A 1,153,433-nucleotide genomic window follows, 5' to 3' on the forward strand; every position below is an offset into this window, starting at 1 on the left:
TCTAAGGGATACAGTAAACCTGAGGTAATCATCGGAATCTAAAACTGGCCTCACAGGAAAGGCTCATACCATAGACAGTAAGGAGAGTCAGTCTTCTTGTACTTATGTCGGCATTGTGCCATTTGTAATTATTTCCGATTCAATTTTTGTGTTTCATCGTCAATATAAAGGTCCAAGGGATACAGTAAAGCTGAAGTGAAGCATCGGAATCTAAAACAGGTCTCACAGGAAAGGCTCAAATCACAGACAGTAAGAGGAGTCAGTCTTCCTTCACTTAAGTCGGCAATGTGCCTTTTGTATTTAATTCCGATGCAATTTCTGTGCTTCATCGTCAATATAAAGGTCTAAGGGATACAGTAAACCTGAAGTGAAGCGTCGGAATCTAAAACTGGTCTCACAGGAAAAGCTCAAAACATAGACTGTAAGAAGTCCGTCTTCTTGTACTTAAGTCGGCATTGTGAATTTTGTATTAAATTCCGATGCAATTTCTGTGTTGAAGCACGAATATGAAGCACCATGGGATACAGTAAGCCTGAAGTGAAGCATCGGAATGTAAAACTGGACTGACAGGAAAGGCTCAAATCATAGAATGTAAGAAGAGTCAGTCCTCTTGTACATAATTCGGTATTTTGACTTTTGTATTTAATTCCGATGCAATTTCTGTGTTTCATCGTCAATATGAAGGCCCAAGGGATACAGTAAAGCTGAAGTGAAGCATCGGAATCTAAAACTGGTCTCACAGGAAAGGCTCAAATCACAGACAGTAAGAAGAATCAGTCTTCTTTAACTTCAGTCGGCATTGAGCCTTTTGTATTTATTTCCGATGCAATTTCTCTGATTCATCGTCAAAATGAAGGCCCTAGGGATACAGTAAACCTGAAGTTAAACATTGGAATCTAAAACTGCTCTCACAGGAAAGGCTCAAATCACAGACAGTAAGAAGTGTCAGCCTTTTTTAACTTAAGTCGGCATTGTGTCTTTTGTATTTAATTCCGATGCAATTTCTGTGCTTTATCGTCAATATGAAGATCCAAGGGATACAGTAAACCTGAGGTAAAGCATCGGAATCTAAAACTGGTCTCACAGGAAAGGCTCAAATCACCGACAGTAAGAAGAGTCAGTCTTCTTCAACTTAAGTCGGCATTGTGCCTTTTGTATTTAATGCCGATGCAAATTCTGTGTTTCATCGTTAATATGAAGATCCAAGGGATACAGTAAACCTGGAGTAAAGCATCGGAATCTTATACTGCTCTCACAGGAAAAACTCAAATCACAGACAGTTAGAAGAGTCAGTCTTTTTTAACGTAAGTCGGCATTGTGCCTTTTGTATTTAATTCCGATGGAATTTTTGTGCCTTATCGTCAAAATGAAGATCCAAGGGATACAGTAAACCTGAGGTGAAGCATCGGAATCTAAAACTAGTCTCACAGGAATCGCTCAATTCATAGACAGTAAGAAGGGTCAGTCTTCTTGTATTTAAGTAGGCATTGTGCCATTTGTATATAATTCCGATGCAATGTCTGTGTTTGATCGTCAATATGAAGGTCCAAGGGATACAGTAAACCTGAGGTGAAGTATCAGAATCTAAAACTGGTCTCATAGAAAGGGCTCAAGTCATAGACAGTAAGAAGAGTCAGTCCTCTTGTACTTAAGTCGGCATTGGCCTTTTGTATTTATTTACGATGCAATTCTTGTGTTTCATCAACAATGTGAGGGACCAAGGGGTACAGTAAACCTGAAGTGATGCATCGGAATCGAAAACTGCTCTCACAGGAAAGGCTCAAAACATAGACTGTAAGAAGAGTCCGTCTTCTTGTACTAAAGTCGGCATTGTGAATTTTGTATTTAATTCCGATGCAATTTCTGTGTTTAAGCGCGAATATGAAGGACCAAGGGATACAGTAAACCTGAAGTGTAGCAAGGGAATCTAAAACTGTTCTCACAGGAAAGGCTCAAACCATAGACAGTCAGAGGAGTCAAATTTCTTGTACTTAAGTCGGCATTGAGCCTTTTGAATTTTTCCCGATGCAATATCTGTGTTTCATCGTCAATATGAAGGTCCAAGGGATACAGTAAACCTGAAGTGAAGCATCGGAATCTAAGCCTGGTCTCACAGGAAAGGCTCAAATCATAGACAGTAAGAAGAGTCAATCTTCTTATACTTAAGTCGCAATTGTGCCTTTTGTATTTATTTCCGATGCAATTTCTCTGTTTCATCGTCAATATGAAGGTCCAAGGGATACAGTAAACTTGAAGTGAAGCATCGGAATCTAAAACTGGTCTCACAGGAAAGGCTCAAATCAAAGACAGTAAGAAGAGTCAGTCTTCTTGTACTTAAGACGGAATTGTGCGTTTTGTATTTATTTCCGTTGCAATTTCTGTGGTCATCGTTAATATGATGGTCCAAGGGATACAGTAAACAGGAAGTGAAGCATCGGAATCTAAAACTGGTCTCACAGGAAAGGCTCCAATTACAGACATTAAGAAGAGTCAGTCTTCTTTAACTTAAGTTGGAATTGTGCCTTTTGTATTTAATTCCGATACAATATCTGTGTTTCATCGCCAATATGAAGGTCCAAGGATACAGTAAACCTGAGGTGAAGCACCGGAATCTAAAACTGGCCCCACAGGAAAGGCTCAAATCATAGACAGTAAGAAGAGTCAGTCTTCTTGTTCTTAAGTCATCATTGTGCCTTTTGAATTTATTTCCGATGCAATTTCTGTGTTTCATCGTCAATATGAAGGTCCAAGTGCTACAGTAAACCTGAGGTGAAGAATCGGAAACTAAAACTGGGCTCACAGGAAAGGCTCAAATCATAGACGGTAAGAAGAGTCAGTCTTCTTGTACTTAAGTCGGCATTGTGCATTTTGTATTTTTTTCCTATGCAATTTCTGTGTTTCATCGTCAATAAGAAATGTCCGAGGGTACAGTAAACCTGAAGTGAAGCATCGGGTTGTAAAACTGGTCTGACAGGAAAGGCTCAAATCATAGAATGTAAGGAGAGTCAGTCCTCTTGTACTTAATTCGGTATTTTGCCTTTTGTATTTAATTCCGATGCAATTTCTGTGTTTCATCGTCAATAAGGAGGTCCAAGGGACACAGTAAACCTGAAGTGAAGCATCGGAAACTAAAACTGGTCTCACAGGAAAGGCTGAAATCATAGAATGTAAGATGAGTCAGTCCTCTTGTACTTAGGTCGGCATTGTGCCTTTTGTATTTAATTCTGATGCAATTTCTGTGTGTCATCGTCAATAAGAAGGGCCACGGGATACAGTAAACCTGAAGTGAGGCATCGGAATCTAAAACTGGTCTCACAGGAATGGTTCAAATCATAGACAGTAACAAGAGTCAGACTTCTTGTACTTAAGTCGGCATTGTGCCTTTTGTATTTAATTCCGATGCAATTTCTGTGTTTCTCCGTCAATTAGAAGGTCCGAGGGATACAGTAAACCTGAAGTGAAGCATCGGAATCTAAAACTGGTCTCACAGGAAAGGTTCAAAACATAGAATGTAAGGAGAGTCAGACCTCTAGTACTTAAGTCGGCATTGTGGCTTTAGTATTTAAGGGGCTCCGGAAATGCTCAAAATCAGTTCAATTTTTACTTTTTTGCGGTTTCTGAATCTGCCGACTACTACCTTATTATAGCTATATAGTTTATTCAATTCGGAAGACTACAACTATTTTTAAATTTTTTTTGAAATGTGTTCTACATGGGCGTGACCCACTGTGGCGCTGTTAAACTGCTGTCAAATGGTGTTATTATCAACGTCCGTGTTCATCAGGTACATTTTAGTGATGTGAGATAAAGTATGTGTTGTGGCTAACCTGTGATGGTTCAATATATATCGCTGGTGAGATTGTCGATTGTTTCATGTTTATTTACTCTGTCGTTATCGCGAAAATATTCGTAATTAATTCTGTTTCTTGAGTCTCTGTTTTGTTGAAGTACAATAATGAGTAAAAGTAAAGTTATTAGAAATCCTCTGAAGGCTTTTAAGAAAAGGAGAAATGTTGGAAAGCCAAAGGTATGTGTTATTACTGTAAACAAAAAAGACGATAACCAAGTGAGTGAACCTAACCTCTCAAGTACACCTGCCCATAGCAGTCAAAGTGTGATAGAAAATACTTCACAGAAGAAGCTAAGTTCAATGAGAGAAAACTATGAATGTTTTATGGGCGAATCGGATGTGAATTAAATATTTGATATGTCGGTTCTCAAAGGAATTTTTTCAAACTGTGTAAGATGTATTCATTGTAGTGAAGTTGGTCTGGAACTGTCCATAATAAAGCATGTAGGACTTGCTAGTGAAATACAACTGAAATGTGATAAGTGTTCATACATGACCACCTTTAGGAACAGTGTTGCAGTAACTGCAACTGAAGAAAATGGTAGCAAAATCTACGAACACAACAACGAGCGATGCTTGCTTTCGACAAGGAACGCCTTCGGGCTGCAGACAGGGCTGTAAAGAGTCTAGAAATACAAGAAAGAGTAAACAGGAGGAAGAACAAGAGGAAGTTGGAGGAGGAGTTTGCAGAGGATGAAGATAATCCACCCTATGGACCTGGAATGCACTAAAAACTTAATCCAATCTTTGTCGCTCGATTCCCAAAACTTTTATTTTCTCATACTAATTACATGTTTTCTAAGGATCTTCCAAACATATTTGTTTCAAACTTTCAGTAAATGTTACACAGTACCTTCTGCATAATTTAACACAGCCTTTTTCCAAAAAACTGTATATTTTTGAATATATAAATAAAAAATTGCAAAAAAATGTTGTGAGTTTTCATTACAATTGAAAAAAAATCATCTTTAATAACTGAACTAAAATTTTGAAAAATCCCTGTGTTAAGTTCTAGCCCATATTCCAATAAATAATCTGTAAAAAGTTCAACATCCTACCTCAAATACTTTGTGAGGAAAGATGTAATTTATAACCATTATTTTAACATTGCAAGTATAGGGCGTTCCAGAGCCCCTTAATTCCGATGCAATTTGTGTGTTTCATCGTCAATATGAAGGTCCAAGGGATACAGCAAACCTGTAGTGATGCATCGGAATCAAAAACTGGACTCACAGGAAAGGCTCCAAACATATACAGGAAGAAATCTCAGTCTTCTGGTACTTACACCGCCAATGTGCATTTGTATTTAATTTCGATGCAATTTCTGTGTTTCACAGTCAATATGAACGTCCAAGGAATACAGTAAACCTGAAGTGAAGCATCGAAATCTAAGACTGGTGTCATAGGAAAGGCTGAAAACATAGACAGTAAGAAGAGCCAGTCTTCTTGTACTTAAGTCGACATTGTGCGTTTTGAATTTAATTCCGATGCAATTTCTGTGTTTATTCGTCAATATGACGGTCTAACTGATACAGTAAACCTGAAGTGAAGCATCGGAAGCTAAAACTGGTCTCACAGAAACGGTTCAAAACATAGACAGTAAGGAAAGCCAGTGTTCCTGTACTTTAGTCGACATTGTGCCTTTTGTATTTAATTCTGAAGCAATATCTGTGTTTCATCGTCAATATGAAGGTCCATTGGATACAGTAAACCTGAAGTAAACCATCGGAATCTGAAACTGATCTCACAGGAAATGTTCATAACGTAGACAGTAAGATCAGTCAGTCTTCTTATACCTAAGTCGGCATTGTGCCTCATGTATTTAATTCCGATGCAATTTATGTGTTTCATCGTCAATGAGAAGGTCCAACAGATACAGTTAACCTGAAGTGAAGCATCGGAATCTAAAACTGGTCTAATTGGAAAGCCTGTAAACATAGACGGTATGAAGAGCCAGTCTTCCTGTACTTAAGTCGACATTGTGCGTTTAGTATTTAATTCCGATGCAATTTCTGTGTTTCATCGTCAATAAGAAGGTCCAAGGGATACAGTAAAACTGAAGTAAAACATCGGAATCCAAAACTGGTCTCACAGGAAAGGCTTAAATCATAGAATGTAAGAAGAGTCAGTATTCTTATATATAAGTCACTATTGTGCTTTTTGTATTTAATACCGATGCATTTTCTGTGTTTCATCGTCAATAAGAAGGTCCAAGGGATACAGTAAACCTGAAGTAAAACATCGGAATCCAAAACTGGTCTCACAGGAAAGGTTCAAATCATAGACAGTAAGAAGAACCAGTGTTCATGTACTTTAGTCGACGATGTGCCATTTGTATTTAATTCCGATGCAATTTCTGTGTTTCATCGTCAATATGAAGGTCCAAGGGATACAGTAAACATGAGGTGAAGCATCGGAATCTAAAACTGGTCTCACAGGAAAGGTACAAAACATAGACTGTAAGAAGAGACAGTCTTCTTTAACTTAAGTCGACAATGTGCCTTTTGTATTTAATTCCGTTGCAATTGTCTGTGTTTCATCGTCAATATGAAGGTCCAAGGGATGCAGCTAACCTGAGGTGAAGCATTGGAATCTAATACTGGCCTCACAGGAAAGGCTCAAATCACAGACAGTAAGAGGAGTCAGTCTTCCTTCACTTAAGTCGGCATTGTGCCTTTTGTATTTAATTCCGATGCAATTTCTGTGCTTCATCGTCAATATAAAGGTCTAAGGGATACAGTAAACCTGAAGTGAAGCGTCGGAATCTAAAACTGGTCTCACAGGAAAAGCTCAAAACATAAACTGTAAGAAGTCCGTCTTCTTGTACTTAAGTCGGCATTGTGAATTTTGTATTAAATTCCGATGCAATTTCTGTGTTGAAGCACGAATATGAAACACCATGGGATACAGTAAGCCTGAAGTGAAGCATCGGAATGTAAAACTGGTCTTACAGGAAAGGCTCAAATCATAGAATGTAAGAAGAGTCAGTCCTCTTGTACATAATTCGGTATTTTGACTTTTGTATTTAATTCCGATGCAATTTCTGTGTTTCATCGTCAATATGAAGGCCCAAGGGATACAGTAAAGCTGAAGTGAAGCATCGGAATCTAAAACTGGTCTCACAGGAAAGGCGCAAATCACAGACAGTAAGAAGAGTCAGTCTTCTTTAACTTCAGTCGGCATTGAGCCTTTTGTATTTATTTCCGATGCAATTTCTCTGATTCATCGTCAAAATGAAGGCCCTAGGGATACAGTAAACCTGAAGTTAAACATTGGAATCTAAAACTGCTCTCACAGGAAAGGCTCAAATCACAGACAGTAAGAAGTGTCAGCCTTTTTTAACTTAAGTCGGCATTGTGTCTTTTGTATTTAATTCCGATGCAATTTCTGTGCCTTATCGTCAAAATGAAGATCCAAGGGATACAGTAAACCTGAGGTGAAGCATCGGAATCTAAAACTAGTCTCACAGGAATCGCTCAATTCATAAACAGTAAGAAGGGTCAGTCTTCTTGTATTTAAGTAGGCATTGTGCCTTTTGTATATATTTCCGATGCAATGTCTGTGTTTGATCGTCAATATGAAGGTCCAAGGGATACAGTAAACCTGAGGTAAAGTATCAGAATCTAAAACTGGTCTCATAGAAGGGGCTCAAGTCATAGACAGTAAGAAGAGTCAGTCCTCTTGTACTTAAGTCGGCATTGGCCTTTTGTATTTATTTACGATGCAATTCTTGTGTTTCATCAACAATGTGAGGGACCAAGGGGTACAGTAAACCTGAAGTGATGCATCAGAATCGAAAACTGCTCTCACAGGAAAGGCTCAAAACATAGACTGTAAGAAGAGTCCGTCCTCTTGTACTAAAGTCGGCATTGTGAATTTTGTATTTAATTCCGATGCAATTTCTGTGTTTAAGCGCGAATATGAAGGACCAAGGGATACAGTAAACCTGAAGTGTAGCAAGGGAATCTAAAACTGTTCTCACAGGAAAGGCTCAAACCATAGACAGTCAGAGGAGTCAAATTTCTTGTACTTAAGTCGGCATTGAGCCTTTTGAATTTTTCCCGATGCAATATCTGTGTTTCATCGTCAATATGAAGGTCCAAGGGATACGGTAAACCTGAAGTGAAGCATCGGAATCTAAGCCTGGTCTCACAGGAAAGGCTCAAATCATAGACAGTAAGAAGAGTCAATCTTCTTATACTTAAGTCGCAATTGTGCCTTTTGTATTTATTTCCGATGCAATTTCTCTGTTTCATCGTCAATATGAAGGTCCAAGGGATGCAGTAAACTTGAAGTGAAGCATCGGAATCTAAAACTGGTCTCACAGGAAAGGCTCAAATCAAAGACAGTAAGAAGAGTCAGTCTTCTTGTACTTAAGACGGAATTGTGCCTTTTGTATTTATTTCCGTTGCAATTTCTGTGGTCATCGTTAATATGATGGTCCAAGGGATACAGTAAACCGGAAGTGATGCATCGGAATCTAAAACTGGTCTCACAGGAAAGGCTCCAATTACAGACATTAAGAAGAGTCAGTCTTCTTTAACTTAAGTTGGAATTGTGCCTTTTGTATTTAATTCCGATACAATATCCGTGTTTCATCGCCAATATGAAGGTCCAAGGATACAGTAAACCTGAGGTGAAGCACCGGAATCTAAAACCGGCCCCACAGGAATGGCTCAAATCTTAGACAGTAAGAAGAGTCAGTCTTCTTGTACTTCAGTCATCATTGTGCCTTTTGAATTTATTTCCGATGCAATTTCTGTGTTTCATCGTCAATATGAAGGTCCAAGTGATACAGTAAACCTGAGGTGAAGAATCGGAAACTAAAACTGGGCTCACAGGAAAGGCTCAAATCATAGACGGTAAGAAGAGTCAGTCTTCTTGTACTTAAGTCGGCATTGTGCATTTTGTATTTTTTTCCTATGCAATTTCTGTGTTTCATCGTCAATAAGAAATGTCCGAGGGATACAGTAAACCTGAAGTGAAGCATCGGAATGTAAAACTGGTCTGACAGGAAAGGCTCAAATCATAGAATGTAAGGAGAGTCAGTCCTCTTGTACTTAATTCGGTATTTTGCCTTTTGTATTTAATTCCGATGCAATTTCTGTGTTTCATCGTCAATAAGGAGGTCCAAGGGACACAGTAAACCTGAAGTGAAGCATCGGAAACTAAAACTGGTCTCACAGGAAAGGCTGAAAACATAGAATGTAAGATGAGTCAGTCCTCTTGTACTTAAGTCGGCATTGTGCCTTTTGTATTTAATTCTGATGCAATTTCTGTGTGTCATCGTCAATAAGAAGGGCCACGGGATACATTAAACCTGAAGTGAGGCATCGGAATCTAAAACTGGTCTCACAGGAATGGTTCAAATCATAGACAGTAACAAGAGTCAGACTTCTTGTACTTAAGTCGGCATTGTGCCTTTTGTATTTAATTCCGATGCAATTTCTGTGTGTCATCGTCAATAAGAAGGGCCACGGGATACAGTAAACCTGAAGTGAGGCATCGGAATCTAAAACTGGTCTCACAGGAATGGTTCAAATCATAGACAGTAACAAGAGTCAGACTTCTTGTACTTAAGTCGGCATTGTGCCTTTTGTATTTAATTCCGATGCAATTTCTGTGTTTCACCGTCAATTAGAAGGTCCGAGGGATACAGTAAACCTGAAGTGAAGCATCGGAATCTAAAACTGGTCTCACAGGAAAGGTTCAAAACATAGAATGTAAGGAGAGTCAGACCTCTAGTACTTAAGTCGGCATTGTGGCTTTAGTATTTAAGGGGCTCCGGAAATGCTCAAAATCATGATAAGTTCAATTTTTACTTTTTTGCGGTTTCTGAATCTGCCGACTACTACCTTATTATAGCTATATAATTTATTCAATTCGGAAGACTACAACTATTTTTAAATTTTTTTTGAAATGTGTTCTACATGGGCGTGACCCACTGTGGCGCTGTTAAACTGCTGTCAAATGGTGTTATTATCAACGTCCGTGTTCATCAGGTACATTTTAGTGATGTGAGATAAAGTATGTGTTGTGGCTAACCTGTGATGGTTCAATATATATCGCTGGTGAGATTGTCGATTGTTTCATGTTTATTTACTCTGTCGTTATCGCGAAAATATTCGTAATTAATTCTGTTTCTTGAGTCTCTGTTTTGTTGAAGTACAATAATGAGTAAAAGTAAAGTTATTAGAAATCCTCTGAAGGCTTTTAAGAAAAGGAGAAATGTTGGAAAGCCAAAGGTATGTGTTATTACTGTAAACAAAAAAGACGATAACCAAGTGAGTGAACCTAACCTCTCAAGTACACCTGCCCATAGCAGTCAAAGTGTGATAGAAAATACTTCACAGAAGAAGCTAAGTTCAATGAGAGAAAACTATGAATGTTTTATGGGCGAATCGGATGTGAATTAAATATTTGATATGTCGGTTCTCAAAGGAATTTTTTCAAACTGTGTAAGATGTATTCATTGTAGTGAAGTTGGTCTGGAACTGTCCATAATAAAGCATGTAGGACTTGCTAGTGAAATACAACTGAAATGTGATAAGTGTTCATACATGACCACCTTTAGGAACAGTGTTGCAGTAACTGCAACTGAAGAAAATGGTAGCAAAATCTACGAACACAACAACGAGCGATGCTTGCTTTCGACAAGGAACGCCTTCGGGCTGCAGACAGGGCTGTAAAGAGTCTAGAAATACAAGAAAGAGTAAACAGGAGGAAGAACAAGAGGAAGTTGGAGGAGGAGTTTGCAGAGGATGAAGATAATCCACCCTATGGACCTGGAATGCACTAAAAACTTAATCCAATCTTTGTCGCTCGATTTCCAAAACTTTTATTTTCTCATACTAATTACATGTTTTCTAAGGATCTTCCAAACATATTTGTTTCAAACTTTCAGTAAATGTTACACAGTACCTTCTGCATAATTTAACACAGCCTTTTTCCAAAAAACTGTATATTTTTGAATATATAAATAAAAAATTGCAAAAAAATGTTGTGAATTTTCATTACAATTGAAAAAAAATCATCTTTAATAACTGAACTAAAATTTTGAAAAATCCCTGTGTTAAGTTCTAGCCCATATTCCAATAAATAATCTGTAAAAAGTTCAACATCCTACCTCAAATACTTTGTGAGGAAAGATGTAATTTATAACCATTATTTTAACATTGCAAGTATAGGGCGTTCCAGAGCCCCTTAATTCCGATGCAATTTGTGTGTTTCATCGTCAATATGAAGGTCCAAGGGATACAGCAAACCTGTAGTGATGCATCGGAATCAAAAACTGGACTCACAGGAAAGGCTCCAAACATATACAGGAAGAAGTCTCAGTCTTCTGGTACTTACACCGCCAATGTGCAGTTGTATTTAATTTCGATGCAATTTCTGTGTTTCACAGTCAATATGAACGTCCAAGGAATACAGTAAACCTGAAGTGAAACATCGAAATCTAAAACTGGTGTCATAGGAAAGGCTGAAAACATAGACAGTAAGAAGAGCCAGTCTTCTTGTACTTAAGTCGACATTGTGAGTTTTGAATTTAATTCCGATGCAATTTCTGTGTTTATTCGTCAATATGACGGTCTAACTGATACAGTAAACCTGAAGTGAAGCATCGGAAGCAAAAACTGGTCTCACAGAAACGGTTCAAAACATAGACAGTAAGGAATGCCAGTGTTCCTGTACTTTAGTCGACATTGTGCCTTTTGTATTTAATTCCGAAGCAATATCTGTGTTTCATCGTCAATATGAAGGTCCAAGGGATACAGTAAACCTGATGTGAAGCATCGGAATCTGAAACTGGTCTCACAGGAATGGTTCAAAACATAGGCAGTAAGAAGAATCAGTCTGCTTGTACGTAAGTCGGCATTGTGCATTTTCTATTTAATTCCGATGCAATTTCTGTGTTTCATCGTGAATATGAAGGTCCAAGGGATACAGTAAACCTGAAGTAAACCATCGGAATCTGAAACTGATCTCACAGGAAATGTTCATAACGTAGAAAGTAAGATCAGTCAGTCTTCTTATACCTAAGTCGGCATTGTGCCTCATGTATTTAATTCCGATGCAATTTATGTGTTTCATCGTCAATGAGAAGGTCCAACAGATACAGTTAACCTGAAGTGAAGCATCGGAATCTAAAACTGGTCTAATAGGAAAGCCTGAAAACATAGACAGTATGAAGAGCCAGTCTTCCTGTACTTAAGTCGACATTGTGCGTTTAGTATTTAATTCCGATGCAATTTCTGTGTTTCATCGTCAATAAGAAGGTCCAAGGGATACAGTAAACCTGAAGTAAAACATCGGAATCCAAAACTGGTCTCACAGGAAAGGCTTAAATCATAGAATGTAAGAAGAGTCAGTATTCTTATATTTAAGTCAGTATTGTGCTTTTTGTATTTAATACCGATGCATTTTCTGTGTTTCATCGTCAATAAGAAGATCCAAGGGATACAGTAAACCTGAGGTGAATCATCGGAATCTAAAACTGGTCTCACAGGAAAGTTTCAAATCATAGACAGTAAGAAGAGCCAGTGTTCATGTACTTTAGTCGACGATGTGCCATTTGTATTTAATTCCGATGCAATTTCTGTGTTTCATCGTCAATAAGAAGGTCAAGTGATACAGTAAACCTGAAGTGAAGCATCGGAATCTAAAACTGGTCTCGCAGGAAAGGTTCAAAACATAGACTGTAGAAAGAGACAGTCTTCTTGTACTTAAGTCGGCATTGTGCATTTTGTATTTATTTCCGATGCAATTTCTGTGCTTCATCGTCAATAAGAAGGTCCCAGGGATACAGTAAACCTGAAGTGAAGCATCGAATTCTAAAACTAGTCTCACAGGAAAGGTTCAAGTCATAGACAGTAAGGAGAGTCAGACTTCTTGTGCTTAAGTCAGCATTGTGCCTTTTGTATTTAATTCCAATGCAATTTCTGTGTTTCATCGTCAATATGAATGGCCCAGGGGATACAGTAAATCTGAAGTGAAGCATCAGAATCAAAACCTGGTCTCACAGGAAAGGCTCCAATCATATACAGGAAGAAGACTCAGTCTTCTTGTACTTACATCGCCATTGTGCATTTTGTATTTAATTCCGAAGCAATTTCTGTGTTTCATAGTCAATATGAACGTCCAAGGAATACAGTAAACCTGAAGTGAAGCAACGGAATCTAAAACTGGTCTCATAAGAAAGGCTTAAAACATATACAGTAAGAAGAGCCTGTCTTCTTGTACTTAAGTCGACATTGTGCTTTCTGTATTTAATTCCGATGCAATTTCTGTATTTCATCGTCAATATGACGGTCTAAAGGATACAGTAAACCTGAAGTAAAGCATCGGTATCTAAAACTGGTCTCACAGGAAAGGTTCAAAGCATAGACAGTAAGGAAAGAAAGTGTTCTTGTACTTTAGTCGAAATTGTGCCTTTTGTATTTAATTCCGATGAAATTTCTGTGTTTCATCGTCAATAAGAAGGTCCAAGAGATACAGTAAACCTGACGTGAAGCATCGGAATCTAAAAGTGGTCTCACAAGAAAGGCTCAAATTATAGAATGTAAGAAGTGTCAGGCCTCTTGTAATTAAGTCGGCATTGTGAATTTTGTATTAAATTCCATTGCAATCTCTGTGTTTCATCGTCAATATGAAGGTCATAGGGATACAGTGAACCTGAAGTGAAGCATCGGAAACTATAACTGGTCTCACAGGAAAGGTTAAAACATAGACGGTAAGAAGAGTCAGACTTCTTCTACCTAAGTCGGCATTGTGCTTTTTGTATTTCATTCCGATGCAATGTCTATGTTTTATCGTCAATAAGAAAGTCCAAGGGATACTGTAAACCTGAAGTGAAGCGTCGGAATCTAAAACTGGTCTGAGAAGAAAGGTTCAAACATAGACAGTAAGAAGAGTCAATCTTCTTGTACTTAAGTCGGAATTGTGCCTTTTGCATTTAATTCCGATGCAATTTCTGTGTTTCATCGTCAATAAGAATGTCCAAGGGATACAGTAAACCTGAAGTGAAGCATCGCAATCTAAAACTGGTCTCACACTAGAGGCTCAAATCATAGAATGTAAGAAGGGTCAGGCCACTTGTAATTAAATCGGCACTGTGCCTTTTGTATTTAATTCCGATGCAATTTCTGTGTTTCATCGTCAATAAGAAGGTCCAAGGGATGCAGTAATCCTAAAGTGAAGCATCGGAATCAAAAACTGGTTTAACAGGAAAGGTTCAAACATACACAGTGAGAAGAGTCAGTCTTATTGTACTTAAGTCAGCATTGTGCCTTTTGTATTTAAATCCAATGCAATTTCTGTGTTTCATCGTCTCTACGAAGGTCTAAGGGGTACAGTAATCCTGATGGAAAGCACGGGAATCTTAAACTAGTCTCACAGGAAAGGCTCAAATCATAGAATATAGGAAGAGTTAGTCCTCTTGTACATAAGTCGGGATTGTGCCATTTGTATTTAAATCCGATGCATTTTCTGTGTTTCATCGTCAACAAGAAGGTCCAAGGCATTCAGTAAACCTGAAGTGAGGCATCGGAATGAAAAACTGGTCTCACAGGAAAGGCTACAAGCATATACTGGAAGAAGACTCAGTCTTCTTGTACTTACATCGGCATTGTGCATTTTGTATTTAATTCCGATGCAGTTTCTGTGGTTTATAGTCAATATGACGGTCTAAGGGATACAGTAAACCTGAAGTGAAGCATCGGAATCTGAAACTGTTCTCACAGGAAAGGTTCAAAACATATACTGGAAGAACACTCAGCCTTCTTGTACTTACATCGGCATTGTGCATTTTGTATTTAATTCTGATGCAATTTCTGTGTTTCATAGTCAATATGAACGTCCAATTGATACAGTAAAACCTGAAGTGAAGCATCGGAATCTTAAACTGGTCTCACAAGAAAGGCTCAAATCATATAATGTAAGAAGAGCCAGTGTTCGTGTACTTTAGTCGACATTGTGCCTTTTGTATTAATTTCCGTTGCATTTTCTGTGTTTCATCGTCAATAAGAAGGTCCAAGGGATAAAGTAAACCAGAAGTGAAGCATCGGGATCTAAATCTGGTCTATCACGAAATGTTCAAAACATAGACAGAAACAAGTGTATGTCTCTCGAACTTAAGTCGGAATTGTGCCTTTTGTATTTGATTCCGATGCAATTTCTGTGTTTCATAATCAATATGAACGTCCAAGGGATACAGTAAACCTGAGGTGAAGCATCGGAATCGAAAACTGGCCTCACAGGAAAGGCTCAAATCCCAGACAGGAAGAAGTGTCACTCTTCTTTAACTTAAGTTGGCATTGTGCCATTTGCGTCTATTTCCGATGCAATTTCTGTGTTTCATCGTCAATATGAAGGTCCTAGTGATACATTAAACCTGAGGTGAAACATCGGAATCTACAACTGGTCTCGCAGGAATGGTTCAAAACATAGACTGTATAAAGAGACAGTCTTCTTGTACTTAAGTCGGCATTGTGCATTTTGTATTTATTTCCGATGCAATTTCTGTGCTTCATCGTCAATAAGAAGGTCCCAGGGATACAGTAAACCTGAAGTGAAGCATCGAATTCTAAAACTAGTCTCACAGGAAAGGTTCAAATCATAGACAGTAAGAAGAGTCAGACTTCTTGTGCTTAAGTCATCATTGTGCCGTTTGTATTTAATTCCAATGCAATTTCTGTGTTTCATCGTCAATATGAATGGCCCAGGGGATACAGTAAATCTGAAGTGAAGCATCAGAATCAAAACCTGGTCTCACAGGAAAGGCTCCAATCATATACAGGAAGAAGACTCAGTCTTCTTGTACTTACATCGCCATTGTGCATTTTGTATTTAATTCCGAAGCAATTTCTGTGTTTCATAGTCAATATGAACGTCCAAGGAATACAGTAAACCTGAAGAGAAGCAACGGAATCTAAAACTGGTCTCATAAGAAAGGCTTAAAACATATACAGTAAGAAGAGCCAGTCTTCTTGTACTTAAGTCGACATTGTGCTTTCAGTATTTAATTCCGATGCAATTTCTGTGTTTCATCGTCAATATGACGGTCTAAAGGATACAGTAAACCTGAAGTGAAGCATCGGAATCTAAAACTGGTCTCACAGGAAAGGTTCAAAGCATAGACAGTAAGGAAAGCCAGTGTTCTTGTACTTTAGTCGAAATTGTGCCTTTTGTATTTAATTCAGATGAAATTTCTGTGTTTCATCGTCAATAAGAAGGTCCAAGAGATACAGTAAACCTGACGTGAAGCATCGGAATCTAAAAGTGGTCTCACAAGAAAGGCTCAAATCATAGAATGTAAGAAGTATCAGGTCTCTTGTAATTAAGTCGGCATTGTGCCTTTTGTATTAAATTCCGATGCAATTTCTGTGTTTCATCGTCAATATGAAGGTCATAGGGATACAGTGAACCTGAAGTGAAGCATCGGAATCTATAACTGGTCTCACAGGAAAGGTTCAAAACATAGACGGTAAGAAGTGTCAGACTTCTTGTACCTAAGTCGGCATTGTGCTTTTTGTATTTCATTCCGATGCAATTTCTATGTTTTATCGTCAATAAGAAAGTCCAAGGGATGCAGTAAACCTGAAGGGAAGCGTCGGAATCTTAAACTGGTCTAACAAGAAAGGTTCAAACATAGACAGTAAGAAGAGTCAATCTTCTTGCACTTAAGTCGCAATTGTGCCTTTTGCATTTAATTCCGATGCAATTTCTGTGTTTCATCGTCAATAAGAATGTTCAAGGGATACAGTAAATCTGAAGTGAAGCATCGCAATCTAAAACTGGTCTCACAGGAGAGGCTCAAATCATAGAATGTAAGAAGGGTCAGGCCACTTGTAATTAAATCGGCACTGTGCCTTTTGTATTTAATTCCCATGCAATTTCTGTGTTTCATCGTCAATAAGAAGGTCCAAGGGATGCAGTAAACCTAAAGTGAAGCATCGGAATCAAAAACTGGTTTAACAGGAAAGGTTCAAACATACACAGTGAGAAGAGTCAGTCTTATTGTACTTAAGTCAGCATTGTGCCTTTTGTATTTAATTCCAATGCAATTTCTGTGTTTCATCGTCCCTACGAAGGTCTAAGGGGTACAGTAATCCTGAAGGAAAGCACCGGAATCTTAAACTAGTCTCACAGGAAAGGCTCAAATCATAGAATGTAGGAAGAGTTAGTCCTCTAGTACATAAGTCGGGATTGTGCCATTTGTATTTAAAGCCGATGCATTTTCTGTGTTTCATCGTCAACAAGAAGGTCCAAGGCATTCAGTAAACCTGAAGGGAAGCATCGGAATGAAAAACTGGTCTCACAGGAAAGGCTACAAGCATATACAGGAAGAAGACTCAGTCTTCTTGTACTTACATCGGCATTGTGCATTTTGTATTTAATTCCGATGCAGTTTCTGTGGTTTATAGTCAATATGACGGTCTAAGGGATACAGTAAACCTGAAGTGAAGCATCGGAATCTGAAACTGTTCTCACAGGAAAGGTTCAAAACATAGACAGTAAGAAGAGCCAGTGTTCGTGTACTTTAGTCGACATTGTGCCATTTGTATTTAATTCCGATGCAATTTCTGTGTTTCATCGTCAATAAGAAGATCCTAGGGATACAGTAAACCTGAAGTAAAGCATCGGAATCTGTAACTGGTCTCACAGGAAATGTTCAAAGCATACACAGTTAGAAGAGACAGTCCTTTTGTTCTTAAATCGGCTTGGTGCACTTTGTATTTAAATACGATGCAATTTCTGTGTTTCATCGTCAATAAGAAGGTCCAAGGGATACAGTAAACCTGAAGTGAAGCATCGGAATCTGAAACTGTTCTCACAGGAAAGGTTCAAAACATAGACAGTAAGAAGAGCCAGTGTTCTTGTACTTTAGTCGACTTTGTGCAATTTGTATTTAATTCCGATGCAATTTCTGTGTTGCATCGTCAATATGAAGGACCAAGGGATACAGTAAATCTGAAGTGAAGTATCGGAATCTAAAACTGGTCTCACAGGAAAGGCTCAAAGCATATACTGGAAGAACACTCAGCCTTCTTGTACTTACATCGGCATTGTGCATTTTGTATTTAATTCCGATGCAATTTCTGTGTTTCATAGTCAATATGAACGTCCAATTGATACAGTAAACCTGAAGTGAAGCATCGGGATCTAAAACTGGTCTCACTGGAAAGTCTCAAAACATAGAATGTAAGAAGACTCATCCCTTTTGTACTTAAGTCGGCATTGTGCCTTTTGTATTTTATTCCGATGCAATTTCTTTGTTTCATCGTCAATATGAAGGTCCAAGGGATACAGTAAACCTGAGGTGAAGCATCGGAATCGAAAACTGGCCTCACAGGAAAGGCTCCAATCCCAGACAGGAAGAAGAGTCACTCTTCTTTAACTTAAGTTGGCATTGTGCCATTTGCGTTTATTTCCGATGCAATTTCTGTGTTTCATCGTCAATATGAAGGCCCTAGTGATACAGTAAATCTGAGGTGAAACATCGGAATCTAAAACTGGCCCCACAGGAAGGGCTCAAATCACAGACAGTAAGAAGAGTTAAACTTCTTGTACTTAAGTCGGCATTGTGGCTTTTGTATTTAATTCCGATGCAGTTTCTGTGTTTCATAGTCAATATGAAGGTCCTAGGGATATAGTAAACCTGAAGTGAAGAATCGAAATCTTAAATTGGTCTCACAGGAAAGGCTCAAAACATTGGCAGTTAGATGAGTCAGTCTTCTTGTACTGTAGTCGGCATTGTGAATTTTGTATTTAATTCCGATGCAGTTTCTGTGTTTCATCGTCAATGAGAAGATCCTAGGGATACAGTAAACCTGAAGTAAAGCATCGGAATCTAAAACTGGTCTCACAGGAAAGGTTCAAAACATAGACAGTAAGAAGAACCTGTGTTCGTGTACTTTAGTCGACATTGTGCCATTTGTATTTCATTCCGATGCAATTTCTGTGTTTCATCGTCAATGAGAAGATCCTAGGGATACAGTTAACCTGAAGTAAAGCATCGGAATCTGAAACTGGTCTCACAGGAAATGTTCAAAGCATAGACAGTAAGAAGAGACAGTCCTTTTGTTCTTAAATCGGCTTGGTGCACTTTGTATTTAAATACGATGCAATTTCTGTGTTTCATTGTCAATAAGAAGGTCCAAGGGATACAGTAAACCTGAAGTGTAGCATCGGAATCTAAAACTGGTCTCACAGGAAATGCTCAAATCATATACGGCAAGAAGAGGCAGTCTTCTTGTACTTAAGTCGGCATTGTGCCTTTTGTATTAATTTCCGATGCATTTTCTGTGTCTCATCGTCATTAAGATGGTCCAAGGGATACAGTAAACCAGAAGTGAAGCAACGGAATCAAAAACTGGTCTAACAGGAATGGCTCAAATCATAGAACGTAAGAAGAGTCAGTCCGCTTGTACTTAAGTCGGCATTGTGCCTTTTGTATTTAATTCCGATGCAATTTCTGTGTTTTAGCGTCAACAAGAAGGTCCTAGGGACATATTAAACCAGAAGTGAAGCATCGGAATCTAAGACTGGTCTCACAGGAAAGGCTCAAAACATAGAATATAAGATGAGTCAGTCCTCTTGTACTTAAGTCGGCAGTGTGCCTTTTGTATTCAATTCCGTTACAATATCTGTGTTTGATCGTTAATAAGAAGGCCAAGTGATACAGTAATCCTGAAGTGAAGTATCGGAATCTAAACTTGTCTCGCAGGAGAGGCTCAAATCGTAGACAGTAAGAAGAGTCAGACTTCTTGTACTTAAGTCGGCATTGTGCTTTTCGTATTTAATTCCGATGCAATTTCTGTGTTTCATCGTCAACAAGAAGGTCCAAGGGATTCAGTAAACCTGAAGTGAAGCATCGGGATCTAAGTCTGGTCTAACACGAAATGTTCAAAACATAGACAGAAACAAGAGTCTGTCTCTCGAACTTAAGTCGGCATTGTGCCTTTTGTATTTGATTCCGATGCAATTTCTGTGTTTCATCGTCAATAAGAAAGTCCAAGGGATACAGTAAACCTGAAGTGAAGCATCGGAATCTAAAACTGGTCTCACAGGAATGGCTCAAAGCATAAACTGGAAGAAGACTCAGTCTTCTTGTACTTACATCGGCATTGAGTATTTTGTATTTAACTCCGATGCCATTTCTGAGTTTCATAATCAATATGAACGTCCAAGGGGTACAGTAAACCTGAAGTGAAGCATCGGAATCTAAATCTGGTCTCACAGGAAATGCTGAAAACATAGACAGTGAGAAGAGCCAGTCTTCTTGTACTTAAGTCGACATCGTGAGTTTGTATTCAATTCCGATGCAATTTCTGTGTTTCATCGTCAATATGAAGGTCCAAGGGATACAGTAAACCTGAGGTGAAGCATCGGAATCGAAAACTGGCCTCACAGGAAAGGCTCAAATCCCAGACAGGAAGAAGAGTCACTCTTCTTTAACTTAAGTTGGCATTGTGCCATTTGCGTTTATTTCCGATGCAATTTCTGTGTTTCATCGTCAATATGAAGGTCCTAGTGATACAGTAAAGCTGAGGTGAAACATCGGAATCTAAAACTGGCCCCACAGGAAGGGCTCAAATCACAGACAGTAAGAAGAGTTAATCTTCTTGTACTTAAGTCGGCATTGTGGCTTTTGTATTTATTTCAGATGCAATTTCTGTGTTTCGTCGTCAATATGAAGGCCCAAGGGATACAGTAAACCTGAAGTGAAGCATCGGAATCTAAAACTGGTCTCACAGGGAATACTAAAATCACAGACAGTAAGAAGAGTCAGTCTTCTTTAACTTAAGTCGGCATTGTGCCTTTTGTATTTATTTCCGATGCAATTTCTGTGTTTCACCGTCAATATGACGGTCCAAGGGATACAGTAAACGTGAGGTGAAGCATATGAATGTAAAACTGGCGTCACAGGAAATGATCAAATCATAAACAGTAAGAAGCGTCAGTCTTCTTGTACTGATGTCGGCATTGAGCTATTGTGATAGATTCCGATGCAATTTCTGTGATTCATCGTCAATATGAAGGCCCAAGGGATACAGTAAACCTGAAGTGATGCATCGGATTCTAAAACTGGTCTCACAGGAAAGGCTCAAATAATACACTATAAGAAGAGTCAGTCTTCTTGTATGTAAGTAGGCATTGTGCCTCTTGTACTTATTTCCAGTGCAATTTCAGTTTTTCATCATCAATATAAAGGTCCAAGGGATAAAGTAAACATGAGGTGAAGCATCGGAATCTTAAACTGGCTTCACAGGAAAGGCTCAAACCATAGACATTAAGAAGAGTCAGTCTCCTTGTACTTAAGTCGTCATTGTGAATTTTGTATTTCTTTCCGATGCCATATCTGTGTCTCATCGTCAATATGAAGGTCCAATGGACACAGTAAACCTAATGTGAAGCATCGGAATCTGAAACTGGTCTCACAGGAAAGGCTCAAATCATAAACAGTAATAACAGTCAGTCTTCTTTAACGTAAGTCGGCTTTGTGCCTTTTGTATTAAATTCGGATGCAATTTCTGTGTTTCATCGTCAATATGAAGGTCAAAAGGATATAATAAACCTAAAGTGAAACATAGGAATATAAACTGGTCTCACCGAAGAGGCTCAAATCACAGACCGGAAGAAGAGTCAGTCTCCTTTAACTTAAGTCGGCAATGTGCCTTTTTTATTTATTTCCGATGCAATTTCTATAATTCATCGTCAATGTGTAGGTCCAAGGGATACAGTAAACCTGAGGTGAAGCATCAGAATCTAAATCTGGTCTCACATAAAAGGCTCAATTTAAAGGCAGTAAGAAGAGTCAGTCTTCTTGTACTTAAGTCGGCATTGTGAATTTTGTATATAATTCCGATTTAACTTCTGTGTTTCAATGTGAATATGAAGGACCAAGGGATACAATAAACCTGAAGTGAAGCATCGGAATCTAAAACTGGTCCCACAGGTGAGGCTCAAATCACAGACAGTAAGAACAATCAGTCTTCTTTAACTTAAGTCGGTATTGAGCATTTTGTATTTAATTCCGATGCAATTTATGTGTTTCATCGTCAATATGATGGTCCAAGGGATACAGTACACATTAGGTGAAGCATCGGAATCTAAAACTGGTCTCACAGGGAATCCTCAGATCACAGACAGTAAGAACAGTCAGTCTCCTTTAAGTTAATTCGGCATTGTGCCTATTGTAATTATTTCTGATGCAATTTCTGTGTTTCATCGTCAATATGAGGGCCCAAGGGATACAGTAAACCTGAAGTGAAGCATCGGAATCTAAAACTGGTCTCACAGGGAAGGCGCAAATCACAGACAGTAAGAGGAGTTAGTCTTCTATAACTTAAGTCGGCAATGTGCCTTTCGTATTTAATTCCGTTGCAATTGTCTGTGTTTCATCGTGAATATGAAGGTCCAAGGGATACAGTAAACCTGAGGTGAAGCACTGGAATCTAATAATGGCCTCACAGGAAAGGCTCATATCATAGACAGTAAGAAGAGTCAGTCTTTTTGTACTTAAGTCGGCATTGTGCCTTTTGTATTTATTTCCGATGCAATTACTGTCTTTCATCGTCAATAAGAAGGTCCAAGGGATACACTAAACCTGATGTGACGCATCGGAATCTAAAACTGGCCTCACGGGAAAGGCTCAAATCATAGACAGTAAGAAGAGTCAGTCTTCTTGTATGTAAGTAGGCATTGCGCCTCTTGTATTAATTTCCAGTGCAATTTCAGTGTTTCATCGTCAATATAAAGGTCCAAGGGATACAGTAAACCTGAGGTGAAGCGTCGGAATCTAAAACTGGCCTCACAGGAAAGGCTCAAATCATAGACAGCAAGAAGAGTCAGACTCCTTGTACTTAAGTCGTCATTGTGCCGTTTGTATTTATTTCCGATGCCATTTCTGTGTTTCATCGTCAATATGAAGGTCCAAGGGATACAGTAAACTTGATGTGAAGCATCGGAATCTAAAACTGGTCTCACAGGAAAGGCTCAAATCATAAACAGTAAGAAGACTCAGTCTTTTTGTAACTAAGTCGGCATTGTGCCTATTGTATTTATTTCCGATGCAATTTCTGTGTTTCATCGTCAATATGAAGACCCAAGGGATACAGTAAACCTGAAGTGAAGCATCGGAATCCAAAACTGACCTCACAGGAAATGGTCAAATCATAGACAGTAAGAAGAGTCAGTCTCCTTGTACTTAAGTCGGCATTGTGGCCTTTGTATTTATTTCCGATGCAATTTCTCTGTTTCATCGTCAAAACGAAGGCCCAAGGGATACAGTAAACCTGAAGTGAAGCATCGGAATCTAAAACTGCTCTCACAGGAAAAGCTCAAATCATAGACAGTAAGAAGGGTCAGTCTTCTTTAGCTTAAGACGGCATTGTGCCTTTTGTATTTAATTCCGATGCAATTTCTGTGCCTTATCGTCAATAATAAGATCCAAGGGATACAGTAAACCTGAGGTGAAGCATCGGAATCCAAAACTGACCTCACAGGAAGTGGTCAAATCATAGACAGTAAGAAGAGTCAGTCTCCTTGTACTTAAGTCGGCATTGTGGCCTTTGTATTTATTTCCGATGCAATTTCTCTGTTTCATCGTCAAAACGAAGGCCCAAGGGATACAGTAAACCTGAAGTGAAGCATCGGAATGTAAAACTGCTCTCACAGGAAAAGCTCAGATCATAGACAGTAAGAAGAGTCAGTCTTCTTGTAATTAAGACGGAATTGTGCCTTTTGTATTTATTTCCGTTGCAATTTCTGTGTTTCATGGCCAATATGAAGATTCAAGGGATGCAGTAAACCTGAAGTGAAGCATCGGAGTCTAAAAATGGTTTCACGGGAAAGGCACTAAAGATTGACAGTAAGAAGAGTCAGTCTTCTTGTACTTAAGTCGGCATTGTACTTTTGTATTTAATTCGGATGCAATTTCTGTGTTTCATCGTCAATATGAAGGTTCAAGGGTTACAGTAAACCTGAGGTGAAGCATCAGAATCTAAAACTGGTCTCACATAAAGGGCTCAAATTATAGACAGTAGGAAAAGTCAGTCTTCTTCTACTTAAGTCGGCATTATGCCTTTTGTATTTCATTCCGATGCAATTTCTGTGTTTCATAGTCAATATGAAGGTCCAAGGGATACAGTAAACCTGAAGTGAAGTATCGGAATCTATAAATGGTCTCACAGGAAAGGCTCTAAACATAGACAGTAAGAAGAGTCAGTCTTCTTGTACTTAAGTCGGCATTGTGCCTTTTGTAATTATTCCCGATTCAATTTCTGTGTTTCATCGTCAATATGAAGGTCCAAGGAATACAGTAAACCTGAGGTGAAGCATCGGAATCTGAACCTGACCTCACAGAAATGGCTCAAATCATAGACAGTAAGAAGAGTTAGTCTTCTTTAACTTAAGTCGGCATTGTGCCTTTTGTATTTAATGCCGAAGCAATTTCTGTGTTTCATCGTCAATATGAAGGCCCAAAGGATACAGTAAAGTTGAACTGAAGCATCGGAATCTAAAACTGGTCTCACAGTAAAGGCTCAAATCACAGACAGTAAGACGAGTCAGTCTTCTTTAACTTAAGTCGGCATTGTGCCTATTGTATTTAATTCCGATGCTATTTCTGTGCTTCATCGTCATTATAAAGTTGTAAGGGATACAGTAAACCTGAAGTGAAGCATCGGAATCTAAAACTGGTCTCACATAAAAAACTCAAATCACAGACAGTAAGAAGAGTCAGTCTTTTCTAACTTAAGTCGGCATTGTGCCTTTTGAATTTAATTCCGTTGCAATTTCTGTGCCTTATCGTCAATATGGAGATCCAAGGGATACAGTAAACCTGAGGTGAAGCATCGGAATCTTAAACTGGTTTCACAGGAAAGGCTCAAATCATAGAGAGTAAGAGGAGTTAGTCTTCTTGTACTGAAGTCGTCATTGTGCTTTTGAATTTATTTTCTATGCCATGTCTGTGTTTCATCGTCAATATGAAGGCCCAAGGGATACAGTAAACCTGAGGTGAAGCATCGGAATCCAAAACTGGTCTCACAGGAAATGCTCAAATCACAGACAGTAAGAAGAGTGAGTCTTCATTAACTTAAGTCGACATTGTGCCTTTTGTCTTTAATTGCGGTGCAATTTCTGTGTTTCATTGCCAATATGAAGGTCCAAAGGATACAGTAAACCTGAGGTGAAGCATCGGAATCTAAAACTGGCCTCACAGGAAAGGCTAAAATCATAGACAGTAAGAATAGTCGGGCTTCTTATCCTCATGTCGGCATTGTGCCTTTTGTATTTATTTCCGATGCAATTCTTGTGTTTCATCGTCAATATGAAGGAAAAAGGGAAACAGTAAACCTGATGTGAAGCATCGGAATCTAAAACTAGTCTCACAGGAATCGCTCAATTCATATATAGTAAGAAGAGTCAGTGTTCTTGTATTTAAGTAGGCATTGTGCCTTTTGTATATATTTCCGATGTAATTTCTGTGTTTGCACGTCAATAAGAAGGTCCAGGGCATACAGTAAACCTGAGGTGAAGCATCGGAATCTAAAACTGGTCTCATAGAAAAGGCTCAAGTCATTGACAGTAAGAAGAGTCAGTCTTCTTGTACTTAAGTCGGCATTGGCCTTTTGTATTTATTTCCGATGCAATTCTTGTGTTTCATCAACAATATGAGGGACCAAGGGATACAGTAAACCTGAAGTGAAGCATCGTAATCTAAAACTGGTCTCACAGGATAGGCTCAAACCTAGACTGTAAGAAGAGTCCGTCTTCTTGTACTTAAGTCGGCATTGTGAATTTTGTATTTTATTCTGATGCAATTTCTGTGTTTAAGCGCGAATATGAAAGACCAAGGGATACAGTAAACCTGAAGTGAAGCATCGGAATCTAAAACTGTTCTCACAGGAAAGGCTCAAATCATAGACAGTAAGAAGAGTCAGTCTTCTTGTACTTAAGACGGAATTGTGCCTTTTGTATTTATTTCCGTTGCAATTTCTGTGTTTCATCGTTAATATGATGGTCCAAGGGATACAGTAAACCGGAAGTGAATCATCAGAATCTAAAACTGGTCTCACAGGAAAGGCTCCAAGTACAGACATTAAGAAGAGTCAGTCTTCTTTAACTTAAGACGGAATTGTGCCTTTTGTATTTAATTCCGATACAATTTCTGTGTTTCATCGCGATATGAAGGTCCAAGTGTTACAGTAAACCTGAGGTGAAGCACGGGAATCTAAAACTGACCTCACAGGAATGGCTCAACATAGACAGTAAGAAGAGTCAGTCTTCTTGTACTTAAGTCGGCATTGTGCACTTTGTATTTATTTCCGATGCAATTTCTCTGATTCATCGTCAAAATGAAGGCCCAAGGGATTCAGTAAATTTGAAGTTATACATCGGAATCTAAAACTGCTCTCACAGGAAAGGCTCAAATCATAGACTGTCAGAGGAGTCAGTCTTCTTGTACTTAAGTCGGCATTGAACCTTTTGAATTTTTCCCGAAGCAATATCTGTGTTTCATCGTCAATATGAAGGTCCATGGGATACTGTAAACCTGAAGTGAAGCATCGGAATCTAAAACTGGTCTCACAGGAAAGGCTCAAATCACAGACAGTTAGAAGAGTCAGTCTTCATTAACTTAAGTCGGCATTGTGCCTTTTGTATTTAATGCCGATGCAATTTCTGTGTTTCATCGTCAATATGAAGATCCAAGGGATACAGTAAACCTGAGGTAACGCATCGGAATCTAAAACTGCTCTCACAGGAAAAACTCATATCACAGACAGTAAGAAGAGTCAGTCTTTTTTAACTTAAGTCGTCATTGTGCCTTTTGTATTTAATTCCGATGCAATTTCTGTGTGTCATCGTCAATATGAAGATCCAAGGGATGCAGAAATCCTGACGTAACGCATCGGAATCTAAAACTCCTCTCACAGGAAAAACTCAAATCACAGACAGTAAGAAGAGTCAGTCTTCTTTAACTGAAGTCGGCATTGTGCCTTTTGTATTTAATGCCGATGCAATTTCAGTGTTTCATCGTCAATATGAAGATCCAAGGGATGCAGTAATCCTGAGGTAACGCATCGGAATCTAAAACTGCTCTCACAGGAAAAACTCAAATCACAGACAGTAAGAAGAGTCAGTCTTTTTTAACTTAAGTCGGCATTGTGCTTTTTGTATTTAATTCCGATGCAATTTCTGTGCCTTATCGTCAATATGGAGATCCAGGGGATACAGTAAACCTGAGGTGAAGCATCGGAATCTTAAACTGGTTTCACAGGAAAGGCTAAAATCATAGACAGTAAGAAGAGTCGGGCTTCTTGTACTCAAGTCGGCATTGTGCCTTTTGTATTTATTTCCGATTCAATTCTTGTGTTTCATCGTCAATATGAAAGACCAAGGGAAAATGTAAACCTGATGTGAACCATCGGAATCTAAAACTAGTCTCACAGGAATCGCTCAATTCATAGACAGTAAGAAGAGTTAGTCTTCTTGTATTTAAGTAGGCATTGTGCCTTTTGTATATATTTCCGATGCAATTTCTGTATTTGATTGTCAATATGAAGGTCCAGGGCATACAGTAAACCTGAGGTGAAGTATCAGAATCTAAAACTGGCCTCATAGAAAAGGCTCAAGTCATTGACAGTAAGAAGAGTCAGTCTTCTTGTACTTAAGTCGGAATTGTGCCTTTTGTATTTAATTCCGATGCAATTTCTGTGTTTAAGCGCGAATATAAAGGACCAAGGGATACAGTAAACCTGAAGTGAATCAAGGGAATCTAAAACTGTTTTCACAGGAAAGGCTCAAATCATAGACAGTCAGAGGAGTCAGTCTTCTTGTACTTAAGTCGGCATTGAGCCTTTTGAATTTTTCCCGAAGCAATATCTGTGATTCATCGTCAATATGAAGGTCCAAGGGATACTGAAAACCTGAAGTGAAGCATCGGAATCTAAGCCTTGTCTCACAGGAAAGGCTCATTTCATAGACAGTAAGAAGAGTCAGTCTTCTTGTACTTAAGTCGGAATTGTGCCTTTTGTATTTATTTCCGATGCCATTTCTGTGTTTCATCGTCAATATGAAGGTCCAAGGGATACAGTAAACCTGAAGTGAAGCATGGGAATCTAAAACTGGTCTCACAGGAAAGGCTCATATCATAGACAGTAAGAAGAGTCAGTCTTCTTGTACTTAAGACGGAATTGTGCCTTTTGTATTTATTTCCGTAGCAATTTCTGTGTTTCAGCGTCAATATCAAGGTCCAAGGGATACAGTAAACCTGACGTGAAGCATCGGAATCTAAAACTGGCCTCACCTCCAAGGGATATAATAAATCGGAAGTGAAGCATCGGAATGTAAAACTGGTTTCACAGGAAAGGCTCATATCATAGACGGTAAGAGGAGTCAGTCTTCTTGTACTTAAGTCGGCATTGTGCATTTTGTATTTTTTTCCTATGCAATTTCTGTGTTTTATTGTCAATAAGATGGTCCAAGGGATACAGTAAACCTGAAGTGAAGCATCGGAATGTAAAACTGGTCTGACAGGAAAGGCTCAAATCATCGAATGTAAGAAGTGTCGGTCCTCTTGTACTTAATTCGGTATTTTGCCTTTTGTATTTAATTCCGTTGCAATTTCTGTGTTTAATCGTCAATAAGAAGGTCCAAGGGACACAGTAAACCTGAAGTTAAGCATCGGAAACTAAAACTGGTCTCACAGGAAAGGCTCAAAACATAGAATGTAAGATGAGTCAGTCCTCGTGTACTTAAGTCGGCATTGTGTCTTTTGTATTTAATTCCGATGCAATTTCTGTGTTTCATCGTCAATAAGAAGGGCCACAGGATACAGTAAACCTGAAGTGAGGAATCGGAATCTAAAACTGGTCTCACAGGGATGGTTCAAAACATAGAATGTAAGAAGAGTCAGACCTCTAGTACTTAAGTCGGCATTGTGGCTTTAGTATTTAAGGGGCTCCGGAATGGCTCAAAATCATGATAAGTTCAATTTTTACTTTTTTGCGGTTTCTGAACCTGCCGACTACTACCTTATTATAGCTATATAATTTATTCAATTCCGAAGACTACAACTATTTTTAAATTCTTTTTGAAATGTGTTCTACATGGGCGTGACCCACTGTGGCGCTGTTAAACTGCTGTCAAATGGTGTTATTATCAACGTCCGTGTTCATCAGGTACATTTTAGTGATGTGAGATAAAGTATGTGTTGTGGCTAACCTGTGATGGTTGAATATATATCGCTGGTGTGATTGTCGATTGTTTCATGTTTATTTACTCTGTCGTTATCGCGAAAATATTCGTAATTAATTCTGTTTCTTGAGTCTCTGTTTTGTTGAAGTACAATAATGAGTAAAAGTAAAGTTATTAGAAATCCTCTGAAGGCTTTTAAGAAAAGGAGAAATGTTGGAAAGCCAAAGGTATGTGTTATTACTGTAAACAATAAAGACGATAACAAAGTGAGTGAACCTAACCTCTCAAGTACACCTGCCCATAGCAGTCAAAGTGGGAAAGAAAATACTTCACAGAAGAAGCTTGGTTCAATGAGTGAAAACTATGAATGTTTTATGGGCGAATCGGATGTGAATGAAATGTTTGATATGTCAGTTCTCAAAGGAATCTTTTCAAACTGTGTAAGATGTATTCATTGTAATGAGGTTGGTCTGGAACTGTCCATAATAATGCACGTAGGACTTGCTAGTGAAATACAACTGAAATGTGATAAGTGTTCATACATGACCACGTTTGGGAACAGTGTTGCAGTAACTGCAACTGAAGAAATTGGTAGCAAAATCTACGAACACAACAACGAGCGATGCTTGCTTTCGACAAGGAACGCCTTCGGGCTGCAGGCAGGGCTGTAAAGAGTCTAGAAATACAAGCAAAAGTAAACAGGAGGAAGAACAAGAGGAAGTTGGAGGAGGAATTTGCAGAGGATGAAGATAATCCACCCTATGGACCTGGAATGCACGAAAAACTTAATCCAATCTTTGTCGCTCGATTCCCAAAACTTTTATTTTCTCATACTAATTACATGTTTTCTAAGGATCTTCCAAACATATTTGTTTCAAACTTTCAGTAAATGTTACACAGTACCTTCTGCATAATTTAACACAGCCTTTTTCCAAAAAACTGTATATTTTTGAATATATAAATAAAAAATTGCAAAAAAATGTTGTGAATTTTCATTACAATTGAAAAAAAATCATCTTTAATAACTGAACTAAAATTTTGAAAAATCCCTGTGTTAAGTTGTAGCCCATATTCCAATAAATAATCTGTAAAAAGTTCAACTTCCTACCTCAAATACTTTGTGAGGAAAGATGTAATTTATAACCGTTATTTTAACATTGCAAGTATAGGGCGTTCCAGGGCCCCTTAATTCCGATGCAATTTGTGTGTTTCATCGTCAATATGAAGGTCCAAGGGATACAGTAAACCTGTAGTGATGCATCGCAATCAAAAAATGGATTACAGGAAAGGCTATAAACATATACAGGAAGAAGACTCAGTCTTCTGGTACTTACATCGCCATTGTGCATTTTGTATTTAATTTCGATGCAATTTCTGTGTTTCACAGTCAATATGAACATCCAAGGAATACAGTAAACCTGAAGTGAAGCATCGGAATCTAAAACTGGTGTCATAGGAAAGGCTAAAAACATAGACAGTAAGAAGAGCCAGTCTTCTTGTACTTAAGTCGACATTGTGCGTTTTGAATTTAATTCCGATGCAATTTCTGTGTTTCTCCGTCAATATGACGGTCTAAGGGATACGGTAAACCTGAAGGGAAGCATCGAAAGCTAAAACTGGTCTCACAGAAACGGTTAAAAACATAGACAGTAAGGAAAGCCAGTGTTCCTGTACTTTAGTCGACATTGCGCATTTTGTATTTAATTCCGAAGCAATATCTGTGTTTCATCGTCAATATGAAGGTCCAAGGGATACAGTAAACCTGATGTGAAGCATCGATATCTGAAACTGGTCTCACAGGAATGGTTCAAAACATAGACAGTAAGAAGAATCAGTCTGCTTGTACGTAAGTCGGCATTGTGCATTTTCTATTTAATTCCGATGCAATTTCTGTGTTTCATCGTCAATATGAAGGTCCAAGGGATACAGTAACCCTGAAGAAAAGCATCGGAATCTGAAACTGATCTCACAGGAAATGTTCAAAACGTAGACAGTAAGATGAGTCAGTCCTCTTATACTTAAGTCGGCATTGTGCCTCATGTATTTAATTCCGATGCAATTTATGTGTTTTATCGTCAATAAGAAGGTCCAAGGGATACAGTAAACCTGAAGTGAAGCATCGGAATCTAAAACTGGTCTCACAGGAAAGGCTGAAAACATATACAGTAAGAAGAGCCAGTCTTCTTGTACTTAAGTCGACATTGTGCGTTTTGTATTTAATTCCGATGCAATTTCTGTGTTTCATCGTCAATAAGAAGGTCCAAGGGATACAGTAAACCTGAAGTAAAACATCGGAATCCAAAACTGGTCTCACACGAAAGGCTTGAATCATAGAATGTAAGAAGAGTCAGTATTCTTGTATTTAAGTCGGTAGTGTGCTTTTTGTATTTAATTCCGGTGCAATTTATGTGTTTCGCGTCAATAAGAAGGTCCAAGGGATACAGTAAACCTGAAGTGAAGCATCGGAATCTAAAACTGGTCTCATAGGAAAGGCTGAAAACATATACACTAAGAAGAGCCAGTCTTCTTGTACTTAAGTCGACATTTTGCGTTTTGTATTTAATTCCGAAGCAATTTCTGTGTTTCATCGTCAATAAGAAGGTCCAAGGGATACAGTAAACCTGAAGTAAAACATCGGAATCCAAAACTGGTCTCACAGGAAAGGCTTAAATCATAGAATGTAAGAAGAGTCAGTATTCTTGTATTTAAGTCGGTATTGTGCTTTTTGTATTTAATTCCGATGCAATTTCTGTGTTTCATCGTCAGTAAGAAGATCCACGGGGTACAGTAAACCTGAAGTGAAGCATCGGAATCAAAAACTGGTCTCAAAGGAAAGGCTCAAATAATAGAAAGTAAGAAGAGTCAGTCCTCTTGTACTAAAGTCGGCATTATGCCTATTGTATTTAATTCCGATGCAATTTCTGTGTTTCATCGTCAATATGAAGGTCCAAGGGATACAGTAAACATGAGGTGAAGCATCGGAATCTAAAACTGGTCTCACAGGAAAGGTACAAAACATAGACTGTAAGAAGAGACAGTCTTCTTGTACTTAAGTCGGCATTGTGTATTTTGTATTTATTTCCGATGTAAATATCTGTGCTTCATCGTCAATAAGAAGATCCAAGGGAAACAGTAAACCTGAAGTGAAGGATCGGATTCTAAAACTGGTCTAACAGGAAAGGTTCAAATCATAGACAGTAAGAAGAGACAGACTTCTTGTACTTAAGTCGGCATTTTGCCTTTTGTATTTAATTCCGATGCAATTTCTGTGTTTCATCGTCAATAAGATGGTCCAAGGGATGCAGTAAACCAGAAGTGAAGCAACGGAATAAAAACTGGTCTAACAGGAAAGGCTCAAATCATAGCACGTAAGAAGAGTCAGTCCTCTTGTACAAAAGTCGGCATTGTGCCTTTTGTATTTAATTCCGATGCAATTTCTGTGTTTCATCGTCAATATGAAGGTCCAGGGGATACAGTAAACCTCAAGCAAAGCATCGGATTCTAAAACTGATCTCACAGGAAAGGTTCAAAATATAGACAGTAAGAAGAGCCTGTTTTCTTATACTTCAGTCGGCATTGTGCCTTATGTATTTAATTCCCATGCAATTTATGTGTTTCATCGTCAATAAGAAGGTCCAAGGGATATAGTAAACCTGAAGTGAAGCATCGGAATCTGAAACTGGTCTTACAGGGAAGGTTCAAATCATAGGCAGTAAGGAGATTCAGTGTTCTTGTACTTTAGTCGACATTGTGCCAGTTGTATTAAATTCCGATGCAATTTCTGTGTTTCATCGTCAATAAGAAGGTCCAAGGAAGACAGTAAACCTGTTGTGAAGCATCGGAATCTAAAACTGGCCTAACAGGAAAGGTTCAAACATAGACAGTAAGAAGAGTAAGTCTTCTTGTACTTAAGTCTGCATTGTGCCTTTTAGATTTAGTTCCGATGCAATTTCCGTGTTTCATCGTCAATAAGAGGGTCCAAGAGATACAGTAAACCGGAAGTCATGCATTGGAAACTAAAACTGGTCTCACAGGAAAGGCTCAAATCATTTAACGTAAGAATGGTCATGTCTCTTGTAATTAAGTCGCCATTGTGCCTTTTGTATTTAATTCCGATGCAATTTCTGTGTTTCATCGTCAATATCAAGTTCCAAGGGATACAGTAAACCTGAAGTAAAGCATCGGAATCTAAAACTGGTCTAACAGGAAAGGTTCAAATCATAGACAGTAGGAAGTGTCAGTCTTCTTGTACTTAAATCGGCATTCTGCCTTTTGGATTTAATTCCGATGCAACTTCTGTGTTTCATCGTCAATAAGAAGGTCCAAGAGATACAGTAAACCTGACGTGAAGCATCGGAATCTAAAACTGGTCTCACAAGAAAGGCTCAAATCATAGAATGGAAGAAGTGTCAGGCCTCTTGTACTTAGTTGGCATTGTGCCTTTTGTATTTAATTCCGATGCAATTTCTGTGCTTCATCGTCAATATGAAGGTCCAAGGGTTACAGTAAACCTGAAGTGATGCATCGGAATCAAAAACTGGTCTCACAGGAAAGGTTCAAAACATAGACAATAAGAAGAGTCAGTTTTCTTGTACTTAAGTTGGCATTGTGCCTTTTGTATGTAATTCCGATGCAATTTCTGTGTTTCATCGTCATTTATAAGGCCAAGGGATACAGTAAACCTGAAGTGAAGCATCGCAATCTAAAACTGGTCCCACAGGAGAGGCTCAAATCATAGAATGTAAGAAGGGTCAGGCCACTTGTAATTACTTCGGCACTGTGCCTTTTGTATTTAATTCCGATGCAATTTCTGTGTTTCATCGTCAATAAGACGGTCGAAGGGATACAGTAAAACTGAAGTAAAGCATCAAAAACTCAAACTGGTCTCACAGGAAAGGCTCAAATCGTAGAATGTAAGAAGAGTTAGTCCTCTTGTACATAAGTCGGCATTGTGCTATTTGTATTTAATGCCGATGCATTTTCTGTGTTTCATCGTCAATAAGAAGGTCCAAGGCATTCACTAAACCAGAAGTGAAGCATCGGAATCCTAAACTGGTCTCACAGGAAAGGCTCAAAATACCGAAAGTAAGAAGAGTCAGAACTCTAATACTTAAGTCCGCATTGTGCTCTTTGTATTTAATTCCGATGCAGTTTCTGTGTTTCATCGTCAATATGAAGGTCCAAGGGATACAGTAAACTTGAAGTGAAGCATCGGAATGAAAAACTGGTCTCACAGGAAAGGCTCCAAGCATATACAAGAAGAAGACTCAGTCTTCTTGTACTTACATCGGCATTGAGCATTTTGTATTTAATTCCGATGCAGTTTCTATGGTTTATAGTCAATATGACGGTCTAAGGGATACAGTAAACCTGAAGTGAAGCATCGGAATCTGAAACGGTTCTCACAGGAATGGTTCAGAACATAGACAGTAAGAAGAGCCAGTGTTCTTGTACTCTAGTCGACTTTGTGCAATTTGTATTTAATTCCGATGCAATTTCTGTGTTTCATCGACAATATGAAGGACCAAGGGATACAGTAAATCTGAAGTGATGTATCGGAATCTAAAACTGGTCTCACAGGAAAGGCTCAAAGCATATACCGGAAGAAGACTCAGCCTTCTTGTACTTACATCGGCATTGTGCATTTTGTATTTAATTCCGATGCAATTTCTGTGTTTCATAGTCAATATGAACGTCCAAGGGATACAGTAAACCTGAAGTGAAGCATCGGAATCTTAAACTGGTCTCACATGAAAGGCTCTAATCATATAATGTAAGAAGACCCAGTGTTCGTGTACTTTAGTCGACATTGTGCCATTTGTATTTAATTCCGATGTAATTTCTGTGTTTCATCGTCAATAAGAAGGTCCAAGGGATACAGTGAACCTGAAGTGAAGCATCGGAATCTAAAACTGGTCTCACAGGAAAGGCTCAAAACATAGACAGTAAGAAGAGTCAGACTTCTTGTACTTAAGTCTGCATTGTGATATTCGTATTTAATTCCCATTCAATTTCAGTGTTTCATCGTCAGTAAGAAGGTCCAAGGGATACAGTAAATCTGAAGTGAAGCATCGGAATCTTAAACTGGTCTCACAAGAAAGGCTCAAATCATATAATGTAAGAAGAGCCAGTCTTCGTGTACTTTAGTCGACATTGTGCCATTTGTATTTAATTCAGATGCAATTTCTGTGCTTCATCGGCAAAGAGAAGATCCAAGGGATACAGTAAACCAAAAGTGATACATCGGATTCTAAAACTGGTCTCACTGGAATAACTCAAAACATAGAATGTAAGATGAGTCAGTTCTCTTGTACTTAAGTCGGCACTGTGCCTTTTCTATTTAATTCCGATGCAATTTCTGTGGTTCGTCGTCAATATGAAGGTCCAAGTGATAAAATTAATCTGAGGTGAAGCATCGGAATCTAAAACTGGTCTCACAGGAAAGGCTCAAATCATAGAATGTAAGAAGGTGAGTCCTCTTGTACTTAAGTCGGCATTGTGCTTTTTGTATTTAATTCAAATGCAATTTCTGTGTATCATCGTCAATAAGACGGTCCAAGGGACAAATTAACCTGGAGTGAAGCATCGGAAACTAAAACTCGTCTCACTGGAAATTCTCAAAGCGTAGAATGTAAGATGAGTCAGTCCTCTTGTACTTAGGTCGGCATTGTGCCTTTTCTATTTAATTCCGAGCAATTTCTGTGTTTCATCGTCAATAAGAAGGTCCAAGGGATACAGTAAAGCTGAAGTGAAGAATCAGAATCTAAAACTGGTCCCACAGGAAAGGCTAAAACATAGACAGTAAGAAGATTCAGACCTCTTGTACAGAAATCGGCATTGTGCTTTTTGTATTTAATTCAGACGCAATTTCTTTGTTTCATCGTCAATAAGAAGGTCCAAGGGATACGGTAAACCTGAAGTGAAGCATCGGAAGCTAAAACTGGTATAACAGGAAAGGTTCAAAACATAGACAGTAAGAAGTGTCAGTCTTCTTGAACTTAAGTCGGCATTGTACCATTTGTATTTAATTCCGATGCAATTTTTGTGTTTCATCGTCAATAAGAAGGTCCAAGTGGTACAGTAAACTTGAAGGGAAGCATTGGAATGTAAGGAAAGGCTAAAACATAGACAGTAAGAAGAGTAAGACTTCTTGTCCAGAAGTCGGCATTGTGCTTTTTGTACTTAATTCCGATGCAATTTCTGTGTTTCATCGTCAATAAGAAGGTCCAAGGCATACGGTAAACCTGAAGTGAAGCATCGGAAGCTAAAACTGGTCTAACAGGAAAGGTTCAAAACATAGACAGTAAGAAGAGTCAGTCTTCTTGTACTTAAGTCGGCATTGTGCCTTTTGTATTTATTTCCGATGCAATTTCTGTGTTTCATCGTCAATAAGAAGGTCCAAGTGGTACAGTAAACTTGAAGGGAAGCATGGGGTTCAAAACTGGTCTCACAGGAAAAGCTCCGAACATATACAGGAAGAAGATTCAGTCTTCTTGCACTTACATCGGCATTGTGCCTTTTGTATTTCATTCCGATGCAATTTCCGTGTTTCATCGTCTATGTGAATGTCCACGGGATACAGTAAAACTGAAGTAAAGCATCCGAATTTAGAACTGGTCTCACAGGAAAGGTTCAAATCATAGACAGTAAGAAGAGTCAGTCTTCTTGTACTTAAGTCGGCATTGTGCCTTTTGTATTTATTTCCGGCGCAATTTCTGTATTTCATCGTCAATAAGAAGGTCCAAGTGATACAGTAAACCTGAAGTGAAGCATCGGAATCTAAAACTGGTCTCACAGGAAAGGCTCAAAGCATATACTGGAAGAAGACTCAGTCTTCTTGTACTTACATCGGCATTGTGCATGTTGTATTTAACTCCGATGCAATTTCTGTGCTTGATAGTCAATATGAACGTCCAAGGGATACAACAAACTTCAATGTGGTGCATCGGAATCTAAAACTGGTCTCACAGGAAAGGTTCAAATCATAGATAGTAAGAAGAGTCAGTCTTCTTGTACGTAAGTCGGCATTGTGCCTTTTGTTCTTAATTCCGATGCAATGTCTGTGTTTCATCGTCAATATGAAGGTCAACGGCATACAGTAAACCTGATGTGAAGCATCGAAATCTAAAACTGGTCTCACAGGATATGTTCAAAACATAGACATTAAGATGAGTCAGACATCTTGTACTTAAGTCGACATTGTGCCTTTTGTATTTAATTCAGATGCCATTTCCGTGTTTCATCGTCAATAAGAATGTCCAAGGGATGCAGTAAACCTGAAGTGAAACATCGGAAACTATAACTGGTCTCACTGGAAAGGCTCAAATAATATAATGTAAGAAGAGTCAGTCCTCTTGTACTTAAGACGGCATTGTGCCTTTTTTATGTTATTCTTATGCGATTTCTGTGTTTCATCGTCAATATGAAGGTCCAAGGGATAAAATTAATCTGAGGTCGGAATCTAAAACTGGTCTCACAGGAAAGGTTCAAAACATAGACAGTAAGAAGAGTTTGTCTTCTTGTACATAAGTCGGCATTGTGCCTTTTGTATATACTTCCGGCGCAATTTCTGTATTTCATCGTCAATAAGAAGGTCCAAGTGATACAGTAAACCTAAAGTGAAGCATCGGAATCTTAAACTGGTCTCATAGGAAAGGTTCAAATCATAGACAGTAAGAAGAGTTAGTCTTCTTGTACTTAAGTCGGCATTGTGCCTTTTGTATTTATTTCCGGCGCAATTTCTGTATTTCATCGTCAATAAGAAGGTCCATGGAATACAGTAAACCTGAAGTGAAGCATCGGAATCTAAAACTATTCTCACAGGATATGTTCAAAACATAGACATTAAGAAGAGTCAGACATCTTGTACTTAAGTCGACTTTGTGCCTTTTGTATTTAATTCCGATGCAATTTCTATATTTCATCGTCAACAATAAGGTCCAAGGGATACAGTAAACCTGAAGTGAAGCATCGGAATCTTAAACTGGTCTCACAAGAAATCTCAAAACAAATAATGTAACAAGAGCAACTGTTCGTGTACTTTAGTCGACTTTGTGCAATTTGTATATAATTCCGATGCAATTTCAGTGATTCATCGTCGATAAGAAGGTCCAAGGTATACAGTAAACCTGAAGTGAAGCATCGGAATCTAAAATTTGTCTCACAGGAAAGGCTCAAAGCATAGAATGTGAGTCAGTCCTCTTGTACATAAGTCGGCATTGTGCCTTTTGTATTAAATTCCGTTGCAATATCTGTTTTTCATCGTCAATAAGAAGGTCCAAGGGATACAGTAAACCTGAAGTGAAGCATCGTAATCTACAACTGGTCTCACAGGAAAGGCTCAAAACATAGACAGTAGGATGAGTCAGACTTCTTGTACTTAAGTCGGCAATGTGCTTTTCGCATTTAATTCCGATGCAATTTCTGTGTTTCATAGTGAATATGAACGTGCAAGGGATACAGTAAACCTGAAGTGAAGCATCGGAATCTAAAACTGGTCTCACAGGAAAGGCTCAAAACATAGAATTTAAGATGAGTAAGTCCCCTTGTACTTAAGTCGGCATTGAGCCTTTTGTATTTAATTCCGATGCAATTTCTGTGTTTCATCGTCAATAAGAAGGTCCAAGGGATACAGTAAACCTGAAGTAGAGCATCAGAATCCAAAACTGGTCTCACAGGAAAGGCTCAAAGCATAAACTGGAAGAAGACTCAGTCTTCTTGTTCTTACATCGGCATTGTGCATTTTGTATTTAACTCCGATGCAATATCTGTGTTTCATCGTCAATATGAACGTCCAAGGGATACAGTAAACCTGAAGTGAAGCATCGGAATATAAAACTGGTCTCACAGGAAGGGCTCAAATCATAGAATGTAAGATGGGTCAGTCCTCTTGTGCTAAAGTCGGCACTTTGCCTTTTGTATTTAATTCCGATGCCATTTCCGTGTTTCATCGTCTATAAGAATGTCCAAGGGATGCAGTAAACCTGAAGTGAAGCATCGGAATCTAAAACTGGTCTCACTGGAAAGGCTCAAATCATATAATGTAAGAAGAGTTAGTCCTCTTGTACTTAAGACGGCATTGTGCCTTTTGTATTTCATTCCGATGCAATTTCTATCTTTCATCGTCAATATGAAGGTGCAAGGGATAAAATGAATCTGAGGTGAAGCATCGGAATCTAAAACTGGTCTCACAGGAAAGGTTCAAAGCATAGACAGTAAAAAGAGCCAGAGTTCGTGTACTTTAGTCGATATTGTGCCATTTGTATTTAATTCCGATTCAATTTCTGTGTTTCATCGTCAATAAGAATGTCCAAGGGATACAGTAAACCTGAAGTGAAGCATCGGAATCTAGAACTGGCCTCACAGGAAAGGCTCAAATCATAGAATGTAAGAAGGGTCAGTCCTCTCGTACTTAAGTCGGCATTGTGATTTTTGTATTTAATTCCGGTGCAATTTCTGTGTTTCATCGTCAATAAGATGGTCCAAGGGACAAAGTAAACCTGGAGTGAAGCATCAGAATCTAAAACTGGTCTCACAGGAAAGGCTCAAAACATAGAATGTAGGATGAGTCAGTCCTCTTGTACTTAAGTCGGCATTGTGCCTTTTGTTTTCAATTCCGTTGCAATATCTATGTTTCATCGTCAATAAGAAGGTCCAAGGGATACAGTGAACCTGAAGTGAAGCATCGGAATCTAAAACTGGTCTCACAGGAAAGGCTCAAAACATAGACAGTAAGAAGAGTCAGACTTCTTGTACTTAAGTCTGCATTGTGATATTCGCATTTAATTCCGATTCAATTTCAGTGTTTCATCGTCAGTAAGAAGGTCCAAGGGATACAGTAAATCTGAAGTGAAGCATCGGAATCTTAAACTGGTCTCACAAGAAAGGCTCAAATCATATAATGTAAGAAGAGCCAGTCTTCGTGTACTTTAGTCGACATTGTGCCATTTGTATTTAATTCAGATGCAATTTCTGTGCTTCATCGGCAAAGAGAAGATCCAAGGGATACAGTAAACCAAAAGTGAGACATCGGATTCTAAAACTGGTCTCACAGGAATAACTCAAAACATAGAATGTAAGATGAGTCAGTCCTCTTGTACTTAAGTCGGCACTGTGCCTTTTCTATTTAATTCCGATGCAATTTCTGTGGTTCGTCGTCAATATGAAGGTCCAAGGGATAAAATTAATCTGAGGTGAAGCATCGGAATCTAAAACTGGTCTCACAGGAAAGGCTCAAATCATAGAATGTAAGAAGGTGAGTCCTCTTGTACTTAAGTCGGCATTGTGCTTTTTGAATTTAATTCCAATGCAATTTCTGTGTATCATCGTCAATAAGACGGTCCAAGGGACAAAGTAAACCTGGAGTGAAGCATCGGAAACTAAAACTCGTCTCACTGGAAATTCTAAAAGCGTAGAATGTAAGATGAGTCAGTCCTCTTGTAATTAGGTCGGCATTGTGCCTTTTCTATTTAATTCCGAGCAATTTCTGTGTTTCATCGTCAATAAGAAGGTCCAAGGGATACAGTAAAGCTGAAGTGAAGAATCAGAATCTAAAACTGGTCCCACAGGAAAGGCTAAAACATAGACAGTAAGAAGATTCAGACTTCTTGTACAGAAGTCGGCATTGTGCTTTTTGTATTTAATTCCGACGCAATTTCTTTGTTTCATCGTCAATAAGAAGGTCCAAGGGATACGGTAAACCTGAAGTGAAGCATCGGAAGCTAAAACTGGTCTAACAGGAATGGTTCAAAACATAGACAGTAAGAAGAGTCAGTCTTCTTGTACTTAAGTCGGCATTGTGCCATTTGTATTTAATTCCGATGCAATTTCTGTGTTTCATCGTCAATAAGAAGGTCCAAGTGGTACAGTAAACTTGAAGGGAAGCATTGGAATCTAAAACTGGTCTCACAGGAAAGGCTCAAATCATAGAATGTAAGAAGGGACAGTCCTCTTATACTTAAGTCGTCATTGTGCTTTTCGTATTTAATTCCGATGCAATTTCTGTGTTTCACCGTCAATAAGAACGTCCAAGGGATACAGTAAACCTGAAGCGAATCATCGGAATCTAAAACTGGTCTAACCGGTAAGGTTCAAAACATAGACAGTAAGAAGAGTTTTTCTTTTTGTACTTAAGTCGGCATTGTGCCAATTGTATTTCATTCCGATGCAATTTCTGTGTTTTATCGTCAGCAAGAAGGTCCAAGGGATACAGTAAACATGAAGTGAAACATCGGGATCAAAACTGGTCTCACAGGAGAGGGTCCGAACATATACAGGAAGAAGACTCAGTCTTCTTGCACTTACATCGGCATTGTGCCTTTTGTATTTCATTCCGATGCAATTTCCGTGTTTCATCGTCAATATGAATGTACACGGGATACAGTAAAACTGAAGTAATGTATCAGAATCTAGAACTGGTCTCACAGGAAAGGTTCAAACCATAGACAGTAAGAAGAGTCAGTCTTCTTGTACTTAAGTCGGTATTGTGCCTTTTGTATTTACTTCCGATGCAATTTCTGTGTTTCATCATCAATCAGAAGGTCCAAGGACACAGTAAACCTGAAGTGAAGCATCGGAATCTTAAACAGGTTTCACAGGAAAGGCTCAAAACATAGAATGTAAGATGAGTCAGTCCCCTTGTACTTAAGTCGGCATTGTGCGTTTGTATTTAATTCCGATGCAATTTCTGTGTTTCATCGTCAATAAGAAGGCCAAGGCATACAGTAAACCTTAAGTGAAGCATCAGAATCCAAAACTAGTCACACAGGAAAGGCTCAAAGCATAAACTGGAAGAAGACTCTGACTTCTTGTTCTTACATCGGCATTGTGCATTTTGTATTTAACTCCGATGCAATTTCTGTGTTTCATCGTCAATATGAACGTCCAAGAGATACAGTAAAGCTGATGTGAAGCATCGGAATCTAAAACTGGTCCCACAGGAAAGGCTAAAACATAGACAGTAAGAAGAGTAAGACTTCTTGTCAGGAAGACGGCAATGTGCTTTTTGTACTTAATTCCGATGCAATTTCTGTGTTTCATCGTCAATAAGAAGGTCCAAGGCATACGGTAAACCTGAAGTGAAGCATCGGAAGCTAAAACTGGTCTAACAGGAAAGGTTCAAAACATAGACAGTAAGAAGAGTCAGTCTTCTTGTACTTAAGTCGGCATTGTGCCTTTTGTATTTAATTCCGATGCAATTTCTGTGTTTCATCGTCAATAAGAAGGTCCAAGTAGTACAGTAAACTTGAAGGGAAGCATGGGGTTCAAAACTGGTCTCACAGGAAAAGCTCCGAACATATACAGGAAGAAGATTCAGTCTTCTTGCACTTACATCGGCATTGTGCCTTTTGTATTTCATTCCGATGCAATTTCCGTGCTTCATCGTCTATGTGAATGTCCACGGGATACAGTAAAACTGAAGTAAAGCATCCGAATTTAGAACTGGTCTCACAGGAAAGGTTCAAATCATAGACAGTAAGAAGAGTCAGTCTTCTTGTACTTAAGTCGGCATTGTGCCTTTTGTATTTATTTCCGGCGCAATTTCTGTATTTCATCGTCAATAAGAAGGTCCAAGTGATACAGTAAACCTGAAGTGAAGCATCGGAATCTAAAACTGGTCTCACAGGAAAGGCTCAAAGCATATACTGGAAGAAGACTCAGTCTTCTTGTACTTACATCGGCATTGTGCATGTTGTATTTAACTCCGATGCAATTTCTGTGCTTGATAGTCAATATGAACGTCCAAGGGATACAGCAAACTTCAATGTGGTGCATCGGAATCTAAAACTGGTCTCACAGGAAAGGTTCAAATCATAGATAGTAAGAAGAGTCAGTCTTCTTGTACGTAAGTTGGCATTGTGCCTTTTGTTCTTAATTCCGATGCAATGTCTGTGTTTCATCGTCAATATGAAGGTCAACGGGATACAGTAAACCTGATGTGAAGCATCGAAATCTAAAACTGGTCTCACAGGATATGTTCAAAACATAGACATTAAGATGAGTCAGACATCTTGTACTTAAGTCGACATTGTGCCTTTTGTATTTAATTCCGATGCCATTTCCGTGTTTCATCGTCAATAAGAATGTCCAAGGGATGCAGTAAACCTGAAGTGAAACATTGGAAACTAAAACTGGTCTCACTGGAAAGGCTCAAATCTTATAATGTAAGAAGAGTCAGTCCTCTTGTACTTAAGACGGCATTGTGCCTTTTTTATATAATTCTTATGCGATTTCTGTGTTTCATCGTCAATATGAAGGTCCAAGGGATAAAATTAATCTGAGGTCGGAATCTAAAACTGGTGTCACAGGAAAGGTTCAAAACATAGACAGTAAGAAGAGCCAGTGTTCGTGTACTTTAGTCGACATTGTGCCATTTGTATTTAATTCCGATGCAATTTCTGTGTTTCATCGTCAACAAGAATGTCCAAGGGATACAGTATACCTGATGTGAAGCATCGGAATCTAGAACTGACCTCACAGGAAAGACTCAAATCATAGAATGTAAGAAGGGTCAGTCCTCTTGTACTTAAGTCGGCATTGTGCTTTTTTTATTTAATTCCGATGCAATTTCTGTGTTTCATCGTCAATAAGACGGTCCAAGGGACAAAGTAAACCTGGAGTGAAGCATCGGAAATTAAAACTGGTCTCACTGGAAATTCTCAAAGCGTAGATGTAAGATGAGTCAGTCCTCTTGTACTTAAGTCAGCATTGTGCCTTTTCTATTTAATTCCGAGCAATTTCTGTGTTTCATCGTCAATAAGAAGGTCCAAGGGATACAGTAAACCTGAAGTGAAGCATCGGAATCTAAAACTGGTCCCACAGGAAAGGGTAAAACATAGACAGTAAGAAGAGTCAGACTTCTTGTACATAAGTCGGCATTGTGCTTTTTGTATTTAATTCCGATGCAAATTCTTTGTTTCATCGTCAATAAGAAGGTCCAAGGGATACGGTAAACCTGAAGTGAAGCATCGGATGCTAAAACTGGTCTAACACGAAAGGTTCAAAACATAGACAGTAAGAAGAGTTTGTCTTCTTGTACATAAGTCGGCATTGTGCCTTTTGTATATACTTCCGGCGCAATTTTTGTATTTCATCGTCAATAAGAATGTCCAAGTGATACAGTAAACCTAAAGTGAAGCATCGGAATCTTAAACTGGTCTCATAGGAAAGGTTCATATCATAGACAGTAAGAAGAGTTAGTCTTCTTGTACTTAAGTCGGCATTGTGCCTTTTGTATTTATTTCCGGCGCAATTTCTGTATTTCATCGTCAATAAGAAGGTCCATGGAATACAGTAAACCTGAAGTGAAGCATCGGAATCTAAAACTATTCTCACAGGATATGTTCAAATCATAGACATTAAGAAGAGTCAAACATCTTGTACTTAAGTCGACTTTGTGCCTTTTGTATTTAATTCCGATGCAATTTCTATATTTCATCGTCAACACGAAGGTCCAAGGGATACAGTAAACCTGAAGTGAAGCATCGGAATCTTAAACTGGTCTCACAAGAAAATCTCAAATCAAATAATGTAACAAGAGCAACTGTTCGTGTACTTTAGTCGATTTTGTGCAATTTGTATATAATTCCGATGCAATTTCAGTGTTTCATCGTCGATAAGAAGGTCCAAGGGATACAGTAAACTTGAAGTGAAGCATCGGAATCTAAAATTTGTCTCACAGGAAAGGCTCAAAGCATAGAATGTGAGTCAGTCCTCTTGTACTTAAGTCGGCATTGTGCCTTTTGTATTAAATTCCGTTGCAATATCTGTTTTTCATCGTCAATAAGAAGGTCCAATGGATACAGTAAACCTGAAGTGAAGCATCGTAATCTACAACTGGTCTCACAGGAAAGGCTCAAAACATAGACAGTAGGATGAGTCAGACTTCTTGTACTTAAGTGGGCAATGTGCTTTTCGCATTTAATTCCGATGCAATTTCTGTGTTTAATAGTGAATATGAACGTGCAAGGGATACAGTAAACCTGAAGTGAAGCATCGGAATCTAAAACTGGTCTCACAGGAAAGGCTCAAAACATAGAATGTAAGATGAGTCAGTCCCCTTGTACTTAAGTCGGCATTGAGCCTTTTGTATTTAATTCCGATGCAATTTCTGTGTTTCATCGTCAATAAGAAGGTCCAAGGGATACAGTAAACCTGAGGTAGAGCATCAGAATCCAAAACTGGTCTCACAGGAAAGGCTCAAAGCATAAACTGGAAGAAGACTCAGTCTTCTTGTTCTTACATCGGCATTGTGCATTTTGTATTTAACTCCGATGCAATATCTGTGTTTCATCGTCAATATGAACGTCCAAGGGATACAGTAAACCTGAAGTGAACTATCGGAATATAAAACTGGTCTCACAGGAAAGGCTCAAATCATAGAATGTAAGATGGGTCAGTCCTCTTGTGCTAAAGTCGGCACTTTGCCTTTTGTATTTAATTCCGATGCCATTTCCGTGTTTCATCGTCTATAAGAATGGCCAAGGGATGCAGTAAACCTGAAGTGAAGCATCGGAATCTAAAACTGGTCTCTCTGGAATGGCTCAAATCATGTAATGTAAGAAGAGTTAGTCCTCTTGTACTTAAGACGGCATTGTGCCTTTTGTATTTCATTCCGATGCAATTTCTATCTTTCATCGTCAATATGAAGGTGCAAGGGATAAAATGAATCTGAGGTGAAGCATCGGAATCTAAAACTGGTCTCACAGGAAAGGTTCAAAACATAGACAGTAAAAAGAGCCAGTGTTCGTGTACTTTAGTCGATATTGTGCCATTTGTATTTAATTCCGATTCAATTTCTGTGATTCATCGTCAATAAGATGGTCCAAGGGACAAAGTAAACCTGGAGTGAAGCAACGGAAACTAAAACTGGTCTCACGGGAAATTCTCAAAGCGTAGAATGTAAGATGAGTCAGTCCTCTTGTACTTAAGTCGGCATTGTGCCTTTTCTATTGAATTCCGAGCGATTTCTGTGTTTCATCGTCAATAAGAAGGTCCAAGGGATACAGTAAACCTGAAGTGAAGCATCGGAAGGTAAAACTGGTCTAACAGGAAAGTTTCAAAACATAGATAGTAAGAAGAGTCAGTCTTCTTGTACTTAGGTCGGCATTTTGCATTTTGTATTTTATTCCGATGCAATTTCTGTGTTTCATCGTCAATAAGAAGGTCCAAGGGATACAGTAAACCTGAAGTGGAGCATCGGAATCTAATACTGGTCCCACAGGAAAGGCTAAAAAAGAGACAGTAAGAAGAGTCAGACTTCTTGTACATAAGTTGGTATTGCGCTTTTTGTATTTAATTCCGATGCAATTTGTTTGTTTCATCGTCAATAAGAAGGTCCAAGGGATACGGTAAACCTGAAGTGAAGCATCGGAAGGTAAAACTGGTCTAACAGGAAAGTTTCAAAACATAGATAGTAAGAAGAGTCAGTCTTCTTGTACTTAGGTCGGCATTTTGCATTTTGTATTTTATTCCGATGCAATTTCTGTGTTTCATCGTCAATAAGAAGGTCAAAGTGCTACATTAAACCTGAAGGGAAGCATCGGAATCAAAAACTGGTTTCACAGGAAAGGCTCAAATCATAGAATGTAAGAAGGGTCGGTCCTCTTGTACTTAAGTCGTCATTGTGCTTTTCGTATTTAATTCCGATGCAATTTCTGTGTTTCATCGTCAATAAGAAGGTCCAAGGGATATCGTAAACCTGAAGCGAAGCATCGGAGTCTAAATCTGGTCTAACCGGAAAGATTCAAAACATAGACGCTAAGAAGAGTTTGTCTTCTTGTACTTAAGTCGGCATTGTGCCTTTTGTATTTGATTCCGATGCAATGTCTGTGTTTTATCGTCAGCAAGAAGGTCCAAGGGATACAGTAAACCTGAAGTGAAGCATCGGGATCAAAACTGGTCTCACAGGAAAGGCTCCGAACATATAAAGGAAGAAGACTCAGTCTTCTTGCACTTACATCGGCATTGTGCATTTTGTATTTCATTCCGATGCAATTTCCGTGTTTCATCGTCAATATGAATGTCCACGGGATACTGTAAAACTGAAGTAAAGCATCAGAACCTAGAACTGGTCTCACAGGAAAGGTTCAAATCATAGACAGTAAGAAGAGTCAGTCTTCTTGTACTTAAGTCGGCTTTGTGCCTTTTGTATTTATTTCCGGCGCAATTTCTGTATTTCATCGTCAATAAGAAGGTCCAAGTGATACAGTAAACCTGAAGTGAAGCATCGGAATCTAAAACTGGTCTCACAGGAAAGGCTGAAAGCATATACTGGAAGAAGACTCAGTCTTCTTGTACTTACATCGGCATTGTGCATTTTGTATTTAACTCCGATGCAATATCTGTGTTTGATAGTCAATATGAACGTCCAAGGGATACAGTAAACTTCATGTGATGCATCAGAATCTAAAACTGGTCTCACAGGAAAGGTTCAAATCATAGATAGTAAGAAGAGTAAGTCTCCTTGTACGTAAGTCGGCATTGTGCATTTTGTTCTTAATTCCGATGCAATGTCTGTGTTTCATCGTAAATACGATGGTCCACGGGATACAGTAAACCTGAAGTAAAGCATCGGAATCTAAAACAGGTCTCATAGGAAACGTTCAAATCATAGACAGTAAGAAGAGTCAGGCTTCATGTACTTAAGTCGGCATTGTGCCTTTTGTATTTATTTCCGGCGCAATTTCTGTATTTCATCGTCAATAAGAAGGTCCATGGAATACAGTAAACCTGAAGTGAAGCATCGGAATCTAAAACTGGTCTCACAGGATATGTTCAAAACATAGACATTAAGAAGAGTCAGACATCTTGTACTTAAGTCGACATTGTGCCTTTTGTATTTAATTCGGATGCACTTTCTGTGTTTCATCGTTAATAAGAAGCTCCAAGGGATACAGTAAACCTGAAGTGAAGCATCGGAATCTAAAACTGTACTCACAGGAGAGGTTCAAATCATAGAAATTTGGAGTGTCAGTCCTCTTGTACTTAAGTCGGCATTGTGCATTTTGAATTCAATTCCGATGCAATATCTGTGCTTCATCGTCAATAAGAGGGTCCAAGGGATACATAAACCTGAAGTGAAGCATCGGAACCTGAAACAGGACTCACAGGAGAGGTTCAAATCACAGAAAGTTAGAGAGTCAGTCCACATGTACTTTAGTCGGTATTGTGCCTTTTGTAATAAATTCGAATGCAATTTCTGTGTTACATCGTCAATAAGAAGGTCCAAGGGATACAGTAAACCTGATGTGAAGCATCGGAATCCAAAACTGGACTCACAGGAGAGGTTCAAATCATAGAAAGTTGGAGTGTCAGTCCTCTTGTACTTAAGTCGGAATTGTGCCTTTTGTATTAAATTCGGATGCAATTTCTGTGTTTCATCATCAATAAGAAGGTCCAAGGGATACAGTAAACCTGAAGGGAAGCATCGGAATCTAAAACTGGACTCACAGGAAAGGCTCAAATCATAGAATGTGAGTCAATCCTCTTGTACTTAAGTCGGCATTGTGCCTTTTGTATTTAAATCCGTTGCAATATCTGTTTTTCATCGTCAATAAGAAGGTCCAAGGGATACAGTAAACCTGAAGTGAAGCATCGGAATCTAAAACTGGTCTAACAGGAAAGGTTCAAAACATAGACAGTAAGAAGAGTCTGTCTTCTTGTACTTAGGACGGCATTGTGCCTTTTGTATTTGATTCCGATGCAATTTCTGTATTTCATCGTCAATAATAATGTCCAAGGAATACAGTAAACCTGAAGTGAAGCATCGGGATGTAAAACTGGTCTCACAGGAAATGCTGTAAACATAGACAGTAAGAAGAGCCAGTCTTCTTGTACTTTAGTCGACATTGTGCCTTTTGTATTTAATTCCGATGCAATTTCTGTATTTCATCGTCAATAAGAAGGTCCAAGGGAAACAGTGAACCTGAAGTGAAGCATCGGATTCTAAAACTGGTCTCACAGGAAATTCTCAAATGAAATAATGTAAGAAGAGCAAGTGTTCGTGTACTTTAGTGGACTTAGTGCCATTTGAGTTTAATTCTGATGCAATTTCTGTGTTTCATCGTCAACAAGATGGTCCAAGGGATACAGTAAACCTGAAGGGAAGCATCAGAATCTAAAACTGGTCTCACAGGAAATGCTGTAAACATAGACAGTACGAAGAGCCAGTCTTCTTGTACTTAAGTCGACATTGTGCCTTTTGTATTTAATTCCGATGCAATTTCTGTATTTCATCGTCAATAAGAAGGTCCAAGGGAAACAGTGAACCTGAAGTGAAGCATCGGATTCTAAAACTGGTCTCACAGGAAATTCTCAAATGAAATAATGTAAGAAGAGCAAGTGTTCGTGTACTTTAGTGGACTTAGTGCCATTTGAGTTTAATTCTGATGCAATTTCTGTGTTTCATCGTCAATAAGATGGTCCAAGGGATACAGTAAACCTAAAGGGAAGCATCAGAATCTAAAACTGGTCTCACAGGAAAGGCTCGCAACATAGAAAGCAAGAAGAGTCAGACTTCTTGTACTTAAGTCGGCATTGTGCTTTATGTATTTAATTCCTATGCAATTTCTGTGTTCCATCGTCAATAAGAAGGTCCAAGGGTTACACTGAACCTGAAGTGAGGCATCGGAATATAAAACTGGTCTCACAGGAAAGGTTCAAAACATAGACATTATGAAGAATCAGTCTTCTTGTACTTAAGTCAGCATTATGCCTTTTATTTGAATTCCGATGCAATTTCTGTATTTCATCGTCAATAAGAAGGTCCAAGGGGTACAGTAAACCTGAAGTGAAGCATTGGAATCCAAAACTGGTCTCAGTGGAATTGCTCAAATCATATAATGTAACAAGAGCCAGTCCTCTTGTACTTAAGACGGCATTGTGCATTTTGTATTTAATTCCGATGTAATTTCTGCGTTTCATCGTCAATATGAAGGTCCAAGGGATACAGTTAACCTGAGGTGAAGCATCGGAATCTAAAACTGGTCTCACAGGAAAGGTTCAAAACATAGACAGTAAGAAGAGCCAGTGTACATGTACTTTAGTCGACATTATGCCATTTGTATTTAATTCCGTTGCAATTTCTGTGTTTCATCGTGAATAAGAATGTCCAAGGTATACAGTAAACCGGCAGTGAAGCATCGGACTCTATAACTGGTCTCACAGGAAAGGTTCAAAACATATACAGTAAGACGAGACAGTCCTCTTGTACTTAAATCGGCGTGGTGCCTTTTGTATTTAAATCCGATGCAATTTCTGTGTTTCATCGTCAATAAGAAGGTTTAAGGGACACAGTAAACCTGAAGTGAAGCATCGGAATCTAAATCTGGTCTAACAGGAAAGGTTCAAAACTTAGAAAGTAAGAAGAGTCAGTCTTCTGGTACTTAATTCGGCATTGTGCCTTTTGTAATTAATTCCGATTCAATTTCTGTGTTTCATCGTCAATAAGAAGGTCCAAGGGATACAGTAAACCTGAAGTGAAGCATCGGAATCTAAAACTAATCTCACAGGAGAGGCTCAAATCATAGAATGTAAGAAGGGTCAGTCCTCTTGTACATAAGTCGGCATTGTGCCTATTGTGTTTAATTCCGATGCAGTTTCTGTGCTTCATCGTGAATAAGAAGGTGCAAGGGATACGATAAACCTGAAGTGAAGCATCGGAATGTAAAACTGGCCTAACAGGAAAGGTTCAAAACACAGACAGTAAGAAGAGTCAGTCTTCTGGAACTTAAGTCGGCATTGGGCCTTTTGTATTTAATTCCGATGCAATTTCTGTGTTTCATCGTCAATAAGAAGATTTAAGGGACACAGTAAACCCGAAGTGAAGCATCGGAATCTAAAACTGGTTTCACAGGAAATTCTCAAAACATGGAAATTAAGATGAGTCAGTACTCTTGTACTTAAGTCAGCATAGTGCCTTTTGTAATTAGTTTCGATGCAATTTCTGTTATTCATCGGCAATAAGAAGGTCCAAGGGATACAGTAAACCTGAAGTGAAGCATCGGAATCTAAAACTGGTCAGACAGGAATGGTTCAAAACATAGACAGTAAGAAGAGTCAGCCTTCTCGTACTTAAGTCGGCATTGTGAGTTTTGTATTTAATTCCGATACAATTTCTGTGTTTCATCGTCAATATGAAGGTCCAAGGGATACCATACACCTGATGTGAAGCATCGGAATCTAAAACTGGTCTCTCAGGAAAGGTTCAATACATAGACAGTAAGAAGAGTCAGTCTTCCTGTACTTAAGTCAGCATTGTGCCTTTTGTATTTAATTCCGATGCAATTTCTGTGTTTCATCGTCAATAAGAAGGTCTAAAGGATACAGTAAATCTAAAGTAAAGCATCGGAATCTTAAACTGGTCTCACAGGAAAGGTTCAAAGCATAGACATTAAGAAGAGACAGCCCTCTTGTACTAAAATAGGCGTGGTGCCTTTTGTATTTAAATCCGATGCAATTTCTGTGTTTCATCGTCAATAAGAAGGTCCAAGTGATACAGTAAACCTGAAGTGAAGCATCGGAATCTAAAACTTTTCCCACCGGTAAGGTTCAAAACATAGACAGTAAGAAGAGTAAGTCTTCTTGTACTTAAGTCGGCATAGTGCCTTTTGTATTTCATTCCGATGCAATTTCTGTATTTCATCGTCAATAAGAAGGTCCAAGGGATACAGTAAACATGAAGTGAAGCATCGGAATCTAAAACTGGTCCCAGCGGTAAGGTTCAAAACATAGACATTAAGAAGAGTCAGACTTCTTGTACTTAAGTCGGCATTGTGCCTTTTGTATTTAATTCCGATACAATTTCTATGCTTCATAGTCAATAAGAAGATCCAAGGGATACAGTAAACCTGAGGTGTTGCATCAGAATCTAAAACTGGTCTAACAGGAGAGGTTCAAATCGTAGACAGTAAGAATAGTCTGACTTCTTGTACATAAGTCGGCAATGTGCCTTTTGTATTTATTTCCGATGCAGTTTCTGTGTTTCTTCATCAATACGAAGGTCCCACGGATACAGTAAACCTGAAGTGAAGCATCGGTATCTAAAACTGGTCTCACAGGAAAGGTTCAAAACATAGACAGTATTAAGAGTCAGTCTTCTTGTACTTAAGTCGGCATTGTGCCTTTTGTATTTAATTACGATGCAACTTCTTTGTTTCATCGTCAATAAGCAGGTCCAGGGGATGCAGTAAACCTGAAGTGAAGCATTGGAATCTAAAACTGATGTAACAGGAAAGGTTCAAAACATAGACAGTAAGAAGAGTCAGTGTTCTTGTACTTAAGTCGGCATTGTGCCTTTTGTATTATTGCGATGCAATTTCTGTGTTTCATCGGCAATAAGAAGGTCCAAGGGATACAGTAAACCTAAAGTGAAGCATCGGACTCTAAAACTGGTCTCACAGGAAAGGGTCAAACATAGACAGTAGGAAGAGGCAGTCTTCTTGTACTTAAGTCGGCACTGTATCTTTTGTATTCAATTCCGATTAAATTTCTGTGCTTCATCGTCAATAAGAAAGTCCAAGGGATACAGTAAACCTCAAGTGAAGCATCGGAATCTAAAACTGGTCTTACAGGATAGGCTCAACTTGTAGAATGGAAATCGAGTCAATCCACTTGTACTTAAGTCGGCATTGTTTCTTCTGTGTTTAATTCCGATGTAATTTCTGTGTCATAGTCAGTAAGAAGGTCCAAGGGATACAGTAAACCTGAGGTGATGCATCACAATCTAAAACTGGTCTCACAGGAATGGTTCAAAACATAGACAGTAAGGAGAGCCAGTGTTCTTGTACTTTAGTCGACATCGTGCCATTTGTGTTTAATTCCGATGCAATTTCTGTGGTTAATCGTCAGTAAGAAGGTCCAAGGGATACAGTAAACCTGAAGTGAAGCCTTGGAATATAAATCTGGTCTCGTAGGAAAGGCTGAAAACATAGACATTAAGAAGAGCCGGTCTTATTGTACTTAATTCGACGTTGTGCGTTTTGTACTAATTTCGGATGCAATTTCTGTGTTTCATCGTCAATATGAAGGTCTAAGGGATACAGTAAACCTGAGGTGAAGCATCGGAACCTAAAACTGGTCTCACAGGAAAGGTTCAAAGCATTGACAGTACGAAGAGCCAGTGTTCTTGTACTTTAGTCGACATTGCGCCTTTTGTATTTAATTCCGATGCAATTTCTCTGTATCAGCGTCAATAAGAATGTCTAAGGGATACACTAAACCTGAAGTGAAACATCGGAATCTAAAACTGGTCTCACAGGATAGGTTCAAAACATGGACATTAAGAAGGGTCAGACATCTTGTACGTAGGTAGGCATTGTGCCTTTTGTATTTAATTCCGATGCAATTTCTGTGTTTCATCGTAAGTAAGAAGGTCCAAGGGATCCAGTAAACCTTAAGTGAAGCGTCGGAATCCAAAACTGGTCTCACAAGATACGTTCAAAACATAGACAGTAAGAAGAGTCAGTCTTCCTGTACTTAAGTCAGCATTGTGCCTTTTGTATTTAATTACGATGCAATTTCTGTGTTTCATCGTCAATAAGCAGGTCCAGGGGATACAGTAAACCTAAAGTGAGGCATCGGATTTTAAAACTGATCTAACAGGAAAGATTAAAATCATAGAGAGTAAGAAGAGTCAGTCTTCTTGTACTTAAGTCTGCATTGTGACTTTTGTATTTAATTCCGATGCAATTTCTGTGTTTCATAGTCAATATGAACGTCCAAGGCATACAGTAAACCTGAAGTGAAACATCGGAATCTAAAACTGGTCTCATAGGAAAGGCTCAAAGCATAGACAGTAAGATGAGTCAGTCTTCTTGTAGATAAGTCGGCATAGTGCCTTTTGTATTTAATTCCGATGCAATTTCTGTGTTTCATCGTCAATATGAAGTTCCAAGAGATACAGTAAACCTGAAGTAAAGCATCGGAATCTAAAACTGGTCTCACAGAAAAGGTTCAAATTATAGACAGTAAGAAGAGTCAGTGTTATTGTACTTTAGTCGACATTGTGCCATTTGTATGTATTTCCGACGCAATTTCTGTGTTTCATCGTCAATAAGAAGGTCCAAGGGATACAGTAAACCTGAAGTAAAGCATCGGAATCTGAAACTGGTCTCACAGGAAAGGTTCAAAACATAGACAGTAAGAAGAGTCTGTCTTTTTGTACAAAAGTCGGCAATGTGCCTTTTGTATTTATTTCCGATGCTATTTCTGTGTTTCATCATCAATACGAAGGTCCAAGGGATACAGTAAACCTGAAGTGAAGCATCGGAATCTAAATCTGGTCTCACAGGAACGGCTTAAATCATATTATGTATGAAGAGTCAGTCCTCTTGTACTTAAGTCGGCACTGAATTAAATGACTCCGATGCAATTTTTGTGTTTCATTGACAGTAAGAAGGTCCAAGGGACTCCGTAAACCTGATGTGCAGCATCGGAATCTAAAACTGGTCTCACAGGAAAGGCTCAAGCATAGGATGTAAGAAGAGTCAGACCTCTTGTACTTAAGTCGGCATTGTGCCTTTTAGTATTTAAATCCGATGCAATTACTGTGTTTCATCGTCAATATAAAGGTCCAAGGGATACAGTAATCCTGAAGTGAAGCATCTGAATCTAAAACCGGTCTCATAGGAAAGGCTGAAAGAATAGACAGTTAGAAGAGTAATTCTTCTTGTACTTAAGTCGGCATTGTGCCTTTTGTATTTAGTTCTGATGCAATTTTTGTGTTTCATCGTCAATACGAAGGTCCAAGAGATACAGTAAACCTAAGGTGAAGCATCGGAATCTAAAACTGGTCTCACAGGAATGGTTCAAAACATAGACAATAAGAAGAGTCAGTTTTGTTGTACTTAAGACGGCATTGTGCCTTTTGTATTTAATTCCGTTGCAATTTCAGTTTTTCATCATCAATAAGAAGGTCCAAGGGATACAGGAAACCTGAAGTAAAGCATCGGAATCTAAAACTGGTCTCACCGGAAAGGTTCAAATCATAGACAGTAAGAAGAGTCAGTCTTCTTGTACTAAAGTCGGCATTGTGCATTTTGTATTTAATTCCGTAGCAATTTCTGTATTTCATCGTCAATAAGAAGGTCCAAGGGATACAATAAACCTGAAGTGAAGCATCGGAATCTAAAACTGGTCTCACCGGATAGGTTCAACAGATAAACATTAAGAAAAGTCAGTCTTCTTGTACTTAAGTCGGTAATGTGCATGTTGTATTTATTTCCTATGCAATTTCTGTGTTTCATCATCAATACGAAGGTCCAAGGGTTACAGTAAACCTGAAGTGAAGCATCGGTATTTAAAACTGGTCTCACAGGAAAGGTTCAAAACATAGACAGTATTAAGAGTCAACCTTCTTGTACTTAAGTCGGCATTGTGTATTTTGTATTTTATTCCGATGCAATTTCTGTGTTTCATCGTCAATAAGCAGGTGCAGGGGAAACAGTAAATATGAAGTGAAGCATCGGAATCTAAAACTGATCTAACAGGAAAGGTTCAAAACATAGACAGTATTAAGAGTCAACCTTCTTGTACTTAAGTCGGCATTGTGTATTTTGTATTTTATTCCGATGCAATTTCTGTGTTTCATCGTCAATAAGCAGGTGCAGGGGAAACAGTAAATATGAAGTGAAGCATCGGAATCTAAAACTGATCTAACAGGAAAGATTCAAATCATAGAGAGTAAGAAGAGTCAGTCTTCTTGTACTTAAGTCTGCATTGTGACTTTTGTATTTAATTCCGATGCAATTTCTGTGTTTCATAGTCAATATGAACGTCCAAGGAATACAGTAAACCTGAAGTGAAACATCGGAATCTAAAACTGGTCTCATAGGAAAGGCTCAAAGCATAGACAGTAAGATGAGTCAGTCTTCTTGTAGATAAGTCGGCATAGTGCCTTTTGTATTTAATTCCAATGCAATTTCTGTGTTTCATAGTCAATATGAACGTACAAGGAATACAGTAAACTTGAAGTGAAGAAACTGAATATAAAACTGGTCTCATAGGTAAGGCTGAAATCATAGACAGTTAGAAGAGTCATTCTTCTTGTACTGAAGTCGGAATTGAGCCTTTTGTATTTAATTCTGATGCAATTTCTGTGTTTCATCGGCAATAAGAAAGTCTAAGGAATACAGTAAACCTGAAGGGAAGCATCGGAATCTAAAACTGGTCTTACAGGATAGGCTCAAATTATAGAATGTAAATCGAGTCAGTCCGCTTGTACTTAAGTCGGCATTGTGCCTTTTGTGTTTAATTCCGATGCAATTTCTGTGTTTCATCGTCAATAAGAAGGTCAAAGGGATACAGTAAACCTGAAGTAAGGCATCGGAATCTAAAACTGGTCTCACAGGAAAGGTTCAAAACATAGACAACAAGAAGAGACAGTTTTCTTGTACTTAAGTCGGCATTGTACCTTTTGTATTTAATTCCGATGCAATTTCTGTGTTTCATCAACAATAAGAAGGGCCAAGTGATACAGGAAACCTGAAGTGAAGCATCGGAATCTAAACCTGGTCTCACCGGAAAGGTTCAGAACATAGACAGTAAGAATAGTCAGTCTTCTTGTACTTAAGTAGGCATTGTTCCTTTTGTATTTAATTCCGGTGCAATTTCAGTGTTTCATCTTCAATAAGAAGGTCCAAGGGATACAATAAACCTGAAGTGAAGCATCGCAATCTAAAACGGGTCTCACAGGAAAGGCTTAAATCATAGAATGTAAGAAGAGTCAGTCCTCTTGTGTTTACGTCGGCATTGGGCCATTTGTATTTAATTCCGATGCGATTTCTGTGTTTCATCGTCAGTAAGAATGTCCAAGGGATACAGAAAACCTGAAGTGAAGCATCGGAATCTAAAACTGATCTAACAGGAAAGGTTAAAAAATTGACGGTTAGAAGAGTCAGTCTTCTTGCACTTAAGTCGGCATTGTGCCTTTAGTATTTCATTCCGATGCAATTTCTGTGTTTCATCGTCAATAGGAAGGTCCAAGGGATACAGAAAACCTGAAGTGAAGCATCTGAATCGAAAACTGGTCTCACAGGAAAGGCTCAAATCATAGAATGTTTGAAGGGTCAGTCCTCTTGTACTTATGTCGGCACTGTGCCTTTTGTATTTAATTCCGAAGTAATTTCTGTCCTCCATCGTCAATAAGAATGTCCATGGTATACAGTAAACCTGAAGTAAAGCATCGGAATCTAAAACTGGTCTTACAGGAAAGGGTCAAATCATAGATTGAAAATTGAGTCAGTCGTCTTGTACTTAAGTCGGCATTGTGCCCTTTGTATTTAATACCGATGCAATTTCTGTGTTTCATCGTCAATAAGAAGGTCCAAGGGTTACAGTAATCCTGAAGTAACGCATTGTAATCTGAAACTGGTCTCACTGGAAAGGTTTAAAACATAGACAATAAGAACAGTCAGTTTTCGTGTACTTAAGTCGGCATTGTGCATTTTGTAATTAATTCCGATGCAATTTCTGTGTTTCATCGTCAATAAGAAGGTCCAAGGGATACAGGAAACCTGACGTGAAGCGTCGGAATCTAAAACTGGTCTCACAGGAAGGGTTCAAAACATAGACAGTAAGAAGAGTCTGACTTCTTGTACATAAGTCGGCAATGTGCCTTTCGTATTTAATTCCGATGCAATTTCTGTGTTTCATCATCAATTCGAAGGTCCAAGGGATACAGTAAACCTGAAGAGAAGCATCGGAATCTTAAACTGGTCTCACAGGAAACGTTCTAAGCATAGACAGTAAAAAGAGTCAGTCTCCCAGTACTTAAGTCGGCATTGTGCTTTTTTTATATTTATTTCCGATGCAATTTCTGTGTTTCATCGTCAGTAAGAAGCTCCATGGGATACAGTAAACCTGAAGTGAAGCATCGGATACCAAAACTTGTCTCACAGGATAGGTTCAAAACATAGACAGTAGGAAGACTCAGACTTCTTGTACTTAAGTCGGCATTGTGCCTTTTGTATTTAATTACGATGCAATTTCTGTGTTTCATCGTCAATAAGCAGGTCCAGGGGATACAGTAAACCTCAAGTGTTGCATCGGAATCTAAAACTGATCTAACAGGAAAGGTTCATAACATAGACTGTAAGAAGAGTCAGTCTTCTTGTACTTAAGTCGGCATTGTGAGTTTTGTATTTAATTCCGATGCAATTTCTGTGTTTCATCGGCAATAAGAAGGTCCAAGGGATACAGTAAACCTGAAGTGAAGCATCGGAATCTAAATCTGGTCTCACAGGAACGGCTTAAATCATATTATGTATGAAGAGTCAGTCCTCTTGTACTTAAGTCGGCACTGAATTAAATGACTCCGATGCAATTTTTGTGTTTCATTGACAGTAAGAAGGTCCAAGGGACTCCGTAAACCTGATGTGCAGCATCGGAATCTAAAACTGGTCTCACAGGAAAGGCTCAAGCATAGGATGTAAGAAGAGTCAGACCTCTTGTACTTAAGTCGGCATTGTGCCTTTTAGTATTTAAATCCGATGCAATTACTGTGTTTCATCGTCAATATAAAGGTCCAAGGGATACAGTAATCCTGAAGTGAAGCATCTGAATCTAAAACCGGTCTCATAGGAAAGGCTGAAAGAATAGACAGTTAGAAGAGTAATTCTTCTTGTACTTAAGTCGGCATTGTGCCTTTTGTATTTAGTTCTGATGCAATTTTTGTGTTTCATCGTCAATACGAAGGTCCAAGAGATACAGTAAACCTAAGGTGAAGCATCGGAATCTAAAACTGGTCTCACAGGAATGGTTCAAAACATAGACAATAAGAAGAGTCAGTTTTGTTGTACTTAAGACGGCATTGTGCCTTTTGTATTTAATTCCGTTGCAATTTCAGTTTTTCATCATCAATAAGAAGGTCCAAGGGATACAGGAAACCTGAAGTAAAGCATCGGAATCTAAAACTGGTCTCACCGGAAAGGTTCAAATCATAGACAGTAAGAAGAGTCAGTCTTCTTGTACTAAAGTCGGCATTGTGCATTTTGTATTTAATTCCGTAGCAATTTCTGTATTTCATCGTCAATAAGAAGGTCCAAGGGATACAATAAACCTGAAGTGAAGCATCGGAATCTAAAACTGGTCTCACCGGATAGGTTCAACAGATAAACATTAAGAAAAGTCAGTCTTCTTGTACTTAAGTCGGTAATGTGCATGTTGTATTTATTTCCTATGCAATTTCTGTGTTTCATCATCAATACGAAGGTCCAAGGGTTACAGTAAACCTGAAGTGAAGCATCGGTATTTAAAACTGGTCTCACAGGAAAGGTTCAAAACATAGACAGTATTAAGAGTCAACCTTCTTGTACTTAAGTCGGCATTGTGTATTTTGTATTTTATTCCGATGCAATTTCTGTGTTTCATCGTCAATAAGCAGGTGCAGGGGAAACAGTAAATATGAAGTGAAGCATCGGAATCTAAAACTGATCTAACAGGAAAGGTTCAAAACATAGACAGTATTAAGAGTCAACCTTCTTGTACTTAAGTCGGCATTGTGTATTTTGTATTTTATTCCGATGCAATTTCTGTGTTTCATCGTCAATAAGCAGGTGCAGGGGAAACAGTAAATATGAAGTGAAGCATCGGAATCTAAAACTGATCTAACAGGAAAGATTCAAATCATAGAGAGTAAGAAGAGTCAGTCTTCTTGTACTTAAGTCTGCATTGTGACTTTTGTATTTAATTCCGATGCAATTTCTGTGTTTCATAGTCAATATGAACGTCCAAGGAATACAGTAAACCTGAAGTGAAACATCGGAATCTAAAACTGGTCTCATAGGAAAGGCTCAAAGCATAGACAGTAAGATGAGTCAGTCTTCTTGTAGATAAGTCGGCATAGTGCCTTTTGTATTTAATTCCAATGCAATTTCTGTGTTTCATAGTCAATATGAACGTACAAGGAATACAGTAAACTTGAAGTGAAGAAACTGAATATAAAACTGGTCTCATAGGTAAGGCTGAAATCATAGACAGTTAGAAGAGTCATTCTTCTTGTACTGAAGTCGGAATTGAGCCTTTTGTATTTAATTCTGATGCAATTTCTGTGTTTCATCGGCAATAAGAAAGTCTAAGGAATACAGTAAACCTGAAGGGAAGCATCGGAATCTAAAACTGGTCTTACAGGATAGGCTCAAATTATAGAATGTAAATCGAGTCAGTCCGCTTGTACTTAAGTCGGCATTGTGCCTTTTGTGTTTAATTCCGATGCAATTTCTGTGTTTCATCGTCAATAAGAAGGTCAAAGGGATACAGTAAACCTGAAGTAAGGCATCGGAATCTAAAACTGGTCTCACAGGAAAGGTTCAAAACATAGACAACAAGAAGAGACAGTTTTCTTGTACTTAAGTCGGCATTGTACCTTTTGTATTTAATTCCGATGCAATTTCTGTGTTTCATCAACAATAAGAAGGGCCAAGTGATACAGGAAACCTGAAGTGAAGCATCGGAATCTAAACCTGGTCTCACCGGAAAGGTTCAGAACATAGACAGTAAGAATAGTCAGTCTTCTTGTACTTAAGTAGGCATTGTTCCTTTTGTATTTAATTCCGGTGCAATTTCAGTGTTTCATCTTCAATAAGAAGGTCCAAGGGATACAATAAACCTGAAGTGAAGCATCGCAATCTAAAACGGGTCTCACAGGAAAGGCTTAAATCATAGAATGTAAGAAGAGTCAGTCCTCTTGTGTTTACGTCGGCATTGGGCCATTTGTATTTAATTCCGATGCGATTTCTGTGTTTCATCGTCAGTAAGAATGTCCAAGGGATACAGAAAACCTGAAGTGAAGCATCGGAATCTAAAACTGATCTAACAGGAAAGGTTAAAAAATTGACGGTTAGAAGAGTCAGTCTTCTTGCACTTAAGTCGGCATTGTGCCTTTAGTATTTCATTCCGATGCAATTTCTGTGTTTCATCGTCAATAGGAAGGTCCAAGGGATACAGAAAACCTGAAGTGAAGCATCTGAATCGAAAACTGGTCTCACAGGAAAGGCTCAAATCATAGAATGTTTGAAGGGTCAGTCCTCTTGTACTTATGTCGGCACTGTGCCTTTTGTATTTAATTCCGAAGTAATTTCTGTCCTCCATCGTCAATAAGAATGTCCATGGTATACAGTAAACCTGAAGTAAAGCATCGGAATCTAAAACTGGTCTTACAGGAAAGGGTCAAATCATAGATTGAAAATTGAGTCAGTCGTCTTGTACTTAAGTCGGCATTGTGCCCTTTGTATTTAATACCGATGCAATTTCTGTGTTTCATCGTCAATAAGAAGGTCCAAGGGTTACAGTAAACCTGAAGTAACGCATTGTAATCTGAAACTGGTCTCACTGGAAAGGTTTAAAACATAGACAATAAGAACAGTCAGTTTTCGTGTACTTAAGTCGGCATTGTGCATTTTGTAATTAATTCCGATGCAATTTCTGTGTTTCATCGTCAATAAGAAGGTCCAAGGGATACAGGAAACCTGACGTGAAGCGTCGGAATCTAAAACTGGTCTCACAGGAAGGGTTCAAAACATAGACAGTAAGAAGAGTCTGACTTCTTGTACATAAGTCGGCAATGTGCCTTTCGTATTTAATTCCGATGCAATTTCTGTGTTTCATCATCAATTCGAAGGTCCAAGGGATACAGTAAACCTGAAGAGAAGCATCGGAATCTTAAACTGGTCTCACAGGAAACGTTCTAAGCATAGACAGTAAAAAGAGTCAGTCTCCCAGTACTTAAGTCGGCATTGTGCTTTTTTTATATTTATTTCCGATGCAATTTCTGTGTTTCATCGTCAGTAAGAAGCTCCATGGGATACAGTAAACCTGAAGTGAAGCATCGGATACCAAAACTTGTCTCACAGGATAGGTTCAAAACATAGACAGTAGGAAGACTCAGACTTCTTGTACTTAAGTCGGCATTGTGCCTTTTGTATTTAATTACGATGCAATTTCTGTGTTTCATCGTCAATAAGCAGGTCCAGGGGATACAGTAAACCTCAAGTGTTGCATCGGAATCTAAAACTGATCTAACAGGAAAGGTTCATAACATAGACTGTAAGAAGAGTCAGTCTTCTTGTACTTAAGTCGGCATTGTGAGTTTTGTATTTAATTCCGATGCAATTTCTGTGTTTCATCGGCAATAAGAAGGTCCAAGGGATACAGTAAACCTGAAGTGAAGCATTGGAATCTAAAACTGGTCTCACAGGAAAGGCTCAGATCATAGAATGTATGAAGGGTCAGTCCTCTTGCACTTATGTCGGCACTGTGCCTTTTGTATTTAATTCCGATGCAATTTCTGTGTTTCATCGTCAGTAAGATGGTCCAAGAGACTCAGTAAACATGAAGTGCAGCAACGGAATCTAAAACTGGTCTCACAGGAAAGGCCCAAGCATAGACTGTAAGAAGAGTCAGACCTCTTGTACTTAGTTGGCATTGTGCCTTTTGTATTTAATTCCGATGCAATTTCTGTGTTTCATCGTCAATATGAAGGTCCAAGGGATACAGTAAGCCTGAAGTGATGCATCGGAATCAAAAACTGGTCTCACAGGAAAGATTCAAAACATAGACAGTAAGAAGAGTCAGTTTTCTTGCACTTAAGTCGGCATTGTGCCTTTTGTATTTAATTCCGATGCAATTTCTGTGTTTCATCGTCAATTATAAGGCCAAGGGATACAGTAAACCTGAAGTGAAGCATTGGAATCTAAAACTGGTTACACAGGAAAGGCTTAAATCATAGAAAGTAAGAAGAGTCAGTCCTCTTGTATTTATGTCGGCATTGTGCCTTTGCATTTAAATCCGATGCAGTTTCTGTGTTTCATCGTCAATAAGAAGTTCGAAGGGATACAGTAAACCTGAAATGAAGCTTAGGAATATAAATCTGGTCTCATAGGAAAGGCTGAAAACATAGACATTACGAAGAGCCGTTCCTATAGTACTTAATTCGACATTGTGTGTTTTGTATTAAATTCCGATGCAATTTCTGTGTATGATCGTCAATAAGAAGGTCCAAGGGATACAGTAAACCGGAAGTGAAGCATCGGAATCCAAAACTGGTCTCACAGGAAAGGTTCAAAACATAGACAGTAAGAAGTGTCAGTATTCTTGTATGGAAGTCGCCATTGTGTTTTTTGTATTTCATTCCGATGCAATTTATGTGTTTCATCGTCAATAGGAAGGTCCAAGGGATACAGTAAACCTGAAGTGAAGCATCTGAATCTAAAACTGGTCTCACAGGAATGGCTCAAATCTTAGAATGTATGAAGGGTCAGTTCTCTTGTACTAAGGTCGGCACTGTGCCTTTTGTATTTAGTTCCAATGCAATTTCTGTCTTTCATCGTCAATAAGAAGGTCCAAGGGATACAGGAAACCTGAAGTGAAGCATCGGAATCTAAAACTGGTCTCACAGGAAGGGTTCAAAACATAGACAGTAAGAAGAGACAGTCTTCTTGTACGTAAGTCGGCATTGTGCCTGTTGTATTTAATTCCGATGCAATTTCTGTATTTCATCGTCAATAAGAAGGTCCAAGGCATACACTAAACCTGAGGTGAAGCATCTGAATCCACACTGGATTCACAGGATAGGTTCAAAACATAGAATGTATGAAGGGTCAGTCCTCTTGTACTTAAGTCGGCACTGTGCCTTTTGTATTTAATTCCGATGAAATTTCTGAGCTTTATCGTCAATAAGAATGTCCAAGGGATATACTAAACCGGGACTGAAGCTTCGGAATCTAAAACTGGTCTTACAGGAAAGGCTCAACTCATAGAATGTAAATAGACTCAGTTTTCCTGTACTAAGGTCGGCATTGTACTTCTTGTACATAAGACGGCATTGTGCCTTTTGTACTTAATTCCGATGCACTTTCTGTGTTTCATCGTCAATAAGCAGGCCCAAGGGATACGGTAAACCTGAAGTGAAGCATTGGAATCTAAAACTGATCTAACAGGAAAGGTTCAAATCATAGACTGTAAGAAGAGTCAGTCTTCTTGTACTTAAGTCGTCATTGTGAGTTTTGTATTTAATTCCGATGCAATTTCTGTGTTTCATCGGCAATAAGAAGGTCCAAGGGATACAGTAAGCCTGAAGTGAAGCATTGGAATCTAAAACTGGTCTTACAGGAAAGGCTCAAATCATAGAATGTAAATAGAGTCGGTTTTCTTGTACTTAAGTCGGCATTGGAGGTTTTGAATTTAATTCCTATGCAATTTCTGTGTTTCATCGTCAATAAGAAGGTCCAAGGGATACAGGAAACCTGAAGTGAAGCATCGGAATCTAAAACTAGTCGCACAGGAAAGTTTCAAATCATAGACATCAAAAAGAGTCTGACTTCTTGTACTTAACTCGGCATTGTGCCACTTGTATTTAATTCCGATGCAATCTCTGTGTTTCATCGCTAATATGAAGGTCCAAGGGATACAGTAAACCTGAAGTGAAGCATTGGAATCAAAAACTTGTCTCGCAGGAAAGACTCCAAACACATACAGGAAGAAGACTCAGTCTTCTTGGACTTACATCGGCATTGTGCATTTTGTATTAATTCCGATGCAATTTCTGTGTTTCATAGTCAATATGAACGTACAAGGAATACAGTAAGCCTGAAGTGAAGCATCTGAATCTAAAATTAGTCTCATAGGAAAGGCTGAAAGCATAGACAGTTAGAAGAGTCTATCTTCTAGTACTTAAGCCGGCATTGTGCCTTTTGTATTTAATTCCAATGCAATTTCTGGCTTTCATCGTCAATATGAAATTCCAAGGGATACAGTAAACCAAAAGTGGAGCATCGGAATCTAAAAGTGGTCTGACTGGAAAGGCTAAATCATAGAATGTATGAAGAGTCAGTCCTATTATACTTAAGTCGCCACTGTGCCTTTTGTATTTAATTCCGATGCAATTTCTGTGTTTCATCGTCAGTAAGAATGTCCAAGAGACTCGGTAAACCTGAAGTGCAGCATCGGAATCTAAAACTGGTCTCACAGGAAAGGCCCAAGCATAGACTGTAAGAAGAGTCAGTCTTCATGTACTTAACTCGGCATTGTGAGTTTTGTATTTAATTCCGATGCGATTTCTGTGTTTCATCGTCAATAAGAAGGGCCAAGGGATACAAGAGACCTGAAGTGAAGTATCAGAATCTAAACCTGGTCTCACCGGAAAGGTTCAGAACATAGACAGTAAGAAGAGTCAGTCTTTTTGTACTTAAGTCGGCATAGTTCCTTTTGTATTTAATTCCGGTGCAATTTCTGTATTTCATCTTCAATAAGAAGGTCCAAGGGATACAATAAACCTGAAGTGAAGCATCGCAATCTAAAACGGGTCTCACAGGAAAGGCTTAAATCATAGAATGTAAGAAGAGTCAGTCCTCTTGTGTTTACGTCGGCATTGTGCCATTTGTATTTAATTCCGATGCGATTTCTGTGTTTCATCGTCAGTAAGAATGTCCAAGGGATACAGAAAACCTGAAGTGAAGCATCGGAATCTAAAACAGATCTAACAGGAAAGGTTAAAAAATTGACAGTTAGAAGAGTCAGTCTTCTTGTACTTAAGTCGGCATTGTGCCTTTAGTATTTCATTCCGATGCAATTTCTGTGTTTCATCGTCAATAAGAAGGTCCAAGGGATACAGTAAACCTGAAGTGAAGCATCTGAATCGAAAACTGGTCTCACAGGAAAGGCTCAAATCATAGAATGTATGAAGGGTCAGTCCTCTTGTACTTAGGTCGGCACTGTGCCTTTTGTATTTAATTCCGAAGTAATTTCTGTGCTTCATCGTCAATAAGAATGTCCATGGTATACAGCAAACCTGAAGTAAAGCATCGGAATCTAAAACTGGTCTTACAGGAAAGGGTCAAATCATAGATTGAAAATAGAGTCAGTCGTCTTGTACTTAAGTCGGCATTGTGAACTTTGTATTTAATACCGATGCAATTTCTGTGTTCCATCGTCAATAAGAAGGTCCAAGGGTTACAGTAAACCTGAAGTAACGCATCGTAATCTGAAACTGGTCTCACAGGAAAGGTTTAAAACATAGACAATAAGAACAGTCAGTTTTCGTGTACTTAAGTCGGCATTGTACTTTTTGTAATTAATTCCGATGCAATTTCTGTCTTTAATCGTCAATAAGAAGGTGCAAGGGATACTGTAAACCTGAAGAGAAGCATCGGAATCTTAAACTGGTCTCACAGGATACGTTCTAAACATAGACAGTAAGAAGAGTCAGTCTCCCAGTACTTAAGTCGGCATAGTGCTTTTTTTTATATTTAATTCCGATGCAATTTCTGTGTTTCATCGTCAGTAAGAAGCTCCAAGGGATACAGTAAACCTGAAGTGAAGCATCGGATACCAAAACTTGTCTCACAGGATAGGTTCAAAACATAGACAGTAAGAAGACTCAGACTTCTTGTACTTAAGTCGGCATTGTGCCTTTTGTATTTAATTACGATGCAATTTCTGTGTTTCATCGTCAATAAGCAGGTCCAGGGTATAGAGTAAACCTGAAGTGAAGCATCGGAATCTAAAACTGATCTAACAGGAAAGGTTCATAACATAGACTGTAAGAAGAGCCAGTCTTCTTGTACTTAAGTCGGCATTGTGAGTTTTGTATTTAATTCCGATGCAATTTCTGTGTTTCATCGGCAATAAGAAGGTCCAAGGGATACAGTAAACCTGAAGTGAAGCATTGGAATCTAAAACTGGTCTCACAGGAAAGGCTCAGATCATAGTATGTATGAAGGGTCAGTCCTCTTGCACTTATGTCGGCACTGTGCCTTTTGTATTTAATTAAGATGCAATTTCTGTGTTTCATCGTCAGTAAGAAGGTCCAAGAGACTCAGTAAACATGAAGTGCAGCATCGGAATCTAAAACTGGTCTCAGAGGAAAGGCCCAAGCATAGACTGTAAGAAGAGTCAGACCTCTTGTACTTAGTTGGCATTGTGCCTTTTGTATTTAATTCCGATGCAATTTCTATGTTTCATCGTCAATATGAAGGCCCAAGGGATACAGTAAACCTGAAGTGATGCATCGGAATCAAAAACTGGTCTCACAGGAAAGGTTCAAAACATAGACAGTAAGAAGAGTCAGTTTTCTTGCACTTAAGTCGGCATTGTGCCTTTTGTATTTAATTCCGATGCAATTTCTGGGTTTCATCGTCAATTATAAGGCCAAGGGATACAGGATACCTGAAGTGAAGCATCGGAATCTAAGCCTGGTCTCACCGGAAAGGTTCAGAACATAGACAGTAAGAAGAGACAGACTTCTTGTACTTAAGTCGGCATTGTGCCTTTTGTATTTAATCCCGATGCAATTTCTATGTTTCATCATCAATAAAAAGATCCAAGGGATGCAGTAATCCTGAAGTGAAGCATCGGAATCTTAAAGTGGTCTAACAGGACAGGTTCAAAACATAAATAGTAAGAAAAGTCAGTGTTGTTGTACTTAAGTCGTCATTGTGCCTTTTGTATTTAAATCCGATGCAATTTCTGTGTTTCATCTTCAATAAAAAGGTCCACGGGTGCAATAAATCTGAAGTGAAGCATCGCAATCTAAAACTGGTCTCACAGACAAGGCTTAAATCATAGAATGTAAGAAGAGTCAGTCCTCTTGTATTTGTGTCGGCATTGTGCCTTTGTATTTAATTCCGATGCAATTTCTGTGTTTCATCGTCAATAAGAAGTTCGAAGGGATACAGTAAACCTGAAATGAAGCATCGGAATCTAAATCTGGTCTCATAGGAAAGGCTGAAAACATAGACATTACGAAGAGCCGTTCTTATAGTACTTAATTCGACATTGTGCGTTTTGTATTAAATTCCGATGCAATTTGTGTGTATGATCGTCAATAAGAAGGTCCAAGAGATACAGTAAACCGGAAGTGAAGCATCGGAATCCAAAACTAATCTCACAGGAAAGGTTCAAAAAATAGACAGTAAGAAGTGTCAGTATTTTTGTACGGAAGTCGCCATTGCGCTTTTTGTATTTCATTCCGATGCAATTTATGTGTTTCATCGTCAATAAGAAGGGCCAAGGGATACAGTAAACCTGAAGTGAAACATCTGAATCTAAAACTGGTCTCACAGGAAAGGCTCAAATCATAGAATGTATGAAGGGTCAGTCCTCTTGTACTTAGGTCGGCACTGTGCCTTTTGTATTTAGTTCCAATGCAAATTCTGTGTTTCATCGTCAATAAGAAGGTCCAAGGGATACAGGAAACCTGAAGTGAAGCATCGGAATCTAAAACTGGTCTCACAGGAAGGGTTCAAAACATAGACAGTAAGAAGAGACAGTCTTCTCGAACGTAAGTCGGCATTGTGCCTTTGGTATTTAATTCCGATGCAATTTCTGTATTTCATCGTCAATAAGAAGGTCCAAGGGATACAGTAAACCTGAGGTGAAGCATCTGAATCCTAAACTGGATTCACAGGATTGGTTCAAAACATAGAATATATGAAGGGTCAGTCCTCTTGTACTTAAGTCGGCACTGTGCCTTTTGCATTTAATTCCGATGAAATTTCTTAGCTTTATCGTCAATAAGAATGTCCAAGGGATATAGTAGACCGGGAGTGAAGCTTCGGAAAGTAAAACTGGTCTTACAGGAAAGGCTCAACTCATAGAATGTAAATAGACTCAGTTTTCCTGTACTTAGGTCGGCATTGTACTTCTTGTACATAAGACGGCATTGTGCCTTTTGTATTTAATTCCGATGCATTTTCTGTGTTTCATCGTCAGTAAGCATTCCCAAGGGATACGGTAAAGCTGAAGTGAAGCATCGGAATCTAAAACTGATCTAACAGGAAAGGTTCAAAACATAGGTTGTAAGAAGAGTCAGTCTTCTTGTACTTAAGTCGTCATTGAGAGTTTTGTATTTAATTCCGATGCAATTTCTGTGTTTCATCGGCAATAAGAAGGTCCAAGGGATACAGTAAACCTTAAGTGAAGCATTGGAATCTAAAACTGGTCTTACAGGAAAGGCTCAAATCATAGAATGTAAATAGAGTCGGTTTTCTTGTACTTAAGTCGGCATTGTACGTTTTGAATTTAATTCCGATGCAATTTCTATGTTTCATCGTCAATAAGAAGGTCCTAGGGATACAGGAAACCTGAAGTGAAGCATCGGAATCTAAAACTAGTCGCACAGGAAAGTTTCAAATCATAGACATTAAGAAGAGTCTGACTTCTTGTACTTAAGTCGGCATTGTGCCACTTGTATTTAATTCCGATACAATCTCTGTGTTTCATCGCCAATATGATGGTCCAAGGGATACAGTAAACCTGAAGTGAAGCATTGGAATCGAAAACTGGTCTCGCAGGAAAGGCTACAAACACATACAGGAAGAAGACTCAGTCTTCTTGGACTTACATCGGCATTGTGCATTTTGTATTAATTCCGATGCAATTTCTGTGTTTCATAGTCAATATGAACGTACAAGGAATACAGTAAGCCTGAAGTGAAGCATCTGAATCTAAAATTAGTCTCATAGGAAAGGCTGAAAGCATAGACAGTTAGAAGAGTCATTCTTCTAGTACTTAAGCCGGCATTGTGCCTTTTGTATTTAATTCCGATGCAATTTCTCGCTTTCATCGTCAATAAGAAAGGCCAAGGGATACAGTAAACCAAAAGTGAAGCATCGGAATCTAAAAGTGGTCTGACTGGAAAGGCTAAATCATAGAATGTATGAAGAGTCAGACCTCTTATACTTAAGTCGCCACTGTGCCTTTTGTATTTAATTCCGATGCAATTTCTGTGTTTCATCGTCAGTAAGAATGTCCAAGAGACTCGGTAAACCTGAAGTGCAGCATCGGAATCTAAAACTGGTCTCACAGGAAAGGCCCAAGCATAGACTGTAAGAAGAGTCAGTCTTCTTGTACTTAAGTCGGCATTGTGATTTTGTATTTAATTCCGATGCAATTTCTATGTTTCATCGTCAATAAGAAGGGCCAAGGGATACAGGAGACCTGAAGTGAAGTATCAGAATCTAAACCTGGTCTCACCGGAAAGGTTCAGAACATTGACAGTAAGAAGAGTCAGTCTTCTTGTACTTAAGTCGGCATTGTGGCTTTTGTATTTAATTCCGATGCAATTTCTGTATTTCATCGTCAATAAGAAGGTCCAAGGGATAGAATAAACCTGAAGTGAAGCATCGGAATCTAAAGCTGGTCTCACTGGATAAGATCAAAACATAGACATTAAGAAGAGTCAGACTTCTTGTACTTAAGTCGGCATTGTGCCTTATGTATTTAATTCCGATGCAATTTCTGTGTTTCATCGTCAATAAGAAGGGCCAAGGGATACAGGAGACCTGAAGTGAAGTATCAGAATCTAAACCTGGTCTCACCGGAAAGGTTCAGAACATAGACAGTAAGAAGAGTCAGTCTTCTTGTACTTAAGTCGGCATTGTGGCGTTTGTATTTAATTCCGACGCAATTTCTGTATTTCATATTCAATAAGAAGGTCCAAGGGATACAATAAATCTCAAGTGAAGGATCGCAATCTAAAACTGGTCTCACAGGAAAGGCTTAAATCATAGAATGTAAGAAGAATCAGTCCTCTTGTATTTATGTCGGCATTGTGCCTTTGCCCGAATCTCGTGGTCGTGCGGTAGCGTTCTCGCTTCCCACGCCCGGGTTCCCGGGTTCGATTCCCGGCGGGGTCAGGGATTTTCTCTGCCTCGTGATGGCTGGGTGTTGTGTGCTGTCCTTAGGTTAGTTAGGTTTAAGTAGTTCTAAGTTCTAGGGGACTTATGACCACAGCAGTTGAGTCCCATAGTGCTCAGAGCCCTTTGAACCATTTTGAACCGTTGTGCCTTTTGTATTTAATTCCGATGCAATTTCTGTGTTTCATCGCTAATATGAAGGTCCGAGGAAATCAGTAACCTGAAGTGAAGCATCGGAATCAATAACTGGTCTCGCAGGAAAGGCTCCAAACACATACAGGAAGAAGACTGAGTCTTCTTGGAGTTACATCGGCATTGTGCATTTTGTATTTAATTCCGATGCAATTTCTGTGTTTCATCGTCAATATGAAGGCCAATGGATACAGTAAACCTGAGGCAAAGCATCGGAATCCAAAACTGGTCTCACAGGATAGGTTCAAAGCATAGACATTAAGAAAAGTCAGACGTCTTGTACTTAAGTCGGCATTGTTCCTTTTGTATTTAATTTCGATGCAATTTCGTGCTTCATCGCCAATAAGATCCAAGGGATACAGTAAACCAGAAGTAAAGCATCGGAATCTAAAACTGGTCTCACAGGAAAGGTTCAAAACATAGACAGTAACAAGAGTCAGTCTTCTTATAATTAAGTCGCCATTGTGCCCTTTGTTATTTAATTCCGATGCAATTTCTGTGTTTCAGCGTCAATAAGAAGGTCCAAGGGATATAGTAAACCTTAAGTGAAGCATCGGAATCTAAAACTGGTCTCACAGGAGAAGCTCAAATCATAGAATGTAAGAAGAGTCAGTCCTCTTGTACTTAAGTCGGCATTATGCCTTTTGTATACAATTCCGATGCAATTTTTGTGTTTCATCGTCAATAAGAATGTCGAAGGGATACAGTAAACCTGAAATGAAGCATCGGAATCTAAATCTGGACTCATAAGAAAGGTTGAAAACATTGACAGTAAGAAGAGTCAGTCTTCTTGTACTTAAGTCGGCATTGTGCATTTTGTATTTAATTCCGATGCAATTTCTGTATTTCATCGTCAATAAGAAGATCCAAGGGATACAGTAAACCTGAAGGTAAGAATCGGAATCTAAAACTGGTCTCACCGGATCGGTTCAAAAGATAGACATTAAGAAAAGTCAGGCTTCTTGTACTTAAGTCGGCATTGTGCTTTTGTGTTTAATTCCGATGCAATTTCTATGTTTCATAGTCAATAAGAAGATCCAAGGGATACAGTAAACCTGAGGTGTTGCATCAGAATCTTAAACTGGTCTAACAGGAAAGGTTCAAAACGTAGACAGTAAGAATAGTCTGACTTCTTGTACATTAGTCGGCAATGACATTTTGTATTTATTTCCTATGCAATTTCTGTGTTTCATCATCAATACGAAGGTCCAAGGGATACAGTAAACCTGAAGTAAAGCATCGGTACCTAAAACTGGTCTCACAGGAAAGGTTCAAAGCATAGACAGTTCTTATAGTCAATCTTCTTGTACTTATGTCGGCATTGTGCCTTTTGTATTTTATTCCGATGCAATTTCTGTGTTTCATCGTCAGTAAGAAGGTTCAAGGGATACAATAAACCTGAGGTGAAGCATCGGAATCCAAAACTGGTCTCACTGGATAGGTTCAAAACATAGACAGTAAGAAGAGTCAGACTTCTTGTACTTAAGTCGTCATTGTGCCCTTTGTATTTAATTACGATGCAATTTCTGTGTTTCATCGTCAATAAGCAGGTGCAGGGGAAACAGTAAACATGAAGTGAAGCGTCGGAATCTAAAACTGATCTAACAGGAAAGGTTCAAAACATAGACAGTAAGAAGAGTCAGTCTTCTTGTACTTAAGTCGGCATTGTGCCTTATGTATTTAATTCCGATGCAATTTCTGTGTTTCATCGGCAATAAGAAGGTCCAAGGGATACAGTAAATCTGAAGTTAAGCATCGGAATCTAGAACTGGTCTCACAGGAAAGGCTCAAATTATAGAATGTATGAAGGGTCAGTCCTCTTGTACTTAAGTCGGCACTGTGCCTTTTGTATCTAATTCCGATGCAATTTCTGTGTTTCAACGTCAGTAAGAAGGTCATAGAGATTCAGTAAACCTAAAGTGCAGCATCGAAATCTAAAACTGGTCGCACAGGAAAGGCCCAAGCATAGAATGTAAGAAGAGTCAGACCTCTTGTACTTTGTCTGCATTGTGCCTTTTGTATTTAATTCCGATGCAATTTCAGTGTTTCATCGTCAATATGAAGGTCCATGGGATACAGTAAACCTGAAGTGAAGCATCGGAATCAGAAACTGGTCTCGCAGGAAAGGCTCCAAACACATACAGGATGAAGACTCAGTATTCATGTACTTACATCGGCATTGTGCTTTTGTATTTAATTCCAATGCAATTTCTGTGTTTCATAGTCAATATGAACGTACAAGGAGTACAGTAAACTTGAAGGGAAGTATCTGAATCTAAAATTGATCTCATAGGAGAGGCTGAAAGCATAGACAGTTAGAAGAGTCATTCTTCTTGTACTTAAGAGGGCATTGAGCCTTTTGCATGTAATTCTGATGCAATTTCTGTGTTTCATCGGCAATAAGAAGGTCAAAGGGATACAGTAAACCTGAATTGAAGCATCGGAATCTAAAACTGGTCTTACAGGATAGGCACAAATTATAGAATGTAAATCGAGTCGGTAAGCTATTACTTAAGTCGGCATTGTGCCTTTTGTGTTCAATTCCGATGCAATTTCTGTGTTTCATCGTCAATAAGAAGGTCCAAGAGATACAGTAAACCTGAAGTAAAGCATCGGAATCTAAAACTGGTCTCACAGAAAAGGTTCAAATTATAGAGAGTACGAAGAGTCAGTGATCTTGTACTTTAGTCGACATTGTGCCATTTGTATGTATTTCCGAAGCAATTTCTGTGTTTCATCGTCAATAAGATGGTCCAAGGTATACAGTAAACCTGATGTGAAGCATCGGTATCTAAAACTGGTCTCCCAGGAAAGGTTCAAAACACAGACAGTAAGAAGAATCAGTCTTCTTGTACTTTAGGCGGCATTGAGCCTTTTTGTATTTAATTCCGATGGAATTTCTGTGTTTCGTCGTCAATATGAAGGTCCAAGAGATACAGTAAACCTGAAGTAAAGCATCGGAATCTAAAACTGGTCCCACAGGAAAGGATCAAACAATAGACAGTAAGAAAAATCAGTCTTCTTCTACATATGTGGGCATTGTGCCTTTTGTATTTTATTCCGGTGCAACTTCTACGTTTAATCGTCAATAAGAAGGTCCAAGGGATGCAGTAAACCTAAAGTGAAGTATCGGAATATAAAACTGGTCTCACAGGAAAGGTACAAATCATAAGCAGTAAGGAGAGCTAGTCTAGTTGTACTTAAGTCGGCATAGTGCTTTCGTATTTAATTCTGATGCAATTTCTGTGTTTCATCGTCATTAAGAAGGCCAAATGACACAGTACACCTGAAGAGAAGCATCGGAATCTAAAACTGGTCTCACAGGAGAGGCTCAAATCATAGAATGTAAGAAGGGTCAGTCCTCTTGTATTTAAGTCGGCATTTGGTTTTTTGTTTTTTATTCCGATGCAATTTCTGTGTGTCATCGTCAATAAGACGGTCCAAGGGATACAGTAAACCTTAAGTAAAGCATCGGAATCTAAGACTGGTCTCACAGGAAAAGTTCAAAACATAGACAGTAAGAAGAGTCTGTCTTTTTGTACATAAGTCGGAAATGTGCCTTTTGTTTTTAATTCCGATGCAATTTCTGTGTTTCATCATTAATACGAAGGTCCAAGGAATACAGTAAACTTGAAGTGAAGCATAAGAATATGAAACTGGTCTCACAGGAATGGTTCAAACATAGACAGTAACAAGAGGCAGTCTTCTTGTACATAAGTCGGCATTGTGCCTCTTGTATTTAATTCTGATGGGATTTCTGTGTTTCATCGTCAATAAGAAGGTGCAAGGGATACAGTAAACCTGAAGTGAAGCATCGGAATCTAAAACTGATCTAACAGGAAAGGTTCAAAACATAGACAGTAAGAAGAGTCAGTCTTCTTGTACTTAAATCGGCATTGTGCCTTTTGTATTTCATTCGGATGCAATTTCTGTGTTTCATCGTCAATATGAAGGTCCAAGTGATACAGTAAACCTGAAGTGAAGCATCTGAATCTAAAACCGGTCTCATACGAAAGACTGAAGGCATAGACAGTTAGAAGAGTATTTCTTCTTGTACTTAAGTCGGCATTGTGCCTTTTGTATTTAATTCCGATGCAATTTCTGTGTTTCATCGTCAATACGAAGGTCCAAGGGATACAGTAAGCCTAAAGTGAAGCATCGGAATCTAAAACTGGTCTCACAGGAAAGGCTCAAATCATTGAATGTATGAAGGGTCAATCCTCTTGTACTTAAGTCGGCACTGTGCTTTTTGTATTTAATTCCCATGCAATTTCTGTGTTTCATCGTCAATAAGAAGGTGCAAGGGATACAGTAAACCTGATGTGAAGCATCGGAATCTAAAACTAATCTAACAGGAAAGGTTCAAAACATAGACAGTAAGAAGAGTCAGTCTTGTTGTACTTACGTCGGCATTGTGCATTTTGTATTTCATTCCGATGCAATTTCTGTGTTTCATCGTCAATAAGAAGATCCAAGGGATACAGTAAACCCGAAGAGAAGCATCGGAATCTAAAACTGGTCTCACAGGAATGGCTTAAATCATATTATGTATGAAGGGTCAGTCCTCTTGTACTTAAGTCGGCACTGAATTAAATAACTCCGATGCAATTTTTGTGTTTCATCGTCAGTAAGAAGGTCCAAGTTACTCTGTAAACCTGAAGTGCTGCATCGGAATCTAAAACTGGTCTAACAGGAAAGGCTCAAGCATAGGATGTAACAAGAGTCAGATCTCTTGTAATTAAGTCTGCATTGTGCCTTTTAGTATTTAAATACGATGCAATTTCTGTGTTTCATCGTCAATATGAAGGTCCAAGGGATACAGTAAACGTGAAGTGAAGCATCGGAATCTAAAATTGGTCTCACGGTAATGGCTTAAATCATATTATGTATTAAGGGTCAGTCCTCTTGTACTTAAGTCGGCACTAAATTATTCAATTGCGATACAATTTTTGTGTTTTATGCCTCAGTAAGAAGGTCCAAGGGACTCCGTAAACCTGAAGTGCAGCCACGGAATCTAGAACTGGTCTCACAAGAAAGTCTCAAGCACAGGATGTATGAAGAGTCAGACCTCTTGTACTTATGTCGGCATTTTGCCTTTTAGTATTTAAATCCGATGCAATTTCTGTGTTTCATCGTCAATATGAACGTCCAAGGGATACAGTAACCCTGAAGTGAAGCATCGGAATCAAAATGTGGTCTCGCAGTAAAGGCTCCAAACACATACAGGAATAAGACTCAGTCTTCTTGTACTTACATCAGCATTGTGCATTTTGTATTTCATTCCGATGCAATTTCTGTGTTTCATCGTCAATAAGAAGGTCCAAGGGATACAGTAAACCTGAAGTGAAGCATCGGAATCTAAAACTGGTCTCACAGGAATGATTTAAATGATATTATGTATGAAGGGTCAGTCCACTTGTATTTAAGTCGGCACTGAATTAAATATTTCCGATGCAATTTTTGTGTTTCATCGTCAGTAAGAAGGTCCACGGGACTCCGTAAACCTGAAGTGCTGCATCGGAATCTAAAACTGGTCTCACAGGAAAGGCTCAAGCATAGGATGTAACAAGAGTCAGATCTCTTGTAATTAAGTCTGCATTGTGCCTTTGAGTATTTAAATACGATGCAATTTTTGTGTTTCATCGTCAATATGAAGGTCCAATTGATACAGTAAACCTGAAGTGAAGCATCTGAATCTAAAACCGGTCTCATAGGAAAGGCTGGAAGCATAGACAGTTAGAAGAGTAATTCTCCTTGTACTTAAGTCGGCATTGTGCCTTTTGTGTTTAATTCCGATGCAATGTCTGTGTTTCATCGTCAATACGAAGGTCCAAGGGATACAGCATACCTAAAGTGAAGCATCGGAATCTAAAACTGGTCTCACAGGAAAGGCTCAAATCATAGAATGTATGAAGGGCCAGTCCTCTTGTACTTAAGTCGCCACTGTGCCTTTTGTATTTAATTCCGATGCAATTTCTGTGTTTCATCGTCAATAAGAAGATCCAAGGGATACAGGAAACCTGAAGTGAAGCATCGGAATCTAAAAATGGTCTCACCGGAACGGTTCAAAACATAGACAGTAAGAAGAGTCAGTCTTCTTGTACTTAAGTCGGAATTGTGCATTTTGTATTTATTTCCGATGCAATTTCTGTATTTCATCGTCAATAAGAAGGTCCAAGGGATACAGTAAACCTGAAGTGAAGCATCTGAATCTAAAACCAGTCTCATAGGAAAGGCTGAAAGCATAGACGGTTAGAAGAGTAATTCTCCTTGTACTTAATTCGGCATTGTGCCTTTTGTGTTTAATTCCGATGCAATGTCTGTGTTTCATCGTCAATACGAAGGTCCAAGGGATACAGTATACCTAAAGTGAAGCTTCGGAATTTAAAACTGATCTTACCGGAAAGGCTCAAATCATAGAATGTAAATAGAGTCAGTTTTCCTGTACTTAGGTCGGCATTGTACTTCTTGTACTTAAGACGGCATTGTGCCTTTTGTATTTAATTCCGATGCAAATTCTGTGTTTCATCGTCAATAAGCAGGTCCAAGGGATACGGTAAACCTGAAGTGATGCATCGGAATCGAAAACTGATCTAACAGGAATGGTTCAAAACATAGACAGTATGAAGAGTCAGTTTTATTGTACTTAAGCCGGCATTGTGCCTTTTGTAAATAATACCGATTCAATTTCTGTGTTTCATCGTCAATATGAAGGTCCAAGGGATACAGTAAACCTTAAGTGAAGCATTGGAATCTAAAACTGGTCTCACAGGAAAGGCTCAAATCATAGAATGTATGAAGGGTCAGTCCTCTTGAACTTATGTCGGCACTGTGCCTTTTGTACTTAATTCCGATGCAATTTCTGAGCTTCATCGTCAATAAGAATGTCCAAAGGATATAGTAAACCGGAAGTGAAGCATCGGAATCTAATACTGGTCTTACAGGAAAGGCTCAAAACATAGAATGTAAACAGAGTCAGTTTTCTTGTATTTAAGTGGGCATTGTACTTTTTGAATTTAATTCCGGTGTAATTTCTGTGTTTCATCGTCAATAAGAAGGTCCAAGGGATACAGGGAACCTGAAGTGAAGCATCGGAATCTAAAACTAGTCGCACAGGAAAGTTTCAAATCATAGACATTAAGAAGAGTCAGACTTCTTGTACTTAAGTCGGCATTGTGCCTTTTGTATTTAATTCCGATGCAATCTCTGTGTTTCATCGTCAATATGAAGGTCCAAGGGATACAGTAAACCTGAAGAGAAGCATCTGAATCTAAAACTGGTCTCATAGGAAAGGCTGAAAGCATAGACAGTTAGATGAGTCTTTCTTCTTGTACTTAAGTCGACATAGTGCCATTTGTACTTAATTCCGATGCAATTTCTGTGTTTCATGGTCAATAAGAAGGTCCAAGGGATACAGTTAACTTGAAGTGAAGCATCGGATTAAAAAACTGGTCTCGCAGGAAAGGCTCGAAACACATACAGGAAGAAGACTCAGTATTCTTGTACTACATCGGCATTGTGCATTTTGTATTTAATTCCAATGCAATTTCTGTGTTTCATAGTCAACATGAACGTACAAGGAATACAGTAAACCTGAAATGAAGCATCTGAATCTAAACTAGTCTCATAGGAAAGGTTGAATGCATAGACAGTTAGAAGAGTCATTCTTCTTGTACTTAAGCCGGCATTGTGCCTTTTGTATTTAATTCCGATGCAATTTCTGGCTTTCTTCGTCAATAAGAAGGTCCAAGGGATACAGTAAACCTAAAGTGAAGCATCGGAATCTAAAACTGGTCTCACAGGATGGGATCAAATCATAAAATATATGAAGGGTCAGTCCGCTTGTACTTAAGTCGGCACTGTGCCTTTTGTATTTAATTGCGATCCAATTTCTGTGTTTCATCGGCAATAAGAAGGTCCATTGGATACAGTAAACTTGAAGTGAAGCATCGGAATCAGAAACTGGTCTCGCAGGAAAGGCTCCAAACACATACAGGAACAAGACTCAGTATTCATGTACTTACATCGAGATTGTGCATTTTGTATTTAATTCCAATGCAATTTCTGTGTTTCATAGTCAATATGAGCGTACAAGGAATACAGTAAACTAGAAGTGAAGCATCTGAATCTAAAACTGGTCTCATAGGAAAGGCTGAAAGCATAGACAGTTACAAGAGTCATTCTTCTTGTACTTAAGTCGGCATTGAGTCTTTTGTATTTAATTCTGATGCAATTTCTGTGTTTCACCGGCAATAAGAAGGTCGATGGGATACAGTAAACCTGAAGTGAGGCATCGGAATCTAAAACTCGTCTTACAGGATAGGCTTAAATTATAGAATGTAAATCGTGTCAGTCCTCTTGTACTTAAGTCGGCATTGTGCCTTTTGTGTTTAATTCCGATGCAATTTCTGTGTTTCATCGTCAATTAGAAGGTCAAAGGGATACAGTAAACCTGAAGTAAGGCATCGGAATCTAAAACTGGTCTCACAGGAAAGGTTCCGAACATAGACAGTAAGAAGAGTCAGTCTTTTTGTACTTAAGTCGGCATTGTGCCTCTTGTATTTAATTCCGATGCAATTTCTATGTTTCATCATCAATAAGAAGATCCAAGGGATACAGTAAACCTGAAGTGAAGCATCGGAATCTAAAAGTGGTCTAACAGGAAAGGTTCGAAACATAGGTGGTATGAAGAGTCAGTCTTGTTGTACTTAGGTCGGCATTGTGACTTTTGTATTTATTTCCGGTGCAATTTCTGTGTTTCAAATTCAATAAGAAGGTCCATGGGATACAATAAACCTGAAGTGAAGCATCGCAATATAAAACTGGTCTCACGGGTAAGGCTTAAATCATAGAATGTAAGAAGAGTCAGTCCTCTTGTGTATTCGTCGGCATTTTGCCTTTTGTATTTAATTCCGATGCAATTTCTGTGTTTCATCGTCAATATGAAGGTCCAAGGGATACAGTAAACCTGAAGTGAAACATCTAAATCTAAAACTGGTCTCACAGAAGAGGCTCAAATCATAGAATGTAAGAAGAGTCAGTCCTCTTGTACTTAAATCGGCATTATGCCTTTTGTATTTAATTCCGATGCAATTTCCGAGTTTCATCGTTAATGTGAACGTCCAAGGGATACAGTAAACCTGAGGTGAAGCATCAGAATCCAAAACTGGTCTCACAGGAATGGTTCAAAACATAGACAGTAAGAAGAGCTAGTGTTCTTGTACTTTAGTCGCCATTCTGCCATATGTATTTAATTCCGATGCAATTTCTGTTTTTCTTCGTCAATAAGAAGGTCCAAGGGTTACAGTAAACCTGAAGTAAAGCATCGTAATCTGAAACTGGTCTCACAGGAAAGGTTTGAAACATAGACAATAAGAACAGTCAGTTTTCTTGTACTTATGTCGGCATTGTACTTTTTGTAATTAATTCCGATGCAATTTCTGTGTTTCATCGGCCATAAGAAGGTCCAAGGGATACAGTAAACCTGTAGTGAAACATTGGAATCTAAAACTGGTCTCACAGGAAAGGCTCAACTCATAGAATGTATGAAGGGTCAGTCCTCTTGCACTTAAGTTGGCACTGTGCCATTTGTATTTATTAGCGATGCAATTTCTGTGTTTCATCGTCAGTAAGAAGGTCCAACAGACTCAGTAAACATGAAGTGCAGCATCAGAATCTAAAACTGGACTCACAGGAAAGGCCCAAGCATAGAATGTAAGAAGAGTCATACCTCTTGTACTTAGTTGGCATTGTGCCTTTTGTATTTAATTCCGATGCAATTTCTGTGCTTCATCGTCAATATGAAGGTCCAAGGGTTACAGTAAACCTGAAGTGATGCATCGGAATCAAAAACTGGTCTCACAGGAAAGGTTCAAAACATAGACAATAAGAAGAGTCAGTTTTCTTGTACTTAAGTTGGCATTGTGCCTTTTGTATGTAATTCCGATGCAATTTCTGTGTTTCATCGTCATTTATAAGGCCAAGGGATACAGGAAACCTGATGTGAAGCATCGGAATCTAAACCTGGTCTCACCGGAAAGGTTCAGAACATAGACAGTAAAAAGAGTCAGTCTTCTTGTACTTAAGTCGGCATTGTGCCTTTTGTATTTATTTCCGATGCAATTTCTGTATTTCATAGTCAATAAGAAGGTCCAAGGGATACAATAAACCTGAAGTGAAGCATCGGAATCTAAAGCTGGTCTCACCTTATAAGTTCAAAACATAGACATTAAGAAGAGTCAGACTTCTTGTACTTAAGTCGGCATTGAGACTTTTGTATACAAATCGGATGAAATTTCTGTGTTTCATCGTCAATAAGAAGATGCTATGTATACAGTAATCCTGAAGTGAAGCATCGGAATCTAAAACTCGACTCACAGGAGATATTCAAACCATAGAAAGTTAGAGTGTCAGTCCTCTTGTACTTAAGTCTGCATTGTTCCTTTTGTATTAAATTCGCATGCAATTTGTGTGTTTCGTCGTTAATAAGAAGGTCCAAGGGATACAGCAAATCTGAAGTGAGGCATCGGAATCTAAAACTGGACTCACAGGACAAGTTCAAATCATAGAAAGTTAGAGTTTCAGTCCTCTTGTTCGTAATTCGGCATTGTGACTTTTGTATTAAATTCGGATACAATTTCTGTGTTTCATCGTCAACAAGAAGGTCCAAGGGATACAGTAAACCTGAAGTGAAGCATCGGAATCTAAAACTGGACTCACAGGAGAGGTTCAAATCATGGATAGTTAGTGTGTCAGTCCTCTTGTACTTAAGTCGGCATTGTGACTTTTGTATTAATTTCGGATGCAATATCTGTGTTTCATCGTTAATAAGAAGGTACAAGGGATGCAGTAAACCTGAAGTGAAGCATCGGAATCCAAAACTGGACTCACAGGAGAGGTTAAAATCATAGAGAGTTAGTGTGTCAGTCTTCTTGTACTTCAGTCGGCATTGTGCCTTTTGTATTAAATTCGGATGCAATTTCTGTGATTTATCGTCAATAAGAAGGTCTAAGGGATACAGTAGACCTGAAGAGAAGCATCGGAATCGAAAACTGGACTCACAGGAGAGTTTCAAACCACAGAAAGTTAGAGTGTGAGTCCTCTTGTACTTAAGTCGGCATTGTGACTTTTGTATTAAATTCGGATGCAATTTCTGTGCTTCATCGTCAATAAGAAGGTCCAAGGGATTTAGTAAACCTGAAGTGAAGTATCCGAATCTACAACTGGACTCACAGGAGGGGTTCAAATCATAGGAAGATAGAGTGTCAGTCCTCTTGTACTTAATTCGGCATTGTGACTTTTGTATTAAATTCGGATACAATTTCTGTGTTTCATCGTTAATAAGAAGGTCCAAGGGATACAGTAAACCTGAAGTGAAGCATCGGAATCTAAAACTGGACTCACAGGAGAGGTTAAAATCATAGAGAGTTAGTGTGTCAGTCTTCTTCTACTTCAGTCGGCATTGTGCCTTTTGTATTAAATTCGGATGCAATTTCTGTGTTTCATCGTCAATAAGAAGTTCCAAGGGATACAGTAAACCTGAAGAGAAGCATCGGAATCGAAAACAGGACTCACAGGAGAGGTTCAAATCACAGAAAGTTAGAGTGTGAGTCCTCTTGTACTTAAGTCGGCATTGTGATTTTGTATTAAATTCGGATGCAATTTCTGTGTTTCATCGTCAATAAGAAGGTCCAAGGGATACAGTAAACCTGAAGTGAACCATCGGAATCTAAAACTGGACTCACAGGAGAGGTTCAAATCATGGAAAGTTAGAGTATCAGTCCTCTTGTACTTAAGTCGGCATTGTGATTTTTGTATTAATTTCGGATGCAATTTCTGTGTTTCATCGTCAATAAGACGGTCCAAGGAATGCAGTAAATCTGAAGTGCAGCATCGGAATCCAAAACTGGACTCACAGGAGATATTCAAACCATACTAAGTTAGAGTGTCTGTCCTCTTGAACTTAAGTCGGCATTGTGCCTTTTGTATTAAATTCGGATGCAATTTGTGTGTTTCATCGTTAATAAGAAGGTCCAAGGGATACAGTAAATCTGAAGTGAAGCATCGGAATCTAAAACTGGAGCCGCAGGACAGGTTCAAATCATAGAAAGTTAGAGTGTCAGTCCTCTTGTACTTAAGTCGGCATTGTACATTTTGAATTTGATTTCGATGCAATTTCTGTGTTTCATCGTCAATAAGAAGGTGCAAGGTATTCAGTAAACCTGAAGTAAAGCATCGGAATCTAAAACAGGAGTCACAGAAGAGGATCAAATCATTGAAATTTTGAGTGTCAGTCCTCTTGTACTTAATTCGGCAATGTGACTTTTGTATTAAATTCGGATGCAATTTCTGTGTTTCATCGTCAATAAGAAGGTCCAAGGAATACAGTAAACCTGAAGTGAAGTATCGGAATCTAAAACTGGGCTCACAGGAGGGGTTCAAATCATAGAAAGGTAGAGTGTCAATTCTCTTGTACTTAAGTCGGCATTTTGACTTTTGTATTAAATTCGGATGCAATTTCTGTGTTTCATCGTCAATAAGAAGATCCAAGGGATACAGTAAACCTGAAGTGAAGCATCGGATTTGAAAACTCTACTCACAGGAGAGGTTCAAATCATAGAAAATGAGAGTGTCAGTCCGCTTGTCCTTAAGTCGGCATTGTGAATTTTGTATTAAATTCGGATGCAATTTCTGTGTTTCATCGTCAATAAGAAGATCCAAGGGATACAGTAAACCTGAAGTGAAGCTTCGGATTCGAAAACTCTACTCACAGGAGTGGTTCAAATCATAGAAAATGAGAGTGTCAGTCCGCTTGTACTAAAGTCGCCATTGTGACTATTGAATTAAATTCGGATGCAATTTCTGTGTTTCATCGCCAATAAGAAGGTCCAAGGGATACAGTAAACCTGAAGTGTAGCATCGGAATCTAAAACTGGACTCACAGGAGGGGTTCAAATCAGAGAAAGTTAGAGTGTAAGTCCTCTTGTACTTAAGTCGGCATTGTGACCTAAGTATTAAATTTTGATGCAATTTCTGTGTTTCATCGTCAATAAGAAGGTCCAAGGGATACAGTAAACCTTAAGTGAAGTATCCGAATCTACAACTGGATTCACAGGAGGGGTTCAAATCATAGAAAGTTAGAGTGTCAGTTATCTTGTACTTATGTCGGCATTGTGACTTTTGTATTAAGTTCGGATGCAATTTCTGTGTTTCATCGTCTATAAGAAGGTCCAAGGGATACAGTAAACCTGAAGTGAAGCTTCGGAATCTAAATCTGGACTCACAGGAGAGGTTCAAATCATAGAAATTTAGAGTGTCAGTCCCCTTGTACTTAAGTCGGTATTGAGACTTTTGTATAAAAATCGGATGCAATTTCTGTGTTTCATCGTCAATAAGAAGATGCTATGTATACGGTAATCCTGAAGTGAAGCATAGGAATCTAAACCTCGACTCACAGGAGATATTCAAACCATAGAAAGTTAGAGTGTCAGTCCTCTTGTACTTAAGTCGGCATTGTTCCTTTTGTTTTAAATTCGCATGCAATTTGTGTGTTTCATCGTTAATAAGAAGGACCAAGGGATACAGCAAATCTGAAGTGAGGCATCGGAATCTAAAACTGGACTCACAGGACAAGTTCAAATCATAGAAAGTTAGAGTTTCAGTCCTCTTGTACGTAATTCGGCATTGTGACTTTTGTATTAAATTCGGATACAATTTCTGGGTTTCATCGTCAACAAGAAGGTCCAAGGGATACAGTAAACCTGAAGTGAAGCATCGGAATCTAAAACTGGACTCACAGGAGAGGTTCAAATCATGGATAGTTAGTGTGTCAGTCATCTTGTACTTAAGTCGGCATTGTGACTTTTGTATTAATTTCGGATGCAATATCTGTGTTTCATCGTTAATAAGAAGGTCCAAGGGATGCAGTAAACCTGAAGTGAAGCATCGGAATCTAAAACTGGACTCACAGGAGAGGTTAAAATCATAGAGAGTTAGTGTGTCAGTCTTCTTGTACTTCAGTCGGCATTGTGCCTTTTGTGTTAAATTCGGATGCAATTTCTGTGTTTCATCGTCAATAAGAAGGTCTAAGGGATACAGTAAACCTGAAGAGAAGCATCGGAATCGAAAACTGGACTCACAGGAGAGTTTCAAACCACAGAATGTTAGAGTGTGAGTCCTCTTGTACTTAAGTCGGCATTGTGACTTTTGTATTAAATTCGGATGCAATTTCTGTGCTTCATCGTCAATAAGAAGGTCCAAGGGATTTAGTAAACCTGAAGTGAAGTATCCGAATCTACAACTGGACTCACAGGAGGGGTTCAAATCATAGAAAGATAGAGTGTCAGTCCTCTTGTACTTAATTCGGCATTGTGACTTTTGTATTAAATTCGGATACAATTTCTGTGTTTCATCGTCAACAAGAAGGTCCAAGGGATACAGCAAACCGGAAGTGAAGAATCGGAATCTAAAACTGGACTCACAGGAGAGGTTCAAATCATGGAAAGTTAGTGTGTCAGTCCTCTTGTACTTAAGTCGGCATTGTGACTTTTGTATTAATTTCGGATGCAATTTCTGTGTTTCATCGTTAATAAGAAGGTCCAAGGGATACAGTAAACCTGAAGTGAAGCATCGGAATCTAAAACTGGACTCACAGGAGAGGTTAAAATCATAGAGAGTTAGTGTGTCAGTCTTCTTGTACTTCAGTCGGCATTGTGCCTTTTGTATTAAATTCGGATGCAATTTCTGTGTTTCATCGTCAATAAGAAGTTCCAAGGGATACAGTAAACCTGAAGAGAAGCATCGGAATCGAAAACAGGACTCACAGGAGAGGTTCAAATCATGGAAAGTTAGTGTGTCAGTCCTCTTGTACTTAAGTCGGCATTGTGACTTTTGTATTAATTTCGGATGCAATTTCTGTGTTTCATCGTCAATAAGAAGGTCCAAGGGATGCAGTAAACCTGAAGTGCAGCATCGGAATCCAAAACTGGACTCACAGGAGATATTCAAACCATACTAAGTTAGAGTGTCTGTCCTCTTGAACTTAAGTCGGCATTGTGCCTTTTGTATTAAATTCGGATGCAATTTGTGTGTTTCATCGTTAATAAGAAGGTCCAAGGGATACAGTAAACCTGAAGTGAAGCATCGGAATCTAAAACTGGAGTCGCAGGACAGGTTCAAATCATAGAAAGTTAGAGTGTCATTCCTCTTGTACTTAAGTCGGCATTGTACATTTTGAATTTGATTTCGATGCAATTTCTGTGTTTCATCGTCAATAAGAAGGTGCAAGGTATTCAGTAAACCTGAAGTAAAGCATCGGAATCTAAAACAGGAGTCACAGAAGAGGATCAAATCATTGAAATTTTGAGTGTCAGTCCCCATGTACTTAAGTCGGCATTGTGACTTTTGTATTAAATTCGGATGCAATTTGTGTGTTTCATCGTTAATAAGAAGGTACAAGGGATACAGTAAATCTGAAGTGAAGCATCGGAATCTAAAACTGGACTCACAGGAGAGGTTCAAATCGAAGAAAGTGAGAGTGTCAGTCCTCATGTACTTAAGTCGGCATTATGCCTTTTGTATTAAATTCGGATGCAATTTCTGTGTTTCATCGTCAATGAGAAGGTCCAAGAGATACAGTAAACCTGAAATGAAGCATCGGAATCTAAAACTGGACTCACAGGAGATGTTCAAATCATAGAAAGTTTGAGTGTCAGTCCTCTTGTACCTAAGTCGGCATTGTGCCTTTTGAATTTGATTTCGATGCAATTTCTGTGTTTCATCGTCAATAAGAAGGTGCAAGGTATTCAGTAAACCTGAAGTGAAGCATCGGAATCTAAAACTGGACTCACAGGAGAGGTTCAAATCGAAGAAAGTGAGTGTGTCAGTCCTCATGTACTTAAGTCGGCATTATGCCTTTTGTATTAAATTCGGATGCAATTTCTGTGTTTCATCGTCAATGAGAAGGTCCAAGGGATACAGTAAACCTGAAGTGAAGCATCGGAATCTAAAACAGGACTCACAGAAGAGGATCAAATCATAGAAATTTAGAGTGTCAGTCCTCTTGTACTTTAGTCGGCATTGTGTATTTTGAATTTAATTCCGATGCAATTTCTATGTTTCATCGTGAAAAAGAAGGTACAAGGTATACAGTAAACCTGAAGTGAAGAATCGGAATCTAAAACTGGACTCACAGGAGAGGTTCAAATCATTGAAAGAGAGAGTGACTGTCCTCTTTAATTAAGTCGGCATTGTGCCTTTTGTATTAAATTCGGATGCAATCTCTGTATTTCACCGTCAATAACATGGTCCAAGAGATACAGTAAACCTGAAGTGAAGCATCGGAATCAAAAACTCGAGTTAAAGGAGAGGTTCAAATCATAGAAAGTTAGAGTGTCAGTCCTCTTGTACTTATGTCGGCATTGTGCCTTTTGTATTAAATTCCGATGCAATTTCTGTTTTTCATCTTCAATAAGAAGGTGCAAGGTATACGGTAAAATTGAAGTGAGGCATCGGAATTGAAAACTGGACTCACAGGAGAAGTTCAAATCATAGGGAGTCAGTGTGTCAGTCCTCTTGTACTTAAGTCGGCATTGTGCCTTTTGAATTTAATTCCAGTGCAATTTTTATGTTTCATCGTCAATAAGAAGGTGCAAGGTATACAGTAATCCTGAAGTGAATCATCGGAATCTAAAACTGGACTCACAGGAGAGGTTCAAATCGAAGAAAGTGAGAGTGTCAGTCCTCATGTACTTAAGTCGGCTTTATGCCTTTTGTATTAAATTCGGATGGAATTTCTGTGTTCCATCGTCAATGAGAAGGTCCAAGGGATACAGTAAACCTGAAGTGAAGCATCGGAATCTAAAACAGGACTCACAGAAGAGGATCAAATCATAGAAATTTAGAGTGTCAGTCCTCTTGTACTTCAGTCGGCATTGTGCCTTTTGAATTAAATTCCGATGCAATTTCTATGTTTCATCGTGAATAAGAAGGTACAAGGTATACAGTAAACCTGAAGTGAAGAATCGGAATCTAAAACTGGACCCACAGGAGAGGTTCAAATCATTGAAGGAGAGAGTGACAGTCCTCTTTAATTAAGTCGGCATTGTGCCTTTTGTATTAAATTCGGATGCAATTTCTGTATTTCACCGTCAATAACATGGTCTAAGAGATACAGTAAACCTGAAGTGAAGCATCGGAATCTAAAACTCGAGTCAAAGGAGAGGTTCAAATCATAGAAAGTTAGAGTGTCAGTCCTCTTTTACTTAAGTCGGCATTGTGCCTTATATATTAAACTCGGATGCAATTTCTGAGTTTCATCGTCAATAAGAATGTCCAAGGGATACAGAAAACCTGAAGTGAAGCATCGGAATCTAAAACTGGACTCACAGGAGAGGTTCAAATCATAGAAAGTGAGATTGTCAGTCCTCTTTTACTTAAGTCGGCATTGTGCCTTATGTATTAAATTCGGATGCAATTTCAGTGTTTCATCGTCAATAAGAAGGTCCAAGGGATACAGTGAACCTGAAATGAAGCATCGGAATCAAAAACTGGAGTCACAGGAGAGTATCAAATCATAGAAAGTGAGAGTGTTAGTCCTCTTGTACTTTAGTCTGCATTGTGCCTTTTGTATTAATTTCGGGTGCAATTTCTGTGTTTCATCGTCAATAAGAAGGTCCAAGGGATACAGTAAACCTGAAGTGAAGCATCGGAATCTAAATCTGGACTCACAGGAGAGGTTCAAATCATAGAAAGTTGGAGTGTCTGTCCTCTTGTACTTAAGTCGGCATTGTGCCTCTTGAATTTAATTCCGATGCAATTTCTGTGTTTCATCGTCAATAAGAAGGTGCAAGGTATACAGTATTCCTGAAGTGAATCATCGGAATCTAAAACTGAACTCACAGGCGAGGTTCAAATCATAGAAAGAGAGAGTGTCAGTCCTCTTTTACTTAAGTCGACATTGTGCCTTTTGTATTAAATTCGGATGCAATTTCTGTATTTCATCGTCAATAAGAAGGTCCAAGGGATACAGTAAACCTGAAGTGAAGCATCGGAATCTAAAATTGGACTCACAGGAGAGGTTCAAATCATAGAAAGTTAGAGTGTCAATCCTCTTGTACTTATGTTGGCATTGTGCCTTTTGTATTAAAATCCGATGCAATTTCTGTGTTTCATCATCAATAAGAAGGTGCAAGGTATACGGTAAACCTGAAGTGACGCATCGGAATCTAAAACCGGACTCACAGGAGAAGTTCAAATCATAGAAAGTGAGAGTGTCAGTCCTCTTTTACTTAAGTCGGTATTGTGCCTTTTGAATTTAATTCTGATGCAATTTCTGTGTTTCATCGTCAATAAGAAGGTGCAAGGTATAAGGTAACCCTGAAGTGAAGCATCGGAATCTGAAACTGGACTCACAGGAGAGGTTCAAATCATAGATAGGTAGGGATTCTGCCCTCTTGTACTTCAGTCGGCATTGTGCCTTTTGTATTAAATTCGGATGCAAACTCTGTGTTTCATCGTCAATAAGAAGGTCCAAGGAATACAGTAAACCTGAAGAGTAGCATTGGAATCTAAAACTGGACTCACAGGAGAGGTTCAAATCATGGAAAGTTAGTGTGTCAGTCCTCTTGTACTTAAGTCGGCATTGTGACTTTTGTATTAATTTCGGATGCAATTTCTGTGTTTCATCGTTAATAAGAAGGTCCAAGGGATACAGTAAACCTGAAGTGATGCATCGGAATCTAAAACTGGACTCACAGGAGAGGTTAAAATCATAGAGAGTTAGTGTGTCAGTCTTCTTGTACTTCAGTCGGCATTGTGCCTTTTGTATTAAATTCGGATGCAATTTCTGTGTTTCATCGTCAATAAGAAGTTCCAAGGGATACAGTAAACCTGAAGAGAAGCATCGGAATCGAAAACAGGACTCACAGGAGAGGTTCAAATCACAGAAAGTTAGAGTGTGAGTCCTCTTGTACTTAAGTCGGCATTGTGATTTTGTATTAAATTCGGATGCAATTTCTGTGTTTCATCGTCAATAAGAAGGTCCAAGGGATACAGTAAACCTGAAGTGAAGCATCGGAATCTAAAACTGGACTCACAGGAGAGGTTCAAATCAAGGAAAGTTAGAGTATCAGTCCTCTTGTACTTAAGTCGGCATTGTGACTTTTGTATTAATTTCGGATGCAATTTCTGTGTTTCATCGTCAATAAGAAGGTCCAAGGGATGCAGTAAACCTGAAGTGCAGCATCGGAATCCAAAACTGGACTCACAGGAGATATTCAAACCATACTAAGTTAGAGTGTCTGTCCTCTTGAACTTAAGTCGGCATTGTGCCTTTTGTATTAAATTCGGATGCAATTTGTGTGTTTCATCGTTAATAAGAAGGTCCAAGGGATACAGTAAATCTGAAGTGAAGCATCGGAATCTAAAACTGGAGTCGCAGGACAGGTTCAAATCATAGAAAGTTAGAGTGTCAGTCCTCTTGTACTTAAGTCGGCATTGTACATTTTGAATTTGATTTCGATGCAATTTCTGTGTTTCATCGTCAATAAGAAGGTGCAAGGTATTCAGTAAACCTGAAGTAAAGCATCGGAATCTAAAACAGGAGTCACAGAAGAGGTTCAAATCATAGAAAGTTGGAGTGTCTGTCCTCTTGTACTTAAGTCGGCATTGTGCCTTTTGAATTTAATTCCGATGCAATTTCTGTGTTTCATCGTCAATAAGAAGGTGCAAGGTATACAGTAATCCTGAAGTGAATCATCGGAATCTAAATCTGGACTCACAGGTGAGGTTCAAATCACAGAAAGTGAGAGTGTCAGTCCTCTTTTACTTAAATCGGCATTGTGCCTTTTGTATTAAATTCGGGTGCAAATTCTGTGTTCCTTCGTCAATAAGAAGGTCCCAGGGATACAGTAAACCTGAAGTGAAGCTTCGGAATCTAAAACTGGTCTCGCAGGGGAGGTTCAAATCATAGGGAGTTAGAGTGTCAGTCCTGTTGTACGTAAGTCGGCATTGTGCCTTTTGAATTTAATTCCGATGCAATTTCTATGATTCTTCGTCAATAACAAGGTGCAAGGTATACAGTAATCCTGAAGTGAATCATCGGAATCTAAAACTGGACTCATGGGAGAGGTTCAAATCATAGAAAGAGAGAGCGTCAGTCCTCTTTTACTTAAGTCGGCATTGTGCTTTTTGTATTAAATTCGGATTCAATTTCTGTATTCCATCGTCAATGATAAGGTTCAAGGGATACAGTAAACCTGAAGGGAAGCATCGAAATCTATAACTGGACCCACAGGAGAGGTTCAAATCATAGAAAGTTCGAGTGTCAGTCCTCATGTACTTAAGTCGGCATTGTGCATTTTGTATTAAATTTGGATGCAATTTCTGTGTTTCATCGTCAATAAGAAGGTCCAAGGGATACAATAATTCTGAAATAAAGCATCGGAATCAAAAACTGGACTCACAGGAGAGGTTCAAATCATAGAATGTTAGAGTGTCAGTCCTCTTGTACTTAAGTCGGCATTGTGCCTTTTGAATTTAATTCCGATGCAATTTCTGTGTTCCATCGTCAATAAGAAGGTGCAACGTATAAGGTAACCCTGAAGTGAAGCATCGGAATCTAAAACTGGACTCACAGGTGAGGTTCAATTCACAGAAAGTGAGAGTGTGAATCCACTTTTACTTAAGTTGGCATTGTGCCTTTTGTATTAAATTCGGATGCAATTTCTGTGTTTCATCGTCAATAAGGAGGTCCAAGGGATACAGTAAACCTGAAGTGAAGCATCGGAATCTAAAACTGGACTCACAGAAGAAGTTCAAATCATAGAAAGTGAGAGTGTCAGTCCTGTTTTACTTAAGTCGGCATTGTGCCTTATGTATTAAATTCAGATGCAATTTCTGTGTTTCATCGTCAACAAGCAGGTCCAAGGGATACAGTAAACCTGATGTGAAGCTTCGGAATCTAAAACTGGACTCACAGGAGAGGTTCAAATCATAGTGAGATAAAGTGTCAGTCCTCTTGTACTTAAGTCGGCATTGTGCCTTTTGAATTTAATTCCCATGCAATTTCTATGTTTCATCGTCAATAAGAAGGTCAAGGTAAACAGTACTCCTGAAGTGAAACATCGGAATCTAAAACTGGACTCATGGGAGAGGTTCAAATCATAGAAAGAGAGAGTGTCAGTCCTCTTTTACTTAAGTCGGCATTGTGCTTTTTGTACTAAATTCGGATGCAATATCTGTATTACATCGTCAATAAGAAGGTGCAAGGTATACAGTAAAACTGAAGTGAAGCATCGGAATCTAAAACTGGACTCACAGGAGGGGTTCGAATCATTGAAAGTGAGAGTGTCAGTCCTCTTTTACTTAAGTCGGCATTGTGCCTTTTGTATTAAATTCGGATGCAATTTCTGTATTCCATCGTCAATAAGAAGGTCCAAGGGATACAGTAAACCTGAAGTGAAGCATCGGAATCTAAAACTGGACTCACAGGAGAGGTTCAAATCATAGAAAGTGAGAGTGTTAGTCCTCTTGTACTTAAGTCGGCATTGTGCCTTTTGTAATAAATTAGGATGCAATTTCTGTGTTTCATCGTCAATAAGAAGGTGCAAGGTATACAGTAAACCTGAAGTGAAGCATCGGAATCTAAAACTTGACTCACAGGAGAGGTTCAAATCATAGAAAATGAGAGTGTCATTCCTCTTTTACTTAAGTCGGCATTGTGGCTTTTGTATTAAATTCGGATGCAATTTCTGTGTTTCATCGTCAATAAGAAAATCCAACGGATACAGTAAACCTGAAGTGAAGCATCGGAATCTAAAACTGGACTCACAGGAAAGGTTAAAATCATAGAAAGTTAGAGTGTCAGTCCTCTTGTACTTAAGTCGGCATTGTGCCTTTTGAATTTAATTCCGATGCAATTTCTGCGTTTCATCGTCAATAAGAAGGTCGAAGGGATACAGTAAACCTGAAGTGAAGCATCGGAATCTAAAACTGGACTCACAGGAGAGGTTCAAATCATAGAAAGTGAGAGTGTCTGTCCTCTTTTACTTAAGTCGGCATTGTGCCTTTTGTATTAAATTCCGATGCAATTTCTGTGTTTCATCGTCAATAAGAAGGTGCTATGTATACACTAAACCTGAAGTGAAGCATCGGAATCTAAAACTTGACTCACAAGAGAGGTTCAAATCATAGAAAGTAAGAGTGTCAGTCCTCTTGTACTTAAGTCGGCATTGTGCCTTTTGTATTGAATTCGGTTCAATCTCTGTGTTTCATCGTCAATTAGAAGGTCCAAGGGATACAGTAAACCTGAAGTGAAGCATCGGAATCTAAAACTGGACTCACAGGAGAGGTTCAAACCATAGATAGTTAGAGTGTCAGTCCTCTTGTACTTAAGTCGGCATTGTGCCTTTTGAATTTAATTCCGATGCAATTTCTGTGTTTCATCGCCAATAAGAAGCTGCAAGGAATACAGTAATCCTGAAGTGAAGCATCGGAATCTAAAACTGGACTCACAGGAGACGTTCAAATCATAGAAAGTGAGAGTGTCTGTCCTCTTTTACTTAAGTCGGCATTGTGTCTTTTGTATTAAATTCCGATGCAATTTCTGTGTTTCATCGTCAATAAGAAGGTGCTAGGTATACAGTAAACCTGAAGTGAAGCATCGGAATCTAAAACTGGACTCACAGGAGAGGTTCAAATCATAGAAAGTGAGAGTGTCAGTCCTCTTGTAGTTAAGTCGGCATTGTGCCTTTTGTATTGAATTCGGCTCAATGTCTGTGTTTCATCGTCAATTAGAAGGTCCAAGGGATACAGTAAACCTGAAGTGAAGCTCCGGAATCTAAAACTGGACTCACAGGAGAGGTTCAAATCATAGACAGTTAGAGTGTCAGTCCTGTTGTACTTAAATCGGCATTGCGCCTTTTGAATTTAATTCCGATGCAATTTCTTTGTTTCATAGTCAATAAGAGGGTGCAAGGTATACAGTAAACCAGAAGTGATGCATCGGAGTCTAAAACTGGACTCACAGGAGAGGTTCAAATTGTAGAGAGCTAGAGTGTCAGTCCTCTTGTACTTAAGTCGGCATTGTGCCTTTTGAATTTAATTCCGATGCAATATCTGTGTTTCATCGTCAATAAGAAGGTCCAAGGGATACAGTAAACCTGAAATGAGGCATCGGAATCTAAAACTGGACTCACAGGATAGGTTCAAATCATAGAAAGAGAGAGTGTCAGTCCTCTTTTACTTAAGTCGGCATTGTGCCTTTTGTATTACATTCGGAAGCAATTTCTGTATTCCATCGTCAATAAGAAGGTCCAAGGGATACAGTAAACCTGAAGTGAGGCATCGGAATCTAAATCTGGACTCACAGGAGAGGTTCAAATCATAGCAAGGGAGAGTGTTAGTCCTCTTGTACTTAAGTCGATCTTGTGCCTTTTGTAGTAAATTCGGATGCAATTTCTGTGTTTCATCGTCAAGAAAAAATTGCACGGTATACTGTAAACCTGAAGTGAAGCATCGGAATCTAAAACTGGACTCACAGGAGACGTTCAAATCATAGAAAGTGAGAGTGTCAGTCCTCTTTTACTTAAGTCGGCGTTGTGCCTTTTGTATTAAATTCGGATGCAATTAGTGTGTTTCTTCGTCAATAAGGAGATCCAAGGGATATAGTAAACGTGAAGTGAAGCATCGGAATCTAAAACTGGACTCACACGAGAGGTTCAAATCATAGAGGGTTAGAGTGTCAGTCCTCTTGTACTTAAAACGGCATTGTGCCTTTTGAATTTAATTCCGATCCAATTTCTATGTTTTATCGTCAATAAGGAGGTGCAAGGTATACAATAAACCTGAAGTGAAGCATCGGAATCTAAAACTGGACTCACAGGAGAGGTTCAAATTGTAGAGAGCTAGAGTGTCAGTCCTCTTGTGCTTAAGTCGGCATTGTGCCTTTTGAATTTAATTCCGATACTATATCTGTGTTTCATCGTCAATAAGAAGATCCAAGGGATATAGTAAACCTGAAATGAAGCATCGGAATCTAAAACTGGACTCACAGGAGAGGTTCAAATCATAGAAAGAGAGAGTGTCAGTCCTCATTCACTTAAGTCGGCATTGTGCCTTTTGTATTACATTCGGAAGCAATTTCTGTATTCCATCGTCAATAAGAAGGTCCAAGGGATACAGTAAACCTGAAGTGAAGCATCAGAATCGAATACTGGACTCACAGGAGAGGTTGAAATCATAGAAAGGGAGAGTGTTAGTCCTTTTGTACTTAAGTCGACATTGTGCCTTTTGTAGTAAATTGGGATGCAATTTCTGTGTTTCATCGTCAATAAAAAGGTGCAAGGTATACAGTAAACCTGAAGTGAAGCATCGGATCTAAAACTGGACTCACAGGAGAGGTTCAAATCATAGAAAGTGAGAGTGTCAGTCCTCATGTACTTGAGACGGATTTGAGCCTTTTGTATTAAATTCGGATGCAATTTCTGTGTTTCATCGTCAATATGAAGGTCCAAGGGATACAGTAAACCTGAAGTGAAGCATCGGAATCTAAAACTGGACTCACAGGAGAGGTTCAAATCATAGAGAGTGAGAGTGTCAGTCCTCATGTACTTAAGTCGGCATTGTGCCTTTTGTATTAAATTCCGATGCAATTTCTGTGTTTCATCGTCAATAAGAAAGTCCAAGGGATACGGTAAACCTGAAATGAAGCATCGGAATCTGAAACTGGACTCACAGGAGAGGTTCAAATCATAGAAAGTTAGAGTGTCAGTCCTCTTGTACTTAAGTCGGCATTGTGCCTTTTGAATTTTATGCCGATGCAATTTCTGTGTTTCATCGTCAATAAGAAGGTGCAAGGTATACAGTAAACCTGAAGTGCAGCTTCGGAATCTAAAACTGGACTCACAGGAGAGGTTCAAATCACAGAAAGTGAGAGTGTCAGTCCTCTTTTACTTAAATCGGCATTGTGCCTTTTGTATTAAATTCGGATGCAATTTCTGTATTTCATCGTCAATAAGAAGGTGCAAGGTATACGGTAAACCTGAAGTGTCGCATCGGAATCTAATACTGGACTCACAGGAGAGGTTCAAATCATAGAGGATTAGAGTGTCAGTCCTCTTGTACTTAAAACGGCATTGTGCCTTTTGGATTTAATTCCGATGCAATTTCTATGTTTCATCGTCAATAAGAAGGTGCAAGGTAAACAGTAAACCTGAAGTAAACCATCGGAATCTAAAACTTGACTCACAGGAGAGGTTCAAATCATAGAAAGAGAGAGTGTCTGTCCTCTTTTACTTAAGTCGGCATTGTGCCTTTTGTAATTCATTCGGATGCAATTTCTGTATTTTGTCGTCAATAAGAAGGTCCAAGGGATACAGTAAACGTGAAATGAAGCATCGGAATCTAAAACCGGACCCACAGGAGAGGTTCAAATCATAGAAAGTTAGAGTGTCAGTCCTTTTGTACTTATGTTGGCATTGTGCTTTTTGTATTGAATTCCGATGCAATTACTGTGTTTCATCGTCAATAAGAAGGTGCAAGGTATACGGTAAACCTGAAGTGACGCATCGGAATCTAAAACTGGACTCACAGGAGAATTTCAAATCATAGAAAGTGAGAGTGTCAGTTTTCTTTTACTTAAGTCGGCATTGTGCCTTATGTATTAAATTCGGATGCAATTTCTGTGTTTCATCGTCAATGAGAAGGTCCAAGGGATACAGTAAACCTAAAGTGAAGCATCGGAATCTAAAACTGGACTCACAGGAGAGGTTCAAATCATAGAAAGAGAGAGTGACAGTCCTCTTTTACTTAAGTCGGCATTGTGCTTTTTGAATTAAATTCCGATGAAATTTCTGTCTTTCATCGTCAATAACAAGGACCAAGGGATACAGTGAACCATAAGTGAAGCATCGGAATCTAAAACTGGACTCACAGGAGAGGTTCAAATCATTGGAAAGGGAGAGTGTCAGTCCTTTTGTACTTAAGTCGGCATTGTGCCTTTTGTATTAAATTCGGATGCAATTTCTGTGTTTCATCGTCAATAAGAAGGTCCAAGGTATACAGTAAACCTGAAGTGAAGCATCGGAATCTAAGACTGGACTCACAGGGGAGGTTCATATCATAGAAAGTTAGAGTGTCAGTCCTCTTTTAATTAAGTCGGATTTGTGCCTTTTGTATTAAATTCGGATGCAATTTCTGTGTTTCATCGTCAATAAGAAGGTCCAAAGGATACAGTAAACCTGAAGTGAAGCATCGGAATCTAAAACTGGACTCACAGGAGAGGTTCAAATGATAGAAAGTGAGAGTGTCAGTCCTCATGTACTTATGTCGGCATTGTGCCTTTTGTATTAAATTCGGATGCAATTTCTGTGTTTCATCGTCAATAAGAAGGTCCAAGGGATACAGTAAACATGAAATCCAGCATCGGAATCTTAAACTGTTCTCATAGGAGAGGTTCAAATCATAGAAAGTTAGAGTGTCAGTCCTCTTGTACCTAAGTCGGCATTGTGCCTTTTGAATTTAATTCCGATGCAATTTCTATGTTTCATCGTCTTTAAGAAGGTGCAAGGTATACAGTAAACCTGAAGTGAAAATCGGAATCTAAAACTGGCCTCACAGCAGAGGTTCAAATCACAGAAAGTGAGAGTGTCAGTCCTGTTTTACTTAAGTCGGCATTGTGCCTTTTGTATTAAATTCGGATGCAATTTCTGTATTTCATCGTCAATAAGAAGGTGCAAGGTATACGGTAAAACTGAAGTGACGCATCGGAATCTAAAACTGGACTCACAGGAGAAGTTCATATCATAGGAAGTGAGAGTGCCAGTCCTCTTTTACTTAAGTCTGTGTTGTGCCTTTTGTATTAAATTCGGATGCAATTTCTGTATTTCATCGTCAATAAGAAGGTCCAAGGGATACAGTAAATCTGAGGTGAAGCATCGGAATCTAAAACTGGACTCACAGGAGAGGTTCAAATCATAGAAAGTTACAGCGTCAGTCCACTTTTACTGAATTCGGCATTGTTCCTTATGTATTAAATTCGGATGCAATTTCTGTGTTTCATCGTCAGTGAGAAGGTCCAAGGGATACAGTAAACCTGAAGTGAAGCATCGGAATCTTAAACTCGACTCACAGGAGAGGTTCAAATTATAGGGTGTTAGAGTGTCGGTCCTCTTGTAGTTATGTGGGCATTGTGCCTTTTGAATCTAATTCCGATGCAATGTCTCTGTTTCATCGTCAATAAGTAGGTCCAAGGGATTCAGTACACGGGAAATGAAGCATCAGAAACTAAAAATAGACTCACAGGAGAGGTTCAAATCATAGAAAGAGAGAGTGTCAATCCTCTTTTACTTAAGTCGGCATTGTGCCTTTTGTATTAAATTCGAATGCAATTTCTGTATTCCATCGTCAATAATAAGGTCAAAGGGATACAGTAAACCTGAAGTGAAGCATCGGAATCTACAACTGGACTCACAGGAAAGGTTTAAATCCTAGAAAGTGAGAGTGTTAGTCCTCTTGTACTTAAGTCGTCATTGTGCCTTTTGTATTGAATTCGGATGAAATTTATGTGTTTCATCGTCAATAAGAAGGTGCAAGGTATACAGTAAACCTGAAGTGAAGCATCGGAATCTAAAACTGGACTCACTGAAGAGGTTCAAAACATAGAAAGTGAGAGTGTCAGTCCTATTTTGTTTAAGTCGGCATTGTGCCTTTTGTATTAAATTCGGATGCAATTTCTGTGTTTCATCGTCAATAAGAAGGTCCAAGGGATACAGTAAACCTGAAGTGAAGCATCGGAATCTAAAACTGGACTCACAGGAGTGGTTCAAATCATAGAGAGTGAGATTGTCAGTCCTCATGTACTTAAGTCGGCATTGTGCCTTTTGTATTAAATTCGGATGCAATTTCTGGGTTTCATCGTCAATAAGTAGGTCCAAGGGATACAGTAAACTTGAAATGAAGCATTGGAATCTAAAACTGGGCTCACAGGAGAGGATCAAATCATAGAAAATTAGAGTGTCTGCCCTCTTGTACTTCAGTCGGCATTGTGCCTTTTGTATTAAATTTGGATGCAATTTCCGTGTTTCATCGTCAATAAGAAGGTGCAAGGTATACAGTAAACCTGAAGTGAAAATCGGAATCTAAAACTGGACTCACAGCAGAGGTTCAAATCACAGAAAGTGAGAGTGTCAGTCCTCTTTTACTTAGGCCGGCATTGTGCCTTTTGTATTAAATTCGGATGCAATTTCTGTATTTCATCGTCAATAAGAAGGTGCAAGGTGTATGGTAAAACTGAAGTGACGCATCGGAATCTAAAACTGGACTCACAGGAGAAGTTCATATCATAGAAAGTGAGAGCGCCAGTCCTCTTTTACTTAAGTCTGCGTTGTGCCTTTTGTAATAAATTCGGATGCAATTAGTGTGTTTCATCGTCAATAAGAAGATCCAAGGGATACAGTAAACCTGAAGTGAAGCATCGGAATCTAAAACTGGACTCACAGGAGAGGTTCAAATCATAGAGGGTTAGAGTGTCAGTCCTCTTGTACTTAAAACGGCATTGTGCTTTTTGAATTTAATTCCGATGCAATTTCTATGTTTCATCGTCAATAAGAAGGTGCAAGGCATACAGTAAACCTGAAGTGAATCATCGGAATCTAAAACTGGACTCACAGGAGAGGTTCAAATCATAGAAAGAGAGAGTGTCAGTCCTCTTTTACTTATGTCGGCATTGTGCCTTTTGTATTAAATTCGGATGCAATTTCTGTATTTCATCGTCAATAAGAAGGTCCAAGGGATACAGTAAATCTGAGGTGAAGCATCGGAATCTAAAACTGGACCCACAGGAGAGGTTCAAATCATAGAAAGTTAGAGTGTCAGTCCTCTTTTACTTAATTCGGCATTGTTCCTTATGTATTAAATTCGGATGCAATTTCTGTGTTTCATCGTCAGTGAGAAGGTCCAAGGGATACAGTAAACCGGAAGTGAAGCATCGGAATCTAAAACTCGACTCACAGGAGAGGTTCAAATCATAGAGAGTTAGAGTGTCAGTCCTCTTGTAGTTATGTCGGCATTGTGCCTTTTGAATCTAATTCCGATGCAATGTCTGTGTTTCATCGTCAATAAGAAGGTCCAAGGGATTCAGTAAACCTGAAATGAAGCATCGGAGACTAAAACTGGACTCACAGGAGAGGTTCAAATCATAGAAAGAGAGAGTGTCAGTCCTCTTTTACTTAAGTCGGCATTGTGCCTTTTGTATTAAATTCGGATGCAATTTCTGTATTCCATCGTCAATAAGAAGGTCAAAGGGATACAGTAAACCTGAAGTGAAGCATCGGAATCTACAACTGGACTCACTGGAAAGGTTCAAATCATAGAAAGTGAGAGTGTCAGTCCTATTTTGCTTAAGTCGGCATTGTGCCTTTTGTATTAAATTCGGATGCAATTTCTGTGTTTCATCGTCAATAAGAAGGTCCAAGGGATACAGTAAACCTGAAGTGAAGCATCGGAATCTAAAACTGATCTCACAGGAGTGGTTCAAATCATAGAGAGTGAGATTGTCAGTCCTCATTTACTTAAGTCGGCATTGTGCCTTTTGTATTAAATTCGGATGCAAACTCTGTGTTTCATCGTCAATAAGAAGGTCCAAGGGAAACAGTAAACCTGAAGTGAAACATCGGAATCTAAAACTGATCTCACAGGAGTGGTTCAAATCATAGAAAGTGAGAGTGTCTGTCCTCTTTTACTTAAGTCGGCATTGTGCCTTTTGTATTAAATTCCGATGCAATTTCTGTGTTTCATCGTCAATAAGAAGGTGCTAGGTATACAGTAAACCTGAAGTGAAGCTTCGGAATCTAAAACTGGACTCACATGAGAGGTTCAAATCAAAGAAAGTGAGAGTGTCAGTCCTCATGTAGCTAAGTCGGCATTGTGCCTTTTGTATTAAATTCGGTGCAATTGCCGTGTTTCATCGTTAATTAAAAGGTCTGAGGGATACAGTAAACCTAAAGTGAAGCATCGGAATCTAAAACTGGACTCACAGGAGAGGTTCAAATCATAGAAAGTGAGAGTGTCAGTCCTCTTGTACTTAAGTCGGCATTGTGCCTTTTGAATATAATTCCGATGCAATTTCTGTGTTTCATCATCAATAAGAAGGTGCAAGGTATACAGTAATCCTGAAGTGAAGCATCGGAATCTAAAACTGGACTCACTGCAGAGGTTCAAATCACAGAAAGTGACAGTGTCAGTCCTCTTTTACTTAAGTGGGCGTTGTGCCTTTTGTATTAAATTCGGATGCAGTTAGTGTGTTTCATCGTCAATAAGGAGATCCAAGGGATTCAGTAAACCTGAAGTGAAGCATCGGAATCTGAAGCTGGACTCACACGAGAGGTTCAAATCATAGAGGGTTAGAGTGTCAGTCCTCTTGTACTTAAAACGGCATTGTGCCTATTGAATTTAATTGCGATCCAATTTCTATGTTTCATCGTCAATAAGAAGGTGCAAGGTATACAGTAAACCTGAAGTGAAGCATCGGAATCTAAAACTGGACTCACAGGAGAGGTTCAAATTGTAGAGAGCTAGAGTGTCAATCCTCTTGTATTTAAGTCGGCATTGTGCCTTTTGAATTTAATTCCGATGCTATATCTGTGTTTCATCGTCAATAAGAAGGTCCAAGGGATACACTAAACCTGAAATGAAGCATCGGAATCTAAAACTGGACTCACAGGAGAGGTTCAAATCATAGAAAGAGAGAGTGTCAGTCCTCTTTCACTTAAGTCGGCATTGTGCCTTTTGTATTACATTCGGAAGCAATTTCTGTGTTCCATCGTCAATAAGAAGGTGCAAGGGATACAGTAAACCTGAAGTGAAGCATCGGAATCTAAAACTGGACTCACAGGAGAGGTTCAAATCATAGAAAGGTTGAGTGTTAGTCCTCTTGTACTTAAGTCGACATTGTGCCTTTTGTAGTAAATTCGGATCCAATTTCTGTGTTTCATCGTCAATAAAAACGTGCAAGGTACACAGTAAACCTGAAGTGAAGCATCTTAATCTAAAACTGGACTCACAGGAGAGGTTCAAATCATAGAATGTGAGAGTGTCAGTCCTCTTTTACTTAAGACGACTTTGTGCCTTTTGTATTAAATTCGGATGCAATTTCTGTGTTTCATCGTCAATAAGAGGGTCCAAGGGATACAGTAAACCTGAAGTGAAGCATCGGAATCTAAAACTGGACTCACAGGAGGGGTTCAAATCATAGAAAGTGAGAGTGTCAGTCCTCGTGTACTTAAGTGGGCATTGTTTATTTGTATTAAATTCGGATGCAATTTCTGTGTTTCATCGTCAATAAGAAGGTCCAAGGGATATAGTAAACCTGAAACGAAGCATCGGAATCTGAAACTGGACTCACAGGAGAGGTTCAAATCATAGAAAGTTAGACTGTCAGTCCTCTTGTACTTAAGTCGGCATTGTGCCTTTTGAATTTAATTCCGATGCAATTTCTGTATTTCAACGTCAATAAGAAGGTCCAAGGGATACAGTAAACCTGAAGTGAAGCATTGGATTCTAAAACTTGACTCGCAGGAGAGGTTCAAATCATAGAAAGTTAGAGTGTCAGTCCTCTTGTACTTAAGTCGGCATTGTGCCTTTTGTATTAAATTCCGATGTAATTTCTGTGTTTCATCGTCAATAAGAAGGTGCAAGGTACATGGTAAACCTGAAGTGACGCATCGGAATCTAAAACTGGACTTACAGGAGAATTTCAAATCATAGAAAGTGAGAGTGTCAGTCCTCTTTTACTTAAGTCGGCATTGTGCCTTATGTATTAAATTCGGATGCAATTTCTGTGTTTCATCGTCAATGAGAAGTACCAAGGGATACAGTAAACCTGAAGTGAATCATCGGAATCTAAAACTGGACTCACAGGAGTGGTTGATATCATAGAAAGAGAGAGTGACAGTCCTCTTTTACTTAAGTCGGCATTGTGCCTTTTGAATTAAAATCCGATGAATTTTCTGTCTTTCATCGTCAATAAGAAGGACCAAGGGATACTGTAAACCATAAGTGAAGCATCGGAATCTAAAACTGGACTCACAGGAGAGGTTCAAATCATAGAAAGAGAGAGTGTCAGTCCTCTAGTACTTAAGTCGGCATTGTGCCTTTTGTATTAAATTCGGATGCAATTTCTGTGTTTCATCGTCAATAAGAAGGTCTAAAGGATACAGTAAACCTGAAGTGAAGCATCGGAATCTAAAACTGTACTCACAGGATAGGTTCAAATGATAGAAAGTGAGAGTGTCAGTCCTCATGTACTTAAGTCGGCATTGTGCCTTTTGTATTTAATTCGGATGCAATTTCTGTGTTTCATCGTCAATAAGAAGATCCTAGGGATACAGTTAACTTGAAATGAAGCATCGGAATCTTAAACTGGACTCACAGGAGAGGTTCAAATTATAGAAAGTGAGAGTGTCAGTCCTCTTTTACTTAAGTCGGCATTGTGCCTTTTGAATTTAATTCCGATGCGATTTCTGTGTATCATCGTCAATAAGAAGCTGCAAGGTATACAGTAAACCTGAAGTGAAGCATCGGAATCTAAAACTGGACTCCCATGTGAGGATCAAATCATAGAAAGTGAGAGTTTCAATCCTCATTTACTTACGTCGGCAATGTGCCTTTTGTATTAAATTCGGATGCAATTTCTTTGTTAAATCGTCAATAAGAAGGTCCAAGGAATACAGTAATCCTGAAGTGAAGCATCGGAATCTTAAACTGGACTCACAGGAGATGTTCAAATCATAGTTAAATTGTCAGTTCTTTTGTACTTAAGTCGGAATTGTGCCTTTTTTATTAAATTCCGATGCAATTTCTGTGTTTCATCGTCAACAGGAAGGTGCAAGGTATACAGTAAACCAGAAGTGAAGCATCGGAATCTAAAACTGGACTCACAGGAGAGGTTCAAATCATAGAAAGTGAGAGTGTCAGTCCTCATGTACTTAAGTCGGCATTGTGCCTTTTGTATTTAATTCGGATGCAATTTCTGTGTTTCATCGTCAATAAGAAGGTCTAAAGGATACAGTAAACCTGAAGTGAAGCATCGGAATTTAAAACTGTACTCACAGGATAGGTTCAAATGATAGAAAGTGAGAGTGTCAGTCCTCATGTACTTAAGTCGGCATTGTGCCTTTTGTATTTAATTGGGATGCAATTTCTGTGTTTCATCGTCAATAAGAAGGTCCTAGGGATACAGTTAACTTGAAATGAAGCATCGGAATCTTAAACTGGACTCACAGGAGAGGTTCAAATTATAGAAAGTGAGAGTGTCAGTCCTCTTTTACTTAAGTCGGCATTGTGCCTTTTGAATTTAATTCCGATGCGATTTCTGTGTATCATCGTCAATAAGAAGCTGCAAGGTATACAGTAAACCTGAAGTGAAGCATCGGAATCTAAAACTGGACTCACAGGAGAGGTTCAAATCGCAGAAAGGGAGAGTATCAGTCCTCTTTTACTTAAGTCGGCATTGTGCCTTTTGTATTAAATTCGGATGCAATTTCTGTATTTCATCGTCAAAAAAAAGGTGCAAGGTATACGGTAAACCTGAAGTGACACATCGGAATCTAAAACTGGACTCACAGGAGAAGTTCATATCATAGAAAGTGAGAGCGTCAGTCCACTTTTACTTAAGTCGGCGTTGTGCCTTTTGTATTAAATTCGGATGCAATTAGTGTGTTTCATCGTCAATAAGAAGATCCAAGGGATACAGTTAACCTGAAGTGAAGCATCGGAATCTAAAACTGGACTCAAAGGAGAGGTTAAAATCATAGAGGGTTAGAGTGTCAGTCCACTTGTACTTAAAACGGCATTGTGCCTTATGTATTAAATTCGGATGCAATTTCTGTGTTTCATAGTCAATGAGAAGGTCCAAGGGATACAGTAAACCTGAAGTGAAGCATCGGAATCTAAAACTGGACTCACAGGAGAGGTTCAAATCATCGAAAGAGAGAGTGACAGTCCTGATTTACTTAAGTCGGCATTGTGCCTTTTGGATTAAATTCGGATGCAATTTCTGTGTTTCATCGTCAATAAGAAGGTGCAAGTTATACAGTAAACCTGAAGTGAAGCATCGGAATTTAAACTGGAATCACATGTGAGGTTCAAATCATAGAAAGTGAGAGTGTCAATCCTCTTATACTTAAGTCGGCATTGTGCCTCTTGTAATAAATTCGGATGCAATTTCTTAGTTTCATCGTCAATAAGAAGGTCCAAGGTATACAGTACACCTGAAGTGAAGCATCGGAATCTATAACTGGACTCACAGGAGATGTTCAAATCATAGTTAAATTGTCAGTCCTCTAGTACTTAAGTCGGCATTGTGCCTTTTGTATTAAATTCTGATGCAATATCTGTGTTTCATCGTCAATAGGAAGGTGCTAGGTATACAGTAAACCAAAAGTGAAGCATCGGAATCTAAAACTGGACTCACAGGAGAGGTTCAAATTGTAGAGAGTTAGAGTGACAGTCCTCTTGTACTTAAATCGGCATTGTGCCTTTTGAATCTAATTCCGATGCAATTTCTGTGATTCATCGTCAATAAGAAGGTCCAAGGGATACAGTAAACCTGAAGTGAAGCATCGGAATCTAAAACTGGACTCACAGGAGAGGTTTAAATCCTAGAAAGTTAGAGTGTCAGTCCTCTTGTACTTAAGTCGGCATTGTGGCTTTTGTACTAAATTCGGATGCAATATCTGTGTTTCATCGTCAATAAGAAGGTGGAAGGTGTAGAGTAAACCTGAAGTGAAGCATCGGAATCTAAAACTGGGCTCACAGTAGAGGTTTAAATCCTAGAAAGTGAGAGTGTCAGTCCTCTTGTGCTTAAGTCGGCATTGTGGCTTTTGTATTAAATTCGGATGCAATTTCTGTGTTTCTTCGTCAATAAGACGGTGCAAGGTGTACAGTAAACCTGAAGTGAAGCATCGGAATCTAAAACTGGACTCACAGGAGAGGTTCAAATCATAGAAAGTGAGAGTGTCTGTCCTCTTTTACTTAAGTCGGCATTGTGGCTTTTGTATTAAATTCCGATGCAATTTCTGTGTTTCATCTTCAATAAGAAGGTGCTAGGTATACAGTAAACCTGAAGTAAAGCATCGGAATCTCAAACTCGACTCACATGAGAGGTTCAAATCATAGAAAGTGAGAGTGTCAGTCCTCTTTTACTTAAGTCTGCATTGTTCCTTTTGTATTAAATTCGGATACAATTTCTGTATTTCATCGTCAATAAGAAGGTCCAAGGGATACAGTAAACCTGAAGTGAGGCATCGGAATCTAAATCTGGACTCACGGGAGAGGTTGAAATCATAGAAAGTTAGAGTGTCAGTCCTCTTGCACTTATGTCGGCAATATGCCTTTTGTATTAAATTGCGATGCAATTTCTGTGTGTCATCGTCAATAAGAAGGTGCAAGCTATACGGGAAACCTGAAGTGACGCATCGGAATCTAAAACTGAACTCACAGGAGAAGTTCAAATCATAGAAAGTGAGAGTGTCAGTCCTCTTTTACTTAAGTCGGCACTGTGCCTTATGTATTAAATTCGGATGCTATTTCTTAGTTTTATCGTCAATAAGAATGTCCAAGGGATACAGTAAACCAGAAGTGAAGCATCGTAATCTAAAACTGGATTCACAGGAGAGGTTCAAATCATAGAAAGTGAGAGCGTCAGTCCTCTTGTACTTAAGTCGGCATTGCGCCTTTTGTACTACATTCGGATGCAAATTCTGAATTTCATCGTCAATAAGAAGGTCCAAGGGATACAGTAAACCTGAAGTGCAGCATCGGAATCTTTAACTGGACCCACAGGAGAGGTTCAAATCATAGAAAGTGAGAGTGTCAGTCCTCATTTACTTAAGTCGGCATTGTGCCTTTTGTATTAAATTCGGATGCAAATTCTGAATTTCATCGTCAATAAGAAGGTCCAAGGGTTACAGTAAACCTGAAGTGGAGCTTCGGAATCGAAAACTGGAGTCACAGGGGAGGTTCAAATCATATAAATAGAGAGTGACAGTCATCTTTCAGTTAAGTCGGCATTGTTTCTTTTGTTTTAAATTTCGGATGCCATTTCTGTGTTTGATCGTCAATATGATGGTCCAAGGGATACAGTAAACCTGAAGTGAAGCATCGGAATCTAAAACTGGACTCACTGGAGAGGTTCAAATCATAGAAAGTGAAAGTGTCAGTCCTCTTGTACTTAAGTCGGCATTGTGCATTTTGTATTAAATTCGGATGCAATTTCTGTGTTTTATCGTCAATAAGAAGGTCCAAGGTATACAGTAAACCTGAAGTGAAGCATCGGAATCTTAAACTGGACTCACAGGAGAGGTTCAAATCATAGAAAGTTAGAGTGTCAGTCCTCTTGTACTTAAGTCGGCATTGTGCATTTTGAATTTAATGCCGATGCTATTTCTGTGTTTCATCGTCAATAAGAAGGTGCAAGGTATACAGTAAACCTGAAGTGAAGCATCGGAATCTAAAACTGGACTCACAGGAGAGGTTCGTATCTCAGAAAGTGAGAGTGTCAGTCCTCTTTTACTTAAGTCAGCATTGTGCCTTTTGTATTAAATTCGGATGCAATTTCTGAATTTCATCGTCAATAAGAAGGTTCAAGGGTTACAGTAAACCTGAAGTGGAGCTTCGGAATTGAAAACTGGAGTCACAGGATAGGTTCAAATCATATAAATAGAGAGTGACAGTCATCTTTCAGTTAAGTCGGCATTGTTTCTTTTGTTTTAAATTTCGGATGCAATTTCTGTGCTTCATCGTCAATAAGAAGGTCCAAGGGATACAGTAAACCTGAAGTGAAGCATCGGAATCGAAAACTGGACTCACAGGAGAGGTTCAAATCATTGAAAGAGAGAGTGTCAGTCCACTTTAATTAAGTCGGCATTGTGCCTTTTGTATTAAATTCGGATGCAATTTCTGTATTTCATCGTCAATAAGAAGGTCCAAGGGTTACAGTAAACTTGAATTGAAGCATCGGAATCTAAAACTGGACTCACAGGAGAAGTTCAAATCATAGAAAGTGAGAGTGTCAGTCCTATTTTACTTAAGTCGGCATTGTGCCTTATGAATTAAATTCGGATGCTATTTCTGTGTTTCGTCGTCAATAAGAAGGTGCAAGGTATACAGTAAACCTGAAGAGAAGCATCGGAATCTAAAACTGGACTGACAGCAGAGGTTCAAATCATAGAAAGTGAGAGTGTCTGTCCTCTTGTACTTAAGTCGGCATTGTGCCTTTTGTACCAAATTCGTATGCAATTTCTGTGTTTCATCGTCAATAAGATGGTCCATGGTATACAGTAAACCTGAAGTGAAGCATCGGAATCTAGAACTGGACTCACAGGAGAGGTTCAAATCATAGAAAGAGAGAGTGTCAGTCCTCATTTACTTAAGTCGGCATTGTGCCTTATGTATTAAATTCGGATGCAAATTCTAAATTTCATCGTCAATAAGAAGGTCCAAGGGTTACAGTAAACCTGAAGTGGAGCTTCGGAATCGAAAACTGGAGTCACAGGAGAGGTTCAAATCATATAAATAGAGAGTGACAGTCATCTTTCAGTTAAGTCGGCATTGTTTCTTTTGTTTTAAATTTCGGATGCAATTTCTGTGTTTGATCGTCAATATGATGGTCCTAGGGATACAGTAAACCTGAAGTGAAGCATCGGAATCTAAAACTGGACTCACTGGAGAGGTTCAAATCATAGAAAGTGAAAGTGTCAGTCCTCTTGTACTTAAGTCGGCATTGTGCATTTTGTATTAAATTCGGATGCAATTTCTATGTTTTATCGTCAATAAGAAGGTCCAAGGTATACAGTAAACCTGAAGTGAAGCATCGGAATCTTAAACTGGACTCACAGGAGAGGTTCAAATCATAGAAAGTTAGAGTGTCAGACCTCTTGTACTTAAGTCGGCATTGTGCCTTTTGAATTTAATGCCGATGCTATTTCTGTGTTTCATCGTCAATAAGAAGGTGCAAGGTATACAGTAAACCTGAAGTGAAGCATTGGAATCTAAAACTGGACTCACAGGAGAGGTTCGTATCTCAGAAAGTGAGAGTGTCAGTCCTCTTTTACTTAAGTCAGCATTGTGCCTTTTGTATTAAATTCGGATGCAATTACTGTGTTTCATCGTCAATAAGAAGGTTCAAGGGATACAGTAAACCTGAAATGAACCATCGGAAACTTAAACTGGACTCACAGGAGAGGTTCAAATCATTGAAAGAGAGAATGTCAGTCCACTTTAATTAAGTCGGCATTGTGCCTTTTGTATTAAATTCGGATGCAATTTCTGTATTTCATCGTCAATAAGAAGGTCCAAGGGTTACAGTAAACTTGAATTGAAGCATCGGAATCTAAAACTGGACTCACAGGAGAAGTTCAAATCATAGAAAGTGAGAGTGTCAGTCCTCTTTTACTTAAGTCGGCATTGTGCCTTATGTATTAAATTCGGATGCAATGTCTGTGTTTCGTCGTCAATAAGAAGGTGCAAGGTATACAGTAAACCTGAAGTGAAGCATCGGAATCTAAAACTGGACTGACAGGAGAGGTTCAAATCATAGAAAGTGAGAGTGTCTGTCCTCTTGTACTTTAGTCGGCATTGTGCCTTTTGTACCAAATTCGTATGCAATTTCTGTGTTTCATCGTCAATAAGATGGTCCATGGTATACAGTAAACCTGAAGTGAAGCATCGGAATCTAGAACTGGACTCACAGGAGAGGTTCAAATCTTAGAAAGTTAGAGTGTCAGTCCTCTTGAACTTATTTCGGCATTTTGCCTTTTGTATAAATTTCCGATGCAATTTCTGTGTTTCATCGTCAATAAGAAGGTGCAAGGTATACGGTAAACCTCAAGTGACGCATCGGAATCTAAAAGTAGACTCACAGGAGAATTTCAAATCATAGAAAGTGAGAGTGTCAGTCCTCTTTTACTTAAGTCGGCATTGTGCCTTATGTATTAAATTCGGATGCAATTTCTGTGTTTCATCGTCAATGAGAAGGTCCAAGAGATACAGTAAACCTGAAGTGAAGCATCTAAATCCAAAACTGGACTCACAGGAGAGGTTCAAATCATAGAAAGAGAGAGTGACAGTCCTCTTTTACTTAAGTCGGCATTGTGCCTTTTGAATTAAATTCCGATGAAATTTCTGTCTTTCATCGTCAATAAGAAGGACCAAGGGATACAGTGAACCATATGTGAAGCATCGGAATCTAAAACTGGACTCACAGGAGAGGTTCAAATCATAGAAAGGGAGAGTGTCAGTCCTCTTGTACTTAAGTCGGCATAGTGCCTTTTGTATTAAATTCGGATGCAATTTCTGTGTTTCATCGTCAATAAGAAGGTGCAAGGTATGCAGTAAACCTGAGGTGAAGCATCGGAATCTAAAACTGGACACACATGTGAGGTTCAAATCATAGAAAGTGAGAGTGTCAATCCTCTTTTACTTAAGTCGGCATTGTGCCTTTTGTATTAAATTCGGATGCAATTTCTTAGTTTCATCGTCAATAAGAAGGTCCAAGGATTACAGTACACCTTTGGTGAAGCATCGGAATTTAAAACTGGACTTACAGAAGATGTTCAAATCATAGTTAAATTTTCAGTCCTCTTGTACTTAAGTCGGTGTGTTGCCTTTTGTATTAAATTCCGATGCAATTTCTGTGTTTCATCGTCAATAGGAAGGTGCAAGGTATACAGAAAACCAGAAGTGAAGCATAGGAATCTAAAACTGGACTCACATTAGAGGTTCAAATTGTAGAGAGTTAGAGTGTCAGTTCTCATTTACTTAAGTCGGCATTGTGCCTTTTGTATTAATTTCGGAAGCAATTTCTGTATTCCATCGTCAATAAGATGGTCAAAGGGATACAGTAAACCTGAAGTGAAGCATCGGAATCTAAAACTGGACTCACAGGAGAGGTTTAAATCCTAGAAAGTGAGAGTGTCAGTCCTCTTTTATGTTAGTCGCCATTGTGGCTTTTGTATTAAATTCGTATGCAATTCCTGTGTTTCATCGTCATTAAGAAGATGCAAGGTATACAGTAAACCTGAAGTGAAGCATCGGAATCTACAACTGGACTCACAGGAGAAGTTCCAATCATAGAAAATGAGAGTGTCTGTCCTCTTTTACTTAAGTCGGCATTGTGCCTTTTGTATTAAATTCCGATGCAATTTCTGTGTTTCATCGTCTATACGTAGGTGTTAGGTATACAGTAAACCTGAAGTGAAGCATCGGAATCTAAAACTGGACTCACATGAGAGGTTCAAATCATAGTTAGTGAGAGTGTCAGTCCTCTTTTACTTAAGTCGGCATTGTGCCTTTTGTATTTAATTCGGATGCAATTTCTGTATTTCATCGTCAATAAGAAGGTCCAAGGGATACAGTAAACCTGAAGTGAAGCATCGGAATCTAAAACTGGACTCACAGGAGAGGTTGAAATCATAGAAAGTTAGAGTGTCAGTCCTCTTGTACTTATGTCGGCATTTTGCCTTTTGTATTAAATTCCGATGCAATTTCTGTGTGACATCGTCAATAAGAAGGTGCAAGGTATACGGTGAACCTGAAGTGACGCATCGGAATCTAAAACTGAACTCATAGGAGAAGTTCAAATCATAGAAAGTGAGAGTGTCAGTCCTCTTTTACTTAAGTCGGCATTGTGCCTTATGTATTAAATTCGGATGCAATTTCTGTGTTTTATCGTCAATAAGAAGGTTCAAGGTATACAGTAAACCTGAAGTGAACCATCGGAAACTTAAACTGGACTCATAGGAGAGGTACAAATCATATTAAGGGAGATTGTCAGTCCTCTTGTACTTAAGTCGGCATTGTGCCTTTTGTATTAAATTCGGATGCAACATCTGTGTTTCATCGTCAATAAGAAGGTGCAAGGTACAGTAAACCTGAAGTGAAGCATCGGAATCTAAAACTGGACCCACAGGAGAGGTTCAAATCATAGAAAGAGAGAGTGTCAGTCCTCTTTTACTTAAGTCGGCATTGTGCCTTTTGTATTAAATTCGGACGCAATTTCTGTATTTCATCGTCAATAAGAAGGTCCAAGGTATACAGTAAACCTGAAGTGGAGCTTCGGAATCTAAAACTGGACTCACAGGAGAGGTTCAAATCATATAAAGAGAGAGTGACAGTCCTCTTTTACTTAAGTCGGCATTGTGCCATTTGTATTAAATTCGGATGCAATTTCTGTGTTTCATCGTCAATGAGAAGGTCCAAGGGATACAGTAAACCTGAAGTGAAGCATCGGAATCCAAAACTGGACTCACAGGAGAGGTTCAAATCATAGAAAGAGAGAGTGACAGTCCTCTTTTACTCAAGTCAGCATTGTGCCTTTTGAATTAATATCCGATGAAATTTCTGTCTTTCATCGTCAATAAGAAGGACCAAGGGATACAGTGAACCATATGTGAAGCATCGGAATCTAAAACTGGACTCACAGGAGAAGTTCAAATCATAGAAACTGAGAGTGTCAGTCCTCTTTTACTTAAGTCGGCATTGTGCCTTATGTATTAAATTCGGATGCAATTTCTGTGTTTCATCGTCAATGAGAAGGTCCAAGGGATACAGTAAACCAGAAGTGAAGCATCGGAATCTAAAACTGGACTCACAGGAGAGATTCAAATCATAGAAAGTGAGAGTGTCAGTCCTCTTGTACTTAAGTCGGCATTGTGCCTTTTGTAATAAATTCGTATGCAATTTCTGTGTTTCATCGTCAATAAGAAGGTCCATGGTATACAGTAAACCTGAAGTGAAGCATCGGAATCTAGAACTGGTCTCACAGGAGAGGTTCAAATCTTAGAAAGTTAGAGTGTCAGTAATCTTGTACTTAAGTCGGCATTGTGCCTTTTGTATTAAATTCGGATGCAATTTCTGTGTTTCATCGTCAATAAGAAGGTGCAAGGTATACAGTAGACTTGAAGTCAAGCAACGGAATCTAAAACTGGACCCACAGGTAAGGTTCAAATCATAGAAAGTTAGAGTGTCAGTAATCTTGTACTTAAGTCGGCATTGTGCCTTTTGAATTTCATTCCGATGCAATTTCTGTGTTTCATCGTCAATAAGAAGGTGCAAGGTATACAGTAAACCTGACGTGAAGCATCGGAATATTTAACTGGACTCACAGGAGAGGTTCAAACCAAAGAAAGTTAGAGTGTCAGTCCTCTTGTACGTAAGTCGGCATTGTGCCTTTTGAATTTAACTCCGATGCAATTTCTATGTTTCATCGTCAATACGAAGGTGCAAGGTATACAGTAAACCTGAAGTGAATCATCGGAATCTAAAACTGGACTCACAGTTGGGTTCAAATCATAGAACGAGAGAGTGTCAGTCCTCTTTTACTTAAGTCGGCGTTGTGCCTTTTGTATTAAATTCGGATGCAATTTCTGTATTTCATCGTCAATAAGAAGGTCCAAGGGATACAGTAAACCTGAGGTGAAGCATCGGAATCTAAAACTGGACTCACAGGAGAGGTTCAAATCACAGAAAGTGAGAGTGTCAGTCCTCTTTTACTTAAGTCAGCATTGTGCCTTTTGTATTAAACTCGGATGCAATTACTGTGTTATATCGTCAATAAGAAGGTTCAAGGGATACAGTAAACCTGAAGTCAACCATCGGAAACTTAAACTGGACTCACAGGAGAGGTTCAAATAATAGAAAGGGAGATTGTCAGTCCTCTTGTACTTAAGTCGGCATTGTGCCTTTTGTATTAAATTCGGATGCAATTTCTGTGTTTCATCGTCAATAAGAAGGTGCATGGTATACAGTAAACCTGAAGTCAAGCAACGGAATCTAAAACTGGACCCACAGGTGAGGTTCAAATCATAGAAAGTTAGAGTGTCAGTAATCTTGTACTTAAGTCGGCATTGTGCCTTTTGAAATTAGTTCCGATGCAATTTCTATGTTTCATCGTCAATAAGAAGGTGCAAGGTATACAGTAAAACTGAAGTCAATCATCGGAATCTTGAACTGGACTCACAGGAGAGGTTCAAATCTTAGAAAGTTAGAGTGTCAGTCCTCTTGCACTTAAGTCGGCATTGTGCCTTTTGAATTTAATTCCAATGCAATTTCTGTGTTTCATCGTCAATAAGAAGGTGCAAGGTATACAGTAAACCTGAAGTGAAGCATCGGAATCTAAAACTGGACTCACAGGAGAGGCTCAAATCACAGTAAGTGAGAGTGTCAGTCCTCTTTTACTTAAGTCGGCAGTGTGCCTTTTGTATTAGATTCGGATGCAATTTCTGTATTGCATCGTCAATAAGAAGGTGCAAGGTATACGGTAAACCTGAAGTGACGCATCGGAATCTAAATCTGGACTCACAGGAGAAGTTCATATAATAGAAAGTGAGAGCGTCAGTCCTCTTTTACTTAAGTCGGCGTTGTGCCTTTTGTATTAAATTCGGATGCATTTAGTGTGTTTCATCGTCAATAAGAAGATCCAAGGGATACAGTAAACCTGAAGTGAAGCAGCGGAATCTAAAACTGGACTCACAGGAGAGGTTCAAATCATAGAGGGTTAGAGTGTCAATCCTCTTTTACTTAAGTCGGCATTGTGCCTTTTGTATTAAATTCGGATGCAATTTCTTAGTTTCATCGTCAATAAGAAGGTCCAAGGAATACAGTACACCTGAAGTGAAGCATCGGAATCTAAAACTGGACTCACTGGAGAGGTTCAAATTGTAGAGATTTAGAGTGTCAGTCCTCTTGTACTTAAGTCGGCATTGTGTCTTTTAAATCTAATACCGATGCAATTTCTGTGTTTCATCGTCAATAAGAAGGTCCAAGGGATTCAGTAAACCTGAAATGAAGCATCGGAATCTAAAACTGGACTCACAGGAGAGGTTCAAATCATAGAAAGAGAGAGTGGCAGTCCTCTTTTACTTAAGTCGGCATTGTGACTTTTGTATTAAATTCGGATGCAATTTCTGTATTCCATCGTCAATAAGAAGGTCAAACGGAAACAGTAAACCTGAAGTGAAGCATCGGAATCTAAAACTGGACTCACAGGAGAGGTTTAAATCCTAGAAAGTGAGAGTATCTGTCCTCTTTTACTTAAGTCGGCATTGTGCCTTTTGTATTTATTTCGGATGCAATTTCTGTATTTCATCGTCTATAAGAGGGTCCAAGGGATACAGTGAACCTGAAGTGAAGCATCGGAATCTAAAACTGGACTCACAGGAGAGGTTGAAATCATAGAAAGTTAGAGTGTCAGACCTCTTGTACTTATGTCGGCATTGTGTCTTTTGTATTAAATTCCGATGCAATTTCTGTGTTTCATCATCAATAAGAAGGTGCAAGAAATACGGTAAACCTGAAGTGACGCATCGGAATCTAAAACTGGACTCACAGGAGAAGCTCAAATCATAGAAAGTGAGAGTGTCAGTCCTCTTGTACTTATGTCGGCATTGTGCCTTATGTATTAAATTCGGATGCAATTTCTCTATTTCTCGTCAATAAGAAGGTCCAAGGGATACAGTAAACCAGAAGTGAAGCATCGGAATCTAAAACTGGACTCACAGGAGAGATTCATATCATAGAAAGTGAGAGTGTCAGTCCTCTTGTACTTAAGTCGGCATTGTGCCTTTTGTAATAAATTCGTATGCAATTTCTGTGTTTCATCGTCAATAAGAAGGTCCATGGTATACAGTAAACCTGAAGTGAAGCATCGGAATCTAGAACTGGACTCACAGGAGAGGTTCAAATCTTAGAAAGTTAGAGTGTCAGTCCTCTTGTACTTAAGTCGGCATTGTGCCTTTTGAATTTAATTCCGATGCAATTTCTGTGTTTCATCGTCAATAAGAAGGTGCAAGGCATTCAGTAAACCTGAAGTGAAGCATCGGAATCTAAAACTGGACTCACAGGAGAGGTTCAAATCACAGAAATTGAGAGTGTCAGTCCTCTTTTACTTAAGTCAGCATTGTGCATTTTGTATTAAATTCGGATGCAATTACTGTGTTTTATCGTCAATAAGAAGGTTCAAGGGATACAGTAAACCTGAAGTGAACCATCGGAAACTTAAACTGGACTCACAGGAGAGGTTCAAATAATAGAAAGGGAGATTGTCAGTCCTCTTGTACTTAAGTCGGCATTGTGCCTTTTGTATTAAATTCGGATGCAATATCTTTGTTTCATCGTCAATAAGAAGGTGCAAGGTATACAGTAAACCTGTGTGAAGCATCGGAATCTAAAACTGGACTCTCAGGAGAGGTTCAAATCATTGAAAGAGAGAGTGTCAGTCCTCTTTAATTAAGTCAGCATTGTGCCTTTTGAATTTAATTCGGATGCAATTTCTGTATTTCAATAAGAAGGTGCAAGGGATATAGTAAACCTGAATTGATGCATCGGAATCTCAAACTGGACTCAAAGGAGAGGTTCAAATCATAGAAAGTGAGAGTGTCTGTCCTCTTGTACTTAAGTCGGCATTGTGCCTTTTGTGCCAAATTCGTATGCAATTTCTGTGTTTCATCGTCAATAAGAAGGTCCATGGTATAAAGTAAACCTGAAGTGAAGCATCGGAATCTAGAACTGGACTCGCAGGAGAGATTCAAATCTTAGAAAGTTAGAGTGTCAGTCCTCTTGTACTTAAGTCGGCATTGTGCCTTTTGAATTTAATTCCAATGCAATTTCTGTGTTTCATCGTCAAGAAGAAGGTGCAAGGTATACAGTAAACCTGAATTGAAGCATCGGAATCTAAAACTGGACTCACAGGAGAGGTTCAAATCACAGAAAGTGAGAGTGTCAGTCCTCTTTTACTTAAGTCGGCATTGTGCCTTTTGTATTATATTCGGATGCAATTTCTGTATTTATCGTCAATAAGAAGGTGCAAGGTATACGGTAAACCTGAAGTAACGCATCGGAATCTAAAACTGGACTCACAGGAGAAGTTCATATCATAGAAAGTGAGAGCGTCAGTCCTCTATTACTTAAGTCGGCGTTGTGCCTTTCGTATTAAATTCGGATGCAGTTAGTGTGTTTCATCTTCAATAAGAAGTTCCAAGGTATAGAGTAAACCTGAAGTGAACCATCGGAAACTTAAACTGGACTCACAGGAGAGGTTCAAATAATAGAAAGGGAGATTGTCAGTCCTCTTGTACTTAAGTCGGCATTGTGCCTTTTGTATTAAATTCGGATGCAATATCTTTGTTTCATCGTCAATAAGAAGGTGCAAGGTATACAGTAAACCTGTGTGAAGCATCGGAATCTAAAACTGGACTCTCAGGAGAGGTTCAAATCATTGAAAGAGAGAGTGTCAGTCCTCTTTAATTAAGTCAGCATTGTGCCTTTTGTATTTAATTCGGATGCAATTTCTGTATTTCAATAAGAAGGTGCAAGGGATACAGTAAACCTGAATTGATGCATCGGAATCTCAAACTGGACTCAAAGGAGAGGTTCAAATCATAGAAAGTGAGAGTGTCTGTCCTCTTGTACTTAAGTCGGCATTGTGCCTTTTGTACCAAATTCGTATGCAATTTCTGTGTTTCATCGTCAGTAAGAAGGTCCATGGTATACAGTAAACCTGAAGTGAAGCATCGGAATCTAGAACTGGACTCACAGGAGAGGTTCAAATCTTAGAAAGTTAGAGTGTCAGTCCTCTTGTACTTAAGTCGGCATTGTGCATTTTGAATTTAATTCCAATGCAATTTCTGTGTTTCATCGTCAAGAAGAAGGTGCAAGGTATACAGTAAACCTGAATTGAAGCATCGGAATCTAAAACTGGACTCACAGGAGAGGTTAAAATCACAGAAAGTGAAAGTGTCAGTCCTGTTTTACTTAAGTCGGCATTGTGCCTTTTGCATTAAATTCGGATGCAATTTCTGTATTTATCGTCAATAAGAAGGTGCAAGGTATACGTTAAACCTGAAGTGACGCATCGGAATCTAAAACTGGACTCACAGGAGAAGTTCATATCATAGAAAGTGAGAGCGGCAGTCCTCTTTTACTTAAGTCGGCGTTGTGCCTTTGTATTAAATTCGGATGCAGTTAGTGTGTTTCATCTTCAATAAGAAGTTCCAAGGTATACAGTAAACCTGAAGTGAAGCAGCGGAATCTAAAACTGGACTCACAGGAGAGGTTCAAATCATAGAGGGTTAGAGTGTCAATCCTCTTTTACTTAAGTCGGCATTGTGCCTTTAGTATTAAATTCGGATGCAATTTCTTAGTTTCATCGTCAATAAGAAGGTCCAAGGAATACAGTACACCTGAAGTGAAGCATCGGAATCTAAAACTGGACTCACAGGAGAGGTTCAAATTGTAGAGAGTTAGAGTGCCAGTTCTCTTGTACTTAAGTCGGCATTGTGTCTGTTGAATCTAATACCGATGCAATTTCTGATTTTCATCGTCAATAAGAAGGTCCAAGGGATTCAGTAAACCTGAAATGAAGCATCGGAATCTAAAACTGGACTCACAGGAGAGGTTCAAATCATAGAAAGAGAGAGTGTCAGTCCTCTTTTACTTAAGTCGGCATTGTGCCTTTTGTATTAAATTCGGATGCAATTTCTGTATTCCATCGTCAATAAGAAGGTCAAAGGGATACAGTAAACCTGAAGTGAAGCATCGGAATCTAAAACTGGACTCACAGGAGAGGTTTAAATCCTAGAAAGTGAGAGTATCTGTCCTCTTTTACTTAAGTCGGCATTGTGCCTTTTGTATTTATTTCGGATGCAATTTCTGTATTTCATCGTCTATAAGAAGGTCCAAGGGATACAGTGAACCTGAAGTGAAGCATCGGAATCTAAAACTGGACTCGCAGGAGAGGTTGAAATCATAGAAAGTTAGAGTGTCAGACCTCTTGTTCTTATGTCGGCATTGTGTCTTTTGTATCAAATTCCGATGCAATTTCTGTGTTTCATCATCAATAAGAAGGTGCAAGAAATACGGTAAACCTGAAGTGACGCATCGGAATCTAAAACTGGACTCACAGGAGAAGCTCAAATCATAGAAAGTGAGAGTGTCAGTCCTCTTGTACTTAAGTCGGCATTGTGCCTTATGTATTAAATTCGGATGCAATTTCTGTATTTCATCGTCAATAAGAAGGTCCAAGGGATACAGTAAACCAGAAGTGAAGCATCGGAATCTAAAACTGGACTCACAGGAGAGATTCAAATCATAGAAAGTGAGAGTGTCAGTCCTCTTGTACTTAAGTCGGCATTGTGCCTTTTGTAATAAATTCGTATGCAATTTCTGTGTTTCATCGTCAATAAGAAGGTCCATGGTATACAGTAAACCTGAAGTGAAGCATCGGAATCTAGAACTGGACTCACTGGAGAGGTTCAAATCTTAGAATGTTAGAGTGTCAGTCCTCTTGTACTTAAGTCGGCATTGTGCCTTTTGAATTTAATTCCGATGCAATTTCTGTGTTTCATCGTCAATAAGAAGGTGCAAGGCATTCAGTAAACCTGATGTGAAGCATCGGAATCTAAAACTAGACTCACAGGAGAGGTTCAAATCACAGAAAGTGAGATTGTCAGTCCTCTTTTACTTAAGTCAGCATTGTGCCTTTTGTATTAAATTCGGATGCAATTACTGTGTTTTATCGTCAATAAGAAGGTTCAAGGGATACAGTAAACCTGAAGTGAACCATCGGAAACTTAAACTGGACTCACAGGAGAGGTTCAAATAATAGAAAGGGAGATTGTCAGTCCTCTTGTACTTAAGTCGGCATTGTGCCTTTTGTATTAAATTCGGATGCAACTTCTGTGTTTCATCGTCAATAAGAAGGTGCAAGGTATACAGTAAACCTGTGTGAAGCATCGGAATCTAAAACTGGACTCACAGGAGAGGTTCAAATCATTGAAAGAGAGAGTGTCAGTCCTCTTTAATTAAGTCAGCATTGTGCCTTTTGTATTTAATTCGGATGCAATTTCTGTATTTCAATAAGAAGGTGCAAGGGATACAGTAAACCTGAATTGATGCATTAGAATCTCAAACTGGACTCAAAGGAGAGGTTCAAATCATAGAAAGTGAGAGTGTCTGTCCTCTTGTACTTAAGTCGGCATTGTGCCTTTTGTACCAAATTCGTATGCAATTTCTGTGTTTCATCGTCAATAAGAAGGTCCATGGTATACAGTAAACCTGAAGTGAAGCATCGGAATCTGGAACTGGACTCACAGGAGAGGTTCAAATCTTAAAAAGTTAGAGTGTCAGTCCTCTTGTACTTAAGTCGGCATTGTGCCTTTTGAATTTAATTCCAATGCAATTTCTGTGTTTCATCGTCAAAAAGAAGGTGCAAGGAATACAGTAAACCTGAATAGAAGCATCGGAATCTAAAACTGGACTCACAGGAGAGGTTCAAATCACAGAAAGTGAGAGTGTCAGTCCTCTTTTACTTAAGTCGGCATTGTGCCTTTTGTATTAAATTCGGATGCAGTTAGTGTGTTTCATCTTCAATAAGAAGTTCCAAGGTATACAGTAAACCTGAAGTGAAGCATCGGTATCTAAAACTGGACTCACAGGAGAGGTTCAAATCATAAAGGGTTAGAGTGTCAGTCCTCTTGTACTTAAAACGGCATTGTGCCTTTTGAATTTAATTCCGATGCAATTTCTATGTTTCATCGTCAATAAGAAGGTGCAAGGTATACAGTAAACCTGAAGTGAATCATCGGAATCTAAAACTGGACTCACAGGAGAGGTTCAAATCATAGAAAGAGAGAGTGTCAGTACTCTTTCACTTAAGTCGGCGTTGTGCCTTTTGTATTAAATTCGGATGCAATTTCTGTATTTCATCGTCAATAAGAAGGTCCAAGGGATACAGTAAACCTGAGGTGAAGCATCGGAATCTAAAACTGGACTCACAGGAGAATTTCAAATCATAGAAAGGGAGAGTGGTAATCCTCTTTTACTTAAGTCGCCATTGTGCCTTTTGTATTAAATTCGGATGCAATTTCTTAGTTTCATCGTCAATAAGAAGGTCCAAGGAATACAGTAAACCTGAAGTGAAGCATCGGAATCTAAAACTGCACTCACAAGAGATGTTCAAATCATAGTTAAATTGTCAGTCCTCTTGTACTTAAGTCGGCATTGTGCCTTTTGTATTAAATTCGGATGCAATTTCTGTGTTTCATCGTCAATAGGAAGGTGCAAGGTATACAGTAAACCAGAAGTGAAGCATCGGAATCTAAAACTGGACTCACAGGAGAGGTTCAAATTGTAGAGAGTTAGAGTGTCAGTCCTCTTGTACTTAAGTCGGCTTTGTGTCTTTTGAATCTAATTCCGATGCAATTTCTGTGTTTCATCGTCAATAAGAAGGTCCAAGGGATTCAGTAAACCTGAAATGAAGCATCGGAATCTAAAACTGGACTCACAGGAGAGGTTCAAATCATAGAAAGAGAGAGTGTCAGTCCTCTTTAACTTAAGTCGGCATTGTGCCTTTTGTATTAAATTCGGATGCAATTTCTGTATTCCATCGTCAATAAGAAGGTCATAGGGATACAGTAAAACTGAAGTGAAGCATCGGAATCTAAAACTGGACTCACAGGAGAGGTTTAAATCCTAGAAAGTGAGAGTATCAGTCCTCTTGTTCTTAAGTCGGCATTGTGGCTTTAGTATTAAATTCGGATGCAATGTCTGGGTTTCATCGTCAATAAGAAAGTCCAAGGGATACAGTAAACCTGAAATGAAGCATTGGAATCTAAAACTGGACTCACAGGAGAGGTTCCAATCATACAAAATTAGAGTGCCTGCCCTCTTGTACTTCAGTCGGCATTGTGCCGTTTGTATTAAATTCGGATGCAAACTCTGTGTTTCATCGTCAATAAGAAGGTCCAAGGGATACAGTAAACCAGAAGTGAAGCATCGGAATCTAAAACTGGACTCACAGGAGAGATTCAAATTGTAGAGAGTTAGAGTGTCAGTCCTCTTGTACTTAAGTCGGCTTTGTGTCTTTTGAATCTAATTCCGATGCAATTTCTGTGTTTCATCGTCAATAAGAAGGTCCAAGGGATACAGTAAACCTGAAGTGAAGCATCGGAATCTAAAACTGGACTCACAGGAGAGGTTGAAGTCATAGAAAGTTAGAGTGTCAGTCCTCTTGTACTTATGTCGGCAATTTGCCTTTTGTATTAAATTCCGATGCAATTTCTGTGTGTCATCGTCAATAAGAAGGTGCAAGGTATACGGTAAACCTGAAGTGACGCATCGGATTCAAAACTGAACTCACAGGAGAAGTTCAAATCATAGAAAGTGAGAGTGTCAGTCCTCTCTTACTTAAGTCGGCATTGTGCCTTATGTATTAAATTCGGATGCAATTTCTGTGTTTTATCGTCAATAAGAAGGTCCAAGGGATACGGTAAACCAGAAGTGTAGCATCGGAATCTAAAACTGGACTCACAGTAGAGGTTCAAATCATAGAAAGTGAGAGTGTCAGTTCTCTTTTACTTATGTCGGCAGTGTGCCTTTTGTAATAAATTCGGATGCAATTTCTGTATTTCATCGTCAATAAGAAGGTGCAAGGTATACGGTAAACCTGAAGTGACGCATCGGAATCTAAAACTGGAGTCACAGGAGAAGTTCATATCATAGAAAGTGAGAGCGTCAGTCCACTATTACTTAAGTCGGCGTTGTGCCTTTGGTATTAAATTCGGATGCAATTAGTGTGTTTCATCGTCAATACGAAGGTCCAAGGGATACAGTAAACCCGAAGTGAAGAATCGGAATCCAAAACTGGACTCACAGGAGAGGTTCAAATCAAAGAAAGAGAGAGTGACAGTCCTCTTTTACTTAAGTCGGCATTGTGCCTTTTGAATTAAATTCCGATGAAATTTCTGTCTTTCATCGTCAATAAGAAGGACCTAGGGATACAGTAAACCATAAGTGAAGCATCGGAATCGAAAACTGGACTCACAGGAGAGGTTCAAATCATAGAAAGGGAGAGTGTCAGTCCTCTTATACTTAAGTCGGCATAGTGCCTTTTGTATTAAATTCGGATGCAATTTCTGTGTTTCATCGTCAATAAGAAGGTGCAAGGTATACAGTAAACCTGAAGTGAAGCATCGGAATCTAAAACTGGACTCACATGTGAGGTTCAAATCATAGAAAGTGAGAGTGTCAATCCTCTTTTACTTAAGTGGGCATTGTGCATTTTGTATTAAATTCGGATGCAATTTCTTAGTTTCATCGTCAATAAGAAGGTCCAAGGAATACAGTACACCTGAAGTGAAGCATCGGAATCTAAAACTGGGCTCACAGGAGAGGTTCAAATTGTAGAGAGTTAGAGTGTCAGTCCTCTTGTACTTAAGTCGGCATTGTGTCTTTTGCATCTAATTCCGATGCAATTTCTGTGTTTCATCGTCAATAAGAAGGTCCAAGGGATTCAGTAAACCTGAAATGAAGCATCGGAATCTAAAATTGGACTCACAGGAGGGGTTCAAATCATAGAAAGAGAGAGTGTCAGTCCTCTTTTACTTAAGTCGGCATTGTGGCTTTTGTATTAAATTTGGATGCAATTTCTGTATTCCATCGTCAATAAGAAGGTCAAAGGGATACAGTAAACCTGAAGTGAAGCATCGGAATCTAAAACTGGACTCACAGGAGAGGTTTAAATCCTAGAAAGTGAGAGTATCTGTCCTCTTTTACTTAAGTCGGCATTGTGCCTTTTGTATTTAATTCGGATGCAATTTCTGTATTTCATCGTCTATAAGAAGGTCCAAGGGATACAGTGAACCTGAAGTGAAGCATCGGAATCTAAAACTGGACTCACAGGAGAGGTTGAAATCATAGAAAGTTAGAGTGTCAGTCCTCTTGTACTTATGTCGGCATTGTGTCTTTTGTATTAAATTCCGATGCAATTTCTGTGTTTCATCGTCAATAAGAAGGTGCTAGAAATACGGAAAACCTGAAGTGACGCATCGGAATCTAAAACTGGACTCACAGGAGAAGCTCAAATCATTGAAAGTGAGAGTGTCAGTCCTCTTGTACTTAAGTCGGCATTGTGCCTTATGTATTTAATTCAGATGCAATTTCTGTGTTTCATCGTCAATAAGAAGGTCCAAGGGATACAGTAAACCAGAAGTGAAGCATCGGAATCTAAAACTGGACTCACGGGAGAGATTCAAATCATAGAAAGTGAGAGTGTCAGTCCTCTTGTACTTAAGTCGGCATTGTGCCTTTTGTAATAAATTCGTATGCAATTTCTGTGTTTCATCGTCAATAAGAAGGTCAATGGTATACAGTAAACCTGAAGTGAAGCATCGGAATCTAGAACTGGACTCACAGGAGAGGTTCAAATCTTAGAAAGTTAGAGTGTCAGTCCTCTTGTACTTAAGTCGGCATTGTGCCTTTTGAATTTAATTCCGATGCAATTTCTGTGTTTCATCGTCAATAAGAAGGTGCAAGGCATTCAGTAAACCTGAAGTGAAGCAACGAAATCTAAAACTGGACTCACAGGAGAGGTTCAAATCACAGAAAGTGAGAGTGTCAGTCCTCTTTTACTTAAGTCAGCATTGTGCCTTTTGTATTTAATTCGGATGCAATTACTGTGTTTTATCGTCAATAAGAAGGTTCAAGGGATACAGTAAACCTGAAGTGAACCATCGGAAACTTAAACTGGACACACAGGAGAGGTTCAAATAATAGAAAGGGAGATTGTCAGTCCCCTTGTACTTAAGTCGGCATTGTGCCTTTTGTATTAAATTCGGATGCAATTTCTGTGTTTCATCGTCAATAAGAAGGTGCAAGGTATACAGTAAACCTGAAGTCAAGCAACGGAATCTAAAACTGGACCCACAGGTGAGGTTCAAATCATAGAAAGTTAGAGTGTCAGTAATCTTGTACTTAAGTCGGCATTGTGCCTTTTGAATTTAATTCCGATGCAATTTCTGTGTTTCATCGTCAATAAGAAGGTGCAAGGTATACAGTAAACCTGACGGGAAGCATCGGAATTTTTAACAGGACTCACAGGAGAGGTTCAAACCATAGAAGGTTAGCGTATCTGTCCTCTTGTACTTAAGTCGGCATTGTGCCTTTTGAATTTAACTCTGATGCAATTTCTATGTTTCATCGTCAATAAGAAGGTGCAAGGTATACAGTAAACCTGAAGTGAAGCATCGGAATCTAAAACTGGACTCACAGGAGGGGTTCAAATCATTGAAAGAGAGAGTGTCAGTTCTCTTTAATTAAGTCAGCATTGTGCCTTTTGTATTAAATTCGGATGCAATTTCTGTATTTCATCGTCAATAAGAAGGTCCAAGGGATACAGTAAACTTGAATTGAAGCATCGGAATCCAAAACTGGACTCAAAGCAGAGGTTCAAATCATAGAAAATTAGAGTGTCAGTCCTCTTGTACTCATGTCGGCATTGTGCTTTTTGTATTAAATTCCAATGCAATTTCTGTGTTTCATCGTCAATAAGAAGGTCCAAGGTATACGGTAAACCTGAAGTGACGCATCGGAATTTATAACTGGACTCACAGGACAACTTCAAGTCATAGGAAGTGAGAGTGTCAGTCCTCTTGTACTTAAGTCGACATTGTGCTATTTGAATTTAATTCCGATGCAATTTCTGTGTTTCATCGTCAATAAGAAGGTGCAAGGTATACAGTAAACCTGTGTGAAGCATCGGAATCTAAAACTGGACTCACAGGAGAGGTTCAAATCATTGAAAGAGAGAGTGACAGTCCTCTTTAATTAAGTCAGCATTGTGCCTTTAGTATTTAATTCGGATGCAATTTCTTTATTTCAATAAGAAGGTGCAAGGAATGCAGTAAACCTGAATTGATGCATCGGAATCTAAAACTGGACTCAAAGGAGAGGTTCAAATCATAGAAAGTGAGAGTGTCTGTCCTCTTGTACTTAAGTCGGCATTGTGCCTTTTGTACCAAATTCGTATGCAATTTCTGTGTTTCATCGTCAATCAGAAGGTCCATGGTATACAGTAAACCTGAAGTGAAGCATCGGAATCTAGAACTGGACCCACAGGAGAGTTTCAAATCTTAGAAAGTTAGAGTGTCAGTCCTCTTGTACTTAAGTCGGCATTGTGCCTTTTGAATTTAATTCCAATGCAATTTCTGTCTTTCATCGTCAATAAGAAGGTGGAAGGTATACAGTAAACCGTAATTGAAGCATCGGAATCTAAAACTGGACTCACAGGAGAGGTTCAAATCACAGAAAGTGAGAGTGTCAGTCCTCTTTTACTTAAGTCGGCATTGTGCCTTTTGTAATAAATTCGGATGCAATTTCTGTATTTCATCGTCAATAAGAAGGTGCAAGGTATACGGTAAACTTGAAGTGACGCATCGGAATCTAAAACTGGACTCACAGGAGAAGTTCATATCATAGAAAGTGAGAGCGTCAGTCCTCTTTTACTTAAGTCGGCGTTGTGCCTTTTGTATTAAATTCGGATGCAGTAAGTGTGTTTCATCTTCAATAAGAAGATCCACGGTATACACTAAACCTGAAGTGAAGCATCGGAATCTAAAACTGGGCTCACAGGAGAGGTTCAAATCATAAAGGGTTAGAGTGTCAGTCCTCTTGTACTTAAAACGGCATTGTGCCTTTTGAATTTAATTCCGATGCAATTTCTATGTTTCATCGTCAATAAGAAGGTGCAAGGTATACAGTAAACCTGAAGTGAATCATCGGAATCTAAAACTGGACTCACAGGAGAGGTTCAAATCATAGAAAGAGAGATGTCAGTACTCTTTTACTTAAGTCGGCATTGTGCCTTTTGTATTAAATTCGGATGCAATTTCTGTATTTCATCGTCAATAAGAAGGTCCGAGGGATACAGTAAACCTGAGGTGAAGCATCGGAATCTAAAACTGGACTCACAGGAGAGGTTCAAATCATAGAAAGTTAGAGTGTCATTCATCTTGTAGTTATGTCGGCATTGTGCCTTTTGTATTAAATTCCGATGCAATTTCAGTGTTGGATCGTCAATAAGAAGGTGCAAGGTACACGGTAAACCTGAAGTGACGCATCGGAATCTAAAACTGGACTCACAGGAGAATTTCAAATCATAGAAAGGGAGAGTGGTAATCCTCTTTTACTTAAGTCGCCATTGTGCCTTTTGTATTAAATTCGGATGCAATTTCTTAGTTTCATCGTCAATAAGAAGGTCCAAGGAATACAGTACACCTGAAGTGAAGCATCGGAATCTAAAACTGGACTCACAGGAGATGTTCAAATCATAGTTAAATTGTCAGTCCTCTTGTACTTAAGTCGGCATTGTGCCTTTTGTATTAAATTCGGATGTAATTTATGTGTTTCATCGTCAATAGGAAGGTGCAAGGTATACAGTAAACCAGAAGTGAAGCATCGGAATCTAAAACTGGACTCACAGGAGAGGTTCAAATTGTAGAGAGTTAGAGTGTCAGTCCTCTTGTACTTAAGTCGGCTTTGTGTCTTTTGAATCTAATTCCGATGCAATTTCTGTGTTTCATCGTCAATAAGAAGGTCCAAAGGATTCAGTAAACCTGAAATGAAGCATCGGAATCCAAAACTGGACTCACAGGAGAGGTTCAAATCATAGAAAGAGAGAGTGTCAGTCCTCTTTTACTTAAGTCGGCATTGTGCCTTTTGTATTAAATTCGGATGCAATTTCTGTATTCCATCGTCAATAAGAAGGTCATAGGGATACAGTAAACCTGAAGTGAAGCATCGGAATCTAAAACTGGACTCACATGAGAGGTTCAAATCATAGAAAGTGAGAGTGTCAGTCCTCTTTCACTTAAGTCGGCATTGTGCCTTTTGTATTAAATTCGGATGCAATTTCTGTATTTCATCGTCAATAAGAAGGTCCAAGGGATACAGTAAATCTGAAGTGAAGCATCGGAATCTAAAACTGGACTCACAGGAGAGGTTGAAATCATAGAAAGTTAGACAGTCAGTCCTCTTGTACTTATGTCGGCAATTTGCCTTTGTATTAAATTCCGATGCAATTTCTGTGTGTCATCGTCAATAAGAAGGTGCAAGGTATACGGTAAACCTGGAGTGACGCATCGGATTCAAAACTGAACTTACAGGAGAAGTTCAAATCGTAGAAAGTGAGAGTGTCAGTCCTCTTTTACTTAAGTCGGAATTGTGCCTTATGTATTAAATTCGGATGCAATTTATGTGTTATATCGTCAATAAGAAGGTCCAAGGGATACAGTAAACCAGAAGTGTAGCATCGGAATCTAAAACTGGACTCACAGGAGAGGTTCAAATCATAGAAACTGAGAGCGTCAGTCCTCTTGTACTTAAGTCGGCACTGTGCCTTTTGTACTACATTCGGATGGAATTTCTGTGTTTCATCGTCAATAAGAAGGTCCAAGGTATACAGTAAACCTGAAGTGATCCATCGGAAAGTTAAACTGGACTCACAGGAGAGGTTCAAATCATAGAAAGGGAGATTGTCGGTCCTCTTGTACTTAAGTCGGCATTGTGCCTTTTGTATTAAATTCGGATGAAATTACTGTGTTTCATCGTCAGTAAGAAGGTTCAAGGGATACAGTAAAGCTGAAGTGAACAATCGGAAACTTAAACTGGCCTCACAGGAGAGGTTCAAATAATAGAAACGGATATTGTCAGTCCTCTTGTACTTAAGTCGGCATTGTGCCTTTTGTATTAAATTCTGATGCAATTTCTGTGTTTCATCGACAATAAGAAGGTCCAAGGGATACAGTAAACCTGAAGTCATGCAACGGAATCTAAAACTGAACCCACAGGGGAGGTTCAAATCATAGAAAGTTAGAGTATCAGTAATCTTGTACTTAAGTCGACATTGTGCCTTTTGAATTTAATTCCGATGCATTTTCTGTGTTTCATCGTCAATAAGAAGGTGCAAGGTATACAGTAAACCTGACGTGAAGCATCGGAATATTTAACTGGACTCACAGGAGAGGTTCAAACCATAGAAAGTTAGAGTGTAAGTCCTCTTGTACTTTAGTCGGCATTGTGCCTTTTGAATTTAACTCCGATGCAATTTCTATGTTTCATCGTCAATAAGAAGGTGCAAGGTATACAGTAAAACTGAAGTCCATCATCGGAATCTAGAACTGGGCTCACAGGAGAGGTTCAAATCTTAGAAAGTTAGAGTGTCAGTCCTCTTGTACTTAAGTCGGCATTCTGCCTTTTGAATTTAATTCCGATGCAATTTCTGTGTTTCATCGTCAATAAGAAGGTGCAAGGTATACAGTAAACCTGTGTGAAGCATCGGAATCTAAAACTGGACTAACAGGAGAGGTTCAAATCATTGAAAGAGAGAGTGTCAGTTCTCTATAATTAAGTCGGCATTGTGCCTTTTCTATTAAATTCGGATGCAATTTCTGTATTTCATCGTCAATAAGAAGGTCGAAGGGATACAGTTAACTTCAATTGAAGCATCGGAATATAAAACTGGACTCAAAGGAGAGTTTCAAATCATAGAAAATTAGAGTGTCAGTCCTCTTGTACTCATGTCGGCATTGTGCATTTTGTATTAAATTCCGATGCAATTTCTGTGTTTCATCGTCAATAAGAAGGTGCAAGGTATACGGTAAAACTGAAGTGACGCATCGGAATTTGTAACTGGACCCACAGGACAAGTTCAAATCATAGGAAGTGAGAGTGTCAGTCCTCTTGTACTTAAGTCGGCATTGTGCCTTTTGAATTTAGTTCTGATGCAATTTCTATGTTTCATCGTCAATAAGAAGGTGCAAGGTATACAGTAAAACTGAAGTCCATCATCGGAATCTAGACCTGGGCTCACAGGAGAGGTTCAAATCTTAGAAAGTTAGAGTGTCAGTCCTCTTTTGCTTAAGTCGGCATTGTGCCTTTTGAATTTAATTCCGATGCAATTTCTGTGTTTCATCGTCAATAAGAAGGAGCAAGGTATACAGTAAACCTGTGTGCAGCATCGGAATCTAAAACTGGACTCACAGGAGAGGTTCAAATCATTGAAAGAGAGAGTGTCAGTCCTCTTTAATTAATTCAGCATTGTGCCTTTTGTATTAAATTCGGATGCAATTTCTGTATTTCAATAAGAAGGTCCAAGGTATACAGTAAACCGGAATTGATGCATCGGAATCTAAAACTGGACTCAAAGGAGAGGCTCAAATCATAGAAAGTTAGAGTGTCAGTCCTCTTGTACTTATGTCAGCATTGTGGCTTTTGTATTATATTACGATGCAATTCCTGTGTTTCATGGTCAATAGGAAGGTGCAAGGTATACGGTAAACCTGAAGTGACGCATTGAAATTTATAACTGGACTCACAGGACAAGTTCAAACCATAGGAAGTGAGAGTGTCAGTCCTCTTGTACTTAAGTCGGCATTGTGCCTTTTGAATTTAGTTCCGATGCAATTTCTATGTTGCATCGTCAATAAGAAGGTGCAAGGTATAGAGTAAACCTCAAGTGAAGCATCGGATTCTAAAACTGGACTCACAGGAGAGGATCAAATCTATGAAAGAGAGAGTGTCAGTCCTCTTTAATTAAGTCGGCATTGTGCCTTTTGTATTAAACTCGGATGCAATTTCTGTATTTCATCGTCAATCAGAACGTCCAAGGGATACAGTAAACCTGAATTGAAGCATCGGAATCTAAAACTGGACTCAAAGGAGAGGTTCAAATCATAGAAAGTTAGAGTGTCAGTCCTCTTGTACTTATGTCGGCATTGTGCCTTTTGTATTAAATTCCGATGCAATTTCTGTGTTTCATCGTCAATAAGAAGGTGCAAGGTATACGGTAAACCTGAAGTGACGCATCAGAATTTATAACTGGACTCACAGGACAAGTTAAAATCATAGGAAGTGAGAGTGTCAGTCCTCTTGTACTTAAGTCGGCATTGTGCCTTTTGAATTTAATTCCGATGCAATTTCTGTGTTTCATCGTCAATAAGAAGGTGCAAGGTATACAGTAAACCTGAAGTGAAGCATCGGAAGCTAAAACTGGACCCACAGGAGAGGTTGAAATCATAGAAAATTAGAGTGTCAGTCCTCTTGTACTTATGTCGGCATTGTGCCTTTTGTATTAAATTCGGATGCAAGTACTGTGTTTCATCGTCAATAAGAAGGTTCAAGGGATACAGTAAACCTGAAGTGAAGCATCGGAATCTAAAACTAAACTCACAGGAGAGGTAGAAATCTTAGAAAGTTAGAGTGTCAGTCCTCTTGTACTTATGTCTGCATTGTGCCTTTTGTATTAAATTCCGATGCAATTTCTGTGTGTCATCGTCAATAAGAAGGTCCATGGTATACAGTAAACCTGAAGTGAAGCATCAAAATCTAGAACTGGACTCACAGGAGAGGTTCAAATCATAGAGAGAGAGAGTGACAGTCCTCTTTTACTGAAGTCGGCAATGTGCATTTTGTATTACATTCGGATGCAATTTCTGTGTTTCATCGTCAATAAGAAGGTCCAAGGGATACAGTTAACCTGAAGTGAAGCATTGGAATCTTAAACTGGACTCACAGGAGAGGTTCAAATCATAGAAAGTGAAAGTGTCAGTCCTCTTGTACGTAAGTCGGCATTGTGCACTTTGTATTAAATTTGGATGCAATTTCTGTGTTTCATTGTCAATAAGAAGGTCCAAGGTATACAGTAAACCTGAAGTGAAGCATCGGAATCTTAAACTGGACTCACAGGAGAGGTTCAAATCATAGAAAGTTAGAGTGTCAGTCCTCTTGTACTTAAGTCGGCATTGTGCATTTTGTATTAAATTCGGAAGCAATTTCTGTGTTTCATCGTCAATAAGTAGGTTCAAGGGATACAGTAAACCTGAAGTGAAGCAGCGGAATCTTAAACTGAACTCACAGGAGAGGTTCCAATCATAGAGAGTTAGAGTGTCAGTCCTCTTGTACTTAAGTCGGCATTGTGCCTTTTGATTTTAGTTCCGATGCAATTTCTATGTTTCATCGTCAATAAGAAGGTGCAAGGTATACAGTAGAGCTGAAGTGAATCATCGGAATCCAAAACTGGACTCACAGGAGAGCTTCAAATCATAGAAAGGGAGAGTGTCAGTCCTCTTTTACTTAAGTAGGCATTGTGCCTTTTGTATTGAATTCGGATGCAATATCTGTATTTCATCGTCAATAAGATGGTCCAAGGGATACAGTAAACCTGAAGTGAAGCATCGGAATCTAAAACTGGACTCACAGGAGAGGTTGTAATCATAGAAAGTTAGAGTGTAAGTCCTCTTGTACTTATGTCGGCATTGTGCCTTCTGTATTAAATTCGGATGCAATATCTGTGTTTCATCATCAATAAGAAGGTGCAAGGTATACGGTAAACCTGAGGTGACGCATCGGAATCTAAAACTGGACTCACAGGAGAAGTTCAAATCATAGAAAGTGAGAGTGTCAGTCCACTTATACTTAAGTCGGCATTGTGCATTTTGTATTAAATTCGGATGCAATTTCTGTGTTTCATCGACAATAAGAAGATCCAAGGGATACAGTTGACCTGAAGTGAAGCATCGGAATCTAAAACTGGATTCACAGGAGAGGTTCCAATCATAGAGAGTTAGAGTGTCAGTCCTCTTGTACTTAAGTCGGCATTGTGCCTTTTGAATTTAGTTCAGATGCAATTTCTATGATTCATCGTCAATAAGAAGGTGCAAGGTATACAGTAAAACTGAAGTGAATCATCGGAATCTAGAACTGGACTCACAGGAGAAGTTCAAATAATAGAAAGTGAAAGTGTCGGTCCTCTTTTACTTAAGTCAGCATTGTGCCTTTTGTATTAAATTCGGATGCAATTACTGTGTTTCATCGTCAATAAGAAGGTCCAAGGGATACAGTAAACCTGAAGTGAACCATCGGAAACTAAAACTGGACTCACAGGAGAGGTTCAAATCATAGAAAAGGAGATTGTCAGTCCTCTTGTACTTAAGTCGGCATTGTGCCTTTTGTAAAAAATTCGGATGCAACACCTGTGTTTCATCTTCAATAAGAAGGTGGAAAGTATACAGTAAACTTGAAGTGAAGCATCGGAATCTAAAACTGGACCCACAGGAGAGGTTCAAATCATAGAATGACAGAGTGTCTGTCCTCTTTTACTTAAGTCGGCATTGTGCCTTTTGTATTAAATTCGGATGCAATTTCTGTATTTCATCGTCAATAAGAAGGTCCAAGGGATACAGTAAACCTGAAGTGAAGCTTCGGAATCTAAAACTCAACTCACAGGAGAGGTTCAAATCATAGAAAGAGAGAGTGACAGTCCTCTTTTACTTAAGTCGGCATTGTGCCTTTTGTACTACATACGGATGCAATTTCTGTGTTTCATCGTCAATAAGAAGGTCCAAGGGATACAGTAAACATGAAGTGAAGCATCGGAATCTAAAACTGGACTCACAGGAGAGGTTCAAATCATAGAAAGTGAAAGTGTCAGTCCTCTTGTACTTATGTCGGCATTGTGCATTATGTATTAAATTCCGATGCAATTTCTGTGTTTCATCGTCAATAAGAAGGTGCAAGGTATACGGTAAACCTGAAGGGACGCATCGGAATCTAAAACTGGACTCACAAAGAGAAGTTCTATTCATAGAAAGTGAGAGTGTCAGTCCTCTTTTACTTAAGTCGGCATTGTGCCTTATGTATTAAATTCGGATGCAATTTCTGTGTTTCATTGTAAATAACAAGGTCCAAGGGATACAGTAAACCAGAAGTGAAGCATCGGAATCTAAAACTGGACACACAGGAGAGGTTTAAATCATAGAAAGTGAGAGTGTCTGTCCTCTTGTACTTAAGTCGGCATTGTGCCTTTTGTACTAAATTCGTATGCAATTTCTGTGTTTCATCGTCAATAAGAAGGTCCATGGTATACAGTAAACCTAAAGTGAAGCATCGGAATCTAGAACTGGACTCACAGGATAGGTTCAAATCTTAGAAAGTTAGAGTGTCAGTCCTCTTGTACTTAAGTCGGCATTGTGCATTTTGAATTTAATTCCGTTGCAATTTCTGTGTTTCATCGTCAATAAGAAGGTGCAAGGTATACAGTAAACCTGAAGTGAAGCATCGGAATCTTAAACTGGACTCACAGGCGAGGTTCAAATCACAGAAAGTGAGAGTGTCAGTCCTCTTTTACTAAAGTCAGCATTGTGCCTTTTGTATTAAATTCGGATGCAATTACTGTGTTTCATCGTCAATAAGAAGGTCCAAGGGATACAGTAAACCTGAAGTGAACCTTCGGAAACTTAACCTGGACTCACAGGAGAGGTTCAAATCATAGAAAGGGAGATTGTCAGTCCTCGTGTACTTAAGTCGGCATTGTGCCTTTTGTATTAAATTCGGATGCAATTTCTGTGTTTCATCGTCAATAAGAAGGTGCAAGGTATACAGTAAACCTGAAGTGAAGCATTGGAATCTAAAACTGAACCACAGGAGAGGTTCAAATCATAGAAAGAGAGAGTGTCAGTCCTTTTTTACTTAAGTCGGCATTGTGCCTTTTGTATTAAATTCGGATGCAATTTCTGTATTTCATCGTCAATAAGAAGGTCCAAGGGATACAGTAAACCTGGAGTGAAGCATCGGAATCTAAAACTGGACTCACAGGAGAGGTTCAAATCATAGAAAGTTAGAGTGTCAGTCCTCTTATACTTATGTCGGCATTGTGCCTTTTGTATTAAATTCCGATGCAATTTCTGTGTTTCATCGTCAATAAGAAGGTGTAAGGTATCCGGTAAACCTGAAGTGACGCATCGGAATCTAAAACTGGACTCACAGGAGAAGTTCAAATCATAGGAAGTGAGAGTGTCAGTCCTCTTTTACTTAAGTCGGCATTGAGCCTTATGTATTAATTTCGGATGCAATTTCTGTGTTTCATCGTCAATAAGAAGGTCCAAGGGATACAGTAGACCTGAAGTGAAGCATCGGAATCTAAAACTGGACTCACAGGAGAGGTTCCAATCATAGAGAGTTAGAGTGTCAGTGCTCTTGTACTTAAGTCGGCATTGTGCCTTTTGAATTTAGTTCCGATGCAATTTCTATGTTTCATCGTCAATAAGAAGGTGCAAGGTATACAGTAAAACTGAAGTGAATCATCGGAATTTAGAACTGGACTCACAGGAGAAGTTCAAATCATAGAAAGTGAGAAAGTCTGTCCTCATATACATAAGTCGGCATTGTGCATTTTGTATTAAATTCGGATGCAATTTCTGTGTTTCATCGTCAATAAGAAGGTCCAAGGGATACAGTAAACCTGAAGTGAAGCATCGGAATCCAAAACTGGACTCACAGGAGAGGTTCAAATCTCAGAAAGTGAGAGTGTCTGTCCTCTTTTACTTAAGTCAGCATTGTGCCTTTTGTATTAAATTCGGATGCAATTACTGTGTTTCATCTTCAATAAGAAGGTCCAAGGGATACAGTAAACCAGAAGTGAAGCATCGGAATCTAAAATCGGACACACAGGAGAGGTTCAAATCATAGAAAGTGAGAGTGTCTGTCCTCTTGTACTTAAGTCGGCATTTTGCCTTTTGTACCAAATTCGTATGCAATTTCTGTGTTTCATCGTCAATAAGAAGGAACATGGTATACAGTAAACCTAAAGTGAAGCATCGGAATCTAGAACTGGACTCACAGGATAGATACAAATCTTAGAAAGTTAGAGTGTCAGTCCTCTTGTACTTAAGTCGGCATTGTGCCTTTTGAATTTAATTACGATGCAAATTCTGTGTTTCATCGTCAATAAGAAGGTCCAAGGTATACAGTAAACCTGAAGTGAAGCATCGGAATCTAAAACTGGACTCACAGGAGAGGTTCAAATCACAGAAAGTGAGAGAGTCAGTCCTCTTTTACTTAAGTCAGCATTGTGCCTTTTGTATTAAATTCAGATGCAATTACCGTGTTTCATCGTCAATAAGAAGGTCCAAGGGATACAGTAAACCTGAAGTGAACCATCGGAAACTTAAACTGGACTCACAGGAGAGGTTCAAATCATAGAAAGGGAGATTGTCAGTCCTCTTGTACTTAAGTCGGCATTGTGCCTTTTGTATTAAATTCGGATGCAATTTCTGTGTTTCATCGTCAATAAGAAGGTGCAAGGTATACTGTAAACCTGAAGTGAAGCATTGGAATCTAAAACTGGACCCACAGGCGAGGTTCAAATCATAGAAAGAGAGAGTGTCAGTCCTCTTATACTTATGTCGGCATTGTGCCTTTTGTATTAAATTCCGATGCAATTTCTGTGATTCATCGTCAATAAGAAGTTGCAAGGTATACGGTAAACCTGAGGTGACGCATCGGAATCTAAAACTGGACTCACAGGAGAAGTTCAAATCATAGGAAGTGAGAGTGTCAGTCCTCTTTTACTTAAGTCGGCATTGAGCCTTATGTATTAAATTCGGATGCAATTTCTGTGTTTCCTCGTCAATAAGAAGGTGCAAGGGATACAGTAGACCTGAAGTGAAGCATCCGAATCTAAAACTGGACTCCCAGGAGAGGTTCAAATCATAGAAAGAGTGAGTGTCAGTCCTCTTGTACTTAAGTCGGCATTGTGCATTTGGTATTAAATTCGGAAGCAATTTCTTTGTTTCATCGTCAATAAGTAGGTTCAAGGGATACAGTAAACCTGAAGTGAAGCAGCGGAATCTTAAACTGAACTCACAGGAGAGGTTCCAATCATAGAGAGTTAGAGTGTCAGTCCTCTTGTACTTAAGTCGGCATTGTGCCTTTTGATTTTAGTTCCGATGCAATTTCTATGTTTCATCGTCAATAAGAAGGTGCAAGGTATACAGTAGAACTGAAGTGAATCATCGGAATCCAAAACTGGACTCACAGGAGAGCTTCAAATCATAGAAAGGGAGAGTGTCAGTCCTCTTTTACTTAAGTAGGCATTGTGCCTTTTGTATTGAATTCGGATGCAATATCTGTATTTCATCGTCAATAAGATGGTCCAAGGGATACAGTAAACCTGAAGTGAAGCATCGGAATCTAAAACTGGACTCACAGGAGAGGTTGTAATCATAGAAAGTTAGAGTGTAAGTCCTCTTGTACTTATGTCGGCATTGTGCCTTTTGTATTAAATTCGGATGCAATTTCTGTGTTTCATCATCAATAAGAAGGTGTAAGGTATACGGCAAACCTGAGGTGACGCATCGCAATCTAAAACTGGACTCACGGGAGAAGTTCAAATCATAGAAAGTGAGAGTGTCAGTCCACTTATACTTAAGTCGGCATTGTGCATTTTGTATTAAATTCGGATGCAATTTCTGTGTTTCATCGACAATAAGAAGATCCAAGGGATACAGTTGACCTGAAGTGAAGCATCGGAATCTAAAACTGGATTCACAGGAGAGGTTCCAATCATAGAGAGTTAGAGTGTCAGTCCTCTTGTACTTAAGTCGGCATTGTGCCTTTTGAATTTAGTTCCGATGCAATTTCTATGTTTCATCGTCAATAAGAAGGTGCAAGGTATACAGTAAAACTGAAGTGAATCATCGGAATCTAGAACTGGACTCACAGGAGAAGTTCAAATAATAGAAAGTGAAAGTGTCGGTCCTCTTTTACTTAAGTCAGCATTGTGCCTTTTGTATTAAATTCGGATGCAATTACTGTGTTTCATCGTCAATAAGAAGGTCCAAGGGATACAGTAAACCTGAAGTGAACCATCGGAAACTTAAACTGGACTCACAGGAGAGGTTCAAATCATAGAAAGTGAAAGTGTCAGTCCTCTTGTACGTAAGTCGGCATTGTGCACTTTGTATTAAATTCGGATGCAATTTCTGTGTTTCATTGTCAATAAGAAGGTCCAAGGTATACAGTAAACCTGAAGTGAAGCATCGGAATCTTAAACTGGACTCACAGGAGAGGTTCAAATCATAGAAAGTTAGAGTGTCAGTCCACTTGTACTTAAGTCGGCATTGTGCATTTTGTATTAAATTCGGAAGCAATTTCTGTGTTTCATCGTCAATAAGTAGGTTCAAGGGATACAGTAAACCTGAAGTGAAGCAGCGGAATCTTAAACTGAACTCACAGGAGAGGTTCCAATCATAGAGAGTTAGAGTGTCAGTCCTCTTGTACTTAAGTCGGCATTGTGCCTTTTGATTTTAGTTCCGATGCAATTTCTATGTTTCATCGTCAATAAGAAGGTGCAAGGTATACAGTAGAACTGAAGTGAATCATCGGAATCCAAAACTGGACTCACAGGAGAGCTTCAAATCATAGAAAGGGAGAGTGTCAGTCCTCTTTTACTTAAGTAGGCATTGTGCCTTTTGTATTGAATTCGGATGCAATATCTGTATTTCATCGTCAATAAGATGGTCCAAGGGATACAGTAAACCTGAAGTGAAGCATCGGAATCTAAAACTGGACTCACAGGAGAGGTTGTAATCATAGAAAGTTAGAGTGTAAGTCCTCTTGTACTTATGTCGGCATTGTGCCTTTTGTATTAAATTCGGATGCAATTTCTGTGTTTCATCATCAATAAGAAGGTGCAAGGTATACGGTAAACCTGAGGTGACGCATCGGAATCTAAAACTGGACTCACAGGAGAAGTTCAAATCATAGAAAGTGAGAGTGTCAGTCCACTTATACTTAAGTCGGCATTGTGCATTTTGTATTAAATTCGGAAGCAATTTCTGTGTTTCATCGTCAATAAGTAGGTTCAAGGGATACAGTAAACCTGAAGTGAAGCAGCGGAAACTTAAACTGGACTCACAGGAGAGGTTCAAATCATAGAAAAGGAGATTGTCAGTCCTCTTGTACTTAAGTCGGCATTGTGCCTTTTGTAAAAAATTCGGATGCAACACCTGTGTTTCATCTTCAATAAGAAGGTGGAAAGTATACTGTAAACTTGAAGTGAAGCATCGGAATCTAAAACTGGACCCACAGGAGAGGTTCAAATCATAGAATGACAGAGTGTCTGTCCTCTTTTACTTAAGTCGGCATTGTGCCTTTTGTATTAAATTCGGATGCAATTTCTGTATTTCATCGTCAATAAGAAGGTCCAAGGGATACAGTAAACCTGAAGTGAAGCATCGGAATCTAAAACTCAACTCACAGGAGAGGTTCAAATCATAGAAAGAGAGAGTGACAGTCCTCTTTTACTTAAGTCGGCATTGTGCCTTTTGTACTACATACGGATGCAATTTCTGTGTTTCATCGTCAATAAGAAGGTCCAAGGGATACAGTAAACATGAAGTGAAGCATCGGAATCTAAAACTGGACTCACAGGAGAGGTTCAAACCATAGAAAGTGAAAGTGTCAGTCCTCTTGTACTTATGTCGGCATTGTGCATTATGTATTAAATTCCGATGCAATTTCTGTGTTTCATCGTCAATCAGAAGGTGCAAGGTATACGGTAAACCTGAAGTGACGCATCGGAATCTAAAACTGGACTCACAAAGAGAAGTTCTATTCATAGAAAGTGAGAGTGTCAGTCCTCTTTTACTAAAGTCAGCATTGTGCCTTTTGTATTAAATTCGGATGCAATTACTGTGTTTCATCGTCAATAAGAAGGTCCAAGGGATACAGTAAACCTGAAGTGAACCATCGGAAACTTAACCTGGACTCACAGGAGAGGTTCAAATCATAGAAAGGGAGATTGTCAGTCCTCGTGTACTTAAGTCGGCATTGTGCCTTTTGTATTAAATTCGGATGCAATTTCTGTGTTTCATCGTCAATAAGAAGGTGCAAGGTATACAGTAAACCTGAAGTGAAGCATTGGAATCTAAAACTGAACCACAGGAGAGGTTCAAATCATAGAAAGAGAGAGTGTCAGTCCTCTTTTACTTAAGTCGGCATTGTGCCTTTTGTATTAAATTCGGATGCAATTTCTGTATTTCATCGTCAATAAGAAGGTCCAAGGGATACAGTAAACCTGGAGTGAAGCATCGGAATCTAAAACTGGACTCACAGGAGAGGTTCAAATCATAGAAAGTTAGAGTGTCAGTCCTCTTATACTTATGTCGGCATTGTGCCTTTTGTATTAAATTCCGATGCAATTTCTGTGTTTCATCGTCAATAAGAAGGTGCAAGGTATACGGTAAACCTGAAGTGACGCATCGGAATCTAAAACTGGACTCACAGGAGAAGTTCAAATCAAAGGAAGTGAGAGTGTCAGTCCTCTTTTACTTAAGTCGGCATTGAGCCTTATGTATTAAATTCGGATGCAATTTCTGTGTTTCATCGTCAATAAGAAGGTCCAAGGGATACAGTAGACCTGAAGTGAAGCATCGGAATCTAAAACTGGACTCACAGGAGAGGTTCCAATCATAGAGAGTTAGAGTGTCAGTGCTCTTGTACTTAAGTCGGCATTGTGCCTTTTGAATTAAGTTCCGATGCAATTTCTATGTTTCATCGTCAATAAGAAGGTGCAAGGTATACAGAATAACTGAAGTGAATCATCGGAATTTAGAACTGGACTCACAGGAGAAGTTCAAATCATAGAAAGTGAGAAAGTCTGTCCTCTTATACATAAGTCGGCATTGTGCATTTTGTATTAAATTCGGATGCAATTTCTGTGTTTCATCGTCAATAAGAAGGTCCAAGGGATACAGTAAACCTGAAGTGAAGCATCGGAATCCAAAACTGGACTCACAGGAGAGGTTCAAATCTCAGAAAGTGAGAGTGTCTTTCCTCTTTTACTTAAGTCAGCATTGTGCCTTTTGTATTAAATTCGGATGCAATTACTGTGTTTCATCGTCAATAAGAAGGTCCAAGGGATACAGTAAACCAGAAGTGAAGCATCGGAATCTAAAATCGGACACACAGGAGAGGTTCAAATCATAGAAAGTGAGAGTGTCTGTCCTCTTGTACTTAAGTCGGCATTGTGCCTTTTGTACCAAATTCGTATGCAATTTCTGTGTTTCATCGTCAACAAGAAGGAACATGGTATACAGTAAACCTAAAGTGAAGCATTGGAATCTAGAACTGGACTCACAGGATAGATACAAATCTTAGAAAGTTAGAGTGTCAGTCCTCTTGAACTTAAGTCGGCATTGTGCCTTTTGAATTTAATTCCGATGCAAATTCTGTATTTCATCGTCAATAAGAAGGTCCAAGGTATACAGTAAACCTGAAGTGAAGCATCGGAATCTAAAACTGGACTCACAGGAGAGGTTCAAATCACAGAAAGTGAGAGAGTCAGTCCTCTTTTACTTAAGTCAGCATTGTGCCTTTTGTATTAAATTCAGATGCAATTACTGTGTTTCATCATCAATAAGAAGGTCCAAGGGATACAGTAAACCTGAAGTGAACCATCGGAAACTTAAACTGGACTCACAGGAGAGGTTCAAATCATAGAAAGGGAGATTGTCAGTCCTCTTGTACTTAAGTCGGCATTGTGCCTTTTGTATTAAATTCGGATGCAATTTCTGTGTTTCATCGTCAATAAGAAGGTGCAAGGTATACAGTAAACCTGAAGTGAAGCATTGGAATCTAAAACTGGACCCACAGGCGAGGTTCAAATCATAGAAAGAGAGAGTGTCAGTCCTCTTTTACTTAAGTCGGCATTGTGCCTTTTGTATTGAATTCGAATGCAATTTCTGTATTTCATCGTCAATTAGAAGGTCCAAGGGATACAGTAAACCTGGAGTGAAGCATCGGAATCAAAAACTGGACTCACAGGAGAGGTTCAAATCATAGAAAGTTAGAGTGTCAGTCCTCTTATACTTATGTCGGCATTGTGCCTTTTGTATTAAATTCCGATGCAATTTCTGTGATTCATCGTCAATAAGAAGTTGCAAGGTATACGGTAAACCTGAGGTGACGCATCGGAATCTAAAACTGGACTCCCAGGAGAGGTTCAAATCATAGAAAGAGTGAGTGTCAGTCCTCTTGTACTTAAGTCGGCATTGTGCCTTTTGAATTTAGTTCCGATGCAGTTTCTATGTTTCATCGTCAATAAGAAGGTGCAAGGTATACAGTAAAACTGAAGTGAACCATCGGAATTTAGAACTGGACTCACAGGAGAAGTTCAAATCATAGAAAGTGAGAGTGTCAGTCCTCTTATACTTAAGTCGGCATTGTGCATTTTGTATTAAATTCGGATGCTATTTCTGTGTTTCATCGTCAATAAGAAGGTCCAAGGGATACATTAAACCTGAAGTGAAGCATTGGAATCTAAAACTGGATTCACAGGAGAGGTTCAAATCATAGAAAGTGAATGTGTCAGTCCTCTTGTACTTAAGTCGGCATTGTGCCTTTAGTTCTACAATCGGATGCAATTTCTGTGTTTCATCGTCAATAAGAAGGTCCAAGGGATACAGTAAACCTGAAGTGAAGCATTGGAATCTAAAACTGGATTCACAGGAGAGGTTCAAATCATAGAAAGTGAAAGTGTCAGTCCTCTTGTACTTAAGTCGGCATTGTGCACTTTGTATTAAATTCGGATGCAATTTCTTTGTTTCATCGTCAATAAGAAGGTCCAAGGTATACAGTAAACCTCAAGTGAAGCATCGGAATCTTAAACTGGATTCACAGGAGAGGTTCCAATCATAGAGAGTTAGAGTGTCAGTCCTCTTGTACTTTAGTCGGCATTGTGCCTTTTGATTTTAGTTCTGATGCAATTTCTATGTTTCATCGTCAATAAGAAGGTGCAAGGTATACAGTAGAACTGAAGTGAATCATCGGAATCTAAAACTGGACTCACAGGAGAGGTTCAAATAATAGAGAGAGAGAGTGTCAGTCCTCTTTTACATAAGTCGGCATTGTGCCTTTTGTATTAAATTCGGATGCAATTTCTGTATTTCATCGTCAATAAGAAGGTACACGCGATACAGTAAACCTGAAGCGATGCATCGGAATCCAAAACCGGACTCACAGGAGAGGTAGAAATCATAGAAAGTTAGAGTGTCAGTCCTCTTGTACTTATGTCGGCATTGTGCCTTATGTATTAAATTCCGATGCAATTTCTGTGTTTCATCGTCAATAAGAAGGTGCAAGGTATACAGTAAACCTGAAGTGAAGCATCGGAATCTAAAACTGGACTCACAGGAGAGGTTCAAATCACAGAAAGTGAGAGTGTCAGTCCTCTTTTACTTAAGTCAGCATTGTGCCTTTTGTATTAAATTCGGAATTAATTACTGTGTTTCATCATCAATAAGAAGGTCCAAGGGATACAGTAAACCTGAAGTGAACCATCGGAAACTTAAACTGGACTCACAGGAGAGGTTCAAATCATAGAAAGGGAGATTGTCAGTCCTCTTGTACTTAAGTCGGCGTTGTGCCTTTTGTATTAAATTCGAATGCAACACCTGTGTTTCATCGTCAATAAGAAGGTGCAAGGTATACATTAAACCTGAAGTGAAGCATCGGAACCTAAACTGGACCCACAGGAGAGGTTCAAAACATAGAAAGAGAGAGTGTCAGTCCTCTTTTACTTAAGTCAGCATTGTGCCTTTTGTTTTAAATTCGGATGCAATTACTGTGTTTCATCGTCAATAAGAAGGTCCAAGGGATACAGTAAACCTGAAGTGAACCATCGGAAACTTAAACTGGACTCACAGGAGAGGTTCAAATCATAGAAAGGGAGATTGTCAGTCCTCTTGTACTTAAGTCGGCATTGTGCCTTTTGTATTAAATTCGGATGCAATTTCTGTGTTTCATCGTCAATAAGAAGGTGCAAGGTATACAGTAAACCTGAAGTGAAGCAATGGAATCTAAAACTGGACCTACAGGAGAGGTTCAAATCATAGAAAGAGAGAGTGTCAGTCCTCTTTTACTTAAGTCGGCATTGTGCCTTTTGCATTAAATTCGGATGCAATTTCTGTATTTCATCGTCAATAAGAATGTCCAAGGGATACAGTAAACCTGAAGTGAAGCGTCGGAATCTAAAACTGGACTCACAGGAGAGGTTCAAATCATAGAAAGTTAGAGTGTCAGTCCTCTTATACTTATGTCGGCATTGTACCTTTTGTATTAAATTCCGATGCAATTTCTGTGTTTCATCGTCAATAAGAAGGTGCAAGGTATACAGTAAACCAGAAATGAAGCATCGGAATCTAAAACTGACCTCACAGCAGAGGTTCAAATCATGGATTGTTAGAGTGGCAGTCCTCTTGTACTAAAGTCGGCATTGTGCCTTTTGTATTAAATTCGGTTGCAATTTCTGTGTTACATCGTCAAAAAGAAGGTGCAAGGTATACAGTAAACCAGAAGTGAAGCATCGGAATCTAAAACTGGACTCACAGGAGATGTTCAAATCATAGAAAGTGACAGTGTCTGTCCTCTTTTACTTAAGTCGGGTTTGTGCCTTTTGTATTAAATTCCGATGCAATTTCTGTGTTTCATCGTCAATAAGAAGGTGCTAGGTATACAGTAAACCTGAAGTGAAGCATCGGAATCTAAAACTGGACTCACATGAGAGGTTCAAATCATAGAAAGTGAGAGTGTCAGTCCTCTTGTACTTAAGTCGGCATTGTGCCTTTTGTATTAAATTCCGATGCAATTTCTGTGTTTCATCGTCAATAAGAAGGTGCAAGGTATACAGTAAACCAGAAGTGAAGCATCGGAATCTAAAACTGGCCTCACAGGAGAGGTTCAAATCATGAGTAGTTAGAGTGTCAGTCCTCTTGTATTGAAGTCGGCATTGTGCCTTTTGTATTAAATTCGGATGCAAACTCTGTGATTCGTCGTCAATAAGAAGGTCCAAGGGATACAGTAAACCTGAAGTGAAGCATCGGAAGCTAAAACTGAACTCACAGGAGAGGTTGAAATCATATAAAGTTAGAGTGTCAGTCCTCTTGTACTTATGTCGGCATTGTGCCTTTTGTATGAAATTCCGATGCAATTACTGTGTTTTATCGTCAATAAGAAAGTGCAAGGTATACGGTAAACCTGAAGTGACGCATCGGTATCTAAAACTGGACTCACAGGAGAAGTTCAAATCATAGAAAGTGAGAGTGTCAGTCCTCATTTACTTAAGTCGGCATTGCGCCTTGTGTATTAAATTCGGATGCAATTTTTGTGTTTCATCGTCAATGAGAAGGTCCAAGGGATACAGTAAACCAGAATTGAAGCATCGCAGTCTAAATCTGGACTCACAGGAGAGGTTCAAATCATAGAAAGAGTGAGTGTCAGTCCTCTTGTACTTAAGTCGGCATTGTGCCTTTTGTACCAAATTCGTATGCAATTTCCGTGTTTCATCGTCAATAAGAAGGTGCAAGGTATACAGTAAACCAGAAGTGAAGCATAGGAATCTAAAACTGGCCACACAGGAGAGGTTCAAATTGTAGAGAGTTAGAGTGTCAGTCCTCTTGTACTTCAGTCGGCATTGTGCCTTTTGTATTAAATTCGGATGCAAACGCTGTGTTTCATCGTCAATAAGAAGGTCCAAGTGATACAGTAAACCTGAAGTGAAGCATCGGAATCTAAAACTGGACTCACAGGAGAGGATCAAATCATAGAAAGTGAGAGTGTCTGTCCTCCTTTACTTAAGTCGGCTTTGTGCCTTTTGTATTAAATACCGATGCAATTTTTGTGTTTCATCGTCAATAAGAAGGTGCTAGGTGTACAGTAAACCTGAAGTGAAGCATCGGAATCTAAAACTCTACCCAAAGTAGAGGTTCAAATCATAGAAAGTTAGAGTGTCAGTACACTTGTACTTATGTCGGCATTGTGCCTTTTGTATCAAATTCCGATGGAATTTCTGTGTTTCATCGTCAATAAGAAGGTGCAGGGTGTACGGTAAACCTGATGTGGCGCATCGGGATTTATAACTGGACTCACAGGAGAAGTTCAAATCATAGGAAGTGAGAGTGTCAGTCCTCTTGTACTTATGTCGGCATTGTGACTTTTGTATTAAATTCGGATGCAATTTCTGTGATTCATCGTCAATAAGAAGGTGAAAAGTATACGGTAAACCTGAAGTGACGCATCGAAATCTAAAACTGGACTCACAGGAGAAGTTCAAATCATAGAAAGTGAGAGTGTCAGTCCTCTTTTACTTAAGTTGGCATTGTGCATTTTGTATTAAATTCGGATGCAATTTCTGTGTTTCATCGTCAGTAAGAAGGTCCAAGGGATACATTAAACCTGAAGTGAAGCATCGGAATCTAAAACTGGACTCACAGGAGAGGTTCCAATCATAGAGAGTTAGAGTGTCAGTCATCTTGTACTTAAGTCGGCATTGTGCCTTTTGAATTTAGTTCCGATGCAATTTCTATGTTTCATCGACAATAAGAAGGTGCAAGGTATATAGTAAAACTGAAGTGAATCATCGGAATCGAAAACTGGACTCACAGGAGAGGTTCAAATCATAGAAAGAGAGAGTGTTAGTCCTCTTTTACTTAAGTCGGCATTGTGCCTTTTGTATTAAATTCGGATGCAATTTTTGTATTTCATCGTCAATAAAAAGGTCCAAGGGATAGAGTAAACCAGAAGTGAAGCATCGGAATCTAAAACTGGACTCACAGGAGAGGTTGAAATCATAGAAAATTAGAGTGTCAGTCCTCTTGTACTTATGTCGGCACTGTGCCTTTTGTATTAAATTCCGATGCAGTTTCTGTGTTTCATCGTCAATAAGAAGGTGCAAGGTATACGGTAAACCTGAAGTGACACATCGGAATCTAAAACTGGACTCACAGGAGAAGTTCAAATCATAGAAAGTGAGAGTGTCAGTCCTCTTTTACTTAAGTCATCATTGTGCCTAATGTATTAAATTCGGATGCAAATTCTGTGTTTCATCGTCAATAAGAAGGTCCAAGGGATACAGTAAACCAGAAATGAAGCATCGGAATCTACAACTGGACTCACAGGAGAGGTTCCTATCATAGAGAGTTAGAGTGTCAGTCCTCTTGTACTTAAGTCGGCATTCTGCCTTTTGAAATTAATTCCGATGAAATTTCTATGTTTCTTCGTCAATAAGACGGAGCAAGGTATACAGTAATTCTGAAGTGAAGCATCGGAATCTAAAACTGGACTCACAGAAGAGATTCAAATCACAGAAAGTGAGAGTGTCAGTCCTCTTTTGCTTAAGTCGGGATTGTGCGTTTTGTTTTAAATTCGGATGCAATTTCTGTGTTTCGTCGTCAATAAGAAGGTCCAAGGAATACAGTAAACCTGAAGGGAAGCATCGGAATCTAAAACTGGACTCACAGGAGAGGTTCAAATCATTGAAAGTGAGAGTGCCAGTCCTCTTGTACTTATGTCGGCATTGTGCATTTTGTATTGAATTCGGATGCAAACTCTGTGTTTCATCGTCAATAAGAAGGTCCAAGGGATACAGTAAACCTGAAGTGAAGCATCGGAATCTAAAACTGGACTCACAGGTGAGGTTCAAATCATAAAAAAGTGAGAGTGCCAGTCCTCTTGTACTTATGTCGGCATAGTGCCTTTTGTATTAAATTCCGATGCAATTTCTGTGTATCATCGTCAATACGAAGGTGCAAGGTATACATTAAACCTGAAGTGAAGCATCGGAATCTAAAACTGGACTCACTGGAGAGGTTCAAATCATAGAAAGAGAGAGTGTCAGTCCGCTTTTACTTAAGTCGGTATTGTGCCTTTTGTATTAAATTTGGATGCAATTTCTGTGCTTCATCGTCAATAAGAAGGTCCAAGGGATACAGTAAAGCTGAACTGAAGCATCAGAATCTAAAACTGGACTCACAGGAGAGGTTGAAATCAAAGAAAGTGAGAGAGTCAGTCCTCATGTACTTAACTCGGCAGTGTGCCTTTTGTATTAAATTCGGATGCAAATTCTGTGTTTCATCGTCAATAAGAAGGTCCAAGGGATACAGTAAACCTGAAGTGAAGCATCAGAATCTAAAACTGGACTCACAGGAGAGGTTCAAATCATAGAAAATTAGAGTGTCAGTTGACCTGTACTTAAGTCGGCATTGTGCATTTTGTATTAAATTCGGATGCAATTTCTGTGTTTCATCGTCAATAAGAAGGTCCAAGGTATACAGTAAACCTGAAGTGAAGCATCGGAATCTTAAACTGGACTCACAGGAGCGGTTCAAATCTTAGAAATTTAAAGTGTCAGTCCTCTTGTACTTAAGTCGGCATTGTGCCTTTTGAATTTAATTCCGATGAAATTTCTGAGTTTCATCGTCAATAAGAAGGTGCAAGGTATACGGTAAACCTGAAGTGACACATCGGAACCTAAAACTGGACTCACAGGAGAAGTTCAAATCATAGAAAGTGAGGGTGTCAGTCCTCTTTTACTTAAGTCGGCATTGTGCCTTATGTAATAAATTCGGATGCAAATTCTGTGTTTCATCGTCAATAAGAAGGTCCAAGGGATACAGTAAACCTGAAGTGAAACATCGGAATCTAAAACTGGACTCACAGGAGAGGTTCAAATCGTAGAAAGTGCGAGTGTTAGTCCTCTTGTACTTAAGTCAGCATTGTGCGTTTTGTATTAAATTCGGATGCAATTGCTGTGTTTCATCGTCAATAAGAAGATCCAAGGGATACAGTAAACCTGAAGTGAACCATCGGAAACTTAAACTGGACTCACAGGAGAGGTTCAAAACATAGAAAGGGAGATTGTCAGTCCTCTTGTACTTAAGTCGGCGTTGTGCCTTTTGTATTAAATTCGGATGCAACACCTGTGTTTCATCGTCAATAAGAAGGTGCAAGGTATACATTAAACCTGAAGTGAAGCATCGGAACCTAAACTGGACCCACAGGAGAGGTTCAAATCATAGAAAGACAGAGTGTCAGTCCTCTTTTACTTAAGTCAGCATTGTGCCTTTTGTTTTAAATTCGGATGCAATTACTGTGTTTCATCGTCAATAAGAAGGTCCAAGGGATACAGTAAACCTGAAGTGAACCATCGGAAACTTAAACTGGACTCACAGGAGAGGTTCAAATCATCGAAAGGGAGATTGTCAGTCCTCTTGTACTTAAGTCGGCATTGTGCCTTTTGTATTAAATTCGGATGCAATTTCTGTGTTTCATCGTCAATAAGAAGGTGCAAGGTATACAGTAAACCTGAAGTGAAGCATTGGAATCTAAAACTGGACCTACAGGAGAGGTTCAAATCATAGAAAGAGAGAGTGTCAGTCCTCTTTTACTTAAGTCGGCATTGTGCCTTTTGTATTAAATTCGGATGCAATTTCTGTATTTCATCGTCAATAAGAATGTCCAAGGGATACAGTAAACCTGAAGTGAAGCGTCGGAATCTAAAACTGGACTCACAGGAGAGGTTCAAATCATAGAAAGTTAGAGTGTCAGTCCTCTTATACTTATGTCGGCATTGTAACTTTTGTATTAAATTCCGATGCAATTTCTGTGTTTCATCGTCAATAAGAAGGTGCAAGGTATACAGTAAACCAGAAATGAAGCATCGGAATCTAAAACTGGCCTCACAGGAGAGGTTCAAATCATGGATTGTTAGAGTGTCAGTCCTCTTGTACTAAAGTCGGCATTGTGCCTTTTGTATTAAATTCGGATGCAATTTCTGTGTTACATCGTCAAAAAGAAGGTGCAAGGTATACAGTAAACCAGAAGTGAAGCATCGGAATCTAAAACTGGCCTCACAGGAGAGGTTCAAATTGTTGAGAGTTAGAGTGTCAGTCCTCTTGTACTTCAGTCGGCATTGTGCCTTTTGTATTAAATTCGGATGCAAACTCTGTGATTCATCGTCAATAAGAAGGTCCAAGGGATACAGTAAACCTGAAGTGAAGCATCGGAATCCAAAACTGGACTCACAGGAGATGTTCAAATCATAGAAAGTGACAGTGTCTGTCCTCTTTTACTTAAGTCGGGTTTGTGCCTTTTGTATTAAATTCCGATGCAATTTCTGTGTTTCATCGTCAATAAGAAGGTGCTAGGTATACAGTAAACCTGAAGTGAAGCATCGGAATCTAAAACTGGACTCACATGAGAGGTTCAAATCATAGAAAGTGAGAGTGTCAGTCCTCTTGTACTTAAGTCGGCATTGTGCCTTTTGTATTAAATTCCGATGCAATTTCTGTGTTTCATCGTCAATAAGAAGGTGCAAGGTATACAGTAAACCAGAAATGAAGCATCGGAATGTAAAACTGGCCTCACAGGAGAGGTTCAAATCATGGATTGTTAGAGTGTCAGTCCTCTTGTACTAAAGTCGGCATTGTGCCTTTTGTATTAAATTCGGATGCAATTTCTGTGTTACATCGTCAAAAAGAAGGTGCAAGGTATACAGTAAACCAGAAGTGAAGCATCGGAATCTAAAACTGGCCTCACAGGAGAGGTTCAAATTGTTGAGAGTTAGAGTGTCAGTCCTCTTGTACTTCAGTCGGCATTGTGCCTTTTGTATTAAATTCGGATGCAAACTCTGTGATTCATCGTCAATAAGAAGGTCCAAGGGATACAGTAAACCTGAAGTGAAGCATCGGAATCCAAAACTGGACTCACAGGAGATGTTCAAATCATAGAAAGTGACAGTGTCTGTCCTCTTTTACTTAAGTCGGGTTTGTGCCTTTTGTATTAAATTCCGATGCAATTTCTGTGTTTCATCGTCAATAAGAAGGTGCTAGGTATACAGTAAACCTGAAGTGAAGCATCGGAATCTAAAACTGGACTCACATGAGAGGTTCAAATCATAGAAAGTGAGAGTGTCAGTCCTCTTGTACTTAAGTCGGCATTGTGCCTTTTGTATTAAATTCCGATGCAATTTCTGTGTTTCATCGTCAATAAGAAGGTGCAAGGTATACAGTAAACCAGAAGTGAAGCATCGGAATCTAAAACTGGCCTCACAGGAGAGGTTCAAATCATGAGTAGTTAGAGTGTCAGTCCTCTTGTACTGAAGTCGGCATTGTGCCTTTTGTATTAAATTCGGATGCAAACTCTGTGATTCGTCGTCAATAAGAAGGTCCAAGGGATACAGTAAACCTGAAGTGAAGCATCGGAAGCTAAAACTGAACTCACAGGAGAGGTTGAAATCATAGAAAGTTAGAGTGTCAGTCCTCTTGTACTTATGTCGGCATTGTGCCTTTTGTATGAAATTCCGATGCAATTACTGTGTTTTATCGTCAATAAGAAGGTGCAAGGTATACGGTAAACCTGAAGTGACGCATCGGTATCTAAAACTGGTCTCACAGGAGAAGTTCAAATCATAGAAAGTGAGAGTGTCAGTCCTCATTTACTTAAGTCGGCATTGCGCCTTGTGTATTAAATTCGGATGCAATTTCTGTGTTTCATCGTCAATGAGAAGGTCCAAGGGATACAGTAAACCAGAAGTGAAGCATCGCAGTCTAAATCTGGACTCACAGGAGAGGTTCAAATCATAGAAAGAGTGAGTGTCAGTCCTCTTGTACTTAAGTCGGCATTGTGCCTTTTGTACCAAATTCGTATGCAATTTCCGTGTTTCATCGTCAATAAGGAGGTGCAAGGTATACAGTAAACCAGAAGTGAAGCATAGGAATCTAAAACTGGCCACACAGGAGAGGTTCAAATTGTAGAGAGTTAGAGTGTCAGTCCTCTTGTACTTCAGTCGGCATTGTGCCTTTTGTATTAAATTCGGATGCAAACGCTGTGTTTCATCGTCAATAAGAAGGTCCAAGTGATACAGTAAACCTGAAGTGAAGCATCGGAATCTAAAACTGGACTCACAGGAGAGGATCAAATCATAGAAAGTGAGAGTGTCTGTCCTCCTTTACTTAAGTCGGCTTTGTGCCTTTTGTATTAAATACCGATGCAATTTCTGTGTTTCATCGTCAATAAGAAGGTGCTAGGTGTACAGTAAACCTGAAGTGAAGCATCGGAATCTAAAACTCTACCCAAAGTAGAGGTTCAAATCATAGAAAGTTAGAGTGTCAGTACACTTGTACTTATGTCGGCATTGTGCCTTTTGTATCAAATTCCGATGGAATTTCTGTGTTTCATCGTCAATAAGAAGGTGCAGGGTGTACGGTAAACCTGAAGTGGCGCATCGGGATTTATAACTGGACTCACAGGAGAAGTTCAAATCATAGGAAGTGAGAGTGTCAGTCCTCTTGTACTTATGTCGGCATTGTGACTTTTGTATTAAATTCGGATGCAATTTCTGTGTTTCATCGTCAATAAGAAGGTGAAAAGTCTACGGTAAACCTGAAGTGACGCATCGAAATCTAAAACTGGACTCACAGGAGAAGTTCAAATCATAGAAAGTGAGAGTGTCAGTCCTCTTTTACTTAAGTTGGCATTGTGCATTTTGTATTAAATTCGGATGCAATTTCTGTGTTTCATCGTCAATAAGAAGGTCCAAGGGATACATTAAACCTGAAGTGAAGCATCGGAATCTAAAACTGGACTCACAGGAGAGGTTCCAATCATAGAGAGTTAGAGTGTCAGTCATCTTGTACTTAAGTCGGCATTGTGCCTTTTGAATTTAGTTCCGATGCAATTTCTATGTTTCATCGACAATAAGAAGGTGCAATGTATATAGTAAAACTGAAGTGAATCATCGGAATCGAAAACTGGACTCACAGGAGAGGTTCAAATCATAGAAAGAGAGAGTGTTAGTCCTCTTTTACTTAAGTCGGCATTGTGCCTTTTGTATTAAATTCGGATGCAATTTTTGTATTTCATCGTCAATGAGAAGGTCCAAGGGATAGAGTAAACCAGAAGTGAAGCATCGGAATCTAAAACTGGACTCACAGGAGAGGTTGAAATCATAGAAAATTAGAGTGTCAGTCCTCTTGTACTTATGTCGGCACTGTGCCTTTTGTATTAAATTCCGATGCAGTTTCTGTGTTTCATCGTCAATAAGAAGGTGCAAGGTATACGGTAAACCTGAAGTGACACATCGGAATCTAAAACTGGACTCACAGGAGAAGTTCAAATCATAGAAAGTGAGAGTGTCAGTCCTCTTTTACTTAAGTCATCATTGTGCCTAATGTATTAAATTCGGATGCAAATTCTGTGTTTCATCGTCAATAAGAAGGTCCAAGGGATACAGTAATCCAGAAGTAAAGCATCAAAATCTACAACTGGACTCACAGGAGAGGTTCCAATCATAGAGAGTTAGAGTGTCAGTCCTCTTGTACTTAAGTCGGCATTCTGCCTTTTGAAATTAATTCCGATGAAATTTCTGTGTTTCTTCGTCAATAAGACGGAGCAAGGTGTACAGTAATTCTGAAGTGAAGCATCGGAATCTAAAACTGGACTCACAGAAGAGATTCAAATCACAGAAAGTGAGAGTGTCAGTCCTCTTTTGCTTAAGTCGGGATTGTGCGTTTTGTATTGAATTCGGATGCAATTTCTGTGTTTCGTCGTCAATAAGAAGGTCCAAGGAATACAGTAAACCTGAAGGGAAGCATCGGAATCAAAAACTGGACTCACAGGAGAGGTTCAAATCATAGAAATTTAGAGTGTCAGTCCTCTTGTACTTATGTCGGCATTGTGCATTTTGTATTGAATTCGGATGCAAACTCTGTGTTTCATCGTCAATAAGAAGGTCCAACGGATACAGTAAACCTGAAGTGAAACATCGGAATCTAAAACTGGACTCACAGGTGAGGTTCAAATCATAAAAAAGTGAGAGTGCCAGTCCTCTTGTACTTATGTCGGCATAGTGCCTTTTGTATTAAATTCCGATGCAATTTCTGTGTATCATCGTCAATACGAAGGTGCAAGGTATACATTAAACCTGAAGTGAAGCATCGGAATCTAAAACTGGACTCACTGGAGAGGTTCAAATCATAGAAAGAGAGAGTGTCAGTCCGCTTTTACTTAAGTCGGTATTGTGCCTTTTGTATTAAATTTGGATGCAATTTCTGTGCTTCATCGTCAATAAGAAGGTCCAAGGGATACAGTAAAGCTGAACTGAAGCATCAGAATCTAAAACTGGACTCACAGGAGAGGTTGAAATCAAAGAAAGTGAGAGAGTCAGTCCTCATGTACTTAACTCGGCAGTGTGCCTTTTGTATTAAATTCGGATGCAATTTCTGTGTTTCATCGTCAATAAGAAGGTCCAAGGGATACAGTAAACCTGAAGAGAAGCATCAGAATCTAAAACTGGACTCACAGGAGAGGTTCAAATCATAGAAAATTAGAGTGTCAGTTGTCCTGTACTTAAGTCGGCATTGTGCATTTTGTATTAAATTCGGATGCAATTTCTGTGTTTCATCGTCAATAAGAAGGTCCAAGGTATACAGTAAACCTGAAGTGAAGCATCGGAATCTTAAACTGGACTCACAGGAGCGGTTAAAATCTTAGAAATTTAAAGTGTCAGTCCTCTTGTACTTAAGTCGGCATTGTGCCTTTTGATTTTAATTCCGATGAAATTTCTGAGTTTCATCGTCAATAAGAAGGTGCAAGGTATACGGTAAACCTGAAGTGACACATCGGAACCTAAAACTGGACTCACAGGAGAAGTTCAAATCATAGAAAGTGAGGGTGTCAGTCCTCTTTTACTTAAGTCGGCATTGTGCCTTATGTGTTAAATTCGGATGCAAATTCTGTGTTTCATCGTCAATAAGAAGGTCCAAGGGATACAGTAAAGCTGAAGTGAAACATCTGAATCTAAAACTGGACTCACTGGAGAGGTTCAAATCGTGGAAAGTGCGAGTGTTAGTCCTCTTGTACTTAAGTCGGCATTGTGCCTTTTGTATTAAATCCGATGCAATTTCTGTGTTTCATCGTCTATAAGAAGGTGCAAGGTATACAGTAAAAGTGAAGGGAAACATCGGAATCTAAAACTGGACTCACAGAAGAGGTTCTAATCATAGAAAGTGAGAGTGTCAGTCCTCTTTTACTTAAGTCGGCATTGTGCCTTTTGTATTAAATTCGGATGCAATTTCTGTGTTTCATCGTCAATAAGAAGGTCCAAGGGATACAGTAAACCTGAAGTGAAGCATCGGAATCTAAAACTGGACTCACAGGAGAGGTTCAAATCATAGAAATTTAGAGTGTCAGTCCTCTTGTACTTAAGTCGGCCTTGTGCATTTTGTATTGAATTCGGATGCAAACTCTGTGTTTCATCGTCAATAAGAAGGTCCAAGGGATACAGTAAAACTAAAGTGAAACATCGGAATCTAAAACTGGACTCAAAGGTGAGGTTCAAATCATTGAAAGTGAGAGTGCCAGTCCTCTTGTACTTATGTCGGCATTGTGCCTTTTGTATTGAATTCGGATGCAAACTCTGTGTTCCATCGTCAATAAGAAGGTCCAAGGGATACAGTAAAGCTGAAGTGAAGCATCGGAATCTAAAACTGGACTCACAGGTGAGGTTCAAATCATAAAAAAGTGAGAGTGCCAGTCCTCTTGTACTTATGTCGGCATAGTGCTATTTGTATTAAATTCCGATGCAATTTCTGTGTATCATCGTCAATACGAAGGTGCAAGGTATACATTAAACCTGAAGTGAAGCATTGGAATCTAAAATTGGACTCACTGGAGAGGTTCAAATCATAGAAAGAGAGAGTGTCAGTCCGCTTTTACTTAAGTCGGCATTGTGCCTTTTGTATTAAATTTGGATGCAATTTCTGTGCTTCATCGTCTATAAGAAGGTCCAAGGGATACAGTAAAGCTGAACTGAAGCATCAGAATCTAAAACTGGACTCACAGGTGAGGTTCAAATCATAAAAAAGTGAGAGTGCCAGTCCTCTTGTACTTATGTCGGCATTGTGCCTTTTGAATGTAATTCCGATGAAATTTCTGTGTTTCTTCGTCAAAAAGACGGTGCAAGGTATACAGTAAACCTGAAGTGAAGCATCGGAATCTAAAACTGGACTCACAGGAGAGGTTCAAATCGTAGAAAGTGCGAGTGTTAGTCCTCTTGTACTTAAGTCGGCATTGTGCCTTTTGTATTAAATCCGATGCAATTTCTGTGTTTCATCGTCTATAAGAAGGTGCAAGGTATACAGTAAACGTGAAGGGAAGCATCGGAATCTAAAACTGGACTCACAGAAGAGGTTCAAATCATAGAAAGTGAGAGTGTCAGTCCTCTTTTACTTAAGTCGGCATTGTGCCTTTTGTATTAAATTCGGATGCAATTTCTGTGTTTCATCGTCAATAAGAAGGTCCAAGGGATACAGTAAACCTGAAGTGAAGCATCGGAATCTAAAACTGGACTCACAGGAGAGGTTCAAATCATAGAAAGTGAGAGTGTCAGTCCTCATGTACTTAAGTCGGCCTTGTGCTTTTTGTATTAAATTCGGATGCAATTTCTTTGTTTGATCGTCAATAAGAAGGTCCAAGGGATACAGTAAACCTGAAGTGAAGCATCGGAATCTAAAACGGGACTGGCAGGAGAGGTTCAAAACATAGAAAGTTAGAGTGTCAGTCCTCTTGTACTTAAGTCGGCATTGTGCATTTTGTATTAAATTCGGATGCAATTTCTGTGTTTCGTCGTCAATAAGAAGGTCCAAGATATTTACAAGCATCGGAAGCATCGGAAACTAAAATTGGACTCACAGGAGAGGTTCAAATCATAGAAAGTTAGGGTGTCAGTCCTCTTGTACTTAAGTCGGCATTGTACATTTTGTATTAAATTCGGATGCAAACTCTGTGTTTCGTCGTCAATAAGAAGGTCCAAGGGAGACAGTAAACCTGAAGTGAAGCATCGGAATCTTATACTGGACTCACAGGAGAGGTTCAAATCATAGAAAGTGACAGTGCCAGTCCTCTTGTACTTATGTCGGCATTGTGCCTTTTGTATTAAATTCCGATGCAATTTCTGTGTTTCATTGTCAATACGAAGGTGCAAGGTATACATTAAACCTGAAGTGAAGCATCGGAATCTAAAACTGGACTCACTGGAGAGGTTCAAATCATAGAAAGTGAGAGGGTCAGTCCGCTTTTACTTAAGTAGGCATTGTGCATTTTGTATTAAATTCGGATGCAATTTCTGTGTTTCATCGTCAATAAGATGGTCCAAATTATACAGTAAACCTGAAGTGAGGCATCGGAATCTTAAACTGGACTCACAGGAGCGGTTCAAATCTTAGAAAGTTTGAGTGTCAGTCCTCTTGTACTTAAGTCGGCATTGTGCCTTTTGAATTTAATTCCGATGAAATTTCTGAGTTTCATCGTCAATAAGAAGGTGCAAGGTATACGGTAAACCTGAAGTGACACATTGGAATCTAAAACTGGACTCACAGGAGAAGTTCAAATCATAGAAAGTGAGGGTGTCAGTCCTCTTTTACTTAAGTCGGCATTGTGCCTTTTGTATTAAATTCGGATGCAATTTCTGTGTTTCATCGTCAATAAGAAGGTCCAAGGGATACAGTAAACCTGAAGTGAAGCATCGGAATCTAAAACTGGACTCACAGGAGAGGTTCAAATCATAGAAAGTGAGAGTGTCAGTCCTCATGTACTTAAGTCGGCCTTGTGCTTTTTGTATTAAATTCGGATGCAATTTCTTTGTTTGATCGTCAATAAGAAGGTCCAAGGGATACAGTAAACCTGAAGTGAAGCATCGGAATCTAAAACGGGACTGGCAGGAGAGGTTCAAAACATAGAAAGTTAGAGTGGCAGTCCTCTTGTACTTAAGTCGGCATTGTGCATTTTCTATTAAATTCGGATGCAATTTCTGTGTTTCATCGTCAATAAGATGATCCAAGGTATACAGTAAACCTGAAGTGAAGCATCGGAATCTTAAACTGGACTCACAGGAGAGGTTCAAATCATAGAAAGTGACAGTGCCAGTCCTCTTGTACTTATGTCGGCATTGTGCCTTTTGTATTAAATTCCGATGCAATTTCTGTGTTTCATTGTCAATACGAAGGTGCAAGGTATACATTAAACCTGAAGTGAAGCATCGGAATCTAAAACTGGACTCACTGGAGAAGTTCAAATCATAGAAAGAGAGAGTGACAGTCCTCTTTTACTGAAGTCGGCATTGTGCCTTTTGTATTAAATACGGATGCAATTTCTGTGTTTCATCGTCAATAAGAAGTTCCAAGGGACACAGTTAACCTGAAGTGAAGCATCGGTATCTAAAACTGGACGCACAGGAGAGGTTCAAATGATAGAAAGGGAGAGTGTCAGTCCTCTTGTACTTATGTCAGCATTGTGCCTTTTGTATTAAATTCAGATGCAATTTCTGTGTTTAATCGTCAATAAGAAATTGCAAGGTATACAGTAAACCTGAATTGAAGCATCGGAATGTAAAACTGGACTCACAGGAGAGGTTCAAATCATAGAAAGTGAGAGTGTCAGTCCTCTTATACTTAAGTCGGCATAGTGCCTTTTGTATTAAATAGGAATGCAATTTCTGTGTTTCATCGGTAATAAGATGGTCCAAGGGATACAGTAAACCTGAACTAAAGCATCGGAATCTAAAACTGGACTCACAGGAGAGGTTCAAATCATAGAAAGAGAGAGTGCCAGTCCTCTTTTACTTAAATCGGCATGGTGCCTTTTGTATTAAATTCGGATGCAATATCTGTGTTTCATCGTCAATAAGAAGGTCCAAGGGATACAGTAAACCAGAAGAGAAGCATCGGAATCTAAAACTGGACTCACAGGAGAGGTTCAAATCATAGAAAGGGAGAGTGACAGTCTTCTTGTACTTAAGTCGGCATTTTGCCTTTTGTATTAAATTCGGAAGCAATTTCTGTGTTTCATCGTCAATAAGAAGGTCCAAGCAATACAGTAACCCTGAAGTGAAGCATCGGAATCTGAAACTGGACTCACAGGGGAGGTTCAAATCATAGAAAGTGAGAGTGTCAGTCCTCATGTACTTAAGTGGGCATTGTGCCTTTTGTATTAAATTGGGATGCAAACTCTGTGTTTCATCGTCAAGGCAAGGTCCATGGGATACAGTAAACCGGAAGTGAAGCATCGGAATCTAAAACTGGACTCATAGGAGAGGTTCAAATCATAGAAAGTGAGAGGGTCAGTCCGCTTTTACTTAAGTCGGCATTGTGCATTTTGTATTAAATTCGGATGCAATTTCTGTGTTTCATCGTCAATAAGAAGGTCCAAATTATACAGTAAACCTGAAGTGAGGCATCGGAATCTTAAACTAGACTCAAAGGAGCGGTTCAAATCTTAGAAAGTTAGAGTGTCAGTCCTCTTGTACTTAAGTCGGCATTGTGCCCTTTGAATTTAATTCCGATGAAATTTCTGAGTTTCATCGTCAATAAGAAGGTGCAAGGTATACGGTAAACCTGAAGTGACACATTGGAATCTAAAACTGGACTCACAGGAGAAGTTCAAATAATAGAAAGTGAGGGTGTCAGTCCTCTTTTACTTAAGTCGGCATTGTGCCTTTTGTATTAAATTCGGATGCAATTTCTGTGTTTCATCGTCAATAAGAACGTCCAAGGGATACAGTAAACCTGAAGTGAAGCATCGGAATCTAAAACTGGACTCACAGGAGAGGTTCAAATCATAGAAAGTGAGAGTGTCAGTCCTCATGTACTTATGTCGGCCTTGTGCTTTTTGTATTAAATTCGGATGCAATTTCTTTGTTTGATCGTCAATAAGAAGGTCCAAGGGATACAGTAAACCTGAAGTGAAGCATCGGAATCTAAAACGGGACTGGCAGGAGAGGTTCAAAACATAGAAAGTTAGAGTGTCAGTCCTCTTGTACTTAAGTCGGCATTGTGCATTTTGTATTAAATTCGGATGCAATTTCTGCGTTTCATCGTCAATAAGATGATCCAAGGTATACAGTAAACCTGAAGTGAAGCAACGGAATCTTAAACTGGACTCACAGGAGAGGATCAAATCTTAGAAAGTTAGAGTGTCGGTCCTCTTGTACTTAAGTCGGCATTGTGCCTTTTGAATGTAATTCCGATGAAATTTCTGTGTTTCTTCGTCAATAAGACGGTGCAAGGTATACAGTAAACCTGAAGTGATGCATCGGAATCTAAAAACTGGACTCACAGGAGAGGTTCAAATCGTAGAAAGTGCGAGTGTTAGTCCTCTTGTACTTAAGTCGGCAATGTGCCTTTTGTATTAAATCCGATGCAATTTCTGTGTTTCATCGTCTATAAGAAGGTGCAAGGGATACAGTAAACCTGAAGTGAAGCATCGGAATCTAAAACGGGACTGGCAGGAGAGGTTCAAAACATAGAAAGTTAGAGTGTCAGTCCTCTTGTACTTAAGTCGGCATTGTGCATTTTGTATTAAATTCGGATGCAATTTCTGTGTTTCATCGTCAATAAGATGATCCAAGGTATACAGTAAACCAGAAGTGAAGCATCGGAATCTTAAACTGGACTCACAGGAGAGGATCAAATCTTAGAAAGTTAGAGTGTCTGTCCTCTTGTACTTAAGTCGGCATTGTGCCTTTTGAATGTAATTCCGATGAAATTTCTGTGTTTCTTCGTCAATAAGACGGTGCAAGGTATACAGTAAACCTGAAGTGAAGCATCGGAATCTAAAACTGGACTCACAGAAGAGGTTCAAATCATAGAAAGTGAGAGTGTCAGTCCTCATTTACTTAAGTCGGCATTGTGCCTTTTGTATTAAATTCGGATGCCATTTCTGTGTTTCATCGTCAATAAGAAGGTCCAAGGGATACAGTAAACCTGAAGTGAAGCATCGGAATCTAAAACTGGACTCACAGGAGAGGTTCAAATCATAGAAAGTGAGAGTGTCAGTCCTCATGTACTTAAGTCGGCCTTGTGCTTTTTGTATTAAATTCGGATGCAATTTCTTTGTTTGATCGTCAATAAGAAGGTCCAAGGGATACAGTAAACCTGAAGTGAAGCATCGGAATCTAAAACGGGACTGGCAGGAGAGGTTCAAAACATAGAAAGTTAGAGTGTCAGTCCTCTTGTACTTAAGTCGGCATTGTGCATTTTGTATTAAATTCGGATGCAATTTCTGTGTTTCATCGTCAATAAGATGATCCAAGGTATACAGTAAACCTGAAGTGAAGCATCGGAATCTTAAACTGGACTCACAGGAGAGGATCAAATCTTAGAAAGTTAGAGTGTCTGTCCTCTTGTACTTAAGTCGGCATTGTGCCTTTTGAATGTAATTCCGATGAAATTTCTGTGTTTCTTCGTCAATAAGACGGTGCAAGGTATACAGTAAACCTGAAGTGAAGCATCGGAATCTAAAACTGGACTCACAGGAGAGATTCAAATCACAGGAAGTGAGAGTGTCAGTCCTCTTTTGCTTTAGTCGTGATTGTGCGTTTTGTATTAAATTCGGATGCAATTTCTTTGTTTCGTCGTCAATAAGAAGGTCCAAGATATTTACAAGCATCGGAAGCATCGGAAACTAAAATTGGACTCAAAGGAGAGGTTCAAATCATAGAAAGTTAGGGTGTCAGTCCTCTTGTACTTAAGTCGGCATTGTGCATTTTGTATTACATTTGGATGCAAACTCTGTGTTTCGTCGTCAATAAGAAGGTCCAAGGGATACAGTAAACCTTAAGTGAAGCATCGGAATCTTATACTGGACTCACAGGAGAGGTTCAAATCATAGAAAGTGACAGTGCCAGTCCTCTTGTACTTATGTCGGCATTGTGCCTTTTGTATTAAATTCCGATGCAATTTCTGTGTTTCATTGTCAATACGAAGGTGCAAGGTATACTTTAAACCTGAAGTGAAGCATCGGAATCTAAAACTGGACTCACTGGAGAGGTTCAAATCATAGAAAGTGAGAGGGTCAGTCCGCTTTTACTTAAGTCGGCATTGTGCATTTTGTATTAAATTCGGATGCAATTTCTGTGTTTCATCGTCAATAAGAAGGTCCAAATTATACAGTAAACCTGAAGTGAGGCATCGGAATCTTAAACTGGACTCACAGGAGCGGTTCAAATCTTAGAAAGTTTGAGTGTCAGTCCTCTTGTACTTAAGTCGGCATTGTGCCTTTTGAATTTAATTCCGATGAAATTTCTGAGTTTCATCGTCAATAAGAAGGTGCAAGGAATACGGTAAACCTGAAGTGACACATTGGAATCTAAAACTTGACTCACAGGAGAAGTTCAAATCATAGAAAGTGAGGGTGTCAGTCCTCTTTTACTTAAGTCGGCATTGTGCCTTTTGTATTAAATTAGGATGCAATTTCTGTGTTTCATCGTCTATAAGAAGGTCCAAGGGATACAGTAAACCTGAAGTGAAGCATCGGAATCTAAAACGGGACTGGCAGGAGAGGTTCAAAACATAGAAAGTTAGAGTGTCAGTCCTCTTGTACTTAAGTCGGCATTGTGCATTTTGTATTAAATTCGGATGCAATTTCTGCGTTTCATCGTCAATAAGATGATCCAAGGTATACAGTAAACCTGAAGTGAAGCATCGGAATCTTAAATTGGACTCACAGGAGAGGATCAAATCTTAGAAAGTTAGAGTGTCTGTCCTCTTGTACTTAAGTCGGCATTGTGCCTTTTGAATGTAATTCCGATGAAATTTCTGTGTTTCTTCGTCAATAAGACGGTGCAAGGTATACAGTAAACCTGAAGTGAAGCATCGTAATCTAAAACTGGACTCACAGGAGAGGTTCAAATCGTAGAAAGTGCGAGTGTTAGTCCTCTTGTACTTAAGTCGGCATGGTGCCTTTTGTATTAAATCCGATGCAATTTCTGTGTTTCATCGTCTATAAGAAGGTGCAAGGTATACAGTAAACGTGAAGGGAAGCATCGGAATCTAAAACTGGACTCACAGAAGAGGTTCAAATCATAGAAAGTGAGAGTGTCAGTCCTCTTTTACTTAAGTCGGCATTGTGCCTTTTGTATTAAATTCGGATGCAATTTCTGTGTTTCATCGTCAATAAGAAGGTCCAAGGGATACAGTAAACCTGAAGTGAAGCATCGGAATCTAAAACTGGACTCACAGGAGAGGTTCAAATCATAGAAAGTGAGAGTGTCAGTCCTCATGTACTTAAGTCGGCCTTGTGCTTTTTGTATTAAATTGGGATGCAATACCTTTGTTTGATCGTCAATAAGAAGGTCCAAGGGATACAGTAATCCTGAAGTGAAGCATCGGAATCTAAAACGGGACTGGCAGGAGAGGTTCAAAACATAGAAAGTTAGAGTGTCAGTCCTCTTGTACTTAAGTCGGCATTGTGCATTTTGTATTATATTCGGATGCAATTTCTGTGTTTCATCGTCAATAAGATGATCCAAGGTATACAGTAAACCTGAAGTGAAGCATCGGAATCTTAAACTGGACTCACAGGAGAGGATCAAATCTTAGAATGTTAGAGTGTCTGTCCTCTTGTACTTAAGTCGGCATTGGGCCTTTTGAATGTAATTCCGATGAAATTTCTGTGTTTCTTCGTGAATAAGACGGTGCAAGGTATACAGTAAACCTGAAGTGAAGCATCGGAATCTAAAACTGGACTCACAGGAGAGATTCAAATCACAGGAAGTGAGAGTGTCAGTCCTCTTTTGCTTTAGTCGGGATTGTGCGTTTTGTATTAAATTCGGATGCAATTTCTGTGTTTCGTCGTCAATAAGAAGGTCCAAGAGATTTACAAGCATCGGAAGCATCGGAAACTAAAATTGGACTCACAGGAGAGGTTCAAATCATAGAAAGTTAGGGTGTCAGTCCTCTTGTACTTAAGTCGGCATTGTGCATTTTGTATTAAATTCGGATGCAAACTCTGTGTTTCGTCGTCAATAAGAAGGTCCAAGGGATACAGTAAACCTGAAGTGAAGCATCGGAATCTTATACTGGACTCACAGGAGAGGTTCAAATCATAGAAAGTGGCAGTGCCAGTCCTCTTGTACTTATGTCGGCATTGTGCCTTTTGTATTAAATTCCGATGCAATTTCTGTGTTTCATTGTCAATACGAAGGTGCAAGGTATACATTAAACCTGAAGTGAAGCATCGGAATCTAAAACTGGACTCACTGGAGAGGTTCAAATCATAGAAAGTGAGTGGGTCAGTCCGCTTTTACTTAAGTCGGCATTGTGCATTTTGTATTAAATTCGGATGCAATTTCTGTGTTTCATCGTCAATAAGAAGGTCCAAGGGAGACAGTAAACCTGAATTGAAGCATCGGAATCTAAAACTGGACTCACAGGAGAGGTTCAAATCATTGAAAGTGAGAGTGTCAGTCCTCATGTACTTAAGTCGGCCTTGTGCTTTTTGTATTAAATTCGGATGCAATTTCTTTGTTTGATCGTCAATAAGAAGGTCCAAGGGATACAGTAAACCTGAAGTGAAGCATCGGAATCTAAAACGGGACTGGCAGGAGAGGTTCAAAACATAGAAAGTTAGAGTGTCAGTCCTCTTGTACTTAAGTCAGCATTGTGCATTTTGTATTAAATTCGGATGCAATTTCTGCGTTTCATCGTCAATAAGATGATCCAAGGTATACAGTAAACCTGAAGTGAAGCATCGGAATCTTAAATTGGACTCACAGGAGAGGATCAAATCTTAGAAAGTTAGAGTGTCTGTCCTCTTGTACTGAAGTCGGCATTGTGCCTTTTGAATGTAATTCCGATGAAATTTCTGTGTTTCTTCGTCAATAAGACGGTGCAAGGTATACAGTAAACCTGAAGTGAAGCATCGGAATCTAAAACTGGACTCACAGGAGAGGTTCAAATCGTAGAAAGTGCGAGTGTTAGTCCTCTTGTACTTAAGTCGGCATGGTGCCTTTTGTATTAAATCCGATGCAATTTCTGTGTTTCATCGTCTATAAGAAGGTGCAAGGTATACAGTAAACGTGAAGGGAAGCATCGGAATCTAAAACTGGACTCACAGAAGAGGTTCAAATCATAGAAAGTGAGAGTGTCAGTCCTCTTTTACTTAAGTCGGCATTGTGCCTTTTGTATTAAATTCGGATGCAATTTCTGTGTTTCATCGTCAATAAGAAGGTCCAAGGGATACAGTAAACCTGAAGTGAAGCATCGGAATCTAAAACTGGAGTCACAGGAGAGGTTCAAATCATAGAAAGTGAGAGTGTCAGTCCTCATGTACTTAAGTCGGCCTTGTGCTTTTTGTATTAAATTGGGATGCAATACCTTTGTTTGATCGTCAATAAGAAGGTCCAAGGGATACAGTAATCCTGAAGTGAAGCATCGGAATCTAAAACGGGACTGGCAGGAGAGGTTCAAAACATAGAAAGTTAGAGTGTCAGTCCTCTTGTACTTAAGTCGGCATTGTGCATTTTGTATTATATTCGGATGCAATTTCTGTGTTTCATCGTCAATAAGATGATCCAAGGTATACAGTAAACCTGAAGTGAAGCATCGGAATCTTAAACTGGACTCACAGGAGAGGATCAAATCTTAGAATATTAGAGTGTCTGTCCTCTTGTACTTAAGTCGGCATTGGGCCTTTTGAATGTAATTCCGATGAAATTTCTGTGTTTCTTCGTGAATAAGACGGTGCAAGGTATACAGTAAACCTGAAGTGAAGCATCGGAATCTAAAACTGGACTCACAGGAGAGATTCAAATCACAGGAAGTGAGAGTGTCAGTCCTCTTTTGCTTTAGTCGGGATTGTGCGTTTTGTATTAAATTCGGATGCAATTTCTGTGTTTCGTCATCAATAAGAAGGTCCAAGAGATTTACAAGCATCGGAAGCATCGGAAACTAAAATTGGACTCACAGGAGAGGTTCAAATCATAGAAAGTTAGGGTGTCAGTCCTCTTGTACTTAAGTCGGCATTGTGCATTTTGTATTAAATTCGGATGCAAACTCTGTGTTTCGTCGTCAATAAGAAGGTCCAAGGGATACAGTAAACCTGAAGTGAAGCATCGGAATCTTATACTGGACTCACAGGAGAGGTTCAAATCATAGAAAGTGACAGTGCCAGTCCTCTTGTACTTATGTCGGCATTGTGCCTTTTGTATTAAATTCCGATGCAATTTCTGTGTTTCATTGTCAATACGAAGGTGCAAGGTATACATTAAACCTGAAGTGAAGCATCGGAATCTAAAACTGGACTCACTGGAGAGGTTCAAATCATAGAAAGTGAGAGGGTCAGTCCGCTTTTACTTAAGTCGGCATTGTGCATTTTGTATTAAATTCGGATGCAATTTCTGTGTTTCATCGTCAATAAGAAGGTCCAAATTATACAGTAAACCTGAAGTGAGGCATCGGAATCTTAAACTGGACTCACAGGAGCGGTTCAAATCTTAGAAAGTTTGAGTGTCAGTCCTCTTGTACTTAAGTCGGCATTGTGCCTTTTGAATTTAATTCCGATGAAATTTCTGAGTTTCATCGTCAATAAGAAGGTGCAAGGAATACGGTAAACCTGAAGTGACACATTGGAATCTAAAACTTGACTCACAGGAGAAGTTCAAATCATAGAAAGTGAGGGTGTCAGTCCTCTTTTACTTAAGTCGGCATTGTGCCTTTTGTATTAAATTAGGATGCAATTTCTGCGTTTCATCGTCAATAAGATGATCCAAGGTATACAGTAAACCTGAAGTGAAGCATCGGAATCTTAAATTGGACTCACAGGAGAGGATCAAATCTTAGAAAGTTAGAGTGTCTGTCCTCTTGTACTTAAGTCGGCATTGTGCCTTTTGAATGTAATTCCGATGAAATTTCTGTGTTTCTTCGTCAATAAGACGGTGCAAGGTATACAGTAAACCTGAAGTGAAGCATCGGAATCTAAAACTGGACTCACAGGAGAGGTTCAAATCGTAGAAAGTGCGAGTGTTAGTCCTCTTGTACTTAAGTCGGCATGGTGCCTTTTGTATTAAATCCGATGCAATTTCTGTGTTTCATCGTCTATAAGAAGGTGCAAGGTATACAGTAAACGTGAAGGGAAGCATCGGAATCTAAAACTGGACTCACAGAAGAGGTTCAAAACATAGAAAGTGAGAGTGTCAGTCCTCTTTTACTTAAGTCGGCATTGTGCCTTTTGCATTAAATTCGGATGCAATTTCTGTGTTTCATCGTCAATAAGAAGGTCCAAGGGATACAGTAAACCTGAATTGAAGCATCGGAATCTAAAACTAGACTCACAGGAGAGGTTCAAATCATTGAAAGTGAGAGTGTCAGTCCTCATGTACTTAAGTCGGCCTTGTGCTTTTTGTATTAAATTCGGATGCAATTTCTTTGTTTGATCGTCAATAAGAAGGTCCAAGGGATACAGTAAACCTGAAGTGAAGCATCGGAATCTAAAACGGGACTGGCAGGAGAGGTTCAAAACATAGAAAGTTAGAGTGTCAGTCCTCTTGTACTTAAGTCGGCATTGTGCATTTTGTATTAAATTCGGATGCAATTTCTGCGTTTCATCGTCAATAAGATGATCCAAGGTATACAGTAAACCTGAAGTGAAGCATCGGAATCTTAAATTGGACTCACAGGAGAGGATCAAATCTTAGAAAGTTAGAGTGTCTGTCCTCTTGTACTTAAGTCGGCATTGTGCCTTTTGAATGTAATTCCGATGAAATTTCTGTGTTTCTTCGTCAATAAGACGGTGCAAGGTATACAGTAAACCTGAAGTGAAGCATCGGAATCTAAAACTGGACTCACAGGAGAGGTTCAAATCGTAGAAAGTGCGAGTGTTAGTCCTCTTGTACTTAAGTCGGCATGGTGCCTTTTGTATTAAATCCGATGCAATTTCTGTGTTTCATCGTCTATAAGAAGGTGCAAGGTATACAGTAAACGTGAAGGGAAGCATCGGAATCTAAAACTGGACTCACAGAAGAGGTTCAAATCATAGAAAGTGAGAGTGTCAGTCCTCTTTTACTTAAGTCGGCATTGTGCCTTTTGTATTAAATTCGGATGCAATTTCTGTGTTTCATCGTCAATAAGAAGGTCCAAGGGATACAGTAAACCTGAAGTGAAGCATCGGAATCTAAAACTGGACTCACAGGAGAGGTTCAAATCATAGAAAGTGAGAGTGTCAGTCCTCATGTACTTAAGTCGGCCTTGTGCTTTTTGTATTAAATTGGGATGCAATACCTTTGTTTGATCGTCAATAAGAAGGTCCAAGGGATACAGTAATCCTGAAGTGAAGCATCGGAATCTAAAACGGGACTGGCAGGAGAGGTTCAAAACATAGAAAGTTAGAGTGTCAGTCCTCTTGTACTTAAGTCGGCATTGTGCATTTTGTATTATATTCGGATGCAATTTCTGTGTTTCATCGTCAATAAGATGATCCAAGGTATACAGTAAACCTGAAGTGAAGCATCGGAATCTTAAACTGGACTCACAGGAGAGGATCAAATCTTAGAATGTTAGAGTGTCTGTCCTCTTGTACTTAAGTCGGCATTGGGCCTTTTGAATGTAATTCCGATGAAATTTCTGTGTTTCTTCGTGAATAAGACGGTGCAAGGTATACAGTAAACCTGAAGTGAAGCATCGGAATCTAAAACTGGACTCACAGGAGAGATTCAAATCACAGGAAGTGAGAGTGTCAGTCCTCTTTTGCTTTAGTCGCGATTGTGCGTTTTGTATTAAATTCGGATGCAATTTCTGTGTTTCGTCGTCAATAAGAAGGTCCAAGAGATTTACAAGCATCGGAAGCATCGGAAACTAAAATTGGACTCACAGGAGAGGTTCAAATCATAGAAAGTTAGGGTGTCAGTCCTCTTGTACTTAAGTCGGCATTGTGCATTTTGTATTAAATTCGGATGCAAACTCTGTGTTTCGTCGTCAATAAGAAGGTCAAAGGGATACAGTAAACCTGAAGTGAAGCATCGGAATCTTATACTGGCCTCACAGGAGAGGTTCAAATCATAGAAAGTGACAGTGCCAGTCCTCTTGTACTTATGTCGGCATTGTGCCTTTTGTATTAAATTCCGATGCAATTTCTGTGTTTCATTGTCAATACGAAGGTGCAAGGTATACATTAAACCTGAAGTGAAGCATCGGAATCTAAAACTGTACTCACTGGAGAGGTTCAAATCATAGAAAGAGAGAGTGACAGTCCTCTTTTACTGAAGTCGGCATTGTGCCTTTTGTATTAAATACGGATGCAATTTCTGTGATTCATCGTCAATAAGAAGGTCCAAGGGATACAGTTAACCTGAAGTGAAGCATCGGAATCTAAAACTTGACGCACAGGAGAGGTTCAAATGATGGAAAGGGAGAGTGTCAGTCCTCTTGTACTTATGTCAGCATTGTGCCTTTTGTATTAAATTCAGATGCAATTTCTGTGTTTAATCGTCAATAAGAAATTGCAAGGTATACAGTAAACCTGAATTGAAGCATCGGAATGTAAAACTGGACTCACAGGAGAGGTTCAAATCATAGAATGTGAGAGTGTCAGTCCTCTTGTACTTAAGTCGGCATAGTGTGTTTTGTATTAAATTGGGATGCAATTTCTGTGTTTCATCAGTAATAAGATGGTCCAAGGGATACAGTAAACCTGAAGTAAAGCATCGGAATCTAAAACTGGACTCACAGGAGAGGTTGCAATCATAGAAAGAGATAGTGCCAGTCCTCTTTTACTTAAATCGGCATGGTGCCTTTTAGATTAAATTCGGATGCAATATCTGTGTTTCATCGTCAATAAGAAGGTCCAAGGGATACAGAAAACCTGAAGAGAAGCATCGGAATCTAAAACTGGACTCACAGGAGAGGTTCAAATCATAGAAAGGGAGAGTGACAGTCTTCTTGTACTTAAGTCACCATTGTGCCTTTTGTATTAAATTCGGATGCAATTTCTGTGTTTCATCGTCAATAAGAAGGTCCAAGCGATACAGTAACCCTGAAGTGAAGCATCGGAATCTAAAACTGGACTCACAGGGGAGGTTCAAATCAAAGAATGTGAGAGTGTCAGTCCTCCTGTACTTAAGTGGGCATTGTGCCTTTTGTATTAAATTGGGATGCAAACTCTGTGTTTCATCGTCAATAGCAAGGTCCATGGGATACAGTAAACCGGAAGTGAAGCATCGGAATCTAAAACTGGACTCATAGGAGAGGTTCAAATCATAGAAAGTGAGAGTGTCAGTCCGCTTTTACTTAAGTCGGCATTGTGCCTTTTGTATTAAATTCGTATGCAAACTCTGTGTTTCATCGTCAATAAGAAGGTCCAAGGGATACAGTAAACCTGAAGTGAAGCATCGCAGTCTAAAACTGGACTCACAGGAGAGGTTCAAAGCATAGAGAGTTGGAGTGTCAGTCCTCTTGTACTTAAGTCGGCATTGTGCCTTTGGAATTTAATTCCGATCCAATTTCTATGTTTCATCGCCAGTAAGAAGTTGTAAGGTATACAGTAAACCTGAAGTGAAGTATCGGAATCTAAAACTGGACTCACAGGAGAGGTTCAAATCATAGAAAGAGAGAGTGTCAGTCCTCTTTGACTTAATTCTGCATAGTGCCTTTTGTATTAAATTCGGATGCAGTTGCTGTATTTCATCGTCAATAAGAAGGTCCAAGGGATGCAGTAAACCTGAAGTGAGGCATCTGAATCTAAAACTGGAGTCACAGGAGAGGTTCAAATCACAGAAAGTGAGAGTGTCAGTCCTTTTATATTTAAGTCGGCATTGTGCCTTTTGTATTAAATTCGGATGCAATTTCGGTGATTCATCGTCAATTAGAAGGTGCAAGGGATACAGTAAACCTGAAGTGAAACATCGGAATCTAAAACTAGACTCACAGGAGAAGTTCAAATCGTAGAAAGTCGGCATTGTGCCTTTTGCATTAAATTCCGATGCAATTTCTGTGTTTCATCGTCTATAAGAAGGTGCAAGGTATACAGTAAACGTGTAGGGAAGCATCGGAATCTAAAACTGGACTCACAGGAGAGGTTCAAATCATAGAAAGTGAGAGTGTCAGTCCTCTTTTACTTTAGTCGGCAATGTGCCTTTTGTATTAAATTCGGATGCAATTTCTGTGTTTCATCGTCAATAAGATGGTCCAAGGGATACAGTAAACCTGAAGTGAGGCATCGGAATCTAAAACTGGACTCACAGGAGAGGTTCAAATCATAGAAAGTGAGAGTGTCAGTCCTCATGTACTTAAGTCGGCCTTGTGACTTTTGTATTAAATTCGGATGCAATTTCTTTGTTTCATCGTCAATAAGAAGGTCCAAGGGATACAGTAAACCTGAAGTGAAGCATCGGAATCAAAAACTGGACTCACAGGAGAGGTTCAAATCATAGAAAGGGAGATTGTCAGTCCTCTTGTACTTAAGTCGGCATTGTGCCTTTTGTATTAAATTCGGATGCAATTTCTGTGATTCGTCGTCAATAAGAAGGTGCAAGGTATACAGTAAACCTGAAGTGAAGCATTGGAATCTAAAACTGGACCCACAGGAGAGGTTCAAATCATAGAAAGAGAGAGTGTCAGTCCTCTTTTACTTAAGTCGGCATTGAGCCTTATGTATTAAATTCGGATGCAATTTCTGTGTTTCATCGACAATAAGACGGTCCAAGGGATACAGTAGACCTGAAGTGAAGCATCGGAATCTAAAATTGCACTCGCAGGAGAGGTTCCAATCATAGAGAGTTAGAGTGTCAGTCCTCTTGTACTTAAGTCGGCATTGTGCCTTTTGAATTTAGTTCCGATGCAATTTCTATGTTTCATCGCCAATAAGAAGATGCAAGGTATACAGTAAAACTGAAGTGAATCATCGGAATTTAGAACTGGACTCACAGGAGAAGTTCAAATCATAGAAAGTGAGAGTGTCAGTCCTCCTATACTTAAGTCGGCATTGTGCATTTTGTATTAAATTCGGATGCAATTTCTGTTTTTCATCGTCAATAAGAGGGTCCAAGGGATACAGTAAACCTGAAGTGAAGCATTGGAATCCAAAACTGGACTCACAGGAGAGGTTCAAATCTCTGAAAGTGAGAGTGTCGGTCCTCTTTTACTTAAGTCAGCATTGTGCCTTTTGTATTAAATTCGGATGCAATTACTGTGTTTCATCGTCAATAAGAAGGTCCAAGGGATACAGTAAATCTGAAGTGAACCATCAGAAACTTAAACTGGACTCACAGGGGAGGTTCAAATCATAGAAAGGGAGATTGTCAGTCCTCTTGTACTTAAGTCGGCATTGTGCCTTTTGTATTAAATTCGGATGCCATTTCTGTGTTTCATCGTCAATAAGAAGGTGCAAGGTATACAGTAAACCTGAAGTGAAGCATTGGAATCTAAAACTGGACCCACAGGAGAGGTTCAAATCATAGAAAGAGAGAGTGTCAGTCCTCTTTTACTTAAGTCGGCATTGTGCCTTTTGTATTAAATTCGGATGCAATTTCTGTATTTCATCGTCAATAAAAATGTCCAAGGAAAACAGTAAACCTGAAGTCAAGCATCGGAATCTAAAACTGGACTCACAGGAGAGGTTCAAATCATAGTAAGTTAGAGTGTCAGTCCTCTTATACTTATGTCGGCATAGTGCCTTTTGTATTAAATTCCGATGCAATTTCTGTGTTTCAACGTCAATAAGAAGGTGCAAGGTATACGGTTAACCTGAAGTGACGCATCGGAATGTAAACCTGGACTCACAGGAGAAGTTCAAATCATAGGAAGTGAGAGTGTCAGTCCTCTTGTACTTATGTCGGCATTGTGCCTTTTGTATTAATTTCGGATGCAATTTCTGTGTTTCATCGTCAATAAGAAGGTCCAAGGGATACAGTAAACCTGAAGTGAAGCATCGGAATCTAAAACTGGACTCACAGGAGAGGTTCCAATCATAGAGAGTTAGAGTGTCAGTCCTCTTGTACTTAAGTCTGCATTGTGCCTTTTGAATTTAGTTCCGATGCAATTTCTATGTTTCATCGACAATAAGAAGGTGCAAGGTATATAGTAAAACTGAAGTGAATCATCGGAATCTAAAACTGGACTCACAGGAGAGGTTCAAATCATAGAAAGAGAGAGTGTTAGTCCTCTTTTACTTAAGTCGGCTTTGTGCCTTTTGTATTAAATACCGATGCAATTTCTGTGTTTCATCGTCACTAAGAAGGTCCAAGGAATACAGTAAACCTGAAGTGAAGCATCGGAATCTAAAACTCTACCCAAAGTAGAGGTTCAAATCATAGAGAGTTAGAGTGTCAGTCCTCTTGTACTTAAGTCGGCATTGTGCCTTTTGAAATTAATTCCGATGAAATTTCTGTGTTTCTTCGTCAATAAGACGGAGCAAGGTATACAGTAACTCTGAAGTGAAGCATCGGAATCTAAAACTGGACTCACAGAAGAGATTCAAATCACAGAAAGTGAGAGTGTCAGTCCTCTTTTGCTTAAGTCGGGATTGTGCGTTTTGTATTAAATTCGGATGCAATTTCTGTGTTTCGTCGTCAATAAGAAGGTCCAAGGAATACAGTAAACCTGAAGGGAAGCATAGGAATCTAAAACTGGACTCACAGGAGTGGTTCAAATCATAGAAAGTTAGAGTGTCAGTCCTCTTGTACTTAAGTAGGCTTGTGCATATTGTATTGAATTCGGATGCAAACTCTGTGTTTCATCGTCAATAAGAAGGTCCAAGGGATACAGTAAAACTGAAGTGAAGCATCGGAATCTAAAACTGGACTCACAGGTGAGGTTCAAATCATAGAAAGTGAGAGTGCCAGTCCTCTTGTACTTATGTCTTCATAGTGCCTTTTGTATTAAATTCCGATGCAATTTCTGTGTTTCATCGTCAATACGAAGGTGCAAGGTATACATTAAACCTGAAGTGAAGCATCGGAATCTAAAACTGGACTCACTGGAGAGGTTCAAATCATAGAAAGAGAGAGTGTCAGTCCGCTTTTACTTAAGTCGGCAATTTGCCTTTTGTATTAAATTCGGATGCAATTTCTGTGCTTCATCGTCAATAAGAAGGTCCAAGGGATACAGTAAACCAGAACTGAAGCATCGGAATCTAAAACTGGACTCACAGGAGAGGTTGAAATCAAAGAAAGTGAGAGTGTCAGTCTCATGTACTTATCTCGGCAGTGTGCCTTTTGTATTAAATTCGGATGCAATTTCTGTGTTTCATCGTCAATAAGAAGGTCCAAGGGATACAGTAAACCTGAAGTGAAGCATCAGAATCTAAAACCGGACTCACAGGAGAGGTTCAAATCATAGAAAATTAGAGTGTCAGTTCTACTGTACTTAAGTCGGCATTGTGCCTTTTGTATGAAATTCGGATGCAATTTCGGTGTTTCATCGTCAATAAGAAGGTGCAAGGGATACAGTAAACCTGAAGTGAAACATCGGAATCTAAAACTGGACTCACAGGAGAAGTTCAAATCGTAGAAAGTGCGAGTGTTTGTCCTCTTGTACTTAAGTCGGCATTGTGCCTTTTGTATTAAATTCCGATGCAATTTCTGTGTTTCATCGTCTATAAGAAGGTGCAAGGTATACAGTAAACGTGTAGGGAAGCATCGGAATCTAAAACTGGACACACAGGAGAGGTTCAAATCATAGAAAGTGAGAGTGTCAGTCCTCTTTTACTTTAGTCGGCATTGTGCCTTTTGTATAAAATTCGGATGCAATTTCTGTGTTTCATCGTCAATAAGAAGGTCCAAGGGATACAGTAAACCTGAAGTGAAGCATCGGAATCTAAAACTGGACTCACAGGAGAGGTTCAAATCATAGAAAGTGAGAGTGTCAGTCCTCATGTACTTAAGTCGGCCTTGTGACTTTTGTATTAATTTCGGATGCAATTTCTTTGTTTCATCGTCAATAAGAAGGTCCAAGGGATACAGTAAACCTGAAGTGAAGCATCGGAATCAAAAACTGGACTCACAGGAGAGGTTCAAATCATAGAAAGGGAAATTGTCAGTCCTCTTGTACTTAAGTCGGCATTGTGCCTTTTGTATTAAATTCGGATGCAATTTCTGTGTTTCGTCGTCAATAAGAAGGTGCAAGGTATACAGTAAACCTGAAGTGAAGCATTGGAATCTAAAACTGGACCCACAGGAGAGGTTCAAATCATAGAAAGAGAGAGTGTCAGTCCTCTTTTACTTAAGTCTGCATTGTGCCTTTTGTATTAAATTCGGATGCAATTTCTGTATTTCATCGTCAATAAGAATGTCCAAGGAAAACAGTAAACCTGAAGTCAAGCATCGGAATCTAAAACTGGACTCACAGGAGAGGTTCAAATCATAGTAAGTTAGAGTGTCAGTCCTCTTATACTTATGTCGGCATTGTGCCTTTTGTATTAAATTCCGATGCAATTTCTGTGTTTCAACGTCAATAATCAGGTGCAAGGTATACGTTAAACCTGAAGTGACGCATCGGAATCTAAAACTGGACTCACAGGAGAAGTTCAAATCATAGGAAGTGAGAGTATCAGTCCTCTTTTACTTAAGTCGGCATTGAGCCTTATGTATTAAATTCGGATGCAATTTCTGTGTTTCATCGTCAATAAGAAGGTCCAAGGGATACAGTAGACCTGAAGTGAAGCATCGGAATCTAAAACTGGACTCACAGGAGAGGTTCCAATTATAAAGAGTTAGAGTGTCAGTCCTCTTGTACTTAAGTCGGCATTGTGCCTTTTGAATTTAGTTCCGATGCAATTTCTGTGTTTCATCGTCAATAAGAGGGTGCAAGGTATACAGTAAAACTGAAGTGAATCATCGGAATTTAGAACTGGACTCACAGGAGAAGATCAAATCATAGAAAGTGAGAGTGTCAGTCTTCTTATACTTAAGTCGGCATTGTGCCTTTTGTATTAAATTCGGATGCAATTTCTGTATTTCATCGTCAATAAGAAGGTCCAAGGGATACAGTAAACCTGAAGTGAAGCGTCGGAATCTAAAACTGGACTAACAGGAGAGGTTCAAATCATAGAAAGAGAGAGTGACTGTCCTCTATTACTTAAGTCGGCATTGTGCCTTTTGTACTACATTCGGATGCAATTTCTGTGTTTCATCGACAATAAGAAGGTCCAAGGGATACAGTAAACCTGAAGTGAAGCATCGGAATCTAAAACTGGACTCACAGGAGAAGTTCAAATCAAAGAAAGTGAGAGTGTCAGTCCTCTTTTACTGAAGTCGGCATTGAGCCTTATGTATTAAATTTGGATGCAATTTCTGAGTTTCATCGTCAATGAAAAGGTCCAAGGGATACAGTAAACCTGAAGTGAAGCATCGGAATCTAAAACTGGACTCACAAGAGAGGTTCAAATCATAGAAAGGGAGAGTGACAGTCCTGTTTTACTTAAGTCGGCATTGTGCCTTTTAAATTGAATTCCGATGCAATTCTAGTGTTTCATCGTCAATAAGAAGGTGCAAGGTATACAGTAAACCAGAAGTGAAGCATCGGAATCTAAAACTGGCCTCACAGGAGAGGTTCAAATTGTTGAGAGTTAGAGTGTCAGTCCTCTTGTACTTCAGTCTGCATTGTGCCTTTTGTATTAAATTCCGATGCAATTTCTGTGTTTCATCGTCAATAAGAAGGTGCAAGGTATACAGTTAACCAGGAGTGAAGCATCGGAATCTAAAACTGGCCTCACAGGAGAGGTTCAAATCATGAGTAGTCAGAGTGTCAGTCCTCTTGTACTGAAGTCGGCATTGTGCCTTTTGTATTAAATTCGGATGCAATATCTGTGTTTCATCGTCAATAAGAAGGTCCAAGGGATACAGTAAACCAGAAGTGAAGCATCGGAATCTAAAACTGGACACACAGGAGAGGTTCAAATCATAGAAAGAGTGAGTGTCAGTCCTCTTGTACTAAAGTCGGCATTGTGCCTTTTGTACCAAATTCGTATGCAATTTCTGTGTTTCATCGTCAATAAGAAGGTGCAAGGTATACAGTAAACCAGAAGTGAAGCATCGGAATCTAAAACTGGCCACACAGGAGAGGTTCAAATTGTAGAGAGTTAGAGTGTCAGTCCTCTTGTACTTCAGTCGGCATTGTGCCTTTTGTATTAAATTCGGATGCAATTACTGTGTTTCATCGTCAATAAGAAGGTCCAAGGGATACAGTAAATCTGAAGTGAACCATCAGAAACTTAAACTGGACTCACAGGGGAGGTTCAAATCATAGAAAGGGAGATTGTCAGTCCTCTTGTACTTATGTCGACATTGTGCCTTTTGTATTAAATTCCGATGCAATTACTGTGTTTTATCGTCAATAAGAAGGTGCAAGGTATACGGTAAACCTGAAGTGACGCATCGGTATCTAAAACTGGACTCACAGGAGAAGTTCAAATCATAGAAAATGAGAGTGTTAGTCCTCTTTTACTTAAGTCGGCATTGCGCATTATGTATTAAATTCGGATGCAATATCTGTGTTTCATCGTCAATAAGAAGGTCCAAGGGATACAGTAAACCAGAAGTGAAGCATCGGAATCTAAAACTGGACACACAGGAGAGGTTCAAATCATAGAAAGAGTGAGTGTCAGTCCTCTTGTACTAAAGTCGGCATTGTGCCTTTTGTACCAAATTCGTATGCAATTTCTGTGTTTCATCGTCAATAAGAAGGTGCAAGGTATACAGTAAACCAGAAGTGAAGCATCGGAATCTAAAACTGGCCACACAGGAGAGGTTCAAATTGTAGAGAGTTAGAGTGTCAGTCCTCTTGTACTTCAGTCGGCATTGTGCCTTTTGTATTAAATTCGGATGCAAACTCTGTGTTTCATCGTCAATAAGAAGGTCCAAGTGATACAGTAAACCTGAAGTGAAGCATCGGAATCTAAAACTGGACTCACAGGAGAGGATCAAATCATAGAAAGTGAGAGTGTCTGTCCTCTTTTACTTAAGTCGGCCTTGTGCCTTTTGTATTAAATACCGATGCAATTTCTGTGTTTCATCGTCAATAAGAAGGTGCTAGGTGTACAGTAAACCTGAAGTGAAGCATCGGAATCTAAAACTCTACCCAAAGTAGAGGTTCAAATCACAGAAAGTTAGAGTGTCAGTCCACTTGTACTTATGTCGGCATTGTGCCTTTTGTGTAAAATTCCGATGGAATTTCTGAGTCTCATCGTCAATAAGAAGGTGCAGGGTGTACGGTAAACCTGAAGTGACGCATCGGAATTTATAACTGGACTCACAGGAGAAGTTCAAATCATAGGAAGTGGGAGTGTCAGTCCTCTTGTACTTATGTCGGCATTGTGCCTTTTGTATTAATTTCGGATGCAATTTCTGTGTTTCATCGTCAATAAGAAGGTCCAAGGGATACAGTAAACCAGAAGTGAAGCATCGGAATCTAAAACTGGACTCACAGGAGAGGTTCCAATCATAGAGAGTTAGAGTGTCAGTCCTCTTGTACTTAAGTCTGCATTGTGCCTTTTGAATTTAGTTCCGATGCAATTTCTATGTTTCATCGACAATAAGAAGGTGCAAGGTATATAGTAAAACTGAAGTGAATCATCGGAATCTAAAACTGGACTCACAGGAGAGGTTCAAATCATAGAAAGAGAGAGTGTTAGTCCTCTTTTACTTAAGTCGGCATTGTGCCTTTTGTATTAAATTCGGATGCAATTTCTGTATTTCATCGTCAATAAGAAGGTCCAAGGGATACAGTAAACCAGAAGAGAAGCATCGGAATCTAAAACTGGACTCACAGGAAAGGATCAAATCATAGAAAGTGAGAGTGTCTGTCCTCTTTTACTTAAGTCGGCTTTGTGCCTTTTGTATTAAATACCGATGCAATTTCTGTGTTTCATCGTCAATAAAAAGGTCCAAGGGATACAGTAAACCAGAAGTGAAGCATCGGAATCTAAAACTGGACTCACAGGAGAGGATCAAATCATAGAAAGTGAGACTGTCTGTCCTCTTTTACTTAAGTCGGCTTTGTGCCTTTTGTATTAAATACCGATGCAATTTCTGTGTTTCATCGTCACTAAGAAGGTCCAAGGAATACAGTAAACCTGAAGTGAAGCATCGGAATCTAAAACTCTACCCAAAGTAGAGGTTCAAATCATAGAGAGTTAGAGTGTCAGTCCTCTTGTACTTAAGTCGGCATTGTGCCTTTTGAAATTAATTCCGATGTAATTTCCGTGTTTCTTCGTCAATAAGACGGAGCAAGGTATACAGTAACTCTGAAGTGAAGCATCGGAATCTAAAACTGGACTCACAGAAGAGATTCAAATCAGAGAAAGTGAGAGTGTCAGTCCTCTTTTGCTTAAGTCGGGATTGTGCGTTTTGTATTAAATTCGGATGCAATTTCTGTGTTTCATCGTCAATACGAAGGTCCAAGGTATACATTAAACCTGAAGTGAAGCATCGGAATCTAAAACTGGACTCACTGGAGAGGTTCAAATCATAGAAAGAGAGAGTGTCAGTCCGCTTTTACTTAAGTCGGCAATTTGCCTTTTGTATTAAATTCGGATGCAATTTCTGTGCTTCATCGTCAATAAGAAGGTCCAAGGGATACAGTAAACCAGAACTGAAGCATCGGAATCTAAAACTGGACTCACAGGAGAGGTTGAAATCACAGAAAGTGAGAGTGTCAGTCTCATGTACTTATCTCGGCAGTGTGCCTTTTGTATTAAATTCGGATGCAATTTCTGTGTTTCATCGTCAATAAGAAGGTCCAAGGGATACAGTAAACCTGAAGTGAAGCATCAGAATCTAAAACTGGACTCACAGGAGAGGTTCAAATCATAGAAAGTGAGAGTGTCAGTCCTCTTGTACTTAAGTCAGCATAGTGCCTTTTGTGTTAAATTGGGATGCAATTTCTGTGTTTCATCGGTAGTAAGATGGTCCAAGGGATACAGTAAACCTGAAGTGAAGCATCGGAATCTAAAACTGGACTCACAGGAGAGGTTCAAATCATTGATAGTTAGAGTGTCAGTCCTCTTATACTTAAGTCGGCATTGTGTCTTTTGAATTTAATTCCGATGCAATATCTGTGTTTTATCGTCAATAAGAAGGTGCAAGGTATACAGTAAACCTGAAGTGAAGCATCGGAATCTAAAACTGGACTCACAGGAGAGGTTCAAATCATAGAGAGTCAGAGCGTCAGTCCTCTTGTACTTAAGTCGGCATTGTCCCTTTTGAATTTAATTCCGATTCTATATCTGTGTTTCATCGTCAATAAGAAGGTGCAAGGTATACAGTAAACCTGAAGTGAAGGATCGGAAACTAAAAGTGGACTCACAGGAGAGGTTCAAATCATAGAAAGAGAGAGTGTCAGTCCTCTTTTACTTAAGTCGGCAATGTGCCTTTTGTATTAAATTCGGATGCAATTTCTGTGTTTCATCGTCAATAAGAAGGTCCAAGGGATACAGTAATCCTGAAGTGAAGCATCGGAATCTAAAACTGGACTCACAGGAGAGGTTCAAATCATAGAAAGTGAGAGTGTCAGTCCTCTTGTACTTAAGTCGGAATTGTGCCCTTTGTATTAAATTCCGACGCAATTTCTGTGTTTCATCGTGAATAAGAAGGTGCAAGGTATACAGTAAACATGAAGTGAAGCATCGGAATCTACAACTGGACTCACAGGAGAGGTTCAAATCATAGAAAGAGAGAGTGTCAGTCCTCTTTTACTTAAGTCGGCATTGTGAATTTTGTATTAAATTCCAATGCTATTTCTGTGTTTCATCGTCAATAAGAAGGTCCAAGGGATACAGTAAACCTGAAATGAAGCATCGGATTCTAAAACTGGACTCACAGATGAGGTTCAAATCATAGAAAGAGAGAGTGCCAGTCCTCTTTTACTTAAATCGGCATGGTGCCTTTTGTATTAAATTCGGATGCAATATCTGTGTTTCATCGTCAATAAGAAGGTCCAAGGGATACAGTAAACCTGAAGAGAAGCATCGGAATCTAAAACTGGACTCACAGGAGAGGTTCAATCATAGAAAGGGAGAGTGACAGTCTTCTTGTACTTAAGTCGGCATTGTGCCATTTGTATTAAATTCGGATGCAATTTCTGTGTTTCATCGTCAATAAGAAGGTCCAAGCGATACAGTAAACCTGAAGTGAAGCATCGGAATCTAAAACTGGACTCACAGGGGAGGTTCAAATCATAGAAAGTGAGAGTGTCAGTCCTCATGTACTTAAGTGGGCATTGTGCCTTTTGTATTAAATTGGGATGCAAACTCTGTGTTTCATCGTCAATAGGAAGGTCCATGGGATACAGTAAACCGGAAGTGAAGCATCGGAATCTAAAACTGGACTCAAAGGAGAGGTTCAAATCATAGAAAGTGAGAGTATCAGTCCGCTTTTACTTAAGTCGGCATTGTGCATTTTGTATTAAATTCGGATGCAATTTCTGTGTTTCATCGTCAATAAGAAGGTCCAAGGGATACAGTTAACCTGAAGTGAAGCATCGGAATCTAAAACTAGACGCACAGGAGAGGTTCAAATCATAGAAAGGGAGAGTGACAGTCCTCTTGTACTTATGTCAGCATTGTGCCTTTTGAATTTAATTCCGATGAAATTTCTGTGTTTCTTCGTCAATAAGACGGAGCAAGGTAAACAGTAAGAAGTTGCAAGGTATACAGTAAACCTGAAGTGAAGTATCGGAATTAAAAACTGGACTCACAGGAGAGGTTCAAATCATAGAAAGAGAGAGTGTCAGTCGTCTTTGACTTAAGTCTGCATTGTGCCTTTTGTATTAAATTCGGATGCAATTTCTGTATTTCATCGTCAATAAGAAGGTCCGAGGGATGCAGTAAACCTGAAGTGAGGCATCTGAATCTAAAACTGGGGTCACAGGAGAGGTTCAAATCACAGAAAGTGAGAGTGTCAGTCCTCATGTACTTAAGTCGGCCTTGTGACTTTTGTATTAAATTCGGATGCAATTTCTTTGTTTCATCGTCAATAAGAAGGTCCAAGGGATACAGTAAACCTGAAGTGAAGCATCGGAATCTAAAACGGGACTGGCAGGAGAGGTTCAAATCATAGATAGTTAGAGTGTCAGTCCTCTTGTACTTAAGTCGGCATTGTGCATTTTGTATTAAATGCGGATGCAATTTCTGTGTTTCATCGTCAATAAGATGATCCAAGGTATACAGTAAACCTGAAGTGAAGCATCGGAATCTTAAACTGGACTCACAGGAGAGGATCAAATCTTAGAAAGTTAGAGTGTCTGTCCTCTTGTGCTTAAGTCGGCATTGTGCCTTTTGAACGTAATTCCGATGAAATTTCTGTGTTTCTTCGTCAATAAGATGATGCAAGGTATACAGTAAACCTGAAGTGAAGCATCGGAATCTAAAACTGGACTCACAGGAGAGGTTCAAATCACAGAAAGTGAGAGTGTCAGTCCTCTTTTACTTAAGTCGGCATTGTGCCCTTTGTATTAAATTCGGATGCAATTTCTGTGTTTCATCGTCAATAAGAAGGTCCAAGGGATACAGTAAACGTGAAATGAAGCATCGGAATCTAAAACTGGACTCACAGGACAGGTTCAAATGATAGAGAGTTAGAGTGTGAGTTCTCTTGTACTTAAGTCGGCATTGTGCCTTTTCAATTTAATTCCGATGCAATTTCTATGTTTCATCGTCAGTAAGAAGTTGCAAGGTATACAGTAAACCTGAAGTGAAGTATCGGATCCTAAAACTGGACTCACAGGAGAGGTTCAAATCATAGAAAGAGACAGTGTCAGTCATCTTTTACTAAAGTTTGCATTGTGCCTTTTGTATTAAATTCGGATGCAATTTCTGTATTTCATCGTCAATAAGATGGTCCAAGGGATACAGTAAACCTGAAGTGAAGCATCGGAATCTAAAACTGGACTCACAGGAGAGGTTCAAATCATAGAAAGTGAGAGTGTCAGTCCTGTTGTACTTAAGTGGCCATTGTGCATTTTTTGTACAAAATTCGGATGCAATTTTTGTGTTTCATAGTCAATAAGAAGGTCCAAGGTATACAGTAAACCTGAAGTGAAGCATCGGAATCTAGAACTGGACACACAGGAGAGGTTCAAATCATACAAAGTGAAAGTGTCAGTCCTCTTGTACTTAAGTCGGCATTGTGTCTTTTGAATTTAATTCCGATGCAATTTCGGTGTTTCATCGTCAATAAGAAGGTGGAAGGTATACAGTAAACCTGAAGTGAAGCATCGGAATCCAAAACTGGACTCACAGGAGAGGTTCAAGTCATAGAGAGTTAGAGTGTCAGTCCTCTAGTACTGAAGTCGGCATTGTGCCTTTTGAATTTAATTCCGATGCAATTTCTGTGTTTCATCGACAAGAAGAAGGTGCAGGGTATACAGAAAACCCTGAATGGAAGCATCGGAATCTAAAACTGGACTCACAGGAGAGGTTCATATCATAGAAAGTTAGAGTGTCAGTACTCCTGTACTTAAGTCGGCATTGTCCCTTTTGAATTTAATTCCGATTCTATATCTGTGTTTCATCGTCAATAAGAAGGTGGAAGGTATACAGTAAACCGGAAGTTAAGCATCGGAATCTAAAACTGAACTCACAGGAGAGGTTCAAATCATAGAAAGTGAGAGTGTCAGTCCTCTTGTACTTAAGTCGGCATTGTGCCTTTTATACAAAATTCGGATGCAATTTTTGTGTTTCATCGTCAGTAAGAAGGTCCAAGGTATACAGTAAACCTGAAGTGAAGCATCGAAATCTTATACTGGAGTCACAGGAGAGGTTCAAGTCATAGAAAGTGAGAGTGCCAGTCCTCTTGTACTTATGTCGGCATTGTGCCTTTTGTATTAAATTCCGATGCAATTTCTGTGTTTCATTGTCAATACGAAGGTGCAAGGTATACATTAAACCAGAAGTGAAGCATCGGAATCTAAAACTGGACTCACTGGAGAGGTTCAAATTATAGAAAGAGAGAGTGACAGTCCTCTTTTACTGAAGTCGGCATTGTGCCTTTTGTATTAAATACGGATGCAATTTCTGTGTTTCATCGTCAATAAGAAGGTCCAAGGGATACAGTTAACCTGAAGTGAAGCATCGGAATCTAAAACTAGACGCACAGGAGAGGTTCAAATCATAGAAAGGGAGAGTGACAGTCCTCTTGTACTTATGTCAGCATTGTGCCTTTTGTATTAAATTCAGATGCAATTTCTGTGTTTAATCGTCAATAAGAAATTGCAAGGTATACAGTAAACCTGAATTGAAGCATCGGAATGTAAAACTGGACTCACAGGAGAGGTTCAAATCATAGAAAGTGAGAGTGTCAGTCCTCTTGTACTTAAGTCGGCATAGTGCCTTTTGTATTAAATTGGGATGCAATTTCTGTGTTTCATCGGTAATAAGATGGTCCAAGGGATACAGTAAACATGAAGTGAAGCATCGGAATCCATAACTGGACTCACAGGAGAGGTTCAAATCATAGATAGTTAGAGTGTCAGTCATCTTGTACTTAAGTCGGCATTGTGTTTTTGAATTTAATTCCGATGGAATATCTGTGTTTCATCGTCAATAAGAAGGTGCAAAGTATACAGTAAACCTGAAGTGAAGCATCGGAAACTAAAAGTGGACTCACAGGAGAGGTTCAAATCATAGAAAGAGAGAGTGTCAGTCCGCTTTTACTTAAGTCGGCATTGTGCCTTTTGTATTAAATTCCAATGCAATTTCTGTGTTTCATCGTCAATAAGAAGGTCCAAGGGATACAGTAAACCTGAAATGAAGCATCGGAATCTAAAACTGGACTCACAGAAGAGGTTCAAATCATAGAAAGAGAGAGTGCCAGTCCTCTTTTACTTAAATCGGCATTGTGCCTTTGGAATTTAATTCCGATCCAATTTCTATGTTTCATCGTCAGTAAGAAGTTGCAAGGTATACTGTAAACCTGAAGTGAAGTATCGGAATCTAAGACTGGACTCACAGGAGAGGTTCAAATCATAGAAAGAGAGAGTGACAGTCTTCTTGTCCTTAAGTCGGCATTGTGCCTTTTGTATTAAATTCGGATGCAATTTCTGTGTTTCATCGTCAATAAGAAGGTCCAAGGGATATAGTAAACCTGAAGTGAAGCATCGGAATCTAAAACTGGACTCACAGGGGAGGTTCAAATCATAGAAAGTGAGAGTGTCAGTCCTCATGTACTTAAATGGGCATTGTGCCTTTTGTATTAAAATGGGATGCAAACTCTGTGTTTCATCGTCAATAGGAAGGTGCATGGGATACAGTTAACCGGAAGTGAAGCATCGGAATCTAAAACTGGACTCATAGGAGAGGTTCAAATCATAGAAAGTGAGAGTGTCAGTCCGCTTTTACTTAATTCGGCATTGTGCATTTTGTATTAAATTCGGATGCAATTTCTGTGTTTCATCGTCAATAAGAAGGTCCAAGTTATACAGTAAACCTGAAGTGAGGCATCGGAATCTTAAACTGGACTCACAGGAGCGGTTCAAATCTTAGAAAGTTAGAGTGTCAGTCCTCTTGCACTTAAGTCGGCATTGTGCCTTTTGAATTTAATTCCGATGAAATTTCTGTGTTTCTTGGTCAATAAGACGGTGCAAGGTATACAGTAAACCTGAAGTGAAGCATCGGAATCTAATATTGGACTCACAGGAGAGGTTCAAATCACAGAAAGTGAGAGTGTCAGTCCTTTTTTACTTCAGTCGGCATTGTGCCTTTTGTATTAAATTCGGATGCAAACTCTGTGTTTCATCGTCAATAAGAAAGTCCAAGGGATACAGTAAACCTGAAGTGAAGCATCGCAATCTAAAACTGGACTCACAGGAGAGGTTCAAAGCATAGAGAGTTGGAGTGTCAGTCCTCTTGTACTTAAGTCGGCATTGTGCCTTTGGAATTTAATTCCGATCCAATTTCTATGTTTCATCGTCAGTAAGAAGTTGCAAGGTATACAGTAAACCTGAAGTGAAGTATCGGAATCTAAAACTGGACTCACAGGAGAGGTTCAAATCATAGAAAGTGAGAGTGTCAGTCCTCTTTTACTTAAGTCGGCATTGCGCCTTTGGTATTAAATTCGGATGCAATTTCTGTGTTTCATCGTCAATAAGAAGGTCCAAGGGATACAGTAAACCTGAAGTGAAGCATCGGAATCTAAAACTGGACTCACAGGAGAGGTTCAAATCATAGAAAGTGAGAGTGTCAGTCCTCATGTACTTAAGTCGGCCTTGTGCCTTTTGTATTAAATTCGGATGCAATTTCTTTGTTTCATCGTCAATAAGAAGGTCCAAGGGATACAGTAAACCTGAAGTGAAGCATCGGAATCTAAAACGGGACTGGCAGGAGAGGTTCAAATCATAGAAAGTTAGAGTGTCAGTCCTCTTGTACTTAAGTCGGCATTGTGCATTTTGTATTAAATTCGGTTGCAATTTCGTTGTTTCATCGTCAATAAGATGATCCAAGGTATACAGTAAACCTGAAGTGAAGCATCGGAATCTTCAACTGGACTCACAGGACAGGATCAAATCTTAGAAAGTTAGAGTGTCTGTCCTCTTGTACTTAAGTCGGCATTGTGCCTTTTGAATGTAATTCCGATGAAATTTCTGTGTTTCTTCGTCAATAAGACGGTGCAAGGTATACAGTAAACCTGAAGTGAAGCATCGGAATCTAAAACTGGACTCACAGGAGAGGTTCAAATCACAGAAAGTGAGAGTGTCAGTCCTCTTTTACTAAAGTCGGCATTGTGCCTTTTGTATGAAATTCGGATTCAATTTCTGTGTTTCATCGTCAATAAGAAGGTCCAAGGGATACAGTAAACCTGAAGTGAGGCATCTGAATCTGAAACTGGACTCACAGGAGAGGTTTATATCATAGAAAGTTAGAGTGTCAGTGCTCTTGTACTTACGTCGGCATTGTGCCTTTTGTATTAAATTCCGATGCAATATCTGTGTTTCATCGTCAATAAGAGGGTGCAAGGTATACGGGAAATCTGAAGTGAAGCATCGGAATCTGAAACTGGACTCACAGGAGAGGTTCAAATCTTAGAAAGTTAGAGTGTCAGTCCTCTTGTACTTAAGTCGGCATTGTGCCTTTTGTATTAAATTCGGATGCAATTTCTGTGTTTCATCGTCAATAAGAAGGTCCAACGTATACAGTAAACCTGAAGTGAAGCATCAGAATCTTAAACTGGACTCACAGGAGAGGTTCAAATCTTAGAAAGCTAGAGTGTCAGTCCTCTTGTACTTAAGTCGGCATTGTGCCTTTTCAATTTGAATCCGATGAAATTTCTGTGATTCTTCGTCAATACGACGGTGCAAGGTATACAGTAAACCCGAAGTGAAGCATCGGAATCTAAAACTGGACTCACAAGGGAGTTTCAAATCACAGAAAGTTAGAGTGTCAGTCCTCATTTACTTCAGTCGGAATTGTGCCTTTTGTATTAAATTCCGACGCAATTTCTGTGTTTCATCGTGAATAAGAAAGTCCAAGGTATACAGTAAACATGAAGTGAAGCATCGGAATCTACAACTGGACTCACAGGAGAGGTTCAAGTCATAGAAAGAGAGTCAGTCCTCTTTTACTTAAGTCGGCATTGTGCCTTTTGTATTAAATTCCAATGCTATTTCTGTGTTTCATCGTCAATAAGAAGGTCCAAGGGATACAGTAAACCTGAAGTGAAGCATCGGAATCTAAAACTGGACTCACAGAAGAGGTTCAAATCATAGAAAGAGAGAGTGCCAGTCCTCTTTTACTTAAATCGGCATGGTGCCTTTTGTATTAAATTCGGATGCAATATCTGTGTTTCATCGTCAATAAGAAGGTCCAAGGGATACAGTAAACCTGAAGAGAAGCATCGGAATCTAAAACTGGACTAACAGGAGAGGTTCAAATCATAGAAAGGGAGAGTGCCAGTCCTCTTTTACTTAAATCGGCATTGTGCCATTTGTATTAAATTCCAATGCAATTTCTGTGTTTCATCGTCAATAAGAAGGTCCAAGGGATACAGTAAACCTGAAATGAAGCATCGGAATCTAAAACTGGACTCACAGAAGAGGTTCAAATCATAGAAAGGTAGAGTGCCAGTCCTCTTTTACTTAAATCGGCATGGTACCTTTTGTATTAAATTCGGATGCAATAACTGTGTTTCATCGTCAATAAGAAGGTCCAAGGGATACAGTAAACCGGAAGAGAAGCATCGGAATCTAAATCTGGACTCACAGGAGAGGTTCAAATCATAGAAAGGGAGAGTGACAGTCTTCTTGTCCTTAAGTCGGCATTGTGCCTTTTGTATTAAATTCGGATGCAATTTCTGTGTTTCATCGTCAATAAGAAGGTCCAAGAGATATAGTAAACCTGAAGTGAAGCATCGGAATCTAAAACTGGACTCACAGGGGAGGTTTAAATCATAGAAAGTGAGGGTTTCAGTCCTCATTTACTTAAATGGGCATTGTGCATTTTGTATAAAAATGGGATGCAAACTCTGTGTTTCATCGTCAATAGGAAGGTCCATGGGATACAGTTAACCGGAAGTGAAGCATCGGAATCTAAAACTGGACTCATAGGAGAGGTTCAAATCATAGAAAGTGAGAGTGTCAGTCCGCTTTTACTTAAGTCGGCATTGTGTATTTTGTATTAAATTCGGATGCAATTTCTGTGTTTCATCGTCAATAAGAGGGTCCAAGTTATACAGTAAACCTGAAGTGAGGCATCGGAATCTTAAACTGGACTCACAGGAGCGGTTCAAATCTTAGAAAGTTAGAGTGTCAGTCCTCTTGTACTTAAGTCGGCATTGTGCCTTTTGAATTTGATTCCGATGAAATTTCTGTGTTTCTTCGTCAATAAGACGGTGCTAGGTATACAGTAAACCTGAGGTGAAGCATCGGAATCTTAAACTGGACTCACAGGAGAGGTTCAAATCACAGAAAGTGAGAGTGTCAGTCCTTTTTTACTTAAGTCGTCATTGTGCCTTTTGTATTTAATTCGGATGCAAACTCTGTGTTTCATCGTCAATAAGAAAGTCCAAGGGATACAGTAAACCTGAAGTGAAGCATCGCAATCTAAAACTGGACTCACAGGAGAGGTTCAAAGCATAGAGAGTTGGAGTGTCAGTCCTCTTGTACTTAAGTCGGGATTGTGCCTTTGGAATTTAATTCCGCTCCAATTTCTAAGTTTCATCGTCATTAAGAACTTGCAAGGTATACAGTAAACCTGAAGTGAAGTATCGGAATCTAAAACTGGACTCACAGGAGAGGTTCAAATCACAGAAAGTGAGAGTGTCAGTCCTCTTTTACTAAAGTCGGCATTGTGCCTTTTGTATTAAATTCGGATGCAATTTCTGTGTTTCATCGTCAATAAGAAGGTGCAAGGGATACACTAAACCTGAAGTGAAGCATCGGAATGTAAAACTGGACTCACAGGAGAGGTTCTAATGATAGAGAGTTAGAGTGTCAGTCCTCTTGTACTTATGTCGGCATTGTGCCTTTTGTATTAAATTCCGATGCAATATCTGTGTTTCGTCGCAATAAGAGGGTGCAAGCTATACGGAAAATCTGAAGTGAAGCATCGGAATCTGAAACTGGACTCACAGGAGAAGTTCAAATCAAAGAAAGTTAGAGTGTCAGTCCACTTGTACTTAAGTCGGCATTGTGCATTATGTATTAAATTCGGATGCAATTTCTGTGTTTCATCGTCAATAAGAAGGTCCAACGTATACAGTAAACCTGAAGTGAAGCATCGGAATCTTAAACTGGACTCACAGGAGAGGTTCAAATCTTAGAAAGTTAGAGTGTCAGTCCTCTTGTACTTAAGTCAGCATTGTGCCTTTTCAATTTGAATCCGATGAAATTTCTGTGTTTCTTCGTCAATAAGACGGTGCAAGGTATACAGTAAACCCGAAGTGAAGCATCGGAATCTAAAACTGGACTCACAAGGGAGTTTCAAATCACAGAAAGTTAGAGTGTCAGTCCTCATTTACTTCAGTCGCCATTGTGCCTTTTGTATTAAATTCAGATGCAATTTCTGTGTTTTATCGTCAATAAGAAGGTCCAAGGGATACAGTAAACCTGAAATGAAGCATCCGAATCTAAAACTGGACTCACAGGAGAGGTTCAAATCATAGAAAGAGAGAGTGTCAGTCCTCTTTTAGTTAAGTCGCCATTGTGCCTTTTGTATTAAATTCGGATGCAATTTCTGTGTTTCATCGTCAATAAGACGGTCCAAGGGATACAGTAATCCTGAAGTGAAGCATCGGAATCTATAACTGGACTCACAGGAGAGGTTCAAATCATAGAAAGTGAGAGTGTCAGTCCTCTTGTACTTAAGTCGGAATTGTGCATTTTGTATTAAATTCCGACGCAATTTCTGTGTTTCATCGTGAATAAGAAGGTGCAAGGTATACAGTAAACATGAAGTGAAGCATCGGAATCTACAACTGGACTCACAGGAGAGGTTCAAATCATAGAAAGAGAGTCAGTCCTCTTTTACTTAAGTCGGCATTGTGCCTTTTGTATTAAATTCCAATGCTATTTCTGTGTTTCATCGTCAATAAGAAGGTCCAAGTTATATAGTAAACCTGAAGTTAAGCATCGCAATCTAAAACTGGACTCACAGGAGAGGTTCAAAGCATAGAGAGTTGGAGTGTCAGTCCTCTTGTACTTAAGTCGGCATTGTGCCTTTTGAATTTAAATCCGATCCAATTTCTATGTTTCATCGTCAGTAAGAAGTTGCAAGGTATACAGTAAACCTGAAGTGAAGTATCGGAATCTAAAACTGGACTCTCAGGAGAGGTTCAAATCATAGAAAGAGTGAGTGTTAGTCCTCTTTGAATTAAGTCTGCATTGTGCCTTTTGTATTAAATTCGGATGCAATGTCTGTATTTCATCATCAATAAGAAAGGTCCAAGGGATGCAGTAAACCTGAAGTGAGGCATCTGAATCTAAAACTGGACTCACAGGAGAGGTTCAAATCACAGAAAGTGAGAGTGTCAGTCCTTTTATATTTAAGTCGGCACTGTGCCTTTTGTATTAAATTCTGATGCAATTTCGGTGTTTCATCGTCAATAAGAAGGTCCAAGGGATACAGTAAACCTGAAGTGAAACATCGGAATCTAAAACTGGACTCACAGGAGAGGTTCAAATCGTTGAAAGTGCGAGTGTTAGTCCTCTTGTACTTAAGTCGGCATTGTGCCTTTTGTATTAAATTCCGATGCAATTTCTGTGTTACATCGTCTATAAGAAGGTGCAAGGTATACAGTAAACGTGAAGGGAAGCATCGGAATCTAAAACTGGACTCACAGAAGAGGTGCAAATCATAGAAAGTAAGAGTGTCAGTCCTCTTTTACTTAAGTCGGCATTGTGCCTTTTGTATTAAATTCGGATGCAATTTCTGTGTTTCATCGTCAATAAGAAGGTCCAAGGGATACAGTAAACCTGAAGTGTAGCATCGGAATCTAAAACGGGACTGGCAGGAAAGGTTCAAATCATAGAAAGTTAGAGTGTCAGTCCTCTTGTACTTAAGTCGGCATTGTGCATTTTGTATTAAATTTGGATGCAATTTCTGTGATTCATCGTCAATAAGATGATCCAAGGTATACAGTAAACCTGAAGTGAAGCTTCGGAATCTTAAACTGGACTCACAGGAGAGGATCAAATCTTAGAAAGTTAGAGTGTCTGTCCTCTTGTACTTAAGTCGGCATTGTGCCTTTTGAATTTAATTCTGATCCAATTTCTATGTTTCATCGTCAGTAAGAAGTTGCAAGGTATACAGTAAACCTGAAGTGAAGTATCGGAATCTAAAACTGGACTCACAGGAGAGGTTCAAATCATAGAAAGAGAGAGTGTCAGTCCTCTTTTACTTAAGTTTGCATTGTGCCTTTTGTATTAAATTCGGATGCAATTTCTGTATTTCATCGTCAATAAGAAGGTCCAAGGGATACAGTAAACCTGAAGTGAGGCATCTGAATCTGAAACTGGACTCACAGGAGAGGTTCATATCATAGAAAGTTAGAGTGTCAGTGCTCTTGTACTTATGTCGGCATTGTGCCTTTTGTATTAAATTCCGATGAATATCTGTGTTTCATCGTCAATAAGAGGGTGCAAGGTATACGGTAAATCTGAAGTGACGCATCGGAATCTGAAACTGGACTCACAGGAGAAGTTCAAATCAAAGAAAGTCAGAGTGTCAGTCCTCTTTTACTTAAGTCGGCATTGTGCCTTGTGTATTAAATTCGGATGCAATTTCTGTGTTTCATCGTCAATAAGAAGGTCCAAGGGATACAGTAAACCTGAAGTGAAGCATCGGAATCTAAAACTGGACTCACAGGAGAGGTTCAAATCATAGAAAGTGAGAGTGTCAGTCCTCTTGTACTTAAGTCGGCACTGTGCCTTTTGTACAAAATTCGGATGCAATTTTTTTGTTTCATCGTCAATAAGAAGGTCCAAGGTATACTGTAAACATGAAGTGAAGCATCGGAATCTAGAACTGGACACACAGGAGAGGTTCAAATCATACAAAGTGAAAGTGTCAGTCCTCTTGTACTTAAGTCGGCATTGTGTCTTTTGAATTTAATTCCGATGCAATTTCGGTGTTTCATCGTCAACAATAAGGTCCAAGGGATACAGTAAACCTGAAGTGAAGCATCGGAATCTAAAACGGGACTGGCAGGAGAGGTTCAAATCATAGAAAGTTAGAGTGTCAGTCCTCTTGTACTTAAGTCGGCATTGTGCATTTTGTATTAAATTCGGTTGCAATTTCTGTGTTTCATCGTCAATAAGATGATCCAAGGTATACAGTAAACCTGAAGTGAAGCATCGGAATCTTCAACTGGACTCACAGGACAGGATCAAATCTTAGAAAGTTAGAGTGTCTGTCCTCTTGTACTTAAGTCGGCATTGTGCCTTTTGAATGTAATTCCGATGAAATTTCTGTGTTTCTTCGTCAATAAGACGGTGCAAGGTATACAGTAAACCTGAAGTGAAGCATCGGAATCTAAAACTGGACTCACAGGAGAGGTTCAAATCACAGAAAGTGAGAGTGTCAGTCCTCTTTTACTAAAGTCGGCATTGTGCCTTTTGTATGAAATTCGGATTCAATTTCTGTGTTTCATCGTCAATAAGAAGGTCCAAGGGATACAGTAAACCTGAAGTGAGGCATCTGAATCTGAAACTGGACTCACAGGAGAGGTTTATATCATAGAAAGTTAGAGTGTCAGTGCTCTTGTACTTACGTCGGCATTGTGCCTTTTGTATTAAATTCCGATGCAATATCTGTGTTTCATCGTCAATAAGAGGGTGCAAGGTATACGGGAAATCTGAAGTGAAGCATCGGAATCTGAAACTGGACTCACAGGAGAGGTTCAAATCTTAGAAAGTTAGAGTGTCAGTCCTCTTGTACTTAAGTCGGCATTGTGCCTTTTGTATTAAATTCGGATGCAATTTCTGTGTTTCATCGTCAATAAGAAGGTCCAACGTATACAGTAAACCTGAAGTGAAGCATCAGAATCTTAAACTGGACTCACAGGAGAGGTTCAAATCTTAGAAAGTTAGAGTGTCAGTCCTCTTGTACTTAAGTCGGCATTGTGCCTTTTCAATTTGAATCCGATGAAATTTCTGTGATTCTTCGTCAATAAGACGGTGCAAGGTATACAGTAAACCCGAAGTGAAGCATCGGAATCTAAAACTGGACTCACAAGGGAGTTTCAAATCACAGAAAGTTAGAGTGTCAGTCCTCATTTACTTCAGTCGGAATTGTGCCTTTTGTATTAAATTCCGACGCAATTTCTGTGTTTCCTCGTGAATAAGAAAGTCCAAGGTATACAGTAAACATGAAGTGAAGCATCGGAATCTACAACTGGACTCACAGGAGAGGTTCAAGTCATAGAAAGAGAGTCAGTCCTCTTTTACTTAAGTCGGCATTGTGCCTTTTGTATTAAATTCCAATGCTATTTCTGTGTTTCATCGTCAATAAGAAGGTCCAAGGGATACAGTAAACCTGAAGTGAAGCATCGGAATCTAAAACTGGACTCACAGAAGAGGTTCAAATCATAGAAAGAGAGAGTGCCAGTCCTCTTTTACTTAAATCGGCATGGTGCCTTTTGTATTAAATTCGGATGCAATATCTGTGTTTCATCGTCAATAAGAAGGTCCAAGGGATACAGTAAACCTGAAGAGAAGCATCGGAATCTAAAACTGGACTAACAGGAGAGGTTCAAATCATAGAAAGGGAGAGTGCCAGTCCTCTTTTACTTAAATCGGCATTGTGCCATTTGTATTAAATTCCAATGCAATTTCTGTGTTTCATCGTCAATAAGAAGGTCCAAGGGATACAGTAAACCTGAAATGAAGCATCGGAATCTAAAACTGGACTCACAGAAGAGGTTCAAATCATAGAAAGGTAGAGTGCCAGTCCTCTTTTACTTAAATCGGCATGGTACCTTTTGTATTAAATTCGGATGCAATAACTGTGTTTCATCGTCAATAAGAAGGTCCAAGGGATACAGTAAACCGGAAGAGAAGCATCGGAATCTAAATCTGGACTCACAGGAGAGGTTCAAATCATAGAAAGGGAGAGTGACAGTCTTCTTGTCCTTAAGTCGGCATTGTGCCTTTTGTATTAAATTCGGAAGCAATTTCTGTGTTTCATCGTCAATAAGAAGGTCCAAGAGATATAGTAAACCTGAAGTGAAGCATCGGAATCTAAAACTGGACTCACAGGGGAGGTTTAAATCATAGAAAGTGAGGGTTTCAGTCCTCATTTACTTAAATGGGCATTGTGCATTTTGTATAAAAATGGGATGCAAACTCTGTGTTTCATCGTCAATAGGAAGGTCCATGGGATACAGTTAACCGGAAGTGAAGCATCGGAATCTAAAACTGGACTCATAGGAGAGGTTCAAATCATAGAAAGTGAGAGTGTCAGTCCGCTTTTACTTAAGTCGGCATTGTGTATTTTGTATTAAATTCGGATGCAATTTCTGTGTTTCATCGTCAATAAGAGGGTCCAAGTTATACAGTAAACCTGAAGTGAGGCATCGGAATCTTAAACTGGACTCACAGGAGCGGTTCAAATCTTAGAAAGTTAGAGTGTCAGTCCTCTTGTACTTAAGTCGGCATTGTGCCTTTTGAATTTGATTCCGATGAAATTTCTGTGTTTCTTCGTCAATAAGACGGTGCTAGGTATACAGTAAACCTGAAGTGAAGCATCGGAATCTAAAACTGGACTCACAGGGGAGGTTTAAATCATAGAAAGTGAGGGTTTCAGTCCTCATTTACTTAAATGGGCATTGTGCATTTTGTATAAAAATGGGATGCAAACTCTGTGTTTCATCGTCAATAGGAAGGTCCATGGGATACAGTTAACCGGAAGTGAAGCATCGGAATCTAAGACTGGACTCATAGGAGAGGTTCAAATCATAGAAAGTGAGAGTGTCAGTCCGCTTTTACTTAAGTCGGCATTGTGTATTTTGTATTAAATTCGGATGCAATTTCTGTGTTTCATCGTCAATAAGAGGGTCCAAGTTATACAGTAAACCTGAAGTGAGGCATCGGAATCTTAAACTGGACTCACAGGAGCGGTTCAAATCTTAGAAAGTTAGAGTGTCAGTCCTCTTGTACTTAAGTCGGCATTGTGCCTTTTGAATTTGATTCCGATGAAATTTCTGTGTTTCTTCGTCAATAAGACGGTGCTAGGTATACAGTAAACCTGAGGTGAAGCATCGGAATCTTAAACTGGACTCACAGGAGAGGTTCAAATCACAGAAAGTGAGAGTGTCAGTCCTTTTTTACTTAAGTCGTCATTGTGCCTTTTGTATTTAATTCGGATGCAAACTCTGTGTTTCATCGTCAATAAGAAAGTCCAAGGGATACAGTAAACCTGAAGTGAAGCATCGCAATCTAAAACTGGACTCACAGGAGAGGTTCAAAGCATAGAGAGTTGGAGTGTCAGTCCTCTTGTACTTAAGTCGGGATTGTGCCTTTGGAATTTAATTCCGATCCAATTTCTAAGTTTCATCGTCATTAAGAAGTTGCAAGGTATACAGTAAACCTGAAGTGAAGTATCGGAATCTAAAACTGGACTCACAGGAGAGGTTCAAATCACAGAAAGTGAGAGTGTCAGTCCTCTTTTACTAAAGTCGGCATTGTGCCTTTTGTATTAAATTCGGATGCAATTTCTGTGTTTCATCGTCAATAAGAAGGTGCAAGGGATACACTAAACCTGAAGTGAAGCATCGGAATGTAAAACTGGACTCACAGGAGAGGTTCTAATGATAGAGAGTTAGAGTGTCAGTCCTCTTGTACTTATGTCGGCATTGTGCCTTTTGTATTAAATTCCGATGCAATATCTGTGTTTCGTCGCAATAAGAGGGTGCAAGCTATACGGAAAATCTGAAGTGAAGCATCGGAATCTGAAACTGGACTCACAGGAGAAGTTCAAATCAAAGAAAGTTAGAGTGTCAGTCCACTTGTACTTAAGTCGGCATTGTGCATTTTGTATTAAATTCGGATGCAATTTCTGTGTTTCATCGTCAATAAGAAGGTCCAACGTATACAGTAAACCTGAAGTGAAGCATCGGAATCTTAAACTGGACTCACAGGAGAGGTTCAAATCTTAGAAAGTTAGAGTGTCAGTCCTCTTGTACTTAAGTCAGCATTGTGCCTTTTCAATTTGAATCCGATGAAATTTCTGTGTTTCTTCGTCAATAAGACGGTGCAAGGTATACAGTAAACCCGAAGTGAAGCATCGGAATCTAAAACTGGACTCACAAGGGAGTTTCAAATCACAGAAAGTTAGAGTGTCAGTCCTCATTTACTTCAGTCGCCATTGTGCCTTTTGTATTAAATTCAGATGCAATTTCTGTGTTTTATCGTCAATAAGACGGTCCAAGGGATACAGTAATCCTGAAGTGAAGCATCGGAATCTATAACTGGACTCACAGGAGAGGTTCAAATCATAGAAAGTGAGAGTGTCAGTCCTCTTGTACTTAAGTCGGAATTGTGCATTTTGTATTAAATTCCGACGCAATTTCTGTGTTTCATCGTGAATAAGAAGGTGCAAGGTATACAGTAAACATGAAGTGAAGCATCGGAATCTACAACTGGACTCACAGGAGAGGTTCAAATCATAGAAAGAGAGTCAGTCCTCTTTTACTTAAGTCGGCATTGTGCCTTTTGTATTAAATTCCAATGCTATTTCTGTGCTTCATCGTCAATAAGAAGGTCCAAGTTATATAGTAAACCTGAAGTTAAGCATCGCAATCTAAAACTGGACTCACAGGAGAGGTTCAAAGCATAGAGAGTTGGAGTGTCAGTCCTCTTGTACTTAAGTCGGCATTGTGCCTTTTGAATTTAAATCCGATCCAATTTCTATGTTTCATCGTCAGTAAGAAGTTGCAAGGTATACAGTAAACCTGAAGTGAAGTATCGGAATCTAAAACTGGACTCTCAGGAGAGGTTCAAATCATAGAAAGAGTGAGTGTTAGTCCTCTTTGAATTAAGTCTGCATTGTGCCTTTTGTATTAAATTCGGATGCAATGTCTGTATTTCATCATCAATAAGAAAGGTCCAAGGGATGCAGTAAACCTGAAGTGAGGCATCTGAATCTAAAACTGGACTCACAGGAGAGGTTCAAATCACAGAAAGTGAGAGTGTCAGTCCTTTTATATTTAAGTCGGCACTGTGCCTTTTGTATTAAATTCTGATGCAATTTCGGTGTTTCATCGTCAATAAGAAGGTCCAAGGGATACAGTAAACCTGAAGTGAAACATCGGAATCTAAAACTGGACTCACAGGAGAGGTTCAAATCGTTGAAAGTGTGAGTGTTAGTCCTCTTGTACTTAAGTCGGCATTGTGCCTTTTGTATTAAATTCCGATGCAATTTCTGTGTTACATCGTCTATAAGAAGGTGCAAGGTATACAGTAAAGGTGAAGGGAAGCATCGGAATCTAAAACTGGACTCACAGAAGAGGTGCAAATCATAGAAAGTAAGAGTGTCAGTCCTCTTTTACTTAAGTCGGCATTGTGCCTTTTGTATTAAATTCGGATGCAATTTCTGTGTTTCATCGTCAATAAGAAGGTCCAAGGGATACAGTAAACCTGAAGTGTAGCATCGGAATCTAAAACGGGACTGGCAGGAAAGGTTCAAATCATAGAAAGTTAGAGTGTCAGTCCTCTTGTACTTAAGTCGGCATTGTGCATTTTGTATTAAATTTGGATGCAATTTCTGTGATTCATCGTCAATAAGATGATCCAAGGTATACAGTAAACCTGAAGTGAAGCTTCGGAATCTTAAACTGGACTCACAGGAGAGGATCAAATCTTAGAAAGTTAGAGTGTCTGTCCTCTTGTACTTAAGTCGGCATTGTGCCTTTTGAATTTAATTCTGATCCAATTTCTATGTTTCATCGTCAGTAAGAAGTTGCAAGGTATACAGTAAACCTGAAGTGAAGTATCGGAATCTAAAACTGGACTCACAGGAGAGGTACAAATCATAGAAAGAGAGAGTGTCAGTCCTCTTTTACTTAAGTTTGCATTGTGCCTTTTGTATTAAATTCGGATGCAATTTCTGTATTTCATCGTCAATAAGAAGGTCCAAGGGATACAGTAAACCTGAAGTGAGGCATCTGAATCTGAAACTGGACTCACAGGAGAGGTTCATATCATAGAAAGTTAGAGTGTCAGTGCTCTTGTACTTATGTCGGCATTGTGCCTTTTGTATTAAATTCCGATGAATATCTGTGTTTCATCGTCAATAAGAGGGTGCAAGGTATACGGTAAATCTGAAGTGACGCATCGGAATCTGAAACTGGACTCACAGCAGAAGTTCAAATCAAAGAAAGTCAGAGTGTCAGTCCTCTTTTACTTAAGTCGGCATTGTGCCTTGTGTATTAAATTCGGATGCAATTTCTGTATTTCATCGTCAATAAGAAGGTCCAAGGGATACAGTAAACCTGAAGTGAAGCATCGGAATCTAAAACTGGACTCACAGGAGAGGTTCAAATCATAGAAAGTGAGAGTGTCAGTCCTCTTGTACTTAAGTCGGCACTGTGCCTTTTGTACAAAATTCGGATGCAATTTTTTTGTTTCATCGTCAATAAGAAGGTCCAAGGTATACTGTAAACATGAAGTGAAGCATCGGAATCTAGAACTGGACACACAGGAGAGGTTCAAATCATACAAAGTGAAAGTGTCAGTCCTCTTGTACTTAAGTCGGCATTGTGTCTTTTGAATTTAATTCCGATGCAATTTCGGTGTTTCATCGTCAATAATAAGGTGCAAGGCATACAGTAAACCTCAAGTGAAACATCGGAATCCAATACTGGACTCACAGGAGAGGTTCAAGTCATAGAGAGTTAGAGTGTCAGTCCTCTTGTACTTATGTCAGCATTGTGCCTTTTGAATTTAATTCCAATGCAATTTCTGTGTTTCATCGACAAGAAGAAGGTGCAGGGTATACAGAAAACCCTGAATGGAAGCATCGGAATCTAAAACTGGACTCACAGGAGAGGTTCATATCATAGAAAGTTAGAGTGTCAGTACTCTTGTACTTATGTCGGCATTGTGCCTTTTGTATTAAATTCGGATGCAATTTATGTGTTTCATCGTCAATAAGAAGGTGCAAGGGATACAGTTAACCTGAAGTGAAGCATCGGAATCTAAAACTGGACTCACAGGAGAGGTTCAAATCATAGAAAGTGAGAGTGTCAGTTCTCATGTACTTAAGTCGGCCTTGTGCCTTTTGTATTAAATTCGGATGCAATTTCTTTGTTTCATCGTCAATAAGAAGGTCCAAGGGATACAGTAAACCTGAAGTGAAGCATCGGAATCTAAAACTGGACTCACAGGAGTGGTTCAAATCATAGAAAGTGAGAGTGTCAGTCCTCATGTACTTAAGTCGGCATTGAGTCTTTTGTATTAAATTCGGATGCAATTTCTGTGTTCCATCGTCAATAAGAAGGTGCAAGGTATACAGTAAACCTGAAGTGACGCATCGGAATCTAAAACTGGACTCAAAGGAGAAGTTCAAATCATAGATACTGAGAGTGTCAGCCCTCTGTTACTTAAGTCGGCATTGTGCCTTTTGAATTTAATTCCGATGCAATTTCTATGTTTCATCGTCAATAAGAAGTTGCAAGGTATTCAGTAAACCTGAAGTGAAGTATCGGAATCTAAAACTGGACACACAGGAGAGGTTCAAATAATTGAAAGAGAGAGTGTCAGTCCTCTTTTACTTAAGTCTGCATTGTGCCTTTTGTATTAAATTCGGATGTAATTTCTGTATTTAATCGTCAATAAGAAAGTCCAAGGGAAACAGTAAACCGGAAGTGAGGCATCTGAATCTAAAACTGGACTCACAGGAGAGGTTCATATCGTAGAAAGTTAGAGTGTCAGTGCTCTTGTACTTATGTCGGCATTGTGCCTTTTGTATTAACTTCCGATGCAATTTCTGTGTTTCATCGTCAATAAGAGGGTGCAAGGTATACTGCAAACCTGAAGTGACGCATCGGAATCTAAGACTGGACTCACAGGAGAAGTTCAAATCATAGAAAGTGAGAGTGTCAGTCCTCTTTTACATAAGTCGGCATTGTGCCTTATGTATTAAATTCGGATGTAATTTCTGTGTTTCATCGTCAATAAGAAGGTCCAAGGGATACAGTAAAGTTGAAGTGAAGCATCGGAATCTAAAACTGGACTCACAGGAGAGGTTCAAATCATAGAAAGTGAGAGTGTCAGTCCTCTTGTACTTATGTCTGCATTGTGCATTTTGTACAAAATTCGGATGCAATTTCTGTGTTTCATCGTCAATAAGAAGGTCCAAGATATACAGTAAATCTGAAGTTAAGCATCGGAATCTACAACTGGACTCACAGGAGAGGTTCTAATCATAGAAAGTGAAAGTGTCAGTCCTCTTGTACTTAAGTCGGCATTGTGTCTTTTGAATTTAATTCCGATGCAATTTCGGTTTTTCATCGTCAATAAGAAGGTGCAAGGTATACAGTAAACCTGAAGTGAAGCATCGGAATCCAAAACTGGACTCACAGGAGAGGTTCAAGGCATAGAGAGTGAGAGTGTCAGTCCTCTTGTTCTTAAGTCGGCATTGTGCCTTTTGAATTAAATTCCGATGCAATTTCTGTGTTTCATCGGCAATAAGAAGGTGCAAGGTATACAATAAACCTGAAGTGAAGCATCGGCATCTAAAACTGGACTCAAAGGAGAAGTTCAAATCATAGATACTGAGAGGGTCAGTCCTCTTTTACTTAAGTCGGCATTGTGCCTTTTGTATCAAATTCGGATGCAATTTCTGTGTTTCATCGTCAATAAGAATGTCCAAGGGATGGAGTAAACCTGAAGTGAAGCATCGGAATCTAAAACTTGACTCACAGGACAGGTTTAAATCATAGAAAATTAGAGTGTCAGTCCTCTTGTACTTAAGTCGGCATTGTGCTTTTGTATTAAATTTGGATGCAATTTCTGTGTTTCATCGTCAATAAGAAGGTCCAAGGTATACAGTAAACCTGCAGTGCAGCATCGGAATCTAAATCTGGACTCACAGGAGAGGTTCAAATCGTAGAAAGAGAGAGTGTCAGTCCGCTTTTACTTAAGTCGCATTGTGCCTTTTGTATTAAATTCGGATGCAATTTCTGTGTTTCATCGTCAATAAGAAGTTCCAAGGGATACAGTAAACCTGAAGTGAAGCATCGGAATCTAAAACTGGACTCACAGGAGAAGTTCAAATCATAGAAAGTGAGAGTGTCAGTCCTCATGTCCTTAAGTCGGTATTGTGCCATTTGTATTACATTCGGATGCACTTTCTTTGTTTCATCGTCAATAAGAAGGTCCAAGGGATACAGTAAACCTGAAGTGAAGCATCGGAATCTAAAACTGGACTCACAGGAGAGATTCAAATCATAGAAAGTGAGAGTGTCAGTCCTCTTTTATTTGAGTCGGTATTGTGTCTTTTGTATTAAATTCCGATGCAATTTCTGTGTTTCATCGACAATAAGAAGATCCAAGGGATACAGTAAACCTGAAGTGAAGCATCGGAATCTAAAACTGGACTCACAGGAGAGATTCAAATCATAGAAAGTGAGAGTGTCAGTCCTCTTTTATTTGAGTCGGCATTGTGTCTTTTGTATTAAATTCCGATGCAATTTCTGTGTTTCATCGACAATAAGATGATCCAAGGGATACAGTAAACCTGAAGTGAAGCATCGGAATCTAAAACTGGACTCACAGGAGAGGTTCAAATCATAGAAAGTGAGAGTGTCAGTCCTCTTGTACTTAAGTCGGCATTGTGCGTTTTGTATTAAATTCATATGCAATTTCTGTGTTTCATCGTCAATAAGAAGGTCCAAGGTATACAGTAAACCTGAAGTGAAGCATCGGAACCTTAAACTGGGCCCACAGGAGAGGTTCAAATCTTAGAAAGTTAGAGTGTCGGTCCTCTTGTACTTAAGTAGGCATTGTGCCTTTTGAATTTAATTCCGATGAAATTTCTGTGTTTCTTCGTCAATAAGAAGGTCCAAGGGATACAGTAAACCTGAAGTTAAGCATCGGAATCAAAAACTGGACTAACAGGAGACGTTCAAATCATAGAAAGTTAGAGTGTCAGTCCTTTTTACTTCAGTCGGCATTGAGCCTTTTGTATTAAATTCGGATGCAAAATCTGTGTTTCATCGTCAATAAGAAGGTACAAGGGATACAGTAAACCTGAAGTGAAGCGTCGGAATCTAAAACTGGACTCACAGGAGAGATTCAAATCATAGAAAGTGAGAGTGTCAGTCCTCTTTTATTTGAGTCGGCATTGTGTCTTTTGTATTACATTCAGAAGCAATTTCTGTGTTTCATCGACAATAAGAAGATCCAAGGGATACAGTAAACCTGAAGTGAAGCATCGGAATCTAAAACTGGACTCACAGGAGAGGTTCAAATCATAGAAAGTGAGAGTGTCAGTCCTCTTTTACTTAAGTCGGCATTGTGCCTTTTGTATGAAATTCCGATGCAATTTCTGTGTTTCATCGTCAATAAGAAGGTGCAAGGTAAACAGTAAACATGAAGTGAAGCATCGGAATCGAAAACTGCACTCACAGGAGAGGTTCAAGGCATAGAGAGTGAGAGTGTCAGTCCTCTTGTACTTAAGTCGGCATTGTTCCTTTTGAATTTAATTCCGATGCAATTTCTGTGTTTCATCGTCTATAAGAAGGTCCAAGGTATACAGTAAACCTGAAGTGAAGCATCGGAATCTTAAACTGGACTCACAGGAGAGGTTCAAATCTTAGATTGTTAGAGTGTCAGTCCTCGTGTACTTAAGTCGGCATTGTGTCTTTTGAATTTAATTCCAATGCAATTTCTGTGTTTCATCGTCTATAAGAAGGTGCAAGGTATACGGTAAACGTGAAGTGAAGCATCGGAATCTAAAACTGGACTCACAGGAGAGGTTCAAATCATACAAAGTGAGAGTGTCAGTCCTCTTTTCCTTAAGTCAGCATTGTGCCTTTTGTACTAAATTCGGATGCAATTTCTGTGTTTCATTGTCAATAAGAAGGTACAAGGGATACAGTAAACCTGAAGTGAAGAATCGGAATCTAAAACTGGACTCACAGGAGAGGTTCAAATCATAGAAAGTTATAGTTTCAGTCCTCTTGTACTTATGTCGGCATTGTGCATTTTGTATTAAATTCGGATACAATTTCTGAGTTTCATCGTCAATAAGAAGGTCCAAGGTATACAGTAAACCTGAAGTGAAGCATCTGAATCTTAAACTGGACTCACAGGAGAGGTTCAAATCTTAGAAAGTTAGAGTGTCAGTCCTCTTGTACTTAAGTCGGCATTGTGCCTTTTGAATTTAATTCCGACGAAATTTCTGTGTTTCTTCGTTAATAACACGGTGCAAGGTATACAGTAAACCTGAAGTGAAGCATCGGAATCTAAAACTTTACTCCCAGGAGAGGTTCAAATAACAGAAAGTGAGAGTGTCAGTCCTCTTTTACTTAAATCGGCATTGTGCCTTTTGTATTAAATTCGGATGCAATTTCTGTGTTCCATCGTCAATAAGAAGGTCCAAGGGATACAGTAAACCTGAAGTGAAGCATCGGAATCTAAAACTGGACTCACAGGATACGTTCAAATCATAGAAATCTAGAGTGTCAGTCCTCTTGTACCTAAGTCGGCATTGTGCCTTTTGTATTAAATTCGGATGCAAACCCTGTGTTTCGTCGTCAATAAGAAGGTCCTAGGGATACAGTAAACCTGAAGTGAAGCATCGGAATCTAAATCTGGACTCACATGAGAGGTTCAAATCATAGAAAGAGAGATTGTCAATCCTCTTGTACTTAAGTCGGCATTGTGCTTTTTGTATTAGATGCAGATGCAATTTCTGTCTTTCATCGTCAATAAGAAGGTCCAAGGGATACAGTAAACATGAAGTGAAGCATCGGAATCTAAAACTGGACTCATAGGAGAGATTTCCAATCATAGATAGGGAGAGTGTCAGTCCACTTGTACTTAAGTCGGCATTGTGCCTTTTGTATTAAATTCGAATGCAATTTCTGTGTTTCATCGTCAATAAGAAGGTCCAATGGATACAGTAAACCTGAGGTGAATCATCGGAATTTAAAACTGGACTCACAGGAGAGGATCAAATCATAGAAAGTGAGAGTGTCAGTCCTCATGTACTTAAGTCGGCATTGTGCGTTTTGTATTAAATTCGGATGCAAACTCTGTGTTTCATCGTCAATAAGAAGGTCCAAGAGATACAGTAAACCTGAAGTGAAGCTTTGGAATCTAAAACTGGACTCACAGGAGAGGTTCAAATCATAGAAAGTGAAAGTTTGAGTCCTCTATCACTTAAGTAGGCATTGTGTCTTTTGTATTAAATTCCGATGCAATTTCTGTGTTTCATCGTCAAATAAAAAGGTCCAAGGGATACAGTAAACTTGAATGAAGCATCGGAATCAATAACAGGACTCACAGGAGAGTTTCAAATCATAGAAAAGAGAGTGTCAGTCCTCTTTTACTTAAATCGGCATAGTGCCTTTTGTATTAAATTCGGATGCAATTTCTGTGTGTCATCGTCAATAAGAAGGTCCAAGGGATACAGTAAACCTGAAGTGAAGCATCGGAATCTAAAACTGGACTCTCAGGAGAGGATCAAATCATAGAAAGAGAGATTGTCAATCCTCTTGTACTTAAGTCGGCATTGTGCCTTTTGAATTTAATTCCGATGCAATTTCTGAGTTTCATCGTCAAGTAGAAGGTGCAAGGTACACAGTAAACCTGAAGTGAAGTATCGAAATCTAAAACTGGACTCACAGGAGAGGTTCAAATCGTAGAAAGTTAGAGTGTCTGTCCTCTTTTACTTAAGTCGGCATTATGCCTTTTGTATTAAATTCGGATGCAATTTTGGTGTTTCATCGTCAATAAGAAGGTCCAAGGGATACAGTAAACCTGAAGTGAAGCATCGGAATCTAAAACTGGACTCACAGGAGAGGTTCAAATCATAGAAAGTGAGAGTGTCAGTCCTCATGTACTTAAGTCGGCCTTATGCCTTTTGTATTAAATTCGGATGCAATTTCTTTGTTTCATCGTCAATCAGAAGGTCCAAGGGATACAGTAAACCTGAAGTGAAGCATCGGAATCTAAAACGGGACTGGCAGGAGAGGTTCAAATCATAGAAAGTTAGAGTGTCAGTCCTCTTGTACTTAAGTCGGCATTGTGCATTTTGTATTAAATTCGGATGGAATTTCTGTGTTTCATCGTCAATAAGATGATCCAAGGTATACAGTAAACCTGAAGTGAAGCATCGGAATCTTAAACTGGACTCACAGGAAAGGATCAAATCTTAGAAAGTTAGAGTGTCTGTCCTCTTGTACTTAAGTCGGCATTGTGCCTTTTGAATGTAATTCCGATGAAATTTCTGTGTTTCTTCGTCAATAAGACGGTGCAAGGTATAGAGTAAACCTGAAGTGAAGCATCGGAATCTAAAAGTGGACTCACAGGAGAGGTTCAAATCACAGAAAGTGAGAGTGTCAGTCCTCATTTACTAAAGTCGGCATTGTGCCTTTTGTATTAAATTCGGATGCAATTTCTGTGTTTCATCGTCAATAAGAAGTTGCAAGGGATACACTAAACCTGAAGTGAAGCATCGGAATCTAAAACTGGACTCACAGGAGAGGTTCTAATGATAGAGAGTTAGAGTGTCAGTCCTCTTGTACTTATGTCGGCATTGTGCCTTTTGTATTAAATTCCGATGCAATATCTGTGTTTCATCGCAATAAGAGGGTGCAAGGTATACGGAAAGTCTGAAGTGAAGCATCGGAATCTGAAACTGGACTCACAGGAGAAGTTCAAATCAAAGAAAGTTAGAGTGTCAGTCCTCTTGTACTTAAGTCGGCATTGTGCATTTTGTATTAAATTCGGATGCAATTTCTGTGTTTCATCGTCAATAAGAAGGTCCAACGTATACAGTAAACCTGAAGTGAAGCATCGGAATCTTAAACTGGACTCAAAGGATAGGTTCAAATCTTAGAAAGTTAGAGTGTCAGTCCTCTTGTACTTAAGTCGGCATTGTGCCTTTTCAATTTGAATCCGATGAAATTTCTGTGTTTCTTCGTCAATAAGACGGTGTAAGGTATACAGTATACCCGAAGTGAAGCATCGGAATCTAAAACTGGACTCACAAGGGAGTTTCAAATCACAGAAAGTTAGAGTGTCAGTCCTCATTTACTTCAGTCGGCATTGTGCCTTTTGTATTAAATTCAGATGCAATTTCTGTGTTTCATCGTCAATAAGAAGGTCCAAGGGATACAGTAAACCTGAAATGAAGCATCCGAATCTAAAACTGGACTCACAGGAGAGGTTCAAATCATAGAAAGAGAGAGTGTCAGTCCTCTTTTACTTAAGTCGCCATTGTGGCTTTTGTATTAAATTCGGATGCAATTTCTGTGTTTCATCGTCAATAAGAAGGTCCAAGGGATACAGTAATCCTGAAGTGAAGCATCGGAATCTATAACTGGACTCACAGGAGAGGTTCAAATCATAGAAAGTGAGAGTGTCAGTCCTCTTGTACTTAAGTCTTAATTGTGCATTTTGTATTAAATTCCAATGCTATTTCTGTGTTTCATCGTCAATAAGAAGGTCCAAGTTATATAGTAAACCTGAAGTGAAGCATCGCAATCTAAAACTGGACTCACAGGAGAGGTTCAAAGCATAGAGAGTTGGAGTGTCAGTCCTCTTGTACTTAAGTCGGCATTGTGCCTTTTGAATTTAAATCCGATCCCATTTCTATGTTTCATCGTCAGTAAGAAGTTGCAAGGTATACAGTAAACCTGAAGTGAAGTATCGGAATCTAAAACTGGACTCACAGGAGAGGTTCAAATCATAGAAAGAGAGAGTGTTAGTCCTCTTAGAATTAAGTCTGCATTGTGCCTTTTGTATTAAATTCGGATGCAATTTCTGTATTTCATCATCAATAAGAAAGGTCCAAGTGATGCAGTAAACCTGAAGTGAGGCATCTGAATCTAAAACTGGACTCACAGGAGAGGTTCAAATCACAGAAAGTGAGAGTGTCAGTCCTCTTTTACTTAAGTTTGCATAGTGCCTTTTGTATTAAATTCGGATGCAATTTCTGTATTTCATCGTCAATAAGAAGGTCCAAGGGATACAGTAAACCTGAAGTGAGGCATCTGAATCTGAAACTGGACTCAGAGGAGAGGTTCATATCATAGAAAGTTAGAGTGTCAGTGCTCTTGTACTTATGTCGGCATTGTGCCTTTTCTATTAAATTCCGATGCAATATCTGTGTTTCATCGTCAATAAGAGGGTGCAAGGTATAAGGTAAATCTGAAGTGACGCATCGGAATCTGAAACTGGACTCACAGGAGAAGTTCAAATCAAAGAAAGTCAGAGTGTCAGTCCTCTTTTACTTAAGTCGGCATTGTGCCTTGTGTATTAAATTCGGATGCAATTTCTGTGTTTCATCGTCAATAAGAAGGTCCAAGGGATACAGTAAACCTGAAGTGAAGCATCGGAATCTAAAACTGGACTCACAGGAGAGGTTCAAATCATAGAAAGTGAGAGTGTCAGTCCTCTTGTACTTAAGTCGGCATTGTGCCTTTTGTACAAAATTCGGATGCAATTTTTTTGTTTCATCGTCAATAAGAAGGTCCAAGGTATACAGTAAACCTGAAGTGAAGCATCGGAATCTAGAACTGGACACACAGGAGAGGTTCAAATCATACAAAGTGAATGTGTCAGTCCTCTTGTACTTAAGTCGGCATTGTGTCTTTTGAATTTAATTCCGATGCAATTTCGGTGTTTCATCGTCAATAAGAAGGTGCAAGGTATACAGTAAACCTGAAGTGAAACATCGGAATCCAAAACTGGACTCACAGGAGAGGTTCAAGTCATAGAGAGTTAGAGTGTCAGTCCTCTTGTACTTAAGTCAGCATTGTGCCTTTTGAATTTAATTCCAATGCAATTTCTGTGTTTCATCGACAAGAAGAAGGTGCAGGGTATACAGAAAACCCTGAATGGAAGCATCGGAATCTAAAACTGGACTCACAGGAGAGGTTCATATCATAGAAAGTTAGAGTGTCAGTACTCTTGTACTTATGTCGGCATTGTGCCTTTTGTATTAAATAGCGATGCAATTTCTGTGTTTCATCGTCAATAAGAAGGTGCAAGGTATACAGTAAACCTGAAGTGACGCATCGGAATCTAAAACTGGACTCACAGGAGAAGTTCAAATCATAGATACTGAGAGTGTCAGTCCTCTGTTACTTAAGTCGGCATTGTGCCTTTTGTATCAAATTCGGATGCAATTTCTGTGTTTCATCGTCAATAAGAAGGTCCAAGGGATGCAGTAAACCTGAAGTGAAGCATCGGAATCTAAAACTGGACTCACAGGAGAGGTTCAAATCATAGAGAGTTAGAGTGTCAGTCCTTTTGTTCTTAAGTCTGCATTGTGCCTTTTGAATTTAATTCCGATGCAATTTCTATGTTTCATCGTCAATAAGAAGTTGCAAGGTATACAGTAAACCTGAAGTGAAGTATCGGAATCTAAAACTGGACACACAGGAGAGGTTCAAATAATAGAAAGAGAGAGTGTCAGTCCTCTTTTACTTACGTCTGCATAGTGCCTTTTGTATTAAATTCGGATGTAATTTCTGTATTTAATCGTCAATAAGAAAGTCCAAGGGAAACAGTAAACCTGAAGTGAGGCATCTGAATCTAAAACTGGACTCACAGGAGAGGTTCATATCGTAGAAAGTTAGAGTGTCAGTGCTCTTGTACTTATGTCGGCATTGTGCCTTTTGTATTAACTTCCGATGCAATTTCTGTGTTTCATCGTCAATAAGAGGGTGCAAGGTATACGGCAAACCTGAAGTGTCGCATCGGAATCTAAAACTGGACTCACAGGAGAAGTTCAAATCATAGAAAGTGAGAGTGTCAGTCCTCTTGTACTTAAGTCTGCATTGTGCGTTTTGTACAAAATTCGGATGCAATTTCTGTGTTTCATCGTCAATAAGAATTTCCAAGATATACAGTAAATCTGAAGTGAAGCATCGGAATCTACAACTGGACTCACAGGAGAGGTTCTAATCATAGAAAGTGAAAGTGTCAGTCCTCTTGTACTTAAGTCGGCATTGTGTCTTTTGAATTTAATTCCGATGCAATTTCGGTTTTTCATCGTCAATAAGAAGGTGCAAGGTATACAGTAAACCTGAAGTGAAGCATCGGAATCCAAAACTGGACTCACAGGAGAGGTTCAAGGCATAGAGAGTGAGAGTGTCAGTCCTCTTGTTCTTAAGTCGGCATTGTGCCTTTTGAATTAAATTCCGATGCAATTTCTGTGTTTCATCGGCAATAAGAAGGTGCAAGGTATACAATAAACCTGAAGTGAAGCATCGGCATCTAAAACTGGACTCAAAGGAGAAGTTCAAATCATAGATACTGAGAGTGTCAGTCCTCTTTTACTTAAGTCGGCATTGTGCCTTTTGTATCAAATTCAAATGCAGTTTCTGTGTTTCATCGTCAATAAGAAGATCCAAGGGATACAGTAAACCTGAAGTGAATCATCGGAATCTAAAACTGGACTCACAAGAGTGGATCAAATCATAGAAAGTGAGAGTGTCAGTACCACATGTACGTAAGTCGGCATTGTGACTTTTGTATTAAATTCCGATGCAATTTCTGTGTATCCACGTCAATAAGACGGTCCAAGGGATACAGTAAACTTGAATGAAGCATCGGAATCTATAACAGGACTCACAGGAGAGGTTCAAATCGTAGAAAGAGAGAGTGTCAGTCCTCTTTTACTTAAGTCGGCATTATGCCTTTTGTATTAAATTCGGATGCAATTTTGGTGTTTCATCGTCAATAAGAAGGTCCAAGGGATACAGTAAACCTGAAGTGAAGCATCGGAATCTAAAACTGGACTCACAGGAGAGGTTCAAATCATAGAAAGTGAGAGTGTCAGTCCTCATGTACTTAAGTCGGCCTTGTGCCTTTTGTATTAAATTCGGATGCAATTTCTTTGTTTCATCGTCAATAAGAAGGTCCAAGGGATACAGTAAACCTGAAGTGAAGCATCGGAATCTAAAACGGGACTGGCAGGAGAGGTTCAAATCATAGAAAGTTAGAGTGTCAGTCCTATTGTACTTAAGTCGGCATTGTGCATTTTGTATTAAATTCGGATGAAAAATCTGTGTTTCATCGTCAATAAGATGATCCAAGTTATACAGTAAACCTGAAGTGAAGCATCGGAATCTTAAACTGGACTCACAGGAGAGGATCAAATCTTAGAAAGTTAGAGTGTCTGTCCTCTTGTACTTAAGTCGGCATTGTGCCTTTTGAATGTAATTCCGATGAAATTTCTGTGTTTCTTCGTCAATAAGAAGGTGCAAGGTATACAATAAACCTGAAGTGAAGCATCGGCATCTAAAACTGGACTCAAAGGAGAAGTTCAAATCATAGATACTGAGAGTGTCAGTCCTCTTTTACTTAAGTCGGCATTGTGCCTTGTGTATTAAATTCGGATGCAATTTCTGTGTTTCATCGTCAATAAGAAGGTCCAAGGGATACAGTAAACCTGAAGTGACGCATCGGAATCTAAAACTGGACTCACAGGAGAAGTTCAAATCATAGATACTGAGAGTGTCAGTCCTCTGTTACTTAAGTTGGCATTGTGCCTTTTGTATCAAATTCGGATGCAATTTCTGTGTTTCATCGTCAATAAGAAGGTCCAAGGGATGCAGTAAACCTGAAGTGAAGCATCGGAATCTAAAACTGGACTCACAGGAGAGGTTCAAGGCATAGAGAGTGAGAGTGTCAGTCCTCTTGTTCTTAAGTCGGCATTGTGCCTTTTGAATTAAATTCCGATGCAATTTCTGTGTTTCATCGGCAATAAGAAGGTGCAAGGTATACAATAAACCTGAAGTGAAGCATCGGCATCTAGAACTGGACTCAAAGGAGAAGTTCAAATCATACATACTGAGAGTGTCAGTCCTCTTTTACTTAAGTCGGCATTGTGACTTTTGTATCAAATTGGGATGCAATTTCTGTGTTTCATCGTCAATAAGAAGGTCCAAGGGATGCAGTAAACCTGAAGTGAAGCATCGGAATCTAAAACTTGACTCACAGGACAGGATTAAATCATAGAAAATTAGAGTGTCAGTCCTCTTGTACTTAAGTCGGCATTGTGCTTTTGTATTAAATTTGGATGCAATTTCTGTGTTTCATCGTCAATAAGAAGGTCCAAGGTATACAGTAAACCTGAAGTGCAGCATCGGAATCTAAATCTGGACTCACAGGAGAGGTTCAAATCGTAGAAAGAGAGAGAGTCAGTCCGCTTTTACTTAAGTCGCATTGTGCCTTTTGTATTAAATTCGGATGCAATTTCTGTGTTTCATCGTCAATAAGAAGTTCTAAGGGATACAGTAAACCTGAAGTGATGCATCGGAATCTAAAACTGGACTCACAGGAGAAGTTCAAATCATAAAAATTGAGAGTGTCAGTCCTCATGTCCTTAAGTCGGCATTGTGCCATTTGTATTACATTCGGATGCACTTTCTTTGTTTCATCGTCAATAAGAAGGTCCAAGGGATACAGTAAACCTGAAGTGAAGCATCGGAATCTAAAACTGGACTCACAGGAGAGATTCAAATCATAGTAAGTGAGAGTGTCAGTCCTCTTTTATTTGAGTCGGCATTGTGTCTTTTGTATTAAATTCCGATGCAATTTCTGTGTTTCATCGACAATAAGAAGATCCAAGGGATACAGTAAACCTGAAGTGAAGCATCGGAATCTAAAACTGGACTCACAGGAGAGATTCAAATCATAGAAAGTGAGAGTGTCAGTCCTCTTTTATTTGAGTCGGCATTGTGTCTTTTGTATTAAATTCCGATGCAATTTCTGTGTTTCATCGACAATAAGAAGATCCAAGGGATACAGTAAACCTGAAGTGAAGCATCGGAATCTAAAACTGGACTCACAGGAGAGGTTCAAATCATAGAAAGTGAGAGTGTCAGTCCTCTTGTACTTAAGTCGGCATTGTGCGTTTTGTATTAAATTCGGATGCAATTTCTGTGTTTCATCGTCAATAAGAAGGTCCAAGGTATACAGTAAACCTGAAGTGAAGCATCGGAATCTTAAACTGGACTCAAAGGATAGGTTCAAATCTTAGAAAGTTAGAGTGTCAGTCCTCTTGTACTTAAGTCGGCATTGTGCCTTTTCAATTTGAATCCGATGAAATTTCTGTGTTTCTTCGTCAATAAGACGGTGTAAGGTATACAGTATACCCGAAGTGAAGCATCGGAATCTAAAACTGGACTCACAAGGGAGTTTCAAATCACAGAAAGTTAGAGTGTCAGTCCTCATTTACTTCAGTCGGCATTGTGCCTTTTGTATTAAATTCAGATGCAATTTCTGTGTTTCATCGTCAATAAGAAGGTCCAAGGGATACAGTAAACCTGAAATGAAGCATCCGAATCTAAAACTGGACTCACAGGAGAGGTTCAAATCATAGAAAGAGAGAGTGTCAGTCCTCTTTTACTTAAGTCGCCATTGTGGCTTTTGTATTAAATTCGGATGCAATTTCTGTGTTTCATCGTCAATAAGAAGGTCCAAGGGATACAGTAATCCTGAAGTGAAGCATCGGAATCTATAACTGGACTCACAGGAGAGGTTCAAATCATAGAAAGTGAGAGTGTCAGTCCTCTTGTACTTAAGTCTTAATTGTGCATTTTGTATTAAATTCCAATGCTATTTCTGTGTTTCATCGTCAATAAGAAGGTCCAAGTTATATAGTAAACCTGAAGTGAAGCATCGCAATCTAAAACTGGACTCACAGGAGAGGTTCAAAGCATAGAGAGTTGGAGTGTCAGTCCTCTTGTACTTAAGTCGGCATTGTGCCTTTTGAATTTAAATCCGATCCCATTTCTATGTTTCATCGTCAGTAAGAAGTTGCAAGGTATACAGTAAACCTGAAGTGAAGTATCGGAATCTAAAACTGGACTCACAGGAGAGGTTCAAATCATAGAAAGAGAGAGTGTTAGTCCTCTTAGAATTAAGTCTGCATTGTGCCTTTTGTATTAAATTCGGATGCAATTTCTGTATTTCATCATCAATAAGAAAGGTCCAAGTGATGCAGTAAACCTGAAGTGAGGCATCTGAATCTAAAACTGGACTCACAGGAGAGGTTCAAATCACAGAAAGTGAGAGTGTCAGTCCTCTTTTACTTAAGTTTGCATAGTGCCTTTTGTATTAAATTCGGATGCAATTTCTGTATTTCATCGTCAATAAGAAGGTCCAAGGGATACAGTAAACCTGAAGTGAGGCATCTGAATCTGAAACTGGACTCAGAGGAGAGGTTCATATCATAGAAAGTTAGAGTGTCAGTGCTCTTGTACTTATGTCGGCATTGTGCCTTTTCTATTAAATTCCGATGCAATATCTGTGTTTCATCGTCAATAAGAGGGTGCAAGGTATACGGTAAATCTGAAGTGACGCATCGGAATCTGAAACTGGACTCACAGGAGAAGTTCAAATCAAAGAAAGTCAGAGTGTCAGTCCTCTTTTACTTAAGTCGGCATTGTGCCTTGTGTATTAAATTCGGATGCAATTTCTGTGTTTCATCGTCAATAAGAAGGTCCAAGGGATACAGTAAACCTGAAGTGAAGCATCGGAATCTAAAACTGGACTCACAGGAGAGGTTCAAATCATAGAAAGTGAGAGTGTCAGTCCTCTTGTACTTAAGTCGGCATTGTGCCTTTTGTACAAAATTCGGATGCAATTTTTTTGTTTCATCGTCAATAAGAAGGTCCAAGGTATACAGTAAACCTGAAGTGAAGCATCGGAATCTAGAACTGGACACACAGGAGAGGTTCAAATCATACAAAGTGAATGTGTCAGTCCTCTTGTACTTAAGTCGGCATTGTGTCTTTTGAATTTAATTCCGATGCAATTTCGGTGTTTCATCGTCAATAAGAAGGTGCAAGGTATACAGTAAACCTGAAGTGAAACATCGGAATCCAAAACTGGACTCACAGGAGAGGTTCAAGTCATAGAGAGTTAGAGTGTCAGTCCTCTTGTACTTAAGTCAGCATTGTGCCTTTTGAATTTAATTCCAATGCAATTTCTGTGTTTCATCGACAAGAAGAAGGTGCAGGGTATACAGAAAACCCTGAATGGAAGCATCGGAATCTAAAACTGGACTCACAGGAAAGGTTCATATCATAGAAAGTTAGAGTGTCAGTACTCTTGTACTTATGTCGGCATTGTGCCTTTTGTATTAAATACCGATGCAATTTCTGTGTTTCATCGTCAATAAGAAGGTGCAAGGTATACAGTAAACCTGAAGTGACGAATCGGAATCTAAAACTGGACTCACAGGAGAAGTTCAAATCATAGATACTGAGAGTGTCAGTCCTCTGTTACTTAAGTCGGCATTGTGCCTTTTGTATCAAATTCGGATGCAATTTCTGTGTTTCATCGTCAATAAGAAGGTCCAAGGGATGCAGTAAACCTGAAGTGAAGCATCGGAATCTAAAACTGGACTCACAGGAGAGGTTCAAATCATAGAGAGTTAGAGTGTCAGTCCTTTTGTTCTTAAGTCTGCATTGTGCCTTTTGAATTTAATTCCGATGCAATTTCTATGTTTCATCGTCAATAAGAAGTTGCAAGGTATACAGTAAACCTGAAGTGAAGTATCGGAATCTAAAACTGGACACACAGGAGAGGTTCAAATAATAGAAAGAGAGAGTGTCAGTCCTCTTTTACTTACGTCTGCATAGTGCCTTTTGTATTAAATTCGGATGTAATTTCTGTATTTAATCGTCAATAAGAAAGTCCAAGGGAAACAGTAAACCTGAAGTGAGGCATCTGAATCTAAAACTGGACTCACAGGAGAGGTTCATATCGTAGAAAGTTAGAGTGTCAGTGCTCTTGTACTTATGTCGGCATTGTGCCTTTTGTATTAACTTCCGATGCAATTTCTGTGTTTCATCGTCAATAAGAGGGTGCAAGGTATACGGCAAACCTGAAGTGTCGCATCGGAATCTAAAACTGGACTCACAGGAGAAGTTCAAATCATAGAAAGTGAGAGTGTCAGTCCTCTTGTACTTAAGTCTGCATTGTGCGTTTTGTACAAAATTCGGATGCAATTTCTGTGTTTCATCGTCAATAAGAATTTCCAAGATATACAGTAAATCTGAAGTGAAGCATCGGAATCTACAACTGGACTCACAGGAGAGGTTCTAATCATAGAAAGTGAAAGTGTCAGTCCTCTTGTACTTAAGTCGGCATTGTGTCTTTTGAATTTAATTCCGATGCAATTTCGGTTTTTCATCGTCAATAAGAAGGTGCAAGGTATACAGTAAACCTGAAGTGAAGCATCGGAATCCAAAACTGGACTCACAGGAGAGGTTCAAGGCATAGAGAGTGAGAGTGTCAGTCCTCTTGTTCTTAAGTCGGCATTGTGCCTTTTGAATTAAATTCCGATGCAATTTCTGTGTTTCATCGGCAATAAGAAGGTGCAAGGTATACAATAAACCTGAAGTGAAGCATCGGCATCTAAAACTGGACTCAAAGGAGAAGTTCAAATCATAGATACTGAGAGTGTCAGTCCTCTTTTACTTAAGTCGGCATTGTGCCTTTTGTATCAAATTCAAATGCAGTTTCTGTGTTTCATCGTCAATAAGAAGATCCAAGGGATACAGTAAACCTGAAGTGAATCATCGGAATCTAAAACTGGACTCACAAGAGTGGATCAAATCATAGAAAGTGAGAGTGTCAGTACCACATGTACGTAAGTCGGCATTGTGACTTTTGTATTAAATTCCGATGCAATTTCTGTGTATCCACGTCAATAAGACGGTCCAAGGGATACAGTAAACTTGAATGAAGCATCGGAATCTATAACAGGACTCACAGGAGAGGTTCAAATCGTAGAAAGAGAGAGTGTCAGTCCTCTTTTACTTAAGTCGGCATTATGCCTTTTGTATTAAATTCGGATGCAATTTTGGTGTTTCATCGTCAATAAGAAGGTCCAAGGGATACAGTAAACCTGAAGTGAAGCATCGGAATCTAAAACTGGACTCACAGGAGAGGTTCAAATCATAGAAAGTGAGAGTGTCAGTCCTCATGTACTTAAGTCGGCCTTGTGCCTTTTGTATTAAATTCGGATGCAATTTCTTTGTTTCATCGTCAATAAGAAGGTCCAAGGGATACAGTAAACCTGAAGTGAAGCATCGGAATCTAAAACGGGACTGGCAGGAGAGGTTCAAATCATAGAAAGTTAGAGTGTCAGTCCTATTGTACTTAAGTCGGCATTGTGCATTTTGTATTAAATTCGGATGAAAAATCTGTGTTTCATCGTCAATAAGATGATCCAAGTTATACAGTAAACCTGAAGTGAAGCATCGGAATCTTAAACTGGACTCACAGGAGAGGATCAAATCTTAGAAAGTTAGAGTGTCTGTCCTCTTGTACTTAAGTCGGCATTGTGCCTTTTGAATGTAATTCCGATGAAATTTCTGTGTTTCTTCGTCAATAAGAAGGTGCAAGGTATACAATAAACCTGAAGTGAAGCATCGGCATCTAAAACTGGACTCAAAGGAGAAGTTCAAATCATAGATACTGAGAGTGTCAGTCCTCTTTTACTTAAGTCGGCATTGTGCCTTGTGTATTAAATTCGGATGCAATTTCTGTGTTTCATCGTCAATAAGAAGGTCCAAGGGATACAGTAAACCTGAAGTGACGCATCGGAATCTAAAACTGGACTCACAGGAGAAGTTCAAATCATAGATACTGAGAGTGTCAGTCCTCTGTTACTTAAGTCGGCATTGTGCCTTTTGTATCAAATTCGGATGCAATTTCTGTGTTTCATCGTCAATAAGAAGGTCCAAGGGATGCAGTAAACCTGAAGTGAAGCATCGGAATCTAAAACTGGACTCACAGGAGAGGTTCAAGGCATAGAGAGTGAGAGTGTCAGTCCTCTTGTTCTTAAGTCGGCATTGTGCCTTTTGAATTAAATTCCGATGCAATTTCTGTGTTTCATCGGCAATAAGAAGGTGCAAGGTATACAATAAACCTGAAGTGAAGCATCGGCATCTAGAACTGGACTCAAAGGAGAAGTTCAAATCATACATACTGAGAGTGTCAGTCCTCTTTTACTTAAGTCGGCATTGTGACTTTTGTATCAAATTGGGATGCAATTTCTGTGTTTCATCGTCAATAAGAAGGTCCAAGGGATGCAGTAAACCTGAAGTGAAGCATCGGAATCTAAAACTTGACTCACAGGACAGGATTAAATCATAGAAAATTAGAGTGTCAGTCCTCTTGTACTTAAGTCGGCATTGTGCTTTTGTATTAAATTTGGATGCAATTTCTGTGTTTCATCGTCAATAAGAAGGTCCAAGGTATACAGTAAACCTGAAGTGCAGCATCGGAATCTAAATCTGGACTCACAGGAGAGGTTCAAATCGTAGAAAGAGAGAGAGTCAGTCCGCTTTTACTTAAGTCGCATTGTGCCTTTTGTATTAAATTCGGATGCAATTTCTGTGTTTCATCGTCAATAAGAAGTTCTAAGGGATACAGTAAACCTGAAGTGATGCATCGGAATCTAAAACTGGACTCACAGGAGAAGTTCAAATCATAAAAATTGAGAGTGTCAGTCCTCATGTCCTTAAGTCGGCATTGTGCCATTTGTATTACATTCGGATGCACTTTCTTTGTTTCATCGTCAATAAGAAGGTCCAAGGGATACAGTAAACCTGAAGTGAAGCATCGGAATCTAAAACTGGACTCACAGGAGAGATTCAAATCATAGTAAGTGAGAGTGTCAGTCCTCTTTTATTTGAGTCGGCATTGTGTCTTTTGTATTAAATTCCGATGCAATTTCTGTGTTTCATCGACAATAAGAAGATCCAAGGGATACAGTAAACCTGAAGTGAAGCATCGGAATCTAAAACTGGACTCACAGGAGAGATTCAAATCATAGAAAGTGAGAGTGTCAGTCCTCTTTTATTTGAGTCGGCATTGTGTCTTTTGTATTAAATTCCGATGCAATTTCTGTGTTTCATCGACAATAAGAAGATCCAAGGGATACAGTAAACCTGAAGTGAAGCATCGGAATCTAAAACTGGACTCACAGGAGAGGTTCAAATCATAGAAAGTGAGAGTGTCAGTCCTCTTGTACTTAAGTCGGCATTGTGCGTTTTGTATTAAATTCGGATGCAATTTCTGTGTTTCATCGTCAATAAGAAGGTCCAAGGTATACAGTAAACCTGAAGTGAAGCATCGGAATCTTAAACTGGACCCACAGGAGAGGTTCAAATCTTAGAAAGTTAGAGTGTCGGTCCTCTTGTACTTAAGTAGGAATTGTTCCTTTTGAATTTAATTCCGATGAAATTTCTGTGTTTCTTCGTCAATAAGAAGGTCCAAGGGATACAGTAAACCTGAAGTTAAGCATCGGAATCTTAAACTGGACTCACAGGAGAGGTTCAAATCTTAGATTGTTAGAGTGACAGTCCTCGTGTACTTAAGTCGGCATTGTGTCTTTTGAATTTAATTCCAATGCAATTTCTGTGTTTCATCGTCTATAAGAAGGTGCAAGGTATACGGTAAACGTGAAGTGAAGCATCGGAATCTAAAACTGGACTCACAGGAGAGGTTCAAATCATACAAAGTGAGAGTGTCAGTCCTCTTTTCCTTAAGTCAGCATTGTGCCTTTTGTGCTAAATTCGGATGCAATTTCTGTGTTTCATCGTCAATAAGAAGGTACAAGGGATACAGTAAACCTGAAGTGAAGCATCGGAATCTTAAACTGGACTCACAGGAGAGGTTCAAATCTTAGATTGTTAGAGTGTCAGTCCTCTTGTACTTAAGTCGGCATTGTGTCTTTTGAATTTAATTCCAATGCAATTTCTGTGTTTCATCGTCTATAAGAAGGTGCAAGGTATACGGTAAACATGAAGTGAAGCATCGGAATCTAAAACTGGACTCACAGGAGAGGTTCAAATCATACAAAGTGAGAGTGTCAGTCCTCTTTTCCTTAAGTCAGCATTGTGCCTTTTGTATTAAATTCGGATGCAATTTCTGTGTTTCATCGTCAATAAGAAGGTACAAGGGATACAGTAAACCTGAAGTGAAGAATCGGAATCTACAACTGGACTCACAGAAGAGGTTCAAATCATAGAAAGTTATAGTGTCAGTCCTCTTGTACTTATGTCGGCATTGTGCATTTTGTATTAAATTCGGATACAATTTCTGTGTTTCATCGTCAATAAGAAGGTCCAAGGTATACAGTAAACCTGAAGTGAAGCATCGGAATCTTAAACTGGACTCACAGGAGAGGTTCAAATCTTAGAAAGTTAGAGTGTCAGTCCTCTTGTACTTAAGTCGGCATTGTGCCTTTTGAATTTAATTCCGACGAAATTTCTGTGTTTCTTCGTTAATAACACGGTGCAAGGTATACAGTAAACCTGAAGTGAAGCATCGGAATCTAAAACTTGACTCCCAGGAGAGGTGCAAATAACAGAAAGTGAGAGTGTCAGTCCTCTTTTACTTAAATCGGCATTGTGCCTATTGTATTAAATTCGGATGCAATTTCTGTGTTCCATCGTCAATAAGAAGGTCCAAGAGATACAGTAAACCTGAAGTGAAGCATCGGAATCTAAAACTGGACTCACAGGATACGTTCAAATCATAGAAAGTTAGAGTGTCAGTCCTCTTGTACCTAAGTCGGCATTGTGCTTTTGTATTAAATTCGGATGCAAACTCTGTGTTTCATCGTCAATAAGAAGGTCCTAGGGATGCAGTAAACCTGAAGTGAAGCATCGGAATCTAAATCTGGACTCACATGAGATGTTCAAATCATAGAAAGTTAGAAAGTCAGTCCTCTTTTATTTAAGTCGGCATTGTGTCTTTTGTATTAAATTCCGAAGCAATTTCTGTGATTCATCGTCAATAAGAAGGTGCATGGTAAATAGTAAACCTGAAGTGAAGCATCGGAATCTAAAAGTGGAGTCAAAGGAGAGGTTCAAATCATAGAAAGAGAGAGGGTCAGTCCTCTTTTACTTAAGTCGGCATTGTGCTTTTTGTATTAGATGCAGATGCAATTTCTGTCTTTCATCGTCAATAAGAAGGTCCAAGGGATACAGTAAACATGAAGTGAAGCATCGGAATCTAAAACTGGACTCATAGGAGAGATTTCCAATCATAGATAGGGAGAGAGTCAGTCCACTTGTACTTAAGTCGGCATTGTGCCTTTTGTATTAAATTCGAATGCAATTTCTGTGTTTCATTGTCAATAAGAAGGTCCAATGGATACAGTAAACCTGAGGTGAATCATCGGAATCTAAAACTGGACTCACAGGAGAGGATCAAATCATAGAAAGTGAGAGTGTCAGTCCTCATGTACTTAAGTCGGCATTGTGCGTTTTGTATTAAATTCGGATGCAAACTCTGTGTTTCATCGTCAATAAGAAGGTCCAAGAGATACAGTAAACCTGAAGTGAAGCTTTGGAATCTAAAACTGGACTCAAAGGAGAAGTTCAAATCATAGAAAGTGAAAGTTTGAGTCCTCTTTCACTTAAGTCGGCATTGTGTCTTTTGTATTAAATTCCGATGCAATTTCTGTGTGTCATCGTCAATAAGAAGGTGCTAGGTATACAGTAAACCTGAAGTGAAGCATCGGAGTCTAAAACTATACTCACAGGAGAAGTTCAAATCATAGAAAGTGAGAGTGTCAGTCCTCTTTTACTTAAGTCGGCATTGTGCCTTTTGAATTTAATTCCGATGCAATTTCTGAGTTTCATCGTCAAGTAAAAGGTGCAAGGTACACAGTAAACCTGAAGTGAAGTATCGAAATCTAAAACTGGACTCACAGGAGAGGTTCAAATCGTAGAAAGTTAGAGTGTCAGTCCTCTTGTACTTAAGTCGGCATTGTGCCTTTTGAATTTAATTCCGACGAAATTTCTGTCTTTCTTCGTCAATAAGACGGTGCAAGGTATACAGTAAACCAGAAGTGAAGCATCGGAATTTAAACTGGACACACAGGAGAGGTTCAAATCACAGAAAGTGAGAGTGTCAGTAATCTTTTACTTAAATCGGCATTGTGCTTTTTGTATTAAATTCGGATGCAATTTCTGTGTTCCATCGTCAATAAGAAGGTCCAAGGGATATTGTAAACCTGAAGTGAAGCATCGGAATCTCAAACTGGACTCACAGGAGCGGCTCAAATCATAGAAGGAGAGGGTGTCAGTCCTCTTTTAGTTAAGTCGGCATTGTGCCTTTTGTATTAAATTCAAATGCAGTTTCTGTGTTTCATCGTCAATAAGAAGATCCAAGGGATACAGTAAACCTGAAGTGAATCATCGGAATCTAAAACTGGACTCACAAGAGTGGATCAAATCATAGAAAGTGAGAGTGTCAGTCCACATGTACGTAGGTCGGCATTGTGCCTTTTGTATTAAATTCCGATGCAATTTCTGTGTTTCATCGTCAATAAGATGGTCCAAGGGATACAGTAAACTTGAATGAAGCATCGGAATCTATAACAGGACTCACAGGAGAGGTTCAAATCGTAGAAAGAGAGAGTGTCAGTCCTCTTGTACTTAAATCGGCTTTTGTGCCTTTTGTATTAAAATCGGATGCAATTTCTGTGTTTCATCGTCAATAAGAAGGTGCAAGGTATACAGATAACCTGAAGTGAAGCATCGGAATCAAAAACTGGACTCACAGGAGAGTTTCAAATCGTAGAAAGTGAGAGTGACAGTCCTCTTGTACTTAAGTCGGCATTGTGCATTTTGTATTAAATCCGGATGCAATTTCTGTGTTTCATCGTCAATAAGAAGGTACAAGGTATACTGTAAACCTGAAGTGAAGCATCGGAAACTAAAACTTGACTCACAGGAGAGGTTCAAATCGTATAAAGTGAGAGTGTCAGTCGTCTTGTACTTAAGTAGGCATTGTGCCTTTTCTACTAAATTCGGATGCAATTTTTGTGTTTCATCATCAATAGGAAGGTGCAAGGTATACCGTAATTCCTGAAGTGAAGCATCGGAATCTAAAACTGGACTCACAGGTGAGGTTCAAATCATTGAAAGTGAGAGTGTCAGTCCTGTTGTACTTAAGTCGGCATTGTGCCTTTTGTATTAAATTCGGATGCAATTTCTGTATTTCATCGTCAATAAGAAGGACCAAAGGATACAGTAAACCTGAAGTGAAGCATCGGAATCTAACACTGGACTCACAGGAGAGGTTCAAATCATAGAAAGTTAGAGTGTCTGTCCTCTTGTACTTATGTCGGCATTGTGCCTTTTGTATTACATTCCGATGAAATATCTGTGTTTCATCGTCAATAAGAAGGTGCAAGGCATACGCAAGACCTGAAGTGACGCATCGGAATGTAAAACTATACTCACAGGAGAAGTTCATATCATAGAAAGTGAGAGTGTCAGTCCTCTTTTACTTAAGTCGTCATTGTGCATTTTGTATTAAATTCGGATGCAATTTCTGTGTTTCATCGTCAATAAGAAGGTCCTAGGAATACAGTAAACCTGAAGTGAAAGTCGGCATTGTGCCTTTTGTAATAAATTCGGATGCAAACTCTGTGATTCATCGTCAATAAGAAGGTCCAAGTGATACAGTAGACCTGAAGTGATGCATCGGAATCTAAAACTGGACTCACAGGAGAGGTTCAGATAATAGAAAGTGGGAGTGTCGGTCCTCTTGTACTAAAGTCGGCATTGTAATTTTATATTTAATTCGGATGCAATTTCTGTGTTTCATCGTCAATAAGAAGGTTCAAGGTATACAGTAAACCTGAAGTGAAGCATCGGAATCTAAAACTGGACTCACAGGAGAGGTTCAAATCGTATAAAGTTAGAGTGTCAGTCCTCTTGTACTTAAATCGGCATTGTGCCTTTTGTACTAAATTCGGATGCAATTTCTGTGTTTCATCGTCAATAGGAGGGTGCAAGGTATACATTAAACCTGAAGAGAACCATAGGAATCTAAAACTGGACTCACAGGAGAATTTCAAATCATAGAAAGTGAGAGTGTCAGTCCTCTTGTACTTAAGTCCGCATTGTGCCTATTGTATTGAATTCGGATGCAATTTCTGTGCCTCATCGTCAATAAGAAGGTGCAAGGTATACAGTAAACCTGAAGTGAAGCATCGGAATCTTAAACTGGACTCACAGGAAAGTTTCAAATCATAGATAGAGTGCCAGTCCTCTTATACTTAAGTCGGCATTGTGTCGTTTGAATTTAATTCCGATGCAATTTCTGTGTTTCATCGTCAATAAGAAGGTGCAAGGTATACAGTAAACCTGAAGTGAAGCATCGTAATCTAAATCTGGACTCACAGGAGAGGTTCAAATCATAGAAAGAGAGAGTGTCAGTCCGCTTTTACTTAAGTCGGCATTGTGGCTTTTGTATTAAATTCGGATGCAATTTCTGTATTTCATCGTCAATAAAAAGGTCCACGGGATACAGTACACCTGAAGTGAAGCATCGGAATCAAAATGTGGACTCACAGGACAGATTCAAATCATAGAAAGTGAGAGTGTCAGTCCTCTTGTACTTAAGTCGGCATTGTGTATTTTGTATTAAATTCGGATGCAATTTCTGTGTTTCATCGTCAATAAGAAGGTCCAAGGTATACAGTAAACCTGAAGTGAAGCATCGGAATCTTAAACTGGACCCACAGGAGAGGTTCAAATCTTAGAAAGATATAGTGTCAGTCCTCTTGTACTTAAGTAGGCATTGCGCCTTTTGAATTTAATTCCGATGAAATTTCTGTGTTTCTTCGTCAATAAGAAGGTGCAAGGTATACAATAAACCTGAAGTGAAGCATCGGAATCTAAAACTGGACTCACAGGAGAGGTTGAAATCATAGAGAGTTAGAGTGTCAGTCCTATTGTACTAGAGTCGGCATTGTGCCTTTTGAATTTAATTCCGATGCAATTTCTGTATTTCATCGTCAATATGAAGGTGCAAGGTATACATTAAAAAAAGAAGTGAAGTATCGGAATCTAAAACTCGACTCACAGGAGTGGTTCAAATCATAGATAGTTAGGGAGTCAGTCCTCTTGTACTTAAGTCGGCATTGTGCCATTTGAATTTAATTCCGATGCAATTTCTGTGTTTCATCGTCAATAAGAAGGTGCAAGGTATACAGTAAACCTGAAGTGATGCATCGGAATCTAAAACTGGACTCACAGGAGAGGTTCAAATCATAGAAAGAGAGAGTGTCAGTCCTCTTTTACTTAAGTCGGCATTGTGCCTATTGTATTAAATTCGGATGCAATTTCTGTATTTCCACGACAATAAGAAGGTCGAAGTGATAGAGTAAACCTGAAGTGAAGCATCGGAATCTAAAACTGGACTCACAGGAGAGGTCCAAATCAAAGATAGTTAGTGTGTCAGTCCGCTTGTACCTAAGTCGGCATTGTATCTTTTGAATTTAATTCTGATGCAATTTCTGTGTTTCATCGTCAATAAGAATGTGCAAGGTATACAGTAAACCTGAAGTGAAGCATCGGAATATAAAACTGGACTCACAGGAGAGGTTCAAATCATAGAGAGTTAGAGTGTCAGTCCTCTTGTACTTATGTCGGCATTGTGCCATTTGTATTACATTCCGATGAAATATCTGTGTTTCATCGTCAATAAGAAGGTGCAAGGTACACAGTAAACCTGATGTGAAGCATCGGAATCGAAAACTGGACTCACAGGAGAGGTTGAAATCGTAGAAAGTGAGAGTGTCAGTCCTCTTGTACTTAAATCGGGTCTTGTGCCTTTTGTATTAAAATAGGATGCAATTTCTGTGTTTCATCGTCAATAAGAAGGTGCAAGGTATACAGATAACCTGAAGTGAAGCATCGGAATCTAGAACTGGACTCACAGGAGAGTTTCAAATCGTAGAAAGTGAGAGTGTCAGTCCTCTTGTACTTAAGTCGGCATTGTGCATTTTGTATTAAATTCGGATGCAATTTCTGTGTTTCATCGTCAACAAGAAGGTACAAGGTATACAGTAAACCTGAAGTGAAGCATCGGAAACTAAAACTTGACTCACAGGAGAGGTTCAAATCGTATAAAGTGAGAGTGTCAGTCCTCTTGTACTTAAATCGGCATTGTGCCTTTTCTACTAAATTCGGATGCAATTTTTGTGTTTCATCATCAATAGGAAGGTGCAAGGTATACCGTAATCCTGAAGTGAAGCATTGGAATCTAAAACTGGACTCACAGGTAAGGTTCAAATCATTGAAAGTGAGAGTGTCAGTCCTGTTGTACTTAAGTCGGCATTGTGCCTTTTGTATTAAATTCGGATGCAATTTCTGTATTTCATCGTCAATAAGAAGGACCAAGGGATACAGTAAACCTGAAGTGAGACATCGGAATCTAAAACTGGACTCACAGGAGAGGTTCAAATCATAGAAAGTTAGAGTGTCAGTCCTCTTGTACTTATGTCGGCATTGTGAATTTTGTATTACATTCCGATGAAATATCTGTGCTTCATCGTCAATAAGAAGGTGCAAGGTATACGCAATACCTGAAGTGACGCATCGGAATGTAAAACTATACTCACAGGAGAAGTTCAAATCATAGAAAGTGAGAGTGTCAGTCCTCTTTTACTTAAGTCGTCATTGTGCCTTTTGTATTATATTCGGATGCAATTTCTGTGTTTCATCGTCAATAAGAAGGTCCAAGGGATACAGTAAACCTGAAGTGAAGCATCGGAATCTAAAACTGGACTCACAGGAGAGGTTCAAATCATACAAAGTTAGAGTGTCAGTCCTCTTGTACTTAAGTCGGCATTGTGCCTTTTGTATTAAATTCGGATGCAATTTCTGTGTTTCATCGTCAATAAGAAGGTCCTAGGAATACAGTTAACCTGAAGTGAAAGTCGGCATTGTGCCTTTTGTATTTAATTCGGATGCAAACTCTGTGTTTCATCGTCAATAATAAGGTCCAAGGGATACAGTAGGTCTGAAGTGATGCACCGGAATCTAAAACTGGACTCACAGGAGAGGTTCAAATAATAGAAAGTGGGAGTGTCGGTCCTCTTGTACTAAAGTCGGCATTGTGATTTTTCTATTTAATTCGGATGCAATTTCTGTGTTTCATCGTCAATAAGAAGGTTCAAGGTATACAGTAAACCTGAAGTGAAGCATCGGAATCTAAAACTGGACTCACAGGAGAGGTTCAAATCGTATAAAGTTAGAGTGTCAGTCCTCTTGTACTTAAATCGGCATTGTGCCTTTTGTACTAAATTCGGATGCAATTTCTGTGTTTCATCGTCAATAGGAAGGTGCAAGGTATACATTAAACCTGAAGTGAACCATAGGAATCTAAAACTGGACTCACAGGAGAATTTCAAATCATAGAAAGTGAGAGTGTCTGTCCTCTTGTACTTATGTCGGCATTGTGCCTTTTGTATTAAATTCGGATGCAATTTCTGTGCCTCATCGTCAATAAGAAGGTGCAAGGTATACAGTAAACCTGATGTGAAGCATCGGAATCTTAAACTGGACTCACAGGAAAGTTTCAAATCATAGATAGAGTGCCAGTCCTCTTATACTTAAGTCGGCATAGTGTCGTTTGAATTAAATTCCGATGCAATTTCTGTGTTTCATCGTCAATAAGAAGGTGCAAGGTATACAGTAAACCTGAAGTGAAGCATCGTAATCTAAATCTGGACTCACAGGAGAGGTTCAAATCATAGAAAGAGAGAGTGTCAGTCCGCTTTTACTTAAGTCGGCATTGTGCCTTTTGTATTAAATTCGGATGCAATTTCTGTATTTCATCGTCAATAAGAAGGTCCACGGGATGCAGAACACCTGAAGTGAAGCATCGGAATCAAAATCTGGACTCACAGGACAGGTTCAAATCATAGAAAGTGAGAGTGTCAGTCCTCTTGTACTTAAGTAGGCACTGTGCCTTTTGAATTTAATTCCGATGAAATTACTGTGTTTCTTCGTCAATAAGAAGGTGCAAGGTATACAGTAAACCTGAAGTGAAGCATCGGAATCTAAAACTGGACTCACAGGAGAGGTTCAAATCATAGAGAGTTAGAGTGTCAGTCCTCTTGTACTAGAGTCGGCATTGTGCCTTTTGAATTTAATTCCGATGCAATTTCTGTATTTCATCGTCCATATGAAGGTGCAAGGTATACATTAAAAAAAGAAGTGAAGCATCGGAATCTAAAACTGGACTCACAGGAGTGGTTCAAATCATAGAGAGTTAGAGTGTCCGTCCTCATGTACTTAAGTCGGCATTGTGCCTTTTGAATTTAATTCCGATGTAATTTCTGTGTTTCATCGTTAATAAGAAGGTGCAAGGTATACAGTAAACCTGAAGTGAAGCATCGGAATCTAAAACTGGACTCACAGGGTAGGTTCAAATCATAGAAAGAGAGAGTGTCAGTCCTCTATTACTTAAGTCGGCATTATGCCTATTCTATTAAATTCGGATGCAATTTCTGTATTTCATCGTCAATAAGAAGGTCCAAGGGATACAGTAAACCTGAAGTGAAGCATCGGAATCTAAAACTGGACTCACAGGAGAGGTCCAAATCATAGATAGTTAGTGTGTCAGTCCGCTTGTACTTAAGTCGGCATTGTGTCTTTTGAATTTCATTCTGATGCAATTTCTGTGTTTCATCGTCAATAAGAAGGTGCAAGGTATACAGTAAACCTGAAGTGAAGCATCGGAATCCAAAACTGGACTCACAGGAGAGGTTCAAATCATAGAGTGTCAGTCCTCTTGTACTTAAGTCGGCATTGTGCCTTTTGTATTAAATTCGGATGCAATTTCTGTGTTTCATCATCAATAAGATGGTGCAAGGTATACAGTAAACCTGAAGTGAAGCATTGGAATCTAAAACTGGACTCACAGGAGAGGTTCAAATCATAGAAAACGAGAGTGTCAGTCCTCTTTCACTTAAGTCGGCATTGTGCCTTTTGTATTAAATTCGGATGCAATTTCTGTATTTCATCGTAAATAAGAAGGTCCAAGAAATACAGTAAACCTGAAGTGAAGCATCGGAATCCAAAACTGGACTCACAGGAGAGGTTCAAATCATAGAGAGTTAGAGTGTCAGTCCTCTTGTGCTTAAGTGGCATTGTGCCTTTTGTATTACATTCGGATGCAATTTCTGTGTTTCATCGTCAATAAGAAGGTGCAAGGTATACAGTAAACCTGAAGTGAAGCATCGGAATCTAAAACTGGACTCACAGGAGAAGTTCAAATCTTAGAGAGTTAGAGTGTCAGTCCTCATGTACTTAAGTGGGCATTGTGCCTTTTGAATTTAATTCCGATGTAATATCTGTGTTTCCTCGTTAATAAGAAGGTGCAAGGTATACAGTAAACCTGAAGTGAAGCATCGGAATCTAAAACTGGACTCACAGGGTAGGTTCAAATCATAGAAAGAGAGAGTGTCAGTCCTCTATTACTTATGTCGGCATTGTGCCTTTTGTATTAAATTCGGATGCAATTTCTGTATTTCATCGTCAATAAGTAGGTCCAAGGGATACAGTAAACCTGAAGTGAAGCATCGGAATCTAAAACTGGACTCACAAGAGAGGTCCAAATCATAGAAAGTTAGAGTGTCAGTACGCTTGTACTTAAGTCCGCATTGTGTCTTTTGAATTTAGTTCCGATGCAATATCTATGTTACATCGTCAATAAGAAGTTGCAAGGTATACACTAAAACTGAAGTGAATCATCGGAATCTAGAACTGGACTCACAGGAGAAGTTCAAATCTTAGAAAGTTAGAGTGTCAGTCCTCTTGTACTTAAGTCGGCATTGTGCCTTTTGTATTAAATTCGGATGCAATTTCTGTGTTTCATCATCAATAAGAAGGTGCAAGGTATACAGTAAACCTGAAGTGAAGCATTGGAATCTAAAACTGGACTCACAGGAGAGGTTCAAATCATAGAAAACGAGAGTGTCAGTCCTCTTTTACTTAAGTCGGCATTGTGCCTTTTGTATTAAATTCGGATGCAATTTCTGTATTTCATCGTCAATAAGAAGGTCCAAGGGATACAGTAAACCTGAAGTGAAGCATCGGAATCTAAATCTGGACTCACAGGAGAGGTTCAAATCATAGAAAGAGAGAGTGTCAGTCCGCTTTTACTTAAGTCGGCATTGTGCCTTTTGTATTAAATTCGGATGCAATTTCTGTATTTCATCGTCAATAAGAAGGTCCACGGGATACAGAACACCTGAAGTGAAGCATCAGAATCAAAATCTGGACTCACAGGACAGGTTCAAATCATAGAAAGTGAGAGTGTCAGTCCTCTTGTACTTAAGTCGGCATTGTGCATTTTGTATTAAATTCGGATGCAATTTCCGTGTTTCATCGTCAATAAGAAGGTCCAAGGTATACAGTAAACCTGAAGTGAAGCATCGGAATCTTAAACTGGACCCACAGGAGAGGTTCAAATCTTCGATTGTTAGAGTGTCAGTCCTCTTGTACTTAAGTAGGCATTGTGCCTTTTGAATTTAATTCCGATGAAATTTCTGTGTTTCTTCGTCAATAAGAAGGTGCAAGGTATACAGTAAACCTGAAGTGAAGCATCGGAATCTAAAACTGGACTCACAGGAGAGGTTCAAATCATAGAGAGTTAGAGTGTCAGTCCTCTTGTACTAGAGTCGGCATTGTGCCTTTTGAATTTAATTCCGATGCAATTTCTGTATTTCATCGTCAATATGAAGGTGCAAGGTATACATTAAAAAGAGAAGTGAAGCATCGGAATCTAAAACTGGACTCACAGGAGTGGTTCAAATCATAGAGAGTTAGAGTGTCCGTCCTCATGTAGTTAAGTCGGCATTGTGCCTTTTGAATTTAATTCCGATGTAATTTCTGTGTTTCATCGTTAATAAGAAGGTGCAAGGTATACAGAAAACCTGAAGTGAAGCATCGGAATCTAAAACTGGACTCACAGGGTAGGTTCAAATCATAGAAAGAGAGAGTGTCAGTCCTCTATTACTTATGTCGGCATTGTGCCTTTTGTATTAAATTTGGATGCAATTTCTGTATTTCATCGTCAATAAGAAGGTCCAAGGGATACAATAAACCTTAAGTGAAGCATCAGAGTCTAAAACTTGACTAACAGTAAAGGATCAAATCATAGGTAGTTAGGGTGTCAGTCCTCTTGTACTTAAGTCGGCATTGTGCCATTTGAATTTAATTCCGATGTAATTTCTGTGTTTCATCGTTAATAAGAAGGTGCAAGGTATACAGTAAACCTGAAGTGAGCATCGGAATCTAAAACTGGACTCTCAGGGTAGGTTCAAATCATAGAAAGAGAGAGTGTCAGTCCTCTATTACTAATGTCGGCATTGTGCCTTTTGTATTAAATTCGGATGCAATTTCTGTATTTCATCGTCAATAAGAAGGTCCAAGGAATACAGTAAACCTGAGGTGAAGCATCGGAATCCAAAACTGGACTCACAGGAGAGGTTCAAATCATAGAGAGTTAGAGTGTCAGTCCTCTTGTGCTTAAGTCGGCATTGTGCCTTTTGTATTAAATTCGGATGCAATTTCTGTGTTTCATCGTCAATAAGAAGGTGCAAGGTATACAGTAAACCTGAAGTGAAACATCGGAATCTAAAACAGGACTCACAGGAGAGGTTCAAATCATAGAAAACGAGAGTGTCAGTCCTCTTGTACTTAAGTCGGCAATGTGCCTTTTGTATTAAATTCGGATGCAATTTCTGTGTTTCATCGTCAATAAGAATGTCCAAGGGATACAGTACACCTGAAGTGAAGCATCGGAATCCAAAACTGGACTCACAGCACTGGTTCAAATCATAGATAGTTAGAGTGTCAGTCCTCTTATACTTAAGTCGGCATTGTGTCGTTTGAATTTAATTCCGATGCAATTTCTGTGTTTCATCGTCAATAAGAAGGTGAAAGGTATACAGTAAACCTGAAGTGTAGCATCGGAATCTAAAACTGGACTCACAGGAGAAGTTCAAATCTTAGAGAGTTAGAGTGTCAGTCCTCTTGTACTTAAGTCCGTATAGTGCCTTTTGAATTTAATGCCGATGCAATTTCTGTCTTTCATCGTCAATATGAAGGTGCAAGGTATACGGTAAACCTGAAGTGAAGCATCGGAATCTAAAACTGGACTCACAGGAGAGGTTCAAATCATAGAAAACGAGAGTGTCAGTCCTCTTGTACTTAAGTCGGCATTGTGCCTTTTGTATTAAATTTGGATACAATTTCTGTGTTTCATCGTCAATAAGAATGTCCAAGGGATACAGTAAACCTTGAAGTGAAGCATCGGAATCTAAAACTGGACTCACAGGAGGGGTTCAAATCAAAGATAGTTAGAGCGTCAGTCCTCTTATACTGAAGTCGGCATTGTGTCGTTTGAATTTAATTCCGATGCAATTTCTGTGTTTCATCGTCAATAAGAAAGTGCAAGGTATACAGTAAACCTGAAGTGAAGCATCGGAATCTAAAACTGGACTCACAGGAGAAGTTCATATCTTTGACAGTTAGGGTGTCAGTCCTCTTGTACTTAAGTCGGCATTGTGCCATTTGAATTTAATTCCGATGCAATTTTTGTATTTCATCGTCAATAAATAGGTGCAAGGTATACAGTAAAAAAAGAAGTGAAGCATCGGAATCTAAAACTGGACTCACAGGAGTGGTTCAAATCATAGAGAGTTTGAGTGTCCTTCCTCATGTACTTAAGTCGGCATTGTGCCTTTTGAATTTAATTCCGATGTAATTTCTGTGTTTCCTCGTTAATAAGAAGGTGCAAGGTATACAGTAAACCTGAAGTGAAGCATCGGAATCTAAAACTGGACTCACAGGGTAGGTTCAAATCATAGAAAGAGAGAGTGTCAGTCCTCTATTACTTATGTCGGCATTGTGCCTTTTGTATTAAATTCGGATGCAATTTCTGTATTTCATCGTCAATAAGTAGGTCCAAGGGATACAGTAAACCTGAAGTGAAGCATCGGAATCTAAAACTGGACTCACAGGAGAGGTCCAAATCAAAGAAAGTTAGAGTGTCAGTACGCTTGTACTTAAGTCGGCATTGTGTCTTTTGAATTTAGTTCCGATGCAATTTCTATGTTACATCGTCAATAAGAAGTTGCAAGGTATACACTAAAACTGAAGTGAATCATCGGAATCTAGAACTGGACTCACAGGAGAAGTTCAAATCTTAGAAAGTTAGTGTGTCAGTCCTCTTGTACATAAGTCGGCATTGTGCCTTTTGTATTAAATTCGGATGCAATTTCTGTGTTTCATCTTCAATAAGAAGGTGCAAGGTATACAGTAAACCTGAAGTGAAGCATTGGAATCTAAAACTGGACTCACAGGAGAGGTTCAAATCATAGAAAACGAGAGTGTCAGTCCTCTTTTACTTAAGTCGGCATTGTGCCTTTTGTATTAAATTCGGATGCAATTTCTGTGTTTCATCGTCAATAAGAATGTCCAAGGGATACAGTACACCTGAAGTGAAGCATCGGAATCCAAAACTGGACTCACAGCACTGGTTCAAATCATAGATAGTTAGAGTGTCAGTCCTCTTATACTTAAGTCGGCATTGTGTCGTTTGAATTTAATTCCGATGCAATTTCTGTGTTTCATCGTCAATAAGAAGGTGAAAGGTATACAGTAAACCTGAAGTGTAGGATCGGAATCTAAAACTGGACTCACAGGAGAAGTTCAAATCTTAGAGAGTTAGAGTGTCAGTCCTCTTGTACTTAAGTCCGTATAGTGCCTTTTGAATTTAATGCCGATGCAATTTCTGTCTTTCATCGTCAATATGAAGGTGCAAGGTATACGGTAAACCTGAAGTGAAGCATCGGAATCTAAAACTGGACTCACAGGAGAGGTTCAAATCATAGAAAACGAGAGTGTCAGTCCTCTTGTACTTAAGTCGGCATTGTGCCTTTTGTATTAAATTTGGATACAATTTCTGTGTTTCATCGTCAATAAGAATGTCCAAGGGATACAGTAAACCTTGAAGTGAAGCATCGGAATCTAAAACTGGACTCACAGGAGGGGTTCAAATCAAAGATAGTTAGAGCGTCAGTCCTCTTATACTGAAGTCGGCATTGTGTCGTTTGAATTTAATTCCGATGCAATTTCTGTGTTTCATCGTCAATAAGAAAGTGCAAGGTATACAGTAAACCTGAAGTGAAGCATCGGAATCTAAAACTGGACTCACAGGAGAAGTTCATATCTTTGACAGTTAGGGTGTCAGTCCTCTTGTACTTAAGTCGGCATTGTGCCATTTGAATTTAATTCCGATGCAATTTTTGTATTTCATCGTCAATAAATAGGTGCAAGGTATACAGTAAAAAAAGAAGTGAAGCATCGGAATCTAAAACTGGACTCACAGGAGTGGTTCAAATCATAGAGAGTTTGAGTGTCCTTCCTCATGTACTTAAGTCGGCATTGTGCCTTTTGAATTTAATTCCGATGTAATTTCTGTGTTTCCTCGTTAATAAGAAGGTGCAAGGTATACAGTAAACCTGAAGTGAAGCATCGGAATCTAAAACTGGACTCACAGGGTAGGTTCAAATCATAGAAAGAGAGAGTGTCAGTCCTCTATTACTTATGTCGGCATTGTGCCTTTTGTATTAAATTCGGATGCAATTTCTGTATTTCATCGTCAATAAGTAGGTCCAAGGGATACAGTAAACCTGAAGTGAAGCATCGGAATCTAAAACTGGACTCACAGGAGAGGTCCAAATCATAGAAAGTTAGAGTGTCAGTACGCTTGTACTTAAGTCGGCATTGTGTCTTTTGAATTTAGTTCCGATGCAATTTCTATGTTACACCGTCAATAAGAAGTTGCAAGGTATACACTAAAACTGAAGTGAATCATCGGAATCTAGAACTGGACTCACAGGAGAAGTTCAAATCTTAGAAAGTTAGTGTGTCAGTCCTCTTGTACATAAGTCGGCATTGTGCCTTTTGTATTAAATTCGGATGCAATTTCTGTGTTTCATCTTCAATAAGAAGGTGCAAGGTATACAGTAAACCTGAAGTGAAGCATTGGAATCTAAAACTGGACTCACAGGAGAGGTTCAAATCATAGAAAACGAGAGTGTCAGTCCTCTTTTACTTAAGTCGGCATTGTGCCTTTTGTATTAAATTCGGATGCAATTTCTGTATTTCATCGTCAATAAGAAGGTCCAAGGGATACAGTAAACCTGAAGTGAAGCATCGGAATCTAAACCTGGACTCACAGGAGAGGTTCAAATCATAGAAAGAGAGAGTGTCAGTCCGCTTTTACTTAAGTCGGCATTGTGCCTTTTGTATTAAATTCGGATTAAATTTCTGTATTTCATCGTCAATAAGAAGGTCCACGGGATACAGTACACCTGAAGTGAAGCATCGGAATCAAAATCTGGACTCACAGGACAGGTTCAAATCATAGAAAGTGAGAGTGTCAGTCCTCTTGTACTTAAGTCGGCATTGTGCATTTTGTATTAAATTCGGATGCAATTTCTGTGTTTCATCGTCAATAAGAAGGTTCAAGGTATACAGTAAACGTGAAGTGAGGCATCGGAATCTTAAACTGGACCCACAGGAGAGGTTCAAATCTTAGAAAGTTAGAGTGTCAGTCCTCTTGTACTTAAGTAGGCATTGTGCCTTTTGAATTTAATTCCGATGAAATTTCTGTGTTTCTTCGTCAATAAGAAGGTGCAAGGTATACAGTAAACCTGAAGTGAAGCATCGGAATCTAAAGCTGGACTCACAGGAGAGGTTCAAATCATAGAGAGTTAGAGTGTCAGTCCTCTTGTACTAGAGTCGGCATTGTGCCTTTTGAATTTAATTCCGATGCAATTTCTGTATTTCATCGTCAATATGAAGGTGCAAGGTATACATTAAAAAAAGAAGTGAAGCATCGGAATCTAAAACTGGACTCACAGGAGTGGTTCAAATCATAGAGAGTTAGAGTGTCCGTCCTCATGTAGTTAAGTCGGCATTGTGCCTTTTGAATTTAATTCCGATGTAATTTCTGTGTTTCATCGTTAATAAGAAGGTGCAAGGTATACAGTAAACCTGAAGTGCAGCATCGGAATCTAAAACTGGACTCACAGGGTAGGTTCAAATCATAGAAAGAGAGAGTGTCAGTCCTCTATTACTAATGTCGGCATTGTACCTTTTGTATTAAATTCGGATGCAATTTCTGTATTTCATCGTCAATAAGAAGGTCCAAGGGATACAGTAAACCTTAAGTGAAGCATCAGAGTCTAAAACTGGACTCACAGTAGAGGATCAAATCATAGATAGTTAGGGTGTCAGTCCTCTTGTATTTAAGTCGGCATTGTGCCTTTTGTATTAAATTCGGATGCAATTTCTGTGTTTCATCATGAATAAGAAGGTGCAAGGTATACAGTAAACCTGAAGTGAAGCATTGGAATCTAAAACTGGACTCACAGGAGAGGTTCAAATCATAGAAAACGAGAGTGTCAGTCCTCTTTTACTTAAGTCAGCATTGTGCCTTTTGTATTAAATTCGGATGCAATTTCTGTATTTCATCGTCAATAAGAAGGCCCAAGGGATACAGTAAACCTGAAGTGAAGCATCGGAATCCAAAACTGGACTCACAGGAGATGTTCAAATCATAGAGAGTTAGAGTGTCAGTCCTCTTGTGCTTAAGTCGGCATTGTGCCTTTTGTATTAAATTCGGATGCAATTTCTGTGTTTCATCATGAATAAGAAGGTGCAAGGTATACAGTAAACCTGAAGTGAAGCATCGGAATCTAAAACTGGTCTCACAGGAGAGGTTCAAATCATAGAAAACGAGAGTGTCAGTCCTCTTGTACTTAAGTCGGCAATGTGCCTTTTGTATTAAATTCGGATGCAATTTCTGTGTTTCATCGTCAATAAGAATGTCCAAGGGATACAGTACACCTGAAGTGAAGCATCGGAATCCAAAACTGGACTCACAGGACTGGTTCAAATCATAGATAGTTAGAGTGTCAGTCCTCTTATACTTAAGTCGGCATTGTGTCGTTTGAATTTAATTCCGATGCAATTTCTGTGTTTCATCGTCAATAAGAAGGTGCAAGGTATACAGTAAACCTGAAGTGTAGCATCGGAATCTAAAACTGGACTCACAGGAGAGGTTCAAATCTTAGAGAGTTAGAGTGTCAGTCCTCTTGTACTTAAGTCCGTATTGTGCCTTTTGAATTTAATGCCGATGCAATTTCTGTCTTTCATCGTCAATATGAAGGTGCAAGGTATACGGTAAACCTGAAGTGAAGCATCGGAATCTAAAACTGGACTCACAGGAGAGGTTCAAATCATAGAAAACGAGAGTGTCAGTCCTCTTGTACTTAAGTCGGCATTGTGCCTTTTGTATTAAATTTGGATGCAATTTCTGTGTTTCATCGTCAATAAGAATGTCCAAGGGATACAGTAAACCTTGAAGTGCAGCATCGGAATCTAAAACTGGACTCACAGGAGGGGTTCAAATCAAAGATAGTTAGAGCGTCAGTCCTCTTATACTGAAGTCGGCATTGTGTCGTTAGAATTTAATTCCGATGCAATTTCTGTGTTTCATCGTCAATAAGAAAGTGCAAGGTATACAGTAAACCTGAAGTGAAGCATCGGAATCTAAAACTGGACTCACAGGAGAGGTTCAAATCATTGACAGTTAGGGTGTCAGTCCTCTTGTACTTAAGTCGGCATTGTGCCATTTGAATTTAATTCCGATGCAATATTTGGATTTCATCGTCAATAAATAGGTGCAAGGTATACAGTAAAAAAAGAATTGAAGCATCGGAATCTAAAACTGGACTCACAGGAGTGGTTCAAATCATAGAGAGTTAGAGTGTCCGTCCTCATGTACTTAAGTCGGCATTGTGCCTTTTGAATTTAATTCCGATGTAATTTCTGTGTTTCCTCGTTAATAAGAAGGTGCAAGGTATACAGTAAACCTGAAGTGAAGCATCGGAATCTAAAACTAGACTCACAGGGTAGGTTCAAATCATAGAAAGAGAAAGTGTCAGTCCTCTATTACTTATGTCGGCATTGTGCCTTTTGTATTAAATTCGGATGCAATTTCTGTATTTCATCGTCAATAAGTAGGTCCAAGGGATACAGTAAACCTGAAGTGAAGCATCGGAATCTAAAACTGGACTCACAGGAGAGATCCAAATCATAGAAAGTGAGAGTGTCAGTACGCTTGTACTTAAGTCGGCATTGTGTCTTTTGAATTTAGTTCCGATGCAATTTCTATGTTACATCGTCAATAAGAAGTTGCAAGGTATACACTAAAACTGAAGTGAATCATCGGAATCTAGAACTGGACTCACAGGAGAAGTTCAAATCTTAGAAAGTTAGTGTGTCAGTCCTCTTGTACATAAGTCGGCATTGTGCCTTTTGTATTAAATTCGGATGCAATTTCTGTGTTTCATCGTCAATAAGATGATCCAAGTTATACAGTAAACCTGAAGTGAAGCATCGGAATCTTAAACTGGACTCACAGGAGAGGATCAAATCTTAGAAAGTTAGAGTGTCTGTCCTCTTGTACTTAAGTCGGCATTGTGCCTTTTGAATGTAATTCCGATGAAATTTCTGTGTTTCTTCGTCAATAAGAAGGTGCAAGGTATACAATAAACCTGAAGTGAAGCATCGGCATCTAAAACTGGACTCAAAGGAGAAGTTCAAATCATAGATACTGAGAGTGTCAGTCCTCTTTTACTTAAGTCGGCATTGTGCCTTGTGTATTAAATTCGGATGCAATTTCTGTGTTTCATCGTCAATAAGAAGGTCCACGGGATACAGTAAACCTGAAGTGACGCATCGGAATCTAAAACTGGACTCACAGGAGAAGTTCAAATCATAGATACTGAGAGTGTCAGTCCTCTGTTACTTAAGTCGGCATTGTGCATTTTGTATCAAATTCGGATGCAATTTCTGTGTTTCATCGTCAATAAGAAGGTCCAAGGGATGCAGTAAACCTGAAGTGAAGCATCGGAATCTAAAACTGGACTCACAGGAGAGGTTCAAGGCATAGAGAGTGAGAGTGTCAGTCCTCTTGTTCTTAAGTCGGCATTGTGCCTTTTGAATTAAATTCCGATGCAATTTCTGTGTTTCATCGGCAATAAGAAGGTGCAAGGTATACAATAAACCTGAAGTGAAGCATCGGCATCTAGAACTGGACTCAAAGGAGAAGTTCAAATCATACATACTGAGAGTGTCAGTCCTCTTTTACTTAAGTCGGCATTGTGACTTTTGTATCAAATTGGGATGCAATTTCTGTGTTTCATCGTCAATAAGAAGGTCCAAGGGATGCAGTAAACCTGAAGTGAAGCATCGGAATCTAAAACTTGACTCACAGGACAGGATTAAATCATAGAAAATTAGAGTGTCAGTCCTCTTGTACTTAAGTCGGCATTGTGCCTTTTGAATTTAATTCCGATGTAATTTCTGTGTTTCATCGTTAATAAGAAGGTGCAAGGTATACAGTAAACCTGAAGTGAAGCATCGGAAACTAAAACTGGACTCACAGGGTAGGTTCAAATCATAGAAAGAGAGAGTGTCAGTCCTCTATTACTAATGTCGGCATTGTGCCTTTTGTATTAAATTCGGATGCAATTTCTGTATTTCATCGTCAATAAGAAGGTCCAAGGGATACAGTAAACCTTAAGTGAAGCATCAGAGTCTAAAACTGGACTCACAGTAGAGGATCAAATCATAGATAGTTAGGGTGTCAGTCCTCTTGTACTTAAGTCGGCATTGTGCCTTTTGTATTAAATTCGGATGCAATTTCTGTGTTTCATCATGAATAAGAAGGTGCAAGGTATACAGTAAACCTGAAGTGAAGCATTGGAATCTAAAACTGGACTCACAGGAGATGTTCAAATCATAGAGAGTTAGACTGTCAGTCCTCTTGTGCTTAAGTCGGCATTGTGCCTTTTGTATTAAATTCGGATGCAATTTCTGTGTTTCATCATGAATAAGAAGGTGCAAGGTATACAGTAAACCTGAAGTGAAGCATCGGAATCTAAACTGGACTCACAGGAGAGGTTCAAATCATAGAAAACGAGAGTGTCAGTCCTCTTGTACTTAAGTCGGCAATGTGCCTTTTGTATTAAATTCGGATGCAATTTCTGTGTTTCATCGTCAATAAGAATGTCCAAGGGATACAGTAAACCTGAAGTGAAGCATCGGAATCTAAATCTGGACTCACAGGAGAGGTTCAAATCATAGAAAGAGAGAGTGTCAGTCCGCTTTTACTTAAGTCGGCATTGTGCGTTTTGTATTAAATTCGGATGCAATTTCTGTGTTTCATCGTCAATAAGAAGGTCCAAGGTATACAGTAAACCTGAAGTGAAGCATCGGAATCTTAAACTGGACCCACAGGAGAGGTTCAAATCTTAGAAAGTTAGAGTGTCGGTCCTCTTGTACTTAAGTAGGAATTGTGCCTTTTGAATTTAATTCCGATGAAATTTCTGTGTTTCTTCGTCAATAAGAAGGTCCAAGGGATACAGTAAACCTGAAGTTAAGCATCGGAATCTTAAACTGGACTCACAGGAGAGGTTCAAATCTTAGATTGTTAGAGTGACAGTCCTCGTGTACTTAAGTCGGCATTGTGTCTTTTGAATTTAATTCCAATGCAATTTCTGTGTTTCATCGTCTATAAGAAGGTGCAAGGTATACGGTAAACGTGAAGTGAAGCATCGGAATCTAAAACTGGACTCACAGGAGAGGTTCAAATCATACAAAGTGAGAGTGTCAGTCCTCTTTTCCTTAAGTCAGCATTGTGCCTTTTGTGCTAAATTCGGATGCAATTTCTGTGTTTCATCGTCAATAAGAAGGTACAAGGGATACAGTAAACCTGAAGTGAAGCATCGGAATCTTAAACTGGACTCACAGGAGAGGTTCAAATCTTAGATTGTTAGAGTGTCAGTCCTCTTGTACTTAAGTCGGCATTGTGTCTTTTGAATTTAATTCCAATGCAATTTCTGTGTTTCATCGTCTATAAGAAGGTGCAAGGTATACGGTAAACATGAAGTGAAGCATCGGAATCTAAAACTGGACTCACAGGAGAGGTTCAAATCATACAAAGTGAGAGTGTCAGTCCTCTTTTCCTTAAGTCAGCATTGTGCCTTTTGTATTAAATTCGGATGCAATTTCTGTGTTTCATCGTCAATAAGAAGGTACAAGGGATACAGTAAACCTGAAGTGAAGAATCGGAATCTACAACTGGACTCACAGAAGAGGTTCAAATCATAGAAAGTTATAGTGTCAGTCCTCTTGTACTTATGTCGGCATTGTGCATTTTGTATTAAATTCGGATACAATTTCTGTGTTTCATCGTCAATAAGAAGGTCCAAGGTATACAGTAAACCTGAAGTGAAGCATCGGAATCTTAAACTGGACTCACAGGAGAGGTTCAAATCTTAGAAAGTTAGAGTGTCAGTCCTCTTGTACTTAAGTCGGCATTGTGCCTTTTGAATTTAATTCCGACGAAATTTCTGTGTTTCTTCGTTAATAACACGGTGCAAGGTATACAGTAAACCTGAAGTGAAGCATCGGAATCTAAAACTTGACTCCCAGGAGAGGTGCAAATAACAGAAAGTGAGAGTGTCAGTCCTCTTTTACTTAAATCGGCATTGTGCCTATTGTATTAAATTCGGATGCAATTTCTGTGTTCCATCGTCAATAAGAAGGTCCAAGAGATACAGTAAACCTGAAGTGAAGCATCGGAATCTAAAACTGGACTCACAGGATACGTTCAAATCATAGAAAGTTAGAGTGTCAGTCCTCTTGTACCTAAGTCGGCATTGTGCTTTTGTATTAAATTCGGATGCAAACTCTGTGTTTCATCGTCAATAAGAAGGTCCTAGGGATGCAGTAAACCTGAAGTGAAGCATCGGAATCTAAATCTGGACTCACATGAGATGTTCAAATCATAGAAAGTTAGAAAGTCAGTCCTCTTTTATTTAAGTCGGCATTGTGTCTTTTGTATTAAATTCCGAAGCAATTTCTGTGATTCATCGTCAATAAGAAGGTGCATGGTAAATAGTAAAATAAGAAGGCCCAAGGGATACAGTAAACCTGAAGTGAAGCATCGGAATCCAAAACTGGACTCACAGGAGATGTTCAAATCATAGAGAGTTAGAGTGTCAGTCCTCTTGTGCTTAAGTCGGCATTGTGCCTTTTGTATTAAATTCGGATGCAATTTCTGTATTTCATCGTCAATAAGAAGGTCCACGGGATACAGAACACCTGAAGTGAAGCATCAGAATCAAAATCTGGACTCACAGGACAGGTTCAAATCATAGAAAGTGAGAGTGTCAGTCCTCTTGTACTTAAGTCGGCATTGTGCATTTTGTATTAAATTCGGATGCAATTTCCGTGTTTCATCGTCAATAAGAAGGTCCAAGGTATACAGTAAACCTGAAGTGAAGCATCGGAATCTTAAACTGGACCCACAGGAGAGGTTCAAATCTTCGATTGTTAGAGTGTCAGTCCTCTTGTACTTAAGTAGGCGTTGTGCCTTTTGAATTTAATTCCGATGAAATTTCTGTGTTTCTTCGTCAATAAGAAGGTGCAAGGTATACAGTAAACCTGAAGTGAAGCATCGGAATCTAAAACTGGACTCACAGGAGAGGTTCAAATCATAGAGAGTTAGAGTGTCAGTCCTCTTGTACTAGAGTCGGCATTGTGCCTTTTGAATTTAATTCCGATGCAATTTCTGTATTTCATCGTCAATATGAAGGTGCAAGGTATACATTAAAAAGAGAAGTGAAGCATCGGAATCTAAAACTGGACTCACAGGAGTGGTTCAAATCATAGAGAGTTAGAGTGTCCGTCCTCATGTAGTTAAGTCGGCATTGTGCCTTTTGAATTTAATTCCGATGTAATTTCTGTGTTTCATCGTTAATAAGAAGGTGCAAGGTATACAGAAAACCTGAAGTGAAGCATCGGAATCTAAAACTGGACTCACAGGGTAGGTTCAAATCATAGAAAGAGAGAGTGTCAGTCCTCTATTACTTATGTCGGCATTGTGCCTTTTGTATTAAATTTGGATGCAATTTCTGTATTTCATCGTCAATAAGAAGGTCCAAGGGATACAATAAACCTTAAGTGAAGCATCGGAGTCTAAAACTTGACTAACAGTAAAGGATCAAATCATAGGTAGTTAGGGTGTCAGTCCTCTTGTACTTAAGTCGGCATTGTGCCATTTGAATTTAATTCCGATGTAATTTCTGTGTTTCATCGTTAATAAGAAGGTGCAAGGTATACAGTAAACCTGAAGTGAGCATCGGAATCTAAAACTGGACTCTCAGGGTAGGTTCAAATCATAGAAAGAGAGAGTGTCAGTCCTCTATTACTAATGTCGGCATTGTGCCTTTTGTATTAAATTCGGATGCAATTTCTGTATTTCATCGTCAATAAGAAGGTCCAAGGAATACAGTAAACCTGAGGTGAAGCATCGGAATCCAAAACTGGACTCACAGGAGAGGTTCAAATCATAGAGAGTTAGAGTGTCAGTCCTCTTGTGCTTAAGTCGGCATTGTGCCTTTTGTATTAAATTCGGATGCAATTTCTGTGTTTCATCGTCAATAAGAAGGTGCAAGGTATACAGTAAACCTGAAGTGAAACATCGGAATCTAAAACAGGACTCACAGGAGAGGTTCAAATCATAGAAAACGAGAGTGTCAGTCCTCTTGTACTTAAGTCGGCAATGTGCCTTTTGTATTAAATTCGGATGCAATTTCTGTGTTTCATCGTCAATAAGAATGTCCAAGGGATACAGTACACCTGAAGTGAAGCATCGGAATCCAAAACTGGACTCACAGCACTGGTTCAAATCATAGATAGTTAGAGTGTCAGTCCTCTTATACTTAAGTCGGCATTGTGTCGTTTGAATTTAATTCCGATGCAATTTCTGTGTTTCATCGTCAATAAGAAGGTGAAAGGTATACAGTAAACCTGAAGTGTAGCATCGGAATCTAAAACTGGACTCACAGGAGAAGTTCAAATCTTAGAGAGTTAGAGTGTCAGTCCTCTTGTACTTAAGTCCGTATAGTGCCTTTTGAATTTAATGCCGATGCAATTTCTGTCTTTCATCGTCAATATGAAGGTGCAAGGTATACGGTAAACCTGAAGTGAAGCATCGGAATCTAAAACTGGACTCACAGGAGAGGTTCAAATCATAGAAAACGAGAGTGTCAGTCCTCTTGTACTTAAGTCGGCATTGTGCCTTTTGTATTAAATTTGGATACAATTTCTGTGTTTCATCGTCAATAAGAATGTCCAAGGGATACAGTAAACCTTGAAGTGAAGCATCGGAATCTAAAACTGGACTCACAGGAGGGGTTCAAATCAAAGATAGTTAGAGCATCAGTCCTCTTATACTGAAGTCGGCATTGTGTCGTTTGAATTTAATTCCGATGCAATTTCTGTGTTTCATCGTCAATAAGAAAGTGCAAGGTATACAGTAAACCTGAAGTGAAGCATCGGAATCTAAAACTGGACTCACAGGAGAAGTTCATATCTTTGACAGTTAGGGTGTCAGTCCTCTTGTACTTAAGTCGGCATTGTGCCATTTGAATTTAATTCCGATGCAATTTTTGTATTTCATCGTCAATAAATAGGTGCAAGGTATACAGTAAAAAAAGAAGTGAAGCATCGGAATCTAAAACTGGACTCACAGGAGTGGTTCAAATCATAGAGAGTTTGAGTGTCCTTCCTCATGTACTTAAGTCGGCATTGTGCCTTTTGAATTTAATTCCGATGTAATTTCTGTGTTTCCTCGTTAATAAGAAGGTGCAAGGTATACAGTAAACCTGAAGTGAAGCATCGGAATCTAAAACTGGACTCACAGGGTAGGTTCAAATCATAGAAAGAGAGAGTGTCAGTCCTCTATTACTTATGTCGGCATTGTGCCTTTTGTATTAAATTCGGATGCAATTTCTGTATTTCATCGTCAATAAGTAGGTCCAAGGGATACAGTAAACCTGAAGTGAAGCATCGGAATCTAAAACTGGACTCACAGGAGAGGTCCAAATCAAAGAAAGTTAGAGTGTCAGTACGCTTGTACTTAAGTCGGCATTGTGTCTTTTGAATTTAGTTCCGATGCAATTTCTATGTTACATCGTCAATAAGAAGTTGCAAGGTATACACTAAAACTGAAGTGAATCATCGGAATCTAGAACTGGACTCACAGGAGAAGTTCAAATCTTAGAAAGTTAGTGTGTCAGTCCTCTTGTACATAAGTCGGCATTGTGCCTTTTGTATTAAATTCGGATGCAATTTCTGTGTTTCATCTTCAATAAGAAGGTGCAAGGTATACAGTAAACCTGAAGTGAAGCATTGGAATCTAAAACTGGACTCACAGGAGAGGTTCAAATCATAGAAAACGAGAGTGTCAGTCCTCTTTTACTTAAGTCGGCATTGTGCCTTTTGTATTAAATTCGGATGCAATTTCTGTGTTTCATCGTCAATAAGAATGTCCAAGGGATACAGTACACCTGAAGTGAAGCATCGGAATCCAAAACTGGACTCACAGCACTGGTTCAAATCATAGATAGTTAGAGTGTCAGTCCTCTTATACTTAAGTCGGCATTGTGTCGTTTGAATTTAATTCCGATGCAATTTCTGTGTTTCATCGTCAATAAGAAGGTGAAAGGTATACAGTAAACCTGAAGTGTAGGATCGGAATCTAAAACTGGACTCACAGGAGAAGTTCTAATCTTAGAGAGTTAGAGTGTCAGTCCTCTTGTACTTAAGTCCGTATAGTGCCTTTTGAATTTAATGCCGATGCAATTTCTGTCTTTCATCGTCAATATGAAGGTGCAAGGTATACGGGAAACCTGAAGTGAAGCATCGGAATCTAAAACTGGACTCACAGGAGAGGTTCAAATCATAGAAAACGAGAGTGTCAGTCCTCTTGTACTTAAGTCGGCATTGTGCCTTTTGTATTAAATTTGGATACAATTTCTGTGTTTCATCGTCAATAAGAATGTCCAAGGGATACAGTAAACCTTGAAGTGAAGCATCGGAATCTAAAACTGGACTCACAGGAGGGGTTCAAATCAAAGATAGTTAGAGCGTCAGTCCTCTTATACTGAAGTCGGCATTGTGTCGTTTGAATTTAATTCCGATGCAATTTCTGTGTTTCATCGTCAATAAGAAAGTGCAAGGTATACAGTAAACCTGAAGTGAAGCATCGGAATCTAAAACTGGACTCACAGGAGAAGTTCATATCTTTGACAGTTAGGGTGTCAGTCCTCTTGTACTTAAGTCGGCATTGTGCCATTTGAATTTAATTCCGATGCAATTTTTGTATTTCATCGTCAATAAATAGGTGCAAGGTATACAGTAAAAAAAGAAGTGAAGCATCGGAATCTAAAACTGGACTCACAGGAGTGGTTCAAATCATAGAGAGTTTGAGTGTCCTTCCTCATGTACTTAAGTCGGCATTGTGCCTTTTGAATTTAATTCCGATGTAATTTCTGTGTTTCCTCGTTAATAAGAAGGTGCAAGGTATACAGTAAACCTGAAGTGAAGCATCGGAATCTAAAACTGGACTCACAGGGTAGGTTCAAATCATAGAAAGAGAGAGTGTCAGTCCTCTATTACTTATGTCGGCATTGTGCCTTTTGTATTAAATTCGGATGCAATTTCTGTATTTCATCGTCAATAAGTAGGTCCAAGGGATACAGTAAACCTGAAGTGAAGCATCGGAATCTAAAACTGGACTCACAGGAGAGGTCCAAATCATAGAAAGTTAGAGTGTCAGTACGCTTGTACTTAAGTCGGCATTGTGTCTTTTGAATTTAGTTCCGATGCAATTTCTATGTTACACCGTCAATAAGATGTTGCAAGGTATACACTAAAACTGAAGTGAATCATCGGAATCTAGAACTGGACTCACAGGAGAAGTTCAAATCTTAGAAAGTTAGTGTGTCAGTCCTCTTGTACATAAGTCGGCATTGTGCCTTTTGTATTAAATTCGGATGCAATTTCTGTGTTTCATCTTCAATAAGAAGGTGCAAGGTATACAGTAAACCTGAAGTGAAGCATTGGAATCTAAAACTGGACTCACAGGAGAGGTTCAAATCATAGAAAACGAGAGTGTCAGTCCTCTTTTACTTAAGTCGGCATTGTGCCTTTTGTATTAAATTCGGATGCAATTTCTGTATTTCATCGTCAATAAGAAGGTCCAAGGGATACAGTAAACCTGAAGTGAAGCATCGGAATCTAAACCTGGACTCACAGGAGAGGTTCAAATCATAGAAAGAGAGAGTGTCAGTCCGCTTTTACTTAAGTCGGCATTGTGCCTTTTGTATTAAATTCGGATTAAATTTCTGTATTTCATCGTCAATAAGAAGGTCCACGGGATACAGTACACCTGAAGTGAAGCATCGGAATCAAAATCTGGACTCACAGGACAGGTTCAAATCATAGAAAGTGAGAGTGTCAGTCCTCTTGTACTTAAGTCGGCATTGTGCATTTTGTATTAAATTCGGATGCAATTTCTGTGTTTCATCGTCAATAAGAAGGTTCAAGGTATACAGTAAACGTGAAGTGAGGCATCGGAATCTTAAACTGGACCCACAGGAGAGGTTCAAATCTTAGAAAGTTAGAGTGTCAGTCCTCTTGTACTTAAGTAGGCATTGTGCCTTTTGAATTTAATTCCGATGAAATTTCTGTGTTTCTTCGTCAATAAGAAGGTGCAAGGTATACAGTAAACCTGAAGTGAAGCATCGGAATCTAAAGCTGGACTCACAGGAGAGGTTCAAATCATAGAGAGTTAGAGTGTCAGTCCTCTTGTACTAGAGTCGGCATTGTGCCTTTTGAATTTAATTCCGATGCAATTTCTGTATTTCATCGTCAATATGAAGGTGCAAGGTATACATTAAAAAAAGAAGTGAAGCATCGGAATCTAAAACTGGACTCACAGGAGTGGTTCAAATCATAGAGAGTTAGAGTGTCCGTCCTCATGTAGTTAAGTCGGCATTGTGCCTTTTGAATTTAATTCCGATGTAATTTCTGTGTTTCATCGTTAATAAGAAGGTGCAAGGTATACAGTAAACCTGAAGTGCAGCATCGGAATCTAAAACTGGACTCACAGGGTAGGTTCAAATCATAGAAAGAGAGAGTGTCAGTCCTCTATTACTAATGTCGGCATTGTACCTTTTGTATTAAATTCGGATGCAATTTCTGTATTTCATCGTCAATAAGAAGGTCCAAGGGATACAGTAAACCTTAAGTGAAGCATCAGAGTCTAAAACTGGACTCACAGTAGAGGATCAAATCATAGATAGTTAGGGTGTCAGTCCTCTTGTACTTAAGTCGGCATTGTGCCTTTTGTATTAAATTCGGATGCAATTTCTGTGTTTCATCATGAATAAGAAGGTGCAAGGTATACAGTAAACCTGAAGTGAAGCATTGGAATCTAAAACTGGACTCACAGGAGAGGTTCAAATCATAGAAAACGAGAGTGTCAGTCCTCTTTTACTTAAGTCAGCATTGTGCCTTTTGTATTAAATTCGGATGCAATTTCTGTATTTCATCGTCAATAAGAAGGCCCAAGGGATACAGTAAACCTGAAGTGAAGCATCGGAATCCAAAACTGGACTCACAGGAGATGTTCAAATCATAGAGAGTTAGAGTGTCAGTCCTCTTGTGCTTAAGTCGGCATTGTGCCTTTTGTATTAAATTCGGATGCAATTTCTGTGTTTCATCATGAATAAGAAGGTGCAAGGTATACAGTAAACCTGAAGTGAAGCATCGGAATCTAAAACTGGTCTCACAGGAGAGGTTCAAATCATAGAAAACGAGAGTGTCAGTCCTCTTGTACTTAAGTCGGCAATGTGCCTTTTGTATTAAATTCGGATGCAATTTCTGTGTTTCATCGTCAATAAGAATGTCCAAGGGATACAGTACACCTGAAGTGAAGCATCGGAATCCAAAACTGGACTCACAGGACTGGTTCAAATCATAGATAGTTAGAGTGTCAGTCCTCTTATACTTAAGTCGGCATTGTGTCGTTTGAATTTAATTCCGATGCAATTTCTGTGTTTCATCGTCAATAAGAAGGTGCAAGGTATACAGTAAACCTGAAGTGTAGCATCGGAATCTAAAACTGGACTCACAGGAGAGGTTCAAATCTTAGAGAGTTAGAGTGTCAGTCCTCTTGTACTTAAGTCCGTATTGTGCCTTTTGAATTTAATGCCGATGCAATTTCTGTCTTTCATCGTCAATATGAAGGTGCAAGGTATACGGTAAACCTGAAGTGAAGCATCGGAATCTAAAACTGGACTCACAGGAGAGGTTCAAATCATAGAAAACGAGAGTGTCAGTCCTCTTGTACTTAAGTCGGCATTGTGCCTTTTGTATTAAATTTGGATGCAATTTCTGTGTTTCATCGTCAATAAGAATGTCCAAGGGATACAGTAAACCTTGAAGTGCAGCATCGGAATCTAAAACTGGACTCACAGGAGGGGTTCAAATCAAAGATAGTTAGAGCGTCAGTCCTCTTATACTGAAGTCGGCATTGTGTCGTTAGAATTTAATTCCGATGCAATTTCTGTGTTTCATCGTCAATAAGAAAGTGCAAGGTATACAGTAAACCTGAAGTGAAGCATCGGAATCTAAAACTGGACTCACAGGAGAGGTTCAAATCATTGACAGTTAGGGTGTCAGTCCTCTTGTACTTAAGTCGGCATTGTGCCATTTGAATTTAATTCCGATGCAATATTTGGATTTCATCGTCAATAAATAGGTGCAAGGTATACAGTAAAAAAAGAATTGAAGCATCGGAATCTAAAACTGGACTCACAGGAGTGGTTCAAATCATAGAGAGTTAGAGTGTCCGTCCTCATGTACTTAAGTCGGCATTGTGCCTTTTGAATTTAATTCCGATGTAATTTCTGTGTTTCCTCGTTAATAAGAAGGTGCAAGGTATACAGTAAACCTGAAGTGAAGCATCGGAATCTAAAACTAGACTCACAGGGTAGGTTCAAATCATAGAAAGAGAAAGTGTCAGTCCTCTATTACTTATGTCGGCATTGTGCCTTTTGTATTAAATTCGGATGCAATTTCTGTATTTCATCGTCAATAAGTAGGTCCAAGGGATACAGTAAACCTGAAGTGAAGCATCGGAATCTAAAACTGGACTCACAGGAGAGATCCAAATCATAGAAAGTGAGGGTGTCAGTACGCTTGTACTTAAGTCGGCATTGTGTCTTTTGAATTTAGTTCCGATGCAATTTCTATGTTACATCGTCAATAAGAAGTTGCAAGGTATACACTAAAACTGAAGTGAATCATCGGAATCTAGAACTGGACTCACAGGAGAAGTTCAAATCTTAGAAAGTTAGTGTGTCAGTCCTCTTGTACATAAGTCGGCATTGTGCCTTTTGTATTAAATTCGGATGCAATTTCTGTGTTTCATCATCAATAAGAAGGTGCAAGGTATACAGTAAACCTGAAGTGAAGCATTGGAATCTAAAACTGGACTCACAGGAGAGGTTCAAATCATAGAAAACGAGAGTGTCAGTCCTCTTTTACTTAAGTCGGCATTGTGCCTTTTGTATTAAATTCGGATGCAATTTCTGTATTTCATCGTCAATAAGAAGGTCCAAGGGATACAGTAAACCTGAAGTGAAGCATCGGAATCTAAACCTGGACTCACAGGAGAGGTTCAAATCATAGAAAGAGAGAGTGTCAGTCCGCTTTTACTTAAGTCGGCATTGTGCCTTTTGTATTAAATTCGGATTAAATTTCTGTATTTCATCGTCAATAAGAAGGTCCACGGGATACAGTACACTTGAAGTGAAGCATCGGAATCAAAATCTGGACTCACAGGACAGGTTCAAATAATAGAAAGTGAGAGTGTCAGTCCTCTTGTACTAGAGTCGGCATTGTGCATTTTGTATTAAATTCGGATGCAATTTCTGTGTTTCATCGTCAATAAGAAGGTCCAAGGTATACAGTAAACCTGAAGTGAAGCATCGGAATCTTAAACTGGACCCACAGGAGAGGTTCAAATCTTAGAAAGTTAGAGTGTCAGTCCTCTTGTACTTAAGCAGGCATTGTGCCTTTTGAATTTAATTCCGATGAAATTTCTGTGTTTCTTCGTCAATAAGAAGGTGCAAGGTATACAGTAAACCTGAAGTGAAGCATCGGAATCTAAAGCTGGACTCACAGGAGAGGTTCAAATCATAGAGAGTTAGAGTGTCAGTCCTCTTGTACTAGAGTCGGCATTGTGCCTTTTGAATTTAATTCCGATGCAATTTCTGTATTTCATCGTCAATATGAAGGTGCAAGGTATACATTAAAAAAAGAAGTGAAGCATCGGAATCTAAAACTGGACTCACAGGAGTGGTTCAAATCATAGCGAGTTAGAGTGTCCGTCCTCATGTAGTTAAGTCGGCATTGTGCCTTTTGAATTTAATTCCGATGTAATTTCTGTGTTTCATCGTTAATAAGAAGGTGCAAGGTATACAGTAAACCTGAAGTGAAGCATCGGAAACTAAAACTGGACTCACAGGGTAGGTTCAAATCATAGAAAGAGAGAGTGTCAGTCCTCTATTACTAATGTCGGCATTGTGCCTTTTGTATTAAATTCGGATGCAATTTCTGTATTTCATCGTCAATAAGAAGGTCCAAGGGATACAGTAAACCTTAAGTGAAGCATCAGAGTCTAAAACTGGACTCACAGTAGAGGATCAAATCATAGATAGTTAGGGTGTCAGTCCTCTTGTACTTAAGTCGGCATTGTGCCTTTTGTATTAAATTCGGATGCAATTTCTGTGTTTCATCATGAATAAGAAGGTGCAAGGTATACAGTAAACCTGAAGTGAAGCATTGGAATCTAAAACTGGACTCACAGGAGATGTTCAAATCATAGAGAGTTAGAGTGTCAGTCCTCTTGTGCTTAAGTCGGCATTGTGCCTTTTGTATTAAATTCGGATGCAATTTCTGTGTTTCATCATGAATAAGAAGGTGCAAGGTATACAGTAAACCTGAAGTGAAGCATCGGAATCTAAACTGGACTCACAGGAGAGGTTCAAATCATAGAAAACGAGAGTGTCAGTCCTCTTGTACTTAAGTCGGCAATGTGCCTTTTGTATTAAATTCGGATGCAATTTCTGTGTTTCATCGTCAATAAGAATGTCCAAGGGATACAGTACACCTGAAGTGAAGCATCGGAATCCAAAACTGGACTCACAGGACTGGTTCAAATCATAGATAGTTAGAATGTCAGTCCTCTTATACTTAAGTCGGCATTGTGTCGTTTGAATTTAATTCCGATGCAATTTCTGTGTTTCATCGTCAATAAGAACGTGCAAGGTATACAGTAAACCTGAAGTGTAGCATCGGAATCTAAAACTGGACTCACAGGAGAGGTTCAAATCATAGAAAACGAGAGTGTCAGTCCTCTTGTACTTAAGTCGGCATTGTGCCTTTTGTATTAAATTTGGATGCAATTCCTGTGTTTCATCGTCAATAAGAATGTCCAAGGGATACAGTAAACCTTGAAGTGAAGCATCGGAATCTAAAACTTGACTCACAGGACGGGTTCAAATCATAGATAGTTAGAGTGTCAGTCCTCTTATACTTAAGTCGGCATTGTGCCTTTTTAATTTAATTCCGATGCAATTTCTGTGTTTCATCGTCAATAAGAAAGTGCAAGGTATACAGTAACCTGAAGTGAAGCATCGGAATATAAATCTGGACTCACAGGAGAGGTTCAAATCATTGACAGTTAGGGTGTCAGTCCTCTTGTACTTAAGTCGGCATTGTGCCATTTGAATTTAATTCCGATGCAGTTTCTGTGTTTCATCGTCAATAAGAAGGTGCAAGGTATACAGTAAACCTGAAGTGAAGCATCGGAATCTAAAACTGGACTCACAGGACTGGTTCAAATCATAGATAGTTAGAGTGTCAGTCCTCTTATACTTAAGTCGGCATTGTGCCTTTTTAATTTAATTCCGATGCAATTTCTGTCTTTCATCGTCAATAAGAAGGTGCAAGGTATACGGTAAACCAGAAGTGAAGCATCGGAATCTAAAACTGGACTCACAGGAGAGGTTCAAATCATAGAAAACGAGAGTGTCAGTCCTCTTGTACTTAAAACGCCATTGTGCCTTTTGTATTAAGTTTGGACGCAATTTATGTGTTTCATCGTCAATAAGAATGTCCAAGGGATACAGTAAACCTTGAAGTGAAGCATCGGAATCTAAAACTGGACCCACAGGAGGGGTTCAAATCAAAGATAGTTAGAGCGTCAGTCCTCTTATACTTAAGTCGGCATTGTGTCGTTTGAATTTAATTCCGATGCAATTTCTGTGTTTCATCGTCAATAAGAAAGTGCAAGGTATACAGTAAATCTGAAGTGAAGCATCGGAATCTAAAACTGGACTCACAGGAGAGGTTCAAATCATTGACAGTTAGGGTGTCAGTCCTCTTGTACTTAAGTCGGCATTGTGCCATTTCAATTTAATTCCGATGCAATTTTTGTAGTTCATCGTCAATAAATAGGTGCAAGGTATACAGTAAAAAAAGAAGTGAAGCATCGGAATCTAAAACTGGACTCACAGGAGTGGTTCAAATCATAGAGTGTTAGAGTGTCCGTCCTCATGTACTTAAGTCGGCATTGTGCCTTTTGAATTTAATTCCGATGTAATTTCTGTGTTTCATCGTTAATAAGAAGGTGCAAGGTATACAGTAAACCTGAAGTGAAGCATCGGAATCTAAAACTGGACTCACAGGGTAGGTTCAAATCATAGAAAGAGAGAGTGTCAGTCCTCTATTACTTATGTCGGCATTGTGCCTTTTGTATTAAATTCGGATGCAATTTCTGTATTTCATCGCCAATAAGAAGGTCCAAGTGATACAGTAAACCTGAAGTGAAGCATCGGAATCTAAAACTGGACTCACAGGAGAGGTCCTAATCATAGAAATTTAGAGTGTCAGTACGCTTGTACTTAAGTCGGCTTTGTGTCTTTTGAATTTAATTCTGATGCTATTTCTGTGTTTCATCGTCAATAAGAAGGTGCAAGGTATACAGTAAACCTGAAGTGAAGCATCGGAATCCAAAACTGGACTCACAGGAGAGGTTCAAATCATAGAGAGTTAGAGTGTCAGTCCTCTTGTACTTAAGTCGGCATTGTGCCTTTTGTATTAAATTCGGATGCAATTTCTGTGTTTCATCATCAATAAGAAGGTGCAAGGTATACAGTAAACCTGAAGTGAAGCATTGGAATCTAAAACTGGACTCACAGGAGAGGTTCAAATCATAGAAAACGAGAGTGTCAGTCCTATTTTACTTAAGTCGGCATTGTGCCTTTTGTATTAAATTCGGATGCAATTTCTGTATTTCATCGTCAATAAGAAGGTCCAAGGGATACAGTAAACCTGAAGTGAAGCATCGGAATCTAATTCTGGACTCACAGGAGAGGTTCAAATCATAGAAAGAGAGAGTGTCAGTCCGCTTTTACTTAAGTCGGCATTGTGCCTTTTGTATTAAATTCGGATGCAATTTCTGTATTTCATCGTCAATAAGAAGGTCCACGGGATACAGAACACCTGAAGTGAAGCATCAGAATCAAAATCTGGACTCACAGGACAGGTTCAAATCATAGAAAGTGAGAGTGTCAGTCCTCTTGTACTTAAGTCGGCTTGTGCATTTTGTATTAAATTCGGATGCAATTTCCGTGTTTCATCGTCAATAAGAAGGTCCAAGGTATACAGTAAACCTGAAGTGAAGCATCGGAATCTAAAACTGGACTCACAGGAGTGGTTCAAATCATAGACAGTTAGAGTGTCCGTCCTCATGTACTTAAGTCGGCATTGTGCCTTTTGAATTTAATTCCGATGTAATTTCTGTGTTTCATCGTTAATAAGAAGGTGCAAGGTATACAGTAAACCTGAAGTGAAGCATCGGAATCTAAAACTGGACTCACAGGAGAGGTCCAAATCATAGATAGTTAGAGTGTCAGTCCGCTTGTACCTAAGTCGGCATTGTGTCTTTTGAATTTAATTCTGATGCAATTTCTGTTTTTCATCGTCAATAAGAAGGTGCAAGGTATACAGTAAACCTGAAGAGAAGCATCGGAATCCAAAACTGGACTCACAGGTGAGGTTCAAATCATAGAAAACGAGAGTGTCAGTCCTCTTTTACTTATGTCGGCATTGTGCCTTTTGTATTAAATTTGGATGCAATTTCTGTATTTCATCGTCAATAAGAAGGTCCAAGGGATACAATAAACCTTAAGTGAAGCATCAGAGCCTAAAACTTGACTCACAGTAGAGGATCAAATCATAGGTAGTTAGGGTGTCAGTCCTCTTGTACTTAAGTCGGCATTGTGCCATTTGAATTTAATTCCGATGCAATTTCTGTGTTTCATCGTCAATAAGAAGGTGCAAGGTATACAGTAAACCTGAAGTGAAGCATCGGAATCTAAAACTGGACTCATAGGAGAGGTTCAAATCATAGAAAGAGAGAGTGTCAGTCCTCTTTTACTTAAGTCGGCATTGTGCCTATTGTATTAAATTCGCATGCAATTTCTGTATTTCATCGTCAATAAGAAGGTCCAAGGGATACAGTAAACCTGAAGTGAAGCATCGGAATCTAAAACTGGACTCACAGGAGAGGTCCAAATCATAGATAGTTAGAGTGTCAGTCCGCTTGTACTTAAGTCGGCATTGTGTCTTTTGAATTTAATTCTGATGCAATTTCTGTTTTTCATCGTCAATAAGAAGGTGCAAGGTATACAGTAAACCTGAAATGAAGCATCGGAATCCAAAACTGGACTCACAGGAGAGGTTCAAATCATAGGAAACGAGAGTGTCAGTCCTCTTTTACTTAAGTCGGCATTGTGCCTTTTGTATTAAATTCGGATGCAATTTCAGTATTTCATCGTCAATAAGAAGGTCCAAGGGATACAGTAAACCTGAAGTCAAGCATCGGAATCCAAAACTGGACTCACAGGAGAGGTTCAAATCATAGAGAGTTAGAGTGTCAGTCCTCTTGTGCTTAAGTCGGCATTGTGCCTTTTGTATTAAATTCGGATGCAATTTCTGTGTTTCATCGTCAATAAGAAGGTGAAAGGTATACAGTAAACCTGAAGTGTAGCATCGGAATCTAAAACTGGACTCACAGGAGAGGTTCAAATCTTAGAGAGTTAGAGTGTCAGTCCTCTTGTACTTAAGTCCGTATTGTGCCTTTTGAATTTAATTCCGATGCAATTTCTGTCTTTCATCGTCAATATGAAGGTGCAAGGTATACGGTAAACCTGAAGTGAAGCATCGGAATCTAAAACTGAACTCACACGAGAGGTTCAAATCATAGAAAACGAGAGTGTCAGTCCTCTTGTACTTAAGTCGGCAACGTGCCTTTTGTATTAAATTCGGATGCAATTTCTGTGTTTCATCGTCAATAAGAATGTCCAAGAAATACAGTACTCCTGAAATGAACCATCGGAATCCAAAACTGGACTCACAGGACTGGTTCAAATCATAGATAGTTAGAATGTCAGTCCTCTTACACTTAAGTCGGCATTGTGTCGTTTGAGTTTTATTCCGATGCAATCTCTGTGTTTCATCGTCAATAAGAAAGTGCAAGGTATACAGTAAACCTTAAGTGAAGCATCGGAATATAAAACTGGACTCACAGGAGAGGTTCAAATCATTGACAGTTAGGGTGTCAGTCCTCTTGTACTTAAGTCGGCATTGTGCCATTTGAATTTAATTCCGATGCAATTTCTGTGATTCATCGTCAATAAGAAGGTGCAAGGTATACAGTAAACCTGAAGTGAAGCATCGCAATCTAAAACTGGACTCACAGGGTAGGTTCAAATCATAGAAAGAGAGAGTGTCAGTCCTCTATTACTTATGTCGGCATTGTGCCTTTTGTATTAAATTCGGATGCAATTTCTGTATTTCATCGTCAATAAGAAGGTCCAAGGGATACAGTAAACCTTAAGTGAAGCATCAGAGTGTAAAACTGGACTCACAGTAGAGGATCAAATCATAGATAGTTAGGGTGTCAGTCCTCTTGTACTTAAGTCGGCATTGTGCCATTTGAATTTAATTCCGATGCAATTTCTGTGTTTCATCGTCAATAAGAAGGTGCAAGGTATACAGTAAACCTGAAGGGAAGCATCGGAATCTAAAACTGGACTCACAGGAGAGGTTCAAATCATAGAAAGAGAGAGTGTCAGTCCTCTTTTACTTATTTCGGCATTGTGCCTATTGTATTAAATTCGGATGCTATTTCTGTATTTCATCGTCAATAAGAAGGTCCAAGGGATACAGTAAACCTGAAGTGAAGCATCGGAATCTAAAACTGGACTCACAGGAGAGGTCCAAATCATAGATAGTTAGAGTGTCAGTCCGCTTGTACTTAAGTCGGCATTGTGTCTTTTGAATTTAATTCTGATGCAATTTCTGTGTTTCATTGTCAATAAGAAGGTGCAAGGTATACAGTAAACCTGAAGTGAAGCATCGGAATCTAAAACTGGACTCACAGGAGAGGTTCAAATCATAGAGAGTTAGAGTGTCAGTCCTCTTGTACTTAAGTCGGCATTGTGCCTTTTGTATTAAATTCGGATGCAATTTCTGTGTTTCATCATCAATAAGAAGGTGCAAGGTATACAGTAAACCTGAAGTGAAGCATTGGAATCTAAAACTGGACTCACAGGAGAGGTTCAAATCATAGAAAACAAGAGTGTCAGTCCTCTTTTACTTAAGTCGGCATTGTGCCTTTTGTATTAAATTCGGATGCAATTTCTGTATTTCATCGTCAATAAGAAGGTCCAAGGGATACAGTAAACCTGAAGTGAAGCATCGGAATCCAAAACTGGACTCACAGGAGAGGTTCAAATCATAGAGAGTTAGAGTGTCAGTCCTCTTGTGCTTAAGTCGGCATTGTGCATTTTGTGTTAAATTCGGATGCAATTTCTGTGTTTCACCGTCAATAAGAAGGTGCAAGGTATACAGTAAACCTGAAGTGAAGCATCGGAATCAAAAACTGGACTCACAGGAGAGGTTCAAATCATAGAAAACGATAGTGTCAGTCCTCTTGTACTTAAGTCGGCAATGTGCCTTTTGTATTAAATTCGGATGCAATTTCTGTGTTTCATCATCAATAAGAATGTCCAAGGGATACAGTACACCTGAAGTGAAGCATCGGAATCTAAAACTGGACTCACAGGACTGGTTCAAATCATAGATAGTTAGAGTGTCAGTCCTCTTATACTTAAGTCGGCATTGTGTCGTTTGAATTAAATTCCGATGCAATTTCTGTGTTTCATCGTCAATAAGAAGGTGCAAGGTATACAGTAAACCTGAAGTGAAGCATCGGAATCTAAAAATGGACTCACAGGAGAGGTTCAAATCTTAGAGAGTTAGAGTGTCAGTCGTCTTGTACTTAAGTCCGTATTGTGCCTTTTGAATTTAATTCCGATGCAATTTCTGTCTTTCATCGTCAATAAGAAGGTGCAAGGTATACGGTAAACCTGAAGTGAAGCATTGGAATCTAAAACTGGACTCACAGGAGAGGTTCAAATCATAGAAAACGAGAGTGTCAGTCCTCTTGTACTTAAGTCGGCATGGTGCCTTTTGTATTAAATTTGGATGCAATTCCTGTGTTTCATCGTCAATAAGAATGTCCAAGGGATACAGTAAACCTTGAAGTGAAGCATCGGAATCTAAAACTGGACTCACATGAGGGGTTCAAATCAAAGATAGTTAGAGCGTCAGTCCTCTTATACTTAAGTCGGCATTGTGTCTTTTAAATTTAATTCCGATGCAATTTCTGTGTTTCATCGTCAATAAGAAAGTGCAAGGTATACAGTAAACCTGAAGTGAAGCATCGGAATATAAAACTGGACTCACAGGAGAGGTTCAAATCATTGACAGTTAGGGTGTCAGTCCTCTTGTACTTAAGTCGGCATTGTGCCATTTGAATTTAATTCCGATGCAATTTCTGTGTTTCATCGTCAATAAGAAGGTGCAAGGTATACAGTAAACCTGAAGTGAAGCATCGGAATCTAAAACTGGACTCACAGGAGGGGTTCAGATCATAGAAAGAGAGAGTGTCAGTCCTCTTTTACTTAAGTCGGCATTGTGCCTATTGTATTAAATTCGGATGCAATTTCTGTATTTCATCGTCAATAAGAAGGTCCAAGGGATACAGTAAACCTGAAGTGTAGCATCGGAATCTAAAACTGGACTCACAGGAGAGGTTCAAATCATAGATAGTTAGAGTGTCAGTCCTCTCGTCCTTAAGTCGGCATTGTGTCTTTCGAATTTAGTTCTGATGCAATTTCTGTGCTTCATCGTCAATAAGAAGGTGCAAGGTATACAGTAAACCTGAAGTGAAGCATCGGAATCCAAAACTGGACTCACAGAAGAGGTTCAAATCATAGAGAGTTAGAGTGTCAGTCCTCTTGTACTTAAGTCAGCATTGTGCCTTTTGTATAAATTCGGATGCAATTTCTGTATTTCATCGTCAATAAGAAGGTGCAAGGTATACAGTGAACCTGAAGTGAAGCATCGGAATCTAAAACTGGACTCAAAGGAGAGGTTCAAATCATAGAGATTTAGAGTGTCAGTCCTCTTGTACAATAGTCGGCATTGTGCCTTTTGAATTTAATTCCGATGCAATTTTTGATTTCATCGTCAATAAATAGGTGCAAGGTATACAGTAAAAAAAGAAGTGAAGCATCGGAATCTAAAACTGGACTCACAGGAGTGGTTCAAATCATAGAGAGTTAGAGTGTCCGTCCTCATGTACTTAAGTCGGCATTGTGCCTTTGGAATTTAATTCCGATGTAATTTCTGTGTTTCATCGATAATAAGAATGGTGCAAGGTATACAGTAAACATGAAGTGAAGCATCGGAATCTAAAACTGGACTCACAGGGTAGGTTCAAATCATAGAAAGAGAGAGTGTCAGTAATCTATTACTTATGTCGGCATTGTGCCTTTTGTATTAAATTCGGATGCAATTTCTGTATTTCATCGTCAATAAAAAGGTCCAAGGGATACAGTAAACCTTAAGTGAAGCATCAGAGTCTAAAACTGGACTCACAGTAGAGGTTCAAATCATAGATAGTTAGGGTGTCAGTCCTCTTGTACTTAAGTCGGCATTGTGCCATTTGATTTTAATTCCGATGCAATTTCTGTGTTTCATCGTCAATAAGAAGGTGCAAGGTATACAGTAAACCTGAAGTGAAGCATCGGAATCTAAAACTGGACTCACAGGAGAAGTTCAAATCATAGATAGTTAGAGTGTCAGTCCTCTTGTACTTAAGTCGGCATTGTGCCTATTGTATAAAATTCGGATGCAATTTCTGTATTTCATCGTCAATAAGAAGGTCCAAGGGATACAGTAAAACTGAAGTTAAGTATCGGAATCTAAAACTGGACTCACAGGAGAGGTCCAAATCATAGATAGTTAGAGTGTCAGTCCGCTTGTACTTAAGTCGGCATTGTGTCTTTTGAATTTAATTCTGATGCAATTTCTGTGTTTCATCGTTAATAAGAAGGTGCAAGGTATACAGTAAACCTGAAGTGAAGCATCGGAATCAAAAACTGGACTCACAGGAGAGGTTCAAATCATAGTGAGTTAGAGTGTCAGTCCTCTTGTACTTAAGTCGGCATTGTGCCTTTTGTATTAAATTCGGATGCAATTTCTGTGTTTCATCGTCAACAAGAAGGTGCAAGGTATACAGTAAACCTGAAGTGAAGCATTGGAATCTAAACTGGACTCACAAGACAGGTTCAAATCATAGAAAACGAGAGTGTCAGTCCTCTTGTCCGTAAGTCGGCATTGTGTCTTTCGAATTTAATTCTGATGCAATTTCTGTGCTTCATCGTCAGTAAGAAGGTGCAAGGTATACAGTAAACCTGAAGTGAAGTATCGGAATCTAAAACTGGACTCACAGGAGAGGTTCAAATCATAGACAGTTAGAGTGTCAGTCCTCTTGAACTTCAGTCCGCATTGTGCCTTTTGAATTTAATTCCGATGCAATTTCTGTCTTTCATTATCAATAAGAAGGTGCAAGGTATACGGTAAACCTGAAGTGAAGCATTGGAATCTAAAACTGGACTCACAGGAGAGGTTCAAATCATAGAAAACGAGAGTGTCAGTCCTCTTGTACCTAAATCGGCATTGTGCCTTTTGTATTAAAGTTGGATGCAACTTCTGTGTTTGATCGTCAATAAGAATGTCCAAGGGATACAGTAAACCTTGAAGTGAAGCATCGGAATCTAAAACTGGACTATCAGGAGGGGTTCAAATCAAAGATAGTTATAGCATCAGTCCTCTTATACTTAAGTCGGCATTGTGTCGTTTGAATTTAATTCCGATGCAATTTCTGTGTTTCATCGTCAATAAGGAAGTGCAAGGTATACAGTAAACCTGAAGTGAAGCATCGGAATCTAAAACTGGACTCACAGGAGAGGTTCAAATCATTGAGAGTTAGGGTGTCAGTCCTCTTGTACTTAAGTCGGCATTGTGCCATTTGAATTTAATTCCGATGCAATTTCTGTCTTTCATCGTCAATAAGAAGGTGCAAGGTATACAGTAAACCTGAAGTGAAGCATCGGAATCTAAAACTGGACTCACAGGAGAGGTTCAAATCATAGAAAGAGAGAGTGTCAGTCCTCTTTTACTTAAGTCGGCATTGTGCCTATTGTATTAAATTCGGATGCAATTTCTGTATTTCATCGTCAATAAGAAGTTCCAAGGGATACAGTAAACCTGAAGTGTAGCATCGGAATCGAAAACTGGACACACAGGAGAGGTTCAAATCATAGATAGTTAGAGTGTCTGTCCTCTTGTCCTTAAGTCGGCAGTGTGTGTTTCGAATTTAATTCTGATGCAATTTCTGTGCTTCATCGTCAGTAAGAAGGTGCAAGGTATACAGTAAACCTGAAGTGAAGCATCGGAATATAAAACTGGACTCACAGGAGAGGTTCAAATCATTGACAGTTAGGGTGTCAGTCCTCTTGTACTTAAGTCGGCATTGTGCCATTTGAATTTAATTCCGATGCAATTTCTGTGTTTCATCGTCAATAAGAAGGTGCAAGGTATACAGTAAACCAGAAGTGAAGCATCGGAATCTAAAACTGGACTCACAGGAGGGGTTCAAATCATAGAGAGTTAGAGTGTCAGTCCTCTTGTACTTAAGTCAGCATTGTGCCTTTTGTATAAATTCGGATTCAATTTCTGTATTTCATCGTCAATAAGACGGTGCAAGGTATACAGTAAACCTGAAGTGAGGCATCGGAATCTAAAACTGGACTCAAAGGAGAGGTTCAAATCATAGAGAGTTAGAGTGTCAGTCCTCTTGTACTATAGTCGGCATTGTGCCTTTTGAATTTAATTCCGATGCAATTTTTGATTTCAAAGTCAATAAATAGGTGCAAGGTATACAGTAAAAAAAGAAGTGAAGCATCGGAATCTAAAACTGGACTCACAGGAGTGGTTCAAATCATAGAGAGTTAGAGTGTCAGTCCTCTTGTACTATAGTCGGCATTGTGCCTTTTGAATTTAATTCCGATGCAATTTTTGATTTCATCGTCAATAAATAGGTGCAAGGTATACAGTAAAAAAAGAAGTGAAGCATCGGAATCTAAAACTGGACTCACAGAAGAGGTTCAAATCATAGAGAGTTAGAGTGTCAGTCCTCTTGTCCTTAAGTCAGCATTGTGCCTTTTGTATAAATTCGGATTCAATTTCTGTATTTCATCGTCAATAAGACGGTGCAAGGTATACAGTAAACCTGAAGTGAAGCATCCGAATCTAAAACTGGACTCATAGGAGAGGTTCAAATCTAGAAAGAGAGGGTGTCAGTCCTCTTTTACTTAAGTCGGCATTGTGCCTTTTGTATTAAATTCGGATGCAATTTCTGTATTTCATCGTCAATAAGAAGGTGCAAGGTATACAGTAAACCTGAAGTGAAGCATTGGAATCTAAAACTGGACTCACAGGAGAGGTTCAAATCATAGAAAACGAGAGTGTCAGTCCTCTTTTACTTCAGTCGGCATTGTGCCTTTTGTATTAAATTCGGATGCAATTTCTGTATTTCATCGTCAATAAGAATGTCCAAGGGATACAGTACACCAGAAGTGAAGAATCGGAATCTAAAACTGGACTCACAGGACTGGTTCAAATCATAGATAGTTAGAGTGTCAGTCCTCTTATACTTAAGTCGGCATTGTGTCGTTTGAATTTAATTCCGATGCAATTTCTGTGTTTCATCGTCAATAAGAAGGTGCAAGGTATACAGTAAACCTTAAGTGAAGCATCGGAATCTAAAACTGGACTCACAGGAGAGGTTCAAATCATAGAGAGTTAGAGTGTCAGCCCTCTTGAACTTAAGTCCGCATTGTGCCTTTTGAATGTAATTCCGATGCAATTTCTGTCTTTCATCTTCAATAAGAAGGTGCAAGGTATACGGTAAACCCGAAGTGAAGCATCGGAATCTAAAACTGGACTCACAGGAGAGGTTCAAACCATAGAAAACGAGAGTGTCAGTCCTGTTGTACTTAAGTCGGCATTGTGCCTTTTGTATTAAATTTGGATGCAATTTCTGTGTTTCATCGTCAATAAGAATGTCCAAGGGATACAGTAAACCTTGAAGTGAAGCATCGGAATCTAAAACTGGACTCACAGGAGGGGTTCAAATCAAAGATAGTTAGAGCCACAGTCCTCTTATTCTTAAATCGGCATTGTGTCGTTTGAATTTAATTCCGATGCAATTTCTGTCTTTCATCGTCAATAAGAAGGTGCAAGGTATACAGTAAACCTGAAGTGAAGCATCGGAATCTAAAACTGGACTCACAGGAGAGGTTCAAATCATAGAAAGAGAGAGTGTCAGTCCTCTTTTACTTAAGTCGGCATTGTGCCTATTGTATTAAATTCGGATGCAATTTATGTATTTCATCGTCAATAAGAAGGTCCAAGGGATACAGTAAACCTGAAGTGTAGCATCGGAATCTAAAACTGGACTCACAGGAGAGGTTCAAATCATAGATAGTTAGAGTGTCAGTCCTCTTGTCCTTAAGTCGGCATTGTGTCTTTCGAATTTAGTTCTGATGCAATTTCTGTGCTTCATCGTCAATAAGAAGGTGCAAGGTATACAGTAAACCTGAAGTGAAGCATCGGAATCCAAAACTGGACTCACAGAAGAGGTTCAAATCATAGAGAGTTAGAGTGTCAGTCCTCTTGTACTTAAGTCAGCATTGTGCCTTTTGTATAAATTCGGATTCAATTTCTGTATTTCATCGTCAATAAGACGGTGCAAGGTATACAGTAAACCTGAAGTGAAGCATCGGAATCTAAAACTGGACTCAAAGGAGAGGTTCAAATCATAGAGAGTTAGAGTGTCAGTCCTCTTGTACTATAGTCGGCATTGTGCCTTTTGAATTTAATTCCGATGCAATTTTTGATTTCATCGTCAATAAATAGGTGCAAGGTATACAGTAAAAAAAGAAGTGAAGCATCGGAATCTAAAACTGGACTCACAGGAGTGGTTCAAATCATAGAGAGTTAGAGTGTCAGTCCTCTTGTACTATAGTCGGCATTGTGCCTTTTGAATTTAATTCCGATGCAATTTTTGATTTCATCGTCAATAAATAGGTGCAAGGTATACAGTAAAAAAAGAAGTGAAGCATCGGAATCTAAAACTGGACTCACAGAAGAGGTTCAAATCATAGAGAGTTAGAGTGTCAGTCCTCTTGTCCTTAAGTCAGCATTGTGCCTTTTGTATAAATTCGGATTCAATTTCTGTATTTCATCGTCAATAAGACGGTGCAAGGTATACAGTAAACCTGAAGTGAAGCATCCGAATCTAAAACTGGACTCATAGGAGAGGTTCAAATCTAGAAAGAGAGGGTGTCAGTCCTCTTTTACTTAAGTCGGCATTGTGCCTTTTGTATTAAATTCGGATGCAATTTCTGTATTTCATCGTCAATAAGAAGGTGCAAGGTATACAGTAAACCTGAAGTGAAGCATTGGAATCTAAAACTGGACTCACAGGAGAGGTTCAAATCATAGAAAACGAGAGTGTCAGTCCTCTTTTACTTCAGTCGGCATTGTGCCTTTTGTATTAAATTCGGATGCAATTTCTGTATTTCATCGTCAATAAGAATGTCCAAGGGATACAGTACACCAGAAGTGAAGAATCGGAATCTAAAACTGGACTCACAGGACTGGTTCAAATCATAGATAGTTAGAGTGTCAGTCCTCTTATACTTAAGTCGGCATTGTGTCGTTTGAATTTAATTCCGATGCAATTTCTGTGTTTCATCGTCAATAAGAAGGTGCAAGGTATACAGTAAACCTTAAGTGAAGCATCGGAATCTAAAACTGGACTCACAGGAGAGGTTCAAATCATAGAGAGTTAGAGTGTCAGCCCTCTTGAACTTAAGTCCGCATTGTGCCTTTTGAATTTAATTCCGATGCAATTTCTGTCTTTCATCTTCAATAAGAAGGTGCAAGGTATACGGTAAACCTGAAGTGAAGCATCGGAATCTAAAACTGGACTCACAGGAGAGGTTCAAACCATAGAAAACGAGAGTGTCAGTCCTGTTGTACTTAAGTCGGCATTGTGCCTTTTGTATTAAATTTGGATGCAATTTCTGTGTTTCATCGTCAATAAGAATGTCCAAGGGATACAGTAAACCTTGAAGTGAAGCATCGGAATCTAAAACTGGACTCACAGGAGGGGTTCAAATCAAAGATAGTTAGAGCCACAGTCCTCTTATTCTTAAATCGGCATTGTGTCGTTTGAATTTAATTCCGATGCAATATCTGTGTTTCATCGTCAATAAGAAAGTGCAAGGTATACAGTAAACCTGAAGTGAAGCATCGGAATCTAAAACTGGACTCACAGGAGAGGTTCAAATCATTGAGAGTTAGGGTGTCAGTCCTCTTGTACTTAAGTCGGCATTGTGCCATTTGAATTTAATTCCGATGCAATTTCTGTGTTTCATCGTCAATAAGAAGGTGCAAGGTATACAGTAAACCTGAAGTGAAGCATCGGAATCTAAAACTGGACTCTCAGGAGAGGTTCAAATCATAGAAAGAGAGAGTGTCAGTCCTCTTTTACTCAAGTCGGCATTGTGCCTATTGTATTAAATTCGGATGCAATTTCTGTATTTCATCGTCAATAAGAAGGTCCAAGGGATACAGTAAACCTGAAGTGTAGCATCGGAATCTAAAACTGGACTCACAGGAGAGGTTCAAATCATAGATAGTTAGAGTGTCAGTCCTCGTGTCCTTAAGTCGGCATTGTGTCTTTCGAATTTAATTCTGATGCAATTTCTGTGCTTCATCGTCAATAAGAAGGTGCAAGGTATACAGTAAACCTGAAGTGAAGCATCGGAATCTAAACCTGGACTCACAGGAGAGGTTCAAATCATAGAGAGTTAGAGTGTCAGTCCTCTTGTACTTAAGTCAGCATTGTCCCTTTTGAATTAAATTCCGATGCAATTTCTGTCTTTCATCGTCAATAAGAAGGTGCAAGGTATACACTAAACCTGAAGTGAAGCATCCGAATCTAAAACTGGACTCATAGGAGAGGTTCAAATCTAGAAAGAGAGGGTTTCAGTCCTCTTTTACTTAAGTCCGCATTGTGCCTTTTGTATTAAATTCGGATGCAATTTCTGTATTTCATCGTCAATAAGAAGTCCAAGGGATACAGTAAACCTGAAGTGAAGCATCGGAATCCAAAACTGGACTCACAGGAGAGGTTCAAATCATAGAGAGTTAGAGTGTCGGTCCTCTTGTACTTAAGTCGGCATTGTGCCTTTTGTATTACATTCGGATGGATTTTCTGTGGTTCATCGTCAATAAGAAGGTGCAAGGTATACAGTAAAACTGAAGTGAAGCATCGGAATCTAAAACTGGACTCACAGGAGAGGTTCAAATCATAGATAACGAGAGTGTCAGTCCTCTTGTACTTAAGTCGGCAATGTGCCTTATGCATTAAATTTGGATGCAATTTCTGTGTTTCATCGTCAAAAAGAATGTCCAACGGATACAGTAAACCTAGAAGTGAAGCATCGGAATCTAAAACTGGACTCACAGGAGAGGTTCATATCATAGATAGTTAGAGTGTCAGTCCTCTTGTACTTAAGTCGGCATTGTGTCTTCTGATTTTAATTCCGATGCAATTTCTGTGTTTCATCGTCAATAAGAAGGTGCAACGTATACAGTAAACCTGAAGTGAAGCATCGGAATCCAAAACTGGACTCACAGGAGAGGTTCAAGTCATTGAGAGAGAGAGTGTCAGTCCTCTTTTACTTAAGTCGGCATTGTGCCTATTGTATTAAATTCGGATGCAATTTCTGTATTTCATCGTCAATAAGAAGGTCCAAGGGATACAGTAAACCTGAAGTGTAGCATCGGAATCTAAAACTGGACTCACAGGAGAGGTTCAAATCATAGATAGTTAGAGTGTTAGTCCTCTTGTCCTTAAGTCGGCATTGTGTCGTTTGAATTTAATTCCGATGCAATTTCTGTGTTTCATCGTCAATAAGGAAGTGCAAGGTATACAGTAAACCTGAAGTGAAGCATCGGAATCTAAAACTGGACTCACAGGAGAGGTTCAAATCATTGAGAGTTAGGGTGTCAGTCCTCTTATACTTAAGTCGGCATTGTGCCATTTGAATTTAATTCCGATGCAATTTCTGTCTTTCATCGTCAATAAGAAGGTGCAAGGTATACAGTAAACCTGAAGTGAAGCATCGGAATCTAAAACTGGACTCACAGGAGAGGTTCAAATCATAGAAAACGAGAGTGTCAGTCGTCTTTTACTTCAGTCGGCATTGTGCCTTTTGTATTAAATTCGGATGCAATTTCTGTATTTCATCGTCAATAAGAATGTCCAAGGGATACAGTACACCAGAAGTGAAGAATCGGAATCTAAAACTGGACTCACAGGACTGGTTCAAATCATAGATAGTTAGAGTGTCAGTCCTCTTATACTTAAGTCGGCATTGTGTCGTTTGAATTTAATTCCGATGCAATTTCTGTGTTTCATCGTCAATAAGAAGGTGCAAGGTATACAGTAAACCTTAAGTGAAGCATCGGAATCTAAAACTGGACTCACAGGAGAGGTTCAAATCATAGAGAGTTAGAGTGTGAGTCCTCTTGAACTTAAGTCCGCATTGTGCTTTTTGATATTAATTCCGATGCAATTTCTGTCTTTCATCGTCAATAAGAAGGTGCAAGGTATACGGTAAACCTGAAGTGAAGCATCGGAATCTAAAACTGGACTCACAGGAGAGGTTCAAATCATAGAAAACGAGAGTGTCAGTCCTCTTGTACTTGAGTCGGCATTGTGCCTTTTGTATTAAATTTGGATGCAATTTCTGTGTTTCATCGTCAATAAGAATGTCCAAGGGATACAGTAAACCTTGAAGTGAAGCATCGGAATCTAAAACTGGACTCACAGGAGGGGTTCAAATCAAAGATAGTTAGAGCCACAGTCCTCTTATACTTATATCGGCATTGTGTCGTTTGAATTTAATTCCGATGCAATTTCTGTGTTTCATCGTCAATAAGAAAGTGCAAGGCATACAGTAAACCTGAAGTGAAGCATCGGAATCTAAAACTGGACTCACAGGAGAGGTTCAAATCATTGAGAGTTAGGGTGTCAGTCCTCTTGTACTTAAGTCGGCATTGTGCCATTTGAATTTAATTCCGATGCAATTTCTGTGTTTCATCGTCAATAAGAAGGTGCAAGGTATACAGTAAACCTGAAGTGAAGCATCGGAATCTAAAACTGGACTCACAGGAGAGGTTCAAATCATAGAAAGAGAGAGTGTCAGTCCTCTTTTACTCAAGTCGGCATTGTGCCTATTGTATTAAATTCGGATGCAATTTCTGTATTTCATCGTCAATAAGAAGGTCCAAGGGATACAGTACACCTGAAGTGTAGCATCGGAATCTAAAACTGGACTCACAGGAGAGGTTCAAATCATAGATAGTTAGAGTGTCAGTCCTCGTGTCCTTAAGTCGGCATTGTGTCTTTCGAATTTAATTCTGATGCAATTTCTGTGCTTCATCGTCAATAAGAAGGTGCAAGGTATACAGTAAACCTGAAGTGAAGCATCGGAATCCAAAACTGGACTCCCAGGAGAGGTTCAAATCATAGAGAGTTAGACTGTCAGTCCTCTTGTACTTAAGTCGGCATTGTGCCTTTTGTATTAAATTCCGATGCAATTTCTGTATTTCATCGTCAATAAGAAGGTGCAAGGTATACAGTAAACCTGAAGTGAAGCATCGGAATCTAAACCTGGACTCACAGGAGAGGTTCAAATCATAGAGAGTTAGAGTGTCAGTCCTCTTGTACTTAAGTCAGCATTGTGCCTTTTGAATTAAATTCCGATGCAATTTCTGTCTTTCATCGTCAATAAGAAGGTGCAAGGTATACAGTAAACCTGAAGTGAAGCATCCGAATCTAAAACTGGACTCATAGGAGAGGTTCAAATCTAGAAAGAGAGGGTTTCAGTCCTCTTTTACTTAAGTCCGCATTGTGCCTTTTGTATTAAATTCGGATGCAATTTCTGTATTTCATCGTCAATAAGAAGTCCAAGGGATACAGTAAACCTGAAGTGAAGCATCGGGATCCAAAACTGGACTCACAGGAGAGGTTCAAATCATAGAGAGTTAGAGTGTCAGTCCTCTTGTACTTAAGTCGGCATTGTGCCTTTTGTATTAAATTCGGATGGAATTTCTGTGGTTCATCGTCAATAAGAAGGTGCAAGGTATACAGTAAACCTGAAGTGAAGCATCGGAATCTAAAACTGGACTCACAGGAGAGGTTCAAATCATAGATAACGAGAGTGTCAGTCCTCTTGTACTTAAGTCGGCAATGTGCCTTTTGTATTAAATTTGGATGCAATTTCTGTGATTCATCGTCAATAAGAATGTCCAACGGATACAGTAAACCTTGAAGTGAAGCATCGGAATCTAAAACTGGACTCACAGGAGAGGTTCATATCATAGATAGTTAGAGTGTCAGTCCTCTTGTACTTAAGTCGGCATTGTGTCTTCTGAATTTAATTCCGATGCAATTTCTGTGTTTCATCGTCAATAAGAAGGTGCAACGTATACAGTAAACCTGAAGTGAAGCATCGGAATCCAAAACTGGACTCACAAGAGAGGTTCAAATCAGTGAGAGAGACAGTGTCAGTCCTCTTTTACTTAAGTCGGCATTGTGCCTATTGTATTAAATTCAGATGCAATTTCTGTATTTCATCGTCAATAAGAAGGTCCAAGGGATACAGTAAACCTGAAGTGTAGCATCGGAATCTAAAACTGGACTCACAGGAGAGGTTCAAATCATAGATACTTAGAGTGTCAGTCCTCTTGTCCTTAAGTCGGCATTGTGTCTTTCGAATTTAATTCTGATGCAATTTCTGTGCTTCAACGTCAATAAGAAGGTGCAAGGTATACAGTAAACCTGAAGTGAAGCATCGGAATCTAAAACTCGACTCACAGGAGAGGTTCAAATCATAGAGAGTGAGAGTGTCAGTCCTCTTGTACATAAGTCGGCATTGTGCCTTTTGAATTTAATTCCGATGCAATTTCTGTCCTTCATCGTCAATAAGAAGGTGCAAGGTATACAGTAAACCTGAAGTGAAGCATCCGAATCTAAAACTGGACTCATAGGAGAGGTTCAAATCTAGAAAGAGAGGGTGTCAGTCCTCTTTTACTTCAGTCGGCATTGTGCCTTTTGTATTAAATTCGGATGCAATTTCTGTATTTCATCGTCAATAATAATGTCCAAGGGATACAGTACACCAGAAGTGAAGAATCGGAATCTAAAACGGGACTCACAGGACTGGTTCAAATCATAGATAGTTAGAGTGTCAGTCCTCTCATACTTAAATCGGCATTGTGTCGTTTGAATTTAATTCCGATGCAGTTTTCTGTGTTTCATCGTCAATAAGAAGGTGCAAGGTATACAGTAAACCTTAAGTGAAGCATCGGAATCTAAAACTGGACTCACAGGAGAGGTTCAAATCATAGAGAGTTAGAGTGTCAGTCCTCTTGTACTTAAGTCAGCATTGTGCCTTTTGAATTAAATTCCGATGCAATTTCTGTCTTTCATCGTCAATAAGAAGGTGCAAGGTATACAGTAAACCTGAAGTGAAGCATCCGAATCTAAAACTGGACTCATAGGAGAGGTTCAAATCTAGAAAGAGAGGGTTTCAGTCCTCTTTTACTTAAGTCCGCATTGTGCCTTTTGTATTAAATTCGGATGCAATTTCTGTATTTCATCGTCAATAAGAAGTCCAAGGGATACAGTAAACCTGAAGTGAAGCATCGGAATCCAAAACTGGACTCACAGGAGAGGTTCAAATCATAGACAGTTAGAGTGTCAGTCCTCTTGTACTTAAGTCGGCATTGTGCCTTTTGTATTAAAATCGGATGGAATTTCTGTGGTTCATCGTCAATAAGAAGGTGCAAGGTATACAGTAAACCTGAAGTGAAGCATCGGAATCTTAAACTGGACTCACAGGAGAGGTTCAAATCATAGATAACGAGAGTGTCAGTCCTCTTGTACTTAAGTCGGCAATGTGCCTTATGCATTAAATTTGGATGCAATTTCTGTGTTTCATCGTCAATAAGAATGTCCAACGGATACAGTAAACCTTGAAGTGAAGCATCGGAATCTAAAACTGGACTCACAGGAGAGGTTCATATCATAGATAGTTAGAGTGTCAGTCCTCTTGTACTTAAGTCGGCATTGTGTCTGCTGAATTTAATTCCGATGCAATTTCTGTGTTTCATCGTCAATAAGAAGGTGCAACGTATACAGTAAACCTGAAGTGAAGCATCGGAATCCAAAACTGGACTCACAGGAGAGGTTCAAATCATTGAGAGAGAGAATGTCAGTCCTCTTTTACTTAAGTCGGCATTGTGCCTATTGTATTAAATTCGGATGCAATTTCTGTATTTCATCGTCAATAAGAAGGTCCAAGGGATACAGTAAACCTGAAGTGTAGCATCGGAATCTAAAACTGGACTCACAGGAGAGGTTCAAATCATAGATAGTTAGAGTGTCAGTCCTCTTGTCCTTAAGTCGGCATTGTGTCGTTTGAATTTAATTCCGATGCAATTTCTGTGTTTCATCGTCAATAAGGAAGTGCAAGGTATACAGTAAACCTGAAGTGAAGCATCGGAATCTAAAACTGGACTCACAGGAGAGGTTCAAATCATTGAGAGTTAGGGTGTCAGTCCTCTTGTACTTAAGTCGGCATTGTGCCATTTGAATTTAATTCCGATGCAATTTCTGTCTTTCATCGTCAATAAGAAGGTGCAAGGTATACAGTAAACCTGAAGTGAAGCATCGGAATCTAAAACTGGACTCACAGGAGAGGTTCAAATCATAGAAAGAGAGAGTGTCAGTCCTCTTTTACTTAAGTCGGCATTGTGCCTATTGTATTAAATTCGGATGCAATTTCTGTATTTCATCGTCAATAAGAAGTTCCAAGGGATACAGTAAACCTGAAGTGTAGCATCGGAATCGAAAACTGGACACACAGGAGAGGTTCAAATCATAGATAGTTAGAGTGTCAGTCCTCTTGTCCTTAAGTCGGCATTGTGTCTTTCGAATTTAATTCTGATGCAATTTCTGTGCTTCATCGTCAGTAAGAAGGTGCAAGGTATACAGTAAACCTGAAGTGAAGCATCGGAATCCAAAACTGGACTCACAGGAGAAGTTCAAATCATAGAGAGTTAGAGTGTCAGTCCTCTTGTACTTAAGTCGGCATTGTGCCTTTTGTATTAAATTCGGATGCAAATTCTGTATTTCATCGTCAATAAGAAGGTGCAAGGTATACAGTAAACCTGAAGTGAAGCATCGGAATGTAAAACTGGACTCACAGGAGAGGTTCAAATCGTAGAGAGTTAGAGTGTCAGTCATCTTGTACATAAGTCGGCATTGTGCCTTTTGAATTTAATTCCGATGCAATTTCTGTCTTTCATCGTCAATAAGAAGGTGCAAGGTATACAGTAAACCTGAAGTGAAGCATCCGAATCTAAAACTGGACTCATAGGAGAGGTTCAAATCTAGAAAGAGAGGGTGTCAGTCCACTTTTACTTAAGTCGGCATTGTGCCTTTTGTATTAAATTCGGATGCAATTTCTGTATTTCATCGTCAATAAGAAGGTGCAAGGTATACAGTAAACCTGAAGTGAAGCATTGGAATCTAAAACTGGACTCACAGGAGAGGTTCAAATAATAGAGAGTTAGAGTGTCAGTCCTCTTGAACTTAAGTCCGCATTGTGCCTTTTGAATTTAATTCCGATGCAATTTCTGTCTTTCATCGTCAATAAGAAGGTGCAAGGTATACGGTAAACCTGAAGTGAAGCATCGGAATCTAAAACTGGACTCACAGGAGAGGTTCAAATCATAGAAAACGAGAGTGTCAGTCCTCTTGTACTTAAGTCGGCATTGTGCCTTTTGTATTAAATTTGGATGCAATTTCTGTGTTTCATCGTCAATAAGAATGTCCAAGGGATACAGTAAACCTTGAAGTGAAGCATCGGAATCTAAAACTGGACTCACAGGAGGGGTTCAAATCAAAGATAGTTAGAGCCACAGTCCTCTTATACTTATATCGGCATTGTGTCGTTTGAATTTAATTCCGATGCAATTTCTGTGTTTCATCGTCAATAAGAAAGTGCAAGGTATACAGTAAACCTGAAGTGAAGCATCGGAATCTAAAACTGGACTCACAGGAGAGGTTCAAATCATTGAGAGTTAGGGTGTCAGTCCTCTTGCACTTAAGTCGGCATTGTGCCATTTGAATTTAATTCCGATGCAATTTCTGTGTTTCATCGTCAATAAGAAGGTGCAAGGTATACAGTAAACCTGAAGTGAAGCATCGGAATCGTAAACTGGACTCACAGGAGAGGTTCAAATCATAGAAAGAGAGAGTGTCAGTCCTCTTTTACACAAGTCGGCATTGTGCCTATTGTATTAAATTCGGATGCAATTTCTGTATTTCATCGTCAATAAGAAGGTCCAAGGGATACAGTAAACCTGAAGTGTAGCATCGGAATCTAAAACTGGACTCACAGGAGAGGTTCAAATCATAGATAGTTAGAGTGTCAGTCCTCGTGTCCTTAAGTCGGCATTGTGTCTTTCGAATTTAATTCTGATGCAATTTCTGTGCTTCATCGTCAATAAGAAGGTGCAAGGTATACAGTAAACCTGAAGTGAAGCATCGGAATCCAAAACTGGACTCCCAGGAGAGGTTCAAATCATAGAGAGTTAGACTGTCAGTCCTCTTGTACTTAAGTCGGCATTGTGCCTTTTGTATTAATTTCGGATGCAATTTCTGTATTTCATCGTCAATAAGAAGGTGCAAGGTATACTGTAAACCTGAAGTGAAGCATCGGAATCTAAACCTGGACTCACAGGAGAGGTTCAAATCATAGAGAGTTAGAGTGTCAGTCCTCTTGTACTTAAGTCAGCATTGTGCCTTTTGAATTAAATTCCGATGCAATTTCTGTCTTTCATCGTCAATAAGAAGGTGCAAGGTATACAGTAAACCTGAAGTGAAGCATCCGAATCTAAAACTGGACTCATAGGAGAGGTTCAAATCTAGAAAGAGAGGGTTTCAGTCCTCTTTTACTTAAGTCCGCATTGTGCCATTTGTATTAAATTCGGATGCAATTTCTGTATTTCATCGTCAATAAGAAGTCCAAGGGATACAGTAAACCCGAAGTGAAGCATCGGAATCCACAACTGGACTCACAGGAGAGGTCCAAATCATAGATAGTTAGAGTGTCAGTCCTCTTGTACTTAAGTCGGCATTGTGCCTTTTGTATTAAATTCGGATGGAATTTCTGTGGTTCATCGTCAATAAGAAGGTGCAAGGTATACAGTAAACCTGAAGTGAAGCATCGGAATCTAAAACTGGACTCACAGGAGAGGTTCAAATCATAGATAACGAGAGTGTCAGTCCTCTTGTACTTAAGTCGGCAATGTGCCTTTTGTATTAAATTTGGAAGCAATTTCTGTGTTTCATCGTCAATAAGAATGTCCAACGGATACAGTAAACCTTGAAGTGAAGCATCGGAATCTAAAACTGGACTCACAGGAGAGGTTCATATCATAGATAGTTAGAGTGTCAGTCCTCTTGTACTTAAGTCGGCATTGTGTCTTCTGAATTTAATTCCGATGCAATTTCTGTGTTTCATCGTCAATAAGAAGGTGCAACGTATACAGTAAACCTGAAGTGAAGCATCGGAATCCAAAACTGGACTCACAGGAGAGGTTCAAATCATTGAGAGAGAGAGTGTCAGTCCTCTTTTACTTAAGTCGGCATTGTGCCTATTGTTTTAAATTCGGATGCAATTTCTGTATTTCATCGTCAATAAGAAGGTCCAAGGGATACAGTAAACCTGAAGTGTAGCATTGGAATCTAAAACTGGACTCACAGGAGAGGTTCAAATCATAGATAGTTAGAGTGTCAGTCCTCTTGTCCTTAAGTCGGCATTGTGTCTTTCGAATTTAATTCTGATGCAATTTCTGTGCTTCATCGTCAATAAGAAGGTGCAAGGTATACAGTAAACCTGAAGTGAAGCATCGGAATCTAAAACTCGACTCACAGGAGAGGTTCAAATCATAGAGAGTGAGAGTGTCAGTCCTCTTGTACATAAGTCCGCATTGTGCCTTTTGAATTTAATTCCGATGCAATTTCTGTCTTTCATCGTCAATAAGAAGGTGCAAGGTATACGGTAAACCTGAAGTGAAGCATCGGAATCTAAAACTGGACTCACAGGAGAGGTTCAAATCATAGAAAACGAGAGTGTCAGTCCTCTTGTACTTAAGTCGGCATTGTGCCTTTTGTATTAAATTTGGATGCAATTTCTGTGTTTCATCGTCAATAAGAGTGTCCAAGGGATACAGTAAACCTTGAAATGAAGCATCGGAATCTAAAACTGGACTCACAGGAGGGGATCAAATCAAAGATAGTTAGAGCGTCAGTCCTCTTATACTTAAATCGGCATTGTGTCGTTTGAATTTAATTCCGATGCAATTTCTGTGTTTCATCGTCAATAAGAAAGTGCAAGGTATACAGTAAACCTGAAGTGAAGCATCGGAATCTAAAACTGGACTCACAGGAGAGGTTCAAATCATTGAGAGTTAGGGTGTCAGTCCTCTTGTATTTAGGTCGGCATTGTGCCATTTGAATTTAATTCCGATGCAATTTCTGTGTTTCATCGTCAATAAGAAGGTGCAAGGTATACAGTAAACCTGAAGTGAAGCATCGGAATCTAAAACTGGACTCACAGGAGAGGTTCAAATCATAGAAAGAGAGAGTGTCAGTTCTCTTTTACTCAAGTCGGCATTGTGCCTATTGTATTAAATTCGGATGCAATTTCTGTATTTCATCGTCAATAAGAAGGTCCAAGGGATACAGTAAACCTGAAGTGTAGCATCGGAATCTAAAACTGGACTCACAGGAGAGGTTCAAATCATAGATAGTTAGAGTGTCAGTCCTCGTGTCCCTAAGTCGGCATTGTGTCTTTCGAATTTATTCTGATGCAATTTCTGTGCTTCATCGTCAATAAGAAGGTGCAAGGTATACAGTAAACCTGAAGTGAAGCATCGGAATCCAAAACTGGACTCACAGGAGAGGTTCAAATCATAGAGAGTTAGACTGTCAGTCCTCTTGTACTTAAGTCGGCATTGTGCCATTTGTATTAAATTCGGATGCAATTTCTGTATTTCATCGTCAATAAGAAGGTGCAAGGTATACAGTAAACGTGAAGTGAAGCATCGGAATCTAAACCTGGACTCACAGGAGAGGTTCAAATCATAGAGAGTTAGAGTGTCAGTCCTCTTGTACTTAAGTCAGCATTGTGCCTTTTGAATTTAATTCCGATGCAATTTCTGTCTTTCATCGTCAATAAGAAGGTGCAAGGTATACAGTAAACCTGAAGTGAAGCATCCGAATCTAAAACTGGACTCATAGGAGAGGTTCAAATCTAGAATGAGAGGGTTTCAGTCCTCTTTTACTTAAGTCCGCATTGTGCCTTTTGTATTAAATTCGGATGCAATTTCTGTATTTCATCGTCAATAAGAAGGTCCAAGGGATACAGTAAACCTGAAGTGAAGCATCGGAATCCAAAACTGGACTCACAGGAGAGGTTCAAATCATAGAGAGTTAGAGTGTCAGTCCTCTTGTACTTAAGTCGGCATTGTGCCTTTTGTATTAATTTCGGATGGAATTTCTGTGGTTCATCGTCAATAAGAAGGTGCAAGGTATACAGTAAACCTGAAGTGAAGCATCGGAATCTAAAACTGGACTCACAGGAGAGGTTCAAATCATAGAAAACGAGAGTGTCAGTCCTCTTGTACTTAAGTCGGCAATGTGCCTTTTGTTTTAAATTTGGATGCAATTTCTGTGTTTCATCGTCAATAAGAATGTCCAACCTGATACAGTAAACCTTGAAGTGAAGCATCGGAATCTAAAACTGGACTCACAGGAGAGGCTCATATCATAGATAGTTGGAGTGTCAGTCCTCTTGTACTTAAGTTGGCATTGTGTCTTCTGAATTTAATTCCGATGCTATTTCTGTGTTTCATCGTCAATAAGAAGGTGCAACGTATACAGTAAACCTGAAGTGAAGCATCGGAATCCAAAACTGGACTCACAGGAGAGGTTCAAATCATTGAGAGAGAGAGTGTCAGTCCTCTTTTACTTAAGTCGGCATTGTGCCTATTGTATTAAATTCGGATGCAATTTCTGTATTTCATCGTCAATAAGAAGGTCCAAGGGATACAGTAAACCTGAAGTGTAGCATCGGAATCTAAAACTGGACTCACAGGTGAGGTTCAAATCATAGATAGTTAGAGTGTCAGTCCTCTTGTCCTTAAGTCGGCATTGTGTCTTTCGAATTTAATTCTGATGCAATTTCTGTGCTTCATCGTCAATAAGAAGGTGCAAGGTATACAGTAAACCTGAAGTGAAGCATCGGAATCCAAAACTGGACTCACAGGAGGGGTTCAAATTATAGATAGTTAGAGTGTCAGTCCTCTTATACTAAAGTCGGCATTGTGTCGTTTGATTTTAATTCCGATGTAATTTCTGTGTTTCATCGTCAATAAGACGGTGCAAGGTATACAGTAAACCTGAAGTGAAGCATCGGAATCTAAAACTGGACTCACAGGAGAGGTTCAAATCATAGAGAGTTAGAGTGTCAGACCTCTTGTACTTAAGTCGGCATTGTGCCTTTTTAATTTAATTCCGATGCAATTTCTGTGTTTCATCGTTTATAAGAAGGTGCAAGGTATACAGTAAACCTGAAGAGAAGCATCGGAATCCAAAACTGGACTCACAGGAGAGGTTCAAATCATTGAGAGTTAGAGTGTCAGTCCTCTTGTACTTAAGTCGGCATTGTGACATTTGAATTTAATTCCGATGCAATTTCTGTATTTCATCGTCAATAAGAAAGTGCAAGGTATACAGTAAAACTGAAGTGAAGCATCGGAATCTAAAACTGGACTCACAGGAGAGGTTCAAATCATAGAAAGAGAGAGTGTCAGTCCTCTTTTACTTAAGTCGGCATTGTGTCTATTGATTTAAGTCGGATGCAAATCTGTATTTCATCGTCAATAAGAAGGTACAAGGGATACAGTAAACCTGAAGGGAAGCATCGAGATCTAAAACTGGACTCACAGGAGGGGTTCATATCATAGATAGTTAGAGTGTCAGTCCTCTTGTACTTAATTCGGCATTGTGTCTTTTGAATTTAATTCGGATGCAATTTCTGTGTTTCATCGTCAATAAGAAGGTGCAAGGTATACAGTAAACCTGAAGTGAAGCATCGGAATCCCAAACTGGACTCACAGGAAAGGTTCAAATCATAGAGAGTTAGAGTGTCAGTCCACTTGCAATTAGGTCGGTATTTTGCCTTTTGAATTTATTTCCGATGCAAGTTCTGTCTTTCATCGTCAATAAGAAGGTGCAAGGTATACAGTAAACCTGAAGTGAAGCATCGGAATCTAAAACTGGACGCACAGGAAAGGTTCAAATCATAGATAGTTGGAGTGTCAGTCCTCTTGTTCTTAAGTCGGCATTGTGTGTTTTGAATTTAATTCCGATGCAATTTCTCTGTTTCATCGTCAATAAGAAGGTGCAAGGTATACAGTAAACCTAAAGTGAAGCATCGGAATCCAAAACTGGACTCACAGGAGAGCTTCAAATCATTGAGAGTTAGAGTGTCAGTCCTCTTGTACTTAAGTCGGCATTGTGCCTTATGAATTTAATTCCGATGCAATTTCTGTGTTTCATCGTCAATAAGAAGGTGCAAGGTATACAGTAAACCTGAAGTGAAGCATCGGAATCTAAAACTGGACTCACAGGAGAGGTTCAAATCATAGAAAGAGAGAGTGTTAGTCCTCTTTTACTTAAGTCGGCATTGTGCCCATTGTATTAAATTCGGATGCAATTTCTGTATTTCATCGTCAATAAGAAGGTCCAAGGTATACAGTAGACCTGAAGTGAAGCATCGGAATCTAAAACTGGACTCACAGTAGAGGTTCAAATCATAGAAAACGAGAGAGCCAGTCCTCTTGTACTTAAGTCGGAATTGTGCCTTTTGTATTAAATTTGGATGCAATTTCTGTGTTTCATCGTCAATAAGCATGTCCAAGGGATACAGTAAACCTGAAGTGAAGAATCGGAATCTAAAATTGGACTCACAGGAGGGGTTCAAATCATTGAGAGTTAGAGTGTCCGTCCTCTTGTACTTAAGTCGGCATTGTGCCTTTTTAATTTAATTCCGATGCAATTTCTGTCTTTCATCGTCAATGAGAAGGTGCAAGGTATACAGTAAACCTGAAGTGAAGCATCGGAATCTAAAACTGGACTCACAGGGTAGGTTCAAATGATAGATAGAGAGAGTGTCAGTCCTCTTTTACTTAAGTCGGCATTGTGCCTTTTGTATTACATTCGGATGCAATTTCTGTATTTCATCGTCAAAAAGAAGGTCCAAGGGATACAGTAAACCTGAAGTGAAGCATCAGAATCTGAAACTGGACTCACAGGAGCGGTTCAAATCATAGATAGTTAGAGTGTCACTCCTCTTGTACTTAATTCGGCATTGTGTCTTTTGAATTTAATTCGGATGCAATTTCTGTGTTTCATCGTCAATAAGAAGGTGCAAGATATACAGTAAACCTGAAGTGAAGAATCGGAATCCCAAACTGGACTCACAGGAGAGGTTCAAATCATAGAGAGTTAGAGTGTCAGTCCACTTGTACTTAGGTCGGCATTTTGCCTTTTGATTTTATTTCCGATGCAAGTACTGTCTTTCATCGTCAATAAGAAGGTGCAAGGTATACAGTAAACCTGAAGTGAAGCATCGGAATCTAAAACTGGACTCACAGGAGAGGTTCAAATCATAGATAGTTGGAGTGTCAGTCCTCTTGTTCTTAAGTCGGCATTGTGTCTTTTGAATTTAATTTCGATGCAATTTCTGTGTTTCATCGTCAATAAGAAGGTGCAAGGTATACAGTAACCCTAAAGTGAAGCATCGGATTCCAAAACTGGACTCACAGGAGAGGTTCAAATCATTGAGAGTTAGAGTGTCAGTCCTCTTGTACTTAAGTCGGCATTGTGCCTATTGAATTTAATTCCGATGCAATTTCTGTGTTTCATCGTCAATAAGAAGGTGCAAGGTATACAGTAAACCTGAAGTGAAGCATCGGAATCTACAACTGGACTCACAGGAGAGGTTCAAATCATAGAAAGAGAGAGTGTCAGTTCTCTTTTACTTAAGTCGGCATTGTGCCCATTGTATTAAATTCGGATGCAATTTCTGTATTTCATCGTCAATAAGAAGGTCCAAGGTATACAGTATTCCTGAAGTGAAGCATCGGAATCTAAAACTGGACTCACAGGAGAGGTTCAAATCATAGAAAACGAGAGTGCCAGTCCTCTTGTACTTAAGTCGGAATTGTGCCTTTTGTATTAAATTTGGATGCAATTTCTGTGTTTCATCGTCAATAAGCATGTCCAAGGGATACAGTAAACCTGAAGTGAAGAATCGGAATCTAAAATTGGACTCACAGGAGGGGTTCAAATCATTGAGAGTTAGAGTGTCTGTCCTCTTGTACTTAAGTCGGCATTGTGCCTTTTTAATTTAATTCCGATGCACTTTCTGTCTTTCATCGTCATTAAGAAGGTGCAAGGTATACAGTAAACCTGAAGTGAAGCATCAGAATCTAAAACTGGGCTCACAGGAGAGGTTTAAATCATTGAGAGTTAGAGTGTCAGTCCTCTTGTACATAAGTCGGCATTGTGCCTTTTGAATTTAATTCTGATGCAATTTCTGTATTTCATCGTCAATAAGAAGGTGCAAGGTATACAGTAAACCTGAAGTGAAGCATCGGAATCCCAAACTGGACTCACAGGAGAGGTTCAAATCATAGAGAGTTAGAGTGTCAGTCCTCTTGTACTTAAGTCGGCATTGTGCCTTTTGAATTTAATTCCGATGCAATTTCTGTGTTTCATCGTTAATAAGAAGGTGCAGGGTATACAGTAAACCTGAAGTGAAGCATCGGAATCTAAAACTGAACTCACAGGAGAGGTTCAAATCATAGATAGTTAGAGTGTCAGTACTCTTGTACTTAAGTCGGCATTGTGGCTTTTGAATTTAAATCCGATGCAATTTCTGTGTTTCATCGTCAATAAGAAGGTGCAAGGTATACAGTAAACCTGAAGTGAAGCATCGGAATCTAAAACTGGACTCACAGGAGAGGTTCAAATCATAGAGAGTTAGAGTGTCCGTCCTCTTGTACTTAAGTCGGCATTGTGCCTTTTGAATTTAATTCCGATGCAATTTCTGTGTTTCATCGTTAATAGGAAGGTGCAAGGTATACAGTAAACCTGAAGTGAAGCATCGGAATCTAAAACTGAACTCACAGGAGAGGTTCAAATCATAGATAGTTAGAGTGTCAGTCCTCTTGTTCTTAAGTCGGCATTGTGCGTTTTGAATTTAATTCCGATGTCAGTAGTTGCACGGGCAACAGTCTGGATGATTGACTGATCTGGCCTTGTAACAATAACCAAAACGGCCTTGCTGTGCTGGTACTGCGAACGGCTGAAAGCAAGGGGAAACTACAGCCGTAATTTTTCCCGAGGGCATGCAGCTTTACTGTATGATTACATGATGATCGCGTCCTCTTGGGTAAAATATTCCGGAGGTAAAATAGTCCCCCATTCGGATCTCCGGGCTGGGACTACTCAAGAGGATATCGTTATCAGGAGAAAGAAAACTGGCGTTCTACGGATCGGAGCGTGGAATGTCAGATCCCTTAATCGGGCAGGTAGGTTAGAAAATTTAAAAAGGGAAATGGATAGGTTGAAGTTAGATATAGTGGGAATTAGTGAAGTTCGGTGGCAGGAGGAACAAGACTTCTGGTCAGGTGACTACAGGGTTATAAACACAAAATCAAATAGGGGTAATGCAGGAGTAGGTTTAATAATGAATAGGAAAATAGGAATGCGGGTAAGCTACTACAAACAGCATAGTGAACGCATTATTGTGGCCAAGATAGATACGAAGCCCACACCTACTACAGTAGTACAAGTTTATATGCCTACTAGCTCTGCAGATGACGAAGAAATTGAAGAAATGTATGATGAAATAAAAGAAATTATTCAGATTTTGAAGGGAGACGAAAATTTAATAGTCATGGGTGACTGGAATTCGAGTGTAGGAAAAGGGAGAGAAGGAAACATAGTAGGTGAATATGGATTGGGGGACAGAAATGAAAGAGGAAGCCGCCTGGTAGAATTTTGCACAGAGCACAACATGATCATAGCTAACACTTGGTTTAAGAATCATGAAAGAAGGTTGTATACATGGAAGAACCCTGGAGATACTAAAAGGTATCAGATAGATTATATAATGGTAAGACAGAGATTTAGGAACCAGGTTTTAAATTGTAAGACATTTCCAGGGGCAGATGTGGACTCTGACCACAATCTATTGGTTATGACCTGTAGATTAAAACTGAAGAAACTGCAAAAAGGTGGGAATTTAAGGAGATGGGATCTGGATTAACTAAAAGAACCAGAGGTTATACAGAGATTCAGGGAGAGCATAAGGGAGCAATTGACAGGAATGGGGGAAATAAATACAATAGAAGAAGAATGGGTAGCTTTGAGGGATGAAGTAGTGACAGCAGCAGAGGATGAAGTAGGTAAAAAGACGAGGGCTAGTAGAAATCCTTGGGTAACAGAAGAAATATTGAATTTAATTGATGAAAGGAGAAAATATAAAAATGCAGTAAGTGAAACAGGCAAAAAGGAATACAAACGTCTCAAAAATGAGATCGACAGGAAGTGCAAAATGGCTAAGCAGGGATGGCTAGAGGACAAATGTAAGGATGTAGAGGCCTATCTCACTAGGGGTAAGATAGATACCGCCTACAGGAAAATTAAAGAGACCTTTGGAGATAAGAGAACGACTTGTATGAATATCAAGAGCTCAGATGGAAACCCAGTTCTAAGCAAAGAAGGGAAAGCAGAAAGGTGGAAGGAGTATATAGAGGGTCTATACAAGAGCGATGTACTTGAGGACAATATTATGGAAATGGAAGAGGATGTAGATGAAGATGAAATGGGAGATATGATACTGCGTGAAGAGTTTGACGGAGCACTGAAAGACCTGAGTCGAAACAAGGCCACAGGAGTAGACAATATTCCATTGGAACTACTGACGGCCGTGGGAGAGCCAGTCCTGACAAAACTCTATCATCTGGTGAGCAAGATGTATGAAACAGGCGAAATACCCTCAGACTTCAAGAAGAATATAATAAATCCAATCCCAAAGAAAGCAGGTGTTGACAGATGTGAAAATTACCGAACTATCAGCTTAATAAGTCACAGCTGCAAAATACTAACACGAATTCTTAACAGACGAATGGAAAAACTAGTAGAAGCCAACCTCGGGGAAGATCAGTTTGGATTCCGTAGAAACACTGGAACACGTGAGGCAATACTGACCTTACGACTTATCTTAGAAGAGAGATTAAGGAAAGGCAAACCTACGTTTCTAGCATTTGTAGACTTAGAGAAAGCTTTTGACAATGTTGACTGGAATACTCTCTTTCAAATTCTAAAGGTGGCAGGGGTAAAATACAGGGAGCGAAAGGCTATTTACAATTTGTACAGAAACCAGATGGCAGTTATAAGAGTCGAGGGGCAAGAAAGGGAAGCAGTGGTTGGGAAGGGAGTAAGACAGGGTTGTAGCCTCTCCCCGATGTTGTTCAATCTGTATATTGAGCAAGGAGTAAAGGAAACAAATGAAAAATTCGGAGTAGGTATTAAAATTCATGGAGAAGAAATAAAAACTTTGAGGTTCGCTGATGACATTGTAATTCTGTCAGAGACAGCAAAGGACTTGGAAGAGCAGTTGAATGGAATGGACAGTGTCTTGAAAGGAGGATATAAGATGAACATCAACAAAAGCAAAACAAAGATAATGGAATGTAGTCTAATTAAGTCAGGTGATGCTGAGGGAATTAGATTAGGAAATGAGGCACTTAAAGTAGTAAAGGAGTTTTGCTATTTGGGGAGCAAAATAACTGATGATGGTCGAAGTAGAGAGGATATAAAATGTAGGCTGGCAATGGCAAGGAAAGCGTTTCTGAGGAAGAGAAATTTGTTAACATCCAGTAATGATTTAAGTGTCAGGAAGTCATTTCTGAAAGTATTCGTATGGAGTGTAGCCATGTATGGAAGTGAAACATGGACGATAAATAGTTTGGACAAGAAGAGAATAGAAGCTTTCGAAATGTGGTGCTACATAAGAATGCTAAAGATTAGATGGGTAGATCACATAACAAATGAGGAAGTATTGAATAGGATTGGGGAGAAGAGAAGTTTGTGGCACAACTTGACCAGAAGAAGGGATCGGTTGGTAGGACATGTTCTGAGACATCAAGGGATCACCAATTTAGTATTGGAGGGCAGCGTGGAGGGTAAAAATCGTAGAGGGAGACCAAGAGATGAATACACTAAGCAGATTCAGAAGGATGTAGGTTGCAGTAGGTACTGGGAGATGAAAAAGCTTGCACAGGATAGAGTAGCATGGAGAGCTGCATCAAACCAGTCTCAGGACTGAAGACCACAACAACAACAACAAGAAGGTCCAAGGGATACAGTAAACCTGAAGTGAAGCATGGGAATCTAAAACTGGACTCACAGGTGAGGTTCAAATCATAGATAGTTAGTGTGTCAGTCCTCTTGTACTTAAGACGGCATTGTGTCTTTTGAATTTAATTCCGATGCAATTTCTGTGTTTCATCGTCAATAAGCAGGTGCAAGGTATACAGTAAACCTGAAGTGAAGCATTGGAATCTGAATCAGGACTCAAAGGAGAGGTTCAAATCATAGAGGGTTAGAGTGTCAGTCCGCTTGTACTTAAGTCGGCATTGTGCTTTTTGAATTTAATTCCGATGCAATTTCTGTGTTTCATCGTCAACAAGAAGGTGCAAGGTATACAGTAAACCTGAAGTGAAGCATCGGAATCTAAAACTGGACTCACAGGAGAGGTTCAAATCATAGAAAGAGAGAGTGTCAGTACTCTTTTACTTAAGTCGGCATTGTGCCTTTGTATTAAATTCGGATGCAATTTCTGTATTTCATCGTCAATAAGAGGGTCCTAGGGATAGAGTAAACCTGAAGTGAAGCATCGGAATCGAAAACTGCACTCACAGGAGAGGTTCAAATCATAGATAGTTAGAGTGTCAGTCCTCTTGTACTTAAGTCGGCATTGTGCCTTTTGAATTTATTTCCGATTCAATTTCTGTGTTTCATCGTAAATAAGAAGGTGCAAGGTATACAGTAAACCTGAAGTGAAGCATCGGAATCTAAAACTGGACTCACAGGAGAGGTTCAAATCATAGAAAGAGAGAGTGTCAGTCCTCTTTTACATAAGTCGACATTGTGCCTTTTGTATTAGATTCGGATGCAATATCTATATTTCATCGTCAATAAGAGGGTCCAAGGGATACAGTAAACCTGTAGTGAATCATCGGAATCTAAAACTGGACTCACAGGAGAGGTTCAAATCATAGATAGTTAGAGTGTCAGTCCTCTTGTACTTAAGTCGGCATTGTGTCTTTTGAATTTAATTCCGATGCAATTTCTGTGTTTCTTCGTCAATAAGAAGGTGCAAGGTATACAGTAAACCTGAAGTGAAGCATCGGAATCCAAAACTGGACTCACAGGAGAGGTTCAAATCATAGAGAGTTAGAGTGTCAGTCCTCTTGTACTTAAGTCGGCATTGTGCCTTTTGTATTAAATTCGGATGCAATTTATGTCATTCATTGTCAATAAGAAGATGCAAGGTATACAGTAAAGCTGAAGTGAAGCATTGGAATCTAAAACAGGTCTCACAGGAGAGGTTCAAACCATAGTAAACGAGAGTGTCAGTCCTCTTGTACTTAAGTCGGCATTGTGCCTTTTGTATTAAATTTGTATGCAATTTCTGTGTTTCATCGTCAACAAGAATGTCCGAGGGATACAGTAAACCTGAAGTGAGGCATCGGAATCTAAAATTGGACTCAAAGGAGGCGTTCAAATCATAGATAGTTAGAGCGTCAGTCCTCTTATACTTAAGTCCGCATTGTGTCGTTTGAATTTAATTCCGATGCAATTTCTGTGTTTCATCCTCAATAAGACGGTGCAAGGTATACAGTAAACCTGAAGTGAAGCATCGGAATCTAAAACTGGACTCACAAGAGAGGTTCAAATCATATCGATGTAGAGTGTCAGTCCTCTTGCACTTAAGTCGGCATTGTGCCTTTTGAATTTAATTCCGATGCAATTTCTGTCTTTCATCGTCAATAAGAAGGTGCAAGGTATACAGTAAACCTGAAGTGAAGCTTCGTAATCTAAAACTGGACTCACAAGAGAGGTTCAAATCATAGAAAGAGAGAGTGTCACTCCTCTTTTACTTAAGTCGGCATTGTGCCTTTTGTATTAAATTCGGATGCAATTTCTGTATTTCATCGTCAATAAGAAGGTCCACCCCCCCCCCCCCCCCCATGAACCATGGACCATGCCGTTGGTGGGGCGGCTTGCGTGCCTCAGCGATACAGATAGCCGTACCGTAGGTGCAACGACAACGGAGGGGTATCTGTTGAGAGGCCAGACAAACGTGTGGTTCCTGAAGAGGGGCAGCAGCCTTTTCAGTAGTTGCACGGGCAACAGTCTGGATGATTGACTGATCTGGCCTTGTTACAATAACCAAAACGGCCTTGCTGTGCTGGTACTGCGAACGGCTGAAAGCAAGGGGAAACTACAGCCGTAATTTTTCCCGAGGGCATGCAGCTTTACTGTATGATTACATGATGATCGCGTCCTCTTGGGTAAAATATTCCGGAGGTAAAATAGTCCCCCATTCGGATCTCCGGGCTGGGACTACTCAAGAGGATATCGTTATCAGGAGAAAGAAAACTGGCGTTCTACGGATCGGAGCGTGGAATGTCAGATCCCTTAATCGGGCAGGTAGGTTAGAAAATTTAAAAAGGGAAATGGATAGGTTGAAGTTAGATATAGTGGGAATTAGTGAAGTTCGGTGGCAGGAGGAACATGACTTCTGGTCAGGTGACTACAGGGTTATAAACACAAAATCAAATAGGGGTAATGCAGTAGTAGGTTTAATAATGAATAGGAAAATAGGAATGCGGGTAAGCTACTACAAACAGCATAGTGAACGCATTATTGTGGCCAAGATAGATACGAAGCCCACACCTACTACAGTAGTACAAGTTTATATGCCTACTAGCTCTGCAGATGACGAAGAAATTGAAGAAATGTATGATGAAATAAAAGAAATTATTCAGATTGTGAAGGGAGACGAAAATTTAATAGTCAGGATGACTGGAATTCAAGTGTAGGAAAAGGGAGAGAAGGAAACATAGTAGGTGAATATGGATTGGGGACAGAAATGAAAGAGGAAGCCGCCTGGTAGAATTTTGCACAGAGCACAACATAATCATAGCTAACACTTGGTTTAAGAATCATGAAAGAAGGTTGTATACATGGAAGAACCCTGGAGATACTAAAAGGTATCAGATAGATTATATAATGGTAAGACAGAGATTTAGGAACCAGGTTTTAAATTGTAAGACATTTCCAGGGGCAGATGGGGACTCTGACCACAATCTATTGGTTATGACCTGTAGATTAAAACTGAAGAAACTGCAAAAAGGTGGGAATTTAAAGAGATGGGATCTGGATAAACTAAAAGAACCAGAAGTTGTACAGAGATTCAGGGAGAGCATAAGGGAGCAATTGACAGGAATGGGGGAAATAAATACAGTAGAAGAAGAATGGGTAGCTTTGAGGGATGAAGTAGTGACAGCAGCAGAGGATGAAGTAGGTAAAAAGACGAGGGCTAGTAGAAATCCTTGGGTAACAGAAGAAATATTGAATTTAATTGATGAAAGGAGAAAATATAAAAATGCAGTAAGTGAAACAGGCAAAAAGGAATACAAACGTCTCAAAAATGAGATCGACAGGAAGTGCAAAATGGCTAAGCAGGGATGGCTAGAGGACAAATGTAAGGATGTAGAGGCCTATCTCACTAGGGGTAAGATAGATACCGCCTACAGGAAAATTAAAGAGACCTTTGGAGATAAGAGAACGACTTGTATGAATATCAAGAGCTCAGATGGAAACCCAGTTCTAAGCAAAGAAGGGAAAGCAGAAAGGTGGAAGGAGTATATAGAGGGTCTATACAAGGGCGATGTACTTGAGGACAATATTATGGAAATGGAAGAGGATGTAGATGAAGATGAAATGGGAGATATGATACTGCGTGAAGAGTTTGACAGAGCACTGAAAGACCTGAGTCGAAACAAGGCCCCAGGAGTGGACAATATTCCATTGGAACTACTGACGGCCGTGGGAGAGCCAGTCCTGACAAAACTCTATCATCTGGTGAGCAAGATGTATGAAACAGGCGAAATACCCTCAGACTTCAAGAAGAGTATAATAATTCCAATCCCAAAGAAAGCGGGTGTTGACAGATGTGAAAATTACCGAACTATCAGCTTAATAAGTCACAGCTGCAAAATACTAACACGAATTCTTTACAGACGAATGGAAAAACTAGTAGAAGCCAACCTCGGGGAAAATCAGTTTGGATTCCGTAGAAACACTGGAACACGTGAGGCAATACTGACCTTACGACTTATCTTAGAAGAAAGATTAAGGAAAGGCAAACCTACGTTTCTAGCATTTGTAGACTTAGAGAAAGCTTTTGACAATGTTGACTGGAATACTCTCTTTCAAATTCTAAAGGTGGCAGGGGTAAAAAACAGGGAGCGAAAGGCTATTTACAATTTGTACAGAAACCAGATGGCAGTTATAAGAGTCGAGGGGCAAGAAAGGGAAGCAGTGGTTGGGAAGGGAGTAAGACAGGGTTGTAGCCTCTCCCCGATGTTGTTCAATCTGTATATTGAGCAAGGAGTAAAGGAAACAAATGAAAAATTCGGAGTAGGTATTAAAATTCATGGAGAAGAAATAAAAACTTTGAGGTTCGCTGATGACATTGTAATTCTGTCAGAGACAGCAAAGGACTTGGAAGAGCAGTTGAATGGAATGGACAGTGTCTTGAAAGGAGGATATAAGATGAACATCAACAAAAGCAAAACAAAGATAATGGAATGTAGTCTAATTAAGTCGGGTGATGCTGAGGGAATTAGATTAGGAAATGAGGCACTTAAAGTAGTAAAGGAGTTTTGCTATTTGGGGAGCAAAATAACTGATGATGGTCGAAGTAGAGAGGATATAAAATGTAGGCTGGCAATGGCAAGGAAAGCGTTTCTGAGGAAGAGAAATTTGTTAACATCCAGTATTGATTTAAGTGTCAGGAAGTCATTTCTGAAAATATTCGTATGGAGTGTAGCCATGTATGGAAGTGAAACATGGACGATAAATAGTTTGGACAAGAAGAGAATAGAAGCTTTCGAAATGTGGTGCTACAGAAGAATGCTAAAGATTAGATGGGTAGATCACATAACAAATGAGGAAGTATTGAATAGGATTGGGGAAAGAGAAGTTTGTGGCACAACTTGACCAGAAGAAGGGATCGGTTGGTAGGACATGTTCTGAGGCATCAAGGGATCACCAATTTAGTATTGGAGGGCAGTGTGGAGGGTAAAAATCGTAGAGGGAGACCAAGAGATGAATACACTAAGCAGATTCAGAAGGATGTAGGTCGCAGTAGGTACTGGGAGATGAAAAAGCTTGCACAGGATAGAGTAGCATGGAGAGCTGCATCAAACCAGTCTCAGGACTGAAGACCACAACATCAACAACAAGAAGGTCCAAGGGATACAGTAAACCTGAAGTGAAGCATGGGAATCTAAAACTGGACTCACAGGAGAGGTTAAAATCATAGATAGTTAGTGTGTCAGTCCTCTTGTACTTAAGTCGGCATTGTGTCTTTTGAATTTAATTCCGATGCAATTTCTGTGTTTCATCGTCAATAAGCAGGTGCAAAGTATACAGTAAACCTGAAGTGAAGCATCGGAATCCAAAACTGGAGTCACAGGAGAGATTCAAATCATAGAGAGTTAGTGTGTCAGTCCTCTTGTACTTAAGTCGGCATTGTGTCTTTTGAATTTAATTCCGATGCAATTTCTGTGTTTCATCGTCAATAAGCAGGTGCAAGGTATACAGTAAACCTGAAGTGAAGCATCGGAATCCAAAACTGGACTCACACTATAGGTTCAAATCATAGAGCGTTAGAGTGTCAGTCCTCTTGTACTTAAGTCGGCATTGTGCCTTTCGAATTTAATTCCGATGCAATTTCTGTGTTTCATCGTCAATAAGAAGCTGCAAAGTATACAGTAAACCTGAAGTGAAGCATCGGAATCCAAAACTGGAGTCACAGGAGAGATTCAAATCATAGAGAGTTAGAGTGTCAGTCCTCTTGTACTTAAATCGGCATTGTGCCAATTGAATTTAATTCCGATGCAATTTTTGTGTTTCATCGTCAATAAGACGGTGCAAGGTATACAGTAAACCTGAAGTGAAGCATCGGAATCTAAAACTGGAATCACAGGAGTGGTTCAAATCATAGAAAGTGAGAGTGTCAGTCCTCTTGTACTTAAGTCGGCATTGTGCCTTTTGTATTAAATTCCGATGCAATTCCTGTGCTTCTTCGTCATTAAGAAGGTCCAAGTTATACAGTAAACCTGAAGTGAAGCATCGGAATCTAAAACTGGACTCACAGGAGAGGTTCAGATCATAGAAAGAGAGAGTGACAGTCCTCTTTTACTTAAGTCGGCATTGTGCCTTTTGTATGAAATTCCGATGAAATTTCTGTGTTTCATCGTCAATAAGAAGGTCCAAGGGATACTGCAAACCCGATGTGAAGCATCGGAATATAAAACTGAACTCACAGGAGAGGTTCAAATAATAGAGATGGAGAGTGTCAGTCTGCTTATACTTAAGTCGGCATTTTGCCTTTTGTATTAAATTCGGATGCAATTTCTGTGTTTCATCGTCAATAAGAAGTTGCAAGGTATGCAGTAAACCTGAAGTGAAGCATCGGAATCTAAAAATGGACTCACAGGAGAGATTCAAATCATAGAAAGTGAGAGTGTCAATTCTCTTGTTCTGAAGTCGGCATTGTGCCTTTTGTATTAAATTCGGATGCAGTTTCTGTGATTCATCGTCAATAAGATGGTCCAAGGGATGCAGTATACCTGAAGTGAAGCATCATAATCTAAAACTTGACTTACAGGAGAGGTTCAAATCAAAGATAGTTAGAGAGTCAGTCCTCTTGTACTTAAGTCGGCATTGTGTCTTTTGTATTAAATTCCGATGCAATTGCTGTGTTTCATCGTCAATAAGAAGGTGCAACGTATACAGTAAACCAGAAGTGAAGCATCGGAATCTAAAACTGGACTCACAGGAGAGGTTCAATTTGTAGAGAGTTAGAGTGTCTGTCCTCTTGTACCTAAGTCGGCATTGTGCCTTTTGAATTTAATTCCGATGCAATATCTGTGATTCATCGTCATTAAGAAGGTGCAAGGTATACAGTAAACCTGAAGTGAAGCATCGGAATCTAAAACTGGACTGCCATGGGAGGTTCAAATTGTAGAGAGTTAGAGTGTCAGTCCTCTTGTACTTAAGTCGGCATTGTGCATCTTTAATTTAATTGCGATGAAATTTTTGTGTTTCATCGTCAATAAGAAGGTGCAAGGGATACAGTATACCTGAAGTGAAGCATCGGAATCTAAAACTGGGCTCACAGGAGAAGTTCAAATCATCGATAGTTAGAGGGTCAGTCCTCTAACACTTACGTCGGCATTGTGTCGTTTGAATTTAATTCCGATGCAATTTCTGTGTTTCATCGTCAATATGAAGGTGCAAGGTATACAGTAAACCTGAAGTGAAGCATTGGAATCTGAATCAGGACCCAAAGGAGAGGTTCAAATCATAGAGGGTTAGAGTGTCAGTCCGCTTGTACTTAAGTCGGCATTGTGCCTTTTGAATTTAATTCCGATGCAATTTCTGTGTTTCATCGTCAATAAGAAGGTGCAATGTATAAAGTAAACCTGAAGTGATGCATCGGAATCTAAAACTGGACTCACAGGAGAGTTTCAAATCATAGAAAAAGAGAGTGTCAGTCCTCTTTTACTTAAGTCGGCATTGTGCCTTTTGTATTAAATTCGGATGCAATTTCTGTATTTCATCGTCAATATGAAGGTCCTAGGGATACAGTAAACCTGAAGTGAAGCATCGGAATCTAAAACTGGACTCACAGGAGAGGTTCAAATCATACATAGTTAGAGAGTCAGTCCTCTTCTACTTAAGTCGTCATTGTGTCTTTCGAATTTAATTCCGATGCAATTTCTGTGTTTTATCGTCAATAAGAAGGTGCAAGGTATGCAGTAAACCTGAAGTGAAGCATCGGAATCTAAAAATGGACTCACAGGAGAGATTCAAATCATAGAAAGTGAGAGTGTCAATCCTCTTGTTCTGAAGTCGGCATTGTGCCTTTTGTATTAAATTCGGATGCAGTTTCTGTGTTTCATCGTCAATAAGAAGGTCCAAGGGATGCAGTAAACCTGAAGTGAAGCATCGGAATCTAAAACTTGACTTACGGGAGAGAATCAAATCATAGATAGTTAGAGAGTCAGTCCTCTTGTACTTAAGTCGGCATTGTGCCTTTTGTATTAAATTCCGATGCAATTTGTGTGTTTCATCGTCAATAAGAAGGTGCAACGTATACAGTAAACCAGAAGTGAAGCATCGGAATCTAAAACTGGACTCACAGGAGAGGTTCAATTTGTAGAGAGTTAGAGTGTCAGTCCTCTTGTACTTAAGTCAGCATTGTGCCTTTTGAATTTAATTCCGATGCAATATCTGTGATTCATCGTCAATAAGAAGGTGCAAGGTATACAGTAAACCTGAAGTGAAGCATCGGAATCTAAAACTGGGCTCACAGGAGAAGTTCAAATCATAGATAGTTAGAGTGTCAGCCCTCTTGTACTTAAGTCAGCATTGTGTCTTTTGAATTTAATTCCGATGCAATTTCTGTGTTTCATCGTCAATAAGAAGGTGCAAGGTATACAGCAAACCTGTAGTGAAGCATCGGAATCCAAAACTGGACTCACAGGAGAGGTTCAAATCATAGAGAGTTAGAGTGTCAGTCCTCTTGTACTTAAGTCCGCATTGTGACTTTTGAATTTATTTCCGATTAAATTTCTGTGTTTCATCGTAAATAAGAATGTGCAAGGTATACAGTAATCCTGAACTGAAGCATCGGAATCTAAAACTGGACTCACAGGAGAGGTTCAAATCATAGAAAGAGAGAGTGTCAGCCCTCTTTTACATAAGTCGGCATTGTGCCTTTTGTATTAGATTCGGATGCAATATCTGTATTTCATCGTCAATAAGAAGGTCCAAGGGATACAGTAAACCTGAAGTGAAGCATCGGAATCTAAAACTGGACTCACAGGAGAGGTTCAAATCATAGATAGTTAGAGTGTCAGTCCTCTTGTACTTAAGTCGGCATTGTGTCTTTTGAATTTAATTCCGATGCAATTTCTGTGTTTCATCGTCAATAAGAAGGTGCAAGGTATACAGCAAACCTGTAGTGAAGCATCGGAATCCAAAACTGGACTCACAGGAGAGGTTCAAATCATAGAGAGTTAGAGTGTCAGTCCTCTTGTACTTAAGTCCGCATTGTGACTTTTGAATTTATTTCCGATTCAATTTCTGTGTTTCATCGTAAATAAGAATGTGCAAGGTATACAGTAATCCTGAACTGAAGCATCGGAATCTAAAACTGGACTCACAGGAGAGCTTCAAATCATAGAAAGAGAGAGTGTCAGCCCTCCTTTACATAAGTCGGCATTGTGCCTTTTGTATTAGATTCGGATGCAATATCTGTATTTCATCGTCAATAAGAAGGTCCAAGGGATACAGTAAACCTGAAGTGAAGCATCGGAATCTAAAACTGGACTCACAGGAGAGGTTCGAATCATAGATAGTTAGAGTGTCAGTCCTCTTGTACTTAAGTCGGCGTTGTGCCTTTTGAATTCATTTCCGATGCAATTTCTGTGTTTCATCGTAAATAAGAAGGTGCAAGGTATACAGTAATCCTGAAGTGAAGCATCGGAATCTAAAAATGGACTCACACGAGAGATTCAAATCATAGAAAGTGAGAGTGTCAATCCTCTTGTTCTGAAGTCGGCATTGTGCCTTTTGTATTAAATTCGGATGCAGTTTCTGTGTTTCATCGTCAATAAGAAGGTGCTAGGTATACAGCAAACCTGAAGTGAAGCATCGGAATCCAAAACTGGACTCACAGGAGAGGTTCAAATCATAGAGAGTTAGAGTGTCAGTCCTCTTGTACTTAAGTCCGCATTGTGCCTTTTGAATTTATTTCCGATGCAATTTCTGTGTTTCATCTTAAATAAGAAGGTGCAAGGTATACAGTAAACCTGAAGTGAAGCATCGGAATCTAAAAATGGACTCACAGGAGAGATTCAAATCATAGAAAGTGAGAGTGTCAATCCTCTTGTTCTGAAGTCGGCATTGTGCCTTTTGTATTAAATTCGGATGCAGTTTCTGTGTTTCATCGTCAATAAGAAGGTCCAAGGGATGCAGTAAACCTGAAGTGAAGCATCGGAATCTAAAACTTGACTTACAGGAGAAGTTCAAATCATAGATAGTTAGAGAGTCAGTCCTCTTGTACTTAAGTCGGCATTGTGCTTTTTGTATTAAATTCCGATGCAATTTGTGTGTTTCTTCGTCAATAAGAAGGTGCAACGTATACAGTAAACCAGAAGTGAAGCATCGGAATCTAAAACTGGACTCACAGGAGAGGTTCAATTTGTAGAGAGTTAGAGTGTCAGTCCTCTTGTACTTAAGTCGGCATTGTGCCTTTTGAATTTAATTCCGATGCAATATCAGTGATTCATGGTCAATAAGAAGGTGCAAAGTATACAGTAAACCTGAAGTGAAGCGTCGGAATCTAAAACTGGACTCCCAGGGGAGGTTCAAATTGTAGAGAGTTAGAGTGTCAGTCCTCTTGTACTTAAGTCGGCATTGTGCATCTTTAAATTAATTCCGATGCAATTTTGGTGTTTCATCGTCAATAAGAAGGTGCAATGTATACACTAAACCTGAAGTGAAGCATCGGAATCTAAAACTGGGCTCACAGGAGAAGTTCAAATCATAGATAGTTAGAGTGTCAGTCCTCTTGTACTTAAGTCGGCATTGTGTCTTTTGAATTTAATTCCGATGCAATTTCTGTGTTTCATCGTCAATAAGAAGGTGCAAGGTATACAGCAAACCTGAAGTGAAGCATCGGAATCCAAAACTGGACTCACAGGAGAGGTTCAAATCATAGAGAGTTAGAGTGTCAGTCCTCTTGTACTTAAGTCCGCATTGTGCCTTTTGAATTTATTTCCGATGCAATTTCTGTGTTTCGTCGTAAATAAGAATGTGCAAGGTATACAGTAATCCTGAAGTGAAGCATCGGAATTTAAAACTGGACTCACAGGAGAGGTTCAAATCATAGAAAGAGAGAGTGTCAGTCCTCTTTTACAAAAGTCGGCATTGTGCCTTTTGTATTAGATTCGGATGCAATATCTGGATTTCATCGTCAATAAGAAGGTCCAAGGGATACAGTTAACCTGAAGTGAAGCATCGGAATCTAAAACTGGACTCACAGGAGAGGTTCAAATCATAGATAGTTAGAGTGTCAGTCCTCTTGTACTTAAGTCGGCGTTGTGCCTTTTGAATTTATTTCCGATGCAATTTCTGTGTTTCATCGTAAATAAGAAGGTGCAAAGTATACAGTAAACCTGAAGTGAAGCATCGGAATCCAAAACTGTAGTCACAGGAGAGATTCAAATCATAGAGAGTTAGAGTGTCAGTCCTCTTGTACTTAAGTCGGCATTGTGCCAATTGAATTTAATTCCGATGCAATTTTTGTGTTTCATCGTCAATAAGACGGTGCAAGGTATACAGTAAACCTGAAGTGAAGCATCGGAATCTAAAACTGGAATCACAGGAGAGGATCAAATCATAGAAAGTGAGAGTGTCAGTCCTCTTGTACTTAAGTCGGCATTGTGCCTTTTGTATTAAATTCCGATGCAATTCCTGTGTTTCATCGTCATTAAGAAGGCCCAAGTTATACAGTAAACCTGAAGTGAAGCATCGGAATCTAAAACTGGACTCACAGGAGAGGTTCAGATCATAGAAAGAGAGAGTGACAGTCCTCTTTTACTTAAGTCGGCATTGTGCCTTTTGTATGAAATTCCGATGAAATTTCTGTGTTTCATCGTCAATAAGAAGGTCCAAGGGATACTGCAAACCTGATGTGAAGCATCGGAATATAAAACTGAACTCACAGGAGAGGTTCAAATAATAGAGATGGAGAGTGTCAGTCTGCTTGTACTTAAGTCGGCATTTTGCCTTTTGTATTAAATTCGGATGCAATTTCTGTGTTTCATCGTCAATAAGAAGGTGCAAGGTATGCAGTAAACCAGAAGTGAAGCATCGGAATCTAAAAATGGACTCACAGGAGAGATTCAAATCATAGAAAGTGAGAGTGTCAATTTTCTTGTTCTGAAGTCGGCATTGTGCCTTTTGTATTAAATTCGGATGCAGTTTCTGTGATTCATCGTCAATAAGATGGTCCAAGGGATGCAGTAAACCTGAAGTGAAGCATCGGAATCTAAAACTTGACTTACAGGAGAGGTTCAAATCATAGATAGTTAGAGATTCAGTTCTCTTGTACTTAAGTCGGCATTGTGCCTTTTGTATTAAATTCCGATGCAATTGCTGAGTTTCATCGTCAATAAGAAGGTGCAACGTATACAGTAAACCAGAAGTGAAGCATTGGAATCTAAAACTGGACTCACAGGAGAGGTTCAATTTGTAGAGAGTTAGAGTGTCTGTCCTCTTGTACTTAAGTCGGCATTGTGCCTTTTGAATTGAATTCCGATGCAATATCTGTGATTCATCGTCATTAAGAAGGTGCAAGGTATACAGTAAACCTGAAGTGAAGCATCGGAATCTAAAACTGGACTCCCATGGGAGGTTCAAATTGTAGAGAGTTAGAGTGTCAGTCCTCTTGTACTTAAGTCGGCATTGTGCATCTTTAATTTAATTGCGATGAAATTTTTGTGTTTCATCGTCAATAAGAAGGTGCAAGGTATACAGTAAACCTGAAGTGAAGCATCGGAATCTAAAACTGGGCTCACAGGAGAAGTTCAAATCATAGATAGTTAGAGGGTCAGTCCTCTTACACTTACGTCGGCATTGTGTCGTTTGAATTTAATTCCGATGCAATTTCTGTGTTTCATCGTCAATATGAAGGTGCAAGGTATACAGTAAACCTGAAGTGAAGCATTGGAATCTGAATCAGGACCCAAAGGAGAGGTTCAAATCATAGAGGGTTAGAGTGTCAGTCCGCTTGTACTTAAGTCGGCATTGTGCCTTTTGAATTTAATTCCGATGCAATTTCTGTGTTACATCGTCAATAAGAAGGTGCAAGGTATACAGTAAACCTGAAGTGAAGCATCGGAACATAAAACTGGACTCACAGGAGAGGTTCAAATCATAGAAAGAGAGAGTGTCAGTCCTCTTTTACTTAAGTCGGCATTGTGCCTTTTGTATTAAATTCGGATGCAATTTCTGTATTTCGTCGTCAATATGAAGGTCCTAGGGATACAGTAAACCTGAAGTGAAGCATCGGAATCTAAAACTGGACTCACAGGAGAGGTTCAAATCATACATATTTAGAGAGTCAGTCCTCTTCTACTTAAGTCGTCATTGTGTCTTTTGAATTTAATTCCGATGCAATTTCTGTGTTTTATCGTCAATAAGAAGGTGCAAGGTATGCAGTAAACCTGAAGTGAAGCATCGGAATCTAAAAATGGACTCACAGGAGAGATTCAAATCATAGAAAGTGAGAGTGACAATCCTCTTGTTCTGAAGTCGGCATTGTGCCTTTTGTATTAAATTCGGATGCAGTTTCAGTGTTTCATCGTCAATAAGAAGATCCAAGGGATGCAGTAAACCTGAAGTGAAGCATCGGAATCTAAAACTTGACTTACAGGAGAGGTTCAAATCATAGATAGTTAGAGAGTCAGTCCCCTTGTACTTAAGTCGGCATTGTGTCTTTTGTATTAAATTCCGATGCAATTGCTGTGTTTCATCGTCAATACGAAGGTGCAACGTATACAGTAAACCAGAAGTGAAGCATCGGAATCTAAAACTGGACTCACAGGAGAGGTTCAATTTGTAGAGAGTTAGAGTGTCAGTCCTCTTGTACTTAAGTCAGCATTGTGCCTTTTGAATTTAATTCCGATGCAATATCTGTGATTCATCGTCAATAAGAAGGTGCAAGGTATACAGTAAACCTGAAGTGAAGCATCGGAATCTAAAACTGGGCTCACAGGAGAAGTTCAAATCATAGATAGTTAGAGTGTCAGTCCTCTTACACTTACGTCGGCATTGTGTCGTTTGAATTTAATTCCGATGCAATTTCTGTGTTTCATCGTCAATATGAAGGTGCAAGGTACACAGTAAACCTGAAGTGAAGCATTGGATTCTGAATCAGGACTCAAAGGAGAGGTTCAAATCATAGAGGGTTAGAGTGTCAGTCCGCTTTTACTTAAGTCGGCATTGTGCCTCTTGAATTTAATTCCGATGCAATTTCTGTGTTTCATCGTCAATAAGAAGGTGCAAGGTATACAGTAAACCTGAAGTGAACCATCGGAATCTAAAAGTGGACTCACAGGAGAGGTTCAAATCATAGAAAGAGAGAGTGTCAGTCCTCTTTTACTTAAGTCGGCATTGTCCCTTTTGTATTAAATTCGGATGCAATTTCTGTATTTCATCGTCAATAACAAGGTCCTAGGGATACAATAAACCTGAAGTGTAGCATCGGAATCTAAAACTGGACTCACAGGAGAGGTTCAAATCATAGATAGTTAGAGTGTCAGTTCTCTTGTACTTAAGTCGGCATTGTGTCTTTTGAATTTAATTCCGATGCAATTTCTGTGTTTCATCGTCAAGAAGAAGGTGCAAGGTATACAGCAAACCTGAAGTGAAGCATCAGAATCCAAAACTGGACTCACAGGAGAGGTTCAAATCATAGAGAGTTAGAGTGTCAGTCCTCTTGTACTTAAGTCCGCATTGTGCCTTTTGAATTTATTTCCGATGCAATTTCTGTGTTTCATCTTAAATAAGAAGGTGCAAGGTATACAGTAAACCTGAAGTGAAGCATCGGAACCTAAAAATGGACTCACAGGAGAGATTCAAATCATAGAAAGTGAGAGTGTCAATCCTCTTGTTCTGAAGTCGGCATTGTGCCTTTTGTATTAAATTCGGATGCAGTTTCTGTGTTTCATCGTCAATAAGAAGGTCCAAGGGATGCAGTAAACCTGAAGTGAAGCATCGGAATCTAAAACTTGACTTACAGGAGAGGTTCAAATCATAGATAGTTAGAGAGTCAGTCCTCTTGTACTTAAGTCGGCATTGTGCCTTTTGTATTAAATTCCGATGCAATTTGTGTGTTTCATCGTCAATAAGAAGGTGCAAGGTATACAGTAAACCTGAAGTGAAGCATCAGAATATAAAACTGGGCTCACAGGAGAAGTTCAAATCATAGATAGTTAGAGTGTCAGTCCTCTTACACTTACGTCGATATTGTGTCGTTTGAATTTAATTCAGATGCAATTTCTGTGTTTCATCGTCAATATGAAGGTGCAAGGAATACAGTAAACCTGAAGTGAAGCGTTGGAATCTGAATCAGGACTCAAAGGAGAGGTTCAAATCATAGAGCGTTAGAGTGTCAGTCCTCATTACTTAAGTCCGCATTGTGACTTTTGAATTTATTTCCGATGCAATTTCTGTGTTTCATCGTAAATAATAATGTGCAAGGTATACAGTAATACTAAAGTGAAGCATCGGAATCTAAAACTGGACTCACAGGAGAGGTCCAAATCATAGAAAGAGAGAGTGTCAGTCCTCTTTTACATAAGTCGGCATTGTGCCTTTTGTATTAGATTCGGATGCAATATCTGTATTTCATCGTCAATAAGAAGGTCCAAGGGATACAGTAAACCTGAAGTGAAGCATCGGAATCTAAAACTGGACTCACAGGAGAGGTTCAAATCATAGATTGTTAGAGTGTCAGTCCTCTTGTACTTAAGTCGGCGTTGTGCCTTTAGAATTTATTTCCGATGCAATTTCTGTGTTTCATCGTAAATAAGAAGGTGCAAGGTATACAGTAATCCTGAAGTGAAGCATCGGAATCTAAAAATGGACTCACAGGAGAGATTCAAATCATAGAAAGTGAGAGTGTCAATCCTCTTGTTCTGAAGTCTGCATTGTGCTTTTTGTTTTAAATTCGGATGCAGTTTCTGTGTTTCATCGTCAATAAGAAGGTGCAGGGTATACAGCAAACCTGAAGTGAAGCATCGGAATCCAAAACTGGACTCACAGGAGAGGTTCAAATCATAGAGAGTTATAGTGTCAGTCCTCTTGTACTTACGTCCGCATTGTGCGTTTTGAATTTATTTCCGATCTAATTTCTGTGTTTCATCTTAAATAAGAAGGTGCAAGGTATACAGTAAACCTGAAGTGAAGCATCGGAATCTAAAAATGGACTCACAGGAGAGATTCAAATCATAGAAAGTGAGAGTGTCAATCCTCTTGTTCTGAAGTCGGCATTGTCCCTTTTGTATTAAATTCGGATGCAGTTTCTGTGTTTCATCGTCAATAAGAAGGTCCAAGGGATGCAGTAAACCTGAAGTGAATCATCGGAATCTAAAACTTGACTTACAGGAGAAGTTCAAATCATAGATAGTAAGAGAGTCAGTCCTCTTGTACTTAAGTCGGCATTGTGCCTTTTGTATTAAATTCCGATGCAATTTGTGTGTTTCATCGTCAATAAGAAGGTGCAACGTATACAGTAAACCAGATGTGAAGCATCGGAATCTAAAACTGGACTCACAGGAGAGGTTCAATTTGTAGAGAGTTAGAGTGTCAGTCCTCTTGTACTTAAGTCGGCATTGTGCCTTTTGAATTTAATTTCGATGCAATATCTGTGATTCATCGTCAATAAGAAGGTGCAAAGTATACAGTAAACCTGAAGTGAAGCATCGGAATCTAAAACTGGACTCCCAGGGGAGGTTCAAATTGTAGAGAGTTAGAGTGTCAGTCCTCTTGTACTTAAGTCGGCATTGTGCATCTTTAATTTAATTCCGATGCAATTTTGGTGTTTCATCGTCAATAAGAAGGTACAAGGTATACAGTAAACCTGAAGTGAAGCATCGGAATCTAAAACTGGGCTCACAGGAGAAGTTCAAATCATATATAGTTAGAGTGTCAGTCCTCTTACACTTACGTCGGCATTGTGTCGTTTGAATTTAATTCAGATGCAATTTCTGTGTTTCATCGTCAATATGAAGGTGCAAGGAATACAGTAAACCTGAAATGAAGCGTTGGAATCTGAATCAGGACTCAAAGGAGAGGTTCAAATCATAGAGCGTTAGAGTGTCAGCCCGCTTGTACTTAAGTCGGCATTGTGCGTTTTGAATTTAATTCCGATGCAACTTCTGCGTTTCATCGTCAATACGAAGGTGCAAGGTATACAGTAAACCTGAAGTGAAGCATCGGAATCTAAAACTGGACTCACAGGACAAGTTCAAACAATAGAAAGAGAGAGTGTCAGTCCTCTTTTACTTAAGTCGGCATTGTGCCTTTTGTATTAAATTCGGATGCAATTTCTGTATTTCATCGTCAATAAGAATGTCCTAGGGATACAGTAAACCTGAAGTGAAGCATCGGAATCTAAAACTGGACTCACAGGAGAGGTTCAATCATAGATAGTTAGAGTGTCAGTCCTCTTGTACTTAAGTCGGCATTGTGTCTTTTGAATTTAATTCCGATGCAATTTCTGTGTTTCATCGTCAATAAGAAGGTGCAAGGTATACAGCAAACCTGAAGTGAAGCATCGGAATCCAAAACTGGACTCACAGGAGAGGTTCAAATCATAGAAAGAGAGAGTGTCAGTCCTCTTTTACAAAAGCTGGCATTGTGCCTTTTGTATTAGATTCGGATGCAATATCTGGATTTCATCGTCAATAAGAAGGTCCAAGGGATACAGTAAACCGGAAGTGAAGCATCGGAATCTAAAACTAGACTCACAGGAGATGTTCAAATCATAGATAGTTAGAGTGTCAGTCCTCTTGTACTTAAGTCGGCGTTGTGCCTTTTGAAATTATTTCCGATGCAATTTCTGTGTTTCATAGTAAATAAGAAGGTGCAAGATATACAGTAATCCTGAAGTCAAGCATCGGAATCTAAAAATGGACTCACAGGAGAGATTCAAATCATAGAAAGTGAGAGTGTCAATCCTCTTTTTCTGAAGTCGGCATTGTGCCTTTTGTATTAAATTCGGATGCAGTTTCTGTGTTTCGTCGTCAATAAGAAGGTCCAAGGGATGCAGTAAATCTGAAGTGAAGCGTCGGAATCTAAAACTTGACTTACACGAGAGGTTCAAATCATAGATAGTTAGAGAGTCAGTCCTCTTGTACTTAAGTCGTCATTGTGCCTTTTGTATTAAATTCCGATGCAATTTCTGTGTTTCATCGTCAATAAGAAGGTGCAACGTATACAGTAAACCAGAAGTGAAGCATCGGAATCTAAAACTGGACTCACAGGAGAGGTTCAATTTGTAGAGAGTTAGAGTGTCAGTCCTCTTGTACTTAAGTCGGCATTGTGCCTTTTGAATTTAATTTCGATGCAATATCTGTGATTCATCGTCAATATGAAGGTGCTAGGTATACAGTAAACCTGAAGTGAAGCATCGGAATCTAAAACTGGACTCCCAGGGGAGGTTCAAATTGTAGAGAGTTAGAGTGTCAGTCCTCCTGTACTTAAGTCGGCATTGTGCATTTTTAACTTAATTCCGATGCAATTTTTGTGTTTCATCGTCAATAAGAAGGTGCAAGGTATACAGTAAAACTGAAGTGAAGCATCGGAACCTAAAACTGGGCTCACAGGGGAAGTTCAAATCATAGATAGATACAGTGTCAGTCCTCTTACACTTACGTCGGCATTGTGTCGTTTGAATTTAATTCAGATGCAATTTCTGTGTTCCATCGTCAATATGAAGGTGCAAGGAATACAGTAAACCTGAAGTGAAGCGTTGGAATCTGAATCAGAACTCAAAGGAGAGGTTCAAAACATAGAGCGTTAGAGTGTCAGTCCGCTTGTACTTAAGTCGTCATTGTGCGTTTTGAATTTAATTCCGATGCAATTTCTGCGTTTCATCGTCAATAAGAAGGTGCAAGGTATACAGTAAACCTGAAGTGAAGCATCGGAATCTAAAACTGGACTCACAGGAGAGGTTCAAATCATAGAAAGAGAGAGTGTCAGTCCTCTTTTACTTAAGTCGGCATTGTGCCTTTTGTATTAAATTCGGATGCAATTTCTGTATTTCATCGTGAATAAGAATGTCCTAGGGATACAGTAAACCTGAAGTGAAGCATCGGAATCTAAAACCTGACTCACAGGAGAGGTTGAATCATAGATAGTTCGAGTGTCAGTCCTCTTTTACTTAAGTCGGCATTGTTTCTTTTGAATTTAATTACGATGCAATTTCTGTGTTTCATCGTCAATAAGAAGGTGCAAGGTATACAGTAAACCTGAAGTGAAGCATCGGAATCTAAAAATGGACTCACAGGAGAGATTCAAATCATAGAAAGTGAGAGTGTCAATCCTCTTGCTCTGAAGTCGGCATTGTGCCTTTTGTATTAAATTCGGATGCAGTTTCTGTGTTTCATCGTCAATAAGAAGGTGCAAGATATACAGCAAACCTGAAGTGAAGCATCGGAATCTAAAACTGGACTCACAGGAGAGGTTCAAATCATAGAGAGTTAGAGTGTCAGTCCTCTTGTACTTAAGTCCGCATTGTGCCTTTTGAATTTTTTTCCGATGCAATTTCTGTGTTTCATCTTAAATAAGAAGGTGCATGGTATACAGTAAACCTAAAGTGAAGCATCGGAATCTAAAACTGGACTCAAAGGAGAGGTTCAATTTGTAGAGAGGTAGAGTGTCAGTCCTCTTGTACTTAAGTCGGCATTGTGCCTTTTGAATTTAATTCCGATGCAATATCTGTGATTCATCTTCAATAAGAAGGTGCAAGGTATACAGTAAACCTGAAGTGAAGCATCGGAATCTAAAACTGGACTCCCAGGGGAGGTTCAAATTGTAGAGAGTTAGAGTGTCAGTCCTCTTGTACTTTAGTCGGCATTGTGCATCTTTAATTTAATTCCGATGCAATTTTTGTGTTTCATCGTAAATAAGAATGTGCAAGGTATACGGTAATCCTGAAGTGAAGCATCGGAATCTAAAACTGGACTCACAGGAGAGGTTCAAATCATAGAAAGAGAGAGTGTCAGTCCTCTTTTACATAAGTCGGCATTGTGCCTTTTGTATTAGATTCGGATGCAATATCTGTGATTCATCGTCAATAAGAAGGTGCAAGGTATACAGTAAACCTGAAGTGAAGCATCGGAATCTAAAACTGGACTCCCAGGGGAAGTTCAAATTGTAGAGAGTTAGAGTGTCAGTCCTCTTGTACTTAAGTCGGCATTGTGCATCTTTAATTTAATTCCGATGCAATTTTTGTGTTTCATCATCAATAAGAAGGTGCAAGGTATACAGTAAACCTGAAGTGAAGCATCGGAATCTAAAACTGGGCTCACAGGAGAAGTTCAAATCATAGATGGTTAGAGTGTCAGTCCTCTTACACTTACGTCGGCATTGTGTCGTTTGAATTTAATTCAGATGCAATTTCTGTGTTTCATCGTCAATATGAAGGTGCAAGGAATACAGTAAACCTGAAGTGAAGCGTTGGAATCTGAATCAGGACTCAAAGGAGAGGTTCAAATCATAGAGCTTTAGAATGTCAGTCCGCTTGTACTTAAGTCGGCATTGTTCGTTTTGAATTTAATTCCGATGCAATTTCTGCGTTTCATCGTCAATAAGAAGGTGCAAGGTATACAGTAAACCTGAAGTGAAGCACCGGAATCCATAACTGGACTCACAGGAGAGGTTCAAATCATAGAAAGAGAGAGTGTCAGTCCTCTTTTACTTAAGTCGGCATTGTGCCTTTTGTATTAAATTCGGATGCAATTTCTGTATTTCATCGTGAATAAGAATGTCCTAGGGATACAGTAAACCTGAAGTGAAGCATCGGAATCTAAAACTGGACTCACAGGAGAGGTTCAATCATATATAGTTAGAGTGTCAGTCCTCTTGTACTTAAGTCCGCTTTGTGCCTTTTGAATTTATTTCCGATGCAATTTCTGTGTTTCATCGTAAATAAGAATGTGCAAGGTATACAGTAATCCTGAAGTGAAGCATCGGAATCTAAAACTGGACTCACAGGAGAGGTTCAAATCATAGAAAGAGAGAGTGTCAGTCCTCTTTTACATAAGTCGGCATTGTGCCTTTTGTATTAAATTCGGAAGCAATTTCTGTATTTCATCGTGAATAAGAATGTCCTAGGGATACAGTAAACCTGAAGTGAAGCATCGGAATCTAAAACTGGACTCACAGGACAGGTTCATACATATATAGTTAGAGTGTCAGTCCTCTTGTACTTAAGTCCGCATTGTGCCTTTTGAATTTATTTCCGATGCAATTTCTGTGTTTCATCTTAAATAAGAAGGTGCAAGGTATACAGTAAACCTGAAGTGAAGCATCGGAATCTAAAAATGGACTCACAGGAGAGATTCAAATCATAGAAAGTGAGAGTGTCAATCCTGTTGTTCTGAAGTCGGCATTGTGCCTTTTGTATTATATTCGGATGCAGTTTCTGTGTTTCATCGTCAATAAGAAGGTCCAAGGGATGCAGTAAACCTGAAGTGAAGCATCGGAATCTAAAACTTGACTTACAGGAGAGGTTCAAATCATAGATAGTTAGAGAGTCAGTCCTCTTGTACTTAAGTCGGCATTGTGCCCTTTGTATTAAATTCCGATGCAATTTGTGTGTTTCATCGTCAATAAGAAGGTGCAACGTATACAGTAAACCAGAAGTGAAGCATCGGAATCTAAAACTGGACTCACAGGAGAGGTTCAAATCATAGAAAGAGAGAGTGTCAGTCCTCTTTTACAAAAGTCGGCATTGTGCCTTTTGTATTAGATTCGGATGCAATATCTGTATTTCATCGTCAATAAGAAGGTCCAAGGGATACAGTAAACCTGAAGTGAAGCATCGGAATCTAAAACTGGACGCCCAGGGGAGGTTCAAATTGTAGAGAGTTAAGGTGTCAGTCCTCTTGTACGTTAGTCAGCATTGTGCATCTTTAATTTAATTCCGATGCAATTTTTGTGTTTCATCGTCAATAAGAACGTGCAAGGTATACAGTAAACCAGAAGTGAAGCATCGGAATCTAAAACTGGACTCACAGGAGAGGTTCAAATCATAGAAAGAGAGAGTGTCAGTCCTCTTTTACTTAAGTCGGCATTGTCCCTTTTGTATTAAATTCAGATGCAATTTCTATATTTCATCGTCAATAAGAAGGTCCTAGGGATACAATAAACCTGAAGTGAAGCATCGGAATCTAAAACTGGACTCACGGGAGAGGTTCAAATCATAGATAGTTAGAGTGTCAGTTCCCTTGTACCTAAGTCGGCATTGTGTCTTTTGAATTTAATTCCGATGCAATTTCTGTGTTTCATCGTCAATATGACGGTGCAAGGTATACAGTAAACCTGAAGTGAAGCATTGGATTCTGAATCAGGACTCAAAGGAGAGGTTCAAATCATAGAGGGTTAGAGTGTCAGTCCGCTTGTACTTAAGTCGGCATTGTGCCTGTTGAATTTAATTCCGATGTAATTTCTGTGTTTCATCGTCAATAAGAAGGTGCAAGGTATACAGTAAACCTGAAGTGAACCATCGGAATCTAAAACTGGACTCACAGGAGAGGTTCTAATCATAGAAAGAGAGAGTGTCAGTCCTCTTTTACTTAAGTCGGCATTGTCCCTTTTGTATTAAATTCTAATGCAATTTCTATATATCATCGTCAATAAGAAGGTCCTAGGGATACAATAAACCTGAAGTGAAGCATCGGAATCTAAAACTGGACTCACAGGAGAGGTTCAAATCATAGATAGTTAGAGTGTTAGTTCTCTTGTACTTAAGTCGGCATTGTGTCTTTTGAATTTAATTCCGATGCAATTTCTGTGTTTCATCGTCACTAAGAAGGTGCAAGGTATACAGCAAACCTGAAGTGATGCATCGGAATCCAAAACTGGACTCACAGGAGAGGTTCAAATCATAGGGAGTTAGAGTGTCAGTCGTCTTGTACTTAAGTCCGCATTGTGCCTTTTGAATTTATTTCCGATGCAATTTCTGTGTTTCATCTTAAATAAGAAGGTGCAAGGTATACAGTAAACCTGAAGTGAAGCATCGGAATCTAAAAGTGGACTCACAGGAGAGGTTCAAATCATAGAAGGAGAGAGTGTTAGTCCTCACTTACATAAGTCGGCATTGTGCCTTTTGTATTAGATTCGGATGCAATGTCTGTATTTCATCGTCAATAAGAAGGTCCAAGGGATACAGTAAACCTGTAGTGAAACATCGGAATCTGACACTGGACTCACAGGAGAGGTTCAAATCATAGATAGTTAGAGTGTCATTCCTCTTGTACTTAAGTCGGCATTGTGTCTTTTGAATTTAATTCCGATGCATTTTCTGTGTTTCATCATCAATAAGAAGGTGCAAGGTATACAGTAAACCTGAAGTGAAGCATCGGAATCCAAAACTGGGCCCACAGGAGATGTTCAAATCATAGAGAGTTAGAGTGTCAGTCCTCCTGTACTTAAGTCGGCATTGTGCCTTTTGAATTTAATTCTGATGCAATTTCTGTGTTTCATCGTCAATAAGAAGGTGCAAGGTATACAGTAAACCTGAAGTGAAGCATTGGGATGTAAAACTGGAATCACAGGAGAGGTTCTAATCATAGAAAGAGAGAGTGTCAGTCCTCTTTTGCTTAAGTCGGCATTGTGCCTTTTGTATTAAATTCGGATGCAATATCTTCATTTCATCGGCAATAAGAAGGTCCAAGGGATACAGTAAACCTGAAGAGAAGCATCGGAATCTAAAACTGGACTCACTGGAGACGTTCTAATCATAGAGAGTTAGAGTGTCAGTCCTCTTGTACTTAAGGTGGCATAGTGCCTTTTGAATTTAATTCCGATGCAATTTCTGTGTTTCATCGTCAATAAGAAGGTGCAAGGTATTCCGTAAACTTGAAGTGAATCATCGGAATCTAAAACTGGACTCACAGGAGAGGTTCAAATCATAGAAAGAGAGAGTGTCAGACCACTTTTACTTAAGTCGGCATTGTGTGTTTTTAATTGAATTCCCATGCAATTTCTGTGTTTCATCGTCAATAAGAATGTGCATGGTATACAGTGAACCTGAAGTGAAGCATCGGAATCCAAAACTGGACTCACAGGAGAGGTTCAAATCATAGAGAGTTAGAGTGACAGTCCTCTTGTACTTCAGTCGGCATTGTGCCTTTTGAATTTAATTCCGAAGCAATTTCTGTGTTTCATCGTCTATAAGACGGTGCAAGGTATACAGTAAACCTGAAGTGAAGCACAGAATCTAAAACTGGAATCACAGGAGAAGTTCAAATCATAGAGATTGAGAGTGTCAGTCCCCTTGTACTTAAGTCGCCATTGTGCCTTTTGTATTAAATTCCGATGCAATTTCTGTGTTTCATCGTCAATAAGAAGGTCCAAGGGATACTGCAAACCTGATGTGAAGCATCGGAATATAAAACTGAACGCACAGGAGAGGTTCAAATAATAGAGATTTAGAGTGTCAGTCAGCTTGTACTTAAGTCGGCATTGTGCCTTTTGTATTAAATTCGGATGCAATTTCTGTGTTTCATCGTCAATAAGAAGGTGTAAGGTATGCAGTAAACCTGAAGTGAAGCATCGGAATCTAAAAATGGACTCACAGGAGAGATTCAAATCATAGAAAGTGAGAGTGTCAATCCTCTTGATCTGATGTCGGTATTGTGCCTTTTGTATTAAATTCGAATGCAGTTTCTGTGTTTCATCGTCAATAAGAAGGTCCAAGGAATACAGTACACCTGAAATGAAACATCGGAATCTAAAACTGGACCGACAGGAGAGGTTCAAATCATAGATAGTTGGAATGTCAGTCCTCTTGTACTTAAGTTGGCATTGTGCCATTTGTATTAAATTCCGATGCAATTTCTGTGTTCCATCGTCAATAAGAAGGTGCAAGGTATACAGTAAACCTGAAGTGAAGCATCGGAATCTAAAACTGGACTCACAGGAGAGGTTCAAATCTTAGAAAGAGAGAGTGACAGTCCTCTTTTACTTAAGCCGGCATTGTGCCTTTTGTGTTAAAATCGGATGCAATTTCTGTGTTTCATCGTCAATAAGAAGGTCCAAGGAATACAGTACACCGGAAATGAAGCATCGGAATCTAAAACTGTACTAACAGGAGAGGTTCATATCATAGAAAGGGAGAGTGTCAGTCCTCTTTTAGTTAAGTCGGCATTGTGTCTTTTGTATTAAATTCGGATGCAATTTGTGTTTTCCATCGTCAATAAGAAGGTGCATGGTATACAGTAAACCTGAAGTGAAGCATCGGATTCCAAAACTGGACTCACAGGAGAGGTTCAAATCATAGAGAGTTAGAGTGTCAGTACTCTTGTACTTAAGTCAGCATTGTTTTTTTTTTTTTAATTTAATTCCGATGCAATTTCTTTGTTTCATCGTCAATAAGAAGGTGCAAGGTATACAGGAAACCTGAAGTGAAGCATCGGAATCTAAAATTGGACTCACAGGAGAGGTTTAAAACATAGAAAGTTAGAGTGTCAGTCCTCTTGTACTTAGGTTGGCATTGTGCCTTTTGAATTTAATTCCGATGCAATTTCTGTGTTTCACCGTCAATAGGACATTGCAAGGTATACAGTAAACCTGAAGTGAAGCATCGAAATCTAAAACTGGAATCACAGGAGAGGTTCAAATCATAGAAAGTGAGAGTGTCAGTCCTCTTGTACTTAAGTTGGCATTGTGCCTTCTGTATTAAATTCCGATGCAATTCCTGTGTTTCATCGTCAATAAGAAGGTGCAAGTTATATAGTAAACCTGAAGTGAAGCATCGGAATCTAAAACTGAACTCACAGGAGAGGTTCAAATCTTAGAAAGAGAGAGTGACAGTCCTCTTTTACTTGAGCCGGCATTGTGCCTTTTAAATTAAAATCGGATGCAATTTCTGTGTTTCATCGTCAATAAGAAGGTCCAAGGAATACAGTACACCTGAAATGAAGCAACGGAATCTAAAACTGTACTAACAGGAGAGGTTCATATCATAGAAAGGGAGAGTGTCAGTCCTCTTGTAATTAAGTCGGCATTGTCCCTTTCGTATTATATTCGGATGCAATTTCTGTGTCTCATCGTCAACAAGAAGGTGCAAGGTATACAGTAAACCTGAAGTAAAGCATCGGAATCTAAAACTGGAATCACAGGAGAGGTTCAAATCATAGAAGGTGAGAGTGTCAGTCCACTTGTACTTAAGTCGACATTGTGACTTTTGTATTAAATTCCGTTGCAATTCCTGTGTTTCATCGTCAATAAGAAGGTGCAAGTTATACAGTAAACCTGAAGTGAAGCATCTGAATCCAAACCTGGACTCTCAGGAGAGGTTCAAATAATAGAAAGAGAGAGTTACAGTCCTCTTTTACTTAAAACGGCATTGTGCCTTTTGTATTAAATTCGGATGCAATTTCTGTGTTTCATCGTCAATAAGAAGATCCTAGCAATACAGTAAACCTGAAGTGAAGCATCGGAATCTAAAACTGGACTCACAGGAGAGGTTCAAATCATAGATAGTTAAAGTGTCAGTTCTCTTGTACTTAAGTCAGAATTGTGCCTTTTGTTTTAAATTCCGATGCAATTTCTGTGTTTCATCGTCAATAAGAAGGTGCTAGGTATACAGTGAACCAGAAGTGAAGCATGGGAATCTAAAATTGGACTCACAGCAGAAGTTCAAATTGTAGAGAGTTAGAGTGTCAGTCCTCTTGTACTTAAGTTGGCATTGTGACTTTTGAATTTAATTCCGATGCAATTTCTGTGTTTCATCGTCAATAAGAAGGTCCAAGGATACAGTAAACCTGAAGTGAAGCATCGGAATCTAAAACTGGACTTACAGGAGAGGTTCAAATCATAGAAAGTTAGAGTTTCTGCCCTCTTGTACTTCAGTCGGCATTGTGCCTTTTGTATTAAAATTCGAATGCAAACTCTGTGTTTCATCGTCAATAAGAAGGTCCAAGGGATACAGTAGACGTGAAGTGAAGCATCGGAATCAAAAACTGGACTCACAGGAGAGGTTCAAATCATAGAAAATGAGAGTGTCTGCCTCTTTTACTTATGTCGACATTGTGCCTTTTGTATTAAATTCCGATGTAATTTCTGTGTTTCATCGTCAATAAGTAGGTGCTAGGTATACAGTAAACCTGAAGTGAAGCATCGGAATCTAAAACTGGACTCACAGGAGGGGTACAAATCATAGAAAGTGAGAGTGTCAGTCCTCTTTTATTTTTAGTCGGCATTGTGCCTTTTGTATTAAATTCCGATGCAATTTCTGTGTTTCATCGTCAATAAGAAGGTGCAAGCTATACAGTAAACCTGAAGTGAAGCATCGGAATCTGTAACTGGACTCGCAGGAGAGGTTCAAATCATAGTAAGAGAGAGTGTTAGTCCTCTTTTACTTAAGTCGGCATTGTGCCTTTTGTATTAAATTCGGTTGCAATTTCTGTGTTTCATCGTCAATAAGAAGGTCCAAGGGGTACAGCGAGCCTGAAGTGAAGCATCGGAATCTAAAACTGGACTCACAGGAGAGGTTCAACTCTTAGAAAGTGGGAGTGTTAGTCCTCTTGTACTTAAGTCACCATTGTGCTTTTTGTATTAACTTCGGATGCAATTTCTGTGTTTCATCGTCAATAAGAAGGTGCAAGGTATACAGTAAACCTGAAGTGAAGCATCGGAATCTAAAGCTGGTCTCACAGGAGAGGTTCAAATCTTTGAAAGAGAGACTGGCAGTCCTCTTTAATTAAGTCGGCATTGTGCCTTTTGTATTAAATTCCGATGCAATTTCTGTGTTTCTCCTCAATAAGAAGGTGCAAGGCACACAGTAAACCAGAAGTGAACCATCGGAATATAAAACTGGACTCACAGGAGAGGTTCAAATTGTAGAGAGTTAGAGTGTCAGTCCTCTTGTACTTAAGTCGGCATTGTGCCTTTTGAATTTAATTCCGATGCAATTTCTGTGTTTCTTCGTCAATAAGAAGGTACAAGGGATACAGTTAACCTGACATGAAGCATCGGAATCTAAAACTGGCTCACAGGAGAGGTTCAAATCATAGAAAGTGAGAGTGTCAGTCCTCTTTTACTTAAGTCGGCATTGTGGCTTTTGTATTAAATTCGGATGCAATTTCTGTGTTTCATCGTCAATAAGAAGGTCCAAGGCATACAGTTAACCTGCAGTGAAGCATCGGAATCTAAAACTGGAATCACAGGAGAGGTTCAAATCAAAGAAAGTGAGAGTGTCAGTCCTCTTTTACTTAAGTCGGCATTGTGCCTTTTGTTTAAATTCGGATGAAATTTCTGTATTCCATCGTCAATAAGAAGGTCCAAGGGATACAGTAAACCTGAAGTGAAGCATCGGAATCTAAAACTGGACTCACAGGAGAGATTCAAATCATAGAAAGTTAGAGTGTCAGTCCTCTTGTACTTAAGTCGGCATTGTGCCTTTTGAATTTGATTTCGATGCAATTTCTGTGTTTCATCGTCAATACGAAGGTGCAAGGTATTCAGTAAACCTGAAGTGAAGCATCTGAATCTAAAACTGGACTCACATGAGAGGTTCAAATCACAGAAAGTGAGAGTGTCAATCCTCTTGTACTTCAGTCGGCATTGTGCCTTTTGTATTAAATTCGGATGCAAACTCTGTATTTTCTCGTCAATAAGAAGGTCCAAGGGATACAGTAGATGTGAAGTGAAGCATCGGAATCAAAAACTGGACTCACAGGAGAGGTTCAAATCATAGAAAATGAGAGTGTCTGTCCTCTTTTACTTATGTCGTCATTGTGCCTTTTGTATTAAATTCCGATGCAATTTCTGTGTTTCATCGTCAATAAGAGGGTGCTAGGTATACAATAAACCTGGAGTGAAGCATCGGAATCTAAAACTGGACTCACAGGAGGGGTACAAATCATAGAAAGTGAGAGTGTCAGTCCTCTTCTATTTAAGTCGGCATTGTGGATTTGTATCAAATTCCGATTCACTTTCTGTGTTTCATCGTCAATAAGAAGGTGCAAGCTATACAGTAAACCTGAAGTGAAGCATCGGAATCTAAAACTGGACTCGCAGGAGAGGTTTAAATCATAGTATGAGAGAGTGTCAGTCCTCTTTTACTTAAGTCGGCATTGTGCCTTTTGTATTAAATTCGGTTGCAATTTCTGTGTTTCATCGTCAATAAGAAGGTCCAAGGGGTACAGCGAACCTGAAGAGAAGCATCGGAATCTAAAACTGGACTCAAAGGAGAGGTTCAACTCTTAGAAAGTGAGAGTGTTAGTCCTCTTGTACTTAAGTCACCATTGTGCTTTTTGTATTAACTTCGGATGCAATTTCTGTGTTTCATCGTCAATAAGAAGGTGCAAGGTATACAGTAAACCTGAAGTGAAGCATCGGAATCTAAAACTGGTCTCACAGGAGAGGTTCAAATCTTTGAAAGAGAGACTGTCAGTCCTCATTAATTAAGTCGGCATTGTGCCTTTTGTATTAAATTCCGATGCAATTTCTGTGTTTCTTCGTCAATAAGAAGGTGCAAGGTACACAGTAAACCAGAAGTGAACCATCGGAATATAAAACTAGACTCACAGGAGAGGTTCAAATTGTAGAGAGTTAGAGTGTCAGTCCTCTTGTACTTAAGTCGGCATTGTGCATTTTGAATTTAATTCCGATGCAATTTCTGTGTTTCTTCGTCAATAAGAAGGTACAAGGGATACAGTTAACCTGACATGAAGCATCGGAATCTAAAACTGGACTCACAGGAGAGGCTCAAATCATAGAAAGAGTGAGTGAGAGTCCTCTTTTACATAAGTCGGCATTGTGCCTTTTGTATTAAGTTCGGATGCAATTTCTGTATTCCATCGTCCATACGAAGGTCCAAGGGGTACAGCGAACCTGAAGTGAAGCATCGGAATCTAAAACTGGACTCACAGGAGAGGTTCAACTCTTAGAAAGTGGGAGTGTTAGTCCTCTTGTACTTAAGTCACCATTGTGCTTTTTGTATTAACTTCGGAAGCAATTTCTGTGTTTCAACGTCAATAAGAAGGTGCAAGGTATACAGTAAACCTGAAGAGAAGCATCGGAATCTAAAACTGGCTCACAGGAGAGGTTCAAATCAAAGAAAGTGAGACTGTCAGTCCTCTTGTACTTAAGTCGGCGTTGTGCCTTTTGTATTAAATTCCGATGCAATTCCTGTGTTTCATCGTCAATAAGAATGTGCAAGTTATACAGTAAACCTGAAGTGAAGCATCGGAATCCAAAACTGGACTCACATTAGAGGTTCAAATCGTAGAAAGAGAGAGTGACAGTCATCTTTTACTTAAGTCGGCATTGTGCCTTTTGTATTAAATTCCGATGAAATTTCTGTGTTTCATCGTCAATGAAAAGGACCGAGGGATACAGTAAACCATAAGTGAAGCATCGGAATCTAAAACTGGACTCACAGGAGAGGTCCAAATCTTAGAAAGCGAGAGTGTCAGTCCTCTTGTACTTAAGTCGGCATTGTGCCTTTTGTACCAAATTCGGATGCAATTTCTGTGTTTCATCGTCAATATTAATCTGCAAGGTATACAGTAAACCTGAAGTGAAGCATCGGAATCTACAACTGGACTCACAGGTGAGGTTCAAATCTTAGAAAGTGAGAGTGTCAATCCTCTTTTACTTAAGTCGGCATTGTGCCTTTTGTATTAAATTCGGATGCAATTTCTGTGTTTAATCGTCAATAAGAAGGTCCTAGGAAAACAGCAAACCTGAAGTGAAGCATCGGAATCTAAAACTGGACTCACAGGAGAGGTTCAAATCATAGATAGTTAGAGTGTCAGTTCTCTTGTACTTAAGTCGGCATTGTGCCTTTTGTATTAAATTCCGATGCAATTTCTGTGTTTCATCGTCAATAAGAAGGTGCAAGGTATACAGTAAACCACAAGTGAAGCATGGGAATCTAAAACTGGACTCACAGGAGAAGTTCAAATTGTAGAGAGTTAGAGTGTCAATCCTCTTGTACTTAAGTCGGCATTGTGCCTTTTGAATTTAATTCCGATGCAATTTCTGTGTTTCATCGTTAATAAGAAGGTCCAAGGGATACAGTAACCTGAAATCAAGCATCGGAATCTAAAACTGGACTCACAGGAGAGGTTCAAATCATAGCAAGAGAGAGTGTCAGTCCTCTTTTACTTAAGTCGGCATTGTGCCTTTTGAATTTAATTCTGATGCAATTTCTGTGTTTCATCGTCAATAAGAAGGTGCAAGGTATAAGGTAACCCTGAAGTGAAGCATCGGAATCTCAAACTGGACTTACGGGAGAGGTTCAAATCGTAGAAAGTGAGAGTGTCAGTCCTCATGTACTTAAGTCGGCATTGTGCCTTTTGTATTAAATTCGGATGCAATTTCTGTGTTTCATCGTCAATAAGAAGGTCCAAGGGATACAGTAAACCTGAAATGAGTATCGGAGTGTACAACCGGACTCACAGGAGAGATTCAAATCATAGAAAGTTAGAGTGTCAATCCTCTTGTACTTAAGTCGGCATTGTGCCTTTTGAACTTGATTACGATGCAATTTCTGTGTTTCATCGTGAATACGAAGGTGCAAGGTATTCAGTAAACCTGAAGTGAAGCATCTGAATCTAAAACTGGACTCACATGAGAGGTTCAAATCACAGAAGGTGAGAGTGTCAGTCCTCTTTTACTTAAGTCGGCATTGTGCTTTTTGTATTAAATTCAGATGAAATTTCTGTGTTTCATCGTCAATAAGAAGGTCCAAGGGATACAGTAAACCTGAAGTGAAGCATCGGAATCTAAAACAGGACTCTCAGAAGAGGTTCAAATCATAGAAATTTAGAGTGTCTGCCCCCTTGTACTTCAGTCGGCATTGTGCCTTTTGTATTAAATTCGGATACAAACTCTGTGTTTCATCGTCAATAAGAAGGTCCAAGGGATACAGTAAACATGAAGAGAAGCATCGGAATCTAAAACTGGACTCACAGGAGAGGTTCAAATCATAGGAAGTGAGAGTGTCTGTCCTCTTTTACTTAAGTCGGCATTGTGCCTTTTGAATTTAATTCCGATGCAATTTCTGTGTTACATCGTCAATAAGAAGGTGCAAGGTATACAGTAAACCTGAAGTGAAGCATCAGAATCTAAAACTGGACTCACAGGAGAGGTTCAAATCATAGAAAGTTAGAGTGTCAGTCCTCTTGTACTTTAGTCGGCATTGTGTCTTATGAATTTAATTGCGATGCAATTTTTTATGTTTCATCGTCAATAAGAAGGTGCAAGGTATACAGTAAACCTGAAGTGAAGAATCGGAATCTAAAACTGGTCTCACAGGAGAGGTTCAAATCTTTGAAAGAGAGACTGTCAGTCCTCTTTAATTAAGTCGGCATTGTGCCTTTTGTATTAAATTCCGATGCAATTTCTGTGTTTCTTCGTCAATACGAAGGTGCAAGGTACACAGTAAACCAGAAGTGAACCATCGGAATATAAAACTAGACTCACAGGAGAGGTTCAAATTGTAGAGAGTTAGAGTGTCAGTCCTCTTGTACTTAAGTCGGCATTGTGCATTTTGAATTTAATTCCGATGCAATTTCTGTGTTTCTTCGTCAATAAGAAGGTACAAGGGATACAGTTAACCTGACATGAAGCATCAGAATCTAAAACTGGACTCACAGGAGAGGTTCAAATCATAGAAAGAGTGAGTGAGAGTCCTCTTTTACATAAGTCGGCATTGTGCCTTTTGTATTAAATTCGGATGCAATTTCTGTATTCCATCGTCCATACGAAGGTCCAAGGGGTACAGCGAACCTGAAGTGAAGCATCGGAATCTTAAACTGGACTCACAGGAGAGGTTCAACTCTTAGAAAGTGGGAGTGTTAGTCCTCTTGTACTTAAGTCACCATTGTGCTTTTTGTATTAACTTCGGATGCAATTTCTGTGTTTCAACGTCAATAAGAAGGTGCAAGGTATACAGTGAACCTGAAGTGAAGCATCGGAATCTAAAACTGGCTCACAGGAGAGGTTCAAATCAAAGAAAGTGAGACTGTCAGTCCTCTTGTACTTAAGTCGGCGTTGTGCCTTTTGTATAAAATTCCGATGCAATTCCTGTGTTTCATCGTCAATAAGAATGTGCAAGTTATACAGTAAACCTGAAGTGAAGCTTCGGAATCCAAAACTGGACTCACATTAGAGGTTCAAGTCGTAGAAAGAGAGAGTGACAGTCATCTTTTACTTAAGTCGGCATTGTGCCTTTTGTATTAAATTCCGATGAAATTTCTGTGTTTCATCGTCAATGAAAAGGACCGAGGGATACAGTAAACCATAAGTGAAGCATCGGAATCTAAAACTGGACTCACAGGAGAGGTCCAAATCATAGAAAGCGAGAGTGTCAGTCCTCTTGTACTTAAGTCGGCATTGTGCCTTTTGTACCAAATTCGGATGCAATTTCTGTGTTTCATCGTCAATATTAATCTGCAAGGTATACAGTAAACCTGAAGTGAAGCATCGGAATCTACAACTGGACTCACAGGTGAGGTTCAAATCTTAGAAAGTGAGAGTGTCAATCATCTTTTACTTAAGTCGGCATTGTGCCTTTTGTATTAAATTCGGATGCAATTTCTGAGTTTAATCGTCAATAAGAAGGTCCTAGGAAAATAGCAGACCTGAAGTGAAGCATCGGAATCTAAAACTGGACTCACAGGAGAGGTTCAAATCATAGATAGTTAGAGTGTCAGTTCTCTTGTACTTAAGTCGGCATTGTGCCTTTTGTATTAAATTCCGATGCAATTTCTGTGTTTCATCGTTAATAAGAAGAGGCAAGGTATACAGTAAACCAGAAGTGAAGCATGGGAATCTAAAACTGGACTCACAGGAGAAGTTCAAATTGTAGAGAGTTAGAGTGTCAATCCTCTTGTACTTAAGTCGGCATTGTGCCTTTTGAATTTAATTCCGATGCAATTTCTGTGTTTCATCGTCAATAAGAAGGTCCAAGGGATACAGTAACCTGAAATCAAGCATCGGAATCTAAAACTGGACTCACAGGAGAGGTTCAAATCATAGAAAGAGAGAGTGTCAGTTCTCTTTTACTTAAGTCGGCATTGTGCCTTTTGAATTTAATTCTGATGCAATTTCTGTGTTTCATCGTCAATAAGAAGGTGCAAGGTATAAGGTAACCCTGAAGTGAAGCATCGGAATCTCAAACTGGACTTACGGGAGAGGTTCAAATCGTAGAAAGTGAGAGTGTCAGTCCTCATGTACTTAAGTCGGCATTGTGCCTTTTGTATTAAATTCGGATGCAATTTCTGTGTTTCATCGTCAATAAGAAGGTCCAAGGGATACAGTAAACCTGAAATGAGTATCGGAGTGTACAACTGGACTCACAGGAGAGATTCAAATCATAGAAAGTTAGAGTGTCAGTCCTCTTGTACTTAAGTCGGCATTGTGCCTTTTGAACTTGATTTCGATGCAATTTCTGTGTTTCATCGTGAATACGAAGGTGCAAGGTATTCAGTAAACCTGAAGTGAAGCATCTGAATCTAAAACTGGACTCACATGAGAGGTTCAAATCACAGAAGGTGAGAGTGTCAGTCCTCTTTTACTTAAGTCGGCATTGTGCTTTTTGTATTAAATTCAGATGAAATTTCTGTGTTTCATCGTCAATAAGAAGGTCCAAGGGATACAGTAAACCTGAAGTGAAGCATCGGAATCTAAAACAGGACTCACAGAAGAGGTTCAAATCATAGAAATTTAGAGTGTCTGCCCCCTTGTACTTCAGTCGGCATTGTGCCTTTTGTATTAAATTCGGATACAAACTCTGTGTTTCATCGACAATAAGAAGGTCCAAGGGATACAGTAAACATGAAGAGAAGCATCGGAATCTAAAACTGGACTCACAGGAGGGGTTCAAATCATAGGAAGTGAGAGTGTCTGTCCTCTTTAACTTAAGTCGGCATTGTGCCTTTTGAATTTAATTCCGATGCAATTTCTGTGTTTCTTCGTCAATAAGAAGGTGCAAGGTATACAGTAAACCTGAAGTGAAGCATCAGAATCTAAAACTGGTCTCACATGAGAGGTTCAAATCACAGAAAGTGAGAGTGTCAGTCCTCTTTTACTTAAGTTGCCATTGTGCCTTTTGTATTAAATTTGGATGCAATTTCTGTGTTTCATCGTCAATAAGTAGGTCCAAGGGATACAGTAAACCTGAAGTGAAGCATCGGAATCTAAAAAGGACTCACAGAAGAGGTTCAAATCATAGAAATTTAGAGTGTCTGCTCTCTTGTACTTCAGTCGGCATTGTGCCTTTTGTATTAAATTCGGATGCAAACTCTGTGTTTCATCGTCAATAAGAAGGTCCAAGGGATACAGTAAACAGGAAGTGAAGCATCGGAATCTAAAACTGGACTCACAGGTGAGGTTCAAATCATAGGAAGTGAGAGTGTCTGTCCTCTTTTACTTAAGTCGGCATTGTGCCTTTTGAATATAATTCCGATGCAATATCTATGTTACATCGTCAATAAGAAGGTGCAAGGTATACAGTAAACCTGAAGTGAAGCATCAGAATCTAAAACTGGACTCACAGGAGAGGTTCAAATCATAGAAAGTTAGAGTGTCAGTCCTCTTGTACTTTAGTCGGCATTGTGTCTTATGAATTTAATTCCGATGCAATTTCTGTGTTTCATCGTCAATAAGAAGGTGCAAGGTATACAGTAAACCTGAAATGAAGCATTAGAATCTAAAACTGGACTCTCAGGAGAGGTTCAAATCATAGAAAGTTAGAGTGTCAGTCCTCTTGTACTTTAGTCGGCATTGTGTCTTTTGAATTTAATTCCGATGCAATTTCTATGTTTCATCCTCAATAAGAAGGTGCAAGGTATACAGTAAACCTGAAGTGAAGAATTGGAATCTAAAACTGGACTCACAGGAGTGGTTCAAATCATTGAAAGAGAGAGTGTCAGTCCTCTTCAATTAAGTCGGCATTGTGCCTTTTGTATTAAATTCGGATGCAATTTCTGTATTTCACCGTCAATAACATGGTCCAAGGGAAACAGTAACCCTGAAGTGAAGCATCGGAATCTACAACTGGACTCAACGGAGAGAATCAAATCATAGAAAGTTAGAGTGTCAGTCCTCTTGTACTTATGTCGGCATTGTGCGTTTTGTATTAATTTCCGATGCAATTTCTGTGTTTCATCGTCAATAATACGGTGCAAGGTATACGGTAAACCTGAAGTGACTCATCGGAATCTAAAACTGGACTCACAGGAGAAGTTCAAATCATAGGTAGTTAGAGTGTCAGTCCTCTTGTACTTAAGCCGGCATTGTGCCTTTTGAATATAATTCCGATGCAATATCTATGTTACATCGTCAATAAGAAGGTGCAAGGTATACAGTAATCCTGAAGTGAATCATCGGAATCTAAAACTGGACTCTCAGGAGAGGTTCAAATCATAGATAGTTAGAGTGTCAATACTCTTGTACTTATGTTGGCATTGTGCCTTTTGTATTAAATTCCGATGTAATTTCTGTATTTCACCTTCAATAACATGTTCGAAGGGATACAGTAAACCTGAAGTGGAGCATCGGAATCAAAAACTGGACTCAAAGGAGAGGTTCAAATCATAGAAAGTTAGAGTGTCAGTCCTCTTGTACTTATGTTGGCATTGTGCCTTTTGTATTAAATTCTGATGCAATTTCTGTGTTTCATAGTCGATAAGAAGGTGCAAGGTATACGGTAAACCTGAAGTGACGCATCGGAATCTAAGACTGGACTCACAGGAGAAGTTCAAATCATAGAAAGTGAGAGTGTCAGTCCTCTTTTACTTAAGTCGGCATTGTGCCTTATGTAGTAAATTCGGATGCAATGTCAGTGATTCATCGTCAATATGAAGGTCCAAGGGATACAGTAAACCTGAAGTGAAGCATCGGAATCTAAAACTGGACTCACAGGAGAGGCTCAAATCATAGAAAGTGAGAGTGTTAGTCCTCTTGTACTTAAGTCGGCATTGTGCCTATTGTATTAAATTCGGATGCAATTTCTGTGTTTCATCGTCAGTAAGAAGGTGCAAGGTATACAGTAAACCGGATGTGAAGCATCGGAATCTAAAACTGGACGCACAGGAGAGGTTCAAATCATAGAATGTGAGAGTGTCAGTCCTCTCTTACTTAAGTCGGCATTGTGCCTTTTGAATTTGATTTTGATGCAATTTCTGTGTTTCATCGTCAATAAGAAGGCGCAAGGTAATCAGTAAACCTGAAGTGAAGCATCGGAATCTAAAACTGGACTCACATGAGAGGTTCAAGTCACAGAAAGTGAGAGTGTCAGTCCTCTTTTACTTAAGTCGGCATTGTGCCTTTTGTATTAAAATCGGATGCAATTTCTGTGTTTCATCGTCAATAAGAAGGTCCAAGTGATACAGTAAACCTGAAGTGAAGCATCGGAATCTAAAACAGGACTCACAGAAGAGGATCAAATCATAGAAATTTAGTGTGTCTGCCCTCTTGTACTTCAGTCGGCATTGTCCCTTTTGAATTACATTCGGATGGAAACTCTGTGTTTCATCGTCAATAAGAAGGTCCAAGGGATACAGTAAACCTGAAGTGAAGCATTGGAATCTAAAACTGGACTCTCAGGAGAGGTTCAAATCATAGGAAGTGAGAGTGTCTGTCCTCTTTTACTTAAGTCGGCATTGTGCCTTTTGAATTTAATTCCGATGCAATTTCTGTGTTTCATCGTCAATAAGAAGGTGCAAGGTATACAGTAAACCTGAAGTGAAGAATCGGAATCTAAAACTGGACTCACAGGAGAGGTTCAAATCATTGAAAGAGAGAGTGACAGTCCTCTTTACTTAAGTCGGCATTGTGCCTTTTGTATTAAATTCGGATGCAATTGCAGTGTTTCATCGTCAATAAGAAGGTGCAAGGTATACAGTAATTCTGAAGTGAATCATCGGTATCTAAAACAGGACTCACAGAAGAGGATCAAATCATAGAAATTTAGAGTGTCTGCCCTCTTGTACTTCAGTCGGCATTGTGCCTTTTCTATTAAATTCGATTGCAAACTCTGTGTTTCATCGTCAATAAGAAGGTGCAAGGTATACGGTAAATCTGAAGTGACGCATCGGAATCTAAAACTGGACTCACAGGAGAAGTTCAAATCATAGAAAGTGAGAGTGTCAGTCCTCTTTTACTTAAGTCGGTATTGTGCCTTTTGAATTTAATTCTGATGCAATTTCTGTGTTTCATCGTGAATAAGAAGGTGCAAGGTATAAGGTAACCCTGAAGTGAAACATCGGAATCTGAAACTGGACTCACAGGAGAGGTTCAAATCATAGATAGTTAGAGATGCTGCACTCTTGAACTTCAGTCGGCATTGTGCCTTTTGTATTAAATTCGGATGCAAACTCTGTGTTTCAACGTCAATAAGAAGGTCCAAGGAATACAGTAAACCTGAAGTGAAGCATCGGAATCTGAAACTGGACTCACAGAAGAGGTTCAAATCATAGAAAGTTTGAGTATCAATCCTCATGTACTTATGTTGGCATTGTGCCTTTTTTATTGAATTCCGATGCAATTTCTGTGTTTCATCGTCAATAAGAAGGTGCAAGGTATAAGGTAACCCTGAAGTGAAGCATCGGAATCTGAAACTGGACTCACAGGAGAGGTTCAAATCATAGATAGTTAGAGATTCTGTCCTCTTGTACTTCAGTCGGCATTGAGCCTTTTGTATTAAATTCGGATGCAAACTCTGTGTTTCATCGTCAATAAGAAGGTCCAAGGAATACAGTGAACCTGAAGTGAAGCATCGGAATCTAAAACTGGACTCACAGGAGAGGTTCAAATCATAGAAAGTGAGAGTGTTAGTCCTCTTGTACTTAAGTCGGCATTGTGCCTTTTGTATTAATTTCGGGTGCAATTTCTGTGTTCCATCGTCAATAAGAAGGTCCAAGAGATATAGTAAACCTGAAGTTAAGCATCGGAATCTAAAACTCGACTCACAGTAGAGGTTCAAGTCATAGAAAGTGAGAGTGTCAGTCCTCATGTACTTAAGTCGGCATTGTGCCTTTTGTATTAAATTCGGATGCAATTTCTGTATTTCATCGTCAATAAGAAGGTCCAAGGGATACAGTAAACCTTAAGTGAAGCATCGGAATCTAAAACTGGACTCACAGGAGAGGTTCAAATCATAGAAAGTTAGAGTGTCAATTCTCTTGTACTTATGTTGGCGTTGTGCCTTTTGTATTAAATTCCGGTGCAATTTCTGTGTTTCATCGTCAATAAGAAGGTGCAAGGTATACGGTAAATCTGAACTGACGCATCGGAATCTAAAACTGGACTCACAGGAGAAGTTCCAATCATAGAAAGTGAGAGTGTCAGTCCTCTTTTACTTAAGTCGGTATTGTGCCTTTTGAATTTAATTCTGATGCAATTTCTGTGTTTCATCGTCAATACGAAGGTGCAAGGTATAAGGTAACCTTGAAGTGAAGCATCGGAATCTGAAACTGGACTCACAGGAGAGGTTCAAATCATAGATAGTTAGTGATTCTGCCCTCTTGTACTTCAGTCGGCATTGTGCCTTTTGTATTAAATTCGGATGCAAACTCTGTGTTTCATCGTCAATAAGAAGGTCCAAGGAATACAGTAAACCTGAAGTGAAGCATCGGAATCTAAAACTGTACTCACAGAAGAGGTTCAAATCATAGAAAGTATGAGTATCAATCCTCTTGTACTTATGTTGGCATTGTGCCTTTTTTATTGAATTCCGATGCAATTTGTGTGCTTCATCGTCAATAAGAAGGTGCAAGTTATACGGAAAACCTGCAGTGACGCATCGGAATCTAAAACTGGATTCACAGGAGAAGTTCAAATCATAGAAAGTGAGAGTGTCTGTCCTCTTTTACTTAAGTCGGCATTGTGTCTTACGTATTAAATTCGGATGAAATTTCTGTGTTTCATCGTCAATAAGCAGGTCCAAGGGATACAGTAAACCAGAAGTGAAGCATCGGAATCTAAAACTGGACTCACAGGAGAGGTTCAAATCATAGAAATTGAGAGTGTCAGTCCTCATGTACTTAAGTCGGCATTGTGCCTTTTGTATTAAATTCGGATGCAATTTCTGTGTTTCCTCGTCAATAAGAAGGTCCAAGGGAAACAGTAAACCTGAAATGAAGCATCGGAATCTAAAACTGTACTCACAGGACAGGTTGAAATCATAGAAAGTTAGAGTGTCAGTCCTCTTTTACTTAAGTCGGTATTGTGCCTTTTGAATTTAATTCTGAGGCAATTTCTGTGTTTCATCGTCAATAAGAAGGTGCTAGGTATAAGGTGACCCTGAAGTGAAGTATCGGAATCTGAAACTGGACTCACAGGAGAGGTTCAAATCATAGATAGTTAGAGATTCTGCCTTCTTGTACTTCAGTCGGAATTGTGCCTTTTGTATTAAATTCGGATGCAAACTCTGTGTTTCATCGTCAATAAGAAGGTCCAAGGAATACAGTAAACCTGAAGTGAAGCATCGGAATCTAAAACTGGACTCTCAGGAGAGTTTCAAATCATAGAAAGAGAGAGTGTCAGTCCTCTTTTACTTAAGTCGGCATTGTGCCTTTTGTATTAAAATCGGATGCAATTTCTGTATTTCATCGTCAATAAGAAGGTGCAAGGTATACAGTAAACCTGAAGTGAAGCATCAGAATCTAAAACTGTTCTCACAGGAGAGGTTCAAGTCATAGAAAGTTAGAGTGTCAATCCTCTTGTACCTATGTTGGCATTGTGCCTTTTGTATTAAATTCCGATGCAATTTCTGTGTTTCATCGTCAATAAGAAGGTGCAAGGTATACGGTAAATCTGAAGTGACGCTCCGGAATCTAAAACTGGACTCACAGGAGAAGTTCAAATCATAGAAAGTGAGAGTGTCAGTCCTCTTTTACTTAAGTCGGTATTGTGCCTTTTGAATTTAATTCTGATGCATTTTCTGTGTTTCATCGTCAATAAGAAGGTGCAAGGTATAAGGTAACGCTGAAGTGAAGCATCGGAATCTGAAACTGGACCCACATGAGAGGTTCAAATCATAGATAGTTAGAAATTCTGCCCTCTTGTACTTCAGTCGGCATTGTGCCTTTTTTATTGAATTCCGATGCAATTTCTGTGCTTCATCGTCAATAAGAAGGTGCAAGGTATACGGTAAACCTGAAGTGACGCATCGGAATCTAAAACTGGACTCACAGGAGAAGTTCAAATCATAGAAAGTGAGAGTGTCTGTCCTCTTTTACTTAAGTCGGCATTGTGCCTTACGTATTAAATTCGGATGCAATTTCTGTGTTTCATCGTCAATAAGCAGGTCCAAGGGATACAGTAAACCAGAAGTGAAACATCGGAATCTAAAACTGGACTCACAGGAGAGGTTAAATCATAGAAAGTGAGAGTGTTAGTCCTCCTGTACTTAAGTCGGCATTGTGCCTTTTGTATTAATTTCGGGTGCAATTTTTGTGTTCCATCGTCAATAAGAAGGTCCAAGGGATACAGTAAACCTGAAGTGAAGCATCGGAATCTAAAACTGGACTCACAGGAGAGGTTCAAATCATAGAAAGTGAGAGTGTAAGTCCTCATGTACTTAAGTCGGCATTGAGCCTTTTGTATTAAATTCGGATGCAATTTCTGTATTTCATCGTCAATAAGAAGGTCGAAGGGATACAGTAAACCTGAAGTGAAGCATCGGAATCTAAATCTGGACTTACAGGAGAGGTTCAAATCATAGAAAGTTAGAGTGTCAATCCTCTTGTACTTATGTTGGCGTTGTGCCTTTTGTATTAAATTCCGATGCAATTTCTGTGTTTCATCGTCAATAAGAAGGTGCAAGGTATACGGTAAATCTGAAGTGACGCATCGGAATCTAAAACTGGACTCACAGGAGAAGTTCAAATCATAGAAAGTGAGAGTGTCAGTCCTCTTTTCCTTAAGTCGGTATTGTGCCTTTTGAATTTAATTCTGATGCAATTTCTGTGTTTCATCGTCAATAAGAAGGTGCAAGGTATAAGGTAACCCTGAAGTGAAGCATCGGAATCTGAAACTGGACTCACAGGAGAGGTTCAAATCATAGATAGTTAGAGATTCTGCCCTCTTGAACTTCAGTCGGCATTGTGCCTTTTGTATTAAATTCGGATGCAAACTCTGTGTTTCATCGTCAATAAGAAGGTCGAAGGGATACAGTAAACCTGAAGTGAAGCATCGGAATCTGAAACTGGACTCACAGAACAGGTTCAAATCATAGAAAGTTAAGTATCAATCCTCTTGTACTTATGTTGGCATTGTGCCTTTTTTATTGAATTCCGATGCAATTTCTGTGCTTCATCGTCAATAAGAAGGTGCAAGGTATACGGTAAACCTGAAGTGACGCATCGGAATCTAAAAATGGACTCACAGGAAAAGTTCAAATCATAGAAAGTGAGAGTGTCTGTCCTCTTTTACTTAAGTCGGCATTGTGCCTTACGTATTAAATTCGGATGCAATTTCTGTGTTTCATCGTCAATAAGCAGGTCAAAGGGATACAGTAAACCAGAAGTGAAGCATCGGAATCTAAAACTGGATTCACAGGAGAGGTTCAAATAATAGAAAGTGAGAGTGTTAGTCCTCTTGTACTTAAGTCGGCATTGTGCCTTTTGTATTAATTTCGGGTGCAATTTCTGTGTTCCATCGTCAATAAGATGGTCCAAGGGATACAGTAAACCTGAAGTGAAGCATCAGAATCTAAAACTGGACTCACAGGAGAGGTTCAAATCATAGAAAGTGAGAGTGTCAGTCCTCATGTACTTAAGTCGGCATTCTGCCTTTTGTATTAAATTCGGATGCAATTTCTGTGTTTCATCGTCAATAAGAATGTCCAAGGGAAACAGTAAACCTGAAATGAAGCATCGGAATCTATAACTGGACTCACAGGAGAGGTTGAAATCATAGAAAGTTAGAGTGTCAGTCCTCTTGTACTTAAGTCGGCATTGTGCCTTTTGAATTTAATTACGATGCAATTTCTGTGTTTCATAGTCAATAAGAAGGTGCAAGGTATAAGGTAACCCTGAAGTGAAGCATCGGAATCTGAAACTGGACTCACAGGTGAGGTCCAAATCACGGAAAGTGAGAGGGTCAGTCCTCTTTTACTTAAGTCGGCATTGTGCCTTTTGTATTAAATTCGGATGCAAATTCTGTGTTTCTTCGTCAATAAGAAGGTCCAAGGGATACAGTAAACCCGAAGTGAAGCTTCAGAATCTAAAACTGGACTCACAGGAGAGGTTCAAATCATAGGGAGTTAGAGTGTCAGTCCTCTTGTACTTAAGTCGGCATTGTGCCTTTTGTATTAAATTCGGATGCAATTTCTGTGTTTCATCGTCAATAAGAAGGTGCAAGGTATACAGTAAACCTGAAGTGAAGCATCGGAATCGAAAACTGGACTCACAGGAGAGGTTCAAATCGTAGAGATAGAGAGTGTCAGTCCTCTTTTACTTAAGTCGGCATTGTGCCTTTTGTATTAAATTCGGATGCAATTTCTGTATTTCATCGTCAATAAGAAGGTCCAAGGGATACAGTAAACCTGAAGTGAAGCATCGGAATCAAAAACTGGACTCACAGGAGAGGTTCAAATCATAGAAAGTTAGAGTGTCAATCCTCTTGTACTTATGTTGGCATTGTGCCTTTTGTATTAAATTCCGATGCAATTTCTGTGTTTCATCGTCAATAAGAAGGTGCAAGGTATACGGTAAATCTGAAGTGACGCATCGGAATCTAAAACTGGACTCACAGGAGAAGTTCAAATCATAGAAAGTGAGAGTGTCAGTCCTCTTTTCCTTAAGTCGGTATTGTGCCTTTTGAATTTAATTCTGATGCAATTTCTGTGTTTCATCGTCAATAAGAAGGTGCAAGGTATAAGGTAACCCTGAAGTGAAGCATCGGAATCTGAAACTGGACTCACAAGAGAGGTTCAAATCATAGATAGTTAGAGATTCTGTCCTCTTGTACTTCAGTCGGCATTGTGCCTTTTGTATTAAATTCGGATGCAAACTCTGAGTTTCATCGTCAATAAGAAGGTCCAAGGATTAAAGTAAACCTGAAGTGAAGCATCGGAATCTAAAACTGGACTCACAGAAGAGGTTCAAATCATAGAAAGTTTGAGTATCAATCCTCTTGTACTTATGTTGGCATTGTGCCCTTTTTATTGAATTCCGATGCAATTTCTGTGCTTCATCGTCAATAAGAAGGTGCAAGGTATACGGTAAACCTGAAGTGACGCATTGGAATCTAAAACTGGACTCACAGGAGTAGTTCAAATCATAGTAAGTGAGAGTGTCTGTCCTCTTTTACTTAAGTCGTCATTGTGGCTAACGTATTAAATTCGGATGCAATTTCTGTGTTTCATCGTCAATAAGCAGGTCCAAGGGATACAGTAAACCTGAAGTGAAGCATCGGAAGCTAAAACTGGACTCACAGGAGAGGTTCAAATCACAGAAAGTTAGAGTACCAATCCTCTTGTACTTATGTTGGCATTGTGCCTTTTGTATTAAATTCCGATGCAATTTCTGTGTTTCATCGTCAATAAGAAGGTGCAAGGTATACGGTAAATCTGAAGTGAGGCATCGGAATCTAAAACTGGACTCACAGGAGAGGTTCAAATCATAGAAAGTTAGAATGTCAATCCTCTTGTACTTATGTTGGCATTGTGCCTTTTGTATTAAATTCCGATGCAATTTCTGTGTTTCATCGTCAATAAGAAGGTGCAAGGTATACGGTAATTCTGAAGTGAGGCATCGGAATCTAAAACTGGACTCACAGGAGAGGTTCAAATCATAGAAAGTGAGTGTGTCAGTCCTCATGTACTTATGTCGGCATTGTGCCTTTTGTATTAAATTCGGATGCAATTTCTGTATTTCATCGTCAATAAGAAGGTCCAAGGGATACTGTAAACCTGAAGTGAAGCATCGGAATCTAAAACTGGACTCACAGGAGAGGTTCAAATCATAGAAAGTTAGAATGTCAATCCTCTTGTACTTATGTTGGCATTGTGCCCTTTGTATTAAATTCCGATGCAATTTCTGTGTTTCATCGTCAATAAGAAGGTGCAAGGTATACGGTAAATCTGAAGTGACGCATCGGAATCTAAAACTGGACTCACAGGATAAGTTCAAATCATAGAAAGTGAGAGTGTCAGTCCTCTTTTACTTAAGTCGGTATTGTGCCTTTTGAATTTAATTCTGATGCAATTTCTGTGTTCCTTCGTCAATAAGAAGGTCCAAGGGATACAGTAAACCAGAAGTGAAACATCGGAATCTAAAACTGGACTCACAGGAGAGGTTAAATCATAGAAAGTGAGAGTGTTAGTCCTCTTGTACCTAAGTCGGCATTGTGCCTTTTGTATTAATTTCGGGTGCAATTTCTGTGTTCCATCGTCAATAAGAAGGTCCAAGGGATACAGTAAACCTGAAGTGAAGCATCGGAATCTAAAACTGGACTCACAGGAGACGTTCAAATCATAGAAAGTGAGAGTGTCAGTCATCATGTACTTAAGTCGGCATTGAGCCTTTTGTATTAAATTCGGATGCAATTTCTGTATTTCATCGTCTATAAGAAGGTCCAAGGGATACAGTAAACCTGAAGTGAAGCATCGGAATCAAAAACTGGACACACAGGAGAGGTTCAAATCATAGAAAGTTAGAGTGTCAATCCTCTTGTACTTATGTTGGCATTGTGCCTTTTGTATTAAATTCCGATGCAATTTCTGTGTTTCATCGTCAATAAGAAGGTGCAAGGTATACGGTAAATCTGAAGTGACGCATCGGAATCTAAAACTGGACTCACAGGAGAAGTTCAAATCATAGAAAGTGAGAGTGTCAGTCCTCTTTTCCTTAAGTCGGTATTGTGCCTTTTGAATTTAATTCTGATGCAATTTCTGTGTTTCATCGTCAATAAGAAGGTGCAAGGTATAAGGTAACACTGAAGTGAAGCATCGGAATCTGAAACTGGACTCACAAGAGAGGTTCAAATCATAGATAGTTAGAGATTCTGTCCTCTTGTACTTCAGTCGGCATTGGGCCTTTTGTATTAAATTCGGTTGCAAACTCTGAGTTTCATCGTCAATAAGAAGGTCCAAGGAATACAGTAAACCTGATGTGAAGCATCGGAATCTAAAACTGCACTCACAGAAGAGGTTCAAATCATAGAAAGTTTGAGTATCAATCCTCTTGTACTTATGTTGGCATTGTGCCTTTTTTATTGAATTCCGATGCAATTTCTGTGCTTCATCGTCAACAAGAAAGTGCAAGGTATACGGTAAACCTGCAGTGACGCATTGGAATCTAAAACTGGACTCACAGGAGAAGTTCAAATCATAGTAAGTGAGAGTGTCTGTCCTCTTTTACTTAAGTCGTCATTGTGCCTAACGTATTAAATTCGGATGCAATTTCTGTGTTTCATCGTCAAATAAGCAGGTCCAAGGGATACAGTAAACCTGAAGTGAAGCATCGGAAGCTAAAACTGGACTCACAGGAGAGTTTCAAATCACAGAAAGTTAGAGTACCAATCCTCTTGTACTTATGTTGGCATTGTGCCTTTTGTATTAAATTCCGATGCAATTTCTGTGTTTCATCGTCAATAAGAAGGTGCAAGGTATACGGTAAATCTGAAGTGAGGCATCGGAATCTAAAACTGGACTCACAGGAGAGGTTCAAATCATAGAAAGTGAGAGTGTTAGTCCTCTTGTACTTAAGGCGGCATTGTGCCTTTTGTATTAATTTCGGAAGCAATTTCTGTGTTCCATCGTCAATAAGAAGGTCCAAGAGATACAGTTAACCTGAAGTGAAGCAGCAGAATCTAAAACTGGACTCACAGGAGAGGTTCAAATCATAGAAAGTGAGTGTGTCGGTCCTCATGTACTTATGTCGGCATTGTGCCTTTTGTATTAAATTCGGATGCAATTTCTGTATTTCATCGTCAATAAGAAGGTCCAAGGGATACATTAAACCTGAAGTGAAGCATCGGAATCTAAAACTGGACTCACAGGAGAGGTTCAAATCATAGAAAGTTAGAATGTCAATCCTCTTGTACTTATGTTGGCTTTGTGCCTTTTGTATTAAATTCCGATGCAATTTCTGTGTTTCATCGTCAATAAGAAGGTGCAAGGTATACGGTAAATCTGAAGTGACGCATCGGAATCTAAAACTGGAATCACAGGAGAAGTTCAAATCATAGAAAGTGAGAGTGTCAGTCCTCTTTTACTTAAGTCGGTATTGTGCCTTTTGAATTTAATTCTGATGCAATTTCTGTGTTCCATCGTCAATAAGAAGGTCCAAGGGATACAGTAAACCTGAGGTGAAGCATCGCAATCTAAAACTGGACTCACAGGAGAGGTTCAAATCATAGAAAGTGAGGGTGTCAGTCCTCATGTACTTAAGTCGGCATCGTGCCTTTTGTATAAAATTCGGATGCAATTTCTGTGTTTCATCGTCAAAAAGAATGTCCAAGGGAAACAGTAAACCTGAAATGAAGCATCGGAATCTACAACTGGACTCACAGGAGAGGTCGAAATCATAGAAAGTTAGTGTGTCAGTCCTCTTGTACTTAAGTCGGCATTGTGCCTTTTGAGTTTAATTCCGATGCAATTTCTGTGTTTCAGCGTCAATAAGAAGGTGCAAGGTATACGGTAAATCTGAAGTTACGCATCAGAATCTAAAACTGGACTCACAGGATTAGTTCAATTCATAGAAAGTGAGAGTGTCAGTCCTCTTTTCCTTAAGTCGGTATTGTGCCTTTTGAATTTAATTCTGATGCAATTTCTGTGTTTCATCGTCAATAAGAAGGTGCAAGGTATAAGGTAACCCTGAAGTGAAGCATCGGAATCTGAAACTGGACTCACAAGAGAGGTTCAAATCATAGATAGTTAGAGATTCTGTCCTCTTGTACTTCAGTCGGCATTGTGCCTTTTGTATTAAATTCGGATGCAAACTCTGAGTTTCATCGTCAATAAGAAGGTCCAAGGAATACAGTAAACCTGAAGTGAAGCATCGGAATCTAAAACTGGACTCACAGAAGATTTTCAAATCATAGAAAGTTTGAGTATCAATCCTCTTGTACTTATGTTGGCATTGTGCCTTTTTTATTGAATTCCGATGCAATTTCTGTGCTTCATCGTCAATAAGAAGGTGCAAGGTATACGGTAAACCTGAACTGACGCATTGGAATCTAAAACTGGACTCACAGGAGAAGTTCAAATCATAGAAAGTGAGAGTGTCTGTCCTCTTTTACTTAAGTCGTCATTGTGCCTAACGTATTAAATTCGGATGCAATTTCTGTGTTTCATCGTCAATAAGCAGGTCCAAGGGATACAGTAAACCTGAAGTGAAGCATCGGAAGCTAAAACTGGACTCACAGGAGAGGTTCAAATCATAGAAAGTTAGAGTGTCATTCCTCTTGTACTTATGTTGGCATTGTGCCTTTTGTATTAAATCCCGATGCAATTTCTGTGTTTCATCGTCAATAAGAGGTGCAAGGTATACGGTAAATCTGAAGTGAGGCATCGGATTCTAAAACTGGACTCACAGGAGAGGTTCAAATCATAGAAAGTGAAAGTGTTAGTCCTCTTGTACTTATGGCGGCATTGTGCCTTTTGTATTAATTTCGGGTGCAATTTCTGTGTTCCATCGTCAATAAGAAGGTCCAAGAGATACAGTAAACCTGAAGTGAAGCATCAGAATCTAAAACTGGAATCACAGGAGAGGTTCAAATCATAGAAAGTGAGTGTGTCAGTCCTCATGTACTTATGTCGGCATTGTGCATTTTGTATTAAATTCGGATGCAATTTCTGTATTTCATCGTCAATAAGAAGGTCCAAGGGATACAGTAAACATGAAGTGAAGCATCGGAATCTAAAACTGGACTCACAGGAGAGGTTCAAATCATAGAAAGTTAGAATGTCAATCCTCTTGTACTTATGTTGGCATTGTGCCTTTTGTATTAAATTCCGATGCAATTTCTGTGTTCCATCGTCAATAAGAAGGTGCAAGGTATACGGTAAATCTGAAGTGACGCATCGGAATCTAAAACTGGACTCACAGGAGACGTCCAAATCATAGAAAGTGAGAGTGTCAGTCCTCTTTTACTTAAGTCGGTATTGTGCCTTTTGAATTTAATTCTGGTTCAATTTCTGTGTTCCATCATCAATACGAAGGTCCAAGGGATACAGTAAACCTGAAGTGAAGCATCGCAATCTAAAACTGGACTCACAGGAGAGGTTCAAATCATAGAAAGTGAGAGTGTCAGTCCTCATGTACTTAAGTCGGCATTGTGCCTTTTGTATTAAATTCGGATGCAATTTCTGTGTTTCATCGTCAATAAGAATGTCCAAGGGAAACAGTAAACCTGAAATGAAGCATCGGAATCTAAAACTGGACTCACAGGAGAGGTCGAAATCATAGAAAGTTAGAGTGTCAGTCCTCTTGTACTTAAGTCGGCATTGTGCCTTTTGAATTTAATTCCGATGCAATTTCTGTGTTTCAGCGTCAATAAGAAGGGGCAAGGTATACGGTAAATCTGAAGTGACGTATCGGAATCTAAAACTGGACTCACAGGAGAAGTTCAAATCATAGAAAGTGAGAGTGTCAGTCCTCTTTTACTTAACTTGGTATTGTGACTTTTGAATTTAATTCTGATGCAATTTCTGTGTTTCATCGTCAATAAGAAGGTGCAAGGTATTAGGTAACCCTGAAGTGAAGCATCGGAATCTGAAACTGGACTCACAGGAGAGGTTCAATTCATAGATAGTTAGAGATTCTGCCCTCTTGTACTTCAGTCGGCATTGTGCCTTTTGTATTAAATTCGGATGCAAACTCTTGTTTCATCGTCAATAAGAAGGTCCAAGGAATACAGTAAACCTGAAGTGAAGCATCGGAATCTAAAACTGGACTCACAGGAGAGGTTCAAATCATAGAAAGAGAGAGTGTCAGTCTTCTTTTACTTAAGTCGGCATTGTGCCTTTTATATTAAAATCGGATGCAATTTCTGTATTTCATCGTCAATAAGAAGGTGCAAGGTATACAGTAAACCTGAAGTGAAGCATCGGAATCTAAAACTGGACTCACTGGAGAGGTTCAAATCATAGAAAGTTAGAGTGTCAATCCTCTTGTACTTATGTTGGCATTGTGCCTTTTGTATTAAATTCCGATGCAATTTCTGTGTTTCATCGTCAATAAGAAGGTGCAAGGTATACGGTAAATCTGAAGTGACGCATCGGAATCTAAAACTGGACTCACAGGAGAAGTTCAAATCATAGAAAGTGAGAGTGTCAGTCCTCTTTTACTTAAGTCGGTATTGTGCCTTTTGAATTTAATTCTGATGCAATTTCTGTGTTTCATCGTTAATAAGAAAGTGCAAGTTATAAGGTAACCCTGAAGTGAAGAATCGGAATCTGAAACTGGACCCACACGAGAGGTTCAAATCATAGATAGTTAGAGAATCTGCCCTCTTGTACCTCAGTCGGCATTGTGCCTTTTGTATTAAATTCGGATGCAAACTCTGTGTTTCATCGTCAATAACAAGGTCCAAGGAATACAGTAAACCTGAAGTGAAGCATCGGAATCTAAAACTGGACTCACAGAAGAGGTTCAAATCATAGAAAGTTTGAGTATCAATCCTCTTGTACTTATGTTGGCATTGTGTCTTTTTTATTGAATTCGGATGCAATTTCTGTGCTTCATCGTCAATAAGAAGGTGCAAGGTATACGGTAAACCTGAAGTGACGCATCGGAATCTAAAACTGGACTCTCAGGAGAGGTTCAAATCATAGAAAGTGAGAGTGTTAGTCCTCTTGTACTTAAGACGGCATTGTGCCTTTCGTATTAATTTCGGGTGCAATTTCTGTGTTCCATCGTCAATAAGAAGGTCGAAAGGGATACAATAAACCTGAAGTGAAGCATCGGAATCTAAAACTGGACTCACAGGAGAGGTTCAAATCATAGAAAGTTAGAGTGTTAGCCCTCTTTAACTTAAGTCGTCATTGTGCCTTTTGTATTAATTTCGGGTGCAATTTTTGTGTTCCATCATCAATAAGAAGGTCCAAGGGATACAGTAAACCTGAAGTGAAGCATCGGAATCTGAAACTGGACTCACAGGAGAGGTTCAAATCATAGAAAGTGAGAGTGTCAGTCCTCATGTACTTAAGTCGGCATTGTGCGTTTTGTATTAAATTCGGATGCAATTTCTGTGTTTAATCGTCAATAAGTAGGTCCAAGGGAAACAGTAAACCTGAAATGAAGCATCGGAATCTAAAACTGGACTCACAGGAGAGCTTGAAATCATAGAAAGTTAGAGTGTCAGTCCTCTTGTACTTAAGTCGGCATTGTGCCTTTTGAATTTAATTGCGATGCAATTCTGTGTTTCATCGTCAATAAGAAGGTGCAAGGTATACGGTAAATCTGAAGTGACGCATCGGAATCTAAAACTGGACTCACAGGAGAAGTTCAAATCATAGAAAGTGAGAGTGTCAGTCTTCTTTTACTTAAGTCGGTATTGTGCCTTTTGAATTTAATTCTGATGCAATTTCTGTGTTTCATCGTCAATAAGAAGGTGCAAGGTATAAGGTAACCCTGAAGTGAAGCATCGGAATCTGAAATTGGACTCACAGGAGAGGTTCAAATCATAGATAGTTAGAGCTTCTGCCCTCTTGTACTTCAGTCGGCATTGTGCCTTTTGTATTAAATTCGGATGCAAACTCTGTTTTTCATCGTCAATAAGAAGGTCCAAGGAATACAGTAAACCTGAAGTGAAGCATCGGAATCTAAAACTGGAATCACAGGAGAGGTTCAAATCATAGAAAGAGAGAGTGTCATTCCTCTTTTACTTAAGTCGGCATTGTGCCTTTTATATTAAAATCGGATGCAATTTCTGTATTTCAGCGTCAATAAGAAGGTGCAAGGTATACAGTAAACCTGAAGTGAAGCATCGGAATCTAAAACTGGACTCACAGGAGAGGTTCAAATCATAGAAAGTTAGAGTGTCAATCCTCTTGTACTTATGTTGGCATTGTGCCTTTTGAATTTAATTGCGATGCAATTCTGTGTTTCATCGTCAATAAGAAGGTGCAAGGTATACGGTAAATCTGAAGTGACGCATCGGAATCTAAAACTGGACTCACAGGAGAAGTTCAAATCATAGAAAGTGAGAGTGTCAGTCTTCTTTTACTTATGTCGGTATTGTGCCTTTTGAATTTAATTCTGATGCAATTTCTGTGTTTCATCGTCAATAAGAAGGTGCAAGGTATAAGGTAACCCTGAAGTGAAGCATCGGAATCTGAAACTGGACTCACAGGAGAGGTTCAAATCATAGATAGTTAGAGCTTCTGCCCTCTTGTACTTCAGTCGGCATTGTGCCTTTTGTATTAAATTCGGATGCAAACTCTGTGTTTCATCGTCAATAACAAGGTCCAAGGAAAACAGTAAACCTGAAGTGAAGAATCGGAATCTAAAACTGGACTCACAGAAGAGGTTCAAATCATAGAAAGTTTGAGTATCAATCCTCTTGTACTTATGTTGGCATTGTGTCTTTTTTATTCAATTCGGATGCAATTTCTGTGCTTCATCGTCAATAAGAAGGTGCAAGGTATACGGTAAACCTGAAGTGACGCATCGGAATCTAAAACGGGACTCACAGGAGAGGTTCAAATCATAGAAAGTTTGAGTATCAATCCTCTTGTACTTATGTTGGCATTGTGCCTTTTTTATTGAATTCCGATGCAATTTCTGTGCTTCATCGTCAACAAGAAGGTGCAAGGTATACGGTAAACCTGCAGTGACGCATTGGAATCTAAAACTGGACTCACAGGAGAAGTTCAAATCATAGTAAGTGAGAGTGTCTGTCCTCTTTTACTTAAGTCGTCATTGTGCCTAACGTATTAAATTCGGATGCAATTTCTGTGTTTCATCGTCAAATAAGCAGGTCCAAGGGATACAGTAAACCTGAAGTGAAGCATCGGAAGCTAAAACTGGACTCACAGGAGAGTTTCAAATCACAGAAAGTTAGAGTACCAATCCTCTTGTACTTATGTTGGCATTGTGCCTTTTGTATTAAATTCCGATGCAATTTCTGTGTTTCATCGTCAATAAGAAGGTGCAAGGTATACGGTAAATCTGAAGTGAGGCATCGGAATCTAAAACTGGACTCACAGGAGAGGTTCAAATCATAGAAAGTGAGAGTGTTAGTCCTCTTGTACTTAAGGCGGCATTGTGCCTTTTGTATTAATTTCGGAAGCAATTTCTGTGTTCCATCGTCAATAAGAAGGTCCAAGAGATACAGTTAACCTGAAGTGAAGCAGCAGAATCTAAAACTGGACTCACAGGAGAGGTTCAAATCATAGAAAGTGAGTGTGTCGGTCCTCATGTACTTATGTCGGCATTGTGCCTTTTGTATTAAATTCGGATGCAATTTCTGTATTTCATCGTCAATAAGAAGGTCCAAGGGATACATTAAACCTGAAGTGAAGCATCGGAATCTAAAACTGGACTCACAGGAGAGGTTCAAATCATAGAAAGTTAGAATGTCAATCCTCTTGTACTTATGTTGGCATTGTGCCTTTTGTATTAAATTCCGATGCAATTTCTGTGTTTCATCGTCAATAAGAAGGTGCAAGGTATACGGTAAATCTGAAGTGACGCATCGGAATCTAAAACTGGACTCACAGGAGAAGTTCAAATCATAGAAAGTGAGAGTGTCAGTCCTCTTTTACTTAAGTCGGTATTGTGCCTTTTGAATTTAATTCTGATGCAATTTCTGTGTTCCATCGTCAATAAGAAGGTCCAAGGGATACAGTAAACCTGAGGTGAAGCATCGCAATCTAAAACTGGACTCACAGGAGAGGTTCAAATCATAGAAAGTGAGGGTGTCAGTCCTCATGTACTTAAGTCGGCATCGTGCCTTTTGTATAAAATTCGGATGCAATTTCTGTGTTTCATCGTCAAAAAGAATGTCCAAGGGAAACAGTAAACCTGAAATGAAGCATCGGAATCTACAACTGGACTCACAGGAGAGGTCGAAATCATAGAAAGTTAGTGTGTCAGTCCTCTTGTACTTAAGTCGGCATTGTGCCTTTTGAGTTTAATTCCGATGCAATTTCTGTGTTTCAGCGTCAATAAGAAGGTGCAAGGTATACGGTAAATCTGAAGTTACGCATCGGAATCTAAAACTGGACTCACAGGAGAAGTTCAATTCATAGAAAGTGAGAGTGTCAGTCCTCTTTTCCTTAAGTCGGTATTGTGCCTTTTGAATTTAATTCTGATGCAATTTCTGTGTTTCATCGTCAATAAGAAGGTGCAAGGTATAAGGTAACCCTGAAGTGAAGCATCGGAATCTGAAACTGGACTCACAAGAGAGGTTCAAATCATAGATAGTTAGAGATTCTGTCCTCTTGTACTTCAGTCGGCATTGTGCCTTTTGTATTAAATTCGGATGCAAACTCTGAGTTTCATCGTCAATAAGAAGGTCCAAGGAATACAGTAAACCTGAAGTGAAGCATCGGAATCTAAAACTGGACTCACAGAAGATTTTCAAATCATAGAAAGTTTGAGTATCAATCCTCTTGTACTTATGTTGGCATTGTGCCTTTTTTATTGAATTCCGATGCAATTTCTGTGCTTCATCGTCAATAAGAAGGTGCAAGGTATACGGTAAACCTGAACTGACGCATTGGAATCTAAAACTGGACTCACAGGAGAAGTTCAAATCATAGAAAGTGAGAGTGTCTGTCCTCTTTTACTTAAGTCGTCATTGTGCCTAACGTATTAAATTCGGATGCAATTTCTGTGTTTCATCGTCAATAAGCAGGTCCAAGGGATACAGTAAACCTGAAGTGAAGCATCGGAAGCTAAAACTGGACTCACAGGAGAGGTTCAAATCATAGAAAGTTAGAGTGTCATTCCTCTTGTACTTATGTTGGCATTGTGCCTTTTGTATTAAATTCCGATGCAATTTCTGTGTTTCATCGTCAATAAGAGGTGCAAGGTATACGGTAAATCTGAAGTGAGGCATCGGATTCTAAAACTGGACTCACAGGAGAGGTTCAAATCATAGAAAGTGAAAGTGTTAGTCCTCTTGTACTTATGGCGGCATTGTGCCTTTTGTATTAATTTCGGGTGCAATTTCTGTGTTCCATCGTCAATAAGAAGGTCCAAGAGATACAGTAAACCTGAAGTGAAGCATCAGAATCTAAAACTGGAATCACAGGAGAGGTTCAAATCATAGAAAGTGAGTGTGTCAGTCCTCATGTACTTATGTCGGCATTGTGCATTTTGTATTAAATTCGGATGCAATTTCTGTATTTCATCGTCAATAAGAAGGTCCAAGGGATACAGTAAACATGAAGTGAAGCATCGGAATCTAAAACTGGACTCACAGGAGAGGTTCAAATCATAGAAAGTTAGAATGTCAATCCTCTTGTACTTATGTTGGCATTGTGCCTTTTGTATTAAATTCCGATGCAATTTCTGTGTTCCATCGTCAATAAGAAGGTGCAAGGTATACGGTAAATCTGAAGTGACGCATCGGAATCTAAAACTGGACTCACAGGAGACGTCCAAATCATAGAAAGTGAGAGTGTCAGTCCTCTTTTACTTAAGTCGGTATTGTGCTTTTTGAATTTAATTCTGGTTCAATTTCTGTGTTCCATCATCAATACGAAGGTCCAAGGGATACAGTAAACCTGAAGTGAAGCATCGCAATCTAAAACTGGACTCACAGGAGAGGTTCAAATCATAGAAAGTGAGAGTGTCAGTCCTCATGTACTTATGTCGGCATTGTGCCTTTTGTATTAAATTCGGATGCAATTTCTGTGTTTCATCGTCAATAAGAATGTCCAAGGGAAACAGTAAACCTGAAATGAAGCATCGGAATCTAAAACTGGACTCACAGGAGAGGTCGAAATCATAGAAAGTTAGAGTGTCAGTCCTCTTGTACTTAAGTCGGCATTGTGCCTTTTGAATTTAATTCCGATGCAATTTCTGTGTTTCAGCGTCAATAAGAAGGGGCAAGGTATACGGTAAATCTGAAGTGACGTATCGGAATCTAAAACTGGACTCACAGGAGAAGTTCAAATCATAGAAAGTGAGAGTGTCAGTCCTCATTTACTTAACTTGGTATTGTGACTTTTGAATTTAATTCTGATGCAATTTCTGTGTTTCATCGTCAATAAGAAGGTGCAAGGTATTAGGTAACCCTGAAGTGAAGCATCGGAATCTGAAACTGGACTCACAGGAGAGGTTCAATTCATAGATAGTTAGAGATTCTGCCCTCTTGTACTTCAGTCGGCATTGTGCCTTTTGTATTAAATTCGGATGCAAACTCTTGTTTCATCGTCAATAAGAGGGTCCAAGGAATACAGTAAACCTGAAGTGAAGCATCGGAATCTAAAACTGGACTCACAGGAGAGGTTCAAATCATAGAAAGAGAGAGTGTCAGTCTTCTTTTACTTAAGTCGGCATTGTGCCTTTTATATTAAAATCGGATGCAATTTCTGTATTTCATCGTCAATAAGAAGGTGCAAGGTATACAGTAAACCTGAAGTGAAGCATCGGAATCTAAAACTGGACTCACTGGAGAGGTTCAAATCATAGAAAGTTAGAGTGTCAATCCTCTTGTACTTATAGTGGCATTGTGCCTTTTGTATTAAATTCCGATGCAATTTCTGTGTTTCATCGTCAATAAGAAGGTGCAAGGTATACGGTAAATCTGAAGTGACGCATCGGAATCTAAAACTGGACTCACAGGAGAAGTTCAAATCATAGAAAGTGAGAGTGTCAGTCCTCTTTTACTTAAGTCGGTATTGTGCCTTTTGAATTTAATTCTGATGCAATTTCTGTGTTTCATCGTCAATAAGAAAGTGCAAGTTATAAGGTAACCCTGAAGTGAAGCATCGGAATCTGAAACTGGACCCACACGAGAGGTTCAAATCATAGATAGTTAGAGAATCTGCCCTCTTGTACCTCAGTCGGCATTGTGCCTTTTGTATTAAATTCGGATGCAAACTCTGTGTTTCATCGTCAATAACAAGGTCCAAGGAATACAGTAAACCTGAAGTGAAGCATCGGAATCTAAAACTGGACTCACAGAAGAGGTTCAAATCATAGAAAGTTTGAGTATCAATCCTCTTGTACTTATGTTGGCATTGTGTCTTTTTTATTGAATTCGGATGCAATTTCTGTGCTTCATCGTCAATAAGAAGGTGCAAGGTATACGGTAAACCTGAAGTGACGCATCGGAATCTAAAACTGGACTCTCAGGAGAGGTTCAAATCATAGAAAGTGAGAGTGTTAGTCCTCTTGTACTTAAGACGGCATTGTGCCTTTCGTATTAATTTCGGGTGCAATTTCTGTGTTCCATCGTCAATAAGAAGGTCCAAAGGGATACAATAAACCTGAAGTGAAGCATCGGAATCTAAAACTGGACTCACAGGAGAGGTTCAAATCATAGAAAGTGAGAGTGTTAGCCCTCTTTAACTTAAGTCGTCATTGTGCCTTTTGTATTAATTTCGGGTGCAATTTTTGTGTTCCATCATCAATAAGAAGGTCCAAGGGATACAGTAAACCTGAAGTGAAGCATCGGAATCTGAAACTGGACTCACAGGAGAGGTTCAAATCATAGAAAGTGAGAGTGTCAGTCCTCATGTACTTAAGTCGGCATTGTGCGTTTTGTATTAAATTCGGATGCAATTTCTGTGTTTAATCGTCATTAAGTAGGTCCAAGGGAAACAGTAAACCTGAAATGAAGCATCGGAATCTAAAACTGGACTCACAGGAGAGCTTGAAATCATAGAAAGTTAGAGTGTCAGTCCTCTTGTACTTAAGTCGGCATTGTGCCTTTTGAATTTAATTGCGATGCAATTCTGTGTTTCATCGTCAATAAGAAGGTGCAAGGTATACGGTAAATCTGAAGTGACGCATCGGAATCTAAAACTGGACTCACAGGAGAAGTTCAAATCATAGAAAGTGAGAGTGTCAGTCTTCTTTTACTTAAGTCGGTATTGTGCCTTTTGAATTTAATTCTGATGCAATTTCTGTGTTTCATCGTCAATAAGAAGGTGCAAGGTATAAGGTAACCCTGAAGTGAAGCATCGGAATCTGAAATTGGACTCACAGGAGAGGTTCAAATCATAGATAGTTAGAGCTTCTGCCCTCTTGTACTTCAGTCGGCATTGTGCCTTTTGTATTAAATTCGGATGCAAACTCTGTGTTTCATCGTCAATAAGAAGGTCCAAGGAATACAGTAAACCTGAAGTGAAGCATCGGAATCTAAAACTGGAATCACAGGAGAGGTTCAAATCATAGAAAGAGAGAGTGTCATTCCTCTTTTACTTAAGTCGGCATTGTGCCTTTTATATTAAAATCGGATGCAATTTCTGTATTTCAGCGTCAATAAGAAGGTGCAAGGTATACAGTAAACCTGAAGTGAAGCATCGGAATCTAAAACTGGACTCACAGGAGAGGTTCAAATCATAGAAAGTTAGAGTGTCAATCCTCTTGTACTTATGTTGGCATTGTGCCTTTTGAATTTAATTGCGATGCAATTCTGTGTTTCATCGTCAATAAGAAGGTGCAAGGTATACGGTAAATCTGAAGTGACGCATCGGAATCTAAAACTGGACTCACAGGAGAAGTTCAAATCATAGAAAGTGAGAGTGTCAGTCTTCTTTTACTTAAGTCGGTATTGTGCCTTTTGAATTTAATTCTGATGCAATTTCTGTGTTTCATCGTCAATAAGAAGGTGCAAGGTATAAGGTAACCCTGAAGTGAAGCATCGGAATCTGAAACTGGACTCACAGGAGAGGTTCAAATCATAGATAGTTAGAGCTTCTGCCCTCTTGTACTTCAGTCGGCATTGTGCCTTTTGTATTAAATTCGGATGCAAACTCTGTGTTTCATCGTCAATAACAAGGTCCAAGGAAAACAGTAAACCTGAAGTGAAGAATCGGAATCTAAAACTGGACTCACAGAAGAGGTTCAAATCATAGAAAGTTTGAGTATCAATCCTCTTGTACTTATGTTGGCATTGTGTCTTTTTTATTCAATTCGGATGCAATTTCTGTGCTTCATCGTCAATAAGAAGGTGCAAGGTATACGGTAAACCTGAAGTGACGCATCGGAATCTAAAACGGGACTCACAGGAGAGGTTCAAATCATAGAAAGTGAGAGTGTTAGTCCTTTTGTACTTAAGTCGGCATTGTGCCTTTTGTATTAATTTCGGGTGGAATTTCTGTGTTCCATCGTCAATAAGAAGGTCCAAGGGATACAGTAAACCTGAAGTGAAGCATCGGAATCTAAAACTGGACTCACAGGACAGGTTCAAATCATAGTAAGTGAGAGTGTCAGTCCTCATGTACTTAAGTCGGCATTGTGCCTTTTGTATTAAATTCGGATGCAATTTCTGTGTTTCATCGTCAATAAGAAGGTCCAAGGGAAACAGTAAACCTGAAATGAAGCATCGGAATCTAAAACTGGACTCACAGGAGAGGTTGAAATCATAGAAAGTTAGAGTGTCAGTCCTCTCGTACTTAAGTCGGCATTGTGCCTTTTGAATTTAATTCCGATGCAATTTCTGTGTTTCTTCGTCAATAAGAAGATGCAAGGTATAAGGTAACCCTGAAGTGAAGCATCGGAATCTGAAACTGGACTCACAGGTGAGGTTCAAATCACAGAAAGGGAGAGGGTCAGTCCTCTTTTACTTAAGTCGGCATTGTGCCTTTTGTATTAAATTCGGTTGCAAATTATGTCTTTCTTCGTCAATAAGAAGGTCCAAGGGATACAGTAAACCCGAAGTGAAGCTTCGGAATCTAAATCTGGAATCACAGGAGAGGTTCAAATCATAGGGAGTTAGAGTGTCAGTCCTCTTGTACTTAAGTCGGCATTGTGCCTTTTGAATTTAATTCCGATGCAATTTCTATGTTTCATCGTCAATAAGAAGGTGCAAGGTATACAGTAATCCTGGAGTGAATCATCGGAATCTAAAACTGGACTCTTGGGAGAGGTTCAAATCATAGACAGAGAGAATGTCAGTCCTCATTTACTTAAGTCGGCATTGTGCTTTTTGTATTAAATTCGGATGCAATTTCTGTATTCCATCGTCAATAAGAAGGTCCAAGGGATACAGTAAACCTGAAGTGAAGCATTGATATCTAAAACTGGACTCACAGGAGAGGTTCAAATCATAGAAAGTTAGAGTGTCAATCCTCTAGTACTTATGTTGGCATTGTGCCTTTTGTATTAAATTCCGATGCAATTTCTGTGTTTCATCGTCAATAAGAAGGTGCAAGGTATACGGTAAATCTGAAGTGACGCATCAGAATCTAAAACTGAACTCACAGGAGAAGTTCAAATCATAGAAAGTGAGAGTGTCAGTCCTCATTTACTTAAGTCGGCATTGTGCCTTATGTATTAAATTCGGATGCAATTTCTGTGTTTCATCGTCAATAAGCAGGTCCAAGGGATACAGTAAACCTCAAGTGAAGCACCGGAATCTAAAACTAGACTCACAGAAGAGGTTCAAATCATAGAAAGTGAGAGTGTTAGTCCTCTTGTACTTAAGTCGGCATTGTGCCTTTTGTATTAATTTAGGATGCAATTTTTATGTTTCATCGTCAATAAGAAGGTGCAAGGTATACTGTACACCTGAAGTGAAGGATCGGAATCCTAAACTGGACTCACAGGAGAGGTTCAAATCATAGAAAGAGAGAGTGTCAGTCCTCTTTTACTTAAGTCGGCATTGTGCCTTTTGTATTAAATTCGGATGCAATTTCTGTGTTTCATCGTCTGTAAGAAGGTCCAAGGGATACAGTAAACCTGAAGTGAAGCATCGGAATCTAAAACTGGACTCACAGGAGACGTTGAAATCATAGAAAGTGAGAGTGTCAGTCCTCATGTATTTAAGTCGGCATTGTGCCTTTTGTATTAAATTGGGATGCAATTTCTGTGTTTCATCGTCAATAAGAAGGTCCAAGGGTTACAGTAATTCTGAAATGAAGCATCGGAAGCTAAAACTGGACTCACAGGAGAGGTTCAAATCATAGAAAGTTAGAGTGTCAGTCCTCTTGTACTTAAGTCGGCATTGTGCCTTTTGAATTTAATTCCGATGCAATTTCTGTGTTTCATCGTCAATAAGAAGGTGCAAGGTATAAGGTAACCCTGAAGTGAAGCATCAGAATCTAAAACTGGACTCACAGGTGAGGTTCAATTCACAGAAAGTGAGAGTGTCAGTCCACTTTTACTTAAGTCTGCATTGTGCTTTTTGTATTAAATTCGGATGCAATTTCTGTGTTTCATCGTCAATAAGAAGTACCAAGGGATACAGTAAACCTAAAGTGATGCATCGGAATCTAAAACTGGACTCACAGGAGAAGTTCAAATCATAGAAAGTGAGAGTGTCAGTCCTCTTTTACTTAAGTCGGCATTGTGCCTTATGTATTAAATTCGGGTGCAATTTCTGTGTTCATCGTCAATAAGAAGGTCCAAGGGATACAGTAAACCTGAAGTGAAGCATCGGAATGTAATACTGGCCTCACAGGGGAGGTTCAATTTATAGAAAGTGAGAGTGTCTGTCCTCATGAACTTAAGTCGGCATTGTCCCTTTTGTATTAAATTGGGATGCAATGTCTGTGTTTCATCGTCAATAAGAAGGTCCAAGGGATACATTAATTCTGAAATGAAGCATCGGAATCTAAAATTGGACTCACAGGAAAGGTTAAAATCATAGATAGTTAGAGTGTCAGTCCTCTTGTACTTAAGTCGTTATTGTGCCTCTTGAATTTAATTCGGATGCAATATCTGTGTTTCATCGTCAATAAGAAGGTCCAAGGGATACAGTAAACCTGAAGTGAAGCATCGGAATCTAAAACTGGACTCACAGGAGAGGTTCAAATCATAGAAAGTGAGAGTGTCTGTCCTCTTTTACTTAAGTCGGCATTGTGCATTTTGTATTAAATTCCGATGCAATTTCTGTGTTTCATCGTCAATAAGAAGGTGCTATGTATACAGTAAACCTGAAGGGAAGCATCGGAATCTTAACCTTGACTCACAGGAGAGGTTCAAATCATAGAAAGTGAGAGTGTCAGTCCTCTTGTAGTTAAGTCGGCATTGTGCCTTTTGTATTGAATTCGGTGCAATTTCTGTGTTTCATCGTCAATTAGAAGGTCCAAGGGATACAGTAAACCTGAAGTGAAGCATCGGAATCTAAAACTGGACTCACAGGAGAGGTTCAAACCATAGATAGTTAGAGTGTCAGTCCTCTTGTACTTAAGTCGGCATTGTGCCTTTTGAATTAAATTCCGATGCAATTTCTGTGTTTCATCGCCAATAAGAAGCTGCAAGGTATACAGTAATCCTGAAGTGAAGCATCGGAATCTAAAACTGGACTCACAGGTGAGGTTCAAATCATAGAAAGTTAGAGTGTCAGTCCTCTTGTACTTTAGTCGGCATTGTGCCTTTTGAATGCAATTCCGATACAATTTCTATGTTTCATCGTCAATAAGAAGGTGCAAGGTATACAGTAAACCTGAAGTGAAGCATCGGAATCTAAAACTGGACTCACAGGAGACGTTCAAATCATAGAAAGTGAGAGTGTCTGTCCACTTTTACTTAAGTCTTCATTGTGCCTTTTGTATTAAATTCCGATGAAATTTCTGTGTTTCATCGTCAATACGAAGGTGCTAGGAATACAGTAAACCTGAAGTGTAGCATCGGAATCTAAAACTGGACTCACAGGAGAGGTTGAAATCATAGAAAGTTAGAGTGGCAGTCCTCTTGTACTTAAGTCGGCATTGTGCCTTTTGAATTTAATTCCGATGCAATTTCTGTGTTTCATCGTCAATAAGAAGGTGCAAGGTATAAGGTAACCCTGAAGTGAAGCATCGGAATCTGAAACTGGACTCACAGGTGAGGTTCAAATCACAGAAAGTGAGAGGGGCAGTCCTCTTTTACTTATGTCGGCATTGTGCCCTTTGTATTAAATTCGGATGCAAATTCTGTGTTTCTTCGTCAATAAGAAGGTCCAAGGGATACAGTAAACCCGAAGTGAAGCTTCGGAATCTAAAACTGGACTCACAGGAGAGGTTCAAATCATAGGGAGTTAGAGTGTCAGTCCTCTTGTACTTAAGTCGGCATTGTGCCTTTTGAATTTAATTCCGATGCAATTTCTATGTTTCATCGTCAATAAGAAAATGCAAGGTATACAGTAATCCTGAAGTGAATCATCGGAATCTAAAACTGGACTCATGGGAGAGGTTCAAATCATAGAAAGAGAGAGTGTCAGTCCTGTTTTACTTAAGTCGGCATTGTGCTTTTGGTATTAAATTCGGATGCAATTTCTGTATTCCATCGTCAATAAGAAGCTCCAAGGGATACAGTACACCTGAAGTGAAGCATCGATATCTAATACTGGACTCACAGGAGAGGTTCAAATCATAGAAAGTTATAGTGTCAATCCTCTTGTACTTATGTAGGCATTGTGCCCTTTGTATTAAATTCGGATGCAAATTCTGTGTTTCTTCGTCAATAAGAAGGTCCAAGGGATACAGTAAACCCGAAGTGAAGCTTCGGAATCTAAAACTGGACTCAAAGGAGAGGTTCAAATCATAGGGAGTTAGAGTGTCAGTCCTCTTGTACTTAAGTCGGCATTGTTCCTTTTGAATTTAATTCCGATGCAATTTCTATGTTTCATCGTCAATAAGAAAGTGCAAGGTATACAGTAATCCTGAAGTGAATCATCGGAATCTAAAACTGGACTCATGGGAGAGGTTCAAATCATAGAAAGAGAGAGTGTCAGTACTCTTTTACTTAAGTCGGCATTGTGCCTTTTGTATTAAATTCGGATGCAATTTCTGTGTTTCATCGTCTGTAAGAAGGTCCAAGGGATACAGTAAACCTGAAGTGAAGCATCGGAATCTAAAACTGGACTCACAGGAGAAGTTCAAATCATAGAAAGCGAGAGTGTCAGTCCTCATGTATTTAAGTCGGCATTGTGCCTTTTGTATTAAATTGGGATGCAATTTCTTTGTTTCATCGTCAATAAGAAGGTCCAAGGGATACAGTAATTCTGAAATGAAGCATCGGAAGCTAAAACTGGACTCACAGGAGAGGTTCAAATCACAGAAAGTTAGAGTGTCAGTCCTCTTGTACTTAAGTCGGCATTGTGCCTTTTGAATTTAATTCCGATGCAATTTCTGTGTTTCATCGTCAATAAGAAGGTGCAAGGTATAAGGTAACCCTGAAGTGAAGCATCGGAATCTAAAACTGGGCTCACAGGTGAGGTTCAATTCACAGAAAGTGAGAGTGTCAGTCCACTTTTACTTAAGTCGGCATTGTGCATTTTGTATTAAATTCGGATGCAATTTCTGTGTTTCATCGTCAATAAGAAGGTCCAAGGGATACAGTAAACCTGAAGTGTAGCATCGGAATCTAAAACTGGACTCACAGGAGAGGTTGAAATCATAGAAAGTTAGAGTGGCAGTCCTCTTGTACTTAAGTCGGCATTGTGCCTTTTGAATTTAATTCCGATGCAATTTCTGTGTTTCATCGTCAATAAGAAGGTGCCAGGTATACGGTAAACCTGATGTGACGCATCAGAATCTAAAACTGGACTCACAGGAGAAGTTCAAATCATAGAAAGTGAGAGTGTCAGTCCTCATTTACTTAAGTCGGCATTGTGCCTAATGTATTAAATTCGGATGCAATTTCTGTGTTTCATCGTCAATAAGCAGGTCCAAGGGATACAGTAATCCTGAAGTGAAGTATCGGAATCTAAAACTAGACTCACAGGAGAGGTACAAATCATAGAAAGTTTGAGTGTCAATCCTCTTGTACTTATGTTGGCATTGTGCCCTTTGTATTAAATTCGGATGCAAATTCTGTGTTTCATCGTCTGTAAGAAGGTCCAAGGGATACAGTAAACCCGAAGTGAAGCTTCGGAATCTAAAACTAGACTCACAGGAGGGGTTCAAATCAGAGAAAGTGAGAGTGTTAGTACTCTTGTACTTAAGTCGGCATTGTGCCCTTTGAATTTATTTCGGATGCAATATCTGTGTTTCATCGTGAATAAGAAGGTCCAAGGGATACAGTAAACCTGAAGTGAAGCATCGGAATCTAAAACTGGACTCACAGGAGAGGTTCAAATCATAGAAAGTGAGAGTGTCTGTCCTCTTTTACTTAAGTCGGCATTGTGCCTTTTGTATTAAATTCCGATGCAAATTCTGTGTTTCATCGTCAATAAGAAGGTGCTATGTATACAGTAAACCTGAAGTGAAGCATCGGAATCTAAACCTGGACTCACAGGAGAGGTTCAAATCATAGAAAGAGAGAGTGTCAGTCCTCATTTACTTAAGTCGGCATTGTGCCTTATGTATTAAATTCGGATGCAATTCCTGTGTTTCATCGTCAATAAGCAGGTCCAAGGGATACAGTAAACCTGAAGTGAAGCATCGGAATCTAAAACTAGACTCACAGGAGGGGTTCAAATCAGAGAAAGTGAGAGTGTTAGTACTCTTGTACTTAAGTCGGCATTGTGCATTTTGTATTAAATTGGGATGCAATTTCTGTGTTTCATCGTCAATAAGAAGGTCCATGGGATACAGTAACTCTGAAATGAAGCATCGGAAGCTAAAACTGGACTCACAGGAGAGGTTCAAATCATAGAAAGAGAGAGTGTCAGTCCTCATTTACTTAAGTCGGCATTGTGCCTTATGTATTAAATTCGGATGCAATTCCTGTGTTTCATCGTCAATAAGCAGGTCCAAGGTATACGGTAAATCTGAAGTGACGCATCAGAATCTAAAACTGGACTCACAGGAGAAGTTCAAGTCATAGAAAATGAGAGTGTCAGTCCTCATTTACTTAAGTCGGCATTGTGCCTTATGTATTAAATTCGGATGCAATTTCTGTGTTTCATCGTCAATAAGCAGGTCCAAGGGATACAGTAAACCTCAAGTGAAGCATCGGAATCTAAAACTAGACTCACAGTAGAGGTTCAAATCATAGAAAGTGAGAGTGTTAGTCCTCTTGTACTTAAGTCGGCATTGTGCCTTTTGTATTAATTTAGGATGCAATTTTTATGTTTCATCGTCAATAAGAAGGTGCAAGGTATACAGTACACCTGAAGTGAAGGATCGGATTCTAAAACTGGACTCACAGGAGAGGTTCAAATCATAGAAAGAGTGAGTGTCAGTCCTCTTTTACTTAAGTCGGCATTGTGCCTTTTGTATTAAATTCGGATGCAATTTCTGTGTTTCATCGTCTGTAAGAAGGTCCAAGGGATACAGTAAACCTGAAGTGAAGCATCGGAATCTAAAACTGGACTCACAGGAGACGTTGAAATCATAGAAAGTGAGAGTGTCAGTCCTCTTGTAGTTAAGTCGGTATTGTGCCTTTTGTATTGAATTCGGTGCAATTTCTGTGTTTCATCGTCAATTAGAAGGTCCAAGGGATACAGTAAACCTGAAGTGAAGCATCGGAATCTAAAACTGGACTCACAGGAGAGGTTCAAACCATAGATAGTTAGAGTGTCAGTCCTCTTGTACTTAAGTCGGCATTGTGCCTTTTGAATTTAATTCCGATGCAATTTCTGTGTTTCATCGCCAATAAGAAGCTGCAAGGTATACAGTAATCCTGAAGTGAAGCATCGGAATCTAAAACTGGACTCACAGGTGAGGTTCAAATCATAGAAAGTTAGAGTGTCAGTCCTCTTGTACTTTAGTCGGCATTGTGCCTTTTGAATGCAATTCCGATGCAATTTCTATGTTTCATCGTCAATAAGAAGGTGCAAGGTATACAGTAAACCTGAAGTGAAGCATCGGAATCTAAAACTGGACTCACAGGAGACGTTCAAATCATAGAAAGTGAGAGTGTCTGTCCACTTTTACTTAAGTCGGCATTGTGCCTTTTGTATTACATTCCGATGAAATTTCTGTGTTTCATCGTCAATACGAAGGTGCTAGGAATACAGTAAACCTGAAGTGTAGCATCGGAATCTAAAACTGGACTCACAGGAGAGGTTGAAATCATAGAAAGTTAGAGTGGCAGTCCTCTTGTACTTCAGTCGGCATTGTGCCTTTTGAATTTAATTCCGATGCAATTTCTGTGTTTCATCGTCAATAAGAAGGTGCAAGGTATAAGGTAACCCTGAAGTGAAGCATCGGAATCTGAAACTGGACTCACAGGTGAGGTTCAAATCACAGAAAGTGAGAGGGGCAGTCCTCTTTTACTTATGTCGGCATTGTGCCCTTTGTATTAAATTCGGATGCAAATTCTGTGTTTCTTCGTCAATAAGAAGGTCCAAGGGATACAGTAAACCCGAAGTGAAGCTTCGGAATCTAAAACTGGACTCACAGGAGAGGTTCAAATCATAGGGAGTTAGAGTGTCAGTCCTCTTGTACTTAAGTCGGCATTGTGCCTTTTGAATTTAATTCCGATGCAATTTCTATGTTTCATCGTCATTAAGAAAATGCAAGGTATACAGTAATCCTGAAGTGAATCATCGGAATCTAAAACTGGACTCATGGGAGAGGTTCAAATCATAGAAAGAGAGAGTGTCAGTCCTGTTTTACTTAAGTCGGCACTGTGCTTTTGGTATTAAATTCGGATGCAATTTCTGTATTCCATCGTCAATAAGAAGCTCCAAGGGATACAGTACACCTGAAGTGAAGCATCGATATCTAATACTGGACTCACAGGAGAGGTTCAAATCATAGAAAGTTATAGTGTCAATCCTCTTGTACTTATGTTGGCATTGTGCCCTTTGTATTAAATTCGGATGCAAATTCTGTGTTTCTTCGTCAATAAGAAGGTTCAAGGGATACAGTAAACCCGAAGTGAAGCTTCGGAAACTAAAACTGGACTCAAAGGAGAGGTTCAAATCATAGGGAGTTAGAGTGTCAGTCCTCTTGTACTTAAGTCGGCATTGTTCCTTTTGAATTTAATTCCGATGCAATTTCTATGTTTCATCGTCAATAAGAAAGTGCAAGGTATACAGTAATCCTGAAGTGAATCATCGGAATCTAAAACTGGACTCATGGGAGAGGTTCAAACCATAGAAAGAGAGAGTGTCAGTCCTCTTTTACTTAAGTCGGCATTGTGCCTTTTGTATTAAATTCGGATGCAATTTCTGTGTTTCATCGTCTGTAAGAAGGTCCAAGGGATACAGTAAACCTGAAGTGAAGCATCGGAATCTAAAACTGGACTCACAGGAGAAGTTCAAATCATAGAAAGCGAGAGTGTCAGTCCTCATGTATTTAAGTCGGCATTGTGCCTTTTGTATTAAATTGGGATGCAATTTCTTTGTTTCATCGTCAATAAGAAGGTCCAAGGGATACAGTAATTCTGAAATGAAGCATCGGAAGCTAAAACTGGACTCACAGGAGAGGTTCAGATCATAGAAAGTTAGAGTGTCAGTCCTCTTGTACTTAAGTCGGCATTGTGCCTTTTGAATTTAATTCCGATGCAATTTCTGTGTTTCATCGTCAATAAGAAGGTGCAAGGTATAAGGTAACCCTGAAGTGAAGCATCGGAATCTAAAACTGGGCTCACAGGTGAGGTTCAATTCACAGAAAGTGAGAGTGTCAGTCCACTTTTACTTAAGTCGGCATTGTGCATTTTGTATTAAATTCGGATGCAATTTCTGTGTTTCATCGTCAATAAGAAGGTCCAAGGGATACAGTAAACCTGAAGTGTAGCATCGGAATCTAAAACTGGACTCACAGGAGAGGTTGAAATCATAGAAAGTTAGAGTGGCAGTCCTCTTGTACTTAAGTCGGCATTGTGCCTTTTGAATTTAATTCCGATGCAATTTCTGTGTTTCATCGTCAATAAGAAGGTGCCAGGTATACGGTAAACCTGATGTGACGCATCAGAATCTAAAACTGGACTCACAGGAGAAGTTCAAATCATAGAAAGTGAGAGTGTCAGTCCTCATCTACTTAACTCGGCATTGTGCCTTATATATTAAATTCGGATGCAATGTATGTGTTTCATCGTCAATAAGCAGGTCCAAGGGATACAGTAATCCTGAAGTGAAGTATGGGAATCTAAAACTAGACTCACAGGAGAGGTACATATCATAGAAAGTTAGAGTGTCAATCCTCTTGTACTTATGTTGGCATTGTGCCCTTTGTATTAAATTCGGATGCAAATTCTGTGTTTCATCGTCTGTAAGAAGGTCCAAGGGATACAGTAAACCCGAAGTGAAGCTTCGGAATCTAAAACTGGACTCAAAGTAGAGGTTCAAATCATAGGGAGTTAGAGTGTCAGTCCTCTTGTACTTAAGTCGGCATTGTTCCTTTTGAATTTAATTCCGATGCAACTTCTGTGTTTCATCGTCAATAAGAAGGTGCAAGGTATAAGGTAACCCTGAAGTGAAGCATCGGAATCTAAAACTGGGCTCACAGGTGAGGTTCAATTCACAGAAAGTGAGAGTGTCAGTCCACTTTTACTTAAGTCGCCATTGTGCTTTTTGTATTAAATTCGGATGCAATTTCTGTGTTTCATCGTCAATAAGAAGGTCCAAGGGATACAGTAAACCTGAAGTGAAGCATTGGAATCTAAAACTGGACTCACAGGAGAGGTTCAAATCATAGAAAGTGAGAGTGTCAGTCCTCATGTACTTAAGTCGGCATTGTGCCTTTTGTATTAAATTCGGATGCAATTTCTGTGTTTCATCGTCAATAAAAAGGTCCAAGGGATACATTAATTCTGAAATGAAGCATCGGAATCTAAAACTGGACTCACAGGAAAGGTTAAAATCATAGAAAGTTAGAGTGTCAGTCCTCTTGTACTTAAGTCGGCATTGTGCCCTTTGAATTTATTTCGGATGCAATATCTGTGTTTCATCGTGAATAAGAAGGTCCAAGGGATACAGTAAACCTGAAGTGAAGCATCGGAATCTAAAACTGGACTCACAGGAGAGGTTCAAATCATAGAAAGTGAGAGTGTCTGTCCTCTTTTACTTAAGTCGGCATTGTGCCTTTTGTATTAAATTCCGATGCTATTTCTGTGTTTCATCGTCAATAAGAAGGTGCTATGTATACAGTAAACCTGAAGTGAAGCATCGGAATCTAAACCTGGACTCACAGGAGAGGTTCAAATCATAGAAAGAGAGAGTGTCAGTCCTCATTTACTTAAGTCGGCATTGTGCCTTATGTATTAAATTCGGATGCAATTCCTGTGTTTCATCGTCAATAAGCAGGTCCAAGGGATACAGTAAACCTGAAGTGAAGCATCGGAATCTAAGACTAGACTCACAGGAGGGGTTCAAATCATAGAAAGTGAGAGTGTTAGTACTCTTGTACTTAAGTCGGCATTGTGCATTTTGTATTAAATTGGGATGCAATTTCTGTGTTTCATCGTCAATAAGAAGGTCCATGGGATACAGTAACTCTGAAATGAAGCATCGGAAGCTAAAACTGGACTCACAGGAGAGGTTCAAATCATAGAAAGAGAGAGTGTCAGTCCTCATTTACTTAAGTCGGCACTGTGCCTTATGTATTAAATTCGGATGCAATTCCTGTGTTTCATCGTCAATAAGCAGGTCCAAGGTATACGGTAAATCTGAAGTGACGCATCAGAATCTAAAACTGGACTCACAGGAGAAGTTCAAATCATAGAAAGTGAGAGTGTCAGTCCTCATTTACTTAAGTCGGCATTGTGCCTTATGTATTAAATTCGGATGCAATTTCTGTCTTTCATCGTCAATAAGCAGGTCCAAGGGATACAGTAAACCTCAAGTGAAGCATCGGAATCTAAAACTAGACTCCCAGTAGAGGTTCAAATCATAGAAAGTGAGAGTGTTAGTCCTCTTGTACTTAAGTCGGCATTGTGCCTTTTGTATTAATTTAGGATGCAATTTTTATGTTTCATCGTCAATAAGAAGGTGCAAGGTATACAGTACACCTGAAGTGAAGGATCGGAATCTAAAACTGGACTCACAGGAGAGGTTCAAATCATAGAAAGAGTGAGTGTCAGTCCTCTTTTACTTAAGTCGGCATTGTGCCTTTTGTATTAAATTCGGATGCAATTTCTGTGTTTCATCGTCTGTAAGAAGGTCCAAGGGATACAGTAAACCTGAAGTGAAGCATCGGAATCTAAAACTGGACTCACAGGAGACGTTGAAATCATAGAAAGTGAGAGTGTCAGTCCTCATGTATTTAAGTCGGCACTGTGCCTTTTGTATTAAATTGGGATGCAATTTCTGTGTTTCATCGTCAATAAGAAGGTCCAAGGGATACAGTAATTCTGAAATGAAGCATCGGAAGCTAAAACTGGACTCACAGGAGAGGTTCAAATCATAGAAAGTTAGAGTGTCAGTCCTCTTGTACTTAAGTCGGCATTGTGCCTTTTGAATTTAATTCCGATGCAATTTCTGTGTTTCATCGTCAATAAGAAGGTGCAAGGTATAAGGTAACCCTGAAGTGAAGCATCGGAATCTAAAACTGGACTCACAGGAGAAGTTCAAATCATAGAATGTGAGAGTGTCAGTCCTCTTTTACTTATGTCGGCATTGTGCCTTATGTATTAAATTTGGGTGCAATTTCTGTGTTTCATCGTCAATAAGAAGGTCCAAGGGATACAGTAAACCTGAAGTGAAGCATCGGAATGTAAAACTGGACTCACAGGGGAGGTTCAATTTATAGAAATTGAGAGTGTCTGTCCTCATGAACTTAAGTCGGCATTGTGCCTTTTGTATTGAATTGGGATGCAATTTCTGTGTTTCATCGTCAATAAGAAGGTCCAAGGGATACATTAATTCTGAAATGAAGCATCGGAATCTAAAATTGGACTCACAGGAAATTTTAAAATCATAGAAAGTTAGAGTGTCAGTCCTCTTGTACTTAAGTCGTTATTGTGCCTCTTGAATTTAATTCGGATGCAATATCTGTGTTTCATCGTCAATAAGAAGGTCCAAGGGATACAGTAAACCTGAAGTGAAGCATCGGAATCTAAAACTGGACTCACAGGAGAGGTTCAAATCATAGAAAGTGAGAGTGTCTGTCCTCTTTTACTTAAGTCGGCATTGTGCCTTTTGTATTAAATTCCGATGCAATTTCTGTGTTTCATCGTCAATAAGAAGGTGCTATGTATGCAGTAAACCTGAAGTTAAGCATCGGAATCTAAACCTGGACTCACAGGAGAGGTTCAAATCATAGAAAGTGAGAGTGTCAGTCCTCTTGTAGTTAAGTCGGCAATGTGCCTTTTGTATTGAATTCGGTGCAATTTCTGTGTTTCATCGTCAATTAGAAGGTCCAAGGGATACAGTAAACCTGAAGTGAAGCATCGGAATCTAAAACTGTACTCACAGGAGAGGTTCAAACCATAGATAGTTAGAGTGTCAGTCCTCTTGTACTTAAGTCGGCATTGTGCCTTTTGAATTTAATTCCGATGCAATTTCTGTGTTTCATCGCCAATAAGAAGCTGCAAGGTATACAGTAATCCTGAAGTGAAGCATCGGAATCTAAAACTGGACTCACAGGTGAGGTTCAGATCATAGAAAGTTAGAGTGTCAGTCCTCTTGTACTTTAGTCGGCAATGTGCCTTTTGAATGCAATTCCGAAGCAATTTCTATGTTTCATCGTCAATAAGAAGGTGCAAGGTATACAGTAAACCTGAAGTGAAGCATCGGAATCAAAAACTGGACTCACAGGAGACGTTCAAATCATAGTAAGTGAGAGTGTCTGTCCACTTTTACTTAAGTCGGCATTGTGCCTTTTGTATTAAATTCCGATGAAATTTCTGTGTTTCATCGTCAATACGAAGGTGCTAGGAATACAGTAAACCTGAAGTGTAGCATCGGAAACTAAAACTGGACTCACAGGAGAGGTTGAAATCATAGAATGTTAGAGTGGCAGTCCTCTTGTACTTAAGTCGGCATTGTGCCTTTTGAATTTAATTCCGATGCAATTTCTGTGTTTCATCGTCAATAAGAAGGTGCAAGGTATAAGGTAACCCTGAAGTGAAGCATCGGAATCTGAAACTGGACTCACAGGTGAGGTTCAAATCATAGAAAGAGAGAGTGTCAGTCCTCATTTACTTAAGTCGGCATTGTGCCTTATGTATTAAATTCGGATGCAATTCCTGTGTTCCATCGTCAATAAGCAATTCCAAGGGATACAGTAAACCTGAAGTGAAGCATCGGAATCTAAAACTAGACTCACAGGAGGGGTTCAAATCATAGAAAGTGAGAGTGTTAGTACTCTTGTACTTAAGTCGGCATTGTGCATTTTGTATTAAATTGGGATGCAATTTCTGTGTTTCATCGTCAATAAGAAGGTCCATGGGATACAGTAACTCTGAAATGAAGCATCGGAAGCTAAAACTGGACTCACAGGAGAGGTTCAAATCATAGAAAGAGAGAGTGTCAGTCCTCATTTACTTAAGTCGGCACTGTGCCTTATGTATTAAATTCGGATGCAATTCCTGTGTTTCATCGTCAATAAGCAGGTCCAAGGTATACGGTAAATCTGAAGTGACGCATCAGAATCTAAAACTGGACTCACAGGAGAAGTTCAAATCATAGAAAGTGAGAGTGTCAGTCCTCATTTACTTAAGTCGGCATTGTGCCTTATGTAATAAATTCGGATGCAATTTCTGTGTTTCATCGTCAATAAGCAGGTCCAAGGGATACAGTAAACCTCAAGTGAAGCATCGGAATCTAAAACTAGACTCACAGTAGAGGTTCAAATCATAGAAAGTGAGAGTGTTAGTCCTCTTGTACTTAAGTCGGCATTGTGCCTTTTGTATTAATTTAGGATGCAATTTTTATGTTTCATCGTCAATAAGAAGGTGCAAGGTATACAGTACACCTGAAGTGAAGGATCGGAATCTAAAACTGGACTCACAGGAGAGGTTCAAATCATAGAAAGAGTGAGTGTCAGTCCTCTTTTACTTAAGTCGGCATTGTGCCTTTTGTATTAAATTCGGATGCAATTTCTGTGTTTCATCGTCTGTAAGAAGGTCCAAGGGATACAGTAAACCTGAAGTGAAGCATCGGAATCTAAAACTGGACTCACAGGAGACGTTGAAATCATAGAAAGTGAGAGTGTCAGTCCTCATGTATTTAAGTCGGCACTGTGCCTTTTGTATTAAATTGGGATGCAATTTCTGTGTTTCATCGTCAATAAGAAGGTCCAAGGGATACAGTAATTCTGAAATGAAGCATCGGAAGCTAAAACTGGACTCACAGGAGAGGTTCAAATCATAGAAAGTTAGAGTGTCAGTCCTCTTGTACTTAAGTCGGCATTGTGCCTTTTGAATTTAATTCCGATGCAATTTCTGTGTTTCATCGTCAATAAGAAGGTGCAAGGTATAAGGTAACCCTGAAGTGAAGCATCAGAATCTAAAACTGGACTCACAGGTGAGGTTCAATTCACAGAAAGTGAGAGTGTCAGTCCACTTTTACTTAAGTCGGCATTGTGCTTTTTGTATTAAATTCGGATACAATTTCTGTGTTTCATCGTCAATAAGATGTACCAAGGGATACAGTAAACCTAAAGTGAAGCATCGGAATCTAAAACTGGATTCACAGGAGAAGTTCAAATCATAGAAAGTGGGAGTGTCAGTCCTCTTTTACTTAAGTCGGCATTGTGCTTTATGTATTAAATTTGGGTGCAATTTCTGTGTTTCATCGTCAATAAGAAGGTGCAAGGTATAAGGTAACCCTGAAGTGAAGCATCGGAATCTGAAACTGGACTCACAGGTGAGGTTCAAATCACAGAAAGTGAGAGGGGCAGTCCTCTTTTACTTAAGTCGGCATTGTGCCCTTTGTATTAAATTCGGATGCAAATTCTGTGTTTCTTCGTCAATAAGAAGGTCCAAGGGATACAGTAAACCCAAAGTGAAGCTTCGGAATCTAAAACTGTACTCACAGGAGAGGTTCAAACCATAGATAGTTAGAGTGTCAGTCCTCTTGTACTTAAGTCGGCATTGTGCCTTTTGAATTTAATTCCGATGCAATTTCTGTGTTTCATCGCCAATAAGAAGCTGCAAGGTATACAGTAATCCTGAAGTGAAGCACCGGAATCTAAAACTGGACTCACAGGTGAGGTTCAGATCATAGAAAGTTAGAGTGTCAGTCCTCTTGTACTTTAGTCGGCAATGTGCCTTTTGAATGCAATTCCGAAGCAATTTCTATGTTTCATCGTCAATAAGAAGGTGCAAGGTATACAGTAAACCTGAAGTGAAGCATCGGAATCAAAAACTGGACTCACAGGAGACGTTCAAATCATAGTAAGTGAGAGTGTCTGTCCACTTTTACTTAAGTCGGCATTGTGCCTTTTGTATTAAATTCCGATGAAATTTCTGTGTTTCATCGTCAATACGAAGGTGCTAGGAATACAGTAAACCTGAAGTGTAGCATCGGAAACTAAAACTGGACTCACAGGAGAGGTTGAAATCATAGAATGTTAGAGTGGCAGTCCTCTTGTACTTAAGTCGGCATTGTGCCTTTTGAATTTAATTCCGATGCAATTTCTGTGTTTCATCGTCAATAAGAAGGTGCAAGGTATAAGGTAACCCTGAAGTGAAGCATCGGAATCTGAAACTGGACTCACAGGTGAGGTTCAAATCATAGAAAGAGAGAGTGTCAGTCCTCATTTACTTAAGTCGGCATTGTGCCTTATGTATTAAATTCGGATGCAATTCCTGTGTTCCATCGTCAATAAGCAATTCCAAGGGATACAGTAAACCTGAAGTGAAGCATCGGAATCTAAAACTAGACTCACAGGAGGGGTTCAAATCATAGAAAGTGAGAGTGTTAGTACTCTTGTACTTAAGTCGGCATTGTGCATTTTGTATTAAATTGGGATGCAATTTCTGTGTTTCATCGTCAATAAGAAGGTCCATGGGATACAGTAACTCTGAAATGAAGCATCGGAAGCTAAAACTGGACTCACAGGAGAGGTTCAAATCATAGAAAGAGAGAGTGTCAGTCCTCATTTACTTAAGTCGGCACTGTGCCTTATGTATTAAATTCGGATGCAATTCCTGTGTTTCATCGTCAATAAGCAGGTCCAAGGTATACGGTAAATCTGAAGTGACGCATCAGAATCTAAAACTGGACTCACAGGAGAAGTTCAAATCATAGAAAGTGAGAGTGTCAGTCCTCATTTACTTAAGTCGGCATTGTGCCTTATGTAATAAATTCGGATGCAATTTCTGTGTTTCATCGTCAATAAGCAGGTCCAAGGGATACAGTAAACCTCAAGTGAAGCATCGGAATCTAAAACTAGATTCACAGTAGAGGTTCAAATCATAGAAAGTGAGAGTGTTAGTCCTCTTGTACTTAAGTCGGCATTGTGCCTTTTGTATTAATTTAGGATGCAATTTTTATGTTTCATCGTCAATAAGAAGGTGCAAGGTATACAGTACACCTGAAGTGAAGGATCGGAATCTAAAACTGGACTCACAGGAGAGGTTCAAATCATAGAAAGAGTGAGTGTCAGTCCTCTTTTACTTAAGTCGGCATTGTGCCTTTTGTATTAAATTCGGATGCAATTTCTGTGTTTCATCGTCTGTAAGAAGGTCCAAGGGATACAGTAAACCTGAAGTGAAGCATCGGAATCTAAAACTGGACTCACAGGAGACGTTGAAATCATAGAAAGTGAGAGTGTCAGTCCTCATGTATTTAAGTCGGCACTGTGCCTTTTGTATTAAATTGGGATGCAATTTCTGTGTTTCATCGTCAATAAGAAGGTCCAAGGGATACAGTAATTCTGAAAGGAAGCATCGGAAGCTAAAACTGGACTCACAGGAGAGGTTCAAATCATAGAAAGTTAGAGTGTCAGTCCTCTTGTACTTAAGTCGGCATTGTGCCTTTTGAATTTAATTCCGATGCAATTTCTGTGTTTCATCGTCAATAAGAAGGTGCAAGGTATAAGGTAACCCTGAAGTGAAGCATCAGAATCTAAAACTGGTCTCACAGGTGAGGTTCAATTCACAGAAAGTGAGAGTGTCAGTCCACTTTTACTTAAGTCGGCATTGTGCTTTTTGTATTAAATTCGGATACAATTTCTGTGTTTCATCGTCAATAAGATGTACCAAGGGATACAGTAAACCTAAAGTGAAGCATCGGAATCTAAAACTGGACTCACAGGAGAAGTTCAAATCATAGAAAGTGGGAGTGTCAGTCCTCTTTTACTTAAGTCGGCATTGTGCTTTATGTATTAAATTTGGGTGCAATTTCTGTGTTTCATCGTCAATAAGAAGGTGCAAGGTATAAGGTAACCCTGAAGTGAAGCATCGGAATCTGAAACTGGACTCACAGGTGAGGTTCAAATCACAGAAAGTGAGAGGGGCAGTCCTCTTTTACTTAAGTCGGCATTGTGCCCTTTGTATTAAATTCGGATGCAAATTCTGTGTTTCTTCGTCAATAAGAAGGTCCAAGGGATACAGTAAACCCAAAGTGAAGCTTCGGAATCTAAAACTGGACTCACAGGAGAGGTTCAAATCATAGGGAGTTAGAGTGTCAGTCCTCTTGTACTTATGTCGGCATTGTGCCTTTTGAATTTAATTCCGATGCAATTTCTATGTTTCATCGTCAATAAGAAAATGCAAGGTATACAGTAATCCTGAAGTGAATCATCGGAATCTAAAACTGGACTCATGGGAGAGGTTCAAATCATAGATAGAGAGAGTGTCAGTCCTCTTTTACTTAAGTCGGCATTGTGCTTTTGGTATTAAATTCGGATGCAATTTCTGTATTCCATCGTCAATAAGAAGCTCCAAGGGATACAGTACACCTGAAGTGAAGCATCGATATCTAATACTGGACTCACAGGAGAGGTTCAAATCATAGAAAGTTAGAGTGTCAATCCTCTTGTACTTATGTTGGCATTGTGCCCATTCGGATGCAAATTCTGTGTTTCTTCGTCAATAAGAAGGTCCAAGGGATACAGTAAACCTGAAGTGAAGCTTCGGAATCTAAAACTGGACTCAAAGGAGAGGTTCAAATCATAGGGAGTTAGAGTGTCAGTCCTCTTGTACTTAAGTCGGCATTGTTCCTTTTGAATTTAATTCCGATGCAATTTCTATGTTTCATCGTCAATAAGAAAGTGCAAGGTATACAGTAATCCTGAAGTGAATCATCGGAATCTAAAACTGGACTCATGGGAGAGGTTCAAATCATAGAAAGAGAGAGTGTCAGTCCTCTTTTACTTAAGTCGGCATTGTGCCTTTTGTATTAAATTCGGATGCAATTTCTGTGTTTCATCGTCTGTAAGAAGGTCCAAGGGATACAGTAAACCTGAAGTGAAGCATCGGAATCTAAAACTGGACTCACAGGAGAAGTTCAAATCATAGAAAGTGAGAGTGTCAGTCCTCATGTATTTAAGTCGGCATTGTGCCTTTTGTATTAAATTGGGATGCAATTTCTTTGTTTCATCGTCAATAAGAAGGTCCAAGGGATACAGTAATTCTGAAATGAAGCATCGGAAGCTAAAACTGGGCTCACAGGAGAGGTTCAAATCATAGAAAGTTAGAGAGTCAGTCCTCTTGTACTTAAGTCGGCATTGTGCCTTTTGAATTTAATTCCGATGCAATTGCTGTGTTTCATCGTCAATAAGAAGGTGCAAGGTATAAGGTAACCCTGAAGTGAAGCATCGGAATCTAAAACTGGGCTCACAGGTGAGGTTCAATTCACAGAAAGTGAGAGTGTCAGTCCACTTTTACTTAAGTCGGCATTGTGCTTTTTGTATTAAATTCGGATGCAATTTCTGTGTTTCATCGTCAATAAGAAGGTCCAAGGGATACAGTAAACCTGAAGTGAAGCATTGGAAACTAAAACTGGACTCACAGGAGAGGTTCAAATCATAGAAAGTGAGAGTGTCAGTCCTCATGTACTTAAGTCGGCATTGTGCCTTTTGCATTAAATTCGGATGCAATTTCTGTGTTTCATCGTCAATAAAAAGGTCCAAGTGATACATTAATTCTGAAATGAAGCATCGGAATCTAAAACTGGACTCACAGGAAAGGTTAAAATCATAGAAAGTTAGAGTGTCAGTCCTCTTGTACTTAAGTCGGCATTGTGCCTTTTGAATTTTTTTCGGTTGCAATATCTGTGTTTCATCGTGAATAAGAAGGTCCAAGGGATACAGTAAACCTGAAGTGAAGCATCGGAATCTAAAACTGGACTCACAGGAGAGGTTCAAATCATAGAAAGTGAGAGTGTCTGTCCTCTTTTACTTAAGTCGGCATTGTGCCTTTTGTATTAAATTCCGATGCAATTTCTCCGTTTCATCGTCAATAAGAAGGTGCTATGTATACAGTAAACCTGAAGTGAAGCATCGGAATCTAAACCTGGACTCACAGGAGAGGTTCAAATCATAGAAAGAGAGAGTGTCAGTCCTCATTTACTTAAGTCGGCATTGTGCCTTTTGTATTAAATTCGGATGCAATTCCTGTGTTTCATCGACAATAAGCAGGTCCAAGGGATACAGTAAACCTGAAGTGAAGCATCGGAATCTAAAACTAGACTCACAGGAGGGGTTCAAATCATAGAAAGTGAGAGTGTTAGTACTCTTGTACTTAAGTCGGCATTGTGCATTTTGTATTAAATTGGGATGCAATTTCTGTGTTTCATCGTCAATAAGAAGGTCCAAGGGATACATTAATTCTGAAATGAAGCATCGGAATCTAAAACTGGACTCACAGGAAAGGTTAAAATCATAGAATGTGAGAGTGTTAGTCCTCTTGTACTTAAGTCGGCATTGTGCCTTTTGTATTAAATTCGGATGCAATTTCTGTGTTTCATTGTCTGTAAGAAGGTCCAAGGGATACAGTAAACCTGAAGTGAAGCATCGGAATCTAAAACTGGACTCACAGGAGAGGTTCAAATCATAGAAAGTGAGAGTGTCAGTCCTCATGTATTTAAGTCGGCATTGTGCATTTTGTATTAAATTGGGATGCAATTTCTGTGTTTCATCGTCAATAAGAAGGTCCAAGGGATACAGCAACTCTGAAATGAAGCATCAGAAGCTAAAACTGGACTCACAGGAGAGGTTCAAATCATAGAAAGTTAGAGTGTCAGTCCTCTTGTACTTAAGTCGGAATGGTGCCTTTTGAATTTAATTCCGATGCAATTTCTGTGTTTCATCGTCAATAAGAAGGTGCAAGGTATAAGGTAACCCTGAAGTGTAGCATCGGAATCTAAAACTGGACTCACAGGTGAGGTTCAATTCACAGAAAGTGAGAGTGTCAGTCCACTTTTACTTAAGTCGGCATTGTGTCTTTTGTATTAAATTCGGATGCAATTTCTGTGTTTCATCGTCAATAAGAAGGTCCAAGGGATACATTAAATCTGAAATGAAGCATCGGAATCGAAAACTGGACTCACAGGAAAGGTTAAAATCATAGAAAGTTAGAGTGTCAGTCCTCTTGTACTTAAGTCGGCATTGTGCCTTTTGAATTTAATTCGGATGCAATATCTGTGTTTCATCGTCAATAAGAAGGTCCAAGGAATACAGTAAACCTGAAGTGAAGCATTGGAATCTAAAACTGGACTCACAGGAGAGGTTCAAATCATAGAAAGTGAGAATGTCTGTCCTCTTTTACATAAGTCGGCATTGTGCCTTTTGTATTAAATTCCGATGCAATTTATGTGTTTCATCGTCAATAAGAATTTGCTATGTATACAGTGAACCTGAAGTGAAGCATCGGAATCCAAACCTGGACTCACAGGAGAGGTTCAAATCATAGAAAGTGAGAGTGTCAGTCCTCTTGTAGTTAAGTCGGCATTGTGCCTTTTGTATTGAATTCGGTGCAATTTCTGTGTTTCATCGTCAATTAGAAGGTCCAAGCGATACAGTAATCCTGAAGTGAAGCATCGGAATCTAAAACTGGACTCACAGGAGAGGTTCAAACCATAGATAGTTAGAGTGTGAGTCCTCTTGTACTTAAGTCGGAATTGTGAGTTTTGAATTTAATTCCGATGCAATTTCTGTGTTTCATCGCCAATAAGAAGCTGCAAGGTATACAGTAATCCTGAAGTGATGCATCGGAATCTAAAACTGGACTCACAGGAGAGGTTCAAATCATGGAAAGTTAGAGTGTCAGTCCTCTTGTACTTTAGTCGGCATTGTGCCTTTTGAATTTAATTCCGATTCAATTTCTATGTTTCATCGTCAATAAGAAGGTGCAAGGTATACAGTAAACCTGAAGTGAAGCATCGGAATCTAAAACTGGACTCACAGGAGACGTTCAAATCATAGAAAGTGAGAGTGTCTGTCCTCTTTTACTTAAGTCGGCATTGTGCCTTTTGTATTAAATTCCGATGAAATTTCTGTGTTTCATAGTCAATACGAAGGTGCTAGGAATACAGTAAACCTGAAGTGTAGCATCGGAATCTAAAACTGGACTCACAGGAGAGGTTAAAATCATAGAAAGTGAGAGTGTCAGTCCTCTTGTAGTTAAGTCGGCATTGTGCCTTTTGTATTGAATTCGGTGCAATTTCTGTGTTTCATCCTCAATTAGAAGGTCCAAGGGATACAGTAAACCTGAAGTGAAGCATCGGAATCTAAAACTGGACTCACAGGAGAGGTTCCAATCATAGATAGTTAGAGTGTCAGTCCGGTTGTACTTAAATCGGCATTGTGGCTTTTGAATTGAATTCCGATGCAATTTCTGTGTTTCATAGTCAATAAGAGGGTGCAAGGTATACAGTAAACCAGAAGTGAAGCACCGGAGTCTAAAACTGGACTCACAGGAGAGGTTCAAATTGTAGAGAGCTAGAGTGTCAGTCCTCTTGTACTTAAGTCGGCATTGTGCCTTTTGAATTTAATTCCGATGCAATTTCTGTGTTTCATCGTCAATAAGAAGGTGCAAGGTATAAGGTAACCCTGAAGTGAAGAATCGGAATCTGAAATGGATTCACAGGTGAGGTTCAAATCACAGAAAGTGAGAGGGGCAATCCTCTTTTACTTAAGTCTTCATTGTGCCCTTTGTATTAAATTCGGATGCAAATTCTGTGTTTCTTCGTCAATAAGAAGGTCCAAGGGATACAGTAAACCCGAAGTGAAGCTTCGGAATCTAAAACTGGACTCACAGGAGAGGTTCAAATCATAGGGAGTTAGAGTGTCAGTCCTCTTGTACTTAAGTCGGCATTGTGCCTTTTGAATTTAATTCCGTTGCAATTTCTATGTTTCATCGTCAATAAGAAAGTGCAAGGTATACAGTAATCCTGAAGTGAATCATCGGAATCTAAAACTGGACTCATGGGAGAGGTTCAAATCATAGAAAGAGAGAGTGTCAGTCCTCTTTTACTTAAGTCGGCATTGTGCTTTTTGTATTAAATACGGATGCAATTTCTGTATTCCATCGTTAATAAGAAGGTCCAAGGGATACAGTACACCTGAAGTGAAGCATCGATATCTAAAACTGGACTCACAGGAGAGGTTCAAATCATAGAAAGTTAGAGTGTCAATCCACTTGTACTTATGTTGGCATTGTGCCTTTTGTATTAAATTCCGATGCAATTTCTGTGTTTCATCGTCAATAAGAAGTTGCAAGGTATAAGGTGACCCTGTAGTGAAGCATCGGAATCTGAAATGGATTCACAGGTGAGGTTCAAATCACAGAAAGTGAGAAGGGCAGTCCTCTTTTACTTAAGTCGGCATTGTGCCCTTTGTATTAAATTCGGATGCAAATTCTGTGTTTCTTCGTCAATAAGAAGGTCCAAGGGATACAGTAAACCCGAAGTGAAGCTTCGGAATCTAAAACTGGACTCACAGGAGAGGTTCAAATCATAGGGAGTTAGAGTGTCAGTCCTCTTGTAGTTAAGTCAGCATTGTGCCTTTTGTATTGAATTCGGTGCAATTTCTGTGTTTCATCCTCAATTAGAAGGTCCAAGGGATACAGTAAACCTGAAGTGAAGCATCGGAATCTAAAACTGGACTCACAGGAGAGGTTCAAATCATAGATAGTTAGAGTTTCAGTCCGGTTGTACTTAAATCGGCATTGTGGCTTTTGAATTGAATTCCGATGCAATTTCTGTGTTTCATAGTCAATAAGAGGGTGCAAGGTATACAGTAAACCAGAAGTGAAGCATCGGAGTCTAAAACTGGACTCACAGGAGAGGTTCAAATTGTAGAGAGCTAGAGTGTCAGTCCTCTTGTACTTAAGTCGGCATTGTGCCTTTTGAATTTAAATCCGATGCAATTTCTGTGTTTCATCGTCAATAAGAAGGTGCAAGGTATAAGGTAACCCTGAAGTGAAGCATCGGAATTTAAAACTGGGCTCACAGGTGAGGTTCAATTCACAGAAAGTGAGAGTGTCAGTCCACTTTTACTTAAGTCGGCATTGTGCTTTTTGTATTAAATTCGGATGCTATTTCTGTGTTTCATCATCAATAAGAAGGTCCAAGGGATACATTAATTCTGAAATGAAGCATCGGAATATAAAACTGGACTCACAGGAAAGGTTAAATAACATAGAAAGTTAGAGTGTCATTCCTCTTGTACTTAAGTCGGCATTGTGCCTTTTGAATTTATTTCGGATGCAATATCTGTGTTTCATCGTCAATAAGAAGGTCCAAGGGATACAGTAAACCTGAAGTGAAGCATCGGAATCTAAAATTGGACTCACAGGAGAGGTTCAAATCATAGAAAGTGAGAGTGTCAGTCCTCATGTATTTAAGTCGGCATTGTGCATTTTGTATTAAATTGGGATGCAATTTCTGTGTTTCATCGTCAATAAGTAGGTCCAAGAGATACAGTAACGCTGAAATGAAGCATCGGAAGCTAAAACTGGACTCACAGGAGAGGTTCAAATCATAGAAAGTTAGAGTGTCAGTCCTCTTTTACTTAAGCCGCCATTGTGACTTTTGAATTTAATTCCGATGCAATTTCTATGTTTCATTGTCAATAAGAAGGTGCAAGGTATAAGGTAACTCTGAAGTGAAGCATCGATATCTAAAACTGGACTCACAGGAGAGGTTCAAATCATAGAAAGTTAGAGTGTCAATCCACTTATACTTATGTTGGCATTGTGCCTTTTGTATTAAATTCCGATGCAATATCGGTGTTTCATCGTCAATAAGAAGGTGCCAGGGATACGGTAAACCTGAAGTGACGCATCACAATCTAAAACTGGACTCACAGGAGAAGTTCAAATCATAGAAAGTGAGTGTGTCAGTCCTCATTTACTTAAGTCGGCATTGTGCCTTATGTATTATATTCGGATGCAATTTCTGTGTTTTATCGTCAATAAGCAGGTCCAAGGGATACATTAAACCTGAAGTGAAGCATCGGAATCTAAAACTAGACTCACAGGAGAGGTTCAAATCATAGAAAGTTAGAGTGTCAATCCTCTTGTACTTATGGTGGCATTGTGCCCTTTGTATTAAATTCGGATGCAAATTCTGTGTTTCTTCGTCAATAAGAAGGTCCAAGGGATACAGTAATTCTGAAATGAAGCATCGGAAGCTAAAACTGGACTCACAGGAGAGGTTCAAATCATAGAAAGTTAGAGTGTCAGTCCTCTTGTACTTAAGTCGGCATTGTGCCTTCTGAATTTAATTCCGATGCAATTTCTGTGTTTCATCGTCAATAAGAAAGTGCAAGGTATAAGGTAACCCTGAAGTGAAGCATCGGAATCTAAAACTGGGCTCACAGGTGAGGTTCAATTCACAGAAAGTGAGAGTGTCAGTCCACTTTTACTTAAGTCGGCATTGTGCTTTTTGTATTAAATTCGGATGCAATTTCTGTGTTTCATCATCAATAAGAAGGTCCAAGGGATACATTAATTCTGAAATGAAGCATCGGAATCTAAAACTGGACTCACAGGAAGGGTTAAAATCATAGAAAGTTAGAGTGTCAGTCCTCTTGTACTTAATTCTGCATTGTGCCTTTTGAATTTAATTCGGATGCAATATCTGTGTTTCATCGTCAATAAGAAGGTCCAAGGGATACAGTAAACCTGAAGTGAAGCATCGGAATCTAAAACTGGACTCACAGGAGAGGTTCAAATCATAGAAAGTGAGAGTGTCTCTCCTCTTTTACTTAAGTCGGCATTGTGCATTTTGTATTAAATTCCGATGCAATTTCTGTGTTTCATCGTCAATAAGAAGGTGCTATGTGTACAGTAAACCTGAAGTGAAGCATCGGAATCTAAACCTGGATTCACAGGAGAGGTTCAAATCATAGAAAGTGAGAGTGTCAGTCCTCTTGTACTTTAGTCGGCATTGTGCCTTTTGAATTTAATTCCGATGCAATTTTTGTGTTTCATCGCCAATAAGAAGCTGCAAGGTATACAGTAATCCTGAGGTGAAGCATCGGAATCTAAAACTGGACTCACAGGAGAGGTTCAAATCATGGAAAGTTAGAGTGTCAGTCCTCTTGTACTTTAGTCGGCATTGTGCCTTTTGAATTTAATTCCGATTCAATTTCTATGTTTCATCGTCCATAAGAAGGTGCAAGGTATACAGTAAACCTGAAGTGAAGCATCGGAATCTAAAACTGGACTCACAGGAGACGTTCAAATCATAGAAAGTGAGAGTGTCTGTCCTCTTTTACTTAAGTCGGCATTGTGCCTTTTGTATTAAATTCCGATGAAATTTCTGTGTTTCTTAGTCAATACGAAGGTGCTAGGAATACAGTAAACCTGAAGTGTAGCATCGGAATCTAAAACAGGACTCACAGGAGAGGTTCAAATCATAGAAAGTGAGAGTGGCAGTCCTCTTGTAGTTAAGTCGGCATTGTGCCTTTTGTATTGAATTCGGTGCAATTTCTGTGTTTCATCGTCAATTCGAAGGTCCAAGGGATACAGTGCACCTGAAGTTAAGCATCGGAATCTAAAACTGGACCCACAGTAGAGGTTCAAATCATAGATAGTTAGAGTGTCAGTCCTGCTGTACTTAAATCGGCATTGGGCCTTTTGAATTGAATTCCGATGCAATTTCTGTGTTTCATTGTCAATAAGGGGGTGCAAGGTATACAGTAAACCAGAAGTGAAGCATCGGAGTCTAAAACTGGACTCACAGGAGAGGTTCAAATTGTAGAGAGCTAGAGTGTCAGTCCTCTTGTACTTAAGTCGGCATTGTGCCTTTTGAATTTAATTCCGATGCAATATCTGTGTTTCATCGACATTAAGAAGGTCCAAGGGATACAGTAAACCTGAAATGAAGCATCGGAATCTAAAACTGAACTCACAGGAGAGGTTCAAATCATAGAGAGTGTCAGTCCTCTTTTACTTAAGTCGGCATTGTGCCTTTTGTATTACATTCGGAAGCAATTTCTGTATTCCATCGTCAATACAAAGGTCCAAGGGATACAGTAAACCTGAAGTGATGCATCGGAATCTAAATCTGGACTCACAGGAGAGGTTCAAATCATAGCAGGGGAGAGTGGTAGTCCTCTTGTACTTAAGTCGACATTGTGCCTTTTGTAGTAAATTCGGATACAATTTCTGTGTTTCATCGTCAATAAAAAGGTGCAGAGTATACAGTAAACCTGAAGTGAAGCATCGGAATCTAAAACTGGACTCACAGGAGACGTTCAAATCATAGAAAGTGAGAGTGTCAGTCCTCTTTTACTTAAGTCGGATTTGTGCCTTTTGTATTAAATTCAGATGCAATTTCCTTGTTTCATCGTCAGTAAGAAGGTCCAAGGGATACAGTAAACATGAAGTGAAGCATCGGAATCTAAAACTGGACTCACAGGAGAGGTTCAAATCATGGAAAGTTAGAGTGTCAGTCCTCTTGTACTTTAGTCGGCATTGTGCCTTTTGAATTTAATTCCGATTCAATTTCTATGTTTCATCGTCAATAAGAAGGTGCAAGGTATACAGTAAACCTGAAGTGAAGCATCGGAATCTAAAACTGGACTCACAGGAGACGTTCAAATCATAGAAAGTGAGAGTGTCTGTCCTCTTTTACTTAAGTCGGCATTGTGCCTTTTGTATTAAATTCCGATGAAATTTCTGTGTTTCATAGTCAATACGAAGGTGCTAGGAATACAGTAAACCTGAAGTGTAGCATCGGAATCTAAAACTGGACTCACAGGAGAGGTTCAAATCATAGAAAGTGAGAGTGGCAGTCCTCTTGTAGTTAAGTCGGCATTGTGCCTTTTGTATTGAATTCGGTGCAATTTCTGTGTATCATCGTCAATTCGAAGGTCCAAGGGATACAGTAAACCTGAAGTTAAGCATCGGAATCTAAAACTGGACCCACAGGAGAGGTTCAAATCATAGATAGTTTGAGTGTCAGTCCTGCTGTACCTAAATCGGCATTGTGCCTTTTGAATTGAATTCCGATGCAATTTCTGTGTTTCATTGTCAATAAGAGGATGCAAGGTATACAGTAAACCAGAAGTGAAGCATCGGAGTGTAAAACTGGACTCACAGGAGAGGTTCAAATCACAGAAAGTGAGAGTGTCAGTTCTCTTTTACTTAAGTCGGCATTGTGCCTTTTGTATTAAATTCGGATGCAATTTCTGTATTTCATCGTCAATAAGAAGGTGCAAGGTATACGGTAAACCTGAAGTGATGCATCGGAATCTAAAACTGGTCTCACAGGAGAAGTTCATATCATAGAAAGTTAGAGCGTCAGTCCTCTTTTTTTTTTTTAAGGCGGCGTTGTGCCTTTTGTATTAAATTCGGATGCAATTAGTGTGTTTCATCGTCAATAAGAAGATCCAAGGGATAGAGTAAACCTGAAGTGAAGCGTCGGAATCTAAAACTGGACTCACAGGAGAGGTTCAAATCATTGAGGGTTAGAGTGTCAGTCCTCTTGTACTTAAAACGGCATTGTGCCTTTTGAATTTAATTCCGATGCAATTTCTATGTTTCATCGTCAATAAGAAGGTCCAAGGGATACAGTAAACCTGAAGTGAAGCATCGGAATCTAAAACTGGACTCACAGGAGAGGTTCAAATCATAGAAAGAGAGAGTGTCAGTCCTCTTTCACTTAAGTCGGCATTGTGCCTTTTGTATTACATTCGGAAGCAATTTCTGTATTCCATCATCAATAAGAAGGTCCAAAGGATACAGTAAACCTGAAGTGAACATCGGAATCTAAAACTGGACTCACAGGAGAGGTTCAAATCATAGAAAGGGAGAGTGTTAGTCCTCTTGTACTTAAGTCGACATTGTGCCTTCTGTAGTAAATTCGGATGCAATTTCTGTGTTTCATCGTCAATAAAAAGGTGCAAGGTATACAGTAAACCTGAAGTGAAGCATCGGAATGTAAAACTGGACTCACAGGAGACGTTCAAATCATAGAAAGTGAGAGTGTCAGTCCTCTTTTACTTAAGACGGATTTGTGCCTTTTGTATTAAATTCGGATGCAATTTCTGTATTTCATCGTCAATAAGAACGTGTAAGGTATACGGTAAACCTGAAGTGACGCATCGGAATCTAAAACTGGACTCACAGGAGAAGTTCATATCATAGAAAGTGAGAGCGTCAGTACTCTTTTACTTAAGTCGGCGTTGTGCCTTTTGTATTACATTCGAATGCAATTAGTGTGTTTCATCGTCAATAAGAAGATCCAAGGGATACAGTAAACCTGAAGTGAAGCATCGGAATCTAAAACCGGACTCACAGGAGAGGTTCAAATCATAGAAAGTTAGAGTGTCAGTCCTCTTGTACTTATGTCGGCATTGTGCGTTTTGTATTAAATTCCGATGCAATTTCTGTGTTTCATCGTCAATAAGAAGGTGCAAGGTATACGGTAAACCTGAAGTGACGCATCGGAATCTAAAACTGGACTCACAGGAGAATTTCAAATCATAGTAAGTGAGAGTGTCAGTCCTCTTTTACTTAAGTCGGCATTGTGCCTTATGTATTAAATTCGGATGCAATTTCTGTGTTTCATCGTCAATGAGAAGGTCCAAGGGATACAGTAAACCTGAAGTGAAGCATCGGAATCTAAAACTGGACTCACAGGAGAGGTTCAAATCATAGAAAGAGAGAGTGACAGTTCTCTTTTACTAAAGTCGGCATTGTGCTTTTTGAATTAAATTCCGATGAAATTTCTGTCTTTCATCGTCAATAAGAAGGACCAAGGGATACAGTAAACCATAAGTGAAGCATCGGAATTTAAAACTGGACTCACAGGAGAAGTTCAAATCATAGAAAGGGAGAGTGTTAGTCCTCTTGTACTTAAGTCGGCATTGTGCCTTTTCTATTAAATTCGGATGCAATTTCTGTGTTTCATCATCAATAAGAAGGTCCAAGGTATGCAGTAAACCTGAAGTGAAGCATCGGAATCTAAAACTGGACTCACATGTGAGGTTCAAATCATAGAAAGTGAGAGTGTCAATCCTCTTTTACTTAAGTCGGCATTGTGCTTTTGTATTAAATTCGGATGCAATTTCTATGTTTCATCGTCAATAAGAAGCTCCAAGGAATACAGCAAACCTGAAGTGAAGCATCGGAATCTAAAACTGGACTAACATGTGAGGTTCAAATCATAGAAAGTGAGAGTGTCAATCCTCTTTTACTTAAGTCGGCATTGTGCCTTTTGTATTAAATTCGGATGCAATTTCTTTGTTTCATCGTCAATAAGAAGGTCCAATTAATAGAGTAAACCTGAAGTGAAGCATCGGAATCTAAAACTGGACTCACAGGGGATGTTCAAATCATAGTTCAATTGTCAGTCCTCTTGTACATAAGTCGGCATTGTGCCTTTTGTATTAAATTCCGATGCAATTTCTGTGTAGCGTCGTCAATAGGAAGGTGCAAGGTATACAGTAAACCAGAAGTGAAGCATCGGAATCTAAAACTGGACTCACAGGAGAGGTTCAAATTGTAGAGAGTTGGAGTGTCAGTCCTCTTGTACTTAAGTCGGCATTGTGCCTTATGAATCTAATTTCGATGCAATTTCTGTGTTTCATCGTCAATAAGAAAGTCCAAGGGATTCAGTAAACCTAAAATGAAGCATCGGAATCTAAAACTGGACTCACAGGAGAGGTTAAAATCATAGAAAGAGAGAGTGTCAGTCCTCTTTTACTTAAGTCGGCATTGTGCCTTTTGTATTAAATTCGGATGCAATTTCTGTATTCCATCGTCAATAAGAAGGTCAAAGGGATACAGTATACCTGATGTGAAGCATCGGAATCAAAAACTGGACTCACAGGAGAGTTTTAAATCCTAGAAAGTGAGAGTGTTAGTCCTCTTGTACTTATGTCGGCATTGTACCTTTTGTATTAAATTCGGATGCAATTTCTGTGTTTCATCGTCAATAAGAAGATCCAAGGGATACAGTAAAACTGAAGTGAAGCATAGGAATCTAAAACTGGACTCACAGGAGGAGTTCAAATCATAGAGAGTGAGATTGTCAGTCCTCATGTACTTAAGTTGGCATTGTGCCTTTTGTATTAAATTCGGATGCAATTTCTGGGTTTCATCGTCAATAAGAAGGTCCAAGGGATACAGTAAACTTGAAATGAAGCATTCGAATCTAAAACTGGGCTCACAGGAGAGGTTCAAATCATAGAAAGTTCGAGTGTCTGCCCTCTTGTACTTCAGTCGGCATTGTGCCTTTTGTATTAAACCTGGATGCAAACTCTGTGTTTCATCGTCAATAAGAAGGTCCAAGGGAAACAGTAAACGTGAAGTGAAGCATCGGAATCTAAAACTGGACTCACAGGAGAGGTTCAAATCATAGAAAGTGAGAGTGTCTGTCCTCTTTTACTTAAGTCGGCATTGTGCTTTTTGTATTAAATTCCGATGCAATTTCTGTGTTTCATCGTCAATAAGAAGGTGCTAGGTATACAGTAAACCTGAAGTGAAGCATCGGACGCTAAAACTGGACTCACATGAGAGGTTCAAATCATAGAAAGTGAGAGTGTCAGTCCTCTTTTACTTAAGTCGGCATTGTGCCTTTTGTATTAAATTCGGATGCAATGTCTGTGTTTCATCGTAAATAAGAAGGTCCGAGGGATACAGTAAACCTGATGTGAAACATCGGAATCTAAAAGTGGACTCACAGGAGAGTTTTAAATCCTAGAAAGTGAGAGTGTTAGTCCTCTAGTACTTAAGTCGGCATTGTGCGTTTTGTATGAAATTCGGATGCTATTTCTGTGTTTCATCGTCAATAAGAAGGTGCAAGGTATACAGTAAACCTGATGTGAAGCATCGGAATCTAAAACTGGACTCACAGGAGAGGTTCAAATCATAGAAAGTGAGAGTGTCAGTCCTATTTTGCTTAAGACGGCATTGTGCCTTTTGTATTAAATTCGGATGCAATTTCTGTGTTTCATGGTCAATAAGAAGATCCAAGGGATACAGTAAACCTGAAGAGAAGCATAGGAATCTAAAACTGGACTCACAGGAGAGGTTCAAATCATAGAGAGTGAGATTGTCAGTCCTCATGTACTTAAGTCGGCATTGTGCCTTTGTATTAAATTCGGATGCAATTTCTGGGTTTCATCGTCAATAAGAAGGTCCAAGGGATACAGTAAACTTGAAATGAAGCATTGGAATCTAAAAATGGGCTCACAGGAGAGGTTCAAATCATAGAAAGTTTGAGTGTCTGCCCTCTTGTACTTCAGTCGGCATTGTGCCTTTTGTATTAAACTCGGATGTAAACTCTGAGTTTCATCGTCAATAAGAAGGTCCAAGGCAAACAGTAAACCTGGAGTGAAGCATCGGAATCTAAAACTGGACTCACAGGAGAGGTTCAAATCATAGAAAGTGAGAGTGTCTGTCCTCTTTTACTTAAGTCGGCATTGTGCTTTTTGTATTAAATTCCGATGCAATTTCTGTGTTTCATCGTCAACAAGAAGGTGCTAGGTATACAGTAAACCTGAAGTGAAGCATCGAACGCTAAAACTGAACTCACATGAGAGGTTCAAATCATAGAATGTGAGAGTGTCAGTCCTCTTTTACTTAAGTCGGCATTGTGCCTTTTGTATTAAATTCGGATGCAATGTCTGTGTTTCATCGTCAATAAGAAGGTCCCAGGGATACAGTAAACCTGAAGAGAAGCTTCGGAATCTATAACTGGACTCACAGGAGAGGTTCAAATCATAGAAAGTGAGAGTGTCAGTCCTCTTGTACTTATGTCGGCATTGTGCCTTTTGTATTAAATACCGATGCAATTTCTGTGTTTAATCGTCAATAAGAAGGTGCAAGGTATACGGTAAACCTGAAGTGACGCATCGGAATTTATAACTGGACTCACAGGACAAGTTCAAATCATAGGATGTGAGGGTGTCAGTCCTCTTGTACTTAAGTCGGCATTGTGCCTTTTGTATTAAATTCGGATGCAATTTCTGTGTTTCATCGGCTATAAGAAGGTGCAAGGTATACGGTAAACCTGAAGTGACGCATCGGAATCTAAAACTGGACTCACAGGAGAAATTCAAATCATAGAAAGTGAGAGTGTCAGTCCTCCTTTACTTAAGTCGGCATTGTGCCTTTTGTATTAAATTCGGATGCAATTTCTGGGTTTCATCGTCAATAAGAAGGTCCAAGGGATACAGTAAACTTGAAATGAAGCTTTCGAATCTAAAACTGGGCTCACAGGAGAGGTTCAAATCATAGAAAGTTCGAGTGTCTGCCCTCTTGTACTTCAGTCGGCATTGTGCCTTTTGTATTAAACCTGGATGCAAACTCTGTGTTTCATCGTCAATAAGAAGGTCCAAGGGAAAGAGTAAACGTGAAGTGAAGCATCGGAATCTAAAACTGGACTCACAGGAGATTTTCAAATCATAGAAAGTGAGAGTGTCTGTCCTCTTTTACTTAAGTCGGCATTGTGATTTTTGTATTAAATTCCGATGCAATTTCTGTGTTTCATCGTCAATAAGAAGGTGCTAGGCATACAGTAAACCTGAAGTGAAGCATCGGACGCTAAAACTGGACTCACATGAGAGGTTCAAATCATAGAAAGTGAGAGTGTCAGTCCTCTTTTACTTAAGTCGGCATTGTGCCTTTTGTATTAAATTCGGATGCAATGTCTGTGTTTCATCGTCAATAAGAAGGTCCGAGGGATACAGTAAACCTGAAGTGAAGCATCGGAATCTAATACTGGACTCACAGGAGAGGTAAAATCATAGAAAGTTAGAGTGTCAGTCCTCTTGTACTTATGTCGGCATTGTGCCTTTTGTAGTAAATTCCGATGCAATTTCTGTGTTTCATCGTCAATAAGAAGGTGCAAGGTATACGGTAAACCTAAAGTGACGCATCGGAATTTATAACTGGACTCACAGGACAAGTTCAAATCATAGGAAGTGAGAGTGTCGGTCCTCTCTTACTTAAGTCGGCATTGTGCCTTATGTATTAAATTCGGATGCAATTTCTGTATTTCATCGTCAATAAGAAGGTCCAAGGGATACAGTACACCTGAAGTGAAGCATCGGAATCTAAAACGGGACTCACAGGAGAGGTTCAAATCTCAGTAAGTGAGAGTGTCAGTCCTCTTTTACTTAAATCAGCATTAAGCCTTTTGTATTAAATTCGGATGCAATTACTGTGTATCATCGTCAATAAGAAGGTCCAAGGGATACAGTAAACCTGAAGTGAACCATCGGAAACTTAAACTAGACTCACAGGAGAGGTTCAAATCATAGTAAGGGAGATTGTCAGTCCTCTTGTACTTAAGTCGGCATTGTGCCTTTTGTATTAAATTCGGATGCTACATCTGTGTTTCATCGTCAATAAGAAGGTGCAAGGTATACAGTAAACCTGAAGAGAAGCATCGGAATCTAAAACTGGACTCACAGGAGAGGTTCATATCATAGAAAGTTAGAGTGTCAGTCCGCTTGTACTTAAGTCGGCATTGTGCCTTTTGTATTAAATTCGGATGCAATTTCTGTGTTTCATCGTCAATAAGAAGGTCAACGGGATACAGTAAACCTGAGGTGAAGCATCGGAATCTAAAACTGGACTCACAGGAGAGGTTCAAATCATAGAAAGTGAAAGTGTCAGTCCTCTTGTACTTAAGTCGGCATTGTGCATTTTGTATTAAATTCGGATGCAATTTCTGTGTTTTATCGTCAATAAGAAGGTCCAAGGTATACAGTAAACCTGAAGTGAAGCATCGGAATCTTAAACTGGACACACAGGAGAGGTTCAAATAATAGAAAGTTAGAGTGTCAGTCCTCTTGTACTTAAGTCGGCATTGTGCATTTTGTATTAAATTCGGATGCAATTTCTGTGTTTAATCGTCAAGAAGAAGGTCCAAGGTATACAGTAAACCTGAAGTGAAGCATCGGAATCTTAAACTGGACTTACAGGAGAGTTTCCAATCATAGAGAGTTAGAGTGTCAGTCCTCTTGTACTTAAGTCGGCATTGTGCCTTTTGATTTTAGTGCCGATGCAATTTCTATGTTTCATCGTCAATAAGAAGGTGCAAGGTATACAGTAGAACTGAAGTGAATCATCGGAATCTAAAACTGGACTCACAGGAGAAGTTCAGTTCATAGAAAGGGAGAGTGTCAGTCCTCTTTTACTTAAGTCGGCATTGTGCCATTAGTTTTAAATTCGGATGCAATTTCTGTATTTCATCGTCCATAAGAAGGTAGAAGAGATACAGTAAACCTGAAGTGAAGCATCGGAATCTAAAACTGGACTCACAGGGGATTTTCAAATCATAGTTCAATTGCCAGTCCTCTTGTACATAAGTCGGCATTGTGCCTTTTCTGTTAAATTCCGATGCAATATCAGTGTTTTATCGTCAATAGGAAGGTGCAAGGTATACAGTAAACCAGAAGTGAAGCATCGGAATCTAAAACTGGACTCACAGGAGAGGTTCAAATCATAGAAAGTGAGAGTGTCAGTCCTATTTTGCTTAAGTCGGCATTGTGCCTTTTGTATTAAATTCGGATGCAATTTCTGTGTTTCATGGTCAATAAGAAGATCCAAGGGATACAGTAAACCTGAAGAGAAGCATAGGAATCTAAAACTGGACTCACAGGAGAGGTTCAAATCATAGAGAGTGAGATTGTCAGTCCTCATGTACTTAAGTCGGCATTGTGCCTTTGTATTAAATTCGGATGCAATTTCTGGGTTTCATCGTCAATAAGAAGGTCCAAGGGATACAGTAAACTTGAAATGAAGCATTGGAATCTAAAAATGGGCTCACAGGAGAGGTTCAAATCATAGAAAGTTTGAGTGTCTGCCCTCTTGTACTTCAGTCGGCATTGTGCCTTTTGTATTAAACTCGGATGTAAACTCTGAGTTTCATCGTCAATAAGAAGGTCCAAGGCAAACAGTAAACCTGGAGTGAAGCATCGGAATCTAAAACTGGACTCACAGGAGAGGTTCAAATCATAGAAAGTGATAGTGTCTGTCCTCTTTTACTTAAGTCGGCATTGTGCTTTTTGTATTAAATTCCGATGCAATTTCTGTGTTTCATCGTCAACAAGAAGGTGCTAGGTATACAGTAAACCTGAAGTGAAGCATCGAACGCTAAAACTGAACTCACATGAGAGGTTCAAATCATAGAAAGTGAGAGTGTCAGTCCTCTTTTACTTAAGTCGGCATTGTGCCTTTTGTATTAAATTCGGATGCAATGTCTGTGTTTCATCGTCAATAAAAAGGTCCCAGGGATACAGTAAACCTGAAGTGAAGCTTCGGAATCTATAATTGGACTCACAGGAGAGGTTCAAATCATAGAAAGTGAGAGTGTCAGTCCTCTTGTACTTATGTCGGCATTGTGCCTTTTGTATTAAATACCGATGCAATTTCTGTGTTTCATCGTCAATAAGAAGGTGCAAGGTATACGGTAAACCTGAAGTGACGCATCGGAATTTATAACTGGACTCACAGGACAAGTTCAAATCATAGGATGTGAGGGTGTCAGTCCTCTTGAACTTAAGTCGGCATTGTGCCTTTTGTATTAAATTCGGATGCAATTTCTGTGTTTCATCGGCTATAAGAAGGTGCAAGGTATACGGTAAACCTGAAGTGACGCATCGGAATCTAAAACTGGACTCACAGGAGAAATTCAAATCATAGAAAGTGAGAGTGTCAGTCCTCCTTTACTTAAGTCGGCATTGTGCCTTTTGTATTAAATTCGGATGCAATTTCTGGGTTTCATCGTCAATAAGAAGGTCCAAGGGATACAGTAAACTTGAAATGAAGCATTCGAATCTAAAACTGGGCACACAGGAGAGGTTCAAATCATAGAAAGTTCGAGTGTCTGCCCTCTTGTACTTCAGTCGGCATTGTGCCTTTTGTATTAAACCTGGATGCAAACTCTGTGTTTCATCGTCAATAAGAAGGTCCAAGGGAAACAGTAAACGTGAAGTGAAGCATCGGAATCTAAAACTGGACTCACAGGAGAGGTTCAAATCATAGAAAGTGAGAGTGTCTGTCCTCTTTTACTTAAGTCGGCATTGTGCTTTTTGTATTAAATTCCGATGCAATTTCTGTGTTTCATCGTCAATAAGAAGGTGCTAGGTATACAGTAAACCTGAAGTGAAGCATCGGACGCTAAAACTGGACTCACATGAGAGGTTCAAATCATAGAAAGTGAGAGTGTCAGTCCTCTTTTACTTAAGTCGGCATTGTGCCTTTTGTATTAGATTCGGATGCAATGTCTGTGTTTCATCGTCAATAAGAAGGTCCGAGGGATACAGTAAACCTGAAGTGAAGCATCGGAATCTAATACTGGACTCACAGGAGAGGTAAAATCATAGAAAGTTAGAGTGTCAGTCCTCTTGTACTTATGTCGGCATTGTGCCTTTTGTAGTAAATTCCGATGCAATTTCTGTGTTTCATCGTCAATAAGAAGGTGCAAGGTATACGGTAAACCTAAAGTGACGCATCGGAATTTATAACTGGACTCACAGGACAAGTTCAAATCATAGGAAGTGAGAGTGTCGGTCCTCTCTTACTTAAGTCGGCATTGTGCCTTATGTATTAGATTCGGATGCAATTTCTGTATTTCATCGTCAATAAGAAGGTCCAAGGGATACAGTAAACCTGAAGTGAAGCATCGGAATCTAAAACTGGACTCACAGGAGAGGTTCAAATCTCAGTAAGTGAGAGTGTCAGTCCTCTTTTACTTAAATCAGCATTGTGCCTTTTGTATTAAATTCGGATGCAATTACTGTGTATCATCGTCAATAAGAAGGTCCAAGGGATACAGTAAACCTGAAGTGAACCATCGGAAACTTAAACTAGACTCACAGGAGAGGTTCAAATCATAGAAAGGGAGATTGTCAGTCCTCTTGTACTTAAGTCGGCATTGTACCTTTTGTATTAAATTCGGATGCAACATCTGTGTTTCATCGTCAATAAGAAGGTGCAAGGTATACAGTAAACCTGAAGAGAAGCATCGGAATCTAAAACTGGACTCACAGGAGAGGTTCATATCATAGAAAGTTAGAGTGTCAATCCGCTTGTACTTCAGTCGGCATTGTGCCTTTTGTATTAAATTCGGATGCAATTTCTGTGTTTCATCGTCAATAAGAAGGTCAACGGGATACAGTAAACCTGAGGTGAAGCATCGGAATCTAAAACTGGACTCACAGGAGAGGTTCAAATCATAGAAAGTGAAAGTGTCATTCCTCTTGTACTTAAGTCGGCATTGTGCATTTTGTATTAAATTCGGATGCAATTTCTGTGTTTTATCGTCAATAAGAAGGTCCAAGGTATACAGTAAACCTGAAGTGAAGCATCGGAATCTTAAACTGGACTCACAGGAGAGGTTCAAATAATAGAAAGTTAGAGTGTCAGTCCTCTTGTACTTAAGTCGGCATTGTGCATTTTGTATTAAATTCGGATGCAATTTCTGTGTTTAATCGTCAAGAAGAAGGTCCAAGGTATACAGTAAACCTGAAGTGAAGCATCGGAATCTTAAACTGGACTTACAGGAGAGTTTCCAATCATAGAGAGTTAGAGTGTCAGTCCTCTTGTACTTAAGTCGGCAATGTGCCTTTTGATTTTAGTTCCGATGCAATTTCTATGTTTCATCGTCAATAAGAAGGTGCAATGAATACAGTAGAACTAAAGTGAATCATCGGAATCTAAAACTGGACTCACAGGAGAAGTTCAATTCATAGAAAGGGAGAGTGTCAGTCCTCTTTTACTTAAGTCGGAATTGTGCCATTAGTATTAAATTCGGATGCAATTTCTGTATTTCATCGTCCATAAGAAGGTCGAAGAGATACAGTTAACCTGAAGTGAAGCATCGGAATCTAAAACTGGACTCACAGGGGATTTTGAAATCATAGTTCAATTGTCAGTCCTCTTGTACATAAGTCGGCATTGTGCCTTTTCTGTTAAATTCCGATGCAATTTCAGTGTTTCATCGTCAATAGGAAGGTGCACGGTATACAGTAAACCAGAAGTGAAGCATCGGAATCTAAAACTGGACTCACAGGAGAGGTTCAAATTGTAGAGTGTTAGAGTGTCAATCCTCTTGTACTTAAGTCGGCATTGAGCCTTTTGAATCTAATTCCGATGCAATTTCTGTGTTTCATCGTCAATAAGAAGGTCCAAGGGATTCAGTAAACCAAAAATGAAGCATCGGAATCTAAAACTGGACTCACAGAAGAGGTTCAAATCATAGAAAGAGAGAGTGTCAGTCCTCTTTTACTTAAGTCGGCATTGTGCCTTTTGTATTAAATTCGGATGCAATTTCTGTATTCTATCGTCAATAAGAAGGTCCAAGGGATACAGTAAACCTGATGTGAAACATCGGAATCTAAAACTGGACTCACAGGAGAGTTTTAAATCCTAGAAAGTGAGAGTGTTAGTCCTCTAGTACTTAAGTCGGCATTGTGCGTTTTGTATGAAATTCGGATGCTATTTCTGTGTTTCATCGTCAATAAGAAGGTGCAAGGTATACAGTAAACCTGAAGTGAAGCATCGGAATCTAAAACTGGACTCACAGGAGAGGTTCAATTCATAGAAAGTGAGAGTGTCAGTCCTATTTTGCTTAAGTCGGCATTGTGCCTTTTGTATTAAATTCGGATGCAATTTCTGTGTTTCATGGTCAATAAGAAGATCCAAGGGATACAGTAAACCTGAAGAGAAGCATAGGAATCTAAAACTGGACTCACAGGAGAGGTTCAAATCATAGAGAGTGAGATTGTCAGTCCTCATGTACTTAAGTCGGCATTGTGCCTTTGTATTAAATTCGGATGCAATTTCTGGGTTTCATCGTCAATAAGAAGGTCCAAGGGATACAGTAAACTTGAAATGAAGCATTGGAATCTAAAACTGGGCTCACAGGAGAGGTTCAAATCATAGAAAGTTTGAGTGTCTGCCCTCTTGTACTTCAGTCGGCATTGTGCCTTTTGTATTAAACTCGGATGTAAACTCTGAGTTTCATCGTCAATAAGAAGGTCCAAGGCAAACAGTAAACCTGGAGTGAAGCATCGGAATCTAAAACTGGACTCACAGGATAGGTTCAAATCATAGAAAGTGAGAGTGTCTGTCCTCTTTTACTTAAGTCGGCATTGTGCTTTTTGTATTAAATTCCGGTGCAATTTCTGTGTTTCATCGTCAACAAGAAGGTGCTAGGTATACAGTAAACCTGAAGTGAAGCATCGAACGCTAAAACTGAACTCACATGAGAGGTTCAAATCATAGAAAGTGAGAGTGTCAGTCGTCTTTTACTTAAGTCGGCATTGTGCCTTTTGTATTAAATTCGGATGCAATGTCTGTGTTTCATCGTCAATAAGAAGGTCCCAGGGATACAGTAAACCTGAAGTGAAGCTTCGGAATCTATATCTGGACTCACAGGAGAGGTTCAAATCATAGAAAGTGAGAGTGTCAGTCCTCTTGTACTTATGTCGGCATTGTGCCTTTTGTATCAAATACCGATGCAATTTCTGTGTTTCATCGTCAATAAGAAGGTGCAAGGTATATGGTAAACCTGAAGTGACGCATCGGAATTTATAACTGGACTCACAGGACAGGTTCAAATCATAGGATGTGAGGGTGTCAGTCCTCTTGTACTTAAGTCGGCATTGTGCCTTTTGTATTAAATTCGGATGCAATTTATGTGTTTCATCGGCTATAAGAAGGTTTAAGGTATACGGTAAACCTGAAGTGACGTATCGGAATCTAAAACTGGACTCACAGGAGAAATTCAAATCATAGAAAGTGAGAGTGTCAGTCCTCCTTTACTTAAGTCGGCATTGTGCCTTTTGTATTAAATTCGGATGCAATTTCTGTGTTTCATCGTCAACAAGAAGGTCGAAGGGATACAGTAAACCTGAAGTGAAGCATCGGAATCTAAAACTGGACTCACAGTAGAGGTTCCAATCATAGAGAGTTAGAGTGTCAGTCCGCTTGTACTTAAGTCGGCATTGTGCCTTTTGTAATAAATTCGGATGCAATTTCTGTGTTTCATCGTCAATAAGAAGGTCAACGGGATACAGTAAACCTGAGGTGAAGCATCGGAATCTAAAACTGGACTCACAGGAGAGGTTCAAATCATAGAAAATGAAAGTGTCAGTCCTCTTGTACTTAAGTCGGCATTGTGCATTTTGTATTAAATTCGGATGCAATTTCTGTGTTTTATCGTCAATAAGAAGGTCCAAGGTATACAGTAAACCTGAAGTGAAGCATCGGAATCTTAAACTGGACTCACAGGAGAGGTTCAAATAATAGAAAGTTAGAGTGTCAGTCCTCTTGTACTTAAGTCGGCATTGTGCATTTTGTATTAAATTCGGATGCAATTTCTGTGTTTAATCGTCAAGAAGAAGGTCCAAGGTATACAGTTAACCTGAAGTGAAGCATCGGAATCTTAAACTGGACTTACAGGAGAGTTTCCAATCATAGAGAGTTAGAGTGTCAGTCCTCTTGTACTTAAGTCGGCATTGTGCCTTTTGATTTTAGTTCCGATGCAATTTCTATGTTTCATCGTCAATAAGAAGGTGCAAGGTATACAGTAGAACTGAAGTGAATCATCGGAATCTAAAACTGGACTCACAGGAGAAGTTCAGTTCATAGAAAGGGAGAGTGTCAGTCCTCTTTTACTTAAGTCGGCATTGTGCCATTAGTTTTAAATTCGGATGCAATTTCTGTATTTCATCGTCCATAAGAAGGTAGAAGAGATACAGTAAACCTGAAGTGAAGCATCGGAATCTAAAACTGGACTCACAGGGGATTTTCAAATCATAGTTCAATTGTCAGTCCTCTTGTACATAAGTCGGCATTGTGCCTTTTCTGTTAAATTCCGATGCAATTACAGTGTTTTATCGTCAATAGGAAGGTGCAAGGTATACAGTAAACCAGAAGTGAAGCATCGGAATCTAAAACTGGACTCACAGGAGAGGTTCAAATCATAGAAAGTGAGAGTGTCAGTCCTATTTTGCTTAAGTCGGCATTGTGCCTTTTGTATTAAATTCGGATGCAATTTCTGTGTTTCATGGTCAATAAGAAGATCCAAGGGATACAGTAAACCTGAAGAGAAGCATAGGAATCTAAAACTGGACTCACAGGAGAGGTTCAAATCATAGAGAGTGAGATTGTCAGTCCTCATGTACTTAAGTCGGCATTGTGCCTTTGTATTAAATTCGGATGCAATTTCTGGGTTTCATCGTCAATAAGAAGGTCCAAGGGATACAGTAAACTTGAAATGAAGCATTGGAATCTAAAAATGGGCTCACAGGAGAGGTTCAAATCATAGAAAGTTTGAGTGTCTGCCCTCTTGTACTTCAGTCGGCATTGTGCCTTTTGTATTAAACTCGGATGTAAACTCTGAGTTTCATCGTCAATAAGAAGGTCCAAGGCAAACAGTAAACCTGGAGTGAAGCATCGGAATCTAAAACTGGACTCACAGGAGAGGTTCAAATCATAGAAAGTGATAGTGTCTGTCCTCTTTTACTTAAGTCGGCATTGTGCTTTTTGTATTAAATTCCGATGCAATTTCTGTGTTTCATCGTCAACAAGAAGGTGCTAGGTATACAGTAAACCTGAAGTGAAGCATCGAACGCTAAAACTGAACTCACATGAGAGGTTCAAATCATAGAAAGTGAGAGTGTCAGTCCTCTTTTACTTAAGTCGGCATTGCGCCTTTTGTATTAAATTCGGATGCAATGTCTGTGTTTCATCGTCAATAAAAAGGTCCCAGGGATACAGTAAACCTGAAGTGAAGCTTCGGAATCTATAATTGGACTCACAGGAGAGGTTCAAATCATAGAAAGTGAGAGTGTCAGTCCTCTTGTACTTATGTCGGCATTGTGCCTTTTGTATTAAATACCGATGCAATTTCTGTGTTTCATCGTCAATAAGAAGGTGCAAGGTATACGGTAAACCTGAAGTGACGCATCGGAATTTATAACTGGACTCACAGGACAAGTTCAAATCATAGGATGTGAGGGTGTCAGTCCTCTTGAACTTAAGTCGGCATTGTGCCTTTTGTATTAAATTCGGATGCAATTTCTGTGTTTCATCGGCTATAAGAAGGTGCAAGGTATACGGTAAACCTGAAGTGACGCATCGGAATCTAAAACTGGACTCACAGGAGAAATTCAAATCATAGAAAGTGAGAGTGTCAGTCCTCCTTTACTTAAGTCGGCATTGGGCCTTTTGTATTAAATTCGGATGCAATTTCTGGGTTTCATCGTCAATAAGAAGGTCCAAGGGATACAGTAAACTTGAAATGAAGCATTCGAATCTAAAACTGGGCACACAGGAGAGGTTCAAATCATAGAAAGTGAGAGTGTCTGCCCTCTTGTACTTCAGTCGGCATTGTGCCTTTTGTATTAAACCTGGATGCAAACTCTGTGTTTCATCGTCAATAAGAAGGTCCAAGGGAAACAGTAAACGTGAAGTGAAGCATCGGAATCTAAAACTGGACTCACAGGAGAGGTTCAAATCATAGAAAGTGAGAGTGTCTGTCCTCTTTTACTTAAGTCGGCATTGTGCTTTTTGTATTAAATTCCGATGCAATTTCTGTGTTTCATCGTCAATAAGAAGGTGCTAGGTATACAGTAAACCTGAAGTGAAGCATCGGACGCTAAAACTGGACTCACATGAGAGGTTCAAATCATAGAAAGTGAGAGTGTCAGTCCTCTTTTACTTAAGTCGGCATTGTGCCTTTTGTATTAGATTCGGATGCAATGTCTGTGTTTCATCGTCACTAAGAAGGTCCGAGGGATACAGTAAACCTGAAGTGAAGCATCGGAATCTAATACTGGACTCACAGGAGAGGTAAAATCATTGAAAGTTAGAGTGTCAGTCCTCTTGTACTTATGTCGGCATTGTGCCTTTTGTAGTAAATTCCGATGCAATTTCTGTGTTTCATCGTCAATAAGAAGGTGCAAGGTATACGGTAAACCTAAAGTGACGCATCGGAATTTATAACTGGACTCACAGGACAAGTTCAAATCATAGGAAGTGAGAGTGTCGGTCCTCTCTTACTTAAGTCGGCATTGTGCCTTATGTATTAGATTCGGATGCAATTTCTGTATTTCATCGTCAATAAGAAGGTCCAAGGGATACAGTAAACCTGAAGTGAAGCATCGGAATCTAAAACTGGACTCACAGGAGAGGTTCAAATCTCAGTAAGTGAGAGTGTCAGTCCTCTTTTACTTAAATCAGCATTGTGCCTTTTGTATTAAATTCGGATGCAATTACTGTGTATCATCGTCAATAAGAAGGTCCAAGGGATACAGTAAACCTGAAGTGAACCATCGGAAACTTAAACTAGACTCACAGGGGAGGTTCAAATCATAGAAAGGGAGATTGTCAGTCCTCTTGTACTTAAGTCGGCATTGTACCTTTTGTATTAAATTCGGATGCAACATCTGTGTTTCATCGTCAATAAGAAGGTGCAAGGTATACAGTAAACCTGAAGAGAAGCATCGGAATCTAAAACTGGACTCACAGGAGAGGTTCATATCATAGAAAGTTAGAGTGTCAATCCGCTTGTACTTCAGTCGGCATTGTGCCTTTTGTATTAAATTCGGATGCAATTTCTGTGTTTCATCGTCAATAAGAAGGTCAACGGGATACAGTAAACCTGAGGTGAAGCATCGGAATCTAAAACTGGACTCACAGGAGAGGTTCAAATCATAGAAAGTGAAAGTGTCATTCCTCTTGTACTTATGTCGGCATTGTGCATTTTGTATTAAATTCGGATGCAATTTCTGTGTTTTATCGTCAATAAGAAGGTCCAAGGTATACAGTAAACCTGAAGTGAAGCATCGGAATCTTAAACTGGACTCACAGGAGAGGTTCAAATAATAGAAAGTTAGAGTGTCAGTCCTCTTGTACTTAAGTCGGCATTGTGCATTTTGTATTAAATTCGGATGCAATTTCTGTGTTTAATCGTCAAGAAGAAGGTCCAAGGTATACAGTAAACCTGAAGTGAAGCATCGGAATCTTAAACTGGACTTACAGGAGAGTTTCCAATCATAGAGAGTTAGAGTGTCAGTCCTCTTGTACTTAAGTCGGCAATGTGCCTTTTGATTTTAGTTCCGATGCAATTTCTATGTTTCATCGTCAATAAGAAGGTGCAAGGAATACAGTAGAACTGAAGTGAATCATCGGAATCTAAAACTGGACTCACAGGAGAAGTTCAATTCATAGAAAGGGAGAGTGTCAGTCCTCTTTTACTTAAGTCGGAATTGTGCCATTAGTATTAAATTCGGATGCAATTTCTGTATTTCATCGTCCATAAGAAGGTCGAAGAGATACAGTTAACCTGAAGTGAAGCATCGGAATCTAAAACTGGACTCACAGGGGATTTTCAAATCATAGTTCAATTGTCAGTCCTCTTGTACATAAGTCGGCATTGTGCCTTTTCTGTTAAATTCCGATGCAATTTCAGTGTTTCATCGTCAATAGGAAGGTGCACGGTATACAGTAAACCAGAAGTGAAGCATCGGAATCTAAAACTGGACTCACAGGAGAGGTTCAAATTGTAGAGTGTTAGAGTGTCAATCCTCTTGTACTTAAGTCGGCATTGAGCCTTTTGAATCTAATTCCGATGCAATTTCTGTGTTTCATCGTCAATAAGAAGGTCCAAGGGATTCAGTAAACAAAAAATGAAGCATCGGAATCTAAAACTGGACTCACAGAAGAGGTTCAAATCATAGAAAGAGAGAGTGTCAGTCCTCTTTTACTTAAGTCGGCATTGTGCGTTTTGTATGAAATTCGGATGCTATTTCTGTGTTTCATCGTCAATAAGAAGGTGCAAGGTATACAGTAAACCTGAAGTGAAGCATCGGAATCTAAAACTGGACTCACAGGAGAGGTTCAATTCATAGAAAGTGAGAGTGTCAGTCCTATTTTGCTAAAGTCGGCATTGTGCCTTTTGTATTAAATTCGGATGCAATTTCTGTGTTTCATGGTCAATAAGAAGATCCAAGGGATACAGTAAACCTGAAGAGAAGCATAGGAATCTAAAACTGGGCTCACAGGAGAGGTTCAAATCATAGAAAGTTTGAGTGTCTGCCCTCTTGTACTTCAGTCGGCATTGTGCCTTTTGTATTAAACTCGGATGTAAACTCTGAGTTTCATCGTCAATAAGAAGGTCCAAGGCAAACAGTAAACCTGGAGTGAAGCATCGGAATCTAAAACTGGACTCACAGGATAGGTTCAAATCATAGAAAGTGAGAGTGTCTGTCCTCTTTTACTTAAGTCGGCATTGTGCTTTTTGTATTAAATTCCGGTGCAATTTCTGTGTTTCATCGTCAACAAGAAGGTGCTAGGTATACAGTAAACCTGAAGTGAAGCATCGAACGCTAAAACTGAACTCACATGAGAGGTTCAAATCATAGAAAGTGAGAGTGTCAGTCGTCTTTTACTTAAGTCGGCATTGTGCCTTTTGTATTAAATTCGGATGCAATGTCTGTGTTTCATCGTCAATAAGAAGGTCCCAGGGATACAGTAAACCTGAAGTGAAGCTTCGGAATCTATAACTGGACTCACAGGACAGGTTCAAATCATAGGATGTGAGGGTGTCAGTCCTCTTGTACTTAAGTCGGCATTGTGCCTTTTGTATTAAATTCGGATGCAATTTCTGTGTTTCATCGGCTATAAGAAGGTTTAAGGTATACGGTAAACCTGAAGTGACGTATCGGAATCTAAAACTGGACTCACAGGAGAAATTCAAATCATAGAAAGTGAGAGTGTCAGTCCTCCTTTACTTAAGTCGGCATTGTGCCTTTTGTATTAAATTCGGATGCAATTTCTGTGTTTCATCGTAGACAAGAAGGTCGAAGGGATACAGTAAACCTGAAGTGAAGCATCGGAATCTAAAACTGGACTCACAGTAGAGGTTCCAATCATAGAGAGTTAGAGTGTCAGACCTCTTGTACTTAAGTCGGCATTGTGCCGTTTGAATTTAGTTCCGATGCAATTTCTATGTTTCATCGTCAATAAGAAGGTGCAAGGTATACAGTAAAACTGAAGTGAACCATCGGAATCTAAAACTGGACTCACAGGAGAGGTTCAAATCATAAAAAAAGAGAGTGTCAGTCCTACTTTACTTAAGTCGGCATTGTGCCTTTTGTATTAAATTCGGATGCAATTTCTGTGTTTCATGGTCAATAAGAAGATCCAAGGGATACAGTAAACCTGAAGAGAAGCATCAGTATCTAGAACTGGACGCACAGGAGAGGTACAAATCTTAGAAAGTTAGAGTGTCAGTCCTCTTGTACTTATGTCGGCATTGTGCCATTTGTATTAAATTCCGATGCAATTTCCATGTGTCATCGTCAATAAGAAGGTGCAAAGTATACGGTAAAACTGAAGTGACGCATCGGAATCTAAAACCGGACTCTCAGGAGAATTTCAAATCATAGAAAGTGAGAGTGTCAGTCCTCTCTTACTTAAGTCGGCATTGTGCCTTATGTATTAAATTCGGATGCAATTTCTGTGTTTTATCGTCACTAAGAAGGTCCAAGGGATACAGTAAACCAGAAGTGAAGCATCGGTATCCAAAACTGGACTCACAGGAGGGGTTCAAATCATAGAAAGTGAGAGTGTCAGTCCTCTTGTACTTAAGTCGACATCGTGCCTTTTGTACTACATTCGGATGCAATTTCTGTGTTTCATCGTCAATAAGAAGGTCCAAGGTATACAGTAAACCTGAAGTGAAGCATTGGAATCTAGAACTGGACTCACAGGAGAGGTACAAATCTTAGAAAGTTAGAGTGTCAGTCCTCTTGTACTTAAGTCGGCATTGTGCCTTTTGAATTTAATTGCGATGCAAGTTCTGTGTTTGATCGTCAATAAGAAGTTGCAAGGTATATAGTAAACCTGAAGTGAAGCATCGGAATCTAAAACTGGACTCACAGGAGAGGTTCAAATCATAGAAAGTGAGAGTGTCAGTCCTATTTTGCTTAAGTCTGCATTGTGCCTTTTGTATTAAATTCGGATGCAATTTCTGTGTTTCATCGTCAATAAGAAGATCCAAGGGATACAGTAAACCTGAAGAGAAGCATAGGAATCTAAAACTGGACTCACAGGAGAGGTTCAAATCATAGAGAGTGAGATTGTCAGTCCTCATGTACTTAAGTCGGCATTGTGCCTTTTGTAATAAATTCGGATGCAATTTCTGGGCTTTATCGTCAATAAGAAGGTCCAAGGGATACAGTAAACTTGAAATGAAGCATTGGAATCTAAAACTGGGCTCACAGGAGAGGTTCAAATCATAGAAAGTTTGAGTGTCTGCCCTCTTGTACTTAAGTCGTCATTGTGCCTTTTGTACTTCATTCGGATGCAATTTCTGTGTTTCATCGTCAATAAGAAGGTCCAAGGGAAACAGTAAACCTGAAGTGAAGCATCGGAATCTAAAACTGGACTCACAGGAGAGGTTCAAATCATAGATAGTGAGAGTGTCTGTCCTCTTTTACTTAAGTCGGCATTGTGCTTTTTGTATTTAATTCCGATGCAATTTCTGTGTTTCATCGTCAATAAGAAGGTGCTAGGTATACAGTAAACCTGAACTGAAGCATCGGACGCTAAAACTGGACTCACATGAGATGTTCAAATCATAGAAAGTGAGAGTGTCAGTCCTCTTTTACTTAAGTCGGCATTGTGCCTTTTGTATTAAATTCGGATGCAATGTCTGTGTTTCATCGTCAATAAGAAGGTCCGAGGGATACAGTAAACCTGAAGTGAAGCTTCGGAATCTAAAACTGGACTCACAGGAGAGGTTCAAATCATAGAAAGTTAGAGTGTCAGTCCTCTTGTACTTAGGTCGGCATTGTGCATTTTGTATTAAATTCGGATGCAATTTCTGTGTTTCATCGGCTATAAGAAGGTGCAAGGTATACGGTAAATCTGAAGTGACGCATCGGAATCAAAAACTGGACTCACAGGAGAAGTTCAAATCATAGAAAGTGAGAGTGTCAGTCCTCCTTTACTTAAGTCGGCATTGTGCCTTTTGTATTAAATTCGGAAGCAATTTCTGTGTTTCATCGTCAATAAGAAGGTCGAAATGATACAGTGAACCTGAAGTGAAGCATTGGAATCTAAAACTGGACTCACAGTAGAGGTTCCAATCATAGAGAGTTAGAGTGTCAGACCTCTTGTACTTAAGTCGGCATTGTGCCGTTTGAATTTAGTTCCGATGCAATTTCTATGTTTCATCGTCAATAAGAAGGTGCAAGGTATACAGTAAAACTGAAGTGAACCATCGGAATCTAAAACTGGACTCACAGGAGAGGTTAAAATCATAAAAAAAGAGAGTGTCAGTCCTATTTTACTTAAGTCGGCATTGTGCCTTTTGTATTAAATTCGGATGCAATTTCTGTATTTCATCGTCAATAAGAAGGTCCAAGGGATACAGTAAACCTGAAGTGAAGCATCGGAAACTAAAACTGGACTCACAGGAGAGGTTGAAATCATAGAAAGTTAGAGTGTCAGTCCTCTTGTACTTAAGTCGACATTGTGCCTTTTGTACTACATTAGGATGCAATTTCTGTGTTTCATCGTCAATAAGAAGGTCCAAGGTATACAGTAAACCAGAAGTGAAGCATCGGAATCTAAAACTGGACTCACAGGAGAGGTTCAAATCATAGAAAGGGAGAGTGTTAGTCCTCTTGTACTTAAGTCGACATTGTGCCTTTTGTAGTAAATTCGGATGCAATTTCTGTGTTTCATCGTCAATAAAAAGCTGCAAGGTATACAGTAAACCTGAACTGAAGCATCGGAAACTAAAACTGGACTCACAGGAGAGGTTGAAATCATAGAGTGTCAGTCCTCTTGTACTTATGTTGGCATTGTGCCATTTGCATTAAATTCCGATGCAATTTCCATGTGTCATCGTCAATAAGAAGGTGCAAAGTATATGGTAAACCTGAAGTGACGCATCGGAATCTAAAACTGGACTCTCAAGAGAATTTCAAATCATAGAATGTGAGAGTGTCAGTCCTCTCTTACTTAAGTCGGCATTGTGCCTTATGTATTAAATTCGGATGCAATTTCTGTGTTTTATCGTCAATAAGAAGGTCGAAATGATACAGTGAACCTGAAGTGAAGCATCGGAATCTAAAACTGGACTCACAGGAGAGGTTCAAATCATAGAAAGCGAGAGTGTCAGTCCTCTTGTACTTAAGTCGACATTGTGCCTTTTGTACTACATTCGGATGCAATTTCTGTGTTTCATCGCAATAAGAAGGTCCAAGGTATACAGTAAACCAGAAGTGAAGCATCGGAATCTAAAACTGGACTCACAGGAGAGGTTCAAATCATAGCAGGGGAGAGTGTTAGTCCTCTTGTACTTAAGTCGACATTGTGCCTTTTGTAGTAAATTCGGATGCAATTTCTGCGTTTCATCGTCAATAAAAAGCTGCAAGGTATACAGTAAACCTGAAGTGAAGCATCGGAACCTAAAACTGGACTCACAGGAGAGGTTCAAATCATAGAAAGTGAGAGTGTCAGTCCTCTTTTACTTAAGTCGGATTTGTGTCTTTTGTATTAAATTCTGATGCAATTTCTGTGTTTCATCGTCAATAAGAAGGTCCAAGGGATACAGTAAACCTGTAGTGAAGCATCGGAATCTAAAACTGGACTCACATGAGAGGTTTAAATCATAGAGTGAGAGTGTCAGTCCTCATCTACTTAAGGCGGCATTGTGCATTTTGTATTAAATTCGGATGCAATTTCTGTGTTTCATCGTCAATAAGAAGGTGCAAGGTATACAGTAAACCTGAAGTGAAGCATCGGAATCTAAAACTGGACTCACAGGAGAGGTTCAAATCATAGAAAGTGAGAGTGTCAGTCCTATTTTGCTTAAGTCGGCATTGTGCCTTTTGTATTAAATTCGGATGCAATTTCTGTGTTTCATCGTCAGTAAGAAGGTACAAGGTATACAGTAAACCTGAAGTGAAGCATCGGAATTTAAAACTGGACTCACAGGAGAGTTTTAAATCCCAGAAAGTGAGAGTGTTAGTCCTCTTGTACTTAAGTCGGCATTTTGCGTTTTGTATTAAATTCGGATGCAATTTCTGTGTTTCATCGTCAATAAGAAGGTGCAAGGTATACAGTAAACCTGAAGTGAAGCATCGGAATCTAAAACTGGACTCACAGGAGAGGTTCAAATCATAGAAAGTGAGAGTGTCAGTCCTATTTTGCTTAAGTCGGCATTGTGCCTTTTGTATTAAATTCGGATGCAATTTCTGTGTTTCATCGTCAGTAAGAAGGTACAAGGTATACAGTAAACCTGAAGTGAACCATCGGAATCTAAAACTGGACTCACAGGAGAGGTTCAAATCATAGAAAGTTAGAGTGTCTGCCCTCTTGTACTTCAGTCGGCATTGTGCCTTTTGTATTAAATTCGGATGCACACTCTGTGTTTCATCGTCAACAAGAAGGTCCAAGGGATACAGTAAACCTGTAGTGAAGCATCGGAATCTAAAACTGGACTCACAGGAGAGGTTCAAATCATAGAAAGTGAGAGTGTTAGTCCTCTCGTACTTAAGTCGGCATTGTGCCTTTTGTATTAAATTCGGATGCAATTTCTGTGTTTCATCGTCAATAAGAAGGTGCAAGGTAAACAGTAATCCTGAAGTGAAGCATCAGAATCTAAAACTGGACTCACAGGAGAAGTTCAAATCATAGAAAGTTAGAGTGTCAGTCCTCTTGTACTTATGTCGGCATTGTGACTTTTGTATTTAATTCCGATGCAATTTCTGTGTTTCATCGTCAATAAGAAGGTGCAAGGTATACGGTAAACCTGAAGTGACGCATCGGAATTTATAACTGGACTCACAGGACCAATTCAAATCATAGGATGTGAGAGTATCAGTCCTCTTTTACTTAAGACAGATTTGTGCATTTTGTATTAAATTCGGATGCAATTTCTGTGTTTCATCGTTAATAAGAAGGTCCAAGGGATACAGTAAACCTGAAGTGAAGCATCGGAATCTAAAACTGGACTCACAGGAGAGGTTCAAATCATAGAAAGTGAGAGTGTCAGTCCTCATGTACTTAAGTCGGCATTGTGCCTTTTGTATTAAATTCGGATGCAATTTCTGTGTTTCATTGTCAATAAGAAGGTCCGAGGGATACAGTAAACCTGAAATGAAGCATCGGAATCTGAAACTGGACTCACAGGAGAGGTTCAAATCATAGAAAGTTAGAGTGTCAGTCCTCTTGTACTTAAGTCGCCATTGTGCCTTTTGAATTTAATTCCGATGCAATTTCTGTGTTTCATCGTCAATAAGAAGGTGCAAGGTATACAGTAAATCTGAAGTGAAGCATCGGAATCTAAAACTGGACTCACAGGAGAGGTTCAAATCACAGAAAGTGAGAGTGTCAGTCCTCTTTTACTTAAGTCGGCATTGTGCCTTTTGTATTAAATTCGGATGCAATTTCTGTATTGCATCGTCAATAAGAAGGTGCACGGTATACGGTAAACCTGAAGTGACGCATCGGAACCTAAAACTGGACTCACAGGAGAAGTTCATATCATAGAAAGTGAGAGCGTCAGTCCTCTTTTACTTAAGTCGGCATTGTGCCTTTTGTATTAAATTCGGATGCAATTTCTGTATTTAATCGTGAATAAGAAGGTGCAGGTATACGGTAAACCTGAAGTGATGCTTCGGAATCTAAAACTGGACTCACAGGAGAAGTTCAAATCATAGAAAGTGAGAGCGTCAGTCCTCTTTTACTTAAGTCGGCGTTGTGCCTTTTGTATTAAATTCGGATGCAATTAGTGTGTTTCATCGTCAATAAGGAGATCCTAGGGATACAGTAAACCTGAAGTGAAGCATCAGAATCTAAACCTGGACTCACAGGAGAGGTTCAAATCATAGAAAGTTAGAGTGTCAGTCCTCTTGTACTTATGTCGGCATTGTGCCTTTTGTATTAAATTCCGATGCAATTTCTGTGTTTCATCGTCAATAAGAAGGTGCAAGGTATACGGTAAACCTGAAGTGACGCATCGGAATTTACAACTGGACTCACAGGACAAGTTCAAATCATAGGATGTGAGAGTGTCAGTCCTCTTGTACTTAAGTCGGCATTGTGCCTTTTGTATTAAATTCGGATGCAATTTCTGTGATTCATCGGCTATAAGAAGGTCCAAGGGATACAGTAAACGTGAAGTGAAGCATCGGAATCTAAAACTGGACTCACAGGAGACGTTCAAATCATAGATAGTGATTGTGTCAGTCCTCTTTTACTTAAGTCGGCATTGTGCATTTTGTATTAAATTCGGATGCAATTTCTGTGTTTCATCGGCAATAAGAAGATCCAAGGGATACAGTAAACCTGAAGTGAAGCATCGGAATCTAAAACTGGACTCACAGTAGAGGTTCCAATCATAGAGGGTTAGAGTGTCAGACCTCTTGTACATAAGTCGGCATTGTGCCGTTTGAATTTAGTTCCGATGCAATTTCTATGTTTCATCGTCAATAAGAAGGTGCAAGGTATACAGTAAAACTGAAGTGAACCATCGGAATCTAAAACTGGACTCACAGGAGAGGTTCAAATCATAAAAAAAGAGAGTGTCAGTCCTATTTTACTTAAGTCGGCATTGTGCCTTTTGTATTAAATTCGGATGTAATTTCTGTATTTCATCGTCAATAAGAAGGTCCAAGGGATACAGTAAACCTGAAGTGAAGCATCGGAATCTAAAACTGGTCTCACAGGAGAGGTTGAAATCATAGAAAATTAGAGTGTCAGTCCTCTTGCACTTATGTCGGCATTGTGCCTTTTGTATTAAATTCCGAAGCAATTTCCATGTGTCATCGTCAATAAGAAGGTGCAAGGTATACGGTAAACCTGAAGTGACGCTTCGGAATCTAAAACTGGACTCACAGGAGAAGTTCAAATCATAGAAAGTGAGAGTGTCAGTCCTCTTTTACTTAAGTCAGCATTGTGCTTTATGTATTAAATTCGGATGCAATTTCTGTGTTTTATCGTCAATAAAAAGGTCCAAGGGATACAGTAAACCAGACGTGAAGCATCGGAATCTAAAACTGGACTCACAGGAGGGGTTCAAATCATAGAAAGTGAGAGTGTCAGTCCTGTTTTACTTAAGTCGGCATTGTGCCTTTTCTACTACATTCGGATGCAATTTCTGTGTTTCATCATCAATAAGAAGGTCCAAGGTATACAGTAAACCTGAAGTGAAGCATCGGAATCTAGAACTGGACTCACAGGAGAGGTTCAAATCTTAGAAAGTTAGAGTGTCAGTCCCCTTGTACTTAAGTCGGCATTGTGCCTTTTGAATTTAATTGCGATGCAATTTCTGTGTTTCATCGTCAATAAGAAGGTGCGAGGTATACAGTAAACCTGAAGTGAAGCATCGGAATCTAAAACTGGACTCACAGGAGAGGTTCAAATCTCAGTAAGTGAAAGTGTCAGTCCTCTTTTACTTAAGTCCGCATTGTGCCTTTTGTATTAAATTCGGAAGCAATTACTGTATTTCACCGTCAATAAGAAGGTCTAAGGGATACAGTAAACCTGAAGTGAACCATCGGAAACTTAAACTGGACTCACAGGAGAGGTTCAAATCATAGAAAGGGAGATTGTCAGTCCTCTTTTACTTAAGTCGGCATTGTGCCTTTTGTATTAAATTCGGATGCAATTTCCGTATTTCATCGTCAATAAGAGGGTCCAAGGGATACAGTAAACCTGAAGTGGAGCTTCGGAATCTAAAACTGGACTCACTGGAGAGGTTCAAATCATATAAAGAGAGAGTGACAGTCCTCTTTTACTTACGTCGGCATTGTGCCTTTTGTATTAAATTCGGATGCAATTTCTGTGTTTGATCGTCAATAAGAAGGTCCAAGGGATACAGTAAACCTGAAGTGAAGCATCGGAATCTAGAACTGGACTCACAGGAGAGGTTCAAATCATAGAAAGTGAAAGTGTCAGTCCTCTTGTACTTAAGTCGGCATTGTGCAGTTTGTATTAAATTCGGATGCAATTTCTGTGTTTTATCGTCAATAAGAGGTCCCAGGTATACAGTAAACCTGAAGTGAAGCATCGGAACCTTAAACTGGACTCACAGGAGAGGTTCAAATCATAGAAAGTTAGAGTGTCAGTCCTCTTCTACTTAAGTCGTCATTGTGCATTTTGTATTAAATTCGAATGCAATTTCTGTGTTAGATCGTCAATAATAAGGTCCAAGGTATACAGTAAACCTGAAGTGAAGCATCGGAATCTTAAACTGGACTTACAGGAGAGGTTCCAATCATAGAGAGTTAGAGTGTCAGTCTCTTGTACTTAAGTCGGCATTGTGCCTTTTGATTTTAGTTCCGATGCAATTTCTATGTTTCATCGTCAATAAGAAGGTGCAAGGTATACAGTAGAACTGAAGTGAATCATCTGAATCTAAAACTGGACTCACACGAGAGGTTCAAATCATAGAAAGGGAGAGTGTCAGTCCTCTTTTACTTAAGTCGGCATTGTGCCTTTAGTATTCAATTCGGATGCAATTTCTGTATTTCATTGTCAATAAGAAGGTCCAAGGGATACAGTAAACCTGAAGTGAAGCATCGGAATCTAAAACTGGACTCACAGGAGAGGTTGAAATCATAGAAAGTTAGAGTCTCAGTCCTCTTTTACTTATGTCGGCATTGTGCCTTTTGTATTAAATTCCGATGCAATTTCTGTGTTTCATCGTCAATAAGAAGGTCCAAGGGATACGGTAAACCTGAAGTGACGCATCGGAATCTAAAACTGGACTCACAGGAGAAGTTCAAATCATAGGAAGTGAGAGTTTCAGTCCTCTTTTACTTAAGACGGCATTGTGCCTTATGTATTAAATTTGGATGCAATTTCTGTGTTTCATCGTCAATAAGAAGTTCCAAGGGATACAGTAAACCAGAAGTGAAGCATCGGAATCTAAAACTGGACTCACAGGAGAGGTTCAAATCATAGAGTGAGAGTGTCAGTCCTCATGTTCTTAAGTCGGCATTGTGCACTTTGTATTAATTGCGGATGCAATTTCTGTGTGTCATCGTCAATAAGAAGGTCCAAGGGACACAGTAAACCTGAAATGAAGCATCGGAATATAAAACTGGACTCACAGGAGAGGTTCAAATCATAGAAAATTAGAGTGTCAGTCCTCTTTTACTTAAGTCGGCATTGTGCCTTTTGTATTAAATTCGGACGCAATTTCTGTGTTTCATCGTCAATACGAAGGTCCAAGGGATACAGTAAACCTGAAGTGAAGCATCGGAATCTAGAACTGGACTCACAGGAGAGGTTCAAATCATAGAAAGTGAAAGTGTCAGTCCTCTTGTACTTAAGTCGGCATTGTGCATTTTGTATTAAATTCGGATGCAATTTCTATGTTTTATCGCCAATAAGAAGGTCCAAGGTATACAGTAAACCTGAAGTGAAGCATCGGAATCTTAAACTGGACTCACAGGAGAGGTTCAAATCATAGAAAGGGAGATTGTCACTCCTCTTGTACTTAAGTCGGCATTGTGCCTTTTGTATTAAATTCGGATGCAACATCTGTGTTTCATCGTCAATAAGAAGGTGCAAGGTATACAGTAAACCTGAAGCGACGCATCGGAATCTAAAACTGGACTCACAGGAGAGGTTCAAATCATATAAAGAGAGAGTGACAGTCCTCTTTTACTTACGTCGGCATTGTGCCTTTTGTATTAAATTCGGATGCAATTTCTGTGTTTTATCGTCAATAACAAGCTCCCAGGTATACAGTAAACCTGAAGTGAAGCATCGGAATCTTAAACTGGACTCACAGGAGAGGTTCAAATCATAGAAAGTTAGAGTGTCAGTCCTCTTCTACTTAAGTCGGCATTGTGCCTTTTGATTTTAGTTCCGATGCAATTTCTATGTTTCATCGTCAATAAGAAGGTACAAGGTATACAGTAGAACTGAAGTGAATCATCGGAATCTAAAACTGGACTCACACGAGAGGTTCAAATCATAGAAAGGGAGAGTGTCAGTCCTCTTTTACTTAAGTCGGCATTGTGCCTTTAGTATTCAATTCGGATGCAATTTCTGTATTTCATTGTCAATAAGAAGGTCCAAGGGATACAGTAAACCTGAAGTGAAGCATCGGAATCTAAAACTGGACTCACAGGAGAGGTTGAAATCATAGAAAGTTAGAGTGTCAGTCCTCTTTTACTTATGTCGGCATTGTGCCTTTTGTATTAAATACCGATGGAATTTCTGTGTTTCATCGTCAATAAGAAGGTCCAAGGGATACGGTAAACCTGAAGTGACGCATCGGAATCTAAAACTGGACTCACAGGAGAAGTTCAAATCATAGGAAGTGAGAGTTTCAGTCCTCTTTTACTTAAGTCGGCATTGTGCCTTATGTATTAAATTTGGATGCAATTTCTGTGTTTCATCGTCAATAAGAAGGTCCAAGGGATACAGTAAACCAGAAGTGAAGCATCGGAATCTAAAACTGGACTCACAGGAGAGGATCAAATCATAGAGTGAGAGTGTCAGTCCTCATGCACTTAAGTCGGCATTGTGCACTTTGTATTAATTGCGGATGCAATTTCTGTGTTTCATCGTCAATAAGAAGGTCCAAGGGACACAGTAAACCTGAAATGAAGCATCGGAATATAAAACTGGACTCACAGGAGAGGTTCAAATCATAGAAAATTAGAGTGTCAGTCCTCTTTTACTTAAGTCGGCATTGTGCCTTTTGAATTTAATTCCGATGCAATATCTGTGTTTCATCGTCAATAAGAAGGTGCAAGGTATACAGTATCCTGAAGTGAAACATCGGAATCTAAAACTGGACGCACTGGAGATGTTCAAATCGCAGAAAGTGAGAGTGTCCTTCCTCTTTTACTTAAGTCGGCATTGTGCCTTTTGTATTTAATTCGGATGCAATTTCTGTATTTCATCGTGAATAAGAAGGTGCAGGTATACGGTAAACCTGAAGTGATGCATCGGAATCTAAAACTGGACTCACAGGAGAAGTTCATATCATAGAAAGCGAGAGCGTCAGTCCTCTTTTACTTAAGTCGGCGTTGTGCCTTTTGTATTTAATTCGGATGCAATTAGTGTGTTTCATCGTCAATACGGAGATCCAAGGGATACAGTAAACCTGAAGTGAAGCATCGGAATCTAAAACTGGACTCACACGAGAGGTTCATATCATAGAGGGTTAGAGTGTCAGTCCTCTTGTACTTGAAACGGCATTGTTATTTTTGAATTTAATTCCGATCCAATTTCTATGTTTCATCATCAATAAGAAGGTGCAAGGTGTACAGTAAACCTGAAGTGAAGCATCGGAATCTAAAACTGGACTCACAGGAGACGTTCAAATTGTAGAGAGCTAGAGTGTCAGTCCTCTTGTACTTATGTCGGCATTGTGCCTTTTGAATTTAATTCCGATGCAATATCTGTGTTTCATCGTCAATACGAAGGTCCAAGGGATACAGTAAACCTGAAATGAAGCATAGGAATCTAAAACTGGACTCACAGGAGAGGTTCAAATCATAGAAAGAGAGAGTGTCAGACCTCTTTCACTTATGTCGGCATTGTGCCTTTTGTATTACATTCGGAAGCAATTTCTGCATTCCATGTTCAATAAGAAGGTCCAAGGGATACAGTAAACCTGAAGTGAAGCATCAGAATCTAAAACTGGACTCACAGGAGAGGTTCAAATCATAGAAAGTGAGAGTGTCAGTCCTCTTTTACTTAAGTCGGCATTGTGCCTTTTTTATTAAATTCGGATGCAACATCTGTGTTTCATCGTCAATAAGAAGGTGCAAGGTATACAGTAAACCTGAAGTGAAGCATCGGAATCTAAAACTGGACCCACAGGAGAGGTTCAAATCATAGAAAGAGAGAGTGTCAGTCCTCCTTTACTTAAGTCGGCATTGTGCCTTTTGTATTAAATTCGGATGCAATTTCTGTATTTCATCGTCAATAAGAAGGTCCAAGGGATACAGTAAACCTGAAGTGGAGCTTCGGAATCTAAAACTCGACTCACAGGAGAGGTTCAAATCATATAAAGAGAGAGTGACAGTCCTCTTTTACTTAAGTCGGCATTGTGCCTTTTGTATTAAATTCGGACGCAATTTCTGTGTTTCATCGTCAATACGAAGGTCCAAGGGATACAGTAAACCTGAAGTGAAGCATCGGAATCTAGAACTGGACTTACAGGAGAGGTTCCAATCATAGAGAGTTGGAGTGTCAGTCTCTTGTACTTAAGTCGGCATTGTGCCTTTTGATTTTAGTTCCGATGCAATTTCTATGTTTCATCGTCAATAAGAAGGTGCAAGGTATACAGTAGAACTGAAGAGAATCATCGGAATCTAAAACTGGACTCACAGGAGAGGTTCAAATCATAGAAAGGGAGAGTGTCAGTCCTCTTTTACTTTAGTCGGCATTGTGCCTTTAGTATTAAAACCGGATGCAATTTCTGTATTTCATCGTCAATAAGAAGGTCCAAGTGATACAGTAAACCTGAAGTGAAGCATCGGAATCTAAAACTGGACTCACAGGAGAGGTTGAAATCATAGAAAGTTAGAGTGTCAGTCCTCTTTTACTTATGTCGGCATTGTGCCTTTTGTATTAAATTCCGATGCAATTTCTGTGTTTCATCGTCAATAAGAAGGTCCAAGGGATACAGTAAACCAGAAGTGAAGCATCGGAATCTAAAACTGGACTCACAGGAGAGGTTCAAATCATAGAGTGAGAGTGTCAGTCCTCATGTACTTTAGTCGGCATTGTGCCTTTTGTATTAAATGCGGATGCAATTTCTGTGATTCATCGTCTATAAGAAGGTCCAAGGGATACAGTAAACCTGAAATGAAGCATCGGAATATAAAACTGGACTCACAGGAGAGGTTCAAATCATAGAAAGTTAGAGTGTCAGTCCTCTTGTACTTAAGTCGGCATTGTGCCTTTTGAATTTAATTCGGATGCAATTTCAGTGTTTCATCGTCAATAAGAAGGTGCAAGGTATACAGTAATCCTGAAGTGAAGCATCGGAATCTAAAACTGGATTCACTGGAGATGTTCAAATCACAGAAAGTGAGAGTGTCAGTCCTCTTTTACTTAAGTCGGCATTGTGCCTTTTGTATTAAATTCGGATGCAATTTCTGTATTTCATCGTGAATAAGAAGGTGCAGGTATACGGTAAACCTGAAGTCATGCATCTGAATCTGAAACTGGACTCACAGAAGAAGTTCATATCATAGAAAGTGAGAGCGTCAGTCCTCTTTTACTTAAGTCGGCGTTGTGCCTTTTGTATTAAATTCGGATGCAATTAGTGTGTTTCATCGTCTATAAGGAGATCCAAGGGATACAGTAAACCTGAAGTGAAGCATCGGAATCTAAAACTGGACTCACACGAGAGGTTCAAGTCATAGAAAGTTAGAGTGTCAGTCCTCTTGTACTTAAGTCGGCATAGTGCCTTTTGAATTTAATTCCGATGCAATTTCTACGTTTCATCGTCAATAAGAAGGTGCAAGGTATACAGTAAACCTGAAGTGAAGCATCGGAATGTAAAACTGGACTCACAGGAGAGGTTCAAATCACAGAAAGTGAGAGTGTCAGTCCTCTTTTACTTAACTCGGCATTGTGCCTTTTGTATTAAATTCGGATGCAATTTCTGAATTTCATCGTCAATAAGAAGGTGCACGGTATACGGTAAACCTGAAGTGACGCATCGGAATCTATAACTGGACTCACAGGAGAAATTCATATCATAGAAAGTGAGAGCGTCAGTCCTCTTCTACTTAAGTCGGCGTTGTGCCTTTTGTATTAAATTCGGATGCAATCAGTGTGTTTCTTCGTCAATAAGGAGATTCAAGGGATACAGTAAACCTGAAGTGAAGCATCGGAATCTAAAACTGGACTCGCACGAGACGTTCAAATCATAGAGGGTTAGAGTGTCAGTCCTCTTGTACTTAAGTCGGCATTGTGCCTTTTGAATTTAATTCCGATGCAATATCTGTGTTTCATCGTCAATAAGAAGGTCCAAGGGATACAGTAAACCTGAAGTGAAGCATCGGAAACTAAAACTGGACTCACAGGAGAGGTTCAAATCATAGAAAGAGAGAGTGACTGTTCTCTTTTACTTAAGTCGCCATTGTGCATTTTGAATGAAATTCCGATGAAATTTCTGTCTTTCATCGTCAATAAGAAGGACCAAGTTATACAGTAAACCATAAGTGCAGCATCGGAATCTAAAACTGGACTCACAGGAGAGGTTCAAATCATAGAAAGGGAGAGTGTCAGTCCTCTTGTACTTAAGTCCTCATTGTGCCTTTTGTATTAAATTCGGATGCAATTTCTGCGTTTCATCGTCAATAAGAAGGTCCAAGGTATACAGTAAACCTGAAGTGAAGCATCGGAATCTAAAACTGGACTCACATGTGAGGTTCAAGTCATAGAAAGTGAGAGTGTCAATCCTCTTTTACTTAAGCCGGCATTGTGCCTTTTGTATTAAATTCCGATGCAATTTCTGTGTTTCATCGTCAATAGGAAGGTGCAAGCTATACAGTAAACCAGAAGTGAAGCATCGGAATCTAAAACTGGACTCACATGTGAGGTTCAAATCATGGAAAGTGAGAGTGTCTATCCTCTTTTACTTAACTCGGCATTGTGCCTTTTGTATTAAATTCGGATGCAATTTCTTTACTTCATCGTCAATAAGAAGGTCCAAGGAATACACTAAACCTGAAGAGAAGCATCGGAATCTAAAACTGGCCTCACAGGAGATGTTCAAATCATAGTTAAATTGTCAGTCCTCTTGTACTTAAGTCGGCATTGTGCCTTTTGTAATAAATTCCGATGCAATTTCTGTGTTTCATCGTCAATAGGAAGGTGCAAGGTATACAGTAAACCAGAAGTGAAGCATCGGAATCTAAAACTGGACTCACAGGAGAGGTTCAAATCATAGAAAGAGAGAGTGTCAGTCCTCTTTTACTTAAGTCGGCATTGTGCCTTTTGTATTAAATTCGGATGCAATTTCTGTATTTCATCGTCAATAAGAAGGTCCAAGGGATACAGTAAATCTGAGGTGAAGAATCGGAATCTAAAACTGGACTCACAGGAGATGTTCAAATCATAGTTAAATTGTCATTCCTCTTGTACTTAAGTCGGCATTGTGCCTTTTGTATTAAATTCCGATGCAATTTCAGTATTTCATTGTCAATCGGAAGGTGCAAGGTATACAGTAAACCAGAAGTGAAGAATCGGAATCTAAAACTGGACTCACAGGAGAGGTTCAAATCATAGAAAGTGAGAGTGTCAGTCCTCTTTTAGCTAAGTCGGATTTGTGCTTTTTGTATTACATTCGGATGCAATTTCTGTGTTTCGTCGTCAATAAGAAGGTCCAAAGGATACAGTAAACCTGAAGTTAAGCTTCGGAATCTAAAACTGGAATCACAGGAGAGGTTCAAATGATAGAAAGTGAGAGTGTCAGTCCTCATGTACTTAAGTCGGCATTGTGCCTTTTGTGTTAAATTCGGATGCAATTTCTGTGTTTCATCGTCAATAAGAAGGTCCAAGGGATACAGTAAACCTGAAGTGCAGCATCGGAATCTAAAACTGGACTCACAGGAGAGGTTCAAATCACAGAAAGTGAGAGTGTCAGATCTCTTTCACTTAAGTCGGCATTTTGCCTTTTGTATTAAATTCGGATGCAATTTCTGTGTTTCATCGTCAATAAGAAGGTGCAAGGTATACGGTAAACCTGAAGTGACGCATCGGAATCTAAAACTGGACTCACAGGAGAATTTCAAATCATAGAAAGTGATTGTGTCAGTCCTCTTTTACTTAAGTCGGCATTGTGCCTTATGTATTAAATTCGGATGCAATTTCTGTGTTTCATCGTCGATGAGAAGGTCCAAGGGATACAGTAAACCTGAAGTGAAGCATCGGAATCTAAAACTGGACTCACAGGAGAGGTCCAATTGTAGAGAGTTAGAGTGTCAGTCCTCTTGTACTTAAGTCGGCATTGTGCCTTTTGAATCTAATTCCGATGCAATTTCTGTGTTTCATCGTCAATAAGAAGGTCCAAGGGATTCAGTAAACCTGAAATTAAGCATCGGAATCTAAAACTGGACTCACAGGAGAGGTTCAAATCATAGAAAGAGAGAGTGTCAGTCCTCTTTTACTTAAGTGTGCATTGTGCTTTTTGTATTAAATTCGGATGCAATTTCTGTATTTCATCGTCAATAAGAAGGTCCAAGGGATACAGTAAATCTGAGGTGAAGCATCGGAATCTAAAACTGGACTCACAGGAGAGGTTCTTATCATAGAAAGTTAGAGTGTCAGTCCTCTTGTAATTATGTCGGCATTGTGCCTTTTGTATTAAATTCCGACGTAATTTCAGTGTTTCATCGTCAATAAGAAGGTGCAAGGTATACGGTAAACCTGAAGTGACGCATCGGTATCTAAAACTGGACTCACAGGAGAATTTCAAATCATAGAAAGTGAGAGTGTCAGTCCTCTTTTACTTAAGTCGGCATTGTGCCTTATGTATTAAATTCGGATGCAATTTCAGCGTTTCATCGTTAATGAGAAGGTCCAAGGGATACAGTAAACCTGAAGTAAAGCATCGGAATCTAAAACTGGAGTCACAGGAGAGGTTCAAATCATAGAAAGAGAGAGTGACAGTTCTCTTTTACTTAAGTCGGCATTGTGCCTTTTGAATTAAATTCCGATGAAATTTCTGTCTTTCATCGTCAATAAGAAAGACCAAGGGATACAGTAAACCATAAGTGAAGCATCGGAATCTAAAACTGGACTCACAGGAGAGGTTCAAATCATAGAAAGGGAGAGTGTCAGTCCTCTTGTACTTACGTCGGCATTGTGCATTTTGTATTAAATTCGGATGCAATTTCTGTGTTTCATCGTCAATAAGAAGGTCCAAGGTATACAGTAAACCTGAAGTGAAGCATCGGAATCTAAAACTGGACTCACATGTCAGGTTCAAATCATAGAAAGTGAGAGTGTCAGTCCTCTTTTACTTAAGTCGGCATTGTGCCTTTTGTATTAAATTCGGATGCAATTTAGTTGTTTCATCGTCAATAAGAAAGACCAAGGGATACAGTAAACCATAAGTGAAGCATCGGAATCTAAAACTGGACTCACAGGAGAGGTTCAAATCATAGAAAGTGAGAGTGTCAATCCTCTTTTACTTAAGTCGGCATTGTGCCTTTTGTATTAAATTCGGATGCAATTTAGTTGTTTCATCGTCAATAAGAAGGTCCAAGGAATACAGTAAACCTGAAGTGCAGCATCGGGATCTAAAACTGGACTCACAGGAGATGTTAAAATCATAGTTAAATTGTCATTCCTCTTGTACTTAAGTCGGCATTGTGCCTTTTGTATTAAATTCCGATGCAATTTCAGTATTTCATTGTCAATAGGAAGGTACAAGGTATACAGTAAACCAGAAGTGAAGCATCGGAATCTAAAACTGTACTCACAGGAGAGGTTCATATCATAGAAACTGAGAGTGTCAGTCCACTTTTAGTTAAGTCGGATTTGTGCCTTTTGCATTAAATTCGGATGCAATTTCTGTGTTTCTTCGTCAATAAGAAGGTCCAAAGGATACAGTAAACCTGAAGTTAAGCTTCGGAATCTAAAACTGGAATCACAGGAGAGGTTCAAATGATAGAAAGTGAGAGTGTCAGTCCTCATGTACTTAAGTCGGCATTGTGCCTTTTGTATTAAATTCGGATGCAATTTCTGTGTTTCATCGTCAATAAGAAGGTCCAAGGGATACAGTAAACCTGAAGTGCAGCATCGGAATCTAAAACTGGACTCACAGGAGAGGTTCAAATCACAGAAAGTGAGAGTGTCAGATCTCTTTCACTTAAGTCGGCATTGTGCCTTTTGTATTAAATTCGGATGCAATTTCTGTGTTTCATCGTCAATAAGAAGGTGCAAGGTATACGGTAAACCTGAAGTGACGCATCGGAATCTAAAACTGGACTCACAGGAGAATTTCAAATCATAGAAAGTGAGAGTGTCAGTCCTCTTTTACTTAAGTCGGCATTGTGCCTTATGTATTAAATTCGGATGCAATTTCTGTGTTTCATCGTCGATGAGAAGGTCCAAGGGATACAGTAAACCTGAAGTGAAGGATCGGAATCTAAAACTGGACTCACAGGAGAGGTTCAAATCATAGAAAGAGAGAGTGACAGTCCTCTTTTACTTAAGTCGGCATTGTGCCTTTTGAATTAAATTCCGATGAAATGTCTGTCTTTCTTCGTCAATAAGAAGGACCAAGGGATACAGTAAACCATAAGTGATGCATCGGAATCAAAAACTGGACTCACAGGACAGGTTCAAATCATAGAAAGGGAGAGAGTCAGTCCTCTTGTACTTAAGTCGGCATTGTGCCTTTTGTAATAAATTCGGATGCAATTTCTGTGTTTCATCGTCAATAAGAAGGTCCACGGTATACAGTAAACCTGATGTGAAGCATCGGAATCTAAAACTGGACTCACATGTGAGGTTCAAATCATAGAAAGTGAGAGTGTCTATCCACTTTTACTTAAGTCGGCATTGTGCCTTTTGTATTAAATTCGGATGCAATTTCTTTGTTTCATCGTCAATAAGATGGTCCAAGGAATACAGTAAACCTGAAGTGAAGCATCGGAATCTAAAACTGGCCTCACAGGAGATGTTCAAATCATAGTTAAATTGTCAGTCCTCTTGTACTTAAGTCGGCATTGTGCCTTTTGTATTAAATTCCGATGCAATATCTGTGTTTCATCGTCAATAGGAAGGTGCAAGGTATACAGTAAACCAGAAGTGAAGCATCGGAATCTAAAACTGGACTCACAGGCGTGGTTCAAATTGTAGAGAGTTAGAGTGTCAGTCCTCGTGTACTTAAGTCGGCATTGTGCCTTTTGAATCTAATTCCGATGCAATTTCTGTGTTTCATCGTCAATAAGAAGGTCCAAGGGATTCAGTAAACCTGAAATGAAGCATCGGAATCTAAAACTGGACTCACAGGAGAGGTTCAAATCATAGAAAGAGAGAGTGTCAGTCCTCTTTTACTTAAGTGTGCATTGTGCCTTTTGTATTAAATTCGGATGCAATTTCTGTATTTCATCGTCAATAAGAAGGTATAAGGGATACAGTAAATCTGAGGTGAAGCATCGGAATCTAAAACTGGACTCACAGGAGAGGTTCTAATCATAGAAAGTTAGAGTGTCAGTCCTCTTGTAGTTATGTCGGAATTGTGCCTTTTGTATTAAATTCCGACGCAATTTCTGTGTTTCATCGTCAATAAGAAGGTGCAAGGTATACGGCATACCTGAAGTGTCACATCGGAATCTAAAACTGGACTCACAGGAGAATTTCAAATCATAGAAAGTGAGAGTGTCAGTCCTCTTTTACTTAAGTCGGCATTGTTCCTTATGTATTAAATTCGGATGCAATTTCTGTGTTTCATCGTTAAGGAGAAGGTCCAAGGGATACAGTAAACCTGAAGTGAAGCATCGGAATCTAAAACTGGAGTCACAGGAGAGGTTCAAATCATAGAAAGAGAGAGTGACAGTTCTCATTTACTTAAGTCGGCATTGTGCCTTTTGAATTAAATTCCGATGAAATTTCTGTCTTTCATCGTCAATAAGAAGGACCAAGGGATACAGTAAACCATAAGTGAAGCATCGGAATCTAAAACTGGACTCACAGGAGAGGTTCAAATCATAGAAAGGGAGAGTGTCAGTCCTCTTGTACTTAAGTCGGCATTGTGCATTTTGTATTAAATTCGGATGCAATTTCTGTGTTTCATCGTCAATAAGAAGGTCCAAGGTATACAGTAAACCTGAAGTGAAGCATCGGAATCTAAAACTGGACTCACATGTGAGGTTCAAATCATAGAAAGTGAGAGTGTCAATCCTCTTTTACTTAAGTCGGCATTGTGCCTTTTGTATTAAATTCGGATGCAATTTAGTTGTTTCATCGTCAATAAGAAGGTCCAAGGAATACAGTATACCTGAAGTGAAGCATCGGGATCTAAAACTGGACTCACAGGAGATGTTCAAATCATAGTTAAATTGTCATTCCTCTTGTACTTAAGTCGGCATTGTGCCTTTTGTATTAAATTCGGATGCAATTTCAGTGTTTCATCGTCAATAGGAAGGTGCAAGGTATACAGTAAACCAGAAGTGAAGCATCGGAATCTAAAATTGGACTCACAGGAGAGGTTCAAATCATAGAAAGTGAGAGTGTCAGTCCTCTTTTACTTAAGTCGGATTTGTTCCTTTTGTATTAAATTCGGATGAAATTTCTGTATTTCATCGTCAATAAGAAGGTCCTAAGGATACAGTAAAAATGAAGTGAAGCTTCGGAATCTAAAACTGGACTCACAGGAGAGGTTCAAATGATAGAAAGTGAGAGTGTCAGTCCTCATGTACTTAAGTCGGCATTGTGCCTTTTGTATTAAATTCGGATGCAATATCTGTGTTTCATCGTCAATAATAAGGTCCAAGGGATACAGTAAACCTGAAATGAAGCATCGGAATCTAAAACAGGACTCACAGGAGAGGTTCAAATCATAGAAAGTTAGAGTGTCTGTCCTCTTGTACTTAAGTCGGCATTGTGACTTTTGAATTTAATTCCGATGCAATTTCTGTGTTTCATCGTCAATAAGAAGGTGCAAGGTATACAGTAAACCTGAAGTGAAGCATCGGAATCTAAAACTGGACTCACAGGATAGGTTCAAAACACAGAAAGTTAGAGTGTCAGTCCTTTTTTACTTAAGTCGGCATTGTGCCTTTTGTATTAAATTCGGATGAAATTTCTGTATTTCATCGTCAATAAGAAGGTCCAAGGGATACAGTAAATCTGAGGAGAAGCATCGGAATCTAAAACTGGACTCACAGGAGAGGTTCTAATCATAGAAAGTTAGAGTGTCAGTCCTCTTGTAGTTATGTCGGAATTGTGCCTTTTGTATTAAATTCCGACGCAATTTCTGTGTTTCATCGTCAATAAGAAGGTGCAAGGTATACGGCAAACCTGAAGTGTCACATCGGAATCTAAAACTGGACTCACAGGAGAATTTCAAATCATAGAAAGTGAGAGTGTCAGTCCTCTTTTACTTAAGTCGGCATTGTTCCTTATGTATTAAATTCGGATGCAATTTCTGTGTTTCATCGTTAAGGAGAAGGTCCAAGGGATACAGTAAAACTGAAGTGAAGCATCGGAATCTAAAACTGGAGTCACAGGAGAGGTTCAAATCATAGAAAGAGAGAGTGACAGTTCTCTTTTACTTAAGTCGGCATTGTGCCTTTTGAATTAAATTCCGATGAAATTTCTGTCTTTCATCGTCAATAAGAAGGACCAAAGGATACAGTAAACCATAAGTGAAGCATCGGAATCTAAAACTGGACTCACAGGAGAGGTTCAAATCATAGAATGGGAGAGTGTCAGTCCTCTTGTACTTAAGTCGGCATTGTGCCTTTTGTATTAAATTCGGATGCAATTTCTGTGTTTCATCGTCAATAAGAAGGTCCAAGGTATACAGTAAACCTGAAGTGAATCATCGGAGTCTAAAACTGGACTCACATGTGAGGTTCAAATCATAGAAAGTGAGAGTGTCAATCCTCTTTTACTTAAGTCGACATTGAGCCTTTTGTATTAAATTCGGATGCAATTTCTGTATTTCATCGTCAATAAGAAGGTCCAAGGTATACAGTAAATCTGAGGTGAAGCATCGGAATCTAAAACTGGACTCACAGGAGAGGTTCTAATCATAGAAAGTTAGAGTGTCAGTCCTCTTGTAGTTATGTCGGCATTGTGCCTTTTGTATTAAATTCCGACACAATTTCTGTGTTTCATCGTCAATAAGAAGGTGGAAGGTATACGGTAAACCTGAAGTGACGCATCAGAATCTAAAACTGGACTCACAGGAGAGGTTCAAATCATAGAAAGTGAGAGTGTCAGTCCTCTTTTACTTAAGTCGGCATTGTGCCTTATGTATTAAATTCGGATGCAATTTCTGTGTTTCATCGTTAATGAGAAGGTCCAAGGAATACAGTAAACCTGAAGTGAAGCATCGGAATCTAAAACTGGAGTAACAGGAGAGGTTCAAATGATAGAAAGAGAGAGTGACAGTTCTCTTTTACTTAAGTCGGCATTGTGCATTTTGAATTAAATCCCGATGAAATTTCTGTCTTTCATCGTCAATAAGAAGGACCAAGGAATACAGTAAACCATAAGTGAAGCATCGGAATCTGAAACTGGACTCACAGGAGAGGTTCAAATGATAGAAAGTGAGAGTGTCAGTCCTCTTGTACTTTAGTCGGCATTGTGCCTTTTGTATTAAATTCGGATGCAATTTCTGTGTTTCATCGTCAATAAGAAGGTCCAAGGTATACAGTAAACCAGAAGTGAAGCATCGGAATCTAAAACTGGACTCACAGGAGATGTTCAAATCATAGTTAAATTGTCATTCCTCTTGTACTTAAGTCGGCATTGTGCCTTTTGTATTAAATTGCGATGCAATTTCTGTGTTTCATCGTCAATCGGAAGGTGCACGGTATACAGTATACCAGAAGTGAAGCATTGGAATCTAAAACTGGACTCACAGGAGAGGTTCAAATCATAGAAAGTGAGAGTGTCAGTCCTCTTTTACTTAAGTCGGATTTGTGCCTTTTGTATTAAATTCGGGTGCAGCTTCTATGTTTCAACGTCAATAAAAAGGTCCAAAGGATACAGTGAACCTGAAGTGAAGCTTCGGAATCTAAAACTGGACTCACAGGAGAGGTTCAAATGATAGAAAGTGAGAGTGTCAGTCCTCATGTACTTAAGTCGGCATTGTGCCTTTTGTATTAAATTCGGATGCAATTTCTGTGTTTCATCGTCAATAAGAAGGACCAAGGGATACAGTAAACCTGAAATGAAGCATCGGAATCTAATACTGGACTCACAGGAGAGGTTCAAATCATAGAAAGTTAGAGTGTCAGTCCTCTTGTACTTAAGTCGGCATTGTGCCTTTTGAATTTAATTCCGATGCAATTTCTGTGTTTCATCGTCAATAAGAAGGTGCAAGGTATACAGTAAACCTGAAGTGAAGCATCGGAATCTAAAACTGGACTCACATGTGAGGTTCAAATCATAGAAAGTGAGAGTGTCATTCCTCTTTTACTTAAGTCGGCATTGTGCCTTTTGTATTAAATTCGGATGCAATTTCTGTATTTCATCGTCAATAAGAAGGTCCAAGGGATACAGTAAATCTGAGGTGAAGCATCGGAATCTAAAACTGGACTCACAGGAGACGTTCTAATCATAGAAAGTTAGAGTGTCAGTCCTCTTGTAGTTATGTCGGCATTGTGCCTTTTGTATTAAATTCCGACGCAATTTCTGTGTTTCATCGTCAATAAGAAGGTGCAAGGTATACGGTAAACCTGAAGTGACGCATCGGAATCTAAAACTGGACTCACAGGAGTATTTCAAATCATAGAAAGTGAGAGTGTCAGTCCTCTTTTACTTAAGTCGGCATTGTGCCTTATGTATTAAATTCGGATGCAATTTCTGTGTTCCATGGTTAATGAGACGGTCAAAGGGATACAGTAAAGCTGCAGTGAAGCATCGGAATCTAAAACTGGAGTCACAGGAGAGGTTCAAATCATAGAAAGAGAGAGTGACAGTTCTCTTTTACTTAAGTCGGCATTGTGCCTTTTGAATTAAATTCCGATGAAATTTCTATCTTTCATCGTCAATAAGAAGGACCAAGGGATACAGTAAACCATAAGTGAAGCATCGGAATCTAAAACTGGACTCACAGGAGAGGTTTAAATCATAGAAAGGGAGAGTGTCAGTCCTCTTGTACTTAAGTCGGCATTGTGCCTTTTGTATTAAATTCGGATGCAATTTCTGTGTTTCATCGTCAATAAGAAGGTGCAAGGTATACAGTAAACCTGAAGTGAGGCATCGGAATCTAAAACTGGACTCACATGTGAGGTTCAAATCATAGAAAGTGAGAGTGTCTATCCTCTTTTACTTAAGTCAGCATTGTGCCTTTTGTATTAAATTCGGATGCAATTTCTTTCTTTCATCGTCAATAAGAAGGTCCAAGGAATACAGTAAACCTGAAGTGAAGCATCGGAATCTAAAACTGGCCTCACAGGAGATGTTCAAATCATAGTTAAATTGTCAGTCCTCTTGTACTTAAGTCGGCATTGTGCCTTTTGTATTAAATTCGGATGCAATTTCTGTGTTTCATCGTCAATAAGAAGGTCCCAAGGATACAGTAAAAATGAAGTGAAGCTTCGGAATCTAAAACTGGACTCACAGGAGAGGTTCAAATAATAGAAAGTGAGAGTGTCAGTCCTATGTACTTAAGTCGGCATTGTGCCTTTTGTATTAAATTCGGATGCAATTTCTGTGTTTCATCGTCAATAAGAAGGTCCAAGGGATACAGTAAACCTGAAATGAAGCATCGTAATCTAAAACAGGACTCACAGGAGAGGTTCAAATCATAGAAAGTTAGACTGTCTGTCCTCTTGTACTTAAGTCGGCATTGTGCCTTTTGAATTTAATTCCGATGCAATTTCTGTGTTTCATCGTCAATAAGAAGGTGCAAGGTATACAGTAAACCTGAAGTGAAGCATCGGAATCTAAAACTGGACTCACAGGATAGGTTCAAAACACAGAAAGTTAGAGTGTCAGTCCTTTTTTACTTAAGTCTGCATGGTGCCTTTTGTATTAATTCGGATGCAATTTCTGTATTTCATCGTCAATAAGAAGGTCCAAGGGATACAGTAAATCTGAGGTGAAGCATCGGAATCTAAAACTGGACTCACAGGAGAGGTTCTAATCATAGAAAGTTAGAGTGTCAGTCCTCTTGTAGTTATGTCGATATTGTGCCTTTTGTATTAAATTCCGACCGAATTTCTGTGTTTCATCGTCAATAAGAAGGTGCAAGGTATACGGTAAACCTGAAGTGACGCATCGGAATCTAAATCTGGACTCACAGGAGAATTTCAAATCATAGAAAGTGAGAGTGTCAGTCCTCTTTTACTTAAGTCGGCATGGTGCATTATGTATTAAATTCGTTTGCAATTTCTGTGTTTCATCGTTAATGAGAAGGTCCAAGGGATACAGTAAACCTGAAGTGAAGCATCGGAATCTAAAACTGGAGTCACAGGAGAGGTTCACATCATAGAAAGAGAGAGTGACAGTTCTCTTTTACTTAAGTCGGTATTGAGCCTTTTGAATTAAATTCCGATGAAATTTCTGTCTTTCATCGTCAATAAGAAGGACCAAGGGATACAGTAAACCATAAGTGCAGCATCGGAATCTAAAACTGGACTCACAGGAGAGGTTCAAATCATAGAAAGGGAGAGTGTCAGTCCTCTTGTACTTAAGTCGGCATTGTGCCTTTTGTATTAAATTCGGATGCAATTTCTGTGTTTCATCATCAATAAGAAGGTCCAAGGTATACAGTAAACCTGAAGTGAAGCATCGGAATCTAAAACTGGACTCACAGGAGAGGTTCTAATCATAGAAAGTTAGAGTGTCAGTCCTCTTGTAGTTATGTCGGCAATGTGCCTTTTGTATTAAATTCCGACGCAATTTCTGTGTTTCATCGTCAATAAGAAGGTGCAAGGTATACGGTAAACCTGAAGTGACGCATCGGAATCTAAAACTGGACTCACAGGAGAATTTCAAATCATAGAAAGTGAGAGTGTCAGTCCTCTTTTACCTAAGTCGGCACTGTGCCTTATGTATTAAATTCGGCTGCAATTTATGTGTTTCATCGTTAATGAGAAGGTACAAGGGATACAGTAAACCTGAAGTGAAGCATCGGAATCTAAAACTGGAGTAACAGGAGAGGTTCAAATCATAGAAAGAGAGAGTGACAGTTCTCTTTTACTTAAGTCGGCATTGTGCATTTTGAATTAAATCCCGATGAAATTTCTGTCTTTCATCGTCAATAAGAAGGACCAAGGGATACAGTAAACCATAAGTGAAGCATCGGAATCTGAAACTGGACTCACAGGAGAGGTTCAAATCATAGAAAGGGAGAGTGTCAGTCCTCTTGTACTTTAGTCGGCATTCTGCCTTTTGTATTAAATTCGGATGCAATTTCTGTGTTTCATCGTCAATAAGAAGGTCCAAGGTATACAGTAAACCTGAAGTGAAGCATCGGAATCTAAAACTGGACTCACATGTGGGGTTCAAATCATAGACAGTGAGAGTGTCAATCCTCTTTTACTTAAGTCGGCATTGTGCCTTTTGTATTAAATTCGGATGCAATTTCTTAGTTTCATCGTCAATAAGAAGGTCCAAGGAATACAGTAAACCTGAAGTGAAGCATCGGAATCTAAACCTGGACTCACAGGAGATGTTCAAATCATAGTTAAATTGTCATTCCTCTTGTACTTAAGTCGGCATTGTACCTTTTGTATTAAATTCCGATGCAATTTCTGTGTTTCATCGTCAATAGGAAGGTGCAAGGTATACAGTAAACCAGAAGTGAAGCATCGGAATCTAAAACTGGACTCACAGGAGAGGTTCAAATCATAGAAAGTGAGAGTGTCAGTCCTCTTTTACTTAAGTCGGATTTGTGCCTTTTGTATTAAATTCGGATGCAGCTTCTGTGTTTCAACGTCAATAAAAAGGTCCAAAGGATACAGTAAACCTGAAGTGAAGCTTCGGAATCTAAAACTGGACTCACAGGAGAGGTTCAAATGATAGAAAGTGAGAGTGTCAGTCCTCATGTACTTAAGTCGGCATTGTGCCTTTTGTATTAAATTCGGATGCAATTTCTGTGTTTCATCGTCAATAAGAAGGACCAAGGGATACAGTAAACCTGAAATGAAGCATCGGAATCTAAAACTGGACTCACAGGAGAGGTTCAAATCATAGAAAGTTAGAGTGTCAGTCCTCTTGTACTTAAGTCGGTATTGTGCCTTTTGAATTTAATTCCGATGCAATTTCTGTGTTTCATCGTCAATAAGAAGGTGCAAGGTATACAGTAAACCTGAAGTGAAGCATCGGAATCTAAAACTGGACTCACATGTGAGGTTCAAATCATAGAAAGTGAGAGTGTCTATCCTCTTTTACTTAAGTCGGCATTGTGCCTTTTGTATTAAATTCGGATGCAATTTCTTTCTTTCATCGTCAATAAGAAGGTCCAAGGAATACAGTAAACCTGAAGTGAAGCATCGGAATCTAAAACTGGCCTCACAGGAGATGTTCAAATCATAGTTAAATTGTCAGTCCTCTTGTACATAAGTCGGCATTGTGCCTTTTGTATTAAATTCCGATGCAATTTCTGTGTTTCATCGTCAATAGGATGGTGCAAGGTATACAGTAAACCAGAAGTGAAGCATCGGAATCTAAAACTGGACTCACAGGAGAGGTTCAAATTGTAGAGAGTTAGAGTGTCAGTCCTCTTGTACTTAAGTCGGCATTGTGCCTTTAGAATCTAATTCCGATGCAATTTCTGTGTTTCATCGTCAATAAGAAGGTCCCAGGGATTCAGTAAACCTGAAATGAAGCATCGGAATCTAAAACTGGACTCACAGGAGAGGTTCAAATCATAGAAAGGGAGAGTGTCAGTCCTCTTTTACTTAAGTCGGCATTGTGATTTTTGTATTAAATTCGGATGCAATTTCTGTATTTCATCGTCAATAAGAAGGTCCAAGGGATACAGTAAATCTGAGGTGAAGCATCGGAATCTAAAACTGGACTCACAGGAGAGGTTCTAATCATAGAAAGTTAGAGTGTCAGTCCTCTTGTAGTTATGTCGGCATTGTGCCTTTTGTATTAAATTCCGACGCAATTTCTGTGTTTCATCGTCAATAAGAAGGTGCAAGGTATACGGTAAACCTGAAGTGACGCATCGGAATCTAAAACTGGACTCACAGGAGAATTTCAAATCATAGAAAGTGAGAGTGTCAGTCCTCTTTTATTTAAGTCGGCATTGTGCCTTATGTATTAATTTCGGATGCAATTTCTGCGTTTCATCGTTAATGAGAAAGTCCAAGGGATACAGTAAACCTGAAGTGAAGCATCGGAATCTAAAACTGGACTCACAGGAGAGGTTCAAATCATAGAAAAAGAGAGTGAGAGTTCTCTTTTACTTAAGTCGGTATTGTGCCTTTTGAATTAAATTCCGATGAAATTTCTGTCTTTCATCGTCAATAAGAAGGACCAAGGGATACAGTAAACCATAAGTGAAGCATCGGAATCTAAAACTGGACTCACAGGAGAGTTTCAAATCATAGAAAGGGAGAGTGTCAGTCCTCTTGTACTTAAGTCGGCATTGTGCCTTTTGTATTAAATTCGGATGCAATTTCTGTGTTTCATCGTCAATAAGAAGGTCCAAGGTATACAGTAAACCTGAAGTGAAGCATCGGAATCTAAAACTGGATTCACATGTGAGGTTCAAATCATAGAAGGTGAGAGTGTCAATCCTCTTCTACTTAAGTCGGCATTGTGCCTCTTGTATTAAATTCGGATGCAATTTAGTTGTATCATCGTCAATAAGAAGGTCCAAGGAATACAGTAAACCTGAAGTGAAGCATCGGGATCTAAAACTGGACTCACAGGAGATGTTCAAATCATAGTTAAATTGTCATTCCTCTTGTACTTAAGTGGGCATTGTGCCTTTTGTATTAAATTCCGATGTAATTTCAGTGTTTCATCGTCAATAGGAAGGTGCAAGGTATACAGTAAACCAGAAGTGAAGCATCGGAATCTAAAACTGGACTCACAGGAGAGGATCAAATCATTGAAAGTGAGAGTGTCAGTCCTCTTTTACTTAAGTCGGATTTGTGCCTTTTGTATTAAATTCGGATGCAATTTCTGTGTTTCATCGTCAATAAGAAGGTCCAAAGGATACAGTAAAAATGAAGTGAAGCTTCGGAATCTAAAACTGGACTCACAGGAGAGGTTCAAATGATAGAAATTGAGAGTGTCACTCCTCATGTACTTAAGTCGGCATTGTGCCTTTTGTATTAAATTCGGGTGCAATTTCTGTGTTTCATCGTCAATAAGAAGGTCCAAGGGATACAGTAAACCTGAAATGAAGCATCGGAATCTAAAACAGGACTCACAGGAGAGGTTCAAATCATAGAAAGTTAGAGAGTCAGTCCTCTTGTACTTAAGTCGGCATTGTGCCTTTTGAATTTAATTCCGATGCAATTTCTGTGTTTCATCGTCAATAAGAAGGTGCAAGGTATACAGTAAACCTGAAGTGAAGCATAGGAATCTAATACTGGACTCACAGGATAGGTTCAAAACACAGATAGTTAGAGTGTCAGTCCTTTTTTACTTAAGTCGGCATTGTGCCTTATGTATTAAATTCGGATGCAATTTCTGTGTTTCATCGTTAATGAGAAGGTCCAAGGGATACAGTAAACCTGAAGTGAAGCATCGGAATCTAAAACTGGAGTCACAGGAGAGGTTCAAATCATAGAAAGAGAGAGTGACAGTTCTCTTTTACTTAAGTCGGCATTGTGCCTTTTGAATTAAATTCCGATGAAATATCTGTCTTTCATCGTCAATAAGAAGGACCAAGGGATACAGTAAAACATAAGTGAAGCATCGGAATCTAAAACTGGACTCACATGTGAGGTTCAAATCATAGAAAGTGAGAGTGTCAATCCTCTTTTACTTAAGTCGGCATTGAGCCTTTTGTATTAAATTCGGATGCAATTTCTGTATTTCATCGTCAATAAGAAGGTCCAAGGTATACAGTAAATCTGAGGTGAAGCATCGGAATCTAAAACTGGACTCACAGGAGAGGTTCTAATCATAGAAAGTTAGAGTGTCAGTCCTCTTGTAGTTATGTCGGCTTTGTGCCTTTTGTATTAAATTCCGACGCAATTTCTGTGTTTCATCGTCAATAAGAAGGTGCAAGGTATACGGTAAACCTGAAGTGACGCATCGGAATCTAAAACTGGACTCACAGGAGAATTTCAAATCAAAGAAAGTGAGAGTGTCAGTCCTCTTTTACTTAAGTCGGCATTGTGCCTTATCTATTAAATTCGGATGCAATTTCTGTGTTTCATCGTAAATGAGAAGGTCCAAGGGATACAGTAAAACTGAAGTGAAGCATCGGAATCTAAAACTGGAGTCACAGGAGAGGTTCAAATCATAGAAAGAGAGAGTGACAGTTCTCTTTTACTTAAGTCGGCATTGTGCATTTTGAATTAAATCCCGATGAAATTTCTGTCTTTCATCGTCAATAAGAAGGACCAAGGGATACAGTAAACCATAAGTGAAGCATCGGAATCTGAAACTGGACTCACAGGAGAGGTTCAAATCATAGAAAGGGAGAGTGTCAGTCCTCTTGTACTTTAGTCGGCATTGTGCCTTTTGTATTAAATTCGGATGCAATTTCTGTGTTTCATCGTCAATAAGAAGGTCCAAGGTATACAGTAAACCTGAAGTGAAGCATCGGAATCTAAAACTGGACTCACATGTGAGGTTCAAATCATAGACAGTGAGAGTGTCAATCCACTTTTACTTAAGTCGGCATTGTGCCTTTTGTATTAAATTCGGATGCAATTTCTTTGTTTCATCGTCAATAAGAAAGTCCAAGGAATACAGTAAACCTGAAGTGAAGCATCGGAATCTAAAACTGGACTCACAGGAGATGTTCAAATCATAGTTAAATTGTCATTCCTCTTGTACTTAAGTCGGCATTGTGCCTTTTGTATTAAATTCCGATGCAATTTCTGTGTTTCATCGTCAATAGGAAGGTGCTAGGTATACAGTAAACCAGAAGTGAAGCATCGGAATTAAAAACTGGACTCACAGGAGAGGTTCAAATCATAGAAATTAAGAGTGTCAGTCCTCTTTTACTTAAGTCGGATTTGTGCTTTTTGTATTAAATTCCGATGCAGCTTCTGTGTTTCAACGTCAATAAATAGGTCCAAAGGATACAGTAAACCTGAAGTGAAGCTTCGGAATCTAAAACTGGACTCACTGGAGAGGTTCAAAAGATAGAAAGTGAGAGTGTCTGTCCTCATGTACTTAAGTCGGCATTGTGCCTTTTGTATTAAATTCGGATGCAATTTCTGTGTTTCATCGTCAATAAGAAGGACCAAGGGATACAGTAAACCTGAAATGAAGCATCGGAATCTAAAACTGGACTCACAGAAGAGGTTCAAATCATAGAAAGTTAGAGTGTCAGTCCTCTTGTACTTAAGTCGGCATTGTGCCTTTTGAATTTAATTCTCATTGAATTTCTGTGTTTCATCGTCAATTGTATTAAATTTGGATGCAATTTCTTTGTTTCATCGTCACTAAGAAGGTCCAAGGAATACAGTAAACCTGAAGTGAAGCATCGGAATCTAAAACTGGACTCACAGGAGATGTTCAAATCATAGTTAAATTGTCATTCCTCTTGTACTTAAGTCGGCATTGTGCCTTTTGTATTAAATTCCGATGCAATTTCAGTGTTTCATCGTCAATAGGAAAGTGCAAGGTATACAGTAAACCAGATGTGAAGCATCGGAATCTAAAACTGGACTCACAGGAGAGATTCAAATCATAGAATGTGAGAGTGTCAGTCCTCTATTGCTTAAGTCGGATTTGTGCCTTTTGTATTAAATTCGGATGCAATTTCTGTGTTTCATCGTCAATAAGAAGGTCCAAAGGATACAGTAAACCTGAAGTGAAGCTTCGGAATCTAAAACTGGACTCACAGGAGAGGTTCAAATGATAGAAAGTGAGAGTGTCAGTCCTCATGTACTTAAGTCGGCATTGTGCCTCTTGTATTAAATTCGGATGCAATTTCTGTGTTTCATCGTCAATAAGAAGGTCCAAGGGATACAGTAAACCTGAAATGAAGCATCGGAATCTAAAACAGGACTCACAGGAGAGGTTCAAATCATAGAAAGTTAGAGTGTCAGTCCTCTTGTACTTAAGTCGGCATTGTGCCTTTTGAATTTAATTCCGATGCAATTTCTGTGTTTCATCGTCAATAAGAAGGTGCAAGGTGTACAGTAAACCTGAAGTGAAGCATCGGAATCTAAAACTGGACTCACAGGATAGGTTCAAATCACAGAAAGTTAGAGTGTCAGTCCTTTTTTACTTAAGTCGGCATTGTGCCTTTTGTATTAAATTCGGATGCAATTTCTGTATTTCATCGTCAATAAGAAGGTCCAAGGGATACAGTAAATCTGAGGTGAAGCATCGGAATCTAAAACTGGACTCACAGGAGAGGTTCTAATCATAGAAAGTTAGAGTGTCAGTCCTCTTGTAGTTATGTCGGCATTGTGCCTTTTGTATTAAATTCCGACGCAATATCTGTGTTTCATCGTCAATAAGAAGGTGCAAGGTATACGGTAAACCTGATGTAACGCATTGGAATCTAAAACTGGACTCACAGGAGAATTTCAAATCATAGAAAATGAGAGTGTCAGTCCTCTTTTACTTAAGTCGGCATTGTGCCTTATGTATTAAATTCGGATGCAATTTCTGTGTTTCATCGTTAATGAGAAGGTCCAAGGGATACAGTAAACCTGAAGTGAAGCATCGGAATCTAAAACTGGAGTCACAGGAGAGGTTCAAATCATAGAAAGAGAGAGTGACATTTCTCTTTTACTTAAGTCGGCATTGTGCCTTTTGAATTAAATTCCGATGAAATTTCTGTCTTTCATCGTCAATAAGAAGGACCAAGGGATACAGTAAACCATAAGTGAAGCATCGGAATCTAAAACTGGACTCACAGGAGAGGTTCAAATCATAGAAAGGGAGAGTGTCAGTCCTCTTGTACTTAAGTCGGCATTGTGCCTTTTGTATTAAATTCGGATGCAATTTCTGTGTTTCATCGTCAATAAGAAGGTCCAAGGTATACAGTAAACCGGAAGTGAAGCATCGGAATCTAAAACTGGACTCACATGTGAGGTTCAAATCATAGAAAGTGAGAGTGTCAATCCTCTTTTACTTAAGTCGGCATTGTGCCTTTTGTATTAAATTCGGATGCAATTTCTGTATTTCATCGTCAATAAGAAGGTCCAAGGGATACAGTAAATCTGAGGTGAGGCATCGGAATCTAAAACTGGACTCACAGGAGAGGTTCTAATCATAGAAAGTTAGAGTGTCAGTCCTCTTGTAGTTATGTCGGCATTGTGCCTTTTGTATTAAATTCCGACGCACTTTCTGTGTTTCATCGTCAATAAGAAGGTGCAAGGTATACGGTAAACCTGAAGTGACGCATCGGAATTTAAAACTGGACTCAGAGGAGAATTTCAAATCATAGAAAGTGAGAGTGTCAGTCCTCTTTTACTTAAGTCGGCATTGTGCCTTATGTATTAAATTCGGATGCAATTTCTGTGTTTCATCGTTAATGAGAAGGTCCAAGGGATACAGTAAACCGGAAGTGAAGCATCGGAATCTAAAACTGGAGTCACAGGAGAGGTTCAAATCATAGAAAGAGAGAGTGACAGATCTCTTTTACTTAAGTCGGCATTGTGCCTTTTGAATTAAATTCCGATGAAATTTCTGTCTTTCATCGTCAACAAGAAGGACCAAGGGATACAGTAAACCATAAGTGAAGCATCGGAGTCTAAAACTGGACTCACAGGAGAGGTTCAAATCATAGAAAAGGAGAGTGTCAGTCCTCTTGTACTTATGTCGTCATTGTGCCTTTTGTATTAAATTCGGATGCAATTTCTGTGTTTCATCGTCAATAAGAAGGTCCAAGGTATACAGTAAACCTGAAGTGAAGCATCGGAAACTAAAACTGGACTCACATGTGAGGTTCAAATCATAGACAGTGAGAGTGTCAATCCTCTTTTACTTAAGTCGGCATTGTGCCTTTTGTATTAAATTCGATTGTAATTTCTTTGTATCATCGTCAATAAGAAGGTCCAAGGAATACAGTAAAGCTGAAGTGAAGCATCGGAATCTAAAACTGGACTCACAGGAGGTGTTCAAATCATAGTTAAATTGTCATTCCTCTTGTACTTAAGTCGGCATTGTGCCTTTTGTATTAAATTCCGATGCAATTTCTGTGTTTCATCGTCAATAGGAAGGTGCAAGGTACACAGTAAACCAGAAGTGAAGCATCGGAATCTAAAACTGGACTCACAGGAGAGGTTCAAATCATAGAAAGTGAGAGTGTCAGTCCTCTTTTACTTAAGTCGGATTTGTGCCTTTTGTATTAAATTCGGATGCAATTTCTGTGTTTCATCGTCAATAAGAAGGTCCAAAGGATACAGTAAACCTAAAGTGAAGCTTCGGAATCTAAAACTGGACACACAGGAGAGGTTCAAATGATAGAAAGTGAGAGTGTCAGTCCTCATGTACTTAAGTCGGCATTGTGCCTTTTGTATTAAATTCGGATGCAATTTCTGTATTTCATCGTCAATAAGAAGGTCCAAGGGATACAGTAAACCTGCATCGGAATCTAAAACTGGACTCACAGGAGAGGTTCAAATCATAGAAAGTTAGAGTGTCAGTCCTCTTGTACTTAAGTCGGCATTGTGCCTTTTGAATTTACTTCCGATGCAATTTCTGTGTTTCATCGTCAATAAGAAGGTGCAAGGTATACAGTAAACCTGAAGTGAAGCATCGGAATCTTAAACTGGACTCACCGGAGAGGTACAAATCACAGAAAGTTAGAGTGTCAGTCCTTTTTTACTTAAGTCGGCATTGTGCCTTTTGTATTAAATTCGGATGCAATTTCTGTATTTCATCGTCAGTAAGAAGGTCCAAGGGATACAGTAAATCTGAGGTGAAGCATCGGAATCTAAAACTGGACTCACAGGAGAGGTTCTAATCATAGAAAGTTAGAGTGTCAGTCCTCTTGTAGTTATGTCGGCATTGTGCCTTTTGTATTAAATTCCGACGCAATTTCTGTGTTTCATCGTCAATAAGAAGGTGCAATTTATACGGTAAACCTGAAGTGACGCATTGGAATCTAAAACTGGACTCACAGGAGAATTTCAAATTATAGAAAGTGAGAGTGTCAGTCCTCTTTTACTTAAGTCGGCATTGTGCATTATGTATTAAATTCGGATGCAATTTCTGTTTTTCATCGTTAATGAGAAGGTCCAAGGGATACAGTAAACCTGAAGTGAAACATCGGAATCTAAAACTGGAGTCACAGGACAGGTTCAAATCATAGAAAGAGAGAGTGACAGTTCTCTTTTACTTAAGTCGGCATTGTGCCTTGTGAATTAAATTCCGATGAAATTTCTGTCTTTCATCGTCAATAAGAAGGACCAAGGGATACAGTAAACCATAAGTGAGGCATCGGAATCTAAAACTGGACTCACAGGAGAGGTTCAAATCATAGAAAGGGAGAGTGTCAGTCCTCTTGTACTTAAGTCGGCATTGTGCCTTTTGTATTACATTCGGATGCAATTTCTGTGTTTCATCGTCAATAAGAAGGTCCAAGGTATACAGTAAACCTGAAGTGAAGCATCGGAATCTAAAACTGGACTCACATGTGAGGTTCAAATCATTGAAAGTGAGAGTGTCAATCCTCTTTTACTTAAGTCGGCATTGTGCCTTTTGTATGAAATTCGGATGCAATTTCTGTATTTCATCGTCAATAAGAAGGTCCAAGGGATACAGTAAATCTGAGGTGAAGCATCGGAATCTAAAACTGGACTCACAGGAGAGGTTCTAATCATAGAAAGTTAGAGTTTCAGTCCTCTTGTAGTTATGTCGGCATTGTGCCTTTTGTATTAAATTCCGACGCAATTTCTGTGTTTCATCGTCAATAAGAAGGTGCAAGGTATACGGTAAACCTGAAGTGACGCATCGGAATCTAAAACTGGACTCACAGGAGAATTTCAAATCATAGAAAGTGAGAGTGTCAGTCCTCTTTTACTTAAGTCGGCATTGTGCCTTATGTATTAAATTCGGATGCAATTTCTGTGTTTCATCGTTAATGAGAAGGTCCAAGGGATACAGTAAACCTGAAGTGAAGCATCGGAATCTAAAACTGGAGTCACAGGAGAGGTTCAAATCATAGAAAGAGAGAGTGACAGTTTGCTTTTACTTAAGTCGGCATTGTGCCTTTTGAATTAAATTCCGATGAAATTTCTGTTTTTCATCGTCAATAAGAATGACCAAGGGATACAGTAAACCATTAGTGAAGCATCGGAATCTAAAACTGGACTCACAGGAGAGGTTCAAATCATAGAAAGGGAGAGTGTCATTCCTCTTGTACTTAAGTCGGCATTGTGCCTTTTGTATTAAATTCGGATGCAATTTCTGTGTTTCATCGTCAATAAGAAGGTCCAAGGTATACAGTAAACCTGAAGTGAAGCATCGGAATGTAAAACTGGACTCACATGTGAGGTTCAAATCATAGACAGTGAGAGTGTCAATCCTCTTTTACTTAAGTCGGCATTGTGCCTTTTGTATTAAATTCGGATGCAATTTCTTTGTTTATTCGTCAATAAGAAGGTCCAAGGGATACAGTAAACCTGAAGTGAAGCATCGGAATCTAAAACTGGACTCACAGGAGGTGTTCAAATCATAGTTAAATTGTCATTCCTCTTGTACTTAAGTCGGCATTGTGCCTTTTGTATTAAATTCCGATGCAATTTCAGTGTTTCATCGTCAATAGGAAAGTGCAAGGTATACAGTAAACCAGAAGTGAAGCATCGGAATCTCAAACTGGACTCACGGGAGAGGTTCAAATCATAGAAAGTGAGAGTGTCAGTCCTCTATTGCTTAAGTCGGATTTGTGCCTTTTGTATTAAATTCGGATGCAATTTCTGTGTTTCATCGTCAATAAGAAGGTCCAAAGGATACAGTAAACCTGAAGTGAAGCTTCGGAATCTAAAACTGGACTCACAGGAGAGGTTCAAATCATAGAAAGTGAGAGTGTCAGTCCTCATGTACTTAAGTCGGCATTCTGCATCTTGTATTAAATTCGGATGCAATTTCTGTGTTTCATCGTCAATAAGAAGGTCCAAGGGATACAGTAAACCTGAAATGAAGCATCGGAATCTAAAACAGGACTCACAGGAGAGGTTCAAATCATAGAAAGTTAGAGTGTCAGTTCTCTTGTACTTAAGTCGGCATTGTGCCTTTTGAATTTAATTCCGATGCAATATCTGTGTTTCATCGTCAATAAGAAGGTGCAAGGTATACAGTAAACCTCAAGTGAAGCATCGGAATCTAAAACTGGACTCACAGGATAGGTTCAAATCACAGAAAGTTAGAGTGTCTGTCCTTTTTTACTTAAGTCGGCATTGTGCCTTTTGTGTTAAATTCGGATGCAATTTCTGTATTTCATCGTCAATAAGAAGGTCCAAGGGATGCAGTAAATCTGAGGTGAAGCATCGGAATCTAAAACTGGACTCACAGGAGAGGTTCTAATCATAGAAAGTTAGAGTGTCAGTCCTCTTGTAGTTATGTCGGCATTTTGCCATTTGTATTAAATTCCGACGCAATTTCTGTATTTCATCGTCAATAAGAACGTGTAAGGTATACGGTAAACCTGAAGTGACGCATCGGAATCTAAAACTGGACTCACAGGAGAATTTCAAATTATAGAAAGTGAGAGTGTCAGTCCTCTTTTACTTAAGTCGGCATTGTGCCTTATGTATTAAATTCGGATGCAATTTCTGTGTTTCATCGTTAATGAGAAGGTCCAAGGGATACAGTAAACCTGAAGTGAAACATCGGAATCTAAAACTGGAGTCACAGGACAGGTTCAAATCATAGAAAGAGAGAGTGACAGTTCTCTTTTACTTAAGTCGGCATTGTGCCTTTTGAATTAAATTCCGATGAATTTTCTGTCTTTCATCATCAATAAGAAGGACCAAGGGATACAGTAAACCATAAGTGAAGCATCGGAATCTAAAACTGGACTCACAGGAGAGGTTCAAATCATAGAAAGGGAGAGTGTCAGTCCTCTTGTACTTAAGTCGGCATTGTGCCTTTTGTATTACATTCGGATGCAATTTCTTTGTTTCATCGTCAATAAGAAGGTCCAAGGTATACAGTAAACCTGAAGTGAAGCATCGGAATCTAAAACTGGACTCACATGTGAGGTGCAAATCATAGAAAGTGAGAGTGTCAATCCTCTTTTACTTAAGTCGGCATTGTGCCTTTTGTATGAAATTCGGATGCAATTTCTGTATTTCATCGTCAATAAGAGGGTCCAAGGGATACAGTAAATCTGAGGTGAAGCATCAGAATCTAAATCTGGACTCACAGGAGAGGTTCTAATCATAGAAAATTAGAGTTTCAGTCCTCTTGTAGTTATGTCGGCATTGTGCCTTTTGTATTAAATTCCGACGCAATTTCTGTGTTTCATCGTCAATAAGAAGGTGCAAGGTATACGGTAAACCTGAAGTGACGCATCGGAATCTAAAACTGGACTCACAGGAGAATTTCAAATCATAGAAAGTGAGAGTGTCAGTCCTCTTTTACTTAAGTCGGCATTGTGCCTTATGTATTAAATTCGGATGCAATTTCTGTGTTTCATCGTTAATGAGAAGGTCCAAGGGATACAGTAAACCTGAAGTGAAGCATCGGAATCAAAAACTGGAGTCACAGGAGAGGTTCAAATCATAGAAAGAGAGAGTGACAGTTCTCTTTTACTTAAGTCGGCATTGTGCCTTTTGAATTAAATTCCGATGAAATTTCTGTCTTTCATCGTCAATAAGAAGGACCAAGGGATACAGTAAACCGTAAGTGAAGCATCGGAATCTAAAACTGGACTCACAGGAGAGGTTCAAATCATAGAAAGGGAGAGTGTCAGTCCTCTTGTACTTAAGTCGGCATTGTGCCTTTTGTATCAAATTCGGATGCAATTTCTGTGTTTCATCGTCAATAAGATGGTCCAAGGTATACAGTAAACCTGAAGTGAAGCATCGGAATCTAAAACTGGACTCACATGTGAGGTTCAAATCATAGACAGTGAGAGTGTCAATCCTCTTTTACTTAAGTCGGCATTGTGCCTTTTGTATTAAATTCGGATGCAATTTCTTTGTTTCATCGTCAATAAGAAGGTCCAAGGGATACAGTAAACCTGAAGTGAAGCATCGGAATCTAAAACTGGACTCACAGGAGGTGTTCAAATCATAGTTAAATTGTCATTCCTCTTGTACTTAAGCCGGCATTGTGCCTTTTGTATTAAATTCCGATGCAATTCCTGTGTTTCATCGTCAATAGGAAGGTGCAAGGTATACAGTAAACCAGATGTGAAGCATCGGATTCTAAAACTGGACTCACAGGAGAGGTTCAAATCATAGAAAGTGAGAGTGTCAGTCCTCTTTTACTTAAGTCGGATTTGTGCCTTTTGTATTAAATTCGGATGGAATTTCTGTGTTTCATCGTCTATAAGAAGGTCCAAAGGATAGAGTAAACCTGAAGTGAAGCTTCGGAATCTAAAACTGGACTCACAGGAGAGGTTCAAATGATAGAAAGTCAGAGTGTCAGTCCTCATGTACTTAAGTCGGCATTGTGCCTTTTGTATTTAATTCAGATGCAATTTCTGTATTTCATCGTCAATAAGAGGGTCCAAGGGATACAGTAAACCTGCATCGGAATCTAAAACTGGACTCACAGGAGAGGTTCAAATCATAGAAAGTTATAGTGTCAGTCCTTTTGTACTTAAGTCGGCATTGTGTCTTTTGAATTTAATTCCGATGCAATTTCTGTGTTTCATCGTCAATAAGAAGGTGAAAAGTATACGGTAAACCTGAAGTGTCGCATCGGAATCTAAAACTGGACTCACAGGAGAGGTTCAAATCACAGAAAGTTAGAGTGTCAGTCCTCTTTTACTTAAGTCGGCATTGTGCCTTTTGTATTAAATTCGGATGCAATTTCTGTATTTCATCGTCAATAAGAAGGTCCAAGGAATACAGTAAACCTGAAGTGAAGCATTGGAATCTAAAACTGGACTCACAGGAGATGTTCAAATCATAGTTAAATTGTCATTCCTCTTGTACTTAAGTCGGCATTGTGCCTTTTGTATTAAATTCCGATGCAATTTCTGTGTTTCATCGTCAATAGGAAGGTGCAAGGTATACAGTAAACCAGAAGTGAAGCATCGGAATCTAAAACTGGACTCACAGGAGAGGTTCAAATCATAGAAAGTGAGAGTGTCAGTCCTCTTTTACTTAAGTGGGATTTGTGCCTTTTGTATTAAATTCGGATGCAATTTCTGTGTTTCATCGTCAATAAGAAGGTCCAAAGGATACAGTAAACCTGAAGTGAAGCTTCCCAATCTAAAACTGGACTCACAGGAGAGGTTCACATGATAGAAAGTGAGAGTGTCAGTCCTCATGTACTTAAGTCGGCATTGTGCCTTTTGTATTAAATTCGGATGCAATTTCTGTGTTTCATCGTCAATAAGAAGGTCCAAGGGATACAGTAAACCATAAGTGAAGCATCGGAATCTAAAACTGGGCTCACAGGTGAGGTTCAAATCATATAAAGTTAGAGTGTCAGTCCTCTTGTACTTAAGTCGGCATTGTGCCTTTTGAATTTAATTCCGATGCAATTTCTGTGTTTCATCGTGAATATGAAGGTGCCAGGTATACAGTAAACATGAAGTGAAGCATCGGAATCTAAAACTGGACTCACAGGAGAGGTTCAAATCACAGAAAGTTGGAATGTCAGTCCTCTTTTACTTAAGTCGGCATTGTGCCTTTTGTATTAAATTCGGATGCAATTTCTTTGTTTCATCGTCAATAAGAAGGTCCAAGGGATACAGTAAACCTGAAGTGAAGCATCGGAATCTAAAACTGGACTCACAGGAGGTGTTCAAATCATAGTTAAATTGTCATTCCTCTTTTACTTCAGTCGGCATTGTGCCTTTTGTATTAAATTCCGATGCAATTCCTGTGTTTCATCGTCAATAGGAAGGTGCAAGGTATACAGTTAACCAGATGTGAAGCATCGGAATCTAAAACTGGACTCACAGGAGAGGTTCAAATCATAGAAAGTTAGAGTGTCAGTCCTCTTTTACTTAAGTCGGATTTGTGCTTTTTGTATTAAATTCCGATGAAATTTCTGTCTTTCATCGTCAATAAGAAGGACCAAGGGATACAGTAAACCATAAGTGAAGCATCGGAATCTAAAACTGGACTCACAGGAGAGGTTCAAATCATAGAAAGAGAGAGTGACAGTTCTCTTTTACTTAAGTCGGCATTGTGCCTTTTGAATTAAATTCCGATGAAATTTCTGTCTTTCATCGTCAATAAGAAGGACCAAGGGATACAGTAAACCGTAAGTGAAGCATCGGAATCTAAAACTGGACTCACAGGAGAGGTTCAAATCATAGAAAGGGAGAGTGTCAGTCCTCTTGTACTTAAGTCGGCATTGTGCCTTTTGTATCAAATTCGGATGCAAATTCTGTGTTTCATCGTCAATAAGATGGTCCAAGGTATACAGTAAACCTGAAGTGAAGCATCGGAATCTAAAACTGGACTCACATGTGAGGTTCAAATCATAGACAGTGAGAGTGTCAATCCTCTTTTACTTAAGTCGGCATTGTGCCTTTTGTATTAAATTCGGATGCAATTTCTTTGTTTCATCGTCAATAAGAAGGTCCAAGGGATACAGTAAACCTGAAGTGAAGCATCGGAATCTAAAACTGGACTCACAGGAGGTGTTCAAATCATAGTTAAATTGTCATTCCTCTTGTACTTAAGCCGGCATTGTGCCTTTTGTATTAAATTCCGATGCAATTCCTGTGTTTCATCGTCAATAGGAAGGTGCAAGGTATACAGTAAACCAGATGTGAAGCATCGGATTCTAAAACTGGACTCACAGGAGAGGTTCAAATCATAGAAAGTGAGAGTGTCAGTCCTCTTTTACTTAAGTCGGATTTGTGCCTTTTGTATTAAATTCGGATGGAATTTCTGTGTTTCATCGTCTATAAGAAGGTCCAAAGGATAGAGTAAACCTGAAGTGAAGCTTCGGAATCTAAAACTGGACTCACAGGAGAGGTTCAAATGATAGAAAGTGAGAGTGTCAGTCCTCATGTACTTAAGTCGGCATTGTGCCTTTTGTATTTAATTCAGATGCAATTTCTGTATTTCATCGTCAATAAGAAGGTCCAAGGGATACAGTAAACCTGCATCGGAATCTAAAACTGGACTCACAGGAGAGGTTCAAATCATAGAAAGTTATAGTGTCAGTCCTTTTGTACTTAAGTCGGCATTGTGTCTTTTGAATTTAATTCCGATGCAATTTCTGTGTTTCATCGTCAATAAGAAGGTGAAAAGTATACAGTAAACCTGAAGTGTCGCATCGGAATCTAAAACTGGACTCACACGAGAGGTTCAAATCACAGAAAGTTAGAGTGTCAGTCCTCTTTTACTTAAGTCGGCATTGTGCCTTTTGTATTAAATTCGGATGCAATTTCTGTATTTCATCGTCAATAAGAAGGTCCAAGGAATACAGTAAACCTGAAGTGAAGCATTGGAATCTAAAACTGGACTCACAGGAGATGTTCAAATCATAGTTAAATTGTCATTCCTCTTGTACTTAAGTCGGCATTGTGCCTTTTGTTTTAAATTCCGATGCAATTTCTGTGTTTCATCGTCAATAGGATGGTGCAAGGTATACAGTAAACCAGAAGTGAAGCATCGGAATCTAAAACTGGACTCACAGGAGAGGTTCAAATCATAGAAAGTGAGAGTGTCAGTCCTCTTTTACTTAAGTGGGATTTGTGCCTTTTGTATTAAATTCGGATGCAATTTCTGTGTTTCATCGTCAATAAGAAGGTCCAAAGGATACAGTAAACCTGAAGTGAAGCTTCCCAATCTAAAACTGGACTCACAGGAGAGGTTCACATGATAGAAAGTGAGAGTGTCAGTCCTCATGTACTTAAGTCGGCATTGTGCCTTTTGTATTAAATTCGGATGCAATTTCTGTGTTTCATCGTCAATAAGAAGGTCCAAGGGATACAGTAAACCATAAGTGAAGCATCGGAATCTAAAACTGGGCTCACAGGTGAGGTTCAAATCATATAAAGTTAGAGTGTCAGTCCTCTTGTACTTAAGTCGGCATTGTGCCTTTTGAATTTAATTCCGATGCAATTTCTGTGTTTCATCGTGAATATGAAGGTGCCAGGTATACAGTAAACATGAAGTGAAGCATCGGAATCTAAAACTGGACTCACAGGAGAGGTTCAAATCACAGAAAGTTGGAATGTCAGTCCTCTTTTACTTAAGTCGGCATTGTGCCTTTTGTATTAAATTCGGATGCAATTTCTTTGTTTCATCGTCAATAAGAAGGTCCAAGGGATACAGTAAACCTGAAGTGAAGCATCGGAATCTAAAACTGGACTCACAGGAGGTGTTCAAATCATAGTTAAATTGTCATTCCTCTTTTACTTCAGTCGGCATTGTGCCTTTTGTATTAAATTCCGATGCAATTCCTGTGTTTCATCGTCAATAGGAAGGTGCAAGGTATACAGTTAACCAGATGTGAAGCATCGGAATCTAAAACTGGACTCACAGGAGAGGTTCAAATCATAGAAAGTTAGAGTGTCAGTCCTCTTTTACTTAAGTCGGATTTGTGCTTTTTGTATTAAATTCCGATGAAATTTCTGTCTTTCATCGTCAATAAGAAGGACCAAGGGATACAGTAAACCATAAGTGAAGCATCGGAATCTAAAACTGGACTCACAGGAGAGGTTCAAATCATAGAAAGGGAGAGTGTCAGTCCTCTTGTACTTAAGTCGGCATTGTGCCTTTTGTATTAAATTCGGATGCAATTTCTGTGTTTCATCGTAAATAAGATGGTCCAAGGTATACAGTAAACCTGAAGTGAAGCATCGGAATCTAAAACTGGACTCACATGTGAGGTTCAAAACATAGACAGTGAGAGTGTCAATCCTCTTTTACTTAAGTCGGCATTGTGCCTTTTGTATTAAATTCGGATGCAATTTCTTTGTTTCATCGTCAATAAGAAGGTCCAAGGGATACAGTAAACCTGAAGTGAAGCATCGGAATCTAAAACTGGACTCACAGGATGTGTTCAAATCATAGTTAAACTGTCATTCCTCTTGTACTTAAGTCGGCATTGTGCCTTTTGTATTAAATTCCGATGCAATTCCTGTGTTTCATCGTCAATAGGAAGGTGCAAGGTATACAGTAAACCAGATGTGAAGCATCGGAATCTAAAACTGGACTCACAGGAGAGGTTCAAATCATAGAAAGTGAGAGTGTCAGTCCTCTTTTACTTAAGTCGGATTTGTGCCTTTTGTATTAAATTCGGATGCAATTTCTGTGTTTCATCGTCAATAAGAAGGTCCAAAGGATAGAGTAAACCTGAAGTGAAGCTTCGGAATCTAAAACTGGACTCACAGGAGAGGTTCAAATGATAGAAAGTGAGAGTGTCAGACCTCATGTACTTAAGTCGGCATTGTGCCTTTTGTATTTAATTCAGATGCAATTTCTGTATTTCATCGTCAATAAGAAGGTCCAAGGGATACAGTAAACCTGCATCGGAATCTAAACTGGACTCACAGGAGAGGTTCAAATCATAGAAAGTTATAGTGTCAGTCCTTTTGTACTTAAGTCGGCATTGTGTCTTTTGAATTTAATTCCGATGCAATTTCTGTGTTTCATCGTCAATAAGAAGGTGAAAAGTATACGGTAAACCTGAAGTGTCGCATCGGAATCTAAAACTGGACTCACAGGAGAGGTTCAAATCACAGAAAGTTAGAGTGTCAGTCCTCTTTTACTTAAGTCGGCATTGTGCCTTTTGTATTAAATTCGGATGCAATTTCTGTATTTCATCGTCAATAAGAAGGTCCAAGGAATACAGTAAACCTGAAGTGAAGCATTGGAATCTAAAACTGGACTCACAGGAGATGTTCAAATCATAGTTAAATTGTCATTCCTCTTGTACTTAAGTCGGCATTGTGCCTTTTGTATTAAATTCCGATGCAATTTCTGTGTTTCATCGTCAATAGGAAGGTACAAGGTATACAGTAAACCAGAAGTGAAGCATCGGAATCTAAAACTGGACTCACAGGAGAGGTTCAAATCATAGAAAGTGAGAGTGTCAGTCCTCTTTTACTTAAGTGGGATTTGTGCCTTTTGTATTAAATTCGGATGCAATTTCTGTGTTTCATCGTCAATAAGAAGGTCCAAAGGATACAGTAAACCTGAAGTGAAGCTTCGGAATCTAAAACTGGACTCACAGGAGAGGTTCACATGATAGAAAGTGTGAGTGTCAGTCCTCATGTACTTAAGTCGCTATTGTGCTTTTTGTATTAAATTCGGATGCAATTTCTGTGTTTCATCGTCAATAAGAAGGTCCAAGGGATACAGTAAACCTGAAATGAAGCATCGGAATCTAAAACTGGGCTCACAGGTGAGGTTCAAATCATAGAAAGTTAGAGTGTCAGTCCTCTTGTACTTAAGTCGGCATTGTGCCTTTTGAATTTAATTCCGATGCAATTTCTGTGTTTCATCGTGAATAAGAAGGTGCCAGGTATACAGTAAACATGAAGTGAAGCATCGGAATCTAAAACTGGACTCACAGGAGAGGTTCAAATCACAGAAAGTTAGAGTGTCGGTCCTCTTTTACTTAAGTCGACATTGTGCCTTTTGTATTAAATTCGGATGCAATTTCTGTATTTCATCGTCAATAAGAAGGTCCAAGAGATACAGTAAATCTTAGGTGAAGCATCGGAATGTAAAACTGGACTCACATGAGAGGTTCAAATCATAGAAAGATAGAGTGTCAGTCCTCTTGTAGTTATGTCGGCATTGTGCCTTTTGTATTAAATTCCGATGCAATTTCTGTGTTTCATCGTCAATTAGAAGGTGCAAGGTATACGGTAAACCTGAAGTGAAGCATCGGAATCTAAAACTGGACTCACAGGAGAATTTCAAATCATAGAAAGTGAGAGTGTCAGTCCTCTTTTACTTAAGTCGGCATTGTGCCTTATGTATTAAATTCGGATGCAATTTCTGTGTTTCATTGTCAATGAGAAGGTCCAAGGGATACAGTAAACCTGAAGTGAAGCATCGGAATCTTAAACAGGACTCACAGGAAAGGTTCAAATCATAGAAAGAGAGAGTGACAGTCCTCTTTTACTTAAGTCGGCATTGTGCCTTTTGTATTAAATTCCGATGAAATTTCTGTCTTTCATCGTCAATAAGAAGGATCAAGGGATACAGTAACCCTGAAGTGAAGCATCGGAATCTAAAACTGGACTCACATGTGAGGTTCAAATCATAGAAAGTGAGAGTGTCAATCCTCTTTTACTTAAGTCGGCATTGTGCCTTTTGTATTAAATTCGGATGGAATTTCTTAGTTTCATAGTCAATAAGAAGGTCCAAGGAATACAGTGCACCTGAAGTGAAGCATCGGAATCTAAAACTGGACTCACAGGAGATGTTCAAATCATAGTTAAATTGTCAGTCCTCTTGTACTTAAGTCGGCATTGTGCCTTTTGAATCTAATTCCGATGCAATTTCTGTGTTTCATCGTCAATAAGAAGGTCCAAGGGATTCAGTAAACCTGAAATGAGGCATCGGAATCTAAAACTGGACTTACAGGAGAGGTTCAAATCTTAGAAAGTTAGAGTGTCAGTCCTCTTGTAGTTATGTCGGCATTGTGCCTTTTGTATTAAATTCCGACGCAATATCTGTGTTTCATCGTCAATAAGAAGGTGCAAGCTATACGGTAAACCTGAAGTGACGCATCGGAATCTAAAACTGGACTCAGAGGAGAATTTCAAATCATAGAAAGTGAGAGTGTCAGTCCTCTTTTACTTAAGTCGGCATTGTGCCTTATGTATTAAATTCGGATGCAATTTCTGTGTTTCATCGTTAATGAGAAGGTCCAAGGGATAGAGTAAACCTGAAGTGAAGCATCGGAATCTAAAACTGGAGTCACAGGAGAGGTTCAAATCATAGAAAGAGAGAGTGACAGTTCTCTTTTACTTAAGTCGGCATTGTGCCTTTTGAATTAAATTCCGATGAAATTTCTGTCTTTCATCGTCAATAAGAAGGACCAAGGGATACAGTAAACCATAAGTGAAGCATCGGAGTCTATAACTGGACTCACAGGAGAGGTTCAAATCATAGAAAAGGAGAGTGTCAGTCCTCTTGTACTTAAGTCGGCATTGTGCCTTTTGTATTAAATTCGGATGCAATTTCTGTGTTTCATCGTCAATAAGAAGGTCCAAGGTATACAGTAAACCTGAATTGAAGCATCGGAATCTAAAACTGGACTCACATGTGAGGTTCAAATCATAGACAGTGAGAGTGTCAATCCTCTTTTACTTAAGTCGGCATTGTGCCTTTTGTATTAAATTCGGATGCAATTTCTTTGTTTCATCGTCAATAAGAAGGTCCAAGGAATACAGTAAACCTGATGTGAAGCATCGGAATCTAAAACTGGACTCACAGGAGATGTTCAAATCATAGTTAAATTGTCATTCCTCTTGTACTTAAGTCGGCATTGTGCCTTTTGTATTAAATTCCGATGCAATTTCTGTGTTTCATCCTCAATAGGTAGGTGCAAGGTATACAGTAAACCAGAAGTGAAGCATCGGAATCTAAAACTGGACTCACAGGAGAGGTTCAAATCATAGAAAGTGAGAGTGTCAGTCCTCTTTTACTTAAGTCGGATTTGTGCCTTTTGTATTAAATTCGGATGCAATTTCTGTCTTTCATCGTCAATAAGAAGGACCAATGGATACAGTAAACCAGAAGTGAAGCATCGGAATCTCAAACTGGACTCACAGGAGAGGTTCAAATCATAGAAAGTGAGAGTGTCAGTCCTCTATTGCTTAAGTCGTATTTGTGCCTTTTGTATTAAATTCGGATGCAATATCTGTGTTTCATCGTCAATAAGAAGGTCCAAAGGATACAGTAAACCTGAAGTGAAGCTTCGGAATCTAAAACTGGACTCACAGGAGAGGTTCAAATCATAGAAAGTGAGAGTGTCAGTCGTCATGTACTTAAGTCGGCATTGTGCATCTTGTATTAAATTCGGATGCAATTTCTGTGTTTCATCGTCAATAAGAAGGTGCAAGGTATACAGTAAACCTGAGGTGAAGCATCGGAATCTAAAACTGGACTCACAGGATAGGTTCAAATCACAGAAAGTTAGAGTGTCTGTCCTTTTTTACTTAAGTCGGCATTGTGCCTTTTGTATTAAATTCGGATGCAATTTCTGTATTTCATCGTCAATAAGAAGGTCCAAGGGATACAGTAAATCTGAGGTGAAGCATCGGAATCTAAAACTGGACTCACAGGAGAGGTTCTAATCATAGAAAGTTAGAGTGTCACTCCTCTTGTAGTTATGTCGGCATTGTGCCTTTTGTATTGAATTCCGACGCAATTTCTGTGTTTCATCGTCAATAAGAAGGTGCAAGTTATACGGTAAACCAGAAGTGACGCATTGGAATCTAAAACTGGACTCACAGGAGAGGTTCAAATCATAGAAAGTGAGAGTGTCAGTCCTCATTTACTTAAGTCGGCATTGTGCCTTATGTATTAAATTCGGATGCAATTTCTGTGTTTCATCGTTAATGAGAAGGTCCAAGGGATACAGTAAACCTGAAGTGAAACATCGGAATCTAAAGCTGGAGTCACAGGAGAGGTTCAAATCATAGAAAGAGAGAGTGACAGTTCTCTTTTACTTAAGTCGGCATTGTGCCTTTTGAATTAAATTCCGATGAAATTTCTGTCTTTCATCGTCAATAAGAAGGACCAAGGGATACAGTAAACCGTAAGTGAAGCATCGGAATCTAAAACTAGACTCACAGGAGAGATTCAAATCATAGAAAGGGAGAGTGTTAGTCCTCTTGTACTTAAGTCGGCATTGTACCTTTTGTATTACATTCGGATGCAATTTCTGTGTTTCATCGTCAATAAGAAGGTCCAAGGTATACAGTAAACCTGAAGTGAAGCATCGGAATCAAAAACTGGACTCACATGTGAGGTTCAAATCATAGAAAGTGAGAGTGTCAATCCTCTTTTACTTAAGTCGGCATTGTGCCTTTTGTATGACATTCGAATGCAATTTCTGTATTTCATCGTCAATAAGTAGGTCCAAGGGATACAGTAAATCTGAGGTGAAGCATCGGAATCTAAAACTGGACTCACAGGAGAGGTTCTAATCATAGAAAGTTAGAGTGTCAGTCCTCTTGTAGTTATGTCGGCATTGTGCCTTTTGTATTAAATTCCGACGCAATTTCTGTGTTTCATCGTCAATAAGAAGGTGCAAGGTATACGGAAAAACCTGAAGTGACGCATCGGAATCTAAAACTGGACTCACAGGAGAATTTCAAATCATAGAAAGTGAGAGTGTCAGTCCTCTTTTAATTAAGTCGGCATAGTGCCTTATGTATTAAATTCGGATGCAATTTCTGTGTTTCATCGTTAATGAGAAGGACCAAGGGATACAGTAAACCATAAGTGAAGCATCGGAATCTAAAACTGGACTCACAGGAGAGGTTCAAATCATAGAAAGGGAGAGTGTCAGTCCTCTTGTACTTAAGTCGGCATTGTGCCTTTTGTATTAAATTCGGATGCAATTTCTGTGTTTCATCGTCAATAAGAAGGTCCAAGGTATACAGTAAACCTGAAGTGAAGCATCGGAATCTAAAACTGGACTCACATGTGAGGTTCAAATAATAGACAGTGAGAGTGTCAATCCTCTTTTACTTAAGTCGGCATTGTGCCTTTTGTATTAAATTCGGATGCAATTTCTTTGTTTCATCGTCAATAAGAAGGTCCAAGGAATACAGTAAACCTGAAGTGAAGCATCGGAATCTAAAACTGGACTCACAGGAGGTGTTCAAATCATAGTTAAATTGTCATTCCTCTTGTACTTAAGTCGGCATTGTGCCTTTTGTATTAAATTCCGATGCAATTTCTGTGTTTCATCGTCAATAGGAAGGTGCAAGGTATACAGTAAACCAGAAGTGAAGCATCGGAATCTAAAACTGGACTCACAGGAGAGGTTCAAATCATAGAAAGTGAGAGTGTCAGTCCTCTTTTAATTAAGTCGGATTTGTGCCTTTTGTATTAAATTCGGATGCAATTTCTGTGTTTCATCGTCAATAAGAAGGTCCAAAGGATACAGTAAACCTGAAGTGAAGCTTCGGAATCTAAAACTGGACTCACAGGAGAGGTTCAAATGATAGAAAGTGAGAGTGTCAGTCCTCATGTACTTAAGTCGGCATTGTGCCTTTTGTATTAAATTCAGATGCAATTTCTGTATGTCATCGTCAATAAGAAGGTCCAAGGGATACAGTAAACCTGCATCGGAATCTAAAACTGGACTCACAGGAGAGGTTCAAATCATAGAAAGTTAGAGTGTCAGTCCTCTTGTACTTAAGTCGGCATTGTGTCTTTTGAATTTAATTCCGATGCAATTTCTGTGTTTCATCGTCAATAAGAAGGTGCAAGGTATACAGTAAACATGAAGTGAAGCATCGGAATCTAAAACTGGACTCACAGGAGAGGTTCAAATCACAGAAAGTTAGAGTGTCAGTCCTCTTTTACTTAAGTCGGCATTGTGCCTTTTGTATTAAATTCGGATGCAATTTCTGTATTTCATCGTCAATAAGAAGGTCCAAGGAATACAGTAAACCTAAAGTGAAGCATCGGAATCTAAAACTGGACTCACAGGAGATGTTAAAATCATAGTTAAATTGCCATTCCTCTTGTACTTAAGTCGGCATTGTGCCTTTTGTATTAAATTCCGATGCAATATCTGTGTTTCATCGTCAATAGGAAGGTGCAAGGTATACAGTAAACCAGAAGTGAAGCATCGGAATCTAAAACTGGACTCACAGGAGAGGTTCAAATCATAGAAAGTGAGAGTGTCAGTCCTCTTTTACTTAAGTCGGATTTGTGCCTTTTGTATTAAATTCGGATGCAATTTCTGTGTTTCATCGTCAATAAGAAGGTCCAAAGGATACAGTAAACCTGAAGTGAAGCTTCGGAATCTAAAACTGGGCTCACAGGAGAGGTTCAAATGATAGAAACTGAGAGTGTCAGTCCTCATGTACTTAAGTCGGCAATGTGGCTTTTGTATTAAATTCGGATGCAATTTCTGTGTTTCATCGTCAATAAGAAGGTCCAAGGGATACAGTAAACCTGAAATGAAGCATCGGAATCTAAAACTGGGCTCACAGGAGAGGTTCCAATCATAGAAAGTTAGAGTGTCAGTCCTCTTGTACTTAAGTCGGCATTGTGCCTTTTGAATTTAATTCCGATGGAATTTCTGTGTTTCATCGTCAATAAGAAGGTGCAAGGTATACAGTAAACATGAAGTGAAGCATCGGAATCTAAAACTGGACTCACAGGAGAGGTTCAAATCACAGAAAGTTAGAGTGTCAGTCCTCTTTTACTTAAGTTGGCATTGTGCCTTTTGTATTAAATTCGTATGAAATTTCTGTATTTCATCGTCAATAAGAAGGTCCAAGAGATCCAGTAAATCTTAGGTGAAGCATCGGAATCTAAAACTGGACTCACAGGAGACGTTCAAATCATAGAAAGATAGAGTGTCAGTCCTCTTGTAGTTATGCCGGCATTTTGCCTTTTGTATTAAATTCCGATGCAATTTCTGTGTTTCATCGTCAATAAGAAGGTGCAAGGTATACGGTAAACCTGAAGTGAAGCATCGGAATCTAAAACTGGACTCACAGGAGAGGTTCAAATCATAGAAAGAGAGAGTGACAGTCCTCTTTTACTTAAGTCGGCATTGTGCCTTTTGTATTAAATTCCGATGAAATTTCTGTCTTTCATCGTCAATAAGAAGGATCAAGGGATGCAGTAAACCTGAAGTGAAGCATCGGAATCCAAAACTGGACTCACATGTGAGGTTCAAATCATAGAAAGTGAGAGTGTCAATCCTCTTTTACTTAAGTCGGCATTGTGCCTTTTGCATTAAATTCGGATGCAATTTCTTAGTTTCATAGTCAATAAGAAGGTCCAAGGAATACAGTGCACCTGAAGTGAAGCATCGGAATCTAAAACTGGACTCACAGGAGATGTTCAAATCATAGTTAAATTGTCAGTCCTCTTGTACTTAAGTCGGCATTGTGCCTTTTGTATTAAATTCCGATGCAATTTCTGTGTTTCATCGTCAATGGGAATGTGCAAGGTATACAGTAAACCAGAAGTGAAGCATCGGAATCTAAAACTGGACTCACAGGAGTGGTTAAAATTGTAAAGAGTTAGAGTGTCAGTCCTCTTGTACTTAAGTCGGCATTGTGCCTTTTGAATCTAATTCCGATGCAATTTCTGTGTTTCATCGTCAATAAGAAGGTCCAAGGGATTCAGTAAACATGAAATGAAGCATCGGAATCTAAAACTGGACTCACAGGAGAGGTTCAAATCATAGAAAGAGAGAGTGTCAGTCCTCCTTTACTTAAGTCGGCATTGTGCCTTTTGTATTAAATTCGGATGCAATTTCTGTATTTCATCGTCAATAAGAAGGTCCAAGGGATACAGTAAATCTGAGGTGAAGCATCGGAATCTAAAACTGGACTCACAGGAGAGGTTCATCATAGAAAGTTAGAGTGTCAGTCCTCTTGTAGCTATGTCGGCATTGTGCCTTTTGTATTAAATTCTGATGCAATTTCTGTGTTTCGTCGTCAATAAGAAGGTGCAAGGTATACTGTAAACCTGAAGTGACGCATCGGAATCTAAAACTGGACTCACAGGAGAATTTCAAATCATAGAAAGTGAGAGTGTCAGTCCTCTTTTACTTAAGTCGGCATTGTGCCTTATGTATTAAATTCGGATGCAATTTCTGTGTTTCATCGTCAATGAGAAGGTCCAAGGGATACAGTAAACCTGAAGTGAAGCATCTGAATCTAAAACTGGACTCACAGGAGAGGATCAAATCATAGAAAGAGAGAGTGACAGTCCTCTTTTACTTAAGTCGGCATTGTGCCTTTTGGATTAAATTCGGATGCAATTTCTGTGTTTCATCGTCAATAAGAAGGTGCAAGGTATACAGTAAACCTGAAGTGAAGCATCGGAATCTAAAACTGGACTCACATGTGAGGTTCAAATCATAGAAAGTGAGAGTGTCAATCCACTTTTACTTAAGTCGGGATGGTGCCTTTTGTATTAAATTCGGATGCAATTTCTTAGTTTCATCGTCAATAAGAAGGTCCAAGGAATACAGTACACCGGAAGTGAAGAATCGGAATCTAAAACTGGACTCACAGGATAGGTTCAAATCATAGAAAGTGAGAGTGTCAGTCCTCTTTTACATAGGACGGATTTGTGCCATTTGTATTAAATTTGGATGCAATTTCTGTGTCTCATCGTCAATAAGAAGGTCCAAGGGATACAGTAAATCTGAAGTGAAGCATCGGAATCTAAAACTGGACTCACAGGAGAGGTTCAAATCATAGAAAGTGAGAGTGTCAGTCCTCATGTACTTAAGTCGGCATTGTGCCTTTTGTATTAAATTCGGATGCAATATCTGTGTTTCATCGTCAATAAGAAGGTCCAAGGGATACAGTAAACCTGAAGTGAAGCATAGGAATCTAAAACTGGACTCACAGGAGAGGTTCAAATGACAGTAAGTGAGAGTGTCAGCTCTCTTTTACTTAAGTCGGCATTGTGCCTTTTGTATTAAATTCGGATGCAATTTCTGTATTTCATCGTCAATAAGAAGGTGCAAGGTATACGGTAAACCTGAAGTGACGCATCGGAATCTAAAACTGGACTCCCAGGAGAAGTTCATATCATAGAAAGTAAGAGCGTCAGTCCTCTTTTACTTAAGTCAGCGATGTGCCTTTTGTATTACATTCGGATGCAATTAGTGTATTTCATCGTCAATAAGAAGATCCAAGGGATACAGTAAACCTGAAGTGAAGCATCGGAATCTAAAACTGGACTCACAGGAGAGGTTAAAATCATAGAAAGAGAGAGTGACAGTCCTCTTTTTCTTAAGTCGGCATTGTGCTTCTTGAATTAAATTCCGATGAAATTTCTGTCTTTCTTCGTCAATAAGAAGGACCGAGGGATACAGTAAACCATAAGTGAAGCATCGGAATCTAAACCTGGACTCACAGGAGAGGTCCAAATCATAGAAAGGGAGAGTGTCAGTCCTCTTGTACTTAAGTCGGCATTGTGCCTTCTGAATTTAATACCGATGCAATTTCTGTGTTTCATCGTCAATAAGAAGGTGCAAGGTATACAATAAACCTGAAGTGAAGCATCGGAATCTAAAACTGGACTCACAGGAGAAGTTCAAATCATAGAAAGAGAGAGTGACAGTCCTCTTTTACTTAAGTCAGCATTGTGCCTTTTGAATTAAATTCCGATGAAATTTCTGTCTTTCATCGTCAATAAGAAGGACCAAGGGATACAGTAAACCATAAGTGAAGCATCGGAATCTAAAACTGGACTCACAGGAGATTTCCAAATCATAGAAAGGGAGAGTGTCAGTCCTCTTGTACTTAAGTCGGCATTGTGCCTTTTGGATTAAATTCGGATGCAATTTCTGTGTTTCATCGTCGATAAGAAGGTGCAAGGTATACAGTAAACCTGAAGTGAAGCATCGGAATCTATAACTGGACTCACATGTGAAGTTCAAATCATAGCAAGTGAGAGTGTCAATCCTCTTTTACTTAAGTCGGCATTGTGCCTTTTGTATTGAATTCGGATGCAATTTCTTAGTTTCACCGTCAATAAGAAGGTCCAAGGAATACAGTACACCTGAAGTGAAGCATCGGAATCTAAAACTGGACTCACAGGAGATGTTCAAATAATAGTTAAATTGTCAGTCCTCTTGTACTTAAGTCGGCATTGTGCCTTTTGGATTAAATTCGGATGCAATTTCTGTGTTTCATCGTCGATAAGAAGGTGCAAGGTATACAGTAAACCTGAAGTGAAGCATCGGAATCTATAACTGGACTCACATGTGAAGTTCAAATCATAGCAAGTGAGAGTGTCAATCCTCTTTTACTTAAGTCGGCATTGTGCCTTTTGTATTAAATTCGGATGCAATTTCTTAGTTTCATCGTCAATAAGAAGGTCCAAGGAATACAGTACACCTGAACTGAAGCATCGGAATCTAAAACAGGACTCACAGGAGATGTTCAAATAATAGTTAAATTGTCAGTCCTCTTGTACTTAAGTCGGCATTGTGCCTTTTGTATTAAATTCTGATGCAATTTCTGTGTTTCATCGTCAATAGGAAGGTGCAAGGTATACAGTAAACCAGAAGTGAAGCATCGAAATCTAAAACTGGACTCACAGGAGAGGTTCAAATTGTAGAGAGTTAGAGTGTCAGTCCTCTTGTACTTAAGTCGGCATTGTGCCTTTTGAATCTAATTCCGATGCAATTTCTGTGTTTCATCGTCAATAAGAAGGTCCAAGGGATTCATTAAACCTGAAATGAAGCATCGGAATCTAAAACTGGACTCACAGGAGAGGTTCAAATCATAGAAAGAGAGAGTGTCAGTCCTCTTGTAGTTATGTCGGCAATGTGCCTTTTGAATCTAATTCCGATGCAATTTCTGTGTTTCATCGTCAATAAGAAGGTCCAAGGGATTCAGTAAACCTGAAATGAAGCATCGGAATCTAAAACTGGACTCACAGGAGAGGTTCAAATCATAGAAAGAGAGAGTGTCAGTCCTCTTTTACTTAAGTCGGCATTGTGCCTTTTGGATTAAATTCGGATGCAATTTCTGTATTCCATCGTCAATAAGAAGGTCAAAGGGATACAGTATACCTGAAGTGAAGCATCGGAATCTAAAACTGGACTCACAGGAGAGGTTCAATTCATAGAAATTTAGAGAGTCAGTCCTCTTGTAGTTATGTCGGCATTGTGCCTTTTGAATCTAATTCCGATGCAATTTCTGTGTTTCATCGTCAATAAGAAGGTCCAAGGGATTCAGTAAACCTGAAATGAAGAATCGGAATCTAAAACTGGACTCACAGGATAGGTTCAAATCATAGAAAGTGAGAGTGTCAGTCCTCTTTTACATAGGACGGATTTGTGCCATTTGTATTAAATTTGGATGCAATTTCTGTGTCTTATCGTCAATAAGAAGGTCCAAGGGATACAGTAAATCTGAAGTGAAGCATCGGAATCTAAAACTGGACTCACAGGAGAGGTTCAAATCATAGAAAGTGAGAGTGTCAGTCCTCATGTACTTAAGTCGGCATTGTGCCTTTTGTATTAAATTCGGATGCAATATCTGTGTTTCATCGTCAATAAGAAGGTCCAAGGGATACAGTAAACCTGAAGTGAAGCATAGGAATCTAAAACTGGACTCACAGGAGAGGTTCAAATGACAGTAAGTGAGAGTGTCAGCTCTCTTTTACTTAAGTCGGCATTGTGCCTTTTGTATTAAATTCGGATGCAATTTCTGTATTTCATCGTCAATAAGAAGGTGCAAGGTATACGGTAAACCTGAAGTGACGCATCGGAATCTAAAACTGGACTCCCAGGAGAAGTTCATATCATAGAAAGTAAGAGCGTCAGTCCTCTTTTACTTAAGTCAGCGATGTGCCTTTTGTATTACATTCGGATGCAATTAGTGTATTTCATCGTCAATAAGAAGATCCAAGGGATACAGTAAACCTGAAGTGAAGCATCGGAATCTAAAACTGGACTCACAGGAGAGGTTAAAATCATAGAAAGAGAGAGTGACAGTCCTCTTTTTCTTAAGTCGGCATTGTGCTTCTTGAATTAAATTCCGATGAAATTTCTGTCTTTCTTCGTCAATAAGAAGGACCGAGGGATACAGTAAACCATAAGTGAAGCATCGGAATCTAAACCTGGACTCACAGGAGAGGTCCAAATCATAGAAAGGGAGAGTGTCAGTCCTCTTGTACTTAAGTCGGCATTGTGCCTTCTGAATTTAATACCGATGCAATTTCTGTGTTTCATCGTCAATAAGAAGGTGCAAGGTATACAATAAACCTGAAGTGAAGCATCGGAATCTAAACCTGGACTCACAGGAGAAGTTCAAATCATAGAAAGAGAGAGTGACAGTCCTCTTTTACTTAAGTCAGCATTGTGCCTTTTGAATTAAATTCCGATGAAATTTCTGTCTTTCATCGTCAATAAGAAGGACCAAGGGATACAGTAAACCATAAGTGAAGCATCGGAATCTAAAACTGGACTCACAGGAGATTTCCAAATCATAGAAAGGGAGAGTGTCAGTCCTCTTGTACTTAAGTCGGCATTGTGCCTTTTGGATTAAATTCGGATGCAATTTCTGTGTTTCATCGTCGATAAGAAGGTGCAAGGTATACAGTAAACCTGAAGTGAAGCATCGGAATCTATAACTGGACTCACATGTGAAGTTCAAATCATAGCAAGTGAGAGTGTCAATCCTCTTTTACTTAAGTCGGCATTGTGCCTTTTGTATTGAATTCGGATGCAATTTCTTAGTTTCATCGTCAATAAGAAGGTCCAAGGAATACAGTACACCCGAAGTGAAGCATCGGAATCTAAAACTGGACTCACAGGAGATGTTCAAATAATAGTTAAATTGTCAGTCCTCTTGTACTTAAGTCGGCATTGTGCCTTTTGGATTAAATTCGGATGCAATTTCTGTGTTTCATCGTCGATAAGAAGGTGCAAGGTATACAGTAAACCTGAAGTGAAGCATCGGAATCTATAACTGGACTCACATGTGAAGTTCAAATCATAGCAAGTGAGAGTGTCAATCCTCTTTTACTTAAGTCGGCATTGTGCCTTTTGTATTAAATTCGGATGCAATTTCTTAGTTTCATCGTCAATAAGAAGGTCCAAGGAATACAGTACACCTGAACTGAAGCATCGGAATCTAAAACAGGACTCACAGGAGATGTTCAAATAATAGTTAAATTGTCAGTCCTCTTGTACTTAAGTCGGCATTGTGCCTTTTGTATTAAATTCTGATGCAATTTCTGTGTTTCATCGTCAATAGGAAGGTGCAAGGTATACAGTAAACCAGAAGTGAAGCATCGAAATCTAAAACTGGACTCACAGGAGAGGTTCAAATTGTAGAGAGTTAGAGTGTCAGTCCTCTTGTACTTAAGTCGGCATTGTGCCTTTTGAATCTAATTCCGATGCAATTTCTGTGTTTCATCGTCAATAAGAAGGTCCAAGGGATTCATTAAACCTGAAATGAAGCATCGGAATCTAAAACTGGACTCACAGGAGAGGTTCAAATCATAGAAAGAGAGAGTGTCAGTCCTCTTGTAGTTATGTCGGCAATGTGCCTCTTGAATCTAATTCCGATGCAATTTCTGTGTTTCATCGTCAATAAGAAGGTCCAAGGGATTCAGTAAACCTGAAATGAAGCATCGGAATCTAAAACTGGACTCACAGGAGAGGTTCAAATCATAGAAAGAGAGAGTGTCAGTCCTCTTTTACTTAAGTCGGCATTGTGCCTTTTGTATTAAATTCGGATGCAATTTCTGTATTCCATCGTCAATAAGAAGGTCAAAGGGATACAGTATACCTGAAGTGAAGCATCGGAATCTAAAACTGGACTCACAGGAGAGGTTCAATTCATAGAAATTTAGAGAGTCAGTCCTCTTGTAGTTATATCGGCATTGTGCCTTTTGAATCTAATTCCGATGCAATTTCTGTGTTTCATCGTCAATAAGAAGGTCCAAGGGATTCAGTAAACCTGAAATGAAGCATCGGAATCTAAAACTGGACTCGCAGGAGAGGTTCAAATCATAGAAAGAGAGAGTGTCAGTCCTCTTTTACTTAAGTCGGCATTGTGCCTTTTGTATTAAATTCGGATGCAATTTCTGTATTCCATCGTCAATAAGAAGGTCAAAGGGATACAGTAAACCTGAAGTGAAGCATAGGAATCTAAAACTGGACTCACAGGAGAGGTTTAAATCCTAGAAAGTAAGAGTGTTATTCCGCTTGTACTTAAGTCGGCATTGTGCCTTTTGTATTAAATTCGGATGCAATTTCTGTGTTTCATCGTCAATAAGAAGGTCCAAGGGATACAGTAAACCTGAAGTGAAGCATCGGAATCTAAAACTGGACTCACAGGAGAGGCTCAAATCATAGAGAGTGAGATTGTCAGTCCTCATGTAGTTAAGTCGGCATTGTGCCTTTTTTATTAAATTCGGATGCAATTTCTGGGTTTCATCGTCAATAAGAAGGTCCAAGGGATACAGTAAACTTGAAATGAAGTATTGGAATCTAAAACTGGGCTCACAGGAGAGGTTCAAATCATAGAAAGTTAGAGTGTCTGCCCTCTTTTACTTCAGTCGGCATCGTGCCTTTTGTATTAAATTCGGATGCACACTCTGTGTTTCATCGTCAATAAGAAGGTCCAAGGGAAACAGTAAACCTGAAGTGAAGCATCGGAATCTAAAACTGGAATCACAGGAGAGGTTCAAATCATAGAAAGTGAGAGTGTCTGTCCTCTTTTACTTAAGTTGGCATTGTGCCTTTTGTATTAAATTCGGATGCAATTTCTGTATTCCATCGTCAATAAGAAGGTCAAAGGGATACAGTAAACCTGAAGTTTGGCATCGGAATCTAAAACTGGACTCACAGGAGAGGTTCAATTCATAGAAATTTAGAGAGTCAGTCCTCTTGTAGCTATGTCGGCATTGTGCCTTTGGAATCTAATTCCGATGCAATTTCTGTGTTTCATCGTCAATAAGAAGGTCCAAGGGATTCAGTAAACCTGAAATGAAGCATCGGAATCTAAAACTGGACTCACAGGAGAGGTTCAAATCATAGAAAGAGAGAGTGTCAGTCCCCTTTTACTTAAGTCGGCATTGTGCCTTTTGTATTAAATTCGGATGCAATTTCTGTATTCCATCGTCAATAAGAAGGTCCAAGGGAAACAGTAAACCTGAAGTGAAGCATCGGAATCTGAAACTGGTCTCACAGCAGAGGTTCAAATCATAGAAAGTGAGAGTGCCTGTCCTCTTTTACTTAACTCGGCATTGTGCCTTTTGTATTAAATTCCGATGCAATCTGTAATTTCTGTGTTTCATCGTCAATAAGAAGGTGCTAGGTATACAGTAAACCAGAAGTGAAGCATCGGAATCTAAAACTGGACTCACATGAGAGGTTCAAATCATAGAAAGTGAGAGTGTCAGTCCTCTTGTAGCTAAGTCGGCATTGTGCCTTTTGTATTAAATTCGGTGCAATTTCCGTGTTTCATCGCCAATTAAAAGGTCCGAGGGATACAGTAAACCTGAAGTGAAGCATAGGAATCTAAAACTGGACTCACAGGAGAGGTCCAAATCATAGAAAGAGAGAGTGACAGTCCTCTTTAATTAAGTCGGCATTGTGCCTTTTGAATTAAATTCCGATGAAATATCTGTCTTTCATCGTCAATAAGAAGGACCAAGGGATACAGTAAACCATAAGTGAAGCATCGGAATCTAAAACTGGACTCACAGGAGATTTCCAAATCATAGAAAGGGAGAGTGTCAGTCCTCTTGTATTTAAGTCGGCATTGTGCCTTTTGGATTAAATTCGGATGCAATTTCTGTGTTTCATCGTCAATAAGAAGGTGCAAGGTATACAGTAAACCTGAAGTGAAGCATCGGAATCTAAAACAGGTCTCACATGTGAAGTTCAAATCATAGAAAGTGAGAGTGTCAATCCTCTTTTACTTAAGTCGGCATTGTGGCTTTTGTATTAAATTCGGATGCAATTTCTTAGTTTCATCGTCAATAAGAAGGTCCAAGGAATACAGTACACCTGAAGTGAAGCATCGGAATATAAAACTGGACTCACAGGAGATGTTCAAATCATTGTTAAATTGTCAGTCCTCTTGTACTTAAGTCGGCATTGTGCCTTTGGATTAAATTCTGATGCAATTTCTGTGTTTCATGGTCAATAGGAAGGTACAAGGTATACAGTAAACCAGAAGTGAAGCATCGGAATCTAATACTGGACTCACAGGAGAGGATCTTATTGTAGAGAGTTAGAGTGTCAGTCCTCTTGTACTTAAGTCGGCATTGTGCCTTTTGAATCTAATTCCGATGCAATTTCTGTGTTTCATCGTCAATAAGAAGGTCCAAGAGATTCATTAAACCTGAAATGAAGCATCGGAATCTAAAACTGGACTCGCAGGATAGGTTCAAATCATAGAAAGAGAGGGTGTCAGTCCGCTTGTAGTTATGTCGGCATTGTGCTTTTTGAATCTAATTCCGATGCAATTTCTGTGTTTCATCGTCAATAAGAAGGTCCAAGGGATTCAGTAAACCTGAAATGAAGCCTCGGAATCTAAAACTGGACTCACAGGAGAGGTTCAAATCATAGAAAGAGAGAGTGTCAGTCCTCTTTTACTTAAGTCGGCATTGTGCCTTTTGTATTAAATTCGGATGCAATTTCTGTATTCCATCGTCAATAAGAAGGTCAAAGGGATACAGTATACCTGAAGTGAAGCATCGGAATCTAAAACTGGACTCACAGGAGAGGTTCAATTCATAGAAATTTAGAGAGTCAGTCCTCTTGTAGTTATGTCGGCATTGTGCCTTTTGAATCTAATTCCGATGCAATTTCTGTGTTTCATCGTCAATAAGAAGGTCCAAGGGATTCAGTAATTCTGAAATGAAGCATCGGAATCTAAAACTGGACTCACAGGAGAGGTTCAAATCATAGAAAGAGAGAGTGTCAGTCCTCTTTTACTTAAGTCGGCATTGTGCCTTTTGTATTAAATTCGGATGCAATTTCTGTATTCCATCGTCAATAAGAAGGTCAAAGGGATACAGTAAACCTGAAGTGAAGCATCGGAATCTAAAACTGGACTCATAGGAGAGGTTTAAATCCTAGAAAGTGAGAGTGTCAGCTCTCTATTACTTAAGTCGGCATTGTGCCTTTTGTATTAAATTCGGATGCATTTTCTGTGTTTCATCGTCAATAAGAAGGTCCAAGGGGTACAGTAAACCTGAAGTGAAGCATCGGAATCTAAAACTGGACTCACAGGAGAGGTTCAAATCATAGAGAGTGAGATTGTCAGTCGTCATGTACTTAAGTCGGCATTGTGCCTTTTGTATTAAATTGGGATGCAATATCTGGGTTTCATCGTCAATAAGAAGGTCCAAGGGATTCAGTAAACTTGAAATGAAGTATTGCAATCTAAAACTGGGCTCACAGGAGAGGTTCAAATCATAGAAAGTTAGAGTGTCTGCCCTCTTGTACTTCAGTCGGCATCGTTCCTTTTGTATTAAATTAGGATGCAAACTCTGTGTTTCATCGTCAATAAGAAGGTCCAAGGGAAACAGAAAACCTGAAGTGAAGCATCGGAATCTAAAACTGGACTCACAGGAGAGGTTCAAATCATAGAAAGTGAGAGTGTCTGTCCTCTTTTACTTAATTCGGGATTGTGCCCTTTGTATTAAATTCCGATGCAATTTCTGTGTTTCATCGTCAATAAGAAGGTGCTAGGTATACAGTAAACCAGAAGTGAAGCATCGGAATCTAAAACTGGACTCACATGAGAGGTTCAAATCATAGAAAGTGAGAGTGTCAGTCCTCTTGTAGCTAAGTCGGCATTGTGCCTTTTGTATTAAATTCGGTGCAATTTCCGTGTTTCATCGCCAATTAAAAGGTCCGAGGGATACAGTAAACCTGAAGTGAAGCATAGGAATCTAAAACTGGACTCACAGGAGAGGTCCAAATCATAGAAAGAGAGAGTGACAGTCCTCTTTAATTAAGTCGGCATTGTGCCTTTTGAATTAAATTCCGATGAAATATCTGTCTTTCATCGTCAATAAGAAGGACCAAGGGATACAGTAAACCATAAGTGAAGCATCGGAATCTAAAACTGGACTCACAGGAGATTTCCAAATCATAGAAAGGGAGAGTGTCAGTCCTCTTGTATTTAAGTCGGCATTGTGCCTTTTGGATTAAATTCGGATGCAATTTCTGTGTTTCATCGTCAATAAGAAGGTGCAAGGTATACAGTAAACCTGAAGTGAAGCATCGGAATCTAAAACTGGACTCACATGTGAAGTTCAAATCATAGAAAGTGAGAGTGTCAATCCTCTTTTACTTAAGTCGGCATTGTGCCTTTTGTATTAAATTCGGATGCAATTTCTTAGTTTCATCGTCAATAAGAAGGTCCAAGGAATACAGTACACCTGAAGTGAAGCATCGGAATATAAAACTGGACTCACAGGAGATGTTCAAATCATAGTTAAATTGTCAGTCCTCTTGTACTTAAGTCGGCATTGTGCCTTTGGATTAAATTCTGATGCAATTTCTGTGTTTCATCGTCAATAGGAAGGTGCAAGGTATACAGTAAACCAGAAGTGAAGCATCGGAATCTAATACTGGACTCACAGGAGAGGTTCTTATTGTAGAGAGTTAGAGTGTCAGTCCTCTTGTACTTAAGTCGGCATTGTGCCTTTTGAATCTAATTCCGATGCAATTTCTGTGTTTCATCGTCAATAAGAAGGTACAAGAGATTCATTAAACCTGAAATGAAGCATCGGAATCTAAAACTGGACTCGCAGGATAGGTTCAAATCATAGAAAGAGAGAGTGTCAGTCCGCTTGTAGTTATGTCGGCATTGTGCTTTTTGAATCTAATTCCGATGCAATTTCTGTGTTTCATCGTCAATAAGAAGGTCCAAGGGATTCAGTAAACCTGAAATGATGCATCGGAATCTAAAACTGGACTCACAGGAGAGGTTCAAATCATAGAAAGAGAGAGTGTCAGTCCTCTTTTATTTAAGTCGGCATTGTGCCTTTTGTATTAAATTCGGATGCAATTTCTGTATTCCATCGTCAATAAGAAGGTCAAAGGGATACAGTATACCTGAAGTGAAGCATCGGAATCTAAAACTGGACTCACAGGAGAGGTTCAATTCATAGAAATTTAGAGAGTCAGTCCTCTTGTAGTTATGTCGGCATTGTGCCTTTTGAATCTAATTCCGATGCAATTTCTGTGTTTCATCGTCAATAAGAAGGTCCAAGGGATTCAGTAATTCTGAAATGAAGCATCGGAATCTAAAACTGGACTCACAGGAGAGGTTCAAATCATAGAAAGAGAGAGTGTCAGTCCTCTTTTACTTAAGTCGGCATTGTGCCTTTTGTATTAAATTCGGATGCAATTTCTGTATTCCATCGTCAATAAGAAGGTCAAAGGGATACAGTAAACCTGAAGTGAAGCATCGGAATCTAAAACTGGACTCATAGGAGAGGTTTAAATCCTAGAAAGTGAGAGTGTCAGCTCTCTTTTACTTAAGTCGGCATTGTGCCTTTTGTATTAAATTCGGATGCATTTTCTGTGTTTCATCGTCAATAAGAAGGTCCAAGGGGTACAGTAAACCTGAAGTGAAGCATCGGAATCTAAAACTGGACTCACAGGAGAGGTTCAAATCATAGAGAGTGAGATTGTCAGTCGTCATGTACTTAAGTCGGCATTGTGCCTTTTGTATTAAATTGGGATGCAATATCTGGGTTTCATCGTCAATAAGAAGGTCCAAGGGATTCAGTAAACTTGAAATGAAGTATTGCAATCTAAAACTGGGCTCACAGGAGAGGTTCAAATCATAGAAAGTTAGAGTGTCTGCCCTCTTGTACTTCAGTCGGCATCGTTCCTTTTGTATTAAATTAGGATGCAAACTCTGTGTTTCATCGTCAATAAGAAGGTCCAAGGGAAACAGAAAACCTGAAGTGAAGCATCGGAATCTAAAACTGGACTCACAGGAGAGGTTCAAATCATAGAAAGTGAGAGTGTCTGTCCTCTTTTACTTAATTCGGGATTGTGCCCTTTGTATTAAATTCCGATGCAATTTCTGTGTTTCATCGTCAATAAGAAGGTGCTAGGTATACAGTAAACCAGAAGTGAAGCATCGGAATCTAAAACTGGACTCACATGAGAGGTTCAAATCATAGAAAGTGAGAGTGTCAGTCCTCTTGTAGCTAAGTCGGCATTGTGCCTTTTGTATTAAATTCGGTGCAATTTCCGTGTTTCATCGCCAATTAAAAGGTCCGAGGGATACAGTAAACCTGAAGTGAAGCATAGGAATCTAAAACTGGACTCACAGGAGAGGTCCAAATCATAGAAAGAGAGAGTGACAGTCCTCTTTAATTAAGTCGGCATTGTGCCTTTTGAATTAAATTCCGATGAAATATCTGTCTTTCATCGTCAATAAGAAGGACCAAGGGATACAGTAAACCATAAGTGAAGCATCGGACTCTAAAACTGGACTCACAGGAGATTTCCAAATCATAGAAAGGGAGAGTGTCAGTCCTCTTGTATTTAAGTCGGCATTGTGCCTTTTGGATTAAATTCGGATGCAATTTCTGTGTTTCATCGTCAATAAGAAGGTGCAAGGTATACAGTAAACCTGAAGTGAAGCATCGGAATCTAAAACTGGACTCACATGTGAAGTTCAAATCATAGAAAGTGAGAGTGTCAATCCTCTTTTACTTAAGTCGGCATTGTGCCTTTTGTATTAAATTCGGATGCAATTTCTTAGTTTCATCGTCAATAAGAAGGTCCAAGGAATACAGTACACCTGAAGTGAAGCATCGGAATATAAAACTGGACTCACAGGAGATGTTCAAATCATAGTTAAATTGTCAGTCCTCTTGTACTTAAGTCGGCATTGTGCCTTTGGATTAAATTCTGATGCAATTTCTGTGTTTCATCGTCAATAGGAAGGTGCAAGGTATACAGTAAACCAGAAGTGAAGCATCGGAATCTAATACTGGACTCACAGGAGAGGTTCTTATTGTAGAGAGTTAGAGTGTCAGTCCTCTTGTACTTAAGTCGGCATTGTGCCTTTTGAATCTAATTCCGATGCAATTTCTGTGTTTCATCGTCAATAAGAAGGTACAAGAGATTCATTAAACCTGAAATGAAGCATCGGAATCTAAAACTGGACTCGCAGGATAGGTTCAAATCATAGAAAGAGAGAGTGTCAGTCCGCTTGTAGTTATGTCGGCATTGTGCTTTTTGAATCTAATTCCGATGCAATTTCTGTGTTTCATCGTCAATAAGATAGTCCAAGGGATTCAGTAAACCTGAAATGAAGCATCGGAATCTAAAACTGGACTCACAGGAGAGGTTCAAATCATAGAAAGAGAGAGTGTCAGTCCTCTTTTATTTAAGTCGGCATTGTGCCTTTTGTATTAAATTCGGATGCAATTTCTGTATTCCATCGTCAATAAGAAGGTCAAAGGGATACAGTATACCTGAAGTGAAGCATCGGAATCTAAAACTGGACTCACAGGAGAGGTTCAATTCATAGAAATTTAGAGAGTCAGTCCTCTTGTAGTTATGTCGGCATTGTGCCTTTTGAATCTAATTCCGATGCAATTTCTGTGTTTCATCGTCAATAAGAAGGTCCAAGGGATTCAGTAATTCTGAAATGAAGCATCGGAATCTAAAACTGGACTCACAGGAGAGGTTCAAATCATGGAAAGAGAGAGTGTCAGTCCTCTTTTACTTAAGTCGGCATTGTGCCTTTTGTATTAAATTCGGATGCAATTTCTGTATTCCATCGTCAATAAGAAGGTCAAAGGGATACAGTAAACCTGAAGTGAAGCATCGGAATCTAAAACTGGACTCATAGGAGAGGTTTAAATCCTAGAAAGTGAGAGTGTCAGCTCTCTTTTACTTAAGTCGGCATTGTGCCTTTTGTATTAAATTCGGATGCATTTTCTGTGTTTCATCGTCAATAAGAAGGTCCAAGGGGTACAGTAAACCTGAAGTGAAGCATCGGAATCTAAAACTGGACTCACAGGAGAGGTTCAAATCATAGAGAGTGAGATTGTCCGTCGTCATGTACTTAAGTCGGCATTGTGCCTTTTGTATTAAATTGGGATGCAATATCTGGGTTTCATCGTCAATAAGAAGGTCCAAGGGATTCAGTAAACTTGAAATGAAGTATTGCAATCTAAAACTGGGCTCACAGGAGAGGTTCAAATCATAGAAAGTTAGAGTGTCTGCCCTCTTGTACTTCAGTCGGCATCGTTCCTTTTGTATTAAATTAGGATGCAAACTCTGTGTTTCATCGTCAATAAGAAGGTCCAAGGGAAACAGTAAACCTGAAGTGAAGCATCGGAATCTAAAACTGGACTCACAGGAGAGGTTCAAATCATAGAAAGTGAGAGTGTCTGTCCTCTTTTACTTAATTCGGGATTGTGCCCTTTGTATTAAATTCCGATGCAATCTCTGTGTTTCATCGTCAATAAGAAGGTGCTAGGTATACAGTAAACCAGATGTGAAGCATCGGAATCTAAAACTGGACTCACATGAGAGGTTCAAATCATAGAAAGTGAGAGTGTCAGTCCTCTTGTAGCTAAGTCGGCATTGTGCCTTTTGTATTAAATTCGGTGCAATTTCCGTGTTTCATCGTCAATTAAAAGGTCCGAGGGATACAGTAAACCTGAAGTGAAGCATTGGAATCTAAAACTGGACTCACAGGAGAGGTTCAAATCATAGAAAGTTGGAGTGTCAGTCCTCTTGTACTTATGTCGGCATTGTGCCTTTTGTATTAAATTCCGATGCAATTTCTGTGTTTCATCGTCAATAAGAAGGTGCAAGGTATACGGTAAACCTGAAGTGACGCATCGGAATCTAAAACTGGACTCTCAGGAGAATTTCAAATCATAGAAAGTGAGAGTGTCAGTCCTCTTTTACTTAAGTCGGCATTGTGCCTTATGTATTAAATTCGGATGCAATTTCTGTGTTTCATCGTCAATGAGAAGGTCCAAGGGATATAGTAAACCTGAAGTGAAGCATCGGAATCTAAAACTGGACTCACAGGAGAGGTTCAAATCATAGAAAGAGAGAGTGACTATCCTCTTTTACTTAAGTCGGCATTGTGCCTTTTGAATTAAATTCCGATGAAATTTCTGTCTTTCATCGTCAATAAGAAGGACCAAAAGATACAGTAAACCATAAGTGAAGCATCGGAATCTAAAACTGGACTCACAGGAGATTTCCAAATCATAGAAAGGGAGAGTGTCAGTCCTCTTGTATTTAAGTCGGCATCGTGCCTTTTGTATTAAATTCGGATGCAATTTCTGTATTCCATAGTCAATAAGAAGGTCAAAGGGATACAGTAAACCTGAAATGAAGCATCGGAATCTAAAACTGGACTCACAGGAGAGGTTCAAATCATAGAAAGAGAGAGTGTCAGTCCTCTTTTACTTAAGTCGGCATTGTGCCTTTTGTATTAAATTCGGATGCAATTTCTGTATTCCATCGTCAATAAGAAGGTCAAAGGGATACAGTAAAGCTGAAGTGAAGCATCGGAATCTAAAACTAGACTCACAGGAGAGGTTTAAATCCTAGAAAGTGAGAGTGTTATTTCTCTTGTACTTAAGTCGGCACTGTGCCTTTTGTATTAAATTCGAATGCAATTTCTGTGTTTCATCGTCAATAAGAAGTTCCAAGGGATACAGTAAACCTGAAGTGAAGCATCGGAATCTAAAACTGGACTCACAGGAGAGGCTCAAATCATAGAGAGTGAGATTGTCAGTCCTCATGTACTTAAGTCGGCATTGTGCCTTTTGTATTAAATTCGGATGCAATTTCTTGGTTTCATCGTCAATAAGAAGGTCCAAGGGATACAGTAAACTTGAAATGAAGTATTGGAATCTAAAACTGGGTTCACAGGAGAGGTTCAAATCATAGAAAGTTAGAGTGTCTGCCCTCTTTTACTTCAGTCGGCATCGTGCCTTTTGTATTAAATTCGGATGCAAACTCTGTGTTTCATCGTCAATAAGAAGGTCCAAGGGAAACAGTAAACCTGAAGTGAAGCATCGGAATCTAAAACTGGACTCACAGGAGAGGTTCAAATCATTGAAAGTGAGAGTGTCTGTCCTCTTTTACTTAAGTCGGCATTGTGCCTATTGTATTAAATTCGGATGCAATTTCTGTATTCCATAGTCAATAAGAAGGTCAAAGGGATACAGTAAACCTGAAGTGAAGCATCGGAATCTAAAACTGGACTCACAGGAGAGGTTCAATTCGTAGAAATTTAGAGAGTCAGTCCTCTTGTAGTTATGTCGGCATTGTGCCTTTTGAATCTAATTCCGATGCAATTTCTGTGTTTCATCGTCAATAAGAAGGTCCAAGGGATTCAGTAAACCTGAAATGAAGCATCGGAATCTAAAACTGGACTCACAGGAGAGGTTCAAATCATAGAAAGAGAGAGTGTCAGTCCTCTTTTACTTAAGTCGGCATTGTGCCTTTTGTATTAAATTCGGATGCAATTTCTGTATTCCATCGTCAATAAGAAGGTCACAGGGATACAGTAAACCTGAAGTGAAGCATCGGAATCTAAAACTGGACTCACAGGAGAGGTTTAAATCCTAGAAAGTGAGAGTGTCAGCTCTCTTTTACTTAAGTCGGCATTGTGCCTTTTGTATTAAATTCGGATGCAATTTCTGTGTTTCATCGTCAATAAGAAGGTCCAAGGGATACAGTAAACCTGAAGTGAAGCATCGGAATCTAAAACTGGACTCACAGGAGAGGTTCAAATCATAGAGAGTGAGATTGTCAGTCGTCATGTACTTAAGTCGGCATTGTGCCTTTTGTATTAAATTCGGATGCAATATCTGGGTTTCATCGTCAATAAGAAGGTCCAAGGGATACAGTAAACTTGAAATGAAGTATTGCAATCTAAAACTGGGCTCACAGGAGAGGTTCAAATCATAGAAAATTAGAGTGTCTGCCTTCTTGTACTACAGTCGGCATCGTGCCTTTTGTATTAAATTCGGATGCAATTTCTGTGTTTCATCGTCAATAAGAAGGTCCAAGAGATTTATTAAACCTGAAATGAAGCATCGGAATCTAAAACTGGACTCGCTGGATAGGTTCAAATCATAGAAAGAGAGAGTGTCAGTCCGCTTGTAGTTATGTCGGCATTGTGCTTTTTGAATCTAATTCCGATGCAATTTCTGTGTTTCATCGTCAATAAGAAGGTCCAAGGGATTCAGTAAACTTGAAATGAAGTATTGCAATCTAAAACTGGGCTCACAGGAGAGGTTCAAATCATAGAAAGTTAGAGTGTCTGCCCTCTTGTACTTCAGTCGGCATCGTTCCTGTTGTATTAAATTAGGATGCAAACTCTGTGTTTCATCGTCAATAAGAAGGTCCAAGGGAAACAGTAAACCTGAAGTGAAGCATCGGAATCTAAAACTGGACTCACAGGAGAGGTTCAAATCATAGAAAGTGAGAGTGTCTGTCCTCTTTTACTTAATTCGGGATTGTGCCCTTTGTATTAAATTCCGATGCAATTTCTGTGTTTCATCGTCATTAAGAAGGTGCTAGGTATACAGTAAACCAGAAGTGAAGCATCGGAATCTAAAACTGGACTCACATGAGAGGTTCAAATCATAGAAAGTGAGAGTGTCAGTCCTCTTGTAGCTAAGTCGGCATTGTGCCTTTTGTATTAAATTCGGTGCAATTTCCGTGTTTGATCGTCAATTAAAAGGTCCGAGGGATACAGTAAACCTGAAGTGAAGCATTGGAATCTAAAACTGGGCTCACAGGAGAGGTTCAAATCATAGAAAGTTAGAGTGTCAGTCCTCTTTTACTTATGTCGGCATTGTGCCTTTTGTATTAAATTCCGATGCAATTTCTGTGTTTCATCGTCAATAAGAAGGTCCAAGGGATACAGTAAATCTGAGGTGAAGCATCGGAATCTAAAACTGGACTCACAGGAGAGGTTCAAATCATAGAAGTTAGAAAGTCAGTCCTCTTGTAGTTATGTCGGCATTGTGCCTTTTGTATTAAATTCCGATGCAATTTCTGTGTTTCATCGTCAATAAGAAGGTGCAAGGTATACGGTAAACCTGAAGTGACGCATCGGAATCTAAAACTGGACTCTCAGGAGAATTTCAAATCATAGAAAGTGAGAGTGTCAGTCCTCTTTTACTTAAGTCGGCATTGTGCCTTATGTATTAAATTCGGATGCAATTTCTGTGTTTCATCGTCAATGAGAAGGTCCAAGGGATATAGTAAACCTGAAGTGAAGCATCGGAATCTAAAACTGGACTCACAGGAGAGGTTCAAATCATAGAAAGAGAGAGTGACAGTCCTCTTTTACTTAAGTCGGCATTGTGCCTTTTGAATTAAATTCCGATGAAATTTCTGTCTTTCATCGTCAATAAGAAGGACCAAGGGATACAGTAAACCATAAGTGAAGCATCGGAATCTAAAACTGGACTCACAGGAGAGGTTCAAATTGTAGAGAGTTAGAGTGTCAGTATTCTTGTACTTAAGTCGGCATTGTGCCTTTTGAATCTAATTCCCATGCAATTTCTGTGTTTCATCGTCAATACGAAGGTCCAAGGGATTCATTAAACCTGAAATGAAGCATCGGAATCTAAAACTGGACTCGCAGGAGAGGTTCAAATCATAGAAAGAGAGAGTGTCAGTCCTCTTGCAGTTATGTCGGCATTGTGCCTTTTGAATCTAATTCCGATGCAATTTCTGTGTTTCATCGTCAATAAGAAGGTCCAAGGGATTCAGTAAACCTGAAATGAAGCATCGGAATCTAAAACTGGACTCACAGGAGAGGTTCAAATCATAGAAAGAGAGAGTGTCAGTCCTCTTTTACTTAAGTCGGCATTGTGCCTTTTGTATTAAATTCGGATGCAATTTCTGTATTCCATCGTCAATAAGAAGGTCAAAGGGATACAGTAAACCAGAATTGAAGCATCGGAATCTAAAACTGGACTCAAAGGAGAGGTTCAAATCATAGAAATTTAGAGCGTCAGTCCTCTTGTAGTTATGTCGGCATTGTGCCTTTTGAATCTAATTCCGATGCAATTTCTGTGTTTATCGTCAATAAGAAGGTCCAAGGGATATAGTAAACCTGAAATGAAGCATCGGAATCTAAAACTGGACTCACAGGAGAGGTTCAAATCATAGAAAGTGAGAGTGTCAGTCCTCTTTTACTTAAGTCGGCATTGTGCCTTTTGTATTAAATTCGGATGCAATTTCTGTATTCCATCGTCAATAAGAAGGTCAATGGGATACAGTAAAGCTGAAGTGAAGCATCGGAATCTAAAACTGGACTCACAGGAGAGGTTTAAATCCTAGAAAGTGAGAGTGTTATTTCTCTTGTACTTAAGTCGGCACTGTGCCTTTTGTATTAAATTCGAATGCAATTTCTGTGTTTCATCGTCAATAAGAAGTTCCAAGGGATACAGTAAACCTGAAGTGAAGCATCGGAATCTAAAACTGGACTCACAGGAGAGGCTCAAATCATAGAGAGTGAGATTGTCAGTCCTCATGTACTTAAGTCGGCATTGTGCCTTTTGTATTAAATTCGGATGCAATTTCTTGGTTTCATCGTCAATAAGAAGGTCCAAGGGATACAGTAAACTTGAAATGAAGTATTGGAATCTAAAACTGGGCTCACAGGAGAGGTTCAAATCATAGAAAGTTAGAGTGTCTGCCCTCTTTTACTTCAGTCGGCATCGTGCCTTTTGTATTAAATTCGGATGCAAACTCTGTGTTTCATCGTCAATAAGAAGATCCAAGGGAAACAGTAAACCTGAAGTGAAGCATCGGAATCTAAAACTGGACTCACAGGAGAGGTTCAATTCATAGAAATTTAGAGAGTCAGTCCTCTTGTAGTTATGTCGGCATTGTGCCTTTTGAATCTAATTCCGATGCAATTTCTGTGTTTCATCGTCAATAAGAAGGTCCAAGGGATTCAGTAAACCTGAAATGAAGCATCGGAATCTAAAACTGGACTCACAGGAGAGGTTCAAATCATAGAAAGAGAGAGTGTCAGTCCTCTTTTACTTAAGTCGGCATTGTGCCTTTTGTATTAAATTCGGATGCAATTTCTGTATTCCATCGTCAATAAGAAGGTCAAAGGGATACAGTAAACCTGAAGTGAAGCATCGGAATCTAAAACTGGACTCACAGGAGAGGTTTAAATCCTAGAAAGTGAGAGTGTCAGCTCTCTTTTACTTAAGTCGGCATTGTGCCTTTTGTATTAAATTCGGATGCAATTTCTGTGTTTCATCGTCAATAAGAAGGTCCAAGGGATACAGTAAACCTGAAGTGAAGCATCGGAATCTAAAACTGGACTCACAGGAGAGGTTCAAATCATAGAGAGTGAGTTTGTCAGTCGTCATGTATTTAAGTCGGCATTGTGCCTTTTGTATTAAATTCGGATGCAATATCTGGGTTTAATCGTCAATAAGAAGGTCCAAGGGATACAGTAAACTTGAAATGAAGTATTGCAATCTAAAACTGGGCTCACAGGAGAGGTACAAATCATAGAAAGTGAGAGTGTCTGTCCTCTTTTACTTAACTCGGCATTGTGCCTTTTGTATTAAATTCCGATGCAATTTCTGTGTTTCGTCGTCAATAAGAAGGTCCAAGGAATACAGTACACCTGAAGTGAAGCATCGGAATCTAAAACTGGACTCACAGGAGATGTTCAAATCATAGTTAAATTGTCAGTCCTCTTGTACTTGAGTCGGCATTGTGCCTTTTGGATTAAATTCAGATGCAATTTCTGTGTTTCATCGTCAATAGGAAGGTGCAAGGTATATGGTAAACCAGAAGTGAAGCATCGGAATCTAAAACTGGACTCACAGGAGAGGTTCAAATTGTAGAGAGTTAGAGTGTCAGTCCTCTTGTACTTAAGTCGGCATTGTGCCTTTTGAATCTAATTCCGATGCAATTTCTGTGTTTCATCGTCAATAAGAAGGTCCTAATGATTCAGTAAACCTGAAATGAAGCATCGGAATCTAAAACTGGACTCACAGGAGAGGTTCAAATCATAGAAAGAGAGAGTGTCAGTCCTCTTTTACTTAAGTCGGCATTGTGCCTTTTGTATTAAATTCGGATGCAATTTCTGTATTCCATCGTCAATAAGAAGGTCAAAGGGATACAGTAAACCTGAATTGAAGCATCGGAATCTAAAACTGGACTCAAAGGAGAGGTTCAAATCATAGAAATTTAGAGTGTCAGTCCTCTTGTAGTTATGTCGGCATTGTGCCTTTTGAATCTAATTCCGATGCAATTTCTGTGTTTCATCGTCAATAAGAAGGTACAAGGGATTCAGTAAACCTGAAATGAAGCATCGGAATCTAAAACTGGACTCACAGGAGAGGTTCAAATCATAGAAAGAAAGAGTGTCAGTCCTCTTTTACTTAAGTCGGCATTGTTCCTTTTGTATTATATTTGGATGCAATTTCTGTATTCCATCGTCAATAAGAAGGTCAAAGGGATACAGTAAACCTGAAGTGAAGTATCGGAATCTAAAACTGGACTCACAGGAGAGGTTTAAATCCTAGAAAGTGAGAGTGTTATTCCTCTTGTACTTAAGTCGGCATTGTGCCTTTTGTATTAAATTCGGATGCAATTTCTGTGTTTCATCGTCAATAAGAAGGTCCAAGGGATACAGTGAACCTGAAGTGAAGCATCGGAATCTAAAACTGGACTAATAGGAGAGGTTTAAATCCTAGAAAGTGAGAGTGTCAGCTCTCTTTTACTTAAGTCGGCATTGTGCCTTTTGTATTAATTTCGGATGCATTTTCTGTGTTTCATCCTCAATAAGAAGGTGCAAGGGATACAGTAAACCTGAAGTGAAGCATCGGAATCTAAAACTGGACTCACAGGAGAGGTTCAAATCATAGAGAGTGAGATAGTCAGTCGTCATGTACTTAAGTCGGCATTGTGCCTTTTGTATTAAATTGGGATGCAATATCTGGGTTTCATCGTCAATAAGAAGGTCCAAGGGATTCAGTAAACTTGAAATGAAGTATTGCAATCTAAAACTGGGCTCACAGGAGAGGTTCAAATCATAGAAAGTTAGAGTGTCTGCTCTCTTGTACTTCAGTCGGCATCGTGCCTTTTGTATTAAATTAGGATGCAAACTCTGTGTTTCATCGTCAATAAGAAGGTCCAAGGGAAACAGTAAACCTGAAGTGAAGCATCGGAATCTAAAACTGGACTCACAGGAGAGGTTCAAATCATAGAAAGTGAGAGTGTATGTCCTCTTTTACTTAAGTCGGGATTGTGCACTTTGTATTAAATTCCGATGCAATTTCTGTGTTTCATCGTAAATAAGAAGGTGCTAGGTATACAGTAAACCAGAAGTGAAGCATCGGAATCTAAAACTGGACTCACATGAGAGGTTCAAATCATAGACAGTGAGAGTGTCAGTCCTCTTGTAGCTAAGTCGGCATTGTGCCTTTTGTATTAAATTCGGTGCAATTTCCGTGTTTCATCGTCAATTAAAAGGTCCGAGGGATACAGTAAACCTGAAGTGAAGCATCGGAATCCAAAACTGGACTCACAGGAGAGGTTCAAATCATAGAAAATTAGAGTGTCAGTCCTCTTGTACTTATGTCGGCATTGTGCCTTTTGTATTAAATTCCGATGCAATTTCTGTGTTTCATCGTCAATAAGAAGGTCCAAGGGATACAGTAAATCTGAGGTGAAGCATCGGAATCTAAAACTGGACTCACAGGAGAGGTTCAAATCATAGAAAGATAGAGTGTCAGTCCTCTTGTAGTTATGTCGGCATTGTGCCTTTTGTATTAAATTCCGATGCAATTTCTGTGTTTCATCGTCAATAAGAAGGTGCAAGGTATACGGTAAACCTGAAGTGACGCATCGGAATCTAAAACTGGACTCTCAGGAGAATTTCAAATCATAGAAAGTGAGAGTGTCAGTCCTCTTTTACTTAAGTCGGCATTGTGCTCTATGTATTAAATTCGGATGCAATTTCTGTGTTTCATCGTCAATGAGAAGGTCCAAGGGATATAGTAAACCTGAAGTGAAGCATCGGAATCTAAAACTGGACTCACAGGAGAGGTTCAAATCATAGAAAGATAGAGTGACAGTCCTCTTTTACTTAAGTCGGCATTGTGCCTTTTGAATTAAATTCCGATGAAATTTCTGTCTTTCATCGTCAATAAGAAGGACCAAGGGATACAGTAAACCATAAGTGAAGCATCGGAATCTAAAACTGGACTCACAGGAGATTTCCAAATCATAGAAAGGGAGAGTGTCAGTCCTCTTGTATTTAAGTCGGCATTGTGCCTTTTGGATTAAATTCGGATGCAATTTCTGTGTTTCATCGTCAATAAGAAGGTGCAAGGTATACAGTAAACCTGAAGTGAAGCATCGGAATCTAAAACTGGACTCACATGTGAAGTTCAAATCATAGAAAGTGAGAGTGTCAGTCCTCTTTTACTTAAGTCGGCATTGTGCCTTTCGTATTAAATTCGGATGCAATTTCTGTATTCCATCGTCAATAAGAAGGTCAAAGGGATACAGCAAACCTGAATTGAAGCATCGGAATCTAAAACTGGACTCAAAGGAGAGGTTCAAATCATAGAAATTTAGAGTGTCAGTCCTCTTGTAGTTATGTCGGCATTGTGCCTTTTGAATCTAATTGCGATGCAATTTCTGTGTTTCATCGTCGATAAGAAGGTACAAGGGATTCAGTAAACCTGAAATGAAGCATCGGAATCTAAAACTGGACTCACAGGAGAGGTTCAAATCATAGAGAGTGAGATTGTCAGTCGTCATGTACTTAAGTCGGCATTGTGCCTTTTGTATTAAATTGGGATGCAATATCTGGGTTTCATCGTCAATAAGAAGGTCCAAGGGATTCAGTAAACTTGAAATGAAGTATTGCAAACTAAAACTGGGCTCACAGGAGAGGTTCAAATCATAGAAAGTTAGAGTGTCTGCCCTCTTGTACTTCAGTCGGCATTGTGCCTTTTGTATTAAATTAGGATGCAAACTCTGTGTTTCATCGTCAATAAGAAGGTCCAAGGGAAACAGTAAACCTGAAGTGAAGCATCGGAATCTAAAACTGGACTCACAGGAGAGGTTCAAATCATAGAAAGTGAGAGTGTCTGTCCTCTTTTACTTAAGTCGGGATTGTGCCCTTTGTATTAAATTCCGATGCAATTTCTGTGTTTCATCGTAAATAAGAAGGTGCTAGGTATACAGTAAACCAGAAGTGAAGCATCGGAATCTAAAACCGGACTCACATGAGAGGTTCAAATCATAGAAAGTGAGAGTGTCAGTCCTCTTGTAGCTAAGTCGGCATTGTGCCTTTTGTATTAAATTCGGTGCAATTTCCGTGTTTCATCGTCAATTAAAAGGTCCGAGGGATACAGTAAACCTGAAGTGAAGCATCGGAATCTAAAACTGGACTCACAGGAGAGGTTCAAATCATAGAAAATTAGAGTGTCAGTCCTCTTGTACTTATGTCGGCATTGTGCCTTTTGTATTAAATTCCGATGCAATTTCTGTGTTTCATCGTCAATAAGAAGGTCCAGGGGATACAGTAAATCTGAGGTGAAGCATCGGAATCTAAAACTGGACTCACAGGAGAGGTTCAAATCATAGAAAGTTAGAGTGTCAGTCCTCTTGTAGTTATGTCGGCATTGTGCCTTTTGTATTAAATTCCGATGCAATTTCTGTGTTTCATCGTCAATAAGAAGGTGCAAGGTATACGGTAAACCTGAAGTGACGCATCGGAATCTAAAACTGGACTCGCAGGAGAATTTCAAATCATAGAAAGTGAGAGTGTCAGTCCTCTTTTACTTAAGTCGGCATTGTGCCTTATGTATTAAATTCGGATGCAATTTCTGTGTTTCATCGTCAATGAGAGGGTCCAAGGGATATAGCAAACCTGAAGTGAAGCATCGGAATCTAAAACTGGACTCACAGGAGAGGTTCAAATCATAGAAAGATAGAGTGACAGTCCTCTTTTACTTAAGTCGGCATTGTGCCTTTTGAATTAAATTCCGATGAAATTTCTGTCTTTCATCGTCAATAAGAAGGACCAAGGGATACAGTAAACCATAAGTGAAGCATCGGAATCTAAAACTGGACTCACAGGAGATTTCCAAATCATAGAAAGGGAGAGTGTCAGTCCTCTTGTATTTAAGTCGGCATTGTGCCTTTTGGATTAAATTCGGATGCAATTTCTCTGTTTCATCGTCAATAAGAAGGTGCAAGGGATACAGTAAACCTGAAGTGAAGCCTCGGAATCTAAAACTGGACTCACATGTGAAGTTCAAATCATAGAAAGTGAGAGTGTCAATCCTGTTTTACTTAAGTCGGCATTGTGCCTTTTGAATTAAATTCCGATGAAATTTCTGTCTTTCATCGTCAATAAGAAGGACCAAGGAATACAGTACACCTGAAGTGAAGCATCGGAATCTAAAACTGGACTCACAGGAGATGTTCAAATCATAGTTAAATTGTCAGTCCTCTTGTACTTAAGTCGGCATTGTGCCTTTTGGATTAAATTCTGATGCAATTTCTGTGTTTCATCGTCAATAGGAAGGTGCAAGGTATACAGTAAACCAGAAGTGAAGCATCGGAATCTAAAACTGGACTCACAGGAGAGGTTCAAATTGTAGAGAGTTAGAGTGTCAGTCCTCTTGTACTTATGTCGGCATTGTGCCTTTTGAATCTAATTCCGATGCAATTTCTGTGTTTCATCGTCAATAAGAAGGTCCAAGGGATTCAGTAAACCTGAAATGAAGCATCGGAATCTAAAACTGGACTCACAGGAGAGGATCAAATCATAGAAAGAGAGAGTGTCAGTCCTCTTTTACTTAAATCGGCATTGTGCCTTTTGTATTATATTCGGATGCAATTTCTGTATTCCATCGTCAATAAGAAGGTCAAAGGGATACAGTAAACCTGAAGTGAAACGTCGGAATCTAAAACTGGACTCACAGGAGAGGTTTAAATCCTAGAAAGTGAGAGTGTTATTCCTCTTGTACTTAAGTCGGCATTGTGCCTTTTGTATTAAATTCGGATGCAATTTCTGTGTTTCATCGTCAATAAGAAGATCCAAGGGATACAGTAAACCTGAAGTGAAGCATCGGAATCTAAAACTGGACTCACAGGAGAGGCTCAAATCATAGAGAGTGAGATTGTCAGTCCTCATGTACTTAAGTCGGCATTGTGCCTTTTGTATTAAATTCGGATGCAATTTCTGGGTTTCATCGTCAATAAGAAGGTCCAAAGGATACAGTAAACTTGAAATGAAGTATTGGAATCTAAAACTGGGCTCACAGGAGAGGTTCAAATCATAGAAAGTTAGAGTGGCTGCCCTCTTGTACTTCAGTCGGCATCGTGCCTTTTGTATTAAATTCGGATGCAATTTCTGTATTCCATCGTCAATAAGAAGGTCAAAGGGATACAGTAAACCTGAAGTGAAGCATCGGAATCTAAAACTGGACTCATAGGAGAGGTTTAAATCCTAGAAAGTGAGAGTGTCAGCTCTCTTTTACTGAAGTCGGCATTGTGCCTTTTGTAATAAATTCGGATGCATTTTCTGTGTTTCATCGTCAATAAGAAGGTCCAAGGGATACAGTAAACCTGAAGTGAAGCATCGGAATCTAAAACTGGACTCACAGGAGAAGTTCAAATCATAGAGAGTGAGATTGTCAGTCGTCATGTACTTAAGTCGGCATTGTGCCTTTTGTATTAAATTGGGATGCAATATCTGGGTTTCATCGTCAATAAGAAGGTCCAAGGGATTCAGAAAACTTGAAATGAAGTATTGCAATCTAAAACTGGGCTCACAGGAGAGGTTCAAACCATAGAAAGTTAGAGTGTCTGCCCTCTTGTACTTCAGTCGGCATCGTGCCTTTTGTATTAAATTAGGATACAATCTCTGTGTTTCATCGTCAATAAGAAGGTCCAAGGGAAACAGTAAACCTGAAGTGAAGCATCGGAATCTAAAACTGGACTCACAGGAGAGGTTCAAATCATAGAAAGTGAGAGTGTCTGTCCTCTTTTACTTAAGTCGGGATTGTGCCCTTTGTATTTAATTCCGATGCAATTTCTGTGTTTCATCGTAAATAAGAAGGTGCTAGGTATACAGTAAACCAGAAGTGAAGCATCGGAATCTAAAACTGGACTCACATGAGAGGTTCAAATCATAGAAAGTGAGAGTGTCAGTCCTCTTGTAGCTAAGTCGGCATTGTGCCTTTTGTATTAAATTCGGTGCAATTTCCGTGTTTCATCGTCAATTAAAAGGTCCGAGGGATACTGTAAACCTGAAGTGAAGCATCGGAATCTAAAACTGGACTCACAGGAGAGGTTCAAATGATAGAAAGTTAGAGTGTCAGTCCTCTTGTACTTATGTCGGCATTGTGCCTTTTGTATTAAATTCCGATGCAATTTCTGTGTTTCATCGTCAATAAGAAGGTCCAAGGGATACAGTAAATCTGAGGTGAAGCATCGGAATCTAAAACTGGACTCACAGGAGAGGTTCAAATCATAGAAAGTTAGAGTGTCAGTCCTCTTGTATTTAAGTCGGCATTGTGCCTTTTGGATTAAATTCGGATGCAATTTCTGTGTTTCATCGTCAATAAGAAGGTGCAAGGTATACAGTAAACCTGAAGGGAAGCATCGGAATCTAAAACTGGACTCACATGTGAAGTTCAAATCATAGAAAGTGAGAGTGTCAATCCTGTTTTACTAAAGTCGGCATTGTGCCTTTTGAATTAAATTCGGATGCAATTTCTTAGTTTCATTGTCAATAAGAAAGTCCAAGGAATACAGTACACCTGAAGTGAAGCATCGGAATCTAAAACTGGACTCACAGGAGATGTTCAAATCATAGTTAAATTGTCAGTCCTCTTGTACTTAAGTCGGCATTGTGCCTTTTGGATTAAATTCGGATGCAATTTCTGTGTTTCATCGTCAATAGGAAGGTGCAAGGTATACAGTAAACCAGAAGTGAAGCATCGGAATCTAAAACTGGACTCACAGGAGAGGTTCAAATTGTAGAGAGTTAGTGTCAGTCCTCTTGTACTTAAGTCGGCATTGTGCCTTGTGAATCTAATTCCGATGCAATTTCTGTGTTTCATCGTCAATAAGAAGGTCCAAGGGATTCATTAAACCTGAAATGAAGCATCGGAATCTAAAACTGGACTCGCAGGAGAGGTTCAAATCATAGAAAGAGAGAGTGTCAGTCCTCTTGTAGTTATGTCGGCATTGTGCCTTTTGAATCTAATTCCGATGCAATTTCTGTGTTTCATCGTCAATAAGAAGGTCCAAGGGATTCAGTAAACCTGAAATGAAGCATCGGAATCTAAAACTGGACTCACAGGAGAGGTTCAAATCATAGAAAGAGAGAGTGTCAGTCCTCTTTTACTTAAGTCGGCATTGTGCCTTTTGTATTAAATTCGGATGCAATTTCTGTATACCATCGTCAATAAGAAGGTCAAAGGGATACAGTAAACCTGAATTGAAGCATCGGAATATAAAACTGGACTCAAAGGAGAGGTTCAAATCATGGAAATTTAGAGCGTCAGTCCTCTTGTAGTTATGTCGGCATTGTGCCTTTTGAATCTAATTCCGATGCAATTTCTGTGTTTCATCGTCAATAAGAAGGTCCAAGGGATTCAGTAAACCTGAAATGAAGCATCGGAATCTAAAACTGGACTCACAGGAGAGGTTCAAATCATAGAAAGAGAGAGTGTCAGTCCTCTTTTACTTAAGTCGGCATTGTGCCTTTTGTATTAAATTCGGATGCAATTTCTGTATTCCATCGTCAATAAGAAGGTCAAAGGGATACAGTAAACCTTAAGTGAAGCATCGGAATCTAAAACTGGACTCACATGTGAAGTTCAAATCATAGAAAGTGAGAGTGTCAATCCTGTTTTACTTAAGTCGGCATTGTGCCTTTTGAATTAAATTCGGATGCAATTTCTTAGTTTCATCGTCAATAAGAAGGTCCAAGGAATACAGTACACCTGAAGTGAAGCATCGGAATCTAAAACTGGACTCACAGGAGATGTTCAAATCATAGTTAAATTGTCAGTCCTCTTGTACTTAAGTCGGCATTGTGCCTTTTGGATTAAATTCTGATGCAATTTCTGTGTTTCATCGTCAATAGGAAGGTGCAAGGTATACAGTAAACCAGAAGTGAAGCATCGGAATCTAAAACTGGACTCACAGGAGAGGTTCAAATTGTAGAGAGTTAGAGTGTCAGTCCTCTTGTACTTAAGTCGGCATTGTGCCTTTTGAATCTAATTCCGATGCAATTTCTGTGTTTCATCGTCAATAAGAAGGTCCAAGGGATTCATTAAACCTGAAATGAAGCATCGGAATCTAAAACTGGACTCGCAGGAGAGGTTCAAATCATAGAAAGAGAGAGTGTCAGTCCTCTTGTAGTTATGTCGGCATTGTGCCTTTTGAATCTAATTCCGATGCAATTTCTGTGTTTCATCGTCAATAAGAAGGTCCAAGGGATTCAGTAAACCTGAAATGAAGCATCGGAATCTAAAACTGGACTCACAGGAGAGGATCAAATCATAGAAAGAGAGAGTGTCAGTCCTCTTTTACTTAAGTCGGCATTGTGCCTTTTGTATTATATTCGGATGCAATTTCTGTATTCCATCGTCAATAAGTAGGTCAAAGGGATACAGTAAACCTGAAGTGAAGCATCGGAATCTAAAACTGGACTCACAGGAGAGGTTTAAATCCTAGAAAGTGAGAGTGTTATTCCTCTTGTACTTAAGTCGGCATTGTGCCTTTTGTATTAAATTCGGATGCAATTTCTGTGTTTCATCGTCAATAAGAAGATCCAAGGGATACAGTAAACCTGAAGTGAAGCATCGGAATCTAAAACTGGACTCACAGGAGAGGCTCAAATCATAGAGAGTGAGATTGTCAGTCCTCATGTACTTAAGTCGGCATTGTGCCTTTTGTATTAAATTCGGATGCAATTTCTGGGTTTCATCGTCAATAAGAAGGTCCAAAGGATACAGTAAACTTGAAATGAAGTATTGGAATCTAAAACTGGGCTCACAGGAGAGGTTCAAATCATAGAAAGTTAGAGTGGCTGCCCTCTTGTACTTCAGTCGGCATCGTGCCTTTTGTATTAAATTCGGATGCAATTTCTGTATTCCATCGTCAATAAGAAGGTCAAAGGGATACAGTAAACCTGAAGTGAAGCATCGGAATCTAAAACTGGACTCATAGGAGAGGTTTAAATCCTAGAAAGTGAGAGTGTCAGCTCTCTTTTACTGAAGTCGGCATTGTGCCTTTTGTATTAAATTCGGATGTATTTTCTGTGTTTCATCGTCAATAAGAAGGTCCAAGGGATACAGTAAACCTGAAGTGAAGCATCGGAATCTAAAACTGGACTCACAGGAGAAGTTCAAATCATTGAGAGTGAGATTGTCAGTCGTCATGTACTTAAGTCGGCATTGTGCCTTTTGTATTAAATTGGGATGCAATATGTGGGTTTCATCGTCAATAAGAAGGTCCAAGGGATTCAGTAAACTTGAAATGAAGTATTGCAATCTAAAACTGGGCTCACAGGAGAGGTTCAAACCATAGAAATTTAGAGTGTCTGCCCTCTTGTACTTCAGTCGGCATCGTGCCTTTTGTATTAAATTAGGATACAATCTCTGTGTTTCATCGTCAATAAGAAGGTCCAAGGGAAACAGTAAACCTGAAGTGAAGCATCGGAATCTAAAACTGGACTCACAGGAGAGGTTCAAATCATAGAAAGTGAGAGTGTCTGTCCTCTTTTACTTAAGTCGGGATTGTGCCCTTTGTATTAAATTCCGATGCAATTTCGGTGTTTCATCGTAAATAAGAAGGTGCTAGGTATACAGTAAACCAGAAGTGAAGCATCGGAATCTAAAACTGGACTCACATGAGAGGTTCAAATCATAGAAAGTGAGAGTGTCAGTCCTCTTGTAGCTAAGTCGGCATTGTGCCTTTTGTATTAAATTCGGTGCAATTTCCGTGTTTCATCGTCAATTAAAAGGTCCGAGGGATACTGTAAACCTGAAGTGAAGCATCGGAATCTAAAACTGGACTCACAGGAGAGGTTCAAATGATAGAAAGTTAGAGTGTCAGTCCTCTTGTACTTATGTCGGCATTGTGCCTTTTGTATTAAATTCCGATGCAATTTCTGTGTTTCATCGTCAATAAGAAGGTCCAAGGGATACAGTAAATCTGAGGTGAAGCATCGGAATCTAAAACTGGACTCACAGGAGAGGTTCAAATCATAGAAAGTTAGAGTGTCAGTCCTCTTGTATTTAAGTCGGCATTGTGCCTTTTGGATTAAATTCGGATGCAATTTCTGTGTTTCATCGTCAATAAGAAGGTGCAAGGTATACAGTAAACCTGAAGTGAAGCATCGGAATCTAAAACTGGACTCACATGTGAAGTTCAAATCATAGAAAGTGAGAGTGTCAATCCTGTTTTACTAAAGTCGGCATTGTGCCTTTTGAATTAAATTCGGATGCAATTTCTTAGTTTCATCGTCAATAAGAAAGTCCAAGGAATACAGTACACCTGAAGTGAAGCATCGGAATCTAAAACTGGACTCACAGGAGATGTTCAAATCATAGTTAAATTGTCAGTCCTCTTGTACTTAAGTCGGCATTGTGCCTTTTGGATTAAATTCTGATGCAATTTCTGTGTTTCATCGTCAATAGGAAGGTGCAAGGTATACAATAAACCAGAAGTGAAGCATCGGAATCTAAAACTGGACTCACAGGAGAGGTTCAAATTGTAGAGAGTTAGTGTCAGTCCTCTTGTACTTAAGTCGGCATTGTGATTTGTGAATCTAATTCCGATGCAATTTCTGTGTTTCATCGTCAATAAGAAGGTCCAAGGGATTCATTAAACCTGAAATGAAGCATCGGAATCTAAAACTGGACTCGCAGGAGAGGTTCAAATCATAGAAAGAGAGAGTGTCAGTCCTCTTGTAGTTATGTCGGCATTGTGCCTTTTGAATCTAATTCCGATGCAATTTCTGTGTTTCATCGTCAATAAGAAGGTCCAAGGGATTCAGTAAACCTGAAATGAAGCATCGGAATCTAAAACTGGACTCACAGGAGAGGTTCAAATCATAGAAAGAGAGAGTGTCAGTCCTCTTTAACTTAAGTCGGCATTGTGCCTTTTGTATTAAATTCGGATGCAATTTCTGTATACCATCGTCAATAAGAAGGTCAAAGGGATACAGTAAACCTGAATTGAAGCATCGGAATCTAAAACTGGACTCAAAGGAGAGGTTCAAATCATGGAAATTTAGAGCGTCAGTCCTCTTGTAGTTATGTCGGCATTGTGCCTTTTGAATCTAATTCCGATGCAATTTCTGTGTTTCATCGTCAATAAGAAGGTCCAAGGGATTCAGTAAACCTGAAATGAAGCATCGGAATCTAAAACTGGACTCACAGGAGAGGTTCAAATCATAGAAAGAGAGAGTGTCAGTCCTCTTTTACTTAAGTCGGCATTGTGCCTTTTGTATTAAATTCGGATGCAATTTCTGTATTCCATCGTCAATAAGAAGGTCAAAGGGATACAGTAAACCTTAAGTGAAGCATCGGAATCTAAAACTGGACTCACAGGAGAGGTTTAAATCCTAGAAAGTGAGAGTGTTATTCCTCTTGTACTTAGGTCGGCATTGTGCCTTTTGTATTAAATTCGGATGCAATTACTGTGTTTCATCGTCAATAAGAAGGTCCAAGGGATACAGTAAACCTGAAGTGAAGCATCGGAATCTAAAACTGGACTCACAGGAGACGCTCAAATCATAGAGAGTGAGATTGTCAGTCCTCATGTACTTAAGTCGGCATTATGCCTTTTGTATTAAATTCGGATGCAATTTCTGGGTTTCATCGTCAATAAGAAGGTCCAAGGGATACAGTAAACTTGAAATGAAGTATTGGAATCTAAAACTGGGCTCACAGGAGAGGTTCAAATCATAGAAAGTTAGAGTGTCTGCCCTCTTTTACTTCAGTCGGCATCGTGCCTTTTGTATTAAATTCGGATGCAAACTCTGTGTTTCATCGTCAATAAGAAGGTCCAAGGGAAACAGTAAACCTGAAGTGAAGCATCGGAATCTAAAACTGGACTCACAGGAGAGGTTCAAATCATAGAAAGTGAGAGTGTCTGTCCTCTTTTACTTAAGTCGGCATTGTGCCTTTTGTATTAAATTCGGATGCAATTTCTGTATTCCATCGTCAATAAGAAGGTCAAAGGGATACAGTAAACCTTAAGTGAAGCATCGGAATCTAAAACTGGACTCACAGGAGAGGTTCAATTCATAGAAATTTAGAGAGTCAGTCCTCTTGTAGTTATGTCGGCATTGTGCCTTTTGAATCTAATTCCGATGCAATTTCTGTGTTTCATCGTCAATAAGAAGGTCCAAGGGATTCAGTAAACCTGAAATGAAGCATCGGAATCTAAAACTAGACTCACAGGAGAGGTTCAAATCATAGAAAGGGAGAGTGTCAGTCCTCTTATACTTAAGTCGGCATTGTGCCTTTTGTATTAAATTCGTATGCAATTTCTGTATTCCATCGTCAATAAGAAGGTCAAAGGGATACAGTAAACCTGAAGTGAAGCATCGGAATCTAAAACTGGACTCACAGGAGAGGTTTAAATCCTAGAAAGTGAGAGTGTCAGCTCTCTTTTACTTAAGTCGGCATTGTGCCTTTTGTATTAAATTCGGATGCAATTTCTGTGTTTCATCGTCAATAAGAAGGTCCAAGGGATACAGTAAACCTGAAGTGAAGCATCGGAATCTAAAACTGGACTCACAGGAGAGGTTCAAATCATAGAGAGTGAGATTGTCAGTCGTCATGTACTTAAGTCGGCATTGTGCCTTTTGTATTAAATTCGGATGCAATATCTGGGTTTAATCGTCAATAAGAAGGTCCAAGGGATACAGTAAACTTGAAATGAAGTATTGCAATCTAAAACTGGGCTCACAGGAGAGGTTCAAATCATAGAAAATTAGAGTGTCTGCCCTCTTGTACTGCAGTCGGCATCGTGCCTTTTGTATTAAATTCGGATGCAAACTCTGTGTTTCATCGTCAATAAGAAGGTCCAAGGGAAACAGTAAACCTGAAGTGAAGCATCGGAATCTAAAACTGGTCTCACAGGAGAGGTTCAAATCATAGAAAGTGAGAGTGTCTGTCCTCTTTTACTTAACTCGGCATTGTGCCTTTTGTATTAAATTCCGATGCAATTTCTGTGTTTCATCGTCAATAAGAAGGTGCTAGGTATACAGTAAACCAGAAGTGAAGCATCGGAATCTAAAACTGGACTCACATGAGAGGTTCAAATCATAGAAAGTGAGAGTGTCAGTCCTCTCTTAGCTAAGTCGGCATTGTGCCTTTTGTATTAAATTCGGTGCAATTTCCGTGTTTCACCGTCAATTAAAAGGTCCGAGGGATACAGTAAACCTGATGTGAAGCATCGGAATCTAAAACTGGACTCACAGGAGAGGTTCAAATCATTGAAAGTTAGAGTGTCAGTCCTCTTGTACTTATGTCGGCATTGTGCCTTTTGTATTAAATTCCGATGCAATTTCTGTGTTTCATCGTCAATAAGAAGGTCCAAGGGATACAGTAAATCTGAGGTGAAGCATCGGAATCTAAAACTGGACTCACAGGAGAGGTTCAAATCATAGAAAGTTAGAGTGTCAGTCCTCTTGTAGTTATGTCGGCATTGTGCCTTTTGTATTAAATTCCGATGCAATTTCTGTGTTTCATCGTCAATAAGATGGTGCAAGGTATACGGTAAACCTGAAGTGACGCATCGGAATCTAAAACTGGACTCTCAGGAGAATTTCAAATCATAGAAAGTGAGAGTGTCAGTCCTCTTTTACTTAAGTCGGCATTGTGCCTTATGTATTAAATTCGGATGCAACTTCTGTGTTTCATCGTCAATGAGAAGGTCCAAGGGATATAGTAAACCTGAAGTCAAGCATCGGAATCTAAAACTGGACTCACAGGAGAGGTTCAACTCATAGAAAGAGAGAGTGACAGTCCTCTTGTACTTAAGTCGGCATTGTGCCTTTTGGATTAAATTCTGATGCAATTTCTGTGTTTCATCGTCAATAGGAAGGTGCAAGGTATACAGTAAACCAGAAGTGAAGCATCGGAATCTAAAACTGGACTCACAGGAGAGGTTCAAATTGTAGAGAGTTAGTGTCAGTCCTCTTGTACTTAAGTCGGCATTGTGATTTGTGAATCTAATTCCGATGCAATTTCTGTGTTTCATCGTCAATAAGAAGGTCCAAGGGATTCATTAAACCTGAAATGAAGCATCGGAATCTAAAACTGGACTCGCAGGAGAGGTTCAAATCATAGAAAGAGAGAGTGTCAGTCCTCTTGTAGTTATGTCGGCATTGTGCCTTTTGAATCTAATTCCGATGCAATTTCTGTGTTTCATCGTCAATAAGAAGGTCCAAGGGATTCAGTAAACCTGAAATGAAGCATCGGAATCTAAAACTGGACTCACAGGAGAGGTTCAAATCATAGAAAGAGAGAGTGTCAGTCCTCTTTTACTTAAGTCGGCATTGTGCCTTTTGTATTAAATTCGGATGCAATTTCTGTATACCATCGTCAATAAGAAGGTCAAAGGGATACAGTAAACCTGAATTGAAGCATCGGAATCTAAAACTGGACTCAAAGGAGAGGTTCAAATCATGGAAATTTAGAGCGTCAGTCCTCTTGTAGTTATGTCGGCATTGTGCCTTTTGAATCTAATTCCGATGCAATTTCTGTGTTTCATCGTCAATAAGAAGGTCCAAGGGATTCAGTAAACCTGAAATGAAGCATCGGAATCTAAAACTGGACTCACAGGAGAGGTTCAAATCATAGAAAGAGAGAGTGTCAGTCCTCTTTTACTTAAGTCGGCATTGTGCCTTTTGTATTAAATTCGGATGCAATTTCTGTATTCCATCGTCAATAAGAAGGTCAAAGGGATACAGTAAACCTTAAGTGAAGCATCGGAATCTAAAACTGGACTCACAGGAGAGGTTTAAATCCTAGAAAGTGAGAGTGTTATTCCTCTTGTACTTAGGTCGGCATTGTGCCTTTTGTATTAAATTCGGATGCAATTACTGTGTTTCATCGTCAATAAGAAGGTCCAAGGGATACAGTAAACCTGAAGTGAAGCATCGTAATCTAAAACTGGACTCACAGGAGACGCTCAAATCATAGAGAGTGAGATTGTCAGTCCTCATGTACTTAAGTCGGCATTGTGCCTTTTGTATTAAATTCGGATGCAATTTCTGGGTTTCATCGTCAATAAGAAGGTCCAAGGGATACAGTAAACTTGAAATGAAGTATTGGAATCTAAAACTGGGCTCACACGAGAGGTTCAAATCATAGAAAGTTAGAGTGTCTGCCCTCTTTTACTTCAGTCGGCATCGTGCCTTTTGTATTAAATTCGGATGCAAACTCTGTGTTTCATCGTCAATAAGAAGGTCCAAGGGAAACAGTAAACCTGAAGTGAAGCATCGGAATCTAAAACTGGACTCACAGGAGAGGTTCAAATCATAGAAAGTGAGAGTGTCTGTCCTCTTTTACTTAAGTCGGCATTGTGCCTTTTGTATTAAATTCGGATGCAATTTCTGTATTCCATCGTCAATAAGAAGGTCAAAGGGATACAGTAAACCTTAAGTGAAGCATCGGAATCTAAAACTGGACTCACAGGAGAGGTTCAATTCATAGAAATTTAGAGAGTCAGTCGTCTTGTAGTTATGTCGGCATTGTGCCTTTTGAATCTAATTCCGATGCAATTTCTGTGTTTCATCGTCAATAAGAAGGTCCAAGGGATTCAGTAAACCTGAAATGAAGCATCGGAATCTAAAACTAGACTCACAGGAGAGGTTCAAATCATAGAAAGGGAGAGTGTCAGTCCTCTTTTACTTAAGTCGGCATTGTGCCTTTTGTATTAAATTCGTATGCAATTTCTGTATTCCATCGTCAATAAGAAGGTCAAAGGGATACAGTAAACCTGAAGTGAAGCATCGGAATCTAAAACTGGACTCACAGGAGAGGTTTAAATCCTAGAAAGTGAGAGTGTCAGCTCTCTTTTACTTAAGTCGGCATTGTGCCTTTTGTATTAAATTCGGATGCAATTTCTGTGTTTCATCGTCAATAAGAAGGTCCAAGGGATACAGTAAACCTGAAGTGAAGCATCGGAATCTAAAACTGGACTCACAGGAGAGGTTCAAATCATAGAGAGTGAGATTGTCAGTCGTCATGTACTTAAGTCGGCATTGTGCCTTTTGTATTAAATTCGGATGCAATATCTGGGTTTAATCGTCAATAAGAAGGTCCAAGGGATACAGTAAACTTGAAATGAAGTATTGCAATCTAAAACTGGGCTCACAGGAGAGGTTCAAATCATAGAAAATTAGAGTGTCTGCCCTCTTGTACTGCAGTCGGCATCGTGCCTTTTGTATTAAATTCGGATGCAAACTCTGTGTTTCATCGTCAATAAGAAGGTCCAAGGGAAACAGTAAACCTGAAGTGAAGCATCGGAATCTAAAACTGGTCTCACAGGAGAGGTTCAAATCATAGAAAGTGAGAGTGTCTGTCCTCTTTTACTTAACTCGGCATTGTGCCTTTTGTATTATATTCCGATGCAATTTCTGTGTTTCATCGTCAATAAGAAGGTGCTAGGTATACAGTAAACCAGAAGTGAAGCATCGGAATCTAAAACTGGACTCACATGAGAGGTTCAAATCATAGAAAGTGAGAGTGTCAGTCCTCTCTTAGCTAGGTCGGCATTGTGCCTTTTGTATTAAATTCGGTGCAATTTCCGTGTTTCACCGTCAATTAAAAGGTCCGAGGGATACAGTAAACCTGAAGTGAAGCATCGGAATCTAAAACTGGACTCACAGGAGAGGTTCAAATCATTGAAAGTTAGAGTGTCAGTCCTCTTGTACTTATGTCGGCATTGTGCCTTTTGTATTAAATTCCGATGCAATTTCTGTGTTTCATCGTCAATAAGAAGGTCCAAGGGATACAGTAAATCTGAGGTGAAGCATCGGAATCTAAAACTGGACTCACAGGAGAGGTTCAAATCATAGAAAGTTAGAGTGTCAGTCCTCTTGTAGTTATGTCGGCATTGTGCCTTTTGTATTAAATTCCGATGCAATTTCTGTGTTTCATCGTCAATAAGAAGGTGCAAGGTATACGGTAAACCTGAAGTGACGCATCGGAATCTAAAACTGGACTCTCAGGAGAATTTCAAATCATAGAAAGTGAGAGTGTCAGTCCTCTTTTACTTAAGTCGGCATTGTGCCTTATGTATTAAATTCAGATGCAACTTCTGTGTTTCATCGTCAATGAGAAGGTCCAAGGGATATAGTAAACCTGAAGTGAAGCATCGGAATCTAAAACTGGACTCACAGGAGAGGTTCAACTCATAGAAAGAGAGAGTGACAGTCCTCTTTAATTAAGTCGGCATTGTGCCTTTTGAATTAAATTCCGATGAAATTTCTGTCTTTCATCGTCAATAGGAAGGACCAAGGGATACAGTAAACCATAAGTGAAGCATCGGAATCTAAAACTGGACTCACAGGAGATTTCCAAATCATAGAAAGGGAGAGTGTCAGTCCTCTTGTATTTAAGTCGGCATTGTGCCTTTTGGATTAAATTCGGATGCAATTTCTGTGTTTCATCGTCAATAAGAAGGTGCAAGGTATACAGTAAACCTGAAGTGAAGCATCGGAATCTAAAACTGGACTCACATGTGAAGTTCAAATCATAGAAAGTGAGAGTGTCAATCCTCTTTTACTTAAGTCGGCATTGTGCCTTTTGAATCTAATTCCGATGCAATTTCTGTGTTTCATCGTCAATAAGAAGGTCCAAGGGATTCAGTAAACCTGAAATGAAGCATCGGAATCTAAAACTGGACTCACAGGAGAGGTTCAAATCATAGAAAGAGAGAGTGTCAGTCCTCTTTTACTTAAGTCGGCATTGTGCCTTTTGTATTAAATTCGGATGCAATTTCTGTATTCCATCGTCAATAAGAAGGTCAAAGGGATACAGTAAACCTTAAGTGAAGCATCGGAATCTAAAACTGGACTCACAGGAGAGGTTTAAATCCTAGAAAGTGAGAGTGTTATTCCTCTTGTACTTAGGTCGGCATTGTGCCTTTTGTATTAAATTCGGATGCAATTACTGTGTTTCATCGTCAATAAGAAGGTCCAAGGGATACAGTAAACCTGAAGTGAAGCATCGTAATCTAAAACTGGACTCACAGGAGACGCTCAAATCATAGAGAGTGAGATTGTCAGTCCTCATGTACTTAAGTCGGCATTGTGCCTTTTGTATTAAATTCGGATGCAATTTCTGGGTTTCATCGTCAATAAGAAGGTCCAAGGGATACAGTAAACTTGAAATGAAGTATTGGAATCTAAAACTGGGCTCACACGAGAGGTTCAAATCATAGAAAGTTAGAGTGTCTGCCCTCTTTTACTTCAGTCGGCATCGTGCCTTTTGTATTAAATTCGGATGCAAACTCTGTGTTTCATCGTCAATAAGAAGGTCCAAGGGAAACAGTAAACCTGAAGTGAAGCATCGGAATCTAAAACTGGACTCACAGGAGAGGTTCAAATCATAGAAAGTGAGAGTGTCTGTCCTCTTTTACTTAAGTCGGCATTGTGCCTTTTGTATTAAATTCGGATGCAATTTCTGTATTCCATCGTCAATAAGAAGGTCAAAGGGATACAGTAAACCTTAAGTGAAGCATCGGAATCTAAAACTGGACTCACAGGAGAGGTTCAATTCATAGAAATTTAGAGAGTCAGTCGTCTTGTAGTTATGTCGGCATTGTGCCTTTTGAATCTAATTCCGATGCAATTTCTGTGTTTCATCGTCAATAAGAAGGTCCAAGGGATTCAGTAAACCTGAAATGAAGCATCGGAATCTAAAACTAGACTCACAGGAGAGGTTCAAATCATAGAAAGGGAGAGTGTCAGTCCTCTTTTACTTAAGTCGGCATTGTGCCTTTTGTATTAAATTCGTATGCAATTTCTGTATTCCATCGTCAATAAGAAGGTCAAAGGGATACAGTAAACCTGAAGTGAAGCATCGGAATCTAAAACTGGACTCACAGGAGAGGTTTAAATCCTAGAAAGTGAGAGTGTCAGCTCTCTTTTACTTAAGTCGGCATTGTGCCTTTTGTATTAAATTCGGATGCAATTTCTGTGTTTCATCGTCAATAAGAAGGTCCAAGGGATACAGTAAACCTGAAGTGAAGCATCGGAATCTAAAACTGGACTCACAGGAGAGGTTCAAATCATAGAGAGTGAGATTGTCAGTCGTCATGTACTTAAGTCGGCATTGTGCCTTTTGTATTAAATTCGGATGCAATATCTGGGTTTAATCGTCAATAAGAAGGTCCAAGGGATACAGTAAACTTGAAATGAAGTATTGCAATCTAAAACTGGGCTCACAGGAGAGGTTCAAATCATAGAAAATTAGAGTGTCTGCCCTCTTGTACTGCAGTCGGCATCGTGCCTTTTGTATTAAATTCGGATGCAAACTCTGTGTTTCATCGTCAATAAGAAGGTCCAAGGGAAACAGTAAACCTGAAGTGAAGCATCGGAATCTAAAACTGGTCTCACAGGAGAGGTTCAAATCATAGAAAGTGAGAGTGTCTGTCCTCTTTTACTTAACTCGGCATTGTGCCTTTTGTATTATATTCCGATGCAATTTCTGTGTTTCATCGTCAATAAGAAGGTGCTAGGTATACAGTAAACCAGAAGTGAAGCATCGGAATCTAAAACTGGACTCACATGAGAGGTTCAAATCATAGAAAGTGAGAGTGTCAGTCCTCTCTTAGCTAGGTCGGCATTGTGCCTTTTGTATTAAATTCGGTGCAATTTCCGTGTTTCACCGTCAATTAAAAGGTCCGAGGGATACAGTAAACCTGAAGTGAAGCATCGGAATCTAAAACTGGACTCACAGGAGAGGTTCAAATCATTGAAAGTTAGAGTGTCAGTCCTCTTGTACTTATGTCGGCATTGTGCCTTTTGTATTAAATTCCGATGCAATTTCTGTGTTTCATCGTCAATAAGAAGGTCCAAGGGATACAGTAAATCTGAGGTGAAGCATCGGAATCTAAAACTGGACTCACAGGAGAGGTTCAAATCATAGAAAGTTAGAGTGTCAGTCCTCTTGTAGTTATGTCGGCATTGTGCCTTTTGTATTAAATTCCGATGCAATTTCTGTGTTTCATCGTCAATAAGAAGGTGCAAGGTATACGGTAAACCTGAAGTGACGCATCGGAATCTAAAACTGGACTCTCAGGAGAATTTCAAATCATAGAAAGTGAGAGTGTCAGTCCTCTTTTACTTAAGTCGGCATTGTGCCTTATGTATTAAATTCAGATGCAACTTCTGTGTTTCATCGTCAATGAGAAGGTCCAAGGGATATAGTAAACCTGAAGTGAAGCATCGGAATCTAAAACTGGACTCACAGGAGAGGTTCAACTCATAGAAAGAGAGAGTGACAGTCCTCTTTAATTAAGTCGGCATTGTGCCTTTTGAATTAAATTCCGATGAAATTTCTGTCTTTCATCGTCAATAGGAAGGACCAAGGGATACAGTAAACCATAAGTGAAGCATCGGAATCTAAAACTGGACTCACAGGAGATTTCCAAATCATAGAAAGGGAGAGTGTCAGTCCTCTTGTATTTAAGTCGGCATTGTGCCTTTTGGATTAAATTCGGATGCAATTTCTGTGTTTCATCGTCAATAAGAAGGTGCAAGGTATACAGTAAACCTGAAGTGAAGCATCGGAATCTAAAACTGGACTCACATGTGAAGTTCAAATCATAGAAAGTGAGAGTGTCAATCCTCTTTTACTTAAGTCGGCATTGTGCCTTTTGTATCAAATTCGGATGCAATTTCTGTATTCCATCGTCAATAAGAAGGTCAAAGGGATACAGTAAACCTTAAGTGAAGCATCGGAATCTAAAACTGGACTCACAGGAGAGGTTCAATTCATAGAAATTTAGAGAGTCAGTCCTCTTGTAGTTATGTCGGCATTGTGCCTTTTGAATCTAATTCCGATGCAATTTCTGTGTTTCATCGTCAATAAGAAGGTCCAAGGGATTCATTAAACCTGAAATGAAGCATCGGAATCTAAAACTAGACTCACAGGAGAGGTTCAAATCATAGAAAGGGAGAGTGTCAGTCCTCTTTTACTTAAGTCGGCATTGTGCCTTTTGTATTAAATTGGTATGCAATTTCTGTATTCCATCGTCAATAAGAAGGTCAAAGGGATACAGTAAACCTGAAGTGAAGCATCGGAATCTAAAACTGGACTCACAGGAGAGGTTTAAATCCTAGATAGTGAGAGTGTCAGCTCTCTTTTACTTAAGTCGGCATTGTGCCTTTTGTATTAAATTCGGATGCAATTTCTGTGTTTCATCGTCAATAAGAAGGTCCAAGGGATACAGTAAACCTGAAGTGAAGCATCGGAATCTAAAACTGGACTCACAGGAGAGGTTCAAATCATAGAGAGTGAAATTGTCAGTCGTCATGTACTTAAGTCGGTATTGTGCCTTTTGTATTAAATTCGGATGCAATATCTGGGTTTAATCGTCAATAAGAAGGTCCAAGGGATACAGTAAACTTGAAATGAAGTATTGCAATCTAAAACTGGGCTCACAGGAGAGGTTCAAATCTAGAAAATTAGAGTGTCTGCCCTCTTGTACTGCAGTCGGCATCGTGCCTTTTGTATTACATTCGGATGCAAACTCTGTGTTTCATCGTCAATAAGAAGGTCCAAGGGAAACAGTAAACCTGAAGTGAAGCATCGGATTCTAAAACTGGTCTCACAGGAGAGGTTCAAATCATAGAAAGTGAGAGTGTCTGTCCTCTTTTACTTAACTCGGCATTGTGCCTTTTGTATTAAATTCCGATGCAATTTCTGTTTTTCATCGTCAATAAGAAGGTGCTAGGTATACAGTAAACCAGAAGTGAAGCATCGGAATCTAAAACTGGACTCACATGAGAGGTTCAAATCATAGAAAGTGAGAGTGTCAGTCCTCTCTTAGCTAAGTCGGCATTGTGCCTTTTGTATTAAATTCGGTGCAATTTCCGTGTTTCACCGTCAATTAAAAGGTCCGAGGGATACAGTAAACCTGAAGTGAAGCATCGGAATCTAAAACTGGACTCACAGGAGAGGTTCAAATCATTGAAAGTTAGAGTGTCAGTCCTCTTGTACTTATGTCGGCATTGTGCCTTTTGTATTAAATTCCGATGCAATTTCTGTGTTTCATCGTCAATAAGAAGGTCCAAGGGATACAGTAAATCTGAGGTGAAGCATCGGAATCTAAAACTGGACTCACAGGAGAGGTTCAAATCATAGAAAGTTAGAGTGTCAGTCCTCTTGTAGTTATGTCGGCATTGTGCCTTTTGTATTAAATTCCGATGCAATTTCTGTGTTTCATCGTCAATAAGAAGGTGCAAGGTATACGGTAAACCTGAAGTGACGCATCGGAATCTAAAACTGGACTCTCAGGAGAATTTCAAATCATAGAAAGTGAGAGTGTCAGTCCTCTTTTACTTAAGTCGGCATTGTGCCTTATGTATTAAATTCAGATGCAACTTCTGTGTTTCATCGTCAATGAGAAGGTCCAAGGGATATAGTAAACCTGAAGTGAAGCATCGGAATCTAAAACTGGACTCACAGGAGAGGTTCAACTCATAGAAAGAGAGAGTGACAGTCCTCTTTAATTAAGTCGGCATTGTGCCTTTTGAATTAAATTCCGATGAAATTTCTGTCTTTCATCGTCAATAGGAAGGACCAAGGGATACAGTAAACCATAAGTGAAGCATCGGAATCTAAAACTGGACTCACAGGAGATTTCCAAATCATAGAAAGGGAGAGTGTCAGTCCTCTTGTATTTAAGTCGGCATTGTGCCTTTTGGATTAAATTCGGATGCAATTTCTGTGTTTCATCGTCAATAAGAAGGTGCAAGGTATACAGTAAACCTGAAGTGAAGCATCGGAATCTAAAACTGGACTCACATGTGAAGTTCAAATCATAGAAAGTGAGAGTGTCAATCCTCTTTTACTTAAGTCGGCATTGTGGCTTTTGTATTAAATTCGGATGCAATTTCTGTATTCCATCGTCAATAAGAAGGTCAAAGGGATACAGTAAACCTTAAGTGAAGCATCGGAATCTAAAACTGGACTCACAGGAGAGGTTCAATTCATAGAAATTTAGAGAGTCAGTCCTCTTGTAGTTATGTCGGCATTGTGCCTTTTGAATCAAATTCCGATGCAATTTCTGTGTTTCATCGTCAATAAGAAGGTCCAAGGGATTCAGTAAACCTGAAATGAAGCATCGGAATCTAAAACTAGACTCACAGGAGAGGTTCAAATCATAGAAAGGGAGAGTGTCAGTCCTCTTTTACTTAAGTCGGCATTGTGCCTTTTGTATTAAATTGGTATGCAATTTCTGTATTCCATCGTCAATAAGAAGGTCAAAGGGATACAGTAAATCTGAAGTGAAGCATCGGAATCTAAAACTGGACTCACAGGAGAGGTTTAAATCCTAGAAAGTGAGAGTGTCAGCTCTCTTTTACTTAAGTCGGCATTGTGCCTTTTGTATTAAATTCGGATGCAATTTCTGTGTTTCATCGTCAATAAGAAGGTCCAAGGGATACAGTAAACCTGAAGTGAAGCATCGGAATCTAAAACTGGACTCACAGGAGAGGTTCATATCATAGAGAGTGAGATTGTCAGTCGTCATGTACTTAAGTCGGCATTGTGCCTTTTGTATTAAATTCGGATGCAATATCTGGGTTTAATCGTCAATAAGAAGGTCCAAGGGATACAGTAAACTTGAAATGATGTATTGCAATCTAAAACTGGGCTCACAGGAGAGTTTCAAATCATAGAAAATTAGAGTGTCTGCCCTCTTGTACTGCAGTCGGCATCGTGCCTTTTGTATTAAATTCGGATGCAAACTCTGTGTTTCATCGTCAATAAGAAGGTCCAAGGGAAACAGTAAACCTGAAGTGAAGCATCGGAATCTAAAACTGGTCTCACAGGAGAGGTTCAAATCATAGAAAGTGAGAGTGTCTGTCCTCTTTTACTTAACTCGGCATTGTGCCTTTTGTATTAAATTCCGATGCAATTTCTGTGTTTCATCGTCAATAAGAAGGTGCTAGGTATACAGTAAACCAGAAGTGAAGCATCGGAATCTAAAACTGGACTCACATGAGAGGTTCAAATCATAGAAAGTGAGAGTGTCAGTCCTCTCTTAGCTAAGTCGGCATTGTGCCTTTTGTATTAAATTCGGTGCAATTTCCGTGTTTCACCGTCAATTAAAAGGTCCGAGGGATACAGTAAACCTGAAGTGAAGCATCGGAATCTAAAACTGGACTCACAGGAGAGGTTCAAATCATTGAAAGTTAGAGTGTCAGTCCTCTTGTACTTATGTCGGCATTGTGCCTTTTGTATTAAATTCCGATGCAATTTCTGTGTTTCATCGTCAATAAGAAGGTCCAAGGGATACAGTAAATCTGAGGTGAAGCATCGGAATCTAAAACTGGACTCACAGGAGAGGTTCAAATCATAGAAAGTTAGAGTGTCAGTCCTCTTGTAGTTATGTCGGCATTGTGCCTTTTGTATTAAATTCCGATGCAATTTCTGTGTTTCATCGTCAATAAGAAGGTGCAAGGTATACGGTAAACCTGAAGTGACGCATCGGAATCTAAAACTGGACTCTCAGGAGAATTTCAAATCATAGAAAGTGAGAGTGTCAGTCCTCTTTTACTTAAGTCGGCATTGTGCCTTTTGGATTAAATTCTGATGCAATTTCTATGTTTCATCGTCAATAGGATGGTGCAAGGTATACAGTAAACCAGAAGTGAAGCATCGGAATCTAAAACTGGACTCAGAGGAGAGGTTCAAATTGTAGAGAGTTAGAGTGTCAGTCCTCTTGTACTTAAGCGGCATTGTTCCTTTTGAATCTAATTCCGATGCATTTTCTGTGTTTCATCGTCAATAAGAAGGTCCAAGGGATTCATTAAACCTGAAATGAAGCATCGGAATCTAAAACTGGACTCGCAGGAGAGGTTCAAATCATAGAAAGAGAGAGTGTCAGTCCTCTTGTAGTTATGTCGGCATTGTGCCTTTTGAATCTAATTCCGATGCAATTTCTGTGTTTCATCGTCAATAAGAAGGTCCAAGGGATTCAGTAAACCTGAAATGAAGCATCGGAATCTAAAACTTGACTCACAGGAGAGGTTCAAATCATAGAAAGAGAGAGTGTCATTCCTCTTTTACTTAAGTCGGCATTGTGCCTTTTGTATTAAATTCGGATGCAATTTCTGTATTCCATCGTCAATAAGAAGGTCAAAGGGATACAGTACACCTGAATTGAAGCATCGGAATCTAAAACTGCACTCAAAGGAGAGGTTCAAATCATAGAAATTTAGAGTGTCAGTCCTCTTTTAGTTATGTCGGCATTGTGCCTTTTGAATCTAATTCCGATGCAATTTCTGTGTTTCATCGTCAATAAGAAGGTCCAAGGGATTCAGTAAACCTGAAATGAAGCATCGGAATCTAAAACTGGACTCACAGGAGAGGTTCAAATCATAGAAAGAGAGAGTGTCAGTCCTCTTTTACTTAAGTCGGCATTGTGCCTTTTGTATTATATTCGGATGCAATTTCTGTATTCCATCGTCAATAAGAAGGTCAAAGGGATACAGTAAACCTGAAGTGAAGCATCGGAATCTAAAACTGGACTCACAGGAGAGGTTCAAATCATAGAAAGTGAGAGTGTCAGTCCTCTTGTACTTATGTCGGCATTGTGCCTTTTGTATTAAATTCCGATGCAATTTCTGTGTTTCATCGTCAATAAGAAGGTTCAAGATATATGGTAAACCTGAAGTGACGCATCGGAATTTATAACTGGACTCACAGGACAAGTTCAAATCATAGGAAGTGAGAGTGTCAGTCCTCTTGTATTTAAGTCGGCATTGTGCCTTTTGGATTAAATTCGGATGCAATTTCTGTGTTTCATCGTCAATAAGAAGGTGCAAGGTATACAGTAAACCTGAAGTGAAGCATCGGAATCTAAAACTGGACTCACATGTGAAATTCAAATCATAGAAAGTGAGAGTGTCAATCCTCTTTTACTTAAGTCGGCATTGTGCCTTTTGTATTAAATTCGGAGCAATTTCTTAGTTTCATCGTCAATAAGAAGGTCCAAGGAATACAGTACACCTGAAGTGAAGCACCGGAATCTAAAACTGGACTCACAGGAGATGTTCAAATCATAGTTAAATTGTCAGTCCTCTTGTACTTAAGTCGGCATTGTGCCTTTTGGATTAAATTCTGATGCAATTTCTATGTTTCATCGTCAATAGGAAGGTGCAAGGTATACAGTAAACCAGAAGTGAAGCATCGGAATCTAAAACTGGACTCAGAGGAGAGGTTCAAATTGTAGAGAGTTAGAGTGTCAGTCCTCTTGTACTTAAGCGGCATTGTGCCTTTTGAATCTAATTCCGATGCATTTTCAGTGTTTCATCGTCAATAAGAAGGTCCAAGGGATTCATTAAACCTGAAATGAAGCATCGGAATCTAAAACTGGACTCGCAGGAGAGGTTCAAATCATAGAAAGAGAGAGTGTCAGTCCTCTTGTAGTTATGTCGGCATTGTGCCTTTTGAATCTAATTCCGATGCAATTTCTGTGTTTCATCGTCAATAAGAAGGTCCAAGGCATTCAGTAAACCTGAAATGAAGCATCGGAATCTAAAACTTGACTCACAGGAGAGGTTCAAATCATAGAAAGAGAGAGTGTCATTCCTCTTTTACTTAAGTCGGCATTGTGCCTTTTGTATTAAATTCGGATGCAATTTCTGTATTCCATCGTCAATAAGAAGGTCAAAGGGATACAGTACACCTGAATTGAAGCATCGGAATCTAAAACTGCACTCAATGGAGAGGTTCAAATCATAGAAATTTAGAGTGTCAGTCCTCTTGTAGTTATGTCGGCATTGTGCCTTTTGAATCTAATTCCGATGCAATTTCTGTGTTTCATCGTCAATAAGAAGGTCCAAGGGATTCAGTAAACCTGAAATGAAGCATCGGAATCTAAAACTGGACTCACAGGAGAGGTTCAAATCATAGAAAGAGAGAGTGTCAGTCCTCTTTTACTTAAGTCGGCATTGTGCCTTTTGTATTATATTCGGATGCAATTTCTGTATTCCATCGTCAATAAGAAGGTCAAAGGGATACAGTAAACCTGAAGTGAAGCATCGGAATCTAAAACTGGACTCACAGGAGAGGTTCAAATCATAGAAAGTGAGAGTGTCAGTCCTCTTGTACTTATGTCGGCATTGTGCCTTTTGTATTAAATTCCGATGGAATTTCTGTGTTTCATCGTCAATAAGAAGGTGCAAGATATATGGTAAACCTGAAGTGACGCATCGGAATTTATAACTGGACTCACAGGACAAGTTCAAATCATAGGAAGTGAGAGTGTCAGTCCTCTTGTATTTAAGTCGGCATTGTGCCTTTTGGATTAAATTCGGATGCAATATCTGTGTTTCATCGTCAATAAGAAGGTGCAAGGTATACAGTAAACCTGAAGTGAAGCATCGGAATCTAAAACTGGACTCACATGTGAAGTTCAAATCATAGAAAGTGAGAGTGTCAATCCTCTTTTACTTAAGTCGGCATTGTGCCTTTTGTATTAAATTCGGAGCAATTTCTTAGTTTCATCGTCAATAAGAACGTTCAAGGAATACATAACACCTGAAGTGAAGCACCGGAATCTAAAACTGGACTCACAGGAGATGTTCAAATCATAGTTAAATTGTCAGTCCTCTTGTACTTAAGTCGGCATTGTGCCTTTTGGATTAAATTCTGATGCAATTTCTATGTTTCATCGTCAATAGGAAGGTGCAAGGTATACAGTAAACCAGAAGTGAAGCATCGGAATCTAAAACTGGACTCAGAGGAGAGGTTCAAATTGTAGAGAGTTAGAGTGTCAGTCCTCTTGTACTTAAGCGGCATTGTGCCTTTTGAATCTAATTCCGATGCATTTTCTGTGTTTCATCGTCAATAAGAAGGTCCAAGGGATTCATTAAACCTGAAATGAAGCATCGGAATCTAAAACTGGACTCGCAGGAGAGGTTCAAATCATAGAAAGAGAGAGTGTCAGTCCTCTTGTAGTTATGTCGGCATTGTGCCTTTTGAATCTAATTCCGATGCAATTTCTGTGTTTCATCGTCAATAAGAAGGTCCAAGGGATTCAGTAAACCTGAAATGAAGCATCGGAATCTAAAACTTGACTCACAGGAGAGGTTCAAATCATAGAAAGAGAGAGTGTCATTCCTCTTTTACTTAAGTCGGCATTGTGCCTTTTGTATTAAATTCGGATGCAATTTCTGTATTCCATCGTCAATAAGAAGGTCAAAGGGATACAGTACACCTGAATTGAAGCATCGGAATCTAAAACTGCACCCAAAGGAGAGGTTCAAATCATAGAAATTTAGAGTGTCAGTCCTCTTGTAGTTATGTCGGCATTGTGCCTTTTGAATCTAATTCCGATGCAATTTCTGTGTTTCATCGTCAATAAGCAGGTCCAAGGGATTCAGTAAACCTGAAATGAAGCATCGGAATCTAAAACTGGACTCACAGGAGAGGTTCAAATCATAGAAAGAGAGAGTGTCAGTCCTCTTTCACTTAAGTCGGCATTGTGCCTTTTGTATTATATTCGGATGCAATTTCTGTATTCCATCGTCAATAAGAAGGTCAAAGGGATACAGTAAACCTGAAGTGAAGCATCGGAATCTAAAACTGGACTCACAGGAGAGGTTCAAATCATAGAAAGTGAGAGTGTCAGTCCTCTTGTACTTATGTCGGCATTGTGCCTTTTGTATTAAATTCCGATGCAATTTCTGTGTTTCATCGTCAATAAGAAGGTGCAAGATATATGGTAAACCTGAAGTGACGCATCGGAATTTATAACTGGACTCACAGGACAAGTTCAAATCATAGGAAGTGAGAGTGTCAGTCATCTTGTATTTAAGTCGGCATTGTGCCTTTTGTATTAAATTCGGATGCAATTTCTGTGCTTCATCGTCAATAAGAAGGTCCAACGGATACAGTAAACCTGAAGTGAAGCATCGGAATCTAAAACTGGACTCACAGTAGAGGTTCCAATCATAGAGAGTTAGAGTGTCAGTCCTCTTGTACTTAAGTCGGCATTGTGCCTTTTGAATTTAGTTCCGATGCAATTTCTATGTTTCATCGTCAATACGAAGGTGCAAGGTATACAGTAAAACTGAAGTGAAACATCGGAATCTAAATCTGGACTCACAGGAGAGGTTCAAATCATAGAAAGAGAGAGTTTCAGTCCTCTTTTACTTAAGTCGGCATTGTGCCTTTTGTATTAAATTCGGATGCAATTTCTGCATTTCATCGTCAATAAGAAGTCCAAGGAATACAGTAAACCTGAAGTGAAGCATCGGAATCTAAAACTGCACTCACATGAGAGGTTGAAATCATAGAAAGTTAGAGTGTCAGTCCTCATGTACTTAAGTCGGCATTGTGCCTTTTGAATTTAATTCCGATGCAATTTCCGTGTTTCATCGTCAATAAGAAGGTGCAAGGTATACAGTAAACCTGAAGTGAAGCATCGGAATCTAAAACTGGACTCACAGGAGAGGTTCAAATCTCAGAAAGTGAGAGTGTCAGTCCTCTTTTACTTAAGTCAGCATTGTGCCTTTTGTATTAAATTCGGATGCAATTACTGTGTTTCATCGTCAATAAGAAGGTCCAAGGGATACAGTAAACCTGAAGTGAACCATCGGAAACTTAAACTGGGCAAACGGGAGAGGTTCAAATCATAGAAAGGGAGATTGTCAGTCCTCTTGTACTTAGGTCGGTATTGTGCCTTTTGTATTAAATTCAGATGCAACATCTGTGTTTCATCGTCAACAAGAAGGTGCAAGGAATACAGTAGAACTGAAGTGAATCATCGGAATCTAAAACTGGACTCACAGGAGAGGTTCAAATCATAGAAAGGGAGAGTGTCAGTCCTCTTTTACTTAAGTCGGAATTGTGCCTTTAGTATTAAATTCGGATGCAATTTCTGTATTTCATCGTCAATAAGAAGGTCCAAGGGATACAGTAAACCTGAAGTGAAGCATCGGAATCTAAAACAGGACTCACATGAGAGGTTGAAAACATAGAAAGTTAGAGTGTCAGTCCTCTTGTACTTATGTCGGCATTGTGCCTTTTGTATTAAATTCCGATGCAATTTCTGTGTTTCATCGTCAATAAGAAGGTCCAAGGGATACAGTAAACCAGAAGTGAAGCATCGGAATCTAAAACTGGACTCACGGGACAGGTGCAAATCATAGAAAGCGAGAGTGTCAGTCCTCTTGTACTTAAGTCGGCATTGTGCCTTTTGTACCAAATTCGTATGCAATTTCTGTGTTTCATCGTCAATAAGAAGGTCCAAGGGATACAGTAAACCAGAAGTGAAGCATCGGAATCTAAAACTGGACTCACAGGAGAGGTTCAAATCATAGAAAGAGAGAGTGTCAATCCTCTTTTACTTAAGTCGGCATTGTGCCTTTTGTATTACATTCGGAAGCAATTTCTGTATTCCATCGTCAATAAGAAGGTCCAAGGGATACAGTAAACCTGAAGTGAATCATCGGAATATAAATTGGACTCCCAGGAGAGGTTCAAATCATTGAAAGGGAGACTGTTAGTCCTCTTGTACTTAATTCGACATTGTGCCTTTGCATTCAATTCGGATGCAATTTCTGTGTTTCATCGTCAATGAAAAGCTGCAAGGTATACAGTAAACCTGAAGTGAACCATCGGAATCTAAAACTGGACTCACAGGAGAGGTTCAAATCATTGAAAGTGAGAGTGTCAGTCCTCTTTTACTCAAGTCGGCATTGTGCCTTTTGTATTATATTCGGATGCAATTTCTGTATTCCATCGTCAATAAGAAGGTCAAAGGGATACAGTAAACCTGAAGTGAAGCATCGGAATCTTAAACTGGACTCACAGGAGAGGTTTAAATCCTAGAAAGTGAGAGTGTTATTCCTCTTGTACTTAAGTCGGCATTGTGTCTTTTGTATTAAATTCGGATGCAATTTCTGTGTTTCATCGTCAATAAGAAGGTCCAAGGGATACAGTAAACCTGAATTGAAGCATCGGAATCTAAAACTGGACTCACAGGAGAGGCTCAAATCATAGAGAGTGAGATTGTCAGTCCTCATGTACTTAAGTCGGCATTGTGCATTTTGTATTAAATTCGGATGCAATTTCTGGGTTTCATCTTCAATAAGAAGGTCCAAAGGATACAGTAAACTTGAAATGAAGTATTGGAATTTAAAACTGGGCTCACAGGAGAGGTTCAAATCATAGAAAGTTAGAGTGTCTGCCCTCTTGTACTTCAGTCGGCATCGTGCCTTTTGTATTAAATTCGGATGCAAACTCTGTGTTTCATCGTCAATAAGAAGGTCCAAGGGAAACAGTAAACCTGAAGTGAAGCATCGGAATCTAAAACTGGACTCACAGGAGAGGTTCAAATCATAGAAAGTGAGAGTGTCTGTCCTCTTTTACTTAAGTCGGCATTGTGCCTTTTGTATTAAATTCCGATGCAATTTCTGTGTTTCATCGTCAATAAGAAGGTGCTAGGTATACAGTAAACCTAAAGTAAAGCATCTGAATCTAAAACTGGACTCACATGAGAGGTTCAAATCATAGAAAGTGAGAGTGTCAGTCCTCTTGTAGCTAAGTCGGCATTGTGCCTTTTGTATTAAATTCGGTGCAATTTCCGTGTTTCATCGTCAATTAAAAGGTCCGAGGGATACAGTAAACCTGAAATGAAGCATCGGAATCTAAAACTGGACTCACAGTAGAGGTTCCAATCATAGAGAGTTAGAGTGTCAGTCCTCTTGTACTTAAGTCGGCATTGTGCCTTTTGAATTTAGTTCCGATGCAATGTCAATTTTTCATCGTCAATACGAAGGTGCAAGGTATACAGTAAAACTGAAGTGAAACATCGGAATCTAAAACTGGACTCACAGGAGAGGTTCAAATCATAGAAAGAGAGAGTTTCAGTCCTCTTTTACTTAAGTCGGCATTGTGCCTTTTGTATTAAATTCGGATGCAATTTCTGTATTTCATCGTCAATAAGAAGGTCCAAGGAATACAGTAAACCTGAAGTGAAGCATCGGAATCTAAAACTGGACTCACATGAGAGGTTGAAATCATAGAAAGTTAGAGTGTCAGTCCTCTTGTACTTAAGTCGGCATTGTGCCTTTTGAATTTAATTCCGATGCAATTTCCGTGTTTCATCGTCAATAAGAAGGTGCAAGGTATACAGTAAACCTGAAGTGAAGCATCGGAATCTAAAATAGGACTCACAGGAGAGGTTCAAATCTCAGAAAGTGAGAGTGTCAGTCCTCTTTTACTAAAGTCAGCATTGTGCCGTTTGTATTAAATTCGGATGCAATTACTGTGTTTCATCGTCAATAAGAAGGTCCAAGGGATACAGTAAACCTGAAGTGAACCATCGGAAACTTAAACTGGGCTCACGGGAGAGGTTCAAATCGTAGAAAGGGAGATTGTCAGTCCTCTTGTACTTAGGTCGGTATTGTGCCTTTTGTATTAAATTCAGATGCTACATTTGTGTTTCATCGTCAATAAGAAGGTGCAAGGAATACAGTAGAACTGAGGGGATCATCGGAATCTAAAACTGGACTCACAGGAGAGGTTCAAATCATAGAAAGGGAGAGTGTCAGTCCTCTTTTACTTAAGTCGGAATTGTGCCTTTAGTATTAAATTCGGATGCATTTTCTGTATTTCATCGTCAATAAGAAGGTCCAAGGGATACAGTAAACCTGAAGTGAAGAATCGGAATCTAAAACTGGACTCACATGAGAGGTTGAAATCATAGAAAGTTAGAGTGTCAGTCCTCTTGTACTTATGTCGGCATTGTGCCTTTTGTATTAAATTCCGATGCAATTTCTGTGTTTCATCGTCAATAAGAAGGTCCAAGGGATACAGTAAACCAGAAGTGAAGCATCGGAATCTAAAACTGGACTCACGGGACAGGTGCAAATCATAGAAAGCGAGAGTGTCAGTACTCTTGTACTTAAGTCGGCATTGTGCCTTTTGTACCAAATTCGTATGCAATTTCTGGGTTTCATCGTCAATAAGAAGGTCCAAGGGATACAGTAAACCAGAAGTGAAGCATCGGAATCTAAAACTGGACTCACAGGAGAGGTTCAAATCATAGAAAGAGAGAGTGTCAATTCTCTTTTACTTAAGTCGGCATTGTGCCTTTTGTATTACATTCGGAAGCAATTTCTGTATTCCATCGTCAATAAGAAGGTCCAAGGGATACAGTAAACCTGAAGTGAATCATCGGAATATGAACTGGACTCCCAGGAGAGGTTCAAATCAGTGAAAGGGAGAGTGTTAGTCCTCTTGTACTTAAGTCGACATTGTGCCTTTGCATTAAATTCGGAAGCAATTTCTGTGTTTCATCGTCAATAAAAAGCTGCAAGGTATACAGTAAACCTGAAGTCAACCATCGGAATCTAAAACTGGACTCACAGGAGAGGTTCAAATCATTGAAAGTGAGAGTGTCAGTCCTCTTTTACTTAAGTCGGATTTGTGTCTTTTGTATTAAATTCGGATGCAATTTCTGTGTTTCATCGTCAATAAGAAGGTCCAAGGGATACAGTAAACCTGAAGTGATGCATCGGAATCTAAAACTGGACTCACAGGAGAGGTTCAAATCATAGAAAGTGAGAGTGTCAGTCCTCACTTACTTAAGTCGGCATTGTGCCTTTTGTATTAAATTCGGATGCAATTTCTGTGTTTCATCGTCAATAAGAAGGTCCAAGGGATACAGTAAACCGGAAGTGAAGCATCGGAATCTAAAACTGGACTCACGGGAGGGGTTCAAATCATAGAAAGAGAGAGTGTCAGTCCTCTTTTACTTAAGTCGGCATTGTGCCTTTTGTATTACATTCGGAAGCAATTTCTGTATTCCATCGTCAATAAGAAGGTCCAAGGGATACAGTAAACCATAAGTGAAGTATCGGAATCTAAAACTGGACTCACAGGAGAGGTCCAAATCATAGAAAGGGAGAGTGTCAGTTGTCTTGTACTTAAGTCGGCATTGTGCCTTTTGGATTAAATTCGGATGCAATTTCTGTGTTTCATCGTCAATAAGAGGGTGCAGGGTATACAGTAAACCTGAAGTGAAGCATCGGAATCTAAAACTGGACTCACAGGAGAGGTTCAAATCCTAGAAAGTGAGAGTGTTAGTCCTCTTGTACTTAAGTCGGCATTGTGCCTTTTGTATTAAATTCGGATGCAACTTCTGTGATTCATCGTCAATAAGAAGGTGCAAGGTATACAGTAAACCTGAAGTGAAGCATCGGAATCTAAAACTGGACTCACAGGAGAGGTTCAAATCATAGAAAGTGAGAGTGTCAGTCCTATTTTGCTTAAGTCGGCATTGTGCCTTTCGTATTAAATTCGGATGCAATTTCTGTGTTTCATCGTCAATAAAAAAGTCCAAGGGATACAGTAAACCTGAAGTGAAGCATCGAAATCTAAAACTGGACTCACAGGAGAGGTTCAAATCATAGAAAGTTAGAGTGTCAGTCCTCTTGTAGTTATGTCGGCATTGTGCCTTTTGAATCTAATTCCGATGCAATTTCTGTGTTTCATCGTCAATAAGAAGGTCCACGGGATTCAGTAAACCTGAAATGAAGCATCGGAATCTAAAACTGGACTCAGAGGAGAGGTTCAAATCATAGAAAGAGAGAGTGTCAGTCCTCTTTTACTTAAGTCGGCATTGTGCCTTTTGTATTAAATTCGGATGCAATTTCTGTATTTCATCGTCAATAAGAAGGTCCAAGGGATACAGTAAACCTGAAGTGGAGCATCGGAATTTATAACTGGACTCACAGGACAAGTTCAAATTATAGGAAGTGAGAGTGTCAGTCCTCTTGTACTTAAGTCGGCATTGTGCCTTTTGTAATAAATTCGGATCCAATTTCAGTGTTTCATCGGCTATAAGAAGGTCCAAGGTATACAGTAAACCTGAAGTGAAGCATCGGAATCTAGAACTGGACTCAGAGGAGAGGTTCTAATCTTAGAAAGTTAGAGTGTCAGTCCTCTTGTACTTAAGTCGGCATTGTGCATTTTGTATTAAATTCGGATGCAATTTCTGTGTTTCATCGTCAATAAGAAGGTCCAAGGGATACAGTAAACCTAAAGTGATGCATCGGAATATAAAACTGGACTCACAGTAGAGGTTCCAATCATTGAGAGTTAGAGTGTCAGTCCTCTTGTACTTAAGTCGGCATTGTGCCTTTTGAATTGCGTTCCGATGCAATTTCTATGTTTCATCGTCAATAAGAAGGTCCAAGGTATACAGTAAAACTGAAGTGAACCATCGGAATCTAAAACTGGACTCACAGGAGAGGTTCAAATCATAGAAAGAGAGAGTGTCAGTCCTCTTTTACTTAAGTCGGCATTGTGCATTTTGTACTATATTCGGATGCAATATCTGTATTTGATCGTCAATAAGAAGGTCCAAGGGATACAGTAAACCTGAAGTGAAGCATCGGAATCTAAAACTGGACTCACAGGAGAGGTTGAAATCATAGAAAGATAGAGTGTCAGTCCTCTTGTACTTATGTCGGCATTGTGCCTTTTGAATTGCGTTCCGATGCAATTTCTATGTTTCATCGTCAATAAGAAGGTCCAAGGTATACAGTAAAACTGAAGTGAACCATCGGAATCTAAAACTGGACTCACAGGAGAAGTTCAAATCATAGAAAGTGAGAGTGTCATTCCTCTTTTACTTAAGTCAGCATTGTGCGTTTTGTATTAAATTCGGATGCAATTACTGTGTTTCTTCGTCAATAAGAAAGTCCAAGGGATATAGTAAACCTGAAGTGAACCAACGGAAACTTAAACTGGACTCACAGGAGAGGTTCAAATCATAGAAAGGGAGATTGTCAGTCCTCTTGTAATTAAGTCGGCATTGTGCCTTTTGTATTAAATTCGGATGCAACATCTGTGTTTCATCGTCAATAAGAAGGTGCAAGGTATACAGTAAACCTGAAGTGAAGCATCGGAATCTAAAACTGGACCCACAGGGGAGGTTCAAATCATAGAAAGAGAGAGTGTCAGTCCTCTTTTACTTAAGTCGGCATTGTGCCTTTTGTATTAAATTCGGATACAATTTCTGCATTTCATCGTCAATAAGAAGGTCCAAGGGATACAGTAAACCTGAAGTGGAGCTTCGGAATCTAAAACTGGACTCACAGGAGAGGTTCAAATCATATAAAGAGAGAGAGTCAGTCCTCTTTTACTTAAGTCGGCATTGTGCCTTTTGTATTAAATTCGGATGCAATTTCTGTATTTCATCGTCAATAAGAAGGTCCAAGGGATACAGTAAACCTGAAGTGGAGCATCGGAATCTAAAACTGGACTCACAGGAGAGGTTCAAATCATAGAAAGTGAAAGTGTCAGTCCTCTTGTACTTAAGGCCTCATTGTGCATTTTGTATTAAATTCGGATGCAATTTCTGTGTTTTATCGTCAATAAGAAGGTCCAAGGTATACAGTAAACCTGAAGTGAAGCATCGGAATCCTCAACTGGACTCACAGGAGAGGTTCAAATCATAGAAAGTTTGAGTGTCAGTCCTCTTGTACTTAAGTCGGCATTGTGCATTTTGTATTAAATTCAGATGCAATTTCGGTGTTTCATCGTCAATAAGAAGGTCCAAGGTATACAGTAATCCTGAAGTGAAGCATCGGAATCTTAAACTGGACTTACAGGAGAGGTTCCAATCATAGAGAGTTAGAGTGTCAGTCCTCTTGTACTTATGTCGGCATTGTGCCTTTTGATTTTAGTTCCGATGCAATTTCTATGTTTCATCGTGAATAAGAAGGTGCAAGGTAAACAGTAGAACTGAAGTGAATCATCGGAATCTAAAACTGGACTCACAGGAGAGGTTCAAATCATAGAAAGGGAGAGTGTCAGTCCTCTTTTACTTAAGTCGGCATGGTGCCTTTAGTATTAAATTCGGATGCAATTTCTGTATTTCATCGTCAATAAGAAGATCCAAGGGATACAGTAAACCTGAAGTGAAGCATGGGAATCTAAAACTGGACTCACAGGAGAGGTTGAAATCATAGAAAGTTAGAGTATCAGTCCTCTTGTACTTATGTCGGCATTGTGCCTTTTGTATTAAATTCCGATGCAATTTCTGTGTTTCATCGCCAATAAGAAGGTGCAAGGTATACGGTAAACCTGAAGCGACGCATCGGAATCTAAAACTGGACTCACAGGAGAAGTTCAAATCATAGGAAGTGAGAGTGTCAGTCCTCTTTTACTTAAGTCGGCATTGTGCCTTATGTATTAAATTCGGATGCAATTTCTGTGTTTCATCGTCAATAAGAAGGTCCAAGGGATACAATAACCCAGAAGTGAAGCATCGGAATCTAAAACTGGACTCACAGGAGAGGTTCAAATCATAGAAAGTGAGAGTGTGAGTCCTCTTGTACTTAAGTCGGCATTGTGCATTTTGTACCAAATTCGTATGCAATTTTTTTGTTTCATCGCCAATAAGAAGGTCCAAGGGATACAGTAAACCAGAAGTGAAGCATCGGAACCTAAAACGGGACTCACAGGAGAGGTTCAAATCATAGAAAGAGAGAGTGTCAGTCCTCTTTTACTAATGTCGGCATTGTGCCTTTTGTATTACATTCGGAAGCAATTTCTGTATTCCATCGTCAATAAGAAGGTCCAAGGGATACAATAACCCAGAAGTGAAGCATCAGAATCTAAAACTGGACTCACAGGAGAGATTCCCATCATAGAAAGGGAGAGTGTTAGTCCTCTTGTACTTAAGTCGACATTGTGCCTTTGTAGTAAATTCGGATGCAATTTCTGTGTTTCATCGTCAATAAGAAGCTGCAAGGTATACAGTAAACCTGAAGTGAAGCATCGGAATCTAAAACTGGACTCACAGGAGAGGTTCAAATCATAGAAAGTGAGAGTGTCAGTCCTCTTTTACTTAACTCGGATTTGTGCCTTTTGTATTAAATTCGGATGCAATTTCTGTGTTTCATCTTCAGTAAGAAGGTCCAAGGGATACAGTAAACCGGAAATGAAGCATCGGAATCTAAAACTGGACTCACAGGAGAGGTTCAAATCATAGAAAGTTAGAGTGTCAGTCCTCTTGTACTTAAGTCGGCATTGTGCCTTTTGAGTTTACTTCCGATGCAATATCTGTGTTTCATCATCAATAAGAAGGTGCAAGGTATACGGTAAACCTGAAATGAAGCATCGGAATCTAAAACTGGACTCAGAGGAGAGGTTCAAATCAAAGAAAGAGAGAGTGTCAGTCCTCTTTCACTTAAGTCGGCATTGTGCCATTTATATTAAATTCGGAAGCAATTTCTGTATTCCATCGTCAATAAGAAGGTCCAAGGGATACAGTAAACCTGAAGTGAAGCATCGGAATCTAAAACTGGACTCACAGGAGAGGTTCAAACCATAGAAAGGGAGAGTGTTAGTCCTCTTGTACTTAAGTCGACATTGCGCCTTTTGTAGTAAATTCGGATGCAATTTCTGTGTTTCATCGTCAATAAAACGGTGCAAGGTATACAGTAAACCTGAAGTGAAGCATCGGAATCTAAAACTGGACTCACAGGAGAGGTTCAAATCATAGAAAGTGAGTGTCAGTCCTCTTTTACTTAAGACGGATTTGTGCATTTTGTATTAAATTCGGATGCAATTTCTGTGTTTCATCGTCAATAAGAAGGTCCAAGGGATACAGTAAACCTGAAGTGAAGCATCGGAATCTAAAACTGGACTCACAGGAGAGGTTCAAATCATAGAAAGTGAGAGTGTCAGTCCTCATGTACTTAAGTCGCCATCGTGCCTTTTGTATTAAATTCGGATGCGATTTCTGTGTTTCATCGTCAGTAAGAAGGACCAAGGGATACAATAAACCTGAAATGAAGCATCGGAATCTGAAACTGGACTCACAGGAGAGGTTCAAATCACAGAAAGTTAGAGTGTCAGGGCTCTTGTACTTAAGTCGGCATTGTGCCTTTTGAATTTAATTCCGATGCAATTTCAGTGTTTCATCGTCAATAAGAAGGTGCCAGGTTAAAAGTAAACCTGAAGTGAATCATCGGATCTAAAACTGGACTCACAGGATCGGTTCAAATCATAGAAAGGGAGAGTGTCAGTCCTCTTGTACTTAAGTCGGCATTGTGCCTTTTGTATTAAATTCGGATGAAATTTCTGTGTTTCATCGTCAATAAGAAGGTCCAAGGTATACAGTAAACCTGAAGTGAAGCATCGGAATCTAAAACTGGACTCACATGTGAGGTTCAAATCATAGAAAGTGAGAGTGTCAATCCTCTTTTACTTAAGTCGGCATTGTGCCTTTTGTATTAAATTCGGATGCAATTTCTTTGTTTCATCGTCAATAAGAAGGTCCATGAAATAAAGTAAACCAGAAGTGAAGCATCGGAATCGAAAACTGGACTCAAAGGAGATGTTCAAATCATAGTTAAATTATCAGTCCTCTTGTACTTAAGTCGGCATTGTGCCTTTTGTATTAAATTCCGATGCAATTTCTATGTTTCATCGTCAATAGGAAGGTGCAAGGTATACAGTAATCTAGAAGTGAAGCCTCGGAATCTAAAACTGGACTCACAGGAGAGGTTCAAATCAAAGAAAGTGAGAGTGTCAGTCCTTTTTTACTTAAGTCGGATTTGTGCCTTTTGTATTAAATTCGAATGCAATTTCTGTGTTTCATCGTCAATAAGAAGGTCCAAAGGATACAGTAAACCTGAAGAGAAGCATTGGAATCCAAAACTGGACTCACAGGAGAGGTTCAAATGATAGAAAGTGAGAGTGTCAGTACTCATGTACTTAAGTCGGCATTGTGCCTTTTGTATTAAATTCGGATGCAATTTCTGTGATTCATCGTCAATAAGAAGGTCCAAGGGAAACAGTAAGCCTGTAATGAAGCATCGGAATCTAAAACTGGACTCACAGGAGTGGTTCAAATCATAGAAAGTTAGAGTGTCTGTCCTCTTGTACTTAAGTCGCATTGTGCCTTTTGAATTTAATTCCGATGCAATTTCTGTGTTTGATCGTCAATAAGAAGGTGCAAGGTATACAGTAAACCTGACGTGAAGCATCGGAATCTAAAACTGGACTCACAGGAGAGGTTCAAATCACAGAAAGTGAGAGTGTCAGTCCTCATTTACTTAAGTCGGCATTGTGCCTTTTGTATTAAATTCGGATGCAATTTCTGTGTTTCATCGTCAATGAGAAGGTCCAAGGGATACAGTAAACCTGAAGTGAAGCATCGGAATCTAAAACTGGACTCTCAGGTGAGGTTCAAATCATAGAAAGAGAGAGCGACAGTCCTCTTTTACTTAAGTCGGCAATGTGCCTTTTGAATTAAATTCCGATGAAATTTCTCTCTTTCATCGTCAATAAGAAGAACCAAGGAAAACAGTAAACCATAAGTGAAGCATCGGAATCTAAAACTGGACTCACAGGAGAGGTTCAAATCATAGAAAGGGAGAGTGTCAGTCCTCTTTTACTTAAGTCGGCATTGTGCCTTTTGGATTAAATTCGGAGGCAATTTCTGTGTTTCATCGTCAATAAGAATGTCCAAGGGATACAGTAAACCAGAAATGAAGTATCGTATTCTAAAACTGGACTCACAGGAGAGGTTCAAATCATAGAAAGTTAGAGTGTCAGTCCTCTTGTACTTAAGTCGGCATTGTGCCTTTTGAATTTAATTCCGATGCAATTTCTGTGTTTCATCGTCAATAAGAAGGTGCAAGGTATACAGTAATCCTGAACTGAAGCATCGGAATCTAAAACTGGACTCACTGGGGAGGTTCAAATCACAGAAAGTGAGAGTGTCAGTCCTCTTTTACTTAAGTCGGCATTGTGCCTTTTGTATTAAATTCGGATGCAATTTCTGTGTTTCATCGTCAATAAGAAGGTCCAAGGGATACAGTAAACCTGAAGTGAAGCATCGGAATCTAAAACTGGACTCACAGGAGAGGTTCAAATCATAGAAAGTGAGAGTGTCAGTCCTCATGTACTTAAGTCGCCATCGTACCTTTTGTATTAAATTTGGATGCGATTTCTGTGTTTCATCGTCAGTAAGAAGGACCAAGGGATACAATAAACCTGAAATGAAGCATCGGAATCTGAAACTGGACTCACAGGAGAGGTTCAAATCACAGAAAGTTAGAGTGTCAGGGCTCTTGTACTTAAGTCGGCATTGTGCCTTTTGAATTTAATTCCGATGCAATTTCAGTGTTTCGTCGTCAATAAGAAGGTGCCAGGTTAAAAGTAAACCTGAAGTGAATCATCGGATCTAAAACTGGACTCACAGGATCGGTTCAAATCATAGAAAGGGAGAGTGTCAGTCCTCTTGTACTTAAGTCGGCATTGTGCCTTTTGTATTAAATTCGGATGAAATTTCTGTGTTTCATCGTCAATAAGAAGGTCCAAGGTATACAGTAAACCTGAAGTGAAGCATCGGAATCTAAAACTGGACTCACATGTGAGGTTCAAATCATAGAAAGTGAGAGTGTCAATCCTCTTTTACTTAAGTCGGCATTGTGCCTTTTGTATTAAATTCGGATGCAATTTCTTTGTTTCATCGTCAATAAGAAGGTCCATGAAATAAAGTAAACCAGAAGTGAAGCATCGGAATCGAAAACTGGACTCACAGGAGATGTTCAAATCATAGTTAAATTATCAGTCCTCTTGTACTTAAGTCGGCATTGTGCCTTTTGTATTAAATTCCGATGCAATTTCTATGTTTCATCGTCAATAGGAAGGTGCAAGGTATACAGTAATCTAGAAGTGAAGCCTCGGAACCTAAAACTGGACTCACCGGAGAGGTTCAAATCAAAGAAAGTGAGAGTGTCAGTCCTTTTTTACTTAAGTCGGATTTGTGCCTTTTGTATTAAATTCGAATGCAATTTCTGTGTTTCATCGTCAATAAGAAGGTCCAAAGGATACAGTAAACCTGAAGAGAAGCATTGGAATCCAAAACTGGACTCACAGGAGAGGTTCAAATGATAGAAAGTGAGAGTGTCAGTACTCATGTACTTAAGTCGGCATTGTGCCTTTTGTATTAAATTCGGATGCAATTTCTGTGATTCATCGTCAATAAGAAGGTCCAAGGGAAACAGTAAGCCTGTAATGAAGCATCGGAATCTAAAACTGGACTCACAGGAGTGGTTCAAATCATAGAAAGTTAGAGTGTCAGTCCTCTTGTACTTAAGTCGCATTGTGCCTTTTGAATTTAATTCCGATGCAATTTCTGTGTTTGATCGTCAATAAGAAGGTGCAAGGTATACAGTAAACCTGACGTGAAGCATCGGAATCTAAAACTGGACTCACAGGAGAGGTTCAAATCACAGAAAGTGAGAGTGTCAGTCCTCATTTACTTAAGTCGGCATTGTGCCTTTTGTATTAAATTCGGATGCAATTTCTGTGTTTCATCGTCAATGAGAAGGTCCAAGGGATACAGTAAACCTGAAGTGAAGCATCGGAATCTAAAACTGGACTCACAGGTGAGGTTCAAATCATAGAAAGAGAGAGCGACAGTCCTCTTTTACTTAAGTCGGCAATGTGCCTTTTGAATTAAATTCCGATGAAATTTCTCTCTTTCATCGTCAATAAGAAGAACCAAGGAAAACAGTAAACCATAAGTGAAGCATCGGAATCTAAAACTGGACTCACAGGAGAGGTTCAAATCATAGAAAGGGAGAGTGTCAGTCCTCTTTTACTTAAGTCGGCATTGTGCCTTTTGGATTAAATTCGGAGGCAATTTCTGTGTTTCATCGTCAATAAGAATGTCCAAGGGATACAGTAAACCAGAAATGAAGTATCGTATTCTAAAACTGGACTCACAGGAGAGGTTCAAATCATAGAAAGTTAGAGTGTCAGTCCTCTTGTACTTAAGTCGGCATTGTGCCTTTTGAATTTAATTCCGATGCAATTTCTGTGTTTCATCGTCAATAAGAAGGTGCAAGGTATACAGTAATCCTGAACTGAAGCATCGGAATCTAAAACTGGACTCACTGGGGAGGTTCAAATCACAGAAAGTGAGAGTGTCAGTCCTCTTTTACTTAAGTCGGCATTGTGCCTTTTGTATTAAATTCGGATGCAATTTCTACGTTTCATCGTCAATAAGAAGGTGCTAGGTATACAGTAAACCTGAAGTGAAGCATCGGAATCTAAAACTGGACTCCCAGGAGAGGTTCAAATTGTAGAGAGCTAGGGTGTCACACCTCTTGTACTTAAGTCGGCATTGTGCCTTTTGGATTAAATTCGGAGGCAATTTCTGTGTTTCATCGTCAATAAGAATGTCCAATGTATACAGTAAACCAGAAATGAAGCATCGGAATCTAAAACTGGACTCACAGGAGAGGTTCAAATCATAGAAAGTTAGAGTGTCAGTCCTCTTGTACTTAAGTCGGCATTGTGCCTTTTGAATTTACTTCCGATGCAATATCTGTGTTTCATCGTCAATAAGAAGGTGCAAGGTATACGGTAAACCTGAAATGAAGCATCGGAATCTAAAACTGGACTCACAGGAGAGGTTCAAATCATAGAAAGTGAGAGTGTCAGTCCTCTTTCACTTAAGTCGGCATTGTGCCATTTATATTAAATTCGGAAGCAATTTCTGTATTCCATCGTCAATAAGAAGGTCCAAGGGATACAGTAAACCTGAAGTGAAGCATCGGAATCTAAACCTGGACTCACAGGAGAGGTTCAAACCATAGAAAGGGAGAGTGATAGTCCTCTTGTACTTAAGTCGACATTGCGCCTTTTGTAGTAAATTCGGATGCAATTTCTGTGTTTCATCGCCAATAAGTAGGTGCAAGGTATACGGTAAACCTGAAGTGACGCATCGGAATCTAAAACTGGACTCACAGGAGAAGTTCAAATCATAGGAAGTGAGAGTGTCAGTCCTCTTTTACTTAAGTCGGCATTGTGCCTTATGTATTAAATTCGGATGCAATTTCTGTGTTTCATCGTCAATAAGAAGGTCCAAGGGATACAATAACCCAGAAGTGAAGCATCGGAATCTAAAACTGGACTCACAGGAGAGGTTCAAATCATAGAAAGTGAGAGTGTGAGTCCTCTTGTACTTAAGTCGGCATTGTGCCTTTTGTACCAAATTCGTATGCAATTTTTGTGTTTCATCGCCAATAAGAAGGTCCAAGGGATACAGTAAACCAGAAGTGAAGCATCGGAACCTAAAACTGGACTCACAGGAGAGGTTCAAATCATAGAAAGAGAGAGTGTCAGTCCTCTTTTACTTATGTCGGCATTGTACCTTTTGTATTACATTCGGAAGCAATTTCTGTATTCCATCGTCAATAAGAAGGTCCAAGGGATACAATAACCCAGAAGTGAAGCATCGGAATCTAAAACTGGACTCACAGGAGAGATTCCCATCATAGAAAGGGAGAGTGTTAGTCCTCTTGTACTTAAGTCGACATTGTGCCTTTGTAGTAAATTCGGATGCAATTTCTGTGTTTCATCGTCAATAAGAAGCTGCAAGGTATACAGTAAACCTGAAGTGAAGCATCGGAATCTAAAACTGGACTCACAGGAGAGGTTCAAATCATAGAAAGTGAGAGTGTCAGTCCTCTTTTACTTAACTCGGATTTGTGCCTTTTGTATTAAATTCGGATGCAATTTCTGTGTTTCATCTTCAATAAGAAGGTCCAAGGGATACAGTAAACCGGAAATGAAGCATCGGAATCTAAAACTGGACTCACAGGAGAGGTTCAAATCATAGAAAGTTAGAGTGTCAGTCCTCTTGTACTTAAGTCGGCATTGTGCCTTTTGAATTTACTTCCGATGCAATATCTGTGTTTCATCGTCAATAAGAAGATGCAAGGTATACGGTAAACCTGAAATGAAGCATCGGAATCTAAAACTGGACTCAGAGGAGAGGTTCAAATCATAGAATGAGAGAGTGTCAGTCCTCTTTCACTTAAGTCGGCATTGTGCCATTTATATTAAATTCGGAAGCAATTTCTGTATTCCATCGTCAATAAGAAGGTCCAAGGGATACAGTAAACCTGAAGTGAAGCATCGGAATCTAAAACTGGACTCACAGGAGAGGTTCAAACCATAGAAAGGGAGAGTGTTAGTCCTCTTGTACTTAAGTCGACATTGCGCCTTTTGTAGTAAATTCGGATGCAATTTCTGTGTTTCATCGTCAATAAAAAGGTGCAAGGTATACAGTAAACCTGAAGTGAAGCATCGGAATCTAAAACTGGACTCACAGGAGAGGTTCAAATCATAGAAAGTGAGAGTGTCAGTCCTCATGTACTTAAGTCGGCATTGTGCCTTTTGTATTAAATTCGGATGCGATTTCTGTGTTTCATCGTCAGTAAGAAGGACCAAGGGATACAATAAACCTGAAATGAAGCATCGGAATCTGAAACTGGACTCACAGGAGAGGTTCAAATCATAGAAAGTTAGAGTGTCAGGGCTCTTGTACTTAAGTCGGCATTGTGCCTTTTGAATTTAATTCCGATGCAAATTCAGTGTTTCATCGTCAATAAGAAGGTGCCAGGTTAAAAGTAAACCTGAAGTGAATCATCGGATCTAAAACTGGACTCACAGGATCGGTTCAAATCATAGAAAGGGAGAGTGTCAGTCCTCTTGTACTTAAGTCGGCATTGTGCCTTTTGTATTAAATTCGGATGAAATTTCTGTGTTTCATCGTCAATAAGAAGGTCCAAGGTATACAGTAAACCTGAAGTGAAGCATCGGAATCTAAAACTGGACTCACATGTGAGGTTCAAATCATAGAAAGTGAGAGTGTCAATCCTCTTTTACTTAAGTCGGGATTGTGCCTTTTGTATTAAATTCGGATGCAATTTCTTTGTTTCATCGTCAATAAGAAGGTCCATGAAATAAAGTAAACCTGAAGTGAAGCATCGGAATCGAAAACTGGACTCACAGGAGATGTTCAAATCATAGTTAAATTATCAGTCCTCTTGTACTTAAGTCGGCATTGTGCCTATTGTATTAAATTCCGATGCAATTTCTATGTTTCATCGTCAATAGGAAGGTGCAAGGTATACAGTAATCCAGAAGTGAAGCCTCGGAATCTAAAACTGGACTCACAGGAGAGGTTCAAATCAAAGAAAGTGAGAGTGTCAGTCCTTTTTTACTTAAGTCGGATTTGTGCCTTTTGTATTAAATTCGGATGCAATTTCTGTGTTTCATCGTCAATAAGAAGGTCCAAAGGATACAGTAAACCTGAAGAGAAGCATTGGAATCCAAAACTGGACTCACAGGAGAGGTTCAAATGATAGAAAGTGAGAGTGTCAGTACTCATGTACTTAAGTCGGCATTGTGCCTTTTGAATTAAATTCGGATGCAATTTCTGTGATTCATCGTCAATAAGAAGGTCCAAGGGATACAATAACCCAGAAGTGAAGCATCGGAATCTAAAACTGGACTCACAGGAGAGGTTCAAATCATAGAAAGTGAGAGTGTGAGTCCTCTTGTACTTAAGTCGGCATTGTGCCTTTTGTACCAAATTCGTATGCAATTTTTGTGTTTCATCGCCAATAAGAAGGTCCAAGGGATACAGTAAACCAGAAGTGAAGCATCGGAACCTAAAACTGGACTCACAGGAGAGGTTCAAATCATAGAAAGAGAGAGTGTCAGTCCTCTTTTACTTATGTCGGCATTGTACCTTTTGTATTACATTCGGAAGCAATTTCTGTATTCCATCGTCAATAAGAAGGTCCAAGGGATACAATAACCCAGAAGTGAAGCATCGGAATCTAAAACTGGACTCACAGGAGAGATTCCCATCATAGAAAGGGAGAGTGTTAGTCCTCTTGTACTTAAGTCGACATTGTGCCTTTGTAGTAAATTCGGATGCAATTTCTGTGTTTCATCGTCAATAAGAAGCTGCAAGGTATACAGTAAACCTGAAGTGAAGCATCGGAATCTAAAACTGGACTCACAGGAGAGGTTCAAATCATAGAAAGTGAGAGTGTCAGTCCTCTTTTACTTAACTCGGATTTGTGCCTTTTGTATTAAATTCGGATGCAATTTCTGTGTTTCATCTTCAATAAGAAGGTCCAAGGGATACAGTAAACCGGAAATGAAGCATCGGAATCTAAAACTGGACTCACAGGAGAGGTTCAAATCATAGAAAGTTAGAGTGTCAGTCCTCTTGTACTTAAGTCGGCATTGTGCCTTTTGAATTTACTTCCGATGCAATATCTGTGTTTCATCGTCAATAAGAAGATGCAAGGTATACGGTAAACCTGAAATGAAGCATCGGAATCTAAAACTGGACTCAGAGGAGAGGTTCAAATCATAGAATGAGAGAGTGTCAGTCCTCTTTCACTTAAGTCGGCATTGTGCCATTTATATTAAATTCGGAAGCAATTTCTGTATTCCATCGTCAATAAGAAGGTCCAAGGGATACAGTAAACCTGAAGTGAAGCATCGGAATCTAAAACTGGACTCACAGGAGAGGTTCAAACCATAGAAAGGGAGAGTGTTAGTCCTCTTGTACTTAAGTCGACATTGCGCCTTTTGTAGTAAATTCGGATGCAATTTCTGTGTTTCATCGTCAATAAAAAGGTGCAAGGTATACAGTAAACCTGAAGTGAAGCATCGGAATCTAAAACTGGACTCACAGGAGAGGTTCAAATCATAGAAAGTGAGAGTGTCAGTCCTCATGTACTTAAGTCGGCATTGTGCCTTTTGTATTAAATTCGGATGCGATTTCTGTGTTTCATCGTCAGTAAGAAGGACCAAGGGATACAATAAACCTGAAATGAAGCATCGGAATCTGAAACTGGACTCACAGGAGAGGTTCAAATCATAGAAAGTTAGAGTGTCAGGGCTCTTGTACTTAAGTCGGCATTGTGCCTTTTGAATTTAATTCCGATGCAAATTCAGTGTTTCATCGTCAATAAGAAGGTGCCAGGTTAAAAGTAAACCTGAAGTGAATCATCGGATCTAAAACTGGACTCACAGGATCGGTTCAAATCATAGAAAGGGAGAGTGTCAGTCCTCTTGTACTTAAGTCGGCATTGTGCCTTTTGTATTAAATTCGGATGAAATTTCTGTGTTTCATCGTCAATAAGAAGGTCCAAGGTATACAGTAAACCTGAAGTGAAGCATCGGAATCTAAAACTGGACTCACATGTGAGGTTCAAATCATAGAAAGTGAGAGTGTCAATCCTCTTTTACTTAAGTCGGGATTGTGCCTTTTGTATTAAATTCGGATGCAATTTCTTTGTTTCATCGTCAATAAGAAGGTCCATGAAATAAAGTAAACCTGAAGTGAAGCATCGGAATCGAAAACTGGACTCACAGGAGATGTTCAAATCATAGTTAAATTATCAGTCCTCTTGTACTTAAGTCGGCATTGTGCCTATTGTATTAAATTCCGATGCAATTTCTATGTTTCATCGTCAATAGGAAGGTGCAAGGTATACAGTAATCCAGAAGTGAAGCCTCGGAATCTAAAACTGGACTCACAGGAGAGGTTCAAATCAAAGAAAGTGAGAGTGTCAGTCCTTTTTTACTTAAGTCGGATTTGTGCCTTTTGTATTAAATTCGGATGCAATTTCTGTGTTTCATCGTCAATAAGAAGGTCCAAAGGATACAGTAAACCTGAAGAGAAGCATTGGAATCCAAAACTGGACTCACAGGAGAGGTTCAAATGATAGAAAGTGAGAGTGTCAGTACTCATGTACTTAAGTCGGCATTGTGCCTTTTGAATTAAATTCGGATGCAATTTCTGTGATTCATCGTCAATAAGAAGGTCCAAGGGAAACAGTAAGCCTGTAATGAAGCATCGGAATCTAAAACTGGACTCACAGGAGTGGTTCAAATCATAGAAAGTTAGAGTGTCAGTCCTCTTGTACTTAAGACGGCATTGTGCCTTTTGAATATAATTCCGAAGCAATTTCTGTGTTTGATCGTCAATAAGAAGGTGCAAGGTATACAGAAAACCTGACGTGAAGCATCGGAATCTAAAACTGGACTCACAGGAGAGGTTCAAATCACAGAAAGTGAGAGTGGCAGTCCTCTTTTACTTAAGTCGGCATTGTGCCTTTTGTATTAAATTCGGATGCAATTTCTGTGTTTCATCGTCAATGAGAAGGTCCAAGGGATACAGTAAACCTGAAGTGAAGCATCGTAATCTAAAACTGGACTCACAGGAGTGGTTCAAATCATACAAAGAGAGAGCGACAGTCCTCTTTTACTTAAGTCGGCAATGTGCCTTTTGAATTAAATTCCGATGAAATTTCTCTCTTTCATCGTCAATAAGAAGAACCAAGGAAAACAGTAAACCATAAGTGAAGCATCGGAATCTAAAACTGGACTCACAGGAGAGGTTCAAATCATAGAAAGGGAGAGTGTCAGTCCTCTTGTACTTAAGTCGGCATTGTGCCTTTTGGATTAAATTCGGAGGCAATTTCTGTGTTTCATCGTCAATAAGAATGTCCAAGGGATACAGTAAACCAGAAATGAAGCATCGTATTCTAAAACTGGACTCACAGGAGAGGTTCAAATCATAGAAAGTTAGAGTGTCAGTCCTCTTGTACTGAAGTCGGCATTGTGCCTTTTGAATTTAATTCCGATGCAATTTCTGTGTTTCATCGTCAATAAGAAGGTGCAAGGTATACAGTAATCCTGAACTGAAGCATCGGAATCTAAAATTGGACTCACTGGGGAGGTTCAAATCACAGAAAGTGAGAGTGTCAGTCCTCTTTTACTTAAGTCGGCATTGTGCCTTTTGTATTAAATTCGGATGCAATTTCTACGTTTCATCGTCAATAAGAAGGTGCTAGGTATACAGTAAACCTGAAGTGAAGCATCGGAATTTAAACTGGACTCACAGGAGAGGTTCAAATTGTAGAGAGCTAGAGTGTCAGACCTCTTGTACTTAAGTCGGCATTGTGCCTTTTGGATTAAATTCGGAGGCAATTTCTGTGTTTCATCGTCAATAAGAATGTCCAATGTATACAGTAAACCAGAAATGAAGCATCGGAATCTAAAACTGGACTCACAGGAGAGGTTCAAATCATAGAAAGTTAGAGTGTCAGTCCTCTTGTACTTAAGTCGGCATTGTGCCTTTTGAATTTACTTCCGATGCAATATCTGTGTTTCATCGTCAATAAGAAGGTGCAAGGTATACGGTAAACCTGAAATGAAGCATCGGAATCTAAAACTGGACTCACAGGAGAGGTTCAAATCATAGAAAGTGAGAGTGTCAGTCCTCTTTCACTTAAGTCGGCATTGTGCCATTTATATTAAATTCGGAAGCAATTTCTGTATTCCATCGTCAATAAGAAGGTCGAAGGGATACAGTAAACCTGAAGTGAAGCATCGGAATCTAAAACTGGACTCACAGGAGAGGTTCAAACCATAGAAAGGGAGAGTGTTAGTCCTCTTGTACTTAAGTCGACATTGCGCCTTTTGTAGTAAATTCGGATGCAAATTCTGTGTTTCATCGTCAATAAAAAGGTGCAAGGTATACAGTAAACCTGAAGTGAAGCATCGGAATCTAAAACTGGACCCACAGGAGAGGTTCAAATCATAGAAAGTGAGAGTGTCAGTCCTCTTTTACTTAAGACGGATTTGTGCATTTTGTATTAAATTCGGATGCAATTTCTGTGTTTCATCGTCAATAAGAAGGTCCAAGGGATACAGTAAACCTGAAGTGAAGCATCGGAATCTAAAACTGGACTCACAGGAGAGGTTCAAATCATAGAAAGTGAGAGTGTCAGTCCTCATGTACTTAAGTCGGCATTGTGCCTTTAGTATTAAATTCGGATGCAATTTCTGTGTTTCATCGTCAGTAAGAAGGTCCAAGGGATACAATAATCCTGAAATGAAGCATCGGAATCTGAAACTGGACTCACAGGAGAGGTTCAAATCATAGAAAGTTAGAGTGTCAGGGCTCTTGTACTTAAGTCGGCATTGTGCCTTTTGAATTTCATTCCGATGCAATTTCAGTGTTTCATCGTCAATAAGAAGGTGCTAGGTAAATAGTAAACCTGAAGTGAATCATCGGATCTAAAACTGGACTCACAGGATCGGTTCAAATCATAGAAAGGGAGAGTGTCAGTCCTCTTGTACTTAAATCGGCATTGTGCCTTTTGTATTAAATTCGGATGAAATTTCTGTGTTTCATCGTCAATAAGAAGGTCCAAGGTATACAGTAAACCTGAAGTGAAGCATCGGAATCTAAAACTGGACTCACATGTGAGGTTCAAATCATAGAAAGTGAGAGTGTCAATCCTTTTTTACTTAAGTCGGCATTGAGCCTTTTGTATTAAATTCGGATGCAATTTCTTTGTTTCATCGTCAATAAGAAGGTCCATGAAATAAAGTAAACCTGAAGTGAAGCATCGGAATCGAAAACCGGACTCACAGGAGATGTTCAAATCATAGTTAAATTGTCAGTCCTCTTGTACTTAAGTCGGCATTGTGCCTCTTGTATTAAATTCCGATGCAATTTCTATGGTTCATCGTCAATAGGAAGGTGCAAGGTATACAGTAATCCAGAAGTGAAGCCTCGGAATCTAAAACTGGACTCACAGGAGAGGTTCAAATCAAAGAAAGTGAGAGTGTCAGTCCTTTTTTACTTAAGTCGGATTTGTGCCTTTTGTATTAAATTCGGATGCAATTTCTGTGTTTCATCGTCAATAAGAAGGTCCAAAGGATACAGTAAACCTGAAGAGAAGCATTGGAATCTAAAACTGGACTCACAGGAGAGGTTCAAATGATAGAAAGTGAGAGTGTCAGTTCTCATGTACTTAAGTCGGCATTGTGCCATTTGTATTAAATTCGGATGCAATTTCTGTGTTTCATCGTCAATAAGATGGTCCAAGGGATACAGTAAGCCTGTAATGAAGCATCGGAATCTAAAACTGGACTCACAGGAGTGGTTCAAATCATAGAAAGTTAGAGTGTCAGTCCTCTTGTACTTAAGTCGGCATTGTGCCTTTTGAATTTAATTCCGATGCAATTTCTGTGTTTGATCGTCAATAAGAAGGTGCAAGGTATACAGTAAACCTGACGTGAAGCATCGGAATCTAAAACTGGACTCACAGGAGAGGTTCAAATCACAGAAAGTGAGAGTGTCAGTCCTCTTTTACTTAAGTCGGCATTGTGCCTTTAGTATTAAATTCGGGTGCAATTTCTGTGTTTCATCGTCAATGAGAAGGTCCAAGGGATGCAGTAAACCTGAAGTGAAGCATCGGAATCTAAAACTGGACAAACAGGAGAGGTTCAAATCATAGAAAGAGAGAGCGACAGTCCTCTTTTACTTAAGTCGGCAATGTGCCTTTTGAATTAAATTCCGATGAAATTTCTGTCTTTCATCGTCAATAAGAAGAACCAAGGAAAACAGTAAACCATAAGTGAAGCATCGGAATCTAAAACTGGACTCACAGGAGAGGTTCAAATCATAGAAAGGGAGAGTGTCAGTCCTCTTGTACTTAAGTCGGCATTGTGCCTTTTGGATTAAATTCGGAGACAATTTCTGTGTTTCATCGTCAATAAGAATGTCCAAGGGATACAGTAAACCAGAAATGAAGCATCGGGATCTAAAACTGGACTCACATGTGAGGTTCAAATCATAGAAAGTGAGAGTGTCAATCCTCTTTTACTTAAGTCGGCATTGTGCCTTTTGTATTACATACGGATGCAATTTCTGTGTTTCATCGTCAGTAAGAAGGTCCAAGGGATACAATAAACCTGAAATGAAGCATCGGAATCTGAAACTGGACGCACAGGAGAGGTTCAAATCATAGAAAGTTAGAGTGTCAGTTCTCTTGTACTTAAGTCGGCATTGTGCCTTTTGAATTTAATTCCGATGCAATTTCAGTGTTTCATCGTCAATAAGAAGGTGCTAGGTAAATAGTAAACCTGAAGTGAATCATCGGATCTAAAACTGGACTCACTGGATCGGTTCAAATCATAGAAAGGGAGAGTGTCAGTCCTCTTGTACTGAAGTCGGCATTGTGCCTTTTGAATTTAATTCCGATGCAATTTCTGTGTTTCATCGTCAATAAGAAGGTGCAAGGTATACAGTAATCCTGAACTGAAGCATCGGAATCTAAAATTGGACTCACTGGGGAGGTTCAAATCACAGAAAGTGAGAGTGTCAGTCCTCTTTTACTTAAGTCGGCATTGTGCCTTTTGTATTAAATTCGGATGCAATTTCTACGTTTCATCGTCAATAAGAAGGTGCTAGGTATACAGTAAACCTGAAGTGAAGCATCGGAATTTAAACTGGACTCACAGGAGAGGTTCAAATTGTAGAGAGCTAGAGTGTCAGACCTCTTGTACTTAAGTCGGCATTGTGCCTTTTGGATTAAATTCGGAGGCAATTTCTGTGTTTCATCGTCAATAAGAATGTCCAATGTATACAGTAAACCAGAAATGAAGCATCGGAATCTAAAACTGGACTCACAGGAGAGGTTCAAATCATAGAAAGTTAGAGTGTCAGTCCTCTTGTACTTAAGTCGGCATTGTGCCTTTTGAATTTACTTCCGATGCAATATCTGTGTTTCATCGTCAATAAGAAGGTGCAAGGTATACGGTAAACCTGAAATGAAGCATCGGAATCTAAAACTGGACTCACAGGAGAGGTTCAAATCATAGAAAGTGAGAGTGTCAGTCCTCTTTCACTTAAGTCGGCATTGTGCCATTTATATTAAATTCGGAAGCAATTTCTGTATTCCATCGTCAATAAGAAGGTCGAAGGGATACAGTAAACCTGAAGTGAAGCATCGGAATCTAAAACTGGACTCACAGGAGAGGTTCAAATCATAGAAAGTGAGAGTGTCAGTCCTCATGTACTTAAGTCGGCATTGTGCCTTTTGAATTTAATTCCGATGCAATTTCTGTGTTTGATCGTCAATAAGAAGGTGCAAGGTATACAGTAAACCTGTCGTGAAGCATCGGAATCTAAAACTGGACTCACAGGAGAGGTTCAAATCACAGAAAGTGAGAGTGTCAGTCCTCTTTTACTTAAGTCGGCATTGTGCCTTTTGTATTAAATTCGGATGCAATTTCTGTGTTTCATCGTCAATGAGAAGGTCCAAGGGATACAGTAAACCTGAAGTGAAGCATCGGAATCTAAAACTGGACTCACAGGAGAGGTTCATATCATAGAAAGAGAGAGCGACAGTCCTCTTTTACTGAAGTCGGCAATGTGCCTTTTGAATTAAATTCCGATGAAATATCTGTCTTTCATCGTCAATAAGAAGAACCAAGGAAAACAGTAAACCATAAGTGAACCATCGGAATCTAAAACTGGACTCACAGGAGAGGTTCAAATCATAGAAAGGGAGAGTGTCAGTCCTCTTGTACTTAAGTCGGCATTGTGCCTTTTGGATTGAATTCGGAGGCAATTTCTGTGTTTCATCGTCAATAAGAATGTCCAAGGGATACAGTAAACCAGAAATGAAGCATCGGGATCTAAAACTGGACTCACAGGAGAGGTTCAAATCATAGAAAGTTAGAGTGTCAATCCTCTTATACTTAAGTCGGCATTGTGCCTTTTGAATTTAATTCCGATGCAATTTCTGTGTTTCATCGTCAATAAGAAGGTGCAAGGTATACAGTAATCCTGAACTGAAGCATCGGAATCTCAAACTGGACTCACTGGGGAGGTTCAAATAACAGAAAGTGAGAGTGTCAGTCCTCTTTTACTTAAGTCGGCATTGTGCCTTTTGTATTAAATTCGGATGCAATTTCTATGTTTCATCGTCAAGAAGAAGGTGCTAGGTATACAGTAAACCAGAAGTGAAGCATCGGAATCTAAAACTGGACTCACAGGAGAGGTTCAAATTGTAGAGAGTTAGAGTGTCAGTCCTCTTGTACTTAAGTCGGCATTGTGCCTTTTGAATCTAATTCCAATGCAATATCTGTGTTTCATCGTGAATAAGGCGGTCCAAGGGATTCAGTAATACTGACATGAATCATCGGAATCTAAAACTGGACTCACAGGAGAGGTTCTAATCATAGAAAGAGAGAGTGTCAGTCCTGTTTCACTTAAGTCGGCATTGTGCCTTTGGTATTAAATCCGCATGCAATTTCTGTGTTTCATCGTCAATAAGAAGGTGTAAAGTATACAGTAAACCTGACGTGAAGCATCGGAATCTAAAACTGGACTCATAGGAGAGGTACAAATCACAGAAAGTGAGAGTGTCAGTCCTCTTTTACTTTAGTCGGCAATGTGCCTTTTGAATTAAATTCCGATGAAATTTCTGTCTTTCATCGTCAATAAGAAGAACCAAGGAAAACAGTAAACCATAAGTGAAGCATCGGAATCTAAAACTGGACTCACAGGAGAGGTTCAAATCATAGAAAGGGAGAGTGTCAGTCCTCTTGTACTTAAGTCGGCATTGTGCCTTTTGGATTAAATTCGGAGGCAATTTCTGTATTTCATCGTCAATGAGAAGGTCCAAGGGATACAGTAAACCTGAAGTGAAGCATCGGAATCTAAAACTGGACTCACAGGAGAGGTTCAAATCATAGAAAGAGAGAGCGACAGTCCTCTTTTACTTTAGTCGGCAATGTGCCTTTTGAATTAAATTCCGATGAAATTTCTGTCTTTCATCGTCAATAAGAAGAACCAAGGAAAACAGTAAACCATAAGTGAAGCATCGGAATCTAAAACTGGACTCACAGGAGAGGTTCAAATCATAGAAAGGGAGAGTGTCAGTCCTCTTGTACTTAAGTCGGCATTGTGCCTTTTGAATTAAATTCGGAGGCAATTTCTGTGTTTCATCGTCAATAAGAAGGTCCAAGGGATACAGTAAACCGGAAATGAAGCATCGGAATCTAAAACTGGACTCACAGGAGAGGTTCAAATCATAGAAAGGTAGAGTGTCAGTCCTCTTGTACTTAAGTCGGCATTGTGCCTTTTGAATTTAATTCCGTTGCAATTTCTGTGTTTCATCGTCAACAAGAGGGTGCAAGGTATTCAGTAATCCTGAACTGAAGCATCGGAATCTAAAACTGGACTCAATGGGGAGGTTCAAATCACAGAAAGTGAGAGTGGCAGTCCTCTTTTACTTAAGTCGGCATTGTGCCTTTGTATTAAATTCGGATGCAATTTCTATGTTTCATCGTCAATAAGAACGTGCTAGGTATACAGTAAACCTGAAGTGAAGCATCGGAATCTAAAACTGGACTCACAGGAGAGGTTCAAATCATAGAAAGTGAGAGTGTCAGTCCTCTTTTACTTAAGTCGGATTTGTGCCTTTTGTATTAAATTCGGATGCAATTTCTGTGTTTCATCGTCAATAAGAAGGTCCAAAGGATACAGTAAACCTGAAGAGAAGCATCGGAATCTAAAACTGGACTCACAGGAGAGGTTCAAATGATAGAAAGTGAGAGTGTCAGTCCTCATGTACTTAAGTCGGCATTGTGCCTTTTGTATTAAATTCGGATGCAATATCTGTGTTTCATCGTCAATAAGAAGGTCCAAGGTATACAGTAAGCCTGAAATGAAGCATCGGAATCTAAAACTGGACTCACAGGAATTCCGATGCAATTTCTGTGTTTCATCGTCAATAAGAAGGTGCAAGGTATACAGTAAACCTGTAGTGTAGCATCGTAATCTAAAACTGGACTCACAGGAGAGGTTCAAATCACAGAAAGTGAGAGTGTCAGTCCTCTTTTACTTAAGTCTGCATTGTGCCTTTTGTATTAAATTCGGATGCAATTTCTGTGTTTCATCGTCAATAAGAAGGTCCAAGGGATACAGTAAACCAGAAGTGAAGCATCGGGATCTAAAACTGGCCTCACAGGAGAGGTTCAAATCATAGAAGGTGAGAGTGTCAGTCCTCTTGTACTTAAGTCGGCATTGTGCCCTTTGTACCAAATTCGTATGCAATTTCTGTGTTTCATCGTCAATAAGAAGGTCCAAGGATTACAGTAAACCAGAAGTGAAGCATCGGAATCTAAAACTGGACTCACAGGAGAGGTTCAAATCATAGAAAGAGAGAGTGTCAGTCCTCTTTTACTTAAGTCGGCATTGTGCCATTTGTATTACATTCGGAAGCAATTTCTGTATTCCATCTACAATAAGAAGGTGCAAGGTATACAGTAAACCTGAAGTGAATCATCGGAATCTATAACTGGACTCACAGGAGAGGTTCAAATCATAGAAAGGGAGAGTGTCAGTCCTCTTGTACTTAAGTCGGCATTGTGCCTTTTGTATTAAATTCGGATGCAATTTCTGTGTTTCATCGTCAGTAAGAAGGTCCAAGGGATACAATAAACCTGAAATGAAGCATCGGAATCTGAAACTGGACTCACAGGAGAGGTTCAGATCATAGAAAATAAGAGTACCAGTGCTCTTGTACTTAAGTCAGCATTGTGCCTTTTGAATTTCAGTGTTTCATCGTCAATAAGAAGGTGCAAGGTATACAGTAAACCTGGAGTGAAGCATCGGAATCTAAAACTGGACTCACCGGACAGGTTCAAATCACAGAAAGTGAGAGTGTCAGTCCTCTTTTACTTAAGTCGGCATTGTGCCTTTTGAATTTAATTCGGATGGAATATCTATGTTTCATCGTCAATAAGAAGGTGCAAGGTAAACAGTAAACCTAAAGTGAATCATCGGATCTGAAACTGGACTCATAGGATAGGTTCAAATCATAGAAAGGGAGAGTGTCAGTCCTCTTGTACTTAAGTCGGCATTGTGCCTTTTGTATTAAATTCGGATGCAATTTCTGTGTTTCATCGTCAATAAGAAGGTCCAAGGTATACAGTAAACCTGAAGTGAAGCATCGGAATCGAAAACTGGACTCACATGTGAGGTTCAAATCATAGAAAGTGAGAGTGTCAATCCTCTTTTACTTAAGTCGGCATTGTGACTTTTGTATTAAATTCGGATGCAATTTCTTTGTTTCATCGTCAATAAGAAGGTCCAAGGAATACAGTAAACCTGAAGTGAAGCATCGGAATCTAAAACTGGACTCACAGGAGATGTTCAAATCATAGTTAAATTGTCAGTCCTCTTGTACTTAAGTCGGCATTGTGCCTTTTGTATTAAATTCCGATGCAATTTCTGTGTTTCATCGTCAATAGGAAGCTGCAAGGTATACAGTAAACCAGAAGTGAAGCATCGGAATCTAAAACTGGACTCACAGGAGAGGTTCAAATCATAGAAAGTGAGAGTGTCAGTCCTCTTTTACTTAAGTCGGATTTGTGCCTTTTGTATTAAATTCGGATGCAATTTCTGTGTTTCATCGTCAATAAGAAGGTCCAAAGGATACAGTAAACCTGAAGAGAAGCATCGGAATCTAAAACTGGACTCACAGGAGAGGTTCAAATGATAGAAAGTGAGAGTGTCAGTCCTCATGTACTTAAGTCGGCATTGTGCCTTTTGTATTAAATTCGGATGCAATATCTGTGTTTCATCGTCAATAAGAAGGTCCAAGGTATACAGTAAGCCTGAAATGAAGCATCGGAATCTAAAACTGGACTCACAGGAATTCCGATGCAATTTCTGTGTTTCATCGTCAATAAGAAGGTGCAGGGTATACAGTAAACCTGTAGTGTAGCATCGTAATCTAAAACTGGACTCACAGGAGAGGTTCAAATCACAGAAAGTGAGAGTGTCAGTCCTCTTTTACTTAAGTCTGCATTGTGCCTTTTGTATTAAATTCGGATGCAATTTCTGTGTTTCATCGTCAATAAGAAGGTCCAAGGGATACAGTAAACCAGAAGTGAAGCATCGGAATCTAAAACTGGACTCACAGGAGAGGTTCCAATCATAGAAGGTGAGAGTGTCAGTCCTCTTGTACTTATGTCGGCATTGTGCCCTTTGTACCAGATTCGTATGCAATTTCTGTGTTTCATCGTCAATAAGAAGGTCCAAGGATTACAGTAAACCAGAAGTGAAGCATCGGAATCTAAAACTGGACTCACAGGAGAGGTTCAAATCATAGAAAGAGGGAGTGTCAGTCCTCTATTACTTAAGTCGGCATTGTGCCATTTGTATTACATTCGGAAGCAATTTCTGTATTCCATCGTCAATAAGAAGGTGCAAGGTATACAGTAAACCTGAAGTGAATCATCGGAATCTATAACTGGAATCACAGGAGAGGTTCAAATCATAGAAAGAGAGGGTGTCAGTTCTCTTTTACTTAAGTCGGCATTGTGCCTTATGTATTAAATTCGGATGCAATTTCTGTGTTTCATCGTCAATGAGAAGGCCCAAGGGATACAGTAAACCTGAAGTGAAGCATCGGAATCTAAAACTGGACTCACAGGAGAGGTTCAAATCATAGAAAGAGAGAGTGACAGTCCTCTTTTACTTAAGACGGCAATGTGCCTTTTGAATTAAATTCCGATGAAACATCTGTCTTTCATCGTCAATAAGAAGAACCAAGGAAAACAGTAAACCATAAGTGAATCATCGGAATCCAAAACTGGACTCACAGGAGAGGTTCTAATCATAGAAAGAGAGAGTGTCAGTCCTGTTTTACTTATGTCGGCATTGTGCCTTTTGTATTAAATTCGGATGCAATTTCTGTGTTTCATCGTCAATAGGAAGGTGCAAGGTATACAGTAAACCAGAAGTGACGCATCGGAATCTAAAACTGGACTCACAGGAGAGGTTCAAATTGTAGAGAGTTAGAGTGTCAGTCCTCTTGTACTTAAGTCGGCATGGTGCCTTTTGAATCTAATTCCAATGCAATTTCTGTGTTTCATCGTCAATAAGAAGGTCCAAGGGATTCAGTAAACCTGAAATGAATCATCGGAATCTAAAACTGGACTCACAGGAGAGGTTCTAATCATAGAAAGAGAGAGTGTCAGTCCTGTTTTATTTAAGTCGGCATTGTGCCTTTTGTATTAAATTCGGATGCAATTTCTGTGTTTCATCGTCAATAAGAAGGTGTAAGGTATACAGTAAACCTGAAGTGAAGCATCGGAATCTAAAACTGGACTCACAGGAGAGGTTCAATTCATAGAAAGTGAGAGTGTCTGTCCTATTTTTCTTAAGTCGGCATTGTGCCTTTTGTATTAAATTTGGATGCAATTACTGTGTTTCATCGTCAATAAGAAGGTCCAAGGGATACAGCAAACCTGAAATGAAGCATCGGAATCTAAAACTGGACTCACAGGAGAGGTTCAAATCATAGAGAGTGAGATTGTCAGTCCTCATATACTTAAGTCGGCATTGTGCCATTTGTATTAAATTCGGATGCAATTTCTGGGTTTCATCGTCAATAAGAAAGTCCAAGGGATACAGTAAACCAGAAATGAAGCATTGGAATCTAAAACTGGACTCACAGGAGAGGTTCAAATCATAGAAAGTTAGAGTGTCTGCTCTCTTGTACTTCAGTCGGCATTGTGCCTTTTTTTATTAAATTCGGATGCAAACTCTGTGTTTCATCGTCAATAAGAAGGTCCAAGGGATACAGTAAACCTGAAGTGAGGCATCGGAATCTAAAACTGGACTCACAGGAGAGGTTCAAATAATAGAAAGTGAGAGTGTCAGTCCTGTTTTACTTAAGTCGGCATTGTGCCTTTTGTATTAAATTCGGATGCAATTTCTGTGTTTCATCGTCAATAAGAAGGTGCAAGGTATACAGTAAACCTAAAGTGAAGCATCGGAATCTAAAACTGGACTCACAGGAGAGGTTCAAATCATAGAAAGTGAGAGCGTCAGTCCTCTTGTACTTAAGTCGGCATTGTGCCTTTTGTATTAAATTTGAATGCAATTTCTGTGTTTCATCGTCAATAAGAAGGTCCAAGGTATACAGTAAACCTGAAGTAGAGCTTCGGAATCGAAAACTGGACTCACAGGAGAAGTTCAAATCATAGAAAGAGAGAGTGTCAGTCCTCTTTTACTTAAGTCGGCATTGTGCCTTATGTATTAAATTAGGATGCAATTTCTGTGTTTTATCGTCAATGAGAAGGTCCAAGGGATACAGTAAACCTGAAGTGAAGCATCGGAATCCAAAACTGGACTCACAGGAGAGGTTCAAATCATAGAAAGAGAGAGTGACAGTCCTCTTTTACTTAAGTCGGCATTGTGCCTTTTGAATTAAATTCCGATGAAATTTCTGTCTTTCATCGTCAATAAGAAGGACCAAGTGATACAGTAAACCATTAGTGAAGCATCGGAAACTAAAACTGGACTCACAGGAGAGGTTCAAATCATAGAAAGGGAGTGTGTCAGTCCTCTTGCACTTAAGTCGGCATTGTGCCTTTTGGATTAAATTCGGATGCAATTTCTGTGTTTCATCGTCAATAAGAAGGTGCAAGGTATACAGTAAACCTGAAGTGAAGCATCGGAATCTAAAACTGGACTCACATGTGAGGTTCAAATCATAGAAAGTGAGAGTGTCAATCCTCTTTTACTTAAGTCGGCATTGTGCCTTTTGTATTAAATTCGGATGCAATTTCTTTGTTTCATCGTCAATAAGAAGGTCCAAGGAATACAGTACACCTGAAGTGAAGCATCGGAATCCAAACCTGGACTCACAGGAGATGTTCAAATCATAGTTAAATTGTTAGTCATCTTGTAGTTAAGTCGGCATTGTGCCTTTTGTATTAAAATCCGATGCAATTTCTGTGTTTCATCGTCAATAGGAAGGTGCAATGTATACAGTAAACCAGAAGTGAAGCATCGGAATCTAAAACTGGACTCACAGGAGAGGTTCAAATTGTAGAGAGTTAGAGTGTCAGTCCTCTTGTACTTAAGTCGGCATTGTGTCTTTTGAATCTAATTCCGATGCAATTTCTGTGTTTCATCGTCAATAAGAAGGTCCAAGGGATTCAGTAAACCTGAAATGAAGCATCGGAATCTAAAACTGGACTCACAGGAGAGGTTCAAATCATAGAAAGTGAAAGTGTCAGTCCTCTTGTACTTAAGTCGGCATTGAGCATTTTGTATTAAATTCGGATGCAATTTCTGTGTTTTATCGTCAATAAGAAGGTCCAACGTATACAGTAAACCTGAAGTGAAGCATCGGAATCTTAAACTGGACTCACAGGAGAGGTTCAAATCATAGAAAGTTAGAGTGTCAGTCCTCTTGTACTTAAGTCGGCATTGTGCCTTTTGAATTTAATTCCGATGCAATTTCTGTGTTTCATCGTTAATAAGAAGGTGCAAGGTCTACAGTAAACCTGAAGTGAAGCATCGGAATCTAAAACTGGACTCACAGGAGAGGTTCAAATCTCAGAAAGTGAGAGTGTCAGTCCTCTTTTACCTAAGTCAGCATTGTGCCTTTTGTATTAAATTCGGATGCAATCACTGTGTTTCATCGGCAATAAGAAGGTCCAAGAGATACAGTAAACCTGAAGTGAACCATCGGAAACTTAAACTGGACTCACAGGAGAGGTTCAAATCATAGAAAGGGAGATTGTCAGTCCTCTCGTACTTAAGTCGGCATTGTGCCTTTTGTATTAAATCCGGATGCAATTTCTGTATTTCATCGTCAATAAGAAGGTCCAAGGGATACAGTAAACTATAAGTGAAGCATCGGAATCTGAAACTGGACTCACAGGAGAGGTTCAAATCATAGAAAGGGAGAGTGTCAGTCCTCTTGTACTTATGTCGGCATTGTGCCTGTTGTATTAAATTCCGATGCAATTTCTGTGTTTCATCGTCAATAAGAAGGTTCAAGGTAAACGGTAAACCTGAAGTGACGCATCGGAATCTGAAACTGGACTCACAGGAGCATTTCAAATCATAGTAAGTGAGAGTGTCAGTCCTCTTTTACTTAAGTCGGCATTGTGCCTTATGTATTAAATTCGGATGCAATTTCTGTGTTTCATCGTCAATGAGAAGGTCCAAGGGATACAGTAAACCTGAAGTGAAGCATCGGAATCCAAAACTGGACTCACAGGAGAGGTTCAAATCATAGAAAGAGAGAGTGACAGTCCTCTTTTACTTAAGTCGGCATTGTGCCTTTTGAATTAAATTCCGATGAAATTTCTGTCATTCATCGACAATAAGAAGGACCAAGGGATGCAGTAAACCATAAGTGAAGCATCGGAATCTAAAACTAGACTCACAGGAGAGGTTCAAATCATAGAAAGGGAGAGTGTCAGTCCTCTTGTACTTAAGTCGGCATTGTGCATTTTGAATTAAATTCCGATGAAATTTCTGTCATTCATCGACAATAAGAAGGACCAAGGGATGCAGTAAACCACAAGTGAAGCATCGGAATCTAAAACTGGACTCACAGGAGAGGTTGAAATCATAGAATGTTAGAGTGACAGTCCTCTTGTACTTACGTCGGCAATTCGCCTTTTGTATTAAATTCCGATGCAATTTCTGTGTGTCTTCGTCAATAAGAAGGTGCAAGGTATACGGTAAATCTGAAGTGGCGCATCGGAATCTAAAACTGAACTCACAGGAGAAGTTCAAATCATAGAAAGTGAGAGTGTCAGTCCTCTTTTACTTAAATCGGCATTGTGCCTTATGTATTAAATTCGGATGCAATTTCTGTGTTTTATCATCAATAAGAGGGTCCAAGGGATACAGTAAACCAGAAGTGAATCATCGGGATCTAAAACTGGACTCACAGGAGAGGTTCAAATCATAGAAAGTGAAAGTGACAGTCCTCTTGTACTTAAGTCGGCATTGTGCATTTTGTATTTAATTCGGATGCAATTTCTGTGTTTTATCGTCAATAAGAAGGTCCAAGGTATACGGTAAACCTGAAGTGACGCATCGGAATCTAAAACTGGACTCACAGGAGAGGTTCAAATCATAGAAAGTTAGAGTGTCAGTCCTCTTGTACTTAAGTCGGCACTGTGCCTTTTGTATTAAAATCGGATGCAATTTCTTTGTTTCATCGTCAATAAGAAGGTGCAAGGTATACGGTAGACCTGAAGTGACGCATCGGAATCTAAAACTATACTCACAGGAGAAGTTGAAATCATAGAAAGTGAGAGTGTCAGTCCTCTTTTACTTAAGTCGGCATTTTGCCTTTTGTATTAAATTCGGAAGCAATTTCTGTGTTATATCGTCAATAAGAAGGTCCAAGGGATACAGTAAATCTGAAGTGAAGCATCGGAATCTAAAACTGGACTCACAGGAGAGGTTCAAATCATAGAAAGTGAGAGTGTCAGTCCTCTTGTACTTAAGTCGGCATTGTGTCTTTTGAATTTAATTCCGATGCAATTTCTGAGTTTCATCGTCAAGAAGAAGGTGCAAGGTACACAGTAAACCTGAAGTGAAGTATCGGAATCTAAAACTGGACTCACAGGAGAGGTTCAAATCGTAGAAAGTGAGAGTGTGAGTCCTCTTTCACTTAAGTCGGTATTGTGCCTTTTGTATTAAATTCCGATGCAATTTCAGTGTTTCATCGTCAATAAGAAGGACCGAGGGATATAGTAAACTTGAATGAAGCATCGGAATCTATAACAGGACTCACAGGAGAGGTTCAAATCATAGAAAGAGAGAGTGTCAGTCCTGTTTTACTTAAGTCGGCATTATGCCTTTTGTATTAAATTCGGATGCAATTTCTGTGTGTCATCGTCAATAAGAAGGTCCAAGGGATACAGTAAACCTGAAGTGAAGCATCGGAATCTAAAACTGGACTCACAGGAGAGGATCAAACCATAGAAAGAGAGATTGTCAGTCCTCTTGTACTTAAGTCGCCATTGTGCCTTTGTATTAAATTCGGATGCAATTACTGTATTCATCGTCAATAAGTAGATCCAAGGGATACAGTAAACCTGAAGTGAAGCATCGGAATCTAAAACTGGTCTCACAGGAGAGGTTCAAATCATAGAAAGTGTGAGTGTTAGTCCTCTAGTACTTAAGTCGGCATTGTGCCTTTTGTATTAAATTCCGTTGCAATTTCTGTTTTTCATCGTCAATAAGAAGGTGCAAGGTATACGCTAGACCTGAAGTGACGCATCGGAATGTAAAACGATACTCACAGGAGAAGTTCAAATCATAGAAAGTGAGAGTGTCAGTCCTCTTTTACTTAAGTCGGCATTGTGCCTTTTGTATTAAATTCGGATGCAATTTCTGTGTTTCATTGTCAATAAGAAGGTCCAAGGGATACAGTAAACCTGAAGTGAAGCATCGGAATCAAAAACTTTACTCACACGAGAGGTTCAAATCATAGAAAGTTAGAGTGTCAGTCCTCTTGTACTTAAGTCGGCATTGTGCCTTTTGTATTAAATTCGGATGCAATTTCTGTGTTTCATCGTCAATAAGAAGGACCAAGGGATACAGTAAACCTGAAGTGAAGCATCGGAATCCAAAACTGGACTCACAGGAGAGATTCAAAACGTAGACAGTAAGAGTGTCGGTCCTCTTGTACTTAAGTCGGCATTGTGCCATTTGTATTAAATTCGGATGCAATTTCTGTGTCTCATCGTCAATAACAAGGTGCAAGGTATACAGTAAACCTGAAGTGAAGCATCGGAATCTAAAACTGGACTCACAGGAGAGGGTCAAATCACAGAAAGTAGGAGTGTCAGTCCACTTTTACTTAAGTCGGCCTTGTGCCTTTTGTATTAAATTCGGATGCAATTTCTGTGTTTCATCGTCAATAAGAAGGTCCTAGGGATACAGTAAACCTGAAGTGAAAGTCGGCATTGTGCCTTTTGTATTAAATTCGGATGCAAACTCTGTGTTTCATCTTCAATAAAAAGGTCCAAGTGATACAGTAGACCTGAAGAGATGCATCGGAATCTAAAACTGCACTCACAGGAGAAGTTCAAATAATAGAAAGTGAGAGTGTCAGTCCTGTTGTACTTAAGCCGGCATTGTGATTTTTGTATTGAATTCGGATGCAATTTCTGTGTTTCATCGTCAATAAGAAGGTCCAAGGTATACAGTAAACCTGAAGTGAAGCATCGGAATCTAAAAGTGGACTCACAGGAGAGTTTCAAATCATAGAAAGTGAGAGTGTTAGTCCTCTTTTACTTAACTCAGCATTGTGCCTTTTGTATTATATTCGGATGCAATTTCTGTGTTTCATCGTCAATAAGAAGGTCCAAGGTATTCATTAAACCTGAAGTGAAGCATCGGAATCTGAATCTGGACTCACAGGAGAGGTTCAAATCATAGATAGTTAGAGTGTCAGTCCTCTTTTACTTAAGTCGGCATTGTGCCTTTTGAATTCAATTCGGATGCAATATATGTGTTTCATCGTCAATAAGAAAGTCCAAGGGATACAGTAAATCTGAAGTGAAGCATCGGAATCTAAAACTGGACTCACAGGAGAGGTTCAAATCGTAGAAAGTGAGAGTGTCAGTCCTCTTGCACCTAAGTCGGCATTGTGCCTTTTGTATTAAATTCGGATGCAATTTCTGTGTTTCATCGTCAATAAGAAGGTGCAAGGCATACAGTAAACCTGAAGTGAAGCATCGGAATCTAAGACTGGACTCACAGGAGAGGTTCAAATCGTAGAAAGTGAGAGTGTCAGTCCTCTTCTACTTAAGTCGGCATTGTGCATTTTGTATTAAATTCGGATGCAAATTCTGTGTTTCATCGTCAATAAGAAGGTCCAATTGATACAGTAAACTTGAATGAAGCATCGGAATCTATAACAGGACTCACAGGAGAGGTTCCAATCATAGAAAGATAGAGTGTCAGTCATCTTTTACTTAAGTCGGCATTGTGCCTTTTGTATTAAATTCGAATGCAATTTCTGTGTTTCATCGTCAATAAGAAGGTCCAAGGGATACAGTAAACCTGAAGTGAAGCATCGAAATCTAAAACTGGACTCACAGGAGAGGTTCAAATCATAGAAAGAGAGAGTGTCAGTCCTCTTGTACTTAAGTCGGCATTGTGCTTTTGTATTAAATTCGGATGCAATTTCTGTATTCATCGTCAATAAGAAGGTCCAAGGGATACAGTAAACCTGAAGTGAAGCATCGGAATCTAAAACTGGACTCACAGGCGAGATTCAAATCATAGAAAGTGAGAGTGTCAGTCCTCTTGTACTTAAGTCGGCATTGTGCCTTTTGTATTAAATTCGGATGCAAACTCTGTGTTTCATCGTCAATAAGAAGGTCCAAGAGATACAGTAAACCGGAAGTGAAGTTTCGGAATCTAAAACTGGACTCACAGGAGAGGTTCAAATCATAGAAAGTGAGAGTGTGAGTCCTCTTTCACTTAAGTCGGCATTGTGTCTTTTGTATTAAATTCTGATGCAATTTCTGTGTTTCATCGTCAATAAGAAGGTCCAAGGGATACAGTAAACTTGAATGAAGCATCGGAATCTATAACAGGACTCACAGGAGAGGTTCAAATCATAGAAAGAGAGAGTGTCAGTCCTCTTTTACTTAAGTCGCCATTGTGCCTTTTGTATTAAATTTGGATGCAATTTCTGTGTGTCATCGTCAAAAAGAAGGTCCAAGGGATACAGTAAACCTGAAGTGAAGCATCGGAATTTAAAACTGGACTCACAGGAGAGGTTCAAATCATAGAAAGTTAGAGTGTCAGTCCTCTTGTACTTATGTCGGCATTGTGCCTTTTGTATTAAGTTCCGATGCAATTTCTGTGTTTAATCGTCAATAAGAAGGTGCAAGGTATACGGTAGACCTGAAGTGACGCATCGGAATCTAAAACTATACACACAGGAGAAGTTCTAATCATAGAAGTTGAGAGTGTCAGTCCTCTTTTACTTAAGTCGGAATTGTGCCTTTTGTATTAAATTCGGAAGCAATTTCTGTGTTATATCGTCAATAAGAAGGTCCAAGGGATACAGTAAACCTGAAGTGAAGCATCGGAATCTAAAACTGGACTCACAGGCGAGATTCAAATCATAGAAAGTGAGAGTGTCTGTCCTCTTGTACTTCAGTCGGCATTGTGCCTTTTGAATTTAATTCCGATGCAATTTCTGAGTTTCATCGTCAAGAAGAAGGTGCAAGGTATACAGTAGACCTGAAGTGATGCATCGGAATCTAAAACTGGACTCACAGGAGAGGTTCAAATAATAGAAAGTGAGAGTGTCAGTCCTCTTGTACTTAAGTCGGCATTGTGATTTTTGTATTGAATTCGGATGTAATTTCTGTGTTTCATCGTCAATAAGAAGGTCCAAGGTATACAGTAAACCTGAAGTGAAGCATCGGAATCTAAAACTGGACTCACAGGAGAGGTTCAAATCATAGAAAGTGAGAGTGTTAGTCCTCTTTGACTTAACTCGGCATTGTGCCTTTTGTATTAAATTCGGATGCAATTTCTGTGTTTCATCGTCAATAAGAAGGTGCAAGGTATACAGTAAACCTGAAGTGAAGCGTCGGAATCTAAAACTGGACTCAATGGAGAGGCCAAATCATAGTAAGAGAGAGTGGCAGTCCTCTTTTACTTAAGTCGGCATTTTGTCTTTTGTATTAAATTCGGATGCAATTTCTGTATTTCATCGTCAATAAGAAGGTCTAAGGGATACAGTAAACCTGAAGTGAAGCATCGGTACCTAAAACTTGACTCACAGGAGAGGTTCAAATCATAGAAAGTTAGAGTGTCAGTCCTCTTGTACTTATGTCGGCATTGTGCCTTTTGTATTAAATTCCGATGCAATTTCTGCGCTTAATCGTCAATAAGGAGGTGCAAGGTATACGGTAGACCTGAAGTGACGCATCGGAATCTAAAACTATACTCACAGGAGAAGTTTAAATCATAGAAAGTGAGACTGTCAATCCTCCTTTACTTAAGTCGGCATTGTGCCTTTTGTATTAAATTTTGAAGCAATTTCTGTGTTATATCGTCAATAAGAAGGTCCAAGGGATACAGTAAACCTGAAGTGAAGCATCGGAATCAAAAACTGGACTCACAGAAGAGGTTCAAATCATAGAAAGAGAGAGTGTCAGTCCTCTTGTACTTTTGTCGGCATTGTGCATTTTGAATTTAATTCCGACGCAATTTCTGAGTTTCATCGTCAAGAAGAAGGTGCAAGGTACACAGTAAACCTGAAGTGAAGCATCGGAATCTAAAACTGGACTCACAGGAGAGGCTCAAATCGTAGAAAGTGAGAGTGTCAGTCCTCTTGTACTTAAATCGGCACTGTGCCTTTTGTATTAAAATCGGATGCAATTTCTTTGTTTCATCGTCAATAAGAAGGTGCAAGGTATACAGTAAACCTGAAGTGAAGCATCGGAATCTATAACTGGACTCACAGGAGAGGTTCAAATCGTATAAAGTGAGAGTGTCAGTCCTCTTGTACTTAAATCGGCATTGTGCCTTTTGTACTAAATTCGGATAAAATTTTGTGTTTCATCGTCAATAGGAAGGTGCAAAGGTTTACATTAAACCTGAAGTGAACCATCGGAATCTAAAACTGGACTCACAGGAGAGGTTCAAATCATAGAAAGTGAGAGTGTCAGTCCTCTTGTACTTAAGTCGGCATTGTGCCTTTTGTATTAAATTCCGATGCAATTTCTGTGTTTCATCGTCAATAAGAAGGTGCAAGGTATACGCTAGACCTGAAGTGACGCAGCGGAATGTAAAACTATACTCACAGGAGAAGTTAAAATCATAGTAAGTGAGAGTGTCAGACCTCTTTTACTTAAGTCGGCATTGTGCCTTTTGTATTAAATTCGGATGCAATTTCTGTATTTCATCGTCAATAAGAAGGTCCAAGGGATACAGTAGACCTGAAGTGATGCAACGGAATCTAAAACTGGACTCACAGGAGAGGTTCAAATAATAGAAAGTGAGAGTAACAGTCCTCTTTTATTTAAGTCGGCATTGTGTCTTTTGTATTAAATTCCGACGCAATTTCTGTGTTTCATCGTCAATAAGAAGGTGCAAGGTATACAGTAAACCTGAAGTGAAGCATCGGAATTTACAACTGGACTCACAGGAGAGGTTCAAATCATAGAAAGAGTGTCAGTCCTCTTTTACTTAAGTCGACATTGTGACTATTGTATTAAATTCAGATGCAATTTCTGTGTTTCATCGTCAATAAGAAGGTCTAAGGGATACAGTAAACCTGAAGTGAAGCATCGGAATCTAAAACTGGACTCAAAGGAGAGGTTCAAATCATAGAAAGGGAGAGCGTCAGTCCTCTTGTACTTAAGTCGGCATTGTGCATTTGATTTAAATTCGAATGCAATTTCTGTGTTTCATCGTGAATAAGAAGGTCCAAGGGATACAGTAAACCTGAAGTGAAGCATCGGAATCTAAAACTGGACTCACAGGAGAGGATCAAATCATAGAATGTGAGAGTGTCCGTCCTCATGTACTTAAGTCGGCATTGTGCGTTTTGTATTAAATTCGGATGCAAACTCAGTGTTTCATCGTCAATAAGAAGGTCCAAGAGATACAGTAAACCCGAAGTGAAGCATCGGAATCTAGAACTGGACTCACAGGAGTGGTTCAAATCATAAAAAGTGAGAGTGTGAGTCCTCTTTCACTTAAGTCGGCATTGTGCATTTTGTATTAAATTCCGATGTAATTTCTGTGTTTAATCGTCAATAAGGAGGTGCAAGGTATACGGTAAACCTGAAGTGACGCATCGGAATATAAAACTATACTCACAGGAGAAGTTTAAATCATTGAAAGTGAGAGTGTCAGTCCTCCTTTACTTAAGTCGGCATTGTGCCTTTTGTATTAAATTTGGAAGCAATTTCTGTGTTATATCGTCAATAAGAAGGTCCAAGGAATACAGTAAACCTGAAGTGAAGCATCGGAATCTAAAACTGGACGCACAGGAGAGGTTCAAATCATAGAAAGTGAGAGTGTCAGTCCTCTTGTACTTAAGTCGTCGTTGTGCCTTTTGAATTTAATTCCGATGCAATTTCTGAGTTTCATCGTCAAGAAGAAGGTGCAAGGTACACAGTAAACCTGAAGTGAAGCATCGGAATCTAAAACAGGACTCACAGGAGAGGCTCAAATCGTAGAAAGTGAGAGTGTCAGTACTCTTGTACTTAAGTCGGCACTGTGCCTTTTGTATTAAAATCGGATGCAATTTCTTTGTTTCATCGTCAATAAGAAGGTGCAAGGTATACAGTAAACCTGAAGTGAAGCATCGGAATCTATAACTGGACTCACAGGAGAGGTTCAAATCGTAGAAAGTGAGAGTGTCAGTCCTCTTGTACTTAAGTCGGCATTGTGCATTTTGTTTTACATTCGAATGCAATTTCTGTGTTTCGTCGTCAATAAGAAGGTACAAGGTATACAGTAAACCTGAAGTGAAGCATCGGAAACTAAAAGTGGACTCACAGGAGAGGTTCAACTCGTATAAAGTGAGAGTGTCAGTCCTCTTGTACTTAAATCGGCATTGTGCCTTTTGTACTAAATTCAGATGCAATTTTTGTGTTTCATCGTCAATAGGAAGGTGCAAAATTTACATTAAACCTGAAGTGAACCATCGGAATCTAAAACTGGACTCACAGGAGAGGTTCAATTCATAGAAAGTGAGAGTGTCAGTCCTCTTGTACTTAAGTCGGCATTGTGCCTTTTGTATTAAATTCCGATGCAATTTCTGTGTTTCATCGTCAATAAGAAGGTGCAAGGTATACGCTAGACCTGAAGTGACGCATCGGAATGTAAAACTATACACACAGGAGAAGTTAAAATCATAGAAAGTGAGAGTGTCAGACCTCTTTTACTTAAGTCGGCATTGTGTCTTTTGTATTAAATTCGGATGCAATTTCTGTATTTCATCGTCAATAAGAAGGTCCAAGGGATACAGTAAAACCTGAAGTGAAGCATCGGAATCTAAAACTGGACTCACAGGAGAAGTTCAAATCATAGAAAGTTAGAGTGTCAGTCCTCTTATACTTATGTCGGCATTGTGCCTTTTGTATTAAATTCCAATGCAATTTCTGTGATTCATCGTCAATAAGAAGGTGCAAGGTATACGCTAGACCTGAAGTGACGCATCGGAATGTAAAACTATACTCACAGGAGAAGTTAAAATCATAGAGAGTGAGAGTGTCAGTCCTCTTTTACTTAAGTCGTCATTGTGCCTTTTGTATTAAATTCGGATGCAATTTCTGTGTTTCATCGTCAATAAGAAGGTCCAAGAGATACAGTAGACCTGAAGTGATGCGTCGGAATCTAAAACTGGACTCACGGGAGAGGTTCAAATAATAGAAAGTGAGAGTGTCAGTCCTCTTGTACTTAAGTCGGCATTGTGATTTTTGTATTGAATTCCGATGTAATTTCTGTGTTTCATCGTCAATAAGAAGGTCCAAGGTATACAGTAAACCTGAAGTGAAGCATCGGAATCTAAAACTGGACTCACAGGAGAGGTTCAAATCATAGAAAGTGAGAGTGTTAGTACTCTTTGACTTAACTCGGCATTGTGCCTTTTGTATTAAATTCGGATGCTATTTCTGTGTTTCATCGTCAATAAGAAGCTGCAAGGTATACGCTAGACCTGAAGTGACGCATCGGAATGTAAAACTGTACTCACAGGAGAAGTTAAAATCATAGAAAGTGAGAGTGTCAGTCCTCTTTTACTTAAGTCGTCATTGTGCCTTTTGTATTAAATTCGGATGCAATTTCTGTGTTTCATCGTCAATAAGAAGGTCCAAGGGATACAGTAAAACCTGAAGTGAAGCATCGGAATCTAAAACTGAACTCACAGGAGAAGTTCAAATCATAGAAAGTTAGAGTGTCAGTCCTCTTATACTTATGTCGGCATTGTGCCTTTTGTATTAAATCCCGATGCAATTTCTGTGTTTCATCGTCAATAAGAAGGTGCAAGGTATACGCTAGACCTGAAGTGACGCATCGGAATGTAAAACTATACTCACAGGAGAAGTTAAAATCATAGAAAGTGAGAGTGTCAGTCCTCTTTTACTTAAGTCGTCATTGTGCCTTTTGTATTAAATTCGGATGCAATTTCTGTGTTTCATCGTCAATAAGAAGATCCAAGTGATACAGTAGACCTGAAGTGATGCATCGGAATCTAAAACTGGACTCACAGGAGAGGTTCAAATAATAGAAAGTGAGAGTGTCAGTCCTCTTGTACTTAAGTCGGCATTGTGATTTTTGTATTGAATTCGGATGTAATTTCTGTGTTTCATCGTCAATAAGAAGGTCCAAGGTATACAGTAAACCTGAAGTGAAGCATCGGAATCTAAAACTGGACTCACAGGAGAGGTTCAAATCATAGAAAGTGAGAGTGTTTGTCCTCTTTGACTTAACTCGGCATTGTGCCTTTTGTATTAAATTCGGATGCAATTTCTGTGTTTCATCGTCAATAAGAAGGTGCAAGGTATACAGTAAACCTGAAGTGAAGCGTCGGAATCTTAAACTGGACTCAATGGAGAGGCCAAATCATAGTAAGAGAGAGTGGCAGTCCTCTTTTACTTAAGTCGGCATTTTGTCTTTTGTATTAAATTCGGATGCAATTTCTGTATTTCATCGTCAATAAGAAGGTCTAAGGGATACAGTAAACCTGAAGTGAAGCATCGGTACCTAAAACTTGACTCACAGGAGAGGTTCAAGTCATAGAAAGTTAGAGTGTCAGTCCTCTTGTACTTATGTCGGCATTGTGCCTTTTGTATTAAATTCCGATGCAATTTCTGCGCTTAATCGTCAATAAGGAGGTGCAAGGTATACGGTAGACCTGAAGTGACGCATCGGAATCTAAAACTATACTCACAGGAGAAGTTTAAATCATAGAAAGTGAGAGTGTCAATCCTCCTTTACTTAAGTTGGCATTGTGCCTTTAGTATTAAATTTTGAAGCAATTTTTGTGTTATATCGTCAATAAGAAGGTCCAAGGGATACAGTAAACCTGAAGTGAGGCATCAGAATCTAAAACTGGACTCACAGGAGAGGTTCAAATCATAGAAAGTGAGAGTGTCAGTCCTCTTGTACTTTTGTCGGCATTGTGCCTTTTGAATTTAATTCCGACGCAATTTCTGAGCTTCATCGTCAAGAAGAAGGTGCAAGGTACACAGTAAACCTGAAGTGAAGCATCGGAATCTAAAACTGGACTCACAGGAGAGGCTCAAATCGTAGAAAGTGAGAGTGTCAGTCCTCTTGTACTTAAATCGGCACTGTGCCTTTTGTATTAAAATCGGATGCAATTTCTTTGTTTCATCGTCAGTAAGAAGGTGCAAGGTATACAGTAAACCTGAAGTGAAGCTTCGGAATCTATAACTGGACTCACAGGAGAGGTTCAAATCGTATAAAGTGAGAGTGTCAGTCCTCTTGTACTTAAATCGGCATTGTGCCTTTTGTACTAAATTCGGATAAAATTTTGTGTTTCATCGTCAATAGGAAGGTGCAAAGGTTTACATTAAACCTGAAGTGAACCATCGGAATCTAAAACTGGACTCACAGGAGAGGTTCAAATCATAGAAAGTGAGAGTGTCAGTCCTCTTGTACTTAAGTCGGCATTGTGCCTTTTGTATTAAATTCCGATGCAATTTCTGTGTTTCATCGACAATAAGAAGGTGCAAGGTATACGCTAGACCTGAAGTGACGCATCGGAATGTAAAACTATACTCACAGGAGAAGTTAAAATCATAGAAAGTGAGAGTGTCAGACCTCTTTTACTTAAGTCGGCAATGTGCCTTTTGTATTAAATTCGGATGCAATTTCTGTATTTCATCGTCAATAAGAAGGTCCAAGAGATACAGTAAACCCGAAGTGAAGCATCGGAATCTAGAACTGGACTCACAGGAGTGGTTCAAATCATAAAAAGTGAGAGTGTGAGTCCTCTTTCACTTAAGTCGGCATTGTGCATTTTGTATTAAATTCCGATGTAATTTCTGTGTTTAATCGTCAATAAGGAGGTGCAAGGTATACGGTAAACCTGAAGTGACGCATCGGAATATAAAACTATACTCACAGGAGAAGTTTAAATCATTGAAAGTGAGAGTGTCAGTCCTCCTTTACTTAAGTCGGCATTGTGCCTTTTGTATTAAATTTGGAAGCAATTTCTGTGTTATATCGTCAATAAGAAGGTCCAAGGAATACAGTAAACCTGAAGTGAAGCATCGGAATCTAAAACTGGACGCACAGGAGAGGTTCAAATCATAGAAAGTGAGAGTGTCAGTCCTCTTGTACTTAAGTCGTCGTTGTGCCTTTTGAATTTAATTCCGATGCAATTTCTGAGTTTCATCGTCAAGAAGAAGGTGCAAGGTACACAGTAAACCTGAAGTGAAGCATCGGAATCTAAAACAGGACTCACAGGAGAGGCTCAAATCGTAGAAAGTGAGAGTGTCAGTACTCTTGTACTTAAGTCGGCACTGTGCCTTTTGTATTAAAATCGGATGCAATTTCTTTGTTTCATCGTCAATAAGAAGGTGCAAGGTATACAGTAAACCTGAAGTGAAGCATCGGAATCTATAACTGGACTCACAGGAGAGGTTCAAATCGTAGAAAGTGAGAGTGTCAGTCCTCTTGTACTTAAGTCGGCATTGTGCATTTTGTTTTACATTCGAATGCAATTTCTGTGTTTCGTCGTCAATAAGAAGGTACAAGGTATACAGTAAACCTGAAGTGAAGCATCGGAAACTAAAAGTGGACTCACAGGAGAGGTTCAACTCGTATAAAGTGAGAGTGTCAGTCCTCTTGTACTTAAATCGGCATTGTGCCTTTTGTACTAAATTCAGATGCAATTTTTGTGTTTCATCGTCAATAGGAAGGTGCAAAATTTACATTAAACCTGAAGTGAACCATCGGAATCTAAAACTGGACTCACAGGAGAGGTTCAATTCATAGAAAGTGAGAGTGTCAGTCCTCTTGTACTTAAGTCGGCATTGTGCCTTTTGTATTAAATTCCGATGCAATTTCTGTGTTTCATCGTCAATAAGAAGGTGCAAGGTATACGCTAGACCTGAAGTGACGCATCGGAATGTAAAACTATACTCACAGGAGAAGTTAAAATCATAGAAAGTGAGAGTGTCAGACCTCTTTTACTTAAGTCGGCATTGTGTCTTTTGTATTAAATTCGGATGCAATTTCTGTATTTCATCGTCAATAAGAAGGTCCAAGGGATACAGTAAAACCTGAAGTGAAGCATCGGAATCTAAAACTGGACTCACAGGAGAAGTTCAAATCATAGAAAGTTAGAGTGTCAGTCCTCTTATACTTATGTCGGCATTGTGCCTTTTGTATTAAATTCCGATGCAATTTCTGTGATTCATCGTCAATAAGAAGGTGCAAGGTATACGCTAGACCTGAAGTGACGCATCGGAATGTAAAACTATACTCACAGGAGAAGTTAAAATCATAGAGAGTGAGAGTGTCAGTCCTCTTTTACTTAAGTCGTCATTGTGCCTTTTGTATTAAATTCGGATGCAATTTCTGTGTTTCATCGTCAATAAGAAGGTCCAAGAGATACAGTAGACCTGAAGTGATGCGTCGGAATCTAAAACTGGACTCACGGGAGAGGTTCAAATAATAGAAAGTGAGAGTGTCAGTCCTCTTGTACTTAAGTCGGCATTGTGATTTTTGTATTGAATTCCGATGTAATTTCTGTGTTTCATCGTTAATAAGAAGGTCCAAGGTATACAGTAAACCTGAAGTGAAGCATCGGAATCTAAAACTGGACTCACAGAAGAGGTTCAAATCATAGAAAGTGAGAGTGTTAGTACTCTTTGACTTAACTCGGCATTGTGCCTTTTGTATTAAATTCGGATGCTATTTCTGTGTTTCATCGTCAATAAGAAGCTGCAAGGTATACGCTAGACCTGAAGTGACGCATCGGAATGTAAAACTGTACTCACAGGAGAAGTTAAAATCATAGAAAGTGAGAGTGTCAGTCCTCTTTTACTTAAGTCGTCATTGTGCCTTTTGTATTAAATTCGGATGCAATTTCTGTGTTTCATCGTCAATAAGAAGGTCCAAGGGATACAGTAAAACCTGAAGTGAAGCATCGGAATCTAAAACTGAACTCACAGGAGAAGTTCAAATCATAGAAAGTTAGAGTGTCAGTCCTCTTATACTTATGTCGGCATTGTGCCTTTTGTATTAAATCCCGATGCAATTTCTGTGTTTCATCGTCAATAAGAAGGTGCAAGGTATACGCTAGACCTGAAGTGACGCATCGGAATGTAAAACTATACTCACAGGAGAAGTTAAAATCATAGAGAGTGAGAGTGTCAGTCCTCTTTTACTTAAGTCGTCATTGTGCCTTTTGTATTAAATTCGGATGCAATTTCTGTGTTTCATCGTCAATAAGAAGATCCAAGTGATACAGTAGACCTGAAGTGATGCATCGGAATCTAAAACTGGACTCACAGGAGAGGTTCAAATAATAGAAAGTGAGAGTGTCAGTCCTCTTGTACTTAAGTCGGCATTGTGATTTTTGTATTGAATTCGGATGTAATTTCTGTGTTTCATCGTCAATAAGAAGGTCCAAGGTATACAGTAAACCTGAAGTGAAGCATCGGAATCTAAAACTGGACTCACAGGAGAGGTTCAAATCATAGAAAGTGAGAGTGTTTGTCCTCTTTGACTTAACTCGGCATTGTGCCTTTTGTATTAAATTCGGATGCAATTTCTGTGTTTCATCGTCAATAAGAAGGTGCAAGGTATACAGTAAACCTGAAGTGAAGCGTCGGAATCTTAAACTGGACTCAATGGAGAGGCCAAATCATAGTAAGAGAGAGTGGCAGTCCTCTTTTACTTAAGTCGGCATTTTGTCTTTTGTATTAAATTCGGATGCAATTTCTGTATTTCATCGTCAATAAGAAGGTCTAAGGGATACAGTAAACCTGAAGTGAAGCATCGGTACCTAAAACTTGACTCACAGGAGAGGTTCAAGTCATAGAAAGTTAGAGTGTCAGTCCTCTTGTACTTATGTCGGCATTGTGCCTTTTGTATTAAATTCCGATGCAATTTCTGCGCTTAATCGTCAATAAGGAGGTGCAAGGTATACGGTAGACCTGAAGTGACGCATCGGAATCTAAAACTATACTCACAGGAGAAGTTTAAATCATAGAAAGTGAGAGTGTCAATCCTCCTTTACTTAAGTTGGCATTGTGCCTTTAGTATTAAATTTTGAAGCAATTTTTGTGTTATATCGTCAATAAGAAGGTCCAAGGGATACAGTAAACCTGAAGTGAGGCATCAGAATCTAAAACTGGACTCACAGGAGAGGTTCAAATCATAGAAAGTGAGAGTGTCAGTCCTCTTGTACTTTTGTCGGCATTGTGCCTTTTGAATTTAATTCCGACGCAATTTCTGAGCTTCATCGTCAAGAAGAAGGTGCAAGGTACACAGTAAACCTGAAGTGAAGCATCGGAATCTAAAACTGGACTCACAGGAGAGGCTCAAATCGTAGAAAGTGAGAGTGTCAGTCCTCTTGTACTTAAATCGGCACTGTGCCTTTTGTATTAAAATCGGATGCAATTTCTTTGTTTCATCGTCAGTAAGAAGGTGCAAGGTATACAGTAAACCTGAAGTGAAGCTTCGGAATCTATAACTGGACTCACAGGAGAGGTTCAAATCGTATAAAGTGAGAGTGTCAGTCCTCTTGTACTTAAATCGGCATTGTGCCTTTTGTACTAAATTCGGATAAAATTTTGTGTTTCATCGTCAATAGGAAGGTGCAAAGGTTTACATTAAACCTGAAGTGAACCATCGGAATCTAAAACTGGACTCACAGGAGAGGTTCAAATCATAGAAAGTGAGAGTGTCAGTCCTCTTGTACTTAAGTCGGCATTGTGCCTTTTGTATTAAATTCCGATGCAATTTCTGTGTTTCATCGACAATAAGAAGGTGCAAGGTATACGCTAGACCTGAAGTGACGCATCGGAATGTAAAACTATACTCACAGGAGAAGTTAAAATCATAGAAAGTGAGAGTGTCAGACCTCTTTTACTTAAGTCGGCAATGTGCCTTTTGTATTAAATTCGGATGCAATTTCTGTATTTCATCGTCAATAAGAAGGTCCATGGGATACAGTAAAACCTGAAGTGAAGCATTGGAATCTAAATCTGGACTCACAGGAGAGGTTCAAATCATAGAAAGTTAGAGTGTCAGTCCTCTTATACTTATGTCGGCATTATGCCTTTTGTATTAAATTCCGATGGAATTTCTGTGTTTCATCGTCAAAAGGAAGGTCCAAGGTATACAGTAAACCTGAAGTGAAGCATCGGAATCTAAGACTGGACTCACAGGAGAGGTTCAAATCGTATAAAGTGAGAGTGTCAGTCCTCTTGTACTTAAATCGGCATTGTGCCTTTTGTACTAAATTCGGATGGAATTTCTGTGTCTCATCGTCAATAGGAAGGTGCAAGGTATACATTAAACCTGAAGTGAACCGTCGGAATCTAAAACTGGACTCACAGGAGAGGTTCAATTCATAGAAAGTGAGAGTGTCAGTCCTCTTGTACTTAAGTCGGCATTGTGCCTTTTGTATTAAATTCGGATGCAATTTCTGTGTCTCATCGTCAATAAGAAGGTGCAAGGTATACAGTAAACCTGAAGTGAAGCATCGGAATCTAAAACTGGACTCACAGGAGAGGGTCAAATCACAGAAAGTGAGAGTGTCAGTCCTCTTTTACTTAAGTCGGCATTGTGCCTTTTGTATTAAATTCGGATGCAAATTCTGTGTTTCATCGTCAATAAGAAGGTCCTAGGGATGCAATAAACCTGAAGTGAAAGTCGGCATTGTGCCTTTTGTATTAAATTCGCATGCAAACTCTGTGTTTCATCGTCAATAAGAAGGTCTAAGGGATACAGTAAACCTGAACTGAAGCATCGGAACCTAAAACTGGACTCACACGAGAGGTTCAAATCATAGAAAGTGAGAGTGTCAGTCCTCTTGTGCTTAAGTCAGCATTGTTCCTTTTGAATTTAATTCCGATGCAACTTCTGAGTTTCAACGTCAAGAAGAAGGTGCAAGGTACACAGTAAACCTGAAGTGAAGCATCGGAATCTAAGACTGGACTCACAGGAGAGGCTCAAACCGTAGAAAGTGAGAATGACAGTCCTCTTGTACTTAAGTCGGCAGTGTGCCTTTTGTATTAAATTCGGATGCAATTTCTGTGTCTCATCGTCAATAAGGAGGTGCAAGGTATACAGTAAACCTGAAGTGAAGCATCGGAATCTAAAACTGGACTCACAGGAGAGGGTCAAATCACAGAAAGGGAGAGTGTTAGTCCCCTTTTACTTAACTCGGCATTGTGCCTTTTGTATTAAATTCGGATGCAATTTCTGTGTTTCATCGTTAATAAGAAGGTGCAAGGTATACAGTAAACCTGAAGTGAAGCGTCGGAATCTAAAACTGGACTCAATGGAGAGGTCAAATCATAGTAAGAGAGAGTGGCAGTCCTCTTTTACTTAAGTCGGCATTTTGTCTTTAGTATTAAATTCGGATGCAATTTCTGTATTTCATCGTCAATAAGAAGGTGCAAGGTATACAGTAAACCTGAAGTGAAGCATCGGAATCTATAACTGGACTCACAGGAGAGGTTCAAATCGTAGAAAGTGAGAGGGTCAGTCCTCTTGTACTTAAGTCGGCATTGTGAATTTTGTTTTAAATTCGGATGCAATTTCTGTGTTTCGTCGTCAATAAGAAGGTACAAGGTATACAGTAAACTTGAAGTGAAGCATCGGAAACTAAAACTGGACTCACAGGAGAGGTTCATATCGTATAAAGTGAGAGTGTCAGTCCTCTTGTACTTAAATCGGCATTGTGCATTTTGTACTAAATTCGGATAAAATTTTTGTGTTTCATCGTCAATAGGAAGGTGCAAAGGTTTACATTAAACCTGAAGTGAACCATCAGAATCTAAAACTGGACTCACAGGAGAGGTTCAAATAATAGAAAGTGAGAGTGTCAGGCCTCTTGTACTTAAGTCGGCATTGTGCCTTTTGTATTAAATTCCGATGCAATTTCTGTGTTTCATCGTCAATAAGAAGGTGCAAGGTATACGCTAGACCTGAAGTGACGCATAAGAATGTAAAACTATACTCACAGGAGAAGTTAAAATCATAGAAAATGAGAGTGTCAGTCCTCTTTTACATAAGTCGGCATTGTGTCTTTTGTATTAAATTCGGATGCAATTTCTGTATTTCATCGTCAATAAGAAGGTCCAAGGGATACAGTAAAACCTGAAGTGAAGCATCGGAATCAAAAACTGGACTCACAGGAGAGGTTCAAATCATAGAAAGTTAGAGTGTGAGTCCTCTTATACGTATGTCGGCATTGTGCTTTTTGTATTAAATTCCGATGCAATTTCTGTGTTTTATCGTCAATAAGAAGGTGCAAGGTATATGCTAGACCTGAAGTGACGCATCGGAATGTAAAACTATTCTCACAGGAGAAGTTAAAATCATAGAAAGTGAGAGTGTCAGTCCTCTTTTACTTAAGTCGTCATTGTGCCTTTTGTATTTAATTCGGATGCAATTTCTGTGTTTCATCGTCAATAAGAAGGTCCAAGTGATACAGTAGACCTGAAGTGATGCATCGGAATCTAAAACTGGATTCACAGGAGAGGTTCAAATAATAGAAAGTGAGAGTGTCAGTCCTCTTGTACTTAAGTCGGCATAGTGATTCTTGTATTGAATTCGGATGTAATTTCTGTGTTTCATCGTCAATAAGAAGGTCCAAGGTATACAGTAAACCTGAAGTGAAGCATCGGAATCTAAAACTGGCCTCACAGGAGAGGTTCAAATCATAGAAAGTGAGAGTGTTAGTCCTCTTTGACTTAACTCGGCATTGTGCCTTTTGAATTAAATTCGGATGCTATTTCTGTGTTTCATCGTCAATAGGAAGGTGCAAGGTATACAGTAAACCTGAAGTGAAGCGTCGGAATCTAAAACTGGACTCAATGGAGAGGCCAAATCATAGGAAGAGAGAGTGGCAGTCCTCTTTTACTTAAGTCGGCATTTTTCCTTTTGTATTAAATTCGGATGCAATTTCTGTATTTCATCGTCAATAAGAAGGTCTAAGGGATACAGTAAACCTGAAGTGAAGCATCGGACCCTTAAACTTGACTCACAAAGGAGGTTCAAATCTTAGAAAGTTAGAGTGTCAGTCCTCTTGTACTTATGTCGGCATTGTGCCTTTTGTATTAAATTCCGATGCAATTTCTGTGTTTAATCGTCAATAAGGAGGGGCAAGGTATATGGTAGACCTGAAGTGACGCATCGGAATCTAAAACTATACTCACAGGAGAAGTTTAAATCATAGAAAGTGAGAGTGTCAATCCTCCTTTACTTAAGTCGGCATTGTGCCTTTTGTATTAAATTTTGAAGCAATTTCTGTGTTATATCGTCAATAAGAAGGTCCAAGGGATACAGTAAACCTGAAGTGAAGCATCGGAATCTAAAACTGGACTCACAGGAGAGGTTCAAATCATAGAAAGTGAGAGTGTCAGTCCTCTTGTACTTAAGTCGGCATTGTGCCTTTTGAATTTATTTCCGATGCAATTTCTGAGTTTCATCGTCAAGAAGAAGGTGCAAGGTACACAGTAAACCTGAAGTGAAGCATCGGAATCTCAAACCGGACTCACAGGAGAGGCTCAAATCGTATAAAGTGAGAGTGTCAGTCCTCTTGTACTTAAATCGGCATTGTGCCTTTTGTATTAAATTCCGATGCAATTTCTGTGTTTCATCGTCAATAAGAAGGTGCAAGGTATACGCTAGACCTGAAGTGACGCATCGGAATGTAAAACTATACTCACAGGAGAAGTTAAAATCATAGAAAGTGAGAGTGTCAGACCTCTTTTACTTAAGTCGGCATTGTGTCTTTTGTATTAAATTCGGATGCAATTTCTGTATTTCATCGTCAATAAGAAGGTCCATGGGATACAGTAAAACCTGAAGTGTAGCATCGGAATCTAAAACTGGACTCAAAGGGAGGTTCAAATCATAGGAAGTTAGAGTGTCAGTCCTCTTATACTTATGTCGGCATTGTGCCTTTTGTATTAAATTCCGATGCAATTTCTGTGTTTCATCGTCAATAAGAAGGTCCAAGGTATACAGTAAACCTGAAGTGAAGCATCGGAATCTAAGACTGGACTCACAGGAGAGATTCAAATCGTATAAAGTGAGAGTGTCAGTCCTCTTGTACTTAAATCGGCATTGTGCCTTTTGTACATAAATTCGGATGCAATTTATGTGTCTCATCGTCAATAGGAAGGTGCAAGGTATACATTAAACCTGAAGTGAACCGTCGGAATCTAAAACTGAACTCACAGGAGAGGTTCAAATCATAGAAAGTGATAGTGTCAGTCCTCTTGTACTTAAGTCGACATTGTGCCTTTTGTATTAATTTCGGATGTAATTTCTGTGTTTCATCGTCAATAAGAAGGTCCTAGGGATGCAATAAACCTGAAGTGAAAGTCGGCATTGTGCCTTTTGTATTAAATTCGCATGCAAACTCTGTGTTTCATCGTCAATAAGAAGGTCCAAGTGATACAGTTGACCTGAAGTGACGCATCGGAATCTAAAACTGGACTCACAGGAGAGGTTCAAATAATAGAAAGTGAGAGTGTCAGTCCTCTTGTACTTAAGTCGGCATTGTGATTTTTGTATTGAATTCGGATGCAATTTCTGTGTTTCATCGTCAATAAGAAGGTCCAAGGTATACAGTAAACCTGAAGTGAAGCATCGGAATCTAAAACTGGACTCACAGGAGAGGTTCAAATCATAGAAAGTGAGAGTGTTAGTACTCTTTTACTCAACTCGGCATTGTGCCTTTTGTATTAAATTCGGATGCAATTTCTGTGTTAAATCGTTAATAAGAAGGTGCAAGGTATACAGTAAACCTGAAGTGAAGCGTCGGAATCTAAAACTGGACTCAATGGAGAGGTCAAATCATAGTAAGAGAGAGTGGCAGTCCTCTTTTACTTAAGTCGGCATTTTGTCTATTGTATTAAATTCGGATGCAATTTCTGTATTTCATCGTCAATAAGAAGGTCTAAGGGATAGAGTAAACCTGAACTGAAGCATCGGAACCTAAAACTGGACTCACAGGAGAGGTTCAAATCATAGAAAGTTAGAGTGTCAGTTCTCTTGTACTTATGTCGGCATTGTGCCTTTTGTATTAAATTTCGATGCAATTTCTGTGTTTAATCGTCAATAAGGAGGTTCAAGGTATACGGTAGACCTGAAGTGACGCATCGGAATCTAAAACTATACTCACAGGAGAAGTTTAAATCATAGAAAGTGAGAGTGTCAGTCCTCCTTTACTTAAGTCGGCATTGTGCCTTTTGTATTAAATTTGGAAGCAATTTCTGTGTTATATCGTCAATAAGAAGGTCCAAGGGATACAGTAAACCTGAAGTGAAGCATCGGAATCTAAAACTGGACTCACACGAGAGGTTCAAATCATAGAAAGTGAGAGAGTCAGTCCTCTTGTACTTAAGTCGGTATTGTGCCTTTTGAATTTAATTCCGATGCAACTTCTGAGTTTCAACGTCAAGAAGATGGTGCAAGGTACACAGTAAACCTGAAGTGAAGCATCGGAATCTGAAACTGGACTCACAGAAGAGGCTCAAATCGTAGAAAGTGAGAGTGACAGTCCTCTTGTACTTAAGTCGGCAGTGTGCCTTTTGTATTAAAATCGGATGCAATTTCTTTGTTTCATCGTCAATAAGAAGATGCAAGGTATACAGTAAACCTGAAGTGAAGCATCGGAATCTAAAACTGGACTCACAGGAGAGGTTCAAATCATAGAAAGTGAGAGTGTCAGTCCTCTTTTATTTAAGTCGGCATTGTGACTTTTGTATTAAATTCGGATGCAATTTCTGTGTTTCATCGTCAATAAGAAGGTCCAAGGGATACAGTAAACCTGAAGTGAAGCATCGGAATCTAAAACTGGACTCACTGGAGAGGTTCAAATCATAGAAAGTTAGAGTGTCAGTCCTCTTGTACTTAAGTCGGCATTGTGCCTTTTGTAATAAATTCGGATGCAATTTCTGTGTTTCATCGTCAATAAGAAGGACCAAGGGATACAGTAAACCTGAAGTGAAGCATCGGAATCAAAAACTGGACTCACAGGAGAGGGTCAAATCACAGAAAGTGAGAGTGTCAGTCCTCTTTTACTTAAGTCGGCATTGTGCCTTTAGTATTAAATTCGGATGCAATATCTGTGTTTCATCGTCAATAAGAAGGTCCTAGGGATACAGTAAACCTGAAGTGAAAGTCGGCATTGTGCCTTTTGTATTAAATTCGGATGCAAACTCTGTGTTTCATCGTCAATAAGAAGGTCCAAGGGATACAGTAGACCTGAAGTGATGCAACGGAATCTAAAACTGGACTCACAGGATTGGTTCAAATAATAGAAAGTGAGAGTGTCGGTCCACTTGTACTTAAGTCGGCATTGTGATTTTTCTATTGAATGCGGATGCAATTTCTGTGTTTCATCGTCAATAAGAAGGTCCAAGGTATACAGTAAAACTGAAGTGAAGCATCGGAATCTAAGACTGGACTCACAGGAGAGGTTCAAATCGTATTAAGTGAGAGTGTCAGTCCTCTTGTACTTAAATCGGCATTGTGCCTTTTGTACTAAATTCGGATGCAATTTCTGTGTCTCATCGTCAATAGGAAGGTGCAAGGTATACATTAAACCTGAAGTGAACCGTCGCAATCTAAAACTGGACTCACAGGAGAGGTTCAAATCATTGAAAGTGACAGTGTCAGTCCTCTTGTACTTAAGTTGGCATTGTGCCTTTTGTATTAAATTCGGATGCAATTTCTGTGTCTCATCGTCAATAAGAAGGTGCAAGGTATACAGTAAACCTAAAGTGAAGCATCGGAATCTAAAACTGGACTCACAGGAGAGGGTCAAATCACAGAAAGTGAGAGTGTCAGTCCTCTTTTACTTAAGTCGGCATTGTGACTTTTGTATTAAATTCGGATGCAATTTCTGTGTTTCATCGTCAATAAGAAGGTCCTAGGAATGCATTAAACCTGAAGTGAAAGTCGGCATTGTGCCTTTTGTATTAAATTCGCATGCAAACTCTGTGTTTCATCGGTCAATAAGAAGGTCCAAGTGATACAGTAGACCTGAAGTGATGCATCGGAATCTAAAACTGGACTCACAGGAGAGGTTCAAATAATAGAAAGTGAGAGTGTCAGTCCTCTTGTACTTAAGTCGGCATTGTGATTTTTGTATTGAATTCGGATGCAATTTCTGTGTTTCATCGTCAATAAGAAGGTCCAAGGTATACAGTAAACCTGAAGTGAAGCATCGGAATCTAAGACTGGACTCACAGGAGAGGTTCAAATCGTATAAAGTGAGAGTGTCAGTCCTCTTGTACTTAAATCGGCATTGTGCCTTTTGTACATAAATTCGGATGCAATTTCTGTGTCTCATCGTCAATACGAAGGTGCAAGGTATACATTAAACCTGAAGTGAACCGTCGGAATCTAAAACTGAACTCACAGGAGAGGTTCAAATCATAGAAAGTGATAGTGTCAGTCCTCTTGTACTTAAGTCGGCATTGTGCCCTTTGTATTAAATTCGGATGCAATTTCTGTGTTTCATCGTCAATAAGAAGGTCCTAGGGATGCAATAATCCTGAAGTGAAAGTCGGCATTGTGCCTTTTGTATTAAATTCGCATGCAAACTCTGTGTTTCATCGTCAATAAGAAGGTCCAAGTGATACAGTAGACCTGAAGTGATGCATCGGAATCCATAACTGGACTCACAGGAGAGGTTCAAATAATAGAAAGTGAGGATGTCAGTCCTCTTGTATATAAGTCGGCATTGTGATTTTTGTATTGAATTCGGATGCAATTTCTGTGTTTCATCGTCAATAAGAAGGTCCAAGGTATACAGTAAACCTGAAGTGAAGCATCGGAATCTAAAACTGGACTCACAGGAGAGGTTCAAATCATAGAAAGTGAGAGTGTTAGTACTCTTTTACTTAACTCGGCATTGTGCCTTTTGTATTAAATTCGGATGCAATTTCTGTGTTTCATCGTTAATAAGAAGGGGCAAGGTATACAGTAAACCTGAAGTGAAGCGTCGGAATCTAAAACTGGACTCAATGGAGAGGTCAAATCATAGTAAGAGAGAGTGGCAGTCCTCTTTTACTTAAGTCGGCATTTTGTCTATTGTATTAAATTCGGATGCAATTTCTGTATTTCATCGTCAATAAGAAGGTCTAAGGGATACAGTAAACCTGAACTGAAGCATCGGAACCTAAAACTCGACTCACAGGAGAGGTTCAAATCATAGAAAGTTAGAGTGTCAGTCCTCCTGTACTTATGTCGGCATTGTGCCTTTTGTATTAAACTTCGATGCAATTTCTTTGTTTAATCGTCAATAAGAAGGTTCAAGGTATACGGTAGACCTGAAGTGACGCATCGGAATCTAAAACTACACTCACAGGAGAAGTTTAAATCATAGAAAGTGAGAGTGTAAGTCCTCCTTTACTTAAGTCGGCATTGTGCCCTTTGTATTAAATTTGGAAGCAATTTCTGTGTTATATCGTCAATAAGAAGGTCCAAGGGATACAGTAAACCTGAAGTGAAGCATCGGAATCTAAAACTGGACTCACACGAGAGGTTCAAATCATAGAAAGTGAGAGTGTCAGTCCTCTTGTACTTAAGTCGGTATTGTGCCTTTTGAATTTAATTCCGATGCAACTTCTGAGTTTCAACGTCAAGAAGATGGTGCAAGGTACACAGTAAACCTGAAGTGAAGCATCGGAATCTGAAACTGGACTCACAGGAGAGGCTCAAATCGTAGAAAGTGAGAGTGACAGTCCTCTTGTACTTAAGTCGGCAGTGTGCCTTTTGTATTAAAATCGGATGCAATTTCTTTGTTTCATCGTCAATAAGAAGGTGCAAGGTATACAGTAAACCTGAAGTGAAGCATTGGAATCTAAAACTCGTCTCATAGGAGAGGTTCAAATCATAGAAAGTGAGAGTGTCAGTCCTCTTTTACTTAAGTCGGCATTGTGCCTTTAGTATTAAATTCGGATGCAATTCCTGTGTTTCATCGTCAATAAGAAGGTCCTAGGGATACAGTAAACCTGAAGTGAAAGTCGGCATTGTGCCTTTTGTATTAAATTCGGATGCAAACTCTGTGTTTCATCGTCAATAAGAAGGTCCAAGGGATACAGTAGACCTGAAGTGATGCAACGGAATCTAAAACTGGACTCACAGGATTGGTTCAAATAATAGAAAGTGAGAGTGTCGGTCCACTTGTACTTAAGTCGGCATTGTGATTTTTCTATTGAATTCGGATGCAATTTCTGTGTTTCATCGTCAATAAGAAGGTCCAAGGTATACAGTAAACCTGAAGTGAAGCATCGGAATCTAAGACTGGACTCACAGGAGAGGTTCAAATCGTATTAAGTGAGAGTGTCAGTCCTCTTGTACTTAAATCGGCATTGTGCCTTTTGTACTAAATTCGGATGCAATTTCTGTGTCTCATCGTCAATAGGAAGGTGCAAGGTATACATTAAACCTCAAGTGAACCGTCGCAATCTAAAACTGGACTCACAGGAGAGGTTCAAATCATTGAAAGTGACAGTGTCAGTCCTCTTGTACTTAAGTCGGCATTGTGCCTTTTGTATTAAATTCGGATGCAATTTCTGTGTCTCATCGTCAATAAGAAGGTGCAAGGTATACAGTAAACCTAAAGTGAAGCATCGGAATCTAAAACTGGACTCACAGGAGAGGGTCAAATCACAGAAAGTGAGAGTGTCAGTCCTCTTTTACTTAAGTCGGCATTGTGACTTTTGTATTAAATTCGGATGCAATTTCTGTGTTTCATCGTCAATAAGAAGGTCCTAGGGATGCATTAAACTTGAAGTGAAAGTCGGCATTGTGCCTTTTGTATTAAATTCGCATGCAAACTCTGTGTTTCATCGGTCAATAAGAAGGTCCAAGTGATACAGTAGACCTGAAGTGATGCATCGGAATCTAAAACTGGACTCACAGGAGAGGTTCAAATAATAGAAAGTGAGAGTGTCAGTCCTCTTGTACTTAAGTCGGCATTGTGATTTTTGTATTGAATTCGGATGCAATTTCTGTGTTTCATCGTCAATAAGAAGGTTCAAGGTATACAGTAAACCTGAAGTGAAGCATCGGAATCTGAAACTGGACTCACAGGAGAGGTTCAAATCATAGAAAGTGAGAGTGTAAGTCCTCTTTTACTTAACTCGGCATTGTGCCTTTTTTATTAAATTCCGATGCAATTTCTGTGTTTCATCGTCAATAAGAAGGTCCAAGGGATATAGTAAACCTGAAGTTTTGCATCGGAATCTAAAACTGGACTCACAGGAGAGGTTCAAATCATAGAAAGAGTGTCAGTCCTCTTTTACTTAAGTCGGCATTGTGACTATTGCATTAAATTCAGATGCAATTTCTGTGTTTCATCGTCAATAAGAAGGTCCAAGGGATACAGTAAACCTGAAGTGAAGCATCGGAATCTAAAACTGGACCCACAGGAGAGGTTCAAATCATAGAAAGGGAGAGCGTCAGTCCTCTTGTACTTAAGTCGGCATTGTGCCTTTGATTTAAATTCGAATGCAATTTCTGTGTTTCATCGTGAATAAGAAGGTCCAAGGGATACAGTAAACCTGAAGTGAAGCAGCGGAATCTAAAACTGGACTCACAGGAGAGGATCAAATCATAGAAAGTGAGCGTGTCCGTCCTCATGTACTTAAGTCGGCATTGTGCGATTTGTATTAAATTCGGATGCAAACTCAGTGTTTCATCGTCAATAAGAAGGTCCAAGAGATACAGTAAACCCGAAGTGAAGCATCGGAACCTAAAACTGGACTCACAGGAGTGGTTCAAATCATAGAAAGTGAGAGTGTGAGTCCTCTTTTACTTAAGTCGTCATTGTGCCCTTTGTAATAAATTCGGATGCAATTTCTGTGTTTCATCGTCAATAAGAAGGACCAAGGGATACAGTAAACCTGAAGTGAAGCATCGGAATCAAAAACTGAACTCACAGGAGAGGCTCAAAACGTAGACAGTAGGAGTGTCGGTCCTCTTGTACTAAAGTCGGCATTGTTCCTTTTGAATTAAATTCGGATGCAATTTCTGTGTCTCAACGTCAATAAGAAGGTGTAAGGTATACAGTGAACCTGAAGTGAAGCATCGGAATCTAAAACTGGACTCACAGGAGAGGTTCAAATCGTAGAAAGTGAGAGTGTCAGTCCTCTTATACTTAAGTCGACATTGTGCCTTTTGAATTAAATTCGGATGCAATTTCTGTGTTATATCGTCAATAAGAAGGTCCACGGGATACAGTAAACCTGAAGTGAAGCATCGGAATCTAAAACTGGACTCACAGGAGAGGTTCCAATCATAGAAAGTGAGAGTGTCAGTCCTCTTGTACTTAAGTCGGCATTGGGCCTTTTGAATTTAATTCCGATGCAATTTCTGAGTTTCATCTTCAAGAAGAAGGTGGAAGGTACACAGTAATCCAGAAGTGAAGCATCGGAATCTAAAACTGGACTCACAGGAGAGGCTCAAATCGTAGAAAGTGAGAGTGTCACTCCTCTTGTACTTAAGTCGGCACTGTGCTATTTGTATTAAAATCGATTGCAATTTCTTTGTTTCATCGTCAATAAGAAGGTGCAAGGTATACAGTAAACCTGAAGTGACGCATCGGAATCTATAACTGGACTCACAGAAGAGGTTCAAATCGTAGAAAGTGTGAGCGTCAGTCCTCTTGTACTTAAGTCGGCATTGTGCATTTTGTTTTAAATTCGGATGCAATTTATGTGTTTCGTCGTCAATAAGAAGGTACAAGGTATACAGTAAACCTGAAGTCAAGCATCGGAAACTAAAACTGGACTCACAGGAGAGGTACAAATCGTATAAAGTGAGAGTGTCAGTCCTCTTGTAGTTAAATCGGCATTGTGCCTTTTGTACTAAATTCGGATGCAATTTTTGTGTTTCATCGTCAATAGGAAGGTGGAAGGTTTACATTAAACCTGAAGTGAACCATCGGAATCTAAAACTGGACTCACAGGAGAGGTTCAAATCATAGAAAGAGTGTCAGTCCTCTTTTACTTAAGTCGGCATTGTGACTATTGCATTAAATTCAGATGCAATTTCTGTGTTTCATCGTCAATAAGAAGGTCCAAGGGATACAGTAAACCTCAAGTGAAGCATTGGAATCTAAAACTGGACCCACAGGAGAGGTTCAAATCATAGAAAGGGAGAGCGTCAGTCCTCTTGTACTTAAGTCGGCATTGTGCCTTTGACTTAAATTCGAATGCAATTTCTGTGTTTCATCGTGAATAAGAAGGTCCAAGGGATACAGTAAACCTGAAGTGAAGCAGCGGAATCTAAAACTGGACTCACAGGAGAGGATCAAATCATAGAAAGTGAGAGTGTCCGTCCTCATGTACTTAAGTCGGCGTTGTGCGATTAGTATTAAATTCGGATGCAAACTCAGTGTTTCATCGTCAATAAGACGGTCCAAGCGATACAGAAAACCCGAAGTGAAGCATCGGAACCTAAAACTGGACTCACAGGAGTGGTTCAAATCATAGAAAGTGAGAGTGTGAGTCCTCTTTTACTTAAGTCGTCATTGTGCCTTTTGTATTAAATTCGGATGCAATTTCTGTGTTTCATCGTCAATAAGAAGGTCCAAGTGATACAGTAAACCTGAAGTGAGGCATCGGAATCTGAAACTGGACTCACTGGAGAGGTTCAAATCATAGAAAGTTAAAGTGTCAGTCCTCTTGTACTTAAGTCGGCATTGTGCCTTTTGTAATAAATTCGGATGCAATTTCTGTGTTTCATCGTCAATAAGCAGGACCAAGGGATACAGTAAACCTGAAGTGAAGCATCGGAATCAAAAACTGGACTCACAGGAGAGGCTCATAACGTAGACAGTAAGAGTGTCGGTGCTCTTGTACTTAAGTCGGCATTGTTCCTTTTATATTAAATTCGGATGCAATTTCTGTGTCTCAACGTCAATAAGAAGGTGCATTGTATACAGTGAACCTGAAGTGAAGCATCGGAATCTAAAACTGGACTCACAGGGGAGGGTCAAATCACAGAAAGTGAGAGTGTCAGTCCTCTTTTACTTAAGTCGGCTTTGTGCCTTTTGTATTAAATTCGGATGCAATTTCTGTGTTTCATCGTCAATAAGAAAGTCCTAGGCATGCAGTAAACCTGAAGTAAAAGTCGGCATTGTGCCTTTTGTATTAAATTCGGATGCAAACTCTGTGTTTCATCGTCAATAAGAAGGTCCAAGTGATACAGTAGACCTGAAGTGATGCATCGGAATCAAAAACTGGACTCACAGCAGAGGTTCAAATCGTAGAAAGTGAGAGTGTCAGTCCTCTTATACTTAAGTCGGCATTGTGCCTTTTGAATTAAATTGGGATGCAATTTCTGTGTTTCATCGTCAATAAGAAGGTGCAAGGTATACAGTAAACCTGAAGTGAAGCATCGGAATCTAAGACTGGACTCACAGGAGAGGTTCTAATCGTAGAAAGTTACAGTGTCAGTCCTCTTGTACTTGTGTCGGCATTGTGCATTTTGTATTAAATTCGGATGCAATTTCTATGTTTCATCGTCAATAAGAAAGTGAAAGGTATACAGTAAACCTGAAGTGAAGCATCGGAATCTAAGACTGGACTCACAGGAGAGGTTCTAATCGTAGAAAGTCACAGTGTCAGTCCTCTTGTACTTGTGACGGCATTGTGCATTTTGTATTAAATTCGGATGCAATTTCTATGTTTCATCGTCAATAAGAAAGTGAAAGGTATACAGTAAACCTGAAGTGAAGCATCGGAATCTAAAACTGGACTCACAGGAGAGGTTCAAATCGTATAAAGTGAGAGTGTCAGTCCTCTTGTACTTAAATCGGCATTGTGTCTTTTGTACTAAATTCGGATGCAATTTCTGTGTTTCATCGTCAGTAGGAAGGTGCAAGGCATACATTAAACCTGTAGTGAACCATCGGAATCTAAAACTGGACTCACAGGAGAGGTTCAAATCATAGAAAGTGAGAGTGTCAGTCCTCTTGTACTTAAGTCGGCATTGTGCGTTTTGTATTAAATTATGATGCAATTTCTGTGTTTCATCGTCAATTAGAAGGTCCCAGGGATACAGTAAACCTGAAGTGAAGCATCGGAATCTAAAACTGGACTCACAGGAGAGGTTCAAATCATAGATAGTTAGAGTGTCAGTCCTCTTGTACTTAAGTCGGCATTGTGACTTTTTATTAAATTCGGATGCAATTTCTGTGTTTCATCGTCAATAAGAAGGTCCAAGGGATACAGTAAACCTGAAGTGATACATCGGAATCTTAAACTGAACTCACAGGAGACGTTCAAATCATAGAAAGTTAGAGTGTCAGTCCTCTTGTACTTATGTCGGCATTGTGCCTTTTGTATTAAATTCCGATGCAATTTCTGTGTTTCATCGTCAATAAGAAGGTGCAAGGTATACGCTAGACCGGAAGTGACGCATCGGAATGTAAAACTATACTCACAGGAGAAGTTAAAATCATAGAAAGTGAGAGTGTCAGACCTCTTTTACTTAAGTCGGCATTGTGCCTTTTGTATTAAATTCGGATGCAAATTCTGTGTTTCATCGTCAATAAGAAGGTCCTAGGGATGCAATAAACCTGAAGTGAAAGTCGGCATTGTGCCTTTTGTATTAAATTCGCATGCAAACTCTGTGTTTCATCGTCAATAAGAAGGTCCAAGTGATACAGTAGACCTGAAGTGATGCATCGGAATCTAAAACTGGACTCACAGGAAAGGTTCAAATAATAGAAAGTGAGAGTGTCAGTCCTCTTGTACTTAAGTCGGCATTGTGATTTTTGTATTGAATTCGGATGCAATTTCTGTGTTTCATCGTCAATAAGAAGGTCCAAGGTATACAGTAAACCTGAAGTGAAGCATCGGAATATAAAACTGCACTCACAGGAGAGGTTCAAATCATAGAAAGTGAGAGTGTTAGTCCTCTTTTACTTAACTCGGCATTGTGCCTTTTGTATTAAATTCGGATGCAATTTCTGTGTTTCATCGTTAATAAGAAGGTGCAAGGTATACAGTAAACCTGAAGTGAAGCGTCGGAATCTAAAACTGGACTCAATGGAGAGGTCAAATCATAGTAAGAGAGAGTGGCAGTCCTCTTTTACTTAAGTCGGCATTTTGTCTATTGTATTAAATTCGGATGCAATTTCTGTATTTCATCGTCAATAAGAAGGTCTAAGGGATACAGTAAACCTGAACTGAAGCATCGGAACCTAAAACTGGACTCACAGGAGAGGCTCAAATCATAGAAAGTTAGAGTGTCTGTCCTCTTGTACTTATGTCGGCATTGTGCCTTTTGTATTAAATTTCGATGCAATTTCTGTGTTTAATCGTCAATAAGGAGGTTCAAGGTATACGGTAGACCTGAAGTGACGCATCGGAATCTAAAACTATACTCACAGGAGAAGTTTAAATCATAGAAAGTGAGAGTGTCAGTCCTCCTTTACTTAAGTCGGCATTGTGCCTTCTGTATTAAATTTGGAAGCAATTTCTGTGTTATATCGACAATAAGAAGGTCCAAGGGATACAGTAAACCTGAAGTGAAGCATCGGAATCTAAAACTGGACTCACACGAGAGGTTCAAATCATAGAAAGTGAGAGTGTCAGTCCTCTTGTACTTAAGTCGGTATTGTGCCTTTTGAATTTAATTCCGATGCAACTTCTGAGTTTCAACGTCAAGAAGATGGTGCAAGGTACACAGTAAACCTGAAGTGAAGCATCGGAATCTAAAACTGGACTCACAGGAGAGGCTCAAATCGTAGAAAGTGAGAGTGACAGTCCTCTTGTACTTAAGTCGGCAGTGTGCCTTTTGTATTAAAATCGGATGCAATTACTTTGTTTCATCGTCAATAAGAAGGTGCAAGGTATACAGTAAACCTGAAGTGAAGCATCGGAATCTAAAACTGGACTCACAGGAGAGATTCAAATCATAGATAGTTAGAGTGTCAGTCCTCTTGTACTTTAGTCGGCATTGTGACTTTTGTATTAAATTCGGATGCAATTTCTGTGTTTCATCGTCAATAAGAAGGTCCAAGGGATATAGTAAACCTGAAGTGAAGCATCGGAATCTAAAACTGAACTCACAGGAGACGTTCAAATCATAGAAAGTTAGAGTGTCAGTCCTCTTGTACTTAAGTCGGCATTGTGCCTTTTGTATTAAATTCGGATGCAAATTCTATGTTTCATCGTCAATAAGAAGGTCCAAGGGATACAGTAAACCTGAAGTGAAGCATCGGAATCTAAAACTGGACTCACAGGAGAGGTTCAAATCATAGAAAGTGAGAGTGTCAGTCCTCTTTTATTTAAGTCGGCATTGTGTCTTTTGTATTAAATTCCGACGCAATTTCTGTGTTTCATCGTCAATAAGAAGGTGCAAGGTATACAGTAAACCTGAAGTGAAGCATCGGAATTTAAAACTGGACTCTCAGGAGAGGTTCAAATCATAGAAAGAGTGTCAGTCCTCTTTTACTTAAGTCGGCATTGTGACTATTGCATTAAATTCAGATGCAATTTCTGTGTTTCATCGTCAATAAGAAGGTCCAAGGGATACAGTAAACCTGAAGTGAAGCATCGGAATCTAAAACTGGACCCACAGGAGAGGTTCAAATCATAGAATGGGAGAGCGTCAGTCCTCTTGTACTTAAATCGGCATTGTGCCTTTGATTTAAATTCGAATGCAATTTCTGTGTTTCATCGTGAATAAGAAGGTCCAAGGGATACAGTAACCCTGAAGTGAAGCAGCGGAATCTAAAACTGGACTCACAAGAGAGGATCAAATCATAGAAAGTGAGAGTGTCCGTCCTCATGTACTTAAGTCGGCATTGTGACTTTTGTATTAAATTCGGATGCAATTTCTGTGTTTCATCGTCAATAAGAAGGTACAAGGCATACAGTAAACCTGAAGTGAAGCATCGGAATCTGAAATTGGACTCACAGGAGAGGTTCAAATCATAGAAATTGAGAGTGTTAGTCCTCTTTTACTTAACTCGGCATTGTGCCTTTTGTATTAAATTCGGATGCAATTTCTGTGTTTCATCGTCAATAAGAAGGTACAAGGTATACAGTAAACCTGAAGTGAAGCGTCGGAATCTAAAACTGGACTCACAGGAGTGATTCAAATCATAGAAAGTGAGAGTGTGAGTCCTCTTTTACTTAAGTCGTCATTGTGCCTTTTGTATTAAATTCGGATGTAATTTCTGTGTTTCATCGTCAATAAGAAGGTCCAAGGGATACAGTAAACCTGAAGTGAAGCATCGGAATCTAAAACTGGACTCACTGGAGAGGTTCAAATCATAGAAAGTTAGAGTGTCAGTCCTCTTGTACTTAAGTCGGCATTGTGCCTTTTGTAATAAGTTCGGATGCAATTTCTGTGTTTCATCGTCAATAAGAAGGACCAAGGGATACAGTAGACCTGAAGTGATGCAACGGAATCTAAAACTGGACTCACAGGATTGGTTCAAATAATAGAAAGTGAGAGTGTCGGTCCACTTGTACTTAAGTCGGCATTGTGATTTTTCTATTGAATTCGGATGCAATTTCTGTGTTTCATCGTCAATAAGAAGGTCCAAGGTATACAGTAAACCTGAAAAGAAGCATCGGAATCTACGACAGGACTCACAGGAGAGGTTCAAATCGTATTAAGTGAGAGTGTCAGTCCTCTTGTACTTAAATCGGCATTGTGCCTTTTGTACTAAATTCGGATGAAATTTCTGTGTCTCATCGTCAATAGGAAGGTGCAAGGTATACATTAAACCTGAAGTGAACCGTCGCAATCTAAAACTGGACTCACAGGAGAGGTTCAAATCATTGAAAGTGACAGTGTCAGTCCTCTTGTACTTAAGTCGGCATTGTGCCTTTTGTATTAAATTCGGATGCAATTTCTGTGTCTCATCGTCAATAAGAAGGTGCAAGGTATACAGTAAACCTAAAGTGAAGCATCGGAATCTAAAACTGGACTCACAGGAGAGGGTCTAATCACAGAAAGTGAGAGTGTCAGTCCTCTTGTACTTAAGTCGGCATTGTGTTTTTGTATTGAATTCGGATGCAATTACTGTGTTTCATCGTCAATAGGAAGGTCCAAGGTATACAGTAAACATGAAATGAAGCATCGGAATCTGAAACTGGACTCACAGGAGAGGTTCAAATCATAGAAAGTGAGAGTGTTAGTCCTCTTTTACTTAACTCGGCATTGTGCCTTTTGTATTAAATTCGGATGCAATTTCTGTGTTTCATCGTCAATAAGAAGGTACAAGGTATACAGTAAACCTGAAGTGAAGCGTCGGAATCTAAAACTGGACTCACAGGAGAGGTCAAATCATAGTAAGAGAGAGTGGCAGTCCTCTTTTACTTAAGTCCGCATTTTATCTTTTGTATTAAATTCGGATGCAATTTCTGTATTTCATCGTCAATAAGAAGGTCTAAGGGATACAGTAAACCTGAAGTGAAGCATCGGAACCTAAAACTGGACTCACAGGAGAGGTTCAAATCATAGAAAGTTAGAGTGTCAGTCCTCTTGTACTTATGTCGGCATTGTGCATTTTGTATTAAATTCCGATGCAATTTCTGTGTTTAATCGTCAATGAGGAGGTGCAAGGTATACGGTAGACCTGAAGTGACGCATCGGAATCTAAAACTATACTCACAGGAGAAGTTTAAATCATAGAAAGTGAGAGTGTCAGTCCTCCTTTACTTAAGTCGGCATTGTGCATTTTGTATTAAATTTGGATGCAACTTCTGAGTTTCAACGTCAAGAAGATGGTGCAAGGTACACAGTAAACCTGAAGTGAAGCATCGGAATCTAAAACTGGACTCACAGGAGAGGCTCAAATCGTAGAAAGTGAGAAGGACAGTCCTCTTGTACTTAAGTCGGCAGTTTGCCTTTTGTATTAAAATCGGATGCAATTTCTTTGTTTCATCGTCAATAAGAAGGTGCAAGGTATACAGTAAACCTGAAGTGAAGCATCGGAATCTAAAACTGGACTCACAGGAGAGATTCAAATCATAGATAGTTAGAGTGTCAGTCCTCTTGTACTTAAGTCGGCATTGTGACTTTTGTATTAAATTCGGATGCAATTTCTGTGTTTCATCGTCAATAAGAAGGTCCAAGGGATATAGTAAACCTGAAGTGATGCATCGGAATCTAAAACTGAACTCACAGGAGACGTTCAAATCATAGAAAGTTAGAGTGTCAGTCCTCTTGTACTTAAGTCGGCATTGTGCCTTTTGTATTACATTCGGATGCAAACAATATGTTTCATCGTCAATAAGAAGGTCCAAGGGATACAGTAAACCTGAAGTGAAGCATCGGAATCTAAAACTGGGCTCACAGGAGAGGTTCAAATCATAGAAAGTGTGAGTGTCAGTCCTCTTTTATTTAAGTCGGCATTGTGTCTTTTGTATTAAATTCCGACGCAGTTTCTGTGTTTCATCGTCAATAAGAAGGTGCAATGTATACAGTAAACCTGAAGTGAAGCATCGGAATTTAAAACTGGACTCACAGGAGAGGTTCAAATCATAGAAAAAGTGTCAGTCCTCTTTTACTTAAGTCGGCATTGTGACTATTGCATTAAGTTCAGATGCAATTTCTGTGTTTCATCGTCAATAACAAGGTCCAAGGGATACAGTAAACCTGAAGTGAAGCATCGGAATCTAAAACTGGACCCACAGGAGAGGTTCAAATCATAGAAAGGGAGAGCGTCAGTCCTCTTGTACTTAAATCGGCATTGTGCCTTTGATTTAAATTCGAATGCAATTTCTGTGTTTCATCGTGAATAAGAAGGTCCAAGGGATACAGTAACCCTGAAGTGAAGCAGCGGAATCTAAAACTGGACTCACAAGAGAGGATCAAATCATAGAAAGTGAGAGTGTCCGTCCTCATGTACTTAAGTCGGCATTGTGACTTTTGTATTAAATTCGGATGCAATTTCTGTGTTTCATCGTCAATAAGAAGGTACAAGGGATACAGTAAACCTGAAGTGAAGCATCGGAATCTGAAACTGGACTCACAGGAGAGGTTCAAATCATAGAAATTGAGAGTGTTAGTCCTCTTTTACTTAACTCGGCATTGTGCCTTTTGTATTAAATTCGGATGCAATTTCTGTGTTTCATCGTCAATAAGAAGGTACAAGGTATACAGTAAACCTGAAGTGAAGCGTCGGAATCTAAAACTGGACTCACAGGAGTGATTCAAATCATAGAAAGTGAGAGTGTGAGTCCTCTTTTACTTAAGTCGTCATTGTGCATTTTGTATTAAATTCGGATGCAATTTCTGTGTTTCATCGTCAATAAGAAGGTCCAAGGGATACAGTAAACCTGAAGTGAAGCATCGGAATCTAAAACTGGACTCACTGCAGAGGTTCAAATCATAGAAAGTTAGAGTGTCAGTCCTCTTGTACTTAAGTCGGCATTGTGCCTTTTGTAATAAGTTCGGATGCAATTTCTGTGTTTCATCGTCAATAAGAAGGTCCAAGGGATACAGTAAACCTGAAGTGAAGCGTCGGAATCTAAAACTGGACTCACAGGAGTGATTCAAATCATAGAAAGTGAGAGTGTGAGTCCTCTTTTACTTAAGTCGTCATTGTGCATTTTGTATTAAATTCGGATGCAATTTCTGTGTTTCATCGTCAATAAGAAGGTCCAAGGGATATAGTAAACCTGAAGTGATGCATCGGAATCTAAAACTGAACTCACAGGAGACGTTCAAATCATAGAAAGTTAGAGTGTCAGTCCTCTTGTACTTAAGTCGGCATTGTGCCTTTTGTATTAAATTCGGATGCAAACTCTATGTTTCATCGTCAATAAGAAGGTCCAAGGGATACAGTAAACCTGAAGTGAAGCATCGGAATCTAAAACTGGGCTCACAGGAGAGGTTCAAATCGTAGAAAGTGAGAGTGTCAGTCCTCTTTTATTTAAGTCGGCATTGTGTCTTTTGTATTAAATTCCGACGCAGTTTCTGTGTTTCATCGTCAATAAGAAGGTGCAATATATACAGTAAACCTGAAGTGAAGCATCGGAATTTAAAACTGGACTCACAGGAGAGGTTCAAATCATAGAAAGAGTGTCAGTCCTCTTTTACTTAAGTCGGCATTGTGACTATTGCATTAAATTCAGATGCAATTTCTGTGTTTCATCGTCAATAAGAAGGTCCAAGGGATACAGTAAACCTGAAGTGAAGCATCGGAATCTAAAACTGGACCCACAGGAGAGGTTCAAATCATAGAAAGGGAGAGCGTCAGTCCTCTTGTACTTAAATCGGCATTGTGCCTTTGATTTAAATTCGAATGCAATTTCTGTGTTTCATCGTGAATAAGAAGGTCCAAGGGATACAGTAACCCTGAAGTGAAGCAGCGGAATCTAAAACTGGACTCACAAGAGAGGATCAAATCATAGAAAGTGAGAGTGTCCGTCCTCATGTACTTAAGTCGGCATTGTGACTTTTGTATTAAATTCGGATGCAATTTCTGTGTTTCATCGTCAATAAGAAGGTACAAGGGTTACAGTAAACCTGAAGTGAAGCATCGGAATCTGAAACTGGACTCACAGGAGAGGTTCAAATCATAGAAATTGAGAGTGTTAGTCCTCTTTTACTTAACTCGGCATTGTGCCTTTTGTATTAAATTCGGATGCAATTTCTGTGTTTCATCGTCAATAAGAAGGTACAAGGGATACAGTAAACCTGAAGTGAAGCATCGGAATCTAAAACTGGACCCACTGCAGAGGTTCAAATCATAGAAAGTTAGAGTGTCAGTCCTCTTCTACTTAAGTCGGCATTGTGCCTTTTGTAATAAGTTCGGATGCAATTTCTGTGTTTCATCGTCAATAAGAAGGACCAAGGGATACAGTAAACCTGAAGTGAAGCATCGGAATCAAAAACTGGACTCACAGGAGAGGCTCAAAACGTAGACAATAAGAGAGTTGGTCCTCTTGTACTAAAGTCGGCATTGTTCCTTTTGAATTAAATTCGGATGCAATTTCTGTGTCTCAACGTCAATAAGAAGGTGCAAGGTATACAGTGAACCTGAAGTGAAGCATCGGAATCTAAAACTGGACTCACAGGAGAGGTTCAAATCGTAGAAAGTGAGAGTGTCAGTCCTCTTATACTTATGTCGGCATTGTGCCTTTTGAATTAAATTCGGATGCAATTTCTGTGTTATATCGTCAATAAGAAGGTCCACGGGATACAGTAAACCTGAAGTGAAGCATCGGAATCTAAAACTGGACTCACAGGAGAGGTTCCAATCATAGAAAGTGAGAGTGTCAGTCCTCTTGTACTTAAGTCGGCATTGGGCCTTTAGAATTTAATTCCGATGCAATTTCTGAGTTTCATCTTCAAGAAGAAGGTGGAAGGTACACAGTAATCCAGAAGTGAAGCATCGGAATCTAAAACTGGACTCACAGGAGAGGCTCAAATCGTAGAAAGTGAGAGTGTCACTCCTCTTGTACTTAAGTCGGCACTGTGCCTTTTGTATTAAAATCGATTGCAATTTCTTTGTTTCATCGTCAATAAGAAGGTGCAAGGTATACAGTAAACCTGAAGTGAAGCATCGGAATCTATAACTGGACTCACAGAAGAGGTTCAAATCGTAGAAAGTGTGAGCGTCAGTCCTCTTGTACTTAAGTCGGCATTGTGCATTTTGTTTTAAATTCGGATGCAATTTATGTGTTTCGTCGTCAATAAGAAGGTACAAGGTATACAGTAAACCTGAGTCAAGCATCGGAAACTAAAACTGGACTCACAGGAGAGGTACAAATCGTATAAAGTGAGAGTGTCAGTCCTCTTGTAGTTAAATCGGCATTGTGCCTTTTGTACTAAATTCGGATGCAATTTTTGTGTTTCATCGTCAATAGGAAGGTGCAAGGTTTACATTAAACCTGAAGTGAACCATCGGAATCTAAAACTGGACTCACAGGAGAGGTTCAAATCATAGAAAGTGAGAGTGTCAGTCCTCTTGTACTTAAGTCGGCATTGTGCCTTTTGTACTAAATTCCGATGCAATTTCTGTGTTTCATCGTCAATAAGAAGGTGCAAGGTATACGCTAGACCTGAAGTGACGCATCGGAATGTAAAACTATACTCACAGGAGAAGTTAAAATCATAGAAAGTGAGAGTGTCAGACCTCTTTTACTTAAGTCGGCATTGTGTCTTTTGTATTAAATTCGGATGCAATTTCTGTGTTTCATCGTCAATAAGGTCCAAGGGATACAGTAAACCTGAAGTGAAGCATCGGAATCAAAAACTGGACTCACAGGAGAGGCTCATAACGTAGACAGTAAGAGTGTCGGTGCTCTTGTACTTAAGTCGGTATTGTTCCTTTTATATTAAATTCGGATGCAATTTCTGTGTCTCAACGTCAATAAGAAGGTGCATTGTATACAGTGAACCTGAAGTGAAGCATCGGAATCTAAAACTGGACTCACAGGGGAGGGTCAAATCACAGAAAGTGAGAGTGTCAGTCCTCTTTTACTTAAGTCGGCTTTGTGCCTTTTGTATTAAATTCGGATGCAATTTCTGTGTTTCATCGTCAATAAGAAAGTCCTAGGCATGCAGTAAACCTGAAGTAAAAGTCGGCATTGTGCCTTTTGTATTAAATTCGGATGCAAACTCTGTGTTTCATCGTCAATAAGAAGGTCCAAGTGATACAGTAGACCTGAAGTGATGCATCGGAATCAAAAACTGGACTCACAGCAGAGGTTCAAATCGTAGAAAGTGAGAGTGTCAGTCCTCTTATACTTAAGTCGGCATTGTGCCTTTTGAATTAAATTGGGATGCAATTTCTGTGTTTCATCGTCAATAAGAAGGTGCAAGGTATACAGTAAACCTGAAGTGAAGCATCGGAATCTAAGACTGGACTCACAGGAGAGGTTCTAATCGTAGAAAGTGACAGTGTCAGTCCTCTTGTACTTGTGTCGGCATTGTGCATTTTGTATTAAATTCGGATGCAATTTCTATGTTTCATCGTCAATAAGAAAGTGAAAGGTATACAGTAAACCTGAAGTGAAGCATCGGAATCTAAAACTGGACTCACAGGAGAGGTTCAAATCGTATAAAGTGAGAGTGTCAGTCCTCTTGTACTTAAATCGGCATTGTGTCTTTTGTACTAAATTCGGATGCAATTTCTGTGTTTCATCGTCAGTAGGAAGGTGCAAGGCATACATTAAACCTGTAGTGAACCATCGGAATCTAAAACTGGACTCACAGGAGAGGTTCAAATCATAGAAAGTGAGAGTGTCAGTCCTCTTGTACTTAAGTCGGCATTGTGCGTTTTGTATTAAATTATGATGCAATTTCTGTGTTTCATCGTCAATTAGAAGATCCCAGGGATACAGTAAACCTGAAGTGAAGCATCGGAATCTAAAACTGGACTCACAGGAGAGGTTCAAATCATAGATAGTTAGAGTGTCAGTCCTCTTGTACTTAAGTCGGCATTGTGACTTTTTATTAAATTCGGATGCAATTTCTGTGTTTCATCGTCAATAAGAAGGTCCAAGGGATACAGTAAACCTGAAGTGATACATCGGAATCTTAAACTGAACTCACAGGAGACGTTCAAATCATAGAAAGTTAGAGTGTCAGTCCTCTTGTACTTATGTCGGCATTGTGCCTTTTGTATTAAATTCCGATGCAATTTCTGTGTTTCATCGTCAATAAGAAGGTGCAAGGTATACGCTAGACCTGAAGTGACGCATCGGAATGTAAAACTATACTCACAGGAGAAGTTAAAATCATAGGAAGTGAGAGTGTCAGACCTCTTTACTTAAGTCGGCATTAAGTCTTTTGTATTAAATTCGGATGCAATTTCTGTATTTCATCGTCAATAAGAAGGTCCATGGGATACAGTCAAACCTGAAGTGAAGCATCGGAATCTAAAACTGGACTCACAGGAGAGGTTCAAATCATAGAAAGTTAGAGTGTCAGTCCTCTTATACTTATGTCGGCATTGTGCCTATTGTATTAAATTCCGATGCAATTTCTGTGTTTCATCGTCAATAAGAAGGTCCAAGGTATACAGTAAACCTGAAGTGAAGCATCGGAATCTAAAACTGGACTCACAGGAGAGGCTCAAATCGAAGAAAGTGAGAGTGTCAGTCCTCTTGTACTTAAATCGGCACTGTGCCTTTTGTATTAAAATCGGATGCAATTTCTTTGTTTCATCGTCAATAAGAAGGTGCAAGGTATACAGTAAACCTGAAGTGAAGCATCGGAATCTAAAACTGGACTCACAGGAGAGTGTCAAATCACAGAAAGTGAGAGTGTCAGTCTTCTTTTACTTAAGTCGGCATTGTGCCTTTTGTATTAAATTCGGATGCAAATTCTGTGTTTCATCGTCAATAAGAAGGTCCTAGGGATGCAATAAACCTGAAGTGAAAGTCGGCATTGTGCCTTTTGTATTAAATTCGCATGCAAACTCTGTGTTTCATCGTCAATAAGAAGGTCCAAGTGATACAGTAGACCTGAAGTGATTCATCGGAATCTAAAACTGGACTCACAGGAAAGGTTCAAATAATAGAAAGTGAGAGTGTCAGTCCTCTTGTACTTAAGTCGGCATTGTGATTTTTGTATTGAATTCGGATGCAATTTCTGTGTTTCATCGTCAATAAGAAGGTCCAAGGTATACAGTAAACCAGAAGTGAAGCATCGGAATATAAAACTGCACTCACAGGAGAGGTTCAAATCATAGAAAGTGAGAGTGTTAGTCCTCTTTTACTTAACTCGGCATTGTGCCTTTTGTATTAAATTCGGATGCAATTTCTGTGTTTCATCGTTAATAAGAAGGTGCAAGGTATACAGTAAACCTGAAGTGAAGCGTCGGAATCTAAAACTGGACTCAATGGAGAGGTCAAATCATAGTAAGAGAGAGTGGCAGTCCTCTTTTACTTAAGTCGGCATTTTGTCTATTGTATTAATTTCGGATGCAATTTCTGTATTTCGTCGTCAATAAGAAGGTCTAAGGGATACAGTAAACCTGAACTGAAGCATCGGAACCTAAAACTGGACTCACAGGAGAGGCTCAAATCATAGACAGTTAGAGTGTCTGTCCTCTTGTACTTATGTCGGCATTGTGCCTTTTGTATTAAATTTCGATGCAATTTCTGTGTTTAATCGTCAATAAGGAGGTTCAAGGTATACGGTAGACCTGAAGTGACGCATCGGAATCTAAAACTATACTCACAGGAGAAGTTTAAATCATAGAAAGTGAGAGTGTCAGTCCTCCTTTACTTAAGTCGGCATTGTGCCTTTTGTATTAAATTTGGAAGCAATTTCTGTGTTATATCGACAATAAGAAGGTCCAAGGGATACAGTAAACCTGAAGTGAAGCATCGGAATCTAAAACTGGACTCACACGAGAGGTTCAAATCATAGAAAGTGAGAGTGTCAGTCCTCTTGTACTTAAGTCGGTATTGTGCCTTTTGAATTTAATTCCGATGCAACTTCTGAGTTTCAACGTCAAGAAGATGGTGCAAGGTACACAGTAAACCTGAAGTGAAGCATCGGAATCTAAAACTGGACTCACAGGAGAGGCTCAAATCGTAGAAAGTGAGAGTGACAGTCCTCTTGTACTTAAGTCGGCAGTGTGCCTTTTGTATTAAAATCGGATGCAATTTCTTTGTTTCATCGTCAATAAGAAGGTGCAAGGTATACAGTAAACCTGAAGTGAAGCATCGGAATCTAAAACTGGACTCACAGGAGAGATTCAAATCATAGATAGTTAGAGTGTCAGTCCTCTTGTACTTAAGTCGGCATTGTGACTTTTGTATTAAATTCGGATGCAATTTCTGTGTTTCATCGTCAATAAGAAGGTCCAAGGGATATAGTAAACCTGAAGTGATGCATCGGAATCTAAAACTGAACTCACAGGAGACGTTCAAATCATAGAAAGTTAGAGTGTCAGTCCTCTTGTACTTAAGTCGGCATTGTGCCTTTTGTATTAAATTCGGATGCAAATTCTATGTTTCATCGTCAATAAGAAGGTCCAAGGGATACAGTAAACCTGAAGTGAAGCATCGGAATCTAAAACTGGACTCACAGGAGAGGTTCAAATCATAGAAAGTGAGAGTGTCAGTCCTCTTTTATTTAAGTCGGCATTGTGTCTTTTGTATTAAATTCCGACGCAATTTCTGTGTTTCATCGTCAATAAGAAGGTGCAAGGTATACAGTAAACCTGAAGTGAAGCATCGGAATTTAAAACTGGACTCTCAGGAGAGGTTCAAATCATAGAAAGAGTGTCAGTCCTCTTTTACTTAAGTCGGCATTGTGACTATTGCATTAAATTCAGATGCAATTTCTGTGTTTCATCGTCAATAAGAAGGTCCAAGGGATACAGTAAACCTGAAGTGAAGCATCGGAATCTAAAACTGGACCCACAGGAGAGGTTCAAATCATAGAAAGGGAGAGCGTCAGTCCTCTTGTACTTAAATCGGCATTGTGCCTTTGATTTAAATTCGAATGCAATTTCTGTGTTTCATCGTGAATAAGAAGGTCCAAGGGATACAGTAACCCTTAAGTGAAGCAGCGGAATCTAAAACTGGACTCACAAGAGAGGATCAAATCATAGAAAGTGAGAGTGTCCGTCCTCATGTACTTAAGTCGGCATTGTGACTTTTGTATTAAATTCGGATGCAATTTCTGTGTTTCATCGTCAATAAGAAGGTACAAGGCATACAGTAAACCTGAAGTGAAGCATCGGAATCTGAAATTGGACTCACAGGAGAGGTTCAAATCATAGAAATTGAGAGTGTTAGTCCTCTTTTACTTAACTCGGCATTGTGCCTTTTGTATTAAATTCGGATGCAATTTCTGTGTTTCATCGTCAATAAGAAGGTACAAGGTATACAGTAAACCTGAAGTGTAGCGTCGGAATCTAAAACTGGACTCACAGGAGTGATTCAAATCATAGAAAGTGAGAGTGTGAGTCCTCTTTTACTTAAGTCGTCATTGTGCCTTTTGTATTAAATTCGGATGTAATTTCTGTGTTTCATCGTCAATAAGAAGGTCCAAGGGATACAGTAAACCTGAAGTGAAGCATCGGAATCTAAAACTGGACTCACTGGAGAGGTTCAAATCATAGAAAGTTAGAGTGTCAGTCCTCTTGTACTTAAGTCGGCATTGTGCCTTTTGTAATAAGTTCGGATGCAATTTCTGTGTTTCATCGTCAATAAGAAGGACCAAGGGATACAGTAAACCTGAAGTGAAGCATCGGAATCAAAAACTGGACTCACAGGAGAGGCTCAAAACGTAGACAGTAAGAGTGTCGGTCCTCTTGTACTAAAGTCGGCATTGTTCCTTTTGAATTAAATTCGGATGCAATATCTGTGTCTCAACGTCAATAAGAAGGTGCAAGGTATACAGTGATCCTGAAGTGAAGCATCGGAATCTAAAACTGGACTCACAGGAGAGGGTCAAATCACAGAAAGTGAGAGTGTCAGTCCTCTTTTACTTAAGTTGGCATTGTGCCTTTAGTATTAAATTCAGATGCAATTTCTGTGTTTCATCGTCAATAAGAAGGTCCTAGGGATACAGTAAGCCTGAAGTGAAAGTCGGCATTTTGCCTTTTGTATTAAATTCGGATGCAAACTCTGTGTTTCATCGTCAATAAGAAGGTCCATGGGATACAGTAGACCTGAAGTGATGCAACGGAATCTAAAACTGGACTCACAGGATTGGTTCAAATAATAGAAAGTGAGAGTGTCGGTCCACTTGTACTTAAGTCGGCATTGTGATTTTTCTATTGAATTCGGATGCAATTTCTGTGTTTCATCGTCAATAAGAAGGTCCAAGGTATACAGTAAACCTGAAAAGAAGCATCGGAATCTACGACAGGACTCACAGGAGAGGTTCAAATCGTATTAAGTGAGAGTGTCAGTCCTCTTGTACTTAAATCGGCATTGTGCCTTTTGTACTAAATTCGGATGAAATTTCTGTGTCTCATCGTCAATAGGAAGGTGCAAGGTATACATTAAACCTGAAGTGAACCGTCGCAATCTAATACTGGACTCACAGGAGAGGTTCAAATCATTGAAAGTGACAGTGTCAGTCCTCTTGTACTTAAGTCGGCATTGTGCCTTTTATATTAAATTCGGATGCAATTTCTGTGTCTCATCGTCAATAAGAAGGTGCAAGGTATACAGTAAACCTAAAGTGAAGCATCGGAATCTAAAACTGGACTCACAGGAGAGGGTCTAATCACAGAAAGTGAGAGTGTCAGTCCTCTTTTACTTAAGTCGGCATTGTGCTTTTGTATTAAATTCGGATGCAATTTCTGTGTTTCATCGTCAATAAGAAGGTCCTAGGGATGCATTAAACCTGAAGTGAAAGTCGGCATTGTGCCTTTTGTATTAAATTCGCATGCAAACTCTGTGTTTCATCGTCAACAAGAAGGTCCAAGTGATACAGTAGACCTGAAATGATGCATCGGATTCTAAAACTGGACTCACAGGAGAGGTTCAAATAATAGAAAGTGAGAGTGTCAGTCCTCTTGTACTTAAGTCGGCATTGTGATTTTTGTATTGAATTCGGATGCTTGTATTAAATTCGCATGCAAACTCTGTGTTTCATCGTCAACAAGAAGGTCCAAGTGATACAGTAGACCTGAAATGATGCATCGGATTCTAAAACTGGACTCACAGGAGAGGTTCAAATAATAGAAAGTGAGAGTGTCAGTCCTCTTGTACTTAAGTCGGCATTGTGATTTTTGTATTGAATTCGGATGCAATTTCTTTGTTTCATCGTCAATAAGAAGGTCCAAGGTATACAGTAAACCTGAAATGAAGCATCGGAATCTGAAACTGGACTCACAGGAGAGGTTCAAATCATAGAAAGTGTGAGTGTTAGTCCTCTTTTACTTAACTCGGCATTGTGCCTTTTGTATTAAATTCGGATGCAATTTCTGTGTTTCATCGTCAATAAGAAGGTACAAGGTATACAGTAAACCTGAAGTGAAGCGTCGGAATCTAAAACTGGACTCACAGGAGAGGTCAAATCATAGTAAGAGAGAGTGGCAGTCCTCTTTTACATAAGTCGGCATTTTATCTTTTGTATTAAATTCGGATGCAATTTCTGTATTTCATCGTCAATAAGAAGGTCTAAGGGATACAGTAAACCTGAAGTGAAGCATCGGAACCTAAAACTGGACTCACAGGAGAGGTTCAAATCATAGAAAGTTAGAGTGTCAGTCCTCTTGTACTTATGTCGGCATTGTGCATTTTGTATTAAATTCCGATGCAATTTCTGTGTTTAATCGTCAATGAGGAGGTGCAAGGTATACGGTAGACCTGAAGTGACGCATCGGAATCTAAAACTATACTCACAGGAGAAGTTTAAATCATAGAAAGTGAGAGTGTCAGTTCTCCTTTACTTAAGTCGGCATTGTGCATTTTGTATTAAATTTGGATGCAACTTCTGAGTTTCAACGTCAAGAAGATGGTGCAAGGTACACAGTAAACCTGAAGTGAAGCATCGGAATCTAAAACTGGACTCACAGGAGAGGCTCAAATCGTAGAAAGTGAGAAGGACAGTCCTCTTGTACTTAAGTCGGCAGTGTGCCTTTTGTATTAAAATCGGATGCAATTTCTTTGTTTCATCGTCAATAAGAAGGTGCAAGGTATACAGTCAACCTGAAGTGAAGCATCGGAATCTAAAACTGGACTCACAGGAGAGATTCAAATCATAGATAGTTAGAGTGTCAGTCCTCTTGTACTTAAGTCGGCATTGTGACTTTTGTATTAAATTCGGATGCAATTTCTGTGTTTCATCGTCAATAAGAAGGTCCAAGGGATATAGTAAACCTGAAGTGATGCATCGGAATCTAAAACTGAACTCACAGGAGACGTTCAAATCATAGAAAGTTAGAGTGTCAGTCCTCTTGTACTTAAGTCGGCATTGTGCCTTTTGTATTAAATTCGGATGCAAACTCTATGTTTCATCGTCAATAAGAAGGTCCAAGGGATACAGTAAACCTGAAGTGAAGCATCGGAATCTAAAACTGGGCTCACAGGAGAGGTTCAAATCATAGAAAGTGAGAGTGTCAGTCCTCTTTTATTTAAGTCGGCATTGTGTCTTTTGTATTAAATTCCGACGCAGTTTCTGTGTTTCATCGTCAATAAGAAGGTGCAATGTATACAGTAAACCTGAAGTGAAGCATCGGAATTTAAAACTGGACTCACAGGAGAGGTTCAAATCATAGAAAGAGTGTCAGTCCTCTTTTACTTAAGTCGGCATTGTGACTATTGCATTAAATTCAGATGCAATTTCTGTGTTTCATCGTCAATAACAAGGTCCAAGGGATACAGTAAACCAGAAGTGAAGCATCGGAATCTAAAACTGGACCCACAGGAGAGGTTCAAATCATAGAAAGGGAGAGCGTCAGTCCTCTTGTACTTAAATCGGCATTGTGCCTTTGATTTAAATTCGAATGCAATTTCTGTGTTTCATCGTGAATAAGAAGGTCCAAGGGATACAGTAACCCTGAAGTGAAGCAGCGGAATCTAAAACTCGACTCACAAGAGAGGATCAAATCATAGAAAGTGAGAGTGTCCGTCCTCATGTACTTAAGTCGGCATTGTGACTTTTGTATTAAATTCGGATGCAATTTCTGTGTTTCATCGTCAATAAGAAGGTACAAGGGATACAGTAAACCTGAAGTGAAGCATCGGAATCTGAAACTGGACTCACAGGAGAGGTTCAAATCATAGAAATTGAGAGTGTTAGTCCTTTTTTACTTAACTCGGCATTGTGCCTTTTGTATTAAATTCGGATGCAATTTCTGTGTTTCATCGTCAATAAGAAGGTACAAGGTATACAGTAATCCTGAAGTGAAGCGTCGGAATCTAAAACTGGACTCACAGGAGTGATTCAAATCATAGAAAGTGAGAGTGTGAGTCCTCTTTTACTTAAGTCGTCATTGTGCATTTTGTATTAAATTCGGATGCAATTTCTGTGTTTCATCGTCAATAAGAAGGTCCAAGGGATACAGTAAACCTGAAGTGAAGCATCGGAATCTAAAACTGGACTCACTGCAGAGGTTCAAATCATAGAAAGTTTGAGTGTCAGTCCTCTTGTACTTAAGTCGGCATTGTGCCTTTTGTAATAAGTTCGGATGCAATTTCTGTGTTTCATCGTCAATAAGAAGGTCCAAGGGATACAGTAAACCTGAAGTGAAGCGTCGGAATCTAAAACTGGACTCACAGGAGTGATTCAAATCATAGAAAGTGAGAGTGTGAGTCCTCTTTTACTTAAGTCGTCATTGTGCATTTTGTATTAAATTCGGATGCAATTTCTGTGTTTGATCGTCAATAAGAAGGTCCAAGGGATATAGTAAACCTGAAGTGATGCATCGGAATCTAAAACTGAACTCACAGGAGACGTTCAAATCATAGAAAGTTAGAGTGTCAGTCCTCTTGTACTTATGTCGGCATTGTGCCTTTTGTATTAAATTCGGATGCAAACTCTATGTTTCATCGTCAATAAGAAGGTCCAAGGGATACAGTAAACCTGAAGTGAAGCATCGGAATCTAAAACTGGGCTCACAGGAGAGGTTCAAATCATAGAAAGTGAGAGTGTCAGTCCTCTTTTATTTAAGTCGGCATTGTGTCTTTTGTATTAAATTCCGACGCAGTTTCTGTGTTTCATCGTCAATAAGAAGGTGCAATATATACAGTAAACCTGAAGTGAAGCATCGGAATTTAAAACTGGACTCACAGGAGAGGTTCAAATCATAGAAAGAGTGTCAGTCCTCTTTTACTTAAGTCGGCATTGTGACTATTGCATTAAATTCAGATGCAATTTCTGTGTTTTATCGTCAATAAGAAGGTCCAAGGGATACAGTAAACCTGAAGTGAAGCATCGGAATCTAAAACTGGACCCACAGCAGAGGTTCAAATCATAGAAAGGGAGAGCGTCAGTCCTCTTGTACTTAAATCGGCATTGTGCCTTTGATTTAAATTCGAATGCAATTTCTGTGTTTCATCGTGAATAAGAAGGTCCAAGGGATACAGTAACCCTGAAGTGAAGCAGCGGAATCTAAAACTGGACTCACAAGAGAGGATCAAATCATAGAAAGTGAGAGTGTCCGTCCTCATGTACTTAAGTCGGCATTGTGACTTTTGTATTAAATTCGGATGCAATTTCTGTGTTTCATCGTCAATAAGAAGGTACAAGGGATACAGTAAACCTGAAGTGAAGCATCGGAATCTGAAACTGGACTCACAGGAGAGGTTCAAATCATAGAAATTGAGAGTGTTAGTCCTCTTTTACTTATCTCGGCATTGTGCCTTTTGTATTAAATTCGGATGCAATTTCTGTGTTTCATCGTCAATAAGAAGGTACAAGGTATATAGTAAACCTGAAGTGAAGCGTCGGAATCTAAAACTGGACTCACAGCAGTGATTCAAATCATAGAAAGTGAGAGTGTGAGTCCTCTTTTACTTAAGTCGTCATTGTGCATTTTGTATTAAATTCGGATGCAATTTCTGTGTTTCATCGTCAATAAGAAGGTCCAAGGGATACAGTAAACCTGAAGTGAAGCATCGGAATCTAAAACTGGACCCACTGCAGAGGTTCAAATCATAGAAAGTTAGAGTGTCAGTCCTCTTGTACTTAAGTCGGCATTGTGCCTTTTGTAATAAGTTCGGATGCAATTTCTGTGTTTCATCGTCAATAAGAAGGACCAAGGGATACAGTAAACCTGAAGTGAAGCATCGGAATCAAAAACTGGACTCACAGGAGAGGCTCAAAACGTAGACAGTAAGAGTGTTGGTCCTCTTGTACTAAAGTCGGCATTGTTCCTTTTGAATTAAATTCGGATGCAATTTCTGTGTCACAACGTCAATAAGAAGGTGCAAGGTATACAGTGAACCTGAAGTGAAGCATCGGAATCTAAAACTGGACTCACAGGAGAGGGGCAATCACAGAAAGTGAGAGTGTCAGTCCTCTCTTACTTAAGTCGGCATTGTGCCTTTAGTATTAAATTCGGATGCAATTTCTGTGTTTCATCGTCAATAAGAAGGTCCTAGGGATACAGTAAGCCTGAAGTGAAAGTCGGCATTGTGCCTTTTGTATTAAATTCGGATGCAAACTCTGTGTTTCATCGTCAATAAGAAGGTACAAGGGATACAGTAGACCTGAAGTGATGCAAGGAATCTAAAACTGGACTCACAGGATTGGTTCAAATAATAGAAAGTGAGAGTGTCGGTCCACTTGTACTTAAGTCGGCATTGTGATTTTTCTATTGAATTCGGATGCAATTTCTGTGTTTCATCGTCAATAAGAAGGTCCAAGGTATACAGTAAACCTGAAATGAAGCATCGGAATCTAAGACAGGACTCACAGGAGAGGTTCAAATCGTATTAAGTGAGAGTGTCAGTCCTCTTGTACTTAAATCGGCATTGTGCCTTTTGTACTAAATTCGGATGCAATTTCTGTGTCTCATGGTCAATAGGAAGGTGCAAGGTATACATTAAACCTGAAGTGAACCGTCGCAATCTAAAACTGGACTCACAGGAGAGGGTCTAATCACAGAAAGTGAGAGTGTAAGTCCTCTTGTACTTATGTCGGCATTGTGCCTTTTGTATTAAATTCCGATGCAATTTCTGTGTTTAATCGTCAATAAGGAGGTGCAAGGTATACGGTAGACCTGAAGTGACGCATCGGAATCTAAAACTATACTCACAGGAGAAGTTTAAATCATAGAAAGTGAGAGTGTCAGTCCTCCTTTAGTTAAGTCGGCATTGTGCATATTGTATTAAATTTGGATGCAATTTCTGTGTTTCATCGTCAATAAGAAGGTCCAAGGTATACAGTAAACCTGAAGTGAAGCATCGGAATCTAAAACTGGACTCACAGGAGAGGTTCAAATCATAGAAAGTGAGAGTGTCAGTCCTCTTGTACTTAAGTCGGCATTGTGCCTTTTGAATTTAATTCCGATGCAATTTCTGAGTTTCATCGTCAAGAAGAAGGTGTAAGGTACACAGTAAACCTGAACTGAAGCATCGGAATCTAAAACTGGACTCACAGGAGAGGCTCAAATCGTAGAAAGTGAGAGTGTCACTCCTTTTGTACTTAAGTCGGCACTGTGCCTTTTGTATTAAAATCGATTGCAATTTCTTTGTTTCATCGTCAATAAGAAGGTGCAAGGTATACAGTAAACCTGAAGTGAAGCATCGGAATCTATAACTGGACTCACAGAAGAGGTTCAAATCGTAGAAAGTGTGAGCGTCAGTCCTCTTGTACTTAAGACGGCATTGTGCATTTTGTTTTAAATTCGGATGCAATTTATGTGTTTCGTCGTCAATAAGAAGGTACAAGGTATACAGTAAACCTGAAGTGAAGCATCGGAAACTAAAACTGGACTCACAGGAGAGGTTCAAATCGTATAAAGTGAGAGTGCCAGTCCTCTTGTAGTTAAATCGGCATTGTGCCTTTTGTACTAAATACGGATGCAATTTTTGTGTTTCATCGTCAATAGGAAGGTGCAAGGTTTACATTAAACCTGAAGTGAACCATCGGAATCTAAAACTGGACTCACAGGAGAGGTTCAAATCATAGAAAGTGCGAGTGTCAGTCCTCTTGTACTTAAGTCGGCATTGTGTCTTTTGTACTAAATTCCGATGCAATTTCTGTGTTTCATCGTCAATAAGAAGGTGCAAGGTATACGCTAGACCTGAAGTGACGCATCGGAATGTAAAACTATACTCACAGGAGAAGTTAAAATCATAGAAAGTGAGAGTGTCAGACCTCTTTTACTTAAGTCGGCATTGTGTCTTTTGTATTAAATTCGGATGCAATTTCTGTATTTCATCGTCAGTAAGAAGGTCCAAGGGATACAGTAAAACCTGAAGTGAAGCATCGGAATCTAAAACTGGACTCACAGGAGAGGGTCAAATCATAGAAAGTTAGAGCGTCAGTCCTCTTATACTTATGTCGGCATTGTGCCTTTTGTATTAAATTCCGATGCAATTTCTGTGTTTCATCGTCAATAAGAAGGTGCAAGGTATACGCTAGACCTGAAGTGACGCATCGGAATGTAAAACTATACTCACAGGAGAAGTTAAAATCATAGAAAGTGAGAGTGTCAGTCCTCTTATACTTATGTCGTCATTGTGCCTTTTGTATTAAACTCGGATGCAATTTCTGTGTTTCATGGTCAATAAGAAGGTCCAAGGGATACAGTAAACCTGAAGTGAAGCATCGGAATCTAAAACTGGACTCACTGGAGAGGTTCAAATCATAGAAAGTTAAAGTGTCAGTCCTCTTGTACTTAAGTCGGCATTGTGCCTTTTGTAATAAATTCGGATGCAATTTCTGTGTTTCATCGTCAATAAGAGGGACCAACGGATACAGTAAACCTGAAGTGAAGCATCGGAATCAAAAACTGGACTCACAGGAGAGGCTCATAACGTAGACAGTAAGAGTGTCGGTGCTCTTGTACTTAAGTCGGCATTGTTCCTTTTGTATTAAATTCGGATGCAATTTCTGTGTCTCAACGTCAATAAGAAGGTGCATGGTATACAGTGAACCTGAAGTGAAGCATCGGAATCTAAAACTGGACTCACAGGGGAGGGTCAAATCACAGAAAGTGAGAGTGTCAGTCCTCTTTTACTTAAGTCGGCATTGTGCCTTTTGTATTAAATTCGAATGCAATTTCTGTGTTTCATCGTCAATAAGAAGGTCCTAGGCATGCAGTAAACCTGAAGTGAAAGTCGGCCATGTGCCTTTTGTATTAAATTCGGATGCAAACTGTGTGTTTCATCGTCAATAAGAAGGTCCAAGTGATACAGTAGACCTGAAGTGATGCATCGGAATCAAAAACTGGACTCACAGGAGAGGTTCAAATAATAGAAAGTCAGACTGTCAGTCCTCTTGTACTTAAGTCGGCATTGTGATTTTTGTATTGAAATCAGATGCAATTTCTGTGTTTCATCGTCAATAAGAAGGTCCAAGGTATACAGTAAACCTGAGGTGAAGCATCGGAATCTAAAACTGGACTCACAGGAGAGGTTCAAATAATAGAATGTGAGAGTGATAGTCCTCTTTTACTTAACTCGGCATTGTGCCTTTTGTATTAAATTCGGATGCAATTTCTGTGTTTCATCGTCAATAAGAAGGTCCAAGGTATACAGAAAATCTGAAGTGAAGCAACGGAATCTAAAACGGGACTCACAGCAGAGGTTCAAATCGTAGAAAGTGAGAGTGTCAGTCCTCTTATACTTAAGTTGGCATTGTGCCTTTTGAATTAAATTCGGATGCAATTTCTGTGTTTCATCGTCAATAAGAAGGTGCAAGGTATACAGCAAACCTGAAGTGAAGCATCGGAATCTAAGACTGGACTCACAGGAGAGGTTCTAATCGTAGTAAGTGACAGTGTCAGTCCTCTTGTACTTATGTCGGCATTGTGCATTTTGTATTAAATTCGGATGCAAACTCTGTGTTTCATCGTCAATAAGAAAGTGAAAGGTATACAGTAAACCTGAAGTGAAGCATCGGCATCTAAAACTGGACTCACAGGAGAGGTTCAAATCGTATAAATTGAGAGTGTCAGTCCTCTTGTACTTAAATTGGCATTGTGTCTTTTGTACTAAATTCGGATGCAATTTCTGTGTTTCATCGTCAGTAGGAAGGTGCAAGGCATACATTAAACCTGTAGTGAACCATCGGAATCTAAAACTGGACTCACAGGAGAGGTTCAAATCATAGAAAGTGAGAGTGTCAGTCCTCTTGTACTTAAGTCGGCATTGTGCGTTTTGTATTAAATTATGATGCAATTTCTGTGTTTCATCGTCAATTTGAAGGTCCCAGGGATACAGTAAACCTGAAGTGAAGCATCGGAATCTAAAACTGGACTCACAGGAGAGGTTCAAATCATAGATAGTTAAAGTGTCAGTCCTCTTGTACTTAAGTCGGCATTGTGACTTTTTTATTAAATTCGGATGTAATTCCTGTGTTTCATCGTCAATAAGAAGGTCCAAGGGATACAGTTAACCTGAAGTGATACATCGGAATCTTAAACTGAACTCACAGGAGACGTTCAAATCATAGAAAGTTAGAGTGTCAGTCGTATTTTACTTAAGTCGGCATTGTGCCTTTTGTATGAAAATTTGATGCAATTTCTGTGTTTCATCGTCAATAAGAAGGTCCAAGGGATACAGTAAACCTGAAGTGAATCATCGGAATCTAAAACTGGACTCACAGGAGAGAATCAAATCATAGAAAGTGAGAATGTCAGTCTTCATGTACTTAAGTCGGCATTGTGCGTTTTGTATAAAATTCGGGTGCAAACTCTGTGTTTCATCGTCAATAAGAAGGTCCAAGAGAGACAGTAAACCTGAAGTGAAGCTTCGGAATCTAAAACTGGACTCACAGGAGAGGTTCATATCATAGAAAGTGAGAGTGTGAGTCCTCTTTCACTTAACTCGGCATTGTGCCTTTTGTATTAAATTCCGATGCAATTACTGTGTTTTATCGTCAATAAGAAGGTGCAAGGTATACGGTAAACCTGAAATGACGCATCGGTATCTAAAACTGGACTCACAGGAGAAGTTCAAATCATAGAAAGTGAGAGTGTCAGTCCTCTTTTACTTAAGTCGGCATTGCGCCCTATGTATTAATTCGGATGCATTTTCTGTGTTTCATCGTCAATAAGAAGGTCCAAGGGATACAGTAAACCAGAAGTGAAGCATCGGAATCTAAAACTGGACTCACAGGAGAGGTTCAAATCATAGAAAGAGTGAGTGTCAGTCCTCTTGTACTTAAGTCGGCATTGTGCCTTTTGTACCAAATTCGTATGCAATTTCTGTGTTTCATCGTCAATAAGAAGGTGCAAGGTATACAGTAAACCAGAAGTGAAGCATCGGAATCTAAAACTGGCCACACAGGAGAGGTTCAAATCATAGAAAGTGAGAGTGTCTGTCCTCTTTTACTTAAGTCGGCCTTGTGCCTTTTGTATTAAATACCGATGCAAATTCTGTGTTTCATCGTCAATAAGAAGGTGCTAGGTGTACAGTAAACCTGAAGTGAAGCATCGGAATCTAAAACTCTACCCAAAGTAGAGGTTCAAATCATAGAAAGTTAGAGTGTCAGTTCAGTTGTACTTATGTCGGCTATGTGCCTTTTGTATCAAATTCCGATGGAATTTCTGAGTCTCATCGTCAATAAGAAGGTGCAGGGTGTACGGTAAACCTGAAGTGACGCATCGCAATTTATAACTGGACTCACAGGAGAAGTTCAAATCATAGGAAGTGAGAGTGTCAGTCCTCTTGTACTTATGTCGGCATTGTGCCTTTTGTATTAATTTCGGATGCAATTTCTGTATTTCATCGTCAATAAGAAGGTCCAAGGGATACAGTAAACCAGAAGTGAAGCATCGGAATCTAAAACTGGACTCACAGGAGAGGATCAAATCATAGAAAGTGAGAGTGTCTGTCCTCTTTTACTTAAGTCGGCTTTGTGCCTTTTGTATTAAATACCGATGCAATTTCTGTGTTTCATCGTCAATAAGAAGGTCCAAGGGATACAGTAAACCAGAAGTGAAGCATCGGAATCTAAAACTGGACTCACAGGAGAGGATCAAATCATAGAAAGTGAGACTGTCCTCTTTTACTTAGGTCGGCTTTGTGCCTTTTGTATTAAATACCGATGCAATTTCTGTGTTTCATCGTCACTAAGAAGGTCCAAGGAATACAGTAAACCTGAAGTGAAGCATCGGAATCTAAAACTCTACCCAAAGTAGAGGTTCAAATCATAGAGAGTTAGAGTGTCAGTCCTCTTGTACTTAAGCCGGCATTGTGCCTTTTGAAATTAATTCCGATGAAATTTCTGTGTTTCTTCGTCAATAAGACGGAGCAAGGTATACAGTAACTCTGAAGTGAAGCATCGGAATCTAAAACTGGACTCACAGAAGAGATTCAAGTCACAGAAAGTGAGAGTGTCAGTCCTCTTTTGCTTAAGTCGGGATTGTGCGTTTTGTATTAAATTCGGATGCAATTTCTGTGTTTCGTCGTCAATAAGAAGGTCCAAGGAATACAGTAAACCTGAAGGGAAGCATAGGAATCTAAAACTGGACTCACAGGAGTGGTTCAAATCATAGAAAGTTACAGTGTCAGTCCTCTTGTACTTAAGTAGGCTTGTGCATATTGTATTGAATTCGGATGCAAACTCTGTGTTTCATCGTCAATAAGAAGGTCCAAGGGATACAGTAAAACTGAAGTGAAGCATCGGAATCTAAAACTGGACTCACAGGTGAGGTTCAAATCATAGAAAGTGAGAGTGCCAGTCCTCTTGTACTTATGTCTTCATAGTGCCTTTTGTATTAAATTCCGATGCAATTTCTGTGTTTCATCGTCAATAAGAAGGTCCAAGGGATACAGTAAACCTGAAGTGAAGCATCAGAATCTAAAACTGCACTCACAGGAGAGGTTCAAATCATAGAAAATTAGAGTGTCAGTCCTCTTGTACTTAAGTCGGCATTGTGCCTTTTGAATTTAATTCTGATGAAATTTCTGTGTTTCATCGTCAATAAGAAGGTGCAAGGTAAACGGTAAACCTGAAGTGACACATCGTAATCTAATACTGGACTCACAGGAGAAGTTCAAATCATAGAAAGTGAGAGTGTCAGTCCTCTTTTACTTAAGTCGTCATTGTGCCTTATGTATTAAATTCCGATGCAATTTCTGTGTTTCATCGTCTATAAGAAGGTGCAAGGTATACAGTAAACCTGAAGTGAAGCATCGGAATCTAAAACGGGACTGGCAGGAGAGGTTCAAATCATAGAAAGTTAGAGTGTTATTCCTCTTGTACTTAAGTCGGCATTGTGCCTTTTGAATGTAATTCCGATGAAATATCTGTGTTTCTTCGTCAATAAGACGGTGCAAGGTATACAGTAAACCTGAAGTGAAGCATCGGAATCTAAAACTGGACTCACAGGAGAGACTCAAATCACAGGAAGTGATAGTGTCAGTCCTCTTTTGCTTTAGTCGGGATTGTGCGTTTTGTATTAAATTCGGATGCAATTTCTGTGTTTCCTCGTCAATAACAAGGTCCAAGAGATACAGTAAACCCGAAGGGAAGCATCGGAAACTAAAATTGGTCTCACAGGAGAGGTTCAAATCATAGAAAGTTAGGGTGTCAGTCCTCTTGTACTTAAGTCGGCATTGTGCATTTTGTATTAGATTCGGATGCAAACTCTGTGTTTCGTCGTCAATAAGAAGGTCCAAGGGATACAGTAAACGTGAATGAAGCATCGGAATCTATAACAGAACTCACAGGAGAGGTTCAAATCATAGAAAGTGAGACTGTCAGTCCTCTTGTACTTTAGTCGGCATTGTGCCTTTTGTATTAAATTCGGATGCAATTTCAGTGTTTCATCGTCAGTAAGAAGGTCCAAGGTATACAGTAAACCTGAAGTTAAGCATCGGAATCTAAAACTGGACTCACAGGAGAGATTCAAATCATAGATAGGGAGAGTGTCAGTCCTCTTGTACTTAAGTCGGCATTGTGCCTTTTGTATTAAATTCGAATGCAATTTCTGTGTTTCATCGTCAATAAGAAGGTGCAAGGTATACAGTAAACCTGAAGTGAAGCGTCGGAATCTAAAACTGGACTCACAGGAGAGGTCAAATCATAGTAAGAGAGAGTGGCAGTCCTCTTTTACTTAAGTCGGCATTTTGTCTGTTGTATTAAATTCGGATGCAATTTCTGTGTTTCATCGTCAATAAGAAGGTCCAAGGGATACAGTAAACCTGAAGTGATACATCGGAATCTAAAACTGAACTCACAGAAGACGTTCAAATCATAGAAAGTTAGAGTGTCAGTCCTCTTGTACTTAAGTCGGCATTGTGCCTTTTGTATTAAATTCGGATGCAAACTCTGTGTTTCATCGTCAATAAGAAGGTCCAAGGGATACAGTAAACCTGAAGTGATGCATCGGAATCTAAAACTGGACTCACAGGAGAGGTTCAAATCATAGACAGTGAGAGTGTCAGTCCTCTTTTATTTAAGACGGCATTGTGTCTTTTGTATTAAATTCTGACGCAATTTCTGTGTTTCATCGTCAATAAGAAGGTGCAAGGTATACAGTAAACCTGAAGTGAAGCATCGGAATTTAAAACTGGACTCACAGGAGAGGTTCAAATCATAGAAAGAGTGTCAGTCCTCTTTTACTTAAGTCGGCATTGTGACTATTGTATTAAATTCAGATGCAATTACTGTGTTTCATCGTCAATAAGAAGGTCCAATTGATCCAGTAAACTTGAATGAAGCATCGGAATCTACAACAAGACTCACAGGAGAGGTTCAAATCTTAGAAAGAGAGAGTGTCAGTCGTATTTTACTTAAGTCGGCATTGTGCCTTTTGTATTAAATTCGGATGCAATTTCTATGTTTCATCGTCAATAAGAAGGTCCCAGGGATACATTAAACCTGAAGTGTACCGTCGGAATCTAAAACTGGACTCACAGGAGCGGTTCAAATCATAGAAAGTGAGACTGTTAGTCCTCTTGTACTTAAGTCGGCATTATGCCTTTTGTATTAAATTCGGATGCAATTTCAGTGTTTCATCGTCACTAAGAAGGTCCAAGGGATACAGTAAACCTGAAGTGAAGCATCGGAATCTAAAAATGGACTCACAGGAGAGGTTCAAATCATAGATAGGGAGAGTGTCAGTCCTCTTGTACTTAAGTCGGCATTGTGCCTTTTGTATTAAATTCGAATGCAATTTCTGTTTTTCATCGTCAATAAGAAGGTCCAAGGGATACAGTAAACCTGAAGTGAATCATCGGAATCTAAACCTGGACTCACAGGAGAGGATCAAATCATAGAAAGTGAGAGTGTCAGTCCTCATGTACTTAAGTCGGCATTGTGCGTTTTGTATTAAATTCGGGTGCAAACTCTGTGTTTCATCGTCAATAAGAATGTCCAAGAGATACAGTAAACCTGAAGTGAAGCTTCGGAATTTAAAACTGGACTCACAGGAGAGGTTCAAATCATAGAAAGTGAGAGTGTGAGTCCTCTTTCACTTAAGTCGGCATTGTGCATTTTGTATTAAATTCCGATGCAATGTCTGTGTTTCATCGTCAATAAGAAGGTCCAAGGGATACAGTAAACTTGAATGAAGCATCGGAATCAATAACAGGACTCACAGGAGAGGTTCAAATCATAGAAAGTGAGACTGTCGGTCCTCTTGTACTTAAATCGGCATTGTGCCTTTTGTATTAAATTCGGATGCAATTTCAGTGTTTCATCGTCAATAAGAAGGTCCAAGGGATACAGTAAACCTGAAGTGAAGCATCGGAATCTAAAACTGGACTCACAGGAGAGGTTCAAATCATAGATAGGGAGAGTGTCAGTCCTCCTATACTTAAGTCGGCATTGTGCCTTTTGTATTAAATTCGAATGCAATTTCTGTGTTTCATCGTCAATAAGAAGGTGCAAGGTATACAGTAAACCTGAAGTGAAGCGTCGGAATCTAAAACTGGACTCACAGGAGAGGTCAAATCATAGTAAGAGAGAGTGGCAGTCCTCTTTTACTTAAGTCGGCATTTTGTCTGCTGTATTAAATTCGCATGCAATTTCTGTATTTCATCGTCAATAACAAGGTCTAAGGGATTCAGTAAACCTGAAGTGAAGCATCGGAACCTAAAACTGGACTCACAAGAGAGGTTCAAATCATAGAAAGTTAGAGTGTCAGTCCTCTTGCACTTATGTCGGCATTGTGCCTTTTGTATTAAATTCCGATGAAATTTCTGTGTTTAATCGTCAATAAGGAGGCGCAAGGTATACGATAGACCTGAAGTGACGCATCGGAATCTAAAACTATACTCACAGGAGAAGTTTAAATCATAGAATGTGAGAGTGTCAGTCCTCCTTTACTTAAGTCGGCATTGTGCCTTTTGAATTTAATTCCGATGCAATTTCTGAGTTTCATCGTCAAGAAGAAGGTGCAAGGTACACAGTAAACCTGAAGTGAAGGATCGGAATCTAAAACTGGAGTCACAGGAGAGGCTCAAATCGTAGAAAGTGAGAGTGTCAGTCCTCTTGTACTTAAATCGGCATTGTGCCTTTTGTACTAAATTCGGATGCAATTTTTATGTTTCATCGTCAATAGGCAGGTGCAAGGTTTTCATTAAACCTGAAGTGAACCATCGGAATCTAAAACTGCACACACGGGAGTGGTTCAAATCTTAGGAAGTGAGAGTGTCAGTCCTCTTGTACTTAAGTCGGCATTGTGCCTTTTGTATTAAATTCCGATGCAATTTCTGTGTTTCATCGTCAATGAGAAGGTGCAAGGTATACGCTAGACCTGAAGTGACGCATCGGAATGTAAAACTATACTCACAGGAGAAGTTAAAATCATAGAATGTGAGAGTGTCAGACCTCTTTTACTTAAGTCGGCATTGTTTCTTTTGTATTAAATTCGGATGCAATTTTTGTATTTCATCGTCAATAAGAAGGTCCAAGGGATACAGTAAACCTCAAGTGAAGCATCGGAATCTAAAACTGGACTCACAGGAGAGGTTCAAATCATAGAAAGTTTGAGTGTCAGTCCTCTTGTACTTAAGTCGGCATTGTGCTTTTGTATTAAATTCGGATGCAATTTCTGTGTTTCATCGTCAATAAGAAGGACCAAGGGATACAGTAAACCTGAAGTGAAGCATCAGAATCCAAAACTGGACTCACAGAAGAGGTTCAAAACGTAGACAGTAAGAGTGTCGTTCCTCTTGTACTTAAGTCGGCATTGTGCCTTTTGTATTAAATTCGGATGCAATTTCTGTGTCTCATCGACAATAAGAAGGTGCAAGGTATACAGTAAACCTGAGGTGAAGCATCGCAATCTAAAACTGGACTCACAGGAGAGGTTCAAATCATAGAAAGTGAGAGTGTCAGTCCTCTTTTACTTAAGTCGGCATTGTGCCTTTTGTATTAAATTCGAATGCAATTTCTGTGTTTCATCGTCAATAGGAAGGTCCTAGGGATGCAGTAAACCTGAAGTGAAAGTCGGCATTGTGCCTTTTGTATTAAATTCGGATGCAAACTCTGTGTTTCATCGTCAATAAGAAGGTCCAAGTGATACAGTAGACCTGTAGTGATGCATCGGAATCTAAAACTGGACTCACAGGAGAGGTTCAAATAATAGAAAGTGAGAGTGTCAGTCCTCTTGTACTGTAGTCGGCATTGTGATTTTTGTATTGAATTTGGATGCAATTTCTGTGTTTCATCGTCAATAAGAAGGTCCAAGGTATACAGTAAACCTGAAGTGAAGCATCGGAATCTAAAACTGGACTCACAGGAGAGGTTGAAATCATAGAAAGTGAGAGTGATAGTCCTCTTTTACTTAACTCGGCATTGTGCCTTTTGTATTAAATTTGGATGCCATTTCTGTGTTTCATCGTCAATAAGAAGGTCCAAGGTATACAGAAAATCTGAAGTGAAGCATCGGAATCTAAAACTGGACTCACAACAGAGGTTCAAATCGTAGAAAGTGAGAGTGTCAGTCCTCTTATACTTAAGTCGGCATTGTGCTTTTTGAATTAAATTCGGATGCAATTTCTGTGTTTCATCGTCAATAAGAAGGTGCAAGGTATACAGTAAACCTGAAGTGAAGCATCGGAATCTAAGACTGGACTCACAGGAGAGGTTCTAATCGTAGAAAGTGACAGTGTCAGTCCTCTTGTACTTAAGTCGGCATTGTGCATTTTGTATTAAATTCGGATGCAATTTCTATGTTTCATCGTCAATAAGAAAGTGAAAGGTATACAGTAAACCTGAAGTGAAGCATCGGAATCTAAAACTGGACTCACAGGAGAGGTTCAAATCGTATAAAGTGAGAGTGTCAGTCCTCTTGTACTTAAATCGGCATTGTGTCTTTTGTACTAAATTCGGATGCAATTTCTGTGCTTCATCGTCAGTAGGAAGGTGCAAGGCATACATTAAACCTGTAGTGAACTATCGGAATCTAAAACTGGACTCACAGGAGAGGTTCAAATCACTGAAATTGATAGTGTCAGTCCTCTTGTACTTAAGTCGGCATTGTGCGTTTTGTATTAAATTCTGATGCAATTTCTGTGTTGCATCGTCAATTAGAAGGTCCCAGGGATACAGTAAACCTGAAGTGAAGCATCGGAATCTAAAACTGGACTCACAGGAGCGGTTCAAATCATAGAAAGTGAGACTGTTAGTCCTCTTGTACTTATGTCGGCATTATGCCCTTTGTATTAAATTCGGATGCAATTTCAGTGTTTCATCGTCACTAAGATGGTCCAAGGGATACAGTAAACCTGAAGTGAAGCATCGGAATCTAAAAATGGACTCACAGGAGAGGTTCAAATCATAGATAGGGAGAGTGTCAGTCCTCTTGTACTTAAGTCGGCATTGTGCCTTTTGTATTAAATTCGAATGCAATTTCTGTGTTTCATCGTCAATAAGGAGGTCCAAGGGATACAGTAAACCTGAAGTGAATCATCGGAATCTAAACCTGGACTCACAGGAGAGGATCAAATCATAGAAAGTGAGAGTGTCAGTCCTCATGTACTTAAGTCGGCATTGTGCGTTTTGTATTAAATTCGTGTGCAAACTCTGTGTTTCATCGTCAATAAGAATGTCCAAGAGATACAGTAAACCTGAAGTGAAGCTTCGGAATTTAAAACTGGACTCACAGGAGAGGTTCAAATCATAGAAAGTGAGAGTGTGAGTCCTCTTTCACTTAAGTCGGCATTGTGCATTTTGTATTAAATTCCGATGCAATGTCTGTGTTTCATCGTCAATAAGAAGGTCCAAGGGATACAGTAAACTTGAATGAAGCATCGGAATCAATAACAGGACTCACAGGAGAGGTTCAAATCATAGAAAGTGAGACTGTCGGTCCTCTTGTACTTAAATCGGCATTGTGCCTTTTGTATTAAATTCGGATGCAATTTCAGTGTTTCATCGTCAATAAGAAGGTCCAAGGGATACAGTAAACCTGAAGTGAAGCATCGGAATCTAAAACTGGACTCACAGGAGAGGTTCAAATCATAGATAGGGAGAGTGTCAGTCCTCCTGTACTTAAGTCGGCATTGTGCCTTTTGTATTAAATTCGAATGCAATTTCTGTGTTTCATCGTCAATAAGAAGGTGCAAGGTATACAGTAAACCTGAAGTGAAGCGTCGGAATCTAAAACTGGACTCACAGGAGAGGTCAAATCATAGTAAGAGAGAGTGCCAGTCCTCTTTTACTTAAGTCGGCATTTTGTCTGTTGTATTAAATTCGCATGCAATTTCTGTATTTCATCGTCAATAAGAAGGTCTAAGGGATACAGTAAACCTGAAGTGAAGCATCGGAACCTAAAACTGGACTCACAAGAGAGGTTCAAATCATAGAAAGTTAGAGTGTCAGTCCTCTTGCACTTATGTCGGCATTGTGCCTTTTGTATTAAATTCCGATGAAATTTCTGTGATTAATCATCAATAAGGAGGTGCAAGGTATACGGTAGACCTGAAGTGACGCATCGGAATCTAAAACTATACTCACAGGAGAAGTTTAAATCATAGAAAGTGAGAGTGTCAGTCCTCCTTTACTTAAGTCGGCATTGTGCCTTTTGAATTTAATTCCGATGCAATTTCTGAGTTTCATCGTCAAGAAGAAGGTGCAAGGTACACAGTAAACCTGAAGTGAAGGATCGGAATCTAAAACTGGACTCACAGGAGAGGCTCAAATCGTAGAAAGTGAGAGTGTCAGTCCTCTTGTACTTAAATCGGCATTGTGCCTTTTGTACTAAATTCGGATGCAATTTTTATGTTTCATCGTCAATAGGAAGGTGCAAGGTTTTCATTAAACCTGAAGTGAACCATCGGAATCTAAAACTGCACACACGGGAGAGGTTCAAATCATAGGAAGTGAGAGTGTCAGTCCTCTTGTACTTAAGTCGGCATTGTGCCTTTTGTATTAAATTCCGATGCAATATCTGTGTTTCATCGTCAATGAGAAGGTGCAAGGTATACGCTAGACCTGAAGTGACGCATCGGAATGTAAAACTATACTCACAGGAGAAGTTAAAATCATAGAATGTGAGTGTGTCAGACCTCTTTCACTTAAGTCGGCATTGTTTCTTTTGTATTAAATTCGGATGCAATTTTTGTATTTCGTCGTCAATAAGAAGGTCCAAGGGATACAGTAAACCTCAAGTGAAGCATCGGAATCTAAAACTATACTCACAGGAGAGGTTCAAATCATAGAAAGTTTGAGTGTCAGTCCTCTTTTACTTAAGTCGGCATTGTGCCTTTTGTATTAAATTCGAATGCAATTTCTGTGTTTCATCGTCAATAAGAAGGACCAAGGGATACAGTAAACCTGAGGTGAAGCATCAGAATCCAAAACTGGACTCACAAAAGAGGTTCAAAACGTAGACAGTAAGAGTGTCGGTCCTCTTGTACTTAAGTCGGCATTGTGCCTTTTGTATTAAATTCGGATGCAATTTCTGTGTCTCATCGACAATAAGAAGGTGCAAGGTATACAGTAAACCTGAGGTGAAGCATCGTAATCTAAAACTGGACTCACAGGAGAGGTTCAAATCATAGAAAGTGAGAGTGTCAGTCCTCTTTTACTTAAGTCGGCATTGTGCCTTTTGTATTAAATTCGAATGCAATTTCTGTGTTTCATCGTCAATAAGAAGGTCCTAGGGATGCAGTAAACCTGAAGTGAAAGTCAGCATTGTGCCTTTTGTATTAAATTCGGATGCAAACTCTGTGTTTCGTCGTCAATAAGAAGGTCCAAGTGATACAGTAGACCTGTAGTGATGCATCGGAATCTAAAACTGGACTCACAGGAGAGGTTCAAATAATAGAAAGTGAGAGTGTCAGTCCCCTTGTACTTAAGTCGGCATTGTGATTTTTGTATTGAATTTGGATGCAATTTCTGTGTTTCATCGTCAATAAGAAGGTCCAAGGTATACAGTAAACCTGAAGTGAAGCATCGGAATCTAAAACTGGACTCACAGGAGAGGTTGAAATCATAGAAAGTGAGAGTGATAGTCCTCTTTTACTTAACTCGGCATTGTGCCTTTTGTATTAAATTTGGATGCAATTTCTGTGTTTCATCGTCAATAAGAAGGTCCAAGGTATACAGAAAATCTGAAGTGAAGCATCGGAATCTAAAACTGGACTCACAGCAGAGGTTCAAATCGTAGAAAGTGAGAGTGTCAGTCCTCTTATACTTAAGTCGGCATTGTGCCTTTTGAATTAAATTCGGATGCAATTTCTGTGTTTCATCGTCAAAAAGAAGGTGCAAGGTATACAGTAAACCTGAAGTGAAGCATCGGAATCTAAGACTGGACTCACAGGAGAGGTTCTAATCGTAGAAAGTGACAGTGTCAGTCCTCTTGTACTTAAGTCGGCATTGTGCATTTTGTATTAAATTCGGATGCAGTTTCTATGTTTCATCGTCAATACGAAAGTGAAAGGTATACAGTAAACCTGAAGTGAAGCATCGGAATCTAAAACTGGACTCACAGGAGAGGTTCAAATCGTATAAAGTGAGAGTGTCAGTCCTCTTGTACTTAAATCGGCATTGTGTCTTTTGTACTAAATTCGGATGCAATTTCTGTGCTTCATCGTCAGTAGGAAGGTGCAAGGCATACATTAAACCTGTAGTGAACTATCGGAATCTAAAACTGGACTCACAGGAGAGGTTCAAATCACTGAAATTGATAGTGTCAGTCCTCTTGTACTTAAGTCGGCATTGTGCGTTTTGTATTAAATTCTGATTCAATTTCTGTGTTGCATCGTCAATTAGAAGGTCCCAGGGATACAGTAAACCTGAAGTGAAGCATCGGAATCAAAAACTGGACTCACAGGAGAGGTTCAAATCATAGATAGTTAGAGTGTCAGTCCTCTTGTACTTAAGTCGGCATTGTGACTTTTTTATTAAATTCGGATGCAATTTCTGTGTTTCATCGTCAATAAGAAGGTCCAAGGGATACAGTAAACCTGAAGTGATACATCGGAATCTAAAACTGAACTCACAGGAGACGTTCAAATCATAGAAAGTTAGAGTGTCAGTCCTCCTGTACTTAAGTCGGCATTGTGCCTTTTGTATTAAATTCGGATGCAAACTCTGTGTTCCATCGTCAATAAGAAGGTCCAAGGGATACAGTAAACCTGAAGTGAAGCATCGGAATCTAAAACTGGACTCACAGGAGAGGTTCCAATCATAGTCAGTGAGAGTGTCAGTCCTCTTTTATTAAAGACGGCATTGTTTCTTTTGTATTAAATTCCGACGCAATTTCTGTGTTTCATCGTCAATAAGAAGGTGCAAGGTATACAGTAAACCTGAAGTGAAGCATCGGAATTTAAAACTGGACTCACAGGAGAGGTTCAAATCATAGAAAGAGTGTCAGTCCTCTTTTACTTAAGTCGGCATTGTGACTATTGTATTAAATTCAGATGCAATTACTGTGTTTCATCGTCAATAAGAAGGTCCAATTGATCCAGTAAACTTGAATGAAGCATCGGAATCTATAACAAGACTCACAGGAGACGTTCAAATCTTAGAAAGAGAGAGTGTCAGTCGTATTTTACTTAATTCGGCATTGTGCCTTTTGTATTAAATTCGGATGCAATTTCTGTGTTTCATCGTCAATAAGAAGGTCCCAGGGATACAGTAAACCTGAAGTGAAGCGTCGGAATCTAAATCTGGACTCACAGGAGCGGTTCAAATCATAGAAAGTGAGACTGTCAGTCCTCTTGTACTTAAGTCGGCATTGTGCCTTTTGTATTAAATTCGGATGCAATTTCAGTGTTTCATCGTCACTAAGAAGGTCCAAGGGATACAGTAAACCTGAAGTGAAGCATCGGAATCTAAAACTGGACTCACAGGAGAGGTTCAAATCATAGATAGGGAGAGTGTCAGTCCTCTTGTACTTAAGTCGGCATTGTGCCTTTTGTATTAAATTCGAATGCAATTTCTGTGTTTCATCGTCAATAAGAAGGTGCAAGGTATACAGTAAACCTGAAGTGAAGCGTCGGAATCTAAAACTGGACTCACAGGAGAGGTCGAATCATAGTAAGAGGGAGTGGCAGTCCTCTTTTACTTAAGTCGGCATTTTGCCTGTTGTATTAAATTCGGATGCAATATCTGTATTTCATCGTCAATAAGAAGGTCTAAGGGATTCAGTAAACCTGAAGTGAATCATCGGAACCTAAAACTGGACTCACTGGAGAGGCTCAAATCATAGAAAGTTAGAGTGTCAGTCCTCTTGCACTTATGTCGGCATTGTGCCTTTTGTATTAAATTCCGTTGAAATTTCTGTGTTTAATCGTCAATAAGGAGGTGCAAGGTATACGGTAGACCTGAAGTGACGCATCGGAATCTAAAACTATACTCACAGGAGAAGATTAAATCATAGAAAGTGAGAGTGTCAGTCCTCCTTTACTTAAGTCGGCATTGTGCCTTTTGAATTTAATTCCGAAGCAATTTCTGAGTTTCATCGTCAAGAAGAAGGAGCAAGGTATACAGTAAACCTAAATGAAGCATCGGAATCTAAAACTGGACTCACAGGAGAGGCTCAAATCGTAGAAAGTGAGAGTGTCAGTCCTCTTGTACTTAAATCGGCATTGTGCCTTTTGTACTAAATTCGGATGCAATTTTTGTGTTTCATCGTCAATAGGAAGGTGCAAGGTTTACATTAAACCTGAAGTGAACCATCGGAATCTAAAACTGGACACACGGGAGAGGTTCAAATCATAGGACGAGAGAGTGTCAGTCCTCTTGTACTTAAGCCGGCATTGTGCCTTTTGTATTAAATTCCGATGCAATTTCTGTGTTTCATCGTCAATAAGAAGGTGCAAGGTATACGCTAGACCTGAAGTGACGCATCGGAATGTAAAACTATACTCACAGGAGAAGTTAAAATCATAGAAAGTGAGAGTGTCAGACCTCTTTGACTTAAATCGGCATTGTGTCTTTTGTATTAAATTCGGATGCAATTTTTGTGTTTCATCGTCAATAAGAAGGTCCAAGGGATACAGTAAACCTGAAGTGAAGCATCGGAATCTAAAACTGGACTCACAGGAGAGGTTCAAATCATAGAAAGTTTGAGTGTCAGTCCTCTTGTACTTAAGTCGGCATTGTGCCTTTTGTATTAAATTCGGATGCAATTTCTGTGTTTCATCGTCAATAAGAAGGACCAAGGGATACAGTAAACCTGAAGTGAAGCATCGGAATCCAAAACTGGACTGACAGAAGAGGTCCAAAACGTAGACAGTAAGAGTGTCGGTCCTCTTGTACTTAAGTCGGCATTGTGCCTTTTGTATTAAATTCGGTTGCAATTTCTGTGTCTCATCGACAATAAGAAGGTGCAAGGTATACAGTAAACCTGAAGTGAGGCATTGGAATCTAAAACTGGACTCACAGGAGAGGTTCAAATCATAGAATGTGACAGAGTTGGTCCTCTTTTACTTAACTCGGCATTGTGCCTTTTGTATTAAATTCGGATGCAAATTCTGTGTTCCATCGTCAATAAGAAGGTCCAAGGTATACATTAAACCTGAAGTGAAGCATCGGAATCCGAAACTGGACTCACAGGAGAGGTTCAAATCATAGATAGTTAGAGTGTCAGTCCTCTTTTACTTAAGTCGGTATTGTGCCTTTGAATTAAATGCGGATGCAATATCTGTGTTTCATCGTCAATAAGAAGGTCCAAGGGATATAGTAAATCTGAAGTGAAGCATCTGAATCTAAAACTGGACTCACAGGAGAGGTTCAAATCGTAGAAAGTGAGAGTGTCAGTCCTCTTGTACTTAAGTCGGCATTGTGCCTTTTGTATTAATTCGGATGCAGTTTCTGTGTTTCATCGTCAATAAGAAGGTGCAAGTTATACAGTAAACCTGAAGTGAAGCGTCGGAATCTAAAACTGGACTCACAGGAGGGGTTCAAATCATAGAAATAGGGAGTGTCAGTCCTTTTTCACTTAAGTCGGCATTTTGCCTTTTGTATTAAATTTCAATGCAATTTCTGTATTTAATCGTCAATAAGAAGGTCCAAGGGATACAGTAAACCTGAAGTGAAGCATCGGAATCTAAAACTTGACTCACAGGAGAGGTTCAAATCATAGAAAGTTAGAGTGTCAGTCCTCTTGTACTTAAGTGGGCATTGTGCCTTTTGTATTAAATTCAGATGCAATTTCTATGTTTCATCGTCAATATGAAGGTCCAAGGGATACAGTAAACTAGAAGTGATGCATCGGAATCTAAAACTGGACTCACAGGAGACGTTCAAATCATAGAAATATAGAGTGTCAGTCCTCTTGTACTTACGTCGGCATTGAGCCTTTTGTATTAAATTCGGATGCAAACTCTGTGTTTCATCGTCAATAAGAAGGTCAAAGGGATACAGTAAACATGAAGTGAAGCATCAGAATCTGAAACTGGACTCACAGGAGAGGTTCAAATCATAGAAATTGAGAGTGTCAGTCCTCTTTTATTTAAGTCGGCATTGTGTCTTTTGTATTAAATTCCGATGCAATTTCTGTGTTTCATCGTCAATAAGAAGGTGCAAGGTATACAGTAAACCTGAAGTGAAGCATCGGAATCTAAAACTGGAGTCACAGGAGAGGTTCAAATCATAGAAAGAGTGCCAGTCCTCTTTTACTGAAGTCGGCATTGTTACTTTTGTATTGAATTCAGATGCAATTTCTGTGTTTCATCGTCAATAAGAAGGTCCAAGGGATACAGTAAACCTGAAGTGAAGCATCCGAATCTAAAACTGGACTCACAGGAGAGGTTCAAATCATTGAAAGACAGAGTGTCAGTCCTCTTGTACTTAAGTCGGCATTGTGCCTTTTGTATGAAATTCGAATGCAATTTCTATGTTTCATCGTCAATAAGAAGGTCCACGGGATACAGTAAACCTGAAGTGAAGCATCGGAATCTAAAGCTGGACTCACAGGAGAGGATCAAATCATAGAAAGTGAGAGTGTCAGTCCTCATGTACTTAAGTCGGCATTGTGCGTTTTGTATTAAATTCTGATGCAAACTCAGTATTTCATCGTCAATAAGAAGGTCCAAGAGATACAGTAAACCCGAAGTGAAGCATCGGAATCTAAAACTGGACTCACAGGAGTAGTTCAAATCATAGAAAGTGAGAGTGTGTGTCCTCTTTTACATAAGTCGGCATTGTGCATTTTGTATTAAATTCCGATGCAATTACTGTGTTTCATCGTCAATAAGAAGGTCCAATTGATACAGTAAACTTGAATGAAGCATCGGAGTCTATAACATGACTCACAGGAGAGGTTAAATCATAGAAAGAAAGAATGTCAGTCCTCATTTACTTAAGTCGGCATTGTGCCTTTTGTATTAAATTCGGATGCACGTTTCTGAGTTTCATCGTCAATAAGAAGGTCCAAAGGATACAGTAAACCTGAAGTGAAGCATCGGAATCTAAAACTGGACTCACAGGAGAGGTTCAAATCATAGAAAGAGAGTGTGTCAGTCCTCTTGTACTTAAGTCGGCATTGTGCTTTTGTATTAAATTCGGATGCAATTTCTGTATTCATCGTCAATAAGAAGGTCCAAGGGATACAGTAAACCAGTAGTTAAGCATCGGAATCTAAAACTGGGCTCACAGGAGAGTTTCAAATCATAGAAAGTGATAGTGTCAGTCCTCTTGTACTTAAGTCGGCATTGTGCCTTTTGTATTAAATTCCGATGCAATTTCTGTGTTTCATAGTCAATTAGAAGGTGCAAGGTATACAGTAAAACTAAAGTGATGCATCGGAATCTAAAACTGGACTCACAGGAGAGGTTCAAATCATAGAAAGAGTGAGTGTCAGTCCTCTTTCACTTAAGTCGGCATTTTGCCTTTTGTATTAAATTCCAATGCAATTTCTGTATTTAATCGTCAATAAGAAGGTCCAAGGGATACAGTAAACCTGAAGTGAAGCATCGGAATCTAAAACTGCACTCACAGGAGAGGTTCAAATCATAGAAAGTTAGAGTGTCAGTCCTCTTGTACTTATGTAGGCATTGTGCCTTTTGTGTTAAATTCCGATGCAATTTCTGTGTTTAATCGTCAATAAGAAGGTGCAAGTTGTACGGTAGACCTGAAGTGACGCATCGGAATCTAAAACTATACTCACAGGAGAAGTTCAAATCATAGAAAGTGAGAGTGTCAGTCCTCTTTCACTTAAGTAGGCATTGTGCCTTTTGTATTAAATTCGGATGCAATTTCTGTGTTTCATCGTCAATAAGAAGGTCCAAGGGATACAGTAAACCTGAAGTGAAGCATTGGAATCTAAAACTGGACTCACAGGAGAGGTTCAAATCATAGAAAGTGAGAGTGTCAGCCCTCTTGTACTTAAGTCGGCATTGTGCCTTTAGAATTTAGTTCCGATGCAATTTCTGTGTTTCATCGTCAATAAGAAGGTGCAAGGTGCACAGTAAACCTGAAATGAAGCATCGGAATCTAAAACTGGACTCACAGGAGAGGTTCAAATCGTAGAAAGTGAGAGAGTCAGTCCTCTTGTACTTAAGGCGTCATTGTGCCTTTTTTTAAAAATCGGATGCAATTTCTGTGTTTCTTCGTCAATAAGAAGGTGCAAGGTATACAGTAAACCTGAAGTGAAGCATCGGAATCTAAAACTGGACTCACAGGAGAGGTTCAAATCGTAGAAAGTGAGAGTGTCAGTCCTCTTGTACTTAAGCCGGCATTGTGCATTTTGTATTAATTTTGGATGCCATTTCTGTGTTTCATCTTCAATAGGAAGGTGCAAGGTATACCATAATCCTGAAGTGAAGCATCGGAATCTAAAACTGGACTCACAGGAGAGGTTCATATCATTGAAAGTGAGAGTGTCAGTCCTCTTGTACTTAAGTCGGCATTGTGCCTTTTGTATGAAATTCGGATGCAATTACTGTATTTCATCGTCAATAAGAAGGTCCAAGGGATACAGTAAACCTGAAGTGAAGCATCGGAATCTAAAACTGGATTCACAGGAGAGGTTCAAGACGTAGACAGTAAGAGTGTCGGTCATCTTGTACTTAAGTCGGCATTGTGCCTTTTGTATGAAATTCGGATGCAATTACTGTATTTCATCGTCAATAAGAAGGTCCAAGGGATACAGTAGACCTGAAGTGAAGCATCGGAATCTAAAACAGGACTCACAGGAGAGGTTCAAATCATAGAAAGTGAGAGTGTATGCCCTATTGTACGTAAGTCGGCATTGTGATTTTTGTATTGAATTCGAATGCAATTTCTGTGTTTCATCGTCAATAAGAAGGTCCAAGGTATACAGTAAACCTGAAGTGAAGCATCGGACTCAAAAACTGGACTCACAGGAGAGGTTCAAATCATAGAAAGTGAGAGTGTCAGTCCTCTTTTACTAAAATCGGCATTGTGCCTTTTGTATTAAATTCGGATGCAATATCTGTGTTTCATCGTCAATAAGAAGGTGCAAGGTATACAGTAAACCTGTAGTGAAGCATCGGAATCCAAAACTGGAGTCACAGGAGAGGTTCAAATCATAGAAAGTGAGAGTGTCAGTCCTCTTGTACTTAAGTCGGCATTGTGCCTTTTCTATTAAATTCGGATGCAATTTCTATGTTTCATCGTCAATTAAAAGGTCCCAGCGATACAGTAAGCCTGAAGTGAAGCATCGGAATCTAAAACTGGACTCACAGGAGAGGTTCAAATCATAGAAAGTTAGAGTGTCAGTCCTCTTGTACTTAAGTCGGCATTGTGCCTTTTGTATTAAATTCAGATGCAATTTCTATGTTTCATCGTCAATAAGAAGGTCCAAGGGATACAGTAAACCAGAAGTGATGCATCGGAATCTAAAACTGGACTCACAGGAGACGTTCAAATCATAGAAATTTAGAGTTTCAGTGAACTTGTACTTACGTCGGCATTGTGCCTTTTGTATTAAATTCGGATGCAAACTCTGTGTTTCATCGTCAATAAGAAGGTCCAAGGGATACAGTAAACATGAAGTGTAGCATCAGAATCTAAAACTGGACTCACAGGAGAGGTTCAAATCATAGAAAGTGAGAGTGTCAGTCCTCTTTTATTTAAGTCGGCATTGTGTCTTTTGTATTAAATTCCGATGCAATTTCTGTGTTTCATCGTCAATAAGAAGGTGCAAGGTATACAGTAAACCAGAAGTGAAGCATCGGAATCTAAAACTGGACTAGCAGGGGAGGTTCAAATCATAGAAAGAGTGCCAGTCCTCTTTTACTTAAGTCGTCATTGTGCCTTTTTTTAAAATCGGATGGAATTTCTGTGTTTTATCGTCAATAAGAAGGTCCAAGAGATACAGTAGACCTGAAGTGAAGCATCGGAATCTAAAACTGGACTCACAGGAGAGGTTCAAATCATAGAAAGTGATAGTGTATGTCCTATTGTACGTAAGTCGGCATTGTGATTTTTGTATTGAATTCGGATGCAATTTCTGTGTTTCATCGTCAATAAGAAGGTCCAAGGTATACAGTAAACCTGAAGTGAAGCATCGGACTCAAAAACTGGACTCACAGGAGAGGTTCAAATCATAGAAAGTGAGAGTGTCAGTCCTCTTTTACTAAATTCGGCATTGTGCCTTTTGTATTAAATTTGGATGCAATATCTGTGTTTCATCGTCAATAAGAAGGTGCAAGGTATACAGTAAACCTGTAGTGAAGCATCGGAATCCAAAACTGGAGTCACAGGAGAGGTTCAAATCATAGAAAGTGAGAGTGTCAGTCCTCTTGTACTTAAGTCGGCATTGTGCCTTTTCTATTAAATTCGGATGCAATTTCTATGTTTCATCGTCAATTAAAAGGTCCCAGCGATACAGTAAGCCTGAAGTGAAGCATCGGAATCTAAAACTGGACTCACAGGAGAGGTTCAAATCATAGAAAGTTAGAGTGTCCAGTCCTCTTGTACTTAAGTCGGCATTGTGCCTTTTGTATTAAATTCAGATGCAATTTCTATGTTTCATCGTCAAGAAGAAGGTCCAAGGATACAGTAAACCAGAAGTGATGCATCGGAATCTAAAACTGGACTCACAGGAGACGTTCAAATCATAGAAATTTAGAGTGTCAGTCAACTTGTACTTACGTCGGCATTGTGCCTTTTGTATTAAATTCGGATGCAAACTCTGTGTTTCATCGTCAAGAAGAAGGTCCAAGGGATACAGTAAACATGAAGTGAAGCATCAGAATCTAAAACTGGACTCACAGGAGAGGTTCAAATCATAGAAAGTGAGAGTGTCAGTCCTCTTTTATTTAAGTCGGCATTGTGTCTTTTGTATTAAATTCCGATGCAATTTCTGTGTTTCATCGTCAATAAGAAGGTGCAAGGTATACAGTAAACCAGAAGTGAAGCATCGGAATCTAAAACTGGACTCACAGGGGAGGTTCAAATCATAGAAAGAGTGCCAGTCCTCTTTTACTGAAGTCGGCATTGTGCCTTTTGTATTAAATTCGGATGCAATTTCTGTGTTTCATCGTCAATAAGAAGGTCCAAAGGATACAGTAAACCTGAAGTGAAGCATCGGAATCTAAAACTGGACTCACAGGAGACGTTCAAATCATAGAAAGAGAGTGTGTCAGTCCTCTTGTACTTAAGTCGGCATTGTGCTTTTGTATTAAATTCGGATGCAATTTCTGTATTCATCGTCAATAAGAAGGTCCATGGGATGCAGTAAACCTGAAGTGAAGCATCGGAATCTAAAACTGGACTCACAGGAGAGGTTCAAATTATAGAAAGTGAGAGTGTCAGTCCTCTTGTACTTAAGTCGGCATTGTCCCTTTAGAATTTAGTTCCGATGCAATTTCTGTGTTTCATCGTCAATAAGAAGGTCCAAGGTGCACAGTTAACCTGAAATGAAGCATCGGAATCTAAAACTGGACTCACAGGAGAGGTTCAAATCGTAGAAAGTGAGAGAGTCAGTCCTCTTGTACTTAAGTCGTCATTGTGCCTTTTTTTAAAAATCGGATGGAATTTCTGTGTTTCCTCGTCAATAAGAAGGTGCAAGGTATACAGTAAACCTGAAGTGAAGCATCGGAATCTGAAACTGGACTCACAGGAGAGGTTCAAATCATAGAAAGAGTGCCAGTCCTCTTTTACTGAAGTCGGCATTGTGACTTTTGTATTGAATTCAGATGCAATTTCTGTGTGTCATCGTCAATAAGAAGGTCCAAGGTATACAGTAAACCTGAAGTGAAGCATCGGAATCTAAAACTGGACTCACAGGAGAGGTTCAAATCATAGAAAGACAGAGTGTCAGTCCTCTTGTACTTAAGTCGGCATTGTGCCTTTTGTATGAAATTCGAATGCAATTTCTATGTTTCATCGTCAATAAGAAGGTCCAAGGGATACAGTAAACCTGAAGTGAAAGTCGGCATTGTGCCTTTTTTATTAAATTCGGATGCAAACCCTGTGTTTCATCGTCAATAAGAAGGTCCAAGAGATACAGTAGACCTAAAGTGAAGCATCGGAATCTAAAACTGTACTCACAGGAGAGGTTCAAATCATAGAAAGTGAGAGTGTCTGTCCTATTGTACGTAAGTCGGCATTGTGATTTTTGTGTTGAATTCGGATGCAATTTCTGTGTTTCATCGTCAATAAGAAGGTCCAAGGTATACAGTAAACCTGAAGTGAAGCATCGGAATCAAAAACTGGACTCACAGGGGAGGTTCAAATCATAGAAAGTGAGAGTGTCAGTCCTCTTTTACTAAAATCGGCATTGTGCCTTTTGTATTAAATTCGGATGTAATATCTGTGTTTCATCGTCAATAAGAATGTGCAAGGTATACAGTAAACCTGAAGTGAAGCATCGGAATCTAAAACTGGACTCACAGCAGAGGTTCAAATAACAGAAGGTAAGAGTGTCAGTCCTATTTTACTTAAGTCGGCATTGTGCCTTTTGTATTTAATTCGGATGCAATTTCTCTGTTTCATCGTCATAAGAAGGTCCAAGTTATACAGTAAACCTGAAGTGAAGCATCGGAATCTAAAACTGGTCTCACAGGAGAGGTTCAAATCATAGAAAGTGAGAGTGTCAGTCCTCTTGTACTTAATTCGGCATTGTGCCTTTTGTATTAAATTGGGATACAATTTCTGTATTTCATCGTCAATAAGAAGGTCCAAGGGATACAGTAAACCCGAAGTGAAGCTTTGGATTCTAAAACGGGACTCACAGGAGAGGTTCAAATCATAGAAAGTTAGAGTGTAAGTCCTCTTGTACTTAAGTTGGCATTGTGCCTTTTGTATTAAATTCGGATGCAAACTCTGTGTTTCATCGTAAATAAGAAGGTCCAAGGGATACAGTAAACCTGAAGTGAAGCATCGGAATGTAAAACTGGACTCACAGGATAGGTTCAAAAAATAGACAGTTAGAGTGTCGGTCCTCTTGTACTTAAGTCGGCATTGTGCCTTTTGTATTAAATTCAGATGCCAACTCTGTGTTTCATCGTAAATAAGAAGGTCCAAGGGATACAGTAAACCTGAAGTGAAGCATCAGAATCCAAAACTGGACTCACATGAGAGGTTCAAATCATAGAAAGTGAGAGTGTCAGTCCTCTTGTACTTAAGTCAGCATTGTGATTTTAGTATTGAATTCGGATGCAATTTCTGTGTTTCATCGTCAATAAGAAGGTCCAAGGTATACAGTAAACCTGAAGTGAAAGTTCGCAATTTAAAACTGGACTCACAGGAGAGGTTCAAATCATAGAGAGTGAGAGTGTCAGTCCTCTTTTACATAAGTCGGCATTGTGCCTTTTGTATTAAATTCGGGTGCAATTTTTGTGTTTCATCATCAATAAGAAGGTCCAAGGGATACAGTAAACCTGAAGTGAAGCATCGGAATCTAAAACTGGACTCACAGGAGAGGTTCAAATCATAGAAAGTTAGAGTGTCAGTCCTCTTGTACTTAAATCGGCATTGTGCCTATTGTATTAAATTAGGATGCAATCTTTGTTTGATCGTCAATAAGAAGGTGCAAGGTATACAGTAAACCTGAAGTCAAGCATCGGAATCTAAAACTGGACTCACAGGAGAGGTTCAAAACATAGAAAGTGAAAGTGTCAGTCCTCTTGTACTTAAATCGGCATTGTGCCTTTAGTATTAAATTCGGATGCAATTTCTGTGTTTCATCGTCAATAGGAAGGTGCATGGTAGACAGTTAACCTGAAGTGAAGCACCGGAATCTATAACTGGACTCACAGGAGAGGTTCAAATCATTGAAAGTGACAGTGTCAGTCCTCTTGTACTTAAGTCGGCATTGTGCGTTTTCTTACAAATTCGGTTGCAATTTCTGTGTTTCATTGTCAATAAGAAGGTCCAAGGGATACAGTAAACCTGAAGTGAAGCATCGGAATCTAAAACTGGACTCACAGGAGAGGTTCAAAACGTAGACATTAAGAGTGTCGGTCCTCTTGTACTTAAGTCGGCATTGTGCCCTTTGTATTAAATTCGGATGCAATTTCTGTGTTTCATCATCAATAAGAAGGTCCAAGGGATACAGTAAGCCTGAAGTGAAGCTCGGAATCTAAAACTGGACTCACAGGAGAGGTTCAAATCATAGAAAGAGAGTGTGTCAGTCCTCTTGTACTTAAGTCGGCATTGTGCTTTTGTATTAAATTCGGATGCAATTTCTGTATTCATCGTCAATAAGAAGGTCCATGGGATGCAGTAAACCTGAAGTGAAGCATCGGAATCTAAAACTGGACTCACAGGAGAGGTTCAAATTATAGAAAGTGAGAGTGTCAGTCCTCTTGTACTTAAGTCGGCATTGTCCCTTTAGAATATAGTTCCGATGCAATTTCTGTGTTTCATCGTCAATAAGAAGGTCCAAGGTGCACAGTTAACCTGAAATGAAGCATCGGAATCTAGAACTGGACTCACAGGAGAGGTTCAAATCGTAGAAAGTGAGAGAGTCAGTCCTCTTGTACTTAAGTCGTCATTGTGCCTTTTTTTAAAAATCGGATGGAATTTCTGTGTTTCCTCGTCAATAAGAAGGTGCAAGGTATACAGTAAACCTGAAGTGAAGCATCGGAATCTGAAACGGGACTCACAGGAGAGGTTCAAATCATAGAAAGTTAGAGTGTAAGTCCTCTTGTACTTAAGTTGGCATTGTGCCTTTTGTATTAAATTCGGATGCAAACTCTGTGTTTCATCGTAAATAAGAAGGTCCAAGGGATACAGTAAACCTGAAGTGAAGCATCGGAATGTAAAACTGGACTCACAGGATAGGTTCAAAAAATAGACAGTTAGAGTGTCGGTCCTCTTGTACTTAAGTCGGCATTGTGCCTTTTGTATTAAATTCAGATGCCAACTCTGTGTTTCATCGTAAATAAGAAGGTCCAAGGGATACAGTAAACCTGAAGTGAAGCATCGGAATCCAAAACTGGACTCACATGAGAGGTTCAAATCATAGAAAGTGAGTGTGTCAGTCCTCTTGTACTTAAGTCAGCATTGTGATTTTAGTATTGAATTCGGATGCAATTTCTGTGTTTCATCGTCAATAAGAAGGTCCAAGGTATACAGTAAACCTGAAGTGAAAGTTCGCAATTTAAAACTGGACTCACAGGAGAGGTTCAAATCATAGAGAGTGAGAGTGTCAGTCCTCTTTTACATAAGTCGGCATTGTGCCTTTTGTATTAAATTCGGATGCAATTTCTGTGTTTCATCATCAATAAGAAGGTCCAAGGGATACAGTAAACCTGAAGTGAAGCATCGGAATCTAAAACTGGACTCACAGGAGAGGTTCAAATCATAGAAAGTTAGAGTGTCAGTCCTCTTGTACTTAAATCGGCATTGTGCCTTTTGTATTAAATTAGGATGCAATCTTTGTTTGATCGTCAATAAGAAGGTGCAAGGTATACAGTAAACCTGAAGTCAAGCATCGGAATCTAAAACTGGACTCACAGGAGAGGTTCAAAACATAGAAAGTGAAAGTGTCAGTCCTCTTGTACTTAAATCGGCATTGTGCCTTTAGTATTAAATTCGGATGCAATTTCTGTGTTTCATCGTCAATGGGAAGGTGCATGGTAGACAGTTAACCTGAAGTGAAGCACCGGAATCTATAACTGGACTCACAGGAGAGGTTCAAATCATTGAAAGTGACAGTGTCAGTCCTCTTGTACTTAAGTCGGCATTGTGCGTTTTCTTACAAATTCGGTTGCAATTTCTGTGTTTCATTGTCAATAAGAAGGTCCAAGGGATACAGTAAACCTGAAGTGAAGCATCGGAATCTAAAACTGGACTCACAGGAGAGGTTCAAAACGTAGACATTAAGAGTGTCGGTCCTCTTGTACTTAAGTCGGCATTGTGCCCTTTGTATTAAATTCGGATGCAATTTCTGTGTTTCATCATCAATAAGAAGGTCCAAGGGATACAGTAAGCCTGAAGTGAAGCTCGGAATCTAAAACTGGACTCACAGGAGAGGTTCAAAACGTAGACAGTAAGAGTGTCGGTCCTCTTGTACTTAAGTCGGCATTGTGCCCTTTGTATTAAATTCGGATGCAATTTCTGTGTTTCATCGTCAATAAGAAGGTCCAACGGATACAGTAAACCTGAAGTGAAGCATCGGAATCTAAAACTGGACCCCCAGGAGAGGTTCAAATCATAGAAAGTGAGAGTGTCAGTTCTCTTTTACTAAAATCGGCTTTGTGCCTTTTGTATTAAATTCGGATGCAATATCTGTGTTTCATCGTCAATAAGAAGGTGCAAGGTATACAGTAAACCTGAAGTGAAGCATCGGAATCTAAAACTGGACTCACAGCAGAGGTTCAAATAACAGAAAGTATGAGTGTCAGTCCTATTTTACTTAAGACGGCATTGTGCCTTTTGTATTTAATTCGGATGCAATTTCTGTGTTACATCGTCAATAAGAAGGTCAAAGGTATACAGTAAACCTGAAGTGAAACATCGGAATCTAAAACTGGTCTCACAGGAGAGGTTCAAATCATAGAAAGTGAGAGTGTCAGTCCTCATGTACTTAAGTCGGCATTGTGCCTTTTGTATTACATTCGGATGCAATTTCTGTATTTCATCGTCAATAAGAAGGTCCAAGGGATACAGTAAACCCAAAGTGACGCATCGGATTCTAAAACGGGACTCACAGGAGAGGTTCATATCGTAGAAAGTTAGAGTGTAAGTCCTCTTGTACTTAAGAAGGCATTGTGCCTTTCGTATTAAATTCGGATGCAAACTCTGTGTTTCATCGTAAATAAGAAGGTCCAAGGGATACAGTAAACCTGAAGTGAAGCATCGGAATCTAAAACTGGACTAACAGGAGAGGTTCAAAACATAGACAGGTAGAGAGTTGGTCCTCTTGTACTTAAGTCAGCATTGTGCCTTTTGTATTAAATTCGGATGCAATTTCTGTGTTTCGTTGTCAATAAGAAGGTCCATGGGATGTAGTAAACCTGAAGTGAAGCATCGGAATCTAAAACTGGACTCAAAGGAGAGGTTCAAATCATAGATAGTTAGAGTGTCAGTCCTCTTGTACTTAAGTCGGCATTGTGAATTTTTTATTAAATTCGGATGCAATTTCTGTGTTTCATTGTCAATAGGAAGGTGCAAGGTAGACAGTAAACCTGAAGTGAAGCATCGGAATCTAAAACTGGACTCACAGGAGAGGTTCAAATCATTGACAGTGAGAGTGTCAGTCCTCTTGTACTTAAGTCGGCATTGTGCCTTTGGTATTAAATTCGAATGCAATTTCTGTATTTCATCGTCAATAAGAAGGTCCAAGGGATACAGTATACCTGAAGTGAAGCATCGGAATCTAAAACTGGACTCACGGGAGAGGTTCAAATCATAGAAAGCTAGAGTGTCAGTCCTCTTGTATTTAAATCGGCATTGTGGCTTTAGTATTAAATTCGGATGAAATCTTTATTTCATCGTCAATAAGAAGGTACAAGGTATACAGTAAACCAGAAGTGAAGCATCGTAATCTAAAAGTGGACTCACAGGAGAGGTTGAAAACGTAGACATTAAGAGTGTCGGTCCTCTTGTCCTTAAGACGGCATTGTGCCTTTTGTATTAAATTCGGATGCAAACTCTGTGTTTCATCGTCAATAAGAAGGTCCAAGGGATACAGCAAACCTGAAGTGAAGCATCGGAATCCAAAACTGGACTCACATGAGGGGTTCAAATCATAGAAAGTGAGAGTGTCAGTCCTCTTGTACTTAAGTCGGCATTGTGACTTTTGTATTAAATTCGGATGCAAACTCTGTGTTTCATCGTCAATAAAAAGGTCCAAGGGATACAGTAATCCTGAAGTGAAGCATTGGAATCTAAAACTCGACTCACAGTAGAGGTTCAAATCATAGAAAGTGAAAGTGTCAGTCCTCTTGTAGTTAAGTCGGCATTGTGATTTTTGTATTGAGTTCGGATGCAATTTCTGTGTTTCATCGTCAATAAGAAGGTCCAAGGTATACAGTAAACCTGAAGTGAAGCATCGGAATATAAAACTGGACTCACAGGAGAGGTTCAAATCATAGAAAGTGAGAGTGTAAGTCCTCTTTTACTTAAGTCGGCATTGTGCCTTTTGAATTAAAGTCGGATGCAATTTCTGTGTTTCATCGTCAATAAGAAGGCCCAAGGGATACAGTAAACCTGAAGTGAAGCAACGGAATCTAATACTGGACTCACAGGAGAGGTTCAAATGATAGAAAGTTAGAGTGTCAGTCCTCTTTTACTTAAGTCGGCATTGTGCCTTTTGTATTAAATTCGGATGCAATTTCTGTTTTTCATCATCAATAAGAAGGTCCAAGGGATACAGTAAACCTGAAGTGAAGCATCGGAATCTAAAACTGGACTCACAGGTGAGGTTCAAATCATAGAAAATTAGAGTGTCAGTCCTCTTGTACTTAAATCGGCATTGTGCCTTTTGTATTAAATTCGGATGCAATCTTTGTTTCATCGTCAATAAGAAGGTGCAAGGTATACAGTAAACCTGAAGTGAAGCATCGGAATCTAAAACTGGACTCACAGGAGAGGTTCAAATCATAGAAAGTTAGAGTGTCAGTCCTCTTGTACTTAAATCGGCATTGTGCCTTTTGTATTAAATTCGGATGCAATTTCTGTGTTTCATCGTCAATAGGAAAGTGCAAGGTAGACAGTTAACCTGAAGTGAAGCATCGGAATCTATAACTGGACTCACAGGAGAGGTTCAAATGATTGAAAGTGACAGTGTCAGTCCTCTTGTACTTAAGTCGGCATTGTGCCTTTTGGTATTAAATTCGAATGCAATTTCTGCATCTCATCGTCAATAAGAAGGTCCAAGGGATACAGTAAACCTGAAGTGAAGCATCGGAATCTAAAACTGGACTCACAGGAGAGGTTCAAATCATAGAAAGTGAGAGTGTCTGTCCTCTTGTACGTAAGTCGGCATTGTGATTTTTGTATTGAATTCGGATGCAATTTCTGTGTTTCATCGTCAATTAGAAGGTCCAAGGTATACAGTAAACCTGAAGTGAAGCATCGGAATCAAAAACTGGACTCACAGGAGAGGTTCAAATCATAGAAAGTGAGAGTGTCAGTCCTCTTTTACTATAATCGGCATTGTGCCTTTTGTATTAAATTCGGATGCAATATCTGTGTTTCATCGTCAATAAGAAGGTGCAAGGTATACAGTAAACCTGAAGTGAAGCATCGGAATCTAAAACTGGACTCACAGCTGAGGTTCAAATAACAGAAAGTAAGAGTGTCAGTCCTATTTTACTTAAGTCGGCATTGTGCCTTTTGTATTTCATTCGGATGCAATTTCTGTGTTACATCGTCAATAAGAGGGTCAAAGGTATAAAGTAAACCTGAAGTGAAGCATCGGAATCTAAAACTGGTCTCACAACAGAGGTTCAAATCATAGAAAGTGAGAGTGTCAGTCCTCTTGTACTTAAGTCGGCATTGTGCCTTTTGTATTACATTCGGATGCAATTTCTGTATTTCATCGTCAATAAGAAGGTCCAAGGGATACAGTAAACCTGAAGTGAAGCATCGGAATCTAAATCTGGACTCAAAGGAGAGGTTCAAATCATAGATAGTTAGAGTGTCAGTCCTCTTGTACTTAAGTCGGCATTGTGAATTGTGTATTAAATTCGGATGCAATTTCTGTGTTTCATCGTCAATAGGGAGGTGCAAGGTAGACAGTAAACCTGAAGTGAAGCATCGGAATCTAAAACTGGACTCACAGGAGAGGTTCAAATCATTGACAGTGAGAGTGTCAGTGCTCTTGTACTTAGGTCGGCATTGTGCCTTTGGTATTAAATTCGAATGCAATTTCTGTATTTCATCGTCAATAAGAAGGTCCAAGGGATACAGTATACCTGAAGTGAAGCATCGGAATCTAAAACTGGACTCACAGGAGAGGTTCAAACCATAGAAAGTTAGAGTGTCAGTCCTCTTTTACTTAAGTCGGCATTGTGCCTTTTGTATTAAATTCGGATGCAATTTCTGTGTGTCATCATCAATAAGAAGGTCCAAGGGATACAGTAAACCTGAAGTGAAGCATCGGAATATAAAACTGGAATCATGGGAGAGGTTCAAATCATAGAAAGTTAGAGTGTCAGTCCTCTTGTATTTAAATCGGCATTGTTGCTTTTGTATTAAATTCGGATGCAATCTTTATTTCATCGTCAATAAGAAGGTACAAGGTATACAGTAAACCTGAAGTGAAGCATCGGAATCTAAAACTGGACTCACAGGAGAGGTTCAAATCGTAGAAAGTGAGAGTGTCAGTCCTCTTGTACTTAAGTCGGCATTGAGCATTTTGTATTAAATTTGAATGCAATTTCTGTGTTTCATCGTCAATAGGAAGGTGCAAGGTAGACAGTAAACCTGAAGTGAAGCATCGGAATCTAAAGCTGGACTCACAGGAGAGGTTCAAATCATTGAAAGTGAGAGTGTCAGTTCTCTTGTACTTATGTCGGCATTGTGCCTTTGTATTAAATTACGATGCAATTTCTGTGTTTCATCGTCAATAAGAAGATGCAAGGTATACGGTAGACCTGAAGTGACGCATCGGAAACTAAAACTATACTCACAGGAGAGGTTGAAAACGTAGACAGTAAGAGTGTCGGTCCTCTTGTACTTAAGACGGCTTTGTGCCTTTTGTATTAAATTCGGATGCAAACTCTGTGTTTCATCGTCAATGAGAAGGTCCAAGGGATACAGTAAACCTGAAGTGAAGCACCGGAATCCAAAACTGGACTCACATGAGAGGTTCAAATCATAGAAAGTGAGAGTGTCAGTCCTCTTGTACTTAAGTCGGCATTGTGACTTTTGTATTAAATTCGGATGCAAACTCTGTGTTTCATCGTCAATAAAAAGGTCCAAGGGATACAGTAAACCTGAAGTGAAGCATCGGAATCTAAAACTGGACTCACAGGAGAGGTTCAAATCATAGAAAGTGAGAGTGTCAGTCCTCTTGTAGTTAAGTCGGCATTGTGATTTTTGTATTGAGTTCGGATGCAATTTCTGTGTTTCATCGTCAATAAGAAGGTCCATGGTATACAGTAAACCTGAAGTGAAGCATCGGAATCTAAAATTGGACTCAAAGGAGAGGTTCAAATCATAGATAGTTAGAGTGTCAGTCCTCTTGTACTTAAGTCGGCATTGTGAATTTTTTATTAAATTCGGATGCAATTTCTGTGTTTCATTGTCAATAGGAAGGTGCAAGGTAGACAGTAAACCTGAAGTGAAGCATCGGAATCTAAAACTGGACTCACAGGAGAGGTTCAAATCATTGACAGTGAGAGTGTCAGTCCTCTTGTACTTAAGTCGGCATTGTGCCTTTGGTATTAAATTCGAATGCAATTTCTGTATTTCATCGTCAATAAGAAGGTCCAAGGGATACAGTATACCTGAAGTGAAGCATCGGAATCTAAAACTGGACTCACGGGAGAGGTTCAAATCATAGAAAGCTAGAGTGTCAGTCCTCTTGTATTTAAATCGGCATTGTGGCTTTAGTATTAAATTCGGATGAAATCTTTATTTCATCGTCAATAAGAAGGTACAAGGTATACAGTAAACCAGAAGTGAAGCATCGTAATCTAAAAGTGGACTCACAGGAGAGGTTGAAAACGTAGACATTAAGAGTGTCGGTCCTCTTGTCCTAAAGACGGCATTGTGCCTTTTGTATTAAATTCGGATGCAAACTCTGTGTTTCATCGTCAATAAGAAGGTCCAAGGGATACAGCAAACCTGAAGTGAAGCATCGGAATCCAAAACTGGACTCACATGATGGGTTCAAATCATAGAAAGTGAGAGTGTCAGTCCTCTTGTACTTAAGTCGGCATTGTGACTTTTGTATTAAATTCGGATGCAAACTCTGTGTTTCATCGTCAATAAAAAGGTCCAAGGGATACAGTAATCCTGAAGTGAAGCATTGGAATCTAAAACTCGACTCACAGTAGAGGTTCAAATCATAGAAAGTGAAAGTGTCAGTCCTCTTGTAGTTAAGTCGGCATTGTGATTTTTGTATTGAGTTCGGATGCAATTTCTGTGTTTCATCGTCAATAAGAAGGTCCAAGGTATACAGTAAACCTGAAGTGAAGCATCGGAATATAAAACTGGACTCACAGGAGAGGTTCAAATCATAGAAAGTGAGAGTGTAAGTCCTCTTTTACTTAAGTCGGCATTGTGCCTTTTGAATTAAAGTCGGATGCAATTTCTGTGTTTCATCGTCAATAAGAAGGCCCAAGGGATACAGTAAACCTGAGGTGAAGCAACGGAATCTAATACTGGACTCACAGGAGAGGTTCAAATGATAGAAAGTTAGAGTGTCAGTCCTCTTTTACTTAAGTCGGCATTGTGCCTTTTGTATTAAATTCGGATGCAATTTCTGTTTTTCATCATCAATAAGAAGGTCCAAGGGATACAGTAAACCTGAAGTGAAGCATCGGAATCTGAAACTGGACTCACAGGTGAGGTTCAAATCATAGAAAATTAGAGTGTCAGTCCTCTTGTACTTAAATCGGCATTGTGCCTTTTGTATTAAATTCGGATGCAATCTTTGTTTCATCGTCAATAAGAAGGTGCAAGGTATACAGTAAACCTGAAGTGAAGCATCGGAATCTAAAACTGGACTCACAGGAGAGGTTCAAATCATAGAAAGTTAGAGTGTCAGTCCTCTTGTACTTAAATCGGCATTGTGCCTTTTGTATTAAATTCGGATGCAATTTCTGTGTTTCATCGTCAATAGGAAAGTGCAAGGTAGACAGTTAACCTGAAGTGAAGCATCGGAATCTATAACTGGACTCACAGGAGAGGTTCAAATGATTGAAAGTGACAGTGTCAGTCCTCTTGTACTTAAGTCGGCATTGTGCCTTTTGGTATTAAATTCGAATGCAATTTCTGCATCTCATCGTCAATAAGAAGGTCCAAGGGATACAGTAAACCTGAAGTGAAGCATCGGAATCTAAAACTGGACTCACAGGAGCGGTTCAAATCATAGAAAGTGAGAGTGTCTGTCCTCTTGTACGTAAGTCGGCATTGTGATTTTTGTATTGAATTCGGATGCAATTTCTGTGTTTCATCGTCAATTAGAAGGTCCAAGGTATACAGTAAACCTGAAGTGAAGCATCGGAATCAAAAACTGGACTCACAGGAGAGGTTCAAATCATAGAAAGTGAGAGTGTCAGTCCTCTTTTACTATAATCGGCATTGTGCCTTTTGTATTAAATTCGGATGCAATATCTGTGTTTCATCGTCAATAAGAAGGTGCAAGGTATACAGTAAACCTGAAGTGAAGCATCGGAATCTAAAACTGGACTCACAGCTGAGGTTCAAATAACAGAAAGTAAGAGTGTCAGTCCTATTTTACTTAAGTCGGCATTGTGCCTTTTGTATTTCATTCGGATGCAATTTCTGTGTTACATCGTCAATAAGAGGGTCAAAGGTATAAAGTAAACCTGAAGTGAAGCATCGGAATCTAAAACTGGTCTCACAACAGAGGTTCAAATCATAGAAAGTGAGAGTGTCAGTCCTCTTGTACTTAAGTCGGCATTGTGCCTTTTGTATTACATTCGGATGCAATTTCTGTATTTCATCGTCAATAAGAAGGTCCAAGGGATACAGTAAACCTGAAGTGAAGCATCGGAATCTAAAACTGGACTCAAAGGAGAGGTTCAAATCATAGATAGTTAGAGTGTCAGTCCTCTTGTACTTAAGTCGGCATTGTGAATTGTGTATTAAATTCGGATGCAATTTCTGTGTTTCATCGTCAATAGGGAGGTGCAAGGTAGACAGTAAACCTGAAGTGAAGCATCGGAATCTAAAACTGGACTCACAGGAGAGGTTCAAATCATTGACAGTGAGAGTGTCAGTGCTCTTGTACTTAGGTCGGCATTGTGCCTTTGGTATTAAATTCGAATGCAATTTCTGTATTTCATCGTCAATAAGAAGGTCCAAGGGATACAGTATACCTGAAGTGAAGCATCGGAATCTAAAACTGGACTCACAGGAGAGGTTCAAACCATAGAAAGTTAGAGTGTCAGTCCTCTTTTACTTAAGTCGGCATTGTGCCTTTTGTATTAAATTCGGATGCAATTTCTGTGTTTCATCATCAATAAGAAGGTCCAAGGGATACAGTAAACCTGAAGTGAAGCATCGGAATATAAAACTGGAATCATGGGAGAGGTTCAAATCATAGAAAGTTAGAGTGTCAGTCCTCTTGTATTTAAATCGGCATTGTTGCTTTTGTATTAAATTCGGATGCAATCTTTATTTCATCGTCAATAAGAAGGTACAAGGTATACAGTAAACCTGAAGTGAAGCATCGGAATCTAAAACTGGACTCACAGGAGAGGTTCAAATCGTAGAAAGTGAGAGTGTCAGTCCTCTTGTACTTAAGTCGGCATTGAGCATTTTGTATTAAATTTGAATGCAATTTCTGTGTTTCATCGTCAATAGGAAGGTGCAAGGTAGACAGTAAACCTGAAGTGAAGCATCGGAATCTAAAGCTGGACTCACAGGAGAGGTTCAAATCATTGAAAGTGAGAGTGTCAGTTCTCTTGTACTTATGTCGGCATTGTGCCTTTGTATTAAATTACGATGCAATTTCTGTGTTTCGTCGTCAATAAGAAGATGCAAGGTATACGGTAGACCTGAAGTGACGCATCGGAAACTAAAACTATACTCACAGGAGAGGTTGAAAACGTAGACAGTAAGAGTGTCGGTCCTCTTGTACTTAAGACGGCTTTGTGCCTTTTGTATTAAATTCGGATGCAAACTCTGTGTTTCATCGTCAATGAGAAGGTCCAAGGGATACAGTAAACCTGAAGTGAAGCACCGGAATCCAAAACTGGACTCACATGAGAGGTTCAAATCATAGAAAGTGAGAGTGTCAGTCCTCTTGTACTTAAGTCGGCATTGTGACTTTTGTATTAAATTCGGATGCAAACTCTGTGTTTCATCGTCAATAAAAAGGTCCAAGGGATACAGTAAACCTGAAGTGAAGCATCGGAATCTAAAACTGGACTCACAGGAGAGGTTCAAATCATAGAAAGTGAGAGTGTCAGTCCTCTTGTAGTTAAGTCGGCATTGTGATTTTTGTATTGAGTTCGGATGCAATTTCTGTGTTTCATCGTCAATAAGAAGGTCCATGGTATACAGTAAACCTGAAGTGAAGCATCGGAATCTAAAGCTGGACTCACAGGAGAGGTTCAAATCATCGAAAGTGAGAGTGTAAGTCCTCTTTTACTTAAGTCGGCATTGTGCCTTTTGTATTAAATTCGGATGCAATTTCTGTGTTTCATTGTCAATAGGAAGGTGCAAGGTAGACATTAAACCTAGAGTGAAGCATCGGAATCTAAAACTGGACTCACAGGAGAGGTTCTAATCATAGAAAGTTAGAGTGTCAGTCCTCTTGTACTTAAATCGGCATTGTGCCTTTTGTATTAAATTCGGATGCAATCTTTGTTTCATCGTCAGTAAGAAGGTGCAAGGTATACAGTAAACCTGAAGTGAAGCTTCGGAATCTAAAACTGGACTCACAGGAGAGGTTCAAATCGTAGAAAGTGAGAGTGTCAGTCCTCTTGTACTTAAGTCGGAATTGTGCCTTTTGTATTCAGTTCGGATGCAATTTCTGTGTTTCATCGTCAATAAGAAGATGCAAGGTATTCGGTAGACCTGAAGTGACGCATCGGAATCTAAAACTAAACTCGCAGTAGAAGTTCAAAACATAGTAAGTGAGAAGGTCAGTCCTCTTTTACTTAAGTCGGCATTGAGCATTTTGTATTAAATTCGGATGCAATTTCTGTTTCTTCGTCAATGAGAAGGTCCAAGGGATACAGTAAACCTGAAGTGAAGCATCGGAATCTAAAACTGGGGTCAAAGGAGAGGTTCAAATCATAGAAAGTTTGGGTGTCAGTCCTCTTGTACGTAAGTCGGCATTGTGCCTTTTGTATTAAATTCGGTTGCAATTTCTGTGTTTCAGCGTCAATAAGAAGTTCCAAGGGATACAATAAACCGCAAGTGAAGCATCGGAATCTAAAACTGGACTCACAGGAGAGGTTGAAAACGTAGACAGTAAGAGTGTCGGTCCTCTTGTACTTAAGTCGGCATTGTGCCTTTTGTATTAAATTCGGATGCAAACTCTGTGTTTCATCGTCAATAAGAAGGTCCAAGGGATACAGTAATCCTGAAGTGAAGCATCGGAATCTAAAACTGGACTCACATGAGAGGTTCAAATCATAGAAAGTTAGAGTGTCAGTCCTCTTGTACTTAAATCGGCATTGTGCCTTTTGTATTAAATTCGGATGCATTCCTTGTTACATCGTCAATAAGAAGGTGCAAGGTATACAGTAAACCTGAAGTGAAGCATCGGAATCTAAAACTGGACTCACAGGACAGGTTCAATTCGTAGAAAGTGAGAGTGTCAGTCCTCTTGTACTTAAGTCGGCATTGTGCCTTTTGTATTAAATTCGAATGCAATTTCTGTGTTTCATTGTCAATAGGAAGGTGCAAGGTAGACAGTAAACCTGAAGTGAAGCATCGGAAACTAAATCTGGACTCACAGGAGAGGTTCAAATCATAGAAAGTTAGAGTGTCAGTCCTCTTGTACTTATGTCGGCATTGTGCCTTTGTATTAAATTTCGATGCAATTTCTGTGTTTCATCGCCAATAAGAAGATGCAAGATATACGGTAGACCTGAAGTGTCGCATCGGAATCTAAAACTATACTCACAGGAGAAGTTCAAAACATAGAAAGTGAGAGGGACAGTCCTCTTTCACTTAAGTCGGCATTGTGCCTTTTGTATTAAATTCGGATGCAATATCTGTGTTTCTTCGTCAATAAGAAGGTCCAAGGGATACAGTAAACCTGAAGTGAAGCATCGGAATCTAAAACTGGGATCAAAGGAGAGGTTCAAATCATAGAAAGTTAGGGTGTCAGTCCTCTTGTACGTAAGTCGGTATTGTGCCTTTTGTATTAAATACGGATGGAATTTCTGTGTTTCATCGTCAATAAGAAGGTCCAAGGGATACAGTAAACCAGAAGTGAAGCATCGGAATCTGAAACTGGACTGACAGGAGAGGTTGAAAACGTAGACAGTAAGAGTGTCGGTCCTCTTGTACTTAAGTCGGCATTGTGCCTTTTGTATTAAATTCGGATGCAATATCTGCGCCTCATCGTCCATAAGAAGGTGCAAGGGATACAGTAAACCTGCAGTGAAGTATCGGAATCTAAAACTGGACTCACAGGAGAGGTTCAAATCACAGAAAGTGTGATTGTCAGTCCTCTTGTACTTAAGTCGGCATTGTGCCTTTTGTATTAAATTCGGATGCAAACTCTGTGTTTCATCGTCAATAAGAAGGTCCAAGGGATACAGTAAACCTGAAGTGAAGCATCGGAATCTAAAACTGGACTCACAGGCGAGGTTCAAATCATAGAAAGTGAGAGTGTCAGTCCTCTTGTAGTTAAGTCGGCATTGTGATTTTTGTATTGGGTTTGGATGCAATTTCTATGTTTCATCGTCAATTAGAAGGTCCAAGGTATAAAGTAAACCTGAAGTGAAGCATCGGAATCTAAAACTGGACTCACATGAGAGGTTCAAATCGTAGAAAGTGAGAGTGTCAGTCCTCTTGTACGTAAGTCGGCATTGTGTCTTTTGTATTCAATTCGGATGAAATTTCTGTGTTTGATCGTCAATACGAAGGTGCAAGGTATACAGTAAACCTGAGGTGAAGCATCGGAATCTAAAACTGGACTCACAGGAGCGGTTCAAATCGTAGAAAGTGAGAGTGTCAATCCTCTTGTACTATAGTCGACATTGTGCCTTTTGTATTCAATTTGGATGCAATTTCTGTGTTTCAACGTCAATAAGAAGGTGCAAGGTGCACAGTAAACCTGAAGTGAAGCATCGGATTTTAAAACTGGACTTACAGGAGAGGTTCAAATCGTAGAAAGTGAGAGTGTTAGTCCTCTTGTACTTATGTCGGCATTGTGCCTTTTGTATTAAATTTGGATGCAATTTCTGTGTTTCTTCGTCAATAAGAAGGTCCAAGGGATACAGTAAACCTGAAGTGAAGCATCGGAATCTAAAACTGGTCTCACAGGACAGGTTCAAATCGTAGAAAGTGAGAGTGTCAGTCCTCTTGTACTTAAGTCGGCATTGTGCCTTTTGTATTAAATTCGGATGCAATTTCTGTATTTCATCGTCAATAAGAAGGTCCAAGGGATACAGTAACCCAAAGTGAAGCATCGGATTCTAAAACGGGACTCACAGGAGAGGTCATATCATAGAAAGTTAGAGTGTAAGTCCTCTTGTACTTAAGTAGGCATTGTGCCTTTTGTATTAAATTCGGATGCAAACTCTGTGTTTCATCGTAAATAAGAAGGTCCAAGGGATACAGTAAACCTGAAGTGAAGCATCGGAATCTAAAACTGGACTCACAGGAGAGGTTCAAAACATAGACAGTTAGAGTGTCGGTCCTCTTGTACTTAAGTCGGCATTGTGCCTTTTGTATTAAATTCGGATGCAATTTCTGTGTCTCATCGTCAATAAGATGGTCCAAGGTATTCAGTAAACCTGAAGTGAAGCCTTGGAATCTAAAACTGGACACACAGGAGGGGTTCAAATCACAGAAAGTGAGAGTGTCAGTCCTCTTTTACTTAAGTCGGCATTGTGCCTTTTGTATAAAATTCGGATGCAATTTCTGTGTTTCGTCGTTAATAAGAAGGTCCAAGGGATGCAGTAAACCTGAAGTGAAGCATCGGAATCTAAAACTGAACTCAAAGGAGAGGTTCAAATCATAGATACTTAGAGTGTCAGTCCTCTTGTACTTAAGTCGGCATTGTGAATTGTGTATTAAATTCGGATGCAATTTCTGTGTTTCATCGTCAATAGGAAGGTGCAAGGTAGACAGTAAACCTGAAGTGAAGCATCGGAATCTAAAACTGGGCTCACAGGAGAGGTTCAAATCATTGACAGTGAGAGTGTCAGTGCTCTTGTACTTATGTCGGCATTGTGCCTTTGGTATTAAATTCGAATGCAATTTCTGTATTTCATCGTCAATAAGAAGGTCCAAGGGATACAGTATACCTGAAGTGAAGCATCGGAATCTAAAACTGGACTCACAGGAGAGGTTCAAACCATAGAAAGTTAGAGTGTCAGTCCTCTTTTACTTAAGTCGGCATTGTGCCTTTTGTATCAAATTCGGATGCAATTTCTGTGTTTCATTGTCAATAGGAAGGTGCAAGGTAGACAGTAAACCTGAAGTGAAGCATCGGAAACTAAATCTGGACTCACAGGAGAGGTTCAAATCATAGAGAGTTAGAGTGTCAGTCCTCTTGTACTTATGTCGGCATTGTGCCTTTGTATTAAATTTCAATGCAATTTCTGTGTTTCATCGCCAATAAGAAGATGCAAGGTATACGGTAGACCTGAAGTGTCGCATCGGAATCTAAAACTATACTCACAGGAGAAGTTCAAAACATAGAAAGTGAGAGGGACAGTCCTCTTTCACTTAAGTCGGCATTGTGCCTTTTGTATTAAATTCGGATGCAATATCTGTGTTTCTTCGTCAATAAGAAGGTCCAAGGGATACAGTAAACCTGAAGTGAAGCATCGGAATCTAAAACTGGGATCAAAGGAGAGGTTCAAATCATAGAAAGTTAGGGTGTCAGTCCTCTTGTACGTAAGTCGGTATTGTGCCTTTTGTATTAAATACGGATGGAATTTCTGTGTTTCATCGTCAATAAGAAGGTCCAAGGGATACAGTAAACCAGAAGTGAAGCATCGGAATCTGAAACTGGACTCACAGGAGAGGTTGAAAACGTAGACAGTAAGAGTGTCGGTCCTCTTGTACTTAAGTCGGCATTGTGCCTTTTGTATTAAATTCGGATGCAATATCTGCGCCTCATCGTCCATAAGAAGGTGCAAGGGATACAGTAAACCTGCAGTGAAGCATCGGAATCTAAAACTGGACTCACAGGAGAGGTTCAAATCACAGATAGTGTGATTGTCAGTCCTCTTGTACTTAAGTCGGCATTGTGCCTTTTGTATTAAATTCGGATGCAAACTCTGTGTTTCATCGTCAATAAGAAGGTCCAAGGGATACAGTAAACCTGAAGTGAAGCATCGGAATCTAAAACTGGACTCACAGGCGAGGTTCAAATCATAGAAAGTGAGAGTGTCAGTCCTCTTGTAGTTAAGTCGGCATTGTGATTTTTGTATTGAGTTTGGATGCAATTTCTATGTTTCATCGTCAATTAGAAGGTCCAAGGTATAAAGTAAACCTGAAGTGAAGCATCGGAATCTAAAACTGGACTCACATGAGAGGTTCAAATCGTAGAAAGTGAGAGTGTCAGTCCTCTTGTACGTAAGTCGGCATTGTGTCTTTTGTATTCTATTAGGATGAAATTTCTGTGGTTCATCGTCAATACGAAGGTGCAAGGTATACAGTAAACCTGAAGTGAAGCATCGGAATCTAAAACTGGACTCACAGGAGCGGTTCAAATCGTAGAAAGTGAGAGTGTCAATCCTCTTGTACTATAGTCGACATTGTGCCTTTTGTATTCAATTTGGATGCAATTTCTGTGTTTCATCGTCAATAAGAAGGTGCAAGGTGCACAGTAAACCTGAAGTGAAGCATCGGAATCTAAAACTGGACTTACAGGAGAGGTTCAAATCTTAGAAAGTGAGAGTGTTAGTCCTCTTGTACTTATGTCGGCATTGTGCCTTTTGTATTAAATTTGGATGCAATTTCTGTGTGTCTTCGTCAATAAGAAGGTCCAAGGGATACAGTAAACCTGAAGTGAAGCATCGGAATCTAAAACTGGTCTCACAGGACAGGTCCAAATCGTAGAAAGTGAGAGTGTCAGTCCTCTTGTACTTAAGTCGGCATTGTGCCTTTTGTATTAAATTCGGATGCAATTTCTGTATTTCATCGTCAATAAGAAGGTCCAAGGGATACAGTAACCCAAAGTGAAGCATCGGATTCTAAAACGGGACTCACAGGAGAGGTCATATCATAGAAAGTTAGAGTGTAAGTCCTCTTGTACTTAAGTAGGCATTGTGCCTTTTGTATTAAATTCGGATGCAAACTCTGTGTTTCATCGTAAATAAGAAGGTCCAAGGGATACAGTAAACCTGAAGTGAAGCATCGGAATCTAAAACTGGACTCACAGGAGAGGTTCAAAACATAGACAGTTAGAGTGTCGGTCCTCTTGTACTTAAGTCGGCATTGTGCCTTTTGTATTAAATTCGGATGCAATTTCTGTGTCTCATCGTCAATAAGATGGTCCAAGGTATTCAGTAAACCTGAAGTGAAGCCTTGGAATCTAAAACTGGACACACAGGAGGGGTTCAAATCACAGAAAGTGAGAGTGTCAGTCCTCTTTTACTTAAGTCGGCATTGTGCCTTTTGTATAAAATTCGGATGCAATTTCTGTGTTTCGTAGTTAATAAGAAGGTCCTAGGGATGCAGTAAACCTGGAGTGAAGCATCGGAATCTAAAACTGGACTCAAAGGAGAGGTTCAAATCATAGATACTTAGAGTGTCAGTCCTCTTGTACTTAAGTCGGCATTGTGAATTGTGTATTAAATTCGGATGCAATTTCTGTGTTTCATCGTCAATAGGAAGGTGCAAGGTAGACAGTAAACCTGAAGTGAAGCATCGGAATCTAAAACTGGACTCACAGGAGAGGTTCAAATCATTGACAGTGAGAGTGTCAGTGCTCTTGTACTTATGTCGGCATTGTGCCTTTGGTATTAAATTCGAATGCAATTTCTGTATTTCATCGTCAATAAGAAGGTCCAAGGGATACAGTATACCTGAAGTGAAGCATCGGAATCTAAAACTGGACTCACAGGAGAGGTTCAAACCATAGAAAGTTAGAGTGTCAGTCCTCTTTTACCTAAGTCGGCATTGTGCCTTTTGTATTAAATTCGGATGCAATTTCTGTGTTTCATCATCAATATGAAGGTCCAAGGGATACAGTAAACCTGAAGTGAAGCATCGGAATATAAAACTGGACTCATGGGAGAGGTTCAAATCATAGAAAGTCAGAGTGTCAGTCCTCTTGTATTTAAATCGGCATTGTTGCTTTTGTATTAAATTCGGATGCAATCTTTATTTCATCGTCAATAAGAAGGTACAAGGTATATAGTAAACCTGAAGTGAAGCATCGGAATCTAAAACTGGACTCACAGGAGAAGTTCAAATCGTAGAAAGTGAGAGTGTCAGTCCTCTTGTACTTAAGTCGGCATTGAGCATTTTGTATTAAATTTGAATGCAATTTCTGTGTTTCATCGTCAATAGGAAAGTGCAAGGTAGACAGTAAACCTGAAGTGAAGCATCGGAATCTAAAGTTGGACTCACAGGAGAGGTTCAAATCATTGAAAGTGAGAGTGTCAGTTCTCTTGTACGTAAGTCGGCATTGTGCCTTTGGTATTAAATTCGAATGCAATTTCTGTATTTCTTCGTCAATAAGAAGGTCCAATGGATACAGTATACCTGAAGTGAAGCATCGGAATCTAAAACTGGACTCACAGGAGAGGTTCAAATCATAGAAAGTTAGAGTGTCAGTCCTCTTGTACTTATGTCGGCATTGTGCCTTTGTATTAAATTACGATGCAATTTCTGTGTTTCATCGTCAATAAGAAGATGCAAGGTATACGGTAGACCTGAAGTGACGCATCGGAAACTAAAACTATACTCACAGGAGAGGTTGAAAACGTAGACAGTAAGAGTGTCGGTCCTCTTGTACTTAAGACGGCATTGTGCCTTTTGTATTAAATTCGGATGCAAACTCTGTGTTTCATCGTCAGTAAGAAGGTCCAAGGGATACAGTTAACCTGAAGTGAAGCATCGGAATCCAAAACTGGACTCACATGAGAGGTTCAAATCATAGAAAGTGAGAGTGTCAGTCCTCTTGTACTTAAGTCGGCATTGTGACTTTTGTATTAAATTCGGATGCAAACTCTGTGTTTCATCGTCAATAAAAAGGTCCAAGGGATACAGTAAACCTGAAGTGAAGCATCGGAATCTAAAACTGTACTCACAGGAGAGGTTCAAATCATAGAAAGTGAGAGTGTCAGTCCTCTTGTAGTTAAGTCGGCATTGTGATTTTTGTATTGAGTTCGGATGCAATTTCTGTGTTTCATCGTCAATAAGAAGGTCCATGGTATACAGTAAACCTGAAGTGAAGCATCGGAATCTAAAGCTGGACTCACAGGAGAGGTTCAAATCATCGAAAGTGACAGTGTAAGTCCTCTTTTACTTAAGTCGGCATTGTGCCTTTTGTATTAAATTCGGATGCAATTTCTGTGTTTCATTGTCAATAGGAAGGTGCAAGGTAGACATTAAACCTAGAGTGAAGCATCGGAATCTAAAACTGGACTCACAGGAGAGGTTCTAATCATAGAAACTTAGAGTGTCAGTCCTCTTGTACTTAAATCGGCATTGTGCCTTTTGTATTAAATTCGGATGCAATCTTTGTTTCATCGTCAATAAGAAGGTGCAAGGTATACAGTAAACCTGAAGTGAAGCTTCGGAATCTAAAACTGGACTCACAGGAGAGGTTCAAATCGTAGAAAGTGAGAGTGTCAGTCCTCTTGTACTTAAGTCGGAATTGTGCCTTTTGTATTCAGTTCGGATGCAATTTCTGTGTTTCATCGTCAATAAGAAGATGCAAGGTATACGGTAGACCTGAAGTGACGCATCGGAATCTAAAACTATACTCACAGTAGAAGTTCAAAACATAGTAAGTGAGAAGGTCAGTCCTCTTTTACTTAAGTCGGCATTGTGCATTTTGTATTAAATTCGGATGCAATTTCTGTTTCTTCGTCAATGAGAAGGTCCAAGGGATACAGTAAACCTGAAGTGAAGCATCGGAATCAAAAACTGGGGTCAAAGGAGAGGTTCAAATCATAGAAAGTTTGGGTGTCAGTCCTCTTGTACGTAAGTCGGCATTGTGCCTTTTGTATTAAATTCAGTTGCAATTTCTGTGTTTCATCGTCAATAAGAAGGTCCAAGGGATACAATAAACCGCAAGTGAAGCATCGGAATCTAAAACTGGACTCACAGGAGAGGTTGAAAACGTAGACAGTAAGAGTGTCGGTCCTCTTGTACTTAAGTCGGCATTGTGTCTTTTGTATTAAATTCGGATGCAAACTCTGTGTTTCATCGTCAATAAGAAGGTCCAAGGGATACAGTAAACCTGAAGTGAAGCATCGGAATCTAAAACTGGACTCACATGAGATGTTCAAATCATAGAAAGTGAGAGTGTCAGTCCTCTTGTACTTAAGTCGGCATTGTGATTTTTGTATTGAATTCGGATGCAATTTCTGTGTTTCATCGTCAATAAGAACGTCCAATGTGTACAGTAAACCTGAAGTGAAGCATCGGAATCTAAAACTGGACTCACAGGAGAGGTTCAAATCATAGAGAGTGAGAGTGTCAGTCCTCTTTTACTTAAGTCGGCATTGTGCCTTTTGTATTAAATTCGGATGCAATTTCTGTGTTTCATCATCAATAAGAAGGTCCAAGGGTTACAGTAAACCTGAAGTGAAGCATCGGAATCTAAAACTGGACTCACAGGAGAGGTTCAAATCATAGAAAGTTAGAGTGTCAGTCCTCTTGTACTTAAATCGGCATTGTGCCTTTTGTATTAAATTCGGATGCAATCCTTGTTTCATCGTCAATAAGAAGGTGCAAGGTATACAGTAAACCTGAAGTGAAGCATCGGAATCTAAAACTGGACTCACAGGACAGGTTCAAAACGTAGAAAGTGAGAGTGTCAGTCCTCTTATACTTAAGTCGGCATTGTGCCTTTTGTATTAAATTCGAATGCAATTTCTGTGTTTCATTGTCAATAGGAAGGTGCAAGGTAGACAGTAAACCTGAAGTGAAGCATCGGAAACTAAATCTGGACTCACAGGAGAGGTTCAAATCATAGAAAGTTAGAGTGTCAGTCCTCTTGTACTTATGTCGGCATTGTGCCTTTGTATTAAATTTCGATGCAATTTCTGTGTTTCATCGCCAATAAGAAGATGCAAGGTATACGGTAGACCTGAAGTGACGCGTCGGAATCTAAAACTATACTCACAGGAGAAGTTCAAAACATAGAAAGTGAGAGGGTCAGTCCTCTTTCACTTAAGTCGGCATTGTGCCTTTTGTATTAAATTCGGATGCAATATCTGTGTTTCTTCGTCAATAAGAAGGTCCAAGGGATACAGTAAACCTGAAGTGAAGCATCGGAATCTAAAACTGGGGTCAAAGGAGAGGTTCAAATCATAGAAAGTTAGGGTGTCAGTCCTCTTGTACGTAAGTCGGTATTGTGCCTTTTGTATTAAATACGGATGCAAACTCTGTGTTTCATCGTCAATAAGAAGGTCCAAGGGATACAGTAAACCTGAAGTGAAGCATCGGAATCTAAAACTGGACTCACAGGAGAGGTTCCAATCATAGAAAGTGAGAGAGTCAGTCCTCTTGTAGTTAAGTCGGCATTGTGATTATTGTATTGAGTTCGGATGCAATTTCTATGTTTCATCGTCAATTAGAAGGTCCAAAGTATAAAGTAAACCTGAAGTGAAGCATCGGAATCTAAAACTGGACTCACATGAGAGGTTCAAATCGTAGAAAGTGAGAGTGTCAGTCCTCTTGTACGTAAGTCGGCATTGTGTCTTTTGTATACAATTCGGATGAAATTTCTGTGTTTCATCGTCAATACGAAGGTGCAAGGTATACAGTAAACATGAAGTGAAGCATCGGAATCTAAAACTGGACTCACAGGAGCGGTTCAAATCGTAGAAAGTGAGAGTGTCAATCCTCTTGTACTATAGTCGACATTGTGCCTTTTGTATTCAATTTGGATGCAATTTCTGTGTTTCATCGTCAATAAGAAGGTGCAAGGTGCACAGTAAACCTGAAGTGAAGCATCGGAATCTAAAACTGGACTTACAGGAGAGGTTCAAATCGTAGAAAGTGAGAGTGTTAGTCCTCTTGTACTTATGTCGGCATTGTGCCTTTTGTGTTAAATTTGGATGCAATTTCTGTGTTTCTTCGTCAATAAGAAGGTCCAAGGGATACAGTAAACCTGAAGTGAAGCATCGGAATCTAAAACTGGTCTCACAGGACAGGTTCAAATTGTAGAAAGTGAGAGTGTCAGTCCTCTTGTACTTAAGTCGGCATTGTGCCTTTTGTATTAAATTCGGATGCAATTTCTGTGTTTCATTGTCAATAGGAAGGTGCAAGGTAGACAGTAAACCTGAAGTGAAGCATCGGAAACTAAATCTGGACTCACAGGAGAGTTTCATTTCATTGAAAGTGAGAGTGTCAGTCCTCTTGTACTTAAGTCAGCATTGTGCCTTTGGTATTAAATTCGAATGCAATTTCTGTATTTCATCGTCAATAAGAAGGCCCAAAGGATACAGTATACCTGATGTGAAGCATCGGAATCTAAAACTGGGCTCACAGGAGAGGTTCAAATCATAGAAAGTTAGAGTGTCAGTCCTCTTGTACTTATGTCGGCATTGTGCCTTTGTATTAAATTCCGATGCAATTTCTGTGTTTCATCGTCAATAAGAAGATGCAAGGTATACGGTAGACCTGAAGTGACGCATCGGAATCTAAAACTATACTCACAGGAGAAGTTCAAAACATAGAAAGTGAGAGGGTCAGTCCTCTTTTACTTAAGTCGGCATTGTGCTTTTTGTATTAAATTCGAATGCAATATCTGTGTTTCTTCGTCAATAAGATGGTCCAAGGGATACAGTAAACCTGAAGTGAAGCATCGGAATCTAAAACTGGGGTCACAGGAGAGGTTCAAATCATAGAAAGTTAGGGTGTCAGTCCTCTTGTACGTAAGTCGGTATTGTGCTTTTTGTGTTAAATACGGATGCAATTTCTGTGTTTCATCGTCAATAAGAAGGTCCAAGGGATACAGTAAACCTGAAGTGAAGCATCGGAATCTAAAACTGGACTCACAGGAGAGGTTCAAATCATAGAAAGTGACAGTGTCAGTCCTCTTGTAGTTAAGTCGGCATTGTGATTTTTGTATTGAGTTCGGATGCAATTTCTGTGTTTCATCGTCAATAAGAAGGTCCAAGGTATAAAGTAAACCTGAAGTGAAGCATCGGAATCTAAAACTGGACTCACAGGAGAGGTTCAAATCGTAGAAAGTGAGAGTGTCAGTCCTCTTGTACGTAAGTCGGCATTGTGTCTTTTGTATTCAATTCGGATGAAATTTCTGTGTTTCATCGTCAATACGAAGGTGCAAGTTATACAGTAAATCTCAAGTGAAGCATCGGATTCTAAAACTGGACTCACAGGAGAGGTTCAAATCGTAGAAAGTGAGAGTGTCAATCCTCTTGTACTTTAGTCGACATTGTGCCTTTTGTATTCAATTTGGATGCAATTTCTGTGTTTCATCGTCAATAAGAAGGTGCAAGGTGCACAGTAAACCTGAAGTGAAGCATCGGAATCTAAAACTGGACTTACAGGAGAGGTTCAAATCGTAGAAAGTGAGAGTGTCAGTCCTCTTGTACTTATGTCGGCATTGTGCCTTTTGTATTAAATTTGGATGCAATTTCTGTGTTTCTTCGTCAATAAGAAGGTCCAAGGGATACAGTTAACCTGCAGTGAAGCATCGGAATCTAAAACTGGATTCACAGGAGAGGTTAAAATCATAGAAAGTTAGAGTGTCAGTCCTCTTGTACTTAAGTTGGCATTGTGCCTATTGTATTAAATTCGGATGCAATTTCTGTGTTTCAACGTCAATGACAAGGTCCAAGGGATACAGTAAACCAGAAGTGAAGCATCGGAATCTAAAACTGGACTTACAGGAGAGGTTGAAAACGTAGACAGTAAGAGTGTCGGTCCTCTTGTACTTAAGTCGGCATTGTGCCTTTTGTATTAAATTCGGATGCAATTTCTGTGTATTATCGTCAATAAGAAAGTGCATGGGATACAGTAAACCTGAAGTGAAGCATCGGAATCTAAAACTGGACTCACAGGAGAGGTTCAAATCACGAAAGTGTGAGTGTCAGTCCTCTTGTACTTAAGTTGGCATTGTGCCTTTTGTATTAAATTCGGATGCAAACTCTGTGTTTCATCGTCAATAAGAAGGTCCAAGGGATACAGTAAACCTGAAGTGAAGCATCGGAATCTAAAACTGGACTCACAGGAGAGGTTCAATTCATAGAAAGTGAGAGTGTCAGTCGTCTTGTAGTTAAGTCGGCATTGGGATTTTTGTATTGAGTTCGGAAGCAGGTTCTGTGTTTCATCGTCAATAAGGAGGTCAAGGTATACAGTAAACCTGAAGTGAAGCATCGGAATCTAAAACTGGACTCACAGGAGAGGTTCAAAACATAGAAAGTTAGAGTGTCAGTCCTCTTTTACTTAAGTCGGCGTTGTGCCTTTTGTATTAAATTCGGATGCAATTTCTGTGTTTCATCATCAATAAGAAGGTCCAAGGGATACAGTAAACCTGAAGTGAAGCATGGGAGTCTAAAACCGGACTCACAGGAGAGGTTTATATCATAGAAAGTTAGAGTGTCAGTCCTCTTGTAATTAAATCGGCATTGTGCCTTTTGTATTAAATTCAGATGCAATCTTTGTTTCATCGTCAATAAGAAGGTGCAAGGTATACAGTAAACCTGAAGTGAAGCATCGGAATCTAAAACTGGACTCACAGGAGAGGTTCAAATCGTAGAAAGTGACAGTGTCAGTCCTCTTGTACTTAAGTCGGATTTGTGCCTTTTGTATTCAATTGGGATGCAATTTCTGTGTTTCATCGTCAATAAGAAGATGCAAGGTATACGGTAGACCTGAAGTGACGCATCGGAATCTAAAACTATACTCACAGGAGAAGTTCAAAACATAGAAAGTGAGAAGGTCAGTCCTCTTTTACTTAGGTCGGCATTGTGCCTTTTGTATTAAATTCGGATGCAATTTCTGTGTTTCTTCGTCAATAAGAAGGTCCAAGGGATACAGTAAACCTGAAGTGAAGCATCGGAATCTAAAACTGGAGTCAAAAGAGAGGTTCAAATCATAGAAAGTTAGGGTGTCAGTTCTCTTGTACGTAAGTCGGCATTGTGCCTTTTTTATTTAATTCGGTTGCAATATCTGTGTTTCATAGTCATTAAGAAGGTCCAAGGTATACAGTAAACCACAAGTGAAGCATCGGAATCCAAAACTGGACTCACAGGAGAGGTTGAAAACGTAGACAGTAAGAGTGTCGGTCCTCTTGTACTTAAGTCGGCATTGTGCCTCTTGTATTAAATTCGGATGCAAACTCTGTGTTTCATCGTCAATAAGAAGGTCCAAGGGATACAGTAAACCTTAAGTGAAGCATCGGAATCTAAAACTGGACTCACATGACAGGATCAAATCATAGAAAGTGAGAGTGTCAGTCCTCTTGTACTTAAGTCGGCCTTGTGATTTTTGTATTGAATTCGGATGCAATTTCTGTGTTTCAACGTCAATAAGAAGGTCCAATGTATACAGTAAACCTGAAGTGAAGCATCGGAATCTAAAACTGGACTCACAGGAGAGGTTCAAATCATAGAGAGTGAGAGTGTCAGTCCTCATTTACTTAAGTCGGCATTGTACCTCTTGTATTAAATTCAAATGCAATTTCTGTGTTTCATCATCAATAAGAAGGTGCAAGGTATACAGTATACCTGAAGTGAAGCATCGGAATCTAAAACTGGACTCACAGGAGAAGTTCAAAACATAGAAAGTGAGAAGGTCAGTCCTCTTTTACTTAAGTCGGCATTGTGCCTTTTGTATTAAATTCGGATGCAATTTCTGTGTTTCTTCGTCAATGAGAAGGTCCAAGGGATACAGTAAACCTGAAGTGAAGCATCGGATTCTAAAACTGGACTCACAGGAGAGGTTCAAATCATAGAAAGTTAGAGTGTCAGTCCTCTTGTACTTATGTCGGCATTGTGCCTTTGTATTAAATTCCGATGCAATTTCGGTGTTTCATCGTCAATAAGAAGATGCAAGGTATACGGTAGGCCTGAAGTGACGCATCGGAATTTAAAACCATACTCACAGGAGAACTTCAAAACATAGAAAGTGAGAGGGTCAGTCCTCTTTTACTTAAGTCGGCATTGTGCCTTTTGTATTAAATTCGGATGCAATTTCTGTGTTTCTTCGTCAATAAGAAGGTCCAAGGGATACAGTAAACCTGAAGTGAAGCATCGGAATCTAAAACTAGAGGCACAGGAGAGGTTCAAATCATAGAAAGTTAGGGTGTCAGTCCTCTTGTACTTAAGTCGGCATTGTGCCTTTTGTATTAATTTCGGATGCAATTTCTGCGTCTCATCGTCAATAAGAAGGTGCAAGGAATACAGTAAACCTGAAGTGAAGCATCGGAATCTAAAACTGGACTCACAGGAGAGGTTCAAATCACAGAAAGTGTTATTGTCCGTCCTCTTGTACTTAAGTCGGCATTGTGCCTTTTGTATTAAATTCGGATACAAATTCTGTGTTTCATCGTCAATAAGAAGGTCCAAGGGATACAGTAAACCTGAAGTGAAGCATTGGAATCTAAAACTGGACTCACAGGAGAGGTTCAAATAATAGAAAGTGAGAGTGTCAGTCCTCTTTAAGTTAAGTCGGCATTGTGATTTTTGTATTGAGTTCGGATGCAATTTCTGTGTTTCATCGTCTATAAGAAGGTCCAAGGTATACAGTAAACCTGAAGTGAAGCATCGGAATCTAAAACTGGACTCACAGGAGAGGTTCAAATCGTAGAAAGTGAGAGTGTCAGTCCTCTTGTACGTAAGTCGGCATTGTGTCTTTTGTAATCAATTCGGATGCAATTTCTGTGTTTCATCGTCAATACGAAGGTGCAAGGTATACAGTAAACCTGAAGTGTAGCATCAGAATATAAAACTGGACCCACAGGTGAGGTTCAAATCGTAGAAAGTGAGAGTGTCAATCCTCTTGCACTTTAGTTGACATTGTGCCTTTTGTATTCAATTTGGATGCAATATCTGTGTTTCATCGTCAACAAGAAGGTGCAAGGTGCACAGTAAACCTGAAGTGAAGCATCGGAATCTAAAACTGGACTCACAGGAGAGATTCAAATCGTAGCAAGTGAGAGTGTCAGTCCTCTTGTACTTAAGTCGGCATTGAGAAATTTGGCATTAAATTCGGATGCAATTTCTGTGTTTCATAGTCAATAAGAAGGTACAAGATATACAGTAAACCTGAAGTGAAGCATCGGAATATAAAACTGGACTCACAGGAGAGATTCAAATCGTAGAAAGTGAGAGTGTCAGTCCTCCTGTACTTAAGTCGGCATTGTGCATTTTGTATTAAATTTGGATGCAATTTCTGTGTTTCATCGTCAATAAGAAGGTGCAAGGTATACAGTACACCTGAAGTGAAGAATCGGAATCTAAACCTGGACTCACAGGAGAGGTTCATATCGTATAAAGTGAGAGTGTCCGTCCTCTTGTACTTAAATCGGCATTATGCCTTTTGTACTAAATTCGGATGCAATTTCTGTGTTTCATATTCAATAGGAAGGTGCAAGGTATACCATAATCCTGAAGTGAAGCATCGGAATCTAAAACTGGACTCACAGGAGAGATTCAAATCATTGAAAGTGAGAGTGTCAGTCCTCTTGTACTTATGTCGGCATTGTGCCTTTTGTATTAAATTTGGATGCAATTTCTGTGTTTCTTCGTCAATAAGAAGGTCCAAGGGATACAGTAAACCTGAAGTGAAGTCTCGGAATCTAAAACTGGATTCACAGGAGAGGTTTAAATCATAGAAAGTTAGAGTGTCAGTCCTCTTGTACTTAAGTCGGCATTGTGCATTTTGTTTTAAATTCGGATGCAATTTCTGTGTCTCATCGTCAATAAGAAAGTGCAAGGGATACAGTAAACCTGAAGTGAAGCATCGGAATCTAAAACTGGACTCACAGGAGAGGTTCAAATCACAGAAAGTGAGAGTGTAAGTACTCTTTTACTTAAGTCGGCATTGTGCCTTTTGAATTAAATTCGGATGCAATTTCTGTGTTTCATCGTCAATAAGAAGGCCCAAGGGATACAGTTTACCTGAAGTGAAGCAACGGAATCTAAAACTGGACTTACAGGAGAGGTTCAAAACATAGAAAGTTAGAGTGTCAGTCCTCTTGTACTTAAGTCGGCATTGGCCCTTTTATATTAAATTCGGATGCAATTTCTGTGTTTCAACGTCAATAAGAAGGTGCAAGGTATACAGTAAACCTGAAGTGTAGCATCAGAATCTAAAACTGGACCCACAGGTGAGGTTCAAATCGTAGAAAGTGAGAGTGTCAATCCTCTTGCACTTTAGTTGACATTGTGCCTTTTGTATTCAATTTGGATGCAATTTCTGTGTTTCATCGTCAATAAGAAGGTGCAAGGTGCACAGTAAACCTGAAGTGAAGCATCGGAATCTAAAACTGGACTCACAGGAGAGATTCAAATCGTAGAAAGTGAGAGTGTCGGTCCTCTTGTACTTAAGTCAGCATTGTGCCTTTGGTATTAAATTCGGATGCAATTTCGGTGTTTCATAGTCAATAAGAACGTGCAAGATATACAGTAAACCTGAAGTGAAGCATCGGAATCTAAAACTGGACTCACAGGAAAGGTTCAAATCGTAGAAGGTGAGAATGTCAGTCCTCCTGTACTTAAGTCGGCATTGTGCATTTTGTATTAAATTCGGATGCAATATCTGTGTTTCATCGTCAATAAGGAGGTGCAAGGTATACAGTAAACTTGAAGTGAAGCATCGGAATCTAAACCTGGACTCACAGGAGAGGTTCAAATCGTATAAAGTGAGAGTGTCCGTCCTCTTGTACTTAAATCGGCATTATGCCTTTTGTACTAAATTCGGATGCATTTTCTGTGTTTCATCTTCAATAGGAAGGTGCAAGGTATACCATAATCCTGAAATGAAGCATCGGAATCTAAAACTGGACTCACAGGAGAGGTTCAAACCATTGAAAGTGAGAGTGTCAGTCCTCTTGTACTTAAGTCGGCATTGTGCCTTTTGTATTAAATTCGGATGCAATTTCTGTATTTCATCATCAATAAGAAGGTCCAAGGGATACAGTAAACCGGAAGTGAAGCATCAGAATCTAAAACTGGACTCACAGGAGATGTTCAACTCATAGAAAGTTAGAGTGTCAGTCCTCTTGTACTTATGTCGGCAATGTGCCTTTTGTATTAAATTCCGATGCAATTTCTACGTTTCATCGTCAATAAGAAGGTGCAAGGTATACGGTAGACCTGAAGTGACGCATCGGAATCTAAAACTATACTCACAGGAGAAGTTCAAATCATAGAAAGTGAGAGTGTCAGTCCTCTCTTACTTAAGTCGGCATTGTTCATTTTGTATTAAATTCGGATGCAATGTATGTGTTTCATCGTCGATGAGGAGGTCCAAGGGATACAGTAAACCTTAAGTCAAGCATCGGAATCTAAAACTGGACTCACAGGAGAGGTTCAAATCATAGAGAGTGAGAGTGTCAGTCCTCTTTTACTGAAGTCGGCATTGTGCCTTTTGTATTAAATTCGGGTGTAATGTCTGTGTTTCATCATCAATAAGAAGGTCCAAAGAATACAGAAAACCTGAAGTGAAGCATCGGAATCTAAAACTGGACTCACAGGAGAGGTTCAAATCATAGAAAGTTAGAGTGTCAGTCCTCTTCTACTTAAATCGGCATTGTGCCTTTTGTATTAAATTCGGATGCAATCTTTGTTTCATCGTCAATAAGAAGGTGCAAGGTACACAGTAAACCTGAAGTTAAGCATCGGGATCTAAAACTGGACTCTTAGGAGAGGTTCAAATCGTAGAAAGTGAGAGTGTCAGTCCTCTTGTACTTATGTCGGCATTGTGCCTTTGTATTAAATTCCGATGCAATTTCTGTGTTTCATCGTCAATAAGAAGATGCAAGGTATACGGTAGACCTGAAGTGACGCATCTTAAACTAAATCTATACTCACAGGAGAAGTTCAAAACATAGAAAGTGAGAGGGTCAGTCCTCTTTTACTTAAGTCGGCATTGTGCCTTTTCTGTTATATTCGGATGCAATTTCTGTGTTTCTTCGTCAATAAGAAGGTCCAAGGGATACAGTAAACCTGAAGTGAAGCATTGGAATCTAAAACTGGATTCACAGGAGAGGTTTAAATCATAGAAAGTTAGAGTGTCAGTCCTCTTGTACTTAAGTCGGCATTGTGACTTTTGTATTAAATTCGGATGCAATTTCTGTGTTTCTACGTCAATGACAAGGTCCAAGGGATACAGTAAACCAGAAGTGAAGCATCGGAATCTAAAACTGGACTTACAGGAGAGGTTGAAAACGTAGTCAGTAAGAGTGTCGGTCCTCTTGTACTTAAGTCGGCATTGTGCCTTTTGTATTAAATTCGGATGCAATTTCTGTGTCTCATCGTCAATAAGAAAGTGCAAGGGATACAGTAAACCTGAAGTGAAGCATCGGAATCTAAAACTGGACTCACAGGAGAGGTTCAAATCACGAAAGTGTGAGTGTCAGTCCTCTTGTACTTAAGTCGGCATTGTGCCTTTTGTATTAAATTCGGATGCAAACTCTGTGTTTCATCGTCAATAAGAAGGTCCAAGGGATACAGTAAACCTGAAGTGAAGCATCGGAATCTAAAACTGGACTCACAGGAGAGGTTCAATTCATAGAAAGTGAGAGTGTCAGTCGTCTTGTAGTTAAGTCGGCATTGGGATTTTTGTATTGAGTTCGGAAGCAATTTCTGTGTTTCATCGTCAATAAGGAGGTCCAAGGTATACAGTAAACCTGAAGTGAAGCATCGGAATCTAAAACTGGACTCACAGGAGAGGTTCAAAACATAGAAAGAAAGAGTGTCAGTCCTCTTTTACTTAAGTTGGCGTTGTGCCTTTTGTATTAAATTCGGATGCAATTTATGTGTTTCATCATCAATAAGAAGGTCCAAGGGATACAGTAAACCTGAAGTGAAGCATGGGAGTCTAAAACCGGACTCACAGGGGAGGTTTATATCATAGAAAGTTAGAGTGTCAGTCCTCTTGTAATGAAATCGGCATTGTGCCTTTTGTATTAAATTCAGATGCAATCTTTGTTTCATCGTCAATAAGAAGGTGCAAGGTATACAGTAAACCTGAAGTGAAGCATCGGAATCTAAAACTGGACTCACAGGAGAGGTTCAAATCGTAGAAAGTGACAGTGTCAGTCCTCTTGTACTTAAGTCGGAATTGTGCCTTTTGTATTCAATTGGGATGCAATTTCTGTGTTTCATCGTCAATAAGCAGATGCAAGGTATACGGTAGACCTGAAGTGACGCATCGGAATCTAAAACTATACTCACAGGAGAAGTTCAAAACATAGAAAGTGAGAAAGTCAGTCCTCTTTTACTTAAGTCGGCATTGTGCCTTTTGTATTAAATTCGGATGCAATTTCTGTGTTTCTTCGTCAATGAGAAGGTCCAAGGGATACAGTAAACCTGAAGTGAAGCATCGGAATCTAAAACTGGACTCACAGGAGAGGTTCAAATCATAGAAAGTTAGAGTGTCAGTCCTCTTGTACTTATGTCGGCATTGTGCCTTTGTATTAAATTCCGATGCAATTTCTGTGTTTCATCGTCAATAAGAAGATGCAATGTATACGGTAGGCCTGAAGTGACGCATCGGAATTTAAAACCATACTCACAGGAGAAGTTCAAAACATAGAAAGTGAGAGGGTCAGTCCTCTTTTACTTAAGTCGGCATTGTGCCTTTTGTATTAAATTCGGATGCAATTTCTGCGTCTCATCGTCAATAAGAAGGAGCAAGGGATACAGTAAACCTGAAGTGAAGCATCGGAATCTAAAACTGGACTCACAGGAGAGGTTCAAATCACAGAAAGTGTGATTGTCCGTCCTCTTGTACTTAAGTCGGCATTGTGCCTTTTGTATTAAATTCGGATGCAAACTCTGTGTTTCATCGTCAATAAGAAGGTCCAAGGGATACAGTAAACCTGAAGTGAAGCACTGGAATCTAAAACTGGACTCACAGGAGAGGTTCAAATAATAGAAAGTGAGAGTGTCAGTCCTCTTGTAGTTAAGTCGGCATTGTGATTTTTGTATTGAGTTCGGATGCAATTTCTGTGTTTCATCGTCAATAAGAAGGTCCAAGGTATACAGTAAACGTGAAGTGAAGCATCGGAATCTAAAACTGGACTCACAGGAGAGGTTCAAATCGTAGAAAGTGAGAGTGTCAATCCTATTGTACTTTAGTCGACATTGTGCCTTTTGTATTCAATTTGGATGCAATTTCTGTGTTCCATCGTCAGTAAGAAGGTGCAAGGTGCCAGTAAACCTGAAGTGAAGCATCGGAATCTAAAACTGGTCTCACAGGAGAGGTTCAAATCGTAGAAAGTGAGAGAGTCAGTCCTCTTGTACTTAAGTCGGCATTGAGAAATTTGGCATTAAATTCGGATGCAATTTCTGTGTTTCATAGTCAATAAGAAGGTACAAGATATACAGTAAACCTGAAGTGAAGCATCGGAATATAAAACTGGACTCACAGGAGAGATTCAAATCGTAGAAAGTGAGAGTGTCAGTCCTCCTGTACTTAAGTCGGCATTGTGCATTTTGTATTAAATTTGGATGCAATTTCTGTGTTTCATCGTCAATAAGAAGGTGCAAGGTATACAGTACACCTGAAGTGAAGAATCGGAATCTAAACCTGGACTCACAGGAGAGGTTCATATCGTATAAAGTGAGAGTGTCCGTCCTCTTGTACTTAAATCGGCATTATGCCATTTGTACTAAATTCGGATGCAATTTCTGTGTTTCATATTCAATAGGAAGGTGCAAGGTATACCATAATCCTGAAGTGAAGCATCGGAATCTAAAACTGGACTCACAGGAGAGATTCAAATCATTGAAAGTGAAAGTGTTAGTCCTCTTGTACTTATGTCGGCATTGTGCCTTTTGTATTAAATTTGGATGCAATTTCTGTGTTTCTTCGTCAATAAGAAGGTCCAAGGGATACAGTAAACCTGAAGTGAAGTCTCGGAATCTAAAACTGGTTTCACAGGAGAGGTTTAAATCATAGAAAGTTAGAGTGTCAGTCCTCTTGTACTTAAGTCGGCATTGTGCATTTTGTATTAAATTCGGATGCAATTTCTGTGTCTCATCGTCAATAAGAAAGTGCAAGGGATACAGTAAACCTGAAGTGAAGCATCGGAATCTAAAACTGGACTCACAGGAGAGGTTCAAATCACAGAAAGTGAGAGTGTAAGTACTCTTTTACTTAAGTCGGCATTGTGCCTTTTGAATTAAATTCGGATGCAATTTCTGTGTTTCATCGTCAATAAGAAGGCCCAAGGGATACAGTTAACCTGAAGTGAAGCAACGGAATCTAAAACTGGACTTACAGGAGAGGTTCAAAACATAGAAAGTTAGAGTGTCAGTCCTCTTGTACTTAAGTCGGCATTGGCCCTTTTATATTAAATTCGGATGCAATTTCTGTGTTTCAACGTCAATAAGAAGGTGCAAGGTATACAGTAAACCTGAAGTGTGGCATCAGAATCTAAAACTGGACCCACAGGTGAGGTTCAAATCGTAGAAAGTGAGAGTGTCAATCCTCTTGCACTTTAGTTGACATTGTGCCTTTTGTATTCAATTTGGATGCAATTTCTGTGTTTCATCGTCAATAAGAAGGTGCAAGGTGCACAGTAAACCTGAAGTGAAGCATCGGAATCTAAAACTGGACTCACAGGAGAGATTCAAATCGTAGAAAGTGAGAGTGTCGGTCCTCTTGTACTTAAGTCAGCATTGTGCCTTTGGTATTAAATTCGGATGCAATTTCGGTGTTTCATAGTCAATAAGAACGTGCAAGATATACAGTAAACCTGAAGTGAAGCATCGGAATCTAAAACTGGACTCACAGGAGAGGTTCAAATCGTAGAAGGTGAGAATGTCAGTCCTCCTGTACTTAAGTCGGCATTGTGCATTTTGTATTAAATTCGGATGCAATATCTGTGTTTCATCGTCAATAAGGAGGTGCAAGGTATATAGTAAACTTGAAGTGAAGCATCGGAATCTAAACCTGGACTCACAGGAGAGGTTCAAATCGTATAAAGTGAGAGTGTCAGTCCTCTTGTACTTAAATCGGCATTATGCCTTTTGTACTAAATTCGGATGCATTTTCTGTGTTTCATCTTCAATAGGAAGGTGCAAGGTATACCATAATCCTGAAATGAAGCATCGGAATCTAAAACTGGACTCACAGTAGAGGTTCAAACCATTGAAAGTGAGAGTGTCAGTCCTCTTGTACTTAAGTCGGCATTGTGCCTTTTGTATTAAATTCGGATGCAATTTCTGTATTTCATCATCAATAAGAAGGTCCAAGGGATACAGTAAACCTGAAGTGAAGCATCAGAATCAAAAACTGGACTCACAGGAGATGTTCAACTCATAGAAAGTTAGAGTGTCAGTCCTCTTGTACTTATGTCGGCAATGTGCCTTTTGTATTAAATTCCGATGCATTTTCTACGTTTCATCGTCAATAAGAAGGTGCAAGGTATACGGTAGACCTGAAGTGACGCATCGGAATCTAAAACTATACTCACAGGAGAAGTTCAAATCATAGAAAGTGAGAGTGTCAGTCCTCTCTTACTTAAGTCGGCATTGTTCATTTTGTATTAAATTCGGATGCAATTTATGTGTTTCATCGTCGATGAGGAGGTCCAAGGGATACAGTAAACCTTAAGTCAAGCATCGGAATCTAAAACTGGACTCACAGGAGAGGTTCAAATCATAGAGAGTGAGAGTGTCAGTCCTCTTTTACTGAAGTCGGCATTGTGCCTTTTGTATTAAATTCGGGTGTAATGTCTGTGTTTCATCATCAATAAGAAGGTCCAAAGAATACAGAAAACCTGAAGTGAAGCATCGGAATCTAAAACTGGACTCACAGGAGAGGTTCAAATCATAGAAAGTTAGAGTGTCAGTCCTCTTCTACTTAAATCGGAATTGTGCCTTTTGTATTAAATTCGGATGCAATCTTTGTTTCATCGTCAATAAGAAGGTGCAAGGTACACAGTAAACCTGAAGTGAAGCATCGGGATCTAAAACTGGACTCTTAGGAGAGGTTCAAATCGTAGAAAGTGAGAGTGTCAGTCCTCTTGTACTTAAGTCGGCATTGTGCCTTTTGTATTAAATTCGGATGCACTTTCTGTATTTCATCGTCAATAAGAACGTCCAAGGGATACAGTATACCTGAAGTGAAGCATCGGAATCTAAAACTGGACTCACAGGAAAGGTTCAAATCATAGTAAGTTAGAGTGTCAGTCCTCTTGTTCTTATGTCGGCATTGTGCCTTTGTATTAAATTCCGATGCAATTTCTGTGTTTCATCGTCAATAAGAAGATGCAAGGTATACGGTAGACCTGAAGTGACGCATCTTAATCTAAAACTATACTCACAGGAGAAGTTCAAAACATAGAAAGTGAGAGGGTCAGTCCTCTTTTACTGAAGTCGGCATTGTGTCTTTTCTATACTATTCGGATGCAGTTTCTGTGTTTCTTCGTCAATAAGAAGGTCCAAGGGATACAGGAAACCTGAAGTGAAGCATCGGAATCTAAAACTGGATTCACAGGAGAGGTTAAAATCATAGAAAGTTAGAGTGTCAGTCCTCTTGTACTTAAGTCGGCATTGTGCCTTTTGTATTTAATTCGGATGCAATTTCTGTGTTTCTACGTCAATGACAAGGTCCAAGGGATACAGTAAACCAGAAGTGAAGCATCGGAATCTAAAACTGGACTTACAGGAGAGGTTGAAAACGTAGTCAGTAAGAGTGTCGGTCCTCTTGTACTTAAGTCGGCATTGTGCCTTTTGTCTTAAATTCGGATGCAATATCTGTGTCTCATCGTCAATAAGAAAGTGCAAGGGATACAGTAAACCTGAAGTGAAGCATCGGAATCTAAAACTGGACTCACAGGAGAGGTTCAAATCACGAAAGTGTGAGTGTCAGTCCTCTTGTACTTAAGTCGGCATTGTGCCTTTTGTATTAAATTCGGATGCAAACTCTGTGTTTCATCGTCAATAAGAAGGTCCAAGGGATACACTAAACCTGAAGTGAAGCATCGGAATCTAAAACTGGACTCACAGGAGAGGTTCAATTCATAGAAAGTGAGAGTGTCAGTCGTCTTGTAGTTAAGTCGGCATTGGGATTTTTGTATTGAGTTCGGAAGCAATTTCTGTGTTTCATCGTCAATAAGGAGGTCCAAGGTATACAGTAAACCTGAAGTGAAGCATCGGAATCTAAAACTGGACTCACAGGAGAGGTTCAAAACATAGAAAGTTAGAGTGTCAGTCCTCTTTTACTTAAGTTGGCGTTGTGCCTTTTGTATTAAATTCGGATGCAATTTCTGTGTTTCATCATCAATAAGAAGGTCCAAGGGATACAGTAAACCTGAAGTGAAGCATGGGAGTCTAAAACCGGACTCACAGGGGAGGTTTATATCATAGAAAGTTAGAGTGTCAGTCCTCTTGTAATGAAATCGGCATTGTGCCTTTTGTATTAAATTCAGATGCAATCTTTGTTTCATCGTCAATAAGAAGGTGCAAGGTATACAGTAAACCTGAAGTGAAGCATCGGAATCTAAAACTGGACTCACAGGAGAGGTTCAAATCGTAGAAAGTGACAGTGTCAGTCCTCTTGTACTTAAGTCGGAATTGTGCCTTTTGTATTCAATTGGGATGCAATTTCTGTGTTTCATCGTCAATAAGAAGATGCAAGGTATACGGTAGACCTGAAGTGACGCATCGGAATCTAAAACTATACTCACAGGAGAAGTTCAAAACATAGAAAGTGAGAAATTCAGTCCTCTTTTACTTAAGTCGGCATTGTGCCTTTTGTATTAAATTCGGATGCAATTTCTGTGTTTCTTCGTCAATGAGAAGGTCCAAGGGATACAGTAAACCTGAAGTGAAGCATCGGAATCTAAAACTGGACTCACAGGAGAGGTTCAAATCATAGAAAGTTAGAGTGTCAGTCCTCTTGTACTTATGTCGGCATTGTGCCTTTGTATTAAATTCCGATGCAATTTCTGTGTTTCATCGTCAATAAGAAGATGCAAGGTATACGGTAGGCCTGAAGTGACGCATCAGAATTTAAAACCATACTCACAGGAGAAGTTCAAAACATAGAAAGTGAGAGGGTCAGTCCTCTTTTCCTTAAGTCGGCATTGTGCCTTTTGTATTAAATTCGGATGCAATTTCTGTGTTTCTTCGTCAATAAGAAGGTCCAAGGGATACAGTAAACCTGAAGTGAAGCATCGTAATCTAAAACTAGAGTCACAGGAGAGGTTCAAATCATAGAAAGTTGGGGTGTCAGTCCTCTTGTACGTAAGTCGGCATGGTGCATTTTGTATTAAATACGGTTGCAATCTCTGTGTTTCATCGTCAATAAGAAGGTCCAAGGGATACAGTAAACCTGAAGTGAAGCATTGGAATCTAAAACTGGACTCACAGGAGAGGTTCAAATGATAGAAAGTGAGAGTGTCAGTCTTCTTGTAGTTAAGTCGGCATTGTGATTTTTGTATTGAGTTCGGATGCAATTTCTGTGTTTCATCGTCAATAAGAAGGTCCAAGGTATACAGTAAACCTTAAGTGAAGCATCGGAATCTAAAACTGGACCCACAGGAGAGGTTCAAATCGTAGAAAGTGAGAGTGTCAGTCCTCTTGTACGTAAGTCGGCATTGTGTCTTTTGTATTCAATTCGGATGCAATTTCTGTGTTTCTTCGTCAATGAGAAGGTCCAAGGGATACAGTAAAGCTGAAGTGAAGCATCGGAATCTAAAACTGGACTCACAGGAGAGGTTGAAAACGTAGACAGTAAGAGTGTCGGTCCTCTTGTACTTAAGTCGGCATTGTGCCTTTTGTATTAAATTCGGATGCAATTTCTGCGTCTCATCGTCAATAAGAAGGAGCAAGGGATACAGTAAACCTGAAGTGAAGCATCGGAATCTAAAACTGGACTCACAGGAGAGGTTCAAATCACAGAAAGTGTGATAGTCCGTCCTCTTGTACTTAAGTCGGCATTGTGCCTTTTGTATTAAATTCGGATGCAAACTCTGTGTTTCATCGTCAATAAGAAGGTCCAAGGGATACAGTAAACCTGAAGTGAAGCATTGGAATCTAAAACTGGACTCACAGGAGAGGTTCAAATAATAGAAAGTGAGAGTGTCAGTCCTCTTGTAGTTAAGTCGGCATTGTGATTTTTGTATTGAGTTCGGATGCAATTTCTGTGTTTCATCGTCAATAAGAAGGTCCAAGGTATACAGTAAACCTGAAGTGAAGCATCGGAATCTAAAACTGGACTCACAGGAGAGGTTCAAATCGTAGAAAGTGAGAGTGTCAGTCCTCTTGTACGTAAGTCGGCATTGTGTCTTTTGTATTCAATTCGGATGCAATTTCTGTGTTTCATCGTCAATACGAAGGTGCAAGGTATACAGTAAACGTGAAGTGAAGCATCGGAATCTAAAACTGGACTCACAGGAGAGGTTCAAATTGTAGAAAGTGAGAGTGTCAATCCTATTGTACTTTAGTCGACATTGTGCCTTTTGTATTCAATTTGGATGCAATTTCTGTGTTCCATCGTCAGTAAGAAGGTGCAAGGTGCCAGTAAACCTGAAGTGAAGCATCGGAATCTAAAACTGGTCTCACAGGAGAGGTTCAAATCGTAGAAAGTGAGAGTGTCAGTCCTCTTGTACTTAAGTCGGCATTGAGAAATTTGGCATTAAATTCGGATGCAATTTCTGTGTTTCATAGTCAATAAGAAGGTACAAGATATACAGTAAACCTGAAGTGAAGCATCGGAATATAAAACTGGACTCACAGGAGAGATTCAAATCGTAGAAAGTGAGAGTGTCAGTCCTCCTGTACTTAAGTCGGCATTGTGCATTTTGTATTAAATTTGGATGCAATTTCTGTGTTTCATCGTCAATAAGAAGGTGCAAGGTATACAGTACACCTGAAGTGAAGAATCGGAATCTAAACCTGGACTCACAGGAGAGGTTCATATCGTATAAAGTGAGAGTGTCCGTCCTCTTGTACTTAAATCGGCATTATGCCTTTTGTACTAAATTCGGATGCAATTTCTGTGTTTCATATTCAATAGGAAGGTGCAAGGTATACCATAATCCTGAAGTGAAGCATCGGAATCTAAAACTGGACTCACAGGAGAGATTCAAATCATTGAAAGTGAGAGTGTCAGTCCTCTTGTACTTAAGTCGGCATTGTGCCTTTTGTATTAAATTCGGATGCAATTTCTGTGTCTCATCGTCAATAAGAAGGTCCAAGGGATACAGTAAACCTGAAGTGAAGCATCGGAATCTAAAACTGGACTCACAGGAGAGGTTCAAATCACAGAAAGTGTGAGTGTCAGTCCTCTTTTACTTAAGTCGGCATTGTGCCTTTTGAATTAAATTCGGATGCAATTTCTGTGCTTCATCGTCAATAAGAAAGTGCAAGGTATACAGTAAACCTGAAGTGAAGCATCGGAATCTAAAACTGGTCTCACAGGATAGGTTCAAATAGTAGAAAGTGAGAGTGTCAGTCCTCTTGTAGTTAAGTCGGCATTGTGATTTTTGTATTGAGTTCGGGTGCAATTTCTGTGTTTCATCGTCAATAAGAACGTCCAAGGTATACAGTAAACCTGAAGTGAAGCATCGGAATCTAAATCTGGACCCACAGGAGAGGTTCAAAACATAGAAAGTTAGAGTGTCAGTCCTCTTGTACTTAAGTCGGCATTGTCCCTTTTATATTAAATTCGGATGCAATTTCTGTGTTTCAACATCAATAAGAAGGTGCAAGGTATACAGTAAACCTGAAGTGTAGCATCAGAATCTAAAACTGGGCCCACAGGTGAGGTTCAAATCGTAGAAAGTGAGAGTGTCAATCCTCTTGTACTTTAGTTGACATTGTGCCTTTTCTATTCAATTTGGATGCAATTTCTGTGTTTCATCGTCAATAAGAAGGTGCAAGGTGCACAGTAAACCTGAAGTGAAGCATCGGAATCTAAAACTGGACTCACAGGAGAGATTCAAATCGTAGAAAGTGAGAGTGTCGGTCCTCTTGTACTTAAGTCAGCATTGTGCCTTTGGTATTAAATTCGGATGCAATTTCTGTGTTTCATAGTCAATAAGAACGTGCAAGATATACAGTAAACCTGAAGTGAAGCATCGGAATCTAAAACTGGACTCACAGGAGAGGTTCAAATCGTAGAAGGTGAGAATGTCAGTCCTCCTGTACTTAAGTCGGCATTGTGCATTTTGTATTAAATTCGGATGCAATATCTGTGTTTCATCGTCAATAAGGAGGTGCAAGGTATACAGTAAACTTGAAGTGAAGCATCGGAATCTAAACCTGGACTCACAGGAGAGGTTCAAATCGTATAAAGTGAGAGTGTCCGTCCTCTTGTACTTAAATCGGCATTATGCCTTTTGTACTAAATTCGGATGCATTTTCTGTGTTTCATCTTCAATAGGAAGGTGCAAGGTATACCATAATCCTGAAATGAAGCATCGGAATCTAAAACTGGACTCACAGGAGAGGTTCAAACCATTTAAAGTGAGAGTGTCAGTCCTCTTGTACTTAAGTCGGCATTGTGCCTTTTGTATTAAATTCGGATGCAATTTCTGTATTTCATCATCAATAAGAAGGTCCAAGGGATACAGTAAACCTGAAGTGAAGCATCAGAATCAAAAACTGGACTCACAGGAGATGTTCAACTCATAGAAAGTTAGAGTGTCAGTCCTCTTGTTCTTATGTCGGCATTGTGCCTTTGTATTAAATTCCGATGCAATTTCTGTGTTTCATCGTCAATAAGAAGATGCAAGGTATACGGTAGACCTGAAGTGACGCATCGGAATCTAAAACTATACTCACAGGAGAAGTTCAAAACATAGAAAGTGAGAGGGTCAGTCCTCTTTTACTTAAGTCGGTATTGTGCCTTTTGTATTAAAATCAGATGCAATTTCTGTGTCTCATCGTCAATAAGAAGGTGCAAGAGATACAGTAAACCTGAAGTGAAGCATCGGAATCTAAAACTGGACTCTCAGGAGAGGTTCAAATCACTGAAAGTGTGATTGTCAGTCCTCTTGTACTTAAGTCGGCATTGTGCCTTTTGTATTAAATTCGGTTGCAAACTCTGTGTTTCATCGTCAATAAGAAGGTCCAAGGGATACAGTATACCTGAAGTGAAGCATCGGAATCTAAAACTGGACTCACAGGAGAGGTTCAAATCGTATAAAGTGAGAGTGTCCGTCCTCTTGTACTTAAATCGGCATTATGCCTTTTGTACTAAATTCGGATGCTATTTCTGTGTTTCATCTTCAATAGGAAGGTGCAAGGTATACCATATTCCTGAAGTGAAGCATCGGAATCTAAAACTGGACTCACAGGAGAGATTCAAACCATTGAATGTGAGAGTGTCAGTCCTCTTGTACTTAAGTCGGCATTGTGCTTTTTGTATTAAATTCGGATGCAATTTCTGTATTTCAACGTCAATAAGAACGTCCAAGGGATACAGTATACCTGAAGTGAAGCATCGGAATCTAAAACTGGTCTCACAGGAGAGGTTCAAATCATTGAAAGTGAGAGTGTCAGTCCTCTTGTAGATAAGTCCGCATTGTGATTTTTGTATTGAGTTCGGATGCAATTTCTGTGTTTCATCGTCAATAAGAAGGTCCAAGGTATACAGTAAACCTGAAGTGAAGCATCGGAATCTAAAACTGGACTCACAGGAGAGGTTCAAATCATAGAAAGTGGAGTGTAAGTCCTCCTTTACTTAAATCGGCATTGTGCCTTTTGAATTAAATTCGGATGCAATTTCTGTGTTACATCGTCAATAAGAATGCCCAAGGGATACAGTAATTCTGAAGTGAAGCAACGGAAACTAAAACTGGACTCACAGGAGAGGCTCAAAACATAGAAAGTTAGAGTGTCAGTCCTCTTGTACTTAAGTCGGCATTGTCCCTTTTGTATTAAATTCGGATGCAATTTCTGTGTTTCATCGTCAATAAGAAGGTGCAAGGTATACAGTAAACCTGAAGTGAAGCATCGGAACCTAAAACTGGACTCACAGGAGAGGTTCAAATCGTAGAAAATGAGAGTGTCAGTCCTCTTGTACGTAAGTCGGCATTTTGTCTTTTGAATTCAATACGGATGCAATTTCTGTGTTTCATCGTCAATACGAAGGTGCAAGGTAAACAGTAAACCTGAAGTGAAGCATCGGAATCTAAAAGTGGACTCACAGGAGAGGTTCAAATCGTAGAAAGTGAGAGTGTCAGTCCTCTTGTACTTATGTCGGCATTGTGCCTTTTGTATTAAATTCGGATGCAATTTCTGTGTTTCATCGTCAATAAGAAGGGGCAAGGTATACAGTAAACCTGAAGTGAAGCATCGGAATCTAAAACTGGACTCACAGGAGAGGTTCAAATCGTAGAAAGTGAGAGTGTCAATCCTCTTGTACTTTAGTCGACATTGTGACTTTTGTATTCAATTTGGATGCAATTTCTGTGTTTCATCGACTATAAGAAGGTGCAAGGTGCACAGTAAACCTGAAGTGAAGCATCGGAATCTAAAACTGGACTCACAGGAGAGGTTCAAATCGTAGAAAGTGAGAGTGTCAGTCCTCTTGTATTTAAGTCGGCATTGTGCCTTTTGCATTAAATTCGGATGCAATTTCTGTGTTTCATAGTCAATAAGAAGGTGCAAGATATACAGCAAACCTTAAGTGAAGCATCGGAATCTAAAACTGGACTCACAGGAGAGTTTCAAATCGTAGAAAGTGAGAGTGTCAGTCCTCCTGTACTTAAGTCGGCATTGTGCATTTTGTATTAAATTCGGATGCAATTTCTGTGTTTCATCGTCAATAAGAAGGTGCAAGGTATACAGTATCCCTGAAGTGAGGCATCGGAATCTAAACCTGGACTCACAGGAGAGGTTGAAATCGTATAAAGTGAGAGTGGCCGTCCTCTTGTACTTAAATCGGCATTATGCCTTTTGTACTAAATTCGGATGCAATTTCTGTGTTTCATCTTCAATAGGAAGGTGCAAGGTATACCATAATCCTGAAGTGAAGCATCGGAATCTAAAACTGGACTCACAGGAGAGATTCAAATCAATGAAAGTGAGAGTGTCAGTCCTCTTGTACTTAAGTCGGCATTGTGCCTTTTGTATTAAATTCGGATCCAAACTCTGTGTTTCATCGTCAATAAGAAGGTCCAAGGGATACAGTAAACCTGAAGTGAAGCATCGGAATCTAAAACTGGACTCACAGGAGACGTTCAAATCATAGAAAGTGAGAGTGTAAGTCCTCGTTTACTTAAATTGGCATTGTGCCTTTCGAATTAAATTCGGATGCAATTTCTGTGTTTCATCGTCAATAAGAATGCCCAAGGGATACAGTAAACCTGAAGTGAAGCAACGGAATCTAAAACTGGACTCACAGGAGAGGTTCAAAACATAGAAAGTTAGAGTGTCAGTCCTCTTGTACTTATGTCGGCATTGTCCCTTTTGTATTAAATTCGGATGCAATTTCTGTGTTTCATCGGCAATAAGAAGGTGCAAGGTATACAGTAAACCTGAAGTGAAGCATCGGAACCTACAACTGGACTCACAGGAGAGGTTCAAACCGTAGAAAATGAGAGTGTCAGTCCTCTTGTACGTAAGTCGGCATTGTGTCTTTTGAATTCAATTCGGATGCAATTTCTGTGTTTCATCGTCAATAAGAAGGGGCAAGGTATACAGTAAACCTGAAGTGAAGCATCGGAATCTAAAACTGGACTCACAGGAGAGGTTCAAATCGTAGAAAGTGAGAGTGTCAATCCTCTTGTAATTTAGTCGACATTGTGCCTTTTGTATTTAATTTGAATGCAATTTCTGTGTTTCATCGTCTATAAGAAGGTGCAGGGTGCACAGTAAACCTGAAGTGAAGCATCGGAATCTAAAACTGGACTCACAGGAGAGGTTCAAATCGTAGAAAGTGAGAGTGTCAGTCCTCCTGTACTTAAGTCGGCATTGTGCATTTTGTATTTAATTCGGATGCAATTTCTGTGTTTCATCGTCAATAAGAAGGTGCAAGGTATACAGTACCCCTGAAATGAGGCATCGGAATCGGAACCTGGACTCACAGGAGAGGTTCAAATCGTATAAAGTGAGAGTGTCCGTCCTCTTGTACTTAAATCGGCATTATGCCTTTTGTACTAAATTCGGATGCAATTTCTGTGTTTCATCTTCAATAGGAAGGTGCAAGGTATACCATAATCCTGAAGTGAAGCATCGGAATCTAAAACTGGACTCACAGGAGAAATTCAAATCATTGAAAGTGAGAGTGTCATTCCTCTTGTACTTAAGTCGGCATTGTGCGTTTTGTATTAAATTCGGATGCAATTTCTTTGTTTCTTCGTCAATAAGAAGGTCCAAGGGATACAGTAAACCTGAATTGAAGCAACGGAATCTAAAACTGGACTCACAGGAGAGGTTCAAATCATAGAAAGTTAGAGTGTCAGTCCTCTTGTACTTAAGTCGGCAATGTGCTTTTTGTATTAAATTCGGATGCAATTTCTGTGTTTCATCGTCAATAAGAAGGTCCAAGGGATACAGTAAACCAGAAGTGAAGCATCGGAATCTAAAACTGGACTTACCGGGGAGGTTCAAATCGTAGAAAGTGAGAGTGTCAGTCCTCTTGTATTTAAGTCGGCATTGTGCCTTTTGCATTAAATTCGGATGAAATTTCTGTGTTTCATAGTCAATAAGAAGGTGCAAGATATACAGCAAACCTTAAGTGAAGCATCGGAATCTAAAACTGGACTCACAGGAGAGTTTCAAATCGTAGAAAGTGAGAGTGTCAGTCCTCCTGTACTTAAGTCGGCATTGTGCCTTTTGCATTAAATTCGGATGCAATTTCTGTGTTTCATAGTCAATAAGAAGGTGCAAGATATACAGTACCCCTGAAGTGAGGCATCGGAATCTAAACCTGGACTCACAGGAGAGGTTCAAATCGTATAAAGTGAGAGTGTCCGTCCTCTTGTACTTTAATCGGCATTATGCCTTTTGAACTAAATTCGGATGCAATTTCTGTGTTTCATCTTTAATAGGAAGGTGCAAGGTATACCATAAACCTGAAGTGAAGCATCGGAATCTAAAACTGGACTCACAGGAGAGATTCAAATCATTGAAAGTGAGAGTGTCTGTCCTCTAGTACTTAAGTCGGCATTGTGCCTTTTGTGTTAAATTCGGATGCAAACTCTGTGTTTCATCGTCAATAAGAAGGTCCAAGGGAAACAGTAAACCTGAAGTGAAGCATCAGAAACTAAAACTGGACTCACAGGAGAGGTTCAAATAATAGAAAGTGAGAGTGTAAGTCCTCCTCTACTTAAATCGGCATTGTGCCTTTCGAATTAAATTCGGATGCAATTTCTGTGTTTCATCGTCAATAAGAAAGCCCAAGGGATACAGTAAACCTGAAGTGAAGCAACGGAATCTAAAACTAGACTCACAGGAGAGGTTCAAAACATAGAAAGTTAGAGTGTCAGTCCTCTTGTACTTATGTCGGCATTGTCCCTTTGTATTAAATTCGGATGCAATTTCTGTGTTTCATCGGCAATAAGAAGGTGCAAGGTATACAGTAAACCTGAAGTGAAGCATCGGAACCTACAACTGGACTCACAGGAGAGGTTCAAACCGTAGAAAATGAGAGTGTCAGTCCTCTTGTACGTAAATCGGCATTGTGTCTTTTGAATTCAATTCGGATGTAATTTCTGTGTTTCATCGTCAATAAGAAGGGGCAAGGTATACAGTAAACCTGAAGTTAAGCATCGGAACCTAAAACTGGACTCACAGGAGAGGTTCAAATCGTAGAAAAGTGAGAGTGTCAATCCTCTTGTACTTTAGTCGACATTGTGCCTTTTGTATTCAATTTGGATGCAATTTCTGTGTTTCATCGTCTATAAGAAGGTGCAGGGTGCACAGTAAACCTGAAGTGAAGCATCGGAATCTAAAACTGGACTCACAGGAGAGGTTCAAATCGTAGAAAGTGAGAGTGTCAGTCCTCTTGTACTTAAGTCGGCATTGTGCCTTTTGCATTAAATTCGGATGCAATATCTGTGTTTCATTGTCAATAAGAAGGTGCAAGATATACAGCAAACCTGAAGTGAAGCATCGGAATCTAAAACTGGACTCACAGGAGAGTGTCAAATCGTAGAAAGTGAGAGTGTCAGTCCTCCTGTACTTAAGTCGGCATTGTGCATTTTGTATTTAATTCGGATGCAATTTCTGTGTTTCATCGTCAATAAGAAGGTGCAAGGTATACAGTACCCCTGAAATGAGGCATCGGAATCGGAACCTGGACTCACAGGAGACGTTCAAATCGTATAAAGTGAGAGTGTCCGTCCTCTTGTACTTAAATCGGCATTATGCCTTTTGTACTAAATTCGGATGCAATTTCTGTGTTTCATCTTCAATAGGAAGGTGCAAGGTATACCATAATCCTGAAGTGAAGCATCGGAATCTAAAACTGGACTCACAGGAGAGATTCAAATCATTGAAAGTGAGAGTGTCAGTCCTCTTGTACTTAAGTCGGCATTGTGCCTTTTGTATTAAATTCGGATGCAATTTCTTTGTTTCTTCGTCAATAAGAAGGTCCAAGGGATACAGTAAACCTGAATTGAAGCATCGGAATCTAAAACTGGACTCACAGGAGAGGTTCAAATCATAGAAAGTTAGAGTGTCAGTCCTCTTGTACTTAAGTCGGCAATGTGCCTTTTGTATTAAATTCGGATGCAATTTCTGTGTTTCATCGTCAATAAGAAGGTCCAAGGGATACAGTAAACCAGAAGTGAAGCATCGGAATCTAAAACTGGACTTACAGGAGAGGTTGAGAACGTAGACAGTAAGAGTGTCGGTCCTCTTGTACTTAAGTCGGCATTGTGCCTTTTGTATTAAATTCGGATGCAATTTCTGTGTTTCATAGTCAATAAGAAGGTCCAAGGGATACAGTAAACCTGAAGTGAAGCATCGGAATCTAAAACTGGTCTCACAGGAGAGGTTCAAATCATAGAAAGTGAGAGTGTAAGTTCTCTTTTCTTAAGTCGGCATTGTGCCTTTTGAATTAAATTCGGATGCAATTTCTATGTTTCATCGTCAATAAGAAGGCCCAAGGGATACAGTAAACCTGAAGTGAAGCAACGGAATCTAAAACTGGACTCACAGGAGAGGTTCAAAACATAGAAAGTTAGAGTGTCAGTCCTCTTGTACTTAAGTCGGCATTGTCCCTTTTGTATTAAATTCGGATGCAATTTCTGTGTTTCATCGTCAATTAGAAGGTGCAAGGTATACAGTAAACCTGAAGTGAAGCATCGGAATCTAAAACTGGACTCACAGGAGAGGATCAAATCGTAGAAAGTGAGAGTGTCAATCCTCTTGTACTTCAGTCGGCATTGTGACTTTTGTATTAAATTCGGATGCAAACTCTGTGTTTCATCGTCAATAAGAAGGTCCAAGGGATACAGTAAACCTGAAGTGAAGCATCGGAATCTAAAACTGGACTCACAGGAGAGGTTCAAATCATAGAAAGTGAGAGTGTCAGTCCTCTTGTAGTTAAGTCGCCATTGGGATTTTTTTATTGAGTTCGGGTGCAATTTCTGTGTTTCATCATCAATAAGGAGGTCCAAGGTATACAGCAAAGCTGAAGTGAAGCATCGGAATCTAAAACTGGACTCACAGGAGAGGTTCAAATCATAGAAAGTGTGAGTGTCAGTCCTCTTGTACTTATGTCGGCATTGTGCCTTTTGAAATAAATTCGGATGCAATTTCTGTGTTTCATCGTCAATAAGAAGGCCCGAGTGATACAGTAAACCTGAAGTGAAGCAACGGGTTCTAAAACTGGACTCACAGGAGAGGTTCAAAACATAGAAAGTTAGAGTGTCAGTCCTCTTGTACTTAAGTCGGCATTGTCCCTTTTGTATTAAATTCGGATGCAATTTCTGTGTTTCATCGTCAATAAGAAGGTGCAAGGTATACAGTAAACCTGAAGTGAAGCATCGGAATCTAAAACTTTACTCACAGGAGAGGTTCAAATCGTAGAAAGTGAGAGTGTCAGTCCTCTTGTAGTTAAGTCGGCATTGTGATTTTTGTATTGAGTTCGGATGCAATTTCTGTGTTTCATCCTCAATAAGAAGGTCCAAGGTATACAGTAAACCTGAAGTGAAGCATCGGAATCTAAAACTGGACTCACAGGAGAGGTTCAAATCATAGAATGTGAGAGTGTAAGTTCTCTTTTACTTAAGTCGGCATTGTGCCTTTTTAATTAAATTCGGATGCAATTTCTGTGTTTCATCGTCAATAAGAAGACCCAAAGGATACAGTAAACCTGAAGTGAAGCAACGGAATCTAAAACTGGACTCACAGGAGAGGTTCAAAACATAGAAAGTTAGAGTGTCAGTCCTCTTGTACTTAAGTCGGCATTGTCCCAATTGTATTAAATTCGGATGCAATTTCTGTGTTTCATCGTCAATTAGAAGGTGCAAGGTATACAGTAAACCTGAAGTGAAGCATCGGAATCTAAAACTGGACTCACAGGAGAGGTTCAAATCGTAGAAAGTGAGAGTGTCAGTCCTCTTGTACGTAAGTTGGCATTGTGTCTTTTGTATTAAATTCGGATGCAATTTCTGTGTTTCATCGTCAATAAGAAGGTGCAAGGTATACAGTAAACCTGAAGTGAAGCATCGGAATCTAAAACTTTACTCACAGGAGAGGTTCAAATCGTAGAAAGTGAGAGTGTCAGTCCTCTTGTAGTTAAGTCGGCATTGTGATTTTTGTATTGAGTTCGGATGCAATTTCTGTGTTTCATCCTCAATAAGAAGGTCCAAGGTATACAGTAAACCTGAAGTGAAGCATCGGAATCTAAAACTGGACTCACAGGAGAGGTTCAAATCATAGAATGTGAGAGTGTAAGTTCTCTTTTACTTAAGTCGGCATTGTGCCTTTTTAATTAAATTCGGATGCAATTTCTGTGTTTCATCGTCAATAAGAAGACCCAAAGGATACAGTAAACCTGAAGTGAAGCAACGGAATCTAAAACTGGACTCACAGGAGAGGTTCAAAACATAGAAAGTTAGAGTGTCAGTCCTCTTGTACTTAAGTCGGCATTGTCCCAATTGTATTAAATTCGGATGCAATTTCTGTGTTTCATCGTCAATTAGAAGGTGCAAGGTATACAGTAAACCTGAAGTGAAGCATCGGAATCTAAAACTGGACTCACAGGAGAGGTTCAAATCGTAGAAAGTGAGAGTGTCAGTCCTCTTGTACGTAAGTTGGCATTGTGTCTTTTGTATTATATTCGGATGCAATTTCTGTGTTTCATCGTCAATAAGAAGGTGCAAGGTATACAGTAAACCTGAAGTGAAGCATCGGAATCTAAATCTGGACTCACAGGAGAGGTTCAAATCGTAGAAAGTGAGAGTGTCAGTCCTCTTGTACTTAAGTTGTCATTGTGCCTTTTGTATTAAATTTGGATGCAATTTCTGTGTTTCATCGTCAATAAGAAGGTGCAAGGTATACAGTAAACCTGAAGTGAAGCATCGGAATCTAATTTGGACCCACAGGAGAGGTTCAAATCGTAGAAAGTGAGAGTTTCAATCCTCTTGTACTTTAGTCGACATTGTGCCTTTTGTATTCTATTTGGATGCAATTTCTGTGTTTCATCGTCAATAAGAAGGTGCAAGGTGCACTGTAAACCTGAAGTGAAGCATCGGAATCTAAAACTGGACTCACAGGAGAGGTTCAAATCGTAGAAAGTGAGAGTGTCAGTCCTCTTGTACTTAAGTCAGCATTGTGCCTTTTGTATTAAATTCGGATGCAATTTCTGTGTTTCATAGTCAATAAGAAGGTGCAAGATATACAGTAAACCTGAAGTGAAGCATCGGAATCTAAAAGTGGACTCACAGGAGAGGTTCAAATCGTAGAAAGTGAGAATGTCAGTCCTCCTGTATTTAAGTCGGCATTGTGCATTTTGTATTAAATTCGGATGCAATTTCTGTGTTTCATCGTCAATAAGAAGGTGCAAGGTATGCAGTAAACCTGAAGTGAAGCATCGGAATCTAAACCTGGACTCACAGGAGAGGTTCAAATCGTATGAAGTGAAAGTGTCCGTCCTGTTGTACTTAAATCGGCATTATGCCTTTTGTACTAAATACGGATGCAATTTCTGTGTTTCATCTTCAATAGGAAGGTGCAAGGTATACCATAATCTTGAAGTGAAGCATCGTAATCTAAAACTGGACTCACAGGAGAGGTTCAAATCATTGAAAGTGAGAGTGTCAGTCCTCTTGTACTTATGTCGGCATTGTGCTTCTGTATTAAATTCCGATGCAATTTCTATGTTTCATCGTCAATAAGAAGGTGCAAGGTATACCGTAGACCTGAAGTGATGCATCGGAATCTAAAACTATACTCACAAGAGAAGTTCAAATCATAGAAAGAGAGAGTGTCAGTCCTCTCTTACTTAAGTCGGCATTGTGCATTTTGTATTAAATTCGGATGCAATTTATGTGTTTCATCGTCAATAAGGAGGTCCAAGGGATACAGTAAACCTGAAGTGAGGCATCGGAATCTAAAAGTGGACTCACAGGAGAGGTTCAAATCGTAGAAAGTGAGAGTGTCTGTCCTCTTGTGCATAAGACGGCATTGTGATTTTTGTATTGAATTCGGATGCAATTTCTGTGTTTCATCGTCAATAAGAAGGTCCAAGGTATGCAGTAAACCTGAAGTGAAGCATCGGATTCAAAAACTGGACTCACAGGAGAGGTTCAAAGCATAGAAAGTTAGAGTGTCAGTCCTCTTGTACTTAAGTCGGCATTGTCCCTTTTGTATTAAATTCGGATGCAATTTCTGTGTTTCATCGTCAATAAGAAGGAGCAAGGTATACAGTAAACCTGAAGTGAAGCATCGGAATCTGAAACTGGACTCACAGGAGAGGTTCAAATCGTAGAAAGTGAGAGTGTCAGTCCTCCTGTACTTAAGTCGGAATTGTGCATTTTGTATTAAATTCGGATGCAATTTCTGTGTTTCATCGTCAATAAGAAGGTGCAAGGTATACAGTATACCTGAAGTGAAGCATCGGAATCTAAACCTGGACTCAGAAGAGAGGTTCAGGTCGTATAAAGTGAGAGTGTCCGTCCTCTTGTACTTAAATCGGCATTATGCATTTTGTACTAAATTCGGATGCAATTTCTGGGTTTCATCTTCAATAGGAAGGTGCCAGGTATACCATAATCCTGAAGTGAAGCATAGGAATCTAAAACTGGACTCACAGGAGAGATTCAAACCATTGAAAGTGAGAGTTTCAGTCCTCTTGTACTTAATTCGGCATTGGGCCTTTTGTATTAAATTCGGATGCAATTTCTGTGTTTCTTCGTCAATAAGAAGGTCCAAGGGATACAGTAAACCTGATGTGAAGCATCGGAATCTAAAACTGGACTTACAGGAGAGGTTCAAATCATAGAAAGTTAGGGTGTCAGTCCTCTTGTACTTAAGTCGGCATTGTGCCTTTTGTATTAAATTCGGATGCAATTTCTGTGTTTCATCGTCAATAAGAAGGTGCAAGGTATACAGTAAACCTGAAGTCAAGCATCGGAATCTAAAACTGGACTCACAGGAGAGGTTCAAATCGTAAAGGTGAGAGTGTCAGTCCTCTTGTAGTTAAGTCGGCATTGTGATTTTTGTATTGAGTTCGGATGCAATTTCTGTGTTTCATCGTCAATAAGAAGGTCCAAGGTATACAGTAAACCTGAAGTGAAGCATCGGAATATAAAACTGGACTTACAGGAGTGGTTCAAATCATAGAAAGTGAGAGTGTAAGTCCACTTTTACTTAAGTCGGCATTGTGCCTTTTGAATTAAATTCGGTTGCTATTTCTGTGTTTCATCGTCAATAAGAAGGCCCAAGGGATACAGTAAACCTGAAGTGAAGCAACGGAATCTAAAACTGGACTCACAGGAGAGGTTCAAAACATAGAAAGTTAGAGTGTCAGTCCTCTTTTACTTAAGTCGGCATTGTCCCTTTTGTATTAAATTCGGATGCAATTTCTGTGTTTCATTGTCAATAAGAAGGTCCAAGGTATACAGTAAACCTGAAGTGAAGCATCGGATTCAAAAACTGGACTCACAGGAGAGGTTCAAATCATTGAAAGTGAGAGTGTCAGTCCTCTGTTACTTAACTCAGCAATGTGCCTTTTGCATTAAATTCGGATGCAATTTCTGTGTTTTATAGTCAATAAGAATGTGCAAGACATACAGTAAACCTGAAGTGAAGCATCGGAATCTAAAACTAGACTCACAGGAGAGTTTCAAATCGTAGAAAGTGAGAGTGTCAGTCCTCCTGTACTTAAGTCGGAATTGTGCCTTTTGTATTAATTTCGGATGCAATTTCTGTGTTTCTTCGTCAATAAGAAAGTCCAAGGAATACAGTAAACCTGAAGTGGAAGTCGGCATTGTGCCTTTTTTATTAAATTCGGATGCAAACTCTGTGTTTCATCGTCAATAAGAAGGTCCAAGGGCTACAGTAGACCTGAATTGATGCATCGGAATCTAAAACTGGACTCACAGGAGAGGTTCAAATCATAGAAAGTGAGAGTGTCTGTTCTCTTGTACTTAAATCGGCATTATGCCTTTTGTACTAAATTCGGATGCAATTTCTGTGTTTCATCATCAATAGGAAGGTGCCAGGTATACCATAATCCTGAAGTGAAGCATTGGAATCTAAAACTGGACTCACAGGAGAGATTCAAATCATTGAAAGTGAGAGTGTCAGTCCTCTTGTACTTAATTCGGCATTGTGCCTTTTGAATTAAATTCGGATGCAATTTCTGTGTTTCTTCGTGAATAAGAAGGTCCAAGGGATACAGTAAACCTGAACTGAAGCATCGGAACCTAAAACTGGACTCCCAGTAGAGGTTTAAATCATAGAAAGTTAGAGTGTCAGTCCTCTTGTACTTAAGTCGGCATTGTGCCTTTTGAATTTAATTCCGATGCAATTTTTGTGTTTCATCGTCAATAAGACTGTGCTAGGTATACAGTAAACCTGAAGTGAAGCATCGGAATCTATAACTGGACTCACAGGAGAGGTTAAAATCAATGAAAGTGAGAGTGTCAGTCCTCTTGTACTTAAGTCGGCATTGTGCATTTTGCATTAAATTCGGATGCAATTTCTGTGTTTCATAGTCAATAAGAAGGTGCAAGATATACAGTAAACCTGAAGTGAAGCATCGGAATCTAAAACTAGACTCACAGGAGAGTTTCAAATCGTAGAAAGTGAGAGTGTCAGTCCTCCTGTACTTAAGTCGGAAATGTGCATTTTGTATTAAATTCGGATGCAATTTCTGTGTTTCATCGTCAATAAGAAGGTGCAAGGTATACAGTACACCTGAAGTGAAGCATCGGAATCTAAACCTGGACTCAGAGGAGAGGTTCAAGTCGTTTAAAGTGAGAGTGTCCGTCCTCTTGTATTTAAATCTGCATTATGCCTTTTGTACTAAATTCGGATGCAATTTCTGTGTTTCATCTTCAAAAGGAAGGTGCCAGGTATACCATAATCCTGAAGTGAAACATCGGAATCTAAAACTGGACTCACAGGAGAGATTCAAATCATTGAAAGTGAGAGTGTCAGTCCTCTTGTACGTAATTCAGCATTGTGCCATTTGTATTAAATTCGGATGCAATTCCTGTGTTTCATCGTCAATAAGAAGGTGCAAGGTATACAGTAAACCTGAAGTGAAGCATCGGAATCTAAAACTGGACTCACAGGAGAGGTTCAAATCGTAAAAAGTGAGAGTGTCAGTTCTCTTGTAGTTAAGTCGGCATTGTGATTTTTGTATTGAGTTCGGATGCAATATCTGTGTTTCATCGTCAATAAGAAGGTGCAAGGTATACAGTAAACCTGAAGTGAAGCATCGGAATATAAAACTGGACTCAGAGGAGAGGTTCAAATCATAGAAAGTGAGTGTGTAAGTCCTCTTTTACTTAAGTGAGCATTGTGCGTTTTGAATTAAATTCGGTTGCAATTTCTGTGTTTCATCGTCATTAAGAAGGCCCAAGGGATACAGTAAACCTGAAGTGAAGCAACGGAATCTAAAACTGGACTCACAGGAGAGGTTCAAATCATAGAAAGTTAGGGTGTCAGTCCTCTTTTACTTAAGTCGGCATTGTCCCTTTTGTATTAAATTCGAATGCAATTTCTGTGTTTCATCGTCAATTAGAAGGTGCAAGGTATACAGTAAACCTGAAGTGAAGCATCGGAATCTAAAACTGGACTCACAGGAGAGGTTCAAATCGTAGAAAGTGAGAGTGTCAGCCCTCTTGTACGTAGTCGGCATTGTGTCTTTTGTATTATAATCGGATGCAATTTCTATGTTTCATCGTCAAGAAGAAGGTGCAAGGTATACAGTAACCCTGAAGTGAAGCATCGGAATCCAAACCTGGACTCACAGGAGAGGTTCAAATCGTATAAAGTGAGAGTGTCCGTCCTCTTGTACTAAAATCGGCATTATGCCTTTTGTACTAAATTCGGATGCTATTTCTGTGTTTCATCTTCAATAGGAAGGTGCACGGTATAGCATAATCCTGAAGTGAAGCATCGGAATCTAAAACTGGACTCACAGGAGAGGTTCAAATCACAGAAAGTGAGAGTGTCAGTCCTCTTTTACTTAAGTCGGCATTGTGTCTTTTGTATTAAATTCGGATGCAATATCTGTGTTTCTTCGTCAATAAGAAGGTCCAAGGAATTCAGTAAACCTGAAGTGGAAGTCGGCATTGAGCCTTTTTTATTAAATTCGGATGCAAAATCTGTGTTTCATCGTCAATAAGAAGGTCCAAGGGACACAGTAGACCTGAATTGAAGCATCGGAATCTAAAACTGGACTCACAGGAGAGGTTCAAATCATAGAAAGTGAGTGTGTCTGTCCTCTTGTACTTAAATCGGCATTATGCATTTTGTATTGAATTCGGATGCAATTTCTGTGTTTCATCATCAATAGGAAGGTGCCAGGTATACCATAATCCTGAAGTGAAGCATCGGAATCTAAAACTGGACTTACAGGAGAGGTTCAAATCATAGAAAGTTAGGGTGTCAGTCCTCTTGTACGTAAGTCGGCATTGTGCCTTTTGTATTAAATTCGGATGCAATTTCTGTGTTTCATCGTCAAGAAGAAGGTGCAAGGTATACAGTAACCTTGTAGTGAAGCATCGGAATCTAAACCTGGACTCACAGGAGAGGTTCAAATCGTATAAAGTGAGAGTGTCCGTCCTCATTTACTTAAATCGGCATTATGCCTTTTGTACTAAATTCGGATGCAATTTCTGTGTTTCATCTTCAATAGGAAGGTGCACGGTATAGCATAATCCTGAAGTGAAGCATCGGAACCTAAAACTGGACTCACGGGAGAGGGTCAAATCGTATAAAGTGAGAGTGTCAGTCCTCTTGTACTTAAGTCGGCATTGTGCCTTTTGTATTAAATTCGGCTGCAATTTCTTTGTTTCATCGTCAACAAGAAGGTGCAAGGTATACAGTAACCCTGAAGTGAACCATCGGAATCTAAAACTGGACTCACAGGAGAGGTTCAAATCGTAGAAAGTGAGAGTGTCAATCTTCTTGTACTTTAGTCGACATTGTGCCTTTTGTATTCAATTTGGATGCAATTTCTGTGTTTCATCGTCAGTAAGAAGGTGCAAGGTGCACAGTAAACCTGAAGTGAAGCTTCGGAATCTAAAACTGGACTCACAGGAGAGGTTCTAATCACAGAAAGTGAGAGTGTCAGTCCTCTTTTACTTAAGTCGGCATTGTGCCTTTTGTATTAAATTCGGATGCAATTTCTGTGTTTCTTCGTCAATAAGAAGGTCCAAGGAATACAGTAAACCTGAAGTGGAAGTCGGCATTGTGCCTTTTTTATTAAATTCGGATGCAAACTCTGTGTTTCATCGTCAATATGAAGGTCCAAGGGATACAGTAGACCTGAATTGAAGCATCGGAATCTAAAACTGGACTCACAGGAGAGGTTCAAATCATAGAAAGTGAGAGTGTCCTTCCTCCTGTGCATAAGTCGGCATTGTGATTTTTGTATTGAATTCGGATGCAATTTCTGTGTTTCATCGTCAATAAGAAGATCCAAGGTATACAGTAAACCTGAAGTGAAGCATCGGATTCAAAATATGGGCTCACAGGAGAGGTTCAAATCATAGAAAGTGAGAGTGTCAGTCCTCTGTTACTTAACTCGGTAATGTGCCTTTTGTATTAAATTCGGATGCTATTTCTGTGTTTAATCGTCAATAAGAAGGTCCACGGTATACATTAAACTGAAGTGAAGCATCGGAATCTAAAACTGTACTCACAGGAGAGGTTCAAATCGTAGAAAGTGAGAGTGTCAATCTTCTTGTACTTTAGTCGACATTGTGCCTTTTGTATTCAATTTGGATGCAATTTCTGTGTTTCATCGTCAATAAGAAGGTGTAAGGTGCACAGTAAACCTGAAGTGAAGCATCGGAATCTAAAACTGGACTCACAGGAGAGGTTCAAATCACAGAAAGTGAGAGTGTTAGTCCTCTTTTACTTAAGTCTGCATTGTGCCTTTTGTATTAAATTCGGATGCAATTTTTGTGTTTCTTCATCAATAAGAAGGTCCAAGGAATACAGTAAACCTGAAGTGGAAGTCTACATTGTGCCTTTTTTATTAAATTCGGATGCAAACTCTGTGTTTTATCGTCAATAAGAAGGTCCAAGGGATACAGTAGACCTGAATTGAAGCATCGGAATCTAAAACTGGACTCACAGGAGAGGTTCAAATCATAGAAAGTGAGAGTGTCTGTCCTCTTGTGCATAAGTCGGCATTGTGATTTTTGTATTGAGTTAGGATGCAATTTCTATATTTCATTGTCAATAAGAAGGTCCAAGGTATACAGTAAACCTGAAGTGAAGCATCGGAATCTAAAACTGGACTCACATGAGAGATTCAAATCATTGAAAGTGAGAGTGTCAGTCCTCTTGTACTTAATTCGGCATTGTGCCTTTTGTATTAAATTCTGATGCAATTTCTGTGTTTCTTCGTCAATAAGAAGGTCCAAGGGATACAGTAAACCTGAAGTTAAGCATCGGAATCTAAAACTGGACTCACAGGAGAGGTTCAAATCGTAGAAAGTGAGAGTGTCAGTCCTCTTGTAGTTAAGTCGGCATTGTGATTTTTGTATTGAGTTAGGATGCAATTTCTGTGTTTCATCGTCAATAAGAAGGTACAAGGTATACAGTAAACCTGAAGTGAAGCATCGGAATCTAAAACTGGACTCACAGGAGAGGTTCAAATCATAGAAAGTGAGAGTGTAAATCCTCTTTTACTTAAGTCGGCATTGTGCCTTTTGAATTAAATTCGGATGCAATTTCTGTGTTTCATCGTCAATAAGAAGGCCCAAGGGATACAGTAAACCTGAAGTGAAGCAACGGAAACTAAAACTGGACTCACAGGAGAGGTTCAAAACATAGGAAGTTAGAGTGTCAGTCCTCTTGTACTTAAGTCGGCATTGTCCCTTTTGTGTTAAATTCGGATGCAATATCTGTGTTTCATCGCCAATTAGAAGGTGCAAGGTATACAGTAAACCTGATGTGAAGCATCGGAATCTAAAACTGGACTCACAGGAGAGGTTCAAATCGTAGAAAGTGAGAGTGTCAGTCCTCTTGTACGTAAGTCGGCATTGTGTCTTTTGTATTAAATTCGGATGCTATTTCTGTGTTTCATCGTCAATAAGAAGGTGCAATGTATACAGTAAACCTGAAGTGAAGCATCGGAATCTAAACCTGGACTCACAGGAGAGGTTCAAATCGTAGAAAGTGAGAGTGTCAGTCCTCTTGTACTTAAGTCGGCATTGTGCCTTTTGTATTAAATTCGGATGCAATTTCTTTGTTTCTTCGTCAATAAGAAGGTCCAAGGGATGCAGTAAACCTGAAGTGAAGCATCAGAATCTAAAACTGGACTTACAGGAGAGGTTCAAATCATAGAAAGTTAGGGTGTCAGTCCTCTTGTACTTAAGTCGGCATTGTGCCTTTTGTATTAAATTCGGATGCAATTTCTGTGTTTCATCGTCAAGAAGAAGGTGCAAGGTATACAGTAAACCTGAAGTGAAGCATCGGAATCTAAAACTAGACTCACAGGAGAGGTTCAAATCGTGAAAAGTAAGACTGTCAGTCCTCTTGTAGTTAATTCGGCATTGTGATTTTTGTATTGAGTTCGGATGCAATTTCTGTGTTTCATCGTCAATAAGAAGGTGCAAGGTATACAGTAAACCTGAAGTTAAGCATCGGAATATAAAACTGGACTCACAGGAGAGGTTCAAATCATAGAAAGTGAGAGTGTAAGTACTCTTTTACTTAAGTCGGCATTGTACCTTTTGAATTAATTTCGGATGCAATTTCTGAGTTTCACCGTCAATAAGAAGGCCCAAGGGATACAGTAAACCTGAAGTGAAGCATAGGAATCTAAAACTGGACTCTCAGGAGAGGTTCAAATCGTAGAAAGTGAGAGTGTCAGTCCTCTTGTACGTAAGTCGGCATTGTGCCTTTTGTATTAAATTCGGATGCAATTTCTTTGTTTCATCGTCAAGAAGAAGGTGCAAGGTATACAGTAACCCTGTAGAGAAGCATCGGAATCTAAACCTGGACTCACAGGAGAGGTTCAAATCGTATAAAGTGAGAGTGTCCGTCCTCTTGTACTTAAATCGGCATTATCCCTTTTGTACTAAATTCGGATGCAATTTCTGTGTTTCATTTTCAATAGGAAGGTGCAAGGTATACCATAATCCTGAAGTGAAGCATCGGAATCTAAAACTGGACTCACAGGAGAGGTTCAAATCATTGAAAGTGAGAGTGTCAAACCTCTTGTATTTATGTCGGCATTGTGCCTTTTGTATTAAATTCGGATGCAATTTCTATATTTCGTCGTCAATAAGAAGGTCCAAGGGATACAGTAGACCTGAATTGTAGCATCGGAATCTAAAACTGGACTCACAGGAGAGGTTCAAATCATAGAAAGTGAGAATGTCTGTCCTCTTGTGCATAAGCCGGCATTGTGATTTTTGTATTGAATTCGGATGCAATTTCTGTGTTTCATCGTCAATAAGAAGGTCCAAGGTATACAGTAAACCTGAAGTGAAGCATCGGATTCAAAAACTGGACTCACAGGAGAGGTTCAAATCATAGAAAGTGAAAGTGTCAGTCCTCTGTTACTTAACTCGGCAATGTGCCTTTTGTATTAAATTCGGATGCAATTTCTGTGTTTAATCGTCAATAAGAAGGTCCAAGGTATACATTAAACCTGAAGTGAAGCATCGGAATCTAAAACTGTACTCACAGGAGAGGTTCAAATCGTAGAAAGTGAGAGTGTCAGTCCTCTTGTAGTTAAGAAGGCATTGTGATTTTTGTATTGAGTTCGGATGCAATTTCTGTGTTTCGTCGTCAATAAGAAGGTCCAAGGTATACAGTAAACCTGAAGTGAAGCATCGGAATCTAAAACTGGACTCACAGGAGAGGTTCAAATCATAGAAAGTGAGAGTGTAAGTCCTCTTTTACTTAAGTCGGCATTGTGCCTTTTGAATTAAATTCGGATGCAATTTCTGTGTTTCATCGTCAATTAGAAGGCCCAAGGGATACAGTAAACCTGAAGTGAAGCAACGGAATCTAAAACTGGACTCACAGGAGAGGTTCAAAACATAGAAAGTTAGAGTGTCAGCCCTCTTGTACTTAAATCGGCATTGTGCCTTTCGTATTAAATTCGGATGCAATTTCTGTGTTTCATCGTCAATAAGAAGGTGCAAGGTATACAGTAAACCTGAAGTGAAGCATCGGAATCTAAAACTGGACTCACAGGAGAGGTTCAAATCGTAGAAAGTGAGAGTGTCAATCCTCTTGTACGTAAGTCGGCATTGTGTCTTTTGTATTCAATTCGGATGCAATTTCTGTGTTTCATCGTCAATAAGAAGGTGCAAGGTGTACAGTAAACCAGAAGTAAAGCATCGGAGTCTAAAACTGGACTCACAGGAGAGGTTCAAATCACAGAGAGTTAAAGTGTCAGTCCTCTTGTACTTAAGTCGGCATTGTGTCTTTTGAATTTAATTCTGATATAATTTCTATGTTTTATCGTCAATAAGAAGTTGCAAGGTATACAGTAAACCTGAAGTGAAGCATCGGAATCTAAAATTGGACTCACAGGAGGGTTTCAAATCATAGAAAGAGAGTGTGTCAGTCCACTTTTACTTAAGTCGGCATTGTGCCTTTTGTATTAAATTCGGATGCAATTTCTGTATTTCATCGTCAATAAGAAGGTCCAAGGGATACAGTAAACCTGAAGCAATGCTTCGGAATCTAAAACTGGACTCACAGTACAGGTTCAAATCATAGAGAGTTAGAGTGTCAGTCCTCTTGTACTTATGTCGGCATTGTGCCTTTTGTATTAAATTCCGATGCAATATCTGTGTTTCATCGTCAATAAGAAGGTGCAAGGTATACGGTAAACCTGAAGTGACGCATCGAAATCTGAAACTTGGCTCACAGGAGAAGTTCAAATCATAGAAAGTGAGAGTGTCAGTCCTCTTGTACTTATGTCGGCATTTTGAATTTTGTATTAAATTCGGATGCAATTTCTGTGTTTCATCGTCAATAAGAAGGTCCAAGTTATACAATAAACCAGAAGTGAAGCATCGGATTCTAAAACTGGACTCACAGGAGAGGTTCAAATCATAGAAAGTGAAAGTGTCAGTCCTCTGTTACTTAACTCGGCAATGTGCCTTTTGTATTAATTTCGGATGCAATTTCTGTGTTTAATCGTCAATAAGAAGGTCCAAGGTATACATTAAACCTGAAGTGAAGCATCGGAATCTAAAACTGGACTCACAGGAGAAGTTCAAATCATAGAAAGTGAGAGTGTCAGTCCTCTTGTACTTAAGTCGGCATTGTGAATTTTGTATTCAATTCGGATGCAATTTCTGTGATTCATCGTCAATAAGAAGGTCCAAGGTATACAGTAAACGTGAAGTGAAGCAACGGAATCTAAAACTGGACTCACAGGAGAGGTACAAATCATAGAAAGTTAGAGTGTCAGCCCTCTTGTACTTAAGTCGGCATTCTCGCTTTTGTATTAAATTCGGATGCAATTTCTGTGTTTCATCGTCAATAAGAAGGTGCAAGGTATACAGTAAACCTGAAGTGAAGCATCGGAATTTAAAACTGGACTCACAGGAGAGGTTCAAATCGTAGAAAGTGAGAGTGTCAGTCCTCTTGTACGTAAGTCGGTATTGTGTCTTTTGTATTCAATTCGGATGCAATTTCTGTGTTTCATCGTCAATAAGAAGGTGCAAGGTATACAGTAAACCTGACGTGAAGCATCGGAATCTAAAACTGGACTCACAGGAGAGGTTCAAATCGTAGAAAGTGAGAGTGTCAGTCCTCTTGTACTTAAGTCGGCATTGTGCCTTTTGTATTAAATTCGGATGCAATTTCTGTGTTTCATCGTCAATAAGAAAGTGCTAGGTATACAGTAAACCTGAAGTGAAGCATCGGAATCTAAAACTGGACTCACAGGAGAGGTTCAGATCGTAGAAGGTGAGAATGTCAATCCTCTTGTACTTTAGTCGACATTGTGCCTTTTGTATTCAATTTGGATGCCATTTCTGTGTTTCATCGTCAATATGAAGGTGCAAATTGCACAGTAAACCTGAAGTGAAGCATCGGAATCTAAAACTGGACTCACAGGAGAGGTTCAAATCGTAGAAAGTGAGAGTGTCAGTCATCTTGTACTTAAGTCAGCATTGTGCCTTTTGTATTAAATTCGGATGCAATTTCTGTGTTTCATAGTCAATAAGAAGGTGCAAGATATACAGTAAACCTGAAGTGAAGCATCGGAATCTAAAACTGGACTCACAGGAGAGGTTCAAATCGTAGAAAGTGAGAGTGTCAGTCCTCCTGTACTTCAGTCAGCATTGTGCATTTTGTATTAAATTCGGATGCAATTTCTGTGTTTCATCGTCAATAAGAAGGTGGAAGGTATACAGTAAACCTGAAGTGAAGCATCGGAATCTAAACCTAGACTCACAGGAGAGGTTCAAATCGTATGAAGTGAGAGTGTCCGTCCTCTTGTACTTAAATCGGCATTATGCCTTTTGTACTAAATTTGGATGCAATTTCTTTGTTTCATCTTCAATAGGAAGGTGCAAGGTATACCATAATCCTGAAGTGAAGCATCGGAATCTAAAACTGGACTCACAGGAGAGGTTCAAATCATTGAAAGTGAAAGTGTCAGTCCTCTTGTACTTAAGTCGGCATTGTGCCTTTTGTATTAAATTCGGATGCAATTTCTGTATTTCATCGTCAATAAGAAGGTCCAAGGGATATAGTAAACCTGAAGTGAAGCATCGGAATCTATAACTCGATTCACAGGAGAGGTTCAAATCACAGAAAGTGAGAGTGTCAGTCCTCTTTTACTTAAGTCGGCATTGTGCCTTTTGTATTAAATTCGGATGCAATTTCTGTGTTTCATCGTCAATAAGAAGGTCCAAGGAATACAGTAAACCTGAAGTGAAGGTCGGCATTGTGCCTCTTTTATTAAATTCGGATGCAAACTCTGTCTTTCATCGTCATTAAGAAGGTCCAAGGGATACAATAGACCTGAATTGAAGCATCGGAATCTAAAACTGGACTCACAGGAGAGGTTCAAATCATAGAAAGTGAGAGTGTCTGTCCTCTTGTGCTTTAGTCGGCATTGTGATTTTTGTATTGAATTCGGATGCAATTTCTGTGTTTCATCGTCAACAAGAAGGTCCAAGGTATACAGTAAACCTGAAGAGAAGCATCGGATTCAAAAACTGGACTCACAGGAGAGGTTCAAAACATAGAAAGTGAGAGTGTCAGTCCTCTGATACTTAACTCGGCAATGTGCCTTTTGTATTAAATTTGGATGCAATTTCTGTGTTTAATCGTCAATAAGAAGCTCCAAGGTATACATAAAACCTGAAGTGAAGCATCGGAATCTAAAACTGGACTCACAGGTGAGGTTCAAATCATAGAAAGTTAGAGTGTCAGTCCTCTTTTACTTAAGTCGGCATTGTGCCCTTTGAATTAAATTCGGATGCAATTTCTATGTTTCATCGTCCATAAGAAGGTCCAAGGGATACAGTAAACCTGAAGTGAAGCATCGGAATCTAAAACTGGACTCACAGGAGAGGTTCAAATCGTAGAAAGTGAGAGTGTCAGTCCTCTTGTACTTAAGTCGGCATTGTGCCTTTTGTATTAAAATCGGATGCAATTTCTGTGTTTGATCGTTAATAAGAAGGTACAAGGTATACAGTAAACCTGAAGTGAAGCATCGGAATCTAAAACTGGACTCACAGGAGAGGTTCAAATGGAAAAAACTGAGAGTGTCAGTCCTCTTGTACTTAAATCGGCATTGTGCCTTTTGTACTAAATTCGGATGCAATTTCTGTGTTTCATCGTCAATAGGAAGGTGCAAGGTATACAGTAAACCTGAAGTGAACCACTGGAATCTAAAACTGGACTCACAGGCGAAGTTCAAATCATAGAAAGTGAGAGTGTCAGTCCTCTTGTACTTAAGTCGGCATAGTGAATTTCGTATTCATTCGGATGCAATTTCTGTGTTTCATCGTCATTAAGAGGGTGCAAGGTGTACAGTAAACCTGAAGTGAAGCATCGGAGTCTAAAACTGGACTCACAGGAGAGGTTCAAATCACAGAGAGTTAAAGTGTCAGTCCTCTTGTACTTAAGTCGGCATTGTGACTTTTGAATTTAATTCCGATATAATTTCTATGTTTTATCGTCAATTAGAAGGTGTAAGGTATACAGTAAACCTGAAGTGAAGCATCGGAATCTAAAATTGGACTCACAGGAGGGTTTCAAATCATAGAAAGAGAGAGTGTCAGTCCACTTTTACTTAAGTCGGCATTGTGCCTTTTGTATTAAATTCGGATGCAATTTCTGTGTTTCATCGTCAATAAGAAGGTCCAAGGGATACAGTAAACCTGAAGTAATGCTTCGGAATCTAAAACTGGACTCACAGTAGAGGTTCAAATCATAGAGAGTTAGAGTGTCAGTCCTCTTGTACTTATGTCGGCATTGTGCCTTTTGTATTAAATTCCGATGCAATATCTGTGTTTCATCGTCAATAAGAAGGTGCAAGGTATACAGTAAACCTGAAGTGAAGCATCGGAATCTAAAACTGGACTCACAGGAGAGGTTCAAATCAAAAGAGTGAGAGTGTCAGTCCTCTTTTACTTAACTCAGCATTGTGCCTTTTGTATTAAATTCGGATGCAATTTCTGTGTTTCATCGTCAATAAGAGGGTCCAAGGGATACAGTAAACCTGAAGTGAACCACTGGGATCTAAAACTGGACTCACAGGAGAAGTTCAAATCATAGAAAGTGAGAGTGTCAGTCCTCTTGTACTTAAGTCGGCATGTGAATTTTGTATTCAATACGGATGCAATTTCTGTGTTTCATCGTCAATAAGAAGGTGCAAGGTGTACAGTAAACCTGAAGTGAAGCATCGGAGTCTAAAACTGGACTCACAGGAGAGGTTCAAATCACGGAGAGTTAAAGTGTCAGTCCTCTTGTACTTAAGTCGGCATTGTGCCTTTTGAATTTAATTCCGATATAATTTCTATGTTTTATCGTCAATAAGAAGGTGTAAGGTATACAGTAAACCTGAAGTGAAGCATCGGAATCTAAAATTGGACTCATAGGAGGGGTTCAAATCATAGAAAGAGAGACTGTCAGTCCACTTTTACTTAAGTCGGCATTGTGCCTTTTGTATTAAATTCGGATGCAATTTCTGTTTTTCATCGTCAATAAGAAGGTCCAAGGGATACAGTCAACCTGAAGTAATGCTTCGGAATCTAAAACTGGACTCACAGGAGAGGTTCAAATCACAGAAAGTGAGTGTGTCAGTCCTCTTTTACTTAAGTCGGCATTGTGCCTTTTGTACTAAATTCGGATGCAATTTCTGTGTTTCGTCGTCAATAAGAAGGTCCAAGGGATACAGTAAACCTGAAGTGAAGCATCGGAATCGAAAACTGGACTCAAAGGAGAGGTTCAAATCATAGAAAGTTAGAGTGTCAGTCCTCCTGTACTTAAGACGGCATTGTGCCTTTCGTATTAAATTCGGATTCAAACTCTGTGGTTCATCGTCAATAAGAAGGTCCAAGGGATACAGTAAACCTGAAGTGAAGCATCGGAATCCAAAACTGGACTCACATGAGAGGTTCAAATCATAGAAAGTGAGAGTGTCTGTCCTCTTGTACTTATGTCGGCATTGTGATTTTTGTATTGAATTCGGATGCAATTTCTGTGTTTCATCGTCAATAAGAAGGTCCAAGGTATACAGTAAACCTGAAGTGAAGCATCGGAATCTAAAACTGGACTCACAGGAGAGGTTCAAATCAAAGAGAGTGAAAGTGTCAGTCCTCTTTTACTTAACTCGGCATTGTGCCTTTTGTATTAAATTCGGATGCAATTTCTGTGTTTCATCGTCAATAAGAGGGTCCAAGGGATACAGTAAACCTGAAGTGAAGCATCGGATTCCAAAACTGGGCTCACAGGAGAGGTTCAAATCATAGTAAGTTAAACTGTGGGTCCTCTTGTAATTAAGTCGGCATTGTGCCTCTTGTATTAAATTCGGATGCAAACTCTGTGTTTCATTGTCAATTAGAAGGTCCAAGGGATACAGTAAACCTGAAGTGAAGCATCGGAATCTAAAACTGGTCTCACAGGAGAGGTTCAAATCATAGAAAGAGAGATTGTCAGTCATCTTGTACTTAAGTCGGCATTGTGATTTTGGTATTGAATTCGGATGCAATTTCTATGTTTCATCGTCAATAAGAAGGTCCAAGGGATACAGGAAACCTGAAGTGAAGCATCGGAGTCTAAAACTGGACTCACAGGAGAGGTTCAAATCATAGAAAGAGAGAGTGTCAGTCATCTTGTACTAAAGTCGGCATTGTGATTTTTGTATTGAATTCGGATGCAATTTCTGTCTTTCATCGTCAATAAGATGGTGCAAGGTATACAGTATACCTGACGTGAAGCATCGGAATCTAAAACTGGACTCACAGGAGAGGTTCAAATCGTAGAAAGTGAGAGTGTCAGTCCCCTTGTACTTAAGTCGGCATTGTGCCTTTTGTATTAAATTCGAATGCAATTTCTGTGTTTCATCGTCAATAAGAAGGTGCAAGGTATACAGTAATCGTGACGTGAAGCATCGGAATCTAAAACTGGACTCACAGGAGAGGTTCAAATCGTAGAATTTGAGAGTGTCAGTCCTCTTGTACTTAAGTCGGCAATGTGCCTTTTGTATTCAATTCGGATGCAATTTCTGTGTTTCATCGTCAATAAGAAGGTGCAAGGTACACAGTAAACCTGAAGTGAAGCATCGGAATCTAAAACTGCACTCACAGGAGAGGTTCAAAGCATAGAAAGTTAGAGTGTCAGTCCTCTTGTGCTTAAGTCGGCATTGTCCCTTTTGTATTAAATTCGGATGCAATTTCTGTGTTTCATCGTCGAAGAGAAGGTGCATGGTATACAGTAAACCTGAAGTGAAGCATTGGAATCTAAAACTGGACTCACAGGAGTGGTTCAAATCGTAGAAAGTGAGAGTATCAGTCCTCTTGTAAGTAAGTCGGCATTGTGTCTTTTGTATTCAATTCGGATGCAATATCTGTGTTTCATCGTCAATAAGAAGGTGCAAGGCAAACAGTAAACCTGAAGTGAAGCATCGGAATCTCAAACTGGACTCACAGGAGAGGTTCATATCGTAGAAAGTGTGAGTGTCAGTCCTCTCGTACTTAAGTCGGCATTGTGCCTTTTGTATTAAATTTGGATGCAATTTCTGTGTTTTATCGTCAATGAGAAGGAGCAAGGTATACAGTAAACCTGAAGTGAAGCATCGGGATCTAAAACAGGACTCACAGGAGAGGTTCAAATCACAGAAAGTGAGAGTGTCAGTCCTCTTTTACTTAAGTCGGCATTGTGCCTTTTGTATTTAATTCAGATGCAATTTCTGTGTTTCATCGTCAATAAGAAGGTCCAAGGGATACAGTAAACCTGAAGTGAAGCATCGGAATCTAAAACTGGACTCACAGGAGAGGTTCAAATCATAGTAAGTTAGAGTGTGAGTCCTCTTGTACTTAAGTCGGCATTGTGCCTTTTGTATTAAATTCGGATGCAAACTCTGTGTTTCATTGTCAATAAGAAGGTCCAAGGGATACAGTAAACCTGAAGTGAAGCATTGGAATCTAAAACTGGACTCACAGGAGAGGTTCAAATCATAGAAAAAGAGAGTGTCAGTCATCTTGTACTTAAGTCGGCATTGTGATTTTTGTATTGAATTCGGATGCAATTTCTGTGTTTCATCGTCAATAAGAAGGTCCAAGGTATACTGTAAACCTGAAGTGAAGCTTCGGAATCTAAAACTGGACTCACAGGAGAGGTTCAAATCATAGAAAGTTTAAGTGTCAGTCCTCTTGTACTTAAGTCGGCATTGTGCCTTTTGTAATAAATTCGGATGCAATTTCTGTGATTCATCGTCAATAAGAAGGTGCAAGGTATACAGTAAACCTGAAGTGAAGCATCGGAATCTAAAACTGGACTCACAGGAGAGGTTCAAAACGTAGAAAGTTAGATAGTCCTCTTGTACTTAAGTCGGAATTGTGCCTTTTGTATTCAATTCAGATGCAATGTCTGTATTTCTTCGTCAATAAGAAGGTGCAAGGTATACAGTAAACCTGAAGTGAATCATCGGAATCTAAAACTGGACTCACAGGAGAGGTTCAAACTGTAGAAAGTGAGAGTGTCAGTTCCCTTGTAATTAAGTCGGCATCGTGCCTTTTGTAATAAATTCGGATGCAATTTCTGTATTTCATCGTCAATAAGTAGGTGCAAGGTATACAGTAATCTTGATGTGAAGCATCGGAATCTAAAACTGGACTCACAGGAGAGGTTCAAATCGTAGAATGGGAGAGTGTCAATCCTCTTGTACTTAAGTCGGCAATGTGCCTTTTGTATTCAATTCGGATGCAATTTCTCTGTTTCATCGTCAATAAGAAGGTGCAAGGTATACAGTAAACCTGAAGTGAAGCATCGGATTCTAAAACTGGACTCACAGGAGAGGTTCAAATCGTAGAAAGTGAGAGTGTCAGTCCTCTTGTACGTATGTCGGCATTGTGTCTTTTGTATTCAATTCGGATGCAATATCTGTGTTTCATCGTCAATAAGATGGTGCAAGGGAAACAGTAAACCTGAAGTGAAGCATCGGAATCTAAAACTGGACTCACAGAAGAGGTTCAAATCGTAGAAAGTGGGAGTGTCAGTCCTCTTGTACTTAAGTCAACATTGTGCCTTTTGTATTAAATTCGGATGCAATTTCTGTGTTTTATCGTCAATGACAAGGTGCAAGGTATACAGTAAACCTGAAGTGAAGCATCGGAATCTAAGAGTGGACTCACAGGAGAGGTTCAAATCGTAGAAAGTGAGAGTGTCAGTCCTCATGTAGTTAAGTCGGCATTGTGCAATTTGTATTGAATTCGGATGTAATTTCTGTGTTTCAGCATCAATAAAGTGGTGCTAGGTATAAAGTAAACCTGAAGTGAAGCATCGGAATCTAAAACTGGACTCACAGGAGAGGTTCAAATCATAGTAAGTTACAGTCTGAGTCCTCTTGTACTTAAGTCGGCATTGTGCCTTTTGTATTAAATTCGGATGCAAACTCTGTGTTTCATTGTCAATAAGAAGGTCCAAGGGATACAGTAAACCTAAATTGAAGCATAGGAATCTAAAACTGGACTCACAGGAGAGGTTCAAATCATAGAAGGAGAGAGTGTCAGTCATCTTGTACTTAAGTCGGCATTGTGATATTTGTATTGAATTCGGATGCAATATCTGTGTTTCATCGTCAATAAGAAGGTCCAAGGGATACAGTAAACCTGAAGTGAAGTATCGGAATCTAAAACTGGACTCACAGGAGAGGTTCTAATCATAGTAAGTTAGAGTGTGAGTCCTCTTGTACTTAAGTGGGCATTGTGCCTTTTGTATTAAATTCGGATGCAAACTCTGTGATTCATCGTCAATAAGAAGGTCCAAGGGATACAGTAAACCTGAAGTGAAGCATCAGAATCTAAAACTGGACTCACAGGAGAGGTTCAAATCATAGAAAGAGAGAGTGTCAGTCATCTTGTACTTAAGTTGGCATTGTGATTTTTGTATTGAATTCGGATGCAATTTCTGTGTTTCATCGTCAATAAGAAGGTCCAAGGTATACAGTAAACCTGAAGTGAAGCATCAAAATCTAAAACTGGACTCACAGGAGAAGTTCAAATCATAGAAAGTGAGAGTGTCAGTCCTCTTTTACTTAAGTCGGCATTGTGCCTTTTGAATTAAATTCGGATGCAATTTCTGTGTTTCATCGTCAATAAGAAGGTCCAAGGGATACAGTAAACCTCAAGTGAGGCATCGGAATCTAAAACTGGACTCACAGGAGAGGTTCAAATCATAGAAAGTTAGAGTGTCAGTCCTCTTGTACTTAAGTCGGCATTTTGCCTTTTGTATTAAATTCGGATGCAATTTCTCTGTTTCATCGTCAATAAGAAGGTGCAAGGTATACAGTAAACCTGAAGTGAAGCATCGGAATCTAAAACTGGACTCACAGGAGAGATTCAAAACGTTGAAAGTTAGACAGTCCTCTTGTACTTAAGTCGGCATTGTGCCTTTTGTATTCAATTCGGATGCAATTTCTGTGTTTCATCGTCAATAAGACGGTGCAAGGTATACAGGAAACCTGAAGTGAAGCATCGGAATCTAAGACAGGACTCACAGGTGAGGTTCAAATCGTAGAAAGTGAGAGTGTGAGTCCTCTTGTACTTAAGTCGGCATTGTGCAATTTGTATTGAATTCGGATGCAATTTCTGTGTTTCATCGTCAATAAAACGGTGCTAGGTATAAAGTAAACCTGAAGTGAAGCATCGGAATCTAAAACTGGACTCACAGGAGAGGTTCAAATCATAGTAAGTTAGAGTGTGAGTCCTCTTTTACTTAAGTCGGCATTGTGCCTTTTGTATTAAATTCGGATGCAAACTCTGTGTTTCATTGTCAATAAGAAGGTCCAAGGGATACAGTAAACCTGAAGTGAAGCATCGGAATCTAAAACTGGACTCACAGGAGAGGTTCAAATCATAGAAAGAGAGAGTGTCATCCATCTGGTACTTAAGTCGGCATTGTGATTTTTGTATTGAATTCGGATGCAAATTCTGTGATTCATCGTCAATAAGAAGGTCCAAGGTATACTGTAAACCTGAAGTGAAGCATCGGAATCTAAAACTGGACTCACAGGAGAGGTTCAAATCGTAGAAAGTGAGAGTGTCAGTCCTCTTGTACTTAAGTCGGCATTGTGCAATTTGTATTAACTTCGGATGCAATTTCTGTGTTTCATCGTCAATAAGAAGATCCAAGGCATACAGTATACCTGAAGTGAAGCATCGGAACCTAAAACTGGACTCACAGGAGAGGTTCAAATCATAGAAAGAGAGAGTGTCAGTAATCTTTTACTTAAGTCGGCATTGTGATTTTTGTATTAAATTCGGATGCAATTTCTGTGTTTCATCGTCAATAAGAAGATGCAAGGTATACAGTAAACCTGAAGTGAAGCTTCGGAATCTAAGACTGGACTCACAGGAGAGGTTCAAATCGTAGAAAGTGAGAGTGTCAGTCCTCTTGTACTTAAGTCGACATTGTGCAATTTGTATTAAATTCGAATGCAATTTCTGTGTTTCATCGTCAATAAGGAGGTCCAACGGATACAGTAAACCTGAAGTGAAGCATCGGAATCTAAAACTGGACTCACAGGAGAGGTTCAAATCATAGTAAGTTAGAGTGTGTGTGCTCTTGTACTTAAGTCGGCATTGTGCTTTTTGTATTAAATTCGGATGCAAACTCTGTGTTTCATTGTCAATAAGAAGGTCCAAGGGATACAGTAAACCTGAAGTGAAGCATCGTAATCTAAAACTGGCCTCACAGGAGAGGTTCAAATCATAGAAAGAGAGAGTGTCAGTCATCTTGTACTAAAGTCGGCATTGTGATTTTTGTATTGAATTCGCATGCAATTTCTGTGTTTCATCGTCAATAAGAAGGTGCAAGGTATACTGTAAACCTGAAGTGAAGCATCGGAATTTAAAACTGGACTCACAGCAGAGGTTCAAATCATAGAAAGTGAGAGTGTCAGTCCTGTTTTACTTAAGTCGGCATTGTGCCTTTTGAATTAAATTCGGATCCAATTTCTGTGTTTCATCGTCAATAAGAAGGTCCAAGGGATACAGTAAAGCTGAAGTGAAGCATCGGAATCTACAACTGGACTCACAGGAGAGGTTCAAGTCATAGAAAGTTCGAGTATCAGTCCTCTTGTACTTAAGTCGGCATTGTGCCTTTTGTAATAAATTCGGATGCAATTTCTGTGCTTCATCGTCAATAAGAAGGTGCAAGGTATACAGTAAACCTGAAGTGAAGCATCGGAATCTAAAGCTGGACTCACAGGAGAGGTTCAAAACGTAGAAAGTTAGACAGTCCTCTTGTACTTAAGTCGGAATTGTGCCTTTTGTATTCAATTCTGATGCAATTTCTGTGTTTCATCGTCAATAAGAAGGTGCAAGGTATACAGTAAACCTGAAGTGAAGCTTCGGAATCTAAAACCGGACTCACAGGAGAGGTTCAAATCGTAGAAAGTGAGAGTCTCAGTCCCCTTGTACTTAAGTCGGCATTGTGCCTTTTGTATTAAATTCGAATGCAATTACTGTGTTTCATCGTCAATAAGAAGGTGCAAGGTATACATTAATCTTGAAGTGAAGCATCGGAATCTAAAACTGGACTCACAGGAGAGGTTCAAATCGTAGAATGGGAGAGTCTCAGTCCTCTTGTACTTAAGTCGGCAATGTGCCTTTTGTATTCAATTCGGATGCAATTTCTGTGTTTCATCGTCAATTAGAAGGTGCAAGGTACACAGTAAACCTGAAGTGAAGCATCGGAATCTAAAACTGGACTCACAGGAGAGGTTCAAAGCATAGAAAGTTAGAGTGTCAGTCCTCTTGTACTTAAGTCGGCATTGTCCCTTTTGTATTAAATTCGGATGCAATTTCTGTGTTTCATCGTCAATAAGAAGGTGCAAGGTATACAGTAAACCTGAAGTGAAGCATCGGAATCTAAAACTGGACTCACAGGAGAGGTTCAAATCGTAGAAAGTGAGAGTGTCACTCCTCTTGTACGTAAGTCGGTATTGTGTCTTTTGTATTCAATTCGGATGCAATTTCTGTGTTTCATCGTCAATAAGAAGGTGCAAGGGAAACAGTAAACCTGAAGTGAAGCATCGGAATCTAAAACTGGACTCACAGGAGAGGTTCAAATCGTAGAAAGTGGGAGTGTCAGTCCTCTTGTACTTAAGTTGGCATTGTGCCTTTTGTATTAAATTCCGATGCAATTTCTGTGTTTTTCGTCAATGAGAAGGTGCAAGGTATACAGTAAACCTTACGTGAAGCATAGGAATCTGAAACTGGACTCACAGGAGAGGTTCAAATCGTAGAAATTGAGAGTGTCAATCCTCTTGTACTTTAGTCGACATTGTGCCTTTTGTATTCAATTAGGATGCAATTTCTGTGATTCATCGTCAATAAGAAGGTGCAAGGTACACAGTAAACCTGAAGTGAAACATCGGAATCTAAAACTGGACTCACAGGAGAGGTTCAAATCGTAGAAAGTGAGAGTGTCAGTCCTCTTGTACTTAAGTCGGCATTGTGCCTTTTGTATTACATTCGGATGCAATTTCTGTATTCATAGTCAATAAGAAGGTGCAAGATATACAGTAAACCTGAAGTGAAGCATCGGAATCTAAAATTTGACTCACAGGAGAGGTTCAAATCACAGAAAGTGAGAGTGTCAGTCCTCTTTTACTTAAGTCGGCATTGTGCCTTTTGTATTTAATTCGGATGCAATTTCTGTGTTTCATCGTCAATAAGAAAGTCCAAGGGATACAGTAAACCTGAAGTGAAGCATCGGAATAAAACTGGACTCACAGGAAAGGTTCAAATCATAGACAGAAAGAGTGTCAGTCATCTTGTACTTAAGTCGGCATTGTGATTTTTGTATTCAATTCGGATGCAATTTCTGTGTTTCATCGTCAATAAGAAGGTCCAAGGTATACTGTAAACCTGAAAAGAAGCATCGGAATCTAAAACTGGACTCACAGGAGAGGTTCAAATCATAGAAAGTGAGAGTGCCAGTCCTCTTTTACTTAAGTCGGCATTGTGCCTTTTGAATTAAATTCGGAAGCAATTTCTGTGTTTCATCGTCAATAAGAAGGCCCAAGGGAACCAGTAAACCTGAAGTGAAGCATCGGAATCTAAAACTGGACTCACAGGAGAGGTTCAAATCATAGAAAGTTAAAGTGTCAGTCCTCTTGTACTTAAGTCGGCATTGTGCCTTTTCTAATAAATTCGGATGCAATTTCTGTGTTTCATCGTCAATAAGAAGGTGCAAGGTATACAGTAAACCTGAACTGAAGCATCGGAATCTAAAACTGGACTCACAGGAGAGGTTCAAAACGTAGAAAGTGAGAGTGTTCTCTCCTTGTACTTAAGTCGGCATTGTGCCTTTTGTATTAAATTCGGATGCAATTTCTGTGTTTTATCGTCAATGAGAAGGTGCAAGGTATACAGTAAACCTGAAGTGAAGCATCGCAATCTAAAACTGGACTCACAAGAGAGGTTTAAATCGTAGAAAGTGAGTGTGTTAGTCCCCTTGTGTTTAAGTCGGCATTGTGCCTTTTGTATTAAATTCGGATGCAATTTCTGTGTTTTATCGTCAATGAGAAGGTGCAAGGTATACAGTAAACCTGAAGTGAAGCATCGGAATCTAGAACTGGACTCACAGGAGAGGTTTAAATCGTTGAAATTGAGAGTGTCAATCCTCCTGTACTCTAGTCGACATTGTGTCTTTTGTATTCAATTTGGATGCAATTTCTGTGTTTCATCGTCAATAAGAAGGTGCAAGGTACACAGTAAACCTGAAGTGAAGCATCGGAATCTAAAACTGGACTCACAGGAGAGGTTTAAATCGTAGAAAGTGAGAGTGTCACTCCTCTTGTACATAAGTCGGCATTGTGCCTTTTGTATTAAATTCGGATGCAATTTCTGTGTTTCATAGTCAATAAGAAGGTGCAAGATATACTGTAAACCTGAAGTGAAGCATCGGAATCTAAAACTGGACTCACAGGAGAGGTTCAAATCACAGAAAGTGAGAGTGTCAGTCCTCTTTTACTTCAGTCGGCATTGTGCCTTTTGTATTTAATTCGGATGCAATTTCTGTGTTTCATCCTCAATAAGAAGGTCCAAGGGATACAGTAAACCTGAAGTGAAGCATCGGAATCTAAAACTGGACTCACAGGAGAGGTTCAAATCATAGTAAGTTACAGTGTGAGTCCTCTTCTACTTAAGTCGGCATTGTGCCTTTTGTATTAAATTCGGATGCAAACTCTGTGTTTCATCGTCAATAAGAAGGTCCAAGGGATACAGTAAACCTGAAGTGAAGCATCGGAATCTAAAACTGGACTCACAGGAGAGGTTCAAATCATAGAAAGAGAGAGTGTCAGTCATCTTGTACTTAAGTCGGCATTGTGATTTTTGTATTGAATTCGGATGCAATTTCTGTGTTTCATCATCAATAAGAAGGTACAAGGTATACTGTAAACCTGAAGTGAAGCATCGGAATCTAAATCTGGACTCACAGGAGAGGTTCAAATCATAGAAAGGGAGAGTGTCAGTCATCTTGTACTTAAGTCGGCATTGTGATTTTTGTATTGAATTCGGATGCAATTTCTGTGTTTCATCATCAATAAGAAGGTACAAGGTATACTGTAAACCTGAAATGAAGCATCGTAATCTAAAACTGGACTCACAGGAGAGGTTCAAATCATAGAAAGTGAGAGTGTCAGTCCTCTTTTACTTAAGTCGGCATTGTGGCTTTTGAATTAAATTCGGATGCAATTTCTGTGTTTCATCGTCAATAAGAAGGTCCAAGGGATACAGTAAACCTGAAGTGAAGCATCGGAATCTAAAACTGGACTCACAGGAGAGGTACAAATCATAGAAAGTTAAAGTGTCAGTCCTCTTGTACTTAAGTCGTCATTGTGCCTTTTGTAATAAATTCGGATGCAATTTCTGTGTTTCATCGTCAATAAGAAGGTGCAACGTATACAGTAAACCTGAAGTGAAGCATCGGAATCTAAAACTGGACTCACAGGAGAGGTTCAAAACGTAGAAAGTTAGACAGTCCTCTTGTACTTAAGTCGGAATTGTGCCTTTTGTATTCAATTCAGATGCAATTTCTGTGTTTCATCGTCAATAAGAAGGTGCAAGGTATACAGTAAACCTGAAGTGAAGCATCGGAATCTAAAACTGGACTCACAGGAGAGGTTCAAATCACATAAAGTGAGAGTGTCAGTCCTCTTTTACTTAAGTCGGCATTGTGCCTTTTGTATTTAATTCGGATGCAATTTCTGTGTTTCATCGTCAATAAGAAGGTCCAAGGGATACAGTAAACCTGAAGTGAAGCATCGGAATCTAAAACTGGACTCACAGGAGAGGTTCAAATCATAGTAAGTTAGAGTGTGAGTCCTCTTGTACTTAAGTCGGCATTGTGCCTTTTGTATTAAATTCGGATGCAAACTCTGTGTTTCATCGTCAATAAGAAAGTCCAAGGGATACAGAAAACCTGAAGTGAAGCATCGGAATCAAAAACTGGACACCGAGGAGAGGTTCAAATCATAGAAAGAGAGAGTGTCAGTCATCTTGTACTTAAGACGGCATTGTGATTTTTGTATTGAATTCGGATGCAATTTCTGTGTTTCATCGTCAATAAGAAGGTCCAAGGTATACAGTAAACCTGAAGTGAGGCATCGGAATCTAAAACTGGACTCACAGGAGAGGTTCAAATCATAGTAAGGTAGAGTGTCAGTCCTCTTGTACTTAAGTCGGCATTGTGCCTTTTGTATTAATTTCGGATGCAATTTCTGTGTTTCATCGTCTATAAGAAGGTGCAAGGTATACAGTAAACCTGAAGTGAAGCATCGGAATCTAAAACTGGACTCACAGGAGAGGTTCAAAACGTAGGAAGTATGACAGCCCTCTTGTATGTAAGTCGGCATTGTGCCATTTGTATTCAATGCGGATGCAATTTCTGTGTTTCATCGTCAATAAGAAGGTGCAAGGTATACAGTAAACCTTTAGTGAAGCATCGGAATCTAAAACTGGACTCACAGGAGAGGTTCAAATCGTAGAAAGTGAGAGTGCCAGTCCCCGTGTACTCAAGTCGGCATTGTGCCTTTTGTATTAAATTCGGATGCAATTTCTGTGTTTCATCGTCAATAAGAAGATGCAAGGTATACAGTAAACCTGAAGTGAAGCATCGGAATCTAAGACTGGACTCAGAGGAGAGGTTCAAATCGTAGAAAGTGAGAGTGTCAGTCCTCTTGTACTTAAGTCGGCGTTGTGGAATTTGTACTAAATTCGGATGCAATTTCTGTGTTTCATCGTCAATAAGAAGGTGGAAGGTATACAGTAAACCTGAAGTGAAGCATCGGAATCTAAAACTGGACTCACAGGAGAGGTTCAAAACGTAGAAAGTTAGACAGTCCTCTTGTACTTAAGTCGGAATTGTGCCTTTTGTATTCAATTCTGATGCAATTTCTGTGTTTCATCGTCAATAAGAAGGTGCAAGGTATACAGTAAACCTGAAGTGAAGCATCGGAATCTAAAACCGGACTCACAGGAGAGGTTCAAATCGTAGAAAGTGAGAGTCTCAGTCCCCTTGTACTTAAGTCGGCATTGTGCCTTTTGTATTAAATTCGAATGCAATTACTGTGTTTCATCGTCAATAAGAAGGTGCAAGGTATACAGTAATCTTGAAGTGAAGCATCGGAATCTAAAACTGGACTCACAGGAGAGGTTCAAATCGTAGAATGGGAGAGTCTCAGTCCTCTTGTACTTAAGTCGGCAATGTGCCTTTTGTATTCAATTCGGATGCAATTTCTGTGTTTCATCGTCAATAAGAAGGTGCAAGGTACACAGTAAACCTGAAGTGAAGCATCGGAATCTAAAACTGGACTCACAGGAGAGGTTCAAAGCATAGAAAGTTAGAGTGTCAGTCTTCTTGTACTTAAGTCAGCATTGTCCCTTTTGTATTAAATTCGGATGCAATTTCTGTGTTTCATCGTCAATAAGAAGGTGCAAGGTATACAGAAAACCTGAAGTGAAGCATCGGAATCTAAAACTGGACTCACAGGAGAGGTTCAAATCGTAGAAAGTGAGAGTGTCACTCCTCTTGTACGTAAGTCGGTATTGTGTCTTTTGTATTCAATTCGGATGCAATTTCTGTGTTTCATCGTCAATAAGAAGGTGCAAGGGAAACAGTAAACCTGAAGTGAAGCATCGGAATCTAAAACTGGACTCACAGGAGAGGTTCAAATCGTAGAAAGTGGGAGTGTCAGTCCTCTTGTACTTAAGTTGGCATTGTGCCTTTTGTATTAAATTCGGAGGCAATTTCTGTGTTTTATCGTCAATGAGAAGGTGCAAGGTATACAGTAAACCTGAAGTGAAGCATAGGAATCTGAAACTGGACTCACAGGAGAGGTTCAAATCGTAGAAATTGAGAGTGTCAATCCTCTTGTACTTTATTCGACATTGTGCCTTTTGTATTCAATTTGGATGCAATTTCTGTGTTTCATCGTCAATAAGAAGGTGCAAGGTACACAGTAAACCTGAAATGAAACATCGGAATCTAAAACTGGACTCACAGGAGAGGTTCAAATCGTAGAAAGTGAGAGTGTCAGTCCTCTTGTACTTAAGTCGGCATTGTGCCTTTTGTATTAAATTCGGATACAATTTCTGTGTTTCATAGTCAATAAGAAGGTGCAAGATATACAGCAAACCTGAAGTGAAGCATCGGAATCTAAAATTTGACTTACAGGAGAGGTTCAAATCACAGAAAGTGAGAGTGTCAGTCCTCTTTTACTTAAGTCGGCATTGTGCCTTTTGTATTTAATTCGGATGCAATTTCTGTGTTTCATCGTCAATAAGAAGGTCCAAGGGATACAGTAAACCTGAAGTGAAGCATCGGAATAAAACTGGACTCACAGGAGAGGTTCAAATCATAGAAAGCGAGAGAGTCAGTCATCTTGTACTTAAGTCGGCATTGTGATTTTTGTATTGAATTCGGATGCAATTTCTGTGTTTCGTCGTCAATAAGAAGGTCCAAGGTAAACTGTAAACCTGAAATGAAGCATCGGAATCTAAAACTGGACTCACAGGAGAGGTTCAAATCATAGAAAGTGAGAGTGTCAGTCCTCTTTTACTTAAGTCGGCATTGTGCCTTTTGAATTAATTTCGGAAGCAATTTCTGTGTTTCATCGTCAATAAGAAGGCCCAAGGAATACAGTAAACCTGAAGTGAAGCATCGGAATCTAAAACTGGACTCACAGGAGAGGTTCAAATCATAGAAAGTTAAAGTGTCAGTCCTCTTGTACTTAAGTCGGCATTGTGCCTTTTTCTAATAAATTCAGATGCAATTTCTGTGTTTCATCGTCAATAAGAAGGTGCAAGGTATACAGTAAACCTGAGGTGAAGCATCGGAATCTAAAACTGGACTCACAGGAGAGGTTCAAAACGTAGAAAGTGAGAGTGTTCTCTCCTTGTACGTAGTCGGCATTGTGCCTTTTGTATTAAATTCGGATGCAATTTCTGTGTTTTATCGTCAATGAGAAGGTGCAAGGTATACAGTAAACCTGAAGTGAAGCATCGGAATCTAAAACTGGACTCACAAGAGAGGTTCAAATCGTAGAAAGTGTGTTAGTCCCCTGTACTTAAGTCGGCATTGTGCCTTTTGTATTAAATTCGGATGCAATTTCTGTGTTTTATCGTCAATGAGATTGTGCAAGGTATACAGTAAACCTGAAGTGAAGCATCGGAATCTAGAACTGGACCCACAGGAGAGGTTTAAATCTTTGAAATTGAGAGTGTCAATCCTCCTGTACTCTAGTCGACATTGTGCCTTTTGTATTCAATTTGGATGCAATTTCTGTGTTTCATCGTCAATAAGAAGGTGCAAGGTACACAGTAAACCTGAAGTGAAGCATCGGAATCCAAAACTGGACTCACAGGAGAGGTTCAAATCGTAGAAAGTGAGAGTGTCACTCCTCTTGTACATAAGTCGGCATTGTGCCTTTTGTATTAAATTCGGATGCAATTTCTGTGTTTCATAGTCAATAAGAAGGTGCAAGATATACTGTAAACCTGAAGTGAAGCATCGGAATCTAAAACTGGACTCACAGGAGAGGTTCAAATCACAGAAAGTGAGAGTGTCAGTCCTCTTTTACTTACGTCGGCATTGTGCCTTTTGTATTTAATTCGGATGCAATTTCTGTGTTTCATCCTCAATAAGAAGGTCCAAGGGATACAGTAAACCTGAAGTGAAGCATCGGAATCTAAAACTGGGCTCACAGGAGAGGTTCAAATCATAGTAAGTTAGAGTGTGAGTCCTCTTGTACTTAAGTCGGCATTGTGCCTTTTGTATTAAATTCGGATGCAAACTCTGTGTTTCATCGTCAATAAGAAGGTCCAAGGGATACAGTAAACCTGAAGTGAAGCATCGGAATCTATAACTGGACTCACAGGAGAGGTTCAAATCATAGAAAGAGAGAGTGTCAGTCATCTTGTACTTAAGTCGGCATTGTGCCTTTTGTATTGAATTCGGATGCAATTTCTGTGTTTCATCATCAATAAGAAGGTACAAGGTATACTGTAAACCTGAAATGAAGCATCGTAATCTAAAACTGGACTCACAGGTGAGGTTCAAATCATAGAAAGAGAGAGTGTCAGTCCTCTTTCTGTGTTTCATCGTCAATAAGAAGGTCCAAGGTATACATTAAACCTGAAGTGAAGCATCGGAAACTAAAACTGGACTCACAGGAGAGGTTCAAATCATAGTAAGTTAGAGTGTGAGTCCTCTTGTACTTACGTCGGCATTGTGCCTTTTGTATTAAATTCGGATGCAAACTCCGTGTTTCATCGTCAATAAGAAGGTGCAAGGTAAACAGTAAACCTTTAGTGAAGCATCGGAATCTAAAACTGGACTCACAGGAGAGGTTCATATCATAGAAAGTGAGAGTGCCAGTCCCAGTGTACTTAAGTCGGCATTGTGCCTTTTGTATTAAATTCGGATGCAATTTCTGTGTTTCATCGTCAATAGGAGGGTGCAAGGTATACAGTAAACCTGAAGTGAAGCATCGGAATCTAAAACTGGCATCACAGGAGAGGTTCAAATCATCGAAAGTGAGAGTGTCTGTCCTCTTGTACTTAAGTCGGCATTGTGCCTTTTGTATTAATTTCGGATGCAATTTCTGTGTTTCATCGTCAATAGGAGGGTGCAAGGTATACAGTAAACCTGAAGTAAACCATCGGAATCTATAACTGGACTGAAAGGAGAGGTACAAATCATAGAAAGTGAGAGTGTCAGTCTACTTGTACTTAAGTCGGCATTGCGTCTTTTCTATTAAATTCGGATGTAATTTCTGTGTTTCATCGTCAATAAGAAGGTGCAAGGTATACAGTAAACCTGAAGTGAAGCATCGGAATCCAAAACTGGTCTCACATAAGAAGGATCTAATCGTAGACAGTAAGAGTGTCGGTCCTCTTGTACTTATGTTGGCATTGTGCCTTTTGTATTAAATTCGGATGCAATTTCTGTGTTTCATCGTCATTAAGAATTTGCAAGGTGCACAGTAAACCTGAAGTGAAGCATCGGAATCTAAAACTGGACTCACAGGAGAGGTTCAAATCGTAGAAAGTGAGAGTGTCAGTCCTCTTGTACTTAAGTCGGCATTGTGCCTTTTGTATTAAATTCGGATGCAATTTCTGTGTTTCATAGTCAATAAGAAGGTGCAAGGTATACTGTAAACCTGAAGTGAAGCATCGGAATTTAAAACTGGACTCACAGGAGAGGTTCAAATCATAGAAAGTGAGAGTGTCAGTCCTGTTTTACTTAAGTCGGCATTGTGCCTTTTGAATTAAATTCGGATCCAATTTCTGTGTTTCATCGTCAATAAGAAGGTCCAAGGGATACAGTAAACCTGAAGTGAAGCATCGGAATCTACAACTGGACTCACAGGAGAGGTTCAAGTCATAGAAAGTTCGAGTATCAGTCCTCTTGTACTTAAGTCGGCATTGTGCCTTTTGTATTTAATTCCGATGCAATTTCTGTGTTTCATCGGCAATAAGGTCAGAGGGATACAGTAAACCTCAAGTGAAGCATCGGAATCTATAACTAGAGTCACAGGAATTTTTCAAATCATAGTCAGTAAGAAGAATTAGTCTTCTTGTCCTTATGTCGGCATTGTGAATTTTGTATTTAATTCCGATGCAATTTCTGTGTTTCAGCGGCAATAAGGTCAGAGGGATACAGTAAACCTGAAGTGAAGCATCGGAATCTATAACTAGTGTCACAGGCATGGTTCAAAACATAGACAGTAGGAAGAGTCAGTCTTCTTGTACTTAAGTCGGCATTGTGCCTTTTAGTATTTAATTCCGAAGCAATTTCTGTGTTTCATTGTCAATAAGAAGGTCAGAGGGATACAGAAAACCTGAAGTGAAGCATCGGAATCCAAAATTAGTGTCACAGGAATGTTTCAAAACATAGACAGTAGGAAAAGTCAGTCTTATTGTACTTAAGTCGGCATTGTGCCTTTTCTATTTAATTCCGATGCAATTTCTGTGTTTCATCGTCAATAAGAAGGTCTAAGGGATACAGTAAATCTGGGGTGAAGCATCGGAATCTATAACTAGTGTCACAGGAATGGTTCAAACATAGACAGTAAGAAGAGTCAGTCTTCGTGTACTAAAGTTGGCATTTTGCCTTTTGTATTTAAATCCGATGCTATTTCTGTGTGTCACCGTCAATAACAAGGTCCAAGGGATACAGTAAACCTGAAGTGAAGCATCGGAATCTATAACTATTGTCACCGGAATGGTTCAAACTATTATCAGTAAGAAGAGTCAGTCTTCTTGTACTTAAGTCGGCATTGTGCCTTTTGTATTTAATTTCGATGCAATTTCTGTGTTTCATCGTCAATAAGAAGGTCCAAGGAATACAGTAGCTGAAGTGAAGCATCGGAATCTATAACTAGTGTCACTGGAATGGTTCAAAATATAGACAGTAAGAAGAGTCAGTCTTCTTGTACTTAAGTCAGCATTGTGCCTTTTGTGTTTAATTCCGATGCAATTCCTGTGATTCATCGTCAATAAGAATGTCCAAGGGATACAGTAAACCTGAAGTGAAGCATCGGAATCTATAACTAGAGTCACAGGAATGTTTCAAAACATAGTCAGTAAGAAGAGTCGGTCTTCTTATCCTTAAGTCGGCATTGTGCCTTTAGTACTTAATTCCGATGCAATTTCTGTGTTTCATCGGCAATAAGGTCAGAGGGATACAGTAAAGCTGAAGTGAAGCATCGGAATCCTAAACTAGTGTCACAGGAATGGTTCATAACATAGACAGTAGGAAGAGTCAGTCTTCTTGTACTTAAGTCGGCATTTTGCCTTTTGTATTTAATTCCGATACAATTTCTGTGTTTCATCGTCAATAAGAAGGTACAAGGTATACAGTAAACCTGAAGTGATGCATCGGAATCTATAACTAGTGTCACAGGAATGGTTCACAACATAGTCAGTAAGAAGAGTCAGTCTTCTGGTACTTAAGTCGGCATTGTGCCTTTTCTATTTAATTCCGATGCAATTTCTGTGTTTCATCGTCAATAAGAAGGTCCAAGGGTTACAGTAAACCTGGAGTGAAGCATCGGAATCTATAACTAGTGTCACAGGAATGGTTCAAACATAGACAGTAAGAAGAGTCAGTCTTCTTGTACTTTAGTCGTCATTGTGCCTTTTCTATTTAATTCCGATGCAATTTCTGTGTTTCATTGTCAATAAGAATGTCCAAGGCATACAGTATACCTGAAGTGAAGCATCGGAACCTAAAACTGGACTCACAGGAGAGGTTCAAATCATAGAAAGAGAGAGTGTCAGTAATCTTTTACTTAAGTCGGCATTGTGATTTTTGTATTAAATTCGGATGCAATTTCTGTGTTTCATCGTCAATAAGAAGATGCAAGGTATACAGTAAACCTGAAGTGAAGCTTCGGAATCTAAGACTGGACTCACAGGAGAGGTTCAAATCGTAGAAAGTGAGAGTGTCAGTCCTCTTGTACTGAAGTCGACATTGTGCAATTTGTATTAAATTCGAATGCAATTTCTGTGTTTCATCGTCAATAAGGAGGTCCAACGGATACAGTAAACCTGAAGTGAAGCATCGGAATCTAAAACTGGACTCACAGGAGAGGTTCAAATCATAGTAAGTTAGAGTGTGTGTGCTCTTGTACTTAAGTCGGCATTGTGCTTTTTGTATTAAATTCGGATGCAAACTCTGTGTTTCATTGTCAATAAGAAGGTCCAAGGGATACAGTAAACCTGAAGTGAAGCATCGTAATCTAAAACTGGCCTCACAGGAGAGGTTCAAATCATAGAAAGAGAGAGTGTCAGTCATCTTGTACTAAAGTCGGCATTGTGATTTTTGTATTGAATTCGCATGCAATTTCTGTGTTTCATCGTCAATAAGAAGGTGCAAGGTATACTGTAAACCTGAAGTGAAGCATCGGAATTTAAAACTGGACTCACAGGAGAGGTTCAAATCATAGAAAGTGAGAGTGTCAGTCCTGTTTTACTTAAGTCGGCATTGTGCCTTTTGAATTAAATTCGGATCCAATTTCTGTGTTTCATCGTCAATAAGAAGGTCCAAGGGATACAGTAAACCTGAAGTGAAGCATCGGAATCTACAACTGGACTCACAGGAGAGGTTCAAGTCATAGAAAGTTCGAGTATCAGTCCTCTTGTACTTAAGTCGGCATTGTGCCTTTTGTAATAAATTCGGATGCAATTTCTGTGCTTCATCGTCAATAAGAAGGTGCAAGGTATACAGTAAACCTGAAGTGAAGCATCGGAATCTAAAGCTGGACTCACAGGAGAGGTTCAAAACGTAGAAAGTTAGACAGTCCTCTTGTACTTAAGTCGGAATTGTGCCTTTTGTATTCAATTCTGATGCAATTTCTATGTTTCATCGTCAATAAGAAGGTGCAAGGTATACAGTAAACCTGAAGTGAAGCTTCGGAATCTAAAACCGGACTCACAGGAGAGGTTCAAATCGTAGAAAGTGAGAGTCTCAGTCCCCTTGTACTTAAGTCGGCATTGTGCCTTTTGTATTAAATTCGAATGCAATTACTGTGTTTCATCGTCAATAAGAAGGTGCAAGGTATACATTAATCTTGAAGTGAAGCATCGGAATCTAAAACTGGACTCACAGGAGAGGTTCAAATCGTAGAATGGGAGAGTCTCAGTCCTCTTGTACTTAAGTCGGCAATGTGCCTTTTGTATTCAATTCGGATGCAATTTCTGTGTTTCATCGTCAATTAGAAGGTGCAAGGTACACAGTAAACCTGAAGTGAAGCATCGGAATCTAAAACTGGACTCACAGGAGAGGTTCAAAGCATAGAAAGTTAGAGTGTCAGTCCTCTTGTACTTAAGTCGGCATTGTCCCTTTTGTATTAAATTCGGATGCAATTTCTGTGTTTCATCGTCAATAAGAAGGTGCAAGGTATACAGTAAACCTGAAGTGAAGCATCGGAATCTAAAACTGGACTCACAGGAGAGGTTCAAATCGTAGAAAGTGAGAGTGTCACTCCTCTTGTACGTAAGTCGGTATTGTGTCTTTTGTATTCAATTCGGATGCAATTTCTGTGTTTCATCGTCAATAAGAAGGTGCAAGGGAAACAGTAAACCTGAAGTGAGGCATCGGAATCTAAAACTGGACTCACAGGAGAGGTTCAAATCGTAGAAAGTGGGAGTGTCAGTCCTCTTGTACTTAAGTTGGCATTGTGCCTTTTGTATTAAATTCCGATGTAATTTCTGTGTTTTTCGTCAATGAGAAGGTGCAAGGTATACAGTAAACCTTAAGTGAAGCATAGGAATCTGAAACTGGACTCACAGGAGAGGTTCAAATCGTAGAAATTGAGAGTGTCAATCCTCTTGTACTTTAGTCGACATTGTGCCTTTTGTATTCAATTTGGATGCAATTTCTGTGATTCATCGTCAATAAGAAGGTGCAAGGTACACAGTAAACCTGAAGTGAAACATCGGAATCTAAAACTGGACTCACAGGAGAGGTTCAAATCGTAGAAATTGAGAGTGTCAATCCTCTTGTACTTTAGTCGACATTGTGCCTTTTGTATTCAATTTGGATGCAATTTCTGTGATTCATCGTCAATAAGAAAGTCCAAGGGATACAGTAAACCTGAAGTGAAGCATCGGAATAAAACTGGACTCACAGGAAAGGTTCAAATCATAGACAGAAAGAGTGTCAGTCATCTTGTACTTAAGTCGGCATTGTGATTTTTGTATTCAATTCGGATGCAATTTCTGTGTTTCATCGTCAATAAGAAGGTCCAAGGTATACTGTAAACCTGAAAAGAAGCATCGGAATCTAAAACTGGACTCACAGGAGAGGTTCAAATCATAGAAAGTGAGAGTGCCAGTCCTCTTTTACTTAAGTCGGCATTGTGCCTTTTGAATTAAATTCGGAAGCAATTTCTGTGTTTCATCGTCAATAAGAAGGCCCAAGGGAACCAGTAAACCTGAAGTGAAGCATCGGAATCTAAAACTGGACTCACAGGAGAGGTTCAAATCATAGAAAGTTAAAGTGTCAGTCCTCTTGTACTTAAGTCGGCATTGTGCCTTTTCTAATAAATTCGGATGCAATTTCTGTGTTTCATCGTCAATAAGAAGGTGCAAGGTATACAGTAAACCTGAACTGAAGCATCGGAATCTAAAACTGGACTCACAGGAGAGGTTCAAAACGTAGAAAGTGAGAGTGTTCTCTCCTTGTACTTAAGTCGGCATTGTGCCTTTTGTATTAAATTCGGATGCAATTTCTGTGTTTTATCGTCAATGAGAAGGTGCAAGGTATACAGTAAACCTGAAGTGAAGCATCGGAATCTAAAACTGGACTCACAAGAGAGGTTTAAATCGTAGAAAGTGAGTGTGTTAGTCCCCTTGTGTTTAAGTCGGCATTGTGCCTTTTGTATTAAATTCGGATGCAATTTCTGTGTTTTATCGTCAATGAGAAGGTGCAAGGTATACAGTAAACCTGAAGTGAAGCATCGGAATCTAGAACTGGACTCACAGGAGAGGTTTAAATCGTTGAAATTGAGAGTGTCAATCCTCCTGTACTCTAGTCGACATTGTGTCTTTTGTATTCAATTTGGATGCAATTTCTGTGTTTCATCGTCAATAAGAAGGTGCAAGGTACACAGTAAACCTGAAGTGAAGCATCGGAATCTAAAACTGGACTCACAGGAGAGGTTTAAATCGTAGAAAGTGAGAGTGTCACTCCTCTTGTACATAAGTCGGCATTGTGCCTTTTGTATTAAATTCGGATGCAATTTCTGTGTTTCATAGTCAATAAGAAGGTGCAAGATATACTGTAAACCTGAAGTGAAGCATCGGAATCTAAAACTGGACTCACAGGAGAGGTTCAAATCACAGAAAGTGAGAGTGTCAGTCCTCTTTTACTTCAGTCGGCATTGTGCCTTTTGTATTTAATTCGGATGCAATTTCTGTGTTTCATCCTCAATAAGAAGGTCCAAGGGATACAGTAAACCTGAAGTGAAGCATCGGAATCTAAAACTGGACTCACAGGAGAGGTTCAAATCATAGTAAGTTACAGTGTGAGTCCTCTTGTACTTAAGTCGGCATTGTGCCTTTTGTATTAAATTCGGATGCAAACTCTGTGTTTCATCGTCAATAAGAAGGTCCAAGGGATACAGTAAACCTGAAGTGAAGCATCGGAATCTAAAACTGGACTCACAGGAGAGGTTCAAATCATAGAAAGAGAGAGTGTCAGTCATCTTGTACTTAAGTCGGCATTGTGATTTTTGTATTGAATTCGGATGCAATTTCTGTGTTTCATCATCAATAAGAAGGTACAAGGTATACTGTAAACCTGAAGTGAAGCATCGGAATCTAAATCTGGACTCACAGGAGAGGTTCAAATCATAGAAAGGGAGAGTGTCAGTCATCTTGTACTTAAGTCGGCATTGTGATTTTTGTATTGAATTCGGATGCAATTTCTGTGTTTCATCATCAATAAGAAGGTACAAGGTATACTGTAAATCTGAAATGAAGCATCGTAATCTAAAACTGGACTCACAGGAGAGGTTCAAATCATAGAAAGTGAGAGTGTCAGTCCTCTTTTACTTAAGTCGGCATTGTGCCTTTTGAATTAAATTCGGATGCAATTTCTGTGTTTCATCGTCAATAAGAAGGTCCAAGGGATACAGTAAACCTGAAGTGAAGCATCGGAATCTAAAACTGGACTCACAGGAGAGGTACAAATCATAGAAAGTTAAAGTGTCAGTCCTCTTGTACTTAAGTCGGCATTGTGCCTTTTGTATTAAATTCGGATGCAATTTCTGTGTTTCATAGTCAATAAGAAGGTGCAAGGTATACTGTAAACCTGAAGTGAAGCATCGGAATTTAAAACTGGACTCACAGGAGAGGTTCAAATCATAGAAAGTGAGAGTGTCAGTCCTGTTTTACTTAAGTCGGCATTGTGCCTTTTGAATTAAATTCGGATCCAATTTCTGTGTTTCATCGTCAATAAGAAGGTCCAAGGGATACAGTAAACCTGAAGTGAAGCATCGGAATCTACAACTGGACTCACAGGAGAGGTTCAAGTCATAGAAAGTTCGAGTATCAGTCCTCTTGTACTTTAGTCGGCATTGTGCCTTTTGTATTTAATTCCGATGCAATTTCTGTGTTTCATCGGCAATAAGGTCAGAGGGATACAGTAAACCTCAAGTGAAGCATCGGAATCTATAACTAGAGTCACAGGAATTTTTCAAATCATAGTCAGTAAGAAGAATCAGTCTTCTTGTCCTTATGTCGGCATTGTGAATTTTGTATTTAATTCCGATGCAATTTCTGTGTTTCAGCGGCAATAAGGTCAGAGGGATACAGTAAACCTGAAGTGAAGCATCGGAATCTATAACTAGTGTCACAGGCATGGTTCAAAACATAGACAGTAGGAAGAGTCAGTCTTCTTGTACTTAAGTCGGCATTGTGCCTTTTAGTATTTAATTCCGATGCAATTTCTGTGTTTCATTGTCAATAAGAAGGTCAGAGGGATACAGAAAACCTGAAGTGAAGCATCGGAATCCAAAATTAGTGTCACAGGAATGTTTCAAAACATAGACAGTAGGAAAAGTCAGTCTTATTGTACTTAAGTCGGCATTGTGCCTTTTCTATTTAATTCCGATGCAATTTCTGTGTTTCATCGTCAATAAGAAGGTCTAAGGGATACAGTAAATCTGGGGTGAAGCATCGGAATCTATAACTAGTGTCACAGGAATGGTTCAAACATAGACAGTAAGAAGAGTCAGTCTTCGTGTACTAAAGTTGGCATTTTGCCTTTTGTATTTAAATCCGATGCTATTTCTGTGTGTCACCGTCAATAACAAGGTCCAAGGGATACAGTAAACCTGAAGTGAAGCATCGGAATCTATAACTATTGTCACCGGAATGGTTCCAACTATTATCAGTAAGAAGAGTCAGTCTTCTTGTACTTAAGTCGGCATTGTGCCTTTTGTATTTAATTTCGATGCAATTTCTGTGTTTCATCGTCAATAAGAAGGTCCAAGGAATACAGTAGCTGAAGTGAAGCATCGGAATCTATAACTAGTGTCACTGGAATGGTTCAAAATATGGACAGTAAGAAGAGTCAGTCTTCTTGTACTTAAGTCAGCATTGTGCCTTTTGTGTTTAATTCCGATGCAATTCCTGTGATTCATCGTCAATAAGAATGTCCAAGGGATACAGTAAACCTGAAGTGAAGCATCGGAATCTATAACTAGAGTCACAGGAATGTTTCAAAACATAGTCAGTAAGAAGAGTCGGTCTTCTTATCCTTAAGTCGGCATTGTGCCTTTAGTACTTAATTCCGATGCAATTTCTGTGTTTCATCGGCAATAAGGTCAGAGGGATACAGTAAAGCTGAAGTGAAGCATCGGAATCCTAAACTAGTGTCACAGGAATGGTTCATAACATAGACAGTAGGAAGAGTCAGTCTTCTTGTACTTAAGTCGGCATTTTGCCTTTTGTATTTAATTCCGATACAATTTCTGTGTTTCATCGTCAATAAGAAGGTACAAGGTATACAGTAAACCTGAAGTGATGCATCGGAATCTATAACTAGTGTCACAGGAATGGTTCACAACATAGTCAGTAAGAAGAGTCAGTCTTCTGGTACTTAAGTCGGCATTGTGCCTTTTCTATTTAATTCCGATGCAATTTCTGTGTTTCATCGTCAATAAGAAGGTCCAAGGGTTACAGTAAACCTGGAGTGAAGCATCGGAATCTATAACTAGTGTCACAGGAATGGTTCAAACATAGACAGTAAGAAGAGTCAGTCTTCTTGTACTTTAGTCGTCATTGTGCCTTTTCTATTTAATTCCGATGCAATTTCTGTGTTTCATTGTCAATAAGAATGTCCAAGGCATACAGTATACCTGAAGTGAAGCATCGGAACCTAAAACTGGACTCACAGGAGAGGTTCAAATCATAGAAAGAGAGAGTGTCAGTAATCTTTTACTTAAGTCGGCATTGTGATTTTTGTATTAAATTCGGATGCAATTTCTGTGTTTCATCGTCAATAAGAAGATGCAAGGTATACAGTAAACCTGAAGTGAAGCTTCGGAATCTAAGACTGGACTCACAGGAGAGGTTCAAATCGTAGAAAGTGAGAGTGTCAGTCCTCTTGTACTTAAGTCGACATTGTGCAATTTGTATTAAATTCGAATGCAATTTCTGTGTTTCATCGTCAATAAGGAGGTCCAACGGATACAGTAAACCTGAAGTGAAGCATCGGAATCTAAAACTGGACTCACAGGAGAGGTTCAAATCATAGTAAGTTAGAGTGTGTGTGCTCTTGTACTTAAGTCGGCATTGTGCTTTTTGTATTAAATTCGGATGCAAACTCTGTGTTTCATTGTCAATAAGAAGGTCCAAGGGATACAGTAAACCTGAAGTGAAGCATCGTAATCTAAAACTGGCCTCACAGGAGAGGTTCAAATCATAGAAAGAGAGAGTGTCAGTCATCTTGTACTAAAGTCGGCATTGTGATTTTTGTATTGAATTCGCATGCAATTTCTGTGTTTCATCGTCAATAAGAAGGTGCAAGGTATACTGTAAACCTGAAGTGAAGCATCGGAATTTAAAACTGGACTCACAGGAGAGGTTCATATCATAGAAAGTGAGAGTGTCAGTCCTGTTTTACTTAAGTCGGCATTGTGCCTTTTGAATTAAATTCGGATCCAATTTCTGTGTTTCATCGTCAATAAGTAGGTCCAAGGGATACAGTAAACCTGAAGTGAAGCATCGGAATCTACAACTGGACTCACAGGAGAGGTTCAAGTCATAGAAAGTTCGAGTATCAGTCCTCTTGTACTTAAGTCGGCATTGTGCCTTTTGTAATAAATTCGGATGCAATTTCTGTGCTTCATCGTCAATAAGAAGGTGCAAGGTATACAGTAAACCTGAAGTGAAGCATCGGAATCTAAAGCTGGACTCACAGGAGAGGTTCAAAACGTAGAAAGTTAGACAGTCCTCTTGTACTTAAGTCGGAATTGTGCCTTTTGTATTCAATTCTGATGCAATTTCTGTGTTTCATCGTCAATAAGAAGGTGCAAGGTATACAGTAAACCTGAAGTGAAGCTTCGGAATCTAAAACCGGACTCACAGGAGAGGTTCAAATCGTAGAAAGTGAGAGTCTCAGTCCCCTTGTACTTAAGTCGGCATTGTGCCTTTTGTATTAAATTCGAATGCAATTACTGTGTTTCATCGTCAATAAGAAGGTGCAAGGTATACATTAATCTTGAAGTGAAGCATCGGAATCTAAAACTGGACTCACAGGAGAGGTTCAAATCGTAGAATGGGAGAGTCTCAGTCCTCTTGTACTTAAGTCGGCAATGTGCCTTTTGTATTCAATTCGGATGCAATTTCTGTGTTTCATCGTCAATTAGAAGGTGCTAGGTACACAGTAAACCTGAAGTGAAGCATCGGAATCTAAAACTGGACTCACAGGAGAGGTTCAAAGCATAGAAAGTTAGAGTGTCAGTCCTCTTGTACTTAAGTCGGCATTGTCCCTTTTGTATTAAATTCGGATGCAATTTCTGTGTTTCATCGTCAATAAGAAGGTGCAAGGTATACAGTAAACCTGAAGTGAAGCATCGGAATCTAAAACTGGACTCACAGGAGAGGTTCAAATCGTAGAAAGTGAGAGTGTCACTCCTCTTGTACGTAAGTCGGTATTGTGTCTTTTGTATTCAATTCGGATGCAATTTCTGTGTTTCATCGTCAATAAGAAGGTGCAAGGGAAACAGTAAACCTGAAGTGAGGCATCGGAATCTAAAACTGGACTCACAGGAGAGGTTCAAATCGTAGAAAGTGGGAGTGTCAGTCCTCTTGTACTTAAGTTGGCATTGTGCCTTTTGTATTAAATTCCGATGCAATTTCTGTGTTTTTCGTCAATGAGAAGGTGCAAGGTATACAGTAAACCTTAAGTGAAGCATAGGAATCTGAAACTGGACTCACAGGAGAGGTTCAAATCGTAGAAATTGAGAGTGTCAATCCTCTTGTACTTTAGTCGACATTGTGCCTTTTGTATTCAATTTGGATGCAATTTCTGTGATTCATCGTCAATAAGAAGGTGCAAGGTACACAGTAAACCTGAAGTGAAACATCGGAATCTAAAACTGGACTCACAGGAGAGGTTCAAATCGTAGAAAGTGAGAGTGTCAGTCCTCTTGTACTTAAGTCGGCATTGTGCCTTTTGTATTAAATTCGGATGCAATTTCTGTATTCATAGTCAATAGGAAGGTGCAAGATATACAGTAAACCTGAAGTGAAGCATCGGAATCTAAAATTTGACTCACAGGAGAGGTTCAAATCACAGAAAGTGAGAGTGTCAGTCCTCTTTTACTTAAGTCGGCATTGTGCCTTTTGTATTTAATTCGGATGCAATTTCTGTGTTTCATCGTCAATAAGAAAGTCCAAGGGATACAGTAAACCTGAAGTGAAGCATCGGAATAAAACTGGACTCACAGGAAAGGTTCAAATCATAGACAGAAAGAGTGTCAGTCATCTTGTACTTAAGTCGGCATTGTGATTTTTGTATTCAATTCGGATGCAATTTCTGTGTTTCATCGTCAATAAGAAGGTCCAAGGTATACTGTAAACCTGAAAAGAAGCATCGGAATCTAAAACTGGACTCACAGGAGAGGTTCAAATCATAGAAAGTGAGAGTGCCAGTCCTCTTTTACTTAAGTCGGCATTGTGCCTTTTGAATTAAATTCGGAAGCAATTTCTGTGTTTCATCGTCAATAAGAAGGCCCAAGGGAACCAGTAAACCTGAAGTGAAGAATCGGAATCTAAAACTGGACTCACAGGAGAGGTTCAAATCATAGAAAGTTAAAGTGTCAGTCCTCTTGTACTTAAGTCGGCATTGTGCCTTTTCTAATAAATTCGGATGCAATTTCTGTGTTTCATCGTCAATAAGAAGGTGCAAGGTATACAGTAAACCTGAACTGAAGCATCGGAATCTAAAACTGGACTCACAGGAGAGGTTCAAAACGTAGAAAGTGAGAGTGTTCTCTCCTTGTACTTAAGTCGGCATTGTGCCTTTTGTATTAAATTCGGATGCAATTTCTGTGTTTTATCGTCAATGAGAAGGTGCAAGGTATACAGTAAACCTGAAGTGAAGCATCGGAATCTAAAACTGGACTCACAAGAGAGGTTTAAATCGTAGAAAGTGAGTGTGTTAGTCCCCTTGTGTTTAAGTCGGCATTGTGCCTTTTGTATTAAATTCGGATGCAATTTCTGTGTTTTATCGTCAATGAGAAGGTGCAAGGTATACAGTAAACCTGAAGTGAAGCATCGGAATCTAGAACTGGACTCACAGGAGAGGTTTAAATCGTTGAAATTGAGAGTGTCAATCCTCCTGTACTCTAGTCGACATTGTGTCTTTTGTATTCAATTTGGATGCAATTTCTGTGTTTCATCGTCAATAAGAAGGTGCAAGGTACACAGTAAACCTGAAGTGAAGCATCGGAATCTAAAACTGGACTCACAGGAGAGGTTCAAATCACAGAAAGTGAGAGTGTCAGTCCTCTTTTACTTCAGTCGGCATTGTGCCTTTTGTATTTAATTCGGATGCAATTTCTGTGTTTCATCCTCAATAAGAAGGTCCAAGGGATACAGTAAACCTGAAGTGAAGCATCGGAATCTAAAACTGGACTCACAGGAGAGGTTCAAATCATAGTAAGTTACAGTGTGAGTCCTCTTGTACTTAAGTCGGCATTGTGCCTTTTGTATTAAATTCGGATGCAAACTCTGTGTTTCATCGTCAATAAGAAGGTCCAAGGGATACAGTAAACCTGAAGTGAAGCATCGGAATCTAAAACTGGACTCACAGGAGAGGTTCAAATCATAGAAAGAGAGAGTGTCAGTCATCTTGTACTTAAGTCGGCATTGTGATTTTTGTATTGAATTCGGATGCAATTTCTGTGTTTCATCATCAATAAGAAGGTCCAAGGGATACAGTAAACCTGAAGTGAAGCATCGGAATCTAAAACTGGACTCACAGGAGAGGTACAAATCATAGAAAGTTAAAGTGTCAGTCCTCTTGTACTTAAGTCGGCATTGTGCCTTTTGTATTAAATTCGGATGCAATTTCTGTGTTTCATAGTCAATAAGAAGGTGCAAGGTATACTGTAAACCTGAAGTGAAGCATCGGAATTTAAAACTGGACTCACAGGAGAGGTTCAAATCATAGAAAGTGAGAGTGTCAGTCCTGTTTTACTTAAGTCGGCATTGTGCCTTTTGAATTAAATTCGGATCCAATTTCTGTGTTTCATCGTCAATAAGAAGGTCCAAGGGATACAGTAAACCTGAAGTGAAGCATCGGAATCTACAACTGGACTCACAGGAGAGGTTCAAGTCATAGAAAGTTCGAGTATCAGTCCTCTTGTACTTAAGTCGGCATTGTGCCTTTTGTATTTAATTCCGATGCAATTTCTGTGTTTCATCGGCAATAAGGTCAGAGGGATACAGTAAACCTCAAGTGAAGCATCGGAATCTATAACTAGAGTCACAGGAATTTTTCAAATCATAGTCAGTAAGAAGAATCAGTCTTCTTGTCCTTATGTCGGCATTGTGAATTTTGTATTTAATTCCGATGCAATTTCTGTGTTTCAGCGGCAATAAGGTCAGAGGGATACAGTAAACCTGAAGTGAAGCATCGGAATCTATAACTAGTGTCACAGGCATGGTTCAAAACATAGACAGTAGGAAGAGTCAGTCTTCTTGTACTTAAGTCGGCATTGTGCCTTTTAGTATTTAATTCCGATGCAATTTCTGTGTTTCATTGTCAATAAGAAGGTCAGAGGGATACAGAAAACCTGAAGTGAAGCATCGGAATCCAAAATTAGTGTCACAGGAATGTTTCAAAACATAGACAGTAGGAAAAGTCAGTCTTATTGTACTTAAGTCGGCATTGTGCCTTTTCTATTTAATTCCGATGCAATTTCTGTGTTTCATCGTCAATAAGAAGGTCTAAGGGATACAGTAAATCTGGGGTGAAGCATCGGAATCTATAACTAGTGTCACAGGAATGGTTCAAACATAGACAGTAAGAAGAGTCAGTCTTCGTGTACTGAAGTTGGCATTTTGCCTTTTGTATTTAAATCCGATGCTATTTCTGTGTGTCACCGTCAATAACAAGGTCCAAGGGATACAGTAAACCTGAAGTGAAGCATCGGAATCTATAACTATTGTCACCGGAATGGTTCAAACTATTATCAGTAAGAAGAGTCAGTCTTCTTGTACTTAAGTCGGCATTGTGCCTTTTGTATTTAATTTCGATGCAATTTCTGTGTTTCATCGTCAATAAGAAGGTCCAAGGAATACAGTAGCTGAAGTGAAGCATCGGAATCTATAACTAGTGTCACTGGAATGGTTCAAAATATAGACAGTAAGAAGAGTCAGTCTTCTTGTACTTAAGTCAGCATTGTGCCTTTTGTGTTTAATTCCGATGCAATTCCTGTGATTCATCGTCAATAAGAATGTCCAAGGGATACAGTAAACCTGAAGTGAAGCATCGGAATCTATAACTAGAGTCACAGGAATGTTTCAAAACATAGTCAGTAAGAAGAGTCGGTCTTCTTATCCTTAAGTCGGCATTGTGCCTTTAGTACTTAATTCCGATGCAATTTCTGTGTTTCATCGGCAATAACGTCAGAGGGATACAGTAAAGCTGAAGTGAAGCATCGGAATCCTAAACTAGTGTCACAGGAATGGTTCATAACATAGACAGTAGGAAGAGTCAGTCTTCTTGTACTTAAGTCGGCATTTTGCCTTTTGTATTTAATTCCGATACAATTTCTGTGTTTCATCGTCAATAAGAAGGTACAAGGTATACAGTAAACCTGAAGTGATGCATCGGAATCTATAACTAGTGTCACAGGAATGGTTCACAACATAGTCAGTAAGAAGAGTCAGTCTTCTGGTACTTAAGTCGGCATTGTGCCTTTTCTATTTAATTCCGATGCAATTTCTGTGTTTCATCGTCAATAAGAAGGTCCAAGGGTTACAGTAAACCTGGAGTGAAGCATCGGAATCTATAACTAGTGTCACAGGAATGGTTCAAACATAGACAGTAAGAAGAGTCAGTCTTCTTGTACTTTAGTCGTCATTGTGCCTTTTCTATTTAATTCCGATGCAATTTCTGTGTTTCATTGTCAATAAGAATGTCCAAGGCATACAGTATACCTGAAGTGAAGCATCGGAACCTAAAACTGGACTCACAGGAGAGGTTCAAATCATAGAAAGAGAGAGTGTCAGTAATCTTTTACTTAAGTCGGCATTGTGATTTTTGTATTAAATTCGGATGCAATTTCTGTGTTTCATCGTCAATAAGAAGATGCAAGGTATACAGTAAACCTGAAGTGAAGCTTCGGAATCTAAGACTGGACTCACAGGAGAGGTTCAAATCGTAGAAAGTGAGAGTGTCAGTCCTCTTGTACTTAAGTCGACATTGTGCAATTTGTATTAAATTCGAATGCAATTTCTGTGTTTCATCGTCAATAAGGAGGTCCAACGGATACAGTAAACCTGAAGTGAAGCATCGGAATCTAAAACTGGACTCACAGGAGAGGTTCAAATCATAGTAAGTTAGAGTGTGTGTGATCTTGTACTTAAGTCGGCATTGTGCTTTTTGTATTGAATTCGGATGCAAACTCTGTGTTTCATTGTCAATAAGAAGGTCCAAGGGATACAGTAAACCTGAAGTGAAGCATCGTAATCTAAAACTGGCCTCACAGGAGAGGTTCAAATCATAGAAAGAGAGAGTGTCAGTCATCTTGTACTAAAGTCGGCATTGTGTTTTTTGTATTGAATTCGCATGCAATTTCTGTGTTTCATCGTCAATAAGAAGGTGCAAGGTATACTGTAAACCTGAAGTGAAGCATCGGAATTTAAAACTGGACTCACAGGAGAGGTTCAAATCATAGAAAGTGAGAGTGTCAGTCCTGTTTTACTTAAGTCGGCATTGTGCCTTTTGAATTAAATTCGGATCCAATTTCTGTGTTTCATCGTCAATAAGAAGGTCCAAGGGATACAGTAAACCTGAAGTGAAGCATCGGAATCTACAACTGGACTCACAGGAGAGGTTCAAGTCATAGAAAGTTCGAGTATCAGTCCTCTTGTACTTAAGTCGGCATTGTGCCTTTTGTAATAAATTCGGATGCAATTTCTGTGCTTCATCGTCAATAAGAAGGTGCAAGGTATACAGTAAACCTGAAGTGAAGCATCGGAATCTAAAGCTGGACTCACAGGAGAGGTTCAAAACGTAGAAAGTTAGACAGTCCTCTTGTACTTAAGTCGGAATTGTGCCTTTTGTATTCAATTCTGATGCAATTTCTGTGTTTCATCGTCAATAAGAAGGTGCAAGGTATACAGTAAACCTGAAGTGAAGCTTCGGAATCTAAAACCGGACTCACAGGAGAGGTTCAAATCGTAGAAAGTGAGAGTCTCAGTCCCCTTGTACTTAAGTCGGCATTGTGCCTTTTGTATTAAATTCGAATGCAATTACTGTGTTTCATCGTCAATAAGAAGGTGCAAGGTATACATTAATCTTGAAGTGAAGCATCGGAATCTAAAACTGGACTCACAGGAGAGGTTCAAATCGTAGAATGAGAGAGTCTCAGTCCTCTTGTACTTAAGTCGGCAATGTGCCTTTTGTATTCAATTCGGATGCAATTTCTGTGTTTCATCGTCAATTAGAAGGTGCAAGGTACACAGTAAACCTGAAGTGAAGCATCGGAATCTAAAACTGGACTCACAGGAGAGGTTCAAAGCATAGAAAGTTAGAGTGTCAGTCCTCTTGTACTTAAGTCGGCATTGTCCCTTTTGTATTAAATTCGGATGCAATTTCTGTGTTTCATCGTCAATAAGAAGGTGCAAGGTATACAGTAAACCTGAAGTGAAGCATCGGAATCTAAAACTGGACTCACAGGAGAGGTTCAAATCGTAGAAAGTGAGAGTGTCACTCCTCTTGTACGTAAGTCGGTATTGTGTCTTTTGTATTCAATTCGGATGCAATTTCTGTGTTTCATCGTCAATAAGAAGGTGCAAGGGAAACAGTAAACCTGAAGTGAGGCATCGGAATCTAAAACTGGACTCACAGGAGAGGTTCAAATCGTAGAAAGTGGGAGTGTCAGTCCTCTTGTACTTAAGTTGGCATTGTGCCTTTTGTATTAAATTCCGATGCAATTTCTGTGTTTTTCGTCAATGAGAAGGTGCAAGGTATACAGTAATCCTTAAGTGAAGCATAGGAATCTGAAACTGGACTCACAGGAGAGGTTCAAATCGTAGAAATTGAGAGCGTCAATCCTCTTGTACTTTAGTCGACATTGTGCCTTTTGTATTCAATTTGGATGCAATTTCTGTGATTCATCGTCAATAAGAAGGTGCAAGGTACACAGTAAACCTGAAGTGAAACATCGGAATCTAAAACTGGACTCACAGGAGAGGTTCAAATCGTAGAAAGTGAGAGTGTCAGTCCTCTTGTACTTAAGTCGGCATTGTGCCTTTTGTATTAAATTCGGATGCAATTTCTGTATTCATAGTCAATAAGAAGGTGCAAGATATACAGTAAACCTGAAGTGAAGCATCGGAATCTAAAATTTGACTCACAGGAGAGGTTCAAATCACAGAAAGTGAGAGTGTCAGTCCTCTTTTACTTAAGTCGGCATTGTGCCTTTTGTATTTAATTCGGATGCAATTTCTGTGTTTCATCGTCAATAAGAAAGTCCAAGGGATACAGTAAACCTGAAGTGAAGCATCGGAATAAAACTGGACTCACAGGAAAGGTTCAAATCATAGACAGAAAGAGTGTCAGTCATCTTGTACTTAAGTCGGCATTGTGATTTTTGTATTCAATTCGGATGCAATTTCTGTGTTTCATCGTCAATAAGAAGGTCCAAGGTATACTGTAAACCTGAAAAGAAGCATCGGAATCTAAAACTGGACTCACAGGAGAGGTTCAAATCATAGAAAGTGAGAGTGCCAGTCCTCTTTTACTTAAGTCGGCATTGTGCCTTTTGAATTAAATTCGGAAGCAATTTCTGTGTTTCATCGTCAATAAGAAGGCCCAAGGGAACCAGTAAACCTGAAGTGAAGCATCGGAATCTAAAACTGGACTCACAGGAGAGGTTCAAATCATAGAAAGTTAAAGTGTCAGTCCTCTTGTACTTAAGTCGGCATTGTGCCTTTTCTAATAAATTCGGATGCAATTTCTGTGTTTCATCGTCAATAAGAAGGTGCAAGGTATACAGTAAACCTGAACTGAAGCATCGGAATCTAAAACTGGACTCACAGGAGAGGTTCAAAACGTAGAAAGTGAGAGTGTTCTCTCCTTGTACTTAAGTCGGCATTGTGCCTTTTGTATTAAATTCGGATGCAATTTCTGTGTTTTATCGTCAATGAGAAGGTGCAAGGTATACAGTAAACCTGAAGTGAAGCATCGGAATCTAAAACTGGACTCACAAGAGAGGTTTAAATCGTAGAAAGTGAGTGTGTTAGTCCCCATGTGTTTAAGTCGGCATTGTGCCTTTTGTATTAAATTCGGATGCAATTTCTGTGTTTTATCGTCAATGAGAAGGTGCAAGGTATACAGTAAACCTGAAGTGAAGCATCGGAATCTAGAACTGGACTCACAGGAGAGGTTTAAATCGTTGAAATTGAGAGTGTCAATCCTCCTGTACTCTAGTCGACATTGTGTCTTTTGTATTCAATTTGGATGCAATTTCTGTGTTTCATCGTCAATAAGAAGGTGCAAGGTACACAGTAAACCTGAAGTGAAGCATCGGAATCTAAAACTGGACTCACAGGAGAGGTTTAAATCGTAGAAAGTGAGAGTGTCACTCCTCTTGTACATAAGTCGGCATTGTGCCTTTTGTATTAAATTCGGATGCAATTTCTGTGTTTCATAGTCAATAAGAAGGTGCAAGATATACTGTAAACCTGAAGTGAAGCATCGGAATCTAAAACTGGACTCACAGGAGAGGTTCAAATCACAGAAAGTGAGAGTGTCAGTCCTCTTTTACTTCAGTCGGCATTGTGCCTTTTGTATTTAATTCGGATGCAATTTCTGTGTTTCATCCTCAATAAGAAGGTCCAAGGGATACAGTAAACCTGAAGTGAAGCATCGGAATCTAAAACTGGACTCACAGGAGAGGTTCAAATCATAGTAAGTTACAGTGTGAGTCCTCTTGTACTTAAGTCGGCATTGTGCCTTTTGTATTAAATTCGGATGCAAACTCTGTGTTTCATCGTCAATAAGAAGGTCCAAGGGATACAGTAAACCTGAAGTGAAGCATCGGAATCTAAAACTGGACTCACAGGAGAGGTTCAAATCATAGAAAGAGAGAGTGTCAGTCATCTTGTACTTAAGTCGGCATTGTGATTTTTGTATTGAATTCGGATGCAATTTCTGTGTTTCATCATCAATAAGAAGGTACAAGGTATACTGTAAACCTGAAGTGAAGCATCGGAATCTAAATCTGGACTCACAGGAGAGGTTCAAATCATAGAAAGGGAGAGTGTCAGTCATCTTGTACTTAAGTCGGCATTGTGATTTTTGTATTGAATTCGGATGCAATTTCTGTGTTTCATCATCAATAAGAAGGTACAAGGTATACTGTAAACCTGAAATGAAGCATCGTAATCTAAAACTGGACTCACAGGAGAGGTTCAAATCATAGAAAGTGAGAGTGTCAGTCCTCTTTTACTTAAGTCGGCATTGTGCCTTTTGAATTAAATTCGGATGCAATTTCTGTGTTCCATCGTCAATAAGAAGGTCCAAGGGATACAGTAAACCTGAAGTGAAGCATCGGAATCTAAAACTGGACTCACAGGAGAGGTACAAATCATAGAAAGTTAAAGTGTCAGTCCTCTTGTACTTAAGTCGTCATTGTGCCTTTTGTAATAAATTCGGATGCAATTTCTGTGTTTCATCGTCAATAAGAAGGTGCAACGTATACAGTAAACCTGAAGTGAAGCATCGGAATCTAAAACTGGACTCACAGGAGAGGTTCAAAACGTAGAAAGTTAGACAGTCCTCTTGTACTTAAGTCGGAATTGTGCCTTTTGTATTCAATTCAGATGCAATTTCTGTGTTTCATCGTCAATAAGAAGGTGCAAGGTATACAGTAAACCTGAAGTGAAGCATCGGAATCTAAAACTGGACTCACAGGAGAGGTTCAAATCACATAAAGTGAGAGTGTCAGTCCTCTTTTACTTAAGTCGGCATTGTGCCTTTTGTATTTAATTCGGATGCAATTTCTGTGTTTCATCGTCAATAAGAAGGTCCAAGGGATACAGTAAACCTGAAGTGAAGCATCGGAATCTAAAACTGGACTCACAGGAGAGGTTCAAATCATAGTAAGTTAGAGTGTGAGTCCTCTTGTACTTAAGTCGGCATTGTGCCTTTTGTATTAAATTCGGATGCAAACTCTGTGTTTCATCGTCAATAAGAAAGTCCAAGGGATACAGAAAACCTGAAGTGAAGCATCGGAATCAAAAACTGGACACCGAGGAGAGGTTCAAATCATAGAAAGAGAGAGTGTCAGTCATCTTGTACTTAAGACGGCATTGTGATTTTTGTATTGAATTCGGATGCAATTTCTGTGTTTCATCGTCAATAAGAAGGTCCAAGGTATACAGTAAACCTGAAGTGAGGCATCGGAATCTAAAACTGGACTCACAGGAGAGGTTCAAATCATAGTAAGGTAGAGTGTCAGTCCTCTTGTACTTAAGTCGGCATTGTGCCTTTTGTATTAATTTCGGATGCAATTTCTGTGTTTCATCGTCTATAAGAAGGTGCAAGGTATACAGTAAACCTGAAGTGAAGCATCGGAATCTAAAACTGGACTCACAGGAGAGGTTCAAAACGTAGGAAGTATGACAGCCCTCTTGTATGTAAGTCAGCATTGTGCCATTTGTATTCAATGCGGATGCAATTTCTGTGTTTCATCGTCAATAACAAGGTGCAAGGTATACAGTAAACCTTTAGTGAAGCATCGGAATCTAAAACTGGACTCACAGGAGAGGTTCAAATCGTAGAAAGTGAGAGTGCCAGTCCCCGTGTACTCAAGTCGGCATTGTGCCTTTTGTATTAAATTCGGATGCAATTTCTGTGTTTCATCGTCAATAAGAAGATGCAAGGTATACAGTAAACCTGAAGTGAAGCATCGGAATCTAAGACTGGACTCACAGGAGAGGTTCAAATCGTAGAAAGTGAGAGTGTCAGTCCTCTTGTACTTAAGTCGGCGTTGTGGAATTTGTACTAAATTCGGATGCAATTTCTGTGTTTCATCGTCAATAAGAAGGTGGAAGGTATACAGTAAACCTGAAGTGAAGCATCGGAATCTAAAACTGGACTCACAGGAGAGGTTCAAAACGTAGAAAGTTAGACAGTCCTCTTGTACTTAAGTCGGAATTGTGCCTTTTGTATTCAATTCTGATGCAATTTCTGTGTTTCATCGTCAATAAGAAGGTGCAAGGTATACAGTAAACCTGAAGTGAAGCATCGGAATCTAAAACCGGACTCACAGGAGAGGTTCAAATCGTAGAAAGTGAGAGTCTCAGTCCCCTTGTACTTAAGTCGGCATTGTGCCTTTTGTATTAAATTCGAATGCAATTACTGTGTTTCATCGTCAATAAGAAGGTGCAAGGTATACAGTAATCTTGAAGTGAAGCATCGGAATCTAAAACTGGACTCACAGGAGAGGTTCAAATCGTAGAATGGGAGAGTCTCAGTCCTCTTGTACTTAAGTCGGCAATGTGCCTTTTGTATTCAATTCGGATGCAATTTCTGTGTTTCATCGTCAATAAGAAGGTGCAAGGTACACAGTAAACCTGAAGTGAAGCATCGGAATCTAAAACTGGACTCACAGGAGAGGTTCAAAGCATAGAAAGTTAGAGTGTCAGTCTTCTTGTACTTAAGTCGGCATTGTCCCTTTTGTATTAAATTTGGATGCAATTTCTGTGTTTCATCGTCAATAAGAAGGTGCAAGGTATACAGAAAACCTGAAGTGAAGCATCGGAATCTAAAACTGGACTCACAGGAGAGGTTCAAATCGTAGAAAGTGAGAGTGTCACTCCTCTTGTACGTAAGTCGGTATTGTGTCTTTTGTATTCAATTCGGATGCAATTTCTGTGTTTCATCGTCAATAAGAAGGTGCAAGGGAAACAGTAAACCTGAAGTGAAGCATCGGAATCTAAAACTGGACTCACAGGAGAGGTTCAAATCGTAGAAAGTGGGAGTGTCAGTCCTCTTGTACTTAAGTTGGCATTGTGCCTTTTGAATTAAATTCGGATGCAATTTCTGTGTTTTATCGTCAATGAGAAGGTGCAAGGTATACAGTAAACCTGAAGTGAAGCATAGGAATCTGAAACTGGACTCACAGGAGAGGTTCAAATCGTAGAAATTGAGAGTGTCAATCCTCTTGTACTTTAGTCGACATTGTGCCTTTTGTATTCAATTTGGATGCAATTTCTGTGTTTCATCGTCAATAAGAAGGTGCAAGGTACACAGTAAACCTGAAATGAAACATCGGAATCTAAAACTGGACTCATAGGAGAGGTTCAAATCGTAGAAAGTGAGAGTGTCAGTCCTCTTGTACTTAAGTCGGCATTGTGCCTTTTGTATTAAATTCGGATACAATTTCTGTGTTTCATAGTCAATAAGAAGGTGCAAGATATACAGCAAACCTGAAGTGAAGCATCGGAATCTAAAATTTGACTTACAGGAGAGGTTCAAATCACAGAAAGTGAGAGTGTCAGTCCTCTTTTACTTAAGTCGGCATTGTGCCTTTTGTATTTAATTCGGATGCAATTTCTGTGTTTCATCGTCAATAAGAAGGTCCAAGGTATACATTAAACCTGAAGTGAAGCATCGGAAACTAAAACTGGACTCACAGGAGAGGTTCAAATCATAGTAAGTTAGAGTGTGAGTCCTCTTGTACTTAAGTCGGCATTGTGCCTTTTGTATTAAATTCGGATGCAAACTCCGTGTTTCATTGTCAATAAGAAGGTCCAAGGGATACAGTAAACCGGAAGTGAAGCATCGGAATAAAACTGGACTCACAGGAGAGGTTCAAATCATAGAAAGCGAGAGTGTCAGTCATCTTGTACTTAAGTCGGCATTGTGATTTTTGTATTGAATTCGGATGCAATTTCTGTGTTTCGTCGTCAATAAGAAGGTCCAAGGTAAACTGTAAACCTGAAATGAAGCATCGGAATCTAAAACTGGACTCACAGGAGAGGTTCAAATCATAGAAAGTGAGAGTGTCAGTCCTCTTTTACTTAAGTCGGCATTGTGCCTTTTGAATTAATTTCGGAAGCAATATCTGTGTTTCATCGTCAATAAGAAGGCCCAAGGAATACAGTAAACCTGAAGTGAAGCATCGGAATCTAAAACTGGGCTCACAGGAGAGGTTCAAATCATAGAAAGTTAAAGTGTCAGTCCTCTTGTACTTAAGTCGGCATTGTGCCTTTTTCTAATAAATTCAGATGCAATTTCTGTGTTTCATCGTCAATAAGATGGTGCAAGGTATACAGTAAACCTGAGGTGAAGCATCGGAATCTAAAACTGGACTCACAGGAGAGGTTCAAAACGTAGAAAGTGAGAGTGTTCTCTCCTTGTACGTAAGTCGGCATTGTGCCTTTTGTATTAAATTCGGATGCAATTTCTGTGTTTTATCGTCAATGAGAAGGTGCAAGGTATACAGTAAACCTGAAGTGAAGCATCGGAATCTAAAACTGGACTCACAAGAGAGGTTCAAATCGTAGAAAGTGTGTTAGTCCCCTGTACTTAAGTCGGCATTGTGCCTTTTGTATTAAATTCGGATGCAATTTCTGTGTTTTATCGTCAATGAGAATGTGCAAGGTATACAGTAAACCTGAAGTGAAGCATCGGAATCTAGAACTGGACCCACAGGAGAGGTTTAAATCTTTGAAATTGAGAGTGTCAATCCTCCTGTACTCTAGTCGACATTGTGCCTTTTGTATTCAATTTGGATGCAATTTCTGTGTTTCATCGTCAATAAGAAGGTGCAAGGTACACAGTAAACCTGAAGTGAAGCATCGGAATCCAAAACTGGACTCACAGGAGAGGTTCAAATCGTAGAAAGTGAGAGTGTCACTCCTCTTGTACATAAGTCGGCATTGTGCCTTTTGTATTAAATTCGGATGCAATTTCTGTGTTTCATAGTCAATAAGAAGGTGCAAGATATACTGTAAACCTGAAGTGAAGCATCGGAATCTAAAACTGGACTCACAGGAGAGGTTCAAATCACAGAAAGTGAGAGTGTCAGTCCTCTTTTACTTACGTCGGCATTGTGCCTTTTGTATTTAATTCGGATGCAATTTCTGTGTTTCATCCTCAATAAGAAGGTCCAAGGGATACAGTAAACCTGAAGTGAAGCATCGGAATCTAAAACTGGGCTCACAGGAGAGGTTCAAATCATAGTAAGTTAGAGTGTGAGTCCTCTTGTACTTAAGTCGGCATTGTGCCTTTTGTATTAAATTCGGATGCAAACTCTGTGTTTCATCGTCAATAAGAAGGTCCAAGGGATACAGTAAACCTGAAGTGAAGCATCGGAACCTATAACTGGACTCACAGGAGAGGTTCAAATCATAGAAAGAGAGAGTGTCAGTCATCTTGTACTTAAGTCGGCATTGTGCCTTTTGTATTGAATTCGGATGCAATTTCTGTGTTTCATCATCAATAAGAAGGTACAAGGTATACTGTAAACCTGAAATGAAGCATCGTAATCTAAAACTGGACTCACAGGTGAGGTTCAAATCATAGAAAGAGAGAGTGTCAGTCCTCTTTCTGTGTTTCATCGTCAATAAGAAGGTCCAAGGTATACATTAAACCTGAAGTGAAGCATCGGAAACTAAAACTGGACTCACAGGAGAGGTTCAAATCATAGTAAGTTAGAGTGTGAGTCCTCTTGTACTTACGTCGGCATTGTGCCTTTTGTATTAAATTCGGATGCAAACTCCGTGTTTCATCGTCAATAAGAAGGTGCAAGGTAAACAGTAAACCTTTAGTGAAGCATCGGAATCTAAAACTGGACTCACAGGAGAGGTTCATATCGTAGAAAGTGAGAGTGCCAGTCCCAGTGTACTTAAGTCGGCATTGTGCCTTTTGTATTAAATTCGGATGCAATTTCTGTGTTTCATCGTCAATAGGAGGGTGCAAGGTATACAGTAAACCTGAAGTGAAGCATCGGAATCTAAAACTGGCATCACAGGAGAGGTTCAAATCATCGAAAGTGAGAGTGTCCGTCCTCTTGTACTTAAGTCGGCATTGTGCCTTTTGCATTAAATTCGAATGCAATTTCTGAATTTCATCGTCAATAAGAATGTCCAAGGGATACAGTAAACCTGAAGTGAAGCATCAGAATCTAAAACTGGACTCACAGGAGAGGTTCAAATCATAGAAAGTTAGAGTGTCAGTCCTCTTGTACTTAAGTCGGCATTGTTCCTTTTGTATTAATTTCGGATGCAATTTCTGTGTTTCACGTCAATAGGAGGGTGCAAGGTATACAGTAAACCTGAAGTAAACCATCGGAATCTATAACTGGACTGAAAGGAGAGGTACAAATCATAGAAAGTGAGAGTGTCAGTCTACTTGTACTTAAGTCGGCATTGCGTCTTTTCTATTAAATTCGGATGTAATTTCTGTGTTTCATCGTCAATAAGAAGGTGCAAGGTATACAGTAAACCTGAAGTGAAGCATCGGAATCCAAAACTGGTCTCACAGGAGAGGATCAAATCGTAGACAGTAAGAGTGTCGGTCCTCTTGTACTTATGTTGGCATTGTGCCTTTTGTATTAAATTCGGATGCAATTTCTGTGTTTCATCGTCATTAAGAATTTGCAAGGTGCACAGTAAACCTGAAGTGAAGCATCGGAATCTAAAACTGGACTCACAGGAGAGGTTCAAATCGTAGAAAGTGAGAGTGTCAGTCCTCTTGTACTTAAGTCGGCATTGTGCCTTTTGTATTAAATTCGGATGCAATTTCTGTGTTTCATAGTCAATAAGAAGGTGCAAGATATACAGTAAACCTGAAGTGAAGCATCGGAAACTAAAACTGGACCCACAGGAGAGGTTCAAATTGTAGAAAGTGAGCGTGTCAGTCCTCCTGTACTTAAGTCGGCATTGTGCATTTTGTATTAAATTCGGATGGAATTTCTGAGTTTTGTCGTTAATAAGAAGGTGCAAGGTATAGAGTAAACCTGAAGTGAAGCATCGGAATCTAAAACTGGACTCACAGGAGAGGTTCAAATCGTATAAAGTGAGCGTGTCAGTCCTCTTGTACCTAAATCGGCATTGTGCCTTTTGTACTAAATTCGGATGCAATTTCTGTGTTTCATCGTCAATAGGAGGGTGCAAGGTAGACAGTAAACCGGAAGTGAAGCATCGGAATCTAAAACTGGCATCACAGGAGAGGTTCAAATCATCGAAAGTGAGAGTGTCCGTCCTCATGTACTTAAGTCGGCATTGTGCCTTTTGCATTAAATTCGAATGCAATTTCTGAATTTCATCGTCAATAAGAATGTCCAAGGGATACAGTAAACCTGAAGTGAAGCATCAGAATCTAAAACTGGACTCACAGGAGAGGTTCAAATCATAGAAAGTTAGAGTGTCAGTCCTCTTGTACTTAAGTCGGCATTGTGCCTTTTGTATTAATTTCGGATGCAATTTCTGTGTTTCATCGTCAATAAGAAGGTGCAAGGTATACAGTAAACCTGAAGTGAAGCATCGGAATCTAAAACTGGACTCACAGGAGAGGTTCAAAACGTAGAAAGTATAACAGTCCTCTTGTACGTAAGTCGGCATTGTGCCATTTGTATTCAATGCGGATGCAATTTCTGTGTTTCATCGTCAATAAGAAGGTGCAAGGTATACAGTAAACCTTTAGTGAAGCATCGGAATCTAAAACTGGACTCACAGGAGAGGTTCAAATCGTAGAAAGTGAGAGTGCCAGTCCCCGTGTACTTAAGTCGGCATTGTGCCTTTTGTATTAAATTCGGATGCAATTTCTGTGTTTCATCGTCAATAAGAAGATGCAAGGTATACAGTAACCTGAAGTGAAGCATCGGAATCTAAGACTGGACTCACAGGAGAGGTTCAAATCGTAGAAAGGGAGAGTGTCAGTCCTCTTGTACTTAAGTCGGCGTTGTGGAATTTGTACTAAATTCGGATGCAATTTCTGTGTTTCATCGTCAATAAGAAGGTGCAAGGTATACAGTAATCTTGACGTGAAGCATCGGAATCTAAAACAGGACTCATAGGAGAGGTTCAAATCGTAGAATGTGAGAGTGTCAGTCCTCTTGTACTTAAATCGGTAATGTGCCTTTTGTATTAAAGTCGGATGCAATTTCAGTGTTTCATCGTCAATACGGAGGTGCAAGGTATACAGTAAACCTGAAGTAAACCATCGGAATCTATAACTGGACTGAAAGGAGATGTACAAATCATAGAAAGTGAGGGTGTCAGTCTACTTGTACTTAAGTCGGCATTGCGTCTTTTCTATTAAATTCGGATGTAATTTCTGTGTTTCATCGTCAATAAGAAGGTGAAAGGTATACAGTAAACCTGAAGTGAAGCATCGGAATCCAAAACTGGTCTCACAGGAGAGGATCAAATCGTAGACAGTAAGAGTGTCGGTCCTCTTGTACTTAAGTCGGCATTGTGCCTTTTGTATTAAATTCGGATGCAATTTCTGTGTTTCATCGTCATTAAGAATTTGCAAGGTGCACAGTAAACCTGAAGTGAAGCATCGGGATCTAAAACTGGACTCACAGGAGAGGTTCAAATCGTAGAAAGTGAGAGTGTCAGTCCTCTTGTACTTAAGTCTGCATTGTGCCTTTTGTATTAAATTCGGATGCAATTTCTGTGTTTCATAGTCAATAAGAAGGTGCAAGATATACAGTAAACCTGAAGTGAAGCATCGGAAACTAAAACTGGACCCACAGGAGAGGTTCAAATTGTAGAAAGTGAGCGTGTCAGTCCTCCTGTACTTAAGTCGGCATTGTGCATTTTGTATTAAATTCGGATGCAATTTCTGTGTTTTGTCGTTAATAAGAAGGTGCAAGGTATAGAGTAAACCTGAAGTGAAGCATCGGAATCTAAAACTGGACTCACAGGAGAGGTTCAAATCGTATAAAGTGAGCGTGTCAGTCCTCTTGTACCTAAATCGGCATTGTGCCTTTTGTACTAAATTCGGATGCAATTTCTGTGCTTCATCGTCAATAGGAGGGTGCAAGGTATACAGTAAACCTGAAGTGAATCATCGGAATCTAAAACTGGCATCACAGGAGAGGTTCAAATCATCGAAAGTGAGAGTGTCCGTCCTCTTGTACTTAAGTCGGCATTGTGCCTTTTGCATTAAATTCGAATGCAATTTCTGAATTTCATCGTCAATAAGAATGTCCAAGGGATACAGTAAACCTGAAGTGAAGCATCAGAATCTAAAACTGGACTCACAGGAGAGGTTCAAATCATAGAAAGTTAGAGTGTCAGTCCTCTTGTACTTATGTCGGCATTGTGATTTTTGAACTGAATTCGGATGCAATTTCTGTGTTTCATCGTCAATAAGAAGGTCCAAGGTATACAGTAAACCTGAAGTGAGGCATCGGAATCTAAAACTGGACTCACAGGAGAGGTTCAAATCATAGTAAGTTAGAGTGTCAGTCCTCTTGTACTTAAGTCGGCATGGTGCTTTTGTATTAAATTCGGGTGCAATTTCTGTGTTTCATCGTCAATAAGAAGGTGCAAGGTATACAGTAAACCTGAAGTGAGGCATCGGAATCTAAAACTGGACTCACAGGAGAGGTTCAAATCGTAGAAAGTGAGAGTGTCAGTCCTCATGTACTTAAGTCGGCATTGTGCAATTTGTGTTGAATTCGGATGCAATTTCTGTGTTTCATCGTCAATAAAAAGGTGCTAGGAATAAAGTAAACCTGAAATGAAGCATCGGAATCAAAAACTGGACTCACAGGAGAGGTTCAAATCGTATATAGTGGGAGTGTCAGTCCTCCTGTACTTAAATCGGCATTGTGCATTTTGTACTAAATTCGGATGCAATTTGTGTGTTTCATCGTCAATAGGAAGGTGCAAGGTATACAGTAAACCTGAAGTGAAGCATCGGAATCTAAAACTGGACTCACAGGAGAGGTTCAAATCATAGAAAGTGAGAGTGTCAGTCCTCTTGTACTTAAGTCGGCATTGTGCCTTTTGTATTAAATTTGGATGCAATTTCTGTGTTTCATCGTTAATACGAAGGTGCAAGGTATACGGTACACCTGAAGTGACGCATCGGAATCTAAAACTATACTCACAGGAGAAGTTCAAATCATAGAAAGGGAGAGTGTCAGTCCTCTTTTACTTAAGTCGGCATTGTGCCTTTTGTATTAAATTCGGATGCAATTTCTGTGTTTCATCGTCAATAAGAAGGTGCAAGGTATACAGTAAACCTGAAGTGAAGCATCGGAATCCAAAACTGTACTCACAGGAGAGGATCAAATCGTAGACAGTAAGAGTGTCGGTCCTCTTGTACTTAAGTCGGCATTGTGCCTTTTGTATTAAATTCGGATGCAATTTCTGTGTTTCATCGTCATTAAGAAGGTGCAAGGTGCACAGTAAACCTGGAGTGAAGCATCGGAATCTAAAACTGGACTCACAGGAGAGGTTCAAATCGTAGAAAGTGAGAGTGTCAGTCCTCTTGTACTTAAGTCGGCATTGTGTCTTTTGTATTAAATTCGGATGCAGTTTCTGTGTTTCATAGTCAATAAGAAGGTGCAAGATATGGGAGAGTCTCAGTCCTCTTGTACTTAAGTCGGCAATGTGCCTTTTGTATTAAATTCGGATGCAATTCCTGTGTTTTATCGTCAATGAGAAGGTGCAAGGTATACAGTAAACCTGAAGTGAAGCATAGGAATCTGAAACTGGACTCACAGGAGAGGTTCAAATCATAGAAATTGAGAGTGTCAATCCTCTTGTACTTTAGTCGACATTGTGCCTTTTGTATTCAATTTGGATGCAATTTCTGTGTTTCATCGTCAATAAGAAGATGCAAGGTACACAGTAAACCTGAAGTGAAGCATCGGAATCTAAAACTGGACTCACAGGAGAGGTTCAAATCATAGTAAGTTAGAGTGTGAGTCCTCTTGTACTTAAGTCGGCATTGTGACTTTTGTATTAAATTCGGATGCAAACTCCATGTTTCATTGTCAATAAGAAGGTCCCAGGGACACAGTAAACCTGAAGTGAAGCATCGGAATCAAAAACTGGACTCACAGGAGAGGTTCAAATCATAGAAAGAGAGAGTGTCAAGCATCTTGTACTTAAGTCGGCATTGTGATTTTTGTATTGAATTCGGATGCAATTTCTGTGTTTCATCGTCAATAAGAAGGTCCAAGGTATACTGTAAACCTGAAAAGAAGCATCGGAATTTAAAACTGGACTCACAGGAGAGGTTCAAATCATAGAAAGTGAGAGTGTCAGTCCTCTTTTACTTAAGTCGGCATTGTGCTTTTTGTAATAAATTCGGATGCAATTTCTGTGTTTCATCGTCAATAAGAAGGTGCAAGGTATACAGTAAACCTGAAGTGAAGCATCGGAATCTAAAACTGGACTCACAGGAGAGGTTCAAAACGTAGAAAGTTAGACAGTCCTCTTGTACTTAAGTCGGAATTGTGCCTTTTGTATTCAATTCAGATGCAATTTCTGTGTTTCATCGTCAGTAAGAAGGTGCAAGGTATACAGTAAACCTGAAGTGAAGCATCGGAATCTAATACTGGACTCACAGGAGAGGTTCAAATCATATAAAGTGAGAGTGTCAGTCCTCTTGTACTTAAGTCGGCATTGTGCCTTTTGTATTAAATTCGGATGCAATTTCTGTGTTTCATCGTCAATAAGAAGGTGCAAGGTATACGTTACACCTGAAGTGACGCATCGGAATCTAAAACTATACTCACAGGAGAAGTTCAAATCATAGAAAGGGAGAGTGTCAGTCCTCTTTTACTTAAGTCGGCATTGTGCCTTTTGTATTAAATTCGGATGCAATTTCTGTGTTTCATCGTCAATAAGAAGGTGCAAGGTATACAGTAAACCTGAAGTGAAGCATCGGAATCCAAAACTGGACTCACAGGAGAGGATCAAATCGTAGACAGTAAGAGTGTCGGTCCTCTTGTACTTAAGTCGGCATTGTGCCTTTTGTATTAAATTCGGATGCAATTTCTGAGTTTCGTCGTCATTAAGAATGTGCAAGGTGCACAGTAAACCTGAAGTGAAGCATCGGAATCTAAAACTAAACTCACAGGAGAGGTTCAAATCGTAGAAAGTGAGAGTGTCAGTCCTCTTGTACTTAAGTCGGCATTGTGCCTTTTGTATTCAATTCGGATGCAACTTCTGTGTTTCATCGTCAATAAGAAGGTGCAAGGTACACAGTAAACCTGAAGTGAAGCATCGGAATCTAAAACTGGACTCACAGGAGAGGTTCAAAGCATAGAAAGTTAGAGTGTCAGTCCTCTTGTACTTAAGTCGGCATTGTCCCTTTTGTATTAAATTCGGATGCAATTTCTGTGTTTCATTGTCAATAAGAAGGTCCAAGGGATACAGTAAACCTGAAGTGAAGCATAGGAATCTGAAACTGGACTCACAGGAGAGGTTCAAATCGTAGAAATTGAGAGTGTTAATCCTCTTGTACTTTAGTCGACATTGTGCCATTTTTATTCAATTTGGATGCAATTTCTGTGTTTCATCGTCAATAAGAAGGTGCAAGGTACACAGTAAACCTGAAGTGAAATATCGGAATCTAAAACTGGACTCACAGGAGAGGTTCAAATCGTAGAAAGTGAGAGTGTCAGTCCTCTTGTACTTAAGTCGGCATTGTGCCTTTTGTATTAAATTCGGATGCAATTTCTGTGTTTCATAGTCAATAAGAAGGTGCAAGATATACAGTAAACCTGAAGTGAAGCATCGGAATCTAAAATTTGACTCACAGGAGGGGTTCAAATCACAGAAAGTGAGAGTGTCAGTCCTCTTTTACTTAAGTCGGCATTGTGCCTTTTGTATTTAATTCGGATGCAATTTCTGTGTTTCATCGTCATTAAGAAGGTCCAAGGGATACAGTAAACCTGAAGTGAAGCATCGGAATCTAAAACTGGACTCACAGGAGAGGTTCAAATCATAGTAAGTTAGAGTGTGAGTCCTCTTGTACTTAAGTCGGCATTGTGCCTTTTGTATTAAATTCGGATGCAAACTCCGTGTTTCATTGTCAATAAGAAGGTCCAAGGGATACAGTAAACCTGAAGTGAAGCATCAGAATCAAAACTGGACTCACAGGAGAGGTTCAAATCATAGAAAGAGAGAGTGTCATCATCTTGTACTTAAGACGGCATTGTGAATTTTGTATTGAATTCGGATGCAATTTTTGTGTTTCATCGTCAATAAGAAGGTCCAAGGTATACTGTAAACCTGAAAAGAAGCATCGGAATCTAAAACTGGACTCACAGGAGAGGTTCAAATCATAGAAAGTGAGAGTGTCAGTCCTCATTTACTTAAGTCGGCATTGTGCCTTTTGAATTAAATTTGGATGGAATTTCTGTGTTTCATCGTCAATAAGAAGGCCCAAGGGATACAGTAAACCTGAAGTGAAGCATCGGAATCTAAAACTGGACTCACAGGAGAGGTTCAAATCATAGAAAGTTAAAGTGTCAGTCCTCTTGTACTTAAGTCGGCGTTGTGCCTTTTCTAATAAATTCGGATGAAATTTCTGTGTTTCATCGTCAATAAGAAGGTGCAAGGTATACAGTAAACCTGAAGTGAAGCATCGGAATCTAAAACTGGACTCACAGGAGAGGTTCAAAACGTAGAAAGTGAGAGTGTTCGTCCCCTTGTACTTAAGTCGGCATTGTGCCTTTTGTATTAAATTCGGATGCAATTTCTGTGTTTTATCGTCAATGAGAAGGTGCAAGGTATACAGTAAACCTGAAGTGAAGCATCGGAATCTAAAACTGGACTCACAAGGGAGGTTCAAATCGTAGAAAGTGAGAGTGTTAGTCCCCTTGTACTTAAGTCGGCATATTGCCTTTTGTATTAAATTCGGATGCAATTTCTGTGTTTTATCGTCAATGAGAAGGTGCAAGGTATACAGTAAACCTGAAGTGAAGCATCGGAATCTAGAACTGGACTCACAGGAGAGGTTTAAATCGTTGAAATTGAGAGTGTTAATCCTCCTGTACTCTAGTCGACATTGTGCCTTTTGTATTCAATTTGGATGCAATTTCTGTGTTTCATCGTCAATAAGACGGTGCAAGGTACACAGTAAACCTGAAGTGAAGCATCGGAATCAAAAACTGGACTCACAGGAGAGGTTCAAATCGTAGAAAGTGAGAGTGTCACTCCTCATGTACATAAGTCGGCATTGTGCCTTTTGTATTAAATTCGGATGCAATTTCTGTGTTTCATAGTCAATAAGAAGGTGCAAGATATACTGTAAACCTGAAGTGAAGCATCGGAATCTAAAACTGGGCTCACAGGAGAGGTTCAAATCACAGAAAGTGAGAGTGTCAGTCCTCTTTTACTTAAATCGGCATTGTGCCTTTTGTATTTAATTCGGATGCAATTTCTGTGTTTCATCCTCAATAAGAAGGTCCAAGGGATACAGTAAACCTGAAGTGAAGCATCGGAATCTAAAACTGGGCTCACAGCAGAGGTTCAAATCATAGTAAGTTAGAGTGTGAGTCCTCTTGTACTTAAGTCGGCATTGTGCCTTTTGTATTAAATTCGGATGCAAACTCTGTGTTTCATCGTCAATAAGAAGGTCCAAGGGATACAGTAAACCTGAAGTGAAGCATCGGAATCTAAAACTGGACTCACAGGAGAGGTTCAAATCATAGAAAGAGAGAGTGTCAGTCATCTTGTACTTAAGTCGGCATTGTGATTTTTGTATTGAATTCGGATGCAATTTCTGTGTTTCATCGTCAATAAGATGGTCCAAGGTATACTGTAAACCTGAAATGAAGCATCGTAATCTAAAACTGGACTCACAGGAGAGGTTCAAATCATAGAAAGTGAGAGTGTCAGTCCTCTTTTACTTAAGTCGGCATTGTGCCTTTTGAATTAAATTCGGATGCAATTTCTGTGTTTCATCGTCAATAAGAGGGTCCAAGGGATACAGTAAACCTGAAGTGAAGCATCGGAATCTAAAACTGGACTCACAGGAGAGGTAGAAATCATAGAAAGTTAAAGTGTCAGTCCTCTTGTACTTAAGTCGGCATTGTGCTTTTTGTAATAAATTCGGATGCAATTTCTGTGTTTCATCGTCAATAAGAAGGTGCAAGGTATACAGTAAACCTGAAGTGAAGCATCGGAATCTAAAACTGGACTCACAGGAGAGGTTCAAAACGTAGAAAGTTAGACAGTCCTCTTGTACTTAAGTCGGAATTGTGCCTTTTGTATTCAATTCAGATGCAATTTCTGTGTTTCATCGTCAGTAAGAAGGTGCAAGGTATACAGTAAACCTGAAGTGAAGCATCGGAATCTAATACTGGACTCACAGGAGAGGTTCAAATCGTAGAAAGTGAGAGTGTTAGTCCCCTTGTACTTAAGTCGGCATTGTGCCTTTTGTATTAAATCGGATGCAATTTCTGTGTTTTATCGTCAATGAGGAGGTGCAAGGTATACAGTTAACCTGAAGTGAAGCATCGGAATCTAAAACTGGACCCACAGGAGAGGTTTAAATCGTAGAAATTGAGAGTGTCAATCCTCCTGTACTTTAGTCGAAATTGTGCCTTTTGTATTCAATTTGGATGCAATTTCTGTGTTTCATCGTCAATAGGAAGGTGCAAGGTACACAGTAAACCTGAAGTGAAGCATCGGAATATAAAACTGGACTCACAGGAGAGGTTCAAATCGTAGAAAGTGAGAGTGTCACTCCTCTTGTACATAAGTCGCCATGGGGCCTTTTGTATTAAATTCGGATGCAATTTCTGTGTTTCATAGTCTATAAGAAGGTGCAAGATATACTGCAAACCTGAAGTGAAGCATCGGAATCTAAAACTGGACTCACAGGAGAGGTTCAAATCACAGAAAGTGAGAGTGTCAGTCCTCTTTTACTTAGGTCGGCATTGTGCCTTTTTATTTAATTCGGATGCAATTTCTGTGTTTCATCGTCAATAAGAAGGTCCAAGGGATACAGTAAACCTGAAGTGAAGCATCGGAATCTAAAACTGGACTCACAGGAGAGGTTCAAATCATTGTAAGTTAGAGTGTGAGTCCTCTTGTACTTAAGTCGGCATTGTGCCTTTTGTATTAAATTCGGATGCAATCTCTGTGTTTCATCGTCAATAAGAAGGTCCAAGGGATACAGTAAACCTGAAGTGAAGCATCGGAATCAAAAACTGGACTCAGAGGAGAGGTTCAAATCATAGAAAGAGAGAGTGTCAGTCATCTTGTACTTAAGACGGCATTGTGATTTTTGTATTGAATTCGGATGCAATTTCTGTGTTTCATCGTCAATAAGAAGGTCCAAGGTATACAGTAAACCTGAAGTGAGGCATCGGAATCTAAAACTGGACTCACAGGAGAGGTTCAAATCATAGAAAGATAGAGTGTCAGTCCTCTTGTACTTAAGTCGGCATTGTGCCTTTTGTACTAATTTCGGATGCAATTTCTGTGTTTCATCGTCAATAAGAAGGTGCAAGGTATACAGTAAACCTGAAGTGAAGCATCGGAATCTAAAACTAGACTCACAGGAGAGGTTCAAAACGTAGAACGTATAACAGTCCTCTTGTACGTAAGTCAGCATTGTGCCATTTGTATTCAATGCGGATGCAATTTCTGTGTTTCATCGTTAATAAGAAGGTGCAAGGTATACAGTAAACCTTTAGTGAAGCATCGGAATCTAAAACTGGACTCACAGGAGAGGTTCAAATCGAAGAAAGTGAGAGTGCCAATCTCCTTGTACTTAAGTCGGCATTGTGCCTTTTGTATTAAATTCGGATGCAATTTCTGTGTTTCATCATCTATAAGAAGATGCAAGGTATACAGTAAACCTGAAGTGAAGCATCGGAATCTAAGACTGGACTCACAGGAGAGGTTCAAATCGTAGAAAGTGAGAGCGTCAGTCCTCTTGTACTTAAGTCGGCGTTGTGCAATTTGTACTAAATTCGGATGCAATTTCTGTGTTTCATCGTCAATAGGAAGGTGGAAGGTATACAGTAAACCTGTAGTGAAGCATCGGAATCTGAAACTGGACTCACAGGAGAGGTTCAAATCGTAGAAAGTGAGAGTGTCTCTCCTCTTGTACTTAAGTCGGCATTGTGCAATTTGTATTGAATTCGGATGCAATTTCTGGGTTTTATCGTCAATAAAAAGGTGCTAGGTATAAAGTAAACCTGAAGTGTAGCATCGGAATCTAAAACTGGACTCACAGGAGAGGTTCAAATCGTATAAAGTGAGAGTGTCAGTCCTCCTGTACTTAAATCGGCATTGTGCCTTTTATACTAAATTCGGATGCAATTTCTGAGTTTCATCGTCAATAAGAATGTGCAAGGTATACAGTAATCTTGACGTGAAGCATCGGAATCTAAAACTGGACTCACAGGAGAGGTTCAAATCATAGAAAGTGAGATTGTCAGTCCTCTTGTACTTAAGTCGGCATTGTGCCTTTTGTATTAAATTCGGATACAATTTCTGTGTTTCATCGTCAATAAGAATGTGCAAGGTATACAGTAATCTTGACGTGAAGCATCGGAATCTAAAACTGGACTCATAGGAGAGGTTCAAATCGTAGAATGTGAGAGTGTCAGTCCTCTTGTACTTAAGTCGGCAATGTGCCTTTTGTATTAAATTCGGATGCAATTTCTGTGTTTCATCATCAATACGGAGGTGCAAGGTATACAGTAAACCTGAAGTAAACCATCGGAATCTATAACTGGACTGAAAGGAGAGGTACAAATCATAGAAAGTGAGAGTGTCAGTCTACTTGTACTTACGTCGGCATTGCGTCTTTTCTATTAAATTCGGATGCAATTTCTGTGTTTCATCGTCATTAGGAATTTGCAAGGTGCACAGTAAACCTGAAGTGAAGCATCGGAATCTAAAACTGGACTCACAGGAGAGGTTCAAATCGTAGAAAGTGAGAGTGTCAGTCCTCTTGTACTTAAGGCGGCATTGTGCCTTTTGTATTAAATTCGGATGCAATTTCTGTGTTTCATAGTCAATAAGAAGGTGCAAGATATACAGTATACCTGAAGTGAAGCATCGGAATCTAAAACTGGACCCACAGGAGAGGTTCAAATTGTAGAAAGTGAGCGTGTCAGTCCTCCTGTACTTAAGTCGGCATTGTGCATTTTGTATTAAATTCGGATGCAATTTCTGTGTTTTGTCGTTAATAAGAAGGTGCAAGGTATAGAGTAAACCTGAAGTGTAGCATCGGAATCTAAAACTGGACTCACAGGAGAGGTTCAAATCGTATAAAGTGAGCGTGTCAGTCCTCTTGTACCTAAATCGGCATTGTGCCTTTTGTACTAAATTCGGATGCAATTTCTGTGTTTCATCGTCAATAGGAAGGTGCAAGGTATACAGTAAACCTGAAGTGAAGCATCGGAATCTGAAACTGGCCTCACAGGAGAGGTTCAAATCACCGAAAGTGAGAGTGTCCGTCCTCTTGTACTTAAGTCGGCATGTGCCTTTTGCATTAAATTCGAATGCAATTTCTGAATTTCATCGTCAATAAGAATGTCCAAGGGATACAGTAAACCTGAAGTGAAGCATCAGAATCTAAAACTGGACTCACAGGAGAGGTTCAAATCATAGAAAGTTAGAGTGTCAGTCCTCTTGTACTTTTGTCAACATTGTGACTTTTGTATTAAATTCGGATGCAATTTCTGTGTTTCATCGTCAATAAGAAGGTGCAAATTATACAGTAAACCTGAAGTGAAGCATCGGAATCCAAAACTGGACCCACAGGAGAGGATCAAATCGTAGACAGTAAGAGTGTCGGTCCTCTTGTACTTAAGTCGGCATTGTGCCTTTTGTATTAAATTTGGAAGCAATTTTTGTGTTTCATCGTCATTAAGAAGGTGCAAGGTGCACAGTAAACCTGAAGTGAAGCATCGGAATCTAAAACTGGACTCACAGGAGAGGTTCAAATCGTAGAAAGTGAGAGTGTCAGTCCTCTTGTACTTAAGTCGGCATTGTGCCTTTTGTATTAAATTCGGATGCAATTTCTGTGTTTCATAGTCAATAAGAAGGTGCAAGATATGGGTGAGTCTCAGTCCTCTTGTACTTAAGTCGGCAATGTGCCTTTTGTATTCAATTCGGATGCAATTTCTGTGTTTCATCGTCAATAAGAAGGTGCAAGGTACACAGTAAACCTGAAGTGAAGAATCGGAATCGAAAACTGGACTCACAGGAGAGGTTCAAAGCATAGAAAGTTAGAGTGTCAGTCCTCTTGTACTTAAGTCGGCATTGTCCCTTTTGTATTAAATTCGGATGCAATTTCTGTGTTTCATCGTCAATAAGAAGGTGCAAGGTATACAGTTAACCTGAAGTGAAGCATCGGAATCTAAAACTGGACTCACAGGAGAGGTTCAAATCGTAGAAAGTGAGAGTGTCACTCCTCTTGTACCTAAGTCGGTATTGTGTCTTTTGTATTCAATTCGGATGCAATTTCTGTGTTTCATCGTCAATAAGAAGGTGCAAGGGAAACAGTAAACCTGAAGTGAAGCATCGGAATCTAAAACTGGACTCACAGGAGAGGTTCAAATCGTAGAAAGTGGGAGTGTCAGTCCGCTTGTACTTAAGTTGGCATTGTGCCTTTTGTATGAAATTTGGATGCAATTTCTGTGTTTTATTGTCAATGAGAAGGTGCAATATATACAGTAAACCTGAAGTGAAGCATAGGATTCTGAAACTGGAATCACAGGAGAGGTTCAAATCGTAGAAATTGATAGTGTCAATCCTCTTGTACTTTAGTCGACATTGTGCCTTTTGTATTCAATTTGGATGCAATTTCTGTGTTTCATCGTCAATAAGAAGGTGCAAGGTACACAGTAAACCTGAAGTGAAGCATCGGAATCTAAAACTAGACTCACAGGAGCGGTTCAAATCGTAGAAAGTGAGAGTGTCAGCCCTCTTGTACTTAAGTCGGCATTGTGCCTTTTGTATTAAATTCGGATGCAATTTCTGTGTTTCATAGTCAATAAGAAGGTGCAGGATATACAGTAAACCTGAAGTGAAGCATCGGAATCTAAAATTTGACTCACAGGAGAGGTTCAAATCACAGAAAGTGAGAGTGTCAGTCCTCTTTTACTTAAGTCGGCATTGTGCCATTTGTATTTAATTCGGATGCAATTTTTGTGTTTCATCGTCAATAAGAAGGTCCAAGGGATACAGTAAACCTGATGTGAAGCATCGGAATCTAAAACTGGACTCACAGGAGAGGTTCAAATCATAGTAAGTTAGAGTGTGAGTCCTCTTGTACTGAAGTCGGCATTATGCCTTTTGTATTAAATTCGGATGCAAACTCAGTGTTTCATTGTCAATAAGAAGGTCCAAGGGATACAGTAAACCTGAAGTGAAGCATCGGAATCAAAAACTGGACTCACAGGAGAGGTTCAAATCATAGAAAAAGAGAGTGTCAGTCATCTTGTACTTAAGTCGGCATTGTGATTTTTGTATTGAATTCGGATGCAATTTCTGTGTTTCATCGTCAATAAGAAGGTCCAAGGTATACTGTAAACCTGAAAAGAAGCATCGGAATCTAAAACTGGACTCACAGGAGAGGTTCAAATCATAGAAAGTGAGAGTGTCAGTCCTCTTTTACTTAAGTCGGCATTGTGCCTTTTGAATTAAATTCGGATGCAATTTCTGTGTTTCATCGTCAATAAAAAGGTGCTAGGTATAAAGTAAACCTGAAGTGAAGCATCGGAATCAAAAACTGGACTCACAGGAGAGGTTCAAATCGTATAAAGTGAGAGTGTCAGTCCTCCTGTACTTAAATCGGCATTGTGCCTTTTGTACTAAATTCGTATGCAATTTGTGTGTTTCATCGTCAATAGGAAGGTGCAAGGTATACAGTAAACCTGAAGTGAATCATCGGAATCTAAAACTGGACTCACAGGAGAGGTTCAAATCAAAGAAAGTGAGAGTGTCAGTCCTCTTGTACTTAAGTCGGCATTGTGCCTTTTGTATTAAATTCGGATGCAATTTCAGTGTTTCATCGTCAATAAGAAGGTGCAAGGTATACGGTACACCTGAAGTGACGCATCGGAATCTAAAACTATACTCACAGGAGAAGTTCAAATCATAGAAAGGGAGAGTGTCAGTCCTCTTTTACTTAAGTCGGCATTGTGCCTTTTGTATTAAATTCGGATGCAATTTCTGTGTTTCATCGTCAATAAGAAGGTGCAAGGTATACAGTAAACCTGAAGTGAAGCATCGGAATCCAAAACTGGACTCACAGGAGAGGATCAAATCGTAGACAGTAAGAGTGTCGGTCCTCTTGTACTTAAGTCGGCATTGTGCCTTTTGTATTAAATTCGGATGCAATTTCTGTGCTTCATCGTCATTAAGAAGGTGCAAGGTGCACAGTAAACCTGAAGTGAAGCATCGGAATCTAAAACTGGACTCACAGGAGAGGTTCAAATCGTAGAAAGTGAGAGTGTCAGTCCTCTTGTACTTAAGTCGGCATTGTGCCTTTTGTATTAAATTCGGATGCAATTTCTGTGTTTCATAGTCAATAAGAAGGTGCAAGATATGGGAGAGTCTCAGTCCTCTTGTACTTAAGTCGGCAATGTGCATTTTGTATTCAATTCGGATGCAATTTCTGTGTTTCATCGTCAATAAGAAGGTGCAAGGTACACAGTAAACCTCAAGTGAAGCATCGGAATCTAAAACTGGACTCACAGGAGAGGTTCAAAGCATAGAAAGTTAGAGTGTCAGTCCTCTTGTACTTAAGTCGGCATTGTCCCTTTTGTATTAAATTCGGATGCAATTTCTGTGTTTCATCGTCAATAAGAAGGTGCAAGGTATACAGTAAACCTGAAGTGAAGCATCGGAATCTAAAACTGGACTCACAGGAGAGGTTCAAATCGTAGAAAGTGAGTGTGTCACTCCTCTTGTACGTAAGTCGGTATTGTGTCTTTTGTATTCAATTCGGATGCAATTTCTGTGTTTCATCGTCAATAAGAAGGTGCAAGGGAAACAGTAAACCTGAAGTGAAGCATCGGAATCTAAAACTGGACTCACATGAGAGGTTCAAATCGTAGAAAGTGGGAGTGTCAGTCCTCTTGTACTTAAGTTGGCATTGTGTCTTTTGTATTAAATTCGGATGCAATTTCTGTGTTTTATCGCCAATGAGAAGGTGCAAGGTATACAGTAAACCTGAAGTGAAGCATAGGAATCTGAAACTGGACTCACAGGAGAGGTTCAAATCGTAGAAATTGAGAGTGTCAATCCTCTTGTACTTTAGTCGACATTGTGCATTTTGTATTCAATTTGGATGCAATTTCTGTGTTTCATCGTCAATAAGAAGGTGCAAGGTACACAGTAAACCTGAAGTGAAGCATCGGAATCTAAAACTGGACTCACAGGAGAGGTTCAAATCGTAGAAAGTGAGAGTGTCAGTCCTCTTGTACTTAAGTCGGCATTGTGCCTTTTGTATTAAATTCGGATGCAATTTCTGTGTTTCATAGTCAATAAGAAGGTGCAAGATATACAGTAAACCTGAAGTGAAGCATCGGAATCTAAATCTGGACTCACAGGAGAGGTTCAAATCATAGTAAGTTAGAGTGTGAGTCCTCTTGTACTTAAGTCGGCATTGTGCCTTTTGTATTAATTTCGGATGCAAACTCCGTGTTTCATTGTCAATAAGAAGGTCCAAGGGATACAGTAAACCTGAAGTGAAGCATCGGAATCAAAAACTGGACTCACAGGAGAGGTTCAAATCATAGAAAGAGAGAGTGTCAGTCATCTTGTACTTAAGTCGGCATTGTGATTTTTGTATTGAATTCGGATGCAATTTCTGTGTTTCATCGTCAATAAGAAGGTCCAAGGTATACTGTAAACCTGAGAAGAAGCATCGGAATCTAAAACTGGACTCACAGGAGAGGTTCAAATCATAGAAAGTGAGAGTGTCAGTCCTCTTTTACTTAAGTCGGCATTGTGCCTTTTGAATTAAATTCGGATGCAATTTCTGTGTTTCATCGTCAATAAGAAGGCCCAAGGTATACAGTAAGCCTGAAGTGAAGCATCGGAATCTAAAACTGGACTCACAGGACAGGTTCAAATCATAGAAAGTTAAAGTGTCAGTCCTCTTGTACTTAAGTCGGCATTGTGCCTTTTCTAATAAATTTGGATGCAATTTCTGTGTTTCATCGTCAATGAGAAGATGCAAGGTATACAGTAAACCTGAAGTGAAGCATCGGAATCTAGAACTGGACTCACAGGAGAGGTTTAAATCGTTGAAATTGAGAGTGTTAATCCTCCCGTACTGTAGTCGACATTGTGCTTTTTGTATTCAATTTGGATGCAATTTCTGTGTTTCATCGTCAATAAGACGGTCCAAGGGATACAGTAAACCTGAAGTGAAGCATCGGAATCTAAAACTGGACTCACAGGAGAGGTACAAATCATAGAAAGTTAAAGTGTCAGTCCTCTTGTACTTAAGTCGGCATTGTGCCTTTTGTAATAAATTCGGATGCAATTTCTGTGTTTCATCGTCAATAAGAAGGTGCAAGGTATACAGTAAACCTGAAGTGAAGCCTCGGAATCTAAAACTGGACTCACAGGAGAGGTTCAAAACGTAGAAAGTTAGACAGTCCTCTTGTACTTAAGTCGGAATTGTGCCTTTTGTATTCAATTCAGATGCAATTTCTGTGTTTCATCGTCAATAAGAAGGTGCAAGGTATACAGTAAACCTGAAGTGAAGCATCGGAATCTAAAACTGGACTCACAGGAGAGGTTCAAATCGTAGAAAGTGAGAGTATCACTCCTCTTGTACATAAGTCGGCATTGTGCCTTTTGTATTAAATTCGGATGCAATTTCTGTGTTTCATAGTCTATAAGAAGGTGCAAGATATACTGTAAACCTGAAGTGAAGCATCGGAATCTAAAACTGGACTCACAGGAGAGGTTCAAATCACAGAAAGTGAGAGTGTCAGTCCTCTTTTACTTCAATCGGCATTGTGCATTTTGTATTTAATTCCGATGCAATTTCTGTGTTTCATCGTCAATAAGAAGGTCCAAGGGATACAGTAAACCTGAAGTGAAGCATCGGAATCTAAAACTGGGCTCACAGGAGAGGTTCAAATCATAGTAAGTTAGAGTGTGAGTCCTCTTGTACTTAAGTCGGCATTGTGCCTTTTGTATTAAATTCGGATGCAAACTCTGTGTTTCATCGTCAATAAGAAGGTCCAAGGGATACAGTAAACCTGAAGTGAAGCATCGGAATCTAAAACTGGACTCACAGGAGAGGTTCAAATCATAGAAAGAGAGAGTGTCAGTCATCTTGTACTTAAGTCGGCATTGTGATTTTTGTATTGAATTCGGATGCAATTTCTGTGTTTCATCGTCAATAAGAAGGTCCAAGGTATACTGTAAACCTGAAATGAAGCATCGTAATCTAAAACTGGACTCACAGGAGAGGTTCAAATCATAGAAAGTGAGAGTGTCAGTCCTCTTTTACTTAAGTCGGCATTGTGCCTTTTGAATTAAATTCGGATGCAATTTCTGTGTTTCATCGTCAATAAGACGGTCCAAGGGATACAGTAAACCTGAAGTGAAGCATCGGAATCTAAAACTGGACTCACAGGAGAGGTACAAATCATAGAAAGTTAAAGTGTCAGTCCTCTTGTACTTAAGTCGGCATTGTGCCTTTTGTAATAAATTCGGATGCAATTTCTGTGTTTCATCGTCAATAAGAAGGTGCAAGGTATACAGTAAACCTGAAGTGAAGCCTCGGAATCTAAAACTGGACTCACAGGAGAGGTTCAAAACGTAGAAAGTTAGACAGTCCTCTTGTACTTAAGTCGGAATTGTGCCTTTTGTATTCAATTCAGATGCAATTTCTGTGTTTCATCGTCAATAAGAAGGTGCAAGGTATACAGTAAACCTGAAGTGAAGCATCGGAATCTAAAACTGGACTCACAGGAGAGGTTCAAATCGTAGAAACTGAGAGTGTTAGTCCCCTTGTACTTAAGTCGGCATTGTGCCTTTTGTATTAAATTCGGATGCAATTTCTGTGTTTTATCGTCAATGAGGAGGTGCAAGGTATACAGTTAACCTGAAGTGAAGCATCGGAATCTAAAACTGGACTCACAGGAGAGGTTTAAATCGTAGAAATTGAGAGTGTCAATCCTCCTGTACTTTAGTCGACATTGTGCCTTTTGTATTCAATTTGGATGAGATTTCGGTGTTTCATCGTCAATAGGAAGGTGCAAGGTACACAGTAATCCTGAAGTGACGCATCGGAATATAAACCTGGACTCACAGGAGAGGTTCAAATCGTAGAAAGTGAGAGTGTCACTCCTCTTGTACATAAGTCGGCATTGTGCCTTTTGTATTAAATTCGGATGCAATTTCTGTGTTTCATAGTCTATAAGAAGGTGCAAGATATACTGTAAACCTGAAGTGAAGCATCGGAATCTAAAACTGGACTCACAGGAGAGGTTCAAATCACAGAAAGTGAGAGTGTCAGTCCTCTTTTACTTAAGTCGGCATTGTGCCTTTTGTATTTAATTCGGATGCAATTTCTGTGTTTCATCGTCAATAAGAAGGTCCAAGGGATACAGTAAATCTGAAGTGAAGCATCGGAATCTAAAACTGGACTCACAGGAGAGGTTCAAATCATAGTAAGTTAGAGTGTGAGTCCTCTTGTACTTAAGTCGGCATTGTGCCTTTTGTATTAAATTCGGATGCAAACTCTGTGTTTCATCGTCAATAAGAAGGTCCAAGGGATACAGTAAACCTGTAGTGAAGCATCGGAATCAAAAACTGGACTCAGAGGAGAGGTTCAAATCATAGAAAGAGAGAGTGTCTGTCATCTTGTACTTAAGACGGCATTGTGATTTTTGTATTGAATTCGGATGCAATTTCTGTGTTTCATCGTCAATAAGAAGGTTCAAGGTATACAGTAAACCTGAAGTGAGGCATCGGAATCTAAAACTGGACTCACAGGAGAGGTTCAAATCATAGAAAGGTAGAGTGTCAGTCCTCTTGTACTTAAGTCGGCATTGTGCCTTTTGTATTAATTTCGGATGCAATTTCTGTGTTTCATCGTCAATAAGAAGGTGCAAGGTATACAGTAAACCTGAAGTGAAGCATCGGAATCTAAAACTGGACTCACAGTAGAGGTTCAAAACGTAGAAAGTATAACAGTCCTCTTGTACGTAAGTCGGCATTGTGCCATTTGTATTCAATGCGGATGCAATTTCTGTGTTTCATCGTCAATAAGAAGGTGCAAGGTATACAGTAAACCTTTAGTGAAGCATCGGAATCTAAAACTGGACTCACAGGAGAGGTTCAAATCGTAGAAAGTGGGAGTGCCAGTCCCCTTGTACTTAAGTCGGCATTGTGCCTTTTGTATTAAATTCGGATGCAATTTCTGTGTTTCATCGTCAATAAGAAGATGCAAGGTATACAGTAAACCTGAAGTGAAGCATCGGAATCTAAGACTGGACTCACAGGAGAGTTTCAAATCGTAGAAAGTGAGAGTGTCAGTTCTCTTGTACTTAAGTCGGCGTTGTGCAATTTGTACTAAATTCGGATGCAGTTTCTGTGTTTCATCGTCAATAGGAAGGTGGAAGGTATACAGTAAACTTGTAGTGAAGCATCGGAATCTGAAACTGGACTCACAGGAGAGGTACAAATCGTAGAAAGTGAGAGTGTCTGTCCTCTTCTACTTAAGTCGGCATTGTGCAATTTGTATTGAATTCGGATGCAATTTCTGGGTTTCATCGTCAATAAAAAGGTTCTAGGTATAAAGTAAACCTGAAGTGAAGCATCGGAATCTAACACTGGACTCACAGGAGAGGTTCAAATCGTATAAAGTGAGAGTGTCAGTCCTCCTGTACTTAAATCGGCATTGTGCCTTTTGTACTAAATTCGGATGCAATTTCTGTGTTTCATCGTCAATAGGAAAGTGCAAGGTATGCAGTAAACCTGAAGTGAAGCATCGGAATCTACAACTGGACTCACAGGAGAGGTTCATATCATAGAAAGTGAGATTGTCAGTCCTCTTGTACTTAAGTCGGCATTGCGCCTTTTGTATTAAATTCGGATGCAATTTCTGTGTTTCATCGTCAATAAGAAGGTGCAAGGTATACAGTAATCTTGACGTGAAGCATCGGAATCTAAAACTGGACTCATAGGAGAGGTTCAAATCGTAGAATGTGAGAGTGTCAGTCCTCTTGTACTTAAGTCGGCAATGTGCGTTTTGTATTAAAGTCGGATGCAATTTCTGAGTTTCATCATCAATACGGAGGTGCAAGGTATACAGTAAACCTGAAGTAAACCATCGGAATCTATAACTGGACTGAAAGGAGAGGTACAAATCATAGAAAGTGAGAGTGTCAGTCTACTTAAACTTAAGTCGGCATTGCGTCTTTTCTATTAAATTCGGATGTAATTTCTGTGTTTCATCGTCAATAAGAAGGTGCAAGGTATACAGTAAACCTGAAGTGAAGCATCGGAATCCAAAACTGGACTCACAGGAGAGGATCAAATCGTAGACAGTAAGAGTGTCGGTCCTCTTGTACTTAAGTCGGCCTTGTGCCTTTTGTATTAAATTCGGATGCAATTTCTGTGTTTCATCGTCATTAAGAATTTGCAAGGTGCACAGTAAACCTGAAGTGAAGCATCGGAATCTAAAACTGGACTCACAGGAGAGGTTCAAATCGTAGAAAGTGAGAGTGTCAGTCCTCTTTTACTTAAGTCGGCATTGTGCCCTTTGTATTAAATTCGGATGCAATTTCTGTGTTTCATCGTCAATAAGAAGGTGCAAGGTATACAGTAAACCTGAAGTGAAGCATCGGAATCTAAAACTGGACTCACAGGAGAGGTTCAAATCTTAGAAAGTGAGAGTGTCCGTCCTCTTGTACTTAAATCGGCATTGTGCCTTTTGCATTAAATTCGAATGCAATTTCTGAATTTCATCGTCAATAAGAATGTCCAAGGAATACAGTAAACCTGAAGTGAAGCATCAGAATCTAAAACTAGACTCACAGGAGAGGTTCAAATCATAGAAAGTTAGAGTGTCAGTCCTCTTGTACTTATGTCGACATTGTGCCTTTTGTATTAAATTCGGATGCAAACTCTGTGTTTCATCGTCAATAAGAAGGTCCAAGGGATACACTAAACCTGAAGTGAACCATCGGAATCTAAAATTGGACTCACAGGAGAGGTTCAAATCATAGAAAGAGAGAGTGTCAGTCATCATATACTTAAGTCGGCATTGTGATTTTTGTATTAAATTCGGATGCAATTTCTGTGTCTCATCGTCAGTAAGAAGGTGCAAGGTATACAATAAACCTGAAGTAAAGTATCGGAAAGTAAAAATGGACTCACAGGAGAGGTTCAAATCACAGAAAGTGAGAGTGTCAGTCCTCTTGTACTTATGTCGGCATTGTGCCTTTGTATTAAATAAAGATGCAATTTCTGTGTTTCATCGTCAGTAAGAAGGTGCAAGGTATACGGTAGACCTGAAGTGACGCATCGGAATCTAAAACTATACTCACAGGAGAAGTTCATATCATAGAAAGGGAGAGTGTCAGTCCTCTTTTACTTAAGTCGGCATTGTGCCTTTTGTATTAAATTCGGATGCAATTTCTGTGTTTCATCGTCAATACAGAGGTGCAAGGTATACAGTAAACCTGAAGCGAAGCATCGGAATATAGAACTGGACTCACAGGAGAGGTTCAAATCATAGAAAGTGAGAGTTCAGTCCTCTTGTACTTAAGTCTGCATTGTGCCTTTTGTATTAAGTTCCGATGCAATTTCTGTGTTTCATCGTCAATAAGAAGGTCCAAGGGATACAGTAAACCTGAGGTGAAGCAACGGAATCTAAAACTGGACTCACAGGAGAGGTTCAAATCATAGAAAGTTAGAATGTCGGTCCTCTTGCACTTATGTAGGCATTGTGCCTTTGTATTAAATTCCAATGCAATTTCTGTGTCTCATCGTCAATAAGAAGGTGCAAGGTATACGGTAGACCTGAAGTAACGTATCGGAATGTAAAACTATACTCACAGGAGAAGTTCAAATCGTAGAAAGTGAGAGGGTGAGTCCTCTTTTACTTAAGTCGGCATTATGACTTTTGAATTAAATTTGGATGCAATTTCTGTGTTTCATCATCAATAAGAAGGTCAAAGGGATACAGTAAACCTGAAGTGAAGCATCGGAATCTAAAACTGGACTCACAGAAGAGGTTCAAATCATAGAAAGTTAGAGTGTCAGTCCTTTTCTACATAAGTCGGCATTGCGCCTTTTGTATTAAATTCGGATGAAATTTCTGTGTTTCATCGTCAATAAGAAGGTCCAAGGGATACAGTAAACCTGAAGTGCAGCATCGGAATCTAAAAGTGGACTCACAGGAGAGGTTCAAAACGTAGACAGTAAGAGTGTCGGTCCCCTTGTACTTAAGTCGGCATTGTGCCTTTTGTATTAAATTCGGAAGCAATTTCTGTGTTTCATCGTCAATAAGAAGGTGCAAGGTATACAGTAAACCTGAAGTCAACCATCGGAATCTATATCTGGACTGAAACAGAGAGGTTCAAATCATAGAAAGTGAGAGTGTCAGTCCTCTAATACGGAAGTCGGCATTGTGCCTTTTCTATTAAATTCGGATGCAATTACTGTGTTATATCGTCAATTAGAAGGTCCAAGGGATACAGTAAACCTGAGGTGAAGCATCGGAATCTAAAACTGGACTCACAGGAGAGGTTGAAATCATAGAAAGTAAGAATGTCAGTCCGCTTGTACTTATGTCGGCATTGTGCCTTTGTATTAAATTCCGATGCAATTTGTGCGTTTCATCGTCAATGAGAAGGTGCAAGGTATACGGTAGACGTGAAGTGACGCATCGGAATCTAAAACTATACTCACAGGAGAAGTTCAAATCATAGAAAGTGAGAGGGTGAGTCCTCTTTTACTTAAGTCGGCATTGTGCCTTTTGTATTAAATTCGGATGCAATTTCTGTGTTTCATCATCAATAAGAAGGTCCAAGAGATACAGTAAACCTGAAGTGAAGCATCGGAATCTAAAACTGGACTCACAGGAGAGGTTCAAATCATTGAAAGTTAGAGTGTCAGTCCTCTTGTACATAGGTCGGCATTGTGCCTTTTGTATTAAATTCGGATGCAATTTCTGTGTTTCATCGTCAACAAGAAGGTCCAAGGGATACAGTAAACCTGAAGCGAAGCATCGGAATCTAAAAGTGGACTCACAGGAGAGGTTCAAATCGTAGAAAGTGAGAGTGTTAGTCCTCTTGTACTTAAGTCGGCATTGTGCCTTTTGTATTAAATTCGGATGTAATTTCTGTGTTTCATCGTCAATAAGATGGTACAAGGTATACAGTAAACGTGAAGTGAAGCATCGGAATCTAAGACTGGACTCACAGGAGAGGTTCAAATCGTAGAAAGTGAGAGTGTCAGTTCTCTTTTACTTAAGTTGGCATTATGCCTTTTGTATTTAATTCGGATGCAATTTCTGTGTTTCATCGTCAATAAGAAGGTCCAATGGATACAGTAAACCTGAAGTGAAGCATCGGAATCTAAAACTGGACTCACAGGAGAAGTTCAAATCATAGAAAGAGAGAGTATCAGTCCTCTTGTACTTAAGTCGGCATTGTGATTTTTGTATTGAATTCGGATGCAATTTCTGTGTTTCATCGTCAATAAGAAGGTCCAAGGGATACAGTAAACCTGAAGTGAAGCATCGGAATCTAAAACTGGACTCACAGGAGAGAGTCAAATCATAGATAGTAAGAGTGTCAGTCCTCTTGTACTTAAGTCGGCATTGTGCCATTTGTATTAAATTCGGATGCAATTTCTGTGCTTCATCGTCAATAAGAAGGTGCAAGGTATACAGTAAACCTGAAGTGAAGCATCGGAATCTAAAATTGGACTCACAGGAGAGGTTCAAAACGTAGACAGTAAGAGTGTCGGTCCTCTTGTACTTAAGTCGGCATTGTGCCTTTTGTATTAAATTCGGATGCAATTTCTGTGTTTCATCGTCAATAAGAAGGTGCAAGGTATATAGTAAACCTGAAGTCAACCATCGGAATCTATAACTGGACTGAAAGGAGAGGTTCAAATCATAGAAAGTGAGAGTGTCAGTCCTCTAGTACTGAAGTCGGCATTGTGCCTTTTCTATTAAATTCGGATGCAATTTCTGTGTTTTATCGTCAATTAGAAGGTCCAAGGGATACAGTAAACCTGAAGTGAAGCATCGGAATCTAAAACTGGACTCACAGGAGAGGTTCAAATCATAGAAAGTAAGAATGTCAGTCCACTTGTACTTATGTCGGCATTGTGCCTTTGTATTAAAATCCGATGCAATTTCTGTGTTTCATCGGCAATAAGAAGGTGCAAGGTATACGGTAGACCTGAAGTGACGCATCGTAATCTAAAACTATACTCACAGGAGAAGTTCAAATCATAGAAAGTGAGAGGGTGGGTCCTCTTTTACTTAAGTCGGTTTGTGCCTTTTGTATTAAATTCGGATGCAATTTCTGTGTTTCATCATCAATAAGAAGGTCCAAGGGATACTGTAAACCTGAAGTGAAGCATCGGTATCTAAAACTGGACTCACAGGAGAGGTTCAAATCATAGAAAGTTAGAGTGTCAGTCCTCTTGTACATAAGTCGGCATTGTGCCTTTTGTATTAAATTCAGATGCCATTTCTGTGTTTCATCATCAATAAGAAGGTCCAAGGGATACAGTAAACCTGAAGTAAAGCATCGGAATCTAAAAGTGGACTCACAGGAGAGGTTCAAAACGTAGACAGTAAGAGTGTCGGTCCTCTTGTACTTAAGTCGGCATTGTGCCTTTTGTATTAAATTCGGATGCAATTTCTGTGTCTCATCGTCAGTAAGAAGGTGCAAGGGATACAATAAACCTGAAGTAAAGTATCGGAAAGTAAAAATGGACTCACAGGAGAGGTTCAAATCACAGAAAGTGAGAGTGTCAGTCCTCTTGTACTTATGTCGGCATTGTGCCTTTGTATTAAATAAAGATGCAATATCTGTGTTTCATCGTCAGTAAGAAGGTGCAAGGTATACGGTAGACCTGAAGTGACGCATCGGAATCTAAAACTATACTCACAGGAGAATTTCATATCATAGAAAGGGAGAGTGTCAGTCCTCTTTTACTTAAGTCGGCATTGTGCCTTTTGTATTAAATTCGGATGCAATTTCTGTGTTTCATCGTCAATAAGAAGGTCCAAGGGATACAGTAAACCTGAAGTGAAGTATCGGAATCTAAATCTGGACTCACAGGAGAGGTTCAAATCATAGAAAGTGAGAGTGTCAGTCCACTTTTACTTAAGTCGGCATTGTGCCTTTTGAATTAAATTCGGATGCAATTTCTGTGTTGCATCGTCAATAAGAAGGTCCAAGGGATACAGTAAACCTGAAGTGAGGCATCGGAATCTAAAACTGGACTCACAGGAGAGATTCAAATCATAGAAAGTTAGAGTGTCAGTCCTCTTGTACTTAAGTCGGCATTGTGCCTTTTGTATTAAATTCGGATGCAATTTCTGTGCTTCATCGTCAATAAGAAGGTGCAAGGTATACAGTAAACCTGAAGTGAAGCATCGGAATCTAAAACTGGACTCACAGGCGAGGTTCAGTTAGTAGAAAGTGAGTCAGTCCTCTTGTACTTAAGTCGGTATTGTGCCTTTTGTATTAAATTCGGATGCAATTTCTGTGTTGCATCGTCAATAAGAAGGTCCAAGGGATACAGTAAACCTGAAGTGAAGCATCGGAATCTAAAATTGGACTCACAGGAGAGATTCAAATCATAGAAAGTTAGAGTGTCAGTCCTCTTGTACTTAAGTCGGCATTGTGCCTTTTGTATTAAATTCGGATGCAATATTTGTGTTTCATCGTCAATACAGAGGTGCAAGGTATACAGTAAACCTGAAGCGAAGCATCGGAATATAGAACTGGACTCACAGGAGAGGTTCAAATCATAGAAAGTGAGAGTTCAGTCCTCTTGTACTTAAGTCTGCATTGTGCCTTTTGTATTAAGTTCCGATGCAATTTCTGTGTTTCATCGTCAATAAGAAGGTCCAAGGGATACAGTAAACCTGAGGTGAAGCAACGGAATCTAAAACTGGACTCACAGGAGAGGTTCAAATCATAGAAAGTCAGAATGTCGGTCCTCTTGCACTTATGTAGGCATTGTGCCTTTGTATTAAATTCCAATGCAATTTCTGTGTTTCATCGTCAATAAGAAGGTGCAAGGTATACGGTAGACCTGGAGTAACGTATCGGAATGTAAAACTATACTCACAGGAGAAGTTCAAATCGTAGAAAGTGAGAGGGTGGGTCCTCTTTTACTTAAGTCGGCATTATGACTTTTGAATTACATTTGGATGCAATTTCTGTGTTTCATCATCAATAAGAAGGTCAAAGGGATACAGTAAACCTGAAGTGAAGCATCGGAATCTAAAACTGGACTCACAGAAGAGGTTCAAATCATAGAAAGTTAGAGTGTCAGTACTCTTCTACATAAGTCGGCATTGCGCCTTTTGTATTAAATTCGGATGAAATTTCTGTGTTTCATCGTCAATAAGAAGGTCCAAGGGATACAGTAAACCTGAAGTGCAGCATCGGAATCTAAAAGTGGACTCACAGGAGAGGTTCAAAACGTAGACAGTAAGAGTGTCGGTCCCCTTGTACTTAAGTCGGCATTGTGCCTTTTGTATTAAATTCGGAAGCAATTTCTGTGTTTCATCGTCAATAAGAAGGTGCAAGGTATACAGTAAACCTGAAGTCAACCATCGGAATATATAACTGGACTGAAACAGAGAGGTTCAAATCATAGAAAGTGAGAGTGTCAGTCCTCTAGTACTGAAGTCGGCATTGTGCCTTTTCTATTAAATTCGGATGCAATTTCTGTGTTTTATCGTCAATTAGAAGGTCCAAGGGATACAGTAAACCTGAGGTGAAGCATCGGAATCTAAAACTGGACTCACAGGAGAGGTTGAAAGCATAGAAAGTAAGAATGTCAGTCCGCTTGTACTTATGTCGGCATTGTGCCTTTGTATTAAATTCCGATGCAATTTCTGCGTTTCATCGTCAATGAGAAGGTGCAAGGTATACGGTAGACCTGAAGTGACGCATCGGAATCTAAAACTATACTCACAGGAGAAGTTCAAATCATAGAAAGTGAGAGGGTGAGTCCTCTTTTACTTAAGTCGGCATTGTGCCTTTTGTATTAAATTCGGATGTAATTTCTGTGTTTCATCGTCAATAAGATGGTACAAGGTATACAGTAAACGTGAAGTGAAGCATCGGAATCTAAGACCGGACTCACAGGAGAGGTTCAAATCGTAGAAAGTGAGAGTGTCAGTCCTCTTGTACTTAAGTCGGCATTGTGCATTTTGTATTAAATTCGGATGCAATTTCTGTGTTTCAACGTCAATAAGAAGGTGCTAGGTATACAGTAAACCTGAAGTGAAGCATCGGATTCTAAAACTGGACTCACAGGAGAGGTCCAAATCGTATAAAGTGAGAGTGTCAGTCCTCTTGTACTTAAATCGGCATTGTGCCTTTTGTACTAAATTCGGATGCAACTTCTGTGTTTCATCGTCAATAGGAAGGTGCAAGATATACATAAACCTGAAGTGAAGCATCGAAATCGAAAACTGGACTCACAGGAGAGGTTCAAATCATAGAAAGTGAGAGTGTCAGTCCTCTTGTACTTAAGTCGGCATTGTACCTTTTGTATTAAATTCGGATGCAATTTCTGTGTTTCATCGTCAATAAGAAGGTGCAAGGTATACAGTAATCTTGACGTGAAGCATCGGAATCTAAAACTAGACTCACAGGAGAGGTTCAAATCGTAGAAAGTGAGAGTGTCAGTCCTCTTGTACTTAAGTCGGCAATGTGCCTTTTGTATTAAATTCGGATGCAATTTCTGAGCTTCATCGTCAATACGGAGGTGCAAGGTGTGGTGTCACCGCCAGACACCACACTTGCTAGGTGGTAGCTTAAATCGGCCGCGGTCCAATTAGTACATGTCGGACCCGCGTGTCGCCACTGTGTAATCGCAGACCTAGCGCCACCACCAAGGCACGTCTCGTGATACGAGAGAGCACTCGCCCCAGTTCTACGAGAACCTAGCTACCGCCCAGTTGTACGAGAACCTAGCTACCGACCAGATGTACGAAGCCTTTCTCTCTCATTAGCCGAGAGGCAGAATAGCCATCAGCTAAGTTAATGGCTACGAACTAGGAAGGCGCCATTAGCCATACAGTGATTGTACTTAAAGTCTCCTGTGTATCGACAAGATCGATGTACCACAAAAGAATGAGTAAAGTTAAGTATTAAACCTGCTCCGTACTTTTCTTCCTAACATTAATTACGTATCCTGTTCCAGTACTTTACGCCCGTCTGCGTTAGTCTAGCGTGCATTTTCAGCCATCTCAACTTCACGGTGTCGGCCCAGCTACCGACACAACACAAGGTATTTAGTAAACCTGAAGTGAAGCATCGGAATCTAAAACTGGACTCACAGGAGAGGTTCAAATCATAGAAAGTGAGAGTGTCAGTCCTCTTGAACTTAAGTCTGCATTGTGCCTTTTGTATTAAATTCGGATGCATACTCTGTGTTTCATCGTCAATAAGAAGGTCAAAGGGATACAGTAAAACTGAAGTGAAGCATCGGAATCTAAAACTGGACTCACAGGAGATGTTCAAATCGTAGAAAGTGAGAGTTTCAGTCCTCTTGTACGTAAGTCGGCATTGTGCTTTTGTATTAAATTCGGATGCAATTTCTGTGTTTCATCGTCAATAAGAAGGTGCAAGGTATACAGTTAACCTGAAGTGAAGCATCTGAATCTATAACTGGACTCACAGGAGAGGTTCAAATCGTAGAAAGTGAGAGTGTCAGTCCTCTTGTACTGAAGTCGGCATTGTGCCTTTTGTATTCAATTTGGATGCAATTTCTGTGTTTCATCATCAATAAAAAGGTGCAAGTTACACAGTAAACCTGAAGTGAAGCATCGGAATCTAAAACTGGACTCACAGGAGAGGTTCAATTCGTAGAAGGTGAGAGTGTCAGTCCTCTTGTACTTAAGTCGGCATTGTGCCTTTTGTATGAAATTCGGATGCAATTTCTGTGTTTCATAGTCAAAAAGAAGGTGCAAGATAAACAGTAAACCTTAAATGAAGCATCGGAATCTAAAACTGGACTCACAAAAGAGATTCAAATTGTAGAAAGTGAGAGTGTCCGTCCTCTTGTACTTAAATCGGCATAGTGCCTTTTGTACTAAATTCGGATGCAATTTCTGTGTTTCATCGTGAATAGGAAGGTGCAAGGTATACAGAAAACCAGAATTGAAGCATCGGAATCTAAAACTGGACTCACAGGAGAGGTTCAAATCATTGAAAGTGAGAGTGTCAGTCCTCTTGTACTTAAGTCGGCATTGTGCCTTTTGTATTAAATTCGAATGAAATTTCTGTATTTCATCGTCAATAAGAAGGTCCAAGGGATACAGTAAACCTGAAGTGAAGCATCGGAATCTAAAACCGGACTGACAGGAGAGGTTCAAATCATAGAAAGTAAGAATGTCAGTCCGCTTGTACTTATGTCGGCATTGTGCCTTTGTGTTAAATTCCGATGCAATTTCTGTGTTTCATCGTCAATAACAAGGTGCAAGGTATACGGTAGACCTGAAGTGACGCATCGGAATCTAAAACTATACTCACAGGAGAAGTTCAAATCATAGAAAGTGAGAGGGTGGGTCCTCTTTTACTTAAGTCGGCATTGTGCCTTTTGGATTAAATTCGGATGCAATTTCTGTTTTTCAACATCAATAAGAAGGTCCAAGGGATACAGTAAACCTGAAGTGAAGCATCGGAATCTAAAAGTGGACTCACAGGAGAGGTTCAAATCATAGAAAGTTAGAGTGTCAGTCCTCTTGTACATAAGTCGGCATTGTGCCTTTTGTATTAAATTCAGATGCAATTTCTGTGTTTCATCGTCAATAAGAAGGTCCAAGGGATACCGTAAACCTGAAGTGAAGCATCGGAATCTAAAAGTGGACTCACAGGAGAGGTTCAAAACGTAGACAGTAAGAGTGTCGGTCCTCTTGTACTTAAGTCGGCATTGTGCCTTTTGTATTAAATTCGGATGCAATTTCTGTGTCTCATCGTCAGTAAGAAGGTGCAAGGTATACAGTAAACCTGAAGTAAAGTATCGGAATGTAAAACTGGACTCACAGGAGAGGTTCAAATCACAGTAAGTGAGAGTGTCAGTCCTCTTGTACTTATGTCGGCATTGTGCCTTTATATTAAATAAAGATGCAATTTCTGTGTTTCATCGTCAGTAAGAAGGTGCAAGGTATACGGTAGACCTGAAGTGACGCATCGGAATCTAAAACTATACTCACAGGAAAAGTTCAAATCATAGAAAGGGAGAGTGTCAGTCCTCTTTTACTTAAGGGGGCATTGTGCCTTTTGTATTAAATTCGGATGCAATTTCTGTGTTTCATCGTCAATAAGAAGGTCCAAGGGATACAGTAAACCTGAAGTGAAGCATCGGAATCTAAAACTGGACTCACAGGAGAGATTCAAATCATAGAAAGTTAGAGTGTCAGTCCTCTTGTACTTAAGTCGGCATTGTGCCTTTTGTATTAAATTTGGAAGCAATTTCTGTGCTTCATTGTCTATAAGAAGGTGCAAGGTATACAGTAAACCTGAAGTGAAGCATCGGAATCTAAAACTGGACACACAGGAGAGGTTCAAATCATAGAAATTTAGAGTGTCAGTCCTCTTGTACATAAGTCGGCATTGTGCATTTTGTATTAAATTCGGATGCATACTCTGTGTTTCATCGTCAATAAGAAGGTCCAAGGGATACAGTAAAACTGAAGTGAAGCATCGGAATCTAAAACTGGACTCACAGGAGATGTTCAAATCGTAAAAAGTGAGAGATTCAGTCCTCTTGTACGTAAATCGGCATTGTGCTTTTGTATTAAATTCGGATGCAATTTCAGTGTTTCATCGTCAATAAGAAAGTGCAAGGTATACAGTTAACCTGAAGTGAAGCATCTGAATCTATAACTGGACTCACAGGAGAGGTTCAAATCATAGAAAGTTAGAGTGTCAGTCCTCTTGTACATAAGTCGGCATTGTGCCTTTGTATTAAATTCCGATGCAATTTCTGTGTTTCATCGTCAATAAGAAGGTGCAAGGTATACAGTAAACCTGAAGTGAAGCATCGGAATCTGAAACAGGACTCACAGGATTGGTTCAAATCGTATAAAGTGAGAGTGTCCGTCCTCTTGTACTTAAATCGTCATAGTGGCTTTTGTACTACATTCGGATGCAATTTCTGTGTTTCATCGTCAATAGGAAGGTGCAAGGTATACAGTAAACCAGAATTGAAGCATCGGAACCTAAAACTGGACTCACAGGAGAGGTTCAAATCATTGAAAGTGAGAGTGTCAGTCCTCTTGTACTTAAGTCGGCATTGTGCCTTTTGTATTAAATTCGAATGAAATTTCTGTATTTCATCGTCAATAAGAAGGTCCAAGGGATACAGTAAACCTGAAGTGAAGCATCGGAATCTAAAACTGGACTGACAGGAGAGGTTCAAATCATAGCAAGTAAGAATGTCAGTCCGCTTGTACTTATGTCGGCATTGTGTCTTTGTATTAAATTCCGATGCAATTTCTGTGTTTCATCGTCAATAAGAAGGTGCAAGGTATACGGTAGACCTGTTGTGACGCATCGGAATCTAAAACTATACTCACAGGAGAAGTTCAAATCATAGAAAGTGAGAGGGTGGGTCCTCTTTTACTTAAGTCGGCATTGTGCCTTTTGTATTAAATTCGGATGCAATTTCTGTGTTTCATCGTCAATAAGAAGGTCCAAGGGATACAGTAAACCTGAAGTGAAGCATCGGAATCTAAAAGTGGACTCACAGGAGAGGTTCAAAACGTAGACAGTAAGAGTGTCGGTCCTCTTGTACTTACGTCGGCATTGTGCCTTTTGTATTAAATTCGGATGCAATTTCTGTGTCTCATCGTCAGTAACAAGGTGCAAGGTATACAGTAAACCTGAAGTAAAGTATCGGAATGTAAAACTGGACTCACAGGAGAGGTTCAAATCACAGAAAGTGAGAGTGTCAGTCCTCTTGTACTTATGTCGGCATTGTGCCTTTGTATTAAATAAAGATGCAATTTCTGTGTTTCATCGTCAGTAAGAAGGTGCAAGGTATACGGTAGACCTGAAGTGACGCATCGGAATCTAAAACTATACTCACAGGTGAAGTTCAAATCATAGAAAGGGAGAGTGTCAGTCTTCTTTTACTTAAGTCGGCATTGTGCCTTTTGTATTGAATTCGGATGCAATTTCTGTGTTTCATCGTCAATAAGAAGGTCCAAAGGATACAGTAAACCTGAAGTGAACCATCGGAATCAAAATCTGGACTCACAGGAGAGGTTCAAATCATAGAAAGTGAGAGTGTCAGTCCACTTTTACTTAAGTCGGCATTGTGCCTTTTGAATTAAATTCGGATGCAATTTCTGTGTTGCATCGTCAATAAGAAGGTCCAAGGGATACAGTAAACCTGAAGTGAAGCATCGGAATCTAAAACTGGACTCACAGGAGAGATTCAAATCATAGAAAGTTAGAGTGTCAGTCCTCTTGTACTTAAGTCGGCATTGTGCCTTTTGTATTAAATTCGGATGCAATTTCTATGCTTCATCGTCAATAAGAAGGTGCAAGGTATACAGTAAACCTGAAGTGAAGCATCGGAATCTAAAACTGGACTCACAGGAGTGGTTCAAATAGTAGAAAGTGAGTCAGTCCTCTTGTACTTAAGTCGGCATTGTGCCTTTTGTATTAAATTCAAATGCAATTTCTGTGTTTCATCGTCAATAAGAAGGTGCAAGGAATACAGTTATCTTGACGTGAAGCATCGGAATCTAAAACTGGACTCACAGGAGAAGTTCAAATCGTAGAAAGTGAGAGTGTCAGTCCTCTTGTACTTAAGTCGGCAATGTGCCTTTTGTATTAAATTTGGATGCAATTTCTGTGTTTCATCGTCAATACGGAGGTGCAAGGTATACAGTAAACCTGAAGCGAAAGATTGGAATGTAAAACTATACTCACAGGAGAAGTTCAAATCATAGAAAGTGAGAGGGTGAGTCCTCTTTTACTTAAGTCGGCATTGTGACTTTTGTATTAAATTTGGATGCAATTTCTGTGTTTCATCATCAATAAGAAGGTCAAAGGGATACAGTAAACCTGAAGTGAAGCATCGGAATCTAAAACTGGACTCACAGGAGAGGTTAAAATCATAGAAAGTTAGAGTGTCAGTCCACTTGTACATAAGTCGGCATTGCGCCTTTTGTATTAAATTCGGACGCAATTTCTGTGTTTCATCGTCATAAGAAGGTCCAAGGGATACAGTAAAACTGAAGTGAAGCATCGGAATCTAAAAGTGGACTCACAGGAGAGGTTCAAAACGTAGACAGTAAGAGTGTCGGTCCTCTTGTACTTAAGTCAACACTGTGCCTTTTGTATTAAATTCGGATGCAATTTCTGTGTTTCATGGTCAATAAGAAGGTTCAAGGTACACAGTAAACCTGAAGACAACCATCGAAATCTATAACTGAACTGAAAGGAGAGGTTCAAATCATAGAAAGTGAGAGTGTCAGTCCTCTAGTACTGAAGTCGGCATTGTGCCTTTTCTATTAAATTCGGATGCAATTTCTGTGCTTTATCGTCAATTAGAAGGTCCAAGGGATACAGTAAACCTGAGGTGAAGCATCGGAATCTAAAACTGGACTCACAGGGGAGGTTCAAATCATAGAAAGTAAGAATGTCAGTCCGCTTGTACTTATGTCGGCATTGTGCCTTTGTATTAAATTCCGATGCAATTTCTGTGTTTCATCGTCAATAAGAAGGTGCAAGGTATACGGTAGACCTTAAGTGACGCATCGGAATCTAAAACTATACTCACAGGAGAAGTTCAAATCATAGAAAGTGAGAGGGTGAGTCCTCTTTTACTTAAGTCGGCATTGTGCCTTTTGTATTAAATTCGGATGCAATTTCTGTGTTTCATCATCAATAAGAAGGTCCAAGGGATACAGTAAACCTGAAGTGAAGCATCGGAATCTAAAACTGGACTCACAGGAGAGGTTCAAATCATAGAAAGTTAGAGTGTCAGTCCTCTTGTACATAAGTCGGCATTGTGCCTTTTGTATTAAATTCGGATGCAATTTCTGTGTTTCATCGTCAACAAGAAGGTCCAAGGGATACCGTAATCCTGAAGTGAAGCATCGGAATCTAAAAGTGGACTCACAGGAGAGGTTCAAATCGTAGAACGTGAGAGTGTCAGTCCTCTTGTACTTAAGTCGGCATTGTGCCTTTTGTATTAAATTCGGATGCAATTTCTGTGTTTCATCGTCAATAAGATGGTGCAAGGTATACAGTAAACGTGAAGTGAAGCATCGGAATCTAAGACTGGACTCACAGGAGAGGTTCAAATCGTAGAAAGTGAGAGTGTCAGTCCTCTTGTACTTAAGTCGGCATTGTGCATTTTGTATTAAATTCGGATGCAATTTCTGTGTTTCAACGTCAATAAGAAGGTGCTAGGTATACACTAAACCTGAAGTGAAGCATCGGATTCTAAAACTGGACTCACAGGAGAGGTCCAAATCGTATAAAGTGAGGGTGTCAGTCCTCTTGTACTTAAATCGGCATTGTGCCTTTTGTATTAAATTCGGATGCAACATCTGTGTTTCATCGTCAATAGGAAGGTGCAAGGTATACAGTAAACCTGAAGTGAAGCATCGAAATCTAAAACTGGACTCACAGGAGAGGTTCAAATCATAGAAAATGAGAGTGTCAGTCCTCTTGTACTTAAGTCGGCATTGTACCTTTTGTATTAAATTCGTATGCAATATCTGTGTTTCATCGTCAATAAGAAGGTGCAAGGTAAACAGTAATCTTCACGTGAAGCATCGGAATCTAAAACTAGACTCACAGGTGAGGTTCGAATCGTAGAAAGTGAGAGTGTCAGTCCTCTTGTACTTAAGTCGGCAATGTGCCTTTTGTATTAAATTCGGATGCAATTTCTGTGCTTCATCGTCAATACGGAGGTGCAAGGTATACAGTAAACCTGAAGTGAAGCATCGGAATCTAAAACTGGACTCACAGGAGAGGTTCAAATCATAGAAAGTTAGAGTGTCAGTCCTCTTGAACTTAAGTGTGCATTGTGCCTTTTGTATTAAATTCCGATGCAATTTCTGTGTTTCATCGTCAATTAGAAGGCGCAAGGTATACAGTTAACCTGAAGTGAACCAACGGAGTCTATAACTGGACTGAAAGGAGAGGTTCAAATCATAGAAAGTGAGAGTGTCAGTCCTCTTGTACTGAAGTCTGCATTGTGCCTTTTCTATTAAATTCGGATGCAATTTCTGTGTTTTATCGTCAATTAGAAGGTCCATGGGAAACAGTAAACCTGAGGTGAAGCATCGGAATCTAAAACTGGACTCACAGGAGAGGTTCAAATCATAGAAAGTTAGAATGTCAGTCCTCCTGTACTTATGTCGGCATTGTGCCTTTGTATTAAATTCCGATGAAATTTCTGTGTTTCATCGTCAATAAGAAGGTGCAAGGTATACGGTAGACCTGAAGTGACGCATCGGAATCTAAAACTATACTCACAGGTGAAGTTCAAAACATAGAAAGTGAGAGGGTGAGTCCTCTTTTACTAAAGTCGGCATTGTGCCTTTTGTATTAAATTCGGATGTAATTTCTGTGTTTCATCATCAATAAGAAGGTCCAAGGGATACAGAAAAACTGAAGTGAAGCATCGGAATCTAAAACTGGACTCACAGGAGAGGTTCAAATCATAGAAATTTAGAGTGTCAGTCCTCTTGTACATAAGTCGGCATTGTGCATTTTGTATTAAATTCGGATGCATACTCTGTGTTTCATCGTCAATAAGAAGGTGCAAGGTATACAGTTAACCTGAAGTGAAGCATCTGATACTATAACTGGACTCACAGAAGAGGTTCAAATCGTAGAAAGTGAGAGTGTCAGTCCTCTTGTACTGAAGTCGGCATTGTGCCTTTTGTATTCAATTTGGATGCAATTTCTGTGTTTCATCATCAATAAAAAGGTGCAAGTTATACAGTAAACCTGAAGTGAAGCATCGGAATCTAAAACTGGACTCACAGGAGAGGTTCAAATGGTAGAAGGGGAGAGTGTCAGTCCTCTTGTACTTAAGTCGGCATTGTGCCTTTTGTATTAAATTCGGATGCAATTTCTGTGTTTCATAGTCAAAAAGAAGGTGCAAGATATACAGTAAACCTTAAGTGAAGCATCGGAATCCAAAACTGGACTCACAAAAGAGATTCAAATTGTAGAAAGTGAGAGTGTCAGTCCTCCGGTAGTTGAGTCGGCATTGTGCATTTTGTATTAAATTCGGATGCAATTTCTGTGTTTCATCGTCAATAAGAAGGTGCAAGATATACAGTAAACCTGAAGTGAAGCATCGGAATCTGAAACTGGACTCACAGGAGAGCTTCAAATCGTATAAAGTGAGAGTGTCCGTCCTCTTGTACTTAAATCGGCATAGTGCCTTTTGTACTAATTTCGGATGCAATTTCTGTGGTTCATCGTCAATAGGAAGGTGCAAGGTATACAGTAAACCAGAATTGAAGCATCGGAATCTAAAACTGGACTCACAGGAGAGTTTCAAATCATTGAAAGTGAGAGTGTCAGTCCTCTTGTACTTAAGTCGGCATTGTGCCGTTTCTATTAAATTCGAATGAAATTTCTGTATTTCATCGTCAATAAGAAGGTCCAAGGGATACAGTAAACCTGAAGTGAAGCATCGGAATCTAAAACAGGACTGACAGGAGAGTTTCAAATCATAGAAAGTTAGAGTGTGAGTCCTCTTGTACTTAAGTCGGCATTGTGCCTTTTGTATTATATTCGGATGGAAACTCTGTGTTTCATCGTCAATACGAAGGTCCAAGGGATACAGTAAACCTGAAGTGAAGCATCGGAATCTAAAACTGGACTCACAGGAGAGGTTCAAATCATAGAAAGAGAGAGTGTCAGTCCTCTTGTACTTATGTCAGCATTGTGATTTTTGTATTGAATTCGGATGCAATTTCTGTGTTTCATCGTCAATAAGATGGTGCAAGGTATACAGTAAACCTGAAGTGAAGCATCGGAATCTAAAACTGGACTCACAGGAGAGGTTCAAATCGTAGAAAGTGAGTCAGTCCTCTTGTACTTAAGTCGGCATTGTGCCTTTTGTATTCAATTCGGATGCAATTTCTGTGTTTCATCGTCAATAAGAAGGTGCAAGGTATACAGTAAACCAGAAGTGAAGCATCGGAATCTAAAACTGGACTCACAGGAGAGGTTCAAATCGTAGAAAGTGAGAGTGTCAGTCCTCTTGTACTTAAGTCGGCATTGTGCCTTTTGTATTATATTCGGATGCAAACTCTGTGTTTCATCGTCAATAAGAAGGTCCAAGAGATATAGTGAACCTGAAGTGAAGCATCGGAATCTAAAACTGGACTCACAGGAGAGGGTCAAATCGTAGAAAGTGAGAGTGTCAGTCCTCTTGTACTTATGTCGGCATTGTGCCTTTTGTATTAAATTCGGATGCAATTTGTGTGTTTCATCGTCAATAAGAAGGTGCAAGGTATACAGTATTCCTGAAGTGAAGCAACGGAATCTAAGACTGGACTCACAGGAGAGGTTCAAATCGTAGAAAGTGAGAGTGTCAGTCCTCTTGTACTTTAGTCGGCATTGTGCATTTTGTATTAAATTCGGATGCAATTTCTGTGTTTCATCGTCAATAAGAAGGTGCCAGGTATACAGTAAACCTGAAGTGAAGCATCGGAATCTAAAACTGGACTCACAGGAGAGATTCAAATCGTAGAAAGTGAGAGTGTCAGTCCTCTTGTACTTAAGTGGGCATTGTGCATTTTCTGTTAAATTCGGATGTAATTTCTGTGTTTCGTCGTCAATTAGAAGGTCCAAGGGATACAGTAAACCTGAAAAGCATCGGAATCTAAAACTGGACTCACAGGAGAGGTGCAAATCGTTGAAAGTGAGAGTGTCAGTCCTCTTGTACTTAAGTCGGCATTGTGCCTTTTTTATTAAATTCGGACACCATTTCTGTGTTTCATCGTCAATAAGAAGGTGCAAGGTATACAGTTAACCTGAAGTGAAGCATCGGAATCTAAAACTGGACTCACAGGAGAGGTTCAAATCATATAAAGACTGAGTGTCAGTCCTCTTGTACTTAAGTCGCCATTGTGCATTTTGTATTAAATTCGGATGCAATTTCTGTGTTAATGGTCAATATTAAGGTCCAAGGGATACAGTAAACCTGAAGTGAAGCATCGGAATCTAAGACTGGACTCACAGGAGAGGTTCAAATCGTAGACAGTAAGAGTGTCGGTCCTCTTGTACTTAAGTCGGCATTGTGCCTTTTGTATGAAATTCGGATGCAATTTCTGTGTCAAATCGTCAATAAGAAGGTGCAAGGTATACAGTAAACCTGATGTGAAGCATCGGAATCTAAAACTGGACTCACAGGAGAGGTTCAAATCATAGAAATTTAGAGTGTCAGTCCTCTTGTACATAAGTCGGCATTGTGCATTTTGTATTAAATTCGGATGCATACTCTGTGTTTCATCGTCAATAAGAAGGTGCAAGGTATACAGATAACCTGAAGTGAAGCATCTGAATCTATAACTGGACTCACAGTAGAGGTTCAAATCGTAGAAAGTGAGAGTGTCAGTCCTCTTGTACTGAAGTCGGCATTGTGCCTTTTGTATTCAATTTGGATGCAATTTCTGTGTTTCATCATCAATAAAAAGGTGCAAGTTACACAGTAAACCTGACGTGAAGCATCGGAATCTAAAACTGGACTCACAGGAGAGGTTCAAATGGTAGAAGGGGAGAGTGTCAGTCCTCTTGTACTTAAGTCGGCATTGTGCCTTTTGTATTAAATTCGGATGCAATTTCTGTGTTTCATAGTCAAAAAGAAGGTGCAAGATATACAGTAAACCTTAAGTGAAGCATCGGAATCCAATACTGGACTCACAAAAGAGATTCAAATTGTAGAAAGTGAGAGTAACAGTCCTCCGGTAGTTGAGTCGGCATTGTGCATTTTGTATTAAATTCGGATGCAATTTCTGTGTTTCATCGTCAATAAGAAGGTGCAAGATATACAGTAAACCTGAAGTGAAGCATCGGAATCTGAAACTGGACTCACAGGAGAGCTTCAAATCGTATAAAGTGAGAGTGTCCGTCCTCTTGTACTTAAATCGGCATAGTGCCTTTTGTACTAAATTCGGATGCAATTTCTGTGGTTCATCGTCAATAGGAAGGGGCAAGGTATACAGTAAACCAGAATTGAAGCATCGGAATCTAAAACTGGACTCACAGGAGAGGGTCAAATCGTAGAAAGTGAGAGTGTCAGTCCTCTTGTACTTATGTCGGCATTGTGCCTTTTGTATTAAATTCGGATGCAATTTGTGTGTTTCATCGTCAATAAGAAGGTGCAAGGTATACAGTATACCTGAAGTGAAGCAACGGAATCTAAGACTGGACTCACAGGAGAGGTTCAAATCGTAGAAAGTGAGAGTGTCAGTCCTCTTTTACTTTAGTCGGCATTGTGCATTTTGTATTAAATTCGGATGCAATTTCTGTGTTTCATCGTCAATAAGAAGGTGCCAGGTATACAGTAAACCTGAAGTGAAGCATCGGAATCTAAAACTGGACTCACAGGAGAGGTTCAAATCATATAAAGACTGAGTGTCAGTCCTCTTGTACTTAAGTCGCCATTGTGCATTTTGTATTAAATTCGGACGCAATTTCTGTGTTAATGGCCAATATTAAGGTCCAAGGGATACAGTAAACCTGAAGTGAAGCATCGGAATCTAAGACTGGCCTCACAGGAGGGGTTCAAAACGTAGACAGTAAGAGTGTCGGTCCTCTTGTACTTAAGTCGGCATTGTGCCTTTTGTATGAATTTCGGATGCAATTTCTGTGTCAAATCGTCAATAAGAAGGTGCAAGGTATACAGTAAACCTGATGTGAAGCATCGGAATCTAAAACTGGACTCACAGGAGAGGTTCAAATCACAGAAAGTGAGGGTGTCAGTCCTCTTTTACTTAAGTCGGCATTGTGCTTTTGTATTAAATTCGGTAGCAAATTCTGTGCTTCATCGTCAATAAGAAGGTGCAAGGTACACAGTAATCTTGACGTGAAGCATCGGAATCTAAAACAGGACTCACAGGAGAGGTTCAAATCGTAGAAAGTGAGAGTGTCAGTCCTCTTGTACATAAGTCGGCAATGTGCCTTTTGTATTACATTCGGATGCAATTTGTGTGTTTCATCGTCAATAAGAAGGTCCAAGGGAAACAGTAAACCCGAAGTGAAGCATCGGAATCTAAAACTGGACTCACAGGACAGGTTCAAATCATTGAAAGTGAGAGTGTCAGTTCTCTTGTACTTAAGTCGGCATTGTGCCTTTTGTATTAAATTCGGATGCAATTTCTGTGTTTCATCGTCAATAAGAAGGTGCAAGGTACACAGTAATCTTGACGTGAAGCATCGGAATCTAAAACTGGACTCACAGGAGAGGTTCAAATCGTAGAAAGTGAGAGTGTCAGTCCTCTTGTACATAAGTCGGCAATGTGCCTTTTGTATTAAATTCGGATGCAATTTGTGTGTTTCATCGTCAATAAGAAGGTCCAAGGGAAACAGTAAACCTGAAGTGAAGCATCGGAATCTAAAACTGGACTCACAGGAGAGGTTGAAATCGTAGAAAGTGAGTCAGTCCTCTTGTACTTAAGTCGGCATTGTGCCTTTTGTATTCAATTCGGATGCAATTTCTGTGTTCCATCGTCAATAAGTAGGTGCAAGGTATACAGTAAACCAGAAGTGAAGCATCGGAATCTAAAACTGGACTCACAGGAGAGGTTCAAATCGTAGAAAGTGAGAGTGTCAGTCCTCTTGTACTTAAGTCGGCATTGTGCCTTTTGTATTATATTCGGATGCAAACTCTGTGTTTCATCGTCAATAAGAAGGTCCAAGAGATACAGTAAACCTGAAGTGAAGCATCGGAATCTAAAACTGGACTCACAGGAGAGGGTCAAATCGTAGAAAGTGAGAGTGTCAGTCCTCTTGTACTTATGTCGGCATTGTGCCTTTTGTATTAAATTCGGATGCAATTTGTGTGTTTCATCGTCAATAAGAAGGTGCAAGGTATACAGTATACCTGAAGTGAAGCAACGGAATCTAAGACTGGACTCACAGGAGAGGTTCAAATCGTAGAAAGTGAGAGTGTCAGTCCTCTTTTACTTTAGTCGGCATTGTGCATTTTGTATTAAATTCGGATGCAATTTCTGTGTTTCATCGTCAATAAGAAGGTGCCAGGTATACAGTAAACCTGAAGTGAAGCATCGGAATCTAAAACTGGACTCACAGGAGAGGTTCAAATCATATAAAGACTGAGTGTCAGTCCTCTTGTACTTAAGTCGCCATTGTGCATTTTGTATTAAATTCGGACGCAATTTCTGTGTTAATGGCCAATATTAAGGTCCAAGGGATACAGTAAACCTGAAGTGAAGCATCGGAATCTAAGACTGGCCTCACAGGAGGGGTTCAAAACGTAGACAGTAAGAGTGTCGGTCCTCTTGTACTTAAGTCGGCATTGTGCCTTTTGTATGAATTTCGGATGCAATTTCTGTGTCAAATCGTCAATAAGAAGGTGCAAGGTATACAGTAAACCTGATGTGAAGCATCGGAATCTAAAACTGGACTCACAGGAGAGGTTCAAATCACAGAAAGTGAGGGTGTCAGTCCTCTTTTACTTAAGTCGGCATTGTGCTTTTGTATTAAATTCGGTAGCAAATTCTGTGCTTCATCGTCAATAAGAAGGTGCAAGGTACACAGTAATCTTGACGTGAAGCATCGGAATCTAAAACAGGACTCACAGGAGAGGTTCAAATCGTAGAAAGTGAGAGTGTCAGTCCTCTTGTACATAAGTCGGCAATGTGCCTTTTGTATTACATTCGGATGCAATTTGTGTGTTTCATCGTCAATAAGAAGGTCCAAGGGAAACAGTAAACCCGAAGTGAAGCATCGGAATCTAAAACTGGACTCACAGGACAGGTTCAAATCATTGAAAGTGAGAGTGTCAGTTCTCTTGTACTTAAGTCGGCATTGTGCCTTTTGTATTAAATTCGGATGCAATTTCTGTGTTTCATCGTCAATAAGAAGGTGCAAGGTACACAGTAATCTTGACGTGAAGCATCGGAATCTAAAACTGGACTCACAGGAGAGGTTCAAATCGTAGAAAGTGAGAGTGTCAGTCCTCTTGTACATAAGTCGGCAATGTGCCTTTTGTATTAAATTCGGATGCAATTTGTGTGTTTCATCGTCAATAAGAAGGTCCAAGGGAAACAGTAAACCTGAAGTGAAGCATCGGAATCTAAAACTGGACTCACAGGAGAGGTTGAAATCGTAGAAAGTGAGTCAGTCCTCTTGTACTTAAGTCGGCATTGTGCCTTTTGTATTCAATTCGGATGCAATTTCTGTGTTTCATCGTCAATAAGAAGGTGCAAGGTATACAGTAAACAAGAAGTGAAGCATCGGAATCTAAAACTGGACTCACAGGAGAGATTCAAATCGTAGAAAGTGAGAGTGTCAGTCCTCTTGTACTTAAGTCGGCATTGTGCCTTTTGTATTATATTCAGATGGAAACTATGTGTTTCATCGTCAATAAGAAGGTCCAAGGGATACAGTAAACCTGAAGTGAAGCATCGGAATCTAAAACTGGACTCACAGGAGAGGTTCAAATCGTAGAAAGTGAGAGTGTCAGTCCTCTTGTACTTATGTCGGCATTGTGCCTTTTGTATTAAATTCGGATGCAATTTGTGTGTTTCATCGTCAATAAGAAGGTGCAAGGTATACAGTATACCTGAAGTGAAGCAACGGAATCTATGACTGGACTCACAGGAGAGGTTCAAATCGTAGAAAGTGAGAGTGTCAGTCCTCTTGTACTTAAGTCGGCATTGTGCCTTTTGTATTATATTCAGATGGAAACTATGTGTTTCATCGTCAATAAGAAGGTCCAAGGGATACAGTAAACCTGAAGTGAAGCATCGGAATCTAAAACTGGACTCACAGGAGAGATTCAAATCATAGAAAGTGAGAGTGTCAGTCCTGTTGTACTTAAGTCGGCATTGTGCCTTTTCTATTAAATTCGGATGTAATTTCTGTGTTCCGTCGTCAATTAGAAGGTCCTAGGGATACAGTAAACCTGAAGTGAAGCATCGGAATCTAAAACTGGACTCACAGGAGAGGTGCAAATCATAGGTAGTTAGAGTGTCAGTCCTCTTGTACTTAAGTCGGCATTGTGCCTTTTGAATATAATTCCGATGCAAATTCTGTGTTTCATCGTCAATAAGAAGGTGCAAGGTATACAGTAAACCTGAAGTGAAGCATCGGAATCTAAAACTGGACTCACAGGAGAGGTTCAAATCACAGAAAGTGAGAGTGTCAGTCCTCTTTTACTTAAGTCGGCATTGTGCTTTTGTATTAAATTCGGATGCAAATTTCTGTGCTTCATCGTCAATAAGAAGGTGCAAGGTACACAGTAATCTTGACGTGAAGCATCGGAATCTAAAACAGGACTCACAGGAGAAGTTCAAATCGTAGAAAGTGAGAGTGTCAGTCCTCTTGTAAATAAGTCGCCAATGTGCCTTTTGTATTAAATTCGGATGCAATTTCTGTGTTTCATCGTGAATAAGGAGGTGCAAGGTATACAACAAACCTGAAGTGAATCATCGGAATCTAAAACTGGACTGACAGGAGAGTTTCAAATCATAGAAAGTTAGAGTGTGAGTCCTCTTGTACTTAAGTCGGCATTGTGCATTTTGTATTATATTCGGATGCAAACTCTGTGTTTCATCATCAATACGAAGGACCAACGGATACAGTAAACCTGAAGTGAAGCATCGGAATCTAAAATTGGACTCACAGGAGAGTTTCAAATCATAGAAAGAGAGAGTGTCAGTCCTCTTGTACTTAAGTCGGCATTGTGATTTTTGTATTGAATTCGGATGCAATTTTTGTGTTTCTTCGTCAATAAGAAGGTCCAAGGGATACAGTAAACCTGAAGTGAAGCATCGGAATCTAAAACTGGACTCACAGGAGATGTTCAAATCATAGAAAATTAGAGTGTCAGTCCTCTTGTACTTAAGTCGGCATTATGCCTTTTGTATTAAATTCGGATGCAATTTCTGTGTTTCATCGTCAATAAGATGGTGCAAGGTATACAGTAAACCTGAAGTGAAGCATCAGAATCTAAAACTGGACCCACAGGAGGGGTTCAAATCGTAGAATGTGAGTCAGTCCTCTTGTACTTAAGTCGACATTGTGCCTTTTGTATTCAATTCGCATGCAATTTCTGTGTTTCATCGTCAATAAGAAGGTGCAAGGTATACAGTAAACCAGAAGTGAAGCATCGGAATCTAAAACTGGACTCACAGGAGAGGTTCAAATCGTAGAAAGTGAGAGTGTCAGTCCTCTTGTACTTAAGTCGGCATTGTGCCTTTTGTATTATATTCGGATGCAAACTCTGTGTTTCATCGTCAATAAGATGGTCCAAGGGATACAGTGAACCTGAAGTGAAGCATCGGAATCTAAAACTGGACTCACAGGAGAGGTTCAAATCGTAGAAAGTGAGAGGGTCAGTCCTCTTGTACTTATGTCGGCATTGTGCCTTTTGTATTAAATTCGGATGCAATTTGTGTGTTTCATCGTCAATAAGAAGGTGCAAGGTATACAGTATACCTGAAGTGAAGCAACGGAATCTAAGACTGGACTCACAGGAGACGTTCAAATCGTAGAAAGTGAGAGTGTCAGTCCTCTTGTACTTTAGTCGGCATTGTGCATTTTGTATTAAATTCGGATGCAATTTCTGTGTTTCATCGTCAATAAGAAGGTGCCAGATATACAGTAAACCTGAAGTGAAGCATCGGAATCTAAAACTGGACTCACAGGAGAGATTCAAATCATAGAAAGTGAGAGTGTCAGTCCTCTTGTACTTAAGTCGGCATTGTGCCTTTTCTATTAAATTCGGATGTAATTTCTGTGTTTCGTCGTCAATTAGAAGGTCCAAGGGATACAGTAAACCTGAAGTGACGCATCGGAATCTAAAACTGGACTCACAGGAGAGGTGCAAATCATAGGTAGTTAGAGTGTCAGTCCTCTTGTACTTAAGTCGGCATTGTGCCTTTTGAATATAATTCCGATGCAAATTCTGTGTTTCATCGTCAATAAGAAGGTGCAAGGTATACAGTAAACCTGAAGTGAAGCATCGGAATCTAAAACTGGACTCACAGGAGAGGTTCAAATCATATAAAGAATGAGTGTCAGTCCTCTTGTACTTAAGTCGCCATTGTGCATTTTGTATTAAATTCGGGTGCAATTTCTGTGTTCATGGTCAATATTAAGGTCCAAGGGATACAGTAAACCTGAAGTGAAGCATCGGAATCTAAGACTGGACTCACAGGAGAGGTTCAAAACGTAGACAGTAAGAGTGTCGGTCCTCTTGTACTTAAGTCGGCATTGTGCCTTTTGTATGAAATTCGGATGCAATTTCTGTTTCAAATCGTCAATAAGAACGTGCAAGGTATACAGTAAACCTGAAGTGAAGCATCGGAATCTAAAACTGGACTCACAGGAGAGGTTCAAATCATAGAAAGTGAGAGTATCAGTCCTCTTGTACATAAGTCTGCATTGTGCCTCTTGTATTAAATTCGGATGCTATTTCTGTGCTTCATCGTCAATAATAAGGTGCAAGGTATACAGTAAACCTAATGTGAACCATCGGAATCCAAAACTGGACTCACAGGAGAGGTTCAAATCATAAAAATTGAGTGTGTCAGTCCTGTTGTATTTAAGTCGGCTTTGTGCCTTTTGTATTAAATTCGGATGCAATTTCTGTGTTTCATCGTCAATTAGATGGTCCAAGAGATACACTAAACCTGAAGTGAAGCATCGGAATCTAAAACTGGACTCACAGGTGAGGTTCAAATCATAGATAGTTAGAGCGTCAGTCCTCTTGTACTTAAGTCGGCATTGTGCCTTTTGAATTTAATTCCGATGCAATTTCTGTGTTTCATCGTCAATAAGAAGGTGCAACGGTATACAGTAAACCTGAAGTGAAGCTTTCGGAATCTAAAACTGGTCTCACAGGAGAGGTTCAAATCATAGGGAGTTAGAATGTCAGTCCTCTTGTACTTAAGTCGGCATTGTGCCTTTTGTATTAATTTTGGATTCAATTTTTTTGTGTTTTATCGTCAATAAGAAGGTCCAAGGTGTACAGTAAACTAGATGTGAAGCATCGGAATCTAAAACTGGACTCACAGGAGAGGTTCAAATCATTGAAAGTGAGAGTGTCAGTCCTCTTGTACATAAGTCGGCATTGTGCCTTTTGTATTAAATTCGGATGCAATTTCTGTGTTTCATCGTCAGTAAGAATGGCCAAGGTATACAGTACACCTGAAGTGAAGCATCGGAATCTAAAACTGGACTCACAGGAGAGGTTCAAATCACAGAAAGTGTGAGTGTCAGTCCTCTTTTACTTAAGTCTTCATTGTGCTTTTGTATTAAATTCGGTTGCAATTTCTATGTTTCATCGTCAATAAGAATGTCCAAGAGACACAGTAAACCTGAAGTGAAGCATTGGAATCTAAAACTGGACTCAAAGGAGAGGTTCCAATCATTGAAAGTTAGAGTGTCAGTCCTCTTGTACTTAAGACGGCATTGTGCCTTTGTATTAAATTCGGATGCAAACTCTGTGTTTCATCGTCAATAACAAGGTCCAAGGGATACAATAAACCTGAAGTGAAGCATCGGAGTCTAAAACTGGACTCACAGGAGAGGTTCAAATCATAGAACGTGAGAGTGTCAGTCCTCTTGTAATTAAGTTGGCATTGTAATTTTTGTATTGAATTCGGCTGCAATTTCTGTAATTCATCGTCAATAAGAAGGTCCAAGGTATACAGTAAACCTGAAGTGTAGTATTGGAATCTAAAACTGGACTCACAGGAGAGGTTCAAATCATAGAAAGTGAGAGTGTCAGTCCTCCTATACTTAACTCGGAATTGTGCATTTTGTATTAAATTCAGATGCAATTTCTGTGTTTCATCGTCAATAAGAAGGACCAAGGGATACAGTAAACCTGAAGTGAAGCATCGGAATCTAAAACTGGACTCACAGTAGAGGTTCAAATCATAGACAGTGAGAGTGTCAGTCCTCTTGTACTTAAATCGGCATTGTGCCTTTTGTACTAAATTCGGATGCAATTTCTGTGTTTCATCGTCAGTAGGAAGGTGCAAGGTATACAGTAAACCTGAAGTGAAGCATCGGAATCTAAAACTGGACTCACAGGAGAAGTTCAAATCATAGAAAATGAGAGTGTCAGTCCTCCTATGCTTAACTCGGAATTGTGCCTTTTGTATTAAATTCAGATGCAATTTCTGTGTTTCATCGTCAGTAAGAAGGGCCAAGGTATATAGTAAACCTGAAGTGAAGCATCGGAATCTAAAACTGGACTCCCAGGAGGGGTTTCTAATCTGAGAAAGTTAGAGTGTCCGTCCTCTTGTATTTAAGTCGGTATTGTGCCTTTTCAATTTAATTCCGATACAATGTCTGTGTTTCATCGGCAATAAGAAGGTGCAAAGTATACAGTAAACCTGAAGTGAAGCATCGGAATCTAAGACTGGACTCAGAGGAGAGGTTCAAAACGTAGACAGTAAGAGTGTCGGTCCTCTTGTACTTAAGTCGGCATTGTGCTTTTGTATGAAATTCGGATGCAATTTCTGTGTCAAATCGTCAATAAGATGGTGCAAGGTATACAGTAAACCTGAAGTGAAGCATCGGAATCTAAAACTGGACTCACAGGAGAGGTTCAAATCACAGAAAGTGAGAGTGTCAGTCCTCTTTTACTTCAGTCGTCATTGTGCTTTTGTATTAAATTCGGATACAATTTCTGTGCTTCATCGTCAATAAGAAGGTGCAAGGTACACAGTAATCTTGACGTGAAGCATCGGAATCTAAAACTGGACTCACAGGAGAGGTTCAAATCGTAGAAAGTGAGAGTGTCAGTCCTCTTGTACATCAGTCGGCAATGTGCCATTTGTATTAAATTCGGATGCAATTTGTGTGTTTCATTGTCAATAAGAAGGTCCAAGGGAAACAGTAAACCCGAAGTGAAGCATCAGAATCTAAATCTGGACTCACAGGACAGGTTCAAATCATTGAAAGTGAGAGTGTCAGTTCTCTTGTACTTAAGTCGGCATTGTGCCTTTTGTATTAAATTCGGATGCAATTTCTGTGTTTCATCGTCAATAAGAAGGTGCAATGTACACAGTAATCTTGACGTGAAGCATCGGAATCTAAAACTGGACTCACAGGAGAGGTTCAAATCGTAGAAAGTGAGAGTGTCAGTCATCTTGTACTTAAGTCGGCAATGTGCCTTTTGTATTAAATTCGGATGCAATATCTGTGTTTCATCGTGAATAAGGAGGTGCAAGGTATACAATAAACCTGAAGTGAAGCATCGGAATCTAAAACTGGACTCACAGGAGAGGTTCAAATCATAGAAAGTGAGAGTATCAGTCCTCTTGTACATAAGTCTGCATTGTGCCTTTTGTATTAAATTCGGATGCAATTTCTGTGCTTCATCGTCAATAAGAAGGTGCAAGGTATACAGTAAACCTAATGTGAACCATCGGAATCTAAAACTGGACTCACAGGAGATGTTTAAATCATAAAAATTGAGAGTGTCAGTCCTCTTGTATTTAAGTCGGATTTGTGCCTTTTGTATTAAATTCGGATGCAATTTCTGTGTTTCATCGTCAATTAGAAGGTCCAAGGGATACACTAAACCCGAAGTGAAGCATCAGAATCTAAAACTGGACTCACAGGAGAGGTTCAAATCATAGATAGTTAGAGTGTCAGTCCTCTTGTACTTAAGTCGGCATTGTGCCTTTTGAATTTAATTCCGATGCAATTTCTGTGTTTCATCGTCAATAAGAAGGTGCAACGGAATACAGTAAACCTGAAGTGAAGCTTCGGAATCTAAAACGGGTCTCACAGGAGAGGTTCAAATCATAGGGAGTTAGAATGTCAGTCCTCTTGTACTTAAGTCGGCATTGTGACTTTTGTATTAATTTTGGATTCAATTTCTGTGTTTTATCGTCAATAAGAAGGTCCAAGGTGTACAGTATACTTGATGTGAAGCATCGGAATCTAAAACTGGACTCACAGGAGAGGTTCAAATCACAGAAAGTGAGAGTGTCAGTCCTCTTTTACTTAAGTCGGCATTGTGCTTTTGTATTAAATTCGGATGCAATTTTTGTGTTTGATCGTCAATAAGAATGTCCAAGAGACACAGTAAACCTGAAGTGAAGCATTGGAATCTAAAACTGAACTCAAAGGAGAGGTTCCAATCATTGAAAGTTAGAGTGTCAGTCCTCTTGTACTTAAGACGGCATTGTGCCTTTATTATTAAATTCGGATGCAAACTCTGTGTTTCATCGTCAATAAGAAGGTCCAAGGGATACAATAAACCTGAAGTGAAGCATCGGAGTCTAAAACTGGACTCACAGGAGAGGTTCAAATCATAGAAAGTGAGAGTGTCAGTCCTCATATACTTAATTCGGAATTGTGCCTTTTGTATTAAATTCAGATGCAATTTCTGTGTTTCATCGTCAATAAGAAGTACCAAGGGATACAGTAAACCTGAAGTGAAGCATCGGAATCTTAAACTGGACTCACAGGAGAGGTTTCTAATCTGAGAAAGTTAGAGTGTCCGTCCTCTTGTATTTAAGTCGGCATTGTGCCTTTTAAATTTAATTCCGATACAATTTCTGTGTTTCATCGGCAATAAGAAGGTGCAAGGTATACAGTAAACCTGAAATGATGCATCAGAATCTAAAACCGCACTCACAGCTGAGGTTCAAATCACAGAAAGGGAGAGTGTCAGTCCTCTTTTAATTCAGTCGGCATTGTGCCTTTTGTATTAAATTCGGATGCAATATCTGTGTCTCATCGTCAATAAGAAGGTCCAAGGTTTATAGTTAACCGGAAGTGAAGCATCGGAATCTAAAACTGGACTCACAGGAGAGGTTCTAATCACAGAAAGTGAGAGTGTCGGTCCTCTTTTACTTAAGTTGGCATTGTGCCTTTTGTTTTAAATTCGGATTCAATTTCTGTGTTTCATCGTCAATAAGAAGGACCAAGGGATACAGTAAACCTGAAGTGAAACATCGGAATATAAAACTAGACTCACAGGAGAGGTTCAAATCATAGAAAGTGAGAGTGTCAGTCTTCTTGTACTTAAGTCGGCATTGTGCCATTTGTATTAAATTCGGATGCAATTTCTGTGTTTCATCGTCAATAAGAACGTGCAAGGTATACAGTAAACCACAAGTGAAGCATCGGAATCTAAAACTGCACTGACAGGAGAGGTTCAAATCATAGAAAGTTAGAGTGTCAGTCCACTTGTACTTAAGTCGCCATTGTGCCTTGTGTATTAAATTCCGATGCAATTTCTGTGTTTTATCGTCAAAAAGAAGGTCCAAGTGATGCAGTAAACCTGAAGTGAAGCATCGGAATCTAAAACTGGACTCATAGGAGAGGTTCAAATCTTAGAAAGCTAGAGTGTCAGTCCTCTTGTACTTAAGTCGCCATTGTGCATTTTGTATTAAATTAGGATGCAATTTCTGTGTTTCGTCGTCAATAAGAAGGTGCAAGGTATACAGTAATCTTGACATGAAGCATCGGAAACTAAAACTAAACTCACAGGAGAGGTTCAAATCGTAGAAAGTGGGAGTGTCAGTCCTCTTGTACTTAAGTCAGCATTGTGCCTTTTGTATTCAATTCGGATGCAATCTCTTTGTTTCATCGTCAGTAAGAAGGGCCAAGGTTTACAGTAAACCTGAAGTGAAGAATCGGAATCTAAAACTGGACTCACAGGAGAGGTTCAAATCTGAGAAAGGTAGAGTGTCCGTCCTCTGGTACTTAAGTCGGCATTGTGCTTTCTGAATTTAATTCCGATACAATTTCTGTGTTTCATCGTCAATCAGATGGTGCAAGATATACAGTAAACCTGAAATGATGCATCGGAATCTAAAACTGGACTCACAGCAGAGGTTCAAATCACAGAAAGTGAGAGTGTCAGTCCTCTTTTACTTCAGTCGGCATTGTGCCATTTGTATTAAATTCGAATGCTAACTCTGTGTTTCATCGTAAATAAGAAGGTCCAAGGGATACAGTAAACCTGAAGTGAAGTATCGGAATCTAAAACTGGACTCACTGGAGAGGTTCCAATCATAGACAGTTAAAGTGTCGGTCCTCTTGTACTTAAGTCGGCATTGTGCCTTTTGTATTAAACTCGGATGCAATTTCTGTGTCTCATCGTCAATAAGAAGGTCCAAGGTATACTGTAAACCTGAAGTGAAGCAACGGAATCTAAAACTGGACTCACAGGAGAGGTTCAAATCACAGAAAGTGAAAGTGTCAGTCCTCTATTACTTAAGTCGGCATTGTGCCTTTTGTTTTATACTCGGATTCAATTTCTGTGTTTCATCGTCAATAAGAAAGTCCAAGGGATACAGTAAACCTGAAGTGAAACATCGGAATCCAAAACTGGACTCACAGGAGAAGTTCAAATCATAGAAAGTGAGAGTGTCAGTCCTATTATACTTAAGTCGGCATTGTGCCATTTGTAATAAATTCGGATGCAATTTTTGTGTTTCATCGTCAATAAGATGGTTCAAGGTATACAGTAAACCTGAAGCGAAGCATCGGAATCTAAAACTGGACTCACAGGAGAGGTTCAAATCATAGAAAGTTAGAGTGTCAGTTCTCATGTACTGAAGTCGGCATTGTGCCTTTTGTTCTAAATTCGGATGCAATTTCTGTGTTTCATCGTCAGTAAGAAGGTCCAAGGGATACAGTAAATCTGAAATGAAGCATCGGAATCTAAAACTGGACTCACAGGAGAGGTTCAAATCTGAGAAAGTTAGAGTGTCCGTCCTCTTGTACTTAAGTCGGCATTGTGCCTTTTGAATTTAATTCCGATACAATTTCTGTGTTTCATCGTCAATCAGAAGGTGCAAGGTATACAGTAATCCTGAAATGATCCATCGGAATCTAAAACTGGACTCACAGCAGAGATTCAAATCACAGAAAGTGAGAGTGTCAGTCCTCTTTTACTTCAGTCGGCATTGGGCCTTTTGTATTTAATTCGGATGCAAACTCTGTGTTTCGTCGTAAATAAGAAGGTCAAAGGTATACAGTAAACCTGAAGTGAAGTATCAGTATCTAAAACTGGACTCACAGGAGAGGTTCAAAACATAGACAGTTAGAGTGTCGGTCCTCTTGTACTTAAGTCGGCATTGTGCCCTTTGTATTAAATTCGGATGCAATTTCTGTGTCTCATAGTCAATAAGATGGTCCAAGGTATACAGTAAACCTGAAGTGAAGCATCGGAATCTAAAACTGGACTCACAGGAGAGGTTCAAATCACAGAAAGTGAGAGTGTCAGTCCTCTTGTACTTAAGTCGGCATTGTGCCTTTTGTATTATATTCGGATGCAATTTCTGTGTTTTATCGTCAATAAGAAGGTCCAAGTGATACAGTAAACCTGAAGTGAAGCATCGGAATCTAAAACTGGACTCATAGGAGAGGTTCAAATCATAGAAAGTTAGAGTGTCAGTCCTCTTGTACTTAAGTCGCCATTGTGCATTTTGTATTAAATTCGGATGCAATTTCTGTGTTTCATCGTCAATAAGTTGGTGCAAGGTATACAGTAATCTTGACGTGAAGCATCGGAATCTAAAACTGGACTCACAGGAGAGGTTCAAATCGTAGAAAGTGAGGGTGTCAGTCCTCTTGTACTTAAGTCGGCATTCTGCCTTTTGTATTCAATTCGCATGCAATTTCTGTGTTTCATCGTCAATAAGAAGGTGCAAGGTATACAGTAAACCTGAAGTGAAGCATCGGAATCTTAAACTGGACTCACAGGAGAGGTTCAAATCATAGAAAGTGAGAGTGTCAGTCCTCTTGTACTTAAGTCTGCATTGTGCCTTTTGTATTAATTCCGGATGCAATTTCTGTGCTTCATTGTCAATAAGAAGGGTCAAAGTATACAGTAAACCTGAAGTGAAGCATCGGAATCTATAACTGGACTCATAGGAGAGGTTCAAATCGTAGAAAGTGAGAGTGTCAGTCCTCTTGTACTTAAGTCGGCATTGTGCTTTCTGTATTAAATTCGTATGTAATTTCTGTGTTTCATCGTCAATAACAAGGTGCAAGTTGTACAGTAAAACTGAAGTGAAGCATCGGAATCTAAAACTGGAATCACAGGAGAGGCTAAAATCGTAGAAAGTGAGTGTGTCAGTCCTCTTGTACTTAAGTCGGCATTGTGTCTTTTGTATTATATTCGGATGCAATTTCTCTGTTTCATCGTCAATAAGAAGGTGCAAGGTATACAGTAAACCTGAAGTGAAGCATCGGAATCTAAAACTGGACTCACAGGAGAGGTTCAAATCGTAGGAAGTGAGAGTATCAGTCCTCTTGAACTTAAGTCGGCATTGTGCTTTTTGTATTAAATTCGGATGCAATTTCTATGTTTCAACGTCAATAAGACGGTGCAAGGTATACAGTAAACCTGAAGTGAAACATCGGAATCTAAAACTGGACTCACAGGAGAGGTTCAAATCATAGAAAGGGAGAGTGTCAGTCCTCTTGTACTTATGTCGGCATTGTGCCTTTTGTATTAAATTCGGATGCAATTTCTGTGTTTCATCGTCAATAAGAAAGTGCAAGGTATACGGTAAACCTGAAGGGAAGCATCGGAATCTAAAAAACAGGACTCACAGGAGAGGTTCAAATTGTAGAAAGTGAGAGTGTCAGTCCTCTTGTACTTAAGTCGGCATTGTGCCTTTCTTATTAAATTCGGATGCAATTTCTGTGTTTCATCGTCAATAAGATGGTGCAAGGTATACAGTAAACCTGAAGTGAAGCATCGGAATCTAAGACTGGACTCACAGGAGAGGCTCAAATCTTTGAAAGTGTCAGAGTCAGTCCTCTTGTACTTAAGTCGGCATTGTGCCTTTTGTATTAAATTCGGATGCAATTTCTGTGTTTCATCGTCAATAAGAAGGTGCAAGGTATACAGTAAACCTGAAGTGAAGCATCGAAATCTAAAACTGGACTCACAGGAGAGGTTCAAATCGTAGAAAAAGAGAGTGTCAGTCCACTTGTACTTAAGTCGGCATTGTGCCTTTTGTATTAAATTCGGATGCAATTTCATTGTTTCATCGTCAATAAGAAGGTGCAAGGTATACAGTAAACCTGAAGTGAAGCATCGGAATCTAAAACTGGACTCACAGGAGAGGTTCAAATCGTAGAAAGTGAGAGTGTCAGTCCTATTGTACCTAAGTCTTCATTGTGCCTTTTGTATTAAATTCGGATGCAATTTCTGTGTTTCATCGTCAATAAGAAGGTGCAAGGTATAAAGTAAACCTGAAGTGAAGCATCGGAATCTAAAACTGGACTCACAGGAGAGGTTCAAATCGTAGAAAGTGAGAGTGTCAGTCCTCTTGTAGTTAAGTCGGCATTGTGCTTTTTGTATTAAATTCGGCTGCAATTTCTGTGTTTCTTCGTCAATAAGAAGGTGCAATGTATACAGTAAACCTGAAGTGAAGCATCGGAACCTAAAACTGGACTCACAGGAGGGCTTCAAATCACAGAAAGTGAAAGTGTCTGTCCTCTTTTACTTGAGTCGGCATTGTGCCTTTTGTTTTAAACTCGGATTCAATTTCTGTGTTTCATCGTCAATTAGAAGGTGCAAGGTATACAGTAAACCTGAAGTGAAGCATCGGAATCTAAAACTGGTCTCACAGGAGAGGTTCAAATCGTAGAAAGTGAGAGTGTCAGTCCTCTTGTACTTAAGTCGGCATTGTGCTTTCTGTATTAAATTCGTATGTAATTTCTGTGTTTCATCGTCAATAAGAAGGTGCAAGTTGTACAGTAAACCTGAAGTGAAGCATCGGAATCTAAAACTGGACTCACAGGAGAGGCTAAAATCGTAGAAAGTGAGTGTGTCAGTCCTCTTGTACTTAAATCGGCATTGTGATTTTTGTACTAAATTCGGATGCAATTTCTGTGTTTCATCGTCAATAAGAAGGTGCAAGGTATACAGTAAACCTGAAGTGAAGCATCGGAATCTAAAACTGGTCTCACAGGAGAGGTTCAAATCGTAGAAAGTGAGAGTGTCAGTCCTCTTGTACTTAAGTCGGCATTGTGCCTTTTGTATTAAATTCGGATGCAATTTCTGTGTTTCAACGTCAATAAGAAGGTACAAGGTATACAGTAAACCTGAAGTGAAGCATCGGGATCTAAAACTGGACTCACAGGAGAGGTTCAAATCATAGAAAGTGAGAGTGTCAGTCCTCTTGTACTTAAGTCTGCATTGTGCCTTTTGTATTAATTTCGGATGCAATTTCTGTGCTTCATTGTCAATAAGAAGGGTCAAAGTATACAGTAAACCTGAAGTGAAGCATCGGTATCTATAACTGGACTCACAGGAGAGGTTCAAATCGTAGAATGTGAGAGTGTCAGTCCTCTTGTACTTAAGTCGGCATTGTGCTTTCTGTATTAAATTCGTATGTAATTTCTGTGTTTCATCGTCAATAAGAAGGTGCAAGTTGTACAGTAAACCTGAAGTGAAGCATCGGAATCTAAAACTGGACTCACAGGAGAGGCTAAAATCGTAGAAAGTGAGTGTGTCAGTCCTCTTGTACTTAAGTCGGCATTGTGTCTTTTGTATTATATTCGGATGCAATTTCTGTGTTTCATCGTCAATAAGAAGGTGCAAGGTATACAGTAAACCTGAAGTGAAGCATCGGAATCTAAAACTTTACTCACAGGAGAGGTTCAAATCGTAGAAAGTGAGAGTATCAGTCCTCTTGAACTTAAGTCGGCATTGTGCTTTTTGAATTAAATTCGGATGCAATTTCTGTGTTTCAACGTCAATAAGACGGTGCAAGGTATACAGTAAACCTGAAGTGAAACATCGGAATCTAAAACTGGACTCACAGGAGAGGTTCAAGTCGTAGAAAGTGAGAGTGTCAGTCCTCTTGTACTTAAATCGGCATTGTGCATTTCGTACTAAATTCGGATGCAATTTCTGTGTTTCATCGTCAATAAGAAGGTGGAAGGTATACAGTAAACCTGAAGTGAAGCATCGGAATCTAAGACTGGACTCACAGGAGAGGCTCAAATCTTTGAAAGTGTCAGAGTCAGTCCTCTTTTACTTAAGTCGGCATTGTGCTTTTTGTATTACATTCGGCTGCAATTTCTGTGTTTCTTCGTCAATAAGAAGGTGCAATGTATACAGTAAACCTGAAGTGAAGCATCGGAATCTAAAACTGGACTCACAGGAGAGGTTCAAATCACAGAAAGTGAAAGTGTCTGTCCTCTTTTAGTTGAGTCGGCATTGTGCCTTTTGTTTTAAACTCGGATTCAATTTCTGTATTTCATCGTCAATAAGAAGGTGCAAGGTATACAGTAAACCTGAAGTGAAGCATCGGAATCTAAAACTGGACTCACAGGAGAGGTTCAAATCATAGAAGTTTAGAGTGTCAGTCCTCTTGTACTTAAGTCGGCATTGTGCATTTTGTTCAAATATCCGGATGCAATTTCTGTGTTTCATCGTCAGTAAGAAGGTCCAAGGGATACAGTAAACCTAAAGTGAAGCATCGGAATCTAAAACTGGTCTCACAGGAGAGGCTCAAATCTGAGAAAGTTAGAGTGTTCGTCCACTTGTACTTAAGGCGGCATTGTGCCTTTGGAATATAATTCCGATACAATATCTGTGTTTCATCGTCAATAAGAAGGTGCAAGGTATACAGTAAACCGGAAATGATGCATCGGAATCTAAAACTGGACTCACATCACAGGTTCAAATCACAGGAAGTGAGAGTGTCAGTCCTCTTTCACTTCAGTCGGCATTGTGCCTTTTGTATTAAATTCGGATGCAAACTCTGTGTTTCATCGTAAATAAGAAGGTCCAAGGGATAGAGTAAACCTGAAGTGAAGCATCGGAATCTAAAACTGGACTCACAGGAGAGGTTAAAATCGTAGAATGTGAGAGTGTCAACCCTCTTGTACTAAAGTCGGCATTGTGCCTTTTGTATTATATTCGGATGCAATTTCTGTGTTTCATCGTCAATAAGAAGGTGCAAGGTATACAGTAAACCTGAAGTGAAGCATCGGAATCTAAAACTGGACTCACAGGAGAGGTTCAAATCGTAGAAAGTTAGAGTATCAGTCCTCTTGTACTTAAGTCGGCATTGTGCATTTTGTATTAAATTCGGATGCAATTTCTGTGTTTCATCGTCAATAAGAAGGTTCAAGGTATACAGTACATCTGAAGTGAAGCATCGGAATCTAAAACTGGACTCGCAGGAGAGGCTCAATTCGTAGAAAGTGAGAGTGTCAGTCCTCTTGTACTTAAATCGGCATTGTGATTTTTGTACTAAATTCGGATGCAATTTCTGTGTTTCATCGTCAATAAGAAGGTGCAAGGTATACAGTAAACCTGAAGTGAAGCATCGGAATCTAAAACTGGTCTCACAGGAGAGGTTCAAATCGCAGAAAGTGAGAGTGTCAGTCCTCTTGTACTTAAGTCGGCATTGTGCCTTTTGTATTAAAATCGGATGCAATTTCTGTGTTTCAACGTCAATAAGAAGGTACAAGGTATACAGTAAACCTGAAGTGAAGCATCGGAATCTAAATTTGGACTCATGGGAGAGGTTCAAATCGTTGAAAGTGAGAGTGTCAGTCCCCTTTTACTTAAGTCGGCATTGTGCCTTTTGTACTAAATTCGGATGAAATTTCTGTGTTTCATCGTCAATAAGAAGATGCAAGGTATACAGTAAACCTGAAGTGAAGCATCTTAATCTAAAACTGGACTCACAGGAGAGGTTCAAATCATAGATAGGGAGAGTGTCAGTCCTCTTGTACTTATGTCGGCATTGAGCCTTTTGTATTAAATTCGGATGCAATTTCTGTGTTTCATTGTCAGTAAGAAAGTGCAAGGTATACGGTAAACCTGAAGGGAAGCATCGGAATCTAAAACAGGACTCACACGAGAGGTTCAAATCGTAGAAAGTGAGAGTTTCAGTCCACTTGTACTTATGTCGGCATTGTGCCTTTTTTATTAAATTCGGACACAATTTCTGTGTTTCATCGTCAATAAGAAGGTGCAAGGTATACAGTAAACCTGAAGTGAAGCATCGGAATCTAAGACTGGACTCACAGGAGAGGCTGAAATCGTAGAAAGTGAGAGTGTCAGTCCTCTTGTACTTAAGTCGGCATTGTGCTTTTTGTATTAAATTCGGATGCAATTTCTGTGTTTCTTCGTCAATAAGAAGGTGCAAGGTATACAGTAAACCTGAAGTGAAGCATCGGAATCTAAAACTGGACTCACAGGAGAGGTTCAAATCATAGAAAGTGAGAGTGTCAGTCCTCTTTTACTTAAGTCGGCATTGTGCCTTTTGTATTAAATTCGGATGCAATTATTGTGTTTCATCGTCAATAAGAAGGTTCAAGGGATATAGTAAACCTGAAGTGAAGCATCGGAATCTAAAACTGGACTCACAGGAGAGGTTCAAAGCATAGATAGTTAGAGTGTCGGTCCTCTTGTACTTAAGTCGGCATTGTGCCTCTTGTATTAAATTCGGATGCAATTTCAGTGTTTCATCGTCAATAAGAAGGTCCGAGGGACACAGTAACTCGGAAGTGAAGCATTGGAATCTAAAACTGGAGTCAAAGGAGAGGTTCAAATCGTAGAAAGTAAGAGTATCAGTCCTCTCGCACTTAAGACGGCATTGTGCCTTTTGTATTAAATTTGGATGCAAACTCTGTGTTTCTTCGTCAATAAGAAGGTCCAAGGGATACAGTAAACCTGAAGTGAAGCATCGGAGTCTAAAGCTGGACTCACAGGAGAGGTTCAAATCACAGAAAGTGATAGTGTCACTCCTCTTGTAATTAAGTCGGCATTGTGATTTTAGAATTGAATTCGGATGGAATTTCTGTGTTTCATCGTCAATAAGAATGTCCAAGGTATACAGTAAACCTGAAGTGAAGCATCGGTATCTAAAACTGGACTCACAGGAGAGGTTCAAATCATAGAAAGTGAGAGTGTCACTCTTCTTTTACTTAACTCGGCATTGTGCCTTTTGTATTAAATTCGGATGCAATTTCTGTGTTTCATCGTCAATAAGAAGGACCAAGGGATACAGTAAACCCGAAGTGAAGCATCGGAATCTAAAACTGGACTCACAGGAGTGGTTCAAATCACAGACATGAGAGTGTCAGTCCTCTTGTACTTAAGTCGGCATTGTGCCTTTTGTATTAAATTCGGATGCAATTTCTGTGTTTCATCATCAATAAGAAGGTGCAGGGTATACAGTAAACCTGAAGTGAAGCATCGGATTCTAAAAGTGGACTCACAGGAGAGGTTCAAATCGTAGAATGTGAGAGTGTCAGTCCTCTTGTTCTTAAGTCGGCATTGTGCATTTTGTATTATATTCGGATGCAATTTCTGTGTTTCATCGTCAATAAGAAGGTGCAAGGAATAGAGTACACCTGATGTGAAGCATCGGAATCTAAAACTGGACTCACAGGAGAGGTTCAAATCGTATATAGTGAGAGTGTCAGTCCTCTTGTACTTATATAGTTATTGTGCCTTTTGTACTAATTTCGGATGCAATTTCTGTGTTTCATCGTCAATAGGAAGGTGCAAGGTATACAATAACCTGAAGTGAAGCATCGGAATCTAAAAGTGGACTCACAGGAGAGGTTCATATCATTGAAAGTGAGAGTGTCAGTCCTCTCGTCCTTAAGTCGGCATTGTGCCTTTTGTATTAAATTCGGATGCAATTTCTGTGTCTCATCGTCAATAAGAAGGTCCAAGGTATATAGTTAACCGTAAGTGAAGCATCGGAATCTAAAACTGGACTCACAGGAGAGGTTCAAATCACAGAAAGTGAGAGTGTAGGTCCTCTCTTACTTAAGTTGGCATTGTGCCTTTTGTTTTAAATTCGGATTCAATTTCTGTGTTCCATCGCCAATAAGAAGGGCCAAGGGATACAGTAAACCTGAAGTGAAACATCGGAATCTAAAACTATACTCACAGGAGAGGTTCAAATCATAGAAAGTGAGAGTGTCAGTCTTCTTGTACTTAAGTCGGCATTGTGCCATTTGTATTAAATTCGGATGCAATTTCTGTGTTTCATCGTCAATAAGAACGTGCAAGGTATACAGTAAACCTGAAGTGAAGCATCGGAATCTAAAACTGGACTCACTGGAGAGGTTCAAATCATAGAAAGTTAGAGTGTCAGTCCTCTTGTACTTAAGTCGCCATAGTGCCTTTTGTATTAAATTCGGATGCAATTTTTGTGTTTCATCGTCAATAAGAAGGTGCAAGGTATACAGTAATCGTGACATGAAGCATCGGAATCTAAAACTGGACTCACAGGAGAGGTTCAAATCTGAGAAAGTTAGAGTGTCCGTCCTCTGGTACTTAAGTCGGCATTGTGCTTTCTGAATTTAATTCTGATACAATTTCTGTGTTTCATCGTCAATAAGATGGTGCAAGTTATACGGTAAACCTGAAATGATGCATCGGAATCTAAAACAGGACTCACAGCAGAGGTTCAAATCACAGAAAGTGAGAGTGTCAGTCCTCTTTTACTTCAGTCGGCATTGTGCCATTTTTATTAAATTCGAATGCTAACTCTGTGTTTCATCGTAAATAAGAAGGTCCAAGGGATACAGTAAACCTGAAGTGAAGCATCGGAATCTAAAACTGGACTCACTGGAGAGGTTCAAATCATAGACAGTTAAAGTGTCGGTCCTCTTGTACTTAAGTCGGCATTGTGCCTTTTGTATTAAACTCGGAAGCAATTTCTGTGTCTCATCGTCAATAAGAAGGTCAAAGGTATACTGTAAACCTGAAGTGAAGCATCGGATTCTAAAACTGGACTCACAGGAGAGGTTCAAATCACAGAAAGTGAAAGTGTCAGTCCTCTATTACTTAGTCGGCATTCTGACTTTTGTATTCAATTCGCATGCAATTTCTGTGTTTCATCGTCAATAAGAAGGAGCGGGGTATACAGTAAACCTGAAGTGAAGCAGCGGAATCTAAAACTGGACTCACAGGAGAGGTTCAAATCATAGAAAGTAAGAGTGTCAGTCCTCTTGTACTTAAGTCTGCATTGTGCCTTTTGTATTATTTTCGGATGCAATTTCTGTGCTTCATTGTCAATAAGAAGGGTCAAAATTACCAGTAAACCTGAAGTGAAGCATCGGAATCTATAACTGGACTCACAGGAGAGGTTCAAATCGTAGAAAGTGAGAGTGTTAGTCCTCTTGTACTTAAGTCGGCATAGTGCTTTCTGTATTAAATTCGGATGTAATTTCTGTGTTTCATCGTCAATAAGAAGGTGCAAGGTGCACAGTAAACCTTAAGTGAAGCATCGGAATCTAAAACTGGACTCACAGGAGAGGTTCAAATCACAGAGATTGAAAGTGTCTGTCCTCTTTTACTTGAGTCGGCATTGTGCCTTTTGTTTTAAACTCGGATTCAATTTCTGTGTTTCGTCGTCAATAAGAAGGTGCAAGGTATACAGTAAACCTGAAGTGAAGCATCGGAATCTAAAACTGGACTCACAGGAGAGGTTCAAATTAGAAATTTAGAGTGTCAGTCCTCTTGTACTTAAGTCGGCATTGTGCCTTTTGTTCTAAATTCGGATGCAATTTCTGTGTTTCAATGTCAGTAAGAAGGTCCAAGGGATACAGTAAACCTGAAGTGAAGCATCGGAATCTAAAACTGGACTCACAGGAGAGGCTCAAATTTGAGAAAGTTAAAGTGTCCGTCCTCTTGTACTTAAGGCGGCATTGTGCCTTTTGAATTTATTTGCGATACAATTTCTGTGTTTCATCGTCAATAAGAAGGTGCAAGGTATACAGTAAACCTGAAATGATGCATCGGAATCTAAAACTGGACTCACATCAGAGGTTCAAATCACAGGAAGTGAGAGTGTCAGTCCTCTTTCACTTCAGTCGGCATTGTGCCTTTTGTACTAAATTCGGATGCAATTTCTGTGTTTCATCGTCAATATAAAGGTACAAGGTATACAGTAAACCTGAAGTGAAGCATCGGAATCTAAAACTGGACTCATAGGAGAGGTTCAGATCGTTGAAAGTGAGAGTGTCAGTCCCCTTGTACTTAAGTCGGCATTGTGCCTTTTGTACTAAATTCGGATGCAATTTCTGTGTTTCATCGTCAATAAGAAGGTGCAAGGTATACAGTAAACCTGAAGTGAGGCATCTTAAACCAGAACTGGACTCACAGGAGAGGTTCAAATCGTAGAAAGTGAGAGTTTCAGTCCACTTGTACTTAAGTCGGCATTGTGCCTTTTTTATTAAATTCGGACGCAATTTCTGTGTTTCATCGTCAATAAGAAGGTGCAAGGTATACAGTAAACCTGAAGTGAAGCATCGGAATCTAAGACTGGACTCACAGGAGAGGTTCAAATCGTAGAAAGTGAGAGTGTCAGTCCTCTTGTACTTAAGTCGGCATTGTGCCATTTGTATTAAATTCGGATGCAATTTCTGTGTTTCATCGTCAATATAAAGGTACAAGGTATACAGTAAACCTGAAGTGAAGCATCGGAATCTAAAACTGGACTCATAGGAGAGGTTCAAATCGTTGAAAGTGAGAGTGTCAGTCCCCTTGTACTTAAGTCGGCATTGTGCCTTTTGTACTAAATTCGGATGCAATTTCTGTGTTTCATCGTCAATAAGAAGGTGCAAGGTATACAGTAAACCTGAAGTGAAGCATCTTAATCTAGAACTGGACTGACAGGAGAGGTTCAAATCATAGATAGGGAGAGTGTCAGTCCTCTTGTACTTATGTCGGCATTGTGCCTTTTGTATTAAATTCGGATGCAATTTCTGTGTTTCCTCGTCAGTAAGAAGGTGCAAGGTATACGGTAAACCTGAAGGGAAGCATCGGAATCTAAAACAGGACTCACACGAGAGGTTCAAATCGTAGAAAGTGAGAGTTTCAGTCCACTTGTACTTAAGTCGGCATTGTGCCTTTTTTATTAAATTCGGACGCATTTTCTGTGTTTCATCGTCAATAAGAAGGTGCAAGGTATACAGTAAACCTGAAGTGAAGCATTGGAATCTAAGACTGGACTCACAGGAGAGGTTCAAATCGTAGAAAGTGACAGTGTCAGTCCTCTTGTAATTAAGTCGGCATTGTGCCTTATGTATTAAATTCGGATGCAATTTCTGTGTTTCATCGTCAATAAGAAGGTGCAAGGTATACAGTAAACCTGAAGTGAAGCATCGGAATCTAAAACTGGACTCACAGGAGAGGTTCAAATCGTAGAAAGTGAGAGTGTCAGTCCTCTTGTACTTAAGTCGGCATTGTGCTTTTTGTATTAAATTCGGATGCAATTTCTGTGTTTCTTCGTCAATAAGAAGGTGCAAGGTATACAGTAAACCTGAAGTGAAGCATCGGAATCTAAAACTGGACTCACAGGAGAGGTTCAAATCATAGAAAGTGAGAGTGTCAGTCCTCTTTTACTTAAGTCGGCATTGTGCTTTTTGTATTAAATTCGGATGCAATTTCTGTGTTTCTTCGTCAATAAGAAGGTGCAAGGTATACAGTAAACCTGAAGTGAAGCATCGGAATCTAAAACTGGCCTCACAGGAGAGGTTCAAATCATAGAAATTTAGAGTGTCAGTCCTCTTGTACTTAAGTCGGCATTGTGCTTTTTGTATTAAATTCGGATGCAATATCTGTGTTTCATCGTCAGTAAGAAGGTCCAAGGGATACAGTAAACCTGAAGTGAAGCATCGGAATCTAAGACTGGACTCACAGGTGAGGTTCAAATCGTAGAAAGTGACAGTGTCAGCCCTCTTGTACTTAAGTCGGCATTGTGCCTTTTGTATTAAATTCGGATGCAATTTCTGTGTTTATCGTCAATAAGAAGGTCCAAGGGATACAGTAAACCTGAAGTGAAACATCGGAATCTAAAACTGGACTCACAGGAGAGGTTCAAATCGTAGAAAGTGAGAGTGTCAGTCCTCTTGTACTTAAGTCGGCATTGTGCCTTTTGTATTAAATTCGGATGCAATTTCTGTGTTTCATCGTCAATATAAAGGTACAAGGTATACAGTAAACCTGAAGTGAAGCATCGGAATCTAAAACTGAACTCATAGGAGAGGTTCAAATCGTTGAAAGTGAGAGTGTCAGTCCCCTTGTACTTAAGTCGGCATTGTGCCTTTTGTACTAAATTCGGATGCAATTTCTGTGTTTCATCGTCAATAAGAAGGTGCAAGGTATACAGTAAACCTGAAGTGAAGCATCTTAATCTAGAACTGGACTCACAGGAGAGGTTCAAATCATAGATAGGGAGAGTGTCAGTCCTCTTGTACTTATGTCGGCATTGTGCCTTTTGTATTAAATTCGGATGCAATTTCTGTGTTTCCTCGTCTGTAAGAAGGTGCAAGGTATACGGTAAACCTGAAGGGAAGCATCGGAATCTAAAACAGGACTCACACGAGAGGTTCAAATCGTGGAAAGTGAGAGTTTCAGTCCACTTGTACTTAAATCGGCATTGTGCCTTTTTTATTAAATTCGGACGCAATTTCTGTGTTTCATCGTCAATAAGAAGATGCAAGGTATACAATAAACCTGAAGTGAAGCATTGGAATCTAAGACTGGACTCACAGGAGAGGTTCAAATTGTAGAAAGTGACAGTGTCAGTCCTCTTGTACTTAAGTCGGCATTGTGCCTTATGTATTAAATTCGGATGCAAATCTGTGTTTCATCGTCAATAAGAAGGTGCAAGGTATACAGTAAACCTGAAGTGAAGCATCGGAATCTGAAACTGGACTCACAGGAGAGGTTCAAATCGTAGTAAGTGAGAGTGTCAGTCCTCTTGTACTTAAGTCGGCATTGTGCTTTTTGTATTAAATTCGGATGCAATTTCTGTGTTTCTTCGTCAATAAGAAGGTGCAAGGTATACAGTAAACCTGAAGTGAAGCATTGGAATCTAAAACTGTACTCACAGGAGAGGTTCAAATCATAGAAAGTGAGAGTGTCAGTCCTCTTTTACTTAAGTCGGCATTGTGCCTTTTGTATTAAATTCGGATGCAATTTCTGTGTTTCATCGTCAATAAGAAGGTTCAAGGGCTATAGTAAACCTGAAGTGAAGCATCTGAATCTAAAACTGGGCTCACAGGAGAGGTACAAAGCATAGATAGTTAGAGTGTCGGTCCTCTTGTACTTAAGTCGGCATTGTGCCTCTTGTATTAAATTCGGATGCAATTTCAGTGTTTCATCGTCAATAAGAAGGTCCAAGGGACACAGTAAACCTGAAGTGAAGTATTGGAATCTAAAACTGGAGTCAAAGGAGAGGTTCAAATCGTAGAAAGTAAGAGTGTCAGTCCTCTCGTACTTAAGACGGCATTGTGCCTTTTGTATTAAATTCGGATGCAAACTCTGTGTTTCGTCGTCAATAAGATGGTCCAAGGGATACAGTAAACCTAAAGTGAAGCATCGGAATCTAAAACTGGACTCACAGGAGAGGTTCAAATCGTAGAATGTTAGAGTGTCAGTCCTCTTGTCCTTAAGTCGGCATTGTGCATTTTGTATTATATTCGGATGCAATTTCTGTGTTTCATCGTCAATAAGATGGTGCAAGGTATACAGTACACCTGATGTGAAGCATCGGAATCTAAAACTGGACTCACAGGAGAGGTTCAAATCGTATATAGTGAGAGTGTCAGTCCTTTTGTACTTATATCGTTATTGTGCCTTTTGTACTAAATTCGGATGCAATTTCTGTGTTTCATCGTCAATAGGAAGGTGCAAGGTATACAGTAAACCTGAAGTGAAGCATCGGAATCTAAAAGTGGACTCACAGGAGAGGTTCAAATCATTGAAAGTGAGAGTGTCAGTCCTCTCGTACTTAAGTCGGCAATGTGCCTTTTGTATTAAATTCGCATGCAATTTCTGTGTTTCATCGTCAATAAGAAGGTCCAAGGGATACAGTAAACCGGCAATGATGCATTGGTATCTAAAACTGGACTCACAGGAGGGGTTCAAATCATAGATAGAGTGTCAGTCCTCTTGTACTTATGTCGGCATTGTGCCTTTTCTATTAAATTCCGATGCAATTTCTGTGTTTCATCGTCAATAAGAAGGTGCAAGGTATACGGTAAACATGAAGTGACGCATCGGAATCAAAAACTGGACTCACAGGAGAAGTTCAAATCATAGAAAGTGAGAGTGTCAGTCCTCTTTTACTTAAGTCGGCATTGTACCTTTTGTATTAAATTTGGATGCAATTTCAGTGTTTTATCGTCAATAAAAAAGTCCAAGGGATACAGTAAGCCTGAAGTGAAGCATCGGAATCTAATACTGGACTCACAGGGGAGGTTCAAATCTGAGAAAGTTAGAGTGTCCGTCCTCTTGTACTTAAGTCGGCTTTGTGCTTTTTGAATTTAATTCCGATACAATTTTGTGTTTCATCGTCAATAAGATGGTGCAAGGTATACAGTAAACATGAAACGATGCATGGGAATCTAAAACTGGACTCACAGCAGAGTTTCAAATCACAGAAAGTGAGAGTGTCAGTCGTCTTTTACTTAAGTCGGCATTGTGCCTTTTGTATTAAATTCGGAAGCAATTTCTGTGTCTCATCGTCAGTAAGAAGGTCCAAGGTATACAGTAAACCTGTAGTGAGGCATCGGAATCTAAAACTGGACTCACAGGAGAGGTTCAAATCACAGAAAGTGAGAGTGTCAGTCGTCTTTTACTTAAATCGGCATTGTGCCTTTTGTTTTAAATTCGGATTCAATTTCTGTGTTTATCGTCAATAAGAAGGTCCAAGGGATACAGTAAACCTGAAGTGAAACATCGGAATCTAAAACTGGACTCACAGGAGAGGTTCAAATCGTAGAAAGTGAGAGTTACAGTCCTCTTGTACTTAAGTCGGCATTGTGCATTTTGTATTAAATTCGGATGCAATTTCTGTGCTTCATTGCCAATAAGAAGGTGCAAGGTATACAGTAAACTTGAAGTGAAGCATCGGAATCTAAAACTGGACTCACAGGAGAGGTTCAAATCGTAGATAGTGAGAGTATCAGTCCTCTTGTACTTAAGTCGGCATTGTGCCTTTTGTATTAAATTCGGTTGCAATTTCTGTGTTTTATCGTCAATAAGAAGGTGCAAGGTATACAGTAAACCTGAACTGAAGCATCGGAATCTAAAACTGGACTCTCAGGAGAGGTTCAAATCGTAGAAAGTGACAGTGTCAGTCCTCTTGTACTTAAGTCGGCATTGTGCCTTTTGTATTAAATTCGGATGCAATTTCTGTGTTTCATCGTCAATAAGAAGGTGCAAGGTATACAGTAAACCTGAAGTGAAGCATCGGAATCTAAAACTGGACTCTCAGGAGAGGTTCAAATCGTAGAAAGAGAGAGTGTCAGTCCACTTGTACTTAAGTCGGCATTGTGCCTTTTTTATTAAATTCAATGCAATCTCTGTGTATCATCGTCAATAAGAAGGTGCAAGGTATACAGTATACCTGAAGTGAAGCATCGGAATCTAAAACTGGACTCACAGGAGAGGTTCAAATCGTAGAAAGTGAGAGGGTCAGTCCTAGTGTACTTAAGTCGGCATTGTGCCTTTTGTATTAAATTCGGATGCAATTTCTGTGTTTCATCGTCAATAAGAAGGTGCGAGGTATACAGTAAACCTGAAGTGAAGCATCGGAATCTGAAACTGGACTCACAGGAGAGGTTCAAATCGTAGAAAATGAGAGTGTCAGTCCTCTTGTACCTAAGTCGGCATTGTGCTTTTTGTATTAAATTCGGATGCAATTTCTGTGTTTCATCGTCAATAAGAAGGTGCAAGGTATACAGTAAAACTAAAGTGAAGCATTGGAATCTAAAACTGGACTCACAAGAGAAGTTCAAATCATAGAAAGTGAGAGTGTCAGTCCTCTTGTACTTAGGTTGGCATTGTGACTTTTGTATTAAATTCGGATGTAATTTCTGAGTTTCATCGTCAATAAGTAGGTGCAAGGTATACAGTAATCTGGAAGTGAGGCATCGGAATCTCAAACTGGACTCACAGGAGCGGTTCTAATCGTAGAAAGTGAGAGTGTCAGTCCTCTTGTACTTAAGTCGGCATTGTGCCTTTTGTATTAAATTCGGATGCAATTTCTGTGTTTCATCGTCAATAAGAAGGTGCGAGGTATACAGTAAACCTGAAGTGAAGCATCGGAATCTGAAACTGGACTCACAGGAGAGGTTCAAATCATAGAAAATGAGGGTGTCAGTCCGCTTGTACTTAAGTCGGCATTGTGCATTTTGTATTAAATTCGGATGCAATTTCTGTGTTTCATCATCAATAAGAAGGTGCAAGGTATACAGTAATCTTGAATTGATGCAATGGAATCTAAAACTGGACTCACAGGAGAGGTTCAAATCAAAGAAAGTGAGACTGTCAGTCCTCTTGTACTTAAGTCGGCATTGTGCATATTGTATTAAATACGTATGAAATTTCTGTGTTTCATCGTCAATAAGAAGGTGAAAGGTATACAGTAATCTTGAAGTGAAGCATCGGAATCCAAAACTGGACTCACAGGAGAGGTTCAAATCGTAGAAAGTGAGAGTGTCAGTCCTCTTGTACTTAAGTCCTCATTGTGCCTTTTGTATAAAATTCGGATACAATTTCTGTGTTTCATCGTCAATAGGAAGGTGCAAGGTATACGGTAATCTTGAAGTGAAGGATCCGAATCTAAAACTGGACTCACAGGAGAGGTTCAAATCATAGAATGTGAGAGTGTCAGTCCTCTTGTACTTACGACGGCATGGGCCTTTTGTATAAAATTCCAATGCAATTTCTGTGTTTCATCGTCAATAAGACGGTGCAAGGTATACAGTAAATCTGAAGTGAAGCATCGGAATCTAAAACTGGACTCACAGGAGAGGTTCAAATCGTTGAAAGTGAGAGTGTCAGTCCTCTTGTACTTAAGTCGGCATTGTGCCTTTTGTATTTAATTCCGATGCAATTTCTGTGTTTCATCGTCAATAAGAAGGTGCAAGGTATACAGTAAACCTGAAGGGAAGCATCGGAATCTAAAACTGGACTCACAGGAGAGGTTCAAATCATAGAAAGTGAGAGTGTCAGTCCTCTTGTACTTAAGTCGGCATTGTGCCTTTTGTATTAAATTCGGATGCAAACTCTGTGTTTCGTCGTCAATAAGATGGTCCAAGGGATACAGTAAACCTAAAGTGAAGCATCGGAATCTAAAACTGGACTCACAGGAGAGGTTCAAATCGTAGAATGTTAGAGTGTCAGTCCTCTTGTCCTTAAGTCGGCATTGTGCATTTTGTATTATATTCGGATGCAATTTCTGTGTTTCATCGTCAATAAGATGGTGCAAGGTATACAGTACACCTGATGTGAAGCATCGGAATCTAAAACTGGACTCACAGGAGAGGTTCAAATCGTATATAGTGAGAGTGTCAGTCCTTTTGTACTTATATCGTTATTGTGCCTTTTGTACTAAATTCGGATGCAATTTCTGTGTTTCATCGTCAATAGGAAGGTGCAAGGTATACAGTAAACCTGAAGTGAAGCATCGGAATCTAAAAGTGGACTCACAGGAGAGGTTCAAATCATTGAAAGTGAGAGTGTCAGTCCTCTCGTACTTAAGTCGGCAATGTGCCTTTTGTATTAAATTCGCATGCAATTTCTGTGTTTCATCGTCAATAAGAAGGTCCAAGGGATACAGTAAACCGGCAATGATGCATTGGTATCTAAAACTGGACTCACAGGAGGGGTTCAAATCATAGATAGAGTGTCAGTCCTCTTGTACTTATGTCGGCATTGTGCCTTTTCTATTAAATTCCGATGCAATTTCTGTGTTTCATCGTCAATAAGAAGGTGCAAGGTATACGGTAAACATGAAGTGACGCATCGGAATCAAAAACTGGACTCACAGGAGAAGTTCAAATCATAGAAAGTGAGAGTGTCAGTCCTCTTTTACTTAAGTCGGCATTGTACCTTTTGTATTAAATTTGGATGCAATTTCTGTGTTTTATCGTCAATAAAAAAGTCCAAGGGATACAGTAAGCCTGAAGTGAAGCATCGGAATCTAATACTGGACTCACAGGGGAGGTTCAAATCTGAGAAAGTTAGAGTGTCCGTCCTCTTGTACTTAAGTCGGCTTTGTGCTTTTTGAATTTAATTCCGATACAATTTTGTGTTTCATCGTCAATAAGATGGTGCAAGGTATACAGTAAACATGAAACGATGCATGGGAATCTAAAACTGGACTCACAGCAGAGTTTCAAATCACAGAAAGTGAGAGTGTAAGTCGTCTTTTACTTAAGTCGGCATTGTGCCTTTTGTATTAAATTCGGATGCAATTTCTGTGCTTCATTGCCAATAAGAAGGTGCAAGGTATACAGTAAACTTGAAGTGAAGCATCGGAATCTAAAACTGGACTCACAGGAGAGGTTCAAATCGTAGATAGTGAGAGTATCAGTCCTCTTGTACTTAAGTTGGCATTGTGCCTTTTGTATTAAATTCGGATGCAATTTCTGTGTTTTATCGTCAATAAGAAGGTGCAAGGTATACAGTAAACCTGAAGTGAAGCATCGGAATCTAAAACTGGACTCTCAGGAGAGGTTCAAATCGTAGAAAGTGACAGTGTCAGTCCTCTTGTACTTAAGTCGGCATTGTGCCTTTTGTATTAAATTCGGATGCAATTTCTGTGTTTCATCGTCAATAAGAAGGTGCAAGGTATACAGTAAACCTGAAGTGAAGCATCGGAATCTAAAACTGGACTCTCAGGAGAGGTTCAAATCGTAGAAAGAGAGAGTGTCAGTCCACTTGTACTTAAGTCGGCATTGTGCCTTTTTTATTAAATTCAATGCAATCTCTGTGTATCATCGTCAATAAGAAGGTGCAAGGTATACAGTATACCTGAAGTGATGCATCGGAATCTAAAACTGGACTCACAGGAGAGGTTCAAATCGTAGAAAGTGAGAGGGTCAGTCCTAGTGTACTTAAGTCGGCATTGTGCCTTTTGTATTAAATTCGGATGCAATTTCTGTGTTTCATCGTCAATACGAAGGTGCGAGGTATACAGTAAACCTGAAGTGAAGCATCGGAATCTGAAACTGGACTCACAGGAGAGGTTCAAATCATAGAAAATGAGGGTGTCAGTCCGCTTGTACTTAAGTCGGCATTGTGCATTTTGTATTAAATGCGGATGCAATTTCTGTGTTTCATCATCAATAAGAAGGTGCAAGGTATACAGTAATCTTGAATTGATGCATTGGAATCTAAAACTGGACTCACAGGAGAGGTTCAAATCAAAGAAAGTGAGACTGTCAGTCCTCTTGTACTTAAGTCGGCATTGTGCATATTGTATTAAATACGTATGAAATTTCTGTGTTTCATCGTCAATAAGAAGGTGAAAGGTATACAGTAATCTTGAAGTGAAGCATCGGAATCCAAAACTGGACTCACAGGAGAGGTTCAAATCGTAGAAAGTGAGAGTGTCAGTCCTCTTGTACTTAAGTCGGCATTGTGCCTTTTGTATAAAATTCGGATACAATTTCTGTGTTTCATCGTCAATAGGAAGGTGCAAGGTATACGGTAATCTTGAAGTGAAGGATCCGAATCTAAAACTGGACTCACAGGAGAGGTTCAAATCATAGAATGTGAGAGTGTCAGTCCTCTTGTACTTACGACGGCATGGGCCTTTTGTATAAAATTCCAATGCAATTTCTGTGTTTCATCGTCAATAAGACGGTGCAAGGTATACAGTAAATCTGAAGTGAAGCATCGGAATCTAAAACTGGACTCACAGGAGAGGTTCAAATCGTTGAAAGTGAGAGTGTCAGTCCTCTTGTACTTAAGTCGGCATTGTGCCTTTTGTATTTAATTCCGATGCAATTTCTGTGTTTCATCGTCAATAAGAAGGTGCAAGGTATACAGTAAACCTGAAGGGAAGCATCGGAATCTAAAACTGGACTCACAGGAGAGGTTCAAATCATAGAAAGTGAGAGTGTCAGTCCTCTTGTACTTAAGTCGGCATTGTGCCTTTTGTATTAAATTCGGATGCAATATCTGTGGATCAACGACAATAAGAAGGTGCAAGGTATACAGTAAACCTGTAGTGAAGCATCGGAATCTAAAACTGGACTCACAGGAGAGGTTCAAATCGTAGAAAGTGAGAGTGTCAGTCCTCTTGTACTTAAGTCGGCATTGTGCGTTTTGTATTAAATTCGGATGCAAACTCTGTGTTTCATCGTCAATAAGAAGGTCCTAGGGATACAGTAATCCTGATGTGAAGCATCGGAATATAAAACTGGACTCACAGGAGAGGTCCAAATCATAGAATGTGAGAGTGTAAGTCCTCTTTTACTTAATTCGGGATTGTGCCTTTTGAATTAAATTCGGATGCAATTTATGTGTTTCATCGTCAATAAGAAGGCTTAAGGGACACAGTAAACCTGAAGTGAAGCAACGGAATCTAAAACTGTACTCACAGGAGAGGATCAAAACATAGAAAGTTAGAGTGTCAGTCCTCTTGTACTTAAGTCGGCATTGTCCATTTTGTATAAAATTCGGATGCAATTTCTGTGTTTCATCGTCAATTAGAAGGTGCAAGGTATACAGTAAACCTGAAGTGAAGCATCGGAATCTAAAACTGGACTCACAGGAGAGGTTGAAATCGTAGAAAGTGAGAGTGTCAGTCCTCTTGTACTTAAGTCGGCATTGTGCCTCTTGTATTAAATTCGGATGCAATTTCTGTGTTTCATCGTCAATAAGAAGGTGCGAGGTATACAGTAAACCTGAAGTGAAGCATCGGAATCTGAAACTGGACTCACAGGAGAGGTTCAAATCATAGAAAATGAGGGTGTCAGTCCGCTTGTACTTAAGTCGGCATTGTGCATTTTGTATTAAATTCGGATGCAATTTCTGTGTTTCATCATCAATAAGAAGGTGCAAGGTATACAGTAATCTTGAATTGATGCATTGAAATCTAAAACTGGACTCACAGGAGAGGTTCAAATCAAAGAAAGTGAGACTGTCAGTCCTCTTGTACTTAAGTCGGCATTGTGCATATTGTATTAAATACGTATGAAATTTCTGTGTTTCATCGTCAATAAGAAGGTGAAAGGTATACAGTAATCTTGAAGTGAAGCATCGGAATCCAAAACTGGACTCACAGGAGAGGTTCAAACCGTAGAAAGTGAGAGTGTCAGTCCTCTTGTACTTAAGTCGGCATTGTGCCTTTTGTATAAAATTCGGATACAATTTCTGTGTTTCATCGTCAATAGGAAGGTGCAAGGTATACGGTAATCTTGAAGTGAAGGATCCGAATCTAAGACTGGACTCACAGGAGAGGTTCAAATCATAGAAAGTGAGAGTGTCAGTCCTCTAGTACTTACGACGGCATGGGCCTTTTGTATAAAATTCCAATGCAATTTCTGTGTTTCATCGTCAATAAGACGGTGCAAGGAATACAGTAAATCTGAAGTGAAGCATAGGAATCTAAAACTGGACTCACAGGAGAGGTTCAAATCGTTGAAAGTGAGAGTGTCAGTCCTCTTGTACTTAAGTCGGCATTGTGCCTTTTGTATTTAATTCCGATGCAATTTCTGTGTTTCATCGTCAATAAGAAGGTGCAAGGTATACAGTAAACCTAAAGGGAAGCATCGGAATCTAAAACTGGACTCACAGGAGAGGTTCAAATCATAGAAAGTGAGAGTGTCAGTCCTCTTGTACTTAAGTCGGCATTGTGCCTTTTGTATTAAATTCGGATGCAATATCTGTGGATCATCGACAATAAGAAGGTGCAAGGTATACAGTAAACCTGAAGTGAAGCATCGGAATCTAAAACTGGACTCACAGGAGAGGTTCAAATCGTAGAAAGTGAGAGTGTCAGTCCTCTTGTACTTAAGTCGGCATTGTGCGTTTTGTATTAAATTCGGATGCAAGCTCTGTGTTTCATCGTCAATAAGAAGGTCCTAGGGATACAGAAATCCTGAAGTGAAGCATCGGAATCTAAAACTGGACTCACAGGAGAGGTCCAAATCATAGAAAGTGAGAGTCTAAGTCCTCTTTTACTTAAGTCGGGATTGTGCCTTTTGAATTAAATTCGGATGCAATGTATGTGTTTCATCGTCAATAAGAAGGCTTAAGGGTCACAGTAAACCTGAAGTGAAGCAACGGAATCTAAAACTGTACTCACAGGAGAGGTTCAAAACATAGAAAGTTAGAGTGTCAGTCCTCTTGTACTTAAGTCGGCATTGTCCCTTTTGTATAAAATTCGGATTCAATTTCTGTGTTTCATCGTCAATTAGAAGGTGCAAGGTATACAGTAAACCTGAAGTGAAGCATCGGAATCTAAAACTGGACTCACAGGAGAGGTTGAAATCGTAGAAAGTGAGAGTGTCAGTCCTCTTGTACTTAAGTCGGCATTGTGCCTCTTGTATTAAATTCGGATGCAATTGCTGTGTTTCATCGTCAACACGAAGGTGCAAGGTATACAGTAAACCTGAAGAGATGCATCGGAATCTAAAACTGGACTCACAGGAGAGGTTCAAATCATAGAAAGTGAGAGTGTCAGTTCTCTTGTACTTAAGTCGGCGTTGTGCCTTTTGTATTAAATTCGGACGCAAGTTCTGGGTTTCATCGTCAATAAGAAGGTACAAGGTATATAGTAATGTTGAAGTGAAGCATCGGAATCTAAAAGTGGACTCACAGGAGAGGTTCAAATCGTCGAAAGTGAGAGTGTCAGTCCTCTTGTACTTATGACGGCATTGTGCATTTTGTATTAAATTCGGATGCAATTTCTGTGTTTCATCGTCAATAAGAAGGTGCAAGGTATACAGTAATCTTGAAGTGAAGCATTTGAACCTGAAACTGGACTCACAGGAGAGGTTCAAATCGTAGAAAGTGAGAGTGTCAGTCCTCTTGTACTTAAGTCGGCATTGTGCCTTTTGTATTACAATCGGAGGCAATTTCTGTATTTCATCGTCAATAAGAACTTGCAAGGTATACAGTAATCTTGAAAATGATGTATCGGAATCTAAAACTTGACTCACAGGAGAGGTTCAAATCATATAAAGTAAGAGTGTCAGTCCTCTTGTACTTAAGTCGGCATTGTGCCTTTTGTATTAAATTCGGATGCAAACTCTGTGTTTCATCGTCAATAAGAAGGTCCAAAGGATACAGTAAACCTGAAGTGAAGCATCGGAATCTAAATCTGGACTCACAGAAGAGGTTCAAATCATAGAAAGTGAGAGTGTCAGTCCTCTTGTACTTAAGTCGGCATTGTGCCTTTTGTATTAAATTCGGATGCAATTTTTGTGTTTCATCGTCAATAAGAAGCTGCAAGGTATACAATAAACCTGAAGTGAAGCATCGGAATCTAAAACTGGTCTCACAGGAGAGGTTCAAATAGTAGAAAATGGGAGTGTCAGTCCACTTGTACTTAAGTCGGCATTGTTCCTTTTGTATTAAATTCAATGCAATTTCTGTGTATCATCGTCAATAAGAAGGTGCAAGGTATACAGTAAACCTGAAGTGAAGCATCGGAATCTAAAACTGGACTCACAGGAGAGTTTCAAATCGTAGAAAGTGAGAGTGTCAGTCCTAGTGTACTTAAGTCGACATTGTGTCTTTTGAATTAAATTCGGATGCAATTTCTGTGTTTCATCGTCAATATGAAGGTGCAAGGTATACAGTAAACCTGAAGTGAAGCAACAGAATCTAAAACTGGACTCACGGGAGAGGTTTAAATCGTAGAAAGTGAGAGTGTCAGTCCTCTTGTACTTTAGACGGCATTGTGCCATTTGTAATAAATTCGGATGCAATTTCTGTGTTTCATCGTCAATAAGAAGGTGCAAGGTATACAGTAAACCTGAAGTGTAGCATTGGAATCTAAAACTGGACTCACAGGAGAGGTTCAAATCATAGAAAGTGAGACTGTCAGTCCTCTTGTACTTAAGTCGGCATTGTGCATATTGTATTATATACGTATTAAATTTCTGTGTTTCATCGTCAATAAGAAGGTGAAAGGTATACAGTAATCTTGAAGTGAAGCATCGGAATCCAAAACTGGACTCACAGGAGAGGTTCAAATCGTAGAAAGTGAGAGTGTCAGTCCTCTTGTACTTATGTCTGCATTGTGCCTTTTGTATTAAATTCGGATGCAATTTCTGTATTTCATCGTCAATAAGAAGGTACAAATTATACAATAAACCTGAAGTGAAGCATCGGTATCTAAAACTGAACTCACAGGAGAGGTTGAAATCATAGAAATTGAGAGTGTCGATCCTCTTTTACTTAAGTCGGGATTGTGCCTTTTGTATTAAATTCGGATGCAATTTCTGTTTTTCATCGTCGATACGAAGGTCCAAGGGATACAGTAATCCTGAAGTGAAGCATCGGAATCTAAAACTGGACTCACAGGAGAGGTTCAAATCATAGAATGTAAGAGTGTCAGTCCTCTTGTACTTAAGTCGGCATTGTGACTTTTGTATTAAATTCGGATGCAAACTCTGTGTTTCATCATCAATAAGGAGGTCCTAGGGATACAGTAATCCTGAAGTGAAGCATCGGAATCTAAAACTGGACTCACAGGAGAGGTTCAAATCATAGAAAGTGAGAGTGTCAGTCCTCTTGCACTTACGTCGGCATTGTGCCTTTTGTATTAATTTCGGATGCAAACTCTGTGTTTCGTCGTCTATAAGAAGGTCCGAGGGATACAGTAAAGCTGAAGTGAAGCATCGGAATCTAAAACTGGACTCACAGGAGAGGTTCAAATCATAGAAAGTGAGATAGTCGGTGCTCTTGTACTTAGGTCGGCATTGTGCCTTTTGTATTAAATTCGGATGCAATTTCTGAGTTTCATCGTCAATACGTAGGTGCATAGTATACAGTAATCTTGAAGTGAAGATTCGGAATCTACACTCCTGGAAATGGAAAAAAGAACACATTGACACCGGTGTGTCAGACCCACCATACTTGCTCCGGACACTGCGAGAGGGCTGTACAAGCAATGATCACACGCACAGCACAGCGGACACACCAGGAACCGCGGTGTTGGCCGTCGAATGGCGCTAGCTGCGCAGCATTTGTGCACCGCCGCCGTCAGTGTCAGCCAGTTTGCCGTGGCATACGCAGCTCCATCGCAGTCTTTAACACTGGTAGCATGCCGCGACAGCGTGGACGCGAACCGTATGTGCAGTTGACGGACTTTGAGCGAGGGCGTATAGTGGGCATGCGGGAGGCCGGTTGGACGTACCGCCGAATTGCTCAACACGTGGGGCGCGAGGTCTCCACAGTACATCGATGTTGTCGCCAGTGGTCGGCGGAAGTTGCACGTGCCCGTCGACCTGGGACCGGACCGCAGCGACGCACGGATGCACGCCAAGACCGTAGGATCCTACGCAGTGCCGTAGGGGACCGCACCGCCACTTCCCAGCAAATTACGGACACTGTTGCTCCTGGGGTATCGGCGAGGACCATTCGCAACCGTCTCCATGAAGCTGGGCTACGGTCCCGCACACCGTTAGGCCGTCTTCCGCTCACGCCCCAACATCGTGCAGCCCGCCTCCAGTGGTGTCGCGACAGGCGTGAATGGAGGGACGAATGGAGACGTGTCGTCTTCAGCGATGAGAGTCGCTTCTGCCTTGGTGCCAATGATGGTCGTATGCGTGTTTGGCGCCGTGCAGGTGAGCGCCACAATCAGGACTGCATACGACCGAGGCACACAGGGCCAACACCCGGCATCATAGTGTGGGGAGCGATCTCCTACACTGGCCGTACACCACTGGTGATCGTCGAGGGGACACTGAATAGTGCACGGTACATCCAAACCGTCATCGAACCCATCGTTCTACCATTCCTAGACCGGCAAGGGAACTTGCTGTTCCAACAGGACAATGCACGTCCGCATGTATCCCGTGCCACCCAACGTGCTCTAGAAGGTGTAAGTCAACTACCCTGGCCAGCAAGATCTCCGGATCTGTCCCCCATTGAGCATGTTTGGGACTGGATGAAGCGTCGTCTCACGCGGTCTGCACGTCCAGCACGAACGCTGGTCCAACTGAGGCGCCAGGTGGAAATGGCATGGAAAGCCGTTCCACAGGACTACATCCAGCATCTCTACGCTCGTCTCCATGGGAGAATAGCAGCCTGCATTGCTGCGAAAGGTGGATATACACTGTACTAGTGCCGACATTGTGCATGCTCTGTTGCCTGTGTCTATGTGCCTGTGGTTCTGTCAGTGTGATCATGTGATGTATCTGACCCCAGGAATGTGTCAATAAAGTTTCCCCTTCCTGGGACAATGAATTCACAGTGTTCTTATTTCAATTTCCAGGAGTGTAAAACTGGACTCACAGGAGAGGTTCAAATCGTAGAAAGTGAGAGTGTCAGTCCTCTTGTACTTAAGTCGGCATTGTGCCCTTTGTATTAAATTCGGATGCAATTTCTGGGTTTCATCGTCAACAAGAAGTTGCAAGGTATACAGTAATCTTGAAGTGAAGCATCGGAATCTAAAACTGGACTCACTGGAGAGGTTCAAACCGTAGAAAGTGAGAGTGTCAGTCCTCTTGTACTTAAGTCGGCATTGTGAATTTTGTATTACGATTGGAGATAATTTCTGTGTTTCATCGTCAATAAGAAGGTGCAAGGTATAGAGTAATCTTGAAAATGAAGCATCTGAATCTAAAACTGGACTCACAGGAGAGGTTCAAATCATAGAAAGTAAGAGTGTTAGTCCTCTTGTACTTAAGTCGGCATTGTGCCCTTTGTATTCAATTCGGATGCAAACTCTGTGTTTCATCGTCAATAAGAAGGTCCAAAGGATACAGTAATCCTGAAGTGAAGCATCGGATTCTAAATCTGGACTCACAGGAGAGGTTCAAATCATAGAAAGGGAGAGTGTCTGTGGTCTTGTACTTATGTCGGCATTGTGCTTTTTGTATTAATTTCGGATGCAATTTCTGTGTTGCATCGTCAGTAAGAAGGTGCAAGGTATACAGTAAACCTGAAGGGAAGCATCGGAATTTAAAAGAGGACTCACAGGAGAGGTTCAAATCGTTTGAAAGTGAGAGTGTCAGTCCTCTTGTACTTAAGTCGGCATTGTGCTTTTTGTATTACATTCGGATGCAATTACTGTGTTTCATCGTCAATAAGATGGTGCAAGGTATACAGTTAACCTGAAGTGAAGCATCGGAATCTAAGACTGGACTCACAGGAGAGGTTCAAATCGTAGAAAGTGACAGTGTCAGTCCTCATGAACTTAAGTAGGCATTGTGCCTTTTGTATCAAATTCGGATGCAATTTTTGTGTTTCATCGTTAATAAGGAGGTGCAAGGTATACAGTAAACCTGAAGTGAAGCATCGGAATCTAAAACTGGACTCACAGGAGAGGTTCAAATAGTAGAAAATGAGAGTGTCAGTCCACTTGTACTTAAGTCGGCATTGTGCCTTTTGTATTAAATTCAATGGAATTTCTGTGTATCATCGTCAATAAGAAGGTGCAAGGTATACAGTAATCCTGAAGTGAAGCATCGGAATCTAAAACTGGACTCACAGGAGAGGTTCAAATCGTAGAAAGTGAGAGTGTCAGTCCTCTTGTACTTAAGTCGGCATTGTGCTTTTTGTATTAAATTCGGATGCAGTTTCTGTGTTTCATCGTCAATAAGAAGGTGCAAGTTATACAGTAAACCTGAAGTGAAGCATCGGAATCTAAAACTGGACTCACAGGAGAGGTTCAAATCGTAGAAAGTGAGAGTGTCAGTCCTCTTGTACTTAAGTCGGCATTGTGCTTTTTGTATTAAATTCGGATGCAATTTCTGTGTTTCATCGTCAATAAGAAGGTGCAAGGTATACAGTAAACCTAAAGTGAAGTATCGGAATCTAAAACTGGACTCACAGGAGGGGTTCCAATAATAGAAAGTGTGAGTGTCAGTCCTCCTGTACTTAGGTCGGCATTGTGACTTTTGTATTAATTTCGGATGCAATTTCTGAGTTTCATCATCAATAAGTAGGTGCAAGGTATACAGTAATCTCGAAGTGAAGCATCGGAATCTGAATCTGGAATCACAGGAGAAGTTCAAATCGTAGAAAGTGAGAGTGTCAGTCCTCATGTACTTAAGTCGGCATTGTGCCTTTTGTATTAAATTCGGATGCAATATCTGTGTTTCATCGTCAATAAGAAGGTACAAATTATACAGTAATCTCGAAGTGAAGCATCGGAATCTGAAACTGGACTCACAGGAGAGGTTCAAATCGTACCAAGTGAGAGTGTCAGTCCTCTGGTACTTTAGGCGGCATTGTGCCATTTGTATTAAATTCAGATGCAATTTCTGTGTTTCATCGTCAATAAGAAGGTGCAAGGTATACAGTAAACCTCAAGTGTAGCATCGGAATCTAAAACTGGACTCACAGGAGAGGTTCAAATCATAGAAAGTGTGGGTGTCAGTCCGCTTGTACTTAAGTCGGCATTCTGCATTTTGTATTAATTTCGGATGCAATTTCTGTGTTTCATCATCAATAAGAAGGTGCAAGGTATACAGTAATCTTGAAGTGATGCATTGGAATCTAAAACTGGACTCACAGGGGAGGTTCAAATCATAGAAAGTGAGACTGTCAGTCCTCTTGTACTTAAGTCGGCATTGTGCATATTGTATTAAATACGTAAGAAATTTCTGTGTTTCATCGTCAATAAGAAGGTGAAAGGTATACAGTAATCTTGAAGTGAAGCATCGGAATCCAAAACTGGACCCACAGGAGAGGTTCAAATCGTATAAAGTGAGAGTGTCAGTCCTCTTGTACTTAAGTCGGCATTGTGCCTTTTGTATAAAATTCGGATGCAATTTCTGTGTTTCATCGTCAATAAGAAGGTGCTAGGTATACGGTAATCTTGAAGTGAAGGATCCGAATCTAAAACTGGACTCACAGGAGAGGTTCAAATCGTTGAAAGTGAGAGTGTCAGTCCTCTTGTACTTAAGTCGGCATTGTGCCCTTTGTATTAAATTCGGATGCAAATTCTGGGTTTCATCGTCAACAAGAAGTTGCAAGGTATACAGTAATCTTGAATTGAAGCAACGGAATCTAAAACTGGACTCACAGGAGAGGTTCAAATCGTAGAAAGTGAGAGTGTCAGTCCTCTTGTACTTAAGTCGGCATTGTGACTTTTGTATTAAATTCGGATGCAATTTCTGTGTTTCATCGACAATAAGAAGGTACAAGGTATACAATAAACCTGAAGTGAAGCATCGGTGTCTAAAACTGTACTCACAGGAGAGGTTCTAATCATAGAAATTGAGTGTGTCAGTCCTCTTTTACTTAAGTCGGGATTGTGCCTTTTGTATTAAATTCGGATGCAATTTCTGTTTTTCATCGTCAATACGAAGGTCCAAGGGATACAGAAATCCTGATGTGAACCATCGGAATCTAAAACTGTACTCACAGGAGAGGTTCAAATCATAGAAAGTAAGAGTGTCAGTCCTCTTGTACTTAAGTCGGCATTGTGACTTTTGTATTAATTTCGGATGCAAACTCTGTGTTTCATCGTCAATAAGATGGTCCAAGGGATACAGTAATCCTGAAGTGAAGCATCATAATCTTAAACTGGACTCACAGGACAGGTTCAAATCATAGAAAGTGAGAGTGTCAGTCCTCTTGTACTTAAGTCGGCATTGTGCCTTTTGTATTAAATTCGGATGCAAACTCTGTGTTTCGTCGTCAATAAGAAGGTCCGAGGGATACAGTAAACCTGAAGTGAAGCATCGGAATCTAAAACTGGACTCACAGGAGAGGTTCAAATCGTAGAAAGTGAGAGTGTCAGTCCTCTTGTACTTAAGTCGGCATTGTGCTTTTTGTATTAAATTCGGATGCAATTTCTGTGTTTCATCGCCAATAAGAAGGTGCAAGGTATACAGTAAACCTAAAGTGAAGCATCGGAATCTAAAACTGGACTCACAGGAGGGGTTCAAATAATAGAAAGTGAGAGTGTCAGTCCTCATGTACTTAGGTCGGCATTGTGACTTTTGTATTAATTTCGGATGCTATTTCTGAGTTTCATCATCAATAAGTAGGTGCAAGGTATACAGTAATCTCGAAGTGAAGCGTCGGAATCTGAATCTGGACTCACAGGAGAGGTTCAAATCGTAGAAAGTGAGAGTGTCAGTCCTCATTTACTTAAGTCGACATTGTGCCTTTTGTATTAAATTCGGATGCAATTTCTGTGTTTCATCGTCAATAAGAAGGTACAAATTATACAGTAATCTTGAAGTGAAGCATCGGAATCAGAAACTGGACTCACAGGGGAGGTTCAAATCGTACCAAGTGAGAGTGTCAGTTCTCTTGTACTTTAGTCGACATTGTGCCATTTGTATTAAATTCGGATGCAATTTCTGTGTTTCATCGTCAATAAGAAGGTGCAAGGTATACAGTAAACCTCAAGTGTAGCATCGGAATCTAAAACTGGACTCACAGGAGAGGTTCAAATCATAGAAAGTGAGGGTGTCAGTCCGCTTGTACTTAAGTCGGCAATGTGCATTTTGTATTAAATTCGGATGCAATTTCTGTGTTTCATCGTCAATAAGAAGGTGCTAGGTATACGGTAATCTTGAAGTGAAGGATCCGAATCTAAAACTGGACTCACAGTTGAGGTTCAAATCATAGAAAGAGAGAGTGTCAGTCCTCTTGTACTTAAGACGGCATGGGCCTTTTGTATAAAATTCCGATGCAATTTCTGTGTTTCATCGTCAATAAGACGGTGCAAGGTATACAGTGTACCTGAAGTGAAGCGTCGGAATCTAAAACTGGACTCACAGGAGAGGTTCAAATCATAGAAAGTGAGAGTGTCAGTCCTCTTGTACTTAAGTCGGCATTGTGCCTTTTGTATAAAATTCGGATGCAATTTCTGTGTTTCATCGTCAATAAGAAGGTGCTAGGTATATGGTAATCTTGAAGTGAAGGATCCGAATCTAAAACTGGACTCACAGGAGAGGTTCAAATCATAGAAAGAGAGAGTGTCAGTCCTCTTGTACTTAAGACGGCATGGGCCTTTTGTATAAAATTCCGATGCAAATTCGGTGTTTCATCGTCAATAAGACGGTGCAAGGTATACAATGTACCTGAAGTGAAGCGTCGGAATCTAAAACTGGACTCACAGGAGAGGTTCAAATCGTTGAAAGTGAGAGTGTCAGTCCTCTTGTACTTAAGTCGGCATTGTGCCCTTTGTATTAAATTCGGATGCAAATTCTGGGTTTCATCGTCAACAAGAAGTTGCAAGGTATACAGTAATCTTGAAGTGAAGCATCGGAACCTAAAACTGGACTCACAGGAGAGGTTCAAATCGTAGAAAGTGAGAGTGTCAGTCCTCTTGTACTTAAGTCGGCATTGTGACTTTTGTATTAAATTCGGATGCAATTTCTGTGTTTCATCGACATTAAGAAGGTACAAGGTATACAATAAACCTGAAGTGAAGCATCGGTGTCTAAAACTGTACTCACAGGAGAGGTTCAAATCATAGAAATTGAGAGTGTCAGTCCTCTTTTACTTAAGTCGGGATTGTGCCTTTTGTATTAAATTCGGATGCAATTTCTGTTTTTCATCGTCAATAAGAAGGTCCAAGGGATACAGAAATCCTGATGTGAAGCATCGGAATCTAAAACTGTACTCACAGGAGAGGTTCAAATCATAGAAAGTAAGAGTGTCAGTCCTCTTGTACTTAAGTCGGCATTGTGACTTTTGTATTAAATTCGGATGCAAACTCTGTGTTTCATCGTCAATAAGAAGGTCCTAGGGATACAGTAATCCTGAAGTGAAGCATCGGAATCTTAAACTGGACTCACAGGACAGGTTCAAATCATAGAAAGTGAGAGTGTCAGTCCTCTTCTACTTAAGTCGGCATTGTGCCTTTTGTATTAAATTCGGATGCAAACTCTGTGTTTCGTCGTCAATAAGAAGGTCCGAGGGATACAGTAAACCTGAAGTGAAGCATCGGAATCTAAAACTGGACTCACAGGAGAGGTTCAAATCGTAGAAAGTGAGAGTGTCAGTCCTCTTGTACTTAAGTCGGCATTGTGCTTTTTGTATTAAATTCGGATGCAATTTCTGTGTTTCATCGTCAATAAGAAGGTGCAAGGTATACAGTAAACCTAAAGTGAAGATCGGAATCTAAAACTGGACTCACAGGAGGGGTTCAAATAATAGAAAGTGAGAGTGTCAGTCCTCATGTACGTAGGTCGGCATTGTGACTTTTGTATTAATTTCGGATGCAATTTCTGAGTTTCATCATCAATAAGTAGGTGCAAGGTATACAGTAATCTCGAAGTGAAGCATCGGAATCTGAATCTGGACTCACAGGAGAGGTTCAAATCGTAGAAAGTGAGAGTGTCAGTCCTCATGTACTTAAGTCGACATTGTGCCTTTTGTATTAAATTCGGATGCAATTTCTGTATTTCATCGTCAATAAGAAGGTACAAATTATACAGTAATCTTGAAGTGAAGCATCGGAATCTGAAACTGGACTCACAGGAGAGGTTCAAATCGTACCAAGTGAGAGTGTCAGTCCTCTTGTACTTTAGTCGACATTGTGCCATTTGTATTAAATTCGGATGCAATTTCTGTGTTACATCGTCAATAAGAAGGTGCAAGGTATACAGTAAACCTCAAGTGTAGCATCGGAATCTAAAACTGGACTCACAGGAGAGGTTCAAATCATAGAAAGTGAGGGTGTCAGTCCGCTTGTACTTAAGTCGGCAATGTGCATTTTGTATTAAATTCGGATGCAATTTCTGTGTTTCATCGTCAATAAGAAGGTGCTAGGTATACGGTAATCTTGAAGTGAAGGATCCGAATCTAAAACTGGACTCACAGGAGAGGTTCAAATCATAGAAAGAGAGAGTGTCAGTCCTCTTGTACTTATGACGGCATGGGCTTTTTGTATAAAATTCCGATGCAATTTCTGTGTTTCATCGTCAATAAGACGGTGCAAGGTATACAGTGTACCTGAAGTGAAGCGTCGGAATCTAAATCTGGACTAACAGGAGAGGTTCAAATCGTTGAAAGTGAGAGTGTCAGTCCTCTTGTACTTAAGTCGGCATTGTGCCTTTTGTATTAAATTCGGAGGCAAATTCTGGGTTTCATCGTCAACAAGAAGTTGCAAGGTATACAGTAATCTTGAAGTGAAGCATCGGAATCTAAAACTGGACTCACAGGAGAGGTTCAAATCGTAGAAAGTGAGAGTGTCAGTCCTCTTGTACTTAAGTCGGCATTGTGACTTTTGTATTAAATTCGGATGCAATATCTGTGTTTCATCGACAATAAGAAGGTACAAGGTATACAATAAACCTGAAGTGAAGCATCGGTGTCTAAAACTGTACTCACAGGAGAGGTTCAAATCATAGAAATTGAGTGTGTCAGTCCTCTTTTACTTAAGTCGGGATTGTGCCTTTTGTATTAAATTCGGATGCAATTTCTGTTTTTCATCGTCAATACGAAGGTCCAAGGGATACAGAAATCCTGATGTGAAGCATCGGAATCTAAAACTGTACTCACAGGAGAGGTTCAATTCATAGAAAGTGAGAGTGTCAGTCCTCTTGTACTTAAGTCGGCATTGTGCCTTTTGTATTAATTTCGGATGCAATTTCTGAGTTTATTCATCAATAAGTAGGTGCAAGGTATACAGTAATCTCGAAGTGAAGCATCGGAATCTGAATCTGGACTCACAGGAGAGGTTCAAATCGTAGAAAGTGAGAGTGTCAGTCCTCATGTACTTAAGTCGACATTGTGCCTTTTCTATTCAATTCGGATGCAATTTCTGTGTTTCATCGTCAATAAGAAGGTACAAATTATACAGTAATCTTGAAGTGAAGCATCGGAATCTGAAACTGGATTCACAGGAGAGGTTCAAATCGTACCAAGTGAGAGTGTCAGTCCTCTTGTACTTTAGTCGACATTGTGCCATTTGTATTAAATTCGGATGCAATTTCTGTGTTTCATCGTCAATAAGAAGGTGCAAGGTATACAGTAAACCTCAAGTGTAGCATCGGAATCTAAAACTGGACTCACAGGAGAGGTTCAAATCATAGAAAGTGAGGGTGTCAGTCCGCTTGTACTTAAGTCGGCAATGTGCATTTTGTATTAAATTCGGATGCAATTTCTGTGTTTCATCGTCAATAAGAAGGTGCTAGGTATACGGTAATCTTGAAGTGAAGGATCCGAATCTAAAACTGGACTCACAGGAGAGGTTCAAATCATAGAAAGAGAGAGTGTCAGTCCTCTTGTACTTAAGACGGCATGGGCCTTTTGTATAAAATTCCGATGCAATTTCTGTGTTTCATCGTCAATAAGACGGTGCAAGGTATACAATAAACCTGAAGTGAAGCATCGGTGTCTAAAACTGTACTCACAGGAGAGGTTCAAATCATAGAAATTGAGTGTGTCAGTCCTCTTTTACTTAAGTCGGGATTGTGCCTTTTGTATTAAATTCGGATGCAATTTCTGTTTTTCATCGTCAATACGAAGGTCCAAAGGATACAGAAACCCTGATGTGATGCATCGGAATCTAAAACTGTACTCACAGGAGAGGTTCAAATCATAGAAAGTGAGAGTGTCAGTCCTCTTGTACTTAAGTCGGCATTGTGCCTTTTGTATAAAATTCGGATGCAATTTCTGTGTTTCATCGTCAATAAGAAGGTGCTAGGTATATGGTAATCTTGAAGTGAAGGATCCGAATCTAAAACTGGACTCACAGTTGAGGTTCAAATCATAGAAAGAGAGAGTGTCAGTCCTCTTGTACTTAAGACGGCATGGGCCTTTTGTATAAAATTCCGATGCAAATTCTGTGTTTCATCGTCAATAAGACGGTGCAAGGTATACAATGTACCTGAAGTGAAGCGTCGGAATCTAAAACTGGACTCACAGGAGAGGTTCAAATCGTTGAAAGTGAGAGTGTCAGTCCTCTTGTACTTAAGTCGGCATTGTGCCCTTTGTATTAAATTCGGATGCAAATTCTGGGTTTCATCGTCAACAAGAAGTTGCAAGGTATACAGTAATCTTGAAGTGAAGCATCGGAATCTAAAACTGGACTCACAGGAGAGGTTCAAATCGTAGAAAGTGAGAGTGTCAGTCCTCTTGTACTTAAGTCGGCATTGTGACTTTTGTATTAAATTCGGATGCAATTTCTGTGTTTCATCGACATTAAGAAGGTACAAGGTATACAATAAACCTGAAGTGAAGCATCGGTGTCTAAAACTGTACTCACAGGAGAGGTTCAAATCATAGAAATTGAGAGTGTCAGTCCTCTTTTACTTAAGTCGGGTTTGTGCCTTTTGTATTAAATTCGGATGCAATTTCTGTTTTTCATCGTCAATACGAAGGTCCAAGGGATACAGAAATCCTGATGTGAAGCATCGGAATCTAAAATTGTACTCACAGGAGTGGAGTTCAAATCATAGAAAGTAAGAGTGTCAGTCCTCTTGTACTTAAGTCGGCATTGTGACTTTTGTATTAAATTCGGATGCAAACTCTGTGTTTCATCGTCAATAAGAAGGTCCTAGGGATACAGTAATCCTGAAGTGAAGCATCGGAATCTTCAACTGGACTCACAGGACAGGTTCAAATCATAGAAAGTGAGAGTGTCAGTCCTCTTCTACTTAAGTCGGCATTGTGCCTTTTGTATTAAATTCGGATGCAAACTCTGTGTTTCGTCGTCAATAAGAAGGTCCGAGGGATACAGTAAACCTGAAGTGAAGCATCGGAATCTAAAACTGGACTCACAGGAGAGGTTCAAATCGTAGAAAGTGAGAGTGTCAGTCCTATTGTACTTAAGTCGGCATTGTGCTTTTTGTATTAAATTCGGATGCAATTTCTGTGTTTCATCGTCAATAAGAAGGTGCAAGGTATACAGTAAACCTAAAGTGAAGATCGGAATCTAAAACTGGACTCACAGGAGGGGTTCAAATAATAGAAAGTGAGAGTGTCAGTCCTCATGTACTTAGGTCGGCATTGTGACTTTTGTATTAATTTCGGATGCAATTTCTGAGTTTCATCATCAATAAGTAGGTGCAAGGTATACAGTAATCTCGAAGTGAAGCATCGGAATCTGAATCTGGACTCACAGGAGAGGTTCAAATCGTAGAAAGTGAGAGTGTCAGTCCTCATGTACTTAAGTCGACATTGTGCCTTTTGTATTAAATTCGGATGCAATTTCTGTGTTTCATCGTCAATAAGAAGGTACAAATTATACAGTAATCTTGAAAAGAAGCATCGGAATCTGAAACTGGACTCACAGGAGAGGTTCAAATCGTACCAAGTGAGAGTGTCAGTCCTCTTGTACTTTAGTCGACATTGTGCCATTTGTATTAAATTCGGATGCAATTTCTGTGTTTCATCGTCAATAAGAAGGTGCAAGGTATACAGTAAATCTCAAGTGTAGCATCGGAATCTAAAACTGGACTCACAGGAGAGTTTCAAATCATAGAAAGTGAGGGTGTCAGTCCGCTTGTACTTAAGTCGGCAATGTGCATTTTGTATTAAATTCGGATGCAATTTCTGTGTTTCATCGTCAATAAGAAGGTGCTAGGTATACGGTAATCTTGAAGTGAAGGATCCGAATCTAAAACTGGACTCACAGGAGAGGTTCAAATCATAGAAAGAGAGAGTGTCAGTCCTCTTATACTTAAGACGGCATGGGCCTTTTGTATAAAATTCCGATGCAATTTCTGTGTTTCATCGTCAATAAGACGGTGCAAGGTATACAGTGTACCTGAAGTGAAACGTCGGAATCTAAAACTGGACTCACAGGAGAGGTTCAAATCGTTGAAAGTGAGAGTGTCAGTCCTCTTGTACTTAAGTCGGCATTGTGCCCTTTGTATTAAATTCGGAGGCAAATTCTGGGTTTCATCGTCAACAAGAAGTTGCAAGGTATACAGTAATCTTGAAGTGAAGCATCGGAATCTAAAACTGGACTCACAGGAGAGGTTCAAATCGTAGAAAGTGAGAGTGTCAGTCCTCTTGTACTTAAGCCGGCATTGTGACTTTTGTATTAAATTCGGATGCAATTTCTGTGTTTCATCGACAATAAGAAGGTACAAGGTATACAATAAACCTGAAGTGAAGCATCGGTGTCTAAAACTGTACTCACAGGAGAGGTTCAAATCATAGAAATTGAGTGTGTCAGTCCTATTTTACTTAAGTCGGGATTGTGCCTTTTGTATTAAATTCGGATGCAATTTCTGTTTTTCATCGTCAATACGAAGGTCCAAGGGATACAGAAATCCTGATGTGAAGCATCGGAATCTAAAACTGTACTCACAGGAGAGGTTCAAATCATAGAAAGTGAGAGTGTCAGTCCTCTTGTACTTAAGTCGGCATTGTGCCTTTTGTATAAAATTCGGATGCAATTTCTGTGTTTCATCGTCAATAAGAAGGTGCTAGGTATATGGTAATCTTGAAGTGAATGATCCGAATCTAAAACTGGACTCACAGGAGAGGTTCAAATCATAGAAAGAGAGAGTGTCAGTCCTCTTGTACTTAAGACGGCATGGGGCTTTTGTATAAAATTCCGATGCAAATTCTGTGTTTCATCGTCAATAAGACGGTGCAAGGTATACAATGTACCTGAAGTGAAGCGTCGGAATCTAAAACTGGACTCACAGGAGAGGTTCAAATCGTTGAAAGTGAGAGTGTCAGTCCTCTTGTACTTAAGTCGGCATTGTGCCCTTTGTATTAAATACGGATGCAAATTCTGGGTTTCATCGTCAACAAGAAGTTGCAAGGTATACAGTAATCTTGAAGTGAAGCATCGGAATCTAAAACTGGACTCACAGGAGAGGTTCAAATCGTAGAAAGTGAGAGTGTCAGTCCTCTTGTACTTAAGTCGGCATTGTGACTTTTGTATTAAATTCGGATGCAATTTCTGTGTTTCATCGACAATAAGAAGGTACAAGGTATACAATAAACCTGAAGTGAAGCATCGGTGTCTAAAATTGTACTCACAGGAGAGGTTCAAATCATAGAAATTGAGAGTGTCAGTCCTCTTTTACTTAAGTCGGGATTGTGCCTTTTGTATTAAATTCGGATGCAATTTCTGTTTTTCATCGTCAATACGAAGGTCCAAGGGATACAGAAATCCTGATGTGAAGCATCGGAATCTAAAACTGTACTCACAGCAGAGGTTCAAATCATAGAAAGTAAGAGTGTCAGTCCTCTTGTACTTAAGTCGGCATTGTGACTTTTGTATTAAATTCGGATGCAAACTCTGTGTTTCATCGTCAATAAGAAGGTCCTAGGGATACAGTAATCCTGAAGTGAAGCATCGGAATCTTAAACTGGACTCACAGGACAGGTTCAAATCATAGAAAGTGAGAGTGTCAGTCCTCTTCTACTTAAGTCGGCATTGTGCCTTTTGTATTAAATTCGGATGCAAACTCTGTGTTTCGTCGTCAATAAGAAGGTCCGAGGGATACAGTAAACCTGAAGTGAAGCATCGGAATCTAAAACTGGACTCACAGGAGAGGTTCAAATCATAGAAAGTGAGATAGTCGGTGCTCTTGTACTTAGGTCGGCATTGTGCGTTTTGTATTAAATTCGGATGCAATTTCTGAGTTTCATTCTCAATAAGTAGGTGCAAGGTATACAGTAATCTTGAAGTGAAGATTCGGAATCTAAAACTGGACTCACAGGAGAGGTTCAAATCGTAGAAAGTGAGAGTGTCAGTCCTCTTGTACTTAAGTCGGCATTGTGCCCTTTGTATTAAATTTGGTTGCAATTTCTGGGTTTCATCGTCAACAAGAAGTTGCAAGGTATACAGTAATCTTGAAGTGAAGCATCGGTATCTAAAACTGGACTCACAGGACAGGTTCAAATCATAGAAAGTGAGAGTGTCAGTCCTCTTCTACTTAAGTCGGCATTGTGACTTTTGTATTTAATTCGGATGCAATTTCTGTGTTTTATCGTCAATAAGAAAATCCAAGGGATACAGTAAACCTGAAGAGAAGCATTGGAATCTGCGACTGGACTCACAGGAGGGGTTCAAATTATAGAAAGTGAGAGTGTCAGTCCTCTTGTACTTAAGTCGGCATTGTGCCTTTTGTATTAAATTCGGACGCAATTTCTGTGTTTCATCGTCAATAAGAAGGTACAAGGTATATAGTAATCTTGAAGTGAAGCATCGGAATCTAAAACTGGACTCACAGGAGAGGTTCAAATCGTTGAAAGTGAGACTGTCAGTCCTCTTGTACTTAAGTCGGCATTGTGCCTTTTGTATTAAATTCGGATGCAATTTCTGTGTTTCATCGTCAATAGGAAGTACCAAGGGATACAGTAATCCTGAAGTGATGCATCGGAATCTAAAACTGGACTCACAGGAGAGGTTCAAATCATAGATAGTAAGAGAGTCAGTCCTCTTGTACTTAAGTCGGCATTGTGCCTTTTGTTTTAAATTCGGATGCAAACTCTGTGTTTCATCGTCAATATGAAGGTCCAAAGGATACAGTAATCCTGAAGTGAAGCATCGGAATCTAAATCTGGACTCACAGGAGAGGTTCAAATCATAGAAAGTGAGAGTGTCAGTCCTCTTGTACTTATGTCGGCATTGTGCTTTTTGTATTAAATGCGGATGCAATTTCTGTGTTTCATCGTCAATAAGAAGGTGCAAGGTAAACAGTAATCTTGAAGTGAAGCATCGGAATCTAAAACTGGACTCACAGGAGAGGTTCAAATCATAGATAGTGAAAGTGTCAGTCCTCCTGTACTTAAGTCGGCATTGTGCATTTTGTATTAAATTCGGATGCAATTTCTGTGTTTCATCGTGGATAAGAAGGTGCAAGGTATACAGTAAACCTGAAGTGAAGCATCGGAATCTAAAACTGGACTCACAGGAGAGGTTCAAATTGTTGAAAGTGAGAGGGTCAGGCCTCTTGTACTTAAGTCGGCATTGTGCCTTTTGTATTAAATTCGGATGCAATTTCTGTGTTTCATCGTCAATAAGAAGGTGCAAGTTATAAAGTATACCTGAAGTGAAACTTCGGAATCTAAAACTGGACTCACAGGAGAGGTTCAAATCATAGAAAGTGAGAGTGTCACTCCTCTTGTACTTAACTCGGCATTGTGCATTTTGTATTAAATTCGGATGCAAATTCTGTGATTCATCGTCAATAAGAAGGTGCAAGGTAAACAGTAAACCTGAAGTGAAGCATCGGAATCTAAAACTGGACTCACAGGAGATGTTCAAATCGTAGAAAGTGAGAGTGTCAGTCCTCTTTTACTTATGTCGGAATTGTGCCTTTTGTATTAAATTCGGATGCAATTTCGGTGTTTCATCGTCAATAAGAAGGTCCAAGGGATACAGTAAACCTGAAGTGAAGCATCGGAATCTAAAATTGGACTCACAGGAGGGGTTCAAATCATAGAAAGTTAGAGTGTCAGTCCTCTTGTACTTAAGTCGTCATTGTGCCTTTTGTATTAAATTCGGATGCAAACTCTGTGTTTCATCGTCAATAAGAAGGTCCAAGGGATACAGTAAACCTGAAGTGAAGCATCGGAATCTAAAACTGGACTCACAGGAGAGGTTCAAATCATAGATAGTTAGAGTGTCAGTCCTCTTGTACTTAAGTCGTCATTGTGCCTTTTGTATTAAATTTGGATGCAAACTCTATGTTTCATCGTCAATAGGAAGGTCCAAGTGATACAGTAAACCTGAAGCGAAGCATCGGAATCTAAAACTGGACTCACAGGAGAGGTTCAAAGCATAGACAGTTAGAGTGTCAGACCTCTTGTACTTAGGTCGGCCTTTTGCCTTTTGTATTAAATTCGGATGCAATCTCTGTGTCTCCTCGTCAATAAAATGGTCCAAGGTATACAGTAAACCTGAAGTGAAGCATCGATATCTATAACTGGACTCACAGGAGAGGTTCAAATCACAGAAAGTGAGAGTGTCTGTCCTCTTTTACTTAAGTCGGCATTGTGCCTTTTGTGTTAAATTCGGATGCAGTTTCTGTGTTTCATCGTCAATAAGAAGGTCCAAGGGATACAGTAAACCTGAAGTGAAACATCGGAATCTAAAACTAGACTCACAGGAGTGGTTTAAATCATAGAAAGTTAGAGTGTCAGTCCTCTTGTACTTAAGTCGGCATTGTGCCTTTTGAATTTAATTCCGATGCAATTTTTGTGTTTCATCGTCAATAAGACGGTGCATGGTATACAGTAAACCTGAAGTGAAGCATCGGAATCTAAAACTGGACTCACAGGAGAGGTTCAAATCAAAGAAAGTGAGAGTGTCAGTCCTCTTGTACTTAAGTCGGCATTGTGCCTTTTGTACTAAATTCCGATGCAATTTCTATGTTTCATCGTCAATAAGAAGGTCCCAGGGATACAGTAAACCTGAAGTGAAGCATCGGAATCTAAAACAGGACTCACAGGAGAGGTCCAAATCATAGAAAGGGAGAGTGTCAGTCCTCTTGTACATACGTTGGCATTGTGCCTTTTGTATTTAATTCAGATTCAATGTCTGTGTTTCATCGTCAATAAGAAGGTGCAAGGTATACAGTAAACCTGAAGTGAAGCGTCGGAATCTAAAACTTGACTGACAGGAGAGGTTCAAATCATAGAAAGAGAGTGTGACAGTCCTCTTTTACATAAGTCGGCATTGTGACTTTAGTATTAAATTCGGATGCAATTTCTGTGTTTCATCGTCATTAAGAAGATCCAAGGGATACAGTAAACCTGAAGTGAAGCATCGGAATCTAAATCTGGACTCACAGGAGAGGTTCAAATCATAGGAAGGGAGAGTGTCAGTCCTCTTGTACTTAAGTCGGCATTGTGCCTTTTGTATTAGACTCAAATGCAATTTCTGTGTTTCATAGTCAATAAGAAGGTGCAAGGTACACAGTAAAACTGAAGTGAAGTATCGGAATCTAAAACTGGACTCACAGGAGAGGTTCAAATCATAGAAAACGAGAGTGTCAGTCCTCTCGTACTTAAGTTGGCATTGTGCATTTGTATTAAATTCGGATGCAATTTCTGTGTTTCAACGTCAATAATAAGGTCCAAGGGATACAGTTAACCTGAAGTGAAGCATCGGAAACTAAAACTGGAGTCACAGGACAGGTTCAAATCATAGATAGTTAGAGTGTCAGTCCTCTTGTACTTAAGTCGGCATTGTGCCTTTTCAATTTAATTCCGATGCAATATCTGAGTTTCATCGTCAATAAGAAGGTCCAAGGGATACAGTAAACCTGAAGTGAAGCATCGGAATCTAAAACTGGACTCACAGGAGGGGTTCAAATCACTGATAGTTAGAGTGTCAGTTCTCTTGTACTTAAGTCGGCATTGTGCCTTTTGAATTTAATTCCGATGCAATATCTGTGTATCATCGTCAATAAGAAGGTCCAAGGGATACAGTAAACCGGAAGAGAAGCATCGGAATATAAATTGGACTCACAGGAGAGGGTCAAATCATAGAAAGTTAGATTGTCGGTCCTTTTGTACTTAAGTCGGCATTGTGCCTTTTGTATTAAATTCGGATGCAATTTCTGTGTTTCATCGTCATTAAGAAGGTCCAAGGGATACAGTAAACCTGAAGTGAAGCATCGGAATCTAAAAGTGGACTCACAGGACAGGTTCTAATCATAGATAGTTAGAGTGTCTGTCCTCTTGTACTTAAGTCGGCATTGTGCCTTTTGAATTTAATTCCGATGCAATTTCTGTGTTTCATCGTCAATAATAAGGTCCAAGGGATACAGTAAACCTGAAGAGAAGCATCGGAATCTAAAACTTGGCTCACAGGAGAGGTTCAAATCATAGAAAGTTAGAGTGTCAGTCCTTTTGTACTTAAGTCGGCATTGTGCCTTTTGCATTAAATGCGGATGCAATTTCTGTGCTTCATCGTCAATAAGAAGGTCAAAGGGATAGAGTAAACCTGAAGTGAAGCATCGGAATCTAAAACTGGACTCACAGGAGGGGTTCAAATCATTGATAGTTAGAGTTTCAGTCCTCATGTACTTAAGTCGTCATTGTGCCTTTTGAAAAAAAATGGTTCAAATGTCTCTGAGCAGTATGGGCCTCAACTGCTGAGGTCATTAGTCACCTAGTTCTTAGAACTAGTTAAACCTAACTAACCTAAGGACATCACAAACATCCATGCCCGAGGCAGGTGTGCCTTTTGAATGTAATTCCGATGCAAGCCTGTGTTTCATCGTCAATAAGAAGGTGCAAGGTACACAGTAAAACTGAAGTGAAGCATCGGAATCTAAAACTGGACTCACAGGAGAGGTTCAAATCATAGAAAACGAGAGTGTCAGTCCTCTTGTACTTAAGTCGGCATTGTGCCTTTTGTATTAAATTCGGATGCAATTTCTGTTTTTCATCGTCAATAAGAAGGTCCAAGGGAGACAGTAAACCTGAAGTGAAGGATCGGAATCTAAAACTGGACTCAGAGCAAAGGTTCAAATTATAGATAGTTAGAGTGTCAGTCCTCTTGTACTTAAGTCGGCATTGTGTCTTTTGAATTTAATTCCGATGCAATTTCTGTGTTTCATCGTCAATAAGAAGGTGCAAGGTATACATTAAACCTGAAGTGAAGCATCGGAATCTAAAACTGGACTCACAGGAGAGGTTCAAATCATAGGAAGAGAGAGTGTCAATCCTCTTTTACTTAAGTCGACATTGTGCCTTTTGAATTAAATTCCGATGCAATTTCTGTGTTTCATAGTCAATAAGAACGTCCAAGGGATCCAGTGAACCTGAAGTGAAGCATCGGAATCTAAAACTGGACTCACAGCAGAGGTTCAAATCATTGATAGTTAGAGTGTCAGTCCTCTTGTACTTAAGTCGGCATTGTGCTTTTGAATTTAATTCCGATTCAATTTCTGTGTTCCATCGTTAATAAGAAGGGCCAAGGGATACAGTAAACCTGAAGTGAAGCATCGGAATCTAAAACTGGACTCACAGGAGGGGTTCAAATCATGGATAGTGAGAGTGTCAGTCCTCTTGTACTTAAGTCGGCCTTTTGCGTTTTGAATTTAATTCCGATGCAATTTCTGTGTTTCATCGTCAATAAGAAAGTCCAAGGGATACAGTAAACGTGAAGAGAAGCATCGGAATCTGCGACTGGACTCACAGGAGGGGTTCAAATCATAGAAAGTTAGATTGTCAATCCTTTTGTACTTAAGTCGGCATTGTGCCTTTTGTATTAAATTCGGATGCAATTTCTGTGTTTCATCGTCAATAAGAAGGTCCAAGGGATACAGTAAACCTGAAGTGAAGCATCGTAGTCTAAAACTGGACTCACAGGACAGGTTCTAACCATAGATAGTTAGAGTGTCAGTCCTCTTGTACTTAAGTCGGCATTATGCCTTTTGTATTAAATTCGGATGCAATATCGGTGTTTCATCGTCAATAAGAAGGTCCAAGGGATACAGTAAACCTGAAGTGAAGCATCGGAATCTAAAACTGGACTCATAGGAGAGGTTCAAATCATAGAAAGTTAGAGTGTCAGTCCTCTTGTATTTAAGTCCTCATTGTGCCTTTTGTATTAAATTCGGATGCAAACACTGTGTTTCATCGTCAATAAGAAGGTCCAAGGGATACAGTAAACCTGAAGTGAAGCATCGGAATCTAAAACTGGACTCACAGGAGAGGTTAAAAGCATAGACAGTTAGAGTGTCAGTCCTCTTGTACTTAGGTCGGCCTTGTGCCTTTTGTATTAAATTCGGATGCAATTTCTGTGTCTCCTCGTCAATAAAATGGTCCAAGGTATACAGTAAACTTGAAGTGAAGCATCGATATCTATAACTGGACTCACAGGAGAGGTTCAAATCACAGAAAGTGAGAGTGTCAGTCCTCTTTTACTTAAGTCGGCATTGTGCCTTTTGTATTAAATTCGGATGCAGTTTCTGTGTTTCATCGTCAATAAGAAGGTTCAAGGGATACAGTAAACCTGAAGTGAAGCATCGGAATCTAAAACTGGACTCACAGGAGAGGTTTAAATCATAGACAGTTAGAGTGTCAGTCCTCTTGTACTTAAGTCGGCATTGTGCCTTTTGAATTTAATTCCGATGCAATTTTTGTGTTTCATCGTCAATAAGACGGTGCTAGGTATACAGTAAACCTGAAGTGAAGCATCGGAATCTAAAACTGGACTCACAGGAGAGGTTAAAATCAAATAAAGTGAGAGTGTCAGTCCTCTTGTACTTAAGTCGGCATTGTGCCTTTTTTACTAAATTCCGATGCAATTTCTTTGTTTCATCGTCAATACGAAGGTCCAAGGGATTCAGTAAACCTGAGGTGAAGCATCGGAATCTTAAACTGGACTCACAGGAGAGCTCCAAATCATAGAGAGGGAGAGTGTCAGTCCTCTTGTACTTACGTCGGAATTGTGCCTTTTGTATTAAATTCAGATTCAATTTCTGTTTTTCATCGTCAATAAGAAGGTGCAAGGTATACAGTAAACCTGAGGTGAAGCGTCGGAATCTAAAGCTGGACTGACAGGAGAGGTTCAAATCATAGAAAGAGAGTGTGACAGTACTCTTTTACATAAGTCGGCATTGTGACTTTAGTAATTAAATTCGAATGCAATTTCTGTGTTTCATCGTCATTATGAAGATCCAAGGGATACAGTAAACCTGAAGTGAAGCATCGGAATCTAAAACTGGACTCACAGGACAGGTTCTAATCATAGATAGTTAGAGTGTCTGTCCTCTTGTACTTAAGTCGGCATTGTGCCTTTTCAATTTAATTCCGATGCAATTTCTGTGTTTCATCGTCAATAAGTAGGTCCAAGGGATACAGTAAACCTGAAGAGAAGCATCGGCATCTAAAACTTGGCACACAGGAGAGGTTCAAATCATAGAAAGTTAGATTGTCAGTCCTTTTGTACTTAAGTCGGCATTGTGCCTTTTGCATTGAATGCGGATGCAATTTCTGTGCTTCATCGTCAATAAGAAGGTCCAAGCGATACAGTAAACCTGAAGTGAAGCATCGGAAACTAAAACTGGACTCACAGGAGAGGTTCAAATCATAGATAGATAGAGTGTCAGTCCTCTTGTACTTAAGTCGGCATTGTGCCTTTTGAATTTAATTCCGATGCAATATCTGTGTTTCATCGTCAATAAGAAGGTCCAAAGGATACAGTAAACCTGAAGTGAAGCATCGGAATCTAAAACTGGACTCTCAGGAGGGGTTCAAATCACTGATAGTTATAGTGTCAGTCCACTTGTACTTATGTCGGCATTGTGCCTTTTGTATTTAATTCCGATGCAATTTCTGTGTTTCATCGTCAATAAGAATGTCCAAGGGATACAGTAAACCGGAAGAGAGGCATCGGAATCTAAATTGGACTCACAGGAGAGGTTGAAATCATAGAAAGTTAGATTGTCAGTCCTTTTGTACTTAAGTCGGCATTGTGCCTTTTGTATTAAATTCGGATGCAATTTCTGTGTTTCATCGTCAATAAGAAGGTCCAAGGGATACAGTAAACCTGAAGTGAAGCATTGGAATCTAAAACTGGACTCACAGGACAGGTTCTAATCATAGATAGTTAGAGTGTCAGTCCTCTTGTACTTAAGTCGGCATTGTGCCTTTTGAATTTAATTCCGATGCAATTTCTGTGTTTCATCGTCAATAAGAAAGACCAAGGGATACAGTAAACCTGAAGAGAAGCATCGGCATCTATAACTTGGCTCACAGGAGAGGTTCAAATCATAGAAAGTTAGATTGTCAGTCCTTTTGTACTTAATTCAGCATTGTGCCTTTTGCATTAAATGCGGATGCAATTTCTGTGTTTCATCGTCAATAAGAAGGTATAAGGGATAGAGTAAACCTGAAGTGAAGCATCGGAATCTAAAACTGGACTCACAGGAGGGGTTCAAATCATTGATAGTTAGAGTGTCAGTCCTCTTATACTTAAGTCGGCATTGTGCCTTTTGTATTAATTTCGGATGCAGTTTCTGTGTTTCATCGTCAATAAGAAGGTGCAAGGTATACAGTAAACCTGAAGTGAAGCACCGGAATCTAAAACTGGACTCACAGGAGAGGTTCAAATAATAGAAAGTTAGATTGTCAGTCCTTTTGTACTTAAGTCGGCATTGTGCCTTTTGTATTAAATTCGGATGCAATTTCTGTGTTTCATCATCGATAACAAGGTCCAAGGGATACAGTAAACCTGAAGTGAAGCATCGGAATCTAAAACTGGACTCACAGGAGGGGTTCAAGTCATTGATATTTAGAGCGTCAGTCCTCTTATACTTAAGTCGGCATTGTGCCTTTTGTATTAAATTCGGATGCAATTTCTGTGTTTCATCGTCAATTAGAAGGTCCAAGGGATACAGCAAATCTGAAGTGAAGCATCTGAATCTAAAACTGGACTCACAGGAGGGGTTCAATTCATTGATAGTTTGAGTGTCAGTCCTCTTGTACTTAAGTCGGCATTGTGCCTTTTGAATTTAATTCCGATGCAATTTCTGTGTTTCATCGCCAATAAGAAGGTGCAAGGTATACAGTAAACCTGAAGTGAAGCATCGGAATCTAAAACTGGACTCACAGTAGAGGTTCAAATCATAGATAGTTAAAGTGTCAGTCCTCTTGTACTTAAGTCGGCATTGTGTCTTTTGAATTTATATCCGATGCTATTTCTGTGTTTCATCGTCAATAAGAAGGTGCAAGGTATACAGTAAACCTGAAGAGAAGCATCGGAATCTACAACTGGACTCACAGGAGAGGTTCTAATAATAGAAAGTTAGATTGTAAGTCCTTTTGTACTTAAGTTGGCATTGTGCCTTTTGTATTAAATTCGGATGCAATTTCTGTGATTCATCGTCAATAAGAAGGACCAAGGGATACAGTAAACCTGAAGTGAAGCATCGTAATCTAAAACGGGACTCACAGGAGGGGTTCAAATCATTGATAGTTAGAGTGTCAGTCCTCTGATACTTAAGTCGGCATTGTGCCTTTTGTATTAAATTCGGATGCAATTTCTGTGTTTCATCGTCAATAAGAAGGTCCAAGAGATACAGTAAATCTGAAGTGAAGCATCTGAATCTAAAACTGGACTCACAGGAGGGGTTCAAATCATTGATTGTTTGAGTGTCAGTCCTCTTGTACTTAAGTCGGCATTGAGCCTTTTGAATTTAATTCCGATGCAATTTCTGTGTTTCGTCGACAATTAGAAGTTCCAAGGGATACAGTATACCTGAAGTGAAGCATCGGAATCTAGAACTGGACTCACAGGAGGGGTTCAAATCATTGATAGTTAGAGTGTCAGTCCTCTTGTACTTAAGTCAGCATTGTGCCTCTTGAATTTAATTCCGATGCAATTTCTGTGTTTCATCGTCAATAAGAAAGTCCAAGGGATACAGTAAAGCTGAAGAGAAGCATCGTAATCTAAAACTGGATTCACAGGAGAGGTTCAAATCATAGGAAGTTAGATTGTCAGTCCTTTTGTACTTAAGTCGGCATTGTGCCTTTTGTATTAAATTCGGATGCCATTTCTGTGTTTCATCGTCAATAAGAAGGTCCAAGGGATACAGTAAACCTGAAGTGAAGCATCGGAATCTAAAACTGAACTCTCTGGAGAAGTTCAAATCATAGATAGTTAGAGTGTTAGTCCTCTTGTACTTAAGTCGGCATTGTGCTTTTGAATTTAATTCCGATTCAATTTCTGTGTTCCATCGTCGATAAGAAGGTCGAAGGGATACAGTAAACCTGAAGTGAAGCATCAGAATCTAAAACTGGACTCACAGGAGGGGTTCAAATCATTGATAGATAGAGTGTCAGTCCTCTTGTACTTAAGTCGGCATTGTGCATTTTGAATTTAATTCCGATGCAATTTCTGTGTTTTATCGTCAGTAAGAAAATCCAAGGGATACAGTAAACCTGAAGAGAAGCATCGGAATCTGCGACTGGACTCACAGGAGGGTTTCAAATCATAGAAAGTTAGATTGTCAGTCCTTTTGTACTTAAGTCGGCATTGTGCCTTTTGTATTAAATTCGGATGCAATTTCTGTGTTTCATCGTCAATAAGAAGGTCCAAGGGATACAGTAAACCTGAAGTGAAGCATCGGAATCTAAAACTGGACTCACAGGAGGGGTTCAAATCATTCATAGTTAGAATGTCAGTCCTTTTGTACTTAAGTCGGCATTGTGCCTTTTGTATTAAATTCGGATGCAATTTCTGTGTTTCATCGTCAATAAGAAGGTCCAAGGGATACAGTAAACCTGAAGTGAAGCATCGGAATCTAAAACTGAACTCACTGGAGAAGTTCAAATCATAGATAGTTAGAGTGTTAGTCCTCTTGTACTTAAGTCGGCATTGTGCCTTTTGTATTAAATACGGATGCAATTTCTGTGTTTCATCGTCAATAAGAAGGTCCAACAGATACAGTAAACCTGAAGTGAAGCATCGGAATCTAAAACTGGACTCACACAAGGGGTTCAAATCATTGATACTTAGAGTGTCAGTCATCTTATACTTAAGTCGGCATTGTGCCTTTTGTATTAAATTCGGAGGCAGTTTCTGTGTTTCATCGTCAATAAGAAGGTCCAAGGTATTCAGTAAACCTGAAGTGAAGAATCGGAATCTAAAACTGGGCTCACATGAGAGGTTCAAATCATAGAGAGTTAGAGTGTCAGTCCTCTTGTACTTAAGTTGGCATTGTGCCTTTTGAATTTAATTCCGATGCAATTTCTGTGTTTCATCGTCAATAAGAAGGTGCAAGGTATACATTAAACCTGAAGTGAAGCATCGGAATCTAAAACTGGACTCACAGGAGGGGTTCAAATCATAGGAAGACAGAGTGTCAATCCTCTTTTACTTAAGTCGGCATTGTGCCTTTTGTATTAAATTCCGATGCAATTTCTGTGTTTCATCGTCAATAAGATGGTCCAAGGGATCCAGTAAACCTGAAGTGAAGCATCGGAATCTAAAACTGGACTCACAGCAGAGGTTCAAATCATTGATAGTTAGATTGTCAGTCCTCTTGTACTTAAGTCGGCATTGTGCTTTTGAATTTAATTCCGATTCAATATCTGTGTTCCATCGTCGATAAGAAGGTCGAAGGGATACAGTAAACCTGAAGTGAAGCATCGGAATCTAAAACTGGACTCACAGGAGGGGTTCAAATCATTGATAGATAGAGTGTCAGTCCTCTTGTACTTAAGTCGGCATTGTGCATTTTGTATTTAATTCCGATGCAATTTCTGTGTTTTATCGTCAATAAGAAAAGCCAAGGGATACAGTAAACCTGAGAGAAGCATCGGAATCTGCGACTGGACTCACAGGAGGGGTTCAAATCATAGAAAGTTAAATTGTCAGTCCTTTTGTACTTAAGTCGGCATTGTGCCTTTTGTTTTAAATTCGGATGCAATTTCTGTGTTTCATCGTCAATAAGAAGGTCCTAGGGATACAGTAAACCTGAAGTGAAGCATCGGAATCAAAAACTGGACTCACAGGAGGGGTTCAAATCATTCATAGTTAGAATGTCAGTCCTTTTGTACTTAAGTCGGCATTGTGCCTTTTGTATTAAATTCGGATGCAATTTCTGTGTTTCATCGTCAATAAGAAGGTCCAAGGGATACAGTAAACCTGAAGTGAAGCATCGGGATCTAAAATTGAACTCACTGGAGAAGTTCAAATCATAGATAGTTAGAGTGTCAGTCCTCTTGTACTTAAGTCGGCATTGTGCCTTTTGTATTAAATTCGGATGCAATTTCTGTGTTTCATCGTCAATAAGAAAGTCCAAGGGATACAGTAAACCTGAAGTGAAGCATCGGAATCTAAAACTGGACTCACAGGAAGGGTTCAAATCATTGATAGTTAGAGTGTCAGTCCTCTTATACTTAAGTCGGCATTGTGCCTTTTGTATTAAACTCGGATGCAATTTCTGTGTTTCATCGTCAATAAGAAGGTCCAAGGTATTCAGTAAACCTGAAGTGAAGAATCGGAATCTAAAACTGGGCTCATATGAGAAGTTTAAATCATAGAGAGTTAGAGTGTCAGTCCTATTGTACTTATGTCAGCATTGTGCCTTTTGAATTTAATTCCGATGCAATTTCTGTGTTTCATCGTCAATAAGAAGGTGCAAGGTATACATTAAACCTGAAGTGAAGCATCGGAATCTAAAACTGGACTCACAGGAGGGGTTCAAATCATAGGAAGAGAGAGTGTCAATCCTCTTTTACTTAAGTCGGCATTGTGCCTTTTGTATTAAATTCCGATGCAATTTCTGTTTTTCATCGTCAATAAGAAGGTCCAAGGCATCCAGCAAATCTGAAGTGAAGCATCGGAATCTAAAACTGGACTCACAGCAGAGGTTCAAATCATTGATAGTTAGATTGTCAGTCCTCTTGTACTTAAGTCGGCATTGTGCTTTTGAATTTGATTCCGATTCAATTTCTGTGTTCCATCGACAATAAGAAGGTCCAAGGGATACAGTAAACCTGAAGTGAAGCATCGGAATCTAAAACTGGACTCACAGGAGGGGTTCAAATCATTGATAGATAGAGTGTCGGTCCTCTTGTACTTAAGTCGGCATTGTGCCTTTTGAATTTAATTCCGATGCAATTTCTGTGTTTTATCGTCAATAAGAAAAGCCAAGGGATACAGTAAACCTTAAGAGAAGCATCGGAATCTGCGACTGGACTCACAGGAGGGGTTCAAATCATAGAAAGTTAGATTGTCAGTCCTTTTGTACTTAAGTCGGCATTGTGCCTTTTGAATTTAATTAAGATGCAATTTCTGTGTTTCATCGTCAATAAGAATGTGCAAGGTATACAGTAAACCTGAAGTGAATCATCGGAATCTAAAACTGGACTCACAGGAGAGGTTCAAATCATAGATAGTTATAGTGTCAGTCCTCTTGTACTTAAGTCGGCATTGTGTCTTTTGAATTTAATTCCGATGCTATTTCTGTGTTTCGTCGTCAATAAGAAGGTGCAAGGTATACAGTAAACCTGAAGAGAAGCATCGGAATCTACAACTGGACTCACAGGAGAGGTTCAAATAATAGAAAGTTAGATTGTAAGTCCTTTTGTACTTAAGTTGGCATTGTGCCTTTTGTATTCAATTCGGATGCAATATCTGTGTTTCATCGTCAATAAGAAGGCCAAGGGAAACAGTAAACCTGAAGTGAAGCATCGTAATCTAAAACTGGACTCACAGGAGGGGTTCAAATCATTGATAGTTAGAGTGTCAGTCCTCTGATACTTAAGTCGGCATTGTGCCTTTTGTATTAAATTCGGATGCAATTTCTGTGTTTCATCGTCAATAAGAAGGTCCAAGAGATACAGTAAATCTGAAGTGAAGCATCTGAATCTAAAACTGGACTCACAGGAGGGGTTCAAATCATTGATTGTTTGTGTGTCAGTCCTCTTGTACTTAAGTCGGCATTGAGCCTTTTGAATTTACTTCCGATGCAATTTCTGTGTTTCGTCGACAATTAGAAGGTCCAAGGGATACAGTATACCTGAAGTGAAGCATTGGAATCTAGAACTGGACTCACTGGAGGGGTTCAAATCATTGATAGTTAGAGTGTCGGTCCTCTTGTACTTAAATCGGAATTGTGCCTCTTGAATTTAATTCCGATGCAATTTCTGTGTTTCATCGTCAATAAGAAGGTCCAAGGGATACAGTAAACCTGAAGAGAAGCATCGGAATCTAAAACTGGACACACAGGAGAGGTTCAAATCATAGAAAGTTAGATTGTCAGTCCTTTTGTACTTAAGTCGGCATTGTGCCTTTTGTATTAAATTCGGATGCAATTTCTATGTTTCATCGTCAATAAGAAGGTCCAAGGGATACAGTAAACCTGAAGTGAAGCATCGGAATCTAAAACTGAACTCACTGGAGAAGTTCAAATCATAGATAGTTAGAGTGTCAGTCCTCTTGTACTTAAGTCGGCATTGTGCCTTTTGTATTAAATTCGGATGCAATTTCTGTGTTTTATCGTCAATAAGAAGGTCCAAGGGATACAGTAAACCTGAAGTGAAGCATCGGATTCTAAAACTGGACTCACAGGAGGGGTTCAAATCATTGATAGTTAGAGTGTCAGTCCTCTTATACTTAAGTCGGCATTGTGCCTTTTGTATTAAATTCGGATGCAATTTCTGTGTTTCGTCGTCAATAAGAATGTCCAAGGGATACAGAAACCGGAAGAGAAGCATCGGAATCTAAATTGGACTGACAGGAGAGGTTCAAATCATAGAAAGTTAGATTGTCAGTCCTTTTGTACTTAAGTCGGCATTGTGCCTTTTGTATTAAATTCGGATGCAATTTCTGTGTTCCATCGTCAATAAGAAGGTCCCAGGGATACAGTAAACCTGAAGAGAAGCATCGGAATCTAAAACTGGACTCACAGGAGAGGTTCAAATCATAGAAAGTTAGAGTGTCAGTCCTCTTGTACTTAAGTCGGCATTGTGCCTTTTGAATTTAATTCCGATGCAATATCTGTGATTCATCGTCAATATGAGGGTGCAAGGTATACAGTAAACCTGAAGTGAAGCATCTTAATTCAAAACTGGACTCACAGGAGAGGTTCAAATCATAGAAAGAAAGAGTGACAGGTCTCTTCTACTTAAGTCGGCATTGTGACTTTTGTATTAAATTAATATGCAATATCGGTGTTTCATCGTCAATAAGAAGATCCAAGGGATACAGTAAACCTGAAATGAAGCATCGGAATCTAAAACTGGACTCACACGAGAGGTTCAAATCATAGAAAGGGAGAGTGTCATTCCTCTTGTACTTATGTCGGCATTGTGCTTTTTGTATTAATTTCGGATGCAGTATCTGTGTTTCATCGTCATTAAGAAGGTGCAAGGTACACAGTAAACTTGAAGTTGAGCATCGGAATCTAAAACTGGACTCACAGGAGAGGTTCAAATCATAGAAAACGAGAGTGTCAGTCCTCTTGTACTTAAGTCAGCATTGTACTTTTGTATTAAATTCGGATGCAATTTCTGTGTTTCATCGTCAATAAGAAGGTGCATGGTATACAGTAAACCTGAAGTGAGGCATCGGAATCTACAACTGGACTCACAGGAGAGGTTCAAATAATAGAAAGTTAGATTGTAAGTCCTTTTGTACTTAAGTTGGCATTGTGCCTTTTGTATTAAATTCGGATGCAATTTCTGTGTTTCATCGTCAATAAGAAGGACCAAGGGATACAGTAAACCTGAAGTGAAGCATCGTAATCTAAAACTGGACTCACAGGAGGGATTCAAATCATTGATAGTTAGAGTGTCAGTCCTCTGATACTTAAGTCAGCATTGTGCCTTTTGTATTAAATTCGGATGCAATTTCTGTGTTTCATCGTCCATAAGAAGGTCCAAGAGATACAGTAAATCTGAAGTGAAGCATCTGAATCTAAAACTGGACTCACAGGAGGGGTTCAAATCATTGATTGTTTGAGTGTCAGTCCTCATGTACTTAAGTCGGCATTGAGCCTGTTGAATTTAATTCTGATGCAATTTCTGTGTTTCGTCGACAATTAGAAGGTCCAAGGGATACAGTATACCTGAAGTGAAGCATCGGAATCTAGAACTGGACTCACAGGAGGGGTTCAAATCATTGATAGTTAGAGTGTCAGTCCTCTTGTACTTAAGTCGGCATTGTGCCTCTTGAATTTAATTCCGATGCAATTTCTGTGTTTCATCGTCAATAAAAAGGACTAAGGGATACAGTAAACCTGAAGTGAAGCATCGGAATGTAAAACTGGACTCACAGGAGAGGTTCAAATCATAGACAGTTAGAGTGTCAGTCCTCTTGTACTTAAGTTGGCATTGTGTCTTTTGAATTTAATTCTGATGCAATTTCTGTGTTTCATCGTCAATAAGAAGGTGCAAGGAATACAGAAAACCTGAAGTGAAGCATCGGAATCTAAAACTGGACTCACAGGACAGGTTCAATTCATAAAAAGAGAGAGCGACAGTCCTCTTTTACTTAAGTCGGCATTGTGCCTTTTGTATTAAATTCGTATGCAATTTCTGTATTTCATCGTCAATAAGAAGGTCCAAGGGATACAGTAAACCTGAAGTGAAGCCCCGTAATCTAAAACTGGACTCACACGACAGGTTCTAATCATAGATAATTAGAGTGTCAGTCCTCTTGTACTTAAGTCGGCATTGTGCCCTTTAAATTTAATTCCGATGCAATTTCTGTGTTTCATCGTCGATAAGAAGGTCCAAGGGATACAGTATACCTGAAGTGTAGCATCGGAATCTAAAACTGGACTCACAGGAGGGGTTCAAATCATTGATAGAGTGTCAGTCCTCTTATACTTAAGTCGGCATTGTGCCTTTTATATTAAATTCGGATGCAATTTCTGTGTTTCATCGTCAATAAGAAGGTCCAAGGGATACAGTAAGCCTGAAGAGAAGCATCGGAATCTAAAACTGGACTCACAGGAGAGGTTCAAATCATAGAAAATTAGAGTGTCAGTCCTCTTGTACTTAAGTCGGCATTGTGACATTTGTATTAAATTCGGATGCAAAATCTGTGTTTCGTCGTCAATAAGATGATCCAAGGGATACAGTAAACCTGAAATGAAGCATCGGAATCTAAAACTGGACTGACACGAGAGGATCAAATCATAGAAAGGGAGAGTGTCAGTCCTCTTGTACTTAAGTCGGCATTGTGCTTTTTGTATTAAATTCGGATGCAATTTCTGTGTTTCATCGTCAATAAGAAGGTGCAAGGTACACAGTAAACCTGAAATTGAGCATCGGAATCTAAAACAGGACTCACAGGAGAGGTTCAAATCATAGAAAACGAGAGTGTCAGTCCATTTGTACTTAAGTCAGCATTGTACTTTTGTATCAAATTCGAATGCAATTTCTGTGTTTCATCGTCAATAAGAAGGTCCAAGGGATACAGTAAACCTGAAGTGAAGGATCGGAATCTAAAACTGGACTCACAGGAGGGGATCAAATCATAGAAAGTTAGAGTGTCAGATCTTTATTACTTAAGTCTGCATTGTGACTTTTGTATTAAATTCGGATGCAATTTCTGTGTTTCCTCGTCAATAAGAAGGTGCAAGGTATACAGTAAACCTGAAGTGTAGCATCGGAATCTAAAACAGGAATCACGGGAGGGGTTGAAGTCATTGATATTTAGAGCGTCAGTCCTCTTATACTTAAGTCGGCATTGTGCCTTTTGTATTAAATTCGGATGCAATTTCTGTGTTCCATCGTCAATTAGAAGGTCCAAGGGATACAGTTAATCTGAAGTGAAGCATCTGATTCTAAAACTGGACTCACAGGAGGGGTTCAATTCATTGATAGTTTGAGTGTCAGTCCTCTTGTACTTAAGTCGGCATTGTGCCTTTTGTATTAAATTCGGATGCAATTTCTGTGTTTCATCGTCCATAAGAAGGTCCAAGAGAGACGGTAAATCTAAAGTGAAGCATCTGAATCTGAAACTGGACTCACAGGAGGGGTTCAAATCATTGATAGTTAGAGTGTCAGTCCTCTTGTACTTAAGTCGGCATTGAGCCTTTTGAATTTAATTCCGATGCAATTTCTGTGTTTCGTCGACAATTAGAAGGTCCAAGGGATACAGTATACCTGAAGTGAAGCATCGGAATCTAGAACTGGACTCACAGGAGGGGTTCAAATCATTGATAGTTAGAGTGTCAGTCCTCTTGTACTTAAGTCGGCATTGTGCCTCTTGAATTTAATTCCGATGCAATTTCTGTGTTTCATCGTCAATAAGAAGGTCCAAGGGATACAGTAAACCTGAAGAGAAGCATCGGGATCTAAAACTGGACTCACAGGAGAGGTTCAAATCATAGAAAGTTAGATTGTCAGTCCTTTTGTACTTAAGTCGGCATTGTGCCTTTTGTATTAAATTCGGATGCAATTTCTGTGTTTCATCGTCAATAAGAAGGTTCAAGGGATACAGTAAACCTGAAGTGAAGCATCGGAATCTAAAACTGAACTCACTGGAGAAGTTCAAATCATAGATAGTTAGAGTGTCAGTCCTCTTGTACTTAAGTCGGCATTGTGCCTTTTGTATTAAATTCGGATGCAATTTCTGTGTTTCATCGTCAATAAGAAGGTCCAACAGATACAGTAAACCTGAAGTGAAGCATCGGAATCTAAAACTGGACTCACAGAAGGGGTTCAAATCATTGATAGTTAGAGTGTCAGTCCTCTTACACTTAAGTCGGCATTGTGCCTTTTGTATTAAATTCGGATGCAGTTTCTGTTTTTCATCGTCAATAAGAAGGTCCAAGGTATTCAGTAAACCTGAAGTGAAGAATCGGAATCTAAAACTGGGCTCACATGAGAGGTTCAAATCATAGAGAGTTAGAGTGTCAGTCCTCTTGTACTTAAGTCGGCGTTGTGCCTTTTGAATTTAATTCCGATTCAATTTCCGTGTTCCATCGTCGATAAGAAGGTCGAAGGGATACATTAAACCTGAAGTGAAGCATCGGAATCTAAAACTGGACTCACAGGAGGGGTTCAAATCATTGATAGATAGAGTGTCAGTCCTCTTGTACTTAAGTCGGCGTTGTGCCTTTTGAATTTAATTCCGATGCAATTTCTGTGGTTTATCGTCAATAAGAAAATCCAAGGGATACAGTAAATCTGAAGAGAAGCATCGGAATCTGCGACTGGACTCACAGGAGGGGTTCAAATCATAGAAAGTTAGGTTGTCAGTCCTTTTGTACTTAAGTCGGCATTGTGCCTTTTGTATTAAATTCGGATGCAATTTCTGTGTTTCATCGTCAATAAGAAGGTCCAAGGGATACAGTAAACCTGAAGTGAAGCATCGGAATCTAAAACTGGACTCACAGGAGGGGTTCAAATCATTCATAGTTAGATTGTCAGTCCTTTTGTACTTAAGTCGGCATTGTGCCTTTTGTTTTAAATTCGGATGCAATTTCTGTGTTTCATCGTCAATAAGAAGGACCAAGGGATACAGTAAACCTGAAGTGAAGCATCGTAATCTAAAACTGGACTCACAGGAGGGGTTCAAATCATTGATAGTTAGAGTGTCAGTCCTCTGATACTTAAGTCGGCATTGTGCCATTTGTATTAAATTCGGATGCAACTTCTGTGTTTCATCGTCAATAAGAAGGTCCAAGAGATACAGTAAATCTGAAGTGAAGCATCTGAATCTAGAACTGGACTCACAGGAGGGGTTCAAATCATTGATTGTTTGATTGTCAGTCATCTTGTACTTAAGTCGGCATTGAGCCTTTTGAATTTAATTCCGATGCAATTTCTGTGTTTCGTCGACATTAGAAGGTCCAAGGTATTCAGTAAACCTAAGGTGAAGAATCGGAATCTAAAACTGGGCTCACATGAGAAGTTCAAATCATAGAGAGTTAGAGTGTCAGTCCTCTTGTACTTATGTCGGCATTGTGCCTTTTGAATTTAATTCCGATGCAATCTCTGTGTTTCATCGTCAATAAGAAGGTGCAAGGTATACATTAAACCTGAAGTGAAGCATCGGAATCTAAAACTGGACTCACAGGAGGGGTTCAAATCATAGGAAGAGAGAGTGTCAATCCTCTTTTACTTAAGTCGGCATTGTGCCTTTTGTATTAAATTCCGATGCAATTTCTGTGTTTCATCGTCAATAAGAAGGTCCAAGGGATCCAGTAAACCTGAAGTGAAGCATCGGAATCTAAAACTGGACTCACAGCAGAGGTTCAAATCATTGATAGTTAGATTGTCAGTCCTCTTGTACTTAAGTCGGCATTGTGCTTTTGAATTTAATTCCGTTTCAATTTCTGTGTTCCTTCGTCAATAAGAAGGTCAAAGGGATACAGTAAACATGAAGTGAAGCATCGGAATCTAAAACTGGACTCACAGGAGGGGTTCAAATCATTGATAGATAGAGTGTCAGTCCTCTTGTACTTAAGTCGGCATTGTGCCTTTTGAATTTAATTCCGATGCAATTTCTGTGTTTTATCGTCAATAAGAAAATCCAAGGGATACAGTAAACCTGAAGAGAAGCATCGGAATCTGCGACTGGACTCACAGGAGGTGTTCAAATCATAGAAAGTTAGATTGTCAGTCCTTTTGTACTTAAGTCGGCATTGTGCCTTTTGTATTAAATTCGGATGCAATTTCTGTGTTTCATCGTCAATAAGATGGTCCAAGGGATACAGTAAACCTGAAGTGAAGCATCGTAATCTAAAACTGGACTCACAGGACAGGTTCAAATCATAGAAAGTTAGAGTTTCAGTCCTCTTGTACTTAAGTCGGCATTGTGCCTTTTGTATTAAATTCGGATGCAATTTCTGTTTTTCATCGTCAATAAGAAGGTCCAAGGGATAGAGTAAACCTGAAGTGAAGCATCAAAATCTAAGACTGGACTCACAGGAGAGGTTCAAATCATAGATAGTTAGAGTGTCAGTCCTCTTGTACTTAAGTCAGCATTGTGTTTTTTGAATTTATTTCCGACGCAATTTCTGTGTTTCATCGTCAATAAGAAGGTGCAAGGTATACAGTAAACCTGCAGTGAAGCATCGGAATCTAAAACTGGAATCACAGGAGAGGTTCAAATCATAGAGAGTTAGTGTGTCAGTCCTCTTGTGCTTAAGTCGGCATTGTGCCTTTTGAATTTAATTCCGATGCAATTTCTGTGTTTCATCGTCAATAAGAAGGTGCAAGGTACACAGTAAACCTGAAGTGAAGCATCGGAATCTAAAACTGGACTCACAGGAGAGGTCCAAATAATAGAATGTTAGATTGTCAGTCCATTTGTACTTAAGTCGGCATTGTGCCTTTTGTATTAAATTCGGATGCAATTTCTGTGTTTCATCATCGATAAGAAGGTCCAAGGGATACAGTAAACCTGAAGGGAAGCATCGGAATCTAAAACTGGACTCACAGGAGGGGATCAAGTCATTGATATTTAGAGCGTCAGTCCTCTTATACTTAAGTCGGCATTGTGCCTTTTGTCTTAAATTCGGATGCAATATTTGTGTTTCATCGTCAATTAGAAGGTCCAAGAGATACAGTAAATCTGAAGTGAAGCATCTGAATCTAAAACTGGACTCACAGGAGGGGTTCAAATCATTGATAGTTTGAGTGTCAGTCCTCTTGTACTTAAGTCGGCATTGTGCCTTTTGAATTTAATTCCGATGCAATTTCTGTGTTTCATCGTCAATAAGAATGTGCAAGGTATACAGTAAACCTGAAGTGAAGCATCGGAATCTAAAACTGGACACACAGGATAGGTTCAAATCATAGATAGTTAGAGTGTCAGTCCTCTTGTACTTAAGTCGGCATTGTGTCTTTTGAATTTAATTCCGATGCTATTTCTGTGTTTCGTCGTCAATAAGAAGGTGCAAGGTATACAGTAAACCTGAAGAGAAGCATCGGAATCTACAACTGGACTCACAGGAGAAGTTCAAATAATAGAAAGTTAGATTGTAAGTCCTTTTGTACTTAAGTTGGCATTGTGCCTTTTGTATTCAATTCGGATGCAATTTCTGTGTTTCATCGTCAATAAGAAGGCCAAGGGATACAGTAAACCTGAAGTGAAGCATCGTAATCTAAAACTGGACTCACAGGAGGGGTTCAAATCATTGATAGTTAGAGTGTCAGTCCTCTGATACTTAAGTCGGCATTGTGCCTTTTGAATTAAATTCGGATGCAATTTCTGTGTTTCATCGTCAATAAGAAGGTCCAAGAGATACAGTAATTCTGAAGTGAAGCATCTGAATCTAAAACTGGACTCACAGGAGGGGTACAAATCAATGATTGTTTGTGTGTCAGTCCTCTTGTACTTAAGTCGGCATTGAGCCTTTTGAATTTAATTCCGATGCAATTTCTGTGTTTCATCGACAATTAGAAGGTCCAAGGGATACAGTATACCTGAAGTGAAGCATTGGAATCTAGAACTGGACTCACAGGAAGGGTTCAAATCATTGATAGTTAGAGTGTCAGTCCTCTTGTACTTAAGTCGGCATTGTGCCTTTTGTATTACATTCGGATGCAATTTCTGTGTTTCATCGTCAATAAGAAGGTCCAAGGGATACAGTAAACCTGAAGTGAAGCATCGGATACTAAAACTGGACTCACAGGAGGGGTTCAAATCATTGATAGTTAGAGTGTCAGTCCTCTTACACTTAAGTCGGCATTGTGCCTTTTGTATTAAATTCGGATGCAATTTCTGTGTTTCATCGTCAATAAGAATGTCCAAGGGATACAGTAAACCGGAAGAGAAGCATCGGAATCTAAATTGGACTCACAGGAGAGGTTCAAATCATAGAAAGTTAGATTGTCAGTCCTTTTGTACATAAGTCGGCATTGTGCCTTTTGTATTAAATTCGGATGCAATTTCTGTGTTCCGTCGTCAATAAGAAGGTCCAAGGGATACAGTAAACCTGAAGAGAAGCATCGGAATCTAAAACTGGACTCACAGGAGAGGTTCAAATCATAGAAAGTTAGAGTGTCAGTCCTCTTGTACTTAAGTCGGCATTGTGCCTTTTCAATTTAATTCCGATGCAATATCTGTGATTCATCGTCAATATGAGGGTGCAAGGTATACAGTAAACCTGAAGTGAAGCATCGTAATTCAAAACTGGACTCACAGGAGAGGTTCAAATCATAGAAAGAGAGAGTGACAGGTCTCTTCTACTTAAGTCGGCATTGTGACTTTTGTATTAAATTCGGATGCAATATCGGTGTTTCATCGTCAATAAGAAGATCCAAGGGATACAGTAAACCTGAAATGAAGCATCGGAATCTAAAACTGGACTCACACGAGAGGTTCAAATCATAGAAAGGGAGAGTGTCAGTCCTCTTGTACTTATGTCGGCATTGTGCTTTTTGTATTAATTTCGGATGCAGTATCTGTGTTTCATCGTCAATAAGAAGGTGCAAGGTACAAAGTAAACTTGAAGTTGAGCATCGGAATCTAAAACTGGACTCACAGGAGAGGTTCAAATCATAGAAAACGAGAGTGTCAGTCCTCTTGTACTTAAGTCAGCATTGTACTTTTGTATTAAATTCGGATGCAATTTCTGTGTTTCATCGTCAATAAAAAGGTCCAAGGGATACAGTAAACCTGAAGTGTAGCATCGGAATCTAAAACTGGACTCACAGGAGGGGTTCAAATCATTGATAGAGTGTCAGTCCTCTTATACTTAAGTCGGCATTGTGCCTTTTATATTAAAATCGGATGCAATTTCTGGGTTTCATCGTCAATAAGAAGGTCCAAGGGATACAGTAAGCCTGAAGAGAAGCATCGGAATCTAAAACTGGACTCACAGGAGAGGTTCAAATCATAGAAAGTTAGAGTGTCAGTCCTCTTGTACTTAAGTCGGCATTGTGATATTTGTATTAAATTCGGATGCAATATCTGTGTTTCATCGTCAATAAGAAGGTCCAAGGGATACAGTAAACCTGAAATGAAGCATCGGAATCTAAAACTGGACTCACACGAGAGGTTCAAATCATAGAAAGGGAGACTGTCAGTCCTCTTGTACTTAAGTCGGCATTGTGCTTTTTGCATTAAATTCGGATGCAATTTCTGTGTTTCATCGTCAATAAGAAGGTGCAAGGTACACAGTAAACCTGAAGTGAAGCATCGGAATCTAAAACTGGACTCACAGGAGAGGTTCAAATCATAGATAGTTAGAGTGTCAGTCCTCTTGTACTTAAGTCGGCATTGTGTCTTTTGAATGTAATTCCGATGCTATTTCTGTGTTTCGTCGTCAATAAGAAGGTGCAAGGTATACAGTAAACCTGAAGAGAAGCATCGGAATCTACAACTGGACTCACAGGAGAGGTTCAAATAATAGAAAGTTAGATTGTAAGTCCTTTTGTACTTAAGTTGGCATTGTGCCTTTTGTATTCAATTCGGATGCAATTTCTGTGTTTCATCGTCAATATGGAGGCCAAGGGATACAGTAAACCTGAAGTGAAGCATCGTAATCTAAAACTGGACTCACAGGAGGGGTTAAAATCATTGATAGTTAGAGTGTCAGTCCTCTGATACTTAAGTCGGCATTGTGCCTTTTGTATTAAATTCGGATGCAATTTCTGTGTTTCATCGTCAATAAGAAGGTCCAAGAGATACAGTAAATCTGAAGTGAAGCATCTGAATCTAAAACTGGACTCACAGGAGGGGTTCAAATCATTGATTGTTTGTGTGTCAGTCCTCTTGTACTTAAGTCGGCATTGAGCCTTTTGAATTTAATTCCGATGCAATTTCAGTGTTTCATCGACATTTAGAAGGTCCAAGGGATACAGTATACCTGAAGTGAAGCATTGGAATCTAGAACTGGACTCACAGGAAGGGTTCAAATCATTGATAGTTAGAGTGTCAGTCCTCTTGTACTTAAGTCGGCATTGTGCCTTTTGTATTACATTCGGATGCAATTTCTGTGTTTCATCGTCAATAAGAAGGTCCAAGGGATACAGTAACCCTGAAGTGAAGCATCGGATTCTAAAACTGGACTCACAGGAGGGGTTCAAATCATTGATAGTTAGAGTGTCAGTCCTCTTACACTTAAGTCGGCATTGTGCCTTTTGTATTAAATTCGGATGCAATTTCTGTGTTTCATCGTCAATAAGAATGTCCAAGGGATACAGTAAACCGGAAGAGAAGCATCGGAATCTAAATTGGACTCACAGGAGAGGTTCAAATCATAGAAAGTTAGATTGTCAGTCCTTTTGTACTTAAGTCGGCATTGTGCATTTGTATTAAATTCGGATGCAATTTCTGTGTTCCGTCGTCAATAAGAAGGTCCAAGGGATACAGTAAACCTGAAGAGAAGCATCGGAATCTAAAACTGGACTCACAGGAGAGGTTCAAATCATAGAAAGTTAGAGTGTCAGTCCTCTTGTACTTAAGTCGGCATTGTGCCTTTTCAATTTAATTCCGATGCAATATCTGTGATTCATCGTCAATATGAGGGTGCAAGGTATACAGTAAACCTGAAGTGAAGCATCGTAATTCAAAACTGGACTCACAGGAGAGGTTCAAATCATAGAAAGAGAGAGTGACAGGTCTCTTCTACTTAAGTCGGCATTGTGACTTTTGTATTAAATTCGGATGCAATATCGGTGTTTCATCGTCAATAAGAAGATCCAAGGGATACAGTAAACCTGAAATGAAGCATCGGAATCTAAAACTGGACTCACACGAGAGGTTCAAATCATAGAAAGGGAGAGGGTCAGTCCTCTTGTACTTATGTCGGCATTGTGCTTTTTGTATTAATTTCGGATGCAGTATCTGTGTTTTATCGTCAATAAGAAGGTGCAAGGTACAAAGTAAACTTGATGTTGAGCATCGGAATCTAAACCTGGACTCACAGGAGAGGTTCAAATCATAGAAAACGAGAGTGTCAGTCCTCTTGTACTTAAGTCAGCATTGTACATTTGTATTAAATTCGGATGCAATTTCTGTGTTTCATCGTCAATAAAAAGGTCCAAGGGATACAGTAAACCTGAAGTGTAGCATCGGAATCTAAAACTGGACTCACAGGAGGGGTTCAAATCATTGATAGAGTGTCAGTCCTCTTATACTTAAGTCGGCATTGTGCCTTTTATATTAAATTCGGATGCAATTTCTGTGTTTCATCGTCAATAAGAAGGTCCAAGGGATACAGTAAGCCTGAAGAGAAGCATCGGAATCTAAAACTGGACTCACAGGAGAGGTTCAAATCATAGAAAGTTAGAGTGTCAGTCCTCTTGTACTTAAGTCGGCATTGTGATATTTGTATTAAATTCGGATGCAATATCTGTGTTTCATCGTCAATAAGAAGGTCCAAGGGATACAGTAAACCTGAAATGAAGCATCGGAATCTAAAACTGGACTCACACGAGAGGTTCAAATCATAGAAAGGGAGAGTGTCAGTCCTCTTGTACTTAAGTCGGCATTGTGCTTTTTGCATTAAATTCGGATGCAATTTCTGTGTTTCATCGTCAATAAGAAGGTGCAAGGTACACAGTAAACCTGAAGTTGAGCATCGGAATCTAAAACAGGACTCACAGGAGAGGTTCAAATCATAGAAAACGAGAGTGTCAGTCCATTTGTACTTAAGTCAGCATTGTACTTTTGTATTAAATTCGGATGCAATTTCTGTGTTTCATCGTCAATAAAAAGGTCCAAGGGATACAGTAAACCTGAAGTGAAGCATCGGAATCTAAAACTGGACTCACAGGAGAGGTTCAAATCATTGATAGTTAGAGTGTCAGTCCTCATATACTTAAGTCGGCATTGTGTCTTTTGAATTTAATTCCGATGCAATTTCTGTGTTTCATCGTCAATAAGAAGGTGCAAGGTATACAGTAAACCTGAAGTGTAGCATCGGAATCTAAAACAGGAGTCACAGGACAGGTTCAAATCATAGAAAGAGAGAGTGACAGGCCTCTTCTACTTAAGTCGGCATTGTGACTTTTGTATTAAATTCGGATGCAATATCTGTGTTTCATCGTCAATAAGAAGATCCTAGGGATACAGTAAACCTGAAATGAAGCATCGGAATCTAAAACTGGACTCACACGAGAGGTTCAAATCATAGAAAGGGAGAGTGTCAGTCCTCTTGTACTTAAGTCGGCATTGTGCTTTTTGTATTAAATTTGGATGCAATTTCTGTGTTTCATCGTCAATAAGAAGGTGCAAGGTACTCAGGAAACCTGAAGTTGAGCATCGGAATCTAAAACTGGACTCACAGGAGAGGTTCAAATCATAGAAAACGAGAGTGTCAGTCCTCTTGTACTTAAGTCAGCATTGTACTTTTGTATTAAATTCGCATGCAATTTCTGTGGTTCATCGTCAATAAAAAGGTCCAAGGGATACAGTAAACCTGAAGTGAAGCATCGGAATCTAAAACTGGACTCACAGGAGGGGTTCAAATCATTGATAGTTTGAGTGTCAGTCCTCTTGTACTTAAGTCGGCATTGTGCCTTTTGAATTTAATTCCGATGCAATTTCTGTGTTTCATCGTCAATAAGAATGTGCAAGGTATACAGTAAACCTGAAGTGAAGCATCGGAATCTAAAACTGGACTCACAGGAGAGGTTCAAATCATAGATAGTTAGAGTGTCAGTCCTCTTGTACTTAAGTCGGCATTGTGTCTTTTGAATTTAATTCCGATGCTATTTCTGTGTTTCGTCGTCAATAAGAAGGTGCAAGGTATACAGTAAACCTGAAGAGAAGCATCGGAATCTACAACTGGACTCACAGGAGAAGTTCAAATAATAGAAAGTTAGATTGTAAGTCCTTTTGTACTTAAGTTGGCATTGTGCCTTTCGGATTCAATTCGTATGAAATTTCTGTGTTTCATCGTCAATAAGAAGGCCAAGGGATACAGTAAACCTGAAGTGAAGCATCGTAATCTAAAACTGGACTCACAGGAGGGGTTCAAATCATTGATAGAGTGTCAGTCCTCTGATACTTAAGTCGGCATTGTGCCTTTTGTATTAAATTCGGATGCAATTTCTGTGTTTCATCGTCAATAAGAAGGTCCAAGAGATACAGTAATTCTGAAGTGAAGCATCTGAATCTAAAACTGGACTCACAGGAGGGGTTCAAATCAATGATTGTTTGTGTGTCAGTCCTCTTGTACTTAAGTCGGCATTGAGCCTTTTGAATTTAATTCCGATGCAATTTCTGTGTTTCATCGACAATTAGAAGGTCCAAGGGATACAGTATACCTGAAGTGAAGCATTGGAATCTAGAACTGGACTCACAGGAAGGGTTCAAATCATTGATAGTTAGAGTGTCAGTCCTCTTGTACTTAAGTCGGCATTGTGCCTTTTGTATTACATTCGGATGCAATTTCTGTGTTTCATCGTCAATAAGAAGGTCCAAGGGATACAGTAAACCTGAAGTGAAGCATCGGATTCTAAAACTGGACTCACAGGAGGGGTTCAAATCATTGATAGTTAGAGTGTCAGTCCTCTTACACTTAAGTCGGCATTGTGCCTTTGTATTAAATTCGGATGCAATTTCTGTGTTTCATCGTCAATAAGAATGTCCAAGGGATACAGTAAACCGGAAGAGAAGCATCGGAATCTAAATTGGACTCACAGGAGAGGTTCAAATCATAGAAAGTTAGATTGTCAGTCCTTTTGTACATAAGTCGGCATTGTGCCTTTTGTATTAAATTCGGATGCAATTTCTGTGTTCCGTCGTCAATAAGATGGTCCAAGGGATACAGTAAACCTGAAGAGAAGCATCGGAATCTAAAACTGGACTCACAGGAGAGGTTCAAATCATAGAAAGTTAGAGTGTCAGTCCTCTTGTACTTAAGTCGGCATTGTGCCTTTTCAATTTAATTCCGATGCAATATCTGTGATTCATCGTCAATATGAGGGTGCAAGGTATACAGTAAACCTGAAGTGAAGCATCGTAATTCAAAACTGGACTCACAGGAGAGGTTCAAATCATAGAAAGAGAGAGTGACAGGTCTCTTCTACTTAAGTCGGCATTGTGACTTTTGTATTAAATTCGGATGCAATATCGGTGTTTCATCGTCAATAAGAAGATCCAAGGGATACAGTAAACCTGAAATGAAGCATCGGAATCTAAAACTGGACTCACACGAGAGGTTCAAATCATAGAAAGGGAGAGTGTCAGTCCTCTTGTACTTATGTCGGCATTGTGCTTTTTGTATTAATTTCGGATGCAGTATCTGTGTTTCATCGTCAATAAGAAGGTGCAAGGTACAAAGTAAACTTGAAGTTGAGCATCGGAATCTAAAACTGGACTCACAGGAGAGGTTCAAATCATAGAAAACGAGAGTGTCAGTCCTCTTGTACTTAAGTCAGCATTGTACTTTTGTATTAAATTCGGATGCAATTTCTGTGTTTCATCGTCAATAAAAAGGTCCGAGGGATACAGTAAACCTGAAGTGTAGCATCGGAATCTAAAACTGGACTCACAGGAGGGGTTCAAATCATTGATAGAGTGTCAGTCCTCTTATACTTAAGTCGGCATTGTGCCTTTTATATTAAAATCGGATGCAATTTCTGTGTTTCATCGTCAATAAGAAGGTCCAAGGGATACAGTAAGCCTGAAGAGAAGCATCGGAATCTAAAACTGGACTCACAGGAGAGGTTCAAATCATAGAAAGTTAGAGTTTCAGTCCTCTTGTACTTAAGTCGGCATTGTGATATTTGTATTAAATTCGGATGCAATATCTGTGTTTCATCGTCAATAAGAAGGTCCTAGGGATACAGTAAACCTGAAATGAAGCATCGGAATCTAAAACTGGACTCACACGAGAGGTTCAAATCATAGAAAGGGAGACTGTCAGTCCTCTTGTACTTAAGTCGGCATTGTGCTTTTTGCATTAAATTCGGATGCAATTTCTGTGTTTCATCGTCAATAAGAAGGTGCAAGGTACACAGTAAACCCGAAGTGAAGCATCGGAATCTAAAACTGGACTCACAGGAGAGGTTCAAATCATAGATAGTTAGAGTGTCAGTCCTCTTGTACTTAAGTCGGCATTGTGTCTTTTGAATTTAATTCCGATGCTATTTCTGTGTTTCGTCGTCAATAAGAAGGTGCAAGGTATACAGTAAACCTGAAGAGAAGCATCGGAATCTACAACTGGACTCACAGGAGAGGTTCAAATAATAGAAAGTTAGATTGTAAGTCCTTTTGTACTTAAGTTGGCATTGTGCCTTTTGTATTCAATTCGGATGCAATTTCTGTGTTTCATCGTCAATATGAAGGCCAAGGGATACAGTAAACCTGAAGTGAAGCATCGTAATCTAAAACTGGACTCACAGGAGGGGTTCAAATCATTGATAGTTAGAGTGTCAGTCCTATGATACTTAAGTCGGCATTGTGCCTTTTGTATTAAATTCGGATGCAATTTCTGTGTTTCATCGTCAATAAGAAGGTCCAAGAGATACAGTAAATCTGAAGTGAAGCATCTGAATCTAAAACTGGACTCACAGGAGGGGTTCAAATCATTGATTGTTTGTGTGTCAGTCCTCTTGTACTTAAGTCGGCATTGAGCCTTTTGAATTTAATTCCGATGCAATTTCAGTGTTTCATCGACAATTAGAAGGTCCAAGGGATACAGTATACCTGAAGTGAAGCATTGGAATCTAGAACTGGACTCACAGGAAGGGTTCAAATCATTGATAGTTAGAGTGTCAGTCCTCTTGTACTTAAGTCGGCATTGTGCCTTTTGTATTACATTCGGATGCAATTTCTGTGTTTCATCGTCAATAAGAAGGTCCAAGGGATACAGTAAACCTGAAGTGAAGCATCGGATTCTAAAACTGGACTCACAGGAGGGGTTCAAATCATTGATAGTTAGAGTGTCAGTCCTCTTACACTTAAGTCGGCATTGTGCCTTTTGTATTAAATTCGGATGCAATTTCTGTGTTTCATCGTCAATAAGAATGTCCAAGGGATACAGTAAACCGGAAGAGAAGCATCGGAATCTAAATTGGACTCACAGGAGAGGTTCAAATCATAGAAAGTTAGATTGTCAGTCCTTTTGTACTTAAGTCGGCATTGTGCATTTGTATTAAATTCGGATGCAATTTCTGTGTTCCGTCGTCAATAAGAAGGTCCAAGGGATACAGTAAACCTGAAGAGAAGCATCGGAATCTAAAACTGGACTCACAGGAGAGGTTCAAATCATAGAAAGTTAGAGTGTCAGTCCTCTTGTACTTAAGTCGGCATTGTGCCTTTTCAATTTATTTCCGATGCAATATCTGTGATTCATCGTCAATATGAGGGTGCAAGGTATACAGTAAACCTGTAGTGAAGCATCGTAATTCAAAACTGGACTCACAGGAGAGGTTCATATCATAGAAAGAGAGAGTGACAGGTCTCTTCTACTTAAGTCGGCATTGTGACTTTTGTATTAAATTCGGATGCAATATCGGTGTTTCATCGTCAATAAGAAGATCCAAGGGATACAGTAAACCTGAAATGAAGCATCGGAATCTAAAACTGGACTCACACGAGAGGTTCAAATCATAGAAAGGGAGAGGGTCAGTCCTCTTGTACTTATGTCGGCATTGTGCTTTTTGTATTAATTTCGGATGCAGTATCTGTGTTTTATCGTCAATAAGAAGGTGCAAGGTACAAAGTAAACTTGAAGTTGAGCATCGGAATCTAAACCTGGACTCACAGGAGAGGTTCAAATCATAGAAAACGAGAGTGTCAGTCCTCTTGTACTTAAGTCAGCATTGTACTTTTGTATTAAATTCGGATGCAATTTCTGTGTTTCATCGTCAATAAAAAGGTCCAAGGGATACAGTAAACCTGAAGTGTAGCATCGGAATCTAAAACTGGACTCACAGGAGGGGTTCAAATCATTGATAGAGTGTCAGTCCTCTTATACTTAAGTCGGCATTGTGCCTTTTATATTAAATTCGGATGCAATTTCTGTGTTTCATCGTCAATAAGAAGGTCCAAGGGATACAGTAAGCCTGAAGAGAAGCATCGGAATCTAAAACTGGACTCACAGGAGAGGTTCAAATCATAGAAAGTTAGAGTGTCAGTTCTCTTGTACTTAAGTCGGCATTGTGATATTTGTATTAAATTCGGATGCAATATCTGTGTTTCATCGTCAATAAGAAGGTCCAAGGGATACAGTAAACCTGAAATGAAGCATCGGAATCTAAAACTGGACTCACACGAGAGGTTCAAATCATAGAAAGGGAGAGTGTCAGTCCTCTTGTACTTAAGTCGGCATTGTGCTTTTTGCATTAAATTCGGATGCAATTTCTGTGTTTCATCGTCAATAAGAAGGTGCAAGGTACACAGTAAACCTGAAGTTGAGCATCGGAATCTAAAACAGGACTCACAGGAGAGGTTCAAATCATAGAAAACGAGAGTGTCAGTCCATTTGTACTTAAGTCAGCATTGTACTTTTGTATTAAATTCGGATGCAATTTCTGTGTTTCATCGTCAATAAAAAGGTCCAAGGGATACAGTAAACCTGAAGTGAAGCATCGGAATCTAAAACTGGACTCACAGGAGAGGTTCAAATCATTGATAGTTAGAGTGTCAGTCCTCATATACTTAAGTCGGCATTGTGTCTTTTGAATTTAATTCCGATGCAATTTCTGTGTTTCATCGTCAATAAGAAGGTGCAAGGTATACAGTAAACCTGAAGTGTAGCATCGGAATCTAAAACAGGAGTCACAGGACAGGTTCAAATCATAGAAAGAGAGAGTGACAGGCCTCTTCTACTTAAGTCGGCATTGTGACTTTTGTATTAAATTCGGATGCAATATCTGTGTTTCATCGTCAATAAGAAGATCCTAGGGATACAGTAAACCTGAAATGAAGCATCGGAATCTAAAACTGGACTCACACGAGAGGTTCAAATCATAGAAAGGGAGAGTGTCAGTCCTCTTGTACTTAAGTCGGCATTGTGCTTTTTGTATTAAATTTGGATGCAATTTCTGTGTTTCATCGTCAATAAGAAGGTGCAAGGTACTCAGGAAACCTGAAGTTGAGCATCGGAATCTAAAACTGGACTCACAGGAGAGGTTCAAATCATAGAAAACGAGAGTGTCAGTCCTCTTGTACTTAAGTCAGCATTGTACTTTTGTATTAAATTCGCATGCAATTTCTGTGGTTCATCGTCAATAAAAAGGTCCAAGGGATACAGTAAACCTGAAGTGAAGCATCGGAATCTAAAACTGAACTCACAGGAGAGGTTCAAATCATAGATAGTTAGAGTGTCAGTCCTCTTGTACTTAAGTCGGCATTGTGTCTATTGAATATAATTCCGATGCAATTTCTGTGTTTCATCGTCAATAAGAAGGTCCAAGGGATTCAGTAATCCTGAAGAGAAGCATCGGAATCTAAAACTGGACTCACAGGAGAGGTTCAAATCATAGAAAGTTAGAGTGTTAGTCCTATTGTACTTAAGTCGGCATTGTACCTTTTGAATTTAATTCCGATGCAATTTCTGTGTTTCATCGTCAATAAGAAGGTGCTAGGAATACCGTAAACCTGAAGTGAAGAATCGGAATCTAAAACTGGACTCACAGGACAGGTTCAATTCATAGAAAGAGAGAGTGACAGTCCTCTTTTACTCAAGTCGGCATTGTGCCTTTTGTATTAAATTCGTATGCAATTTCTGTATTTCATCGTCAATAAGAAGGTCCAAGGGATACAGTAAACCTGAAGTGAAGCATCGGAATGTAAAACTGGACTCACAGGAGAGGTTCAAATCATAGAAAGTTAGAATGTCAGTCCTCTGGTACTTACGTCGGCATTGTGCCTTTTGAATTTGATTCCGAAGCAATTTTTATGTTTCATAGTCAATAACTCGGTGCAAGGTATACAGTAAACCTGAAGTGAAGCATCGAAATCTAAAACTGGACTCACAGGAGGTTTTCAAATCATAGATACTTAGAGTGTCAGTCCTCGTATGCCGAAGGCGGCATTGTGTCGTTTGAATTTAATCCCGATGCAATTTCTGTGTATCATCGTCAATAAGAAGGTGTAAAGTATACAGTAAACCTGATGTGAAGCATCGGAATCTAAAACTGGACTCACAGGAGAGGTTCAAATCATAGAGAGTTAGAGGGTCAGTCCTCTTGTACTTAAGTCGGCATTGTGCTTTTTGAATTTAATACCGATGCTATTTCTCTGTTTCATCGTCAATACGGAGGTGCAAGGTATACAGTAAACCTGATGTGAAGCATCGGAATCTAAACCTGGACTCACAGGACAGGTTCAATTCATAAAAAGAGAGAGTGACAGTCCTCTTTTACTTAAGTCGGCATTGTGCCCTTTAAATTTAATTCCGATGCAATTTCTGTGTTTCATCGTCGATAAGAAGGTCCAAGGGATACAGTAAACCTGAAGAGAAACATCGGAATCTAAAACTGGACTCACAGGAGAGGTTCAAATCATAGAAAGTTAGAGTGTCAGTCCTCTTGTACTTAAGTCGGCATTGTGACACTTGTATTATATTCGGATGCAATATCTGTGTTTCATCGTCAATAAGATGATCCAAGGGATACAGTAAACCTGAAATGAAGCATCGGAATCTAAAATTGGACTCACACGAGAGGTTCAAATCATAGAAAGGCGAGTGTCAGTCCTCTTGTACTTAAGTCGGCATTGTGCTTTTTGTATTAAATTAGGATGCAATTTCTGTGTTTCATCGTCAATAAGAAGGTGCAAGGTACACAGTAAACCTGAAGTTGAGCATCGGAATCTAAAACTGGACTCACAGGAGAGGTTCAAATCATAGAAAACGAGAGTGTCAGTCCTCTTGTACTTAAGTCAGCATTGTACTTTTGTATTAAATTCGCATGCAATTTCTGTGTTTCATCGTCAATAAAAAGGTCCATGGGATACAGTAAACCTGAAGTGAAGCATCGGAATCTAAAACTGGACTCACAGGAGAGGTACAAATCATAGATAGTTAGTGTGTCAGTCCTCTTGTACTTAAGTCGGCATTGTGTCTATTGAATATAATTCCGATGCAATTTCCGTGTTTCATCGTCAATAAGAAGGTCCAAGGGATACAGTAATCCTGAAGAGAAGCATCGGAATCTAAAACTGGACTCACAGGAGAGGTTCAAATCATAGAAAGAGAGAGTGACAGTCCTCTTTTACTCAAGTCGGCATTGTGCCTTTTGTATTAAATTCGTATGCAATTTCTGTATTTCATCGTCCATAAGAAGGTCCAAGGGATACAGTAAACCTGAAGTGAAGCATCGGAATGTAAAACTGGACTCACAGGAGAGGTTCAAATCATAGATAGTTAGAGTGTCAGTCCTATTGTACTTAAGTTGGCATTGTGTCTTTTGAATTTAATTCCGATGCAATTTCTGTGTTTCATCGTCAATAAGAAGGTGCAAGGTACACAGTAAAACTGAAGTGAAGCATCGGAATCCAAAACTGGACTCACAGGTAGGGTTCAAATCATAGAGAGTTAGAGTGTCAGTAATCTTGTACTTAAGTCGGCATTGTGCCTTTTGAATTTAATTCCGATGCAATTTCTGTGTTTCATCGTCAATAAGAAGGTGCAAGGTATACAGTAAACCTGAAATGAAGCATCAGAATCTAATACTGGACTCACAGGAGAGGTTCAAATCATAGAAAGTTAGAATGTCAGTCCTTTGTTACTTACGTCGGCATTGTGCCTTTTGAATTTAATTCCGAAGCAATATTTATGTTTCATAGTCAATAACACAGTGCAAGGTATACAGTAAACCTGAAGTGAATCATCGGAATGTAAAACTGGACTCACTGGAGGGGTTCAAATCATAGATAGTTAGGGTGTCAGTCCTCGTATGCCGAAGGCGGCATTGTGTCGTTTGAATTTAATCCCGATGCAATTTCTGTGTATCATCGTCAATAAGAAGGTGCAAGGTATACAGTAAACCTGATGTGAAGCATCGGAATCTAAAACTGGACTCACAGGAGAGGTTCAAATCATAGAGAGTTAGAGGGTCAGTCCTCTTGTACTTAAGTCGGCATTGTGCCTTTTGAATTTAATACCGATGCTATTTCTCTGTTTCATCGTCAATACGGAGGTGCAAGGTATACAGTAAACCTGATGTGAAGCATCGGAATCTAAAACTGGACTCACAGGACAGGTTCAATTCATAAAAAGAGAGAGTGACAGTCCTCTTTTACTTAAGTCGGCATTGTGCCTTTTGTATTAAATTCGTATGCAATTTATGTATTTCATCGTCAATAAGAAGGTCCAAGGGATACAGTAAACCTGAAGTGAAGCACCGTAATCTAAAACTGGACTCACAGGACAGGTTCTAATCATAGATAGTTAGAGTGTCAGTCCTCTTGTACTTAAGTCGGCATTGTGCCCTTTAAATTTTTTTCCGATGCAATTTCTGTGTTTCATCGTCGATAAGAAGGTCCAAGGGATACAGTAAACCTGAAGAGAAGCATCGGAATCTAAAACTGGACTCACAGGAGAGGTTCAAATCATAGAAAGTTAGAGTGTCAGTCCTCTTGTACTTAAGTCGGCATTGTGACATTTGTATTATATTCGATTGCAATATCTGTGTTTCATCGTCAATAAGATGATCCAAGGGATACAGTAACCCTGAAATGAAGCATCGGAATCTAAAACTGGACTCACACGAGAGGTTCAAATCATAGAAAGGGAGAGTGTCAGTCCTCTTGTACTTAAGTCGGCATTGTGCTTTTTGTTTCAAATTAGGATGCAATTTCTGTGTTTCATCGTCAATAAGAAGATGCAAGGTACACAGTAAACCTGAAGTTGAGCATCGGAATCTAAAACTGTACTCACAGGAGAGGTTCAAATCATAGAAAACGAGAGTGTCAGTCCTCTTGAACTTAAGTCAGAATGGTACTTTTGTATTAAATTCGCATGCAATTTCTGTGTTTCATCGTCAATAAAAAGGTCCATGGGATACAGTAAACCTGAAGTGAAGCATCGGAATCTAAAACTGGACTCACAGGAGAGGTTCAAATCATAGATAGTTAGTGTGTCAGTCATCTTGTACTTAAGTCGGCATTGTGTCTATTGAATATAATTCCGATGCAGTTTCTGTGTTTCATCGTCAATAAGAAGGTCCAAGGGATACAGTAATCCTGAAGAGAAGCATCGGAATCTAAAACTGGACTCACAGGAGAGGTTCAAATCATAGAAAGTTAGAGTGTTAGTCCTCTTGTACTTAAGTAGGCATTGTGTCTTTTGAATTTAATTCCGATGCAATTTCTGTGATTCATCGTCAATAAGAAGGTGCAAGGAATACAGTAAACCTGAAGTGAAGTATCGGAATCTAAAACTGGACTCACCGGACAGGTTCAATTCATAGAAAGAGAGAGTGACAGTCCTCTTTTACTCAAGTCCGTATTGTGCCTTTTGTATTAAATTCGTATGCAATTTCTGTATTTCATTGTCAATAAGAAGGTCCAAGGGATACAGTAAACCTGAAGTGAAGCATCGGAATGTAAAACTGGACTCACAGGAGAGGTTCAAATTATAGATAGTTAGAGTGTCAGTCCTCTTGTACTTAAGTTGGCATTGTGTCTTTTGAATTTAATTCCGATGCAATTTCTGTGTTTCATCGTCAATAAGAAGGTGCAAGGTACACAGTAAACCTGAAGGGAAGCATCGGAATCCAAAACTGGACTCACAGGTAGGGTTCAAATCATAGAGAGTTAGAGTGTCAGTCCTCTTGTACTTAAGTCGGCATAGTGCCTGTTGAATTTAATTCCGATGCAATTTCTGTGTTTCATCGTCAATAAGAAGGTGCAAGGTATACAGTAAACCTGAAGAGAAACATCGGAATCTAAATCTGGACTCACAGGAGAGGTTCTAATCATAGAAAGTTAGAGTGTCAGTCCTCTTGTACTTGTCGGCATTGTGCATTTTGAATTTAATTCGGATGCAATTTCTGTGTTTCATCGTCAATAAGATGGTGCAAGATATACAGTAAACCTGAAGTGAAGCATCAGAATCTAATACTGGACTCACAGGAGAGGTTCAAATCATAGAAAGTTAGAATGTCAGTCCTCTTGTACTTACATCGGCATTGTGCCTTTTGAATTTAATTCCGAAGCAATTTTTATGTTTCATAGTCAATAACACGGTGCAAGGTATACAGTAAACCTGAAGTGAAGCATCGGAATCTAAAACTGGACTCACAGGAGAGGTTCAAATCATAGAGAGTTAGAGGGTCAGTCCTCTTGTACTTAAGTCGGCATTGTGCCTTTTGAATTTAATACCGATGCTATTTCTCTGTTTCATCGTCAATACGGAGATGCAAGGTGTAGAGTAAACCTGATGTGAAGCATCGGAATCTAAAACTGGGCTCACAGGAGAGGTTCAAACCATAGAAAGAGAGAGTGTCAGTCCACTTTTACTTAAGTCGGCATTGTGCGTTTTGTATTAAATTCGGATGAAATTTCTGTATTTCATCGTCAATAAGAAGGTCCAAGGGATACAGTAAACCTGAAGTGATGCATCGGAATCTAAGACTGGACTCACAGGAGAGGTTCAAATCGTATATAGTTAGAGGGTCAGTCCTCTTGTACTTAAGAAGCCATTGTGCCTTTTGAATTAAATTCCGATGCAATTTCTGTGTTTCATCGTCAATAAGAAGGTGCAAGGAATACAGTAAACCTGAAGTGAAGAATCGGAATCTAAAACTGGACTCACAGGACAGGTTCAATTCATAGAAAGAGAGAGTGACAGTCCTCTTTTACTCAAGTCGGCATTGTGCCTTTTGTATTAAATTCGTATGCAATTTCTGTATTTCATCGTCCATAAGAAGGTCCAAGGGATACAGTAAACCTGAAGTGAAGCATCGGAATGTAAAACTGGACTCACAGGAGAGGTTCAAATCATAGATAGTTAGAGTGTCAGTCCTATTGTACTTAAGTTGGCATTGTGTCTTTTGAATTTAATTCCGATGCAATTTCTGTGTTTCATCGTCAATAAGAAGGTGCAAGGTATACAGTAAACCTGAAGTGAAGCATCAGAATCTAATACTGGACTCACAGGAGAGGTTCAAATCATAGAAAGTAGGAATGTCAGTCCTCTGGTACATACGTCGGCATTGTGCCTTTTGAATTTAATTCCGAAGCAATTTTTATGTTTCATAGTCAATAACACGGTGCAAGGTATACAGTAAACCTGAAGTGAATCATCGGAATGTAAAACTGGACTCACAGGAGGGGTTCAAATCATAGATAGTTAAAGTGTCAGTCCTCGTATGCCGAAGGCGGCATTGTGTTGTTTGAATTTAATCCCGATGCAATTTCTGTGTATCATCGTCAATAAGAAGGTGCAAGGTATACAGTAAACCTGATGTGAAGCATCGGAATCTAAAACTGGACTCACAGGACAGGTTCAATTCATAAAAAGAGAGAGTGACAGTCCTCTTTACTTAAGTCGGCATTGTGCCTTTTGTATTAAATACGTATGCAATTTCTGTATTTCATCGTCAATAAGAAGGTCCAAGGGATACAGTAAACCTGAAGTGAAGCACCGTAATCTAAAACTGGACTCACAGGACAGGTTCTAATCATAGATAGTTAGAGTGTCAGTCCTCTTGTACTTAAGTCGGCATTGTGCCCTTTAAATTTTATTCCGATGCAATTTCTGTGTTTCATCGTCGATAAGAAGGTCCAAGGGATACAGTAAACCTGAAGAGAAGCATCGGAATCTAAAACTGGACTCACAGGAGAGGTTCAAATCATAGAAAGTTAGAGTGTCAGTCCTCTTGTACTTAAGTCGGCATTGTGACATTTGTATTATATTCGGATGCAATATCTGTGTTTCATCGTCAATAAGATGATTCAAGGGATACAGTAACCCTGAAATGAAGCATCGGAATCTAAAACTGGACTCACACGAGAGGTTCAAATCATAGAAAGGGAGAGTGTCAGTCCTCTTGTACTTAAGTCGGCATTGTGCTTTTTGTTTCAAATTAGGATGCAATTTCTGTGTTTCATCGTCAATAAGAAGATGCAAGGTACACAGTAAACCTGAAGTTGAGCATCGGAATCTAAAACTGTACTCACAGGAGAGGTTCAAATCATAGAAAACGAGAGTGTCAGTCCTCTTGAACTTAAGTCAGCATGGTACTTTTGTATTAAATTCGCATGCAATTTCTGTGTTTCATCGTCAATAAAAAGGTCCATGGGATACAGTAAACCTGAAGTGAAGCATCGGAATCTAAAACTGGACTCACAGGAGAGGTTCAAATCATAGATAGTTAGTGTGTCAGTCATCTTGTACTTAAGTCGGCATTGTGTCTATTGAATATAATTCCGATGCAATTTCTGTGTTTCATCGTCAATAAGAAGGTCCAAGGGATACAGTAATCCTGAAGAGAAGCATCGGAATCTAAAACTGGACTCACAGGAGAGGTTCAAATCATAGAAAGTTAGAGTGTTAGTCCTCTTGTACTTAAGTAGGCATTGTGTCTTTTGAATTTAATTCCGATGCAATTTCTGTGTTTCATCGTCAATAAGAGGGTGCAAGGAATACAGTAAACCTAAGGTGAAGTATCGGAATCTAATACTGGACTCACAGGACAGGTTCAATTCATAGAAAGAGAGAGTGACAGTCCTCTTTTACTCAAGTCGGTATTGTGCCTTTTGTATTAAATTCGTATGCAATTTCTGTATTTCATTGTCAATAAGAAGGTCCAAGGGATACAGTAAACCTGAAGTGAAGCATCGGAATGTAAAACTGGACTCACAGGAGAGGTTCAAATTATAGATAGTTAGAGTGTCAGTCCTCTTGTACTTAAGTCGGCATAGTGCCTGTTGAATTTAATTCCGATGCAATTTCTGTGTTTCATCGTCAATAAGAAGGTGCAAGGTATACAGTAAACCTGAAGAGAAGCATCGGAATCTAAATCTGGACTCACAGGAGAGGTTCTACTCATAGAAAGTTAGAGTGTCAGTCCTCTTGTACTTGTCGGCATTGTGCATTTTGAATTTAATTCGGATGCAATTTCTGTGTTTCATCGTCAATAAGATGGTGCAAGATATACAGTAAACCTGAAGTGAAGCATCAGAATCTAATACTGGACTCACAGGAGAGGTTCAAATCATAGAAAGTTAGAATGTCAGTCCTCTTGTACTTACATCGGCATTGTGCCTTTTGAATTTAATTCCGAAGCAATTTTTATGTTTCATAATCAATAACACGGTGCAAGGTATACAGTAAACCTGAAGTGAAGCATCGGAATCTAAAACTGGACTCACAGGAGGGGTTCAAATCATAGATAGTGAGAGTGTCAGTCCTCGTATGCCGAAGGCGGCATTGTGTCGTTTGAATTTCATTGCGATGCAATTTCTGTGTTTCATCGTCAGTAAGAAGGTGCAAGGTATACAGTAAACCTGAAGTGAAGCATCGGAATCTAAAACTGGACTCACAGGAGAGGTTCAAATCATAGAGAGTTAGAGGGTCAGTCCTCTTGTACTTAAGTCGGCATTGTGCCTTTTTAATTTAATTCCGATGCAATTTTATGTTTCATCGTCAATAAGACGGTGCAAGGTATACAGTAAACCTGAAGTGAAGCATCGGAATCTAAAACTGGACTCACAGGAGAGGCTCAAACCATAGAAAGTGAGAGTGTCAGTCCTCTTGTACTTATGTCGGCATTGTGCCTTTTGTATTAAATTCCGATGATATTTCTGTGTTTCATCGTCAATAAGAAGGTCCAAGGGATACAGTAAACCTGAAGTGAAGCATCGGAATCTAAAACTGGACTCACAGGAAGGGTTCAACTCATAGATAGTTACAAAGTCAGTCCTATTATACCTAAGTCAGCATTGTGTCGTTTGAATTTATTTCCGATGCAATTTCTGTGTTTCATCGGCAATAACATGGTTCAAGGTATACAGTAAACCAGAAGTGAGGCATCGGAATCTAAAAGTGGACGACCCAGGAGAGGTTCAAATCATAGAGTGTTAGACTGTTAGTCCTCTTGTTTTTAAGTCGGCATTGTGCCTTTTGAATTTAATACCGATGCTATTTCTGTATTTCATCGTCAATACGAAGGTGCAAGGTATACAGTAAACCTGAAGTGAAGCTTCGGAATCTAAAACTGGACTCACAGGAGAAGTTCAAATCATAGAAGTTAGAGTGTCAGTCCTCTTGTACTTAAGTCGGCATTGTGCCTTTTGTATTAAATTCGGATACAATTTCTGTGTTTCATCGTCAATAAGAAGGTCCAAGGTATACAGTAAACCTGAAGTGAAGCATCGGAATCCAAAACTGGACTGACAGGAGAGGTTCAAATCACAGAAAGTGAGAGTGTCAGTCCACTTTTACTTAAGTCGGCATTGTACTTTTTGTATTAAATTCGGATGCAATATCTGTGTTTCAACATCAATAAGAAGGTTCAAGGTATACAGTAAACCTGAAGTGAAGCATCGGAATCTAAAACTGGACTCACAGAAGTGGTTCAAATCATAGAAAGTTAGAGTGTCAGTCCTCTTGTACTTAAGTCGTCATTGTGCCTTTTGTATTAAATTCGAATGCAAACTCTATGATTCATCGTCAATAAGAAGGTCCAAGTTATATAGTAAACCTGAAGTGAAGTTTCGGAATCTAAAACTGGACTCACAGGAGAGGTTCAAATCATAGACGGTTAGAGTGTCAGTCCTCATGCACTTAAGACAGGATTGTGCCTTTTGTATTAAATTCGGATGCAATTTCTGTGTCTCATCGTCAATAAGAAGGTCCAAGGTATACAGTAAACCAGAATTCAAGCATCGGAATCTGAAACCGGACTCACAGGAGAGGTTCAAATCATAGAAGTTAGAGTGTCAGTACTCTTTTACTTAAGTCGGCATTGTGCCTTTTGTATTAAATTCGGACGCAATTTCTGTGTTTCATCGTCAATAAGAAGGTCCAAGGGATACAGTAAAAATGAAGTGAAGCATCGGCATCTAAAAGTAGACTCACAGGAGCGGGTCAAATCATAGAAAGTTAGAGTGTCAGTCCTCGTGTACTTAAGAAGGCATTGTGCCTTTTGAATTGAATTCCGATGGAATTTATGTGTTTCATCGTCAATAAGAAGGTCCAAAGGATACAGTAAACCTGAAGAGATGCATCGGAATCTAAAACTGGACTCACAGGAGAGGTTCTAATCAAAGAAAGTTAGAGTGTCAGTCCTCTTGTACTTACGTCGGCATTGTGCCCTTTGAATTTAATTTCGGTGCAAATTTTATGTTTCATCGTCAATAAGACGGTGCAAGGTATACAGTAAACCTGAAGAGAAGCATCGGAATCTAAATCTGGACTCTCAGGAGGGGTTCAAATCATAGAGAGTTAGAGTGTTAGTCCTCTTGTACTTAAGTCGGCATTGTGCCTATTGAATTTAATACCGATGCTATTTCTGTGTTTCATCGTCAATAAGAAGGTGCAAGGTATAAAGTAAACCTGAAGTAAAGCATCGGAAACTGAAACTGGACTCACAGGAGAGATTCAAATCATAGAAAGAGAGAGTGTCAGTCCTCTTTTACTTAAGTCGGCATTGTGGCTTTTGTATTAAATTCGGATGCAATTACTGTATTTCATCGTCAATAAGAAGGTCCAAGGGATACAGTAAACCTGAAGTGAAGAATCGGAAACTAAAACTGGACTCACAGGAGAGGTTCAAATCATAGGAAATTAGAGTGTCAGTCCTCTTGTACTTAAGTCGGCAATGTGCCTTTTGAATTTAATTCCTATGCAATTTCTGTGTTTCATCGTCAATAAGTAGGTGGAAGGTATACAGTAAACCTGAAGTGAAGCATCGGAATCCTAAACTGGACCCACAGGAGAGGTTCAAATCATGGAGAGTTAGAGTGTCAGTCCTCTTATACTTAAGTCGGCATTGTGCTTTTTGAATGTAATTCCGATGCAATTTCTGTGTTTCATCGTCAATAAGAAGGTGCAAGGTATAAAGTAAACCTGAAGCGAAGGAGAGGTTAAAATCATTGAAAGTTAGAGTGTCAGTCCTCTTGTACTTAAGTCGGCATTGTGCATTTTGTATAAAATGCGGATGCAATTTCTGTATTTCATCGTCAATAAGAAGGTCCAAGGGATACAGTAAACCTGAAGTGAAGCATCGGAATCTAAAACTGAACTCACAGGAGAGGTTCAAGTCATAGAAAGTGAGAGTGTCAGTCCTAAAGTACTTAAGTTGGCATTGTGCCTTTTGTATTAAATTCCGACGCAATTTCTGTGTTTCATCGTCAATAAGAAGGTGCAAGGTTTACAGTAAACCTGAAGTGAAGCATCGGAATCTAAAACTTGACTCACAGGAGAGGTTCAAATCATAGAAAGGGAGAGTGTCAGTCCACTTGTACTTAAGTCGGTATTGTGCCTTTTGTATTAAATTCGGATGCAATTTCTGTATTTCATCATCAATAAGAAGGTCCAAGGGATACAGTAAAACTGAATTGAAGCATCGGAATCTAAAACTGGACTCACAGGACAGGTTCAAATCACAGAAAGTTAGAGTGTCAGTCCTCTTGTACTTAAGTCGGCATTGTGCCTTTTGAATTTAATTCCGATGCAATTTCTGTTTTTCATCGTCAATAAGATGGTGCAAGGTATACAGTAAACCTGATGTGAAGCATCGGAATCTAAAACTGGACTCACAGGAAAGGTTCATTTCTGTGTTTCATCGTCAATAAGAAGGTGCAGGGTATACAGTAAACCTGAAGTGATGCATTGGAATCTCAAACTGGACGCACAGGAGAGGTTCAAATCAGAGAAAGAGAGAGTGACAGTCCTCTTTTACTTAAGTCGGCATTGTGCCTTTTGTATTAAATTCCGATGAGATTTCTCTGTTTCATCGTCAATAAGATGGGTCAAGGCATACAGTAAACCTGAAGTGAAGCATCGGAATCTAAACCTGGACTCACAGGAGAGGTTCAAATCATAGAAAGTGATAGTGTCAGTCCTCTTGTACTTAAGTCGGCATTGTGCCGTTTGTATTAAATTCGGATTCAATTTCTGTGTTTCATCGTCAATAAGAATGTGCAAGGTATACAGTAAACCTGAAGTGAAGCATCGGAATCTAAAACTGGACTCACATGAGAGGTACAAATCTTAGAAAGTGAGAGTGCCAGTCCACTTGTACTTAAGTCGGCATTGTGCCTTCTGTATAAAATTCGGATGCAATTTCTGTGTCTCATCGTCAATAAGAAGGAAAAAGGAATACAGTAAACCTGAAGTGAAGCATCGGAATCTAAAACTGGACCCACAGGAGAGGTTCATCTCATACATAGTTAGAGTGTCAGTCCTCTTGTACTTACGTCGGCATTGTGCCCTTTGAATTTAATTTCGGTGCAAGTTTTATGTTTCATCGTCAATAAGACGGTGCAAGGTATACAGTAAACCTGAAGAGAAGCATCGGAATCTAAATCTGGACTCTCAGGAGGGGTTCAAATCATAGATAGTTAGAGTGTCAGTCCTCTTATACCTAAGTCGGCATTGTGTCGTTTGAATTTAATTCCGATGCAATCTCTGTGTTTCATCGCCTATAAGAAGGTGCAAGGTATACAGTAAACCTGAAGGGAAGCTTCGGAATCTAAAACTGGACTCACAGGAGAGGTACAAATCATAGAGAGTTAGAGTGTTAGTCCTCTTGTACTTAAGTCTGCATTGTGCCTATTGAATTTAATACCGATGCTATTTCTGTGTTTCATCGTCAATAAGAAGGTGCAAGGTATAAAGTAAACCTCAAGTAAAGCATCGGAAACTGAAACTGGACTCACAGGAGAGATTCAAATCATAGAAAGAGAGAGTGTCAGTCCTCTTTTACTTAAGTCGGCATTGTGGCTTTTGTATTAAATTCGGAAGCAATTACTGTATTTCATCGTCAATAAGAAGGTCCAAGGGATGCAGTAAACCTGATGTGAAGAATCGGAATCTAAAACTGGACTCACAGGAGAGGTTCAAATCATAGGAAATTAGAGTGTCAGTCCTCTTGTACTTAAGTCGGCAATGTGCCTTTTGAATTTAATTCCTATGCAATTTCTGTGTTTCATCGTCAATAAGTAGGTGGAAGGTATACAGTAAACCTGAAGTGAAGCATCGGAATCCAAAACTGGACTCACAGGAGAGGTTCAAATCATGGAGAGTTAGAGTGTCAGTCCTCGTATACTTAAGTCGGCATTGTGCTTTTTGAATTTAATTCCGATGCAATTTCTGTGTTTCATCGTCAATAAGAAGGTGCAAGGTATACAGTAAACCTGAAGCGAAGCATCGGAATCTAAAACTGGACTCCTAGGAGAGGTTAAAATCATTAAAAGTTAGAGTGTCAGTCCTCTTGTACTTAAGTCGGCATTGTGCATTTTTTATTAAATGCGGATGCAATTTCTGTATTTCATTGTCAATAAGAAGGTCCAAGGGATACAGTAAACCTGAAGTGAAGCATCGGAATCTAAAACTGAACTCACAGGAGAGGTTCAAGTCATAGAAAGTGAGAGTGTCAGTCCTCTTGTACTTAAGTTGGCATTGTGCCTTTTGTATTAAATTCCGACGCAATTTCTGTGTTTCATCGTCAATAAGAAGGTGCAAGGTTTACAGTAAACCTGAAGTGAAGCATCGGAATCTAAAACTGGACTCACAGGAGAGGTTCAAATCATAGAAAGGGAGAGTGTCAGTCCGCTTGTACTTAAGTCGGTATTGTGCCTTTTGTATTAAATTCGGATGCAATTTCTGTATTTCATCATGAATAAGAAGGTCCAAGGGATACAGTAAAACTGAATTGAAGCATCGGAATCTAAAACTGGACTCACAGGACAGTTTCAAATCACAGAAAGTTAGAGTGTCAGTCCTCTTGTACTTAAGTCGGCATTGTGCCTTTTGAATTTAATTCCGATGCAATTTCTGTTTTTCATCGTCAATATGAAGGTGCAAGGTATACAGTAAACCTGAAGTGATGCATCGGAATCCAAAACTGGTTTCACAGGAGAGGTTCCAATCATGGAGAGTTAGAGTGTCAGTCCTCTTATACTTAAGTCGGCATTGGTCCTTTTGAATTTAATTCCGATGCAATTTCTGTGTTTCATCGTCAATAAGAAGGTGCAAGGTATACATTAAACCTGAAGTGAAGCATCGGAATCTAAAACTGGACTCATAGGAGAGGTTAAAATCATTGAAAGGTAGAGTGTCAGTCCACTTGTACTAAAGTCGGCACTGTGCCTTTTGAATTTAATTCCGATGCAATTTCTGTGTTTCATCGTCAATAAGACGGTGCAATGTATACAGTAAACCTGAAGTGAAGCATCGGAATCTAAAACTGGAATCACAGGAGAGGTTCAGACCATAGAAAGTGAGAGTGTCCGTCCTCTTGTACTTAAGTTGGCATTGTGACTTTTGTATTAAATTCCGATGCAATTTATGTATTTCATCATCAATAAGAAGGTGCAATGTATACAGTAAACCTGAAGTGAAGCATCGGAATCTAAAACTGGACTCACAGGAGAGGTTCAAATCATAGAAAGAGAGAGTGACAGTCCTCTTTTACATAAGTCGGCATTGTGCCTTTTGTATTAAATTCCGATGAAAATTCTGTGTTTCATCGTCAATAAGAAGGTCCAAGGGATACAGTGAACCTGAAGTGAAGCATCGGAATCTAAAACTGGACTCACAGGAGAGGTTCATATCATAGAAAGGGAGAGTGTCAGTCCTCTTGTACAAGTCGGTATTTTTCCTTTTGTATTAAATTCCGATGCAATTTATGTATTTCATCGTCAATAAGAAGGTCCAAGGGATACAGTAAACCTGAAGTGAAGCATCGGAATCTAAAACTGGACTCACAGGAAAGGTTCATTTCTGTGTTTCATCGTCAATAAGAAGGTGCAGGGTATACAGTAAACCTGAAGTGATGCATTGGAATCTAAAACTGGACGCACAGGAGAGGTTCAAATCAGAGAAAGAGAGAGTGACAGTCCTCTTTTACTTAAGTCGGCATTGTGCCTTTTGTATTAAATTCCGATGAGATTTCTCTGTTGCATCGTCAATAAGATGGGTCAAGGCATACAGTAAACCTGAAGTGAAGCATCGGAATCTAAACCTGGACTCACAGGAGAGGTTCATATCATAGAAAGTGAGAGTGCCAGTCCACTTGTACTTAAGTCGGCATTGTGCCTTTTGTATTAAATTCGGATGCAATTTCTGTGTTTCATCGTCAATAAGAAGGAAAAAGGAATACAGTAAACCTGAAGTGAAGCATCGGAATCTAAAACTGGACCCACAGGAGAGGTTCAACTAATACATAGTTAGAGTGTCAGTCCTCTTGTACTTAAGTCGGCATTGTGTCTTTTGAATTTAATTCCGATGCAATTTCTGTGTATCATCGTCAATAAGAAGGTGCAAGGTATACAGTAAACGAGAAGTGTAGCATCGCAATCTAAAACTGGACTCACAGGAGAAGTTCAAACCATAGAGAGTTAGAGTGTCAGTCCTCTTGTACTTATGTCGGCATTGTGCCTTTTAAAATTAATTCCGATGCAATTTCTGTGTTTCATCGTCAATAAGAAGGTGCAAGGTATACAGTGAACCGAAATGAAGCATCGGAATGTAAAACTGGCCTCACAGGAGAGGTTCAAATCATAGAAAGAGAGAGTGTCAGTCCTCTTTTACTGAAGTCGGCATTGTGTCTTTTGTATTAAATTCGGATGGAATTTCTGTATTTCATCGTCAATAAGAAGGTCCAAGGTATACAGTAAACCTGAAGTGAACCATCGGAATCTAAAACTTGACTCACAGGAGAGGTTCAAATCCTAGAAAGTGAGAGTGTCAGTCCTCTTGTACTTAAGTCGGCATTGTGCCTTTTGTATTAAATTCGGATGCAATTTCTGTGTTTCATCGTCAATAAGAAGGAAAAAGGAATACAGTAAACCTGAAGTGAAGCATCGGAATCTAAAACTGGACCCACAGGAGAGGTTCAGCTCATACATAGTTAGAGTGTCAGTCCTCTTGTACTTAAGTCGGCATTGTGTCCTTTGAATTTAATTCCGATGCAATTTCTGTGTTTCATCGTCAATAAGAAGGTGCCAGGTATACAGTAAACCAGAAGTGAAGCATCGCAATCTTAAACTGGACTCACAGGAGAAGTTCAAATCATCGAGAGTTGGAGCGTCAGTCCTCTTGTACTTAAGTCGGCATTATGCCTTTCAAATTTAATTCCGATGCAATTTCTGTGTTTCATCGTCAATAAGAAGGTGCAAGGTATACAGTGAACCTGAAGTGAAGCATCGGAATGTAAAACTGGACTCACAGGAGAGGTTCAAATCATAGAAAGGGAGAGTGTTAGTCCTCTTGTAATTAAGTCGGCATTGTGCCTTTTGTAATAAACTCCGATGAAATTTCTGTGTTTCATCGACAATAAGAAGGTCCAAGGGATACAGTAAGCCTGAAGTGAAGCATCGGAATCTAAAACTGGACACACAGGAGAGATTCAAATCATAGAAAGTGAGAGTGACAGTCCTCCTGTACTTAAGTCGGTATTGTGTCTTTTGTATTAAATACGGATGCAATTTCTGTATTTCATCGTCAATAAGAAGGTCCAAGGGATACAGTAAACCTGAAGTGAAGCATCGGAATCTAAAACTGGACTCATAGGAGAGGTTAAAATCATTGAAAGTTAGAGTGTCAGTCCACTTGTACTTAAGTCGGCATTGTGCCTTTTGAATTTAATTCCGATGCAATTTCTGTATTTCATCGTCAATAAGACGGTGCAATGTATACAGTAAACTTGACGTGAAGCATCGGAATCTAAAACTGGAATCACAGGAGAGGTTCAGATCATAGATAGTGAGAGTGTCCGTCCTCTTGTACTTAAGTTGGCATTGTGACTTTTGTATTAAATTCCGATGCAATTTCTGTATTTCATCGTCAATAAGAAGGTGCAATGTATACAGTAAACCTGAAGTGAAGCATCGGAATCTAAAACTGGACTCACAGGAGAGGTTCAAATCATAGAACGGGAGAGTGTCAGTCCTCTTGTACTTAAGTCGGTATTTTGCCTTTTGTATTAAATTCCGATGCAATTCCTATATTTCATCGTCAATAAGAAGGTCCAAGGGATACAGTAAACCTGAAGTGAAGCATCGGAATCTAAAACTGGACTTACAGGAAAGGTTCATTTCTGTGTTTCATCGTCAATAAGAAGGTGCAAAGTATACAGTAAACCTGAAGTGATGCATTGGAATCTAAAACTGGACGCACAGGAGAGGTTCAAATCAGAGAAAGAGAGAGTGACAGACCTCTTTTACTTAAGTCGGCATTGTGCCTTTTGTATTAAATTCCCATGAGATTTCTCTGTTTCATCGTCTATAAGATGGTCCAAGGCATACAGTAAACCTGAAGTGAAGCATCGGAATCTAAACCTGGACTCACAGGAGAGGTTCAAATCATAGAAAGTGATAGTGTCAGTCCTCTTGTACTTAAGTCGGCATTGTGCCGTTTGTATTAAATTCGGATGCAATTTCTGTGTTTCATCGTCAATAAGAAGGTGCAAGGTATACAGTAAACCTGAAGTGAAGCATCGGAATCTAAAACTGGACTCACATGAGAGGTTCAAATCATACAAAGTGAGAGTGTCAGTCCTCTTGTACTTAAGTCGGCATTGTGCCTTTTGTATTAAATTCGGATGCAATTTCTGTGTTTCATCGTCAATAAGAAGGAAAAAGGAATACAGTAAACCTGAAGTGAAGCATCGGAATCTAAAACTGGACCCACAGGAGAGGTTCAACTCATACATAGTTAGAGTGTCAGTCCTCTTGTACTTAAGTCGGCATTGTGTCTTTTGAATTTAATTCCGATGCAATTTCTGTGTATCATCGTCAATAAGAAGGTGCAAGGTATACAGTAAACGAGAAGTGTAGCATCGAAATCTAAAACTGGACTCACAGGAGAAGTTCAAACCATAGAGAGTTAGAGTGTCAGTCCTCTTGTACTTAAGTCGGCATTGTGCCTTTTAAAATTAATTCCGATGCAATTTCTGTGTTTCAACGTCAATAAGAAGGTGCAAGGTATACAGTAAACCTGAAGTGAAGCATCGGAATCTAAAACTGGACTCATAGGAGAGGTTAATATCATTGAAAGTTAGAGTGTCAGTCCACCTGTACTTAAGTCGGCATTGTGCCTTTTGTATTAAATGCGGATGCAATTTCTGTATTTCATCGTCAATAAGAAGGTCCAAGGGATACAGTAAACCTGAAGTGAAGAATCGGAATCTAAAACTGGACTCACAGGAGAGGTTCAAATCATAGATATTTAGAGTGTCAGTCCTCTTGTACTTAAGTCGGCATTGTGCCTTTTGAATTTAATTCCGATGCAATTTCTGTGTTTCATCGTCAATAAGACGGTGCAAGGTATACAGTAAACCTGAAGTGAAGCATCGGAATCTAAAACTGGAATCACAGGAGAGGTTCAGATCATAGAAAGTGAGAGTGTCAGTCCTCTTGTACTTAAGTTGGCATTGTGCCTTTTGTATTAAATTCCGATGGAATTTCTGTATTTCATCGTCAATAAGATGGTGCAAGGTATACAGTAAACCTGAAGTGAAGCATCGGAATCTAAAACTGGACTCACAGGAGAGGTTCAAATCATAGAAAGGGAGAGTGTCAGTCCTCTTGTACTTAAGTCGGTATTTTGCCTTTTGTATTAAGATCCGATGCAATTTCTGTATTTCATCGTCAATAAGAAGGTCCAAGGGATACCGTAAACCTGAAGTGAAGCATCGGAATCTAAAACTGGGCTCACAGGAGAGGTTCAAATCATAGTAAGTTAGAGTGGTAGTCCTGTTGTACTTAAGTCGGCATTGTGCCTTTTGTATTAAATTCGGATGCAATTTCTGTGTTTCATCGTCAATAAGAAGGAAAGAGGAATACAGTAAACCTGAAGTGAAGCATCGGAATCTAAAACTGGACCCACAGGAGAGGTTCAACTCATACATAGTTAGAGTGTCAGTCCTCTTGTACTTAAGTCGCCATTGTGTCTTTTGAATTTAATTCCGATGCAATTTCTGTGTTTCATCGTCAATAAGAAGGTGCAAGGTATACAGTAAACCAGAAGTGAAGCATCGCAATCTTAAACTGGACTCACAGGAGAAGTTCAAATCATAGAGAGTTGGAGCGTCAGTCCTCTTGTACTTAAGTCGGCATTATGCCTTTCAAATTTAATTCCGATGCAATTTCTGTGTTTCATCGTCAATAAGAAGGTGCAAGGTATACAGTGAACCTGAAGTGAAGCATCGGAATGTAAAACTGGACTCACAGGAGAGGTTCAAATCATAGAAAGTGAGAGTAATTGTCCTCTTGTAATTAAGTCGGCATTGTGCCTTTTGTATTAAACTTCGATGAAATTTCTGTGTTTCATCGTCAATAAGAAGGTCCAAGGGATACAGTAAGCCTGAAGTGAAGCATCGGAATCTAAAACTGGACACACAGGAGAGATTCAAATCATAGAAAGTGAGAGTGACAGTCCTCCTGTACTTAAGTCGGTATTGTGTCTTTTGTATTAAATACGGATGCAATTTCTGTATTTCATCGTCAATAAGAATGTCCAAGGGATACAGTAAACCTGAAGTGAAGCATCGGAATCTAAAACTGGACTCATAGGAGAGGTTAAAATCATTGAAAGTTAGCGTGTCAGGCCACTTGTACTTAAGTCGGCATTGTGCCTTTTGAATTTAATTCCGATGCAATTTCTGTGTTTCATCGTCGATAAGACGGTGCAATGTATACAGTAAACTTGAAGTGAAGCATCGGAATCTAAAACTGGAATCACAGGAGAGGTTCAGATCATAGATAGTGAGAGTGTCCGTCCTCTTGTACTTAAGTTGGCTTTGTGACTTTTGTATTAAATTCCGATGCAATATCTGTATTTCATCGTCAATAAGAAGGTGCAATGTATACAGTAAACCTGAAGTGAAGCATCGGAATCTAAAACTGGACTCACAGGAGAGGTTCAAATCATAGAACGGGAGAGTGTCAGTCCTCTTGTACTTAAGTCGGTATTTTGCCTTTTGTATTAAATTCCGATGCAATTTCTATACTTCATCGTCAATAAGAAGGTCCAAGGGATACAGTAAACCTGAAGTGAAGCATTGGAATCTAAAACTGGACTTACAGGAAAGGTTCATTTCTGTGTTTCATCGTCAATAAGAAGGTGCAAAGTATACAGTAAACCTGAAGTAATGCATTGGAATCTAAAACTGGACGCACAGGAGAGGTTCAAATCAGAGAAAGAGAGAGTGACAGTCCTCTTTTACTTAAGTCGGCATTGTGCCTTTTGTATTAAATTCCCATGAGATTTCTCTGTTTCATCGTCTATAAGATGGTCCAAGGCATACAGTAAACCTGAAGTGAAGCATCGGAATCTAAACCTGGACTCACAGGAGAGGTTCAAATCATAGAAAGTGATAGTGTCAGTCCTCTTGTACTTAAGTCGGCATTGTGCCGTTTGTATTAAATTCGGATTCAATTTCTGTGTTTCATCGTCAATAAGAAGGTGCAAGGTATACAGTAAACCTGAAGTGAAGCATCGGAATCTAAAACTGGACTCACATGAGAGGTTCAAATCATAGAAAGTGAGAGTGTCAGTCCTCTTGTACTTAAGTCGGCATTGTGCCTTTTGTATTAAATTCGGATGCAATTTCTGTGTTTCATCGTCAATAAGAAGGAAAAAGGAATACAGTAAACCTGAAGTGAAGCATCGGAATCTAAAACTGGACCCACAGGAGAGGTTCAACTCATACATAGTTAGAGTGTCAGTCCTCTTGTACTTAAGTCGGCATTGTGTCTTTTGAATTTAATTCCGATGCAATTTCTGTGTATCATCGTCAATAAGAAGGTGCAAGGTATACAGTAAACGAGAAGTGTAGCATCGCAATCTAAAACTGGACTCACAGGAGAAGTTCAAACCATAGAGAGTTAGAGTGTCAGTCCTCTTGTACTTAAGTCGGCATTGTCCCTTTTAAAATTAATTCCGATGCAATTTCTGTGTTTCAACGTCAATAAGAAGGTGCAAGGTATACAGTAAACATGAAGTGAAGCATCGGAATCTAAAACTGGACTCATAGGAGAGGTTAATATCATTGAATGTTAGAGTGTCAGTCCACCTGTACTTAGTCGGCATTGTGCCTTTTGTATTAAATGCGGATGCAATTTCTGTATTTCATCGTCAATAAGAAGGTCCAAGGGATACAGTAAACCTGAAGTGAAGAATCGGAATCTAAAACTGGACTCACAGGAGAGGTTCAAATCATAGATATTTAGAGTGTCAGTCCTCTTGTACTTAAGTCGGCATTGTGCCTTTTGAATTTAATTCCGATGCAATTTCTGTGTTTCATCGTCAATAAGACGGTGCAAGGTATACAGTAAACCTGAAGTGAAGCATCGGAATCTAAAACTGGAATCACAGGAGAGGTTCAGATCATAGAAAGTGAGAGTGTCAGTCCTCTTGTACTTAAGTTGGCATTGTGCCTTTTGTATTAAATTCCGATGGAATTTCTGTATTTCATCGTCAATAAGAACATGCAAGGTATACAGTAAACCTGAAGTGAAGCATCGGAATCTAAAACTGGACTCACAGGAGAGGTTCAAATCATAGAAAGGGAGAGTGTCAGTCCTCTTGTACTTAATTCGGTATTTTGCCTTTTGTGTTAAGATCCAATGCAATTTCTGTATTTCATCGTCAATAAGAAGGTCCAAGGGATACCGTAAACCTGAAGTGAAGCATCGGAATCTAAAACTGGGCTCACAGGAGAGGTTCAAATCATAGAAAGTTAGAGTGTTAGTCCTGTTGTACTTAAGTCGGCATTGTGCATTTTGAATTTAATTCCGATGCAATTTCTGTGTTTCATGGTCAATAAGAAGGTGGAAGGTATACAGTAAACCTGAAGTGATGCATTGCAATCTAAAACTGGACTCACAGGAGAGGTTCAAATCATAGAAAGGGATAGTGTCAGTCCTCTTGTACTTAAGGTGGCATTGTGAAGTTTGTATTAAATTCGGATTCAATTTCTGTGTTTCATCGTCAATAAGAAGGTGCAAAGTATACAGTAAACCTGAAGTGAAGCATCGGAAACTACAACTGGACTCACAGGAGAGGTTCAAATCATAGAAAATGAGAGTGTCATTCCTCTTGTACTTAGGTCAGCATTGTGCCTTTTGTATTAAATTCGGATGCAATTTCTGTGTTTAATCGTCAATAAGAGGGACCAAGGGATACAGTAAACCTGAAGTGAAGCATCGGAATCTAATACTGGACCCACAGGAGAGGTTCAACTCATACATAGTTGGAGTGTCAGTCCTCTTGTACTTAAGTCGGCATTGTGTCTTTTGAATTTAATTCCGATGCAATTTCTGTGTTTCATCGTCAATAAGAAGGTGCAAGGTATACAGTAAACGAGAAGTGAAGCATCGCAATCTTAAACTGGACTCACAGGAGAAGTTCAAATCATAGAGAGTTAGAGTGTCAGTCCTCTTGTACTTAAGTCGGCATTATGCCTTTCAAATTTAATTCCGATGCAATTTCTGTGATTCATCGTCAATAAGAAGGTGCAAGGTATACAGTGAACCTGAAGTGAAGCATCGGAATGTAAAACTGGACTCACAGGAGAGGTTCAAATCATAGAAAGTGAGAGTGTTAGTCCTCTTGTAATTACGTCGGCATTGTGCCTTTTGTATTAAACTCCGATGAAATTTCTGTATTTCATCGTCAATACGAAGGTGCAAGGTATACAGTAAACCTGAAGTGAAGCATCGGAATCTAAAACTGGACTCACAGGAGAAGTTCAAATCATAGAAGTTAGAGTGTCAGTCCTCTTGTACTTAAGTCGGCATTGTGACTTTTGTATTAAATTCGGATACAATTTCTGTGTTTCATTGTCAATAAGAAGGTCCAAGGTATACAGTAAACCTGAAGTGAAGCATCGGAATCCAAAACTGGACTGACAGGAGAGGTTCAAATCATGGAAAGTGAGAGTGTCAGTCCACTTTTACTTAAGTCGGCATTGTACTTTTTGTATTAAATTCGGATGCAATTTCTGTGTTTCAACATCAATAAGAAGGTCTTAGGGATACAGTAAAAATGAAGTGAAGCATCGGCATCTAAAAGTAGACTCACAGGAGCGGGTCAAATCATAGAAAGTTAGAGTGTCAGTCCTCGTGTACTTAAGAAGGCATTGTGCCTTTTGAATTGAATTCCGATGGAATTTATGTGTTTCATCGTCAATAAGAAGGTCCAAAGGATACAGTAAACCTGAAGAGATGCATCGGAATCTAAAACTGGACTCACAGGAGAGGTTCTAATCAAAGAAAGTTAGAGTGTCAGTCCTCTTGTACTTACGTCGGCATTGTGCCCTTTGAATTTAATTTCGGTGCAAATTTTATGTTTCATCGTCAATAAGACGGTGCAAGGTATACAGTAAACCTGAAGAGAAGCATCGGAATCTAAATCTGGACTCTCAGGAGGGGTTCAAATCATAGATAGTTAGAGTGTCAGTCCTCTTATACTTAAGTCGGCATTGTGTCGTTTAAATTTAATTCCGATGCAATCTCTGTGTTTCATCGCCTATAAGAAGGTGCAAGGTATACAGTAGACCTGAAGGGAAGCTTCGGAATCTAAAACTGGACTCACAGGAGAGGTACAAATCATAGAGAGTTAGAGTGTTAGTCCTCTTGTACTTAAGTCGGCATTGTGCCTATTGAATTTAATACCGATGCTATTTCTGTGTTTCATCGTCAATAAGAAGGTGCAAGGTATAAAGTAAACCTGAAGTAAAGCATCGGAAACTGAAACTGGACTCACAGGAGAGATTCAAATCATAGAAAGAGAGAGTGTCAGTCCTCTTTTACTTAAGTCGGCATTGTGGCTTTTGTATTAAATTCGGATGCAATTACTGTATTTCATCGTCAATAAGAAGGTCCAAGGGATACAGTAAAACTGAATTGAAGCATCGGAATCTAAAACTGGACTCACAGGACAGGTTCAAATCACAGAAAGTTTGAGTGTCAGTCCTCTTGTACTTAAGTCGGCAATGTGCCTTTTGAATTTAATTCCTATGCAATTTCTGTGTTTCATCGTCAATAAGTAGGTGGAAGGTATACAGTAAACCTGAAGTGAAGCATCGGAATCCTAAACTGGACCCACAGGAGAGGTTCAAATCATGGAGAGTTAGAGTGTCAGTCCTCTTATACTTAAGTCGGCATTGTGCTTTTTGAATTTCATTCCGATGCAATTTCTGTGTTTCATCGTCAATAAGAAGGTGCAAGGTATAAAGTAAACCTGAAGCGAAGCTTCGGAATCTAAAACTGGACTCCTAGGAGAGGTTAAAATCATTGAAAGTTAGAGTGTCAGTCCTCTTGTTTTTAAGTCGGCATTGTGCATTTTGTATTAAATGCGGATGCAATTTCTGTATTTCATCGTCAATAAGAAGGTCCAAGGGATACAGAAAACCTGAAGTGAAGCATCGGAATCTAAAACTGAACTCACAGGAGAGGTTCAAGTCATAGAAAGTGAGAGTGTCAGTCCTAATGTACTTAAGTTGGCATTGTGCCTTTTGTATTAAATTCCGACGCAATTTCTGTGTTTCATCGTCAATAAGAAGGTGCAAGGTTTACAGTAAACCTGAAGTGAAGCATCGGAATCTAAAACTGGACTCACAGGAGAGGTTCAAATCATAGAAAGGGAGAGTATCAGTCCACTTGTACTTAAGTCGGTATTGTGCCTTTTGTATTAAATTCGTATGCAATTTCTGTATTTCATCATCAATAAGAAGGTCCAAGGGATACAGTAAAACTGAATTGAAGCATCGGAATCTAAAACTGGACTCACAGGACAGGTTCAAATCACAGAATGTTAGAGTGTCAGTCCTCTTGTACTTAAGTCGGCATTGTGCCTTTTGAATTTAATTCCGATGCAATTTCTGTTTTTCATCGTCAATAAGAAGGTGCAAGGTATACAGTAAACCTGAAGTGATGCATCGGAATCCTAAACTGGACTCACAGGAGAGGTTCAAATCATGGAGAGTTAGAGTGTCAGTCCTCTTATACTTAAGTCGGCATTGGTCCTTTTGAATTTAATTCCGATGCAATTTCTGTGTTTCATCGTCAATAAGAAGGTGCAAAGTATACATTAAACCTGAAGTGAAGCATCGGAATCTAAAACTGGACTCATAGGAGAGGTTAAAATCATTGAAAGTTAGAGTGTCAGTCCACTTGTACTTAAGTCGGCATTGTGCCTTTTGAATTTAATTCCGATGCAATTTCTGTGTTTCATCGTCAATAAGACGGTGCAATGTATACAGTAAACCTGAAGTGAAGCATCGGAATCTAAAACTGGAATCACAGGAGAGGTTCAGACCATAGAAAGTGAGAGTGTCCGTCCTCTTGTACTTAAGTTGGCATTGTGACTTTTGTATTAAATTGCGATGCAATTTATGTATTTCATCGTCAATAAGAAGGTGCAATGTATACAGTAAACCTGAAGTGAAGCATCGGAATCTAAAACTGGACTCACAGGAGAGGTTCAAATCATAGACAGAGAGAGTGACAGTCCTCATTTACATAAGTCAGCATTGTGCCTTTTGTATTAAATTCCGATGAAATTTCTGTGTTTCATCGTCAATAAGAAGGTCCAAGGGATACAGTGAACCTGAAGTGAAGCATCGGAAACTAAAACTGGACTCACAGGAGAGGTTCAAATCATAGAAAGGGAGAGTGTCAGTCCTCTTGTACTTAAGTCGGTATTTTGCTTTTTGTATTAAATTCCGATGCAATTTCTGTATTTCATCGTCAATAAGAAGATCCAAGGGATACAGTAAACCTGAAGTGAAGCATCGGAGTCTAAAACTGGACTCACAGGAAAGGTTCATTTCTGTGTTTCATCGTCAATAAGAAGGTGCAGGGTATACAGTAAACCTGAAGTGATGCATTGGAATCTAAAACTGGACTCACATGAGAGGTACAAATCATAGAAAGTGAGAGTGCCAGTCCACTTGTACTTAAGTCGGCATTGTGCCTTTTGTATTAAATTCGGATGCAATTTCTGTGTTTCATCGTCAATAAGAAGGAAAAAGGAATACAGTAAACCTGAAGTGAAGCATCGGAATCTAAAACTGGACCCACAGGAGAGGTTCAACTCATACATAGTTAGAGTGTCAGTCCTCTTGTACTTAAGTCGGCATTGTGTCTTTTGAATTTAATTCCGATGCAATATCTGTGTATCATCGTCAATAAGAAGGTGCAAGGTATACAGTAAACGAGAAGTGTAGCATCGCAATCTAAAACTGGACTCACAGGAGAAGTTCAAACCATAGAGAGTTAGAGTGTCAGTCCTCTTGTACTTATGTCGGCATTGTGCCTTTTAAAATTAATTCCGATGCAATTTCTGTGTTTCATCGTCAATAAGAAGGTCCAAGGTATACAGTGAACCTGAAGTGAAGCATCGGAATCTAAAACTGGACTGACAGGAGAGGTTCAAATCACAGAAAGTGAGAGTGTTAGTCCACTTTTACTTAAGTCGGCATTGTGCTTTTTGTATTAAATTCGGATGCAATTTCTGTGTTTCAACATCAATAAGGAGGTTCAAGGTATACAGTAAACCTGAAGTGAAGCATCGGAATCTAAAACTGGACTCACAGAAGTGGTTCAAATCATAGAAAGTTAGAGTGTCAGTCCTCTTGTACTTAAGTCGTCATTGTGCCTTTTGTATTAAATTCGGATGCAAACTCTATGATTCATCGTCAATAAGAAGGTCCTAGTTATATAGTAAACCTGAAGTGAAGTTTCGGAATCTAAAACTGGACTCACAGGAGAGGTTCAAATCATAGACGGTTAGAGTGTCAGTCCTCATGTACTTAAGACAGGATTGTGCCTTTTGTATTAAATTCGGATGCAATTTCTGTGTCTCATCGTCAATAAGAAGGTCCAAGGTATACAGTAATCCAGAATTGAAGCATCGGAATCTGAAACCGGACTCACAGGAGAGGTTCAAATCACAGAAAGTGAGAGTGTCAGTACTCTTTTACTTAAGTCGGCATTGTGCCTTTTGTATTAAATTCGGACGCAATTTCTGTGTTGCATCGTCAATAAGAAGGTCCAAGGGATACAGTAAAAATGAAGTGAAGCATCGGCATCTAAAAGTAGACTCACAGGAGCGGGTCAAATCATAGAAAGTTAGAGTGTCAGTCCTCGTGTACTTAAGAAGGCATTGTGCCTTTTGAATTGAATTCCGATGCAATTTATGTGTTTCATCGTCAATAAGAAGGTCCAAAGGATACAGTAAACCTGAAGAGATGCATCGGAATCTAAAACTGGACTCACAGGAGAGGTTCAAATCAAAGAAAGTTAGAGTGTCAGTCCTCTTGTACTTACGTCGGGATTGTGCCCTTTGAATTTAATTTCGGTGCAAGTTTTATGTTTCATCGTCAATAAGACGGTGCAAGGTATACAGAAAACCTGAAGAGAAGCATCGGAATCTAAATCTGGACTCTCAGGAGGGGTTCAAATCATAGATAGTTAGAGTGTCAGTCCTCTTATACCTAAGTCGGCATTGTGTCGTTTGAATTTAATTCCGATGCAATCTCTGTGTTTCATCGCCTATAAGAAGGTGCAAGGTATACAGTAAACCTGAAGGGAAGCTTCGGAATCTAAAACTGGACTCACAGGAGAGGTACAAATCATAGAGAGTTAGAGTGTTAGTCCTCTTGTACTTAAGTCGGCATTGTGCCTATTGAATTTAATACCGATGCTATTTCTGTGTTTCATCGTCAATAAGAAGGTGCAAGGTATAAAGTAAACCTGAAGTAAAGCATCGGAAACTGAAACTGGACTCACAGGAGAGATTCAAATCATAGAAAGAGAGAGTGTCAGTCCTCTTTTACTTAAGTCGGCATTGTGGCTTTTGTATTAAATTCGGATGCAATTACTGTATTTCATCGTCAATAAGAAGGTCCAAGGGATGCAGTAAACCTGAAGTGAAGAATCGGAATCTAAAACTGGACTCACAGGAGAGGTTCAAATCATAGGAAATTAGAGTGTCAGTCCTCTTGTACTTAAGTCGGCAATGTGCCTTTTGAATTTAATTCCTATGCAATTTCTGTGTTTCATCGTCAATAAGTAGGTGGAAGGTATACAGTAATCCTGAAGTGAAGCATCGGAATCCAAAACTGGACTCACAGGAGAGGTTCAAATCATAGAAAGGGAGAGTGTCAGTCCACTTGTACTTAAGTCGGTATTGTGCCTTTTGTATTAAATTCGGATGCAATTTCTGTATTTCATCATCAATAAGAAGGTCCAAGGGATACAGTAAAACTGAATTGAAGCATCGGAATCTAAAACTGGACTCACAGGACAGGTTCAAATCACAGAAAGTTAGAGTGTCAGTCCTCTTGTACTTAAGTCGGCATTGTGCCTTTTGAATTAAATTCCGAAGCAATTTCTGTTTTTCATCGTCAATAAGAAGGTTCAAGGTATACAGTAAACCTGAAGTGATGCATCGGAATCCAAAACTGGACTCACAGGAGAGGTTCAAATCATGGAGAGTTAGAGTGTCAGTCCTCTTATACTTAAGTCGGCATTGGTCCTTTTGAATTTAATTCCGATGCAATTTCTGTGTTTCATCGTCAATAAGAAGGTGCAAGGTATACATTAAACCTGAAGTGAGGCATCGGAATCTAAAACTGGACTCATAGGAGAGGTTAAAATCATTGAAAGGTAGAGTGTCAGTCCACTTGTACTTAAGTCGGCATTGTGCCTTTTGAATTTAATTCCGATGCAATTTCTGTGTTTCATCGTCAATAAGACGGTGCAATGTATACAGTAAACCTGAAGTGAAGCATCGGAATCTAAAACTGGAATCACAGGAGAGGTTCAGACCATAGAAAGTGAGAGTGTCCGTCCTCTTGTTCTTAAGTTGGCATTGTGACTTTTGTATTAAATTCCGATGCAATTTATGTATTTCATCGTCAATAAGAAGGTGCAATGTATACAGTAAACCTGAAGTGAAGCATCGGAATCTAAAACTGGACTCACAGGAGAGGTTCAAATCATAGAAAGAGAGAGTGACAGTCCTCTTTTACATAAGTCGGCATTGTGCCTTTTGTATTAAATTCCGATGAAAATTCTGTGTTTCATCGTCAATAAGAAGGTCCAAGGGATACAGTGAACCTGAAGTGAAGCATCGGAAACTAAAACTGGACTCACAGGAGAGGTTCAAATCATAGAAAGGGAGAGTGTCAGTCCTCTTGTACAAGTCGGTATTTTGCCTTTTGTATTAAATTCCGATGCAATTTCTGTATTTCATCGTCAATAAGAAGGTCCAAGGGATACAGTAAACCTGAAGTGAAGCATCGGAATCTAAAACTGGACTCACAGGAAAGGTTCATTTCTGTGTTTCATCGTCAATAAGAAGGTGCAGGGTATACAGTAAACCTGAAGTGATGCATTGGAATCTAAAACTGGACGCACAGGAGAGGTTCAAATCAGAGAAAGAGAGAGTGACAGTCCTCTTTTACTTAAGTCGGCATTGTGCCTTTTGTATTAAATTCCGATGAGATTTCTCTGTTGCATCGTCAATAAGATGGGTCAAGGCATACAGTAAACCTGAAGTGAAGCATCGGAATCTAAACCTGGACTCACAGGAGAGGTTCATATCATAGAAAGTGATAGTGTCAGTCCTCTTGTACTTAAGTCGGCATTGTGCCGTTTGTATTACATTCGGATTCAATTTCTGTGTTTCATCGTCAATAAGAATGTGCAAGGTATACAGTAAACCTGTAGTGAAGCATCGGAATCTAAAACTGGACTCACATGAGAGGTACAAATCATAGAAAGTGAGAGTGCCAGTCCACTTGTACTTAAGTCGGCATTGTGCCTTTTGTATTAAATTCGAATGCAATTTCTGTGTTTCATCGTCAACAAGAAGGAAAAAGGAATACAGTAAACCTGAAGTGAAGCATCGGAATCTAAAACTGGACCCACAGGAGAGGTTCAACTCATACATAGTTAGAGTGTCAGTCCTCTTGTACTTAAGTCGGCATTGTGTCTTTTGAATTTAATTCCGATGCAATTTCTGTGTATCATCGTCAATAAGAAGGTGCAAGGTATACAGTAAACGAGAAGTGTAGCATCGCAATCTAAAACTGGACTCACAGGAGAAGTTCAAACCATAGAGAGTTAGAGTGTCAGTCCTCTTGTACTTATGTCGGCATTGTGCCTTTTAAAATTAATTCCGATGCAATTTCTGTGTTTCATCGTCAATAAGAAGGTGCAAGGTATACAGTGAACCGAAATGAAGCATCGGAATGTAAAACAGGCCTCACAGGAGAGGTTCAAATCATAGAAAGAGAGAGTGTCAGTCCTCTTTTACTTAAGTCGGCATTGTGTCTTTTGTATTAAATTCGGATGGAATTTCTGTATTTCATCGTCAATAAGAAGGTCCAAGGTATACAGTAAACCTGAAGTGAACCATCGGAATCTAAAACTGGACTCACAGGAGAGGTTCAAATCATAGAAAGTGAGAGTGTCAGTCCTCTTGTACTTAAGTCGGCATTGTGCCTTTTGAATTTAATTCCGATGCAATTTCTGTGTTTCATCGTCAATAGGAAAGTGCAAGGTATACAGTATACCTGAAGTGAAGCATCGGAATCCAAAACTGGACTCACAGGAGAGGTTCAAATCATGGAGAGTGAGAGTGTCAGTCCTCTTATACTTAAGTCGGCATTGTGCCTTTTGAATTTAATTCCGATGCAATTTCTGTGTTTCATCGTCAATAAGAAGGTGCAAGGTATTCAGTAAACCAGAAGTGAAGCATCGCAATCTTAAACTGGACTCACAGGAGAAGTTCAAATCATAGAGAGTTGGAGCGTCAGTCCTCTTGTACTTAAGTCGGCATTATGCCTTTCAAATTTAATTCCGATGCAATTTCTGTGTTTCATCGTCAATAAGAAGGTGCAAGGTATACAGTGAACCTGAAGTGAAGCATCGGAATGTAAAACTGGACTCACAGGAGAGGTTCAAATCATAGAAAGTGAGAGTGTTAGTCGTCTTGTAATTAAGTCGGCATTGTGCCTTTTGTATTAAACTCCGCTGAAATTTCTGTGTTTGATCGTCAATAAGAAGGTCCAAGGGATACAGTAAGCCTGAAGTGAAGCATCGGAATCTAATACTGGACACACAGGAGAGATTCAAATCATAGAAAGTGAGAGTGTCAGTCCTCCTGTACTTAAGTCGGTATTGTGCCTTTTGTATTAAATACGGATGCAATTTCTGTATTTCATCGTCAATAAGAAGGTCCAAGGGATACAGTAAACCTGAAGTGAAGCATCGGAATCTAAAACTGGACTCATAGGAGAGGTTAAAATCATTGAAAGTTAGAGTGTCAGTCCACTTGTACTTAAGTCGTCATTGTGCCTTTTGAATTTAATTCCGATGCAATTTCTCTGTTTCATCGTCAATAAGACGGTGCAATGTATACAGTAAACTTGAAGTGGAGCATCGGAATCTAAAACTGGAATCACAGGAGAGGTTCAGATCACAGATAGTGAGAGTGTCCGTCCTCTTGTACTTAAGTTGGCATTGTGACTTTTGTATTAAATTCCGATGCAATTTCTGTATTTCATCGTCAATAAGAAGGTGCAATGTATACAGTAAACCTGAAGTGAAGCATCGGAATCTAAAACTGGACTCATAGGAGAGGTTCAAATCATAGAAAGGGAGAGTGTCAGTACTCTTTTACTTAAGTCGGCATTGTGCCTTTTGTATTAAATTCGGACGCAATTTCTGTGTTGCATCGTCAATAAGAAGGTCCAAGGGATACAGTAAAAAAGAAGTGAAGCATCGGCATCTAAAAGTAGACTCACAGGAGCGGGTCAAATCATAGAAAGTTAGAGTGTCAGTCCTCGTGTACTTAAGAAGGCATTGTGCCTTTTGAATTGAATTCCGATGCAATTTATGTGTTTCATCGTCAATAAGAAGGTGCAATGTATACAGTAAACCTGAAGTGAAGCATCGGAATCTAAAACTGGACTCACAGGAGAGGTTCAAATCAAAGAAAGTTAGAGTGTCAGTCCTCTTGTACTTACGTCGGGATTGTGCCCTTTGAATTTAATTTCGGTGCAAGTTTTATGTTTCATCGTCAATAAGACGGTGCAAGGTATACAGAAAACCTGAAGAGAAGCATCGGAATCTAAATCTGGACTCTCAGGAGGGGTTCAAATCATAGATAGTTAGAGTGTCAGTCCTCTTATACCTAAGTCGGCATTGTGTCGTTTGAATTTAATTCCGATGCAATCTCTGTGTTTCATCGCCTATAAGAAGGTGCAAGGTATACAGTAAACCTGAAGGGAAGCTTCGGAATCTAAAACTGGACTCACAGGAGAGGTACAAATCATAGAGAGTTAGAGTGTTAGTCCTCTTGTACTTAAGTCGGCATTGTGCCTATTGAATTTAATACCGATGCTATTTCTGTGTTTCATCGTCAATAAGAAGTTGCAAGGTATAAAGTAAACCTGAAGTAAAGCATCGGAAACTGAAACTGGACTCACAGGAGAGATTCAAATCATAGAAAGGGAGAGTGTCAGTCCTCTTTTACTTAAGTCGGCATTGTGGCTTTTGTATTAAATTCGGATGCAATTACTGTATTTCATCGTCAATAAAAAGGTCCAAGGGATGCAGTAAACCTTAAGTGAAGAATCGGAATCTAAAACTGGACTCACAGGAGAGGTTCAAATCATAGGAAATTAGAGTGTCAGTCCTCTTGTACTTAAGTCGGCAATGTGCCTTTTGAATTTAATTCCTATGCAATTTCTGTGTTTCATCGTCAATAAGTAGGTGGAAGGTATACAGTAATCCTGAAGTGAAGCATCGGAATCCAAAACTGGACTCACAGGAGAGGTTCAAATCATAGAAAGGGAGAGTGTCAGTCCACTTGTACTTAAGTCGGTATTGTGCCTTTTGTATTAAATTCGGATGCAATTTCTGTATTTCATCATCAATAAGAAGGTCCAAGGGATACAGTAAAACTGAATTGAAGCATCGGAATCTAAAACTGGACTCACAGGACAGGTTCAAATCACAGAAAGTTAGAGTGTCAGTCCTCTTGTACTTAAGTCGGCATTGTGCCTTTTGAATTTAATTCCGAAGCAATTTCTGTTTTTCATCGTCAATAAGAAGGTGCAAGGTATACAGTAAACCTGAAGTGATGCATCGGAATCCAAAACTGGACTCACAGGAGAGGTTCAAATCATGGAGAGTTAGAGTGTCAGTCCTCTTATACTTAAGTCGGCATTGGTCCTTTTGAATTTAATTCCGATGCAATTTCTGTGTTTCATCGTCAATAAGAAGGTGCAAGGTATACATTAAACCTGAAGTGAAGCATCGGAATCTAAAACTGGACTCATAGGAGAGGTTAAAATCATTGAAAGGTAGAGTGTCAGTCCACTTGTACTTAAGTCGGCATTGTGCCTTTTGAATTTAATTCCGATGCAATTTCTGTGTTTCATCGTCAATAAGACGGTGCAATGTATACAGTAAACCTGAAGTGAAGCATCGGAATCTAAAACTGGAATCACAGGAGAGGTTCAGACCATAGAAAGTGAGAGTGTCCGTCCTCTTGTTCTTAAGTTGGCATTGTGACTTTTGTATTAAATTCCGATGCAATTTATGTATTTCATCGTCAATAAGAAGGTGCAATGTATACAGTAAACCTGAAGTGAAGCATCGGAATCTAAAACTGGACTCACAGGAGAGGTTCAAATCATAGAAAGAGAGAGTGACAGTCCTCTTTTACATAAGTCGGCATTGTGCCTTTTGTATTAAATTCCGATGAAAATTCTGTGTTTCATCGTCAATAAGAAGGTCCAAGGGATACAGTGAACCTGAAGTGAAGCATCGGAAACTAAAACTGGACTCACAGGAGAGGTTCAAATCATAGAAAGGGAGAGTGTCAGTCCTCTTGTACAAGTCGGTATTTTGCCTTTTGTATTAAATTCCGATGCAATTTCTGTATTTCATCGTCAATAAGGAGGTCCAAGGGATACAGTAAACCTGAAGTGAAGCATCGGAATCTAAAACTGGACTCACAGGAAAGGTTCATTTCTGTGTTTCATCGTCAATAAGAAGGTGCAGGGTATACAGTAAACCTGAAGAGATGCATTGGAATCTAAAACTGGACGCACAGGAGAGGTTCAAATCAGAGAAAGAGAGAGTGACAGTCCTCTTTTACTTAAGTCGGCATTGTGCCTTTTGTATTAAATTCCGATGAGATTTCTCTGTTGCATCGTCAATAAGATGGGTCAAGGCATACAGTAAACCTGAAGTGAAGCATCGGAATCTAAACCTGGACTCACAGGAGAGGTTCATATCATAGAAAGTGATAGTGTCAGTCCTCTTGTACTTAAGTCGGCATTGTGCCGTTTGTATTAAATTCGGATTCAATTTCTGTGTTTCATCGTCAATAAGAATGTGCAAGGTATACAGTAAACCTGTAGTGAAGCATCGGAATCTAAAACTGGACTCACATGAGAGGTACAAATCATAGAAAGTGAGAGTGCCAGTCCACTTGTACTTAAGTCGGCATTGTGCCTTTTGTATTAAATTCGAATGCAATTTCTGTGTTTCATCGTCAACAAGAAGGAAAAAGGAATACAGTAAACCTGAAGTGAAGCATCGGAATCTAAAACTGGACCCACAGGAGAGGTTCAACTCATACATAGTTAGAGTGTCAGTCCTCTTGTACTTAAGTCGGCATTGTGTCTTTTGAATTTAATTCCGATGCAATTTCTGTGTATCATCGTCAATAAGAAGGTGCAAGGTATACAGTAAACGAGAAGTGTAGCATCGCAATCTAAAACTGGACTCACAGGAGAAGTTCAAACCATAGAGAGTTAGAGTGTCAGTCCTCTTGTACTTATGTCGGCATTGTGCCTTTTAAAATTAATTCCGATGCAATTTCTGTGTTTCATCGTCAATAAGAAGGTGCAAGGTATACAGTGAACCGAAATGAAGCATCGGAATGTAAAACAGGCCTCACAGGAGAGGTTCAAATCATAGAAAGAGAGAGTGTCAGTCCTCTTTTACTTAAGTCGGCATTGTGTCTTTTGTATTAAATTCGGATGGAATTTCTGTATTTCATCGTCAATAAGAAGGTCCAAGGTATACAGTAAACCTGAAGTGAACCATCGGAATCTAAAACTGGACTCACAGGAGAGGTTCAAATCATAGAAAGTGAGAGTGTCAGTCCTCTTGTACTTAAGTCGGCATTGTGCCTTTTGAATTTAATTCCGATGCAATTTCTGTGTTTCATCGTCAATAGGAAAGTGCAAGGTATACAGTATACCTGAAGTGAAGCATCGGAATCCAAAACTGGACTCACAGGAGAGGTTCAAATCATGGAGAGTGAGAGTGTCAGTCCTCTTATACTTAAGTCGGCATTGTGCCTTTTGAATTTAATTCCGATGCAATTTCTGTGTTTCATCGTCAATAAGAAGGTGCAAGGTATTCAGTAAACCAGAAGTGAAGCATCGCAATCTTAAACTGGACTCACAGGAGAAGTTCAAATCATAGAGAGTTGGAGCGTCAGTCCTCTTGTACTTAAGTCGGCATTATGCCTTTCAAATTTAATTCCGATGCAATTTCTGTGTTTCATCGTCAATAAGAAGGTGCAAGGTATACAGTGAACCTGAAGTGAAGCATCGGAATGTAGAACTGGACTCACAGGAGAGGTTCAAATCATAGAAAGTGAGAGTGTTAGTCGTCTTGTAATTAAGTCGGCATTGTGCCTTTTGTATTAAACTCCGCTGAAATTTCTGTGTTTGATCGTCAATAAGAAGGTCCAAGGGATACAGTAAGCCTGAAGTGAAGCATCGGAATCTAAAACTGGACACACAGGAGAGATTCAAATCATAGAAAGTGAGAGTGTCAGTCCTCCTGTACTTAAGTCGGTATTGTGCCTTTTGTATTAAATACGGATGCAATTTCTGTATTTCATCGTCAATAAGAAGGTCCAAGGGATACAGTAAACCTGAAGTGAAGCATCGGAATCTAAAACTGGACTCATAGGAGAGGTTAAAATCATTGAAAGTTAGAGTGTCAGTCCACTTGTACTTAAGTCGTCATTGTGCCTTTTGAATTTAATTCCGATGCAATTTCTGTGTTTCATCGTCAATAAGACGGTGCAATGTATACAGTAAACTTGAAGTGGAGCATCGGAATCTAAAACTGGAATCACAGGAGAGGTTCAGATCACAGATAGTGAGAGTGTCCGTCCTCTTGTACTTAAGTTGGCATTGTGACTTTTGTATTAAATTCCGATGCAATTTCTGTATTTCATCGTCAATAAGAAGGTGCAATGTATACAGTAAACCTGAAGTGAAGCATCGGAATCTAAAACTGGACTCATAGGAGAGGTTCAAATCATAGAAAGGGAGAGTGTCAGTCCTCTTGTACTTAAGTCGGTATTTTGCCTTTTGTATTAAATTCCGATGCAATTTCTATATTTCACCGTCAATAAGAAGGTCCAAGGGATACAGTAAACCTGAAGTGAAGCATCGGAATCTAAAACTGGACTCACAGGAAAGGTTCATTTCTGTGTTTCATCGTCAATAAGAAGGTGCAAAGTATACAGTAAACCTGAAGTGATGCATTGGAATCTGAAACTGGACGCACAGGAGAGGTTCAAATCAGAGAAAGAGAGAGTGACAGTCCTCTTTTACTTAAGTCGGCATTGTGCCTTTTGTATTAAATTCCCATGAGATTTCTCTGTTTCATCGTCTATAAGATGGTCCAAGGCATATAGTAAACCTGAAGTGAAGCATCGGAATCTAAACCTGCACTCACAGGAGAGGTTCAAATCATAGAAAGTGATAGTGTCAGTCCTCTTGTACTTAAGTCGGCATTGTGCCGTTTGTATTAAATTCGGATTCAATTTCTGTGTTTCATCGTCAATAAGAAGGTGCAAGGTATACAGTGAACCTGAAGTGAAGCATCGGAATCTAAAACTGGACTCACATGAGAGGTTCAAATCATAGAAAGTGAGAGTGTCAGTCCTCTTGTACTTAAGTCGGCATTGTGCCGTTTGTATTAAATTCGGATTCAATTTCTGTGTTTCATCGTCAATAAGAATGTGCAAGGTATACAGTAAACCTGTAGTGAAGCATCGGAATCTAAAACTGGACTCACATGAGAGGTACAAATCATAGAAAGTGAGAGTGCCAGTCCACTTGTACTTAAGTCGGCATTGTGCCTTTTGTATTAAATTCGAATGCAATTTCTGTGTTTCATCGTCAACAAGAAGGAAAAAGGAATACAGTAAACCTGAAGTGAAGCATCGGAATCTAAAAGTGGACCCACAGGAGAGGTTCAACTCATACATAGTTAGAGTGTCAGTCCTCTTGTACTTAAGTCGGCATTGTGTCTTTTGAATTTAATTCCGATGCAATTTCTGTGTATCATCGTCAATAAGAAGGTGCAAGGTATACAGTAAACGAGAAGTGTAGCATCGCAATCTAAAACTGGACTCACAGGAGAAGTTCAAACCATAGAGGGTTAGAGTGTCAGTCCTCTTGTACTTATGTCGGCATTGTGCCTTTTAAAATTAATTCCGATGCAATTTCTGTGTTTCATCGTCAATAAGAAGGTGCAAGGTATACAGTGAACCGAAATGAAGCATCGGAATGTAAAACAGGCCTCACAGGAGAGGTTCAAATCATAGAAAGAGAGAGTGTCAGTCCTCTTTTACTTAAGTCGGCATTGTGTCTTTTGTATTAAATTCGGATGGAATTTCTGTATTTCATCGTCAATAAGAAGGTCCAAGGTATACAGTAAACCTGAAGTGAACCATCGGAATCTAAAACTGGACTCACAGGAGAGGTTCAAATCATAGAAAGTGAGAGTGTCAGTCCTCTTGTACTTAAGTCGGCATTGTGCCTTTTGAATTTAATTCCGATGCAATTTCTGTGTTTCATCGTCAATAGGAAAGTGCAAGGTATACAGTATACCTGAAGTGAAGCATCGGAATCCAAAACTGGACTCACAGGAGAGGTTCAAATCATGGAGAGTGAGAGTGTCAGTCCTCTTATACTTAAGTCGGCATTGTGCCTTTTGAATTTAATTCCGATGCAATTTCTGTGTTTCATCGTCAATAAGAAGGTGCAAGGTATACAGTAAACCAGAAGTGAAGCATCGCAATCTTAAACTGGACTCACAGGAGAAGTTCAAATCATAGAGAGTTGGAGCGTCAGTCCTCTTGTACTTAAGTCGGCATTATGCCTTTCAAATTTAATTCCGATGCAATTTCTGTGTTTCATCGTCAATAAGAAGGTGCAAGGTATACAGTGAACCTGAAGTGAAGCATCGGAATGTAAAACTGGACTCACAGGAGAGGTTCAAATCATAGAAAGTGAGAGTGTTAGTCGTCTTGTAATTAAGTCGGCATTGTGCCTTTTGTATTAAACTCCGCTGAAATTTCTGTGTTTGATCGTCAATAAGAAGGTCCAAGGGATACAGTAAGCCTGAAGTGAAGCATCGGAATCTAAAACAGGACACACAGGAGAGATTCAAATCATAGAAAGTGAGAGTGTCAGTCCTCCTGTACTTAAGTCGGTATTGTGCCTTTTGTATTAAATACGGATGCAATCTCTGTATTTCATCGTCAATAAGAAGGTCCAAGGGATACAGTAAACCTGAAGTGAAGCATCGGAATCTAAAACTGGACTCATAGGAGAGGTTAAAATCATTGAAAGTTAGAGTGTCAGTCCACTTGTACTTAAGTCGTCATTGTGCCTTTTGAATTTAATTCCGATTAAATTTCTGTGTTTCATCCACAATAAGACGGTGCAATGTATACAGTAAACTTGAAGTGGAGCATCGGAATCTAAAACTGGAATCACAGGAGAGGTTCAGATCATAGATAGTGAGAGTGTCCGTCCTCTTGTACTTAAGTTGGCATTGTGACTTTTGTATTAAATTCCGATGCAATTTCTGTATTTCATCGTCAATAAGAAGGTGCAATGTATACAGTAAACCTGAAGTGAAGCATCGGAATCTAAAACTGGACTCATAGGAGAGGTTCAAATCATAGAAAGGGAGAGTGTCAGTCCTCTTGTACTTAAGTCGGTATTTTGCCTTTTGTATTAAATTCCGATGCAATTTCTATATTTCATCGTCAATAAGAAGGTCCAAGGGATACAGTAAACCTGAAGTGAAGCATCGGAATCTAAAACTGGACTCACAGGAAAGGTTCATTTCTGTGTTTCATCGTCAATAAGAAGGTGCAAAGTATACAGTAAACCTGAAGTGATGCATTGGAATCTGAAACTGGACGCACAGGAGAGGTTCAAATCAGAGAAAGAGAGAGTGACAGTCCTCTTTTACTTAAGTCGGCATTGTGCCTTTTGTATTAAATTCCCATGAGATTTCTCTGTTTCATCGTCTATAAGATGGTCCAAGGCATATAGTAAACCTGAAGTGAAGCATCGGAATCTAAACCTGCACTCACAGGAGAGGTTCAAATAATAGAAAGTGAGAGTGTCAGTCCTCTTGTACTTAAGTCGGCATTGTGCCTTTTGTATTAAATTCGGATGCAATTTCTGTGTTTCATCGTCAATAAGAACGAAAAAGGAATACAGTAAACCTGAAGTGAAGCATCGGAATCTAAAACTGGACCCACAGGAGAGGTTCAACTCATACATAGTTAGAGTGTCAGTCCTCTTGTACTTAAGTCGGCATTGTGTCTTTTGAATTTAATTCCGATGCAATATCTGTGTATCAACGTCAATAAGAAGGTGCAAGGTATACAGTAAACGAGAAGTGTAGCATCGCAATCTAAAACTGGACTCACAGGAGAAGTTCAAACCATAGAGAGTTAGAGTGTCAGTCCTCTTGTACTTAAGTCGGCATTGTGCCTTTTAAAATTAATTCCGATGCAATTTCTGTGTTTCATCGTCAATAAGAAGGTGCAAGGTATACAGTAAACCTGAAGTGAAGCATCGGAATCTAAAACTGGACTCATAGGAGAGGTTAATATCATTGAAAGTTAGAGTGTCAGTCCACCTGTACTTAAGTCGGCATTGTGCCTTTTGTATTAAATGCGGATGCAATTTCTGTATTTCATCGTCAATAAGAAGGTCCAAGGGATACAGTAAACCTGAAGTGAAGAATCGGAATCTAAAACTGGACTCACAGGAGCGGTTCAAATCATAGATATTTAGATAGTCAGTCCTCTTGTACTTAAGTCGGCATTGTGCCATTTGAATTTAATTCCGATGCAATTTCTATGTTTCATCGTCAATAAGACGGTGCAAGGTATACAGTAAACCTGAAGTGAAGCATCGGAATCTAAAACTGGAATCACAGGAGAGGTTCAGATCATAGAAAGTGAGAGTGTCAGTCCTCTTGTACTTAAGTCGGTATTTTGCCTTTTGTATTAAGATCCGATGCAATTTCTGTATTTCATCGTCAATAAGAAGGTCCAAGGGATACCGTAAACCTGAAGTGAAGCATCGGAATCTAAAACTGGGCTCACAGGAGAGGTTCCAATCATAGAAAGGGATAGTGTCAGTCCTCTTGTACTTAAGTCGGCATTGTGAAGTTTGTATTAAATTCGGATTCAATTTCTGTGTTTCATCGTCAATAAGAAGGTGCAAAGAATACAGTAAACCTCAAGTGAAGCATCGGAAACTACAACTGGACTCACAGGAGAGGTTCAAATCATAGAAAATGAGAGTGTCAGTCCTCTTGTACTTAGTGCAACATTGTGCCTTTTGTATTAAATTCGGATGCAATTTCTGTGTTTAATCGTCAATAAGAGGGACCAAGGGATACAGTACACCTGAAGTGAAGCATCGGAATCTAAAACTGGACCCACAGGAGAGGTTCAACTCATACATAGTTGGAGTGTCAGTCCTCTTGTACTTAAGTCGGCATTGTGTCTTTTGAATTTAATTCCGATGCAATTTCTGTGTTTCATCGTCAATAAGAAGGTGCAAGGTATACAGTAAACGAGAAGTGAAGCATCGCAATCTTAAACTGGACTCACAGGAGAAGTTCAAATCATAGAGAGTTAGAGTGTCAGTCCTCTTGTACTTAAGTCGGCATTATGCCTTTCAAATTTAATTCCGATGCAATTTCTGTGATTCATCGTCAATAAGAAGGTGCAAGGTATACAGTGAACCTGAAGTGAAGCATCGGAATGTAAAACTGTACTCACAGGAGAGGTTCAAATCATAGAAAGAGAGAGTGTTAGTCCTCTTGTAATTACGTCGGCATTGTGCCTTTTGTATTAGACTCCGATAAAATTTCTGTGTTTCATCGTCAATAAGAAGGTCCAAGGGATACAGTAAACCTGAAGTGAATCATCGGAATCTAAAAATTGGACTCACAGGAGAGGTTCAAATCATAGAAAGTGAGAGTATTAGTCCTCTTGTAATTAAGCCGGCATTGTGACTTTTGTATTAAATTCCGATGCAATTTCTGTGTTTCATCGTCAATAAGAAGGTGCAAGGTATACAGTAAACCTGAAGTGAAGCATCAGAATCCAAAACTGGACTCACAGGAGAGGTTCAAATCAAAGGGAGTTAGAGTGTCAGTCCTCTTGTACTTAACTCGGCATTGTGCCTTTGAATTTAATTCCGATGCAATTTCTGTGTTTCATCGTCGATAAGAAGGTGCAAGGTATACAGTAAACCTGACGTGAAACATCGGAATCTAAAACTGGACTCATAGGAGAGGTTCAAATCATTTAAAGTTAGAGTGTCAGTCCTCTTGTACTTAAGTCGGCATTGTGCCTTTTGTATTAAATGCGAATCCAATTTCAGTAATTCATCGTCAATAAGAAGGTCCAAGGGATACAGTAAACCTGAAGCGAGGAATCGGAATCTAAAACTGGACTCACAGGAGAGGTTCACATCATAGAAAGTTAGAGTGTCAGTCCTCTTGTACTTAAGTCGGCATTGTGCCTTTTGAATATAATTCCGATGCAATTTTTGTGTTTCATCGTCAATAAGACGGTGCAAGGTATGAACCGGAAGTGAAGCATCGGAATCTATAACTGGAATCACAGGAGAGGTTCAAATCATAGAAAGTGAGAGTGTCAGTCCTCTTGTACCTAAGTCGGCATTGTGCCTTTTGTATTGAGTTCGGATGCAATTTCTGTTTTTCATCGTCAATAAGAAGAACCAAGGGATACAGTAAACCTGAAGTGACGCATCGGAATCTAAAACTGGACCCACAGGGGAGGTTCAAATCATAGATAGAGTGTCAGCCCTGTTGTACTTAAGTCGGCATTGTGTCTTTTGATTTTAATTCCGATGCAATGTCTGTGTTTCATCGTCAATAAGAAGGTGCAAGGTATACAGTAAACCAGAAATGAAGCATCCGAATCTAAAACTGGACTCACAGGAGAGGATCAAATCATAGAGAGTTAGAGTGTCAGTCCTCTTGTACTTAAGTCGGCATTGTGCTTTTTGAATTTAATTCCGATGCTATTTCTGTGTTTCATCGTCAATACGAAGGTGCAAGGTATACAGTAAACCTGAAGTGAAGCATCGGAAACTGAAACTGGACTCACAGGAGAGGTTCAAATCATAGAAAGAGAGAGTGTCACTCCTCTTTAACTTAAGTCGGCATTGTGGCTTTTGTATTAAATTCGGATGCAATTTCTGTATTTCATCGTCAATAAGAAGGTCCAAGGGATACAGTAAACCTGAAGTGAAGAATCGGAATCTAAAACTGGGCTCACAGAAGAGGTTCAAATCATGGAAAGTTAGAGTGTTAGTCCTGTTGTACTTAAGTCGGCATTGTGCATTTTGAATTTAATTCCGATGCAATTTCTGTGTTTCATGGTCAATAAGAAGGTGCAAGGTATACAGTAAACCTGAAGTGATGCATTGGAATCTAAAACTGGACTCACAGGAGAGGTTCAAATCATAGAAAGTGAGAGTGTCAGTCCTCTTGTACTTAGGTCGGCATTGTGCCTTTTGTATTAAATTCGGATGCAATTTCTGTGTTTCATCGTCAATAAGAAGGACGAAGGAATACAGTAAACCTGAAGTGAAGCATCGGAATCTAAAACTGGACCCACAGGAGAGGTTCAACTCATACATAGTTGGAGTGTCAGTCCTCTTGTACTTAAGTCGGCATTGTGTCTTTTGAATTTAATTCCGATGCAATTTCTGTGTTTCATCGTCAATAAGAAGGTGCAAGGTATACAGTAAACCAGAAGTGAAGCATCGTAATCTCAAACTGGACTTACAGGAGAAGTTCAAATCATAGAGAGTTATAGTGTCAGTCCTCTTGTACTTAAGTCGGCATTATGCCTTTCAAATTTAATTCCGATGCAATTTCTGTGTTTCATCGTCAATAAGAAGGTGCAAGGTATACAGTGAACCTGAAGTGAAGCATCGGAATGTAAAACTGGACTCACAGGAGAGGTTCAACTCATAGAAAGTGCGAGTGTTAGTCCTCTTGTAATTAAGTTGGCATTGTGCCTTTTGTAATAAACTCCGATGAAATTTCTGTGTTTCATCGTCAATAAGAAGGTCCAAGGGATACAGTAAGCCTGAAGTGAAGTATCGGAATCTAAAACTGGACACACAGGAGAGATTCAAATCATAGAAAGTGAAAGTGTCAGTCCTGCTGTACTTAAGTCGGTATTGTGCCTTTTGTATTAAATTCGGATGCAATTTCTGTATTTCATCGTCAATAAGAAGGTCCAAGGGATACAGTAAACCTGAAGTGAATCATCGGAATCTAAAACTGGACTCACAGGAGAGGTTCAAATCATAGAAAGTGAGAGTGTTAGTCCTCTTGTAATTAATTCGGCATTGTGACTTTTGTATTAAATTCCGATGCAATTTCTGTGTTTCATCGTCAATAAGAAGGTGCAAGGTATACAGTAAACCTGAAGTGAAGCATCAGAATCCAAAACTGGACTCACAGGAGAGGTTCAAATCATAGGGAGTTAGAGTGTCAGTCCTCTTGTACTTAACTCGGCATTGTGCCTTTGAATTTAATTCCGATGCAATTTCTGTGTTTCATCGTCGATAAGAAGGTGCAAGGTATACAGTATACCTGACGTGAAACATCGGAATCTAAAACTGGACTCATAGGAGAGGTTCAAATCATTGAAAGTTAGAGTGTCAGTCCTCTTGTACTTAAGTCGGCATTGTGCCTTTTGTATTAAATGCGGATCCAATTTCAGTAATTCATCGTCAATAAGAAGGTAAAAGGGATACAGTAAACCTGAAGTGAGGAATCGGAATCTAAAACTGGATTCACAGGAGAGGTTCACATCATAGAAAGTTAGAGTGTCAGTCCTCTTGTACTTAAGTCGGCATTGTGCCTTTTGTATTAAATTCGGATGCAATTTCTGTGTTTCATCGTCAATAAGAAGAACCAAGGGATACAGTAAACCTCAAGTGACGCATCGGAATCTAAAACTGGACCCACAGGGGAGGTTCAAATCATAGATAGAGTGTCAGCCCTGTTGTACTTAAGTCGGCATTGTGTCTTTTGATTTTAATTCCGATGCAATTTCTGTGTTTCATCGTCAATAAGAAGGTGCAAGGTATACAGTAAACCAGAAATGAAGCATCCGAATCTAAAACTGGACTCACAGGAGAGGATCAAGTCATAGAGAGTTAGAGTGTCAGTCCTCTTGTACTTAAGTCGGCATTGTGCTTTTTGAATTTAATTCCGATGCTATTTCTGTGTTTCATCGTCAATACGAAGGTGCAAGGTATACAGTAAACCTGAAGTGAAGCATCGGAAACTGAAACTGGACTCACAGGAGAGGTTCAAATCATAGAAAGAGAGAGTGTCACTCCTCTTTTACTTAAGTCGGCATTGTGGCTTTTGTATTAAATTCGGATGCAATTTCTGTATTTCATCGTCAATAAGAAGGTCCAAGGGATACAGTAAACCTGAAGTGAAGAATCGGAATCTAAAACTGGACTCACAGGAGAGGTTCAAATCATAGAAAGTTAGAGTTTCAGTCCTCTTGTACTTAAGTCGGCATTGTGCCTTTTGAAATTAATTCCGATGCAATTTCTGCGTTACATCGTCAATAAGACGGTGCAAGGTATACAGTAAATCTGAAGTGAAGCATCGGAACCTAAAACTGGAATCACAGGAGAGGTTCAAATCATAGAAAGGGAGAGTGTCAGTCCTCTTGTACTTAAGTCGGTATTGTGCCTTTTGTAATAAATTCGGATGCAATTTCTGTATTTCATCATCAATAAGATGGTCCAAGGGATACAGTAAACCTGAAGTGAAGCATCAGAATCTAAAACTGGACTCACAGGAGAGGATCAAACCATAGGAAGTTAGAGTGTCATTCCTCTTGTACTTAAGTCGGCATTGTGCCTTTTGAATTTAATTCCGATGCAATTTCTGTGTTTCATCGTCAATAAGAAGGTGCAATGTATACAGTAAACCAGAAGTGAAGCATCCGAATCTAAAACTGGACTCACAGGAGAGGATCAAATCATAGAGAGTTAGAGTGTCAGTCCTCTTGTACTTAAGTCGGCATTGTGCTTTTTGAATTTAATTCCGATGCTATTTCTGTGTTTCATCGTCAATACGAAGGTGCAAGGTATACAGTAAACCTGAAGTGAAGCATCAGAAACTGAAACTGGACTCATAGGAGAGGTTCAAATCATAGAAAGACAGAGTGTCACTCCTCTTTTACTTAAGTTGGCATTGTGGCTATTGTATTAAATTCGGATGCAATTTCTGTATTTCATCGTCAATAAGAAGGTCCAAGGGATACAGTAAACCTGAAGTGAAGAATCGGAATCTAAAACTGGAATCACAGGAGAGGTTCAAATCATAGAAAGTTAGAGTGTCAGTCCTCTTGTACTTAAGTCGGCATTGTGCCTTTTGAAATTAATTCCGATCCAATTTCTGCGTTACATCGTCAATAAGACGGTGCAAGGAATACAGAAAACCTGAAGTGAATCATCGGAATCTTAAACTGGAATCACAGGAGAGGTTCAGATCATAGAAAGTGAGAGTGTCTGTCCTCTTGTACTTAAGTTGGCATTGTGCCTTTTGTATTAACTTCCGATGCAATTTCTGTGTTCCATCGTCAATAAGACGGTCCAAGGGATACAGTAAACCTGAAGTGAAGCATCGGAATCTAAAACTGGACTCACAGGAGAGGTTCAAATCATGGAAAGGGAGAGTGTCAGTCCTCTTGTACTTAAGTCAGTATTGTGCCTTTTGTATTAAATTCGGATGCAATTTCTGTGTTTCATCGTCGATAAGAAGGTGCAAGGTATACAGTAAACCTGACGTGAAACATCGGAATCTAAAACTGGACTCATAGGAGAGGTTCAAATCATAGAAAGACAGAGTGTCACTCCTCTTTTACTTAAGTCGGCATTGTGGCTATTGTATTAAATTCGGATGCAATTTCTGTATTTCATCGTCAATAAGAAGGTCCAAGGGATACAGTAAACTTGAAGTGAAGCATCAGAATCTAAAACTGGACTCACAGGAGAGGTTCAAATCATAGAAAGTTAGAGTGTCATTCCTGTTGTACTTAAGTCGGCATTGTGCTTTTGAACTTAATTCCGATGCTATTTCTGTGTTTCATCGTCAATAAGAAGGTCCAAGGTATACAGTAAACCTGAAGCGAAGCATCGGAATCTAAAACTGGACACTTAGGAGAGGTTAAAATCATTGAAAGTTAGAGTGTCAGCCCTCTTGTACTTAAGTCGGCATTGTGCCTTTTGTATTAAATGCGGATGCAATTTCTGTATTTCATCGTCAATAAGAAGGTGCAAGGGATACAGTAAACCTGAAGTGAATCATCGGAATCTACAACTGGACTCACAGGAGAGGTTCAAATCATAGAAAGTTAGAGTGTCAGTCCTCTTGTACTTAAGTCGGCTTTGTGCCTTTTGAATTTAATTCCGATGCAATTTCTGTGTGTCATCGTCAATAAGACGGTGCAAGGTATACAGTAAACCTGAAGTGAAGCATCGGAATCTAAAACTGGAATCACAGGAGAGGTTCAGATCATAGAAAGTGAGAGTGTCCGTCTTCTTGTACTTAAGTTGGCATTGTGCCTTTTGTATTAAATTCCGATGCAATTTCTGTATTTCATCGTCAATAAGAAGGTGCAAGGTAAACAGTAAACCTGAAGTGAAGCATCGGAATGTAAAACTGGACTCACAGGAGAGGTTCAAATCATAGAAAGAGAGAGTGACAGTCCTCTTTTACATAAGTCGGTATTGTGCCTTTTGTATTAAATTCCGATGAAATTTCTGTGTTTCATCGTCAATAAGAAGGTCCAAGGGATATAGTGAACCTGAAGTGAAGCATCGGAAACTAAAACTGGACTCACAGGAGAGGTTCAAATCATAGAAAGGGAGAGTGTCAGTCCTCTTGTACTTAAGTCGGTATTTTGCTTTTGTATTAATTTCCGATGCAATTTCTCTATTTCATCATCAATAAGAAGGTCCAAGGGATACAATTAACCTGAAGTGAAGCATCGGAATCTAAAACTGGACTCACAGGAAAGGTTCAAATCATAGAAAGTTAGAGTGTCAGTCCTCTTGTACTTAAGTCGGCATTATGCCTTTTGATTTTAATTCCGATGCAATTTCTGTGTTTCATCGTCAATAAGAAGGTGCAAGGTATATAGTAAACCAGAAGTGAAGCATCGCAATCTAAAACTGGACTCACAGGAGAAGTTCAAATCATAGAGAGTTAGAGTGTCAGTCCTCTTGTACTTAAGTCGGCACTGTGCCTTTCAAATTTAATTCCGATGCAATTTCTGTGTTTCATCGTCAATAAGAAGGTGCAAGGTATACAGTGAACCTGAAGTGAAGCATCGGAATGTAAAACTGGACTCACAGGAGAGGTTCAAATCATAGAAAGTGAGAGTGATAGGCCTCTTGTAATTAAGTCGGCATTGTGCCTTTTGTATTAAATTCCGATGAAATTTCTGTGTTTCATCGTCAATAAGAAGGTCCAAGGGATACAGTAAGCCTGAAGTGAAGCATCGGAATCTAAAACTGGACACACAGGAGAGATTCAAATCATGGAAAGTGAGAGTGTCAGTCCTCCTGTACTTAAGTCGGTATTGTGCCTTTTGTATTAAATTCGGATGCAATTTCTGTATTTCATCGTCAATAAGAAGGTCCAAGGGATACAGTAAACCTGAAGTAAAGCATCGGAATGTAAAACTGGACTCACAGGAGAGGTTCAAATCATAGAAAGTGAGAGTGTTAGTCCTCTTGTAATTAGGTCGGCATTGTGACTTTTGTATTAAATTCCGATGCAATTTCTGTGTTTCATCGTCAATAAGAAGGTGCAAGGTATACAGTAAGCCTGAAGTGAAGCATCAGAATCCAAAACTGGGCTCACAGGAGAGGTTCAAGTCATAGAGAGTTAGAGTGTCAGTCCTCTTGTTCTTAAGTCGGCATTGTGCCTTTTGAATTTAATTCCGATGCAATTTCTGTGTTTCATCGTCAATAACAAGGTGCAAGGTATACAGTAAACCTGAAGTGAAACATCGGAATCTAAACCTGGACTCATAGGAGAGGTTCAAATCATTGAAAGTTAGAGTGTCAGTCCTCTTGTACTTAAGTCGGCATTGTGCCTTTTGAATATAATTCCGATGCAATTTTTGTGTTTCATCGTCAATAAGAAGAACCAAGGGATACAGTAAACCTGAAGTGAAGCATCGGAATCTAAAACTGGACTCACAGGAGAGGTTCAAATCATAGAAAGGGAGAGTGTCAGTCCTCTTGTACTTAAGTCGGTATTGTGCCTTTTGTATTAAATTCGGATGCAATTTCTGTATTTCATCATCAATAAGAAGGTCCAAGGGATACAGTAAACCTGAAGTGAAGCATCAGAATCTAAAACTGGACTCACAGGAGTGGATCAAACCATAGGAAGTTAGACTGTCATTCCTCTTGTACTTAAGTCGGCATTGTGCCTTTTGAATTTAATTCCGATGCAATTTCTGTGTTTCATCGTCAATACGAAGGTGTAGGGTATACAGTAAACCTGAAATGAAGCATCGGAATCCAAAACTGGACTCACAGGAGAGGTTCAAATCATGGAGAGTTAGAGTGTCAGTCCTCATATACTTAAGTTGGCATTGTGCCTATTGAACTTAATTCCGATGCTATTTCTGTGTCATCGTCAATAAGAAGGTGCAAGGTATACAGTAAACCTGAAGCGAAGCATCGGAATCTGAAACCGGACTCACAGGAGAGGTTCAAATCACAGAAAGTGAGAGTGTCAGTCCTCTTTTACTTAAGTCGGCATTGTGCCTTTTGTATTAAATTCGGATGCAATTTATGTGTTTCATCGTCAATAAGAAGGTCCAAAGGATACAGTAAACCTGAAGAGATGCATCGGAATCTAAAACTGGATTCACAGGAGAGGTTCAAACCATAGAAAGTTAGAGTGTCAGTCCTCTTGTACTTGTCGGCATTGTGTCTTTTGAATTTAATTCGGATGCTATTTCTATGTTTCATCGTCAATAAGACGGTGCAAGGTATTCAGTAAACCTGAAGTGAAACATCAGAATCTAAAACTGAACCCACAGGAGAGGTTCAAATCATAGAAAGTTAGAGTGTCAGTCCTCTTGTACTTACGTCGGCATTGTGCCCTTTGAATTTAATTCCGGTGCAAATTTTATGGTTCATCGTCAATGAGACGGTGCAAGGTATACAGTAAACCTGAAGTGAAGCATCGGAATCTAAAACTGGACTCACAGGAGAGGTTCAAATCATAGAAAGTGAGAGTGTCAGACCTCTTGTACTTAAGTCGGCATTGTGCCTTTTGTATTAAATTCCGATGCAATTTCTGTGTTTCATCGTCAATAAGAAGGTCCAAGGGATACAGTAAACCTGAGGTGAAGCATCGGAATCTAAAACTGGACTCACAGGAGAGGTTCAAATCATAGAAAGTGAGAGTGTCAGTCCTCTTGTACTTAAGTCGGCATTGTGCCTTTTGTTCTAAATTCCGATGCAATTTCTGTGTTTCATCGTCAATAAGAAGGTCCAAGGGATACAGTAAACCTGCAGAGAAGCATCGGAATCTAAAACTGAACTCACAGGGGAGGTTCAAATCATAGAAATTTAGTGTGTCAGTCCTCTTGTACTTCTCGGCATTGTGCCTCTTGAATTTAATATGGATGCAATTTCTGTGTTTCATCGTCAATAAGACGGTGCAAGGTATACAGTAAACCTGAAATGAAGCATCGGAATCCAAAACTGGACGCACAGGAGAGGTTCAAATCATGGAGAGTTAGAGTGTCAGTCCTCATATACTTAAGTCGGCATTGTGCCTATTGAACTTAATTCCGATGCTATTTCTGTGTTTCATCGTCAATAAGAAGGTGCAAGGTATACAGTAAACCTGAAGCGGAGCATCGGAATCTAAAACTGGACTCATAGGAGAGGTTACAATCATTGAAAGCTGGAGTGTCAGCCCTCTTGTACTTAAGTCGGCATTGTGTCTTTTGTATTAAATGCGGATGCAATTTCTGTATTTCATCGTCAATAAGAAGGTCCAAGGGATACAGTAAACCTGAAGTTAAGAATCGGATCTAAAACTGGACTCACAGAAGAGTTTAAAATCATAGAAAGAGTGTGAGTCCTCTTGTACTTAAGTCGTCATTGTGCCTTTTGTATTAAATTCGGATGCAATTTATGTGTTTCATCGTCAATAAGACGTTGCAAGGTATACAGTAAACCTGAAGTGCAGCATCGGAATCTAAAACTGGACTCACAGGAGAGGTTCAAATCATAGAAAGTTAGAGTGTCAGTCCTCTTGTACTAACATCAGCATTGTGCCTTTTGAATATAATTCCGATGCAATTTTTGTGTTTCATCGTCAATAAGACGGTGCAAGGTATGAACCTGAAGTAAAGCATCGGAATCTAAAACTGGACCCACAGGGGCGGTTCAAATCATAGATAGTTAGAGTGTCAGTCCTGTTGTACTTAAGTCGCCATTGTGTCTTTTGAATTTAATTACGATGCAATTTCTGTGTTTCATCGTCAATAAGATGGTCCAAGGGATACAGTAAACCTGAAGTGAAGCATCGGAATCTGAAACCGGACTCACAGGAGAGGTTCAAATCATAGAAAGTTAGAGTGTCAGTCCTCTTGTACTTACGTCGGCATTGTGCCCTTTGAATTTAATTCCGGTGCAAATTTTATGGTTCATCGTCAATGAGACGGTGCAAGGTATACAGTAAACCTGAAGTGAAGCATCGGAATCTAAAACTGGACTCACAGGAGAGTTTCAAATCATAGAAAGTGAGAGTGTCAGTCCTCTTGTACTTAAGTCGGCATTGTGCCTTTTGTATTAAATTCCGAGGCTATTTCTGTGTTTCATCGTCAATAAGAAGGTCCAAGGGATACAGTAAACCTGAAGTGAAGCATCGGAATCTATAACTGGACTGACAGGAGAGGTTCAAATATTAGAAAGTGAGAGTGTCAGTCCAGTTTTACTTAAGTCGGCATTGTGCTTTTAGTATTTAATTCGGATGCAATTTCTGTGTTTCAAAGTCAATAAGAAGGTCCAAGGTATACAGTAAACCTGAAGTGTGGCATCGGAATCTAAAACTGGACTTACAGGAGAGGTTCAAATAATAGAAAGTGAGAGGTTCAGTCTTCTTATACTTAAGTCGGCATTGTGCCTTTTGTATTAAATTCGGATGCAATTTCTGTGTTTCATCGTTACTGAGATGGTCCAAGGGATACAGTAAACCTGATGTGAAGCATCGGAACCTAAAACTGGACTCACAGAAGAGGTTCAAATCATAGAAAGTTAGAGTGTGAGTCCTCTTGTACTTAAGTCGTCATTGTGCCTTTTGTATTAAATTCGGATGCTAACTCTATTTTTCATCGTCAATAAGAAGGTGAAAGGGATACAGTAAACCGGAAGTGAAGCATCGGAATCTAAAACTGGACTCACAGGAGAGGTTCAAATCATAGACAGTTAGAGTGTCAGTCCTCATGTACTTTAGTCAGCATTGTGCCTTTAGTATTAAATTCGGATGCAATTTCTGTGTCTCATCGTCAATAAGAAGGCCAAGGTATACAGTAAACCTGAAGTGAAGCATCGGAATCTGAAACCGGACTCACAGGAGAGGTTCAAATCACAGAAAGTGAGAGTGTCAGTCCTCTTTTACTTAAGTCGGCATTGTGCCTTTTGTATTAAATTCGGATGCAATTTATGTGTTTCATCGTCAATAAGAAGGTCCAAAGGATACAGTAAACCTGAAGAGATGCATCGGAATCTAAAACTGGATTCACAGGAGAGGTTCAAACCATAGAAAGTTAGAGTGTCAGTCCTCTTGTACTTGTCGGCATTGTGTCTTTTGAATTTAATTCGGATGCTATTTCTATGTTTCATCGTCAATAAGACGGTGCAAGGTATTCAGTAAACCTGAAGTGAAACATCGGAATCTAAAACTGGACCCACAGGAGAGGTTCAAATCATAGAAAGTTAGAGTGTCAGTCCTCTTGTACTTACGTCGGCATTGTGCCCTTTGAATTTAATTCCGGTGCAAATTTTATGGTTCATCGTCAATGAGACGGTGCAAGGTATACAGTAAACCTGAAGTGAAGCATCGGAATCAAAAACTGGACTCACAGGAGAGGTTCAAATCATAGAAAGTGAGAGTGTCAGTCCTCTTGTACTTAAGTCGGCATTGTGCCTTTTGTATTAAATTCCGAGGCAATTTCTGTGTTTCATCGTCAATAAGAAGGTCCAAGGGATACAGTAAACCTGAAGTGAAGCATTGGAATCTAAAACTGGACTCACAGGAGAGGTTCAAATCATAGAAAGTGAGAGTGTCAGTCCTCTTGTACTTAAGTCGGCATTGTGCCTTTTGTTCTAAATTCCGATGCAATTTCTGTGTTTCATCGTCAATAAGAAGGTCCAAGGGATACAGTACACCCGCAGAGAAGCATCGGAATCTAAAACTGAACTCACAGGAGAGGTTCAAATCATAGAAATTTAGAGTGTCAGTCCCCTTGTACTTCTCGGCACTGTGCCTTTTGAATTTAATATGGATGCTATTTCTGTGTTTCATCGTCAATAAGACGGTGCAAGGTATACAGTAAACCTGAAGTGCAGCATCGGAATCTAAAACTGGATTCACAGGAGAGGTTCAAAACATAGAAAGTTAGAGTGTCAGTCCTCTTGTACTTACATCAGCATTGTGCCTTTTGAATTTAATTCCGATGCAATTTTTATGCTTCATCGTCAATAAGACGGTGCAAGGTATACAGTAAACGTGAAGTGAAGCATCGGAATCTAAAACTGGACTCACAGGAGAGGTTCAAATCATAGAAAGTGAGAGTGTCAGTCCTCTTGTACTTAAGTCGGCATTGTGCCTTTTGTATTAAATTCCGATGCAATTTCTGTGTTTCATCGTCAATAAGAAGGTCCAACGGATACAGTAAACCTAAAGTGAAGAATCGGAATCTAAAACAGGACTCACAGGAGAGGTTTTAATCATAGAAAGAGAGAGTGTCAGTCCTCTTATACCTAAGTCGGCATTGTGTCGTTTGTATTTAATTCCGATGCAATTTCTGTGTTTCATCATGTATAAGAAGGTGCAAGGTATACTGTACAACTGAAGTGAAGCATCTGAATCTAAAACTGGACTCACAGGAAAGGTCCAAATCATAGAGAGTTGGAGTGTTAGTCCTCTTGTACTTAAGTCGGCATTGTGCCTTTTGAATTTAATACCGATGCTATTTCTGTGTTTCATCGTCAATACGAAGATGCAAGGTATACAGTAAACCTGAAGTGAAGCTTCGGAAACTGAAACTGGACTCACAGGAGAGGTTCAAATCATAGAAAATTAGAGTGTCAGTCCTCTTGTACTTTAGTCGGCATTGTGCCTTTTGATTTTAATTCCGATGCAATTTCTGCGTTTCATCGTCAACAAGACGGTGCAAGGTATACAGTAAACCTGAAGTGAAGCATCGGAATCTAAAACTGGAATCACAGGAGAGGTTCAGATCATAGAAAGTGAGAGTGTCTGTCCTCTTGTACTTAAGTTGGCATTGTGCCTTTTGTATTAAATTCCGATGCAATTTCTATGTTTCATCGTCAATAAGAAGGTCCAAGGCATACAGTAAACCTGGAGTGAAGCATCGGAATATAAATCTGGACTCACAAGAGGGGTTCAAATCATATATAGTTAGAGTGTCAGTCCTCTTATACCTATGTCGGCATTGTGTCGTTTGAATTTAATTCCGATGCAATTTCTGTGTATCATCGTCTATAAGAAGGTGCAAGGTATACAGTAAACCTGAAGTGAAGCATCGGAATCTAAAACTGGACTCACAGGAGAGGTTCAAATCATAGAGAGTTGGAGTGTTAGTCCTCTTGTACTTAATTCGGCATTGTGCCTTTTGAATTTAATACCGATGCTATTTCTGTGTTTCATCGTCAATACGAAGATGCAAGGGATACAGCAAACCTGAAGTGAAGCATCGGAAACTGAAACTGGACTCACAGGAGAGGTTCAAATCATAGAAAGAGAGAGTGTCAGTCCTATTTTACTTAAGTCGGCTTTGTGGCTTTTGTATTAAATTCGGATGCAATTTCTGTATTTCATCTTCAATAAGAAGGTCCAAGGTATACAGTAAATCTGAAGTGAAGCATCGGAATCCAAAACTGGACTCACGGGAGAGGTTCAAATCATGGAGAGTTAGAGTGTCAGTCCTCTTATACTTAAGTCGGCATTGTGTCTTTTGAATTTAATTCCGATGCAATTTCTGTTTTTCATCGTCAATATAAAGGAGCAAGGTATACTGTAAACCTGAAGCGATGCATCGGAATCTAAAACTGGACTCATAGGAGAGGTTCAAATCATTGAAAGTTAGAGTGTCAGTCCTCTTGTACTTAAGTCGGCATTGTGCCATTTGTATTAAATGCGGATGCAATTTCTGTAATTCATCGTCAATAAGAAGGTCCAAGGGATACAGTAAACCTGAAGTGAAGCATCGGAATCTTAAACTGGACTCACAGGAGAGGTTCAAATCATAGAAAATTGGAGCGTCAGTCCTCTTGTACTTTAGTCGGCATTGTGCCTTTTGAATTTAATTCCGATGCAATTTCTGTGTTTCATCGTCAATAAGTAGGTGCAAGGTATACAGTAAACCTGAAGCGAAGCATCGGAATCTAAAACTGGACTCACATGAGAGGTTCAAATCATAGAAAGTGAGAGTGACAGTCCTCTTGTACTTAAGTCGGCATTGTGCCTTTTGTATTAAATTCGGATGCAATTTCTGTGTTTCATCGTCAATAAGAAGGAAAAAGGAATACAGTAAACCTGAAGTGAAGCATCGGAATCTAAAACTGGACCCACAGGAGAGGTTCAACTCATACATAGTTAGAGTGTCAGTCCTCTTGTACTTAAGTCGGCATTGTGTCTTTTGAATTTAATTCCGATGCAATTTCTGTGTATCATCGTCAATAAGAAGGTGCAAGGTATACAGTAAACGAGAAGTGTAGCATCGCAATCTAAAACTGGACTCACAGGAGAAGTTCAAACCATAGAGAGTTAGAGTGTCAGTCCTCTTGTACTTAAGTCGGCATTGTGCCTTTTAAAATTAATTCCGATGCAATTTCTGTGTTTCAACGTCAATAAGAAGGTGCAAGGTATACAGTAAACCTGAAGTGAAGCATCGGAATCTAAAACTGGACTCATAGGAGAGGTTAATATCATTGAATGTTAGAGTGTCAGTCCACCTGTACTTAGTCGGCATTGTGCCTTTTGTATTAAATGCGGATGCAATTTCTGTATTTCATCGTCAATAAGAAGGTCCAAGGGATACAGTAAACCTGAAGTGAAGAATCGGAATCTAAAACTGGACTCACAGGAGAGGTTCAAATCATAGATATTTAGAGTGTCAGTCCTCTTGTACTTAAGTCGGCATTGTGCCTTTTGAATTTAATTCCGATGCAATTTCTGTGTTTCATCGTCAATAAGACGGTGCAAGGTATACAGTAAACCTGAAGTGAAGCATCGGAATCTAAAACTGGAATCACAGGAGAGGTTCAGATCATAGAAAGTGAGAGTGTCAGTCCTCTTGTACTTAAGTTGGCATTGTGCCTTTTGTATTAAATTCCGATGGAATTTCTGTATTTCATCGTCAATAAGAACGTGCAAGGTATACCGTAAACCTGAAGTGAAGCATCGGAATCTAAAACTGGACTCACAGGAGAGGTTCAAATCATAGAAAGGGAGAGTGTCAGTCCTCTTGTACTTAAGTCGGTATTTTGCCTTTTGTATTAAGATCCAATGCAATTTCTATATTTCATCGTCAATAAGAAGGTCCAAGGGATACCGTAAACCTGAAGTGAAGCATCGGAATCTAAAACTGGGCTCACAGGAGAGGTTCATATCATAGAAAGTTAGAGTGTTAGTCCTGTTGTACTTAAGTCGGCATTGTGCATTTTGAATTTAATTCCGATGCAATTTCTGTGTTTCATGGTCAATAAGAAGGTGGAAGGTATACAGTAAACCTGAAGTGATGCATTGCAATCTAAAACTGGACTCACAGGAGAGGTTCAAACCATAGAAAGGGATAGTGTCAGTCCTCTTGTACTTAAGTCGGCATTGTGAAGTTTGTATTAAATTCGGATTCAATTTCTGTGTTTCATCGTCAATAAGAAGGTGCAAAGTATACAGTAAACCTGAAGTGAAGCATCGGAAACTACAACTGGACTCACAGGAGAGGTTCAAATCATAGAAAATGAGAGTGTCAGTCCTCTTGTACTTAGGTCAGCATTGTGCCTTTTGTATTAAATTCGGATGCAATTTCTGTGTTTAATCGTCAATAAGAGGGACCAAGGGATACAGTAAACCTGAAGTGAAGCATCGGAATCTAAAACTGGACCCACAGGAGAGGTTCAACTCATACATAGTTGGAGTGTCAGTCCTCTTGTACCTAAGTCGGCATTGTGTCTTTTGAATTTAATTCCGATGCAATTTCTGTGTTTCATCGTCAATAAGAAGGTGCAAGGTATACAGTAAACGAGAAGTGAAGCATCGCAATCTTAAACTGGACTCACAGGAGAAGTTCAAATCATAGAGAGTTAGAGTGTCAGTCCTCTTGTACTTAAGTCGGCATTATGCCTTTCAAATTTAATTCCGATGCAATTTCTGTGATTCATCGTCAATAAGAAGGTGCAAGGTATACAGTGAACCTGAAGTGAAGCATCGGAATGTAAAACTGGACTCACAGGAGAGGTTCAAATCATAGAAAGTGAGAGTGTTAGTCCTCTTGTAATTACGTCGGCATTGTGCCTTTTGTATTAAACTCCGATGAAATTTCTGTATTTCATCGTCAATACGAAGGTGCAAGGTATACAGTAAACCTGAAGTGAAGCATCGGAATCTAAAACTGGACTCACAGGAGAAGTTCAAATCATAGAAGTTAGAGTGTCAGTCCTCTTGTACTTAAGTCGGCATTGTGACTTTTGTATTAAATTCGGATACAATATCTGTGTTTCATTGTCAATAAGAAGGTCCAAGGTATACAGTAAACCTGAAGTGAAGCATCGGAATCCAAAACTGGACTGACAGGAGAGGTTCAAATCATAGAAAGTGAGAGTGTCAGTCCACTTTTACTTAAGTCGGCATTGTACTTTTTGTATTAAATTCGGATGCAATTTCTGTGTTTCAACATCAATAAGAAGGTCCAAGGGATACAGTAAAAATGAAGTGAAGCATCGGCATCTAAAAGTAGACTCACAGGAGCGGGTCAAATCATAGAAAGTTAGAGTGTCAGTCCTCGTGTACTTTAGAAGGCATTGTGCCTTTTGAATTGAATTCCGATGGAATTTATGTGTTTCATCGTCAATAAGAAGGTCCAAAGGATACAGTAAACCTGAAGAGATGCATCGGAATCTAAAACTGGACTCACAGGAGAGGTTCCAATCAAAGAAAGTTAGAGTGTCAGTCCTCTTGTACTTACGTCGGCATTGTGCCCTTTGAATTTAATTTCGGTGCAAATTTTATGTTTCATCGTCAATAAGACGGTGCAAGGTATACAGTAAACCTGAAGAGAAGCATCGGAATCTAAATCTGGACTCTCAGGAGGGGTTCAAATCATAGATAGTTAGAGTGTCAGTCCTCTTATACTTAAGTCGGCATTGTGTCGTTTGAATTTAATTCCGATGCAATCTCTGTGTTTCATCGCCTATAAGAAGGTGCAAGGAATACAGTAAACCTGAAGGGAAGCTTCGGAATCTAAAACTGGACTCACAGGAGAGGTACAAATCATAGAGAGTTAGAGTGGTAGTCCTCTTGTACTTAAGTCGGCATTGTGCCTATTGAATTTAATACCGATGCTATTTCTGTGTTTCATCGTCAATAAGAAGGTGCAAGGTATAAAGTAAACCTGAAGTAAAGCATCAGAAAATGAAACTGGACTCACAGGAGAGATTCAAATCATAGAAAGAGAGAGTGTCAGTCCTCATTTACTTAAGTCGGCATTGTGGCTTTTGTATTAAATTCGGATGCAATTACTGTATTTCATCGTCAATAAGAAGGTCCAAGGGATACAGTAAAACTGAATTGAAGCATCGGAATCTAAAACTGGACTCACAGGACAGGTTCAAATCACAGAAAGTTTGAGTGTCAGTCCTCTTGTACTTAAGTCGGCAATGTGCCTTTTGAATTTAATTCCTATGCAATTTCTGTGTTTCATCGTCAATAAGTAGGTGGAAGGTATACAGTAAACCTGAAGTGAAGCATCGGAATCCTAAACTGGACCCACAGGAGAGGTTCAAATCATGGAGAGTTAGAGTGTCAGTCCTCTTATATTTAAGTCGGCATTGTGCTTTTTGAATTTCATTCCGATGCAATTTCTGTGTTTCATCGTCAATAAGAAGGTGCAAGGTATAAAGTAAACCTGAAGCGAAGCTTCGGAATCTAAAACTGGACTCCTAGGAGAGGTTTAAATCATTGAAAGTTAGAGTGTCAGTCCACTTGTACGTAAGTCGGCATTGTGCCTATTGAATTTAATTCCGATGCAATTTCTGTTTTTCATCGTCAATAAGAAGGTGCAAGGTATACAGTAAACCTGAAGTGATGCATCGGAATCCTAAACTGGACTCACAGGAGAGGTTCAAATCATGGAGAGTTAGAGTGTCAGTCCTCTTATACTTAAGTCGGCATTGGTCCTTTTGAATTTAATTCCGATGCAATTTCTGTGTTTCATCGTCAATAAGAAGGTGCAAAGTATACATTAAACCTGAAGTGAAGCATCGGAATCTAAAACTGGACTCATAGGAGAGGTTAAAATCATTGAAAGTTAGAGTGTCAGTCCACTTGTACTTAAGTCGGCATTGTGCCTTTTGAATTTAATTCCGATGCAATTTCTGTGTTTCATCGTGAATAAGACGGTGCAATGTATACAGTAAACCTGAAGTGAAGCATCGGAATCTAAAACTGGAATCACAGGAGAGGTTCAGACCATAGAAAGTGAGAGTGTCCGTCCTCTTGTACTTAAGTTGGCATTGTGACTTTTGTATTAAATTGCGATGCAATTTATGTATTTCATCGTCAATAAGAAGGTGCAATGTATACAGTAAACCTGAAGTGAAGCATCGGAATCTAAAACTGGACTCACAGGAGAGGTTCAAATCATAGACAGAGAGAGTGACAGTCCTCTTTTACATAAGTCGGCATTGTGCCTTTTGTATTAAATTCCGATGAAATTTCTGTGTTTCATCGTCAATAAGAAGGTCCAAGGGATACAGTGAACCTGAAGTGAAGCATCGGAAACTAAAACTGGACTCACAGCAGAGGTTCAAATCATAGAAAGGGAGAGTGTCAGTCCTCTTGTACTTAAGTCGGTATTTTGCTTTTTGTATTAAATTCCGATGCAATTTCTGTATTTCATCGTCAATAAGAAGATCCAAGGGATACAGTAAACCTGAAGTGAAGCATCGGAGTCTAAAACTGGACTCACAGGAAAGGTTCATTTCTGTGTTTCATCGTCAATAAGAAGGTGCAGGGTATACAGTAAACCTGAAGTGATGCATTGGAATCTAAAACTGGACGCACAGGAGAGGTTCAAATCAGAGAAAGAGAGAGTGACAGTCCTCTTTTACTTAAGTCGGCATTGTGCCTTTTGTATTAAATTCCGATGAGATTTCTCTGTTTCATCGTCAATAAGATGAGTCAAGGCATACAGTAAACCTGAAGTGAAGCATCGGAATCTAAACCTGGACTCACAGGAGAGGTTCAAATCATAGAAAGTGATAGTGTCAGTCCTCTTGTACTTAAGTCGGCATTGTGCCGTTTGTATTAAATTCGGATTCAATTTCTGTGTTTCATCGTCAATAATAATGTGCATGGTATACAGTAAACCTGAAGTGAAGCATCGGAATCTAAAACTGGACTCACATGAGAGGTACAAATCATAGAAAGTGAGAGTGCCAGTCCACTTGTACTTAAGTCGGCATTGTGCCTTTTGTATTAAATTCGGATGCAATTTCTGTGTTTCATCGTCAATAAGAAGGAAAAAGGAATACAGTAAACCTGAAGTGAAGCATCGGAATCTAAAACTGGACCCACAGGAGAGGTTCAACTCATACATAGTTAGAGTGTCAGTCCTCTTGTACTTAAGTCGGCATTGTGTCTTTTGAATTTAATTCCGATGCAATTTCTGTGTATCATCGTCAATAAGAAGGTGCAAGGTATACAGTAAACGAGAAGTGTAGCATTGCAATCTAAAACTGGACTCACAGGAGAAGTTCAAACCATAGAGAGTTAGAGTGTCAGTCCTCTTGTACTTATGTCGGCATTGTGCCTTTTAAAATTAATTCCGATGCAATTTCTGTGTTTCATCGTCAATAAGAAGGTCCAAGGTATACAGTGAACCTGAAGTGAAGCATCGGAATCTAAAACTGGACTGACAGGAGAGGTTCAAATCACAGAAAGTGAGAGTGTCAGTCCACTTTTACTTAAGTCGGCATTGTGCTTTTTGTATTAAATTCGGATGCAATTTCTGTGTTTCAACATCAATAAGAAGGTTCAAGTTATACAGTAAACCTGAAGTGAAGCATCGGAATCTAAAACTGGACTCACAGATGTGGTTCAAATCATAGAAAGTTAGAGTGTCAGTCCTCTTGTACTTAAGTCGTCATTGTGCCTTTTGTATTAAATTCGGATGCAAACTCTATGATTCATCGTCAATAAGAAGGTCCAAGTTATATAGTAAACCTGAAGTGAAGTTTCGGAATCTAAAACTGGACTCACAGGAGAGGTTCAAATCATAGACGGTTAGAGTGTCAGTCCTCATGTACTTAAGACAGGATTGTGCCTTTTGTATTAAATTCGGATGCAATTTCTGTGTCTCATCGTCAATAAGAAGGTCCAAGGTATACAGTAAACCAGAATTGAAGCATCGGAATCTGAAACCGGACTCACAGGAGAGGTTCAAATCACAGAAAGTGAGAGTGTCAGTACTCTTTTACTTAAGTCGGCATTGTGCCTTTTGTATTAAATTCGGACGCAATTTCTGTGTTGCATCGTCAATAAGAAGGTCCAAGGGATACAGTAAAAATGAAGTGAAGCATCGGCATCTAAAAGTAGACTCACAGGAGCGGGTCAAATCATAGAAAGTTAGAGTGTCAGTCCTCGTGTACTTAAGAAGGCATTGTGCCTTTTGAATTGAATTCCGATGCAATTTATGTGTTTCATCGTCAATAAGAAGGTCCAAAGGATACAGTAAACCTGAAGAGATGCATCGGAATCTAAAACTGGACTCACAGGAGAGGTTCAAATCAAAGAAAGTTAGAGTGTCAGTCCTCTTGTACTTACGTCGGCATTGTGCCCTTTGAATTTAATTTCGGTGCAAGTTTTATGTTTCATCGTCAATAAGACGGTGCAAGGTATACAGAAAACCTGAAGAGAAGCATCGGAATCTAAATCTGGACTCTCAGGAGGGGTTCAAATCATAGATAGTTAGAGTGTCAGTCCTCTTATACCTAAGTCGGCATTGTGTCGTTTGAATTTAATTCCGATGCAATCTCTGTGTTTCATCGCCTATAAGAAGGTGCAAGGTATACAGTAAACCTGAAGGGAAGCTTCGGAATCTAAAACTGGACTCACAGGAGAGGTACAAATCATAGAGAGTTAGAGTGTTAGTCCTCTTGTACTTAAGTCGGCATTGTGCCTATTGAATTTAATACCGATGCTATTTCTGTGTTTCATCGTCAATAAGAAGGTGCAAGGTATAAAGTAAACCTGAAGTAAAGCATCGGAAACTGAAACTGGACTCACAGGAGAGATTCAAATCATAGAAAGAGAGAGTGTCAGTCCTCTTTTACTTAAGTCGGCATTGTGGCTTTTGTATTAAATTCGGATGCAATTACTGTATTTCATCGTCAATAAGAAGGTCCAAGGGATGCAGTAAACCTGAAGTGAAGAATCGGAATCTAAAACTGGACTCACAGGAGAGGTTCAAATCATAGGAAATTAGAGTTTCAGTCCTCTTGTACTTAAGTCGGCAATGTGCCTTTTGAATTTAATTCCTATGCAATTTCTGTGTTTCATCGTCAATAAGTAGGTGGAAGGTATACAGTAATCCTGAAGTGAAGCATCGGAATCCAAAACTGGACTCACAGGAGAGGTTCAAATCATAGAAAGGGAGAGTGTCAGTCCACTTGTACTTAAGTCGGTATTGTGCCTTTTGTATTAAATTCGGATGCAATTTCTGTATTTCATCATCAATAAGAAGGTCCAAGGGATACAGTAAAACTGAATTGAAGCATCGGAATCTAAAACTGGACTCACAGGACAGGTTCAAATCACAGAAAGTTAGAGTGTCAGTCCTCTTGTACTTAAGTCGGCATTGTGCCTTTTGAATTTAATTCCGAAGCAATTTCTGTTTTTCATCGTCAATAAGAAGGTGCAAGGTATACAGTAAACCTGAAGTGATGCATCGGAATCCAAAACTGGACTCACAGGAGAGGTTCAAATCATGGAGAGTTAGAGTGTCAGTCCTCTTATACTTAAGTCGGCATTGGTCCTTTTGAATTTAATTCCGATGCAATTTCTGTGTTTCATCGTCAATAAGAAGGTGCAAGGTATACATTAAATCTGAAGTGAAGCATCGGAATCTAAAACTGGACTCATAGGAGAGGTTAAAATCATTGAAAGGTAGAGTGTCAGTCCACTTGTACTTAAGTCGGCATTGTGCCTTTTGAATTTAATTCCGATGCAATTTCTGTGTTTCATCGTCAATAAGACGGTGCAATGTATACAGTAAACCTGAAGTGAAGCATCGGAATCTAAAACTGGAATCACAGGAGAGGTTCAGACCATAGAAAGTGAGAGTGTCCGTCCTCTTGTACTTAAGTTGGCATTGTGACTTTTGTATTAAATTCCGATGCAATTTATGTATTTCATCGTCAATAAGAAGGTGCAATGTATACAGTAAACCTGAAGTGAAGCATCGGAATCTAAAACTGGACTCACAGGAGAGGTTCAAATCATAGAAAGAGAGAGTGACAGTCCTCTTTTACATAAGTCGGCATTGTGCCTTTTGTATTAAATTCCGATGAAAATTCTGTGTTTCATCGTCAATAAGAAGGTCCAAGGGATACAGTGAACCTGAAGTGAAGCATCGGAAACTAAAACTGGACTCACAGGAGAGGTTCAAATCATAGAAAGGGAGAGTGTCAGTCCTCTTGTACAAGTCGGTATTTTGCCTTTTGTATTTAATTCCGATGCAATTTCTGTATTTCATCGTCAATAAGAAGGTCCAAGGGATACAGTAAACCTGAAGTGAAGCATCGGAATCTAAAACTGGACTCACAGGAAAGGTTCATTACTGTGTTTCATCGTCAATAAGAAGGTGCTGGGTATACAGTAAACCTGAAGTGATGCATTGGAATCTAAAACTGGACGCACAGGAGAGGTTCAAATCAGAGAAAGAGAGAGTGACAGTCCTCTTTTACTTAAGTCGGCATTGTGCCTTTTGTATTAAATTCCGATGAGATTTCTCTGTTGCATCGTCAATAAGATGGGTCAAGGCATACAGTAAACCTGAAGTGAAGCATCGGAATCTAAACCTGGACTCACAGGAGAGGTTCATATCATAGAAAGTGATAGTGTCAGTCCTCTTGTACTTAAGTCGGCATTGTGCCGTTTGTATTAAATTCGGATTCAATTTCTGTGTTTCATCGTCAATAAGAATGTGCAAGGTATACAGTAAACCTGTAGTGAAGCATCGGAATCTAAAACTGGACTCACATGAGAGGTACAAATCATAGAAAGTGAGAGTGCCAGTCCACTTGTACTTAAGTCGGCATTGTGCCTTTTGTATTAAATTCGAATGCAATTTCTGTGTTTCATCGTCAACAAGAAGGAAAAAGGAATACAGTAAACCTGAAGTGAAGCATCGGAATCTAAAACTGGACCCACAGGAGAGGTTCAACTCATACATAGTTAGAGTGTCAGTCCTCTTGTACTTAAGTCGGCATTGTGTCTTTTGAATTTAATTCCGATGCAATTTCTGTGTATCATCGTCAATAAGAAGGTGCAAGGTATACAGTAAACGAGAAGTGTAGCATCGCAATCTAAAACTGGACTCACAGGAGAAGTTCAAACCATAGAGAGTTAGAGCGTCAGTCCTCTTGTACTTATGTCGGCATTGTGCCTTTTAAAATTAATTCCGATGCAATTTCTGTGTTTCATCGTCAATAAGAAGGTGCAAGGTATACAGTGAACCGAAATGAAGCATCGGAATGTAAAACAGGCCTCACAGAAGAGGTTCAAATCATAGAAAGAGAGAGTGTCAGTCCTCTTTTACTTAAGTCGGCATTGTGTCTTTTGTATTAAATTCGGATGGAATTTCTGTATTTCATCGTCAATAAGAAGGTCCAAGGTATACAGTAAACCTGAAGTGAACCATCGGAATCTAAAACTGGACTCACAGGAGAGGTTCAAATCATAGAAAGTGAGAGTGTCAGTCCTCTTGTACTTAAGTCGGCATTGTGCCTTTTGAATTTAATTCCGATGCAATTTCTGTGTTTCATCGTCAATAGGAAGGTGCAAGGTATACAGTATACCTGAAGTGAAGCATCGGAATCCAAAACTGGACTCACAGGAGAGGTTCAAATCATGGAGAGTGAGAGTGTCAGTCCTCTTATACTTAAGTCGGCATTGTGCCTTTTGAATTTAATTCCGATGCAATTTCTGTGTTTCATCGTCAATAAGAAGGTGCAAGGTATACAGTAAACCAGAAGTGAAGCATCGCAATCTTATACTGGACTCACAGGAGAAGTTCAAATCATAGAGAGTTGGAGCGTCAGTCCTCTTGTACTTAAGTCGGCATTATGCCTTTCAAATTTAATTCCGATGCAATTTCTGTGTTTCATCGTCAATAAGAAGGTGCAAGGTATACAGTGAACCTGAAGTGAAGCATCGGAATGTAAAACTGGACTCACAGGAGAGGTTCAAATCATAGAAAGTGAGAGTGTTAGTCGTCTTGTAATTAAGTCGGCATTGTGCCTTTTGTATTAAACTCCGCTGAAATTTCTGTGTTTGATCGTCAATAAGAAGGTCCAAGGGATACAGTAAGCCTGAAGTGAAGCATCGGAATCTAAAACTGGACACACAGGAGAGATTCAAATCATAGAGAGTGAGAGTGTCAGTCCTCCTGTACTTAAGTCGGTATTGTGCCTTTTGTATTAAATACGGATGCAATTTCTGTATTTCATCGTCAATAAGAAGGTCCAAGGGATACAGTAAACCTGAAGTGAAGCATCGGAATCTAAAACTGGACTCATAGGAGAGGTTAAAATCATTGAAAGTTAGAGTGTCAGTCCACTTGTACTTAAGTCGTCATTGTGCCTTTTGAATTTAATTCCGATGCAATTTCTGTGTTTCATCGTCAATAAGACGGTGCAATGTATACAGTAAACTTGAAGTGGAGCATCGGAATCTAAAACTGGAATCACAGGAGAGGTTCAGATCATAGATAGTGAGAGTGTCCGTCCTCTTGTACTTAAGTTGGCATTGTGACTTTTGTATTAAATTCCGATGCAATTTCTGTATTTCATCGTCAATAAGAAGGTGCAATGTATACAGTAAACCTGAAGTGAAGCATCGGAATCTAAAACTGGACTCATAGGAGAGGTTCAAATCATAGAAAGGGAGAGTGTCAGTCCTCTTGTACTTAAGTCGGTATTTTGCCTTTTGTATTAAATTCCGATGCAATTTCTATATTTCATCGTCAATAAGAAGGTCCAAGGGATACAGTAAACCTGAAGTGAAGCATCGGAATCTAAAACTGGACTCACAGGAAAGGTTCATTTCTGTGTTTCATCGTCAATAAGAAGGTGCAAAGTATACAGTAAACCTGAAGTGATGCATTGGAATCTGAAACTGGACGCACAGGAGAGGTTCAAATCAGAGAAAGAGAGAGTGACAGTCCTCTTTTACTTAAGTCGGCATTGTGCCTTTTGTATTAAATTCCCATGAGATTTCTCTGTTTCATCGTCTATAAGATGGTCCACGGCATATAGTAAACCTGAAGTGAAGCATCGGAATCTAAACCTGCACTCACAGGAGAGGTTCAAATCATAGAAAGTGATAGTGTCAGTCCTCTTGTACTTAAGTCGGCATTGTGCCGTTTGTATTAAATTCGGATTCAATTTCTGTGTTTCATCGTCAATAAGAAGGTGCAAGGTATACAGTCAACCTGAAGTGAAGCATCGGAATCTAAAACTGGACTCACATGAGAGGTTCAAATCATAGAAAGTGAGAGTGTCAGTCCTCTTGTACTTAAGTCGGCATTGTGCCTTTTGTATTAAATTCGGATGCAATTTCTGTGTTTCATCGTCAATAAGAACGAAAAAGGAATACAGTAAACCTGAAGTGAAGCATCGGAATCTAAAACTGGACCCACAGGAGAGGTTCAACTCATACATAGTTAGAGTGTCAGTCCTCTTGTACTTATGTCGGCATTGTGCCTTTTAAAATTAATTCCGATGCAATTTCTGTGTTTCATCGTCAATAAGAAGGTGCAAGGTATACAGTAAACCTGAAGTGAAGCATCGGAATCTAAAACTGGACTCATAGGATAGGTTAATATCATTGAAAGTTAGAGAGTCAGTCCACCTGTACTTAAGTCGGCATTGTGCCTTTTGTATTAAATGCGGATGCAATTTCTGTATTTCATCGTCAATTAGAAGGTCCAAGGGATACAGTAAACCTGAAGTGAAGAATCGGAATCTAAAACTGGACTCACAGGAGAGGTTCAAATCATAGATATTTAGAGTGTCAGTCCTCTTGTACTTAAGTCGGCATTGTGCCATTTGAATTTAATTCCGATGCAATTTCTATGTTTCATCGTCAATAAGACGGTGCAAGGTATACAGTAAACCTGAAGTGAAGCATCGGAATCTAAAACTGGAATCACAGGAGAGGTTCAGATCATAGAAAGTGAGAGTGTCAGTCCTCTTGTACTTAAGTCGGTATTTTGCCTTTTGTATTAAGATCCGATGCAATTTCTGTATTTCATCGTCAATAAGAAGGTCCAAGGGATACCGTAAACCTGAAGTGAAGCATCGGAATCTAAAACTGGGCTCACAGGAGAGGTTCCAATCATAGAAATGGATAGTGTCAGTCCTCTTGTACTTAAGTCGGCATTGTGAAGTTTGTATTAAATTCGGATTCAATTTCTGTGTTTCATCGTCAATAAGAAGGTGCAAAGAATACAGTAAACCTCAAGTGAAGCATCGGAAACTACAACTGGACTCACAGGAGAGGTTCAAATCATAGAAAATGAGAGTGTCAGTCCTCTTGTACTTAGTTCAGCATTGTGCCTTTTGTATTAAATTCGGATGCAATTTCTGTGTTTAATCGTCAATAAGAGGGACCAAGGGATACAGTAAACCTGAAGTGAAGCATCGGAATCTAAAACTGGACCCACAGGAGAGGTTCAACTCATACATAGTTGGAGTGTCAGTCCTCTTGTACTTAAGTCGGCATTGTGTGTTTTGAATTTAATTCCGATGCAATTTCTGTGTTTCATCGTCAATAAGAAGGTGCAAGGTATACAGTAAACCAGAAGTGAAGCATCGTAATCTCACACTGGACTTACAGGAGAAGTTCAAATCATAGAGAGTTAGAGTGTCAGTCCTCTTGTACTTAAGACGGCATTATGCCTTTCAAATTTAATTCCGATGCAATTTCTGCGTTTCATCGTCAATAAGAAGGTGCAAGGTATACAGTGAACCTGAAGTGAAGCATCGGAATGTAAAACTGGACTCACAGGAGAGGTTCAAATCATAGAAAGTGCGAGTGTTAGTCCTCTTGTAATTAAGTCGGCATTGTGCCTTTTGTATTAAACTCCGATGAAATTTCTGTGTTTCATCGTCAATAAGAAGGTCCAAGGGATACAGTAAGCCTGAAGTGAAGTATCGGAATCTAAAACTGGACACACGGGAGAGATTCAAATCATAGAAAGTGAAAGTGTCAGTCCTGCTGTACTTAAGTCGGTATTGTGCCTTTTGTATTAAATTCGGATGCAATTTCTGTATTTCATCGTCAATAAGAAGGTCCAAGGGATACAGTAAACCTGAAGTGAATCATCGCAATCTAAAACTGGACTCACAGGAGAGGTTCAAATCATAGAAAGTGAGAGTGTTAGTCCTCTTGTAATTAAGTCGGCATTGTGACTTTTGTATTAAATTCCGATGCAATTTCTGTGTTTCATCGTCAATAAGAAGGTGCAAGGTATACAGTAAACCTGAAGTGAAGCATCAGAATCCAAAACTGGACTCACAGGAGAGGTTCTAATCATAGGGAGTTAGAGTGTCAGTCCTCTTGTACTTAACTCGGCATTGTGCCTTTGAATTTAATTCCGATGCAATTTCTGTGTTTCATCGTCGATAAGAAGGTGCAAGGTATACAGTATACCTGACGTGAAACATCGGAATCTAAAACTGGACTCATAGGAGAGGTTCAAATCATTGAAAGTTAGAGTGTCAGTCCTCTTGTACTTAAGTCGGCATTGTGCCTTTTGTATTAAATGCGGATCCAATTTCAGTAATTCATCGTCAATAAGAAGGTCCAAGGGATACAGTAAACCTGAAGTGAGGAATCGGAATCTAAAACTGGATTCACAGGAGAGGTTCACATCATAGAAAGTTAGAGTGTCAGTCCTCTTGTACTTAAGTCGGCATTGTGCCTTTTGTATTAAATTCGGATGCAATTTCTGTGTTTCATCGTCAATAAGAAGAACCAAGGGATACAGTAAACCTGATGTGACGCATCGGAATCTAAAACTGGACCCACAGGGGAGGTTCAAATCATAGATAGAGTGTCAGCCCTGTTGTACTTAAGTCGGCATTGTGTCTTTTGATTTTAATTCCGATGCAATTTCTGTGTTTCATCGTCAATAAGAAGGTGCAAGGTATACAGTAAACCAGAAATGAAGCATCCGAATCTAATACTGGACTCACAGGAGAGGATCAAATCATAGAGAGTTAGAGTGTCAGTCCTCTTGTACTTAAGTCGGCATTGTGCTTTTTGAATTTAATTCCGATGCTATTTCTGTGTTTCATCGTCAATACGAAGGTGCAAGGTATACAGTAAACCTGAAGTGAAGCATCGGAAACTGAAACTGGACTCACAGGAGAGGTTCAAATCATAGAAAGGGAGAGTGTCACTCCTCTTTTACTTAAGTCGGCATTGTGGCTTTTGTATTAAATTCGGATGCAATTTCTGTATTTCATCGTCAATAAGAAGGTCCAAGGGATACAGTAAACCTGAAGTGAAGAATCGGAATCTAAAACTGGACTCACAGGAGAGGTTCAAATCATAGAAAGTTAGAGTTTCAGTCCTCTTGTACTTAAGTCGGCATTGTGCCTTTTGAAATTAATTCCGATGCAATTTCTGCGTTACATCGTCAATAAGACGGTGCAAGGTATACAGTAAATCTGAAGTGAAGCATCGGAACCTAAAACTGGAATCACAGGAGAGGTTCAAATCATAGAAAGGGAGAGTGTCAGTCCTCTTGTACTTAAGTCGGTATTGTGCCTTTTGTATTAAATTCGGATGCAATTTCTGTATTTCATCGTCAATAAGAAGGTCCAAGGGATACAGTAAACCTGAAGTGAAGAATCGGAATCTAAAACTGGACTCACAGGAGAGGTTCAAATCATAGAAAGTTAGAGTTTCAGTCCTCTTGTACTTAAGTCGGCATTGTGCCTTTTGAATTTAATTCCGATGCAATTTCTGTGTTTCATCGTCAATAAGAAGGTGCAAGGTATACAGTAAACCAGAAGTGAAGCATCCGAATCTAAAACTGGACTCACAGGAGAGGATCAAATCATAGAGAGTTAGAGTGTCAGTCCTCTTGTACTTAAGTCGGCATTGTGCTTTTTGAATTTAATTCCGATGCTATTTCTGTGTTTCATCGTCAATACGAAGGTGCAAGGTATACAGTAAACCTGAAGTGAAGCATCAGAAACTGACACTGGACTCACAGGAGAGGTTCAAATCATAGAAAGACAGAGTGTCACTCCTCTTTTACTTAAGTTGGCATTGTGGCTATTGTATTAAATTCGGATGCAATTTCTGTATTTCATCGTCAATAAGAAGGTCCAAGGGATACAGTAAACCTGAAGTGAAGAATCGGAATCTAAAACTGGAATCACAGGAGAGGTTCAAATCATAGAAAGTTAGAGTGTCAGTCCTCTTGTACTTAAGTCGGCATTGTGCCTTTTGAAATTAATTCCGATCCAATTTCTGCGTTACATCGTCAATAAGACGGTGCAAGGAATACAGTAAACCTGAAGTGAATCATCGGAATCTTAAACTGGAATCACAGGAGAGGTTCAGATCATAGAAAGTGAGAGTGTCTGTCCTCTTGTACTTAAGTTGGCATTGTGCCTTTTGTATTAACTTCCGATGCAATTTCTGTGTTCCATCGTCAATAAGACGGTCCAAGGGATACAGTAAACCTGAAGTGAAGCATCGGAATCTAAAACTGGACTCACAGGAGAGGTTCAAATCATGGAAAGGGAGAGTGTCAGTCCTCTTGTACTTAAGTCAGTATTGTGCCTTTTGTATTAAATTCGGATGCAATTTCTGTATTTCATCGTCGATAAGAAGGTGCAAGGTATACAGTAAACCTGACGTGAAACATCGGAATCTAAAACTGGACTCTTAGGAGAGGTTCAAATCATAGAAAGACAGAGTGTCACTCCTCTTTTACTTAAGTCGGCATTGTGGCAATTGTATTAAATTCGGATGCAATTTCTGTATTTCATCGTCAATAAGAAGGTCCAAGGGATACAGTAAACTTGAAGTGAAGCATCAGAATCTAAAACTGGACTCACAGGAGAGGACAAAACCATAGGAAGTTAGAGTGTCATTCCTGTTGTACTTAAGTCGGCATTGTGCTTTTGAACTTAATTCCGATGCTATTTCTGTGTTTCATCGTCAATAAGAAGGTCCAAGGTATACAGTAAACCTGAAGCGAAGCATCGGAATCTAAAACTGGACTCATAGGAGAGGTTAAAATCATTGAAAGTTAGAGTGTCAGCCCTCTTGTACTTAAGTCGGCATTGTGCCTTTTGTATTAAATGCGGATGCAATTTCTGTATTTCATCGTCAATAAGAAGGTGCAAGGGATACAGTAAACCTGAAGTGAATCATCGGAATCTACAACTGGACTCACAGGAGAGGTTCAAATCATAGAAAGTTAGAGTGTCAGTCCTCTTGTACTTAAGTCGGCTTTGTGCCTTTTGAATTTAATTCCGATGCAATTTCTGTGTGTCATCGTCAATAAGACGGTGCAAGGTATACAGTGAACCTGAAGTGAAGCATCGGAAACTAAAACTGGACTCACAGGAGAGGTTCAAATCATAGAAAGGGAGAGTGTCAGTCCTCTTGTACTTAAGTCGGTATTTTGCTTTTGTATTAATTTCCGATGCAATTTCTCTATTTCATCATCAATAAGAAGGTCCAAGGGATACAATTAACCTGAAGTGAAGCCTCGGAATCTAAAACTGGACTCACAGGAAAGGTTCAAATCATAGAAAGTTAGAGTGTCAGTCCTCTTGTACTTAAGTCGGCATTATGCCTTTTGATTTTAATTCCGATGCAATTTCTGTGTTTCATCGTCAATAAGAAGGTGCAAGGTATACAGTAATCCAGAAGTGAAGCATCGCAATCTAAAACTGGACTCACAGGAGAAGTTCAAATCATAGAGAGTTAGAGTGTCAGTCCTCTTGTACTTAAGTCGGCACTGTGCCTTTCAAATTTAATTCCGATGCAATTTCTGTGTTTCATCGTCAATAAGAAGGTGCAAGGTATACAGTGAACCTGAAGTGAAGCATCGGAATGTAAAACTGGACTCACAGGAGAGGTTCAAATCATAGAAAATGAGAGTGATAGGCCTCTTGTAATTAAGTCGGCATTGTGCCTTTTGTATTAAATTCCGATGAAATTTCTGTGTTTCATCGTCTATAAGAAGGTCCAAGGGATACAGTAAGCCTGAAGTGAAGCATCGGCATCTAAAACTGGACACACAGGAGAGATTCAAATCATGGAAAGTGAGAGTGTCAGTCCTCCTGTACTTAAGTCGGTATTGTGCCTTTTGTATTAAATTCGGATGCAATTTCTGTATTTCATCGTCAATAAGAAGGTCCAAGGGATACAGTAAACCTGAAGTAAAGCATCGGAATGTAAAACTGGACTCACAGGAGAGGTTCAAATCATAGAAAGTGAGAGTGTTAGTCCTCTTGTAATTAAGTCGGCATTGTGACTTTTGTATTAAATTCCGATGCAATTTCTGTGTTTCATCGTCAATAAGAAGGTGCAAGGTATACAGTAAACCTGAAGTGAATCATCAGAATCCAAAACTGGGCTCACAGGAGAGGTTCAAGTCATAGAGAGTTAGAGTGTCAGTCCTCTTGTTCTTAAGTCGGCATTGTGCCTTTTGAATTTAATTCCGATGCAATTTCTGTGTTTCATCGTCAATAACAAGGTGCAAGGTATACAGTAAACCTGAAGTGAAACATCGGAATCTAAACCTGGGCTCATAGGAGAGGTTCAAATCATTGAAAGTTAGAGTGTCAGTCCTCTTGTACTTAAGTCGGCATTGTGCCTTTTGAATATAATTCCGATGCAATTTTTGTGTTTCATCGTCAATAAGAAGAACCAAGGGATACAGTAAACCTGAAGTGAAGCATCGGAATCTAAAACTGGACTCACAGGAGAGGTTCAAATCATAGAAAGGGAGAGTGTCAGTCCTCTTGTACTTAAGTCGGTTTTGTGCCTTTTGTATTAAATTCGGATGCAATTTCTGTATTTCATCATCAATAAGAAGGTCCAAGGGATACAGTAAACCTGAAGTGAAGCATCAGAATCTAAAACTGGACTCACAGGAGTGGATCAAACCATAGGAAGGTGGAGTGTCATTCCTCTTGTACTTAAGTCGGCATTGTGCCTTTTGAATTTAATTCCGATGCAATTTCTGTGTTTCATCGTCAATACGAAGGTGTAGGGTATACAGTAAACCTGAAATGAAGCATCGGAATCCAAAACTGGACTCACAGGAGAGGTTCAAATCATGGAGAGTTAGAGTGTCAGTCCTCATATACTTAAGTCGGCATTGTGCCTATTGAACTTAATTCCGATGCTATTTCTGTGTGTCATCGTCAATAAGAAGGTGCAAGGTATACAGTAAACCTGAAGCGAAGCATCGGAATCTGAAACCGGACTCACAGGAGAGGTTCAAATCACAGAAAGTGAGAGTGTCAGTCCTCTTTTACTTAAGTCGGCATTGTGCCTTTTGTATTAAATTCGGATGCAATTTATGTGTTTCATCGTCAATAAGAAGGTCCAAAGGATACAGTAAACCTGAAGAGATGCATCGGAATCTAAAACTGGATTCACAGGAGAGGTTCAAACCATTGAAAGTTAGAGTGTCAGTCCTCTTGTACTTGTCGGCATTGTGTCTTTTGAATTTAATTCGGATGCTATTTCTATGTTTCATCGTCAATAAGACGGTGCAAGGTATTCAGTAAACCTGAAGTGAAACATCAGAATCTAAAACTGGACCCACAGGAGAGGTTCAAATCATAGAAAGTTAGAGTGTCAGTCCTCTTGTACTTACGTCGGCATTGTGCCCTTTGAATTTAATTCCGGTGCAAATTTTATGGTTCATCGTCAATGAGACGGTGCAAGGTATACAGTAAACCTGAAGTGAAGCATCGGAATCTAAAACTGGACTCACAGGAGAGGTTCAAATCATAGAAAGTGAGAGTGTCAGACCTCTTGTACTTAAGTCGGCATTGTGCCTTTTGTATTAAATTCCGATGCAATTTCTGTGTTTCATCGTCAATAAGAAGGTCCAAGGGATACAGTAAACCTGAAGTGAAGCATCGGAATCTAAAACTGGACTCACAGGAGAGGTTCAAATCATAGAAAGTGAGAGTGTCAGTCCTCTTGTACTTAAGTCGGCATTGTGCCTTTTGTTCTAAATTCCGATGCAATTTCTGTGTTTCATCGTCAATAAGTAGGTCCAAGGGATACAGTAAACCTGCAGAGAAGCATCGGAATCTAAAACTGGACCCACAGGGGAGGTTCAAATGATAGATAGAGTGTCAGTCCTGTTGTACTTAAGTCGGCATTGTGTCATTTGATTTTAATTCCGATGCAATTTCTGTGTTTCATCGTCAAAAGAAGGTGGAAGATATACAGTAAACCTGAAGTGAAGCATCGGAAACTGAAACTGGACTCACAGGAGAGGTTCAAATCATAGAAAGAGAGAGTGTCACTCCTCTTTTACTTAAGTCGGCATTGTGGCTTTTGTATTAAATTCGGATGCAATTTCTGTATTTCATCGTCAATAAGAAGGTCCAAGGGATACAGTAAACCTGAAGTGAAGAATCGGAATCTAAAACTGGACTCACAGGAGAGGTTCAAATCATAGAAAGTTAGAGTGTCAGTCCTCTTGTACTTAAGTCGGCATTGTGCCTTTTGTATTAAATGCGGATGCAATTTCTGTAATTCATCGTCAATAAGAATGTCCAAGGGATACAGTAAACCAGAAGTGAAGCATCCGAATCTAAAACTGGACTCACAGGAGAGGTTCAAATCATAGAGAGTTAGAGTGTCAGTCCTCTTGTACTTAAGTCGGCATTATGCTTTTTGAATTTAATTCCGATGCTATCTCTGTGTTTCATCGTCAATACGAAGGTGTAAGATATACAGTAAACCTGAAGTGAAGCATCGGAAACTGAAACTGGACTCACAGGAGAGGTTCAAATCATAGAAAGAGAGAGTGTCACCCCTCTTTTACTTAAGTCGGCATTGTGGCTTTTGTATTAAATTCGGATGCAATTTCTGTATTTCATCGTCAATAAGAAGGTCCAAGGGATACAATAAACCTGAAGTGAAGAATCGGAATCTAAAACTGGACTCACAGGAGAGGTTCAAATCATAGAAAGTTAGAGGGTCAGTCCTCTTGTACTTAAGTCGGCATTGTGCCTTTTGAATTAAATGCGGATGCAATTTCTGTAATTCATCGTCAATAAGAAGGTCCAAGGGATACAGTAAACCTGAAGTGAGGAATCGGAATCTAAAACTGGACTCACAGGAGAGGCTCACATCATAGAAAGTTAGAGTGTCAGTCCTCTTGTACCTAAGTCGGCATTGTGCCTTTTGAATATAATTCCGATGCAATTTTTGTGTTTCATCGTCAATAAGACGGTGCAAGTTATGAACCTGAAGTGAAGCATCGGAATCTATAACTGGATTCACAGGAGAGGTTCAAATCATAGAAAGTGAGAGTGTCAGTCCTCTTGTACTTAAGTCGGCATTGTGCCTTTTGTATTAAATTCGGATGCAATTTCTGTGTTTCATCGTCAATAAGAAGAACCAAGGGATACAGTAAACCTGAAGTGAAGCATCGGAATCTAAAACTGGACTCACATGGGAGGTTCAAGTCATAGAAAGGGAGAGTGTCAGTCCTCTTGTACCTAAGTCGGTATTGTGCCTTTTGTATTAAATTCGGATGCAATTTCTGTATTTCATCATCAATAAGAAGATCCAAGGGATACAGTAAACCTGAAGTGAAGCATCAGAATCTAAAACTGGACTCACAGGAGAGGATCAAACCATAGGAAGTTAGAGTGTCATTCCTCTTGTACTTAAGTCGGCATTGTGCCTTTTGAATTTAATTCCGATGCAATTTCTGTGTTTCATCGTCAATAAGAAGGTGTAAGGTATACAGTAAACCTGAAATGAAGCATCGGAATCCAAAACTGGACTCACAGGAGTGGTTCAAATCATGGAGAGTTAGAGTGTCAGTCCTCATATACTTAAATCGGCATTGTGCCTATTGAACTTAATTCCGATGCTATTTCTGTGTTTCATCGTCAATAAGAAGGTGCAAGGTATACAGTAAACCTGAAGCGAAGCATCGGAATCTAAAACTGGACTCATAGGAGAGGTTAATATCATTGAAAGCTAGAGTGTCAACCCTCTTGTACTTAAGTCGGCATTGTGCGTTTTGTATTAAATGCGGATGCAATTTCTGTATTTCACCTTCAATAAGACGGTCCAAGGGATACAGTAAACCTGAAGTTAAGAATCGGATCTAAAACTGGACTCACAGAAGAGTTTAAAATCATATAAAGTTAGAGTGTGAGTCCTGTTGTACTTAAGTCGTCATTGTGCCTTTTGTATTAAATTCGGATGCTAACTCTATTTTTCATCGTCAATATGAAGGTGAAAGGGATACAGTAAACCGGAAGTGAAGCATCGGAATCTAAAACTGGACTCACAGGAGAGGTTCAAATCATAGACAGTCAGAGTGTCAGTCCTCATGTACTTAAGTCAGCATTGTGCCTTTAGTATTAAATTCGGATGCAATTTCTGTGTCTCATCGTCAATAAGAAGGCCAAGGTATACAGTAAACCTGAAGTGAAGCATCGGAATCTGAAACCAGACTCACAGGAGAGGTTCAAATCACAGAAAGTGAGAGTGTCAGTCCTCTTTTACTTAAGTCGGCATTGTGCCTTTTGTATTAAATTCGGATGCAATTTATGTGTTTCATCGTCAATTAGACGGTGCAAGGTATACAGTAAACATGAAGTGCAGCATCAGAATCTAAAACTGGACTCACAGGAGAGGTTCAAATCATAGAAAGTTAGAGTGTCAGTCCTCTTGTACTTACATCAGCATTGTGCCTTTTGAATTTAATTCCGATGCAATTTTTATGCTTCATCGTCAATAAGACGGTGCAAGGTATACAGTAAACCTGAAGTGAAGCATCGGAATCTGAAACTGGACTCACAGGAGAGGTTCAAATCATAGAAAGTGAAAGTGTCAGTCCTCTTGTACTTAAGTCGGCATTGTGCCTTTTGTATTAAATTCCGATGCAATTTCTGTGTTTCATCGTCCATAAGAAGGTCCAACGGATACAGTAAACCTAAAGTGAAGAATCGGAATCTAAAACTGGACTCACAGGAGAGGTTCAAATCATAGAAAGTGAGAGTGTCAGTCCTCTTGTACTTAAGTCGGCATTGTCCCTTTTGTTCTAAATTCCGATGCAATTTCTGTGTTTCATCGTCAATAAGAAGGTCCAAGGGATACAGTAAATCTGCAGAGAAGCATCGGAATCTAAAACTGAACTCACAGGAGAGGTTCAAATCATAGAAATTTAGAGTGTCAGTCCTCTTGTACTTCTCGGCATTGTGCCTTTTGAATTTAATTCGGATGCAATTTCTGTGTTTCATCGTCAATAAGACGGTGCAAGTTATACAGTAAACCTGAAGTGCAGCATTGGAATCTAAAACTGGACTCACAGGAGAGGTTCAAATCATAGAAAGTGAGAGTGTCAGTCCTCTTGTACTTAAGTCGGCATTCTGCCTTTTGTATTAAATTCCGATGCAATTTCTGTGTTTCATCGTCAATAAGAAGGTCCAAGGGATACAGTAAACCTGAAATGAAGCATTGGAATCTATATCTGGACTCACAGGAGATGTTCAAATCATAGATAGTTAGAGTGTCAGTCCTCTTTTACTTAAGTCGGCATTGTGCCTATTGAATTTAATTCCGTTGCAAATTCTGTGTTTCATCGTCAATAAGAAGGTGCAACGTATACAGTAAACCTGTAGTGAAATATCGGAATCTAAAGCTGGACTCATAGGAGAGGTTCAAATCATTGAAAGTTAGAGTGTCAGTCCTCTTGTACTTAAGTCGGCATTGTGCCTTTTGAATATAATTGCGATGCAATTTTTGTGTTTCATCGTCAATAAGACGGTGCAAGGTATGAACCTGAAGTGAAGCATCGGAATCTAAAACTGGAATCATAGGAGAGGTTCAAATCATTGAAAGTTAGAGTGTCAGTCCTCTTGTACTTAAGTCGGCATTGTGCCTTTTGTATTAAATGCGGATGCAATTTCTGTAATTCATCGTCAATAAGAAGGTCCAAGGGATACAGTAAACCTGAAGTGAAGAATCGGAATCTAAATCTGGACTCACACGAGTGGTTCACATCATAGAAAGTTAGAGTGTCAGTCCTCTTGTACTTAAGTCGGCATTGTGCCTTTTGAATATAATTCCGATGCAATTTTTGTGTTTCATCGTCAATAAGACGGTGCAAGGTGGGAACCTGAAGTGAAGCATTGGAATCTAAAACTGGAATCACTGGAAAGGTTCAAATCATAGAAAGTGAGAGTGTCAGTCTTTTTGTACTTAAGTCGGCATTGTGCCTATTGTAGTAAATTCGGATGCAATATCTGTGTTTCATCGTCAATAAGAAGGACCAAGGGATACAGTAAACCTGAAGTGAAGCATCGGAATCTAAAACTGGACCCACAGGGGCGGTTCAAATCATAGATAGTTTGAGTGTCAGTCCTGTTGTACTTAAGTCGCCATTGTGTCTTTTGAATTTAATTCCGATGCAATTTCTGTGTTTCATCGTGAATAAGAAGGTCCAAGGGATACAGTAAACCTGAGGTGAAGCATCGGATTCTAAAACTGGACTCACAGGAGAGGTTCAAATCATAGAAAGTGAGAGTGTCATTCCTCTTGTACTTAAGTCGGCATTGTGCCTTTTGAATTTAATTCCGATGCAATTTCTGTGTTTCATCGTCAATAAGAAGGTGTAAGGTATACAGTAAACCTGAAATGAAGCATCGGAATCCAAAACTGGACGCACAGGAGAGGTTCAAATCATGGAGAGTTAGAGTGTCAGTCCTCATATACTTAAGTCGGCATTGTGCCTATTGAACTTAATTCCGATGCTATTTCTGTGTTTCATCGTCAATAAGAAGGTGCAAGGTATACAGTAAACCTGAAGCGAAGCATCGGAATCTAAAACTGGACTCATAGGAGACGTTACAATCATTGAAAGCTGGAGTGTCAGCCCTCTTGTACTTAAGTCGGCATTGTGCCTTTTGTATTAAATGCGGATGCAATTCCTGTATTTCATCGTCAATAAGAAGGTCCAAGGGATACAGTAAACCTGAAGTTAAGAATCGGATCTAAAACTGGACTCACAGAAGAGTTTAAAATCATAGAAAGTTAGAGTGTGAGTCCTCTTGTACTTAAGTCGTCATTGTGCCTTTTGTATTAAATTCGGATGCAATTTATGTGTTTCATCGTCAATAAGACGGTGCAAGGTATACAGTAAACCTGAAGTGCAGCATCGGAATCTAAAACTGGACTCACAGGAGAGGTTCAAATCATAGAAAGTTAGAGTGTCAGTCCTCTTGTACTAACATCAGCATTGTGCCTTTTGAATATAATTCCGATGCAATTTTTGTGTTTCATCGTCAATAAGACGGTGCAAGGTATGAACCTGAAGTGAAGCATCGGAATCTAAAACTGGAATCACTGGAAAGGTTCAAATCATAGAAAGTGAGAGTGTCAATCTTTTTGTACTTAAGTCGGCATTGTGCCTATTGTATTAAATTCGGATGCAATTTCTGTGTTTCATCGTCAATAAGAAGGACCAAGGGATACAGTAAACCTGAAGTGAAGCATCGGAATCTAAAACTGGACCCACAGGGGCGGTTCAAATCATAGATAGTTAGAGTGTCAGTCCTGTTGTACTTAAGTCGCCATTGTGTCTTTTGAATTTAATTACGATGCAATTTCTGTGTTTCATCGTCAATAAGATGGTCCAAGGGATACAGTAAACCTGAAGTGAAGCATCGGAATCTGAAACCGGAATCACAGGAGAGGTTCAAATCATAGAAAGTTAGAGTGTCAGTCCTCTTGTACTTACGTCGGCATTGTGCCCTTTGAATTTAATTCCGGTGCAAATTTTATGGTTCATCGTCAATGAGACGGTGCAAGGTATACAGTAAACCTGAAGTGAAGCATCGGAATCTAAAACTGGACTGACAGGAGAGGTTCAAATATTAGAAAGTGAGAGTGTCAGTCCAGTTTTACTTAAGTCGGCATTGTGCTTTTGGTATTTAATTCGGATGCAATTTCTGTGTTTCAAAGTCAATAAGAAGGTCCAAGGTATACAGTAAACCTGAAGTGTGGCATCGGAATCTAAAACTTTACTTACAGGAGAGGTTCAAATAATAGAAAGTGAGAGGGTCAGTCTTCTTATACTTAAGTCGGCATTGTGCCTTTTGTATTAAATTCGGATGCAATTTCTGTGTTTCATCGTTACTGAGATGGTCCAAGGGATACAGTAAACCTGAAGTGAAGCATCGGAACCTAAAACTGGACTCACAGAAGAGGTTCAAATCATAGAAAGTTAGAGTGTGAGTCCTCTTGTACTTAAGTCGTCATTGTGCCTTTTGTATTAAATTCGGATGCTAACTCTATTTTTCATCGTCAATAAGAAGGTGAAAGGGATACAGTAAACCGGAAGTGAAGCATCGGAATCTAAAACTGGACTCACAGGAGAGGTTCAAATCATAGACAGTTAGAGTGTCAGTCCTCATGTACTTTAGTCAGCATTGTGCCTTTAGTATTAAATTCGGATGCAATTTCTATGTCTCATCGTCAATAAGAAGGCCAAGGTATACAGTAAACCTGAAGTGAAGCATCGGAATCTGAAACCGGACTCACAGGAGAGGTTCAAATCACAGAAAGTGAGAGTGTCAGTCCTCTTTTACTTAAGTCGGCATTGTGCCTTTTGTATTAAATTCGGATGCAATTTATGTGTTTCATCGTCAATAAGAAGGTCCAAAGGATACAGTAAACCTGAAGAGATGCATCGGAATCTAAAACTGGATTCACAGGAGAGGTTCAAACCATAGAAAGTTAGAGTGTCAGTCCTCTTGTACTTGTCGGCATTGTGTCTTTTGAATTTAATTCGGATGCTATTTCTATGTTTCATCGTCAATAAGACGGTGCAAGGTATTCAGTAAACCTGAAGTGAAACATCGGAATCTAAAACTGGACCCACAGGAGAGGTTCAAATCATAGAAAGTTAGAGTGTCAGTCCTCTTGTACTTACGTCGGCATTGTGCCCTTTGAATTTAATTCCGGTGCAAATTTTATGGTTCATCGTCAATGAGACGGTGCAAGGTATACAGTAAACCTGAAGTGAAGCATCGGAATCTAAAACTGGACTCACAGGAGAGGTTCAAATCATAGAAAGTGAGAGTGTCAGTCCTCTTGTACTTAAGTCGGCATTGTGCCTTTTGTATTAAATTCCGAGGCAATTTCTGTGTTTCATCGTCAATAAGAAGGTCCAAGGGATACAGTAAACCTGAAGTGAAGCATTGGAATCTAAAACTGGACTCACAGGAGAGGTTCAAATCATAGAAAGTGAGAGTGTCAGTCCTCTTGTACTTAAGTCGGCATTGTGCCTTTTGTTCTAAATTCCGATGCAATTTCTGTGTTTCATCGTCAATAAGAAGGTCCAAGGGATACAGTACACCCGCAGAGAAGCATCGGAATCTAAAACTGAACTCACAGGAGAGGTTCAAATCATAGAAATTTAGAGTGTCAGTCCCCTTGTACTTCTCGGCATTGTGCCTTTTGAATTTAATATGGATGCTATTTCTGTGTTTCATCGTCAATAAGACGGTGCAAGGTATACAGTAAACCTGAAGTGCAGCATCGGAATCTAAAACTGGATTCACAGGAGAGGTTCAAATCATAGAAAGTTAGAGTGTCAGTCCTCTTGTACTTACATCAGCATTGTGCCTTTTGAATTTAATTCCGATGCAATTTTTATGCTTCATCGTCAATAAGACGGTGCAAGGTATACAGTAAACGTGAAGTGAAGCATCGGAATCTAAAACTGGACTCACAGGAGAGGTTCAAATCATAGAAAGTGAGAGTGTCAGTCCTCTTGTACTTAAGTCGGCATTGTGCCTTTTGTATTAAATTCCGATGCAATTTCTGTGTTTCATCGTCAATAAGAAGGTCCAACGGATACAGTAAACCTAAAGTGAAGAATCGGAATCTAAAACAGGACTCACAGGAGAGGTTTTATTCATAGAAAGAGAGAGTGTCAGTCCTCGTATACCTAAGTCGGCATTGTGTCGTTTGTATTTAATTCCGATGCAATTTCTGTGTTTCATCATGTATAAGAAGGTGCAAGGTATACTGTATAACTGAAGTGAAGCATCTGAATCTAAAACTGGACTCACAGGAAAGGTCCAAATCATAGAGAGTTGGAGTGTTAGTCCTCTTGTACTTAAGTCGGCATTGTGCCTTTTGAATTTAATTCCGATGCAATTTCTGTGTATCATCGTCTATAAGAAGATGCAAGGTATACAGTAAACCTGAAGTGAAGCATCGGAATCTAAAACTGGACTCACAGGAGAGGTTCAAATCGTAGAGAGTTGGAGTGTTAGTCCTCTTGTACTTAATTCGGCATTGTGCCTTTTGAATTTAATACCGATGCCATTTCTGTGTTTCATCGTCAATACGAAGATGCAAGGGATACAGCAAACCTGAAGTGAAGCATCGGAAACTGAACCTGGACTCACAGGAGAGGTTCAAATCATAGAAAGAGAGAGTGTCAGTCCTATTTTACTTATGTCGGCTTTGTGGCTTTTGTATTAAATTCGGATGCAATTTCTGTATTTCATCTTCAATAAGAAGGTCCAAGGTATACAGTAAATCTGAAGTGAAGCATCGGAATCCAAAACTGGACTCACGGGAGAGGTTCAAATCATGGAGAGTTAGAGTGTCAGTCCTCTTATACTTAAGTCGGCATTGTGTCTTTTGAATTTAATTCCGATGCAATTTCTGTGTTTCATCGTCAATAAGAAGATGCAAGGTATACAGTAAACCTGAAGTGAAGCATCGGAATCTAAAACTGGACTTACAGGAGAGGTTCAAATAATAGAAAGTGAGAGGGTCAGTCCTCTTGTACTTAAGTCGGCATTGTGCCTTTTGTATTAAATTCAGATGCAATATCTGTGTTTCATCGTTACTGAGATGGTGCAAGGGATACAGTAAACCTGAAGTGAAGCATCGGAACCATAAACTGGACTCACAGTAGAGGTTCAAATCATAGAAAGTTAGAGTGTCAGTCCTCTTGTACTTGTTGGCATTGTGTCTTTTGAATTTAATTAGGATGCAATTTCTATGATTCATCGTCAATAAGGCGGTGCATGGTATACAGTAAACCTGAAGTGAAACATCGGAATCTAAAACTGAACGCGCAGGAGAGGTTCAAATCTTAGAAAGTTAGAGTGTCAGTCCTCTTGTACTTACGTCGGCATTGTGCCCTTTGAAATTAATTCCGGTGCAAATTTTATGTTTCATCGTCAATAAGACGGTGCAAGGTATACAGTAAACCTGAAGTGAAGCATCGGAATCTAAAACTGGACTCACAGGAGAGGTTCAAATCATAGAAATTTAGAGTGTCAGTCCTCTTGTACTCAAGTCGGCATTGTGGCTTTTGTATTAAATTCCGATGCAATTTCTGTGTCTCATCGTCAATAAGAAGGTCCAAGGGATACAGTAAACCTGAAGCGAAGCATCGGAATCTAAAACTGGACTCACAGGAGGGGTTCAAATCATAGATAGTTAGAGTGTCAGTCCTCTTATACCTAAGTCGGCATTGTGTCGTTTGATTTTAATTCCGATGCAATTTCTGTGTTTCATCGTCAATAAGAAGGTGCAAGGTATACAGTAAACCTGAAGTGAAGCATCGGAATCTTAAACTGGGCTCACAGGAGAGGTTCGAATCATAGATAGTTAGAGTGTCAGTCCTCTTGTACTTAAGAAGGCATTGTGCCTTTTGAATTTAATTCTGATGCAATTTTTATTGTTCATCGTCAATAAGACGGTGCAAGGTATACAGTAAACCAGAAGTGAAGCATCGGAATCTAAAACTGGACTCACAGGAGAGGTTCAAATCATAGAAAGTTAGAGTGTCAGTCCTCTTGTACTTCTCGGCATTGTGCCTTTTGAATTTAATTCGGATGCAATTTCTGTGTTCCATCGTCAATAAGACGGTGCAAGGTATACAGTAAACCTGAAGTGAAGCATCGGAATCTAAAACTGGACTCACAGGAGAGGTTCAAATCATAGAAAGTTAGAGTGTCAGTCCTCTTGTACTTACATCAGCATTGTGCCTTTTGAATTTAATTCTGATGCAATTTTTATGCTTCATCGTCAATAAGACGGTGCATGGTATACTGAAAACCTGAAGTGAAGCATCGGAATCTAAAACTGGACTCACAGGAGAGGTTCAAATCATAGAAAGTGAGAGTGTCAGTCCTCTTGAACTTAAGTCGGCATTGTGCCTTTTGTATTAAATTCCGATGCAATCTCTATGTTTCATCGTCAATAAGAAGGTCCAAGGCATACAGTAAACCTGGAGTGAAGCATCGGAATATAAATCTGGACTCACAAGAGCGGTTCAAATCTTATATAGTTAGAGTGTCAGTCCTCTTATACCTATGTCGGCTTTGTGTCGTTTGAATTTAATTCCGATGCAATTTCTGTGTATCATCGTCTATAAGAAGGTGCAAGGTATACAGTAAACCTGAAGTGAAGCATCGGAATCTAAAACTGGACTCACAGGAGAGGTTCAAATCATAGAGAGTTAGAGTGTTAGTCCTCTTGTACTTAAGTCGGCAATGTGCCTTTTGAATTTAATACCGATGCTATTTCTGTGTTTCATCGTCAATACGAAGATGCAAGGTATACAGCAAACCTGAAGTGAAGCATCGGAAACTGAGACTGGACTCACAGGAGAGGTTCAAATCATAGAAAGAGAGAGTGTCAGCCCTATTTTACTTAAGTCGGCTTTGTGGCTTTTGTATTAAATTCGGAAGCAATTTCTGTATTTCATCTTCAATAAGAAGGTCCAAGGTATACAGTAAATCTGAAGTGAAGCATCTGAATCCAAAACTGGACTCACGGGAGAGGTTCATATCATGGAGAGTTAGAGTGTCAGTCCTCTTATACTTAAGTCGGCATTGTGTCTTTTGAATTCAATTCCGATGCAATTTCTGTGTTTCATCGTCAATAAGAAGGTGCAAGGTATACTGTAAACCTGAAGCGATGCATCGGAATCTAAAACTGGACTCATAGGAGAGGTTCAAATCATTGAAAGTTAGAGTGTCAGTCCTCTTGTACTTAGGTCGGCATTGTGCCATTTGTATTAAATGCGGATGCAATTTCTGTAATTCATCGTCAATAAGAAGGTCCAAGGGATACAGTAAACCTGAAGTGAAGGATCGGAATCTAAAACTGCTCTCACAGGAGAGGTTCACATCATAGAAAGTTAGTGTCAGTCCTGTTGTACTTAAGTCGGCATTGTGTCTTCTGAATTTAATTCCGATGCAATTTCTGTGTTTCATCGTCAATAAGAAGGTGCAAGGTATACAGTAAACCAGAAGTGAAGCATCCGAATCTAAAACTAGACTCACAGGAGAGGATCAAATCATAGAGAGTTAGAGTGTCAGTCCTCTTGTACTTAAGTCGGCATTGTGCCTTTTAAATTTAATTCCGATGCAATTTCTGTGTGTCATCGTCAATAAGACGGTGCAAGGTATACAGTAAACCTGAAGTGAAGCATCGGAATCTAAAACTGGAATCTCAGGAGAGGTTCAGATCATAGAAAGTAGAGTGTCAGTACTCTTGTACTTAAGGTGGCATTGTGGCTTTTGTATTAAATTCCGATGCAATTTCTGTGTTTCATCGTCAATAAGAAGGTGCAAGGTATACAGTAAACCTGATGTGAAGCGTCGGAATCTAAAACTGGACTCAAAGGAGTGGTTAAAATCATAGAAAGAGAGAGTGACAGTCCTCTTTTACTTAAGTCGGCATTGTGCCTTTTGTATTAAATTCCGATGAAATTTCTGTGTTTCATCGTCAATAAGAAGGTCCAAGGGATACAGTAAACCTGAGGTGAAGCATAGGAATCTAAAACTGGACTCACAGGAGAGTTTCAAATCATAGAAAACGAGAGTGTCAGTCCTCTTGTACTTAAGTCGGTATTTTGCCTTTTGTATTAAATTCAGATTAAATTTCTGTATTTCGTCGTCAATAAGAAGGTCCAAGGGATACAGTAAACCTGAAGTGAAGCATCGGAATCTAATTCTGGATTCACAGGAGAAGTTCAAATCATAGAAAGTGAGAGTGTCAGTCCTCTTGTACTTAAGTTGGCATTGTGCCTTTTGTATTAAGTTCCGATGCAATTTCTGTGTTTCATCGTCAATAAGAGGGTGCAAGGGATACAGTAAACCTGAAGTGAAGCATCGGAATTTAAAACTGGACTCATTGGAGAGGTTAAAATCATTGAAAGTTAGAGGGTCAGTGCACTTGTACTTAAGTCGGCATTGTGCCTTTTGTATTAAATGCGGATCAATTTCTGTATTTCATCGTCAATAAGAAGGTCCAAGGGATACAGTAAACCTGAAGTGAAGCATCTGAATCTAAAACTGGAATCACAGGAGAGGTTCAAATCATAGAGAGTTAGAGTGTCAGTCCACTTGTACTTAAGTCTGCATTGTGCCTTTTAAATTTAATTCCGATGCAATTTCTGTGTTACGTCGTCAATAAGAAGGTGCAAGGTATACAGTAAACCTGAAGTGAAGCATCGGAATCTAAAACTGGACCCACAGGAGAGGTTCAAATCATAGAAAGAGGGAGTGTCAGTCCTCTTTTACCTAAGTCAGCATTGTGCCTTTTGTATTAAATTCGGATTCAATTTCTGTGTTTCTTCGTCAATAAGAAGGTGCAAGGTATACAGTAAACCTGAAGTGAAGCATTCGAATCTAAAACTGGACTCACAGGAGAGGTTCAAATCATAGAAAGGGAGAGTGTCAGTCCTCATTTACTTAAGTCGACATTGTGCTTTTGGTATTAAATTCGGAAGCAATATCTGTGTTTCATCGTCAATAAAAAGGTGCAAGGTATACAGTAAACCAGAAGTGAAGCATCGGAATCTAAAACTGGACTCACAGGAGAGGTTCAAATCATAGGGAGTTAGAGTGTCAGTCCACTTGCACTTAAGTCGGCATTTTGCCTTTCAAATTTAATTCCGATGCAATTTCTGTGTTACGTCGTCAATAAGAAGGTGCAAGGTATACAGTAAACCTGAAGTGAAGCATCGGAATCTAAAACTGGAACCACAGGAGAGGTTCAAATCATAGAAAGAGAGAGTGTCAGTCCTCTTTTACTTAAGACGGTATTGTGCCTTTTGTATTAAATTCGGATGCATTTTCTGTATTTCATCGTCAATAAGAAGGTACAAGGTATACAGTAAACCAGAAATGAAGCATCTGAATCTAAAACTGGACTCACAGGAGGGGTTCAAATCATATATAGTTTCAGTGTCAGTCCTCTTATACCTAAGTCGGCATTGTGTCGTTTGAATTTAATTCCGATGCAATTTCTGTGTTTCATCGTCAATAAGAAGGTGCAAGGTATACTGTAAACCTGAAGCGAAGCATCGGAATCTAAAACTGGTCTAATAGGAGAGGTTCAAATCATTGAAAGTTAGAGTGTCAGTCCTCTTGTACTTAAGTCGGCATTGTGCCATTTGGATTAAATGCGGATGCAATTTCTGTAATTCATCGTCAATAAGAGGGTGCAAGGGATACAGTAAACCTGAAGTGAAGCATCGGAATCTAAACTGGACTCATAGGAGAGGTTAAAATCATTGAAAGTTAGAGGGTCAGTGCACTTGTACTTAAGTCGGCATTGTGCCTTTTGTATTAAATGCGGATCAATTTCTGTATTTCATCGTCAATAAGAAGGTCCAAGGGATACAGTAAACCTGAAGTGAAGCATCTGAATCTAAAACTGGAATCGCAGGAGAGGTTCAGATCATAGAAAGGGAGAGTGTCAGTCCTCTTGTACTTAAGTTGGCATTGTGCCTTTTGTACTAAATTCCGTTGCAATTTCTGTATTTCATCGTCAATAAGAAGGTGCAAGGTATACAGTAAACCTGAAGTGCAGCATCGGAATCTAAAACTGGACTCATAGGAGAGGTTCAAATCATTGAAAGTTAGAGTGTCAGTGCTCTTGTACCTAAGTCGGCATTGTGCCTTTTGTATTAAATGCGGATGCTACTTCTGTAATTCATCGTCAATAAGCAGGTCCAAGGGATACAGTAAAACAGAAGTGAAGAATCGGAATCAAAAACTGGTCTCACAGGAGAGGTTCACATCATAGAAAGTTAGTGTCAGTCCTGTTGTACTTAAGTCGGCATTGTGTCTTTTGAATTTAATTCCAATGCAATTTCTGTGTTTCATCGTCAATAAGAAGGTGCAAGGTATACAGTAAACCAGAAGTGAAGCATCCGAATCTAAAACTAGACTCACAGGAGAGGATCAGATCATAGAGAGTTAGAGTGTCAGTCCTCCTGTACTTAAGTCGGCATTGTGCCTTTTAAATTTAATTCCGATGCAATTTCTGTGTTTCATCGTCAATAAGAAGGTGCAAGGTATACAGTAAACCTGAAGTCAAGGATCGGAATCTAAAACTGGACTCACAGGAGAGGTTCAAATCATTGAAAGAGAGAGTGTCAGTCCTGTTTTACTTAAGTCGGCATTGTGCCTTTTGAATTTAATTCCGATGCAATTTTTGTGTTTCATCGTCAATAAGAAGGTGCAAGGTATACAGTAAACCTGAAGTGAAGCATCGGAACCCAAAACTGGACTCGCAGGAGATGTTCAAATCAGAGTGTCAGTCGTCTTGTACATAAGTCGGCATTGTGCCTTTTGAATTTAGTTCCGTTGCAATTTCTGTGTTACATCGTCAATAAGAAGGTGCAAGGTATACAGCAAACCTGAAGTGAAGCATCGGAATCCAAAACTGGACTCACAGGAGAGGTTCAAATCATAGAAAGGGAGAGTGTCAGTCGTCTTGTACTTAAGTCCGTATTGTGCCTTTTGTATTAAATTCGGATGCAATTTCTGTATTTCATCGTCAATAAGAAGGTGCAAGTTATACAGTAAACCTGAAGTGAAGCATCGGAATCTAAAACTGGACCCACAGGAGAGGTTCAAATCATAGAAAGAGAGAGTGTCAGGCCTCTTTTACTTAAGTCGGCATTGTGCCTTTTGTATTAAATTCGGATGCAATTTCGGTATTTCATCGTCAATAAGAAGGTGCAAGGTATACAGTAAACCTGAAGTGAAGCATCGGAATCTAAAACTGGACCCACAGGAGAGGTTCAAATCATAGAAAGAGAGAGTGTCAGTCCTCTTTTACTTAAGTCGGCATTGTGCCTTTTGTATTAAATTCGGATGCAATTTCTGTATTTCATCGTCAATAAGAAGGTCCACGTTATTCTGTAACTCTGAAGTGAAGCATCGGAATCTAAAACTGGACTCAAAGGAGTTGTTCAAATCATAGAAATGGAGAGTGTCAGTCCTCTTCTACTTAATTCGGAATTGTGCCTTTTGTATTAAATTCGGATTCAATTTCTATGTTTCTTCGTCAATAAGAAGGTGCAAGGTATACAGTAAACCTGAAGTGAAGCATTCGAATCTAAAACTGGACTCACAGGAGAGGTTCAAATCATAGAAATGGAGAGTGTCAGTCCTCATTTACTTAAGTCGACATTGTGCCTTTGGTATTAAATTCGGATGCAATATCTGTGTTTCATCGTCAATAAGAAGGACCAAGGGATACAGTAAACCTTAAGTGAAGCATCGGGATCTAAAACTGGACCCGCAGGAGAGGTTCAAATCATAGATAGTTAGAGTGTCAGTCCTGTTGTACTTCAGTCGGCATTGTGTCTTTTAAATTTAATTCCGATGCAATTTCTGTGTTTCATCGTCAATAAGAAGGTGCAAGGTATACAGTAAACCAGAAGTGAAGCTTCGGAATCTAAAACTGGACTCACAGGAGAGGTTCAAATCATAGGGAGTTAGAGTGTCAGTCCACTTGCACTTAAGTCGGCATTTTGCCTTTTAAATTTAATTCCGATGCAATTTCTGTGTTACGTCGTCAATAAGAAGGTGCAAGGTATACAGTAAACCTGAAGTGAAGCATCGGAATCTAAAACTGGAACCACAGGAGAGGTTCAAATCATAGAAAGAAAAAGTGTCAGTCCTCTTTTACTTAAGACGGTATTGTGCCTTTTGTATTAAATTCGGATGCAATTTCTGTATTTCATCGTCAATAAGAAGGTACAAGGTATACAGTAAACCAGAAATGAAGCATCTGAATCTAAAACTGGACTCACAGGAGGGGTTCAAATCAAATATAGTTAGAGTGTCAGTCCTCTTATACCTAAGTCGGCATTGTGTCGTTTGAATTAGTTCCGATGCAATTTCTGTATTTCATCGTCTATAAGAAGGTGCAAGGTATACAGTAAACCTGAAGTGAAGCGTCGGAATCTAAAACTGGACTCACAGGAGAGGTTCAAATCATAGAAAGAGAGAGTGTCAGTCCTATTTTACTTAAGTCGGCTTTATGGCTTTTGTATTAAATTCGGATGCAATTTCTGTATTTCATCGTCAATAAGAAGGTCCAAGGGATGCAGTAAACCTGAAGTGAAGAATCGGAATCTAAAACTGGACTCACAGGAGAGGTTCAAATCATAGAAAATTAGAGTGTCAGTCCTCTTGTACTTAAGTCGGCATTGTGTCTTTTGTATTTAATTCCGATGCAATTTCTGCGTTTCATCGTCAATAAGAAAGTGCAAGGTATACAGTAAACCTGAAGTGAAGCATCGGAATCTAAAACTGGACTCACAGGAGAGGTTCAAATCATAGAAAGGGAGAGTGTCAGTCCTCTTGTACTTAAGTCGGTATTGTGCCTTTTGTATTAAATTCGGATGCAATTTCTGTATTTCATCTTCAATAAGAAGGTCCAAGGTATACAGTAAACCTGAAGTGAAGCATCGGAATCCAAAACTGGACTCACAGGAGAGGTTCAAATCATGGAGAGTTAGAGTGTCAGTCCTCTTATACTTAAGTCGGCATTGTGTCTTTTGAATTTAATTCCGATGCAATTTCTGTGTTTCATCGTCAATAAGAAGGTGCAAGGTATACTGTAAACCTGAAGCGCAGCATCGGAATCCAAAACTGGACTCACAGGAGAGGTTCAAATCATGGAGAGTTAGAGTGTCAGTCCTCTTATACTTAAGTCGGCATTGTGTCTTTTGAATTTAATTCCGATGCAATTTCTGTGTTTCATCGTCAATAAGAAGGTGCAAGGTATACAGTAAACCAGAGGTGAAGCATCCGAATCTAAAACTAGACTCACAGGAGAGGATCAAATCATAGAGAGTTAGAGTGTCAGTCCTCTTGTACTTAAGTCGGCATTGTGCCTTTTAAATTTAATTCCGATGCAATTTCTGTGTTTCATCGTCAATAAGACGGTGCAAGGTATACAGTAAACCTGAAGTGAAGCATCGGAATCTAAAACTGGAATCTCAGGAGAGGTTCAGATCATAGAAAGTGAGAGTGTCAGTACTCTTGTACTTAAGGTGGCATTGTGGCTTTTGTATTAAATTCCGATGCAATTTCTGTGTTTCATCGTCAATAAGAAGGTGCAAGGTATACAGTAAACCTGAAGTGAAGCGTCGGAATCTAAAACTGGACTCACAGGAGAGGTTAAAATCATAGAAAGAGAGAGTGACAGTCCTCTTTTACTTAAGTCGGCATTGTGCCTTTTGTATTAAATTACGATGAAATTTCTGTGTTTCATCGTCAATACGAAGGTCCAAGGGATACAGTAAACCTGAGGTGAAGCATAGGAATCTAAAACTGGACTCACAGGAGAGTTCCAAATCATAGAAAACGAGAGTGTCAGTCCTCTTGTACTTAAGTCGGTATTTTGCCTTTTGCATTAAATTCAGATTCAATTTCTGTATTTCGTCGTCAATAAGAAGGTCCAAGGGATACAGTAAACCTGAAGTGAAGCATCAGAATCTAATTCTTGATTCAAGGGAGAGGTTCAAATCATAGAAAGTGAGAGTGTCAGTCCTCTTGTACTTAAGTTGGCATGGTGCCTTTTGTATTAAGTTCCGATGCAATTTCTGTGTTTGATCGTCAATAAGAGGGTGCAAGGGATACAGTAAACCTGAAGTGAAGCATCGGAATCTAAAACTGGACTCATAGGAGAGGTTAAAATCATTGAAAGTTAGAGGGACAGTGCACTTGTACTTAAGTCGGCATTGTGACTTTTGTATTAAATGCGGATCAATTTCTGTATTTCATCGTCAATAAGAAGGCCCAAGGGATACAGTAAACCTGAAGTGAAGCATCTGAATCTAAAACTGGAATCACAGGAGAGGTTCAGATCATAGAAAGGGAGAGTGTCAGTCCTCTTGTACTTAAGTTGGCATTGTGCCTTTTGTACTAAATTCCGTTGCAATTTCTGTATTTCATCGTCAATAAGAAGGTGCAAGGTATACAGTAAACCTGAAGTGCAGCATCGGAATCTAAAACTGGACTCATAGGAGAGGTTCAAATCATTGAAAGTTAGAGTGTCAGTGCTCTTGTACTTAAGTCGGCATTGTGCCTGTTGTATTAAATGCGGATGCTATTTCTGTAATTCATCGTCAATAAGCAGGTCCAAGGGATACAGTAAACCTGAAGTGAAGAATCGGAATCTAAAACTGGTCTCACAGGAGAGGTTCACATCATAGAAAGTTAGTGTCAGTCCTGTTGTACTTAAGTCGGCATTGTGTCTTTTGAATTTAATTCCGATGCAATTTCTGTGTTTCATCGTCAATAAGAAGGTGCAAGGTATACAGTAAACCAGAAGTGAAGCATCCGAATCTAAAACTAGACTCACAGGAGAGGATCAGATCATAGAGAGTTAGAGTGTCAGTCCTCTTGTACTTAAGTCGGCATTGTGCCTTTTAAATTTAATTCCGATGCAATTTCTGTGTTTCATCGTCAATAAGAAGGTGCAAGGTATACAGTAAACCTGAAGTCAAGGATCGGAATCTAAAACTGGACTCACAGGAGAGGTTCAAATCATTGAAAGAGAGAGTGTCAGTCCTGTTATACTTAAGTCGGCATTGTGCCTTTTGAATTTAATTCCGATGCAATTTCTGTGTTTCATCGTCAATAAGAAGGTGCAAGGTATACTGTAAACCTGAAGTGAAGCATCGGAATCCAAAACTGGACTCACAGGAGATCTTCAAATCAGAGTGTCAGTCGTCTTGTACTTAAGTCGGCATTGTGCCTTTTGAATTTAGTTCCGTTGCAATTTCTGTGTTTCATCGTCAATAAGAAGGTGCAAAGTATACAGTGAACCTGAAGTGAAGCATCGGAATCCAAAACTGGACTCACAGGAGAGGTTCAAATCATAGAAAGGGAGAGTGTCAGTCGTCTTGTACTTAAGTCCGTATTGTGCCTTTTGTATTAAATTCGGATGCAATTTCTGTATTTCATCGTCAATAAGAAGGTCCAAGGTATACAGTAAACCTGAAGTGAAGCATCGGAATCTAAAACTGGACTCACAGGAGAGGTTCAAATCATAGAAATTTAGAGTGTCAGTCCTCTTGTATATAAGTCGGCATTGTGCCTTTTGAATTCAATTCCGATGCAATTTCTGTGTTTCATCGTCAATAAGAAGGTGCAAGGTATACAGTAAACCTGAAGTGAAGCATCAGAATCCAAAACTGGACTCACAGGAGAGGTTCAAATCATAAAGAGTTAGAGTGTCAGTCCTCTTGTACTTAAGTCGGCATTGTGATTTTGAATTTAATTCGGATGCTATTTCTATGTTTCATCGTCAACAAGACGGTGCAAGGTATTCAGTAAACCTGAAGTGAAACATCGGAATCTAAAACTGGACCCACAGGAGAGGTTCAAATCATAGAAAGTTAGAGTGTCAGTCCTCTTGTACTTACGTCGGCATTGTGCCCTTTGAATTTAATTCCGGTGCAAATTTTATGGTTCATCGTCAATGAGACGGTGCAAGGTATACAGTAAACCTGAAGTGAAGCATCGGAATCTAAAACTGGACTCACAGGAGAGGTTCAAATCATAGAAAGTGAGAGTGTCAGTCCTCTTGTACTTAAGTCGGCATTGTGCCTTTTGTATTAAATTCCGAGGCAATTTCTGTGTTTCATCGTCAATAAGAAGGTCCAAGGGATACAGTAAACCTGAAGTGAAGCATTGGAATCTAAAACTGGACTCACAGGAGAGGTTCAAATCATAGAAAGTGAGAGTGTCAGTCCTCTTGTACTTAAGTCGGCATTGTGCCTTTTGTTCTAAATTCCGATGCAATTTCTGTGTTTCATCGTCAACAAGAAGGTCCAAGGGATACAGTACACCTGCAGAGAAGCATCGGAATCTAAAACTGAACTCACAGGAGAGGTTCAAATCATAGAAATTTAGAGTGTCAGTCCCCTTGTACTTCTCGGCAATGTGCCTTTAGAATTTAATATGGATGCTATTTCTGTGTTTCATCGTCAATAAGACGGTACAAGGTATACAGTAAACCTGAAGTGCAGCATCGGAATCTAAAACTGGATTCACAGGAGAGGTTCAAATCATAGAAAGTTAGAGTGTCAGTCCTCTTGTACTTACATCAGCATTGTGCCTTTTGAATTTAATTCCGATGCAATTTTTATGCTTCATCGTCAATAAGACGGTGCAAGGTATACAGTAAACGTGAAGTGAAGCATCGGAATCTAAAACTGGACTCACAGGAGAGGTTCAAATCATAGAAAGTGAGAGTGTCAGTCCTCTTGTACTTAAGTCGGCATTGTGCCTTTTGTATTAAATTCCGATGCAATTTCTGTGTTTCATCGTCAATAAGAAGGTCCAACGGATACAGTAAACCTAAAGTGAAGAATCGGAATCTAAAACAGGACTCACAGGAGAGGTTTTAATCATAGAAAGAGAGAGTGTCAGTCCTCTTATACCTAAGTCGGCATTGTGTCGTTTGTATTTAATTCCGATGCAATTTCTGTGTTTCATCATGTATAAGAAGGTGCAAGGTATACTGTATACCTGAAGTGAAGCATCTGAATCTAAAACTGGACTCACAGGAAAGGTCCAAATCATAGAGAGTTGGAGTGTTAGTCCTCTTGTACTTAAGTCGGCATTGTGCCTTTTGAATTTAATACCGATGCTATTTCTGTGTTTCATCGTCAATACGAAGATGCAAGGTATACAGTAAACCTGAAGTGAAGCTTCGGTAACTGAAACTGGACTCACAGGAGAGGTTCAAATCATAGAAAATTAGAGTGTCAGTCCTCTTGTACTTTAGTCGGCATTGTGCCTTTTGATTTTAATTCCGATGCAATTTCTGCGTTTCATCGTCAACAAGACGGTGCAAGGTATACAGTAAACCTGAAGTGAAGCATCGGAATCTAAAACTGGAATCACAGGAGAGGTTCAGATCATAGAAAGGGAGTATGTCTGTCCTCTTGTACTTAAGTTGGCATTGTGCCTTTTGTATTAAATTCCGATGCAATTTCTATGTTTCATCATCAATAAGAAGGTCCAAGGCATACAGTAAACCTGGAGTGAAGCATCGGAATATAAATCTGGACTCACAAGAGGGGTTCAAATCATATATAGTTAGAGTGTCAGTCCTCTTATACCTATGTCGGCATTGTGTCGTTTGAATTTAATTCCGATGCAATTTCTGTGTATCATCGTCTATAAGAAGGTGCAAGGTATACAGTAAACCTGAAGTGAAGCATCGGAATCTAAAACTGGACTCACAGGAGAGGTTCAAATCATAGAGAGTTTGAGTGTTAGTCCTCTTGTACTTAAGTCGGCATTGTGCCTTTTGAATTTAATACCGATGCTATTTCTGTGTTTCATCGTCAATACGAAGATGCAAGGTATACAGCAAACCTGAAGTGAAGCATCGGAAACTGAAAATGGACTCACAGGAGAGGTTCAAATCATAGAAAGAGAGAGTGTCAGTCCTATTTTACTTATGTCGGCTTTGTGGCTTTTGTATTAATTTCGGATGCAATTTCTGTATTTCATCTTCAATAAGAAGGTCCAAGGTATACAGTAAATCTGAAGTGAAGCATCGGAATCCAAAACTGGACTCACGGGAGAGGTTCAAATCATGGAGAGTTAGAGTGTCAGTCCTCTTATACTTAAGTCGGCATTGTGTCTTTTGAATTTAATTCCGATGCAATTTCTGTGTTTCATCGTCAATAAGAAGGTGCAAGGTATACTGTAAACCTGAAGCGATGCATCGGAATCTAAAACTGGACTCATAGGAGAGGTTCAAATCATTGAAAGTTAGAGTGTCAGTCCTCTTGTACTTAAGTCGGCATTGTGCCATTTGTATTAAATGCGGATGCAATTTCTGTAATTCATCGTCAATAAGAAGGTCCAAGGGATACAGTAAACCTGAAGTGAAGCATCGGAATCTTAAACTGGACTCACAGGAGAGGTTCAAATCATAGAAAATTGGAGCGTCAGTCCTCTTGTACTTTAGTCGGCATTGTGCCTTTTGAATTTAATTCCGATGCAATTTCTGTGTTTCATCGTCAATAAGTAGGTGCAAGGTATACAGTAAACCTGAAGCGAAGCATCGGAATCTAAAACTGGACTCATAGGAGAGGTTCAATTCACAGAAAGAGAGAGTGACAGTCCTCTTTTACTTAAGTCGGCATTGTGCCTTTTGTATTGAATTCCGATGTAATTTCTGTGTTTCATCGTCAATAAGAAGGTCCAAGGGATACAGTAAACCTGAGGTGAAGCATCGGAATCTAAAACAGGACTCACAGGAGAGGTTAAAATCATAGAAAGGGAGAGTGTCAGTACTCTTGTACTTAAGTCGGAATATACCTTTTGTATTACATTCGGATGCAATTTATGTATTTCATCGTCAATAAGAAGGTCCAAGGGATACAGTAAACCTGAAGTGAAGCATCGGAATCTAAAACTGGACTCACAAGAGAGGTTCAAATCATAGAAAGTGAGAGTGTCAGTCCTCTTGTACTTAAGTTGGCATTGTGCCTTTTGTATTAAATTCCGATGCAATTTCTGTGTTTCATCGTCAATAAGAAGATGCAAGGTATACAGTAAACCTGAAGTGAAGCATCGGAATCTAAAACTGGACTTACAGGAGAGGTTCAAATAATAGAAAGTGAGAGGGTCAGTCCTCTTGTACTTAAGTCGGCATTGTGCCTTTTGTATTAAATTCAGATGCAATTTCTGTGTTTCATCGTTACTGAGATGGTGCAAGGGATACAGTAAACCTGAAGTGAAGCATCGGAACCATAAACTGGACTCACAGTAGAGGTTCAAATCATAGAAAGTTAGAGTGTCAGTCCTCTTGTACTTGTTGGCATTGTGTCTTTTGAATTTAATTAGGATGCAATTTCTATGATTCATCGTCAATAAGGCGGTGCATGGTATACAGTAAACCTGAAGTGAAACATCGGAATCTAAAACTGAACTCACAGGAGAGGTTCAAATCTGAGAAAGTAAGAGTGTCAGTCCTCTTGTACTTACGTCGGCATTGTGCCCTTTGAAATTAATTCCGGTGCAAATTTTATGTTTCATCGTCAATAAGACGGTGCAAGGTATACAGTAAACCTGAAGTGAAGCATCGGAATCTAAAACTGGACTCACAGGAGAGGTTCAAATCATAGAAATTTAGAGTGTCAGTCCTCTTGTACTCAAGTCGGCATTGTGGCTTTTGTATTAAATTCCGATGCAATTTCTGTGTCTCATCGTCAATAAGAAGGTCCAAGGGATACAGTAAACCTGAAGCGAAGCATCGGAATCTAAAACTGGACTCACAGGAGGGGTTCAAATCATAGATAGTTAGAGTGTCAGTCCTCTTATACCTAAGTCGGCATTGTGTCGTTTGATTTTAATTCCGATGCAATTTCTGTGTTTCATCGTCAATAAGAAGGTGCAAGGTATACAGTAAACCTGAAGTGAAGCATCGGAATCTTAAACTGGACTCACAGGAGAGGTTCGAATCATAGATAGTTAGAGTGTCAGTCCTCTTGTACTTAAGAAGGCATTGTGCCTTTTGAATTTAATTCTGATGCAATTTTTATTGTTCATCGTCAATAAGACGGTGCAAGGTATACAGTAAACCAGAAGTGAAGCATCGGAATCTAAAACTGGACTCACAGGAGAGGTTCAAATCATAGAAAGTTAGAGTGTCAGTCCTCTTGTACTTCTCGGCATTGTGCCTTTTGAATTTAATTCGGATGCAATTTCTGTGTTCCATCGTCAATAAGACGGTGCAAGGTATACAGTAAACCTGAAGTGAAGCATCAGAATCTAAAACTGGACTCACAGGAGAGGTTCAAATCATAGAAAGTTAGAGTGTCAGTCCTCTTGTACTTACATCAGCATTGTGCCTTTTGAATTTAATTCTGATGCAATTTTTATGCTTCATCGTCAATAAGACGGTGCATGGTATACTGTAAACCTGAAGTGAAGCATCGGAATCTAAAACTGGACTCACAGGAGAGGTTCAAATCATAGAAAGTGAGAGTGTCAGTCCTCTTGTACTTAAGTCGGCATTGTGCCTTTTGTATTAAATTCCGATGCAATTTCTATGTTTCATCGTCAATAAGAAGGTCCAAGGCATACAGTAAACCTGGAGTGAAGCATCGGAATATAAATCTGGACTCACAAGAGCGGTTCAAATCATATATAGTTAGAGTGTCAGTCCTCTTATACCTATGTCGGCATTGTGTCGTTTGAATTTAATTCCGATGCAATTTCTGTGTATCATCGTCTATAAGAAGGTGCAAGGTATACAGTAAACCTGAAGTGAAGCATCGGAATCTAAAACTGGACTCACAGGAGAGGTTCAAATCATAGAGAGTTAGAGTGTTAGTCCTCTTGTACTTAAGTCGGCATTGTGCCTTTTGAATTTAATACCGATGCTATTTCTGTGTTTCATCGTCAATACGAAGATGCGAGGTATACAGCAAACCTGAAGTGAAGCATCGGAAACTGAGACTGGACTCACAGGAGGGGTTCAAATCATAGAAAGAGAGAGTGTCAGTCCTATTTTACTTAAGTCGGCTTTGTGGCTTTTGTATTAAATTCGGATGCAATTTCTGTATTTCATCTTCAATAAGAAGGTCCAAGGTATACAGTAAATCTGAAGTGAAGCATCGGAATCCAAAACTGGACTCACGGGAGAGGTTCAAATCATGGAGAGTTAGAGTGTCAGTCCTCTTATACTTAAGTCGGCATTGTGTCTTTTGAATTTAATTCCGATGCAATTTCTGTGTTTCATCGTCAATAAGAAGGTGCAAGGTATACTGTAAACCTGAAGCGATGCATCGGAATCTAAAACTGGACTCATAGGAGAGGTTCAAATCATTGAAAGTTAGAGTGTCAGTCCTCTTGTACTTAAGTCGGCATTGTGCCATTTGTATTAAATGCGGATGCAATTTCTGTAATTCATCGTCAATAAGAAGGTCCAAGGGATACAGTAAACCTGAAGTGAAGATCGGAATCTAAAACTGCTCTCACAGGAGAGGTTCACATCATAGAAAGTTAGTGTCAGTCCTGTTGTACTTAAGTCGGCATTGTGTCTTCTGAATTTAATTCCGATGCAATTTCTGTGTTTCATCGTCAATAAGAAGGTGCAAGGTATACAGTAAACCAGAAGTGAAGCATCCGAATCTAAAACTAGACTCACAGGAGAGGATCAAATCATAGAGAGTTAGAGTGTCAGTCCTCTTGTACTTAAGTCGGCATTGTGCCTTTTAAATTTAATTCCGATGCAATTTCTGTGTGTCATCGTCAATAAGACGGTGCAAGGTATACAGTAAACCTGAAGTGAAGCATCGGAATCAAAAACTGGACTCACAGGAGAGGTTAAAATCATAGAAAGAGAGAGTGACAGTCCTCTTTTACTTAAGTCGGCATTGTGCCTTTTGTATTTAATTCCGATGAAATTTCTGTATTTCATCGTCAATAAGAAGGTCCAAGGTATACAGTAAACCTGAAGTGAAGGATCGGAATCTAAAGCTAAACTCACAGGAGAAGTTCAAATCATAGAAAGAGAGAGTGACAGTCCTCATTTACTTAAGTCGGCATTGTGCCTTTTGTAATAAATTCCGATGAAATTTCTGTGTTTCATCGCCAATAATCAGGTCCACGTTATTCAGTAAACCTGAAGTGAAGCATCGGAATGTAAAACTGGACTCAAAGGAGAGGTTCAATTCATAGAAATGGAGAGTGTCAGTCCTCATTTACTTAAGTCGACATTGTGCCTTTGGTATTAAATTCGGAAGCAATATCTGTGTTTCATCGTCAATAAAAAGGTGCAAGGTATACAGTAAACCAGAAGTGAAGCATCGGAATCTAAAACTGGACTCACAGGAGAGGTTCAAATCATAGGGAGTTAGAGTGTCAGTCCACTTGCACTTAAGTCGGCATTTTGCCTTTCAAATTTAATTCCGATGCAATTTCTGTGTTACGTCGTCAATAAGAAGGTGCAAGGTATACAGTAAACCTGAAGTGAAGCATCGGAATCTAAAACTGGAACCACAGAAGAGGTTCAAATCATAGAAAGAGAGAGTGTCAGTCCTCTTTTACTTAAGACGGTATTGTGCCTTTTGTATTAAATTCGGATGCAATTTCTGTATTTCATCGTCAATAAGAAGGTACAAGGTATACAGTAAACCAGAAATGAAGCATCTGAATCTAAAACTGGACTCACAGGAGGGGTTCAAATCATATATAGTTTCAGTGTCAGTCCTCTTATACCTAAGTCGGCATTGTGTCGTTTGAATTTAATTCCGATGCAATTTCTGTGTTTCATCGTCTATAAGAAGGTGCAAGGTATACAGTAAACCTGATGTGAAGCGTCGGAATCTAAAACTGGACTCACATTAGAGGTTCAAATCATAGAGAGTTAGAGTGTTAGTCCTCTTGTACTTAAGTCGGCATTGTGCCTTTTGAATTTAAAACCGATGCTATTTCTGTGTTTCATCGTCAATACAAAGATGCAAGGTATACAGCAAACCTGAAGTGAAGCATCGGAAACTGAAACTGGTCTCACAGGAGAGGTTCAAATCATAGAAAGAGAGAGAGTCAGTCCCATTTTACTTAAGTCGGCTTTGTGGCTTTTGTATTCAATTCGGATGCAATTTCTGTATTTCATCGTCAATAAGAACGTCCAAGGGATGCAGTAAACCTGAAGTGAAGAATCGGAATCTAAAACTGGAATCACAGGAGGGGTCAAATCATAGAAAATTAGAGTGTCAGTCCTCTTCTACTTAAGTCGGCATTGTGCCTTTTGAATTTAATTCCGATGCAATTTCTGCGTTTCATCGTCAATAAGACAGTGCAAGGTATACAGTAAACCTGAAGTGAAGCATCGGAATCTAAAACTGGACTCACAGGAGAGGTTCAAATCATAGAAAGGGAGAGTGTCAGTCCTCTTGTACTTAAGTCGGTATTGTGCCTTTTGTATTAAATTCGGATGAAATTTCTGTATTTCATCTTCAATAAGAAGGTCCAAGGAATACAGTAAACCTGAAGTGAAGCATCGGAATCCAAAAGTGGACTCACAGGAGAGATTCAAATCATGGAGAGTTAGAGTGTCAGTCCTCTTATACATAAGTCGGCATTGTGTATTTTGAATTTAATTCCGAAGCAATTTCTGTGTTTCATCGTCAATAAGAAGGTGCAAGGTATACTGTAAACCTGAAGCGAAGCATCGGAATCTAAAACTGGACTAATAGGAGAGGTTCAAATCATTGAAAGTTAGAGTGTCAGTCCTCTTGTACTTAAGTCGGCACTGTGCCATTTGTATTAAATGCGGATGCAATTTCTGTAATTCATCGTCAATAAGAGGGTGCAAGGGATACAGTAAACCTGAAGTGAAGCATCGGAGAGGTTAAGCATAGGAGAGGTTAAAATCATTGAAAGTTAGAGGGTCAGTGCACTTGTACTTAAGTCGGCATTGTGCCTTTTGTATTAAATGCGGATCAATTTCTGTATTTCATCGTCAATAAGAAGGTCCAAGGGATACAGTAAACCTGAAGTGAAGCATCTGAATCTAAAACTGGAATCGCAGGAGAGGTTCAGATCATAGAAAGGGAGAGTGTCAGTCCTCTTGTACTTAAGTTGGCATTGTGCCTTTTGTACTAAATTCCGTTGCAATTTCTGTATTTCATCGTCAATAAGAAGGTGCAAGGTATACAGTAAACCTGAAGTGCAGCATCGGAATCTAAAACTGGACTCATAGGAGAGGTTCAAATCATTGAAAGTTATAGTGTCAGTGCTCTTGTACCTAAGTCGGCATTGTGCCTTTTGTATTAAATGCGGATGCTACTTCTGTAATTCATCGTCAATAAGCAGGTCCAAGGGATACAGTAAAACTGAAGTGAAGAATCGGAATCAAAAACTGGTCTCACAGGAGAGGTTCACATCATAGAAAGTTAGTGTCAGTCCTGTTGTACTTAAGTCGGCATTGTGTCTTTTGAATTTAATTCCGATGCAATTTCTGTGTGTCATCGTCAATAAGAAGGTGCAAGGTATACAGTAAACCAGAAGTGAAGCATCCGAATCTAAAACTAGACTCACAGGAGAGGATCAGATCATAGAGAGTTAGAGTGTCAGTCCTCCTGTACTTAAGTCGGCATTGTGCCTTTTAAATTTAATTCCGATGCAATTTCTGTGTTTCATCGTCAATAAGAAGGTGCAAGGTATACAGTAAACCAGAAGTCAAGGATCGGAATCTAAAACTAGACTCACAGGAGAGGTTCAAATCATTGAAAGAGAGAGTGTCAGTCCTGTTTTACTTAAGTCGGCATTGTGCCTTTTGAATTTAATTCCGATGCAATTTCTGTGTTTCATCGTCAATAAGAAGGTGCAAGGTATACAGTAAACCTGAAGTGAAGCATCGGAACCCAAAACTGGACTCGCAGGAGATGTTCAAATCAGAGTGTCAGTCGTCTTGTACTTAAGTCGGCATTGTGCCTTTTGAATTTAGTTCCGTTGCAATTTCTGTGTTACATCGTCAATAAGAAGGTGCAAGGTATACAGCAAACCTGAAGTGAAGCATCGGAATCCAAAACTGGACTCACAGGAGAGGTTCAAATCATAGAAAGAGAGAGTGTCAGTCGTCTTGTACTTAAGTCCGTATTGTGCCTTTTGTATTAAATTCGGATGCAATTTCTGTATTTCATCGTCAATAAGAAGGTGCAAGGTATACAGTAAACCTGAAGTGAAGCATCGGAATCTAAAACTGGACCCACAGGAGAGGTTCAAATCATAGAAAGAGAGAGTATCAGTCCTCTTTTACTTAAGTCGGCATTGTGCCTTTTGTATTAAATTCGGATGCAATTTCGGTATTTCATCGTCAATAAGAAGGTGCAAGGTATACAGTAAACCTGAAGTGAAGCATCGGAATCTAAAACTGGACCCACAGGAGAGGTTCAAATCATAGAAAGAGAGAGTATCAGTCCTCTTCTACTTAATTCGGAATTGTGCCTTTTGTATTAAATTCGGAATCAATTTCTGTGTTTCTTCGTCAATAAGAAGGTGCAAGGTATACAGTAAACCTGAAGTGAAGCATTCGAATCTAAAACTGGACTCACAGGAGAGGTTCAAACCATAGAAATGGAGAGTGTCAGTCCTCATATACTTAAGTCGACATTGTGCCTTTGGTATTAAATTCGGATGCAATATCTGTGTTTCATCGTCAATAAGAAGGACCAAGGGATACAGTAAACCTTAAGTGAAGCATCGGGATCTAAAACTGGACCCGCAGGAGAGGTTCAAATCATAGATAGTTAGAGTGTCAGTCCTGTTGTACTTCAGTCGGCATTGTGTCTTTTAAATTTAATTCCGATGCAATTTCTGTGTTTCATCGTCAAAGAAGGTGCAAGGTATACAGTAAACCAGAAGTGAAGCTTCGGAATCTAAAACTGGACTCACAGGAGAGGTTCAAATCATAGGGAGTTAGAGTGTCAGTCCACTTGCACTTAAGTCGGCATTTTGCCTTTTAAATTTAATTCCGATGCAATTTCTGGGTTACGTCGTCAATAAGAAGGTGCAAGGTATACAGTAAACCTGAAGTGAAGCATCGGAATCTAAAACTGGAACCACAGGAGAGGTTCAAATCATAGAAAGAGAGAGTGTCAGTCCTCTTTTACTTAAGACGGTATTGTGCCTTTTGTATTAAATTCGGATGCAATTTCTGTATTTCATCGTCAATAAGAAGGTACAAGGTATACAGTAAAACCAGAAATGAAGCATCTGAATCTAAAACTGGACTCACAGGAGGGGTTCAAATCATATATAGTTATAGTGTCAGTCCTCTTATACCTAAGTCGGCATTGTGTCATTTGAATTAGTTCCGATGCAATTTCTGTATTTCATCGTCTATAAGAAGGTGCAAGGTATACAGTAAACCTGAAGTGAAGCGTCGGAATCAAAAACTGGGCTCACAGGAGAGGTTCAAATCATAGAAAGAGAGAGTGTCAGTCCTATTTTACTTAAGTCGGCATTATGGCTTTTGTATTAAATTCGGATGCAATTTCTGTATTTCATCGTCAATAAGAAGGTCCAAGGGATGCAGTAAACCTGAAGTGAAGAATCGGAATCTAAAACTGGACTCACAGGAGAGGTTCAAATCATAGAAAATTAGAGTGTCAGTCCTCTTGTACTTAAGTCAGCATTGTGTCTTTTGAATTTAATTCCGATGCAATTTCTGTGTTTCATCGTCAATAAGAAGGTGCAAGGTATACAGTAAACCAGAAGTGAAGCATCCGAATCTTAAACTAGACTCACAGGAGAGGATCAAATCATAGAGAGTTAGAGTGTCAGTCCTCTTGTACTTAAGTCGGCATTGTGCCTTTTAAATTTAATTCTGATGCAATTTCTGTGTTTCATCGTCAATAAGACGGTGCAAGGTATACAGTAAACCTGAAGTGAAGCATCGGAATCTAAAACTGGAATCTCAGGAGAGGTTCAGATCATAGAAAGTGAGAGTGTCAGTACTCTTGTACTTAAGGTGGCATTGTGGCTTTTGTATTAAATTCCGATGCAATTTCTGTGTTTCATCGTCAATAAGAAGGTGCAAGGTATACAGTAAACCTGAAGTGAAGCGTCGGAATCTAAAACTGGACTCACAGGAGAGGTTAAAAACATAGAAAGAGAGAGTGACAGTCCTCTTTTCCTTAAGTCGGCATTGTGCCTTTTGTATTAAATTACGATGAAATTTCTGTGTTTCATCGTCAATAAGAAGATCCAAGGGATACAGTAAACCTGAGGTGAAGCATAGGAATCTAAAACTGGACTCCCAGGAGAGTTTCAAATCATAGAAAACGAGAGTGTCAGTCCTCTTGTACTTAAGTCGGTATTTTGCCTTTTGCATTAAATTCAGATTCAATTTCTGTATTTCGTCGTCAATAAGAAGGTCCAAGGGATACAGTAAACCTGAAGTGAAGCATCGGAATCTAATTCTTGATTCAAGGGAGAGGTTCAAATCATAGAAAGTGAGAGTGTCAGTCCTCTTGTACTTAAGTTGGCATTGTGCCTTTTGTATTAAGTTCCGATGCAATTACTGTGTTTCATCGACAATAAGAGGGTGCAAGGGATACAGTAAACCTGAAGTGAAGCATCGGAATCTAAAACTGGACTCATAGGAGAGGTTAAAATCATTGAAAGTTAGAGGGTCAGTGCACTTGTACTTAAGTCGGCATTGTGACTGTTGTATTAAATGCGGATCAATTTCTGTATTTCATCGTCAATAAGAAGGTCCAAGGGATACAGTAAACCTGAAGTGAAGCATCTGAATCTAAAACTGGAATCACGGGAGAGGTTCAGATCATAGAAAGGGAGAGTGTCAGTCCTCTTGTACTTAAGTTGGCATTGTGCCTTTTGTACTAAATTCCGTTGCAATTTCTGTATTTCATCGTCAATAAGAAGGTGCAAGGTATACAGTAAACCTGAAGTGCAGCATCGGAATCTAAAACTGGACTCATAGGAGAGGTTCAAATCATTGAAAGTTAGAGTGTCAGTGCTCTTGTACTTAAGTCGGCATTGTGCCTTTTGTATTAAATGCGGATGCTATTTCTGTAATTCATCGTCAATAAGCAGGTCCAAGGGATACAGTAAACCAGAAGTGAAGAATCGGAATCTAAAACTGGTCTCACAGGAGAGGTTCACATCATAGAAAGTTAGTGTCAGTCCTGTTGTACTGAAGTCGGCATTGTGTCTTTTGAATTTAATTCCGATGCAATTTCTGTGTTTCATCGTCAATAAGAAGGTGCAAGGTATACAGTAAACCAGAAGTGAAGCATCCGAATCTAAAACTAGACTCACAGGAGAGGAACAGATCATAGAGAGTTAGAGTGTCAGTCCTCTTGTACTTAAGTCGGCATTGTGCCTTTTAAATTTAATTCCGATGCAATTTCTGTGTTTCATCGTCAATAAGAAGGTGCAAGGTATACAGTAAACCTGAAGTCAAGGATCGGAATCTAAAACTGGACTCACAGGAGAGGTTCAAATCATTGAAAGAGAGAGTGTCAGTCCTGTTATACTTAAGTCGGCATTGTGCCTTTTGAATTTAATTCCGATGCAATTTCTGTGTTTCATCGTCAATAAGAAGGTGCAAGGTATACAGTAAACCTGAAGTGAAGCATCGGAATCCAAAACTGGACTCACAGGAGATGTTCAAATCAGAGTGTCAGTCGTCTTGTACTTAAGTCGGCATTGTGCCTTTTGAATTTAGTTCCGTTGCAATTTCTGTGTTTCATCGTCAATAAGAAGGTGCAAGGTATACAGTAAACCTGAAGTGAAGCATCGGAATCCAAAACTGGACTCACAGGAGAGGTTCAAATCATAGAAAGGGAGAGTGTCAGTCGTCTTGTACTTAAGTCCGTATTGTGCCTTTTGTATTAAATTCGGATGCAATTTCTGTATTTCATCGTCAATAAGAAGGTACAAGGGATACAGTAAACCAGAAGTGAAGCATCGGAATCTAAAACTGGACTCACAGGAGAGGTTCAAATCATAGAAATTTAGAGTGTCAGTCCTCTTGTATATAAGTCGGCATTGTGCCTTTTGAATTCAATTCCGATGCAATTTCTGTGTTTCATCGTCAATAAGAAGGTGCAAGGTATACTGTAAACCTGAAGTGAAGCATCAGAATCCAAAACTGGACTCACAGGAGAGGTTCAAATCATAAAGAGTTAGAGTGTCAGTCCTCTTGTACTTAAGTCGGCATTGTGCTTTTGAATTTAATTCCGATGCAATTTCTGTGTTTCATCGTCAATAAGAAGGTGCAAGTTATACAGTAAACCTGCAGTGAAACATCGGAATTTAAAACAGGACTCATAGGAGAGGTTCCAATCATAGAAAGTTAGAGTGTCAGTCCTCTTGTACTTAAGTCGGCATTGTGCCTTTTGTATTAAAGGCGGATGCAATTTCTCTATTTCTTCGTCAATAAGAAGGTCCAAGGGATACAGTAAACCTGAAGTGAAGAATCGGAATCCAAAACTGGACTCACAGGAGAGGTTCAAATCATAGAAAGTTAGAGTGTCAGTCCTCTTGTACTTAGGTCGGCATTGTACCATTTAAATTTAATTCCGATGCATTTTCTGTGTTACGTCGTCAATAAGAAGGTGCAAGGTATACAGTAAACCTGAAGTGAAGCATCGGAATCTAAAAGTGGACCCACAGGAGAGGTTCAAATCATAGAAAGAGAGAGTGTCAGTCCTCTTTTACTTAAGTCGGAATTGTGCCTTTTGTTTTGAATTCGGATGCAATTTCTGTATTTCATCGTCAATAAGAAGGTGCAAGGTATACAGTAAACCTGAAGTGAAGCATCGCAATCTAAAGCTGGACTCACAGGAGAGGTTCAAATCATAGAAAGGGAGAGTGACAGTCCTCTTTTACTTAAGTCGGCATTGTGCCTTTTGTAATAAATTCCGATGAAATTTCTGTGTTTCATCGTCAATAAGAAGGTCAACGTTATTCAGTAAACCTGAAGTGAAGCATCGGAATCTAAAACTGGACTCACAGGAGAGGTTCAAATCATAGAAATGGAGAGTGTCAGTCCTCTTCTACTTAATTCGGAATTGTGCCTTTTGTATTAAATTCGGATTCAATTTCTGTGTTTCTTCGTCAATAAGAAGGTGCAAGGTATACAGTAAACCTGAAGTGAAGCATTCGAATCTAAAACTGGACTCACAGGAGAGGTTCAAATCATAGAAAGGGAGAGTGTCAGTCCTCTTTTACTTAAGTCGACATTGTGCCTTTGGTATTAAATTCGGATGTAATTTCTGTGTTTAATCGTCAATAAGAAGGACCAAGGGATACAGTAAACCTTAAGTGAAGCATCGGGATCTAAAACTGGACACACAGGAGAGGTTCAAATCATAGATAGTTAGAGTGTCAGTCCTGTTGTACTTAAGTCGGCATTGTTTCTTTTAAATTTAATTCCGATGCTATTTCTGTGTTTGATCGTCAATAGGAAGGTGCAAGGTATACAGTAAACCAGAAGTGAGGCATCGGAATCTAAAACTGGACTCACAGGAGAGGTTCAAATCATAGGGAGTTAGAGTATCAGTCCACTTGCACTTAAGTCGGCATTGTGCCTTTTAAATTTAATTCCGATGCAATTTCTGTGTTACGTCGTCAATAAGAAGGTGCAAGGTATACAGTAAACCTGAAGTGAAGCATCGGAATCTAAAACTGGAACCACAGGTGAGGTTCAAATCATAGAAAGAGAGAGTGTCAGTCCTCTTTTACTTAAGACGGTAATGTGCCTTTTGTATTAAATTCGGATGCAATTTCTGTATTTCATCGTCAATAAGAAGGTACAAGGTATACAGTAAACCAGAAGTGAAGCATCTGAATCTAAAACTGGACTCACAGCAGAGGTTCAAATCATAGAAAGTTAGAGTGTCGGTCCTCTTGTACTTAAGTCGGCATTGTGCCTTTTGAATTTAATTACGATGCAATATCTGTGTTTCATCGTCACTAAGAAGGTGCAAGGTATACAGTAAACCTGAAGTGAAGCATCGGAATCCAAAACTGGACTCACAGGTGAGGTTCAAATCATAGGGAGTTAGAGTGTCAGTCGATTTGTACTTAAGTCGGCATTGTGCTTTTGAATTTAATTCCGGTGCAATTTCTGTGTTTCATCGTCAATAAGAAGGTGCAAGGTATACAGTAAACAGAAGTGAAGCATCGGAATCCAAAACTGGACTCACAGGAGAGGTTCAAATCATAGAAAGTTAGAGTGTCAGTCCTCTTGTACTTAAGTCGGCATTGTGCCTTTTGTATTAAATTCGGATGCAATTTCTGTATTTCATAGTCAATTAGAAGGTTCTAGGGATACAGTAAAGCTGAAGTGAAGCATCGGAATCTAAAACTGGACTCACAAGACACGTTCATATTATAGAAAGTTTGAGCGTTAGTCCTCTTGTACGTAATTCGGCATTGTGCCTTTTGAATTTAATTCCGATGCAATTTTTGTGTTTCATCGTCAATAAGACGGTGCAATGTATAAACCTGAAGTGAAGCATCGGAATCTAAAACTGGAATCACAGAAGAGGATCAAATAATGGAAAGTGAGAGTGTCAGTCCTCTTGTACTTAAGTCGGCATTGTGCCTTTTGTATTAAATTCGGATGCAATTTCTGTGTTTTATCGTCAATTAGAAGGTGCAAGGTATACAGTAAACCTGAAGTGTAGCATCGGAATCTCAAACTGGACTCAAAGGAGAGGTTCAAATCAGAAAGAGAGAGTGACACCCCTCTTTTACATAAGTCGGCATTGTGACTTTGTATTAAATTCCGATGAAATATCTGTGTTTCATCGTCAATAAGAAGGTCCAAGGGATACGGTAAACCTGAAGTGAAGCATCGGAATCTAGAACTGGACTCACAAGAGAGGTTCAAATCATAGAGAGTTAGAGTGTCAGTCCTCTTGTACTTAAGTCGGCATTGTGCCTTTTGAAATTAATTCCGATGCTCTTTCTGTGTTTCATCGTCAATACGAAGGTGCAAGGTATACAGTAAACCTGAAGTGAAGCATCGGAATCTAAAACTAGACTCACAGGAGGGGATCAAATCATAGATAGTTAGAGTGTCAGTCCTCTTATACCTAAGTCGGCTAAGTGTCGTTTGAATTTAATTCTGATGCAATTTCTGTGTTTCATCGTAAATAAGAAGGTGCAAGGTATACAGTATATCTGAAGTGAAGCATCGGAATCTAAAACTGGACTCACAGGAGAGGTTCAGATCATAGAGTGTCAGTCCACTTGTACTTAAAAAGGCATTGTGCCTTTTGAATTTAATTCCGATGCAATTTCTGTGTTTCATCGTCAATAAGAAGGTTTAAAGGATACAGTAAACCTGAAGAGAAGCATCGGAATCTAAAACTGGACTCACAGGAGAGGTTCAAATCATAGAATGTGGGAGTGTCAGTCCTCTTGTACTTAAGTCGGCATTGTGCCTTTTGTATTAATTTCCGTTGCCATTTCTGTGTTTCATCGTCAATAAGAAGGTCCAAGGTATACAGTAAACCTGAAGTGAAGCTTCGGAATCTAAAACTGGACTCACAGGAGAGGTTCAAATTATAGAAAGTTAGAGTGTCAGTCGTCTTGTACTTACGTCGGCATTGTGCCTTTTCTATTAAATCTGGATGCAATTTCTGTATTTCATCGTCAATAAGAAGGTCAAAGGGATACAGTAAACCTGAAGTGATGCATCGGAATCTAAAACTGGACTCACAGGAGAGGTTCAAATCATAGATTGTTAGAGTGTCAGTCCTCTGCTACTTAAATCGGCATTGTGCCTTTTGAATTTAATTCCGATGCAATTTCTGTGTTACATCGTCAATAAGAAGGTGCAAGGTATACAGCAAACCTGAAGTGAAGCATCGGAATCCAAAACTGGACTCACAGGAGAGGTTCAAATCATAGAAAGGGAGAGTGTCAGTCGTCTTGTACTTAAGTCCGTATTGTGCCTTTTGTATTTAATTCGGATGCAATTTCTGTATTTCATCGTCAATAAGAAGGTGCAAGGTATACAGTAAACCTGAAGTGAAACTTCGGAATCTAAAACTGGACCCACAGGAGAGGTTCAAATCATAGAAAGAGAGAGTGTCAGTCCTCTTTTACTTAAGTCGGCATTGTGCCTTTTGTATTAAATTCGGATGCAATTTCGGTATTTCATCGTCAATAAGAAGGTGCAAGGTATACAGTAAACCTGAAGTGAAGCATCGGAATCTAAAACTGGACCCACAGGAGAGGTTCAAATCATAGAAAGCCAGAGTGTCAGTCCTCTTTTACTTAAGTCGGCATTGTGCCTTTTGTATTAAATTCGGATGCAATTTCTGTATTTCATAGTCAATAAGAAGGTCCACGTTATTCAGTAATTCTGAAGTGAAGCATCGGAATCTAAAACTGGACTCAAAGGAGATGTTCAAATCATAGAAATGGAGAGTGTCAGTCCTCTTCTACTTAATTCGGAATTGTGCCTTTTGTATTAAATTCGGATTCAATTTCTGTGTTTCTTCGTCAATAAGAAGGTGCAAGGTATACAGTAAACCTGAAGTGAAGCATTCGAATCTAAAACTGGACTCACAGAAGAGGTTCAAATCATAGAAATGGAGAGTGTCAGTCCTCATTTACTTAAGTCGACATTGTGCCTTTGGTATCAAATTCGGATGCAATATCTGTGTTTCATCGTCAATAAGAAGGACCAAGGGATACAGTAAACCTTAAGTGAAGCATCGGGATCTAAAACTGGACCCGCAGGAGAGGTTCAAATCATAGATAGTTAGAGTGTCAGTCCTGTTGTACTTCAGTCGGCATTGTGTCTTTTAAATTTAATTCCGATGCAATTTCTGTGTTTCATCGTCAATAAGAAGGTGCAAGGTATACAGTAAACCAGAAGTGAAGCTTCGGAATCTAAAACTGGACTCACAGGAGAGGTTCAAATCATAGGGAGTTAGAGTGTCAGTCCACTTGCACTTAAGTCGGCATTTTGCCTTTTAAATTTCATTCCGATGCAATTTCTGTGTTACGTCGTCAATAAGAAGGTGCAAGGTATACAGTAAACCTGAAGTGAAGCATCGGAATCTAAAACTGGAACCACAGGAGAGGTTCAAATCATAGAAAGAGAGAGTGTCAGTCCTCTTTTACTTAAGACGGTATTGTGCCTTTTGTATTAAATTCGGATGCTATTTCTGTATTTCATCGTCAATAAGAAGGTACAAGGTATACAGTAAACCAGAAATGAAGCATCTGAATCTAAAACTGGACTCACAGGAGGGGTTCAAATCATATATAGTTAGAGTGTCAGTCCTCTTTTACCTAAGTCGGCATTGTGTCGTTTGAATTAGTTCCGATGCAATTTCTGTATTTCATCGTCTATAAGAAGGTGCAAGGTATACAGTAAACCTGAAGTGAAGCGTCGGAATCTAAAACTGGACTCACAGGAGAGGTTCAAAACATAGAAAGAGAGAGTGTCAGTCCTATTTTACTTAAGTCGGCTTTATGGCTTTTGTATTAAATTCGGATGCAATTTCTGTATTTCATCGTCAATAAGAAGGTCCAAGGGATGCAGTAAACCTGAAGTGAAGAATCGGAATCTAAAACTGGACTCACAGGAGAGGTTCAAATCATAGAAAATTAGAGTGTCAGTCCTCTTGTACTTAAGTCGGCATTGTGTCTTTTGTATTTAATTCCGATGCAATTTCTGCGTTTCATCGTCAATAAGACAGTGCAAGGTATACAGTAAACCTGAAGTGAAGCATCGGAATCTAAAACTGGACTCACAGGAGAGGTTCAAATCATAGAAAGGGAGAGTGTCAGACCTCTTGTACTTAAGTCGGTATTGTGCCTTTTGTATTAAATTCGGATGCAATTTCTGTATTTCATCTTCAATAAGAAGGTCCAAGGTATACAGTAAACCTGAAGTGAAGCATCGGAATCCAAAACTGGACTCACAGGAGAGGTTCAAATCATGGAGAGTTAGAGTGTCAGTCCTCTTATACTTAAGTCGGCATTGTGTCTTTTGAATTTATTTCCGATGCAATTTCTGTGTTTCATCGTCAATAAGAAGGTGCAAGGAATACTGTAAACCTGAAGCGCAGCATCGGAATCCAAAACTGGACTCACAGGAGAGGTTCAAATCATGGAGAGTTAGAGTGTCAGTCCTCTTATACTTAAGTCGGCATTGTGTCTTTTGAATTTAATTCCGATGCAATTACTGTGTTTCATTGTCAATAAGAAGGTGCAAGGTATACAGTAAACCAGAAGTGAAGCATCCGAATCTAAAACTAGACTCACAGGAGAGGATCAAATCATAGAGAGTTAGAGTGTCAGTCCTCTTGTACTTAAGTCGGCATTGTGCCTTTTAAATTTAATTCCGATGCAATTTCTGTGTTTCATCGTCAATAAGACGGTGCAAGGTATACAGTAAACCTGAAGTGAAGCATCGGAATCTAAAACTGGAATCTCAGGAGAGGTTCAGATCATAGAAAGTGAGAGTGTCAGTACTCTTGTACTTAAGGTGGCATTGTGGCTTTTGTATTAAATTCCGATGCAATTTCTGTGTTTCATCGTCAATAAGAAGGTGCAAGGTATACAGTAAACCTGAAGTGAAGCGTCGGAATCTAAAACTGGACTCACAGGAGAGGTAAAAATCATAGAAAGAGAGAGTGACAGTCCTCTTTTACTTAAGTCGGCATTGTGCCTTTTGTATTAAATTACGATGAAATTTCTGTGTTTCATCGTCAATAAGAAGGTCCAAGGGATACAGTAAACCTGAGGTGAAGCATAGGAATCTAAAACTGGACTCACAGGAGAGTTTCAAATCATAGAAAACGAGAGTGTCAGTCCTCTTGTACTTAAGTCGGTATTTTGCCTTTTGCATTAAATTCAGATTCAATTTCTGTAATTCGTCGTCAATAAGAAGGTCCAAGGGATACAGTAAACCTGAAGTGAAGCATCGGAATCTAATTCTTGATTCAAGGGAGAGGTTCAAATCATAGAAAGTGAGAGTGTCAGTCCTCTTGTACTTAAGTTGGCATTGTGCCTTTTGTATTAAGTTCCGATGCAATTTCTGTGTTTCATCGTCAATAAGAGGGTGCAAGGGATACAGTAAACCTGAAGTGAAGCATCGGAATCTAAAACTGGACTCATAGGAGAGGTTAAAATCATTGAAAGTTAGAGGGTCAGTGCACTTGTACTTAAGTCGGCATTGTGACTTTTGTATTAAATGCGGATCAATTTCTGTATTTCGTCGTCAATAAGAAGGTCCAAGGGATACAGTAAACCTGAAGTGAAGCATCTGAATCTAAAACTGGAATCACAGGAGAGGTTCAGATCATAGAAAGGGAGAGTGTCAGTCCTCTTGTACTTAAGTTGGCATTGTGCCTTTTGTACTAAATTCCGTTGCAATTTCTGTATTTCATCGTCAATAAGAAGGTGCAAGGTATACAGTAAACCTGAAGTGCAGCATCGGAATCTAAAACTGGACTCATAGGAGAGGTTAAAATCATTGAAAGTTAGAGGGTCAGTGCACTTGTACTTAAGTCGGCATTGTGACTTTTGTATTAAATGCGGATCAATTTCTGTATTTCATCGTCAATAAGAAGGTCCAAGGGATACAGTAAACCTGAAGTGCAGCATCGGAATCTAAAACTGGTCTCACAGGAGAGGTTCACATCATAGAAAGTTAGTGTCAGTCCTGTTGTACTTAAGTCGGCATTGTGTCTTTTGAATTTAATTCCGATGCAATTTCTGTGTTTCATCGTCAATAAGAAGGTGCAAGGTATACAGTAAACCAGAAGTGAAGCATCCGAATCTAAAACTAGACTCACAGGAGAGGATCAGATCATAGAGAGTTAGAGTGTCAGTCCTCTTGTACTTAAGTCGGCATTGTGCCTTTTAAATTTAATTCCGATGCAATTTCTGTGTTTCATCGTCAATAAGAAGGTGCAAGGTATACAGTAAACCTGAAGTCAAGGATCGGCATCTAAAACTGGACTCACAGGAGAGGTTCAAATCATTGAAAGAGAGAGTGTCAGGCCTGTTATACTTAAGTCGGCATTGTGCCTTTTGAATTTAATTCCGATGCAATTTCTGTGTTTCATCGTCAATAAGAAGGTGCAAGGTATACAGTAAACCCGAAGTGAAGCATCGGAATCCAAAACTGGACTCACAGGAGATGTTCAAATCAGAGTGTCAGTCGTCTTGTACTTAAGTCGGCATTGTGCCTTTTGAATTTAGTTCCGTTGCAATTTCTGTGTTTCATCGTCAATAAGAAGGTGCAAGGTATACAGTAAACCTGAAGTGAAGCATCGGAATCCAAAACTGGACTCACAGGAGAGGTTCAAATCATAGAAAGGGAGAGTGTCAGTCGTCTTGTACTTAAGTCCGTATTGTGCCTTTTGTATTAAATTCGGATGCAATTTCTGTATTTCATCGTCAATAAGAAGGTACAAGGGATACAGTAAACCTGAAGTGAAGCATCGGAATCTAAAACTGGACTCACAGGAGAGGTTCAAATCATAGAAATTTAGAGTGTCAGTCCTCTTGTATATAAGTCGGCATTGTGCCTTTTGAATTCAATTCCGTTGCAATTTCTGTGTGTCATCGTCAATAAGAAGGTGCAAGGTATACAGTAAACCTGAAGTGAAGCATCAGAATCCAAAACTGGACTCACAGGAGAGGTTCAAATCATAAAGAGTTAGAGTGTCAGTCCTCTTGTACTTAAGTCGGCATTGTGCTTTTGAATTTAATTCCGATGCAATTTCTGTGTTTCATCGTCAATAAGAAGGTGCAAGTTATACAGTAAACCTGCAGTGAAACATCGGAATTTAAAACAGGACTCATAGGAGAGGTTCCAATCATAGAAAGTTAGAGTGTCAGTCCTCTTGTACTTAAGTCGGCATTGTGCCTTTTGTATTAAATGCGGATGCAATTTCTCTATTTCATCGTCAATAAGAAGGTCCAAGGGATACAGTAAACCTGAAGTGAAGAATCGGAATCCAAAACTGGACTCACAGGAGAGGTTCAAATCATAGAAAGTTAGAGTGTCAGTCCTCTTGTACTTAGGTCGGCATTGTGCCATTTAAATTTAATTCCGATGCATTTTCTGTGTAACGTCGTCAATAAGAAGGTGCAAGGTATACAGTAAACCTGAAGTGAAGCATCGGAATCTAAAAGTGGACCCACAGGAGAGGTTCAAATCACAGAAAGAGAGAGTGTCAGTCCTCTTTTACTTAAGTCGGAATTGTGCCTTTTGTTTTGAATTAGGATGCAATTTCTGTATTTCATCGTCAATAAGAAGGTGCAAGGTATACAGTAAACCTGAAGTGAAGCATCGGAATCTAAAGCTGGACTCACAGGAGAGGTTCAAATCATAGAAAGAGAGAGTGACAGTCCTCTTTTACTTAAGTCGGCATTGTGCCATATGTAATAAATTCCGATGAAATTTCTGTGTTTCATCGTCAATAAGAAGGTCCACGTTATTCAGTAAACCTGAAGTGAAGCATCGGAATCTAAAACTGGACTCACAGGAGAGGTTCAAATCATAGAAATGGAGAGTGTCAGTCCTCTTCTACTTAATTCGGAATTGTGCCTTTTGTATTAAATTCGGATTCAATTTCTGTGTTTCTTCGTCAATAAGAAGGTGCAAGGTATACAGTAAACCTGAAGTGAAGCATTCGAATCTAAAACTGGACTCACAGGAGAGGTTCAAATCATAGAAAGGGAGAGTGTCAGTCCTCTTTTACTTAAGTCGACATTGTGCCTTTGGTATTAAATTCGGATGTAATATCTGCGTTTAATCGTCAATAAGAAGGACCAAGGGATACAGTAAACCTTAAGTGAAGCATCGGGATCTAAAACTGGACCCACAGGAGAGGTTCAAATCATAGATAGTTAGAGTGTCAGTCCTGTTGTACTTAAGTCGGCATTGTGTCTTTTAAATTTAATTCCGATGCAATTTCTGTGTTTCATCGTCAATAAGAAGGTGCAAGGTATACAGTAAACCAGAAGTGAGGCATCGGAATCTAAAACTGGACTCACAGGAGAGGTTCAAATCATAGGGAGTTAGAGTGTCAGTCCACTTGCACTTAAGTCGGCATTGTGCCTTTTAAATTTAATTCCGATGCAATTTCTGTGTTACGTCGTCAATAAGAAGGTGCAAGGTATACAGTAAACCTGAAGTGAAGCATCGGAATCTAAAACTGGAACCACAGGAGAGGTTCAAATCATAGAAAGAGAGAGTGTCAGTCCTCTTTTACTTAAGACGGTAATGTGCCTTTTGTATTAAATTCGGATGCAATTTCTGTATTTCATCGTCAATAAGAAGGTACAAGGGATACAGTAAACCAGAAGTGAAGCATCTGAATCTAAAACTGGACTCACAGCAGAGGTTCAAATCATAGAAAGTTAGAGTGTCGGTCCTCTTGTACTTAAGTCGGCACTGTGCCTTTTGAATTTAATTACGATGCAATATCTGTGTTTCATCGTCACTAAGAAGGTGCAAGGTATACAGTAAACCTGAAGTGAAGCATCGGAATCCAAAACTGGACTCACAGGTGAGGTTCAAATCATAGGGAGTTAGAGTGTCAGTCGATTTGTACTTAAGTCGGCTTTGTGCTTTTGAATTTAATTCCGGTGCAATTTCTGTGTTTCATCGTCAATAAGAAGGTGCAAGGTATACAGTAAACCTGAAGTGAAGCATCGGAATCCAAAACTGGACTCACAGGAGAGGTTCAAATCATAGAAAGTTAGAGTGTCAGTCCTCTTGTACTTAAGTCGGCATTGTGCCTTTTGTATTAAATTCGGATGCAATTTCTGTATTTCATAGTCAATTAGAAGGTTCAAGGGATACAGTAAAGCTGAAGTGAAGCATCGGAATCTAAAACTTGACTCACAAGACACGTTCATATTATAGAAAGTTAGAGCGTCAGTCCTCTTGTACGTAATTCGGCATTGTGCCTTTTGAATTTAATTCCGATGCAATTTTTTTGTTTCATCGTCAATAAGACGGTGCAATGTATAAACCTGAAGTGAAGCATCGGAATCTAAAACTGGAATCACAGAAGAGGATCAAATAATGCAAAGTGAGAGTGTCAGTCCTCTTGTACTTAAGTCGGCATTGTGCCTTTCGTATTAAATTCGGATGCAATTTCTGTGTTTTATCGTCAATTAGAAGGTGCAAGGTATACAGTAAACCTGAAGTGTAGCATCGGAATCTCAAACTGGACTCAAAGGAGAGGTTCAAATCAGAAAGAGAGATTGACACCCCTCTTTTACATAAGTCGGCATTGTGCCTTTGTATTAAATTCCGATGAAATATCTGTGTTTCATCGTCAATAAGAAGGTCCAAGGGATACGGTAAACCTGAAGTGAAGCATCGGAATCTAGAACTGGAATCACAAGAGAGGTTCAAATCATAGAGAGTTAGAGTGTCAGTCCTCTTGTACTTAAGTCGGCATTGTGCCTTTTGAATTTAATTCCGATGCTCTTTCTGTGTTTCATCGTCAATACGAAGGTGCAAGGTATACAGTAAACCTGAAGTGAAGCATCGGAATCTAAAACTAGACTCACAGGAGGGGATCAAATCATAGATAGTTAGAGTGTCAGTCCTCTTATACCTAAGTCGGCTAATTGTCGTTTGAATTTAATTCCGATGCAATTTCTGTGTTTCATCGTCAATAAGAAGGTGCAAGGTATACAGTATATCTGAAGTGAAGCATCGGAATCTAAAACTGTACTCACAGGAGAGGTTCAGATCATAGAGTGTCAGTCCACTTGTACTTAAAAAGGCATTGTGCCTTTTGAATTTAATTCCGATGCAATTTCTGTGTTTCATCGTCAATAAGAAGGTTTAAAGGATACAGTAAACCTGAAGAGAAGCATCGGAATCTAAAACTGGACTCACAGGAGAGGTTCAAATCATAGAATGTGGGAGTGTCAGTCCTCTTGTACTTAAGTCGGCATTGTGCCTTTTGTATTAATTTCCGTTGCCATTTCTGTGTTTCATCGTCAATAAGAAGGTCCAAGGTATACAGTAATTCTGAAGTGAAGCATCGGAATCTAAAACTGGACTCAAAGGAGATGTTCAAATCATAGAAATGGAGAGTGTCAGTCCTCTTCTACTTAATTCGGAATTGTGCCTTTTGTATTAAATTCGGATTCACTTTCTGTGTTTCTTCGTCAATACGAAGGTGCACGGTATACAGTAAACCTGAAGTGAAGCATTCGAATCTAAAACTGGACTCACAGGAGAGGTTCAAATCATAGAAATGGAGAGTGTCAGTCCTCATTTACTTAAGTCGACATTGTGCCTTTGGTATTAAATTCGGATGCAATATCTGTGTTTCATCGTCAATAAGAAGGACCAAGGGATACAGTAAACCTTAAGTGAAGCATCGGGATCTAAAACTGGACCCGCAGGAGAGGTTCAAATCATAGATAGTTAGAGTGTCAGTCCTGTTGTACTTCAGTCGGCATTGTGTCTTTTAAATTTTATTCCGATGCAATTTCTGTGTTTCATCGTCAATAAGAAGGTGCAAGGTATACAGTAAACCAGAAGTGAAGCTTCGGAATCTAAAACTGGACTCACAGGAGAGGTTCAAATCATAGGGAGTTAGAGTGTCAGTCCACTTGCACTTAAGTCGGCATTTTGCCTTTTAAATTTAATTCCGATGCAATTTCTGTGTTACGTCGTCAATAAGAAGGTGCAAGGTATACAGTAAACCTGAAGTGAAGCATCGGAATCTAAAACTGGAACCACAGGAGAGGTTCAAATCATAGAAAGAGAGAGTGTCAGTCCTCTTTTACTTAAGACGGTAATGTGACTTTTGTATTAAATTCGGATGCAATTTCTGTATTTCATCGTCAATAAGAAGGTACAAGGTATACAGTAAACCAGAAATGAAGCATCTGAATCTAAAACTGGACTCACAGGAGGGGTTCAAATCATATATAGTTAGAGTGTCAGTCCTCTTATACCTAAGTCGGCATTGTGTCGTTTGAATTAGTTCCGATGCAATTTCTGTATTTCATCGTCTATAAGAAGGTGCAAGGTATACAGTAAACCTGAAGTGAAGCGTCGGAATCTAAAACTGGACTCACAGGAGAGGTTCAAATCATAGAAAGAGAGAGTGTCAGTCCTATTTTACTTAAGTCGGCTTTATGGCTTTTGTATTAAATTCGGATGCAATTTCTGTATTTCATCGTCAATAAGAAGGTCCAAGGGATGCAGTAAACCTGAAGTGAAGAATCGGAATCTAAAACTGGACTCACAGGAGAGGTTCAAATCATAGAAAATTAGAGTGTCAGTCCTCTTGTACTTAAGTCGGCATTGTGTCTTTTGTATTTAATTCCGATGCAATTTCTGCGTTTCATCGTCAATAAGACAGTGCAAGGTATACAGTAAACCTGAAGTGAAGCATCGGAATCTAAAACTGGACTCACAGGAGAGGTTCAAATCAGAGAAAGGGAGAGTGTCAGTCCTCTTGTACTTAAGTCGGTATTGTGCCTTTTGTATTAAATTCGGATGCAATTTCTGTATTTCATCTTCAATAAGAAGGTCCAAGGTATACAGTAAACCTGAAGTGAAGCATCGGAATCCAAAACTGGACTCACAGGAGAGGTTCAAATCATGGAGAGTTAGAGTGTCAGTCCTCTTATACTTAAGTCGGCATTGTGTCTTTTGAATTTAATTCCGATGCAATTTCTGTGTTTCATCGTCAATAAGAAGGTGCAAGGTATACTGTAAACCTGAAGCGCAGCATCGGAATCCAAAACTGGAATCACAGGAGAGGTTCAAATCATGGAGAGTTAGAGTGTCAGTCCTCTTATACTTAAGTCGGCATTGTGTCTTTTGAATTTAATTCCGATGCAATTTCTGTGTTTCATCGTCAATAAGAAGGTGCAAGGTATACAGTAAACCAGAAGTGAAGCATCCGAATCTAAAACTAGACTCACAGGAGAGGATCAAATCATAGAGAGTTAGAGTGTCAGTCCTCTTGTACTTAAGTCGGCATTGTGCCTTTTAAATTTAATTCCGATGCAATTTCTGTGTTTCATCGTCAATAAGACGGTGCAAGGTATACAGTAAACCTGAAGTGAAGCATCGGAATCTAAAACTGGAATCTCAGGAGAGGTTCAGATCATAGAAAGTGAGAGTGTCAGTACCCTTGTACTTAAGGTGGCATTGTGGCTTTTGTATTAAATTCCGATGCAATTTCTGTGTTTCATCGTCAATAAGAAGGTGCAAGGTATACAGTAAACCTGAAGTGAAGCGTCGGAATCTAAAACTGGACTCACAGGAGAGGTTAAAATCATAGAAAGAGAGAGTGACAGTCCTCTTTTACTTAAGTCGGCATTGTGCCTTTTGTATTAAATTACGATGAAATTTCTGTGTTTCATCGTCAATAAGAAGGTCCAAGGGATACAGTAAACCTGAGGTGAAGCATAGGAATCTAAAACTGGACTCACAGGAGAGTTTCAAATCATAGAAAACGAGAGTGTCAGTCCTCTTGTACTTAAGTCGGTATTTTGCCTTTTGCATTAAATTCAGATTCAATTTCTGTATTTCGTCGTCAATAAGAAGGTCCAAGGGATACAGTAAACCTGAAGTGAAGCATCGGAATCTAATTCTTGATTCAAGGGAGAGGTTCAAATCATAGAAAGTGAGAGTGTCAGTCCTCTTGTACTTAAGTTGGCATTGTGCCTTTTGTATTAAGTTCCGATGCAATTTCTGTGTTTCATCGTCAATAAGAGGGTGCAAGGGATACAGTAAACCTGAAGTGAAGCATCGGAATCTAAAACTGGACTCATAGGAGAGGTTAAAATCATTGAAAGTTAGAGGGTCAGTGCACTTGTACTTAAGTCGGCATTGTGACTTTTGTATTAAATGCGGATCAATTTCTGTATTTCATCGTCAATAAGAAGGTCCAAGGGATACAGTAAACCTGAAGTGAAGGATCTGAATCTAAAACTGGAATCACAGGAGAGGTTCAGATCATAGAAAGGGAGAGTGTCAGTCCTCTTGTACTTAAGTTGGCATTGTGCCTTTTGTACTAAATTCCGTTGCAATTTCTGTATTTCATCGTCAATAAGAAGGTGCAAGGTATACAGTAAACCTGAAGTGCAGCATCGGAATCTAAAACTGGACTCATAGGAGAGGTTCAAATCATTGAAAGTTAGAGTGTCAGTGCTCTTGTACTTAAGTCGGCATTGTGCCTTTTGTATTAAATGCGGATGCTATTTCTGTAATTCATCGTCAATAAGCAGGTCCAAGGGATACAGTAAACCTGAAGTGAAGAATCGGAATCTAAAACTGGTCTCACAGGAGAGGTTCACATCATAGAAAGTTAGTGTCAGTCCTGTTGTACTTAAGTCGGCATTGTGTCTTTTGAATTTAATTCCGATGCAATTTCTGTGTTTCATCGTCAATAAGAAGGTGTAAGGTATACAGTAAACCAGAAGTGAAGCATCCGAATCTAAAACTAGACTCACAGGAGAGGATCAGATCATAGAGAGTTAGAGTGTCAGTCCTCTTGTACTTAAGTCGGCATTGTGCCTTTTAAATTTAATTCCGATGCAATTTCTGTGTTTCATCGTCAATAAGAAGGTGTAAGGTATACAGTAAACCTGAAGTCAAGGATCGGAATCTAAAACTGGACTCACAGGAGAGGTTCAAATCATTGAAAGAGAGAGTGTCAGTCCTGTTTTACTTAAGTCGGCATTGTGCCTTTTGAATTTAATTCCGATGCAATTTCTGTGTTTCATCGTCAATAAGAAGGTGCAAGGTATACAGTAAACCTGAAGTGAAGCATCGGAATCCAAAACTGGACTCACAGGAGATGTTCAAATCAGAGTGTCAGTCGTCTTGTACTTAAGTCGGCATTGTGCCTTTTGAATTTAGTTCCGTTGCCATTTCTGTGTTTCATCGTCAATAAGAAGGTGCAAGGTATACAGTAAACCTGAAGTGAAGCATCGGAATCCAAAACTGGACTCACAGGAGAGGTTCAAATCATAGAAAGGGAGAGTGTCAGTCGTCTTGTACTTAAGTCCGTATTGTGCCTTTTGTATTAAATTCGGATGCAATTTCTGTATTTCATCGTCAATAAGAAGGTACAAGGGATACAGTAAACCTGAAGTGAAGCATCGGAATCTAAAACTGGACTCACAGGAGAGGTTCAAATCATAGAAATTTAGAGTGTCAGTCCTCTTGTATATAAGTCGGCATTGTGCCTTTTGAATTCAATTCCGATGCAATTTCTGTGTTTCATCGTCAATAAGAAGGTGCAAGGTATACAGTAAACCTGAAGTGAAGCATCAGAATCCAAAACTGGACTCACAGGAGAGGTTCAAATCATAAAGAGTTAGAGTGTCAGTCCTCTTGTACTTAAGTCGGCATTGTGCTTTTGAATTTAATTCCGATGCAATTTCTGTGTTTCATCGTCAATAAGAAGGTGCAAGTTATACAGTAAACCTGCAGTGAAACATCGGAATTTAAAACAGGACTCATAGGAGAGGTTCCAATCATAGAAAGTTAGAGTGTCAGTCCTCTTGTACTTAAGTCGGCATTGTGCCTTTTGTATTAAATGCGGATGCAATTTCTCTATTTCATCGTCAATAAGAAGGTCCAAGGGATACAGTAAACCTGAAGTGAAGAATCGGAATCCAAAACTGGACTCACAGGAGAGGTTCAAATCATAGAAAGTTAGAGTGTCAGTCCTCTTGTACTTAGGTCGGCATTGTGCCAACTAAATTTAATTCCGATGCATTTTCTGTGTTACGTCGTCAATAAGAAGGTGCAAGGTATACAGTAAACCTGAAGTGAAGCATCGGAATCTAAAAGTGGACCCACAGGAGAGGTTCAAATCATAGAAAGAGAGAGTGTCAGTCCTCTTTTACTTAAGTCGGAATTGTGCCTTTTGTTTTGAATTTGGATGCAATTTCTGTATTTCATCGTCAATAAGAAGGTGCAAGGTATACAGTAAACCTGAAGTGAAGCATCGGAATCTAAAGCTGGACTCACAGGAGAGGTTCAAATCATAGAAAGAGAGAGTGACAGTAATCTTTTACTTTAGTCGGCATTGTGACTTTTGTAATAAATTCCGATGAAATTTCTGTGTTTCATCGTCAATAAGAAGGTCCACGTTAGTCAGTAAACCTGAAGTGAAGCATCGGAATCTAAAACTGGACTCACAGGAGAGGTTCAAATCATAGAAATGGAGAGTGTCAGTCCTCTTCTACTTAATTCGGAATTGTGCCTTTTGTATTAAATTCGGATTCAATTTCTGTGTTTCTTCGTCAATAAGAAGGTGCAAGGTATACAGTAAACCTGAAGTGAAGCATTCGAATCTGAAACTGGACTCACAGGAGAGGTTCAAATCATAGAAAGGGAGAGTGTCAGTCCTCTTTTACTTAAGTCGACATTGTGCCTTTGGTATTAAATTCGGATGTAATTTCTGTGTTTAATCGTCAATAAGAAGGACCAAGCGATACAGTAAACCTTAAGTGAAGCATCGGGATCTAAAACTGGACCCACAGGATAGGTTCAAATCATAGATAGTTAGAGTGTCAGTCCTGTTGTACTTAAGTCGGCATTGTGTCTTTTAAATTTAATTCCGATGCAATTTCTGTGTTTCATCGTCAATAAGAAGGTGCAAGGTATACAGTAAACCAGAAGTGAGGCATCGGAATCTAAAACTGGACTCACAGGAGAGGTTCAAATCATAGGGAGTTAGAGTGTCAGTCCACTTGCACTTAAGTCGGCATTGTGCCTTTTAAATTTAATTCCGATGCAATTTCTGTGTTACGTCGTCAATAAGAAGGTGCAAGGTATACAGTAAACCTGAAGTGAAGCATCGGAATCTAAAACTGGAACCACAGGAGAGGTTCAAATCATAGAAAGAGAGAGTGTCAGTCCTCTTTTACTTAAGACGGTAATGTGCCTTTTGTATTAAATTCGGATGCAATTTCTGTATTTCATCGTCAATAAGAAGGTACAAGGTATACAGTAAACCAGAAGTGAAGCATCTGAATCTAAAACTGGACTCACAGCAGAGGTTCAAATCATAGAAAGTTAGAGTGTCGGTCCTCTTGTACTTAAGTCGGCATTGTGCCTTTTGAATTTAATTACGATGCAATATCTGTGTTTCATCGTCACTAAGAAGGTGCAAGGTATACAGTAAACCTGAAGTGAATCATCGGAATCCAAAACTGGACTCACAGGTGAGGTTCAAATCATAGGGAGTTAGAGTGTCAGTCGATTTGTACTTAAGTCGGGTTTGTGCTTTTGAATTTAATTCCGGTGCAATTTCTGTGTTTCATCGTCAATAAGAAGGTGCAATGTATAAACCTGAAGTGAAGCATCGGAATCTAAAACTGGACTCACAAGACACGTTCATATTATAGAAAGTTAGAGCGTCAGTCCTCTTGTACGTAATTCGGCATTGTGCATTATGAATTTAATTCCGATGCAATTTTTGTGTTTCATCGTCAATAAGACGGTGCAAAGTATAAACCTGAAGTGAAGCATCGGAATCTAAAACTGGAATCACAGAAGAGGATCAAATAATGGAAAGTGAGAGTGTCAGTCCTCTTGTACTTAAGTCGGCATTGTGCCTTTTGTATTAAATTCGGATGCAATTTCTGTGTTTTATCGTCAATTAGAAGGTGCAAGGTATACAGTAAACCTGAAGTGTAGCATCGGAATCTCAAACTGTACTCAAAGGAGAGGTTCAAATCAGAAAGAGAGAGTGACACCCCTCTTTTACATAAGTCGGCATTGTGCTTTTGTATTAAATTTCGATGAAATATCTGTGTTTCATCGTCAATAAGAAGGTCCAAGGGATACGGTAAACCTGAAGTGAAGCATCGGAATCTAGAACTGGACTCACAAGAGAGGTTCTAATCATAGAGAGTTAGAGTGTCAGTCCTCTTGTACTTAAGTCGGCATTGTGCCTTTTGAATTTAATTCCGATGCTCTTTCTGTGTTTCATCGTCAATACGAAGGTGCAAGGTATACAGTAAACCTGAAGTGAAGCATCGGAATCTAAAACTAGACTCACAGGAGGGGATCAAATCATAGATAGTTAGAGTGTCAGTCCTCTTATACCTAAGTCGGCTAAGTGTCGTTTGAATTTAATTCCGATGCAATTTCTGTGTTTCATCGTCAATAAGAAGGTGCAAGGTATACAGTATATCTGAAGTGAAGCATCGGAATCTAAAACTGGACTCACAGGAGAGGTTCAGATCATAGAGTGTCAGTCCACTTGTACTTAAAAAGGCATTGTGCCTTTTGAATTTAATTCCGATGCAATTTCTGTGTTTCATCGTCAATAAGAAGGTTTAAAGGATACAGTAAACCTGAAGAGAAGCATCGGAATCTAAAACTGGACTCACAGGAGAGGTTCAAATTATAGAATGTGGGAGTGTCAGTCCTCTTGTACTTAAGTCGGCATTGTGCCTTTTGTGTTAATTTCCGTTGCCATTTCTGTGTTTCATCGTCAATAAGAAGGTCCAAGGTATACAGTAAACCTGAAGTGAAGCTTCGTAATCTAAAACTGGACTCACAGGAGAGGTTCAAATTATAGAAAGTTAGAGTGTCAGTCGTCTTGTACTTACGTCGGCATTGTGCCTTTTCTATTAAATCTGGATGCAATTTCTGTATTTCATCGTCAATAAGAAGGTCCAAGGGATACAGTAAACCTGAAGTGATGCATCGGAATCTAAAACTGGACTCACAGGAGAGGTTCAAATCATAGATTGTTAGAGTGTCAGTCCTCTGCTACTTAAATCGGCATTGTGCCTTTTGAATTTAATTCCGATGCAATTTCTGTGTTTCATTGTCAATTAGACGGTGCAAGGTATACAGTAAACCTGAAGTGAAGCATCGGACTCTAAAACTGGAATCACAGGAGAGGTTCAGATCATAGGAAGTGAGAGTGTCAGTCCTCTTGTACTTAAGTTGGTATTGTGCCTTTTGTATTAAATTTCGATGCAATTTCTGTGTCTCATCGTCAATAAGAAGGTGCAAGGTATACAGTAAACCTGAAGTGAAGCATCGGAAACTAAAACTGGACTCACAGGAGAGAGTTTCAAACCATAGAAAGAGAGAGTGACAGTCCTCTTTTACTTATGTCGGCATTGTTCCTTTTGTATTAAATTCCGATGAAATGTCTGTGTTTCATCGTCAATAAGAAGGTCCAAGGGATACAGTAAACCTGAACTGAAGCATCGGAATCTAAAACTGGACACACAGGAGAGGTTCAAATCATAGAAAGTTAGAGTGTCAGTCCTCTTGTACTTAAGTCGGCATTGTGCCTTTTGAATTTAATTCCGATGCAATTTCTGTGTTTCATCATCAATAAGAAGGTGCAAGGTATACAGTAAAACTGAAGTGAAGCATCAGAACCCATAACTGGACTCACAGGAGGGGTTCAAATCATAGAGAGTTAGAGTGTCAGTCCTCTTGAACTGAAGTCGGCATTGTGCCTTTTGAATTTAATTCCGACGCAATTTCTGTGTTTCACCGTCCATAAGAAGGTAAAAGGTATACAGTAAACCAGAAGTGAAGCATCGGAATCTAAAATTGGACTCATAGGAGAGGTTCAAATCATAGAAAGTTAGTGTCAGTCCTCTTGTACTTAAGTCGGCATTGTGCCTTTTGCATTAGATGCGGATGCAATTTTTGAATTTCATCGTCAATAAGAATATCCCAGGGATACAGTAAACCTGAAGTGAAGAATCGGAATCTAAAACTGGACTCACTGGAGAAGTCCAAATCATAGAAAGTTAGAGTGTCAGCCCTCTGGGACTTAAGTCGGCATTGTGCCTTTTGAATTCCATTCCGATGCAATTTTTGTGTTTCATCGTCAATAAGACAGTGCAAGGTATAAACCTGAAATGAAGCATCGGAATCTAAAAGTGGAATCACAGGAGAGGTTCAAATCATGGAAAGTGAGAGTGTCAGTACTCTTGTACTTAAGTCGGCATTGTGCCTTTTATATTAAATTCGGATGCAGTTGCTGTATTTCATCGTCAATAAGACGGTCCATGGTATACAGTAAACCTGAAGTGAAGCATCGGAATCTAAAACTGGACTCACAGGAGAGGATCAAATCATAGAAAGTGCGAGTGTTCGTCCTCTTGTACTTTAGTCGGCATTGTGCCTTTTGTATTAAATTCCGATGAAATTTCTGTGTTTCATCGTCAATAAGAAGGTCTAAGGGATACAGTAAACCTGAAGTGAAGCATCGGAATCTAAAACTGGACTTACAGGAGAGGTTCAAATCATAGAAAGGGAGAGTGTCAGTACTCTTGTACTTAAGTCGGTATTGTGCCTTTTGTATTAAATTCGGATGCAATTTCTGTATTTCCTCGTCAATAAGAAGGTCCAAGGGATACAGTAAACCTGAAGTGAAGCATCGGAATCTAAAACTGGACTCACAGGAGAGGATCAAATCATAGAAAGGGAGAGTGTCAGTCCTCTTTTACTTAAGTCGACATTGTGCCTTTGGTATTAAATTCGGATGTAATTTCTGTGTTTAATCGTCAATAAGAAGGACCAAGGGATACAGTAAACCTTAAGTGAAGCATCGGGATCTAAAACTGGACCCACAGGAGAGGTTCAAATCATAGATAGTTAGAGTGTCAGTCCTGTTGTACTTAAGTCGGCATTGTGTCTTTTAAATTTAATTCCGATGCAATTTCTGTGTTTCATCGTCATTAAGAAGGTGCAAGGTATACAGTAAACCAGAAGTGAGGCATCGGAATCTAAAACTGGACTCACAGGAGAGGTTCAAATCATAGGGAGTTAGAGTGTCAGTCCACTTGCACTTAAGTCGGCATTGTGCCTTTTAAATTTAATTCCGATGCAATTTCTGTGTTACGTCGTCAATAAGAAGGTGCAAGGTATACAGTAAACCTGAAGTGAAGCATCGGAATCTAAAACTGGAACCACAGGAGAGGTTCAAATCATAGAAAGAGAGAGTGTCAGTCCTCTTTTACTTAAGACGGTAATGTGCCATTTGTATTAAATTCGGATGCAATTTCTGTATTTCATCGTCAATAAGAAGGTACAAGGTATACAGTAAACCAGAAGTGAAGCATCTGAATCTAAAACTGGACTCACAGCAGAGGTTCAAATCTTAGAAAGTTAGAGTGTCGGTCCTCTTGTACTTAAGTCGGCATTGTGCCTTTTGAATTTAATTACGATGCAATATCTGTGTTTCATCGTCACTACGAAGGTGCAAGGTATACAGTAAACCTGAAGTGAAGCATCGGAATCCAAAACTGGACTCACAGGAGAGGTTCAAATCATAGAAAGTTAGAGTGTCAGTCCTCTTGTACTTAAGTCGGCATTGTGCGTTTTGTATTAAATTCGGATGCAATTTCTGTATTTCATAGTCAATTAGAAGGTTCAAGGGATACAGTAAAGCTGAAGTGAAGCATCGGAATCTAAAAGTGGACTCACAAGACACGTTCATATTATAGAAAGTTAGAGCGTCAGTCCTCTTGTACGTAAGTCGGCATTGTGCCTTTTGAATTTAATTCCGATGCAATTTTTGTGTTTCATCGTCAATAAGACGGTGCAATGTATAAACCTGAAGTGAAGCATCGGAATCTAAAACTGGAATCATAGAAGAGGATCAAATAATGGAAAGTGAGAGTGTCAGTCCTCTTGTACTTAAGTCGGCATTGTGCCTTTTGTATTAAATTCGGATGCAATTTCTGTGTTTTATCGTCAATTAGAAGGTGCAAGGTATACAGTAAACCTGAAGTGTAGCATCGGAATCTCAAACTGGACTCAAAGGAGAGGTTCAAATCAGAAGGAGAGAGTGACACCCCTCTTTTACATAAGTCGGCATTGTGCCTTTGTATTAAATTCCGATGAAATATCTGTGTTTCATCGTCAATAAGAAGGTCCAAGGGATACGGTAAACCTGAAGTGAAGCATCGGAATCTAGAACTGGACTCACAAGAGAGGTTCAAATCATAGAGAGTTAGAGTGTCAGTCCTCTTGTATTTAAGTCGGCATTGTGCCTTTTGAATTTAATTCCGATGCTCTTTCTGTGTTTCATCGTCAATACGAAGGTGCAAGGTATACAGTAAACCTGAAGTGAAGCATCGGAATCTAAAACTAGACTCACAGGAGGGGATCAAATCATAGATAGTTAGAGTGTCAGTCGTCTTATACCTAAGTCGGCTAAGTGTCGTTTGAATCTAATTCCGATGCAATTTCTGTGTTTCATCGTCAATAAGAAGGTGCAAGGTATACAGTATATCTGAAGTGAAGCATCGGAATCTAAAACTGGACTCACAGGAGAGGTTCAGATCATAGAGTGTCAGTCCACTTGTACTTAAAAAGGCATTGTGCCTTTTGAATTTAATTCCGATGCAATTTCTGTGCTTCATCGTCAATAAGAAGGTTCAAAGGATACAGTAAACCTGAAGAGAAGCATCGGAATCTAAAGCTGGACTCACAGGAGAGGTTCAAATCATACAATGTGGGAGTGTCAGTCCTCTTGTACTTAAGTCGGCATTGTGCCTTTTGTATTAATTTCCGTTGCCATTTCTGTGTTTCATCGTCAATAAGAAGGTCCAAGGTATACAGTAAACCTGAAGTGAAGCTTCCGAATCTAAAACTGGACTCACAGGAGAGGTTCAAATTATAGAAAGTTAGAGTGTCAGTCGTCTTGTACTTACGTCGGCATTGTGCCTTTTCTATTAAATCTGGATGCAATTTCGGTATTTCATCGTCAATAAGAAGGTCCAAGGGATACAGTAAACCTGAAGTGATGCATCGGAATCTAAAACTGGACTCACAGGAGAGGTTCAAATCATAGATTGTTAGAGTGTCAGTCCTCTGCTACTTAAATCGGCATTGTGCCTTTTGAATTTAATTCCGATGCAATTTCTGTGTTTCATTGTCAATTAGACGGTGCAAGGTATACAGTAAACCTGAAGTGAAGCATCGGACTCTAAAACTCGAATCACAGGAGAGGTTCAGATCATAGGAAGTGAGAGTGTCAGTCCTCTTGTACTTAAGTTGGTATTGTGCCTTTTGTATTAAATTCCGATGCAATTTCTGTGTCTCATCGTCAATAAGAAGGTGCAAGGTATACAGTAAACCTGAGGTGAAGCATCGGAAATTAAAACTGGACTCACAGGAGAGGTTCAAACCATAGAAAGAGAGAGTGACAGTCCTCTTTTACTTATGTCGGCATTGTTCCTTTTGTATTAAATTCCGATGAAATGTCTGTGTTTCATCGTCAATAAGAAGGTCCAAGGGATACAGTAAACCTGAACTGAAGCATCGGAATCTAAAACTGGACACACAGGAGAGGTTCAAATCATAGAAAGTTAGAGTGTCAGTTCTCTTGTACTTAAGTCGGCATTGTGCCTTTTGAATTTAATTCCGATGCAATTTCTGTGTTTCATCATCAATAAGAAGGTGCAAGGTATACAGTAAAACTGAAGTGAAGCATCAGAATCCATAACTGGACTCACAGGAGGGGTTCAAATCATAGAGAGTTAGAGTGTCAGTCCTCTTGAACTGAAGTCGGCATTGTGCCTTTTGAATTTAATTCCGACGCAATTTCTGTGTTTCACCGTCAATAAGAAGGTACAAGGTATACAGTAAACCAGAAGTGAAGCATCGGAATCTAAAATTGGACTCATAGGAGAGGTTCAAATCATAGAAAGTTAGTGTCAGTCCTCTTGTACTTAAGTCGGCATTGTGCCTTTTGTATTAAATGCGGATGCAATTTTTGTATTTCATCGTCAATAAGAAGATCCCAGGGATACAGTAAACCTGAAGTGAAGAATCGGAATCTAAAACTGGACTCACTGGAGAAGTCCAAATCATAGAAAGTTAGAGTGTCAGTCCTCTGGTACTTAAGTCGGCATTGTGCCTTTTGAATTTCATTCCGATGCAATTTTTGTGTTTCATCGTCAATAAGACAGTGCAAGGTATAAACCTGAAATGAAGCATCGGAATCTAAAACTGGAATCACAGGAGAGGTTCAAATCATAGAAAGAGAGAGTGTCAGTCCTCTTTTACTTAAGTCGGCATTGTGCCTTTTATATTAAATTCGGATGCAGTTGCTGTATTTCATCGTCAATAAGAAGGTCCAAGGTATACAGTAAACCTGAAGTGAAGCATCGGAATCTAAAACTGGACTCACAGGAGAGGTTCAAATCATAGAAAGTGCGAGTGTTAGTCCTCTTGTACTTTAGTCGGCATTGTGCCTTTTGTATTAAATTCCGATGAAATTTCTGTGTTTCATCGTCAATAAGAAGGTCTAAGGGATACAGTAAACCTGAAGTGAAGCATCGGAATCTAAAACTGGACTTACAGGAGAGGTTCAAATCATAGAAAGGGAGAGTGTCAGTACTCTTGTACTTAAGTCGGTATTGTGCCTTTTGTATTAAATTCGGATGCAATTTCTGTATTTCCTCGTCAATAAGAAGGTCCAAGGGATACAGTAAACCTGAAGTGAAGCATCGGAATCTAAAACTGGACTCACTGGAGAGGTTCAAATCATAGAAAGTTAGAGTGTCAGTCCACTTGTACTTAAGTCGGCATTGTGCCTTTTGAACTTAATTCCGATGCAATTTCTGTGTTTCATCGTCAATAAGAAGGTGCAAGGTATACAGTAAACCTGAAGTGAAGCATCGGAATCCAAAACTGGAATCACAGGAGAGGTTCAAATCATAGAGAGTTAGAGTGTAGGTCCTCTTGTACTTAAGTCGGCATTGTGCCTTTTGAATTTAATTCCGATGCAATTTCTGTGTTTCATCGTCAATAAGAAGGTGCAAGGTATACAGTAAACCTGAAGTAAAGCATCGGAATCTAAAACAGAACTCATAGGAGAGGTTCAAATCATAGAAAGTTAGAGTGTCAGTCCTCTTGTACTTAAGTCGGCATTGTGCCTTTTGAATTTCATTCCGATGCAATATATGTGTTTCATCATCCATAAGACGGTGCAAGGTATAAGCCTGAAGTGAAGCAATAGATTCTAAAAGTTGAATCACAGGAGAGGTTCAAATCATAGAAAGTGAGAGTGTCAGTCCTCTTGTACTTAAGTCGACATTGTGCCTAATGTATTAAATTTCGATGCAATTTCTGTGTTTCATCGTCAATAAGAAGGTGCAAGGTATACAGTAAACCTGAAGAGAAGCATCGGAATCTAAAACTGGACTCACAGGAGAGGTTCAAATCATAGAAAGAGAGAGTGAAAGTCTTCTTTTACTTAAGTCGGCATTGTGCCTTTTGTATTAAATTCCGATGAAATTTCTGTGTTTCATCGTCAATAAGAAGGTGCAGGGTATACAGTAAACCTGAAGTGAAGCATCGGAATCTAAAACTGGACTCACAGGAGAGGTTCAAATCATAGAAAGTGAGAGTGTCAGTCCTCTTGTACTTAAATCGGCATTGTGCCTTTTGTATTAAATTCGGATGCAATTTCTGTGTTTCATCGTCAATAAGAAGGACCAAGGGATACAGTAAACCTGAAGTGAAGCATTGGAATCTAAAACTGGACCGACAGGAGAGGTTCAAATCATAGATAGTTAGAGTGTCTGTCCTCTTGTACTTAAGTCGGCGTTGTGTCTTTTGAATTTAATTCCGATGCATTTTCTGTGTTTCATCGTCTATAAGAAGGTGCAAGGTATACAGTAAACCAGAAGTGAAGCATCGGAATCTAAAATTGGACTCACAGGAGAGGTTCAAATCATAGAGAGTTAGAATGTCAGTACTCTTGTACTTATGTCGGCATTGTGCCTTTTGAATTTAATTCCGATGCAATTTCTGTGGTTCATCGTCAATAAGAAGGTGCAAGTTATACAGTAAATCTGAAGTGAAGCATCGGAATCTAAAACCGGACTCATAGGAGAGGTTCAAATCATAGAAAGTGAGAGTGTCAGTCCTCTTGTACATAAGTCGGCATTGTGCCTTTTGTATTAAATGCGGATGCAATTTCTGTATTTCATCGTCAATAAGAAGGTCCAAGGGATACAGTAAACCTGAAGTGAAGAATCGGAATCTAAAACTGGACTCACAGGAGAGGTTCAAATCATAGAAAGTTAGAGTGTCAGTCCTCTTGTACTTAAGTCGGCATTGTGCCTTTTGAATATAATTCCGATGCAATTTTTGTGTTTCATCGTCCATAAGACGGTGCAAGGTATAAACCTGAAGTGAAGCATCAGAATCTAAAACTGGAATCACAGGAGAGGTTCAAATCATAGAAAGTGAGAGTGTCAGTCGTCTTGTACATAATACGGCATTGTGCCTTTTGTATTAAATTCCGATGCAATTTCTGTGTTTCATCGTCAATAAGAAGGTGCAAGGTATACATTAAACCTGAAGAGAAGCATCGGAATCTAAAACTGGACTCACAGGAGAGGTTCAAATCATAGAAAGAGTGACAGTCCTCTTTTACTTAAGTCGGCATTTTGATTTTTGTATTAAATTCCGATGAAATTTCTGTGTTTCATCGTCAATAAGAAGGTGCAAGGTATACAGTAAACCTGAAGAGAAGCATCGGAATCAAAAACTGGACTCACAGGAGAGGTTCAAAGCATAGAAAGAGAGAGTGACAGTCCTCTTTAATTAAGTTGGCATTGTGCCTTTTGTATTAAATTCCAATGAAATTACTGTGTTTCATCGTCAATAAGAAGGTCCAAGGGATTCAGTAAACCAGAAGTGATGCATCGGAATCTAAAACTGGGCTCACAGGAGAGGTTCAAATCATAGTTAGTTAGAGTGTCAGTCCTCTTGTACTTAAGTCGGCATTGTGCCTTTTAAATTTAATTCCCATGCAATTTCTCTGTTTCATCGTCAATAAGAAGGTGCAAGGTATACAGTACACCTGAAGTAAAGCATCGGAATCTGAAACTGGACTCACAGGAGAGGTTCAAATCATAGAAAGTGAGAGTGTCTGTCCTCTTTTACTTAAGTCGGCATTGTGCCTTTTGTATTAAATTCGGATGCAATTTCTGTATTTCATCGCCAATAAGAATGTCCAAGGTATACAGTAAACCTGAAGTGAAGCATCGGAATGTAAAACTGGACAAGCAGGAGAGATTCAAATCATAGAAAGTGAGAGTGTTAGTCCTCTTGTACTTAAGTCGGCATTGTGCCCTTTGTATTAAATTCCGATGAATTTCTCTGTGTTTCATCGTAAATAAGAAGGTCTAAGGGATACAGTAAACCTGAAGTGAAGCATCAGAATCTAAAACTGGACTCACAGGAGTGGTTCAAATCATAGAAAGGGAGAGTGTCAGTCCTCTTGTACTCTAGTCGGTATTGTGCCTTTTTGTATTAAATTCGGATGCAATATCTGTATTTCATCGTCAATAAGACGGTCCAAGGGTTACAGTAAACCTGAAGTGAAGCATCAGAATCTAAAACTGGACTCACAGGAGACGTTCAAATCATAGAAACTTAGAGTGTCAGTCCTCTTGTACTTAAGTCGGCATTGTGCCTTTTGAACTTAATTCCGATGCAATTTCTGTGTTTCATCGTCAATAAGAAGGTGCAAGGTATACAGTAAACCTGAAGTGAGGCATCGGAATCCAAAACTGGACTCACAGGAGAGGTTCAAATCATAGAGAGTTAGAGTGTCAGTCCTCTTGTACTTAAGTCGGCATTGTGCCTTTTGTATTAAATGCGGATGCAATTTCTTATTTCATCGTCAATAAGAAGGTCCAAGGGATACAGTAAACCTGAAGTGAAGAATCGGATTCTAAAACTGGACTCACAGGAGAGGTTCTAATCATAGAAAGTTAGAGTGTCAGTCCTCTTGTACTTAAGTCGGCATTGTGCCTTTTGAATATAATTCTGATGCAATTTTTGTGTTTCATCGTCCATAAGACGGTGCAAGGTATAAACCTGAAGTGAAGCATCAGAATCTAAAACTGGAATCACAGGAGAGGTTCAAATCATAGAAAGTGAGAGTGTCAGTCCTCTTGTACTTAAGTCGGCATTGTGCCTTTTGTATTAAATTCTGATGCAATTTCTGTGTTTCATCGTCAATAAGATGGTGCAAGGTATACAGTAAACCTGAAGAGAAGCATCGGAATCTAAATCTGGACTCACAGGATAAGTTCAAATCATAGAAAGAGAGAGTGACAGTCCTCTTTTACTTAAGTCGGCATTTTGCTTTTTGTATTAAATTCCGATGAAATTTCTGTGTTTCATCGACAATAAGAAGGTGCAAGGTATACAGTAAACATGAAGTGAGGCATCGGAATCCAAAACTGGACTCACAGGAGAGGTTCAAATCATAGAGAGTTAGAGTGTCAGTCCTCTTGTACTTAAGTCGGCATTGTGCCTTTTGTATTAAATTCCGATGCAATTTCTGTGTTTCATCGTCAATAAGATGGTGCATGGTATACAGTAAACCTGAAGAGAAGCATCGGAATCTAAATCTGGACTCACAGGATAGGTTCAAATCATAGAAAGCGAGAGTGTCAGTCCTCTTTTACTTAAGTCGGCATTTTGCTTTTTGTATTAAATTCCGATGAAATTTCTGTGTTTCACCGTCAATAAGAAGGTGCAAGGTATACAGTAAACCTGAAGAGAAGCATCGGAATCAAAAACTGGACTCACAGGAGAGGTTCAAATCATAGAAAGAGTGACAGTCCTCTTTTACTTAAGTCGGCATTTTGCTTTTTGTATCAAATTCCGATGAAATTTCTGTGTTTCATCGTCAATAAGAAGGTGCAAGGTATACAGTAAACCTGAAGAGAAGCATCGGAATCAAAATCTGGACTCACAGGAGAGGTTCAAAGCATAGAAAGAGAGAGTGACAGTCCTCTTTAATTAAGTCGGCATTGTGCCTTTTGTATTAAATTCCAATGAAATTACTGTGTTTCATCGTCAGTAAGAAGGTCCAAGGGATTCAGTAAACCAGAAGTGAAGCATCGGAATCTAAAACTGGGCTCACAGGAGAGGTTCAAATCATAGTTAGTTAGAGTGTCAGTCCTCTTGTACTTAAGTCGGCATTGTGCCTTTTAAATTTAATTCCCATGCAATTTCTCTGTTTCATCGTCAATAAGAAGGTGCAAGGTATACAGTACACCTGAAGTAAAGCATCGGAATCTGAAACTGGACTCACAGGAGAGGTTCAAATCATAGAAAGAGAGAGTGTCTGTCCTCTTTTACTTAAGTCGGCATTGTGCCTTTTGTATTAAATTCGGATGCAATTTCTGTATTTCATCGCCAATAAGAATGTCCAAGGTATACAGTAAACCTGAAGTGAAGCATCGGAATGTAAAACTGGACAAACAGGAGAGATTCAAATCATAGAAAGTGAGAGTGTTAGTCCTCTTGTACTTAAGTCGGCATTGTGCCCTTTGTATTAAATTCCGATGAATTTCTCTGTGTTTCATCGTAAATAAGAAGGTCTAAGGGATACAGTAAACCTGAAGTGAAGCATCAGAATCTAAAACTGGACTCACAGGAGAGGTTCAAATCATAGAAAGGGAGAGTGTCAGTCCTCTTGTACTCTAGTCGGTATTGTGCCTTTTTGTATTAAATTCGGATGCAATATCTGTATTTCATCGTCAATAAGACGGTCCAAGGGTTACAGTAAACCTGAAGTGAAGCATCAGAATCCAAAACTGGACTCACAGGAGACGTTCAAATCATAGAAAGTTAGAGTGTCAGTCCTCTTGTACTTAAGTCGGCATTGTGCCTTTTGAACTTAATTCCGATGCAATATCTGTGTTTCATCGTCAATAAGAAGGTGCAAGGTATACAGTAAACCTGAAGTGAGGCATCGGAATCCAAAACTGGACTCACAGGAGAGGTTCAAATCATAGAGAGTTAGAGTGTCAGTCCTCTTGTACTTAAGTCGACATTGTGCCTTTTGTATTAAATGCGGATGCAATTTCTTATTTCATCGTCAATAAGAAGGTCCAAGGGATACAGTAAACCTGAAGTGAAGAATCGGATTCTAAAACTGGACTCACAGGAGAGGTTCTAATCATAGAAAGTTAGAGTGTCAGTCCTCTTGTACTTAAGTCGGCATTGTGCCTTTTGAATATAATTCCGATGCAATTTTTGTGTTTCATCGTCCATAAGACGGTGCAAGGTATAAACCTGAAGTGAAGCATCAGAATCTAAAACTGGAATCACAGGAGAGGTTCAAATCATAGAGAGTTAGAGTGTCAGTCCTCTTGTACTTAAGTCGGCATTGTGCCTTTTGTATTAAATTCCGATGCAATTTCTGTGTTTCATCGTCAATAAGATGGTGCATGGTATACAGTAAACCTGAAGAGAAGCATCGGAATCTAAATCTGGACTCACAGGATAGGTTCAAATCATAGAAAGCGAGAGTGTCAGTCCTCTTTTACTTAAGTCGGCATTTTGCTTTTTGTATTAAATTCCGATGAAATTTCTGTGTTTCACCGTCAATAAGAAGGTGCAAGGTATACAGTAAACCTGAAGAGAAGCATCGGAATCAAAAACTGGACTCACAGGAGAGGTTCAAATCATAGAAAGAGTGACAGTCCTCTTTTACTTAAGTCGGCATTTTGCTTTTTGTATCAAATTCCGATGAAATTTCTGTGTTTCATCGTCAATAAGAAGGTGCAAGGTATACAGTAAACCTGAAGAGAAGCATCGGAATCAAAATCTGGACTCACAGGAGAGGTTCAAAGCATAGAAAGAGAGAGTGACAGTCCTCTTTAATTAAGTCGGCATTGTGCCTTTTGTATTAAATTCCAATGAAATTACTGTGTTTCATCGTCAATAAGAAGGTCCAAGGGATTCAGTAAACCAGAAGTGAAGCATCGGAATCTAAAACTGGGCTCACAGGAGAGGTTCAAATCATAGTTAGTTAGAGTGTCAGTCCTCTTGTACTTAAGTCGGCATTGTGCCTTTTAAATTTAATTCCCATGCAATTTCTCTGTTTCATCGTCAATAAGAAGGTGCAAGGTATACAGTACACCTGAAGTAAAGCATCGGAATCTGAAACTGGACTCACAGGAGAGGTTCAAATCATAGAAAGAGAGAGTGTCTGTCCTCTTTTACTTAAGTCGGCATTGTGCCTTTTGTATTAAATTCGGATGCAATTTCTGTATTTCATCGCCAATAAGAATGTCCAAGGTATACAGTAAACCTGAAGTGAAGCATCTTAATGTAAAACTGGACAAACAGGAGAGATTCAAATCATAGAAAGTGAGAGTGTTAGTCCTCTTGTACTTAAGTCGGATTGTGCCCTTTGTATTAAATTCCGATGAATTTCTCTGTGTTTCATCGTAAATAAGAAGGTCTAAGGGATACAGTAAACCTGAAGTGAAGCATCAGAATCTAAAACTGGACTCACAGGAGAGGTTCAAATCATAGAAAGGGAGAGTGTCAGTCCTCTTGTACTCTAGTCGGTATTGTGCCTTTTTGTATTAAATTCGGATGCAATATCTGTATTTCATCGTCAATAAGACGGTCCAAGGGTTACAGTAAACCTGAAGTGAAGCATCAGAATCTAAAACTGGACTCACAGGAGACGTTCAAATCATAGAAAGTTAGAGTGTCAGTCCTCTTGTACTTAAGTCGGCATTGTGCCTTTTGAATATAATTCCGATGCAATTTTTGTGTTTCATCGTCCATAAGACGGTGCTAGGTATAAACCTGAAGTGAAGCATCAGAATCTAAAACTGGAATCACAGGAGAGGTTCAAATCATAGAGAGTTAGAGTGTCAGTCCTCTTGTACTTAAGTCGGCATTGTGCCTTTTGTATTAAATTCCGATGCAATTTCTGTGTTTCATCGTCAATAAGATGGTGCATGGTATACAGTAAACCTGAAGAGAAGCATCAGAATCTAAATCTGGACTCACAGGATAGGTTCAAATCATAGAAAGCGAGAGTGTCAGTCCTCTTTTACTTAAGTCGGCATTTTGCTTTTTGTAATAAATTCCGATGAAATTTCTGTGTTTCACCGTCAATAAGAAGGTGCAAGGTATACAGTAAACCTGAAGAGAAGCATCGGAATCAAAAACTGGACCCACAGGAGAGGTTCAAATCATAGAAAGAGTGACAGTCCTCTTTTACTTAAGTCGGCATTTTGCTTTTTGTATCAAATTCCGATGAAATTTCTGTGTTTCATCGTCAATAAGAAGGTGCAAGGTATACAGTAAACCTGAAGAGAAGCATCGGAATCAAAATCTGGACTCACAGGAGAGGTTCAAAGCATAAAAAGAGAGAGTGACAGTCCTCTTTAATTAAGTCGGCATTGTGCCTTTTGTATTAAATTCCAATGAAATTACTGTGTTTCATCGTCAATAAGAAGGTCCAAGGGATTCAGTAAACCAGAAGTGAAGCATCGGAATCTAAAACTGGGCTCACAGGAGAGGTTCAAATCATAGTTAGTTAGAGTGTCAGTCCTCTTGTACTTAAGTCGGCATTGTGCCTTTTAAATTTAATTCCCATGCAATTTCTCTGTTTCATCGTCAATAAGAAGGTGCAAGGTATACAGTACACCTGAAGTAAAGCATCGGAATCTGAAACTGGACTCACAGGAGAGGTTCAAATCATAGAAAGAGAGAGTGTCTGTCCTCTTTTACTTAAGTCGGCATTGTGCCTTTTGTATTAAATTCGGATGCAATTTCTGTATTTCATCGCCAATAAGAATGTCCAAGGTATACAGTAAACCTGAAGTGAAGCATCGGAATGTAAAACTGGACAAACAGGAGAGATTCAAATCATAGAAAGTGAGAGTGTTAGTCCTCTTGTACTTAAGTCGGCATTGTGCCCTTTGTATTAAATTCCGATGAATTTCTCTGTGTTTCATCGTAAATAAGAAGGTCTAAGGGATACAGTAAACCTGAAGTGAAGCATCAGAATCTAAAACTGGACTCACAGGAGAGGTTCAAATCATAGAAAGGGAGAGTGTCAGTCCTCTTGTACTCTAGTCGGTATTGTGACTTTTTGTATTAAATTCGGATGCAATATCTGTATTTCATCGTCAATAAGACGGTCCAAGGGTTACAGTAAACCTGAAGTGAAGCATCAGAATCTAAAACTGGACTCACAGGAGACGTTCAAATCATAGAAAGTTAGAGTGTCAGTCCTCTTGTACTTAAGTCGGCATTGTGCCTTTTGAACTTAATTCCGATGCAATTTCTGTGTTTCATCGTCAATAAGAAGGTGCAAGGTATACAGTAAACCTGAAGTGAGGCATCGGAATCCAAAACTGGACTCACAGGAGAGGTTCAAATCATAGAGAGTTAGAGTGTCAGTCCTCTTGTACTTAAGTCGGCATTGTGCCTTTTGTATTAAATGCGGATGCAATTTCTTATTTCATCGTCAATAAGAAGGTCCAAGGGATACAGTAAACCTGAAGTGAAGAATCGGATTCTAAAACTGGACTCACAGGAGAGGTTCTAATCATAGAAAGTTAGAGTGTCAGTCCTCTTGTACTTAAGTCGGCATTGTGCCTTTTGTATTAAATTCTGATGCAATTTCTGTGTTTCATCGTTAATAAGATGGTGCAAGGTATACAGTAAACCTGAAGAGAAGCATCGGAATCTAAATCTGGACTCACAGGATAAGTTCAAATCATAGAAAGAGAGAGTGACAGTCCTCTTTTACTTAAGTCGGCATTTGGCTTTTTGTATTAAATTCCGATGAAATTTCTGTGTTTCATCGACAATAAGAAGGTGCAAGGTATACAGTAAACCTGAAGTGAGGCATCGGAATCCAAAACTGGACTCACAGGAGAGGTTCAAATCATAGAGAGTTAGAGTGTCAGTCCTCTTGTACTTAAGTCGGCATTGTGCCTTTTGTATTAAATGCGGATGCAATTTCTGTATTTCATCGTCAATGAGAAGGTCCAAGGGATACAGTAAACCTAAAGAGAACAATCGGATTCTAAAACTGGACTCACAGGAGAGGTTCAAATCATAGAAAGTTAGAGTGTCAGTCCTCTTGTACTTAAGTCGGCATTGTGCCTTTTGAATATAATTCCGATGCAATTTTTGTGTTTCATCGTCCATAAGACGGTGCAAGGTATAAACCTGAAGTGAAGCATCAGAATCTAAAACTGGAATCACAGGAGAGGTTCAAATCATAGAGAGTTAGAGTGTCAGTCCTCTTGTACTTAAGTCGGCATTGTGCCTTTTGTATTAAATTCCGATGCAATTTCTGTGTTTCATCGTCAATAAGATGGTGCATGGTATACAGTAAACCTGAAGAGAAGCATCGGAATCTAAATCTGGACTCACAGGATAGGTTCAAATCATAGAAAGCGAGAGTGTGAGTCCTCTTTTACTTAAGTCGGCATTTTGCTTTTTGTATTAAATTCCGATGAAATTTCTGTGTTTCACCGTCAATAAGAAGGTGCAAGGTATACAGTAAACCTGAAGAGAAGCATCGGAATCAAAAACTGGACTCACAGGAGAGGTTCAAATCATAGGAAGAGAGAGTGACAGTCCTCTTTAATTAAGTCGGCATTGTGCCTTTTGTATTAAATTCCGATGAAATTACTGTGTTTCATCGTCAATAAGAAGGTCCAAGGGATTCAGTAAACCAGAAGTGAAGCATCGGAATCTAAAACTGGGCTCACAGGAGAGGTTCAAATCATAGTTAGTTAGAGTGTCAGTCCACTTGTATTTAAGTCGGCATTGTGCCTTTTAAATTTAATTCCCATGCAATTTCTCTGTTTCATCGTCAATAAGAAGGTGCAAGGTATACTGTAAACCTGAAGTAAAGCATCGGAATCTGAAACTGGACTCACAGGAGAAGTTCAAATCATAGAAAGAGAGTATGTCAGTCCTCTTTTACTTAAGTCGGCATTGTGCCTTTTGTATTAAATTCGGATGCAATTTCTGTATTTCATCGCCAATAAGAATGTCCAAGGTATACAGTAAACCTGAAGGGAAGCATCGGAATGTAAAACTGGACAAACAGGAGAGATTCAAATCATAGAAAGTGAGAGTGTTAGTCCTCTTGTACTTAAGTCGGCATTGTGCCTTTTGTATTAAATTCCGATGAATTTCTCTGTGTTTCATCGTAAATAAGAGGGTCTAAGGGATACAGTAAACCTGAAGTGAAGCATCGGAATCTAAAACTGGACTCACAGGAGAGGTTCAAATCATAGAAAGGGAGAGTGTCAGTCCTCTTGTACTCTAGTCGGTATTGTGCCTTTTGTATTAAATTCGGATGCAATATCTGGATTTCATCGTCAATAAGAAGGTCCAAGGGTTACAGCAAACCTGAAGTGAAGCATCGGAATCTAAAACTGGACTCACAGGAGACGTTCAAATCATAGAAAGTTAGAGTGTCAGTCCTCTTGTACTTAAGTCGGCATTGTGCCTTTTGAATTTAATTCCGATGAAATTTCTGTGTTTCATCGTCAATAAGAAGGTCCTAGGTATACAGTAAACCTGAAGTGAAGCATCGGAATCTAAAACTGGACTCACAGGAGAGGTTCAAATCATAGAAAGTTAGAGTGTCAGTCCTCTGGTACTTAAGTCGGCATTGTGCCTTTTGAATTTCATTCCGATGCAATTTTTGTGTTTCATCGTCAATAAGACAGTGCAAGGTATAAACCTGAAATGAAGCATCGGAATCTAAAACTGGAATCACAGGAGAGGTTCAAATCATAGAAAGAGAGAGTGTCAGTCCTCTTTTACTTAAGTCGGCATTGTGCCTTTTATATTAAATTCGGATGCAGTTGCTGTATTTCATCGTCAATAGGAAGGTCCAAGGTATACAGTAAACCTGAAGTGAAGCATCGGAATCTAAAACTGGACTCACAGGAGAGGTTCAAATCATAGAAAGTGCGAGTGTTAGTCCTCTTGTACTTTAGTCGGCATTGTGCCTTTTGTATTAAATTCCGATGAAATTTCTGTGTTTCATCGTCAATAAGAAGGTCTAAGGGATACAGTAAACCTGAAGTGAAGCATCGGAATCTAAAACTGGACTTACAGGAGAGGTTCAAATCATAGAAAGGGAGAGTGTCAGTACTCTTGTACTTAAGTCGGTATTGTGCCTTTTGTATTAAATTCGGATGCAATTTCTGTATTTCCTCGTCAATAAGAAGGTCCAAGGGATACAGTAAACCTGAAGTGAAGCATCGGAATCTAAGACTGGACTCACAGGAGAGGTTCAAATCATAGAAAGTTAGAGTGTCAGTCCACTTGTACTTAAGTCGGCATTGTGCCTTTTGAACTTAATTCCGATTCAATTTCTGTGTTTCATCGTCAATAAGAAGGTGCAAGGTATACAGTAAACCTGAAGTGAAGCATCGGAATCCAAAACTGGAATCACAGGAGAGGTTCAAATCATAGAGAGTTAGAGTGTAGGTCCTCTTGTACTTAAGTCGGCATTGTGCCTTTTGAATTTAATTCCGATGCAATTTCTGTGTTTCATCGTCAATAAGAAGGTGCAAGGTATACAGTAAACGTGAAGTAAAGCATCGGAATCTAAAACAGGACTCATAGGAGAGGTTCAAATCATAGAAAGTTAGAGTGTCAGTCCTCTTGTACTTAAGTCGGCATTGTGCCTTTTGAATTTCATTCCGATGCAATATTTGTGTTTCATCATCCATAAGACGGTGCAAGGTATAAGCCTGAGGTGAAGCAAGAGATTCTAAAACTTGAATCACAGGAGAGGTTCAAATCATAGAAAGTGAGAGTGTCAGTCCTCTTGTACTTAAGTCGACATTGTGCCTAATGTATTAAAATTCAATGCAATTTCTGTGTTTCATCGTCAATAAGAAGGTGCAAGGTATACAGTAAACCTGAAGAGAAGCATCGGAATCTAAAACTGGACTCACAGGAGAGGTTCAAATCATAGAAAGAGAGAGTGAAAGTCTTCTTTTACTTAAGTCGGCATTGTGCCTTTTGTATTAAATTCCGATGAAATTTCTGTGTTTCATCGTCAATAAGAAGGTGCAAGGTATACAGTAAACCTGAAGTGAAGCATCGGAATCTAAAACTGGACTCACAGGAGAGGTTCAAATCATAGAAAGTGAGTGTGTCAGTCCTCTTGTACTTAAATCGGCATTGTGCCTTTTGTATTAAATTCGGATGCAATTTCTGTGTTTCATCGTCAATAAGAAGGACCAAGGGATACAGTAAACCTGAAGTGAAGCATTGGAATCTAAAACTGGACCGACAGGAGAGGTTCAAATCATAGATAGTTAGAGTGTCTGTCCTCTTGTACTTAAGTCGGCGTTGTGTCTTTTGAATTTAATTCCGATGTAATTTCTGTGTTTCATCGTCTATAAGAAGGTGCAAGGTATACAGTAAACCAGAAGTGAAGCATCGGAATCTAAAATTGGACTCACAGGAGAGGTTCAAATCATAGAGAGTTAGAATGTCAGTACCCTTGTACTTATGTCGGCATTGTGCCTTTTGAATTTAATTCCGATGCAATTTCTGTGGTTCATCGTCAATAAGAAGGTGCAAGTTATACAGTAAATCTGAAGTGAAGCATCGGAATCTAAAACGGGACTCATAGGAGAGGTTCAAATCATAGAAAGTGAGAGTGTCAGTCCTCTTGTACATAAGTCGGCATTGTGCCTTTTGTATTAAATGCGGATGCAATTTCTGTATTTCATCGTCAATAAGAAGGTCCAAGGGATACAGTAAACCTGAAGTGAAGAATCGGAATCTAAAACTGGACTCACAGGAGAGGTTCAAATCATAGAAAGTTAGAGTGTCAGTCCTCTTGTACTTAAGTCGGCATTGTGCCTTTTGAATATAATTCCGATGCAATTTTTGTGTTTCATCGTCCATAAGACGGTGCAAGGTATAAACCTGAAGTGAAGCATCAGAATCTAAAACTGGAATCACAGGAGAGGTTCAAATCATAGAAAGTGAGAGTGTCAGTCCTCTTGTACTTAAAACGGCATTGTGCCTTTTGTATTAAATTCCGATGCAATTTCTGTGTTTCATCGTCAATAAGAAGGTGCAAGGTATACAGTAAACCTGAAGAGAAGCATCGGAATCTAAAACTGGACTCACAGGAGAGGTTCAAATCATAGAAAGAGTGACAGTCCTCTTTTACTTAAGTCGGCATTTTGCTTTTTGTATTAAATTCCGATGAAATTTCTGTGTTTCATCGTCAATAAGAAGGTGCAAGGTATACAGTAAACCTGAAGAGAAGCATTGGAATCAAAAACTGGACTCACAGGAGAGGTTCAAAGCATAGAAAGAGAGAGTGACAGTCCTCTTTAATTAAGTCGGCATTGTGCCTTTTGTATTAAATTCCAATGAAATTACTGTGTTTCATCGTCAATAAGAAGGTCCAAGGGATTCAGTAAACCAGAAGTGAAGCATCGGAATCTAAAACTGGGCTCACGGGAGAGGTTCAAATCATAGTTAGTTAGAGTGTCAGTCCTCTTGTACTTAAGTCGGCATTGTGCCTTTTAAATTTAATTCCCATGCAATTTCTCTGTTTCATCGTCAATAAGAAGGTGCAAGGTATACAGTACACCTGAAGTAAAGCATCGGAATCCAAAACTGGACTCACAGGAGAGGTTCAAATCATAGAGAGTTAGAGTGTCAGTCCTCTTGTACTTAAGTCGGCATTGTGCCTTTTGTATTAAAAGCGGATGCAATTTCTTATTTCATCGTCAATAAGAAGGTCCAAGGGATACAGTAAACCTGAAGTGAAGAATCGGATTCTAAAACTGGACTCACAGGTGAGGTTCTAATCATAGAAAGTTAGAGTGTCAGTCCTCTTGTACTTAAGTCGGCATTGTGCCTTTTGAATATAATTCCGATGCAATTTTTGTGTTTCATCGTCCATAAGACGGTGCAAGGTATAAACCTGAAGTGAAGCATCAGAATCTAAAACTGGAATCACAGGAGAGGTTCAAATCATAGAAAGTGAGAGTGTCAGTCCTCTTGTACTTAAGTCGGCATTGTGCCTTTTGTATTAAATTCTGATGCAATTTCTGTGTTTCATCGTCAATAAGATGGTGCAAGGTATACAGTAAACCTGAGGAGAAGCATCGGAATCTAAATCTGGACTCACAGGATAAGTTCAAATCATAGAAAGAGAGAGTGACAGTCCTCTTTTACTTAAGTCGGCATTTTGCTTTTTGTATTAAATTCCGATGAAATTTCTGTGTTTCATCGACAATAAGAAGGTGCAAGGTATACAGTAAACCTGAAGTGAGGCATCGGAATCCAAAACTGGACTCACAGGAGAGGTTCAAATCATAGAGAGTTAGAGTGTCAGTCCTCTTGTACTTAAGTCGGCATTGTGCCTTTTGTATTAAATGCGGATGCAATTTCTGTATTTCATCGTCAATGAGAAGGTCCAAGGGATACAGTAAACCTAAAGGGAAGAATCAGATTCTAAAACTGGACTCACAGGAGAGGTTCAAATCATAGAAAGTTAGAGTGTCAGTCCTCTTGTACTTAAGTCGGCATTGTGCCTTTTGAATATAATTCCGATGCAATTTTTGTGTTTCATCGTCCATAAGACGGTGCAAGGTATAAACCTGTAGTGAAGCATCAGAATCTAAAACTGGAATCACAGGAGAGGTTCAAATCATAGAAAGTGAGAGTGTCAGTCCTCTTGTACTTAAGTCGGCATTGTGCCTTTTGTATTAAATTCCGATGCAATTTCTGTGTTTCATCGTCAATAAGATGGTGCATGGTATACAGTAAACCTGAAGAGAAGCATCGAAATCTAAATCTGGACTCACAGGATATTTTCAAATCATAGAAAGGGAGAGTGTCAGTCCTCTTTTACTTAACTCGGCATTTTGCTTTTTGTATTAAATTCCGATGAAATATCTGTGTTTCACCGTCAATAAGAAGGTGCAAGGTATACAGTAAACCTGAAGAGAAGCATCGGAATCAAAAACTGGACTCACAGGAGAGGTTCAAATCATAGGAAGAGAGAGTGACAGTCCTCTTTAATTAAGTCGGCATTGTGCCTTTTGTATTAAATTCCGATGAAATTACTGTGTTTCATCGTCAATAAGAAGGTCCAAGGGATTCAGTAAACCAGAAGTGAAGCATCGGAATCTAAAACTGGGCTCACAGGAGAGGTTCAAATCATAGTTAGTTAGAGTGTGAGTCCTCTTGTACTTAAGTCGGCATTGTGCCTTTTAAATTTAATTCCCATGCAATTTCTCTGTTTCATCGTCAATAAGAAGGTGCAAGGTATACAGTAAACCTGAAGTAAAGCATCGGAATCTGAAACTGGACTCACAGGAGAAGTTCAAATCATAGAAAGAGAGTGTGTCAGTCCTCTTTTACTTAAGTCGGCATTGTGCCTTTTGTATTAAATTCGGATGCAATTTCTGTATTTCATCGCCAATAATAATGTCCAAGGTATACAGTAAACCTGAAGGGAAGCATCGGAATGTAAAACTGGACAAACAGGAGAGATTCAAATCATAGAAAGTGAGAGTGTTAGTCCTCTTGTACTTAAGTCGGCATTGTGCCTTTTGTATTAAATTCCGATGAATTTCTCTGTGTTTCATCGTAAATAAGAAGGTCTAAGGGATACAGTAAACCTGAAGTGAAGCATCGGAATCTAAAACTGGACTCACAGGAGAGGTTCAAATCATAGAAAGTTAGAGTGTCAGTCTTCTTGTACTTAAGTCGGCATTGTGCCATTTGAATTTAATTCCGATGCAATTTTTGTGTTTCATCGTCAATAAGACGGTGCAAGGTATAAACCTGAAGTGAAGCATCAGAATCTAAAACTGGAATCACAGGAGAGTTTCAAATCATAGAAAGTGAGAGTGTCAGTCCTCTTGTACTTAAGTCGGCATTGTGCCTTTTGTATTAAATTCTGATGCAATATCTGGATTTCATCGTCAATAAGAAGGTCCAAGGGTTACAGCAAACCTGAAGTGAAGCATCGGAATCTAAAACTGGACTCACAGGAGACGTTCAAATCATAGAAAGTTAGAGTGTCAGTCCTCTTGTACTTAAGTCGGCATTGTGCCTTTTGAATTTAATTCCGATGAAATTTCTGTGTTTCATCGTCAATAAGAAGGTCCTAGGTATACAGTAAACCTGAAGTGAAGCATCGGAATCTAAAACTGGACTCACAGGAGAGGTTCAAATCATAGAAAGTTAGAGTGTCAGTCTTCTTGTACTTAAGTCGGCATTGTGCCATTTGAATTTAATTCCGAGGCAATTTTTGTGTTTCATCGTCAATAAGACGGTGCAAGGTAGACAGTAAACCTGAAGTGAAGCATCGGAATCCTAAACTGGCCTCACAGGAGAGGTTCAAATCAGAGAGAGTTAGAGTTTCAGTCCTCTTGTACTTAAGTCGGCATTGTGCCTTTTGAATTTAATTCCGATGCAATTTCTGTGTTCATCGTCAATAAGAAGGTGCAAGGTATACGGTAAACCTGAAGTGAACCATCGGAATCTAAAAGTGGACCCACAGGAGAGGTTCAAATCATAGAAAGTTAGAGTGTCAGTCCTCTTGTACTTAAGTCGGCATTGTATCTTTTGTATTAAATGCGGATGTAATTTCTGTATTTCATCGTCAATAAGAAGGTCAAAGGGATACAGTAAAGCATCGGAATCTAAAACTGGACTCACAGGAGAGGTTCAAATCATAGAAAGTTAGAGTGTCAGTCTTCTTGTACTTAAGTCGGCATTGTGCCTTTTGAATTTAATTCCGATGCAATTTCTGTGTTTCATCGTCAATAAGAAGTTGCAAGGTATGCAGTAAACTTGAAGTGAAGCATCGGAATCCAAAACGGGACTCACAGGAGAGGTTCAAATCATAGAGAGATAGAGTTTCAGTCCTCTTGTACTTAAGTCGGCATTGTGCCTTTTGAATTTAATTCCGATGCAATTTCTGTGTTTCATCGTCAATAAGAAGGTGCAAGATATACTGTAAACCTGAAGTGAAGCATCGGAATCTAAAACAGGACTCACAGGAGAGGTTCAAATCATAGAGAGTTAGAGTATCAGCCCTGTTGTACTTAAGTCGGCATTGTGCCTTTTGTATTAAATGCGGATGCAATTTCTTATTTCATCGTCAATAAGAAGGTCCAAGGGATACAGTAAACCTGAAGTGAAGAATCGGATTCTAAAACTGGCCTCACAGGAGAGGTTCTAATCATAGAAAGTTAGAGTGTCAGTCCTCTTGTACTTAAGTCGGCATTGTGCCTTTTAAATTTAATTCCCATGCAATTTCTCTGTTTCATCGTCAATAAGAATGTGCAAGGTATACAGTAAACCTGAAGTAAAGCATCGGAATCTGAAACTGGACTCACAGGAGAGGTTCAAATCATAGAAAGAGAGAGTGTCAGTCCTCTTTTACTTAAGTCGGCATTGTGCCTTTTGTATTAAATTCGGATGCAATTTCTGTATTTCATCGCCAATAAGAATGTCCAAGGTATACAGTAAACCTGAAGAGAAGCATCGGAATGTAAAACTGGACAAACAGGAGAGATTCAAATCATAGAAAGTGAGAGTGTTAGTCCTCTTGTACTTAAGTCGGCATTGTGCCTTTTGCATTAAATTCCGATGAATTTCTCTGTGTTTCATCGTAAATAAGAAGGTCTAAGGGATACAGTAAACCTGAAGTGAAGCATCGGAATCTAAAACTGGACTCACAGGAGAGGTTCAAATCATAGAAAGGGAGAGTGTCAGTCCTCTTGTACTCTAGTCGGTATTGTGCCTTTTGTATTAAATTCCGATGCAATTTTTGTGTTTCATCGTCAATAAGACGGTGCAAGGTATACAGTAAACCTGAAGTGAAGCATCGGAATCCAAAACTGGCCTCACAGGAGAGGTTCAAATCATAGAGAGTTAGAGTTTCAGTCCTCTTGTACTTAAGTCGGCATTGTGCCTTTTGAATTTAATTCCGATGCAATTTCTGTGTTCATCGTCAATAAGAAGGTGCAAGGTATATGGTAAACCTGAAGTGAACCATCGGAATCTAAAAGTGAACCCACAGGAGAGGTTCAAATAATAGAAAGTTAGAGTGTCAGTACTCTTGTACTTAAGTCGGCATTGTATCCTTTGTATTAAATGCGGATGTAATTTCTGTATTTCATCGTCAATAAGAAGGTCAAAGGGATACAGTAAAGCATCGGAATCTAAAACTGGACTCACAGGAGAGGTTCAAATCATAGAAAGTTAGAGTGTCAGTCCTCTTGCACTTAAGTCGGCATTGTGCCTTTTGAATTTAATTCCGATACAATTTCTGTGTTTCATCGTCAATAAGAAGGTGCAAGGTATGCAGTAAACATGAAGTGAAGCATCGGAATCCAAAACTGGACTCACAGGAGAGGTTCAAATCATATTGAGTTAAAGTGTCAGTCCTCTTGTACTTAAGTCGGCATTGTGCCTTTTGAATTTATTTCCGATGCAATTTCTGTGTTTCATCGTCAATAAGAAGGTGCAAGGTATACAGTAAACCTGAAGTGATGCATCGGAATCTAAAACAGGACTCACAGGATAGGTTCAAATCATAGAAAGAGAGAGTGACAGTCCTCTTTTACTTAAGTCGGCATTGTGCCTTCTGTATTAAATTCCGATGAAATTTCTGTGTTTCATCGTCAATAAGAAGGTCCTAGGTATACAGTAAACCTGAAGTGAAGCATCGGAATCTTAAACTGGACTCACAGGAGAGGTTGAAATCATAGTAAGTTACAGTGTCAGTCTTCTTCTACTTAAGTCGGCATTGTGCCTTTTGAATTTAATTCCGATGCAATTTTTGTGTTTCATCGTCAATAAGACGGTGCAAGGGATACAGTAAACCTGAAGTGAAGCATCGGAATCCAAAACTGGACTCACTGGAGAGGTTCAAATCATAGAGACTTAGAGTTTCAGTCCTCTTGTACTTAAGTAGGCATTGTGCCTTTTGAATTTAATTCCGATGCAATTTCTGTGTTTCATCGTCAATAAGAAGGTGCAAGATATACTGTAAACCTGAAGTGAAGCATCGGAATCCAAAACTGGACTCACAGGAGAGGTGCAAATCATAGAGAGTTAGAGTGTCAGCCCTGTCGTACTTAAGTCGGCATTGTGCCTTTTGTATTAAATGCGGATGCAATTTCTGTATTTCATCGTCAATAAGAAGGTCCAAGGGATACAGTAAACCTGAAATGAAGAATCGGATTCTAAAACTGGACTCACAGGAGAGGTTCAAATCATAGAAAGTTAGAGTGTCAGTCCTCTTGTACTTAAGACAGTATTGTGCCTTTTGAATATAATTCCGATGCAATTTTTGTGTTTCATCGTCCATAAGACGGTGCAAGGTATAAACCTGAAGTGAAGCATCAGAATCTAAAACTGGAATCACAGGAGAGGTTCAAATCATAGAAAGTGAGAGTGTCAGTCCTCTTGTACTTAAGTCGGCATTGTGCCTTTTGTATTAAATTCCGATGCAATTTCTGTGTTTCATCGACAATAAGATGGTGCAAGGTATACAGTAAACCTGAAGAGAAGCATCGGAATCTAAATCTGGACTCACAGGATAGGTTCAAATCATAGAAAGAGAGAGTGACAGTCCTCTTTTACTAAAGTCGGCATTGTGCCTTTTGCATTAGATTCCGATGAAATTTCCGTATTTCATCGTCAATAAGAAGGTCTTAGGTATACAGTAAACCTGAAGTGAAGCACCGGAATCTAAAACTTGACTCACAGGAGAGGTTGAAATCATAGAAAGTTAGAGCATCAGTCCTCTTGTACGTAAGTCGGCATTGTGCCTTTTGAATATAATTCCGATGCAATTTTTGTGTTTCATCGTCCATAAGACGGTGCAAGGTATAAACCTGAAGTGAAGCATCAGAATCTAAAACTGGAATCACAGGAGAGGTTCAAATCATAGAAAGTGAGAGTGTCAGTCCTCTTGTACTTAAGTCGGCATTGTGCCTTTTGTATTAAATTCCGATGCAATTTCTATGGTTCATCGTCAATAAGAAGGTGCAAGGTATACAGTAAACCTGAAGAGAATCATCGGAATCTAAAACTGGACTCACAGGAGAGGTTCAAATCATAGAAAGAGTGACAGTCCTCTTTTACTTAAGTCGGCATTTTGCTTTTTGTATTAAATTCCGATGAAATTTCTGTGTTTCATCGTCAATAAGAAGGTGCAAGGTATACAGTAAACCTGAAGAGTAGCATCGGAATCAAAAACTGGACTCACAGGAGAGGTTCAAATCATAGAAAGAGTGAGTGACAGTCCTCTTTAATTAAGTCGGCATTGTGCCTTTTGTATTAAATTCCGATGAAATTACTGTGTTTCATCGTCACTAAGAAGGTCCAAGGGATTCAGTATACCAGAAGTGAAGCATCGGAATCTAAAACTGGGCTCACAGGAGAGGTTCAAATCGTAGTTAGTTAGAGTGTCAGTCCTCTTGTACTTAAGTCGGCATTGTATCTTTTGTATTAAATGCGGATGTAATTTCTGTATTTCAGCGTTAATAAGAAGGTCCAAGGGATACAGTAAAGCATCGGAATTTAAAACTGGACTCACAGGAGAGGTTCAAATCATAGAAAGTTAGAGTGTCAGTCCTCTTGTACTTTAGTCGGCATTGTGCCTTTTGAATTTAATTCCGATGCAATTTCTGTGTTTCTTCGTCAATAAGAAGGTGCAAGGTATACAGTAAGCATGAAGTGAAGCATCGGAATCTAAAACTGGACTCACAGGAGAGGTTTAAATCATACAGAGTTAAAGTGTCAGTCCTCTTGTACTTAAGTCGGCATTGTGCCTTTTGAATTTATTTCCGATGCAATTTCTGTGTTTCATCGTCAATAAGAAGGTGCAAGGTGTACAGTAAACCTGAAGTGATGCATCGGAATCTAAACCTGGACTCACAGGATAGGTTCAAATCATAGAAAGAGAGAGTGACAGTCCTCTTTTACTTAAGTCGGCATTGTGCCTTTTGTATAACATTCCGATGAAATTGCTGTGTTTCATCGTCAATAAGAAGGTCCTAGGTATACAGTAAACCTGAAGTGAAGCATCGGAATCTAAAACTGGACTCACAGGAGAGGTTCAAATCATAGAAAGTTAGAGTGTCAGTCTTCTTGTACTTAAGTCGGCATTGTGCCATTTGAATTTAATTCCGATGCAATTTTTGTGTTTCATCGTCAATAAGACGGTGCAAGGTAGACAGTAAACCTGAAGTGAAGCATCGGAATCCAAAACTGGCCTCAAAGGAGAGGTTCAAATCATAGAGAGTTAGAGTTTCAGTTCTCTTGTACTTAAGTCGGCATTGTGCCTTTTGAATTTAATTCCGATGAAATTTCTGTGTTTCATCGTCAATAAGAAGGTCCTAGGTATAGAGTAAACCTGAAGTGAACCATCGGAATCTAAAACTGGACTCACAGCAGAGGTTCAAATCATAGAAAGTTAGAGTGTCTGTCTTCTTGTACTTAAGTCGGCATTGTGCCATTTGAATTTAATTCCGATGCAATTTTTGTGTTTCATCGTCAATAAGACGGTGCAAGGTAGACAGTAAACCTGAAGTGAAGCATCGGAATCCAAAACTGGTCTCACAGGAGAGGTTCAAATCATAGAGAGTTAGAGTTTCAGTCCTCTTGTACTTAAGTCGGCATTGTGCCTTTTGAATTTAATTCCGATGCAATTTCTGTGTTCATCGTCAATAAGAAGGTGCAAGGTATACGGTAAACCTGAAGTGAACCATCGGAATCTAAAAGTGGACCCACAGGAGAGGTTCAAATCATAGAAAGTTAGGGTGTCAGTCCTCTTGTACTTAAGTCGGCATTGTATCTTCTGTAATAAATGCGGATGTAATTTCTGTATTTCATCGTCAACAAGAAGGTCAAAGGGATACAGTAAAGCATCGGAATCTAAAACTGGACTCACAGGAGAGGTTCAAATCATAGAAAGTTAGAGTGTCAGTCTTCTTGTACTTAAGTCGGCATTGTGCTTTTTGAATTTAATTCCGATGCAATTTCTGTGTTTCATCGTCAATAAGAAGTTGCAAGGTATGCAGTAAACTTGAAGTGAAGCATCGGAATCCAAAACTGGACTCACAGGAGAGGTTCAAATCATACCGAGTTAAAGTGTCAGTCCTCTTGTACTTAAGTCGGCATTGTGCCTTTTGAATTTATTTCCGATGCAATTTCTGTGTTTCATCGTCAATAAGAAGGTGCAAGGTATACAGTAAACCAGAAGTGATGCATCGGAATCTAAAACTGGACTCACAGGATAGATTCAAATCATAGAAAGAGAGAGTGACAGTCCTCTTTTACTTAAGTCGGCATTGTGCCTTTTGTATTAAATTCCGATGAAATTTCTGTGTTTCATCGTCAATAAGAAGGTCCTAGGTATACAGTAAACCTGAAGTGAAGCATCGGAATCTAAAACTGGACTCACAGGAGAGGTTGAAATCATAGTAAGTTAGAGTGTCAGTCTTCTTGTACTTAAGTCGGCATTGTGCCTTTTGAATTTAATTCCGATGCAATTTTTGTGTTTCATCGTCAATAAGACGGTGCAAGGGATACAGTAAACCTGAAGTGAAGCATCGGAATCCAAAACTGGACTCACAGGAGAGGTTCAAATCATAGAGAGTTAGAGTTTCAGTCCTCTTGTACTTAAGTAGGCATTGTGCCTTTTGAATTTAATTCCGATGCAATTTCTGTGTTTCATCGTCAATAAGACCGTGCAAGGTATACAGTAAACCTGAAGTGAAGCATCGGAATCCAAAACTGGACTCACAGGAGAGGTTCAAATCATAGAGAGATAGAGTTTCAGTCCTCTTGCACTTAAGTCGGCATTGTGCCTTTTGAATTTAATTCCGATGCAATTTCTGTGTTTCATCGTCAATAAGAAGGTGCAAGATATACTGTAAACCTGAAGTGAAGCATCGGAATCTAAAACTGGACTCACAGGAGAGGTTCAAATCATAGAGAGTTAGAGTGTCAGCCCTGTTGTACTTAAGTCGGCATTGTGCCTTTTGTATTAAATGCGGATGCAATTTCTTATTTCATCGTCAATAAGAAGGTCCAAGGGATATAGTAAACCTGAAGTGAAGAATCGGATTCTAAAACTGGACTCACAGGAGAGGTTCTAATCATAGAAAGTTAGAGTGTCAGTCCTCTTGTACTTAAGTCAGCATTGTGCCTTTTGAATATAATCCCGATGCAATTTTTGTGTTTCATCGTCCATAAGACGGTGCAAGGTATAAACCTGAAGTGAAGCATCAGAATCTAAAACTGGAATCACAGGAGAGGTTCAAATCATAGAAAGTGAGAGTGTCAGTCCTCTTGTACTAAAGTCGGCATTGTGCCTTTTGTATTAAATTCTGATGCAATTTCTGTGTTTCATCGTCAATAAGATGGTGCAAGGTATAAAGTAAACCTGAAGAGAAGCATCGGAATCTAAATCTGGACTCACAGGATAAGTTCAAATCATAGAAAGAGAGAGTGACAATCCTCTTTTACTTAAGTCGGCATTTTGCTTTTTGTATTAAATTCCGATGAAATTTCTGTGTTTCATCGTCAATAAGAAGGTCCAAGGGATTCGGTAAACCAGAAGTGAAGCATCGGAATCTAAAACTGGGCTCACAGGAGAGGTTCAAATCATAGTTAGTTAGAGTGTCAGTCCTCTTGTACTTAAATCGGCATTGTGCCTTTTGAATTTATTTCCGATGCAATTTCTGTGTTTCATCGTCAATAAGAAGGTGCAAGGTATACAGTAAACCTGAAGTGATGCATCGGAATCTAAAACTGGACTCACTGGATAGATTCAAATCATAGAAAGAGAGAGTGACAGTCCTCTTTTACTTAAGTCGGCATTGTGCCTTTTGTATTAAATTCCGATGAAATTTCTGTGTTTCATCGTCAATAAGAAGGTCCTAGGTATACAGTAAACCTGAAGTGAAGCATCGGAATCTAAAACTGGACTCACAGGAGAGGTTGAAATCATAGTAAGTTTGAGTGTCAGTCTTCTTGTACTTAAGTCGGCATTGTGCCTTTTGAATTTAATTCCGATGCAATTTTTGTGTTTCATCGTCAATAAGACGGTGCAAGGGATACAGTAAACCTGAAGTGAAGCATCGGAATCCAAAACTGGACTCACAGGAGAGGTTCAAATCATAGAGAGTTAGAGTTTCAGTCCTCTTGTACTTAAGTAGGCATTGTGCCTTTTGAATTTAATTCCGATGCAATTTCTGTGTTTCATCGTCAATAAGACCGTGCAAGGTATACAGTAAACCTGAAGTGAAGCATCGGAATCCAAAACTGGACTCACAGGAGAGGTTCAAATCATAGAGAGATAGAGTTTCAGTCCTCTTGTACTTAAGTCGGCATTGTGCCTTTTGAATTTAATTCCGATGCAATTTCTGTGTTTCATCGTCAATAAGAAGGTGCAAGATATACTGTAAACCTGAAGTGAAGCATCGGAATCTAAAACTGGACTCACAGGAGAGTTTCAAATCATAGAGAGTTAGAGTGTCAGCCCTGTTGTACTTAAGTCGGCATTGTGCCTTTTGTATTAAATGCGGATGCAATTTCTTATTTCATCGTCAATAAGAAGGTCCAAGGGACATAGTAAACCTGAAGTGAAGAATCGGATTCTAAAACTGGACTCACAGGAGAGGTTCTAATCATAGAAAGTTAGAGTGTCAGTCCTCTTGTACTTAAGTCGGCATTGTGCCTTTTGAATATAATCCCGATGCAATTTTTGTGTTTCATCGTCCATAAGACGGTGCAAGGTATAAACCTGAAGTGAAGCATCAGAATCTAAAACTGGAATCACAGGAGAGGTTCAAATCATAGAAAGTGAGAGTGTCAGTCCTCTTGTACTTAAGTCGGCATTGTGCCTTTTGTATTAAATTCTGATGCAATTTCTGTGTTTCATCGTCAATAAGATGGTGCAAGGTATACAGTAAACCTGAAGAGAAGCATCGGAATCTAAATCTGGACTCACAGGATAAGTTCAAATCATAGAAAGAGAGAGTGACAATCCTCTTTTACTTAAGTCGGCATTTTGCTTTTTGTATTAAATTCCGATGAAATTTCTGTGTTTCATCGTCAATAAGAAGGTCCAAGGGATTCGGTAAACCAGAAGTGAAGCATCGGAATCTTAAACTGGGCTCACAGGAGAGGTTCAAATCATAGTTAGTTAGAGTGTCAGTCCTCTTGTACTTAAGTCGGCATTGTGCCTTTTAAATTTAATTCCCATTCAATTTCTCTGTTTCATCATCAATAAGAAGGTGCAAGGTATACAGTAAACCTGAAGTAAAGCATCGGAATCTGAAACTGGACTCACAGGAGAGGTTCAAATCATAGAAAGAGAGAGTGTCAGTCCTCTTTTACTTAAGTCGGCATTGTGCCTTTTGTATTAAATTCGGATGCAATTTCTGTATTTCATCGCCAATAAGAATGTCCAAGGTATACAGTAAACCTGAAGAGAAGCATCGGAATGTAAAACTGGACAAACAGGAGAGATTCAAATCATAGAAAGTGAGAGTGTTAGTCCTCTTGTACTTAAGTCGGCATTGTGCCTTTTGCATTAAATTCCGATGAATTTCTCTGTGTTTCATCGTAAATAAGAAGATCTAAGGGATACAGTAAACCTGAAGTGAAGCATCGGAATATAAAACTTGACTCACAGGACAGGTTCAAATCATAGAAAGGGAGAGTGTCAGTCCTCTTGTACTCTAGTCGGTATTGTGCCTTTTGTATTAAATTCGGATGCAATATCTGGATTTCATCGTCAATAAGAAGGTCCAAGGGTTACAGCAAACCTGAAGTGAAGCATCGGAATCTAAAACTGGACTCACAGGAGACGTTCAAATCATAGAAAGTTAGAGTGTCAGTCCTCTTGTACTTAAGTCGGCATTGTGCCTTTTGAATTTAATTCCGATGAAATTTCTGTGTTTCATCGTCAATAAGAAGGTAATAGGTATACAGTAAACCTGAAGTGAAGCTTCGGAATCTAAAACTGGACTCACAGGAGAGGTTCAAATCATAGAAAGTTAGAGTGTCAGTCTTCTTGTACTTAAGTCGGCATTGTGCCATTTGAATTTAATTCCGATGCAATTTTTGTGTTTCATCGTCAATAAGACGGTGCAAGGTATACAGTAAACCTGAAGTGAAGCATCGGAATCCAAAACTGGCCTCACAGGAGAGGTTCAAATCATAGAGAGTTAGAGTTTCAGTCCTCTTGTACTTAAGTCGGCATTGTGCATTTTGAATTTAATTCCGATGCAATTTCTGTGTTCATCGTCAATAAGAAGGTGCAAGATATACTGTAAACCTGAAGTGAACCATCGGAATCTAAAAGTGGACCCACAGGAGAGGTTCAAATCATAGAAAGTTAGAGTGTCAGTCCTCTTGTACTTAAGTCGGCATTCTATCTTTTGTATTAAATGCGGATGTAATTTCTGTATTTCATCGTCAATAAGAAGGTCCAAGGGATACAGTAAAGCATCGGAATCTAAAACTGGACTCACAGGAGAGGTTCAAATCATAGAAAGTTAGAGTGTCAGTCCTCTTGCACTTAAGTCGGCATTGTGCCTTTTGAATTTAATTCCGATGCAATTTCTGTGTTTCATCGTCAATAAGAAGGCGCAAGGTATGCAGTAAACATGAAGTGAAGCATCGGAATCAAAAACTGGACTCACAGGAGAGGTTCAAATCATATTGAGTTAAAGTGTCAGTCCTCTTGTACTTAAGTCGGCATTGTGCCTTTTGAATTTATTTCCGATGCAATTTGTGTGTTTCATCGTCAATAAGAAGGTGCAAGGTATACAGTAAACATGAAGTGAAGCATCGGAATCCAAAACTGGACTCACAGGAGAGGTTCAAATCATACCGAGTTAAAGGGTCAGTCCTCTTGTACATAAGTCGGCATTGTGCCTTTTGTATTAAATGCGGATGCAATTTCTGTATTTCATCGTCAATAAGAAGGTCCTAGGTATACAGTAAACCTGAAGAGAAGCATCGGAATCCAAAACTGGACTCACAGGAGAGGTTCAAATCATACCGAGTTAAAGTGTCAGTCCTCTTGTACTTAAGTCGGCATTGTGCCTTTTGTATTAAATGCGGATGCAATTTCTGTATTTCATCGTCAATAAGAAGGTCCAAGGGATACAGTAAACCTGAAGTGAAGAATCGGATTCTAAAACTGGACTCACAGGAGAGGTTCAAATCATAGAAAGTTAGAGTGTCAGTCCTCTTGTACTTAAGTCGGCATTGTGCCTTTTGAATATAATTCCGATGCAATTTTTGTGTTTCATCGTCCATAAGACGGTGCAAGGTATAAACCTGAAGTGAAGCATCAGAATCTAAAGCTGGAATCACAGGAGAGGTTCAAATCATAGAAAGTGAGAGTGTCAGTCCTCTTGTACTTAAGGTGGCATTGTGCCTTTTGTATTAAATTCCGATGCAATTTCTGTGGTTCATCGTCAATAACAAGGTGCAAGGTATACAGTAAACCTGAAGAGAAGCATCGGAATCTAAAACTGGACTCACAGGAGAGGTTCAAATCATAGAAAGAGTGACAGTCCTCTTTTACTTAAGTCGGCATTTTGCTTTTTGTATTAAATTCCGATGAAATTTCTGTGTTTCATCGTCAATAAGAAGGTGCAAGGTATACAGTAAACCTGATGAGTAGCATCGGAATCAAAAACTGGACTCACAGGAGAGGTTCAAATCATAGAAAGAGAGAGTGACAGTCCTCTTTAATTAAGTCGGCATTGTGCCTTTTGTATTAAATTCCGATGAAATTACTGTGTTTCATCGTCACTAAGAAGGTCCAAGGGATTCAGTATACCAGACGTGAAGCATCGGAATCTAAAACTGGGCTCACAGGAGAGGTTCATATCATAGTTAGTTAGAGTGTCAGTCCTCTTGTACTTAAGTCGGCATTGTATCTTTTGTATTAAATGCGGATGTAATTTCTGTATTTCATCGTCAATAAGAAGGTCCAAGGGATACAGTAAAGCATCGGAATCTAAAACTGGACTCACAGGAGAGGTTCAAATCATAGAAAGTTAGAGTGTCAGTCCACTTGTACTTAAGTCGGCATTGTGCCTTTTGAATTTAATTCCGATGCAATCTCTGTGTTTCATCGTCAATAAGAAGGTGCAAGTTATACAGTAAACATGAAGTGAAGCATCGGAATCTAAAACTGGACTCACAGGAGAGGTTTAAATCATACAGAGTTAAAGTGTCAGTCCTCTTGTACTTAAGTCGGCATTGTGCCTTTTGTATTAAATTCTGATGCAATTTCTGTGTTTCATCGTCAATAAGATGGTGCAAGGTATACAGTAAACCTGTAGAGAAGCATCGGAATCTAAATCTGGACTCACAGGATAGGTTCAAATCATAGAAAGAGAGAGTGACAGTCCTCTTTTACTTAAGTCGGCATTTTGCTTTTTGTATTAAATTCCGATGAAATTTCTGTGTTTCATCGTCAATAAGAAGGTGCAAGGTATACAGTAAACCTGAAGTGAGGCATCGGAATCCAAAACTGGACTCACAGGAGAGGTTCAAATCATAGAGAGTTAGAGTGTCAGTCCTCTTGTACTTAAGTCGGCATTGTGCCTTTTGTATTAAATGCGGATGCAATTTCTGTATTTCATCGTCAATAAGAAGGTCCAAGGGATACAGTAAACCTGAAGTGAAGATTCGGATTCTAAAACTGGACTCACAGGAGAGGTTCAAATCATAGAAAGTTAGAGTGTCAGTCCTCTTGAACTTATGTCGGCATTGTGCCTTTTGAATATAATTCCGATGCAATTTTTGTGTTTCATCGTCCATAAGACGGTGCAAGGTATAAACCTGAAGTGAAGCATCAGAATCTAAAACTGGAATCACAGGAGAGGTTCAAATCATAGAAAGTGAGAGTGTCAGTCCTCTTGTACTTAAGTCGGCATTGTGCCTTTTGTATTAAATTCCGATGCAATTTCTGTGTTTCATCGTCAATAAGATGGTGCATGGTATACAGTAAACCTGAAGAGAAGCATCGGAATCTAAATCTGGACTCACAGGATAAGTTCAAATCATAGAAAGAGAGAGTGACAGTCCTCTTTAATTAAGTCGGCATTGTGCCTTTTGTATTAAATTCCGATGAATTTCTCTGTGTTTCATCGTAAATAAGAAGGTCTAAGGGATACAGTAAACCTGAAGTGAAGCATCGGAATCTAAAACTGGGCTCACAGGAGAGGTTCAAATCATAGTTAGTTAGAGTGTCAGTCCTCTTGTACTTAAGTCGGCATTGTGCCTTTTGAATTTAATTCCGATGCAATTTCTGTGTTTCATCGTCAACAAGAAGGTGCAAGGTATACAGTAAACCTGAAGTGAGGCATCGGAATCCAAAACTGGACTCACAGGAGAGGTTCAAATCATCGAGAGTTAGAGTGTCAGTCCTCTTGTACTTAAGTCGGCATTGTGCCTTTTGTATTAAATGCGGATGCAATTTCTGTATTTCATCGTCAATAAGAAGGTCCAAGGGATACAGTAAAGAATCGGAATCTAAAACTGGACTCACAGGAGAGGTTCAAATCATAGAAAGTTAGAGTGTCAGTCCTCTTGTACTTAAGTCGGCATTGTGCCTTTTGAATTTAATTCCGATGCGATTTCTGTGTTTCATCGTCAATAAGAAGGTGCAAGGTATACAGTAAACATGAAGTGAAGCATCGGAATCCAAAACTGGACTCACAGGAGAGGTTCAAATCATACCGAGTTAAAGTGTCAGTCCTCTTGTACTTAAGTTGGCATTGTGCCTTTTGTATTAAATGCGGATGCAATTTCTGTATTTCATCGTCAATAAGAAGGTCCAAGGGATACAGTAAACCTGAAGTGAAGAATCGGATTCTAAAACTGGACTCACAGGAGAGGTTCAAATCATAGAAAGTGAGAGTGTCAGTCCTCTTGTACTTAAGTCGGCATTGTGCCTTTTGTATTAAATTCCGATGCTATTTCTGTGGTTCATCGTCAATAAGAAGGTGCAAGGTATACAGTAAACCTGAAGAGAAGCATCGGAATCTAAAACTGGACTCACAGGAGAGGTTCAAATCATAGAAAGAGTGACAGTCCTCTTTTACTTAAGTCGGCATTTTGCTTTTTGTATTAAATTCCGATGAAATTTCTGTGTTTCATCGTCAATAAGAAGGTGCAAGGTATACAGTATACCTGATGAGTAGCATCGGAATCAAAAACTGGACTCACAGGAGAGGTTCAAATCATAGAGTGAGAGAGTGACAGTCCTCTTTTACTTAAGTCGGCATTGTGCCTTTTGTATTAAATTCCGATGAAATTTCTGTGTTTCATCGTCAATAAGAAGGTCCTAGGTATACAGTAAACCTGAAGTGAAGCATCGGAATCTAAAACTTGACTCACAGGAGAGGTTGAAATCATAGAAAGTTAGAGCGTCAGTCCGCTTGTACCTAAGTCGGCATTGTGCCTTTTGAATATAATTCCGATGCAATTTTTGTGTTTCATCGTCCATAAGACGGTGCAAGGTATAAACCTGAAGTGAAGCATCAGAATCTAAAGCTGGAATCACAGGAGAGGTTCATATCATAGAAAGTGAGAGTGTCAGTCCTCTTGTACTTAAGTCGGCATTGTGCTTTTTGTATTAAATTCCGATGCAATTTCTGTGGTTCATCGTCAATAAGAAGGTGCAAGGTATACAGTAAACCTGAAGAGAAGCATCGGAATCTAAAACTGGACTCACAGGAGAGGTTCAAATCATAGAAAGAGTGACAGTCCTCTTTTACTTAAGTCGGCATTTTGCTTTTTGTATTAAATTCCGATGAAATTTCTGTGTTTCATCGTCAATAAGAAGGTGCAAGGTATACAGTATACCTGATGAGTAGCATCGGAATCAAAAACTGGACTCACAGGAGAGGTTCAAATCATAGAAAGTTAGAGTGTCAGTCCTCTTGTACTTAAGTCGGCATTGTGCCTTTTGAATTTAATTCCGATGCAATTTTTGTGTTTCATCGTCAATAAGACGGTGCAAGGTATACAGTAAACCTGAAGTGAAGCATCGGAATCCAAAACTGGACTCACAGGAGAGGTTCAAATCATAGAGAGTTAGAGTTTCAGTCCTCTTGTACTTAAGTCGGCATTGTGCCTTTTGAATTTAATTCCGATGCAATTTCTGTGTTCATCGTCAATAAGAAGGTGCAAGGTATACGGTAAACCTGAAGTGAACCATCGGAATCTAAAAGTGGACCCACAGGAGAGGTTCAAATCATAGAAAGTTAGAGTGTCAGTCCTCTTGTACGTAAGTCGGCATTGTATCTTTTGTATTAAATGCGGATGTAATTTCTGTATTTCATCGTCAATAAGAAGGTCCAAGGGATACAGTAAAGCATCGGAATCTAAAACTGGACTCACAGGAGAGGTTCAAATCATAGAAAGTTAGAGTGTCACTCCTCTTGTACTTAAGTAGGCATTGTGCCTTTTGAATTTAATTCCGATGCGATTTCTGTGTTTCATCGTCAATAAGAAGGTGCAAGGTATACAGTAAACATGAAGTGAAGCATCGGAATCCAAAACTGGACTCACAGGAGAGGTTCAAATCATACCGAGTTAAAGTGTCAGTCCTCTTGTACTTAAGTCGGCATTGTGCCTTTTGTATTAAATGCGGATGCAATTTCTGTATTTCATCGTCAATAAGAAGGTCCAAGGGATACAGTAAACCTGAAGTGAAGAATCGGATTCTAAAACTGGACTCACAGGAGAGGTTCAAATCATAGAAAGTTAGAGTGTCAGTCCTCCTGTACTTAAGTCAGCATTGTGCCTTTTGAATATAATTCCGATGCAATTTTTGTGTTTCATCGTCCATAAGACGGTGCAAGGTATAAACCTGAAGTGAAGCATCAGAATCTAAAACTGGAATCACAGGAGAGGTTTAAATCATAGAAAGTGAGAGTGTCAGTCCTCTTGTACTTATGTCGGCATTGTGCCTTTTGTATTAAATTCCGATGCAATTTCTGTGTTTCATCGTCAATAAGATGGTGCAAGGTATACAGTAAACCTGAAGAGAAGCATCGGAATCTAAATCTGGACTCACAGGATGGGTTCAAATCATAGAAAGAGAGAGTGACAGTCCTCTTTTACTTAAGTCGGCATTGTGCCTTTTGTATTAAATTCCGATGAAATTTCTGTGTTTCATCGTCAATAAGAAGGTCCTAGGTATACAGTAAACCTGAAGTGAAGCATCGGAATCTAAAACTTGACTCACAGGAGAGGTTGAAATCATAGAAAGTTAGAGCGTCAGTCCGCTTGTACTTAAGTCGGCATTGTGCCTTTTGAATATAATTCCGATGCAATTTTTGTGTTTCATCGTCCATAAGACGGTGCAAGGTATAAACCTGAGGTGAAGCATCAGAATCTAAAGCTGAAATCACAGGAGAGGTTCAAATCATAGAAAGTGAGAGTGTCAGTCCTCTTGTACTTAAGTCGGCATTGTGCCTTTTGTATTAAATTCCGATGCAATTTCTGTGGTTCATCGTCAATAAGAAGGTGCAAGGTATACAGTAAACCTGAAGAGAAGCATCGGAATCTAAAACTGGACTCACAGGAGAGGTTCAAATCATAGAAAGAGTGACAGTCCTCTTTTACTTAAGTCGGCATTTTGCTTTTTGTATTAAATTCCGATGAAATTTCTGTGTTTCATCGTCGATAAGAAGGTGCAAGGAATACAGTAAACCTGATGAGTAGCATCGGAATCAAAAACTGGACTCACAGGAGAGGTTCAAATCATAGAAAGAGAGAGTGACAGTCCTCTTTTATTAAGTCGGCATTGTGCCTTTTGTATTAAATTCCGATGAAATTACTGTGTTTCATCGTCACTAAGTAGGTCCAAGGGATTCAGTATACCAGAAGCGAAGCATCGGAATCTAAAACTGGGCTCACAGGAGAGGTTCATATCATAGTTAGTTAGAGTGTCAGTCCTCTTGTACTTAAGTCGGCATTGTATCTTTTGTATTAAATGCGGATGTAATTTCTGTATTTCGTCGTCAATAAGAAGGTCCAAGGGATACAGTAAAGCATCGGAATCTAAAACTGGACTCACAGGAGAGGTTCAAATCATAGAAAGTTAGAGTGTCAGTCCTCTTGTACTTAAGTCGGCATTGTACCTTTTGAATTTAATTCCGATGCAATTTCTGTGTTTCATCGTCAATAAGAAGGTGCAAGTTATACAGTAAACATGAAGTGAAGCATCGGAATTTAAAACTGGACTCACAGGAGAGGTTTAAATCATACAGAGTTAAAGTGTCAGTCCTCTTGTACTTAAGTCGGCATTGTGCCTTTTGAATTTATTTCCGATGCAATTTCTGTATTTCATCGTCAATAAGAAGGGCAAGGTATACAGTAAACTTGAAGTGATGCATCGGAATCTAAAACTGGACTCACAGGATAGGTTTAAATCATAGAAAGAGAGAGTGACAGTCCTCTTTTACTTAAGTCGGCATTGTGCCTTTTGTATCAAATTCCGATGAAATTTCTGTGTTTCATCGTCAATAAGAAGGTCCTAGGTATACAGTAAACCTGAAGTGAAGCATCGGAATCTAAAACTGGACTCACAGGAAAGGTTCAAATCATAGAGAGTTAGAGTTTCAGTCCTCTTGTACTTAAGTCGGCATTGTGCCTTTTGAATTTCATTCCCATGCAACTTCTGTGTCTCATCGTCAACAAGAAGGTGCAAGGTATACAGTAAACGTGAAGAGAAGCATCGGATTCAAAAACTGGACTCACAGGAGAGGTTCAAATCATAGAAAGAGAGAGTGACAGTCATCTTTTACTTAAGTCGGCATTGTACCTTTTGAATTTAATTCCGATGCAATTTCTGTGTTTCATCGTCAATAAGAAGGTGCAAGTTATACAGTAAACATGAAGTGAAGCATCGGAATTTAAAACTGGACTCACAGGAGAGGTTTAAATCATACAGAGTTAAAGTGTCAGTCCTCTTGTACTTAAGTCGGCATTGTGCCTTTTGAATTTATTTCCGATGCAATTTCTGTATTTCATCGTCAATAAGAAGGGCAAGGTATACAGTAAACTTGAAGTGATGCATCGGAATCTAAAACTGGACTCACAGGATAGGTTTAAATCATAGAAAGAGAGAGTGACAGTCCTCTTTTACTTAAGTCGGCATTGTGCCTTTTGTATCAAATTCCGATGAAATTTCTGTGTTTCATCGTCAATAAGAAGGTCCTAGGTATACAGTAAACCTGAAGTGAAGCATCGGAATCTAAAACTGGACTCACAGGAAAGGTTCAAATCATAGAGAGTTAGAGTTTCAGTCCTCTTGTACTTAAGTCGGCATTGTGCCTTTTGAATTTCATTCCCATGCAATTTCTGTGTCTCATCGTCAACAAGAAGGTGCAAGGTATACAGTAAACGTGAAGAGAAGCATCGGATTCAAAAACTGGACTCACAGGAGAGGTTCAAATCATAGAAAGAGAGAGTGACAGTCATCTTTTACTTAAGTCGGCATTGTGCCTTTTGTATTAAATTCCGATGAAATTACTGTGTTTCATCGTCAATAAGAAGGTCCAAGGGATTCAGTAAATTAGAAGTGAAGCATCGGAATCTAAAACTGGACTCACAGGAGAAGTTCAAATCATAGAAAGGGAGAGTGTCAGTCCTCTTGTACTCTAGTCGGTATTGTGCCTTTTGTATTAAATTAGGATGCAATTTCTGTATTTCATCGTCAATAAGAAGGTCCAAGGGTTACAGTTAACCTGAAGTGAAGCATCGGAATCTAAAACTGGACTCACAGGAGAAGTTCAAATCATAGAAAGTTAGAGTGTCAGTCCTCTTGTACTTAAGTCGGCATTGTGCCTTTTGAACTTAATTCCGATGCAATTTCTGTGTTTCATCGTCAATAAGAAGGTGCAAGGTATACAGTAAACCTGAAGTGAGGCATCGGAATCCAAAACTGGACTCACAGGAGATGTTCAAATCATAGAGAGTTAGAGTGTCAGTCCTCTTGTACTTAAGTCGGCATTATGCCTTTTGAATATAATTCCGATGCAATCTCTGTGTTTCATCGTCAATAAGATGGTGGAAGGTATACAGGAAACCTGAAGAGAAGCATCGGAATCTAAAACTGGACTCACAGGATAGGTTCAAACCACAGTAAGAGAGAGTGTCAGTCCTCTTTTACTTAAGTCGGCATTGTGCCTTTTGTATTAAATTCCGATGAAATTTCTGTGTTTCATCGTCAATAATAAGGTCCTAGGTATACAGTAAACCTGAAGTGAAGCATCGGAATCTAAAATTGGACTCACAGGAGAGGTTCAAATCATAGAAAGTTAGAGTGTCAGTCTTCTTGCACTTAAGTCGGCATTGTGCCTTTTGAATTTAATTCCGATGCAATTTCTGTGTTTCATCGTCAGTAAGAAGGTGCAAGGTATACAGTAAACCTGAAGTGAACCATCGGAATCTAAAACTGGACCCACAGGAGAGGTTCAAATCATAGAAAGTTAGAGTGTCAGTCCACTTGCACTTAAGTCGGCATTGTATCTTTTATATTAAATGCGGATGTAATTTCTGTATTTCATCGTCAATATGAAGGTCCAAGGGATACAGTAAAGCATTGGAATCTAAAACTGGACTCACAGGAGAGGTTCAAATCATAGAAAGATAGAGTGTCAGTCCTCTTGTACTTAAGTGGGCATTGTGCATTTTGAATTTAATTCCGATGCAATTTCTGTGTTTCATCGTCAATAAGAAGGTGCAAGATATACAGTAAACCTGAAGTCATGCATCGGAATCCAAAACTGGACTTACAGGAGAGGTTCAAATCATACAGAGTTAAAGTGTCAGTCCTCTTGTACCTAAGTCGGCATTGTGCCTTTTGAATTTAATTCCGATGCAATTTCTGTGTTTCATCGTCAATAAGAAGGTGCAAGGTATACAGTAAACCTGAAGAGAAGCATCGGAATCAAATACTGGACTCACAGGAGAGGTTCAAATCATAGAAAGAGAGAGTGACAGTCCTCCTTAATTAAATCGGCATTGTGCCTTTTGTATTAAATTCCGATGAAATTACTGTGTTTCATCGTCAATAAGAGGGTCCAAGGGATTCAGTAAACCAGAAGTGAAGCATCGGAATCTAAAACTGGGCTCACAGGAGAGGTTCAAATCATAGTTAGTTAGAGTGTCAGTCCGCTTGTACTTAAGTCGGCATTGTGCCTTTTAAATTTAATTCCCATGCAATTTCTCTGTTTCATCGTCAATAAGTAGGTGCAAGGTATACACTAAACCTGAAGTAAAGCATCGGAATCTGAAACTGGACTCACAGGAGAGGTTCAAATCATAGAAAGAGTGAGTGTCAGTCCTCTTTTACTTAAGTCGGCATTGTGCCTTTTGTATTAAATTCGGATGCAATTTTTGTATTTCATCGCCAATAAGAATGTCCAAGGTATACAGTAAACCTGAAGTGAAGCATCGGAATGTAAAACTGGACAAACAGGAGAGATTCAAATCATAGAAAGTGAGAGTGTTAGTCCTCTTGTACTTAAGTCGGCATTGTGCCTTTTGTATTAAATTCCGATGAATTTTCTGTGTTTCATCGTAAATAAGAAGGTCTAAGGGATACAGTAAACCTGAAGTGATGCATCGGAATCCAAAACTGGACTCACAGGAGAGGTTCAAATCATACAGAGTTAAAGTGTCAGTCCTCTTGTACTTAAGTCGGCATTGTGCCTTTTGAACTTAATTCCGATGCAATTTCTGTGTTTCATCGTCAATAAGAAGGTGCAAGGTATACAGTAAACCTGAAGTGAGGCATCGGAATCCAAAACTGGACTCACAGGAGAGGTTCAAATCATAGAGAGTTAGAGTGTCAGCCCTGTTGTACTTAAGTCGGCATTGTGCCTTTTGTATTAAATGCGGATGCAATTTCTGTATTTCATCGTCAATAAGAAGGTCCAAGGGATACAGTAAACCTGAAGTGAAGAATCGGATTTTAAAACTGGACTCACAGGAGAGGTTCAAATCATAGAAAGTTAGAGTGTCAGTCCTCTCGTACTTAAGTCGGCATTGTGCCTTTTGAATATAATTCCGATGCAATTTTTGTGTTTCATCGTCCATAAGACGGTGCAAGGTATAAACCTGAAGTGAAGCATCAGAATCTAAAACTGGAATCACAGGAGAGGTTCAAATCATAGAAAGTGAGAGTGTCAGTCCTCTTGTACTTAAGTCGGCATTGTGCCTTTTGTATTAAATTCCGATGCAATTTCTGTGTTTCATCGTCAATAAGATGGTGCAAGGTATACAGTAAACCTGAAGAGAAGCATCGGAATCTAAATCTGGACTCACAGGATAGATTCAAATCATAGAAAGAGAGAGTGACAGTCCTCTTTTACTTAAGTCGGCATTGACCTTTTGTATTAAATTCCGATGAAATTTCTGTTTTTCATCGTCAATAAGAAGGTTCTAGGTATACAGTAAACCTGAAGTGAAGCATCGGAATCTAAAACTGGACTCAAAGGAGAGGTTCAAATCATAGAAAGTTAGAGTGTCAGTCCTCTTGTACTTAAGTCGGCATTGTGCCTTTTGAATATAATTCCGATGCAATTTTTTGTTTCATCGTCCATAAGACGGTGCAATGTATAAACCTGATGTGAAGCATCAGAATATAAAACTGGAATCACAGGAGAGGTTCAAATCATAGAAAGTGAGAGTGTCAGTCCTCTTGTACTTAAGTCGGCATTGTGCCTTTTGTATTAAATTCCGATGCAATTTCTGTGTTTCATCTTCAATAAGAGGGTGCAAGGTATACAGTAAACCTGAAGAGAAGCATCGGAATCTAAAACTGGACTCACAGGAGAGGTTCAAATCATAGAATGAGTGACAGTCCTCTTTTACTTAAGTCGGCATTTTCCTTTTTGTATTAAATTCCGATGAAATTTCTGTGTTTCATCGTCAATAAGAAGGTGCAAGGTATACAGTAAACCTGAAGAGAAGCATCGGAATCAAAACTGGACTCACAGGAGAGGTTCAAGTCATAGAAAGAGAGAGTGACAGTCCTCTTAAATTAAGTCGGCATAGTGCATTTTGTATTAAATTCCGATGAAATTACTGTGTTTCATCGTCACTAAGAAGGTCCAAGGGATTCAGTAAACCAGAAGTGAAGCATCGGAATCTAAAACTGGGCTCACAGGAGAGGTTCAAATCATAGTTTGTTAGAGTGTCAGTCCTCTTGTACTTAAGTCGGCATTGTGCCTTTTAAATTTAATTCCCATGCAATTTCTCTGTTTCATCGTCAATAAGAAGGTGCAAGGTATACAGTAAACCTGAAGTAAAGCATCGGAATCAGAAACTGGACTCACAGGAGAGGTTCAAATCATAGAAAGAGAGAGTGTCAGTCCTCTTTTACTTAAGTCGGCATTGTGCCTTTTGTATTAAATTCGGATGCAATTTCTGTATTTCATCGCCAATAAGAATGTCCAAGGTATACAGTAAACCTGAAGAGAAGCATCAGAATGTAAAACTGGTCAAACAGGAGAGATTCAAATCATAGAAAGTGAGAGTGTTAGTCCTCTTGTACTTAAGTCGGCATTGTGCCTTTTGTATTAAATTCCGATGAATTTTCTGTGTTTCATCGTAAATAAGAAGGTCTAAGGGATACAGTAAACCTGAAGTGAAGCATCGGAATCTAAAACTGGACTCACAGGAGAGGTACAAATCATAGAAAGGGAGAGTGTCAGTCCTCTTGTACTCTAGTAGGTATTGTGCATTTTGTATTAAATTCGGATGCAATTTCTGTATTTCATCGTCAATAAGAAGGTCCAAGGGTTACAGTAAACCTGAAGTGAAGCATCGGAATCTAAAACTGGACTCACAGGAGACATTCAAATCATAGAAAGTTATAGTGTCAGTCCTCTTGTACTTATGTGGGCATTGTGCCTTTTGAACTTAATTCCGATGCAATTTCAGTGTTTCATCGTCAATAAGAAGGTGCAAGGTATACAGTAAACCTGAAGTGAGGCATCGGAATCCAAAACTGGACTCACAGGAGAGGTTCAAATCATAGAAAGTTAGAGTGTCAGTCCTCTCGTACTTAAGTCGGCATTGTGCCTTTTGAATATAATTCCGATGCAATTTTTGTGTTTCATCGTCCATAAGACGGTGCAAGGTATAAACCTGAAGTGAAGCATCAGAATCTAAAACTGGAATCACAGGAGAGGTTCAAATCATAGAAAGTGAGAGTGTCAGTCCTCTTGTACTTAAGTCGGCATTGTGCCTTTTGTATTAAATTCCGATGCAATTTCTGTGTTTCATCGTCAATAAGATGGTGCAAGGTATACAGTAAACCTGAAGAGAAGCATCGGAATCTAAATCTGGACTCACAGGATAGATTCAAATCATAGAAAGAGAGAGTAACAGTCCTCTTTTACTTAAGTCGGCATTGACCTTTTGTATTAAATTCCGATGAAATTTCTGTTTTTCATCGTCAATAAGAAGGTTCTAGGTATACAGTAAACCTGAAGTGAAGCATCGGAATCTAAAACTGGACTCAAAGGAGAGGTTCAAATCATAGAAAGTTAGAGTGTCAGTCCTCTTGTACTTAAGTCGGCATTGTGCCTTTTGAATATAATTCCGATGCAATTTTTGTGTTTCATCGTCCATAAGACGGTGCAATGTATAAACCTGATGTGAAGCATCAGAATATAAAACTGGAATCACAGGAGAGGTTCAAATCATAGAAAGTGAGAGTGTCAGTCCTCTTGTACTTAAGTCGGCATTGTGCCTTTTGTATTAAATTCCGATGCAATTTCTGTGTTTCATCTTCAATAAGAGGGTGCAAGGTATACAGTAAACCTGAAGAGAAGCATCGGAATCTAAAACTGGACTCACAGGAGAGGTTCAAATCATAGAATGAGTGACAGTCCTCTTTTACTTAAGTCGGCATTTTCCTTTTTGTATTAAATTCCGATGAAATTTCTGTGTTTCATCGTCAATAAGAAGGTGCAAGGTATACAGTAAACCTGAAGAGAAGCATCGGAATCAAAACTGGACTCACAGGAGAGGTTCAAGTCATAGAAAGAGAGAGTGACAGTCCTCTTAAATTAAGTCGGCATAGTGCATTTTGTATTAAATTCCGATGAAATTACTGTGTTTCATCGTCACTAAGAAGGTCCAAGGGATTCAGTAAACCAGAAGTGAAGCATCGGAATCTAAAACTGGGCTCACAGGAGAGGTTCAAATCATAGTTTGTTAGAGTGTCAGTCCTCTTGTACTTAAGTCGGCATTGTGCCTTTTAAATTTAATTCCCATGCAATTTCTCTGTTTCATCGTCAATAAGAAGGTGCAAGGTATACAGTAAACCTGAAGTAAAGCATCGGAATCAGAAACTGGACTCACAGGAGAGGTTCAAATCATAGAAAGAGAGAGTGTCAGTCCTCTTTTACTTAAGTCGGCATTGTGCCTTTTGTATTAAATTCGGATTCAATTTCTGTATTTCATCGCCAATAAGAATGTCCAAGGTATACAGTAAACCTGAAGAGAAGCATCAGAATGTAAAACTGGTCAAACAGGAGAGATTCAAATCATAGAAAGTGAGAGTGTTAGTCCTCTTGTACTTAAGTCGGCATTGTGCCTTTTGTATTAAATTCCGATGAATTTTCTGTGTTTCATCGTAAATAAGAAGGTCTAAGGGATACAGTAAACCTGAAGTGAAGCATCGGAATCTAAAACTGGACTCACAGGAGAGGTACAAATCATAGAAAGGGAGAGTGTCAGTCCTCTTGTACTCTAGTAGGTATTGTGCATTTTGTATTAAATTCGGATGCAATTTCTGTATTTCATCGTCAATAAGAAGGTCCAAGGGTTACAGTAAACCTGAAGTGAAGCATCGGAATCTAAAACTGGACTCACAGGAGACATTCAAATCATAGAAAGTTATAGTGTCAGTCCTCTTGTACTTATGTCGGCATTGTGCCTTTTGAACTTAATTCCGATGCAATTTCAGTGTTTCATCGTCAATAAGAAGGTGCAAGGTATACAGTAAACCTGAAGTGAGGCATCGGAATCTAAAACTGGACTCACAGGAGAGGTTCAAATCATAGAGAGTTAGAGTGTCAGTCCTCTTGTACTTAAGTCGGCATTGTGCCTTTTGAATATAATTCCGATGCAATTTTTGTGTTTCATCGTCCATAAGACGGTGCAAGGTATAAACCTGAAGTGTAGCATCAGAATCTAAAACTGGAATCACAGGAGAGGTTCAAATCATAGAAAGTGAGAGGGTCAGTCCTCTTGTACTTAAGTCGGCATTGTGCCTTTCGTATTAAATTCCGATGCAATTTCTGTGTTTCATCGTCAATAAGATGGTGCAAGGTAAACAGTAAACCTGAAGAGAAGCATCGGAATCTAAATCTGGACTCACAGGATAGGTTCAAATCATAGAAAGAGAGAGTGACAGTCCTCTTTTACTTAAGTCGGCATTGTGCCTTTTGTATTAAATTCCGATGAAATTTCTGTGTTTCATCGTCAATAAGAAGGTCCTAGGTATACAGTAAACCTGAAGTGAAGCATCGGAATCTAAAACTGGACTCACAGGAGAGGTTCAAATCATAGAAAGTTAGAGTTTCAGTCCTCTTGTACTTAAGTCGGCATTGTGCCTTTTGAATTTAATTCCGATGCAATTTCTGTGTTTCATCGTCAATAAGAAGGTGCAAGGTATACGGTAAACCTGAAGTGAACCATCGGAATCTAAAAGTGGACCCGCAGGAGAGGTTCAAATCATAGAAAGTTAGAGTGTCAGTACTCTTGTACTTAAGTCGACATTGTATCTTTTGTATTAAATGCGGATGTAATTTTTGTATTTCATCGTCAATACGAAGGTCCAAGGGATACAGTAAAGCATCGGAATCTAAAACTGGTCTCACAGGATAGGTTCAAATCATAGAAAGAGAGAGTGACAGTACTCTTTTACTTAAGTCGGCATTGTGCCTTTTGTATTAAATTCCGATGAAATTTCTGTGTTTCATCGTCAATAAGAAGGTCCTAGGTATACAGTAAACCTGAAGTGAAGCATCGGAATCTAAAACTGGACTCACAGGAGAGGTTCAAATCATAGAAAGTTAGAGTGTCAGTCTTCTTGTACTTAAGTCGGCATTGTGCCTTTTGAATTTAATTCCGATGCAATTTTTGTGTTTCATCGTCAATAAGACGGTGCAAGGGATACAGTAAACCTGAAGTGAAGCATCGGAATCCAAAACTGGACTCACAGGTGAGGTTCAAATCATAGAGAGTTAGAGTTTCAGTCCTCTTGTACTTAAGTCGGCATTGTGCCTTTTGAATTTAATTCCGATGCAATTTCTGTGTTTCATCGTCAATAAGACGGTGCAAGGTATACAGTAAACCTGATGTGAAGCATCGGAATCCAAAACTGGACTCACAGGAGAGGTTCAAATCATAGAGAGTTAGAGTTTCAGTCCTCTTGTACTTAAGTCGGCATTGTGCATTTTGAATTTAATTCCGATGCAATTTCTGTATTTCATCGTCAATAAGAAGTCGCAAGGTATACAGTAAACCTGAAGAGAAGCATCGGAATCAAAAACTGGACTCACAGGAGAGGTTCAAATCATAGAAAGGTAGAGTGTCAGTCCTCTTTCACTTAAGTCGGCATTGTGCCTTTTGTAATATATTCGGATGCAATTTCTGTATTTCATCGCCAATAAGAAGGTCCAAGGTATACAGTAACCCTGAAGTGAAGCATCGGAATCTAAAACTGGACAAACAGGAGAGGTTCAAAAGCATAGAAAGTGAGAGTGTTAGTCCTCTTGTACTTAAGTCAGCATTGTGCCTTTTGTATTAAATACCGATGAATTTTCGGTGTTTCATCGTCAATAAGAAGGTCTAAGGGATACAGTAAACCTGAAGTGAAGCATCGGAATCTAAAACTGGACTCACAGGAGAAGTTCAAATCATAGAAAGGGAGAGTGTCAGTCCTCTTGTACTCTAGTCGGTGTTGTGCCTTTTGTATTAAATTCGGATGCAATTTCTGTATTTCATCGTCAATAATAAGGTCCAAGGGTTACAGTTAACCTGAAGTGAAGCATCAGAATCTAAAATTGGACTCACAGGAGAGGTTCAAATCATAGAAAGTTAGAGTGTCAGTCTTCTTGTATTTAAGTCGGCATTGTGCCTTTTGAATTTAATTCCGATGCACTTTTTGTGTTTCATCGTCAATAAGACGGTGCAATGTATACAGTAAACCTGAAGTGAAGCATCGGAATCCAAAACTGGACTCACAGGCCAGGTTCAAATCATAGAGAGTTAGAGTTTCAGTCCTCTTGTACTTAAGTCGGCATTGTGCCTTTTGAATTTAATTCCGATGCAATTTCTGTGTTTCATCGTCAGTAAGAAGGTGCAAGGTATACAGTAAACCTGAAGTGAACCATCGGAATCTAAAACTGGACCCACAGGAGAGGTTCAAATCATAGAAAGTTAGAGTGTCAGTCCTCTTGTACATAAGTCGGCATTGTATCTTTTATATTAAATGCGGATGTAATTTCTGTATTTCATCGTCAATATGAAGGTCCAAGGGATACAGTAAAGCATTGGAATCTAAAACTGGACTCACAGGAGAGGTTCAAATCATAGAAAGATAGAGTGTCAGTCCACTTGTACTTAAGTGGGCATTGTGCATTTTGAATTTAATTCCGATGCAATTTCTGTGTTTCATCGTCAATAAGAAGGTGCAAGATATACAGTAAACCTGAAGTGAAGTATCGCAATCCAAAACTGGACTTACAGGAGAGGTTCAAATCATACAGAGTTAAAGTGTCAGTCCTCTTGTACTTAAGTCGGCATTGTGCCTTTTGAATTTAATTCCCATGCAATCTCTGTGTTTCATCGTCAATAAGAAGGTGCAAGGTATACAGTAAACCTGAAGAGAAGCATCGGAATCAAAAACTGGACTCACAGGAGAGGTTCAAATCATAGAAAGAGAGAGTGACAGTCCTCCTTAATTAAATCGGCATTGTGCCTTTTGTATTAAATTCCGATGAAATTACTGTGTTTCATCGTCAAAAAGAGGGTCCAAGGGATTCAGTAAACCAGAAGTGAAGCATCGGAATCTAAAACTGGGCTCACAGGAGAGGTTCAAATCATAGTTAGTTAGAGTGTCAGTCCTCTTGTACTTAAGTCGGCATTGTGCCTTTTAAATTTAATTCCCATGCAATTTCTCTGTTTCATCGTCAATAAGTACGTGCAAGGTATACACTAAACCTGAAGTAAAAAATCGGAATCTGAAACTGGACTCACAGGAGAGATTCAAATCATAGAAAGAGTGAGTGTCAGTCCTCTTTTACTTAAGTCGGCATTGTGCCTTTTGTATTAAATTCGGATGCAATTTCTGTATTTCATCGCCAATAAGAATGTCCAAGGTATACAGTAAACCTGAAGTGAAGCATCGGAATGTAAAACTGGACAAACAGGAGAGATTCAAATCATAGAAAGTGAGAGTGTTAGTCCTCTTGTACTTAAGTCGGCATTGTGCCTTTTGTATTAAATTCCGATGAATTTTCTGTGTTTCATCGTAAATAAGAAGGTCTAAGGGATACAGTAAACCTGAAGTGATGCATCGGAATCCAAAACTGGACTCACAGGAGAGGTTCAAATCATACAGAGTTAAAGTGTCAGTCCTCTTGTACTTAAGTCGGCATTGTGCCTTTTGAACTTAATTCCGATGCAATTTCTGTGTTTCATCGTCAATAAGAAGGTGCAAGGTATACAGTAAACCTGAAGTGAGGCATCGGAATCCAAAACTGGACTCACAGGAGAGGTTCAAATCATAGAGAGTTAGAGTGTCAGCCCTGTTGTACTTAAGTCGGCATTGTGCCTTTTGTATTAAATGCGGATGCAATTTCTGTATTTCATCGTCAACAAGAAGGTCCAAGGGATACAGTAAACCTCAAGTGAAGAATCGGATTCTAAAACTGGACTCACAGGAGAGGTTCAAATCATAGAAAGTTAGAGTGTCAGTCCTCTCGTACTTAAGTCGGCATTGTGCCTTTTGAATATAATTCCGATGCAATTTTAGTGTTTCATCGTCCACAAGACGGTGCAAGGTATAAACCTGAAGTGAAGCATCAGAATCTAAAACTGGAATTACAGGAGAGGTTCAAATCATAGAAAGTGAGAGTGTCAGTCCTCTTGTCCTTAAGTCGGCATTGTGCCTTTTGTATTAAATTCCGATGCAATTTCTGTGTTTCATCGTCAATAAGATGGTGCAAGGTATACAGTAAACCTGAAGAGAAGCATCGGAATCTAAATCTGGACTCACAGGATAGATTCAAATCATAGAAAGAGAGAGTGACAGTCCTCTTTTACTTAAGTCGGCATTGACCTTTTGTATTAAATTCCGATGAAATTTCTGTTTTTCATCGTCAATAAGAAGGTTCTAGGTATACAGTCAACCTGAAGTGAAGCATCGGAATCTAAAACTGGACTCACAGGAGAGGTTCAAATCATAGAATGAGTGACAGTCCTCTTTTACTTAAGTCGGCATTTTCCTTTTTGTATTAAATTCCGATGAAATTTCTGTGTTTCATCGTCAATAAGAAGGTGCAAGGTATATAGTAAACCTGAAGAGAAGCATCGGAATCAAAACTGGACTCACAGGAGAGGTTCAAGTCATAGAAAGAGAGAGTGACAGTCCTCTTAAATTAAGTCGGCATTGTGCATTTTGTATTAAATTCCGATGAAATTACTGTGTTTCATCGTCACTAAGAAGGTCCAAGGGATTCAGTAAACCAGAAGTGAAGCATCGGAATCTAAAACTGGGCTCACAGGAGAGGTTCAAATCATAGTTTGTTAGAGTGTCAGTCCTCTTGTACTTAAGTCGGCATTGTGCCTTTTAAATTTAATTCCCATGCAATTTCTCTGTTTCATCGTCAATAAGAAGGTGCAAGGTATACAGTAAACCTGAAGTAAAGCATCGGAATCTGAAACTGGACTCACAGGAGAGGTTCAAATCATAGAAAGAGAGAGTGTCAGTTCTCTCTTACTTAAGTCGGCATTGTGCCTTTTGTATTAAATTCGGATGCAATTTCTGTATTTCATCGCCAATAAGAATGTCCAAGGTATACAGTAAACCTGAAGTGAAGCATCGGAATGTAAAACTGGTCAAACAGGAGAGATTCAAATCATAGAAAGTGAGAGTGTTAGTCCTCTTGTACTTAAGTCGGCATTGTGCCTTTTGTATTAAATTCCGATGAATTTTCTGTGTTTCATCGTAAATAAGAAGGTCTAAGGGATACAGTAAACCTGAAGTGAAGCATCGGAATCTAAAACTGGACTCACAGGAGACATTCAAATCATAGAAAGTTATAGTGTCAGTCCTCTTGTACTTATGTCGGCATTGTGCCTTTTGAACTTAATTCCGATGCAATTTCTGTGTTTCATCGTCAATAAGAAGGTGCAAGGTATACAGTAAACCTGAAGTGAGGCATCGGAATCCAAAACTGGACTCACAGGAGGGGTTCAAATCATAGAGAGTTAGAGTGTCAGTCCGCTTGTACTTAAGTCGGCATTGTGCCTTTTGAATATAATTCCGATGCAATTTTTGTGTTTCATCATCCATAAGACGGTGCAAGGTATAAACCTGAAGTGTAGCATCAGAATCTAAAACTGGAATCACAGGAGAGGTTCAAATCATAGAAAGTGAGAGTGTCAGTCCTCTTGTACTTAAGTCGGCATTGTGCCTTTCGTATTAAATTCCGATGCAATTTCTGTGTTTCATCGTCAATAAGATGGTGCAAGGTAAACAGTAAACCTGAAGAGAAGCATCGGAATCTAAATCTGGACTCACAGGATAGGTTCAAATCATAGTAAGAGAGAGTGACAGTCCTCTTTTACTTAAGTCGGCATTGTGCCTTTTGTATTAAATTCCGATGAAATTTCTGTGTTTCATCGTCAATAAGAAGGTCCTAGGTATACAGTAAACCTGAAGTGAAGCATCGGAATCTAAAACTGGACTCACAGGAGAGGTTCAAATCATAGAAAGTTAGAGTTTCAGTCCTCTTGTACTTAAGTCGGCATTGTGCCTTTTGAATTTAATTCCGATGCAATTTTTGTGTTTCATCGTCAATAAGAAGGTGCAAGGTATACGGTAAACCTGAAGTGAACCATCGGAATCTAAAAGTGGACCCACAGGAGAGGTTCAAATCATAGAAAGTTAGAGTGTCAGTACTCTTGTACTTAAGTCGACATTGTATCTTTTGTATTAAATGCGGATGTAATTTTTGTATTTCATCGTCAATAAGAAGGTCCAAGGGATACAGTAAAGCATCGGAATCTAAAACTGGTCTCACAAGATAGATTCAAATCATAGAAAGAGAGAGTGACAGTCCTCTTTTACTTAAGTCGGCATTGTGCCTTTTGTATTAAATTCCGATGAAATTTCTGTGTTTCATCGTCAATAAGAGGGTCCTAGGTATACAGTAAACCTGAAGTGAAGCATCGGAATCTAAAACTGGACTCACTGGAGAGGTTCAAATCATAGAAAGTTAGAGTGTCAGTCTTCTTGTACTTAAGTCGGCATTGTGCCTTTTGAATTTAATTCCGATGCAATTTTTGTGTTTCATCGTCAATAAGACGGTGCAAGGGATACAGTAAACCTGAAGTGAAGCATTGGAATCCAAAACTGGACTCACAGGAGAGGTTCAAATCATAGAGAGTTAGAGTTTCAGTCCTCTTGTACTTAAGTCGGCATTGTGCCTTTTGAATTTAATTCCGATGCAATTTCTGTGTTTCATCGTCTTTAAGACGGTGCAAGGTATACAGTAAACCTGAAGTGAAGCATCGGAATCCAAAACTGGACTCACAGGAGAGGTTCAAATCATAGAGAGTTAGAGTTTCAGTCCTCTTGTACTTAAGTCGGCATTGTGCATTTTGAATTTAATTCCGATGCAATTTCTGTATTTCATCGTCAATAAGAAGTCGCAAGGTATACAGTAAACCTGAAGAGAAGCATCGGAATCAAAAACTGGACTCACAGGAGAGGTTCAAATCATAGAAAGATAGAGTGTCAGTCCTCTTTCACTTAAGTCGGCATTGTGCCTTTTGTATTATATTCGGATGCAATTTCTGTATTTCATCGCCAATAAGAAGGTCCAAGGTATACAGTAACCCTGAAGTGAAGCATCGGAATCTAAAACTGGACAAACAGGAGAGGTTCAAAAGCGTAGAAAGTGAGAGTGTTAGTCCTCTTGTACTTAAGTCGGCATTGTGCCTTTTGTATTAAATACCGATGAATTTTCGGTGTTTCATCGTCAATAAGAAGGTCTAAGGGATACAGTAAACCTGAAGTGAAGCATCGGAATCTAAAACTGGACTCACAGGAGAAGTTCAAATCATAGAAAAGGAGAGTGTCAGTCCTCTTGTACTCTAGTCGGTATTGTGCCTTTTGTATTAAATTCGGATGCAATTTCTGTATTTCATCGTCAATAAGAAGGTCCAAGGGTTACAGTTAACCTGAAGTGAAGCATCGGAATCTAAAACTGGACTCACAGGAGAAGTTCAAATCATAGAAAGTTAGAGTGTCAGTCCTCTTGTACTTAAGTCGGCATTGTGCCTTTTGAACTTAATTCCGATGCAATTTCTGTGTTTCATCGTCAATAAGAAGGTGCAAGGTATACAGTAAACCTGAAGTGAGGCATCGGAATCCAAAACTGGACTCACAGGAGAGGTTCAAATCATAGAGAGTTAGAGTGTCAGTCCTCTTGTACTTAAGTCGGCATTATGCCTTTTGAATATAATTCCGATGCAATCTCTGTGTTTCATCGTCAATAAGATGGTGCAAGGTATACAGGAAACCTGAAGAGAAGCATCGGAATCTAAAACTGGACTCAAAGGACAGGTTCAAACCACAGTAAGAGAGAGTGACAGTCCTCTTTTACTTAAGTCGGCATTGTGCCTTTTGTATTAAATTCCGATGACATTTCTGTGTTTCATCGTCAATAATAAGGTCCTAGGTATACAGTAAACCTGAAGTGAAGCATCGGAATCTAAAATTAGACTCACAGGAGAGGTTGAAATCATAGAAAGTTAGAGTGTCAGTCTTCTTGTACTTAAGTCGGCATTGTGCCTTTTGAATTTAATTCCGATGCACTTTTTGTGTTTCATCGTCAATAAGACGGTGCAATGTATACAGTAAACCTGAAGCGAAGCATCGGAATCCAAAACTGGACTCACAGGAGAGGTTCAAATCATAGAGAGTTAGAGTTTCAGTCCTCTTGTACTTAAGTCGGCATTGTGCCTTTTGAATTTAATTCCGATGCAATTTCTGTGTTTCATCGTCAGTAAGAAGGTGCAAGGTATACAGTAAACCTGAAGTGAACCATCGCAATCTAAAACTGGACCCACAGGAGAGGTTCAAATCATAGAAAGTTAGAGTGTCAGTCCCCTTGTACTTAAGTCGGCATTGTAACTTTTATATTAAATGCGGATGTAATTTCTGTATTTCATCGTCAATAAGAAGGTCCAAGGGATACAGTAAAGCATTGGAATCTAAAACTGGACTCACAGGAGAGGTTCAAATCATAGAAAGATAGAGTGTCAGTCCTCTTGTACTTAAGTGGGCATTGTGCATTTTGAATTTAATTCCGATGCAATTTCTGTGTTTCATCGTCCATAAGACGGTGCAAGGTATAAACCTGAAGTGTAGCATCAGAATCTAAAACTGGAATCACAGGAGAGGTTCAAATCATAGAAAGTGAGAGTGTCAGTCCTCTTTTACTTAAGTCGGCATTGTGCCTTTTGTATTAAATTCCGATGAAATTTCTGTGGTTCATCGTCAATAAGAAGGTCCTAGGTATACAGTAAACCTGAAGTGAAGCATGGGAATCTAAAACTGGACTCACAGGAGAGGTTCAAATCATAGAAAGTTAGAGTTTCAGTCCTCTTGTACTTAAGTCGGCATTGTGCCTTTTGAATTTAATTCCGATGCAATTTCTGTGTTTCTTCGTCAATAAGAAGGTGCAAGGTATACGGTAAACCTGAAGTGAACCATCGGAATCTAAAAGTGGACCCACAGGAGAGGTTCAAATCATAGAAAGTTAGAGTGTCAGTACTCTTGTACTTAAGTCGACATTGTATCTTTTGTATTAATTGCGGATGTAATTTTTGTATTTCATCGTCAATAAGAAGGTCCAAGGGATACAGTAAAGCATCGGAATCTAAAACTGGTCTCACAGGATAGGTTCAAATCATAGAAAGAGAGAGTGACAGTCCTCTTTTACTTAAGTCGGCATTGTGCCTTTTGTATTAAATTCTGATGAAATTTCTGTGTTTCATCGTCAATAAGAAGGTCCTAGGTATACAGTAAACCTGAAGTGAAGCATCGGAATCTAAAACTGGACTCACAGGAGAGGTTCAAATCATAGAAAGTTAGAGTGTCAGTCCTCTTGTACTTAAGTCGGCATTGTGCCTTTTGAATTTAATTCCGATGCAATTTTTGTGTTTCATCGTCAATAAGACGGTGCAAGGGATACAGTAAACCTGAAGTGAAGCATCGGAATCCAAAACTGGACTCACAGGAGGGGTTCAAATCATAGAGAGTTAGAGTTTCAGTCCTCTTGTACTTAAGTCGGCATTGTGCCTTTTGAATTTAATTCCGATGCAATTTCTGTGTTTCATCGTCAATAAGACGGTGCAAGGTATACAGTAAACCTGAAGTGAAGCATCGGAATCCAAAACTGGACTCACAGGAGAGGTTCAAATCATAGAGAGTTAGAGTTTCAGTCCTCTTGTACTTAAGTCGGCATTGTGCATTTTGAATTTAATTCCGATGCAATTTCTGTATTTCATCGTCAATAAGAAGGTGCAAGGTATACAGTAAACCTGAAGAGAAGCATCGGAATCAATAACTGGACTCACAGGAGAGGTTCAAATCATAGAAAGAGAGAGTGACAGTCCTCTTTTACTTAAGTCGGCATTGTGCCTTTTGTATTATATTCCGATGAAATTACTGTGTTTCATCGTCAATAAGAAGGTCGAAGGGATTCAGTAAACCAGAAGTGAAGCATCGGAATCTAAAACGGGACTCACAGAAGAGGTTCAAATCAAAGAGAGTTAGAGTGTCAGTCCTCTTGCACTTACGTCGGCATTGTGCCTTTTAAATTTAATTCCCATGCAATTTCTGTGTTTCATCGTCAATAAGAAGGTGCAAGGTATACAGTAAACCTGAAGTGTACCATCGGAATCTGAAACTGGACTCACAGGAGATGTTCAAATCATAGAAAGAGAGAGTGTCAGACCTCTTTTACTTAAGTCGGCATTGTACCTTTTGTATTATATTCGGATGCAATTTCTGTATTTCATCGCCAATAAGAAGGTCCAAGGTATTCAGTAAACCTGAAGTGAAGCATCGGAATCTAAAAGTGGACAAACAGGAGAGGTTCAAAACATAGAAAGTGAGAGTGTTAGTCCTCTTTTACTTAAGTCGGCATTGTGCCTTTTGTATTAAATACCGATGAATTTTCTGTGTTTCATCGTCAATAAGAAGGTCTAAGGGATACAGTAAACCTGAAGTGAAGCATCGGAATCTAAAACTGGACTCACAGGAGAAGTTCAAATCATAGAAAGGGAGAGTGTCAGTCCTCTTTTACTCTAGTCGGTATTGTGCCTTTTGTATTAAATTCCGATGCAATTTCTGTATTTCATCGTCAATAAGAAGTACCAAGGATTACAGTAAACCTGAAGTGAAGCATCGGAATGTAAAACTGGACTCACAGGAGAAGTTCAAATCATAGAAAGTTAGAGTGTCAGTCCTCTTGTACTTAAGTCGGCATTGTGCCTTTTGAACTTAATTCCGATGCAATTTCTGTGTTTCATCGTCAATAATAAGGTGGAAGGTATACAGTAAACCTGAAGTGAGGCATCGGAATCCAAAACTGGACTCACAGGAGAGGTTCAAATCATAGAGAGGTAGAGTGTCAGTCCTCTTGTACTTAAGTCGGCATTGTGCCTTTTGAATATAAATCCGATGCAATTATTGTGTTTCATCGTCCATAAGACTGTGCAAGGTATACAGGAAACCTGAAGAGAATCATCGGAATCTAAATCTGGACTCACAGGATAGGTTCAAATCATAGTAAGAGAGAGTGACAGTCCTCTTTTACTTAAGTCGGCATTGTGCCTTTTGTATTAAATTCTGATGAAATTTCAGTGTTTCATCGTCAATAAGAAGGTCCTAGGTATACAGTAAACCTGAAGTGAACCATCGGAATCTAAAACTGGACTCACAGGAGAGGTTCAAACCATAGAAAGTTAGAGTGTCAGTCCTCTTGAACTTAAGTAGGCATTGTGCCTTTTGAATATAATTCCGATGCAATATTTGTGTTTCATCGTCCATAAGACGGTGCAAGGTATAAACGCGAAGTGAAGGATCAGAATCTAAAACTGGAATCACAGGAGAGGTTCAAATCATAGAAAGCGAGAGTGTCAGTCCTCTTGTACTTAAGTCGGCATTGTGCCTTTTGTATTAAATTCCGATGCAATTTCTGTGTTTCATCGTCAATAAGAAGGTGCAAGGTATACAGTAATCCTGAAGACAAGCATCGGAATCTAAAACTGGACTCACAGGAGAGGTTCAAATCATAGAAAGTGTGACAGTCCTCTTTTACTTAAGTCGGCATTTTGCTTTTTGTATTAATTTCCGATGAAATTTCTGTGTTTCATCGTCAATAAGAAGGTGCAAGGTATACAGTAAACCTGAAGAGAAGCATCGGAATCAAAAACTGGACTCACAGGAGAGGTTCAAATCATAGAAAGTGAGAGTGTCAGTCCTCTTGTACTCTAGTAGGTATTGTGCATTTTGTATTAAATTCGGATGCAATTTCTGTATTTCATCGTCAATAAGAAGGTCCAAGGGTTACAGTAAACCTGAAGTGAAGCATCGGAATCTAAAACTGGACTCACAGGAGACGTTCAAATCATAGAAAGTTAGAGTGTCAGTCCTCTTGTACTTAAGTCGGCATTGTGCCTTTTGTGTTAAATTCGGATGCAATTTCTGTATTTCATCGCCAATAAGAATGTCCAAGGTATACAGTAAACCTGAAGTGAAGCATCGGAATGTAAAACTGGTCAAACAAGAGAGATTCAAATCATAGAAAGTGAGAGTGTTAGTCCTCTTGTACTTAAGTCGGCATTGTGCCTTTTGTATTAAATTCCGATGAATTTTCTGTGTTTCATCGTAAATAAGAAGGTCTAAGGGATACAGTAAACCTGAAGTGAAGCATCGGAGTCTAAAACTGGACTCACAGGAGAGGTTCAAATCATAGAAAGGGAGAGTGTCAGTCCTCTTGTACTCTAGTAGGTATTGTGCATTTTGTATTAAATTCGGATGCAATTTCTGTATTTCATCGTCAATAAGAAGGTCCAAGGGTTACAGTAAACCTGAAGTGAAGCATCGGAATCTAAAACTGGACTCACAGGAGACGTTCAAATCATAGAAAGTTAGAGTGTCAGTCCTCTTGTACTTAAGTCGGCATTGTGCCTTTTGAACTTAATTCCGATGCAATTTCTGTGTTTCATCGTCAATAATAAGGTGCAAGGTATACAGTAAACCTGCAGTGAGGCATCGGAATCCAAAACTGGACTCACAGGAGAGGTTCAGATCATAGAGAGGTAGAGTGTCAGTCCTCTTGTACTTAAGTCGGCATTGTGCCTTTTGAATATAAATCCGATGCAATTATTGTGTTTCATCGTCCATAAGACTGTGCAAGGTATACAGGAAACCTGAAGAGAATCATCGGAATCTAACTCTGGACTCACAGGATAGGTTCAAATCATAGTAAGAGAGAGTGACAGTCCTCTTTTACTTAAGTCGGCATTGTGCCTTTTGTATTAAATTCTGATGAAATTTCTGTGTTTCATCGTCAATAAGAAGGTCCTAGGTATACAGTAAACCTGAAGTGAAGCATCGGAATCTTAAATTGGACTCACATGAGAGGTTCAAATCATAGAATGTTAGAGTGTCAGTCTTCTTGTACTTAAGTCGGCATTGTGCCTTTTGAATTTAATTCCGATGCAATTTTTATGTTTCATCGTCAATAAGACGGTGGAATGTATACAGTAAATCTGAAGTGAAGCATCGGAATCCAAAACTGGACTCACAGGAGAGGTTCAAATCATAGAGAGTTAGAGTTCCAGTCCTCTTGTACTTAAGTCGTCATTGTGCCCTTTGAATTTAATTCCGATGCAATTTCTGTGTTTCATCGTCAATACGATGGTGCAAGGTATACAGTAAACCTGAAGTGATGCATCGGTATCCAAAACTGGACTCACAGGAGATGTTCAAATCATACAGAGTTAAAGTGTCAGTCCTCTTGTACTTAAGTCGGCATTGTGCCTTTTGAATTTAATTCCGATGCAATTTCTGTGTTTCATCGTGAATAAGAAGGTGCAAGGTATACAGTAAACCTGAAGAGAAGCATCGGAATCAAAAACTGGACTCACAGGAGTGGTTCAAATCATAGAAAGAGAAAGTGACAGTCCTCTTTAATTAAGTCGGCATTGTGCCTTTTGTATCAAATACCGATGAAATTACTGTGTTTCATCGTCAGTAAGAAGGTCCAAGGGATTCAGTAAACCAGAAGTGAAGCATCGGAATCTAAAACTGGGCTCACAGGAGAGGTTCAAATCATAGTTAGTTAGAGTGTCAGTCCTCTTGTACTTAAGTCGGCATTGTGCCTTTTAAATTTAATTCCCATGCAATTTCTCTGTTTCATCGTCAATAAGAAGGTGCAAGTTATACAGTAAACCTGAAGTAAGGCATCGGAATCCAAAACTGGACTCACAGGAGACGTTCAAATCATAGAAAGTTAGAGTGTCAGTCCTCTTGTACTTAAGTCGGCATTGTTCCTTTTGAATATAATTCCGATGCAATTTTTGTGTTTCATCGTCCATAAGACGGTGCAAGCTATAAACCTGAAGTGAAGCATCAGAATCTAAAACTGGAATCACAGGAGAGGTTCAAATCATAGAAAGTTAGAGTGTCAGTCCTCTTGTATTTAAGTCGGCATTGTGCCTTTTGAACTTAATTCCGATGCAATTTCTGTGTTTCATCGTTAATAAGATGGTGCAAGGTATACAGTAAACCTGAAGAGAAGTATCGGAATCTAAATCTGGACTCACAGGATAGGTTCAAATCATAGAAAGAGAGAGTGACAGTCCTCTTTTACTTAAGTCGGCATTGACCTTTTGTATTAAATTCCGATGAAATTTCTGTGTTTCATCGTCAATAAGAAGGTCCTAGGTATACAGTAAACCTGAAGTGAAGCATCGGAATCTAAAACTGGACTCACAGGAGAGGTTCAAACCATAGAAAGTTAGAGTGTCAGTCCTCTTGTACTTAAGTAGGCATTGTGCCTTTTGAATATAATTCCGATGCAATTTTTGTGTTTCATCGTCCATAAGACGGTGCAAGGTATAAACGCGAAGTGAAGGATCAGAATCTAAAGCTGGAATCACAGGAGAGGTTTAAATCATAGAAAGCGAGAGTGTCAGTCCTCTTGTACTTAAGTCGGCATTGTGCCTTTTGTATTAAATTCCGATGCAATTTCTGTGTTTCATCGTCAATAAGAAGGTGCAAGGTATACAGTAAACCTGAAGACAAGCATCGGAATCTAAAACTGGACTCACAGGAGAGGTTCAAATCATAGAAAGTGTGACAGTCCTCTTTTACTTAAGTCGGCATTTTGCTTTTTGTATTAAATTCAGATGAAATTTCTGTGTTTCATCGTCAATAAGAAGGTGCAAGGTATACAGTAAACCTGAAGAGAAGCATCGGAATCAAAAACTGGACTCACAGGAGAGGTTCAAATCATAGAAAGTGAGAGTGTCAGTCCTCTTGTACTCTGGTAGGTATTGTGCATTTTGTATTAAATTCGGATGCAATTTCTGTATTTCATCGTCAATAAGAAGGTCCAAGGGTTACAGTAAACCTGAAGTGAAGCATCGGAATCTAAAACTGGACTCACAGGAGACGTTCAAATCATAGAAAGTTAGAGTGTCAGTCCTCTAGTACTTAAGTCGGCATTGTGCCTTTTGTGTTAAATTCGGATGCAATTTCTGTATTTCATCGCCAATAAGAATGTCCAAGGTATACAGTAAACCTGAAGTGAAGCATCGGAATGTAAAACTGGTCAAACATGAGAGATTCAAATCATAGAAAGTGAGAGTGTTAGTCCTCTTGTACTTAAGTCGGCATTGTGCCTTTTGTATTAAATTCCGATGAATTTTGTGTGTTTCATCGTAAATAAGAAGGTCTAAGGGATACAGTAAACCTGAAGTGAAGCATCGGAATCTAAAACTGGACTCACAGGAGAGGTTCAAATCATAGAAAGGGAGAGTGTCAGTCCTCTTGTACTCTAGTAGGTATTGTGCATTTTGTATTAAATTCGGATGCAATTTCTGTATTTCATCGTCAATAAGAAGGTCCAAGGGTTACAGTAAACCTGAAGTGAAGCATCGGAATCTAAAACTGGACTCACAGGAGACGTTCAAATCATAGAAAGTTAGAGTGTCAGTCCTCTTGTACTTAAGTCGGCATTGTGCCTTTTGAACTTAATTCCGATGCAATTTCTGTGTTTCATCGTCAATAATAAGGTGCAAGGTATACAGTAAACCTGAAGTGAGGCATCGGAATCCAAAACTGGACTCACAGGAGAGGTTCAAATCATAGAGAGGTAGAGTGTCAGTCCTCTTGTACTTAAGTCGGCATTGTGCCTTTTGAATATAAATCCGATGCAATTATTGTGTTTCATCGTCCATAAGATTGTGCAAGGTATACAGGAAACCTGAAGAGAATCATCGGAATCTAAATCTGGACTCACAGGATAGGTTCAAATCATAGTAAGAGAGAGTGACAGTCCTCTTTTACTTAAGTCGGCATTGTGCCTTTTGTATTAAATTCTGATGAAATTTCTGTGTTTTATCGTCAATAAGAAGGTCCTAGGTATACAGTAAACCTGAAGTGAAACATCGGAATCTAAAATTGAACTCACATGAGAGGTTCAAATCATAGAATGTTAGAGTGTCAGTCTTCTTGTACTTAAGTCGGCATTGTGCCTTTTGAATTTAATTCCGATGCAATTTTTATGTTTCATCGTCAATAAGACGGTGCAATGTATACAGTAAACCTGAAGTGAAGCATCGGAATCCAAAACTGGACTCACAGGAGAGGTTCAAATCATAGAGAGTTAGAGTTCCAGTCCTCTTGTACTTAAGTCGTCATTGTGCCCTTTGAATTTAATTCCGATGCAATTTCTGTGTTTCATCGTCAATACGAAGGTGCAAGGTATACAGTAAACCTGAAGTGATGCATCGGAATCCAAAACTGGACTCACAGGAGATGTTCAAATCATACAGAGTTAAAGTGTCAGTCCTCTTGTACTTAAGTCGGCATTGTGCCTTTTGAATTTAATTCCGATGCAATTTCTGTGTTTCATCGTCAATAAGAAGGTGCAAGGTATACAGTAAACCTGAAGAGAAGCATCGGAATCAAAAACTGGACTCACAGGAGTGGTTCAAATCATAGAAAGAGAAAGTGACAGTCCTCTTTAATTAAGTCGGCATTGTGCCTTTTGTATCAAATACCGATGAAATTACTGTGTTTCATCGTCAATAAGAAGGTCCAAGGGAATCAGTAAACCAGAAGTGAAGCATCGGAATCTAAAACTGGGCTCACAAGAGAGGTTCAAATCATAGTTAGTTAGAGTGTCAGTCCTCTTGTACTTAAGTCGGCATTGTGCCTTCTAAATTTAATTCCCATGCAATTTCTCTGTTTCATCGTCAATAAGAAGGTGCAAGGTATACAGTAAACCTGAAGTAAGGCATCGGAATCCAAAACTGGACTCACAGGAGACGTTCAAATCATAGAAAGTTAGAGTGTCAGTCCTCCTGTACTTAAGTCGGCATTGTTCCTTTTGAATATAATTCCGATGCATTTTTGTGTTTCATCGTCCATAAGACGGTGCAAGGTATAAACCTGAAGTGAAGCATCAGAATCTAAAACTGGAATCACAGGAGAGGTTCAAATCATAGAAAGTTAGAGTGTCAGTCCTCTTGTACTTAAGTCGGCATTGTGCCTTTTGAACTTAATTCCGATGCAATTTCTGTGTTTCATCGTTAATAAGATGGTGCAAGGTATACAGTAAACCTGAAGACAAGCATCGGAATCAAAAACTGGACTCACAGGAGAGGTTCAAATCATAGAAAGTGTGACAGTCCTCTTTTACTTAAGTCGGCATTTTGCTTTTTGTATCAAATTCCGATGAAATTTCTGTGTTTCATCGTCAATAAGAAGGTGCAAGGTATACAGTAAACCTGAAGAGAAGCATCGGAATCAAAAACTGGACTCACAGGAGAGGTTCAAATCATAGAAAGTGAGAGTGTCAGTCCGCTTGTACTCTAGTAGGTATTGTGCATTTTGTATTAAATTCGGATGCAATTTCTGTATTTCATCGTCAATAAGAAGGTCCAAGGGTTACAGTAAACCTGAAGTGAAGCATCGGAATCTAAAACTGGACTCACAGGAGACGTTCAAATCATAGAAAGTTAGAGTGTCAGTCCTCTAGTACTTAAGTCGGCATTGTGCCTTTTGTGTTAAATTCGAATGCAATTTCTTTATTTCATCGCCAATAAGAATGTCCAAGGTATACAGTAAACCTGAAGTGAAGCATCGGAATGTAAAACTGGTCAAACAGGAGAGATTCAAATCATAGAAAGTGAGAGTGTTAGTCCTCTTGTACTTAAGTCGGCATTGTGCATTTTGTATTAAATTCCGATGAAATTTCTGTGTTTCATCGTCAATAAGAAGGTCCTAGGTATACAGTAAACCTGAAGTGAAGCATCGGAATCTAAAACTGGACTCACAGGAGAGGTTCAAATCATAGAAAGTTAGAGTGTCAGTCCTCTTGTACTTAAGTCGGCATTGTGCCTTTTGAATATAATTCTGATGCAATTTTTGTGTTTCATCGTCCATAAGACGGTGCAAGGTATAAACGCGAAGTGAAGGATCAGAATCTAAAACTGGAATCACAGGAGAGGTTCAAATCATAGAAAGCGAGAGTGTCAGTACTCTTGTACTTTAGTCGGCATTGTGCCTTTTGTATTAAATTCCGATGCAATTTCTGTGTTTCATCGTCAATAAGAAGGTGCAAGGTATACAGTAAACCTGAAGACAAGCATCGGAATCTAAATCTGGACTCACAGGATAGGTTCAAATCATAGTAAGAGAGAGTGACAGTCCTCTTTTACTTAAGTCGGCATTGTGCCTTTTGTATTAAATTCTGATGAAATTTCTGTGTTTCATCGTCAATAAGAAGGTCCTAGGTATACAGTAAACCTGAAGTGAAGCATCGGAATCTAAAATTGGACTCACATGAGAGGTTCAAATCATAGAATGTTAGAGTGTCAGTCTTCTTGTACTTAAGTCGGCATTGTGCCTTTTGAATTTTTATTCCGATGCAATTTTTATGTTTCATCGTCAATAAGACGGTGCAATGTATACAGTAAAACTGAAGTGAAGCATCGGAATCCAAAACTGGACTCACAGGAGAGGTTCAAATCATAGAGAGTTAGAGTTCCAGTCCTCTTGTACTTAAGTCGTCATTGTGCCCTTTGAATTTAATTCCGATGCAATTTCTGTGTTTCATCGTCAATACGAAGGTGCAAGGTATACAGTAAACCTGAACTGATGCATCGGAATCCAAAACTGGACTCACAGGAGATGTTCAATTCATACAGATTTAAAGTGTCAGTCCTCTTGTACTTAAGTCGGCATTGGGCCTTTTGAATTTAATTCCGATGCAATTTCTGTGTTTCATCGTCAATAAGAAGGTGCAAGGTATACAGTAAACCTGAAGAGAAGCATCGGAATCAAAAACTGGACTCACAGGAGTGGTTCAAATCATAGAAAGAGAAAGTGACAGTCCTCTTTAATTAAGTCGGCATTGTGCCTTTTGTATCAAATACCGATGAAATTACTGTGTTTCATCGTCAATAAGAAGGTCCAAGGGATTCAGTAAACCAGAAGTGAAGCATCGGAATCTAAAACTGGGCTCACAGGAGAGGTTCAAATCATAGAAAGTTAGAGTGTCAGTCCTCTTGTACTTAAGTCCGCATTGTGCCTTTTGTGTTAAATTCGGATGCAATTTCTGTATTTCATCGCCAATAAGAATGTCCAAGGTATACAGTAAACCTGAAGTGAAGCATCGGAATGTAAAACTGGTCAAACAGGAGAGATTCAAATCATAGAAAGTGAGAGTGTTAGTCCTCTTGTACTTAAGTCGGCATTGTGCATTTTGTATTAAATTCCGATGAAATTTCTGTGTTTCATCGTCAATAAGAAGGTCCTAGGTATACAGTAAACCTGAAGTGAAGCATCGGAATCTAAAACTGGACTCACAGGAGAGGTTCAAATCATAGAAAGTTAGAGTGTCAGTCCTCTTGTACTTAAGTCGGCATTGTGCCTTTTGAATATAATTCTGATGCAATTTTTGTGTTTCATCGTCCATAAGACGGTGCAAGGTATAAACGCGAAGTGAAGGATCAGAATCTAAAACTGGAATCACAGGAGAGGTTCAAATCATAGAAAGCGAGAGTGTCAGTACTCTTGTACTTTAGTCGGCATTGTGCCTTTTGTATTAAATTCCGATGCAATTTCTGTGTTTCATCGTCAATAAGAAGGTGCAAGGTATACAGTAAACCTGAAGACAAGCATCGGAATCTAAAACTGGACTCACAGGAGAGGTTCAAATCATAGAAAGAGTGACAGTCCTCTTTTACTTAAGTCGGCATTTTGCTTTTTGTATTAAATTCCGATGAAATTTCTGTGTTTCATCGTCAATAAGAAGGTGCAAGGTATACAGTAAACCTGAAGAGAAGCATTGGAATCAAAAACTGGACTCACAGGAGAGGTTCAAATCATAGAAAGTGAGAGTGTCAGTCCTCTTGTACTCTAGTAGGTATTGTGCATTTTGTATTAAATTCGGATGCAATTTCTGTATTTCATCTTCAATAAGAAGGTCCAAGGGTTACAGTAAACCTGAAGTGAAGCATCGGAATCTAAAACTGGACTCACAGGAGACGTTCAAATCATAGAAAGTTAGAGTGTCAGTCCTCTTGTACTTAAGTCGGCATTGTGCCTTTTGTGTTAAATTCGGATGCAATATCTGTATTTCATCGCCAATAAGAATGTCCAAGGTATACAGTAAACCTGAAGTGAAGCATCGGAATGTAAAACTGGTCAAACAGGAGAGATTCAAATCATAGAAAGTGAGAGTGTTATTCCTCATGTACTTAAGTCGGCATTGTGCCTTTTGTATTAAATTCCGATGAATTTTCTGTGTTTCATCGTAAATAAGAAGGTCTAAGGGATACAGTAAACCTGAAGTGAAGCATCGGAATCTAAAACTGGACTCACAGGAGAGGTTCAAATCATAGAAAGGGAAAGTGTCAGTCCTCTTGTACTCTAGTAGGTATTGTGCATTTTGTATTAAATTCGGATGCAATTTCTGTATTTCATCGTCAATAAGAAGGTCCAAGGGTTACAGTAAACCTGAAGTGAAGCATCATAATCTAAAACTGGACTCACAGGAGACGTTCAAATCATAGAAAGTTAGAGTGTCAGTCCTCTTGTACTTAAGTCGGCATTGTGCCTTTTGAACTTAATTTCGATGCAATCTCTGTGTTTCATCGTCAATAAGAAGGTGCAAGGTATACAGTAAACCTGAAGTAAGGCATCGGAATCCAAAACTGGACTCACAGGAGATGTTCAAATCATAGAGAGTTAGAGTGTCAGTCCTCTTGTACTTTAGCCGGCATTGTGCCTTTTGAATATAATTCCGATGCAATTTTTGTGTTTCATCGTCCATAAGACGGTGCAAGGTATAAACCTGAAGTGTAGCATCAGAATCTAAAACTGGAATCACAGGAGAGGTTCAAATCATAGAAAGTGAGAGTGTCAGTCCTCTTGTACTTAAGGCGGCATTGTGCCTTTTGTATTAAATTCCGATGCAATTTCTGTGTTTCATCGTCACTAAGATGGTGCAAGGTAAACAGTAAACCTGAAGAGAAGCATCGGAATCTAAATCTGGACTCACAGGATAGGTTCAAATCATAGAAAGAGAGAGTGACAGTCCTCTTTTACTTAAGTCGGCATTGTGCCTTTTGTATTAAATTCCGATGAGATTTCTGTGTTTCATCGTCCACAAGAAGGTCCCAGGTATACAGTAAACCTGAAGTGAAGCATCGGAATCTAAAACTGGACTCACCGGAGAGGTTCAAATCATAGAAAGTTAGAGTGTCAGTCTTCTTGTACTTAAGTCGGCATTGTGCCTCTTGAATTTAATTCCGATGCAATTTTTGTGTTTCATCGTCAATAAGACGGTGCTAGGTATACAGTAAACCTGAAGTGAAGCATAGGAATCCAAAACTGGACTCACAGGAGAGGTTCAAATCATAGAGAGTTAGAGTTTCAGTCCTCTTGTACTTAAGTCGGCATTGTGCCTTTTGCATTTAATTCCGATGCAATTTCTGTGTTTCATCGTCAATAAGAAGGTGCAAGGTATACGGTAAACCTGAAGTGAACCATCGGATTCTAAAAGTGGACCCACAGGAGAGGTTCAAATCATAGAAAGTTAGAGTGTCAGTCTTCTTGTACTTAAGTCGGCATTGTGCCTTTTGAATTTAATTCCGATGCAATTTTTGGGTTTCATCGTCAATAAGACTGTGCAAGGGATACAGTAAACCTGAAGTGAAGCATCGGAATCCAAAACTGGACTCACAGGAGAGGGTCAAATCATAGAGAGTTAGAGTTTCAGACCTCTAGTACTTACGTCGGCATTGTGCCTTTTGAATTTAATTCCGATGCAATTTCTGTGTTTCATCGTCAATAAGACGGTGCAAGGTATACAGTAAACCAGAAGTGAAGCATCGGAATCCAAAACTGGACTCACAGGAGAGGTTCAAATCATAGAGAGTTAGAGTTTCAGTCCTCTTGTACTTAAGTCGGCATTGTGCCTTTTGAATTTAATTCCGATGCAATTTCTGTGTTTCATCGTCAATAAGAAGGTGCAAGGTATACAGTAAACCTGAAGAGAAGCATCGGAATCAAAAACTGGACTCACAGGAGAGGTTCAAATCATAGAAAGAGAGAGTGACAGTCCTCTTTTACTTAAGTCGGCATTGTGCCTTTTGTATTAAATTCCGATGAAATTAATGTGCTTCATCGTCAATAAGAAGGTCCAAGGGATTCAGTAAACCAGAAGTGAAGCATCGGAATCTAAAACTGGACTCACAGGAGAGGTTCAAATCATAGAGAGATAGAGTGTCAGTCCTCTTGTACTTACGTCGGCATTGTGCCTTTTAAATTTAATTCCCATGCAATTTCTGTGTTTCATCGTCAATAAGAAGGTGCAAGGTATACAGTAAACCTGCAGTGTAGCATCGGAATCTGAAACTGGACTCACAGGAGAGGTTCAAATCATAGAAAGGGAGGGTGTCAGTCCTCTTTTACTTAAGTCGGCATTGTGCCATTTGTATTATATTCGGATGCAATTTCTGTATTTCATCGCCAATAAGAAGGTCCAAGGTATACAGTAAACCTGAAGTGAAGCATCGGAATCTAAAACTGGACAAACAGGAGAGGTTCAAAACATAGAAAGTGAGAGTGTTAGTCCTCTTGTACTTAAGTCGGCATTGTGCCTTTTGTATTAAATACCGATGAATTTTCTGTGTTTCATCGTCAATAAAAAGGTCTAAGGGATACAATAAACCTGAAGTGAAGCATCGGAATCTAAAACTGGACTCACAGGAGAAGTTGAAATCATAGAAAGGGAGAGTGTCAGTCCTCTTGTACTCTAGTCGGTATTGTGCCTTTTGTATTAAATTCGGATGCAATTTCTGTATTTCATCGTCAATAAGAAGGTCCAAGTGTTACAGTAAACCTGAAGTGAAGCATTTGAATCTAAAACTGGACTCACAGGAGAAGTTCAAATCATAGAAAGTTAGAGTGTCAGTCCTCTTGTACTTAAGTCGGCATTGTGCCTTTTGAACTTAATTCCGATGCAATTTCTGTGTTTCATCGTCAATAATAAGGTGCAAGGTATACAGTAAACCTGAAGTGTGGCATCGGAATCCAAAACTTGACTCACAGGAGAGGTTCAAATCATAGAGAGGTTGAGTGTCAGTCCTCTTGTACTTAAGTCGGCATTGTGCCTTTTGAATATAATTCCGATGCAATTTTTGTGTTTCATCGTCCATAAGACGGTGCAAGGTATACAGGAAACCTGAAGAGAAGCATCGGAATCTAAAACTGGACTCACAGGATAGGTTCAAATCATAGTAAGAGAGAGTGGCAGTCCTCTTTTACTTAAGTCGGCATTGTGCCTTTTGTATTAAATTCCGATGAAATATCTGTGTTTCATCGTCAATAAGAAGGTCCTAGGTATACAGTAAACCTGAAGTGAAGCATCGGAATCTAAAATTGGACTCACAGGAGAGGTTCAAATCATAGAATGTTAGAGTGTCAGTCTTCTTGTACTTAAGTCGGCATTGTTCCTTTTGAATTTAATTCCGATGCAATTTTTATGTTTCATCGTCAATAAGACGGTAAATATGTATACAGTAAACCTGAAGTGAAGCATCGGAATCCAAAACTGGACTCACTTGAGAGGTTCAAATCATAGAGAGTTAGAGTTTCAGTCCTCTTGTACTTAAGTCGTCATTGTGCCCTTTGAATTTAATTCCAATGCAATTTCTTTGTTTCATCGTCAATAAGAAGGTGCAAGGTGTACAGTAAACCTGAAGTGAACCATCGGAATCTAAAACTGGACCCACAGGAGAGGTTCAAATCATAGAAAGTTAGAGTGTCAGTCCTCTTGTACTTAAGTCGGCATTGTATCTTTTATATTAAATGCGGAAGTAATTTCTGTATTTCATCGTCAATAAGAAGGTCCAAGGGATACAGTAAAGCATCGGAATCTAAAACTGGACTCACAGGAGACGATCAAATCATAGAAAGATAGAGTGTCAGTCCTCTTGTACTTAAGTCGGCATTGTGCCTTTTGAATTTAATTCCGATGCAATTTCTGTGTTTCATCGTCAATAAGAAGGTGCAAGGTATACAGTAAACCTGAAGTGATGCATCGGAATCCAAAACTGGACTCACAGGAGAGGTTCAAATCATACAGTGTTAAAGTGTCAGTCCTCTAGTACTTAAGTCAGCATTGTGCCTTTTGAATTTAATTCCGATGCAATTTCTGTGTTTCATCGTCAATAAGAAGGTTCAAGGTATACAGTAAACCTGAAGAGAAGCATCGGAATCAAAAACTGGACTCACAGGAGTGGTTCAAATCATAGAAAGAGAAAGTGACAGTCCTCTTTAATTAAGTAGGCATTGTGCCTTTTGTATCAAATTCCGATGAAATTACTGTGTTTCATTGTCAATAAGAAGGTCCAAGGGATTCAGTAAACCAGAAGTGATGCATCGGAATCTAAAACTGGGCTCACAGGAGAGGTTCAAAACATAGAAAGAGAGAGTGTCAGTCCTCTTTTACTTAAGTCGGCATTTTGCCTTTTGTATTATATTCGGATGCAATTTCTGTATTTCATCGCTAATAAGAATGTTCAAGGTATACAGTAAACCTGAAGTGAAGCATCGGAATGTAAAACTGGACAAACAGGAGAGATTCAAATCATAGAAAGTGAGAGTGTTAGTCCTCTTGTACTTAAGTCGGCATTGTGCCTTTTGTATTAAATTCTAATGAATTTTCTGTGTTTCATCGAAAATAAGAAGGTCTAAGGGATACAGTAAACCTGAAGTGAAGCATCGGAATCCAAAACTGGACTCACAGGAGAGGTTCAAATCATAGAAAGGGAGAGTGTCAGTCCTCTTGTACTCTAGTCGGTATTGTGCCTTTTGTATTAAATTCGGATGCAATTTCTGTATTTCATCGTCAATAAGAAGGTCCAAGGGTTACAGTAAACCTGAAGTGAAGCATCGGAATCTAAAACTGGACTCTCAGGAGACGTTCAAATCATAGAAAGTTAGAGTGTCAGTCCTCTTGTACTTAAGTCGGCATTGTGCCTTTTGAACTTAATTCCGATGCAATTTCTGTGTTTCATCGTCAATAAGAAGGTGCAAGGTATACAGTAAACCTGAAGTGAGGCATCGGAATCCAAAACTGGACTCACAGGAGAGGTTCAAATCATAGAGAGTTAGAGTGTCAGTCCTCTTGTACTTAAGTCGGCATTGTGCCTTTTGTATTAAATGCGGATGCAATTTCTGTATTTTATCGTCAATAAGAAGGTCCAAAAGATACAGTAAACCTGAAGTGAAGAATCGGATTCTAAAACTGGACTCACAGGAGAGGTTCAAATCATAGAAAGTGAGAGTGTCAGTCCTCTTGTACTTAAGTCGGCATTGTATCTTTTGTATTAAATGCGGATGTAATTTCTGTATTTCATCTTCAATAAGAAGGTCGAAGGGATACAGTAAAGCATCGGAATCTAAAACTGGACTCACAGGAGAGGTTCAAATCATAGAAAGTTAGAGTGTCAGCCCTCTTGTACTTAAGTCGGCATTGTGCCTTTTGAATTTAATTCCGTTGCAATTTCTGTGTTTCATCGTCAATAAGAAGGTGCAAGGTATACAGTAAACATGAAGTGAAGCATCGGAATCCAAAACTGGACTCAAAGGAGAGGTTCAAATCATACAGAGTTAAAGTGTCAGTCCTCTTGTACTTAAGTCGGCATTGTGCCTTTTGAATTAATTTCCGATGCAATTTCTGTGTTTCATCGTCAATAAGAAGGTCTAAGGTATACAGTAAACCTGAAGTGAAGCATCGGAATCTAAAACTGGACTCACAGGAGAAGTTCAAATCATAGAAAGGGAGAGTGTCAGTCCTCTTGTACTCTAGTTGGTATTGTGCCTTTTGTATTAAATTCGGATGCAATTTCTGAATTTCATCGTCAATAAGAAGGTCCAAGGGTTACAGTAAACCTGAAGTGAAGCATCGGAATCTAAAACTGGACTCACAGGAGAAGTTCAAATCATAGAAAGTTAGAGTGTCAGTCCTCTTGTACTTAAGTCGGCATTGTGCCTTTTGAACTTAATTCCGATGCAATTTCTGTGTTTCATCGTCAATAAGAAGGTGCAAGGTATACAGTAAACCTGAAGTGAGGCATCAGAATCCAAAACTGGACTCACAGGAGAGGTTCAAATCATAGAGAGTTAGAGTGTCAGTCCTCTTGTACTTAAGTCGGCATTGTGCCTTTTGAATATAATTCCGATGCAATTTTTTTGGTTCATCGTCCATAAGACGGTGCAAGGTATAAACCTGAAGTGAAGCATCAGAATCTAAAACTGGAATCACAGGAGAGGTTCAAATCATAGAAAGTGAGAGTGTCAGTCCTCTTGTACTTAAGTCTGCATTGTGCCTTTTGTATTAAATTCCGATGCAATTTCTGTGTTTCATCGTCAATAAGATGGTGCAAGGTATACAGGAAACTTGAAGAGAAGCATCGGAATATAAAACTGGACTCACAGGATAAGTTCAAATCATAGTAAGAGAGAGTGACAGTCCTCTTTTACTTAAGTCGGCATTGTGCCTTTTGAATTTAATTCCGATGCAATTTCTGTGTTTCATCGTCAATAAGAAGGTGCAAGGTATACAGTAAACCTGAAGTGAACCATCGGAATCTAAAACTGGACCCACAGGAGAGGTTCAAATCATAGAAAGTTAGAGTGTCAGTCCTCTTATACATAAGTCGGCATTGTATCTTTTATATTAAATGCGGATGTAATTTCTGTATTTCATCGTCAATAAGAAGGTCCAAGGGATACAGTAAAGCATCGGAATCTAAAACTGGACTCACAGGAGAGGTACAAATCATAGAAAGTTAGAGTGTCAGTCCTCTTGTACTTAAGTCGGCATTGTGCCTTTTGAACTTCATTCCGATGCAATTTCTGTGTTTCATCGTCTATAAGAAGGTCTAAGGGATACAGTAAACCTGAAGTGAAGCATCGGAATCTAAAACTGGACTCACAGGAGAGGTTCAAATTATAGAAAGGGAGAGTGTCAGTCCTCTTGTACTCTAGTCGGTATTGTGCCTTATGTATTAAATTCGGATGCAATTTCTATATTTGATCGTCAATAAGAAGGTCCAAGGGTTACAGTACACCTGAAGTGAAGCATCGGAATCTAAAACTGGACAAACAGGAGAGGTGCAAAACATAGAAAGTGAGAGTGTTAGTCCTCGTGTACTTAAGTCGGCATTGTGCCTTTTGTATTAAATACCGATGAATTTTCTGTGTTTCATCGTCAATAAGAAGGTCAAAGGGATACAATAAACCTGAAGTGAAGCATCGGAATCTAAAACTGGACTCACAGGAGAAGTTGAAATCATAGAAAGGGAGAGTGTCAGTCCTCTTGTGCTCTAGTCGGTATTGTGCCTTTTGTATTAAATTCGGATGCAATTTCTGTATTTCATCGTCAATAAGAAGGTCCAAGGGTTACAGTAAACCTGAAGTGAAGCATCGGAATCTAAAACTGGACTCACAGGAGAAGTTCAAATCATAGAAATTTAGAGTGTCAGTCATCTTGTACTTAAGTCGGCATTGTGCCTTTTGAACTTAATTCCGATGCAATTTCTGTGTTTCATCGTCAATAATAAGGTGCAAGGTATACAGTAAACCTGAAGTGAGGCATCGGAATCCTAAACTGGACTCACAGGAGAGGTTCAAATCATAGAGAGGTTGAGTGTCAGTCCTCTTGTACTTAAGTCGGCATTGTGCCTTTTGAATATTATTCCGATTCAATTTTTGTGTTTCATCGTCCATAAGACGGTGCAAGGTATACAGGAAACCTGAAGAGAAGCATCGGAATCTAAAACTGGACTCACAGGATAGGTTCAAATCATAGTAAGAGAGAGTGACAGTCCTCTTTTACTTAAGTCGGCATTGTGCCTTTTGTATTAATTTCCGATGAAATTTCTGTGTTTCATCGTCAATAAGAAGGTCCAAGGGTTACAGTAAACCTGAAATGAAGCATCGGAATCTAAAATTGGACTCACAGGAGAGGTTCAAGTCATAGAATGTTCGAGTGTCAGTCTTCTTGTACTTAAGTCGGCATTGTGCCTTTTGAATTTAATTCCGATGCAATTTATATGTTTCATCGTCAATAAGACGGTGCAATGTATACAGTAAACCTGAAGTGAAGCATCGGAATCCAAAACTGGACTCACAGGAGAGGTTCAAATCATAGAGAGTGAGAGTGTCAGTCCTCTTGTACTTAAGTCGGCATTGTGCCTATTGTATTAAATTCCGATGCAATTTCTGTGTTTCATCGTCAATAAGATGGTGCAAGGTATACAGTAAACCTGAAGAGAAGCATCGGAATCTAAATCTCGACTCACAGGATAGGTTCAAATCATAGAAAGAGAGAGTGACAGTCCTCTTTTACTTAAGTCGGCATTGTGCCTTTTGTATTAAATTCCGATGAAATTTCTGTGTTTCATCGTCAATAAGAAGGTCCTAGGTATACAGTAAAATTGAAGTGAAGCATCGGAATCTAAAACTGGACTCACAGGAGAGGTTCAAGTCATAGAAAGTTAGAGTGTCAGTCTTCTTGTACTTAAGTCGGCATTGTGCCTTTTGAATTTAATTCCGATGCAATTTTTGTGTTACATCGTCAATAAGACGGTGCAAGGTATACAGTAAACCTGAAGTGAAGCATCGGAATCCAAAACTGGACTCACAGGAGAGGTTCAAATCATAGAGAGTTAGATTTTCAGTCCTCTTGTACTTAAGTCGGCATTGTGCCTTTTGAATTTAATTCCGATGCAATTTCTGTGTTTCATCGTCAATAAGAAGGTGCAAGGTATACGGTAAACCTGAAGTGAACCATCGGAATCTAAAAGTGGACCCACAGGAGAGGTTCAAATCATAGAAAGTTAGAGTGTCATTCCTCTTGTACTTAAGTCGGCATTGTATCTTTTGTATTAAATGCGGATGTAATTTCTGTATTTCATCGTCAATAAGAAGGTCGAAGGGATACAGTAAAGCATCGGAATCTAAAACTGGACTCACAGGAGAGGTTCATATCATAGAAAGTTAGAGTGTCAGTCCTCTTGTACTTAAGTCGGCATTGTGCCTTTTGAATTTGATTCCGTTGCAATTTCTATGTTTCATCGTCAATAAGAAGGTGCAAGGTATTCAGTAAACATGAAGTGAAGCATCGGAATCCAAAACTGGACTCACAGGAGAGGTTCAAATCATACAGAGTTAAAGTGTCAGTCCTCTTGTACTTAAGTCGGCATTGTGCCTTTTGAATTAATTTGCGATGCAATTTCTGTGTTTCATCGTCAATAAGAAGGTGCAAGGTATACAGTAAACCTGAAGTGATACATCGGAATCTAAAACTGGACACACAGGATAGGTTCAAATCTTAGAAGGAGACAGTGTCAGTCTTCTTGTACTTAAGTCGGCATTGTGCCTTTTGTATTAAATTCCGATGAAATTACTGTGTTTCATCGTCAATAAGAAGGTCTAAGGTATACAGTAAACCTGAAGTGAAGCATCGGAATCTAAAACTGGACTCACAGGAGAAGTTCAATTCATAGAAAGGGAGAGTGTCAGTCCTCTTGTACTCTAGTCGGTATTGTGCCTTTTGTATTAAATTCGGATGCAATTTCTGTATTTCATCGTCAATAAGAAGTCCAAGGGTTACAGTAAACCTGAAGTGAAGCATCGGAATCTAAAACTGGACTCACAGGAGAAGTTCAAATCATAGAAAGTTAGAGTGTCAGTCCTCTTGTAGTTAAGTCGGCATTGTGCCTTTTGAACTTAATTCCGATGCAATTTCTGTGTTTCATCGTCAATAAGAAGGCGCAAGGTATACAGTAAACCTGAAGTGAGGCATCGGAATCCTAAACTGGACTCACAGGAGAGGTTCAAATCATAGAGAGTTAGAGTGTCAGTCCTCTTGTACTTAAGTCGGCATTGTGCCTTTTGAATATAATTCCGATGCAATTTTTGTGTTTCATCGTCCATAAGACGGTGCAAGGTATAAACCTGAAGTGAAGCATCAGAATCTAAAACTGGAATCACAGGAGAGGTTAAAATCATAGAAAGTGAGAGTGTCAGTCCTCTTGTACTTAAGTCGGCATTGTGCCTTTTGTATTAAATTCCGATGCAATTTCTGTGTTTCATTGTCAATAAGATGGTGCAAGGTATACAGGAAACCTGAAGAGAAGCATCGGAATATAAAACTGGACTCACAGGATAAGTTCAAATCATAGTAAGAGAGAGTGACAGTCCTCTTTTACTTAAGTCGGCATTGTGCCTTTTGAATTTAATTCCGATGCAATTTCTGTGTTTCATCGTCAATAAGAAGGTGCAAGGTATACAGTAAACCTGAAGTGAACCATCGGAATCTAAAACTGGACCCACAGGAGAGGTTCGAATCATAGAAAGTTAGAGTGTCAGTCCTCTTGTACATAAGTCGGCATTGTATCTTTTATATTAAATGCGGATGTAATTTCTGTATTTCATCGTCAATAAGAAGGTCCAAGGGATACAGTAAAGCATCGGAATCTAAAACTGGACACACAGGAGAGGTTCAAATCATAGAAAGTTAGAGTGTCAGTCCTCTTGTACTTAAGTCGGCATTGTGCCTTTTGAACTTAATTCCGATGCAATTTCTGTGTTTCATCGTCTATAAGAAGGTCTAAGGGATACAGTAAACCTGAAGTGAAGCATCGGAATCTAAAACTGGACTCACAGGAGAGGTTCAAATCATAGAAAGGGAGAGTGTCAGTCCTCTTGTACTCTAGTCGGTATTGTGCCTTATGTATTAAAATCGGATGCAATTTCTATATTTCATCGTCAATAAGAAGGTCCAAGGGTTACAGTACACCTGAAGTGAAGCATCGGAATCTAAAACTGGACAAACAGGAGAGGTTCAAATCATAGAAAGTGAGAGTGTTAGTCCTCTTGTACTTAAGTCGGCATTGTGCCTTTTGTATTAAATACCGATGAATTTTCTGTGTTTCTCGTCAATAAGAAGGTCTAAGGGATACAGTAAACCTGAAGTGAAGCATCGGAATCTAAAACTGGACTCACAGGAGAGGTTCAAATCATCGAAAGGGAGAGTGTCAGTCCTCTTGTACTCTAGTCGGTATTGTGCCTTATGTATTAAATTCGGATGCAATTTCTATATTTCATCGTCAATAAGAAGGTCCAAGGGTTACAGTAGACCTGAAGTGAAGCATCGGAATCTAAAACTGGACTCACAGGAGAAGTTCAAATCATAGAAATTTAGAGTGTCAGTCCTCTTGTACTTAAGTCGGCATTGTGCCTTTTGAACTTAATTCCGATGCAATTTCTGTGTTTCATCGTCAATAAGAAGGTGCAAGGTATACAGTAAACCAGTAGTGAGGCATCGGAATCCAAAACTGGACTCACAGGAGAGGTTCAAATCATAGAGAGTTAGAGTGTCAGTCCTCTTGTACTTAAGTCGGCATTGTGCCTTTTGTATTAAATGCGGATGCCATTTCTGTATTTCATCGTCAATAAGAGGGTCCAAGGGATACAGTAAACCTGAAGTGAACCATCGGAATCTAAAACTGGACCCACAGGAGAGGTTCAATTCATAGAAAGTTAGAGAGTCAGTCCTATTGTACTTAAGTCGGCATTGTATCTTTTGTATTAAATGCGGATGCAATTTCTGTATTTCATCGTCAATAAGAAGGTCCAAGGGATACAGTAAAGTATCGGAATCTAAAACTGGACTCACAGGAGAGGTTCAAATCATAGAAAGAGAGAGAGTCAGTCCTCTTTTACTTAAGTCGGCATTGTGCCTTATGTATAAAATTCGGATGCAATTTCTGTATTTCATCGTCAATAAGAAGGTCCAAGGGATACAGTAAACCTGAAGTGAAGCATCGGAATCTAAAACTGGACTCACAGGAGAGGTTCAAATCATAGAAAGTGAGAGTGTTAGTTCTCTTGTACCTAAGTCTGCATTGTGCCTTTTGTATTAAATTCCGATGTAATTTCTGTGTTTCATCGTCAATAAGAAGGTGCAAGGTATACAGCAAACCTGAAGTGAAGCATCGGAATCTAAAACTGGACTCACAGGAGAGGTTCAAATCATAGAAAGTGAGAGTTTCAGTCCTCCTTTACTTAAGTCGGCATTGTGCCTTTTGTATTAAATTCGGATGCAATTGCTGAATTTCATCGTCAATAAGAAGGTCCAAGGGATACAGTAAACGTGAAGTGAAGCATCAGAATCTAAAACTGGACTCACAGGAGAGGTTCAAATCATAGTAAGTGAGAGTGTCAGTCCTCTTGTACTTAAGTCGGCATTGTGCCTTTTGAACTTAATTCCGATGCAATTTCTGTGTTTCATCGTCAATAAGAAGGTGCAAGGTATACAGTAAACCTGAAGTGAGGCTTCAGAATCCAAAACTGGACTCACAGGAGAGGTTCAAATCATAGCGAGTTAGAGTGTCAGTCCTCTTGTACTTAAGTCGGCATTGTGCCTTTTGAATATAATTCCGATGCAATTTTTGTGGTGCATCGTCCATAAGACGGTGCAAGGTATAAACCTGAAGTGAAGCATCAGAATCTAAAACTGGAATCACAGGAGAGGTTCAAATCATAGAAAGTGAGAGTGTCAGTCCTCTTGTACTTAAGTCGGCATTGTGCCTTTTGTATTAAATTCCGATGCAATTTCTGTGTTTCATCGTCAATAAGATGGTGCAAGGTATACAGGAAACCTGAAGAGAAGCATCGGAATATAAAACTGGCCTCACAGGATAAGTTCAAATCATAGTAAGAGAGAGTGACAGTCCTCTTTTACTTAAGTCGGCATTGTGCCTTTTGAATTTAATTCCGATGCAATTTCTGTGTTTCATCGTCAATAAGAAGGTGCAAGGTATACAGTAAACCTGAAGTGAACCATCGGAATCTATAACTGGACCCACAGGAGAGGTTCAAATCATAGAAAGTTAGAGTGTCAGTCCTCTTGTACATCAGTCAGCATTGTATCTTTTATATTAAATGCGGATGTAATTTCTGTATTTCATCGTCAATAAGAAGGTCCAAGGGATACAGTAAAGCATCGGAATCTAAAACTGGACTCACAGGAGAGGTTCAAATCATAGAAAGTTAGATTGTCAGTCCTCTTGTACTTAAGTCGGCATTGTGCCTTTTGAACTTAATTCCGATGCAATTTCTGTGTTTCATCGTCTATAAGAAGGTCTAAGCGATACAGTAAACCTGAAGTGAAGCATCGGAAACTAAAACTGGACTCACAGGAGAGGTTCAAATCATAGAAAGGGAGAGTGTCAGTCCTCTTGTACTCTAGTCGGTATTGTGCCTTATGTATTAAATTCGGATGCAATTTCTATATTTCATCGTCAATAAGAAGGTCCAAGGGTTACAGTACACCTGAAGTGAAGCATCGGAATCTAAAACTGGACAAACAGGAGAGGTTCAAAGCATAGAAAGTGTGAGTGTTAGTCCTCTTGTACTTAAGTCGGCATTGTGCCTTTTGTATTAAATACCGATGAATTTTCTGTGTTTCTTCGTCAATAAGAAGGTCTAAGGGATACAATAAACCTGAAGAGAAGCATCGGAATCTAAAACTGGACTCACCGGAGAAGTTGAAATCATAGAAAGGGAGAGTGTCAGTCCTCTTGTGCTCTAGTCGGTATTGTGCCTTTTGTATTAAATTCGAATGCAATTTCTGTATTTCATCGTCAATAAGAAGGTCCAAGGGTTACAGTAAACCTGAAGTGAAGCATCGGAATCTAAAACTGGACTCACAGGAGAAGTTCAAATCATAGAAAGTTAGAGTGTCAGTCCTCTTGTACTGAAGTCGGCATTGTGCCTTTTGAACTTAATTCCGATGCAATTTCTGTGTTTCATCGTCAATAATAAGGTGCAAGGTATACAGTAAACCTGAAGTGAGGCATCGGAATCCAAAACTGGACTCACAGGAGAGGTTCAAATCATAGAGAGGTTGAGTGTCAGTCCTCTTGTACTTAAGTCGGCATTGTGCCTTTTGAATATAATTCCGATTCAATTTTTCTGTTTCATCGTCCATAAGACGGTGCAAGGTATACAGGAAACCTGAAGAGAAGCATCGGAATCTAAAACTGGACTCACAGGATAGGTTCAAATCATAGTAAGAGAGAGTGACAGTCCTCTTTTACTTAAGTCGGCATTGTGCCTTTTGTATTAAATTCCGATGAAATTTCTGTGTTTCATCGTCAATAAGAAGGTCCTAGGTATACAGTAAACCTGAAATGAAGCATCGGAATCTAAAATTGGACTCACAGGAGAGGTTCAAATCATAGAATGTTAGAGTGTCAGTCTTCTTGTACTTAAGTCGGCATTGTGCCTTTTGAATTTAATTCCGATGCAATTTCTGTGTTTCATCGTCAATAAGAAGGTGCAAGGTATACAATAAACCTGAAGTGAACCATCGGAATCTAAAACTGGAGCCACAGGAGAGGTTCAAATCATAGTAAGTTAGAGTGTCAGTCCTCTTGTACTTAAGTCGGCATTGTATCTTTTATATTAAATGCGGATGTAATTTCTGTATTTCATCGTCAATAAGAAGGTCCATGGGATACAGTAAAACATCGGAATCTAAAACTGGACTCACAGGAGAGGTTCAAATCATAGAAAGATAGAGTGTCAGTCCTCTTGTACTTAAGTCGGCATTGTGCCTTTTGAATTTAATTCCGATGCAATTTCTGTGTTTCATCGTCAATAAGAAGGTGCAAGGTATACAGTAAACCTGAAGTGATGCATCGGAATCCAAAACTGGACTCACAGGAGAGGTTCAAATCATACTGAGTTAAAGTGTCAGTCCTCTAGTACTTAAGTCGGCTTTGTGCCTTTTGAATTTAATTCCGATGCAATTTCTGTGTTTCATCGTCAATAAGAAGGTTCAAGGTATACAGTAAACCTGAAGAGAAGCATTGGAATCAAAAACTGGACTCACAGGAGTGGTTCAAATCATAGAAAGAGAGAGTGACAGTCCTCTTTAATTAAGTCGGCATTGTGCCTTTTGTATCAAATTCCGATGAAATTACTGTGTTTCATCGTCAATAAGAAGGTCCAAGGGTTTCAGTAAACCAGAAGTTAAGCATCGGAATCTAAAACTGGGCTCACAGGAGAGGTTCAAATCATAGTTAGTTAGAGTGTCAGTCCTCATGTACTTAAGTCGGCATTGTGCCTTTTAAATTTAATTCCAATGCAATTTCTCTGTTTCATCGTCAATAAGAAGGTGCAAGGTATACAGTAAACCTGAAGTGAGGCATCGGAATCCAAAACTGGACTCACAGGAGAGGTTCAAATCATAGAGAGTTAGAGTGTCATTCCTCTTGTACTTAAGTCGGCATTGTGCCTTTTGTATTAAATGCGGATGCAATTTCTGTATTTTATCGTCAATAAGAAGGTCCAAAAGATACAGTAAACCTGAAGTGAAGAATCGGATTCTAAAACTGGACTCACAGGAGAGGTTCAAATCATAGAAAGTTAGAGTGTCATTCCTCTTTTACTTAAGTCGGCATTGTATCTTTTGTATTAAATGCGGATGTAATTTCTGTATTTCATCGTCAATAAGAAGGTCGAAGGGATACAGTAAAGCATCGGAATCTAAAACTGGACTCACAGGAGAGGTTCATATCATAGAAAGTTAGAGTGTCAGTCCTCTTGTACTTAAGTCGGCATTGTGCCTTTTGAATTTAATTCCGTTGCAATTTGTATGTTTCATCGTCAATAAGAAGGTGCAAGGTATACAGTAAACATGAAGTGAAGCATCGGAATCCAAAACTGGACTCACAGGAGAGGTTCAAATCATACAGAGTTAAAGTGTCAGTCCTCTTGTACTTAAGTCGGCATTGTGCCTTTTGAATTAATTTGCGATGCAATTTCTGTGTTTCATCGTCAATAAGAAGGTGCAAGGTATACAGTAAACCTGAAGTGATACATCGGAATCTAAAACTGGACACACAGGATAGGTTCAAATCTTAGAAAGAGACAGTGTCAGTCTTCTTGTACTTAAGTCGGCATTGTGCCTTTTGTATTAAATTCCGATGAAATTACTGTGTTTCATCGTCAATAAGAAGGTCTAAGGTATACAGTAAACCTGAAGTGAAGCATCGGAATCTAAAACTGGACTCACAGGAGAAGTTCAAATCATAGAAAGGGAGAGTGTCAGTCCTCTTGTACTCTAGTCGGTATTGTGCCTTTTGTATTAAATTCGGATGCAATTTCTGTATTTCATCGTCAATAAGAAGGTCCAAGGGTTACAGTAAACCTGAAGTGAAGCATCGGAATCTAAAACTGGACTCACAGGAGAAGTTCAAATCATAGAAAATTAGAGTGTCAGTCCTCTTGTACTTAAGTCGGCATTGTGCCTTTTGAACTTAATTCCGATGCAATTTCTGTGTTTCATCGTCAATAAGAAGGCGCAAGGTATACAGTAAACCTGAAGTGAGGCATCGGAATCCTAAACTGGACTCACAGGAGAGGTTCAAATCATAGAGAGTTAGAGTGTCAGTCCTCTTGTACTTAGTCGGCATTGTGCCTTTTGAATATAATTCCGATGCAATTTTTGTGTTTCATCGTCCATAAGACGGTGCAAGGTATAAACCTGAAGTGAAGCATCAGAATCTAAAACTGGAATCACAGGAGAGGTTCAAATCATAGAAAGTGAGAGTGTCAGTCCTCTTGTACTTAAGTCGGCATTGTGCCTTTTGTATTAAATTCCGATGCAATTTCTGTGTTTCATCGTCAATAAGATGGTGCAAGGTATACAGGAAACCTGAAGAGAAGCATCGGAATATAAAACTGGACTCACAGGATAAGTTCAAATCATAGTAAGAGAGAGTGACAGTCCTCTTTTACTTAAGTCGGCATTGTGCCTTTTGAATTTAATTCCGATGCAATTTCTGTGTTTCATCGTCAATAAGAAGGTGCAAGGTATACAGTAAACCTGAAGTGAACCATCGGAATCTAAAACTGGACCCACAGGAGTGGTTCGAATCATAGAAAGTTAGAGTGTCAGGCCTCTTGTACATAAGTCGGCATTGTATCTTTTATATTAAATGCGGATGTAATTTCTGTATTTCATCGTCAATAAGAAGGTCCAAGGGATACAGTAAAGCATCGGAATCTAAAACTGGACTCACAGGAGAGGTTCAAATCATAGAAAGTTAAAGTGTCAGTCCTCTTGTACTTAAGTCGGCATTGTGCCTTTTGAACTTAATTCCGATGCAATTTCTGTGTTTCATCGTCTATAAGAAGGTCTGAGGGATACAGTAAACCTGAAGTGAAGCATCGGAATCTAAAACTGGACTCACAGGAGAGGTTCAAATCATAGAAAGAGAGAGTGTCAGTCCTCTTGTACTCTAGTCGGTATTGTGCCTTATGTATTAAAATCGGATGCAATTTCTATATTTCATCGTCAATAAGAAGGTCCAAGGGTTACAGTACACCTGAAGTGAAGCATCGGAATCTAAAACTGGACAAACAGGAGAGGTTCAAATCATAGAAAGTGAGAGTGTTAGTCCTCTTGTACTTAAGTCGGCATTGTGCCTTTTGTATTAAATACCGATGAATTTTCTGTGTTTCTCGTCAATAAGAAGGTCTAAGGGATACAGTAAACCTAAAGTGAAGCATCGGAATCTAAAACTGGACTCACAGGAGAGGTTCAAATCATCGAAAGGGAGAGTGTCAGTCCTCTTGTACTCTAGTCGGTATTGTGCCCTATGTATTAAATTCGGATGCAATTTCTATATTTCATCGTCAATAAGAAGGTCCAAGGGTTACAGTAGACCTGAAGTGAAGCATCGGAATCTAAAACTGGACTCACAGGAGAAGTTCAAATCATAGAAATTTAGAGTGTCAGTCCTCTTGTACTTAAGTCGGCATTGTGCCTTTTGAACTTAATTCCGATGCAATTTCTGTGTTTTATCGTAAATAAGAAGGTGCAAGGTATACAGTAAACCTGTAGTGAGGCATCGGAATCCAAAACTGGACTCACAGGAGAGGTTCAAATCATAGAGAGTTAGAGTGTCAGTCCTCTTGTACTTAAGTCGGCATTGTGCCTTTTGTATTAAATGCGGATGCCATTTCTGTATTTCATCGTCAATAAGAGGGTCCAAGGGATACAGTAAACCTGAAGTGAACCATCGGAATCTAAAACTGGACCCACAGGAGAGGTTCAAATCATAGAAAGTTAGAGAGTCAGTCCTATTGTACTTAAGTCGGCATTGTATCTTTTGTATTAAATGCGTATGCAATTTCTGTATTTCATCGTCAATAAGAAGGTCCAAGGGATACAGTAAAGTATCGGAATCTAAAACTGGACTCACAGGAGAGGTTAAAATCATAGAAAGAGAGAGTGTCAGTCCTCTTTTACTTAAGTCGGCATTGTGCCTTATGTATAAAATTCGGATGCAATTTCTGTATTTCATCGTCAATAAGAAGGTCCAAGGGATACAGTAAACCTGAAGTGAAGCATCGGAATCTAAAACTGAACTCACAGGAGAGGTTCAAATCATAGAAAGTGAGAGTGTTTGTTCTCTTGTACCTAAGTCTGCATTGTGCCTTTTGTATTAAATTCCGATGTAATTTCTGTGTTTCATCGTCAATAAGAAGGTGCAAGGTATACAGTAAACCTGAAGTGAAGCATCGGAATCTAAAACTGGACTCACAGGAGAGGTTCAAATCATAGAAAGTGAGAGTTTCAGTCCTCCTTTACTTAAGTCGGCATTGTGCCTTTTGTACTAATTTCGGATGCAATTTCTGAATTTCATCGTCAATAAGAAGGTCCAAGGGATACAGTAACCCTGAAGTGAAGCATCAGAATCTAAAACTGGACTCACAGGAGAGGTTCAAATCATAGTAAGTGAGAGTGTCAGTCCTCTTGTACTTAAGTCGGTATTGAGCCTTTTGAATTAAATTTGGATGCAATTTCTGTATTTCATCGTCAATAAGAAGGTCTAAGATATACAGTAAACCTGAAGTGAAGCATCGGAATCTAAAACTGGACTCACAGGAGAGGTTCAAATCATAGATAGTTAGAGTGTCAGTCCTCTTGTACTTAAGTCGGCATTGCGCCTTTTGAATTTAATTCCGATGCAATTTCTGTGTTTCATCGTCAATAAGAATGTGCAAGGTATACAGTAAACCTAAAGTGAAGCATCGGAATCCAAAACTGGACTCACAGGAGAGGTTCAAATCATAGAGAGTTAGAGCGTCAGTCCTCTTGTACTTAAGCCGGCATTGTGCCTTTTGAATTTAATTCCGATGCAATTTCTGTGTTTCATCGTCAATAAGATGGTGCAAGGTATACAGGAAACCTGAAGAGAAGCGTCGGAATATAAAACTGGACTCACAGGATAAGTTCAAATCATAGTAAGAGAGAGTGACAGTCCTCTTTTACTTCAGTCGGCATTGTGCCTTTTGTATTCAATTCCGAAGAAATTTCTGTGTTTCATCGTCAATAAGAAGGTCCTAGGTATCCAGTAAACCTGAAGTGAAGCATCGGAATCTAAAATTGGACTCACAGGAGAGGTTCAAGTCATAGAAAGTTAGAGTGTCAGTCTTCTTGTACTTAAGTCGGCATTGTGCCTTTTGAATTTAATTCCGATGCAATTTTTGTGTTTCATCGTCAATAAGACGGTGCAATGTATACAGTAAACCTAAAGTGAAGCATCGGAATCCAAAACTGGACTCACAGAGAGGTTCAAATCATAGAGAGTTAGAGCGTCAGTCCTCTTGTACTTAAGTCGGCATTGTGCCTTTTGAATTTAATTCCGATGCAATTTCTGTGTTTCATCGTCAATAAGAAGGTGCAAGGTATACAGTAAACCTGAAGTGAACCATCGGAATCTAAAACTGGACCCACAGGAGAGGTGCAAATCATAGAAAGTTAGAGTGTCAGTCCTCTTGTACATAAGTCGGCATTGTATCTTTTATATTAAATGCGGATGTAATTTCTGTATTTCATCGTCAATAAGATGGTCCAAGGGATACAGTAAAGCATCGGAATCTAAAACTGGACTCACAGGAGAGGTTCAAATCGTAGAAAGGGAGAGTGTCAGTCCTCTTGTACTCTAGTCGGTATTGTGCCTTATGTATTAAATTCGGATGCAATTTCTATATTTCATCGTCACAAGAAGGTCCAAGGGTTACAGTACACCTGAAGTGAAGCATCGGAATCTAAAACTGGACAAACAGGAGAGGTTCAAATCATAGAAAGTGAGAGTGTTAGTCCTCTTGTACTTAAGTCGGCATTGTGCCTTTTGTATTAAATACCGATGTATTTTCTGTGTTTCATCGTCAATAAGAAGGTCTAAGGGATACAGTAAACCTGAAGTGAAGCATCGGAATCTAAAACTGGACTCACAGGAGAGGTTCAAATCATCGAAAGGGAGAGTGTCAGTCCTCTTGTACTCTAGTCGGTATTGTGCCTTATGTATTAAATTCGGATGCAATTTCTATATTTCATCGTCAATAACAAGGTCCAAGGGTTACAGTAGACCTGAAGTGAAGCATCGGAATCTAAAACTGAACTCACAGGAGAAGTTCAAATCATAGAGAGTTAGAGTGTCAGTCCTCTTGTACTTAAGTCGGCATTGTGCCTTTTGAACTTAATTCCGATGCAATTTCTGTGTTTCATCGTCAATAAGAAGGTGAAAGGTATACAGTAAACCTAAAGTGAAGCATCGGAATCCAAAACTGGACTCACAGGAGAGGTTCAAATCATACAGAGTTAGAGTGTCAGTCCTCTTGTACTTAAGTCGTCATTGTGCCTTTTGTATTAAATTCCGATGTAATTTCTGTGTTTCATCGTCAATAAGAAGGTGCAAGGTATACAGTAAACCGGAAGTAAAGCATTGGAATCTAAAACTGGCCTCACAGGAGAGGTTCAAATCATGGAAACAGAGAGTGTCAGTCCTCTTTTACTTAAGTCGGCATTGTTCCTTATGTATTAAATTCGGATGCAATTTCTGTATTTCATCGTCAATAAGAAGGTCTAAGATATACAGTAAACCTGAAGTGAAGCATCGGAATCTAAAACTGGACTCACAGGAGAGGTTCAAATCATAGATAGAGTGTCAGTCCTCTTGTACTTAAGTCGGCATTGTGCCTTTTGTATTAAATTCGGATGCAATTTCTTTGTTTCATCGTCAATAAGAAGGTCCAAGGGATACAGTAAACCTGAAGTGAAGCACCGGAATCTAAAACTGGACTCACAGGAGAGGTTCAAATCATAGATAGAGTGTCAGTCCTCTTGTACTTAAGTCGGCATTGTGTCTTTTGAATTTAATTCCGATGCAATATCTGTGTTCCATCGTCAATAAGAAGGTGCAAGGTATACAGTAAACCAGAAGTGAAGCATCGGAATCTAAAACTGGACTCACAGGAGAGGTTCAAATCATAGAAAGAGAGACGGTCAGTCCTCTTTTACTTAAGTCGGCATTGTGCCTTTTGTATTAAATTTGGAAGCAATCTCTGTGTTTCATCGTCAATAAGAAGGTGCAAGGTATACAGTACACCTGAAGTGAAGCATCGGAATCTAAAACTGGACTCACAGGCGAGGTTCAAATCATAGAAAGTGAGAGTGTCAGTCCTCTTGTACTTAAGTCGGCACTGTGCATTTTAAATTTAACTCCGAAACAATTTCTGTGTTTCATCGTCAATAAGAAGGTGCAAGGTATACAGTAAACCTGAAGTGAAGCATTGGAATCTTAAACTGGACTCACAGGAGAGGTTCGAATAATAGAAAGAGAGAGTGTCAGTCCTCTTTTACTTAAGTCGGCATTGTACCTTTTGTATTAAATTCGGATGCAATTTCTGTGTTTCATCGTCAATAAGAAGGTCCAAGGTATACAGTAAACCTGAAGTGAAGCATCGGAATCTAAAACTGGACTCACAGGCGAGGTTCAAAACACAGAAAGTGACAGTGTCAGTCCTCTTGTACTTAAGTCGGCACTGTGCATTTTAAATTTTACTCCAAAACAATATCTGTGTATCATCGTCAATAAGAAGGTGCAAGGTATACAGTAAACCTGAAGTGAAGCATTCGAATCTTCAACTGGACTCACAGGAGAGGTTCAAATAATAGAAAGAGAGAGTGTCAGTCCTCTTTTACTTAGGTCGGCATTGTACCTTTTGTATTAAATTCTGATGCGATTTCTGTATTTCATCATCAATAAGAAGGTCCAAGGGATACAGTAAACCTGAAGTGAAGCATCGGAATCGAAAACTGGACTCACAGGATAGGTTCACATCATAGTAAGTGAGAGTGTCAGTCCTCTTGTACTTAAGTCGGCATTTTGCCTTTTGAATTTAATTCCGATGCAATTTCTGTGTTTCATCGTCAATAAGAATGTGCAAGGTATACAGTAAACCTGAAGTGAAGCATCGGAATCTAAAACTGGACTCACAGGAGAGGTTCAAATCATAGAGAGTTAGAGTGTCAGTCCTCTTGTACTTAAGTCGGCATTGTGCCTTTTGTATTAAATGCGGATGCAATTTCTGTATTTCATCGTCAATAAGAAGGTCCAAGGGATACAGTAAAGTATCGGAATTTAAAACTGGACTCACAGGAGAGGTTCAAATCGTAGAAAGTGAGAGTGTTAGTCCTCTTTTACTTAAGTCGGCATTGTGCCTTTTGTATTAAATTTGGAAGCAATCTCTGTGTTTCATCGTCAATAAGAAGGTGCAAGGTATACAGTACACCTGAAGTGAAGCATCGGAATCTAAAACTGGACTCACAGGAGAAGTTCAAATCATAGAAATTTAGAGTGTCAGTCCTCTTGTACTTAAGTCGGCATTGTGCCTTTTGAACTTAATTCCGATGCAATTTCTGTGTTTTATCGTAAATAAGAAGGTGCAAGGTATACAGTAAACCTGTAGTGAGGCATCGGAATCCAAAACTGGACTCACAGGAGAGGTTCAAATCATAGAGAGTTAGAGTGTCAGTCCTCTTGTACTTAAGTCGGCATTGTGCCTTTTGTATTAAATGCGGATGCCATTTCTGTATTTCATCGTCAATAAGAGGGTCCAAGGGATACAGTAAACCTGAAGTGAACCATCGGAATCTAAAACTGGACCCACAGGAGAGGTTCAAATCATAGAAAGTTAGAGAGTCAGTCCTATTGTACTTAAGTCGGCATTGTATCTTTTGTATTAAATGCGTATGCAATTTCTGTATTTCATCGTCAATAAGAAGGTCCAAGGGATACAGTAAAGTATCGGAATCTAAAACTGGACTCACAGGAGAGGTTAAAATCATAGAAAGAGAGAGTGTCAGTCCTCTTTAACTTAAGACGGCATTGTGCCTTATGTATAAAATTCGGATGCAATTTCTGTATTTCATCGTCAATAAGAAGGTCCAAGGGATACAGTAAACCTGAAGTGAAGCATCGGAATCTAAAACTGAACTCACAGGAGAGGTTCAAATCATAGAAAGTGAGAGTGTTAGTTCTCTTGTACCTAAGTCTGCATTGTGCCTTTTGTATTAAATTCCGATGTAATTTCTGTGTTTCATCGTCAATAAGAAGGTGCAAGGTATACAGTAAACCTGAAGTGAAGCATCGGAATCTAAAACTGGACTCACAGGAGAGGTTCAAATCATAGAAAGTGAGAGTTTCAGTCCTCCTTTACTTAAGTCGGCATTGTGCCTTTTGTATTAATTTCGGATGCAATTTCTGAATTTCATCGTCAATAAGAAGGTCCAAGGGATACAGTAAACCTGAAGTGAAGCATCAGAATCTAAAACTGGACTCACAGGAGAGGTTCAAATCATAGTAAGTGAGAGTGTCAGTCCTCTTGTACTTAAGTCAGTATTGAGCCTTTTGAATTAAATTTGGATGCAATTTCTGTATTTCATCGTCAATAAGAAGGTCTAAGATATACAGTAAACCTGAAGTGAAGCATCGGAATCTAAAACTGGACTCACAGGAGAGGTTCAAATCATAGATAGTTAGAGTGTCAGTCCTCTTGTACTTAAGTCGGCATTGCGCCTTTTGAATTTAATTCCGATGCAATTTCTGTGTTTCATCGTCAATAAGAATGTGCAAGGTATACAGTAAACCTAAAGTGAAGCATCGGAATCCAAAACTGGACTCACAGGAGAGGTTCAAATCATAGAGAGTTAGAGCGTCAGTCCTCTTGTACTTAAGCCGGCATTGTGCCTTTTGAATTTAATTCCGATGCAATTTCTGTGTTTCATCGTCAATAAGATGGTGCAAGGTATACAGGAAACCTGAAGAGAAGCGTCGGAATATAAAACTGGACTCACAGGATAAGTTCAAATCATAGTAAGAGAGAGTGACAGTCCTCTTTTACTTCAGTCGGCATTGTGCCTTTTGTATTCAATTCCGAAGAAATTTCTGTGTTTCATCGTCAATAAGAAGGTCCTAGGTATCCAGTAAACCTGAAGTGAAGCATCGGAATCTAAAATTGGACTCACAGGAGAGGTTCAAGTCATAGAAAGTTAGAGTGTCAGTCTTCTTGTACTTAAGTCGGCATTGTGCCTTTTGAATTTAATTCCGATGCAATTTCTGTGTTTCATCGTCAATAAGAAGGTGCAAGGTATACAGTAAACCTGAAGTGAACCATCGGAATCTAAAACTGGACCCACAGGAGAGGTTCAAATCATAGAAAGTTAGAGTGTCAGTCCTCTTGTACATAAGTCGGCATTGTATCTTTTATATTAAATGCGGATGTAATTTCTGTATTTCATCGTCAATAAGATGGTCCAAGGGATACAGTAAAGCATCGGAATCTAAAACTGGACTCACAGGAGAGGTTCAAATCGTAGAAAGGGAGAGTGTCAGTCCTCTTGTACTCTAGTCGGTATTGTGCCTTATGTATTAAATTCGGATGCAATTTCTATATTTCATCGTCACAAGAAGGTCCAAGGGTTACAGTACACCTGAAGTGAAGCATCGGAATCTAAAACTGGACAAACAGGAGAGGTTCAAATCATAGAAAGTGAGAGTGTTAGTCCTCTTGTACTTAAGTCGGCATTGTGCCTTTTGTATTAAATACCGATGTATTTTCTGTGTTCATCGTCAATAAGAAGGTCTAAGGGATACAGTAAACCTGAAGTGAAGCATCGGAATCTAAAACTGGACTCACAGGAGAGGTTCAAATCATCGAAAGGGAGAGTGTCAGTCCTCTTGTACTCTAGTCGGTATTGTGCCTTATGTATTAAATTCGGATGCAATTTCTATATTTCATCGTCAATAACAAGGTCCAAGGGTTACAGTAGACCTGAAGTGAAGCATCGGAATCTAAAACTGAACTCACAGGAGAAGTTCAAATCATAGAAAGTTAGAGTGTCAGTCCTCTTGTACTTAAGTCGGCATTGTGCCTTTTGAACTTAATTCCGATGCAATTTCTGTGTTTCATCGTCAATAAGAAGGTGAAAGGTATACAGTAAACCTAAAGTGAAGCATCGGAATCCAAAACTGGACTCACAGGAGAGGTTCAAATCATACAGAGTTAGAGTGTCAGTCCTCTTATACTTAAGTCGTCATTGTGCCTTTTGTATTAAATTCCGATGTAATTTCTGTGTTTCATCGTCAATAAGAAGGTGCAAGGTATACAGTAAACCGGAAGTAAAGCATTGGAATCTAAAACTGGCCTCACAGGAGAGGTTCAAATCATGGAAACAGAGAGTGTCAGTCCTCTTTTACTTAAGTCGGCATTGTTCCTTATGTATTAAATTCGGATGCAATTTCTGTATTTCATCGTCAATAAGAAGGTCTAAGATATACAGTAAACCTGAAGTGAAGCATCGGAATCTAAAACTGGACTCACAGGAGAGGTTCAAATCATAGATAGAGTGTCAGTCCTCTTGTACTTAAGTCGGCATTGTGCCTTTTGTATTAAATTCGGATGCAATTTCTTTGTTTCATCGTCAATAAGAAGGTCCAAGGGATACAGTAAACCTGAAGTGAAGCACCGGAATCTAAAACTGGACTCACAGGAGAGGTTCAAATCATAGATAGAGTGTCAGTCCTCTTGTACGTAAGTCGGCATTGTGTCTTTTGAATTTAATTCCGATGCAATATCTGTGTTTCATCGTCAATAAGAAGGTGCAAGGTATACAGTAAACCAGAAGTGAAGCATCGGAATCTAAAACTGGACTCACAGGAGAGGTTCAAATCATAGAAAGAGAGACGGTCAGTCCTCTTTTACTTAAGTCGGAATTGTGACTTATGTATTAAATTCGGACGTAATTTCTGTATATCGTCGTCAATAAGACGGTCCAAGGGATACAGTAAACCTGAAGTGAAGCATCGGAATCTAAAACTGGACTCACAGGAGAGGTTCAAATCGTAGAAAGTGAGAGTGTTAGTCCTCTTTTACTTAAGTCGGCATTGTGCCTTTTGTATTAAATTTGGAAGCAATCTCTGTGTTTCATCGTCAATAAGAAGGTGCAAGGTATACAGTACACCTGAAGTGAAGCATCGGAATCTAAAACTGGACTCACAGGCGAGGTTCAAATCATAGAAAGTGAGAGTGTCAGTCCTCTTGTACTTAAGTCGGCACTGTGCATTTTAAATTTAACTCCGAAACAATTTCTGTGTTTCATCGTCAATAAGAAGGTGCAAGGTATACAGTAAACCTGAAGTGAAGCATTGGAATCTTAAACTGGACTCACAGGAGAGGTTCGAATAATAGAAAGAGAGAGTGTCAGTCCTCTTTTACTTAAGTCGGCATTGTACCTTTTGTATTAAATTCGGATGCAATTTCTGTGTTTCATCGTCAATAAGAAGGTCCAAGGTATACAGTAAACCTGAAGTGAAGCATCGGAATCTAAAACTGGACTCACAGGCGAGGTTCAAAACACAGAAAGTGACAGTGTCAGTCCTCTTGTACTTAAGTCGGCACTGTGCATTTTAAATTTTACTCCGAAACAATATCTGTGTTTCATCGTCAATAAGAAGGTGCAAGGTATACAGTAAACCTGAAGTGAAGCATTCGAATCTTCAACTGGACTCACAGGAGAGGTTCAAATAATAGAAAGAGAGAGTGTCAGTCCTCTTTTACTTAGGTCGGCATTGTACCTTTTGTATTAAATTCTGATGCGATTTCTGTATTTCATCATCAATAAGAAGGTCCAAGGGATACAGTAAACCTGAAGTGAAGCATCGGAATCGAAAACTGGACTCACAGGATAGGTTCACATCATAGTAAGTGAGAGTGTCAGTCCTCTTGTACTTAAGTCGGCATTTTGCCTTTTGAATTTAATTCCGATGCAATTTCTGTGTTTCATCGTCAATAAGAATGTGCAAGGTATACAGTAAACCTGAAGTGAAGCATCGGAATCTAAAACTGGACTCACAGGAGAGGTTCAAATCATAGAGAGTTAGAGTGTCAGTCCTCTTGTACTTAAGTCAGCATTGTGCCTTTTGTATTAAATGCGGATGCAATTTCTGTATTTCATCGTCAATAAGAAGGTCCAAGGGATACAGTAAAGTATCGGAATTTAAAACTGGACTCACAGGAGAGGTTCAAATCGTAGAAAGTGAGAGTGTTAGTCCTCTTTTACTTAAGTCGGCATTGTGCCTTTTGTATTAAATTTGGAAGCAATCTCTGTGTTTCATCGTCAATAAGAAGGTGCAAGGTATACAGTACACCTGAAGTGAAGCATCGGAATCTAAAACTGGACTCACAGGCGAGGTTCAAATCATAGAAAGTGAGAGTGTCAGTCCTCTTGTACTTAAGTCGGCACTGTGCATTTTAAATTTAACTCCGAAACAATTTCTGTGTTTCATCGTCAATAAGAAGGTGCAAGGTATACAGTAAACCTGAAGTGAACCATCGGAATCTAAAACTGGACCCACAGGAGAGGTTCAAATCATAGAAAATTAGAGAGTCAGTCCTATTGTACTTAAGTCGGCATTGTATCTTTTGTATTAAATGCGGATGCAATTTCTGTATTTCATCGTCAATAAGAAGGTCCAAGGGATACAGTAAAGTATCGGAATTTAAAACTGGACTCACAGGAGAGGTTCAAATCATAGAAAGAGAGAGTGTCAGTCCTCTTTTACTTAAGTCGGCATTGTGCCTTATGTATAAAATTCGGATGCAATTTCTGTATTTCATCGTCAATAAGAAGGTCCAAGGGATACAGTAAACCTGAAGTGAAGCATCGGAATCTAAAACTGTACTCACAGGAGAGGTTCAAATCATAGAAAGTGAGAGTGTTGTTCTCCTGTACCTAAGTCGGCATTGTGCCTTTTGTATTAAATTCCGATGTAATTTCTGTGTTTCATCGTCAATAAGAAGGTGCAAGGTATACAGTAAACCTGAAGTGAAGCATCGGAATCTAAAACTGGACTCACAGGAGAGGTTCAAATCATAGAAAGTGAGAGTTTCAGTCCTCCTTTACTTAAGTCGGCATTGTGCCTTTTGTATTAAATTCGGATGCAATTTCTGAATTTCATCGTCAATAAGAAGGTCCATGGGATACAGTAAACCTGAAGTGAAGCATCGGAATCTAAAACTGGACTCACAGGAGAGGTTCAAATCATAGTAAGTGAGAGTGTCAGTCCTCTTGTACTTAAGTCGGTATTGTGCCTTTTGAATTAAATTTGGATGCAATTTCTGTATTTTATCGTCAATAAGAAGGACTAGGATATACAGTAAACCTGAAGTGAAGCATCGGAATCTAAAACTGGACTCACAGGAGAGGTTCAAATCATAGATAGTTAGAGTGTCAGTCCTCTTGTACTTAAGTCGGCATTGCGCCTTTTGAATTTAATTCCGATGCAGTTTCTGTGTTTCATCGTCAATAAGAATGTGCAAGGTATACAGTAAACCTAAAGTGAAGCATCGGAATCCAAAACTGGACTCACAGGAGAGGTTCAAATCATACAGAGTTAGAGTGTCAGTCCTCTTGTACTTAAGTCGTCATTGGGCCTTTTGTATTAAATTCCGATGTAATTTCTGTGTTTCATCGTCAATAAGAAGGTGCAAGGTATACAGTAAACCGGAAGTAAAGCATTGGAATCTAAAACTGGCCTCACAGGAGAGGTTCAAATCATGGAAACAGAGAGTGTCAGTCCTCTTTTACTTAAGTCGGCATTGTGCCTTATGTATTAAATTCGGATGCAATTTCTGTATTTCATCGTCAATAAGAAGGTCTAAGATATACAGTAAACCTGCAGTGAAGCATTGGAAACTAAAACTGGACTCACAGGAGAGGTTCAAATCATAGATAGTTAGAGTGTCAGTCCTCTTGTACTTAAGTCGGCATTGTGCCTTTTGTATTAAATTCGGATGCAATTTCTTTGTTTCATCGTCAATAAGAAGGTCCAAGGGATACAGTAAACCTGAGTGAAGCACCGGAATCAAAAACTGGACTCACAGGAGAGGTTCAAATCATAGATAGAGTGTCAGTCCTCTTGTACTTAAGTCGGCATTGTGTCTTTTGAATTTAATTCCGATGCAATTTCTGTGTTTCATGGTCAATAAGAAGGTGCAAGGTATACAGTAAACCAGAAGTGAAGCATCGGAATCTAAAACTGGACTCACAGGAGAGGTTCAAATCATAGAAAGAGAGACGGTCAGTCCTCTTTTACTTAAGTCGGAATTGTGACTTATGTATTAAATTCGGACGCAATTTCTGTATATCGTTATCAATAAGACGGTCCAAGGGATACAGTAAACCTGAAGTGAAGCATCGGAATCTAAAACTGGACTCACAGGAGAGGTTCAAATCGTAGAAAGTGAGAGTGTTAGTCCTCTTTTACTTAAGTCGGCATTGTGCCTTTTGTATTAAATTTGGAAGCAATCTCTTTGTTTCATCGTCAATAAGAAGGTGCAAGGTATACAGTACACCTGAAGTGAAGCATCGGAATCTAAAACTGGACTCACAGGCGAGGTTCAAATCATAGAAAGTGAGAGTGTCAGTCCTCTTGTACTTAAGTCGGCACTGTGCATTTTAAATTTAACTCCGAAACAATTTCTGTGTTTCATCGTCAATAAGAAGGTGCAAGGTATACAGTAAACCTGAAGTGAAGCATTGGAATCTTAAACTGGACTAACAGGAGAAGTTCGAATAATAGAAAGAGAGAGTGTCAGTCCTCTTTTACTTAAGTCGGCATTGTACCTTTTGTATTAAATTCGGATGCAATTTCTGTGTTTCATCGTCAATAAGAAGGCCCAAGGTATACAGTAAACCTGAAGTGAAGCATCGGAATCTAAAACTGGACTCACAGGCGAGGTTCATAACACAGAAAGTGACAGTGTCAGTCCTCTTGTACTTAAGTCGGCACTGTGCATTTTAAATTTTACTCCGAAACAATTTCTGTGTTTCATCGTCAATAAGAAGGTGCAAGGTATACAGTAAACCTGAAGTGAAGCATTGGAATCTTCAACTGGACTCACAGGAGAGGTTCAAATAATAGAAAGAGAGAGTGTCAGTCCTCTTTTACTTAGGTCGGCATTGTACCTTTTGTATTAAATTCTGATGCGATTTCTGTATTTCATCATCAATAAGAAGGTCCAAGGGATAGAGTAAACCTGAAGTCAAGCATCGGAATCTAAAACTGGACTCACAGGATAGGTTCACATCATAGTAAGTGAGAGTGTCAGTCCTCTTGTACTTAAGTCAGCATTGTGCCTTTTGAATTTAATTCCGATGCAATTTCTGTGTTTCATCGTCAATAAGAATGTGCAAGGTATACAGTAAACCTGAAGTGAAGCATCGGAATCTAAAACTGGACTCACAGGAGAGGTTCAAATCATAGAGAGTTAGAGTGTCAGTCCTCTTGTACTTAAGTCGGCATTGTGCCTTTTGTATTAAATGCGGATGCAATTTCTGTATTTCATCGTCAATAAGAAGGTCCAAGGGATACAGTAAACCTGAAGTGAACCATCGGAATCTAAAACTGGACCCACAGGAGAGGTTCAAATCATAGAAAATTAGAGAGTCAGTCCTATTGTACTTAAGTCGGCATTGTATCTTTTGTATTAAATGCGGATGCAATTTCTGTATTTCATCGTCAATAAGAAGGTCCAAGGGATACAGTAAAATATCGGAATTTAAAACTGGACTCACAGGAGAGGTTCAAATCATAGAAAGAGAGAGTGTCAGTCCTCTTTTACTTAAGTCGGCATTGTGCCTTATGTATAAAATTCGGATGCAATTTCTGTATTTCATCGTCAATAAGAAGGTCCAAGGGATACAGTAAACCTGAAGTGAAGCATCGGAATCTAAAACTGGACTCACAGGAGAGGTTCAAATCATAGAAAGTGAGAGTGTTGTTCTCTTGTACCTAAGTCGGCATTGTGCCTTTTGTATTAAATTCCGATGTAATTTCTGTGTTTCATCGTCAATAAGAAGGTGCAAAGTATACAGTAAACCTGAAGTGAAGCATCGGAATCTAAAACTGGACTCACAGGAGAGGTTCAAATCATAGAAAGTGAGAGTTTCAGTCCTCCTTTACTTAAGTCGGCATTGTGCCTTTTGTATTAAATTCGGATGCAATTTCTGAATTTCATCGTCAATAAGAAGGTCCAAGGGATACAGTAAACCTGAAGTGAAGCATCGGAATCTAAAACTGGACTCACAGGAGAGGTTCAAATCATAGTAAGTGAGAGTGTCAGTCCTCTTGTACTTAAGTCGGTATTGTGCCTTTTGAATTAAATTTGGATGCAATTTCTGTATTTTATCGTCAATAAGAAGGACTAGGATATACAGTAAACCTGAAGTGAAGCATCGGAATCTAAAACTGGACTCACAGGAGAGGTTCAAATCATAGATAGTTAGAGTGTCAGTCCTCTTGTACTTAAGTCGGCATTGCGCCTTTTGAATTTAATTCCGATGCAGTTTCTGTGTTTCATCGTCAATAAGAATGTGCAAGGTATACAGTAAACCTAAAGTGAAGCATCGGAATCCAAAACTGGACTCACAGGAGAGGTTCAAATCATACAGAGTTAGAGTGTCAGTCCTCTTGTACTTAAGTCGTCATTGTGCATTTTGTATTAAATTCCGATGTAATTTCTGTGTTTCATCGTCAATAAGAAGGTGCAAGGTATTCAGTAAACCGGAAGTAAAGCATTGGAATCTAAAACTGGCCTCACAGGAGAGGTTCAAATCATGGAAACAGAGAGTGTCAGTCCTCTTTTACTTAAGTCGGCATTGTGCCTTATGTATTAAATTCGGATGCAATTTCTGTATTTCATCGTCAATAAGAAGGTCTAAGATATACAGTAAACCTGCAGTGAAGCATCGGAAACTAAAACTGGACTCACAGGAGAGGTTCAAATCATAGATAGTTAGAGTGTCAGTCCTCTTGTACTTAAGTCGGCATTGTGCCTTTTGTATTAAATTCGGATGCAATTTCTTTGTTTCATCGTCAATAAGAAGGTCCAAGGGATACAGTAAACCTGAAGTGAAGCACCGGAATCTAAAACTGGACTCACAGGAGAGATTCCAATCATAGATAGAGTGTCAGTCCTCTTGTACTTAAGTCGGCATTGTGTCTTTTGAATTTAATTCCGATGCAATTTCTGTGTTTCATGGTCAATAAGAAGGTGCAAGGTATACAGTAAACCAGAAGTGAAGCATCGGAATCTAAAACTGGACTCACAGGAGAGGTTCAAATCATAGAAAGAGAGACGGTCAGTCCTCTTTTACTTAAGTCGGAATTGTGACTTATGTATTAAATTCGGACGCAATTTCTGTATATTGTTGTCAATAAGACGGTCCAAGGGATACAGTAAACCTGAAGTGAAGCATCGGAATCTAAAACTGGACTCACAGGAGAGGTTCAAATCGTAGAAAGTGAGAGTGTTAGTCCTCTTTTACTTAAGTCGGCATTGTGCCTTTTGTATTAAATTTGGAAGCAATCTCTTTGTTTCATCGTCAATAAGAAGGTGCAAGGTATACAGTACACCTGAAGTGAAGCATCGGAATCTAAAACTGGACTCACAGGCGAGGTTCAAATCATAGAAAGTGAGAGTGTCAGTCCTCTTGTACTTAAGTCGGCACTGTGCATTTTAAATTTAACTCCGAAACAATTTCTGTGTTTCATCGTCAATAAGAAGGTGCAAGGTATACAGTAAACCTGAAGTGAAGCATTGGAATCTTAAACTGGACTCACAGGAGAGGTTCGAATAATAGAAAGAGAGAGTGTCAGTCCTCTTTTACTTAAGTCGGCATTGTACCTTTTGTATTAAATTCGGATGCAATTTCTGTGTTTCATCGTCAATAAGAAGGTCCAAGGTATACAGTAAACCTGAAGTGAAGCATCGGAATCTAAAACTGGACTCACAGGCGAGGTTCAAAACACAGAAAGTGACAGTGTCAGTCCTCTTGTACTTAAGTCGGCACTGTGCATTTTAAATTTTACTCCGAAACAATTTCTGTGTTTCATCGTCAATAAGAAGGTGCAAGGTATACAGTAAACCTGAAGTGAAGCATTGGAATCTTCAACTGGACTCACAGGAGAGGTTCAAATAATAGAAAGAGAGAGTGTCAGTCCTCTTTTACTTAGGTCGGCATTGTACCTTTTGTATTAAATTCTGATGCGATTTCTGTATTTCATCATCAATAAGAAGGTCCAAGGGATAGAGTAAACCTGAAGTCAAGCATCGGAATCTAAAACTGGACTCACAGGATAGGTTCACATAATAGTAAGTGAGAGTGTCAGTCCTCTTGTACTTAAGTCAGCATTGTGCCTTTTGAATTTAATTCCGATGCAATTTCTGTGTTTCATCGTCAATAAGATTGTGCAAGGTATACAGTAAACCTGAAGTGAAGCATCGGAATCTAAAACTGGACTCACAGGAGAGGTTCAAATCATAGAGAGTTAGAGTGTCAGTCCTCTTGTACTTAAGTCGGCATTGTGCCTTTTGTATTAAATGCGGATGCAATTTCTGTATTTCATCGTCAATAAGAAGGTCCAAGGGATACAGTAAACCTGAAGTGAACCATCGGAATCTAAAACTGGACCCACAGGAGAGGTTCAAATCATAGAAAATTAGAGAGTCAGTAGTATTGTACTTAAGTCGGCATTGTATCTTTTGTATTAAATGCGGATGCAATTTCTGTATTTCATCGTCAATAAGAAGGTCCAAGGGATACAGTAAAGTATCGGAATTTAAAACTGGACTCACAGGAGAGGTTCAAATCATAGAAAGAGAGAGTGTCAGTCCTCTTTTACTTAAGTCGGCATTGTGCCTTATGTATAAAATTCGGATGCAATTTCTGTATTTCATCGTCAATAAGAAGGTCCAAGGGATACAGTAAACCTGAAGTGAAGCATCGGAATCTAAAACTGGACTCACAGGAGAGGTTCAAATCATAGAAAGTGAGAGTGTTGTTCTCTTGTACCTAAGTCGGCATTGTGCCTTTTGTATTAAATTCCGATGTAATTTCTGTGTTTCATCGTCAATAAGAAGGTGCAAAGTATACAGTAAACCTGAAGTGAAGCATCGGAATCTAAAACTGGACTCACAGGAGAGGTTCAAATCATAGAAAGTGAGAGTTTCAGTCCTCCTTTACTTAAGTCGGCATTGTGCCTTTTGTATTAAATTCGGATGCAATTTCTGAATTTCATCGTCAATAAGAAGGTCCAAGGGATACAGTAAACCTGAAGTGAAGCATCGGAATCTAAAACTGGACTCACAGGAGAGGTTCAAATCATAGTAAGTGAGAGTGTCAGTCCTCTTGTACTAAAGTCGGTATTGTGCCTTTTGAATTAAATTTGGATGCAATTTCTGTATTTTATCGTCAATAAGAAGGACTAGGATATACAGTAAACCTGAAGTGAAGCATCGGAATCTAAAACTGGACTCACAGGAGAGGTTCAAATCATAGATAGTTAGAGTGTCAGTCCTCTTGTACTTAAGTCGGCATTGCGCCTTTTGAATTTAATTCCGATGCAGTTTCTGTGTTTCATCGTCAATAAGAATGTGCAAGGTATACAGTAAACCTAAAGTGAAGCATCGGAATCCAAAACTGGACTCACAGGAGAGGTACAAATCATACAGAGTTAGAGTGTCAGTCCTCTTGTACTTAAGTCGTCATTGTGCATTTTGTATTAAATTCCGATGTAATTTCTGTGTTTCATCGTCAATAAGAAGGTGCAAGGTATACAGTAAACCGGAAGTAAAGCATTGGAATCTAAAACTGGCCTCACAGGAGAGGTTCAAATCATGGAAACAGAGAGTGTCAGTCCTCTTTTACTTAAGTCGGCATTGTGCCTTATGTATTAAATTCGGATGCAATTTCTGTATTTCATCGTCAATAAGAAGGTCTAAGATATACAGTAAACCTGCAGTGAAGCATCGGAAACTAAAACTGGACTCACAGGAGAGGTTCAAATCATAGATAGTTAGAGTGTCAGTCCTCTTGTACTTAAGTCGGCATTGTGCCTTTTGTATTAAATTCGGATGCAATTTCTTTGTTTCATCGTCAATAAGAAGGTCCAAGGGATACAGTAAACCTGAAGTGAAGCACCGGAATCTAAAACTGGACTCACAGGAGAGATTCCAATCATAGATAGAGTGTCAGTCCTCTTGTACTTAAGTCGGCATTGTGTCTTTTGAATTTAATTCCGATGCAATTTCTGTGTTTCATGGTCAATAAGAAGGTGCAAGGTATACAGTAAACCAGAAGTGAAGCATCGGAATCTAAAACTGGACTCACAGGAGAGGTTCAAATCATAGAAAGAGAGACGGTCAGTCCTCTTTTACTTAAGTCGGAATTGTGACTTATGTATTAAATTCGGACGCAATTTCTGTATATAGTTGTCAATAAGACGGTCCAAGGGATACAGTAAACCTGAAGTGAAGCATCGGAATCTAAAACTGGACTCACAGGAGAGGTTCAAATCGTAGAAAGTGAGAGTGTTAGTCCTCTTTTACTTAAGTCGGCATTGTGCCTTTTGTATTAAATTTGGAAGCAATCTCTTTGTTTCATCGTCAATAAGAAGGTGCAAGGTATACAGTACACCTGAAGTGAAGCATCGGAATCTAAAACTGGACTCACAGGCGAGGTTCAAATCATAGATAGTGAGAGTGTCAGTCCTCTTGTACTTAAGTCGGCACTGTGCATTTTAAATTTAACTCCGAAACAATTTCTGTGTTTCATCGTCAATAAGAAGGTGCAAGGTATACAGTAAACCTGAAGTGAAGCATTGGAATCTTAAACTGGACTCACAGGAGAGGTTCGAATAATAGAAAGAGAGAGTGTCAGTCCTCTTTTACTTAAGTCGGCATTGTACCTTTTGTATTAAATTCGGATGCAATTTCTGTGTTTCATCGTCAATAAGAAGGTCCAAGGTATACAGTAAACCTGAAGTGAAGCATCGGAATCTAAAACTGGACTCACAGGCGAGGTTCAAAAGACAGAAAGAGACAGTGTCAGTCCTCTTGTACTTAAGTCGGCACTGTGCATTTTAAATTTAACTCCGAAACAATTTCTGTGTTTCATCGTCAATAAGAAGGTGCAAGGTATACAGTAAGCCTGAAGTGAAGCATTGGAATCTTAAACTGGACTCACAGGAGAGGTTCAAATAATAGAAAGAGAGAGTGTCAGTCCTCTTTTACTTAGGTTGGCATTGTACCTTTTGTATTAAATTCTGATGCGATTTCTGTATTTCATCATCAATAAGAAGGTCCAAGGGATACAGTAAACCTGAAGTAAAGCATCGGAATCTAAAACTGGACTCACAGGATAGGTTCACATCATAGTAAGTGAGAGTGTCAGTCCTCTTGTACTTAGTCGGCATTGTGCCTTTTGAATTTAATTCCGATGCAATTTCTGTGTTTCATCGTCAATAAGAATGTGCAAGGTATACAGTAAACCTAAAGGGAAGCATCGGAATCTAAAACTGGACTCACAGGAGAGGTTCAAATCATACAGAGTTAGAGTGTCAGTCCTCTTGTACTTAAGTCGTCATTGTGCCTTTTGTATTAAATTCCGATGTAATTTCTGTGTTTCATCGTCAATAAGAAGGTGCAAGGTATACAGTAAATCGGAAGTGAAGCATTGGAATCTAAAATTGGCCTCACAGGAGAGGTTCAAATCATAGAAACAGAGAGTGTCAGCCCTCTTTTACTTAAGTCGGCATGGTGCCTTATGTATTAAATTCGGATGCAAATTCTGTATTTCATCGTCAATAAGAAGGTCCATGGGATACAATTAACCTGAAGTGCAGCATCGGAATCTAAAACTGGACTCACAGGAGAGGTTCACATCATAGAGAGTGAGAGTGTCAGTCCCCTTGTACTTAAGTCGGCATTGTGCCTTTTGTATTAATTTCGGATGCAACTTCTTTGTTTCATCGTCAATAAGTAGGTGCAAGGTATACAGTAAACCTGAAGTGAAGCATCGGAATCCAAAACGGGACTCACAGGAGAGGTTCAAATCATAGATAGAGTGTCAGTCCTCTTGTACTTAAGTCGGCATTGTGTCTTTTGAATTTAATTCCGATGCAATTTCTGTGTTTCATCGTCAATAAGTAGGTGCAAGGTATACAGTAAACCTGAAGTGAAGCATCGGAATCCAAAACGGGACTCACAGGAGAGGTTCAAATCATAGAAAGTGAGAGTGTCAGTCCTCTTGTACCTAAGTCGGCATTGTGCCTTTTGTATTGAATTCGGATGCAATTTCTGTGTTTCATCGTCAATAAGCAGGTTCAAGGTATACAGTAAACCTGAAGTGAAGCATCGGAATCTAAAACTGGACTCACAGGATAGGTTCATATCATAGAAAGTGAGATTGTTAGTCCTCTTGTACATAAGTCGGCATTGTGGCTTTTGTATTTAATTCCGAAGAAAATTTCTGTTTTTCATCGTCAATAAGAGGGTCCAAGAGATACAGTAAACCTGAAGTGAAGCATCGGAATCTGAAACTGGACTCACAGGAGAGGTTCAAATCATAGTAAGAGAGAGTGTCAGTCCTCTTGTACTTATGTCGGTATTGTGCCTTTTGAATTAAATTTGGATGAAATTTCTGTATTTCATCGTCAATAAGACGGTGCAATGTATACAGTAAACCTGTAGTGAAGCATCGGAATCCAAAACTGGACTCACAGGAGAGGTTCAAATCATAGAGAGTTAGAGTTTCAGTCCTCTTGTACTTAAGTCGGCATTGTGATTTTTGAATTTAATTCCGGTGCAATTTCTGTGTTTCATCGTCAATAAGAAGGTGCAAGGTATACAGTAAACCTGAAGTGAACCATCGGAATCTAAAACTGGACCCACAGGAGAGGTTCAAATCATAGAATGTTAGAGTGTCAGTCCACTTGTACTTAAGTCGGCATTGTGCCTTTTGAATTTAATTCCGATGCAATTTCTGTGTTTCATCGTCAATAATAAGGTGCAAGGTATACAGTAAACCTGAAGTGATGCATCGAAATCTAAAACTGGACTCACAGGATAGGTTCAAATCATAGAAAGAGAGAGTGACAGTCCTCTTTTACTTAAGTTGGCATTGTGCCTTTTGTATTAAATTCCGATGAAATTTCTGTGTTTCATCGTCAATAAGAAGGTCCTAGGTATACAGTAAACCTGAAGTGAAGCATCAGAATCTAAAACTGGACTCACAGGAGAGGTTCAAATCATAGTAAGTGAGAGTGTCAGTCCTCTTGTACTTAAGTCGGTATTGTGCCTTTTGAATTAAATTTGGATGCAATTTCTGTATTTCATCGTCAATAAGAAGGTTCAAGATATACAGTAAACCTGAAGTGAAGCGTGTGTGTGTTGGGGTATACGGGCGCTCAACATCGAGGTCATCAGCGCCCTGAAGTGAAGCATCGGAATCTAAAACTGGACTCACAGGAGTGGTTCAAATCATAGATAGTTAGAGTGTCAGTCCTCTTGTACTTAAGTCTGCATTGTGCCTTTTGAATTTAATTCCGATGCAATTTCTGTGCTTCATCGTCAATTAGAATGTGCAAGGTATACAGTAAACCTAAAGTGAAGCATCGGAATCCAAAACTGGACTCACAGGAGAGGTTCAAATCATACAGAGTTAGAGTGTCAGTCCTCTTGTACTTAAGTCGTCATTGTGGTTTTGTATTAAATTCCGATGTAATTTCTGTGTTTCATCGTCAATAAGAAGGTGAAGGTATACAGTAAACCGGAAGTGAAGCATTGGAATCTAAAACTGGCCTCACAGGAGAGATTCAAATCATAGAAACAGACAGTGTCAGTCCTCTTTTACTTAAGTCGGCATTGTGCCTTATGTATTAAATTCGGATGCAATTTCTGTATTTCATCGTCAATAAGAAGGTCCAAGGGATATAATAAACCTGAAGTGCAGCATCGGAATCTAAAACTGGACTCACAGGAGATGTTCAAATCATAGAAAGTGAGAGTGTCAGTCCTCTTGTACTTAAGTCGGCATTGTGCCTTTTGTATTAAATTCGGATGCAATTTCTTTGTTTCATCGTCAATAAGAAGGTCCAAGGGATGCAGTAAACCTGAAGTGAAGCACCGGAATCTAAAACTGGACTCACAGGAGAGGTACAAATCATAGATAGAGTGTCAGTCCTCTTGTACTTATGTCGGCATTGTGTCTTTTGCATTTAATTCCGATGCAAATTCTGTGTTTCATCGTCAATAAGAAGGTGTAAGGTATACAGTAAACCAGAAGTGAAGCATCGGAATCTAAAACTGGACTCACAGGAGAGGTTCAAATCATAGAGTGTTAGAGTGTCAGTCCCCTTGTACTTAAGTCGGCATTGTACCTTTTGAATATAATTCCGATGCAATTTCTGTGTTTCATCGTCAATAAGAAGGTGCAAGGTATACAGTAAACCTGAAGTGAAGCATCGGAATCTAAAACTGGACTCACAGGGGTGGTTCAAATCATAGAAAGAGAGATGGTCAGTCCTCTTTTACTTAAGTCGGAATTGTGATTTATGTATTAAATTCGGACGCAATTTCTGTATATCATCGTCAATAAGACGGTCCAAGGGATACAGTAAACCTGAAGTGAAGCATCGGAATCTAAAACTGGACTCACAGGAGAGGTTCAAATCGTAGAAAGTGAGAGTGTTAGTCCTGTTTTACTTAAGCCGGCATTGTGCCTTTTGTATTAAATTCGGATGCAATCTCTTGTTTCATCGTCAATAAGAAGGTGCAAGATATACAGTAAACCTGAAGTGAAGCATCGGAATCCATAACTGGACTCACAGGAGAGGTTCAAATCATAGAATGTGAGAGTGTTAGTCCTCTTGTACTTAAGTCGCCATTATGCCTTTTGTATTAAATTCGGATGCAATTTCTTTGTTTCATCGTCAATAAGAAGGTCCAAGGGATGCAGTAAACCTGAAGTGAAGCACCGGAATCTAAAACTGGACTCACAGGAGAGGTACAAATCATAGATAGAGTGTCAGTCCTCTTGTACTTATGTCGGCATTGTGTCTTTTGCATTTAATTCCGATGCAAATTCTGTGTTTCATCGTCAATAAGAAGGTGTAAGGTATACAGTAAACCAGAAGTGAAGCATCGGAATCTAAAACTGGACTCACAGGAGAGGTTCAAATCATAGAGTGTTAGAGTGTCAGTCCCCTTGTACTTAAGTCGGCATTGTACCTTTTGAATATAATTCCGATGCAATTTCTGTGTTTCATCGTCAATAAGAAGGTGCAAGGTATACAGTAAACCTGAAGTGAAGCATCGGAATCTAAAACTGGACTCACAGGATAGGTTCATATCATAGAAAGTGAGATTGTTAGTCCTCTTGTACATAAGTCGGCATTGTGGCTTTTGTATTTAATTCCGAAGAAAATTTCTGTTTTTCATCGTCAATAAGAGGGTCCAAGAGATACAGTAAACCTGAAGTGAAGCATCGGAATCTGAAACTGGACTCACAGGAGAGGTTCAAATCATAGTAAGAGAGAGTGTCAGTCCTCTTGTACTTATGTCGGTATTGTGCCTTTTGAATTAAATTTGGATGAAATTTCTGTATTTCATCGTCAATAAGACGGTGCAATGTATACAGTAAACCTGTAGTGAAGCATCGGAATCCAAAACTGGACTCACAGGAGAGGTTCAAATCATAGAGAGTTAGAGTTTCAGTCCTCTTGTACTTAAGTCGGCATTGTGATTTTTGAATTTAATTCCGGTGCAATTTCTGTGTTTCATCGTCAATAAGAAGGTGCAAGGTATACAGTAAACCTGAAGTGAACCATCGGAATCTAAAACTGGACCCACAGGAGAGGTTCAAATCATAGAATGTTAGAGTGTCAGTCCACTTGTACTTAAGTCGGCATTGTGCCTTTTGAATTTAATTCCGATGCAATTTCTGTGTTTCATCGTCAATAATAAGGTGCAAGGTATACAGTAAACCTGAAGTGATGCATCGAAATCTAAAACTGGACTCACAGGATAGGTTCAAATCATAGAAAGAGAGAGTGACAGTCCTCTTTTACTTAAGTTGGCATTGTGCCTTTTGTATTAAATTCCGATGAAATTTCTGTGTTTCATCGTCAATAAGAAGGTCCTAGGTATACAGTAAACCTGAAGTGAAGCATCAGAATCTAAAACTGGACTCACAGGAGAGGTTCAAATCATAGTAAGTGAGAGTGTCAGTCCTCTTGTACTTAAGTCGGTATTGTGCCTTTTGAATTAAATTTGGATGCAATTTCTGTATTTCATCGTCAATAAGAAGGTTCAAGATATACAGTAAACCTGAAGTGAAGCGTGTGTGTGTTGGGGTATACGGGCGCTCAACATCGAGGTCATCAGCGCCCTGAAGTGAAGCATCGGAATCTAAAACTGGACTCACAGGAGTGGTTCAAATCATAGATAGTTAGAGTGTCAGTCCTCTTGTACTTAAGTCTGCATTGTGCCTTTTGAATTTAATTCCGATGCAATTTCTGTGCTTCATCGTCAATTAGAATGTGCAAGGTATACAGTAAACCTAAAGTGAAGCATCGGAATCCAAAACTGGACTCACAGGAGAGGTTCAAATCATACAGAGTTAGAGTGTCAGTCCTCTTGTACTTAAGTCGTCATTGTGGTTTTGTATTAAATTCCGATGTAATTTCTGTGTTTCATCGTCAATAAGAAGGTGAAGGTATACAGTAAACCGGAAGTGAAGCATTGGAATCTAAAACTGGCCTCACAGGAGAGATTCAAATCATAGAAACAGACAGTGTCAGTCCTCTTTTACTTAAGTCGGCATTGTGCCTTATGTATTAAATTCGGATGCAATTTCTGTATTTCATCGTCAATAAGAAGGTCCAAGGGATATAATAAACCTGAAGTGCAGCATCGGAATCTAAAACTGGACTCACAGGAGATGTTCAAATCATAGAAAGTGAGAGTGTCAGTCCTCTTGTACTTAAGTCGGCATTGTGCCTTTTGTATTAAATTCGGATGCAATTTCTTTGTTTCATCGTCAATAAGAAGGTCCAAGGGATGCAGTAAACCTGAAGTGAAGCACCGGAATCTAAAACTGGACTCACAGGAGAGGTACAAATCATAGATAGAGTGTCAGTCCTCTTGTACTTATGTCGGCATTGTGTCTTTTGCATTTAATTCCGATGCAAATTCTGTGTTTCATCGTCAATAAGAAGGTGTAAGGTATACAGTAAACCAGAAGTGAAGCATCGGAATCTAAAACTGGACTCACAGGAGAGGTTCAAATCATAGAGTGTTAGAGTGTCAGTCCCCTTGTACTTAAGTCGGCATTGTACCTTTTGAATATAATTCCGATGCAATTTCTGTGTTTCATCGTCAATAAGAAGGTGCAAGGTATACAGTAAACCTGAAGTGAAGCATCGGAATCTAAAACTGGACTCACAGGATAGGTTCATATCATAGAAAGTGAGATTGTTAGTCCTCTTGTACATAAGTCGGCATTGTGGCTTTTGTATTTAATTCCGAAGAAAATTTCTGTTTTTCATCGTCAATAAGAGGGTCCAAGAGATACAGTAAACCTGAAGTGAAGCATCGGAATCTGAAACTGGACTCACAGGAGAGGTTCAAATCATAGTAAGAGAGAGTGTCAGTCCTCTTGTACTTATGTCGGTATTGTGCCTTTTGAATTAAATTTGGATGAAATTTCTGTATTTCATCGTCAATAAGACGGTGCAATGTATACAGTAAACCGGTAGTGAAGCATCGGAATCCAAAACTGGACTCACAGGAGAGGTTCAAATCATAGAGAGTTAGAGTTTCAGTCCTCTTGTACTTAAGTCGGCATTGTGATTTTTGAATTTAATTCCGGTGCAATTTCTGTGTTTCATCGTCAATAAGAAGGTGCAAGGTATACAGTAAACCTGAAGTGATGCATCGAAATCTAAAACTGGACTCACAGGATAGGTTCAAATCATAGAAAGAGAGAGTGACAGTCCTCTTTTACTTAAGTTGGCATTGTGCCTTTTGTATTAAATTCCGATGAAATTTCTGTGTTTCATCGTCAATAAGAAGGTCCTAGGTATACAGTAAACCTGAAGTGAAGCATCAGAATCTAAAACTGGACTCACAGGAGAGGTTCAAATCATAGTAAGTGAGAGTGTCAGTCCTCTTGTACTTAAGTCGGTATTGTGCCTTTTGAATTAAATTTGGATGCAATTTCTGTATTTCATCGTCAATAAGAAGGTTCAAGATATACAGTAAACCTGAAGTGAAGCGTGTGTGTGTTGGGGTATACGGGCGCTCAACATCGAGGTCATCAGCGCCCTGAAGTGAAGCATCGGAATCTAAAACTGGACTCACAGGAGTGGTTCAAATCATAGATAGTTAGAGTGTCAGTCCTCTTGTACTTAAGTCTGCATTGTGCCTTTTGAATTTAATTCCGATGCAATTTCTGTGCTTCATCGTCAATTAGAATGTGCAAGGTATACAGTAAACCTAAAGTGAAGCATCGGAATCCAAAACTGGACTCACAGGAGAGGTTCAAATCATACAGAGTTAGAGTGTCAGTCCTCTTGTACTTAAGTCGTCATTGTGGTTTTGTATTAAATTCCGATGTAATTTCTGTGTTTCATCGTCAATAAGAAGGTGAAGGTATACAGTAAACCGGAAGTGAAGCATTGGAATCTAAAACTGGCCTCACAGGAGAGATTCAAATCATAGAAACAGACAGTGTCAGTCCTCTTTTACTTAAGTCGGCATTGTGCCTTATGTATTAAATTCGGATGCAATTTCTGTATTTCATCGTCAATAAGAAGGTCCAAGGGATATAATAAACCTGAAGTGCAGCATCGGAATCTAAAACTGGACTCACAGGAGATGTTCAAATCATAGAAAGTGAGAGTGTCAGTCCTCTTGTACTTAAGTCGGCATTGTGCCTTTTGTATTAAATTCGGATGCAATTTCTTTGTTTCATCGTCAATAAGAAGGTCCAAGGGATGCAGTAAACCTGAAGTGAAGCACCGGAATCTAAAACTGGACTCACAGGAGAGGTACAAATCATAGATAGAGTGTCAGTCCTCTTGTACTTATGTCGGCATTGTGTCTTTTGCATTTAATTCCGATGCAAATTCTGTGTTTCATCGTCAATAAGAAGGTGTAAGGTATACAGTAAACCAGAAGTGAAGCATCGGAATCTAAAACTGGACTCACAGGAGAGGTTCAAATCATAGAGTGTTAGAGTGTCAGTCCCCTTGTACTTAAGTCGGCATTGTACCTTTTGAATATAATTCCGATGCAATTTCTGTGTTTCATCGTCAATAAGAAGGTGCAAGGTATACAGTAAACCCTGAAGTGAAGCATCGGAATCTAAAACTGGACTCACAGGGGTGGTTCAAATCATAGAAAGAGAGACGGTCAGTCCTCTTTTACTTAAGTCGGAATTGTGACTTATGTATTAAATTCGGACGCAATTTCTGTATATCATCGTCAATAAGACGGTCCAAGGGATACAGTAAACCTGAAGTGAAGCATCGGAATCTAAAACTGGACTCACAGGAGAGGTTCAAATCGTAGAAAGTGAGAGTGTTAGTCCTGTTTTACTTAAGCCGGCATTGTGCCTTTTGTATTAAATTCGGATGCAATCTCTTGTTTCATCGTCAATAAGAAGGTGCAAGATATACAGTAAACCTGAAGTGAAGCATCGGAATCCATAACTGGACTCACAGGAGAGGTTCAAATCATAGAATGTGAGAGTGTTAGTCCTCTTGTACTTAAGTCGCCATTATGCCTTTTGTATTAAATTCCGATGTAATTTCTGTGTTTCATCGTCAATAAGAAGGTGCAAGGTATAAAGTAAACCTGAAGTGAAGCATCGGAATCTAAAACTGGACTCACAGGAGAGGTTCAAATAATAGAAAGTGAGAGTGTCAGTCATCTTTTACTTAAGTCGGCATTGTGCCTTTTGTATTAAATTCAGATGCAATTTATGAATTTCATCGTCAATAAGAAGGTCCAAGGGAGACAGTAAACCTGAAGTGAAGCATCGGAATCTAAAAGTGGACTCACAGGAGAGGATCAAATCATAGAAAGTGAGAGTGTCAGTCCTCTTGTACTTAAGTCGGCATTGTGCCTTTTGTATTAAATTCCGATGCAATTTCTGTGTTTCATCGTCAATAAGAAGGTGCAAGGTATACAGTAAACCTGAAGTTAAGCATCGGAATCTAAAACTGGACTCACAGGCGAGGTTCAAATCATAGAAAGTGAGAGTGTCAGTCCTCTTGTACTTAAGTCGGCACTGTGCATTTTAAATTTAACTCCGAAACAATTTCTGTGTTTCATCGTCAATAAGAAGGTGCAAGGTAGACAGTAAACCTGAAGTGAAGCATTGGAATCTTAACCTGGACTCACAGGAGAGAATCGAATAATAGAAAGAGAGTGTGTCAGTCCTCTTTTACTTAAGTCGGCATTGTACCTTTTGTATTAAATTCGGATGCAATTTCTGTGTTTCATCGTCAATAAGAAGGTCCAAGATATACAGTAAACCTGAAGTGAAGCATCGGAATCTAAAAATGGAATCACAGGCGAGGTTCAAAACATAGAAAGTGAGAGTGTCAGTCCTCTTGAACTTAAGTCGGCACTGTGCATTTTAAATTTAACTCCGAAACAATTTCTGTGTTTCATCGTCAATAAGAAGGTGCAAGGTATACAGTAAACCTGAAGTGAAGCATTGGAATCTTAAACTGGACTCACAGGAGAGGTTCAAATAATAGAAAGTGAGAGTGTCAGTCCTCTTTTACTTAAGTCGGCATTGTACCTTTTGTATTAAATTCGGATGCGATTTCTGTATTTCATCATCAATAAGAAGGTCCAAGGGATACAGTAAACCTGAAGTGAAGCATCGGAATCTAAAACTGGACTCACAGGAGAGGTTCACATCTTAGCAAGGGAGAGTGTCAGTCCTCTTGTACTCTAGTCGGTATGGTGCCCTATGTATTAAATTCGGATGCAATTTCTGTATTTCATCGTCAATAAGAAGGTCCATGGGTTACAGTAGACCTGAAATGAAGCATGGGAATCTAAAACTGGACTCACAGGAGAAGTTCAAATCTTAGAAAGTTAGAGTGTCAGTCCTCTTGTACTTAAGTCAGCATTGGCTTTTTGAATTTAATTCCGATGCAATTTCTGTGTTTCATCGTCAATAAGACGGTGCAATGTATACAGTAAACCTGAAGTGAAGCATCGGAATCCAAAACTGGACTCACAGGAGAGGTTCAAATCATAGAGAGTTAGAGTTTAAGTCCTCTTGTACTTAAGTCGGCATTGTGAATTTTGAATTTAATTCCGATCCAATTTCTGTGTTTCATCGTCAATAAGAAGGTGCAAGGTATACAGTAAACCTGAAGTGATGCATCGGAATCTAAAACTAGACTCACAGGATAGGTTCAAATCATAGAAAGAGAGAGTGAGTCCTCTTATACTTAAGTCGGTATTGTGCCTTTTGAATTAAATTTCGATGAAATTTCTGTATTTCATCGTCAATAAGAAGGTCCAAGATATACTGTAAACCTGAAGTGAAGCATTGGAATCTAAACCTGGACTCACAGGAGTGGTTCAAATCATAGAAAGTTAGAGTGTCAGTCCTCTTGTACTTAAGTCAGCATTGGCTTTTTGAATTTAATTCCGATGCAATTTCTCTGTTTCATCGTCAATAAGACGGTGCAATGTATTCAGTAAACCTGAAGTGAAGCATCGGAATCCAAAACTGGACTCACAGGAGAGGTTCAAATCATAGAGAGTTAGAGTTTCAGTCCTCTTGTACTTAAGTCGGCATTGTGCCTTTTGAATTTAATTCCGATGCAATTTCTGTGTTTCATCGTCAATAAGAAAGTGCAAGGTATACAGTAAACCTGAAGTGAACCATCGGAATCTAAAACTGGACCCACAGGAGAGGTTCAAATCATAGAAAGTTAGAGTGTCAGTCCTCTTGTACTTAAGTCGGCATTGTATCTTTTATATTAAATGCGGATGTAATTTCTGTATTTCATCGTCAATAAGAAGGTCCAAGGGATACAGTAAAGCATCGGAATCTAAAACTGGACTCACAGGAGAGGTTCAGATCATAGTAAGATAGAGTGTCAGTCCTCTTGTACTTAAGTCGGCATTGTGCCTTTTGAATTTAATTCCGATGCAATTTCTGTGTTTCATCGTCGATAAGAAGGTGCAAGGTATACAGTAAACCTGAAGTGATGCATCGGAATCTAAAACTAGACTCACAGGATAGGTTCAAATCATAGAAAGAGAGAGTGACAGTCCTCTTATACTTAAGTCGGCATTGTGCCTTTTGTATTAAATTCCGATGAATTTTCTGTGTTTCATCGTCAATAAGAAGGTCCTAGGTATACAGTAAACCTGAAGTGAAGCATCGGAATCTAAAACTGGACTCACAGGAGAGGTTCAAATCATAGTAAGTGAGACTGTCAGTCCTCTTGTACTTAAGTCGGAATTGTGCCTTTTGAATTAAATTTGGATGCAATATCTGTATTTCATCGTCAATAAGAAGGTCCAAGATATACAGTAAACCTGAAGTGAAGCATCGGAATCTAAAACTGGACTCACAGGAGAGGTTCAAATCATAGATAGTTAGAGTGTCAGTCCTCTTGTACTTAAGTCGGCATTGTGCCTTTTGAATTTAATTCCGATGCAATTTCTGTGCTTCATCGTCAATAAGAATGTGCAAGGTATACAGTAAACCTAAAGTGAAGCATCGGAATCCAAAACTGGACTCACAGGAGAGGTTCAAATCATACAGAGTTAGAGTGTCAGTCCTCTTGTACTTAAGTCGGTATTGTGCCTTTTGTATTAAATTCCGATGTAATTTCTGTGTTTCATCGTCAATAAGAAGGTGCAAGGTATACAGTAAACCGGAAGTGAAGCAATGGAATCTAAAATTGGCCTCACAGGAGAGGTTCAAATCATAGAAACAGAGAGTGTCAGTCCTCTTTTACTTAAGTCGGCATTGTGCCTTATGTATTAAATTCGGATGCAATTTCTGTATTTCATCGTCAATAAGAAGGTCGAAGGGATACAATAAACCTGAAGTGAAGCATCGGAATCTAAAACTGGACTCACAGGAGAGGTTCAAATCGTAGAAAGTGAGAGTATTAGTCGTGTTTTACTTAAGCCGGCATTGTGCATTTTGTATTAAATTCGGATGCAATCTCTGTGTTTCATCGTCAATAAGAAGGTGCAAGGTATACAGTAAACCTGAAGTGAAGCATCGGAATCCATAACTGGACTCACAGGAGAGGTTCAAATCATAGAAAGTGAGAGTGTTAGTCCTCTTGTACTTAAGTCGGCATTATACCTTTTGTATTAAATTCCGATGTAATTTCTGTGTTTCATCGTCAATAAGAAGGTGCAAGGTATAAAGTAAACCTGAAGTGAAGCATCGGAATCTAAAACTGGACTCACAGGAGAGGTTCAAATAATAGAAAGTGAGAGTGTCAGTCATCTTTTACTTAAGTCGGCATTGTGCCTTTTGTATTAAATTCATATGCAATTTTTGAATTTCATCGTCAATAAGAAGGTCCAAGGGATACAGTAGACCTGAAGTGAAGCATCGGAATCTAAAAGTGGACTCACAGGAGAGGTTCAAATCATAGAAAGTGAGAGTGTCAGTCCTCTTGTACTTAAGTCGGGATTGTGCCTTTTGTATTAAATTCCGATGCAATTTCTGTGTTTCATCTCAATAAGAAGGTGCAAGGTATACAGTAAACCTGAAGTGAAGTATCGGAATGTAAAACTGGACTCACAGGCGAGGTTCAAATCATAGAAAGTGAGAGTGTCAGTAATCTTGTACTTAAGTCGGCACTGTGCATTTTAAATTTAACTCCGAAACAATTTCTGTGTTTCATCGTCAATAAGAAGGTGCAAGGTGTACAGTAAACCTGAAGTGAAGCATTGGAATCTTAAACTGGACTCACAGGAGAGATTCGAATAATAGAAAGAGAGAGTGTCAGTCCTCTTTTACTTAAGTCGGCATTGTACCTTTTGTATTAAATTCGGATGCAATTTCTGTGTTTCATCGTCAATAAGAAGGTCCAAGGTATACAGTAAACCTGAAGTGAAGCATCGGAATCTAAAACTGGACTCACAGGCGAGGTTCAAAACATAGAAAGTGAGAGTGTCAGTCCTCTTGTACTTAAGTCGGCACTGTGCATTTTAAATTTAACTCCGAAACAATTTCTGTGTTTCCTCGTCAATAAGAAGGTGCAAGGTATACAGGAAAAACCTGAAGTGAAGCATTGGAATCTTAAACTGGACTCACAGGAGAGGTTCAAATAATAGAAAGAGAGAGTGTCAGTCCTCTTTTACTTAAGTCGTCATTGTACCTTTTGTATTACATTCGGATGCGATTTCGGTATTTCATCATCAATAAGATGGTCCAAGGGATACAGTAAACCGGAAGAGAAGCATCGGAATCTAAAACTGGACTCACAGGATAGGTTCAAATCATAGAAAGTGAGATTGTTAGTCCTCTTGGACATAAGTCGGCATTGAGCCTTTTGTATTAAATTCGGATGCAATTTCTTTGTTTCATCGTCAATAAGAAGGTCCAAGGGATACAGTAAACCTGAAGTGAAGCACCGGAATCTAAAACTGGACTCACAGGAGAGGTTCAAATCATAGATAGAGTGTCAGTCCTCTTGTACTTAAGTCGGCATTGTGTCTTTTGAATTTAATTCCGATGCAATTTCTGCGTTTCATCGTCAATAAGAAGGTGCAAGGTATACAGTAAACCAGAAGTGAAGCATCGGAATCTAAAACTGGACTCACACGAGAGGTTCAAATCATAGAGAGAAGGTCAGTCCTCTTTTACTTAAGTCGGAATTGTGCCTTATGTATTAAATTCGGACGCAACTTCTGTATATCATCGTCAATAAGAAGGTCTAAGGGATACAGTAAACCTGAAGTGAAGCATCGGAATCTAAAACTGGACTCACAGGAGAGGTTCAAATCATAGAAAGTGAGAGTGTCAGTCCTCTTGTACCTACGTCGGCATTATGCCTCTTGTATTAAATTCGGACGCAATTTCTGTATATCATCGTCAATAAGACGGTCCAAGGGATACAGTAAACCTGAAGTGAAGCATCAGAATCTAAAACTGGACTCACAGGAGAGGTTCAAATCATAGAAAGTGAGAGTGTCAGTCCTCTTGTACTTAAGTCGGCATTGTGCCTTTTGAATTTAATTCCGATGCAATTTCTGTGTTTCATCGTCAATAAGAAGGTGCAAGGTATACAGTAAACCTGAAGTGAAGCATCGGAATCCAAAACTGGACTCACAGGAGAGGTTCAAATCATAGAGAGTTAGAGTGTCAGTCCTCTTGTACTTAAGTCGGCATTGTGCCTTTTAAATTTTATTCCCATGCAATTTCTGTGTTTCATAGTCAATAAGAAGGGCAAGGTATACAGTAAACCTGAAGTGAAGCATCGGAATCTGAAACTGGACTCACAGGAGTGGTTCAAATTATAGAAAGAGAGAGTGTCAGTCCTCCTTTACTTAAGTCAGCATTGTGCATTTTGTATTAAATTCGGATGCAATTTCTGTATTTCATCGCCAATAAGTAGGTGCAAGGTATACAGTAAACCTGAAGTGAAGCATCGGAATCTAAAACTGGACAAACAGGAGAGGTTCAAATCATAGAAAGTGAGAGTGTTAGCCCTCTTGTACTTAAGTCGGCATTGTGGCTTTTGTATTAAATACCGATGAATTTTCTGTGTTTCATCGTCAATAAGAAGGTCTAAGGGATACAGTAAACCTGAAGTGAAGTTTCGGAATTTAAAACTGGACTCACAGGAGAGGTTCAAATCATAGAAAGGGAGAGTGTCAGTCCTCTTGTACTCTAGTCGGTATGGTGCCTTATGTATTAAATTCGGATGCAATTTCTGTATTTCATCGTCAATAAGAAGGTCCATGGGTTACAGTAGACCTGAAATGAAGCATGGGAATCTAAAACTGGACTCACAGGAGAAGTTCAAATCATAGAAAGTTAGAGTGTCAGTCCTCTTGTACTTAAGTCGGCATTGTGCCTTTTGAACTTAATTCCGATGCAATTTCTGTGTTTCATCGTCAATAAGAAGCTGCAGGGTATACAGTAAACCTGAAGTGAGGCATCGGAATCCAAAACTGGACTCACAGGAGAGGTTCAAATCATAGAGAGTTAGAGTGTCAGTCCTCTTGTACTTAAGTCGGCATTGTGCCTTTTGTATTAAATGCGGATGCAATTTCTGTATTTCATTGTCAATAAGAAGGTCCAAGGGATACAGTAAACCTGAAGTGAAGAATCGGATTCTAAAACTGGACTCACAGGAGAGGTTCAAATCATAGAAAGGTAGAGTGTCAGTCCTCTTGTACCTACGTCGGCATTGTGCCTTTTGTATTAAATTCCGATGCAATTTCTGTGTTTCATCATCAATAAGATGGTGCAAGGTATATAGTAAACCTGAAGTGAAGCATCGGAATCCAAAACTGGACTCACAGGAGAGGTTCAAAACATACAGAGTTAAAGTGTCAGTCCTCTTGTACTTAAGTCGGCATTGTGCCTTTTGAATTTAATTCCGATGCAATTTCTGTGTTTCATCGTCAATAAGAAGGTGCAAGGTATACAGTAAACCTGAAGTGATGCATCGGAATCTAAAACCGGACTCACAGGATAGGTTCAAATCATAGAAAGAGAGAGTGACAGTCCTCTTTTACTTAAGCCGGCATTGTGCCTTTTGTATTAAATTCCGATGAAATTTCTGTGTTTCATCGTCAATAAGAAGGTCCTAGGTATATAGTAAACCTGAAGTGAAGCATCGGAATCTAAAACTGGACTCACAGGAGAGGTTCAAATCATAGAAAGTTAGAGTGTCAGTCTTCTTGTACTTAAGTCGGCATTGTGCCTTTTTAATTTAATTCCGATGCAATTTTGTGTTTCATCGTCAATAAGACGGTGCAAGGTATACAGTAAACGTGAAGTGAAGCATCGGAATCCAAAACTGGACTCACAGGAGAGGTTCAAATCATAGAGAGTTAGATTTTCAGTCCTCTTGAACTTAAGTCGGCATTGTATCTTTTGTATTAAATGCGGATGTAATTTCTGTATTTCATCGTCAATAAGAGGGGTCCAAGGGATACAGTAAAGCATCGGAATCTAAAGCTGGACTCACAGGAGAGGATCAAATCATGGAAAGTTAGAGTGTCAGTCCTCTTGTACTTAAGTCGGCATTGTGCCTTTTGAATTTATTTCCGGTGCAATTTCTGTGTTTCATCGCCAATAAGAAGGTGCAAGGTATACAGTAATCCGGAAGTGAAGCTTCGGAATCTAAAACTGGACTCACAGGAGAGGTTCAAATCACAGAGAGAGAGAGTGTCAGTCCTCTTTTACTTAAGTCGGCATTGTGCCTTATGTATAAAATTCGGATGCAATATCTGTATTTCATCGTCAATAAGAAGGTCCAAGGGATACAGTAAACCTGAAGTGGAGCATTGGAATCTAAAACTGGACTCACAGGAGAGGTTCAAATCATAGAAAGTGAGAGTGTTAGTTCTCTTGTACTTAAGTCGGCATTGTGCCTTTTGTATTAAATTTCGATGTAATTTCTGTGTTTCATCGTCAATAAGAAGGTGTAAGGTATACAGTAAACCTGAAGTGAAGCATCGGAATCTAAAACTGGACTCACAGGAGAGGTTCAAATCATAGAAAGTGAGAGTGTCAGTCCTCTTTTACATAAGTCGGCATTGTGCCTTTTGTATTAAATTCGGATGCAATTTCTGAATTTCATCATCAATAAGAAGGTCCAAGGGATACAGTAAACCTGAAGTGAAGCATCGGAATCTAAAACTGGACTCACAGGAGAGGTTCAAATCATAGAAAGTTAGAGAGTCAGTCCAATTGTACTTAAGTAGGCATTGTATCTTTTGTATTAAATGCGGATGCAATATCTGTATTTCATCGTCAATAAGAAGGTCCAAGGGATACAGTAAAGCATCGGAATCTAAAACTGGACTCACAGGAGAGGTTCAAATCATAGAAAGAGAGAGTTTCAGTCCTCTTTTACTTAAGTCGGCATTGTGCCTTATGTATAAAATTCGGATGCAATTTCTGTATTTCATCGTCAATAAGAAGGTCCAAGGGATACAGTAAACCTGATCGAAGCATCGGAATCTAAAACTGGACTCACAGGAGAGGTTCAAATCATAGAAAGTGAGAGTGTTAGTTCTCTTGTACCTAAGTCGACATTGTGCCTTATGTATAAAATTCGGATGCAATTTCTGTATTTCATCGTCAATAAGAAGGTCCAAGGGATACAGTAAACCTGATCGAAGCATCGGAATCTAAAACTGGACTCACAGGAGAGGTTCAAATCATAGAAAGTGAGAGTGTCAGTCCTCTTTTACTTAAGTCGGCATTGTGCCTTTTGTATTAAATTCGGAAGCAATTTCTGAATTTCATCGTCAATAAGAACGTCCAAGTGATACAGTAAACCTGAAGTGAAGCATCGGAATCTTAATCTGGACTCACAGGAGAGGTTCGAATAATAGAAAGAAGGAGTGTCAGTCCTCTTTTATTTAAGTCGGCATTGTACCTTTTGTCTTAAATTCGGATGCAATTTCTGTGTTTCATCGTCAATAAGAAGGTCCAAGGTATACAGTAAACCTGAAGTGAAGCATCGGAATCTAAAACTGGACTCACAGGAGAGGTTCACATCTTAGCAAGGGAGAGTGTCAGTCCTCTTGTACTTAAGTCAGCATTGTGCCTTTTGAATTTAATTCCGATGCAATTTCTGTGTTTCATCGTCAATAAGAATGTGCAAGGTATACAGTAAACCTAAAGTGAAGCATCGGAATCTAAAACTGGACTCACTGGAGAGGTTGAAATCATACAGAGTTAGAGTGTCAGTACTCTTGTACTAAAGTCGGCATTGTGCCTTTTAAATTTAATTCCGATGCAATTTCTGTGTTTCATCGTCAAAAAGAAGGTGCAAGGTATACAATAAACCTGAAGTGCAGCATCGGAATCTCAAACTGGACTCACAGGAGAGGTTCAAATCATAGAAAGTGAGAGTGTCAGTCCTCTTTTACTTAAGTCGGCATTGTGCCTTTTGTACTAAATTCGGTTGCAATTTCTTTGTTTCATCGTCAATTAGAAGGTCCAAGGGATACAGTAAACCTGAAGTGAAGCACCGGAATCTAAAACTGGACTCACAGGAGATGTTCAAATCATAGAGAGAGTGTCAGTCCTCTTGTACTTAAGTCGGCATTGTGTCTTTTGAATTTAATTCCGATGCAATTTCTGTGTTTCATCGTCAATAAGAAGGTGCAAGGTATACAGTAAACCAGAAGTGAAGCATCGGAATCTAAAACTGGACTCACAGGAGAGGTTCAAATCATAGAAAGAGAGAAGGTCAGTCCTCTTTTACTTAAGTCGGAATTGTGCCTTATGTATTAAATTCAGACGCAATTACTGTATATCATCGTCAATAAGACGGTCCAAGGGATACAGTAAACCTGAAGTGAAGCATGGGAATCTAAAAGTGGACTCACAGGAGAGGTTCAAATCGTAGAAAGTGAGAGTGTTAGTCCTCTTTTACTTAAGTCGGCATTGTGCCATTTGTATTAAATTCAGATGCAATTTTTGAATTACATCGTCAATAAGAAGGTCCAAGGGATACAGTAGACCTGAAGTGAAGCTTTGGAATCTAAAAGTGGACTCACAGGAGAGGTTCAAATCATAGAAAGTGAGAGTGTCAGTCCTCTTGTACTTAAGTCGGCATTATGCCTTTTGAATTTAATTCCGATGCAATTTCTGTGTTTCATCGTCAATAAGAAGGTGCAAGGTATACAGTAAACCTGAAGTGAACCATCGGAATCTAAAACTGGACCCACAGGAGAGGTTCAAATCATAGAAAGTTAGAGTGTCAGTCCTCTTGTACTTAAGTCGGCATTGTATCTTTTATATTAAATGCGGATGTAATTTCTGTAGTTCATCGTCAATAAGAAGGTCCAAGGGATACAGTAAAGCATCGGAATCTAAAACTGGACTCACAGGAGAGGTTCAGATCATAGAAAGATAGAGTGTCAGTCCTCTTGTACTTAAGTCGGCATTGTGCCTTTTGAATTTAATTCCGATGCAATTTCTGTGTTTCATCGTCGATAAGAAGGTGCAAGGTATACAGTAAACCTGAAGTGATGCATCGGAATCTAAAACTAGACTCACAGGATAGGTTCAAATCATAGAAAGAGAGAGTGACAGTCCTCTTATACTTAAGTCGGCATTGTGCCTTTTGTATTAAATTCCGATGAATTTTCTGTGTTTCATCGTCAATAAGAAGGTCCTAGGTATACAGTAAACCTGAAGTGAAGCATCGGAATCTAAAACTGGACTCACAGGAGAGGTTCAAATCATAGTAAGTGAGACTGTCAGTCCTCTTGTACTTAAGTCGGAATTGTGCCTTTTGAATTAAATTTGGATGCAATATCTGTATTTCATCGTCAATAAGAAGGTCCAAGATATACAGTAAACCTGAAGTGAAGCATCGGAATCTAAAACTGGACTCACAGGAGAGGTTCAAATCATAGATAGTTAGAGTGTCAGTCCTCTTGTACTTAAGTCGGCTTTGTGCCTTTTGAATTTAATTCCGATGCAATTTCTGTGTTTCATCGTCAATAAGAAGGTGCAAGGTATACAGTAAACCGGAAGTGAAGCAATGGAATCTAAAATTGGCCTCACAGGAGAGGTTCAAATCATAGTAACAGAGAGTGTCAGTCCTCTTTTACTTAAGTCGGCATTGTGCCTTATGTATTAAATTCGGATGCAATTTCTGTATTTCATCGTCAATAAGAAGGTCGAAGGGATACAATAAACCTGAAGTGAAGCATCGGAATCTAAAACTGGACTCACAGGAGAGGTTCAAATCGTAGAAAGTGAGAGTATTAGTCGTGTTTTACTTAAGCCGGCATTGTGCATTTTGTATTAAATTCGGATGCAATCTCTGTGTTTCATCGTCAATAAGAAGGTGCAAGGTATACAGTAAACCTGAAGTGAAGCATCGGAATCGATAACTGGACTCACAGGAGAGGTTCAAATCATAGAAAGTGAGAGTGTTAGTCCTCTTGTACTTAAGTCGGCATTATACCTTTTGTATTAAATTCCGATGTAATTTCTGTGTTTCATCGTCAATAAGAAGGTGCAAGGTATAAAGTAAACCTGAAGTGAAGCATCGGAATCTAAAACTGGACTCACAGGAGAGGTTCAAATAATAGAAAGTGAGAGTGTCAGTCATCTTTTACTTAAGTCGGCATTGTGCCTTTTGTATTAAATTCATATGCAATTTTTGAATTTCATCGTCAATAAGAAGGTCCAAGGGATACAGTAGACCTGAAGTGAAGCATCGGAATCTAAAAGTGGACTCACAGGAGAGGTTCAAATCATAGAAAGTGAGAGTGTCAGTCCTCTTGTACTTAAGTCGGGATTGTGCCTTTTGTATTAAATTCCGATGCAATTTCTGTGTTTCATCTCAATAAGAAGGTGCAAGGTATACAGTAAACCTGAAGTGAAGTATCGGAATGTAAAACTGGACTCACAGGCGAGGTTCAAATCATAGAAAGTGAGAGTGTCAGTAATCTTGTACTTAAGTCGGCACTGTGCATTTTAAATTTAACTCCGAAACAATTTCTGTGTTTCATCATCAATAAGAAGGTGCAAGGTGTACAGTAAACCTGAAGTGAAGCATTGGAATCTTAAACTGGACTCACAGGAGAGATTCGAATAATAGAAAGAGAGAGTGTCAGTCCTCTTTTACTTAAGTCGGCATTGTACCTTTTGTATTAAATTCGGATGCTATTTCTGTGTTTCATCGTCAATAAGAAGGTCCAAGGTATACAGTAAACCTGAAGTGAAGCATCGGAATCTAAAACTGGACTCACAGGCGAGGTTCAAATCATAGAAAGTGAGAGTGTCAGTCCTCTTGTACTTAAGTCGGCACTGTGCATTTTAAATTTAACTCCGAAACAATTTCTGTGTTTCCTCGTCAATAAGAAGGTGCAAGGTATACAGGAAAAACCTGAAGTGAAGCATTGGAATCTTAAACTGGACTCACAGGAGAGGTTCAAATAATAGAAAGAGAGAGTGTCACTCCTCTTTTACTTAAGTCGGCATTGTACCTTTTGTATTACATTCGGATGCGATTTCGGTATTTCATCATCAATAAGATGGTCCAAGGGATACAGTAAACCGGAAGAGAAGCATCGGAATCTAAAACTGGACTCACAGGATAGGTTCAAATCATAGAAAGTGAGATTGTTAGTCCTCTTGGACATAAGTCGGCATTGAGCCTTTTGTATTAAATTCGGATGCAATTTCTTTGTTTCATCGTCAATAAGAAGGTCCAAGGGATACAGTAAACCTGAAGTGAAGCACCGGAATCTAAAACTGGACTCACAGGAGAGGTTCAAATCATAGATAGAGTGTCAGTCCTCTTGTACTTAAGTCGGCATTGTGTCTTTTGAATTTAATTCCGATGCAATTTCTGCGTTTCATCGTCAATAAGAAGGTGCAAGGTATACAGTAAACCAGAAGTGAAGCATCGGAATCTAAAACTGGACTCACACGAGAGGTTCAAATCATAGAGAGAAGGTCAGTCCTCTTTTACTTAAGTCGGAATTGTGCCTTATGTATTAAATTCGGACGCAACTTCTGTATATCATCGTCAATAAGAAGGTCTAAGGGATACAGTAAACCTGAAGTGAAGCATCGGAATCTAAAACTGGACTCACAGGAGAGGTTCAAATCATAGAAAGTGAGAGTGTCAGTCCTCTTGTACCTACGTCGGCATTATGCCTCTTGTATTAAATTCGGACGCAATTTCTGTATATCATCGTCAATAAGACGGTCCAAGGGATACAGTAAACCTGAAGTGAAGCATCAGAATCTAAAACTGGACTCACAGGAGAGGTTCAAATCATAGAAAGTGAGAGTGTCAGTCCTCTTGTACTTAAGTCGGCATTGTGCCTTTTGAATTTAATTCCGATGCAATTTCTGTGTTTCATCGTCAATAAGAAGGTGCAAGGTATACAGTAAACCTGAAGTGATGAATCGGAATCCAAAACTGGACTCACAGGAGAGGTTCAAATCATACAGAGTTAAAGTGTCAGTCCTCTTGTACTTAAGTCGGCATTGTGCCTTTTGAATTTAATTCCGATGCAATTTCTGTGTTTCATCGTCAATAAGAAGGTGCAAGGTATACAGTAAACCTGAAGTGAAGCATCGGAATCCAAAACTGGACTCACAGGAGAGGTTCAAATCATAGAGAGTTAGAGTGTCAGTCCTCTTGTACTTAAGTCGGCATTGTGCCTTTTGTATTAAATGCGGATGCAATTTCTGTATTTCATTGTCAATAAGAAGGTCCAAGGGATACAGTAAACCTGAAGTGAAGAATCGGATTCTAAAACTGGACTCACAGGAGAGGTTCAAATCATAGAAAGGTAGAGTGTCAGTCCTCTTGTACTTACGTCGGCATTGTGCCTTTTGTATTAAATTCCGATGCAATTTCTGTGTTTCATCATCAATAAGATGGTGCAAGGTATATAGTAAACCTGAAGTGAAGCATCGGAATCCAAAACTGGACTAACAGGAGAGGTTCAAAACATACAGAGTTAAAGTGTCAGTCCTCTTGTACTTAAGTCGGCATTGTGCCTTTTGAATTTAATTCCGATGCAATTTCTGTGTTTCATCGTCAATAAGAAGGTGCAAGGTATACAGTAATCCGGAAGTGAAGCTTCGGAATCTAAAACTGGACTCACAGGAGAGGTTCAAATCACAGAGAGAGAGAGTGTCAGTCCTCTTTTACTTAAGTCGGCATTGTGCCTTATGTATAAAATTCGGATGCAATTTCTGTATTTCATCATCAATAAGAAGGTCCAAGGGATACAGTAAACCTGATCGAAGCATCGGAATCTAAAACTAAACTCACAGGAGAGGTTCAAATCATAGAAAGTGAGAGTGTCAGTCCTCTTTTACTTAAGTCGGCATTGTGCCTTTTGTATTAAATTCGGATGCAATTTCTGAATTTCATCGTCAATAAGAACGTCCAAGTGATACAGTAAACCTGAAGTGAAGCATCGGAATCTTAATCTGGACTCACAGGAGAGGTTCGAATAATAGAAAGAGAGAGAGTCAGTCCTCTTTTATTTAAGTCGGCATTGTACCTTTTGTCTTAAATTCGGATGCAATTTCTGTGTTTCATCGTCAATAAGAAGGTCCAAGGTATACAGTAAACCTGAAGTGAAGCATCGGAATCTAAAACTGGACTCACAGGAGAGGTTCACATCTTAGCAAGGGAGAGTGTCAGTCCTCTTGTACTTAAGTCAGCATTGTGCCTTTTGAATTTAATTCCGATGCAATTTCTGTGTTTCATCGTCAATAAGAATGTGCAAGGTATACAGTAAACCTAAAGTGAAGCATCGGAATCTAAAACTGGACTCACTGGAGAGGTTGAAATCATACAGAGTTAGAGTGTCAGTACTCTTGTACTAAAGTCGGCATTGTGCCTTTTAAATTTAATTCCGATGCAATTTCTGTGTTTCATCGTCAAAAAGAAGGTGCAAGGTATACAATAAACCTGAAGTGCAGCATCGGAATCTAAAACTGGACTCACAGGAGAGGTTCAAATCATAGAAAGTGAGAGTGTCAGTCCTCTTTTACTTAAGTCGGCATTGTGCCTTTTGTACTAAATTCGGTTGCAATTTCTTTGTTTCATCGTCAATTAGAAGGTCCAAGGGATACAGTAAACCTGAAGTGAAGCACCGGAATCTAAAACTGGACTCACAGGCGATGTTCAAATCATAGAGAGAGTGTCAGTCCTCTTGTACTTAAGTCGGCATTGTGTCTTTTGAATTTAATTCCGATGCAATTTCTGTGTTTCATCGTCAATAAGAAGGTGCAAGGTATACAGTAAACCAGAAGTGAAGCATCGGAATCTAAAACTGGACTCACAGGAGAGGTTCAAATCATAGAAAGAGAGAAGGTCAGTCCTCTTTTACTTAAGTCGGAATTGTGCCTTATGTATTAAATTCAGACGCAATTACTGTATATCATCGTCAATAAGACGGTCCAAGGGATACAGTAAACCTGAAGTGAAGCATCGGAATCTAAAAGTGGACTCACAGGAGTGGTTCAAATCGTAGAAAGTGAGAGTGTTAGTCCTCTTTTACTTAAGTCGGCATTGTGCCATTTGTATTAAATTCAGATGCAATTTTTGAATTACATCGTCAATAAGAAGGTCCAAGGGATACAGTAGACCTGAAGTGAAGCTTTGGAATCTAAAAGTGGACTCACAGGAGAGGTTCAAATCATAGAAAGTGAGAGTGTCAGTCCTCTTGTACTTAAGTCGGCATTATGCCTTTTGAATTTAATTCCGATGCAATTTCTGTGTTTCATCGTCAATAAGAAGGTGCAAGGTATACAGTAAACCTGAAGTGAACCATCGGAATCTAAAACTGGACCCACAGGAGAGGTTCAAATCATAGAGAGTTAGAGTGTCAGTCCTCTTGTACTTAAGTCGGCATTGTATCTTTTATATTAAATGCGGATGTAATTTCTGTAGTTCATCGTCAATAAGAAGGTCCAAGGGATACAGTAAAGCATCGGAATCTAAAACTGGACTCACAGGAGAGGTTCAGATCATAGAAAGATAGAGTGTCAGTCCTCTTGTACATAAGTCGGCATTGTGCCTTTTGAAATTAATTCCGATGCAATTTCTGTGTTTCATCGTCAATAAGAAGGTGCAAGGTATACAGTAAACCTGAAGTGAACCATCGGAATCTAAAACTGGACCCACAGGAGAGGTTCAAATCATAGAAAGTTAGAGTGTCAGTCCTCTTGTACTTAAGTCGGCATTGTATCTTTTATATTAAATGCGGATGTAATTTCTGTATTTCATCGTCAATAAGAAGGTCCAAGGGATACAGTAAAGCATCGGAATCTAAAACTGGACTCACAGGAGAGGTTCAGATCATAGAAAGATAGAGTGTCAGTCCTCTTGTACTTAAGTCGGCATTGTGCCTTTTGAATTTAATTCCGATGCAATTTCTGTGTTTCATCGTCAATAAGAAGGTCCAAGGGATACAGTAAAGCATCGGAATCTAAAACTGGACCCACAGGAGAGGTTCAAATCATAGAAAGTTAGAGTGTCAGTCCTCTTGTACTTAAGTCGGCATTGTATCTTTTATATTAAATGCGGATGTAATTTCTGTATTTCATCGTCAATAAGAAGGTCCAAGGTATACAGTAAAGCATCGGAATGTAAAACTGGACTCACAGGAGAGGTTCAGATCATAGAAAGATAGAGTGTCAGTCCTCATTTACATAAGTCGGCATTGTGCCTTTTGTATTAAATTCCGATGAATTTTCTGTGTTTCATCGTCAATAAGAAGGTCCTAGGTATACAGTAAACCTGAAGTGAAGCATCGGAATCTAAAACTGGACTCACAGGAGAGGTTCAAATCATAGTAAGTGAGACTGTCAGTCCTCTTGTACTTAAGTCGGTATTGTGCCTTTTGAATTATATTTGGATGCAATTTCTGTATTTCATCGTCAATAAGAAGGTCCAAGATATACAGTAAACCTGAAGTGAAGCATCGGAATCTAAAACTGGACTCACAGGAGGGGTTCAAATCATAGATAGTTAGAGTGTCAGTCCTCTTGTACTTAAGTCGGCATTGTGCCTTTTGAATTTAATTCCGATGCAATTTCTGTGCTTCATCGTCAATAAGAATGTGCAAGGTATACAGTAAACCTAAAGTGAAGCATCGGAATCCAAAACTGGACTCACAGGAGAGGTTCAAATCATACAGAGTTAGAGTGTCAGTCCTCTTGTACTTAAGTCGGTATTGTGCCTTTTGTATTAAATTCCGATGTAATTTCTGTGTTTCATCGTCAATAAGAAGGTGCAAGGTATACAGTAAACCGGAAGTGAAGCATTGGAATCTAAAACTGGCCTCACAGGAGAGGTTCAAATCATAGAAACAGAGAGTGTCAGTCCTCTTTTACTTAAGTCGGCATTGTGCCTTATGTATTAAATTCGGATGCAATTTCTGTATTTCATCGTCAATAAGAAGGTCGAAGGGATACAATAAACCTGAAGTGAAGCATCGGAATCTAAAACTGGACTCACAGGAGAGGTTCAAATCGTAGAAAGTGAGAGTGTTAGTCCTGTTTTACTTAAGCCGGCATTGTGCCTTTTGTATTAAATTCGGATGCAATCTCTGTGTTTCATCGTCAATAAGAAGGTGCAAGGTATACAGTAAACCTGAAGTGAAGCATCGGAATCCATAACTGGACTCACAGGAGAGGTTCAAATCATAGAAAGTGAGAGTGTTAGTCCTCTTGTACTTAAGTCGGCATTATGCCTTTTGTATTAAATTCCGATATAATTTCGGTGTTTCATCGTCAATAACAAGGTGCAAGGTATAAGGTAAACCTGAAGTGAAGCATCGGAATCTAAAACTGGACTCACAGGAGAGGTTCAAATCATAGAAAGTGAGAGTGTCAGTCCTCTTGTACTTAAGTCGGGATTGTGCCTTTTGTATTAAATTCCGATGCAATTTCTGTGTTTCATCTCAATATGAAGGTGCAAAGTATACAGTAAACCTGAAGTGAAGTATCGGAATGTAAAACTGGACTCACAGGCGAGGTTCAAATCATAGAATGTGAGAGTGTCAGTAATCTTGTACTTAAGTCGGCACTGTGCATTTTAAATTTCACTCCGAAACAATTTCTGTGTTTCATCGTCAATAAGAAGGTGCAAGGTATACAGTAAACCTGAAGTGAAGCATTGGAATCTTAAACTGGACTCACAGGAGAGATTCGAATAATAGAAAGAGAGAGTGTCAGTACTCTTTTACTTATGTCGGCATTGTACCTTTTGTATTAAATTCGGATGCAATTTCTGTGTTTCATCGTCAATAAGAAGGTCCAAGGTATACAGTAAACCTGAAGTGAAGCATCGGAATCTAAAACTGGACTCACAGGCGAGGTTCAAAACATAGAAAGTGAGAGTGTCAGTCCTCTTGTACTTAAGTCGGCACTGTGCATTTTAAATTTAACTCCGAAACAATTTCTGTGTTTCCTCGTCAATAAGAAGGTGCAAGGTATACAGTAAACCTGAAGTGAAGCATTGGAATCTTAAACTGGACTCACAGGAGAGGTTCAAATAATAGAAAGAGAGAGTGTCAGTCCTCTTTTACTTAAGTCGGCATTGTACCTTTTGTATTACATTCGGATGCGATTTCTGTATTTCATCATCAATAAGATGGTCCAAGGGATACAGTAAACCGGAAGTGAAGCATCGGAATCTAAAACTGGACTCACAGGATAAGTTCAAATCATAGAAAGTGAGATTGTTAGTCCGCTTGGACATAAGTCGGCATTGAGCCTTTTCTATTAAATTCGGATGCAATTTCTTTGTTTCATCGTGAATAAGATGGTCCAAGGGATACAGTAAACCTGAAGTGAAGCACCGGAATCTAAAACTGGACTCACAGGAGAGGTTCAAATCATAGATAGAGTGTCAGTCCTCTTGTACTTAAGCCGGCATTGTGTCTTTTGAATTTAATTCCGATGCAATTTCTGTGTTTCATCGTCAATAAGAAGGTGCAAGGTATACAGGAAACCAGAAGTGAAGCATCGGAATCTAAAACTGGACTCACACGAGAGGTTCAAATCATAGAGAGAACAGTCAGTCCTCTTTTACTTAAGTCGGAATTGTGCCTTATGTATTAAATTCGGACGCAATTTCTGTATATCATCGTCAATAAGACGGTCCAAGGGATACAGTAAACCTGAAGTGAAGCATCAGAATCTAAAACTGGACTCACAGGAGAGGTTCAAATCATAGAAAGTGAGAGTGTCAGTCATGTTTTACTTAAGTCGGCATTGTGCCTTTTGTATTAAATTCAGATGCAATTTCTGAATTTCATCGTCAATAAGAAGGTCTAAGGGATACAGTAAACCTGAAGTGAAGCATCGGAATCTAAAACTGGACTCACAGGAGAGGTTCAAATCATAGAAAGTGAGAGTGTCAGTCCTCTTGTACCTACGTCGGCATTATGCCATTTGTATTAAATTCGGACGCAATTTCTGTATATCATCGTCAATAAGACAGTCCAAGGGATACAGTAAACCTGAAGTGAAGCATCAGAATCTAAAACTGGACTCACAGGAGAGGTTCAAATCATAGAAAGTGAGAGTGTCAGTACTCTTGTACTTAAGTCGGCATTGTGCCTTTTGAATTTAATTCCGATGCAATTTCTGTGTTTCATCGTCAATAAGAAGGTGCAAGGTATACAGTAAACCTGAAGTGATGAATCGGAATCCAAAACTGGACTCACAGGAGAGGTTCAAATCATACAGAGTTAAAGTGTCAGTCCTCTTGTACTTAAGTCGGCATTGTGCCTTTTGAATTTAATTCCGATGCAATTTCTGTGTTTCATCGTCAAAAAGAAGGTGCAAGGTATACAGTAAAGCTGAAGTGATGCATCGGAATCTAAAACTGGACTCACAGGATAGGTTCAAATCATAGAAAGAGAGAGTGACAGACCTCTTTTACTTAAGTCGGCTTTGTGCCTTTTGTATTAAATTCCGATGAAATTTCTGTGTTTCATCGTCAATAAGAAGGTCCTAGGTATAGAGTAAACCGGAAGTGAAGCATCGGAATCTAAAACTGGAATCACAGGAGAGGTTCAAATCATAGAAAGTTAGAGCGTCAGTCTTCTTGTACTTAAGTCGGCATTGTGCCTTTTGAATTTAATTCCGATGCAATATTTGTGTTTCATCGTCAATAAGACGGTGCAAGGTATACAGTAAATCTGAAGTGAAGCATCGGAATCCAAAACTGGACTCACAGGAGAGGTTCAAATCATAGAGAGTTAGTGTGTCAGTCCTCTTGTACTTAAGTCGGCATTGTGCCTTTTAAATTTTATTCCCATGCAATTTCTGTGTTTCATAGTCAATAAGAAGGGCAAGGTATACAGTAAACCTGAAGTGAAGCATCGGAATCTGAAACTGGACTCACAGGAGTGGTTCAAATCATAGAAAGAGAGAGTGTCAGTCCTCTTTTACTTAAGTCGGCATTGTGCATTTTGTATTAAATTCGGATGCAATTTCTGTATTTCATCGCCAATAAGAAGGTGCAAGGTATACAGTAAACCTGAAGTGAAGCATCGGAATCTAAAACTGGACAAACAGGAGAGGTTCAAATCATAGAAAGTGGGAGTGTTAGCCCTCTTGTACTTAAGTCGGCATTGTGGCTTTTGTATTAAATACCGATGAATTTTCTGTGTTTCATCGTCAATAAGAAGGTCTAAGGGATACAGTAAACCTGAAGTGAAGTTTCGGAATTTAAAACTGGACTCACAGGAGAGGTTCAAATCATAGAAAGGTAGAGTGTCAGTCCTCTTGTACTCTAGTCGGTATGGTGCCTTATGTATTAAATTCGGATGCAATTTCTGTATTTCATCGTCAATAAGAAGGTCCATGGGTTACAGTAGACCTGAAATGAAGCATGGGAATCTAAAACTGGACTCACAGGAGAAGTTCAAATCATAGAAAGTTAGAGTGTCAGTCCTCTTGTACTTAAGTCGGCATTGTGCCTTTTGAACTTAATTCCGATGCAATTTCTGTGTTTCATCGTTAATAAGAAGGTGCAGGGTATACAGTAAACCTGAAGTGAGGCATCGGAATCCAAAACTGGACTCACAGTAGAGGTTCAAATCATAGAGAGTTAGAGTGTCAGTCCTCTTGTACTTAAGTCGGCATTGTGCCTTTTGTATTAAATGCGGATGCAATTTCTGTATTTCATCGTCAATAAGAAGGTCCAAGGGATACAGTAAACCTCAAGTGAAGAATCGGATTCTAAAACTGGACTCACAGGAGAGGTTCAAATCATAGAAAGGTAGAGTGTCAGTCCTCTTGTACTTACGTCGGCATTGTGCCTTTTGTATTAAATTCCGATGCAATTTCTGTGTTTCATCATCAATAAGATGGTGCAAGGTATATAGTACACCCGAAGTGAAGCATCGGAATCCAAAACTGGACTCACAGGAGAGGTTCAAAACATACAGAGTTAAAGTGTCAGTCCTCTTGTACTTAAGTCGGCATTGTGCCTTTTGAATTTAATTCCGATGCAATTTCTGTGTTTCATCGTCAATAAGAAGGTGCAAGGTATACAGTAAACCTGAACTGATGCATCGGAATCTAAAACCGGACTCACAGGATAGGTTCAAATCATAGAAAGAGAGAGTGACAGTCCTCTTTTACTTAAGCTGGCATTGTGCCTTTTGTATTAAATTCCGATGAAATTTCTGTGTTTCATCGTCAATAAGAAGGTCCTAGGTATATAGTAAACCTGAAGTGAAGCATCGGAATCTAAAACTGGACTCACAGGAGAGGTTCAAATCATAGAAAGTTAGAGTGTCAGTCTTCTTGTACTTAAGTCGGCATTGTGCCTTTTAAATTTAATTCCGATGCAATTTTTGTGTTTCATCGTCAATAAGACGGTGCAAGGTATACAGTAAACCTGAAGTGAAGCATCGGAATCCAAAACTGGACTCACAGGAGAGGTTCAAATCATAGAGAGTTAGATTTTCAGTCCTCTTGAACTTAAGTCGGCATTGTCTCTTTTGTATTAAATGCGGATGTAATTTCTGTATTTCATCGTCAATAAGAAGATCCAAGGGATACAGTAAAGCATCGGAATCTAAAGCTGGACTCACAGGAGAGGTTCAAATCATGGAAAGTTAGAGTGTCAGTCCTCTTTTACTTAAGTCGGCATTGTGCCTTTTGAATTTATTTCCGGTGCAATTTCTGTGTTTCATCGCCAATAAGAAGGTGCAAGGTATACAGTAATCCGGAAGTGAAGCTTCGGAATCTAAAACTGGACTCACAGGAGAGGTTCAAATCACAGAGAGAGAGAGTGTCAGTCCTCTTTTACTTAAGTCGGCATTGTGCCTTATGTATAAAATTCGGATGCAATATCTGTATTTCATCGTCAATAAGAAGGTCCAAGGGATACAGTAAACCTGAAGTGAAGCATTGGAATCTAAAACTGGACTCACAGGAGAGGTTCAAATCATAGAAAGTGAGAGTGTTAGTTCTCTTGTACCTAAGTCGGCATTGTGCCTTTTGTATTAAATTTCGATGTAATTTCTGTGTTTCATCGTCAATAAGAAGGTGCAAGGTATACAGTAAACCTGAAGTGAAGCATCGGAATCTAAAACTGGACTCACAGGAGAGGTTCAAATCATAGAAAGTGAGAGTGTCAGTCCTCTTTTTCTTAAGTCGGCATTGTGCCTTTTGTATTAAATTCGGATGCAATTTCTGAATTTCATCGTCAATAAGAAGGTCCAAGGGATACAGTAAACCTGAAGTGAAGCATCGGAATCTAAAACTGGACTCACAGGAGAGGTTAAAATCATAGAAAGTTAGAGAGTCAGTCCAATTGTACTTAAGTAGGCATTGTATCTTGTGTATTAAATGCGGATGCAATATCTGTATTTCATCGTCAATAAGAAGGTCCAAGGGATACAGTAAAGCATCGGAATCTAAAACTGGACTCACAGGAGAGGTTCAAATCATAGAAAGAGAGAGTTTCAGTCCTCTTTTACTTAAGTCGGCATTGTGCCTTATGTATAAAATTCGGATGCAATTTCTGTATTTCATCGTCAATAAGAAGGTCCAAGGGATACAGTAAACCTGATCGAAGCATCGGAATCTAAAACTGGACTCACAGGAGAGGTTCAAATCATAGAAAGTGAGAGTGTCAGTCCTCTTTTACTTAAGTCGGCATTGTGCCTTTTGTATTAAATTCGGATGCAATTTCTGAATATCATCGTCAATAACAAGGTCCATGTGATACAGTAAACCTGAAGTGAAGCATCAGAATCTTAATCTGGACTCACAGGAGAGGTTCGAATAATAGAAAGAGAGAGTGTCAGTCCTCTTTTATTTAAGTCGGCATTGTACCTTTTGTCTTAAATTCGGATGCAATATCTGTGTTTCATCGTCAATAAGAAGGTCCAAGGTATACAGTAAACCTGAAGTGAAGCATCGGAATCTAAAACTGGACTCACAGGCGTGGTTCAAAACATAGAAAGAGAGAGTGTCAGTCCTCTTGTACTTAAGTCGGTATTGTGCCTTTTGAATTAAATTTGGATGCAATTTCTGTATTTCATCGTCAATAAGAAGGTCCAAGATATACAGTAAACCTGAAGTGAAGCATCGGAATCTAAAACTGGACTAACAGGAGCGGTTCAAGTCATAGTCAGTTAGAGTGTCATTCCTCTTGTACTTAAGTCGGCATTGTGCCTTTTGAATTTAATTCCGATGCAATTTCTGTGTTTCATCGTCAATAGGAATGTGCAAGGTATACAGTAAACCTAAAGTGAAGCATCGGAATCTAAAACTGGACTCACAGGAGAGGTTGAAATCATACAGAGTTAGAGTGTCAGTACTCTTGTACTAAAGTCGGCATTGTGCCTTTTAAATTTAATTCCGATGCAATTTCTGTGTTTCATCGTCAAAAAGAAGGTGCAAGGTATACAATAAACCTGAAGTGCAGCATCGGAATCTAAAACTGGACTCACAGGAGAGGTTCAAATCATAGAAAGTGAGAGTGTCAGTCCTCTTATACTTAAGTCGGCATTGTGCCTTTTGTACTAAATTCGGATGCAATTTCTTTGTTTCATCGTCAATTAGAAGGTCCAAGGGATACAGTAAACCTGAAGTGAAGCACCGGAATCTAAAACTGGACTCACAGGAGATGTTCAAATCATAGAGAGAGTGTCAGTCCTCTTGTACTTAAGTCGGCATTGTGTCTTTTGAATTTAATTCCGATGCAATTTCTGTGTTTCATCGTCAATAAGAAGGTGCAAGGTATACAGTAAACCAAAAGTGGAGCATCTTAATCTAAAACTGGACTCACAGGAGAGGTTCAAATCATAGAAAGAGAGAAGGTCAGTCCTCTTTTACTTAAGTCGGAATTGTGCCTTATGTATTAAATTCAGACGCAATTACTGTATATCATCATCAATAAGACGGTCCAAGGGATACAGTAAACCTGAAGTGAAGCATCGGAATCTAAAAGTGGACTCACAGGAGAGGTTCAAATCGTAGAAAGTGAGAGTGTTAGTCCTCTTCTACTTAAGTCGGCATTGTGCCATTTGTATTAAATTCGGATGCAGTCTCTGTGTTTCATCGTCAATAAGAAGGTGCAAGGTATACAGTAAACCTGAAGTGAAGCATCGGAATCCAAAACTGGACTCATAGGAGAGGTTCAAATAATAGAAAGGGAGAGTGTTAGTCCTCTTGTACTTAAGTCGGCATTGTGCCTTTTGTATTAAATTCAGATGCAATTTCTGAATTTCATCGTCAATGAGAAGGTCCAAGGGATACAGTAAACCTGAAGTGAAGCATCGGAATCTAAAACTGGACTCACAGGAGAGGTTCAAATCATAGAAAGTGAGAGTGTCAGTCCTCTTGTACCTAAGTCGGCATTGTTTCTTTTGGTTTAAATTTGGATGCAATTTCTGTATTTCATCGTCAATAAGAAGGTGCAAGGTATACAGTAAACCTGAAATGATGCATCGGAATCTAAAACTGGACTCACAGGATAGGTTCAAATCATAGAAAGTGAGATTGTCAGTCTTCTTGTACTTAAGTCGGCATTATGCCTTTTGAATTTAATTCCGATGCAATTTTTGTGTTTCATCGTCAATAAGACGGTGCAAGGTATACAGTAAACCTGAAGTGAAGCATCGGAATCCAAAACTGGACTCACAGGAGAGGTTCAAATCATAGAGAGTTAGAGTTTCAGTCCTCTTGTACTTAAGTCGGCATTGTGCCTTTTAAATTTAATTCCCCTGCAATTTCTGTGTTTCATCGTCAATAAGAAGGTGCAAGGTATACAGTAAACCTGAAGTGAAGCATCGGAATCTGAAACTGGACTCACAGGAGTGGTTCAAATCATAGAAAGAGAGTCAGTCCCCTTTTACTTAAGTCGGCATTGTGCCTTTTGTATAAAATTCGGATGCAATTTCTGAATTTCATCGTCAATAAGAAGGTCCAAGGGATACAGTAAACCTGAAGTGAAGCATCGGAATCTAAAACTGGACTCACAGGAGAGGTTCAAATCATAGAAAGTGAGAGTGTCAGTCCTCTTGTACCTAAGTCGGCATTGTTTCTTTTGTATTAAATTTGGATGCAATTTCTGTATTTCATCGTCAATAAGGAGGTGCAAGGTATACAGTAAACCTGAAATGATGCATCGGAATCTAAAACTGGACTGACAGGATAGGTTCAAATCATAGAAAGTGAGATTGTTAGTCCTCTTGTACATAAGTCGGCATTGTGGCTTTTGTATTTAATTCCGATGAAATTTCTGTTTTTCATCGTCAATAAGAGGGTCCAAGAGATACAGTAAACCTGAAGTGAAGCATCGGAATCTAAAACAGGACTCACAGGAGAGGTTCAAATCATAGAAAGAGAGAGTGTAAGTCCTCTTGTACTTATGTCGGTATTGTGCCTTTTGAATTAAATTTGGATGCAATTTCTGTATTTCATCGTCAATAAGAAGGTCCAAGATATACAGTAAACCTGAAGTGAAGCGTCGGAATCTAAAACTGGACTCACAGGAGTGGTTCAAATCATAGAAAGTTAGAGTGTCAGTCCTCTTTTACTTAAGTCTGCATTGGCCTTTTCAATTTAATTCCTATTCAATTTCTGTGTTTCATCGTCAATTAGACGGTGCAATGTATACAGTAAACCTGAAGTGAAGCATCGGAATCCAAAACTGGACTCACAGGAGATGTTCAAATCATAGAGAGTTAGAGTTTCGGTCCTCTTGTACTTAAGTCGGCATTGTGAATTTTGAATTTAATTCCGATGCAATTTCTGTGTTTCATCGTCAAAAAGAAGGTGCAAGGTATACAGTAAACCTGAAGTGATGCATCGGATTCTAAAACTGGACTCACAGGATAGGTTCAAATCATAGAAAGAGAGAGTGACAGTCCTCTTTTACGTAAGTCGGCATTGTGCCTTTTGTATTAAATTCCGATAAAATTTCTGTGTTTCATCGTCAATAAGAAGGTCCTAGGTATACAGTAAACCTGAAGTGAAGCATCGGAATCTAAAACTGGACTCACAGGAGAGGTTCAAATCGTAGAAAGTGAGAGTGTTAGTCCTCTTTCACTTAAGTCGGCATTGTGCCATTTGTATTAAATTCAGATGCAATTTTTGAATTACATCGTCAATAAGAAGGTCCAAGGGATACAGTAGACCTGAAGTGAAGCATCGGAATCTAAAAGTGGACTCACAGGAGAGGTTCAAATCATAGAAAGTGAGAGAGTCAGTCCTCTTGTACTTAAGTCGGCATTGTGCCTTTTGAATTTAATTCCGATGCAATTTCTGTGTTTCATCGTCAATAAGAAGGTGCAAGGTATACAGTAAACCTGAAGTGAACCATCGGAATCTAAAACTGGACCCACAGGAGAGGTTCTAATCATAGAAAGTTAGAGTGTCAGTCCTCTTGTACTTAAGTCGGCATTGTATCTTTGATATTAAATGCGGATGTAATTTCTGTAGTTCATCGTCAATAAGAAGGTCCAAGGGATACAGTAAAGCATCGGAATCTAAAACTGGACTCACAGGAGAGGTTCAGATCATAGAAAGATAGAGTGTCAGTCCTCTTGTACTTAAGTCGGCATTGTGCCTTTTGAAATTAATTCCGATGCAATTTCTGTGTTTCATCGTCAATAAGAAGGTGCAAGGTATACAGTAAACCTGAAGTGAACCATCGGAATCTAAAACTGGACCCACAGGAGAGGTTCAAATCATAGAAAGTTAGAGTGTCAGTCCTCTTGTACTTAAGTCGGCATTGTATCTTTTATATTAAATGCGGATGTAATTTCTGTATTTCATCGTCAATAAGAAGGTCCAAGGGATAACGTAAAGCATCGGAATCTAAAACTGGACTCACAGGAGAGGTTCAGATCATAGAAAGATAGAGTGTCAGTCCTCTTGTACTTAAGTCGGCATTGTGCCTTTTGAATTTAATTCCGATGCAATTTCTGTGTTTCATCGTCAATAAGAAGGTCCTAGGGATACAGTAAAGCATCGGAATCTAAAACTGGACTCACAGGAGAGGTTCAGATCATAGAAAGATAGAGTGTCAGTCCTCTTTTACATAAGTCGGCATTGTGCCTTTTGTATTAAATTCCGATGAATTTTCTGTGTTTCATCGTCAATAAGAAGGTCCTAGGTATACAGTAAACCTGAAGTGAAGCATCGGAATCTAAAACTGGACTCACAGGAGAGGTTCAAATCATAGTAAGTGAGACTGTCAGTCCTCTTGTACTTAAGTCGGTATTGTGCCTTTTGAATTAAATTTGGATGCAATTTCTGTATTTCATCGTCAATAAGAAGGTCCAAGATATACAGTAAACCAGAAGTGAAGCATCGGAATCTAAAACTGGACTCACAGGAGAGGTTCAAATCATAGATAGTTAGAGTGTCAGTCCTCTTGTACTTAAGTCGGCATTGTGCCTTTTGAATTTAATTCCGATGCAATTTCTGTGCTTCATCGTCAATAAGAAGGTCTAAGGGATACAGTAAACCTGAAGTGAAGTTTCGGAATTTAAAACTGGACTCACAGGAGAGGTTCAAATCATAGAAAGGGAGAGTGTCAGTCCTCTTGTACTCTAGTCGGTATGGTGCCTTATGTATTAAATTCGGATGCAATTTTTGTATTTCATCGTCAATAAGAAGGTCCATGGGTTACAGTAGACCTGAAATGAAGCATGGGAATCTAAAACTGGACTCACAGGAGAAGTTCAAATCATAGAAAGTTAGAGTGTCAGTCCTCTTGTACTTACGTCGGCATTGTGCCTTTTGTATTAAATTCCGATGCAATTTCTGTGTTTCATCATCAATAAGATGGTGCAAGGTATATAGTAAACCTGAAGTGAAGCATCGGAATCCAAAACTGGACTCACAGGAGAGGTTCAAAACATACAGAGTTAAAGTGTCAGTCCTCTTGTACTTAAGTCGGCATTGTGCCTTTTGAATTTAATTCCGATGCAATTTCTGTGTTTCATCGTCAATAAGAAGGTGCAAGGTATACAGTAAACCTGAAGTGATGCATCGGAATCTAAAACCGGACTCACAGGATAGGTTCAAATCATAGAAAGAGAGAGTGACAGTCCTCTTTTACTTAAGCCGGCATTGTGCCTTTTGTATTAAATTCCGATGAAATTTCTGTGTTTCATCGTCAATAAGAAGGTCCTAGGTATATAGTAAACCTGAAGTGAAGCATCGGAATCTAAAACTGGACTCACAGGAGAGGTTCAAATCATAGAAAGTTAGAGTGTCAGTCTTCTTGTACTTAAGTCGGCATTGTGCCTTTTAAATTTAATTCCGATGCAATTTTTGTATTTCATCGTCAATAAGACGGTGCAAGGTATACAGTAAACCTGAAGTGAAGCATCGGAATCCAAAACTGGACTCACAGGAGAGGTTCAAATCATAGCGAGTTAGATTTTCACACCTCTTGAACTTAAGTCGGCATTGTATCTTTTGTATTAAATGCGGATGTAATTTCTGTATTTCATCGTCAATAAGAAGATCCAAGGGATACAGTAAAGCATCGGAATCTAAAGCTGGACTCACAGGAGAGGTTCAAATCATGGAAAGTTAGAGTGTCAGTCCTCTTTTACTTAAGTCGGCATTGTGCCTTTTGAATTTATTTCCGGTGCAATTTCTGTGTTTCATCGCCAATAAGAAGGTGCAAGGTATTCAGTAATCCGGAAGTGAAGCTTCGGAATCTAAAACTGGACTCACAGGAGAGGTTCAAATCACAGAGAGAGAGAGTGTCAGTCCTCTTTTACTTAAGTCGGCATTGTGCCTTATGTATAAAATTCGGATGCAATATCTGTATTTCATCGTCAATAAGAAGGTCCAAGGGATACAGTAAACCTGAAGTGAAGCATTGGAATCTAAAACTGGACTCACAGGAGAGGTTCAAATCATAGAAAGTGAGAGTGTTAGTTCTCTTGTACCTAAGTCGGCATTGTGCCTTTTGTATTAAATTTCGATGTAATTTCTGTGTTTCATCGTAAATAAGAAGGTGCAAGGTATACAGTAAACCTGAAGTGAAGCATCGGAATCTAAAACTGGACTCACAGGAGAGGTTCAAATCATAGAAAGTGAGAGTGTCAGTCCTCTTTTACTTAAGTCGGCATTGTGCCTTTTGTATTAAATTCGGATGCAATTTCTGAATTTCATCGTCAATAAGAAGGTCCAAGGGATACAGTAAACCTGAAGTGAAGCATCGGAATCTAAAACTGGACACACAGGAGAGGTTAAAATCATAGAAAGTTAGAGAGTCAGTCCAATTGTACTTAAGTATGCATTGTATCTTTTGTATTAAATGCGGATGCAATATCTGTATTTCATCGTCAATAAGAAGGTCCAAGGGATACAGTAAAGCATCGGAATCTAAAACTGGACTCACAGGAGAGGTTCAAATCATAGAAAGAGAGAGTTTCAGTCCTCTTTTACTTAAGTCGGCATTGTGCCTTATGTATAAAATTCGGATGCAATTTCTGTATTTCATCGTCAATAAGAAGGTCCAAGGGATACAGTAAACCTGATCGAAGCATCGGAATCTAAAACTGGACTCACAGGAGAGGTTCAAATCATAGAAAGTGAGAGTGTCAGTCCTCTTGTACTTAAGTCGGCATTGTGCCTTTTGTATTAAATTCGGATGCAATTTCTGAATTTCATCGTCAATAACAAGGTCCAAGTGATACAGTAAACCTGAAGTGAAGCATCAGAATCTTAATCTGGACTCACAGGAGAGGTTCGAATAATAGAAAGAGAGAGTGTCAGTCCTCTTTTATTTAAGTCGGCATTGTACCTTTTGTCTTAAATTCGGATGCAATATCTGTGTTTCATCGTCAATAAGAAGGTCCAAGGTATACAGTAAACCTGAAGTGAAGCATCGGAATCTAAAACTGGACTCACAGGCGTGGTTCAAAACATAGAAAGAGAGAGTGTCAGTCCTCTTGTACTTAAGTCGGTATTGTGCCTTTTGAATTAAATTTCCATGCAATTTCTGTATTTCATCGTCAATAAGAAGGTCCAAGATATACAGTAAACCTGAAGTGAAGCATCGGAATCTAAAACTGGACTCACAGGAGCGGTTCAAGTCATAGACAGTTAGAGTGTCATTCCTCTTGTACTTAAGTCGGCATTGTGCCTTTTGAATTTAATTCCGATGCAATTTCTGTGTTTCATCGTCAATAAGAATGTGCAAGGTATACAGTAAACCTAAAGTGAAGCATCGGAATCTAAAACTGGACTCACAGGAGAGGTTGAAATCATACAGAGTTAGAGTGTCAGTACTCTTGTACTAAAGTCGGCATTGTGCCTTTTAAATTTAATTCCGATGCAATTCCTGTGTTTCATCGTCAAAAAGAAGGTGCAAGGTATACAGTAAACCTGAAGTGAAGCATCGGAATCTGAAACTGGACTCACAGGAGTGGTTCAAATCATAGAAAGAGAGTCAGTCCCCTTTTACTTAAGTCGGCATTGTGCCTTTTGTATAAAATTCGGATGCAATTTCTGAATTTCATCGTCAATAAGAAGGTCCAAGGGATACAGTAAACCTGAAGTGAAGCATCGGAATCTAAAACTGGACTCACAGGAGAGGTTCAAATCACAGAAAGTGAGAGTGTCAGTCCTCTTGTACCTAAGTCGGCATTGTTTCTTTTGTATTAAATTTGGATGCAATTTCTGTATTTCATCGTCAATAAGAAGGTGCAAGGTATACAGTAAACCTGAAATGATGCATCGGAATCTAAAACTGGACTGACAGGATAGGTTCAAATCATAGAAAGTGAGATTGTTAGTCCTCTTGTACATAAGTCGGCATTGTGGCTTTTGTATTTAATTCCGATGAAATTTCTGTTTTTCATCGTCAATAAGAAGGTCCAAGATATACAGTAAACCTGAAGTGAAGCGTCGGAATCTAAAACTGGACTCACAGGAGTGGTTCAAATCATAGAAAGTTAGAGTGTCAGTCCTCTTTTACTTAAGTCTGCATTGGCCTTTTGAATTTATTTCCGATGCAATTTCTGTGTTTCATCGTCAATAAGACGGTGCAATGTATACAGTAAACCTGAAGTGAAGCATCGGAATCCAAAACTGGACTCACAGGAGATGTTCAAATCATAGAGAGTTAGAGTTTCGGTCCTCTTGTACTTAAGTCGGGATTGTGAATTTTGAATTTAATTCCGATGCAATTTCTGTGTTTCATCGTCAAAAAGAAGGTGCAAGGTATACAGTAAACCTGAAGTGAAGCATCGGAATCTAAAACTGGACTCACAGGAGAGGTTCAAATCATAGAAATTTAGAGTGTCAGTCTTCTTGTACTTAAGTCGGCATTATGCCTTTTGAATTTAATTCCGATGCAATTTCTGTGTTTCATCGTCAAAAAGAAGGTGCAAGGTATACAGTAAACCTGAAGTGAAGCATCGGAATCTGAAACTGGACTCACAGGAGTGGTTCAAATCATAGAAAGAGAGTCAGTCCCCTTTTACTTAAGTCGGCATTGTGCCTTTTGTATAAAATTCGGATGCAATTTCTGTATTTCATCGCCAATAAGAAGGTCCAAGGTATACAGTAAACCTGAAGTGAAGCATCGGAATCTAAAACTGGACAAACAGGAGAGGTTCAAATCATAGAAAGTGAGAGCGTTAGTCCTCTTGTACTTAAGTCAGCATTGTGGCTTTTGTATTAAATACCGATGAATTTTCTGTGTTTCATCGTCAATATGAAGGTGCAAGGTATACAGTAAACCTGAAGTGAGGCATCGGAATCCAAAACTGGACTCACAGGAGAGGTTCAAATCATAGAGAGTTAGAGTTTCAGTCCTCTTGTACTTAAGTCGGCATTGTGCCTTTTGTATTAAATGCGGATGCAATTTCTGTATTTCATCGTCAATAAGAAGGTCCAAGGGATGCAGTAAACCTGAATTGAAGAATCGGATTCTAAAACTGGACTCACAGAAGAGGTTCAAATCATAGAAAGTTAGAGTGTCAGTATTCTTGTACTTAAGTCGGCATTGTGCCTTTTGTATTAAATTCCGATGCAATTTCTGTGTTTCATCGTCAATAAGATGGTGCAATGTATACAGGAAACCTGAAGAGAAGCATCGGAATCTAAAACTGGACTCACAGGATAGGTTCAAATCATAGAAAGAGAGAGTGACAGTCCTCTTTTACTTAAGTCGGCATTGTGCCTTTTGTATTAAATTCCGATGAAATTTCTGTGTTTCATCGTCAATAAGAAAGTCCTAGGTATACAGTAAACCTGAAGTGAAGCATCGGAATCTAAAACTGGACTCACTGGAGAGGTTCAAATCATAGAAAGTGAGAGTGTCACTCCTCTTGTATTTAAGTAGGCATTGTGCCTTTTGAATTTAATTCCGATGCAATTTCTGTGTTCCATCGTCAATAAGAAGGTGCAAGGTATACAGTAAACCTGAAGTGAAGCATCGGAATCCAAAACTGGACTCACAGGAGAGGTTCAAATCATACAGAGTTAAAGTGTCAGTCCTCTTGTACTTAAGTCGGCATTGTGCCTTTTGAATTTAATTCCGATGCAATTTCTGTGTTTCATCGTCAATAAGAAGGTGCAAGGATTACAGTAAACCTGAAGTGATGCATCGGAATCTAAAACTGGACTCACAGGATAGATTCAAATCATAGAAAGAGAGAGTGACAGTCCTCTTTTACTTAAGTCGGCATTGTGCCTTTTGTATTAAATTCCGATGAAATTTCTGTGTTTCATCGTCAATAAGAAGGTCCTAGGTATACAGTAAACCTGAAGTGAAGCATCGGAATCTAAAACTGGACTCACAGGAGAGGTGCAAATCATAGAAAATTAGAGTGTCAGTCTTCTTGTACTTAAGTCGTCATTGTGCCTTTTGAATTTAATTCCGATGCAATTTTTGTGTTTCATTCTCAATAAGACGGTGCAAGGTATACAGTAAACCTGAAGTGAAGCATCGGAATCCAAAACTGTACTCACAGGAGAGGTTCAAATCATAGAAAGTGAGAGTGTTAGTTCTCTTGTACCTAAGTCGGCATTGTGCCTTTTGTATTAAATTTCGATGTAATTTCTGTGTTTCATCGTCAATAAGAAGGTGCAAGGAATACAGTAAACCTGAAGTGAAGCATCGGAATCTAAAACTGGACTCACAGGAGAGGTTCAAATCATAGAAAGTGAGAGTGTCAGTCCTCTTGTACTTAAGTCGGCATTGTGCCTTTTGTATTAAATTCGGATGCAATTTCTTTGTTTCATCGTCAATAAGAATGTCCAAGGGATACAGTAAACCTGAAGTGAAGCACCGGAATCTAAAACTGGACTCACAGGAGAGGTTCAAATCATAGATAGAGTGTCAGTCCTCTTGTACTTAAGTCGGCATTGTGCCTTTTGAATATAATTCCGATGCAATTTCTGTGTTTCATCGTCAATAAGAAGGTGCAAGGTATACAGTAAACCAGAAGTGAAACATCGGAATCTAAAACTGGACTCACAGGAGAGGTTCAAATCATAGAGTGTTAGAGTGTCAGTCCTCTTGTACTTAAGTCGGCATTGTGCCTTTTAAATTTAATTCCGATGCTATTTCTGTGTTTCATCGTCAATAAGAAGGTGCAAGGATTACAGTAAACCTGAAGTGAAGCATCGTAATCTAAAACTGGACTCACAGGAGAGGTTCAAATCGTAGAAAGTGAGAGTGTTAGTCATCTTTTACTTAAGTCGGCATTGTGACTTTTGTATTAAATTCGAATGCAATCTCTGTGTTTCATCGTCAATAAGAAGGTGCAAGGTATACAGTAAACCTGAAGTGAAGCATCGGAATCCAAAACTGGACTCACAGGAGAGGTTCAAATCATACAGAGTTAGAGTGTCAGTCCTCTTGTACTTATGTCGGCATTGTGCTTTTTGAATTTATTCCGATGCAATTTCTGTGTTTCATCGTCAATAAGAAGGTGCAAGGTATACAGTAAACCGGAAGTGACGCATTGGAATCTAAAACTGGCCTCATTGGAGAGGTTCAAATTATAGAAAGAGAGAGTGTCAGTCCTCATTTACTTAAGTCGGCATTGTGCCTTACGTATTAAATTCGGATGCAATTTCTGTATTTCATCGTCAATAAGGAGGTCCAAGGCATACAGTAAACCTGAAGTGCAGCATCGGAAACTAAAACTGGACTCACAGGAGAGGTTCAAATCATAGAAAGTGAGAGTGTCAGTCCTCTTGTTGTTAAGTCGGCATTGTGCCCTTTGTATTAAATTCGGATGCAATTTCTGTGTTCCATCGTCAATAAGAAGGAGCACGGTATACAGTAAACCTGAAGTGATGCATCGGAACCTAAAACTGGACTCACAGTAGAGGTTCAAATCATAGAAAGTGAGAGTGTCAGTCCTCTTGTACTTAAGTCGACATTGTGCCTGTTGTATTAAATTCGGATTCAATTTCTTTGTTTCATCGTCAATAAGAAGGTCCAAGGGATACAGTAAACCTGAAGTGAAGCACCGGAATCTAAAACTGGAATCACAGGAGAGGTTCAAATCATAGAAAGTTAGAGTGTCAGTCCTCTTGTACTTAAGTCGGCATTGTGTTTTTTGAATTTAATTCCGATGCAATTTTTGTGTTTCATCGTCAATAAGACGGTGCAAGGTATACAGTAAACTTGAAGTGAAGCATCGGAATCTAAAACTGGAATCACTGGAGAGGTTCAAATCATAGAAAATGAGAGGATTAGTCCTCTAGGACTTAAGTCGGCATTGTGCCTTTTGTATTAAATTCCGATGTAATTTCTGTGTTTCATCGTCAATAAGAAGGTGCAAGGTATACAGTGAACCTGAAGTGAAGCATTGGAATCCAAAACTGGACTCACAGGAGAAGTTCAAATCATGGAGAGTTAGAGTGTCAGTCATCTTGTACTTGAGTAGGAATTGTGCATTTTGAATTTAATTCCGATGCAATTTCTGTGTTTCATCGTCAATAAGAAGGTGCAAGGAATACAGTAAACCTTAAGTGAAGCATCGGAATCTAGAACTGGACTCACAGGAGAGTTTCAAATCATAGATAGTTAGAGTGTCAGTCCTCTTTTACTTAAGTCGGCATTGTGCCTTATGTATTAAATTCGGATGCAATTTCTGTATATCATCGTCAATAAGACGGTCCAAGGGATACAGTACACCTGAAGTGAAGCATCGGAATCTAAAACTGGACTCACATGAGAGGTTCAAATCGTAGAAAGTGGGAGTGTTAGTCCTCTTGTTCTTAAGTCGGCATTGTGTCTTTTGTATCAAATTCCGATGTAATTTCTGTGTTTCATCGTCAATAAGAAGGTGCAAGGTATACAGTAAAACTGAAGTGAAGCATCGGAATATAAAACTGGAATCACAGGAGAGGTTCAAATCATAGAAAGTGAGAGTGTCTGTCCTCTTTTACTTAAGTCGGCATTGTGCATTTTGCATTAAATTCGGATGCAATCTCTGTGTTTCATCGTCAATAAGAAGGTGAAAGGTATACAGTAAACCTGAAGTGAAGCATCGGAATCCAAAACAGGACTCACAGGAGAGGTTCAAATCATACAGAGTTAGAGCGTCAGTCCTCTTGTACTTAAGTCGGCATTGTGCCTTTTGAATTTAATTCCGATGCAATTTCTGTGTTTCATCGTCAATAAGAAGGTGCAAGGATTACAGTAAACCTGAAGTGATGCATCGGAATCTAAAACTGGACTCACAGGATAGATTCAAATCATAGAAAGAGAGAGTGACAGTCCTCTTTTACTTAAGTCGGCATTGTGCCTTTTGTATTAAATTCCGATGAAATTTCTGTGTTTCATCGTCAATAAGAAGGTCCTAGGTATACAGTAAACCTGAAGTGAAGCATCGGAATCTAAAACTGGACTCACAGGAGAGGTGCAAATCATAGAAAATTAGAGTGTCAGTCTTCTTGTACTTAAGTCGTCATTGTGCCTTTTGAATTTAATTCCGATGCAATTTTTGTGTTTCATTGTCAATAAGACGGTGCAAGGTATACAGTAAACCTGAAGTGAAGCATCGGAATCCAAAACTGTACTCACAGGAGAGGTTCAAATCATAGAAAGTGAGAGTGTTAGTTCTCTTGTACCTAAGTCGGCATTGTGCCTTTTGTATTAAATTTCGATGTAATTTCTGTGTTTCATCGTCAATAAGAAGGTGCAAGGAATACAGTAAACCTGAAGTGAAGCATCGGAATCTAAAACTGGACTCACAGGAGAGGTTCAAATCATAGAAAGTGAGAGTGTCAGTCCTCTTGTACTTAAGTCGGCATTGTGCCTTTTGTATTAAATTCGGATGCAATTTCTTTGTTTCATCGTCAATAAGAATGTCCAAGGGATACAGTAAACCTGAAGTGAAGCACCGGAATCTAAAACTGGACTCACAGGAGAGGTTCAAATCATAGATAGAGTGTCAGTCCTCTTGTACTTAAGTCGGCATTGTGCCTTTTGAATATAATTCCGATGCAATTTCTGTGTTTCATCGTCAATAAGAAGGTGCAAGGTATACAGTAAACCAGAAGTGAAACATCGGAATCTAAAACTGGACTCACAGGAGAGGTTCAAATCATAGAGTGTTAGAGTGTCAGTCCTCTTGTACTTAAGTCGGCATTGTGCCTTTTAAATTTAATTCCGATGCTATTTCTGTGTTTCATCGTCAATAAGAAGGTGCAAGGATTACAGTAAACCTGAAGTGAAGCATCGTAATCTAAAACTGGACTCACAGGAGAGGTTCAAATCGTAGAAAGTGAGAGTGTTAGTCATCTTTTACTTAAGTCGGCATTGTGACTTTTGTATTAAATTCGAATGCAATCTCTGTGTTTCATCGTCAATAAGAAGGTGCAAGGTATACAGTAAACCTGAAGTGAAGCATCGGAATCCAAAACTGGACTCACAGGAGAGGTTCAAATCATACAGAGTTAGAGTGTCAGTCCTCTTGTACTTATGTCGGCATTGTGCTTTTTGAATTTATTCCGATGCAATTTCTGTGTTTCATCGTCAATAAGAAGGTGCAAGGTATACAGTAAACCGGAAGTGACGCATTGGAATCTAAAACTGGCCTCATTGGAGAGGTTCAAATTATAGAAAGAGAGAGTGTCAGTCCTCATTTACTTAAGTCGGCATTGTGCCTTACGTATTAAATTCGGATGCAATTTCTGTATTTCATCGTCAATAAGGAGGTCCAAGGCATACAGTAAACCTGAAGTGCAGCATCGGAAACTAAAACTGGACTCACAGGAGAGGTTCAAATCATAGAAAGTGAGAGTGTCAGTCCTCTTGTTGTTAAGTCGGCATTGTGCCCTTTGTATTAAATTCGGATGCAATTTCTGTGTTCCATCGTCAATAAGAAGGAGCACGGTATACAGTAAACCTGAAGTGATGCATCGGAACCTAAAACTGGACTCACAGGAGAGGTTCAAATCATAGAAAGTGAGAGTGTCAGTCCTCTTGTACTTAAGTCGACATTGTGCCTGTTGTATTAAATTCGGATTCAATTTCTTTGTTTCATCGTCAATAAGAAGGTCCAAGGGATACAGTAAACCTGAAGTGAAGCACCGGAATCTAAAACTGGAATCACAGGAGAGGTTCAAATCATAGATAGTTAGAGTGTCAGTCCTCTTGTACTTAAGTTGGCATTGTGTCTTTTGAATTTAATTCAGATGCAATTTCTGTGTTTCATCGTCAATAAGAAGGTCCAAGGTATACAGTAAACCTGAAGTGAAGCAACGGAATCCAAAACTGGTCTCACAGGAGAGGTTCAAATCATAGAAAGTAAGAGTGTCAGTCCTCTTGTACTTAAGTCGTCATTGTGCCTTTTGTATTAAATTCGGATGCAATTTCTGAATTTCCTCGTCAATAAGATGGTCCAAGGGATACACTAAAGCTGAAGTGAAGCATCGGAATCTAAAACTGGACTCACAGGAGAGGTTCAAATCATAGAAAGTTAGAGTGTCAGTCCTCTTGTACTTAAGTCGGCATTGTGTTTTTTGAATTTAATTCCGATGCAATTTTTGTGTTTCATCGTCAATAAGACGGTGCAAGGTATACAGTAAACTTGAAGTGAAGCATCGGAATCTAAAACTGGAATCACTGGAGAGGTTCAAATCATAGAAAATGAGAGGATTAGTCCTCTAGGACTTAAGTCGGCATTGTGCCTTTTGTATTAAATTCCGATGTAATTTCTGTGTTTCATCGTCAATAAGAAGGTGCAAGGTATACAGTGAACCTGAAGTGAAGCATTGGAATCCAAAACTGGACTCACAGGAGAAGTTCAAATCATGGAGAGTTAGAGTGTCAGTCATCTTGTACTTGAGTAGGAATTGTGCATTTTGAATTTAATTCCGATGCAATTTCTGTGTTTCATCGTCAATAAGAAGGTGCAAGGAATACAGTAAACCTTAAGTGAAGCATCGGAATCTAGAACTGGACTCACAGGAGAGTTTCAAATCATAGATAGTTAGAGTGTCAGTCCTCTTTTACTTAAGTCGGCATTGTGCCTTATGTATTAAATTCGGATGCAATTTCTGTATATCATCGTCAATAAGACGGTCCAAGGGATACAGTACACCTGAAGTGAAGCATCGGAATCTAAAACTGGACTCACATGAGAGGTTCAAATCGTAGAAAGTGGGAGTGTTAGTCCTCTTGTTCTTAAGTCGGCATTGTGTCTTTTGTATCAAATTCCGATGTAATTTCTGTGTTTCATCGTCAATAAGAAGGTGCAAGGTATACAGTAAAACTGAAGTGAAGCATCGGAATATAAAACTGGAATCACAGGAGAGGTTCAAATCATAGAAAGTGAGAGTGTCTGTCCTCTTTTACTTAAGTCGGCATTGTGCATTTTGCATTAAATTCGGATGCAATCTCTGTGTTTCATCGTCAATAAGAAGGTGAAAGGTATACAGTAAACCTGAAGTGAAGCATCGGAATCCAAAACAGGACTCACAGGAGAGGTTCAAATCATACAGAGTTAGAGCGTCAGTCCTCTTGTACTTAAGTCGGCATTGTGCCTTTTGAATTTAATTCCGATGCCATTTCTGTGTTTCATCGCCAATAAGAAGGTGCAAGGTATACAGTAATCCGCAAGTGAAGCATCGGAATCTAAAACTGGACTCACAGGAGAGGTTCAAATCATAGAAAGGGAGAAAGTCAGTCCTCTTGTACTTAAGTCGGCGTTGTGCCTTTTGAATTAAATTCGGATGCACTTTCTGTGTATCGTCGTCAATAAGAAGGTGCAAGGTATACTGTAAACCTGAAGTGATGCGTTGGAATCCAAAACTGGACTCACAGGAGAAGTTCAAATCATAGTGAGTTAGAATGTCAGTCCTCTTGTACTTAAGTCGGAATTGTGCATTTTGAATTTAATTCCGAAGCAATTTATGTGTTTCATCGTCAATAAGAAGGTGCAAGGTATACAGTAAACCTGAAGTGAAGCATCGGAATCTAAAACTGTACTCACAGGAGAGGTTCAAATCATAGAAAGAGAGAGAGAAAGTCCTCTGTTACTTAAGTCGGCATTGTGCTTTTTGTATTAAATTCCGATGAAATTTCTTTGTTTCATCGTCAATAAGAAGGTCCAAGGGATACAGTAAACATGAAGTGAAGCATCGGAATCCAAAACTGGACTCACAGGAGAGGTTCAAATCATAAAATGTTATAGTGTCAGACCTTTTGTACTTAAGTCGGCATTGTGCCTTTTGAATTTAATTCCGGTGCAATTTCTGTGTTTCATCGTCAATAAGAAGGTGCAAGGTATACAGTAAACCAGAAGTGAAGCATCGGAATCTACAACTGGACTCACAGGACAGGTTCGAATCATAGATAGTCAGTCCTCTTGTACATAAGTCGGCATTGTGCCTTTTGAATTTAATTCCGATGCAATATCTGTGTTTCATCGTCAATAAGAAGGTGCACCGTATACAGTAAACCTGAAGTGAAGCATCGGAATCTAAAACTGAACTCACAGGAGAGGTTCAAATCATAGAAAGAGAGACCGTTAGTCCTCTTTTACCTAAGTCGGCATTTTGCCTTTTGTATTAAATTTGAATGCTATTTCTGTATTTCATCGTCAATAAGAAAGTTCAAGGGATACGGTAAACCTGAAGTGCAGCATCGGAAACTAAAACTGGACTCACAGGAGGGGTTCAAATCATAGAAAGTTAGAGTGTCAATCCTCATGTACTTAAGTCGGCATTGTGCCTTTTGAATTTAATTCGGATGCAATTTCTGTGTATCGTCGTCAATAAGAAGGTGCAAGGTATACAGTAAACCTGAAGTGAAGCATTGGAATCCAAAACTGGACTCACATGAGAATTTAAAATCATAGTGAGTTAGAATGTCAGTCCTCTTGTACTTAAGTCGGAATTGTGCATTTTGAATTTATTCCGATGCAATTTATGTGTTTCATCGTCAATAAGAAGGTGCAAGGTACACAGTAAACCTGAAGTGAAGCATTGGAATCAAAACCTGGTCTCACAGGAGATGTTCATATAATGGAGAGTTAGAGTGTCAGTCCTCTTGTACTTAAGTCGGAATTGTGCATTTTAATTTAATTCCGAAGCAATTTCTGTGTTTCATCGTCAATAAGAAGGTGCAAGGAATACAGTAAACCTGAAGTGAAGCATCGGAATCTAAAACTGGACTCACAGGAGAGGTTCAAATCATAGATAGTTAGAGTGTCAGTCCTCTTGTACTTAAGTCGGCATTGTGTCTTTTGAATTTATTCCGATGCAATTTCTGTGTTTCATCGTCAATAAGTAGGTGCAAGGTATACAGTAAACCAGAAGTGAAGCATCGGAATCTCCAACTGGACTCACAGGAGAGGATCAAATCATAGATAGAGTGTTAGTCCTCTTGTACTTAAGTCGGCATTGTGCCTTTTGAATTTAATTCCGATGCAATTTCTGTGTTTCATCGTCAATACGAAGGTGCAAGGTATACAGTAAACCTGAAGTGAAGCATCGGAATCTACAACTGAACTCACAGGAGAGGTTCAAATCATAGAAAGAGAGAGCGTCAGCCCTCTTTTACTTAAGTCGGCATTGTGCCATTTGTATTAAATTTGGATGCTATTTCTGTATTTCATCGTCAATAAGAAGGTCCAAGGGATACAGTAAACCTGAAGTGAAGCATCGGCATCTAAAACTGGACTCACAGGAGAGGTTCAAATCATAGAAAGTGAGAGTGTCAGTCCTCTTGCACTTAAGTCGCCATTGTGCCTTTTGTATTAAATACCGATGCAATTTCGGTGTATCTTCGTCAATAAGAAGGTGCAAGGTATACAGTAAACCTGAAGTGAAGCATCGGAATCTATTACTGTACTCACAGGAGAGGTTCATATCATAGAAAGGGAGAGTGACAGTCCTCTTTTACTTAAGCCGGCATTGTGTCTTTCGTATCAAATTCCGAAGAAATTTCTGCGTTTCATCGTCAATAAGAAGGTCCAAGGGATACAGTAAACCTGAAGTGAAGCATCGGGATCTAAAACTGTACTCACAGGAGAGGTTCAAAACATAGAATGGGAGAGTGTCAGTCCTCTTGTACTTAAGTCGGCATTGTGCCTTATGTTTTAAATTCGGATGTCATTTCTGTGTTTCATCGTCAATAAGAAGGTGCAAGGTATACAGTAAACCTGAAGTGAAGCATCGGAATCTAAAACTGGACTCAGAGGAGAGGTTCAAATCATAGAAAGTGAGAGTGTCAGTCCTCTTGTACTGAAGTCGGCATTGTGCCTTTTGTAATAAATTCCGATGCAATTTCTGTGTTTCATCGTTAATAAGAAGGTCCAAGGGATACAGTAAACCTGAAGTGAAGCATCGGAATCTAAAACTGGACTCACAGGAGAGGTTCAAATCACAGAAAGTGAGAGTGTAAGTCCTCTGGTTCTTAAGTCGGCATTGTGCCTTTTGTATTAAATTCGGATGCAATTTCTGTGTTTCATCGTCAACAAGAAGGTGCAAGGTATACAGTAAACCTGAAGTGAAGCATCGGAATCTAAAACTGGACTCACAGGAGAGGTTCAAGTCATGGAAAGAGAGAGTGACAGTCCTCTTTTACTTAAGTCGGCATTGTGCCTTTTGTATTAAATTCCGATGAAATTTCTGTGTTTCATCGTCAATAAGAAGGTGCAAGGTATACAGTAAACCTGAAGTGAAGCATCGGAATCTAAAACTGGAATCACAGGAGATGTTCAAATCATAGGAAGAGAGAGTGAGAGTCCTCTTTTACTTAAGACTGCATTGTGCCTTTTGTATTAAATGCCAATGCAATATCTGTGTTTCATCGTCAGTATGAAGGTCCAAAGGATACAGTAAACCTGAAGTGAAGCATCGGAATCTAAAACTGGAATCACAGGAGAGGTTCAAATCATAGAAAGGGAGAGTGTCAGTCCTCTTGTACTTAAGTCGGCATTGTGCCTTTTGTATAAAATTCGGATGCAATTTCTGTGTTTCATCGTCAATAAGAAGGTGCAAAGTATACAGTAAACATGAAGTGAGGCATCGGAATCTAAAACTGGACTCACAGGAGAGGTTCAAATGATAGAAAGAGAGAGTGACAGTCCTCTTTTACTTAAGTCGGCATTGTGCCTTTTGTATTAAATTCCGATGAAATTTCTGTGTTTCATCGTCAATAAGAAGGTACAAGGCATACAGTAAACAAGAAGTGAAGCATCGGAATCTAAAACTGGACTCACAGTAGAGGTTCAAATCATAGATAGTTAGAGTGTCAGTCCTCTTGTACTTAAGTTCGCATTGTGCCTTTTGTATTAAATTCGGATGCAATTTCTGTGTTTCATCGTCAATAAGAAGGTGCAAGGTATACAGTAAACCTGAAGTGAAGCATCGGAATCTAAAACTGGACTCACAGGAGAGGTTCAAATGATAGAAAGAGAGAGTGTCAGTCCTCTTGTACTTAAGTCGACATTGTGCCTGTTGTATTAAATTCGGATTCAATTTCTTTGTTTCATCGTCAATAAGAAGGTCCAAGGGATACAGTAAACCTGAAGTAAAGCACCGGAATCTAAAACTGGAATCACAGGAGAGGTTCAAATCATAGATAGTTAGAGTGTCAGTCCTCTTGTACTTAAGTTGACATTGTGTCTTTTGAATTTAATTCAGATGCAATTTCTGTGTTTCATCGTCAATAAGAAGGTCCAAGGTATACAGTAAACCTGAAGTGAAGCAACGGAATCCAAAACTGGTCTCACAGGAGAGGTTCAAATCATAGAAAGTAAGAGTGTCAGTCCTCCTGTACTTAAGTCGTCATTGTGCCTTTTGTATTAAATTCGGATGCAATTTCTGAATTTCCGCGTCAATAAGATGGTCCAAGGGATACACTAAAGCTGAAGTGAAGCATCGGAATCTAAAACTGGACTCACAGGAGAGGTTCAAATCATAGAAAGTTAGAGTGTCAGTCCTCTTGTACTTAAGTCGGCATTGTGTTTTTTGAATTTAATTCCGATGCAATTTTTGTGTTTCATCGTCAATAAGACGGTGCAAGGTATACAGTAAACTTGAAGTGAAGCATCGGAATCTAAAACTGGAATCACTGGAGAGGTTCAAATCATAGAAAATGAGAGGATTAGTCCTCTTGGACTTAAGTCGGCATTGTGCCTTTTCTATTAAATTCCGATGTAATTTCTGTGTTTCATCGTCAATAAGAAGGTGCAAGGAATACAGTAAACCTTAAGTGAAGCATCGGAATCTAGAACTGGACTCACAGGAGAGTTTCAAATCATAGATAGTTAGAGTGTCAGTCCTCTTTTACTTAAGTCGGCATTGTGCCTTATGTATTAAATTCGGATGCAATTTCTGTATGTCATCGTCAATAAGACGGTCCAAGGGATACAGTACACCTGAAGTGAAGCATCGGAATCTAAAACTGGACTCACATGAGAGGTTCAAATCGTAGAAAGTGGGAGTGTTAGTCCTCTTGTTCTTAAGTCGGCATTGTGTCTTTTGTATCAAATTCCGATGTAATTTCTGTGTTTCATCGTCAATAAGAAGGTGCAAGGTATACAGTAAAACTGAAGTGAAGCATCGGAATATAAAACTGGAATCACAGGAGAGGTTCAAATCATAGAAAGTGAGAGTGTCTGTCCTCTTTTACTTAAGTCGGCATTGTGCATTTTGCATTAAATTCGGATGCAATCTCTGTGTTTCATCGTCAATAAGAAGGTGAAAGGTATACAGTAAACCTGAAGTGAAGCATCGGAATCCAAAACAGGACTCACAGGAGAGGTTCAAATCATACAGAGTTAGAGCGTCAGTCCTCTTGTACTTAAGTCGGCATTGTGCCTTTTGAATTTAATTCCGATGCCATTTCTGTGTTTCATCGCCAATAAGAAGGTGCAAGGTATACAGTAATCCGCAAGTGAAGCATCGGAATCTAAAACTGGACTCACAGGAGAGGTTCAAATCATAGAAAGGGAGAAAGTCAGTCCTCTTGTACTTAAGTCGGCATTGTGCCTTTTGAATTAAATTCTGATGCACTTTCTGTGTATCGTCGTCAATAAGAAGGTGCAAGGTATACTGTAAACCTGAAGTGATGCGTTGGAATCCAAAACTGGACTCACAGGAGAAGTTCAAATCATAGTGAGTTAGAATGTCAGTCCTCTTGTACTTAAGTCGGAATTGTGCATTTTGAATTTAATTCCGAAGCAATTTATGTGTTTCATCGTCAATAAGAAGGTGCAAGGTATACAGTAAACCTGAAGTGAAGCATCGGAATCTAAAACTGTACTCACAGGAGAGGTTCAAATCATAGAAAGAGAGAGAGAAAGTCCTCTGTTACTTAAGTCGGCATTGTGCTTTTTGTATTAAATTCCGATGAAATTTCTTTGTTTCATCGTCAATAAGAAGGTACAAGGGATACAGTAAACATGAAGTGAAGCATCGGAATCTAAAACTGGACTCACAGGAGAGGTTCAAATCATAAAAAGTTATAGTGTCAGACCTTTTGTACTTATGTCGGCATTGTGCCTTTTGAATTTAATTCCGGTGCAATTTCTGTGTTTCATCGTCAATAAGAAGGTGCAAGGTATACAGTAAACCAGAAGTGAAGCATCGGAATCTACAACTGGACTCACAGGACAGGTTCGAATCATAGATAGTCAGTCCTCTTGTACATAAGTCGGCATTGTGCCTTTTGAATTTAATTCCGATGCAATATCTGTGTTTCAACGTCAATAAGAAGGTGCACCGTATACAGTAAACCTGAAGTGAAGCATCGGAATCTAAAACTGAACTCACAGGAGAGGTTCAAATCATAGAAAGAGAGACCGTTAGTCCTCTTTTACCTAAGTCGGCATTTTGCCTTTTGTATTAAATTTGAATGCTATTTCTGTATTTCATCGTCAATAAGAAAGTTCAAGGGATACGGTAAACCTGAAGTGCAGCATCGGAAACTAAAACTGGACTCACAGGAGAGGTTCAAATCATAGAAAGTTAGAGTGTCAATCCTCATGTACTTAAGTCGGCATTGTGCCTTTTGAATTAAATTCGGATGCAATTTCTGTGTATCGTCGTCAATAAGAAGGTGCAAGGTATACAGTAAACCTGAAGTGAAGCATTGGAATCCAAAACTGGACTCACATGAGAATTTAAAATCATAGTGAGTTAGAATGTCAGTCCTCTTGTACTTAAGTCGGAATTGTGCATTTTGAATTTATTCCGATGCAATTTATGTGTTTCATCGTCAATAAGAAGGTGCAAGGTATACAGTAAACCTGAAGTGAAGCAACGGAATCTAAAACTGGATTCACAGGAGAGGTTCAAATCGTAGAAAGAGAGAGAGGCAGTCCTCTTTTACTTAAGTCGGCATTGTGCCTTTTGTATTAAATTCCGATGAAATTTCTTTGTTTCATCTTCAATAAGAAGGTCCAAGGGATACAGTAAACCTGAAGTGAAGCATCGGAATCTAAAACTGGACTCACAGGAGAGGTTCAAATCATAGAAAGGATGAGTGTCAGTCCTCTTGTACTTAAGTCGGCATTGAGCCTTTTGAATGAAATTCGGATGCAATTTCTGTGTATCGTAGTCAATAAGAAGGTGCAAGGTATACAGTAAACCTGGAGTGAAGCATTGCAATCCAAAACTGGACTCACAGGAGAAGTTCAAATCATAGTGAGTTAGAATGTCAGTCCTCTTGTACTTAAGTCGGAATGTGCATTTTGAATTTAATTCCGATGCAATTTATGTGTTTCATCGTCAATAAGAAGGTGCAAGGTATACAGTAAACCTGAAGTGAAGCATCGCAATCTAAAACTGGACTCACATTAAAGGATCAAATCATAGAAAGTTATAGTGTCAGACCTTTTGTACTTAAGTCGGCATTGTGCCTTTTGAATTTAATTCCGATGCAATTTCTGTGTTTCATCGTCAATAAGAAGGTCCATGGCATACAGTAAACCTGAAGTGAAGCATCGGAATCCAAAACTGGACTCACAGGAGAGGTTCAAATCATAGAAAGTTACAGTGTCAGTCATCTTGTACTTAAGTCGGCATTGTGCCTTTTGAATTTAATTCCGATGCAATTTTTGTGTTTCATCGCCAATAAGACGGTGCAAGGTATACAGTAAACTTGAAGTGAAGCATCGGAATCTAAAACTGGAATCACTGGAGAGGTTCAAATCATAGAAAGTGAGAGAGTCAGTCCTCTTGTACTTAAGTCGGCATTGTGCCTTTTGTATTAAATTCCGATGCAGTTTCTGTGTTTCATCGTCAATAAGAAGGTGCAAGGTACACAGTAAACCTGAAGTGAAGCATTGGAATCAAAACCTGGTCTCACAGGAGATGTTCATATCATGGAGAGTTAGAGTGTCAGTCCTCTTGTACTTAAGTCGGAATTGTGCATTTTAATTTAATTCCGAAGCAATTTCTGTGTTTCATCGTCAATAAGAAGGTGCAAGGAATACAGTAAACCTGAAGTGAAGCATCGGAATCTATTACTGTACTCACAGGAGAGGTTCATATCATAGAAAGGGAGAGTGACAGTCCTCTTTTACTTAAGCCGGCATTGTGTCTTTTGTATCAAATTCCGAAGAAATTTCTGCGTTTCATCGTCAATAAGAAGGTCCAAGGGATACAGTAAACCTGAAGTGAAGCATCGGGATCTAAAACTGGACTCACAGGAGAGGTTCAAAACATAGAATGGGAGAGTGTCAGTCCTCTTGTACTTAAGTAGGCATTGTGCCTTATGTTTTAAATTCGGATGTCATTTCTGTGTTTCATCGTCAATAAGAAGGTGCAAGGTATACAGTAAACCTGAAGTGAAGCTTCGGAATCTAAAACTGGACTCAGAGGAGAGGTTCAAATCATAGAAAGTGAGAGTGTCAGTCCTCTTGTACTGAAGTCGGCATTGTGCCTTTTGTAACAAATTCCGATGCAATTTCTGTGTTTCATCGTTAATAAGAAGGTCCAAGGGATACAGTAAACCTGAAGTGAAGCATCGGAATCTAAAACTGGACTCACAGGAGAGGTTCAAATCACAGAATGTGAGAGTGTAAGTCCTCTGGTTCTTAAGTCGGCATTGTGCCTTTTGTATTAAATTCGGATGCAATTTCTGTGTTTCATCGTCAACAAGAAGGTGCAAGGTATACAGTAAACCTGAAGTGAAGCATCGGAATCTAAAACTGGACTCACAGGAGAGGTTCAAGTCATGGAAAGAGAGAGTGACAGTCCTCTTTTACTTAAGTCGGCATTGTGCCTTTTGTATTAAATTCCGATGAAATTTCTGTGTTTCATCGTCAATAAGAAGGTGCAAGGTATACAGTAAACCTGAAGTGAAGCATCGGAATCTAAAACTGGAATCACAGGAGATGTTCAAATCATAGGAAGAGAGAGTGAGAGTCCTCTTTTACTTAAGACTGCATTGTGCCTTTTGTATTAAATACCAATGCAATATCTGTGTTTCATCGTCAATATGAAGGTCCAAGGGATACAGTAAACCTGAAGTGAAGCATCGGAATCTAAAACTGGAATCACAGGAGAGGTTCAAATCATAGAAAGGGAGAGTGTCAGTCCTCTTGTACTTAAGTCGGCATTGTGCCTTTTGTATTAAATTCGGATGCAATTTCTGTGTTTCATCGTCAATAAGAAGGTGCAAAGTATACAGTAAACATGAAGTGAGGCATCGGAATCTAAAACTGGACTCACAGGAGAGGTTCAAATGATAGAAAGAGAGAGTGACAGTCCTCTTTTACTTAAGTCGGCATTGTGCCTTTTGTATTATATTCCGATGAAATTTCTGTGTCTCATCGTCAATAAGAAGGTACAAGGCATACAGTAAACAAGAAGTGAAGCATCGGAATCTAAAACTGGACTCACAGTAGAGGTTCAAATCATAGATAGTTAGAGTGTCAGTCCTCTTGTACTTAAGTTCGCATTGTGCCTTTTGTATTAAATTCGGATGCAGTTTCTGTGTTTCATCGTCAATAAGAAGGTGCAAGGTATACAGTAAACCTGAAGTGAAGCATCGGAATCTAAAACTGGACTCACAGGAGAGGTTCAAATGATAGAAAGAGAGAGTGACAGTCCTCTTTTACTTAAGTCGGCATTGTGCCTTTTGTATTAAATTCCGATGAAATTTCTGTGTTTCGTCGTCAATAAGAAGGTGCAAGGCATACAGTGAACCAGAAGTGAAGCATCGGAATCTAAAACTGGTCTCACAGGACAGGTTCAAATCATAGATAGTTAGAGTGTCAGATCTCTTGTACTTAAGACGGCATTGTGCCTTTTGTATTAAATTCGGATGCAATTTCTGTGTTTCATCGTCAATAAGAAGGTGCAAGGTATACAGTAAACCTGAAGTGAAGCATCGGAATCTAAAACTGGACTCACAGGAGAGGTTCAAATCATAGAAAGTGAGAGTGTCAGTCCTCTTGTTCTTAAGTCGGCATTGTGCCTTTTGTATTAAATTCGGATGCAATTTCTTTGTTTCATCGTCAATAAGAAGGTGCAAGGTATACAGTAAACCTGAAGTGAAGCATCGGAATCTACAACTGAACTCACAGGAGAGGTTCAAATCATAGAAAGAGAGAGCGTCAGCCCTCTTTTACTTAAGTCGGCATTGTGCCATTTGTATTAAATTTGGATGCTATTTCTGTATTTCATCGTCAATAAGAAGGTCCAAGGGATACAGTAAACCTGAAGTGAAGCATCGGCATCTAAAACCGGACTCACAGGAGAGGTTCAAATCATAGAAAGTGAGAGTGTCAGTCCTCTTGCACTTAAGTCGCCATTGTGCCTTTTGTATTAAATTCCGATGCAATTTCGGTGTTTCTTCGTCAATAAGAAGGTGCAAGGTATACAGTAAACCTGAAGTGAAGCATCGGAATCCATTACTGTACTCACAGGAGAGGTTCAAATCATAGAAAGGGAGAGTGACAGTCCTCTTTTACTTAAGCCGGCATTGTGCCTTTTGTATCTTATTCCGATGAAATTTCTGCGTTTCATCGTCAATAAGCAGGTCCAAGGGATATAGTAAACCTGAAGTGAAGCATCGGGATCTAAAACTGGAAACACAGGAGAGGTACAAATCATAGAAAGAGAGAGTGGCAGTCCTCTTTTACTTAAGACTGCATTGTGCCTTTTGTATTCAATTCCGATGAAATTTCTGTGTTTCATCGTCAATAAGAAGGTGCAAGGTATACAGTAAACCTGAAGTGAAGCATCGGAATCTAAAACTGGACTCACAGGAGAGGTTCAAATCATAGAAAGTGAGAGTGTCCGTCCTCTTTTACTTAAGTCGGCATTGTGCCTTTTGTATTTAATTCCGATGCAATTTCTGTGTTTCATCGTCAACAAGAAGGTGCAAGGTATACAGTAAACCTGAAGTGAAGCATCGGAATCTAAAACTGGACTCACAGGAGAGGTTCAAGTCATGGAAAGAGAGAGTGACAGACCTCTTTTACTTAAGTCGGCATTGTGCCTTTTGTATTTAATTCCGATGAAATTTCTGTGTTTCATCGTCAATAAGAAGGTGCAAGGTATACAGTAAACCTGAAGTGAAGCATCGGAATCTAAAACTGGAATCACAGGAGAGGTTCATATCATACAAAGAGAGAGTGAGAGTCCTCTTTTACTTAAGACTGCATTGTGCCTTTTGTATTAAATACCAATGCAATATCTGTGTTTCATCGTCAATATGAAGGTCCAAGGGATACAGTAAACCTGAAGTGAAGCATCGGAATCTAAAACTGGACTCACAGGAGAGGTTCAAATGATAGAAAGAGAGAGTGAGAGTCCTCTTTTACTTAAGACTGCATTGTGCGTTTTGTATTAAATTCATCGTCAATATGACGGTCCAAGGGATACAGTAAACCTGAAGAGAAGGATCGGAATCTAAAACTGGACTCACAGGAGAGGTTCAAATCATAGAAAGGGAGAGTGTCAGTCCTCTTGTACTTAAGTCGGCATTGTGACTTTTGTATTAAATTCGGATGCAATTTCTGTGTTTCATCGTCAATAAGAAGGTGCAAAGTATACAGTAAACATGAAGTGAAGCATCGGAATCTAAAACTGGACTCACAGGAGAGGTTCAAATGATAGAAAGAGAGAGTGACAGTCGTCTTTTACTTAAGTCGGCATTGTGCCTTTTGTATTAAATTCCGATGAAATTTCTGTGTTTCATCGTCAATAAGAAGGTGCAAGGCATACAGTAAACCAGAAGTGAAGCATCGGAATCTAATACTGGACTCACAGGAGAGGTTCAAATCATAGATAGTTAGAATGTCAGTCCTCTTGTACTTAAGTCGGCATTGTGCCTTTTGTATTAAATTCGGATGCAATTTCTGTGTTTCATCGTCAATAAGAAGGTGCAAGGTATACAGTAAACCTGAAGTGAAGCATCAGAATCTAAAACTGGACTCACAGGAGAGGTTCAAATCATAGAAAGTGAGAGTGTCAGTCCTCTTGTTCTTAAGTCGGCATTGTGCCTTTTGTATTAAATTCGGATGCAATTTCTGTGTTTCATCGTCTATAAGAAGGTGCAAGGTATACAGTAAACCTGAAGTGAAGCATCGGAATCTAAAAATGGACTCACAGGTGAGGTTCAAATCATAGAAAGTGAGAGTGTCAGTCCTCTTGTACTTAAGTCGGCATTGTGCCTTTTGTATTAAATTCCGATGCAATTTCTGCGTTTCATCGTCAATAAGAAGGTGCAAGGTATACAGTAAACCTGAAGTGAAGCATCGGAATCTAAAACCGGAATCACAGGAGTGGTTCAAATCATAGAAAGAGAGAGTGAGAGTCCTCTTTTATTTAAGACTGCATTATGCGTTTTGTATTAAATTCCAATGCAATATCTGTGTTTCATCGTCAATATGACGGTCCAAGGGATACAGTAAACCTGAAGTGGAGGATAGGAGTCTAAAACTGGAACCACAGGAGAGGTTCAAATCATAGAAAGGGAGAGTGTCAGTCCTCTTGTACTTAAGTCGGCATTGTGCCTTTTGTATTAAATTCGGATGCAATTTCTGTGTTTCATCGTCAATAAGAAGGTGCAAAGTATACAGTAAACATGAAGTGAAGCATCGGAATCTAAAACTGGACTCACAGGAGAGGTTCAAATGATAGAAAGAGAGAGTGACAGTCCTCTTTTACTTAAGTCGGCATTGTGCCTTTTGTATTAAATTCCGATTAAATTTCTGTGTTTCATCGTCAATAAGAAGGTGCAAGGCATACAGTAAACCAGAAGTGAAGCATCGGAATCTAAAACTGGACTCACAGGAGAGGTTCAAATCATAGATACTTAGAGTGTCAGTCTTCTTGTACTTAAGTCGGCATTGTGCCTTTTGTATTAAATTCGGATGCAATTTCTGTGTTTCATCGTCAATAAGAAGGTGCAAGGTATACAGTAAACCTGAAGTGAAGCATCGGAATCTAAAACTGGACTCACAGGAGAGGTTCAAATCATAGAAAGTGAGAGTGTCAGTCCTCTTGTTCTTAAGTCGAAATTGTGCCTTTTGTATTAAATTCGGATGCAATTTCTGTGTTTCATCGTCAATAAGAAGGTGCAAGGTATACAGTAAACCTGAAGTGAAGCTTCGGAATGTAAAACTGGACTCACAGGAGAGGTTCAAATCATAGAAAGTGAGAGTGTCAGTCCTCTTGTACTTAAGTCGGCAATGTGCCTTTTGTATTTAATTCCGATGCAATTTCTGCGTTTCATCGTCAATAAGAAGGTGCAAGGTATACAGTAAACCTGAAGTGAAGCATCGGAATCTAAAACCGGAATCACAGGAGAGGTTCAAATCATAGAAAGTGAGAGTGTCAGTCCTCTTGTACTTAAGTCGGCATTGTGCCTTTTGTATTAAATTCGGATGCAATTAGTGTGTTTCATCGTCAAATAGAAGGTACAAGGTATACAGTAAACCTGAAGTGAAGCATCAGATTCTAAAACTGGACTCACAGGAGAGGTTCAAATCATAGAAAGGGAGAGTGAGAGTCCTCTTTTACTTAAGTCGGCATTGTGCCTTTTGAATATAATTCCGATGCAATTTCTGTGTTTCATCGTCAATAAGAAGGTGCAAGGTATACAGTAAACCTGAAGTGAAGCATCGGAATCTAAAACTGGAATTACAGGAGAGGTTCAAATCATAGAAAGTGAGAGTGTCAGGCCTCTTGTACTTAAGTCGGCATTGTGCCTTTTGTATTAACTTCGGATGCAATTTCTGTGTTTCATCGTCAATAAGAAGGTGCAAGGTATACAGTAAACCTGAAGTGAAGCATCGGAATCTAAAACTGGACTCACAGGAGAGGTTCAAATCATAGAAAGTGAGAGTATCAGTCCTCTTGTACTTAAGTCGGCATTGTGCCTTATTTATTAAATTCGGATGCAATATCTGTGTTTCATCGTCAATAAGAAGGTGCATGGTATACAGTAAACCTGAAGTGAAGCATCGGAATCTAAAACTGGACTCACAGGAGAGGTTCAAATCATAAAAAGTGAGAGTGTCAGTCCTCTTGTACTTAAGTCGGCATTGTGCCTTTTGTATTAAATTCTGATGTTATTTCTGTGTTTCATCGTCAATAAGAAGGTGCAAGGTATACAGTAAACCTGAAGTGAAGCATCGGAATCTAAAACTGGAAACACAGGAGAGGTACAAATCATAGAAAGAGAGAGTGGCAGTCCTCTTTTACTTAAGACTGCATTGTGCCTTTTGTATTCAATTCCGATGAAATTTCTGTGTTTCATCGTCAATAAGAAGGTGCAAGGTATACAGTAAACCTGAAGTGAAGCATCGGAATCTAAAACTGGACTCACAGGAGAGGTTCAAATCATAGAAAGTGAGAGTGTCCGTCCTCTTTTACTTAAGTCGGCATTGTGCCTTTTGTATTAAATTCGGATGCAATTTCTGTTTTCCATCGTCAATAAGAAGGTCCAAAGGATACAGTAAACCTTAAGTGAAGCATCGGAATCTAAAACTGGACTAACAGGAGAGGTTCAAATCACAGAAATTAAAAGTGTCAGTCCTCTTTTACTTAAGTCGGCATTGTGCCTTTTGTGTTAAATTCGGATGCAATTTCTGTGTTTCATCGTCAACAACAAGGTCCAAGGGATACAGTAAACCTGAAGTGAAGCATCGGAATCTAAAACTGGAATCACAGGAGAGGTTCAAATCATAGAAAGTTAGAGTGTCAGTCCTCTTGTACTTAAGTCGACATTATGCCTTTTGATTTTAATTCCGATGAAATTTTTGTGTTTCATCGTCAATAAGAAGGTGCAAGGTATACAGTAAACCTGAAGTGAAGCATCGGAATCTAAAACTGGAATCACAGGAGAGTTTCCAATCATAGAAAGTGAGAGTGTCTGTCCTTTTTTATTTAAGTCGGCATTGTGCCTTTTGTATTAAATTCCGATGCTATTACTGTGTTTCATCGTCAATAAGTAGGTGCAAGGTATTCAGTAAACCTGGAGTGAGGCATCGGAATCTAAAACTGGAATCACAGGAGAGGTTCAAATTATAGAAAGAGAGAGTGACATTCCTCTTTACTTTAGTCGGCATTGTGCCTTTTGTATTAAATTCCGATGAAATTTCTGTGTTTCATCGTCAATAAGAAGGCCCTAGGGATACAATAAAACCTGAAGTGAAGCATCGAAATCTAAAACTGGACTCACAGGAGAGGTTCAAATCATACAAAGAGAGAGTGACAGTCCTCTTTTACTTAAGTCGGCATTGTGCCTTTTGTATTAAATTCCAATGAAATTTCTGTGTTTCATCGTCAATAAGAAGGTCCAAGGGATACAGTAAACCTGACGTGAAGCATCGGAATCTAAAACTGGACTCACAGAAGAGGTTCAAATCATAGAAAGGGAGAGGATCAGTCCTCTTGTACTTAAGTCGGCATTGTGCCTTTTGTATTAAATTCGGATGCAATTTCTGTGTTTCATCGTCAATAAGAAGGTGCAAGGTATACAGTAAACCTGAAGTGAACATCGGAATCTAATACTGGGGTCACAGGGGAGGTTCAAATCATAGATAGTGAGAGTGTCAGTCCTCTTGTACTTAAGTCGGCATTGTGCCTTTTGTATTAAATTCCGATGCAATTTCTGTGTTTCATCGTTAATAAGAAGGTCCAAGGGAAACAGAAAACCTGTAGTGAAGCATCGGAATCTAAAACTGGACTCACAGGAGAGGTTCAAATCATAGAAAGGGAGAGTGAGAGTCCTCTTTTACTTAAGTCGGCATTGTGCCTTTTTAATATAATTCCGATGCAATTTCTGTGTTTCATCGTCAATAAGAAGGTGCAAGGTATACAGTAAACCTGAAGTGAAGCATCGGAATCTAAAACTGGACTTACAGGAGAGGTTCAAATCATAGAAAGTGAGAGTGTCAGGCCTCTTGTACTTAAGTCGGCATTGTGCCTTTTGTATTAAATTCGGATGCAATTTCTGTGTTTCATCGTCAATAAGAAGGTGCAAGGTATACAGTAAACCTGAAGTGAAGCATCGGAATCTAAAACTGGACTCACAGGAGAGGTTCAAATCATAAAAAGTGAGAGTGTCAGTCCTCTTGTACTTAAGTCGGCATTGTGCCTTTTGTATTAAATTCTGATGTTATTTCTGTGTTTCATCGTCAATAAGAAGGTGCAAGGTATACAGTAAACCTGAAGTGAAGCATCGGAATCTAAAACTGGAAACACAGGAGAGGTACAAATCATAGAAAGAGAGAGTGGCAGTCCTCTTTTACTTAAGACTGCATTGTGCCTTTTGTATTCAATTCCGATGAAATTTCTGTGTTTCATCGTCAATAAGAAGGTGCAAGGTATACAGTTAACATGAAGTGCAGCATCGGAATCTAAAACTGGACTCACAGGAGAGGTTCAAATCATAGAAAGTGAGAGTGTCCGTCCTCTTTTACTTAAGTCGGCATTGTGCCTTTTGTATTAAATTCGGATGCAATTTCTGTTTTCCATCGTCAATAAGAAGGTCCAAAGGATACAGTAAACCTTAAGTGAAGCATCGGAATCTAAAACTGGACTAACAGGAGAGGTTCAAATCACAGAAAATAAAAGTGTCAGTCCTCTTTTACTTAAGTCGGCATTGTGCCTTTTGTGTTAAATTCGGATGCAATTTCTGTGTTTCATCGTCAATAACAAGGTCCAAGGGATACAGTAAACCTGAAGTGAAGCATCGGAATCTAAAACTGGAATCACAGGAGAGGTTCAAATCATAGAAAGTTAGAGTGTCAGTCCTCTTGTACTTCAGTCGACATTATGCCTTTTGATTTTAATTCCGATGCAATTTTTGTGTTTCATCGTCAATAAGAAGGTGCAAGGTATACAGTAAACCTGAAGTGAAGCATCGGAATCTAAAACTGGAATCACAGGAGAGTTTCCAATCATAGAAAGTGAGAGTGTCTGTCCTTTTTTATTTAAGTCGGCATTGTGCCTTTTGTATTAAATTCCGATGCTATTACTGTGTTTCATCGTCAATAAGTAGGTGCAAGGTATTCAGTAAACCTGGAGTGAAGCATCGGAATCTAAAACTGGAATCACAGGAGAGGTTCAAATTATAGAAAGAGAGAGTGACATTCCTCTTTACTTTAGTCGGCATTGTGCCTTTTGTATTAAATTCCGATGAAATTTCTGTGTTTCATCGTCAATAAGAAGGCCCTAGGGATACAATAAAACCTGAAGTGAAGCATCGAAATCTAAAACTGGACTCACAGGAGAGGTTCAAATCATACAAAGAGAGAGTGACAGTCCTCTTTTACTTAAGTCGGCATTGTGCCTTTTGTATTAAATTCCAATGAAATTTCTGTGTTTCATCGTCAATAAGAAGGTCCAAGGGATACAGTAAACCTGGAGTGAAGCAACGGAATCTAAAACTGGACCCACAGCAGAGGTTCAAATCATAGAAAGGGAAAGTGTCACTCCTCTTGTACTTAAGTCGGCATTGTGCCTTTTGTATTAAATTCGGATGCAACTTCTGTGTTTCATCGTCAATAAGAAGGTGCAAGGTATACAGTCAACCTGAAGTGAAGCATCGGAATCGAAAACTGGACTCACAGGAGAGGTTAAAATCATAGAAAGAGAGAGTGGCAGTCCTCTTTTACTTAAGTCAGCATTGTGCATATTGTATTAAATTCCGATGAAATTTCTGTGTTTCATCGTCAATAAGAAGGTGCAAGGTATACAGTAAACCTGAAGTGAAGCATCGGAATCTAAAACTGGACTCACAGGAGAGGTTCAAATCATAGAAAGGGAAAGTGTTAGTCCTCTCTTACTTAAGTCGGCATTGTGCCGTTTGTATTAAATTCGGATGCAATTTCTGTGTTTCATCGTCAATAAGAATTTGCAAGGTATACAGTAAACCTGAAGTGAAGCATCGGAATCGAAAACTGAACTCACAGGAGAGGTTAAAATCATAGAAATAGAGAGTGACAGTTCTCTTTTACTTAAGTCGGCATTGTGCCTTTTGTATTAAATTCGGATGCAATTTCTGTGTTTCATCGTCAACAAGAAGGTTCAAGGTATACAGTAAACCTGAAATGAAGCATCAGATTCTAAAACTGGACTCACAGGAGAGGTTCAAATCATAGAAGGTGAGAGTGTCAGTCCACTTGTACTTAAGTCGGCATTGTGCCTTTTGTATTAAATTCTGATGTTATTTCTGTGTTTCATCGTCAATACGAAGGTGCAAGGTATACAGTAAACCTGAAGTGAAGCATCGGAATCTAAAACTGGAATCACAGGAGAGGTACAAATCATAGAAAGATAGAGTGGCAGTCCTCTTATACTTAAGACTGCTTTGTGCCTTTTGTATTAAATTCCGCTGAAATTTCTGTGTTTCATCGTCAATAAGAAGGTGCAAGGTATACAGTAAACCTGAAGTGAAGCATCGGAATCTAAAACTGGACTCACAGAAGAGTTTCAAATCATAGAAAGTGAGAGTGTCAGTCCTCTTGTACTTAAGTCGGCATTGTGCCTTTTGTATTAAATTCGGATGCAATTTCTGTTTTCCATCGTCAATAAGAAGGTCCAAAGGATACAGTAAACCTAAAGTGAAGCATCGGAATCTAAAACTGAACTAATAGGAGAATATCAAATCACAGAAAGTGAAAGTGTCAGTCCTCTTTTACTTAAGTCGGCATTGTGCTTTATGTGTTAAATTCGGATGCAATTTCTGTGTTTCATCGTCAATAACAAGGTCCAAGGGATACAGTAAACCCGAAGTGAAGCATCGGAATCTAAAACTGGAATCACAGGAGAGGTCCAAATCATAGAAAGTTAGAGTGTCAGTCCTCTTATACTTAAGTCGACATTGTGCCTTTTGATTTTAATTCCGATGCAATTTTTGTGTTTCATCGTCAATAAGAGGGTGCAAGGTATACAGTAAACCTGAAGTGAAGCATCGGGACCTAAAACTGGAATCACAGGAGAGTTTGAAATCATAGAAAGTGAGAGTGTCTGTCCTTTTGTATTTAAGTCGTCATTGTGCCGTTTGTATTAAATTCCGATGCTATTTCTGTGTTTCAACGTCAATAAGAAGGTGCAAGGTATACAGTTAAACCTGGAGTGAAGCATCGGAATCTAAAACTGGACTCACAGGAGAGGTTCAAATTATAGAAAGAGAGAGTGACAGTCCTCTTTTACTTAAGTCGGCATTGTGCCTTTTGTATTAAATTCCGATGAAATTTCTGTGTTTCATCGTCAATAAGTAGGCCCTAGGGATACAGTAAACCTGAAATGAAGCATCGGAATCTAAAACTGGACTCACAGGAGAGGTTCAAATCATAGAAAGGGAAAGTGTCAGTCCTCTTGTACTTAAGTCGGCATTGTGCCTTTTGTATTAAATTCGGATGCAATTTCTGTGTTACATCGTCAATAAGAAGGTGCAAGGTATACAGTAAACCTGAAGTGAGGCATCGGAATCGAAAACTGGACTCACAGGAGAGGTTAAAATCATAGAAAGAGAGAGTGACAGTCCTCTTTTACTTAAGTCGGCATTGTGCCTTTTGTATTAAATTCCGTTGAAATTTCTGTGTTTCATCGTCAATAAGAAGGTGCAAGGTATACAGTAAACGTGAAGTGAAGCATCGGAATCCAAAACTTGGACTCACAGGAGAGGTTAAAATCATAGAAAGAGAGAGTGACAGTCCTCTTTTACTTAAGTCGGCATTGTGCCTTTTGTATTAAATTCCGATGCAATTACTGTGTTTCATCGTCAATAAGAAGGTGCAAGGTATACAGTAAACCTGAAGTGAAGCATCGGAATCTAAAACTGGACTCACAGGAGAGGTTCAAATGATAGAAAGTTAGAGTGTCAGTCCTCTTGTACTTAAGTCGACATTGTGCCTTTTGATTTTAATTCCGATGCAATTTTTGTGTTTCATCGTCAATAAGAAGGTGCAAGGTATACAGTAACCCTGAAGTGAAGCATCGGAATCTAAAACTGGAATCACAGGACAGGTTCAAATCATAGGAAGTGAGAGTGTCAGTCCTCTTGTACTTAAGTCGGCATTGTGCCTTTTGTATTAAATTCCGATGCAATTTCTGAGTTTCATCGTCAATAAGAAGGTGCAAGGTATACAATAAACCTGAAGTGAAGCATCGGAATCTAAAACTCGACTCACAGGAGAGGTTCAAATCATACAAATAGTGAGTGACAGTCCTCTTTTACTTAAGTCGTCATTGTGCCTTTTGTATTAAATTCCAATGAAATTTCTGTGTTTCATCGTCAATAAGAAAGTGCAAGGTATACAGTAAACCTGAAGTGAAGCATCGGAATCTAAAACTGGACTCACAGAAGATGTTCAACTCATAGAAAGGGAGAGGGTCAGTCCTCTTGTACTTAAGTCGGAATTGTGCCTTTTGTATTAAATTCGGATGCAATTTCTGTGTTTCATCGTCAATAAGAAGGTGCAAGGTATACAGTAAACCTGGAGTGAATCATATGAATCTAAAACTGGACTCACAGGAGAGGTTCAAATCATAGAAAGGGAAAGTGTCAGTCCTCTTGTACTTAAGTCGGCATTGTGCCTTTTGTATTAAATTCGGATGCAATTTCTGTGTTTCATTGTCAATAAGAACGTGCAAGGTATACAGTAAACCTGAAGTGAAGCATCGGAATCGAAAACTGGACTCACAGGAGAGGTTAAAATCATAGAAAGAGAGAGTGACAGTCCTCTTTTACTTAAGTCGGCATTATGCATATTGTATTAAATTCTGTTGAAATTTCTGTGTTTCATTGTCAATAAGAAGGTGCAAGGTATACAGTAAACCTGAAGTGAAGCATCGCAATCTAAAACTGGACTCACAGGAGAGGTTCGAATCATAGAAAGGGAAAGTGTCAGTCCTCTTGTACTTAAGTCGGCATTGTGACTTTTGTGTTAAATTCGGATGCAATTTCAATTTTCCATCGTCAATAAGAAGGTCCAAAGGATACAGTAAACCTGAAGTGAAGCATCCGAATCCAAAACAGGACTAACGGGAGAGGTTGAAATCACAGAAAGTGAGAGAGTCAGTCCTCTTTTACTTAAGTCAGCATTGTGCCTTTTGTATTAAATTCCAATGAAATTTCTGTGTTTCATCGTCAATAAGAAGGCCCAAGGGATACAGTAAACCTGAAGTGAAGCATCGGAATCTAAAACTGGACTCACAGAAGAGGTTCAAATCATAGAAAGGGAAAGTGTCAGTCCTCTCTTACTTAAGTCGGCATTGTGCCGTTTGTATTAAATTCGGATGCAATTTCTGTGTTTCATCGTCAATAAGAATTTGCAAGGTATACAGTAAACCTGAAGTGAAGCATCGGAATCGAAAACTGAACTCACAGGAGAGGTTAAAATCATAGAAAGAGAGAGTGACAGTTCTCTTTTACTTAAGTCGGCATTGTGCCTTTTGTATTAAATTCCGTTGAAATTTCTGTGTTTCATCGTCAATAAGAAGGTGGAAGGTATACAGTAAACCTGAAGTGAAGCATCGGAATCTAAAACTGGACTCACAGGAGAGGTTCAAATCATAGAAAGTGAGAGTGTCAGCCCTCTTGTACTTAAGTCGGCATTGTGCCTTTTGTATTAAATTCCGATGCAATTTATGTGTTTCATCGTCAATAAGAAAGTGCAAGGTATACAGTAAACCTGAAGTGAAGCATCGGAATTTAAAACTGGACTCACAGGAGAGGTTCAAATCATAGAAAGTGAGAGTGTCAGTCCTCTTGTACTTAAGTCGGCATTGTGCCTTTTGTATTAAATTCCGATGCAATTTATGTGTTTCATCGTCAATAAGAAGGTGCAATGTATACAGTAAACCTGAAGTGAAGCATCGGAATCTAAAACTGGAATCTCAGGAGAGGTTCAAATCATAGAAAGTGAGAGTGTCAGTCCTCTTGTACTTCAGTCGGCATTGTGCCTTTTGTATTAAATTCGGATGCAATTTCTGTGTTTCATCGTCAACAAGAAGGTTCAAGGTATACAGTAAACCTGAAATGAAGCATCAGATTCTAAAACTGGACTCACAGGAGAGGTTCAAATCATAGAAGGTGAGAGTGTCAGTCCACTTGTACTTCAGTCGGCATTGTGCCTTTTGTATTAAATTCTGATGTTATTTCTGTGTTTCATCGTCAATACGAAGGTGCAAGGTATACAGTAAACCTGAAGTGAAGCATCGGAATCTAAAACTGGAATCACAGGAGAGGTACAAATCATAGAAAGATAGAGTGACAGTCCTCTTATACTTAAGACTGCTTTGTGCCTTTTGTATTAAATTCCGATGAAATTTCTGTGTTTCATCGTCAATAAGAAGGTGCAAGGTATACAGTAAACCTGAAGTGAAGCATCGGAATCTAAAACTGGACTCACAGAAGAGTTTCAAATCATAGAAAGTGAGAGTGTCAGTCCTCTTGTACTTAAGTCGGCATTGTGCCTTTTGTATTAAATTCGGATGCAATTTCTGTTTTCCATCATCAATAAGAAGGTCCAAAGGATACAGTAAACCTAAAGTGAAGCATCGGAATCTAAAACTGAACTAATAGGAGAATATCAAATCACAGAAAGTGAAAGTGTCAGGCCTCTTTTACTTAAGTCGGCATTGTGCTTTATGTGTTAAATTCGGATGCAATTTCTGTGTTTCATCGTCAATTACAAGGTCCAAGGGATACAGTAAACCCGAAGTGAAGCATCGGAATCTAAAACTGGAATCACAGGAGAGGTCCAAATCATAGGAAGTTAGAGTGTCAGTCCTCTTATACTTAAGTCGACATTGTGCCTTTTGATTTTAATTTCGATGCAATTTTTGTGTTTCATCGTCAATAAGAGGGTGCAAGGTATACAGTAAACCTGAAGTGAAGCATCGGGACCTAAAACTGGAATCACAGGAGAGTTTGAAATCATAGAAAGTGAGAGTGTCTGTCCTTTTGTATTGAAGTCGTCATTGTGCCGTTTGTATTAAATTCCGATGCTATTTCTGTGTTTCATCGTCAATAAGAAGATGCAAGGTATACAGTAAACCTGGAGTGAAGCATCGGAATCTAAAACTGGACTCACAGGAGAGGTTCAAATTATAGAAAGAGAGAGTGACAGTCCTCTTTTACTTAAGTCGGCATTGTGCCTTTTGTATTAAATTCCGATGAAATTTCTGTGTTTCATCGTCAATAAGTAGGCCCTAGGGATACAGTAAACCTGAAATGAAGCATCGGAATCTAAAACTGGACTCACAGGAGAGGTTCAAATCATAGTAAGGGAAAGTGTCAGTCCTCTTGTACTTAAGTCGGCGTTGTGCCTTTTGTATTAAATTCGGATGCAATTTCTGTGTTTCATCGTCAATAAGAAGGTGCAAGGTATACAGTAAACCTGAAGTGAAGCATCGGAATCGAAAACTGGACTCACAGGAGAGGTTAAAATCATAGAAAGAGAGAGTGACAGTCCTCTTTTACTTAAGTCGGCATTGTGCATATTGTATTAAATTCCGTTGAAATTTCTGTGTTTCATCGTCAATAAGAAGGTGCAAGGTATACAGTAAACCTGACGTGAAGCTCGGAATCTAAAACTGGACTCACAGGAGAGGTTCAAATCATAGAAAGGGAAAGTGTCAGTCCTCTTGTACTTAAGTCGGCATTGTGCCTTTTGTATTAAATTCGGATGCAATTTCTGTGTTACATCGTCAATAAGAAGGTGCAAGGTATACAGTAAACCTGAAGTGAAGCATCGGAATCGAAAACTGGACTCACAGGAGAGGTTAAAATCATAGAAAGAGAGAGTGACAGTCCTCTTTTACTTAAGTCGGCATTGTGTCTTTTGTATTAAATTCCGTTGAAATTTCTGTGTTTCATCGTCAATAAGAAGGTGCAAGGTATACAGTAAACGTGAAGTGAAGCATCGGAATCCAAAACTGGACTCACAGGAGAGGTTAAAATCATAGAAAGAGAGAGTGACAGTCCTCTTTTACTTAAGTCGGCATTGTGCCTTTTGTATTAAATTCCGATGCAATTACTGTGTTTCATCGTAATTAAGAAGGTGCAAGGTATACAGTAAACCTGAAGTGAAGCATCGGAATCTAAAACTGGACTCACAGGAGAGGTTCAAATGATAGAAAGTTAGAGTGTCAGTCCTCTTGTACTTAAGTCGACATTGTGCCTTTTGATTTTAATTCCGATGCAATTTTTGTGTTTCATCGTCAATAAGAAGGTGAAAGGTATACAGTAACCCTGAAGTGAAGCATCGGAATCTAAAACTGGAATCACAGGAGAGGTTCAAATCATAGGAAGTGAGAGTGTCAGTCCTCTTGTACTTAAGTCGGCATTGTGCCTTTTGTATTAAATTCCGATGCAATTTCTGAGTTTCATCGTCAATAAGAAGGTGCAAGGTATACAGTAAACCTGAAGTGAAGCATCGGAATCTAAAACTCGACTCACAGGAGAGGTTCAAATCATACAAATAGTGAGTGACAGTCCTCTTTTACTTAAGTCGTCATTGTGCCTTTTGTATTAAATTCCAATGAAATTTCTGTGTTTCATCGTCAATAAGAAGGTCCAAGGGATACAGTAAACCTGAAGTGAAGCATCGGAATCTAAAACTGGACTCACAGAAGATGTTCAACTCATAGAAAGGGAGAGGGTCAGTCCTCTTGTACTTAAGTCGGAATTGTGTCTTTTGTATCAAATTCGGATGCAATTTCTGTGTTTCATCGTCAATAAGAAGGTGCAAGGTATACAGTAAACATGAAGTGAAGCATCGGAATCCAAAACTGGACTCACAGGAGAGGTTAAAATCACAGAAAGAGAAAGTGACAGTCCACTTTTACTTAAGTCGGCGTTGTACCTTTTGTATTAAATTCCGATGCTGTTTCTGTGTTTCATCGTCAATAAGAAGGTGCAAGGTATACAGTAAACATGAAGTGAAGCATCGGAATCTAAAACTGGACTCACAGGAGAGGTTCAAATCATAGAAAGTGAGAGTGTCAGTCCTCTTGTACTTAAGTCGGCATTGTGCCTTTTGTATTAAATTCGGAAGCAATTTCTGTTTTCCATCGTCAATAAGAAGTTCCAAAGGATACAGTAAACCTGAAGTGAAGCATCGGAATCTAAAACTGGACTAACGGGAGAGGTTCAAATCACAGAAAGTGAGAGTGTCAGTCCTCTTTTACTTAAGTCGCCATTGTGCCTTTTGTGTTAAAATCGTATGCAATTTCTGTGTTTCATCGTTAATAAGAAGGTCCTAGGGATAAAGTAAACCTGAAGTGAAGCATCGGAATCTAAAACTGGAATCACAAGAGAGGTTCAAATGATAGAAAGTTAGAGTGACATTCCTCTTTACTTTAGTCGGCATTGTGCCTTTTGTATTAAATTCCGATGAAATTTCTGTGTTTCATCGTCAATAAGAAGGCCCTAGGGATACAATAAACCCTGAAGTGAAGCATCGGAATATAAACTGGACTCACAGGAGAGGTTCAAATCATACAAAGAGAGAGTGACAGTCCTCTTTTACTGAAGTCGGCATTGTGCCTTTTGTATTAAATTCCAATGAAATTTCTGTGTTTCATCGTCAATAAGAAGGTCCAAGGGATACAGTAAACCTGACGTGAAGCATCGGAATCTAAAACTGGACTCACTGGAGAGGTTCAAATCATAGAAAGGGATAGTGTCACTCCTCTTGTACTTAAGTCGGCATTGTGCCTTTTGTATTAAATTCGGATGCAATTTCTGTGTTTCATCGTCAATAAGAAGGTGCAAGGTATACAGTAAACCTGAAGTGAAGCATCGGAATCGTAAATTGGACTCACAGGAGAGGTTAAAATCATAGAAAGAGAGAGTGGCAGTCCTCTTTTACTTAAGTCAGCATTGTGCATATTGTATTAAATTCCGATGAAATTTCTGTGTTTCATCGTCAATAAGAAGGTGCAAGGTATACAGTAAACCTGAAGTGAAGCATCGGAATCTAAAACTGGACTCACAGGAGAGGTTCAAATCATAGAAAGGGAAAGTGTCAGTCCTCTCGTACTTAAGTCGGCATTGTGCCGTTTGTATTAAATTCGGATGCAATTTCTGTGTTTCATCGTCAATAAGAATTTGCAAGGTATACAGTAAACCTGAAGTGAAGCATCGGAATCGAAAACTGAACTCACAGGAGAGGTTAAAATCATAGAATGAGAGAGTGACAGTTCTCTTTTACTTAAGTCGGCATTGTGCCTTTTGTATTAAATTCCGATGCAATTTATGTGTTTCATCGTCAATAAGAAGGTGCAATGTATACAGTAAACCTGAAGTGAAGCATCGGAATCTAAAACTGGAATCTCAGGAGAGGTTCAAATCATACAAAGTGAGAGTGTCAGTCCTCTTGTACTTAAGTCGGCATTGTGTCTTTTGTATTAAATTCGGATGCAATTTCTGTGTTTCATCGTCAATAACAAGGTCCAAGGGATACAGTAAACCCGAAATAAAGCATCGGAATCTAAAACTGGAATCACAGGAGAGGTCCAAATCATAGAAAGTTAGAGTGTCAGTCCTCTTATACTTAAGTCGACATTGTGCCTTTTGATTTTAATTTCGATGCAATTTTTGTGTTTCATCGTCAATAAGAGGGTGCAAGGTATACAGTAAACCTGAAGTGAAGCATCGGGACCAAAAACTGGAATCACAGGAGAGTTTGAAATCATAGAAAGTGAGAGTGTCAGTCCTTTTGTATTGCAGTCGTCATTGTGCCGTTTGTATTAAATTCCGATGCTATTTCTGTGTTTCATCGTCAATAAGAAGATGCAAGGTATACAGTAAACCTGGAGTGAAGCATCGGAATCTAAAACTGGACTCACAGGAGAGGTTCAAATTATAGAAAGAGAGAGTGACAGTCCTCTTTTACTTAAGTCGGCATTGTGCCTTTTGTATTAAATTCCGATGCAATTTCTGAGTTTCATCGTCAATAAGAAGGTGCAAGGTATACAGTAAACCTGAAGTGAAGCATCGGAATCTAAAACTCGACTCACAGGAGAGGTTCAAATCATACAAATAGTGAGTGACAGTCCTCTTTTACTTAAGTCGTCATTGTGCCTTTTGTATTAAATTCCAATGAAATTTCTGTGTTTCATCGTCAATAAGAAGGTCCAAGGGATACAGTAAACCTGAAGTGAAGCATCGGAATCTAAAACTGGACTCACAGAAGATGTTCAACTCATAGAAAGGGAGAGGGTCAGTCCTCTTGTACTTAAGTCGGAATTGTGTCTTTTGTATCAAATTCGGATGCAATTTCTGTGTTTCATCGTCAATAAGAAGGTGCAAGGTATACAGTAAACATGAAGTGAAGCATCGGAATCCAAAACTGGACTCACAGGAGAGGTTAAAATCACAGAAAGAGAAAGTGACAGTCCACTTTTACTTAAGTCGGCGTTGTACCTTTTGTATTAAATTCCGATGCTGTTTCTGTGTTTCATCGTCAATAAGAAGGTGCAAGGTATACAGTAAACATGAAGTGAAGCATCGGAATCTAAAACTGGACTCACAGGAGAGGTTCAAATCATAGAAAGTGAGAGTGTCAGTCCTCTTGTACTTAAGTTGGCATTGTGCCTTTTGTATTAAATTCGGAAGCAATTTCTGTTTTCCATCGTCAATAAGAAGTTCCAAAGGATACAGTAAACCTGAAGTGAAGCATCGGAATCTAAAACTGGACTAACGGGAGAGGTTCAAATCACAGAAAGTGAGAGTGTCAGTCCTCTTTTACTTAAGTCGCCATTGTGCCTTTTGTGTTAAAATCGTATGCAATTTCTGTGTTTCATCGTTAATAAGAAGGTCCTAGGGATAAAGTAAACCTGAAGTGAAGCATCGGAATCTAAAACTGGAATCACAAGAGAGGTTCAAATGATAGAAAGTTAGAGTGACATTCCTCTTTACTTTAGTCGGCATTGTGCCTTTTGTATTAAATTCCGATGAAATTTCTGTGTTTCATCGTCAATAAGAAGGCCCTAGGGATACAATAAACCCTGAAGTGAAGCATCGGAATATAAACTGGACTCACAGGAGAGGTTCAAATCATACAAAGAGAGAGTGACAGTCCTCTTTTACTGAAGTCGGCATTGTGCCTTTTGTATTAAATTCCAATGAAATTTCTGTGTTTCATCGTCAATAAGAAGGTCCAAGGGATACAGTAAACCTGACGTGAAGCATCGGAATCTAAAACTGGACTCACTGGAGAGGTTCAAATCATAGAAAGGGATAGTGTCACTCCTCTTGTACTTAAGTCGGCATTGTGCCTTTTGTATTAAATTCGGATGCAATTTCTGTGTTTCATCGTCAATAAGAAGGTGCAAGGTATACAGTAAACCTGAAGTGAAGCATCGGAATCGTAAATTGGACTCACAGGAGAGGTTAAAATCATAGAAAGAGAGAGTGGCAGTCCTCTTTTACTTAAGTCAGCATTGTGCATATTGTATTAAATTCCGATGAAATTTCTGTGTTTCATCGTCAATAAGAAGGTGCAAGGTATACAGTAAACCTGAAGTGAAGCATCGGAATCTAAAACTGGACTCACAGGAGAGGTTCAAATCATAGAAAGGGAAAGTGTCAGTCCTCTCGTACTTAAGTCGGCATTGTGCCGTTTGTATTAAATTCGGATGCAATTTCTGTGTTTCATCGTCAATAAGAATTTGCAAGGTATACAGTAAACCTGAAGTGAAGCATCGGAATCGAAAACTGAACTCACAGGAGAGGTTAAAATCATAGAATGAGAGAGTGACAGTTCTCTTTTACTTAAGTCGGCATTGTGCCTTTTGTATTAAATTCCGATGCAATTTATGTGTTTCATCGTCAATAAGAAGGTGCAATGTATACAGTAAACCTGAAGTGAAGCATCGGAATCTAAAACTGGAATCTCAGGAGAGGTTCAAATCATACAAAGTGAGAGTGTCAGTCCTCTTGTACTTAAGTCGGCATTGTGCCTTTTGTATTAAATTCGGAAGCAATTTCTGTTTTCCATCGTCAATAAGAAGTTCCAAAGGATACAGTAAACCTGAAGTGAAGCATCGGAATCTAAAACTGGACTAACGGGAGAGGTTCAAATCACAGAAAGTGAGAGTGTCAGTCCTCTTTTACTTAAGTCGCCATTGTGCCTTTTGTGTTAAAATCGTATGCAATTTCTGTGTTTCATCGTTAATAAGAAGGTCCTAGGGATAAAGTAAACCTGAAGTGAAGCATCGGAATCTAAAACTGGAATCACAAGAGAGGTTCAAATGATAGAAAGTTAGAGTGACATTCCTCTTTACTTTAGTCGGCATTGTGCCTTTTGTATTAAATTCCGATGAAATTTCTGTGTTTCATCGTCAATAAGAAGGCCCTAGGGATACAATAAAACCTAAAGTGAAGCATCGGAATATAAACTGGACTCACAGGAGAGGTTCAAATCATACAAAGAGAGAGTGACAGTCCTCTTTTACTGAAGTCGGCATTGTGCCTTTTGTATTAAATTCCAATGAAATTTCTGTGTTTCATCGTCAATAAGAAGGTCCAAGGGATACAGTAAACCTGACGTGAAGCATCGGAATCTAAAACTGGACTCACTGGAGAGGTTCAAATCATAGAAAGGGAAAGTGTCACTCCTCTTGTACTTAAGTCGGCATTGTGCCTTTTGTATTAAATTCGGATGCAATTTCTGTGTTTCATCGTCAATGAGAAGGTGCAAGGTATACAGTAAACCTGAAGTGAAGCATCGGAATCGTAAATTGGACTCACAGGAGAGGTTAAAATCATAGAAAGAGAGAGTGGCAGTCCTCTTTTACTTAAGTCAGCATTGTGCATATTGTATTAAATTCCGATGAAATTTCTGTGTTTCATCGTCAATAAGAAGGTGCAAGGTATACAGTAAACCTGAAGTGAAGCATCGGAATCTAAAACTGGACTCACAGGAGAGGTTCAAATCATAGAAAGGGAAAGTGTCAGTCCTCTCGTACTTAAGTCGGCATTGTGCCGTTTGTATTAAATTCGGATGCAATTTCTGTGTTTCATCGTCAATAAGAATTTGCAAGGTATACAGTAAACCTGAAGTGAAGCATCGGAATCGAAAACTGAACTCACAGGAGAGGTTAAAATCATAGAAAGAGAGAGTGACAGTTCTCTTTTACTTAAGTCGGCATTGTGCCTTTTGTATTAAATTCCGATGCAATTTATGTGTTTCATCGTCAATAAGAAGGTGCAATGTATACAGTAAACCTGAAGTGAAGCATCGGAATCTAAAACTGGAATCTCAGGAGAGGTTCAAATCATACAAAGTGAGAGTGTCAGTCCTCTTGTACTTAAGTCGGCATTGTGCCTTTTGTATTAAATTCGGATGCAATTTCTGTGTTTCATCGTCAATAACAAGGTCCAAGGGATACAGTAAACCCGAAATAAAGCATCGGAATCTAAAACTGGAATCACAGGAGAGGTCCAAGTCATAGAAATTTAGAGTGTCAGTCCTCTTATACTTAAGTCGACATTGTGCCTTTTGATTTTAATTCCGATGCAATTTTTGTGTTTCATCGTCAATAAGAGGGTGCAAGGTATACAGTAAACCTGAAGTGAAGCATCGGGACCTAAAACTGGAATCACAGGAGAGTTTGAAATCATAGAAAGTGAGAGTGTCTGTCCTTTTGTATTTAAGTCGTCATTGTGCCGTTTGTATTAAATTCCGATGCTAATTCTGTGTTTCATCGTCAATAAGAAGGTGCAAGGTATACAGTAAACCTGGAGTGAAGCATCGGAATCTAAAACTGGACTCACAGGAGAGGTTCAAATTATAGATAGAGAGACAGTCCTCTTTTACTTAAGTCGGCATTGTGCCTTTTGTATTAAATTCCGATGAAATTTCTGTGTTTCATCGTCAATAAGTAGGCCCTAGGGATACAGTAAACCTGAAATGAAGCATCGGAATCTAAAACTGGACTCACAGGAGAGGTTCAAATCATAGAAAGGGAAAGTGTCAGTCCTCTTGTACTTAAGTCGGCATTGTGCCTTTTGTATTAAATTCGGATGCAATTTCTGTGTTTCATCGTCAATAAGAAGGTGCAAGGTATACAGTAAACCTGAAGTGAAGCATCGGAATCGAAAACTGGACTCACAGGAGAGGTTAAAATCATAGAAAGAGAGAGTGACAGTCCTCTTTTACTTAAGTCGTCATTGTGCCTTTTGTATTAAATTCCAATGAAATTTCTGTGTTTCATCGTCAATAAGAAGGTCCAAGGGATACAGTAAACCTGAAGTGAAGCATCGGAATCTAAAACTGGACTTACAGAAGATGTTCAACTCATAGAAAGGGAGAGGGTCAGTCCTCTTGTACTTAAGTCGGAATTGTGCCTTTTGTATTAAATTCGGATGCAATTTCTGTGTTTCATCGTCAATAAGAAGGTGCAAGGTATACAGTAAACCTGGAGTGAATCATCGGAATCTAAAACTGGACTCACAGGAGAGGTTCAAATCATAGAAAGGGAAAGTGTCAGTCCTCTTGTACTTAAGTCGGCATTGTGCATTTTGTATTAAATTCGGGTGCAATTTCTGTGTTTCATTGTCAATAAGAAGGTGCAAGGTATACAGTAAACCTGAAGTGAAGCATCGGAATCGAAAACTGGACTCACAGGAGAGGTTAAAATCATAGAAAGAGAGAGGGACAGTCCTCTTTTACTTAAGTCGGCATTGTGCATATTGTATTAAATTCCGTTGAAATTTCTGTGTTTCATTGTCAATAAGAAGGAGCAAGGTATACAGTAAACCTGAAGTGAAGCATCGCAATCTAAAACTGGACTCACAGGAGAGGTTCAAATCTTAGAAGGATAGAGTGTCAGTCCTCTTGTACTTAAGGTGACATTGTGCCTTTTGTATTAAATTCGGATGCAATTTCTGTGTTTCATCGTCAATAAGAAGCTGCAAGGTATACTGTAAACCTGAAGTGAAGCATCGGAATCGAAAACTGGACTCACAGGAGAGGTTAAAATCATAGAAAGAGAGAGTGACAGTCTTCTTTTACTTAAGTCGGCATTGTGCCTTTTGTATTAAATTCCGTTGAAATTTCTGTGTTTCATCGTCAATAAAAAGGTGCAAGGTATACAGTAAACCTGAAGTGAAGCATCGGAATCTAAAACTGGACTCACAGGAGAGATTCAAATCATAGAAAGGGAAAGTGTCAGTCCTCTTGTACTTAAATCGGCATTGTGCATTTTGTATCAAATTCGGATGCAATTTCTGTGTTTCATCGTCAATAAGAAGGTGCAAGGTATACAGTAAACATGAAGTGAAGCATCGGAATCCAAAACTGGACTCACAGGAGAGGTTAAAGTCATAGAAAGAGAAAGTGACAGTCCACTTTTACTTAAGTCGGCGTTGTGCCTTTTGTATTAAGTTCCGATGCAGTTTCTGTGATTCATCGTCAATAAGAAGGTGCAAGGTATACAGCAAACCTGAAGTGAATCATCGGAATCTAAAACTGGACTCACAGGAGAGGTTCAAATCATACAAAGAGAGATTGACAGTCCTCTTTTACTTAAGTCGGCATTGTGCCTTTTGTATTAAATTCCAATGAAATTTCTGTGTTTCATCGTCAATAAGAAGGGCCAAGGGATACAGTAAACCTGAAGTGAAGCATCGGAATCTAAAACTGGACTCAAAGAAGAGGTTCAAATCATAGAAAGGGAGAGGGTCAGTCCTCTTGTGCTTAAGTCGGCATTGTGCCTTTTGTATTAAATTCGGATGCAATTTCTGTGTTTCATCGTCAATAAGAAGGTGCAAGGTATACAGTAAACCTGAAGTGAAGCATCGGAATCTAAAACTGGACATACAGGAGAGGTTCAAATCATAGAAAGGGATAGTGTCAGTCCTCTCGTACTTAAGTCGGCATTGTGCCGTTTGTATTAAATTCCGTTGCAATTTCTGTGTTTCATCGTCAATAAGAAGGTGCAAGGTATACAGTAAACCTGAAGTGAAGCATCGGAATCGAAAACTGGACTCACAGGACAGGTTAAAATCATAGAAAGAGAGAGTGACAGTTCTCTTTTACTTAAGTCGGCATTGTGCCTTGTGTATTAAATTCCGTTGAAATTTCTGTGTTTCATCGTCAATAAGAAGGTGCAAGGTATACAGTAAACCTGAAGTGAAGCATCGGAATCTAAAACTGGACTCACAGGAGAGGTTCAAATCATAGAAAGGGAAAGTGTCAGTCCTCTTGTACTTAAGTCGGCATTGTGCATTTTGTATCAAATTCGGATGCAATTTCTGTGTTTCATCGTCAATAAGAAAGTGCAAGGTATACAGTAAACCTGAAGTGAAGCATCGGAATCCAAAACTGGACTCACAGGAGAGGGTCTAATTATAGAAAGAGAGAGTGACAGTCCCCTTATACTTAAGTCGGCATTATGCATATTGTATTAAATTCCGTTGAAATTTCTGTGTTTCATCGTCAATAAGAAGGTGCAAGGTATACAGTAAACCTGAAGTGAAGCATCGGAATCTAAAACTGGACACACAAGAGAGGTTCAAATCATAGAAAGGGAAAGTGTCAGTCCTCTTGTACTTAAGTCGGCATTGTGCCTTTTGTATTAAATTCGGATGCAATTTCTATGTTTCATCGTCAATAAGAAGGTGCAAGGTGTACAGTAAACCTGAAGTGAAGCATCGGAATCAAAAACTGGACTCACTGGAGAGGTTAAAATCATAGAAAGAGAGAGTGACAGTCCTCTTTTACTTAAGTCGGCATTGTGCCTTTTGAATTAAATTCCGTTGAAATTTCTGTGTTTCATCGTCAATAAGAAGGTGCAAGGTATACAGTAAACCTGAAGTGAAGCATCGGAATCTAAAACTGGACTCACAGGAGAGGTTCAAATCATAGAAAGGGAAAGTGTCAGTCCTCTTGTACTTAAGTCGGCATTGTGCATTTTGTATCAAATTCGGATGCAATTTCTGTGTTTCATTGTCAATAAGAAGGTGCAAGGTATACAGTAAACATGAAGTGAAGCATCGCAATCTAAAACTGGACTCACAGGAGAGGTTCAAATCATAGAAAGGGAAAGTGTCAGTCCTCTTGTACTTAAGTGGCATTGTGCCTTTTGTGTTAAATTCGGATGCAATTTCTGTTTTCCATCGTCAATAAGAAGGTCCAAAGGATACAGTAAACCTGAAGTGAAGCATCCGAATCCAAAACAGGACTAACGGGAGAGGTTCAAATCACAGAATGTGAGAGTGTCAGTCCTCTTTTACTTAAGTCAGCATTGTGCCTTTTGTATTAAATTCCAATGAAATTTCTGTGTTTCATCGTCAATAAGAAGGCCCAAGGGATACAGTAAACCTGAAGTGAAGCATCGGAATCTAAAACTGGACTCACAGAAGAGGTTCAAATCATAGAAAGGGAGAGGGTCAGTCCTCTTGTACTTAAGGTGTCATTGTGCCTTTTGTATAAAATTCGGATGCAATTTCTGTGTTTCATCGTCAATAAGAAGCTGCAAGGTATACTGTAAACCTGAAGTGAAGCATCGGAATCGAAAACTGGATTCACAGGAGAGGTTAAAATCATAGAAAGAGAGAGTGACAGTCCTCTTTTACTTAAGTCGGCATTGTGCCTTTTGTATTAAATTCCGTTGAAATTTCTGTGTTTCATCGTCAATAAAAAGGTGCAAGGTATCCAGTAAACCTGAAGTGAAGCATCGGAATCTAAAACTGGACTCACAGGAGAGATTCAAATCATAGAAAGGGAAAGTGTCAGTCCTCTTGTACTTAAATCGGCATTGTGCATTTTGTATCAAATTCGGATGCAATTTCTGTGTTTCATCGTCAATAAGAAGGTGCAAGGTATACAGTAAACATGAAGTGAAGCATCGGAATCCAAAACTGGACTCACAGGAGAGGTTAAAGTCATAGAAAGAGAAAGTGACAGTCCACTTTTACTTAAGTCGGCGTTGTGCCTTTTGTATTAAGTTCCGATGCAGTTTCTGTGATTCATCGTCAATAAGAAGGTGCAAGGTATACAGTAAACCTGAAGTGAAGCATCGGAATCTAAAACTGGAATCACAGGAGAGGTTCAAATCATAGGAAGTGAAAGTGTCAGTCCTCTATTACTTAAGTCGGCATTGTGCCTTTTGTATTAAATTCCGATGCAATTTCTGTGTTTCATCGTCAATAAGAAGGTGCAAGGTATACAGCAAACCTGAAGTGAATCATCGGAATCTAAAACTGGACTCACAGGAGAGGTTCAAATCATACAAAGAGAGATTGACAGTCCTCTTTTACCTAAGCCGGCATTGTGCCTTTTGTATTAAATTCCAATGAAATTTCTGTGTTTCATCGTCAATAAGAAGGGCCAAGGGATACAGTAAACCTGAAGTGAAGCATCGGAATCTAAAACTGGACTCAAAGAAGAGGTTCAAATCATAGAAAGGGAGAGGGTCAGTCCTCTTGTACTTAAGTCGGCATTGTGCCTTTTGTATTAAATTCGGATGCAATTTCTGTGTTTCATCGTCAATAAGAAGGTGCAAGGTATACAGTAAACCTGAAGTGAAGCATCGGAATCGAAAACTGGACTCACAGGACAGGTTAAAATCATAGAAAGAGAGAGTGACAGTTCTCTTTTACTTAAGTCGGCATTGTGCCTTGTGTATTAAATTCCGTTGAAATTTCTGTGTTTCATCGTCAATAAGAAGGTGCAAGGTATACAGTAAACCTGAAGTGAAGCATCGGAATCTAAAACTGGACTCACAGGAGAGGTTCAAATCATAGAAAGGGAAAGTGTCAGTCCTCTTGTACTTAAGTCGGCATTGTGCATTTTGTATCAAATTCGGATGCAATTTCTGTGTTTCATCGTCAATAAGAAAGTGCAAGGTATACAGTAAACCTGAAGTGAAGCATCGGAATCCAAAACTGGACTCACAGGAGAGGTTAAAATCATAGAAAGAGAGAGTGACAGTCCTCTTTTACGTAAGTCGGCATTGTGCCTTTTGTATTAAATTCCGATGCAGTTTCTTTGGTTCATCGTCAATAAGAAGGTGCATGGTATACAGTAAACGTGAAGTGAAGCATCGGAATCTAAAACTGGACTCACAGGAGAGGTTCAAATCATAGAAAGTGAGAGTGTCAGTCCTCTTGTACTTAAGTGGACATTGTGACTTTTGATTTTAATTCCGATGCAATTTTTGTGTTTCATCGTCAATAAGAAGGTGCAAGGTATACAGTAAACATGAAGTGAAGCATCGGAATCTAAAACTGGAATCACAGGAGAGTTTGAAATCATAGAAAGTGAGAGTGTCTGTCCTTTTGTATTTAAGTCGTCATTGTGCCGTTTGCATTAAATTCCGATGCTATTTCTGTGTTTCATCGTCAATAAGAAGGTGCAAGGTAAACAGTAAACCTGGAGTGAAGCATCGGAATCCAAAACTGGACTCACAGGAGAGGGTCTAATTATAGAAAGAGAGAGTGACAGTCCCCTTATACTTAAGTCGGCATTATGCATATTGTATTAAATTCCGTTGAAATTTCTGTGTTTCATCGTCAATAAGAAGGTGCAAGGTATACAGTAAACCTGAAGTGAAGCATCGGAATCTAAAACTGGACACACAAGAGAGGTTCAAATCATAGAAAGGGAAAGTGTCAGTCCTCTTGTACTTAAGTCGGCATTGTGCCTTTTGTATTAAATTCGGATGCAATTTCTATGTTTCATCGTCAATAAGAAGGTGCAAGGTGTACAGTAAACCTGAAGTGAAGCATCGGAATCAAAAACTGGACTCACTGGAGAGGTTAAAATCATAGAAAGAGAGAGTGACAGTCCTCTTTTACTTAATTCGGCATTGTGCCTTTTGAATTAAATTCCGTTGAAATTTCTGTGTTTCATCGTCAATAAGAAGGTGCAAGGTATACAGTAAACCTGAAGTGAAGCATCGGAATCTAAAACTGGACTCACAGGAGAGGTTCAAATCATAGAAAGGGAAAGTGTCAGTCCTCTTGTACTTAAGTCGGCATTGTGCATTTTGTATCAAATTCGGATGCAATTTCTGTGTTTCATTGTCAATAAGAAGGTGCAAGGTATACAGTAAACCTGAAGTGAAGCATCGCAATCTAAAACTGGACTCACAGGAGAGGTTCAAATCATAGAAAGGGAAAGTGTCAGTCCTCTTGTACTTAAGTGGCATTGTGCCTTTTGTGTTAAATTCGGATGCAATTTCTGTTTTCCATCGTCAATAAGAAGGTCCAAAGGATACAGTAAACCTGAAGTGAAGCATCCGAATCCAAAACAGGACTAACGGGAGAGGTTCAAATCACAGAATGTGAGAGTGTCAGTCCTCTTTTACTTAAGTCAGCATTGTGCCTTTTGTATTAAATTCCAATGAAATTTCTGTGTTTCATCGTCAATAAGAAGGCCCAAGGGATACAGTAAACCTGAAGTGAAGCATCGGAATCTAAAACTGGACTCACAGAAGAGGTTCAAATCATAGAAAGGGAGAGGGTCAGTCCTCTTGTACTTAAGGTGTCATTGTGCCTTTTGTATAAAATTCGGATGCAATTTCTGTGTTTCATCGTCAATAAGAAGCTGCAAGGTATACTGTAAACCTGAAGTGAAGCATCAGAATCGAAAACTGGATTCACAGGAGAGGTTAAAATCATAGAAAGAGAGAGTGACAGTCCTCTTTTACTTAAGTCGGCATTGTGCCTTTTGTATTAAATTCCGTTGAAATTTCTGTGTTTCATCGTCAATAAAAAGGTGCAAGGTATCCAGTAAACCTGAAGTGAAGCATCGGAATCTAAAACTGGACTCACAGGAGAGATTCAAATCATAGAAAGGGAAAGTGTCAGTCCTCTTGTACTTAAATCGGCATTGTGCATTTTGTATCAAATTCGGATGCAATTTCTGTGTTTCATCGTCAATAAGAAGGTGCAAGGTATACAGTAAACATGAAGTGAAGCATCGGAATCCAAAACTGGACTCACAGGAGAGGTTAAAGTCATAGAAAGAGAAAGTGACAGTCCACTTTTACTTAAGTCGGCGTTGTGCCTTTTGTATTAAGTTCCGATGCAGTTTCTGTGATTCATCGTCAATAAGAAGGTGCAAGGTATACAGTAAACCTGAAGTGAAGCATCGGAATCTAAAACTGGAATCACAGGAGAGGTTCAAATCATAGGAAGTGAAAGTGTCAGTCCTCTTGTACTTAAGTCGGCATTGTGCCTTTTGTATTAAATTCCGATGCAATTTCTGTGTTTCATCGTCAATAAGAAGGTGCAAGGTATACAGCAAACCTGAAGTGAATCATCGGAATCTAAAACTGGACTCACAGGAGAGGTTCAAATCATACAAAGAGAGATTGACAGTCCTCTTTTACCTAAGCCGGCATTGTGCCTTTTGTATTAAATTCCAATGAAATTTCTGTGTTTCATCGTCAATAAGAAGGGCCAAGGGATACAGTAAACCTGAAGTGAAGCATCGGAATCTAAAACTGGACTCAAAGAAGAGGTTCAAATCATAGAAAGGGAGAGGGTCAGTCCTCTTGTACTTAAGTCGGCATTGTGCCTTTTGTATTAAATTCAGATGCAATTTCTGTGTTTCATCGTCAATAAGAAGGTGCAAGGTATACAGTAAACCTGAAGTGAAGCATCGGAATCGAAAACTGGACTCACAGGACAGGTTAAAATCATAGAAAGAGAGAGTGACAGTTCTCTTTTACTTAAGTCGGCATTGTGCCTTGTGTATTAAATTCCGTTGAAATTTCTGTGTTTCATCGTCAATAAGAAGGTGCAAGGTATACAGTAAACCTGAAGTGAAGCATCGGAATCTAAAACTGGACTCACAGGAGAGGTTCAAATCATAGAAAGGGAAAGTGTCAGTCCTCTTGTACTTAAGTCGGCATTGTGCATTTTGTATCAAATTCGGATGCAATTTCTGTGTTTCATCGTCAATAAGAAAGTGCAAGGTATACAGTAAACCTGAAGTGAAGCATCGGAATCCAAAACTGGACTCACAGGAGAGGTTAAAATCATAGAAAGAGAGAGTGACAGTCCTCTTTTACGTAAGTCGGCATTGTGCCTTTTGTATTAAATTCCGATGCAGTTTCTTTGGTTCATCGTCAATAAGAAGGTGCATGGTATACAGTAAACGTGAAGTGAAGCATCGGAATCTAAAACTGGACTCACAGGAGAGGTTCAAATCATAGAAAGTGAGAGTGTCAGTCCTCTTGTACTTAAGTGGACATTGTGACTTTTGATTTTAATTCCGATGCAATTTTTGTGTTTCATCGTCAATAAGAAGGTGCAAGGTATACAGTAAACATGAAGTGAAGCATCGGAATCTAAAACTGGAATCACAGGAGAGTTTGAAATCATAGAAAGTGAGAGTGTCTGTCCTTTTGTATTTAAGTCGTCATTGTGCCGTTTGCATTAAATTCCGATGCTATTTCTGTGTTTCATCGTCAATAAGAAGGTGCAAGGTAAACAGTAAACCTGGAGTGAAGCATCGGAATCCAAAACTGGACTCACAGGAGAGGGTCTAATTATAGAAAGAGAGAGTGACAGTCCCCTTATACTTAAGTCGGCATTATGCATATTGTATTAAATTCCGTTGAAATTTCTGTGTTTCATCGTCAATAAGAAGGTGCAAGGTATACAGTAAACCTGAAGTGAAGCATCGGAATCTAAAACTGGACACACAAGAGAGGTTCAAATCATAGAAAGGGAAAGTGTCAGTCCTCTTGTACTTAAGTCGGCATTGTGCCTTTTGTATTAAATTCGGATGCAATTTCTATGTTTCATCGTCAATAAGAAGGTGCAAGGTGTACAGTAAACCTGAAGTGAAGCATCGGAATCAAAAACTGGACTCACTGGAGAGGTTAAAATCATAGAAAGAGAGAGTGACAGTCCTCTTTTACTTAATTCGGCATTGTGCCTTTTGAATTAAATTCCGTTGAAATTTCTGTGTTTCATCGTCAATAAGAAGGTGCAAGGTATACAGTAAACCTGAAGTGAAGCATCGGAATCTAAAACTGGACTCACAGGAGAGGTTCAAATCATAGAAAGGGAAAGTGTCAGTCCTCTTGTACTTAAGTCGGCATTGTGCATTTTGTATCAAATTCGGATGCAATTTCTGTGTTTCATTGTCAATAAGAAGGTGCAAGGTATACAGTAAACCTGAAGTGAAGCATCGCAATCTAAAACTGGACTCACAG

The sequence above is a fragment of the Schistocerca serialis genome, unplaced genomic scaffold (genome assembly GCF_023864345.2).
Source record: "Schistocerca serialis cubense isolate TAMUIC-IGC-003099 unplaced genomic scaffold, iqSchSeri2.2 HiC_scaffold_1393, whole genome shotgun sequence".
Taxonomy (NCBI): domain Eukaryota; kingdom Metazoa; phylum Arthropoda; class Insecta; order Orthoptera; family Acrididae; genus Schistocerca; species Schistocerca serialis.